Consider the following 954313-nt stretch of genomic DNA (forward strand, 5'->3'; position numbering starts at 1 on the left):
GAGATGTGCGTTTCATTAGAACAAAGCAGAACTCACAACCCACAACAGAGCAATTTGTTGAAGTTATTTTGGAGTTGATTTACGGATCACTCTTTAGGAAATGGACTGGATCCTCATTATGTGTGCTATCTTTCTAAACCTTCTCCAAGAAGTGTTTCAGCTGTGCTTCCTCTCACTCGATCCTTCCCCCATACACTTATCACTTGCAATCTCCTCACATGGCATTATACTTACCTATTTTCTTCCCTTTCTCCTCCCATTACACCATAAGCTCCTTGAAGACAGGTATTAAAGCTTGCTCAACTTAGTATATTCAGTGTCTTGCACAAGTGCCTGGTTTATGATAGGCATTCAACAAAGATCTGTTAAATGAATGGATGAATGAAAATAATGTATCACATTTATAGAGAGTTTTAGGCTTGCAAGTACTTTCCTATGTTATTTGACTCCCATGATACTCCGAGGCAGGCAAGATACCCATTATTAGCCATATTTACAGGTTAGAAAGGCTGTAAAAAAAAAAAAGTTACACACATAATAAGGCCTAGCATTTAATAAGTAATTAATATGTGCCAGGAGCTTTACATATATATATATATATATATATTTTTTTTTTTTTGCTGTACGCGGGCCTCTCACTGTTGTGGCCTCTCCCGTTGCAGAGCACAGGCTCTGGATGCACAGGCTCAGCGGCCATGGCTCACGGGCCTAGCCGCTCCGCGGCATGTGGGATCTTCCCGGACCAGGGCACGAACCCGTGTCCTCTGCATCGGCAGGCGGACTCTCAACCACTGCACCACCAGGGAAGCCCCTTTACATATATTTTACTCCTCACAGGAGCCCTGTGATAATAAGAACTAACATTGTGAGTTGACATATAAGGACCTGAGGTTCGGAGAGGTCAAGCAACTTCTCCAGAGTCACACACCTGGTAAGTGGGATTCCAGAATTCTCACCTATGTGACAGTGAAACAAATTATTTGACAGTGAGTCAAAAAACTTAGGCTAAACTGCCTTGCATATATCCAACTTATCTCCGCATATATCCATGGGGCAAGCACTCCCTCTTCTGCCTATATCACAATTTTTTACATTAGTGACACATACATGGCCTGTATGCTGCATATTCCTCATATGTCCCCAGTTAGATTGTGAACTTCTGGAGGGCAGCGATCGGCTCCATGACCTCAGGCAGTTAGACATAACTGCTGCTCGTTAGAAAATTTTCAACGAAGGATACCAGGATGGTGGCTATAAATGCGGAGTCTTGGAGTAAGAACAGGTACAGAAGGAAGACGGGGACCGGTGTATTCATTCCACAACTTAATGAGCACCTGGGCCGGTGTTAGGTGCTGGAGACACAGTGATGACTAGGCCAGTCAGGGTCCCTCCACTCATGAGACTTCACTGTAGAGGTCGAGGTCAAGGTCAAGATCAAAGTCATAATTTACCTCTGTGTTCCTCAGTGGAAAAAAGAGGGGTCGCAGGCCCCAGAATCTGCAGGGTTTTGGCAGTCCTGCAGCACAAATTCATGAATAAAAAGCTAGAAGTAACTCAAGTGAACCGCTTTCATGTGATTGAACTTGACCGGCCAGAAGTCTTGGGCTGGCTGGTGTGGGAGATAAAGAGCGCAGAGCGCGTGGCGCGAGTCCGAGATAAAGGGGTGTGGCCGCCTAGCCTCTGCAGCCAGTTTTTCCACGCGTCGCTCCTTCTGGCAGCAACAGGACGCGGGGCAGTAGGGTCTTCCAGGCCCACCACGAGGAAAAGGGGGCGCGTTGGCTGGCCCCCGTACTGCTCACCGCCGTTTATGAAACGCCCCCCAAATGTGCCTCATGCGGAGTCCGATCCTCGCGGACGCACCGAGCTGCCTGGCCTCTGCGCTGAAAGGTGAGGGCTGCGCGGTAACTGGGTGTTCTTAGAATCTAGGCTTCCCACCCCCATCCATTATTAAATCCCAGTCTCTTTTCCCGTTCTCCTGCACCCTGGCCCGAACACTCCTCCACCGAGCACTCCTCCCCCACCTACTCTTGCCTCCCGCGCTAGGCCTGGGGGGCGGGGCGCGGGCTCCAGGCTGCGCGAGAGTTCCGCCCAAGTCCCGCGAGACTCCCCGGCCGCCGCCGCTGCTGCTGTTGCTGCTGCCGCTGCTGCCGCCGCCGCCTCCGCCTCCTACGTCTTTCCCTTTGACAAGTCGCCGCTGCTGCAGCAAAAATAAAGGACGCGGCCACCGCAGCCGCTGCCGAGCCTGGCTCGGGTCGCCGGAGCCGCGCCCCACCCCCGCCAGCTCTGGAGCCGCGTATGGTAACGCCTTCTCTTCTGTCCTGCAGGCCGCCTGTGCGTGCGCCCAGCTGGCCCGGCAAGGCCAGCCGGAGCCGTTCGGGGGCCGCCGCCGAAGGGGGCCACTGGGGTCCTGGGTGGGAGGCAGGCAGAGGCCTGAGGAAGCCCTCCCGGCGCGGTGCGGCTCCTTGGCCCCTGAGGCCTCTCGCTGCCCGGGCGGCTACAGAGCCGCGTTAGAAGCCGAGCGGCTGGCCCGAGAGGGCGGAGGAACCCGCCCCTCTGGCGGCTTGCTGTATCAGTCCACGGGCCTCGGGGGTCGCGTCTCTGACCTCGCCCACTCCTTTATCTGCTAAGGAGAGTCCCGCCCCCCACCGGGGCTCGGACCGCGGGGTGGGGTGGCGGCCCGACTCTATTTCGGGATCCGAGGAGAGCCGCGACCCGGGTGCCCCCCGTCACTCTCCACCTTTGGAGGGGTGGAGGTTGGGACGACGTGTCTTTCCCTTTTGCTCTGCTTTTTGGGTGGGGGCAGCTTATCATCTGGTAAACCTTTTTTCAAATCTGCCTTTATAAAATAATTTATAAAGCTTTTGCTACTGGGAGGGGAGACGAGATACATTGTTAAGTCTCTGGGGTGAGATGAGGAGGATGAAGAGTGGAGCTGTCTCAGGGAACATAGTGAAACCTTTTCTGTGATGGGTGGCAGGTTCTTGGGAGACACAGGAGGACCGGAGCTGGTACGATCTCTCCCAGGAGGTTATGTAAAAGACATGCTGTGCATCCTAGAGAGCTGTGAAACACAGGGACAGAATTTTGCTTTAATTTAACAATGGTTTCTATAATGCAGTAGAAAATATGGATACTCAGAATAATAGGAATACCAAATCTGAACACACTGACCCATCATCGTAATTCCATTTCCAGAGGTAGCATTTCATGGTTAACATTTTGGTGTATTTCCTAACAGACACTTAACAGTTTTTGGCTCATCCTTGACTGGGACTTCCCCATTCTATACATGTTGGAAAAATGATTTGTTTTATTTGAGTCACTTCTTTGACCTGCTTGATTAAAACTGGTTACTTGTTCATTAGCACGGGCTGTACTCTGTCATCACTATCTCTTTCATTGGGCCCTCTTCCAAAATGATTATTAGCTAAATGCTTTTAAAAAAAGAAAACATTAAAAATTATTATTTACTTGGATCTAGGACATATGTGTCTTTACAGTTCTGCCTGTGGTGGGTGCTGTAAAGGAGTAGTATTTGTGGAAAGCAAATAAACTTTGATTATTATGGTGGGAAGAAACCTGTTTACTTCAAGGCTTTATAAAATTGGCTCCCATTGGTTATTTTTAGACCCGAATCATTGTGTGGCATTGTTTGTTTCATAGTGCTTTTGTGATTGGGATGGGATGGGATGGGGTGGGATGGACATTGATTATGTAGATTTCTATAGTGTGTGTTTATACAAGCAAAATTGAGTGTCCTTGGTACCTGTGTGCATATATGTGCATATATATGTACACACATGTGTATTAAGCACCTGTACGCATTCATAAATCTTGGAAGTGAGTTAAAATGTATTGTTATATTATTTGAAGAAAGAAAGCATTAGGTTGGGCAAAGAATAGTCTTGCAATATTTCCCCCAAATCACATGACAGTTTTATATGGCAGAATGAGACATCTAGGGAGGTTGAAAATCTGGAGGCTTTTAAAAATAGGATAGATTGTCATCTATCTGGGGTTGTCATTGGAATGGCCTATTAAGGCCTCTTGTAATTCTAAACTTTTATGAATTTTGCTTTCCCTAAGGTTCTTATCACTTTGCTTCTTAAATTTCTAGTCATGCTGTTTGCTCGTGACACTTACCCATTCATTTGCTCGTCATGTATTCCACTCCCAATGCAGGCATCGTGGTGGTGCGTGGAGGAGAAAGCAAATGTAAACATGTCACTTAATCTGTTTATTAATATAAACATCTGAAAATCTTATTTGATAAAAGGAATTTCAGAAGACTTGTTGATTAGGCTGGGTTGGTTAGTAGAGGATGCAAATAATAAATACAGTACAATTCTAATGTCCCAAGCATTTTTTCCCAAAAAAGATGAAATTACTCAATATTTGAAATTTAAAAAAAAAAGACTGCATACATTGAACAGCTGATTTTTTAAAATTCAGATTTTCAGAACTTAAAATAACAATGATTATGACTTTGTAGTTTAGGGTGTGGAGAGAAGTTTGTATTAGGATAAAAGCAAATTGACTTGAGAAAAACCTTGAATTTTATGGTTGGACGACTATGTGATAATAAGTAACAAACTTACTGTAATCTATTGACAGTTTTTTATGTAAATAAAACTTTGGCTTAACAGACAAATGAAATATGTTATTTTGGGCACATACTACAGATTATCACGATATTGAAAACATAAAAAAAAATTAGTTGTTTTAAAAGAAGTTTGCAAAGCCAGCAAAGTTGCAACAGCAGCAAATTTTTTTTGACTAAAAAGGCAGAAGGTATAAAAAACATAACGTAGGTAATTTACTTTTTAGATGCCCGATCTGGTTTTTATGATTTTAGTTTGTTCTGCTGTCACTTACTAGACCCTCTAAATTAATGGGAATATTAAATTCCAGATGAGATCCCTGAGCAAGGGAATAAGACATTCGCATAAGATGATCGATTGATGGATTTTATTTATTTTTAACTTTATTTTGAAATAATGTTAGACTTACAGAAACGTTGCAAAGATAGTACAGAGAGTTCCTATATACCATTCACATGGCATCCTCTATTGTTGAAGACTTACATAACAATGATCAAACCCAGGAAATTCGCATTGGTGAAATATTATTAACTAAACTACAGACTTTATATGAATGTCACCAGTTTTTCCCCAATGTATGTTTTTTTTTTTTCTCTTCCGGGATCTAATCCAGGATCCCACATTGCATTTAGTTGTTAATATCTTCCTAGTCTTGTCTACAATCTGTGACAGTTCCTCTGTTTTTCCTTGTCTTTCATGACCTTGACACTTTTGATGAGTACTAGTCGGTTATTTTGTATAATATTTCTCATTTTGGGTTTGTCTGATGTTTTTCTCATGATTAGATTGAGGTTCTGTATGTTTGCAAGAAAACTACAAAAGGGATGTGTCCTCAGTGCATCATACTAGAGGGTACATGGTGCTGATATGTCTTATTGCTAGTGATATTTTAACCTTGATTGTTTTATTAAGGTGAACTCTGCTGTATTCTCCACTATAAAGTTACTATTTTTCTTTTTGTAATTGATACATATCTTAAGGGAGATACTTTGAGACTATGCAGATAGTTTCTCCTCAGACTTTCTCCCCCTGATTTTAGCAACCATTGGTGGATGTTGTCTGCAACAGTTATTACTGTGGTATTTGCCTACTGGTGATTTTGTTATTTCCCTCGTTCCTTTTACATTTATTATTGGAATTCTTCTGTAAGAAAGAGATGTCCCTTCCTCATTTATTTGTTAAATTATTTATTTTTATAATTATGACTTCATGGATATTTATTTTATTCTACAGATTCTACTTCAATAGTATCATTATCTTATTGCTCAGATTCTTCCAGTTTTGGCCATTAGGAGCTCTTTCGGGTTGTCCTCCACCCTTTTTTGAGCACTTCCTTATATTCTGGCACCACAGGCTATATTCCATGCTGATCTTGTATTTTTCCTTGTACCTGTCCTGAAATCAACTACTCCTCTAAGGAGATCTTGTTCCTTTTATTGGAGAACAGAATTTAAATCAAGATCTGAATGCTAGGTATGCTCACTGGAGTGTCATTGCTCCTAGGCCCTCAGAGGACAGAGCTAGGAGATATATGTATATATACTAACTTGCTCACACATGCTAGCAGACACACACACACACACACACACACTTATTTCTGTATTTGTCTTTCCCTATATTTTAAAAACCATATTTGAGTTCATATTAATATCTTGTATTCCAGTCCAACACAAGGTTCATTCCAACCTTTTCTTTTTATTTATTTATTTAATTAATTTTTATTGGCGTATGGCTGCTTTACAATGTTGTGTTAGTTTCTGCTGTACCAACCGTTTCTTATTTGTAACTTTTTTCCTGACAGTGAGAAACCTGCCTCTCATTATCTATAATACTGTATACTAATTTATTTGTTCAATTTTAGAATGCACATCAAGTAGTGACCGATTGCTAACCCTTATGAGAAACATATTTACCAATGAGTGCAGTATTTGTATACATGTTTTTTGTCTTTAGCCTTGCAGTATGTAGTCAACATACTGTTTTTCAAAGTTACTTAGGTTAATTCTTTTGTTCCTCACTTCCTTTAGTGTGGTTATATTATTCATCTGTAATGCAGTTCTCATTCTTTGTATCCTATTTTGGGTTCCTCCAATTCTGGTTGATTTTATTTCTTTTGGTATATGAAACATTACTGCTACTAAACATTACATTAAAAAACATATACTCATAATTGTCACTCCTTATCCCTACTACCCTATTCCCATTCCCTCCCCTCCCCCTTTTCCCCACCTGTTTTCCATGCCCTTAGGTAACCAGCTTCTTTAGTTTCTTGTTTATCCTTCCATTATCTTTTACACAGATGAACAGATTGTGTTTTTTTGGTATTCCTTTTTTTCTTGCATGCAGTTTTTTAAATTGAGGTACAATTCACAAAACACAAAGCTCACCCTTTTGAAGTGTACAAATCATTGTTTTTTAGTCTATTCATAAGGTTGTGCAACCATCACCACTACCTAATTTTAGAACATTTTCATTATCTGGAAATGAAACCCTGTATTCATTAGTAGTCACTTCCTAGTCCCCCTTCTCCAGCCACTAGTAACCATACTTTCTGTTTGTATGAATTTGTCTATTCTGGACATTTCATGTAAATGGAATCATATGATATGTGGACTTTTGTGCCTGGCTTCTTTCACTTAACGTAATCTTTTCTATGTTCATCTATGTTATAGCATGTGTCAATACTTCATTCTTTTTATGGCTGAATAATATTCCATTGTATGAATATACCACACTTTGTTCATCCATGCATCAGTTGCTGGACATTTGGGTTTTCTTTTCTTTTTTGGCTATTATGAACATTCAGGTACAAGTTTTTATGTGGACGTATGTTTTCAATTCCCTTGGGTATATACCTAGGAGTGGAATTACCGGGTTGTATGATAACTTTTTGAGGAACTGCCAAACTCTTTTTCCCATTCCCTTCTTTCTTATATGAAGAGTGGCATGTTATAGATACTTTTTGCACCTTTTTTTCAACTTACTAGTATGTCCTGGAAATCACCCCAACAGTTCATTCTTTTGAAGAGATAGTCTTTTGATATTCTCCATTCTTTTTTTAAAAAAATTAAAAATTTTTGATTTATTTATTTTTTGGCAGCACCATGTGGCTTATGGGATTTTAGTTCCCTGGCCAGGGATCTAATGCAGGGTCCCAGTAGTTAGAGTGCTGAGTCCTAACCAGTGATCACCAGGGAATTCCCAGATATTCTCCATTCTTTTTTACAGCTGTATAGTACTCTACTGTGTAGATGTATCCTAAGTTATTCAGTCATTCTTTTATATGTGAGCACTTAGGTTGTTTCCTATATTTTGCAGTTATAAACAAATTTGCAGTAAGTGACCTGTGAATATATATTTTTGTAGTGTAAGAGATGTATCTTCAGGGTAGATTCCTGTAAGTGGGATTGCTGGGTCAAAAGTTCTGTGCATATGTAGTTTTGTTAGGTATTGCCAAATTTTCCTCCAGGAGTGTTGTAATAATTTGTGTTCCCACCAGTAATGTATGAGAGCACCTGTTTTCACCACAGCCTTACCAACAGAATGTGTTGTTGTGCTTTTTAATATTTTTGTTTTTGCCAGAGATGAGTGATTTTAAAAAATGCCCTGTAGTCATTTCAGTGACCGGAACCCATCGTGGAAGGGCACTTAATGCCTGCTGTTGGCAGGTTCTTTTTTTTTTTTTGGTCGCGTTGGGTCTCCATTGCTGCGTGCGAGCTTTCTTTAGTTGTGGCGAGCGGGGGCTACTCTTCATTGTGGAGCACGGGCTCTAGGCGTGCGGGCTTCAGTAGTTGTGGCTCTAGGGCTCTAGAGCGCAGGCTTAGTAGTTGTGGCGAGCGGGCTTAGTTGCTTTGTGACATGTGGGATCTTCCTGGACCAGGGCTCGAACCTGTGTCCTCCGCATTGGCAGGCGGATTCTTAACCACTGCGCCACCAGGGAAGTCCCGTTGGCAGGTTCTTACAGCTTGAAAATGAAATATATTGTCCACTAATACTGTACTGATGACCTGTAGGTTATTTTGTGCAGGGGAAATTGACTAGAAGGCAATTTCCGATCTAGCCAGGATTGCTCATTTGAAACTTTTTGCATTTAATGGAGTTGCTGCATTGATTCATAATACCTGTGCTCTGAAATACTTGTGGAGTTTAACAAAGGATAACTGAAATTGTAAGGAGAATATTTTTTCCTCTAGAGTATGTATGAGATAGTAATTATTGGTTCACATTGTATGTTAGTTATTTTGAACAGGACATACAGTACATATTGACACTATGGTATGGTAGTTATTTGAACAGTAATGGCTTTATCTGGAATCTGTTTTATTTCCATAAGAAAGAAGGCCAATCTTAAGGAAGAAGAAATCGAGAGTTTAAAGTTCTGGATTAGGATAATCCTATCAGATTTTAGTGGTGCCAAGAAAGTAAGACAACATGAAAAACATCTCCATCTTACAAGGTAACAGGTTCTTCTGCTCAGGGAGGCTGGAAATTTAGGTTCTTTCACCAAAAAGGACATTGTTCCAGGTGCTTGGAACACATTAATGAAAAAACAAATATTCTTGCACTGGAGGAGCTTATATTCTAGTGTTTTTCTGATGAATTGATGTTCTCAGGAAAACAGATGATGAGTGCTGATTGTGAGTAGAATCAGCAGAGGTCTGGTGTATTCTTACAATCACCTTTAGTGGTATAAAACCCTCAAATAACACTTTATTTTACTGGTTACAAAGCAAAGCCATGAAAAGGTTTCCACAAGATGGTAACTTATGTTGTTCACCAATCTTTTTTTCTCTCATTTTAAGTGATTCCTACCACTAGTAGTAGTAGTAGTAGTATTAGAATAATAATAATAATAACAATAGAATAATAGTATATATAGTATAGTTTTTTTCTCATCTGGGGTTCCATGAGAGAACTAAACCCTAATGTTCTAGGACATTTGAGCATTAATTGTATGTGAAGAATAAACTTCTCTCCAGTGCACCTAGAATGGCACTAGTTATCTACTGTCCTTGGGAGAGTTGAAAAAGATTCATTCCAATATTCATTTCAAGTTCTATGGTTCAGATGATGAACCCGGTTGAGAAAGGTCATAGTCATTATAGTTAATTAGATATTTTGTTTGTTTGTTTTTCTAACTTATTACCACTTATTAGTAGAGTGATGTTGGATAAGTTTTTATCTCTTAGCCTATTTTCTGATCTATAAAATGGGAATGATGATAGTTGCTACCACATAGGGCTCATGTGAAGATTAAACAAAAAAGTTTTTCCCATCTACGTTTATCCATTTCTGTGGCTTTAAGAACTATCTAAATGTTGATTGACTTCCACATTTATATCTTCAGCCCTGACCCCTTTCCTGAGGTACAGTGTCATAGTTCATCTGCTTATTCCATATCTCATTTGGCTGTCTAAAAGGCTTCTCAAACTAAATTTGCACAACACAGAAGTTGTGATTCCTGTCCTCACCATTTCCTCCCAATGTGCCCTTAGTAAATGGCAGGACCATTTACCTAGTCACTCAGGCCAAAAGCCTAGGTGTCACATGTGATTCTTTTCTTTTCTTTATACCCTATAATCAGCCCATCAGCAAATCCTCTTGGTTCTGTCTTTTGAATATATTTCTAATGTGATCAGATATCATCATCTCTACCTTACTACTCTGGTCTAAACCACCATCATGTCCTGGTTAGATAATTACAAGAGTCTCTTAACTGTTTTCCCTGTTTTCTCACTTGACCTCCTACAGTCTATTCTGCCATTTCACAGCTAGAATGATCTTTTTAACTGTTCATCAGATAAGCCACTCCTCTATTTAATACTTTATAATGACTTCCTTTTATAATTAAAATAACAGGCAGATTCCTGGCCATGGCCTGTAAAGTCCTCCATGATGTAGTCCCTGTCTCCTTCTCTCTGTTCACTCCACTTCTGCTACACTGAACTTTGCTATGTTCTTTGATCATGCCAGGTGCATTCCCAGGGCTTAATACTTGTTCTTGCTCTGTTCTTCCCTCAGGTCTTTGTACTGCTTGCTCCCTCACGTCATTCAAGTGTCTGCTTAAAAAGGGGTTCAGAGAGTCTACCTCTTTAGAGATCTCCAATGAGCACACTATACAAACTAGTGATCACCTTGCCCCTAATTTCTCCTTGTCTCTCTTGCTTTATTTTTTTATAGTACACTTTCTGAAATTTAATGATTTGTCTACTTGTTTATTACTTGTCTTCCTCACTGGAATGTAAACTCTGTGAGAGCAGGAACTCCATAACCTGTTCATTCCAGTGCCTAGAAAAGTCCCTGACACATAGTAAGCCAGAGATGCAGCTCTAGGTAGTTGTCTGTGGAGTGAAGTTATCTCTAAATTAGATTAAGTGATTCTGCCTTTTTAAGATTTTAAGCCACAGAAGAACTATTAAATCAGTTAAGCAATGCTGTGAATTTTTTGCATTAGACACTCATATGTGAAGTGTTAAGATTTAGAATTTATAACATTATCAGGAGCAAATAATTGTTCAAATATGTGCTAAGTAATATTTAAAAAATAAGCTTGGAGTGTAGCTCTTGTGTTTGTTGCAGTGTTTAACATACTTTGGTTGTCCTCTAATTATATGTTAATGTAATAATAATATTTCCTCTTGCTCTGGCAAGCTATTTTTCCTCACTCTAAACTCTTGATTTAAAGTCTCCGTTGATCTTGATTTTTTTTGGGGGGGAATATGTTATTATCCAAGCTTTTTTTTTTTTTTAACTTAATATAAGTAGGATTTATAGAAGCCCTTTTAAATTTTGCCATTTGAGAAGACCTTTCCTGTTAGTCACTATACAAAACTGTTCATGGGAAGTTTTATGTGATACAATTCAAATAAACAGCTTTGCTAACTGATAGTAGTAGAAAGCTAGGATAATCTAGGAATATTATATTATCTATGTGTTAATATAATTTAAAAGCATGTGGGGCCCAGTATCTTTTATATAAAGTATCATTGAACTTTCTTATACAACTAAACATCCAGTGATATATTGATACATTGAAATTTTATCAGTAATATGGTCATAGTTTGACTTCTTAAAATTGCTCATTCTTTTGAAAAGAAGGAATGACGACGAATGATGGAGAGATTTATGTAATTTAGTGAAGGTGGTGTGGTGGAGTGGCCAGATGCACAAATAAAGTAATTATATTCGGTAACACTTACTGAGCATTTATTGTGCACCAGGCACTATTCTAAGAACTTTATTGTATAAATAATATTAAATCTGGTTGAATTGTTTATTATTTAAGCCACGTTTATTTTGTAGATAGGAAATTGAAGCACAGAAAGGTTAAGTAACTTGCCCAGGATCACATAGCTAGTAAGTGGTGGAGCCTGGATTAGAATTCAGAAAGAAAGGCAGGTGTCCGTGGAAACTGTGGGAGGCAGAGCATGGAAACGGCCAGCCTCAGTGTGATGGTTTTGTCTGATCTAAAATCCCATCCAAATAATGTCGTTTGGGCAGGACCATTCTACATAGGTGTTCAGAAACTCATGTTGACAGTGAGACAGACTTTTAGGTGTCGCATGTTGCTTTGACTTCTTAAAGAATGTTTCTAGTTTTCTTCTGCCAAAGAAGAGTAATAGATGTTAGAAGAGAACAACAATTGGAATAAGGATTGAACGTTGCTATAGAAAGGTGAATATTAGTGAATCTTTATACCCTGAAGTAAGTTTTTCTTGGTAGACCTTGAAACAATGATATTAAGTAGCAAGTTTAGTCTGCAAACTGTCTAGAGTGCAAACAAGTAATGAAATAATAATGCCTTATATTTGTATATAGCCTTTCAGTTTTCAAAGTAGTTTGGTAAACATTTTCCCAATTTATCTTCATAATACCTCTGTGGGATAGGCAGGGTAGATATTCTGCCATTTGATAAGCTTCCACAGAGGAGAGAGGTAGCTGCCTAATAAACAAGCCCTTGAATAACCTCTAGTTGCTAGACCCTCTTTTATGAAGGTTCTATTCATAAAGGAAGTTGCTGTTCCTTTGCAAAACTGCCAGAGTGTAAGTGGTGGACTTCTGCATTGTATGGTGTTATGGGCTTGATCTCTTAAATTAGTGATTGGAAAGTTGCTTAATCTGGAGGCAGAAGACACTTGGCATGATGAAAGGGCAAAGATGGCCTGTTGTAATTGGCATGTTCTTAGTGTTATTCTTAAAGCCTAGGCATTTTTGAGAAATATAATTTAGATTAAAAATATAAAATTTAAGATTAAAATATAAATTAAAAATATAATTACAATACTGTTTTGATCTTTTTTAAACCAGTATTTTTCACTAAGACCTTTTACAGTTAGGCTGTAGTAATATTGATGCTGTTTTGATTGCACTGTAGATTAGCATAGGGGTGGGGCACTTTGCTTTTTTAAAGTCAGAAAGAGTTTGGTAGCTTCTGAAAAGAATCATGTAATGTGTGGCAGTAGGGAAATGCTGATAAAGTTTAGTATGTCACCTGTTTCCCCTGTTCATTTTGAAACTATTCTGAATTGCTTTGGTTAATTTAAATTAGTCTGAGATAATGAAAAGGAATTTTTCAAAACTCTTTAAAGATATGCTGTATAAGGGAATAAAGTCAGATGCAAATTCACAGAATCATTTCACTTTAAAGTAATTCATGATTGACAAAATGTGACATTGTTTTGCAAAAATCTAAAGAATTGCTGAATGTTTTGTATTTTTAAGTTGTAGCTTTCAGTTCTCAGTGATATTCTCCCTTTCCATGGTGCTCTCTTGTAACTGCCTCCTTATAACCAACCCCTCCCTCTTGGTCTGCCTTCTGTTGGTTTGGCTCTTTATTTCAGAGTAGTAGGTAGGCAGGAAAGAGTTCTTGTACACAAGATAAAACTAGTCCTGTTTGGAGCTCAGTGAGCTGGAGCACTTATGCAATATGTCTGCTGACGATAAACTCCAGAAGTACCATAAGCCCACAGGAGTAGAAAGATAGCGATGACTCTGCAATATTGTCTGCAACTTAAATAGAAATTAAAAAAATCATAATTAAACTATATTTTTTTCATGGAAAGCCATAAATTAGCTAGATATTGTTAACAGACTTGTAAATAAGAGTTAATTACATAGGAGAGTTTAGCATGTTGAGTGTTAGTGAAATTCTTGTCAAATGATTTCTTTTAGTACTTTATAAACATGATTTGTTCATAGTAAACTTAAACTCACTTATGCTTGACTGTGCATTAATCTATTATGGGAATATGTAGAGGCTATTTGCAGTCCTAGGTAGGTAATTCAATTCCCAGACAGTGTTTTTTTTTTAAAATCTTTTTTATTACAAAGTATTTTAAACATATATTAATATAAAAGTAGAAAGGATAGTTTAAACAGCTCCTATGAACCCATCATTGAGCCTCCAGAATTATTATAGACAGTATTATTTTCTCTATATTTCTATCCACCACTACCCCACTCCCAACTCTGGACTTTTTTGAACCATATCCCAGACATATTTAATTTGTAAATTTCAGATATTTAATTTGTAAATTTCAGGTATTTCAGTATGGATCTTTTAAAGATAGTCACTCTCTCTTTTTTATAAAATAAGCATAATACCATTATCTTACCAAAAAAATTTATAGCAAGTTCTTAATATCAAATATGTAATCAGGTTTCATATTTTTCTGATTGTTTTATACACACACAGTTTGCTTGAAGTGGGATCCATATAAGGTCCATACTTTACAATTGTTTGTCTTGTATATTAAATCACTTTTAATCTTGAGACTCTCCTTCCATCTTTCTTTTTTTCTTAAAATTTTTTGCTAAAAGAAAACAGGTTTTTGAGAAGTTTCCAATAGTTTCATTTTGATGATTGCATCTCTGTACTGTAATGTCATTTAACATGTTCTGTCTCCTGAATTTCCTGTAGTAAATTGATAGAATTCATCAGATTTTTTTTTTCTTTTGGTAAGAGTACTTCATAGGAGGAATTTGTGTTTCCATCAGGAAGTATGTAAGGTCTTGTCATCTCTCTTTGTGACGTTTGCAGCTATTGATGATCATTGCTTTGATTTACTAATTCATCAGGGATTGCAAAATAGTGAAATCCTATTGTTCATGTATTAGATGGTGTTTTTTAGGATAGTTCTTCAACAGTGTAAATTGTATATTTAGGGCCTTGTATTTATATCAGAACTGGTTCTGGGATGATTTGACAGTGTTCTGTAGTGAATTCCTTTAAAAAGGGAAGAGCACAAGTTTTTATTATTGAAAATTCAGAAAAAACTTGGGAGTATTGAATAACTAGAGTTGTTTAAAGGACATTTGGCCAATAAATAGCTGAACATCTCATCATGAGATAATAGCTTGTCACCTACCATATGTAGCTGGTCATTGGTGTTTGTTCTTTTACGGTCAGTGTTCATATTCAGAAATTTCAAAAAGTAATTTGTACAAGGCAGCAGTTGTTAGTTTTTTGAGTTGGATTTCTCAGCGTGAATTTGGGAACAGGCTTTGTGTGTGAATCAGATTTAAGAAATATTAAGTTTATGTAACATAGCATATTTTGTATTAAAAGTTGTCAAAGAACTAGAGCAGCAGCATTTCCCAATGTAGCACCTTGACAAAAGCGTTTTAGGGTCAAATAAACTTGGTAAACAATGTGCACTTTTTCCTCTCTTGGAACGTAATATAGTACATACTAGCATGTAAAAGACCTACAGTAAAGGAACCTGTTTAACTCAGCATTTTCCAAATTTATTTGATCACTGAACCTTCGCCCTCTTCCCCCATAACATCTAGAAGAACTAGTGGAACAAATTTTCTAGGGAAACACATTTTGGGAAATGTTGGATTAGAGGGTTTGAACAGAGAATAAAGAAAAATGTCCAATGATGATGAGTGTGTATGACTTCACTACAATGATGTGGAGAAATTTTTGATAAGCAAATAATAAGAAGACATTTTTTTTCAATGAGAAAAAAAGTAAGAGGCAAATGTTGGTTGTTTTATCTTAGCCTGTAAGCATTATACTTTTAGAGAAGCAATGTTAGAAAAAGACTTCAGTCACATATGACATTAACTATATGCCAGGCACTGTTTTCAGTCCTTTATATATAATTTGTAATTTGTTTAATCTTTACAACAAACTTATCCAGTAGGTGCACTGTTGTTATCCCAATTTTGCAGATAAGGAAATTGAGGCACAGAGAGATTAAGTAAATAGTTCAAGGTTACACTGCAGTGTTGGTGATACAGCAGAGCCAGAATCTGGACCTAGGCACCTGGCTCCAGAGTCCTGTGCATAGCTACTACTCTACACTGCAAGATGTGGCAGATGGAGATCATGAAATATAAATTAGATTAAGAGCGGATATAAAGTCTGTTTGGAAGGACCATACATATTTTCTTTAACTTTCAGGCAGTCAGGGCCTACGAGAAGAATGTGGAGAGCTGACTGTATCCCAGTGAAGATAGAAAACATGGAGACCTGGGAAGTGTTATCAGTAAAAAAGGTACACCTCTTGAAGACATAAATTAGTTGTGAGTAGAAGGCTGAGTTAAGAGGACACTGTTAATACCAGAATTTCAGATGTAGAAGGGAATTGGAGCTTACTTTATAAGACCCCCTCATTTTATATATGAGATCTGAGTTTACATAGTTTGTTCATGTGCTTGTAGTAGTAATCATAGCTCACATGAGTATATTTCATTAAAACACTTTCATGTAGATTCTTGTTTGATCCTCTAAACAATCCTGGAAGGTAGGTAGGTTCTGTATTTTCCACAACAAAGCTGGTTCTTGAATTTAGATATTCTGCATCCTAAAGGCTAAAATTTCCTATACTATTTCACATTGCCTCAGTTCTTAATGAATAACATATATTAAAGAAGACTACTGCATGCTTTTGAAATGAGATGAGGACTTGGGTCAGAAAGAAAAGCTGCATTTTAACAAATGGAAATGACTCCCTCCTAAGTGTAAAAAGTAATATATGCTGGGGCTTCCCTGGTGGCGCAGTGGTTGAGAATCTGCCTGCTAATGCAGGGGACATGGGTTCGAGCCCTGGTCTGGGAGGATCCCACATGCCGCGGAGCAGCTAGGCCTGTGAGCCACAACTGCTGAGCCTGCGCGTCTGGAGCTTGTGCTCCGCAACAGGAGAGGCCGCCACAGTGAGAGGCCCGCGCACCGCGATGAAGAGTGGCCCCCGCTCACCACAATTAGAGAAAGCCCTCGCACAGAAACGAAGACCCAACACAGCCAAAAATAAATAAATAGACTCCTACCCCCAACATCTTCTTTAAAAAAAAAAAAAAAGTAATATATGCTGTTGTAAAAAGTAATATTTAGATGGTATAGGGAAATACAAAGAAAAAAGTGAAAACTCACACCACACAGAGTAACTGCCGTTAATTCTCATGTGTAGTTCTCCACATTTTTTCTAGATCTTTTGTTTTTTGTTTTTTTTCGGTACATGGGCCACTCACTGTTGTGGCCTCTCCCGTTGCGGAGCACAGGCTCCGGACGCGCAGGCTCAGCGGCCGTGGCTCACGGGCCCAGCCGCTCCGCGGCATGTGGGATCTTCCCGGACCGGGGCACGAACCCGCGTCCCCTGCATCGGCAGGCGGACTCTCAACCACTGCGCCACCAGGGAAGCCCCTAGATCTTTTATATATTCAGAGAATTGTTTCAAAATTATATATGTATTGTTTTATAACCTAAAATACTGTATTCTTAGAATATTCATAGGCATTTGGTCTTTTGCCTCTACTGTAGTAAAAAGGTACGTGTGGGGACAGCAGGCATAAAATGGTAACATCCTGGGCCAACTGAGATGTATAGTCCCCTCCCCAGTACACACACTTTAATAGCTGACCTGTTAGTAACAGGGTGAATAGATAAACCTGTTTGGGGTTAGGTTAATTTAAGGAGGCAGTGAGTACAGCAGTCGCCTCTTATCCATGGTTTCGCTTTTTTTTTTTTTTAAATGGGGTATAGTTGTTTTACAATGTTGTGTTAGTTTCTACCGTACAGCGAAGTGAATCAGCCATATGTATACATATATCCCCTCTTTTTTGGATTTCCTTCCCATTTAGGTCACCACAGAGCACTAAGTAGAGTTTCCTGTGCTATACAGCAGGTTCTCATTAGTTATCTATTTTATACATATTAAATGTATAAAATGTACATATTGGGAGATTGGGAGATCCCAATCTCCCAATTCATCCCACTCCCCTTTCCCCCTTGGTGTCCATATGTTTGTTCTCTACGTCTGTGTCTCTATTTCTGCCTTTCAAACAGGTTCATCTGTACCATTTTCCTAGATTCCACGTATATGCATTAAAATACAATATTTATTTTTCTCTTTCTGACTTGCTTCACTCTGTATGACAGTCTCTAGGTCCATCCAAATCTACCCACTGTCAACCATGGTCCGAAAATATTAAATGGAAAATTCCAGCAATAAACAATTCATAATTTTTAAATTGCTCGCCATTCTGAATAACCTGACTAAATTTCCTGTGGTCCTGCTCCATCCCGTCTGGGATGTGAATCATCCCTTTGTACGGTGCTTGTGTTCAAGTAACCCTTGTTTTACTCAATAATGGCCCCAAAGTGCAAGAGTAGTGATGCTGGCAATTTGGATATGCCAAAGAAGCAGTTAAGTGCTTCCTTTAAGTGAAAAAGTTAAAGTTCTCAACTTCATAAGGAAAGACAAAAATCTATGCTGAGGTTCCTAAACTCTGTGATAAGAATGAATCTTCTATCTGTGAAATTGTGAAGAAGGAAATAGGATTTTGTACTAGTTTTGCTGATGCACTTCAGACTGCAAAAGTTATGGCCATAGTGCAGAAGTGCTTAGTTAAGATGGGAAAGGCATTAAACTTGTACTGTAATATATTTTGAGAGAGCGAAGGACCATATTCACATAATTTTTATTATAGTATATTGTTATGTATACTGTTTTATTACAGTATATTGTTACATTGTTCTATCTTATTATTATTGTTAATCTTTTACTATGCCTAATTTATACATTAAACTTTATAATAGGTATGTATGTATAGGAAAAACATATTTGTATTTGGTACTATCCTCAGTTTCAGGTATCCACTGGGGGTCTTGGAACATATTCCCTGTGGATAAGGGGGGACTACTGTAGTATAAAGCTTTATTTTATTGTTTTTTTTCTGTGGAATTTGGGATTATTGATTGTTTTGTAGTTTGATAGGGGAAAAAACTCTTTTCACACTATACTGGATTAAAAGACAAGTAACTCAGATCTCTTTAAGTAAACATTAAAAAGAATAAAGTATGGGACTTCCCTGGTGGCACAGTGGTTAAGAATCCGCCTGCCAGTGCAGGGGACACGAGTTGGAGCCCTGGTCTGGGAGGATCCCATATGCCGCGGAGCAACTAAGCCCATGCGCCATAACTACTGAGCCTGTGCTCTAGAGCCTGCAAGGCACAACTACTGAGCCCGTGTGCCACAGCCACTGAAGCCCGCACGCCTAGAGCCCGTGCTCCACAACAAGAGAAGCCACTGCGATGAGAAGCCCGTGCACCGCAAGGAAGAATAGCCTCCAGTCGCTGCAACTAGAGAAGCCTGCGCGCAGCCACACAGCCAAAAATAAATAAATAAAATAAATTAAAAAAAAAATAAAAGAATAAAGTATGGTTCTTTTGAACATTCTTATATGGGCTTTTTTAGTGAGTTTATGTGTGTGTGTGCGTCTGTATGTAACCATCTCTGATTATCAATACTGTTGCAGTGGTGGGAGGGGAAAGGAGCCTGTTGTGTTGGGTTGTGGAAGGGCTTTTTGTACTTGAAGTTGGTTCTTTAGCTAATCTTGCTTTCTCTTTTCTTGACTACATCTAGTAATTTGCTTTGTTAATCATTCTCTTTGCCCAAGCAGATTTTTGGCGTGATCTTATTTCAAAATGTTTTTCTTTTTGAGGATTGGATTATATTTTATTTATGTCTCTGTTGGTTTTAAATTGATGGTAAGGCTTATGATTTTAGCTATGCTAGTTTGTTTGCTTTTCCATATAAATTTTAAAGTAAGTTCATTTGTAGCTGCAAAAAATCTTGCTGTGATTTTGATAGTTATTGTATTAAACCTGTAGATCATTTGGGGGGAGAAATGACAATTTTATATTTAGTCCTCCAATCTAGGAACATGGCATATCCTTATTTAGAGCTCCTTTGATTTCTTTCATCTGTGATTTGCAATTTTTAGCGTATAGATCCTGTACATGTTTTGTTAGTCTTGCATCTATGTATTTTATTTTTAAAAATGTTTAAAAACCTTTTAAACAAAGTATCATATATCTTCATAGAAGTGTACATACAGTAAATGTATAGCTTGATTAGTTTCACAGAGATGAAATTATTTTCAGATTCTGCTATTTTCTGTTAAGAGGTATTCAGAGGGAGGTAGGATTCAAGATGAGGGAATAAGAAAAGCTTTCCATTTCCTCCTCTGTTAGGTCTTCATAGTGTGACTTCACTATTTTGTTTAAAGGTGAATTCTCAAAGAACATAGTCAAAGATAGTTAAGCTCATTTCCAAATCAGTTTTGCCATTTAGGTTTTTTTCTGCTATAATTTACCTCCAGTCATGTTATAATAGAGATTAGCTTAGATATTTTCTGATACAAGAATTCATAACTATTTTGAAACAATGAAGAATGTGGGTTGAAGATTTAAGAGATGAAGAGGTCTGCCTTCTCATTTTTGTTGAACTCAGCTATTCCCTGCCCATTAGCTTCCTTCTGTGTAGTTTGTACAGAGCACAAGCTTAAGTAAACTTATCATCTTGCTGTCTGGGTTTTATCTTCCTTCTAAGAAGGGTAGGCAACTTAGGGTCTCTGTTTACGGGAGCAATAATCCATCCCCTGCCCTGGTCCTTTTTGAGTAAGATTCATAATTCTAACTCTGAGTTTATAGAGATGATATCACTATAATTACTTAATTATGTTGCAGGGAAATTAAAAGTGATATTTGATTATCACAGATACTCCTAGGAATAAATGACCCTATTATGTATGCTCCATCAGGAAGGACATGGTTAATAATAGAAAAACCATACTTATTTAACTCCTCTGTATATTTTTATTGTAAAAGATAATCTTTTTTTCTTTCCTCATTTTTACCACTGGAGCTCAGCTGTGCCTGATTCAGCTGTTTCTGCACACTGCTCCAAACTTTTATTTTGAAAGTTTCTCAAACCTATAGAAAAGTTGAAGAACAACAGTATAATAAGCACCCATGTCCTTTTCACTTAGTTTCACAGATTGTAACATTTTGCTGCAGTTGCTTTTTTTTCTTTTCTCTAAACACACACACATACACGTTTTGTTTTAAGTGAGAGTAAATTGTAGTCACCAAGGTACTCCCTCACCCCTCAAAAAAAAAATATTTCAGGTGCGCATCTCCTATAAATGACATTCTCCATTGTAACCATAATACCTGTATCAGAGCTAAGGAAGATAACTTGAATTCATTATTTAGTATGCGGTGTCTGTATTTAAATTGTTCTCTTTGTCTCCCACATATCTTTTATAACTTTTTTGTTTTTTTCTGATCCACAATCCAGTCATATTGCTTTTGGTTTTTAAGTCACTTTAGTCTCTTAATCTAGAACAATCCCCTGCCTACCTCCCCTCTTTTTCAATGATACTAATTTTACTGAAGAATCTAGGCTGTTTGTCTTACATAATGTACTATAATCTGAATTTGCTGATTGTTTCTTTAAGATTACATATTCAAGTTAAACATGAATTGGATGAACACTGTTTAGGTGGTGTGTGCTTTTTGCATCACCTCATGAGGCACCTAATGCCATTTTTTTCCATTATAGGTAATGCTAAGTTTGATCACTGATTTAAAGTGGTGGCTGTTACCAGATCACTTTATAAATGCACATTTTTTCCCCTTTGTAACTAGTAATTAATCTAGGAGTGTGGTATTTTGAGATTGTGTGAAAATACTCTCTCCTACAACCTTTTCACAATGGTTGTAGCATCCATGGGAAGATTATCCTTGCCGGGATAATTCTTTTCCTTTCTTTAATAAAAAAATATTCTTAAGCAATATATGCACATGGATAGAAACCCACATGGTATAAAAGGGGTTACAGCAAAATGTATATCTCCCTTTCATTCTGTTCTCTCCACTTTCCTATTTTTTCCCAGAGTTAACAGTTTCTTGTGTATTCTTTCCAAGATTCTAAACCTCTCTAATCATGCATTTATGTATATTCTCTCTCTTTTTCCTTTTATACAAATGTTAGCATACTGCAGACTTCTCTACATCTTATTTTTTTTATTGTGGTAAAATACAGATAGCATTTTTAACATTTAAATCATTTGTAAAGTGTACAATTCAGTGACATTGAATGCATTCACAATGTCGTATAACCATCATTACTGTCTATATCCAAAGCTTTTCCAGCATCCCCAACAAAAACTCTGTACCCATTAAACAATAATTCCCTCTTCCCCTCTTCCCCCAGCTCCTGGTAATCTCTAGTCTACTTTCTCTATGAATTTGCCTATTTTTGGTTCCTCATGTAAGGGGAATTGTACAATATTTGTCCTTCCTTGTCTCGCTTATTTTGCTAAATTTAATACTTTCAAGGTCCATCCAAGTTGGAACATATATCAAAATTTCATTCCTTTTTATGGCTTAGTAATATTCGACTGTATGTATGTACCACATTTTGTTTACCTATTCATCTCTTGATAGACACGAGTTGTTTCTGCCTTTGGGCTATTGAGAATAATGATGCTATGAACATCGATGTACAAGTATCTGCTCGAGTCCCTGCTTTCAGTTCCTTTGGCTATATAACCAGGAGTAGAATTATTTGGTCTATATCTTAATGTATTATTAACTTAATAAGTCTTGGTTATCATTTCAGTTCAACACATTCCAGATAGTTATAGATCTTACTTGTTCATTTTAATGATTGCCTTGAATCTCAGTGTGTGTGTATTATTTATTTAACCAGTTTCTTGTTGGTGAATTTCAGATTGTTTCCCCTTTTTGTTTTTTCCTTTTTGCTATTCTAAAAAAGGCTGCGATGAATAAGATATTTCTTAGTTTAAGCAGTACCTTATTCTTGATTAAAATTGCAATGTGAAAATGTTGATTGAGCCTAGTCTTACTGAGCATACCTTCTGAATATCCTTAAAATTCATCTCCTCACAAACCCAGTACATTATAGCTCTTTTATTTTAAGCCCTCATATCTTAACTTTTGGGATATTTCTTGTGTCCTGGGCATTCTTTTCTTCTCTTCATTCCCTTAGTATTATCCATGGCTCCTGCTGGGTAACTTTGTTATGCAGTGTTATCATACTGTATTGCAGTTGCTTACATATCCTTCTCCTCGTCTGGGTTCTGAGTCCTTTAGGCACACTGTGCTTTGTGTGAGATAGACTTTCCTACTATGGATACATTTTGCACATTCTTGTCAAGTTTCTAGTAGTAATAAATTAGAATACCTTTGTTAAAATTAACATATAGTTACAGAAGAAAAAACTTTTTTTTTTACCATTAAAATGCCTTGTTTAATTTTTTTTTTTAAGATGTTGGGGGTAGGAGTTAATTAATTAATTAATTTTTGCTGTGTTGGGTCTAAGTTTCTGTGCGAGGGCTTTCTCTGGTTGTGGCAAGCGGGGGCCCCCCTTCATCGCGGTGCGCGGGCCATCGCGGCCTCTCTTGTTGCGGAGCACAGGCTCCAGACGCGCAGGCTCAAGTAGTTGTGGCTCACGGGCCTAGGTGCTCCGTGGCATGTGGGATCCTCCCAGACCAGGGCGCGAACCAGTGTCCCCTGCATTAGCAGGCAGATTCTCAACCACTGCGCCACCAGGGAAGCCCGAAAAATTTTTTTAAATGTACAAATAGGACTGACCTTAGTTCATTAGTAAATGTGCTAGGGGTACAGCCCTTTGTTTTTAGTTTTGTTTGTGTTTTGGGGTTTTTGTTTTGTTTTTTAAATGAAAAGATAAAAAGGTTACTTTGAAGCCAGTTAGTATTTGGTACTGTTATGTCTCTCCCTGCCTGCCCCCTGTTTCGTTTGACACCATTAGATCTTTCTAATAGTTGCTTAAGTTTTATTTTTTTCTCCTCAAAATCATATTCACATACTGATATTCTGAGATTGTGTGAGGAGCTAGCCATAGTACCTGCTTCCTACATTTTTGCTATTTCTCCATTTATTTTAGGGAGCCTCATAAGAATGAGTTCTTGAAGTGTAAATTGGATGTATCATTGGCAGTTCAGTGAGGATAATTTTACCAAAAATGTTGATTGCCATGACTTAGGCTTTAGAGGCTAGTAAATAGGTGGTTCTAAAGAAGGGGGAGGAGATTTTCTCTACAAACAATATATGATGAGGACCACTGGCCTCTTCATGCCTCTAGAAAATCCACTTTTGTTGAAGTCTATTGTCTGGTTCATGGCCACTGGTCAGCTACAAATTAAGGTATCCTGCATGTGCTGACGTTACTGTTTGCATTTCTGGAATAATTGCATCTATTTGCATAACAGGTTGGTGAACTTGACAAATTGATAATTTGTTTTACTCTTTTGTTCCCAAGGGTCGTTTCATTAAAAAGTGCATTTATGTTCTAAAAACCCCAAGGTTGATAGCAGCCATTGTTATAACTATTACACTGAAAACAGTAATTAAAAGTGTAGTAAACTTGCTCATAGCTAGTTATCATAAACTTTTTGTACTAGAACATTGTATTGATTTTTTTTTTTTTGCGGTACGCGGGCCTCTCACTGTTGTGGCCTCTCCCGTTGCAGAGCACAGGCTCCAGACGGGCAGGCTCAGGGGCCATGGCTCACGGGCCCAGCTGCTCCGCAGCATGTGGGATCTTCCTGGACCGGGGCACGAACCCGTGTTCCCTGCATCGGCAGGCGGATTCTCAACCACTGCGCCACCAGGGAAGCCCTTGATGTATCTTTATTTATCACTCTTTGTCAACAAGAATGACTGTATTTCTAATGTTAGTGTATATTCTTAACAGAATATAAAAGAAGGAATTTAAAATAGTTCAAATTACTTCCCTTTAGGAGATATGTGGTGAACAATTAGAGACCATACAATGCAATACCTAACATTTAGTTTTCATAGTTTTCAAAGTACTTCTGTGTAAGAGAAATGGAAGTTCCAAGATAAGAAAGGTAATTGTGGGTTAAGGTTATTAGAACAGGTTTAATGGAGTGGGGGGTGGGCGGGGAGGATGTAGGATCTGAATTTGTACTGAAGGAAGTATAGGGTTTGTTATGTAGAGAGGAAGGGGTGGGCATCCTGGGGGGGGCAGCAGCGTGAGTAAAGGTGCAGAGTAGGAGTGAACACATCACAACTGAGTGATACTAAGGATTGGTAGGGATGCCTGCCTGACCACAGCAGAGGGCTGCTGAGGAGCATGGAGTGGTTAAGATTTGATGGGTTAGAGGGAACAGGTGGTTGTGAGCCTTGGGAAGTAGAGTGAGGAATTCTAAGCCTAGGGAGCTGTATTACTGAGGGTCCTGGCAGGAAATAAGTGAACTAGTTATAGAGATTTGGGTAGGGTTAAGGAAAGCAACAAGGGGTTGTGAAGTTCCCAAGGCCTAGCAGTGTCTGGAAGCCATTGGTACTTTTAAGCCAGAGGGGACAAGAAGAGGATTACTGAAGCCTGATGAGAGTGGGAGCAGTGGAAGCCAAGGACCTGTGGCCATAGGGGAAAGGGTTCCAGGTGGGGAAAGAGCCAAGGGAATAAGGACACTGATTTCTTTTTCTTCTCATCCTCTAATTTCCTGCTAGTGCCTCTCATTGGCGTGACCCAAATGGAAACTAGGGGAGTATGGACAGTATAGTCCTCAAGGTCAGCCTTACAGGGCACAAAACAGAGCATAGAGAGATAGAGATTAAGTTTGTTTGGGAGACTGGGGTCAAATAGAGAATGCCTAGCCCAGGACCCATTTTAAATGATTGTAAAGTTGTAAGCAGAGGAATATTATACTGAAAATTCGCTTGTAGGAAGATTTGGTTTAGTGGATTTTGAGGGTCGTTTTAAGAAGAATCTCTCTTCAGGCAGAGTTCCAACTTGTAACAAAAAAGGCAGAATGCAATCTATTATCTGATTTATCCTTATAGACCCCATGGATAATGTAATTTTTTAAATTTCTCTTGTCAACTTCTTAAGACCAGAATTAATTCATCTACTGCAGAGAGTTCCTGAGCCCCTGCAGCAAAAAAGGTAGGATGCCAGTGACTTAAAGGGGCAAAAGAGGGAGCAGTACAGAGCACCAGCCTTGAAAAGCTTGCCTGGTTGTAGAGTACATGGGGCAGTGGTGATGAAGACAAGTACACAAATAATAAATCAGGCAGAGTATGACAGATGTTACAATATGTGTAAATAAAAGTGTTCTCAGAGTTTAGAGGAGGAAGTGATCAAATCTGTATTGGTGAGTGTAGAGTGATTAAAACCTGAAAGCCTTCATGGAGGAAGTGACCTTTGAGATAGGCCTTTGAAGGAGAAATACGGATTTTGACAGGTAAAGATTAAATAGGTGAGGGCCATCAGTTATAGGGACTAGCATGAACAAAGGCACCGAGGTCAGAGTGTTTGGTTTGTTAAAATAGGATGTATTTAGGGGGATTGTGGAAGATGAAATCGGAAGGCAAACTTGGCTCCTCTGAATGGATTTAAACCCACAACAATGTCTTGTTTTCTGTTTCATAGGAAGTGGAGAGCCATTGACTTCTTTATAAATGGGTAATGAAATAATTGGTTAGAACTGAGCTTTAAGATTAATCCAGAAGTAGGTAGAATGCAGGGGAATGGGGAGACTCTTTGGGAGCCCGTTGCAGTTTCCCAGGGTAGGTTATAATGGTTGAAACAGGGTGGAGCCAGTGGAAAAATGTTAAAAGAGGCTGGGGTGTAAAGGAAAGGCCTGAGTCAAAGACCGTTCTATGGTTTTGATTAAGGGTACTTGAGTGATGTATGAGAAGGAGCTGGTTTTGTAAGAATGTAGGAGGGGAGGGGAGGAGAACATTAGGAGGTAGGGAAGCTGGAAGAGATTGAAGTTAATTCTGGACATGGTGAATTGAGAGTAGGCAGCACTGACATGGTGATATCCATGAGGCTTTTGGAAACAAGACCAGCATTCTGCAGGGGTGCTGTCCAGAGATGTGGATTTGGGAGGTATCAATGTAGTGATGGGTTCAGCTTTAGCAATGAAGATATACAGTTGATGTAAAAAGAAAGGAAAATATTGAGAAGAAGAAGAGGAGGTCCCAGAACCTTTGGGCATTAAGTGGACAAGAGGAGGCAAGAGGTCTCCAAGTTATTGGTTTTTTTATTTGTTTTTGTTCAGCTTTAATGAGTATAATTAATATACAACAAAATTTACCATTTCAAATGAACAATTTTGACAAATTTTGACCAATGTGTGATCATGAAGCTGCCACCACAATCATGATATTTTTCATTTTCATTTTCATCATCCCCAGAAAGTTCTGCTATACCTCTTTGCAGCAGTTAATCCACTCTCCCTATTCCCTAGCCACTGGCAACCACTGATCTGCTTTCTATCATTATAGTGTTGCTTCTTCTAGAAGTGTATAGATACAGAAGCATAGTTATATACTTTTTTGTGACTGGCTTCTTTAATTTAGTGTAATTCTTTTGAGATTCATTTGCGTTGTTGCTTGTACCAGTAGTTCATTCCTTTTTATTACTGAGTGGTATGCCATTGTATTAATATACTATAATTTGTCAATCCGTTCATCAGTTGATGGACATTTGAAATTCCAGTTTTAAGCTATTATGAATAAAGCTGCTATGAACATTCACGTACAGGTTTTTATGTGGTCATGTGTTTTCCTTTTTCTGGAGAAATACCTAAGGAGTGGAATTGCTGCATATATAGTAAATACAGTATATGTTTAGTTTTATAATAAACTGCCATTTTCCACTTTACATTCCCACTACCAGTTTATTAGAGTTTTAGTTGCTTCACATCCTCACAAATACCTTGTACTGTTTCTTTGAATTTAGCCATTTTAGTGGGTTTGTAATAGTATTTCATTTGTAGTTTTAATTTGCATTTCTCTAATGACTAATGTTGTTGGGCATCTTTTTATATGCTTGTTTGGCCATTTATATATCTTTGGTGAAATGTCTGTTCAAATATTCTGTCCATTTAAAAAAATTGTGTTTTCTTACTACTGAGTTGAAAGGGCTCTTCTTACATATTTTTGATACTAGTCCTTTGTTGGATATGTATTTTGCAAATAGTTTAAATTTGAGGCTTGCCTTTTCATTTTCTTAGCAGTGCTTTTTGAACAGCAGACGTTTTTAATTTTGATGAAGTCTAATGTGTCAATTTTCTGAGTCCTATTTAAGAAGTCTTTGCTTAATCCAGGGTTGCTAAGATTTTTTCCTATGTTTTCTTCTAGAGATTTTTGTAGTTTTAGCTCTTATATTTAGGTCTGTGAGCCAATTTGAGTTGATTTTTGTACATGGTATGAAATTAGGGTTGAGGTTCATTTTTTACCATGTGCATATCCAGTTGATCCAGCACCCTTTGTTGAAGATTATCCTTTCCCCATTAAACTATCTTGGCACCTTAGTTAAAAATCAATTGCCCATGTATCTGTGGGCCTATTTCTAGACTTTCAGTTCTGTTCTGTTTATCTTTATGATAGTAGATGTCTTGATTACTGTAGCCTTATAATAAGCCTAAAAGTCAGATAATGGAAATTTTATGACTTTGTTCTCTATCAAAATTATTTTGCTCTTGGGCTTCCCTGGTGGCGCAGTGGTTGAGAATCTGCCTGCTAATGCAGGGGGCACGGGTTCGAGCCCTGGCTTGGAAGGATCCCACATGCCGCGGAGCAACTAGGCCCGTGAGTCACAACTACTGAGCCTGTGTGTCTTGGAGCCTGTGCTCCGCAACAAGAGAGGCCGTGATAGTGAGAGGCCCGCGCACTGCGATGAAGAGTGGCCCCCGCACCGCGATGAAGAGTGGCTCCCGCTTGCCACAACTAGAGAAAGCCCTCACACAGAAACGAAGACCCAACACAGCAAAAATAAATAAGTTAATAAATTCCTACCCCCAACGTCTTCTTAAAAAAAGAAGATGCTCTTCTCAGTCCTTTGCATTTCTGTCCTGCACATTTATGATGAGGACTATGGAAAGTATTTTGTTGTTGTTGTAACCTGTTTGGGATCATTTAAGGATCTGGACAGAGTGGCTAGGAGAAACAGATTTTATCTTAGCAATAAAGAAATAACTGAATTGGCAGTTGACACATTGAAACCTTCTGAGATTTTTATTTTTAGAAATTTAGTGACACAGAACATGTGAAACCATCATGATAGTGATAAGCAGCACGATTTAGTGGTTGAGGTTGAATGTCAGACTGCTCTGGTTTGAATCCTTACTCTATCAATTACTGGCAGTGTGACCTTTGGGTAACTACTTAGCCTCACTGTGCCTCCATTTCCTTTCCTTGCAAATGGGAATAATAATAGTACCTATTTCTTAGAGTTGTTCTGAGATTATATAAGATAATACATCGAAAGGGTTTAGCACAGTGCCTGCCACATAGAACATGCTCAGTGAATGTTAGAGGCTATTATTGTTCTGTTCACCTAGAGAATGTTAGAAAGCTTCAAAATTTGATAAATTCACTTGTAGGCACCATTAAGTCTACCTCTGTGCTCAAAACTGTCAGCTTCCCTCATTTATGTTTTAGAAAGATAGGTAGTGCTATTCGGTTTCTTTTCAGTCCTTTGGTAGTTTTTCGAACCCCACTTTTCATTGGTGACTTCAGTAGTTTGTGTATATAATTAAATTTGGATTTGTTCATTGGACCATGAGTAGAAAAAAAACAATTGGCCTTTTTTTCTTTTGAACAAAGTATTGTTTTATTAAAAATTTTTTTTTATTATCTATTTTATACATATTAGTGTATATATGTCAATCCCACTCTCCAAATTCATTCCACACCCGCTACCCCCACTTTCCCCCCTTGGTGTACCTACGTTTGTTCTCTACATCTGTGTCTCTATTTCTGCCTTGCAAACCAGTTCATCTGTACCATTTTTCTGGATTCCACATATATGTGTTAATATACAATATTTGTTTTTCTCTTTCTGACTTACTTCACTCTGTATGACAGTCTCTAGGTCCATCCGTGACTCTACGAATAACCCAATTTTGTGATGTTGGTCTTGTAGAATGAATTTGGGAGTGTTCCTTCCTCCGCAATTTTTTGGAAGAGTTTGAGAAGGATGGGTGTTAACTCTTCTGTAAATGTTTGATAGAATTCACCTGTGAAACCATCTGGTCCTAGACTTTTGTTTGTTGGAAGATTTTAAATCACAGTTTCAATTTCATTATTTGTGATTGGTCTGTTCATATTTTCTATTTCTTCCTGGTTCAGTCTTGGAATTTTATACCTTTCTAAGAATTTGTCCATTCTACCAGGTTGTCCTTTTTTTTTTTTTTTTTTTTTTTTTGCAGTACGTGGGCCTCTCACTGTTGTGGCCTCTCCCGTTGCGGAGCACAGGCTCCGGACACACAGGCTCAGCGGCCATGGCTCACGGGCCCAGCCACTCCAATCTTCCCAGACCGGGGCACGAACCTGTGTCCCCTGCATCGGCAGGCGGACTCTCAACCACTGCGCCACCAGGGAAGCCCCAGATTGTCCATTTTATTGGCATATAGTTGCTTATAGTAGTCTCTTATGATGCTTTGTATTTCTGTGGTGTCCATTGTAAATTCTCCTTTTTCATTTCTGATTATATTGATTTGAGTCCTCTTCCTCCTTTTTTCTTGATGAGTCTGGCTAAAGGTTTGTCACTTTTGTTTATCTTCTCGAAGAACCAGATTTTAGTTTTATTGATCTTTGCTGTTGTTTTCTTTGGTTCTATTTCATTTATTTCTGCTCTGATCTTTATGATCTCTTTCCTTCTACTAACTTTGGGTTTTGTTTGTTCTTCTTTCTCTGGTTCCTTTAGGTGTAACGTTAGATTGTTTATTTGAGGTTTTTCCTGTTTATTGAGGTAGGATTGTATTGCTATAAACTTCCCTCTTAGAACTACTTTTGCTACATCCCGTAGGTTTTGGATTGTCATGTTTTTGTTGTCATTTTTTTCTAGGTATTTTTTGATTTCCTTTTTGATTTCTTCAGTGATCTCTTGGTTATTTAATAGCGTATTGTTTAGCCTCCATGTGTTTGTGTTTTATACATTTTTTTTCCTGTAATTTATTTCTAATCTCATAACGTTGTGGTTGGAAAAGCTGCTTGATAACGATTTCAATTTTCTTTTATTTACTGAGGCTTGATTTGTGACCCAAGATGTGATCTATCCTGGAGAATGTTCCATGTGCACTTCAGAAGAAAGTGTAATCTGTTGTTTTCTAATGGAATGTCCTATAAATATCAATTAAATCTATCTGGTCTGTTGTGTTATTTAAAGCTTGTGTTTCCTTATTAATTTTCTGTTTGGATGATCTGTCCATTGGTGTAAGTGAGGTGTTAAAGTCCCCCACTCTTATTGTGTTACTGTCGATTTCCTCTTTTATAGCTGTTAGCAGTTGCCTTATGTATTGTGGTGCTCCTGTGTTGGGTGCATATATAGTTATAATTGTTATGTCTTCTTGGATTGATCCCTTGATCATTATATAGTGTCCTTCCTTGTCTCTTGTAACATTCTTTATTTTAAAGTCTATTTTATCTGATATGAGTATCGCTACTCCAGCTTTCTTCTGATTTCCATTTGCATGGAATATCTTTTTCCATCCCCTCACTTTCAGTCTGTATGTGTCCCTAGGTCTGAAGTGGGTCTCTTGCAGACAGCATATATATGGTTCTTGTTTTTGTATCCATTCAGCCAGTCTGTGTCTTTTGGTTGGAGTGTTTAATCCATTCACATTTAAGGTAATTACTGATATGTATGTTCCTATTGCTATTTTATTAATTGTTTTGGGTTTGTTTTTGTAGGTCCTTTTCTTCTCTTGTGTTTCCCACTTAGAGAAGTTCCTTCAGCATTTGTTGTAGAGCTGGTTTGGTGGTGCTGAATTCTCTTAGCTTTTGCTTGTTTGTAAAATCTTTGATTTCTCCATCATATCCAAATGAGATCCTTGCTGGGAAGAGTATTCTTGGTTGTAGGTTCTTCCCTTTCATCAGTTTAAATATATTGTGCCACTCCCTTATGGCTTGCAGAGTTTCTGTTGAGAAATCAGCTGTTAACCTGTGGGAGTTCCCTTGTATGCTGTCCTTTTTCTCTTGTTGCTTTTAATAATTTTTCTTTGTCTTTAATTTTTGTCAATTTGATTACTGTGTGTCTTGGCGTGTTTCTCCTTGGGTTTATCCTGCATGGGACTCTCTGTGCTTCCTGGACTTGGGTGGCTATCTCCTTTCCCATGTTAGGGAAGTTTTTGACTATAATCTCTTCAGATATTTTCTTGGGTCCTTTCTCTGTCTTTTCTCCTTCTAGGAACCCTATAATGCAAATGTTGGTGTGTTTAATGGTGTCCCAGAGGTCTCTTAGGCTGTCTTCATTTCTTTTCATTCTTTTCTTTTTATTCTGTTCCATGGCAGTGATTTCCACCATTCTATCTTCCAGGTCACTTATCTGTTCTTCTGCCTCAGTTATTCTGCTACTGATTCCTTCTAGTGTATTTTTCATTTCAGTGATTGTATTGTTCATCTCTGTTTGTTTGTTCTTTAATTCTTCTAGGTCTTTGTTAAACATTTCTTGCATCTTCTCCATCTTTGCCTTCATTCTTTTTCTGAGGTCCTGGATCGTCTTCACTATCATTATTCTGAATTATTTTTCTGGATGGTTGCCTATCTCTACTTCATTTAGTTGTTCTTCTGGGGTTTCATCTTGTTCCTTCATCTGCGACATAGCCTTTTCATTTTGTCTATCTTTCTGTGATTGTGGTTTTCATTCCGCAGGCTGCAAGATTGTAGTTCTTGCTTCTGCTGTCTGCCCTCTGGTGGATGAGGCTATGTAAGAGGCTTGTGCAAGGTTCCTGATGGGAGGGGGTGGTGTTGGGTAGAGCTGGGTGTTGCTCTGGTTGGCAGAGCTCAGTAAAACTTTAATCTGCTTGTCTGCTGAGGGGTGGGGTGAGTTCCCTGCCTGTTAGTTGTTTGGCCTGAGGCAACCCAGCACTGGAGTCTGCGGGCTCTTTGGTGGGGCTAATGGCGGTCTCTGGGAGGGCTCATGCCAATGATTACTTCTCAGAACTTCTGCTGCCAGTCTCCTTGTGCCTGCAGTGAGCCACAGCCGCCCCCCCCCCGCCCCCCCGCCTCTGCAGGAGACCCTCCAACACTAGCAGGTAGGTCAGGTTCACTCTCCTATGGGGTCACTGCTGCTTCCTCCTGGGTCCTGGTGTGCACACTACTTTGTGTGTGCCCTCCAAGAGTGCAGTCTCTGGTTCCTCCAGTCCTGTTGAAGTCCTGCAATCAAATCCCGCTGGCCTTCAAAGTCTGGTTCCCTGGGGATTCCTCCTCCTGTTGCTGGACCCCCATGTTGGGAAGCCTGAAGTGGGGCTCAGAACCTTCATTCCAGTGGATGGACTTCTGTGGTATAATTGTTCTCCGCTTGTGAGTCACCCACCCAGCTGTTATGGGACTTGATTTTATCGTGATTGCGCCCCTCCTACCATCCATTGCAGCTTCTCCTTTGTCTTTGAATGTGGGGTATCTTTTTTGGTGAGTTCCGGTGTCTTCCTTTTGATGATTGTTCAGCAGTTAGTTGTGATTAACAATTGGCTTTTAGTGGTATAAATCATCACTGTAAATTAAAACAAAACAAAACAAGATGACAGCAGTTTTCGTTTTTCTTCCGTGCCAGTGTTTAGCTGGTTCATCAGGATTGTGAATTGGTTGTTCTTGAATACAAGTAAAAACCCATTCGTTTTATTCAATTTTGTCTATAGTTCTTTACTTGCTTAACAAGCATGTCTGCTTCCTGGTTTATTTGACTAGTTCTGATTATTGATGTAGCAAAACAATTTGTTAGCAAACTCAGCAAGTCCTTTCGTTTTCTAAGTGTACTTTCTAAATAGGGATAATAACAAAAAAAAGCTTTTTCCTTTTTAATCAGCTGTTTACTTTTGTGCAGCTAAACATTGATAATTTGTGTGCTTTAATGAGTTAGAGTGCCAAAATCAGTGTCAGCGTAATGAAGCCCTGGAGAAAGGAAGTACTTGGGGCAGGGGTGGGGAGAGCTGGATCACAGTGTGTGCACTTCATTTTCAGTTGCAGAACTTTGCAAATGGGCTGTCCTTCCTGCACTTCCAGAAATGCTCTTGATAAGTATCTTTAGTGATGTCTTTCTTACATGAATCTCTAAATTCATAAATTTAGAGCTTCATAAATTTATTTTTAGCTGTGCGTGTGGCAGAGGGGTGGTGGGGAACAATAAGTTCAGTTTTATTTATTTATTTATTTATTTATTTAGGCTGTGCCACGTGGCTTGTGGGATCTTAGTTCCTGGACCAGGGATAGAACCCAGGCCCTCAGCAGTGAAAGTGTGGAGTCCTAAACAGTGGACCACCAGGGAATTCCTGACAAGTTCAGTTTTAAACACACTGAGTTTAAGATTCCTTCCTTTGAAATTCCTTTCAATTTAAGATTTAAGATCGGAATGGTTATATCATTTTAGCAGTGGATGTTCAGGTCTGGAGTTCAGGAGGGAGACATTTGGACTGAATCATTAGTATATGAGAGGTAGGTGAAAGCCTTGGGAGTAGCAGGAACTACTCCAGAAATGTATGTACAGCGAGAGGAGGAGACAGAAATGGATTGAAGACAGAATCCATGGTGTCTGTCCCCTGTGGTACCACCCCACTTGGAATCATTTCTTTTAAAGTGCTTCCATTATATCAGTTCAGAGTAAGATAATATCTGGGTTTAAATTAGATTCTTTGTAAATAATGAACCACAGACCCAGATTGCTTAGCTCAATTCAGCAAATATTTCTTGAGGTCCCTTTATGTGTGTTACCTTTATGTGCTAAACATTAGGAATATAAGCAAAATCAACACTGTCTTTGCCCTCATGGACCTTATAGACTAATATGAGAGGACACTAAGCAAATTATCACATAAATAGTACATAATTGCAAACTGTGCAGAATGCTGTGAAGGTAAAGTACTGGGTGTTGTGTGAGCATTTTAAAAGAGGGACCTGATCTCATATGGGTACATTCAGGGATAGTTTCCCTTGGAAGTGACATTTAATTCAATTAGCAATTATTACATATGGTGTGGCTAGAGAAGGGAGAGCAAGGGTGAGAGGTCAATTCAGATTGCTTCTGAAAAAATTTTAACTTTAAAAATAGACTTTATTGGGACTTCCTGGGTGGTCCAGTGGTTAAGAGTCCACACTTCCACTCAAGGGGGCGTGAGTACAATCCCTAGTCGTGGAACTAAATTCCCACATGCCACACGGCGTGGCCAAAAAATTTAAAAAAAATAAAAAAGAAGACTTTATTAACTTTTTATTATAGAAAAATATTAAACATATACATAAACAGAGAATATTTCCCAACATGCATTTCAACAGTTATCAGTTCGTGGCCACTTTATTTCATTTCGACCCTCTGAATGTTTTCACTCATTAACACTTCTGACACCAGATGTGTGGATTTTTTCCTCACACTAACCAATCCTCTAACTCTCTAGACACTGTATGTCCTCCAATTTAACTCAATTCTGATACTATCTGGAATTAGCAAAGACTCCATAGATTAAGGGCTCAGTCCCACAGATTTGTCCCCACTTCAGATGCCTGTTGCAAGTCCCAGGTTGCCAGCTATACTTATGATCAACTCGCTATAAATTGGGTGTTCCCAATACCTCCTCGCCAGGTTTGATAATTTGCTAGAATGGCTCACAAAACTCAAGAAAACACTTTACTTGCGTTTACTGACTTATAAAGGATACAACTCAGGAGCAGCCACATGGAAGAGATGATTAGGGCAAGGTATTTGTAGGGGGCAGGGGGTAGAGGTGGCTGGAGGGTGGTGTGAAGAGCTTCCATGCCTTCCTTGAACATATTGGAAGCTCTCCAAACTCTTGTCATTCAAGGGTTTTTATGGAGGTTTCATTAATTCAGCATCATTGATTAAAGCATTGGCCCATTGGTGATTTAACTCAATCTCCACCCCCTCTCCCCTCCTGGGAGGTGGGGGAAAGTTCCAACTCTAATGATGGCTTCAATTTCTGAGGACCTTCCCCGATCCTGAAACTATCTAGGGGCCCCCAGTCACCAGTCATCTAGTAAGCATGCAAAAGATACTTATCACTCCAGTGATTCCAAGGGTTTTAGGAGCTATGTGCCTGAACTGGACAAAGATCAAATATCTGTCTCCTATCATACCACATGCTCCGTTCCACTTTCCTTGCGTCTTGTATTATTTTGAAGCAAATCTCAGATGACATATTCCAAAGGATTTTAAAGCAGGGGAGGGACACAATCACGTTTGTTTTTTAAAGCACTACTCTGGCTAGGGAGGCAAAGGAGGATTAAGAGATTATTTTGGTGGTCCAGATGAGAGATGATTGTAACTTAGATGAGGGTTGTGGCAGTGAAAATGGAGATATCTGGATAGATTTGAGAGCTTTTTAGGGGGTGATACACAAGTGCAAAAGTATGCATGCTAGGATATGTGAAAATTCCAAGATAAAAAAGGGTAAATCTTGCCTACAATAGGAGAAACAAACCAACCACGAAGTAGCATGAATTAGCTGGTATTGTGGGAAAAGGTAGGGCATTCTTAATGTTTTTCTTTGATGAGTTTTGTACAACCCAACACACACTTTATTGACTGTAGTACTGCATTACTAGTTATGCTTGATACATTCTGGTTTCCTAAACTATGGATGGCCAATTCCTCCTGGAACCTCCTGCTTCTTTGTATTACTTGCATAGCTTTACTCTGAAGGTCTACTCCCAGACCAAGGATGACCAATTTCTTTGTTCTCTTAATAACGGTGAAGCAGACTTTTTGCCTTTCTGAGCTGTTGGTCTGGGCCTTGGTTTCACAGCATCCTTCCCCCCCCCGCCCCCATGCAATGTGCCTTTTACTTTTTTCAAAAAAAAATATGTATTTGGTAAGATACATATAACATCATATTTACCATCTTAACCATTTTTTTGTTTTTTTTGTTTTTGTTTTGTTTTGTTTTGCGGTACACGGGCCCCTCACTGTTGTGGCCTCTCCCGTTGCGGAGCACAGGCTCCAGACACGCAGGCTCAGCGGCCATGGTTCACGGGCCTAGCCGCTCCGTGACATGTGGGATCTTCCCGGACCAGGGCACGAACCCGTGTCCCCTGCATCGGCAGGTGGACTCTCAACCACTGCGCTACCAGGGAAGCCCTTAACCATTTTTAAGTGTACAGTTCAGTGGTATTAAATACATTCATGATGTACAACTACCATTGTTGTCCATCTCCGTAACTATTTTTATCTTGTAAAAACTGAAACTATTCCCATTAAGCAATAACTACTTATCCCCCTTCCTCCAAGCCCCTGGCAACCACCATTCTATTTTCTGTCTCTATGGTTTTGACTATATACTCTTAAGTACATCGTATGAGTGGAATCATGTAGTATTTGTCATTTTGTGACTGGATTATTTCACTTAGCATAACATCCTCAAGGTTCATTCATGTTGTAGTATGTGTCAGAATTTCCTTCCTTTTTAAGGCTGAATAATATCCCATTGTATGGTTAGTACCATGTTTTATTTGTCCATTCATCTGTTGATGGATACTTGGGTTGCTTTTGTCTTTTAGCTTTTGTGAATAATGATGCTATGAACATGTGTTTACAAGTATCTCTTAAGACCCTGCTTTCAATTCTTTTGGGTATAAACCCAGAAATGGAATTGCTGAATCATATGGTAATTTTGTTTGTAATTTTTTGAGGAATGCCATACTGTTTTCCACAGCCCCTGTACCATTTTACACTCCTGCCAACAGTGCACAAGGGTGCCAGTTTCTCCACATCTTTGCCAACATTTTTTTTCTGGTAAGCTATCCTAATGGATGTGAGGTGGTATCTCATTGTAGTTTTGATTTGCCTTTCTCTAATGATTAGTGATGTTGACCTTCTTTTCATTTGCTTATTGTCCGTTTGTATCTCTTTTTTGGAGGAATGTCTATTCAAGTCCTTTGCCCATTTTGAATTGGGTTGGTTTTTTTGTTTTGTTTTGTTTTTTGCTTTTAAGAAGTTCTCTGTATATCTTGGCTGTTAATCCCTTATCAGATATATGATTTGCAGATATTTTCTTCCATTCTGTGGGTTGCCTTTTTACTCCATTACTACTGTCTTTTGATGCACAAAATTTAAAAATTTTCATGAAGTCAACTTTGTCTATTTTTTTGTTGTTGTTGCCTGTGCCTCTGGTGTCATAGCTAAGAAATCAGTGCTAAATCCAATGTCCTGAAGCTTTGCCCTCTGTTTTCTTCTAAGAGTTTTCAGTCTTACATTAGGTCTTTGATCCATTTTGAGTTAATTTTTATACATGGTGTGAGGAAAGGGTTCAGTTTCATTCTTTTGCATGTGGATATTCAGTTTTCTGAGCACTATTTGTTGAAAAGACTGTTCTTTTCCCATTGAATGTCTTGGAGCCCTTTTCAAAAATCATTTGACCATATATGTGAGGGTTTATTTCTGGGCTCTCTATTCTATTCCATTGTTCTATATGCCAGTACCACAATGTTTTGATTATTGTAGCTTTGTAGCAGGTTTTTAAAAAAATTTTATTTATTTTGGCTGTGTTGGGTCTTCATTGCTGCATGCGGGCTTTCTCTAGTTGCAGTGAGTGGGGGCTACTCTTTGTTGTGGTGCGTGGGCTTCTCACTGCAGTGGCTTCTTTTGTTGTGGAGCACAGGCTCTAGGTGCGTGGGTTTCAGTAGTTGTGGCTCGTGGGCTCTAGAGTGCAGGCTCAGTAATTGCGGCGCACGGGCTTAGTTGCTCCACGGCACATGGGATCTTCCCGGACCAGGACTCGAACTTGTGTCCCCTGCATTGGCAGGTGGATTTCCAACCACTGTGCCATGAGGGAAGCCCTGTCTTCGGTTTTAATAGATGAGTTTTGCTGATAGTGATGAGTAGATATGCTTAGTCTTATTGCTGACCTTTTTTTCTGTTTTATCTTTAATACTTCTTTGCTTTCTTCATTTTCTGACCCTGTTATATGGTTTATGTTCTTTGATTCATCTCTATCCTTGCATAATTTGGAAAAGTGTACCAATATACCCAGATGGCTGGATAGCAATAATTATCCAGGAAAGGAAATTGGGGAATTCCGTTCATAGTAGCCACAAAATCAAAAATACTCAAGAAACAGTTTATCAAGAAAGGCATAGGACTTATATGAAGAAAATCTAAAACAAGATCGGATCAAAATAGAAAGACATACTATATTCTTAGGTGGACAAATTATCATAAAAATATCTATTTTCTGAGAATTAATACATATATTTAATGAAGTTCAAATTAGAACATGCTACCTTGGGAGAGGTAGCATGTAATTGAATGAAATAATCTTAAAGGTTAGGGACTTGCCTTACCAGCCATCAGAATATTTATAAAAGCCACTGTAATCAAGTCACTGTTGGCATAAGAATGGACAAGTGGACCAAAATAGAGAATTCAGAAATAGATCCTGGTAATGGAAAAAGAGTAAATTATTCTGTTGTTTAGGTTTTCTGTTTCCTTACATATTTTTGTCCACTTGATCTGTCTTGTACTGGGGATGGTATATTAAAGTCTCCCATTATTTGTGTGTTTCTGTCTATGTTTCCTTGCACCCCCTGTAGTTTTTGCTTTATAAAAGCTGTTGCTGTGCTGTTTATTTGACTGGTTTTAAAATGTCAATGCCAATCTAATTCTTTTACCTTTTTAAGTTATTTGATCTTTTTGCCTGGAGGTCTTGAGGGTTTTATCTAAATCCTTGAATTTACAAGGCCAATGTCTTAGAGTTGGTTGTTCTTGCTCAATTTCCCAGGTACCTTGTGAACCCTTATTGTATTGATTCAAAAAATTTTTTTTCTGTTTCTGGCAAGTTTTCTTGGCTAGTAGCTTTAAAATCAGCTCTTTGTTGCTTTTTTGTTTTACTTTTTCAGGTAATCCAGTAGTACAAATACTTGCCCTTCTTTGCTTGTCTTCTCTTTCCACTACTTTCACTGATTCGTGTGTGTGTGTGTGTGTGTGTGTATGTATGTGTGTGTGATTTTAATTCTCATAGTTGTTTCCCTGCTCCAGCCTTTAATTGCCCTTTGCTAACTTTTTATTAGACAGTTTATAATTCATTCTTGGACAGTTTATAATTCATTCTTCATTTCTGAGAATTTTGTCTTTTTCTTCCGTTTCTTTCTTGAGTTCAGTCAGCTCTTTTCCTTTTTTTCCTCTTTCTTCCTTCCCTGTTTCTTCCCTTTTCAAAAACTTTAAAAACTTTAATTATTTATGTGGTCTTTTTCTGCTTTTAGTTTTTGAATTTCTGATTCAAGGTTTTTTTTATATCCTCAAATGTTTGTGTGTTTAATTTTGCTTGGATTGTTAACTTTTATTTTCTTATGTTTTCTTGTTATCAGGAAGATTTCCATCAGTTGATGTATGTGAACTTTACTGATTTTTCTGCAGTAGTTCTCTGTGGACTTTTTTCTTGTTCATTTTTATGGTATTGGGTTTTTTTAATAATATTCCTAATTTAATGGCACCCTCTTCTGTCTATATAGCAAAGTCCAAGTACTTCAAAGGATTTTTTTTTTTTTTGGTGCTTTGTTTCTTTTGCTTGAGAGAAGCTTTGTTATATCTCCAATTTTATAGTTCTCTTTTGTCTTGCAGAACCCTAAACATTCCCCCCCTCCTTTTTTTCTTTTACCCTTTACCACCCAGTTGCCAAAGAATGCTTCTCTTTTCTTTTTTGTCTTTTTTCTCCTCTCTGCATTTCAAGGAATGCTCATATAAATCATACCTGTCTTTTAAAATTGTACCTGCTTCTTTAAATCATGCCTGACTCTTTAAATTAAGTGTACTTTGAAATCTCTTCCTTGTAGTCTGTGCTCTGATCTGCCTGGACATTTGTTCAGTATTTTCAGATTTAGTGTGGATTTAATCTTTCTGGCAGTCATTCCAAATCACCTTTAGGCTCCTTCACTATCCTTCCTCTTCTCTCTTTTCTATGGATTTTCTTAGTCTGCTTCTGCTTGCACAAAAAACCTTGTGGCTCTTAGAGCTGAGAGTGTGTGCACTGGGATTGATGATATTTCTTTTTTTACAGTTAATTTGCAGTTTTGTCATTCTGTATCTTCAAATAATGCTGTGGGTGTGGTTTTATGTAGAATTTATTTTTCCTTATTGTTTGGGAAGAAATTTGGGGAGATAATTATGCAGCTGCCATTGTCCTCAGCTGTCTTGGAAGTCTTGGATGACTTAAATGGTGGTGGCATAATTAGCCATCCACCTGGAAACAATAAAATTGGAATCCAATTTTACACCATGCAGAACTTAATTAAAATTTCAGATGAATATAAAATTCATTTAAAGACTCATGTGTAAAAAAATCAAAAATACTTCAAGAAAATCTAGGTGAATACCTGTATAATCTAGAGTTCATGTGTAAGGGCATGGGGATGTTGGGGTGCTCTTTTAACCAAGAATGGAAAGCAGGAGCCATAAAGAAAGGATGTGTATGTATGTGAAAGATAGATTTAGAAGAAATATTTGCAGTGCTGAGGACAATGATAAAATACAAAAACTTTTTACAAATTGACAAGAAAAATAACCCAGTAGAAAAATATGTGACTAGAAGGACATGAATAAGCATTTCCCAGAAGAGTGTGTCCAAATGACCAATATCCATGTGCTGTTCAGGTGTTAGTAATCAGGGAGATTGAAATTAGAATAACAACATATTCCTTTATAGCAGTCAAACTAGCAAAAATAAAAAGAGCAGAATTACCTCTGGCTTGCAGGGATGGAGGTAAGTAAGGTACTTTTATATCCTCTGCACAATGTTTAGTAAATACTTAGCCGAATGAAGTGGGAGGAGGCTTATGGTTTTATTTTCCCTCTCCCAAGTACATACTTTCCAAGTATCTATTGAAGTTAAATTAAGCATAGTATTCATAAGCTTGAAAAAGGAAGAAGTACCATTAGATTTTATATTTGGAATTTAACAGGGCATGTTTGGAAGTAGGAAACTCCTTTTAATTAGCCTGCAGTCTCTATCATTGGAGCTCTTTTTTTAAGAGCTACCTATATCATGAAAATAAAATGCCCTTCATTGTGTGAGGATCTTTCTCTACCACCAACTGTTATGACTACCATTCTGGGGACTTGCTTGAAAAGCAGGAGTTAGTCCCAACTCCCCAGCAATATTTTATGATGAAAAATTTCAAACATACAGCAAAGTTGAAAAATTTAAAAATGAACAGGCATATATACTTCACCACTGAGATTCTGCCATTAATATTTTATTATACTTGTTTTATCACATATCAATCCATATGTATGTGTGTATGTATATACATATCTTTATACACACACACATCAGTGCATCTTATTATTTGATGCATTTCAAAGTAAATTACACATATCAGTATACTTCCCCCTAAATATACTTCAATATATGTATCAACTGGAATTCAGTATTTATTTAGGTAAAATTTACATTTAGGTAAAATTTACATACTTAAATGTACATTCACTGAGTTTTGACAAATGTATAAGGCTTGGTAATCCAGCATTACTATCACTTCAGGAAGTTCCCTCATGCCCTGCCCAGTCTATTCATGCCCTCACCTTCTACGGGCAACTACTATTTAGCGTTAAGTCTTTCTGTGGAGATATGTTTTCTTCTGGGCGAATCTGTAGGAGAGGAATTGTTGAGTCATTGGGTAGGTATATATTTAGTTTTTTTTTTTTTCCGGTACCTGGGCCTCTCACCGCTGCGGCCCCTCCCATTGTGGAGCACAGGCTCCGGACGCGAAGGCCCAGCGGCCACGGCTCACGGGCCCAGCCCCTCCGCGGCATGTGGGATCCTCCCGGACGGGGGCACGAACCTGCGTCCCCTGCATCGGCAGGTGGACTCCCAACCACTGCGCCACCAGGGAAGCCCTATATTTAGTTTTATAAGAAGCTACCAGATGTCTTTCTAAGGTGGCTGTTCAATTTTACATTTCCACAAATGGTTTGTGAGAGTTCTGGTTGCCCTGCATCCTTGCTTAACATTTGGTATTGTCAGCCTTACTAATTTTAATCCTTCTGGGTGTGTATTAGTATCTCTTTGTGTTTTTAATTGGCATTTTTCTGATGAATAATGATGTTGAGTACTTTTTCTTGTGCTTACTAGCCATTGCCATATCTTTGGTGAAGTTTTGTTCACAACTTTTCCGACCATTTAAAAAATTAGGTTGTCTTTTTATTATTGAGTTGTAGGAGTTCTTAATGTATCTTGGATGATAGTCCTTTGCACGAGATATGTCTTGTGAATATTTTATCCCAGCAAACTTAATTTTTAAGTACTTTTTGTCAGCAAATACTTACTGAGCACTTACTGTGTGCCAGAATACAGCAGTAAACAAAATATACAGAAACATTCCTGCCCTTTTGGAGTCACTGCAGCTCCTCAGTACAGTCAGGGAGACCAGTAAGAAAGCTTCTTCAGTGATCCAAGAGATGATGGCTTAGACCAGGGTTTCAGCAATGGAGGGGTGTGAGAACTGTTTGGATTCTGGCTATATTTTGAGAGTAGAGTTGACTAATTGAATTTGGAGTGTAAGAGAGGGAGGAGTCAATGATGACTCCCAAGGTTTTTAGCCAAAGGAAATAGAAGGATACAGTTGCCATTTATTGAAGTGAGGAGTTCTGCAGGAGGAACAGGTTTGGGTGGGTGTGGTGGAAATGTTTTATTAGGAATTCAGTTTTGAATATAAAGTTTGAGATGCCTATGAGGTGTGGAGAGGTCAAGTGGACAATTACATATATGAGTTTGGAATTCAGAGGAGAAGCCTAGAGATACAAATTTGGGGTCCATCATCATGTAGAACCCACTATTAATACTGACAGTGGGACCAGAACCTGAAGAGAAAAGTTACATAAATCACTAATTTTTAAAATAAACTTTTTATTTTGGGATAATTTTAGACTTATGTAAAAGTTGCAAAGATAGTACAGAGTTCCCGTATGCCCTGCAACCCATTGCTCCCTAATATTAATGTCTTAAATAACCATGGTACATTTATTGAAGCTAAAATACTAACATTGGTATGTTACTGTTAACTGAAGTCCAGACTTTGTGTTTCACCAGTTTGAAACCACTAATGGTAATATATGATGGAAGTTCAGAAACTTGACTCCTTTTTCTTCTCCCTTTATAGAACTAATGGCTGAAGAGTAAATCAAAATGGCAACTATGGTTCCACCAGTGAAACTGAAATGGCTTGAACACCTCAACAGCTCCTGGATTACAGAGGACAGTGAATCTATTGCTACAAGAGAGGGAGTTGCTGTTCTATATTCTAAACTGGTCAGCAATAAGGAAGTAGTACCTTTGCCCCAACAAGTTTTGTGCCTCAAAGGACCACAGTTGCCAGACTTTGAACGTGAGTCTCTTTCAAGTGATGAACAGGACCACTATTTGGATGCCCTTCTTAGCAGTCAGCTAGCACTAGCGAAGATGGTATGTTCAGATTCCCCATTTGCTGGGGCACTTCGAAAACGATTGCTTGTACTCCAGCGTGTCTTCTATGCACTTTCTAATAAATACCATGATAAAGGCAAAGTGAAACAGCAGCAGCATTCTCCGGAGAGCAGCTCTGGTTCGGCAGATGTCCATTCTGTTAGTGAACGTCCCCGGTCAAGCACTGATGCACTTATAGAAATGGGTGTTCGAACTGGTCTAAGTTTATTATTTGCACTTCTGAGACAAAGTTGGATGATGCCTGTGTCGGGACCTGGTCTCAGTCTTTGCAATGACGTTATTCATACTGCAATTGAAGTTGTGAGCTCTTTGCCACCATTATCTTTAGCAAATGAAAGCAAGATTCCACCTATGGGCTTGGATTGCTTATCACAAGTAACAACATTTCTTAAAGGAGTAACTATTCCCAATTCTGGAGCAGACACTTTAGGTCGTAGATTAGCTTCCGAGTTGCTGCTTGGTTTAGCTGCTCAGCGAGGTTCTTTGCGGTATCTCCTTGAATGGATAGAAATGGCCTTAGGGGCTTCAGCAGTTGTAAATTCCATGGAGAAAAGCAAACTACTATCAAGCCAGGAGGGGATGATCAGCTTTGACTGCTTTATGACTATATTAATGCAGATGAGACGTTCTTTGGTACGTACGATAAATCTGAACTTTAAAATTCTTATCTAACAATTTTGGGAAATGTCAACCCAACTTTTAATGAATTGATGGTAATAGCAAATGATTTGAGAATTCTACTGGTGATTGTTAGGTTAGTTAAATAATTTAGATACTTTGAGTAAAGAAACTTTTATATGTGTTGATGTGAATATGTAATTCAAGGACAGGCTAGTTGTATAGTGTTAAGACCACTGGATCAGGAGTTAGGATTGTAGTTTAAGTTTTATGGCTTCCTGTGTGAACTTGGGAAATTCATCTAACTTCTCTGTGTTTTAGTAAACTCAAAAGTAAAATGAGGGGCCTTGGCTAGTAAGTGTGGAGACCTTTTGAAAAAAATCTCTAATTTCATCCTTCTTCATTTTTATTAAACATTTACTATGTACTAAGTATTATTCTAGGCCCTAAGGATACAGCAGAGAAAAACAGAGTTTCTTGGAGCTAACAGCCTAGTAGGGGAATCAGACAATAAATATAAATTTTAGGTAGTGTTAAGTTCTAAGAATTAAAATAAGGGAGGGAAAGGAATACAAAATGATGGGTTCAAGCAGAGATTGGGGAGGGGAAAGGTGTGGTATTTTAGTTAATGTGATCAGAGGAGTCTCTGAATTGGGACATTTGAGCGGAGACCTGAATGGAGGGGAGTAATGAACTGATATACTAGATCTGTAATAAATGTCTTGTTCATGAAGGAACTTAATTGCTTGACTATCATAAAGGAACTAACTTTAGATACCACATTAAAGAATAAACAGTAAAATATAGTGCAGTATGATCAATTTCAAGAATTTCTGAGATTGAAATTTAATGCTTTTGTGAAAACCAAGAATAAAAGTTTGAAATAACAGATGAACCGGTTTGCAGGGCAGAAATAGAGACACAGATGTAGAGAACAAACGTATGGACACCAAGCGGGGAAAGTAGAGGGGTGGTGGTGGTGCAATGAACTGGGAGATTGGGATTGACATATGTATAAAATGGATTACTTATAAGAACCTACTGTTTAAAAAAAAAAAAATTTAAAAAAAGAATACAAATTTGGAATATAAAGATTGAAACACTTATAAGTTGATTTAATTTCAATTGAGTTACATTGATCAGCGTTTTTGTTATTCTTCATTACCAAATATCAATTAACAAATTTATTTAGTTTAAATAATTAAAAATGCCACTTGTAAATTATGTATGTGTGTTTCACGACTCCCCTTCCCCCCCAAAAATGTGGAAAGCTGTTGGATTGACAGGAATGTTTCATAAAAAACAATTATGTTGAATTTATTTTCAAACCAGAGCATTTAAATTTTCACCTGGCTTACATTTTGTACTTGTGAACTGAATGGTAAATATTGGGTCATTTTATTACAAATAATTTTATTGTAAGCAAGTACTTGGAGATTTTAGATCATGAGATCTATGAAAATTTGAATTCCTTAATGTTAAATAAAATTTAGACTAGAAAAGCATGTGGTGCTTTGTTCAGAATCTGGAATGTTGACAAGGGCCGTATGATCTTTACCTGAAGTAGGAATCTAGAGCCAGAGATCTAAGCAATGATCTAAGTAAGAAAGGTTTGAAGTAACAGCTATGAAAGGCAGTTAGGCCTCTTGTGGTTTCTTATTCAATATTTAAACTTATTCACTTGCATATCTGTTTTTCTCATTTTATTTTCCAATTCTTAATACTTTCTGGTAACATTCTCTAAATTTATACCGTTTTCAAATATGTGATGCCATTTGATGACCTAAAATAATGTATCTATTCATGGTCACATGTTAATATTTCTGTGAGGAGTTACTTAATTCTTCATTTTACAGTCTGTTTATTTTGCATTGCCTTTGTTACAAAGAAAACATGTTAATTATTGTGCAGTCTACTTATATGATCGTACGCTTGCCCATGGTATGTTTCCTTTTTAATCAAAATGCTAAATACCCTGAGTCAGAAGCCTCTTGCCCACCTTACCCTCAAAGGCCTTATCCTGCAGTGTTGCTCCTTAGTGGGAAGAGGGTGCCCCAAGAAACTAAATTGCTTTTCTCAGTATCTGTTTAGCCCATTGTCTTTTAGCATGTTGTAAATTGGTTTGTATGCATATTTGGCTGTAAGTTTAAATTGGCTCTATAACCTTAAGAAATCTTTACAGTAAATATATTTACTACCTATATAATGTGTTTTAATATTCACTTAATTAACCTATAGTAAACCATCCCATTCATTTTTTGGATTCTACTTACTGCTTCCCAGTACCTGGAATAAGGGAGGAAGAGCTCTAACCTTCGTTGAGTGCCTACTACCTACCAGGTGCTTTTTATTTTTATTTTTTTTGCGGTACGCGGGCCTCTCACTGTTGTGGCCTCTCCCGTTGCGGAGCACAGGCTCCGGACGCACAGGCTCAGCGGCCATGGCTCACGGGCCCAGCCGCTCCGTGGCATGTGGGATCTTCCTGGACCGGGGCACGAACCCGTGTCCCCTGTATCGGCAGGCGGACTCTCAACCACTGCGCCACCAGGGAAGCCCCTCAGGTGCTTTTTATAAGCAGTGTCTTATTCAATTATCATGTTAATCTGTAAGGTAGATATTATTTATCCTTATCTTAAGGATGAAGAAACTGTGGCAATTATCCTAAATTTACACATCTATTTGGCAAAAGAACTGAAAGTATTATGTATACTCCTGATTAAGCACTGATGGGCCAGGCACTGTGTTAACTAATTCTTACAACCCATAGTCTGTCTGCAAAGCCCACATTTTTTCTGACAGCTGTATGCAGCTTTTACCCTGTTTATGTTAAATTGACTTATTTTTTTTTCCCATGAAGGCCTACCTTAAAGTAGATATAAAATATAATAACCTTATTTTATTGCTGGATTTCCAATTTTCTCTCCACTTGGCCTCTTTCATTTCTGGACAAAATGTCAAATACACCTAGGCAGAAGGGGCCTCTGCCTCCCTCTTTACCCTCCTAGGCTATACCCTACATTGTAGCTTTCTCTTGGGATGAGGGTACCCCGGATAGCTTTCCTCAGAATTCTGGATATATTCTGGGGAAGAAGCCCGTCCTGACCTTATCTTCCCTGTCTTAAGATTCTCTGCTCAAGAACAGCTGGGACAGAATGTATCCCCAAGCTAGAAGTTAGAGGGAGAGACACATAACCGTCAATTGAGTACCTGGTAGAAGGCCTAGCAAAAATGAGTTTAATCCTTAAATTGTATTTACATGTGTGATTCTTAACCTCCTCTACCCATGCACATAGTAATTCTGTTTGAGTGCAAGCATGCAAGATACTCATTAACTTACATTTAAATAAAGAGTAGGGAAATAATGTCACTGTACATCCCTGAATTCTAAAAAAATAAACACCAAGAAAAACACCTTTGGCCTTTGATGCCACTAGGTGTTTACTGTGTGCCAGATACTGTTAGGCTATGAGTTAAAATGATGAATAAGCTTTGTAGCGTCCATGCCGTTAGCCAGCTCACAGTGTAAGGAGAGAGAGATGCACAGACATTTCATATTAATGATGCTGGGCTGTAGTAGAGGTCTGCACAGGGAGGTGGTGATGAGATACAGGAGGAGGAGGGCTAGAAGGGAAGGGGCAGGAAATGAAGGATGCTTAAGCTTAGTTGAAAAGTAAGAAGAGTTTGCTTGCAGTCATGAGGTGTGTGAGTGAGGGAGCTGAAGAAGTTTTCAGGTGAGAGGATTAGTATTCTCAAAGTGACTGAGGTGTGGGAGAGTAGGCTCCTGGGTGCTGGGGCTGGAATGGGATGAGCTGAGGTGGCCAACGTGGGCAGGGCCAGGTATCCCATGCTATGGGGTTTTGAGCTTGATTCTGTAGGCAGCGGGGAGTCACTGAAGCAATTTTAAGCAGAGTAAAATCAGATAGCAAGAATGTAAGGAAATGTACTCCATCAAGTCTTAATGTTCTTGTCTGATTTTCTTAAAAAGACAGATGTGAAAACGAAAAGGTATTACATTATTTTTGATGGTAGGTAAATAAGAGAAAGGTAATTCAATGAAGACCTGTGAAACCACACATTTATGTTATTTTAATTTCCCATTTATCTTTGGACCTTTGAACTTCCTGTGGTATATTAGCAGTGTATGAAGTTACACATTTCCAAAATGTAATTTCTTTAAAAATGCCTAGGTATAGGCCTCTTTTTCTATTGTGCAGTATATTTACAAAACACATTAAGAATTCTATACAGAGTGGGTTTTTAAGATATCTTTAATCCTAATTTACTGGGGCTGGATTAGTCTTACTCTTAACTATTGACTTTTTGGGGAGAACAGAAGTCAGTGACAGTCACTGCAGACAGTGTTTGAAGGATTTTTAAAAAAAATTGGTTTGGTATTTTTAAAGTTAGCAGGAATTTATTAAAGACTCCCTGTGTTTTCTCTACTTTCTCCATGTACATCATACAAAATAATAATTACTGATGCCAGTTTTGAGTTCGTACTATGTATTAAGAACTATGCTAAGCATGTTTTATGCATAATTTCAGTTATTCTTCCCAACAGCCCTAAATAATAGAGGAATTATTCCTGTCTAAGGATAAGCAAACTTACCCTTAAGTCACGTTGCCAGTAAGTGATGGAACATGGATTTAAACTCAGATCTCTCACTGAAAACCTTATGTTATTTTCAGCATTTTCCTTCATACTGTAGAAAGGCATAAAAAGGAATTATTACCGGCCTGGTGCCAGCTCCTAGAAAGGTATGACAAGCTGCTGTTGTTTCTTATCTGCTTTTGGTTTGGTGATCAGTAGAGGTGGCCTTTAAATAATGGAGCCACAGATTACAGTTGTGTTTCTCCCAGAAGTGCTACGCAGCTAATTATGGAATTTGGAGAGGCTGTGCCTCAAAGTATTTGCTGGTATAGCCACACCTTGTGTGTCTAGGAACTAGATAATTTTGAACACTCAGCTTCTCATATGACTCCAAGACCTGCAAATGGCTCTCGAAAGCCTTACTACTTGAAGTGTGAGCCTCAGACAGCAGCATTGGCATCACCTGAGAACTTGTTAGAAATACAGAATCTCAGGCCCCCACCTATATTTACTGAATTGGAATCTGCATTTTAACAAAATTTCCAGATAACTTATGTCCACATTAAAATTCGAGAAGCACCACCTAAGCAATAAAAAAGAAAAATTGATTTGGTAGCAGTAGCTTAGCACCTGATGACCCAGCAATAAATTAAATAGCCAACATATTCATTTCGTTCATTACTTAGGAACCACGTTAATTAAAATAGTCTGAATTGATAAAATCATATAATCTTAGAGTTGGATGGGATCGTACAGAGCATCTAGGCCAACCTCCGTTCCACGGTAGAGGATATACTTTTCTGTGGTATGTTTGCCCGGTGATCATCTAGAATCTAAATATTTTTACAATATAATAGTCTTTGAAATAAAGCCACAGATGAAAATTTTACAACTAGAGGATGGATAAATCAGAGAAAGAACTTGACATTTGTGATGTAAAGATTTAAGGATATGGGAATTTGAGGGAACAGTGGAGGTCAAGTTCACTCTCTGATTTATCAGTTTTCAATGAAAGAATGATTTCTGGTCATAGCCATTGGGCCCTATTGTGGAGAGTAGGCAGTTAGTCACAGAGAGGAGCTATGATTCCTCAGCTGTGCTAGGAAAAAGATATTTTGTTGCTAATATAGTCAGGTAGCTACATGAACTGACTTGTGGGACCTTTGTTGTGCTGAAACTAAGAAGGGAGGAACAGACTTACTGCTGCTCTGGTAAGGATCATCACTTAAGCTGGCTGCATTCTACTGTATTCTTGGAGCAAGTGGACAAGACAGCCCCAGGGGAGTAGAATATTTGCTGGGACCCCATTTATTGGATATTGGCCACCCAAAGAGTGTGTAGTTGGCAAAATTCTGCCTCCTTGAGTGTTTTTAGGTCAAACCTTGTGACACTTAGAACAAATCACTAATGTAATAAGTGAGGGATTGGTACTTAATTTACTGCTTCACTCTATAGCCATGTCTTTTATAACACTTACACATAAAATTGGTTTCATGACCTAATGTTAGGATTTGATTTTAATGCACATAATTATGTAAACAGTTCCTCAGATGTTTTTGTAGACTATTTAAGTGATTTTAATACATGTCTCTCTCCTTCCCTAACTGTATCCCACAATGTCTTAATTATAGGGTTCATCTGCTGATCGGAGTCAGTGGAGGGAACCACCCAGAACATCCGATGGCTTGTGCTCACTCTATGAGGCAGCTTTATGTCTTTTTGAAGAGGTACGTAATAATCATGGCTTTTATGTGAAAAATTACTTTGTCAAGGGATAAACTAGAAGATTGTGATTGACATATACATACTACTAGATATAAAATAGATAATAAGGACGTACTGTATAGCACAAGGAACTCTACTCAGTACTCTGTAATGGCCTATATGGGAAAAGAATCTCAAAATGAGTGGATATATGTATATGTATAACAGATTCACTTTGCTGTACACCTGAAAGTAACACAACATTGTAAATCAACTATATTCCAATAAAAATCAATCAATCAATAAAAATTACTTTGTCTTAAAATGCTATAGCATGTATTTATCCCTTAAAAATAATCCATTCAGGGCTTCCCTGGTGGCGCAGTGGTTGAGAGTCTGCCTGCCGATGCAGGGGACGCGGGTTCGTGCCCTGGTCCGGGAAGATCCCACATGCCGCGGAGCGGCTGGGCCCGTGGGCCATGGCCGCTGAGCCTGCGCGTCCGGAGCCTGTGCTCCGCAACGGGAGAGGCCGCAGCATTGAGAGGCCCGCGTACCGCAAAAAAAAAAATCCATTCAGTCTCTGGAAAGGATGCAAAAGAAAGTGGCATCCGTGATTGGTTGCCTCTAGAAAGTGGAGCCGGGGTGTCTCGCATCAGGTGTGGGAAGGAGGCATAGTTTTCAATGCATACCCTTTTATTCATTTTGGACTTTGTATCATGTGCATTATTTTTTTTAAACATCATTATTGGAGTATAATTGCTTTACATTGTTGTGTTAGTTTCTGCTGTAAAATAAAGTGAATCAGCTATACGTGTACATATATCCCCATAACCCCTCCCTCTTGCGTCTCCCTTCCACCCACCCACCCTCCCTATCCCACCCCTTTAGGTGGTCACAAAGCACCGAGCTGATCTCCCTGTGCTATGTGGCTGCTTCCCACTAGCTATCTGTTTTACATTTGGTAGTGTATATATGTCCATGCCACTCTCTGACTTCGTCCCCGCTTACCCTTCCCCCTCCCATATGTGCATTTTTTAATTTAAAAATGTATTATTAAAACAGATACAGAAAGACATACAAATGTGTGCCTTAATGAATTATTTTAAAACAAATGTCCTTTTAATCTGTGCCCAGGAAAGAAATAAAACTTTACTAGCAACCCGAGAAACCCTTTCATGTCCTGGTTCATTATCCCTTTCCTCCTTCCGTAAGTAGCCACTATCCTGACTTCAAGAGTAGTCACTTTGTTGCATTTCTTTATAGTTGTGTGCATCCCTAGACACTATAGTTCAGTCTTCCCTATTAAAACAATCTATATATCGATATATATCTTTTTAGTATTTATATATTTTTAATTAAAACTTTTTTTTTTTGGCTGCGTTGGGTCTTCGTTGTGGCGCACAGGCTTTCTCTAGTTGCGGCGAGCGGGGGGCTATTCTTCGTTGTGGTGCACGGGCTCTCATTGTGGTGGCTTCTCTTGTTGTGGAGCACAGGCTCTAGGCGCACGGGCTTCAGTAGTTGTGGCACATGGGCTCAGTAGTTGTGGCTTGCGGGCTTTAGAGCGCAGGCTCAGTAGTTGCGGATCACGGGCTTAGTTACTCTGCAGTATGTGGGATCTGCCCGGACCAGGCCTTGAACCCACGTCCCCTGCATTGACTGGCAGATTCTTAACCACTGTGCCACCAGGGAAGTCCTATATATATCTTTTAAATCTCTTAATCTATAGGTTCCCCCTCCATTGTTTTTCTTTTCCTTTAGTGTATTTGTTCAGGAACTTGGACTTTTAAGGCTGTATAATTTCCTACCATCTGGAGTTTGCTGATTGATTACTCATAATGCAGTTCCTATGTATTTCCTGCATACTGACAGGTGAATCTAGAGGCTTGATCAGTTTCAGGTTTGATCCATTTGGCAAGGCTAAACATGGTGTTGTGATCTTCCATCTGGTTGTCTGTCTTTTTGTAGTATTAGCAGCCCTTGATTCTTAATGATCAGATCTATTAATTCATTGGTGCTTGGTTGCAAAATGGTGATATTCTAATTATATCATTCCTCTTTCATTTATTAATTGGAATGTTTTCATAAAGAGATGATTCCCTTATTGACAGTTTGGTTACCCTGCCACAGTTCAGACAGGAAAAGCAGAATAAGTGCTTGATTCTCTCCACTTGATTTTTAAAAAAATTTTTAACACCGATTTTTATTTACTAGTTTCCAGTTTAATGGACTGATCTCCTGTCATGCTCCAAACTTGACCAATTGGTTTCACTTGAAAAGTATTGTTATGAACTTGTAGATTTAAACCGATTCAAATTTTACTTTGTTGAATTATTATCTGTAGTGAAGCTCACATTGTTTTATCTTTGGCCAACAGTCTTTCAGGGTAGTAGTCTCTTTCAGTGTGGTTCCCAAGCTCTTTTGACATAGGCCTAATAATCTTTGATCGCTTCCTTGCTATCTGACCCATCAAATTGTTTCTGGACTCATACATTTCTTGATCTGGATCTGCAACCAGCTAGCTCTTTCTCCATAAACACTGTTTTTTTAAAAGTGGAAAATATTATTTCAGGACCACAATCAGGGTGCTCATCACTACTAAGTCGGTATTATTTTTCTGGGGTCTTACAGTAGCCAGAGCTAGGAAATGTGTGTGTGTTCACACATGCATGCGTATTTAAAGCTAATATACCTCATGAGTTGATACTGATACTTTCAAAATCAGGGCTATAGAATTTCTGCTTTTCTATATTACATTTATATATCCTTTCTTCCAACTAAGAATGCTGATTCTGAAGGATACAGGGATATAGAATTAGAATATCCCGTAATTATTTATTTTAATCCCACAGTACATACACACACACGCGCGCGCGCACACACACACACACACACACACACACAGCAATCCTAAAATAAGACAAACACTACCACTGTATGATTACTAAAAATATTAACTTTTTACATATGCTTTCCCCATTTTTTGTAGTTGTATTATATCTGCATACTCAGAACATATTTACTCTCTGCCTTTTAACCCTCTTTAAGTATGAGTTGTACAAGTAACTACATATTTCATGCTCACTGCCAGTTTCTGTCAGTGGCTCTCTATTCTTTTTGTTTGTCTGAAGCTTATTCTCTAGTAGAATCTTCAATAAATACTCACGAAAAAGATTCTCTTAGTTCTTACATTTTAATTGCTGTGCACTTTATACTTGAAAGTCAGTTTTGAGAAGATTAAATCTTTGGCTCACATTTTCTTTACTTCTTAAGTATATTCATTCATTTTCTTCTGGCAGTAATTTTACTAGAATACATCTTGATGTTATGTATTCTGGGTCGATGTTCTCAGAGATGTGAGGATTTTAATATGTAGTTTCAAATCTTTTTTATTTCAGGGAAGTTTCCCTAAATTATTGTTTTTAGTATCATTTTTACTCTTTTTATTTGGTTCTCATCTAGGACCACTATTGTTTTTATGTTGGATTATTTTTTTAACATCTTTATGGAGTATAATTGCTTTACAATGGTATGTTAGTTTCTGCTTTATAACAAAGTGAATCAGCTATACGTATACACATATCCCCATATCTCCTCCCTCTTTCATCTCCCTCCCACCTTCCCTATCCCACCTCTCTAGGTGGTCACAAAGCACTGACCTGATCTCCCTGTGCTATGCGGCTGCTTCCCACTAGCTATCTATTTTACATTTGGTAGTGTATATAAGTCCATGCTACTCTCTCACTTCGTCCCAGCTTACCCTTCCCCCTCCCTGTGTCCTCAAGTCCATTCTCTACGTCTGCGTCTTTATTCCTGTCCTGCCCCTCTGTTCTTCAGAACCATTTTTTATTTTTAGATTCCATATATGTAAGCATATGGGATTTATTTTTCTCTTTCTGACTTACTTCACTCTGTATGACAGACTCTAGGTCCATCCACCCTACTACAGATAACTCAATTTCATTTCTTTTTATGGCTGAGTAATATTCCATTGTATATATGTGCCACATCTTCTTTATTCATTCATCTGTCAATGGACACTTAGGTTGCTTCCATGTCCCGGCTATTGTGAAGAGTGCTGCAATGAACATTGTGGTACATGACTCTTTTTGAATTATGGTTTTCTCATGGTATATGCCCAGTAGTGGGATTGCTGGGTCGTATGGTAGTTCTAGTTTTAGGTTTTTTTTTTTTTTTTTTTTGGCTGTACACGGGCCTCTCACTGTTGTGGCCTCTCCCGTTGTGGAGCACAGGCTCCGGACGCACAGGCTCAGTGGCCATGGCTCACGGGTCCAGCCGCTCCACGGCATGTGGAATCTTGCCAGATCAGGGCACGAACCCATGTCCCCTACATCGGCAGGCGGACTCTCAACCACTGCGCCACCAGGGAAGCCCTATTTTTAGTTTTTTAAGGAACCTCCATACTGTTCTCCATAGTGGCTGTATCAATTTACATTCCCACCAACAGTGCAAGAGGGTTCCCTTTTCTCCACACCCTCTCCAGCATTTATTGTTTGTAGACTTTTTCATGATGGCCATTCTGAGTGGTGCGAGGTGATACCTCACTGTAGTTTTGATTTGCATTTCTCTAATGATTAGTGATGTTGAGCATCCTTTCATGTGTTTGTTGGCAATCTGTATATCTTCGTCAGAGAAATGTCTATTTAGGTCTTCTGCCCATTTTTGGATTGGGTTGTTTGTTTTTTTGATATTGAGCTGCATGAGCTGCTTGTAAATTTTGGAGATTAATCCTTTGTCAGTTGCTTCATTTGCAAATATTTTCTCCCATTCTGAGGGTTGTCTTTTCATCTTGTTTATGGTTTCCTTTGCTGTGCAAAAGCTATTACGTTTCATTAGGTCCCATTTGTTTAGTTTTGTGTTTATTTCCATTTCTGTAGGAGGTGGGTCAAAAAAGATCTTGCTGTGATATATGTCATAGAGTGTTCTGCCTATGTTTTCCTCTAAGAGTTTTGTCGTGTCTGACCTTACATTTAGGTCTTTAATCCATTTTGAGTTTATTTTTATTTTCTAATTTCATTCTTTTACATGTAGCTTTCCAGTTTTCCCAGCACCACTTACTGAAGAGGCTGTCTTTTCTCCATTGTATATTCTTGCCTTCCTTATCAAAGATAAGGTGCCCATATGTGCATGGATTAATCTCTGGGCTTTCTATCCTGTTCCATTGATCTATCTTTCTGTTTTTGTGCCAGTACCATACTGTCTTGATTACTGTAGCTTTGTAGTATAGTCTGAAGTCCGGGAGCCTGATTCCTCCAGCTCCGTTTTTCTTTCTCAAGATTGCTTTGGCTATTTGGGGTCTTTTGTGTTTCCATACAAATTGTGAATTTTTTTGTTGTAATTCTGTGAAAAATGTCATTGGTAGCTTGATAGGCATTGCATTGAATCTGTAGATTGCTTTGGGTAGTAGAGTCATTTTCACAATGTTGATTCTTCTAATCCAAGAACATGGTATATCTCTCCATCTGTTTGTATCATCTTTAATTTCTTTCATCAGTGTCTTATAGGTCTTCTGTCTGCATACAGGTCTTTTGTCTCCTTAGGTAGGTTTATTCCTAGATATTTTATTCTTTTTGTTGCAGTGGTAAATGGGAGTGTTTTCTTGATTTCACTTTCAGATTTTTCATCATTAGTGTATAGGAATGCCAGAGATTTCTGTGCATTACTTTTGTATCCTGCTACTTTACCAAATTCATTGATTACCTCTAATATTTTTCAGGTAGCATCCTTAGGATTCTCTATGTATAGTTTCATGTCATCTGCAAACAGTGACAGCTTTACTTCTTTTCCGATTTGGATTCCTTCTATTTCCTTTTCTTCTCTGATTGCTGTGGCTAAAACTTCCAAAACTATGTTGAATAAGCGTGGTGAGAGTGGGCAACCTTGTCTTGTTCCTGATCTTAGTGGAAATGCTTTCAGTTTTTCACCATTGAGGATGATGTTGGCTGTGGGTTTGTCATATATGGCCTTTATTATGTTGAGGAAAGTTCCCTCTATGCCTCCTTTCTGCAGGGTTTTTATCATAAATGGGTGTTGAATTTTGTCGAAAGCTTTCTCTGCATCTATTGAGATGATCATATGGTTTTTCTCCTTCAATTTGTTAATATGGTTTATCACATTGATTGATTTGCGTATGTTGAAGAATCCTTGCATTCCTGGAATAAACCCCACTTGATCATGGTGTATGATCCTTTTAATGTGCTGTTGGATTCTGTTTGCTAGTATTTTGTTGAGGATTTTTGCATCTATGTTCATCAGTGATGTTGGCCTGTAGTTTTCTTCTTTGTGACATCTTTGTCTGGTTTTGGTATCAGGGTGATGGTGGCCTCATAGAATGAGTTTGGGAGTGTTCCTCCCTCTGCTGTATTTTGGAAGAGTTTGGGAAGGATAAGTGTTAGCTCGTCTCTAAATGTTTGATAGCATTCACCTGTGAAGCCATCTGGTCCTGGGCTTTTATTTGTTGGAAGATTTTTAATCACAGTCTCAATTTCAGTGCTTGTAATTTGTCTCTATATTTTCTGTTTCTTCCTGGTTCAATCTCGGATGTATGTTGGATTTTTAACAATTAACTTAGTAATTGTCACTTTTTTTTGAATACTTCTTTTTTTTGAATACTTTTTATATAATTTTCATTTCTTTTTTTATTTCTGAACAGCTTTTTCCCTTTTGTTGCTCATAAGGTATTATCTTCTGTATTTATTTACTCTTGGATTTCTTATAGTTTACCCCTCATTTCTGAAATGATTTTTTCTCTTATTTCTAATTGGTTTTTTGAGTCTGTCACCTCATTTTTGAATGCTTCTCTTTCAGTTTTGTGTTTTTCTTTCAAGTCGTGTTTCATTTTCTTAATCCCTTTACCTTGCTTTGAAATAGGTTACAGTTTGATCTGTTTTGTGGGCATTTCTCATCTGTCATTTTTTTATTGTACGGATGTTATTCTGCCTCTTTTCCTTTTTTTCCCCTTATAACAACTTCATATGGAATTTGACTTTCATACTTTTCTGTTGCTTATTTTTATGAAAAATTTGTTTTCCTGAATTTTTAGAACGGGATGGCATTCAAGATGGCTTCTCTAAATCCATAGACTCCCTTTCTCTATTGTTTTTGTGTAACGTTAGACAAAACATGGTGGTTTCAAGCGTATTCCCCTCCCCACCTTTTATCTTAACTTTTTCTCTTTCCTTTCTGTTGTCCTCATTCTGCTCAACTTTTATTCCACTCCCAGTTGTTTCTGCTCAGTATGAGGGCTCTGTCCTGGAAGGGAGTACTGGCTTTTCAGTTTCAAGAATTCACAAGAGCTAGACTGCTCTAGCTTTTTTCAAACTTCTCATCATGGGACCTTTGTACTTACGTGCTATCAGAGAGGGCAAACGCTTCCCAGTTGCAGCTGCTGTTCTTAGATTGGCTCACTGTTCTTTCTGGTGAGTACCTGATTGGTTGTTTTGGGGTTTTCTTATTCTGAGGTCTGTCAGACACTCTTTGGCTTCCTCCTGCACAGATATTATTCCCATGCAGATTCTGTATTTGGTAGTGGTTTGTCTGCACCTGCTTATATTTTGGAGTTACCGGAGCTATGTCTGTCTAGTTTTATTGTGAATATTAAGTACAAATTTGGAGTTTAGCCTTCTATTTGTTTTGTGTAATGATTCCATGTTTAGAAAACTACATTGCTGCTGCTATTGTCATCTTTTCCAGAATTCTACGTGCCCCCCCCAGTTGTTTTTTTTGTTTGTTTGTTTTTTTGTTTGTTTGGTTTTTTTGGCCGCATTGGGTCTCTGTTGCTGCGCATGGGTTTTCTTTAGTTGTGGCAAGCATGGGCTACTCTTCGTTGTGGTGTGCGTGCTTCTCATTATGATGGCTTCTCTTGTTGCAGAGCACAGGCTATAGGTGCGCGGCCTTCAGTAGTTGTGGCATGCGGGCTCTAGAGCACAGGCTCAGTAGTTGTGGCATGTGGGCTTAGTTGCTCCGCAGCATGTGGGATCTTCCTGGACCAGGGCTTGAACCCGTGTCCCCTGCATTGGCAGGCGGATTCTTAACCACTGCGCCATCAGGGAAGCCCCTCCTCCAGTTGTTTTTAAAAAAACACATTTCTAAGTCTTGTGAACAGATTTTTTTTACCCCCTCTCCTCCCCCCCCTTTGCTTCCCCCTCTCCTCTCCTCCCCTCTTCTCCCCTTCCCTTCCCTTCCCCTCCCCTTCTCCTCTCTTCTCTCTTTTTCGTGGGGGTCAGGGAAGGAGGGCTATTATTTTTTTAAGTCTTATTATAGAGCAGTAGTCCCTTCTTGAATACGGGGAATATATTCCAAGACCCCCAGTAGATGCCTGAAACCATGAATAGTACCAAACCCTATATAAACCATGTTATTTCTATACATACATACCTATGATAAAGCTTAATTTATAAATTATGTACAGTAGGAGAATATCCAGATTGCCAGCATCACAACTCTTGCACTTAGGGGCCGTTTTTAAGTAACATAAGGGTTACTTGAACACAAGCACTGAGATACTGTGGCAGATGAGCTGATAACCAGATGACTACTAAGTGACTGCCGGTGGCTAGCTTATATAGTGTGGCTATGCTGGACAAAGGGATGATACTCAGAACAGTATGCAGTTTAAAACTTATGAATTGTTTATTTCTGGAATTTTCCATTTAATATTTTCAGATGATGATTCACTGCCAGTAACTGAAACCACAGAAGTGAAACCACGAATAAAGGGGGAGTACTGTAATAGATCTTTAGATAAAAAATTCTAACCTACTTGGGCCCATCATCCTCCTTTTGTCAGCAGCAGAATTTCAGATCTCTTATTAGGGACTGGCAGCCTTTACTTATGCATATTTTGTATGTCCTCAAAACTCTCATCATGTTCACTGAAAATTATTCGTCTGACACATATATTCTATGGTTTTGGGTACTATTTAAAGATTCTAACTGAAATTACTCTATCCCTTCCCATTTCATGGTCTGGCAATATAATATATTGACTTTTGAAGATTCTTCTTTTATTGTTTTACTTGATTCAGAGAAAAACAAAAACAAAACCAACCCCTAAAAGGCAGACAACAAATTGACAACAGCTGTAGTCAGAGATAATATCTTTATTGTATGGGATTCATACAAAGTCAGTAAAAAATCCATTAAACCCTAATAAATAAATGAGCAGAAGTTAGTTACAAGCAAATAGATGGAAAAACTTCAGTTCTGTTGAAAATAAGGAAGTGTGAAGTTAAAAGAATACATCCTCTTTTTTCCCACTTTACTTTTCAAAAAAAATTTAGAGCATAATACTTATTGGTATGGGTGCAGTGAGACTGGTACTCTCACATAGCCCTATTCATTGGTTAGGGCAACTGTGATGACCACCCTGGGTCCTGTGCTTTTGGCAGGGTTTTGAGGAGAGGGGAGGAGGAGAGGAGAAGCCTGGATTTTTATAAAGCATTATGAATGGCAGTAGACTTTACCATCATATTCAACACAAATGGTAAATAAGCCATGATTTTTTATATATCTATATCTATATACATATACAGATACGTATAGATGTGTGTGAGTGTTGAATTGCTTTGGACCTTTATCGTTTTTAAGACCGCCCTCATTTTATACATTGCTGGTGATGAAATAATATTGTAACACCAGTTTTGAAAGCAATTTGGTATAGTATGTTTCAGGAATCAGAAGATTGTTGTCACTTTTTGCATATAGTAGTCCCATGTCCGAGGTTCTCTACCAAGTGAAGTAATTAAAAATCTAGCAACAGGAGGAGGAGGAGGAGGAGGAGGAGGCCGCCTAGGTGGCAGGGAGTGAGCCAGTGCCCAGGGCGAATCAATGGAACCCCCCCGACGAAGCCAGCCGGGAACACACTTCATTGCAGCCAAATAGCATTGATTATTTTCCTTCAAAAAAAAACAAAACAAAACAATGAAGTAGCCACAACTGTATTCTTAAAAATGGCTCATATAACAAATAAGTAGAAAGAATCTCAGTGTCCTCTTAAAGGAAAATGCTTAAGCAAATTGTGATTTTTACATTAGATGGAATATTATTGGTTCAATTACGAAGATTAAGTAGACATAGAGAAAATTCTTCATGGCCCTTCTGTATCGTCACTTATGTATCCACTGTGATAACTATGTTAAAGAGCGTGTATATGCAAAACTCTGGAAGGACAAATATAAAAAAAGATAGCATATATTGTATTAAGGCGATGGGATTATCAAAGGTGGGTTTTTTCCTACTTTGTTCTTCTATAATGCTATTATATGCGTTAATAAAATATTTAGTTAATAAAGGCTTGATTGTGTGTCTCCCCCTCCCCATTTTTGCCACCTTTGTTGGTATCTTTTAGTGATTTATTCTGCAGGAGTAAATAGTCTAGCCATCTGTGTTTAAGATTGGATGTGTTGCTCTTAGTTTATTTGAGCAGTTGAGATAGTTTTCAAAGAAGGAAAGTCAACAATAATTTCAGAGAATATTTATAAAAATATCTGTACTAAGAATGTCTTGACTATTTATTGCCTGTTTCTTATTTTAATAGGTTTGCAGAATGGCTTCTGATTACTCAAGAACATGTGCTAGCCCAGATAGCATTCAGACTGGTGATGCTCCTATTGTTTCAGAAACCTGTGAGGTTTATGTTTGGGGGAGCAATAGCAGCCATCAGTTGGTAGAAGGCACACAGGAGAAAATATTACAACCCAAACTGGCTCCTAGTTTCTCTGATGCGCAGACTGTGAGTTCTCTGCATACCTTACAAATTGGTACATGACAGGGTTTGCTTTAAATAATGTTAAGAGTGGTTTTTTTTTGTTTTAATGAGTGAATGTTCTTGCTTGTTTCTTACCTATATTGTTTCTATACTATACTGCATCAGTTTTTTCATTTTCATAGAAAAAAATATTTTAAGTCCCTCATTTCCCTAATAGTGTTTCCAAGTTTTAAAAAGTTAAATTTGCATCTGGAGTTTTAAAAAGAATTATGAATGGCAGCAGACTTACCCTTATATTCAACACAAATGGTAAATAAGACTAAGTAAAAATTAAAATTTTCCCTTTGCCATATTGGCATTTCATTTTCTTATTATGATCACTTTTTTTACATTTGTAGCTAACTTTTAGGCAAAATGGAACTTTCTGTTTTATTATTTTCATTAAAACATATGTTTTTCTCAAATGAATTTAGAATATATATTACATGGCTCTTGTTATAATGGACCCTAAGGAATTACAGGAAAATTTTCCTTCCTGCCCTTCACCAATTATATAAGAGTAGGCTAAACATTTTTCTTTGTTATTTCATTGAACCATGACTGTTAGATAACCTGAAAAGATAAAATATACATTAATTTGAGTTCAACAGTAACGTCAACATGAATAGGCCATGAACAGTTTTCTTAATTTTCTGTTTACTTCTTAATCTCTATGGATATTCATATTCTGCTTTAAAAGATATCCTTTGAGCCTCTTTGGTAAAATCAACTTAAATATTATACTTTGATTTTCACAGAAGCATTTTATATCTGTGATTCTGTTTGTTTGCTTATAGATTGAAGCTGGACAATACTGCACTTTTGTCATTTCTATGGATGGCTCTGTCAGAGCTTGTGGTAAAGGCAGCTATGGGAGACTGGGCCTTGGAGATTCTAATAATCAGTCTACTTTAAAAAAGTTAACATTTGAGCCTCACAGGTCCATTAAAAAGGTCTCATCTTCTAAAGGATCTGATGGTCATACTTTAGCTTTCACTACAGAAGGAGAAGTCTTCAGCTGGGGAGATGGTGATTATGGGAAACTGGGACATGGAAATAGTTCAACACAGAAATATCCCAAGCTTATTCAGGGCCCTCTGCAGGGAAAGGTATGTGCCTTCTTTTTGGATTTAAAAATAATTAGATGCACTGGTACTATGATTGCTATAATTGACAGTATCTTTCAGATTTTGATTTATTCTTTCTGAAGTAGCCCACCCTCCCAACCCTTTTGGCTTATCTTTTGTATATCTGCTTGATGGTTTACAACACACTTTCACATACATTATTTAATTTTAATTATTATAACAGCCTTGTTAAAGTAGTTATTATTTTCATTTCACAGATAGGAAACTGAGAATCATCCATTTAACAAATATTTATTTAGTACCTTCCAAATGCCAGGCAGTGTTTTAGGCATTAGACATAGGGCAGTGAACAAAACAGACAAGATTCTTACTCTCATGGAGCTTTAATCTGTGGGCTAGAGATGATAAGTAAGCAAACACATAAAATAATTTCAAATAATAGTAAAAAAATTGAGTAATGTAATAGATACTAACTTTGGGTGTGATATTAGATAATGAGGTCAGAGGGTTCTCTTGGAGTAGGTGGCATTTTAACAAAAACTTAAATAAGACATTTAAAGTGGTTAAGTAACTTGGCCAAGGTCACACACAAATAAATGGTACCATTAGAAACTGAAGCTAGATCTCCTCTTTTTATTTCTATTTTACCTTTTCTTAAAGAAATGAAGCCATTTTCCTAACTTAAAATTATATGTAGTTTTGTGGGTTCCTCCATTTTAAGATTCCTTTCTTTCTATGAATGTTTTCTTATATAAAAGTCTTTAAACTTAAAATTTTATTTTATACCAGAATTAAAAGTGGGACACTTCTTTCATGGGAGTTTGTCTGACAAAGTTGGCTCTCAAATGAATTTTACTTTATTATAACTTTCAATGTTTAACTTAGACATCAGTGAGCCTTGGAACATTCCACTTAACATCAGGGGGTCCTTGATAAGATGTTGAATATGGGACTGTAAGGAACTTCAGATAAATACTCTTTAAAGTTGTATTTTTTTAGTTTTTCTAGCACCTTTTTTCTTAATTCACATTGTTTAAAATTTTCTTTACATACATATATATATATATATACACACACACACACACATACATATATGTGTATGTGTGTGTGTGTATATATATATTTTTTTGTTTGGCCGCACCGCACAGCTTGCACGACCATAGCGGTGGCCCGGTGAACTCGAGCCACTGCTATGAAAGCGCTGAGTCCTAACCACTGAACCTCCAGGGAATTCCTTATTTATATTCTTTTAGTGTTTCATTTTATAATGGAAACATTGCCAGTTAAAAATAACTTAGTATGAATATCATGAAGGAAAAATTCCCAAAAAGTAAATTAATAATTTACAGATAAAAATTTCAGAGGTTCTTAGCATATTATTTAAAATGTAGTAGGTGCTCAGTACTTTTTATTTTATTTATTTATTTATTTTTCTGTACGTGGGCCTCTCACTGTTGTGGCCTCTCCCGTTGCGGAGCACAGGCTCCGGACGTGCAGGCTCAGCGGCCATGGCTCTCAGGCCCAGCCGCTCCGCGGCATGTAGGATCTTCCCGGACTGGGGCACGAACCTGTGTCCCCTGCATTGGCAGGCGGACTCTCAACCACTGCGCCCCCAGGGAAGCCCTACTCAGTATTTTTAATTGAATCTAAAGTTTGAATTTTCTAAAGTGAGTTCTAATTTTTGGAGATTAAAAAATATGGAGTTATTAGTATGGATATTTTTTCTGTTATCTTTTTTTCAGCAGTTAGTGATTTTGATCAGTGTTAAAAGGTATAAGTGATCCCCAAATTATGCTGCCATATACCCTTATTTCCCTGATTCTGCCCATAAACTGTGTAGCTATTTGAGGGTAAAGAGATACTATTAGGCGTTTAATTGATATAAGCTTATATCTTAGATCTTTCTTCATTGGTAATAGTCAGTATGTTTTTGAGAGTTAACCCTATTATGTAATGAAGTTTTCTTGATTAGCCAGGAATGGAGGTTTTGTGTTAATGTTATATTTAAAAATTTTTCATTGTTCCCTGAGTGTTCAGCCCCATCCAACTCTTTGAATAAAGAGTTGATTGGTGATATAGTATTGTTGCAGATGATTAGATTGATGTATTTGGGGCAGGGAGGAGTGGGCGAGAGAGTGCTGCTAGCCTTTACAGTCTCTGTGTGAATTAAGAAAAGTTGTCCTTTCTGGGTAGAAGTCAGAGTTTGTGGCTTGGCCGACAGAGGTTAGGCTGTATTTCAGCACTTTCTTGATCCTTTATGCAGGCAGCCTTGTCCTGGGCAAAACCTCCACAACTGTATATGGCACTTCTGGATGAGTTGTGAATATCAGTATCTCTGAAGTCTCTCTGTATAGGATCAAATGTGAACTCTTTGTTTTAGTATCTTGTGTTCATCAAATTCACTTTGTGTGCAATACAGGTAGTTGTTTGTGTGTCAGCTGGATACAGACATAGTGCTGCTGTCACAGAGGATGGTGAATTATACACATGGGGTGAAGGAGACTTTGGAAGATTAGGTAAGATTTTTTAAAAATTGAAGTTAGTATCACAGAAAAATAGAAATGATGATGGTTACTGAGAAGTGGTGAGACTAAATTTAATAGGCCAAAGACTGTCATTTATTTTTGTTAGTTTTAAGCTCAGAGGAAGATAATTTTATATAGAGAGTACCTAGATTCTGGTGCTGAAATTTAAGGTGTAATTAAATCTAGCAAGTATTTACTTTGAGCAGGCACTTTGAGCAGGCACTATAGGATTTCAGGGATAAGAAAGATATCATCCTAAAGTGATCCTGAAGTGTGTTATCTAGGAGGTAGTGAAAACAAGTCAGCGTTAACGATACTAGACAGCATTAGATAAGTGCTGTGAGAGGAGCATAATAGAATGTTCTACTGATTCAGTGAAGGGACTGGGTATCTCATGTTGGGAGCAGCCTAGAAGATTAGATGAGAAGATATTAGAAATGATTCTGTTTTGCATATTTAATTGCACTTAAAAAATTCCTCAATTCTGTTAATAACTTGTAATGTTTATTCTACCTGTGAAGTAATGGCCTAAAGAAAAAGAGCTAACATTATTTCTTTGTTGTTTTGTGTGTTTTATCCAAGGTCACGGTGACAGTAATAGCCGTAACATTCCAACGTTAGTAAAAGACATTAGCAATGTAGGAGAGGTTTCTTGTGGCAGTTCACATACTATTGCTTTATCTAAAGATGGGAGAACTGTATGGTCTTTTGGAGGAGGAGACAATGGTATGTAAAAAATTATTTATTGATAGCTTTGGCCTTTTTTCCTTGACTTTTAAAAAAATTTATTTTTCAGTTATACAAGGCTATTGTAGAAAAACTCAAATGTATATAGGTGAGCAGAAATTTTAAAAATTTAAATAAATTTTTCTTAAAAAATTTAAGAAAAATTTGCTCTAAGCATTGTTAAAATTTTGGGAGGTAAATATATATGCATTTATATAAATATGTACATATATTTCTACATAGATGTTTTAAAAAACCAAAGCAGACCTATATATACCATAGTTACTGTCTTATAACTTGTTTGTTTTTATCTAACAGTATCTTATGAATATCTTTCTGTGTCAAGAAACATGGCTCTACATTTTTCTTTTCAGTGGCACAAAGTATTCTTTCATATGATTGTAGCAAAACTTACAAAGAAATTTATTATTGTTGAATATCTAGATGGTTTCCAAGTTTTTTCAGTATTAAAAACAATACAGTGAATGACTAAATCTTTTTCTACTTCAGTCACTCCTACCAGTGATGCGAGAATGCTCATTTCCCCATATCCCTCAACAATACTGGCTATTAAAATTAAGATAATTAAAAAAATAGTTTCACTAGTGAAAATGGTATTTAATCTGTATTTCGTCCTTAGTGAGGTGGTTGGCCATTTGTTTTTCTTCTTTGGTGATTTGCCAAGTTCTCTATTTGGTGAATTATTGAGTCTTTAAAAAAAAATTTAAAATCATTTTATGCATACACATTCTTGTATAAGGACCTGTTTATTATATCAGCAAATTTGAAGTTAGAAGTATGACCATTAAAGGGGAGAAAGACAGCAAATTAATTTTCCATATCTCTCTTAAAGTGGTTTTAATTGCTTGATATAAAAATTCAGAAAACTATTGTTTATTGGTTTCTTTCTTGTAATAAAACGATTCATTTGTTAACATCCTCTGCTATTAGAAACTTAGAGCTTTCTAAAATGTGGACAATCTGTCAGGTTAGTGATGGAAATATTAATGATATTTATCAACATTAATACTAAGAAAAGAATAGCATTTCTTTGAAACAAGTATATTGTTTAACTTGAATATGTTTGTGTTTATAGGCAAACTTGGCCATGGTGATACCAACAGAGTGTATAAACCTAAAGTTATTGAAGCTTTACAAGGAATGTTCATTCGGAAAGTTTGTGCTGGAAGTCAGTCTTCACTTGCTTTGACATCAACAGGGCAGGTAGGACTAAGGGATGAGCATAAAAGGTTTAGAGTATTTCAGAGGACCAGATGACTAAAAAGTGATAATTGTATTTAAATTTTGAAGTTAAAAAATACATTTTAAAGTTAATCTACTGAAATGAAATATTTTCTCCTGTTTGAAGAAGTTGAGTATCTGAGAAGGAGCCAGGTTTTCTGACTGTGTGTGAGCCAGATAAACTTACTGTTAACCCCATGTTCTTTGTATTAAGATGGTTTTAAAAAAACTTTTAGCACTAAACACTGCTTAAACCTTTAAAAATCATGAATAGTGGGGGAAAGTGAGAATAGATCTTGCTGGAACCAGTGATATGAAGTAAGAAGGCAAGAAGGTGATCAAAAGAGAGGGCAAGGAGAACATTTCCAGATGGAAAATAATCTGAGAGGGTTAGGTAGTTAGGTGTTTCTGAAAGAGGGTTACTCAGTCTTAGGATACTTAGAATTGTATAATCCCTTTATAAACTTGTGATTTTCTACATGCATATTTTGACTTCCCTCTGTTTGTTTGTTGGTGATGGAGAGGGTCCAGGTATGGTGATAGGCTATAATTTTGCTCCTTAAATCCATCAGCGATGACAGTGAAAAAGTGAGCTGATCACTCATTGTTTCACATGTAGGAATCTATTATGTGCCAGGCAGTGGTATAAAAATGTTTCTGACATTCACATGGCAGATGAGTAGCAAAGCTGAAATTACCATATTATTTAATTATTTTTGAAAGACCGGAATGCCTTGACGTAAAAGATCTAACGCAAAACTACTTATCATTTTGTATTTAATTACGTTAGTCATTTGTTACAATGCTGGTTGCTGTCTTAAAATTTAAAACTTCTCTTTTACATCTTTCTCACTGTGAGTTTTGTGGTAGGAATCCATGAATTGAAGCCAAAAGATGCTCACTTATTTGATGTATAGCCACTGGCAAATCACAAACCTTCCTTGAAAATCACATGCTTCTTTTTTATGAGAGGGGTAATAACTTCTGCTTTGAATGATTATATAAGATAGATTCAACTTTGAATGATTATATAAGATAGATTCAAAGATTTCAACTTTGAACTGAAAGTTTCTGTAACAACAAAAAGTTATTATTTAGTATCAAACCACACTCTTATTTAATAGATTATATTTATTTCTAAACAATGTAAGTTGTTAACCTACCATCTCAGAATATTATGTGTAGTGTATTTCTCTTTGTTTCAGGTCTATGCCTGGGGCTGTGGTGCTTGTCTAGGTTGTGGTTCTTCAGAAGCTACTGCACTGAGACCCAAGCTTATTGAAGAACTGGCTGCCACAAGAGTAGTTGATATTTCTATTGGAGACAGTCATTGTTTGGCTCTTTCTCATGGTAAGATCATTTGTTTTTAAAGAAATAGTATTAGGTTTTAAAGGCACTTAAAAGTTCAACCATCCTTTTTTTCTCCCCATTTTTCTTGGGTTTTTTTGCCTTATGCGGGCCTCTCACTGTTGTGGCCTCTCCCATTGCGGAGCACAGGCTCTGGACGCGCAGGCTCAGCGGCCATGGCTCACGGGCCTAGCCGCTCCGTGGCATGTGGGATCTTCCCGGGCCGGGGCACAAACCCATGTCCCCTGCATCGGCAGGCGGACTCTCAACCACTGCGCCACCAGGGAAGCCCTCTCCCTATTTTTAACATACCAAGTTGGCTATGATTTTTAAAATTTTTAATTTCTATTGGACTGTGGTTGATTTGCAATGTTGTGTTAGTTTCAGGTATACAGCAAAGTGATTCAGTTATACATATACATGTATCTATTCCTTTTCAAGTTCTTTCAAAACAACACAGTGAGGTAGGCAGAGGAGTACTTACCAACCCATGGAAAGACCTAGGTTGTTCTGGGCTGAGTGGAACTGGGGAAGGCGATGGGAAACGAGTGCATATCATAAAGGATACCATAGTGTTGCTCTTCTGGGTAAACAAGGAATCAAATTTGGTGGTTGTCGTCATGGTAGGACACACAGCACAGTCCTTGAGAGGAGGGGGAGTGAGAGATTATGTGATGGGTGGGTCACCTCACAGAAGCATGACCTCCCTTGTCATTCATCCACAGAGTTTGTTTGCTTCCTCCTGCTCAGTCATTCTCAGCCTTCCAAGTTCAGTTCAAATAGAATAACCATATGATCTGGCAATTCCACTCTGGGTATATACCGAAAAGAACCGAAAACAGAGGCTCAAACAGATAATTGTACACCAATGTTCATAGCAGTGTTATTCACCAGAGGGTGGAAACAACTCAAGTTTCCACCAAAAGACGAATGGATAAATAAAATGGGGGTATATCCATAGAGTGGAATATTATTCAGCCTTATAAAGGAATGAAATACTGATCTATGCTACAACGTGCATGAATCTTGAAGACATTGCGCTGAGTGAAATGAAAGAACAAATATCATGTGATTCCACTTATATGAGGTATCTAGAGTAGGCAAGTTCATAGAGACAGAGCAGAGTAGAGGTTAACAGGCACTGGGAGGAAGCGGGGATGGGGAGATAACTGCTTAATGGGTACAGGGTTTCTGCTTGGGATGATGAGAAGTTTCTGGAGATGGATAGTAGTGATGTTTGCACAGCACTGTGAATGGATTTAATGTCTCTGAATTGTGCACTTAAAAATGATTAAAATGTGTTTTATGTTATGCGTATTTTACTGCAGTTAAAAATAAGTGAATGAATGATTGGTTGGATGGATGAGCAGATGGATGGATGAATAAATGAATGAATAAGAAAACTAGTTCAATTCAGGGCTCATGGCCTACAGAAAGCTTTCCTGGATCCAGCCTGATTGGAACAGCCTGGGACATACTGTACTCTGATTATTAGTGCACTTGGCTGTCTCCACACTAAGCTGTGAGCTCCTGGAGAATATGGACCATGCCCTGTTCCACTTCATATCTCTGACTCTAACTAAAGGCCTGGCACATTGTGACAATTTGATAATTCTGTTTTAAATTAATGGATCTGAAAACATGGTGTGTTTGAAATGCATATTGTAGGTTTTAAATAAATGAAACAGGTATCACCTACAAAAAAAATAAAGAAATAGTATAAAATATTACCTTCCATAAATATTTTACATTGAAATTTGGCTTTTCTTTTGTTCTTTTTGTTTTTAGATAATGAAGTTTATGCCTGGGGCAATAACTCAATGGGGCAGTGTGGGCAAGGAAATTCCACAGGTCCTATTACTAAACCAAAGAAAGTGAGTGGCTTAGATGGCATAGCTATTCAACAGATCTCCGCTGGAACATCACATAGTCTGGCATGGACTGCTCTTCCTAGGGACAGGTAAATGTGCTCATGTTTAAAATTTCTTGTGTTTTAGGGCTTCCCTGGTGGCGCAGTGGTTAAGAATCCGCCTGCCAATGCAGGGGACACGGGTTCGAGCCCTGGTCTGGGAAGATCCCACATGCCGCGGAGCAACTAAGCCCGTGCGCCACAACTACTGAGCCTGAGCTCTAGAGCCCACGTGCCACAGCTACTGAAGCCCGCGTGCCTAGAGCCCGTGCTCCGCAACAAGAGAAGCCACTGCAATGAGAAGCCCGTGCGCTGCAACTAGAGAAAGCCTGCGTGCAGCAACGAAGACCCAAAGCAGCCAAAAATAAAATAAATAAATTTATTTTTAAAAATTTTTCTTGTGTTTTATTAACAGCAGAAACACTAATAAAAGCAGAAATAATTGTACTTTGTTCATAAAATACCCTCTGACTATTTCTAGTATTGATTTTTTTACTGTCATAGACATGCCATCTAGATTTCTTTCAATTTGAATGTTGAGGTTAGATATGTTTCATAAGCAAGAAGTTATACCGTATATTAAGACACTGTCTTAATTTAAGTGTCTTTTAAACATTTTGAATTCCTACTCTGTCTCCAGATACTGATCTTAAATATTGTGGCCACGTATCAAGAGGAAGTTAAATTAAAATAATCAAAATCAGAACTAGGCTTTATTGCTTTTTAACAGTTAATTAGCTTCCATGCCTTTTATCTGGTTGTTTTTTTGAAAAGAAGCAGTGGCCATACTTTCAAATAAAGGAAGTTACTTTTTGCAGAAAGTTAGCTTTTTCCTAATGTGATAACCATATCTTATTTAGATAATCAGGTAGGTAATTTTTAGCCAATATTTGAAGATGGAATTTTAAGAAATTTGAGGTTATTTCAGCTATTTTCAGATGTATATGGGCTAATTAATAACTTAGAATGTATTATATTTGTATTCTAGACCTTTGATTCAGATGGGGTTTATTATATCATTCTAACCAATTTAAAACATTTATAGGTAATTACCCTCCAAAACAAAACCGAAAATATAATACATTGAATATAAATAATTTGCTGTTAGTATTAAATCTGCAGCTTCTCACCTTATATGTAGAAAATTGGTTCCCAAGATCTTGAAACTTTTCACAAGAGTTTTCAAGAGGTTTTCTTTTAGTAGATTTCAGTATATCACTTTACAGAGTCAGGCTATTTTTCTTAATATGAACTGTACATCTTATAGGCCCTAAGAACCAGAAGGGTCTATAGTAGATCATGTGGCTCAGCCCTCTGACTTCAGGTGAATGAATAGCCAGACCTTGCAAAATAAGTAGTGGTTATGTATTTTCTTCTTGAAGAATTCTAGAGATAGCAAATTCTTGGTTTTCCTCAGTTGCAGTTTTTAAATGAAGGGTTTTATCACCTTTATAATCAGAAAGGTCTTCTGTATATCTTGTTAACATCTTTCCGCTTTAATAATGGTTTAATTTTTGCTTTTGATCATGTGGGAAAATTTCATGTTAAGGATTTTTCATGATTTTCATGTGCTTCCTTCTAGACAAGTTGTTGCCTGGCACCGACCTTATTGTGTAGATCTTGAAGAGAGTACCTTCTCGCACCTTCGTTCATTTCTTGAGAGATACTGTGATAAAATAAACAGTGAGATTCCCCCGCTCCCTTTCCCTTCATCAAGGTATGTTATATATATGTGTATTTGTGTGTGTGCACACATGTGCACACACATCTATTAATTACTCATTTTGAATTTTGAGTTATTCACTTTATCCCTCAATTATATGAAACTTCTTTATAATCTAAAAAGAGAGCTAAACTTAGGTACTTACTGATAATAACCTTTAGAAAAATTTATCCATAATGTCATGAATCGTGTTTTTAAACTTACTGTTAGTCATAATTTGAGAAAAATTTTAAAGAGAAAAAAATGTTATCCAAACTAGATAGCATGTACTCTTTTATATTCCAGAAGTTCATAGCAGTTTATTTGGTTTCAGGGAACACCACAATTTCCTCAAGCTGTGCCTGAAGCTGCTTTCAAATCACCTTGCTCTTGCACTTGCGGGAGGGGTAGCTACCAGCATTCTTGGGAGACAGGGAGGTCCGCTTCGAAATTTACTCTTCAGACTGATGGACTCAACTGTCCCAGATGAAATCCAAGAGGTAAGAGTATAGGACTTGTAAATCTGTAGCTCAGCCACATCTCTCCCTGAGGTTGTAGCTCACAAATTCAGCTATGTATTGGAAAACTTCAATTGGATGTTCTTTCCGTTACTCCTGTTTTCTTGGTGGGAGTAAATTTTTTGGTGAACTTGTCCTTTAAGACAAAGGTCAGATGTCGCCTCTGAGAAACCTTTCATTCCCTGCTCTCCTGCCAGGTTTGGTTTCTCTCATGTATGTTCTCATCACATCACATTGTTTTGTAATTGTCTACTTACAACTGTGTCTGTCTTTTCTACCAGAAGATGAATTTCTGAGCACAAAGACCCAATTTTATTTTATTTTTATTGTGGTAAAATTCACATAACATAAAAGTTGCCATCTTAACCATTTTTAAATGTGTAGTTCAGTGGTATTAAATACATTTATACTATTGTACAACCATTACCACCATTTATCTCCATAACTCTTTTCATCATACAAAATTGAAATTCTGTACCCATTAAATAATAACTCCCTATTCTCCCCTCCCTTCAGCCCCTAGCAACAACCATTCTTTCTTTCTCTATGATTTTGATACTCTAAGTATGTCGTACAAGTGGAATCATACACTGTCTTTTTGTCACTGGCTTATTTCACTTAGCATAATGTTGTCAACGTTTATCCATGGTAAGTAGCATATGTCAGAATTTCCTTCCTTTTTAAGGCTGAATAATCTTTTGTTATTTGTATATATTAAATTTTTGCTCATCTGTCATTTTTATGACCTTGGAGTAAGCAGTGGTTTCTTAGATATGATACCCAAAGCACAAGCAACCAAAGAAAAAAGATAAATTAGACTCCATTAAAATTAAAAACATTTTTATGGTGGTGCTGGAGAGGGGGCGCTGAGCTGTTGGGTATGAAGAGTAACAGAACAGACTGTACTTGCACTTGAAACTGCTGCTCAAGTTCAGATCAGGCAAGGAACAAACCTTGAAACAACCAACAAGACCAAAGAAGAGTACACTTAAGTTGAAGACACGACATTGATCCGAAACAAGAAGTTTGTGCCTACTTAGCAGCTTTGAAAGAGCACTTCCCAATGCTGCTAGTAGTCTTTGTTTAAAAAAAAAAAAATTAAAAACATTTTTGCTTCAAAGGACATTATCAAGAAAATGAAAATACAACTCACAGAATGGGAGAAATATTTGTAAATCATATGTCTCATAAGATTCTAGTTTACGGAATGTATAAAGGATCCTTACAGTTCAACAATAAAAAAGACAAATAACCCAATCAGAAAATGAGTCAAGAATCTGAGTAGACATATCTCCAAAGAAGATAGACATAAGGCCACTAAGCACATGAAAAAATGTTCATCATTGGGCATAAAGGAAATGCAAATTAAAATCACAGTGAGATACTGCTTCACGCCCACTAAATGGCTATAATCAAAAAGACTGGTAATAGCAAGCATTGGTGAAGATGTAGAGAAATTGGAACCCTCATGCATTGCTAATGGGAATGTAAAATGGTACAGCCACTTTGGAAAACAGGTAGTTCTGTACATAGTTAAACATAGAGTTACCACATACTGCAGCAGTTCCACACCTAGGTCTATATCCAAGAGAATATAAAACATATGTCCACACAAAAACTTATACATGAATGTTCATAACAGTATTATTCATTGTAGCCAAAAAGTGGAAACAAACAAATGTCTGTCAACTGGTGAAGGGATGAACAAAATGTGGTATGTCCATACAATGTAATATTATTCAGCCATAAGAGGGAATGAAGTACTGCTGTACAAGCTACAACATGAGTGAACCTTGTAAACATTATGCTAAGTGAAAGAAGCCAGACACAAAAGGTCACATACTGTATGATTCCATGTATATGAAATGTGCAGAGTAAATCCATAGAGACACAAAGTAGATTAATTGGCTGTCAGGGGTTTTGGGGGAGGGAGAGATGGGAAATGACTGCTAACGGGCACAGGTTTCTTTTTGGGGTGATGAAAATGTCCTAAAATTAGTTAGTGGTGATGGTTGCACAACTCTGTGAATATACTAAAACCCACTGAATTTTCTGCTTTCAAAAGGTAAATTTTATGATGTGTCAATTAAAAAAAAAAAAAAAAGATACAGTGATTTTCCAGCTAGAGGGACATATCCCTGGGATGTAGGTAGAAGGAATATTAACCTGGTGGTGAGTGGGAACTTTGAGGATTAAATTTTACCAGGAACAAGGTAGTACAATATTTTGTTTGTTTTTTGTGGTACGCGGGCCTCTCACTGTTGTGGCCTCTCCCGTTGCGGAGCACAGGCTCCGGACACACAGGCTCAGTGGCCATGGCTCACGGGCCCAGCCGCTCCACGGCATGTGAGATCCTCCCAGATCCCCTGCATCGGCAGGCGGACTCTCAACCACTGCGCCACAAGGGAAGCCCCGGTAGTATAATATTTTTGAAAGGTTGAAAAGTATTGGACTAAAATAACGGAAGTAAACTTTAAAAAAAACTATTTTTATAATTGTTTATTCATTCCTTGAGTGTTCTTTGTAGCTACTCCTTAGGAGAATCCTTTGGAGGTGGATTCTCTCAGGATGTGTACAGGGCTCTTTCTGTTCCTCTTTCTTTATCCCTGAAACTTCCGGTAATTTATCTGTTTGCAGCAATCAGTGCTGCTGCTGTTTTTTTTGTGTGTTTCTTCCTTTTTTGACACTTTATTTTGAAGCAGTTGTAGACTTAAGGAAAAGTTGCATAAGTAATAGAGTTTTCACATATGTCTCAACCAGCTTCCCCTAATGCTGATGTCTTGTATAATTACAGTACAATTATCAAAACCAAGAAATCAACATTGGTTTAATACTATTAATTAAACTAAACACCTTATTAGAAATTTTATCAGTTTTTTGCTAATGTCCTTGTTCTTTTGCAGGATCCTATTCAGGATCCCATATTACATTTAATTGGACACTTTATGGATACTGGTCAGTTATTTTATTGAATATCTCTGTTATTTTTCATGATTGGACTGAGGTTATGTGCCTTTGGCAAGAATACCACAGAAATGATGTACCCTCAGTACATCATATCATGTGGTTCATGATACTGATGTGTCTTATTACTGGAGATTTTGACCTTGATCACTTGGTTAAGGTGGTGTCTGCTGGATTTCTGCATACATCAGTAACTTCTGAGAGAGGGTAGGTAGAAAATATACTCTTTGAGAATATACTCACACTTAAATAGTTTGAGAATTGAATATCTTCATGAATAGTTGAGGCATAGTATTCTAAATTGTAAATATTTTCTCATAAGAATTGTGAAGTCATCTTCTAGCTTTCAGGTTGTTACTCAGAAAATCAACACTATTCAAATTTTTGATCCTTTTATGGAAATCTTTTTCTCTCTGGATTCTGTAGCAAGTTCTACTTGTCCTGTTTTCATATTTTAAAATGATATGAACTGATGTGGGTCTGATTTTATCCATTTTCGTGTATATTGGGGTAGACTCTTAATTTGGAAACTCATAGCCTTCAGTGTTAAGAAATTAGCTTGAAGTGTATTGTTATTTTCTCTTTATTTTCTGTGTTTTCTCTCTGTCTCTGGAACTCATTATTGGGATAATAGATCTCCTGGACCAGTCCTCTGTGTCTGATTTTTTTTAATGTCTAATTTTTTTAAAATTAATTTATTTATTTTTGGCTGCGTTGGGTCTTCGTTGCTGCGTGTGGGCTTTCTCTAGTTGCGGTGAGCAGGGGCTGCTCTTCGTTGCGGTGCGTGGGCTTCACATTACGGTGGGTTCTCTTGTTGCAAAGCACTGGGCTCTAGGCACGCAGGCTTCAGTAGCTGTGGCTCTCAGGCTCTAGAGTGTGGGCTTCAGTAGTTGTGGCACATGGGCTTAGTTGCTCCGCGGCATGTGGGATCTTCCCGGACCAGGGCTTGAACCCATGTCCCCTGCATTGGCAGGCGGATTCTTAAGCACTGCGCCATCACGAAAGTCCCCAGTCCTCTTAATTTTCTTATGTTTTCTTTCCTGTTTTCCATCTTTTCTCCCCTCTACCTTATAAGAAATTTAATTTTTATATTCTTACCCCCCTGTTGAGGTTTTTATGTCATATTTTTAACTTATAAGAGCTCTTTTCTTAATCATTGAGTGTTTCTTTTCTTCTAATTCAGCATCCTTATTTTAGTGATAAGGAAGCTATGACCCAGAGAAGTTACGGGGCCTAAGATAATACAGCTATTTTTTATGCTGTTTCTGATACCTGGACCTTTGTTTGGCCAAGGCCTGCTCATTTTTCAATTTTTAACCTAAAGGCCCAATCCTCAGGGAGACCTCCATGATGAACCCATAGACCATGTTAATTGCCTTTATGTATGGCTGCTCACTCAAGTTTGCATTTCTTTTTACTTTGTCCATGTGACTCCTTTCACACGTAGAATTACTTACTCAGAATCTCTTTTTCCTACTAGACTGTATGCTTATGAAAGCAGGGCTTTTATCTGTCTTGTTCATTTCTACATCCCCAGCACTTTGTAAACAGCTTTACCAGGCTCAGCACTATAGACTCAACACTAAATATTTATTGCATAATGACTAGTTACTTAGTGGCAAATCCAAAATATGTATTCTTTTTTTTTTTTAAGTCTTTATTGAATTTGTTACAGTATTGCTTCTGTTTTATGTTTTGGTTTTTTGGCCGTGAGGCATGTGGGATCTTAGTTCCCCGACCAGGGATCAAACCCGCACCCCCTGCATTGGAAGGCAAAGTCTTAACCACTGGACTGCCAGGGAAATCCCCAAGATATATTCTAAGTCTTCTTTTTTAAAAAAAAAATTTATGCATGAATTTTTTTAAAGGATTTATTATTTATTTATTTTATTTTTGTCTGTGTCGGGTCTTAGTTGCAGCACACAGAATCTTCGTTGAGGTATGCGGGATCTTTCACTGCGGCACATGGGCTCCTCGTTGCAGCACACAGGCTTCTCTCTAGTTGTGGTGTGCAGGCTTCAGGGCACATGGGCTCTGTAGTTGTGGCGTGCAGGTTCCAGAACATGTAGGCTCTGTAGTTTGCAGCACACAGGCTCTCTAGTTGAGGCACATGAGCTCAGTAGTTGTGGCATGTGGGCTTAGTTGCCCTGCAGCATGGGGGATCTTAGTTCCCTGACCAGGGATCGAACCACGTCCCCTGCATTGTAAGGCAGATTCTTTACAACCGGATCACCAGGGAAGTCCTTCTAAGTCTTCTTAAAGACATCTAAAGAAGGACTTGGCATGCTTTCTTTTATTCATATACCTCCTTCTTTAGACTTCCATGATCCACCTTCTTTAGACTTCTTTGCTCTTAATAGTCAGTGGGTTTATTTTTATGTTTTTCTATTAAAAAGATAAGAACCAGGCCAAATAAATCTGCTTTTCTTTTTTATATTAGGTGGTAATTGAAACTCTGTCAGTGGGAGCAACCATGCTGTTACCTCCATTACGAGAACGTATGGAATTACTTCATTCTCTTTTACCCCAAGGACCTGATAGATGGGAAAGCTTATCTAAAGGACAGGTGAGCCTTTGCATGGTATCTAAGTAAACCAGTACTATATTACAAAAAAAAAAAAAAAAAAAGACTGAGAGGGAAATAAAGCTAATCGATTGCCATGTGTTCAGGGAATAATACTTAACTTGATGAGTCTGGTAAATCCTAGTATTCAATGTTTTTTGCTGGAAGAGTTCCCAGATTTTTAATGAAAGTGAAGCAAGTGATAACTCATTAAATGATTTGGGGCTAATTATTAAAATTATGTCTAATTTTTCCAGTGTTGCTCACACTATCAAACCAGAGATCTTTTAGTTTATTTGTAGTATTCTGAGTTGAAGTCAAGGGCATGTGCTGCTGTTGGTTCCATGCCCAGAACTTTGAAATAGCTTACATAAAAAGTAAAAGAAGATGACTGTTGTGAAAAAGTACGTGATGATATGAGTATGCTTCTTCTTTCCATTTTTATTATCTTATGTACGTTAAAATAAGTACATTTTGTTCAACCAAGTAGAACAATCAAGTGTCGAGTTATAGATTTGAGGGAAAAATCTGGCAGTATAATAGCCACAGATGCTTTCCAATGAGTATTTGGTATTAGTTTAGATTTCAAGTGATTTATTTTAAACATTAGAATAAATAGTTTCATGGGTAATTCTGTAGAAGAATGTGTAGTGTAATTTATCTGTTGACATTGCCTACTCCTCTTACTTATAGTGCTAAAATCATTATGTAGAGTGTGCCATTTTAGCTTAAGAGTTTCAGGTAGTAAAGGATGTAATAAAACACTATAAGTTGCAATTTCTCAAAAGGTATTAGTGGGATAGCTTTTTAAAAAATTATAGACTTCCTAAAAGATTATTGTTCATTAGGATATTAAGTGAATTAGTTAGCATCATTAGTATATATTCCCCCCCCCCACCGCGGGATCCTTTTTTTACTTTTCTAGTGCATTTTAAGCTAATTATTATTTGTTCCTATTTCATCGATGGAAATATTTTTCTTTAGAGAATGCAACTGGATATTATTCTAACAAGTTTGCAAGATCATACCCATGTAGCCTCCTTACTTGGCTATAGCTCACCCTCCGATGCTGCTGACCTCTCTTCTGTATGTACTGGCTATGGAAACCTGTCGGATCAACCTTATGGCACTCAGAGCTGCCATCCAGACACCCATCTGGCTGAAATTTTGATGAAGACTCTCTTAAGAAATTTAGGATTTTATACGGTAAGTTGCTCCTTTTTTGTCGTTAAAAAGAATAAATAAATAAAACTTGGGTTGGTTTTGTTTTGTTTTGTTTTGTTTTGTTTTTGGAGGGGGTAGGGATCACTTCAGGTCAAGGTATTTTGAAATAAGTAAAACTAAACTCCACTCCCTGAAAGGGAAGAGGTATGTAAGATCTTCTGAAATATTGTGGGTGCCAAATGACTTGTAGTTGAGAGTTCCAAAGAGATTTGTTTTGGAATTTTACCAATTTTTTTCTGATATTAATGTACAAGAATAAACAGGTAAAAATATTCAACAACATTTTGCAAGAGAAGAAGAATGAGGAAAGGATTAACCTTACCAGATGTAATCTTATAATTAAACAATGTGGTTTAAATTGTTTAAAAATAGGCTGGTCAATTAATTAAAATTATTATTTTATTAAATTATTAAAAATAGCTGGTCAATAGGAGAGAAGACAATGGACAGTATAGCCTTCTCTGTATTAGGATGCCCTTAGTTCTTCCTCCCTGGTGTTTCTTAGATCCGTCACTTTTTTTCTTTCCATTTTTATGGGTTCTAATCCATGCCATCACGACCTAGTGGTAATAGCAGTGTTACAGCTGTTGTCACTGTTGCTGGTCTCCTCTCAGCATCCTACTGCTAGAATAACCTTGTTGTATTAAATAACCTCATTTTATTAAATCAGAACTTTTTCAGACCCTTCATCATTTGGCTTACACACCACACTCATCTGAACTCCTGCGTGGCACACCTATTTCCTCCTCTCTCTTCTTGTCTACCAATCTATGACTTCTTTAACACTTGACTGTTCTTGGAAGCCTTGCTCAAATAACCTTTTCTAACCATGTCATTATAACTGCATACCTCTCATCAGTTTTTAGCGTCAAAGTGTACTATATGACTTAACTTTGAATAGTTTGTGTATCATTTCATATTGTCTCCTGCTCTTCAGGGTCAGGTCTGTATATTCTTTTTCTTCTGTACAAGTCTTAGTGTTCTGTTCTGCCCAACTTAAAAGGTTGTTGACTAAGTCAGTGACAGTTGTTCCTATAGAATTATTTTCTTTCAGATTTAAGGATGTAAATTTGAGCTGATGTTTGGCTGCAAATGGAATGGGAACAATGTTACAGTGTATCCATTTGGTATTAACTGAAATTTTTTCCCAAAGTTGTATTAAAGTAGTGCCTTTTTTATGCCAGTAGGGCTGAGGTAGATGTGTATATTATATGGAAATGGAAATAAAATACTAACTGCTTTTAGGCTGAAAATCATAAATTTTTGTTTCTTTCTGACGTAATTTAACCAAATTTGTCATGTTCTAAGATTTTAAAATAATGGTGCTGGTCTTAGTCTGTTTGGGTTGCTGTAATAGAATACCACAGAGTGGGCCGGCTTATCTACAACACAGATTTATTTCTCACAGTTATGGAGACGGAAAGTCCAAGATCAAGGAGGCAGCAGATTTGATGGTGCCTGCTTCTTGATTCATAGACAGCCGTCTTCTTGCTGTGTCCTCACACAAGGGAACTCTCTGTTGTCTCTTTTGTAAGGTCACTAATCCCATTCACGAGAGTTCTGCCCTCATGACTTAATCACCTCCCAGAGGCCCCACCTTCAAATACCACCACATTGGGTTCAACATAAGAATTTTGAAGGGACACAAACATTCATTCAGTCTCTAGCAGTGCTAATTTGGCTGCTTATAAAGGTGCTTATATAGGAAGGGCCTTAAAATGTTCTGTGACTCTCTCTTGCATATTTATAAACAAAGACCATATTTTATGCATAAGGATGTTCATCACATCATTATTATAAGAAAGAAAAGTTGGAAACAACTGAAATATCTAAAAGTTGGGGAATGGTTTAAGTACATTATGATATATATACTCAGTGGAATATTATGTCTCAAATTTTATGTACACATGGCTTATGAAAACATGTAAAATATCTGTGGATCTGTTAGAAAAGAGAAGACTAAAAATAGAATATGCAGTATTATGAAAAAAAGGAAAAGTCACAAAAAAAAATCAGGAAAGAAATACACAAAAAATATTAGATACGGTGGTTGACTAAATGGTGATTTAAAGTTTTTTTGTTTTTTTTTTTTTTTACGGTACGCGGGCCTCTCACTGTTGTGGCCTCTCCTGCCGCGGAGCACAGGCTTTGGACGCGCAGGCCCAGCGGCCATGGCCTACGGGCTCAGCCGCTCTGTGGCATGTGGGATCCTCCCGGACTGGGGCATGAACCCGTGTCCCCTGCATTGGCAGGCGGACTCTCAACCACTGCGCCACCAGGGAAGCCCTAAAGTTTTTTAAAATACAGTTTTGGTATTTTCTAAATTTGTTACACTATTTCTGTTTTAAAAAAATATTTTTAACTTGAAATAACTTAAAACTCCCACAAGAATTACAGGAAACTTTCAAAGAACTCTCCTGTACGCTTCAGCCAAATTTGCCTTTCCTTGTTTCCTTTCTTCCATCCATCATTTGAGAGTAAACTGCAGATGTCATACTGGCTATTCCTAAGCACTTATATTTCTTAAGAATAAGGACATTCTCTTACATAACAACAGAACAATTATTGAATTCAGGAAATTTAACGTTGACACAGAACCATTGTATAATACAGAGTCCATACTCAAATTTCTACAGTTATCCCAGTAATGTCCTTTATGGCACCCTCCCCCTGCCCCCCAAATCCAGGATCATACATTGTATTTAGTTGTCATGTTTCTTTAGGCCACTTACTTCTTTTATAATCAGAAATAAATTTAATTTCTAAGAATTGTGTTCTTAGAAATTCAAATATGTGAAAACAAAACCTTTACATAGGAGGTCAGGAAAGCAATAGTATTAAAATGTTGAAATGTGTTGTCTTTGGGTATTGTTTTCCTTTTTCTTGTTTTCCGCATTTTCAAAGTTTTTGTGGTGAAACCACAAAAGTTTTTGTGGTGAAACTTTTTAATGGAAAAACAAATTGAGATTGCTTGATAAGTCTTACCACCTTATAGCTAATGACAGCATAGCAAAGATTTAAAGATTAATAATGGGAGAAAGGAGACAGTGGCTTCTTAAATCAGAATCATTTATGGTAGGACATTAATTTCACTTTCAAACACTTCAAATATAATCTTAATTTATGTATCATTTTAGGATCAAGCATTTGGGGAGCTAGAAAAGAATAGTGATAAATTTCTACTTGGAACATCGTCTTCAGAGAACAGTCAGCCTGCTCATCTTCATGAACTACTATGTTCACTGCAGAAACAGCTGCTGGCATTTTGCCATATCAATAACATTAGTGAGGTATGTGATTCTTTGCCTTTTATGGTCTTTTCTCAGGGACCTTGAAACTCAGATATTTGGGTAAGCCATGATATTTTTCTACCTTGAATCTTCCAAAGTAGTAATTTAGGAACTTTTTTCCTCAGAACTCAAGCAGTGTGGCATTGCTTCATAAACATCTTCAGCTCTTGTTGCCTCATGCCACAGATATTTATTCACGTTCTGCAAATTTGCTCAAAGAAAGTCCTTGGAATGGCAGCGTTGGAGAAAAATTAAGAGGTGTGTTTGGTACTGGGTTTCATATTTAATCAGTGGTTGTAAAGCAAGAGTTCTTGGCCTTTCCAAAGCTTTAAGAGGGCCGGAAACCTCTGAGTGGAATAGGAATGACGTTGAATCTCCTTTGTTACCGAAGATCCCTTTGATCTTGGTTTTGGGGTGATGGCAACAGTGATTGATCTAATTAATCTTAAAAGACGCTAATTGGTGTGACAGAGGTCTAATTTAAAGGAATTAGATTATATATACTCAAAAAGATTAATATTAAATGGCATACAGTGAGATTTTCATCTATTTCTTTACTTTTCTTTAGCATTTACCATCTCTTTCTGTCTTGAAATGCTTTCTTTTCTCTGGTCTTCTGTGTAGTCACAATCCTGTATTTACACATATCTCTTTGCCCACTCTTTTTCAGTCTGTTCCTGTAAGCTCCTCTTTTTGGGGCATGCCCTTTAATGTTTAGGATCTTCTGAATTTTGCCCTCAACCTCTTTTCTCTGAGAATGATCTTATCTGGTCCTGTTGTCTTTAACTGCCATGTGTATGTTGACTGCCATATATGCATCTAGCTGAGAACTCCTTTTTTACACAAGAGCTTTTCTCTAGTTACCTACTAGGTGCCTTTTCTTGATTATTCCAAAGATAGGTAAAATTTGGTAAGTCTGTCCAAAAGCAACTTATTTTTGAAGTTTCCTCACTGAACAAAGAAATAAATAAACTGAGAAACTAAAACCATTGCTTACTAGACACTTGCATTTTGTTGTTCCACAGGCGTCTAAAATTTAATTTGTTCAAATTGAGCTCATCTCTGAATAGTCTTCTTGCCCCCAAATACAATAAAATATTGACACAGAATTGATTAAAAACCAATACAGATAATTAAAAAAACCAGATGTTTTGAGGTGATTTTAATTTTAAAAAAGTAAATTTGGTTTAAAAAACATAAAAGACTTCCTACAGTAGAATGTAAGCACCATGAGGGCAGGAATTTTTAGTTCTTTATTCACAGCTGTACACCTTTCACCTATAATAGTGCCTGATATGTTGTATGTGTTCAATAAATATTTCTTGAGTAAATCTGAAAATGAGAATAAATTTGTGAATGAGAAATTCGTAATGCATTTTAAGGGAAGCAGCTATAATCCTTTGAATTTGTTGGCACAAGGATATTTGTGCTTTCCCATAAAGTGTCTGTTGGTGACACTTTCTGAAAGTGAGTAAATACTAACCCAACCCTAGCTACCAGAGAGTTATATAATAATTCAACAAAGAGTTCTAGGGAAAAATAGTATTTATTAGGTTTTTTTTTTAAGTTTGTTTGAAACAATTGATGCCTGTTAAATTTCTTACCCTTCATAGATGTGATATACGTCTCAGCTGCAGGCAGTATGCTCTGCCAGATTGTTAACTCCCTACTGTTACTCCCAGTGTCGGTGGCTCGGCCTTTATTGAGTTACCTCCTCGACTTGTTGCCACCTCTTGATTGCCTTAATAGACTCCTGCCAGCGGCCACTCTTTTAGAAGACCAAGAGTTACAGTGGCCTCTTCATGGTAAGTAAAGATAATAAAGGAGCAAATAATGCTCTTGAGAAAAGTTGTTTCTCTTGCATGCATCAGGTAAATCATATCTGACACTTGGTTGTTTAATGTACTCAGAAGATAAAGTTGTTACTGTCTAAGAGCTTATAGTGTGAAGTGGGCAACTGAGATGGGAAAATTTAAGAAAGTTGCTTATATATAAGTGTCACGAATAAAGTCTTTATCTGATCATCAGGCTTGAAATATATTTCATTGATTCCAAGACATGCTTTTCTTCAAATTTTGACATGGCTTAATTTGGATACATCTTACAGTGGATGATAGGCGGCATTGTTTCATAAATCAGTCAACAGCATAACGACACGTTTTACAATCAATGAATTGATTTGTTTTATTTCTTAAATGCAAACGTTTTTAGTTTTAAATCTCTATTCGACAGTAAAATATTTTGTATTTTGGTTGGATATGTAGATAACTGAATGTAAAAGATGGAAATTGGAAACCTATCTTTCTGTGTTTTTCTTTTTAGGTACTTTATAGGAAATAGCATTTTGATTTTAGACGTAATATGTGAATTCACTCTTAATTTATAAAATGTTGATGATTTTATTCCATTGAATATATCTTAAAATATCATGTCTAGAAAGCATCAATGTATTTTTCCATTGAAGTCTGTCTATCGTAAGGCTATCAAAGGAGTTTCATTACTGAAATCTTAAAAACCTTTCAAGTTTAAATGAGGTCACATGTTTTATGGAAAGAATCCTGGTCTAAGGCATAAAAAGATTTAGATTTTAGTATTGGCTCTATTGGCTGCATGATCTTGGGCAAGTCACTTATTTGAAGCCTTGGTTTCTTCTCCTGGAGAGATTGGGATTGGACAGAATACTTTGAGGGCCCGTCTTATATCCCATTGTTCTGTGACAACTGGATTTAGATGAAGTCAAGTGTTAAGGTTACAGCTGTATCAGGATATTGATTAGGCTTTATATGGAGCCATTCCATGTTTACTCTTGTTTTTCTGAAGCATCTCAGAATTTGCTAAGACTTACTCTATTTGTATTAGGCGAGGAAGGTGTCATTTTATTTTGGATTTTTGCATCTGTGTTCATAACTGATTTTTTCCCATGATTTTCCTTTTTCATGCTATTCTTGTGTCATTTTTACGACCACAGTTATACTAACCTCATAACATCAGTTTGGAATCTTCCTTTTTTTCCCTTTTCTCTGAAATAATGTGTGTAATTTAGGAGTTATCTCTTCTTGAAGGTTTATAAGAGTTTATAAAAACTATCTGGCCTGGGCTTCCCTGGTGGCGCAGTGGTTGAGAGTCCGCCTGCCGATGCAGGGGACACGGGTTCATGCCTCGGTCCGGGAAGATCCCACGTGCCGCGGAGCGGCTGGGCCCTGAGCCATGGCCGCTGAGCCTGCGCGTCCGGAGCCTGTGCTCCGCAATGGGAAAGGCCACAACAGTGAGAGGCCCGCGTACCGCAAAAAAAAAAAAACCTATCTGGCCCTAGTGTTTTTTTTATAGATAGGTTTTTGGCTATTAATTTTCTTTTTTTAGTGGTTATTGTTCTCTTACACCTTTTTGTTTCTTCTCAAATCCATTTCAGAAATTGATATTTTTTCAGAAAATGTCATTTTGTTGGTTTTCAAATTTATTGACACAAAGATCATAATATTCACACATAGTTTTTAAAAATCTCTAGTGTATCTGTGGTTATATCCTCTTTTTGTATTTCTAATTTTAAAATTTATGCCATCTTTATTTTCTGGATTAATTTTATTACAGGTTTGTCCATTTTATTAGTGTTTTCAAATACCCAGTTTTTGAATTGGATGATTTCTTGTGTTTTTCTTTTATGATTTCATTGATATCTCTTCTTATCTTTATGGCTAGGTGTAGTTTTTTTGTTTTTTTTTTAAGTGAAGAACTTTTAAAAACAAATGTACAATAAGAAAGCATGGATCTGGATCTTAGTATAGGACAGATCTGAATTCAGGCCTTAAAAGCATTGAACAATACCAAGTGTCATTTTACTAGATCAACTCTTGTTTTGATTTTGGAGGGATGAGCTACCTCAGTTACTCACTCTTAAGGTTGAAATTTGATCTGGATAGTGAAAAGTAGGAATAGAATCAATGGGAGATAATTCTGCCATGTACTGTTTCATTGTTTATCTCAAAATCAGTAACTTTACAAAGCAGATTTTTATTTGATGGCAAACTTATCTGAATGTATTTTAAATTAGCCTACTAAAGAGAATATATACAGAAAGTGTTATAATCTATGTTTTCATTATAAAATTATTTTGCTTCAGTGTCTTGTTGCAGTGCAATATAAATGAAAAAGCTTGAGAATCTTCAACACCAGATAAATTACTAATGATTTTGTTTTCAGGAGGGCCAGAACTGATTGATCCTGCTGGTGTGCCATTACCTCAGCCAGCCCAGTCCTGGGTGTGGCTTGTTGATCTGGAAAGAACAATTGCTCTTCTTATTGGGCAGTGTCTTGGTGGCATGCTTCAGGGTTCGCCTGTGTCTCCAGAGGAACAGGACACTGCATATTGGATGAAAACACCACTTTTTAGTGATGGTGTAGAAATGGATACCCCTCAGTTAGGTAATGTGCTTCTCTGCAGCATTTAGAATACATGCTTCTGTTTGTACTTCCTTTGGAGATTTCTCTTATTCTGGGTTTGCTGAATAGAGAACTGATAGAAAACAAATGCAACATTTGCAGGGTAGGGGATCCAAGACTGTAACTTGGAGCCCTCAGAAAAACAGTTAAGTCCTGCAGCATCGTATAGTGAAAAGAGCCCCTGAACTAGGGAAATGTAGGTCTGGTTCTACTCTGTTTTTATTTATCACTCATTTTGAGCAAGTCATCTAACTCATAAAAATGGGAAAATGCTTAATTACTTGTGTTCTGGGGCTTGGAGGTTATGAAACTGCTTCATAGAAGGTTACTGACCATGACTTATGAGGGCTCAGGTCATAAACACCTCTCAGTTGTGAGGGCCAATCCCTTCTCCTCCCAGCCTGTCCTCCTTTCAAGCTGATGTTACCTTGTGTGATTCCTTATTTTTTTCCTCCCCATTTATGGTACCTTTGGGGTTTCCTTTCCTGCCTCATCTTCCATTTGTCTGCTTTGATGGTAGGCGAGCTCTCAGACTGTCTGAACATGAGGATTTCTCCAGTTCCTGAATAGATGATATAGTTGTTTTATCTAGGATTGGTCCTTTAATCTCTCTGAACCTCTAATTTCAATCCTTAAAATAATGAGTTAGATTAGATAGCCCATATGGTCTTATTAGATTTTATTTATTTATTTTTAAGAAATATTTATTTATTTTGGCTGTGCCAGGTCTTAGTTGCAGCACGTGGGATCTTCGTTGTAGCATGCGGACTTCTTAGTTGCGGCATGTGGGATCTAGTTCCCTGACCAGGGATCAAACCCGGGGCCCCTGGCATTGGGAGCTCAGAGTCTTACCCACTGGACCACCAGGGAAGTGCCTAGATTTTAAATTTATTATTTCTCTGATAAGAGAAAGAGACTCAGAGAGTGTCCAAGAAGCAAAATCTAAGAGAAATCTCGATCTAAGAGAATCTCCAGAGGAGAAACAAAAGTAGAAACCATGACAAAAATCATGGAGATTTCTGCTTTGGGGTTGGAGGGTTGGAGGGTGGGAGTGAGAGATGTTGAAGATTTTCTTCCTTTTCCAAATAGGAGTGTATATTCATTGTTTCATTTATGAACCAGAAAGTGATTCTGGCCATAGCTGATGAATGCTAGACTGGTACTTAGGAATGTTTGTATCAAAAAAAGTAAAATCATGTTTTTTTTCAAGGGGTATTTAACATCATAAAGGTAGTTCCAGTGCTATCAGTGTTTAGCTCTGTGATAGTCCCAAATGTCCTCCTGAGGACAAAAGTATCTTTATCTCTACCTTCCTCATATTTCTCTTGTGTGTACTTTACTCAACTGGCCTTTGGTATGAATATAATCAATTTCAGTTTTAATGTTAGTTTTCACTTTTTAAATTATAAAATTACGAAACTATTAAAATGTTACATTTTATGTTTAAATACTTGCATATATTGGACTTCCCACAGTGGTTAAGAATCTGCCTGCCAATGCAGGGGACACGGGTTTGAGCCCTGGTCCAGGAAGATCCCACATGCCACGGAGCAACTAAGCCCGTGTGCTACAACTACTGAACCTGTGTTCTAGAGCCCATGAGCCACAACTACTGAGCCTGCACGCTACAACTCCTGAAGCCCACGCGCCTAGAGCCCATGCTTTGCAACAAGCCACCACAACGAGAAGCCGGTGCACCACAACAAAGAGTAGCCCCCACTCACCGCAACTAGAGAAAGCCCGTGTGCAGCAATGAAGACCCAACACAGCCAAAAATAAATGATAATAATAAAAAACAAAGATAAGCAGTAGCTTCTAAAAAAAAATACTTGCATATATTAGGAAGAGGCTCTTGTCTGTAAAATTGTAAATAAATGATAATTTAGTTATATTGTGGGTTAAATTGACTTTGGGTATTAGCCCGGGAACCTGTCATTTAGAGAAGTGTTTTGTTTTTTAAATGGAAAATGAATTCTTAATGCCAAATGTCCCATTGGAAAGTTAGGAACCACCTGAACAAATGTAAATATCAGTTGAGAAATTGTTCAAGTATCAATATCTTTGATCTCCCTTAAATCATACTGAAGTGATTATTTTCCCTTAAGTCTACAAAAAGAAAAGAAAAATCTTGGCTTGTCTCTTTCCCAGTGGTCCCATGTTTCTCAACAAGGATATCAGTCCATTTTGAGCAAGAAAGTTCTTTGTTACACAAGACTGTGCTGCACACGTAGGGCCCTGCCTACCAAAATGCCAGAACTCCTCCCTGGAATGTTACATTTAGTCACATAAAGAAAGGGGTGATACTATGCCCAATTGAGAAGCATTAAAGGACTTTACCTTTGTAGCATCTACTTAAAATGGTTTGAAATGTATCATTTCATATGCATTAAGTAAATATGGTAAGCTTTTATTTGTAGCACCAAAATTTACAAAGCTTGAAATCGATAACTTGTGTAATTTTTTTCTTTTTAGATAAATGTATGAGTTGCCTATTAGAAGTAGCTCTTTCCGGAAATGAAGAACAGAAGCCTTTTGATTACAAATTGCGGCCTGAAATTGCTATCTACGTAGACTTGGCATTGGGTTGTTCAAAAGAGCCGGCTCGAAGCCTTTGGATCAGCATGCAGGATTATGCTATTAGTAAAGGTAAGATGAAGAGGATAAAGGGGCTAAATATGTAGATAGCTCATAATACCGACTAATATAAGTATAGTATAATATATGTAAATAGAAAATCACAGGGATTACCCTATTACTTTTTTATAGAAAAAGGGATTTTACAATTAACATTTTTTTAGGGCTTCCCTGGTGGCGCAGTGGTTGGGAGTCTGCCTAACGATGCAGGGGACATAGGTTCGTGCCCCGGTCTGGGAGGATCCCACATGCCGCGGAGCGGCTGGGCCCGTGAGCCATGGCCGCTGAGCCTGCACGTCTGGAGCCTGTGCTCCGCAATGGGAGAGGCCACAGCAGTTAGAGGCCCGCGTACCGCAAAAAAAAAAAAAAAAAACCTCTAACATTTTTTAAAAATAAATTTATTTGTTTTATTTATTTTTGGCTGTGTTGTGTCTTTGCTGCTGAGTGCGGGCTTTCGCTAGTGCGGTGAGCGGGGGGCCTCTCACCACGGTGGCTTCTCTTGTCACGGAGCGTGGGCTTCAGCAGTTGTGGCATGCTGGCTCAGTAGCTGTGGCTCACAGGCTCTAGAGCACAGGCTCAGCAGTGGTGTCACACGGGCCCAGTTGCTCCAGAGCATGTGGGATCTTCCCGGACCAGGGTTCGAACCCATGTCGCCTTCATTGTCAGGTGGATTCTCAACCACTGCACCACAAGGGAAGTCTCTACAATTAACATTTTAAAAACAGTTTCTTATTCCTGTTAGTGGAACATTTTGAAGTGCTTGGTATGAAACCTCGTGTATTCTTTTATATACATATATCCCACTTGAAGAAAATCCACTGTGGGAAAATTGAGATTAGTGTGAAAAATAAATCCAGAGGCAGCATTTTACTGAAGGATTCCATGCAGCGTAAATGGATCTAGTATAAGAGTCTGTTTAATGAATCTCTTCCCTTTGTGAGCCCTGGTGAAGAACTGAAATTATGTGTATGTGGAAGTCTGAGCTCTGGGCTTGGGTCATTTTCCTCCTGTATAAAACACTTGCCCATTTTAGAGTGCTAGTGAAGATACCAGTTTGAAATGAGGTATATTATTAAGTACAGCAGTAAAGTGCTATGCAAGTGTGTAGTGGTATTTCAGTTTCTAATATTACTTGATTAATAAAATTAATTTTATGTACAAGTTTTCAAAGGTTGTACCTGATTTCTTTTTAGCTCTCATCCACTTTTAACAATGACTTGGATTGTTCAGAATCACATACCCCTAGTTGTCTTTCTCCACATTGCTCTTTCTTTAGTCCCTGCTCCCCTGTGTCTTTGGATTTTCTTCCTTCTGTGATAAAAATGGTAAAAGTAAATACATTTTCACCTTTACTTCGTATAATAAAAATGAGATACATATCATTCAGATCTTTAAAACACCAGTGAGATGATACCTTTGAAAGTTTAATCTCATCCAATTTGTCATTCATTTATTCATTCTATCGTGTTGACTTTCACCAGTGGTAGAAAAGTATGATAGTGGAGGAGGAAAAAAGCTTACTTTCTAAGTTGTATTTTCTGATATCCTCTTATTTGCATCATTTTCTTGGAATATGCGGTTAGGTTTTTTTTTTATAAATTTATTTTTATTTTTATTTATTTTTGGCTGCCTTGGGTCTTTGTTGCTGCGCGTGGGCTTTCTCTAGTTGCGGTGAGCGGGGGCTACTCTTCATGGCGCAGGCTGCTCATTGCGCGGGCTTCTCTGGTTGCAGAGCACGGGCTCTAGGCACGCGGGCTTCAGTAGTTGTGGCACGTGGGCTCAGTAGTTGTGGCTCGCGGGCTCTAGAGTGCAGGCTCAGTAGTTGTGGCGCACGGGCCTAGTTGCTCCGTGGCATGTGGGATCTTCCTGGACCAGAGCACGAACCTGTGTCCCCTGTACTGGCAGGTGGATTCTTAACCACTGCGGCACCATTATCACTTGTTACTTTTCAGTGAGCACTTGAAAAAACTGGATATAAACATAAAGTGAATAAAAACTCTTATGGCTCCATTTGTTCAATTGCTTGTACACTATAGCCTAGACTTTATACCTGAGTAGTGGAAACATTTTGTAGTGTTTGGTATGAAATGACTATAACTTTAGCGAAGGTGTTTTAAAAGAACCTATTATTATAAACATTGCACAGGAGGATAATCCCTGATAAATTTGACATACTGCAAAGGATGTTACTTCAGTTTGCTTTTAAATTGAATATTAGCCTTCTTGAAATGGGGTCGTTTGATTTTAAGTCATAGCAGTTTTCAGAATAGCAAGCAATCCCTTGGAACAGACGATATCTCAATTACCTAGAATGGAAAATTTTGTGTGTAATACAGACTATCATTTTAAGATTCTCTGTTGGCTGTAAGATTTTCTTAAAATCTTACATGCTTATATTCACTTTTTCACCTGTAAAATAGTTAAGTCTGAACTTAATTTTTACCTAAGTATCCAGAAATGACTGGAAAACCAAGCTGTAAAATTTTTGTCTTAAGATAGGAGTTTTAAAAAGGAATTAAGAACAGATAAAGTTAACTTGGTGCTTAATATTTTCCAAGAGTGTTTTTTGTTTGTTTGGGTTTGTTGTTGTTGTTTTAACATCTTTATTGGAGTATAATTGCTTTACAATGGTGTGTTAGTTTCTGCTTTACAACAAAATGATTCAGTTACATATATACATATGTTCCCATATCTCTTCCCTCTTGCGTCTCCCTCCCTCCCACCCTCCCTATCCCACCCCTCCAGGCGGTCACAAAGCACCGAGCTGATCTCCCTGTGCTATGCGGCTGCTTCCCACTAGCTATCTACCTTACGTTTGGTAGTGTATATATGTCCATGCCTCTCTCTCGCTTTGTCACTGTTTACCCTTCCCCCTCCCCATAGCCTCAAGTCCGTTCTCTAGTAAATCTGTGTCTTTATCCTGTTTCACCCCTAGGTTCTTCATGACATTTTTTTTTTCTTAAATTCCATATATATGTGTTAGCATACGGTATTTGTCTCTCTCTTTCTGACTTACTTCACTCTGTATGACAGAGTCTAGGTCTATCCACCTCATTACAAATAGCTCAATTTCGTTTCCTTTTATGGCTGAGTAATATTCCATTGTATATATGTGCCACATCTTCTTTATCCATTCATCTGATGATGGACACGTAGGTTGTTTCCATCTCTGGGCTATTGTAAATAGAGCTGCAATGAACATTTTGGTACATGACTCTTTTTGAATTATGGTTTTCTCAGGGTATATGCCCAGTAGTGGGATTGCTGGGTCATATGGTAGTTCTATTTGTAGTTTTTTAAGGAACCTCCATACTGTTCTCCGCAGTGGCTTTATCAATTTACATTCCCACCAACAGTGTAAGAGGGTTCCCTTTTCTCCACACCCTCTCCAGCATTTATTGTTTCTAGATTTTTTGATGATGGCAATTCTGACTGGTGTGAGATGATATCTCATTGTAGTTTTGATTTGCATTTCTCTAATGATTAGTGATGTTGAGCATTCTTTCATGTGTTTGTTGGCACTCTGTATATCTTCTTTGGAGAAATGTCTATTTAGGTCTTCTGCCCATTTTTGGATTGGGTTGTTTGTTTTTTTGTTATTGAGCTGCATGAGCTGCTTATAAATTCTGGAGATGAATCCTTTGTCACTTGCTTCATTTGCAAATATTTTCTCCCATTCTGAGGGTTGCCTTTTCATCTTGTTTATGGTTTCCTTTGCTGTGCAAAAGCTTTGAAGTTTCATTAGGTTCCATTTGTTTATTTTTGTCTTTATTTCCATTTCTCTAGGAGGTGGGTCAAAAAGGATCTTGCTATGATTTATGTCATAGAGTGTTCTGCCTATGTTTTCCTCTAAGAGTTTGATAGTTTCTGGCCTTACATTTAGGTCTTTAATCCATTTTGAGCTTATTTTTGTGTATGGTGTTAGGGAGTGATCTAATCTCATATTTTTACATGCACCTGTCCAGTTTTCCCAGCACCACTTATTGAAGAGGCTGTCCTTTCTCCACTGTACATTCCTTCCTCCTTTATCAAAGATAAGGTGACCATATGTGCGTGGGTTCATCTCTGGGCTTTCTATCCTGTTCCATTGATCTATATTTCTGTTTTTATGCCAGTACCATATTGTCTTGATTACTGTAGCTTTGTAGTATAGTCTGAAGTCAGGAAGCCTGATTCCTCCAGCTCCGTTTTTCGTTCTCAAGATTGCTTTGGCTATTCGGGGTCTTTTGTGTTTCCATACAAATAGTGAATTTTTTTGTTCTAGTTCTGTGAAAAATGCCAGTGGTAGTTTGATAGGGATTGCATTGAATCTGTAGATTGTTTTGGGTAGTAGAGTCATTTTCACAATGTTGATTCTTCCAATCCAAGAACATGGTATATCTCTCCATCTGTTTGTATCATCTTTAATTTCTCTTTCATCAGTGTCTTATAATTTTCTGCATACAGGTCTTTTGTCTCCTTAGGTTGGTTTATTCCTAGATATTTTATTGTTTTTGTTGCAATGGTAAATGGGAGTGTTTTCTTGATTTCACTTTCAGATTTTTCATCATTAGTGTATAGGAATGCCAGAGATTTCTGTGCATTAATTTTGTATCCTGCTACTTTACCAAATTCATTGATTAGCTCTAGTAGCATCTTTAGGATTCTCTACGTATAGTATCATGTCATCTGCAAACAGTGACATCTTTACTTCTTCTTTTCTGATTTGGATTCCTTTTATTTCCTTTTCTTCTCTGATTGCTGTGGCTAAAACTTCCAAAACTATGTTGAATAAGAGTGGTGAGAGTGGGCAACCTTGCCTTGTTCCTGATCTTAGTGGAAATGCTTTCACTTTTTCACCATTGAGGACGATGTTGGCTGTGGGTTTGTCATATATGGCCTTTATTATGTTGAAGAACTTTCCCTCTATGCTTACTTTCTGCAGGGTTTTTATCATAAATGGGTGTTGAATTTTGTCGAAAGCTTTCTCTGCATCTATTGAGATCATATGGTTTTTCTCCTTCAATTTGTTAATATGGTGTATCACGTTGATTGATTTGCGTATATTGAAGAATCCTTGCATTCCTGGAATAAACCCCACTTGATCATGGTGTATGATCCTTTTAATGTGCTGTTGGATTCTGTTTGCTAGTATTTTGTTGAGGATCTTTGCATCTATGTTCATCAGTGATATTGGCCTGTAGTTTTCTTTCTTTGTGACATCCTTGTCTGGTTTTGGTATCAGGGTGATGGTGGCCTCGTAGAATGAGTTTGGGAGTGTTCCTGCCTCTGCTATATTTTGGAAGAGTTTCAGAAGAATAGCTGTTAGCTCTTCTCTAAATGTTTGATAGAATTCGCCTGTGAAGCCATCTGGTCCTGGGCTTTTGTTTGTTGGAAGATTTTTAATCACAGTTTCAATTTCAGTGCTTGTGATTTGTCTGTTCATATCTTCTATTTCTTCCTGATTCAGTCTTGGCAGTTGTGCATTTCTAAGAATTTGTCCATTTCTTCCAGGTTGTCCATTTTATTGGCATAGTGTTGCTTGTAGTAATCTCTCATGATCTTTTGTATTTCCAAAGTGTCAGTTGTTACTTCTCCTTTTTCATTTCTAATTCTATTGATTTGAGTCTTCTCCCTTTTTTTCTTGATGAGTCTGGCTAATGGTTTATCAATTTTGCTTATCTTCTCAAAGAGCCAGCTTTTAGTTTTATTGATCTTTGCTATCGTTTCCTTCTTTTCTTTTTCATTTATTTCTGATCTGATTTTTATGATTTCTTTCCTTCTGCTAACTTTGGGGGGATTTTTGTTCTTCTTTCTCTAATTGCTTTAGGTGCAAGGTTAGGTTGTTTATTCGAGATGTTTCCTGTTTCTTAAGGTAGGATTGTATTGCCATAAACTTCTCTCTTAGAACTGCTTTTGCTGTATCCCATAGATTTTGGGTCGTCGTGTCTCCATTGTCATTTGTTTCTAGGTATTTTTTTATTTCCTCTTTGTTTTCTTCAGTGATCACTTTGTTATTAAGTAGTGTATTGTTTAGCCTCCATGTGTTTGTATTTTTTACAGATCTTTTCCTGTAATTGATATCTAGTCTCATAGCATTGTGGTCAGAAAAGATACTTGATATGGTTTCAGTTTTCTTAAATTTACCAAGGCTTGATTTGTGACCTAAGGTATGATCTATCCTGGAGAATGTTCCATGAGCACTAGAGAAAAATGTGTATTCTGTTGTTTTTGGATGGAATGTCCTATAAATATCAATTAAGTCCATCTTGTTTAATGTATCATTTAAAGCTTGTGTTTCCTTATTTATTTTCATTTTGGATGATCTGTCCATTGGTGAAAGTGGGGTGTTAAAGTCCCCTACTATGTATGTGTTACTGTCGATTTCCCCTTTTATGGCTGTTAGTATTTGCCTTATGTATTGAGGTGCTCCTATGTTGGGTGCAGAAATATTTACAATTGTTTTATCTTCTTCTTGGATCGATCCCTTGATCATTATGTAGTGTCCTTCTTTGTCTCTTCTAATAGTCTTTATTTTAAAGTCTATTTTGTCTGATATGAGAATTGCTACTCCAGCTTTCTTTTGGTTTCCATTTGCATGAAATATCTTTTTCCATCCCCTTACTTTCAGTCTGTATGTGTCTCTAGGTCTGAAGTGGGTCTCTTTTAGACAGCAAATATATGGTTCTTGTTTTTGTATCCATTCAGCCAATCTGTGTCTTTTGGTGGGGGCATTTAGTCCATTTACATTTAAGGTAATTATCGATATGTATGTTCCTATTCCCATTTTCTTAATTGTTTTGGGTTCGTTATTGTAGGTCTTTTCCTTCTCTTGTGTTTCTTGTCTAGAGAAGTTCCTTTAGCAGTTGTTGTAGAGCTGGTTTGGTGGTGCTGAACCCTCTCAGCTTTTGCTTGTCTGTAAAGGTTTTAATTTCTCCATCAAATCTGAATGAGATCCTTGCTGGGTAGAGTAATCTTGGTTGTGGGTTTTTCTCCTTCATCAGTTTAAATATGTCCTGCCAGTCCCTTCTGGCTTGCAGAGTTTCTGCTGAAAGATCAGCTGTTAACCTTATGGGGATTCCCTTGTGTGTTATTTGTTGTTTTTCCCTTGCTGCTTTTAATATGTTTTCTTTGTGTTTAATGTTTGACAGTTTGATTCATATGTGTCTTGGTGTATTTCTCCTTGGATTTATCCTGTAATGGGACTCTCTGTGCTTCCTGGACTTGATTAACTATTTCCTTTCCCATATTAGGGAAGTTTTCAACTATAATCTCTTCAAATATTTTCTCAGTCCCTTTCTTTTTCTCTTCTTCTTCTGGAAACCCTATAATTCGAATGTTGGTGCGTTTAATGTTGTCGCAGAGGTCTCTGAGACTGTCCTCAGTTCTTTTCATTCTTTTTTCTTTATTCTGCTCTGCAGTAGTTATTCCCACTATTTTATCTTCCAGGTCACTTCTCCGTTCTTCTGCCTCAGTTATTCTGCTATTGATCCCGTCTAGAGTATTTTTCATTTCATTTATTGTGTTGTTCATTGTTGTTTGTTTCATCTTTAGTTCTTCTAGTTCCTTGTTAAATGTTTCTTGCATTTTGCCTATTCTATTTCCAAGATTTTGGATCATCTTTACTGTTATTATTCTGAATTCTTTTTCAGGTAGACTGCCTATTTCCTCTTCATTTGTTAGGTCTGGTGGGTTTTTATCTTGCTCCTTCATCTGCTGTATGTTTTTCTGTCTTCTCATTTTGCTTATCTTACTGTGTTTGGGGTCTCCTTTTTGCAGGCTGCAGGTTTGTAGTTCCCGTTGTTTTTGGTGTCTGTCCCCAGTGGCTAAGGTTGGTTCAGTGGGTTGTGTAGGCTTCCTGGTGAAGGGGACTAGTGCCTGTGTTCTAGTGGATGAGGCTGGATCTTCTCTTTCTCGTAGGCAGGTCCATGTCTGGTGGTGTGTTTTGGGGTGTCTGTGGCCTTATTATGATTTTAGGCAGCCTCTCTGCTAATGGGTGGGATTGTGTTCCTGTCTTGCTAGTTGTTTGGCATGGGGTGTCCAGCACTGTAGCTTGCTGGTTGTTGAGTGGAGCTTGGTCTTGGTGTTGCGATGAAGATCTCTGGGAGATTTTTGCCATTTGATATTATGTGGAGCTGGGAGGTCTCTTGTTGACCAGTGTCCTGAAATTGGCTCTCCCACCTCAGAGGCACAGCACTGACTCCTGGCTGCAGCACCAAGAGCCTTTCATCCACATGGCTCAGAATAAAAGGGAGAAAAAGTAGAAAGAATTAGTAGAAGTAGAAAGAAAGAAAGAAAAAGAAAGAAAGAAAGAAAGGAGGGAGGGAGGGAGGAAGGAAGGAGAGAAGGAACGAAAAAAGAAAGAAAGAAGATAAAGTTAAATAAAATAAAATATAATAAAGTTATTAAAATAAAAAAATAATTATTAAGAGAAAAAACGGACTGATAGAGCCCTTGGACAAATGGTGGAAGCAAAGCTATACAGACAAAATCTCACATAGAAGCATATGCATACATACACACTCACAAAAAGAGGAAAAGGGGAAAAAAAAATCCTAAATCTTGCTCTCAAAGTCCACCTCCTCAATTTGTGATGATTCGTTGTCTAAAGAAGGGAAGGAAGGAAAGAAAGGTCGAAGATAAAGTAAAATAAAATAAAGTTATTAAAATGAAAAGAATTATTAAGAAAAAATATTAAAAAAACGGACGGATAGAACCCTCGGACAAATGGTGGAAGCAAAGCTATACAGACAAAATCTCACACAGAAGCGTACACATACACTCTCACAAAAAAAGGAAAAGGGGAAAAAATCCTAAATCTTGCTCTCAAAGTCCGCCTCCTTAATTTGGGATGATTCGTTGTCTATTCATGTATTTCACAGATGTAGGGTACATCAAATTGATTGTGGAGCTTTAATCCGCTGCTTCTGAGGCTGCTGGGAGAGATTTCCCTTTCTCTTCTTTGTTCTCACAGCTCCGAGGGGCTCAGCTTTGGATTTGGCCCCGCCTCTGCGTGTACGTCACTTGAGGGCGTCTGTTCTTCGCTCAGACAGGACGGGGTTAAAGGAGCAGCTGATTCGGGGGCTCTGGCCCACTCAGGCCGGGGGGAGGGAGGGGCACGGAGTGCGGGGCGAGCCTGCGGCGGCAGAGGCCAGCGTGACGTTGCACCAGCCTGAGGCGCGCCGTGTGTTCTCCCGGGGGAGTTGTCCCTGGATCCCGGGACCCTGGCAGTGGCGGGTTGCACACGCTCCCCGGAAGGGGGCTATGGATAGTGACCTGTGCTCGCACACAGGCTTCTTGGTGGCGGCAGCAGCAGCCTTAGCGTCTCATGCCTGTGTCTGCGGTCCGCGCTGTTAGCCGCGGCTTGCGCCCGTCTCTGGAGCTCCTTTAAGCAGCGTTCTTAATCCCTTCTCCTCGCGCACCAGGAAACGAAGAGGGAAGAAAAAGTCTCTTGCCTCTTCGGGAGGTCCAGACTTTTCCCCGGACTCCCTCCCGGCCAGCCGTGCCGCACTAACCCCCTGCAGGTTGCGTTCACGCCGCCAACCCCAGTCCTCTCCCTGCGCTCCGACCGAAGCCCGAGCCTCAGCTCCCAGCACTGCCCGCCCCGGCGGGTGAGCAGAGAAGCCTCTCGGGCTGGTGAGTGCCGGTCGGAAGCGATCCTCTCTGCGGGAATCTCTCCGCTTTGCCCCCCCCCCCCCCCCCCGTTGCTGTGCCCTCCTCCACGGCTCCGAAGCTTCCCCCTCCGCCACCCGCAGTCTCTGCCCGCGAAGGGGCTTCCTAGTGTGTGGAAACCTTTCCTCCTTCACAGCTCCCTCCCACTGGTGCAGGTCCCGTCCCTATCCTTTTGTCTCTGTTTATTCTTTTTTCTTTTGACCTACCCAGGTACGTGGGGGGTTTCTTGCCTTTTGGGAGGTCTGAGGTCTTCTGCCAGCGTTCAGTAGGTGTTCTGTAGGAGTTGTTCCACGTGTAGATGTATTTCTGGTGTATCTGTGGGGAGGAAGGTGATCTCCGCGACTTACTCTTCCGCCATCTTCCCGGCCTGCCATCCCCACGACTGTCACGGCTTCGGCCGCCGGGGCCCCTCCAGAGCCGGCAGCCTCAGTGAGGCCGCCCTCCCCTCGGGCTCTGGGGCCGTTCCGTGATGGTGGAGGGAAGAGACCCCGAGCTGCGGGAGTTCCAGCTCTGCGGAAACGCGGGCTCCGTTCTTGGTTTTGTTTTTAAGTAGCATGGTAAATCTGTCAAATTAACAGAGTCTAGCAGACATTCTCGGAGTAGACAGTAAACCTCCCATCCCCATTTGGAATCTACTGAATGTATTTCATTTTTAAATTATAGAACTGGTGTGCTAACATGGAATTAAAGAAAGCAGCTGACTAGTTTTCATCATCTAATGCTGTGATTTGGGTTTTCAATTGCACATACTCATCTCTGTCCAAATGTTGTTTCATTTGTTACCTACCTAAATATACATGTATTCACAGTATCTGATGGCTTCAAATACCACATATATACATACTTGACTAGTTTACTCAGTATCTCCACTAGGGTGTCTAATACATAGTATTCAGAACCAGACTCCTGATTACAGATACCTATCGTCCTAAAGGGCTGTCCTTGTGATCTTCTCTCAGTAAAAGCCAACTGCATTCTAAATACATTATAGTCATCCTTGTCTGCTCTCATGTGCACATCTGATCCATCAACAAATTTCTTCAACTCTACCTTCAGAATACATCTGGAGTCTAACCACTTCTTACTAACCCCACTGCTACTACTATGTAATAATTACTTCTGTTGTTGCAGTTCCTATAGTAAATTCTGCACTCAGCAGTTAGAGTGAGCCTTTTAAAACACAGATCACATCATCCCGTACCTCTGTTCACAGTTTCTAATGGTCCTTCCCATTTCCTTCAGTGTAAAACCTAGAGGACTTGCAATGGCCTGCAAGGCCCTATGTGATCTGGACCCCAGACAGCTTTCTTATGTCCTGCCACTCTCGTGCATGCACATTTTGCTCTAGCTGCTCTGTCCTCCTTGAACTCAGGCAGGGCCTCTACATAGTTTTTTTGAAAGGACACTGTTTGTGTGGCTTCTTCTCCTACCTCATCTAGATCTCTCTGCTTGATTGTAGCCTTATTGGGGACCTTCCCAAACAAGCTTATAAAAAATAGTAAACCCACACAGTACAGTATTCCCTGTTCTCCTCACCCTGCTTTATTTTTCTCCATAGCATTTATCTGTCATATTAATGTTTTTATTTATTGTCGCCTCATACCCCTCCCCCACCGCAACTAGAATATAAGCTCTGTGAGATCTGGGACTTAGTTTTGTTCACTGCTGTGTTCCTAGCACAGTATGTGGGATCTAGTAGGTGCGTTTGTTAAATAACTGCTTAGGAAAATGATAAATGATAAATGATAAAATGATAAAATTCAGGTGTTAGATTACTAAAGCTATTAAAATTACTTCTGAACTGTTTTCTGTGAAATGTCAGTGTATCATTTTTATTTTCAGATTGGGACAGTGCAACTTTAAGTAATGAGTCACTCTTGGACACTGTGTCTAGATTTGTTCTTGCAGCTCTTCTGAAACACACAAATTTACTCAGTCAAGCATGTGGAGAAAGCCGGCAAGTAACTTAAAACTATCCTCCGACAAATATTTGCTCTCATGATGTCAGAAATTAAGTAACTTTTCTATTTTGGTTCTTTATTTAGATATCAACCTGGTAAAAGCTTATCAGAAGTGTACCGTTGTGTGTACAAAGTTCGAAGTCGTTTACTTGCTTGTAAGAACCTTGAACTTATTCAGACCAGGTCATCATCAAGAGACAGATGGGTAAAGTTGGAAATCAGTTAATTTCTATGTTTTTCTGCAAGCTGTGAGAGATAGCTCCATATTTGTGTATGTGAGGGGAAAAAAATGTGGCTTAATTATTGCAGATGTTCAATAAATATTGAGTAGTTCTTTTTCTAGTGAAAATAATTGGATGAGCAGAAGATTGGGGGTTTATTTAACCACCCACTTATCAAGTGTGATATGGCTGCTAAGGAAGTTTATATATTCTTAGGCCATATAGGTAATAACAACAAATTGAATTGTCCAAATCATATGAAATATTATTCCTTTGTTTTACGCTCATCAGATCATGTTTGAATTATCCTATTTGATTTGGGGTGCCATAACTTATGAGGGATATTAGCAAACTTAGATTGGTTAAAGGTCTGAAAATCATCTTATACAAGAACTGGAAAGTGTCAGAAATGTTTAGCTTAGAGAATGAAAGCAAAGGGGAGTCGTATGATAGGTGCCTTAAAGATATTTAAAGGACTTCCATGTAGGAGAGGAAATAAATGTGTTCCCTGTTGTTCCAGAGGGCACAGGTAGGACCAAAGGGTAACAGCTGAATGGAGAATCATTGTTAGCTGAATGTAAGGAAAAAAGCCTTCTAATGATTAGAGTTGCCCACCGCTGGAGGTAAAGATTGAAAACTTTAATTAAGGATGTTCCAGAAGTAGTTCTTGCAACAAAAATGAGATGATTTCTAAAGTGCTTGGTAATCCTGATAGCACGATCCTATAATTATGAGTATAGCCTGATACCTCACCTTCAAAAGTGCTTACTTTGAAATGTCATATGTTAGATGCTTTGCACTCCATTATTTAGATCTTAGATTTTAAAAACCAAACTTTATCTCTACATTTATATTATAGTATTCTTTTGGCATGCACTGATTTAATATTTGTGATCCAACTATTTGTTAGTGACCTTGAAAGCCCATGAAATATACTAATTAGCCATTTTGTTGAGTCTCAAATTTGAAACTTAAATATTGTGGAGATACATGACTTATGTATTTTGTGAGTCTGACTGACTGCTCAGTATCCCCATCCAATCATGAATCACAAAATAACTTTTATTGTACATCTGAGGATATCATTAAAAAATTTCACTTGTGCTTTATACTGAAATATGTGGGATGTTTGTGACTCTCTTCACCCCTGTTGTAAGGACTCTTTTCTTTAGATGACTGCGAGGTAGCATAACCACCATGGGAAATAAAATTAACATTGTCCTTACCAGATTTCTAATTTTTGGTTTCCTCAGGGACAAACAAAGTAAAGAAAATAATTAAAAACAATACTGTTTGTATAATTGAGATTTGCTAAGAGAGTAGAACTTAAAGTTTTTCACCAAAAAACGGTTAAAAAATGCTGTTTTGTTTTAAATTAGCATTATTAAACATTTATACAGAGTAACAATAACATACACAGCTTGAGGGAGACTGAATGGAATCACATTTCATGTTCTTTACCTTTTATGCTTGGTGTCGTACTCAACTCATTTTAACTTAGCAGTTTACAGCAGAACAGCAATATGTATGAGTCAATTTACAGCATGACATTTTAATCAAAATATTGAGGAAGAGAGCATAGTTAGATGTTTCTGTATATTATGTGTACATACATTCTTTCTAATCTTTTCAGATTTATCCAGTATATCTTTTGTTTTTGTGGTAAAATTCATGTGTTATTACTGCTATTAGCATTATTTTCCATGATAAAAAAGTCAAGGTTTTAATGATATTTTTCAAAATTAAAAAATATATATATTCAGTGTAGCTCTGATCATTTCTTTAAGATCTTGGAAAACCAAGACTCTGCAGATGTTGATCCTCAGGAGCATTCATTTACCCGGACCATTGATGAAGAAGCTGAAATGGAAGAACAGGCTGAGCGAGATAGGGAAGAGGGGCATCCAGAGCCGGGGGATGAGGAGGAAGAACGGGAACACGAAGTGATGACAGCTGGCAGTGAGTATATCCGTCTTGCTTTACAGATACACACTGTGGCATTCTTTTTGGTAGGGAAACTGACTGTAGAAGAGAGAGGCAAAAACATTTCCTTACAGTTTTTCTAAAGAGGTGTGATATTCTCCTGATGATCTGATTAGCTACATTTCAGTTCTTACAACTGCTAGTTCCGTTCTGAAGCTGTTGGATTGCATGTTTTGGGCTGAAAAGCTCTGGAAGCAGGCTTTTGGAAACAGTACCTGTTCCACTGAGTCTCATTTATGAAGTGATGCCCATGAGTCATTGGATAGGGACATTCAAAGCATGTTCTCTGGAGGGTACCAACTTGTCCATTCACCTGGCTGGCCTCTGGGTGGTGAGGAAGAGAGCCCCTTTCTAAGCCTATTAGGAGAGCCCAATTATTTTCCATATGTAGAACTTTTTAAATTATAAACTTCCCCCACTGACTGCACTGCTGATTTCAGTAGAGAGCAAGAATATACATGAGAATATTATTGGCTGGTGAATGACATTTTTCATACTTTTTTATTACAAGGCTACAGATAGTTTTACAATGTAATCATTTAGATGTTTAAAGAGAAATATGGAAGCTTTGAAACATTTGTTATCTTTTGAGTGATCTGGCTGTTTCAAGTTAAAGTGTATATTTACTTTTGTAGCCTAAAACATTTTGGCCATCTATGCATTTGGTATTGAGATTGTATATATATTTCAGTCAATTTGACACTTACTTTATTATCAATTTATCTGTGTTGTGCATACGTCTAAAAATGATTCTGAGGTGACTCAAAACAAGGCCAAAACCCATTAAAACAAGAGGAGAAATATAAGGTTCAGATGGAGAAGAGGGGATTGGAGATGAGGAGGTGGAGAATAATTTTATATATATATTAAAATATATATATATATAATGTGTGTATGTATGTATATATATATATATATATTTTTTTTTTTTTTTTTTTTTGCTGTGCTGCGTGGCTTGCAGGATCTTAGCTCCCCAACCAGGGATTGATTGAACCTGGGCCCTGGCAGTGAGAGCACTGAGTCCTAACCACGGGACCACCAGGAAATTCCCAGAGAATAATTATATTTTAAAACCTAGGCTGAGGGAACATTTACAGATGAACTTAAGACTTAGTTTAGAAATTCCTAAAAGCAAAGACCAAAGGGGAAAGCACAGTAACAAAAGATAACCCTCAATTATATTAAAAGAAAGCGTAATAGTTACCCAGGGAGTAATAATTTTTAAACTAGCTGCCATTTTTGAGTATCAGTTATATGCTGGGCACTGGGTCAAATGCTTCACATAGATTAACTCATAATCCTCTCCATCTTAGATGATTTCTAGTATTACCCTGTTCTAAAGATGGACAGACTGAGGTTTAAGGAGGCAAAATTATGTGCCTAGGGCCACTGTTCGTAGCAGCTGGAATTAGAACCAGGTCTGCCCCAAATTCCAGTAACCATTCTCTTAATTACTTTAACTGATTTCTAGCTCTAGACTGTTAGTTCGTTGCTTTGATTTTCTTAGAAATAAGGGACTTTCAACAGCATAATGAATATATTGTCATAATAATACTTTGAAATATACAAATGCATTTTTAAAGTTTGTACTTCCATATTAACGGACAAATCTGGTATTTTACTAACTTTCTTGCCTGGGTTCCCCATTAAAAATACCATCTTCACTTAAATTTGACTAAAACATTCTTTTCCTATTGTGAAATACCTATCACTGCATCAGAACCTTGTTAAACCCACTTTTTACACTTGTGAATTGGGAAGAGCTGGCATAAGATGGACATTCCTGGTGATACTATTTGACTCTGGGGGCCGTCTTGGCCATATTATTATAACCAGATTCTGTTTCAGCAAAGACCTTTAATGGTTGTGCTTATGTAATATGTTTAAAATACAACAAAGTGTAGGTATTAGGAATTATATGGACTTCGGAAGGGGAAAGGGGGCTCTTCATTATAACTAATGCAACTTAACTTTTGTCTGTTTCTTTTGTAACCTGACAATTTCAAACCAAGGTTGTGAACATTTCAGAAATAGGCAGTTATTTTTATCTAACCCAGTGATTCTCAAACTTTAATGGCCTTCAAAATCAGCTGGAGGGCTTGTTAAAACGTACATTGCTGGCTCCATGCCTAGAGCTTCTGATTAGGAAGTCTGGGATGGGCCCAGTATTTTTCATTTCTAACAAGTGCCAGATGATGTTGATGCTGCTCTTCTAGAACCACACTTTGCAAACCACTGATCAAACTCATAAGAGTAGAAATAGAATCAACCAAATCTAAATTCTGTAAAGGCATAAGTATTTCCTATTGTAATTTTTATAAAAAGTTTAATGTTATATGTGTATTTTTGATAAAATTTAACTTAGTATTTAATGTCTAAAAAATGATTTTCCCTCTTTCAATAAGTTTTTGGTCCAAACTTTTTGACTGTTTTTATTGTTATTTTCTTTGCTCTTCTCTCCCCATGTGTTAAGACCTTGTTTTTGTGTTACATGTTACAGAAATCTTTCAGTGTTTCCTCTCAGCCCGTGAAGTAGCTCGTAGCCGAGATCGAGATAGAATGAACAGTGGGGCAGGGTCTGGGGCTCGAGCTGATGATCCACCTCCTCAGTCTCAGCAAGAGCGAAGGGTCAGCACAGACCTTCCTGAGGGTCAGGATGTGTACACTGCTGCCTGCAACTCCGTGATCCATCGATGTGCCCTGTTAATATTAGGAGTAAGTCCTGTGATTGATGAGCTTCAGAAGCGAAGGGAAGAAGGACAGTTGCAGCAGCCTTCCACAAGTGCCTCTGAAGGGGGTGGACTTATGACCAGGTGGGACTGACTAGAAACTTAAAACATTTCTCTCCTCTCCTTGTTTCTTTATGCATTGAAATGGTTTATTCTCACTTATTGTATTCTGAAATTAACACAGACATGGAGGAGGAAATACAAATTGACAAGGATGAATTTAATGTAAAGAGTGATACTAATTCAGCCTGGAGTATAAATTTCTGATTAGATGAGGAGGCACAATTTTTCACACATATAAACAACAGTAGTTGATTGGCATAATTCTGTAATTTAGTGGCATGGAAGTTATTCTGATGTAATTGAGAAGGACTTTGTGCTTAGACCTGACTGAGAGCAAGGGTTTTCCATTGACAGACATAATTACTCCTCACTGTGTGTGTGTTTTATCTCTGTGCTGCTAGTTCCATTCAATTTTATGTTCACTAACAGTCCCAAATCGAAAAACTTTTCTTTGTGCATGTGAGACAGGAGTGAAAGTCTTACTGCAGAGAGCCGGCTAATCCACGCAAGTCCAAATTATAGACTGATCAAATCGAGGAGTGAATCTGATTTGTCTCAGCCTGAATCAGATGAAGAGGGTTACGCACTGGTAGGTATACCTAGATTTAGTAAAGAAGGAATTTTGTATAGCAACGTAAGACTTTGGTTAGAGTAAGTAATATACGTTTGTTTTAGACATACAAAAACCTTTTTAAAAGAACTTTTAAGAGAAATAACTATATTGCATAGGTATTTATCATCTCTATGTTAGTGACTCAGATATCTCTCTTTAGCTCTGACTTGTTCCTAAACTCCAAATTCACGTATTTGACTCCTTGATGGACGTTCTACCTGAACATCTCAGGTGACCACAATCTTAACCTATTCAAAAATAAACTCATTTTTCTCCTAAGCCTCTTCTCTCACATTCCCTGTCTTAGTAAGTGTTACTATTAACTACCCAGGCTGGAAACCTGGGTTCATCCTTGACTACTTTTTCTTAATTCCTGGTCCCTGCAACCTCCTCACTCCCCACAGTCCAATTAGTCAAACCTTGAAAATTTTACTCTTAATATCTTTGTACTATGTCCTGCCCATCCCTCTTGCCACTGCTCTGTCTCAAACTTTACTTCTCTTTTGCCTGGCCTGGTACAAAACTCTCCAAACTGGTTGCCCCATCTCTTGTCTTATGCCCATCTTCAACATTTCACTAGAATAATATACCTGAAATACAAATCTGTTTATATCTCCTCTACTTAAAATCTTTCAGTAGCTCTCAGTTCTCTATCAAAAAAGCCTCAGGACCTGAACTGCAGGCATTTAAGGTAAAAATCAAAGAAGTGCGATGCTGATTTATATAAGGAGTAGAAAGTAATATGTGCTATAGTGTGACGGGTAAAATAAATTATAGAATGAAAGCTGTCTAATAGATAGCTTCTATTTGAATAGTTTTGGACTTAGAGTTGATAGCTGGATTTTCATTTTGGCTGATCCTCTGCCTTATATGTGAATCTGTATGTGCTACTTGACTTCTCTGGGCCTTAGTGTCCCATTGTATGATATGAGGATAGTAGTGACTGTTGTGTAGGTGGTAATGTGTTAGACTTGGCTTCTGAACCCGATCCTACTGATGAATAGCTTTGAGACCTTGGTCATGTCACATGATAGCTCAAACGGAAACTCTGGGTTTTTTGGATTGAGATTCATTTTTAGCTCTGAAATTCTTCTCTTATGAATTGAGAAACTGGATGTGAAAATATTTTTGAGAAGTATAGAGTGCTACATAAACATGAAGCTATTGTTTAAAAGAAACTTCTAAGCGTGAAAGATTCCTCCCCTGAGGAAAGTTGAACAGTGTCTTCAAGCAAGTTTCATTGTTTGTTTTTGTTTGTTCTTCCTCCGTTTATTCTTCATTCCCGTTATTATTTCTGTGCTCCCAGTTCACGTTCCCAGTCTTGCCGTCTACTGAGATTCCTCTCTGTCCATTTATGTTTCCAAGTTGATCAGTCTCATTATCTAGTCTCCTAGCCCTGTGACAGTTTTATAACAGATCATGTCACTTCTCTCCTCAAAACCTCCAATGACTTTACTATTTCTCAGAGTAGAAGCCTAGGTCCCTGCAGGGGCCTATAAGACTCTACATATCCTGGCCTCACTCCTCTCTGATCTCCTCTGCTGCTACTCTCTTTCTTGATGACTCTCCTTCTGCCACACTGACACCTCTTGGCTTTTCCATGAACATACCACACAACTTCCCCATAGGGCCTTTACATGGCTGTTTCTTCTGACTGGAATACTGTTGTCTGTAGGCAAATCCCCTTGCTTCAAGTCTTCGTTCTGATGTTACTTTTTCAGTGACACCTACCCTGACCACTCTATTTGAAATTCCAGTTTGCTCTCCTTTCCAGATATTCACTCTCTGTCTGCTTTGCCTTGCTCTGTCCCCCTCACCCCCGGCACCTAACATTATTTGCTATATTTATCAGTTTCTCTTAGTCTACACTAGAATGTAAGCTCCCTGAGGATAGAAGTTTTTGCTGTTTTATTCACTGCTGTATCCCAAGTACCTATAGTGCCTGGCACACAGTAGGCAGTCATTAAATATTTTTTTAACGAATGAATGTCTGTCTAATCTATTTTGGTAAAATTTCTGTGCCTATTTGTTCTTTCCACTCTTCAATATAGGCCCTTGTTACTTTTGCCTGAACTGGTAGTTTTCAAACTGATCTCCCTACTTTTTCCAGTTCCTCTCCTTTGATACTGCTCCCAGAGGTAGAGCTCTTAAAAACGTACACAACGGACTTCCCTGGTGGTGCACTGGTTAAGAATCCGCCTGCCAATGCAGGGGACATGGGTTTGAGCCCTGGTCCGGGAAGATCCCACATGCCACGGAGCAACTAAGCCCGTGAGCCACAACTACTGAGCCCGTGTGTCATAACTACTGAAGCCGGTGAGCCTAGAGCCCATGCTGTGCAACAAGAGAAGCCACCGCAGTGAGAAGCCTGCGCACCGCAACGAAGAGTAGTCCCTGCTCACTGCAACTAGTGAAAGCCTGCGCGCAGCAACGAAGACCCAACACAGCCAAAAATAAGAACAAATAAATTAATTAAAAAAAAAAACCACAGACACACACACAAACACAACAAGAACAACAACAGAACACCTGCTGGTCATGCTACCTTCCTATTAAAAAAAACCTCAGTGACTCTGCACTGCCTACCCAGAAATCAAAGATTCTGGAAAATGTTGCTTGCCTGCTTTTGAAGCCAGTTCTCCCCTGCGGTAATCTGCATTTTTGCCATAGCATAGTAGTCCATCTGCCAGACTCCAAACATACCTTTTGAGCCTCTGCTCAAGCATCGTTTGCCTTAAATGTCCTTCTCCTGGGTTTTGTTGATGAAGTCCTGCCTCTCTCTTAAGGCCTGGTTAAAATGTCATCTCTTCCAGAAAACTTTCCTAAGATTACTCACAGTGACTCTGTCTGTTATTTATATGGCAGTTTGTTAGTATCTATAATAAACCACTAATGGTTTGTCTCATGTTGGACTTACTTATGTATTATTAGTATTTCTTTCCAGTAGACCTCTTAGAAGGTCTAGAGTTTTTTTAATGTCCCTCATGTCTCCTACATTGTGCTTTGCATATTGTAAATGATTGATAATTCATTTCAACTGAAATGAAAGTTAAAAGATGAGGATAAATGTAGTTAAAGTGGAGTACTTTTTGGAAGCAAACAATGAAATCTGACTTAGTCACAATAGACTCTATTGATTTTGACCTGGGGCAAGACACTTAACCTTTCTGAGCTCCAGCATTTTTATCTTTGAAATGGGGAATACCACTACCTGTTATACTTGCCTCAGCGGGGTCGTTGTGAACAACAAGTTTAGTAATACAATTTAAAACATGTTGAAAGTTATGTTTTCAAAACATAATGGGAAGACAGATAAATGGAGGTGGGTTGAACCTAGATAAATTGCCACGTCTAGGTTCTACAGAATTTTAAAAAGATTAAGAAACACATTTTTGGGAAAGATGGACTCTTTTTTTTTTTTTTTTGCGGTACGCAGGCCTCTCACTGTTGTGGCCTCTCCCGTTGCGGAGCACAGGCTCCGGACTCACAGGCTCAGCGGCCATGGCTCACGGGCCCAGCCACTCCGCGGCATGTGGGATCTTCCCGGACCGGGGCACGAACCCGTGTCCCCTGCATCGGCAGGCGGACTCTCAACCACTGCACCACCAGGGAAGTCCGGAAAGATGGACTCTTAATCAACTTTTCTTATGGAATGTTTAGAAAGATTGTGTCATAAAAGGTGGAAAAGTCAAGAACTAGAGAGAGCAGATTCTGTTGTGGGTGAGGAGACTTGGGCTGAGCCTTCAGGCTGAGCCTCCTGTAGACGAAGAGGAGCAAGCTGTGGGGGCAGTGTGGGATTTTCCAGCTGAAATATGTTACCTTTCTGCCTGAGGTTATTTAGGATTATCATTGATGTCTTTGATATCTGGTAGTACTTGTTTATCCTGAATTGTCAGTGAATGAAATGCTTTCTTAAAATAACTGAAGTTAACCAGCTTGATGCTAAATCTGAGTTTTAACCTTCTTTCGTAAAGCGTATTATGTGATATATTATCTACTCTGTCTTAGTGACCACAGAAACCTAAGTCAACAGTTACACAGTTAACTGTTTGATTGACACATGTCATACTTACCAGCATTTCTTACTACGCTCTCCTAATCTACCTCCCTCATTTCCCTACCGCCCTCTTTCACAAAGGATTTGATTTAGCATACAAAAATAAATACTATTTATAAAAGTATAAGAGAATGAATTAGGGCTAAAGAGGAAAATAAAGCCCTGAGTAAGATTTGTACACCTCTACACATATCCTGTGATGTTCTGCCAGAGATCGGCCAGCAGATAGGAAAAACACGAGTTGCATGATTCACAGTGTGTAAAAGATAAAAACCAGGTTTTCAAGAAAAACTCAGATATTTCTGGTTCTGAGACCTGAGATAAATTTCTTCCATGAGCCCTCATGGCAAAGGTACTGTGTAATAAAAATGTTATATTGCATGAGATGGCATTGTCTTCGGGAACTGTTGTGACAACTGTTTGGTGTTTTCTCCAGCATCAAATGGCCTGGGAACATACTTATTTCTGGGGTGTGTGTGTGTATATGTAAAACAAAATGTATTTATCCACAATGTGGGTACATATGTCTATATGTATTACCAGGAAAAAATTTTCTAAATGACATTTCCTAAATGGGTCTGTAACAGTCACTTCTGCAGCCTTTCTTCTTTGCCACCAACTTTTTTATTGTGTGATAAAGTGCAATTGAAATTGCTGAGACCATAATGTCAAATCTGTGCATAAATCTAAGTCATGGGTTTGTATATGGCTATCTGTACATAGAGTAGATAGTTGTCGCCAGTGCCTCCCCACCACACACACACACACACACACACAAATATACTTCCTTTCTTCCTGAAAACCTTCACTGTTTTATTAAGCTGACTGCAGTTTAACCATTTGAGATTTCTTTATTTTAAGAGGTTTTAAAAACATTTTGAAGTCTTTTAAAATACTACCAGAAAGCTTAGGACTGTGTTATTCTCCTGTTAGTGTGGGTTCATCAGATTCTCTTCTTCTATACACCTAGCCAAGGCTAATAGTTTTGAAAAGAATGGAAAGTGAGGATAGAACAAGTAGTGATTTTGGAAAATGGGACTTTGCTACAGGGGCTTTAGGCGTCTAGAGGGTATTAATAAGAGATCATACTGTGTTAGAAAGGTAAAAGACAAAGATTTCAAAGAAGAAAAAGGTGACAACAAAGAAAAAGTTCTGCTACTTTACACTGTTAATTAATGTGCATATTGACTTTGTGTTTTAGTATCTCAGAGTCATGTGCCTGAAATGTTTTCAGTGGGTTTTTAGAGACTTTTTGTTCTTAGCCTGACTTGACTGGTGAATAAGTAGCACATTGCTATAATTATGCAGATTACTTTTTATTTTATTTAGTACTCTATTAAATCTTAATCTTAAATAATTTTCACAAGTAAATTTTATTATTTATTTTTAACTTAACAGAGTGGAAGACGAAATGTTGATTTGGACTTGGCATCATCTCATAGAAAGAGAGGTAAGTATTAAATATTAAATATCTGGTGAAGTAGCTCTTTTTATATCTGATATGTTTAGATCTGATTGTCGTTGAAACATTATTGCAAAAAAGTTAGAAACATTTTATCAGAAAAGTTAAAAGGAAGATCATTTTCTTGAAAATATACACCCTTAAAAAAAGATCTGGGAATGTCTAGGAGTTAATAATCAGTTCTCTTTCTCATTTGTCATGTTTTGACTTTTTAAAAGTCCCATGGAACTCTGGAAGCAGTGCTTTACATTGTGGGGGGTTATGGACATAATTTGCCATGCTTTAGCTCAATGGTATAGTTGCTATAGTTTAAATGGTGTTACAAGGAGAACTCTTTACCCCATTCACCTTTCATACACACATACACACTTTCAAACTGAAAGTTTCTAGTTTTTTTCCTCTTTGCTTCTCAAGATGCAAAGCATATAAGAGATGAACAGATGATTTCTAAAAATAAACTTTTCCCGTGAGGAGCGATTTTAGAGTTCATCAAGAGTTAAGCTCATTTGCTAAAAGCTGTATCTTAATGAATAATATAGTTAACTCTTGTTTATATGTACAAATAGATGGAAAGAACAGCAGTTTTAGATAATACAAATCCAAGGTAACTAAAAACTCTCCAAGTATTATTCTCGATTAATTGGCACTTTTTTTTTTTTTTTTTTTTTTTTTTTGCGGTACGCGGGTCACTCACTGTTGTGGCCTCTCCCGTTGCGGAGCACAGGCTCCGGACGCTCAGGCCCAGCGGCCATGGCTCACGGGCCCAGCCACTCCGCGGCATGTGGGATCCTCCCGGACCAGGGCACGAACCCATGTCCCCTGCATCGGCAGGTGGACTCTCAACCACTGCACCACCAGGGGAGCCCCCAAATTGGCACTTTTATTAACCCATTTTTTCTGTGGTTGTGAAAACTTGAAATGTTAAAAGTTGCCACTAGTGGAAGTTTTCTAAAAGCCTGTAGGAAAACTGTTTTTTCCCATTATATTGTCTTTTATATTTCAGAATTGAACCCTTCTCTTGATAACTTCCTTGGCAGGATGTTAGGTTCTCTACAGGAAAAAAAGTGAGAAGTAAGGGAAGGTTGAGGAATGAGAGGAAGAAATGCACCCACAGTTTTTTCATTTTTGTGTTTATAACTTAGAAGAAATGTTGGTATTTATAACTTAGAAGAAATGTTGGTACTTAGAATACTAAGAATGATTTTTTTTTTGGAACTATTAGGAATTATAGGGACTAGAGCTGGTGCTTTGTTTATTGAAAAGTCTTTTAGTATTATAACATATCAAGGTTCCAAAAAAATATAGGGTATTTGTGATATCAAAGAAATTAAATGATGTTTAGTATAACATGCAATATGTATTTTATCATTTTCTAATTCTTTGAAAATTGGCAATTCATGTGCCATAATTAGCCAGAGTATCCTTTTCCTTAACCACTTGAGTTAGGAATTAAATTTTTGGAATGCTTTTCCCTTCCTAATGTTGGTTAGCTCAGGCAAAGATTGTTGCTATAATTTCTATGTTATATTAATAAAAAGATGGCTCCAAACTTACTGAGTAGCATAAGGGATCCAGCCTGTCGTTTTAAGAGCTTCCTACTATACTAATTATGTTTATAAGTGATAGTCTGTTGACTAAAATTACTCTTTTCTCTAAGATCTTTATCATGCTTATGGAAATATAAATTTGAGATTCAGTCTATGATAACTGTGTCAGCATGTGACAAAGTAATCTTTGGAATAAAACAAAAAGTGGTATTTTTAGCTTTGAATTAAGAATAACCTAGAAGTCAAGTGTAAATTACTTAGGAGGAATTAATATGACACTTTAAAATAACTATTTTAGAGTTGCTACCTGTTCACAATTTTAAACAATTGCCCTATAAGTACGTGTCATTTTCCTGTAGTTTTAGAGCTAAGTAGATACAACTGAATTAAGCCATTAATCCAAATTTGTTTATGGGTAAACCAACTTCTTCAAAAGGTCATAGTACCAAGACCTATTAACTTCTTGGAATCTAACTTTATTTTGTTGGAAACAGAAAGGCAAACAAACAGGACCTCATGGGAAAAGTTTGTTTGTTTAAATTACCCATTTAGGAAGTTATAATAGGGAGGCAAACTAGTTATGCAAATTATCATGGTATCACCTAATGTGGTACAGTTTATTCTAGTAATCATTGTATCTTAATGTTCTCAGGCAAAAATTTTGCTGATAGCTTTGTTCCTAGGAATAGGTGACTAGAAAGTAGGAGTACTGTTCTAGGAAGAGCAGCAAAAATAGTTTTCAATCTCATGAATCCTAGTGTTTGTGGATTAAACAATGAAACTGTATACTTAATATCATGTATTTAATTATAATGAATTTCTTTCTTTAAAAGAAATTAACATTGAAAATACATTTGGAACATTATATTTTGAAAGAAATTTTTTAAAATCATATATATTTAGAGACTACTGTCTGACCACAGTGGAATTTTTTGTTTTGTTTTGCCCTTAAATGATGATTAAAATAAACCACCCTATTTTTTCCCTATTTATTGTCAATATGGACCAGATGTCATAAGCCATAACATGCCTATCTTCAGTTGGTCAGATGAACCTACCAAGTCTGAGAACTTTTTGGAGCCATTCAGGTGTTCTGATTCTGACTTGAGCTATGAAGGACAAGCAGATGTCCAGCCAAGTGAGAATTCTTCTATGTGCTTATTTACCCCTTTCCAATATTTTGAAGAGGAAATGTAAACTTTTTTCCGCTCACTTTTCTTTATCATTTATTAGTCTAGTGGTCCTGAGTTATTAAAAGTTTAGTAAGAGAAATTAGAGATAGCAATGTTTAATTACATCTCGTTTACTGAAACTAAATGGATGTATCAGTGACAATTAATGGTTGTATACACATTTCAGCTGCTCTTAATATGCCTCCAAAGACTCCTCCTTGAGAGGGTCTAGTGCCTATAATTTCAGTATTTGACATTGGGGTTACTGGAATTCATGCTGTTGAACCATGATTGCTTCTTTTCCCCTCACTCCAGTTAATGTGTCACAGTTGGTCCAAGCTCTTGGTCCAAGAAAGTGAGTATGGTAGGAAGGAGTAGAGCAAAGTGAGCAAATAAATTGAGCTCAGCCAACTTGTTCGGCTCTTTAGAGGCATCAGAGCTAAATTCTAAATCCAAAAATGTCATCAGTTACTTTAAAAAGAGATGACAGGTGGTACATATTTCTGCTTAGCACCTCAGAAGTAATATGAAATTTATATTCATTAAACACTTAAAAACTGCTTACTATATGCCAGGTATTGGTCTAATCACTTCAAACATATTAACTTATTTAATTCTCATAATAGCCTGTCAAAATTCTTGACAAAAGCTGTTAAGCATGTTAGTATTTGGGTACTTTGATAAATACTTAAAAGATTTGCTGTAGTTGTGCAGAACTGAGCTCGTTCTTCACTGAAAGACAATATGTTTTCGCAGATACTTAACTTTAGTTTTTGTATTTAAGCTGAAACTGATATAGTGAAAAATGGTGGGGATACCAAAGCAAAATTTTAAGAAGGAGCATCATGGTTTGATTTCACTACCCTGCCCCAGGTCTTTAAATATAGTGTTAGGGTTTTATTGCTACATAATATTGGAAACATTTATCAACATGTGTGTTTCATGGTATAACTTGTATGGGTGAAATGCTGTTTTATCTGTGCGTTTCGAATTAGATTATATAAAGAAGAACAAATGTGAATGTTGTCTCCTGTATCAAATTTCTCCTTTTGTCTTCTGATTCTTGTTGTGGTAGTGTATTTACTCCTTTTTGGCCAGTTGAGCCCCAGAAAAAAGAAGAGCTTCAAGCAAGTACATGATGGCATGTTTAATTTTTTTCCCCTTTTAGCTTGCCTACATATTTTATGGTTTATAAAGTATGTATTGCAGCTCTGCCATGTTCATTTTGAAAATTCCATTTAAGAACCAAAGTTGTAAGGACAAGTAAACAATCTCAAATTTCTTGTTGGACTTTATATTTTCTTTTTATAGTAGGAGACTCTGAATTAATATTAAGTAAGAATTGGGCTCAGTCACAATTACTCTGTAGAGGCTTTTGATATGCTTTTCAGACACAATATTTCCTATATTCAGATAAAACAACACAGAACAAATCAGTTATTAGGTTGTTACAATTTTTTTTTTAAGAATTAGAGGTTTTTCATCTCTCATTTCCATATTGTGAGATTTTGTGTTTCAGAGTATTTTTGATATCAACCTAAACATTTTGGTTATAATTATTTAATTTCTTTATTTATCCTATTGCTTTCAGATAGTGTCTTATTCTTCCTTATATTTTATTCATACAAAGTTTTGTTTCGCTTATATACTTAATAAATTACATGTTTTATTTATTTATTTATTTATTTTGTGGTACGTGGGCCTCTCACTGTTGTGGCCTCTCCCGTTGCAGAGCACAGGCTCCAGACGTGCAGGCTCAGCGGCCATGGCTCACGGGCCCAGCCGCTCCGCGGCATGTGGGATCTTCCCGGACCGGGGCACGAACCCATGTCCCCTGCATCGGCAGGCGAACTCTCAACCACTGCGCCACCAGGGAAGCCCATAAATTACATGTTTTAAATTAGGGGTCAACAAACTGACTAGAGGGCCAAATCTGGATTACCACCTTTGTTTGAAAGTAAAGTTTTGTTGGAACCCAGCCACACTCATGTATTACCTATGGCTGCTTTCACACTACAACAGCAGAGTTGAGTAGTTAAATGAATAGTGAATGACCCACAAAACCTGAAATTATTTACTGTCTGGCTCTTTATAGATAAAGTTTGCTGACCCCTGCTTTAAATTGCAGAGAGGATTTAATTTGGGGATTGACCACCTATTCCATAGAATATTTTGGAGTATATTAAGGCAATTCGCTACTTGCAGTTTCTTCACATATTGAGCCGTTGCGTAGGCAGGCAGTTGAAATTCCCATGGATCAGTGATTTGTGAGTTGATTAAGAACAGGAATATGTAAGACCACCTCCCATAAACTTAAGGGATTAGTGTTATTAATTTAGAAAAGATCATTTTCTTTGAGCCTCTGTTTCCTCAAGTGAGGAAATGGGACTAGGTAATCTTTAAGGTCACTTTTACTTCTGTGGTTCTAGCATTAACTCTCTGCACATTGTATTTTCATTTTGAAAAGTAATTTTTAAGTATTGGAAGATGGAAGAAATTTTTATTCTGAAATTTTATTATTGAACCAACAAGCTCAATGCTAAGAGACCAAAAAATATCATTTGTTAGTTAAGGTTAAATCCAGAGTCTGCATTTGGGGTGCTTAAGGAAGTGGAAAATGATTATTTCTTTTTTTTTCTTTTTTTCCAGATTAGCCCCTCCTTTATTCTTTAAATATCATTTTAATTTAATACATTATGCATCCATGACATTTTTCTTTGGATTTTTACCTTTTCTGTTTTACATGGGAAAATATTCAGCTATACAGTTTGGGGAAATTTTCAGATTGGTTATTTTTTATGTTCAGTAGAACTGAAAATCCAACATTTTTTAATCTTAAGAATTCTTGCTAAAATATAGAAGGCAGATAAACCATATATTCTTAGCCATTCTAAATTATTTTAGTAGAATGCATATAAATTATTTCATAGCTACTTTATAATATTAACTGCCTATTGTGGATTTCTGTGTCTCATTTTGAAGTCCTGGGGTTTTCCTGACATCAGTGTAATAATTCAAAAATAAGTTATACAGTCAATATTGTATTAGTTCATTTCCTCTTTGGGCATTAGTGTTTAAGTAGTCCTCTTCCCAAATCTTTTCCATCTAGTATGTAACAAATATAATCTTTGTAATGCATATTTTATTAGGTACCTCAAGATTCATTCCTAATAGAAAAATTTGGTATATTCACAGAATGAGATATTATACAGCACTCAAACAAATGAACCATGGTTACATGGAATCATGTGAATGAGTATTAGCAATATTATACTGAATGCAAAGTAATGTCCAAAAAGACTACATAAACGGATACTTTTTTATAAAGTCACAAACAACTAACACTAAACATTATTTGTCTTGGGAATACATATAAGATAAAACAATATTTAACAACAATAAAAGCAAAGGAGTGATAATGAAATCCTTAGGTTGGAGGACACAGGGGAGAGATGCGTTGGGGGGAAGAACAGATAGATAGTATTCTGCCAGTTCTCTAGTTCTTGTGTTCACATTTATTATAAGTAAATATAAATACAAAAGCAGGCCATGCATGGACCAGTGATGAGAGTATATCATGAGCCAAGGAGTATGATTAATCTAACTCATGTACCTGAGATCAATTAAATCAAAAAATACAAAACGTGTAAGAATTAGACATTTATATATTTATTTAAAGCCATTATTGGCACATACCTTGGACAGTTCTTGTGATCAAACATATTAACATTTTTGCTGTCTAATGTAAAGATTTTAGCCTAGAAAATGCCCACTGGCAAAACTAATGGTATTATATTTAGCCACTATTGTTAACACCACTTGGTAATTTTATGTAGATATCATTTTATAGTAAATCTTATATATTCTTGTCTGTGAAACTTTGCTTCCTTTATATAGGAGTTTCACAACCTGAAATAAATGTGCATATCACACAGTGAAAATGTTCCTTATATTAATGAAACCAAGGGTGATATTTATGTCTCCTTTTTGTGTAAGTTTACTTGCCCTTCTATATTCATTTTTTGGTAATATTTCATTGCAGATATGTACACATTTTGCACAGTCTTGACTCAATCTTTGCAATGATAATGTTAAATCAGATGAAGTCCTATTACTAGTAGGTCTTACCAGCAGTGTCCTAAGTGCCGAGTTCCATTTTGGTCATAAATGATGGTCTGGTTTAATACTGCAGAGCATTTTAAGCTAAGCATTTTGAGAGCAGCTTCTGCCTTTCTTTTTCTTGTGGCAACGTGTTACTAAAGCGCTTACAGAGACACTGGTACATTAAACAGGGCTTTCCCTTTGTTTTCTTACATTGCTGTAGTTTTTGTTTGTTTGTTGTTTTTTACCAAAGCATTTTGCTCAGATTCACTTAATGCATGCATGTATTCAAACACTAGTATCCATTTCTCACCAGCTAGTATGATAGCAGCACTCAGCCCTCATCTAGTTTCAGAATGTATGCTCATCTTGGTCATCACTGATGCGTTTTTGTTCTGTTTGTATGTAGGTCCTATGCATAGTCAATTGGAAACCCTGAGCGACTCTTGGGCGCGCCTGAAACATAACAGAGACTGGTTGTGCAACTCCTCTAACTCCTTTGAGTCTGATTTTGATCTTACCAAGTCTTTGGGAGTTCACACTTTGATTGAAAATGTTGTAAGCTTTGTGAGTGGAGATGTGGGGAATGCCCCAGGTTTTAAAGAGCCAGAGGAAAGTATGTCTACAAGTCCCCAAGCCTCCATCATTGCAATGGAACAGCAACAGTTAAGGGCAGAAGTAAGTCTTTGATATTTACTCCTTGTGAGGGACTGTGGAAACTTAAACTGAACCACTGAAGGTACAATTGTAGAAAAAATTTTCCTTTTCTTCTATTCCTTGCCTCCCCTTTTCCTTCACTTGAGCTTTTTGATGTTGCTATCTTAACCAAAGCAGCCTGATAGTTTGTTTGAAGTGAACAGTAGTGCACAAGATACTCTAATCACTAAGTCTTTCCTTGTCTCCTAGAAACTAGAGTGAGATTGGTTGGTGACTATACAGATCTGCTCTTAGAGTCCCCATTTTTGACCCATTTGTCTCCGTTTAAAAAGGGCTAGATTAGAACACCATGCTAATAATGATAAATGCTAAAATTAGTGAGCATTGCCTCCAAATATCCCCCTCAAAATATTTATTAATGATTGTGGTTTTAACATGTCCTCAAATTCTTTGATACTCTTCCCTCCAGGAGGTGGAGCTTAATTTTCCTCCTCTTGAGAGTAAGCTGGACTTAGTGACTTAGAGCTAACAGAGTATGAAAAGGGGAAAAGAATACAGTAATTTTACATTGCAGAAACCCGGCAGACATCACCTTAACCAAGTGATCAAGATTAATATCACCAATAGTAAGTTCTGGTGATATCATGTACCCTGATAATAATGTGATGAGAGGGGGACTTTGTAGTATTCATCCCTAAATCCATACCTGTAGGCCAAACATGAGAAAACATCAGGCAAACCCAAATTGAGGGACATTCTATAAAATACACAAACAGCCCTTCATAGATGTCAAGGTCATGAAAAACAAAGACAGAAACTGTCACAGACTAAAGGAGACAAGACAACTAAATGCAACGTGATATCCTGATTTGGATCCTGGAACATAAAAGGGACATTATGGGAACTCTGGTGAAATCCAAATAAATTCTGTGGTTTAGTCAGTAGTGTTGTACCAATGTTAATTTGTTTTCATAAATGTACCATAGTTTTGTAAGATACTAACATTAGGAGAAGCTTGGGGAAAGGTATACAGGAACTATCTGTACCATCTTTACAATTCTTCTATAGATATAAAATTATTTCGAAATAAAAAGTTTATTTGTTTTAAGAAAAAGGAGGGTAGGCCAACGGACTGCTGTGGTGGATATGTGTCCTCCTAGGGAAGGTAGAGCCAGAAGTTCAAGAGAACCACAGAGAAACCTTTTGGAAATACTTCTACTTCTTGAACTAAAGAGTATTCATTCCATATAATGTTATAAGTAAAGGAAGCAGTATCCATACTACTTGATGCTTTTGAAATCATGTATATCTCCTCATGAGCATCCCAACAGCTCTGTGAGTAGATTAAAGTACTATTAGCCTCATTTTATACATGAAGAAACTGAGACTCAGGAAATTGAGTTTACCAAGGCTACATAGTCGTTGGAATACTCTGGCCTTGAAACTAGATCTCCTACATCCAAATTTACTACTTTTCCCCTTGTACTGTGTAGCCTCTTTTATACTGAAGTATGCTTATAGAGATCTTAGAGATATTTTAATTTTTAAAGTCATAACAGTAAAAGAAATGTTTATCTTAATAGAATAGATTCCTAAGAAATATCAGAATTTTCTGTGTGCTAAGAAATATATTGTCTGTGACGTACAGAGTTATTTGTGTCTCAGTTCAGTGAAGAATTCTAAAATATGTTTATTTTTTCTCAAGCTTCGTTTAGAGGCACTTCATCAGATCCTTGTACTATTGTCTGGAATGGAAGAAAAAGGTAACATCTCTCTGACAGGAAGCAGATCAAGCTCAGGTTTCCAGTCATCCACTCTGCTCACATCTGTGAGGCTGCAGTTTCTAGCAGGGTGTTTCGGTTTAGGCACTGTTGGACACGCAGGAGCCAAAGGAGAGAGTGGCCGATTGCATCACTATCAGGTAGATGACAGAACTGTCATGGGAGGGTGACACCTTTTAGTATATTCAGATTTTAACTATATTTTTACAACACCAGTTTAATAATGCTGAACTTTTTGGTGTTTAGAATTGAGGTTTAAAAATACAAAGACCTAAGTGACTTAAAGATACCTCATTGGTTTAGTTTCCTGAGTATAGCTGGGATTAGATAAGCCATTAGGTAAGCCATGGTACTATCGTACTTTTAGATTCTTTGCTGGCTCAGTTTTATTAACCCTTAGCCAAATTGCATAGAGGTAGATCTAAGTTGGGATAAGGATTAGTGTTTGGGAGGATGGGTTTCAAGAATTTACATTTTAGACTTGATCATTTTACCAAGTTTCTCTGATTGCTTGAACTGTTTTTTTGAAGTGTTGTCTTTATGTCTTCCATGTTTAGAGAGGAAAAATGCTTTGTGGGAAAGGAGAGAGATTATATAGAATCAAGAATTTTCAAGCATTGAAAAATAAATTGGTTATAAAACTTTTATATACTGAAATATACTAAATAATTAAAAACCACCATAGGGCTCTAGCATGGGCTAGGAATAAAATGCTTTTACTTTCATTTGGGTAGGAAGTGTTGTTGTTGTTAATAGAAAAGGTAAATCTTTGTGTGTAATTTAGGATGGGATCAGAGCAGCTAAGAGAAATATTCAGATTGAAATCCAGATGGCTGTGCATAAGATTTATCAACAATTGTCTGCTACTCTGGAGAGAGCCCTGCAAGCCAACAAGCATCACATTGGTGAGTAACTGCACATGCAAATATAAGGTGCAAGTAACATTTTGGCCTGAGGTTATGCTAGGTAGCTAATGTTCTGTGTTTAACATTAGGTCAGCTTATAGGTAAAGAATAAATACTTGAAAGTGTAATAGTGTTCCATACTACTATTTATATTTTAGAATATGATTTATTTTAGTAAATGCTTTGTTAACTTCAAAGAAGATTCTCAACTGCCTTTCTTTCTTTCTTCTTTTTAGAAGCCCAGCAGCGTCTCCTTTTGGTTACAGTTTTCGCCCTGAGTGTCCACTATCAACCAGTAGATGTTTCTTTGGCGATTTCCACTGGTCTGCTAAATGTATTGTCGCAGTTATGTGGCACAGACACCATGCTAGGACAGCCTCTTCAGTTGTTGCCAAAAACGGGTGTTTCCCAGCTAAGCACAGCTTTAAAAGTGGCTAGTACAAGATTGCTCCAGATTCTAGCCATCACTACAGGGTGAGCATTGTAGATGTCTTGGTAGAACTGTGTGGGGCCTGGTCTTTCACATTTTAGTGATTTCCATTTCACCGTAATCTCCTTTATGTGTTTAAGCACATTTGCCCTTCTGTGTAACTACCATTTATTTTTTTCCTGTTATTTCATGTTATTTCACGTATATGTTTTTCCAGGACCTATGCTGATAAACTGAGCCCCAAGGTAGTTCAATCTTTGTTGGATCTACTCTGTAGTCAGTTGAAGAATTTGTTGTCCCAGGCTGGTGTACTACTTATGGCCTCCTTTGGAGAAGGAGAAGAGGATGAAGAAGAGAAGAAAATTGACTCCAGTGGAGAAACTGAGAAGAGAGACTTCAGAGGTATCATAAATCTTTTTTCTCTGTCATTATTTACAAGCATTTATTGAATCCACATTGTGTGAATATCATTAGAATGTAGAGTTCTTTCTGTTGTGAGGCATGAGAGGATTTTTATTTATTTAGAAACCCCTTTTTTCTCCAAATATGTATGGTTTAGAGGTACCTCTGACTGAACTTCCTCTCCTTAGAGTTGGTTAACCCTGATGAAGCAACTGTACCACTCAGTGTCTAAGTTCAGCCTCTCCTTGGCTGTTGTGGCTCTAGAACTTAGAGGTTCTAGGTGACTGATTTCCCCAGATTATGTTCTTGTAGCATTTGATCATGAAAGCCCATCTCTTGGGTTGCATTCTTGTTTTAAGTGTTCCCCCAGGACCAAGGGTTTTTTAATATATGGGAATTGGGTTAGAATTAGGGAAGCTGAACTTCTTGCTAGGCTGTTCTGTTCTCTAGTCACTAAAAACTTCTTCATTATACTTAGCCGTAATCATTTTTGCTTGCTGTAATATGGTCATCTCCTTACAGCTTTTAAAAACTATAGTGAACATTGTGGGAATTCCCTCGTGGTCCAGTGGGTAGGACTCTGTGCTTTTGCTGCTGAGGGTGCGGGTTCAAGCCCTGGTTGGGAAACTAAGATCTTGCAAGCTGCACGGCGCAGCCAAAAAAAAAACAACAAACAAACTACAGTGAACATTGTATTTCAGTAGAACGTAAACCCTGAACAGAAGAACTACTATACATGTCTGTTATATATTAAGCAAATAAAGGTCTAAAACTGGTCAGTTATTCAGTGTCTTATTACCATAATAAGCTCTGTAAAGGACTTAGAGCAGTGTCTAGCACATAGTAAGAGCTCAGTAAATGTTAATGTTAATATTGGAATATTATAATAAATAATATTTAAATAAATAAAGTAGTATTTAAATAATATTAATACTGTATAGACAGGTGGGTGGATAAAGGAATATGCTGGGGATACAAAAATGACAAAACATTATCTCTGCCCTCAAGGACCTTCTAGGGAAATGAGGAAGGTAGATGTTTAAACAGATAATTACAGTGTAATACAATAAGCTCAAAAGAAATAGCTAAATCTCTTAGGGCAGAATCTAGGAGGATGTGTGAGTCTAATTTAGGGCTAGCTTTTGGTTTCAGAGTCTGAACCTCTGGCAAGTTACTTCTTCTTTATATAGCAAGTATGTAGCTTATACAAAGAGCATGGGCAGACTCACAGGGTATGATAAAATAAAAACAGGCTTTTAATGCCACCTCCCTTTTTCCTGAGATCCAGTTTGGGGATACAGGGTTGTTCAGGTAATAGTTTCTTACCACTCTGTTGAGTACTGCACATATGGATGGCAGGGAAGACCCAGTAGAGTTACCTCTCAGCCTATAGCTCCCCAAGAAAACTGGATCCTTCCATATCCAGTAAAAAAAAGAAACTGTGATGAATCTCAGTAGGTGTAACAGCAGACTGAGTCCACATCCATTCCCCTCAGGTTGCACCCATTCTATTTATGGGGATGTCTGGGAGTGAGACTGATTCTAGTAAGCGGTGGCCAGGCATTCAGAGGCAGGTGGACCAGGTATTAATAACTCCACATACTCTTTAAAATACTTAACTGAAAGTAAGGTATACTCTTCATTTCAAACGTAGTACTGATACTGAAACACAAACTGTATCATCAAGTTGTATTAACCAGCTTTATATTTAAGGTCTCCAGGCTTTAATTAATTTAATTAATTTAGTGTCTTGTTACAGAAATACTTGCTGGGAGTGAGAGTGGGGTAGGATGGAGGCCTCCTAAAAGAGATTTTCCCAGGGATCTCTACGAAGAGAGAAAGTTTCATGGAAGAGGTAGCTTTGAACTGGATTTTGAAGGAATGTGTAGGAACAAGGTTGGAGTGAGATATAGTTACCTAGGGCAGGCTAATAATTTTATATTCTTCAAACTAATATAATAAATGTTTGTATATTAGCAAAGACTAAAGAAGTAAAGAAGAGGTAGAGTACTGGCTTTGAGTGGGTCTTAGCCAGGCTAGGGACAACCTGTCAGTTAGCCAGGCTAACTGACAACCTAGGTTTTGAATTAGGTGTGTGCTTACTGCATTCTAAATGTAAGTTATTTGATATAAGACTGTTTCTTGTTGGCTTTTGGTTGTAATGTAAACTTGTCTGTTCACTCTTTAGTTGCTCTTAGGAAACAACGCGCAGCCGAACTGCATCTGGGGGATTTTCTAGTTTTTCTCCGCAGAGTTGTATCTTCGAAAGCAATTCAGTCAAAAATGGCTTCCCCAAAGTGGACAGAGGTGCTTTTAAATATAGCATCTCAGAAATGTTCTTCAGGTATGTGACCTTTGTCTTATTTTACAGTATTTTGTACATCACGTGTGTTTTATTCAGATAACAACATTGGATACTTGACCTTGATTTTAAGCCTTTTTTTTCTTGTTTTATGAGTACTTATTTGATTGAAAGAAAAGTAATCTCAGGAGTAAAAATTGGGAGGAGTTAATAATAGAAGGTAGCACTGGAGAAGATCGTGGATTTAATGCAGAGAACTTGGCTCTAGTTCAGATTACAGTAATAAAGATAAGCAGAGAACATCCTGTTTAATAAGATAATTTGACACAGATTTTGAGTTTACTTCTTGGATTATCAAAATGCAGATTGGAGTTTGTCTGTTCTTTCTTATCATGATATGATTTCTGTTGCCTTGATTTGTAACTTCTGATTGTATGCTATCTCTGAGAGTTCTTTATAATAAGCTTAATTCCTGGTTCTTAGCCTAAAAGTCTGGTCTGCTTGCATAGATTACTATCAGTCCTTTCCTAATCTGTTTTTTTTATTGTGATAAATATACATAAAATAAAATTTACCATTTTAACCACTTAAGTGTACAATTCAGTGACAGTAAGTACATTCACAGTGTTGCTCAACCATTGCTACTCTCCATTTCCAGAACTTTCTCATCATCCCTAGTCTTTCTTAAATGTGCTGAAACATAATATAGTCTTCTATGGTACATGCTGTTTTATATGTGTACACTCTCAATATAGTTTATTGGTGTTTCTTTTTACTTTTTTTAATGTGTATTCAATTTTTTAAAAATTCAGATCCTGTATCTTTGTTTTAAGATTGGCACAAACAAAAAAAGAATACAGACAACTTATTATTAACATAACAGCTGCAGTTATTAACTGCAAAAATACAGTAAACTGGAGTCATACTAAATGTTAATGTTCTTACAGCAGAATTATCCCAGTCATTTTGTGGTAGCAAATTCTGGCAAGAAATTCATTTGTTGTTAAAAGTATTTAAAGAATTTCCAAAACTGATCAGCTGTGCTGCAAATAAAACAGCAGTTTATTCAAAAGAGCCCTTACCTTTCTCTTATTTTCTTAAAAGATCTGCCATTTACAGGTAACTACTGTTTTCAGATCAGTTGTTCAAACCAGGGTTCTTCTGTAAATACACATCTTAGCTTTATATATAGTAAGTTTATACTCATTTTCCCAATAGTTTTTCTTAACTAGTATAACTTACAATAGCTTTTTTTTCTCCTTTAATAAGGTAAGCCTTCTATAATATTGATTAAGTTCTTAGAGCATGAAGAAAAATCAGATATTCATTTATTTCTACTGGTTGTGTTGTAGTAATGGATAGAAAAAAGAGCATCAGTATCCTGTCTCTACCTTTGCTTACTTTAGAAAAGTACAAACTGCTTACTCCCCATTAATCCTGTGAGTCCGTCAGGGCATAGATGGAGTCAGAAGCAATTAAAGGCGATGATAAGCCTGAACTTTAGAGATTAACAGACCTGTCATTTACAATCCTACTTCTGTCTCTACTGAGCTGTGTGGCTTTGGTCAAGTTACTTAACTTCTCTGAGCCTCAGTTTCCTCATCAGTAAAATAGGGATATAATGTAGGATTTGTGAGGATCAACAGAGTTATTAATGTGTATGAAATGCATAGCACAGTACTTGGCACAGGTAGTTATTATAGTGCTGTTCCCTTACATACATAAAAACTGAAACACAAACATGGATATTCATATACATTAATGGATATGGGATGAATCCAGAATTCTTGTGATAATATGCTGAAGTGAAGTCTGTTCCATCCTAAATACTTAGCAGCCTCAGAGACTTTTTTCAAGAGGTTTATTTAAACTTTGAATTTAAGTCACATTTATAATAAGAAAATGTCTTTTTCCCCCTCCAGGAATTCCTCTAGTTGGTAACTTAAGAACAAGGCTCCTTGCACTTCATGTCCTTGAGGCTGTGCTACCAGCTTGTGAATCTGGTGTAGAAGATGATCAAATGGCCCAGGTTTCTATTTTTCTCTTTTATTAGAAGATGTTCTTTACATGTGCAACATGATGCACCGAAAATCTAAACTCATGGTCTCTTCAGTTGTAAATGTGTCATTTATTCAATAGCACGACTTCCACTTCTGAGATTGCTTTTTTAATTTTTTCAGCTCTAAGCAAGGAGAAAGAGAAATTAAGTGAGTTATGGGATGTGAGGAGTAGTGGTATAGTGAATACTTTCAAGATCAGAAAGAAAGGAAAATTTGTGGAATTTCTTCCTAGGTTTGGGCATCTAGAGAGAGAAAGATGTGAGGCTGCATGGCCTCATCAGAGGTCCATATAGTGGGGCAACATGAGGACAGTCGAACCCACTTTGTAGTGGGTAATGGTCTTTCTAAAAAATGATATTTAACTTGCATCCACCCAAAGTAGCTGTCAGACATTGGTATAATTAAATCTCACATGTGACTTAATATTATAGTTACATGATTTATCTTTTCTAAAAATAGTTAAAATGATCCTTTACAAATTTTATCATTCTTTTTCCTTCAATAAATAGGTTGTTGAACATCTGTTTTCCCTCCTGTCGGATTGTATGTGGGAGACACCCATTGCTCAGGCCAAACATGCTATTCAGATAAAGGAAAAAGAAGAAGAAATAAAATTACAGGTACTTGATTCTTCCAAAAAGGTATTTTTAGACAGACGTGAATATCTTGTCACCTGTCTCTGGATCCTTTCTCCTTTGACTTTGTTCTATCAGTTATTCAGTCTCTTCTTTGTACTGTGTCTCCTTCTCCACTGGTCCTTTCCCCTCAGTTTATAAACATCTCTTATTCCCACCCTTCTAAATTTCTTTTTTATCCATGAAGCCTTCCCTATATTCTCTCATCCTTCATTGCTAAGCTTCTGGGAAGAGTAATCTTGTGTATGTTTAAGTCACTTCCTTACTTCTCATTATCTCTTCAGCCCAATTGTTTATCTTCCATCAAAGCCCTGAAATTAAATGACAGAGGTAGGTGTTATTGGTAATACAGTGTATGGCTTTTTATCCACAGCTTACTTGACCTCTGGAAACTCTAGCCTTCTGTTGTTTTCAAAATACTACTTTCTCCTAGATCCCCTCTGCCAATCCTTGATTCCCTCTGGAGGCATCTCTTCTTTGGTGTGACTTTCTCCTTGCCTCCATCCCAAATTCCATTGTTCCTCAGAGTTCTGTCTTTAGCTTTTCCAGCAGTCTCAGTCATACCCACGACCATTTTCACTACATGCACTGCCTTCCACACTTGAATGATAGCCCATGTGTCTCTCCTTCAAACCTTTCTCCTTTTCTTCCTATCCCATTTTTATTGTTGGCACTAACATTCAACTAGCTTTTCAAACCTGAATTCCTGGGAATTCTCCTAATGTCCCCACCCATGTGGTCCCTAGAACTCATTGATTTTTACCTCCTAAATAGTTCTTGAATCCATCCATCTAGCTACCTTAATCTTTCTATCAGTTTTCATGATTCCACACTCTTTCTGGCTTTCCTTCTGTCCCAGTACAATGGCCTCTTCTTCTCATCCTCTTTTATTTATACTTCCTCTTCTGTTTAATCTGACTGCTGGAGTATCCCAAGGCTTGGTCCCAAGACCCCTTTTTTCCTTCAACTGTCACCTCCATTCCATTTCCTATAGCCAGCAAAACCTTATTCAGATCCGTATGCCATTGATTTTTAATTCCTTTTTTGACATTTTTCCTGAATTCCAGACATATACCCATCTTCTACTTGCCTTACGACTTGAATAATAGTGTAATAGGCCTCTCATACTTAGTAGCATCCTTAGTTCTGTTACATCTTGTTCCTTCCCCAGGCTTTCCCATCTTTCCTAGTAAGTGACTCAACCAAAAAACCAAAGAGTCATCCTTGATTCCTCTCTTTCTATCACACACACCCACATTTTCTTTGTCTGTACAATCTCCAAGTCCTGTTGACTTCTCTGTTAAGACTTAACTTGAATTTTACACCTCCTCATTCCTCTGCCATCACCCTACTCGAAGCCACTACCATCTCTGGCCTGGATTATGCAATATTCTCCTAACTGGTCTTTCTGCTTCCATTGTTAACTCCCTATAGTCCATTCTCTACACAGGAGCCAGTGTGATCTTTTAACATTGTAAATCAGAGCATGTTCGTCCTCTGCTTAAAAAACCCACCAGTGTTTTTAATCATTCTTGGGATAAATTCTAGACTCCTTGTTCTCTCCTGTTTGCTCACTACACTGAACAACTTGCCTTCTTCCTGTTTCTTGAACACACTAAGCTTGTTCCTTCCTTTGGGCTTTGTGCCAGCTATTCTCTTTGCCTAGAATACTTCCCTCAGATATGTTTCTCAGAAGTCAACTTATTATTCATGTCTCAGCTTAATTATCACTTCTTCATTGTACTTTCCTGATCCTCATTCTAGAGTCAGTTGCCACACAGTCTTTATCACATCACCTTTTTTGATTTCAGCATAGCACTTATTACCTGCTATTTCCTTGTTTATTTTCTATCTCCACCTTGTAAAATATAAGTTCTATGAGAGCAGAGACGTTATCTGTTTAGTATACTGCCGAGTATATAGGACCTGGTATAGTGCCTGGTACATAGTAGATGCTTATTAAATACCCATTGAGCAAATGAATGAATTTAAGTTCTCAGTATTTCTTACCTGAACTCTTGCAGTAAACTCCTGATTGTTCTCTCTGCTTTCATCCTGTATGCTCCTGTTAAAACAATGTTTATAAAACATAGATCTGATAGTAGTTCCTCTATATAAATCATTCTGTGTAGGCACTCCCTGTTGTTTAGAGTAAAGATTAAACTTAGAATGGCATTGAAGGCCTTCCATGATTTTGTTCCTTCTTCTCTTTCTAGTTCCTTGTTCTCTTTCAGTCTCATCCTCCAGATATTCCATACTGCTTGCAATTCTTTAAATCAGTGAACTCTGTTTCACCTCCATGACTTGGCACATGCTGTACATACTGTCTTAAATTTCTTTCTCTACTTTGATCGGCTGCTTAATGCCTTCTCACCGTTCAGGATTCAGCTCAGAAGTCATCCTCTTTTGAATGCTTACCTTATCCTTCTCAAGCCTGCTTAGAAACTTACACTTATATGTTTCTGCTATACCTGTCATGTAACTTCTTTTATTCTCTCACTACAATACCGGTGTTATTTATTTGTCTCTCTGTCCCCTGACTGAGCTGTAAGCTCTTCATGGGCAGAGACCATGCTGTATGTATGATTGTGTTCCATTGTCTGCACAGTAACTAGTACATAGTAGATAATAAATATTTGTGGAATCAACCCAAGGAGATCTCAGGAACTGAATCTGAGTTAGTTCAAAATACTGACCCAGTTTCCTTTCTGGTAGAAGCAGGGAGAGTTGGAGGAAGAAGATGAGAATCTTCCTATACAAGAAGTATCCTTTGACCCAGAGAAAGCTCAGTGTTGCATAGTGGAGAATGGACAGATTTTAACTCATGGCAGTGGAGGAAAAGGATATGGATTGGCGTCAACTGGAGTAACTTCTGGGTGCTATCAGTGGAAGGTACGTAGAATTCCAAGTAGTTTTTAAAAGCATTTTATTTTTTTAGTACTTTCCTCCTAGGTTATTATAAAAAAGTATGGAAAGACTATTAAAAAAATCATCTTATGTAAATGTTCTATTACTATGTAAGATTTTAACATAAATGGAAACTCAGTGAAGGATATACAGAAACCCTGTATTATTTTTGTAACTCTCCTGTAATTGTAAAATTACCTCAAAAATTTTTTTAAGTGTAAGGTTGAAAAATCATAATCATCCCTTCCATGAGGGGTCACACAGTGCACACCCAGCAATGAAAATGCAGTAACGTATGTGTGATGTTTCTTCCTGGGAGAGCGTATTAGAGACCGAGTGCCCAACATTTTTATTGAGTGCTGGTCACATACTCTCTGCCTGGCCTTTTTTAAATTCCCAGAAAGAAAGCGGGTTTTTAGCATAAACCATATTGTCATACAGTCTAAGCACAATAAGCCACCAATATCAGGGAGATTTTTTATCAGTGTAGGGAACTATTTACCAGACAAGTTCCCAGGTGCCAGCCAAGGACCAACATTGCAAGCAGACATTTATAAGGATAGCAATCTCTGCTGTGTTCTTTTTTGCACAGTCCACCTCCTTGGCTGGCTCCTGGCCACAGTGTTTTTACAATAAAATTAATATTATTATCTGGTAGGACCCCAGACAGCAGGGTGAGACTGACCTCCAGTACTGACTTCAGGGGTCTTAGACTTAGCTAGTTAAAACAAATCTCATTAATTGTAAAGGTCTATCTTAAAAAGTCAAGTGACTTTGTCTTTAAATTTAGCACAGCACAACTCTGGGCAGTCCAGGGATCAGAATAGGGTGCATACACAAAAAGTACAATTCCAGAGGTCATACATGGTATCCCTGGAAATGAGTTTATAATTGTTAAGATATCCCTAATCAGGATATACAGTAGTCAGGCAGAACAAGTTAACAGGACCCCAATGTGATCTCCCATCAGGGGCCTCCCACCTTCTGTTCCCACTGCAGTCTAAGTAATTTAATTGAGTGCTTGGTTTCAGAGGGACTGCCTCTGAAGGACAGTTTGTTAAATGGTTTTGTTTGTCTGTGACATCATTTTATCTGCCTTAAGAGTGTGGATGACATCTGGAGGTGTTCTGTGGAAATTCCATGACCTGGGGTCACCCCCTACTTCTTATAGCCTGTCAGGTATAAGGCTCAGAAGTTAGTTTGAATTTAAAGTGCTCTATGCATGTGGCTGATTTCACTTTGTTGTGCAACAGAAACTAACACAGTATTGTGAAGTAATTATACTCCAATAAAGATCTTTTAAAAAAAAAAACAAAAAACAGCTTTCTTGACAGCATGGCTTTTTTCCACCCCGGGAGGAGGAGCAGTTCCGAAAAAACAATGATCATTTATGCCCTCTGTAGTCTTCCACACTTTCCCAGGGCCTGGGTTTTTTTTTTTTTTTTTTCCCCCCTCCCCTCCCCCACCGTTATTCTAAAATCAGTGTTTCCCATTTACTTATTATAACTTCAGGTCTTCTCAGTCATTTTTTATCTCCATCTAGACCTTTTGTCCAGAAGGGTTAGGTACAAGAGGGACAAAAGAATTTCCACACGAAAACTTTTTTTTTTTTTAACAAAAATGTTTTTATATTGATACAACTTAACCAGAAAGGTTAGCAATTGGTCAGGACAAAATCCCAATTAAAAAAATTGTTTTCCAGAATAGGTTTACAAAACCTTCTACGCCTTTTATCCTAATCATTTATGCAGTGAGCAGCGTAGGAAAGATCAGTCTTTTTCTGGGGAGAGCTTCATTTAATAAACTGTCTTACTAGGCGTGTGTATCAGATATTGAATCAAGCTATCAGTCTGTTGTTGCAAACTACGACTAGTCCAAAAAGCTGAACATAATAAGTCAACAGCAGTGAGACCTCCCCAAGAAGAGGTCAAGAGTCCAGTCTGTTATAAGAGTAGACATAGAGGTCATGCACCCTTGGGTATGCCCTCCTCCAACTTTCAGCTTTCGGTAAGAATCAAAGTTAGGAATGTAATCAGTTTCTATGTCAGAAATAAAAAGCCAATCAGCAGCTCAAATTAGATGGCTATCAAAAGAACAGGCCCTTTCCCAGGGGCATGTATAAGAGACCTGGACAGTACAGCTAGAATCCATGTAGTTTTCAGTTTATGGCTGCACCAACTAAATCTTCACCAGCCCCCCCGTCTGATTTTTGTTCATTAGGCTGGTGCCTGCTTTTAGTTGAACACAGCTCACGTTGGGTTGAAACAGCCCATAGCAGACAGTATGAGGTTTTGACTTACAGGCAGGTCCAGGCAGTTGGAAGCTGTGAATTGAGGATTCTATAAAATTGGCAACTTTTGGGGGCAGCAATAAAGGCTAAATGCTGTAGGATCAGACAGCTGCATTTTAAGTCTAAGTGACAAGCAAGGCTTTCCTAAGCTCTTTTTGCCTTCTCAATCTTAGAGTACAAATTTACCCACTCAAAAATATGCATTTCAGGCTAGAAAATCATCAGCCTCTAAGGGTCAGACATCTGATTTTATAAGAACTAATTGGCAACTAACAACTGCTTTTTAAAACTCTCAAAGTATATTTCTGCGTGGAGAGTGCCACTCTTTTTATTTTGTCTCCCTTTTTTTCAAGCAGTTCTAGTAGGCAAAAATCATAACAAAAAATCATCAGTTATGGAGGCTTGTTTTGTTTCCAGTACTCAAAGAATTTAAGTTCCGATCTACTCACCTGGGGCAAAAAGCGTGGATGTTGTATCCCACTGACTTTTCCTTCGCAGCTTTTACTTATCAGGATGATCTCTTAGTATTTATGAAGTTACAAGCATATAACGTTTTACATCATTTTTTAATCATACATCTAGATGCAGTAGCCACAAAGTGAAGCTGTTGTATAAAATTTACTTTTCCCTTTTCCCTCAGATCTCAAGTTTATTCAGACCCCTAGCAGTAAATTTAGCATTTTTAGGGTTAATTGGTTGGGCCAGGGCACTGGTACAGCAGTGACAGCATCTAGGCTAAAGAAAATCACTGGAGTCTTTTCTTTTCTTCTTTTCTCTCTCTCCCTTTCTCCATTTCTCCATTTCTCCCTCTCTTTCATCTATTTAAAGTTTTACTCCAGCCCTGGGAACTGATTTAAATAACCTTTTCTCCTCTCACTTGGAGGAAAGAGCAACACATACTTCTAATAGTTTTGGTCTACCCCAAACTCATCTTCAGGAATTTTTGAACTTTTCCCCCTCCCACCTGGACAAGAGAGCAGCTGCAAGCTAATGTTTATGCTTTGGCCCGTCCAAAGCCCATGTGTGAGAATGCTTGGGCTCTCTTTCTCCTCCCACCTAGAGGAGAGAACAGCACAAATTTTCTTCTGGCTGCTCTTTCCCCCTCACTTTAGCTTACAGGGCCAAAAGCAGCCAGGGGACCCAGTGAGCCAACCCTCCTGGGGTTGGATCTATTAGTTTTGAATTCCATAGGTAACTTTTACCTCTCACAACAGATAGCCACTCACCTGCTGCTTCATAACACATGTAACCCCATAGCCACTAGAGTTTTGTCTTTCCCCAGTTCTATCTTTCTCTCTTTTTCCCAAATATATAATTATATTTTAATGCCTTAGAGTTGTTCTAGTGGAGCTCACGTTGCCACCATTTTGTCAGGGGTCCTGAAGGTGACCCCTATGTTCAAAGATTTGATAGAAGGACTCATAGGACTCAGTATTATCATTGTACTCATGATGACTGGGGTTTATTATAACAAGGTAGTAAGGATACATAACTGGATAATAAGGAGAAAAGACACAGGTGACATCTGGAGGAATCCACGTGGAGGCTTCCTTATGTTCTCTCCCTCCCATGAAGGGTCACATGGACTGCAGTCTTGTCCCAGCAAGAAAATGCAGCAACATGTGTGTGATGTTTTAGGGAACCCCCTTAGAGACTTAGTTCCCAAGATTTTTACTGGAGACTGATCATGAAGGTATCCTCTACCTGGCATGTACCAAAACTCCAGCTCCCAAAAGGAAAGTTCGTGTTCAATGTAAACCACATTGTTTGTTCAAACATTCTTGTCCTGGTGAGCCACCCGAATCATTTTGGGAAAGTTTTCTAACGGTGTAGGAAACTGTATACAAGTCGAATTCCCAGTTACTAGCCAAGGGCCAGTGTTACAAGCATGCCTTTTTAAAGACAGCAGTCTCAGGCCTGCTGTATTAACTCTTTTCTGCACAGAAGTATACACAAGAGAGTAGTTAGAAAATTTGTATAAAGAATTGAAGCTTTCCATTAATAATTTTCTGGACTGGATGTACTTCCTCAGCTTCATAATTGAGATGTAAGTTAAAATTGTTTATTTTAAATAAATACTCAAAGGTTATTCTAAATGTTCTACAAGATAAAGATTAAATCTGTCTTAAAATCTTTACAAAATCATGAAATGTCTTAAAATCTTTACAAAATCATGAAATTATTTCATTTGTATGTTATTTTCACTTAAGCTGAAAATATGTTTATTTATATTTTCATAAATGCATAAATATTATTTACAAACATATTCCCCAGTATGGCTTTATACAGTTAATAGTATATAAACAAGTTTTTTGAATATTAGTGAACATTACCACTTTCATTTTAGTTTTACATTGTGAAGGAAAACAGAGGTAATGAAGGCACCTGTGTTGGAGTTTCTCGCTGGCCAGTACATGACTTTAACCACCGTACTACCTCGGATATGTGGCTCTATCGGGCCTACAGTGGTAACCTCTATCACAATGGAGAACAGACTCTGACATTGTCCAGCTTTACTCAAGGAGATTTCATTACCTGTGTGTTAGACATGGAAGCCAGGACCATTTCCTTTGGGAAAAATGGAGAGGTACTGAAACTCATTCAGAAGTATTGCATGTTTTCCTGTTTTTATTTATCCTTAGCTCAGTTATTCAGGTACTGACTATTCAGTTTATAGATTATTTTCTCTTCTCTGCTTTTTCTCTAATACCTTTCTGTTCTTATAATATTTATCAGCACCAAAAAAAAAAAAAGAAAGTAAAATCCCAGGAGGATTGTTGAAACAGAGGAACAAATTAAGGTCATTTATTATATGTGGAATTTCCTTAGCAAGGTTAGCAAGGTTAATTGAGATTTGGCTCTAGTAACTTACTCTGTCTCATAAGAGCTTTGAATCTTAATGTGTATTGGATATTATCAATTAAAAAAAAATTTTGTTTCCTTTTTTTCCCATCACCTGTGCCACACTATAGGAACCCAAATTAGCTTTTGAAGATGTGGATGCAGCAGAGTTGTACCCATGCGTAATGTTCTATAGTAGCAACCCAGGGGAAAAGGTAATGAAACCTCAAACCTTTATAATTAAGCATAAAGGATATTTGTTATTTTTTATTAATATTTGTTAACATCAGAGTTCACAGAAATAATAAGCTATTTCTGCCATTAAAAGTACTTGCTCAGATAATTTACTCTTTCAGATGAAGGTTAGATTACTTTTAGAAGTTGCCTTTGCTCTTTCTTAAGGCACTATTTGATATTCTGGTAATTTGAATATAGTGAGTCAACTTTCAAACATATGTGCAATTATAGGAATTATAGGAAATAGTTTAGGGATAATCTGGTTTATTGGCAGTTGTGCATATGAGAGAGAAATCTAAAAATAATCTTCATTGTAATCAGATACCATTAGGTGAATAATGGAGGTTTCAGTTATGATGGGGAAGCTGCCTTTCATTCATTCAGCTGAGAGGGTTCTCAGACCTTGTAGATGGTATAAATTTGAACCTTAAACCTTCAGGAGGACAATATTAAAGAGATAACCCTCTCATTAAAAACTTTTTTTTCTCCTCGTGTAAAACCCAGTTAGAGAGAAACTTCTTTGTGGTCTCCCTGTGGGTTGATTTGTTTTCTACCCCATCCTTTTACTTGAGGATATAACGTCAAGTAAAAGTAGCCTAGGTCTGGTCTCCGGAATTTCTAGTTAATTTTTAATAGAAAGTTTTCAAGCCATCTCATATATAATGTGTCTATAATGGAAGTGCTAGATTTGGTAAACTCTAACCATGAAAGTTACCATTTATTCTGGGCTTTTAATATATTTTTAAAATTTTCAAGGAGGTATAATTTCAAGCTAGCCATTCATGAGAGAGGGGAACTGCTTCTTGAACCAGGTCGTCAACAAAACTGAACTGGAAATGAAATAAAGAGGCAACCCAGTACCTGCTTTTATCCCTTTCCCTGATGATATTCTTGCAGCCCAGAATAGGTACTGGTACGTTCTGGTTAGAATGATGGCCTATTGCTCCCTAACATTTGTGAACCTTGAAGGAATTAATTTAACCATAGGCTTTGTATCAATCACTTTATTCTACCCAGAAGCCTTTTCTGACTTCAGAATCTGATAAAAAACAATACTAATAATAGTTAACATTTTTTGAACATTTACTGGGTGTCTGGCACTGTACTGATAAGCACTTTATGTGCATAGTCTAATTTAATCTTTAATATAGTAAGAGATAGATACTGTTATTAGTGCCGATTTTTTTTTCAGTTGAAAAAGCTGAGGTTAGTGAAATTAAATGATTTCCAAAAATTACACACAGAATTAAGATTTTAACCCAAGTCTTGCTCTTCTTTCAGCCTCTATGTCTTATTTGAAATGCGTGTCCAGATTGGGAATATACCAATTTTCTAGCCTTGTGATTTTATCTTTGTGCCCCTGGAACAATATAAGATGGTCCCAGGACTCGTTATTATTCTGGCGTCTTGAGGACTAGAGTGGATAGATCCTCAAGACTTTTCCGGGGGGTGGGGGTTGGTGCTAAATGGAGTCAGTCACATACACCTTGGTCTATATCTATCTTTTGGGTGGCCACAACAGCACTCCTGCTCACAGACTGCACGCAGTTTAAATGACAGGGTAGCTTATTTCATAGGACCATACTGCTACTAACTTCAGTAGAACTGTAATATTTGTTCACTCCTTATTGGGGGCCAATAGTATAATACACATGTATCAGGAGACCAAATACTAGTTCCACATGGGATTCATGTGCTAGAATTTATAGTTTTATAATTTACAGAATTAATAGTTTAGGAGAACTATTAATAATCACACATTTGCTACCCTCTTTTATAGGTGAAAATTTGTGATATGCAGATGCGTGGCACACCACGAGACTTACTTCCAGGAGACCCCATTTGTAGTCCAGTAGCAGCAGTGCTGGCAGAGGCCACTATTCAGCTTATTCGTATCCTTCATCGAACAGACCGTTGGACTTACTGCATTAACAAAAAAATGATGGAAAGGCTACACAAAATTAAGATATGTATTAAAGATTCAGGTCAGAAGCTAAAGAAAAGCCGCTCGGTTCAAAGCCGAGAGGAAAATGAAATGAGAGAGGAGAAGGAGAGCAAAGAGGAAGAGAAAGGTAAACACAATAGACATGGCCTTGCTGACCTGTCAGAGCTGCAGCTGAGGACCCTTTGCATAGAGGTGTGGCCCGTGCTGGCAGTGATAGGAGGAGTTGATGCTGGTCTTAGAGTTGGAGGTCGGTGTGTTCACAAGCAAACTGGGCGCCATGCCACACTGCTGGGAGTGGTCAAGGAGGGCAGCACGTCTGCCAAAGTCCAATGGGATGAAGCAGAAATTACCATCAGGTATGATTTGTTGAGTTACACTTTCAGCAAATGAGTATTTATTGATGAAATGGGCCATTGCCTATGGACAGTGAGTAATTATGTATTTTAGGTGAGCTGCCAATTAACTTTTTAAAATAATTTTTTTCATACATCTGGGTATGAGTACTGTGATTTCATAAAGGAATATTTCCCAGACTTGTGTTCTTTGGAATACTAGTGGCTTGTAAAATATATAGTTTTTATTTTGTTTTGTGAAGAAATGGTAAGCTCACTAGTTTAGGTGTAACTGGGATCCTTCTTTCTATTTTTCATTTGGCTTCCTCCTTTTTAATCATTTCCATTACACATTGGGACAGAAAAAAGCCAGTCAGCAGATCTGTCAGTTACATTTTATGTAGGAGGGCTTTGAATGTACAATGGGAACATTTGAGTGACTAAAATTAGGTTTTGGATTATCTGTGACTTTTAAGTATTCTTGCCTTTTTTTAAGCATATATTTCTATACCCTTAGTGTGCAACATGTTGGATGGGTATGAAAATTACATTTATTTGGCACAAACTGTGTGCTTAAAAGCATTTAGATGTGTTTGCAATCAGATAGGATTTGTGTGAAATAGAAACTTCATATGTTTAAAAGGAAGTATGTCAAGTATCTCAGTCGATAAGGGGACTCACTCATCTAATGACTGTACAGAATTATATCATTTGAAAACATGGATTTATTGATGATACTATGTAACTGTTCATTATACTGCTTAAAGTGATTCCATTGTTAATATGACATGGGACAGTATCAAAAACAGTGGTTCGGGCTTCCCTGGTGGCACAGTGGTTGAGAGTCCGCCTGCCGATGCAGGGGACACGGGTTCATGCCCCGGTCTGGGAAGATCCCACATGCTGCAGAGCGGCTAGGCCCGTGAGCCATGGCCGCTGAGCCTGCGCGTCCGGAGCCTGTGCTCCGCAACCGGAGAGGCCACAACAGTGAGAGGCCCGCGTACTGCAAAAAAAAAAACACCAAAAAAACAAAACAGTGGTTCTTCAGTATTTTTTGGAGGTGGTACTGTTTTAGAATCTAATGATAGCTATGGACCCTCTCAGCTGAAAAATAACCATACATGAAGTTTACACACAATTTCAGGAGTTAATGGACTTCAAGCTAAGAAAGCAATGAAAATTTTACTTGTGAAAGTATCTGCCTTTTCTTTTATTCTTTGCCTTGTTTCGGAAAGGATTTATGATGCCTAATACGATATAGCAAAGTAATTAAATTAAAACCAACAAGAAAAATGACACAAAAGGAAAACAAGATTTGAAAAGTTAAGCTAGAACCAAGATTTCGGTTAATAGAACAAATGTATGCCACCAAACTTTGTATACTTGCTAAAGCTTTCTGTTCCAATTTGTTTAATTATAACATGTTTAAACTTATGGAAATTCTTGATGAATATCAGGAAACACGTGATCATGCTTTTGCTTAAACTAAATTAGAAGCATTTATTGAAGACTACAGAGTAATTTTTTTGAATGAAACAAAGTCTTATCTGGAACAGGTTATAAATGGCCGTTACCCATATAATAAAGTAGATTTATTATGCAAACTTTCCAAATAGCTTACATCAGGGAGCGGCATACTACACCTGGCCCGGCTCCTCTTTTTGTAAATAAAGTTACATAGCCACACACATTCATTCAGGTTTATCAGTGGCTGCGCTCACACTATGATGGCAGGGTTGAAAGGTTGCAACAGAGACCATGTGGCCTCCAAGTCCTAAAATATTTACTGTTCGGCTCTTTACAGAAATTTTGCCAGTTCCTGGCTTATATTATATAATAATGAATATTCTTGTTTGAAAGCACATGAACATCTCATTGCTTTTGCGTTTAACATCACATCTCCCCATTTTCTCATAGTAGATTCATTTTTCTGTTTGTAATGAGTTCTCTAGTTTGTGCAAATTATTCTCTGTACTGTGTACATGATACATCGTATTTTGTCTACATTATTTTCTGTACCTTCCTCTTGTCTATCCCTCACTTGCTTCTTCCTGTGTCATTCTGATCTTTATTAAAGCTTCCCAACTTTTTGGTCGCCTAGTGATACTCCATTGTATAATCTGGAACCCTGTGAACCGCTTCCTTTTGACGTGGCACGATTTCGAGGCCTGACGGCTTCTGTGTTGCTGGACCTCACATATCTGACTGGCATTCACGAAGACATGGGCAAACAGAGCACCAAGCGCCATGAAAAGAAACACCGACATGAGTCTGAGGAGAAAGGGGATGTTGAGCAGAAAATTGAGAGTGAATCTGCTTTAGATACACGAACAGGCTTAACATCTGATGATGTTAAAAGTCAGGGTACCACAAGCTCCAAATCAGAAAACGAAATAGCTTCATTTTCTTTAGATTCAACAGTGCCAGGTGTGGAATCCCAACATCAAATAACAGAAGGAAAAAGAAAAAATCACGAACACATATCCAAAAACCATGACATAGCCCAGTCAGAAATCAGAGCAGTCCAGCTGTCCTATCTCTACCTCGGTGCTATGAAATCACTTAGTGCTCTTCTTGGCTGTAGTAAATATGCGGAACTGTTGCTGATACCAAAAGTTCTGGCTGAAAATGGCCACAACTCAGACTGTGCGAGCTCTCCAGTTGTTCATGAAGATGTGGAGATGCGTGCAGCCCTTCAGTTCTTGATGCGCCACATGGTGAAACGAGCAGTTATGCGGTCACCCATAAAGAGAGCCCTGGGATTAGCAGATCTGGAACGAGCTCAAGCCATGATCTATAAGTTAGTGGTCCATGGCCTTTTGGAAGACCAGTTTGGGGGCAAAATTAAGCAAGGTAAGTTATCTGATTTTTTAAATTTGTGCTCCGTGCTATTGAAATTATTCATAATTGTCAGAAGTGATACATTCTATTAAAGACTTATAAGTTTTGTTTTGGTTTTTTTTTGGCCAAAGCAATTTTCACATTTCCTTTGCAAGGAAAACAGTTCCTTTCTGTTCCTTTATATTAATAATCATCTGTCTACAGGCATACCTCATTTTATTGCGCTTCGCAGATACTGCATTTTTTACAAATTGAAGGTTTGTGGCAACCCTGGGTTAGGCACATCTTTCAGTGCCATTTTTCCAACAGCATTTGCTTGCTTTGTGTCTCTGTCACATTTTGGTAATTCCACAATATTTCAAACTTTTTCATCATTATTATGTTTCTTATGGTGATCTGTGATCAGTGATCTTTGATGTTGCTACTGTGACTTGCTGAAGGCTTAGATGATGGTTAGCATTCTTTAGCAATGAAGTATTTTTTAATTAAGATATGTACATTGGTTTGGGGTTTTTTTTTTAAGACATAATGCTGTTGCATACTTAACAGACTACAGTATAGTGTAAACATAACTTTTAGACGTACTGGGAAACCAAAAAGTCACTTTATTGCAGTATTCGCTTTATTGCAGTGATCTGGAACCAAACCCGCAATATCTCCGAGGTGTGCCTGTACCTATAATTTTCTATTTTAAACCTATGCAAGTATTAGAACTTAATAATTATTACATTTCATAAAACTGAAATTTAACTCATGCCACAGAAGGTACTCATGTATTTACTGATCTGATTCAATATATATATTATTCTGATAACTTCTCAGAGACATTTTAAAGGACTTTTTAAAGTACTACTTTCATAGACTATATATTGTGTGTAAAAAACCTTGTTTTATCTTTTATCCTCACCTTTGGGGATAATATGAATTCTGAGATAAAAATGAGGTTCATTCAGTAAATGTTTACTGAGTGCTTACAGTGTGCCAGGTACTATTCTAGATTTTGGGGAGTCAACAGTGAACAAAACAAAGTCACCTGCCTTCATGGTGCTTCCATTCTTTTTTTCTTCCTTCCCTTCCTCTTCCTCTTCTTTTACCTTTTCCCTTACTCCCCTTCTTCCTTTTTTAGCTTAGATAGTAAGTAGGAAGAGAGAGGTGTGTGGTGCATATAAATAGGAGTGTTAAGATCATGATTATGAAAAGTACTTCGTCATTTAGCAAGCCAAATAGAATTAGCTCTCTATTTGTAACAACTGCTATCTTGATTATGTTTATTTGTAGGCTCCCTTACCAGATAAGAAAAATTACAAATATTTGTAAGCCCTTAGACATTTTAACTTTTTTTTTTTTTTAAACTCTTGGGAGTAGTTTATTTTGTGAAGAACTGTCATTTTTAGAACATGGAGTTTCTGTTTAGGTTTTTATTATTCTTGTATTTACATATCTTCATCTTTGCTTGTTTAAAGACTAAAGATAGGCATCAAAATCAAAGTGCTAAGGAAACACAGTTTTAATGATCTTTAGAGAACCTCTGGTTAAATCTTAACAAACAAAAGTGAAACTTCTTTGTTTTTAAGAGCACCTTCTCTAAAATAAGAAATGAGTAATTACAAGGGCTTGTTACATTATTGTCTGCAGAGTCTATAACGAGTACAATAGTGAATACAGGATGTATATATATAAGAACATTTTTTTCTATAAATCTTTTGCAGAAATTGATACTTACGAAATATATTTAGAAGCTTTCCAAATTAAAAGTTTCCCATTCCCTCGTCACTTTTGAAAAAACAAATCCTTACTACTTTCTTAACCTTAATCTTGGTTTATAGAGATTGATCAACAAGCTGAAGAAAGTGACCAAGCCCAACAGGCACAGACGCCAGTTACCACTAGCCCATCAGCCTCGAGTACAACATCCTTTATGAGCAGCTCGCTGGAGGACACCACAACTGCCACCACTCCAGTCACTGACACAGAAACGGTGCCTGCATCTGAGTCCCCAGGAGTGATGCCACTTAGTCTTCTCAGGTAGGGATGTTGACTTTAATGTCTGCCATATTGATGCCTATGGTTCTAAACACACAGTTGTTCTCTTGTGAAGAATGTGTCCAACTAAGTCAAGGCATTCTAGAGCTAGAGGGAACCCAAGAGATCATATAGTCAAACTCATTTTACTGAAGTTGTAAGTGTCCCTCAGAAGTTTAATAACTTGCCCAAAGTCTCTCAGCCAGTTAGTGGTGGTCCCAGATCTAATCAGCAGTACCACTGACAATCAGGTACTGTAGTACTCTACCTTCTTATAATGATCTTTTTTTTTTTTTGGCTAGGCTTTTGAATATTTTTTTTCCTCCAAAGGTAAATACTTATATTTTGAATATTAGAGCCTCAAGAAAGAGCTTACCTCCAGAAAAACGATTTTCTCTTCTTGATGTTTTCCTTTTAAGCATAATTCTTTAACTATACTTTTATTCTTTCTATAAGGTCAAACAAGTCTACTTTTCAAATGAAAGAGCATGTCTTAGGATCTTCTTCATCCAGCCCTATTTTAGTAGACTCATAAATTCCAAAGAATGCTTAAGTTTCTTTTTGCTTCAGTTTGCCAGATGTATACATAAAATAAAAACCTTTGAGTGAAAATCTTTAGGGAGAGACTTTTGTGAGCTCTCTTAACGAGGGCTTAAGTGAAATGAAGGGAAGCAGAATAGTCTCCCTTTTTCTTATTTCTTTCCCCCCTTCCCTTAATTGATAGGTCATTATTGTTTCCAGTGTGTAAACACATCTTAGAGGATAGGAGAGAGAGTGGCTATTATTGTAATGAGTCTAAAATTTTGGTGTGCACAAGAGCCACCTGGGAAGCTTTTTAAATGTCTGGGGCTGTATTCCCTAGCAAGTCGCATTCAGTAGGTCTGGTGTGGCACCTAGTTTGCATTTGAATTAAGTTTCTCCAGAGATTCTGATGCAGTGAGTTTCAGCTCACACATTAAGAATTATTGCTCTGGTCTTAGACAGAAGGAGCGCTAATCCAAGTAGCTACCAGTGGCCGGTCCCCACACATCTGCCTCTTAGCTCTCTCACTTAAGTAACACAGTTCCAGGAAGTGCTTCTGTTCAAGAAAGGAGGAAGAGAAGAGTGATAGGATATTCTGATATGGTTTTTAATCCTTCTGGCAATTACAGAATTCAAGGCATCCACAGAGAATCAGTAACACTGTGACTCTTTGTTGCCTTTCAAACTCCATAGGCATGGAATTCAATGGTAAAATAATGCTCCCTTGCTCCCAGAGACATTCACCAGGCCTGTGACTCCTTCTTTCCTCTTAGTCTGCATTTCCCTGCTATTGGCTAGGACTGTAGTAGAGCTGCAGTTGTCTCTGCCTGGCTCAATATCATTTGATACAAGAAAAATCAGGGAACAACTGCCCCCTATGTGGATACCATCATATCACTGTTGCTTGACTGGGTTGACAGTGCTCTTTTGATGCTTAAAAAGTTAGTAGTTCTGTTGGACAAATCTAAAGAGCAGTCACTCAGTGAGGATCTTCCTGGACTTATTTTTTAGCCAGTGTCTGCCTTTTCAGCGTGAGAGGGGCTGCTTCTCCTGTACCTTTACCCCTCTACACAGCTGACATATCATTCATATGCTGTTTTTCATTTGTGTTGGGTGACTGGGCACTTATCTTTTCTTTCCGTAACTTACCTATAGACTCTCACTTTGAATCCATGTGAATAATTTCATGGCTATAGCGAATGTATGTATCTGAAGTAACTTATAATTTATCTATCTTTAAAAGTCTTCTTTATTCTCTAACTACAATATGCCTACCAAAATACCCCTGTCACCTTCGTATTATAGTAGAAGGAAAGCTGCATGAAGGCAGAGATCTTTTAAAAATCTATTTTGTTAATTGCTGTATTCCCCCCACCTGCTATGTTGCTTTCATTTTGCTGAACACATGAAAAGGTATTACTTTTATAGTAAAAGCATCCTATGAGGTAATGATTTTTAAAACTGTGGAGTCTCTCTTCCCTCTCCCCAATTAAACTATAGCTAACTTGTATAGTTTTCCAGGTCTCATATTCTTCTGTAAGAAGATTGTGATGTATACATTATTTTCTAATTGGATTTCTGTGCTAACCATTGTTGTTTTCTTAAAGGCAAATGTTCTCTAGTTACCCAACTACCACTGTACTTCCCACACGTCGTGCACAGACTCCTCCAATATCATCGTTACCAACCTCTCCTTCTGATGAAGTAGGAAGGAGGCAAAGCTTAACTTCTCCTGATTCCCAGTCAGCAAGGCCAGCTAACCGCACAGGTGCGTGTGCTATCATGCGCTATGACACCCAGACCTTGACATTCCATATGTGTGAGACTTTATTATGTGGGCATTGTGTTTTGTCTTCACTGAAGGTAGAACAGTGATTTTAATTAAGGGGGATCTGCCCCATCAAACTGAGCTGTCTTCTCTCTTTTGAAGCTGTAGATTGAATTATGGCTATTTAAGAGAGAAATAATGTACTGTACATCAGTCATATTAGACCTTTCTTCTTTTCTAATATAGGCATTTTTAATGCTGTTAATTTCCCTCTAAGCACTGATGTTGCTGCAATCCAAACATTTTGAAATGCTATGTTTTCATTTTCATTCAGTTTAAAGTACTTTCTAGTTTACCATTGATATCTTTTTTTTTTTTTTGCGGTATGTGGGCCTCTCACTGTTGTGGCCTCTCCCGTTGCGGAGCGCAGGCTCAGCGGCCATGGCTCACGGGCCCAGCCGCTCCGCGGCATGTAGGATCTTCCTGGACCGGGGCACGAACCCGTGTCCCCTGCATCGGCAGGCGGACTCTCAACCACTGCGCCACCAGGGAAGCCCCTGATGTCTTCTTTGACATATGGGTTATTTGGAAGTATGTTATTTCGCTTCCTAATACTAGGGGATTTTCCAGGTATCTTTCTATTGTTGATTTCTAATTTAATTTCATTTTCATCAAAGAACATATCTTGTATAATTTGAATTATTTTATTTTTATTTATTTATTTTTTGGTGGTAGATATTTAACTTTATTAGAAACTGCCTATAGTTTCGCATAGTGGTTGTACCATTTTCTAATTGCTTCTTAGACTCTCAGTCAGTCCTATTTTTTTGCCTCACTTTTGTTTCCAGAAGTATCTGCTACCACCCATTTCTGAACATTTTGAGATTCTGAGGAATAAGTTCTGTTGTTTTGACTTTCCTCATTGCTGTTGGAGGATTCAGTTTTCTCAGGACCACTGAGGCAATTTATGTTTGCCCATTGGCTTTCTAACTTCTAAAATTTTATTGCAGTTTTCCTGTTCTCTCAGTCCTTATGGATTTCTGCATTTAAAATATTTCCTTTACTGCCATTTTAATGGGTTTTCAGGAATTAGTAGAACTAAATGCTTATGTTCAATTCACTATTTTAAGCTTATTCATTTAAAAAAAATGTTTATTGAAGTATAGTTGATTTACAACGTTGTGTCAGTTTCAGATGTACAGCAAAGCGAACCAGTTATACATATACATATATCCACTCTTTGTTAGATTCTTTTCCCATATAGGTCATTCAAGAGTATTGAGTAGAGTTCCCTGTGCTATACAGTAGCTTCTTATTAGTTATCTGTTTTACATATAGTAGTGTTTATATGTCAATCCCAATCTCTCACTTTATCCCTTTTCCCCTTTTCCCCCCTGGTAACCATAAGTTGGTTTTCTACATCTGTGACTCTATTTCTGAAACTTGTTTTATGGAGCAAAATATGGTCTGTTTTTGTTTTTTTTTTTTGCGGTATGCGGTCCTCTCACTCTTGTGGCCTCTCCTGTTGCGGAGCACAGGCTCCGGACACACAGGCTCCGCGGCCATGGCTCACGGGCCTAGCCGCTCCGCGGCATGTGGGATCCTCCCGGACCAGGGCACGAACCTGTGTCCCCTGCATCGGCAGGCGGACTCAACCACTGCGCCACCAGGGAAGCCCTATGGTCTGTTTTTATAACTATTCCATTTACACTTGGAAAAAATGTGTATGTGCTACTGTTGAGTGGTATGTTCTAGAAATTGTTGATTAGGTCAAGTTGATTGATAGTGTTGTCCAAGTCTTCTTTATCCTTACTTATTTTTCATTTACCTATTCTATCAATTACTGTGGGAGTGGTGTTGAAGTCTCTAACTATAATTGTGGATTTGTCTATTTCCCCTTTCATTTATTAGTTTTTGTTTCATGTACTTTAAAGCTCTGTTTTTAGGTCCATAAACATTTAGGATTCTTATATCTTCTTAATGAATTGACCTCTTTATTGATATGAAATGACTCTCTTTATCTGTGTTAATACTGTTTGCCCTTAAATCTGCTTTATCTGGTATAAATGTAGCCAATTCTGAATTTTTTATTTGTTTTATAATCATATATCTTCTCCCATCATTTTACCTTTAACTTATTTGGGTCTTTGTATTTAAAGTAGATTTCTTAAAGGTAGCCTATAGTTGGGTCCAGCTTTCAAAATTCAGCCTTACGTTCTCTACCTTTTAATTGGGATGTTTAGACCATTTACCTTTACTGTGATTATTGTTATTAGCTGGGTTTAAGTCTACCATCTTTTTTTTATCTCATCAGTTCTTTGTTTCCTTTTTTCTCTTTTTCTATCTCCTTTGAATTAAATGAGTATTTTTAAAATTCCATTTTATCTCCTTTGTTGGCTTATTAGCTATACTTGCTGTTGTGTTTTTAGAGATTACTTTCAGGTTTATAGTATGCATTCTTAATTATCACAGTCTCCTTTCAAGTAATGTTATACCACTTCATGTATAATAAAAGAATCTAACAATAGTATGCTTTCATTTCCCCTTTCGCAGCCTTTGTACTTTTATTATTATAAATTTAACTTCTGTGAATCTTATAAAGCCCCATAATACATTATTATTTTTGCTGTGTATAGCCAATTATCTTTTAAAGATATTTTAAAAAACTAAAGTATGTATTTTTTATTTACTCACATATTTTCTAGTTCTGAGATTCTTTATTCTTTTATGTATATCAGTATTTGCATCTGGTATCATTTCCTTCTGTTTTAAAGACTTCCTTTAACATTTCTTGTAGAGATCTGCTAGAGATGAATTCTTTTGGCTCTTATATGTCCAAAAGAGTCTATTTCACCTTAATTTTTTGAAAAAATATTTTCACTAGGAATAGAATTCTATATTGACAGTTGTTGTTTCTTTTTCTTCAGTACTTTAAGGTGTTGCTCTACTGTCTTCTGATTTGCATTGTTTCCAGTGATAAGTCTTCTGTCTTTCTAATGTTGATGTAATATGCCTTTTTCTCTGGCTGCTTTTAAGATTTTTCTTTTTATCACTGGGCTTAAGCAATTTGGTTGTGATCTGCCCTGGTGTAGTTTTTTTCATGTTTCTTGTGCTTGGGGTTTATTGAGGTTTTTGGATATGTGGGTTTAAAGTTGTCCATTAAATTTGGAAATTTTTCATTCATTATTTTTTTCAGATTTTTTTCTGTTCCACTACTCCTCCATTTCAGTGTCTCCAGTTACATGTATGTTAAGCCACTTGCAGTTATCCCACAGATCACAATCACTGATGCTCTGCTCTGTTTTTGTTTTCAATTCTTTTTCCTGTCTGTGTTTGATTTTGGATAATTTTTATTGCTGTGCCTTCTGGTCACTAATATTTTCTTCTGCAGTGTCTAATCTGCTCTTAATCCCATCCAGTGTATGTTTCCCTTCAGATATTGTAGTTTTCTAGAAGTTCTGTATATGTCTTTTTTTTTTAAATCTCCCATGTCTTTTTTAACATACTCAATCTTTCCTCTACCTTACAGAATACATGGAATAACAGTTCTCATTATTAAAACAGTTATATTCTGTGAACACAGAATTAGTGAAAACTGAACCATTGTTCCCTAGGGAAAATACAGGGCTAGGTTTCTGAGCCTTTGGTCACACTTTGTCAACTGATCAATATATAACCTTATTTTATGTGTGTTTCAATTTAAAGACACCATATTTAATATGTGTTGTTGATTCATTAGCATTGAACTCATGGCCAGCAACACTATTAACTCATGCCTGCGTGAAGCTTAACACTTACATTTTCTCCATAAGGCACATTTTAGCCTTCTTGCACTTAGGAACACTAGACAGCATTTCAGCACTATACTTGGGGGCCATTTTAAACAATGAAATCACCAACAAAAAGCGCAAAAAATGCAAAAGAAGTAACACTAAATAGCATGAAAGGACACTTGTTATAGTCTGAGAGCTGAAACAAGAATACAGAGCATCACCTTGTTTGACCTCAGCTGGGAACAAATGCATCAGAAGACTGAATTTTTTGGTCACCCTGTGCATGTGAATATGTGAAAGTGCCATGAGTATTGATTTTGGAGTTACAAATTAACTTAAAGGAATAGATTAATTGGCAGATAGGGAATCCACAATTAACGAGAATCAAGTGTATTTATAGTATCTGTTTTAATGTCTGTGGTACTTAATTTATCAATTATTTCTAGATCTGTTTCTATTAATTTTTCTCCTCATCTTGAATTGTGTTTTCTTGTTTCTTTGCACGTTTGGTAATTTTTCACTGGGTACCAGACATTGTGAATTTTACCTAGTTGGGTGCTGGATATTTTGTATTTCGTTAATTGTATTATACTTAAACTTTGTTCTAGAATTCAGTTAAGTAACTTGAAAACAATTGGATTCTTTCAAGGCTTCCTTTTCAGCTTTGTTAGGTGGGACCAGGACAGCCTTTAGTTTGTTTAGTATTCTATCTAATACCTTATGCATTACAAAGTTTTTTCATTCTGGCTTGTTGTAACACAAACTTCCCAACCCTATGTGAGCTCTGAGGATTGTTCTGCCTGCTACTTCTTGGTGATTCTTTCCCTAGCTTTGGATAGTTGCTGTATTAGCATCAGCTGAGGACTTGAGGGGCAGAGGACCCTCTGCACATTTCTGGAGTTCTCTATCTATGTAGCTGTCCTCTTTACATACAGATCTCCCCTTTCTGGATTCTGCCCTGTGAATTCTAGCCACTTTTGAACTCTCTACTCTGTCTCCGCCATTCAGAGAGACCATTGAGTCTGGCTTGAATTTACCCTCCTTGACCTGCAGTTTGGGAAATTCTTTCCAGGCAGTAAGCTAAGGCAGTTGTACACCTTGCCTCATTTGATTCTCTTCTCTCAGGGATCACTGTCCTACACTACCTATTGTCCAATATCTGCAGACTGTTGTGTGATAAGTTTTGTCTGTTTTTTAGTTGTTTAAGGTGAGGGTAAATCTAGTCTCTGTTACTCTACCGTGGCAAGGAGAAGTCCATCAGATATATCAGGGCTATCACCACTGTAGCAGTAATGACATTTTTTTAAGCAAAAATGAGAGTTATAGTCTTCCCTCCCTCCATCCTTCCCTCTTTCCCTCCTTCCCTTCTTCCTTACTAATTCAGTTTGAAAGCCATTAAGTGGGGCCAAGCTAGGGAGGCATTCATGCCAGCAGAGTATGGGAGGTGCGTGGCATGGTAGTCCAGTGTAGGTTGTCAGAGCCAGATTGGGGTGAAAAAAAGCACCTCGTGTGTGTGGGGAGTGGCCTGGTATAAGGTTTTGGAGTCCAAGTGGGGCAAAGAAGTGTCCACATGGCCTGGCACTAGGTGTCAGAACCATATAGAGTGAAGAGGGCCTCCACTGGCAGCTGTCCACTGAGAGGGCCTTGGGACAGTGATGCTTCAGTAGCAGTACACACACCTAGTGCCAAGATCCTATCTTTTAAATACCACTCTCTACTAGAAGGAACCTTGATCTTCTGAGAGAGAAATGGCTGATTTCAGGTCTCAGTATGAGATGAGCCTAGAATAGCTTGTGCCATAAAGTGACAAAGTACTCAGAGAATGATGGGCACAGGCTGGAAGGATATAGAAATCAGAGTGAAGGGGCATCCACTGGCCAAATCTGGGAGATTTGGGACATAAAAATAAATAATAATTACAATAACAGATAATAACTCATGAATGCAATGAGAATCCATAACCCTATACTGATGGAGAAAGGAGAAGCTTTGCTTTAGAGTGGAATACCGACTGATGAATCTGAAAGCAATGGTGGACTTAAAAAAAACCATCATTTTGTCAACCATTGTAATGATAATTAATTCAGCCAGTAAGCATAAATGGATGCAGAGTGAAACTGATGAAGAATGAGATATTTACCTATTCTCATAGTGTTTTCCCACAAATACTTATTAATTACAAAGAAAATAAAAAAAAGAGTACCTTTACAGTGGAGAAACCTGGCAGATACCAGCTTCACTCAAGTGATCAAAGTTAACATCATCAAGTTAACCTTGTCAGACCCATCATAATGGGACAACATGAAATCATGAACCATCTGATAGAATGCAGTAAGAAGAGGGCAACATCAGTTTTGTGCTTCTCCTGCCAAAATGCACAACCTGAGTCTAATCATGAGGAAACAGCAGACATCAGATTGAGGGACTTTCTACCCTATAACTGGCCTGGAATCTTCAAAGTATCAAAGTGAAGGAGACTGAAGAGACATGAAAATTAAATGTAAAGATGATCCTGGATTGGATCCTTTGCTGCAAAGAACATTATCAGGACTTTCCTTGCAACTAGAATGGAATCTGGATTAGATGATAATTGTTAATTTCCTGACTTTGATAGTTGCCTTGTGGTTATACAGGAGAATGTTGTTATTTGTAAGAGTAATATATTAATGTATTCAGGGAAGATGGAGCATTATGTCTGCTACTTACTCTCCAGTGGTTCAAGGGTAAAAGAATTCTTTGTACTATTCTTACAACTTTTTGTAAAGCTTGAAACTTCTTGTCAGTAGGAAACTATTTTTAAAAAAGAAAACATTAAACATTATTTTCAGCAGGTTTGTTTCATAATAGCTAGTTTATCTTTAAGAAAAACCTTTAAAAGCTATATCAGATTTAATCATATTTAGTTACTAGAGAATTCTTAGTAGAGTAACATTTCATTATATTTGGACACTATTAAGAAAATCGGGAATTATGGTTACTATAAGAATACTTTTTATTCATGGCATATAGTGATATTTAGGACTTCTCTTTCTTTTGTCTCAGCCTTGTCAGACCCAAGCAGTAGACTTTCAACTTCTCCTCCTCCTCCAGCAATTGCAGTACCCTTGTTGGAAATGGGGTTCTCTCTCCGGCAGATTGCAAAAGCCATGGAAGCCACAGGTAGTATAATTTTTTTTAATGTTTTTTTAATTGGAGTATAATTGCTTTACAATGTTGTGTTAGTTTCTGCTGTAGAGTGAAATGAATCAGCCATATGTATACATATGTCCCCTCCCTGCTGGACCTCCCCCCTCTCCCCATCCCACCCATCTAGGTCATCACGGAGCACCGAGCTGAGCTCCCTGTGCTGTACAGCAGGTTCCCACTAGCCATCTGTTTTATACATGGTAGTGTATTTATGTCAAACCTAATCTCCCAATTCATCTCACCCTCCTCTTCCCCCCTGTGTCCACATGTCCGTTCTCTACGTCTGTGTTTCTATTCCTGCCCTGCAAACAGGTTCATCTGTACCATTTTTCTATATTCCACATATATGCATTAATATTTGATATTTGTTTTTCTCTTTCTGACTTACTTCACTCTGTATGACAGACTCTAGGTCCATCCACATCTCTACAAATGACCCAGTTTCATTTCTTTTTATGGCTGAGTAATATTTCTTTATATATATGTACCACATCTTCTTATCCATTCCTCTGTCAATGGACATTTAGGTTGCTTCCATGTCCTGGCTATTGTAAATAGTGCTGCAGTGAACATTGGGATACATGTGTCTTTTTGAATTACAGTTTTCTCAGGGTATATGCCCAGTAGTGAGATTGCCGGATCATATGGTAATTCTATTTTTAGTTTTTTAAGGAACCTCCATACTGTTCTCCATAGTGGCTGTATCAATTTACATTCCCACCAACAGGGCAGGAGGGTTCCCTTTTCTCCACACCCTATCCAGCATTTATTGTTTGTAGACTTTTTGATGATGACCATTCTGACTGGTGTGAGGTGATACCTCACTGAAGTTTTGATTTGCATTTCTCTAATGATTAGTGATGTTGAGCATCTTTTCATGTGCCTCTTGACCATCTGTATGTCTTCTTTGGTGAAATGTCTACTTAGGTCTTCTGCCCACTTTTTGATTGGGTTGTTTGTTTTTTTGATACTGAGCTGCATGAGCTGTTTGTATACTTTGGAGATGAATCCTTTGTCCGTTGCTTTATTTGCAAATATTTTCTCCCAACGTGTGGGTTGTCTTTTCGTCTTGTTTATGGTTTCCTTTGCTGTGCAAAAGCTTTTAAGGTTCATTAGGTCCCATTTGCTTATTTTTGTTTTTATTTTCATTACTCTAGGAGGTGAGTCATAAAAGATCTTGAAACGATTTATGTCAAAGAGTGTTTTTCCTATGTTTTCCTCTAAGAGTTTTATCATGTCCAGTCCTACATTTAGGTCTTTAATCCATTTTGAATTTATTTTTGTATGTGATGTTAGGGAGTGTTCTAATTTCATTCTTTCACAGGTAGTTGTGCAGTTTTCCCAGCACCATTTACTGAAGAGGCTGTCTTTTCTCCATTGTTTATTCTTGCCTCCTTTCTCATAGATTAGGTGACCACAGGTGCATGGGTTTGTCTCTGGGCTTTCTATCCTGTACCGTTGATCTATATTTCTTGTTTTTGTGCAAGTACCTTGCTGTCTTGATTACTGTAGCTTTGTAGTTGGGGAGCCTGATTCCTCCAGCTCCATTTTCTTTCTCAAGATTGCTTTGGCTGTTCGGGGTCTTTTGTGTTTCCATACAAATTGTGAAATTTTTTGTTCTAGTTCTGTGAAAAATGCCATTTGGTAATTTGATAGGGATTGCATTGAACCTGTAGATTGCTTTGGATAGAATAGTCATTTTCACAATATTGATTCTTCCAATCCAGGAGCATGGTATATCTCTCCATCTGTTTGTGTCATCTTTGATTTCTTTCATCAGTGTTTTATAGTTTTCTGAGTCCAGGTCTTTTGCCTCCTTAGGTAGGTTTATTCCTAGGTATTTTATTCTTTTTGTTGCAATGGTAAATGGGAGTGTTTCCTTAATTTCTCTTTCTGATCTTTCATTGTTAGTGTATAGGAATGCAAGAGATTTCTGTCCATTAATTTTGTATCTTGCAACCTTACCAAATTCATTGATTAGTTCTAGTAGTTTTCTGGTGGCATCTTTAGGATTTTCTATGTATAGTATGAGGTCATCTGCAAACAGTGACCGTTTTACTTCTTCTTTTCCAATTTGTATTCCTTTTATTTTTCTTACTGTAACTTTTTATGTATCATTATATGCAGTTATGAGAAGCACCATCTTTATTAAAGGCAGTATGTTTTTTAAGAGGCCATAAAGGTTTGTAGGATTTTTAACGCAAGATTCAGTTACAGTGGCAACATAGCAGACAGTCTTAAACTGATAGCATGAATAACTAATTATTTTGCCCAAAGTCAGTATTAGACCTTTTTTTCCCCCTGTTCAGGTGCTCGAGGAGAGGCTGATGCCCAGAACATCACTGTCCTTGCCATGTGGATGATAGAGCACCCTGGGCATGAGGATGAGGAGGAGCCCCAGTCAGGCAGCACAGCCGACTCAAGGCACGGAGCCACAGTTGTAGGCAGTGGTGGGAAGTCAAATGATCCCTGCTATTTGCAGTCACCAGGAGACATACCATCAGCTGATGCTGCTGAAATGGAGGAAGGCTTTAGTGAAAGGTGAAATTCCAATTTCCATATTTCTGTTCCATGTGTTATAAATGGTACCCCAAGAACCCCATTATGTCCCTTCATAGATGCTTCTAATGGTATATAAGGTTGATAACTAGAGAGAGATGAAAAGGTGGACATTTCAGTTACAAGCTTATGTTTCTGTGAAGCACCCTTAACAGAATGACATGACAGGTTTTGACTTGAATGATGTTTTTATGAAAATAAGGAAATAATTTTAATATAAAATTGCTGAAAAGAAGAAACTAAAAATTAAAATGAGTTTATTCTGAAATATGCTGATAAAATAATTTTATCTTATATAAGAGATATAAACTAGAATGTTCATTTTAATATAAATTGCCTTAAAGTAGTGCATTCAATAGAAATGGACTTTTAAATCTTTTCTGTCTCTTAATATGGGTTTATATTTTCATTTCTTCTTTAGTTTTTAATATCCAGTATAATACCCCCCTTTTTAAAGTTGTGAAATGAATTCTCTGATAATGCCTAGCCTAAAAAGAAATGTAATAAAATATTCTGTAATTCTTTCTAAAATCCTCCCCCTTCAGCACTTCTTATGACTTTAAATCTTCGTTTCATTTTAGCTCATGAAGTTATATGGGGGGCTCTTGTCTTATATTAATATGCAGACTTTTTCTGACAAGCTTAATGAATATTTTCCTAACTTATTTTGAAATACCTGTTTTTCCAAGGCAAGGATTCCCAATCGTTTCAATTATTAAGTATTTAATCATTTAGGATTTAGTTAAGGCCATTCACCTCATTTGAATTTAAACTTGCATTAAGTGTAATTTCATTGTTGATATATTTCAAAACCAGATAAAATTATTGCTCAGGGCAATATGACATATTTATAAGCCAGACACAAAAGATATGTTTCAAAACATATTTTGGGGCTTCCCTGGTGGCACAGTGGTTGAGAGTCCGCCTGCTGATGCAGGGGACATGGGATTGTGCCCTGGTCCGGGAAGATCCCACATGCCGCGGAGCGGCTGGACCCGTGAGCCATGGTCGCTGGGCCTGCGCGTCCGGAGCCTGTTCTCTGCAACGGGAGAAGCCACAGCAGTGAGAGGCCCGCGTACCGCAAAACAAACAAACAAACAAACATATTTTGTTCTCGATAATATTTGGAGGAAAAAGTACTACAAGCAAGCTTGCACCTGTGCTTTCTGTTCATGATGATTTTTAAAAATGTGTGTTGCTTTCAAACTTGCTCTTTTAGCCCTGATAATCTGGATCATGTAGAGAATGCAGCTTCTGGAAGTGGACCACCCGCTAGGGGTCGCTCAGCAGTTACAAGAAGGCACAAGTTTGATTTAGCTGCTCGAACATTGCTAGCAAGAGCAGGTAAGTGTATGTTTCACATCCTTCTCTTGGTGAAAGTATTACATAGTTTGTTTATATTTTAAAGTAAATGTAAAAGCAACATTAAAGAAGATGTAAACTAATGATACTAAGTATTCAGTACCTCCACATTAAAAGAGCAACTATTTGTATATTACTTTCTATGCATTTATATAATTTTACATAATTTAAATCACAGCATACATTCATAGATTTATTTTTAAGTTCCCTCTGGGTGAAGAAGGCTATACTGGTCACTTGTAAATATTGAGAAATTTCATAAATGCTCTCTCTGTCCTCAAAATACTTACAATTTAAGAAGTGAAGATGCATGTTTAAGGCATCACTGATGAGAAGGAGCTAGAAAGAGCACTGTACCAAAGTAGGCACTGGCTTTTCTGATGTACTTTGTGAATTTTAGGGCTTCACTACTAGGTAAGGCCCAGATAAGCAAAGATATATTTTTTCATTACCTTAGTAAATATTTTTTTTTTCTTAGTAAATATTTTTAAGATTATGTTCTGGGCATGTGAAATTTAAATTATAGGGAATATATTTTCCAAACTAAAATCTAGAATATGTCATTTGTCAAAACAGAGTTTAATCTTTGAACTATTAAAATGTAAATAATGATTCAGTAATTTATGGAAACAGAAAAACTGAGACTGTCTTAGAACATATAGGATGTGTATTTAATATTTAATGAAAGCAACTGACAAAAAAAAAACTAAAAGGATAATAACAGCCCATATTTATTGAGTGTTCTTCTATATAACAAACATTATGAAATATTTTACATAGATTATCTTATTTAAACCTGTCAGCAGCTCTGCAAGGGATGAATACTATTATCCCCATTTCACAGAAGAGGAATATATATATATATGTTAGGTAAAGTTTTATGTCTGTGGTTTGGAATCCAATAAGTCAGCTGAGGTAGTCTCTCACCTGCATTGTATGGCAGTTAAGAACTGGCAGAATATTCAGAATTATTTTATACATGCAAATAAAATGCCTTTCTTGTTTTGTTCTGAGCGGGGTTATACCGCTCTGTGCAGGCCCATAGGAATCAAAGTCGGAGAGAAGGAATATCTTTGCAACAAGACCCAGGGGCATTGTATGACTTTAATTTAGATGAGGAATTGGAAATTGATCTTGATGATGAAGCGATGGAAGCTATGTTTGGACAAGACCTGACCAGTGACAACGATATTCTGGGAATGTGGATCCCAGAGGTACTGGATTGGCCTACCTGGGTGTGTGTGACTGCAGCGGGGGCTGCTCTGACTTATTTTCCTGCCCTCCTGTTCATACAGCTTACTAATAACAGCATTTCCTAGAGTTGTAACACTCGGAAAAGTCTGACATCTCATCCTAAAGTTTGGGGCTTTAACACTTGAGGTTACTTTGATACCTACAAACTAGTAAGAAAAAGTCTCTCTTGTTGCTTTCTCTGTGCGATTTTATTGCTTCTCTCCCCAGACTAGATGAATAGAGCCGTGCTGTGATAATTTGATTTCTGATATCAAAGATAGATTACAAAATAGGCATCAGGTCCCAGTCAGCTCTGCTGGGTGTTTAACATGGCTACTGTGCTTACCTTGCTATCTGAATGCATGCTCTTCTTCTTTATAGGTTCTATTTAATCACTGTAATGCCTCATTCTAGGAACCAGTGCCACCTAGATCTTGTAAATGCCTCCATCCAAGGGCAGGGTACATGATGGGTTTGTATGTTTACATTGTTTAGCATTACACTTTTTGTAGCAGGGAAACTGAGAAGTTCACAGGTATAAGTTCTATAGGAAAGAGCATATACCATATTATGTTAATAAGATAAATGAAGCCAAATGACTTCTTAGAAATTCAGAAAATAGATATGCATGTTATGGTCAGATGAAAGTAGTTTTCATTGGAGGGATTTTAAATCATTTGAGATGGGGCAGATTGTCATTTTTATTAATAACTTTTTTCTCAGTGGGATAGTCAGTTACTTTTATTGTCACTTACTAGTGTGAGGAAGGGGCAAAGAACACCTTCAGACTGTGTGATCTGGATTTTAATTTGAAAGAACTTCGTTATATAGCCTTGATGAACATCTTGCAAATATTCCAGCATATGTAAACAAAGTTGTTAATTTAATATAATAAATGATGTTTTTTACCTCTTCTTAATTTTATGTTAACTTGACTAATAATTTGATATGAAATTATTTTGTGCAGCATGTTTGTGAGTCTGAAGACAGGGAAGAAGTGGTGGTATGTGAACTGTGTGAGTGCAGTGTTGTCAGCTTCAATCAGCACATGAAGAGAAATCACCCAGGCTGTGGGCGCAGTGCAAACCGCCAGGGCTATCGCAGCAACGGCTCCTATGTGGATGGCTGGTTCGGTGGTGAATGTGGGAGTGGAAATCCATACTACCTGCTATGTGGCAGCTGCAGGGAAAAGTACTTAGCCCTGAAGACCAAATCCAAGGCAACAAGTTCTGAAAGGTACCTTGAAATTGGATAGATAACCATACCCTCTGATCGAAGTATATAAAGTATCTCTCATTAAGACATGGGAATTGTAGCTTTTTTTATGTGAGGAGTAACTTTTAACCTTTCCTTTATAAAGACCTATGATTGCTGAATTGGGGACAAGGATGAGGGAGGTGGAAGAATTCAAGTTCCTGCCAGAGGTGGGAGCCTGTAGTCTGGGAACAGTGGTACGGCCTCAGGTTCTTCACCGGAGCTTGACTGTGTTAACCTTTAATTTGTTGTCAAGTTGTGAGTGGGACCCTTGCTTTAACCTTCAGGAGGCTTATGTTCAATTTTTTTCTTTGGTGTTTCTCACCATAGTTTTGACATCTTAAGGTCTTTCTTCTTGATGAAAAATATAGACTGTTTAGATTAAATGAGCTTCCATGAAAATATTACTTCTTTATACCCTTGAATAGCAACTGTTTGCTATTGAGTAGGGTTTTTGCCCTTATTGTCAACTATTAAAGTCTTTAAGACGTTCTGGAATAGGTTTTGATTAAAAACCTTATGTAGGTAACCTAGAAACCTCCCCAGTATTTTGGTAAAATAGTCATTGATTTTGTAAATACTTAATACCAATAGTTTTTATTACATTAGCCCATAACATGAAACACACTTTTTAAATTTTGTGTTGCTTTATTAATGACTTTTTAAAATGTCCTAATGACATAATTTGCACTTTGGGGCACTAACTGTTTTATATAAAAACACAATGTTCTTCGTGTTTGGTGCAGGTACAAGGGACAAGCTCCAGATCTAATTGGCAAGCAGGACAGTGTGTATGAAGGTAGTTGTTGTGAGAGCTTCTTTATTTCACATGTATTTTTGTATGTACCTTCTGCTTAACATCTGTTACTAAAACTTACCTTCATGTGTTTGTTTGTATTTATGTACATGTTAACTTAAACTTCCCCCCAAAAGTTCAAGATAGTTTGGTAGCAACAGCCCTCGTTTTAAAAGTCAAAGGAAAAAGACCTGGGTCCTAATACTAGCTTTGCCAGAGAATGTTAATTTCAGGTGGCATACATATTTTTTCAAAGTAGGGAAAGTATGTAGTACATTTTGAATTTCCATCCTAATTGAGGAAAGTAAAAGATAAAAAATTGAAGTGAGCATCAGTTTATCTGGAGCGTTCACTTGTTTGAAGTAACTCATTTCCTAATGATTATGGACAGGGTCAAGAACGTTTTGTTGGCTCCATAACAATATTTTTTATTAGTTGAAACCTCCATTACCAACTGTAACATGTGCTTTTGGTTTAAATGGATTTGACTGCTCTGCCTCCCTTTCCCTTAGTCTCACTCTAACTCAGGAGTGCAGTTTGGTTGGGTCACCAGGAGATGGTGCCGTAGTTCATTTTGTAGGTGCTCGGCCTTCAGTCCACCTGCATTTTAGACATATCTCACAATAACCATTGCCAGCAGAGTTATTTCATGTTTATATTCACATACCATACACTTCTTTATTTAAATTCCAGAAGACTGGGACATGTTGGATGTTGATGAAGAGGAAAAGCTAACGGGTGAAGAAGAGTTTGAATTACTCGCTGGACCACTTGGTTTAAACGACCGCCGCATTGTACCAGAACCAGTCCAGTTCCCTGACAGTGATCCATTGGGAGCATCAGTAGCAATGGTAACAGCGACCAACAGTATGGAAGAGACTCTGATGCAAATAGGTAAACTTGAAATGCTGATTGGCATGGATTTTATAGAGTCTATATTAATTTGCTTCTTAGAAAAGTAAATAATAATAATAATAAGGTAAAGGTTAATAATAATAAGGGTTCAACATTTTCTATCCCATCAAGTATCTTTAGCCAGTTATTCTAATGTTTTGAAGGTCTAGTATAATATTAAGTTTCTGATATTTCTTTTTATAAAATATTGAAGTGATAAAAAGAAAATTTATAAAATGTAGGGGGTTTTTTGTTTGTTTTAAACTTTGTGTTAAGAGAAACCTGGAAATGAATAGAAACCATTTTGCAGTATTTTTTAATTTCAGTGCGAGGGTATGGTAACTTTTTGCTGTATGGAATACTAAATAAAGAATTGGCGCAGTACTGGTGACTCAGCCCTTTATGTGTACTCAAAGCATATTTTAAAAACTATATCTTTACTATATTTGTTAATATCAGTAGAAGTGATACATGAGCAAAAATAAATAAAACCAAAAAAATTTAAGAATCATATTTTTCCTATAATAGATTATTGACTTAGAAATGTCCATTTCTCCCAAGCAATTTTCTGTATAACAAAGTTCCAGATGAGCAAAACACATTGATTTGCTCTATTTCCTGGTAGCCTAGAACCTAGGTAGAATGGAAAATTTTTTCAGTAGTCCGGCTATTTTTTTTCTTACCTTCTTATAAACTAAGCAAAATGTTATTTTTTTCAGGTTGCCATGGCTCTGTAGAAAAGAGTTCCTCCGGGAGAATAACATTAGGTGAACAGGCAGCTGCCTTAGCAAACCCTCATGACCGGGTGGTGGCTTTAAGGAGAGTGACTGCTGCTGCTCAGGTTCTTCTGGCCAGAACCATGGTCATGAGAGCTCTGTCTCTTCTCTCAGTCAGGTAAGTGTTATTTTGTGTCAAAAGATGTTAAGTTAGCTTCTAGTATGTATTAGACAGGAGTCTGGTATTGTTTGGAAGGATAGAAGTTTTAGAAACTCGAATAGCTACTGTTGAATGAAAGAAGTTAGACATAGTCATCATTATTATTCATTCATTCATTAATTCAGTCAATCAGTCAGTCATTCAGTTAATGCTTAGCTCTTTTTAGGTAGAAAATATTGCCGTTATAGTAACTGAGTAAACTGAAAATTTTATTTTATTATCTGAAATGGGAAACCAAGGCTGTTGATCCATTTGGTGTAGGGTAAAACTAAAAGGTCGAGTGAGTTTTTTGCAGAGTTTACCAACTGTGTAGCTAAGTCAGCCTGTATATTCCATCATGGAGACTCTTGCTATGCTCATACTGTGGAGCATAATGTTAAAAAAGGGAAGAGTGCCAAGAATACCTAAAAGACATCCATTTAGGAAATGATTAAGTAGGGGTATTTAACAGTAAATCATGAAGAAAGAAGGACCCTGAAAGAAGAACTCAAAGTTTAGATGAGGACTTCCCTGGTGGCACAGTGGTTAAGAATCCACCTGCCAATGCAGGGGACATGGGTTCGAGCCCTGGTCCAGGAAGATCCCACATGCCGCGGAGCAACTAAGCCCGTGCGCCACAACTACTGAGCCTGCGCTCTAGAGCCCGTGAACCGCAACTACTGAGCCTGCGCTCTAGAGCCCATGAACCACAACTACTGAGCCTGCGCTCTAGAGCCCGCAAGCCACAGCTACTGAAGCCTGCGCACCTAGAGCCCATGCTCCGCAACACAAGAAACCACCGCAATGAGAAGCCCGTGCACCACAACGAAGAGTAGCCCCCGCTCGCCGCAACTAGAGAAAGCCTGAGCGCCACAACGAAGACCCAACACAGCCAAAAATAAATAAACAAATTTAAAAAAATGGATATTTAAAAAAATACTTAGATGAGACTGTATGGGGTTGGCTTAAGACTAGACAGTTCGGACTGTGGAAAATGAAGTTCAGAAACTGACTCACACGTGTAGATAAACATTTGATTTATGACAGTGCTTACATTACAGAGCAGTGAGGAAAGGATGGTCTTTTCCGTAACTTGGGCTAGGTCAGATGGTTTATTCACTTAAGGAAAAAAAATGAGTCTTGGCCCCAACCTCAAACTATATAAAGCAAGTATATTTCCAAGTGGCTCTTAGGTCTAAATGTGAAATGTAAATCAATAAAGTTTCTATAAGATAACAGAGGAAGATTTTATTCTTGATATTGGAACAACCAGAGATTTCTTAAGCAAGTCACAAAAGACATTCACTTTAAGGAAAACAATTAATAAATTGGACTACATTAAAAAAGAACTTCTGTTTAGCAAGTCATTTAGGAAGTAAAAAGGCAAAAAAGTTAAAGGAAAAAAAAAACACTGAATGGGAGATGATCTTAGCAATGCATATAACCAACAAAATATGTAAAGAATTCTTATAAACCAGTAAGAGAAAGACAGACAACCCAAAAGAAAAATGGACATAATGACAAAAGAGGCTCTCAAAGTGGCCAATAAACATGAACAATGAGATGTTCAGTCACATTAGTCTTCAGAGAAATGAAAATGAAAACCCCATGAGATACTACTACACACCCATCAGAATGGCTAAAATTTAAAAGACTGGGGGGAAAAAAGTGATCATGACGGTGTGGAACACTTAGAACTCTCATACACTGTTGGTGAGAAAATAACGTGAGACAGTTACTTTGGAAGACTCTTTGATGGTACCAACTAAAGGTGAATATTAGCATACTCTGTGACCCAGAAAAACACTTCTGGGTATATATCCAACAGAAATGCTTACATATGTGCACCCAAAGACATAAGCAAGAACATTTATAGCAGTACTATTCATAATAGCCCCATGCTCTCATCTGTATGGATAAATGAATTGTGCTTAATTTCATTTATACGGGCATATCTTTTTTTATTGTGCTTCGCAGATATTACATTTTTTTTTTTACGAATTGAAGGTTTGTGGCAACCCTGTGTTGAGCAAGTCTATTGGCACCATTTTTCCAACAACATTTGCTCACTTCATGTCTCTATGTCACATTTTAGTAATTCTTGCAATATTTCAAGCTTTTCCATTATTATTTGTCATGGTGATCTGTGATCAGTGATCTTTGATGTTACTATTACAAAAAGATTTCTGACGGCTCAGATGGTGGTTAACATTATTTTTAAATTAAGGTATGTACATTGTTCTTTTTTAAAAAATAAGTTTATTTATTTTTGGCTGCGTTTGGTCTTCGTTGGCTGCGTGCGGGCTTTCTCTAGTTGCAACGAGCGGGGGCTACTCTTCGTTGCGGTGCGCGAGCTTCTCCTTGCGGTGGCTTCTCGTTGCGGAGCACGGACTATAGGCTTGCGAGCTTCAGTAGTTGTGGCACACGGGCTCAGTAGTTGTGGCTCGCGGGCTCTAGAGCGCAAGCTCAGTAGTTGTGGCACAGGAGCTTAGTTGCTCCACGGCTTGTGGGATCTTCCCGGACCAGGGCTCAAATCCGTGTCCCCTGCATTGGCAGGTGGATTCTTAACCACTGCACCACCAGGGAAGTCCCTGTACATTGTTCTTTTAGGCTTAATGCTGTTGCACACTTAACAGACTACAGTGTAGTGTAAACATGACTTTTATATGCACTGGGAAACCAAAAATACTTGTGTGACTTTCTTTATTGCAATATTCATTTTATTGTGATGGTCTGGAACTGAACCCGAACATCTCCACAGTATGCCTCTGTGTCAATGAAAAGGAATAACTGCTGCTGTAATGCAACAACGTGGATGAATCTTACAAGCATAATGCTGAGTAAAAGCAGCCAGACAGAAGAGAATACATACTTTATCATTCTATTTATATGAAGTTCAGAAACAGGCAAAACTGGTTTATGGCCTTAAAAAGTTGGAATAGTGGTTACTTTTGAAGGCCTAGAGACTGAGAAGGGCCCAAGCAGTCTTCTGGGGTATTGGTAATGTTCTGTTTCTTGATCTGGAAGGTGGTTACATGGGTTTGTTCAGTTTGTGAAAATTCATGATTTGTAAACATTTCTGTAAGTTATACTTTGGTAATTCAGGTATACTTAAGTATGTCAGTATTTATTAAAATAAAAAAGTTTCAGAGCAGTTTCCAGCTTACATAATATTTTTGGACATGTCTAAGGACTTGTATGACTAGTGATAGTGCAGCTTGCCTTTTATTTTGGTTGTTGGTGCTGTGGATGATATGTGGGGCTCCAGATGGTCCCTTAAATTTATTTTCTTTATGCATCTAAAGTGTTTTCCTTTCCTGGCAGTGGTTCCAGTTGTAGCCTGGCTGCTGGTCTTGAATCTCTGGGACTTACAGATATCCGAACGTTGGTTCGATTAATGTGCTTGGCTGCAGCAGGGAGAGCTGGCCTCTCCACCAGCCCTTCCGCCATGGCAAGCACTTCAGAACGCTCACGAGGTGGGCACAGCAAGGCCAACAAGCCCATTTCTTGCCTGGCCTATCTGAGCACAGCAGTGGGATGTCTAGCATCAAACACTCCTAGTGCTGCAAAACTCCTGGTGCAGTTGTGTACACAGGTAGGATAGTTTTCAGTGCTTTACTTATTGCATTGCTTATTTCCAGCCAATTCTTAAAGAACCTTTTGAGATAAAATCTTCTTTTTGTTCCAAAATTATATGTAAAGATTAAACCTGTTTGTTCTGATTGCCTCTTCAGAACTTGATTTCTGCTGCAACAGGGGTAAATCTTACCACGGTCGATGATCCAATTCAGCGAAAGTTTCTACCTAGCTTTCTCCGAGGAATTGCTGAAGAGAATAAGCTTGTAACCTCCCCAAATTTTGTTGTAACTCAGGCCCTTGTGGCATTACTAGCAGACAAAGGGGCCAAACTGAGACCTAATTATGATAAATCAGAAGTTGAAAAGAAAGGTAAGTTTCATACGATTTAAATATACAGTCTTTTAATCAATTTGATATGTTTTTAAAAATATGTTTTTGCATTGTTGTATGTGATGAATTACATAACATCATGTATACTTATTAAGTTAGATCATAAGAAAAGTGCATGGATACTTTTTCATTGTGCCTGGAAACAAATATTAGAAAATGTACCAAATAAGTCTTGGTTTGATTAGATTATTTTATTAGATTATGGTTTGGGTCACCATAGATAATAATCCTGGTAGGCTTCCTGAATATAATTTATATAAAGTAGTGCTATTTTTTTCTTTGTCTTAAGATGATACAATTTGAAGGGACTACTTAAACACAGTACTTACCCTTCTCTTCATCAGGACCATTTGGCCAAGAGAGATGGGCTTTTGGATCTATCAGTGCATTCCCTTGACTGGCTATTAAGATCACTTTTTTAAAAAATTATTTATTTTTCATTTATTTATTTTTGGCTGGACCGGGTCTTCGTTGCTGTGCAGACTTTCTCTAGTTGCTGCACGCGGGGGCTACTCTTCGTTGCGGTGCAGGGGCTTCTCATTGTGGTGGCTTCTCTTGTTGCAGAGCACGGGCTCTAGGTGCACGGCCTTCAGTAGTTGTGGCTCGCGGGCTCAGTAGTTGTGGCTCACGGGCTCTAGAGCGCAAGCTCGGTAGTTGTGGCGCATGGACTTAGTTGCTCCATGGCATGGGGGATCTTCCCGGACCAGGGCTCGAACCCATATCCCCTGCATTGGCAGGCAGATTCTTAACCACTGCGCCACCAGGGAAGTCCCTAAGATCACTTTTGAAAAGCAAAAGCCAAACTCTTATTCTTCAGGGCATGCTTCCTCTGCCCTGGCTTTAAAACGATTTCTGCTGCATTCTCAGTCGGTGTATCCTTAGAGCAAAGACTATTGATTAGTGTATATAAATGTACATTTGCAGTGTATCAGATTTAATATAGAATTTGATGTGAGATAAATGCTTTATACCTTGTATGCATATCTTAGTGAAATGATTGCTTGAAAAAGTGCTAATTCTTAAAAGATAGTTTAACCCATTTTTGTTTGTTCACCACCACCAGCTCTCACCTGGGCATCATTTCATTGTTTTGTTTAAGCAGGTTTAACTGCCCAATTGTATGCCCATCCTTCCTATGATCCTTCTGCTGTAGGCCCTCTGGAGCTGGCTAACGCCTTGGCAGCCTGCTGCCTCTCCTCCAGGCTATCCTCACAGCATAGGCAATGGGCTGCTCAACAGCTTGTGCGCACTCTTGCTGCACATGACCGCGACAACCAAACTACTCCACAGACACTCGCTGATATGGGAGGAGATCTCAGAAAATGCTCCTTTATCAAGTTGGAGGCTCATCAAAACAGAGTATGTATTTTGACCCCCAAGTGTGTCGATCACTTTATGTAAGATAAAATAGTTTCTCCTCTTCTCCAAGAGCTTAAAGTTCAGATCATGGGTGTGTGTCTCTCTCTTTCTGTCTCTCTCTTACATACTCACACACACACAAGCTAAATTATCAGTTATTTGTCTGGTAGTTACCAACTCCCCTTTCTCTACATGTGTGTGTTGTATACTATATGATATAATATTATACAAATGGGAAAATCAGATGGGAGATGAGAAGAAAACCAAAGGTATAGCCTCACAAAAGATGAGGGTTTATACATGCAGGAAAAGAAGCAATTGGTCTCCCTGTTTTAGTTTAGTTTTTAGGAGCCCACTGGGCTCCTGAGCAGTGACAAGGGCAGTTTAGGAAATGAAGACTGACCCCTATTTTACCAATTTAATCATTTCTTAGTCTGTGTAATTAGTTTTATAGAACATGCTGAATATTTCCATTTTATTGAATTAAATAAATGTTTTTTAATTAAATAAGCATGTCTAGTAAAGATTGTGAACAGGTCTAAGATAACTCAGATGAGTTTGGGCATAGTACTTCAAAGCTATACTTCAAATAGGTGTATATTTACAAGCCGGTTAGAAAAGAATGAAGACTATGCATGTTGTTTTATAACATGGATACTTTTCTTTTACAATTTCATGGTAGATTTTTTTTTAATTTGATAGAACTCTTTCAAATTATAGAATCATTTGAATTAAAACTTGCTCAAATATTGCTGGACTTTTAATCTTTTCTAGGTAATGACTTGTGTTTGGTGTAATAAAAAAGGACTCTTGGCTACAAGTGGCAATGATGGCACCATCCGGGTGTGGAATGTCACCAAGAAGCAGTATTCACTGCAACAGACCTGTGTGTTCAACAGATTGTGAGTACTGACATTAGCTCTCTTGGGTAACATTTAAAAATAAGACAATCCTGGGCTTCCCTGGTGGTGCAGTGGTTGAGAGTCCGCCTGCCGATGCAGGGTACACGGGTTCATGCCTCGGTCCGGGAAGATCCCACATGCCGCGGAGCGGCTGGGCCCGTGAGCCATGGCCGCTGAGCCTGCGCGTCCGGAGCCTGTGCTCCGCAACGGGAGAGGCCACAGCAGTGAGAGCCCCGCGTACCGCAAAAAAAAAAAAAAAAAAAAAAGACAATCCTAAACATGCTTCATCTTGGTTGTGTTAGTGTACTCAAATTGTCACTAAAATTTTTTACAACTTTTTCTCTTAGAACAGTCTCTGGTGTTTTTTTTTTTTAAATTTGCAAGATAGTAATTTAGAAAATAAAAATACTAACTGTCAATATCTGTCAGCTTACTCAAAATTAAATCAAGGTCTACTATGCCAGCATTATAAATGTTCAATTATATAAAACAGTAGGCTAATTTTCCATCATTCTTCAAGGATTATTTAGGAATTAGGGTAATGATATTTTTTGTGTAGCATCTTTTATATTTTTATAGCTAGCTATAAAACTTCCCTAGCTATTAGGCAAACAAGAGTCAGTGTGCTCTGAGTAATAACCATATGTATAACCCATATGGAATCAGAATACTTTTGTTGACAAATTATGTACTACATTAAATGATCAGTTGTCTAAGTATTACTCTTTTGTAATTCTACATTTTTCACATTATGACAAACACTAGCAATTATGTGATTGTCAAATACTGCTAGCCAGGCTTTTGAAATGTAAAAGCTTTTGATCTGCCTTTATGTACTATACTCTATATAAAACACTTATTTTAAGGTTTAGGATTTAGTTTACTTTGTGATGATGGGGATTAGAATTCCATACATATCTGTTATATTCTAGGGAAGGTGATGCTGAGGAAAGCCTGGGATCACCTAGTGATCCAAGTTTCTCACCTGTTTCCTGGAGTATCAGTGGCAAATATCTAGCTGGGGCTTTGGAAAAGATGGTGAATATCTGGCAAGTTAATGGTAAGAGTCACATAAATACTAGTAAACTACTGAAGCTACTTTTTTTTTAAAAAAAGCCTTTCTCTTAGCCTTCTAAGTCCAAATATTGGCTTCCCTTCACCTTGAATCTCACAATCTGTTCATCAACTGTGAAAATCTATGCATAGTATGGTTTAAATTAAAGAGAAAGTGTTCATTTCCTGACTTTTCCTTCTAGGAGTTCCAATTAACCTGGTAGTTGTAAACTAAAAATTCTTTCTATGTACCACTCAGCATTCAGGGTAGGATTTGAGGAGAAGTAGCAATCACTGCATTTTTAGCTATGTATTCTTTTGAATCACCTGAAATATTTCTATTAATTTTATCTGTTTCACAGGGACAAACTCTTGTTAATTTTTAATAACCTCTCTGGAAAGTAAAAATTATTATTGTAATCTTGGGCTTACCAGCACTTTTGTTTGCTTTTGCATGTTTGGGTAATAGCTGTTCTATTTCGTACATTTGAAGGAACAGCTAGCCTTAACTATAGGTAAATTTTGTATATTAATTTGGTTTTCAGTAATTATTAGGAAAGGACTTAAGTGTTTGACATTTGTATGTTGATTATTTTCCTTTATTCTTTCTCCTATAAAGCGATCATTTTTGTCATATTAATAGTTACAGAAAAGCTATGAATTTGATAATCATATGTAGTATATAAATGAAGGATCTTGCCTTGCAGTCTTATTCATTAGTAGGCTATTATGAAATTGGGGACTGCTTTGAGTGTATTAAATTAAATAGTACATATTTTTGTTCTTGTTATTGTTTTTAAGAATTAAGTGACAACTAGTTAACATTTTCTCCCTCTTTAGGAGGAAAAGGGTTAGTAGATATTCAGCCTCACTGGGTATCTGCCCTGGCTTGGCCAGAAGAGGGTCCATCCTTAGCCTGGTCAGGAGAATCTCCAGAATTATTGTTGGTGGGACGGATGGATGGATCTCTAGGACTGATTGAAGTTGTTGATGTATCCACCATGCACCGTCGAGAATTGGAGCATTGCTATCGAAAGGATGGTAAGTGACTGGAATTGTGTCTGGTTGAGAAAGTGTTCCCCCCAGTCAAATAGATTTACTTTTTTGGCATATGCTGAGTAAATATTACTTTTGGTTTTGTTTTCTAAATCGTTCAGTTGGTATTTCATTTTAGTTAGTTACTAAGTTGAAAGATATTTCTTTGTCACCCCCTACCACACATCACTGCCAAAATAAGATCTAAATTAGTCATTTATCCTTTGTGCAAGTGTCTCAACACTTCTAGTGGGCTCTAGGTCTCTCTAGAAAGTTAAGAATGTCCAAGAGGAAAAAAGATAATAATCATTGATGGAGATGAAATTGTTAACAAATGGGTAAAATTAAGGAAATGGGGGGAAGAGGAGAAGGGGAGGGAAGTTCCTGATTTAAGAAGTCATAGCAGGAAGCCTACTTTTACTTATTTTCTCACTATCTTCCTTTTGGATGGCTAGTCATCTTACTAGATAGTTTTTACTATATGTTTTCGGGGAGTAGGATATCTCGAAGATCCCAGCCACAGCCATGCAGTTTCGAGGCCTGGAGGACAGCACGCTTGCTTCTCAGATGTCTGAGAGGAAAGCTCGCCCTCTCTTCTCTTCTCTCTCAGCATGAAGGGTGCACTGCCCAGTTAGCAATCCCTTTGCTCCCCTGATAGCCCGCGGCTCCTTTTTATTCACAGAGTAATGCTAATGTCATTACTCTCAGTTTCTGTCTTCTGCGAATACTGGGGATCCTCCAGAAACATGTCATCTCCATCACTACAAGTCAATATTCATTTGCTTTCTTCAAGGTCCATAGCCCTGGTCTGATAGTATTGTAGGGTCTCCTGCAGAGGCGGGGGGTGGCTGTGGCTCATTGTGGGGACAAAGACACGGGCAGCAGCAGTTCTGGGGAGTACACACTGACCTGAGCCCTCCTGGTGGCTGCCATTTTCTTACCCAGTTCTTTTTTAAATAGATAATACCATCATAGGGTTCAAAAAATTTTAAGTTTAAAAAGGTATACAGTAGGGAATTCCCTGGCGGTTCAGTGGGTAGGACTCCACGCTTCCACTGCAGGGGGCACGGGTTTGATCCCTGGTCAGGGAATTAAGATCCCACACGCTGCATGGTGCAGCAAAAAAATAAATAAATAAAAAGGCATACAGTAAAAAGTCTTTCTCACATCTGCTCAGCTCCCATGTCCCCATTCTACTCCCACAGATACTGTTTTTTACTTCTTTTGTAGCCTTCCAGTGTTACATATACTTAAAGAAACAAGTATGAATATAGCTTGTTAGAATATAACATGTTTGTTAGAATATTGAAACACACTGAATAGGCAATATTAAGCAAAAGAAGGGACAGGAAATTTTTTTTTCTAAGAGTTGGATTATTTCACTTCTCAGTTTCATGGTAGATTCTGGTCCAAAAGGAAAGAACCTTATACAGTGACTTAAAATCAGCAAGGGAATTCAGTTTTTGTCTCTGTTTTTCTTTTTTTTTTTTGTACGCGGGCCTCTCACTGTTGTGGCCTCTCCCGTTGCGGAGCACAGGCTCCGGACGTGCAGGCTCAGTGGCCATGGCTCACAGGCCCAGCCGCTCCGTGGCATGTGGGATCTTCCTGGACTGGGGCACGAACCCGTGTCCCCTGCATCGGCAGGCGGACTCTCAACCACTGCGCCACCAGGGAAGCCCTGTCTCTGTTTTTCAGTAACCACTTCAAAAGAATGAAAGATTAAAAAATGAGGTACTCCTCGTCATTTACAAATAACACTTTTAAAGTGGGTTACATGGAATCCCAGCTGTAAGCTTACATTTTGTCTAAATGTGTTAAAGAGATGTTTGTAAACTTACTTGCAGTGGTTGTAGAGGTATATATTTGTTGCAAAGTCTCTGTCTTTTAAGGGAGACAATGACAAATAAGTCTCTCTTATTTTCTTTTTAAAATTTTTATTTTGTTCTATCATGTTAGTGTCTGTAACTTGCATTGCTTGGTTCAGTGAAGACAGACCATTTGCAGTGGGATATTTTGATGGAAAATTGTTATTGGGAACAAAGGAACCGCTTGAGAAAGGAGGCATTGTTCTAATTGATGCACATAAGGTAAAGCATGTTTACCTGATGGTTGCTTTTTCTTGTTTTATACTGTAGTATTGCTTGATACTAGTTTCTCAAAGAACTTTTTTATATCAGTCACTTATGATTTAATATTCTATTGTTATACAAAGTCTTTGGACCATGTATGTAAATGGAAAAGTCTGTGTAAGAAAGCCATTGAACTAAGAAAGGGGTAAAACCAAAACAGTGAAATAGGATTACCCTTGGAACACCCCCTGTCAGAGTACCTCCCACTAATGCTAGAAATTCCATCTATGAAGAATGATTCCTTTGCCTTAAACAGAGGTTGTCAGTTCAGATGCTTATGGGGCCATCTAGGCAAGTAACATAAATGCATGAAGCCAGGAGCTGGAAGGTGTGAAGGAGGGCAAAAAAAACGAAGTCAGAAGAACCCAATGATGACAACCATATAAACACAAGACATGTCCCAGATTCTCATAGTATTAGCTGTTTTTGGTGTAAGAGATGCTTTTTTTTAAAAGTCTCTTGTTTTTCATATTTTAATGATCAGTAGTCCATAAAAATAACTTTAAAAATGGTGATGAAAGATCACATATCCCTTCTGAATCAGAATTTCATAATTCATTCATCCAGCTAACGTTTATTGAGCTTTGACTGCAGCAAATATATATAGTGCAGACTATACTAAAGGGTGAGTTGGTCTAGTGATTGGAAATAATATGCCAGTATCTAATTTGCATAAAATGTTGATTTCAAAATAATTGAGTGATAGAAGTATAGGTCATAAATTATTAAGTTTAAAGTATTTGTGAAGGAAGCATTACTATGATTTTTTTTCTACCTCTACCATTTTAAGGATACTCTTATTAGTATGAAGTGGGACCCAACAGGTCATATTCTTATGACATGTGCCAAAGAAGAAAATGTGAAACTCTGGGGGCCTGTTGCAGGATGCTGGCGCTGTCTACATTCACTCTGCCATCCATCTATTGTAAATGGCATTGCTTGGTGCAGCCTTCCAGGGAAAGGATCCAAGTTGCATTTACTAATGGCCAGGTATGTTGTAAATTTGTGTGTCTGTGTGTGTCTTAATTTTTATATTAGTATAGACTGTTACTTGCATTAAGTGTGGCTTCTCAATAAACTTAAACAGTTTACTGCCAGTTACTGTTCTTATAATGTGTAATACCATAAGATCACCTTAGGGAAATAAAGAAGTTTTCCAATGTGAAGCTTGGGATATGTAATCCAAAGATATGCCATCTCCTTAACCGTGTGTGATATTGTTAGAATATAGATCCTACTTGTATTTCTTGTGAAAGATTATAGCATAACTACTACAAATAAATTTTTAAAATATACTGTAGTAGTTCTATCATGTCTTAATTGATTGCTCTTTGAGAATATTTTTACTTCTGCATATTGACACGTTTTGGTTTTATGTGATCAAATTTTTTAAGTGGCTGTCAGAGTGGCTTAGTATGTGTTTGGCGTATTCCACAAGATACCACACAGACCAGTGTGACTAGTTCAGAAGGATGGTGGGACCAGGAATCAAATTGCCAGGTAAATATTCTGGTGTTTTTCAAGACTTTATTTGAAACCACAGATAGTATATGTTATCAAGTAATACTCCTACTCGGTATCTCAAATGTCAAGAGCCATTAGGGAAATGTGAATAATTGTCATACTTTGTGTGCTCTCTGAATTAGCCTAATTTTTTATAAGTCAGAGATACCATAATTGCTTGTTAAGGTGAGATGTTCAATAAATATGGAGCGGTGATCGTTTATGGTATATAATCAACACTACCAATAGGTGAGTCCTAAGCTAAAGTTTTCGGTACAGTGAAGCAGGAACACCACGGGAGCGCTCCTATTCAAAGTATCTCCTACTGATACCAGAATTCCACCTATGAAGAACCATTCCTTTACCTTAAACAGAGGTTAAAAATTTACAGTAGACAGGGAATTCCCTGGCAGTCCAGTGGTTAGGACTCAGTGCTTTCACTGCTGTGGCCCTGGCTTCAATCCCTGGTCGAGGAACTAAGATCCCACAAGACGCGTGGCATGGCCAAAAAAAAAATTATGGTAGATGCTCACAGAGCCATTTGGTAAGGAACATAAATTCATTCACAAAGCTGTGGAGAAGGTAAAACACACAAACACAAACACACACACACAGGAGTGCACATGCTTCATATAAAGGGCATAGTTGCCACAGAGGAGATTGCCACCCTCCAGAAATGAGAGCCTATTGCTACCAGATTGTCAAATTTTTTGTTGTTGGAAACCAAAAATTCAGTGTTTTAAGTAAAATCTCCCAATATTAAACATTGGCATCTGACTTGAAATTCTTTAAAACCCTGGTTGGCCGGTTGAATTGTATCCCTGAGTTGCCGGTTTGCAACCTCTGTTGCTTTCTCTTTTGTTCATTATACAAATACATTATGTCATTTTTGGGTAAATGAGTATATCTGGTATTATGCTATCTCATAACTAAAAGGAAGAGGGAGCTTAAAGGCAGGGAGAAAGGGGTGAGGAGGGAGGAGTAGGTAGCTCACTAATGGGAGGAAAATATCACAGAAGCAGAGGTAGGAGCACTAGAGAAATCTGATTTGCTCTCTGTGCTAAAGAGTAGCCCTTTAGACAGGCCTACCTATTTCATTCCTAAAACCTGCAGAGCAAACATGAGATTAGATACCATGGGACAGACAGACCCATAAGCCAACAGAAAGAGGAACTTGTTTGTATAGCACCAGCACGTGCAATTCACAAATGTTAGAGGGTAAAAGTGAAAATTACATGAAGTGAAATTTAAAAATTAAAACACTCGTTAAAAGGTAGAAGTTAGAATTTTCCTATCTCTGAGGGATAATTGGAACTTAAATGTAGTCATTTCTTCCAGTTTGAAGAGTAGAGAACTAGCTTAGAAGTGTATCAAAAAAGATGAAACAGCATCAGCAAAGGAGAACCAGATTGATATCTTATTATTTTCTCCGTCAGGCTAGTCCTTATGAGAGAGTTGTCCTTCCCTCCTCCCCAATTTTATACTGAAATATAAAATTTCCAAGAATGAATTGTAAATCTTGAATCTATAAATTGTTTTATTTTTCAATATTTGTTAAAAATAAAAATGAATTGCAGGATGGATATAGGAAATCAGTCGGAGCCAAGTGTGTTTATCAATTGCGAGGACACATCACCCCTGTCCGGACCGTTGCCTTTAGTTCTGATGGGTTGGCCCTGGTGTCTGGTGGTTTAGGTGGCCTCATGAACATTTGGTCTTTAAGGGTAAGAGTATAGATGTTATTTTTATCTTAAGAAATGTTTTTATATTAACTTATATGTGATAAAAGTTAACCCAACCAATCCTAGGAATATTTTGTGTAATAATATCTTGAATATTGAAGAAACCCCTTTCAGAGTTCTCTGCCCTTTAATTTTTTTCTTTTTTTAATATCTTTATTGGAGTATAATTGCTTTACAATGGTGTGTTAGTTTCTGCTGTATAACAAAGTGAATCAGCTATACATATAAATGTATCCCCGTATCTCCTCCCTCTTGCATCTCCCTCCCACCCTCCCTATCCCACCCTTCTAGCTGGTCACAAAGCACCGAGCTGAGCTCCCTGTGCTATGCGACTGATTCCCACTAGCTAGCTGTCTTACATTTGGTGGTGTATATATGCCCATATATACACTACCACTCTCTCACTTTGTCCCAGCTTACCCTTCCCCCACCCCGTATCCTGAAGTCCATTCTCTAGTAGGTCTGCGTCTTTATTCCCATCTTGCCCCTAGGTTCTTCATGACCTTTTTTTTTTTTTTGGTTCCATATATATATGTTAGCATATGGTATTTGTTTTTCTCTTTCTGACTTACTTCATTCTCTATGACAGTCTCTAGGCCCATCCAACTCACTACAAATAACTCAATTTCATTTCTTTTTAATAATGAGTAATATTCCATTGTATATATATGCCACATCTTCTTTATCCATTCATCTGTTGATGGACACTTAGGTTGCTTCCACATCCTGCCTATTGTAAATAGTGCTGCAATGAGCATAGTGGTACATGACTCTTTTTGCATTATGGTTTTCTCAGGGTATATGCCAGTAGTGAGATTGCTGGGTCGGATGGTAGTTCTATTTTTAGTTTTTTAAGGAACCTCCATACTGTTCTCCGTAGTGGCTCTATCAATTTACATTCCCACCAACAGTGCAAGAGTGTTCCCTTTTCTCCACACTCTCTCCAGCATTTATTGTTTCTAGATTTTTTGATGATGATCATTCTGACTGGTGTGAGGTGGTACCTAGCTGTAGTTTTGATTTGCATTTCTCTAATGATTAGTGATGTTGAGCATCCTTTCATGTGTTTGTTGGCAATCTGTATATCTTCTTTGGAGAAATGTCTATTTAGATCTTCTGCCCATTTTTGGATTGGGTTGATTGATTTTTTTGATATTGAGCTGCATGAGCTGCTTGTATATTTTGGAGATGAATCCTTTGTAGTTGCTTCATTTGCAAATATTTTCTCCCATTCTGAGGTTGTCTTTTGGTCTTGTTTATGGTTTCCTTGGGTGTGCAAAAGCTTTTAGGTTTCATTAGGTCCCATTTGTTTGTTTTTGTTTTTATTTCCATTTCTCTAGGAGGTGGGTCAAAAAGGATCTTGCTGTGATTTATGTCATGGAGTGTTCTGCCTGTGTTTTCCTCTTAAGAGTTTTATCATGTCCAGTCCTACATTTAGGTCTTTAATCCATTTTGGGTTTATTTTTGTGTATGGTGTTAGGGAGTGTTCTAATTTCATTCTTTTACATGTAGCTGTCCAGTTTTCCCAGCACCACTTATTGAAGAGGCTGTCTTTTCTCTGTTGTATATTCTTGCCTCCTTTATGAAAAATAAGGTGACCATATGTGCCTGGGTTTATCTCTGGGCTTTCTATCCTGTTCCATTGATCTATATTTATGTTTTTGTGCCAGTACCATACTGTCTTGATTACTGTAGCTTTGTAGTATAGTCTGAAGTCAGGGAGCCTAATTCCTCCAGCTCTGTTTTTCTTTCTCAAGATTGCTATGGCTATTTGGGGTCTTTTGTGTTTCCATACAAATTGTGAAATTTTTTGTTTTAGTTCTGTGAGAAATGCCATTGATGGTTTGATAGGGATTGCAGTGAATCTGTAGATTGCTTTGGGTAGTAGAGTCATTTTCACAATGTTGAGTCTTCCAATCCAAGAACATGGTATATCTCTCCATCTGTTTGTATCATCTTTAATTTCTTTCATCAGTGTCTTATAGTTTTCTGCATACAGGTCTTTTTTCTCCTTAGGTAGGTTTATTCCTAGGTATTTTATTCTTTTTGTTGCAGTGGTAAAATGGGAGTGTTTCCTTAATTTCTCTTTCAGATTTTTCATCATCAGTCTATAGGAATGCAAGAGATTTCTGTGCATTACTTTTGTATCCTGCTACTTTACCAAATTCACTGATTAGTTTTAGTAGTTTTCTGGTAGCATCTTTAGGATTCTCTATGTATAGTATCATGTCATCTTCAAACAGTGACAATTTTACTTCTTCTTTTTTGATTTGCATTCCTTTTATTTCTTTTTCTTCTCCAATTGCTGTGGCTAAAAATTCCAAAACTACGTTGAATAGTAGTGGTGAGGGTGGGCAACTTTTCGTGTTCTGATCTTAGTGGAAATAGTTTCAGTTTTCACCATTGAGAATGATGTTGGCTGTGCGTTTGTCACATATAGCCTTTATTATGTTGAGGTAAGTTTCCTCTGTGCCTACTTTCTGGAGAGCTTTTATCATAAATGGGTGTTAAATTTTGTCAAAAGCTTTTTCTGCATCTATTGAGATGATCATATGGTTTACATCCTTCAGTTTGTTAGTATGGTTTATCACATTGATTGATTTGTGTATATTGAAGAATCCTTGCATTCCTGGGATGAACCCTACTTGATCATGGTGTATGATCCTTTTAATGTGCTGTTGGATTCTGTTTGCTAGTAGTTTGTTGAGGATTTTTGCATGTTTGTTCATCAGTGATATTGGCCTGTAGTTTGCTTTTTTTGTGGTATCTTTTGTCTTTTTTTGGTATCAGGGTGATGGTGGCCTTGTAGAATGAGTTTGGGAGTGTTCCTCCCTCTGCTGTATTTTGGAAGAGTTTGAGAAGGATAGATGTTAGCTCTTCTCTAAGTGTTGGGTAGAATTCGCCTGTGAAGCCATCTGGTCCTGGGCTTTTGTTTGTTGGAAGATTTTTAATCAGTTTCAATTTCAGTGCTTGTGATTGGTCTGTTTATATTTTCTGTTGCTGGTTCAGTCTTGGAAGGTTGTGCTTTTCCAAGAATTTGTCCATTTCTTCCAGATTGCCCATTTTATTGGCATGTAGTTGCTTGTAATAATCTCTCATGGTCCTTTGTAGTTTTGCAGAAGTTGTTACTTCTCCTTTTTCATTTCTAATTCTATTGATTTGAGTCTTCTCCCTTTTTTTCTTGATGAGTCTGGCTAATGTTTTGTCAATTTTGTTTATCTTCTCAAAGAACCAGCTTTTAGTTTTATTGATCTTTGCTATCATTTCCTTCATTTCTTTTTCACTTATTTCTTTTTTCTTTTTTTTTTTTTTTTTTTGCGGTACGCGGGCCTCTCACTGTTGTGGCCCCTCCCGTTGCGGAGCGCAGGCTCCGGATGCGCAGGCTCAGTGGCCATGGCTCACGGGCCCAGCTGCTCTGCGGCATGTGGGATCTTCCCGGACCGGGGCACGAACCCGTGTCCCCTGCATCGGCAGGCGGACTCTCAACCACTGCGCCACCAGGGAAGCCCTTTTTCACTTGTTTCTGATCTGATCTTTATGATTTCTTTCCTTCTACTAACTACGGGGTATTTTTGTTCTTCTATCTCTAATTCCTTTAGGTGTAAGGTTAGGTTGTTTATTTGAGATTTTTCTTGTTTCATGAGGTAGAATTGTATTGCTATAAACTTCCCTCTTAGAACTGCTTTTGCTGCATCCCATAGGTTTTGGGTCATCATGTTTCCATTGTCATTTGTTTCTAGGTATTTTTTGATTTCCTCTTTGATTTCTTGAGTGATCTTTTGGTTATTTAGTAGTGTATTGTTTATCCTCCATGTGTTTGTATTTTTTACAGATTTTTTCCTGTGATTGATATCTAGTCTCATAGCATTGTGGTTGGAAACGATACTTGATATGGTTTCAATTTTCTTAAATTTACCAAGGCTTGATTTGTGACCCACGATATGATCTCTCCTGGAGAGTGTTCCACGAGCAATTGAGAAGAAAGTGTAAACTGCTGTTTTTGGATGGAATGTCCTATAAATATCAATTAAGTCCTTCTTGTTTAACGTATCATTTAAAGCTTGTGTTTCCTTATTTATTTTCATTTTGGTTGATCTGTCCATTGGTGAAAGTGGGGTATTAAAGTCCCCTACTATTATTGTGTTACTGTCGATTTTCCCTTTTATGGCTGTTAGCATTTGCCTTATGTATTGAGGTGCTCCTATGTTGGATGCATAAATATTTACAATTGTTATATCTTCTTCTTGGATTGATCCCTTGATCATTATGTAGTCTCTTGTCTCTTGGATTGATCCCTTGATCATTATATAGTCTCTTGTCTCTTGTCTCTCGTCTCTTCTTTGTCTCTTGTAATAGTCTTATGAAGTCTATTTTGTCTGATATGAGAATTGCTACTCCAGCTTTCATTTGATTTCCATTTGCATGGAATATCTTTTTCCATCCCCTCCCTTTCAGTCTGTATGTGTCCCTAGGTCTGAAGTGGGTCTCTTGTAGACAGCATATATACGGTCTTGTTTTTGTGTCCATTCAGCCAGTCTATGTCTTTTGGTTGGAGCATTTAATCCATTTACATTTAAGGTCATTATTGATATGTACGTTCCTATTACCATTTTCTTAATTGTTTTGGGTTTGTTATTGTAGGTGTTTTCCTTCTCTTGTGTTTCCTGCCTAGAGAAGTTCCTTTAGCATTTGTTGTAGAGCTGGTTTGGTGGTGCTGAATTCTCTTAACTTTTGTTGTCTGTAAAGTTTTTGATTTCTCCGTCAAATCTGAATGAGATCCTTGCTGGGTAGGGTAATCTTGGCTGTAGGTGTTTCCCTTTCCTCACTTTAAATTTGTCCTGCCACTCCCTTCTGGCTTGCAGAGTTTCTGCTGAAAGATCAGCTGTTAACCTTATGGGGATTCCCTTGTATGTTTGTTGTTCCTTTTCCCTTGCTGCTTTTAATATTTTTTCTTTGAATTTAATATTTGTTGGTTTGATTAATATGTGTCTTGGCATGTTTCTCCTTGGATTTTTCCTGTATGGGACTCTCTGCACTTCCTGGTTTTGATTATTTCCTTTCCCATATTAGGGAAGTTTTCAACTATAATCTCTTCAAATATTTTTTCAGTTCCTTTTTTTTTCTCTTCTTCTGGGACCCCTAGAATTCGAATGTTGGTGTGTTTAATGTTGTCCCAGAGGTCTCTGAGGCTGTCCTCAATTCTTTTCTTTCTTTTTTCTGTATTCTGCTCTGCCGTAGTTATTTCCACTGTTTTATCTTCCAGGTCACTTATCCGTTCTTCTGCCTCAGTTATTCTGCTGTTGATTACTTCTAGAGAATTTTTAATTTCATTTTTTGTGTTGTTCATCATTGTTTGTTTGCTCTTTAGTTCTTCTAGTTTCTTGTTAAACATTTCTTATATTTTCTCCATTCTGTTTCCAAGATTTTGCATCATCTTTACTATCATTAGTCTGAATTCTTTTTCAGGTAGACTGCCTATTTTCTCTGCATGTGTTTGGTCTGATGGCGTTTTACCTTGCTCCTTCATCTGCTATTTGCTGTCTTCTCATTTTGCTTAACTTACTGTGTTTGGGGTCTCCTTTTTGTAGGCTGCAGGTTCGTATTTCCCGTTGTTTTTTCGTGTCTGCCCCCAGTGGCTAACGTTGGTTCAGTGGGTTGTGTAGGCTTCCTGGTGGAGGGGACTGGTGCCTGGTGGGTGGGGCTGGATCTTGTCTTTCTGGTTGGCAGGACCATGTCCAGTGGTGTGTTTTCAGGTGTCTGTGAAGTTAGTATGATTTTAGGCAGCGTCTCTGCTAATGGGTGGGCTTGTGTTCCTGTCTTGCTAGTTGTTTGACATGGGGTGTCCAGCACTGGGGCGTGCTGGTCGTTGAGTGGAGCTGGGTCTTAGCGTTGAGATGGAGATCTCTGGGAGAGGTTTCACCATTTGATATTACATGGGGCTGGGAAGTCTCTGGTGGTCCAATGTCCTGAACTCGGCTGTCCCACCTGAGAGGCTCAGGCTTGACACCAGGCCGGAGCACCAAGACCCTGTCAGCCACATGGCTGAGAAGAAAAGGGAGAAAGAAAGAAAGAAAGAAAGAAAAAATAAATTAAATTAAATAAAGTTATTAAAATAGAAAAAAATTATTAAAAAGTAATAAAAAAATAGAAAGAAGAGAGGTAGCAAACCAAAAAACAAATCTACCAATGATAACAATTGCTAAAAACTATACTAAAAAAAAAACAAAAACGGACAGTCAGAACCCTAGGACAAATGGCAAAAGCAAAGCTATACAGACAAAATTACCCTAAGAAGCATACACATACACACTCACAAAAAGAAAAAGGAAAAAAAAATTATATATATATATAAGGAAGAGAGCAACGAAATCAGTAAACAAATCTACCAATGATAATAAGTTCTAAATACTAAACTAAGATAAACATAAAGCCAGAAACAAATTAGATGCAGAAAGCAAATCCCAAGTCTACAGTTGCTCCCAAAGTGCACTGCCTCAATTTTGGGATGATTTCTTGTCTATTCAGGTATTCCACAGATTCAGGGTACATCAAGTTGATTATGGAGATTTAATCCACTGCTCCTGAGGCTGCTGGGAGAGATTTCCTTTTCTCTTCTTTGGTCGCACAGCTCCCGGGGTTCAGCTTTGGATTTGGCCGCGCCTCTGCATGTAGGTTGCCTGAGGGCGTCTGTTCCCCACCCAGACAGGATGGGGTTAAAGGAGCAGCTGATTAGGGGGCTCTGGCTCACTCAGGCCGGGGGGATGGAGGGGTACGGATGTGGGGCGAGCCTGCGGCGGCAGAGGCCAGCATGACATTACAACAGCCTGAGGCACAACGTGTGTTCTCCTGGGGAAGTTGTTCCTGTATCACGGGACCCTGGCAGTGGCAGGCTGCACAGGCTCCTGGGAGGGGAGGTGTGGATAGTGACCTGTGCTTGCACACAGGCTTCTTGGTGGCTGCAGCAGCAGCCTTAGCGTCTCACGCCTGTGCCTAGTGTCCGCGCTGATAGCTGCAGCTCATGCCCATCTCCTCGTCTAGGCAGTGCTCTGAATCCCCTCTCCTTGCGCACCCGAAACAATGGCCTCTTGCCTCTTAGACAGGTCCAGACTTTTCCCTGGACTCTCTCCCGGGTAGCTGTGACGCACTAGCCCCCTTCAGGCTGTGTTCATGCGCCAACCCCAGTCCTCTCCCTGGGGTCTGACCTCCGAAGCCCGAGCCTCAGCTCCCAGCCCCCCACCTGCTCTGGCAGGTGAGCAGATGAGCCTTTCAGGCTGGTGAGTGCTGGTCGGCCCCGATCCTCTGTGCCGGAATCTCTCCGCTTTGACCTCTGAACTCCTGTTGCTGCGCTCTCCTCCGCAGCTCCGAAGCTTCCCCCTCACCCACCCCATCTCTGCCAGTGAAGGGCCTTCCTAGTGTGTGGAAACTTTTCCTCCTTCACAGCTCCCTCCCAGAGGTGCAGGTCCTGTCCGTATTCTTTTGTCTCTGTTTTTCCTTTTTTCTTTTGCCCTACCCAGGTACGTGGGGAGTTTCTTGCCTTTGGGGAAGTCTGAGGTCTTCTGCCAGTGTTCAGTAGATGTTCTGTAGAAGTTGTTCCACATGTAGATGTATTTGTGGGGAGGAAGGTGATCTCTACGTCTTACTCCTGTGACATCTTGAAGGCTCCCCTGCCCTTATTTTTTCTTAATGATGTATTTTTAAAATCATTTAGAAAAGGCTCTAGAAAATTGGATAGTAGTATGCAGTTGGGCATTGCCAAATGTACCTAAAGTGTAGGTTTTACAATAAGTTTTTGTGAACATGAAGTATAAATTTAAAATGTAAATAATGGCTAACTAGATAAGTAGTGTATATTGATAAATACATCTCATTTTAGGATGGCTCTGTCTTGCAAACTGTTGTGATTGGCTCTGGAGCTATTCAGACCACAGTATGGATTCCAGATGTTGGGGTAGCTGCTTGCTCAAATAGATCAAAGGTAATTTTACAGTCATATCAAGTTGTAAGTTGTTAGCCTGTAAGGTATCTTAAAAATCGTAGTCCAAGCATCCCACTTTACCGAGGCAAAAAATGATATCCAGAGGGATTATTACTTGCCCAAGATAATGCAGCTGTTTAGTGGCAGAAGGAAAACTAGAAGCTGGTACTCTCCTGCACCCTATACTTAGGGAAAAATGCTTAATTATTGAATGACTTTCCACTGGAAATTATAAAGAGAATTTATTACTTTCTGCCATGATTTTTGAGACAGCACTAAATTATCTAAAGAATTTTCCCTGAAAAGAAGGACTACCTCAAAGACCTTTAACTCAACGATACAGAATATATCTTGGCTTTCAAATTTAATGTTCTACTAAAAAATACTAGCCCTCTACTGTGAAATAATTCTATGATATGACATTATCTCTTACAGTATTGCTTTTCATACCCTTAATGAATAGTGTCAATGTGCTGCTTTGGTTTACATTTATGTGGTTAATATGTGGTAATATTAAAATAGAGCTGAAAACCTGCATGAACAGTCCTACTAGAAGTAAAATACAGAATCAGACCATAGGCAGTAGTAGCCTGCATAGAATAAACCATAGAGCCACAGAGCAGTGCTGCTTCTCTTGTAGATGTGTGTCCCTCAGCAGAGTACTACTTCCTCTAGTATCCTTGTGGTCATGTCAGACTCTTAAAATATACTAGATACCTTGTCCTACAAGTCCTATGAGATAGCAAATAATTCTCTTTAAGAAGAATCAGCTAATCCATGGTAGTTCACACATTTTACAGTTACTCACTTGTTTTTACCTTAGACAAAATTTAAGATGTTTTGAAGTTCATAGGCATTAATAGTATAGCATAAAATGTCCAAAAAGCAAAAGTGTTTAATGTATTACTAGAAGGAATTTCTCATATATGAATGGTGATGGAATGTCTCTCTTTTATTTAAACAAATATCATGTGGCATGGTTTATTTTTCATCAGGATGTTTTGGTCGTGAATTGTACAGCAGAATGGGCTGCTGCCAATCATGTTTTAGCAACCTGTAGGACAGCACTGAAACAACAGGGTGTTCTGGGATTAAACATGGCTCCCTGCATGAGAGCATTTCTGGAGCGGCTCCCCGTGATGCTTCAGGAGCAGTATGCCTATGAAAAGGTAACTGATTACACTCGTTCCTGCAGATCTACAGATGACTGGTGCTTTGGAATTGGAATTATAGCTTTGAATTTATCCCTTAAGAGTATGAGGTCTGAGTAAAATAAGTGGGGCTGTTTGGGCAGAATCACATGAAGATAATTCATGTCTAAAACAGTTGTTTAGTAATCCTAAGCCTGCTTTTACTTTATTTTAGTGGGAGTAAAATTTTTAAATAACCCTCAAATTTGTATAGTGTTTCTATTATTCATGTCAGATTATTTATTCATTCCAAAACTTCTTTAAATCCCTGTACCTCAGAGTATATCATCTTCCCTTTTCTGACCCATATATCTATTTTTGTGTGGCTTTGCCATCCCACAGTTGGGAGGGGGAATGGATATGGGCATCAGAGTGAACATCCTGTCCACTTTATCAGGTGAATCCTTGTGGAAAGTTTAGTAGAAGAGGTAAGGTTGAATTAAGTAAGGTCATTAAATACTAGAATGGGAAATTATGGAATTTGGACTTGTTGCCCAGGCCATGATCCTGTATAGCTTGTCTTCCAGCCCTCAGTAGTCACAGTATGCTGCTCCTAGGCAGAGCTCATCTGGGGTTTTTCCTTTCTCCTTTTTTTTTTTTGCCATGCTACATTAATCTTATCAGCTGTTAACCACACCCAGTTAATTTCACTGAGGTTTGCCCAGGTTTTCTTTTCTGAATCTCTCACAGAGTCGCTCTAGTACATCTAGGGAGGGCCAGGGAAGAAGGTTGTCTTTGATGGCTACCAGGGTTCTTTTGGTAAAGGAGGAAATGTGAGAGGGATGTGAGAGGGGGCAGGTCTCCATGGTTCAGTTATCTGCCTTTTTTTTTTTTAATTCAAGAAAAACTGTAATGAAAATATGCTAAATGCAGTGTGGTGTCCTGGGTTGAATCTTGGAGCAGAAGAGGAGCATTAGGGACTTCCCTCGTGGTCCAGTGGTTAAGAATTCACCTTCCAGTGCAGGGGACGCGGGTTCGATCCCTGTTTGGGGAACTAAAATCCCACATGCTGAGGGGCAACTAAGCTGGGCCCTCTAGAGCCCACGCGCTGCAACTAAGTCCCAACACAGCCAATAAATAAATAAATATTTTTTAAAAAGAAAATAAAAGGAGCATTAGTGGGAAACCCTATAAAGTTCTGTGGTTTAGTTATTATTGTAACCAGTGTTACTTTCTTAGCTTTGATTATCGCACCATGGTTATATAAGATGTGAACATTACAGAAGGTTGGGTGAAGGGTTTATAGGAATTCTCTGTACTATCTCTGCAACTCTCTATGTATCTAAAATTATTTCGAAGTAAAAAGCTTAAAAAAAACAGTAAAGTTAAAATATGACTACAGGCTTTCAGAATGCAGGAGGCTAATTTATATTATTTGGCAGAGGCTCTTCAGCATAATATCCTTGCATTTTTCTCTTAGCCTCATGTGGTTTGTGGTGACCAGCTTGTTCACAGCCCCTATATGCAATGTCTGGCTTCCCTTGCTGTGGGACTTCATCTGGATCAGCTGCTGTGTAATCCTCCAGTGCCACCACACCACCAGAACTGCCTCCCTGACCCTGCATCGTGGAATCCAAATGAGTGGGCCTGGTTAGAATGTTTCTCAACCACCATAAAAGCTGCTGAAGCCCTGACCAATGGAGCACAGTTTCCAGAATCTTTTACTGTTCCCGATCTAGAGCCTGTTCCAGAGGATGAACTTGTACTCCTAATGGTAAGTGTAGTATGAGCTACTGTTATATGTAACTGAGATTGTATTATGGATGTTTAGTAAGTAGCAGACCCTCAATAAGTATTTGCTAGCTTGAATAGAGCAAGAAGCACACCCTTATATAAACTTAAAATATTTTGTGTTCAGATACTCACTTTCAATCTGATGGAAGTCTTCTTTGGTGACAGGGATTGATTATGAGAATTGTGGAGCTCTTATAAATGTGCTGGTTTTCAGCGACATAGTCACATTTTCTCATTTTCTTGTCCATAGGTACCTTGTTAGTGTGTGTGCATATATATATATATGTGTGTGTGTGTGTGTGTGTGTGTGTATATATATATATATATATTTATTATTTTTCCCCTGTTAGAGCTTATCTGTATTTCTTCTGTTTACAATAACATTGTAAAAGGTACCTTCATTTTGTTTTATTTTATTTTTTAAACATCTTTATTGGAGTATAATTGCTTTACAATGTTGTGTTAGTTTCTGCTGTATAACAAAGTAAATCAGCTGTATGTATACATATATCCCCATATCAACTCCCTCTTGCATATCCCTCCCACCCTCATTATCCCATCCCCCTAGGTGGTCACAAAGCACCGAGCTGATTTCCCTGTGCAATGCACCTGCTTCCCACTAGCTATCTATTTTACATTTGGTAGTGTATATATCTCAGTGCTACTCTCTTACTTCATCCCAGCTTACCCTTCCCACTCCCCATGTCCTGAAGTCCATTCTCTACGTCTGCATCTTTATTCCTATCCTGCCCCTAGGTTTGTCAGAACTTTTTTTTTTTTTTTAGTTTCCATATATATGTGTTAGCATACGGTATTTGTTTTTCTCTTGCTGACTTACTTCACTCTGTATGACAGACTCTAGGTCCATCCAGCTCACTACAAATAACTCAGTTTTGTTTCTTTTTATGACTGAGTAATATTCCATTGTATATATGTGCCACATCTTCTTTATCCATTCATCTGTCAGTGGACACTTAGGTCGCTTCCATGTCCTGGCTATTGTAAATAGAGCTGCAATGAACATTGTGGTACATGACTCCTTTTGGATTATGGTTTTCTCAGGGTATATGCCCAGTAGTGGGATTGCTGGGTCATATGGTAGTTCTGTTTTTAGTTTTTAAGGAACCTCCATACTGTTCTCCACAGTGGCTGTATCAATTTACATTCCCATCAACAGTACAAGAGTGTTCCTTTTTCTCCACACCCTCTCCAGCATTTATTGTATGTAGATTTTTGATGATGGCCATTCTGACCAGTGTGAGGTGGTACCTCATTGTAGTTTTGATTTGCATTTCTCTAATGATTAGTGATGTTGAGCATCCTTTCATGTGTTTGTTGGCAATCTGTATATCTTCTTTGGAGAAATGTCTGTTTAGGTCTTCTGCCCATTTTTGGATAGGGTTGATTGATTTTTTTGATATTGAGTTGCATGAGCTGCTTGTGTATTTTGGGGATTAATCCTTTGTCAGTTGCTTCATTTGCAAATATTTTCTCCCATTCTGAGGTTGTCTTTTGGTCTTGTTTATGGTTTCCTTGGCTGTGCAAAAGCTTTTAAGTTTCATTAGGTCCCATTTGTTTTTGTTTTTATTTCCATTTCTCTAGGAGGTGGGCCAGAAAGGATCTTGCTGTGATTTATGTCATGGAGTGTTCTGCCTGTGTTTTCCTCTTAAGAGTTTTATAGTGTCTGGCCTTACATTTAGGTCTTTAATACATTTTGGGTTTATTTTTGTGTATGGTGTTAGGGAGTGTTCTAATTTCATTGTTTTACCTGTAGCTATCCAGTTTTCCCAGCACCAGTTATTGAAGAGGCTGTCTTTTCTCTGTTGTATATTCATGCCTCCTTTATCAAAGACAAGGTGACCATATGTGCCTGGGTTTGTCTCTCCGCTTTCTATCCTGTTCCATTGATCTATATTTCTGTTTTTATGCCAGTACCATACTGTCTTGATTACTGTAGCTTTGTAGTATAGTCTGAAGTCAGGGAGCCTGATTCCTTTAGCTCCCTTTTTCTTTCTCAAGATTGCTATGGCTATTTGGGGTCTTTTGTGTTTCCATACAAATTGTGAAATTTTTTGTTCTAGTTCTGTGAAAAATGCCATTGGTAGTTTGATAGGGATTGCAGTGAATCTGTAGATTGCTTTGGGTAGTAGAGTCATTTTCACAATGTTGATTCTTCTAATCCAGGAACATGGTATATCTCTCCATCTGTTTGTATCATCTTTAATTTCTTTCATCAGTGTCTTATAGTTTTCTGCATACAGGTCTTTTTTTCTCCTTAGGTAGGTTTATTCCTAGGTATTTTTTTCTTTTTGTTGCAGTGGTAAAATGGGAGTGTTTCCTTAATTTCTTTTTCAGATTTTTCATCATTAGTGTATAGGAATGCAAGAGATATATTTGCATTACTTCTGTATTCTGCTACCTTACCAAATTCATTGATTAGCTCTAGTAGTTTTCTGATCACATCTTTAGGATCCTCTGTGTATAGTATCATGTCATCTTCAAACAGTGACAGTTTTACTTCTTTTCCAATTTGAATTCCTTTTATTTCTTTTTCTTCTCTGATTGCTGTGGCTAAAACTTCCAAAACTATGTTGAATAATAGTGGTGAGAGTGGGCAAGCTTGTCTTGTTCCTGGTCTTAGAGGAAAGGTTTCAGTTTTTCACCATTGAGAACAATGTTGGCTGTGGGTTTGTCATATATGGTCTTTATTATGTTGAGGTAGGTTACCTCTGTGCCTACTTTCTGGAGAGTTTTTATCATAAATGGGTGTTGAATTTTGTCGAAAGCTTTTTCAGCATCTGTTGAGATTATCATATGGTTTTTATCCTTCAGTTTGTTAATATGGTGTATCACATTGATTGATTTGCATATATTGAAGAATCCGTGCATTCCTGGATACACCCCACTTGATCATGGTGTATGATTAATGTGCTGTTGGATTCTGTTTTCTAGTAGTTTGTTGAGGATTTTTGCATGTATGTTCATCAGTGATATTGGCCTGTAGTTTTATTTTTTTTGTGGCATCTTTGACTTTTTTTGATATCAGGGTGATGGTGACCTTGTAGAATGAGTTTGGGAGTGTTCCTCTCTCTGCTGTATTTTGGAAGAGTTTGAGAAGGATAGGTGTTAGCTCTTCTCTAAGTGTTGGGTAGAATTCGCCTGTGAAGCCATCTGGTCCTGGACTTTTGTTTGTTGGAAGATTTTTAATCACAGTTTCAATTTCAGTGCTTGTGATTGGTCTGTTTATATTTTCTGTTTCTTCCTGGTTCAGTCTTGGAAGGTTGTGCTTTTCCAGGAATTTGTCCATTTCTTCCAGGTTGTCCATTTTATTGGCATATAGTTGCTTTTAGTAATCTCTCATGGTCCTTTGTAGTTTTGCAGAAGTTGTTACTTCTCCTTTTTCATTTCTAATTCTATTGATTTGAGTCTTCTCCCTTTTTTTCTTGATGAGTCTGGCTAATGTTTTGTCAATTTTGCTTATCTTCTCAAAGAACCAACTTTTAGTGTTATTGATCTTTGCTATCATTTCCTTCATTTCTGATCTGATCTTTATGATTTCTTTCCTTCTGCTAACTTTGGCGGGTTTTTTGTCCTTCTTTCTCTAATTGCTTTAGGTGTAAGGTTAGGGTTTTTTGGGGTTTTTTTGTTTTTAACATCTTTATTGGAGTATAATTGCTTTACAATGGTGTGTTAGTTTCTGCTTCATAACAAAGTGAATCAGCTGTACGTAGGTTAGGTTGTTTATTTGAGATTTTTCTTGTTTCTTGAGGTAGGATTGTAGTGCTATAAATTTCCTCTTAGAACTGCTTTTGCTGCATCCCATAGGTGTTGGGCCATCGTGTTTTCATTGTCATTTGTTTCTAGGTATTTTTTGATTTCCTCTTTGATTGCTTCAGTTATCTCTTGGTTATTTAGCAGCGTATTGTTTAGCCTCCATGTGTTTGTATTTTTTTACAGTTTTTTTCCTGTAATTGATATCTAGTCTTGTAGTGTTGTGGTTGGAAAAGACATTTGATGTGATTTCATTTTTCCTTCAATTTACCAAGGCTTGATTTGTGACCCAAGATATGATCTACCCTGGAGAATGTTCCATGAGCACTTTAGAAGAACAATATTCTGTTGTTTTTGGATTGAATGCCCTATAAGTATCAATTAAGTCCATCTTGTTTAATGTGTCATTTAAAGCTTGTGTTTCCTTATTTATATTCATTTTGGATGATATGTCCATTGGTGAAATGGGATGTTAAAGTCCCCTACTATGATTGTGTTACACTCGATTTCCCCTTTTATGGCTGTTAACCATTTGCCTTGTGTATTGAGCTGCTCCTGTATTGGGTGCATAAATATTTACAATTGTTATACCTTCTTCTTGGATTGATGCTTTGATCCTTATGTAGTGTCCTTCTTTGTCTCTTGTACTAGTTTTTATTTTGAAGTCTATTTTGTCTGATATGAGAATTGCTACTCCAGCTTTCATTTGATTTGCATGGAATATCTTTTTCCATCCCCTCCCTTTCAGTCTGTATGTGTCCCTAGGTCTGAAGTGGGTCTCTTGTAGACAGCATATATATGGGTCTTGTTTTGTATCCATTCAGTCAGTCTGTGTCTTTTGTTTGGAGCATTTAATCCATTTACATTTAAGGTAGTTATCGATATGTATGTTCCTATTACCATTTTCTTAATTGTTTTGGGTTTGTTATTGTAAGTCTTCTCCTTCTCTTGTGTTTCCTGCCTAGAGAAGTTCCTTTAGCATTTGCTGTAGAGCTGGTTTGGTGGTGCTGAATTCTCTTAGCCTTTACTTGTCTGTAACGGTTTTAATTTTTCTGTTGAATCTGAATGAGCTCCTTGCTGGGTAGAGGAATCTTGGTTGTAGGTTTTTCCCTTTCATCACTTTAAATATGTCTTGCCACTCCTTTCTGGCTTGCAGAGTTTCTGCTGAAAGATCAGCTGTTAACCTTATGGGGATTCCCTTGTATGTTAATCGTTGGTTTTCCCTTGTGGCTTTTACTATTTTTTCTTTGAATTTCATTTTTGTTGGTTTGATTAATTTGTGTCTTGGCATGTTTCTCCTTGGATTTATCCTGTATGGGACTCACTGCGCTTCCTGGATTTGATTGACTATTTCCTTTCTCATGTTGGGGAAATTTTCAACTATAATCTGTTCAAATATTTTCTCAGACCCTTTCTTTTTCTCTTCTTCTTTTGGGACCCCTATAATTCAAATGTTGGTGTGTTTAATGTTGTCCCAGAGGTCTCTGAGGCTGTCCTCAATTCTTTTCATTCTTTTTTCTTTATTCTGCTCTGCGGTAGTTATTTCCACTCTTTTATCTTCCAGGTCACTTATCCGTTCTTCTGCCTCAGTTATTCTGCTATTGATTCCTTCTATAGAATTTTTAATTTCATTTTTTGTGTTGTTCATCGTTTGTTTGCTGTTTAGTTCTTCTAGGCTTCCTTGTTAAACGTTTCTTGTATTTTCTCCATTCTATTTCCAAGATTTTGGATCATCTTTACTATCATTACTCTGAATTCTTTTTCTGGTAGACTGCCTATTTCCTCCTCATTTGTTAGGTCTGGTGGGTTTTTACCTTGCTCCTTCATCTGCTGCATATTTCTCTGTCTTCTCTTTTTGTGTAACTTACTGTGTTTGGAGTCTCCTTTTTGCAGGCTGCAGGGTCGTATTTCCCGTTGTTTTTGGTGTCTGCCCCCAGTGGGTGAAGTTGGTTCAGTGGCTTGTGTAGGCTTCCTGGTGGATGGACCTGGTGCCTGTGTTCTGGTGGGTGGGGCTGGATCTTGTCTTTCTGTTGGGCAGGGCCACGTCCAGTAGTGTGTTTTGGTGTGTCTGTGAACTCAGTATGATTTTAGGCAGTGTCTCTGCTAATGGGTGGGCTTGTGTTCCTGTCTTGCTAGTTGTTTGGCATGGGGAGTCCAGCACTGGAACTTCCTGGCTGTTAGGTGGAGCTGGGTCTTAGCGTTGAGCTGGAGATCTCTGGGAGAGCTCTCACTGATTGATATTACACAGGGCCGGGAGGTCTCTGGTGGTCCAGTGTCCTGAACTCAGCTTTCCCACCAGAGAGACTCAGGCCTGACACCAGGCCGGAGCACTAAGACCCTGTCAGCCACACGGCTCAAAAGCAAAGGGAGAAAAAGAAAAAATAATAGTAATACTAATTTTTTTAATTATTAAAATAAAAATAATTAAAAAAAGAAGAGAGCAACCAAACCAATAAACAAATCCACCAATGATAACAAGCACTGAAAACTGTAATAAGATAAACATAAAAATCAGAATCCAGTCAGTTGCAGACAGCAAACCCCAAGTCTACAGTTGCTCCCAAAGTGCACCACCTAAATTTTGGGATGATTCGTTGTCTATTCAGGTATTCCCCAGATGCAGGGTACATCAAGTTGATTGTGGAGATTTAATCCGCTGCTCCTGAGGCTGCTGGGAGAAATTTCCCTTTCTCCTCTTTGTTCGCACAGCTCCTGGGGTTCAGTTTTGGTTTTTTGGTTTTGGCCCCGCCTCTGCATGTAGGTTGCCTGAGGGCATCTGTTTCCACCCAGACAGGAGGGGCTTAAAGCAGCAGCTGATTAGCCCGCTCTTCCTCATGCAGGCTGGGGGGAGGGAGGGGTACAGTAGTTATAATTGGAATGTGGGGCGAGCCTGCGGCAGCAGAGGCCAGCATAATATTGCAACAGCCTGAGGTATGCCGTGTGTTCTCCCAGGGAAGTTGTCCCTGGATCACAGGACCCTGGCAGTGGCGGGCTGCCCAGGTTCCCGGCATGGGAGGTGTGACCTGTGCTTGCACACAGGTTTCTTGGTGGCTGCAGCAGCAGCGTTAGCATTTCATGCCCGTCTCTGGGGTCCGAGCTGATAGCCACGGCTCGCACCCATCTCTGGAGCTCATTTAGGTGGTGCTTCTGTGGGCAGACAGGGAAGGAATCCCCTCTCCTCGCACACCCCGAAACAATGGTCTCTTGCCTCTTCAGCAGCTCCAGACTTTTTCCCGGACTCCCTCCCGGGTAGCTGTGGCACACTAGCCCCCTTCAAGCTGTTCACACAGCCAACCCCAGTCCTCTCCCTGGGTTCTGACCTCCGAAGCCTGAAGCCCGAGCCTCAGCTCCCAGTCCCCGCCCACCCCAGCGGGTGAGCAGAGAAGCCTCTCGGGCTGGTGAGTGCTGGTCAGCACCGATCCTCTGTGCGGGAATCTCTCCGCTTTGACCTCTGCACCCCTGTTGCTGCGCTGTCCTCCGTGACTCTGAAGTTTCCCCCTCGCCCACCCCACCCCACCCCACCCCCGTCTCCGCTAGTGAAGGGGCTTCCTAGTGTGTGGAAACTTTTCCTCCTTCACAGGTCCCCAAGCTGCAGGTCCCATCCCTATTCTTCTGTCTCTGTTTTTTCTTTTTTCTTTTGCCCTACCCAGGTATGTGGGGAGTTTCTTGCCTTTTGGGAAGTGTGAGGTCTTCTGCCAGCATTCAGTAGGTGTTCTGTAGGAGTTGTTCCACATGTAGATGTATTTTTGATGTATTTTTGATGTGTTTGTGGGGAGGAAGGTGATCTCCACATCTTACTCCTCTGCCATCTTGAAGGTCCCCCAGTATATATATATTTATAAATATTTTTTAGCATCTTTTCCTCGTCATCTTTTTAGATTTATTCCAATTATAGATTCTAAATTATTTGGCACTTCAATAATGTTTAAGAGAACATTTTAGTTGTCATTTCTTTCTGATTGTATTTGAAAGCGTCTAGATACAGAAACTGTGATGGAGATAAAATGCCGGCATAGATAGTGCAGGCCAGCACTTGATCTAACAACCCCTTTACCTAGTTTAGATTTATGTAAACAAACATTTGAATATATAAATAAAGATACAGTATAAAAGAGACATATGAATTGAAGGAAATTATCTAAATATAGAATATTTTAATTAGGAAGTATCCTTCTGAGCCCATTTGCCTCAAATATGTCATTTGTAGATGAGGAAGCTGCAACCTAGAAAGATGACCTGCCCACAGCCATACAACGAGATCACGGGGGTGGTGGCTCCTGCAGATGACCTTGTACCTATGGGTGCTCAGAAATGGTTAGCTTTGAATCTCCAATGTGTTCATGATAGTTGATAATGCAAGTGTTTATAGTAAAGGGAAATATTAAAAATCAAGTTTGGCATGATTGTGAAACTGCTCTTAAATTCTCATAATATTACCAAATTCTTTAAGACTCAGTTGTTAAGAACAGATAAATCATTCGCAAAAAGATTTTCTCAAAACGTGGCCTGGGAGAAGGGAGGGCTGCATTCTGGTCTTCATGCTGCTTGTAACTGACCATGTGATCTTGGGCTTCTCCTTTCCTATTTAAAAATAAGTGATCATTTTTAAGGCCTCCTAAAAAAAACCCCAAAAAACATAAATATTGATTAAGCAAAATTGACCCTGGTGTTTGCTGTCTTTCAGGATAACAGTAAATGGATTAATGGCATGGATGAACAAATTATGTCTTGGGCAACTTCCAGACCTGAGGTCAGTAAAGATAAAGATAACTGTATGGTGGTTCTTAGTAAATCTTCTGGTTGCAAATGCTTGTGTGTTCGTGTCCTGGTGTCCCCCATAGAGGCTGGTACACACTTAGTACCTAGTACATGCTTGTTTGAATGAATTAATGAATCAAATTTTGACTTGATTGTGGTTTTCTAGGACTGGCACCTGGGAGGTAAATGTGATGTCTACCTGTGGGGTGCTGGCAGGCATGGACAGCTGGCAGAAGCTGGAAGAAATGTAATGGTACCTGCAGCAGCTCCCTCATTCTCACAGGCCCAACAGGTAACTAACAGGGTAAAGAAATGTAGAAGAAACTTGGGAACTGACAATTCCGATTCCCTTGCTGTCAGTAACTTACTGTAGGATAAAGTTTGTCCATTGCATAGTCTATTGTGAGGAATCACCAAAGAAAGTCATGATATATAGCTTGTATATAGCTTCTAAATAAAAGTTTTTTAGAGTTTTTATCAGACTTAGGTTTTGTTAATAAGTTTCTAAATTTTTCTTGTTTTCACGTATCATGAATTAACATCATGATGCATTATGCCTGCCCAGCATATATTTATAGAAGTTAAGATATTGGTAATTATTAATTCTCTCTTTGGGTGCCATAAACTTACTGGGATCTTTAACCAGATTTCACTGACACTCCTCCCCTCGTCTAATAATTACTATATTTCTAAACCCTTCTTGAGGCCACTGCTTTCTCTTCCATTCTTCTCTACCTCGGTAAGCCCCAGGATACACTATTCTTTCATGTGTATATCCCCTGCAATTTCTGCTTCTTGTGGCCTCCAGCCAGTCTTTACTATTTTCCCATCAGCCTCTCCTCTTACTTCTTTTATCTATTTTGTTGTTAATGTTATTATTTAAACTCTGCACAGTTGGCTGAAAGCCCTGTAGATAACATGTTTCTAAAGTATCTTAAATCATCAGATGAGCCTCATACATCTCTTGGTTAAGTAAGAGGTTTTATAATAATCAAGGGCTTATAGGAACCCCGTTGTTATGTCAACCCTTCCCCTTTAATGAAAGGATAAAAGAACCGATAAAGGTATCCTAAGTATACATGGAATCATTTTAAATGTTTGCATGATAAAGCTATATAATAAAAGATAATATATTTAATTTTGTGTTTTTATACTAGGTTATATGTGGTCAGAATTGTACCTTTGTCATACAGGCCAATGGCACAGTGTTGGCTTGTGGGGAAGGAAGTTATGGCAGATTAGGACAAGGAAATTCAGATGACCTTCATGTGCTGACAGTTATTTCAGCCTTACAAGGTAAAATTATCCTCAGTTAAAAGCTGATCGGAAACTATGGCCTATCTGTAGGAATGTTTGCTTATTATGTTAGAACTCATCTCAAACCTTTGCTAGATAAAGTCATGTAGGGTTTTCACTTATATTTAGATTCTCGTTTAGGGATGTACAACCTTAATTTTCCATATTTTGAGCTGTATTATTTTGCAAGTTACTTATCATAGCCATGCTAGAATTGCTGTGTTAATACACACTGAAGATTGTAAACAAATTCTTTAAAATTGCAAAACTGTAATTAGGCAACTATTAATAGCAGTAGTAATCATGCATGTACTTCATTAACGTTAAAAATCAATTTATACGGAAATGTGCCTATGTACTAAAGACTTTAAAGGGCATCCCCATCAGAGTGCTCTGTGACTTGGAGAAAGAAAACCTCTGGAAAAACCACTGCACGGACCCCCGGCTTGTTCCTAAAGTTAACTTTTACTGACTCTGAAGCCTACAAAGAGAGCAAATTGAGTTTTTTAAGTAAAAGCATACAAGTAACATGAGTTCAGAACAAATTCTTGAGTAGCTCTAAGTTCTCTTCCTTCAGATCTTTGTGTGAAGTGCACAACACTAGGGATGGGAGGGCTTGGTTCCTGTTCGGTTCTATTAGATCCTGCCTCGGGTACTTTGCACAAGCTACTAAACCTCTTTGTGACTCAGTTTCCCCAGTTGTAAAAGTGGTGATGATAATATCTGCCTCATAGGATCTGTGTGAAAATAGAAAATGAGCGATCCATGTAAAGCATTTATAGGAGTGGCTAGAACATAATCTTTAGTGACTATAACTGCTCCTATCACCCTTCTCCTCTTCCTTATCATCATCATTTTATGTGACTGCTCCCAATTTTCTAGGTTATGGCTGCAAATCTGATTTAAAATTAAAGACATTGTTTATATTTCTGAAGTACTGTTGTGGTATTTTTTGATTCTGTGAGATTACTCTGTAGCAGCTTCAAGTAAAGAGGGGACTTTTAACATTCAGCAACTCTTGTTGGGTTTCTGCTCTGTTCCAGGCTTTGTGGTGACCCAGCTGGTGACTTCCTGTGGTTCTGATGGACACTCAATGGCCCTGACTGAAAGTGGTGAGGTCTTTAGCTGGGGAGATGGTGATTATGGCAAACTCGGCCATGGGAACAGCGACAGGCAGCGGCGGCCCAGGCAGATTGAGGCCTTACAGGGAGAAGAAGTGGTGCAGGTCGGACAGAATATGGATAAGTTTATCTTTTTTTTTTTTTTAATGTTTATTTATTTATTTATTTGGCTGCGCTGGGTCTTAGTTGTGGCATGCGGGACATAGTTGCGCCTGGATAAGTTTATCTTTGAATGTAAACATACTAGGTGTTGAGTTCTCAAGTTTAGGTAATGAAAAACAGTAGTAAAAATTTATTACCCCATCATAAAAGATCCAGTGTTTTTGGTGGTTCAGAGTCATTCTTGAGTGTCTCAGGAGTTTGAATGGGCTTTGGTGTTAGAATGGACTCCTTTTTCCTGAGCCAGCTGGTTGACCCAGGCCAGGGTGCTTCAGGTCCTGGAAGAAGTGGGGTTTAACTCCTGCCCCACAGTTCTTGATATAGTGTTAAATGGAAAGCTTTGCTTTCAACCTATCATTATCGTTACAAAGGTTGAGTTCATATACATTTTCTGGAAAATCAATTTGTGATCTAAAATAATATTGTAAAGTTACATAGCACCTTACAGTTTACAAAGAATTTCCCTATTCATTAACTCATATAGTCTAGGTCATCCCTGCGTAGCTGAAGAGTAGCAACACTGCCAAGGTATGCTGTTTAGCTTGGTCTTCCTGAGGATTTTGAGGTAGATCAGACTTGGGGGAGCAGGAGGGCCACTTGGGTGGATAGGACATACTGGTCTTGAAGATCCTGAGTTTTCAGTGAAGTTTACTTAAAGATTATTACTGTATTAATAACCAAAAAGGACTGATTTCTTTCTTAGTATGCCCTCTTGTTAAAATTTTTGTTCTTGTTTGTTCTATTCGTAGATGTCTTGTGGCTTCAAACATTCAGCAGTGGTAACATCAGATGGCAAACTGTTTACCTTTGGGAATGGTGACTACGGTCGTCTGGGTCTTGGAAACACTTCGAACAAAAAACTTCCAGAGAGAGTAACTGCACTGGAGGGGTATCAGATTGGACAGGCATGGAATAAATCAATAATACGTTCTATATGATCATAGTTTCTTGTTTCCCCTATGTGCACTTAGACATTGTCCTTTCAGGAAAACTAGAATCACCACTCGTACTTAACCTGATGTACATTTTGTTTGGCCTAATTGATAAACAAATGGAAGTCTTAATTCAGGATGTGAATATTTTAAAATCCTCTTCATAATACCACTTGATATGAAAGCTTTAAGCAATATAGTAACTCCTCTTCAGTATCCTGGAAGTAGATGGCTGAACTGCAGCATCATTGGTAGCTGCTGCTCTTAAGTAATAATTGTTCCTGACCTGTACATTTTGAGACTCTCTCTTAACAAGAAGATGAGATAAAATATTTTTATCTTTTACTATTTTTATCTTTTATCATTCCTTAGACTGTCTCTGGTGTGAATGAGTATTTTTTAATCATATGTACTTTTTCCTATCTTTTGTGCTCTCTGATTCAGAGTTAGCCACAGATATTTGAAGGATTTTACTTTGAAAAAGGTTGTTTTTTGTTTGTGGACATTAGGAATTTTTTTCTTCATGACACATTTTGGTTAACATATGTAAGGCCCTGAAACCAATAAAAATTTTTGGAAACACAGCCAGGTTTTTCACTGAAGTCAAGACAGAGTGTCCCAGAAATGGGTGTTTTAGGTATTGTGATTTGCCTTACCACCCTGTTATTTCTCCAGGTGGCTTGTGGCTTAAACCATACTTTGGCAGTGTCAGCAGATGGCTCCATGGTGTGGGCTTTTGGAGATGGGGACTATGGAAAACTAGGCTTAGGAAATTCCACTGCAAAATCTTCACCTCAGGTCAGTATTGGCTTTAATCTAGAGATTCAGACAACATGGTTTTCTTCTATGTCAGTACCTCTTCTTAGCTGGAAGTAATTTACCTTTAACATTTTTGGTAATTCATAATGAAATTTAGAAGCTTCTTTTGCTTATTCTTAAATTTCCAACATTCCAGATCTTATTTTAAATAAGTAATTTAAAATAATTAAAATAAGTAATTAATAAGCATTAATTACTAAACTGGATATAAAAATGCTGCAAGGACAAGCATCTGTCTTTGTCATGGGCTGAGTAGTGTAGGACTACCTCCCATGTAGAGAAGAAATAAGTATAAACATATCTCTGGGGTGTCTTATGGAGGGAACCATGAACAATGTTTTGTAACTCTCTGCTTGTGACTGCCATTTCAGCATATTATTACCACTGAATTATACAGGTATGTGCATTTAAAAAGTAATAGGAAATCCAAGTCCATAAACAAATGATTTAGAGGCTTTATTCACATTATAGAAGGTTTCTTGGCTCTTCAGAAGACCTCCTGTGCAATCCTTTTTATGTGGATTTTTCTAACACGTTTAACAAGCAGCATGATTTACAAGTATTCAATTTATATTCAACTCCAGATTCACTATCGTATATAGTCTGTGACATCTTGATAGCTAGACTGGTGAATATTCAGCTAGGGATACAAAAAGGAAGGAAATCCTCTCTGGAGAACATATAAAGCAGTTATTGTCACCTCTGAAAGCAGAAAAAATCTAACTGGGAGCAGCCCACGGCTTTACATGGTCTTATGGTGTTCTTTAAACAGCCATAGAATTCTCTTTGGTTTCTGTTGCCCAGAGGAATGTTTCCAACTTCACATGGGGTCCTGGGGATTTTAGTTAAACGTCCCCTACCCCCTATAATATTCGCCCAAATTCAGGTAGTTTGCAGAGCAGTATGAGAAAATAACATTTAGGAGTGTGGATATGGCTGAAAACAAGTAAGTGACTATTAGTATTTTTATTGGAAGATAATCCTTGAGTTTATACATGCCAGTAGGCAAATTTGAGTGTTTTATATTTTCCTTTTTAAATTATGTGCCTTACGCTTTTATTTTGCAGAAAGTTGATATCCTTTGTGGAATTGGAATAAAAAAGGTTGCGTGTGGAACTCAGTTTTCTGTTGCATTGACCAAAGATGGTCATGTGTATACCTTTGGTCAAGGTAGGGCATTTTCCAGGCATTAATTATATTGCTTATTTTGTGCACACATGTATTACAGAAACATTTGCCTTCCAGCTGTATAGAAAGTGCTTAAACTGAGTCATTTTTCATTCTGGGTGATGATTGGCCACACAACCTTCATTCACTAGCTACTTTTCTGCTCCACTTTCATGCTATTTGTTGTAAGGACAAACTCTCCTCCCCATTGATGGCCCCTCGTGCCAGAGCCTTCATTCTTGCCAGAAGAGTTCCTGGCAAAGCCCTTCCCTTCCTCCTCTCTGCTGCCTCTGCCATGCTACCACAAACACTGCCTTGACCACCAGAGCTCCTCGGGATCCTGCCTCACTTCCCAGCCCTTGCAGGGACTGGGGATCCAGGTCTTAGGAATTCACAGGCATTTGGGATTCAGATCTTGAGTAAGTTCAAAATCTACGCATCCACAGTGGGATTGCCTGGCAATATATTCAGCTTTGTAAACGGAACTTCTTTTCAAGTTGTAGTGACCGAAGAATGTGTGAGGAAGAGGGGGGAAGAAGTGAGCTGTGATTGAAGTTTCTAGTCTTGGAAGAACGTGGACGCTGCTGAGGCCGGGGAAGTTGGTTCTGGTGAAAGAGATAAGGAGCTTAGTTTTAGTCATATTGAACTGGGGCCATATACTCTAGACTACATGTATGGAGAAGTCTAGCAAGTTACGGGGGATTTGGATCTGGAACTCCAGGGAGATTGTTTATGGAGATGTAGGTTTGCATAATTCCTAATGGTGTAGTTAAAGCCATATTAATAAGCTCTAAGAAACCCAGGGAGAGAATATGGCATGAAAAAAGTGGAGGGTAAAACTCTAGGGAATGTGAGTAAAGGGCAGGTGAACATGGGAGAGCTGGCTTTGAAGGGAGTGGAGAGAGAGGTAGTTGGGGAGCCAGGACAGTGCAGAGTCTCTGAGGGGCAGAAGGAGCTGAGGCCACATTATCAGAAGGTAAAGTGGAGCTCCATGGGCTAGAGCTGGAGAAGAGGCTGCTGCAGTGTAGGCAGTTAGGAGCTATTCATGGCTTTTGAGAGTACAGTTTCAGTGCAGTGGTGAGAATGCAAGTTAGGCTGCAGAAGGTGGCCAAGCCAAACAGGCCTACAGCATGTGAAGCACCAGGGACTGGCCTGCACTTCGTAGAAGTTTGGCAGCAAAGAGAAGGGGAGAGGTTGGCTGGAAATTTGAGGACAGGACAGGTTGCATGATGTCTTTTCTTAGAATGCAAGAACTTAGGGCCTCTGTGAATTATGTGCCAGTCCTCTCAAGTATGAGGATGCTAGAGGTGCCTCTTGGTTTGAAATAAGCTACAAATTTTAAATTAAATTTTATTTATTTTTATGAAAAAGGAGATCGTGACATTTTGCAAAGAAACAGTTTTAAACTTTATTCGCTCAGAATCCGGTATACCTTACTGGCAAAGCAGCTTTTGCCCCAGTGAGTTATGTATGTCATTGCTGTACCACCATAGACATTAAATGACTCATCAGGAAATGTAAAAGGACTGTGGTGTGCCGTCCATAAATGTCCTCTTGCTATTTTTTCAGATCGCTTGATAGGCTTGCCAGAAGGGCGTGCTCGCAATCACAATCGACCGCAGCAAATCCCTGTCCTGGCTGGAGTGGTCATCGAAGATGTGGCCGTTGGAGCTGAACACACACTTGCTTTGGCATCAACTGGAGATGTGTATGCCTGGGGGAGCAATTCAGAGGGGCAGGTACATATTTATCTCGCTTGCTGCTCTGTCATGTTCTAGAAATCTGACAGCATTCTTCATTTGGCAAAGGGATAAGCTAGAAACTCGGCATATCTACACAAGACCTCAAGCACGTCACTTTGCTGTGGGGCTGATTATCTGGAGTCCAGTTGTGCCTCTCTGTCTCTTGATGATGGTCTAGTAAGTGTTATATCATGGTTTAAAAAAAATCTGGCAGTACAGTAAAGTGGTTAAGGGGATTCGCTGAATATATATGTGTCTACACACACTGAGAAGTGCCTAGCACATAGTAAACAGCACTTTATAAGTATTCAGTATTTGCTACTATCACGATTAATCATCATTTTCACTACAGTAATAAAAGAGGTTAGGTACTAGGAGTATCAGTTGATCTGGAAAATGGAAAGGATGAAACAATACTTCTATATTTTATAATATGACAGTATACAAAGTATGTTTGTGTATGTTCAGGAAGTCTTGTCACTCCCATTACGTAGAGTAGTAAACTGAGCCTGTAAGAGGTTGAGAAAAGACTCAAGAGGTTGATGTGTTCAGCCTATCCTGTATGTGGAGAAGGGACACACTTTGGTGGGGCAGGTCTGAGATACCTGCTACTACAGTGGCTTTCAGCTCCACATGCAAACGACATCTCCTTCCTCTGTAAATCCTCTCTACGTCTAGCTGCCCCTAGAGCCAACGACCCTCAAGTTCAAGGTCCAGTGTTATTCACAGTAGCTCTGTGGTGTCCTCATCACTATATTAACAGATGGGGAAGCTGCTCAACAGTGTGGTTGCACATTATCTTAATGAGAAGAGAGTTGATGTTGAGACACCTTTGGAAGGTTGCTGGCAGGGCCTTGACGTGATCCTGCCTGATGATGTTGAGGTGCTCAGCCACTGAAACACTGGGTGTCCTAGTCGGACCCCAAGAACAGAGATCCGGAGTTGAGAATCTGCTTCTATGTATGTTTTTATAATAGTTTATTTACTGTTACACAGGCAGTCCATGTTAAAAGTCAAGAAATCAGTGTGTTCTAAGTAAAAGCTCTATAGATCATTCTGTTGTTTTTTTTTTTAACTTGCCAAGAATTTATTTCCTCTCTAGAAGTGGAGTTCAAAGATGTTTTCAGTCATTAAGACTCGTCTGCTAGATTTGGAATGGCCTTGTTACAGCTTAGTTTTTAGGAGACAGTATAAGCTATGAGGATCACTCTGATAGAGAAAATCAGAATTAATTTCATTATTTTGATGCCATTGCTTGGTACAGATAGTAACTTATTTATATCTGCTACCATCCAAGACAAAAATTATCATCTTGACTTCCTCTCTTCCTCTTTCTAATTGAATCTCTGTGTATTTGCAATTTATTTCCAGCTTGGCTTAGGCCACACCAACCACGTTCGAGAACCAACCCTGGTAACAGTTCTGCAAGGGAAAAACGTTCGGCAGATCTCGGCCGGTCGCTGCCACAGTGCTGCGTGGACAGCGCCACCTGTCCCGCCAAGAGCACCAGGTGAGGGATGAAATATCCATGCTCCTGCAGCCTCTCTTTCAGCAGTCCCCAGCTGCACTGTTTGCTTGCCAGCTTCACACTGCATCCAGGCACCATTCTGAAACCATCAAACCTTCCCCCACACAACCAAAGCACTCTTTGTACTACAGTACTGCAAATACTTTCAGAGCAGGCGATTCTCCTGCAGACTTCATTACATAGCAGTCCCTCTCTGCTCCCCAAAAGAAGAAAATGTATCACTTAGGCAAGCAAAATTTATAATTTTGGAATAGCAATAAAGTATTTTTTATATATAGTAGTGATGAACTGTAGCTTTCTAAGCCATGCTGTTAAGGAATAAAGGTGAAAAGCCCGGAGACCACTTGTCAACTTCTTCACCCTAGTCAGCCATTTGAAACATGATGTTGTCTATACATTGGCACAGCAGAAAAACAAAAAAAAATTGTTGCCATTTTACTCCAGTGTATATAGCAGGACTGATGGGCTGTTTCTACCTTTTGTGTGTTTTGCTTTTAATTTATTATGAAATCCTCATAGGTCTACAAAAAGATATAAAGGAAATAAAATGCGTATTTGTGTACCTAACACCCTACTGTGTACTCTCCCTGATCGGATCCATCTTTTGTTCCCCACAAATGTAACCATTGCCTTAAGTATGATACTTACCCTTATGCATTTCTTCATATTTGGTCTATTTCTTTCCTAGGCCCTCAAGTCCTTTCTAAAACCATCCTCTGGTATCTGAGGCACTAGAACTTCCCTGAAGTGACCTTGTGCCTGAGAGCTCCGTATTCTCATCCCTTTTTGTGAAGCCCTCTACTTTTAGCCACAGGTCCTTGGGAAAGACTCCCCATAGAGATTGTTTTCTCTTACATACCCTGAGAGAGCAAGGTAGGACTGCCAAGTAGATTCCAAACAAGCAAGAGATGGTTTCTGGTTAACAGAGCCCAGAATGAGCAGTGCTGCCGGCCCACTGACAATTTCAGGTACTCAGGGGCCTCTTTAGCTTCCAGTGGGATTTCCCTTCCACTTCAGGACAGAGACCATACAGCATGGTGGCTGAAGGTTCAGACTCAGGAACCACATTGCTCAGGTTCAATCCTGGCTCCTCCACTTAGGAGCTGAGTGACCCTGAGGCTCAGTTTCCTTGTCTGCAAAGCAAGGGTAGTAATAGCACCTATTGTAAAGAACTGTAGGAGTAAATGAATCAATTCATGTGAAGCTCTTAGAACAGTGCCAGGCACGTAAAAGTACTCAATAAATGTTAGCTTTAACTAATAGTAGGAAAATACCTCTGAGAATTGAGCTGTACAAATCTTTATTTGCAGGAAACTCAAATAAGCTGAGTATCTTATTCTTAGTCTTTTGTGTGTTTCTATAAGATGATAACCATGGATACAGTCCTTGTCGTTTCTGCTCTGCAGAGCTCTTATCCTTGCAGTATAAAGCCTTCCTGAATCATCTACTCCTATCTTTCATTCTGTCATGGTCACTTTCTGTCAGATCCCTAGTAAGTGTGGGAGGTGGCTCTGCTGCGTTGCCCATTTCCATTTTCAGAACTGCCTACCTGGTCCTGGCCCACACCTTGTGTTATTATGAAGATGACAGTTGTTGAATATGAAAGAATGAATTTGGGTTTTATTGTTTGGAGTTTTTTTGTGCAGGAACTGTTTTAAGTCCCATAGTTAAATGGGTAACTAAATTAAAGGAGAAAAAAAAAAAGCAAGTTTCCATAATGATAAATTAAAAAGATGTTTTACAAACCAACACTGGTGCATCAAAAGATTAAGATGAATGGATGGTGAATAGAGAAATTGATAAATAAGTGATAAAGCATATATAGCAAAATATTAATTTTAGTATTTAAGTGGTGGGAATGGGTGTTCATTATATACTTGCAACTTCCATGTGTGTTTGAAATTTTTCAAAACACTAAACATGATGAAAACAATGCATTTTCCTTTACAAGTGTGCATTTGTGTTCTGGGCAGGTGTGTCGGTGCCTCTGCAGCTGGGCCTGCCCGATGCAGTGCCCCCCCAGTATGGGGCGCTGAGGGAGGTGAGCATTCACACCGCGAGGGCCAGGCTCCGGCTGCTTTACCACTTCTCTGACCTCATGTACTCATCCTGGAGGCTGCTGAACCTCAGCCCCAACAATCAGGTAAAACGGTGGCTTGGAAAGCAGTGCCTGTGATGTGCTTACCAGGTCCCAGGGCCTCTTTCTCAGCCTTCAGAAAATTCTTGCGTAGCTAATGCTTTTTACCCTCAGCCCCCAAGAGATGTAGAAAAGGCACCAGTTCTGTTCCCCTTTTATTGCTGGATTAAGGACAGTCCAGATATAGGTTATCAAGCTGTTGAACACGCAGTGGTCTTCCTTCTGTGCTTCGGTTTGTCCAAAGTTCAAGGAAGTATGAATGGCTAAAGGCTAAGCATGTATTTTCTACGAACTCCAGAATATGATTTTAAAACTTAAGCACACAAAGGTGTTAGCACCACAGTCAAGGTGCTTATGTAAGTGAGTCTGAGAAATTTTGGAGACTTCTTGCTCTCCTTACAGATGAGCTTACAAATGAGCATACCCTGTGGAGGGATAGGTGGGGGAGAGAAAGTAAATTTGGCTGATTTGCTTGTCTTTGTAGAACAGTCTGATAATTTAGGAAGAAAGCAAGCTGGCTATGTTTGTTTGTTTGTTTAATGTGTAGGCATGCCTGCCAAAATGTGTGTTAGTTTGTAAAACTGTTAGTCAAAAATCCTTTGGGTAACCAGTCATGGCATATGAGAGGTTTGAGAAATCATTGTTAGAAATAGATAATCAACCAGGCAACAGAATACTGTGCAGCACTAAACAAGAGTGTTAGCAACCTGTTGTAATTAGTGAGAGAAATGTTTATGGTGTAAAGTGAGGTGAGAAAAGCAGTAGAAAACTGAATAAATAGTATGATCTCGAAAATGTGAAAAGGAAGGAAACTGGAAGGAAATAGATGAAAGCGTTAATGGGGCCATCTCCATATGATAGGATTATGGATGATTTTATTTGTGTGCTTGTGTGTGTGTCCTTTTCTGTATCTTCTAAGTTTTTAAAAATAATAATCATACTTTACCAGAAAAAATATTTTGAAAAAGTTGCTAATAATGGCTAATACCCAGATTTATGCTTTTGAAGTGCATTTGTAAAAGTGAGATGTGTTATTTCTTTTAAGCCTTAGATTGTACCATTTCTGCTAAGCTTACTTTCTGTTACAGAATAGTACGTCTCATTATAATGCTGGAACATGGGGCATTGTGCAGGGACAGCTCCGACCTTTGTTAGCCCCAAGAGTCTACACCCTCCCAATGGTGCGCTCTATAGGAAAAACCATGGTTCAAGGCAAAAACTATGGACCTCAAATTACTGTAAAGAGGATATCAACCAGGTTAGCATATTATGTATATGTGTATATGTTTCATTAACTAGCATTTTGTGAGGTGGACTTACTACTAACTGATCTCTGTGAGGAAGCCTTAGCTTCCTCATTTGTAAAGTAGGATAGTAATAGTATTTTACATCAGCACCCAGTGTGGTTACAGTGGGCCCAGCACAGTGTTTGGCTGTTGTTAAGCTGGCCTGTTCATTCACTGGTGGGAAAATATCTTCAAGTGACTTTTGTGGTGATTTGAGAGCATTGTATTTCATTATGTTTTCCCTTTATTTTAAAGAGGAAGGAAGTGTAAGCCCATCTTTGTTCAAATAGCAAGACAAGTAGTTAAACTGAATGCATCAGACCTCCGTCTGCCATCCCGAGCCTGGAAAGTTAAGCTGGTTGGAGAAGGGGCTGATGATGCTGGAGGCGTGTTCGATGACACGATCACAGAGATGTGCCAGGTATATTCATGCAGTGTCCCCTGCTGAGTTGTCCACTCAGGTGGTGGCTGTTTTACTGTTTCCAGTGATTACTCTGGCATGTTTTTATAAATGTAAGCAAGGATGCATTTGTAATCCTTACGTAAAGTTATGCTGTTAATGATGTATAGGCGAATTACCGCAAAGGTTTGTGAAATGCTTTGTGAAGATACCTTACTGAGTAAGTGCCAGTGCTTCGCCATCTACCAATGACTCACCATCTGTTGTGCTGTGTAACACTGGCAGAGGAAACAATGACACATATTTACACTTATGTAACAGACAAATCCAGGACCACCCATGTGCTCCCATTTATTTTGGTGCTTTTAGAACAAAGTAGAACTGCCAGGCTACTGGCAGAAATTAGAAAAACAAGGCTTAAGATTTTGAACCAGGGCTTCCCTGGTGGCGCACTGGTTAAGAATCTGCCTGCCAATGCAGGGGACACGGGTTCGAGCCCTGGTCTGGGAAGATCCCACATGCCACGGAGCAACTAAGCCCGTGCACCACAACTACTCAGCATGCACTCTAGGGCCCGCGAGCCACAACTACTGAGCCCACGTGCCGCAGCTGCTGAAGCCTGTGTTCTCTAGGGCCTGCGTGCCGCAACTACTGAGCCCACGTGCTGCAACTGCTGAAGCCTGCACGCCTAGAGCCCGTGCTCCGCAACAAGAGAAGCCACACAATAAGAAGCCCGTGCACAGCAACGAAGGCCCATGGCGGCCAAAAATTAATTAATTAATTAAAAAGAGTTTGAACCAGTTCATATTTTAAGATCTACAGTGGCAGCTTTGCTTCCAGATCAGCTCTGACCCTTCCAGCTTTGCCTAGTATCAGGATTTTTCTGATAAATCCTGTAATCATTTACTAAGTTTATTTGAATATCACTGTACTCTGCTCACAGATATCCCAACTCGTGCCCTGGATTGACTTTTTCATCTTAGTTCTGCACATGGGGGAGCCTCCTAAATTCATTTTAAATTACAACCACAAAAATAATTATAGAGATGGCTGGTTGTCATATAGCATTGTAAATTCCTCAATATTCTCTTTTCAGTATGATTTTTAATGTTAATTGTTTCATTTTCTTGATGCATTTGATTGTCATTTCTAAGAAATTGTTTTTCTTTCTTCTACAGGAACTTGAAACTGGTATTGTTGACCTTCTTATACCCTCTCCCAATGCTACCGCAGAAGTGGGTTACAATAGAGACAGGTAAGGGCAGTCAGCAAGTGTTATTGAATGTCTATAATAATAACTCAAATTTATTGAGTGCTTACTATATGCCAGGCACTGTACTAAGTGTTTTACATGGATTATCCCATTGAATCCTCATGATAGATCTAAGGAGTAGGAACTGCTACTGTTCTCTTTTCACACATAGGAAAGACACTTACGTCATCACTTGTTATTTATTATGAGATCAACTCAATGATAATATAGAGGGTTCGAGGAAGTGCAGACTTGATATTGAAACCAGACTTCTTTTGTGTTTCTGAAGGCCTACATGGCCTTCCCTCAACGAATTAAAATTCATTGAAAACCTTTGATATGCTGTCCAATCACAGCAGTTAGTATTTGCAATTATGTATTATTCCTTTATTTGTCGAAGTTTGAATTTTGGATCCTGCTTCATGGACTTGTAAATGATAAATGAAATGATTTTAGGAAACAGGGCACCCTTGAGCAGGTAGCTTAAGGACTGATAGATCATTCACTTACCCTCTTATGGTTCTTCTAAAAATAATTCAAAATATGGTCCCTGTGCTGTCCAGAACAATAGCGATAGGCCATATGTGGCTACTGAGCGCCTGAAATGTGGTTATAGGAGCTGAATTTTAGATTTTATTGAAGTAATTTAAATAGCCACATGCGGCTAATGACTGCCATATTGGACAGCACAGGTCTAGACTAATGCTATAGCCGTTTGATAACTTATTTCTAATAAAAATGAGGACAGCCTTGTTTGAAATAGTTCCTTTAATTCTGCAGGTTCCTTTTTAACCCTTCTGCCTGCCTCGATGAACACTTAATGCAGTTTAAGTTCTTGGGAATTTTAATGGGGGTTGCCATTCGCACAAAGAAGCCTCTGGACCTCCACTTAGCCCCTCTGGTGTGGAAGCAGCTGTGCTGCGTCCCACTCACCCTGGAAGACCTGGAGGAGGTGGATCTGCTCTACGTGCAGACTCTCAACAGCATTCTTCACATTGAAGACAGTGGGATTACCGAGGAGAGTTTCCATGAGGTAAATAAGTCCTGCCTGGTTCATGTTTCTGTTGGTGTTGACTAGAATTTTTCTGTGTAAAGCTCAGGTATGGCCTTCCATTTGCTGTCTGGCTGACCCATGCCATATGCCATTGCTGCGCTTAGCAGCTCAACCCAGCAGTTTAAATAACTGCTAAGAGAGTCAGCTCCAGCACCCAGCTTCTGCTCCTTCCCCTTTAATCCATTCTCTGCCTGCTAGAGTGAAGGACAGAGAGAACCCAGGTGGAGAGGAGGCCTGGGATGACCAGAGTTCATCAAACCTGATTTGGAGGCAGAGAGATTCAACCTCATTTTTAATTACAACCAGATGAGTCAGCACCCTCTGCTGATCAAGTAGCCTGATCATTTATCTCAGTTGCCTTGTTTTCAGCCTTAAAATTTTTGATATTGTTAATGTTTTTCTGTATTTGTGTGTAACATACTTTTTGTGGTCATTTCTACCATGGAGTAAAAATTCTTTTTTCTTCTATTCTCAGATGATTCCTCTTGATTCTTTTGTTGGCCAGAGCGCTGATGGCAAAATGGTTCCTATAATCCCTGGTGGAAATAGTATCCCACTCACGTTTTCTAATAGGAAGGAGTATGTGGAGAGGGCCATTGAATATCGACTTCATGAAATGGACCGACAGGTGAGATGAAACATTTTGGGAGGTGCATATGAATGTTTGCATTTGTCTCCAAGCAGGAGCTGTCTGGTTTTTGCTGAATTTTGGCATATGAATTCACTGTGTTGATTAATCAGCATCTATTGGGTTGGCCAAAAAGTTCGTTCGGGTTTTTCCATAAGATGTTATGGAAGACTTTTTGGCCAACCCAATATATTTCAGTCCCTTTTCAGAGACTTTTCAGGCGTAATCTCAGGGCCTGCTGTCTCCTCACTCAAGGCCTTAGGTGAGCCCTGAATTGGTCACTGGTAGGATTGAGGCCAAGCCCTCCCCCAGGCCTTCAGAGCCTGCCTTCTCACTCTCACTCTTCCTCTGTCCTGTTTGTCTTCATTTCTTACTGCCCCCCAACCCAGTGTCCCACTCCAGCTTGGTCAGTCGGGGTCCATGTGAATGAACCCATAAACACTGGCCTTGCAATCCCACGTGAGTGCTTCTTTCCCCCTCCTGCTGCAGTCCTTCAGGCCCCAGCTGAGAATGCATCTCCTTCCTCTCTGGACAGACTTGCCTCCAGGTCTGTACATATCTTCCTTGTTACCTAGAAATTCCTCAAGATATCACATACTTCTGTGTTGTGGTCTAAGAATTAGGCAGAGTTTGGGTCTTTTTTCTTCAATTAGTGTGTGAGACATTGAATGAAAAATGTATTTCGTATATATAACTTATATAGTCTTGTTCTATGCTGATATGTAGTAAGCATTTAATAAATGATGGGAGTATGGTGAGTGACCACAGAAATGAATATTGTGTCCAGAAGTGGTGGTTTTGGTTATACAATCCTTCATAGCCACTTCAGTAATACCTTATTTGCACAATATGTTGGGTTCTTCTCAGGAGCTAGATGCAGGCTCTGAGGCTGTGTAGTAGTTTGAAGTGTATATATTCTACACACTTCACTCCTGGTTCCTTCTTTGACTCTGACTTTGGGCCAAGTCCAGTCAGAAAACTATACCCTTTAGCTTAGTAAGGGTGGATCCTGTCAGCAATGTTGTTTACACAGCCAGGGCTTAGGGTTTGTCTCTAGTTCTTGAATATGTTTACTCCTTACAGACTGAATAACTGACCCAAAATTTCCTGATCACTTTCTGCATGCCAGATGTGGTACCAGGCACCCGCATGTGTGGCTTTTCACATAGTTACTCTGAGAGAGAGAAATTACTATCACCATTTCACAAATGAATGCATGGAGTCCAGAGAAGTGAAGTGATGTGCCCAAGGCAAAGCCAGGATCGCAAACCAGGTTTAACTGTGGTGTCCAGGCTCTTGTGCTGGCCTTTCCTATGAAGGTCAGATTGACCTGCTGTCCATCAGCTGTGCTCTGCCCTGGCTTTGTTGCTTTCTGGGTAACAAGGCCATCTTCCTCGTTTCACTTCCTCCTTGTCTCTTAGAACCCTGTATTCTTCCCATAGCTGTCCCCAGTTGTCCCTGACCCAAGCAGCCATCCCTGTACCTCAGCCTTTTTTTTTCCAGACAGCTTTTGGTTTTTATCCTTCCAGGCAAACAGCTTGTTTTTTGGCAGACTTTGGCTGGGGTGTTCCCTTTACTATCAGTAGAGACTGCCCTCACTGCCACTCCGTTCCTTAGCCCTGGGCATGACAACCTGGTACAATCATAACTCCAGGGCCTTCCTCGAGGTGTGGCTCCTGTTCAGGTTCTCTGGTTTGGTCTTGTTTGTGGTAGATGGTTTTGAATTGGCCAAGAGTGGAGAAGTTATTTATGAAAGAAACCTGGAACAGTGATGGGTCTGTGTGTAGAGTATGCACTACTGCACAGCCTTGGAGGGGTTTTGCCAAACAGACTGTGTGGCAGCCTCTGGCAGCACCCCTTCGGCATTCCCTGACTGACCTGTTCTCTGCACTGTGCTAACAGGGGCTAACTGCCCAGTCACACAGACTCATTTAAAATACCTGTCATAATCATGGGAGCAGCAATTATTTACCTTATTTTTCAGATCAGAAAATTAAAGTAAAAGAAGTGGTGGAGCTGGGATACAGAACCCATCTCCTGATCAATTTTTCTGTCCTTTTTGCAGCCTTCCTACAAAAGGATGTCTCAGTTTTACTTTCTTCTTTGTACTTTTTTTTTCTTTTACAATCAGCACAAATGATTTTTACAAAAAGGATATAACTGTTTTCAAAAGAAAATATAAATTACAAAAACAGTAGAAGCTCTAGACCCATCCTCCAAGAGCTTCTTACCCTGATGAGAAGACAAAGTATCCCACATAGCACAGTTTAACAGCCCATGGCCGTGTGTGGTTAGGAGTGTGGTTGGCATTAGGGAAGGCCCCAGTGGGCTGGGATTTTGTGGGGCAGGGAAGGTGGGCTCCTGGATTGACTTGAACTGGGACAGGAAGGAGTGTATGAGTCCTACAGGCAGGGAGAAGTTCTAACATAGGGTCAGAGGCAAGGAGGTTGGGCCGTGTGCAGTCATGCCAGTTCTGAGGGACAAGTAGAGGGCCTGGGAGAAGATGAGCACGCACGAGGTGCCCGGCCCAATTGGGTCCACCGTGGGTGCCCAGTCTATGCGCACACATTGAATGAACAACCTCTCCTGGGAGCAGGTGGCCGCGGTCCGAGAAGGGATGTCCTGGATCGTCCCTGTGCCGCTGCTGTCCCTCCTCACAGCAAAGCAGCTGGAGCAGATGGTGTGCGGGATGCCCGAGATCTCTGTAGAAGTCTTGAAGAAGGTGGTGCGGTACCGGGAGGTGGATGAGCAACATCAGCTGGTGCAGTGGTTCTGGCACACGCTGGAGGAGTTCTCCAACGAGGAGCGGGTGCTTTTCATGAGGTTTGTGTCTGGAAGATCTCGACTACCAGCCAACACTGCAGATATTTCTCAGAGATTTCAGATCATGAAGGTTGATAGAGTAAGTAAGATGTTTTTTCTTCCTTGGTAATGTGTGCCTTTATTGCTTCCTTGATGCTTGCATGTTCGGCTTCAAGTAGGCCTGCCAATTCAGGATTAATGCTTGGAATTTCCAGACTTTTTAAAAAAATCAAGCACAAAAACTTGTTTAGAAACATCACATAACTTCAATTTTAAAAAGTCCTAAATGGGGCTTCCCTGGTGGCGCAGTGCTTGAGAATCTGCCCGCCAATGCAGGGGACACGGGTTCGAGCCCTGGTCTGGGAAGATCCCACATGCCGCAGAGCAACTAGGCCCGTGAGCCACAATTACTGAGCCTGCACGTCTGGAGCCTGTGCTCCGCAACAAGAGAGGCCGCGATAGTGAGAGGCCCGTGCACCGTGATGAAGAGTGGCCCCCGCTTGCCACAACTAGAGAGAGGCCTTGCACAGAAACGAAGACCCAACACAGCCATAAATAAATAAATAAAATTAAAGATAAATAAATTAATTTTTTTAAAAAAAGTCCTAAATGGATGTAGAAAGCACACTACAACCAACAACCTTCACTGAATCTTCCAGTAACTTCCTGAATGAAAGCTAAGCTTGGCAGAAGTGTCACCATGTTGCCTCTGCCTCATATTTCCTATGCCTTTTCGTTGTGTGACTTCTGCACTGGGACACGGTCTTGTTTATTTGTTTTCATGAAGATACTAACCATTAACTGGTACACATGCTCCAGAAGGAACGTGAAGACACAGGGAGCAGCAGTAACGTGCTCTGTGGCTACGTGCGTGGCGTGCATCACGGAGCAGGCAGTGCAGCTTCCCTGCAGCCTGATGAAAGGTCCCTGCTGCAGAGCTCCAGCCCAGCTGCTGTTTTGACAGATGGCTTAGGAATAAAAGGGCTTAGAGGCTTAAATGCACACTGCTGCTAGAGTCATCTTTCTCAAGCACCTCTCTAACCACGTCACTCTTTTCCTTTCACACCGTTCAGCGGCCCCTTGTGTTGACTCCAGGATAAACGCCAGCCACCTTAGCAGTCTTCAACACCTCCACAGTCTGGCCTCTGCCCCGCCTTCTGATATCACCTCTTGATGCTTATTATGTTCTGGCCATCATGGGCTGCTTGCCTTTCTCCTGACAGACCACACTGTTTTTTATTTGGGGGTTTTTTGTTTGTTTGTTTGTTTTGGGAGATTTTTTTTGGCCGCACCACATGGCTTGCAGGATCTGAGTTCCCCAACCAGGGATTGAACCCAGGCCACGGCAGTGAAAGCCTGGGATCTTAATCACTAAGACACCAGGGAATTCCCAAGGTCACACTGTTTTTAAATGTCTCTGCCTTTGTGCAGGCTATTCCCACTGCTTTAGTAAGTTCTCCTCCCATCCCTTTCCATCTATGCCTGGCAAGCAATTACTCACCGTTTAAGCCCAATACCAATGTCATCTCCTCCAAAAAGCCCTTCTGGATGCTTTCCTATGCCTCCTGACTATTCCTCCAGGCAGACTTAGATCTTCTTATATCCATCTCCTGGACACTTGGTACACTCCTCGAACCTAACATTAAGTTAGACGTGTCTGTGTTCCCTCTTTCTCCTCCTCCACCCGCCGTGAGCTGGGCAGTCCCCTGAGCGGGGCCCATGGTGTTTATTCCGGAAACAGTAAGGAAGGTAGGACCTCTTCACTCAAGGGCCCATCCTACCAGTTTCATCAGGTTTCAGTCTCTGCCCGTCTGGTGTTTTTCCTGTAACTACCCCTTCAAAGTTGCCGTAGTCAAAGCCATCCCTCCCCTGCTGCCTCCCGAGGCTGCCTGCCTGGGCTCCACTCCTGGGCTTGCTGGAGAGGCCATGCACAGGAAAGGCTATGAAAAGAGCCTTTCTGTAAATTTTCGATGGGACTTGCCAGAAACTATAAGTTGTAAATCTGTTTTGTTGCTTCAGAGAAAGATGGGGAGGAGGAAATGGTTTGCTTCTCTTCAGCTCTGGAAAAAAGCCTTGCCTCGTATCTGTCCTGGGCTACCCTGCCATCCCAGGAGTTAATCCACTATTAATCCCCTGCCTCAGGGGTTTTAGCCTCAGCAAACTGACCACTATGGGTCTCTGCTTTGTGACTTTTCAACCATTTCTCTAGTTTCCAAATCAGAGCCACCTGTTGACATTCCCCTTTAATGTCTTTGTGGGTTGAGGATTTTCTGCATTCATCACTGGCTCTGGCACAGCTAAGCTTCTGGGCCCTCCATCTCCCACCTCTCGGAAATGCACTCACCTGATGGCGAGTTCCGAGGAGGAGGAGGGCTGGTTTCAAGGAGTTCAACGAGAAAGAGAGGGCAGGTTCTTTTCTAAAAACTCATTTTTAAAAAAATTATAAAAACAATGTAAATCATTATCATTACAGATAGTTTGGAAAATAGTTGTGTTTGCAAGGCAGGACAGTGTTTGCGGGGAGGGACAGGAATCCTGTCCCTCCTACTGGTAGCCATTTTCACCTTTCACCTTTGTGTAATTCATCAAGCATATGCATTTTTGCATGACGCATTTAGAATTTTGTATTCTGCTTTTTCCACCTAACAGTCTATCTCCAGCACTTTTCTGTTTTGCTGCTAATCTTCATAATTATCATTTTAAACGACTGCATCACCATCGGTTAAAGGGCTGGGCTGGGATTTCATTAACTGCTCCTTCCTCATCTGAGCGGTGTGCTGGTGGCCATGGCAGGTGAAGGATGGCAGAATGCTCACTAGGAGGACGGTGAGGGGAGGAGGAGTGTGGTGACTCCCTTACAGTTGTTCCTTCCATTTCACTGGCTCTGTTGGGGGAATCCCTGTAGCAGCTTCAAGTTTGCACCCTCTTGGTGAAAGGGAACAAACTCTGTTGCACTCCTACGCTGTGGCAGGCACTGTGCGAAGTGTGTTCTACCAGGTAACCCTGCCAGTCAGGGCTCATTCTCATTTCACACATGAGGGCTTTGGAGGAGTGAGGAGAGGAAAGAAGCATCTTCGCCAAAAGCTAGATGGCCACAGGACACCAGAGCCTGCACTCTTCCTACCACTGCCAAGTCTCTGCTTGCTCTCCAGGTGGCCGTGCAGTCAGTCATGTCCGTGGAGCCCACCTGAAGGCAGGGAGAAGTGCTTTCCTGACTTTGGGGGTGGTGGTGATGAGCAGCCCTGCTCCCCCCATGATACCCCAGTGCTGCAGTCATGGCTCTGGGTCTCTCTCTCCACAGCCTTACGACAGTCTGCCTACCTCACAGACCTGCTTCTTCCAGCTGAGACTGCCGCCCTACTCCAGCCAGCTGGTCATGGCTGAGCGCCTGCGCTACGCCATCAACAACTGCCGCTCAATCGACATGGACAACTACATGCTCTCGCGAAACGTGGACAACGCTGAGGGCTCCGACACTGACTACTGACCACCCAGGGTGCCGTCGCCCCTCCTTCTTCTCGATAATGCTCACTTCCAACTTAATGCTGATACACTTTTATGGTAACTAATAGATGTTTTAGGAACATAAACCGACATTATAAACAGTGGCCACATTTAGTTACTCTAAATGTAACAAAGAAATTAGATGTTTTTATTTTTCTGTGATTGTACAAAAAAAAGACAAAGTGCTCTAAGTCAGGTTTTTCCCTCCATATTTGTGGTCACTTTTGATAAGTTTGCATGGAACCATTTCGGTGCATTTTTAGTTGGGAATGGTACATTTTTGTAAACCCACCCAGTGAACATGAAATTGTACATTGTGTATAATTGTTCATTAGAAAGGACAGTTTTACATGAATATTCATATATTTATTTTGTTTTAATTTGAATTGCCTGTGCAGGGTTCCTTATGCAGAGAAATAAAGCCAATTCAGGAATCAGTGCATGGGCTGCTTTTGTTATTGGAGCTTTGATGAAGAGAGAATGAACTTTCAGACTAGTTGCACTCCGACAGCTTTTTGACTCATCAGAAACATTCCTTCACACTGGGCTTTGCTTGGAAATGACGGAGCAGAGGGCCACATGGGTATAGCAGCCCCCTGAGGTGAAAGCTCCTGTGTTTATTGGTTCTGTCATCCTTGGTCTCTCACTGTGTTCCCTCACTACAGGGTCCCTGGTGTCCATCCTTTAGCACTATGCTTCCTCCTTCTCCGTAGCTGGCTTAAAGTGTAACACGCTAATAGGAGCCTTTCTTGAACAGCCCCAGGATGCCTGGTACGGGATGCAGCTCTACTAGGCCAGGAGGAAACTAACTAAAGTGATATAGTTGTGACTGCCCACCGCCACCGCCCTTTGAGGAGCCAGCGGATCCAGTGATGGAATTAAAGAGCGGGGCAGTTGACAATAACGTGTCATCTACCCTGGAAGGGCAGCCAAGTGGGCACTTAGCGTACATGAATGAGTGACCATGTGAATGTGTGAGTGAATTTGAGAACTAGTGCGTGGCTTTTATGTCCTTGAATGATGGTGGGGAATTGTGCAGGGGACTGGGGAAGGGGTTACACCCTTGGTGCTTAAACCCAGACCTTTTGAAGGCCCTGGGCGATGTGTTCATTTGCTCAGGCATGTCAGAGTGAGCATGTGGTCCTGGGAGAAAGGGCTATCTGGAGAGCAGCTGTGAAGGCTCTGCGAGTGGGAACAGGGAGAGGGCACAGCCTTTGGGTGGCTCCTCTCTTTCATCCACTACAAGTTCATGCTGCACGCTACTTCCAGTGTACTTCATGGACAAGGTCAAGGCTGACAGCCTGCTCAAACGAGGTGCCAGAGAGCCTTATAGGCGCTTGTTTTCCACCAGGAAGGTAAAAGGCGTGTGAAGAGAAATTGGAAGGAAGATGTGGTTTTGTTGGCTAAGATGATGTGGTGCATGGATATTTCCCAGTGAGTATATCTAATAATATTTAGAATGAAGACATTTCATTTTTATGGAAAAGAGGCTTCAATTGGCATTGTGTCTCAGAAGGAGATCACAGCTTCTGGGGACCCCCAGGGGGTTCTGAGCCTTTAATACTTGATCTGAGAGCTCAGTCAGAAGCAGCGGTGAAGGTCTTTGTGCTTGAAGCGCTCACTTGGGGGGTGGGAAGGCACTGTCCGGGCCTCTGGGCCAGGAGGGAACTTCTCTCAGCGAAGAACGGCCTCTGCGTGCTGCTGAGATCCTGGACAACGCCAGAAGGGGTCTCTTCGGGCCTTCTGGGCTGCCTCCCGGTGACAAGTACCTCTTCCCTCTTGGTGGGCTGGGCTGAGGGTGTGCCGAGCTGAAGGCTACGTCTGCAGTCTCAGACTGTTTTAAATCACAAGAAGGCCTTGACCTTCATGAGGCTCTGGGCTCTGCTGCCCCAGTTCCCTCTGGACTCAGGGGAAAGGGCACCCGCAGCAGGCTGATGCTCAGGCCCCACCTGTCGGGCCTAACGGGTGGCTCCTCAGGAGGCCTAACTCCGCGAGGAAGACCTGCACAGACACCTTGCTTTTATAACAGATGCCATTTCTTTGCTGGAAACCTGTCATTTTTCTTCGTCCTCTGAACTTTGGAAGCTCTGGGAGAGAGGAGGAGGTGTGAGTCCCTGATGTGAGGAGCTGAAATGAGCCTAGTGCCCCTATTTTTTTCCCCCGTAGTTCACTTTCAACCCCCACAGAGGCTTAGGCCTTTTTTTTTTCTTTGCTAGACTCACTCAGTTAACAAATCCTTGCAGTTTTTATCACCCTTAAAAAGTCTCAAGAGAACTCTGACCCCCTAGCCTTTAGATTCCCTTAAAGGCCCTTTCAAGGTGCAGCTTTTTTCTGGGCCTCCCAGCTTCGTGGCCTTTGCCCAGCACTGCCAGTGAGATGAAACCTATATGTGGTAAGCTCGGTTTTTAGCAAATAGCAAGTCTTGGGCATTGAATCCCAGAGCTGGAGGAATAGTAGAACTAAGGCATCAGATGATCTCTCCCTTTACAGACCAAGAATTCGAGGTCAGGAGAGGGAAAGTGCTGGATCCCAGGTACTTACAGACGAGAGCTGCGAGTCCTGGCTTCCTGTCAGCACGCCAGTGGTGGAGTTGAGGGGGCTCAGTCAGCCCCCTGCAGACATTCAGCCTGTGCCAAAACAGGCCAGTGTGTCCCTGTAAGACAAGCCTCAGAGCACAATGTACCCCCCAGCGGGCTCTGCTTCCTAGGGAGCAATCTGGAGCCCCTGACCTCGGAGCACACGGCCCCAGCCTCTGCTGGCGTTGAGGGTCAGCCGACTAGCCAGTATGATGTGGTGACTGGGGCCAGCCCCCCACTAGGGGGCACTGTCCTGCCCCAGTGCTGAGGTTCTGCAGCCTCCCACTAGCTTTCACTTTGGCTGCCTTGGCCACGGCTGAGAGTGAAAAGAGTTAGCATTCAGGAGCGGGGCAAAGTCTGTGGTGTGTTCTAATGGAGGCTGTGAGGGCACAGATAATCCCCAAGCCATTTCCCAGTGGCTATGGGTCAGGCTCCCATCTCCCCCAGCTCGCCCTTCTCTGGACATGCATTGGCCTTCCTGACTGTCTTCCTGAGCTGTGCCTGCTGCTGATACCAACCTTATGGGAGCTGGGGTCAGTCTTCCAGTCTCGGCTCAAAGGCCGTGTCCTCCATCATGTGTTGCTTCTTGTGGGTTCTGCTGGGCACTTGGCTTTTCTAGCCCCCTGTGGACATGAGGACGCCTTTCCCTACCCTCTGCCTTCCAGGCAGTACACAGTTAGACAGAATCTCAGCACAGTGTCACAGAGAGTGTACTGGTCCTATTTTACAAATAGAGAAATGGAGGCTCCGAGAAGTCATAACTTGTCAGGAGTTATGGCTGGCAGAGCTGGGAGAGCGCTCAAAACCCCCCTCAACCCCAGCTGCATGTCTTCTGACTAGAGTGACTCCCTTGAGGTAGGGCCTGGCCCAGCCCATGCCCAATACCCAGTAAATGTTTGTGAGATGAATGAATTGGTGGATTGATTAAGCATGCAGTGCCCCTTGTTCTATGCAAATCTGAGAGAAGACCTTGAAAGCTGTTTTCAGACTAAGCCAGGGCACTGTGTTCTGTCCAGTGCCTTTGCTCAGTGCCTGGCGGTGTGAATGCACAGGGACTGTTAGAAGGCAGCGTGGAGAGTAGTGTCTGCCTTCCAGGAGTACCTCAGATGGGCCTGGGCTCAGGGACCCAAAGGTCCTGTGCAGGGGGCAGGGCCTAACCGGAGCCCTAGAAACCATGCTGGACACAACTGTCAGCACAGCTTTCGTTCTGTGACCACTAGTCTTGGTACGTGAGGGTTTACTAGGCATCAAGGGGAACTTAACCCTCATTTATAAAAGAGCTTCTGGGGGGGAAGGAACCTCAGGGGAATGTAGGTTACCCGCTTTCCAGCTGAATATACAGTAACCTTTGTTTGCTTTACAAACACAGTCTCATAACCCTTAAGAGAACTTTGCAGACAAGATTCTCTAGCTATCCCAATATACAGGTAAGAAAGCTGAGGTTTGAAGAGGGCTGACCTGCCCTTGGTCAGAGGAGAGCTAGAAACCAGGTCCTGTTTTTCCCCCAGACTAAACCACCAACTTAGGGCAAACAAGACCTCTGGGAATTGGGGCTTATCAGAGATGATGAAAGCAAAGCCATTGGGTTTAAGTGGCTCTGTTTTAAACAAACATTTAAGTCCCTGGAAGCCTGAGCTTTCTTTCAACATTGTTTGCAGTAGTGGCTGAAAAATTAATTTCCTGCAAAGCCTCTCTCCAGAGTTCAGAGCAAGGGTGGGTAAACTAGAAAATCACCCAGAGGACACCTGGGTCTCACAGGCTAGTGGTAGGCCCTGGCGTTCCACTGCACCTGGTGGCCTGGCAGGGCTGGCTTTCCCCACACAGGGATGAGGAAGGATTATGCCGGTCCAGGGTCAGTGTGGTTACCAGTTTCTGGGCTAAGGGATGGTCTAACCAGGGGCCCAGGGGCAGCAACTGAGGCCTTCGGCAGTCCCTGGAGGGGTTTGGGCGAGGTAGGGTGCTGTTTGCCTGCCCACAGGCTCTGCCTAGAGAAATTTCAGCCCCTCTGGGCCTTCACCGTCGTCTTCTTGGGGCCCTGGCACCTGCTGGAGGTGGCCTGAGTGGGGGATCTCCAGCTCTCATTTCATCCTCATAATAACCTCTGAGGCCTGGGTGAGGCCCCTCTTCTCCCTTATTTTTCTCATCACCTCTCCTGCTTACCTTTCCTCCTCACTCACTCTGTTCCAGCCATAACACACCAGCCATGCTCCTTGTCTGGGGCCTTTGCGCTGGAGGCTGTTGCCTCTTGTCTGGAATATTTTCCTCCAGACTCTGCACCATTCTCTCCCCCACTTCCTTTCTCAAATGCCTCCTTCTCAATGGGGCTTACATTGGTCGACCTCTTTTAAGTTGCTTTTTCCTTTCCAGCAATTCCCAAATATCCTCTCACCCTGTATTTCCCCTCTTCCCCAGTACTTATCTCCTTATACACCAATTACTTACTGTCTCTTCCCCCAGTAAAACATAAGCTCCATGAGAATGTCTTTTTTTCCTTGCTGTTTCCCCAATATTGGAGCAACGAATTAAGGAACCCATGTGTGTGGTCAGGCCTCTCAAGATGGCTGTTCTCTTGCTCTCTTTACATCCCCTGCCTGACCAGTGCCTGTTTCACCTAAACCTTACACACGTGACTGATCTTCCTTTGTTCTTGTCCCAGGCCCCAGCTGAGGCTGTTCTTATCAAAGGGGTGGTGAGGGGCGTGCCATTCCATTGGTTTCCCTCGTAACTAATGAGCTCACCTGACATCAATTCCCCTATAACGGTAATCTCCCCTCCCCCCCACCAAGCGAAGACTGCCACCACGTCCTGCCTACCATTAGCTGCGCACAGTGGGGCGTCACTCCAGGGCCTTGCTTCAGACATGTAAGATTCCTCCATCTATTAAACCATTGATGTCTCTGCTGCTGACTCTGGGCTCTTTCTTCAGTCTAAAGCTGGACAAGTGCAGGCCTTGCAGGCCTGTGGCGTGCAGCCCAGTGAGTAGGCATCAGGAGCCCCTTTCACAAAGAAGAAACACCTGGCCTCAGGTGGTTAAAGGGCCTTGATCTCACTCAGCTGGTGATGGGAGGAGCCAGGGTGTGAGTATCACCCATTACTCCACCATTCTCCCTCCTTTCCCCACTTACCCAAAGTTTTCCCCGTGTACCTAGAACCGGGAGGCTGCAGGATGGCTGAGAGCCCTTCCTTTGGTGGCTAAAGGTGGGGCACCAGTGACTAAAGCCCTGAAATTGAACTCCAGGCGTGCGCCCACGTTCAGCAAATATAGCAGGTAAAAATTTAACTTTGCATTGCTTTTAATGGCTTCGTTAACCAAGGATTTAACCAGGTCTGCTGCTTTTATGTCTTTACTTTGGGTTTTTCCAATGATTGTTTGTTTCCCTTTATGATGGGAGAACGGTATAAAATAAGGATAACAATCCAGTTTATGAAAGAATCACAGCAACAAGCGAATTTTCTAGAGTCGCGTTTGCAGTCACTGCTAGGAATGCATCTGCCAGATGAAAGGCTACCGGGCTCGGGGGGGGGGGGGGCGGGGGGGCGGCGCGGAGCAAAGCCTCTAGGTAACCCGTTCGATGGCTCTCTAGCGCCCGGCGCCCGGGGTGCCTCCCCTCCTCCCGCTGGTGCAGCACGGAGACGCGCCCCCGGGTAGCTCGGAGCGGCCACGCCTCCCCACGGCTGTTATTTAGACACCCCCCCCCCCCGACTGCGACCTTAGCCGGGGAGTATGGGCTAAGGGCTCCCGCGCAGCGCCAGGCGGAGAACCGGGTGCTTAGGGGAGACAGGGAAGGGTGCTGGTGTTTAGTGAGAAACACCAGAGTGTTTTTCAAGCATCTGGCCATCAAACCTTGCACTGAGCCAATGTATAAAATCGTAATGTGCGGGAGGCGCTCGTATCCCCGTCTTGGCTGAGGATGTGGCGGCTGTCTAGGGGCTGTTGTTCAATGCAGGCCACTCCTCCCGCCCGGAGGCCCAGGGCCGGTGTCCCAGACACAGCCCGCCCGGCCTAGCGCAGAAGCTGCTTGCGGAGGGCAGCGCCGGGCGAACGCAGGCCGCGCGGGAGCTGATCAGGGATCATGGCCGCGCTGTGTTCGGCGCGCAGAGTCAGGCGCGGGCACGCGGCGCGCAGGCGGCGCAGGCCGGCCGCGCTCACGTTGCGGCAGAAGTCCACGTGCAGCGTCTGCAGCGCCCGCCCGTGCGCCGCCACGGCCGTCAGCGTGCGGTTGGTGACGCGCGCGCAGTTCTCCAGGCGCAGCGCGCGCAGGCGCGGGCAGGAGCGCAGCAGACGCGCCAGGCAGTCGTCGGTGACGTGGCCGCAGCCCGACAGCGTGACGGATGCCAGGTTGGGGCACCTGCGGAGAGAACGCGGTGACCATGGGCCGGGGCCGAGGAGGGTGCGGTTAGCGTGCTAGCGTGCGGCCGCCCCCGGTCACGCCCCTTAGCTCCCTGGTTGGTCCCCGTGCCAACTCTGGGAGACCGGGCAGGCCCTCCCGCTTTTTATAGAGGAGGAACGGGCCCAGAGAGTTTCGGGCACTTGCCCGCGGTGACACGCCGGGATCTGAACCGGGGCTTCTGTCCCATGTCCCCTGTTCTTTCTGCCACTCCACCCCACCTTACTTTAATCTGCCTGGGCTCTTAGTCCCAGGAGCCCAAGCCCCGGCCCTGCTGTGGACATAGGCGATGCTGGTTCCAAGGAGGGTCGGCTACAGTTTCTTTGGTTCTTTCAGACTTGTTGCCTTGGGTGGGGGTGAGGAAAGCGGTGCGGAGTGACCGCTCCAGTCTAGCTTCAAGCTGAGGCCCTGATGCTCCTGGCAGGACGGTGCAGAGAGGAAGGGTTTCCTGTGGGGTGGCTTAGAGTCAGGCCCATTCCAACCCGTGAGGCCATCGGGGCACGCCTCTTGAGCATTCGCTCTGAGTTCTAGAGCCCTGGTTTCAGCTCAGTTGACTGAGACAGTTACTGCATCTCCAGTGGGATGCCAACCTGTCACAGGACAGGATCTGGAGGTAGCTAGACCCAGGCCTGAGGTGGGTACAATCAGGGATACAGGTAGCTTGTCCAGAAAGCTTTGGGGGCGGGGGGGGGCTTTCTGCCCCAACCTTACCAGCACCTGCTGGGGGAAAAGATTTGAGCAAAGTTGGCTTATTTGCGCCATGACCTTGATTAAGTCACTCGCTGAGCCTTAGTTTACCTGGGGGAGTGTGTTGGGAGTGGGTGGCAGGGAGGGAATAATGCCTACCAGTGGGGCTGCTGTGATGATTAAGCGAGATTTGGGGTATCTGGAACCTGTACAGGACCTTCCGTAGGCCATCATAACCCATGTTTCCTGGGAGCAAGCAGGTCCAGACCGCTTCCAGTCCAGAAGGACCTGTCTCAGCGGTGCAGGCCTTGGCTTCCTGTAGCCAGAGGGAGCTGGAGTCGGGCCACAGGGGGTTTCCCTCTCCCCACAGGGGGTTTGCCTCCCCCATTGCCCCTTGACTGCACCTGCCTGGGCCAGCTCAGCTCCCTTGTTCCTGAGCAAGGAGGTGAGGAACTAAAAGACTGGTCATGGCCACATCCACACGCCGAGTGCATCCTGTCTTCCCAAGTCCACACAACTTCCTAAGTCTTCATATCAACCTTCCACCCCCAATTTCATGAATGAGGAAACTGGCTCAGGGAGCTCGAGTGACTTGCCTGTGACATATTTGCTGTGTGACCCAGGACAAATGTCCGAACCTTGCTGGGCCACCTCCTCATCTGTCAGGCAGAGAAACTGTTACTTTCAGGGTGGTGGTAAGGATTAGGTAGGGGTTTAAACCCCAGGGCTGTTAAATGATCCCTTCCTGTAAGAACCTTTAAAATAATCCTGATGCAGGAAGAAACCAGAGAAAGAAAAAGCCAGCTCCCTCCCTGCCCAGCCATCCTCAGCTTTCCTCTCACAACCCCTCTCCCCAGCTGATTGCCAGGTGTAGATTTGGTGCATACTTATCGATACCTACAATGTGCCAGTGCTGCTGTGTCATTTAATCCTTTCAGCATGTGAGATAAGGTAGTTTATCCCATTTTACAGAAAAACAAATGAGGTTGAAAGTGTTTAAATATTTGGGCTGGGGTCACATGGTTGGACAGTAGCAGAACTGGGGGACTCAGCCCCGAGCCCTTTGCTTTTTTGGTGACACTGGGGACCCTTGCCGTACCTAGACAGTGGCCTTGGAGGTCCAGTCCACACCTTGCTGGTTTGGGGGATTAAACCTGGTTCCCCTACAAGAAGAATGCAGCAGATCTGGGGCAAGCTTTTCACCCCATACATATCGCCCTCCAGTCTGATTTCTGGGCCTTGTTAAACTCATCAAAATGTCATGGTCCCATGAGGGACCAGCCCCAAGTCCATCTTCTGTTTTCTTCTCTTGCCTTAAAAAAAAAAGGGGGGGGGGGCGAGGCCACTACACTATTTCCTCCCATTCCTTGTTGGGCTGCCAGAATATTGCAGCTGTTAGACTTGGGTGGCAGCAAGCTGACTGAACGTAGTTTGTTAGTAAACAAGGGGGTGTCTTTCCTCAAAGGCTAGGACAGGACTGGTAAAGTCTCGGTGAGAGTCTGTTCTTGCATGGACTGCTCTAGGCAGGAGGCTGTGACTGTGAAGGGAGTCTAACCCATGGCTAAGCCTCTGTGGGGTTGACAGGTCAAATACAGGATGTATTTGGGACAGGCACCAAAAAAATTATTCCATCTATCTGAAATTCAAAATTCTCTGGGCCTTTTGAATTTTTATTTGCTAATATCCGGCAATCCTAGACCGGGGCAAGTCACACAACCTGTCACGAGTTCCGATTTGCTCATTTGAAACTTAGGCTAAAACACTCTCTCCTTCAGGTACCATGAAGATTAGTGAGTTTCTAATAAGGAAACCATTATCACCACCCCTACTTCTGGAGCCTGGCTTGGTCAGCTAACCCAGGGCTGAGCACCCTAACTCTCCTTCCTCGGCCGCATTTTACAGGTCTTGGGGTTTGCTTGCTAGGGGCAAATCGTAGGGGTGAGCTGATTGCTGAATCTAGAAACCTCTTCCTGGAGCCTGACCTTGAAAATGAAGGCCCAGCTGGACCTACCCAGCACTTAACGGCTGCCAGGGAAGACAGCCTCCTGAAACACAGGGACAGCTGAAGCCAAGTTTGTCCTCTTTGCCGAAGCAGCTCCAAGACCCGTGAGGCTAAGAGGAGGATTGGTGCCCGTTTCCCCCAGGATTTTATCCATCTTCTGGGGACTGCGCAGTGGGCAGGCCTGGAGGGTCTAAGCCTTGGGCCTAGTCTGAGGCTCCCCGAAGCAAAGCCGTCTTGCTCTTGTAATTTGCTCTTCCCTGACCCCCGGAAGCCTCCCAGAGCTCTGGATGCCAGCGCTGCTCAGAGGCGGCCTACCTGTCGCACACCTGGAGGAGGAAATCACTGACTAGGCTCTCGTGCCGGCTGCAGATGCTCCTCTGGAGGGCGCTCTTGAGCCAGTCCTCGATGCTGCACACCTGCACGCGGCTGGAGTGCCAGCAGATGGACAGGCTCCTGAGCGCCGGGCTCAGGAGGAAGTTGTCCTTCTTGAGTTCTGTGAGGGAACGGAAGTGCAGCAGGGGCCACAGTGCGGGGTCCTCAAACACGTCCTGGAGCTGGGGGCAGGTCCTGGCAAGGTTCTTCCTGCTGTCCTTGTCCAGAAAGGAGAAGAGGTGTAGCAGGCACTCGCGGTTGAGCTGGGTGATGTGCATGGTGCACGGCAGCCACGGAGTGTGGCTGGAGCCCGGGGTCCTGACCTACCTCCTGCTCCTCCTCCCCAGCTCCGGGCTGGTGGACATATATGGTTGAGGAATGGTGTTTATTTTTGGCCAACAACTGGTGCTGCTGCTCTGAAGAGGCGGGGAAGCCCAGACCCAGACACACGTGCAGCAGTCCGTGGCTCGGCTTATGTTCCGAGGAATTGAAAATCCTGGCAGAAAAGCAGCGTATTGAAATTAAATAGCTTCCTTAAAAGGGATTTCTTTCCTTTTAGCTGACCGTGGTGTTAGGCGGAGAGCTCTTTTGGCATTTTCATCTGTGGTGCTGGCTGGACCACCTCTGTCTGGGCTTGCAGTCTCTACTCACTGGGAGGGACTCTAATTGTACATAGGACTGTTTTTGTTTCCTAGGACATCAATATGAGTCTTTTGCTCTCCTCTTAGTAGGAAGAAGACTGCTGTCTATGAAGAGCTAAGGGGGACGGTTTTGTGCTCAGGGGTGTAAGCAGAAGCCTGGGTGACGCTTTCCTCTGTCACTTTGTTCAGTAGTGATGGTTTCGAGGCTGAGCTACCTTCAAATCCTGCTGCTCTCCTCCAGGCGCAGGGATTTCTTTGGTCTCCCAGTTGGCTGTATTTTTACCCTGAGTTTTTCCATAAACGATTTGTCTTAAGTAGCTTATCTCTCCAAGGTTCTTCTGTGTGTGTCACATTTTAAACTTAAGTTTACTTGGCTTTACATTTTTCCAGATATGTGTCCTGCTGTATCTAGTCTGTATTTCCCCAAATGTCAGGATGGATGAGGTAGCTCGTAATACAAAACTGCTTGAAACAATTTTAAGTTGAAGTATTTTACTCTTTTGCCCTTTAAGCCTGCCACACACCATCCTCCTTGTGAGGGATGCTTTTAGTTCCTGGAATTAAGCTGCTAGGCAGGTTGCCTGGAGGTTGTTCATTAAGTTCTCCCTTCCTATCCTAAAGTAACTGAGATTTCTCAGTCCATGGATCCATTTTCTAATGCTGCTTCACTCCCAATCATTCACCAGACCCTACCGCATTTCCCCTCCTGTGAACTCCTAGCTCTGTGTACCGGTTGGTTGGTTGGTTTGTGGGCTACAGTAGTGAGATGAGGAACCATTTTTCCTCTGCTGGACCAGGGAACACCACCTCAGTGGTTACCTTTGTCCCTTTTCCCACATAATTAGAATGGGAAGGAATGGGAATACTTTGTGTCCGCTTGCGTGGAGTAACACAGATGAGGCACATATGGCGGACCCTCTTCGGGAACTAAGGCTCGATCAGACCTGGTGCAGCTTTGCCTATAAAAGCAGAGTGCAGCCTAGAGGAGAAAGCAGGCATTCTAGCCAGCACCCTGGCTCTGAGGAGCCGGTCTCAGTGGTCCCCTGTGCCTCAGGTACCCGGCCACTGCCAAGGTAAAGTGGAAGGGGTGACTTTCCTTAAAAAAAAACATGAACCAATAAACAGCCAAAAGGAAGATGTGTTTCTCAAGGAAAGGTTAACTAGGAACTGCTCATATTTCAAGCTAATCGTTTTAATTGTTCAAATTAAAGCTGACAGCCAGAGTCCCTCTTTGGGCTCTAGCTACACTCACCCACCGAAACGGTACTGCTGCAGCAGAAGTGGATTTACTAGAAAGCCTTATCATCTCCACTTTCACTCCCCAATCCTTTCCAAACCAGTACTTTTTAGAGGGCTGATTCCTGGAAGTAGTTGGCTCTTTCACCTTCCTAGAAGGCAGAGCCGTGTGAAGTGTGCTGGCCACAGGGCAGGGCAGGGTCGTTGTGGTTCCTCGTGGCTTCCAAGCTGCATTCCCGCAGCTCTGCTCGAACAGCAAAAGGTGGGCAGGGTGAACGTTCAGAGCCTGGCCTCTTCGCTGCTCGTCCCGCGGGGTTGTAGGGAGCACCCCAGAATGCAGGGTGGGTCCCTGTGCCTGCCTGCCTGCAGGGAGGGATCTGGCTTGCGGCCTGGGGGTTGTGGCAGCAGCTCCTCCCAGCTCCTCCCTTTCCGCCCTGTGGAGCTCAGCTCCGGGGCTGCAGCAGTAGCCGCTATGGCCTCTGACCAGCACAGCTGCCAAAAGGAGACGTGTGACATGGGAACTGGAGGCAAAACCATTTGGGCTGCAGGCGCCTTTGTCTTCAGTTTCAGAAGACTGATAGAAACAGGCAAATAAGTAACACAGAAAAACGATGGGTGTGGACACAGGGTGGGTCTTGATTTTTTTGCTTGTTTGCAGGGGACATGGGGGCAGAGAGGGGTGTAAAGCAGAACATTTATTTTTTAACAATGGCACTTGTTTGCCTGTTTGGCTTTAAAAGGCGATCCTTTGCTCGGAGCCCCAAACCTAGTTCCTCAGAGTCGAGTCTGGCTCCAAAGGAGTCAAGTGGACCTCATTTTTATAAAATCAGTGTCACAGGGAAAGACAGGATGAAGTCACTCACTGCGGGCGAGCTCTCCCTCAGGACCTGAACGCAGGCACTAGAGGCTCTCTCCCACCACCCCCCTCCCCTGCCCCTCCAGGTCACTCCGTCTGGGCCCATGTGCACCAGCAGCCCCAGATGGCGAGGGGTTTGTAAAAACCTACTACTACCTGTTGACTGACTCTAACGGCCTGTAGCTTGAGCTAAGTACATCATCACTTACTATGCTCCACTGAAAGGTGTTCAGAAATAATAGTCAAAAGGAAAGAGACCAGATCTTTAATGATACTTTCCATAAAACAGTTCAGGTTGGTGAAGCAGAAAAGGGATGTGATTACAACTTAAATGAAATCAGTCACTTGCACAGTTAATCCTCTCAGCATCACACAGACTAGGTTTTAGTGGAAATGATTACGTCACACACAACCATCACTCACAGAGGGCAGTCTGGAGTCCTTCACAGACCTGAGGGGGAAGGTACTGCACCCAGTGAGGCAATGCACAGACCTTGGACCACAGCATGACGCCACCCACGCCCACCCCTTCCTGTGCTATGGGCACCTTCCTGCGGCCATACGCTCATCCCTTGGGACCCATGCCCTGGATGCAGGAACGGACTTTGCTCAGGAGCTCCTCCAGGGCCTGTGTGAAGAGGCCACTTCAGCAACAGGGGGGATGTGAGAAAGTTTAGGGGACGGTGGAGGTGGAAGTGGGCTAAGTATATCTAAATAGACTTATGTACATACACTAAACCAATGAAGAAGAGGTTTGGCTGTAAGAAATAAATATGCCCCCAACCCCGGAAACCAAGCTGCTGAGCAGGTTCCACAGGTGAGATACACATTTAACACTTAACCAGGGCCCATATACTTTACTGGTTTTATTCTATTACATTTGTCATCACTAGACACTGAGTAGAATACAGTGGATAAGCAAAAGTTTCTCCACCATGGAGAGAGATTTGTGTTGCCACAAACTGTTTCTGTCACCCACCTGTGTGGGAGGACTTCTGAGAAAGTTTTCTTGTTCCGAGGAGCCCTGTGACTCGGCGTGAGGCCCTGCCTCAGCACTGCTCTCTGAGCAAGAAGCCACAAACACGCTAGAGACAACACGGCACAGGGGGAGAGCCCCGAAGAGCACGAAGAGCTTTTGAAATAGGCGTGATACAGCTGCACAGTTAAAAATTTCAAAATACAGAGAGACACATTTACATCGCTGGGGTTCAAGTGGACAGTTCACATGGGTCCAGTCACTTTTCCAAAGAACCTTCATGATACCCTTCAGACGTGTCTGCTGGAGTAAAATCAAGAAATAAAAACACTACGGAATTCAGAGAGGAGATGCGTTCATTTCCTAAGCCAACAGCGTTGCCTGTGTGAGGACCACTTTCCCCAACAAAGTAGTCTAGTCTGTTGTTAAGTTCCATGCGGTATAAAGGCCACTTTCCTCCATCAACACTGCCCGAGGCTTTCTTGCTGGAGTTATAACTGCTGCCTGTCCAGAGACTAATGATGTAAGGGCAAATGTTAGAAGTTACAGCTGTGTACCTTCTAAACAAAAGAGCCTGGATTCATAAGAGCGAGATCAGAGGAGATGCACGTTTCAAGTTCAATGACATGTGGTGTTAATGCACTGATACAGTAGATCAAATTATGTGAAACTGTCATTTTTGTAGATCAGAAACAGTCCAATAGAATTTCACATGGCTCGACCTGTGTGATTTAACATTGTGAACTGTTTTAAATACATGTTTCCCTCTTAATTCTAGGCACTCTAAGTTCTAAGACTTAAACACGATGGCAGAGCTTTTCTCTCTGGAGTGAAAGTGCAGACCAGTGCTGTCTGAGAGGGTTCACACGGTGGAACTGTCCCAGACCTGGGCGGTCCTGTGCCACGTGTGGCTGCTGAGCATTTGAAATGTGGCCAGTGTGACTGGAGAACTGAATTCTTAATTTATTTTTAATTAACATTTAACCATATGTAGCCAGTGACTGCTGTATTGGACAGTATAAGTTTAAACATAATTGTAATTTGCTTCTAGTTAAAGTATATAGCAGATGTGTTCCGCTCTGAGAAAATGTGGGATTTACCCAGCTAATATTAAAGTGGAAATAGAGCACATCTGCTCCTGCAACTGCAAACATCCAACCTAGGAGGAGAGCCACCCAGCTTTCTTTTACATTCATACACTTAAGAAATTATCTGGACTATTTTTTTTCTTTTAACAGAAAAACAAGAATAGCAAAAAGTCTGGTTGGCTGGCTTAACATGAAATACATTCTGCCCCTTGTAACAACTTGTAGAGAATCGGGAAGGGAGGAAAATAATGACTGGGACAAGAAATGAACATGAAAATGTGCCTGGTCCTATCCCACAGGCCTAGCTGGAGCTCCTTCCTTTTCTCTCATTACTTTGCACATCATGCCACCAGCACCCCAAGATCCACAGGCTGGCTTGGAGCGCTTGCAGAAAGCACAGTTACCTTCATTAGATGGGATTCTGGTTCGAGATTTCAGTTTGAGTTAAATCTAAATAGTGCTGGTGCCTATTTTTTTGATTTTTTTTTTTTTTTTTTTTTGTGGTATGCGGGCTTCTCACTGTTGTGGCGTCTCCCGTTGCGGAGCACAGGCTCCGGACGCGCAGGCTCAGCGGCCATGGCTCACGGGCCCAGCCGCTCCACGGCATGGGGGATCTTCCCGGACCAGGGCACAAACCCGCGTCCCCTGCATCGGCAGACTCTCAACCACTGCGCCACCAGGGAAGCCCTTTTCTTGAAAATTTTAAAACAGACTACTAACCTCAACAATAGAAACTCTACTTATTCAAAGTGAAAATATTTTCAATTGCTCTGCTATGAGGATGGGCCAATGAGAATTGTTAAAACTTAGACTAGTAAAGACTTTCGTTTCCTTCTGTGGAAGCAGACCCCACAGTATTACCCGACGTTTAGGTGATGGTCAGAATCAACTCTGGAGGGTAGCATCTCAACCTCAGGTGACCAAGTAAGAAGTAAGACTACAGTGGACATGCAGTTAATCCCGGTGCTACAACTAACAGGGAATTAGGTGCTGACTCTAAAAGGCGAACAGAAGCTATGGTTTCATGGCAGTGGATAAATAACACCTGGATAACATGTAGCCGAGTCATGGAATTTTTTAAACACTTAAGTGTATTTGGCCTTCCTGGGAGTTTTCAGTACTCCTATCTCCATGAAAATACCCCAAAATCAAAAAAAAAAAAAGGTAATTCTTGAATTTGCAACATAGTTACAACTGAACCAACAAATTTAGTTAGTGCAGCTCTGAGAGATACGAAGAGCAGCAATTACCTGGTCTACTTAATGATGCCCTTTCAGTTATCTTTTACAAGCAAAGAGAATGATTACTGAGCAGTCACTGAAATCTCGTGGGCCACAAATTACGTGCACACATGATCCCTGATTTTGAGCCAACCTGATCTCCGTTACAGCTGTGAGAAGGCAGCAGGTGGTTACGTTGCTCTTCACAGTCAGGAACGTATCTTCCTTTCAGCATGTGAGAGTAACAATGCATTGATGTAAATGTGCCTCAAAGTGAGAATTGAACATTAATATAAAAAAGTCAAATAGAACTAAGTTCTTGAAACTACATATAAAAACTGAATTATTACAACTAAAGCAGCAAATCAAAATATCTGCTGAGGTTTTCTGGTAGAACTAAAAAAAAAAATTAGTTGGTGCCCATGTTCAGTAAGTCACTACCATTGACAAAATAAAACTAAACCCAAAATAGGAAACTGAAAAGTGCATAATGAAATTAAATCTTGGATCAAGTATTTATGGAAAATTGGAAATGTTTGTCCGGTATAGTTGACGAATAATGATTTGGAGGAGGTATTAAAGTTTATCCGACCCAGCTTTGGCCTGGCGTTCCACATAAAAAAGGATGTAGGCCTTGGCCTTCACAACGGTGTCTTCATCAGTCAGTGTTACAGTACTGTCATTGAAATGGAACCAGCGACCTTCGTGAGTTGCATATGCTGTGTAATGTCCAGAACCGACCCTGTAAGGAAAGGTCAGATGATCAAAGAAAAAGACTACAGAAATCACAAAAGAATCTATGCAACCATATAAATTATCAGGTAGACAATAAATTTTAATAAGTACTGTAATTAGAGAATAAATCCTAGAGGCTTGTAATTTAAGATAGTTGCTTGGGCTCATGTGTTTATCTTCTCAAAACTCATTGAAATGACAAGGAATATATTGACACTGGAAAACAGGGAAGAGTGCCATGGACTGACCAGAAATTGAGGATTTTTTAGGACACACAAAGCAGTGTTTACATGGTACTGGATTAACAGAGAAACCAAACAGTGAAGGAGCTCTCAACCTAACAAGCAGAGGTCAAAGCCTATGGAAACATGGAAAACTGAGGACCAGGAAGTCTTAGAGGAAACCTGAGCATAAGACAGAAATCTGCCTCCAGGGAAGCACTTTCCCTCCTACTTTGGCCATCAAAGGCTTTTCTCTCTCAGCATGACCCACCCACTCACACATGGAACCCCAGAGTCAGTCCTCCTGGGTAGGAGAAAGCCTGTAGATAGAATAGAGACCTTCATAAACTGCTAGAAAAAACCCTTACAACATTTCCATGAGCTGAAGACATCAGACTTAAGCGTGCCCCTGTCAACTACCAAAGAGAAATGCATCTGATGTAATTTCTCAAGTCCAAAGGAAAAAACAAACAAATGAGAATCAGACACGTAGTGGACTTGTCACTTATAACTATGAACGGTGAAGTCAGTGGAGCAATGTCTACAAAGTTCAGAGGGAAAAGGATTTTCAACATGGGTTGCGGTTTGCCAAGTCTGAAGGTAAAACTGCCATTCTCAAGCGGACCAGAAACAAGGTATATACCCTAATGCAGACCTTCAGGGGGAAAAAGTAGTCGAGAGTGTCATTTAACAAAATAAGAAATGCACCTTTAGAGTAGATGACATGAAGTAAAGTTATTCTAGATAATCCCCCATTTCCCCCCATTTAAATATCAACTGGCCAAGGAAATCAACAGCTTTGGAGTAAAGACTACTCAGGATTTTGTGAACAACAGACTGGTTCCGAATGCTGGGCTCAAATGAACCCTTCTCCATTTTGGTTTCATGTGCCTTCTCTTCATGCTTTGCAACGTCCTCAGGAATATTCTTTCCCACCAAGATGGAAGGAAGGTTCTACTTCATGCACTTTAATGAATCTGAATCTAGTATAGGGGGTCTGGGGAGAGTCATCGGGAGTGGTACAAAATTGTGGGTCGTCACTCTGTATCCCCAGCCCTGAGAAGCCTGCTGGCATACTCACCCGGAACCATGGTGCACCACCACAGCAGCAAGGTCATAGAGGCAGTTCTCCGGGCCACTGTTCTCAGGCTACAGAACAAGGGAGAAGGTATCCCAGGACTGAGTTAGGAGCAGTGGTCAATGACATCGGCATCTCCCTACCTCAGTGACCTCTACCCTCTATTTGTGAAGACTTAATTTTACCGAAAAGACATCTTTTCACCAGGCTAACAAAGGTAATTACCTTACCTCTAGTAAGTAGCATTTCATGTCTAGGCCTCTCAGGGGAAATTCTACATATGTATCAACTTTGTTTCTTAAATATGCTGTCCAATGAAATCTTTTCAAATGTAAGCATAGCACCTGGATGAGAGATAAAGACAAAAATTATAAACAATTTACCTTTCAATCAAAATTAGCTACTTGGTACTAATGTCTCTGAAATAATATTTTAGGTGGCCTACCAGCTTTTCTTTGGATTCTTGATATTAGTTTCTTCCATGAATACCTTATTGTGGTACTGTGATTTATAACAGTATGTTTTTAGTCTTTGTCTCCTTTCCTGGCACAGAGCTTCTAAAAGCCTTGAAATTTTCTAAGTGAGGAGAGCCATGTAGGTGTCTTTTTATGTTAATGAGGTATGGGCGCTCGTTGCCAAAAGAACCAAAAAATCAGGAGAGGAGAGAGTTGGAGCTTTCAGTCCCACCCCCCGACCCCCAACAGGGGAGAGGGACTGGAGTTTGAATGATCAGCAGTGGCCAGTGATTTAATCAGTCAGCCTGTGTAATGAAGCCCCAAAGCAAAGGGTTTGGAGAGCTTCTAGGCTGGGGAACCAGAGCTCTTCCACGTGCCACCATGCTGGGCCCCAAACTCCATGAGGACAGAAGCTCCTTTGTTCAGGACTTTGCCCTTTGTATCTCTTCATCTGGTTGTTGATTTGTATCCTTTAACATCCTTTGTCATAAATTGGTAATCTAGTGAGCAAACGGGTTTCCTGCGTTCTGTGAGCTGCTCTAGCAAATGAATAGAACCCAAGGAGGGGGTCATGGGAACCTCTGATTTATAACTAGTCGGTCACAAGGAGGGGTAACAATGTGGACTTGCGACTGGTGTCTGAAGTCCAGGGAAAGGGTCACAGGAACCCTCAGTCTGTAGTTTGTAGTTGAGAAGCATAATGCACAAAGTAACAACCTGGGCTAGTGACTGGTGTCTGATGGGGAGGGGGATCTTGTGGGACTGCGCCCTTACCCTGTGGAATCTGATTCTAACTCTGGGTAGATAGTGTTAGAATTGAGTTCAATTGTAGGACACCCATGGTGTCAGAGAAGTGCTTGTTAGGGGCATGGTGGGAAAAAAAAACCTCCACACATTGTAAATAGTGATTAGGACATATTTACTTATGAATTCTTAAAGGGTGTATTTAGTTTTACTGAAACCCTTAGAGACCAATGCAGAACAGATTATATAAGTATAAAGTTAGAAAAATAATTTGTCTTCCAGTCAGTCATAAGCATTTTTTCCCTCAAAACTGCATTATAATTTGAAACTCAACACTTACCTTGGGTAGTTTCTGAATCCAAAACTTTTTAGTGGACTTTTGTTTCTTCTTGCACTTGTGGCACATATATAACTCTGTCTCATCAAGTTCTTCTAAGTCGGTAAAACTGCGAAGACAATCTAAAACCAAATTGATTTGGGCAGCATTAAAACAGGATGTCTTTTATAGAGGCAGTGTACTGTAGGAAGAAAAGACTATGAACTTCGAAGCTGAACAACTCAGGTTCAAATCTCAGCTTTATTAGCTATATGACCTTAGAAGAGTCAGCCTTTCTCAGTTGCAAAATGGAGACCAAAAAAAAAAAAGTCTACATTGAAGGACTGTTGTGAGGAAGAGAAATAACATGTATAATGTGCCTGGCATCATGTCTAATAATCTGATGATGATCAATTCATGAAAGATGGTATTATTGTAGTTGGGTTTACCATTATTAGTAAAAGAATTAATCTGGATAATTCTGATAAAAATGGTTCCCTAATGAAATCAAGGTTCAAAGAGCAATTTTCTCTCAGTATCTTACATAACAAAGGACAAAGCCCCAAGTTCATAAAAATGTCAAGTTTACCTCAAACATTTTCAGTCATAACTTAATAAACATACATTACAGAAGGCTGCATTATTGACCTTCCTATTATATATCTCCAGTGAATCCTTTGCTTCACACACTGCTCAGAATCCCCTAGATAAACCACAGCTATATTTTTTTCTTTTAAAGATTTAACTGTGTAATCTGGGATTCGGTAAACTTTGGCCCCAAGCTAAATCCAGCCACCTGGTTTTGTAAATAAAATTTGGAACATAACCACACCCACTCATTTATATACTCTGTGGCCGCTTTTACACTACAACAGCAGAACGGAGCAGCTGTGACGTAGACCTTATTTGCTGTAAAGCCTAAAAACATTACCATCTGGCCCTTTATAGAAACAGTTTGCCAAAGCTTGGCAAAATTAGTAATATATTCATAAGTCCATGTATCAATAAAATGTATGTATTGTTCTGTGAGAATAAATATATTATTTTTTTAGAGAAATATGAACGCCTATGTACTCACCACTCCAGTAAGGAAAGGGACTCTAGTACTTGAGAAGCCAGAGTTTATGTGAATGGCACCCCCTAGAGTTGTTCAGGGGGCAGCCTGTGTGGCAGCCCTGGTAAGAGCTTCCTGAGTGCCTCATCCCAGTCAACCCTCCCCCAACCCCAGAAGCAGTCATTATCCTGACCTCCGTTTAATCATTTCTTGGCTTGTCTTTATGTTCCATATATATGCATTTATGCATCTTTAAACAATATACTGTTTGGTTTGAGAAGTTGGGTTGCAAGCACAGACCTAGCGTATAAGGAAAGGCAACACTCTCGCTGTGCTTGGAGTCTTCAAGTCATAGTCAGCCTTGGCACTAGAGAGAGTGTGAGAAAGAGCCCCTTCAGGGGAGTTAGTGGGGCAAGGTCTAGCAGGGATTAGATGTGGGCCGGGTTCTACACAGGCCAGCATGTAGCCAGAGGCCCATGTACTCTTTTCTTTTTTTAAGCATACTTTATAAAGCATAACATATTATATTAGCTTCAGTTGTATAACATAATGATTCAATATTTGTATATATTGTAAAATGATCACAATAAATCTGGTTACCTTTAGTCACCATATATGTTTCAAATTTTTTTCTTCTGATGAGAACTTTTAAGATTTACCCTCTTAGTGACTTCCAAATATGCAATACAGTATAAACTATAGTTAGCATGCTATACGTTACATCCCTGTGACTTTATGAGTGCAAGTTTGTACCTTTTGACCCATTTTACCCACCCTCCACCCCGATTCTGGCACCCATCAATCTGTTCTCTTTATCTGTGAGCTTGTTTTTTAGATTCCACACATAAGTGAGGTCATACGGTATTTGTCTTTCTCTGTCTGACTTATTTCACTTAGCACAATGCCCTCAAGATACATCCATGTTGTCCCAAATGGCAAGATTTCATTCTTTTTCTTTTTTTTTTCTTTTTGGCTCCGTTCGGTCTTCATTGCTGCACGCGGGCTTTTCTCTAGTTGTGGCGAGCGGGGGCTACTCTTCGTTGTGGTGCACGGGTTTCTCGTTGTGGCGGCTTCTCGTGGAGCATGGGCTCTAGGCGCGCAGGCTTCAGTAGTTGCAGCACGTGGGCTCAGTAGTTGTGGCTCTCAGGCTCTAGAGCACAGGCTCAGTAGCTGTGGTACATGGGCTTAGCTGGTTCGCAGCATGTGGGAATCTTCCGAGACCAGGGATCGAACCTGTGTCCCCTACATTGGCAGGCGGATTCATAACCACTGTGCCACCAGGGAAGTCCCAAGATTTCATTCTTTCTCAAGGCTGAATTATATTCCATTGTGCATGTGAGTGAGTGAGTGTGTGTGTGCGTACCACATTTTCTTTACCCATTCACCCATCAGTGGACATTTAGGCTGTTTCCATATCTCGGCTATTGTAAATAATGCTGCAATGAACATGAGGGTGCATATATCTTTTGAAATTAGTGTTTTTGTTTTCTTTGGATAAATACCCAGAAGTGGAATTGCTGGATCATATGGCAGTTCTATTTTTAATTTTTTGAGGAACCTCCATACTGTTTTCCATAGTGGCTGCACCAATTTACAATCCCCACTAACAGTGTATGAGGGTTCCCTTTTCTCTGCATCCCCCTCAACACTTGTTATTTGTTGTCTTCTTGATGACAGCCATTCTTACAGGTGTGAGGTGGTATTTCATTGTGGGTTTGATTTTTATTTCCCTGATAATGATGTTGAGCATCTTTTCATATACCTGTTGGCCCTCTGTAGGTCTTCTTTGGAAAAATGTCTATTCAGATCTTCTGCCCATTCCTTCAGCTGACTTTTTAAAAATTTATTATTTAATTTATTTATTTTTGGCTGTGTTGGGTCTTTGTTGCTGTGTGCGGGCTCTAGTTGCGGCGAGCAGGGTCTACTCTTCATTGTGGTGAGCGGGCTTCTCATTGCGGTGTCTTCTCTTGTTGCAGTTGCAGAGCACAGGCTATAGGTGCACGGGCTTCAGTAGTTGTGGCATGTGGGCTCAGTAGTTGTGGCTCATGGGCTGTAGAGCGCAGGCTCAGTAGTTGTGGTGCACGGGCTTAGCTGCTTTGTGGCATGTGGTATCTTCCCGGACCAGGGCTCAAACCTGTGTCCCCTGCATTGGCAGGTGGATTCTTAACCACTGCATCACCAGGGAAGCCCCCTTCAGCTGACTCCTGAACAATGCAGATTTAAACTATGCAGGTCCACTCATACAGATATTTTTTAGTAGTAAATACTACATGTATTTACTACTATAAAAATACATGTATTTTACAGTAAATACACACTTAGTAGTAAGTACTACATGGCCTGCGGTTGGTTGAATCCATGGATGCAGAAGAACTGTGGACATGAAGGGCCAACTATAAATTATACGTGGACTAACCCCCTCAGTGCTCAAGGGTCGACTGCAATCAGATTTTTTTTTTCTACTATTGAGTTGTGCAAGTGTTTTATATATTTTGGATATTAACCCCTTATCAGATATATGATGCAAATTCAGTAGGTTGCTTTTTCATTTTGTTGATGATTTCCTTTGCTGTGCAGAAGCTTTTTAGTTTAATGTAGTCCCACTTGTTTTTGTTTTTGTTGCCTTTGCTTTTGGAGTCAGATCCAGAAAATCATCACCAAGACTGAGGTCAAGGAACTTACTGTGTATGTTTTCTTCTAGGGGTTTTAGGGTTTCAGGTCTTACATTCAATTCTTTAACCCATTTTGAGTTAATTTGTGTGTAAGATAGTGGTCCAGTTTCATTCTTTTACATATGGCTGTCTGGTTTTCCAAACACCATCTATTGAAGAGACGGTCCTTTCCCCATTGCATATTCTTGGCTCCTTTGTCATAAATTAACTGACCATGTATGCATGGTTTATTTCTGGGTTCTCTGTTCTGTTCCATTGATCTATGTGTCTGTGTTTGTGCCAATATCATACTGTTTTGATGACTGTAACTTTGTAGTATAGATTGAAATCAGGAAGCATAATACCTCCAGCTTTGTTCTTTTTTTCTCTAGATTGCTTTGGCTATTCGGGGTCATTTGTGATTCCATACAAATTTTAGAATTATTTGTTCTAGTTCTGTGAATAATGACATTGGTATTTTCGTAGGAATTGTACTGAATCTGTAGATTGTCTTGGGTATTATGGTCATTTTAACCATTGATTCTTCCAATCTGTGAGCACAGTATATCTATATCTTTCCATCTGTTCGTGTCACCTTCGATTTCTTTTATCACTGTCTTGTAGTTTTCCAAGTACACGTCTTTTCTTTTAATTAATTTTTATTGGAGTATGGTTGCTTTACAATGTTGTGTTAGCCTCCACTGCACAACAAAATGAATCAGCCATACACATGCAGATATCCCCTCCCTTTTGGACTTCCCTCCCATTTAGGTTACCACAGTGCATTAGGTAGAGTTCCCTGTGCTATTCAGTATGTCTATTTTATACATAATATCAATGATGTATATGCAAGTACACGTCTTTTACATCCTTGGTTGGATTTATTTCTAAGTATTTTATTCTTTTTGATGTGGTTGTAAATGGTATTGTTTTCTTAATTTCTCTTTCTGATAGCTCATTGTTAACATATAGAAATGCAACAGGTTTTTCTACGTTGATTTTGTATCCTGCAACTTTACTGAATTTGTTTAATTCTAACAGTTTTTTGGTGGAGTCTTTGGCATTTTCTATATATAATATGTCATCTGCAAATAGTGACAGTTTCACATCTTCCTTTCTAATTTGAATGCCCTTATTTCTTTCTTGCCTAACTGCTCTGGCTAGGTCTTCCAATACTATGTTGAATAAAAGTGACATAAGTGGGCATTCTTGTCTTGTTCCTGATATTAGAAGATTTCAGCTTTTCACCATTGAGTATGATGTTAGCTGTGGACCTGACATATATGGCCTTTATTTCACCATTATGATGTTAGCTGTGTGACCTGACATATATGGCCTTTATTATGTTGAGGTATATTCCCTCTATACCCACTTCGAGAGTTTTTAGCATAAATGGATGTTGAATTTTCTCAAATCTTTTTCTGCATGTATAGACATGATCATATGATTTTTATCCTTCATTTCTGTAAATGTGGTATAACACATCGATCGACTTTGCAGATGCTGAACCATTGTTGCATCCCTGAAATAAATCCTACTTGATCATTGGTATATGATCCTTTTAATGTATTGTTGAATTGGGTGTGCTAATATTTTTTTGAGGTTTTCTGTGTTTATGTTCATCAGTGATACCGGCCTGTAACTTTCTTTTTTTGTGGTGTCCTTGTCTGACTTTGGTATCAGGTAATGCTGGCCTTATGAGTTTGGAAGTGTTCCCTCCTCTTCTGTTTACTGGAAGAGTTTGAGAAGGATTGTATTCTTCTTTGAATGTGTGGTTGCATTCACCAGTGAAGCTGTCTGGTCCTGGACTACTGTTTGTTGGGAGGCTTTGATTACTGGTTCAATTTCCTTACTAGTAATCAGTCTGTTCACATTTCCTGTTTCTTCATGATTCAGTCTTGGTAGGTTGTATGTTTCTAGGAATTTATCCATTTCTTCTATATTGTCCAATTTGTTGGCATGTAATTGTTCCTAGTGGTCTCTTATGATCCTTTGTATATCTGTGGTTATCAGTTGTAATGTCTCCTCTTTCATTTCTGATTTTATCTATTTGAGTCCTTTTTTTAAATAGTTTTTAATACGTGATTTTACTTATTTATTTGGCCATGCCACGTGGCATGTGGGATCGTAGTTCCCCAACCAGGGATTGAACCATGCCCCCTGCAGTGGAAGCACAAAATCCCAACCGCTGGACTGCCAGGGAATTCCCAGTCCTCTCTTTTTTACTTGGTAAATCATAGCAAAAGGTTTGGCAACTTAGTTTATCTTTTCAGAGAATCAGCTCTTAGATTTATTGATCTTTTCTGTTGTCTTTTTTGTCTCTAATTCATTTATTTCTGCTCTGATCTTTGTTATTTCCTTCCTTTTAGTAACTTTGGATATCATTTGTTATTTTTCTAGTTCCTTGAGCTGTAAAGTTAGGTTCATTATTCGAGATTTTTCTTGTTTCTTGAGGTAAGCATTTATTGCTGTGAACTTCCCTCTTACAACTGCCTTTGCTGTGTCGCATAAGTTTGGTATGTTTTACTTCCCTTTACATTTGTCTGAAGGTACTGTTTGATTTCTCTTTTGATTTCTTCTTTGACCTACTGGTTGTTCAGTAGCAAGTTGTTTTCATCTCCACGTTTGTCATTTTTCTAATTTTCTTCTTGTAGTTGACTTTTACTTTCATACCATCATGGCTGGGAAAGATGTTTGATATGATTTCAGTTTTCTTAAATTTATTAAGACTTGCTTTGGGAATTCCCTAGTGGTCCAGTGGTTAGGACTCCATGCTTTCACTGCCAAGGACCCAAATTCAATCTCTGGTCTGGGAACTAAAATCCCATGAGCCACACAGTATGACCAAAAAAAAGAGACTTATTTTGTGGCCTTACATATGATCTACCTGGGGAATATTCCATGTGCACTTGAGAAGAATGTGTATTCTGTTGCTTTTGTATGGAATGTTGTGTATATATCTGTTAAGTCTGTCTGATCTAATGTGTCATTTAAGGCCAGTGTTTCCTTATGGATTTTCTGTCTGGATGATCTATGCATTGATGTAATTGGGGCATTAAAGTCTCCACTATTTATTGTATTGCTATTTCTCACTTTAAGTTGGTTAATATTTGCTTTATATAGTTAGGTGCTCCTATATTGGGTGCCTAAATATTTACAAACGTTACATCCTCTTGTTGTATTGACCCCTTTATCATTATATAATGTCCATCTTTGTGTCTTATTACAGTCTTTGTTTTAAAATCCATTTTGTCTGACATACCTATCCTAGGTTTGTTTTGGTTTCCATTTGCAGGGAATATATTTTTCCATCCCTCTACTTTCACTCTGTGTGTCCTTATATCTGTAGTGAGTCTCTTGTAGGCAGCATATAGATGGGTCTTATTTTTTTAGCCCATTCAGCTGCTCTGTCTCTTGATTGGAGAATTTAGTCCATTTAAAGTAATTATTGATAGGTATGTCCCCACTGCCATTTTGTTAATCGTTTTCTGGCTGTTTTGTAGTTCCTCTCTGTTCCTTTCTTCTCTTGCTCTCTTCCTTTGTGGTTTGATGACTTTCTTTAGTGGTATGCTTGAATTCCTTTCTCATTATCTTTTGTGTATTTACTGTAGGTTTTTACTTTGTGGTTACCATGAGGCTTACATAATATATTTTAGACTTAAAACTTGTAACAGTCTATTTTAAGTTGATAACAAGTTCAAACACATTCTAAAGCTCCATTTCCTCCTGCCCACATTTATGTTTTTGATATCACATCTTTATTAGAGTATAATTAATGTCACATCTTTTTATCTTGTGTATCTCTTAATTATTGTATATTTTACTACTTCTGTCTTTTAACCTTCATACTAGCTTTCTAACTGATTAATCCACTACCTTTACTATATATATTTACCTTTAATGGTAAAATTTATCCTTTATGTTTTTGTTACTAATTAGTGCCCTTTATTTTCAGCTCAAAGAAGTCTCTCTAACAGTTCTTGTAAGGTCAGTTTAGTGGTGATGAACTCCTTTGGCTTTTGCCTGTCTGGAAAACTATCTCTTCTTCAATTCTGAATGATAAATTTGCCAGGTAGAATATTCCTGTTGGAAATTCTTTTCTTTCAGCACTTTGAATATATTGTGCTACTCCCTTCTGGCCTGCAAAGTTTCTGCTGAAAGATTAAGATTCTCTCCTTGTTTTTAACTTTTGACACTTTAATTATGTGTCCTGATGGGAGTTTTCTCTTTGTTGAAGTTCTCACTGTTGTTCATCCATTCTTCTCCTGAGATGGTAAGCATCTTTATGACCATTATTTTGAACTCCTGATCAGGTAAATTACTTATCTCTGTTTAATTAAGGTTCTTCTCTGAGGTTTTATCTTGTTCTTTCATTTGGAACATAGTCCTCTGTTTCTTCATTTTGCTTGACTCTATGCATTAGATACCACAGCCACCTCTCCCAGTCTTGAAGGAGTGGACCTTGTATAGGAGATGAACCATATTGCTCAACCATGCCCTAGCTCTTGGTTGTCTCTCAAAGCTGGAGGTGTCCCTCCCACCGGAGTCAAAAAATTGGGGTCCAGACGAGGGTATAAACTCCTTTCTGGGAGATACCAGTGAGCTGTGGCAAGGCAGAGGGAGAGTGCAAAGATGACCTCCCTGGCCTGTGTTGCCTGAGAGTACCTCCATAAGCCCCTAGGTGTGTGCCAATCCAGAAGCCTGCCTCTCAGGTCAAAGCTCCAGCATAAGTAAATTGGCCTCTTTTCCAGGAAGACTTGGGGTTTTAGGCTGCTGTCTGTGCAGTGCCCTGGAGGTGGTAGCCTACCAAGCACTATCTTCAATGGTTAGAGTCCTGTGGGACCCAGGAACACAAGTCCCTCCCCCGTGTCCTCCAGAGACAGGCAGTCAAGGGGCATCCCATGGGCTGCAGTCACAAAAAATGGGGCACCAGACATGTCTAAGAGCTCCCCTTCAGGATATAATGGAACTGTGGAACATGGCAGAAGGAGAGGACAGCACCCATCCTCCAGGTTCTCTGGAAAGGATTATAGTCAGCCCTTAGGTGTGTGTGTAATTAGAAGCCTACCCCTCAGGCTGCAGCTATGATGATAAGCATATACGCCTCTTTCAGAGAAAGGCTGAGCTCCTAAGTCTGTTGCTTCTTGCTGTGCCTGGAAAGTGATAGCTGTTTAAGAGCTCTTTCTCTATTGGTTACAGCCCTCTGGGACCTGTGAGCATAAGCCCTGCTGGCCACCACAGCCAGGTGACATAAAGGTGTCCCCTGACAACAGCTACAAAAATCCGAGTGCCAGACAAGGGTGTAAGCTCCTTTCTGGAAGATATTGGTGAGCCAGAGCAAGGCTTTAGCCTTGCTAGAACACAAAGGTTGCATCTGCTGGCCTCCACTCCCTGAGAGCAACTCTGTAGGCCCCTAGAACTGCGCCAGACCAGAAGCCTGCCCCTCAGGCCAAAGCCCCTGGACAAGCAAAGCCTCAGAAAGACTGGGTATGTCTGTCTGTTTTCTGTGCAATGCTGTGGGGATGGCAGTCTGCCAAGAACTGTCTCTCCATTGTTATAGTCTCATGGGATGCAGGAATGAATGTAAGCCCCTCTGGCCTCCAGAGCCAGGTGATAAAGGGGCATCCCCTGACGGGAGCTGCCAAAACTGGGGCACCGGATGCATGTGAAAGTTCCCCTCCAGGAGATGCTGGTGCTCTGGAGCATGGCAGAGAGCCTGAGGATGGTGCCTGCTGTCTGGAGCAAAACAGAAAAGGAGTGTAAAGATGGCAGCAACCCAAAGCAAAACAAACACACACACACACACGCACGCACGCACACACACACACACACACACACACACACACACCGCGGCTCCGGCAGGTTTTACCAAGGCCAAGGGAGAGCATGAAGATGGCACCACCAGCCTCCATCCCTGGAGGGTATCTCAGCCGGCCCCTGCCCCTCAGGCTGATGCTTTAAGGCCAGCAAATAAGCCTCACATAAAGTCTCGGTGCTTTTCAAAGGTCTGCTTCTGCATGGGCCCCTAAAGTGAGCGAGTCCGTGCACAAGCCCTTTAAGAGCCATTTCTGAGTCTCGTGGGTCTGGTGGATGCAAGCCCTGCTGGTTTTCAGAGCTGTTTTGAGGCCTCGCTTCTCAAGTGCAGGTCTTAAAAGGTGGGGTGCCTGGTGAAGGGAGGAGCTCTGGGTTTTGAGTTCCCTCCCTATGTGGGTTGCTGCCCTGGGTGTGGGCTTATGGTGAGATTGTGTCTCAGCCTCTCCTACCCACTACAATGTGGTTCCCTTCTTACTTGCCCAATGTGCAGGAGTCACTGTTAGTTTTTAGGGTTTTTTTCAGAGCAAATTGTTCCATACGTAGCTGTAGATTTGGTGTGTCCATGGAAGGAGTTAAGCTCAGAATCTTCCTGTGTCACTGTCTTGAGCTGGAATCCCCATGCGTTCTTTTTTTTTCTTCTTCTTCTTCGTTTTTTAATTGAAGTATAGTCGATTTGCAATGTTGTGTTAATTTCTGCTGTACAGCAAAGTGATTCAGTTATATGTATATATACATTCTTTTTACATTCTCTTCCATTATGGTTTATCATAGGATATTGAATATAGTTCTCTGTGCTGTATAGTAGGACCTTATTATTTATCCATTCTATACATAAAATGTTACATCTGCTGACCCCAACCTCCCAATCCATTCCTCCCCCAACCCTCTCCCCCTTGGCAACCCCAAGTCTGTTCTCTATGTCCGTGAGTCTGTTTCTGTTTTGCAGATAGGTTCATTTGTGTCATATTTTAGATTCCACATAGGAGTGATACCATATGGTATTTGTCATTCTCTTTCTGACTTACTTCATTTAATATGATAATCTCTAGTTGCATCCATGTTGCTGCAAATGGCATTATTTTGTTCCTTTTTATGGCTGGGTAGTATTCCATTGTGTATATGTACCACATCTTTCTTATCCATTCATCTGTCGATGGGCATTTAGGTTGTTTCCACATCTTGGCTATTGTGAGCAGTGCTGCCATAGGGGTGCATGTATCTTTTTGGATTAGAGCTTTGTATGGATATATGCTCAGGAGTGGGATTGCTAGGTCATATGGCAACTCTAGTTTTAGTTTTTTAAGAAACCTTCATACTGTCCTCCATAGTGGCTGCACCAACTTACATTCCCCCCACCAGTGTGGGAGATTTCCCTTTTCTCCACACCCTCTCCACTATTTGTTATTTGTACAGTTTTTAATGATGGCCATTCTGACGGGTGTGACGTGGTACCTCATTGTAGTTTTGATTTGCATTTCTCTAATAATTAGTGATGTTGAGCATCTTTTCATGTGCCTATTGGCCATTTGTATTTCTTCTGTGGAGAAATGTCTATTTAGGTCTTCTGCCCAGTTTTCAATTGGGTTGTTTTTTTGTTGTTGAGTTGTATGTACTGTCTGTATATTTTGGAAATTAATCTCTTGTCGGTTGCATTGTTTGCAAATATTTTCTTCCATTATGTAGATTGTCTTTTTGTTTTGTTTATGGTTTATTTTGCTGTGCAAAAGCTTGTAAGTTTGATTAGGTCCCATTTGTTTATTTTTGTTTTTATTTCTATTGTCTTGGGAGACTGAACTAAAAGATCATTGGTACAATTCCCTGCAGGTGTTCTTGACTATACCTTTGCTCCCTGATCCCAATACCCGGAATGTACATCCCACAACTGCCTCTCCTCAACTCAAACTTCTCACGTTTTGGTTTTTTTTTTTTTGAGCCTTTCCCAACCTCCAGGGGAAGTGACCCTTCCCTCTTAACCCTGTCCTAATAGATTTCGTTAATACTACATTGCCAACTTGCTATTTTATCTCAAGGATGGTTCCTCCTTTTATTTCCTGAAGCAAGTAACAAATATTAAACTTAGAGTGATGCTGCCCTTAGGGACCTCCAAAGTTACACATCTCTAGCTACAAGGGCACTGACTATACCACAGACTGGCTTGTACTGTGAATCCTTTAGATTGATCACTATGGTCTTGTAATCTCTGAAGCTGAAATTACAAGAACTTCCATCAGCAAGTATTTGTTGCATTGTGTGAAAAGCTGTAACCTTGCAGGGAAGGAGGGGGAGGTGGGGAATGGGATTATACATAGGAAGGAAAAATATAATTTTCCACATTTAAAAATCAGCATGTAAACACTCAAACTAGGAAAAGAAGGCAACTTTTTTAATATGATAAAGGTCATGTATGAAAAATTCAAAGCAAACATCATACTGAATGGTGAAAGACTGAAAGCTTTTCCCCTAAGATTAGGAACAAGACAAAGATGCCTTTGCCACTTCTATTCAACATAGTATTGGCAATTTTAGCCAGAGCAAATAGGCAAGAAAAAGAAAAGGCATTAAACTGAAAGGAAAAAGTAAAATTATCTGTTTGCAGATAATACGATCTTTTATGTAGAAAACTCTAAAAATAAAACACCAAACTGCTAGAGCTAATATACCAATTTGGTAAAGTTACAGGATACAGAATCAACACAAAAAATCAGTTGTTTTTGTACACTAACAATGAACAACCCAAAAATAAGACAATCTCATTTACAATAGCATTTTTAAAAGGAATAAAATACTTAGTAAAACATTTAACCAAGAAGACAAAAGATTTGTACTGAAAACTACAAAACACTGCTGAAAGAAATTTTATAAAGACCTAGATAAATGGAAAGACATCCCACGTTTATGGATTGGAAGACTTGATATTGTTAACATGACAATACCACCGATAGAAGTACAAAGATTCAATGCAATTTCTGTAGAAGTCCCAGGGGCATTTTTTGCAGAAATAGAAAAGCCCATTCTAAAATTCATATGGAATCTCAAAGAATCCCAAATAACCAAAACAATCTGAAAAAGCAGAACAAAGTTGCAGGACTCACACTTTTCTGATTTCAAAACTTACTACAAAGCCATAGTGTAGTACTGACATAAAGTTAGTTTTCAGGGCTCTTTCAGAGGAAATTGTTCCATACGTAGCTGTAGTAGTGACATAAAGTGAAAGAGAATAGAGAGTCCAGAAGTAAACCCTCAAATATATGGGCAATAGAATTTTGACAAGAGCAACAGGATCATTCAATGGGGAAATGACGGTCTTTTCAACAAATGGTGCTAGGGAAACTGGATATCCACATGCAAAAGAATGAAGTTAGACCCTTACCTAATACCATATACAAAAATTAATTCAAAACTCTTAGAAGAAAATATAAGGGAAAAGCTTCATGACTTTGGATTTGACAATGATTTCTTTGATATGATACCAAATGCAGGGGCAACAAAAGAAAAATTAGATAAACTGGACTTTGCCAAAATTAAAAACTTTCGTGTATCAAAGGACACTAACAACAGAGTGAAAAGACTAACCACAGAATGGGAGAAAAATATTTGCAAATCATGTCTCCAGTAAGGGATTAATAGATAAAATATATAAAAAACTCCTACAACTCAACAACAACAAAAATAAACCACTTGATTCAAAAATAGGCAAAGGACTTAGACATTTCCCCAGAGAAGATATACAAATGGCCAAATAAGCACATCATTCAACATCATTAACGATTAGTAAAAGGCAGTTCAAAACCACAATGAGATACCACTTCACACTCATTATGATGGCTATTATTTTTAAAAAACTGAAAAATAACAGGTATTAACTAGAATATGGAGAAATTAGAATCCTCATGCATTGCTGGTGGGAATGTAAAATGGTGCAGCCACTGTGGAAAACAGTTTGGCAGTACCTCAAAAAGTTAAAGAATTACCATATGATCTAGCAATTCCACTCCTAGGTATACACTCAGAAGAATTGAAAGCAGGGACTCAAACAGATATTCGTACACTTACATTTGCAGCAACATTCTTCATAATAGCCAAAAGGTAAAAGCAACCCAAAGTTACATCAACAGATTAATGGATAAACAAAATGTGGTATATATGTACAATGGAATATTATTCAGTCTTAAAAAGGCAGGCAATTCTGATACATGCCATAGTATGGATGAACCTTGAAAATGTTATGCTAAATGAAATATGCCAGTCACAGAAGGATAATAGTATGATTCATTGAATGTGGAATAGAGGTACCAGGGCTAGGGAAAGAGGAATGGGGAATTAATGTTTAATTGGTACATTTTCTGTTTTGGATGATTTCTAAAGTTCTAGAAATAGTGGCGATGGTTGCATAATATTGCGAGTTTACTGAATGCTGCTGAATTGTACACTTAAATTATTAACATGGTAAATTTTACGTATATTTTACCAGCATAAACAAACTTTTTTTTTAAATAAGTGAAAATCAATATCTGCCTGAAGCTTTCATAAACAAATAGAGTAGGCAAGAATGATGACTCTGAGATGCTCGGTCACTCAGCTTCTCCGTCCCATTAACCAGGTGGCGGTATGATTTGCTAGCAAGACATCCATTCCCCAAGTCTCCCCAGCCACATAACACTGAGAAGCAGAAACAACTTGATGGTGGGGAAGCATCTTTTTCCTATATTTAACCTGCACTGAACCACTTTCCTGTGTATGGAAGCATGCAGTCATTCAGACGGGGTTACTAATGAGTTAGTAGGTGGCATTGTGAAAGCCTCCGTTGATAATTACTTAGACCCTCTAATTTCAGGAATATGATACCCTTACAAATGTTGAGATTATTGAAAGAATATATCAACATTTCACAGCGACTCAGCTGCATTTTTGAGACCGAAATGTAAAATGCCCAGAAGTACTGGAGTGCTCTCTGGTTTCTTCTCCCTGCTGAGACACGGGTGGGCGCCTCTGCGGCCGCCCTGCAGGTCTCCCTCCGTGGGGAGGCCCCACCCACTTTCCACACACAGGCCTAGAGCCACAGCGTCTGACCTTGGCCCTGCATCATCCTGCTCCTTTTCTGAAAACAAAGCCCCTCCCTCTAGCAACCGTCCAGTCCTTTTCTTCTCCCCAACACGGTTTCACCTTCCTCCAGCATCTTTTTGCTTTCCAACATTTTCTTCCTTTGTATTTTTCTTCCTCCCTGACTTTTTGAGAGGCTTAAACTTATGGGGTGACCACCAAGTAAGTGGTCCCACAACTGACTTATGTACAAGATAGTGCAGAGTTGCCTCCTTTTCATGTGAGGCCGTACATGATAAACCAAAATGGAACAGAAGCCATGAAAAGCCCATCAGACGATTCACACGCAAGCAATAAAAGCTGAGCCTAGTTTTTCCAACACTCAGTTTTAAAAACGGTGGCCCCAGCTGCCTCTCAGAGCCCTCTCTCTCTCTCTGTTCTCCCAACTCTCCCTGGCGCTGCCACAGGCACAGGAAGCCCACACCTGGGGCTGTCCCCAGACAGTGACAGGCCAGGAAACTGCTGTGCCAAGGGCAGCCTCTAGGGAGTAGTTTCAGTGAAGAAACGACATTATAAATCCTTGCTGGATTTGTAGAGAACTACCCCCACTACCACAATCACCTCCCTATGGGTTTAAAAAAGCTTCTTTAGTTCTCCTGAAAAGTTAAGGCCTATGTGTAATGGCTTCTATGGGTTAAAAAAATAATACCTCACAACAATTCTAAAGTTCCAAGTGCTGCCTTTTTATAAAGCAGCTTTTAAAGGAGTTTTTAAGTTAAAATATCCTTAACCATGGTATTTCTGGAAATAAGCTTAGAAGGGATGTTTCTTTTCCTCTTTGTGCTCTTTTGAACTGTCCCCAAATTCTACAATAAACATACAAAGAATTTTGCTTTAACATATGCACACAAACATTTCTTTAAAAGGAGGACTGCCTAGATACAGCATCTCCTTGACATTCACAGATTTGACAACTGCCATCTTAACTATCTGAAAAGTCTGAATGACCCCGAAATGTACTACAGTGTAATATTCTGCAGCAGCATGAACATGAATCTCACGTCAGAGCTCACATGTAGAAGTGAGTCACATGGCCGGTGACCAGTCTACTAGGCACCCATCACTCACACCTCAGCCAAGTTTTGTTGTTCTCTACTTAACTTCATTAAGGATCTGAGAAAACAGCTTAACGTTTTCATTTGTACTTTACTGCATTTCATGAGGGAAAAATATGTGTTTGTGTGTGTGTGTATATATATATATGCCATATATATGTGTATGTATATGTGTGTGTGTGTGTGTGTGTGTGTGTGTGTGTGTGTGTGTGTGTGTGTGTGTGTATGCATGCCAAGGTGGCTTCTAAAACTCCTAAGATTCTTAAAGGTTTCAGGGCATATATTTCGTAAATGTCAGTCTAACTCATTACATCAACTGTTAAACAGCATTCTGTAGAGAGCAGGGAATAACAATGATTTGTTGAAGTTACTAGATCACTTTATACACTATATAAATTAAACAAAGCAGTAATTGGGAAGTATGCATAAATAATCCACATTTTGTTTTACTCCCCCAAAACAAATATATAAAGGTGATACATTAAGTTAAAAAACTCAAACAATATAAGAGATGAAAAATAGTCCCAGTTCCGTTTCTTTCTGAATCCCACTACCCACTAAGATAGTCACTGTGAACAGGTGTACGCTGCTCAAGAATTTTAATGCACATATTTTTTTAATATTATAAAATGGAAGAATTCATGGAATAATTCTCTATATATACTTCCATGGATAGTGTTGGACTCTACAGTATTTTGTAGCTTTCTTTCTGTGGCCTAGCTGTTGATCAGTTTTATCTTTCTTAAATGTTACACAGCACAGTGTATTAAACCAATGCCCTACTGGTGGACACATAAGTTATTTCTGATTTTTTGCAATAGCAATGTTTCCATGAATACCTTTTACATATGTTACTGTCCGTGTTCACAAATGAAATTACTATGTCTAAAAAAAAAGCCCATTAAAAATGGTGATCACTACCCTCCAAAAACAACTGTACCAATTTATACTCCTAACAGCAATATATGAGAGTGCCCACCTTATGAAACTTTCACTAACAGTGTATATTATCTGTATCATCTTGACTAATTTTGCTTTACTTATACTTTCTTGAATATAAATGAGACTTAGTATTTTTCCAGATGTTAAATTGACCATGTGCATTTCTCTTATTCATATATTTTGCCCAAGTACTTTTTTTCATATATGTTACAAATATTAGTTTCAAGTTTATCATCTTTTCTACTTTGTTTATGGTATCTTTTACCATTATACAGTTAAATTTATGAATTTCTAGCCTTCATGATATACTTACAAAGCTCTCTCCTACAACACGATCAAAAAGATGTTTTACTATAATGCCCTTGTGGTTTTATTTTTCACACTAAATCTTGAAGTCTTAAATTAATCTGGGAAAACATATGAGTTAGGAATGAAATTAATGATTCCCACATAAATTTTCATTTACACTAATACAACCTATAGTAATTTCTTATTTTCTCCACTAATTTGAAGTGTCTCCTTTGCCATTTAGTAAATTCCCATATACATAGTACTTCCAGGACACTACCTATGTCATCTCTGTCCTGCTCCATTATTTTTGTTTTAAAACTTTTTTAGCTCCTCTTAAGAGTATCTGCTTATGGAAGAACTTCTGAACTAATTAGAATAAATGTAAGAAGTAATCTGGGGGAAAACTACATCTCTGTCATCCTGGGTCTTCCCATCCAGGAATATGACATGGCTCTGTTAATTCTAGCTTTTTCTGTCCTTTTATAAAGTTTTATAATTTCTTCATCTAGGTCTTGCATATTTCTCAATAAATTTATCCTCAAGTACTTTTGAGTTTTTAATACAACTGTGAATAGGATCTTTTGCTATGTAGAAGAAAGCAGTTGGTTTTTGCCTATCTTCTATTTGGCCATCTGACTAAGCTTTTTAGCTCCACATTAAGCATTTATTTATCAAATCAATATCTGTGTTTGTTTTTTGTTAACTGAGGGCTAGGAAAGCAGGTCTCCTGCGTTCCAGAGATAGCTAGGGCTAAACATTCTTTCATAATTTCCAACTGATTCTCTTGAAATGTTCTAGGTATGTAATAATTTGGTCTTTCCTCTTCACCACTTATTTCTTTTCCTTGTCTACTGCCTTGTCCCACAGCAGCAGTCCTCCTGGCTGATTCCTGACTGTAATGGAAAGTCATCAGTGCTTCACTATTAACTGTGATGATCACTGGCAGCTTTTGATAGATGATCCTCAACAAGTTAAGAACATGTCTATTCCTATAATAATAGGGCTTTTTTTTTCTTCTTTTAATCAGTCATGAATTTGCAATTTTACCAAAACCTATTTGGGCATTTTGATTTTTCTTCTCCCAACAAATTATACTTTCTAATATTAAATCAGCCTTGCACTATTGAAATAAATCCTACTTGATCTCTGTATATTACTGTTTCAGGACACTACTGGATTCTATGTGCTAACATTTAAGATTCTTTATAGTATTAGTAAGATAAAGCTACATTTTTTTTCCTTTCAGATGGTATCTTTGTTAGGGTTTAGACATGGGGTTATTTTAGCCTCCCATACACCCTTTCATTTAAATGATTTCAAATGACAGTGGTCTTTCTCACCATCACCTTTCCTTTTTAAATGAAAACTAACCTTAACAATTACAGATCCAAAAAGCACATAAGTAATTCTAGCCAACTAGATGTCTAAGCATGTAAAAGCTAGACTTCTCAGGTAATCACACATCTCCATCCCTATTTAATAAACAAATGTGTATTACTCAACTAAAATTCATCACACTATGGACTGTCCAAGAAAAATGACTGCCCTTAATTGATATTAGTGGTAAACAAAAAGAGAATGAAGCGTTACCACACCCCATTATATACTTTTTAAAGCTGACGTAAGCTATTTATTTATTTTTTACTGAAGTGTATTTGATTTACAATACTGTCTGGGTTTCAGGTGCACAGCAAAGTGATTCAGTTATACATACGCATATATCGATTTTTTCAGATTCCTTTCCCTTACAGGTTATTACAAAATATTGAGTATAGTTCCCTGTGCTATACAGTAGGACCTTGTTGGTTATCTACTTTATATATAGTAGTGTGTATATGTTAATCCCAAACCCCTATTATAATTTATCCCTTGCCCTGCTTTCCCCTTTGGTAACCTTAAGTTTGTTTTCTATGTCTGTGGGCCTATTTCTGTTTGGTATATAAATCCATTAGTATCTTTTTTTTTTTAGATTCCACATATAAGCAATATATGGTATTGGTCTTTCTCTGTTGGCTTACTTCACTTAGTATGATAATCTCTAAGTCCATCCGTGTTACTGTAAATGGCATTATTTTTTATGGCTGAGTAATATTCCATTGTATATCTGTACCACATCTTCTTTATCCACTCCTCTGTTGATGGACATTTAGGTTGCTTCCATGTCCTGGCTATGGTAAATAGTGCTGCAGTGAACATTGGGGTGCATATATCTTTTCAAATTATGGTTTTCTCCAGATATATATGCCCAGGAGTGGGATTGCTGGTCATATGGTAGTTCTAGTTTACTTTTTTAAGGAACCTCCATACCGTTGTTCATAATGGTTGTAACCAATTTACATCCCTACCAACAGTGCAAGAGTGTTCCCTTTTGTCCACACTCTCTCCAGCATTTATTGTTTGTAGACTTTTTGATGATGGCCATTCTACCTCATTGTAGTTTTGATTTGCATTTCTCTAATAATTAGTGATGTAAGCATCTTTTCATGTGCTTTTTGGCCATCTGTACGTCTTCTTTGGAGAAATGTCTATTTAGGTCTTCTGCCCATGTTTTGATTGGGTTGTCTGGTGTTTTGTTATTGAGCTGCATGAGCTGTTTATATATTTTGAAGATTAATCACTTGTCAGTTGCTTCATTTGCAAATATCTTCTCCCATTCTGAGGGTTGTCTTTTTTTGTTTTCTTTATGGTTTCCTTTGCTGCGCTGAAGGTGTTAAGTTTAATTAGGTCCCATTTGTTTATTTTTGTTTTCATTACTGTAGGAGGTGGATCCAAAAGGATTTTGTTGCCATTTATGTCAAAGAGTGTCCTGCCTATGTTTTCCTCTAAGAGTTTTACAGTATCCAGTCTTACATTTAGGTCTTTAATCCATTTTATTTTTGTGTATGGTGTTAGAGAATATTCTAGTTTCATTCTTTTACACATAGCTGTCCAGTTTTCCCAGCACCACTTATTGAAGAGACTGTCTTTTTTCCATTGTATTTTCTTGCCTCCTCTGTCATAGATTAGTTGACCATAGGTGCATGAGTTTATCTCTGGACTTTCTATCCTGTTCCATTGATCTATATTTGTTTTGAGGCCAGTTCCGTTTTTCTTTCTCAGGACTGCTTTGGCTATTTGGGGTCATTTGTGATTCCATTAAAATTGTAAAATTTTTTGTTCTAGTTCTGTGAAAAATGCCATTGGTAATTTAATAGAGATTGCATTGAATCTGTAGATTGCTTTGGGTAGTATAGTCATTTTGATAATACTGATTCTTCCAATCCCAGAATGTGGTGTATCTTTCCATCTGTTTGTGTCATGTTCAGTTTCTTTCATCATTGTCTTACAGTTTTTCGAGTATAGGTCTTTTGCCTCCTCAGGTAGGTTTATTCCTAGGTACTTGGTTCTTTTTGATGTGATGGTAAATGGGATTGTTTCCTTAATTTCTGTTTCTGATCTTTGGTTGTTAGTGTATAGGAATGCAAGAGATTTCTGTGTATTAATTTTGTATCCTGCAACTTTACCAAATTCACTGATGAGCTTTAGTAGTTTTCTGGTAGCATCTTTAGTATTTTCTATGCGTAGTATGTCATCTGCAAACAGTGACAGTTTTACTTCTTCTTTTCCAATTTGGATTCCTTTTATTTCTTTTTCTTCTCTGATTGCCGTGGCTAAAACTTCCAAAACTATGTTGAATAAAAGTGGGGAGAGTGCACATCCTTGTCTCGTTCCTGATCTTAGAGGAAATGCTTTCAGCTTTTCACCATTGAGTGTGATGTTAGCTGTGGGTTTGTCATATATGGCTTTTATTATGTTGAGGTAGGTTCCCTCTAGGCCCACTTTCAAGAGCTTTTATCATAAATGGGTGTTGGAATTTTGTCAAAAGCTATTTCTGCATCTACTGAGATGATCATATGGTTTTTATTCTTCAATTTGTTAATGTGGTATATATCACACTTCAATTTGTTAATGTGGTATATATCACACTGACTGATTTGAGAATATTGAAAAATCCTTGCATCCCAGGGATAAATCCCACTTGATCATGGTATATGACCCTTTTAATGTATTGTTGGATTTGGCTTGCTAGTATTTTGTTGAGGATTTTTGCAGCTATGTTCATCAGTGATATTAGCCTGTAAGTTTCTTTTTTGTGGTACCTTTGTCTGGTTTTGGTTATCAGGGTGATGGTGGCCTCATAGAATGAGTTTGGGAGTGTTCCTTCCTCTGCAGTATTTTGGAATAGTTTCAGAAGGATAGGTGTTAACTCTTCTCTAAATGTTTGATAGACTTTGCCTGTGAAGCCATCTGGTCCTGGACTTTCGTTTGTTTGAAGTTTTAAAATCAGAGTTTCAATTTTGGTGCTTATGATAGATCTGTTCATATTTTCTGTTTCTTCCTGGTTCAATCTTGGAAGTTTGTACCTTTCTAAGAATTTGTCCATTTCTTCTAGGTTGTCCATTTTATTGGCACATAGTTGCTTGTCTCTTATGATCCTTTTTATTTCTATGGTGTCCACTGTAACTTCTTTTTCATTTCTAGTTTTATTATTTTTTTGAGCCCTCTCCCTTTTTTTCTTGATGAGTCTGGCTGAAGGTTTATCAATTTTGCTTATCTTCTCAAAGAACCAGCTTTTAGTTTCCTTAATCTTTTCTGTTATTTTCTTCATCTCTATTTCATTTATTTCTGCTCTGATCTTTATGATTTCTTTTCTTCTACTAACTTTGGGTTTTGTTTGTTCTTCTTTCTCTAGTTGCTTTAGGTGTAAGGTTAGGTTGTTTACTTGAGATTTTTCTTGTTTCCTAAGGTAAGATTGTCTTGCTATAAACTTCCCTTTTAGAACTGCTTTTGCTGTGTCCCATAAGTTTTGTATCATCTTGGCTTTCATTTTCATTTGTCTCCAGGTACTTTTTGACTTCCTCTTTGATTTCTTCAGTGATCCATTGGTTGTTTGATAGCATACTGTTTAGCCTCCATATGTTTGTTTTTTTAGTTTTTTTCCTTGTAGTTGATTTATAATCTTACAGCATTGTGGTCAGAAAAGAAGCTTGATATGATTTCAGTTTTTTTAAATTTACCAAGGCTTGCTTTGTTGCCCAACATGTGATCTATCCTGGAGAATGTTCCATGTGCACTTGAGAAGGTGTATTCTGCTGCTTTCGGATGGAATGTTCTATAAATGTCAATCCATCTGGTCTAATGTGTCATTTAAGGCCTGTGTTTCCTTATTTATTTTCTGTCTGCATGATCTGTCCATTGATGTAAGTGGGGAGTTAAAGTCCCCCACTATTATTGTGTTACTGTTGATTTCTCCTTTTATGGCTATTAGCATTTGCCTTATATATTGAGGTGCTCCTATGTTGAGTTCATATATATATATATTTACAATTGTTATATTTTCTTGGATTGATTCCTTGATCATTTTATAATGTCCTTCCTTGTCTCTTGTAACAGTGTTTTAAAGTCTATTTTGTCTGATATGAGTATTGCTACTCCAGCTTTCTTTTGATTTCCATTTGCATGGAATAGCTTTTTCTATGTCCTCACTTTCAGTCTGTATGTGTCCCTAGATTTGAAGTGGGTCTTTTGTGGACAGCATATATATGGGTCTTGTTTTTATATATGGGTCTTGTTTTTGTATCTATTCAGCCAATCTATGTCTTTTGGTTTGAGCATTTAATCTGTTTATGTTTAAGGTAATTATCAGTATGTTCTTATTGCCATTTTGTTAATTGTTTTGGATTTGTTTTTGTAGGTCTTCTTTCTTCCCTTCCTCTTTTGTTCTCTTGTGATTTGATGACTATCTTTAGTGTTGTGTTTGGACTGCTTTTTCTTTTTCGTGTGTCTGTTATAGATTTTTGGTTTGCAGCTACATTGAGGTTTTGATATAACAGTCTCTCTCTCTATATATATACACAGGATTAAGTTGCTGGTCTCTTAATTTCAAATGCATTTGTACTCTCCTCACAATTGCTGATTTTGATATCATATTTGTGGTTTGATGATTTCCTACCCTTACTATATGCTTACCTTTATTGGTGAGCTTTCCCATTCATAATTTTCTCATTTCTAGCTGTGGCCTTTTCCACCTAGAGAAGTTCCTTTCGCATTTGTCATAAAACTGGTGGTGCTGAATTCTCTTAGCTTTTGCTTGTCTGTAAAGCTTTTGATTTCTCTGTTGAATATGAACGAGAGCCCTGCTGGGTTGAGTATTCTTGGTTGTAGGTTTTTCCCTTTCATCACTTTAAGTATATCATGCCACTCCCTTCTGGCCTGCAGAGTTTCTGCTGAGAAATCAGCTGATAACCATATGGGGATTCCCTTGTATGTTATTTGTTGCTTTTCACTTGTGTTTTTAATATTTTCTTTTTGTCTTTAATTTTTGTCCATTTGATTAATATGTGTCTTGGTGTGTTCCTCCTTGGGTTTATCCTGTATGGGATTCTCTGCACTTCCTGGACTTGACTGTGTGTTTCCTTTCCCATGTTAGGGAAGTTTTTGGCTATTATCTCTCTTCAAGTATTTTCTCAGGCCCTTTCTCTGTTCTCCTTCTGGGCCCATATCATGCGAATGTTGGTATGTTTAATGTTATCCTGGAGGTCTCTTAGACTGTCCTCATTTCTTTTCATTCTTCTTTCTTTATTCTGTTCCACAGCAGTGATTTCCACCAGTCTGTCTTCCAGCCCACTTGTTTGTTCTTCTGCCTCATTTATTCTACTACTGATTCCTTCTGGTGTATTTTTCATTTAGGTTATTGTATTGTTCATCTTGTTTGTTCTTTAAAGCTTCTAGCTCTTTGTTAAACATTCCTTGTATCCTCTTGGTCTGTGCCTCCATTCTGTTTCCGAGATCTTGGATCAACTTTACTGTTATTACTCTGAATTTTTTTTAAGTAGACTGCCTAGCTCCACTTCATTTAGTTGTTCTTCTGGGGTTTTATCTTGTTCTTTCACCTGGAACATATTTCTTTGTGATGTCATTTTATCTAACTTTGTGTGTTTGAGGTCTCTGTTCCCCAGGCTGCAGGAGTGTAATTCTTCTTGGTTCTGGTGTCTGCCCCCTGGTGGGTGAGGTTGGTCCAGGGGCTTGTGCAGGCTTCTTGGTGGGAGGGACTGGTGTCCGCCCCCCTGGTGGGTGGAGCTGGGTCTTGTCCCTCTGATGGGCAGGGCCATCTCAGGAGGTGTATTTATAGGTGGCTGTTGGCTCTGGATGACTTTAGGCAGCCTGTCTGATGATGGGTGGGGCTGTGTTCCCACCCTGTTGGTTGGTTGGCCTGAAGTGTGCCAGCACTGAAGCCTGTAAGCTGTTGGGTGGGGTCAGGTCTCTTTGCCAAAATGGTGACCTCCAGGAGAGCTCACACCAATTGAGTATTCCCTGGGGCGTCTGCCACCAGTGTCCTTGTCCCCACAGTGAGCCACAGTCAAACCCCACATCCCCAGGAGACCTTCCAAGACCCTCAGGTAGGTCTGACCCAGGCTCCTATGACTGCTTTGCCCTGGGTCCCAGTGCATGTGAAACCTTGTGTGTGCCCTCCAAGAGTGGAGTCTCTGTTTCCTCCAGTCCTATGGAGCTCCTGCACTCAAGCCCCCCTGGCCTTCAAATCCAAATGCTCTGGGGACTCCTTCTCCTGATTCCAGACCCCAAGGCTGGGAAGCCTGATACTAGGCTCAGAACTCTCACTCCTGTGGGAATCTCTGCGATACAATTATTTTCCAGTTTGTAGGTCACCCACCTGCCAGATATGGGATTTGATTATATTGTAGAAGTGCCCCTCCTACCGTCTCATTGTGGCTTCTTCTTCGTCTTTGGGTGTAGAATATCTTTTTGGTAGGTTCGAGCCTTTTTTGTTGATGGTTGTTCAGCAGTTAGTTGTGATTTGGTGTTTTTGTGAGAGGAGGTGAGCTCAAGTCCTTCTACTCCACCATCTTGTCTCCAGCCTCTCCCTCATTCTTAAGCAGAACTTGAGCCCTCACAGGCAAATGTCGCTGATGCTTCATCATGAAAGATAATTGCCACTGCATGTGCTTCTTTGTTTCTCGAGGCAGCCTGGTTATATTTTTGACGTTGTACTGTTCAGTTACCTTGTGAAAGTCTCTGAAATATGCTGCCTTTTCATCTGGAAATTTTTCTAGCCCTCTGGGTCCTTTACTAGATGCCTTCTTGAAAACCACCAGCATCGTCTGAAAATCTCGTTTTGTTGCATTTCGCAGATACTGCATGGTTTAGAAATTCTAAAGCTGACAGTAAGCTCTTTAACAAAATGAAGTCTGAGAATTCAAAGGAAAGCCAGCTGAGAATACAGGAAACATGTTTCTAGCCAAACCCTCAACACCTCAGGATGGTCTGGGCCCCCTGATGCTAATACTGATCTTTATCAGATTTCAAGGAGGCAAGAAAAATACTACTTGGGATATGAGGCAAATTCCATTTGCCACTATTCTTGTTTATAGTACCAGTCAACCACCTAAGTAAGCTGTGTCATACACTCTCCTGGATGGTCTCAAGAAAGGAACATCTCTCAGTATTAGGGCATTAAGTTTAAATGAAATGTTACAGAGGCAATAAGAACCATGTATGACCAATTCAGGAGGGGTGGGGGGAATCAGCACTGAAGGAAGGAGGAAAGAAACCTGAACAAATGAGTGTCTCTGGGTCTTCCAATCAATCAGTCAAAAATCATCTGGACTAACGGTTTTGTTTAACATGAGGAATTATGATTCAAATAGATACCCAGATATATATATTAAGGAACAGTATTTTTTACTACATTAATATTATTAGTGTTCTTATTGAAATTTTAAGATGAAGTCAATCTAATTTAGATTATATAATTTGAGGCTAATTCCTTTAACTTTCACTGATTTCCCCTCTAAATGATCAAATAATAAATGATCAAATAATATTTGTTTTATGCTTAAGTTAGCCTGTATTCATATGCCATAAATATAAAGGGAAAATGATCTGACAGACACTTGCTATCAAGTATACTGTGATATTTTCTTAATCTAAGTATACTGTGATATTTTCTTAATCTCAAATAGGCCAAAAACAGTTTTAGAGAAACATACTAGAGCCACATATTTTAGAGGGAAGTGGCATGGATGGGGCTTCCTTAAATTTCTTCTGTACTCCTGTTCAAAAGAGACAATCAACACTGTTGTATAGGTGGAGAACAAACTAAAAGCATCTACAAAGTGTTTTCATATACATTTTACAGGATAATTTGCTTCTACAGCAGCACCGTCCAGTAGAACTTTCTGCAACAGTGGAAATGTTCTGCACCTGTGCTGACCGCTACAGTAGCCACTGGCCCCAGGTGGCTCCCGAGCACTCTAAATATGGCTAGTATAACTGAGCAATGGAATTTGAAATTTCACTTTGATTGATTTAAATAGGCACATGTGACTTCATGGTTGCATATTGGACAGTATAGTTTTAGACCAACAGAATCTTCTGTTTTGTAAGAAAAGTTTACATTATATGTATATTAATCATTATGACAATACTACCTAAAACTTTTTGACAGTACTCCCTAAAACTTTTAGTGAACATGTAATTCAGGGTAGAAACTTTATTTGCCTTCACTATAGATTCACTATAGAGGTACTTAATGACAGAACACATACTAATCCTCTTTCTTTTTTCTATCCTAGTTTCTTCTTTCTACGACTAAAAAGAACGATTAGTCATTTTAGTGGTTGGTCAAGGACAGGTCTTCTGCCTTGACTAAAGTAGTTAATACTCATCAAGGAAAAAATCTGTTCAGAAATCTCTGAAAGTAAATGTGAATTTGTATCTTGCAATTAAAAGCAAGGCCTCAGGCTTAGCCAACAGTTATGTCATCAAGAGAGCTCTCAAATTATTAGTCATACAAAAGAGTGAATGACACCATAATTTATCAAACTTTTCTGAGGTTCTTTCTTCCTCTGGTTACTAGTGGAATATCCATAGAATAAATTCTATTTCATTAGATCAGAAAAAGTTTTGTTACAAACTTTCAATTTTCAACTAGTTTTAAAAAGAGGAGAAAGGTGAGAAATATGTTTCACCTGGCAGGTCAGTATCTCTGGCAGGCATTCTTGCTAAACAGAATTTTTTTGTACAAGAAGAGACATTCAGGTTTGACTTTTGTTAAGTTAGTTATAACACAAATTAATTACAACAATTATTTGGTATTTCAAGGGGGAAAAAAATCTAGAACATCAAAGTATCTTTACCTCGTAATGAACAAACTGGTCCATTTTCTTGATTCTTAGAGCGTTTATTTCTGAACTGACTTGGAATATCTAATGAAAGGTCTTAAAAGGAAACAGGAAAACAACCGTTAAAGGCATATAACCACACTCAAAAAATAATTTCAAAAATTGATGTATTTTTAAGGATTTATCTCTTTACTGTCTTAGTTTTCAAAGGAAACATTAGTTATTATTTTAATACAATATCATATCTCCATATGCCAAATATGTCTTACCTAGGAATGGATCAAACTTTCTAGATTCTGTCCCACATATGAGGCAGTTAACCTCATTTTGGAGAATGCCTCCGAATATAGCCGTGACAACTGTGGATGCTCCATTTCTAGAGAAAATCACACAGGCAAACATCTCAGTAAAAAACTAAAATACACACGTGTAGGTGGCTCTGGGGTGTGTGTATATATATATCATTTATTAATTTAAATTATAACACAAAAATTTTGAAGCTATATATAGATGTATACCAAATAAAAGGTTTAAGCCACTGTCCTTCCCCCAGCTCCTCTCCCAAACCCACTACTTTGTACAAAAGTTCCTAACAAACAAACACTGAACATTTGCCATTACTAACAGATCACGTACGTGCCTGTCTGTACTCAGGGCAACAGGACCCCTTTCCCTCAATTATACCCCTCAGAAGAGAGGGAACTGCCTTAGATTGGACCCTTTGCAAGACTTCTCATATTATGGGGAGCACTCTCAATTACTTTACTTTGAACAACAACCTGGATCAAAGGTAGTTTCAGGTTTTTTTAGATGGTCATATTTGGGGAAAATGAGGTAAAAAAATTTAATACATACTTAGTAAGCACTGGTGGAGATATGACTTCACATTTGAAGTGCTGGATATTACTATCAACAAGCCTTTTAAAAAGCTCACTTAAAACAATATAATAATTCCCTTGTGGAGATAAAAAAATATGTACAGCACTTTAAGAACAATAAGAAACCAACTGTCCTAATATTACTTAACCTCTCTGTGCCTCAGCTTCATCAAATGTGAAACAGGCATAATATCTATCTACCTCAGAGGCCTGGTGACGATGAAATGGGAATATACCTACAGTGCTTTTAGACAAGTGCTTACCAAAAAGAAAGACCTTAGAGTGTTGTAAGCATCTTTTATAACAATAATCAGGATCATACCTGCCTTCTGCTTTTCTTTCCTAAGTATCTTGGACATGTAACTCACAGGTGCACAGCCTGCCACGGTATGGACAGAGAATGCACAAGAACAGCTGAGAAAGTGCACCAGTGACAGCATGATTAGCAAGCACTTATATTATTTGGCACTTACATGCCAGGCTCCATTCTAGGTACTTTCCATGTAAATCAATTAATCCTCACAGCAACTCTGGGGTAGATAAGATCATCCCCATTTTGCAGACCAGGAAGCTGAGGTTCATAGGTTAAATAACTTGGCCCAAGTTCACACAGCTGGCCTGACCTGAGCACCTGCTGTGGACACTATGCTCCTTCTCTTAATTTAACTAATATATAATATTAATGGGTAAATCAACTATACTTCAATAAAAAAATATTATTTTAAAAACCAAAATGGCAAGCTTCCCTGGTGGCACAGTGGTTGGGAGTCCGCCTGCCGATGCAGGGGATGCAGGTTCATGCCCCGGTCCGGGAAGATCCCACATGCCGCGGAACGGCTGGGCCCGTGAGCCATGGCCACCGAGCCGGCGCATCCGGAGCCTGTGCTCCACAACGGGAGAGGCCCGTGTACCGCAAAAAAAAAAACACCCCAAAATGGCTTTGGGTTTCACTGCAACAACAGGAACCCACATAAAATTGTCAACAGAACAAATAAAGATGAATCAGAATAAAAACAAAAATATTAATGGATACTGAGGTTCATTTGTGTGCTGTCATTAACAGTACTACAGTGAACACAGATAATAACTTTTGTGCACTTATGCAGTTACTTGAGCCAGTATATTGCTCTTTTTTGCTAATAGCAATTTGAGGTGGTTTCTGTCACTTGCAGTCAATAGTACTCCTAATACACTGAACCGTACTTCAAGTTGCTCCAAATTAGACCTACTGCAATGATGAGACAGACAAAACTTACCTGAGCAATTCTATTATTTTAAAAGTTTGCTTCCTTTTCTATGAAAGGGCTTCCTTCCTTACTGGCAAAAGAAACATACTGTAGCTTTTTTGTTTTTTTAAGTTGTTCATAGGATACACATGGCTTTAGTAAATTACAAAGGGAAGATACAATGGGAACTGTAGGATATAATGGCCATTTCAGGTTTTAGATTTAATATCTGTATCACAAAGGATATACCACCCCCCAAAAAAATCTACTGAAAAATAAAGGGACTATGACTGACCCTTTTATACTGATGTTCACACACACTGCTGCCTTTAATTAAAATGGAAACTGCTTTATTAAAAAGCAGTACATTTAAACTCAATGTACTTCTTCCTTTGTAATTTCTTCCTCTGAGAAAAAGATACTAATGAATTCTTGGCTATCTGATGTGTATGGCATTAAGCTTAGTCATTATACAATGACTTAAAACAAGATTCACGAATTATTTCAAAATCACTGTTCCATTTATCATAACTACACAACGAGAGAATTTAAATATTGGCTACTTGGACAGGCTATTATGCTGCAAAGTTCCTTTATATTGGCACCCATGATTTTCTATGTGTTAAAAAGAACACATCCGCCATTTATTTCTACCATCCTCACCCCCACCTTCAGTAGGGTTCAGTGTGTTTATACGAATAAATACAAATACAGGAGACCTTTTTTTTTGTAGTTTTAGCAAATATGATCCTTACATCCTGAAATGCATCCTCCAGTGAATTTAAGGGAATATAAAGGAGCCTGAGTTTTGAATACTTAATAATTTTTTTATGTTCCTAACTCACTACTGGAACTTAAAATTACTATTATTTAAAATATCATGAAAGGGTATGGATTAATACTGAAAACTCATTAGTTAGTTACTAAAAGAACATCTTATATCACACAATGTGATTCCCTAAGGGTGCCCTGGGCATCAAATAAAATAATAAGGACATATATCCTCTCACTTCACACAGACTATCCTTCATAGAGCCCAGCTCAATATCCTTTGTGTATGAATATATCATCCTAAAATACAAACCAGAATTTTTCATTTAATACTATGTTTGATTGGGTGCTAGCAGCAAGAACATTTCTACCAGATCACAGGTCCTTCCCTTTCTGTACTGGATTCTAATTTGAACCATAGCTCCTAGGACCTAGGTTCAAACATTTAAAAAAGTATGGCAATTCATATTGATTGCCCATCTCTGATACAGTCAGATTGGCTGTGAGACTGCTCTGTCATTAAAAAGACCTCATCTTACACAAAATCCGATTTATGGACTGTCAGGCAATATACTACAGCAAACCCTATATATAACTTACTCTTTTCTTCTTTCTTTGAGGAGTTCGTCTTATAATCCCTTTCCTGCATAGGTCAATATGAAATTTTTCCCAAAATTTGAACAAAAGGAGACAACTAACCGAGATCCAAGCTGAAATCAAAGTCAATTTTCTCTCCCTCAGCAAAATAAACATTCTGCTCTCAATGTATATTTTGGGGTATCAGTACCTGGGAAAGCAACCCAAAAGGTTTGTTTTGTTCATACTGAGAGGCAAAAAAAAAATTCTGAAAAGTTACGAATGCCTCAATTTGATTAAAGAACAGACCTATTTTTGGAAAATTTAAGTCCAAATGAGGCTTTAGAAAAATTCACGTTCAAAATATTTTAAGCCTGTTATTAGTGAACAAATGTAATTATTTTAGTATATGAAAACTGTCTCCCATACATTATTCAATACAGTTGGAGGAAAATTTTTAAGTGTTAAATTGTACAAATGTTTTCTATTTTTTCAAGTTTAAAAATAATCTATAGCAAATAACGATTAGAACTACACCTGGATGCAAGTACAAGATGCCTTCGATCTGGAAGCAGGAGGCATGTGCTAGTCCCCTTGGTCACAAAGTTCAAGTGCACAAAAGTTTCAGCAAAGGTCCAGAAAACTTCCCACCTTCCATTGTAAATCTAATAAACAAGAACACCAGTAGCAATCTGAGGTCTTCCCAGAAAACAAAAGGAAACTAAATCTTACATGCAACATTTGTTACTTGCAGACAGAGTAGAATTCTCTTGCAGAATTGATGAGCGGGAAATACCGTTGAAACCGCCCTGGAGTTCCAAGTGCAGGTGGTCTAACAGGTAGCGCATGAACTCATGAGCGTCCTGCTGCTGATAGCCCCTTGAAGCAAACAGAAACAGTCACTGTGGGGCTCCGCCTGCCCAGCCAAACAGGCAGGAGGGCAAAGTGTTGGGCCACAGCCCTGCGCTCAGAGCACAGGGAGGCGCCCTGATTCTTCCTCCTCACTTCCTCCTTGTTTTACATGTAAAAGCACCTTCCAGACAGAATTCCACTACTGAAAAACAAGTCTGAAAACACAGAGTAGTAGAGCTAACTGGACTTCTAGTGATCTCAACTGACCTCACTTAAGAGGAAAACTGAGGGGCAAAAAAGGGGTTGTGTGACCTGCCTGAAGTCCTGCAACAGGAGAGTAACATGTCTCCTGGATGGACTGTGAATCTTCCCATTTCCCACACGGCCTCTCTAGAAGATGCTCAAATGTTAAAATCTCACATCTTAACCTGCACCAGAAAACTAGGTCTAAACCACCATTATAAGAAATAAGGAATTTAAAACTAAATCTTTAGACTGAAAGATACTAATTTTTAAACACTGGCTGAAAGGAAGAAAAACTTTATCTAAAGAGTTAAAGATGTATAGCATTCTGTACTTGCATCCTAATCTCTGATTCAAGAGATTTTTTAAATAAATAAAAACTTTAAAACGCATTGACTTATAATTATGCTCTAGCCTAAAACTTTAATATATACAGCAACATATTCTGAGGTTACTTCTTATACTATATTCAGTCAGGAAATTCTGTGGAATTCTTCTACTAATACAGATCAATGACAAGTGAACAGTAATGAAATCTGACAAAAAATTAAGCTGGTATAGTTGGAAGGTAACAGAGGTTTATGTAGATAAATCCAGCAATGATATCTAAAGTACATTCATAAAATTATCGATAGGAAAGACTACTGCCTACATTTTTACAGGTATGGAAGGCTGAGCCTGCACGTCCAGAGCCTGTGCTCCACGGCAGGAGAGGCCACAACAGTGAGAGGCCCGCGTACCGCAAAAAAAGAAAAAAGAAAGGACAGGAAAAGCTGGGCATGCTAGGAAGCCATAAGAAGTGTGGCAAGTAGGTATATGTCTGCTGGGAAGTTCAAACTCAGGAACAGTTTCCCTGCTAAGTGACTGGCTTTTGGTTTGGGTGGGAAAAGAGAAAGAATAGCTCTGATGATTTCTATGTCCAAAGCTGTTGATTACATTTAGGGTACTTTTTTTCCTGCATTTATTTATTTATTTAATAGAGGAAAGTTGTTCCTACTTCTACATGCATGATTGTATTTCAGGCTCCTCACTTTTTTCCCCCTTTGGCCATGCCGCGCAGCTTACGGGATCTCAGTTCCCCGACCAGGGATTGAACCCAGGCCACAGCAGTGAAAGCCCGGGATCCTAATCACTAGGCCACCGGGGAACTCCCCAGGCTCCTCTTATTTTATTCCAAGGTATCACACTCCCTAGATACTGTGACATGTTAATCAAGGAAAATGGGCTTTCTAAACTTCAAATAATTTTACTTTGGGATTATAAATACAAACATAATTCAAGACCCCATTGCATTTCCACTTCGGCATGTTGTAAGAACTTTTACCCCGTACACGTAATAGGAGTAACAATTACGAGAAGAAAACCCTACCTCACACCTGGGCACTGTGCAGTGACCCTGCACTAAAACTTTATTCATGATATAATCTCAAGATCTAGAGCTAACCAAGAGAAAATTATTCTCTGATTACATGAAAGTGAGGAACAATCTGAATTACTACAGAACGAAGAGAAAGCCCTGCTAAGAACACACAGACATCCTATTCTGATCAGTCTCTAAGGAAATCTAAGAGTTCATATGTAATAGGAATCACTCCGGAAACGCCATCCGAATTTCTCAACCTGGTTACCTATTCCAAAAGTTCTTTCCCTTCATTGGTAGGAATAATAGAATGAGTAAAATTAAGCAGCTAAAAACTAAATCATGCTCACAGCTGGGCTAAAGAAACCAGAAAGAACAGAGATACGGGCAGATTTAGATGAAAAGTAGAATTCTATTAGATGAAGAGGGAACTGAGTCACCATGGGAACCAAGTAGAAGAGTATAAAGGTGGTTGGTGGGCCTCACTGGGGCACGTGGACAAATTACTGTTAACACGTCTATCGCTGACCAACACCACGAAGACCTGGGTTCTAATTCTGGTCCCAACACATACTAGATGTATAAAACTGAACAAACTACTCTCCTCTGTCTCAGTTCCGTCTTCTTTCAGATGGGGCTAACACTTCTTACCCTGATGGGAATTTTGTTGTGTTTCTTAATGAAGGTCAGATATAAAATACCTAAAGTGCTCGACACATAATAGGCATTCAACAAATGGAAGCAATTTTTATATAATAACCAAACACAAAGATTAAATCCCCATCAAGAGTCTAAGTAGGTGATTGTTAGAAATTTTATATCAAGTCCAGACGTGATTAGCAGTAACTTAATCATTTCTACCTTTCCTCTTTAGAGTCAGGAAATTCTAAAATTCTTACAAAATGATTCTCTCCTTCTCAGGAGAGATTTAAATAACATGAAATATAAAAGAAATTTCCTTCAAAACAAAGACCAGGGTTAACAATAGTCAATTACGTCTGATCCTCAAGGCTAGACTCTTTGGCAAGGCAACAAATTATAGTCCTTTGAAGCTGTTACCCTTTAGACATTTCTCCATACTACCAATATATCTAAACCACTCTGAGACAGTAAAGCAAGATGTATTGCTGAGTTTTACCAGAGCGTGCTGGTTTTAAAAAAGAAAGAGAGGGCTGTACATAAGGTGCCAAAATCATGACTAGTAAGAACCATGACGTGCTTCAGAAAGATAAAATCAGCAGAAGGTGGTGAAGGCTGCTGTCAAGCACCCGTAGTGCTTCAGATCTGCTGTTACCTACGGGGAGGACTAGCTTAGGAGAAGAGGGAGATGTCTCTGACAGCAGGGCTGTTTCCCCACTCAAGCGAGACCAGATAAAGAACACGGGAAACGCTGTGACTCTATGACCACATTAGGAGATGATGTGTTAATTGTGTTACCTTCTGGAAAGCGAATGAAGCCCAATGGACTTAACTACAGTCTTGTAAGGTCTTCAGAACCCAGACCAGAACAGTGAATACGATACCATGGTTTTCTACTGATTACATTTGGATTTTTTTTTTTTTTAGCTGAAATAACAGGACGGTGTATGATGATAATTACTCTGTATAAGATTTTGAAAAAAATCAAGGAAATTTTGTCCAGTATGTTTTCCTAGAGCACGTAAGTTATTTATAAGGGCTCTGTTTTTACAACAACAAAATGCCCTGCCTTTTGTTAAAGATTTTTCTAAGGTCTATTATTTAAACACATTTGTCTAGTAGGATATATCCAACTTCTGCTCTTCTCCTTAAAAAACAAAACACTGGTTTCATTATTGAGAATACCACCACTCTGTTGGAAATTGTTCCAGGAACAGTGTAAAGACTAATATTAATGTTTTAAATATCCTTCATTAAATAATACTTACCTAAAATTCGGCATAATCTTCCAAACAACATAAAATAAGGACTCTGGGCTAAATGCAGTCTGGCTACCTTGCCATAATGCACAGAGCGTCTTTCTAAACTCTTCCACCAAAGACCTAGAAAAGAGCAGGGGATGATGAGACCCTCAGCATTAGTGAGAGGCTGCTATTTCAATACATAATGCCAAACTGTCTAAAATCCACAAATAAAAAATGAAAACATAAAAAGAGTTTGGTCTCTTCTGAATTCAACCTGACAGCTAAGTACAGCATCTCAGAACCCATACAAATAGCAGTGATTACAGACAAAACTAGTTTTTTAACTATATGGTGAACTCTGAGTATGCCAAAGTACTGCCATACTTGTAAAATAAAGCAATGGATAAGTTACAAATCAAATTACCTAAGAATGAAATGTTTCCAAAAAACCCGTAAAACAAGTAACAGAATCTCTTTCTCCACCTCTTGCCTTTCTCCTTCCTGCCACTCTCTAGGAGCGCACTCCCCAGACCTCGATGCGTGACTGCTCCTCTCTGCCGCAGAGTCCATCTGGCCACAAAGCTTCAACACTCACCTCTATACCAATGACTCTCAAATCCAAATCTAAACTCCAGATTTTTCTCATGACCACTTTTATTCAGTTGTCTCCAGGTTCCAACAGGAGTTTTCTACTGGCTGCCCTCTTGTCTCTTCTAACTCACTGTGTCCTAAACCTGCTCTCCGTACTCTCCCTACGGCCCCTCAGTCTCCAATCGCCCCTTCTCTCACAGGAATGCAACTTCCATTTTTTTCTTGGCACATGAGCTGCCTGGAATAAATAAAAATTTGAGTGTGCCCAACTTCTGACAAATTCCCTTAAAGAGAAAGAGTGGTCCTTCTTATTCACCCCTTCCTTCTGCCTTCCAGCTAGAATGAGGACGAAACGGTGGTGCGCCAGCACCATTGTGGATGATGTGGGCTGGTGGGACAGAAAGCCAGAGGAGCCCAGTGATTGTGTGAAACAAACCTAGATGGATAACCTCCAACTTTTATGTGAGAAGATAAACCACGGATGTTTAAGTCACCGTTAGTTTTGGTCTTCTATGCATGTAGGTAAGCTTATACACCTCCTCAACTTCAATGACCGTATGTGTCAGTACAGCTACCATACTCATGGATACCTGGTTGATATCACAGAGGATCTCACTATCTTCTTTCTCAACCCGTTATCCAGTAGGTTCTTCAGATACAAATCGTATTTTTTACTTCCTAGTACCTGGACCCTCATCCTATGTTTGAGGAACCCCACCTTAAGAGTCAAAGCCCGCCTCCTACTGTGGAAGCTGAAAAGGCCAGGTACTTGCTCTCTCAGCCCCCGCCCGCTCCCCCTTGAAGCCAGGACTCAGGTACACGGCCTGGGTATGCCTATTTGAAGCTGGGACAGTGCCAGACTGTTTCTGGTGGCAAAGAGCACAGTCAGGAGCGCAGGGGCAGAGCAGTAACAGCAGCATCGACCCAGCACCCAACTCCAGCAGTGCTGGCAATGGGAACTTTGGTGCAGCACGGACAGCGGTCCTGATGGGACACCCTTATGGATGCCTAGACTCCAGACCTGATTTCCCCTGCATCCAGTAATGGTAAGCTCACCAACAGACTTTCAGTAAATTCCTTTTCTGCCTAAAATGGCCAGCGGCAATTTCTATAATTCGTAACTAAACCCTAAATGACACTAATGCATCAAGTACTACTAATTCTTCCCTGAACTTTTGTGCACATGTATTTTTTCCTCTTCATTTCATGCCTATTCCCTCTAACCAATTACTATAAAGTGAAAAGCCTCCTTGAATGCAGGCACGTTCCAGCTCATCCTACATGCTGCTACCAAAGTAAACTCTTAAAACACCACTTCTAGTGATATCATTCCATCCCTGCTCCAACGCCTGGCTTCACTGCGTACTCCACACTACACACAATTCTAACACGGCCTATCCTATTCTCCCTCAGGCATCTAGGCAGAACACTGTCGGATTATAAGACGGCTTTTCAGAATGTGTGGGGATGGGGTGTGTGGGAGCAGGGATGGGCAGGCAGGGAAAACATTACATTAAAATACATACAGATGATAAATCGTAGCCCTATTTCAGTAATGTTAGGATACCCCTTACGGTCATGATAATATGATAAATCTTTCTGAACCCCAAAGAGAACGTGGCTGCACTGAATTTGAATATATATTGGTTTGGTTCTCAATAATCACTTGTCAACCTTCCATATCAGCTAAAAATTGACAGTACTGCTCTGTAATTAACTTGATAACTACAAATTAATGTAACTATCCAAGACAGGTTTACCTAACCCTATCAGACAAATCAATTCACAGAGACTAATGATATTCACACCGGTCTATACCTAGAACTGTGTTTTCTTCATAGATGTCAATTTTAGAATGCCCAAATCCACAGACTCAACAAGCGGAGTGCTACATTTGTCCTGCCTACTAGGTAAATAGAAATAAAAGAATTCTAACAATTATTAAGATTGATAGCTAGATACTTGTAAACACAATTGAGAGTTGTTTTGGTGCTTTTTTTTTTTTAATGCACGTGCCTATTAACTCTGTAGCTCAAAGCCAGAAAGGACATATTCTTAGACTCACACGTTGTTGTCCCCCTGGCTCCTGGTATGGTACGTTCGCCTTCCTGCTGTCTTCCCATTCCTTAACTCCACAGCAGGCAGCTCTTTGAAATAACAGCAAAACTGCTCAATGTTACTATTTTAAAAGGAAGGGGAAAAAATTATTAGTTTTTAAATGTACTAAGAAGTAAAGAAAGCACTATGAGACCTATACAGTATATGGATTTTGAAAATGTGATATTTCAATTTCTCATTCAAATGATACTCAATGCAATCTCTTAACATTGCATTTCTTCATTAAGCTTCCTCATTTACTCCAAGAAAACAATATAAGGGGGACTTCCCTGGTGGCACAGTGAGTAAGACTCTGCACTCCCAATGCAGGGGGCCTGGGTTCAATCCCTGGTCAGGGAACTAGATCCCACATGCAAGCTGCAACTAAGAGTTTGCATGCCACAACTTAGGAGCCCTGGAGCCACAACTAAGGAGCCTGCCTGCCACAACTAAGGCCCAGAACAACCAAATAAATAAATATTTTTTTAAAAGGGAATATAAGTAGATGACTTTGCAAAAGTAAACAAAGACCTTAAAGCAAAATCTCTGTTCCAGAAATCCTTCCCCCTTCCCATCTATAGCCTGTCACCATTTCTTTCTTTTCAGGGCCTTTGTTCCCAAGTTTTCAATAATTTCCTCAAATAAAAGCCTTGAAACCAACCATATTGTTTAAATACACTATACAGAGTAACAAGGAGAATTCGGTAGTGACTAGAATTTCTTCTTTGAGCAAGACTAGATAAGCTGAGAGCCAGTACCTTTAAGGAGAGATCACACATGGCTTCTGTTCCTCATTAGCAAGGTGGCCTTGGGAAAATAATTTACTGTGGTCTTTGATACCACATTAAAATCTAAAAGTATGCAACTTTCTAAATAATTTCTTCTGTATAACTTCTGTATAACTTAGGTCAGCCTTGTTGTCTATTTTATTTTTCCTGCTCATCTTACTCTTTTTTTTTTTTTTTGGCCATGCAGCATGTGGGATCTTAGTTCCCTGACCAGGAATCAAACCCGAGCCCCCTGCCGTGGAAGCACAGAGTCAACCGCTGTACCGCCAGGGAAGTCCCTGCTCACCTTACATTTTGAAGATCTTCTAAACATCTGATCTTATGACCATACTTAAGACTCAACTAATGATTGAACTAAGTTATCTGAACAAGGTTCCTTATAGCCCAGGGGTCTGCAAACTATGGCCCACAGGACAAATCTGACCCTGGGCCAGTGAGCTTTTACATTTTTAAAGTGAGTTTTGTATTTTTAAAGACTTGTTTAAAAGGGAGAGGGGTGTTGAAGGGAGGAGAAGATGTGTGAGAAGGCCTGGATGTGGCATGCAAAGGTTAAAAATATTTATTTAATCTGGCCTTTTACAGAAGTTTGCTGGCCTGTGCTCAAGCCTATTCAAGAAGGAACAGGAACTAAATAATAACAGCTAACAGTTATTTACTGCTAGGCACTGTTCTAAGCACTTTATGTAAATTATATAGTATCTTCCCGACTACCCCATGAGGTAGACTATTATCCCCAATTTCACTGATGAGAAAACAACTTGCCCCAAGTTACTAGGCTAGAGTTAGTGGCAGAGACAGGATCTGAACCCAGAGCCTTTGCTCTTACCCATTCCACCAGAAACTAACGTCAGATACTTAAGCTGTGACTGTGACAGTACCTGAGTGACTGAAGGATGGCGTTCATGAAACACGTGTTCCCCAAATTCCGAAGGCCTGTGGCACAAATGGCAGTGGTGCTTCCCTGTAAAATGGAACAAGAGGTGGCCTTCAGTAATACCAAGAGAAGGCCAACTGTTTCAACATCAAAGAAGAACAAAGGCCTATATTTGAAACTCTAGCAACAAGCCAGTTCGGAATTGATACTTTTCAGTCCAACAAATATTTCAAATTCTCTTTCTACTCTCTGTAAACGTGTCTGGATATTTTTAGAAGGCTGTTTCTGATCCTAGGATTGTTCTAAATGGAAGCTTATGAGGAAGTCACCATTAATAAGTACTGTGGAGTACACAATGCAAAAACCAGGAAGATCCTTAAATAAGTTTAAGACTTAACGCCGTCATAAGACTCTATTAAAGCTACTACAAATTGGAAAAAATATAAACATGCCAAGTATTTCTGTCCCCCAGCTTTTAACTCTAAGCCATGCAAATGACCAATACATGTTTTCCTAGCAATGGAATATCAATCTGAAAAAACTACCTGAACTTCCCTTAAAGACTAAGGCTCTGTTTTTTGATTAGCTGTACAAATGCACTGTGATGTCTGAGTACTACACATGGTTAGTGAATCTACCCATCTAACCCGAAGCATCACTTTAGCTCTTTCTTCCACGAAATTGTAATACTTAATTGTGTGTCTAAACACAGCTAGCATGACAGCGGAGAGGTAGATGCAGGACAAAATTACTGGTATATTTTACAATATTTAGTCATCTTTAAACTTTGTTACTCCATTAATGGCCATACATTTGGTAAGAGATGGGTATCAGAATGAGGAAGCATATTCTTTTATGGTGAAATTGTATTAATGAAGGCCCTAAGGAAAAAACTTACCAAAACTTCAGACCCAAAGCATTTTTTTTTTTTAAGATTTTTATTTTATTTATTTTTTGGCTGTGTTGGGTCTTTGTTGCTACGTGCGGGCCTTCTCTAGTTGAGGTGCACGGGCTTCTCATTGCAGTGACTTCTCTTGTTGCAGAGCATGGGCTCTAGGTGCACGGGCTTCACTAGTTGTGGCACACAGGCTCAGTAGTTGTGGCTCACGGGCTCTAGAGCACAGGCTTGTAGTTGTGGCGCACGGGCTTAGTTGCTCCGCCGCATGTGGGATCTTCCCGGACCAGGGCTCGAACCCATGCCCCCTGCATTGGCAGGGGGATTCTTAACCACTGTGCCACCAGGGAAGCCCCAGACCCATAGAATTTGCACTAGGGACCTTTAACAGAAGGAAGCAAGGATCTTTGGGATCCTACAGAGATGGAGTAATCAGGTACATGAGTAGGCGTTAAGAACAAATGCCTCCTAAGGCAGAGGAGCACGGTGGTCATCCTGACGGAAGGAAGGCACTGACAGACAGACTCGCTGGGGTATTTAGTCACGTCAAGAATCATTAGTACAAGTGGCAAACATTTTGTAAAATATTCCAAATCCAAGGCATACATTTATAAAAGTTTATAAAGGGCAACATTAATGTTAGAACTGTAATCAAACAGTGACTAGATCTCAACCAATTCTTATATTTGAATACCTTTTAATTACTTACATTTACTTTTAGTAACTTGCTGTTCAGTGATGAGTTTTCCAAAAGTTTTCTTTTCCTATGCCTGTCAGCTGTGAAAGCTGAGCTATTAAAGCACAAACAGACAGTCAAAAAGATGTTCATACATACACAACACTACACAGCAAGAGAGAGTAAACATGGCTGTTCTAAGTACCTAGGGTATGGAGCCCTGCCTCGCTGCTTAGCCAGGCCAGGAAGTGACCCGTTAGGCCACTGTGGCCCACAAGTATTTCAAGTAACTGAGGAGTTCCACTTCCCCTGGAAATCCCCACTGCTCCTCCAGCAGGGTGGGACTGGAAGCTGCCACCCGCCGGGCGCTTCCCAGAAACGCTGGCCAAGTGGATGTGGTCTGATGGACAGTCCCTCTCCTCCACCGCTCTATCTACCTTAATCAATGGTGAAGCTTCAAACAAGAGAACACCCACTACTCGTAAAAAAGAAAAACACTGGTCTGACATGATTATTCTGAGATTTAACATTAAGTCTCAAATTCTACACCACTTCTTTCTTAATTTTGATAAAGGTATCATGTTTTGTTAGTATGTTGTAATAGATGATGATATAATCTGAGTTTGCAGAATGATAAATAAATTATAGACGCATAGGCATATTATCAATTCATTTGATTCAGCTCTGCTACAAAGCATATTCTAAAACAAATTCTAATTAGCACATAAATTCTGAATTTATCTAAATATTTCTCATTGAAAGAGATATTAAGTTTGAAATTTGTTAGAAAATAATTCCTATCTTCAGAGGAAATAATTCCTATCTTCACTTTAAAATTATTATGTATCAGGGGAACTAATCTAAAGGAAGTGAAAGTTACTATTAAACAACATAGACTTTTTAAGTCTACCAACTCTTTCCCATCCTCCAAAAGTACCAGGTTAATCCAAAGAAAATACATAATTATTTTTCTTTCCAAAATTTCCACATGAACTGTCTTCAGAGCATCAGATCTAGTGACAGTCAGCTGTTTCAAATCTAAAAATATTCTTAGGAAAAACGTCTTCAGAAATGTATGTCCCTCTCAGTGTACTGGTGACTACAAGGTAAGAAGAGATAATCCCACATGTACTACGATGTTAAGTTATTCCTTCACAAATTCTGGAAGTAAAGAAGTTCACTCACAAGCACAGTGTATGTACTGTGACAATGCCTAATAGTTAACTTTTGGTTTTAACCTATACAAAAAAAAGCATTTAGCTTTTTAAAAATATGTTATTAAATTTTACCATCAATGATTCTCAAAATGGCAGAATCCTTTAGATCCACGCTATTTAATATGGTAGCTGCTCACAACATGTGGCTAATAAATTTAAATTAATTAAACTTAAAAATGTAAAATTCAGTTCCTCGTCACACTAGCTAATTTTCAAGTGCTCAACAGTCACGTGTGTCTAGTGGCTACCATACTGCACAGTGTAGATTAATACAACGTTTCTGGTGCGCAGTGCTTCTCCAGAGGATACGCTAAACAGTCTAAAGTAAAACTCAAATGTGATCATAGTTCTTTCATTGTAGCTTCCATTACAGAGTAAAGGCTATGTTTGAAAAAATAAAAATAAATTTAGGTAATGTTTATCGACATAGAAAAAGGACCGCAAAGTAGCTTTTTCAGTGGGACCAAGGAGAAGTGTAGACAAGGCAGTCTGTGACATCTTTTACCTGACGAAGAAATAAATGGAAATAAAAGATTCAATATCTGCATAAACGTATGCAGGTTCTTGAACTTCCGGTTTTCCCTTTGACTTAGTTCTGATGAATTTATTTGTCATTGAGATGATAGTCTTTTCTTAGAGAAAACTATAAGTGGCAGGAAGAAATAATTTGGTAGCTACCTACTTCTATAACAAAGAATCAAGTTAGTAAGATCTTTACAATGACATCACCACACCAAAGAGTGATATTTACATAAATTACTGCAGGAATCTCCTACTTCACAGTTAATTGTGATTATTTCAGACCAAATTCAATATTCTAGATCTGTGTGTCTATACCTGTGTCTCTAACCCTAGATATGCTCCTGCTGCTTTGTTCAAATTAAAAGGGAGGAGGCGCTTTGAAAAAGTGAGGAGCCCCAAGATGACAAGCCAAAGTGCACGTAAACCCAGACTGTTCTAATTAGCTTAGATTTCAAAGAAATCGATTCTTCCCTTATCAGCTTATAGTCTATTTAGACAGAGACATGCACAGAGACTTTGGTTAACCAAAGCTAGACAGTGTTTCACTCAAAGAACTTAGGTTATTCCCTCTCAGCACTCAATTTTAAAATACTCTGTTGGTTTCACATGTAAGTTTGCTAAAGGACTCTCACTTGTGGCATGTTCTCACAATACCATTTTTATACATCGACTGTCAAAATAAATAAGATGTTGTAAAGCAATTATACTCCAATAAAGATTTTTTAAAAAACAACAAAAAATAAATAAATTAGATGGCACCTGACAATTAGGGGTGATTTACACAAATTTCACCTGAGTCAGCGACAATTCCAGGGCCATGCTTCTATCCACTGCAGCTTCAAAAGACATTGCTACTGGGGTTCTGTTTACTGCTTGAATTTTGGGTCTAGTGAGCTTTATCTGACTAACCTATTTGGCTATAGCAAAAAATAATTCTATTCACTTAAGCAGTTTAATTTCTTTATGATGACAAAGCATTTCACAGCTTCCTATACTTTCAAGTGATAAATACTGCCCCTAACAAAAAAAGGAAAAGAAACTAGGATCTTGTGCTATCACATAGATGCACGCTGAACAATATAATTAAACCTATTTTCCCTTGATACATAAATTTCAGAGTTTCTAAGAAGACCTCATAATACATTTGGATAAGGATTTTCTAATATCAAAGGTAACTCTATAATGATCTTGTATCATTTTTTGCCCTTCCCTTGCACTACCAAAATTCCCCTTGCAAATAAACTGAGGAGCTTATAAGTTGGTGGATAATAACTAAAAAACAGGCTCTGGAGCCCTTGCATATGGTTTATGACAAATATTAAACAAAATAAATGCTGAGCTATGATCACTGACTATGGGCATTTTCAGATACCCAACTCCAAAGTTTACTTTGTTCACATTTCAATCACACTAAAAACGTGATGAAGTTATGGAACTCATAAACAAAAATCCCACTCAGAAATGCTGAAAGACCCCTCAACCCCACTCCATCCCTTCTTTCCCAAGGCCTATTACTTACTTTTCCAAGTTCTGTAAGTGTTCTCTGACTTTCTGTACCAGTCCCAGCTTGGTGTCATTAATCACAAAATCATCACAGCGATAACTGCAAGGAAAATATTAATCAATGTGTGTAAAGAGCTTGAGGAAACCACAGTAATGAAATCACTGAAAGGCCTGGCTACTGCCAAGATGATCACATGCCTCTGCAGGCAGTTACTGTCAGTGGTGAGTTTAAAGAGGACTTGGAATCCACAGTGGAATGCTTTTCAAGAGTCCTTTATAAAAAGCCACGTAGGCAATGAACACCAGTTTCTTTACACATTTTTATTCAAAAGCTCTTCAATTCCTCTTTCAAAAATGAAATACGCTACTACACGTGTTATATTCTTTTCAGTGGTACATGATACATGGAAAATGAAATACAAAGCACCAATTCTGTTCATGTAGCACGAAGCCTAAATCTTTAATGTGATCCTTCCCAACTCAAATTAATGGGGAGTTTGCAGGCAGGAGAGATTTAAGAGGAAAGCAGGAAAAAAGTAATTAACCTGTAGGGATATTTGAATAAAAAAACTAAAAGCCATATATTTCACACATAATTTAATTTAAATAAACTGAATTCAGATGGTTGAGAAGAATGAATCTTTTCATTCCAAGGTGTTAGAAAACAAAAACAGTGGCTACATCTTTCAGGAAACCGATAACCGCTTTGAAGAAAGACATTTAAGATGTTCCTTAAAACTGATAGTGTGTGTGTGTGTTTTAGCGAGTCAATAAGCAAATAATATAAGGAATCACACATAATAAACTTTAACTTGTACATTAGCATTCAATTTTCTTCCTAGAATAAGGCCAATTTTAATAAAAACAACTTACAAGCTAGTAGCAAAATATTCTTTTGAACTGCAGCTTTGTACAAAACCACTTACTATAACTACCAAAGAATAATGACAATAACATTGCCATTCTGAGCAAACAAAAATTTTGAATGCATAGCAATTAGTAAAAATTAGGTCATCTCTAGCAGAATCCAAAAAACATTTCTTACATACCTGAAACCAGTCTATAAAAAAACTGTGAATAGGATGGGGGAAAGTAGTTTTTTAAAAAAAAGGATTACACACAAAACATGGCTTGTGTCTCTTATTCACAGAATTCAAAATGTGAGTGCTTTTGAAAACTTTAAGTAAAATATATATGTAATTATTTAACATGCCCCTCCGCATTAACTGACTGCCTGTGTTGTCAATCAAGAGTCTCTAACGTATTCTCCAAGCTCCCGTGGTCAATCCCTAACGTTTCTACAAATAGCAAAAGCTACCTTTTACATCCTAGACCGTTTCTCTATGATCAAAGTACCAGCAATGGCAGGAAAATAATTCCTTATCAGTTTTATGACAAAGACATAAAGGAATTAAATTAGTGAAAAGGTTTAATTCCTTGCTTCCTGTCAGCATAAATGTTAAGAGGGTAAGGTCTACTCTGCAAATCTGGGTTTAAGGCACTTGGTTCCTCCATGAACCTCAGGCATTCACTAAAGAATGAAATTGTATTGTTACTCTAATTCCTGCTTACATTTTACATTTTCATTCTATGTTTGCATAAATATATGCATGTATTTTGGTTAAAAGAATACCCAGTGTTCAAAACAAAAATAACTCCAAATGCTAGTGTTCATCTGGGAAATGAAGTCTAAAAGCAAATTCAGATCATCTTTCATGTATTTACATGCTGCTAGAATATCTCATTGAAAAGTAAACCCCTTAGCTTCTACAAAAAAAAAAAAAAGGTTGCTTTGTTTAAAGAAACAAATTGTTTCAGATTATATGAAATAACTGATTTTTTTCTTATTAAAGTAATTCTTTTTGGTGTGACATGAATTCAGCCTTTAACATTTGTTAAAGGAACGTTTTCATATATTGAAATACAGATTCATTTACGGCCTTGCTCCATTCTGAACTAAGCTGACTTAACTGGGTCTAGTTGCTTCATCTCTTTGAATGTTCATTATTAAAGTGAGTAAGTTTCTCTAGACTCCAGAGCTGTTCTAATGTGACTAATGCAACTGAGGAAATGCATTTTAATCTTTTAAAATTGTAATTGATATAAAATTTTATTTAACTAAAGCAGTATAAAATATATTTCCATTAAATACTTTATGGTTTGGGTAAAACTACATTTCACTTTTATTATGACATCATATAAGATGTACTGCAGTGCACAGTGTGGGTGCACATGTCATTTCTAGGATCACACATAAGCATATCACCAGTCTAGTTTATGTCAACAGAAGGTTTCAGTTATTTTTCTATGCAATAATGAAGCGCTGTAATGTGCTTGTTTATTTTCTGCAGACAGCAGGAGTTACAGTGATACCTATGTAAATAGTAATTGGTAGTTAAACTGAAATACTTATTTTAATAATTAATATAAATAAATTATTTTTCTGGGTTAAAAACTAACAATGAAAAAAAATTTTAACTTCCAAATGAAGTTTGGAACTTTTAAAAAAAGATTACACACAAATGTGTAATTGACAACATAGGCACACTAATGAGGCAGAATCGAATGGAAAAGGTGTATCACAAATTTTATAAATAATGGCAATTATGATTTAATACAGCAGAGCCAAATTAATAAGCTGTGTAAAAAAAGTTTTAAGATAATAAAGTAGACAATATTGAGTCATTTTCAGCAAATGCATAATAATATAAGTTGCTTCTCTACAGTCAAAAAATAATCAATGAAATTTGTCACAATCAATGAAATCAGAATGAAATGTATAACAAAGAAGTTTCTTAGTGATTTTAAGGATTTGAGCTTGTAATTCTGGCAAGCTTTAAAATAGCTTGAATTCTTGCTCAAGAAAGAAAACCATTTTTAGATGGAGAGATGAAACATTAAATTATTATTTCAGTTAAGGGCGTTATGTTTTAGAATTTGAGATAAAGATCAAAAAGGATATTTTACAAAAAGTGAAAGATCTTCAGTTGATCCACCAAGCAACTGTTAGTGAATAAAAGACCTTTCTAACATTATTCAAGATCAATTCATTCAACATTTGAAAATTGTAAGTACTTTTACTTTTCGCTTTAGATGAGTTTTACAAGACAAGAGACAATGGCCAGTTAATACTTCGGGTACGTTTTGTTTCAAATGACTTCCAAATTGAAATGTCTTCATCTATTTGCAACCTTAAAAACAATCAACCGCATGTTGTAAATATTTTTTAATCTTTTACCTGTCACTTTCAGCTAGACAGGAAAAAGTTTCTATCAAGACAGACAAGGACCTGCTACGTGGGATCAAAAACCCGGATTTAATGGAATTATTTCCCTTATTTGATCCACTGCATATTAACATATTGAAAATATCTGTGCTCTAAAGTAGACTGTATCATGGATGCAGTTATTAAAATTGTTCAGTATACATGTGCAAATGCTCTGACTCATCACCAGTTTATGGAACTGTTAAAAGAAATGGAAGATAATGAATATGACTACATGTTCTTTGCCAGTGTTCACTGCTTGAGTCATGGAAGAATTTTACAAAGGTTTACTGTACTGTTAACTCTAATTCAAGATTTTCTTGAAACAAAAGGAACACCTGCCAATTCTGAACAAAGAGAAAACATCACAGCATGATTTACATTTTTTCACCTATATCACAGTGCACATGAATGAGCTAAATCTAAAGATCCAAGGAGAGAATAAAAGCTTGCTTGTGACCTAGCTAGACAGGTATGAGAATTTATGTTAAAATTTAAACTATTCATAATACAAATCAATAAGGACTTTACACATTTCAGTGTGAACAAATATACAGAAGATTTTAAATACGATGGCATTATGTAAGTTGTCTGCAAAATCTATAAGAAAAATTGAAGAATGCTTTGTTGATATGGACAAATTTGGAGTTGATTTTCAGTTTATATAATGGTCCTTTGAATTTGATGTTGATAATACTGAGTGGTTACAAGAGTTAGTGGATTTACTTAAATTAGATACAGTTTTGAGACTGATATGCTTTTGCTTTGGGCTCAATTATTCTAAAAAAGATGAGTCAGTCTTGTCAAAACAGATGCCAAGTATTAAACAAAATGGAGTTTTTCGGTACTTTATTCATTTATTGGAAATTTTTAATAGTGTTTGGAATCTACATTTTTAACTGCAATTTTTATGACTAAATACAGATCAAGCATTTCTGACGAAAAGTTAGCATCTGAATGGAGATGTGCTGTACATGTAAAATACATACTGGATTTTGAAGGTTTCCTATTAAAGAAAGATGCACACTATGTCTAATAATTCTATATGGATTACCATGTTGACATAATATTTTGGATAACTGGGTTAAATAAAATATACAGTTAAAATTAATCAACCTGTTTGTCTTTGCTTTTTTAGTGTGGCTACTGGAAAATTTTAAATTACATATGTGACGAATTATTTCTCTTGCACAGCACTGCTAGCCTAGAAAATATCTAAGATACTAGCTGTTCTACTATAATACTACCCAATATTATAAAGAGGTAATAAATATAACTTTAATGAACTATAAGAAGTCAGTTTTATTTTGGCTGAATTTGTTCTCACTGGCTTAAAAAATTTTAAGTTTTCACAATTGTCCTTATGGCCAAGAGTCATTTTTAGATCTTCTTACAGTCACTATGAAGGACATTTACTTCTAAGATTCTAACTTTTGTCCTGTCTGAATTCACCACACTATACAAGCGTTATTAGATGACGATGATAAAAGGAAAGCACCTGCTTCCACAGGTCAAAACGTCCAGGGGCGCCTGGCATGTGGTAGAGGGTCAATAAATGTCAGCTTCCTTTTGCTGTGTAACCAGGGCTGCCTCACAGCACACCCGTCTCTAGCTGCCCCCATCCCCTGTTCTGATTTCTTCTTCCTCCCTGGCCCAGAGGTGAAAAGAAAATAAGTAACAAAAGTAGGAAGTAAATAAGAATTTAAATGTTGTCTGGTTACCTTAGTCTTTAGCTGAGATGCTGCTTTCAAACTGGAAACTATCCCACTAATACTGATATTAAAAAGTCCCAAGGCAATAAGAAGGATTTAAAGGAAACAAGTTCTAAAAATCTCTTCCTGGTTTACAATTGTGTTGAAGGTATTAGGTCAGTATTATGCTTACCTCTAACACCTGAAAAACAAATAAAATTTAGCCACTATTCTTAGTTTTCCCTTCAAGGAGATTACACCAGAATAAGTACAAAAAAGTGCATAACTTGTAGGCTGTGTTTCAAAGCTTCTAGATTGCTCCTCTGAAACTTGGAATGCATTTCCCATTTTGAAATAAATATTGTTATAAAATATGGTTAAATGTTGCAAGGTGAAAATACACCTGGTTCCCAAAACGTAACTGAAATAATATAAAAAGTTCTACTCCGCTTTTTCATCTTTCTACTGAGAAATTGGAGCTGAGGTCCAGGTTTTGGCGTCTTTTCATATAAATAGGACTTCACATGTCTAGCAAACAAAAGTCAGGAACTACCTATATTACACAACCAACTTTTAGGCTATTATATTAACACTTAAGCAAGTTTAAATTTCGTGATGTTAGGTGATTCTTCAAGTAAAGATGAGCTCTACCTCTAACAGACTACTTGTCAGACAAGGAAAACGTTTACTTCTGTATTTACTAAAAAGAAAGAACTGTTTAAGGAAATTTAAGTAAACTGAACACTAAAGACAAAAAAATAATACTTAGAAGTCATATCAGGCAACATATTAGAGATGTTAGATAAGGAAATCAGATATAAAAAGGCAGGGAAGGAGAAGGTACTGGTATCTTTCTCTACTTCTAACACCTTGAGGCAAAGTATACTATCATCTTAGCTATGTAAAAATTAGTCTCAAACCAAATTCCTTGAACCAAATATGACACTAAAGTAGTTTTAAAGTACTTCAGGCCAATAGTTAATAAACTGTTAAATGTAGAGTAGGGTATTATATATATACTGCTGTTCAGAGCAGAAGATACACAATTAATTTTATTACCTTGCACTGAGAGAACATGTAGCAGGTAGCAGATAAATTTTCATAAGAAATACCAATTATTTATACTACTATTATACTTTGGTAAAAAACTGATAATATCACAGCTTATTCTGCTTATTCTAATTCTGCTTATTCTAATAAATAGCAAAATTGTCCAGTTTCTTCATTACATTGATTCCTTATGTGTACATTTTTAAGATTGTGATTTTTTTTCTAACTTCTAGCATCTAATCATGCCTAATCCTTTCTAAATATTTTTCTCTCTATAATCTCCCCCAAACCCATCTTTTTCCTCCTCCATCTCAACTAACATTTTATTCTAAACCTTGGTTATTTCCTTTAGTATGATATCCCCCTCTGCCCCACCCAAATACAGTGACTTTCAAACGCATAGATATCTGTAGCCGAATTAAACTATAGTATTTGATGGTCCCTGCAATGTCGACCTTACCTAAATTTTCTTCTCTCGCATCTTTCCCTCCCAATCTTCCCTTTCACTTCAGCGTTACCTGCTTTATGTTTAGATTTAAGCTTTCATTCCATACACTACCAACTCCCTTACCCTCCCTCAGTATTTTCCCTGTAGCACTATTCACTTGTTTAACAGCAAAAAATATTCCTTACTTGTTCATCCCTATCTGTACTTTTTCCCCATTCTCCAAAAATTAAAACATGCAGCATGGCTCAATTATTTTCTCGTCCTAAAATTTAATGTGGGTTTACCTCCTTTTAAAAATTCTAACTTTAGAAACACTTGTTTCCTTCCTATTTCCAGCCTGTGCCTCATGCCCTCTCTAATTATAAAAGGAAAAACACCAGTCCACTAAGACAAAATCTTCAAATTATTTTCAATGGCTCCTAATCAGATAAAAAATAAGCCACAAAACTGAGCATCCATCACCCCCAACACATTTACACATTTGTACTAATTATATATGCAAGTAAATCTAAATTAATATGCATATAGTATAAAAAAAGAAAAATTTTAGAAGAATGAGCTAGAGATGAAATAAACTTTTTAAATGTCTTCATACCATTATTAAACTAGTATCTCAAAATACAATATATACATAGGGTGAGGTTTGACATTAATGATAATGGATATAAATTCATACTTCACACAGTCTCAAACTTTTTGTCCAATTTATCAGATCTGATTAGTCTGTGTTTTTATTAGATAGCCAATATTTTTACTTTGTAATGTATTTGATGAGCTCAGAGTAGGAGTGTATGTCAGCTTACCTTTTCCTTGTTCACCAGTATTTGTCTTACTATTGTTACTGTTATTATCTTGGAGGACTTTTTCTCATAAAAAAATCTTTTAAAATGTGTATCCATTTGAAGAGGGTTGATTCTTGGTAAAATTAAATAAACCCATGTAACTAGGCAGACAAAAACCGTTAACATACTGCACAATGCTAAAAGTGAACAAGGGAGAGGACGCCACACGTGAAGCTGATTCAGGACACTCCGTGTGTGGTTCATGACACATAACCACCTAGTCTACAGACCACTGGCAGTAGGTATTTTAAATATTTGCCAATGATTTTATATTTGCCAGATAAAAAGTTTTAATAAAAGCTCTGCTATTTTCCTTCCGTACCTTCAAGTGCATTATTTTAGAGACCACTGCACTAAAGACTAGGTTCCTAACATACAGCTGGTTCTCAATGAATATTTATGTATTGAATAAAAGCAACATCCGCTATTTTGATTTTTTTGGATGTTGTGCACATTATGTTCGAGGACCATCATGTTCATCAGACTCTGCCTCCAGGAAAACTTTTGAAGGTAAAAATTTGAGGGGGAAAGGAACTGTTTACAATGTCAAGTTTTCTTCACAAAGGATCCATATCTTTGCTTTGTATCTTTCTGTAATACTTATTCCTAGATTTAGTTTATAGTTTTGGTCATTATGTTGAATGTTTGTTTTTTTGTTTGGTCATTTCCATTTTTAACTAATGACTGCTAATGAAGAGAAAGCTATTAGTTTTTGCATATTTATTATGTATGACCATCTCAAAATTAATTAGTAATTCTACTTGTTGTTTTCTACTAAAGTCCCCCTAAGTTTTCTCAGCATTATATAATTTGAAAGCAGAAATAATTTGTTCTTTTCTAATATTTATACCAACAATTTATTCTGTCTTATTTCAATGGATAGAACAGCCAAAGCAATGTTTAATAATAGTGATGATGATGTAAATGATGATAGGAAGTATTTGTCTTGTTTCTGATATTAATGGAAATAGCTTTAGTATTTCATCAATTTGCATATGTTGTTTGCTTTCTTTGGGGGGAACTATCATATTTTAATAGTTTCCTTTTATTTCAATGTTATTAGTTTTTTAAAAATCAGAAATGGCTTATTTATAAATGTATTTTTGCTTCTAATGATACAATCATCTGGGATTCCCTTTAAAATGAATATGTTGGCAGACTAGTGAAATTAACTCAGTAATTATATAATTTTTCTTTTTGACACATTTTACTGGGTTAGATTTGCTTTAAGTTATACTTATTTACAACTATTTTAGTTAGTGAAATTGACTTATTTTCTTTTTGGAGTTTCTATCAGATTTTTGTCTTAAGGTTTTTAAAGTTTCATAATATTAATATACTCAATGTTAAATTTTAAGTGTGAGGCTACACTGTCTGATATAGTAGCTACCAGTACATGTGGCAATTTAAACATAATCATTAAAATAAAATAAAACATTCAATTCCTCAGTCCCACTAGCCACTTTTAATTGCTCAACTGCTACCATTATATGGTGCAGGTGTCACACTCAAAACAAAGAAGATCTCTCTCTCTTTCTCAGCTTTAAAATTCTAAAGCTTTTTCCATTCCTGTTGTAAGTGCTATTGAAGCTACCCAAGTCATAAGTCTCCACATCATATTCTTGAAGCACTAAGACAATATTCCCAGACCAAATCATTCTTCACCCACGTGAAACAAGAAGCAATCATCATACAAACGAACCTGAAATTTTTTACGCAACAGTAAAGGAACAAGTCCTTTAATCTACTGGCTATAAGGCAATCTTTATACAGTAAGTCATGTATAATACTAATACCAAAGAAACAAAATCAAAAAACTTTAATGCAAAAAGTACCCCTCTCAAGAAAGGGCAATGGCAAATCGATCATTAAGTTTTAAATTCCTTTTCATTCCCTTGTATAATAGATAACATCATAATACGACACCTAGAGTAAACTTTGACCTCCAGCTTTATTATAAATGACAGATATAGTTAGAGAAAACAAAAAACAAAAGAAAACAAAAAAAGCTGGTATTCCAGTGACTTCATCTATTTCAAACCAAGAAAAGTTAAATCCAAAGAACTCTTTTAGAAAGCAAGCTTATTTTTAAATTCTCTTTTATTCAATTCTAATGCGCGGCCATCAACTAAGCCAATTTTGGAAAATTAGAATACTTGCAGAGAAAACTCATTTCCTTTGTTAAAAGCAGAAAAGTACCAGCTTATTAAGAAGGAGCCTTTTGTTTTCAGACCACATGCTAAAAAGTTTCTTTTTAATAAAACTTCAAAATACTGTTTTTAAATCAACAAAATTCTTCCTGTTCTCTAATCTTTACAACACTGAAAATTTGTGCCCCAAAAGTTTATAAGGATAGTCAACAAAAGATCTTCCCCTTTTTGATTTTAAATCACAACTGCCTTTGAAAATGATTCAGCATCCATTTAAACCCACAAATAAAAGCTTTATTTTTATTAGTTTTAATTAAAACTGCTATTTATTATAGGTGTTTAAAATCTAAAATACAAGTCTTTCTTCTAGACAAATGAATTGACTCACATTTCATAATATTTCTTTGTTTGAAGGAGTGCTTTAAAACACTACTCTACCAGGAAGGAAAAATTCTAGTAATTTAGTTTTAATACTCCTTTCATACTTTTGAATTCTCAGAAATTCAGCTATTGTTGATAAGTTGACAAGACTATGTCAGATGTCAAAAGTTATATGTTCAGTATTTTAAATCTATTAACTCCAAATGTCTATCTGCATAATAAGTCAAATAAAAGTTCCTAATTTTAGGGCTTCCCTGGTGGCGCAGTGGTTGAGAGTCCGCCTGCCGATGCAGAGGACACGGGTTCGTTCCCTGGTCCAGGAAGATCCCACGTGCCGCGGAGCGGCTGGGCCCGTGAGCCATGGCCACTGAGCCTGCGCGTCCGGAGCCTGTGCTCCGCAACGAGAGAGGCCACAACAGTGAGAGGCCCGCGTACCGCAAAAATAATAATAAAAAAAAAAGTTCCTAATTTTAATCTTTGTTTCTTCTCAATCAATTTTACTCTTTTTTTTGATACAATAATGTATACCACATACAATTCCATTTGTATTAACTGGGGGAGGGAATTTGGGGTAGGAGGAAAGGAAATATTACTGAACACACACACAATAATCTGAACACCTGCCCTTGTGTGAAAATCTTAAGATTTTCATTTTTATTAAAATCTTCATTTGTCTCCTAAAGGAGTGTGTTTGTGTCAAACCAAAATGATTCTCTCCCTCTTTTGAAATAATGACCCGTTTTATGTTCTGCTTGGTTAATATGTGCTTCTCCTGAACGCCCAGTTTATATCAGAAGTGAAAGGACCTGCTCTGCAAGGGTGTCCCTCTCGGGAGGTAAATGGAATAGCTCACATAGGCTGTGATTTGAGTCTTTTTCAGGAAAAGGGTTCTGCAGCTCTTCAGTCCTCCAAAAGTATCAGGAGGGCACAATAGTATAGATTTGGTATAACCTTCCCCATTTTTGGAAAATAGTTAACAAAATTCAGTCTTTCAAACATCTACTGCTTACTCGGCACCAGACACTGAGTACTGTGGACAATACAAAGATCTGACATGGTTCCTGCAGTCCCCAAGGACATTTACAAATAACTAACATGCAGCAGGAAATTATAAGTATCCCAAGGACTGTGAGTTTAGGGGAGATTACATCCAGCTACAATTGGAGTTACTTGGGGGAGGGGGGGAGTGCTCAATGATAACCTCATAAAGGATATGCAAAGACAGGACAAAGGCAGGGACTCTTGGAAAAGGGAAAGTAAGGATAGAAAAACTGTAAGCCTCGGAGCATGTTTCAACTTCTTCAGAGGACAGAGCACATGGAAAAGCCGCCTTAACATTAGCTATAGTCAAAAGAGTTTGACTACAAGCATAATAATTAATAATCAAATAGGTTAAACCTAACACACCTCTAAAGTAAACCAATTAGTGTAACCACAAGAAATTTATATACAAGGAAAATCTACAAACTGAAGTGAAATTACTAAGGTGCACTGGAAAATAACACACACACACACCACATACAGAAGAAGAAATCCTTTTTTGTTTCTTAATCATAGTGAGGTGTGGGGAAAATGTTAATTTAAACTACAGCTTCATCAGCTTACTACTAGCACAGTTTCCTTTTAGGCTGTCAGTATAATGCTACAGGATGATTCCCTGGCATTTTGTTCTAAACCCACAAATGAGATGGTTATGTGACCAGCTGCAGCTCCCTTCCTGCATTTCAGAAGCTCTCGGAGTCCACACACTTGCGGCTCTGTATAACTTCACACAAAAGACTGGCAACTGGCCAAGAAACCCCTGCCATGGTGTATATTCCCCCAAGGTCCAAGATCTGCCATTTAATTCCAATTCAGCCGTGAAATGACTTGTACTTTAGCATACTATACCAATATAAAGCAAATTAAATTCCAGTCCTAGTTAATAAAGGTATTCCTCTAAAATGCAATATACAAAGACATTAAAGTATATAGTCTATATTTTTAAAGAGACCTACGAATGTAATTCCACTCCATTAGGAAAATTCCAAGATAATTCTTTAAATTTCCTCAAAGAGTTACTATTTCCTCATAATCTTACCAACAGCGAGAAAACCAACTGCACACAGAGATTTAATTGTATTTCCAAATTTCCCCATTAAATATTTCATGCACATTGCTAACTAAAAATCAAGAAGAATGAACGTTTTCAACATCTGGCGCATACAGGTTGACATGACCTGCAATGATGACTGTGAGACAGATACCTCAAGAATGATCTTAATTCCTGCTGTTTAAAGAGAAATACTTACAACCTTACAGAAACACATGGTTCTGTCAATTAGATAGCTGTGTCATTCTAGTATATAAGTGTCCTCAGGGAAAGGGGGGGAAACTAATGAAAACACTTTAAACAGCTTGGCTAATACTTAATTTTTGTAGGAAGGGGTGTTTTATGAGAGCAAATAATAATAAACTCAGCACTAGGCTCAGAAAATCTTCCCAAGATTTTCACTTTTACTGATGTCTTCATGTACCTCTAGCTTGTCTCTCTTCCATGTCCGGACATCTTCCACACAAAGGATCACTGAAATACTAGTGATCTACAGGACTAAACCTTACAATGTTTTATTCAATAGCCACAGTGTAATAATGTTAAACCTGTAAAAATGTAAACTTGGTAGGCCACTGACCTTTTTTTCTTCCTTTTGATGGGACACCATTCTACAATACAATAAGCAGCTAAGGATAATGTAGAAAGGATTAGCACACAACTTCAGTACAAAGTGTGAATCAAAAGCAATATTTGGACTTTAAATCCCCATCCCTGCCCAGTATTGCCTTCATGTAACATTCGAGGGCTATATGGCAAAAACAAAAACAAAAATAAAAGGGCTCCTTTAAATGGCTTTTTTTTTTCCTTTCAATGTCAGAAACCTTTTGAATTCAGTAAAATGATTAAAACCATAAAGAATTATTCATAATTTACTAGTCAAGGAAAGAAATTTGCTTCACGCCAAAGTTAAAACTGTAAAATACACTGACTCTGAGCATACCAAATGGATATGGATTGTTAAACATCACTTGTAACCTGAATAACCTGTTCAAAGTAGTCAGAAAAATTCTTACTTTATTGTCGTTTACATGAAACAGACATGTATATTACAAAGAGAGAACAGGGCCTCCAATACCCTTTTAAAGGATGTGACACTTAAAAAAAAATTAGCTTGAAAGGCTACACACAAAATTCTTGATGTTTATCTACAGAGTAGAAGAGGAGAGTGGAACTGTGTTGGGACAGGGGAGACTGTCAAAATAATTTTTTAAACAAAGAAGTTAAAGATTATATAACAAAACCTTAACTGGACAGTAGGAATGTGGATTTTTATCATATTATAATAATATTATCATATTATTCTTCAATTAAAAACAAAAAAAGAAAAGGAATTATAATGAACAACAACAAATACTTTTCATTTCCCTGAAGCTTAGTGGGATGGGAAAGAAGAGGAGACCTAGAGGTTGAAAGGGCAATTTAAATTTACATCTGAATGAATAAGGACAAGCATTCCTGATAGCCCCCAGTCCTCTGCGAATTCCAACAGGACTAAAAGGCAGTAATGGCAGTCCCCACTGGCTTAGAGACTGGGGGGAGGGGAAAGAGTGAGGAAGACGAGAAAACGCCTGCACACACATAGTAAAGGAATAGCATTTTCAGATAATATTAATACTTACCAGTATGTACTGTAGCTACTGCAATCCATACACACTGTGTGCTGAGCTTTTTCTTGCTTTTCTGATTTCTTATGGTTGGTTAAGGGTATTTGTGCATCTTCATAATGTTTTTTTGCATGGCCATTCACATACCTTACAAAAATCAAATGAAAATGTATTTTAATCTAAATATTGCTTGGGAAGTTAAAGTAGCAGGAGATGATAATAAAATTAGATGGTTATCAAATCAGAATAAGAAAGAATTCCTTCTAATAAAGAGCATTCAATCCTGTAAGAGCATTCATCACTTAGTGATTTATTAAGCTGAGTACTTAAAATATGCTTTTTTGTAATCAAATACAGTCAACTTATTATTGTACACAAGACTAGGACCAGGCAAGGAAAGGTGTTATCTATGCAAACCAGTTTCAATACCATTGAGATTATCACTTATCAACTCCTTTGCTGATAATTTTGCTATATAGCCTTTTTCTTTTTTTTAAGTTTTCTTAGGCTGCTAACTCCCAACTCAGCTATTATCAAAGACAAGCTTTGCAAACTAAATTACTCAATCACTGCCCACAGGGCCATAGGCTCTGCTTAGGTTGCTGCTTAATATAAAACATGAGAGTCAGATATGGAAACAGGATAATCTCCCATCTCTTTCCCATCAATATGGCTTCATATCTTTCATTTGAATGCCTGAATAATCACTCCACTAATATGGAAATAGGTTTGTTTAAAAGAAATCCAAACAAAACAGAAATTATCTTAAGCTTATATAAACTGTAATTTCTTGCTACATGGGCAAAGATAATCAAAGGCTGACTACAGTCAGAAAAATTTTCTAACACTTTCCAACTCAGATTCAATAAATCATTTTATCACAAAAAGCAAAATGAAACTGAAATAAGGGTTCATCTACACCTTCACCTAAATACTGTACAATGCCATAACTGACCACTACTTGAAGACCCTCATAAAACAAAAACTTCCCAGTTCCTAGAAAGCTGCCAACTTATAGAAGGTAAGGCCTAATTGTAAACTCAGAACAGTCAAAACAAATGTCGGTTAAATAGTGCCAAAGTAAACCTTCTCAGAGAGTTAAGGTGACATTTTTGTCATGATGTGCCTTAACTGTACAAGGAGCAACACTTACCTTGGGGAAAGTAGGATAGTTTGTGGTAAGTAAGGAGGATCAATTCCAAGCCTGGCCTCTCTACCCCAGGAAACCTGGAAGCATCAGAGGCACTACTAACCTCAACTCAGAGTTTGATCACGTTTTCCCCCCTTTTTTTCACTGTAATAAACATAACCAAGACTTGTGTGTAGGGTCTTCTGTTCACAAAAGTGGACTAAACTGAATTTTTAATTCCATTGTATATATGGCTGAGTTAAAATAAAAATAATGATTAAGAGTATAAACTCAGGGCTTCCCTGATGGCACAGTGGTTAAGAGTCTGCCTGCCGATGCAGGGGACACGGGTTCGTGCCCCGGTCCGGGAAGATCCCACATGCCGTGGAGCGGCTGGGCCCGTGAGCCATGGCCGCTGAGGCTGCACATCCGGAGCCTGTGCTCCGCAATGGAAGAGGCCACAACAATGAGAGGCCCGCGTACCGCCAAAAAAAAAAAAAAAAAAAGGTATAAACTCAAAAATTAGACAGCCTGGGTTTTAGCAGGCGTTATCACATAATGGCCTGGTGAGCTTGGGTGAGTTACTTAACCTCTCTACTTCTGTTTTCTCATCGATAAAGCAGAGATAATAGTACTTATATCTCATGGGTTGTTAGGTGATTAAATAATCCATGGCTCAGAATGCATGAATGAATGAATAGTACATATAGTTCCTTTAGCCACCATACTGTAGCCTCCAAATGTACTAGATATTTCCATGGTTACTGTAATAAATGTCAGTGATAAAGTAAAAAGTGTATTACTGCTAACATTAAGATTAGCAATGTTTTGGCTAATATTCAAATACATGTCAGAAGTTAACAGTCATGTATAAACTACCACATAAAAATAAATATTTCCCTCATCTAGCTTTAGATTTTAACCAATTTGGTCTAAAAAGGAAAAGTGTCCATATACATGTCACAGATTTTTTAACAACAATCACAAAAAATAGGAAAAATAAAAGGGATGGTGTCATGAAGACCAATACAATATATAACTCAAATATACTACTGATAAAGTACATTTCCTAGTTTGAAAGAATATTCAGTTTAAGACTCCCCTAAAGACAAGTGGTCTAAATTACTAAGAAAATCGTCATTCTTGGCAATCAACACCCAGGATTTACATGGCAAAAGAAAATTAGCCAATCAGCTATGTAAAATGAAGATCCAAATGCAGGTTACTCTCATTATCTGTGTAATCTACTTAATTATATTTCTCTGAAACCATGTCAGATTTCCAAATTTAAGATTGCTTACAATTGGAAACATACTACCTACAGAGCCTAGAAAATTTTCAATTTATTTTTCCAATACCTACTTAGAGAACTGTTTGTTGCTTGCTGTTAAGAACACTAATGTCTCCACTTTTTGAGAGTATGTCAGGTCTTTTTGTTGACATATGACCTTCCAGATTTAGGCTGTAAAGCACTATGAGACGACTGGAGGATAGAACTATATAAATTTTATTGCATTATAATTCTCACCTCTCAAAATCTAGGAGAGGAATCTGTCTCTTCAAGTGCAGAATTTAAGTGCTTCTACTTTTCTTCTTTTTTAAAAAAAATGTTATCTGTACAAAGTATTTTCAGGTTCCCCAAATCCTAGAGATTTCAAAACCACAATAACCACAATTAAGATATGCAGTTAACATTTTCCAAAAGTACTCTTAAGCGTACATGGAAAAAGAGACTCAATTCCAGGACTGAAAATGGGAAAAATCAAAAGTTAACTGAACAAAGATGCTCTCTTCATGCAATGAGGGTTTACGAATAACGATGGGGAAACTGTCCAAATAAATACAATATAGATTTCAGCCTGTGTGACTCAGTATGATTTCCCACCTCCTTGCTGCTAAGCTACTAACTTCTGAAGTAAATTCAAAGCAGATTTTCTAAGCTAAAAGAGCCACAGAAATAAATGTGCTACTACCAGACACACAAAGTTTGATATTTATTTGAGTTTGTGCTAGAAGAAAGGGTTACTAAAGTATTTAAGTAACATCATTTTGAAGCCAAGAACTGGGAGGAAATGCTCAGGCTTGAACTGGGTTTGGGAGTGTTAAGTTCCTAGAATGCAAAAATGTCTTAACGGAACAATGATATATTTGGTACATCTTAGCATAAATAATGAACTCCACAGTGAGACCATTTTTGAGGGAATTCCTTTATCTGTTTTGTTTTCAGAAGAATGATGTGATGTCTGGGATTTGATTCAAAAGTCAGTAAAGGTAGGGAAGAGTAGGTAACAGGTGAAACAAAATTGGCCACATGTCAATCAAATATTACTAGTAGATTGTCTTGATCATCAAATTAATTCTTCTGAGTATCAATATAAAGGGGTTTTCCCCCCTAGATTTTCCTCAGTTCCATCACTGAACAAAGGGATTCTATTAGGAGAGGGAAGAAGCCCTACAGAGAATTACGTACACGCTATAATTAAACAACGGTGCTAAATAAATCCAAATCAATAAAACTTTGACATAAAGCTTAAAGGTAAACTGAAAAAAGCAAGTTGGGTAGTGAAGTAATAAGCATGTCACCTACCTTCCACAGTGGACACTTGAACAAGTCAAACAGACCCAGGGGCTTTTGTTGGACCGGCACACTAATAAAAAGAAAAATACACAATATGCCAATTGTATCACGTTATTTCCCAGTTTCTCCCCTAATCTGTAATACCACATCCTGTGATTAAGTTACAAATTCCATGGCTGCTTAGGTGTACTGAAATCACAAATCCTTGCTTTGTGAGTGCATTTACACAAAACGGCTGCCTAATTAACGTTATACTGAAAGAATCTAAACGCATGTCCACAACTGCTCATATTAATTGTGGACTCAACTCAAATAGTTTAACCACAGGTTAAACACTTTTCTCCTTTATTACTTATTCCTTTTTTTTTTTTCAACAGTCTCTGACAAGTTAAGGACAGTCTATTTTCTCATCAAAAGCATTTTTAAGGGAATTCCCTGGCAGTCCAGTGGTTAAGACTCCACGTTCCCAATGCAGGGGGCACGGGTTCCATCCCTGGTTGGGGAACTAAGATCCCACATGCCGCATGGCGCAGCCAAAAAATAAATAAAAAGACAAAACATTAAAAAAAAAAGATTTTATAAAAACCATTCTTAAGTCTAATTTTTAAATCACATGTCTTTACCATACAGATCATATACTAGTATAAATGACAACTCTTTTAGTTTATTTAGTGAGAGGCATAACCTAAGGATACAATTCGGAAGACTAAGCCCAGTTCTTCCCAAATTAATGTCTCAAATGCATTAAATATAATTCTAAATATGATAACTGCATGTAGTTCTTGCTGAGGGTATAATCAGGACATTAATTACTTTAGTTTGAGTAATATAGGGACGCGGCAGGCAAAAAGGGGTATGAAAACTTCCAAAATACTGATTACAATCTTGCTTGCTGTTTACTTATTCAATTTTAAGCCCAATAAACATAACAATGATTTTAAAAGGGAAGGGATATAAAAATCACCTGGAACAAGCTTTTTCAAAACACATATGTTCTACTCAGGCAGAGACATCTACACTGGGGTGGGTACAGAAGGACAAAAGAACATGTCTATTTTGACAAAAGCAACTTCCCAGGTGACTCCCTAGTACAACCACTTGAGAATCACTAGTCAGCCTCCTAGGGGCCATGAGAGGGGCACCGCAGCACATCCACACACTCAGGATTATAATAAGTCCACTGCCTGGCACACAGTATATGCTCAATGAACAGTTGTTGAAACAAAGTTTAAATTTCTTAGTTTAAGATACCAAGCTCTTCCAAGATCTGATCCCTACTATGTTATATTGGTCCTGTCTAATCATACATCACAATCGGCCTTTCTCATTGTTAAGAAAAATTAGCCAAAACTGGAAATAAAGTGAATCAAGAACTATAAGCCCTTTCAATGTATAATAAAACACATTATTATCATGAATATCCCAAAGATATTTCATTATAATACCATTGTTTGACCTGCTGTTTACTATTGATCAGGACCCAAATTCTATGAAGTTACAAGTGAACTTGTAGATTTTTATTTGGTAGAGATAGTATCTGTCTGGCAGACTCCAAGGCCTATGGTTTTACTACCCTGCAGGACATTAATGGTTTTATATCTAGCCTAGCAATTTACTTCAACATTCATTCTTCAGTGTCTGCATTCACTCAATTCCTCAAATGCTCTTGGAATCAGCTTTACCATCCTGCTGGTTCCCTTATTAATGAGTTAAATAAATCTTTGACATACATTCATTCTACATTTGGGAGGGGAGGAGAAGGCAAGGAAGAATAGGAGAGTACAGTGATATACTGCCCAAGGGTCTCTGCCTTTCTGCCCAGCACAGGGCTCTAACTATTTTTGAATGAGAAAACTTTCAGTGGTAAAAATCCCCTTCCAGCTAGCCAAGAGCCTTACCTTTCCTTAGGGCATTACATTAACTGCTAGGGCCACCCTGAAGGCATTTTAGTCTTTTACTCAGTTGGGTCCAATTTTATTATATGTGCATGTAAGTCACATGACAAAGGCGAATAAGAAGAACGCCAAACTGCTAACAGCAATTATTTTAGGCAAGTACATGAGAAGACTATTGTAAGGGGAAACTGTTGGCTTTTTATTTGTACACCCCTGTGGTATTTGATTTGTATCAACAAAAATATGACATTTTTATAGTTTGAAAAGAAAGTCCTATAGAGTATATTTTTAAAGGGAAAAATAAATTAGAACACAGTTTACCTGAAACAGATATTCCTGGTCTGCGATATAACTTGAAGGATTAAAAAACTACAAATATTATATAGTTTTATTCCTCCAGCAAACCTTTTTCTTTTAGTAAATACTAAGAAACACTGTACTCAATCTGGAAGAAGTTTAATATTAACCTGAAATAAGTAATTATGTTATAATAGTAAGTTTAGGCCCAAGTTTTTAGTCATTTACAGGTTTTTGTTTTTTGTGTAATTATGGGAAGATTTCCCCCCCCCTCCTTTGAATGAGGGGGAAAAAAAAAAATCTAGAACAAAATCACTGTTACTTTGGTGTGTTTCCTACCAAATGTTCATTTTTCCCCCGATGGCTGTAAAGTGTGTGTATGGACAAAAAGTACATACAATTTTGTGATCTAATTTTTCCACTATCAGTAATATTAAATGCGTTTCTTCATGTTACTGAATTAGAACAGTGTACTCTAAATCTAGTCTTATAAAATCTCAATTACCTCATAAAGTTTTATCAGTTTTTTAATTTCTTAATTTCAGATTTTCAAAAAGATACCCTAAGCCTGAGGGGAAGAAATGGGGAATAACTGCCTAATAGGTACAGGGTGTATTTTGGGGTGATGAAATGTCTTGGAACAAGATAGAGGTGGTAGTTGTAGATGTACTAAACGCACTGAATTGAATTATTCACTTTCAAATGGTTAATTTGGGGAATTCCTTGGCAGTCCAGTGGTTGGGACTCGGTGCTTTCACTGCCAAGAGCCCAGGTTCGATCCCTGGTTGGGGAACTAAAGATCCCACAAGCCGCATGGCATGTACATAAATAAATAAATAAGTAAATAATATTACGTTATGTGAATTATACCTTGATTAAATAAATAGGTGCTTAAGACAGGGATGAGGAGAAAGAATAAAAGGAAGTAAAATAGTATTGACTTTCAAAAACATCGGAAAGAAGTGACTATGCCTTTTACTAAATCTCAAAAAAGCCCTCACTTTCTAAGTTAAGAAAGCAAATTTCTTTTATCACGAATATTTACAATAAGAAAGTTAAGACTTAACGTGTGATAAGACAGTTGGTTTTGGCTATTTAAATGACAGTACTCTCTGAGGGCTTAATAGTTTCACACCAGAAGAACATTTGAAGGCTAGGAAACTCCAGAGAAAAGGGTATTATGGGGCATTCTGAAGCCATTTATTACACTGCTTTGGGGAATATTCACTCTGTGTATATATACCTTATCCAAATTATAAACCTTTAAAGTACCCAAGACAATTAGAAAATAGAAGGAAAAATACTGGCTTTAAATTAAACTCTCAATTATTGCTACAAATAGAACAGGTCATAGCATGAGTAAAAGAATACCTGCAGTAATCTTAAATTCATTTATTTTAATCACGTTAAGGGGACACACTTTATTATAAAAGGTAGTCTCAGTTTATAGACAGATGGGTTTCAAGTTTATCTGTAGGATGAATACATTTCCCATGGAAACTGCATTAGAGGTTTGCAGACTATTTTATAAAACTGTACAAAAAGCATAACAAAACTGATAGACTATATTGTGTGCGTGCATGTGTGTGTGTGTATAAAATAAAACCATACACAGTCAATAAAAATGTTTTTAAGCCATAAATATACTATCTATTCAGCAGAACATAAAAATATTAAAATGAAGGGTTTTTATTTTTTAAACCTTAAATGCCAGTACTTGAGAGAAAGAGGTTAATAAGGTTGGAAACTTGTAGGAGTTCAAAAAGATAAGTCTGAAAACTTATAAGGGCTCTTTTTATTATGCCTAATTACACTTCAAGGTGACATCATGGCAGGGAAGGCATGCAGTATATTTCTCACACTGTTACACGTGGCCGCAGCAGGGTCACTGGATGTCATAAACAGAAGTCTGGTCCTCTTTCACTCAGATTATGAAATTTCCTCAAAGTTATTCTCCTCCAGCAATCTGTCCCATACGCTTAGATTCTTCCAACCCCGAGCTCGGGTTTCCTCTCACAGCTCCTGGGCATCTCAGCCTGGGGGGCTGGTACTATCCAGCTCCCTTCACTCTCCTCCTGCTGCTATAGCCTCAGAACTCTCCTCTGGCCCTGTCCTTACCCTCAGCCACGAGCTCTGCAAGTTGGCAGCAGCACCCCTTTGCGGGGAGTGGAGAATGTCGATCCTCTCCTAAGCTAGGGCCATTTCCCACAAGATAGAAGCTCTGACACAGGTTGGGCAAGGGAGACAGGTGAAGTAGGCCCAGCCTCTAAAACATGCTCGCATTCATGTCTTCTTCCTAAAGCCCCCAAAAGCCTTAACCCTCCTGGAAACTAGGAAGGGACAACTGATGGAGCACAAAGGCAGAGGGAAGGCATCCAACTGATCTACAAACCAAAGTGGTTTTACTCCCTGCTACTCCTATGCAGGAAAGAACAGTCTGCTCCTTTACCAAGAGACAAGAAGGGCAGAAAACTAGGGAGTTCTAGGGGACTTCCCTGGTGGCACGGTGGTTAAGAATCCACCTGCCAATGCAGGGAACACAGGTTCAAGCCCTGGTCCGGGAAGATCCCACATGCTGCGGAGCAACTAAGCCCGTGAGCCACAACTACTGAAGCCCGCGCGCCTAGAGCCCGTGCTCTGTAACACGTGAAGCCACCGCAATGAGAAGCCCGCGCACCGCAACTAAGAGTAGCCCCCACTCGCCACAACTACAGAAAGCCCACGTGCAGCAACAAAGACCCAGTACAGCCAAAAATAAATAAATAAAATAAATGGAAAAAAAAAAGAAAACTAGGGAGTTCTGGGCTTAAAGGGGCCTATTTACACACGAATATCTAGGTTGTGTTCAGAAGGCAAAATGGCATCCACAGGGAATATAAATTTCTTCCCACAGATCTTCAATAGCCTTATTATTCACTACATAGAACCTAATAAGATAGAATACATTTGGTATTCAAGGCCCATCAACAATTCTCCTTAAGTTCTAAATTTTTTATAAAACATCATGCACTAGTGCTTACGATACAACTTGGTCACTGTCTCTACAGGCAAAATAGTTCAAGCACTCAGCACTGACAGGCAAGCCATTTATAGCGCATCCATTATTCAATAGTTGCTTCAACTGGCAGAGAGGCTCTTGAGCTTCTTAAGAATTCAGAAAGGTGAGGATCCAATGACTAGGATTCTAGTCCTGGCCCTATCATTACTAGCTATAGAACTGAGAACATCACTACTATTCTGAGTCTATGTCTTCACTGTAGAATAAAAACTAGGTGATGAGCATGTCCCCTCTAATTATAAAATTATTCAAAGAACACAAAGCAAAAAATAGATTAAATAATCATATAATTCCCTATAGATAAAATTCTTCCAACTCCACTCTCCTCCTAATTTTCTTAACAAAGAGATTAATTATTAGTGTAGTATAATTTTCTAAATCAACAACCTTCAGCTTTTTTTTCCTGCTCCCACAACTCTTGAGAGGCAAACACATTCCCAGCACATTGCCTGTCAGCAACAGCAGCTCACTGCAACAGCGAGGTCAGAAAGTGTGTGGAATCGCTGTTCAAAACCATGGTACAGCGGCTTCCCTAGTGGTGCAGTGGTTAAGAATCCGCCTGCCAATGCAGGGGACGCAGGTTCAAGCCCTGGTCCGGGAAGATCCCACATGCCGCAGAGCACCTAAGCCCGTGCGCCACAACTACTGAGCCTGCGCTCTGGGGCCCACGAGCCACAACTACTGAAGCCCGTGCACCTAGAGCCCGTGCTCCACAACAAGAGAAGCCACTGCAGTGGGAAGCCCACGCGCCGCAACGAAGGGTAACCCTGCTCGCTGCAACTAGAGAAAGCCCATGCGCAGCAACAAAGACCCAACACAGCCAAAAATAAAATAAATTTATTTTTTAAAAAAAACTGTAGACAAACATGCTGCTCCAATAGTAAAACTCAGAATACCACCCCCTACCAACAACACAAGTTTTCAAAGTGCCACACTAAAAAACCAGCAACCCATAAGAAAATATTCATAACGTGTTTTTTCAAAGAGCAAGTTCTTTATTTAATATTTATCTAGTACATACTATGTGCCAAGCACTATTGCACTTTATTGTGCCACTTTATAAATATCACTTCATTTAATCCTCTACAGTCCAATGAGGTGTGTACCATTATTGGCCTGTTTTATAGATAAGGAAGCTGAGGCACAGAGAGGTTATATACCTTGCTAAGTTAGTTAAGTGACAGAACTGGAACTCAAACTCAGTATTTGAAGGTATGGACTGTTGCAGAGCAAGTCCAGAAGGTTGTCATTTTTGCTTTAGAAAGATTATGTACTATGCGTTTCTGTGTATACGTTATATACCTGTATATAAACTGACTGAAGGCTAGAAGGGTACATAGTAACTGTTAACCGTCATGTAAAAAGAATGGGATGGGGGATTACAGCCACATGGACCTACTTTCAACTATACTGTTTGAATTTTTTCAGAAAGCGTTACTTCTTTTATAACAAAAATAAAGTTTAAATGTCTTAAATTTAAAGATACTGGTATTATAAAGTCCTAATGAAATAAACTTATTCTAAATTATTAAGCGTAAGTGGTAAGTGAAACCAAAATCCTAGATTACAACTCTACGGGTGTGTAAACATATGATCAATGAAAAATATTTGCAGCTGTTATTCAAAACACACACACACACACACACTCCATAGAAGTATCAATAGTAAAAGTGTTATTCCTCTCGAAATTGGAGGATAGGGCAGAATTATCATAAAAATTCTATAAATATTCCAGTACATATACAAGTAGAAATATACTCAGGACTAACCCAGCTTACCCTCCAACTGATACATTCTTAGATGTTTAGAACAAGGCGTATAATCTTCTTTATACCATAAATGCTCTTTGAACCACATACTCATGAGCCTATTCTATGCTAAAAGTTCTGAAGCCTCTTCTATCTTCAACTTGAATCCTCTGAAATTACTGGGGGAAAAGAGTGGTAAAGTCACATAAAGAAAGCAGGAACTGAGCCTTCACGTAGTCCAGAAAAGAAGAAATCCAGCGATATTAAGCAACCGCCAGAGGTGCCAGAGCAGCCTGAGCGTAGCCAAAATCACTGCCTGTGTTCCCGTACCGTCACCTCCCACCCCCGGCACTGCGGCTCATTCTGGGAGTGCACGCTGGGTTCCCAGGGAGCAGGGCAACAGGAGAATTCTCATACAAAGCAACAGGCAGCGCCCAGGGCTAAAGAAGTGAGCCCACGCAGAGCTCAGGAGACTGAGCGGAGGTCCAGATACTGAAGGAGGAGGAGACCAAGCATGAGCACCAAATCCAAACTGCTCAGAAGCGGCAGGCTGGGGCTCACAGAAGATCATGGAACCAAGAGTTCAGGGCCAAGGCAGGGAAGGCAGCTATGAAGTAAAGCTTACCTCAGTTGCCTTTCCGCTTTGCCCCATGAGAAGCTTTCCCACCTTCCTCCTCTGGCTTCAGTCCCATTCTTATTCAAGGCTGGCAGTCAGTTAATCTCTCCTGAGTCATTACATAAGTAAATTTCTGATCAGTTTTCTGATAAAGTCACAGTTCAGTATTTCTCACAACCATTCTCTCCTTTCTGCTTAATTGGCCCAATGATAGATTAAAGATGACCACTCCTCCCATTGAGAGGCAGCTCTATGTCCTCTTTCCTTGAATCTGGGCAGGCTCTGCAGTGCCTTGACTAACTGAAAATGGCAGAAGTGACTGCGTGCCAATTTGCAGGTCTGAGTTTTAAGAAATTGACAGCTGCTTCTTTTTATTGCTTGCTCTTGGGGAAGCCAGCCACCATGCGAGAAGCCTAATCACCCTGAGACCAACACACTGTGAGAAACCCAAACGACACTGAGAGACCTTGCAGAATGTGACACCATGGGGGATGGGGGGATGGGGAGGGACAGAAACAGAGCAGGAGCAGAGGCACAAGACATGTGACTTAAGAAGCCATCATGGAAGTGGATGCTCCAGCTTCAGGTACGCCAGCTGAGACAGCCCCAGCCAAGCTCCTCCTGAATTCCTGACCCACAAGATGACAAGAAAAATAAAACGGTTGTTTTAAGCCACTAAGATGTAAGATAGTTTGTTATGCAGCAACAGATAATCAGAACACTACTTGTAGAAGGAGGGGTATCAGCGATACAGCATCTACCGTTCACCCCTGTCAAACGACTCATGGGAATGACTGACGTTGTTTAGTAGAAGTGAGGATGAGACCCTTTGAGAGGTTCTACTCCATAGGAATCAAAAACTATCTAAAGACTAGACTATCCCCTCTGCAACAGGGGCAGTAAGACAGTAAGAACACTGCAGTCTGTCATCAACTAAGCTGCAATCATCCTTTGGACTGGCTCTTTCTGTATCCCATTAATAGTTTAAATCCAGGTGTGCTGTCATTACCATAAGACAACCTAATTCTTGAGCAAAACATCACTCCTAATATTGTCCTATATTGTAAAAAACGACCTTCAAAAATCTCAAAACCACTATTCCCGTATTCTACTCTAAATAATTCAATTCTTCTTTATCCAAGATAAATAAGGATTACCTGGTTCTCTTTAAGGGGCACCATCCTTGGCCCTCAGAGCCTAATCTTGAGACTGCTCTAGCCAACTTTCCTAATCTTTTTCACGTCAAGACATGCATGGAAAATGATAACATCTGTATGGTGCATGCACATAAACTGAAGAGTCATCGAAGGGCCAGAAGTGATCTGTTTGGAGGCTCCCATCACCCTCAGGCTGAGGGGATCTGTTATCTCAATACATATGTAATCCTTTTATGGCCCTTCTGATGGAAAGCTATGTGGTCAATCTTTTTACCTGGTTATCTAGCAATGCAGGAGGAGGTCTCCCTTCTACTCCAATGCCCACTTGTTGGAACAAAAGACTGGAAGTCATCAACCAGCTGCATTATCTAGGAATCCAAGCTGCTCCTCTGAGTTTATACTACTCACTAATGTGCTGAGACCTGTAGGAGAAAATGGATGCCCAAATCCTTATTTCTATCCTATGTATAACCGTCTTATCCTACTGCCATTCTATAACCCAAGGGAGCAGCCAGTTAACAGCATGACACAGGAATCTAACATGAATTAAATTAAAAGAGAAAACTACTGCAACAGCTGGGTCTGAGTACTTAGGTGGCAAAACAGCATTGACGAGTATGTAAAAGGAAAAGTCAACTGCTTAAAATGAACCTGAACGTAGACTAAAAATGTTTCCAAGGCCACTTCCAGCTCTCTGATTTCAAGGTTTCCCAGACAGAAATATAATTACAATAAAGTATTTCACTTCCACAGCCTTGAATGTATTTGTAAGATCACGGTAGATGGGAAGATAGGAGCAGGCAGACAAATAGTCTGAAGTATTATTATAAAATCACTTACACATTATTGCTCACATGATTAAAACGTTAAAACTTTTAATCTTCCTTGAAGATACCCAATAATACAAAAATATATTTGTACAAGGCTGTTAGTTGCAGCATTATCTGAAACTGCAAAATACTGGAAACAACCTAAATGCCCAAAGTTAGGAGAATGTTTGAATTCACTGTGACACATCACAAATGGAGTACTATGAAGCTGTTAAAAAATAATAAGTAAAATTTCTACAAACATGGAGTGATATCCAGAACTACTAAATGATAGAAGCAAATTCCAAAAGAGTATACTTAGTTTGCTACCTTTTGTGAGAGAAAATAAGAAAATACTCATGTACCTGCTTTTTTTTTTTTTTATAAAAAGAAACAGGAAGGATATATAAAAATAATTGGTTGTCTACATGGGGTGGATAGGAATGAGTAGAAGGGTTAGGTAGTAACACTTCTTGGTATGGCTTTAACTTTTGGAACCATACTCATGTTTTATATACTCAAAAAGTAAAATAAAATCAGCAAGGATGAGGTGGAAAAAAATCTAAAATGGAAGGCTTCCCTGGTGGCGCAGTGGTTGAGAGTCCGCCTGCCGATGCAGGGGACGCGGGTTCATGCCCCGGTCCGGGAGGATCCCACATGCCGCAGAGCGGCTGGGCCCGTGAGCCATGGCCGCTGAGCCTGCGCGTCCGGAGCCTGTGCTCCACAACGGGAGAGGCCACAGCAGTGAGAGGCCCGTGTACCGCAAAAAAAAAAAAAAAAAAAAATCTAAAATGGAAATCAAACTGAAACAAACGAAGCTAACTGTAAATCAAATAAATCAGTGTATTAAAAGATGGAAGGAAAGGGAAGGAAATAACCCAAACAACTTTTGAACATAACACTTCATATTTTGTGAGTATACAGACAAAAAGAAACTGTAAACAAATAGTGAACTCTAGTTATAAGGAGTTTTCTTTGCAATGTTATGGGTTAGCAGTTTAGAACCACTTTCTCTGATTATGGCATGGGGCAAACAAGTACATATGCTGAGATAATGGGAACCAGATTCTCTCTGTTAGAGAAGAGCATTACAAATACAGAAAGGGCAAGACTAGATCTGTAGTGCTGAACTGGAATTAAAGGTATCAAAATGAACTCATGGTTACACACACACATACACACACACACACACACAAATATAGACATGTTTATTTATTTATATATGTTTATATTTCTTAGCTCCTATTTGCTGAGAGATCTTAGTTTATAAACCTTATTCCCCACTAAGGAATGATGGCTACTTGGAGAAATGGCTGATTCCAGGACTGGGGCAGCCTGAGTACAAGATGAGCCTGGAGCACCTTGCCATGCCAGAAAGTAAGAAAGGGCTCCAAGAACAATAGGGGCATGTCAAAATTATGGCCTAAGGAGGCTCCCACTAGCCAAATCTAAGACAATTTGAGCTTCAAAATAAATAACAGAATGTCACAAAATAAAATAAAAATCTATGAGTCCATGTTAATAAAATAAATGAATAAACAAGTGGGTGAGAAAGGAAAGCTCTTCCCTGTATATACTTAGAAGAAATAAGTTAGAAAATCAACATCTTGCAACCATCCTAGTAATAACTGATTCAGTCAAGAATCATCAATGGATGCTAAATTACTAGATGAAAGTTTGATGAGGAATAAGACATCTATACACAAAATCTCAAAGCATCTCCTACAAAATAATAACAAAGGGAAAATAGTAACTTTACAATAAATAACCTTCCAAATATCACCTAAATAATCAAAGTTAACATCACCAAAATGAGACAAACCAACCTCATACACCTCTTGATATGATGCCCTGAGAATACACATTGCTTCTGCAGTGTTCCTACAAAAACAATGCACAGCCTGAATCTAATCATAAGGAAACAACAGAAAAACTCAAACTGAAGTACACTCTATAATTAGCCTGCTTTCTTCAAAAATACCAAGATGTGAAAGACAAAGACAGGATAAGGAACTGTTCCAGACTGAAGAAGACTATACAGTTATCACAACTAAGTGAAATGCATGATCCTGGATTAGATGTGGGGGGCAGAAAAGGGAAATAGCTACATTATATGAAGCACATTATTGGGACAACTGGAGAAATCTAAGAATGGAATGTGCATTCAATAATACTATTATCTCAGTTATTAAATGTCCTGATTTTGACCAATACCCTGTGCTTAGTGAAAAGAAAGTCTTTGTGCTTGGGGAAAAAAAAAATAAAGTATTTCTGGATGAAGGAGCATTATTAGGTCTGCAAATTACTTGGTGGCAGGGTGCGGGGGAGGTGCATAAAAAGAAGGTTCAAACGTGTAACACAAATGTAGCAAAATGTTAACAACCGATGAATCTAGGTAAAGAGTTCATGGGAATTTCTGTACTATTCTTAGCAATGTTTCTTTTTTTTTTTCTTTTTTTTTTTTTTTTTGCGGTACGCGGGCCTCTCACTGTTGTGGCCCCTCCCGTTGCAGAGCACAGGCTCCGTACGCGCAGGCTCAGCGGCCATGGCTCACGGGCCCAGCCGCTCCGCGGCATGTGGGATCTTCCCGGACCGGGGCACGAACCCGTGTCCCCTGCATTGGCAGGCAGACTCCCAACCACTGCGCCACTAGGGAAGCTCAGCAATGTTTCTTTAAGTGTGAAATTATATCAAAATAAAAAGGCTTTCGGAGATTAAAAAAATTTTATTCTTTACTTCCAATTAAGAACATTTTTTTAAATTACTAAAACACAAGGGAAAAGGTTAAATTACCATTGTGCAGAGCCAAACAGTACTATAAACCTGGCAGTAACTTCCCTTTCTTGATGGATGATAAATTAATCCAGTAATAGTATTACAAGATATTAATTGCAGTGGTCCAAGTGACATTACAACTTTTTCTTTCAATGTTTCTTTTATATATCCAAACTCAGGCTTGTATTTGGCTTCCCAAGCAGAGTCAAACCCCCAGGCTTATCTGCTCTCTCTGCTGACTCAGGTAATAGCGACAATATTTTGCTCTGTTCATTAGGGAAGATAAATCTGAGTTTGAACTTTTACTCAAAAACAGTACTGCAAAATTTCAGTTTTAGTGATTTAACTCTCTGGACGATGACTAATAAGATCCATTTCTGATGGGGCAAAGCATTGTTTTGCCCTAAAAGCTGGATTTTAAATATCTCATTTAAAAATAAACACCAAATTAAGCATGGCAGACCAATTTCTCTCTTACCTCCTCTCCATCCTAACATCTCACTAAAATGACAATAAAGAAATTAAATCGACATGAACTCACAGAGATCATTTGAGACAAGCACATTTCAACACATTTTTGGGAGTCAGGAAGAAGCTGGAGGAGCAGTACTGATCTTAGTAGCAGGAAGGAAGCTACAGCCCAAGTGCCAGCAGAGAAGAGTGCACACAGAAGGCAGCTCTGGGCTCAGGGACACTGGGCACAGCAGACAGCAAAGGTAAGGGTGGCACTGAAAACAAGGGGTCAAGGGCTGCAAGGAACAACAGACTCATGGAACTTACAACATCCTGATGTAGAAGAAGAAGAAGAAGAAGGTGGCCTGCCCACAACCTTACAGTGAAGCCCACTACAGACAAGCCTCGCTCACTCACAGAGCTTTTTAGTGCCTCACTCTCACATGAAAAAATAGACAAAGATAAAACAAGATCCTTGAAGAAAACCTCTAGTCTGAGAGAATCATTTTGAAAAGAAAAAGAGGAACTCAGAGGAACAGAAACAACCTCAAAACAAACAAACTCTAAAATCCAGGAGTAAAGAGAGAAGATACTATAAAACAACAAACAGCAACAGGATGTATGAAAAAGCAATGGTCAGAAAAATGAGAAAAAGCTCTTGAAAATTAAAAATATTATTAACAAAATTCAATAGAAGGGTGGAAGGGAAAAAAAAAAAACACCTAGGGAATACCTCAGGAACTAGAACCAAAAGGCAAAGAAATAAAAAGATAAGAAAATTACAGGTTCTACCCACAGTGCTCAACATTCAATTAATAGGAGTTGTACAAAGAAAAAAGTACAAACTAGGAGATTTAAGTATGGGAGGATGAGGGTACTCTCAAATGTTTAGATTGAAAAGTCCCCTGAGTACCAATTGCAATCATTGTTGCTTTTGTTGTGGTCATCCATTTACAATGCTTGGTGTCAGTCTATTTATCTCTTGTAAAAATAAAATACAGTGTGTGTGTGGAAAAAAAAAAAAGTTCCTTGAGTACCCATCACTAGAAAAAAAACCAAAACTAACCATGCCAAGACACATCATTCTGAAATTCCAGAACACCAAGGATAAAAGGAATATCCTAAAAGCTTCCAGGAGAAAGAATAAAAAGATATATATGAAGGAACAGTAATCAAAAAGGCATCAGGTTTCTCAACAACACTGGAAGCCTAAAAACAAAGGAATACTGCTTTCAAAATTCTAAGAGAAAAATCTTTTCTAACAGTCTATAGTCACCCAAGCAGTCAAGTATAAAGGTAGAATAAAAGTGTCTGACTTGCGTGGGATCAAAAATTTGCCTCTCCTGAGACGGGAGCTAGATGACGTACCCCAGCAAAATGGTCTAATAAACCAAGGAAGAGAAAGACCTGGGATCCAGGAAATGAGAGATCTAATACAAAAGAACAGCAAGGGAATCACAGGATAAAAACTGTCGAGTAGGCCTAGAGAACAGTCAGTTCCGATGGGAGCGAGAGAGCTCTGGGAAGGAAAGCTTCAGGAAAAAATAATACTAAGACATTATGTGTTTAAGTGCTTGGAAAATAATATTCATAGACATTTAATAGATTTATAGGTTACATTTGGGAGAAAATGTACAGAAGGCAAAGTAAGCAATTTTTTTTAAAAAAGGCAATTATTAACTCAAAGAAAAATAAAATGCCAGGCAAGAAAAAAAGTGATCACCATATTAATCAAAATCTGTAGTCTAGTTATATTGAGAAATGGAGAGAGGGGCAGAGGGGAGGGTAATGCAAACACTAATGTCCTCATTTACCATAGCAAGATGTCAAGAGATGATACCTAAAATGGATAAATTAAGAAATAACAGTGTATTACTTAGAAGTATGTAGGTAAACATGACAGAGAAAGCTAAATAGAGCTGAAAGTGGTGGTCTGTGGACAGAAGGGCTGAGAGGAGAGGGGAGGGAGGCTTCTGCTCTACTTTAACCCTTTTGATACTACACTGTATGACTTAACTGTACACGTATTACTTTTGATACTACACTGTATGACTTAACTGTACACATATTACTTTTGATACTGCACTGTACGACTTAACTGTACACGTATTACTTTTGATACTACACTGTATGACTTAACTGTACACATATTACTTTTTGAAAACATGAATTAATCTTTAAAAGGTAAATTGATGTAACAGTCATATCAATTCATGAAGTTGCCTAAACCATTTTTTTTAATCTTTAAAAAAATGCCTATAATCTATTACATGAAATAAAAATTACAATAGCACTTTATCATTTGGGGCCAGGCACCTACTGAATTCCCTGTATACTACAAGGCTAATTTGCAGAGCTAATGGTATGTGTCCTCTACTAGAGAATGTAATTTCAAAGCTGGCCAAAATTTATCATCTATGTTAACAGATCCAGATACCTACAGAGCCAGAAAAGAGAGGGCATCTGGTCCTGCTGATTTCCTACACAGAGGCAAATTCTGATCCTAAGACTGGTCCCCTCACTGGCTCAAGCATTTCACTGTATTTTGAAATGCATTTCTGAAATCAGTTTTCAATGTCAAATGAAAACAGCATATGGAAATAATGTATGTGAAACTACATATTCTCTAAAACTGTAATGTACTGAACACATTTTTTTATTATTCATTCTGTCACAAACCCAGACTTGTTCAGACCTACTTCGGTGAAAAACACCTAATGATGCTATTATGCTTTACCTATTCTACAGTCTTCAGCTAAATACTGGAACTGTGCCCCTACCTCCAAATGAGAGGAAAGGGTAGTGGGAAGAAGGATTAGAACTGCTGAAGTCAAAGAAGATTATTAAATCAGAGTCAAAATGGGCCACTTTTGCCTTTGGAAGACCAGACACAAATAACTACAGAAAAATTATCCGAGGTTTATATTGTTTCAAAAATAACTTTCCTTACGAAATTGACTATACACAGAATGAACACAAAAGCCATGAATCACTTAAGAAAAATTCTGGCATCCAATATTCCATTTATTTAATATAGCAAGATCTGATGCAATTCCACGCCTCTGCCAGCAACCTGATAAGCAAATCCATGGTTAAACAGTAGAGGGATTTTCAAAAGAAATGAATCAAGTCATAAATGTAAACACCACACAACTATTATTTCAAAACAAAAGTGTATGCAAGATAAGAAAAGATGCATATATACATTTTATAGGAAGCACTCCCTCCCATAAATAAATGAAACAATTAAGAGGTTAAGGGACCTCTTATTATCAAAGACTTTACTCAGAGCGGAGGTTTAATATCTGCACTGTACAATTCTTTTCCTAGTTTTTATGGTATATAATATAGGTTGGCACTAAAGCACAAAGTTGGGGATGGGGGTGTGTGAAATTTACAACAGCTGTATTTACTGGTGTGCTGCGAAACTATTCTTTTAAAATCAACAGGACTTTTTAGGAAGAAATGGAAAGAAAAAGCAAACTGGGCACATACTTATACTCTGCTTAAAGGGCTAGATACCCAAGATTACAGAAAATAGGAATCTGTAAACTCTGATAGCTGCTCTAATTATTTAACACAAACCAAGAGTTGGAAATTTTTTACAACCAATAGGTACAATTTTAAAATCGGACCCACGTTTCCGCAAAAATCTCTATTAATTATTCAAAGAAAAAAAGCCTGAAAAATATTTTTTAAATGAGTTTCTAAAAAGACTATACACAAACAAAACACTTGAAATAACTGAAATGAAATCGATGCAGTTAAATTAAATTAGAATTAAATTCTCACAGCATGAACGTTGAGCTTTGGTAGCTACTTCATACACATAAGGTGAAGCTTGAGCCAGTTGTTGCAAACAATTTCTCCAATGTTAATACAGCTCACAATTAACATTCAAAATAATTCAAATGGAAACTAGAGTTAATCTCAATTTTACTGTGTGACACTAAAATTTACAAATCACTCAATCAATAATATAAGTGTCGGCCCCAGAGTGTCTAAGTTATACATAGAAGTTATTTTTCAAAAATATTATATTAGACTATATCTCTAACATGTTAACTATCAATTATCCCAAGGAAACATTCCATCACCAAAAAAAAACTTGCTCCCTAGAAATTTCAGCAGGATCGTCACAAACTTGGACCAAAGTCCTACCATCCCAATATTGTACAACAAATGTTCAAGACAAAGGAATGGACAATAATCTATTATCTAAAAAAGAAAACCTGAGTGTGGTCAGTAAGGACAAAGATTTAAAGAAGCTAAATCAACAAGTGTACTACCCTACAATCAGTTAAATTAAACCTGCAAGAACATGACAGTTAATCACTAGCCTGCTCTTCCTGGTGATGAGAATAGTATAAGAATAGTCCATAAAATTAAGAGTCTTCAGGGCACGTCAAGGATAAACAGGCAAGCAGATTTCTACAAGGCTGCCTTAAACCCAGCTAGAACAAAGAAAAAAATATCAGGAAAGAACATCTACTCAAAATGGAAAACAGCCCACTGATAGAGCTATTCAATCCTAAAGTACAAAGTCTCCAGAAAAAATCCAGTTGGTTATAATATCTTTTCAAAGACACAAGCTGGTTCATATTCAAAATAAACTCTCAATTCCCTCCTCAAAAGAGTCTTATAAAATCTAATTAGCTAGCATCGATTAATGGTGAAGTATTTAGATAAATACAAAGACAACTACAAACTTCATTTTCCAATGTCCAAGTTTAAGTTCAACAATAGTTTTCAAAATCTGAAACTGCCATCTTAAGCTTATCTGCATTTTATGTATCTGTAAATAGCACACATATATACCTAATTTTCAGTATGTCTTAAGAAGGGGGGGGAAGAAGGGAGGGAAATCTGTTTTAAGCCCTGCAGTCTAAAGACTATAATTAACTTTTACAAGAAATATAATTGGAAAATCTTAGAATATAACTAGATGGAATCAACAAAGTACCCTGCCTAAAAGCAAAGATTCAAATAACCTCTGAGCTACCAGAGGCAAAAGCAAAGTTCCCTTTCTTAAGAATTCTCTCCCTCTCCCACCCCACAACAAACCCACCTCCAAAAAGAATCTCCTCCAGCAGAAACAAAATGAAAAAATGGGAGGGGGCAACTTCAAGAGCGAAGCACATTTATATAATAACCGAAAGCTAACTGCATTTTATCCATAGCTATGGTGAGAAGGCTGACTCATGATATCTGAACTAAAGTAATGTGAATTTCAGCCTACAAAAAAATTAGACCTGAACCGAAATTCAGACGTTCAAAAACACTGTTCTTCCAACTGTACTAACAATCTAGTTCCAAGTTGGTGGCACTTTAATCAATAAACAGGGGGAGGAAGGGCTAATCAAATACAGAAATCTAGGGCTTCCCTGGTGGCGCAGTGGTTGAGAGAGTCCGCCTGCCGATGCAGGGGACACGGGTTCGTGCCCTGGTCCGGGAGGATCTCACATGCCGCGGAGTGGATAGGCCCGTGAGCCATGGCCGCTGAGCCTGCGCGTCTGGAGCCTGTGCTCCGCAACGGGAGAGGCCACAACAGTGAGAGGTCTGACTATCGCAAAAAAAAAAAAAAAAAAAAAAACAAATCTAAAATTATTTTCAAAAGGTAGAATTTAAAATGTACTTTCACATCAAAAATCTTCAAAGGAATTACTCAGAGTATGTTTCCAAACATCTATAATCCTTTAACTTATCAAGCAGTAAGTGACTAGATGACAAAATAAAGACCCTGCTTTTACAAAGGCAAGCCAGAAGTATGGTTTGAATGGTATTTGAATTTAAACTTTGGGCTATCTCTAATGCCCCCAAGCATCTTGAGCAACTCTGTTAATCTTTGTCTGTTTCACAATCTATGAAACAGGAAAAACTACAAGGATGGGTAGTTAATTAAATTAGTCAGGATTAAATGCTAGCCAACTGCTTTGAAGTTACTTTATGTTGTTCTCAGCTCTCCTCCTACTGAGTAAAACTCATAGATGAGAAAACATCTGGAATTACTATATATACTAACATCTGCAGACTCACAGCAGTTAAAAGATGATCTCTGTTTACAAATTTCTAAGCCAAAGATCATTGAACAATCGGAAAGATCTCAGGATACAACTGCAATGAACAATTTTTAGGTAAATTTCCTTTCATTGTGAAAGATACCTACTCTTACCTACATTCTCAAAACAGACTGTTAACAAATCACAGAGCATCTCGAGAGGTCTTGGCACAAAACAATTCTAGGTAAGATGAACAAGCTGTTCCTGTTGTTAATGGTATTCTCAGCATTCTAAGCTGTCAATCAAGGTAAGCTTCATCACAAATAAACCCTCCAAAAAGTACTAGCCCCTGCTGCGAATCTAACCATCTGTCCAGGAAAGCTCTATTAAAACACCTAGAATGCAGTTGCTCTCACGTTTAAAGGCACTATGAATAAACATAAAACACTAAAATACATTAAACAGTATATATTTTCCACTTCAAACATTAATAAACTACTACCCAAGTCTATATGGATACCTAGGTTGAACACGAAACCCATAGGTTGGACACTAATTTTTTTTTTCAAAGAAGGAAAATATATAATACAGCTCAAGAAAGGGGAAATAGCTCAAAAAGAAAAAACAAAGTAGGTTGGGGGAAATGCACTGATATTTGTAAATTACTCCCTGATGGAAGAGGGACTCAATTAAATTTTAAAACAGGAATTTAAATTACTCAATGAGCTACAAACTAAATTACTCACTGTTCTGCTTACTGAGCTACAAACACTAGAAAAACATAAGTATTACCAAATTGAGTTTAAAGGATCCAAAATTAATCTATTATATTCCAGTAAAGAAGGAAATTGCATAAATTTCAAAGAGGAAAAAGGATGGTATAAGAGCCTAAGGCTAATGCTGTAAAAGCAAAGAATGATGAGAATGAGCTATTCTGAGGATAAATGAATAACAAGAAACAGAAACAGAGTTCAAATTCTCCCATCAATCCCATCCTCTCTCCTGCTTAGGCCAAGGATAGTCTTTGTATACTACTAAGAATACCATCAGAAAATAACTTTTGATCCATGTGTCAAAACTTCTTCACAACAGCAAAAATGTTAGGCTGAATCCCTAGACTGCAGCCTCTTCAAACAAACACATGGAGCACATTCTAAATTCCAGGTCCTTCACATGTACTACCAATTATTCAGAGACTTTGGAAATATGCTTAGGCTGCTTTAAGGTTCTGGGGGCTGGGACTGGGGGTGGATACTGCCAGAAAAACCAGAAAGACAATTACATTTGACTTAAGCGTACAAATACTATTTTTAAAAAAGTTTAAATTCTTCAGAAAAGCATATAAAAATCAAATGTTAATCTTCAAAATTAATGTGAAAAAAGTATCACCTGTCCATTGATTTTTAACTGCCCCATCCACATTTACTACTAAAAATGGCCACCTGCCCACCTATAAACACAGAATGTCAAACAAATACAAATTCATTGTGGTAACAACATTGCAGATGGTCAGTTGCTCACAATCCAGTCAAAGTTTACTTTACAGACTAAAAACTGGAAGTGAGGACTGGTGAAAGCATTCTGGGGAGAAGCTCACTTACTTTCCATTTATTTTAAACATAAAGTTTAAGGCCATTCCAGCCACCATCCAAGTGCAAGAAAGTTCTTTCATTCATTAAGCAAATATTTACTGAGTGTCTTATTACACTCTAGGCACTTAATAAATATTTCATACAGAGTTATTACTAAAATGCAGTAAACGCATTTGACCTTATGATGAACAAATGACTGGTCCTACCTAGAAAATTTAGTCTACTGGGCATACAAGAGTCTTCTTTAGATTCAGGTTGTGAGAGAAATACGATACAAAATAACTCATCATCCCATCAACGGGATTTCTCACCTTTATCGCAAGCTTTATCACAAACTACAGATTTATTACCAATGACAAGGAATCAATAATCAGAACACCATCCTACTAAATGGATCTTCAAAAAAAGTTTTATCTCCAATATCCACCCAAACTGCAAAACATTTACTTAATCTACACTTACTTTTCTTTTTTTTTAATAAATTTATTTATTTATTTATTTTTGGCTGCGTTGGGTCTTCGTTGCTGCACGCGGGCTTTCTCTAGTTGCAGGGAGCAGGGGCTACTCTTCATTGCGGTGCACGGGCTTCTCATTGCAGTGGCTTCTCGTTGTGGAGCACAGGCTCTTGGCGCATGAGCTCAGTAGTTGTGCCTCGCAGGCTCTAGAGCGCAGGCTCATTAGTTGTGTCGCAAGGGCTTAGTTGCTCTGCGGCATGTGGGATCTTCCCGGACTAGGGCTCGAATCTGTGTCCCCTGCATTGGCAGGTGGATTCTTAACCACTGCGCCACCAGGGAAGTCCCTACACTTACTTTCCTTAGGTAACGTGAGGGCAAGCATGTACTAGAAACTTTAAGAAGGCTTCTCGGACTTCCCTGGTGCTGCAGCAGTTAAGAATCCGCCTGCTGAGCCTGCGCTCTAGAGCCTGAGAGCCACAACTACTGAAGCCCCTGTGCCTAGAGCCTGTGCTCTGCAAGAAAGAGAAGCCACAGCAATGAGAAACCCGCGGGCCGCAACGAAGAGTAGCCCCCGCTCGCAGAAACTAGAGAAAGCCCGCATGCAGCAACGAAGACCAAATGCAGCCAAAAATTAATTAATTAATTATTTTTAAAAAGAGAGGGCTTCTCAACTCTTTGAAGAATTAATCACGGAAAAATTCTCATGCCTATGCTATTAAAATATCTCCAATTTAACCGGCTACTTAACCCAAACGCTTGAAGTCTTTGGCTTTCCTTAGTTATTAAAACAGTTGTGTTTAGGGCATCCTTTTAAACAATTTGGGTTTTCTCCTCAGTATTTTGCCACTGGTTTAACTCTTTTACCCACATAAATATGAAATGCCCAAGCCTCCAGCTTCAGAAAATAACTTCTGATATGTGCACTTAACAAAAACCTTGAGAGAATGTCCTAGTTTCTTTTATTTAAAACTTTTTCATTTAAAATGAGAATGCCTAGGGACTTTCCTGGTGGCGCAGTGGTTGAGAGTCCGCCTGCCGATGCAGGGGACACGGGTTCATGCCCCGGTCCAGGAAGATCCCACAGGCCGCGGAGTGGCTGGGCCCGTGAGCTATGGCCGCTGAGCCTGTGCATCAGGAGCCTGTGCTCCGCAACGGGAGAGCCCACAACAGTGAGAGGCCCGCGTACCGCAAAAAAAAAACCAAAAAACAAAAAATGAAAAAACATTCCGCCTGCCAATGCAGGGGACACAGGTTCAATCCCTGGTCTGGGAAGATCCCACATGCTGCGGAGCAACTAAGCCTGTGTGCCACAACTACTGAGCCTGCGCTCTAAAGCCTATGAGCCACAACTACTGAGCCCACACGCCACAACTACTGAAGCCCACGCGCCTAGAGTCCATGCTCCGCAACAAGAGAAGCCCCCGCTCACTGCAACTAGAGAAAGCCTGCGTGCAGCAACGAAGACCCAACGTAGCCATAAATAAATAAATAAATATGAGAATGCCTTTAGCAAAATTAGACATAAATCAACTTTTACCTCATTAGGAGACTGCTATTTTCAACATTTACCGTAAACCACAACATGGATTAATCTTCTAACCAGTTAGTTTCCTATCTCTCCCCAACTAGATTAGACTGTAACTTTTTTGAGAGCAAGGGACTGACTACTGGACCCCATGGTCCCAGCTAATACATTTTATAAACTCTGTAAGTCTCCACACAGACATAAATGGTGCTAGTTTTAAGGCCTTAAGGAATTCTTTAATATTTTAAAGCTATTTTGATCAGAGCAGGTGTCCTTAACTGTTACTATCATTGTATACAAGTGGGTTCTCAAAGTGTGATCCTGAGGCCCTGAGAGTTTCCAAAACCCCTGCATGGGGTACATGAGTTCAAACTATTTTCATAAATAACACTGATGTTACTTTTATTCTTTACCCTCATTCTCTCACCAGCATGCAGTGGAGTTTTCCAGAAGCTACATGATGTGTGATATCTCAAGAGACTGAATGCAAAAGCAGATATGAAAATCCAGCTGTCTTCTATTAAGCCAGACAAGAGAGTTGCGAAAATTAAAATAATGCCAATCTTCTCACCAATTTTTTTGCTTTGAAAACTATAGTTATTTTATACAAACTATTATGTTAACAGGTAATGGAATTATTATTGCTAATTGTAAATGATTTAATAAATATATATTAAATTTTTTTTGTTTTAATTCCTAGTACAGCAAATATCAATAGATATAAGCTGTACAAACAAAGGCTCTTTGGGTTCTTAATAATTTTAAGAGGTAAAGGGGTCCTGAAGACAAAAAGCTTGAGAACCACTGTGGTACACAATTATAAAACATATACAATAATATATACCAAGGGCTTCCCATAGATAAGAAGCTCAAGTTAATTGTGAAGTATAATTACTTCTTACACCTCTAATCTTGTTGAATAATATATCTCCTTGAAAAGCATAATTCAGCATAAAGCCAGTCCATCCCAGGCCCTATCTAAGGGGCTTTAGATATTTATCGAGAGTCCTCTTTATAAAGATGTTCTGACCTATAATACCACCTATTACTTGAACAGTGTTTGGAGTTTCTCAAAGTTTTCACCAAAATTACCTTGTTCATCCTAACAACAACCTGTGAAGTAAATGTGAAGTATTACTCCCACCCCCGCTTTGTTTTTTAACAGATGACATAATGAAACCGATGCTCCAAGGAAACAGAACTACCTTCCAAGGATGTACTGCTACCTAGGAGAGCCTAGGATGTTGGTCTTTTGCAATTTGCTTGGCTGCGTTAAGGCTGTTTCACTGTGGTGTAACTGCAAGCTCCCAAAGAAAACAAGGCAAGGGCATTAATTTTATTTAGTGTCCCAGTGCCAAAACAGAGATTTTTCCCTCCCTAATAAGAATGTAATCAGACTCAATACTTGGTCACCGCATTATTCCACACACTGGCTACCCAAAAAGAAAGAAAAAGAAAGAAAGAAACGAAGGAAGAAATTCCAGAGTGCTGGAGAATAAATGCCAGAATACATAACCCTCCAAGAGGATGAATTAGTCAAGGACTCACAGCTTTTTTTTTTTTAACCCCACATTTGTTTATTTATTTATTTTTGGCTGTGTTGGGTCTTCGCCTCTGTGCAAGGGCCTTCTCCAGCTGCGGCAAGAGGGGGCCACCCCTCATCGCGGTGCGCGGGCCTCCCGCTACCGTGGCCTCTCCTGTTGAGGAGCACAGGCTCCAGACGCGCAGGCTCAGCAGTTGTGGCTCACGGGTCCAGCTGCTCCGTGGCATGTGGGATCCTCCCAGACCAGGGCTCGAACCCGTGTACAAGCTGCACTAGCAGGCAGACTCTCAACCACCGTGCCACCAGGGAAGCCCTCACAGCTTTAATAATCATTTAATCACTGAAACAACAGGCAGGCAAGAACAAGATCAAACTCAATACAAAAACAGGAGACTATATCAATGAATGGATGCCAAGAAGTTAAAGCGGAAGGCCCACATGAAATGGGTTCAACTCGTAGAACATGAGAAGGAAAAAACCCACATAAAGTTGCAAAACTAGCTTTATTGGTTCTACAAATCCACGCACATGACTAAAATCACCCTCCCAAAGCAATGTCAGAGACAAACTTCGTTGCAAGATGCAAAGATGACATCCTAGCCCTTGGATAGAAATCACCCCTCCCTGATCAGCTCGGTGCTTTGTGACCGCCCAGAGGGGTGGGATAGGGAGGGTGGGAGGGAGGGAGACGCAAGAGGGAAGAGATATGGAAACATGTATATGTATAACTGATTCACTCTGTTATGAAGCAGAAACTCACACGCCATTGTAAAGCAATTATACTCCAAAAAAGATGTAAAAAAAAAAACACCCCTCCCTGAAGACTACACATGCTAGATTGTTCTTTTTATCAGCACAAGCCTCTTAGTTATGCTCCAATTTAACTTAAGTTCAAGAGATGCTCAATTTTCTGCATCTCTTTTCCACACTCAAGTGGACGCCCTGACTGACAAAGGCAAGACTGACTCACAACAGGATATCTGCCACTTGCATAAACTCTTTTCCTTTTTAGATGCATGTGACCAATGAGGCCATTTTAAAATTTGATGTGATTTTACCTAGAAACAGCCAGAAGTGTGCTGTCTGCTTTGTATCTATCCCTGTAGTTCACCACAGATTAGAAGAAGTAATTTCATCATTCCTCATGAGGTATGCTTTTCCTAGTGTTTACTTTGGTCATTTTTTTTTCAATCCCTGGGGCGGGGGTTACAGTTACAGCACCACAGCTCTACCTACAATTATAGATAATACAACACCAACTAATTTGTAAAGCAATTTGACACACCTTATTTGTTGTTTCATACTCAACATTCACTGTAGAAGAAACATTCGTAGGTAAGTTTCTACACCCTCATAAAAGAACTGCAATACTGCACCATAAAACCAATTAACCGGTTAATCTTCATGGGCTTTATGCAGAAAAAGACAATCTGACTTTACAAAGGCAAGCAAAGCATCAAACCTCTGAGACCCACCTCAAGGAAACCGCAGTTATTTCCATTCCTTATCCCAGGGTACATTTTTCTTTGTGGCCTTACCTGGATTTTTCTCCAAGGACATAATCAACATTTAAGTAACCTGTCAAAAGTGTCAAGGCATTCTCTAAACTATGCTCCCAGCTCCAGCCCACAATGAGAAATGTCACACAGCTAAATCGTACCATTGCTCTTTTCTTCCTTTTATTTCTTCAAATGATCTTAAGATTTTTGAAATGCACAATTCAAATTTTACACTACAACGCAAACTACCACTGATCATCTCAAAGCTTATAAACAAAGACTCTATCGGCGGCACCAGGGCCCTACCAGGAAGTAATCAAAGCAGTGTGGCCGGTGCGATCTTAAGTCGCTAGAGCAGACAATAAGAGGGCACTGGGGCTTCCGAGGGGCCCGGCAGAAGGAGATAAGATGCTTAAGCAATGCAAAAGCATTACATAAACCTAATAACTGTCCTACAGCACATGGACTCGGAAATCCCAAAGCAATTTCAAACAAACAAAAATATCTGAAAGGCAACGCGAGCCGCCCCTCCAAAGCAGCTGCTCGATCAGCCTTCTGAGCTTTTCAGCCCGCAGCCTGTTTTCAAACTTCACCTTCCCGGGCTGATGAAAGACTCCGACCTCGGCCGCCCGAGTTCTGAGCACCTCTCGAGGTCCCGGCGCCCGCTCGCCCGGCGTGGATCTAGTCGCCGGAGCATGGGGGGAAGCGAAAGGAAGCGGGTCCGGGGCAGGTAGCGAAGGGCCCCAGCGCGCCCTGCAGCCCAGACAAAGCTGCGCGCCTGAGCGGCGCTTTTCCCGTCCGGTCTAGGAGGGGACGCAACTCGGGCCCCGCCACACGTGCGGCCGCCTTGTGGGGGCCGGACACCCACCCCCGCGGCCCCCGACCCGGCGACACAGGCCAGCACAACCCCCGGGCACTGCAGGGCGGCGCGGGGGCGCAAGCCGCAGGCCAGGGTCCCCGCTCGCCGCCGTCCCCACGAGCTCGTGGCCCCAGCGATCTCTATCCCTCGCGGGCCTCTCCTTCGCCGGCCGGACCGTCGGGCCGCGGGAAACAAAGGAGCCGCCGCCGCCGCTCCGCCCGCCTCGCCGCGTACCCCTCCCCAGCCGCCGGGCCCGGCTCGCCCGCACCGCTCCCCGAGTCCGCGCGCCGACTGCCCGCGGCCCCTAGACGGCAGGCCCGGCAGAGCCGGGGCCTCGGGTGCGCTGCAGGGCCGCCTGGGGCCGCACTCACCGCTGCAGCACCAGGACGACGGGGAGCCGTTGGGGAACTTGGCTGAGTCCGGGGCAATGCAGACGCTGGAGCTCAGGTGCGGACACTCCATGGCCACGAGGAGGGCGGCGAGGAGGACTGAGGCTCCGAGACCAGGCGGGGGGGCGGAGGGGGCGGAGGAGGGACTCCGAAGGTTCTGCCTGGGGTCGCTCCTCGCCGGGCGCTCGGCCGACGGCGGCTGCGTCCCGAGCCCTTGCGTCAAAGAAAGCAAAAGCTTCCGGGCGCCGGGTTTTCCCGCCCGCCGTCTCCCGAAGCCCGGCTCCGGAAAACGTGGTGCTCCGGCATCCGGGTTCTGCCGCCACCCCTAGGCTGGAGGCTTCCGTCTTCCCAGGCCGGCCCCTCCCCTCCCCTGGGCAGGCCCCGCCTACAGGCCCGGCCCCGCCCCCGTCCTCTCCCGCGGGGTGGGGTCCCCGCGCTCGCAGGCTGGTAGCCCAGCGTCGGACAGCGCTCGGAAGTGACTTTCCCAACTCCGCTGTCCCCGGCAGCCGCGGCCTCCCCCGGCCCCGGGTAGGGTGGGGCGCCAAGCCGGGGCACGCCGGGCCGGTCCGCGGCTTTTACCCCGGCCCGGCGAGCGCTCACAGTCAGAGAAGACTGACCCTGCGTAGTGTGTGGTGGCCGGACTACACTGCGGTAGAAAATCTGGCCACACAAGAAAGTGTGAAGAAGAAAATAAAAACCACCCGGGCAGACAGACAGCCCCCATTTTACACACGAAGGCACAAGCTCAGAGAGGTTAAGGGCCTGGCCCCCGGTGGCCCAGCGGGATGCATAGGTCCCAGAGCAGTACTGGTTTAGTGGTCTGCTCCCTGCGGCAGGTACGATACTGACTGGGTATCGTTCTAGGTTCTGAACACGTGGCCTTTGCCAGCCACCTGGGTGCTGAGTGCGGGGACGATCGTGAATCTGGGTTCAAACCCGGTCACTGTGACTCACCAGCTGCATTACCTCGAGCACGTGGTCGGACATTCATGCCTCACCCTCCAGTGTAAGTTTAAATGAGGTAACTAACCTGGGTGTGCTGAGCGGGGCGGTCCCGGTTACCAGGTGATAAAAAGGGAAGGGATCTAACATTTGTTAAACACCTGCTGCTGTCTCCTAACCAGGCACTTAACACACAGTACCTCATTTAAACCTCGCACCACACCGCCAGCTGCTCTAACCATCCTCCTTTTTACCGCAGGGGAAACCGAGTCTGTAATTGGTTAATCCGTGCCGGGATTGGATCCCCGCCTCTCTGACCCCTTCGTAGAAAAGAGGATAGGGCAAGCCTCCAGCGGCCGGTAGGGCAAGCGTTACACCCTAGCGAGCCTGCTATCTCTCCGGGGCAAGGCCTTGAGGACGTCCCGGGCTATTACGAACATTGCCTCAAAGTTGAGGCTCCTTGTAAAACCCGGCGAAGGAGCAACAGGGCCAGGAGGCGAGTAGGGGGAGGGGGAGGCTGATGTGGCAATCCTGCGGGCTGGGCGAGAGGAGGAAGGAAGGTCAGGAAATGATTAACTGGGCCGGGCCGGGTAGTGGTTAGAGCAGGGCACCTCCCCGCAGTGCAGTCCTGGAGCAGTCCAGGGATGCCCTCTCAGTCACTTAGGACGCCTCGCCATCCTCCCCACCACCCGCCACCTCTCGGTTTCGGCCGCGCACTCCTCTGCCTAACGGTGTCCACTCACCTGCGGCCTCTCTGCCCACACTTTCCTCCCCCCCCGCCCCCCCTTCACCAACTCCCGGAGTATTTCCAGTTCCTCTGTCAATGCTCTTTGATTGCTCCCCAAGTTTTACTTGACTGCTTTAGAGCAAGCCATCTTGAGGTTTCATGGCAGTGATGAGTTGTGGAAAGTGCAGCTGCTCAAATCCTAGCCCTGCTGCCTACTTGGTGACCAACTTTAGCAAGTGTCTCTAGTCCTCCCAAGCCTTTTTTATCCGTAAAACTGGGAAAATAATACTTATCTCTCAAGGAAGATGCGAGAATTCGTGAGAATTGCCACCCCGTAGTAGACAGTCAATAATTTATAGCTTTTTTCTTTTTTCTTTTTAATGACAGCAGGTGAGAGGATAATTCCTAGGAAGGGGGAGGATAAACAATAAATGTGACCTCTGCCCAGGCTGTCCCAACCCTCTCCTCCTATCAACCGATTCTTTTTCAAGGCCTGGTTGTATCAACCTGTTTCCTTCCAGAAACCTACCCCCCATTTACGATCCATGCCCCCTCATTTAGCCATGAAACATGCCCTGAACTCACGCCAGTCTTTTATCCTAGCATGTAACGGTTCCTTTTTCACCCTTGCAAAGACTCAGTTTCCTTATCATCTAGACCTCAGCTTAAATGTCACTTCCTCAGGGAGGCCTTTCCTGCCCCTGCCCCAACTCCAGGTTACCTCCAGGTGTGTGATGCCCTTGTCTGCCCCCATATTCTGCCTTTTTAAAACACTCTTCAGGCACGTAATTATTTGTTTAATGTCTGTCTTCCCCTTGGAGGTCCATAAGGGTAGCAAAAGAAGTCTGTCTGGTTTCCTGCTGTATTCCTAACATAACATGTGGAACATGGAGGGCATCCAATAAATGTGTTCAATCATGAATGAGTGATCGATTAGCAATGTCTATCATGGGCAGGGGGTTAGGAAGTGGCCCAATATATGCCAGGTAGTCATCCCCTTCTCCCCCCCTTGATTTGTAAATTTCCCTTCAGCTCTGAGTTTATGATTTTAACGGCATCAGGAATGTGAAAACGCCTTGTGAGGTGTAATCTGCCAGCGGAGAAAAAAAAAAAAGAAAGGAAAAATAGTTTTTATTAAAGTCTTCTCGCTCTAAGTAGAATAAAAACCGCTCCGAGCAGGGCCCCTAACCTAGTCCCCCCCTGACTGGTATAGACCGCAGAGGGCGAACTATGACTATCAGGCAGTTCAGAGAAGCTGGGCAAAATCAGAAGTCCCTCCTGGGACTTTTGCTAGGTTTACCTAAAAGTTTCCTGTGTCTCTGAAAGTTTTCATAATTAAAAATTTTTTTTCTTTGGAAAAAAAAAACTCGTGGTGAGTAAATGTGTCAAACGGGGGAAGACCACGGGGCACACTGGGAAATCTGCTTTTTTAGTCCCTCGTTTCTTCGGCTACATTTATTACTACGTTTTCTTTTTGGTTCTCGGCCCACATCCCTTCGGCGCTGAGGAGCTCTGACTTACACAAGGGTGAGCCCTGGTGGTGCAGAGCCAGCCTCCAGCGCGGGTGCCGGGTGCCGGGAACGCGCCGCCTCCGAGAGTCCCCGCCCAGCCCTCGGGAGTCCCAGGGGGTAGGGATGCGGGAGGAGGGCGGCTCTTGCCAGCAGAGGAGGACGAGTTTTAAAAGTTTGCATTTTTCAGAGGAGAGGAATGCACAATTTCAATCACACTATCAAATGTTTTTCTTCTAAAGGCTATATCTATATAAAGGGAGGAGGGAGGGTTGAGCCAGGAGCGGGGGTGGCGAAGTGGGGGGTTACAGGTTGCGGAGGGAACCATGATCAGGACCGGTCTCAAGGTTGTTATGACCATCCCCTAACTTTTAGACTTGAGACTTCTGGCAGAATTGGTGGTCCGGAAGCGAGGATTGCAAGCTGACCAGGCCCAGGGGAAGAAGCCTTATTGGAAGCACCGAGAGAGCTAGGTTAATTATTTACCTTAGAGATTTTTCTAGGAGCAAAACCTCCTTGGAAAACTCAAGAGGAGGCTTGGTGAGTATTCCGAAGGAGGGGGAGAGGGTGAGGAGAAGCCGCTCAGGGACTCTTTTATCACCTTGTTTAATTTCCAAGAGGCACTTATCTGATACTTCCTTGTTTACTTGTTTATCTATTGTCAGTCTCCTCCATGAGAACAGAGACCTTGCTAGTCCTGTTCATTGCCTGATTTCCAGCTTCTGGAATTCAGCCTGGTGCATGGCAGGTCCTCAGGAACTATTTGTTGAATGATTAAATGAATGATGGGGCTGGGTGTGGGCTTCAGCCAGGCAGCCCTCACTGGCTGTCATTCTCCCAGTTCCTTTCATTCACCCCTTTTGCATTATCTCCCTGTCCCAAATTCTTCAGCGGCTCCCTACGTGTGGCAAGATAAAATTGGAAACCCACTGCTATCACAGTCACCTGTCCCTTCTCTTTTGTTAAAGCTTTAAAAAAAAAAACAACGGTTCTAGCAATATCTAAAATAGCTCCCTCATTATAGACAATGTGCTTCCTCACACCTGTGTCCTCCCCTCCATTCCCTTTTACCTGCCCAGCTGTAACTCCTCTCCCATGAAGCATACAGCCTCCTTAGGGAAGCCCTCCATCACTCAACCAAGCAGACTTCTATGCCCTCCCCTCACACCATCACTCTTTCTGTTCCTGCATCTTGTCACATGGTGCTGGGCTTTTCTGTTTACATTTCAGTCTCCTTTGGGAGCAGATGCTTTTCTTTTCAACTGTAGATCCTAGGCAATGAGTTCAGCGATTGAAGATATTGGGAAAAGATTATATTTATTGATTAAATGTTGTTGGAAGTGCCCCTTTCAAGAGCAATTACATCAATCATTGTGTGTAATGTTCCCCTAGGTATTCACAGAAAGGACCCTAACTCTGCAAGAAAAGAAATTTACATTAAGTGGGTCCCAACTGGGAGCAAGATACTATATCAAGTGGTTTTCATTTCTTCTTTAATCCCCACAACAAATCTTAGTTGGAGGTATTATCATTTCCTTTCTACTGATGAAAGAACTAAAGCTCAAAGAAGGTATAAACAATTGCATAAATTTACACAATTAGTAATTGCTCTTTTATCAAAAGTGGTTTTCACCCCTCACACACATGGCCAGCTAAATAATTTTGCCATATTTTATGGGGGTAGCTGAAGTTCCTAATTAGGAAGAAGACTCTTAAGGACCACAGGACACAGAAGAGCCTTTTAAGTAACTAAAGAAAGGATCATTTATATTCAGTACCATTGTAACAATCATTGTATCATCAACATCTTAATTTGTATTGCTTTTTTCTATTGCTTTTAATGCTTTCTTCTTTATCATTGAAATGTGAACTTCACAGCACTTTTATGAAGGAGATGAGAAGGTTTTCTTGTTTAAAGACCCACTTTGCAGCTAAAGCACTGACCAATTAAGCAAAACCAAATGGCTCTAGCACCAAACAACTCTTTGACAAGTCAAGGAGTCACTTTTCTCTCTGGGCCCCAGTCTCCCATTTGTAAAATCAGGGAGTTGAATCTGGATGATCCCCAAGGGCCGTTCTAGAGTGAACATCCATTTATCCTGTGATAGCTCAGGGCCACCCAGTGACACTGGCAGAGGCAAGACCGTCCTTGTATCCCGCAGCAGAGACTGCTAACTGTTCACCCCAAATCTGTTTTCTTTTCCTCCTGGTTTCAGAAAAGAAATTTCTCAGCTCCCTTTACAGCTGGGTGCAGTCATTTTTAGTCAATAGAGTGAGCAGAAATCACAAGGATCAGCCTTGGCTGGCACTGTGGACAGCTGCCCATGACAAAAATACTTCAGTGTCTAGTTTTGTTTATCAACACGTGGGGGAAATATATTAGGTCAGGTCCAGAAAGAAACGTTGGGTCTTCTAAGCTTCCAGTCTGCTCTTTCTTTCTGTGCTTCCTCTTCAACCATTTGTTCATTTACCCAACAAATACTGTATGCACTCCTGCCACGTGCCAGGCACTGAAGGTACAGGGACTTAGAGCTCTGCACTACATGGGGGCCTCCTCTGTTGACATCTCTTTGCCACTGTCAAGATGGAAAGTGTAATATCACTCCTTTCCCCTTTGTTCATTGACTGACTGGACATCAGAGCCTCTGAATTTCAAAGTGCCATCTAGACATGGAGTCTTAAGCCTTTAAATTGTGAAAATGACTTCACACAGAACGGGCCTGGCTTGGTGCTTGGTATACCGTAGACCCTCAATAAGTGTCCATTTCCTTGAGACCTTGTCAAATAGGAGGGTTGATGTGGAGGATGAAGGATGGTGGCCTGAAATCACTGATTCTAGGATAGCTGGCCAGAAGGGCAGATTTTTATCCTTTTTAAAGGTATCCAGGCCAGATTGTTCATTCAACAAATATTACTGATGCCCAAGGCTCACGGGATAGAAAAGTGAAACAACACAAAGTCTCATCCTCAAAGGGATGAGGAAGGGAGCAAGAGAAACAGATCAGCAAAGAGGCAAGTGCAACCCAGCGTGATAAGTGTTATGAAGGGAAGTACAGGATGTTACTTAGCCACAAACAAGGGGCAACTAACCCAGGCTGGTGGGTGAGGGTGGGGGAAGCATCAGGCAGGACTTCCTGGAGGAAGTGACATATGATCTGAGACTTGAATGGTATACAGAAGTTAACCAGGTCCCTGTTACAGTGGAGGATTACTGGACTGAATGTCAATATTATGACATAGTATGAGTGTGTTTCGTGTTCGGTAATTGCAATCGTTGTTGCTTTTGTTGTGGTCATCCATTTACAATGCTTGGTGTCAGTTTATTTATCTCTTGTAAAAATAAAATACAGGGTGTGTGTGTGAAAAAAAAAAAAGTTAATGCAAAGTGTTTCTGGGGACCAGCGCTGGTTTGCACATTATTTCCTACAGGTCTTTGTCAAGATGTAGTTTACGTTTTTGTAATCTTTTTTTTACCCCTACGTTACGTTTGTTCTGGTTAAATTTATTGAAATATTAAAAAATAAATAAAAAATTAAAAAAGAAGTTAACCAGGTAGAGTGGGGGAGGGGGGTCATAGCATCCCAGGCAGAGGGAACCGTACCTTCAAATGCTCAGAGACTCAGAGAGGGTCTGAGACTGCCAGTCTGGCTGGAGAGTCATGTGCAAGGAGGTAGAAAGGTAAGAGGTGAGGCTGGCAAGGAGGGCAGAAAGACATTAAAGGGCAGCTGATGCTCTGGAGCAGAGAACTGCCATCATAGAGAAATCTGGGTTCCCAGGACTCGGGACTCTTTCAGGGTTGCATTTTGCCAGGTCCTGGGAGAGAGGATAAGGGTGCAAAGACGCAGAAAGATGAGAGATAAGACAGAGGAAAAAAGGGTACCACTAACAATTATTAACATCTATAAGATGTTCAACTGCATTAGTCATCTGGGAAATGCAAATGAAAACCACAGCACACACCTAGGTGGAACCAGATAGGAGAGGGACTTCCCTGGTGGTCCAGTGGTTAAGACTCCATGCTCCCAGTGCAGCGGGCCAGGTTTGATCCCTGGTTGGGGAACTAGATCCTGCATGCCACAACTAAGAGCCCACAGGCTGCAACGAAGATCCCGCTGGCCGCAACTAAGACCCAGTGCAGCCAAATATATATAAATAAATTTTTTTTTAAAAAAGAAGAAGAACCAAATAGGAGAGATTTGAATGCAGAGGTGACTGCCCCACACCATAATCATGACCAGACCTCTGAGACTGTGTCCATGAGGAGCTTGCAAACCACTGAGAGGGAGAGGCCCATACACTTTAAGAAGTAGGATTTTGGTGGGGAAAAGAATCCTAGGCTTTAGAGAACCTCCATCTCTGCCTTCCCCCACTCCTCCTAACCTAACCTAACCTGACAATTCAGCTATCAGGAATATCCAGCTAACCAGAAAATGAATTTCTCACCCAACCAGAACATAGATTTTCATAGTCCCAGACCCTTCCATGAGGTGTCTGATGCACTGTAAAGAAGCAAGGCTTTGGGTCCAATCAGGCTGGTGTCCTGCTTCTGCCACTGGCCTGCTGTGTGACCTTGGGCCAGCAGCCTGACCCCTCTGGAGCCTGTGTCTATGAAATAGGAACAATAATAGCTGCTTCCAAAATGGAGATTCCCCTGCTCTGTCTCCCTTAGCCAAATACTTAATGTTTGGAAAGGGAGAACAGGGATCCACATGTCATGATCAGAACCATTTTCTGAAGTTGCCAACACCCATAATTTATGCATTTATGTAATCACACCAAAGGTTATAAGCATATTTTATAATTCCATCATCTAGAAAGCTCTGCTGTGGTTGACCCAGTTATAAATTGGCAGCAGCAGGAGAAAAAAGGTATTCCACATTATTACCATCTGAAGAACAATAGTGGAAAAGTAAGGAAAGGGCTTTAGAGCCCTTTTGGCCTTTGTCAGCTACCTGTGGAGAGTCTGGTGCTTTCAGGCTGGAAATGGAGCTCAGAATCAGCAAGGCTTCGTGGAAGATTACCCTGAGAGCCCTTAGGGAAGAATGATGAGAGAACTGGAAGGGCCAGAAGTTTCAGAGAGGAGGAAACTGGTGCTAGAGAGGTGACACATTTGTCCAGCAACACAGAGTCCTCTGGGCAGCTCTTGACATCAGAGCGCTCCTCGCTTGCCAGAGTCTGTGCAAAGCGAAGCTGCAAAAGGATTTTTTCATGCTTCTCGTTCGGCCCTTCCTGTGTGCAGGATGCATGAGCTGGTTCTCCTGGAGAAAGATGGCTACAGAGGCAGGCTTGCCTCCCCCATACCCCTCGAATGGGTCCTAGACTGTCACCTTCTACGTGTACCGCTGATTCTGCCTGTGGTCATCCACAGTGGGTAGTTTTATGGTTGACATCCTGATTTTTTTTTTAAAGCACTTTTTTGAGTTGTGAGCTAAACTAGCTGCTTTTTTTTTTTAATTTTTGGCTGCACTGGGTCTTCATTGCTGCTCCCGGGCTTTTTCTAGTTGCGGCAAGCACGGGCTACTCTTCGTTAATCTTGCAGAAAATGCATCCTGATTTTTTTTTAATCTTTTATTTTATATTGGAGTATAGTTGATTTACAATGTTGTGTTAGTTTCAGGTGTACAGCATAGTGATTCAGTTATACATACACAGGTATTTATTCTTTTTCAAATTATTTTCCCATTTTGGTTATTACTGCATCCTGATTTCTTTTTTTTTTTAATTAATTAATTAATTTATTTTTGGCTGCGTTGGGTCTTTGTTGCCATGCAAGCAGGCTTTCTCTAGTTGCAGCGAGCGGGGGCTACTCTTCATCACAGCGCACGTGCCTCTCATTGCGGTGGATTCTCTTGTTGCGGAGCACGGGCTCTAGGCACATGGGCTTCAGTAGTTGTGGCATGTGGGTTTCAGTAACTGTGGCTCGTGGGCTCTAGAGCACAGGCTCAGTAGTTGTGGTGCACGGGCTTAGTTGCTCTGCGGCATGTGGGATCTTCCCGGACAAGGGCTCGAACCCGTGTCCCCTTCACTGGCAGGCGGATTCTTAACCACTCACTGCGCCACCAGGGAAGCCCAACGTGCTGATATTAACTTGGCTATAGTCATTTACCACTTTTTCTTATAACTGAATCAAAAAAATAATTCTGGTGAATTGAATGGCCTGGCAACTGGTTTCTGGATTTCATTGAATTTTTACAGCACTTGAAAGACAAATTCATCTGTACTTCCTTAAAAAAGATTTTCAAAGTCAGAAACTAGCCTGAATTTGTAAGGGGCGAGGGCACTTATTCTGCTTTGGCTGAGTTGAAAAGACTTCACCATGTCTCAGAATACATTTCCTTTCCATTTCCCCTGCCCATGCCCGCCATCTCCTACCCCAGGACCCTCAATGTTTCCTACTGGACCACACCTTCCCCGACAGCCAAAAAAAACATCAGGACACTCCCTTCTTTGAACCCCTCCCATAGGCCTTGAAGGGGCCTTGCGCTCAGCCTGTGCTAAGACTGGGAGCTTGCACGGCTGGAACCAGTTCTCTTCGTGAGTGGCCAGCCTGGCAGTGGGTGTTGGCCAAAGAAGGGAGGAACCACGCAAAGGCCACATCCCCACCTCTCACTGCCAGATCTCACTGCAAACTTGCATCATCACTTCCTGCCTGTGCTCTATTAGAAGCTGTCAGCAGCTGCCCACTGCTCCCAGAAGCAAGCCTAGACCCTTCCATGGCATCAAGTTTCCCCTAATTTGGTCCTGACTGACCTGCCAGCCTTGCTTCTCCACCTACCACACGGGCCTGACTGCTGAGCAGATTCTCAGTGCTCTCGCCCTGGCTTCTTGCTCAAGCTCTTTGTTCGGCCTCTTTCACTCCAGCCTGTGGAAGCCCTCCAACCCACCGAGGGCGCAACACCGAGCCCATGTTTAGAAAAATTCTGCCCAGCACCCATCTCATTCATATTTTCTCTCTCTTTCCCACTCCCTCCTTCTCCTCTTCCTCTCCTCTTTCCTCCTCTCTCTCTCTCTCTCCCTCTCTCACAAACACGCAGCATGGATTAACCTCCCTCCTTTATTCACGTTCCCATGGGACTCTGCTTGTCCTTAGAGACAGCACTTATTGCAATCTGCTTTGGAACAGAATTCCTCACATTTATACTACCGCCCAGTTAGAAACTGTCTCCCTGGAATGCAAGAGCTGCCCATCCTCATTCATCTGGCTATTTATCACAGTACTGGCCCCAGGGTTTTACACATAGTAGGTTCTCAACAAATGTTTGGCCTTTGAAGACAGTGACTTGATGGACAGAGACTTGGTTTTGGCAATGGACAGAACTGAGTTTGAGCGCCCCTCCACCTCTTAATAACTGTGTGATCTTGGATAAGCGATGTACTCTCTCTGAACCGCTTAGGTCCAAAACCTGTAAAACGGAGGTTACAATAGTGCCTACCCCATAGAGTGGTAAAGAATGGTTGAGATAATATGTGTAGAACGTGTAACTCTTGCCACTCATAAAGCAGGTTCCTATAAACATGGGTCACCAACTTTACCCTATACACATTTTTGAAGCTCGCTCTTTTGCCTTGGACGCCCTAGTGTGGATATCTGGGGAGAAGCCTACTAGAATATTCCCACTGGGAGACAAAAATGACCTCCTTGCAACCTGGGCCTGGTTGCAAGGAGGTCAGAGGGGTTGGCGAAGACTGAAAGGATTCTGAGGAAAGAGTGGGGGGGGGAGGGTTGGCAAAAGGGGGCAGCCCCAGGCCCTGTAGGAGGTGGGCTACACCCTTCCCAACTAATAAAGTCAGACACTTCCCAGGAAATCAGCTCCTCCAATCTCATTTATGCTAAATTAGCATCTACTAGAGAATTTCCCCAAAGCCATCCCCACACTTTAATGGGAACCTGAGTAATCAGAAATAGGAAAAGCAGCCAGGAGCATGGAGAAAGGGCATTTGCAAAGGAACTTGGCCACTGTGTCTCTGGCACTGAGGGTGGGGGGGGACAGAGGCCTAGGAGGGCAGAACTCTAGAGGACCAGGGAGCCCCGCCTGTCACAGAGACACTCACACTTGCCAAACAGCCTTCAGATTGTACCTTGGTTTCCAGGGGTAGCCATCCTGGAAACGGGTAAAGGGGACAGGATTTAGAGTGGGGTGGAGAAGGGTGGGATGGGAACAGCAATGTCCTTCACGTGGCACCTGTGGTTCTCAGTGCACATTATTAAATGGGAGTTTTGATACATTTCAGCCTCCTGAGACTTTGGGTAGGGCCATCAGCTCTTCTTAGGGCTGAGTTCCCTTGAATACGCTGACCTCCTACTTCCTTCTGTGCACCAGCAGCCTGTCCAAAACTGAGTTCCCTGTGATAGGACAGTGTTGTGTGTCTGTGGGTGAGGGTGACACTAGTTTGCACAGTTGTCGTGGTGGGAAGATCTGAATGCCAGGTGGCAGTCTTTCCCTTGGAGACAGGATCCTGGGTTAGGATCTTGGCCCTTGAATGACTTTTGGAGGTCATGTAGTCCAGTCACCCTATTACCGATGAGGAAACTGACACCTAAAGAGGCCAAACCAGTTCACAATGTATACGCATATCAAATCACCACCATGGACACTTTATATGTTTTATATGTTTGTCAATTATACCTTAATAAAGCTGAAAAAATAAACTAAAATTAAAATTAATAAAAAAGAAGCCAAGCCAGGAAGAGAACCAGGTCTCCTTATCCCCAGCCCAGGGTTTCTATCCTGTTTCTCTATGATAGCCCCATAAAGACGTTTTGGTGTGGTGTGAGACAGGCATCATCACATATGATAAATCTGGATTTATTTTTATAAATATGGTATATATTCCAGATATTTGGATATATGGTATATATTCCAAATATAAATCCAGATAAATCTGGATTTATTTTTATAAATATGGATTTGACTAGAACATGTGAATCTTATGTGTTCTAATCTTAAATTAGAGCCCTTACTCCTTGCCTGCCTTCTTGTAGCTTCTTGTTCCCATGGGGAGCTCGTGTAGATGGTTTCTAGATTCACACTCTGATAGACTCTTGGGGTGGAGTTGGGGAAGATCCAAGGCATGAGAGTTTGGGCTTGGTCGGCCTGCTCTTTTGAGTGCTGGGTGGCAGGCAGGCAGGCATTCTCTCTTCCCTTCCCTAAAAGATCTCCATCCTCTTTAAGTCCAAAAGAGGCTGGTATGCAAGGAGACACCCCTGGGAGGTAGCACGTGGCCCCTCTCCCGGGGAAAGGAACAGACTGAGTGAAAAACGGACAGTAACTCACGTGAGTCCTAAATAAGCACAAGTAGATCAATGGAACAGGATAGAAAGCTCAGAGATAAACCCACAGACCTATGGTCACCTAATCTATGACAAAGGAGGCAAGAATATACAATGGAGAAAAGACAGTCTCTTCAATAAGTGGTGCTGGCAAAACTGGACAGCTACATGTAAAAGAATGAAATCAGAACGCTCCCTAACACCATACACAAAAATAAACTCAAAATGGATTAAAGACCTAAATGTGAGGCTGGACACTATAAAACTCTTAGAGGAAAACGTAGGCAGAACATTCTTAGACATAAATCGCAGCAAGCTCTTTTTTGACCCACCTCCTAGAGCAATGAAAATAAAAACAAAAATAAACAAATGGGACCTAATTAAACTTCAAAGCTTTTGCACAGCAAAGGAAACCATAAACAAAACAAAAAGACAACCCTCAGAATCAGAGAAATTATTTGCAGATGAGCAACTGACAAGGGATTAATCTCCAAAATTTACAAACAGCTCATGCAGCTCGATATCAAAAAACCAAACAACCCAATCAAAAAATGAGCAGATGACCTAAATAGACATTTCTCCAAAGAAGACATACAGATGGCCAAGAGGCACATGAAAAGCTGCTCAACATCACTAATTATTAGAGAAATGCAAATCAAAACTACAATGAGGTATCACCTCACACCAGTTAGAATGGGCATCATCAGAAAATCTACAAACAACAAATGCTGGATAGGGTGTGGAGAAAAGGGAACCCTCTTGAACTGTTGGTGGGAATGTAAATTGATATAGCCACTATGGAGAACAGTATGGAGGTTCCTTAAAAAACTAAAAATAGAGCTACCATATGACACAGCAATCCCACTCCTGGGCATATACCCTGAGAAAACCATAATTCAAAAAGAGTCATGTACCACAATGTTTATTGCTGCACTATTTACAATAGCCAGGACATGGAAGCATCTGTCCATTGACAGATGAATGGATAAAGAAGATGTGGCACATATATACAATGGACTATTACTCAGCCATAAAAAGAAATGAAATTGAGTTATTTGCAGTGAGGTGGATGAACCTAGAGTCTGTCATACAGAGTGAAGTAAGTCAGAAAGAGAAAAACAAATACCGTATGCTTACACATATATATGGAATCTAAAAAAATAAAATGGTCATGAAGAACCTAGGGGCAGGACAGGAATAAAGAGGCAGACCTACTAGAGAATGGACTTGAGGACATGGGGAGGGGGAAGGGTAAGCTGGAACAAAGTGAGAGAGTGGCATGGACTTACATACACTACCAAATGTAAAATAGATAGCTAGTGGGAAGCAGCCGCATAGCACAGGGAGATCAGCTCGGTGCTTTGTGACCACCTAGAGGGTTGGGATAAGGAGGGTGGGAGGGAGAGAGATGCAAGAGGGAAGAGATATGGGGATATATGTATATGTATAGTTGATTCACTTTGTTATAAAGCAGAAACTAACACACCATAGTAAAGCAATTATACTCCAATAACGATGATAAAAAAAAAAAAGATGTGGTACATATATACAATGGAATATTACTCAGCCATAAAAAGGAACAAAATTGGGTCATTTGTAGAGACATGATAGACCTAGAGACTGTCATACGGAGTGAAGTAAGTCAGAAAGAGAAAAACAAATATCGTATAATATCGCTTATATGGGGATTCTAGAAAAATGGTACAGATGAACCTAGAAAAATGGTACAGATGAACTTATTTGCAAAGCAGCAATAGAGACACAGATGTAGAGAACAAACTTATGGATACCAAGAGGGGAAGGGGGGGTGGGGATGAACTGGGAAATTGGGATTGACATATATACACTACTATGTATGAAATAGGTAACTAATGAGAACTTACTGTATAGCACAAGAAATTCTACTCAATTCTCTGTGGTGATCTAAATGGGAAGGAAATCCAAAAAAGAGGGGATATATCTATACGTATAACTGATTCACTTTGCTGTACAGAAGAAACTAACACATCATAAAGCAACTATACTCAAATAAAAATTAATTTTAAAAAAAGCACAAGTAAATTAAGCCTAAAGAAAGGGGGATGTCAAAAGGATTGATGAAACTCACAAGGGTAAATGCATTGACTCATTTAAGAAATCTTTAACTGATCACTTAATTTAACCAGTTATAGTTCTATGCACTGGGCACATTAGACCAAGAAGGATACAGAGACCCAAGCAAGTGACCCAGAAGAGGAAAACTCAAAGTCATGGACAAATTCTCAGTTAAATGGAAAGTGAGGTTAGCGGAGGATAGTGGGAGGAATGAGATCTTAAAAGGTTGGCCAGAGATTTCAAGAGGATAACATCTGCACAGATAACATTTTTGAAAACCTGAAAGAAAGGAGGCAGAGAGAGATACAATTTGAGAGCTACTTTGGCACTCTAAGCACTAAACCAAAATGTCTGCACTGCATGCTGGGATAATTCATTCACTCAGCAAGTACTCACTGAGCACTTCCTATTTTTCTGGCTATGCCAGGCTCTTTGCTGTTCCTTGCCCTCACCAGACACACTCCCCTACCCTGCCTTTAATACATCAGTGTCCTCTTCTTTTGAGGGCTTCCCCCCAATGAACAGCACCATTTAGCAGATACATAAACAAACTGAAAAAGCTGTGACAGGAGAAGGAACAATATCCTAGCAAGGACCCTGTCTAATTCATCTTTGCACCCCAGTGCTGGGCACATAGTAGGCATTTAGGAAATGTTTGATGAATGAATGAATGAATGAATATCATTGTGAGGCACTGAGGAAGCCAAAGTTTTCTAATGAGAAATGTTAGCCTGGGGAATTCCCTGGCTGTCCAGTGGTTAGGACTCTGCACTTTCACTGCCAAAGGAAAGAAATGTTAGCCTGGTTACAACTCTGTAAAAAGTGCATTTAAAAAATCTTTTAAAAATCTACTGAAAAACACTAACAGTGGTTGAATGATGGAATTATGGGAGACTTTCTTTTCTCTATTTCCCCCATTTTGTATATTGCAGCAACATTTTTTATAATGAAAAAATATATTTTAGCCCATCCCCCCTGTTCCCTCCCCCTGACCCAAACTGTGAGACTTACATTACAACGTATTACCTAATTGAAAAAAATTGTTTGTACCATATAAATTATGAAGACTGATAAAACATGACCTGAATTTTATAATGCAAACAACTATAATTTATCACCACATTATTCTGATGTGTTTGCTGATATGCATGATCATTTATAGCCAGGCATAAACAACAGCTCCCATAAAACATTTTGATTAGTATTACTTGAAATAGCCAAATTGGGTCTTTTGTCTGAACACTGGGGAAGGGGAGGCAGAAACTGGGCCGAGGGGGATTTGACTCTGTTGCCCTCACTAGGGACCCCACTTTTCCAGCAGAGTCTGTCAGGACCTGGGAGCTCTGGGGACCTCTGGCTGACAGATGTGCAGGCGTCTAAGTGCTGGCAGCAGGGCAGTAACTGGGACTGCTCAGGCTTCACGAAGGAGCTTTTCACCCCAACAGGAGCGGCGCTATCACCCCAAACTCTCCTTTCCTTTCCCTCCCAAGGTCAGCTTTCTAGATGTGAGAAAGCCCATAAGGATACTGCCTAAAGTGTCATCAATAAAAATTTATTTGGGCAGCGGAAGCACTGCCTCTAGAGGGCTAGAGGAGGGACATGTTCATTCACATGACAAATATTTATCGAGAACCAAAAGGCACCAAGTGTAAACAAGGTCCTATACATACATGATATCATTTTTCCCTTCCTTCATCATTTCTTTCTTCATGATATTATCCCCATTATACAGATAATGAAGCAGGCTCAGAAAAGTTAACTGGCCCTAGGTCACACATTTAAGTTAAGTGGTGGGAGTTGGGTGGACTGGGGAGTAGGGAGAGGGAAGGAGGAGGGATCCAAACTTAGCTCTATCAGACCTGGAAACCCACTCTCCCCGCACTTTACAAAGCAACATAGCAGAAGTTTCCAGACTTGGTGTTTAAAGTCTGTGTGACTATCAGCGGCCATTCTGGGTCTCAGTCTCCTTGTTTAAAAATAAAGGGCTTGAGAAATGTTTTCCAAGTGTCCTTCCAGAGCTGGTTCTTTGTCACAGTGTTCCCTCTCCTTGTCTTTGTGAAAGCTCTGCGGGAGGAACACACCCCGGTCACCAGCGCAGAGCAACGCCAGGAACTCCAGTCTCTCCGGGGATCGCCCCCTAGAGGACATCGGTGGTGTTGCAGGAGCCAAGGCTCCCACTGAGAGTCCAGGCAGCAAACAATCACAGGGTTGAAGCCAACTTTAATTACCGCTTTACCTTTTTTTAAATGGATTTAGAAAACATTCTCACAGCCCTTCCCACGCTCACCAGGGCAATGCTGCTGAAACATTTAATGATGGGGAACATTTGTAGCCTGAAGACCTACTGGTTCTATGAGTCATATTTAAAAATTAGATTATATTTTAACTTTCTACACCTCAGTTTCTTTTAGGACTGTGAGGCCCTTTACTGATCCAAGGCTGATGTTGCAGAGCTGCTGAAATGTGATTATAAAACAATACATTTGTCTCTACTTAGTTATTTTTATTACAATAGTCAAGTTTTGATTAGGTAATATATGCATGTGGTACAACATTCAAAAGTCACTACAGGGACTTCCCTGGTGGCGCAGTGGTTAAGAATCTGCCTGCCAGTGTGGTTCAAGCCCTGGTCCGGGAAGATCCCACATGCCGCGGAGCAACTAAGCCCGTGCGCCACAACTACTAAGCCTGCACTCCAGAGCCCGTGAGCCACAGCTACTGAGCCTACGTGCCACAACTACTGAAGCCTGCGTGCCTAGAGCCCGTGCTCTGCAACAAGAGAAGCCACCGCAATGAGAAGCCCACGCACCACAACGAAGAGTAGCCCCCGCTTGCTGCAACTAGAGAAAGCATGCGTGCAGCAATGAAGACCCAATGCAGCCAAAATATAAATTAATTAATTAATTTTAAAAAAAAGTCACTACAGAGTTTTCAGTAATTATCATATGACCCAGAAATTCCACTCCTGGGTCTATACCTCCACAAACTGAAAACAGGTGTTCAAATAAAAACATATACACGAATGTTCATAGCAGCACTATTCTCAATAGCCACAAAGTGGAAACAACCCAAATGTCATCAACTGACACTAGATAAACAAAATGTGGTATATTCATACAGTGGAACATTATTCAGCCATAAAAAGGAATGAAGTACTGATACATGCTACTATTTGGATGGACCTTGAAACATTATGCTACCTGAAAGAAGCCAGACACAAAAGGCCACATATTATATTATTCCATTTATATGAAATATCCAGAAGAGGCAAATCCATAGAGATTTTCTTATCTGCAGGTTAGTGGTTGCCAGGGTCTGGGGGAAAGGGCGAATGGGAAGTGACTGCTAATGAGTATGGGGTCTCGTGTTGGGGTGATGAAAACGTTCTGTAACTAGATAGTGGCGATTGCTGCACAACATTGTGAATGTACTAAATGTTGCTGAATTGTACCCTCTAAAATATTTAAAATGGTACATTTTATGTTACATGTATTTGACCACAATACAAATAAATAAAGGGTATTCTGTAAAAAGTAAGTTCCCCTTTCTCCAGGTCCCCTTCCTGCAGACAAAAACAACAGTTAGCACTTTTCCTTCTCTACTCTTCCAGAGATTATTATTGTATGTATGTATGTGTGTGTGTATATATATACTGTGTGCATATATAGTGTTTATTATATATGTGCTTGTATGTATTGTAAATATATATTCTTATTCTCCCTTTTTTGGGACACAAATTGTCACACCATTCTGCAACTTGCTTTTTCCACTTCAATTATTTTGGATGGTTCTGAGTCGGTACTTGTTGCTTTTAATGGCTTTTGATCTTTCCAAAATGATAAATGAAGAATATCATCTCATTACAGTTTTAATTTTTAGTTTCTTTTGAATGAGCATCTTTTCATGTGTTAAAACCCATTTGTGTTTTCTTTTTTTAATTAATTAATTAAACAAAAATACAAGGGAACAAATCCACACTTTTATTTATTTACTTTTCAGTAAGTTTAAATCCTTGAAGGGTACAGCATCACATGGATTCCGTGTCCAATGCCCTTAGCAGGAAGGGTGCTTCGGAATTTGGCACAAACCATGCCACTGTTTCCAAGGGCACGAGTTATCTTTCCCCAGATTACTCTGGTTTTGTTAGGTTTTCCACCAGGAGTTACTCTGTTGTTCTTTGCTTTGTACACATAAGCACATCTCTTGCCTAGATAGAATTCAGTTTCAACTCGAGCATATACACCTTCAATTTTCAGGAGAACTGTGTGCTCCCTCTGGTTCCGTAGACCCCACTTATAGCCAGCAAAAATGGCCTTGGACCACAGCCTTCCAGACATATTTGTCGATTTAGAAGTCCTGTTCCCAGCAGGCCCCACTTATTTGCCCCCAAAGTTCAGCTGCGGGAGCACCACATACCTCCCTAATTAATTAATTTATTTGGCTGCATCAGGTCTTAGTTGAGGCACACGGGATCTTTCACTGCAGCGTGTGGGCTTCTCTTTAGGTGTGGCGCGTGGGCTGTAGAGCACATGGGCTCAGTAGTTATGGCACACAGGCTTAGTTTCCCCGCCACATGTGGGATCTTAGTTCCCCGACCAGGGATCAAACTCGAGTCCCCTGCATTGGAAGGCAGATTCTTAACCACTGGACTACCAAGGAAGTCCCCCATTTGTATTTTCTTAACTATGACTTTTCTTTTCATATACTTTGCCCATTTTTATGTGAAGTTGTTGGTCTTTTTCCTTTTGACTTGTAGGTGTTCTTTATAAATTAACATTATGAGCTCTCTATGGTATTAATTTTGAATCTATTACCCAATTGTCTTTTGACCCTCCAACATTCATGTAACCAGATGCATTAATTTTCCCTGTTTGAATTACCTAGCATGGTTTCTGTTTTTCTGACTGGATCCTGACTGATACATTTGGGTGGGTTTTTTTTTTTCTTATTCATTTGTGTGAACATTTTGTACATTAAGGAAATTAACCAATTATCTATCATACATGTTGAAATTATTTTTATTAGTTTATTTTGCCTTTTAAATATGTTTATTCTTTTATAGAAATTTAAAAATTTTATGTACTCAAATTTATCAGTATTTGCCTTTACAGTTTCTATATTTCATGACATGCTTAGATAGGCCTTCCTCATTCTAAGATGATAAACATATTCACCTATATTTTCTTTCTATACTTTTATGGTTTCCTGTTTTATACTGAGTTTTTTATTCATCTGGAACTTATTTTGGAGTAAGGAGTGAGGTAGCAATATAATTTAAATGGCTGTCCCAAATGGAAAATGGTGTTTAGTCAATTGTCTCAGTACCATTTATTGAATAGCCCTTCCTTTCTCCTTTGATTTGAAATGCTAATTTTATCAGGTATTACATTCAAATATATACTTGGGTCTGTTTCTGGACTTTTTTATTGGGTTATCTATTTCTTAGTCAGTTATACTTTACTTATTAGCCAGAAACCAGCATTTGACTTTATGGACTCATCCATAAAAATACCTCTACACTTGAAGTAAGTAACTCTTGGAAGTCAAAACACAAGAAAGGGAGGGTGGAGTCTCTTCATGTCTGAGAAGCCAGAGATGTTGATTGAGGAGGAAATACTGAAAAATTGATCTCCTAAACCAAGGCTTCCTAAATAATTTTTGATTGATAAAGTAAGTGCATTTAAATGTCAGATTTCAACCAAAAGTTATGGGGGGGTCTTGTTTATGTACTTTCTGAGAAATTTCCTAAATTTTATCTTCTAACTCTTTTACTGAGCTGTCACATTTTTAATCCCAAGGGCTCTTTATTGTTTTACAAATGCTTTTTTTTTTGTTTAGCATCCTGTTCTTTTTTCATGGATACATTATTTTCTCTTCCTGAAGATTAACCATAGAATATATCTTTTTTCCTCCTCTTTTCTGTATTTCTCTATTTTCTTTGAGTTCATTGTTTTGTGTGTATTAGCTGCTATCTTTTAGAGACTTTTCCTCAATTATTTGAATTTTGCCTTATTTAATATTATTTTAATATTAGCCTTATTTAAGAGTGAAGCATGAAAAAGCTAACTGGAAAATCTGTGTGTGTGAGTGAGAGAGAGAGAAGAGGATTATTGATTAAAAGGCTTCAGGCAGGATAACTAGGCAGAGACCCCACTGTTTATTTAGGTGACCTTCAACTGTCAATCTCTTAAGCCATTTCCCTTGGGCAAGTTTCACCTGAGAAGAAATCTCCAGTCTCCTGCCTGATGGGTCCATATCTGGCTGCCTGCTCCCTGGGAGTTAAGCTAGGGAAAAAACTGGTGGGCAATACAGGGATACTACAAAATGGGAAAATCTTTTGGGGGAAAAAAACCCCTATGTTCAAGACCAGTAAGTTTGGGGGACTTCCCTGGTGGTCCAGCGGTTAAGAGTCCACCTTCCAGTGCAGAAGATGCGGGTTTGATCCCTGGTCAGGGAACTAAGATCCCACGTGCCATGGGGCAACTAAGCCCACACCACAACTACTGAGCCCACGTGCCACAACTAGAGAACCCACGTGCTGGAACTAAGGCCCAACACAGCCAAAAATAAAATAAATAAATATTAAAAAAAAAAAAAAAAAGACCAGTAAGTTTGCTGGGTAAGGACCTCTGGATATACGAGGTGTCCCTGTTTTAATAACTGCTAATATAAGTGTATGTTTGAAAGACAAATACAACGTGTATCCTTTACTAACCCCTCTTAGTTCGGTCGTCTCTGGCCACTGTAAGGCTAACACTTGCACCTCTAATCTGAAAGAGTACACTGTACAGAGCCTGTGTGTGTGTGTGTGTGTGTGTGTGTGTGTGTGTGTGTGTGTGTGTGTTGAGGGGATAGGATGGTGGTGGTGGAGGGGGGAGCCCTTTGGGAAACAATTCCATTCATAGGAATCCTGGGTCTACTTCCTTACAACCTTTAGGATTTTGTGCTGATGAGTACCGTTTCAGTGGCCTGTTTGGCCTCTATAAAGCTCTCAATTGTTCCTTTTTCCCTTTAACTGGGGATCAGATGTGTGGGAAGATTTTGCTTTGAAATGTTTTTATTCCAGCAAGAAGGCTCAGTTTTAAACACAAAATGTACTTGTATTAGCCCTGTGCTCTCAAACTTACAAAAAGAAGGTCTTTTATAAATTTGCTGAATTCTCTGTGAGCTTGTGTTTATTAAGTCCCACTGTTTGCAAACTACTTTGCCATGACATACACATCATTTTAAAACAGGAAGTTAGCTTTTAATCATTAGGCTGAAGTCAAGTGCTTCAGAAAATAAACAGGCTTCAAGCCTGAGAATTTAACATGACAAAAGTCACAACAGGAAGGTAGGTGACTCTGGCTTTGCCTCTTCATTCAGTCTTTGGGTTTGTTCATTGTTTGCCCACTTCTTACATACCTATTTTGTGCATGGCCTCATTTATACTCTGGTCTACACCAATCAAATGAGCTACTCAGTCAAAATGCAAGAACTCTGTTAATACATAGACTTCCTATATACAAAGATAGGAAAAGAGGCCTTATTTTCACTGCTGTAAAATACACCATTGTGTGAATGAACCGTAATTCATTTACTAATTCTCTTGCTGATGAATGATGTTTGGGTTGTTTCCAGATTTTTCTATTACAAGCAATGCTGCAGTGAACAACCTAGCACATCCCTCCCTCCTAGCACATCCCTTGCACACATGTGCAAGTTTCACTCAGGCAACAGTTCTCAAAGTGTGATCCAAGTACCCACAGGAGTCTGTGAAGTCCTTTTAGGGGGTCCGTGAGGTCAAAACTATTTTCATAATAATTTTCACTTTCATTCTGTCAGGCATAGGCAGAGGAGTTTTCCAGAGGCTGCATGATATGTACCTAATTATCAGAAAAGGCCATTAAAATACTCCCACCATTTCCAATTATGTACCTATATGAGGCTGTCTTCTGTTAAAGCCAGACAGTAAAGAGATTTGCAAAATGTAAACAATGCCGCTCATCTCCCTAAATTTTCAAGTATATATAATTCTTTTTCATAAAATATGTTGTGTTAACATGTACTGGGTTTCAATCGAAAAATGGGCAAAAGACCTAAATAGACCTTTCTCCAAAGAAGAAATACAAACAGCCAATAGGCACATGCAAAGATGCTCAACATTGCTAATTATTAGAGAAATGCAAATCAAAACTACCATGAGGTACCACCTCACACCCATCAGAATGGCCATCATTGAAAACTCTGCAAATAACAAATGCTGGAGAGGATGTGGAGAAAAGGGAACCCTCTTACACTGTTGGTGGGAATGTAAGTTGGTGCAGCCACTATGGAGAACAGTATGGCGGTTCCTCAGAAAACTAAAAATAGAATTACCATATGATCCAGCAATCCCACTCCTGTGCATATATCCAGACAAAACTCTAATCCAAAAAGATACATGCACCCCTATGTTCATAGCAGCACTGTTCACAAGAGCCAAGACGTGGAAACAGCCTAAATGTCCATCAACAGATGAATGGATAAAGAAGGTACACAATGGAATACTACTCAGCCATAAAAAAGAATGAAATAATGCCATTTACAGCAACGTGAATGCAACTAGAGATTATCACACTAAGTGAAGTTAGTCAGAAAGAGAAAGACAAATACCGTATGATATCATTCATATGTGGAATCTAAAAAAATGACACAAATGAACCTATCTACGAAACAGCAACAGACTCATGGACATAGAGAACAGACTTGTGGTTGCCAAGGGGGAGAGGGTTGGGAGAGCGATGGAGTGAGAGGTTGGGGCTAGCAAATGTAAGCTATTATATATAGAATGCATAAACAACAAGGTCCTACTGTATAGCACAGAGAACTATATTCAGTATCCTATGGTAAACTATAATGAAAAACTATTAAAAAATGTATATATATGTATAACTGAATCACTTTGCTGAACAGCGGAATTTAACACAATATTGTAAATCAACTATACTTCAATTAAAAAAAACATGTACTGGGTTTATTTTAAAATTAGTTAATAAATATTTTTAAATGTGTCAATTTCTAATATAGTAAATATCAATAAATGTAACCCACATAAACAAAAGCTCTTTGGTATGGGATCTCCAATAATTTTTAAGAGGATAAGAGAGTCCTGAAACCAAAAAGTTTGAGAACCACTGCCCTACGGTATAGACCTAGGAGTGGAATGAATGAGTTGTGGGGTAGGTGCATATCCAGCTTTAAACGATAAATCTCATAATCACTAAACATTAAATTTTATTTGATATTATTTATATAGAAGCACCCCAAAACACAACAAAATTAAAGTATATATAGCTCAGAAATGCATACATATTTGCTAAAACTGAAAACAAAAAACAGAGGCCAATGTTATGCTCAAAATACAGGCTAGGGCTTCCCTGGTGGCGCAGTGGTTGAGAGTCCACCTGCCGATGCAGGGGACACGGGTTTGTGCCCCGGTCCGGGAAGATCCCACATGCCGCGGAGCAGCTGGGCCCGTGAGCCATGGCCGCTGAGCCTGTGCGTCCGGAGCCTGTGCTCCGCAATGGGAGAGGCCACAACAGTGAGAGGCCCGCATACCGCAAAAAACAAAACAAACAAAAACGAAAAAACCAAAAAACCCCTCCCTCCTGTGTATCAGGGTTTTGTTTTCTGTGCACCATTTTCTTTGTGTTTAATCCTCACAACAACTCTGTGAGGTGGGCACTAATACCTCCCATTCACAGATGAGGAGTTTGAGGGGCAGGGAGGGTAAGGGGTTACCCAAAGTCATGCAGGTGGTAGGGGATGGTGCCTGGGATGCTAGAACCCAATTCTGTCTGTCTCTCAAGGTGATACCCTTTCCATTATAGTGTGTCACCCTTCTGGGCCTCAGTTTCCCCTTCTATAAAATCGGAATAACATCTATGTCCCAGATTCGTCATGAAGACTAACTGCGTAACGGAGCACAGTGGCTGACTCTCCTCCTTCCCTGCCCTTCAAGCCCCAGGTGCAGGGTCAGGCCATACCCTGAGATTGCTCATCTACACCTCTCTGGGTTTGGCTATTCTCAGCTACTTTCAGGACAGGAACCTATCCAGAGAGGGCTGGGCCATGAGTTACACGGCTCATTTCACATCATTAATGCTCTCATGTTTCTGATAGTTACAGCGTTTGCCTCACTGACCTTAGGGGGCGCCCACCTTCCTCTCTCCCTCCCAGCCTCCCTCCTCTATTCATGCTGATTCACACCCAGGCCCAGCTCATACCATGGCTCTCAGCAGAGACTCTCATTTTTGACTTGATTCAAAGCCAGTTATTCACCACAGGCAGTGACTACAAGAAACCACAGTGGACTCACAGAGCAATGAGCTAAGAGAACCCCCGCCCCCCAAACTATTGAAGGGGCCCTAGCACTGCGCCTGCCTCCTCTTAGACACTGTGGCTTCAACTGAGCTGTATTTAAAGGGCCAGTGGCTCTTATTTGAAAGGCTGGTTAGTCATCTACCTGTTCGTTTTGGTTTGATTCTATTTAATTAGATTTAATTCTTTTCAACAGTTAAGTGCCAGATGCTGGGCAAGGCTGGTGTGTTCAGCCTGCAGAAGCTCGGCTCCCCACAGAACAACTGTGTTAGGGACTTAATTCCAGAAATGGAGCCTAATTCACAGATATTTTAACTAGGACAAGAGATGGAATGAGAGGGAATTGGAGGCTATGTGAGTTTTATTATTGAGGAGTCTAGTTCTCTGCCCGTCATACTGAGACTGAGTCCCCCTGTCGAGTTTATGATTAACCTCTCTATCCAGAAACTTATTCCCTTTCTTGTCCCACATTTGGTCCTCTCAGGATTGAGGAGTATCAATGAAAAGGGGGACTGAAACCAAGTAGGACCCTATGGGACCCTCCTGGGTACAAAAACCCCTTAATGCCCCCATTTATTGTTTGGAGAAAAAGACTTTAATTTCCTAGGCCTTCCCTGAGTTCCAAAGAGCAGACTCAAATGACTAATTAGGGAAGAGGAGGGATGCAGAAACAAAGGAAAAGCAGTTAAACAAGAAGAAGTAATGATAATAGCTCAGCAATGAAACTATTATCTTAGTTCCTTGTCCCAGTTCTTCCACAAGGGATATACATAACAATCTGATACCTATCTTTGAGTTGTTCTGCAGGAACTAAGACCCCTCGTCCCCCCAGTCACCAACCCAAGTGGATGGCAACTACTACACACTGAACACAAGCACGTAGACCCCAGACTGGCTGGAACCAGAAGGCTGATGACTGAGATTCCTGAAGCGTCGCCCTGCTACCTCACCACCAACCAATCAGAAGAAAGTCATGCACCCTGCAGCCCTCACCCCAAATGTTGCCTTTAAAAACCCTTCCCTGAAAGCTATTGGGAAGTTCGGGTCTTTTGAGCATGAGCTGCCTGTATGCCTTGCCTTGACCTAAGTTCAGTTCAGTAATAAGACCTCTGAGCCTTACCAGGGAGAGGAATAATTCATTCACGTCTCATCCCTCACACAGCAAAAGTTCGGTTCTATAGCAGCAGGCCGTGCTGCTATAGAACCGAACTTGAGTCCGCTCACCCCTCACACAGCAAAGCCAAGTTACCGACACCAGGTTGTCGTGAAGGAAAGTACAGTGTTTACTGCAGGCACCAAGCAAAGAGCATGGGCAGCTCATGCTCAAAAGACCCAAACTCCCCAATGGCTTTCAGGGAAGGGTATTTAAAGGTGATATTTGGGGTGAGGGCTGCAGGGTGCATGATTTTCTTCTGATTGGTTGGTGGTGAGAAGGTAACAGGGTTATATTTCAGGAATCTCGATCATCAGCCTTTTGGTTCTAACCAGTCTGGGGTCTACGTGCTTGTGCTCAGTGTGTAGTCGCCACCCTCCACGTGGGTTGGGGTGAGGGGTGTCTTAGTTCCTACAGAACAACTCAAAGATGTGTATCAGATTATCTATAGCCCTTGAGGAGGAGCTAGGACTCTTTTATTGCTGAACTATTGTCATTACTTTTCTTGCTTAACTGCATTTCTTTTCTTTCTGCATTCCCTCTCTTCCCTAATTAGTAACTGCTTGAGTCTGCTCTTTGAAACTCAGGGAAGCCCTAGGAGACTAAAGCCTTTTCTTACAAGCAAGAAACGGGGGACATGGAGGGGCTTTTGTACCCCGGAGGGCCCTGCAAGGTCCTGCTCAGTTCCAATGCCACAGAGAGTTGTTCCTACAGTGTAGTTTAGAAACGTGTGTCTGTGCCACTATGGAGCTGGAAAAGGAAAGCCAAGGGAAAAAATGTAAATCAAGGGGGCAAAACAAACATAGTTAAAGCTGTCCCCGCCAACATTCTCTCAACTGAAAATGTCCAATTCTGACATTCTGGTTCACACCTTGAAAATACATACTCATCTATGTTTTTTTTTTAATCTGCATTGTATCTTCTTTGCTGTGTGCATACTTTCTCTAGCTGCGGCGAGTGGGGTCTACTCTTTGTTGCAGTGTGCGGGCTGCTCATTTTGGTGGCTTCTCTTGTTGCGGAGCACGGGCTCTAGGCGTGCAGGCTTCAGTAGTTGTGGCACGCGGGCTCAGTAGTTGTGGCACACGGGCTTAGTTGCTCCATGGCACGTGGGATCTTCCTGGACCAGGGATCGAACCCGTGTCCCCTGAATTGGTAGGCGGATTCCTAACCACTGCGCCACCAGGGAAGTCCCCATACTCATCTCTTTTGACTGAACAATATTGATCATAAGACAGTATGGGAAGAGTGAAAGATATCAAGGTTAGTTGGTAAAATGCAAGAGAAACTATACAGGTCAGCCATTCCTTAGGAAGAGAGACAAAGCAAGATGAAGAAAAAACCCCAGCAGAACTGAAGAATGTTTACATTTTGCAACCACAAACGTGAAGTGAGCTCAGAAGCCAGTGGGAGTTTAACAAAATAGAGTTAAGGTCGAGGTGGAGGCTGCTCTGTGCAGATCCCCCTCCTGGTCGCCCAGGCAATGAGACATCGCCTTACAGTAATGAAATCATATTGAGAAGAAACCCACAAGCACAGGAGAATTTCTGGGTCTACAGACTTGCTGTTTCTCCCTCTGACTTTGGCCTAGTAAAGGTAGGAAACAGGTGAGGTAGTTGTGTGTATGTCTTTTACTCATTGGCACCATTGCCTAGGGGAAACTTCAGGAACCCAGGACTGCAAGTATCAGGGTAACTCCCTGGAGGGTGCCTGAGGGGCTTAGATCAGAGACTTACACCAGCCCTATCATTCAGGAGGGGTTAGAGAGAGAAGGGGCTGAGTCCACTCATTAGCTGGCTAATAACTCTTGAGTTTGTCATGGAGATGTCATGGAGAAGAGAAAATGAATGAGATGACATCCATGTCCCCAAGGTGAGGGGAAAGCAGATGCATGTACACAATTAGCTGTAATAGAAGCCACATTGAGGTGCGTGAACAAAGCACTACAGGAACCCTTTTCCTCTTTGGTATTCTTTTCCTTCTACAGGCCATGTTTTTACAGAAAAAACACTTAGCAAATAATAAGCAAAAGGAAAAAATTAGAGTCATTCTATATTATACCACCCAGAAAGGACTATCATTAACATTCTGGAGTATGCCTTTTCAGACCTTTTTCTTATGCAAATATATGCATGGGTTCAAAACATATATATGTTCTCTCTATATATAGATAGATATTTTTCTAAGACAGAATTATACACCATATATAGGATTTTACCTTTTGGCATCTCACAATACACCGTGAATATCTTTTCAACTAACACGTATATATTGGCATCAACATATTTAATATCTGCATTGCATCCACTATTTGACTTTAAAATAATTTAGCTAATAATAATAAGGTGGAGAGATGGGGGTTCCTGTCCTTCCCCTTGAGTCAAGCGAGGGGGGCTCCAATGGCAACATTCAGAGAACCTGATATGTGTTTCTTACAGTTTTGGGAGCCAGCGTTGGTGTCAGATCCTGCCTAAGAGCCTAAAGGACAAATGTAGGGTGGCTAGCAGCTGATGGACAAGATAAAGGAGAGGGACTGTGCCGGGATCAGCCTCTAATCCCAGAGTTGCCAGGTGAGGATGCAAGAGCGTTTCCCACGGACCACACACTGGAAAGAAACAAGTTGCTTGGTGACTGCATCAACATAAAGTTTACAGTGGATAAAGGAGCTCAGACTTTATTTCGATGCTACTGAGGACCCACTGGGAGGCTGAGATGGGGAAAGATGCTGTCAGAGCCTGGCTGTAGGAGATGCATCTACTAATTATGTTTAAGGCAACTGGAGACAGGGGAGACTAGAGGACAGGAAGTCAGTTCAGAGGCTGTTACTAAAGTCTGAAGACAACTTTCCCTCCTTCCAGGGGAGTTAGTGGATCGGGTTCAAGTCTGGTTTCTACCATCGATGAACTTGGATCACTCACTTAACTTTCCTGGGCCTCAATATTCCACCCATAACGAGGGGATAAAAGCACCCCAAGGAGGGCTTCCCTGGTGGCGCAGTGGTTGAGAGTCCGCCTGCCGATGCAGGGGACAGGGGTTCGTCCCCTGGTCCGGGAGGATCCCACATGCGGCAGAGCGGCTGGGCCCGTGAGCCATGGCCGCCGAGCCTGCGCGTCCGGAGCCTGTGCTCCGCAGCGGGAGAGGCCACAGCAGTGAGGGGCCCGCGTACCACAAAAAAAAAAAAAAAAAAAAAAAAAAAAAAAAAAAACACCCCAAGGAGTGATGAAAATGCTTTGGAACTTGCTAAAGGTGATGGCTGCACAATCTTGTGAATGTACTAAATGCCGCTGAAGTGTACACAATTATACTACTTCATTCCATGTCACGTGCATGTCACCTCAATTAAAAGGCAAAAAAGAAAATAACCCCAAGAATTGTTGTGAAGATTGAGTCTGGTGGGTTCGTTTTTATAGTCACCCTTATATGGGCCAACATGAAACTAGCTTTCTTCCCATAATTACATTAACCCTTCTTGGCCCAGATTCCTCCACAGTCTCAGAGCCAGCAACTTATTTGGGTTCCCTTAAGGTTTTCCAGGCTTATAGTTCAATCTGGTTAGTAAAATCTCAGTCACGGTGCAGTTTATAACTTCAGTGTCATTCCTTCTCCACACAGAGGGTGTCTGTGCCAGCCTAGGCAGCGTGAAGGCTTGCCAGGAGACAAACGGTGGTTGATTACAGCGGGAGGTTGCATAACTGGTTCGCAGTAACTTTGCCGGGACTCCCCTAGCCCGAGCCATCACCATCTGGCTCCTGGCCACGGCCTCATCTGGCTGCTGCCGGGAGTTGGGGGGGCAAGGCTCTCCACCTGCTTCTGTCAGCGCCGCACTGAAGAGCTGGTCGCCCTGCAGGCGCTGTATGAGGTTTCCTTGGGCAGCATTCACCCCGGCTGCACCACGGAGGACCCCAGAGAGCAGCCAGGTCTGTTGGAGGTGGAGGATTGGTTGTCCCTCATTCCAAAGCTCTTCTCAGTGCCAGCTCGGCTGGGTGACCACTTGGCAGCCTGAGGCTCTCCCCTCCCCCTCCCAACCACCCAACTAATGTCCTGCATCCTCTTTTTTTTTTTAATTTTTAAATTTTTTTTTATTTTTTGTGGTACGCGGGCCTCTCACTGTTGTGGCCTCTCCCGCTACGGAGCACAGGCTCCGGACGCGCAGGCTCGGCGGCCATGGCTCTCGGGCCCAGCCGCTCCGCGGCACGTGGGATCCTCCCGGACCTGGGCACGAACCCGTGTCCCCTGCATTGGCAGGCGGACTCTCAACCACTGCGCCACCAGGGAAGCCCCAGCATCCTCTTGAGAGTCCTTCCCTGTGTCCTCCTAGCTCCTGGCCCCCCAGCTACCCACGGTGAAGCCACTCTGCCGAATTCTAATCCAGAACTTGTTTTCTCACTCGCCACTAGTTAAGAGACACATTTAAATCTGCTCCCCACTGGCTTCGTGCTCGATTTTTCACTGATTCACAACTAACGTTTTCTTTCGGGGACTTAATGAGGACAGATGACAGGCATGGTTGACGGCTCCTCCCTCGTTTGTCCCTGGTCCTGTCACAGTCATTACATGACAGACTCTAGGAAGACAGTCATTGAAGAAAAATGGATGGCAGAGAGAGAGAGAAAAGTCAGTCTTAACTTTTGTTCCCAAGCCAGCCCTCATCAGCTGTAAGCACACCCACCAGCCTCTGAGATGCTTGCTGGCCAGCACCTTAGACCTTCTGGCTCTCCTGAAGGGAGCTGCCACAGGAAGACGGACCAAAGAGTTAGGGCTTTTCAGATCATTATGGAAGAGGCTGAGAGGCCCAGCTCAAGCCCTGCTCCTGGCAGCTAAAAGTGCCTACGACACCAAAATCATAGTATAAGAAATGGCAGTACAGTAACCTCCTCTTTCTCTTTTCTGCATAAAGGACTCCTATCTATCTCTCCAAGCCCAGCTGAACACTATCCTTCTGGGGAGCCTCACCCACGCACCAAGGGGCAGTCAGGACTCCCTCTTCTGTGGGCCCCGTGGGGTGTGCCGAGGGTCCACGAAGCATCGGATGTGGAAGGGCCGAACGATCGGCACAGTGCCCTTCCTCTCTCCCCTGCGGCAGTGTCCCTGTGAGGGTCCCTGGACAGCCTATGTATATGCGAACAGGTGTTCTAAGCTACAAAGCACCATGTTAAAAACCATATTTATCTGGCTGGGTCTTATTAGCTGCTTGCACCTGTTCCCAAACTGTGAGCTCTCTGATGACAAGGATGCTTTATTTGTTTATTTTTTTAAGTGTAGCCTCAACACCTCACCATGCTGGGCACAAAAGTAGGCACTTGACAGATGTGCCGGACAGAAGCTGCCTTTACACAGGCCCACAGCCTGACCAGGAAGGCTGGCACCTGGCTCTTCAGAGCAGCACAGCCATTAGCTTGGCCTGAGCTGAGGGTCTGGCTGCTGCTGCTTCTTTGGAGACTCCTGCAATCCCGTTTGCCTTTGCCTGCTCCCAGGCGGAGAGTTGCTACCAACTCCCCCAGACTCCTGGCAGCTTCCCCCTGCTCACCCAGCGCTTGATCGTGGCCTCTCTCCTCACCTCCTCCTCCCACCCCCTGGCAGCATCCCCAGCACTGACCACTGCGTGACTGACCCAGGGTTTGTCTTAGAAGGCCAGCCTTTGGGCCTCATGTGTGGCTCAAAACCCAGTAAATTTATCTCAGAGTTAGAGAGAACACCAATGACGTGAACTGATGGGTCAGTGGTGGTGGAAAGAGCAGGGGCAGACCTGGGGTTGCATCCTGGCTCAGCTGCTAACTAGCTGTGTGGTCAGGACCAGCTGCTGAACTTCTTAGAATCTCAGTTTTCTCTACTATTCATGGAGATTAAAACACACACACACACACACACACACACACACACACACACACACACACACCCCAGAACTCACAGGATCACTGTGAAGAGTAAATACTGTGACACACACTAAGCCTCTGGCCTTGTGCTGACACATGGCAGATTCTCAGTAAGTGTTCGTTTCCTTCTTCTCCTCCTTTCAGCTAAGGCTTTTCCAAGTCTAAAAGTCCATGAGCCTTTGAAACACATGTTCCCATGTTAAACTATAACTTGGGAAGTTTACCAAGCTGCTAGAAAGTTTATCTTCCCAGAGGAACAAGGATCTCGGGTGACAGAGACGACCTCTGCGTCCCACGTTCCCTGCAGCTCAGGAGAGGGTGCTGTAGGAGATCAGAGCTCACACACCACACCTGACCGAGGAGAGGACAGCAGGGTCGGTTGGCAGAGAATCAACAAGTGAGCGAAAGCTCGGGAAGCCTGGGAACGACGGTGGAGCTCAGAGAGAGAGGGCAGTGACCCGAGAGCAGATGAGTCTGTGCGCAGCTGGGAGCAGAGGGCTCAGCCAGGGACGCTCTGCGCTCCTGCCGCCCAACACAGGCTCCCAGGGAGACAGCAGAAGGGAGGCAGCAGTAGCCTCGGCCTCCTCTTCAGACGGGGGAAATGGCAAGATTGTGCAGACGCCGAACTTAACAGAGGGGTGGGGGAGGAGTGGGGGACCAGTAGAGTCAACTCGCTGCCCTCCCTACGGGCAGTGGTCCTGAGAGCGATCCCAGCACCAGCGGCGTGGGCATCACCTGGGTTTGTTAGCGATACAGATCAGCAGGCCCCACCTCAGACACCTCAACACGGACTCAGCCATCTGTGTTCTAATAAGCCCTCTGGGTGTCGCTGATTCTTGCTAAGGTTTGAGAACCGTCGCCTTGGGGGATCCTTTTAGTCATTTATCTGAAACTTCCTTCCCATTTCGAAGCGGTGGGAAGTGGCACAACACTGGAATGGTCGTAACCTTTAGAGACAAGAAGGTCTGAGTTCAGATCCAGACTCTGCCCCCAAGTGGCTCTGTGGCCTTGGACAAATCCATCAATCTCTCTGAACCAGTTTCCTCAAGCATAAAATATCTACCTCTCAGGATTAAGTGGTTATGTTTGGAGAGAACGTGCAGAAAGCATTTAGCAGAGTGCCTGGCACATAGGAGCTGCTCAACATCATCATCACTGTCATCAGAACCACCCTGACTACGAAGAGGCCCTGGCACGAGTCAGGCCACACGGGGATCATCTTGCTCCATGAGTGTTTACTACGCTGCTCAGAATGCCCCTTAGTGCCACTTGGTGCTGGGCTGCATCCTCATTAGGCTAGGAGTGACTTAAAGACAACAATTCCTTTCAAATTTGATGAGAAACAAATATCTAATTCGGATATACCAAATGAAACGCCAAGGGAAAAACCACTCTCGTTACAATATAGCCCAGCCATGTTCCCGCCCTACCCACTTCCCCTTTCCACTTAGATAAGTCCCTTAAGCACACAGTAACACCCGGCAAATATTTGTTGAATGTTGAATGAATGGATTGGCTCAATTTGATTCGAAAATGCCCAACTGTTGTGCAATAAAAGGAACTGAATTTGTGGCCAGGCCTTTAGCCTCCTGGGGTGGAAACATGGCAGAACCGGCCATAACAGTCCCTTGGGTAGCCCACTGGAATCTTGGGAAATCAGGCACTGAAGGGACGGGAAGAGACCACGCTGGCCAGGACAGGGAACGGAGGTGGTTTTCTGAATTTAGCGAAGGCCTTCCACTATGAGATGGCTTAGTGGCCCTCCATCCCCTGCTGTACGCGTCAGTGTCTGCTCCACCCACTAAGCCTGCTGGGGGCTTGCCCATGCTGGAGAGTCAAATGTCCTGTGGCCTCTGCAATGCAGAGCAAACAGGAATCAGAGCACCAAAACTGGTGTGCCAGTTTGCTTCCCCATGGGTTGGGGGGTGGGGGGAATGTACATATCGCCCTTCTCGTTTTGGCCAAAGGGCTATCATTTGGGCCTTTGGCATCTTCTTTCACTCCCCAGACACTGCACAAGTCACCTGTGGCCTGGCTGCCGTCCTGCTCTTCTCCATTTATCCTCCCCTCTGTCTCCAACATAGATCTTATCTTCCACTCCCTGCTTGCAGAATACAGTCCCAACGCCTGGCAGGGCACTCATCCTTTGCAATTTGTCCCCAACCTGAATGTCCAGCTTTACCGCCCTCGGCCACACCTAACTTCTGCCTGCTAGTGCCCTGCTCTCTCATACGTCTGGCCACTGACTGAAGGGCCTTTCCTCCTGTTGTCTGCTTGGAGGACGCTGACACCTCTTTCCAGAACCTGTTTAAATGCAGTTTTCTATGAAATGGACCCGCCAGCACCTAGCGGCTTCCTGAATACTTTCCTAGGTCTTTACGTAGCCTGGAAGTCTCCTTTTCCAACCCACAAATTCCTAGTGTCCTTCAGGACATGGCTCTAGTATTGCTTTAAAAATTTTTTTAAATTTTTTTTTTTTGGACATAGTTTCAAACTTAAAGCAAAGTTGCAAGCATAGGACAAAGAATTCTTGTACATCTTTCACCCAGATTCCCTAAATATTAATGTTTTCCCACATTTGCTTTAACCTTCTCCTCATTCTCTCTCACTCTCCCCCCCGGGTGTATAATTTTATTTTTTTCTGAACAGCTTATGAGTTATTTTCAGACATTATACCCCTCTACTGCCTCAATGTGTATGTTTTCTAAAACCAAGGAAATTCTCTTATGTAATTAGAGAATAATTATCAAAGTTAGGAAATTAACTTTGATACTAATTATCTAATATACAGATCTTATTCAGATTTCACAAATTATCCCAATAATGTCCTTAACAGTAAAGAAAATTCCCAGATCATCATTGCATGTAGTTGTTATGTCTCTTTAGTATTCTTTAATCTACAACAGTTCCCTGTTCTTTTTTTTTTTGCTCTTTCATGACAATTGACATTTTTGAAGTATCTAGGCCAGTTATTTTGTGGAAAGTACCTCATTTTAGGTTTGTCTGATATTTCCTTACCTTGGGTTCATGCTGTGCAGACTTGGCCAGGGTAGCCAGAGGTGATGCTGGGTTCATCTCAGGGTATCATATCAGGAGCTGTATGATGTCACTTTGTCCCATTTCTGGCGATGTTAACATCGGTCAGTTGGTTGATTTGTTGATATGTCTGACTCCTCCCCTGGCCCATGAGGCCCTTCTCAAGGTCAAGGAGGAACTCAGGCTTCGTGGCAGCTGGTACCTGAGGATATGGAGATATAGGGAAGTGAGAAGCACACACCAACTGATCCCCTCCCATGTGCCCAGCTCTGTGGCCACTTCTCATCTAGGCCTCACAGCAACCCTATAATTTAGTAGTTGTGCTCATTTTACAGTTGTGTTCAGAGAAGATGAAGAATTTGCCTGGGGACACTTGACTGGTAAGTAGCAGATCCAGATTCAAATCCAGGTCTTCCTCTTCCCATAACATTTAGGCACTGGAGACAATAGATGGTCAACAACATGACTGGATATTTTTTAAACTTAAACAGAAAAATCTAACACCAAGACCACCGGAAAACTGAATACCCTCCTACATCAATGAGGATGCTTTTTATTCATTTATCCCTTCAACAAATATTTATGGTGGGTCTGCTATGTACCAGGCAGTGTCATAGATCATACAGATACAGTAGTAAACAAATAGCCTACATTCTAGTGGGACTCTGCAAATACCAGCAAATCCAGCTAAAGTGCTTGAACAATAACAAGAAGGCTAGTAGTAGAGCATCTTCAGGGGTGATTCATTCAGCAGTTCAAAGATGTCATGGCTAAGATTTTTATTCTCTGAAATTCCCTTAGCTTTCCCTTTGGGGATGCAAGATGTTTGCCTTTAGTTTTTTTTTTTAAATAAATTTATTTATTTGTTTTTGGCTGTGTTGGGTCTTCGTTTCTGTGCGAGGGCTTTCTCTAGTCGCGGCGAGCAGGGGCCACTTTTCATCGCGGTGCGTGGGCCCCTCACTGTCGCCTCCTCTCTTGTTGTGGAGCACAGGCTCCAGACACGCAGGCTCAGCAGTCGTGGCTCACAGGCCCAGTTGCTCCGTGGCATGTGGGATCCTCCCAGACCAGGGCTTGAACCTGTGTCCCCCTGCATTAGCAGGCAGATTCTCAACCACTGTGCCACCAGGGAAGCCCTTGCCTTTAGTTTTAAGCAAGATATCCTCAAAGGAAACAAAGGGGATGTTCCTGTCATGGTCCCTTTAGATAGGAAAAGAAAGGCTTGCTATAATCTTCCCAGCCAACTTCCCTCCCACCTCCCCGGCCTGAACTACATCGCCAGCTGATGCAAATCCACCCCTTGGCCAGAGGGATAAGCTGCCATGTCTGGCTCAGGGAATCTAGATTTGCTCTGCTACCATCCAGATCACCTCCAGGTTCAGCCTTCCCCAAACTACTTTGTTGCCAGAAGAGTAGGAGGAGAGTGAAAAAAACCTGCAATTTTCTTCAAAGAAGCAAAGAGGGGGAAAGGGTGTTTCCCTCATTTACAGAATATTTACAGACTCTTGTCTTGTTTATGCAAATACAAGTTTGTGTCATTGCTATTCCTTATAGAATCCTCCCTCATGATCCACAGGTTATTGGTTCCAGCATCCCCGTGGATAGCAAAATTCGAGGATGCTCAAGTCTCTTACATAAAATGAATTGACTTTGGAACCCACAGACAGGGAGGGCCAACTGTATTCATTATATCAAGTTCTACTTCATTTTCCTTACTAAGTCATATAATGTCTCTCTTTATCTATCCCTGTATCTCTTGTCTCATTCCAAAATAAGGTCCCTTTTTGTAAAGGTACAGAATCTTAGCCAGGGGAGGTTTAAAAATATTTAATAACTGGTTCTAGGATGTGTACTGACCACTGCACAGTGTACGGTCCTGGAGGGTCCTTCTGCACCAGGCAATTTCACATTTAGTTGATGGATGGGGAGATCTAGGAAGACCCTAGTGGAGGGGTCAGAGAGGCTGGGGGGGACACTCAGTCCCTACTATTTGCCAACTGATATGGAATTACTTAAGAATTTTTTTAAATTTATTTTTTATTGAGGTATAATTGATCTATAACATTAGTTTTATGTGTACAATATAATGATTCGATATTTGTATACATTGTGAAATGATCACCATAATAAGTCTAGTTAACATGTGTTACCTTACTTAGTTACTAGTTTTATCTTTTTTTTTTTTGTCTTGTGATGAGAACTTTTAAGATCTACTCTCTTAGCAACTTTCAAGTATGCAAGAGAGTGTTAGCAACTAGAGTCACCATGCCATGTGTTACATCCTGGTGACTTATTTTATAGCTGGAAGTTTGTACCTTTTGACCCCCTGCACTCATTTTGCCCACCGCCCCCAACTCCCACCTCTGGCAACCACCAATCTGTTCTCTGTGTCTATAAGCTTGGGTTTTTTGTTTTTGTTCTTTAGACTCCACATATGAGATCACGTGGTATTTGTCTTTGTCTGATTTATTTCACTTAGCATAATGTCCTCAAGGTCCATCCATGTTGTCCTATACCCATGTTGTCCTAAATGCCAAGAGTTCATTTTCTATGGCTGAATAACAGTCCATTTTATATATATATATATATATATATATATATATATAGCATCTTCTTTATTCATTCATCCATCAATGGATATTTGGGTCATTTCCATGTCCTGACTACTATAAGTAATGCAATAAACATGGAGGTGCAAATATCTTATCAACTTAGTGTTTTCATTTTCTTTGGATATATACGCAGAAGTGGAATTGTTGGATCATATGGTAGTTCTATTTTTAGTTTTTTAAGGAACCTCCATACTGTTCTCCGTAGAGGGTGTATCAATTTATATTCCCACCAACAGTCCACAAGAGCTCCCTTTTCTCCACATCCTCACCAATACTTAATTCTTGTCTTTTTAATAACAGCCATTCTGATAGGTGTGAGGTGATATCTCATTTTGATTTTGATTTTCATTTCCCCAGTGATTAGTGATGTGAAGCATCTTTTCATTGGCCACCCGTATGTCTTCTTTGGAAAAATGTCTACTCATCTCTGCCCATTTTAAAATCAGATTGTTTGCATTTTTCTATTAAGTTGTATGAGTTCTTTAAATATTCTGGATACTAACCCCTTATCAGATATGTGATTTGCAAATATTGTCTGCCATTCAGTAGGTTGCCTTTTCATTTTGTTGACTGTTTCCTTTGCTGTGCAGAAGCATTTTCGTTTGATACAGTCCCACTTGTTTATTTTTGCTTTTATTGCTTTTTCTATTTTAATATTTTAATGTCCAGTATGATAGTGCCCATGTGATGTGCTGGACATCGGCTCCAATCTTCACAATGACCATTCTCAGTGTCAGTGTAATGACTACAGCAAGATCCTCCCAGCTTCTGCCCGTGGTCAGGCATTTGGGCCACTTCCAGTTTTAAATGCAATATGAAGCTCAGATCTAAACATCTCTGTATACACCTTTGTTTTATTTTTTTATATTTCAAAATACATAAAATGTATATATTTATAAATATATATTGCATATTTTTGTTTCCTTGGAACACATTTCCCAAAGTGGTATTTCAAGGTCAAAGGATAGGATCAATTTGATAATTTGCATGGTGATTTGAAAAGCATTTAAGGGACTTCCCTGGTGGCACAGTGGTTAAGAATCCGCCTGCCAATGCAGAAGACATAGGTTCGAGCCCTGGTCCGGGAAGATCCCACATGCCGCGGAGCAACTAAGCCTGTGCGCCACAACTACGGAGCTCGTGTGCCACAACTACTGAAGCCCGCGTGCCTAGAGCCTGTGCTCTGCAACAAGAGAAGCCACCAAAATGAGAAGCCCGCGCACCACAACGAAGAGTAGCCCCCGCTTGCTGCAACTAGAGAAGGCCCGTGTGCAGGAACGAAGACCCAACACAGCCAAAAATAAATAAACAAAAAGCATTTAACTTAGCAGAAATTGTACGGTAGACTTGTTCACAAAACTTCAAAAAATGAAAGCCTATTTGTTGGTCACTCCTGACAAGTATAAATGGTGGAAATTAATAATTAGGCATCATTATGCAGAAATTCCCTTCCTTAGTGCAGGAACTATATTTCTGGTTAAGAAGTTCTTGCAATTGATTAGAATTAAAATTGGGAAATAAGCAGACTTTCAACAACAATAATAAATGAATGAATGAATAAATAGCATTTAACCAAAGGTTTAGAAACATCCATGCCTACTTTTTCAGACTACTGTTGCCAGGGGACCGGAAGGCACATGGTGTAATGGAAAGAGGGTGGGCACTGGAGTAAGGAGAGCTGGGCTCAGCTCTGGGCAATGTTACTCTACTAGGGGTTGGGGACTTGGCAGTCTCTTAGCTTGTCTGGGCCTTGGTTTCCCCAAGTGTAAAATGGGGGAGATGCCATCTCTCACAGCACCAGGCACAGCAGGCACTGATTGCCTCCATCTGTTCCTGACTTTGGCCTGAGGCCTGGCCACCCTTGTCACGCCCTCACCACGGGCGGACTCTGAACGATGAACTGTCAAAGGGCCCTTCGCCGTAAGGAAGCGCGTAGGCTGCCACCTCCTGGTGTAAAGAGTTAGTGTCCAGATGACTTTGGGGATCAAGCTGCTCCCCCTTGTGACCCTGTGAGGATCTGCCCCAAGGGTGAAGCTGCCAAAGAAAAGGAAGGTTCTTCCCACCTAGACTGGCCCTGGTGTCGGTGGTGGCTTTAAAGTGAGGTCCTCCTTCTGCCAGTGCAACTCTGGGGGAGAGATGATGCGGGGTTTTGAAAAGCTGCCTGTAAAGGAAGCTGTTTTTACTTTTGGAGACTGTGAAGGTGCTGGTAAAGGCATCTTGGCAAAAGCAGGAGGCCTTTATCAGTGATTTATTAAACCCTGTTTAGAAAGGCTGACAGCAGTGGTCAATCAGCCCACAAATACTTACAGGGCACCTACCACGTGCCAGACATGTGCTTTGATAAACAACCTTGAACAAGACAGGCAGGGTCCCTGCTCTCCTTGTCTAGTGGGGAAGTTTAGGAATAAGATTCTTTTTTAACTGATATACTTTCTTCTACTTATTTAATTGAAGACAAAATGACATCTAAGCTGAAAAACTTAAAACACAGTATTTCACCTTCCAAACACTGTAGCTATTTTTATTTCAACACCTTCCAGCCCTTGTACACTTGTGTGCACATTTTTACAGAGCTATAATCATAACACCTGGTATTCTGAAGTTAGACACGTTTCACTCCCAATAAACACTTCTCTGTTGCTACTTGATCTTCATAATTATCCTTATAGCTCTATAAGAGACAAGTGTGTACCTGTATCATAATCTATGTAGCAAGTCCCGTAAGCTTAGACTCATAATTTTTTTCCTTTCTTTTCTTGCTATAATAGATATTGCTGACGTTAACTTCTTCATGCAGATTTTTATCGCATTCCTTCTCAATGATCACGAACATGGTTCATCCTATGTGTTGCCATATTGCTTCCCAAAAGAGCTGTTACTAATTTACAATACAATGCCACCAATATTATATCCGTGAGTCACTTTTGCTGCAACATCAGGTACATTGAATATTGTTGCTTTTACACATTTTTGAGAATTACATTTTTTTTTTTTGTGGTACGCAGGCCTCTCACTGTTGTGGCCTCTCCCGTTGCGGAGCACAGGCTCCAGACGCGCAGGCTCAGTGGCCATGGCTCACGGGCCCAGCCGCTCCGCGGCCTGTGGGATCTTCCCGGACCGGGGCACGAACCCGCGTCCCCTGCATCGGCAGGCGGGCTCCCAACCACTGCACCACCAGGGAAGCCCGAGAATTACATTTTTAAATGGGGTCCCAAATTTCCTTTAATCTGCATTTCTCTGGATACCAGTAGGCAGGTTCTTTTTTGCACGTGACTATTTATAATTGCTCATGTGAAATGTCTGTTCATATTGTGGTTAAAATTTTGAATGAGTATCTTGTTTGATGTCTTTTCCTAGAGAACAGCAATAGAAGATTGCAGTATTGCAGCCCAGGATGTAAGAAAGGTACTTACTGTTTTAATAACTGGGTTAATAACTCCTAATGGGGTCTTCCTAAGAAAGCTCAGCTGTTTCAGAATCTAAAGTGCAAGTCTCTTCTGCTGCCCAGAGCTACAAAGTGAGAGAAGGGATTCTGTAACCCTTGGCTGTGCTTGACTCGGTAGTGGAAATGACATGATTTCCCACTGTTTATGAAAAAGAGTTGGACATCAGCCTACGTTACAATAATGCAAATGAAAATTATGTGACTGGAGAGTTAATTTGTTTCCTAGTGACTCTGAAGAAATACAGAGTGTCCTTGAGGTAGGAAGGGGCCATGGTCCAAACCCCTGGCCTGGAGAAGTGAAGTGACTTGCCTAAACTCACACAGCAAACTAGACCCCCAGCTACTGATTCCCCTTGCATCTTTCCTGTGTCCTGAATGTAAATGAACCTGTGATTCCCTCCTTCCTGACCCTCCCCTACCCCCTGCATGGAAATTGGCCACCTCCCAGCCTGGATGATTTCTGGAGCACAGCTCTGGGAATGCTTTCTGTGCTGGGAGTTAGTTTCCTTTTTCTACATAGCGTCCAACAAGAACTCCGGGCCTTTCCTCTCTAACTCAAAGTATTGCACCATGCAGGGTTCTGAGCAGTAGCTAAAATACTTTTCCAGAGCACAAGTCCTTCTTCTGAAAGAAGACAGCAAATGTTAGAAATGGGACCTGTGTGAGGGTGAGCTATTCTGACTGTCGGTAAGGCTTTTTGGTTTAATCTATTACTACTTTTTTCTGGGATGATTAGATGACGGGAAATAACATTTCATTAACACATACCCTGTAGTAGGCACTACCTCATTTAATTTCTTAAAAACACCTATGGAGTAACAGATTTGGAAAGGAGGCTCAGAGAGGTTAAGTAACTAATTCGACCAGCTCCCAAAGCGAAGATGTCACTGTCTCACTGATTCTCAATGAGGAATGGAACGGCCAATCAGAATCACCTGGGAGCTTTTTCAAACTACTCATATATGTTTCCCATTGAGAACAACTGCACCCTATAGGGCTATCTGTAGGATTTGTGTGCCCAGGGCGCCATCCCACAGATGTTCAAGCCTGGACAGGTGTCAACAAACTGATGACGTATTGTAGTCAGCACTCTGCCACTGTGGGTCCCGCATCCGCCAATACAGAGGGCTGACTGTACTTTGCAATTTTATATGAGGGACCTGAGGATCCGCAAATTTTGGTATTCTGGCGGAGGGGGGAATGGTGGTTCTAGAACCAATCCCCTGCAGATACTGAGGGTCAACTGTAGTAGGCGGGAGATAGAAATCCATGTAGAGGGGCTGTAACAAAGACAAGGAAAATGAGTGTCTGGAACAATTCCTTAGAGAAGAAGAAATAGAAGACTCCTACTGATTGGGACACAGGGGAATATAACTCAGGACCAGAGAAGAGAGTAGTCTTCGAAGGGGGGTGCAAGGGGCCAGGGCCCAGGGCAGGCTGACCCATTCCCAGGAAAGATGTGGTGGGAGGGAGGTGTGGTGCAGGATGTGGGGCAGAATCTCTGTCTACCACACTCAACAGAGAGGCAGCAGCTGAGGTAAGAGGAGCACTTGACCAGGAGTTCTTAGACACAATCCTGGCTGTGTGTCTTCAGGCAAGTCACATTACCTCTCTGTGACATGGTTTCTTTCTCTTCACAATAGGCATAAAAATAACCTTCTCTGGCTACCTCTCAGGGGCATTATGGGAACTGACAGAGTTAACTTATATTAAAGTTTTTATAAATTGTGAAACACTGTGAAAAATTCACAGAGGGGCTACTAGGGTATAGCAGTAAGTTCTAATTCATTGTCATGCACAATTTCAGCCCCTCAGTTTGTTCTTTGCTATATTTTATTGGCAGCATTTGTGCAGTAAATCCTGGAATGGGGAAAGCCCCCTGTGTTAATGTCCCCTGATCTTATTGCAGCCCAGCTAGTATGAATTTCAGCTACATAGAAAATACCTTCTGATAGTGGTCTGACTGCCCTTTAAAAAACCCAGGTCTTGTTCTTAAAAGAGAGGTTTTTTTTTTTTTTTTGGCAAAAAGTTCACTCATACAAGAATATATATATAACATGTAAGTACAATTTAAAGAATAATAAAACAAATCGCATACAAAGCTTAAGGAAAAATGTCACCTGCAATGCTCCCACTTATCCTTTGCTGCTGCATTCTCTTCACTCTACTGTCCTCATTTCCTGTTCATCATTCTCTTGCTTTTAAGAAATAGCTTTACTGCAATCTACAGATTCAATGCAATCCCTATCAAACTACCAATGGCATTTTTCACAGAACTACAACAAAAAATTTCACAATTTGTATGGAAACACAAAAGACCCCGAATAGCCAAAGCAATCTTGAGAAAGGAAAATGGAGCTGGAGGAATCAGACTCCCTGACTTCAGACTATACTAAAAAGCTACAGTAATCAAGACAGTATGGTACTGGCATAAAAACAGAAATATAGATCAATGGAACAGGATAGAAAGCCCAGAGATAAACCCACACACATATGGTCACCTTATTTTTGATAAAGGAGGCAAGAATATACAATGGAGAAAAGACAGCCTCTTCAATAAGTGGTGCTGGGAAAACTGGACAACTACATGTAAAAGAATGAAATTAGAACACTCCCTAACACCATACACAAAAATAAACTCAAAATGGATTAAAGACCTAAATGTAAGGCCAGACACTATAAAACTCTTAGAGGAAAACACAGGCAGAATACTCCTTGACATAAATCACAGCAAGATCCTTTGTGACCCACCTCCTAGAGAAATGGAAATAAAAACAAAAATAAACAAATGGGACCTAATGAAACTTAAAGCTTTTGCACAGCAAAGGAAACCATAAACAAGACGAAAAGACAACCCTCAGAATGGGAGAAAATATTTGCAAATGAAGCAAGTGACAAAGGATTAATCTCCAAAACATACAAGCAGCTCATGCAGCTCAATATTAAAAAAACAAACAACCCGATCCAGACAGACTGGGTCAAGATGGTGGAGTAGAAGGACGTGCGCTCACTCCCTCTTGCGAGAGCACCGGAATAACAACTAACTGCTGAACAATAATCGACAGGAAGACACTGGAACTCAGCAAAAAGATACCCCGCATCCAAAGAAGAAGCCATAATGAGACGGTATGAGGGGCGCAATCACAATAAAATCAAATCCCGTAACTGGTGGGTGGGTGACTCACAAACTGGAGAACACTTATATCACAAAAGTCCACCCACTGGAGTGAAGGTTCTGAGACCCACATCAGGCTTCCCAACCTGGGGGTCCAGCAATGGGAGGAGGAATTTCTAGAGAATCAGACTTTGAAGGCTAGTGGGATTTGACTGCAGGACTTTGACAGGACTGCGGGAAACAGAGACTCCACTCTTGGAGGGCGCACACAAAGAAGTGTGTGCATCGGGACCCAGGGGAAGGAGCAGTGACCCCATAGGAGACTGAACCAGACCTAGCTGCTAGTGTTGGAGGGTCTCCTGCAGAGGCGGGGGGCAGCTGTGGCTCACCACAAGGACAAGGACATTGGCAGCAGAAGCTATGGGAAGTACTCCTTAAGGTGAGCTCTCCCAGAGTTTGCCATCAGCCCCACCAAAGAGCCCAGGTAGGCTCCAGTGTTGGGTTGCCTCCGGCAAAACAACCAACAGGGAGGGAACCCAGCCCCATGCATCAACAGTCAAGCCAACTAAAGTTTTACTGAGCTCTGCCCACCAGAGCAACAGTCAGCTCTACCCACCACCAGTCCCTCCCATCAGAAAACTAGCACAAGCCTCTCAGGTAGCCTCATCCACCAGAGGGTAGACAGCAGAAGCAAGAAGAGCTACAATCCTGCAGCCTGTGGAACAAAAACCACATTCACAGAAAGACAGACAAGATGAAAATGCAGAGGGCTATGTACCAGATGAAGGGACAAGATAAAACCCCAGAAAAACAACTAAATGAAGTGCAGATAGGCAACCTTCCAGAAAAAGAATTCAGAATAATGATAGTGAAGATGATCCAGGACCTCAGAAAAAGAATGGAGGCAAAGATCGAGAAGATGTAAGAAAGGTTTAACAAAGACCTAGGAGAACTAAAGAACAAACACCTAGAAGAATTAAAGAACAAACAAACAAGAGATGAACAATACAATAACTGAAATGAAAACTACACTAGGAGGAATCAATAGCAGAATAACTGAGGAAGAAGAATGGATCAGTGACCTGGAAGACAGAATGGTGGAATGCACTGCTGTGGAACAGAATAAAGAAAAAAGAATGAAAAGAAATGAAGACAGCCTAAGAGACCTCTGGGACAACATTAAACGCAACAACATTCACATTATAGGGGTCCCAGAAGGAGAAGAGAGAGAGAAAGGACCCGAGAAAATATTTAGAGATTATAGTCAAAAACTTCCCTAACATGGGAAAGGAAATAGCCACCCAAGTCCAGGAAGCACAGAGAGACCCATACAGAATAAACCCAAAGAGAAACACGCCGAGACACACGGTAATCAAACTGGCAAAAATTAAAGACAAAGAAAAATTATTGAAAGCAGCAAGAGAAAAACAACAAATAACATACAAGGGAACTCCCATAAGGTTAACAGATGATTTCTCAGCAGAAACTTTACAAGCCATAAGGGAGTGGCATGATATATTTAAAGTGATGAAAGGGAAGAACATACAACCAAGATTACTCCACCCAGCAAGGAACTCATTCAGATTCGACGGAGAAAGCAAAAGCTTTACAGACAAGCAAAAGCTAAGAGAATTCAGCACTACCAAACCAGCTCTACAACAAATGCTAAAGGAACTACTCTAAGTGGGAAACACAAGAGAAGAAAAGGACTTACAAAAACAAACCTAAAACAAGAAAATGGTCACAGGAACATACATATCAATAAGTACCTTAAACGTGAATGGATTAAATGCTCCAACCAAAAGACACAGGCTTGCTGAATGGGTACAAAAACAAGACTCATCAATATGCCTTCTACAAGAGACCCACTTCAGACCTAGGGACACGTACAGACTGAAAGTGAGGGGATGGAAAAAGATATTCCATGCAAATGGAAATCAAAAGAAAGATGGAGTAGCAATACTCATATCAGATAATATATACTTTAAAATAAAGACTGTTACAAGAGACAAGGAAGGACACTACATAAGGGTCAAGGGATCAATCCAAGAAAAAGACATAACAATCATAAATATATATGCACCCAACATAGGAGCACATCTAAACATAAGGCAACTGCTAACAGCTATAAAAGAGGAAATCGACAGTAACACAATAAGAGTGGGGGACTTTAACACCTCACTTACACCAATGAACAGATCATCCAAAATGAAAATAAATAAGGAAACAGAAGCTTTAAATCACACAATAGACCAGATAGATTTAGCAGATAGATTTAATTGATATTTATAGGACATGCCATCCAAAACCAGCAGATTACACTTTCTTCTCAAGTGTGCACAGAACATTCTCCAGGACAGATCACATCTTGGGGCACAAATCAAGCCACAGTAAATTTAAGAAGATTGAAATCATATCAAGCATCTTCTCTGACCACAATGCTATGAGATTAGAAATGAATTACAGGAAAAAAAAACGTAAAATACACAAACACATGGTGGCTAAACCATACGTTACTAAATAACCAAGAGATCACTGAAGAAATCAACGAGGAAATCAAAAAATACCTAGAGACAAATGACAATGAAACACAACGATCCAAAACCTATGGGATGAAGCAAAATCACTTCTAAGAGGGAAGTTTATAGCTATACAAGCCTACCTCAAGAAACAAGAAAAATCTCAAACAATCTAACCTTACACTTAAAGGATCTAGAGAAAGAAGAACAAACAAAACCCAAAGTTAGTAAAAGGAAATAAATCATAAAGTTCAGAGCAGAAATAAATGAAATAGAAACAAAGAAAACAATAGCAAAGATCAATAAAACTAAAAGCTGGTTCTTTGAGAAGACAAACAAAATTGATAAACCATTAGCCAGACTCATCAAAAGGGAGAGGACTCAAATCAATAAAATTAGAAATGAAAAACGAGAAGTTACAACAGACACCACAGAAATACAAAGCATCCTAAGAAACTACTACAAGCAACTCTTTGCTAATAAAATGGACAACCTGGAAGAAATGGACAAATTCTTAGAAAAGTATAACCTTCCAAGACTGAACGAGGAAGAAATACAAAATATGAACAGACCAATCACAAGTAATGAAACTGAAACTGTGATTAAAAATATTCTAACAAACAAAAGTCCAGGACCACATGGGTTCACAGGTGAATCCTATCAAACATTTAGAGAAGAGCCAACACCCATCCTTCTCAAATGCTTCCAAAATATTGCGGAGGAAGGAACACTCCCAAACTCATTCTATGAGGCCACCATGACCCAAAACCAGACAAAGATACTACAAAAAAAGAAAATTACAGACCAATATCACTGATGAATATAGATGCAAAAATTCTCAACAAAATACTAGCAAACAGAATCCAACAACACATTAAAAAGATCATACACCATGATCAAGTGGGATTTATCCCAGGGATGCAGGATTCTTCAATATACATAAATCAATCAATGTGATATACCATATTAACAAATTGAAGAATAAAAACCATATGATCATCTCAATAGATGCAGAAAAAGCTTTTGACAAAATTCAACACCCATTTATGATAAAAACTCTCCAGAAAGTGGGCATAGAGGGAACCTACCTCAACATAATTAAGGCCATATATGACAAACCAACAGCAAACATCATTCTCAATGGTGAAAAACTGAAAGCATTTCCTCTAAGTTCAGGAACGAGACAAGGATGTCCACTCTCACCACTATTATTAAACACAGTTTTGCAAGTCCTAGCCACAGCAATCAGAGAAGAAAAAGAAATAAAAGCAATACAAATTGGAAAAGAAGAAGGAAAACTGTCACTGTTTGCAGACGACATGACAGTATACATAGAGAATCCTCAAGATGCCACCTTAAAACTACTAGGGCTAATCAATGAATTTGGTAAAGTTGCAGGATACAAAATTAATGCACAGAAATCTCTGGCATTCCTATACACTAATGATGAAAAATCCGAAAGAGAAATTAAGGAAACACTCCCATTTACCACTGCAACAGAAAGAATAAAATACCTAGGAATAAACCTACCTAGGGAGACAAAAGACCTGTATGCGGAAAACTATAAGACACTGATGAAAGAAATTAAAGATGATACCAACAGATGGAGAGATATACCATGTTCTTGGATTGGAAGAATCAATATTGTGAAAAAGACTCTACTACCCAAGGAATCTACAGACTCCATGCAATCCCTATCAAATTACCAATGGCATTTTTTACGGAACTAGAACAAAAAATCATAAAATTTGTATGGAGACACAAAAGACCCCAAATAGCCAAAGCAGTCTTGAGGGAAAAAAACGGAGCTGGAGGAATCAGACTCCCTGACTTCAGACTATACTACAAAGCTACAGTAATCAAGGCAATATGGTACTGGCACAAAAACAGAAACATAGATCAATAGAACAAGGTAGAAAGCCCAGAGATAAACCCACACACCTATGGTCAACTAATCTATGACAAAGGAGAAAAGACAGTCTCTTCAATAAGTGGTGCTGGAAAAACTGAACAGCTACATGTAAAAGAATGAAATTAGAACACTCCCTAACACCATACACAAAAATAAACTCAAGAAGGATTAGAGACCTTAATGTAAGACCGGACACTATAAAACTCTTAGAGGAAAACACAGGAAGAACACTATTTGACATAAATCACAGCAAGATCCTTTGTGACCCACCTCCTAGAGTAATGGAAATAAAAACAAAAATAAGCAAACGGGACCTAATGAGACTTCCAGCTTTTGCACAGCAAAGGAAACCATAAACAAGATGAAAAGACAACCCTCAGAATGGGAGAAAATATTTGCAAACAAATCAATGGACAAAGGATTAATCTCCAAAATATATAAACAGCTCATGCAGCTCAATATTAGAAAAACAAACAACCCAGTCCAAAAATGGGCAGAAGACCTAAATAGACATTTCTCCAAATAAGACATACAGATGGCCAAGAAGCACATGAAAAGCTGCTCAGCATCACTAATTATTGGAGAAATGCAAATCAAAACTACGAGGTATCACCTCACACCAGTTAGAATGGCCATCATCAGAACATCTACAAACAACAAATGCTAGAGAGGGTGTGGAGAACCCTCTTGCACTGTTGGTGGGAATGTAAATTGATACAGCCACTATGGAGAACAGTATGGAGGTTCCTTAAAAAACTAAAAATAGAATTATCATATGATCCAGCAATCCCACTACTGGGCATATACCCAGAGAAAACCATAATTCAAAAAGACACATGCACCCCAGTGTTCACTGCAGCACTATTTACAATAGCCAGGTAATGGAAGCAACCTAAATGCCTGTAGACAGACAAATGGATAAAGAAGATGTTGTACGTATATACAATGGAGTATTACTCAGCCATAAAAAGGAACGAAATTGGGTCATTTGTAGAGACATGGGTGGATCTAGAGACTGTCATACAGAGTGAAGTAAGTCAGAAAGAGAAAAACAAATATCGTATATTAACGCATATCTGTGGAACCTAGAAAAATGGTACAGATGAACAGGTTTGCAGGGCTGAAGTTGAGATGTAGAGAACAAACGTATGGACACCAAGGGGGTAAAGCGGCTGGGGGTGGGGGTGGTGGCGGGATGAATTGGGAGATTGGGATTGATATGTATACACTGATGTGTATGAAATTGATGACCAATAAGAACTTGCTGTATAAAAAAATAAATAAAATAAAATTCAACAAAACACAACAAAACAACAAAAAAAGAAATGCAAATGCTGTGTCAATAGTATTCTGAAGGCAGAAATAACTATAACATAACAAACCAAGACTGGAAGAATTCATAGGACCAAGAGATCAGACTGAGCCGGAGTTGCTGGATAAATTTTCATGGAGAAGGTGGGACTTGAATTAGGTTTTGAAGGATTGGCAAGATTTCAAGGAATGAGAACTGTTTTCTAGGTGGAGGAAGCAGTGTAAACAAAGGGCCACCTGGAGAAGGTGTGGAAGTCCAGAGTTAACACTGGTAAAGACCAGGCACTAAGCAGTCCTAATGCTTACTGGCCAAGTAGTCTCAGTTGCTGGGTTTGAGGGGAGGTCCCTGCAGAGGCACTGGGGTGGAGGAGGGATGCTGAGGTTGTGGTGGCGTGCTCAGAACAGCAGTCAGAGATGGCTTCCTCGCAATTTAACCCTCTGCTGAAGTATTTTAGTATTTTTACAAACAGGACAGCTCCATCCGTGCACACAGGCTAAACGTCTGCCCTGCACTGGAGTCTCAGGCAGCTGAGGATGGAAAGACAGCATGGAGTTAAATTGTGAAGGGCTTTGAATGCCAGGGGGTCTGGGATTCCTGAAACAAACATGACCCTCATTTATTTTTAGAGACAAACCTTAGGGAACCCCTCCCTCTATAAATATCTAATAATAAATGAGTAGTTAAATAAACAATAGTATATCTACATAATGGAATAGTCTGTAATTATTAATATCAAGTTTCTGAAGACTCTTTAATGACACGGAATAAGTGGAAACAAAACATGTATAGAGTATAATACCAATTTAGTAACTACAAATATGAAGATAAGAATAGAAAAACCAACATCAAAGTGTAAACTGTGGTTATTTTTGGATGGTAGTATTATACTTGATTTTTATTTTCATCATTACTTTTTTCTATGTTTTAACTTTTTCTATAATGAGCACATGTTACTTTTATAATGAACACATAATAAATGTTATTTTTCAAAAGCAAAGCTTAAAAGTGGAGTTTGGTGCGGTGGTTGCCATTGCTACTATCTTATTCTTTCTAAGCAGGTGAACTGCATTCTCACTTTCACAGTATCCAGGAACTGGGCGCCCACGTGATTCAGTTTACAGTAGGCTGAGCAACCTCTGTCCCGGTGGTGTCAGACTGCCTGTCACTGAGCACGTGACTGGGAAAGCCTCTCACTTGTCATCATTCCCGAAAGGTCCTTGGGTGCACCTGTAATTCCAGCAATTCCCCGAGGTTTTTCGGGCCCCAGGAAAGGCACAGGACCTCCCTGAGCATGCACGAGGACTGACACCGAACTGTAGGCAGCTAGAGCACATTCAGATGCAAATTCTCATTTTATAGTTGAGAAAACAGGCCAGAAAGAAGGCTCTTGCCCAAGGTCACACAGTGAATTAGCGGCAAGGAGAGACTTGGGCCCAGGGCTGCGGGGTCGTGGGCTCTGTTATCAACAGTCACAGGCTCTTAGACGACTGTCTTTCCCAGGTTCTGTTCAAATTTGTTTTCTGTCCTCTCTTGAGTAACTAGACAGTCAGATGTAGTTTGGGTTAAAGTTCACAGAATGACTTCTATTCTTGTCTGTTTAGTTCCACGCTCCCTGGGTTTCTTCGACTAAATTCTGATCTCGTTTAAATCTCATACTGTATCAAAATGGTGAAAATATTCTTTGAAAACAGTCAGGCAGTTCCTCAAAAAGTTACACACAGCGTTACCCAGCAAATTCCACTCCTAGGCATGAATCCAAGAGAAGTGAAAGCCTGTATCCACACAAAACTTGTATACCAATGTCTATAGCAGCATTATCTGTAATAACCAAAAACTAGAAACAACCTAAATGTCCATCAACTGGTAAGTGGATAAACAAAATGTGCTCCAGATATTGAGAACAAACCAGTGGTTACCAGTGAGGAGGAGCAAGACTGGGGTGGGGGAGCAAGAGGTACAAACTATTAGGTATAAAATAAGCTACAGGGATATATTGTACAACATGGGGAATATAGCCAACCTTTCATAATAACTATACATGGAGTATAACCTTTAAAAATTGTGGGGACTTCCCTGGCGGTCCAGAGGTTAAGAATCCGCACTCCCGGGCTTCCCTGGTGACGCAGTGGTTGAGAGTCCGCCTGCCGGTGCAGGGGACACGGGTTCGTGCCCCGGTCCGGGAGGATCCCACATGCCGCGGAGCAGCTGGGCCCGTGAGCCATGGCCGCTGAGCCTGCGCATCCGGAGCCTGTGCTCCGCAACGGGAGAGGCCACAGCAGTGAGAGGCCCACGTACCGCAAAAAAAAAAAAAAAAAAAAAAAAAAAGAATCCGCACTCCCACTGCAGGGGCATGGATTTGATCCCTGGTCAGGGAACTAACATCCCACATGCCATGCAGTGCAGCCAAAAAAAAAAATTGTGAATCACTATATTGTACACCTGTAACTTATATAACATTGTACAGAAACTATACTTCAATAACAATTTTTTAAATGTGCTATATCCATACAGTGGCATGTTACATGGTAATAAAAAGGAATGAAGTACTGTTAAATGCTAAACATGGATGAACCTTTAAAATATACGCTAAGTGAGAGAAGCCAGCCACCAAAGACCACATGTTATATGATTCCATTTACATGAGACGTCCAGAATAGGTAAATCCTCAGAGACAGACAGTAGATTAATGGTTTCAAGAGGCTTTGGGGTGAGGAGAATGGGAAGTGACTGCTAATGGATATGGGTTTCTTTACTGAGCGATGAAAATGTACTGGAATTAGATATTGGAGGAAAGCCACAATGAAAACAGTATTGTGGTATAAAGACCTACATTTAAGCTACATGCCTGAGCCTAAGGCAGCATTTAGAAGCAGGTCTTCTACTCTGAAAGGTAGAGTGGAGTGGTGGAATAGGTCATGACGTAAATTAGCTACTCAGATCCTAATTAGAATTCCAGGGACTCCACTAACTAGATACAAGACCTTAGTCAAGTTACTCATCCTTAATCCACCTCAGTTTCTTCATCTGTAAAATGGGATAATAGCCTGTCTTGCAGGTAATTGCATGCACAATGCCTCACACTCAACCTTTTAGTTGCCCCTGGTTTCCCCCTCTCATCTCTAATATCAGGAGTCACTCTTGAAATACTGGGGGGCACTGGCACCCCCCAGGAGATTTGAGAAGACCTCTTAACACAAGGGTCTGGGAGCTTTTCTGAGTGGGTGCTTCTCAAACTGTAACAGGCATAGGACTTATTTCTTTCCCACTGATTTTCTCAAACCCCACAGGTTAGTGACTAGGACAAGGCTTTCACATCAGATCACCTGGGGATCTTGTAAAATGTAGATTCTGAGTCTTTGAGTCATGGGTCTGGGGTGGAGTTTGAGATTCTACATTTCTAAATCTCCCATGCTGTTGTTTCTGGTCCTTGAAAATACCTTCATAGTGGTACAAAGTCACTGGAAATGTTAAACTAGAATGATTTCTAGAAACTTCCTCAAGTAGCAAACTCTGCATATCTAAAGTAGATAGAGATAAAATAAATGAATATGGGTTTCATAACAAAAATGACAGAGTCTGAAATATTATCAAAGATTTTTAAAAGGCCTTTCAGGTCTTCACAGAAATATTTACAGCTTTCCACGAGGGTCCAGAGCTGACATATGAAATTCTCATTTGAACCATAAAAGTTACAAGTTGCATCGAGCGTCAACATTGTCTAAGCACGGCTTGCATCTAGTATCTCCTTTAATCTGCCTAGACCAAGTCTAGGAGGGAGGCAGAGCAGGAGTAACTGTCCTCTGAGGCTCAGGCAGTTTAAGCGATCTGTTAAGGTCACTTGGCTTGTCCCTGGCTGAGCCTGGCCCAAGGAAAACGGCTCCTCTCTGCATCCGGTTTCTGTGCCCTCCTGCTTATCATGACATGACAGAGGATTCTCTGCCACTTCAGATCTTCCCTCTGGTCCTGGGTGTACAAACAAGGCAGCTTCAGGGATAAGGAAGCAAGCTAGAGAACCCCTACCAAAGGGTATCCTCAGAGGTGCAAGCTAACAGAGCTAGTCACATCTCTACCCTTCTCTTTGGTACCACCCCACAATTCAGGACTAAAAAATGTCACAGTCTTGCCTACACTAAAACAAGTGTGTTTGGGATTCAAACACCCATCTTGCTATCTTCTTGCCCTTGTTGTTTACAGGACAGCAGGAAGGCTGCAGGTTGCCAGCCTTCAGCACGTCCCCAGGCTCCCTTCACCCAACATCTCTCGGCCTGATTTGTCCCCTGAAAACTCTCAGGTCTTTGGAGGAGTGGGGGGGGGTGTGGGGTATGGTGGGAAGGCAGAAACCATCTCTTTGTATTTGGAGCGTATGTCCTTTAATTCATCACTTAGGCACTCAAGAATATAAGGGTGTGTGTGATTTTTAACCTTGAAGGTTTCAAGTTGGGGAAGTTTAAAAATATTGATGCTGGGCCCCACCCCTAGAGATCTGTGGTGGGCTAGGATTTTTTAAGTATTCCAGGCATTCTCATGAATAGCCAGGGTTGCAAACTGCCACATTAAGGTCAAGGACTTGAAGAGATCCCCCTACCCTACCTCCACAGGTGAGTTCTATCCACTCTGTCCTAGAGGTTTCGCTCACCCTGAATTTAAAATGTGTGAATGCCACGCCACACAAATCAAGTCGTGTGTATGACATATGGTCTGGAAGGAGGCTGACGAATTTCTTGTCTCTACCACTTGCTGTCAGAGAGGCGGTACGTGAAGGAAGGTTATGGGCACAGACCTTCTGGCCTTGCATCCCGGCTCCACTGTTAACTAATTTAGCAAATCAGAACATACTGCTGAGCTGTCCTAAGCCTCAGGTTCCTTAGCTGTGAAATGGGGCTATGGGTTGTTGAAGGGATGCAGGGCTGGGAAGAGGACACACTTCCATCACCCTGAACATGAGTGTCTCCTTAAGTTTTGCATCCTGGGCACCTCGCTTGCCTCACCTTAGCCCTTGCTCTGAGGGGGTGCAAGGAGATAATGCATGCCCAGTGCTTCACCCAGTGCCTGGCACGCTTTAGGTACTCAATAAATGTTCATTAGGAGCAGGACTTGGGTCTATAACCCAACTCTTAACTCAGCCAACCTCACTGTATTTTATTCCCCCAACCAATTAAACTTCATTCCTTTCTGATAGAGAACAGACTTGCCAAGGGGCGGGGAGGCATGGGGTGTGGTGGAGAGGGAGGGGGAGGGAAGGATTGGGAGTTTGGGATTAGCAGATGCAAACTGTTATGTATAGGATGGATAAACAACAAGGTCCTGCTGTATAGCACAGGGAACTACATTCAATATTCTGTGATAAACCATAATGGAAAAGAATATTTATGTATAACTGAATCACTTTACTGTACAGTGGAAATGAACACTGTACAGCAGAAATTAACACAACATTGTAAATCAATTATACTTCAAAAAAAATTTTAAAAATCAAAAAAAAATTCCACTCCTTTCTATTTAAGTTAACCCAATTCAATCCCCCCCACTCCACCCTTCCCCAAATCCCCACGGCTTTCCAAACTGGTCCATGCAAGTTGATTTGATACAGTTCAATTCTTCTAACATCTCTTTACTCATAGAGTTGACATTTAATAACAACAAGCATTCAGGATGCCCAGTTAAATTTGAATTTTAGATTATTGAGCAATCATTTTAGTATATGTCCCATGCTATATTCAAATTTAAATTTGAAATAAGTTTGAAATATTTTAAAGTAAAAAATTCAAGTTTAAGCACACTGTATTTTATCTGGCAACCTTACTCACTTGTTACTGCCCAGGCACAGTTGGGCTCTGTGCCCTCTGGTGCTTTTTCTTTCCCACCTTATAGTGCTTATGTTGTAAGACAAATTCTAAGTGGTCCCCAGCAGACTGGGAGCAACTAGGAGATGTGTGCTTTATTTCAATTACTTAGCATAGTTCCCGGTACTGTTTGTGGAAGGTGGGAAGGAAGTGAGAGAGGGAAGGAAGGAGAGAGGAAGGAAAGAAGGAAGAAGGGAAGAGGGGGAAGGGAGAAAGGAAAGTTCTGCTTCTCAGCTAATAATCTGATTTAGTGCACAGATAAGCAAAAATTACACCCTCTCATGTGCTTAACGCTTTGTCTTTTCAGTAATTAACATATATCCAATGTTTTAAAGTTTACAAATGGTTTACACATATATTATTATTTATTTATTTTGCGGTACGCGGGCCTGTCTCACTGTTGTGGCCTCTCCCGATGTGGAGCACAGGCTCCGAATGCGCAGGCTCAGCAGCCATGGCTCACGGGCCCAGCCGCTCCGCGGCACGCGGGATCCTCCCAGACCGGAGCACGAACCGGCGTCCCCTGCACTGGCAGGCGGACTCCCAACCACTGCGCCACCAGGGAAGCCCTACACATATATTATTTAATCTTTGCCTCGAGACTTTAGGGGAGGTGTTATTTTTCACCCCAGGCAGCAGACACAGTTGGATGCCCACTCACCAGTTACTCCAGTAACTCCCCATCCGCCACTTCTTGCTGGTGACGATTGCAACGCTGCTCTGCTCCTCTCCTCCTTTCCCGAGACTCAGAGAAGGCGGCCCCATTCCCAGCTCCGGGAGTGAATCATGGTTGGTCCAAGCCCACCATGGTGGGCCTCTGTCTTTGCTAATCGCCACTTTAGGCCCTTGGCATGATTCTAACTGATGCAATGCAGGAGCGGTGCTGTTGAGGGACTTTGAGGTACACGCTCCCTTGCTCTTTGTAGAGCAGCTGTCCTGCTCTTTTGCTGCTGGACTGTGCTGTGTCTGAGTACAAGGTCTGGAGGCGGAGCAGAGACAGGAAGAGCACAAAGATAGAAGGAACCTGGGCCCTTGACAACAGCATTGAGCCAATAAAGCCAAGCCTGACGGTCTTCCCTCCCCCTACTCATTATGTTATAATGAGACATAGTTTCAGCTGCTTCCAGTTGGGTTTTCTGTTCTTTGAAGCTGAAGCATCCTCACTGACACACTCCGGTGTTATAGGTAAGAGTAAATTGAGGCCTAAGGAGGCAAATAACTTGCCCTGGATTGCAGAGCTGGTAAACTCCAGAGAAGGGTCCCAGGCCCAGGTGCATCCAGGTTCAGGTCTGAGGTTGTCTGTGCTTCAGGTCCCCTTGTTAACCACTGTCCTCCTTTGGGTCTGCCACAGTAACTCAGATTCCCACTGCTTAGCTGTGTCTTTGGGCTAAGATATTAAGGACCTTTATAAAAATGCAACTGCATTTGTAGTTTACTTCTGAATGTGTATGTGTATGCAGTGTGGTGGACTGATCTTCTTTTTCTCCCTGAGAGGTAAAAATTAATCCATTTATACTGTATCAGCATGTTACTACGTGGACACACCTGCTCACACAGCTGACTTTTCTTATAGCAAAAGAGGGATTTTTCTCCTTTCATTTTCTCTGGAGGGATGAAACATTTTCAAAGTACATATTTTCATATTAAGTAGAAACTATAAATAATTGATTTTCTAAAAAAGTCACAAGGCATTGAGCTGGTGAGCAAGCGAATCTGTGCATTAATTATTACAGAAATGCAAATCAAAATGCAAATCAAAACTACAATGAGGGGGCTTCCCTAGTGGCTCAGTGGTTAAGAATCTGCCTGCCAATGCAGGGGACACGGGTTCGAGCCCTGGTCCGGGAAGATCCCACATGTCACGGAGCAACTAAGCTCATGCGCCACAACTACTGAGCCTGCGCTCTAGAGCCCACAAGCCACAACTACTGAAGCTCGCAGGCCACAACTACTGAGCCCTCACACCACAATTACAGAAGCCCACACGCCTAGAGCCCGTGCTCTGCAACAAGAAGCCACTGCAATGAGAAGCCTGCACACCGCAATGAGAAGCCTGCGCACCGCAACAAAGAGTAGCCCCCACTCGCCACAACTAGAGAAAGCCTGTGTGCAGCAATGAAGACCCAACACAGCCAAAAATAATAAATAAATTTAAAAAAAAAGGATACTAAAATACCTAAAATTAAAAAAAAAAAACTGCAGTGAGGTACCACCTCACACTGGTCAGAACAGCCATCATTAAAAAGTCTACAAATAAATGCTGGAGAGGGTATGGAGAAAAGGTAACCCTCCTACACTGTTGGTAAATGGGAATGTAAATTGGTGCAGTCATTATGGAGAACAATGCGGAGGTTCCTTAAAAAACTAAAAACAGAGTTGCCCTATGATCCAGCAATCCCACTACTGGGCATATATCTGGACAAATCTATAATTCAAAAAATACACGCACCCCCATGTTCATAGCAGCACTATTCACAATAGCCAAGATGTGGAAACAAGCTAAACGTCCATTAACAGTTGAATGGATAAAGAAGATGTGGTACATATATACAATGGAATATTACTCAGCCATAAGAAAGAATAAAATAATGCCATTTGCAGCAACATGGATGGACCTAGAGATTATCATACTAAGTGAAGTCAGAAAGAGAAAGACAAATATTATATGGTATCACTTATACGTGGAATCTAAAATATGACACAAATGAACCTATCTACAAAACAGAAACAGACTCACAGACACAGAGAACAGACTTGTGGTTGCCAAGGGGGGTGGAGGGATGGAGTGGGAGTTTGGGATTAGCAGATGCAAACTATTATATACAGAATGGATAAACAACAAGGTCCTACTGTATAGCACAGGGAACTATATTCAATATCCTGTGATAAACCATAATGGAAAAGAATGTGAAAAAGACTCTCTCTCTCTCTCTCTCTCCCTCTCTCTCTCTCTCTCTATATATATATATATATGAATCACTTCTCTATACAGCAGAAATTAACACAACATTGTAAATCAACTATACTTCAATAAAATAAATTTTTAAAAATTAAAATAAGTTTAGATACCTTCTTCTGGAGCAGATGAGCCCTTCAAAAAAAAAGAATTTGTGCATTGCACTGATGTGTTTCACACAATAAAGCCAATCAAAATATATGCAGGCTACCTTAAAACTGGAAATTCACGGGCTTTAAATTGTTTTTAAAATAATATAAACATCTACAAATGTGCAATTTTGCAGTCAACTCACATTTTCTCTCTCATAGGCTCTGGTCACCCTCCCCCAGCTCCACAATGCCTGCGGTTGATTCCCCGGGGGTGTGCCCATTCCTGGCCCCTCTATACTTCCTGCTTCTGCTCTTCTGGGCTTGGAGATGTGAGAGGGAAATGGTCTTGTACCACGACTGACTGTGGCAGGCCCTCCTCGTTGCTCTAGTTGCTGATCTCCAGGGTGACCCAGGGACCGTGGCCCCTGAGCTATCTCATGGTCAGAAGGTTCTGAATGGATGGGTGGAAGCCCCGTCAGGCCCCAGAGGGGCAGGACTTGAGCACTTCCCTTGACGTTGGCTGGCCCATGAGGGATCTGACCCTATCTTTTCAGCTACCTTATTCCATGCCCAATGGGCAGCACTCCACTCCCCCCATGCTATACCAGTCTCTTTACCTTTGAGGTCCCCAGCTCTGGAGCCCTCAGCCCAGTTGTACTTTTCAAGGACTATGACAGAAGGAGGTGGCCTTGACCATTCTCATCCTAAGGCCCAAGCCTCCCCTCTCCTTCCTCCCAGCTCTGGTCAGGCCAGCCAGCTTTGCAGCTCTACAAGAGATTGTCTTGTGGTTCTCCCACTATTGGCTTTAAGTCGTGTGACCCATCTTGTGACCCCTCGCAATGGGAGGAGATGGCAAAAAATGATCTCACTTACATAAAGGGCACCCTCCCAAAGTTCATCATCAATCCCACCCCAATGCATCTTGCAGAGACTGGGGATGGAGTGATGGGGTTCAGATGGGAGAAATGGGGTGCTGGTGCTGCAGAAATGACGTTTTGCCTTTCAGAAAGTTTTTACAGGGGTGAGGTGGGCCCACAAGTGGAGTTGCTCTAAAAATGTGAGAAGTTTCCAGCTGCGGACTCTCAGAGGCAATTCTGGAAAAAAGGAAAGATACCCCTATCATGATACATTGTTAAAGTATAGTGCGGCAGGTGCTATGCCAGGGACATTTACAGCAGGAAGGGGGCAGGGCCACCTCTCCTTGGCAGGGGTGGGAGTGGGATGGGGCTGAGGTTGGGCTGCGCCTTGAAGAAGGAAGGCACCTGATAGAGAGAGGGGACGAGATTTCCAATCAGGGAAGAATGTGAGCGAAGAGTCTGGCCTCAAAGGCAGGGCCTGTTCAGGAAAGAGTCAGGAGTGCCCGCCTGGCTGGTCTGTGGAGTGTCTGGGTCTGGGGAAGGAGATGATTCTGGAAAGTGGGTTGCGGCCTGTTGTGAGGGCATAAGTGCCTAGGTAAGGAGCATGGGCTTCTGTTGGCTTACTGGGTCTTCAAGTAGGAGACTAACATCACAGGATGTGTTTAACTTTTTTGTATATTTTCTCATTATGATAAAGACTGTTACAATGAATTATATATTTTAAAAGTTTCCACTTCTAACATGTTTTTAAAGTCATAGGGTGCACATCAACACCCCAGAACAAAAATTCCCATGGGGTTTTATTTATATAACCAATAATTAGAAGTAGATACATTCTATGGGTAGCTATTTTAATATAGTAACATAGTATATATTTTCATTTCTCTTGAATCATAAGCCCTGCTAAATAATTGTGCAGTCTGAGCAAATCTGCCAAGTCTATAGAATAATGCTTACTATTTTTATTTTCATTTTCCCCCCCTCTTCCTTCCTTTTAATTTTCATTTTCAATTAAAACAATAACTTTGGGGAGGGGAAGAGCTTTACCCAGTAACTACTGCACCTGTGCTTCCTGGGCACACAGTATTTTCCCACCTCTGCAGTGATACAGGCAAATAATTCAGTAACTTCTATGCTTTTAGAAATAGTAGCCAAGTTTCAGAATAAAAGTATTTTCCCTGACCCTTAACAGCTCACCTTGAATGCTGTGTGGCTATTTCTAAAACTACCTATACTTTCTCCCCTTTCTTATTTTTACTTTTTATTTAAGAAATTCGAATCTAAAAAAAAAAGAAGAGAAAACTACCTATACTTTCTCCCCTTTCTTCTTTTTACTTTTTAAAACATTCGAATCTAAAAAAAAAAGAAGAGAAAAAAAAATCAAATCTATAGGAAAGTTGCAAAGATATTAACAACAAATGCTTGTATACCTTTCAATGCAATTCACCTACTGTTAACATTTTACCACTTTCTCTTTCTATATTCATATGCACACACACATATATACATACACCCATATACAATCCAGCCTCACTGGTGTTTCCCTTTTTGCTTCTGAACCATATGAGAGTAAGCTGCAGATATAACTCTTCACCCCTAAATACTTCAGCATGTAACTTATAAGTACAAGGATATTCTTTTATATAATCACAATACAATTATCAAATTCAGGAAATTTAACACTAATACAGTAATGCACATTCTTTAATCAAACTGCAATTATTCCAATAATATCTTTAAAGCATGTTTTTTCCCCCAATCCAGTATCCGATTCAAGATCACACATATTATGTACTTTTCATTCACTTTAATTCCCTTTAATCTGGAAGTGTTCCTTATTCTTTTTTGTCTTTCATGGTATTAATGTTTTTTAAGTTTATGGGGCAAGATGTTTTGTAGCGTGTCCCTCAATGTCTGACTGTCCCCTCATTATTAGACCCAGCTGATGACTTCAGGGCAGAAATACTACAGAAACAGTGTGTCCTTTGCACTACATCACACCAGGAGGCACCTGATGTCGGCTGTCTCATTACTGATGTTAACTCTGGTCATTTGGTTAAGGTTGTGTTTCCAGATCTCTCAACTGCCAAGGGACACTTTTCCCTTTGTAATTAATGAATAATTCATGGAGAAAGACTTGAGACTGTGTAAATATTGGGCTTCCCAACAAATTATCACCTGATGATTTTAGCATCCATTGGGGATTTTTTTTTTTTTGCCCAAATCCTTTATTACAGTAGTTTCAAAATAGTGATTTTCTTACCTATCATTTCTTCTACACTTATCTGATATGGAGATAAGCTTTCCTTCCCCATACTAGTTCCTATCCCGTAATTACTTATCTATTTGTCTACACGTTTGTATTTATAAGTATCAGTATGGGCTAATAGATTCTTTGAATGGGATATGTTATAATCTTTTACAGTTATTATTTACGTTGATGCCCAAATCATCCCCAGTTTTTCCAGTAATAACCCTTTAACAGTGGCTCCTGTGGGTTTGTGTTGTTTTTTTTTAATTGACTGAGGTATTTTCCATGAAATAAAAAATGTTAAAACTTCCTCATTTTCTGGCCCCACAAGACATTCCAGCCTCACCTAGTATTTTCTTGCCCTAGACCTGGAATCAACTGTTTCTCCGAGGAGTGCTTGTTCCTTGTAGTGGAGAATGGTTTTTCGAAACCAAGATTTGGGTACTGGGTGTGGTAGAGAATGTATTTTAGAAAAATCAAATGAAACTCAGCAGGTTGTGTGGCGGCAGTCACACAGGGACAAAACGCCTTCTCCCTTCCTTCTTTTCTTTACTGGGCAGGGCCTCCGGCATTAATACCTTTCACTCACCACTCTTGCTTCCCTGAGAGGGGCTGGATGAGAGATGCCCAACCACAGAAACGATGGAGCATTCTTTGTGGCCTCCTACCCTCTTTTACTGCCTCCTAGTTTCCCACCTTTGGTGAACCTGCGAGCTTGTCCTGCTCTGAACCTTTCCAACCTTCCCTATATCCAAAAAATTCATCCCAACCCCACCATTTTCCAACGTGCTCCATTCTTTGGAACGAGAAGAAGAGGATTTGGACTCAAACTCTGGTTCCTCTACCTGTGTGCCCATGAGCAAGTTAATATCTCTGGGCCTCAGTTTCCTCATCCTTAAAATGCAGGAATCATCTTTAATACAATAAATTAAAATGAAAGTGCTTTGATCCTGAGAGACTACTACAAGCAACTCTATGCCAATAAAATGGACAACCTGGAAGAAATGGACAAATTCTTAGAAAGGTATAACCTTCCAAGACTGAACCAGGAAGAAATAGAAGATATGAACAGACCAATCACAAGTAATAAAGTTGAAACTGTGATTAAAAATCTTCCAACAGGGATACCCTGGTGGCGCAGTGGTTGAGAGTCCGCCTGCCGATGCAGGGTACACAGGTTCTTGCCCTGGTCTGGGAAGATCCCACATGCCGCGGAGCGTGAGCCATGGCCGCTGAGCCTGCGCATCCGGAGCCTGTGCTCCGCAACGGGAGAGGCCAAAACAGTGAGAGGCCTGCGTACTGCAAAAAAAAAAAATCATCTTCCAACAAACAAAAGTCCAGGACCAGATGGCTTCACAGGTGAATTCTATCAAACATTTAGAGAAGAGCTAACACCCATATTTCTCAAACTCTTCCAAAAACTTGCAGAGGAAGGAACACTCCCAAACTCATTCTATGAGGCCACCATCACCCTGATACCAAAACCAGACAAAGATACTACAAAAAAAGAAAATTACAGACCAATATCACTGATGAATATAGATGCAAAAATCCTCAACAAAATACTAGCAAACAGAATCCAACAACACATTAAAAGGATCATACACCATGATCAAGTGGGATTTATCCCAGGGATGCAGGATTCTTCAATATAGGTAAATCAATCAATGTGATACACCATATTAACAAATTGAAGAATAAAAACCATATGATCATCTCAATAGATGCAGAAAAAGCTTTTGACAAAATTCAACACCCATTTATGATAAAAACTCTCCAGAAAGTGGGCATAGACGGAACCTACCTCAACATAATAAAGGCCATATATGACAAACCCACAGCAAACATCATTCTCAATGGTGAAAAACTGAAAGCATTTCCTCTAAGATCAGGAATGAGACAAGGATGTCCACTCTCACCACTATTATTCAACATAGTTTTGCAAGTCCTAGCCACGGCAATCAGAGAAGAAAAAGAAATACAAATTGGAAAAGAAGAAGGAAAACTGTCACTGTTTGCAGACGACATGACAGTATACATAGAGAATCCTAAAGATGCCACCAGAAAACTACTAGAGCTAATCAGTGAATCTGGTAAAGTTGCAGGATACAAAATTAATGCACAGAAATCTCTTGCATTCCTATACACTAATGATGAAAAATCCGAAAGAGAAATTAAGGAAACACTCCCATTTACCACTGCAACAAAAAGAATAAAATACCTAGGAATAAACCTACCTAGGGAGACAAAAGACCTGTATGCGGAAAACTATAAGACACTGATGAAAGAAATTAAAGATGATACCAACAGATGGAGAGATATACCATGTTCTTGGATTGGAAGAATCAATATTGTGAAAATGACTCTACTACCCAAAGCAATCTACAGATTCCATGCAATCCCTATCAAATTACCAATGGCATTTTTTACGGAACTAGAACAAAAAAATCTTAAAATTTGTATGGAGACACAAAAGACCCCGAATAGCCAAAGCAGTCTTGAGGGAAAAAAACGGAGCTGGAGGAATCAGACTCCCTGACTTCAGACTATACTACAAAGCTACAGTAATCAAGACAATATAGTACTGGTACAAAAACAGAAACATAGATCAAAGCAACAAGATAGAAAGCCCAGAGATAAACCCACACACCTATGGTCAACTAATCTATGACAAAGGAGGCAAGGATACACAATGGAGAAAAGACAGTCTCTTCAATAAGTGGTGCTGGAAAAACTGGACAGCTACAAGTAAAAGAATGAAATTAGAACACTCCCTAACACCATACACAAAAATAAACTTAAAATGGATTAGAGACCTAAATGTAAGACCGGACCTATAAAACTCTTAGAGGAAAACACAGGAAGAACACTCTTTGACATAAATCACAGCAAGATCTTTTTTAATCCACCTCCTAGAGAAATGGAAATAAAAACAAAAATAAACAAATGGGACCTAATGAAACTTCAAAGCTTTTGCAAAGCAAAGGAAGCCATAAACAAGATGAAAAGACAACCCTCAGAATGGGAGAAAATATTTGCAAACAAATCAATGGACAAAGGATTAATCTCCAAAATATATAAACAGCTCCTGCAGCTCAATATTAGAAAAACAACCCAATCCAAAAATGGGCAGAAGAGCTAAATAGACATTTCTCCAAAGAAGACATGCAGATGGCCAAGAAGCACATGAAAAGCTGCTCAGCATCACTAATTATTAGAGAAATGCAAATCAAAACTACAGTGAGGTATCACCTCACACCAGTTAGAATGGCCATCATCAGAAAATCTAAAAACAACAAATGCTGGAGAGGATGTGGAGAAAAGGGAACCCTCTTGCACTGTTGGTGGGAATGTAAATTGATACAACACTATGGAGAACAGTATGGAGGTTTCCTAAAAAACTAAAAATAGAATTACCATATGATCCAGCAATCCCACTACTGGGCATATACCCAGAGAAAACCATAATTCAAAAAGACACATGCACCCCAATGTTCATTGCAGCACTGCTTACAATAGCCAGGTCATGGAAGCAACCTAAATGCCCATCAACAGACGAATGGATAAAGGAGATATGGTACATATATACAATGGAATATTACTCAGCCATAAAAAGGAACGAAATTGGGTCATTTGTAGAGACGTGGATGGATCTAGAGAGGTCATACAGAGTGAAGTAAGTCAGAAAGAGAAAAACAAATATTGTATATTAACGCATATATGTGGAACCTAGAAAGATGCTACAGATGAACCAGTTTGCAGGGCAGAAGTTGAGACACAGATGTAGAGAACAAACGTATGGACACCAAGGGGGTAAAGTGGCAGGGGGGGTGGTGGTGGTGTGATGAATTGGGAGATTGGGATTGACATGTATACACTGATGTGTATGAAATTGATGACTAATAAGAACCTGCTGTATAAAAAAAATAAATAAAATTCAAAAAAAATGAAAGTGCTTTGTGATCCATAATATCTTCATAAAAATGTGAGGGGCTGTTATTAATATAAACGAATCCTCTGATGTATTAATAGCTTCATGAGTTAATGCTCCCAAGTTATCAAGGCAGCCTGAAGAACTGGGAACCCCTCTGAAGCCAGAGACATCCAGTCTGCCATTAATTAGTTGTATGGCCTTGTGGAAAACTTAGCCTCTCTGGGTCTCGATTTCTTCATCTGTAAAATGGGAATAACAAATACCTACCTTGTAGTTTGTTGCTGGGTGTCTGCTGAGCCACAGGGCTTGCTGTACTGACCAGGGCTGGAGTAGTAGCAGATGTCTTTGCTTTCTGGGAGGGAGTGAGGGTGGAGTGTTGGGGCGAGAGGGCGTGGGAGAGTGATTCTCAATCATGGCTGTACATTAGAATAACGTGGGGAGCTTTTAAAAAGTCCCAGTGCCCAGGATGCACCCCAGGCCAATTATATCAGAATCTCTGGGCGGTGAGACCAGGCATCCCTAATCTTTAAAGCTCCCCACGTGATTCCAATGTTAAGTGAGCTAATAAACCTAACTCCTGCTGTCCCTTCTCTTCTCTTCCTTTGGGACTGTGACCCAAAAGGGTAGCTAACGGTGGCAACACTAGGTCTGGGGCAAGGTGGCGAGGAAGGCAGTTCAGAATGGGCAAGCTTTTCAGATCCCCTCGGACACAAGCAGCCGTGCATTGGGGCTGTTTCCTGAGTGTATTTCGGTGGAACTTGTTAAGTGACATCATTTGAAAGCTAAAAAGGTCTGCTTGCAGCACAATGTTGATACCTTCCTCCCTCACCACCCCTCCCCAAGTACAAAGGATCTTATGTTTAAAAACTCTCCTTGGGCTTCCCTGGTGGCGCAGTGGTTGAGAGTCCGCCTGCCGATGCAGGGGACTCAGGTTCGTGCCCTGGTCCGGGAAGATCCCACATGCAGTGGAGCGGCTGGGCCCGTGAGCCATGCCCGCTGAGCCTGCGTGTCCGGAGCCTGTGCTCCGCAATGGGAGAGGCCACAACAGTGAGAGGCCCGCGTACCGCAAAACAAACAAACAAACAAAAAACTCTCCTTAATAATAGTGATATACCGAAATGATGTTGAAGCTGCCTGTTCAAAACATCAACAATATACTTAAATGTATAATAAGCACATTATGCATGCAACCTGGAGTTAGCCAGAGACTGGTCATCTTGATCGCATGCTGTCCTGTCAGGCAGAGCCTTCCAGGAGACTACATGGGTGCCCCCCAGTCACGCCCTCCCATGCTGGGCTGGTCCCTGGCCCACATTTGAATAATTTGGGTTTGGGGATTACAGTGAAGCTCTGTGTTTATGTTATGTTCTTGCTAGCACATTTTTTTGGAGCGGCTATCATTTAGTGTCTCTACCCCCAAAGATGGGGGGTAGTGTCTCCTTGTTCTGTCAAAGTGGTGGCAGGAATGGCCAGAAAAAGATCCAGGGGTCTTAGCTACTAGGGTCCCTCTCTCCGCCCTTGAGCAGATTGTCTTTACTTTCTGCAGATCTTTCCATTCCTCAGGTAAATGTCTAGTTCCACCTGCAGTGAGGCCAGCTGGGTAGATCATGCAGTAAGTAGTGCAGGTGGTTCTTGAACTGTCGAGGTGACAGAACACCTGGAGGCTGTGGTGCTCTTTTAGCTACTGTGCGCTGATCGCCTACCATGTGCCCAGTGCTTTGTGTGCACTGTTTGTTGTATCCCAACGGCCCTACACCCTGCTGGGTGGATATTATCCCTACTTATTCTCCAATGATAAAACCAAGGCCCCGAGAGGTGAAATAAGTTGCCCAAAGTTACACAGCTAGTAAATGGCAAGACCAAGATTGGAAACCAGGGCTGACTGACAGACTCCACTCTCAACATTAAACTACACTGTTCCAGGAGGTCCAAGTTACTGCCTCCACCACCTCCTCTGGCCTACAGAATTGTGAGGATTCACGAGCAAGTCTTGCCTCTCCCCAAAACCATCAAGCTGAGAGGTGGTACTTGTAGACGTCCTGCCCTCCTTCCAGAATGATTTCCTCTCACCTCTATGACCACCACCAGCAGACATGACAATGACATAACAGAGAGCAAGGAAAGCATTTCTTTCACACTGGCCTCAGGGCACTGTTCCCAGCCTTCTCTGGAAACTCACTGTGTGGACACATCTAGAACATACCACAGGCCGGCAAGGCTCATCTCTGGCTTTCACGCTCTATATGGACATTCTGCTTTTGTGTCCATCCATTTTTGGTCCCCCTGGTCAGCAGAGGCCAGACATGTAATGAGTTGAACTTAAAATCTAGTCTTGATTTTAAAAATTCAGGTTCATAGGATCTTACAGGCACAGAATTTTAAAGCTGGAAAGGATGCTAAAGATTACCCATTTAGATGGAATAGAGAGCCAGAAATAAACCCACACACCTACGGTCAATTAATCTTTGACAAAGGATGCAAGAATATGCAGTGGAGAAAAGACAGTCTCTTCAGCAAGTGGTACTCGGAAAGCTGGACAGCTGCGTTTGCTCGGTGAAGTTAGAACACACCCTCACACTACACACAAAAATAAACTCCAAATAGCTTAAAGACTTAAATATAAGACATGACACCATAACACTCCTAGAAGAGAACATAGGCAAAACATTTTCTGACATAAATTGCGGCAATACTTTCTTAGATCAGTCTCCCAAGGCAAAATAAATAAAAGCAAAAATAAACAAATGGGACCTAATCAAACTTACAAGCTTTTGCACAGCAAAGGAAACCATAAACAAAATGAAAAGACAACCTACAGAATGGGAGAAAATATTTGTAAATGACATGACCAACAAGGGCGTAATTCCCAAAATATACAAACAGCTCATATATCTCAATAATAAAAAAAACCCCAAACAACCCAATCAAAAAATGAGCAGAAGACCTAGACATTTCTCCAAAGAAGACATACAGATGGACAACAGGCACATGAAAGTATGCTCCATATCACTAATTATTAGAGAAATGCAACTCAAAACTACAACAAGGTATCACCTCACACCAGTCAGAACGGCCATCGTCAAAAAGTCTGCAAATAATAAATGCTGCAGAGAGTGTGGAGAAAAGGGAACCCTCTTACACTGTTGGTAGGAATGTAAATTGGTGCAGCCACTATGGAGAACAGTGTGGAGGTTCCTTAAAAAACTAAAAATAGAACTACCATATGATCCAGCAATCCCACTCCTGTGCACGTATCCAGAAAATACGAAAACTCTAATTAGAAAAGATACATGCACCCCAGTGTTCATAGCAGCATTATTTACAATAGCCAAGACATGGAAGCAACCTAAATGTCCACTGACAGATGAATGGATAAAGAAGATGTGGTATATCTATACAATGGAATATTACTTAGCCATAAAAAAATGAAATACTGCCATTTGCAGCAACATGGATGTACCTGGAGATTATCACACGAAGTGAAGTAAGAAGTCAGACAAAGACAAATATCATGATACTGCTTCTATGTGGAATGTAAAAAAATGATGCAAATGAACTTGTTTACAAAACAGAAACAGACTCACAGATGTGGAAAACAAACTTACGGTTACCTACGGGGAAAGGGAAGGGGAAGGGATAAGTTAGGAGTTTGGGATTAACATATACACACTACTATGTATAAAACAGATAACCAACAAGTACAGTACCACCGTACAGCACAGGGAACTATATTCAGTATCTTATAATAACCTACAATAGAAAAGAATCTGAAAAAGAATATATATATATGTATACGTACAACAATCACTTTGTTGTACACCTGAAACTAACACAACATTATAAATCAGCTATACTTCAAAATAAAAAACAAAACAGAACAAAGACAAAACAAAAAGAAAAAAAAGGTTATCCTTTATGTTTCCTTCATTTACAGTAGGGGAAACTGAGGTCTTAGACACCCGCTAAGGTTACAACGTGAAATCAGTGGTCAGAGCACAGTACTACCATGAGAAATTAAGTCACATGATCCCTTTCCCCTTGTCAGTCTATCCCAGAGTTTTGCTCCTCTCTGACACTTCGATTGCTTTTCCAGAACTTACTTCTGGGACTTCCTCCACCAAGAGATGAGGCAAAGTAGGCAGTACCTGTGGGTGGGCAAGACAAAGGGGACAGGAGGTCACTCACTTTCAAACCCAGGCCACAGCTTGGGATCAAATGCAGCCTGGAGAGATGCTGGTCACAGAACACTTTTGCCTCAGAAACCAGGAACATTTTGAGGGCACAACTCCACGTGGCAGGAGGGGGACAGGGCATTTAGCAAAGCCCCTCAAATAGATGCCACTGGGAGGAAGCTCCAGTGGCAGGGGAATCCCAGACCTGGGTCCTGGTCCCCAGTTGCCTGGAGAACCAGCTGTGATCTCCTTGAGAGCTCTGGCCCCAGCACAGCCCCTGGTGTGTGCTCAGTGAATTATACCTTTGAAACCACCTGGGGAGCCACATGAGGAACCCAGGTGCGTTTCTGAGGTTTCTCCTCCAGTTGGGGGCAGAGAGCAGTATTTCACTCTTATTCCACAGATTCAGGTCTGAACGACTTTAGCAGTTTTTTAAAAAATCCAGTCTATCAGGGCTTCCCTGGTGGCACAGTGGTTAAGAATCCGCCTGCCAATGCAGGGGACACGGGTGCGAGCCCTGGTCCGGGAAGATCCCACATGCCGCGGAGCAACGAAGCCCGTGTGCCACAACTACTGAGCCTGCGCTCTAGAGCCTGGGAGCCACAACAACTGAAGCCCTTGTGCCACAACTACTGAAGCCCACATGCCTAGAGCCTGTGATCTGCAACAAGAGAAGCCACCGCAACGAGAAGCCCGCACACCGCAATGAAGAGTGGCCCCCGCTCGCCACAACTAAAAAGAAAGCCCACGCGCAGCAACGAAGACCCAGTGCAGCCAAAAGTAAATAAAGGAATAAATTTATAAAAAAAAATCCAGTCTATCTTTAGAGTAAGAAGACTGGTTAGTGTTGACAAGATTCAAGGGAAGTGCCGCAAACTTTGAAGGCATTTCTACAGGAAGAGCTCCCAAAAGCCTTGGAGCAGTGATTCTCAACCCCCTGCTTGTTAGAACCACCTGGTAAATTTGAAAACCTCCCCCTTCCCTGGCCCTGCCTGCATAATTCAGTAAGAACCTCTGGAGGTCCACCGGCATCAGTACTTTAGATCTCCCCAGGTGGTTCCAACATGGCCAGTTGCGACCCCTTGGTGGAATTAGTGGAGTCTCCCGTGGCATCCTTTGCAAAGGGCAGCAGTGGTTTGGAGAGCTAAGTTCCCACGTGATTGCTCCAAACTATCCTTAAGCACCTTGTTGGTCCGGTTAACCCCCGACAGTGGGGCACACCTGGGTACATGTCACTGATCTGATGTGATTCAGGTGCAGCCAGACCCAGCACCGTGGTTGAACAGTCCTGGATGGTAGCTTGTAGATGGCTATAGCCTGTTACATGGCTTTGAGGTGGAAAAGGGGGAGAGAAGCGGCCTGTAACAAAACAGAAGGGTCTTGCTGTCATTCCATTGGTTGGTCCCAAGCATTACTCTCTTCGCCTCTTCTTTGTTACTGCTGGAGAAATCCAGATGTCTGCTGGTGGTCTTGGGAAAATGGCTTTGAAGCCCAGAGACAATAAACAATTTTCCCAAGATTACCAGCAGATAAGTGGGTATTATTCCCATCTGTAAAATGGGAATAATACTGACCTCATAGCATTGAAGAAAGGAGTAAATGAAATTATGTTGGTCAAACTCCTGGCCCAGTGCCCGCCCCTGGAAAAGCCACTCACTGAATAGCTAATGTCTGTATTCACTGATTGGCATGATAATACAAAAGACTCAAAAAGTTTGTTTTTAAAGAGGATACTTTACGGGTCAGTTCTATTTTAATGTGCATAGGAAAGGTGAAGAATTTCCACGTCTTCATTCAACTGCTCAGATGTGAGTACCCAGCTCACAGTTAGCCACTTATGATGCTAATGTTTCTCTGGTGGATGTTGATTCAACATTACACTCGCAGAGATGGCCACATCTCAGTACCATAACAGAAAGCGGAAAGCGTAAAAATCTATTAAGATAACATCTTTCATGATCCAAAGAAACTCACATCTTTTTTTTTTAAAGGGAACTTTGTATTTATTTATTTATTTATGGCTGTGTTGGGTCTTCGTTGCTACACGGGCTTTCTTTAGTTACAGCAAGCGGGGGCTATTCTTCATTGCAGTGCATGGGTTCCTCATTGCGGTGGCTTCTCTTGTTGCAGAGCACGGGCTCTAGGCACACGGGCTTCAGTAGTTGTGGCACGAGGGCTCAGTAGTTGTGGCACACGAGATCAAGAGCGCAGGCTCAGTAGTTGTGGCGCATGGGCTTAGTTGCTCCATGGCATGTGGGATCTTCCCGGATGAGGGCTCGAACCCATGTCCCCTGCATTGGCAAGTGGATTCTTAACCACTGCGCTACCAGGGAAGCCCGAAACTCACATCTTTGACATACTTTCAGGTTCTGACTGCTTTCAAAGTCGGGCACAGTAGAGCTCAGGGGAAGAGATCCCCCATCAACAACAGTCATAATCCCTAACCTGTATAAGATGCTTTAGTTTTCTGTACCATTTTTTCTTTCATTTTGGCCATGCTGTGCGACATGTGGGATCTTAGTTCACCAACCAGCAATCAAACCCGCGCCCCCTGCAGCAGAAGCGTGGAGTCTTAACCACTGGACCGCCGGGGAAGTCCCTGCTTTAGTTTTCAAAGCACTTCCCATATTCAATGCAGTAACCTTGGAAGAAAGGCAGGGGAGCCTTATACTCATTTTACAGATAAAGAAACTGTGGACTAAAGGTATTCAACAGAGCTGGGCCTGAAATGTCTGATATTTCCAAGAAAGCACACTGATTCCAGTAGCTACAAGAGGAGAGATTGAGTCCACTCAGTAACTATTTACAGCTTCTACTTACCATTTACTGCTATGGGCCAGGCACTGAGTGTTGGGAAGGACAGTGAATGGGGTAGATGTGGCACTGTCCTCATGGAGCCCACAGTTTAATGGAGTTTGATGAGTACAGTCACTGTCTGTCTCCAATTTGCTCCTCTGCTCAGGGTGGCTGCTCTTTCCAACCTGACGATAGCAATGAGTGTCTAATGTCAATCTCTACTGCGCCTATGCTCCAGAAAAGGCAGCTACTTTTGCTCATCAGCCAGACACAGCCCATGATGGGACGTCATTCAGTTTGGTCAGCTGGCGCCCTCATAGGGGGTGATCAGAGCCCTACACGTGCTGTCTTTCACATCTTAGACGTTTGGATCTGAAGGCCCAGCGGTCCAAGGCCCGCCCTTGTGGAGGGTTTCCCCTTCACCACAGTTTGGATTATGGAGCCCTGGAGGCGGGCCCGGTGACTTGTGTGTCAGGTGTCGGAGGTGGAAAAGTGAGGGAGAGGGAGGCTGGGGAGCTATTTTCATCTTGTTCCAATGGCTTAAAACACCAGCTTTTCTTGTGCCTTATTTAGATGAACAGTCTTGACCTAAAAAAAAAACCAGTCTTGACCACAGTCAAAGCTGTGACTCAGTTGAGCTCCTGAGTTGCTCAAAACGCCCTGGGCTCCTGTCTGGGGCTATTCTGAACAATGTCTTTGGATGGTCTGAGGTGGACATCACGTTTAGGCAACTGAAAGAGCCTTTGGCAATCACCCCCCTGGATTTTGGGGCCAGGATGAAAAACACTGGTGTCTGGGAGCCCAGCTTGCTGTTTTTGCCCACTCTTATTTTTAAGTAGGGTGGGTGGGACTTGCCCATTCAAAGAAAAGTGTGTTTCTAGCTTTCTAAAGCAGAGAAGATGGAACTTGCAGACATACCAAGGTGAGCCCAGAGACCAGATCCCACCTGAGGAACCACTTGTGCTATGTGTACCAGGAACACACTCCCTTGGGGAGAGGAGCCAGGTGGCAGGGCCATGGTGGGGTAAACACATTCATTTCAAACCTCTTCTTAACACCGGGCTGGCCTGAGGGAAGCCTGCGGAGTGGGGCAGGTTTGCCTCTGGTGTCCTGTGCTGCCCTCTGATCACTGCACAGCCCCCTACCCTGACCCCATTGTTGAGTCCTGTCCCTGTCTTCCTTTCCCAGACAGTACCCTGTGCTCCAAAATGATCTCTGCCTCACCACACCCATCTCATTAAACTATTGCTTTTTTTTTTTGCTATTTCTTTTTTTTTTAACATCTTTATTGGGGTATAATTGCTTTACAATGGTGTGTTAGTTTCTGCTTTATAACAAAGTGAATCAGTTATACATATACATATGTTCCCATATCTCTTCCCTCTTGCGTCTCCCTCCCTCCCACCCTCCCTATCCCACCCCTCCTGGCAGTCACAAAGCACGGAGCCGATATCCTTCTGCCATGCGGCTGCTTCCCACTAGCTATCTACCTTACATTTGTTAGTGTATTGCTTTTTATTCACGTAGAACCCCAGTAACAGGACAAAAGTGTGTTCCTCACTTTGTCCCAGTGTCCAGCCTGCCTGAGCTCAGGATCTAAGTGGGAATGCACAGACAAGAAGAGGTGGCCTGATGTGAGGGCAGATGCAGGGGTTCTGGGGACTTGGTTGGAATCCCACCAGTGCTGTTCTCTGGCCGGGTGACCATGGTCTAAGGCTCTTCACCTCTTTGAACCTCAGTTTCCTTTTCTGTGACAACCTCATGGGCCACCAATCTACAAAAACATCTCTATCAATGGTTTCAGCAAATACAGATACAAGCAATAATGGTGGGCTTTGTACAAGTTTTGAAATCAGCCTTTGGTGGTGATGTCAGTGCTAATGCCACCCAGCTACCCCCTCCAATACCAACAGGCTTGACTAAGTTACAGTCAGACAGTGATGGCAGTGATACTCATAAGCACGTGTATAGTACGTGCAGGGCAGGCTCTGCAGCCAGATTATTTGGCTTGTATCTGAAGGCTTCCACTTCCTGGGTGAATGGCCTTGGGCTGGCATCCCGGTTCCCTTATCTAGAAATTAGGGTAATGACAATGCCCCACCCCTTCACAGTGATGTTACGAAGATGAAATGAGTTGGTTCATGTAAAGCTCTTGGAACAGTGCCTAGTGTCTAGAAGGCATTCAATAAGTATTATTATAACTAGTAGTCAGCATCTGAAGAGAATGCTCAGGTGCGTTACCTGTTTAGAGAATCATATCATTTCATGAATAAGGAAACTCAGATTCAAATGGATGAAATGTCTCACCTGGGAACAGAGCCCAGGTTTTCTGACTCCAAGACCAGTCCTCTTCTACTGCCACATGGACAAAAGTACCCTTAAAGCTAAACAACAAAGGCCTATGACACCCAAGTCAGGGGTCAATATTTTTGTAACTTCTTGTCAAGGGCTAGATAAAATCAAACAAAGGTTTAGATGTGGCTTTTTCTTTTTTTAGATGTGGCTTTGGAGTGGTGGGTTCCCCACCCTAATGTCTGTAGCTTTTCAGAGCTGCCAAGGCAGGTATGACCTGCCAGGTGCCTAAGGTTCTGTAAATATGACCTCAGAGGGAGGATAAATTTTCCCCGAAGAGGACTCGTGAGAACAGTCTGTACTCTTTCTGGGCTGCTGGGGGATAGGAGGGTTTGGAGAGAGATGAGAGGTCAGATGACTTCATTCACCCAGCTGTACTGAGGGAATTTCTTCACCGGATTTCAGCTGCTCTTATTCAATTCCCACTTCAACTTAAAAATAAAAATTAAAATATTTGGTTAAGGGCTTCCCTGGTGGCACAGTGGTTGAGAGTCCGCCTGCCGATGCAGGGGACACGGGTTCGTGCCCCGGTCTGGGAAGATGCCACATGCCATGGAACGGCTGGGCCCGTGAGCCATGGTCGCTGAGCCTGCGCGTCCGGAGCCTGTGCTCCGCGACGGGAGAGGCCACAGCAGTGAGAGGGCCATGTACCGCAAAAAAAAAAAAAAAAAAAAAAAAATTGGTTAAAGGCAGAATCCAATATCCCAACCTGAAAATGCAGTTCCAGAGATACAGATGAGCAAGTACAGCCAGATCCCTCTGCCTGTGGAAACCCTGATGGCAAAGCACTGACTTCATTCTGGTCCCTCCTGCCATCCATCAGGCCACCCAGCAGTCATTCTCCCACCTGACACGCATTTATTAAGCTCTGACTCTCAAGGCCTCCTCTTCAGTTACTTGTGGCTCATGCAGCAGGCACAGTTAGCTGCAGCTAAGAACGGTGGCCTGGTGCCTCTCCTCAGGGGCAATCCTGGCTCAAAGCAGTAGTTTGGCCTCCTTGGTTTGCCCCTTCCCTCCCTCTTTCCCTTTTAATCTGGGCCAGTGTCTTCAGACATGGCGAGGATGGTGATTTCCTAAAGCATGGCTATTATTTTGTTTCCATATTCAGCCCATCTGGATGTCATGTGTTTAATTTCAAAGCACCATTGGACCCGTTTTTTCTCTGCTTCTTGGAAACAGGTCCTCCCAGAGCTGCCTCTTAGGTCCTCCCCTGCCACATACAGCTGGTTACACTCACACCCCCTCATCAGAAGAGCCCAGAATCATGTCTCCCTGTTGTCACTGTTGGGCATCCACACCCAAGTCACGTGGCTCTCGGATACCCTGAGCTCTTCTCCACTGACAGCAGGAGGGGAAGGTGGAGGATGGGGAAGGAGGGTGTCAGGCAAAGGGGCAAGCCCACAGAACCAGGAGGCAGAGACCTGGGAGCTTCCTGGTTCCTGTCCTGGCTCTGCCAGTAACTAACTTGCTCTCAGACCCCAGGCAAGCAGCTTCACTGTTCTCTTCTTCTGTTTATCTGTATCTCAAGGATGGGAAATTGCCCTTAGCTATAGGGCTATAGGGAGGACCAATAGAGAGGGTATGATATCACGTATTAAAAAGTTCCAGTCCAGGGACTTCCCTGGTGGCGCAGTGGTTAAGAATCTGCCTGCCAATGCAGGGGACACAGGTTTGAGCCCTGGCCCAAGAAGATCCCACATGCCGCAGAGCAACTAAGCCCGTGCACCACAACTACTGAGCCTGCGCTCGACAGCCCGCGAGCCACAACTACTGAGCCCTCGTGCCACAACTACTGAAGCCCGTGTGCCTATTGCCCATGCTCCGCAACAAGAGAAGGCACCGCAACGAGAGGCCCACGCACTGCAACGAAGAGTAGCCCCCGCTCTCCACAACTAGGGAAAGCCCGAGCGCAGCAACGAAGACCTGATGCAGCCAAAAATAAATAAATAAATAAACTTATTAAAAAAAAAGATCCAGTCCTATCTAAAAATTAGTTACTATGGATGACAGATTGTTATAGGGGCAAAAGAGAGTCCTGCTGATTTAGATGCCTAACTCCTAACACCTGCTTAATGCTTTTATGTGACTATGAAATAAGATGAACCACCTCCATGATCTGGGGCTAGAGGTTCATGCCCAGACAGTTCTAGAAAGGGTTGAGAAGCCAGAAACCTGTCACACAAGTTCATACAACTCGCAGGGCAAGTACTTAGAGATGAGGGATGATATGGCTATTGGTGCCTCTGGTTGTAAAAATGCAACATTGTTTTAAAATCTTTAGCAACAGTGTCTTAAAAGGCACCAGTGTAAGAATATTCATTTGTGTATATAGGTCTTTTGTGCTTCTTTTTCTCATAGTCTATGCATACATCTCTGTTTCTTCCTATATTTATCCCACTTCACTTATTTTTTCAAAATTGCTTTAACTTTTTATTCCCATTTCCCTTGGTATTGCTCCCTTGAACTGGTCATAATTTGAAAACAAGGTTAACATCAGTGCCAAAATAGACTCACAGACATAGAAAACAAACATGCTTACCAAAGGGGAGAGGGCGGGGAAGGACAAATTAGGAATGTGGGGTTAACAGATACACACTACCACATATAAAATAGATAAACAACAAGGACCTACTGTATAGCATAGGGAACTATATTCATTATCCTGTAATAAACCATAATGAAAAAGAATATATATATATAACTGAATCACTTTGCTGTACAGCTGGAACGTTGTAAACCAACAATACTTCAATTTAAAACAAGATTAACAACAACAATTCGAGGTTCATTGTTCTTGCCTGTGTTTATTGAAAGAGTTTTAAATACCCTGCTGATTTTTAAATTGGATGGATAGAATATTTTATGAAAGGTGAAATCATCAAGCAACAAAACTTATTTTTCACCAACATACTAGTATTTTTACAATAGAATGTTCTGAAACTATTAGGTTGGCCCAAAGTTTGTTTGGGTTTTTCTTTTCTTTTCTTTTTTAAACATCTTTATTGGAGTATAATTGCTTTACAATTGTGCGGTTAGTTTCTGCTGTATAACAAAGTGAATCAGCTATATATATACATATACACACATCCTGTTTGGGTTTTTCTGTAAGAACTTTTTGGCCAATCCAATATTTGCAGGGGATTCTTTTTTAGATCCTCAATGAGAGCAAAATCTTTAAGGGCAGGTTTTTGGAAACAGCCAAAAATGAGCTGGATTTGCCTGTGAAGCTTTAGCAGCTCTGTCCCTAGCACCCTCTGAACAGATTTTCACGTCCCTTTCCCTGCCCGGGGCAAGCTCTCTAGGCTCCATTCTCCAGTACCCTCCCAGGTCTGCCTGCTCAGCTGTGGGCTCAGGGACGGACTGCCCTTAGACCTGGGGAAGAGGGCACTCATCCTGGGCCTTACACTTCATGGGACTGCTCTGGTCCTCCCCTTTCCCGTGGGCTGAGAAGTTCATGGGGCCAAGTGGCTATGCCCGCCCGGAACCTGAGCCTCCCTACTAGACCATCTTCAGGGTACCAGGAACTCCCAAATTCCCTGCCCAAGGGTCTCCAAGTGCTACTGCAGGGCCTGCATGACCTGTTTTTCAGATTGCACAGCTGCTGTGCTTACCTCTGGCTGGGAGGGGGCTGAGGGCAGCGGCTTCTGTTGGCGGGGGCGAGGGTGCTGTGTGTGTGCAGGGCGGGGTGTGGAGGTGCATTCATCTAAGGCCCTGCATGGTGTGAGACAGAGCTGGGAGTGGAAGGAAAACAGGGCAGGGAGACCTACAGGTTGGGGGTTGGGGGCCGTGCTGCCCTATGTGGACTTCAAACCTTGAGGAGGGTAAACATCCTAAATCTCAGCCTGGCTTTCCTTCTTGTCATGAAGGTATATTTGTCAAGGGAGGAGGACAGAACATATTGTAATTCACGTTTCGTTAGCTTGATTTATCACTCTCAAATGCTGAGGTATATGGTCTGTGGCCTCTGTCAGTTCTCTCACCTTTTTATGTTAAGGTGGCCTGAGCTGGGGCAGGCCTGTTGTTTGGCCTAGTATCTTCCTCTCAGCCCGGCCCTGTTTGAAGATGCCCAGCTTCACCCCAGATCCTGATCTAGGACTCCACACGGCCCAGGCCAGCCCCATCCAACCACTCCATACAGCCCTGCTTCCTGAGAGCCCCGGAAAGGAAATGTCAACAACTGGGAACTGAACCTGGCGAATCAGGCTGGGACTTGGGCTAGATCATTGCCTTTATTTGCTTCAAGTTGTAGGAGGCCATTAAAGGAGGGGGGGGGGGGCTGGTTTCTCCTGTGGCCGACAGGCTGGCCCTTCAGGCGGCTCCCTAGGAGACCTGGGCACAGGCAGCATGACGGGTGGAGGGAGTTGGAGGTGGTCAGGGCTCTGCAGAGACTTAAAGTTGAGAGATCAGGTGAGTCAGACGGGGAGAGAACAAGGCCCAGAACCGGGCCAAGACCAGAACGGCCTTCTAAGCCCATACCAGAGTCAGTTACTGGAGGAACAGCAGAACACTGCTGCTTACGGGCAGTAGTACCTGCTATGGTCTGAATGTTTACGTCTCCCTAAAATTCCCATGTTGATGTTCCAACCCCTAAGGTGATGGTATTAGGGGGTGGGGCCTTTGGGAGGTCATTAGGTCATGAGGGTAGAGCCCTCGCAGTGGAGCTTATGCCCCAGAGATCTTGCCTGCCCCTTCCTCCATGCAAGGACACGTGAGAAACTGCCGGCCATGAACAGGAGGAGGGCCCTCACCAGGTCACGACCATGCTGGCACCTTGATCTTGGACTTCCAGGCTCCAGAACTTCTGAGAAATAAGATTCTGTAGCTTAGAAGCCACCCAGGCTGTGGTATCCTGTTATAGCTGCCCAAATGGACTAAGCTAGTACCCTTCTGGAAAGGTGTTTCCCAACACGCCTCTCGTGGGGAGCACTGTGGGCCGTGGGAGGGGGGTCCTCAGTCTGGGGTGGGAGCTGAGCCCCGGGAGTGTGCTGTGAGAGCAGATTCGTTGATGCCTTCCAAGGAGGTGGGCTCGGCACCCACAGGCCTTCCTCCGGCCTGGTGCCCTATTCTTGGAGAAGAGAGATAGCCAGGGCCTGGATCACGTAGGGCCGCGCTGGCTGTGGTGAGAACTTTGGGTTTTATTTTTGGTGACAGGACATTGTCGGAGTGTTTGAAGCTGGGCAATGATCTAATATGACACACAGGGAGGGGATCCCTGGGACTGCTGTGTAGACTGCAGGGGACAGAGGGTGGCCAGGTTGGAGCCTGGAGGCTCCTGCAAAACTCCAAGCCAGAGACGCTGGCGGTGTAGACTTGATCAGATATTCCCATCCGGAATTCGGGGAGTTCATGCACTTAGATGGGAGCGGGGAAGAGGGGGGATAGTATATATATATACATATATATATGTGTGTGTGTGTGTGTGTATATATATATATATATATATATACACACACACACACATATATATATGTATATATATATATCTTTATTTTCATTACCCTCCAACTAAATTTATCCTTTCCTTCAATGATCAATGTAGGCAACAAATCACAATACAAGCATTGCCTGTGACTTTGACACCACTAGAAATCACAGATGTTTTTATATCACATTATATACAGTTACTGCAGGTCTAGAAACATTGTCTATCTTCAACACTACCTTGGAATTATAATAGTTATTAGACTTGCCACTAGATCTTTTCATTTCATGTGGTAATAATAAAGCACATCTATTAATATATCACAAGTTTATTCTTTACAATATTTTGATAACTGTATTTCAATATGATTGGTTTCCTTTGTAATCCTCAGTATTTTATTTTAGGTATTTAAAAACATTATTTGGATACAGGGATTCATAGGTTCTGCCAAAAAAAGATGCTGGGACAAGGTGGAAATAGTAGATGTGGTGAGAAATGGTCAGGTTCTACATGTATTTTGCAGGGAAAGCTGGCAGAATTAGCTGATGGATTAAGTGTGGAATGGAAAGGAAGAGAAGTCAGCACTCCTGGGTCTTTGGCCTGAGCAGGTGGGTTAAAACTGATGGTGTTACAGAGAAGAGGCAGATGGGGTGGGCGTGGGGAGCAGGCTTGGAGGGGTGGGGAATGGAAAGTTCTGTTTGAAGTCTGTTGATTATTGGACGTCCAAGAGCAGAGGTCCAGGAGACAGTCATATAAACGAATCTAGAGCTCAGGGGAGAAGCTGGGATTGGAGATTCAAATTTGGGAGGCATCAGCCTACAGACTGTATAAAAGCCATAGGACTGGATGTAGATATTACTACACCCATCTTCTAGATCAGGTACCTACTATGGGCAGAGCCAGTTCTTTAAGCCTTGACTTCCTCTCCTAAGCAGTCCCTACTCTGGTCCAACAGGCTAAAAAGAAACCTAGTATGATGAATCAAGCCCCTCACATGGGGACCACTGCAAAGAGGAGTTATTTGACCCTGTATTGAGTCTGGTACCAGAAGGATGAAATACATGAAGTTTCCTTGCATCTTGACAAGTGGCACATCTTTCCCCTAATTCAGACCTCTGCATGCCTGTGGAGCCCATGGGCATGTCACATGCAATGGACTGCTCCAGCCACAATGTAGTCCAGGCAAGGATTACTTTAGGAAGGTGGTAATTTAACTGCACAACCAAGAGACGTTCTCATATACAATCGCTCATATTGATGCTAAACCTTAAACACTGTTTACCAGAAACCCAAGGGTGGTTAGTAATTTTGTTTCAGACACGAAAGCATGGAGCAGTTATGACCAATGTGACTGACTGGGCCTCAGTTTCCTTATCTATTAGCCAAACAGGTTCAACAAGGTGTAGTGAACATCCCCAAGCCTCTAAAATGAGGTTTCCCTTTTCTCTGAACTTGCTTCCCCTCTTGTGAATGTCTTGTAATTCCAGGAAGAGGCAGGGAGAGTTCCAGGTGACTGCATTTCTGTTCCTGGCTGGCTGCTCTGATCTCAAGGAAGTCTTCCTACATTTTGGGGACTCCATTCTTTTTAAGCTCTTGTATAAGAAAGGAAACTTTCAGAAGTGACTGGAGAGATGAATTTCATGATTATAGAACACTCTGAACAGAATACAAAAAGCCCAGAAGAATCCTTCATTTGAATCACTGTAAAAGTATTTCTTGAGTATTTTGTATCACACAGTATTTGCAAAGAGATAAAATGTGATGTGGTGACAGACTGTGGGCTTTGGAGGCGGGAGACCCAGCCCCAATGCCAGCACTGCCACTTCCTAGCTGTGCGACCAGGGGCAAGTTTCCGATTATAGCTACCACTGTGTGCCTATGTGCCAGGCACTTTACAGAAATGGTGTCTTCCCATCATGACAATCACCCCCATTTTACACATTAGGAAACATTACAAATAGTTCAGTGCTGTTCCCCAGCTCGTGGGTCAGGGCTAGGATCAAGCCCAGGCCACCTAGAAGACTCTAAGTTCTCCTCATCACTGCAGGGAGACCTGGGGGAGAAAGTGCATGTAAAACACCTGGGACGTAATAGTTGCTCAATGCACACCGCTTTCTTCTCATTTTGGGCTAAAACAGATAATACAGACTCACAAGTCCAGAGAAGATTCTTTGCATTCTACCCCTGCCCCCTGGCTTCCTTCAATCACTTAATTTTCACCAGCATCAGAGCCACTGAAAATATCAGCCCCTCATCTAGGAATCTACTTTGCTACCAGGAAGCTCTGTGGGTCCAGCTTCGGCAGCCTTTGCCTCATCAGGGCTGGGCTCTGTGCCCTTGAGGCGCGGTCTTGGGAGGAACATCTTTTGCTGATATTAAAATCAGCTCATATCCTCGGAGCACTCACTATGGGCCAAGGACTATGTCCAGCACTGAGATGCATTTTCTCACCTCATCCTCAGAGCAGACCTGAGAGGTAGATACAGTTGATATCTCTATTTCAGAGAAGAAACTGAGTCTTACAGAGGGCCAGCCACTTTGCTAAGGTCACACACCGTGCCACTAGCAGTCACGATTAGAAATGAGGTCTGCCTTAGGAACTTCCCCGGTGGCGCAGTGGATAAGATGTCGCGCTCCTAATGTAGGGGGTCCGGGTTCAATCCCTGGTCAGATCCCCCATGCATGTCACAACTAAAAGTTCGCATGCCACAACTAAGAAGCCCACGTGCTACAGAGCCTGCCTGTCGAAACTAAGGAGCCAGCCTGCTAACACCCGGTGCAACGAAATAAATAATAAATATTCTTTTTTAAAAAGAAAGAAATGAGTTGTCTGTCTTACTCCTAAATTCTTCATGCCACTTAGAAAATAGACATTTCTTTGGGCAAACTGGGGTTGGCCCATCTCCTCCCAGCTGTCTTCTTTGGCCTCCCCACAACCCAGTAAAACAAAAACAAGCCCAAAATAGATTATTTCTAAAATGAAGATTCCTAGGCATTTGGGAGGACCCAGGGCTTTAAGTAAATAGCTATTGACAAAGGGAAAGCTCTACGGGTTACATGGCAAAGGCCACGCGGATGGTCACGCCCCCTGACTTAGTAATTGCACCCCTGGTATACTGCTAAGGTTATATTTAACATAAACAAAAACCTCCACGAGTATATTTATCATGAAGTTATTTCAATATCTAAAATTTAGAAGCAACATCAATGTCCAAAATAAGGAACTGCTGTGGACCACTATGCATCAACACAACTGAACATTATGCAGCCGTTAAAATGATGACTATTTAGTCTATATAGAAATGGAGAAACATTTACGGATATTATCCCACATGATTAAGTGAAAATAGTAGACTATAAAATATATGTGCAATATAATTGCGACTAAGCACAGTATATATGTGTGTGGGCAAAGTCTGAAAAGGAATTAATGAAAATGAAAATAGTATTGTTAGACTGGTAGAATCATAGGTCCTTTTACTTTTTTTTAAAGCAATTTCTGCTCATGTTTAAAAAAAAAGTTCAAGCAATAAAGAAGGTGTGAAGTTAAAAGTATTTCTATTCTCCAAAGGTAGTTCTTATTACATTTTCTTTTTTAAAAATTAATTAATTAATTAATTAATTATATTTATATATTTGGCTGCACTGGGTCTTCGTTGCTGCGTGCGGGCTTTCTCTAGTTGCGGCGAGCGGGAGCTACTCTTCATTGTGGTATGCGGGCTTCTCATTGCGGTGGCTTCTCTTTGTTGCGGAGCATGGGCTCTAGGTGAATGGGCTTCACTAGTTGTGGAACGCAGGCTCAGTAGTTGTGGCTCGTGGGCTCTAGAGCTCAGGCTTCAGTAGTTGTGGCACACGGGTTTAGTTGCTCCGCGGCATGTGGGATCTTCCTGGACCAGGGCTTGAACCCGTGTCCCCGACACTGGCAGGTGGATTCTTAACCACTGCGCCACCAGGGAAGTCCCACCTATTACATTTTCTTGTGCTCATTTCATAGATGCATTTTTAAATTTAAAAAGATCCTTAATGCTATTTTTAGTTATAAACCAAGCAAAAAAAGTCCTTTCCTTCACAATAGCTAGTACCTCTTTCTTTCAGATCACTTGGATTCTTTTAATTAAATTTAACTTTGGTTATTAACATTTTTTAATTTGAAAAATTTTCAGAAATATAAAAATTTTAGAATATAAAGTAATGGTCATATGTGTACCTACTACCCAGTAGAAAAACAAGACACTTAAAATACAGCTTTATTGGGCTTCCCTGGTGGCGCAGTGGTTGAGAGTCCGCCTGCCGATGCAGGGGACACAGGTTTGTGACCCGGTCCGGGAAGATTCCACATGCCGCGCAGGGGCTGGGCCCGTGAGCCATGGCCGCTGAGCCTGTGCGTCTGGAGTCTGTGCTCTGCATCGGGAGAGGCCACAGCAGTGAGAGGCCCGCGTACCACAAAAAAAAAAAAAGAGATGGCCTAACAAAGGGGAATAGACTGTGGGCTAAACCATTAAGATACAACAGTGTGGGATATTATTCTACTAAGGGTCTAGGGATTCACCACTGATAGCTTTTTCGGGTACTGTCAATTCCAGGTTACACCTCACTTTTGTCTTGGGGAAGGATATAGACCAGTATGGTCTTACAGGAGTAGGTCTGTCTTGTTAAATATCAACTGATTTTCACCCCTTTTGTTGTTGTTGTTTCAGGCACAATGTTTGGCTGTCAATTTGAGGGTGCTATATAACATTTGCCTCTAAAAAGTACACAGGTCAGGTGGGTTTGCACTTGAGTGCCCAAAGGGATAGACCTGCTGGGCCGCTTTGAGGATTCACAGCCATGGACCACTATATGGGAAGGTCCTCTGTTTATTCCCATCAGTGCAAAGGTCCTCTGTTCATTCCCATCAGTGCAAAGGTCCTCTGTTCATTCCCATCAGTGCAAAGGTCCTCTGTTCATTCCCATCAGTGCAAAGGTCCTCTGTTCATTCCCATCAGTGCAAAGGTCCTCTGTTCATTCCCATCAGTGCAAAGGTCCTCTGTTCATTCCCATCAGTGCAAAGGTCCTCTGTTCATTCCCATCAGTGCAAAGGTCCTCTGTTCATTCCCATCAGTCCTGTTTAACTGATGTTTAACATCAGTTAAACAGGACTTCTGTTCTATTCACAATGGAATAACAAGGATTGAATTTATCTTCCCATGCAAAACAACTAAAAAATTGGATAAAATATTTGAAACAATGGCAACACGTGAGGTGAGCCCTACAGTTACCTAGCTCATTGCCTGAAGAAAGTTTTTCATCTGTGACATATGGAGGGGAACCCAGGCAGAGCCTGGGAGTCTCCCTGTGTTTAGTGAACAGAGATGGGCTGCAGGGCAGCTATGGCAGCTAGACCTCACAGGGCGGAGTAGCAGAGGAGAGAGCTGCACACAGACAGAACTATGAAGATATGCAGAGGGTCTCCCTTGAGTATTCATTTGAGTACTGGCCAGCCAAGGCATGTGAAGACTCCTGCTGAAACCAGGGAAAGAACCACCCAAAAGGATTTGAGGGAACAGGGCTCAGAGCTCATAGGGCCAAGAACAATGCCTGCTCCCAGCAGCCAGAGTGGAAAATCTCATAATTCAGGAGGCACTGATCAGAGTACCAAGGAGGGTCTTGCCTTGGGGAAAAAAATTAACTCTAAATTAAATGCAGGGACTTCCCCTGTGGCTCAGTGGTTAAGACGCCATGTTCCCAATGCAGGTGCAATCCCTGGTCAGGGAACTAAATCCCACATGCATGCTGCAACTAAGAGTTCACATGCCACAACTAAGGAGATGGTAAGCCACAACTAAGGAGCCTGTGAGCTGCAACTAGCAACTAAGACCCAGTGCAACCAATATATATATTTTTTAAAAAAGTAAATTAAATGCATCTCTGACCTGCCCAGCCTAACAAAAGTGAAAAATAAGACATGAAATTATCAAACTGTTGGGGAGGAAGAAATCTTCCTCTGTCCTTCTAGTTCTTTTGGCTGGTCTAAGAATTAAATTGACATGAGACAGATTAAGAGGAGAAAAATTAAACAGAAGTTTAGTAACATGTATACATGGGAGAGACCCAGGAAAGCTGAGTAACTCACCAAAATGGCCTAAGCCCTCACCTTAAATACCATCTTCAGCTAAAGACAAAAGAGGATGTTGAGAGTAGTGGTTTGGGACTTCAAAGGCGAGGAAAGCAATCGACATGAAGATGGAAAAGCAAATGTTTGGAAAAGCCATGCGGAGACAATGGAACTCTGATCTTTAGGCCCTGCCTAGAGTTTCCCCCACCATCCTAGCCCATATCTTTGCAGAGATCTCTGGTGATAGCTCTATTCCAGAAGCAGACCCTTTATGTAAAAATTTTTTAGGGAGGGGTCAAAATTTCTTCCTGAGTCTTTTGGGCCTTGACTGTTTTTGTTCAAAACAGTCCGCATGCCAAAGAGACATTTCGGGGTGGCAAGTTTTGCTCCCCTACAGTACTGTTTCCAAGTAACTTAACTGCATTCCAGAACAAAGCTCAAGAATATTTACATGAATACAAAAATACTCAACATCCAAGAAGGTAAAATTCACAATGTTTGGCATCCCAACAAAAAGTACCAGGCATGCAAAAATGCAGGAAAATTAATCCAGAATGAAGAGAAAAATCAATCCATCAAAGCTGATTCAGAAAGAATACAAATGATAGAATTCATATACAGTTATATATATATATATATATATATATTTTTTTTTTTTTTGGCGGTACGCAGGCCTCTCACTGTTATGGCCTCTCCCGCTGCGGAGCACAGGCTCCGGACGCGCAGGCTCAGCGGCCATGGCTCACGGGCCCAGCCGCTCCGCGGCACGTGGGATCTTCCTGGACCGGGGCACGAACCCGTGTCCCCTGCATCGGCAGGCAGACTCTCAACCACTGCGCCGCCAGGGAAGCCCTACAATAATATTTTTTTAAAGTTATTATGACTATACTCCATATTTCAAGAAGCTAGAGGAAAGACTGAATATGATAAGTAGAGACATGAAAGATATAAAATAAACCCAAACTGAACTTTTAGAGATGAAAACTGTGATGTCCAAGATGAAAAATTCACTTGCTAATATTAATAGCAGATTATACATTGCAGAAGAAAAGAACAGTGAATGTGAAGATAGAGCAATAGAAACAATTCAAGATTAAACTTAGAAAAATGACTAAAAAAAAAAAAATTGGGGCATCAGTGAACTGTGGGATAACTTTAAGTGCCCTGACAGACATGTAATTTAGTGACTGGAGTCCCTGAAATGGGGCGTGGGATGGGCAGGGAGCCAAAAATATTTGAGGAAGTAATAGCCAAAAAAGTTCTAAATTTGATGAAAACTATAAACTGACAGACCCAATGAAGCTCAATAAACCCCAAGCACAAAAACATGAAGAAAACGTCACTAAGGCATATCGTAATCAAATTGCTTCAAGCCAGCGATAAACAGAAAATCAAAGGCAGCTGAGAAAAAAGACATATTATTCCAGAGAAACAAAAATAAAGATGACAGACTTCTTGTTAGAAACAAAGTAAGCTAGAAGACAGTAGAATGACATCTTTAAAGTACTAAAAAGAAAAAGAAACCAACTGTCAAACTAGACTTCCATACCCAATGAAAGTATCTTTCAAAAATGAAGATGATCAGGAGAATAAGAAGACAAGCCACAGACAGGGAGAAAATATTTGCAAAAGACAAAACTGATAAAAGACTGTTATCCAAAATACACACACACACAAAAACCCCTTAAAACTGAACAATATGCAAACAAACAACCCAATTTAAAAAGTGGGCCAAAGATCTTAACAGACACCTCACCAAAGAAGATATACAGATGGCAAATAAGCATTTGAAAAGATGCTCCACATTACATGTCAACAGGGAAATGCAAATTAAAACAATGAGATACCTCTATGTACCTATTACTACGGCCAAAATCTGCAATGCTGATGACACCAAATGTTAGTGAGGGTGTGGAACTCTCATTCCAGTGGGAATGTAAAAACGGTGCAGCACTTTGGAAGACAGTGTGATGGTTTCTCACAAAATTGAACATAGTCTTACCATATGATCCAGCGCTCATTATTTCTTGGTATTTACCCAAAGGAGCTGAAAACTTATGTCCAGAAAACCTTGCACATGGATGTTTATAGCAGCTTTATTCATAATTGTCAGAACTTGGAAGCAATCAAGACGCCCTTCAAAAGGTAAATGAATAAACTGTGGTACATGTAGACAATGTTCTATTATTCAGTGCTAAAAAGAACGAGCTACTGAGCCATAAAAAAACCCATGAATATTACTGAGTGAAAGAAGCCAGTCTGAAGAGGCTACGCACTGTATGATTCCAACCACGGAAAAGGCAAACTATGGAGACGGCAAAGAGATCAGTGGTTGCCAGAGGGGGGGGAAAGGGGAAAAGGATGAATAGGCAGAGCACAGAGGGTTTTTAGAAGAGTGAAGATACTTTGTATGATACTATAATGGTGGTTCCATGTCATCGTGCATTTATCCAAAACCATACAATGTACAACTCCATGAGTGAATCCTAAGGTAAACTGTGGGCTTTGGGTGATTATGATGTGTCAGTGTAGGTTCATCAATTGCCACAAATGTACCATTTAATCAGGGGTGTTGATAATGGGGGAGGCTATGCATGTGTGGAGGCAAGGAGTATATGGGAAATCTCTGCACCTTCCTCTCAATTTTGATGTGAACATAAAATGGCTCCAAAAAACCAATATCTTTTTAAAAAAAGAATTATAAGAGGAAAAAAGAGGGACTTCCCTGGTGGCGCACTGGATAAGACTCCGAGCTCCTAATTCAAGGGGCCCGGGTTCGATCCCTGGTCAGGGAACTAGATCCCACGTGCACGCCGCAGCTAAGAGTTCGCATGCCATAACTAAGGAGCCCGCATGCCACAACTAAGGAGCCTGCCTGCCGCAGCCAAGACCCGGTGCAACCAAATAAATAAATAGATATTAAAAAAAAAAAGAGGAAAAAAGAAAGTTAGGGGAAATATTTTTTCAGATATACAAAAACTGAAAGAATTCACCACCAGCAGACTTATTTTTATAAGGAATATTATTGGAAGTCTGACAAGCAGAGGGAATATGATAGCAGAGGGGAATCTGGATCTACATAAAGGAATAAAGAGCATCACAAATGACACTACACAGGTAATTTTTTTTTTTCTTTTTTTGGCAGCTTGCAGGATCTTAGTTCCCCGACCAGGGATCGAACCTGTGCCCCCCTGCAATGGAAGCACTGAGTCCTAACCACTGGACTGCCAGGGAATTCCCTGCATAGGCAATTTAAAGACCTTTTTCTTCTTAGTTAAATCTCTTTAAAAGATAATTGACTATTCAAAACAAAAATAATAACAATGCCATTACGTAGAAGTAAATGTATGACAACAATAACACAAAGGCTGGGAGGGGAGAAATAGAAATAGCTGTTATAAGGTTCTCATATGTTCACTTTTTTTTTTTTTTTTTGTGGTACGCAGGCCTCTCACTGTTGTGGCCTCTCCCGTTGCAGAGCACAGGCTCCGGATGTGCAGTCTCAGCGGCCATGGCTCACGGGCCCAGCCGCTCCGCGGCATGTGGGATCTTCCTGGACCGGGGCACGAACCCGTGTCCCCTGCCTTGGCAGGCGGACTCTCAACCACTGCGCCACCAGGGAAGCCCAGGTTCTCATATTTTACATGAAGTGGTAATAATATCTCTTGAAGGCAAACCATGATAAGTTAAAGATGTATACCATAAACCTTAAAGCAACCACTAAAGTAGCACAACAAAGAGTTATAGCTAATACGTCAACAACGGAGATATAAATGGAATCATGAAAAATATCCAATTAATCCAAAAACAGTCAGAACAAGATGGAAAAATGAACAAAAAAATAGAAGGGAAAGACAGAAAACAAACAGCAAGGTGGTAGAATTAAAGCTAACCCTATAAAAATCACAACAAATTTAAATGGGCTAAACATCCAAATTGAAATAGAGATAGTCATATTGGACAAAAAAGCCAAGACCCAACTATATGCTATCTATAAGAAATCCACTTTAAATACAAAAACACAAGTAGGTCAAACGTAAAAGGATAGAAAATAATATACCATGCTGACACTAGTCAAAAGAAAACTGGAGTGGTTATATTAACACCAGACAAAGTAGATTTCAGAGAAACAATATTAGCAGAGATAAAGAGGGTAATTTCATAATGACAAAGGGGTCAATTCATCAAGATGACATAATAATCTTAACCATGTGTATACCTCATAATAGAGCTTCAAAATACATAAAGCAAAAACTGATAGAACTGCAAGGAGTTATAGAAAAATCCACAACTATTGTTTGAAATTTTAAAACCTGTCTTTCAGAGAAGAAGTAGAAAAATCAGACCCAAGTGGTTTAGTTCAGCCAGAATGGAAGGTGCAGGAAAGGAGTGAGGGGGAAATTAGTTAACTACCCTGGAGGGAGGATAACAGGAAAAAACATGAAAACAGGGAAGACGGACTCAGTAACTCTGGCACCAAGGGAAAAGAAGTGTTGGGTAAACATGAAGCTCTCCTATTACTAATCATAATTAGGTCAGAAGACCTCCAGTTTCCATAATCTCAGGCATCCTTTTTATTTTTGTATAAACAATCTAAGTTTTTGCCACAGGGAACATTGTTGCTCTTTAATCACACAGAACCAGTCTGGAGTAGAATCCTTTGAATTGTATGAAGTCAAACGGAGAGAACAGTCTATGACAGAGTGGAGACCTGCTTTTTAATCCAGTCCTAGATGCACCTCTGAGTGACCCCAAGCGTAGAAGGAAGTGATGTAAGCCACCATATCTAGAGGACAGTGAAGAACGGGCAGAGCTCCTGAGAACAATCCCTCATCTTGTCCATCCATCCATCCATCTATCAATCCATCATCCTTCTATTTTTCCACTCATCTACCATTTATCCTTCATCCATCTATCCATCCACCCACTCACTCACTCACTCATACAATAAGTAGTCACATCCTGGGTTGGGTGGCAGCTTCACCTGTGGTTCCTTGGTCCTATTCAGAAGTAACTGAGACCTCATAGCTCATTTGCCTTCGGGGGAAATTACCACCAAGGCACACCCAGATCGTCACCGTCCCTTGGGAGTACACTGTGGCAATAACAGACATCCTGTTGCATGAAACCATGGCCTATCCTGTCAACTCAAGCCTTCCCAAATCAGGTTCGCAAACACTGGTTTGCCAGGAATTAGGGTAGAGTGGGAGACACACCTGGATCGAATTGTGTTGAAGGGAGAGGGAACCAATCAGACAAGAGGCCCTTCTCCAAGAAGGGAAAGAGAGATGGGTGGGAGTGGGGGGTACACATTTTTCCCTTTATTTTCTCCCATTCATCCCCTGTTTCTGTCTCTCCTACCCTCAACCCAAGAGCATAATTTGGTCCTTAAAAGCCAACCACCCTCTTAGTTGGCAGATGTGTGAACCTCTCTTAGAAGTGCTGAGACAAGCCCCACTTAAAAGGGAATTTGGAGTCCTGAAGAGGCATCAACTTTGGACTCTACGTTCAGATCCCAGCTCTAACCCTGAGAAGTCGTATAATGTTGATTAAGTCATTTAACTTCTCTAAGGCTTGTTTTTTCCCTCTGTAAAATGGGAATGATACTAACCTTGCAGAGGTGGTTGAGAGGACTAAACCAGGTAACACATGTGTGGGTATTACATTTCCCAGGTTACAACCTTGGGCATCTAAACAAGAAAATTTAATTTTCGTTTTCTGTAATTTAACTCTAAACACTATCTTGAGCTTCCATTTTGCCTCCTGGTTAAACACAAACAAATAACAACTTTGTTGTTATTACCAGTTTTTTATGTGTTCTTTCCAAATTAAATTATGCATTTACAAGCATATTTATAGGAGCATATAGAAGATGATCATATAATATATATATATAATCATTTATCTCTCACTGATCTAAGTATACCTCGTATATACACACACACAAATATACATATATCATATATACATATATGCAAATATATATATACCTCATACATACACACACAAAAGTCTCATATATACATACATACAAATATATATATATTTGTATATACACAATGTGTGTGTGTATACACTCTGCTGTCTAAGATAGATTGAAAAGATTTTGTATATACAGGTTAGAAAAGTGCTAGGAACAAGTTGGGAGGAGTAGGTTGAGGCCAGGTTAAGGAGTTTGAAACATATCCTGTAGGCAAGTAGTTGTGAACCTTGACTGTGCCTCTGAACTATCTGTAAGTTTTTAAAAACACATAGCCTGGGTCCAAGGTCAGTTCTACAGAATCAGATTCTATGTGGGTTGGTGATGTGCCTTTGAATGAAAACTGCACGTCATTCAGATGCCTCAGAGGGTTGAAATTCTTGCTGTAGGCAGTGAGCCTGGCATGGAAGGAAGAAAGCAACACCACCATGTTAGGAACATTATTTTGGCAATTGTGGGACGGAGAGGAATAAGATTGTAGGCAAGGGAACTAGTTTGAGGGCTGTGGAGATGGTCCAGGGAGGAGCGTGCTAAGGCCTGAACCGGCTGGTGAAGTGGAACAGAATGAACCGGGTGGATGTGGAAGACGTTTCAAGGCTTGGTAACATTTGGGTGGGGGGAGGGGCCGGGAGTGAGAGGGAAAAGACTGGAAGTTAATGGTTTCTAGCAAAACCCACTGCAGCAAACCCTTTCCTTTACTCTTTCTCGAGTCATCAGTCCTTTATTCGAGAGAGGGAGTCCTAATAGGAAACATTCAGTGTTTCTGTTATTGACTCTGAGATTCAATGATAGATTCCCAGCTTTTCAAACAGGGCTAGTTAATTTTTAAAGGTACTCAGCAGTGAGCCAATAGGTGAGCAAAAGCCACAGGAGATACATGGCATCTCTCTCTAGAGCAGGGTTCAGCCAACATTTTCTGTAAAAGGCCAGATAGTAAATAGGCTTTGAGGGCTATGTGGTTTCTGTAGCAGCCACTCAACTTTGCTGTTGGAACATGAAAGCAGCCTGACAATCTCTAACTGAATGAGCGTGGCTGTATTCCAATAAAAATTTATTTACAAAAGCAGGCGTGAAGCTAGTCCGCGGCCCATGGCTTGCTGACTCCTAATCTAGAGCACCAATTTTGCTGGAAGATGTGGGGGAAATGTTATTTTTGCTACCCAGGTGCTTATACGGTCCCCTATTTCTAGGGTCACCTTCTCTTGAACATCCAGCCAGTGCCATTCTCTAAGTGCAGGCTGTGTAATGCACAAAGGCACCTAAGCAAGGTGACAAGTGGGGTTGGTACCAGCCTTTCTAGAATTCATTGCTCAGAGGGGCCCTTGGTTTGTAGTTGGCATGAAGGTACCATACATGCTCACGACAGCCTTGAAACACTCTCCCTCCCTTCTAATCTGGCCCCAGGAGCTGTCTTCCTCTCCAGTACTTCTCAAGGTCCTGGGGACAGTTTTTGCTTGCCAGGTGATGTTTAGCTTGTTTGCCAGGTGATGGCTTGCTGTCTCTCCATTGGTCACCACTGGCTGCCTTGGAACTCCTTCTCTGGGATGCTCCCCTGGTCCACAAAGGTGGAGTCAGGCCTCTCTCTTGATGCCAAGGTACCACTCAGACAAGGCCAGCGGGTGTACTAGACCTGGCTGAGGCTTGAGGCCAACAAGAGAAACACAGCTCAGAAACGGAAAGCTTACATCAGCCATCACTGGTCCCGTGTGCCTTGGCTGAAGTCAGCCTTTTCTGTTATTAATCAGTCTCAACATTAGGTCAGGAACACTTGGATTTGGATCACTTGCCTGTTTCTGATCTCCTTTCAGAAGCAGAAGCCTCACACCTGCAGCCCTGAAGAACTGAAAATCCTTAGAGCTTTCCATTAAATGAATCAGGATTTTAATGGAAGTGAATGTACCATTTTAACACATTTCAAAAGCATAAAGCTTGGAAGAAAATTTGCATTTGCCCCAAGTAGCTTTGGGCCATGGTCTCCGGCTCCTGGGTACAAGGCCACTGGCTTCTGTCATTAGAGAAAATATTCTGTCAGAAGAAAACACTGAGAAGCCCTGAATTCAGTTCTTTTTTCTGATTTAGCATGGATGCCCAGACTTCTTAGAAAGTGCGTATGTAGTGTCAAACATGGTTGCCTGTGGCCAATTTAAATGAGTTCTCACCCTCTTTTTGAAACCCCATCCTCATTTTCCCCAATTGATGTGAAGCTTGAGGCTTCTCCACTTGGAAAACTCTAGCTTGCTGCCATGTCCACACACGGGGTCTCCTTAAAAGAGTAAGGGCTTATTTTCTCTTGGAAATTCCGGTCCTTATACACCCCAGATCTGCTTTGTTCATTCAGGTCTTAGGTATTCCAGACACAGAGCTCACCATGCACCTACATACCGAAGTTACTGTTCAACCTTTCCCAGGGAGTGAGGCCTCATCATCAGAGGCTGAAAAGAGGGACATCTAGCCTCACGGCTACTTGTCCCTCTCCCCAACCTCGGAACTTGGAGAGCCTCTCTTGTAACTGATTTGTCTATTTATGAAATTGTTCCTAGTTGCTTTGAGATTTTCCAACTTAATTGCCTTGTGAATGTAAAGCAAGAGCCATGGAATTTCGGACATAAAAAATCATTCTGAAAGGGAACCCTCCTACACTGTTGTTGGGAATGTAAGTTGGTGCAGCCACTGTGGAAAACAGTATGGCGGCTCCTCAGAAAACTAAAAATAGAATTACCATATGATCCAGCAATCCCACTCCTGGGCATACATCCAAACAAAACTATAATTCAAAAAGATACACGCACCCCTATGTTTGTAGCAGAACTATTCACAATAGCCAAGACATGGAAACAACCTAAATGTTCATCAACAGATGAATGGATAAAGATGATGTGGTACATATATACAATGGAGTATTACTCAGCCATAAAAAGAATGAAATAAACACTTCGCTGTACAGCAGAAACTGACCCAGCAGTATAAATCAACTACACTCCAATTTTTTAAAAAAGAGGAAGAAGACAGAGGTGTCTCTCTTTCCACATATGCACACAAAGAAGAAGTTGTGTAAGCGTACAGTGAGATGGTGGTTGTCTGCAAGCAAGGAAGTAGTCCATCACCAAGAACAGAATCTGTCGCACCTTGATCTTAGAATTCCAATCTCCAGAACTGTGAGAAATAAAGGTTAAGCCACGCCCCCCAAAAAAGAACGAAATAATGTCATTTGCAGCAACATGAATGCAACTAGAGATTACCATATCAATACTAAGTGAAGTAAGTCAGAAAGAGAAAGACAAATACCATATGATATCACTTATATGTGGAATCTAAACTATGACACAAATGAACTTATCTACGAAACAGAAACAGACCCGCAGACACAGAGAACAGGCTTGGGGTGGCCAAGGGGGAGGGCGTTGGGGGAGGGATGGAGTGGGAGGTTGGGGTTAGCGGATGTAAACTTTTATATATAGGACGGATAAACAACAAGGTCCTACTGTATAGCACAGGGAACCATATTCAATATCCTGTGATAAACCATGATAGAAAAGAAAACAGAAAAAAAAGAATGTTTATATATATATATGTATAACTGAATCACTTTGCTATACAGCAGAAATTAACGCAACATTGTAAATAAATCAAACATACTTCAATAAAAAATTATTTTGGCAAAAAAAAATCATTTTGAAAACAAAACGTAGAACAAAGTTTTGGCAACAGAGGAAGAATTTTTAGGTGGAGAGGGCATCCAGTCCCTCTGAGTTCCACTTTGAGGCCTGTCATTGGGTCCAGGGATATGCTTTTTGGTCCTCTGGGCCCAGGGCAGCCACAGCTTCTTGGCTTCCCAGTTGACATGGCTGGCACTGGCACCCAGCACTAAATACAAAGGCAGTATTACCCCTAGATCTGGGCAGTCAGGGTGCCTGTCCTATACCTTCTGCTTTTAGGACCATCTGCTCAGGCCTTCCTGTGGCTGGGCCCCTCCCCACGGAGTGAGAATAAGGAGCCAGGCGGAGCCAAGGACAAGGAGGACCTGCCAGGTCAGCTCTGGATACCTGGGCCCTGGAATTCTCTGCTGAAATGACCCCAAGCCCTCTTCTAGGGCCATTAATGAACTCTTCCCCAGACCCATCCTTCCAAAGGTGGGCCCAACAGATGGCCAAGGGGGCTCTGGTGGGGGCATGCCAATGAAACTTGGACAGGGTTGTTTGCACCCATGTCCCCAAGGCCCTCTGTCACGAGGAACAGAACCAGAGGTGTGGAGAGAAGCATTATGAACTGTGGGCCAGGGAGCCCTCATTTAAGTTCTTGCCTTGGTCTCTGCGAATGTTAGTAGTGCGCCTGCCCAAAGAAGAACGGATGGGAAACAACCAGAGAAAGTATAAGAATCATGAAACCTACACATTTACTAGAACTCCTGTTTTGGTGTAGAGAGAAAAGCGTCCCCAAAGTCACTGCACTGATAAACCTGGACTTAAAGCTTAATTTATTTTTCATGTTAAAAGTCAGAAAAGGGACTTTCCTGGTGGCACAGTCATTAAGAATCCGCCTGCCAATGCAGGGGACCCGGGTTTGAGCCCTGGTCCAGGAAGATCCCACATGCCGTGAGCCACAACTACTGAGCCCGTGTGCCACAGCTTCTGAAGCCTGTGCGCCTGGAGCCCGTGCTCCACAACAAGAGAAGCCACCGCAATGAGAAGCCCACGCACTGCAATGAAGAGTAGCCCCCCGCTCGCCGCAACTAGAGAAAGCCCACGCCTAGCAACGAAGACCCAACGCAGCCAAAAATAAATAAATAAATAAATAGAAGACATTAAAAAAAGTATAAAAAATGGTCAGAAAAAAATAAATTATTCCAATAACTGAGATTCATTTGTTGAAAAAAATGGCAAAAATAGGTCCCTATGTTAGTGTGAGGATAAGATGAGAAGGCAGGCAGTGTCTAGTGGCAGGAAGCACTTAGCCCATGCTGATACGATTGTTCTGTTTCTATTTTCCTCCAGCTAGCCCCTAAGATAATGTTCAAAGCTTTACCTTTTCCTTCATTTGGCTTATACTGTCTGGGCAAATACAGTTGATAAAAAACAGACACTAAGATGTTTTTAAACGTCAAGTTAGCCAAGTTAGTAATTGCTTGCCCACAATATGAGAGCAAACTGTATTCCAGGATCAAAAGCAATTGATTTTCTACTTTTCAGAGCAGCCAGAATTCCTGAGACTTCACTCTACCAGGTGAGTGTGCGGACAACCTTAGAAACTGAATGATCTCATCATCACAGCTCATGCCAGACACCAGCTGGGGGCATCTCTCCCGCTTGACGAGGGTGTGATTTAACTTGTCTTGTCTGAAAAGAAAGGAAGAGCTGAAACCCATGCTGGGGAGCCACGCAATCCGCTAAAATATCAAACCACGCCACCCGTGGAGAGTCTTCAAAGGCTGGTGAGGTTTAGGGGATGTGACTCATGCCAGAAATCAGTTATCACGCCTTACACTCGTGTAGCATTTCGTGGTTTCCACAGGGTTGCGGTAGACAGGATTTCCCATCATCCTCGTACGGAGACAGAGTGGTGCTCGCCACACAGAGCACCCAGGGATGGAACCCTCGGCATTCCCCAAACTCCCATTGGGAGAGCATTTGGAGACAATGACGCCGGCTACCGGGGCTGGACAGAGGACAGTGCTCGGTAAGTGCCCATCAGATGCTGCTGGGATTCAGCTGTGTCATTCTCTGCAAGACCCCTAAGCAGTGGGGAAGTCACGATGCCTCCGGGGAAACCCTGGACCCCTGAGTGCAGCCCCTCCCATCAAGGCCTAGGTAACGGGGAAGCTATTGCGCTTGTGCCCATGGATATGGGGTTTTGTCTCTCCTCTGCCTGCCCTGGAGGAACAGACGTTCCTAACACATGTGGGCATCTGGAGACCCACGTTTTGAGCCACAGATGTCTGAAAGAGAGCACGGGGCTGCAGATCTAGAAGGAGGAAATGGTCCCGGACGTGTGGTACCTCTCAGGGCTTGGGGCCAGATGCTCTACAACCTCATGGGTGTTCAGGCTGATGCACTCAGAAGAGGTGCAAAGGCAGGCAGCTGGCCAAAGTAATCCAAAAGATCACACTACCATTTATGGAGGGCCTCCACGCGCTAATCACTCCATATACATTATCTCATTTCATCCTCGGAACACCTTGCATTGGTTTCATTATTCCCATTTCACAGATAAGGAATATGAGGCTTAGTGGGGTGAAGAAATCTCCCCAAGTTATGCAGCTAGAAGTGGTGGAACCAAGAGCTTTCTGTCAAAAAGTCTGCTTACGGAAAGTCAGAAGTGCAGCACTTGGGTCCAGGGTGCTCCCAGGGCGTTGTCTAGGGAAACTTATTTTCCCATCGGAGACTTTCATACTTCCAAGCAATATCACTTAAGATGCCACTGAACTCACTTTGAGGCAACTGTCCTGCATCACAGCCTAACCTGGCGTGGCTTACTTCCAGTCCGGGGCTCCTGGTCCAGGGCCTTCTCCACATCTTCTGGAAGCTTCCCTGTGGTTACCAAGACTGATCCTGGGGAAGGACCTGGTGCTGTCAGCTTTTGCCTCTTTCAGCAGCACATGGGACTCTAGCTGGGGATGTGCCAGGAGAAATATGATTCTTGGAAAGGCCTGGCTATCAGCTCTGTGGGGCAGAAACACTCCCCTGGGACTTCGCAGCTCTCGGGAAGCAAGGCCTAGGGGTTTTCCCGAAGGACCACATCCATCTCCTCTATAGTTCTACTGTGGGCTGCCTCGCTTTCTCCTGGTAGAGGAGGAAAGACGCTGTGGATGCCTCCCTCCCAGTCCTGTGGTTTTTAACCCTCTGGGACAACAGAGAGAACACATCCCCGAGCGGGCCAAGGTGGGGAGTGCAGAACTGGGGGTCCAGTGCCCGGGGCTGATGCTGGGTCCTGGGCTGGTTCAGAAGAACAGAGGGCAAATCGGAAGTAGGCTGAGCCGTGCCGACAGCGAGGGTCGGATGGCACCTGAGGAGGGGAGGGGCCCCGGTTCCGGGAGTGTGAAACGGAAGGTGGAGGGGAGGCAGGTGGGCAGGAGCCGTGGGAACCAGCAGGCGCCAGGTGGACAAGAAGCGAGGGGGCAAGACTTAGAGGCGACAGGGGCACGTGGAGCTGGTAGTTCTGGTTGCTGGGCCTGTGGACTCCTCAGAGGTAAAGGAGAGAGACAGCCTGTCCCAATTGTTCGCTCCTATGAGGCACATTGTCCAAGTTAAACTAAAAATCCTATAGGACTCAAAACAAGCTTTTGCACACGCTGGCCTCCACTTTCCTTTCTGGCCTCACCTCCACCAGTTCTCTTTTTGGTCCACCCTATGCCTCAAAAAGTCTGTGTTCCTTGGCATGAGGCTCTCTCCTACCTCAACACCTGAGTAAGCCGTTTGCTGCCCTCAAAGTGCCTGCTCACCAGTGCTCTGCCTGTAGAACTCCTGATCATCTCACCTGAACAGGCAAGTCATGTAAGAGTTATAGCCAGGAAGGATAGGGAAACATAGTTAACAGAGAAATGAGAATTGAAATTTATTACGAGGGGCATCCCTGGTGGCGCAGTGGTTGAGAATCTGCCTGTTAATGCAGGGGACACAGGTTCGAGCCCTGGTCTGGGAAGATCCCACATGCCGCGGAGCAGCTAAGCCCGTGAGCCACAACTACTAAGCCTGCGCGTCAGGAGCCTGTGCTCCGCAACAAGAGCGGCCGCGATAGTGAGAGGCCCGTGCACGGTGATGAAGAGTGGCCCCCGCTTGCCACAACTAGAGAAAGCCCTCGCACAGAAACAAAGACCCAACACAGCAAAAATGAATAAATAAATTAATAAACTCCTACCCCCAACATCAAAAAAAAATTTATTATGAGGCATCATGGCATAGTTATGACATTAGCAGATTACAAAAAACAAAACCAAAACAAAACGAGAAATCACCCAACATTGTCATGCTTTTGATGAAACAAGTACATCTACTGCTGGTGACGGTGTAAATGGGTCCAACCATTTTTTGGGGGGAGAACAATGGAGCGATATTTTTCAAAGGAGATAGAAATGTTCATGCCCGTTTACCCCCATCAATCCTACCTTGCAGAGCTAAACTAAAGAAAAGGATACCAAAAAAGAAAGAAAGCTACGTGCATAATAAAAATTCCCCTTACACCATAACTGTTAACTGTGAAGAAACTGGAGAAATAGCACAACTATCCCACACCAGGGGACTGTAAAGGAAATTACATTCACCACCAGATGGAAAGTATGATGAAAACTATTAGCAAAAGGAAATGCTTATCACATAATGCTTATGAGAGCACAAAATTGTACTGTGAAGACACTATAAAAATCACATAAAGGTATGAATAAGGATGTGTAAAGGAACACAGAGAAAGGAAAATCACTACTCATTAGGGTATTATTTTTATTGGAATGTCGTTGATGTAATAAAAATCTCCTATAGAAAATGCTGGGACTTCCCTGGTGGCACAGTGGTTAAGAATCCACCTGCCAATGCAGGGGACACGGGTTCGAGCCCTAGTCCCAGAAGATCCCACATGCTGCAGAGCAACTAAGCCTGTGCACCACAACTACTGAGCCTGCGCTCTAGAGCTCGCAAGCCACAACTACTGAGCCCGCGCACCACAACTACTGAAGCCCACACACCTAGAGCCCGTGCTCCACGACAAGAGAAGCCACTGCAATGAGAAGCCTGTGCACCGCAAGGAAGAGTAGCCCTCGCTCGCTACAACTAGAGAAAGCCCGCACGCAGCAACGAAGACCTAATGCAGTCAAAAAGAAATTAAAAAAAATAAATTTATGGAAAACAAAGAGTGTGATGTTTAAAAAAAAAAAGAGAAAGAAAATGCTACCCTTCCTTCAAAATCCCTGATTCACCTTGTCCCTACCTGGTTTGTGATCCTTACTACATTATACCCTGAATGTAATTATTACAGTGTACTAGTTTTAGCCCCCTTTGGACCATAAACTCTTAAGGGGCAAGGACTATGATTTACTTTTTTGTCTCACCTGAGCACTTGTATTTGCCTGGCATGTACTAAACGTTCAATAAATATTAAGTGAATTCAACCACTGCTAAAGATTATATTTGTTAAAAATTAAAATGCAGCAGATCATTCCTCCACTCTCTTGTCTCCTGGCAAAAAACACTCAGATGAATAGATATCTATATTATTTTTAAAGGCTTCCTGGGAAGGAAAATGCACATTTGAAAAGTTAGCATTTTATATTTGGAGTGAAACATAGATGCAGCAATAGAGGCAACACTTGAAAATCTACTGAGGCTCTTAAGGCAACAAGATGTTTAAAAATTGAAGCCATATTGAGGTTTGCCACTTGGGGCCAGGTGGATCCTGGCCAGGAGGACGATTCACCACTCCCGCTGGGAGCCCCAAAGTTGCTGTGCTTATATCAGGTCCAGTCTCATATGAGCTTAAATGTTAGGACTGGCCAGGAGACAGGAAATGGGACAAACTAGCCGGAGCTTATCCCTCCCAAAGAGAATAATAGGAATTTACTGAGGAAGTATTTTTATAAGTACCCAGGCTTTATTGAGTGCCAGGCACGCTGTATGCAATACCTTAGGCTCCCATTTTACAGAAGTTCAGAGACATTATTTGACTCATCCAAGGTCAAACAGCTAGTGAGGGCAAGACCCCAAAGCAGCCACAGGCTCTTAACCTTCCCTACCCAGCATGCCTTGCAACTCACTCTGAACAGCCCCATTTTTGTGTGTGTCTGTGTCTTTAATTTTTTTTAAACATCTCTATTGGAGTATAATTGCTTTACAATGGTGTGTTACTTTCTGCTTTATAACAAAGTGAATCAGTTATACATATACATATGTTTTCATACCTCTTGCGTCTCCCTCCCTCCCACCCTCCCTAACCCACCCCTCTAGGTGGTCACAAAGCACTGAGCTGATCTCCCTGTGCTATGCAGCTGCTTCCCACTAGCTATCTATTTTACATTTGGTAGTGTATGTATGTCCATGCCACTCTCTCGCTTCGTCCCAGCTTCCCCTTCCCCTTCCCTGTGTCCTCAAGTCCATTCTCTACGTCTGTGTCTTTATTCCTGTCCTGCCCCTAGGTTCTTCAGAACCATTTTTTTTTTAGATTCCATATATATGTGTTAGCATATGGTATTTGTTTTTCTCTTTCTTACTTCACTCTGTATGACAGACTCTAGGTCCATCCACCTCACTACAAATAACTCAATTTCATTTCTTTTTATGGCTGAGTAATATTCCATAGTATATATGTGCCACATCTTCTTTATCCATTCATCCGATGATGGACACTTAGGTTGCTTCCATGTCCTGGCTATTGTAAATACAGCTGCAATGAACATTGTGGTACATGACTCCTTTTGAATCATGGTTTTCTCAGGGTATATGTCCAGTAGTGGGATTGCTGGATCATATGGTAATTCTAGTTTTAGTTTTTTAATGAACCTGCATACTGTTCTCCATAGTGGCTGTATCAATTTACATTCCCACCAACAGTGCAAGAGGGTTCCCTTTTCTCCACACCCTCTCCAGCATTTGTTATTTGTAGATTTTTTGATGATGGCCATTCTGACTGGTGTGAGATGATATCTCATTTTGCATTTCTCTAATGATTAGTGATGTTGAGCATCCTTTCATGTGTTTTTTGGCAGTCTGTATATCTTCTTTGGAGAAATGTCTATTTACGTCTTCTGCCCATTTTTGGATTGGGTTGTTTGCTTTTTTTGATATTGAGCTGCATGAGCTGCTTGTATATTTTGGAGATGAATCCTTTGTCAGTTGCTTCATTTGCAAATATTTTCTCCCATTCTGAGGGTTGTCTCTTCATCTTTTTTACGGTTTCCTTTGTGAACAGCCCCGTTTTGGCTGTTTGTCCAGGTCAGTGAAGGCTCAGGCTTTTCCTTTTTCTCTTCTTTCTTTTCTCGTTTTTAGAAGGCCCGTTTCCAGGATTGTGGTGAGGAGGGAGTGGGTAGACTCTTGCACAGTGGGTAGATATCTTACAGATATCTCCCTTTCTTGCAGCCTGCAAATCAGACTATTTTTACCTCGCTTACGTTTTTTCTCGTTTTCATCCTGACTCACTGAGCCCTTGATTTTACTCCATGCTCTTTGAATTGCGGTGGTCATCAGTCATTTTCTCCTTAAGAAAATCACATACTACCCGTTATCAGTGACTCTCCTGATGCCTGAGTGTATAAATCGTTTCTGGGACATGTTACTTTAGCCGACTGCAGTCTCACATATTGAGGACAGGGTTTGGGGATTAAAACAGCAGTTGTTCCAGGACAGTTTCTTCCAAAATTATATGAATATTCTTTTTTCTTGGAAGTAAAGCTTTTTCACAAATTGCACTTCTTAGCATTTACTATCCTCCTACTCTCACTGTGTTCCCTTTCCTCTTTTTCTTCCATGCATTTTGTTTGTGGTGCAAAACTGCCATTTTTTTCAGTCTCTCTTAATGCGAGTAACAGTAACATCTGATGTAATATCCAGCTAACCTCGGGCAGAGGCAGAACCCCCTCCACCTGCTTTCCTGTTAGAACTGCCTCCTGTTTTGCTCACTTCTATTCTTCTTAGCTTTATTTTGTGCCCTTCAAATTGTCTTCCTAAAACACAAAATTCCACATCAACTAAAAATTAATTGAGAAATAGATGGTACTTAGTAAGTCCCAAACTACAGAATCTCACCCATGCTCGTCGTCTGGGGCTTAGACGGTTAAACATTAAGTGGTAACAGATGTTCCCTGCTGGAGACTCAATTTCCAGGACTGTGTTTTATCATTCTCTCTAAAAGACAGTCAGGTTTTCCCCTTTTATTCTTGCATTTAAAAAAGAGCATTATCTAGGTTTAAAAAGAGTGAAAAGTCTGCATTTGGAAGAACAGTTTAGTGATAGATGCTTTTTCTTTCAACCAGTTAAGGGAAATTGTGGAAATTTAGGCTATGTTTTCTAGGTTTGCTGTATATTATGTATATTTCAATATTAAATGAATATCTTAATATATGCGTGTGGTGGATGAAATCTGGCCACAGATTCTTTGCACTTCCTCCCACCAAGAAGCGGAATCTATTTTCCTACCCTTTGAATCTAGGCTGGACTTATGACTTGTTCTGACCAATAACAGCTGGCTGAACTGGCATCCTGTGAGTTCAGGGGCAAGGAACTTAAGAGGACTTGCAGCTTCTGCCTTTGTCACTTGGAATTCTGTCCTGAGACTGTCATATAAAGAAGCCAGTCGACCCTGCTGCAGGGTGAAAAGGAGAACCCAACACCAACTTTATCTTCCCAACATAGAGCTCCAGAGAGCCTTTCATTAGAAACTGACTCCTGCAGGCCCCACAGAGCTAAAGTGTAAACCTTGGTTCTTTTAGGGGAACCATGATTCCGCCTGAGGTCAGGCTGGCACCATAGAAGTCCACAGTGGGAAAGAACCACAAACCAACTCCCCTGGGTGGCATGGTCTGGGCGGCGCTTTATTTAGACGAATGCACACAGAGATGCTACAGTTCGGTCTAGGCATATGATTATATGGTTTGGATGACATGTGGTCTTACGGGAAGTCAAGAATGCTGTGAATCCCAGCTTGCACCAATGTGCCCTGCCTCAACTTCCCTTTTTCTCAAATTGGCAGCACAGCTGTCACTTATCCTGTAGGTATGATCGTTCTATCCTCGTCCTCAAATCCCTTTCCAAAGAACCCCGAGTCTCTACTGTAAATACTACATAAATCCAAGTTTTGAAGTACCTTTGGGCTGAAACCAATTTTCAAGTCAGGCAAGATCTCAGGCTCCACCCTCTTTTCTTCCTTGAAGATCCCTTGGTGCAAAGGAGGTCGTGCGACCATGATTAGCCCGGGAGAGCCAAGGAAAAGGAAGAGAAAGGGTAACTTTCATTTTGTTCATCAAGACCTTATTGAAGAGAGGTGGGCGAGTGGACCCTGGAAAGGAGGCTCAAAGGCTGTTAGCGTCTTCCATCCCTTTGGCGGTGGGCACCAAAGGGACAGGCTCTCAGTGATGGGTGGGAAGGAAAAGGATGGCTCTCTTTCTGATATAAATCTCTATCAACGGTCAGGAGGGGACACTTGTCAGGGCGTTCTGATTCTTGGCAAATTATCACCGGACATAAATCTAAATTTAACACAGGGCTCTGCCCGCTGCATTATCTCTTTAAAGAGACACGTCACCACCCAAACCCTGCAGGCTCATTCAGAAACTACCTTCTCTGAGATCTCATTTTCCGGGACTATTTTGGTTTGATCCTCTTGGTGTCGTGACATTTTCAGACATTATTTTTAATTTCAAAAGTAATTTAGAATTCAATTTAATAAGTTCTGAACACACACTTACAAATCTTGTAAAAAAATACAAGGGCATTCAACAAAAAGTAAATGTCCATTCCATCCCAGCCAAACACCAATCTGTAACTAGATTCCTGTGTATTTCAAAGCCATTTTATACTTAAAATGTATATTTTTTCAGGCATTAAAAAATTGTACTTTTTACTTTGAAAGCTACTTGAACTCAAGACAAGGCAGAAAGGTAGACACCTGTGGATTAAAAAAGAAGAAAAAAAGGTCTGAGGTGTAATTGTTTTAAATACTGTGTTGATGTGTTGAGTTTAAAAATATTTTGATGTGTCCCAACGCATGGAAAACAAGATGCTGTGACTCATTCACTGCCCCAAATAAACTGTCCAATGTGATTATATAAGTTTGTGTTTACTTGGCAAGGTCACCTCGACAAGTTTATATAATAATATACAGAAAACAGAAAGTCACCAAATAAAGTGGAGTGAGCAGGAAGGAAGGGAGAGGAGAAGAACGCAGACTGTTCTACCTAGAGAAGAGGTGCTGAGAAGGAAAAGAGACGAGAGACTGTAGAGGTAGGTCAGCCAAGCCCTGGGCCAGTGCTTTCCTAGAGGATTTTCTGCAACGCTGGACACGAACATGTTCTGCAATGTCCAATAGGGCAGCCACTGGTGCTACTGAGCACTTGAAATGTGACTAGCATGACTGGGAGATTGGATTTTTCATTTCATTTAGTTCATTTGAATTTAAATAGCCACATGGGTTAGTGGTCACCAGAGTAGACAGTGCAACATCCTCGGGAGGCATCAAATGAACACAGAGAAAAGAGAATGAAAAAGAGGTAGAGAATAAAGGAGGGGAAAGTAAAAGCAGATGAGAAAAGAAGGGAGGGAAAGGGAAGAGCAAAAAAGAAAAGGACAAGTAGAAGAAGCAGGGGAAGATGGAAAAAAGAGTAAGATGTCATGGAAAGGTAGACAGCTCAGAACAACTGTCTTAAGTGGCAATAAGTAACCCTGTACTACTGGAAGGACCCCCCTGCTACCACCGCCTCTGGCATTTATTCTGAGGTCTCTGAACAGCACCACTGGAACGGCCTGCGGAGAGTTAAATTCTGCAGCAACATCCTACCCGCACTGACCTTGGGAGGCCTGGGGGCCTCAACTACCTAATCTGTGAAGGGTGCAGGGGTCCAAGGGCTCCTTCACCCTAACTTGTAAAATAAAATACTTTACTGCAAGGAAAACCCACAGTTTTGATACACCACTAGGTGTCACCATTAACCAAAATGAGTTTTTATTTTTTTGCCCTGCAAAATTTGGTGAAAGTTTCTTCTTTGAATCTGTATCTGATCTACACAATTTATTTGGCTATTTTCTCACTCTGTCACACCAAAAGCAAAATGGTTTGTGCTCTGGGAGCCCACTAAAGAGGGATACTCATTCTAATTTGTTATATATATATTTTTTCTTTCCAGCTATGTGCCAAGTAGGGGGTCTCATGTACAGCTGCGTAAGTTGTATACTGCACAACTCTGGTGGGGCGCTGCTCACATAGATGTCAATGTGATTGCCTGAAGAGTTCAGCCCAGAGGCTCTGTAAGATTTTGGTCTGGGTTCGGGGACAAAAGGATGGTCCATGCTGTTCCCTTCCTCTCTGTTTTCTCTCTTAGGAAAGAATGTTAGTCTAAAATCTTCTTTGTAACTAGAAGTATCTGTGCCCCATATACATTTTGAGAGTTAAACATACCACATATAGCTCTTTATCGTCCAGCCTTATAAAAACTAAACTTTCATTCCTTTTCAGAAAAGTTATACCCCTCACAGAGCATATTTTACGACTAAAGAAATGTACTGGGAAAATCAAGGCATGGTCTTTGCCCTTGAGAAATTCAAGAAGAGGTTTGATCACACCTAAGATACAAAATAATATCCTAAAGATCTGTATATCTCAACCTGACCTTTGACTAGAAGAGGGGTGGCAGCAACTGAACATGAACCTAGGGACCAGGACCTCGAGATCTAGCCTGATTAGGCAGGCGTTCTTGGGAAATAGGCCTCTTAGGTTTTGCTGTGTCACAAACCACCTGGAACCTAAGTGGCTTAAAATAGCAAACACTTATTATTTCTCATGATTCCATAAGCCATTTGGACAGTTAATCTGATCTACGTTGGTGTGGTGGATCTCTGAGGTCTGTAGGTGGCTTATCTGGAGTTGGCTGGCCTCACTCACATACCAGGAGATTGATAGGCTGGTTGGTCAAGGGGGAGTCAGCTGGGATGACCCAACTCTGCTCTATATGATCGCTCATCCTCCAGCAGGCTAACCCAGGCTTCACATGGTGGTCTCAGGGTACCCAAGGGCAGTAAGAGAGGGCAAACTCCAATATGCAAGCACTTAAAATTTTCTGCTTGTGTCATATTTGCTCTTGTTTCATTGGCCAAAGCAAGTTACATGGCCAAGCCTGAGTCAGTGGGAAAGGTGTGACTCAAGAGGGTGGATCCAGGGAGGTATGAACAAATTGAGGGCCAGTGCTGCAAAAATCTACTGAAGAAAATTAATTTAATTTCTCTTTATCTCAGTTTTCACCAAAATGATAATAATACCTCCTTTACCCATTGTCCAGGGATGCAAAAGGAATAAACACACAAAAGAAACTGCTATATATCATTCAAAGAAAAGGAACAATATAAACATTATTAACTTTACTTCAGTTTCTTCATTTACCTTTCTCATGTCTCCTCTATAACATGACTAATCTATCCCACTTATTGGAAATTCCTATTGAAAGTAAAGGTACTATTTTAAAAATAAATTTCCATTTGTGTCATAACCTTCACCTGTAAATAGGTACATTTCAAGGGCTGTGTGTAAGGATACCTACCTAACAGTGTAAGTAGGAGTATTATTCAGGAACAGAGACCCAGGAATGTCTGTCCTCATGCTAACTTCCACAATTGCCCCTATATGTTAGACTTTGCAGGTACATTTTATTCTAAATAGTTGCTCAGCGCTGCACAGGTTGAACACCTGTTAGTATAGCACTCAAATGATTTATTAGGTAATAAATAAGTCATTAGAGAATGACTAAGAGTTTACGGTGTCTGTTCTCATTCCCATTTGCATGTTGCTGAGTATTACTGAAGGTAACAACACCTTTGCAAATTCACATTGAATCCTACTGGTGCCAAGACTGGGCAAGAGCATTACTTCACCCTTACAAATGACTTCTTTTTCCTATAATTTGTGGCCTCTATAATTTAATTTGATGAATAAAAATTTATTGAGCATCTACTACGTGTGAAGAACTGCTGCAGAGATAGGGATGAATAAAACACAGTCCTTGCCCTCCTGGAGGTCACTATCTAATGGGACAGTTACATAACTAACAACAAACTATAAGGCAAGTCTGACACAGAAGTGCTATGGGGGGCGCTAGGGAAGAAATGATGCACCCCCATGGGATGAACTTGAGAAGACTTCATAAGAATGATGAGCCTTGATCAATGAGTAGGATTTCTCAACGTGGAGAAAGGATAAGAAAACTCTATGTATGGTAAACAGATTGGGTTTAAAGTACACCTGTTCAGGAAAAAGAGATCACCCAGAGTGGTTTGAATGTGGGATAAGTTGTGTAAGTGGAAAAGGAGGTAAGGCCAGCTTGTCAAGACCTTTGAATGCTCTTATTAAAGAGCTTATGGTGAGGGTCTTCAACGGCTTCTGATTAAAGCATTCTCATGATCATAGTTATTTTAGAAGTATCACTCTGGCTTCTGGATCCTGACAAATGGCAACCCATTTTAGGCTACTGGCTATTTCCTTCAACCCAGCTACGGAGTACCTCAGAAATGGGGCAGTTGTTGGATCTGAGTGTCTAATGCAATAACTGTGAGAAGCCTCTAGAAGGACAGCAAATAGTTGGGTTCCAATATGTGTGTCTGTGACAGTAGTTTACAGAGGAAGGGGAAAGATGCCACAGGTGGGGAAGCTTTTATCTTGGGATCTTTTTTTCCCTCATATTTTCATGGGCAGATTGTTGTCTACCCCAATTCCACTACAAGACAAAACAGAATGATTAGTCCTGTGTGCCAACAGAAGATGGAGCCTGTGGCTACCTTAGGGCAGGCTTAACCCATGGGGATAGGGAGGAGATAATAGTGCAGACAGCCCCATGTTCCCTCTAAGAACAGGAGCTGCTATAACTCAACAGAGTACTGGAGGTCTTGGCCAATGTGATAAGACATGAAGAAGAAGCGATATGTGTAAGGATTTGAAAGGAAGTGATAAAACTGTCATTATTTATAGCTTATCTGATTACCTATGTGGAAAACCTCACAGAATAGAAAAACTTTTAGAACTACTACTTACTGTCTGCAAGGATGTCAGGAACAAGATCTCCTTACAAAAATCAGTAGCATTCTTCTACATCAGCAATACTCAACCAGAAAATATATTAGAAAATAAGACACCTTTCACAAGAGCAACGAACCCATAAAGTACCTAAAAATGTACTATATCTGGAGAAAACCATACTTCAGAAAGACACATGTGCCCCTATGTTCATTGCAGCACTCTGTACAACAGCCAAGACACAGAAGCAACCTAAGTGTCCATCAACAGATGAATGGATAAAGAAGATGTGGTACATATATACAATGGAATATTACTCAGCCATAAAAAGGAATGAAATAATGTCATTTGCCGCAACATGGATGGATCTAGAGATTATCATACTAAGTGAAGTAAATCAGAGAAAGACAAATATCATATGATATCACTTACATGTGCAATCTAAAAAATGACACAAATGAACTTATTTATAAAACAGACACAGACTTAGGAAACAAACTTCTGGTTACCAAAGGGGAAAGGTGGTGGGGGCAGGGATAAATTAGAAGGTTGGGATTAACATATACACACTACTATATGTAAAATAAACAACAAGAACCTACTGTATAGCACAGGGAACTCTACTCAATACTCCACAATAACCTACATGGGAAAAGAATCTGAAAAATATGTATATGTGTAACTGAATCACTTTGCTGTATACCTGAAGCTAACACAACATCGTAAATCAACTATACTCCAATATAAAATAAAAATTTAATAAAACTACAAAGTACCTAAAAATTAACTTAAAAGGCTCAAAATAAATTTTTAGAGAGAAATATAAAACTATTAAAGGACATAATATAAGACTTGAATATGCAAAGAGGTGGTGCCATGGTGGTGGGCAAGACCCCTTAACATGTAAAGATACCAATTTTCCCAAAGTTAATATAAAAATTCAAGGCAATTTCAATACACTTCCAACAAATATTTTGAGGGAATGAAAAAGCATATTCCAAAATTTATGTGGAAGAATAAAACCAAAGTCCACAATTAGTTGAGTCTATATTGAGAAAAGAGCAAAGAGAAAGGACTTGTCCCACTCTGCTCCAATGCCGTATAACAAAATGCTATGGTCCTGGTGCAAAAACATGCAAATAGACCAAGGACCAGAAAGTGCTCAGAAATGTATACGTGTGCGTTTATGCATTTGGCTGTGAGTGTACCTGATGTATGGAAAAGAACACACCACAAATCAGTGGGGTCAGGATACGTTGCTTAGTAGATAGTGCAGGGGAAACTAGTTCACTAGATGGAGAATTAAGCTGAATCCCTAACACCATAAACAAAGGTGAATTTCAGAGGCATTAAAGATATGAATGTGAAAGGCAACCCTACAAAACTAATAAATAGAAATATATATATATATATATATATTTTTGCAGCACACGGGTTTGTCACTGCTGTAGCCTCTCCCGTTGCGGAGCACAGGCTCCGGACGTGCAGGCTCAGCGGCCATGGCTCACGGGCCCAGCCGTTCCGCAGCATGTGGGGTCTTCCCGGACCAGGGCACGAACCTGTGTCGCCTGCATCGGCAGGCAGACTCTCAACCACTGCGCCACCAGGGAAGCCCAAATAGAAATATTTATAGGAGAATATATTTATGATCTTTAAAGTGGGGAAGGATTTTTTTTAAAAAAAAAACAAGACCTAAAAAGTACAACCATAGGCCAAAGAAAAAATTGAGGGATTTGACTATTTTAAAATTAATGATAGCATATATGTGAAACCTAGAAAACTGGTACAGATGAACCGGTTTGCAGGGCAGAAAGTGAGACACAGATGTAGAGAACAAACGTATGGACACCAAGGGGGGAAAGCAGCGACGGGTGGGGTTGGTGGTGTGATGAATTGGGAGATTGGGATTGACATGTATTCACTGATGTGTATAAAATGGATGACTAATAAAAGCCTGCTGTATAAAAAAATAAATAAAATAAAATTCAAAAGAAAAAAACCACCAAACATAGCCTTTTCTCCTTTCATAGATTTATTATCTATAGCTAGCTAACATAATTTATTTTTGTATTTAGTATGTTCAGATATCATATACCATAGTATCTTTATTAAATTCTCCCTAATATTTTCTAACTTTTCATGTGAAATAATATTGATATGTGGGATATTATATAGATTACAGTATCTTTGCATATGTATACACATTATTATTTGTAAAAATAAAAGCATGTGTACATGTAAAAAAAATTAATGATAATGATAAGGATGTGTATCATTATCAAAATCAACTGACGGGTGAAAAACTGGGAAAAAAATTGACACTTCTAAAACCAGCAAGGGATTCTCACCTAGAACATATAAGAAAGTTCTACAGTCAATCAGAAAAAGACAGAGAACCCAGTAGAAAAATGGGCAAAGGCTATGAATATGTGACTCACACAAGAAAATCCACTAGCTTTGCTCAACCCCACTAGTTATTAGATAAATGCTCAATCTCACTAGCTAACAGATAAACGAAAATTAAAACAATAGAAAGAGGACTTCCCTGGTGGCGCAGTGGTTAAGAATCCACATGCCAATGCAGGGAACATGGGTTTGAGCCCTGCTCTGGTAAGATCCCACATGCCGCGGAGCAACTAAGCCCGTGCGCCACAACTACTGAGCCTGCGCTCTAGAGCCCACGAGCCACAAGTACTGAGCCCACGCGCCACAACTGCTGAAGCCCACACACCTAGAGCCCATGCTACACAACAAGAGAAGCCACCGCAATGAGAAGCCGCACACCGCAAGGAAGAGTAGCCCCCACTCGCCACAACTAGAGAAAGCCCGTGTGCAGCAAAAAAGACCCAATGCAGCCAAAAATAAATGAATAAATTTAAAATAATAATTGGTGTTTTCAGGACAACAAAAAATGTGAGTGCTTATTGCATATTGGATACTATGCTTAAGATGTTTATACCCATTAGCTCATTCACAACTCTATAAAAGAGACTATTATGCTCCATTTTATTGATTAGGAAACTGAAGCTTAGAGAAGTTAAGTTCTTGCCCAAGGTCACAAAGCTTCTACAAACTCAAATCTTCTGATTCCGTAGCCCTACTATGTATTAGACACCATGCCACAGGCTTCATTTTCATATAATTCTTACAAGTTTTCTCCATGAGATAGGCTTATTATCTTCTTACAAATGTGGAAAGTGAGGCTCAGAGCACTTAGATGACAGGTCCAACCTCTCTTAGCTAGTAAGTGGTGGAGTGCGATGCAGACCCAAAGTCTGTGCTCTTTTCACAATACACACCTGCACATCTCTGCTACTGCTCAAATGATTCTTCAGGCTACCAATTCAAATTATACCTATAGATCAAAAGAATCTAAAGAGATGTCTTAACCTATTGCAGTGTATGGACCTTGTTTGGAGCCCATTTCAAACAAACGGATAGTAAAACCAACAAGAAGACAATAAGAAAAATGTGATACTGAGAAACTATTATTGATTTTTGTGAGTGATGGTAACATCATGATTACCTTTTAAAGAAGGGAGTCCTGGGGAAGGGGGGTGGGAACTATGTATGCACACACAACATGGATAAATCTCAAGGGGATTAGGCTAAGTAAAAGCCACCACACATGAAAGATACATATCGTATGGCTCCATAGATAAAATCCTAAAAACGTTTAAAAATCTATAGTGACAGAAAACAGCTCACTGGTTCTTGGGGTGTTTGGAGTGGGTCGGTACTACAGCCTGAGGGATTAGAAAGGGGCACAAGAAATCTTTGGGGCTATCAGAAATGTTCTTTATCTTGATTGTGATGATGGTTTCATGGATATACACATATGTCAAAACTCCAAATTAAGACATTTTAAATATGTATTGTTTACTGTATGTCAAGTATATCTCAATAAAGCTGCTGAAAAATTTAAAAATTATTTTTAAAAAAGAAGTCCTTTTTAAAAGCAAAATACGTACAGGTAAAATAATACCATTGTTCTCGAAGTGCGGTCCCTGGATCTGCAGCATCAGTATCGCCTGGAAACTTGTTAGAAATACAAATTCTCAACCCCACCCTAGAACTGCTGAATCAGAAACTCTGGGGGTGGGGCTCAGCAATCTGTTTTAACAAGTCCCCCGGGGGACTCTGATGCTCGCTCAAGTTTGACAACCACTAAAATAATGTGATGTCTTGAATTTGTCTCAAAATAACCCGGAGAAGGGAGTGATGGGTTGGTGGGGGTAGAGATGAAACAAAGTGGGTCATGAGTTGATCATTGTTGGAGCTGGGTGATAGCTACGTGGGGACTCATTATAACTACACTCTCTACCTTTTTTTTTTTTTTTAAACTCTTTTTAAAAAAAAATTTATTTACTTATTTGGTTGCACTGGGTCTTTAGTTGTGGCTCGAGGGCTCGTTAGTTGCGGCATGCATGTGGGATCTAGTTCCCTGACCAGGGATTGAACCCTGGCCCCTGCATGGGGAGTGCAGAGTCTTAACCACTGCACCACCAGGGAAGTCCCTCTCTACTTTTATATATATTTGTGAGTTTGCCATAATAAAAAGTTTTCAAAAATCCAAAGTGTTGGGCTTCCCTGGTGGCGCAGTGGTTGAGAGTCTGCCTGCCAATGCAGGGGACATGGGTTCGTGCCCCGGTCCGGGAAGATCCCACATGCCGCGGAGTGGCCGGCCCGTGAGCCATGGCTGCTGAGCCTGTGCGTCTGGAGCCTGTGCTCCACAACGGGAGAGGCCACAGCAGTGAGAGGCCCATGTACCGGAAAAAAAAAGAAAAAAAAAAATCCAAAGTGTTTTCCACAGTGCCTCTTCACTGTTCTCCCCTTGCTCCTCTTGGTCCCTTCTTTTCCAGCTCTCGTCCATCTGGAACATTCCCTCCGCCTGGCCTCCTTGTTCTCCTCATAAGCCTCAAGATGTTGTTGATGTTAAAAAAAATTTTTAAACTATGCAGGAATGTGAAAAAATCCTTATGACCCACTGTTAGTTTCCAAAAATGTCGTATACAAAATACAGTATATTTACTTGGTAGTAACTTGGTAAATATTTTTTGTTGACACAGACGAGAACAAAAATGGAACGTACAAGAATGAAGTTATTGTCAGGTCGGATGGAGTAGTGGGCAATTCTTTTCCTTTACGAATTCCCCCTAAATAGTTTTGTATATAAAAATCACTTGGCTGAGATGTTTCCAGGTTCTAGTTCAATGTTTAAAGTTCCGTTTCCAGGAACTTTAAAGGGAAGGGAGGAGGGGCAAGACAGGGGTAGGAAATTAAGAGGCACAAACGTAGTAATGCATAAAATAAATAAGCTACAAGGATATATTGTACAGCACAGGGAATACTGCCAGTATTTTATAACAAATTTAAATGGAGTACTGAATTACTCTGTTATACACCTGAAACTAATATAATATTGTAACTCAATACTTCAATTAAAAAAAAATGTTCCATTTCCAGTCTTGCCTGTCATGCTTTGTGCAGCATCAGACTCTGTATTGAGTCTTCACAAGACCACCCTGTTGCTCAGCCCCCGGTGGAAGCCCATACACCTTCTTTCACTTCCCTGCATCTCCCCTTTTGTCTGGACAATGGCTACGAGTTAGAACTCTTCCTTCTAGAACTTTTCTCTGCTCTCTTCTCCACTTCTTACCACTTCTCTTCTGCTGACAGCTAGTTACATGAGACCTGTTATGATGGGATTTCTCTTATTCACCATCTCTGAATTGATTTCTTTCCTATGAAGTGGGCCTGTGTCAACTTGTTTGTTCTCTCAGAGGGTAGAATAAGCCCAGGGATCCTTCTTGTAACAGACACATCTGTTGCCTGCACTAAAAACAAACAGCCAACTCAACAGTTACAGGCAAAGTACACTTTATAATCTTGGAGTTTAGTGTTCTTCTTAAACATCTCAAAAGAATTTTACAAATTCTCATTGGAATTAAGTACCACTTCATTTTATCATCAAGTCTCTATGATAAAAATGGAATGACTGAGGTATTGGAGGGATTTTCCCTTCCCATTTCCCCCAGAGGAAACCGAATTTGAAGAGCGAGCCCAAGTTTCTGAGTTTTCATTTTCTGATTCTTTGAACACCCTTTAAGGACTCTCTCTGTATCTTGTCATCATTTCTAACTGCCACAAAACCCTGTCGAGACGAGAAAACAGATATGTAACATCAAAGAGAAGTTTTGCATATCTGTGTTAAAAAACTAGGATGCAGACAGAAGTAACCTAGTTATAATTTATTCCACTGCAAAGTGAGCCCCAAACTCTTATTTCAAGGATAAGAGACCAGGGGAGACCAATGCAAACTGAAATGCAAGCATCTGGGGGTTGTTTGCTAGTTTTTTTTTTTGAAAGGAACTGAAAGGAGGGATAAGCTCATACATTCCTGCAATTGCACAGAACTAGAGCATCCAAGCAAGGGGAAATTGCCAGCTTATTCCAATAGTACGTGGCATCTCTGAGCTCAGGAATACCTCCCAGCCCCAAGAGTCTAGTGATTGGGCATTTCCTGTGGCAGAGTGGTTCTGAGTCTACTGATTTAGAAAGCATCATTGCTTCAGTAGGGAGTTTGGCTTGTTATGACAAAAACTACATTCTTTGAGAGGCCAATGTGTAGAATTGCGGGGGACAGTGTTACTTGGAAATCACTCATTCTTTTCTTAGGGTTCACGGAATTTGGTGTGATTGCTCAAACCAGGGAGGCTGGTGGGGTTGCCCGAACTAGGAACTATGGGGTGAAATAGTCCCCCTTCAGCCAATCAAGACCTTTCTACAGCAGAGAACTACATTTACATAGTGCTTATTATGAGCCACTGCGCTAAGTTCTTCACATGCCTAGCTCATTACATTTATTCCTCCCCTCTCCTCTTTGCAGTATACTTACTCTATGGCTTTCATCTCTTTACAAAGTAGGAAACTGAGACTCAGAGAGGTTAGGTGACTTGCTCAAGGTCACACAGGAAGTGAGTGGTGGAGCTGAGTTGCGAAGTCCAGTTTCATATGATGCCAAAGCTCTTTCCCCTCTACTATTTGGCCTCCCTAACCATTGGTGGAAGTTGTCAGAATCGATATGAAGACTATTTGCTTTAGGTTGGCACCTGTGAGCTTGCTGCAATGTGGTCTGTGACCACACTATGGTTTAAAACACAGGGTTGAGAGAGGACAGTGCTTCAGACTGAGAACAAGGAGAACAGGATCTGGACCAAACCTCTGAGGTTAGAGGAGAGTAGATCCAACCAGCAGGTGTGAAAGGATAGATGGATATGAGAAACCTTAAGCTATTATAGTCTAATGATATCTCCTAAGCAGTCTTGGTGTCAGCTAACCATGGTTTTCAGAATAATTTACCTGGAAAGAGATAACACATAATGGCACCCAGGTTTATTTTCACTTAAAATGCTAACTTTCCCCGTGCATAGGATTTTGATTTATTGTCATTTTTAATCAATCATGAAGAGGGCTTTATAAAAGTCCCGGTGACAAGCCATCATTCCCTACTCGACAGAAGAAGCAGTTGGAGTCCGTGGACAAGTAATTAGACCAGAGTCACAAGTTACCATGGAAACTGGTAGCAGGGGCTGGGTAAGAACTTACGGTCCCTGGTTGGAATCCAGATTTCATTTTCTTGAGTTAGTAAACCAAGACTGAGATCAAGACATCTTTCTTTTGTTTCAAGCCCTCTCTCAGGAGCATCTTGTGTATGTCAAGTGCGTTTGTTTTCCAAAGTACTTTCCCATATACGGTCTCATCCTACACTCACAACCCCGGGTGGGGTTAGACATTCTTATTTCAACGTACAGATCAGAAAACTGATGCATACACTGGGCCAGAGACTTGCTAAGGGCCCAGAGCTGGTTCCTGGCAGAGCCACAAGTCTGGCCTTCTTTCCTGTGGGTCACATTGCCCTCCACCTGATCCTGTCTGAAATTGAGCACGGTAGCTAGGGTTCACACAGAGGTTATGACTCTGAGCCACAGCTGCAGAAGTGAAGAAGCAGATGTGAAGAAAGAGACAAAAGTGACTGTATTTTTTCAAAGACCTAGACTTTCACACAGGGATCAAGGGGTCCATGCACGTCTTGGCCTAGGGGTTCCCTCAGTCACCGCCCAGGCATAGGAAACCCCTTGGTCTTTTCCTTCCTTCTTCCTTCCCTCTCCCCCACCTTCCCTCCATACGCCACCCTCCACCCCACACCAGTCAAAGCAGAGCTCATTAATATAACAAAGAACTCCGTGGTTGGGCTCATATTCTCCTTTGCTGGAGAACATATCAAATCAAAGCTCTGTGGTGTCAGGTTCTTTGTATCCCATTTGGGCAGATGCTCTGCGCAGTGAGCGGAGTGCAGGGGCCCTCAGCACCCCCTCCCCGTGGCGCTCTGGGAGAAGGACACAGCCATGTCCCACGTGGAGCATTATGTGATTGCCAGAAGTGGTACACTGTGCCCCGGATCAACAAAAACAATCACAGCATCTGGAAAACTGGAGAATCCACATCTCAGAGGGCTCCGGAAACACAACGTCCCCGTTTGAGGCATTTGTTAGGGTGGCCATGAAAAGAGCTTGCCTGGGTCTTGGAGACAGAGAATTATCTAGTTGACAATTCAGTCTCTGCTACTCAAGCCTCGTGAACCTGTGCAAGGAAGGTATTTCTCTTTTCCAAGCCTCAGGTGCCTCATCCGTAAAGTGGCAAATGTAACACTCATCCCCACAGGTTGTTGTAAGAATAAAGTGCCAAGTTCAGTGTCTGGCAAATAGCAGGCACTCAATACATGTTAGTTCTCTTCCCGCCAGCCCTTTCCTTTGCCCCATCAAAAGCTGCATTCCCGGGCTTCCCTGGTGGTGCAGTGGTTGGGAGTCCGCCTGCCGATGCAGGGGACACGGGTTCGTGCCCCGGTCCGGGAGGATCCCACATGCCGCGGAGCGGCTGGGCCCGTGAGCCATGGCCGCTGAGCCTGCGCGTCCGGAGCCTGCGCTCCGCAACGGGAGAGGCCACAGCAGTGAGAGGCCCGCGTACCGCAAAAAAAAAAAAAAAAAAAAAAAAGCTGCATTTACAATTGAGTGATACTATCTGAAGAGTTAATTCTTACCTTAAGAAATAAAAATCTCTATACTCTAACCCTTATGCCTGAAAGGCCAACGATTAGCTTGTGTAAAGGGCAAATACTGCCAGACGGCATCAGCTTTGAGAAAGAAGAGCCTGGTATTAGGTGTGCATTTCAAAGGTTTTAGGAAGTCATAAAATCTAACCCTTACACTGAAGATGTCTTCCCTCAAAGCCCCAGGACAGAGTGCGCCCCTTCTGGTTATACATCAACCTTCCATCAAGCTTATAACAATCATAATTACATGGTTATGTATGAGATTGTTTTATGTTTACACACTCTCCAAGAGCAAGCTCTATGCCTAGCACAGTTCCTAGCACATAGATGGCGAATGAATGAATGAAAAGTTTCCACTCACCTTATCTCGTTCCAGCCATATATCAATTCTCTCAATGCCCCAGCGGCTGGGATGACAATCTACATTTTAGAGACGACGAGGATACCGAAGTTCAGAGAGGCTGCATCACTGTCAAGGCCATCCAGCAAGTGGTGGGGCAGGCACTTCTGTCGAGACCTCCTGACACCACATCCGGTGTTCCTTTCCTCCACACTCCTCTGCCCTTTGACTCATCAGCCTCACCCTCCAGTTGATCCAGATGGCAACATTTTAGAGAAGCTCTCCTCCCTGGGGCCTTCCATCTGGGCGTGTCATTTGTTGGCCTGGTACCATCTTTTGAACGCTGAAGGTCCACTTTCTACCTTAATCCATTGAGTAATGAGCTATTTATTAGCTGACAACAGCCTCACCTGCTGATGGCAAGGCAAATCCAAACATGTTCAGTTACACAGGCTTCAGGAAGCCTCTGGCAGGGAGGGTTCCCAGAGTTGGGGTCTTAAGCGGGTGAGGTCTGTGCTGCTTGCTGGGGAGTGGGACGGGGAGGCTTGGTATTCAGCTTCAATGTTTTAGAAGTTTGGTCATTCCATTCATTTCTGTGGGATTTTTTCCCCCCTCTGACACCCTAGGATCAAAAATAAAAAATCACTCTTGTAGGTCAATTATACTTCAAACAGACAAACTCACAGAAAAAGAGATCAGATTTCTGGTTATCAGAGGTGGGGGCAGTGGGGGAATTAGATGCAGGTGGTCAAAAGGTACAAACTTCCAGTTATAAGACAAATAAATACTAGGGATGTACGTACAACGTGATAAATACGATTAACACCGCTGGAAGTTATACAGGAAAGTTGCTGTAGCAAATCTTAAGAGTTCTCATCGCAAGGGAAAACCAATTTCTTCTTTTTCTTTTATTTTGTATGTATACCAGATAATGGGTGTTCACTGAACTTACTGTGGAAATCATTTCATGAGGTGTGTAAGTCAAATCATTATGCTGTACACCTTAAACTTATACAGTGCTATGTTATCAATCATATCTCAATAAAACTAGAAGAAAACAACTTAAGCACTTAGGACAATTGGGTCTCCATTTACATTCTCAATTCTCTTTTAATTGCTATCCATTCTTTACTAATTAACCGGGTCTTTGATCTAGTTATGCAGTAAACAACCCAACCCTCTCCTTTCTCTCCATCAAACCCAGTTCACAAAATTCTATTAAATCCATCCCCTTTTTAGACTTCTCTGTCTCTGGGGAATCGTTGGGGAACGCTTAGAGGTTCATGCTCGAGGAGAAATTGGACTTACTGTTTAGCCAGACAGAACAGAGTGGGAGTAACAAAATGTGTGCCCAGCCCAGTTTCCCTTGAACCAGTGGTGAAATGTGGGGTGAGTGATTTCACCTCCATGCTGTGCATTTCTGAACCTGCAGTAGCTCCTCCCCAACCGCTGTGTTCCTCTAGTACATTTCATCTTCTAAAGACCTTGATGACAAATCAGAGACGTGAATGTTTCAAGAACCACAGTGAAATGCTCACTCACCACCCGGAGGTGTGGCTCTTGATCAAGAGTTACAGGCAGAAAAGGTCCTCCTTAAGTCTACCATCCTCTGAAAGCGCTTGTAACAAGATTGTCTTTGTAACTACTTCCTTAAAAAGACTTCAAAGCCCTTTATAAACCCAAACGATAGCTGAGAGGATAGGGACAGCACAGTAGCACCCCTTGAAATGTGGGTGGCATGTGCTTCCTGGAGACTTTCAGCAGACAAGCTGCTCTATCCCTCCAAAACTACCACGGACAAGCAGCTTCTCTGGTCACTGAGGCCAGCCTGAGAGTCCACTTAGGCTGAGGATCAGCAGAGACCAGAGAGGTGTGGGCTGGTCAGGCCGCTGTGGTCAAGAGAAGAAGGCAGGCTGGTCCAGGTAACAAAACCAAAGGTCATATACCAGGGCTGGGGGTGGGCACCCTTCAGCAGACCATGTGATCTGAGCCATATCTGTAGGCAGCAGGGAGCCAAGAGAATAGGCAGGGTCACAGAGCAGGAAGGAGACAGAGCCCAGCATGGGGAGCAGGGCAGACACGTTCAGAGGACCCAGGGAAGCCAGAAGCACAAATGACAAGGGTAGTGGTGGGAACAGCGTGCGGCAGTAACAGCAGCAGGAAGGTTTAGTGAGCATTGGGGGCAGCAAGTTAGTAAGACCTTTGACTTAACAACTGAACATGGACTAAATACGAAGAGGGTCAGAACCGCAAGTATATGACTAGATGTATGCATATATTTAAAAGAACACAGACACGTGAGGAAAGTGGGCAGAAACGAGCAACAGGTGATGACAATCTGCACTGAAAACAGAACTCAGACACCGATCTAAGCCAAGATGCAAAACACCTGGTACAGAGCCTTACACTGAGTAGGTCCTCAGTAAATAACGTTAAGTCCCTTTCTTTCACCGCTACCCCAGAGAAGGGACGCCCCCCTCCCAGCTTCCTAAAGAACTATTGATATTATGAACTAGTATGAGCCTTGCCTACTTACCTGTTATGAGAGCAAAGTCTAATTGCTTAGTAAAGCTGTGTAGTCTATTTATCTGTATATCTGCTTCTATCTCACAGTGTATCCCCACTGTGCCATTTACCTGTTAATTTCTTGGCGTCTAAATTTCAAAGGTAAGACCTTATCAGGACCCACTGTACCGTCCACAGAAATTCGTAATTTGAATGCAGCCCTCGCCAAACCCCACCTGTGTCGTCCAGTCCCTAAAGTGTGCCCAGTCCAGGCAGGCACACGATTGGGGCCCAGAGGAGGCTCCTGCCCAGATGGCATTGTACTAAGGGGGCTTCTCAGTAAGGGCAATGACAGACCAAGGGCGTGGCCATTGAAGCGAGTCCCTAGACGCACCCCCTCCCGACCGGGCCAAGGCAGGCGGATCCCCACGCCTGCCCGCGGCTCCCACGGAGAAGTGGGTTCCCAGGTCAGCCCCGGCTCCGGGGAGCGCCCGAGCCGCTGTCCCGCGGAGAGCTGCTGAAGTCAGGGTTACAACTCACCTTGGAACTGGGGCGCCAGACCTCCCGTAGGCAGGGCGTTCTCCCGCCACCCTCCACCCGGTGACATCATGTGTTTAGGACTGAGTCTCTCCATAAAAGCAGCCCGCGGGGAGCCGGGAGCCCAAAGAACTGACGTGCTCGCCCTTGGCGCCCCGGCTGCACGCACGAGCTCCCGGTGCGCGCCCCGCCGGCCCCAGCGCCGGAGCCAGAGAGAGAGAAGCCCAGCTGCCGGCAGCCCGCGCCCGCCTCCTGTTCCGAGCAGCCGCCAGAAGATGCCCCTCCGCAGCCCGCACGCGGCTGCCGTCCTCCTACTCGTGGTCTTAAAGGAACAGCCTTCTAACCCAACCCCACACAACGGTAAAGTTTCTTCTTTCCTAACAATCCCGAGCGATCAGCCACACCTGGGCAGAAGGATTTCCACGGGGCTCGTTAATGATAAAAATCATCTGGGGGGAGCGGGGAAGGACCTGCATGGTCTCAAAATAGCACATTTTTACAAAGGATGCTTCGTTTTCCTGTGGAATGCAGGATCGGCTCCGGTTGCCAGGGCGCACGTCGTCTTCGCATTAAAATATGTTTGTGTGTTCTCGGAGCACTCCCGCTCTGGAGAGGTGGTTTGGGAATTTGCTAACCGGGGAGGAGAAACAGAACCGGGATTTCAAATATTGTGCCTCGATCCACGTGCACATGGTGGAGTGACCGGGGTGTTCTGGGCAGCCTCTTTACCAGGGAGGGTTTGCTCAGTGGTGGGTGCTTTTCTTTGGATGAGAGGCTCTTTACCACTGTTTCACCTCCAAGTCAAAGGAATGATGCCTCCCATCCTTAATCATTATTTTTCTCCAGAAGGGCTCTACTTCTGGTACGCGTGTGTGTGTGCGTGCCCTCAGACGAGCACACACAGCTTATTTCTGAGTGTAATTAGGGCTTTGAACCCTGAAGGGCTGGAGGCTGGTGGTGCCCAGCCAGTAGCAGAAGGAGATGGAGGGGCCTCATCGGTAGGCTTAGGTCTGGGCAGTGAGTTGCAGAGAGCAGCCAAGGTCAGGGCTTTTGCCTGCCTCTCCACAGCTGGGTGAGCGCTTTTCTGGGGGAGTAGAGGGTGACTTATGGAAACTTCCCGAGTAACGGATGGTGGCTCCTGCCCTTGACAGTTTGTCCCAAGTTGTACGGACATCTGTAGCTGTGACCATTCCTGGACCCAGGCTTGGCTGAAACACTTACAGAAGGGCCCAAAGTGACTAGAAAGGCGGACGATCCACCCTCCCTGGCTGGGTGGTGGCAGTGGGAAATTGGTCTCGCTCAGCGGCATGGAAGCTGGAGCCCCCTCCCCTCAGAGGTCACGGTGCCCATGGGCCAGGGCAAGGGGAGGCGGGGGGGAGCCTGGCTGTCAGCAGCTTTGCCATTCTTCTTAATTCAGTTCGAGTCCACTAGCTGGCATGAAATGCTGGGTAGTATCTTCCTCATCTGGTGGGGCAGAAGGTGGGTGGAAGAAAGTAGTTACAGAAAAGTGGAAATTAATTTATAAAACTGCAAACTTTGACACAGATTCCCCTCTGAAGAAAGCTGCCCTGAGACCCAAAGTTTGATTGACTTGAAAGAGCTCCAAGCTGCTCCAGGACGAGAGAAGCCCTTTACCAGCCCTCTTTCCTGAAAGCCTGTTACTCCCCTCACTCTGGGGGCAGCTCATCCTCCCCCCTCTGCTTCTCTGACCTCCCATACCCTCCTCTCCCCCTCGCTCTTTTCCCTTCCCCCTTCTCCCAGTCGGGCTGGGGAAAGTTTTCAGTAAAAAATTTACTTTCACCCCACACTGAGGAGGCAGCCTGCTTACCCCTTGATTCTAAGAACACAGCTTTTAAAATTCTGTTATGCCTCAGGCAGGTTTCTTGGCTTTTTAATTGCCTCCAGGGACAAGGTCAAAGCAAAACTCGCTGAGGTGTAAAGTGTCAGTATTAAACCCAAGGTTTCAGGGTGGAGCGGGGTTAAGCTGGGCAACAGGGTGAGAGTGTGGTCCGCCCTCCACCTGGGGCACTTAAACTCCCAGCTGTTGGCGCTGGGGAACATCAGGGTTAGGGAGGGAAGGGGCATAATAAGGTGAAGCCTTGCATCTTCCAGACATAACCTAGGAATACTCAGCTGCTGGAGGGGAACATTTCAATGAACTCTGCAGAGCCTGCTTTGCCTGAGCCTGGTGTGCAGAGCTGGGCAGCCTTGGGCTGTGTGGACGTGGGTTCTAGCACCCAGGACAGGAAGCAGGCAGGGCCCTGAACCCCTGACCCGAATCTCTGTAAACATCATTTTCTCCGAAGGCACCCAGGACATTCTCCTTGCCCAGTATAAGCTGGGTCTGCAGGTTCTAACAGGCATCCAGCTGGGCCTCCCAAGGCTCCGGATGGAACAGATAACCTTCTTGGAAAGGGAACAGTGCTCTCAGGAAGCTACTGAGGTGTAACCGCAGGGGCCTTTGCCTGGCCTGCCTGTGGGGTCAGTTTAATTCTGTGAAGACCCTTGCCCCTAAAGCTAAAGGTGGGAAACCAGGAGGGGACATTTCCAAAAAGCAAAGGGGCACACTTCCTTTATAAAATCTTCCTGCCTTCAGTTCTGGCTGAACTGAATGAACCAGGCTGGGCCCTGACCTTCACCCAATAAGAACCCCTGACTCAGCCCACCCTCCCCTTCATTTTACCGTGCTTCTCCTCCCCAGACTCCAGCTTCTGAGCCCCTCCAGGCACAGCCCTTGATACCCAAAGCACCAAGTCCTGAGGGCCAAGCAGGTTCGCTCAGAGAAAGGAGGGCAGGAAAGATTGCTCTGATGCTGCTGCTTTTTAAGAACAACTCCCCAGTCCTGTGTCACCACCTGAGCCCTTACACTCCCTGATGCACTCGATCACACTGGGCCCTGAGCCTACCAGAGTATTATGCTGATACCTCATCTGAGGATGAGAGCTGCAACAACATGGAAGCCGCAGCTTAGCAAGCTTTGGGGAAAGTAGCAGAAGATGCAGGTTATTAAGGCCATGATTTGATTTTGGTGCAGGTGCAATTAAAATTTCTGGCCAAGGCAGGACTGCTCAGAGGTAGCAGATGTTTTTCCTGGTGGCCTCCAGGATCACCGAGTGGCCTATGTCTCTCAGGGAAGCAGTGAGGACAAACTTCCCCGTTCTTTGTGGGGTTTCACAACCTGGGCCTCCAAGTGCTCTGCCTGGCTAAGTGGCAATCACCTGGCTTCCTTTGCCTCTGAAATCCATGATTGTATTTTAACAGAAGCCCTCAAAGAGAACGCTGAGGGGAAATGTTCAGAAAAGAGGTTTGAAGTCTTCTGTAGCTTGGTTCCAAAGCCAGGCTGTTTTGTTCCTTTTCACTACTGTTTCAGTAAAAGGCTAGCAGTAAACTTGGGGGTCACATACAAGTTTGGGTTCCCCACAGTTCTGGATGTCTTCATCCAATTGCTAATTCAGAGGAGGTTAATCTGGGGACTATTAACTCCCATCCGGTCCATAGCAAGTTTCAGGGGGTCTGTGGGGCCCTGTGTACTTTCGCCTGTAAGCATCTTTGCCGCAAGCACTTTCGCTGCGTAACTAATTGACCCATAAGGCAATTTTGCTGTAGAAAATAAAATAAAAGTAAAAGAGGGATATCAAGAGGGACATAATGAACAGAAACAGAGTCACAGATGTAGAAAACAAACTTATGGTTACTGGGGGTAAAGGAGAGGGGAGGGAAAAATTGGGAGATTGCGATTAACATAATACACACTACTATATATAAAATAGATGACTAATAAGGACCTGCTGTATAGCAAAGGGAACTCTATTCAATACTCTGTAATGAACTATACGGGAAAAGAATCTAAAAAAGAGTGCATATGTGTATGTATAACTGATTCACTTTGCTGTACACCGGAAACTAACACATTGTAAATCAACTAAACTCCAATAAAAATTTTTTTAAAAAAGGACACAGTGAAACATAAATAATTAACAATTTAAAAGACTTTATTGCAAAATACAAAATATTTGAATACATTTAAAACGTGTGTAGATTCATGGCACTACTGTGCAAATAACTGATTTTATTTTGTGGGTTGTACCTAAGTATTTGTCTTCCAAGTCTTTCATTCATAGTATTTTATACCTTTTTCTTTCTTTCTTTCTTTTTCTTTTTGGTTTGTTGATTCATCTCCTCATTCGGCAGTGCACTTTTTCGTTCTCGCTAACATTTCTTCCTTCATTGAGAGAGGTATCAGTTTCCAAATACAGGGATGCATGTTTGTACCTGAGCTTTGTGTTGCACTGTGAAAGCCTCTACCGTGTGGTGTATTCTTGGCATCTTGTCACATCTCTAGTGACAGATGTTTCAAAGTTCTGTGGGAAATGTTGGCTCAACTCTGCACCTTCGAGGCCTTCTGCCTCTTTCTCCTCCAATGTAGTGTGTTTCAAAATGAGAAACCAACTCTTGGGGCAAATGATCGTCATCGGTCAGCTGGATAAAGACATCAATAACATCACTGCACTGACTGCAAGAAACGCTAATGCACTTCAACCAGTGGAAACCAAACTGTCAAACCAAAACTTTCAACTAGTTATTTGATCTTCCACAGAAAAATTGTCTTCATGCCAATTAATTATGCAGCAGCGAAGATGTTTATGGCAAAGAAGCTTACAGTAAACAAAACAAACAAAAAAACACCTAACATGGTTCTATGGACCTCCTTAAGTTAACTGTACATGAAATTTTGTGTCCAAGCTTACGGGCATTTTAAAAATTAATTTTTATTGGCGTATGGTTGCTTTACAATGTTGTGTTAGTGGGCATTTTTAGTGAGGAAAGGTCCATAGTACTGATCAAATACTCTAAGGGGTCTGGACTCCCCCCTCTACCCCAAAGATTGGGAAGGAGACTCAAAGATTCTCTAAGTTCGTGGGAAGTGATGGGAAATGTGGAGATATGCTTCTTAGCAGGCACTGATCTTCCGCTTCTCCTTGTGGACTTTCATTTTCTCATCTATAAAACGAGGTGTCGGGTTGCAGGTATGTGAAAGAGCCCTCAATCCATCTCTTCCAAAGTGGGATGTCAACAAATAATGCCTAAACCAAAGCAAATCATGAAGGCACAACATGGGCATGTTTTATAGAGATGAGATAATGCCAAGAGAATCATTTTAAAAGAATTCACAGTGGTTGCCATAGGGAGCAGGAAAGTGACTAGGGAATGTCAGGGGACCAATATTTTTATTAAAAGCCTTATAGAACCATCTGACTCTTTAAACCATGTAAAAGTGTAATTTGAAAAATTGCCAATTGAATTTGAAAATTAAAAAGACTGAGGCAAAGAAATGAAACAGAACAACAAAAAAAATAGGACATTAAACCAGCTTACAAAGAAAAAACAAACAAAATCCTCTTTTCGCTTTTCAAAACCACCATTGGCTTGAGTAGGAAATGCCCAGTTGTGATAAGTGACTACCAGATGGTTGGTCAGGTAAGTTTTACTGCAAATCATTCCCAAGAGAGAAAGGAGATGTGAGTCTTCCTCTCGCATCAGTACCCTGGTGGGCCGAGAATCTCAGAGGCACTGGGAGAAGCTGGGAGAGAGGGACATAGGAGTTGAACAGTCCCCTCGTTGTGATGTGTCCCGAGACACCCTGAGTCTCAGTTTGGGGTCTCAGGCTCCTCCTGGAGATGAAGAGGGAGGTGTGCCAGCAGGGTAATGAGAGCACAGCTCTGCAACGACTTTTTAAAAACTGAAGTATAGTTAATGTACAATATTGTCAGTTTCAGGTATACAGCAAAGTGATTCAGTTATACATATATCTATATATTCTTTTTCAGATTCTTTTCCCTTATAGGTTATTACAAGATAGTTCCGTGCATATAGTTCCCTGTGCTATACAGTAGGTCCTTGTTGGTTATTTATGCAACGACTTTTAAAAAAAATTTTATTTTATATTGGAGCATAGTTGATTAAACAATGTTGTGTTAGTTTCAGGTGTACTATGCAATGACTTTTTAAAACTATGTTTTGCTGTCAGCACAAAGGACTTTTATGAGTGAAGGGTGTGGAGTGGGAAGTGATAGGTGACTTTCATTATATTCCTGGCAGGACCTCTCCTCCACATTGCCACTGCCCCTGGAATTCTAACTCAGATGAGGGTGGCAGCTTCCTCAAAGAAAAACTTTCCTTTGGGGATTAGTTTTCTCCTCTTTATGTACTGAGGTGAACTCTTCTCCAGGCTGTGTTGTTAAGTGGGAAAAAGCAAGATGCAATGCAAAAAGGCGGGGGGGACAGAATACAGACACCTGTGTGTGCAGTCACACTGTGCAAGTGTTCCCATCAGCTGGTGAAACTAAGTCTAATGAAGCAGGGAGTTCGGGTGGCAGGAATCACTTTCACTGTGTACCTCTTGGTGGCTTTTGAGTTTTGAGCCTTGTGACTTTATTACCCATTCAGGTGATGAAATTTGGCTTCTCTAAGATATATGGGAGGCTTTGATCAAGAAGCGCCCTCCCTGACCCCTGGGCCCCTGCAAAAAATCACTGCCTTGTGCTTTGTCTCCCCTGGGAGCACAGCTGCTCTGAGAAGCAGTTGTTCTGACACGGACTCTGAAAAAGGTTTTTTTTTTTTTCTAATTAAAAAGAATTTTTTTCTTACAGTTTGAGATATACTTGACACACAGCACTGTATAAATTTAATATGTACGGTATAATGATGTGACTTACATATATCATGAAATGATTATCACAATAAGTTTAGTGAACACCCATCATCTCATATAGGCACAAAATTAAATAGAAAAAAAAATTTTCCTTCTGATGAGAACTCTTAGGACTCTCTTTTTTTTTTTTTTTTTGTGGTACGCGGGCCTCTCACTGTTGTGGCCTCTCCCGTTGCGGAGCACAGGCTCCGGACGCCCAGGCTCAGCGGCCATGGCTCACGGGCCCTGCCGCTCCACGGCATGGGGGATCTTCCCGGACCGGGGCACGGACCCGTGTCCCCTGCATCAGCAGGCGGACTCTCAACCACTGCGCCACCAGGGAAGCCCCTCTTAGGACTCTCTTAACATTTTCATATGTAACGTCCAGCCGTGTTAATTATATTTAGCATGTTGTACATCACATCCCTAGTACTTATTTATGACTGGAAGTTAGTACCTTTTGGTCATCTTCATCCAACTCCCCCTGCCCTCACCCACTGCCTCTGGTAGCCACAAATAAGATCTCTTTTTCTATGAGTAAGTTTGTTTGTTTTTGAAGTATATTGACCTACAACACTATGTTAGCTCCTATTATACAACATAGTGATTTTTTTCTATACAATTAAAATGTCACCATCCAAGGATATTAGTTATTGACTATATTCCCCACACTGTACATTTCATATCAGTGACTCATTTATTTTGCAACTGGAAGCTTGTACCTCTTACTCTCCATCACCTATTTCTATCCTCCCTCCATGCACCTCTCCTCTGGAAACCACCTATTCTCTGTATCTCTGTTTCTTTTGTTATGTTTGCTCATTTGGTTGGATTTTTAGATTCCACATATACGTGAAATCATACAGTATTTGTCTTTCTCTACTTATTTCACTTAGCATAATACTCTCTAGGTCCAGCCAGGTTGTCACAAATGGCAAGATTTAATTCTTTTTTATGGCGGGGTAATATTCCATATATATATATCTATGGAATATATATATATATATATCTCAGTTCTTTATCCATTCACCTATTAATGGTCACTTGGGTTGCTTCCATATCTTGACTATTGTAAATAATGCTGCAATCAACATAGGGGTGCATATATCTTTCCTAATTAGTGTTTTGTTTTCTTTGGATAAATATCCAGGAGTGGAATTGCTGGACCATATGGCAGTTCTGTTCTTAATTTTTTTGAGCAACCTATAGATCAATACTGTTTTCCATAGTGGCTGCACCAATTTACATTCCCACCAGCAGTGCATAAGGATTCCCTTTTCTCCATGTTGAAAAAGTCTGAAGTTCTGGGCATCCACCTCCTTTTAATTTCACCCATTTAAAAATAAAATCTGCCATGTTTTCTCTAACTTGTTCAAGCTCAGTTGTACTTACTCGCTTTTTTTCTTTTTCTTCTTTGCAGGATCCAAGTGGACCTATATAGGTAAGTAGAGATCTTAAATACTTTTTTGAGGAGATGACTATTTAATGAGAAAGTCAGAAACTTCTTGATCTGTAGAGGTTATTTGGGGGGGTTGGGGAGAGCAGTTCTGGTATTGTTAAAAGAGGGCACAACGTCCTCTCTAAAGACTTGCTCCACACGGGTCTCAGACAGCTCTTTCTCCAAGGAGCTGAGCCTGCTTTGTGCATTTGAACTGCGAGTCACAGTGTAAGGCTTTCAGATTCCTGCAAACCACCCAGGTGAGGATGCCCAGGTTACCTTCAGACTGCAAGGGCCCTAGGCAGGAGAGTGCCCTTCTCCTCTGGAGGACATTTATTCTACAGTAAACAAAGAATAAAGGGCTCCTTTCTGAAAGTTAGGCTCAGGCCCAAGAACTTAAGCTGCCAGTGTGTCTAGAATTAACTTCTCGTTGCCGTGTTTGTAAGCAAGCAGTGGACCAAGCAGTGATGGTCAGTCCTTAGTGAAAGAGGAATGCTTGTCTTAAATGGAGAGACAGGGACATCAAGTGTGCAAAGAGGTTTCGAGATAAGCAGCTTGAAATCGGCTTAGCTCATGTATTGCAATGAATGGGAAATTTGGTCATCAGCTGGGGCGGGGATGGGGGTCAAGCTCTAGGGTCCACTGGCAAGCGCAGGAATGTTAATAATGACTTGTTTGGGACTGAGTGACGAGGGATGTGCAAGAGACATTGTTATGGGGAGCAGGAGGGTGGAACTGGCCTCACTGGCACAGGAGGGGTGGTGACAGGCAGGGAAGTTGATTACTACAGAGGAAGCAGAATCCAGAGAAAGATCTGATTTGGATTTGCTAGTTAGCCTTTCGATGTTTGTTAGCCCGAGAGGCAGAGAAAAGTCCCTGAGCTAATCAACCAGCTACCTCCAGGCCAAGGTCTCTTTGGCTCTAGCATTGCATGGCTCCACTGCTACTAACATCCCTTACGTACTTATTATGGGCAAGGCACGTTGCTAAGTGGGTGGGTAATTAGAAGCATAGGCTGTGGTCTGTAGATGGGAATTACTTAAAGCTCACAATTCCAAGCAGAATATAATAGGTAATAATAGCAGATAACAAGTAAACGATTCAGCACTCTGATGGTTCAGAGGAGGACGAGAGTGCTAGGGCTAGATGGTCAAGGAAGGCTTCCTGGAGGAAGAGGGTTTTCAACCGGACCTTGGAGGATGGGGAGGATTCAGTACGATGGGAAGGAAGTGCTATTGGCCAAGTTGATGATGGTATCACATGAATGGAGGCAAGAACGAGCAAGACGGCATTTGAGGGAAAACATGTAGAGAAGTCGTTACAGGGGAGGGATGGACTCTAAGGTCAGAAAGATAGGTTGGGTCACGTATTAAAAGACTGCAGCAGGTCTGTAAGTAAGGATGCTGGCCCATCTCCCATCTCCAAGCTAGGTGGTCAAATGAAAAAAGCCAGGTATAGTGTGTATACGTGGCACCATGTGTGTACACTGTAACTTTGTGTTTGCACGGAATTTTTCTAGAAGGATTCAGGAGAAACCGAAACAGTAATGGCCCCTGGAAAGGAGTACTGAGGGACTAGGGGTCAGCTCTGGGAGGGAAGAGTTACTTTTCACTGTCCGTAAAGTTTGAATGTTTATCCTGTGATTGCCTTACCAAAACATGCAAAATAAAACAAAATACTAAAAAAAATGTTTTTCAACAACATTTAGCTAATACTTTAAATTATCCCAAAATACAGAGAGAAAAACATGAGACACAGCAGGCCTTTTTTTTCCCCCCAAAACACTAACATTGTGCAACAGGAAGGCATTGTTGCTGTTCTAAAGGCCTATATCAGACTTTCTACTAATGGTACCAACCACAGGGTTACTGTGAGGATCGAATGGTGAGATCCATGTGAAATGGGCTGGCACAGTATTGATACTTGTTCTACAGCAAGCACCCAATAAAAGTAGACTATGACTATTATTATCAAGACACATTGTTTTCTTGGAATAGATTTTTACTTCTCTCAAAAATAATAATAGTTTTGTGTCTACACGTTTTCTTAATATGAGAAGGCAATTCGACGCCTGTGTATCTCATCGTTATTTTTTGGAGTTGAATGTTATTTCCCTCACTACCACAAATAAAAGCTTCATGTATGTCCATCTTTTGGTAACATGTTGTTAAAGCTATAACGATTGCATTGTGTCAACAGTATTCTATTCTATTGAGAGTGTTGTATGGACTTCTCTAAGGTGAATATATTTCATTAATAAATATTGTTCTAAATTAAAAAAAGAATCAGGGGCAGCATGGAGGGGGAGGCCAGGCTCTTCCCACTTTGTCCAATGGATGGAGGGGCGGGGCAGGGGGTAATTTGCATTTTAAGGAGAGTAGGGGGTGGTAGGTGGTGGAAGAGGAAGGATGGGAGGGAGGCCGGAAGGTGTTTGGCCTTTGAAGAAACCCCATTCTGTATCTTAACATCCAGTTTACAGTGGCGGCAGTAAGAGGGAAGGGTAGGGCAAGAGACCTGACAAAGGAGGAATTCGTGCAGTCTGGGGATCAGGGCCCCTTGGGCAGGTTCAGTGTGTGGGAGGAGACAGGAGCAGTGTAGGCACGGAACGAAGGTGGGACTCAAGTTCTGGACCTTATTCCATATGGTCTGGAGGAAGCACGTGAGCCCTCGGGGTCTTGCTTTCTCCCCATCTGTGACCTGGGGAAGGGGTTATCCAGATCAGTGTTCCTCAAGCTATGGCTTGGGCTCACCTGCATCAGAATCACCTGGAATGCCTTCCAGATATACAGATTTCTGAGCCGCAGCCTGGATCTGGGGGAGGGAGGGAACCTGAAAAACCTGTCTATTTCAGGTGATTCTTAGGCACTCTGTTAGAGAACCTCTGACCAGATGGCTCCCAAGACCTTTCTAGCCTGAGTCAGAGGTAACTTGCCCCACACCTCTTCTACTGGCTTCCCAGGTGGAGTGGAGACACAAGTCACGTCTCCCCAGGGCTCCCTTCGTCTGCGGGACAGCGCCCCTAGGCAGGGCGAGGAAGTTACAGAGAACAGAGAGACACGGTGTCAAGAAGGTGTAGGAGGAAAATCTTACTGCCACTTAGGCATGACATGGTGCTCCCCAAGGGAGGGCCTTTCTGTCCAGCCATACCGACCAATCCAGAAGCACTTCTTCCTGACCATTAGCGCTGGCCAGCCCTCTGTCCCTCCTGCGTACAGTTAGAGCAGCTCTTTGCTGAGGAAGCAAAGGGCAGAGTCTAAAGATGCATGGCATGCATGCGGGCGAGCACAGAGGCAAACCTGGTTTTTTATTAGTGAAATGAGCACACGTGATGTGGAGTCAGGTCAGTGGGGGCCAGTGAAGGAGGCAAACAGGTCCAGGCTGGCAGCTGGCACTTGTGCTTGGAGTCACACAAGTAAACAGAGAGCCTGGCATAGGTGCCGGGGGTAGCGGGGGAGGGAAGGATGGTTTCCAAACAATACAGGCTGCATCAAATGGGGCAAGTCCAACCCAAGGCCACATGCTGGTTTTCCCAGGGCGCAGACCTCAGCTACTTTTCACATAGATGCCGCTGAGTCATCCTACTCTGAGGGCCTCTCGCTTCCAGGAACACATGATAGGACTTCTAGAAGCACACGGAAAGAGAACTCGAGCCCCATCCCCTCTCCACACTGACTCACCAGGCTAACCTCCCGGATGGCCCCCTGCAGACAGGAGGACCGTCTGGCAGCCAGGATGGAGCCAGCCCTGCCCCTGAGTGCTCCTCCCGGGTGGCTGGAGCAGCAGCTGGGTACGCGTTGGGATGTGCTGGGTCAGAGCCCTACCCCCTGCAATCAGCCCCAATTCAATCCTGCTGAGCCACCAACTCTGAAATGGAGGGCAACTGCAAGTCAGGCTGACACGTGAGAGAAGGCTGAACTCCAGTCTGCTCAAGTGCATCTCTGCTGTTAGAAGGCAGGGTAGCGGTTGCCCTTGGGGTGCGGAGGTGACTGGAAGGAGGGCATATTGGTCACGTTTCGTCCCTTGACACGGGTGCTGTGTTCAGTTTGTGAAAATCCATCAAGCTGTTCACTTACGATACGTGCACTTTTCTGTATGTATATTATAGTCAATAAAAGAGTGAAAAAATTCCAGCTGGCTGGGAGAGTCATCCTTACCCCAAGAGATTTTTCAGCCCTCCCACAAGAAACAACCAAAAAACCCTCAGCGTGTTCAAAATAACAGAGCAACCAAAAGGAGTGACTGTATTGAAGCTAACGACCCAGGAACGCATCACGTGAGCAGAGAACGGACATGGGGCTCCATCCCAGAGGATGCCAGACACTGCTCTGGTGCTCCTCCAGTGTGAGCTAGTTCAGAAACAGACAAATACCACTGTTCATCATTTGGGAGAAATAAGACAAACCGTCATGGGAGATGAGATGTAAGGGGAAGAGGAAGCCAACCCCCCTCCTGGCAGGTGAATGAGTCCCACTTCTCCCCAAGTCAGGGTCTCGCAAGGCATCCACCCCTCCATCCCAGATCGGGGACGCTGGAAAGATGGCAGCTTAGCCTGGTGGTGCCGGGCACCGGGCTCGTAGGCCCTCCTGCCCAGCTTCTTGGTCCCGGGCTCTGTCAGGACTCCCTGTGACCAGGCACTGCCACCTCATTCCTTAACTGCTCTCCTTTCTCCCAGACAGCAGACGCTCTGTCTTAAAGAATTTCCTTTGGGAATTAGGAAGGGATCCTCCATTGGAGCGAACCTCATTGGTTCTCCAGGCTCCCACCTCCACCCCCTTCTGTCCAGAATCTGCTGGAATATTAAGTTACTATAAACAAACTATCTCTGGGGTTCGGGACATCCTTCCCAAGCTAGAACAAGACATGGAACACATGCAAGGAAGCTAGGAAGCTTTACTTTTGTAGTAGGCAAAGGCACCGTGTGACCTTCACACTCAAAGGCAGTATAAAAAACAGATTAAATTAGAGCTAAAGGGAGAACTTAAAACAGCAGTTAGGGAGCATGTGCAATTAATAGGCTGATTTTATTACGGAGAACTGTCGTCTTTACCAAAGGTAGAGGCCTGGACAACTCACAATACCCCAGTGACTTCTCCCCTGTTCCCACTGCCATCCTGAGGATGAAGGACAAGAGGCACAAAGGACTCTTATGGGAAAGAGGGAGAGAGAACAGAAAAGGCCAAAACATGTTTTTCATACCAGGGAACTGAATCCCTAACCCCTATGTCTTGGGGATTTCCCTCGAGGCTTAGCAATCCAACCCGCTGTGATTTATTAAATCTGTGCTATGGTTCCAGTTACTTCTAATTGAAGTTGTGACATCCAGGGTCTGCCTGGATGTGGTGTGGTCTACCCGCGCGTCATGATTTCTCATCTTTCCTGAGTTGCAGAATTGAGGTTTGTGTGTTCTGGAGGATCTTGGCCTGTAGCTGCCCAAATGCCTGCATGTTCATATTCACAGCTGGCCTTACCAGCTGGGTGAAAAACTAGGGAAGCTAGCATTTGTTCCTAAAGGCGGGTGTAGTGTCATGGGGGGCGAGGGACGGGTGAGACAGAAAACCAGGAGGAAGAAGTGGAGAGTGGACAAAGCCCAGAACCAGGCAGACCTCCTGGAAATAGCAGCTAGGCCACTTTCTGGATAAATGGTCTTAGGAAAGTAACAACCTCTCTGGAGCTCGGTTTTCTCAACTACAAAATGGGAGCAGTAATAGCATCTACCTCAGTGGCATCTGGTTGGGCAGCACCAACATCACCTGGGGCTTGGGATGCCCTTCCCAAACACTCAGAACTACAAGCGAAACTCATGGGAGGAGCCTGGGAGGAAAAACCCAAACCCTTCACCACCTGTTCTTTTAGCAGCAAGAAAAGCACCATATATGACTCTGTTAGAAACGCAAATTCTCGGGCCCTGCCCAGATTTACCTCCAAATCAAAAACTCTGGGGCTGGGCCCAGCAGTCTGTTTTAACAATCCCATCAGGTGATTCTGATACACACTCAAGTTTGAGAAACTCTGCTTTGCTTCAGAGTCATGGCGAGGATTAAATAATACACAGAAGCAGGCTCGCAGTGCCTGGCGAACAGTGAGCACGTGTAGCTAATCGTCTTCTTTCCCTTTACTTCACAGAGTTATGGTGGAGTTCTATTAGCTAATAGATGGGGAAATGCCTGGTAAACTCCACAATACCAAACAAACCTGAGTTTTGTTAGAAAGGATCTACTTCTTCGTGCTTTTCTGAACTGCCTGAGTTTTTAACAGTGAGGAGGTATTCTTTTTATATTCTGAACAAACAAAAGGAGTTTCCCTTGTGAGAAAAAAAGTGATTGAGCAAAAAAACCCCAAGGGCGCCAAGCCCTTGTCCCACGGGCGTCACAGGCCAGAAAGTTCTTCCCAGCCTTATCCTTCAGACCAGGGGTCGAGCTGGAGCTCATCGCCCGGGCACTTTCCTGGCATCTAGGCACCAGATATCTGGTTCCATAGCCGTGGTCACCTCAGCCACGCAGCCGAAGTCACTGGAGCACGCCCTGCCTCCCTGCCCAGCCACGGGGGCAGGGTGCTACTCCCCCCTGAGCCTCTGGGCTGAGCCTCGATTTAGGGTTCAGGAGTGGAGCTGGGAAGAAATCTGGGGCTGGGCTACCAGGGCTCTGAGCTACGTAAGTCCAGCCCCGTGCAGGGACTGTCACCCCCCTGGGGCAGAGACAAGCCTTGGAACTGCGGGCTGAGAGTTGGCTGGCGAGAGCTGGGAGGGGGTCCTGCCAGGGGCTCCGTCAGGCCTCTGGCTGTGCTCAAACTTGCCCTCTCTGCTTCATGCTGGTCTCAAGCCCCAGGCATTCAGAAGCCAGTTAACGCCCTTGGCAGCCCATCCCCAGCAGGGGGAGAGAGAGGAGCCCGTGGGGTAAACCAGCTTAGAAGAAAGATTGAAAGCAAAAAGGCTGAATTCAGAGCAGGTGTGTGAAGGCGCCCCGGGCAGAGACTAGAAGGTCTCGTTTTCCACGGAGAATGGACCAGAGATTGTCTCAGCAGGCTCCATGTCTCCTTGAAGGGAGCAGGGGCCCCCTCTCTCCTGGTCTGTTACTGTCTTCCTCTGCAGGGGCGGCCACAGGGGTGAAGGGTGCAGGCACAACTGCGGAGCCCAAGAGCACAAGAGACTCTTCCCAGGGTCACACCGCATGGCCAAGAAAGCGAGCCAGGGAGTGTTCTAATTTCATACTTTTACATGTAGCTGTCCAGTTTTCTCAGCACCACTTATTGAAGAGGCTGTCTTTTCTCCACTGTATATTCTTGCCTCCTACCAAACGTAAAATAGATAGCTAGTGGGAAGCAGCCGCATAGCACAGGGAGATCAGCTGGGTGCTTTGTGACCACCTAGAGGGGTGGGATAGGGAGGGTGGGAGGGAGGGAGACGCAAGAGGGAAGAGATATGGGAACATATGTATATGTATAACTGATTCACTTTGTTATAAAGCAGAAACTAACACACCATTGTAAAGCAATTATACTCCAATAAAGATGTTAAAAAAAAAAAAAAGAGAGAGCCAGGACCTGCTGTGGACAAAGACGGTATTTCATTGATTCTCAGATGCAACTTTTTTATTTTAGCATCTCTGTAAGTGGGATATATCTTATAATCCACGGCATCTAGAAGCAATGAAATATGGTAGCTGTTCCACAAATACTCACCAAGAAGCACCCTGTTCGATGCTAAGAGCACAGAGAAAGGAGCTGAAATGATTTAATTGATCAACAATTAAATAGTGAAACAGTAGGGGCAAGAGAATGTAAAAATAATGGCTAGTATGCATGCTGTCCAACACAGCATATAGGAATGATGGGGAATCATATTAGATTTTGAACTGTAACTTCTTTCAATTTTCAGTCAAGCCACAGTTCACTTACACGTTTTAGTGGTGTTGGACCAGTATGACAAGTATTTGTAAACAAAATAAATTAGGTGCTTTTTTTTTTTTTTGACTGAGACACATGGCTTGTGGGATCTTAGTTCCCTGACCAGGGATTGAACTGGGCCACGGCAGTGAGAGCACCGAGGCCTAACCACTGGACCGCCACGGAATTCCCATAGACGGGCTCTTTTTCTTCTTCTTTTTTTTTAACTCACAAAAGTATTCCTTTAAGGAACAAGCTTTCCAGTGACCTGGCAAACATTTAATTTTTGCCAACCAGGAAGGAACAAATACGAGCTGCCACCTCCTCATGTCCATAAAGGTTGACTCAGGACTGACGTAACTGTCCTATGTGACAGTTTTGTCATTGTTAGAGATTTCAGTAATTAAAACGGGAAGCAGAAGCTTAGGTTACTTTCCTTATCAAAACTATGTTCCTTGGAGCCGCAATATTATGATGGTTTTTGTGCTTTTGTACATTGCATGTCTTAAGCTGAGTGCAGTTTAAGGGATCCTTTCTAATTACAGGAAGGTACTTCTTTCCTTCAACACTGTGATCTGACCTGTGACAAATCTGTACTATACACTGTGTAAATGGCTAACAAGTCAATTGCAAACCAACTGAATGTACAAACCTTAGTGCTGGTGCTGAAATCTCTTCAGAATAGTCATCATGATCTCAAAGTTTGTTTCAAAATTTGCAAGCATCAAGTGTCAATCAAAACTGAAGATGAAACACTAATGAATGTTGAATTCTCATGCTTTAGGTGGACTTCCTTATTAGAGTTTTTGGTTCTCTGCTATTTTTACCGTACTGTTTCATTTAAATTTCCTACATGCTAACTTCATTTGTGCGACTGAAATAAAATTGCAGTATATAAAAAAAAAAAGAACTGGCATGACTCTAAATAAAATGGCTCATTTAGCTCATCTTAACTTTTTAAATGAGTTTGTAATCATTAACTTGTGACTAGATCAGCTGTATGAGTTCTGGGTGAATAGGAGACCCATGCAGATCTCGTAAGGATGCCCGTGGTTAGCTTCAGGGCAGATGGTCATGCTGCCCCCACCTTTTGGGACAGTTGGCTTAGAAAGGGCTCCTTGGTTATGATGAGGGTGAGACTTGCTTATAGCAGGGAATGGTGACACTGGCAAATGGCGCCTGCTGCTTTTGTAGGGAGGCCTCTCCTTGGTACTCCATCTTCTGGGAACTGCACGAGAAGTGGAGAAAGGAGAAAAGGTGACTGTGAAGGTTGTGGAACAAAGCGGTTTTGTAGCGGGTCTGAGGCAGTCATGCAAATGACTGTTTCCCCTTTTGGCTTTGCCCACCAGGAAGCCCAGAGGCAAACTGGTGATTCCAACGTGAGTAACTGTCTATTCTCCTATGACCTGCAAATCTAAAGGTTCTTCATTGATAGTGCCCTTCGAGTTTATAGGTGTTTTTCATGATCCTGAGCCAAAATGTTATACAAATAAATTTCTGGAATTATTACCTAGAAGGGACCTGAGAGTAATGGTACCCTACACATGCATCACTCTTTTATTCTGCCCTCCTCCATGGATACCATTGTTTAAAAGGTTTAACAAATTATTAATGAAATAGTTAGTTCTCCCATTTGTTATTAATCAAAGACAGATCTGAAAACCAATCAAAGTTTTCAGTTAGCCCAAGATAAGGATTCACATTTATTCCATAAACATTTATAGAGTAAAAACAAAGTGCCAAGTATTAGGCTAGGTGCTGAGGAAATGATGAATAAGGCATGAATAAGACTGAGAATCTGGGAGGAGACAGTGAATTAGGCCTTACAAAGCAGAGAGATGAACCACAGAAAAGAGTGCCCTCACTTGGGAAAGGATTAGAGAAGGCTTCCTGGAGGAGGTGATGTCTAAGCTGAGACCTGGAGGACATGTAAGAGCTAGCCAGGCAAAGGGCAGGGGTTGAAAGAGCCTTTAGGGTTAAGGGACAGACTGTGCAATGATCACCTAGGTTGGCAGGTTCTGGGCACTACCAGGGACCTCAGTGAGGAGCGCAGGGGCTGGGGAGATGGACCAGGGCCAGAGTGAGGGGCCCGTGAGCTGGCTGAGGAGTTGGGACCTCATTCTGGAGACAGCAGGGGGACAGCTGGAGCGTTCTAGGTGGAAAGCTGAGATAAGCCTTTTAGAAGGATCACTGTGGCTACAAAGTAAAGAGTGAATTGAGTGTGAAACATGGAAGGAAGGGGGCCAGATGCAGGAGAGGGGGATAGGGGTCTGAACCACGGGAGGGGCAGTGGGGGTCCTGACCTGTTGATATAACTCAGCCAGAAACGTACGATATCTAATGTTGCAACTGGCAGGAGCAGCCTGATTGTAGATGAGAGCCCATCTCTGTTGGGCTTCGTGAAGTATTCAAATCAGCATCCAGGCTGCCACTGCTGCCTAGGTGGGACCCTAGTGGGGAGCACTGATGTGGCCAAGCCCCACACTCATTTACAGATGAGGCGAGGAAAGCTCAGAGCTGTCAAGTGGCCCAAGCATGAGAAGCTGAGCCAGGACTGGAATTTGTGTCTCCTGATTTCCGTCTCGTGTATTCTCCCAGCCATCTGGTGGATGCTCATTTTATGCCAGGCATTGTGCACCCTACACGACGCATCACAACACGGCGCAAAAGCCATTGAGGAAATGCAGTGAGTTTTTTGAAAAAGTAAATAATATAGACTTGCCAGAAACAAATTATGCCAAATTAACTTGCTTTTCTTCCCTACATCAGAGTAAAAGCCTTAGTGGTTAAAGAAAACACAACAGACTTAATACCTGTTGACATAAATAAACATTTGATATGGTTCCTTGTGACACACTCAAGGGAAATGTAGATCAAAGACCAGTGTGGTTGCCAGGGAAAAAAATCAATACAGTCAAGTCATCGTTACTGTAGGCAGCACACGGCTGGGAGAGATGTCAGAGGTCCTACAGGGACAGTAATGAATCAACACCGTTTTCGGATTCTTGGGAGTAGGATGGACAGCTGAGGGCGTGTGGTGGTTGGAATCAGAAAGATGAGAGTTGGAAGGAAGAACTGGGAATAGACACACGTAAGTGAAGAAGAAAAGCAGATCAAAGAGAGTGGGTGGACCTGGGGGTGGGGAGAAGGGCAGGAAGTAGCTCCTGGTGAGGAACACCGTGCGAGCGCAGCAAGACAGGAGCCCCAGCAGAGACTGAATGAGAGCTGCCTGCCCTGTGCTCGGTCCTGGTGATTCAGGAGAGGTGTATGCACGCATATACACATGCACACATATGTGTGCTCGCATGCATCCACGTTCACGTGTATCTACATTCTTAGATGTGTCCACACCCCCGACACTCACACCTCCATCTCCTACACCATGAACTTGGAGTGAGCCTCTCCGCCGGTTTCTGAGCTACGGGAATGTGTGTCGACATCCTACTGCCTGGAGCGGTGCTTGGGTGAGAACTTACAGCCACCCCTCAGTGCTTCCTTTTGGCAGTTTCCCAAGAGCCTCCCAGCTCTTGATGAACCTTTTGGTGTAATGCTTAAACGTCACTATCAGCAAGGATGGAACAGGGAGTGCCCCAGCGCTGAGTAAAACTGAGCATGGGAGGGCTGCAGGGAAGACTGGGTGTGCAAAGATGTCCGGTCAGAAACCTTGTTACGCCGTGGGGAAAACAATGGAGAACTGCAGGACTTTAATGCTCTTCCTTCACTTAACTGCCTTGAGAAGCACAGGATCCTCTGGGGTTAATAACCAAGTGTTCACTCTCCAGCGAAGGCTAATGTGCTGAATGATCACTGGAGAATGTTTTCCTCCCTGGTGGTTTTTGAGCACGAGCCTGCTGCAAGCAAGGCAGTATTCAAGGGGTACGGGACTGAGCAGGAGCCCCTTCTAGCCCCAAGGGGGGTTATCTAGAAGGAGAACATATGCACACCATGTGGGGAGTGACAGCCTCCCCTGAGGGGCTGCTCGGGCAGAGGCAGAGAGCCCAGTGCAGGAGAGGTGCTGAGGGAACGAGGAAAGAATGGTTTGTTTCTCTGTTTACTTTTGGCTCTGGGAGTGAGGGAAGGCACCAGGGAGAAGGTGGCACTTGATCTGGGATGGCAGGATTTCAGAGGTGAAACCAGTCTGAAACGAAATGCCGCATCACCATGCATATCTCATTAGAAGTAAAAGGAGCCAGGCAGGGAGCCCTAGATTTGTTTTCCGGAGAGGTGAAAAGGAGAACTTGCTCTAAAATGTTGGAAAACAGCCCCTAAGGGCGGGGGGGGGGGGGCGGCGGAAAGGAGGAATTGAGACACCATTCAGAAGGGCCTGGGAACCAGCATGTCTTGTAAGTCCATCACAAATAGACACTACGCTACCATGTTTATTCTTCCCAACAGCCCTGGGGTCCTGCCGGGTGGGTACTGCCACTTTCATTTTGTAAGCGAGGCTCAGGGAATCTAAGAGATATGTTCAAGGTCACACAGCCAGTAGGTGGAGCTGTGACTGGCAGCTTGGCCAATGGCTCCAAAGCCCTTGACCTTCCCACTGCACTTCACACCCCTCTGGAAGGGGGACAGAAGTAGCCTGGATGGGGACTTCCCTGGTGGCGCAGTGGTTAAGAATACACCTGCCAATGCAGGGGACATGGGTTCGATCCCTGGTCCGCGAAGATCCCACAGGCCGCGGAGCAACTAAGCCCGTGTGCCACAACTACTGAGCCTGCGCTGTAGAGCCCACGTGCCACAACTCCTGAGCCTGTGTGCCACAACTCCTGAAGCCCGCGTGCCTAGAGCCCGTGCTCCACAACAAGAGAAGCCACCGCAATGAGAAGCCCGCGCACCGCAACGAAGAGTAGCCCCTGCTCTCCACAACTAGAGAAAGCCCGTGTGCAGCAACGAAGACGCAACACAGCCAAAAATAAATTAATTAATTAAAAAAAAAAGAAGTAGCCTGGATGAACTGGATGAAGGCTTTCAGGTGTGAGAAGAACCATCAAACAGCAAGTTTTCCCCCTAAAAGGGAAAACTGAGGGAGCAGCTTTAAATAACAGCAAAAGCGCTATAGGTTAGATATCAGAAAGGACTTCCTCTTTGTGAAAGCTGGTAAGTGAAGGACGGGCTCAACAGCAGGCCAATGTTTAGAGACTAGCCAGCCTCCCTTAGGTCAGGTTCCCCCGTGGGTAGCTGCAGAAAGCTCACGTCTTTTACCAGATCCCCTCTTTCTGTTATTTCCAGACCCCCAGGAATGTTTACAAGGTCACAAATCTCTCCATTGCTGCTTCTCCCCTCTAGCTCTGGACCATCGCCAGGGCTTGTCTGCTGGTCCCCTCTCACCACCTCATAACTGCTGCTGCCGCCCAGGCTCTGGACCCTCCAAAGGCTGCTGCTGGGGAGAACGTGAGGGTCAGGGTCAGTGGCAGCCTGGCTGCTTACTGGCGCTGTGACTTTGGGCATATTACTCAACTTCTGTGCCTCAGTGACCTCATCTGCTAAATGAGAACATAGTGCCTCTGTCGTAGGGTTGTTATGCAGATTAATTAATAGCTGTTAAGCATATAGAATGGGGGTTGGTGAACTATGGCCCATGGGCCAAATCCAGTCCACCACCTGTTTTTGTGAATAAAATCTTGGAACACGGCTACACTCACCTGTTTACATATTCTCTATGGCTGCCTTTTTTTTTTTTTTTTAACAAAAGCAGAGTTGGGTAGTAGTGACGGAGATCATACAGCTCACAAAGCCTAAAATATTTGCTATCTGGCCTTTTGTAGAAAATGTTAGCCAACCTTTGATATAGAATGATGCCTGGCATGTAGTAAGTGCTCATTAAATGGTAGCTTTAAGAAAAACAACAACTCACTAGGCTTTGGAGTTTAACAAAATTTGACTGAGGTCCCAGGGTGATGCAGGCAACTACAGCCTAAGAGGAAAGTCAGATGTCTCTGTCATCAGTACTCCCCGAAGGCAATGATCGTCCCTGTCCCTGGGGGTTTCCTACCATCAGGTCGTACGCACCAGTCTTGCTCTCCTGGCCTGGAGACCTGACTGTGTTTCCCCTCCCCTGAGGTTAGGCCTCCATTCCTCTTTCCTGCCCCAGGATGACTGACAGCGAAAGTACCTCATTCTTTCTAGAAGAACACCCTCTGCAATGTGTGATCTGCTCTTTCCTTCTGCGTGGCCCAGCCGAGACAATCACAATAGTCCAGGGCTTCTCAGCCTCTGCACTGTTGACATTTGGGGCAGGATAATCTTTGTCTGGGAGCTGTCCTGTGCCCTGTGCCATGTTTAGCAGCACCCCTGGCCAGCCATCTACCCACTGAATGTCAGCAGCATTCCCCCTTATGACACCAAAAATGTCTCCACGGACGTTGCCAAACGTCCCGAGGGGACAAAAATCACTCCTGAGAACCACCGGCTTAGTCTGAAATAACATCCCAGGTGAGGCAACAACCTTCCAGTCCAGGACAGCTAAATCCATTATTTTAGAAAGGCAGTGCTCTTTGCAAGGGCACAGACCAGTTAAAGATGCACCCTATTTGGATCACTGGATCACTAGACAGAACGCTTGGCACCTCTGCCTGAAACGCCAGCACTTCGACTGTTACAGCTGGGGCTGAGCTTTCACAGAAACGCTGGGTAGTTACCTGCCTCAAGTCTGGGTCACTAAGAGGGCTTATCCAAGTGCTCTGTCCTGCAACAGGGGGAGTGGGACAAAGTTTTGGTCCCTCCCCCAGAATGCAGAAAATGCTTATGGACCTCCCCAGCTGCCCTGCCCCTTCCCACATGAAGATTTTCCATCCTCATCCGTTTTTTACATTCTACTCCCCCTCAAGTGACAGGAAGAAACTGCTAGCACCTTTAAAATAACAGTTTATTCACTGATTCACTTATTCTTTTGACCAATCCTTAATGATTCCCTTTGTGGGCTGGTCACTGGGGATCAGAGACAAGCAGGACACAGCCCCTGCCTTCCATGCACTGAGGGTTGGGCGGCAAGCAGGCGTGTAAACAGGTAATGACAACGGAGCAGATTAAGTCTTGTGATAACGTACACTGACGCTGGGGACACAAAGGTGGGGCAGAATTCCTACATTTCGGGGTGACGGTGGCTGTCAGGCTTCCCTGAGGAGCTGATTCTTGAAAGATAAAGGAGTTCGCAGGGCAAGGAGAGTGCGTGTATGTTTACGTGCATGGTGGTGTGCGTTTTAGGGATGAAAATGGCATTCCGCTGCAGGCGGCAGAGCTCCGAAACCAGACGAGAGTGTGGGGTGCGATCAGAGAATCAGGATGGCAGCAGCTCAGTGTCTGAGAAGTGGTAGGGAAAAGATTCTCCCTGCGTCTGTGAGCAGAGGCTCCGACAGCTTTCGTTCCAGACTATCTTTTCAAAGATGTTTATGTAGCAAGTCATCTTGTATAGATAAGGCAGTGTCTCCTTCCAGGGCAGAGAGCAGATCTGTTTGCTGTCCAGTAAAATAATGTCTCTCTTGGAGGCAAAGGTTGGGCAAGTTTGCTAACCACCCCCCTTTACACGCTGGGGTTTCCTAAGCTGAGAGGGATGCTCCTTATGCAGAGCAGCTTGCAAGTGGAGGCGTTACAAGGCCCTGGTTACATCATCCTATGGAACTGGGGCTTGAGAAACAGCTGCAAATGTCACTCTGCTATCCCTGTGAGTATTAAACTGTCCTTCGTCTCTGACTCAGCAGTCTCGTGTCTTTACCAGCATCCGTGAAACTGTGGCAGGCTAACTTGTTAGTCGGGGTGAAGTCTTAAGACTCCCACCCCCACTTTGTGACACACGGTAGTAGGGGAAGCAAAGCCTAGAGAGGGGGGTGGGATCATGACGGGCTTGTGGGCTGCACTCCAGACCTTGGGATTAAGCCTGAAGGCTTGAGGAGCCACTGAAGAACTTTCAGCAGAGAAACGTCTGGATCTGGATCTAGCGTAGGGAGTGGAGGGCTGGAGAAGCAAGGCCAGTGAGGCCTACAGACATGGAGCTATGCATCTGAACAGGGCTATGCCAGTAGGGGCAGATGAAGGCCAAGTTTAAAAGAAACTTAATTTGGTCCTTGATAGCTTTTTTTCCTGAACTGGGAGTCAATCCGGATAATTCACTAAATTTATTTGTGGCATCTCTTTAGACCTTTCCTGCTCTTGACATTTCTGAAGCATACAGACTAGATATCACATAGCATGTCCTTCCATTTGGGTTTGTCTGAGGGTTTCTCATGAGATTCAGGTTGTCCATTCTGGCGTGAAGAATACAGTATATACAGAAGTATATACTGTTATTATATATTATATATGTATACACACATATCTCTATACACACATATATTCACAATGGAATATTACTCAGCCATAAAAAAGAATGAAATAATGCCATTTGCAGCAACATGGTTGGACCTAGAGATTATCATACTAAATGAAGTAAGTCAGACAGAAAGACATGTATCATATGATATCACTTATACGTGGAATCTTCAAAAAAATGATACAAATGAACTTATTTACAAAATAGAAATGGACTCAGAGACACAGAAAACAAACTTACGGTTACCAAAGGGAAAAAAGGGGGAGGGAGGGATAAATTAGGAATTTGGGATTAACAGAAACACACTACTATATATAAAATAAACAACAAAGTCCTACTGTATAAAACAGGGAACTATACTCAATATCTTGTAATAACCTATAATGGGAAAGAATCTGAAAAAGAATATATATATGTATACACACACACGTATACATATATGCACACACGTATACATATACATACACGTATACATACACACACCCACACATATACACATACACAGCCACATATACGTATACACACACACGTCTCCATACACACCCACGTCTATGTACACACACACGTCTCCGTACACACCCACATCTACATATACACAACACACGTCTACGTGTACACACACGTATACATATATACACACACGTATACATATATACACACACACATATAACTGAATCATTCTGCTGTACACCTGACTCTAGCACACCACTGTAAATCAACTATACTTCAATTTTTTAAAAAAGATTAAAAATAAAGAAAAAATATTGTCCTAAAAAAAAGACTCCTAAAAGAGTAAAATTGTTACATCTCTGTGCCTAAAAATGGGGCCAAAGGAAAGGAAGGAGTGGAGTGTGATTCCCAGCCTTTGCGGGGTGGGCGGTTCTATCAGCTGAGATAGAGAACCTCGAAGGAGGTGGAGGAGGTTTTGGAAGGAGGAGGTGACAGAGGAAAGGATGGTAGGTTTGGTTATTTTTCAAATTATTTGTTTGCTCGTCTGCCTCCCCCTCCAGCCACGTCTGATTTCAGGAACCCATGGAGCATCTAATGGGGGTGGCCAGTAGGCAATGGGTCTGGAGCTCAGGAGGAAACCCCGACAGGGCAGAGGTGGTGCTGAAGCCATGGGAGGGGATAAGGTCACCCCAGGGGAGTGTAAATGAGAGAGAAAGAGAAGAGTCAAAAGGACAAAACCACAGGGAGAGCTGACATTAAGGGCAGGTAGCTACAGAGAGCTGAGAAGGGGCAGGAGAAATGGGAAGATAACTCAGTCAAAGCAGTATCCCCCAGAAACCCAGAGAGGACAGGTTCAGAAATGGGGTGGGGTAGGGGGGGAGGCACCGGGGCCAAGGGCTGCAAGACAAATGAGGGCTGAAGAGTCTATTTGAATCCAGTAGGATGTGGGCCTGGAAGCAGTGAGATCTGAGCAGGAAGTGGAGATGCAGAAGTGACCGGACGATGTTTGGTTGCAAAGAGGGGGTGAGGATCAGAGCAGGAGGGAAGGGGAGGTTCTCGTCCTAGTAAACAGATATCAAAGTCCACAACTAAATAGCTTGTTCAGGGCCGCATCCAACTTAGATATGCAGGACGGCCCCTGACCTGCTGTCTAGCCACCCCATTCAGTCTCGGGTCCTCACTGACAGCCTCACACGTTTCACAAAGATGAGTGCTGAGAAGGTGGATGGGGGAGCAAGGGAGAGAAGAGCAGCTTTTTGGCAGCAGAGTCTCTCTCTCTCTCTCTCTCTCTCTCTCTCTGCCAGGGAAGGAGCGGGTCACTAGGGCAGGGGCAGCCTCTGCTCACATTATTTGCTCTCCCATCAATTTCCTTTTGCTGCCAGGGAACATTGCTTCATCACCTTGCATGGAACACGCCTTTATTATCATGATTATTTGAAGTTTTCTCTCTTCATTCAGAAGCTTGTTACCAATACTAGCCTCATTGTCTCCCAGACCCTCGTCTCCAGGAAACCAGGCTGTATTATCTCCAGCTTCCTTTCGTGCCAGCTCTGTGGACAGTTTACTTTCTAAAACCCACACAAGAGGAACGTGAATGCTTTATTTCAGTCAACAGCTATTTTATAGCAGAGAATAGCAAGTTAACTGCAGTCAAATATTTAAACTACAGCAAAAAGCAACCCTATGAAATGAGAAACACGTGTGATACATCCATACAATGGGATACTCTTCAGCCATAAAAAAGGAATGAAGTACTGATACATGCTACATCATAGATGAACCTTGAAAACATTATACTGTGTGAAAGAAGCCAGGCACCAATTGTGTGATTCCATTTATCACAAATATCCAGAAGAGACAAACCTATAGAGACAGCAGGTAGATTAGCGGTTGCCAAGGGCTGGGGGGAGGAGGGGAAATGACCGCTTAGTGAGTGTGGCGTTTCCTTTGGGATGATGCAAATGTCCCGGAACTAAACAGTGGTGACAGTTGTACAACACTGTGAATATACTAAATGTAATTAATGGTAAATTTATGTTATATATATTCTGCCACAATAAAAAATTAATTACTTTGGAAAAAAGAAACCCTGCCTTGACACCAGAGAGCAAAAAGCCCTGGCTCCAGCCCCAACGGTGTCGATGTAATGAAGGCTTTCTATCAGCGGCTCTTAACTTCGGCCGCACATCAGAATCACCTGAGCAGCTTCTTAAAGCCTCCTGTCTCTGGACGCCACCCAAGACCCATTAAACCTGATCTCTGGGGCGGGGGCCAGGGGCAAACTTAGAAGCTCTAGGAAGCTCCAATGTGCAGTTAGGGATGAGAAATACTGTGCTAGACCAGTGCTCCTCAGAGTGTGGTCCCCAGACCAGCAGTACCAGCATCACCTGGGAATTTGGTTACAAAGGCACATTCTGGGACTGCACCCCAAACCTTCTTTTTTTTTTTTTTTTTTTTGCGGTACGCGGGCCTCTCACTGCTGTGGCCTCTCCCGTTGCGGAGCACAGGCTCCGGACGCGCAGGCTCAGCGGCCATGGCTCACGGGCCCAGACACTCCGCTGCATGTGGGATCCTCCTGGACCGGGGCACGAGCCTGCGTCCCCTGCATCGGCAGGCGGATTCTCAACCACTGAGCCACCAGGGAAGCCCACAAACCTTCTGAATTAGTAACCCTGAGAGTGTTTTAACAAGAAATTTGTGTTTTAACAAGTCCTCCTGGGGATTCTGATACACACCAAAGTCTGACACCAACTGTTCCGAGTCTAGACCAAGTAAGATACAGAGACTTTTCCTCAACCAATGAGTGTTTACTGAGCATCTACTCTAAGTTTGCTTCTGTGATAGATGTGAAAATACAGAAAGTCACCTCAGGTCTCCTCAAACATCTAGTTGGTTAGATTCCTGGAAAAGAAGTTGTATGTTAAAATGAGCTGAGCTTTTTTATGGCTGAACAGTATTCCACTGTAGGCGTATACCACATTTTATTGTTCCCTTCATGTCTTGATGGACACATGAGTTATTTCCACCTTTCGGCTATTACGAATAATTCTGCTATGAACATTGGTGTACAAGTATCTGTTTGAGTCTCTGCTTTCAATTCCTTTGAGTATATACCTCAAAATTCTACTCTAGGAGTAGAATTGTCAGGTCATACGACAATGCTATGTTTAACTTTTTAAGGAATCACCAAAGTGTTTTCCACAGCGGCTGCACCACCAGGAATGTTCGTTTGGGATGATGGAAAGAGTTCTGGAAAGGGCTAGTGATGATGTTTGCACAACAGTGTGACTGTAATTAACACCACCGAATGCACTTTAAAATGGTTAAAAATGGTAAATTTTATGTTATGTATATTCTACCACACACACACACAAAACATTAAAGACATGAAATGAGCCATGAAAACAGATTTAGAAAAGGAAGTTATGTTCCTAATGGTCAACACTGAAGAAAAATGACCTCAAACACCATAATTATGTTTCCATAATTACACATATAACAGTGCATTAAAAAGATGGTGTCTGCAGTTCGTACTATTCAGAGGTGGTCTTTCCCTGAGCATGGAGAAAGAATATTTTTAATATTCTTTTTTTAGGAAGGTAGAGCAGGATGTCGGGTTCTTCTGGGGACTTCGTGTGCTTACATCGACCAAAATTCCTTTGTGAACAAGTCAAAGAAGATCTAAGAGAATAACATGTACTGAGCACTGACAGGTGATGGGCCTGGCTTGGTTTCCCTACTGGGGTTAGGCCGTTACCACCTTAGCAACTTGTCTAACCTATTAGTGGCCTGTTGTTGTTCAGGAACCCTTTGCTGAGCACGTTGATGTGTAGGCTCAGTGGGAGGAGTCAGGGATACAGGAATGAATGGGACGAGCTGAGAGCCCAGTGCGGTGCTTCCCAACCGTCAGCGTCAGCGAGCGCTGAGTCACCCACTGGGCTCGTTCAATGACAGATGCCGGGCACCACCCCCAGAGTGTCTGGGTCAGGGTGTCTGGGGGCGGGGCGGCCCAAGAATCTGCATTTCTAACAGGCTCCTAGGTGATGATGGTGGTGGTGATGCTTGTCCAGGGACCACGCTTTGAGAACCACTGGTCTACTGGGTAGAAAAGTATAAAATGTTATTTTGATAAGTGTAGGTGCCTCTAGGAAAGAGAAGTGTAAAGGGCTCCACAGGAGCATCGAGGGTGGGGAAACACTTGGTCCTGCCTTTTGGGGGTGGTGAGAGGGGAAGGGAGAGGGTGTTTCTGGGAGCTGGGATGCAGCTTGGTGTGTCTCAGCATTGCTGCAATAAAAAGGGGAGGGGAGAGCAGGCTCAGAGGAGTCCAAAGAGGTGGGCAGAGCTTCGCCACAACGAACGCTCTCTAAGGCAACAGGACCTAAGAGGGTGCCAGAGATGCAGGAGCAAAAGCAAACAGTTGTCACCATTTATCTTTGGCATCCTGGAAACCTCACCCTCCTCCCTATAAAAGCCTTTCCTCCAGAAAGGACCTGACAAATGCCTGGAAGCCAAAGGGTAAATGACCGCAAAGCCTTTTCTTCTAGCTACACCCATACCTCCCCTCTCCTCTCCACCCCAGCAATATTGGAAGGGGATTACTGGAGGGGGAGGGGCCCTCTACGTATGGCAAGATGGAGGGGAAGGACTTCGCAAGGTTTAGCAGAGAGCTGAGCTGGCGGCCCCAGTCCTGCAGCTCACCTCTTCTCGCTCCCCAGCCTGCACTACGGGCCCCACTGCCACGGCTAAAGCAGAAAGGATGCCAAAGAGTGGCTTGGGAGGAATTTACCCTTTCCCAGTCTCCTCCCTCTCAAGCCGACCCAAACAAAAATTGAAATAATAAAGAGAAAAGTTTGATATAAAGTATGGCTTAACAGCATCTTTAGAAAACATTCCTATTTTTCTTGATCTGTAACAGTAAAAACCAAGGAAGCAGAATGGGCCTGCCATGGCAGGCCAGCTTTAAGCTTTGTAAATAGTAAGTAACACTGACTCTCCAGCCCTTGCTCTGCCCTGTCTCTGATTCACTTGTAATATTAACAAAGAAAAGGCTTCAACGCCAGTTTGGTTCCTTGACCCCTGTTTGTTTATAATAAAACCATAAGACATCACCTGTCAATCATCAACCCACCCCTCTGCTAGCAGGCTCTCCTTCTGGGCAGGATCTCGGGCTTTATGGCCATGCCTCTCCACTTGACTGTCAGGGAAACAGGCAGAGTCAGCACAATGTGGCCCTGGGCTCAGGGGGCAAGAATCCAGCCAAGGCAGATGTTGTGGGAACCCCACACTACTGATCAGCTGAACCCACTGGACTTTTATGGGAAGCCATGTGTCTTTTAATCAACTTCAGAAGTGAACTGCAGGAGCGGTCAAATATATATAAAACATATTTTAACAATGTGACTTCTGCATCCTAACAACATCCTCAGAATGTGTGGCATTGAGATGGATTTAGAGAGGATACAGAGGCTGCCTTCCCTTCTGAATGGGGTCCTGTGGCTTAGCTGTGTTCTCTATGGCTCCAGCCACAGGACCGCAAAGGATGGGTGACCCCCCAGAGAGAGCTGGGTCCCAGCCCCCTGAAAGGAGGACCTTTCTAACAGACGGAGTAGTGTACCTGAGCGGGTGCTGAATGACTCCCACTCAGCCTTGTTGTAGGGCAGCACCCAGCCTGGCCAGGGGGAAGCCAGATGAACCCTGGGTTCATTCTGTGTCTTTACATCACATACACATAAAATATACAAGCTCTCTGATGCAGCAGTGTCTCTGAGTGCTCTGTGCACTCCCTTTGGAATGCCATTCCCCAGGTTTGACTCATGGTGGGCTCAGTCCCATCCTTTAAGTCTCAATTTTAATGGTGCCTCCTCTGAGAAGCCTGCCTGCACCACCTGGTCCATAGTGGTCCCTCCATTTTTCTCCATCATAGCCCTTTGCTTATTTCCTTCATAGCATTGACTGCAGACTGGAATTATTTTACTTATGTGTTGGTTTTCTTATCTGTAATTTATTATCAGGCTTTTCCACTGGAATGTAAGTTCCATGAGGACAGAGACCAGATCTGTTGTGTTCTCCATTGTATCTTCAATACTAAATACAGTGCCTGGCCCACAGAAGGCACATCTGTTGAAGAAATGAACGAATGAACTTCAAAACTAAATAGCACTCCAAGGAGGGTATTTAGCAATTTTCTCTTTTATTCAACATTTGAATATTCATTTTTAAATTGCAAATATAATCTATTTAATTGTGTATTCAAATTTGATACACAATCTGTGATCATTTTCATATAAATATACATGCCCAGACTGGGGGCATTTTTATTAGAGTCAGATCCCCTTACAAAACAAACCTTGGGGACTGACCAAAAGCTTTTTTTTTTCTTTTTTTTTTTTTTGCGGTACGCGGGCCTCTCACTGTGTGGCCTCTCCCATTGCGGAGCACAGGCTCCGGACGCGCAGGCTCAGCGGCCATGGCTCACGGGCCGGCCACTCCGCGGCATGTGGGATCTTCCCGGACCGGGGCACGAACCCGTGTCCCCTGCATAGGCAGGCGGACTCTCAACCACTGCGCCACCAGGGAAGCCCGACCAAAAGCTTTTATTATACGAAAACTTTGACTGTTGGTTAAAAAAAAGGTGTGTTAACATCTAGAATGAGTAAAACCTTGCCACTGTAATTTTATCCATTGGGGCAAGTTTTGATCTGACTGCGTTTCGGTAGCCAGTCTAAAGAGACAGGCCCTGGGGATGGTGGCCCAGGATGGGCTACCCAGGCGTTCACATAGACACTGAGGGCTCTACCCCAAGAGTGTGGCTACCACAAATGTCAGGGGCGCCAGGTAGGTCTGAGGGACAGACTTAGGCCCAAAAAGGTAAACGTCATAATAGGATAATAATGAATACTGTTTTTTTTTTGTCCAGACTTGTCAGATATAGTCAAGTTACAAATATTTATTTTCACTAGAATTTTTGTTATTCTTAAGCACATAGGATGCAGTCAGTGAGAAAGAGTAATCAGTGAGAAACAGCAATCAAACTGTACCAGTAGTTACATAGTTCTGATCTTCTAAGGAGCCCTATATGCTTTTATTATTACAATACATGCTGTAACGTATATGTCGTAAATGTATAAATATAAGAAATTGCTCAACCCATAAAGTGTTTTACTTACCCCATACCATGTCTGCAAACAGATTATAAAATAATAAAATTACCCTTCATTTACTTGCATGAATTGTTATTTGCCCAAGGCAGTAGTGAGTCTCTACATATGTACGCACAGAGCAAATACACCCATGTTGGAGAAAAATAAAAGGAGGACCTATAGATTAAAAGAAACTCAAGGGACATATTAACCAGTCATGATACATGGACCTTATTTGGACCCTGATCCAAACAAACTATTTCATAAATATATGAGACTATAGCACAGGGAACTACATTCAATATCTTATAATAACCTACAATGGAAAAGAATCTGAAAAAGATATACATATATATATATATAACTGAATCACTTTGCTATATACCTGACACATTGTAAATCAACTATACTTCAATTTAAAAATAGGAAAAAAAACCAAAAAAGATTTATGAGACAATTGGGAAAATTTGAATTTGCACTGGATATTTGATGACATTAAGAAACCATTGGGGGCTTCCCTGGTGGCACAGTGGTTGAGAATCTGCCTGCTAATGTGGGGGACACGGGTTCGAGCCCTGGTCTGGGAAGATCCCACATGCCACGGAGCAACTAGGCCCGTGGGCCACAACTACTGAGCCTGCGCGTCTGGAGCCTGTGCTCTGCAAAAAGAGAGGCCGCGATAGTGAGAGGCCCGCGCACCGTGATGAAGAGTGGCCCCCGCTCCCCGCAACTAGAGAAAGCCCTCGCACAGAAACGAAGACCCAACACAGCAAAAATAAATAAAATAAATTAATAAACTCCTACCCCTAACAACAACAACAAAAAGAAACCACTGGGAGACACAAGAGGGAGGAGATATAGGGATATATGTATATGTATAGCTGATTCACTCTGTTATAAAGCAGAAACTAACACACCATTGTAAAGAAATTATACTCCAATAAAGATTTTTTAAAAAATTTAAAAAAAATCATTGTTAACAGTTTTTAGATGTGAAGATGATATTGTGGTTATTTTTACAGAGTTATTACCTATAATTATATATATGCATCCATAGGTTTTCTTCAAAGGAATCCAGTGGAGGGGGAATGGATAGGGCGGGGGGTATGGATGAAACTAGATTAGTCATGGAGAGACGGGTACACGGGGCCATGCTACTATGCTCTTTACTGTTGTACCTGCTTTGAAATTGTATTAAATTTTAAAACAAGACATAAGGTGTAGTAAGAAAATAGCCAAATACAGGTTCACTTTAAAAATCACATTGACTCTTTTAGGCTCATGGGTGTACTTGGGCTGCATGCATCTCAGAATGTGAGAAACTGAGACTGTCTGTCATCCCACAGCCCATCTTCTTCTCTGATCACCTCTGCAGGCCTGCTGAGTTCTAGGATTTCTGACTGGGTTTTTACTCTATGGGCTTCCTTTCCAGGAAGGCTTCAGTGTTCTGGTCTGATCCATTCAGCAAACACTTACGGAGTGCCTCCTTCAGCCCAGAGGTGATTTCTACCTCTGCTGGCTGGGTCCACCCCTCCCCCACTGTCTTCTAAGGGCCACACTCCATGAATCAGCCCCTCCTTCTCCTGGAACCATCCTTCCTTCTCTATTCCCCTTTCCTTCTACGTGGAAGTGTGCTCAAGTCTCTTCATTAAAAAAATAAAAAATGCTTCTCGTCACCCTCATCTTCCTATAAACACCACACACACACACCCCCACACACACCCCTCTCCCATCCCTTTATGGCTAGATTTCTGAAATGAGCTTAAGAAACCCTCCAAATCAATTCATTAAGTGTCTAGGAAATGCCACTATATGCTCAGACACGGGGGAGGGACGTGACAGAGTTCTAGGCTTCCAAAGGTCTTCAAAACTTACAGAGTTCTAGTCTGGAACGGGTTTAGAGTAACAGTCGCAGATGAGATGGCTAAATGACCATTCGAGGCACTGTACCATTGTAGGAAGCAGGGTAATCTGGCCTAGGAGTTCAAGGCAGGAAGAAAGTGCTGGAGTAGCCTGCCCAGGACTTGAGCTGGATTTTGGAGATGGACAAGATTTGGAAAGGTAGAGAGGAAAGAAGGCAGCATTGTAAGCAGATTTTTAGCATAAGAACATTTGTGAAGGTTGGTCTGAGGATGGGGGAGCTGGCCTGACCATGGGGGTGAACTGCGGTGGGTATGGCTGCGGTTCTGCTTTGTTTTATTGGGGGCGGGGGCAGGGCAGGGCAGGGCAGGGCATGCTATGGAGAAAGGGAGTGGATGGATGGGTGGTACCACGGGAGCAGGGCTACACCTGGTTCTGGCTGCAACAGCAAAGGCTGGGGCGGGGACACCGCGTGGAGCCTCTGCAGTGTGACCTGGTTAAGGGCCTAACCGGGGTGGTGGTGGTGATGGTGGAAACTTGGGACCCCATGACCCACCCCGAGGGCAAAGGATGGGCTGAGCCAGCCTGGCTCTGAGATTTTGAGCCTTGGAAGAGCGGGGCCACTTGTCCTCTGACAAGGTTTAGCGCCATCAAATTGAGATCTAGGCCATAACACATCAACCAGCTTCACTATGTGGACCTTCTCCGAATCCTGAATTTTACAAACCACCATTAAAAAGATATGAAAACAACAAGGTCCTTCTGTAAAGCACAGAGAACTATATTCAATATCCTGCGATAAACCGTAACAGAAAAGAATACGAAAAAGAATGTATAGATATGTGCATAACTGAATCACTTTGCTGTACAGCAGAAATTAATGCAACATTGTAAATCAACTATACTTCAATAAAAGAAATGTTTTTTTAACTCTGAAATTCCTATTTTATTTTATTTTTTTAACATCTTTATTGGAGTATAATTGCTTTACAATGGTGTGTTAGTTTCTGCTTCATAACAAAGTGAGTCAGTTATACATATGTCCCCATATCTCTCCCCTCTTGCATTTCCCTCCCTCCCACCCTCCCTATCCCACCCCTCTACGTGGTCACAAAGCACCGAGCTGATCTCCCTGTGCTATGTGGCTGCTTCCCACTAGCTGTCTATTTTACATTTGGTAGTGTATATATGTCCGTGCCACTCTCTCACTTCATCCCAGCTTACCCTTCCCCCTTCCCTTGTCCTCAAGCCCATTCTCTAGTAGGTCTGCATCTTTATTCCCATCTTGCCCCTAGGTTCTTCTGACCATTTTTTTTTCTTTTTTTTTTTTTAGATTCCATATATATGTGTTAGCATATAATATTTGTTTTTCTCTTTCTGACTTACTTCACTCTGTATGACAGTCTCTACGTCCATCCACCTCATTACAAATAACTCAGTTTCATTCCTTTTTATGGCTGAGTAATATTCCATTGTATATATGTGCCACATATTCTTTATCCATTCATCTGTTGATGTACACTTAGGTTGCTTCCATGTCTTGGCTATTGTAAACAGAGCTGCAATGAACATTGTGGTACATGACTCTTTTTGAATTATGGTTTTCTCAGGGTATATGCCCAGTAGTGGGATTGCTGGGTCATATGGTAGTTCTATTTTTAGTTTTTTAAGGAACCTCCATACTGCTCTCCATAGTGGCTGTATCAACTTACATTCCCACCAGCAGTGCAAGAGGGTTCCCTTTTCTCCACACCCTCTCCAGCATTTATTGTTTGTAAAAAGAAATGTTTTAAAAAGATATGAGATAATTGGAAAATTTTGAATTCTGACTGGATTTAATAATATTAAGGAATTGTTAAACTTTTAAGTGTGGTAATGGTATTGTGCTTTCTTTCTAAGAGCCCTTATGTTTTAGAGACATACTGAAATATGTGCAGACGAAATATATTTGGATTTGTTTCAAAATTATCCAGGGATAGGGGAGAGAAGGTGTGGTAGAGATGAAGGTGGATAGGCTGTGGATTGTTAGTTGTCGAAGCTCAGGGATATGGGGTTCATTTTGCTCCTCCCTCTACGGTTGCACGCATTTGACATTTTCCCTGAAAGAAATTCTGGTCCTCGGGTAATGCAAGTCTTGTACTCTGGGCCTCAATAATGCCCAGCTGGAAAGCACGAGAGGCATTTTGAGCCGTGCCACGTTCATCTCTTGTTACAATTCAAAACAGAAATTTGGTCCACTTCTGTTTTGCCTCAAACAGAAAAATTCATGAACTGGAAAGAAATAATGCCTTGATTTTAGTTGGAAAAACAAACTGGGAGATACACATGATCTTCTTTATCATGATCACGCGAGGAATCTAATCCACGGAAGAAGCAAAGTCACAGCCCGAGAGAAAAGTCACATTTTGATGGTAGCTGGAAATAAATGCTTCTTTTGGAAGAGTCAGTCCCAGGAGAGGTTTTCTGGCAGCAGAGCGCTTGGCATGAGTGTGAAAGCTGAGAACAAGTTGAAAAATTACAGCCTGGGCAGTAGCTGCCAGCGAAAGAAAGTGCAGTGTTAGATCAGCAATGACGTTGCTCACACAGAGGCTGCAGGGCAGAAGGGAGCCTGCTGCCTACGTGCCTGATACTGGGTGTCCTGGTGCCCAGCCACATGGCACCTCTCTCTCTCACTCACAAGCCACAGAGATCAGAGGCTGCTCTGACAACGTCTCTAGCCATGTAGGCAGGGGACACAGCCATCACACGCTGGCGGAGAGTCCCGTGAACTGCAATGAAACCCCATACTCAGCAGATCGTCTCCCAGGCTACCAGCCAGCAACCGGATTTCTTTTTCAATGAGTGGCCCCAAACAGAACAAAACCTCACGCAGGTACACTAGAAAGCTAGGAGGGTAACTTTTGAACCTGAGCAAGTAACATCATTTTTCTTTACTTTTTATAGGAAAAAGAAAATTATGTGGGGGAATAGAGAGAAACTAGGGGGTTTAATATAGGTGCATGCTTCCCTGGAGAGGAACAAGCAGAAAATTAGTAAGAGAATCCAGCTCAGGAAACATGTGAGGGCCTGCTCTATGCCAGGCATTGTGGACAAGGCAGGGGTGAATGAGACATGGTCCCTGCCTTCAAGGAGGTCATGGGAGAAGGAGGATACGAGCGTGCACGAAATCTCCTGGATAAATAATGAAATAGAAGGCATGGAGGTCCTGTGACCCAGGCAAGGTAACTCTGTTACTAAGCCAAAGTCTGTCTTTGGGCAAATCACTTCATCTCAATTTTTCGTCTACAGAATGGGGCATTTCTTGCCTTGTTGACCCCATGGAGTTGTAGAGGTGTAAGGATCAAAACTACTAACATCACCATCATCACCATCACCATCACCATCACCATCACCATCATGAGGAGGAGGAGGGATAGAAGAGGCTTCCTAGATCCTGCTACCCAAAGGGCCTGTGATGGGCACTCAGGACGAGTGCTTCCAGTGGTCAGCAGCCCAAACCGGCAGCACTGCCCACTCTCCCGCCAGCCCCAGGAGCAGCAGCGCCCTGTGCCCTTGTTCCCACAGCTGGTTCCCACTGGGCACCTCGTCACATGCCCAGGAACTGCCTTTGGATGAGCAATTCTCTCCAACCCGTTCCAACCGGCCTGATACAGAGGTGAAGGTGCTTAGTCCTAGTAATCTTAAGAAATCTCAGAGCTTGAGAGTCAGAAGGGACCTTCCAGAACATAGTGTCCACCCCTCCCATTTGTACAAAGGGCAAAGGAGACGAAGGCAGGGAAGGTGACTGGCTTGAGGTCACTCACGGAGGTGGAGGGCGGGGGACGGCTGGTGCTGGAATCTGGTTCTCTGGAGTCTCCGGGTCCAATACAGCTGCTTCTCTTTCCTAGGAAGGTTTTGCCACCACTGACTCTGTTGCCTTTTTTTTTTTTAATTTTTTTTATGTATTTATTTTTGCCGTGTTGGGTCTACGTTTCTGTGCGAGGGCTTTCTCTAGTTGCGGTGAGTGGGGGCCACTCTTCATCGTGGTGCGCAGGCCTCTCACTGTTGCGGCCTCTCTTGTTGCGGACACAGGCTCCAGACGCGCAGGCTCAGTAGTTGTGGCTCACGGGCCCAGCTGCTCCGCGGCATGTGGGATCCTCCCGGACCAGGGCTCGAACCCGTGTCCCCTGTGCCAGCAGGCAGACTCTCAACCACTGCGCCACCAGGGAAGCCCTCTGTTGCCTTTTATATCCTTAGTCTTTTCTGCTCCCAAATACCTAATTTGGCCAACTTCCACGAAAGTATTTAGGGCAAAAGGAAAATTCCTCCTCATAACCTTTCCCCAAGCTCTCTGTTCTTTGGGGGTCTTTCATTCTTTGGGGAAGATGTTTACTCAGTGCCTGTTATGCATGTGATCCTAAGCACGACATGGGTTCACAGAGATGAAATGGGATGGCCCAGTCCCCTCTTCATGAAACCTTCAGGGGAGCTCTGGCTCTGGGAAAAGAAAGCCCTTCTTACTCAGTTCCCTTTAGCTATGTGTTCAAGGGGAGATCTCTTTGCCACACCTCTTCATGTCCTGAGTTTTTCCATTCATGCCTGTCTGGCAGCTTCTGCCACCCTGGCTGTGGGCCCAGATGCTGTTGTGAGAGAGAAAAGGCTGGCAGCCTCACTCTTGAAGGGCTGCCACCTAGGAGCTGCGCTGCTTCCTGACCCTCAGGGCTGGCATGATACCTCTTGACTGCTTCATCTCTGAACCCTGTGGTCTCTAAGGGATTCGGTTTTGCCCCCAGCTGAGTAACTGCCCTAATCCAGTCTGCCCCCTGGAGTGACTGCCTTGGTGTCCTCCAGCCTGCCTCTCCGCCAGTCGCCATCTTGGTGTAGTTGAGTTGCCTTGAGTCCAGGGCTTTGAGGCCGTGGAAAGAAAAACAATACAGTTCAGTGGAAACTCTGACATGTGAGGGTTGGGAAAACTGGTGTCCAGTGAGAGGCTGGGTTGGAGAGTCTGAAATCCCTTCCAGCTCCAACATTTCTGAAAAGGTATACCCGAAGGCTGACAGCCTGAAATATTAGAGGGTTCTCCTGTGTGTGTCCAGACCTAGGACCAACTCGTCATAGCATTTCAAATGAATGTGGGCACCAAGTTTTGCTTCTGACTCTCCCTACTCTCAGGTGAGGTCCCCTAGTTAGAGAACAAGATGTAGGGGATGGGGATTCTGTGAGGCCGGTGTACACACACGCACTCCTGTGAAATGGTGCCGTGGTCTATGGCAAGGGTGCCCAGAAGACGTGGTATTCCTTCCCCTTCTGCTCTAGGTGACACCTTTCCGTGTGCTGAAATACTGATGAATGAACTCCAGGTGGCAAACCTTGGTTCCCAACTCCTAGAGAGCCCACAGGGCACCATGGTTCTACTCTAACGAGCCGTGACCTGCCAATTATTTGCTTTTCTGGAGAAACCTCAGCTTGAAAATCCACTTAATTACCATGGGAGATAATCTTTTAAACATAGCCTTACATCCCTGAAAGACTTTTCCTTGTGGGAGTAAGAAAGTGAACATGGGATTGGATTGTTTATTTTCATTTCCAGGGGAAGGACTATTACCTGGTAGTTAGCAAGAAGCCTGAGCCCTGGAGAGTTTATTTGATAAGTCCGCTCCTCCTCACTGCTAGTTTGTCAATTATATTGTAATAATTAGTTTGTAATATTGTCATACTTTTCCCCAGCGTAAACATTGCATTTAGCTCCGTGATTCCGGGCTTATAATTACTTGATATTTTCCAAGCTTCCCTATCAGGTTGGGGGTTTTTACTTGCTCTAGATGTGGGTATTCAGAGTCAAGGTCCTCAAGGGTTTCCTATCAGGAAGATCATACCTGTAAATCACCAACCTCAAAGACCTACCTGGAGTTGGAGACAGACTCCAATTTTTCCAACGTGGGACATCCCAGTGGATTAAATAAATTCTTCCCCACTAGGAGAGGGAAGGGTGGAGGGGCAATATAGGGGTAGTGGAATAAGAGGTACAAACTATTAGGTCTAAAATAAGCTACAAGGATATATTGTACAACATGGGGAATACAGTCCATATTTTAAAATAACTCACTATATTGTACACCTGTAACATATAATATTGTACAGCAACTATACTTCAATTTTTAAAAAGTACCAAAGGAAAGAGAGCCATAGGTTTTAAACTGAACTTGAACAACAACAACAACAAATGTCCTTAGCTTCTAAAAACACAAAAAAATTATAAAATAAAAAAAAAATCTTCCCCACTAGAATGTCAGCTTGGGCAGCCCCAAGACCCAGAGCAATTCCTGCTCATAGGAGGCGTTCAATGCACAGATGCTAAGTTGCTGAGAGTCACAAGGTCTTCGCGTGGAATGGATGTGCATCGGGTCGAAATATGAACAACTGACAGAATACTGCAGAGTCCCTGCCACGGGGCTGCTCTGGTCCCTCTTTCCCCACATCACTTCAAAAGCAAATGGTCTGGAGGCATTTGCATGACCTGGTTCTGTAGGCTGGGGTCTCTGGGCCTTAAGAGTATACCTCTAGGGATTAAGAAAAGAATAGAAAAGGAGTGATTGTATTGCACACAGAATTAGAAGGTGAGGAAAAATCTTTAGTGGAAAACGGATTAAGTCATGGACCTGAATCTCTCCTTCCAGGTCCTGACGGGGAGAAGAGCTGGTCCAAGAGCTACCCATCATGTGGGGGCCTGATGCAGTCCCCAATAGACCTGCAGGATGACATCCTCCAGTACAACGCCAGCCTTGTGCCCCTTGGCTTCCAAGGCTACAGTGAGTCTGCCAACCAGCAATTTGTCCTGACCAACAATGGCCATTCAGGTGAGGGAGCGACCTCCAAGACCTGAAGGGGTGTCTGAGCTTTCCTCAGCTCCCTGGCCTCTTCTGTCTGCCGGGGCAGGGGGTAGGGTGGGTTCTACTGAGGCACCCAGGAAGGAGGGCAAAGGGGAGCCTTGAGGGATGCTTGGACCACTCTCTCCAGGGGATGCTGCAGGTCCTGGGCTCGGCTGGTTCTGCCGGGGTGGTATCTCTCAGAAGCGGCACATCTCTTGGGATGGGAGAGGGGACAGGCCTGAGCCCCTTGGCCTATTGGATATGGTGCGGGAGTGAATTCTGGGGCACCGTGAACAACTCAAGGGGCCACACAGTTTACTGGGGGCCTTGCCCAGTCTTTGGAGTCAGACCAACCCGAATTTGAATCGTGGCTTGACTACTTATGAGTCATGAGACTCTGGATGAGAATTTTAAACTCCTTGAGGTTTCATCTGGAAAATGGGCATATTGATGTGTACTGTAAAGACTAGAGATTATGTACGTTAATATCCAGAATAGAGAAGTGCTTAATAAAGAGCGATTATTATTGTTGTTGTTGTTATATAATTCTACAGCTTGGCAGATACTTCACGACAGGTTCTATCTTCATAGCCAAGTGTGTAATACATGGATATATAAACAAACGTTCATCCATTGGTCTAAATTAGTTCCTGACATCATTTTCCAAGGGGAACCAAGACGGTGCTTGTGACACTGGAATAGCTTTAGTGAAAGGGGGACATTCTCAGAGAAAGAGCCCAGGTTTCTGACCTACAGGCTGCATCTCTCTGGTCCCCACCTCGCTGTATCCACTCGCCCCTGTCTAGGCCCTGGGCAGGTGATGCCTACCTGCTCTCAGGCAGTACTCAGCTGGCCAGGGCTCTGAAGACTGCCCCTCCTCTCCCTGCAGTGAAACTGAAACTGCCCAAGGACATGCACATCCAGGGCCTTGGGGCCCGCTACAATGCCTCGCAGCTGCACCTGCACTGGGGGGACGAGAATGAACCTCACGGCTCGGAGCACACTGTGGGCGGGAAGCACTTTGCTGCCGAGGTGAGTGGGGCGGCCCGGCTGGCAGAGGATTCCCGGCGGTGGGTGGTCTGGCACCCTTCCACTTGGCTGGTGTGCAGACAAGATCAGAGCACAAGGGGTGAGGTGGAGGGGGCCGTCTCACTCTACACACCCACCCCAGCCCTGCTGGCAGCACAGGAAGGTACGGCCACTCCGGCCACGCTGCAGCTCACCCCCGGTGTCCCGCTTCCCTTCCTCTCCTGAACTTGCTGAGTTTGTTTCCATGTCTTTTACTGAGTGATGCTGCTCAGAAAGCAGTGAGTGCTCCCAGGGGGGCACAGTGGGACACACATGCCCCTTTTCTAGACATCGCCCTTCTGTTTGCACAGATTAAGATCCCACCAGCTTGTGTGGCTGACATCCCACTGCCATATCATACAAGGCTAAGTGCTCCCCCAGCTTTTCCGTTTTCTTCATATGCTATGCTGCTTGCATAAGTTTTTCCCATCCCATCTTTCCTTTCGGGCATGGGCTGTGCTTGGAGCCTGGGGACCCGGGTCCAGGGTCACTCTTCTATTTGGCCACAAATCAAGGGATGACTGGCATTATAACGCGTAGGGCATTGTGGCCATCAGAGACTCACTGAGGATAGCCTGGGACATCATCACAGTGTTGCGTTACGTTGCCCTGAGGTGCTACCCCAAATGCCAAAGAAAACAGGAAGAGGAGCAGAGCTTCGCTCCTGCACTACAAGTGTTCAGCGGAGGCTGGGGGATTGACCTGCTCCTTTTCAGCGTTCCCGTGGGATTGCACTTGGGGGTGTGGTTCTGAATGTTTAAAGGGCAATAAATACAAAGGGATAAATGCTACTGATTAGCTAACGGAGCCTGTGGTAAACAGTGATGCGACCATTCCCCTCTGTTCTTAAAGGCCGAACTGCTTAATGTCTTAGGCTAATTAGAGGTCGAGTTACAAGAGGTGGAGGAGCTATAATTCTGGCCCAATAGGATGGCCCTACTGGAAGTGCACATATTCCAGACCAGGCCCCTCTCTGAACCTCCAGGACTGCCATTTCTTTCAGCCTAACTGCAATAAGGAGGCTTCTATTTTCCCACGGGGGGTAAAGGAGTTAGGGTGTAGGCTGAGAGGGTTTGGGCATTTAAAAACAGTTACTGAATTTTCTGCTATTAAGCCACATCATCAGACCAAGAACCTGGTGAAGATGGACCATAAATGTCAATAACAGAGAAAAAACATCAAGGTGACCCTAAAGTGGCAGATTCTCTATGGAGGGTCCTTGAAAGTGTAGCAGTTCTTCTGGCTTGAGTCTATATAAGAAGACTCTCTTAATCCTCTCAGCAGGGAATTCCCTTCTGTTTGTATTAGTCTTCACCTCCTCTTGATTTCATCTCAACAAGTGAGAAAAGTGCTAAAACAGAACACAAGCTCAAAGGTCAGCTGTAAAAAGAAATAAGGATCGCGACTTCCCTGGTGGCGCAGTGGTTAAGAATCTGCCTGCTAATGCAGGGGACACGGGTTCGAGCCCTGGTCTGGGAAGATCCCATATGCCGCGGAGCAGCTAAGCCCGTGAGCCACAACTGCTGAGCCCGTGTGCCACAACTACTGAAGCCCACACGCCTAGAGCCTGTGTTCCACAACAAGAGAAGCCACCACAATGAGAAGCCCGCACACCTCAACGAAGAGTAGCCCCCGCTCGCTACAACTAGAGAAAGCCTGTGCGCAGCAATGAAGACCCAAAGCAGCCAAAAATAGACAATAAATAAATAAATTAAGAAATAAGAAATAAGGATCTAGGACCTTCAGGGTTTTAGCCACATAGAGTTCTGCACTATTTCCCAAAGCAATGCCAGGCCAAGATGGTGTGGGGCAGTGTGGAGGCTACATCCTTTGGAGGGGAAAGATGGTAAAGGAGGAGCCCCTAAGAAATCCTTAATACAGGACCATTAAAAAGAAGAAATAACTTGATATAATTTTTTTTTAATTAGAAAGGGCCACTTGAAAAGTGGGGAACATTGAGCTGTATTCATTAAAATATGCTTGAATTCTATTTATAATCACATAAGATGGGAAAAGAGATTAACGAAGAAAAAGGAAAAGGGAGGTAAAATCTCAGTGTGTCATAGTCTCAAGAGGCAAAGAATCAACTAAAATACACATGATCATATATAATATAGTTTTTTGGAGGACAGGTGATACCACCTTTAGGATTAAAAATCAGGTTAAACAAAGTAGGAGGATGACACTCCTGCATGTCTAAGGGGCTTTATCAGAATGAAGTCATGTCTATAAGCTCCTAATGTCCAGAAGGAGAATGTAGAATAGACATAATATATTTAAACTACCCAAAAATTACAGGAATTTTTCTGTGAAGAATGATAAAGATTTCCAACAACATGCTTTACTGTTTAAAGCTTTAATACCTGAAGAAAATATAACATTGATCATAGAAAAATCAATCCAAGGCATGACATAAGGGAGTTTGTGATACAAATATTACCTTAAATATGAGGTATTCAAAGGTGATGGAAAAAACCAGATATGTTCTTAGGCGCCTTGAGTGAGTAAGTGTGAGAAGGAGTTATTTAGAAGTAAGTGAAGATGTGAAGATGCCCAGATAGGGGTTCAACCAAGGAAAGTGTGTTAGGTATCTATTGCTACATAACAAATTACCCTAAAAATTAGCAGTTTAAGACAACAAACATTTATTATCTTGCAGTTTCTGTGGGTAAAAAAATTGGGAGCAACTTAGGGGACTGGCTCTGGTTCAGAGTCTCTCATGAGACTGCTGTCATGGTATTGGCTGGGCTACAGTTACCTGAAAGCTCGACTGGGGCTGAAGGATCTGCTTCCAAAATGGCTCATATGGTGGACAAGTTGATGCTGGCTATTGGCAGGAGGCCTCAGTCCCTTGCTACATGAACCTGTTCATAGAGTTGCTTGGGTGCCCTTATGACATGACAGCTGGCTTTCTCTACAGTGAGTGATCCAAGTGTGAGCAAGGCAAAAGCCACAATGCCTTTTATGATGTGGTCTCAGAAGTCATATATTATCACCTCCACCTTACATGATTTATTAGAAGCAAGACATTTAGTCAATGCCACACCTGAGGGGAGAGGAATTAGGCTCTACTTTCTGAAGAACGAGTCAAAGAATTTGTGGATATATTTTAACACATCACATAAGGCAAGAGAGAACAGACAAACAGCAGAGCAGCCTTGCTGGTAGACCTAAGACAAACTTCATTTCCTGTATAAAGCTGATGACAAGTAATACAAACTATTCCCCTTTTGCCAACTGCCAAGAGGTCCAGCTATAACCCTTTAGAACGGGCTAGAGGAGCCTCTGGCAGGAAACGAGGGATTATCTGAGATTTTTAGGAACACTTTCACTCTACAAATATCTATCCACCTGTTTCCTGAAGGCTGGAATTGTTTTAATATTGAGGCAAAAGCCACATCTGGAGAGAAGAGACAACAAAGAAAATGACAATTGAAACGAACACCAATGCAGCTGAAAATGGAAATATTTACTACCCAATTGATGGGGAGTCTCAGATCACAGACTTAACCTTGTCATGTAAGGGGAGGATGACAGATTCCAAGAGAATCAGGAGAAAGGACTGTGAAATAAAATGGAGTCACTTACGTCAAGGGGTTTTAAAATGGAGCTGGGAGGCCATTAAGGAGGTGAACCTTATGCACGTCCTCACCAGCGGGAACCATGAACTTCTGAACTGGGCCAAACCACCAATACTCCATGGACTCTGCAAGAACACCTGCAACTTGTCACATTAACGAACTTTTCCCTCCCTCTAGTAACAGCCTTAGTATTCAACCATGTTTAGCCAAGACTAGCTTCTGCCTCCAACTTGAAAATTACAAAATTCTTTGTAATGCAAACCTCCCTTCTTTGCCTTTAAAAGCCCCTTTCACTCCCTAGCAGGACACTGTTTGGGAAGCTACCCAAATCTGTGTGCCCCAAATCGCATTCTTTGATCCAAATAAACATGTTTTTTGCTTAAGAAAAAAAAAATCAGGTTAAACATTGACAGAGCTTGTCATAATAATGTCTTAATGCTTACCTAGACTGTTTTTTTTTAATTTTTTAAGACTTTTTTTTTTTAGAGCATTTTAGGTTCACAGCAAAATGCAGAGGAAGATACAGAGATTTCTCATATACTCTTTGCCCTCACACATGCATAGCCTCCCTCGTTATCAACATCACTCATCAGTTTACCTAGACTTTTTTTTTTTTTTTTTTTTTTTTTTGCGCTATGCGGGCCTCTCACTGTTGTGGCCTCTCCTGTTGCGAAGCACAGGCTCCAGATGCGCAGGCTCAGCGGCCATGGCTCACGGGCCCAGCCGCTCCATGGCATGTGGGATCTTCCCGGACTGGGGCACGAACCCGTGTCCCCTGCAACGGCAGGCGGACTCTCAACCACTGCGCCACCAGGGAAGCCCTACCTAGACCTTTTAAACCCAACATTTCTCAAAAACTTCTCTTTTCCTCACTTTAATAATGATAAGTAATTTCTGCTTTGAAAAAAAATGAGTTTAGAATGGTATTTTGGGGTCTACATTCATGAAGTAGCATTTTTGTTTCATGGTCTCTTAAAATATAGTTGATAAAACCTGTATAAAAGTCATGTTGTGACTGTCTCCACCTGAGAGATAAATGCATGTCCTGCTCTGGGTACAAGTATGATTAAGTTACAGTTGGAGGTTTACTGCCCCGGCCCCCAGATCAAATGCAGAGTGGCCGGGCTTAGGCTGGGCAAGCCACATGGGACCATTTTGCCCCAGGCTCCAGAATAAGTAGGAAGAATCAGAAGGGAGAAGTGCTCCAAAGTACCCAAGCTTTCTCACAGCTAGTATAAAAGCCAATGTGTTCATTCATTCATTCAATATCTATTGTGTACCTGGTACTTTTCAAGCACCATATCAGACACTGGGATACCATGAGTGAACAAGATAGACAGACTGGCCTGGTGGAGTTTGCAGTCTAGAGGACTGAGAGAAAAGGGAACACTGGGGTGGCCATGAGGCAAGGGTCTGGGAGGCCGAATCTAGCTGGGGTTGGGGGTGGTCTGTCCCTCCCATTGGATTCCAGTCTCCTGCAAAAGTGAAAGCTTCCCATGGGTCCCTATTCCCCTGATGGATAGCAACTCATCTCCCCTCTCCCACTGCAGCTGCATATGGTCTATTATAACTCGGACCTGTACCCCAATGCCAGCATCGCCAGTGACAAGCCAGAAGGCCTCGCGGTCCTAGCTGTTCTCATAGAGGTAAGAGATGTTGAGAGGCATTTTACATGAAATTTGATGTCAGGATGACATCAGACTTGGCATTTGGTTCCATGCACACCTGTCTGTTCCGTTTCGGCTGTGTCTTGACTCTAGAGCAGGGGCTATTTCCCCACAGGGTTCCTGCTCTCTTGGCCTGGAGGCAGCCCTTTCTGTGGCTGGACAGCAGGAAAGGGCATCTCCTAGGTGACACTGGGAAGATGAGTCCTAGTCTCCAGCCCTATTGCATAATCAAGGAACTGCCAAGTTGGACAGGGCCTGTCGGGGGTGGGGGAGTCATTCACTGCTGCCCCATCACATGCCTGATACAATTTCCAGCATCCAAGCTCCATCCTTTATAGGAAGCCCAGCATAAGTTCTTTCCTTAGTCCCAGAACATGGGAACACCTCCTGATTTGCTTGCATTTTTCCCCCTAAGGAGACAGCACGTATGTCGTTTCTCAACATACTTACTTGCCTGACTTGGCTTGCATGAACTAAAGCTCCCTTAAGTTCTGGTTAGAGAACATGCTATTTGTGGCCTTTAAGCTCACAGCCAGATAATCAGGAGCACAAGCTCTACCTGTTGCTCTGGGACACCCCAGCCCCAGTGCCTTGAGCTGGAAATAGGATGTCCTGAGATGCAAGAGGGCAGGACCATTCCGCCAACCCCCTAACAACCTAGTGATGCATCATAACTGTCCTAGTAAAGTGCATCCTTTGGGGAGGATCTCAGCAGTGGTGATTACACACCCTCAGCAGAGCCCTTCCATTCACAATTGTCAAGCCAAGCTCAGCCTATTGAATTCTGTCCCTGTTCAACCTGCCCCATCTCTATTGCAGATGGGCTCCTTCAATCCGTCATATGACAAGATCTTCAGTCACCTTAAAGATGTAAAGTACAAAGGTGAGAGGTCCTTGGAGGCGTATTCACCCTCTGTTGGAGAAGAGTGTATTCACCCTTGTGTGATCTGAAGAAGAACCCATGCAGGGGGCCGGGTACTGTCTGTGACCAAGTCCCAGGATCAGATGGCTCAGAATGGGGCTAGTTCACCTTCCTAGTCTGTCATATGCTCAGCTGCACCTCTGCCTTGGGGAGCAAGGTGACATCATCCCCCAACATGTCTCTCCAGGCCAAGAAGTGTCCATTCCGGGTTTCAGCATTGAGGAGCTGCTGCCGAAGAGGCCTGAGGAGTACTACCGCTACCGAGGGTCCCTGACCACACCTCCTTGCTACCCGACCGTGCTCTGGACGGTTTTCCGGAACCCTGTGGAAATTTCCCAGCAGCAGGTAACTGTCGTGCTCTTTCTTGTCAGAGAGCACGTGGTACCTCGGACCCTACCACCACCCATATCATGATCAACGACTTGATTTCCTCACTTAAGAGTTTCACTGGCAGCTATTCAAAACCTCTCCAAATATCACAGGGGCTTGGAAGCACTTCAGAAATTACAGGCTGAGCTTCAAAAGTGGAGCTATCAAGTCAAGTGGGGAAAATGAATCTGTCTCTACAGTTCTTTAAATAAGAGCTGTTAAGCTGCGTTTCCTAATATATCCCTCAGTGGATAGTGTCTACCTCCCAGGCAGGAAAGAGCATGGCTCCTTTACCGGGGCAGAATAAAGACAGGATCAGGTTAGACTGTTTAACAAAGCCGAGGGGATGGGGATTACAGCAGTGAGGATCTCTGCCCTCAAGAAGTTCACAGTCTAGTGTAAAACTGGGGGACAGAGTCCTTGGGAATCATCTCTAACCCTCTCATTTCTTAGGTGATGAAAGCAAGGGTTAGAGAGTTGAGGAAACTTGGGGATCACCAGCTGGTTAGTGACAGAGCGAAGACCCAAAGATAGAGCTGAGTTCCAGGTCACTGCCGGTGTCTCTACCCTGCAGCTGAGTTTCATCAGTCGGAAGTATGGCTGCCCAGGAAACGGGGCCAGGGGGCCGCTGCACACTGGCTCACGGCCCCCACCCGCTTCATGAGCCAGCACAGCTCTCACTGCTGCTCCTTCCTTTCTACTATGAGCTATTGATCTGAGTAACCTCGATAAATGGCAGCAAGTAGGCTGACAGGAATAAAGACGTGATGAATCAAGAGAGAAAATGCTCAGAAAGGCAGTAATATGTCCTAACCCAGAAACTGCCTTGGAAACAGTTACATGATCTACATGGGTGTATGAAAATACCATGGAACTAGAAGTCCGATGACCTGTGAGCCTCTTGCCTCCCTCTTTTGGTTCCTCTTGATGGGACCATCAGACTAAGGCCCAGGCCCCTCTGATTCAGAGCTGGGTCCTGAATGAGGCTCAGGAGAGGAATGCAGTCTCCGTGGGAGGCTGAGGAACCCCTCACCACCCCAGGTTTCCCTCCCTGCAGGGCAGATTTCAGGCTCAATCAGGATCTGACAGCACGAACCCTTCCGGCAGCCCCGGGAGGTGGGAAGACAGTGGGAAGACACACGGGCTCGCCGAGCCCCATCACTCAGACACGCGCAGGGGAGGGGCAGCTTCTGGCTTCCCCACTGCTTTCTCAAGGGTCTCCCGCCAGGCCTCGGAGGTGAGATCTGGTGGTCCTTTCCCTCGAGGTCAGGCAAGGGGGCGTCACTCTGCCCGTGGGGGGTGTTTCTGCTCTTCCCCCGCAGCTGACGGATTTGGAGACAGCCCTGTACTGCACACGGGTGGAGGACCCGTCCCCTAGAGAGATGATCAACAACTTCCGGCAGGTCCAGAAATTTGATGAGAGGCTGGTGTACGTCTCCTTCCGACGTGAAGGTGAGGAGATGCAGTGTGTGGCGAGTGCGGAGCCGAGATGTCTGTTTTGTGTGAAATCGGGTGCCCTGCTCTTGGGCACTGTCACTGATACCCTTAGGAGATGGGTTAAGAGCACCCTGGCTGCCAAGGGAACCAGATGCGTGAGGAGCTACCGTGTGTGGGTTTACTGAGGTCTCCCTCCACCGACCCTGACTTCCCTGAGCCTTGGTAGAGAAGCGCGAGCCAGGCCCTCCAGGCGCGTGGACCACAACAATCATTAAGTCTGGGAGTCTCCCACAGATGGGGAAGAGAGGATGTTCTGGGGGCCTCTCTGCCCTGAAGAACTACCTACCCCTTCTCCTAAGATACATGATAGGGCCCTTTTCATGAGATCAAACCTTCTAACTTCTTACAGGCTTTCTTGGCATCAAGGCCCATCTTTGGCCTTGCCAGGTGATTCCTGGCACCACCAAGGTCCAGGGATGCTCCTTTGTAAGGTTTTAGAAAATGGGCATAACCCACATCCGAGCCACAAGCAGCTCATGGTCTAATGTAGCAGGGCCCGTTAGACAAGAAAGTATCTTCAGAACTGCCTTTTGTCTCATCTCCTTGAAGCTTGCACAGGCATCCGAGATCTATACGGAATGAAGCTTAATAGTTCGGTTTCTTCCTGAGCTATGGAAGCTCAGTTCTTCCTTTTAAATCCATAACCATAACCCCCCAGATGGACAGTTAACATCTTGACTCGCACGGTATCTACATCAAGACAGCTGAAAGCTGGGGGCCCGGGGAAAGGGGTGAGGGGCCCACACTCTTCAAATCACTAAGTTCACTTTCTCACATCGCTTGTGGCCAAGCTGGGCCAAGGGTTCATATTTAAGGATGACCATTAACCCACTTGTCAGAGAATTAGCTCTCCTCGTCTCACATGGGGCACCTTGTTCTGTTGTTGTTCCTTTCATAGTGTGTGAGATTGTAACTGTCACCTGCTAAGCTTAGTGGACCACAGGAAGATTGAATTTCAAGGCCCTTGCCAGAAAGCTTTAGAAACATGCCCTTCTGCACTGACCCACACATATGGTCAGAATTACGTCCTTCTCTGTCAGTTACTTAATCAAGAACTGTCCAAGAATTTATCTTTTGTGTTCTCCTCTCCAGATGTCAATAGTCAAGGTCATCTCCCTCTTTTCACCAGTTTCTTGGTCTGCAAACTGAATCTATAAACAATGGCCCCTCCTAAAAATAGAGGATGTGCATGATGATAACTATACCAACTCCTTTTCCAGGAAATACCTCAAATGCATAGAATTATCCCCTGGTGTTCTATTCTGGATATAACATTCTCTTTTCCTATTTTTCTAAATGAAGTATATAGTAGTCAAGGGTTAAACGGAAATACTTCAACTCTTAAATAAAATAAAACTCCTCCTGAGATAAGGGACTCTGCCCACATAGATCAGGTAGAATTTTCCTTGTGATTCAAGGATAATAGTCAGCTCTGTTCTCTGTGCTAAGTCTCTACAAGTCACCAGGGATGGTGTGACAGATACTCCCCAACAGTCAGTAGACCCAGGTTCAAGGCCTCACCTTGTTTCCTCCTGGCTATATGACGCAGGCAAATCATGTCCCTCCTTTGGCCTTGGTTTCCTCAGCCATAAAATGATGGGTTGGACTAGGTGAGTTAACGTCCTTTCGGTGCTAACATGTTCTGATTCTAAGTGGACACTAACAACTGTCCATCCTGACTTCACGTTGCAGGGACAGTGTGTGAGGGCAGTTACAGAGGAGCAGAAGAAAGTATGCAGGAACTTGACATCCAAAAGTAACCCCCACGTGTACAATGAACTGTAGCCTCGAGGATAATTAGCCATCTTCTTAGACCAGTTCAGGTCTAAGCTGGCACCTGTAGAGCAGGCAGTGCGGTCACGCTGGTAACAGAGCGTTTCAGTAGACCCTCCCAGTCTGGCTGGGGGAGCTTGAGGGGCCTCTAAGCAGAAGCCCCCAGACCGGCTCCAGCTCAGGACGTGGAGATCACAGCCCTAATGCAGCTTTGCCGCTGCCCCTCCAGCATGGCTTACCCAGAGCTGCTGCTTGCAAAGGCTGGGCTGGGCTTTCTCCCTCGAGTAAGAATCTGTGGCAGTCTAAGGCAAACCTGTTCATTTGAAGGCTGATTATAGAAACTTGGCCAGAATTCTCCCTTTCCCCTCATTTCCCAAAGACTCGGGCAGCAAATGGGGCTGTCTCCTAAGAAACAAGGATGAGGCAGCCCCAAAGGAGTGAAGCCCCAAACCTCATCCCTCCAGGGGCGCCTGCAATTCACAAGGGCCTTCTCACACCACCGTGGTGCGGGTGTCAGACTGTAACATGTCCTTTCAGATGGATGGGGTAAGCTTGTTTGTCAGTGGGAGCCTTGAGCAATTTGGACTCAATTGTTTGCAGGCTCTTCCACTGAGGCATGTCTGTAATTAGGGGCTGGTTTAATTCAGGGTCTTCTCTGAAAGTTAACAGGAACTATGGGGCTGGAAAATGAAAACTCTGGAGTTTTCTGCCAGGAAAAAAGTAATGTTAAGGAAATCCTTTATGAAAGAAAGTGCATGGACCTTGAGAGGGGGATCTGAGGTTTAACCAAATTGGAACAACTGGGACTGAATCACTTAACTGGATGCTGTATTTTCTTCAACTGTACTAGAAAAGGAACACAGAGCTTGGTTTCTGTCCTTAAGAGGTGTAGAGTCTATGACGGCCCTAGGGCAGGGTTTCTCAGCCTTGGCATCAGCACGTCAATACTGACATGTGGGGCTGGATAATTCTCACTGTGAGGGCTGCCCTTTGCACTGCAGGATGTTTAGCAGTGTCCTTGAACTCTACCCTCTAGATGCCAGCAGCATCCCCCCCTTGTGACAGCCAAAACATCTCTAGACATTGTCAAGTGTCTCTGGGGGATGAGAGGCAAAGTTGCCCCTGATTGAGGACCGCTGCCCTACTGATAGTACAATGACTCTCCTAGGCCCAGAACTTTTTTTTCCCACTCCTATGACAGGATTCTAGGGTTTTATATCACATGCCCTGGTCTTTATTCTATTCTATCCCTGTTTCCCATCTTCCTTTAGGATTTGAGTAGGTACTCTTCTTGTATAATTGGGCAGGGCCAAGGCTAAGAGAAGCAGACGAGAGAGAACTATTCACCCTTCAAAGAAGCATACCAATTCCTTCACCAGGGGTCCAGGTGCCTCTGAGGTAGCAACTTTCTTCAGAATCCCCTCATCATTCTGTTCCTTCCCTTTCGTATGACTTTTTTTCTCTCTCATGTATGTTGTTTCTTGTTGCCTTTGGTTAAAATGCCCTGTCCTTGTGGAGAGATGAAAGTCACGCCAGGCACTTTTTTTCAGCTCTTAAAAAGTGCCTCTTCCAAGTGGCACAAATGGAAGTCTTGAGCTGAAGAGAGGAAACAAGACTCACGTCCTCCAGGTGGGGTCTTAGAGAGGAGGAACACATCCTGGGAGCAGTCCAGATCTCCTAAGAGTCAGCTGCCCGATGTGAGGAAGGAGAAAGACAGTAGAGGCACATCTATATAGTTCAGGGGCCCGATTCTCGGTTCCCCAAAGTTGACCTCTTCCCAGCCAAAGACACCCACACTGGGTCCAGATGAAAAAGGGTAATAAAGCCAGACCAATAAAACCCAAATGCCAATGTTATCAAGTTCTATTTTCAACATGTCAGGGCAAGGAAAACTTGAAGGCCAAGAGGAAGCCCAGAAGTTTCTATAATCGTGCCTTCAGTGCGCTTGCTCTGAGCGAGTGCATGTCACATGCCTCAGAGCCTGGAGCCAGCTGAGGCGACGCTTAGACAAGGACGCTGGGCAGTCGAGGGGTAGGGCTTTCCCCCTCAGCAGAGCTGTGGAGTAGCCTGATTAGAATCTGCTTGACCCTGAGGGACCTGGGTAGTTTCATAAAATGTTTAAAAAAGAGAGAGAAAAAACCTTACAAAGCTAAGATGGCTAATTATCTAATTTTTTGAGACTAGAATGTATGCTTTGTGGTTATTGACCTTGTCAACTTTCTAAAAGTCCCTATTTATAAATAAACTCTATTAGATGGAAAAAGATTAATTCTTCCAAAGGATCCAGGTGAAAGACCAGAGGAGTTCCCCTTAAAATCGCCTACCCCAGATACAGGGTCTGAATAGTCAGGAATGATCGTCGAATGTGCTAAGAAGTGGAGTCCTAGTCACAGCTAATGCAGTTCAACACACCGCATGTTACTGAGCACGTCCCACGTTAGCCACTGCGGGGAACAGAAAAGCCCACCAGGGATGTTCTCTTGCTCCCAGCATAAGCCTCTGGGCTAGACAGCGGGAGAAGGGGTCAGGCGGAAAGCTGATCCTTCCAGCAAGTCTCCCCTGCTCCCATCCTGCCCTGCGGGGCCTCCTTCAGCATGGCAGGTGCTTTCATGTGTGCATGCTATTGAGTTTTGCACACATGAGTCCCTTTGTCTGGGATGCCCCTCACCTCTTCCACCAGGAAAAATTTTCAAGACCCAACTCCAACCATATCCTGCCAAAGTCTTCCCCATGCCCCCGAGGGTGACTTACAGTCTCCTGCTTCAGTGCAGCTGAACTTGTTCATCTGTGTTACAGTTTTTAGCACACCACAGGGTAATTATGTATTACCACGCAGAAAAAAAAAGAAAAGAAAAAACATGCCTCTATTACCCACACAGCACGAGCCCCTTAAAGCAGGGGCTGTGGGCATCTTACTAGCCTTTTGTGCCTGGCGCTCATTACAAGTCTGAAGGAATGGAGCCGACCCGTCTCCCTTCCCCTCTCCCCACCAGTGTCTTCTCTGCAGAACCATCTACACAGAAGCCTAACTGGTTGTCAAGTTTTAGTTTTATGAAGTTTTATTTTGCTTTGTTATCAATTTGCCAACAGCATTTAAATCAATCTATTTGTTGAGGAAAACGTAAAGATCAGAACATAGCTGTCAAGTGTTAAAGGTCCGGGATGGGATGGGGGTGCTGAGGGATGCCGTCAGGCCTTCTGTCATCTGGCCTGACAGGGGTAAGAGCCCCGGTCCCACCACCTGTCATTCCTGCAGCACAAACAGCCTGACCCCCAAAGGGAACTGAGAGCATGAAGCACCAGGGCTGCATAATAACCCTCGCCCACCGTCCCAGGGTTTAGGCCCCCTCAGAGCAGCACGGCTCTCTCTCCTGGGCCTGCATGCCTGCAATCTGGAAGGCAAAGCCCTCAGGCCCTAGCACGGTCATAGAAAACCAGTTCCCACATGTAATCTGGCGGCATCTTTTGGGCAGATTTATTTGTAGAAATTATTTCTTCAACGGGGTTCCACAGTGTTAAGAAAAACTCCAGTAAAATATGTCCTCTTAAGATAGTTACGCTCTGTGGTTACGGAGGGCATCTTCCTTGCTTTTCTTACCAAAGCATCATCCAAAGAGAGGACCAGCATTTCAGTTACTTGAGTCTATGGCTTGTATTAAGCATAATAACAAGAGTTTTACCATCTGAAACTGGATTTTATATATTTAAACTCTCAGATCCCTGCTAAACCAAAACTCTCCCTGCCTCTTTTATAAGACTGGAGGCTGCTAAAGACATACACCTATATGTATACACACCTAATCACTGTGCAACATGTCACTTACTAAAACAGTCCATACTTTAAAATAATACACTGAAAGGAAAAGGATTGTATTCCTTTTTTTCAACACTCTGTTTGAATAAACAGAACTGCAAATCGACCTAGAAAATGCTAGACTTCTTTCAGGAACTGCAAGCTGTGTAAATAAGGTGCTTGTTCCTCCCGCTGGACTTTTATGTGTGCGCACCTGAGGCTTCAGAAGACCTCAGACGCAGTTAACCAGCATCCTCGTGTCCAGCAAGACGCCCGTGGAAGACGCAGCACCTGAGCCAGCCAGACAGGGAGCAGTGCCCCGTGGCGAGCAGCTTGCTCATCTTCTCGGGGGCCTGCACCTTCCCGGGTGAGGCATGTAGTACTGGAGTTCTTCTCTATCTGTGTGATTTCCTTCTGTGTGTCGTACTGCCCTTCTTCTGCTGACCCTGACTTGCACCGGAGCCTTGTATGGAGAGCAGGCAGCTCTCCCACGTCTGTGTGGCACGTGCCCTCATACCTGCCAGCTCAGGGGCCCCTTCGTTGCGTTCTCACCCCGTGCCTCTCATGGGCCGTCTCTGTCAACCAGCCTGTCTCGTTTCTCCTGTCTGGCCCACTGTGCTTCAGTGGGAACTCCCTGTCTCATCTGCCATTCAGAAACCATTTCTGTGTTTAATCTGCAAGTGAATCTTTGCCCCTCCCTGCACCATCTTTTGATGCCTGTTCTCTGCAACAGCCCAGAGGCACTGTGGGGATGCAGGCTTCGGCTTCTCTCTCTGGGCACTAGTTCTCTAGTCGCCCCAACAGGTCTCCTGCTGCCTTTTGGGACCTCCCTTCTCCCTTTAGTTAGCAGATGCTCTGGCATCTGCCTCCAGTGGGACCCAAGCCCTGCGCTTTATCCAGCTCGGCAGAGGAGCTCTGCTCCTCGATGCTTGGCGCTGTCTCACCTGGCAGGAGATAGCATCCCAACGTCATCTTCCTGCCCTGGGGTTCCTGGCGGGTAGAATTCCCACGAGGCGCCGCCCTCGCTGCCATTCCTCTTCCCAAGGGGCTTATGCTCTTCGCTTGCTCAGTCAAGCTGCTTTGTTTTTTGCTGCATCAAACACTGGTCTGTAAAGCATCTGTCCCAGTCTCTGGGGACTTCCTTGTCTTCATACCTGCTTGGTCTTGTTTCATTGTTTCCAAGGAGAGGCAACTTAGGCCCTAAGAAGTCATCATCCGGGAGCAAGGAACCCACGTTAGAGCCCTGGATTACATTAGGCTGTTGTTTATAGGGCCTGATACAGCCAAGGACACTGCTCAGTGACACAGGAAAGCCAGACTCTCCCTCCAGATCGGCCACCCAGCTGCGCCACGTGCGCACGAGAAAAGTCTCGTGCCTGCGGCCTTGCTTCCAAGCCCTCACGCCGCTCCCTAAGCCCATGGCCTGAGGGCACCTCCTCCAGCCCCAGAGCGGGGCTGTCAGTTGTCTGGGGGCCTGTGTGGCTCTCAGGATGTTTGAGGTGACTGTGACAGCCACGACTTTAGAGGCTTAGCCAAGTGGTTAGGCTTACTAGCAACAGTCTTACGTGGCAAGAACTAGTTCAGTACCACAAGCATCTGGAGCTTTAGGAACAAGAAATAGTGTATTTCATCAAAAAGGCTTGGAAAAGAAATCACGACTAGTTGGGTTTTTCTTCAGTGGTGGTTGTTTTTAAGATCCTAGAGGCCTTGGTTACCTCTAGGTACCTTAAAAAACAAAACAAAACAAAACAAATTATAGTGTGCAGAGGCCACAGGCCATGCAGGGAACAGAACATGTGCTGTACAAACACTTGATGCTTTTCCCAGGCGGAGACTCACGTCCTGAGAATCTCCCCAAGCCACAGACTGGTCCCTGTGTTCAGGGCAGGGAATCGAGCGAGGGGAGCCACGCTCTCTGCCACCTGGGAGGCCGTGGGCTGCCAGTGGTGGCCGGCAACAGCCAAGAGAACAGGCCACCCTGCCCTTTGTGGACGGCTTCTATCCATACCTGCCCTGCTTATCCTTTCAACAGGCTGGGGCCACCCGGGAAGCCAGACCAGGGACAACTAGGGCCCAGCCGTGGACCAGGGAGGCTACTGGCTCAATATTAGACTGTGAAGGAAGACAGTAGGGAAAGAACTTGGGGCTGATGGCCCCAGGGGAATCAGCCAGACTGGGGCCAGATGGCAGGAGAAGGGGCTGAGCAAAACCTCACCCTGCAGTCTCAGGTCTGGTTCCCCAGGGTATCAAGTGCCCCAAGGGGAGGTGGTCCCTGGCCCTCTGCCTGCATCTCACACTTGATCGGGGCTCTCCCAGGGTCTCCGTCGCCATGGTGGGCTCTATGGGCACAGGCTCTCCTGAGTGTCTGGCTGGGTGGCCACCATCTGCACAACTCTGGCTTCCAGTGTGAACTGGAACAACCCCCCATCCTCTCCCCCGCACCACAAGCTAGAAGTTTCTACTGAGATCAGAAAACCACCAGACAGGCGGGTGTGTGTAAGCAGAGACTTTCTTTAGATGGAGAATCTGACTGGAAGAATGAGGAGTAGTTCTGAGAACATGGAAGCAGCTGGGGTAACCTGGGGGCTCTGTGACTGGGGGCTCTGTGACTGGGCTCCTCTGTGTTACTCGAGAGGACAGGCTCACTCAGGGCCCTCTCCAGAGAGGTTCCTAGCAGGCTGACCATGGGATTTCACCTTAGATCACTGGGCACTATTTCAGCCCCACGGAGGACCCCACTAACTCACCCCATTCATCCCCAACAATAACTTGCTGAAGAAGCCACGCTCCTCTGTCTCCATGTAGCAGGGAAGAGAGGCTGGTATGGTGGAGGGGCTTCTCCAGTTTGTCCACCGGGGCCAAAGCAAAAATAGAACCAAACCATGACAACAGTACTGGATGGGGATGGGTGGACAAGGCTGGTGACAGGTTCCAACCAAGCTCTGCTGGCCCCAGCCAGCTAGAACCTGGCAGCTTCCTTGCTGAGGAAGAGAGGTAGGTGCCAGAGACGCAGATGACAGCCCACCAAGGTAGACTCTGATTCTTACCCTTCCTCACCTTCCAAGTTGACCATATTGTATCAAAAACTGAAGTCTTAGCCACGCAAAGAGACGGTTGTGATTAAAGGAGCATCAGAGGGAGGGATCACGGTGCGAACTCCCTGGGTGGGCAATTCCCTCTACCCCATCAGGCACCTGAGCCAAGAGTGAACGTCCCCAGGAGGGCTGCATCAGCCCTGTACCTCCACCCAAACAAAAGGTAGAGCTTTGCTCAACACACTGGTCAAATATGCCAGGGTTTGACTTGGTTAATTTCTGGTCTTTTCCTCTCCCTTTGAAGGGCCAGACGCTACCTACACAGGACCGAGTCTGGGTAGGTGGCCAACCGGCCATGCATGCTGCAGCTGGGTGATCCCTGTGGTTCTCGGTGTGATCTGGGCCTGTGATTCTTCAAGCCCATCCTCTCTGCTTCTCTGTGCTATCGCTCTGACTCCTGACCCCCCTCCTCACCGTGTGTCTTACCCTCAAGTCACTCTCTGATTCAAAGAGGAGCTGCCAATCAAATGCTCCCCTAATGAACGACCTAATCCCTTTATAGCATGGGTACGTTCAAAAAGCCTATCCAAGACCTTCTGTTTGCCAGGATGGGAAGCCATTGCCTAAAAACTAGGCCTAAGCCCAGTACGGAGGTTGGGTGACCAGCCAGTTGACCTTGGCAACGGGCCCTGGTTGTTTTGGACTGCTTAGGACTGTGTAATGGAACTTGGGGCCAAAGCTGATAAAGAGGCATCTCAAGGGGCCTTAAATCCAGCAAGCAAAAATGGAATAAGTTCTTACTCTGTAGCCCAGGGTTTCTCAAAGTGTGGTTCGTGGACCACATACATCAGCATCAGCTAGAGGTGTCTGGTTAAAATGCAGATTCCTGGGCCTAACTCTCGATTGAATCAGAGTCTCTGAGGGTTGGGCTCAAAAATAGTCTACATCAGACACAAGCTCTTCAGATGATGCTGGTGCAAGTTTGAGAACCCCTGCTGGAGAATCACTACAATTTGCAAATGGCCCCCTGTGAGTACTCCAGCCAATCCTGCTAGGCCAAAGACCAGAGCCTAAGAACAGAGATGGGGAAATTACACCTTTCTGTGGATGATTCTGCAGCTGTCACCTGACTGTGCACACACGTGCTACGGGGATGACATGAAGGGGAAGGGAGGATTGTAATGAGTGTGCACTTCCCCTCAACAGGTATCGTCCTTTTCGTGGCCCTGGCTGGCGTTCTGGGCATCTGTATTGTCCTGGCAGTATCCATTTGGCTTTTCAGAAGGAAGAAGAGGTGAGCTGATTTGGGCCCAAGATGGGAGTGGGTGGCTTTGTGTCCATGAGGATTGATCTGTTCGGGAAGGCAGCCTGCAGAACGAAGAGCCCTGTCACCTGTACCAACACTTATCCTTGGTTGGTTTGGGAGTGCCATTTCCCAGACACCACTGATCCAGTGACACACTGGATGCTGGTGGTTCAAGAGTCATTGAGCTCAGAGTTGGAGGTGGGTCTGCCAGCTTTGCTGCCCCTGCTAAGACCTTGGACAAGCCTCTTGATTTGGAAGGGAGGTCCCATTTACCTACACACAAGCACCAAGGCTGTCTTCTTTCTAAGATCTTGACATCCGGTTTTTCTTCCCTGAACCCAGAAGAAAACTGAGGGAAATTTTTTGATTTCTTACTCACGTTGATGCCCTTTGCTTGTGTTTTTATTGTCATGTTTAGTTTTTCCTAAAACCTAGTTTATTTTTCCTGCCATGAAAAAAAGAGGTTGTCAGAAACCCTGTAGGAATCAGAGATTTGAAGCAGGGTGGTAATGAGACCTTCATCAAAATGCAGGTCTAAGTATCGTCAAGCGTTAAAAGAGAACAGTTGAAAAATGAACAGGTTCCCTTTTGGTTAATGCTTTATTGGGGGGCGTTTCCTCCCAAGACCAACAGAACTGGAGAAAGGTCTCCAAAGGAGGAATCTGACTTGCCTCATTCCATAGCTGAGTTGGGCTGCTCTTGCCTCTCTTTCCACTTTGACTAACAACACTCATGTGTCCTTGCTGTTCCAGCAGCAAAAAAGTTGCCAACAAAGGAGTCATCTACAAACCGGCCATCAAGCAGGACGCTGAGGCCCATGTGTGAGGCCCTGGCACGCCCAGGCGTGTCCAAGGAAGGACCTGGCTTTGGACACGGCCTGTTGTGGCTCCCTGGACACTTGAAATACCTGAGGGTTCTCTGGAGTTCCACCCACAAGCACCCCAGACCCTTGGGGGACCCCACCATCCTGATGCCATGCCACCCCCAGTGGGAGCGTGGATGGGGAGAGCTTGCGTGGGAGGTAGGAAGTCTGAGCTGTCTGCTTCGTGAGTGTGAGACCATGAAGTGGTTCGGATTCGGGGAGCACAAACCACGTCGCCCGCTGCGGGCTGTTAATGGTTAGAAAACACTCTCATCCAGGGCTTCACTTGAATGTGGTTTCCAGTGTCCTGGGAATTCTGCTTTTTGTCCATGCTTTCAGACCAGAACACGGACTCTCTCTGCACTCAGACTTAGGCTCTGCTCTTGAGACTGTTTCCTTCCTCAGGGAAGGGCTTGTTGTCTGCTTTCCTTCTGCTATGACAAAACCTTTAGTCTGACCTTACAGCTGGGGGGGACAGGGGTAACAGGAAGGGTCAAAGTGTCCGAGACAAAAAGAAAACAAGAGATATTCTTTGTAATATAGTAGAGGCATTTTCCAAGTCCTGCCCTTTGTTTGTTTTTTTCTTTGTCTGTTTAACTTCTTTATTGGAGTATAATTGCTTTACAATTGAATCAAACGCACTGAATGGACCTCAGAGAGAGAGAAGACACGTAAGATCTGGAAGAGTCTCACTTTGGAATGAGAACTGAAAGCAGAAGTTGCTTGTCAAGCCCTAAGTGTGAGGACAGAATATTAAGCCCGACCCAAGCTCCTGTCAAGGGTGTTGTTATGTTTCATACTTTACGGATTTTATAAATAATGGGGCTATTCCTTGAAAATGTGTTGTCGCCTTCTCTCTCCTCGAGGAGACGTGAACTCTGAGATGACCTAAGCTGCTTTTGTGTCTAAAGGAAACAGAAGCAAAATGGTTGAAGGGCTTTGTCTCTCCTACCCAAATTTTATCTCTACCACCTTTGCGGTCTGTGTCCCTACTGTCAGGCTGGAATTGGGACCTATCAACTTCTCTGACTTGGAAGAAGATATCAAGCCATGGCTGAGTTAAAGGATATTTTCAAACTATGAAAGCAGGAAGTTATCTGTGCAGGGGCTGGCATCATGGTATTCAGGGACCAGAAATAATGGAATGTTACAGAGATCCTTCATGGTCTTCCCTCCAAGTGACAAAGACAGTTTCTGGGATGACGTAACTCCTTTATTCTCCGCCCTCCGATGTAAGAGCCCAGCAGAGACCAGTTAGTTCCATGACTGAGAAGGAGGCCCCCACCACCAATCTCTCCTGGCTGACACCTTGCAGTTCACAGAGAACCTTCTGATTCCCACTCTCATTTTGACAGCATGAGATGTCCTCCTGAAGCATAGGTTTCTTTAGATCGCCTTTTTCCCTCTCCTCCTCCCTTGATTCTGAGAAGTCTTCTCTCTTCTCTACTGTCTTAACTTTTTGTAGTGATGGCAAGCCCTATGTCTTTGTAGCTTGTTTGCTAGGCGGAGTTACAGGTGGAGACTCGTGTGTGTGTGTGTGTGTGTGTGTGTGGTGTGTGTGCGCGCACGCACAGGTGTGCATGAGACCTCCGACCGCCCTGGAGCCGGGGTGGCATCCGGCCTTGCCACTAGCACACCAGCCTGATGCTGATCAAATGACAGCAGCGACAGCCCTCAGGACTGAGCAGTGGGAATCAGACGATGCTTTCTTGGCCTCGTCCCAAAGTTGCCAATCAGAAACCAATAAAAACCACTCCAGAGCTGTGAGGCTGTCTTTCAAAGAGCTCTCTACAGCTTTTAGGGACAGATTTTGTGAGAGCACAGAGAGAGCATCGTACCTGGCACAATGGCTGTTCATACAAAGGGAGTTATGGGGGAGGTGAAAACAGTGAGTTTTCCTGCCCTCTCCCTCCTCAGCACAGCCTGGGCTCTCGGCCCTCTTGGCTCAGACGAAACAAAGCCAGGGAGAGGGACCCTAGGATCAACACTGTCACCCTCCTCGCTACTCCGTGTGGGACTCCTGAGGACCCAGCCCTGCAGCTGGGAAAGCTTTCCTCAGGTTCTCACTCATTCCCTGACACTGGCTGCCTCTACAGGAAAGCGCTGCTGAAGCTTCTCTGCTTCCCACTGACCCCTGGGAGGGCCCAGGTGCTGTGCTGGGCGCATGGTAGGTGAAGGTAACAAAGACGAGGCCCCGGCTGGGGCAGGGACACAGGGAAGGCCCTGGCTTCTTTGCCTCTCACGAAGGGGAGGTCTTCAGTCTCTTTGCTCTATTTCGTTAGTGTCAAATGGTAAAAACCTATACTTAGTTCCTTAATAAACATTCTAGGACTTTGCTGCATTGACTATTAATCCCATTTTAGGTTCCACCTTAAATTCTTTTCCCCTTCACTCAACTCTCTAAATTTTCATTGAAAATATTTGATCTATATTTAGATTTCATAAAAATTTACCTCTGAAAAAGCATATTCACGTACCCAAGTTGCTCCAAACACAGTTTTCCAAATAACTGAATTATCAGCTTTTAAATGTATTAAAATAAAATAAAATAAATGGAGTTTCTCAGCTTCAGTAGCCACATTCGAAGTCCTCAGCAGCTACGCGTGGCCAGTGGCCAGATACGGAACCCTAACCTCCTTTGACATAGCCTTTGGAAGGGTTAAACCTAGATGACTTTCACACAAAATAAACCCTAGAAGAAAGCTCTGGAAGGTGAGGATGGGGGACAGCATACAGAGATGGGGGAATCCAGAGAGGGTGGATATGGAGGATGGGAGAAAAGAGGGCATAGGAAAATCAGGCCCAAGGGAAGCAGGCCAGCAGCCCTTAGGCGTGGCTCCCCTTATCCTTGCACCCCTTCCCCTCGCCCCTTCCAGGGGTCCCCAGCCCTCTCTGCCCTGGCCACACACCCATCAGCCACGCCCTGGGGTCCAGGTGCTCAGCAGCGACCCGGTCTAGGGCGTCCTTGCCTTTGTGGGAGCTCCTGCTGTGGGCATGAGGGTGCCTGGTTAACTTCTGGGGACCTCGCTGCAGGACCCTGACCAGGTGCCAGGTGCTACCTGCCCCCTGTGCCCCCAACACCCCCTCCTAATCTCCTCGGAGTCTGAACATTCCCGCGCCGGACAATGCGGTGCAAACACATTCTCTACTGGAACCTGCCATCCTGAAGGGGGCGAACGCCTGAAACCCGAGTCTCTCGACTTGTTAGCTGTGCCCTGTCCCTCACGTTAGAAGGAGTCACCTTCCTTCTAGATGTGGGGAGAAGCTCGAGACCCACTTACAGGAGGAAATGAGACCTCCCGGGCCACCTGCCGGGCAGCAGAGGTGCCTCCTGGGCAGCGGGTACCATTTTGGCGTCACCATGCATATCCACATTGGACATGGCGGGCAGGCACGCCTGGCCCTACGTGGTCCTCTGGCTGGGATTCAACTGCCGCAGGGTGTAGGGGAAAGGTGCGAGGCCGAGACAACACTGCAGGGGAGGGTCCCTCTGCCCCACCCATATGCCCTTTCACTATAGAATGGCGGCAGAAACAAGGGCCAAAGTGCTCTGTGGTATGGAATTATTCACCAAAAAAAAAATTATTGCAGGTCAGCATATCATCATGACTGCAGGTCAACCGGGGATTCAGTAACGCCTCCCGCTTGTACACCCTTGACTGTTTCGATGCACCTTCACGCCTTTATGCGACAACCCAGGGAAAGAGGGAGCGCTGCGCCTATATCTTATAAGTGGAAAACGAAACAAGGGCTGCAGCTCTGGGCTGAGCCAAGGCCACACAGCTCCCGCAGTGCTCTGATCTCCAGCGGCAGTGCAGGGTCCGCCCTCCACAGCTCTGGTGCCACGGAAACACCTTCTTGTAATAGAATTTGCCATACGCTTATCATAATCACGCCACAACGTCGTAAAACCCCACAGGATAAAGGCCCTAAAGGCATTTGTGCCAACAATTTCTGGAAAATCAATTGACAACCTCCCGCCTCCAATCTGCTTCATAACATTAAACTCTGCCATCTGCTCAGGAAAAGTCTGACCAAGTTCTGCCAACTACCAGCAGACTAAGGAGTCAGCTTAACTCCTGGGATGTTACCCTCACCTCTAATTCAGCGAACCAAATTCCCAGGGACACGTGCACTTAACTTTCTCTCTTCCTGAAGCTGAACTGGAGACAAGGAATAAATACACACACAAATATAAACAAACACACACATATAAAAATTCCATTTGTATAAAATTCTTAAAAATGCCAACTAAACTATAGTGACAGAAAGCAGATCAGCGGTTGCCTGGGGATGAGGCAGTGGCTGAAGGGATTATGAAGGGGTATGGAAAATTGTTGAGGTGACGGATATGTACGTTATCTTGCTTGTGATGATGGTTTCTCTACATATGTCAAAACGGCTGAAATTTTATACTTTAAATAGGTGTCATTTATCTTACATTAATTATACCTCAGTAAAGAAGAAGACACACTGTTGGAGAGGGGGAAGATGGCAGAAGAGTAAGACGCAGAGATCACCTTCCTCCCCACAGATACACCAGAAATACATCTACACGTGGAACAACTCCTACAGAACACCTACTGAACGCTGGCAGAAGACCTCAGACCTCCCAAAAGGCAAGAAACCCCCCACGTACCTGGGTAGGGCAAAAGAAAAAAGAATAAACAGAGACAAAAGAATAGGGACGGGACCTGCACCAATAGGAGGGAGCCGTGAAGGAGGAAAGGTTTCCACACATTAGAAGCCCCTTCGCGGGCGGAGACTGTGGGTGGCAGAGGGGGGAAGCTTCGGAGCAAAGAGAAGAGTGCAGCAACAGGGGTGCAGCGGGCAAAGCAGAGAGATTTCCGCACAGAGGATCGGTGCCGACCGGCACTCACCAGCCCGAGAGGCTTGTCTGCTCACCCGCCGGGGCGGGCGGGGTGGGGAGTTGAGGCCCGGGCTTCGGTCAGAGCGCAGGGAGACGGCTGGTGGCATGAACACAGCCTGAAGGGTTTAGTGCACCACGGCTAGCCCGGAGGGAGTCCGGGGAAAAGTCTGGACCTGCCGAAGAGGCAAGAGACTTTTTCTTCCCTCTTTGTTTCCTGGTGCGCGAGGAAAGGGGATTAAGAGCGCTGCTTAAAGGAGCTCCAGAGACGGGCGCGAGCCGCGGCTAACAGCGCCGACCCCAGAGACAGGCATGAGACGCTAAGGCTGCTGCTGCCGCCACCAAGAAACCTGTGTGCGAGCACACCTCCCTTCCGGGGAGGCTATGCAGCCCGCCACTGCCAGGGTTCCGGGATCCAGGGACAACTCCCCCGGGAGAACGCACGACGCGCCTCAGGCTGGTGCAACGTCACACCGGCCTCTGCCGCCGCAGGCCCGCCCCGCACTCCGTGCCCCTCCCTCCCCCTGGCCTGAGTGGGCCAGAGCCCCCGAATCAGCGGCTCCTTTAACCCCGTCCTGTCTGAGCGAAGAACAGACGCCCTCCGGAGACCTACACGCAAAGACTGGGCCAAATCCAAAGCTGAACCCCGGGAGCTGTGCAAACAAAGAAGAGAAAGGGAAATCTCTCCCAGCAGCCTCAGGAGCAGCGGATTAAATCTCCACAATCAACATGATGTACGCTGCATCTGTGGAATACATGAATAGACAACGAATCATCCCAAATTGAGGAGGTGGACTTTGAGAGCAAGATTTAGGATTTTTTCCCCTTTTCCTCTTTTTGTGTGTATGTGTATGCTTCTGTGTGAGATTTTGTCTGTATAGCTTTGCTTTCACCATTTGGCCTAGGGTTCTATCCGTCCGTTTTTTTTTGTTGTTGTTGTTGTTGTTGTTTTTTTTACAAGGCTCTTGGTGCTGTAGCCAGGAGTCAGTGCTGTGCCTCTGAGGTGGAAGAGCCAACTTCAGGACACTGGTCCACAAGAGACCTCCCAGCTACACATAATATCAAACAGCGAAAATCTCCCAGAGATCTCCATCTCAACACCAACACCCAGCTTCACTCAACGATCAGCAAGCTACAGTGCTGGACACCCTATGCCAAACAACTAGCAAGACAGGAACACAGCCCCACCCATTAGCAGAGAGGCTGCCTAAAATCATAATAAGGCCACAGACACCCCAAAACACACCACCAGACGTGGATCTGCCCACCAGAAAGACAAGATCCAGCCTCATCCACCAGAACACAGGCACTAGTCCCCTCCACCAGGAAGCCTACACAACCCACTGAACCAACTTTAGCCACTGGGGACAGACACCAAAAACAACAGGAACTACGAACCTGCAGCCTGCAAAAAGGAGACCCCAAACACAGTAAGATAAGCAAAATGAGAAGACAGAAAAACACACCGCAGGTGAAGGAGCAAGATAAAAACCCACCAGACCTAACAAATGAAGAGGAAATAGGCAGTCTACCTGAAAAAGAATTCAGAATAATGATAATAAAGATGATCCAAAATCTTGGAAATAGAATAGAGAAAATACAAGAAACATTTAACAAGGACCTAGAAGAACTAAAGATGAAACAAGCAATGATGAACAACACAATAAATGAAATTAAAAACACTCTAGAAGGGATCAATAGCAGAAAAACTGAGGCAGAAGAACGGATAAGTGACCTGGAAGATAAAATAGTGGAAATAACTACTGCAGAGCAGAATAAAGAAAAATGAATGAAAAGAACTGAGGACAGTCTCAGAGACCTCTGGGACGACATTAAACGCACCAACATTCGAATTATAGGGGTTCCAGAAGAAGATGAGAAAAAGAAAGGGACTGAGAAAATATTTGAAGAGATTATAGTTGAAAACTTCCCTAATATGAGAAAGAAAATAGTTAATCAAGCCCAGGAAGCACAGAGAGTCCCATACAGGATAAATCCAAGGAGAAACACACCAAGACACATATTAATCAAACTGTCAAAAATTAAATACAAAGAAAACATATTAAAAGCAGCAAGGGAAAAACAACAAATAACACACAAGGGAATCCCCATAAGGTTAACAGCTGATCTTTCAGCAGAAACTCTGCAAGCCAAAAGGGACTGGCAGGACATATTTAAAGTGATGAAGGAGAAAAACCTACAACCAAAATTACTCTACCCAGCAAGGATCTCATTCAGATTTGATGGAGAAATTAAAACCTTTACAGACAAGCAAAAGCTGAGAGAGTTCAGCACCACCAAACCAGCTTTACAACAAATGCTAAAGGATCTTCTCTAGGCAAGAAACACAAGAGAAGGAAAAGACCTATAATAACAAAACCCAAAACAATTAAGAAAGACCTATAATAACAAAACCCAAAACAATTAAGAAAATGGGAATAGGAACATACATATCGATAATTACCTTAAATGTAAATGGACTAAATGCTCCCACCAAAAGACACAGACTGGCTGAATGGATACAAAAACAAGACCCATATATATGCTGTCTACAAGAGACCCACTTCAGACCTAAGGACACATACAGACTGAAAGTAAGGGGATGGAAAAAGATATTCCACGCAAATGGAAACCAAAAGAAAGCTGGAGTAGCAATTCTCATATCAGACAAAATAGACTTTAAAATAAAGACTATTAGAAGAGACAAAGAAGGACACTACATAATGATTAAGGGATCGATCCAAGAAGAAGATATAACAATTGTAAAGATTTATGCACCCAACATAGGAGCATCTCAATACACAAGGCAAATACTAAAAGCCATAAAAGGGGAAATTGAAAGTAACACATTCCATAGTAGGGGACTTTAACACCCCACTTTCACCAATGGACAGATCATCCAAAGTGAAAATAAATAAGGAAACACAAGCTTTAAATGATACATTAAACAAGAGGGACTTAATTGATATTTATAGGACATTCCATCCAAAAACAATAGAATACACATTTTTCTCAAGTGCTCATGGAACATTCTCCAGGATAGATCATATCTTGGGTTACAGATCAAGCCTTGGTAAATTTAAGAGAATTAAATTGTATCAAGTATCTTTTCCGACCACAACACTATAAGACTAGATATCAATTACAGGAAAAGATCTGTAAAAAATACAAACACATGGAGGCTAAACAATACACTACTTAATAACAAGTGATCACTGAGGAAATCAAAGAGAAAATCAAAAAATACCTAGAAACAAATGACAATGGAGACATGACAACCAAAAACCTACGGGATGCAGCAAAAGCAGTTCTAAGAGGAAAGTTTATAGCAATACAATCCTACCTTAAGAAACAGGAAACATCTCGAATAAACAACCTAACCTTGCACCTAAAGCAATTAGAGAAAGAAGAACAAAAAACCCCCAAAGTTAGCAGAAGGAAAGAAATCATAAAGATCAGATCAGAAATAAATGAAAAAGAAAAGAAGGAAACGGTAGCAAAGATCAATAAAACTAAAAGCTGGCTCTTTGAGAAGATAAACAAAATTGATAAACCATTAGTCAGACTCATCAAGAAAAAAAAGGGAGAAGACTCAAATCAATAGAATTAGAAATGAAAAAGGAGAAGTAACAATTGACACTGCAGAAATACAAAAGATCATGAGAGATTACTACAAGCAACTCTATACCAATAAAATGGACAACCTGGAAGAAATGGACAAATTCTTAGAAATGCACAACCTGCCAAGACTGAATCAGGAAGAAATAGAAAATATGAACAGACCAATCACAAGCACTGAAATTGAAACTGTGATTAAAAATCTTCCAACAAACAAAAGCCCAGGACCAGATGGCTTCACAGGCGAATTCTATCAAACACTTAGAGAAGAGCTAACACCTATGCTTCTCAAACTCTTCCAAAATATAGCAGAGGGAGGAACACTCCCAAACTCATTCTACGAGGCCACCATCACCTTGACACCAAAACCAGACAAGGATGTCACAAAGAAAGAAAACTACAGGCCAATATCACTGATGAACATAGATGCAAAAATCCTCAACAAAATACTAGCAAACAGAATCCAACAACACATTAAAAGGATCACATACCATGATCAAGTGGGGTTTATTCCAGGAATGCAAGGATTCTTCAATATACGCAAATCAATCAACGTGATACACCAAATTAACAAATTGAAGGAGAAAAACCATATGGTCATCTCAATAGATGCAGAGAAAGCTTTTGACAAAATTCAACACCCATTTATGATAAAAACCCTCCAGAAAGTAGGCATAGAGGGAACTTTCCTCAACATAATAAAGGCCATATATGACAAACCCACAACCAACATCGTCCTCAATGGTGAAAAACTGAAAGCATTCCCACTAAGATCAGGAGCAAGACAAGGTTGCCCACTCTCACCACTCTTATTCAACATAGTTTTGGAAGTTTTAGCCACAGCAATCAGAGAAGAAAAAGAAATAAAAGGAATCCAAATCGGAAAAGAAGTAAAGCTGTCACTGTTTGCAGATGACATGATGCTATACATAGAGAATCCTAAAGATGCGACCAGAAAACTACTAGAGCTAATCAATAAATTTGGTAAAGTAGCAGGATACAAAATTAATGCACAGAAATCTCTGGCATTCCTATATACTAATGATGAAAAATCTGAAAGTGAAATCAAGAAAACACTCCCATTTACGACTGCAACAAAAAGAATAAAATATCTAGGAACAAACCTACCTAAGGAGACAAAAGACCTGTATGCAGAAAATTATAAGACACTGATGAAAGAAATTAAAGATGATACAAATAGATGGAGAGATATACCATGTTCTTGGATTGGAAGACTCAACATTGTGAAAATGACTCTACTACCCAAAGCAATCTACAGATTCAATGCAATCCCTATCAAACTACCACTGGCATTTTTCACAGAACTAGAACAAAAAATTTCACAATTTGTATGGAAACACAAAAGACCCCGAATAGCCAAAGCAATCTTGAGAACGAAAAACGGAGCTGGAGGAATCAGGCTCCCTGAATTCAGACTATACTACAAAGCTACAGTAATCAAGGCAGTATGGTACTGGCATAAAAACAGAAAGATAGATCAATGGAAAAGGATAGAAAGCCCAGAGATAAACCCACGCACATATGGTCACCTTATCTTTGATAAAGGAGGCAGGAATGTACAGTGGAGAAAGGACAGCCTCTTCAATAAGTGGTGCTGGGAAAACTGGACAGCTACATGTAAAAGTATGAGATTAGATCACTCCCTAACACCATACACAAAAATAAGCTCAAAATGGATTAAAGACCTAAATGTAAGGCCAGAAACTATCAAACTCTTAGAGGAAAACATAGGCAGGACACTCGACATAAATCACAGCAAGATCCTTTTTGACCCACCTCCTAGAGAAATGGAAATAAAAACAAAAACAAACAAATGGGACCTAATGAAACTTCAAAGCTTTTGCACAGCAAAGGAAACCATAAACAAGACCAAAAGACAACCCTCAGAATGGGAGAAAATATTTGCAAATGAAGCAACTGACAAAGGATTAATCTCCAAAATTTACAAGCAGTTCATGCAGCTCAATATCAAAAAAACAAACAACCCAATCCAAAAATGGGCAGAAGACGTAAGTAGACATTTCTCCAACGAAGATATACAGATTGCCAACAAACATATGAAAGAATGCTCAGGGCTTCCCTGGTGGCGCAGTGGTTGAGAGTCTGCCTGCCAATGCAGGGGACACGGGTTCGAGCCCTGGTCTGGGAAGATCCCACATGCCGCGGAGCAACTGGGCCCGTGAGCCACAACTACTGAGACTGCGCGTCTGGAGCCTGTGCTCTGCAACAAGAGAGGCCGCGATAGTGAGAGGTGTGCATCGCGATGAAGAGTGGCCCCTGCTTGCCACAACTAGAGAAAGCCCTCACACAGAAACAAAAACCCAACACAGCCAAAAATAAATTAATTAATTAACTCCTACCCCCAACATCTAAAAAAAAAAAAAAAAGCTCAACATCACTAATCACTAGAGAAATGCAAATCAAAACTACAATGAGATATCATCTCACACCAGTCAGAATGGCCATCATCAAAAAATCTAGAAACAATAAATGCTGGAGAGGGTGTGGAGAAAAGGGAACACTCCTGCACTGCTGGTGGGAATGTGAATTGGTACAGCCACTATGGAGAACAGTATGGAGGTTCCTTAAAAAACTAAAAATAGAACTACCATATGACCCAGTGATCCCACTACTGGGCATACACCCTGAGAAAACCATAATTCAAAAAGAGTCATGTACCAAAATGTTCATTGCAGCTCTATTTACAATAGCCAGGACATGGAAGCAACCTAAGTGTCCAACATCAGATGAATGGATAAAGAAGATGTGGCACATATATACAATGGAATATTACTCAGCCATAAAAAGAAACAAAATTGAGCTATTTGTAATGAGGTAGATGGACCTAGAATCTGTCATACAGAGTGAAGTAAGTCAGAAAGAGAAAGACAACTACCGTATACTAACACATATATATGGAATCTAAGAAAAAAAAATGTCATGAAGAACCTAGGGGTAATACGGGAATAAAGGCACAGACCTACTAGAGAATGGACTTGAGGATATGGGGAGGGGGAAGGGTAAGCTGTGACAAAGTGAGAGAGAGGCATGGATATATATACACTATCAAACGTGAGGTAGATAGCTAGTGGGAAGCAGCCGCATAGCACAGGGAGATCAGCTTGGTGCTTTGTGACCACCTGGAGAGGTGGGGTAGGGAGGGGGGGAGGGAGGGAGACACAAGAGGGAAGAGATACGGGAACATATGTATATGTATAACTGATTCACTTTGTTATAAAGCAGAAACTAACACACCATTGTAAAGCAATTATACCCCAATATAGATGTAAAAACAAAAAAATTACACAGTTATACATCAATTATATCTCAGTAAAGCTCGAAAAAATAAAGGAAAAAATAAAAAAGAGGACATCTTCTTTAGAGAGTCATCCAAGCAGTGGATTTGTTGAGTAAGAATAAAATTTAATGTGATATGTTTCTGATAAATAAAAGAGAAAAAAAAAAAAAAGAAGAAGAAAGGGAGGAAGGGGAGGGGGAGGGGGAGAAGAAGGAGAAGAAGAAGAACTACACAGCCAAATAACATCCTGCCCCATCCTGGCATTTCCATTCAGAGCTTATCCCCTTGGTCGATCAAGAAGGAGAAGCCTGGTCAGGCCTGGCACTTCTCTGGGACTTGTCCTGTGGGTGGGAGCCCAAGAAGGAGCATGATCTCTACTCACATGGCCACTATGACCTCTCCACACTGTAAGTCAAAGTCATTATTTCTGCTCGAGATCACTTGTTTCAAATATTAACTTTTAATCACCCACTATGAAGACAATAAACACAGGGCCTACGGGTTCAAGGGCACACTGAGACCTCTATAGCAACTCTGTGCTGGTGATGACAGAGTTGACCAGCTTCTCTGAAAGAAGCAAAGACTCTTCTGGTGAGGCAGGTAACATAACCCATTAGTTCATCTGCTGAAACTAGTTTCCCAAGCTACCTAGACATCCAACAACAGGTCTCATGCATCTTAGTTTCTCTGCTTCCCAACCACTCGACACATAACCATTTGAAAAGCTTTCCTGAATATGGTACATCGTTTTCATGGAGAACAAGCATGGTCAGGAGCTCATCACTCCCTCTTAGCCACTGGGTGAAATCTGGATTAATCTCCTGTGATACTGGGACATAATACGAAATATGTACTTGGTCTTTGTCTTTGGTTCCTGGCACAAAGCTCCTAAATGTTATTCATAAGAAGCCCTTTTAAGCCACACCTCAGCTGATGCTAAAGAGGTGATGAAGCTTGGAGGATGGGGGCTGAGGAACCAACCATGTGACTAGAGGGTTAGAATTTTCAGCCCCACCCCCAGCCTCCAGGGAGGGGAGAGAGGCTGGGAATTGAGCTCAATCACCAGTGTGTGTGTGGGGGGTGGGACTTCCCTGGTGGCACCGTGGTTAAGAATCTACCTGCCAATGCAGGGGACACGGGTTCGAGCCCTGGTCTGGGAAGATCCCACATGTCGTGGAGCAACTAAGCCCGTGCACCACAACTACTGAGCCTGCGCTCTAGAGCCTGCAAGCCACAACTACTGAGCCCGCATGCCACAACTACTGAAGCCCGCGTGCCTAGAGCCTGTGCTTCGCAACAAAGAGAAGCCACCGCAATGAGAAGCCCGCGCACCACAACAAAAAGTAGCCCCCGCTCGCCACAACTAGAGAAAGCCCGCAAGCAGCAACAAAGACCCAACACAGCCAATAAATAAATAAATAAATAAATCTATTAAAAAAAGAAGAAAACACCAATGGGGAATGATTTAATCAATCACATCTGCATAATGGGACCTCCATAAAAACCCTAAACAATGGGATTCAGAATGCTCCCATCACACAAGTGCTGGGATAGTGGTGCACCCAGAGCTAGGGCATGGAAGCCTTGTGCCCTTTCTTCATACCTTGACGTATGGACCTCTTTATCTGGCTGTTAATATCCTTTGTTAATATCCTTTATAATATCCTTTATAATAATCCCTTGTTAATACATCCCTTGTTAATATCCTTTATAATAAACTGGCAAATGTAAGTAAATGTTTACCTGAGTTTTCTAGCAAATTATCAGACCTGAGGAGGGAGTCATGGGAACCTGTAATTTACAGTCAGAAGTACAAGTGACAACCTGGGACTTGCAATTGTCTAAAGTGGAGGCAGGCTTGTGGGATTGAGTCCCTAACCTGTGGGGTCTGCAATATTTCTGGACAGTTAGTGTCAGAATTGAGTTAAATTGTAGAACAGCCAGTTGGTGTCCACTGAGGACTGGAGAATTGCTTGGTGTGGAGAAACCCACACTTCTGGTGTCAGAAGTGTTATAAGGAAACAGCGTTTTCCTTTATCTCTCTTCTATCATTCAAAGTAATTTCCAATTGACTTTCTTTCTCATACCTCCTTATTCAAAAGCAAAGATTTAATGAGCAACCACTGTTTGCTAAGCACAAATTAAATGCAACCACGATTCAGATAGATAATTGGTATCACAATCTCATTTAGAGAGACAGACAGAAAACATTAACCATAATATATAGAAGAGTGGTATGAAAAGATGCTATGTGTCTATTAACAGGAGAAGGACTAAACAAACTGTACATCCATAAGATGGAATACCATTCAGCAAAAAGTTACAACTTATTGATATACCCCAAGACATGAATCTCAGAAAATTATGCGGAGGAAAGAAGTCAGATACAAAAGAGTACACTTTGTGTTATTCCATTTTTATGAAGTTCAAAAGTGAAACTAATCCACGGTGATAGAAGTTGGAACCAGCAGCTGCTTCTGTGGAAGGTACGTGGATTGACTAGGAAGGAAGCAAGGGAACCACCTGGGGAACAGGAAACGTTCTATAGCTCGCTGGGGTGGTGGTTACACAGGTGTACACATTTGTCAAGACTCATCCAATTGTATGCTTCAGATCAGTGCATTTTACTGTATGTAAATTATTCCTTGATTTAAAAATATATACGTGTTAAGGAATCACAGTGGAAAAAGCCACTTGTTTTTCTAAGTCTAATCAGGAAAGACTTCACAAAGACTGACACTTGAGCAGGACCTTGAAGGAGGAATACGATGCTTTCTACCTGGAGCGAGAAACAAGAACAAAGATGTGGAGGTTTGAGAGCTCATGGTGCATCGTAAACAGAGGCCTCAGGGATGTGTTTGAAAATGTCTGGGAAGGGAGGACAGGGAATGGTGGGGGGCAGGAAAGTGGTTGGGATCAGAGTGTGAAAGGCCTTTTATGATATACACTTTCTAATAAGGACAATAAGAAATCCTAGAAGTGGTTAGATTATGGTTTTGTCTGACTAAATAATATATGCTCTGTATGTGGAACCTAGAAAAATGGTACAGATGAACCAGTTTGCAGGGCAGAAGTTGAGACACAGATGTAGAGAACAAACGTATGGACACCAAGGGGGGAAAACCGCGGTGGGGTGGTGGTGGTGGTGTACTGAATTGTGCAATTGGGATTGACATGTATACACTGATGTGTATAAAACAGATGACTAATAAGAACCTGCAGTATAAAAAAACAAACCAACCAACCAACAAAACAACTAATACTAAACTTTCTTTGGGTTATTTGTATGAAAATATGTTAATATAAATGTTTCAGACATTACATGAAATTTCTAAAAATCTTATATGTTCTGGTATAATGTTATAAGTCATAATTCTAGTTATTACTTTAAAATGTATATCTCTATAAATTTTCTTGTCAATTGCATTATTATGAACTTTCATCAAATCTTTAACTGTGGTCATTTTTAAGCCTTTTGTCATTTGCAGACAGTTCTGGGTGTATTCTAATGCTTTTGCAAAAATGTTCCTATAAAAGGGTTTCATCTTCAAGAAATTCATGCAAAAGACTCTGACAGGTACAGGTTTCTGGTAACTGACTATACTGCTGAACTGAATGAATAAGCCTTTTCAGAACTCTAATGGAAAACTGATGAATTCATAAAAGTGCTAACAAAAGATCAAGATAAAAAAAATTAATTACATGGGACTGAGTGAACTGATGAGGATGATTATAATTTTTGTGATTTTCTGTTTGAATATAAAAAAAAAATCCCACAAGGACTCAGAGGCAAAAAATATACAAATCAATTTTCACTGCAAAGTAAAGGAGCTGTTACAGTGGAGGATTACTGGACTCAATGTCAATATTATGACACAGTCTGAGTGTGTTTCGTGTTGGGTATTTGCAATCATTGTTGCTTTTGTTGTGGTCATCCATTTACAATGCTTGGTGTCAGTTTATTTATCTCTTGTAAAAATAAAATACAGTGTGTGTGTGGAAAAAAAAAAGGAAACTCAGAAATGCAGAGAAATGGAAGGTGTATTTAAAGTCACCTCTTCGCTAATGCAGATGCTACTAATGTTTTTGTGTTTTTCTCTCAGATATTTTTTCTATGTATTGATACTTTTAAAAAGTCCTTAAGTAATTAACATGATAGCATATTGTTATTTAATATTTATAAACCTAATTTTTATTTGCCGGATAATGTTTCTTTGGATGGATTTGTTGGTCTAAACTTTTCCTTAGTGTTAAACATTAATACTTTTCTTCTAGCTTTTTGCTACTATAAATAATGCTGTGACCAATATTTTATTTAAATAAGAGGTTTTCCATATTAAAACAAATAATATATGCTCATTAAAAAATACAAATATTTAATTATGAATAAAGCCAAAAGTCCCCCATAATCCTAACTCCCAAAATAGTCATAGTTTTGTATGTTTGTGTGTTAACATTCACTTTTAAATATTTAATAAACAGATCTTACCTACTTACACTATTGTATTCTTGGTATCTAGCACAATGTCTGGCATAAAAAATATTTATTGAATGGAAGAATGGTCTATACCTTGCTTTTGTTTTCTAACATATTCCAAATATCCTCATTCTTTCTAATGGCTGTAAAGTGTTCTGCAGTTGGACACCAAGCTCTGTTGAAAGACATTCATTGCAAATTCCTTACAGTTACAAGACTATTACAAGATCCTATGTATTCAGATGTATTTCTGGAAGATAAATTCCTAGAAAAGCAACTGCTGGTTCACAAAACGCACATCTCAAAATCTTATAGATATTTTATAAATTTTGCTAAATTACCACCCAAAAGGATTGTACTGAGTTGTCTGCTTACAACATGCTAAACATGACAAACAGCAACGTGCTGTTTCTACCATATGCTAAACAATTTTTTTTATTTTATTGAGATTAATTGACATACAGCACTGTATAAATTTAATATGTATGGTATAATGATGTGACTTACATGCATCATGAAAATGATTATCACAGTAAGTTTAGTGAACATCCATCATCTCATATAGACACAAAATTACAGAAACAGAAAAAAATTTGTGTGTGTGATGAGAACTCAGGATTTACTCTCTTAACTTCCATATATAATGTACAGCAATGTTAATTATATTTATCATGTTGTACATTATATCCCTAGCACTTATTTATCTTAAAACTGCAAGTCTGTAGTACTTTTTGACTGCTTTCATCCAATTCCCCCTCCCCCCACTGCCCACCTCTGATAACCATATATCTGATCTTTTTCCATTTGTTTGTATGTTTGTTTGCTTGTTTTTGAAGTATAGCTGACCTATAACACTGTTAGTTCCTGTTACACAATGTAGTGATTTGTTATTTCTATACACTTCAAAATAATCACCACAATAAATCTAGTTACAGTGTGTCACCACCCAAAGATATTACATAGCTATTGACTATATTCCTCACACTGTACATTTCATATCCATGACTCATTTATTTTGAAACTGGAAGTTTATACCTCTTACTCTCCCTCACCCATTTCCTTCCTCTCCCCACCCGCCTCTCCTCTAACCACCTGTTTTGTTCTCTGTATCTATAACTCTGTTATGGCAAGATTTCATTCTTTTTATGGCTGAGTAATATTCCATGGTGTGTGTGTGTGTGTGTGTGTGTGTATGTATCACATCTTCTTCACCCATTCATCTATTGATAGGCACTTGGGTTGCTTCCATATCTTGGCTATTGCAAATGCTGCAATGAACACAGGGGTGTGTATATCTTTTCTAATTAGTGTTTTTGTTTTCTTTGGATAAATACCAAGGAGTAGAACTGCTGGATCATATGGTAGTTCTATTTTTAATTTTTTGAGGAACCTCCATCCTGTTTTCCATAGTGGCTGCACCGATTTACACTCACCAACCATGCAGAAGGGCTCCCTTTTCTCCACATCCTTGCCAACACTAGTTATTTGAGGTCTTTTTGACGACAGCCATTCTGACAGGTGTAAGGTGATATATCACTGTGGTTTTGATTTGCATTTCCCTGGTGATTAGTGATGTTGAGCATCTTTTCATGTGCCTGTTGGCCAGCTGAATGCCTTCTTTGGAAAAATGTCTTTTCAGATCCTCTGCCTGTTTTTTTAATTGGATTGTTTGTGGGGGGGGTTCTTTTTTCTTTTTTCATTGCAGCATTTATAATAGCCCAGATATGGAAGCAACCCAAGTGCCTATCAGTAGATGAACGGGCAAAGAAGATGTGATACATACATACATACACACACACACATATACATATGTTGATGTTGAGTTTTATGAGTTCTTTATATATTTTGGATATTAACCCTTTATCAGATATATTATTTGCAAATATCTTCTCCCATTCAGTAAGTGGCCTTTTCATTTTGTTGATAGTTTCCTTTGCTGTGCAAAAGCTTTTTAGTTTGATGTGGTCCTGTTTATTTTTGCTTTTGTCTCCCTTGAGACATATCCAAAAAAATACTACTAAAACTGATGTCAAAGAGAGTACTGCCTATGTTTTCTTCTAGAATTTTTATGGTTCTATGTGTCTGTTTTTATGCCAATACCATACTGTTTTGATTACTACAGTTTTATAACATATCTCCTTTCTTTTTGTTTGTTTTATTAAAGTTTGGTAGAATTCTTCAGTGAAGCCTTCTAGGAATTTCTTTATATAAACTGCAAATTCAATGTCTTTAATAGATTTTGGGGATTTCTGGTTAGCTCCAACATGTAAAGAGCTTGAAAGCTGTCACTCTCACACTTACAATAAGAAAACACTAAACACACTGTAAAGCAATTATACTCCAATAAAGATGTTAAAAAAAAAAGAAAAAGAAAACACTAAACAAACTGAAAATCAGTAATATTTCTCACCGCCATTAGAGAACTGAGGTCTCAAGACAAGCCATCATCCTGAAATCTGGAGAGACAGGTGAATTCCAGAGTGCCACAGCTGAGATTTGCTTACCTAGAGCAGAAGTCGGTGGAGCCATAAACAGGTAGGGACACCTAAATGCTAATTTTGACAAATTGCTAGAGCCTAAGTATGGAATAGCTTAAAAGTGAGAAATTCCTAAGACTAGAACAGAGTCTTAAGAGCCCCACACTTTTGAGGGTTTTACCTCCAGGAGCCCTGCCAAATTCTCAATGAAGAGCTCCCTGTGGCTCTGGCAGGGAGAGGGTAAGGATAATCATTGTAAAATATGCCCAGAGGGACTTCCCTGGTGGCGCAGTGGTTAAGAATCCTCCTGCAAATGCAGGGGACACAGGTTCGATACCTGGTCTGGGAAGATCCCACATGCCATGGAGCAACTAAGCCCGTGTGCCGCAACTACTGAGCCCACGTGCCACAACTACTGAAGCCCGCACGCTTAGAGCCCGTGCTCCACAAGAGAAGCCACCGCAATGAGAAGCCCGCGTACCGCAATGAAGAGTAGCCCCCGCTCGCTGCAACTAGAGAAAGCCTGCACGCAGCAACGAAGACCCAACACAGCCAAAATTAAATAAGTAAATTTATTTTTTAAAAAATTAAAAGAAAAAGTAAAATATGCCCAGAGCATTCTCCATAACAAAGGCCTACTTTCTAGGAGAAAAGACAGTACAAGAGCCTTATCCCACCTAGAAGAAGGGCACTTCTCCCACTCCAGCCCCCGTTAGCCTTCCTGTCTCACCTAAGGGGAGGAAAAGAACTAAGAGATGCTTAGTTAAGAGATGTAGCCCCACCAAAAAACTGAGACTTAGTCTTAAGATTATAGGACATGGCCCCTCTCCCACACCGACCTTACTGCCACCTCAGTAGGGCTCCAATATAAAAACAGTGGGTTACAGTTCAAAGATCTGCAAGACATAAGACTTTCTTCGAGAAGGAGCACAGGGGAAGCCCAAAGTCAAGAGGGGAGACAACAACAAGGACACTAGAGGAACTTGAAGCCTCTGGTACTTAGAGCTGCAGCAAACATTAAATACAGTCCAGCTTTTGCCCAGACTGACATAAAACTTACACTAAAGGCCTATTTACTTCAGCTCCTGTTACCTAATACACGATGTACAGCTTTCAATAAATAATCACAAGGCACCTTACAAGGCAAGAAAAAACACTCTGAAGCAATATAGCGATAGTCAGATTTTCTAGTTCTTCTTGAGTGAGCTTTTTTACAAAGGAATCTGTCTACTTCATTTAAATTTTTAATTTACTGCCTTTAAGCTATTCATAATATTCCCTTTTTACTTAATAATGTAGAGGCTGTATTGATGTCTCCACTTATTCCTGATACTCATCATTTGTGCCCTCTTTTTTTTTCCTTGTCTATCTGGACACCGCTTTACCAATTGTACTGATTTTCTCAAAGAACCAGTTTCCTTTTATTGATTGCTCCATTGTTTTTTCTGCCTTCTATCTGACTTCTGCTATTCTCTTTGCTACTTCCTTTCTTCGGCTTATTCTAGCTTTAGTTTGCTCCTCTGTTTCTAGTTTCTTAAGTAGAAGTTTAAGCTCTTGCTTTTAAACATTTTAACTTATCTAATGTAAGCATTTAATGCTAAAAAACTTCCCACTCTATTCTCTCCTTAGGGACTTTGCTTTGGCAACTATCCCCTCTCTTGCATCAATGTTTCCCTTTCCACTGAATCATCCCCATCTTCATATAAACATGCTGTTACAGTACAATGTTAGAGAGAAAAAAGAAAAAAGAAGAATGCCGTCTCTTGCCCTCACATCCTCCTCAGGCTATCATCCCATTCCCCTACTATAATTATACGGTTATCTGTACTCTACGTGCTGTGGCTACTTCCTTATCTCCCAATCTCTATAACCCACTCCATTTAGATGTTCACCCCTACACTAAAATTGCTTTTATCAAAGTCACCAGAAAATTCCATCTCTCCATGTGCAGCAATCAGGTCCTACTCCTCACATCTTACTCATTGCTCAGCAGCAGCTGACATACTTCCCCCGGCTCTCAGGCCACCACACTCCCCTGCTTTCCCTTCTTTCCTCAGTGATGACCCCACCTGCCCTTTCCTACCTGTCAAGTGGAGTGCCTCAGGGTTCAGTCCTCAGTCCCCACCTTTTCCTTTTGACATAACCCCATGATCCACCTGCCCTTCATCCACTCCCAAAATTTTAAGTATCATCTTATGTATTCGAGCTATTCTATATTATTTCCTAACTTGTAGTGCATTTGTAGCTGCCTTATGTATTTCCTAAAAACAAAGATCTCCACCATCTTGTTCTTTTCCATCCTTTTGAAGTATCTCTCTCTCTCTCTCTCTCAAACACACACACACACACACACACACACACACACACACAAGATAAAGTATCTAACACAATGTTCTGTGCATGGTAAGCCCTGATTAAACGCTGTAGACTCCACCTCTGATTTTGCTCAAGCACAGAAAATATGTATGGATATACTATTAGGTATAAGCAGGATTTACAGTGACCCACACTTAAGCAACAAGTACCACCTACTAATTATTGAACCTTAAAGCCAGGACCCACTCAGGGCTCATAATCTACTGTCGTCCCCTTAGAATATATCAAATCCCCAATTCTTTTACTAAGGCTGAGACCATAAGCCAGGTAAGTGGTTCCTTCTATTCAGCATTTTCAATAAGGCAAAGGTAAAATATGTAGTTCTTTCCATTGGGGGTTTCTCATATGTTGAGGCTGGTCACAGGGAAATCCCTTTTCCAACTAAATATCAAACAAATAACAATTAAACTAGAGCCACGATTTCAGTGTGGAACGGCCAAAGAAATTGTACGTGAATCTGGGCTGTTACCTGAGGAATGTGCCCCTTTTCCATTACAAGTTAGACCAACGAGTCCTTGATTCCTGAGGATATTTCATCTAATAATACAATTAACATAAACCTGGAGCAGCCTCATTTCAAACCAGAGTGAAAAGGCATCACATGGTTTTGCGTTTCAGGCCCTAACAATTCTCTGTGTAGCGTGTCTGACGGTGAAGGCCATGCTCAGCCCCTTAGCTGCACTGACTCCTCACCAAGGGAAGAAAAAACAAAACGACTCTACAGGCTGCTCGGGGTCACTGGGTAGAAACTAAATTGTACTCTCCTAGTCAACCAACTCCCACCTTCAGCCAGTATTCCATGATGGTTTATACATTCACTATTTTACAGTTACTTAGGAGACTTTTCAAGGGCTTCCAGGACCTTTGAGGATTCTCCTCCATTTGGTTTATGACACCTCAAGGAACTTCTCTCCACCAAACTGCTTCTGAACACACAGAAACGAAACAGGCCTTATAAATTTTAAATCAGATAACAAAGATTTCTCTTTGAAAAGAGTCTCCGAGCTGACCAGTGACAAATAACATAATGTACAGCCAAGTTTTATAAGAGACAAAAATTGTAAAACAAATACTGCAGGATACACTATTCCAAAGAAGAGGAAACATGAGAAACAAGTAGTGACAAACAATCTTTTTATTGTTTACTGAAAAATACAGCTCTGGAAAGAGTCTATTGCATTGTGTATGGGACACAAGGTCTGACATTGCAAGTATACATGACATAACAGTATAACTTATATAAAACGATACATATTGTACATAGAGACGGTACCCACCCCTCTAAACACTAAAATATAATGGAATGCAGTAAAGTCTTTTATTAAATGAGAAATGTAAACATCGCAATCATAAACAAAGTGCTCTAAGCAAAGAACTTTGAGATTGTTTTGTTGTGACATCTATCTACCTGGAGTTAGGAATGGTGCAGCCTAGGAAACACTTAGCCAAATAGAAAGCTAGCACTCTCAAGGAGCTCGTCCCAGGGCGTGGGCTGCTGATGCCTGAGACAGGCTGCCACCCTGGCTTCCGCGGAGCCCTCAGGTCCACTCTGAGCATTAATCCACGTCTTGGGGCTAGTTTGAGGCGAGCAGGAAGAGGACCAGGTAAGAGGAAGCTTCTGTCATGACTCCTTATCCTGTACCAACTCTACAGGATAAGGACACCTAGCATTTTTGACGTGTACCTGCCACTCTCAGCAAACAAGGAAATGTGCTTGAGAAGAAAAATATTAACATTGGGAACAAAAGCCATCTTCTATACAGTCTTCAGACACCATTTATTCCTTTCAGCCATGTTTTCACTAAGCTGCTCGAAAAGAGGCTGCTACTATATTGCCAGTCACACAGGCTAGGATCAAGGGTAACGAAACTCCTCCCATTACAACTGCTAATTCAGATGAGTTACAAATAAACACAAATTTCTTAGAGAACCAAAATTGATCTCAATTCTTCACATGGCAACAGAGTCAGGTGCTGCAACAGCATTCACATTCCAAGGTCAGCTTTAACTATAGCCACACTTCCCTCCAAACTGAGAAAGCCCCGTGTGGAGGAGAACATACAAACAAGATTACCACCAACAGCTCCTCTCCAAATACTATCAGGGCTCAGAAAGCTCAATAGAGATAACAAACACAAAAAATAAAAATTAAAAAAATAAAGCACACCTCAATATATACACACAACAGAGGAAGACTACTCTCCCCCTGGGCTTCCTTGGCATTAGGCAAACAAGGCTACTTGCAATAACAGTGCCTAAGCTGACTATGGCAATGCTCGCAAGAGAAATAAGGAATTACAAAGTTCCTCTATTCATAGGTAATCAAGGATTATTAAATAAACTATTAAATAAAGCTAAGACAACAGTCTCACCATCAAAGAAAATTTTCTTCCTGCCCGAGATGCTTTTATAAATGAGATGTCACAATACCCCAGATTCCTTACTTAATATTAAACTATTAATGCACACAGGACATCCTCAGAGCTCAAGCATGAGTAATATTAATATTCTCAGATATTTCTATACAGATCAGCAAATATTTAACCAGACTATCCGTTTAAGAGATGTGTATGTCAACAGTAATAACCAACTCTATATTTTTCTTATCCTGTTCATCAAAGAACACCACGCTCCAATAGGAATGAAGCCCAGTTCAGTGGGTATCTTGTTCCCCTCAACTCTGCACAATAGATTTCACTATTCAGTCTCTATGTCCTTGACTCTCCTACGACTCACCTAGTTTAAAGAAAATCTTGTAAAAAGGTGGAAAATTGTAAACCCCAGCAAAAACATCGGTATTAGTGCTGAAGTAAGCTTTAGCGGAATAACTATAATTGCTTATGGGACCGTTTACAGCCTTGCTAGAAACCCTATTCCTCCTGAATCCCTAGATTGAAAAATTCAAATAATTTAAACATGAGAGGGGATTTCTCTGATAAAGGTCTAGTTCACATGTAAGGTTCTGGTCCCTGGAATGATGTGTGGCTAACCCAAAATACTGGCTGCGTTTCCATTTTAAACATGTCTGTTATTCTTCCCCACCACAGTATTGTCAAATTCTCCCATCTGTCACGTCACTGGTGAGCCCTCTCATTTGCTGCTTCTATTTCTTTTGGCTGTTGTACTGCACATACGGGATTCACTGAGCTTCTCACTTAAATGTGTAGGGAATTTACATTTCACACCATCAGCTTCCTAAAAGCCATCAACTGGGAACAATTGCTCTTTACAAAGGAAACCAAAAGCATTGTTTGGAAGCTGAACCAAGATCTTAGATATTCCTATAAAGGGAATGCTGTAGCTGTCAGCAAAACCCAGAGACATTTACAAGATCTAAAGATTATATGGGCTATGTTAAAAGCGTGAATTTGGCAGTTTTAGTCGTATTTCCAATTTTTCACTACACCATCTGGGGAGAAGTACTAGTTAATATCACAGGAGCAAATTATAAGCGTCAACACCACCCTACTAGCTTGTTTTCCTCCTGCTTTTCGTAAACTTCTGCCAGCTCCAGTGAAGCCTGTTCCAGGGTACATCACTCAGCAACCTGCAGAGCTGCTCAGAGATAGAACAACAGGCTTCACCTCAACTAGTCCGGCAGCAAGCACTCAGCTGGTAAACACTGCTTTGGGGCAGAGCCCATGGAAAGCCTTGAGCCCAGGAAAGACTTACAGAAGTTGCACAAAGATTCTTGGTTTTATATCATCTTCCCAGGAAGTTGGAAAATAATTGGTTTTTAATTAAAGAAACATAATCTATGCTCAAAAATGTAATGTCATGTAATGCTTCAAACAAGCAAAATCGAGAACGAAAAAACTAGAGGAAAATACAGTCTATTAATCAATAGCTTACTTTGGTTAAATGATCATAGTTAGTCAGTGCAATGTATTATTATATTTAGAAGCACGGCCTACCATGTTCTCATAAAACAGGGTACCAGTGAAGGATGTGACAACAGTTCACAGAGATAATAGCCCTTTAGCCTTCTGTGACTTCAAAACTCGAAACGACAAAGGCTAACCAGGATTTGACCTTCAGATACTCACTTGCCCAAAGCAGGCTGAGTTAAGAGACAGCTAAACATCTGATTCTTATTCACTTACGACGTTCTCAGGAAGTTCCTGTTTGGACACCGATGGTTGTCAACCTGGCGGCACATCGGAGTCATCTGGGAAGTTTTAAAAAATCACCAAATGCCCAGACCAATTAAATCTGGAGGGTGCAGTCCAGAAATCAGTATTCTTTATGCTTCCCCAGGTAGTTCTTTCTAATGTGCAGGCTGGCTGCACACCACTGATGAATCCCTTTCAGAAAGCTGTTGCATGAAAGCCATGCTGTATCTAGATAGTTTGGTTTTTTCTAATTTCACCAGGAAAAGGGATTTTTAGAAAAAGGCACCACTGCGCTTCCTCTAAAGAGGCAGCTTACTGTTTGAGAAGCGCTGGTCCTTGGAGGTTATCTGGAGTGCTGGTTGAAGAGGAGGGAGTCCTTGTCTTGGCAAAGCAGGCAGAGTTTCAGGCTTCGGCAGCTGCCTCCAGAAACAAAGAAGGCCCAGATGCCCGTGAGCACCAGGATGATGTATGCCAACACCAGATTTAATCCAGAATAAGGACTTATGAAGGTCTGCAAGGGGAAAATAACAGCAAGCTTATTAAACATGTGGATTAACCAAAGGAAAAGGAAAATATGAAACACTTTCAATAGCTGAGGTGTGTTCCACCAAACATACGATGTATGTCATGCACCCACAAAGACACATAGGACTAACCTAGTCAACAGACGCTAGCCCGTAAGTCTGTTTCTGTGTAAGTGAAATGGGACTGAGGTGAAGCTAAAATAACACCAGTAAGGCGCTCATGACAGGTTCTGGCACAGGGTATCTGAGAATAGTCCTGGTAACAATCAATGCCACGTGGGGCAGAGTTAGTGTTGTCCCAGCTTCCCCAAGTCTTCCGTGTTGGTCTCCATGGCACACACGGCATGTTGAGGGCAGCAGCAGGAAGGGCCATCGAGCGTGCCCGACGTGCTGTGCTGTGGACTTATCACCCGGGTCACACATTCCAGTTCCACGATGATAACCTGTGAGCTAAGGGCCCATTTCATAGAAGGACGATCTCAGATTTAAGGACTCAACAGGCTAGGCAGCTAGGAAAAGTGAAGCCAGATCTGGCTCCCAGAGTGAAAAGATGCTGGGTGTAGGAGAGCTTTTTTTTTTTTTTTTTGTAGGAGAGTTTTTGACTAGAGTGAGGCAGGGGGCATCTGTCTAGCTGAGGATGGGCATGGAAGTGCCCAGGGCTGGTGAAGATGCAGGAAGGCTGAGACGTAGAGTTTATTTGCCTTGAGCAAAAGGACAGCTTTTTAGAGGTGGGAACTGTAACCTGGCCGCCAAGCTTCTCTTTGGGTCTGTGGAGAGAAAATATTGGGTTGGCCAAAGGTTCATTCGTTTTTTTTCCGTAAGGTGGCTGTAGTAGCACTTAGTTGTCTTTACTTCATTCAAAACAATTTTGTTAGATTGTATGTGACAGCTGTCATATCAGCGTGCGTTTAAAAAAAGACTTATCAAAATTGGTGACTTTTTGTGTAGTCATTTTAATATTGAAGATGGAAGAAAAAAAGCAACATTTTCAGCATATTATGCTTTATTATTTCAAGAAAGGTAAAAACGCAACCGAAATGCAAAAAAAGATTTGTGCAGTGTATGGAAAAGGTGCTGTGACTGATCGAACGTGTCAAAAGTGGTGGGCAAAGTTTCTTTTTGGAGATTTCTTGCTGGACCATGCCCCACAGTTGGGAAGACCAGTTGAAGTCGATAGCAATGAAATCAAGACATTAACTGACAACAATCAATTTTATACCACGCAGCAGAGAGCTGACATACTCAAAATATCCAAATCAAGCACTGAAAATCATTTGCACCAGCTTGGTTATGTTAATCGCTTTCATGTTTGGGCTCCACATAAGTGAAAAAAACCTTCTTGACCGTATTTCCGCATGCGATTCTCTACTTAAACGTAATGAAAACGTCCCGTTTTTAAAACCAATTGTGATGGGCAGTGAAAAGTGGATACTGTACGACAGTGTGGAACAGAAGAGATCGTGGGGCAAGCAAAATGAACCACCACCAACCACACCAAAGGCTGGTCTTCATCCAAAGAAGGTGATGTGTAGATGGTGGGACTGGAATGGAGTCCTTTATTACGAGCTTCTTCCGGAAAACCAAACGATTAATTCCAACAAGTACTGCTCCCAATTAGACCAACTGAAAGCAGCACTCAAAGAAAAGCGTCAGGAATGAGTCAACAGAAAAGCATAATCTTCCATCAGGATAATGCAAGACAACATGTTTCTTTGATGACCAGGCAAAAAACTGTTAAAGCTTGGCTGGGAAGTTCTGATTCTTCCGCTGTATTCACCACACATTGCAGCTTTGGATTTCCATTTATTTCGGTCTTCACAAAATTCTCTTAATGGATAAAATTTCAATTCCCTGGAAGACTATAAAAGGCACCTGGAACAGTTCTTTGCTCAAAAAGATAATCAGTTTAGGAAGACAGAATTATGAAGTTGCCTGAAAAATAGCAAAAGATAGTGGAACAGAACAGTGAACACGCTGTTCAATAAAGTTCTTGGTGAAAATGAAATATGTATCTTTTATTTTGACGTAAAAACCGAAGGAACTTTTTGGCCAACCCAATATATTCAAATGGCAACCGTAGAAGGTAATCAGAAAGCAGACCTAATGAAATACCCAAGAGAAGATAGATGTTACATAACCAGGGCCCAGTTTTTAACTATTTCTGTGTTAATTGCCTCTTAGAGTTAGCAAGAAAGTGAGACAAGTACAGGTTACTTTAGTAAAAATCCTTAGTATTAAGGGAACGTGAGGGAACAGCATCTTTTTCAGCTGCACAACTGCTGAGGGTTCCAAAAGTTCATTTAAAAACTGCTGATGAGGTGCCGCGAGGTACTAGTGAAGACCACAGTGCCTATCCTAAGGGAGCTTATATACCAGTAAGGGAGACAAGTAATGAATGAAGAAACAAATAATTCCAAATTGTGATGAATGCTAGGACAGAATAACTACAACTGAGATGGTGCTAGCATAGGTAAGAACAAGGCGATCTACCTGGGGTGGGGGTGGGGGGTCAAGGAAGGCACTGAGGAAGCAGCATTTAATCTGAGACTTACAGGAGGAGGAGGGAGCCAGCCTGGTGTAGACCAAGAGTGGGAACCAAAGGAGGGCAAAGAGTTCATTGCAGCTGAGAACCTGAGAGTTGATATAAATGATGTGTAGGGGGCTTCCCCGGTGGCACAGTGGTTGAGAATCCTCCTGCCGATGCAGGGGATGCGGGTTCGTGCCCCGGTCTGGGAAGATCCCACATGCCGCGGAACGGCTGGGCCCGTGAGCCATGGCCTCTGAGCCTGTGTGTCCAGGGCCTGTGCTCCACAACGGCTATGGTGAAAGCAGGGAGACTAGTTAGGAAGACTCTGCACTGAATGAGGAGAGTACAGGTTGGTGACTTAGTCCAGGGTGATGGTGGTAGAGATGGAGAGAGCAGATGATAGGAACTGATGGGAGTTGCTGGTGGATGGAATGTGAGGGAAAGGGAGAGGCCAAGAATGACTTCCATGTTTCTGGCTTTAGGTAAATGGTGGTGCTATTTAATGAGATACAAAAAGACTTGAGGAAGACCAAGCTTAAAAGACTTGGAGTTAATAAGAACCTGCTGTATAAAAAAATAAAGCAGTCTTAGAAGGGTGGTTGAACAGAAGGCAAAATGTGCTAGAAGCATGAGAGAAGAAGCAGAGACAGAGTTTGCGGAGATAACTCTTTGAGAAATTTTGCTGCAATGGGAACCAGAAAAAGAAGTCATAGCTCGAAGGAGAATAGGCAACAATGAAGAGTTTTATTTAAGATATGTCTATATGCTGGTGAAGAGAGGGACAGGCTGGTGATGTAGGAGAGAGGGCACAGTCAAAGGAGTAAAGTCCTTAAGTAGGAAGGAGTTAGGTCTAAAGCCCAAGTGGAGGGACTGGCCTTTGATAGAAGAAAGGATACTTCCTGTGCTGGGCCAGGGTAAGGTGGGGAGATGGGTTCTTCTTAACAAACAAGAGGCTCTGACTGGGTCCGTTTGTCACCTCTGCCCAGCAGCGGCAGCAGGGGGAGTGCCTCCAAGGCACCTCACTGTCCTCACCCTCACCCTGTCTGCATATGCCCTTGGATTCAGGATACCAAGAGTGACAAGATAAGGTCCCATCACTGATGATCAAACTCTAATTAGAGAGGTAGATGTAAAAACTGTATCAAATAAAATAATGCTGGCCGGGGAGGGGGGTTATAACACAGCTATAAATAAGGGCTAGTGATACTGCTGAGTCAGAAATGTGCACCTTTTCCAGGGAGGCCTCACATGAAATGCTCAGGAGTTTTCCAAACTGACCTAGGTTAGCAGTCATTGCAGATAAAACAGCGCGAACAAAGGCACTCCCTGCTGGGGAGCCACACTGGATCAATTTAGATGGAGGGTATGGTGTGAACTATGGGGAGCAGCAAGAGGTACGTCGTGCACCAGTAAAATCAGTAAGAGGCTTATGTCAAACAAAGAAGTCTGGGTTTTACTCCACTGGCCTCTGCTACAGCTCATCGCCCTCTCCTCCCCAACACACCTGGCTTCAGGACACCTGGCTCCTGCTGCTCTTCTACTTCACTAAGTTGCTCCTTCTCAGTCTCCTTTGCTGGCTCCTCTTCTTGCCCCAACCTCAAGGCTGAAATGCCCCAGGCCTTAGTCCTTGGGCCTCTTCTCTTGTCTGCTTATACTCACTTCTTGTACTCATCTCTTCGAGCCTGGATTTCTCTCCCAAACTCCAGACTTTTTCATCCAACTGCCTAACTGCCTTCTCCACTTGAATGTCCAATAGGTGCCCCCACGGTAACGTGCCCAAGGAGAACTCCTGATCTCCCTCACAAGCTTCTCCATCCCAGCTGATGGCAACTCCATCCTTCTAGCTATCCAGGCCCAAAACTCTGAAGACATCCTTGGCTCCTCTTCTTTCTCTCCCTTGCCTTATCCAGTCTGTCAGGAAATACTGTTGGCTCTACTTTCAGAAATATGTCCTGAATCTGAACATTTCTCATTATTTCCACTGCTATCTCACCCCAGTTGTCACCACCTTTCTCTTGATGACTGTAATCTCTTCCCCCATTACAGTCTACTCCGAACACAGCAGTCAAAACGATCCTTTCAAAACGTGATTCAAGTCATGTCCCTGTACTCAACACCCTACAATGACTCCCATTTCACTGACAGTAAAAAGCTCAAGTCTTGCATTATCTAGATGTGCTTCTCATTTCCAACCTTTACTTCCATCCCCAACCTCAAATCTGTGACAGTATCTGCTACTAACTTCCCCAGGCTTACTGGTTCTGGTCACCCTCACTTCCATAAACATGCTAAGCATGTTCTTCAGTCTTAGGACTTTGCCACTGGCTGTTTTAGTCTTGGATGCTCTTTCTCCAGACAGCCACATGGCCAACTTGACTTTTTTGTTCAAATGTCACCTTCACAATGAAGCCTACTTTTGACTACATAGTTCCAAAATTCAACATCCCCAGCCCACACAATCTGGAACCCTTTTAACCTGCTCTACTTTCCCTTTTTTCCCACAGCACCTATCAATTTTAATATACTATAAAACTTTTTATTATGTCTGTTGCTTACTGCCTCTCTCTCCACTAGATGGTAAAGGCAGGGTCTTTGTTTTTTTCACTAAATTGTTTTGTTCGCCTAGAACAGTGCCTGGAACATAGAAGGCTTTTTGTCAAATGAATGAATGGCCAACTGGATCCATAAAAAGATTATTTCCTTTTTCTTGCAACTTCCTTTCTATTTATTAAAGTGTACATAGTAGAAAATTTGGAACATGCCAAAAACCATAAAGAATAAAAGAATCCACCCAAAAATGAAAGCTGTTAATATTTTAACACACTCTCTCGCCAGTGGTTTTTCCATTAAGATTTGAATTTATGGTCCTGAATCAAGATGGCGGAGTAGAAGGACATGCTCTCACACCCTCTTGCAAGAACACCAGAATCACAACTAGCTGCTGGACAATCATCGACAGGAAGACACTGGAACTCACCAAAAAAGATACCCCACATCCAAAGACAAAGGAGAAGCCACAATGGGATAGTAGGAGGGGCACAATCACAGTAAAATCAAATCCCGTAACTGGTGGGTGGGTGACTCACAGGCTGGAGAACACTTATACCACAGAAGTCCACCCACTGGAGTGAAGGTTCTGAGACCCACGTCAGGCTTCCCAACCCGGGGGTGCAGCAACAGGAGGAGGAATTCCTAGAGAATCAGACTTTGAAAGCTAGTGGGATTTGACTGCAGGACTTCGACAGGACTGGGGGAAACAGAGACTCCACTCTTGGAGGGCACACACAAAGTAGTGTGCATATCGGGACCCAGGGGAAGGAGCAGTGACCCCATAGGAGACTGAACCAGACCTACCTGCTAGTGTTGGAGGGTCTCCTGCAGAGGTGGGGGGCAGCTGTGGCTCACCATGGGGACAAGGACACTGGCAGGCATAAGTTCCAGGAAGTACTCCTTGGCAGGAGCTCTCCTAGAGTCCGACATTAGCCCCACCAAAGAGCCCAGGTAGGCTCCAGTGTTGGGTTGCCTCAGGCCAAACAACCAACAGGGAGGGAACCCAGCTCCACCCATCAGCAGTCAAGCCAACTTAAGTTTTACTGAGCTCTGCCCACCAGAGCAACAGTCAGCTCTACCCACCACCAGTCCCTCCCATCAGGAAACTTACACAAGCCTCTTAGACAGCCACATCCACCAGAGGGCAGAGAGTAGAAGCAAGAAGAACTACAACCCTGCAGCCTGTGGAACAAAAACCATATTCACAGAAAGACAGACAAGATGAAAAGGCAGAGGGCTATGTACCAGATGAAGGAACAAGATAAATCCCCAGAAAAACAACTAAATGAAATGGAGATAGGCAACCTACCAGAAAAAGAATTCAGAATAATGATAGTGAAAATGATACAGGACCTTAAAAAAAGAATGGAGGCAAAGATCGAGAAGATGCAAGAAATGTTTAACAAAGACTTAGAAGAATTAAAGAACAAACAAACAGTGATGAACAATACAATAACTGAAATGAAAAATACACTAGAAGGAATCAATACCAGAATAACTGAGGCAGAAGAACAGATAAGTGACCTGGAAGACAGAATGGTGGAATTCACTGCCACAGAACAGAATAAAGAAAAAAGAATGAAAAGAAATGAAAACAGCCTAAGAGACCTCTGGGACAACATTAAACGCAACAACATTCACATTATAGGGGTCCCGGAAGGAGAAGAGAGAGAGAAAGAACCAGAGAAAATATTTGAAGAGATTATAGTCGAAAACTTAACTAACATGGGAAAGGAAATAGTCCCCCAAGTCCAGAAGGCGCAGAGAGTCCCATACAGGATAAACCCAAGGAGAAACACGCTGAGACACATAGTAATCAAACTGGCAAAAATTAAAGACAAAGAAAAAGCAGCAAGGGAAAAACAACAAATAACATACAAGGGAACTCCAATAAGGTTAACAGCTGATTTCTCAGCAGAAACTCTACAAACCAGAAGGGAGTGGCATGATATACTTAAAGTGATGAAAGGGAAGAACCTACAACCAAGATTACTCTACCCAGCAAGGATCTCATTCAGACTCGATGAAGAAATCAAAAGCTTTACAGACAAGCAAAAGCTAAGAGAACTGAGCACCACCAAACCAGCTCTACAACAAATGCTAAAGGAACTTCTCTAAGTGGGAAACACAAGAGAAGAAAGGACCTACAAAAACAAACCCAAAACAATTAAGAAAATGGTCATAGGAACATACATATCGATAATTACCTTAAACGTGAATGGATTAAATGCTCCAACCAAAAGACAGAGACTCGCTGAATGGATACAAAAACAAGACCCATATATATGCTGTCTACAAGAGACCCACTTCAGACCTAGGGACACATACAGACTGAAAGTGAGGGGATAGAAAAAGACATTCCATGCAAATAGAAATCAAAAGAAAGCTGGAGTAGCAATACTTATATCAGATAAAATAGACTTTAAAACAAAGAATGTTACAAGAGACAAGGAAGGACACTACATGATGATCAAGGGATCAATCCAAGAAGAAGATATAACAATTATCAATACATACGCACCCAACATAGAAGCACCTCAATACATAAGGCAACTGCTAACAGCTATAAAAGAGGAAATCGACAGTAACACAATAAGAGTGGGGGACTTTAACACCTCACTTACACCAATGGACAGATCATCCACAACGAAAATAAATAAATAAACAGAAGCTTTAAATGACACAATAGACCAGATAGATTTAATTGATATTTATAGGACATTCCATCCAAAAACAGCAGATTACACTTTCTCCTCAAGTGCACACAGAACATTCTCCTGGATAGATCACATCTTGGGTCACAAATCAAGGCTCAGTAAATTTAAGAAAATTGAAATCATATCAAGCATCTTTTCTAATCATAATGCTATGAGATTAGAAATCAATTACAGGGGAAAAAACGTAAAAAACACAAACACATGGAAGCTAAACAATACGTTACTAAATAACCAAGAGATCACTGAAGAAATCAAAGAGGAAATCAAAAAATACCTAGAGAGAAATGACAATGAAAACACAACGATCCAAAACCTATGGGATGCAGCATAAGCAGTTCTAAGAGGGAAGTTTACAGCTACACAAGCCTACCTCAAGAAACAAGAAAAATCTCAAACAATCTAACCTTACACCTAAAGGAACTAGAGAAAGAAGAACAAACAAAACCCAAAGTTAGCAGAAGAAAAGAAATCATAAAGATCAGAGCAGAAATAAATGAAATAGAAACAAAGAAAACAATAGCAAATATCAATAAGACTAAAAGATGGTTCTTTGAGAAGATAAACAAAATTGATAAACCTTTAGTCAGACTCATCAAGAAAAAGAGGGAGAGGACTCAAATCAATAAAATTAGAAGTGAAAAAGGAGAAGTTACAACAGACACCACAGAAATACAAAGCATCCTAAGAGACTACTACAAGCAACTCTATGCCAATAAAATGGACAACCTGGAAGAAATGGACAAATTCTTAGAAAGGTATAACCTTCCAAGACTGAACCAGGAAGAAATAGAAAATATGAACAAACCAGTCACAAATAATAAAATTGAAACTGTGATTAAAAATCTTCCAACAGGGCTTCCCTGGTGGTGCAGTGGTTGAGAGTCCGCCTGCTGATGCAGGGGACACGGGTTCGTGCCCCAGTCTGGGAAGATCCCACATGCCGCGGAGTGGCTGGGCCCGTGAGCCATGGCCACTGAGCCTGTGCGTCCAGAGCCTGTGCTCTGCAATGGGAGAGCCCACAACAGTGAGAGGCCTGTGTACGGCAAAAAACAAAAACAAAACCTTCCAACAAACAAAAGTCCAGGACCAGATGGCTTCACAGGTGAATTCTATCAAACATTTAGAGAAGAGCTAACACCCATCCTTCTCAAACTCTTCCAAAAAATTACAGAGGAAGGAACACTCCCAAACTCATTCTATGAGGCCACCATGACCCTGATACCAAAACCAGACAAGGATACTACAAAAAAAGAAAATTACAGACCAATATCACTGATGAATATAGATGCAAAAATCCTCAACAAAATACTAGCAAACAGAATCCAACATCACATTAAAAGGATCATACACCATGATCAAGTGGGATTTATCCCAGGGATGCAAGAATTCTTCAATAAATGCAAATCAATCAATATGATACACCATATTAACAAATTGAAGAATAAAAACCATATGATCATCTCAATAGATGCAGAAAAAGCTTTTGACAAAATTCAACACCCATTTATGATAAAAACTCTCCAGAAAGTGGGCAGAGGGAACCTACCTCAACATAATAAAGGCCATATACAAGAAACCCACAGCAAACATCATTCTCAATGGTGAAAAACTGAAAGCATTTCCTCTAAGATCAGGAGCAAGACAAGGATGTCCACTCTCACCACTATTATTCAACACAGTTTTGGAAGTCCTAGCCACGGCAATCAGAGAAGAAAAAGAAATAAAATGAATACAAATTGGAAAAGAAGAAGTAAAACTGTCACTGTTTGCAGATGACATGATACTATACGTAGAGAATCCTAAAGATGCGACCAGAAAACTACTAGAGCTAATCAATAAATTTGGTAAAGTTGCAAGATACAAAATTAATGCACAGAAATCTCTGGCATTCCTATACACTAATGATGAAAAATCTGAAAGAGAAATTAAGGAAACACTCCCATTTACCACTGCAACAAAAAGAATAAAATACCTAGGAATAAACCTACCTAGGGAGACAAAAGACCTGTATGCAGAAAACTACAAGACATTGATGAAAGAAATTAAAGATGATACCAACAGATGGAGAGATATACCATGTTCTTGGATTGGAAGAATCAATACTGTGAAAATGACTATACTACCCAAAGCAATCTACAGACTCCATGCAATCCCTATCAAATTACCAATGGCATTTTTTACGGAACTAGAACAAAAAATCATAAAATTTGTATGGAGACACAAAAGACCCCGAATAGCCAAAGCAGTCTTGAGGGAAAAAATGGAGCTGGAGGAATCAGACTCCCTGACTTCAGACTATATTACAAAGCTACAGTAATCAAGGCAACATGGTACTGGCACAAAAACAGAAACATAGATCAATGGAACAAGATAGAAAGCCCAGAGGTAAACCCAAGCACCTATGGTCAACTAATCTATGACAAAGAAGGCAAGGATACACAATGGAGAAAAGACAGTCTCTTCAATAAGTGGTGCTGGAAAAACTGGACAGCTACATGTAAAAGAATGAAATTAGAACACTCCCTAACACCATACACAAAAATAAACTCAAAATGGATTAGAGACCTAAATTAAGACCAGACACTATAAAACTCTTAGAGGAAAACATAGGAAGAACACACTTTGACATAAATCACAGCAAGATCTTTTTTGATCCACCTCCTGGAGTAATGGAAATAAAAAGAAAAATAAACAAATGGGACCTAATGAAACTTCAAAGCTTTTGGACAGCAAAGGAAACCATAAGCAAGACGAAAAGACAATGCTCACAATGGGAGAAAATATTTGCAAATGAATCAACAGACAAAGGATTAATCTCCAAAATATATAAACAGCTCATGCAGCTCAATATTAAAGAAACAAACAACCCAATCCAAAAATGGGCAGAAGACCTAAATAGACATTTCTCCAAAGAAGACATACAGATGGACAAGAAGCACATGAAAAGCTACTCAACATTACTAATTATTAGAGAAATGCAAATCAAAACTACAATGAGGTACCACCTCACACCAGTTAGAATGGGCGTCATCAGAAAATCTATAAATAACAAATGCTGGAGAGGGTGTGGAGAAAAGAGAACCCTCTTGCACTGTTGGTGGGAATGTAAATTGATACAGCCACTATGGAGAACAGTATGGAGGTTCCTGAGAAAACTAAAAATAGGGCTTCCCTGGTGGTGCAGTGGTTGAGAGTCCGCCTGCCAATGCAGGGGACATGGGTTCGTGCCCCGGTCCGGGAGGATCCCACATGCCACGGAGCAGCTGGGCCCGTGAGCCATGGCCGCTGAGCCTGAGCATCCGGAGCCTGTGCTCTGCAACGGGAGAGTCCACAACAGTGAGAGGCCCGCGTACCGCAAAAAAAAAAAAAAACTAAAAATAGAATTACCATATGATCCAGCAATCTCACTACTGGAATATACCCTGAGAAAACCATAATTCAAAAAGACACATGCACCCCAATGTTCACTGCAGCACTATTTACAATAGCCAGGTCATGGAAGCAACCTAAATGCCCATCGACAGACGAATGGATAAAGAAGATGTGGTACATATATACAATGGAATATTAGCCATAAAATGGAACGAAATTGGGTCATTTGTTGAGACGTGGATGGAACTAGAGACTGTCATACAGAGTGAAGTAAGTCAGAAAGAGAACAACAAATATAGTATATTAACACATATACGTAGAACCTAGAAAAATGGTACAGATGAACCAGTTTGCAGGGCAGAAATTGAGACACACATGTAGAGAACAAACGTATGCACATCAAGGGGGGAAAGCAGTGGCGGGTGGGAGTGGTGGTGATGAATTGGGAGATTGGGGTTCACATGTACACACTGATGTGTATAAAATGGATGACTTGTAAGAACCTGCTGTATAAAAAATATATAAAATAAAATTTAAAAATTAAAAAAAAGAAAGATTTGACTTTACATAGCTGCCGTCATATTAAGGGTAACTTTAGTATCCTGTATGACTGAAAGGTTTTAGGTAAGAAAGGCAATGAGATTGTTTTTTAGATGGAACAGAGAACAAGAAGCCCAGTATAAGAAAACCTGATATGAACTCTAAATGGATAGAAACATGAGGCAGGACACCATCAGAAGGAAGCTTTTCAATACTGTAGGTGAGAAATGATAAAGGTCTGGACAAAGCAGTGGCTGGGATAATTCTGATGTAAGTATATGACACGTTACAATTAAACTAAGACCAAACCATTAAACAGTGCTTAAACAATACATCTAGTCAAGTATTCTTTTTAAATTACTTTTGAAAACTGGCATTATAATGTCAGTGAGGAGAGAGTAAGATGGGCACTCTTGACATTCATCAGAATGCATAAAAACAGTACAACCCTTGTACAGAGTATTTCAGCAATTTGCATCAAGGGCTTTAAAAATACTCACATCATTTGACTTCAAAAATCAATTCCTTGGAATGTAAACAATGAATTGAAAAAGTTTCACATACAAAGTTGTTCCAGACAGCATTATAATAACCAAAAGTAGAAAAACAAGTTATCAATCAGTTAAGCAAACTATAACTTTATGTAGTGATCTAAAGTCACTAAAACTTAAATATTAAAAGGATTTATAATAATATGGAAAATTTTTAAGATGTGTTACATAAGCATAATGCAAGCCCATTTCAGTTTGACTCTACCCATTAAAAGAAAGACACATACCAAAATAAGACACCAAAAAACTTTTATGAGATCAACCAACAAATTGTTATCTTTCTATGGTAAGAAAGAAGATTTATCTATCATTCATTCATTCATTCTTTTAACTGACTTTTCTGAATTTCCTCTTTTTCCTATGAGCATGTATTTCATTCAAAGTGGAATCTACCACTTTAGATATGCAGACTTGAGCTCCAAAAACCAGTTTGAGCACGGTAGCAATACTCACCAGGGCTGACACCAGTAGATGGGTCAGAAGAACTACAAGCAGGGTGTACCACTTTTTCTTCTCACAGCCATCAAAAAACACAATGCCCCAGAACATGTGCAGCAATATGATCACCAGCGTCATGAAAGCTGAAAGACAGGCAACCACTAGTGCCCAGTCACAGGACAACAAACCCCAAAGCCCACTAAACACCTAGTACTCTTGGGGTACACCACACTACTGTGAGGGTTCAACCCTATCTGACAGAAGTGGGACCCTGACACACATTTGCTTGAATAGTAACTCTGAGAGCAACATTCCTGAACCAGGGGGCCAACTCTGAAACAGCTTCTCATCTAGAACATGAATTTGTGAAACAAAAAGTCAACTTGGATCTGGCTTTCAAGGAGTTTCTCTTAGGAATGCAGTAAGACTACTGTGATATCTAATCAACTTTTCTCCAAATTAGCCTTCTGCACTAATTGCGAAACTCCCACCCTCCCCCGACACCGCGCCACACAGCATGTAGGATCTTAGTTGCCTGACCAGGGATCAAACCAGCACACCTCCAACCCCACATTGGAAACTTGAAGTCTTAACCAATGGACTGCCAGGGAGGTCCCTGAGAAACTTTTCTCAATTAAAAGTGTCTTCGGGGCTTCCCTGGTGGCGCAGTGGTTGAGAGTCTGCCTGCCGATGCAGGGGACACGGGTTCGTTCCCCGGTCCGGGAAGATCTCACATGCCACGGAGCGAGCCATGGCCGCTGAGCCCGTGCGCCCGGAGCCTGTGCTCCGCAGTGGGAGGCCACAGCAGTGAGAGGCCGACGTACCGCAAAAAAAAAAAAAAAAAAAAAAAAAAGTGTCTTCGGGCTTCCCTGGTGGCACAGTGGTTGAAAATCTGCCTGCCAATGCAGGGGACAGGGGTTCGAGCCCTGGTCTGGGAAGATCCCACATGCCGTGGAACAACTGGGCCCGTGAGCCACAGTTACTGAGTCTGCGCGTCTGGAGCCTGTGCTCCGCAACAAGAGAGGCCGCGATAGTGAGAGGCCCGCGCACCGCGATTTAGAGTGGCCCCCGCTTGCCACAACTAGAGAAAGCCCTCGCACAGAAACAAAGACCCAACACAGCCATAAATATATTAATTAATTAATTTAAAAAAAAAAGGAGTGTCTTCAATTTAAACAAGTCTTCTCATTAAAGTGAAATTTCTCCTTGGATTTTTTTTTAAGGACAATGGAAGACAAAAATATAAGAACTTGCAGTAATTATCCAAGATTCTTTCTTTTTTTAACATCTTTATTGGAGTATAATTGCTTTACAATGGTCTGTTACTTTCTGCTTTATAACAAAGTGAATCAGGTATACATATACATATGTCCCCATATCTCCTCCCTCTTGCGTCTCCCTCCCACCCTCCCTATCCCACCCCTCTAGGTGGTCACAAAGCACCGAGCTGATCTCCCTGTGCTATGTGGCTGCTTCCCACTAGCTATCTATTCTACATTTCGTAGTGTATATATGTCCATGACACTCTCTCACTTCATCCCAGCTTACCCTTCCCCCTCCCCGTGTCCTCAAGTCCATTCTTTACGTCTGTGTCTTTATTCCTGTCCTGCCCCTAGGTTCTTCAGAACCATTTTTTTTTTAACTCACTACGCATAATTCAATTTCGTTTCTTTTTTAAAATTAATTAATTTTACTTTTGGCTGTGTTGGGTCTTCGTTTCTGTGCTAGGACTTTCTCTAGTTGCGGCAAGTGGGGGCCACTCTTCATCGCGGTGCGCGGGCCTCTCACTATCGCGGCCTCTCTTGTTGCGGAGCACAGGCTCCAGATGCACAGGCTCAGTAATTGTGGCTCACGGGCCTAGTTGCTCCGCAGCATGTGGGATCTTCCCAAACCAGGGCTTGAACCCGTGTCCCCTGCATTGGCAGGCAGATTTTCAACCACTGCGCCACCAGGGAAGCCCCCTCAATTTCGTTTCTTTTTATGGCTGAGTAATATTCCATTGTATATATGTGCCACATCTTCTTTAGCCATTCATCTGTCGATGGACACTTAGGTTGCTTCCATGTCCTGGCTATTGTAAAGAGTGCTGCAGTGAACACTGTGGTATATGGTTCTTTTTGAATTATGGTTTTCTCAGGGTATATGCCCAGTAGTAGGACTGCTGGGTCGTGCAGTAGTTCTATTTGTAGTTTTTTAAGGAACCTCCATACTGTTCTCCATAGTAGCTGTATCAATTTATGTTCCCACCAACAGTACAGGAGGGTTCCCTTTTCTCCACACCCTCTCCAGCATTTTTTGTTTGTAGATTTTTTTTTTTTTTTTTGCGTTAAGCGGGCCTCTCATTGTTGTGGCCTCTCCCGTTGCAGAACACAGGCTCCGGACTCGCAGGCTCAGCGGCCATGGCTCACGGGCCCAGCTGCTCTGCGGTATGTGAGATCTTCCCAGACTGGGGCATGAACCTGCGTCCCCTGCATCGGCAGGCGGACTCTCAACCACTGCGCCACCAGGGAAGCCCTGTTTGTAGATTTTTTGATGATGGCCATTCTGACTGGTGTGAGGTGATACCTCACTGTAGTTTTGATTTGCATTTCTCTAATGATTAGTGATGTTGAGCATCCTTTCATGTGTTTGTTGGCAATCTGTATATCTTCTTTGAAGAAATGTCTGTTTAGGTCTTCTGCTCATTTTTTATCCAAGATTCTTAAGCAACTGAAACTGAACTTGATCGGCGCACAAACAGGTTTTTCTATGGAATACTGCATGTGTGCATGCATGATCAATTAATTTCAAATGTGGTAAGTACTACAAAGGAGAAGTACAATACCACCCGAGGGGGTTACAGCTTTTTTGTGCACTCATGGCTCTTCCTCATCATAGTATTTATCACACTTTGTTGTAATCAGCTGTTTGTCTTTATTCCCTGCTATGAGTGGAACATATAAACATTAACGGGGCTGTTAAATAAAAATACTTAATTATTTGTGGAATGAGTGATTAAATGATCAAATGGACTTGCCCAAAATACTAAATTAATGAGCCAGGGTAAGACTTGAAATTAAGACTACAATTCCTATACCTTGCCTATATACAGAATAACCAAGATACGGTAATGATTCTAATAAAAGTTAACGTTAGCCTACTACACAACTACAAAAAAAATAATTAACTTATGATACATTTAGTTTGTAAACTATGCTGACTTGTCACATGAAAATCTATGTACATACAGGTATCATATATTGTACATCTTGCCCTAACATAGACATACTAATTATACCCCATATTCCTGATTATTACTTAGGCATTTATAATGGAGTATGTTAAACTATTTAACTGAAAAATTTAAAAGGAGCTCATGCCTAAATACATGGTAACAGCAGCAGTTACAAATAATATATGCAATAAATGCAAATACATGCAAATTTGGGGTTATTATTTTTAAACGCAATAAGTAGTTTCTTAAATGTTTAATTCAAAGGTTATGCTCCAAAGAATGATGTTACAACAAATAAACTCTAGCACATGATAAAGTAACAGCTATTCTTGACTCTATAGGTATACATCCACAGCATGGTCAGCCTGCCGTCCTAACTCAGCTAAAGATATTAAAACACTTTATTTTCTTTGAATTTATAGAAATCACAAATACAATCCCCAAATTGCTAGCACATTTTTTACTTTCTTCCAAAAGAATCATTTTAAGCCAATCTTATGAAAACAGCCTAGTTCACAAAAGGGAATTAGCACCATCTAGTGACAGAATCTTGTAGAAAAATAAGTTCCATTAGAAGACTGCTACTTGAGAGCCAAAAAAAAAAAATGCTTATGTAGCAGTCTAATAGACTGATTTAAGAAAATATAGAAAACTGCAGCAGTAACACCCGCTCCTGGGTATGTTTTATTAACTTATATTGGATGCTAACAGATTTTAGCATTAATATTACAGTTGTTCTAAAAATGTAATACTCATTATTATGTTCATTTTTTAAGACTGTCAGAAATATTCTAATTATGGAATGTTTAAAAGGAAGATAATTTGCTATGTTGGGGGCGCAACTAAATAAGTAGGACCCATTCCATTGACATACTTTCCTGTCCTCTAACTTGCCGCCGGACGTGAAGGGCCCTGAGTAACTTGTAGGCCTTGAAAAGCCCTTATACATTTTTGTACAGGGACGAGTCATTTGGGGGGCTGTATACAGGATGGATTCCCATGGAAAATGTGTTGAGGAAGGACTAACCGGGTGGGAGTTAATGGTAGTAATCTAGACAGGAGATACCAAGGTCTGAACTGAAATGATGAACAAGGGTCCACTGGGTTTGGGGACCACTATAACGTGCAGCATGTCTCTCAATTCTTTACTGCAGCAATTTGTTTTTTTAATTTGGTCATACCTCCTTATATCTTTTCTATTATTATGTTAAACTGCACTGAAACGCTTAATCACTTTTTTGGTCTTATTCCCTCTACAAGATGATAAGCTCCTTGAAGACAGAAATTACTTTAGTAAAGATGATAAATTTTTTTTGAAAGGATTCTATTTATTCTTAATAAGATGATAAATTAATGATTTAATTAAAAGAATTTGTGCATAGGGTCACTTACTTCAACGATACAACTTGTGAAGACAAAAAAATACAGTGGGGTTTTTAAAAACTATTTTTTAAAAGATTCTTCTTGTGTAATTTAGGAGAGAGTTTATATTAATTATGTATATTACCAACTCTCAAATGCGTGACCACTGCATCATGGGGACAATTTTCATCTGGTGGATGAAAAGCGGTTTGAAATGGGTTGGTCCTTTTACCTGCATCTTTGGATAAAGGTCAACTCATCTATTATTTTTTTCCTCTCAATTTCTTTTTTTTTAAAGAATATAGTACAATTTATTTTTAAATGTTCAAAAGCAAGAAAACTAAATTTTCTTTTTTTTTTTTTTCAGATACACACATGAAGGTAAACCTTGCAGGTTTTACCTTCAAAGTAAAACATCGATACATGTTAAAAACCTAACTTTCAGACCTGGCTAACCCAGGGACTTAATAACACAAAATCAGGGCAACAGTTACCTGTAGTGGAGGAGTGAGAAGGAACAAGGGACTCTAAGTTCCTGCTGGTGTCCCAGTTCTTAAGGAACAGGGAATATGGATTGTTACAGTTAAAATTAAATATATATATATATGTTTAAATATACGTTTTTAGATATATGACATTACCTCACATTAACTTTTTTTTTTTTTTTTTGCGGTACGCGGGCCTCTCACTGTTGTGGCCTCTCCCATTGCGGAGCACAGGCTCTGGACACACAGGCTCAGAGGCCATGGCTCACGGGCCCAGCCACTCCGCAGCATGTGGGATCTTCCCGGACCGGGGCACAAACCCGTGTCCCCTGCATCGGCAGGCGCACTCCCAACTACTGCGCCACCAGGGAAGCCCATACCTCACATTAAATAAGAACTATTTTCTCTCCTCTCAATTTCAAGATTAAATTATACTTCCCACTCCAAAAAGCGGCCAAGATGACAAATGAACTAAAGATTAGGGCTACAGTGAAGAGAAATAAAAACTAATAAAAACAAAAACAAAAAAAGCATATAGCCTATAAAAATTCACTTACAATATATCAGCTATACAGCAACACTGTTAGTATAGTAACAGAAAAATAAATTTTATGCAAGCTTAGTTCCACTCTAAAATTCTACAATACTCTAACTGTAATTTTTATTTTCCTAGGTCCTTTCCATCACAGTGTCTAACACTATCTTGCCTTTAGAAGATATAACATGAATTTCTATTCACTTCATTTCCTAAGCCAGGGAACCCCACTAAGCATGATCATTTAGATCATAAATCTGAACATTCACAGCTACCAGACACATACCTGAATTCAGGAAGAACTGGGGAGGGTCTCCATGAATGCCCACTGTGCCCGGTCCCAAGGAGTCAGACAGGGTATTTACAAAGGAGAATACTCCACTCATGATTCCAAAGCCCAAGCCAGAAACTAAAGAGGAAGGAAAACACTGTTAAACCTTACTCATGCTGTGATTTCTCTTCAAATCAAATTCCCAAGGACTAGGGAACACTATCTTGCTGAAGGAAAAAGGGTGCACATGCTGTTAGAGAAGCAGTAGAAAGCTGGCTCAGAAAAGGCAAGCGCTTGGCTAAATGATGAACTGAGAGAGAACTGGGGAGGAAAGAGGAAAGGAAATGGTCAGTGAAATGTAGCAGAGAAATGAAAAAAGAAAGAAAGAGATCCAGAAAGGCTCCAAAGGGATAGGCGAGACAGAAGGATACGATACTGTAGCTCTGACTTTAATTCATGACAACAGAATCTGTAGAATTAAGTTTGATGGAACTGAGCTTGAGGGGTGACTGTATTGTAAAGAGGGATCCCTGGGTCAATCTGGGTGACTCAATTTAGGGACCCGGATCCAACCTTTAAACCATAATTCTGAAAGAAAAATACAAAGAGGTATAACTGTATTAATATGAAGAGTCCTCTCAGTACAAAGTCATGGAAACAACCCAAAGAAGGTAACAATAACATCACTTAGAAATTGTTAACTAGAGTGTATACATGTTAAAAAACCTAACTGTCAAATCTGGTTAGTATTTAATGGAGACACAGATAAGGGTCACCTGCAATCACTTTTCTTTACATAAGGGCCCTGGAAAGCTAGAAAAATAAACAATGTACACCAATAGGCCAATGTGGTAGTAAAATACTACCTGAAACCTACAAAGATTTAAAAGATAAAAATGGCTTTTATGTCAAGTCTGATCTTTTTATCTTACGACGCTATGCAGTTCTAACTTACCATAAGCCAGCAATCGCATAGAGGGTGCTTTCTCACCTGGGTTTATACTCTTCAAACCCTCACTGGATTTTCTAAAATAAAACCACACAGATAATTTTTTTAGGTAGTATATCAGAAAAACACATAAGATATTTTAAAATCCAGATACTTAATGAGGTTTTTGATCACATTATACTCTAAATCTAAAATCCATTTAAACGAACACAGCAAGTTTTCAATTAACTAAAGTCAACCAAAATTTCCAACCAACTTTTGCCTATATCTGACATTCACAAAGAGGAGGAAAAATAAGAAGAATATAAGTAAACAAGCCATCAGGGATTGAGTTTAATGATACAAAAAAAAAGCAATACTTATGACTAAGCTTAGCAAGTATTTAATTCAACATCTTATGGCATCTACCACTCTGAATTTTTCCTCTTCCCAAAGTACTGTATCTCCTATTCCATTTCTTTGGTACTTTGTTGTATTTCCGCCTGGGTTAGACTTATTCTGCCACTCTCCCTTCTACCTTCCACTCCATAGAACGTTAAGTGGTACTCTCTCTTCAAAGTCTAGTTCATGCAACAATTGCTCAAAGAAGCCACCTTTACCAGTGATTGATAATTATTCATCCCATCTCTCCTTACTCTTAAACCCTACAACACTGACAGTGTGAACTCTCATATGGATACCTAATCAAATGGTCTTCTGATTCGAAAACACTATTTGTTTCATAACCCCAGTCAGGCCTCAGGGGAGAAGTAATCAGGGGAGAATAAAATGCTACCCTCAGAAAAGAAGATAAATGAATACCTGAATGAAACATTAGACTACTGCTCAATAAGAAATGATCTTCAGAGTGATCATATCCATGCTTCTGTCGTGGACAATCTGCAAACTGACCATGAGCCCCTGCACCCCACACAAATGCGTGAGGACTGCGGCAGGCCGGCTCCACTCTTGTCACTATTGCTACCCTTTGTTGGCTAGAAAGTCTGCAACAACAATCCTGACACAAAGGATATTTAAATTATATTTAAAGTATATTTATTAAAGCAATAAAGGAACCAAACATTTTACAAGAATTTTTCAACAAGTGCTGAAACAAAAATGAGTTCGGTTAACTCTAAGAGTAGAAAATTAACCAGAACATGGAAATTATATTATGGGTATTGTGTTAATTAAATTTTAAGGTATGTATATTCACTACAGTGAGCCTATCTCATGACATAAATATAAATATTGACTACATTAAGGCAATACAGAATTCAACCAAAATAGTAATAAGCATAAAGAAGAAGGTCTTTGGGACTTCCCTGGCGGTCCAGTGGTTAAGACTCCACACTTCCAATGCAGGGGGCACAGATTCAATCCCTGGTAGGGGAACTAAGATCCCCGATGCGGCCAAAAAAAAAAAAAAAAAAAGGTCTTTTTCTTTTCTAGACTCAAAAGAAACAATTGCCAATCCAGTGCTCTCCATTTGGAAGCATCATTTGGTAGCAGGGACATGAGCCAAAATTTAAGTGACTGTCATCTTCTTTCTCTGGAGCAGTAACCACCTGAAATGTGCAATTTTCCTAAATAAACTTACCTGTCACAGGAATGTGGTTAAAGGCTAATGAAAGCTTAAAGACCTATACAATAGCAATAACTTCCATCAACAAACAGATATAATGGTATAATAGAATCAATAAATTTTGGAGGATTTCTGTTTTATATAAATTGCTCAGCAATGAATAAAAGATTTTTGCTATTTAGTATAACAAAGTACTGCTATCACAAATATATTAAAGATATAAATTTAAGGTCTAGGGTCAACATTAGGAAGTGAAAAAGTACAAAACACCATCAGTTTCCGTGTTCCTGACGGATACATCACACAACTGATGATGTAAGTGACGGTGATTTTTTGTATGTGTGTGTGACGGTGATTTTAATCTGACCATTTTACTGAAGTGGAAAATTCTTTGTTTGCGTTTATTATTGTTTCCAAGAACAAAAAACTCAATTTTTTAAATATAAACTTTGAAAAACAAATGATAAATCATACCAGCTTTCTTGTTTGTTCTGATTCACTTTATATGTGTGTGTAAGAGAGGGAAAGTACCAAGGAATATGCATATAAAGTAAAAACACCATTTTAGAAAATTTTTAAAATAGACTTATGTCTTTCAAGACATTATAGCAATGATTATCTTATTATTTTTCTATAAATGATTTTCTCAAATTACCAAATATTTATGGTATCAGCATTATAAGACAATTGAACTAAATTACAAAAGCTTTAATCCAAGCCAAAAAATTCTTATGTATGTTTTAGGCAATGTGCAGGACCATAACTTGGATTTTTCTTTTTCCTTCTGAATAACGTAGAAAGGGCTATCACGTGTGGCCATATGTCAATTTCTCACAGTGCAATTCTTTGCTAGGCTGAAAGTGACAATTCATTCATTCAAGATGAAGTACTGGTCCTAAGACCTAAGCCATGAAATAAATTTATATTGGACTACAATGATAAATACTTTGATTCAATTCCATATATGTAAAAAAACTGGTGCAAGCTCTCCACATTTTAATCTTGGCACCAAATTCAGATAGTGAAAATTTGATTGAGGCAGTACTTTAAACTTAAAAGTTCAAAACCTACTTTGGCAGTGGAGATAGTTAAAATATTGATTAAACTGAAGTTCCTATATCTGAATGTAGTAAAGCCTAAGACAGCAACTTAAATGCATCTATATAAATGTTAGTCATTAATAAAGTATCATAATAATTCTCAAACTTGTTTTAACATGTAACTACATAACATCCAACATTTCTAAAATGTGCTAGGAAAACACTGTACCATATTCCAAAGGTTTGTAGCAGATGCATTTTGTAAAGGCACCTGTTAATACAGGTTTGTCCTATCATTTGTTTGCAAATCTCCAAAGGTCCTTTCAGAGGAGCAAACATGGTTTCCCCAGAAGGCCAAAGAGGCTTCTGTGAATTTCCTGGCATGAGCGCCTGCAGACTGACAGCCATAATTCCTTCTGCATGTGGCCCTATGCCCTCACTGCCCTATTAAAAATGGCAACTCTGGGACTTCCCTGGCAGTCCAGTGGTTAAGACTCCAAGAGGCGCAGGTTCGATCCCTGGTCAGGGAACTAAGATCCCACATGCCTCTCGGCACAGCCAAAAAAAAAAAAAAAAAAAAAAAAAAACAGGCAACCCATGGGGAATTCCCAGGTGGTCCAGTGGTTAGTACTCCATGTTTTCACTGCCCAAGGCGCAGGTTCAGTCCCTGGTGGAGGAACTAAGATCCCACAAGACACACAGCCGTGGCCAAAAAAAAAGGCAACCCATGTTCAGCTTGTAGTCCTTTGGAACCTTAGGTTAGTGCCAATAAAGGGTTGCTTTTCAGGTGGAAACCGTGAAGAAACACAATAGTGAAGAACAGCAGATACCCATTTAGCCACTCTAGGTAAGTGAGGTTTTAGAACCTCAAGTCCTAAGGGGTTATTAAAGTCACGTCCTGATCTATGAAAAACTACTGAAATTAGTAAATGCAAAACCAACATGAGCCAGTGATGTTGGAGACAGGAAAATCCAGTCCAACCCAAGGCTGAGTTAAGAGAACAGTGCCCTGTCAAGGGTGGGAAGGACCCTGCTCTCTGCACTGCTTTGACCACAGCAGGGTACTGTGCTGGGTTCCAGGCACAGGTAAATCCCAGGCACCAACAAAAAGGGGTGTCCACTGACACAAAAGAACAGAGATGGGAAAAGGTCTGGAAGCCACATCCATGTCTCCTGAGGGCCAGCTGAAGAAATGAGGAATGTTTAGCCTTGAAAGAGACAAGATGACAACCGTGTGACAGAGACTGCATTTGCCTGTGCAAGGCAGAGGTCAGAAAGAAGGAGATTTTTATTACCTTAATATATTCTACAGTTAAAATTAAATTTTGGAATAGTAGTAACTGCTGCATACCAGAAACATTCAACCACATCTGAATGTCCATCTGTTAAGGGTATTGTATTACCATGGAACCTGAAATGTTATGTTTTTTATTTGTTGTTCTTTAGTATTTCCAGGAACTAATGGAAATTTCGTTTTTAAACTTTTTCTCAGATATGACTTTTGCTTCTAAGCACCGGCTTCCTGGTTTTCTACTCGGGATTTAAATTGCTTTGTTATTAAATTTCAATATCTGTTATTAAAAGCAACAAGTAAAAAATACAGAAGGCCTGGCATATTGGCAAGAACAAATTATCAGAAGCCTATTATAAGAGATGTTATTGAGGTTCTGTCTTGGTTGCATCCATGAAATTCATGAAGTGCTTTAATTATCCCATTTGCAGAGATGAGAAGACATAGCACATTTATCACTCTACTAACTAAGCCTTACTACATAATCAAAGCCAATCTCATGACTAACTGAAAGAAAATATGGTTCCAAGTTTAAGCTGTGTTTCAAAACAGTGGTTTCATGTGAGATCCTCATGGATCCTACAGATGACCTACTTTCTGGCCTAAAAAGGGAACTCATGCCCACGGCTTTTTTTTTTCTTTTAATGTATTTTTCTATTCTGGACATGAAATCAAACGACATATCACAAAATGAACCCCTGTTCCTCCCTAATACAGTCAGAATAATGGCAGGCATAATCACCATAAGAATTATCTATTTTAGGTGATGTCAAAGAGAAGTGCGTATAAATTCTGATCTGTAACAGTTTTTGTTCTTCTTGTTTCAATGACTATTTCTCTAGCTTATTTTTCTCCATGGCACTTACTGTCTTTTAATATACAATGTCTTTTCTTGTTTATTCATTTGTTGTCTATCTCTTCCCACTATAATATTACCACCATGAGACTGTCTTTTAATCATGATGTATCCTCAGTACCTAGGGTATGCACGGCATTGAGCAAATTCTCAAGACATATTTTTTGAACGAGTGAAGGAAGGAATGAATGTCCACAAGTTAAAATACTCAATATTTTCAGGCTGGAAATGTACAATCCCTTGGCTTGGAACTATGCAGGAAGACATGGACCTTCAAATACAATAATACATTAATGTTTCAAACTACTAAATCATAATTCAAATAAAACTGGGAAAAAAGGTAAAGCGTTTAACTTACTTTAAAAGTTTATAATATGCAAACCGGAACACTTCTTGGATAAGGACTGAGATTAACACTCCAAAGATCAGCAGATCTCTCTGTCTTGGTTCATCTTTGTTATCAGTAAGGGCTGCTGCCATGAACCAAATGAAGGAAGAAAGCAGCAGAGACACCAGCCAGAAGAAAGCTCTGAAAATTGGTGGGGGGGGGGGAGTTACAAGTGAACAGGACTAATAATGATTTAAAAGCAGAAAAAACCCTGCTTGAGAAGGAAGAGATTTCCTGACAAAAAAAGTGTTCATGAAGTGATGCTCTTAACCAACTGGTCCTAATCAATGGTGCAGTTTCCCTGGTGAAATAAACATGCAGGCCAAGAGGAATTTGAGATTTTTCTTAAAAAATCACTTTTTTCAGTGACCCTGCTATTTGTAAATACATCTGCAGACTAATTGCCAAGGACTGTCTGTCTGGAAACTTGGTTATTTGCTAAGCTTCCTAATTAAAGCTTTGCCCATTGATGTGCAAATGTCTTTTCCAGGAAAATGTCTACATCTCTATTAACAGAGCGATTGGTTTAAAATCCAGAGGTTGAAAGCCTGTGCTCTGATCTATATCAGTCTTCCAGGCCTGGTTTTTACAACATTCCTGTGGATTTTAATGATTATAACAAGCTTTACAGACCTCTTGCCCAAATCTCTATTGTTTTTTAAATGACACGTGTGATGCAGCATTTTCAATACAGTTGTGAGAGGTGAGGAAGCTCAGAAAAGGTGGGATTCACTGGTCTCGCCTGGCTGTTTCTCCTGGTGCCAAGTGAGACTCAGTGGTGGAGAAGGTCGTAGGGGAGCTCCAGTAAGAGCTGCCAGACAGGTGAAAACTGGGATTATGATCACATTCGCCACCAGAGTTCGGTATTGACCAAGCTCCTGCAAGGAGACGTACTACAGGTGCTGCGGAGTTTTCACAGGTTTCTACCCTTTGGCTGCTCACCTGAATCACCTGGGACGCTTTTAAAAAGTCCGAATTCCACCCCCTAGACATTCCTATTCAGTTGATTCAGGGAGGGGTAAGTGTTGGGCATCGGTATGTTTTAAAGCACCTGATCCCCAGGTGCTTAAGGGCTCTTAACTCGTTTGGGATTACAGATGCCTGTCAGAATCTGAGGGAAACTAGGGACCTCCCCCTCCAAAAAAATAAAAGATGGATATTTGAAGTTATCCACAATTTTTTAAATACAGTTTTAATGTATGACTCACTAACGCCCATCCACGGACCCTAGGCAAAAACTCGGGAGCCAAGCGTCAGGGTTTTCTGAGACCCACGATGTGCTCTCCTTCCCTAGAGCTCGCCCTCTGGGGTCGCGGGGCTCTTGTTCTTTTCTCGCCGACCCTCGGAGCAGGGCGAAGAGTCCCAGGGGAATGGGGTCTCCGCTCTACCCCCTCCTAACGCTTCTCCGCTCCAAAGCCCAACGAGGACGAGCCGTTTCGTGGGGACGCCAGGTATCGCCGGTACCCCCGGCGGGGGAGGGGAGTCCCAGGTCCGGGTTTCCCGGCACAACCGCCTTACCCGATGATGAGGAAGATGATGCGCAACGGCTCGGTGGCGATGGTGAAGATGTAGAGGGCGAGCGCAGGCCCGAAGGCAACGAAGGCGCAGCCGAAGAACACGGCCGCCGTCATGGCGACCGCAGAAGCCGGCACGGGGACGTAGCGTGGACGCGGGGGCGTAGCGTGGACGCGGGGGCGCAAATCGACCACGGAGAAGAGCGCGCGTCGAGGGCGGGGCAGGCCGAGGGGCTGGAGGCGGGGCGCGGCGGAGGAGGCGGGGCGCGGCGGAGGAGGCGGGGGAAGGGCGCGGCGCGGCGCGGTGGAGGAGGCGGGGGCCGGAGGAGGCGGGGGCGGGGCTTACCTCCGGGCTTTCAGCCCCGGAGACTTAGCAGCTTCTGATGCAGAGGCGGCGGTAGCTGAAGACTTTAGGGTAGGAGCTTTGGCGCCGACCCCCGCCACCACCACTGGTACGCATCCATCAGGCCAAGACACCGCCCACGAGGTGGCTAAGAGAAGGGGAGGTCCCCAACCCGCTTTAGAGCCAGAACTAGGGAAAGAGTCCAGATCAGCTAACGAAAAACTCTGCGCAGGACATAGGCAGGATTCCATTTCTAAACAAAGGAGCCTTTTTTTGAAGCACATTATGCCATTTGTATAGTTGCGGAAACTTCGTGAAACTATGTACAAAACCCTAGCCGGGAGAGCAGTGACCCAGGCGATAACTCACAGTAGAAGCTGTCCACCTCGGGGTTGTTTTGGCGAGCTGGTTTTATTTGTACCCCACTCCCGCCAAGTCTTAAAAAAGTTGTTTTTGAAGGCATTCTTTGATCACCCTGTAATAACAGTCACATCTCCCTGCTCAGTTTTTACTTGCTCATTTGTCTCCCCCATTAAAATGTAAACTTCTGGAGGGCAGTGTCTTTGTTTTGTTCTTTGTTGTTTTTGCAGCAGCAAGAAGGTGCTGAACTAAATATCTGTTCAATGAATGAAATAATTTTAAAAGTGGAACTTACAAACACTTGCTATTTTACATTAATTAAACAATTTCTGAAAGGTTTACAAGTTAAAACCAGAAGGTTAATTTCCGTAATCATTCACATCTAAGATTTATCTCCATGTCTAATGGGGATAATAATACGTCATGGGTTATTTTGAGGATTGTGCCTGCACAGTAAGTGCTATGTAAGTGTTAGCCATTCCTATTTATTCTTTAATGCCTGTCGTGAATAAAGCTCTTGGAAATCAACACTGAAAAGACAAAAGTTGGGACCTGACTGAAGATGTTTTTGCAGCTCACCTCTGAAAAATGAGCCTTCAAATAATATAAGCATTTAATTTTTATGGTAGAATGTCACCTTTGTTCATTTAAAACAGACATATATATTTTCCTATTACTCCACAGAATTTTTCTTCATTTTGAGATGTCTTGTCCAGCACCTATTAAAACTCAGGTTGAGACAACAGTTGAAATTGATAGAGTGACTCTCCATTAGACTCTTTTGGTTCTACCCTGAACCAAATTGGCAAATACAATTACATTACTTCAGCTCCATGCAGAAATGCCATCACAGAGGCATAGCCTACTCACATCCTTGGTGTAAATTAAGCTTTTTTAATACAAGAAATTGTAAGCAGATAGGATAGGGGGTCTCCAGAGAAAGAGAACCAGGCATGGCTTCATTGACATAAGAAAATCTGTTTTTGGCCTAAGCTATTTTGTCATCTAAGCCTAGACACAATGCTTATCCTTGAACAGGCCTTAGTAATTAATAGTCTTAAGGGAACAAAAGAATGTAGGACTGTTATTGGGCAAGAGAAATAACAATAGCAAAGATAATATATCAGTAGTAAAGACTCCCAGCTCTGTTTCAATGGTAAAGATTAACCTGAAGCCTCAACCACCAGATCAACTGGAACCTAAGGGGTGATGATGTTGACCTTTTCTGACCCTTGTGACTTCAATCAACTAAAGCTTGGACTCTGTCGACCTTTGCCTCAATTCTATGCTGAATTCTCCTCTGCTCAAGCGCCTACATAAATATGCATGTACCCTTAGCTTAAAACATCCCCAGTTTTGCTGTTTGGGGAGACACTGCTTTGGGAAAGATCCCCAGTGTGCTCCTTACTTGCTGCAAGCAATAAATCCTTCCTTCTCCTGATCTTTGGCTTGGTTGTGTCTTTTGGCTCGACACCCACCAAGAGGCGAACCCCGTTTTTTGGGTAGCAAAATGGCCATCTACATTTTTTCTTGCATATTTCATAAACTATCTCATTATCATTATTCAATATCTCTAATTTACTGTTTGAGTTCAGGGCTAGAAAAAAGTTTTGTTTCTCCTGACAAATGCATATGCTCAGCTTGAGAGCTAACTTATAATATTCAGGCTTTATCTTAATTCCCAGGAAGCTTGGAGCTAAATTTAATAGTCAATTGTAGCAACTATTCTTTTTTTAAATTACAATTACTGCCATGACTTCAGAATATGGCTTATTCTTTTATCCCTATTTTGATTTGACTATCCTGATTTTAACCAAGATCTGTGTCTCCATTAAAGGTGCCTCAAATACTTTGGAAGTAGGCAACTCAACATGCAGAGCTATAAATTGGGGGAATTTGCACTTACGTTATCTTGACCATATCTCAGTTCAATTTTAGTCCCCAAGTCCAGTTAAAAAATGGGACGGCAATGCAAAATGTAATGACTCTGACCCCCTATCTATGAAGACATCTTTAACTGATGTCTGTTGGAATAAAATAGAAAAGGAAATAACTAGACCAAACTGTCAAAATCACCAATAAGGTAGACTTCTTCAGCATTCATGGTTATTTACCAGAAACACTTATTTCAAGTTTTCTCTGAATCACATTTATATGATGTATGGCTGTTTAAAAAGCACTTTTACACTGATTTCCACAATTCTTTTACAAGTGAGGAATGTGAGGCTAAGAAGCAGTGCTATGACTCCTTAAGTTTTTACGAACTTACTATGAGTTTTCTCCAAAGACTTGAAAACACACTAAGTGATGTTGGGAGTTAAATCTCTAAAAGGTGCCTGGGGGATAGAGGCTGACACACACTATGGATAAGGATATCTGCTGGGTATGCGCCTGGAGGAGTGGGAGGGTACAAAAAGCAATACCACATATTAGCAATTTATCCAATAAAGCTTGGACATACCTACCAGGAATTCACAATATACTAATGAATTCGCTTGAGCTTTATTTTCTGATAGTGCTGATAGATTTATACTCAACCATTTATTCATTCATTCAAAACGCATGCTGTGTGAGTATGAAGTGTCAGGCAAAATGCTAGGGATTGGGAGTACACCAATGAAACAGTTGTGCTCCTGTCTCCACTGAGCTTACAGTCTAGTGGAGAAGCCAGACAGGCAAGTAGAGGGGTTATGAGGATATGCAGGAAGGGGGAAGGACAGCCAATCCAAACTTGTGAGCTGTTGCTAAAGAAGATGACACCCAGTCATTCAGGTCTTAGCTTTGGAGTTAGCAAAGCTAGGAAGTAGGGGAGAAATGGAAGGACAAGTGGAAAGGCCTCAAAGTGAAAAGAAAGCAGGGCCTTTCTGAGGGACAGAAAGTAGTTCAGGATGTCCTCTCAGTGTGAGGAGAGAGAAGACAGAAAAGGCCAGCAGGTTAGAGTTTACCTCAAGTCCGGAGTTTATCCAAGGGAGTGACAGGCTCAGATCTCCTTTGTAAAGATAATGGAAAATGGGATTTCAGATAAGAGGTCTTTGGCATCTGCAGATGAATCAGGGAAACAGCAGGAGTCTGGAGAGAAGCAGAAAGACTGAAGAGATTTAGGAACTGTGCAAACAAAATTTAATGACCTGATGAGCTACATGGAGTGAGGGAGGGAAAAAATCAAAGGTGGTGGCTTCTGGAAAGGTATATATATATTTTTAATTAATTAATATTAATGAATTTTACTTGTACTGACTGCAAAAAAAATGCACAACCTAAAAGCTGAGAATTATGTTTTATTCGGCCGGCTTGCTGAGGGCTCGGGACTGCTCTAAAGGGCCAAAGGGAGGAGCCAGATATATAGGAGTTTTGAAAACAAAAACAAAACCTGGTGGTTGGGACAGCTGATGATTCCTGTTAATTAAAGAAAAACCAGACATCTCAAGTGAATGAATTTAGCACTTTTCTACGTGTGGGAAGACGCAAGAGTCTTGGCTCATTGAAAACATTCCTTTGATATGCACCTTAGCTATCTAGGGTCAGTATCCTGCTCTTCTTCATCCTGAGTTCCCTCTGGGTGCAGTTTTAGGGGGCAGCTGTAGTGGCTGAGGGCTTGATGGTCGCAGCATCCTTTGTTTACTGATATGGCATGCGACATTTTTCATCCACACTTGCTATGGGGGCATTCCCATATATCCCTGGAACTATATTGAAAAACCTAAATTTTGAGAGTAGAAAACATGAAGAAAGGGGAAGAGAGGGTTTACTCAATTTATCAATACATAAAGAGCATTCTGGGTGATTTATCTTATTAAAAGAAAATTCTTCTATATTTAATAAAGGATAAAAGAGTATAAGATATTTAACAAAGACTAAAATAGTGTAAGATGAGGGCCAGAATAAAAACCAGATAATGAAGCTTCTCTTTTTATTGCCAAACTTATTGAGGCACTGATGAATTTACTTCCATTCTTTCTTCAAATTACAAGTAAATGGAGAACCAAACAGCTCCTAAATTACACTTAGCTTTCTTCAGCAACGTGTTGATTGTGATGACTACTGAAGTTCACTGATTCTTTCAACATTTATTAAACACATACTATATGCCAGGCTCTTTGCCTGATACTGTGATTACAAAAAACCAAAGACTCGGTCCCCACCTTACAAGAGCTGAGTCTAGTGGGGAAGGAAAGTAAACAGATGATTCGAATCCAGGGTAGTGAGCGACACTTTGGGCAGACACAGGAGGGAGTTCCTAACCAGGGATGGGTTGTGGCTGAAGTCTTCCCAGAGAAACCCTTACTGAATGAAGATAAGTAAAAGCTACTGAAAGATAAGGAGAAGTTAGACGAGGGGCAGGGAGTCCGCAGAAGGAGCAGCGTAAGGAAAGGAGTGACAAAGCATGTTATGTTCAGGGAAATGCAATTACTGGCGTGGTTCAAAAGGTAGATATGAGGGCTTCCCTGGTGGCGCAGTGGTTGAGAGTCCGCCTGCTGATGCAGGGGACACGGGTTCGTGCCCCGGTCCGGGAAGATCCCACATGCCACGGAGCGGCTGGGCCCACAAGCCATGGCCACTGGGCCTGTGCGTCCGGAGCCTATGCTCCTCAACGGGAGAGGCCACAACAGTGAGAAGCCCGCGTACCGGAAAAAAAAAAAGGTACATATGAGTTAAAGAGTGACAAAATCTAAGGCGGGAAAGAAAGATGTGGGGATCTCAAAGGACTTTGTTTGCCAGGCTACAGAGTTTAGTTTTTTTTTTTTTTCCTCAAGGTTATGAGGATTAAGTTTGGCAGGGGTGTAAGACTTCAGTTTTAAAAACCTGTCAGCACTGTGATAACTGGATTGGAGGAAAATAAGATTAGAGACTGGAAGACTGGTTAGGAGGGGTTGCAGAAATCTAGGCAAAAGATAAGGAGGCCTGAACAAAGAGGCAAAAATAATGGGCAAGGAGATAGATTAGAGAGTAAGGAGTTAGGACGTGTAAGACTCGGAGGTTGATTAACTGTTTGGGGATCTGGGTAGATGACGGTGCTATCAAGATGGAGAGAAGAGGAGAAAGAATAGGTTTCTCCTCTTGGGATTTAGAGTTGTTGGTGGGAATTGCTGGAGAAGGAGGAAAGATGGAGAGTTGAGTTGGAGTTTCAGACATGTTGTTTGATGTACCTGTAGCAGATTCAAGGGGAGGTGTCCAGTAGGCGGATCAACTTTGAAGTCTGGCCCTCTGGAAAGAGGCTGGGGCTAAAGACACAAATGTGAAAACTGTATTAGTGTCCTATCATTGCTGTAAACATATTACCACAAATTTAATGGCTTAAAGCAACACAAATTTACTCTCTTATAGTTCTGGAGGTCAGAATTATGAAATGAGTCTTACCAGGCTAAAATCAAGGTGCCAGGGCCAGGATAGTTTCCTTCTAGAGGCTTTAGGGGAAAATCTCTAACCTCACCTTTTCAAGATCCTAAAGGCTGGACTTCCCTGGCCGTGCAGTGGTTAAGAATCCGCCTGCCAATGCAGGAGACACGGGTTCGAGCCCTGGTCCAGGAGGATCCCACATGCCGCGGAGCAACTAAGCCCGTGCGCCACAACTACTGAGCCTGCACTCTAGAGCCCGTGAGCCACAACTACTGAAGCCCGCGAGCCACAACTACTGAAGCCCGCGCGCCTAGAGCCCGTGCTCTGCAACAAGAGAAGCCACGGCAATGAGAAGCACACACGCTGCAACAAAGAGTAGCCCCCGCTTGCTGCAACTAGAGGAAGCCCACGCACAGCAACGAAGACCCAACGCAGCCAAAAATAAAGACTTGAGCTTTAAGAAAAAAAAAAAAAGAGTGAAAGGAAAATTAAGCTTGAGAGGAATAGTGAAGGTTCAAAATGGTTCTGGGGATGAACGGCAAAAGCTACCGGAAACATGCACCAGCCCAGGGGTAGAACACTGGCAGAACATCACATCCAATTGTGTTATTTGAAAGTGAAAACAACAGAAACTAAACTTGCAAGGATTAAGAAGGGAAGGACGATCAATTTAAGGCTGCAGTTCTATAACAGAATAACCTCAATGTATGCTGAATTAAGAATGAGCAGGAGCTCTGGCCATTTTTCTCAGTCTTTAAGGAACTCTAGGGCGGGGGTGGGGGGGATAAATTAGGAGGTTGGCATTAACACATACACACTAAAATATATAAAATAGATAACCAACAAGGACCTACTGTACAGCACAGGGGACTATACTCAATATCTTGTAATAACCTGTAAGGGAAAAGAATCTGAAAAAAAAAAAATCACTGAATCACTGTGCTGTATACCTGAAACTAACATGACATTGTAAATCAACTACACTTCAGTTAAAAAATAAATAAATAAAATTTCCCTCCAAAAAAACAAAAAGAACTCGAAGTAAGATGTAAAGTTTGCTAAAATACCTCAAGTCTACCATGGTTTGAGACACACACCTAGCAAATTAGAAGAAACATTTTAAAAATGTGCAATCCATTTCAGAGAGACATAAGTATTTTCATTATGTAGTTTTTATTTTAGACGAACATTATTGTAAAAAAAAGTTCACCTGGAATAAAATCCATTTTTTCTTAAAAAAAACACAGCATCATTATCAGTACACAGTTAATGAATTGGCTTAAACAAGAGTAACAACATGACAGGTCCACTTTATCTGCAGGAGCTTTTTCACATTAAGCCATTGGAGCAAAAGTAAAATATGCTGAAACTTACAGTAGGATGATTCTATGGAAAAAACGGATATTTCCCATTAGGGGCATGATTTTAGTCAAATAGTTTACAGTATTTAAAGGGACAGTGTCAGCTGCAAATAAACAAAACCCATGTGTAAGGCCATAGGAATGAATTATAATTAAATTCACATTTTAAAAAAAGGTAAGAAATAAAACAAGAAGTTCTATTAGTTCTTGGCAATAAGAAATGCAATTGCGTATGGCACAAGCATTTCAAAAAATGAAGTAAAATTTGAAAATATCCCTAGTTGTTTGCTAATTTTCATTTCTGTAAATTTCATTTAGTTTTTTTCATGCTGAACATGACACCCATTAATTTTATTAGTCTGAAAAAAGACCAATTCTACTGTAAAATTGTGCTAGCATTTGAAATTTTATTAGTATATCCTGTCCATCTAGGTCCCTCTAGGACAAGGAATTTCATTTTTAGACATTCCCCCACCCCCTTCTTTGGATATAACAAGAAGGAAAAAGGAATGTCCTATCTGTTAAAAGAAAAATCATAAAAAATCTGACAGCAGAAATGAGTGCTTAAAATCAGAGAAAAGTAAACCAACATAATGAAATGCTATTTTAAAATTTTAAGCTTAGAAGCTCATCTTTAAAGATTAAGAACTAAATTTATAAAGAAATCTAAGTCATGAACTAGGAAAGGAAGTCTGCTTACACGTATCACTTACTGTTCACAGGAAGAACTATAAGCCTTAATACAGATTCTCAGCATTCAGAACCTGTAAAATGGAGTTATAATCTCTTATTTAGAAATTTCTGCAAACATTTATCTATATTTCACAGCTAAATTTATTAATGGAGACAGGAAGATAATACTTTTTTTGCGCTACTGGATATGACATGTATGTTCTATCCTAAACTACCTGCTACTTTTTCCAATGATGCCTTTAGTTCAAAACAAAACATATAGTCTAAATTGTGTTGGATACTTAAAGGCTGGCTCACTGTTTTTCTACTAGGTATTAGAATACTAGTTAGCTAAATGAGGTATAATTAAAAAATAGTCCTTCAAAGTAAAGAGTATAGTCTTCTGAAAATTTATAACAAAGACTGCACAAAATGTTCATGTAAATAGTAAGAAACCCTGCAGCACCTCCTAACTGATGCACAGGTGGATTATTTTCTCATAATCTGTCTGAAGTAAAATATAGCTAAAATAAGTTCCCAGTGAAACGCTTTACAATCAACTGATTTACATGCTACTTAGTTACAGCACATTTTCATTGTCTGATACCCTCAGACTCCATTTGAAAAGGTCTAGTCCAATCATTGTCAAAAATTAGCACACTGATAATAAAATGCAGCCACTGAACCACTAATACTGCTGCAATAAACCTTCATGTACCTTTATCCATAAAACCACAAAAATCTTCACACAAAACTAGATTTCAGCAGGGAACAGACCATTATCTGCCACTAAATTCATCTACAAATAGAAAAAATAATGCACTATATGTACATTATTAAGCAAAGTGGAATATTTATTAGGGCATTTTACCATGCAGAAAGTGAATCTCCTATGGTCTTAGCTCAAATTATATACAATTTAGCAAAGCTAAATGTAAGAAAATAGCAAGGACAATTTATTTCTATATAACAGTATATACCCCCAGTTCGCTGCTACTTCAAAGAACACTTTTAGACTCATCTAACTTTTATAGGCTCTTTCAAAGGGAAGTTCATGGAGACTAGTTATTAACCCATACGAGACAACAGAAGAGAGAAGGAAAAAAAACAAAAGCAAAGCATTCTGTTTAAAAAAAAAAAAAAAAAAAAAAAAAAGGCTAACCACAGAATATGTCAGTTTTGGTTTGCAGACAACCCCTGAGATATAAACCAAAGTGTTAAGACACCAAAGAGTTGGAGGTAAATTACTAAGAGAGTTACATTCATACATGGTGTCATAGCACTTGCCTTTTAGAAATTACCTTGTTACCATCCAGAAAGCTTAACTGCTGGGATCTTTTTCTGAAAATCAGTGAATACAAGATGTTTCTAAGAAATTATCTTTTTTGTTCCAGAAATCTATCTAATTTTAAGATGGTAGACTTACAGTCAACTTTTGATCAAGGAACTACTGATTTTACTGGGACACCAACTGGTGCCTTTAAGCCTATAAGTAAGTACAAAAAAAAGAAAGAAAAAAGCAAGGAGACTGAAATTTGTGAACAATAAATTTAGTGAACCCATCAAAAATAGCTCTGGTATATATTTCCTGCCACTAAATTGTGCATAAGTTTTCAAACAAGTAGTAAAGGTTGACTGGTCCAAGTATTCTAATGATACATCTTAATTTGAAGCAGAATTCTCTGCGGTAACAAGCAATCCATTTCCACTTTCATCTCCCAGACATAACTATCAAGCATGATGATAACCTTTGTGAAACAAAACAGGCCTAACAGGAAGAATAATTATTATTTCCTAATCACCTCTTTATTACTCCCTTCTGTGTTATGACACTGAAGGCTAGAATAACAACAATGAATTTGGCACATTAAGTTAACACTAAATACCTTTTTTTCTCACGTGACGGTTTCATCTACAAAAGGCATACCAGTACCAGTGTTTGGTGAGAAAGGCAGCTAAGTCTTTTGGTTGGCTTTGGTCCAAATGGCTGGACCAAGTTCTACAACAATGCACCTGAACAGATGGAACTGGGTTCTACACATTCAACAACAGCTGTTGTAAAACTGAAACCATGCTCATATTTGCTCTAATGAAAAGGCAAGACTTTTCCTAGAGGCTGCACTAGGTCTAATTAATCTTATTTTTTTAAAAAAAAGCCCAAATTAAAAAAAATCATTATTTCCACCATTACCAACAGCTATCTCTATGAAATTTACATCCACAAATTAATTTCTATCCCTACAGGTAAGCGTTCTGTGAACTAAGTCTAAATCTAACTCGTTAATTCTTGCAGACAGGGATTATGATAAGAATTGGGCATTACTACTAAACCAACAGCTAAGGAGTGAATCTAAGAAAAAATATATTATGTTTGCTGATGTGACAGAACAACAATTAGATGCTGAAATAAAACCCTAAATAGTGTGTCTCTCTGTCCATGTAAAATTTCAGTTTAAGAAGCTTACACTTAGAAACAGACAACAGTGTTCAAATATGTTATGTTTTAGGTGAGTGATTATAATAGGTCAAACACAGGAAAGAAGAGCAAATACAAAACTCAAGAAAAGCGACATTAAAGTGATTTCCAAATACAGTGTCAATAGATTAGGCAGAGGTAATCAATAAATCACCTGAAAAAGTGATTTATTCAGCTACCCAGACTCTCTGGCAAAAAAGTCAGGAATGAAGCAAAACTGTAAACAATCTGAAGAAATAAAGAAACTGTGGCCTTTGATGAGCAGATGGGCATTTTTATGAATTTTTAAGATAAAGTTTATCAGAATTTAATGACTCTTCTATTTAAGAAAATCAGAGCCCTTAAATAAATGCTATCAATGCAATAACATTTGGCCATATGAACCTGACCAAATATGCTATAATTTTCGTATATTAACCTCTGCTTTAAATGTTCTACTCTTTTTTTAAACATTCCCGAATGCAAATTTGTCTAGAACCTCATCAGACAGAAGTGTGCAGATGTGAATCTCAGATTGTGCTGTAACAAGGAAAGGCTAACAACTGATGTGCAAAGTGAAAAAGAAAAAGATAGCAGCTTCTGCAACACGCAATAAAACAGAGGAAAAACAAGTTAAGTCCTGCACGTGTCTCCACTTCATTGTTTCCACGTTTGAAAGAAGCAGCCTGTTATCTTGATGGGCCATGAGGCTGGAATCCACTGCACATTCTGTGTGCAGAATCTAGGTCTAGGTTCAGTGGTGCTCTCAGTAGCAGCCAGGCAGGATGATTCTGAGGCTGGGTGACCTGTGCTTTCAGAGAAGCAGGAAAGGGTCCTCTAGGTGTGCTGCAGTCTCTCAGAAAGAGTTCATCAAAGTAGCGAACAACGGAAGAAACTGGTCTTCTTTGATCGGTTTTCTGTTATTTTCACTGGTCCACCTGCCCCTGATGAATTGCCGTCATTCTAAAAAAAACAGAAGATGGAGTTAGCAAGGAAATAAAAGTTTCATGGTTTGAGCCCAATTACCTAAGAAATAAAAAAATATCTAACTATGCCATAAATGTGTCCTTAGTAGTGTGGTTAATTAGGAAGGGAACTAGTTAAGCTCTGATGTTGTCTGTTTCTTTGGAAACAGTGGGTTAATATAGGAAAAATATTTTAAGGCTAGCGCCTAATATATTAACTACATATTAGGAAGTTCCTAACTCCAGTTCAAAAAAATTATAACCAAAAGAGTGTAAAGTTTCAAGGGTTATAATGGAAACAATGTTAAGATACTGGTACAGGCAACCCCTTTCTTGGAGGTAAGAAGAGTTGGTAACATAAGGTATACAATTATATGCAAGATTCAGGTTAAAACAAACTTTCCAGGATGTCGTAATGATTCATCACTGAGATTGTTTCAAATTTAAGCAAACTTCAGCGTCTTTGAGATCATAATTATATACTGATATAGAGAGAGATAAAAAATTTAATTTTGCCATTATTACTTTAATTATTCTGATCAAAATTCAATTAAAGACCACTTAATGGGGATATATGTATATATATAGCTGATTCACTTTGTTATAAAGCAGAAACTAACACACCATTGTAAAGCAATTATACTCCAATAAAGATGTTAAAAAATAATAATAAAAATAAAGACCACTTAAAGAGCCAGAGGAAAGAACTGAAACAACTGCAGCTCAGAAATAAGAAATTTGAAGAAACAGAAATAAGAATCAAAGTTTAAGCAGGTGAAAATGTAAGTCAGGGAAAAAATGGGTTTATGTGAATATATTATAATCAGGCCTATCCCTTTAATTAAATAAATAAACAACACAAGTAAGAAAACAAATTTAAAAACAGCATAAGGAAAATAAAAATTATGTGTCATACAAACCATTTTTCTGTTGAGTTTTGTCATTATATCCCGTGCAAGTGTAAAAAATGCCTAAAGGTAAACCAAAGATTTCATTATTATATGTTTATAATATCTTTTAAAATAGAAATGTAGCCTTTTTTTATTATTTCATTATAAAATATAAATACATTACTTTGAGGTTTTTAACTGAGAAAAGAACATAATTGCAATCACAGTAGACACATGACTACTGTAACTTACTTTTCATTTATCATATCATAAAGGTTTTCCAGTGTAATCAAACTGTCATTCATCAAGTATTTTCTGCACATAACATCTGGCACAAGTTCCTAATATGACACTTGCTGAATTATGGGTATAATAAGATCACTTGGGAGGCAGAGGCTCTAAAGCTCCTGGGCATCCCCAGAGTAGGGCACAGTTCCTGGTCTAGGAGATGCTGAATGTCTGTTTGATAAGTGAAGGAATAATTATGAATTACCCTATAGCTCTAAAATTTGTTTTCACAAAAATCTCCACCTTTTATTCCCAACCTCCTCTCTTTCAAATTGCTTTCACTCTTATACCTGAGAATATATAACCTCCTGTGTCGCAACACTGCAAAATCCCAACAGTTCCTACAGCTCAGCTAAATTCCCCACCGTGGAAATCAGTGAAATAGAAGCAGGACAAATCTCAGTGGCATTTTATGCCTAGTGCCTTTTGACCCAAACCCAAGCCAAACGTTTTTAAAACCTATCATCCCTGGGACTTCCCTGGTGGTCCAGTGGTTAAGAATCCGCCTTCCAATGCAGAGAACAGGGGTTCGATCCCTGGTCGGGGAACTAAGATCCCATATGCCTCAGGGCAACTAAGCCCGTGCGCCACAACTTAGAGAGCCTGTGTGCCACAACTACAGAACCCATGAGCTGCAACTATTGAGCCCATGCACTCTGGAGCCCGCATGCCACAACTAGAGAGAAGCCCAACTGCCGCAATGAAGAGCCTGCCCGCTGCAACGAAAGATCCCCTGTGCTGCAACTAAGACCTGACGCAGCCAAAAATAAATAATTAAATTAATTAATTAATAATTTAAAAAAACCCTATCATCCCTACTTTGTTTCTACATGACTCTTAAGGCTTCCTCAGTTGTTGCCATGCTAAACCCACTGGTATGTCAGTCTGTTCCCAATCACTCCTAATGCCCCCCAAAAATGTTCAGCAAAAGGATTATTATTAAACCAGTCAAAAAGAAGCAATATGATAAGTACTATTATCACTCTTTGTCAGTGTCTCATTGTCACACTGGTCACCTGTGAGTCAAAGTTTCTAAGTAAGCCCATCTCAGTTTTTGAGGCTAAGTTAAAGCCCTGGGAAAACTGCTAACTTCTGCAGAATACCTGGCCAGTAAGCAGCTCGGGCAATCCGCAGGTCTATATTTCCATAGCTCAACGCTCTCTTCTCTTTTTTTTTTTTTTTTGGCCACACCGAGCGGCTTGCAGGATTTTAGTTCCCTGACCAGGGAATTCCCAACTCAATACTCTCTCTAAGTCACAGGTATGATCAGGGCTCAGGACTAACAGAGACCGAAGCCTGCTCCATTAAGCCAGGGTACAGAGCTCATTCTGTGGCAGCAATCCTACGTGGGCCATCTCAGTGAGCAAGCTTTTCTCCTGTCTCCACCATTAAACCTGACTGAAGAGGCTCCCCTCTTTCTGATGAAAGGAAATCCTTTTGTAGCAAGCAGAGGGAAGCATTTTTCTGCATATCTATGCTTGAGTAAATAAATCAGTAGAGGCTTCCTGTTTCCTGACACCCATTTGCCAACCTGAAAAAATGACTGTTAGTTACTTAAAAGAAAGAAAAAGTTCTGATCCGTGTCCACTAGTTGAGTCACTTAAGTCTCAATTTTTAGCCATGTCATGGTGAAGAATGAATAGCTTGAGAAATTAAATGTTTATGAAACCATCAGTTTTATTGTTAAATAAATTACATGTATTAACACATAGTACATGTATTATTTTTATGATAAGTTTTAAAAATGTTTTTAAAAAAGAAAATATTATCAACAACTCTGCGCTTGGTAAAAAATAGAAGACCTGGGTCTTCCCTGGTGGCGCACTGGTTGAGAGTCTGCCTGCCGATGCAGGGGACACGGATTCATGCCCCGGTCCGGGAGGATCCCACATGCCGCAGAGCGGCTGGGCCCGTGAGCCATGGCCGCTAAGCCTGCGCGTCCAGAGCCTGTGCTCTGCAATAGGAGAGGCCACAGCAGTGAGAGGCCCGCGTACCAAACAAAGGGCAAAACTGAACTTAACCTGAACTTCCATCTTCTGTTCAGTGACCCATTTTTGGTTTTTTTTTTGGCTGTGTTGGGTCTTCGTTGCTGCACGCGGGCTTTCTCTAGTTGCAGCGAGCGGGGGTTACTCTTTGCAGGCTTCTCAATGCAGTGGCTTCTCTTGTTGAGGAGCGTGGGCTCTAGACGCACGGGCTTCAGTAATTGTGGCCTGCGGGCTCAGTAGTTGTGGCCTGAGGGCTCAGTAGTTACTCCACAGCACGTGGGATCTTCCTAGACCAGGGCTGGAACCCGTGTTCCCTGCACCGCCAGGCAGATTCTTAACCACTGCGCCACCAGGGAAGCCCTGTTCAGTGACTCTTAATTGAGCAATCTAATATATCCCATGTGGAGGATGGGTGTTAGAAATCCAACAACCAGGATCCACATAAAAGTCAGAAGCATAATCGTTTACAGAATGGAAGTGGAGTTCCCACAAGGCATTCACTAAGGCAGAAAATATCAAGGCTTGGAGAGTTGCTTGAACACAGGCACCTAAGACACTAATGCTACTACGTAACAAGTCACCAAACAATTCCTTCTCACCTCTTCTACATTCGTACTGGATTTTGCACTTGTCTCCAAGAATTTAATCCCATAGTCAATTGCTAACTGAAAGACAAAAAGAAACATTTAAATTCAGTGCAAAATAAATAAATGCATACAGAGCATTTATATTTTTTAGGTTTTTCAGAGTCCTAAAGGGAGCGTACCTAGTGCAGAACTCCTGTGGTTCTCAAATTTCTTTGCTTTCTTCTACTGTATCATGTTTGAAATTTAGGTATCTAACTTCATCACCACAAGTAAGTAAAATGGCACCACTTCCACTCAAAACATAACTTAAGTACTTCCCTTCTTTTCGATTATACCTGTAGTTCTCTAATAAAATCACTAGCAAACCTATGAGACATTCACCCCTATCATTAATTTGGGATACATCTGCCCCTTTTATCTGCTCCCAAAGTACAAACCTCCAACAGTTAGTATTGTAACTTTTCACTATTTTTTAACAAATTGGTGCATAAAAGAACAAAAGCTTAAGATACTAACTACTCACTGCTTGGGTTTCTATTGATTGTGGCAAATTGTGAACTCTTCTACATTTCCATCTATTTCCAAAGAGTTCCTAGTTCATTTGCAACACCAAGATTAAGTGAATGTTTTTAGGGGGAAAAAGTTCGCAGTCGGATCGAAAAATGCATTTTGCACATATCACTAAAAAAAGTCTAAAGCAAAATTCCAAGACTTAAAAAATTGAAGCCTCTAAGTCAATTTGGAAAATGTCAAAGAAATGAATATGTACATGTAATAAACTCTTGTTTTACAGGACATAAAATAGAGAAATGCCTATAAATGATATCCGTAGCTTAATGAAGAGTTTAAAACTCCATAATGACCTAAATCTAATGTGCAGTAAAATATTCTTAAAAAAAAAATGAATTGAAAAATGATTACTGTGGAAACTTCACGTATCCTACTACTTTTTTTTCAAAGAGAATGAACTGGTTTAACTTCAAAACTGGGCATTTACACACAGATATGGAAGAAATAACCTGAACTCTAAGCTGCAGGAATCTGAAAAAGGACCAATTTGTATCTCCCAGAAAACAGCAAATTCTTTAGGAATGAGTCATGACTACACAGTATATGGAGTTGGAGCTCGAATACTAATTCATACCATTCAAGTATGGATTACAACCCTTTTGTTGTTTTTTTAACAGATTAAAATATAGATGTTTTTAAAACTTAAATCAATAATTAAATAATAGTAAGAAAATGAATGCTTAACGTGAGTAGATTCCAATCTTTATGCATTCAGTTCAAATTTACCTTCTCCCCTCTTTCTTTTGACACTTGTCTTTTGTCATTCATATCACATTTGTTGCCCAGGATCATTCTTTCAACATCTGAAGAGGCATGCTGCAGGGAGAAAACAGTATGTTAGACAAACAACCTGAGAAAAACACAGTTACTCAACAGGCAAATCTTAACCTGTCAGAAACAGATCCAGAAATTTAATTATAAGACAAATAATCTTTCACTCAACATAAGGCCTGATTCACAGAAAAATTTTAAAGATGAGAGGAGGGGAAAGCTACAGCATAAGAGTCCATGCGAACATTTTTCCCAAAGGCTTGCAGTCATTCTCATGTCTTTTTTGGTACATGAACAAACAAAAATAAAACTTAAAGTTATCTAACAAAAAAACTTCCAAATGTTAGTTTGGGTCAAAGAAGGGAGAACACCTCGGTACTAAGTGAGCCAATGCAGAAGGTATTCTGGATTCTGAACTACTTAAACAACAAATTCACGTGGGTTAATATAAATGTGTATGAAATTATTTCACAGTCAGATTTCTTTCTGAAATGTCAAAGACATTTAAAAAAATCTTCATACCAATCAAACTGGAACTAAACCAAATTTTAAATATCTAAGATGAAGAAAATGTTAGAAGGGCAAAATGATAAACTGCCGGAATAAAGATATATTTTTGCCCATCAAACAGCATAGCATGGTGGAATAGACAGAACCTGAGAACCAGAGGTTTTAATCCTCGCTCTCCTTTTTAAAGGCTCTATGAGCACATGCAAGTCACCTCTTTCTGACCTCAGTCTTCTCATGTGTAAAATGGGGACTTGGATTAAATTATTTTCAAGATCAGGGCCAAGTTTAAAATTCTGTGAAACTGCTCCTCTGTCTGGACCTCCCCCAAGTCCAGCAGAGAAGTCAGACTGGCAGTACCAGAGATGTCACCCTCCCTGGCACTCCTCAGAGCAGAGGGCCTGACCTGCCCACGCCCTACTTCCTAGCAGCTCAGCTGAGTGATAGGGAGACACTCATAAAGGGAGGAGCCCTTTATAAGCACCCAGCAGGACTCTTCTTTAGTATCCATTCTCTTTCCATACATACCTCTTCAATGTTTCTTATCCAATTTTTAATATTGTCAAAGGACTTTTCATTTGTGATGTCATAGACCAGCATAATTCCCTATAAGAGGAAAAAAGACCGTTATTTAGTACTTTATACATTTAAAGTTAAAGAATATAATGTCAATGTACTCTTCTCCTCCAGAAAGCTTGTGTTTGTCCTTTTTCTGTCTTTATAGAAGGAATTTATAATAAAAATTTAAAGTACAGAGAAACAGAAATAAATAAAATCTTCCATTGTCTCACCATGTAAATAAATACTCTGTTAACATTTATTTCACTTTTAACCTGTAATGAATTAGTGATTATGGTAAAGGTGATACACCCTTTCTACCTGACTTCATATAATAAAACTGGCACCAACTGAAGCTAAAAGGATGTTTAAGTTAAAATAGAGATAACATTGAGTAAGAGGTAATCGCTTCTGTTGTGCACTTGTTTATTCTAAGTAGAAATTATCTTGTTTCTGACTCTTATACTAAGACTGTAACCATATGGCTTTAGATTTATTTCTTTTTATATGAACTGACTGAAATGTTACTAAACTAAAAAAAGTTACTATTTGTCTAAGTAAATCACAGACACTTAAAATATAATGCATTTGTTACACACTTTAATGAAAAGCATCCTCATCATATCTTAGAAGACCCCACGTCTGGTATTTTTAAACAGTTTATCTTCTAAATGTTTCAACTGACACCTGTATGCTACCTATTCCAAAATCTGTATCACAAGACCACATTTGTGTGTTAAGTGCTAGATCCACCCCCCGTCCATCCATTTCAACAAATATTTAGTGAGCACCTACTACGTGCCTGGTAGTATACCAAATGCTACTAGTAGTGAATAAGATAGGCAAGGCCCCTTCTTCTCATGGATGGCTAGCAAAGAAAACAATGAACCAATAACTATATAATTAATTATAATTTAGACAATCACTATGAAGAAGCATGAGGAGCTCTGAGTAAAATGCTAACCTAATCTGGTTGAGGGGCTGGGGTGGCTCAGGGAAGGTTTCCCTGAGAAAATGACATTAAAGCCAAGGCCTGAGGGCTGAGTAGACTTGAACTGGGCAAAGGGGTAGAGGCTAGAGTGAAGAGGGGAAGCCCTCAGTGCCTGGGACATAGCAGAAATGTGATAAATATCTTGCTCACCAGGAAGGCCCAGAACCTACTAGGTTGAGTAAAAGACTGCCAGCTTGGCCCTCCCTGGTGGCGCAGTGGTTGAGAATCTGCCTGCCAATGCAGGGGACACGGGTTCAAGCCCTGGTCTGGGAAGATCCCACATGCCACGGAGCAACTAGGCCCGTGAGCCACAACTATTGAGCCTGCACGTCTGAAGCCTGTGCTCCACAACAAAAGAGGCCCGCGCACCGCGATGAAGAGTGGCCCCCGCTTGCCGCAACTAGAGAAAGCCCTCGCACAGAAACGAAGACCCAACACAGCCAAAAATTAAAAAATAAATAAATTTAAATTATATAAAAAAAAAAAGACTGTCAGCCTGGCAAGAGTGCCCAGATCCAATGGGAGAAGGGCACAAGATGAGGCCGAAGACACAGACAGGGGTCAGGTGTGCCCTGGAGAACACTGACAGGGCATCGGCTCCCAGATGGCCCCTGTGGTCACCGAAAACTCAACTAAGTGAAATAGGAAGTTGTCTTTGTCCCCTTCAAATTTTCTCTTCCTCCTTGTACTCTCGTTTTGAAGAAGGGCAATACATCCCTGCCAGCCAGCCCAAGCAGACCCTCGGGAGTAATCTGCTCCACCACTAGTCAGTCACTAAGTCCTGTAGACTCAACAACCTCCACATTTCCACAGTCTGATACCCCACACGCAAGGCCTTACTCACATTCTCATCAATTAGCCTTTACGTGGATGACTTACGTCTCCCTGCTTTCATTCTTAACCTCCTCTAATCCACTCTCCATAAGGGCACCAGAGTTATCACTTCATTGCTTAAAATCCTTTGGCATCTCGCCATTGTACTCATAACTAAAATTCCTTAAATAGCAGGCAAAGTCTTTCAGGGTCTGGCTTCCAACTTTGTAAATAAATACAAAATATAAATGTAAATAAATGTAAATCATATAAAATACACATAGATAAAAGAATCCAGGAAACATAGTAAAATGTTAACAGAAGCTATCTCTTATGGTGGTGGGATTTTAGATGATTTCTTAGGATTTTCAAAGCTTTCTATACTACATGTAACCTTCTGACAACCAGAAAAATATACATAATTATTTAAATTTAAATGACAAACAACATTCTTCTCTATCCTCCCTCCTCCTAGCCTCAAATGCAAATGTTTAACTGTGGCTACACTGTAAAGTAGATTTTACAATTACCAAGGTAATTAAAAAAAAAAAAATCAAAGTGGAGAACTGTACACTTAAATGTTAAATTTTATGTTACATATATCTTACCATAATTTTTAAAAGTCTCAAAATGCAATCTGAATAATTCCTGATTCAAACAGCTTAGCTACCTACAATAGTAAAATTAAGCAAAAAACTGCCGGAGCTTTACTTCCCTTTGGGCTATGTGGACAACCTTGATCTTTACTGCTGTCTGTCAAGTAGCACTCTGGGTGGTTAGCACAGGAAGTGTGAACACAGTGTAGTGGTTAAGGGCACAGATTCTGGAGTCAGAGGTATCAGGTCTGGGCTCCACCGCATGCTACCTGGGAGATCCTGGAGAAGTTATTTTATCCCTCTCAGTCTGCGTTTGGGAAATGAAGACAGCACATCTTCCACAATGGATTTTTGAGGATCTACTGAGATGTTATTTGTAAAGTACTTTACCTAGAATCCAGGACACAGCTTGGACTCAATAATTGGCAACAATTATTAATTTATATCTTTGGTTTGAGTAGCAGAAACCCTTTGACTATTCCCTATGTTTGTAAGCTAATTGATATTATGAATCAGCTGGAAATACAAGTTCCGGTATACCAGGTAAAAACTTTATATATCTAGTATACATACCTTTAACAACAACGGCCTCCTAAGAGTTCACAAGACAGTACTGAGAAATGGCGATAATGCAATGATATGGCGCCTTTTCCCCCCAAAGCCAGATTGTCCGTCAGGGTTACTGCTATGCCTACAAATGTTGCTCAATAGTTTGAAACAGACCAAAGGACTCTGCCATGGTGTCAGACTCAGTACTGTGCTTACCAAAACGCTGCATACCTGAGCCAACCAAACTAAACCTGCCAGAACCACCACCTGTTGAAATGAGAACACAACGGCCCCACATCCCACTGGAACAGATGACACGCGGGATCCAAGACTCAAGTAGAGCAGGATTTCCTGAACATGTATCTAAGATTGTTTCTAGGTCTGAAATTGTTCACTGATTCACTCCTTCAGCAAGTATTTATTGAGCATCTACTATGTGTAAGGCACTGGCATCCGTAGTAAAACAAGAGACAAAAATCCCTACCTTCAAAATGAAAAGGACAAGATATCTTAGAACAGCAACAATGTCTAATTATTTGCAGTAATGTGAAAAAAGGCTAGGCAGTAGATAAATGAAATCTAAATTAAAGAACACATTTCAATGATCTCTTTCCTTATACCATGAACTAGAGCTACACAGCCAAGGAAGACACTTGCTCCACATTCTAAGTGTTCTTGCCCACTCTGTATTGAAAACAAGCTTGCAAGTGGTATCAATACATCATTCCTAGAAAATAAAGAAATTGGTCAATATAAAGGCCTGTGTTTATAAGATGCCTCTAATCAAAATTACCTATAAACTATTCTAAATCATCCCTGTTAAGATGTTCTTATTTACCCGCAAAATCCTTTCTGGAGGAAATAAACAACAAACAAACTTCTCCACACAAGATAAGTCCCTTCCCTTTGATTCCAATCTAAGCAGAGAGTAGCTGACAACTGCCCTTCTTAAAAGGATGACCTTTTACAATCTTCAAAGTATTATAGGGTGGAGAACACATACATATAAAATGGTTAGTGGTATAGAGTCCCAAGGTGGTAGAGCTTCAAAAAGGAATTCCCAAAAGGAATCCCCAACTTCTGTGTGGGGATGTCACTGGCACTCAAATACTGGAGGGTGAGTGGCAGTGGAGGAGGAACGGAGAGCAGCATGATAATAGAGGGATCTGTGAATTCAGATCGCACCTTCCTGCGGCAAAGGGACAGCTAAGACCCCTACAGCTCCGTCACGTCCACACCACTCTCAGAAGCACAACGGTCTTTTACGCAATGAGCTGGGTAAGTTGGCAGCTGGCACCCCAGAGTCTACTAGGCTGGGCTATGTGATCTCAACTTTTCAACTTTCCAAGACTCCCAAAGCATATTGGGTTTCATCATCATTTAAAGCTCCAAGTTATACCTGGCTTAGGCCTAAAAGCCAGAGATAAAGCCCTGTTCTGGTTCAGACGTTTTAGGCTTGGTTCCGTAGAGCTCAGCTTCTAAGCTACCTTACTCACCACTGTACTCACAGCACCACACAGAATCTACCCTGAGCCAACAGTATAATGGGTTGTATAGATGAAGCATCTTAGGACGGAAAAGAGCCAAGTGACGAGGTTATGATAACAAGGATAAGGCTAGGATATAGCACAGAAGGACCTGGTAGTCAAGATTCACCAGATTCTAAGCCTCAGAGAGTCACAGATCATTTGGCTACTTCCTGGCCAGCTGGCAGAATGCTGGTGGAGGAGACTCCAGAGAGATGAGCCAATAGGAGTGGATGTTGTGGACCTGGTGAGAGATAAGGGATGATGGTGGCAGGGCTGAATGGGGAGAGGGTGCAAGAAATGAATATTTAGTCACAGGGCTTGTGGTTTGCTAAGATTTGGCAAAGGTATTAATAAAAGGACAAAGCACAAAAATATACGATCACTCAGAATGTGTGGAGGAGTTCTAAAACATCTCCAAGCTAATTACATGATTAATATAATGAAGACCAATGGTAGAGTACACAGCTACTAAACACAAAACGTAAAAAACCCTTTAAATGTCTTGTTTGCACGTCAAAAAATCTATTTTCTCCAACGTACTAGACTCTAGCTTGAATCCTACAAACTTGACAAATGAATATTCATGTTTTACTTCCACAAAACCCTAAAACACACTCACCATAGCTCCTCTATAGTATGCTGTCGTGATGGTTCGAAATCTTTCCTGACCCGCTGTGTCCCTAAAATTTAAAACAAAGGAGAGAGTGGTTTGCAAAGTCATCACAAGTATCGCTGAGGAGACACTCGAAGCTGTAGGAGATATAATGGTGGTCTGCTCACAAATGCAGTGGTTTCAGGGAGATGGGGAACGAGACACAAAGGGAGCCTGTTGCGCCTCTGGAAGCCTGTTGGGAGCTCACAATGACTTGGGTGAAAAACTTGGACCTTGATGACAAAAGCATCAACAGGAAAATGCATGGTCCTGCTAGGAACTGGCATGTGTTCGTCAGTCAGATGAGGAACAGAATAGAGAATAGTTCTAAATTCTTGGACTCCTAGAGGCAGTTCTAATCCTTTTTATAAATGCCCAATGATTAAGGCACTTTGCTCTCTTGACTGAAAGTCTGATTTCTGTACCAAGCAAGCAGTTGGGCTGGACTTACTACCGTGTAAATTCTGCTCTGCAGAGCACACTAAAATGGGTCTCCTCAAGAACTTTTTCAGCTCTAGAGCCCATGATTAAATGAGACCATGGAGTTCAACACATAATTGTTGACAAAGACTTCAAAATATGAACAATACCTCAAAATTACATCAACTTGCATTTATTCTTGCTTTTTTGGAGGATGACGTACCATTTGAATACATTCTGAAAAATGCCAACATTTCGAATTACATTTACCAAAGCAACCCCTATAAAGGAAGTCAAGTTTCCTTGATATCTGGGAAAAATCAATATTCCTAAAAGAAAAAAAAAGCATTTGTGGAAATACACTAAAAAAGAAGCATTTGTGGAAATATACTAAAATCTAACACACACCAAGCTCAAATGAGATAAAAGCCTAAGGGAAATATAGTAAATTTAAAACGTTAATAAATACCTTACCATTTATGTATACCTTACATAAAATGTATACCTTACATAAAATACTTTCACATGGTGCTCAAATGATGCCCACCACAGCCCAATGTGGTGCTATTACCATCATCCCTGTTCTACAGAAAAGGAAACAGGCTCAGGTGGGCTGTGGTCCCAGTTCTGCCACTAAACAGCTCATACCCTTGAATGAGACTCAAGCATTCTAGGCCTTGGCTGTTTAGTGCAGGCCCTGGCCTCACAGTACCATCATCTTATCCTGCCATCCTCTCACCGATCAGGATTAGATACACAGGCACTTGTTTGGGACTCAGCAAACAAATCATGAGGAAAACAGGTTGCCAAACATCGTTGAGCAGACTAACCATATTTTATTTATTTATTTATTTATTTTTGGCTGCGTTGGGTCTTCGTTGCTGCGCACGGGCTTCTCTAGCTGCGGCGAGCGGGGGCTACTCTTCATTGCAGTGCGCGGGCTTCTCATTGCGGTGGCTTCTCTTGTTGCGGAGCACGGGCTCTAGGTGTGTGGGCTTCAGCAGTTGTGGCACGTGGACCCTAGAGCGCAGGCTCAGTAGTTGTGGCGCACGGGCTTAGTCACTCCATGTCACGTGGGATCTTCCCGGACTAGGGCTCGAACCAGTGTCTCCTGCATTGGCAGGTGGATTCTTAACCACTGTGCCACCAGGGAAGCCCAGAATAACCATATTTTGATTCTAACATGCTACTTGATTTAGAACCAGCTCTGTAGCAAGGATGCATTTGGCATCCTAAATGCAGGTCATGAAGATTAAATGGAGACTACTTTGCTGCCAAGAGGACTGATAAATAGTGCCATGGGGTTCTAACTAGCTGATTACCCACAGGCTCCTAGAAACATTCCTTATTGTTATGATCAGGACTGTACAGCATAGAGTCAGAGATTCTCTTTGCTTCCCCCTTAAAAAAAGTTTTTTTTTCTTTAAAATATTTGACTCTTATTAAATACCAACAGATGAGAAGAGTAGCTTGTGGTGACCTACACAATGTTTTCCAGTGAAGTATACGGGGAACCCTCTATACAAGGCTAATACATGAAGCTGACACAAGGTTCCAGGAGATTTGGGTAGTTGTCCCAGCTCCATCACTAACCCAGACATATGCCTTCAGATGAACTTAACCCCTCTAAGTCCCAGTTTCCTATAAAAGAAAGGCTGGCGGATTTCAATATAAGGTTCTAGTTCTATCCCGGTTCTGAAGTTCAAAGAAGAAAAACAGCCTATGGAAAAAGCTGATATATATGTATTACTTTATTATTTTGCCCTGCTTCCTTCTTAAGTCTATGATGCTCTAAATTTCTAAGCATTGTTTCCTGCTGTTATTGTCACACATTAGGTCAGTGAACATCATCCAAAACCTTTCTCAAGGCTCCAAATCTATGTGGCTCCATGGAAGGCCCTACACTGAAAGCAATTGAAGAGGTTAAAAAAAGAAAAAATCTAAGAGTTTGAGTTCAAGCCAAAAATATTCAACCAGGCAATCTGCAGGAACCATATTTATTCACTGTAGTGTGACAAATTCTTGAGGAATTAACCAGTCGGAGTTGGCTGATCGTGAGATCTTTGCCTTGCATATTATAACACAAGAGATGACAGGCATGCCTTTTCCCTTCCTTATTCCCCAGTGCAGTGTTTCCCATTTTTTATTTAAGGAGAAGAAATATGCAAATAAATGAGAAAATATCTGAGCTGGAAGGGAACTCAGATGTCATCAGTCTGACCAATCAATTTACAAATGAGGACAAGTAGTCCCTAAGAAGGGAAGCAAAGAACACCAAGTCTTTAGTTTAGAGGCTGGACTCCAGATCAGCACTTTGGGGTAGGAATTTTGGAGTTCCTACCACTTGACTACTTTGCCTTATCTGATTTCACAGCTGCAACAACTACAATGGAAAAATAACTGACACGCTTTAGAATTTTAGTTTCCTCCCCTATAAAATTAGCATTTTGGAAGAATGAGCTCTCAAATTTCTCCTGGCTGTGAGACTTAGTGATATCATCCTTACCATCCCACTCTTGGTGAAGACACCTTTGAACACCTACCCATTTCCCCTTGGTTCTGATAAAGAAGTTTTAGCTACCAAACGGTACCTCTAATTTACCACAATTCACCTTTTAATTCCCACATTCAATTCCTGATTAAGGTAGAAATGCTGTGTGCATATATTTTTTTTTACTTACCATATCTGAAGCTTAATTTTCTTTCCATCTAGTTCTATCGTTCTGATTTTAAAATCAATTCCTGCCAGAAAAAGAAAGAAAGACATGCTAAATTTCTTCAAATATAATCAAAGGCTTATTAGGAAAAGGACAAAGATTTCTTTTGAAAAAAAGCTCTCCAACGCACTGGAAAATGTGAACACAGAGAGGGTGTGAATGGTATGTTTCCTCTGAATACAGGCTGAAGAAAGGAATGCTAATTACTCTGCAAAGAATTCCCACACATGTTAAATGAAGCGTATTATATGCCTCATTATTTTGACACAAATGGAACACATCCCTCAAAGGTACATAATTTAGATAGATGGAGAACATGCCATATTTTCCACTTCCTGAAATACAGATAAACAAAGCTTCCTACCCACCCCTCGTGCCCCGTCCTTCCCTAAAGAAGGCCGTGAGGCCTCTTTTTGTTTTATTTCCACCTCCTTCCATTTGTTTCTTTAGAATCTGCAACTGGCTAAAAGAAAGAAAAAAAAAAACCCACCTATCTGAAGGCAGGGATGAGAAAGCCTGCATATTTATTTTATACAGTTAGCAAGTACTTTACATACATGTTAATAAATGTTCCCTGCATCTTTCTGGCTAGTGCTGAAATAGCTAAAAGGGCTTTGAGCCCTGGCTGCACTTTAGAATTACCTCAAGAACTTAAAAGAAAAAGAAAAATACTCATGACTAGGCCTGCTCCCTTCCCCAAATTTTGAGATTCTGACTTAATTGGTCAAGGATGGGATCTGCGCACTAGTAATTTTTAAAGCTCCCCAAGTGATTCCAACCTGAAGCCAAAGCTAAGAAGGCACTCAACCAGCCTGACAGGTAGCATGTGAAAGTCATTTGTGGCTCCAGCACTCAACAGTTCAACCCCTCCCTCACCTATTTCCCCCCACTATGGTAGCTCAAAACTTAACTCAGCAATTTCAACTACAAAGAACCACAAAGTCCCTCACAAATACCAGCATCCTCTACCATTGAACAGGAACAGGCTGCTGCTCTTTCTGAAGGGACGAGTCAGTGAATACAGCTCGCTTGCAATTTGCTAAATCCTCATCATCTGGCTACTCAGCTTTGTTTCAGATGTTTCTACTCCTTCACATTCTCTGTAGAGCCCCTTAAAGCGGTTTCCAAGACATTTCAAGAAAACGGTCAATTATGCATCCTCTAAAGTGACTGAAACATTAACTGCAGCTATTTTGAGGGAGAAAAGCCTTCAACGGCTACATTATTACAGTATTTCTACATATTAACATTGAGAACGTCCAAAAAGGCTGCTTGCCGGCTCCAGCTTCATATATGGCAAAGGCATAAACCAAGTGGATTCGCCCCTTCTTCTCTGCGTGGCACTTTTCCCCCAGGGAATCTTTTCAGGTACGCTTGTGAATCTTGAAATACGCAACTATCACACCCAAGCTAATCCAGCAGAACAGCTTCTTATTCTTTCCCTTGACTAATAACCATGTAATGTTAACAAATACAATCTCATACCCAATACCCCCAGGTTATCTGGCTCACATTTCCTCCTCTAAGGTACCTCAGTATTGCAGGGTCTGCAGTCACCGAAGCAAAACTGAGCAACACAGCACAAATATTATTGTTAGCATCACACAGAATTCACTGTGGCCATCATTCATTTAACACATTTTTATTGTGATTTATCTTTTTATATATCTCCAAATCCAGTGTAACAAAGACCCTCTAGGGATTCTCTCTAGCCTCTATCTCTTTTTGGTCCTCGCATCAAGAACAATGCCAAACACGCGGTAGGCAAGAAATGAATGTTTCTTGATGTTAACATTTTTTAAAAATTCACAATTTTCAAAATTCATAGCAACAGAAAATAGAATGGTGGTTATGAAGGGCTGAAGGGAGGGGGCGGGGCAGGAGAGCTGTTGTTTAATGGGCATAAAGTTTCAGATTTGCAAGATGAAAAATTTCTGGAGATCTATTTCACAACAATGTAAATATACTTAATACTACTGAACTGATCACTGAAAAAATGGTTAAGATGGTAAACTTTATTTTATGTGTGTGTATGGGTTTTTTTTAGCACAGTAAAAAAGAAGAAAAATTCATGACTTTCAAAATACTTACTGTATCTTCAGAAAATAACTTTCTTAACTGGAAGACTAAAGTCATCCAACATTCCATCTTTTAATAGTTCATTCACATTTTAAGTAAAAGATGATGTCTATCAAAATGCCTGCCAAATGAATACTTTTCCTTATTCTATTTTATTAAGATGTAACTCCGGTTCTTTCAAGGTTGTTTTTACCTGTAGTCAGGAGTCATGGGCAACTTTTCCACCTTCATTCAACAAAGCCATTTTGAGGCGCCCTTAAGTCTCAGTTACTCTCCATTCACGTGAAACATTGAGGAAACTTTCTACTGACCCAGACTTTTGTTTTTTGTATTTGTTAGAAGGATTACCTTTCTGTTATTGGAGGAGGTTCTACCATTATCTGTGATACTTAACCGTCTGTTCACTATTCAGAGGTTTTCAACATTTTATAAGAGCTGTGAACTGGTATTTAGCTTTGGTTGATGCTGCTTTCAGGAGCCAGGTGACAGACAAATGCTGTAGAGCACAGTCAAATTAACACAACTTGAATTTCACTAAAAATGGGAAATATCACTTATGTTATTATTGAAAAGCCCTGGCCCTGGAAGTCAAAAGACCTAGACTGTGGGCTTCCCTGGTGGCGCAGTGGTTGAGAGTCCGCCTGCCGATGCAAGGGACGCGGGTTCGTGCTCTGGTCCGGGAAGATCCACATGCCGCGGAGCGGCTGGGCCCGTGAGCCATGGCCGCTAAGCCTGCGCGTCCGGAGCCTGTGCTCGCACCGGGAGAGGCCACGACAGTGAGAGGCCCGCGTACCGCAAAAAAAAAAAAAAAGTCCTAGACTGTAGGTTGGGTTCTGTCATTAATAACTTTTAGGAGGTTGCCTATCTGTTCTGAACCTCCACATTCTCATCCATAAAAAAGGTTAAGAGAATCTCATTAGATAAATTAGATCATGTGCTTGATTGTGCTGTGGGAACTCTGAAATTCGACACAGATGTAAGATATTACACATTCAGATGCCGTTATCCGGCAGATCTTGTCACCTCATGCATGGATTATGGTAATAGCCTCCCAGGGCGCTGTGCCAACACCTCTTGCTGGTCTAATTCCCCTGCATGCAACTGTGAGAACAGCTTTCAACAATCCCTGTGGTAATGTCACCTCCCTATTCAAGAAGCCATGGATCCAACTTCCTCGGCCTGGCAATCCAGCCTTCCCCCCAGGTGCACCGCTCTCCCTACGCCGCCACCCTCCCAGCCTCTCTCCAACTTCAGCCTCTGTTTCTCTCACTGGGCCCCGCACCTCCTCCCCTCTGCCCGTACATGGCTACCTCATCGGCAGCCTTCTCTGAGGGTGCCACCCTACCCTGCGGTCCTCTCCACTCAGGCCTGTCCATCCCTACCTCCAGGCCTGGCTTTTGCACAGCAATTCAATACTGTGTTACTGGGTTTATTAACATACTGTCCTGAATTGCTCTCACATCAAGCAAGGGTTCCATCCTCTCTTTGCCAGTTAGGTTGCACACAGTAACGTGTATGCAGTAGATCCTAAATGAAAGGTTAAATACCTCCGTGTAATTAAGTAAAGGTTAAATTCTACTAAGTGTGGAGACAGCTAAGAAAACCTTGCAAGTTCAAAGTTTTGTCAGCGTACACTCGCGAGAATAGTAGGGATGCTGAGAGATCTTATGACACTAAGAAAATGAAGATCTCTACATTACAATTAGTTCTGACAATGATATCAGTAGAATATATACTGCGTTAATACTTACTATAAAGGAAAGACAACTTTCTGAGGCTACTCCAGGATTAAAAGAATAACCAGTCATAAGAATGATAATATAATTATATCAATTAGGATGCTTTCTGCTGCAAATAACAGAAACCCCAAATCAAACGAGCTTAAGGTAATGTGTTGACTCATATGACAAGCCCAGTGGTGAGCTGAGGTTCCGAGATGGCTCAATCCAGTAGTTCTGGCTCATTTCTCTGCATCTCCTTTGGCTCTGCCCTCGTGGGAGTATCAATTTCATCCTCTGACTGATAGCAGTTCCTGACTACAACAGCAATACTGAGAAGAAAAGAGATCATCTTCCTGTGCCTCTCTCTTAAAAGTGAGGAAATGTTTCCCCAAAGCCTCCAGTGACCTTTCCTTCATGTCTCATTTCTGGATTTATAACCAAGGGAATGTCATGTTCTGGGGGCCAAGACTGAGCTCCTCAACTAATCACTGCCCCGGGCAGTTACCAAGATTGGATTAATCTAAACCCATCCCTAAACTGAGATTAATCAAGGCCCATCCCTGGAGCTGGGTCACTCCCCCTGATCCTGCTAAAAATAGGAGAGAGGGGAAAGCTGTTGGATCCATCATAATATCTGTTAGAATAATACAAGTTTATTTAATACAATTTTATATTCATAGCTACATGAAACAGATCCTAACAGCTATCCCTACTACTCTGGCACGAATGTTATTAAATTTCATGATAACTACAGTACTTCTCTGAAGGTAATTTCTCCTCATGTTCAGCCATGAACAAGAAGGAGACAAAGGACAATGAGCAACCCAAGTAGCTGCCACAACATCTCTGGGCTAAACCATGATCTTTGCTGTTAGGAGAGTTCCCAAGCCCACAGCTCCAAAGACCTGGCTTGTGCTCTAGCCCCAGATGATTAGAGACTGCAAAGGAGGAGGCAGTCATCGGTAGCAGCAAGAACCAAAGCTCATCCTAGCAGTAAGGGAGCAATTTTTTTTCCCCCCTTTAAAACGACTATACAATCTCAAAAAACATAGCTCCTGAAGAGGATTACATTTAGGGTCAAAAAGCCCCATGTACTTCTTTTTTCTTAATAAATTTATTGATTTATCTTTGGCTGCGTTGGGTCATCGTTGCTACGCGCAGGCTTCCTCTAGTTGTGGCGAGCGGGGGCTACTCTTCGTTGCGGTGCGCAGGCTTCTCATTGTGGTGCCTTCTCTTGCTGCGGAGCACGGGCTCTAGGCGCATGGGCTTCAGTAGTTGTGGCACGTGGGCTCAGTAGCTGTGGCTCGCGGGCTCTAGAGCACAGGCTCAGCAGTTGTGGCGCACGGGCTTAGTTGCTCTGCGGCACGTGGGATCTTGCCGGACCAGGGCTCGAACCTGTGTCCCCTGCATTGGCAGGCGGATTCTTAACTACTGCGTCACCAGGGAAGTCCAAAGCCCCCTGTATTTCAATAGTCTTTTAGAAAGCATCATTTTTTGGCAGCATATAATACAATAATTCATGTTCAAAATGACAACCCTGAGTCATCCCACCTCATGAGCAATCCATGAGCCACCAGGCTTCATGCAGCCTACCTGGCTGGCAGCACAGCCAACATCTATGCTCAAGAGAAGACTCCATTGTTGCTTCCATGTTGCTTGAACATGCCCTGACATTAATTTTTTGATGGCTTTAAAGAAGCGCCAGTTTTCTCATTAATATTTATCTAGTCAATAAAATAGGAAATCTAAATTGTAAGAAAACATTCACAAGGGACTCAAAACCATTTTTCATTCTGAATTTAAATACATACACACACACACACACACACACACACACTCACTAATAGATTTTTATTTTTTCTGAATTGATTCTCATGCTAAATGGTTGCTCATCACTGATACATGTTATGTAGCATAAGGAGGCACCGAGGGAAACATGAAAGGAATCACAGAATTCTAGTGACCATTTAGTCCAGTCCTCTCCCTGTGCTGAAGAAAACTGAGGCTCAGGGAGACGCAGCAACTTACCCAGATTCACAAAGGCCAATTCAAAACGGGGTTAAAATCAAATTTGGGCATTTAAAGATCAGGCCTTCCTGAAGAGATGCATACAAGAATGTCCACATCTCCCTGAGGAGGCCTCCTCTTTACGGGTCGTAGCAAAGCACTAGCAACAACAGGAATGCCCTGGTATACAAGGCCAAGAATACCTTGGTATATAAGGAAATACTAGGGAGCAGTGAACAGGAGTCACGTGTATCAACATGAATGAAGCTCAAAACAACGTCCAGTGAAAAGAGCAACTGCAGACATACACACAGAGTCAAACCATTTCTGTAAAATTTCAATACCAAAAACAACAGTATGGATCATTTATACATCTGTCCACGTGTAATTAAAATACAAAAAAATACGCAAGAATGGTTATCAACAAAATCCGGATAGCTCTTACCTCTGGAGAGAAACGGAAGAGGAGGGATTAGGCAGGGGTTCACAGGGACTTCAACTCTACTTGTTATTTATTATTTCTAAAAGTGAGGGGTGGTACATGAACGTGGGAGTGTTTTCCATTAGGTATACTTTTGTATGCCTAAATTTGTTCATGATTTTTTAAAAGCAATGGCTAATTACTGGAAAAATGACATAGAGAGGCACACATTTATTCATGGCAGGAGAAAAATCAAACCAAATTTGAGAGATGAAAGGCACTTGAGAAGATTTAGGCCAGGGAAAAACAGGCACCACCCCCTCCCCAACTTGTTCAATACAAAGAGGGCTTTGGTGCTCAGTTCAATAAACTGAGCCCTTGGTGACCAGTTACAGGGTGACAGAAAGACTGGATCAAGCTGAGAAAGTGAGGGGACAGATGAGTGGCTTGGGGCTGCAAGGAGTGCTGGCCACTCAGATTTCCAGTAGGGGTATCAAGGACATTTCCTTCCCCAGCTGGAGGAAAAGGAGCTTCCATGTGGGCCAAGGACAAGGGAGGAATACACATGTGGTCACTGCTGGGAATGGTACCATGGGAGAGGAACAGAGGAGCTCTGATTTTCCACCTCTAATGCGACAGGGAAGAGGCTTCGGCTGGGGGAGCAGGGGTCTGCCCTGCACCTCTGAGAAGGTGGAGTATACTTGAGGCTTCTGCATTGTTCAGGGCGACGCACAGGAACAAGACCTGGCAGAGGCTGGCGGTGAGGCTCTAGCGAGGGATATGAACCAAGCACGTGCCCAAAGCACTGCTTATCAATCACAGTTCTCAGAAACCAGTGGTGGACCGGGAGGGAGGGCTTGACCAGCAAAAGAAAGGGACAGAAACTTTGAACTTGGCCCAAGTCCACAGTTAACAGACCTTAAAGGGAAAAGGAGTTTGGAATAAGCAGTCTTGGGCCTCCTATCATTCCGCAAGTTAGATACGATTTAACATGGAGAGCGAACAGATGGACAAAATTCTTTTACACCAAAGTCAGATTAGTCAGCCAACAGATATAATAACAAAACCTTTACTATTTCAAGAGAACAGGGAGGTTGCCCAGGTTTGTGAATGGGTAAAAGGATACCATTGCTTAAGTGTGGGAAAAGAGTACGAAGAAGGACTTTTCCTGGCCTTCAGAACTCTGGGGGGCCAGGGAGTTGTCTCAACTTTCAGCTTAAGCTGTGACTTGACTTATTTTTGCTCTGTGGGTGCTGGAGGTTAGAACACAACACACACAACTCTCTCTTCTATCTTGGGTCACTTGGTCACTTTTCCTTGCCCGGCCCAGGAAAATCAGGGGTGGAGAAACAGTAGGGACCTTCCTTCAACTGAAGTTTTAGACATGTGGTTCCCACTGATGTTTTTCTAAAAGTCCAATTTGGCTGAAGTCAAGAGAGCCATGAGGGCTTCCCTGGTGGCGCAGTGGTTGAGAATCCGTCTGCCAATGCAGGGGACACGGGTTCGATCCCTGGTCCGGGAGGATCCCACATGCCGCGGAGCGACTAGGCCTGCGCCACAACTACTGGGCCTGCGTGCCTGGAGCCCGCGAGCCACAACTACTGAGCCCACGTGCCTAGAGCCCGTGCCCACAGCAAGGAAGGCCACTGCAGTGAGAGGCCCGTGCACCGCAGCGAAGTGTGGTCCCCGCTTGCCGCAACTAGAGAGAGCCAGTTCGCAGCAATGAAGACACAACGCAGCCAAAAATAAATAAATAAATTTAAAAAAAAGAGAGCCATGAAAAAAAAAAATCAGATTTCTGGGATACTGAGCCTTTCAATGAATGATAGCAGTGTAAGATTCCAATGCTGGGTTTACCCCAGTGTTGCACATGGAGGAAGAAAAAACACGGGTCATCTATCCCCTTTGACCCACTTTAAGAAGTACAAGTTTAACACTGCACTTTTACAATTAAAAAGAAAAAAATGTACTTTGTTTCAAAAGTACATTTGGGAACAAAAAACATCTGTGATTCCAGGCTATCTGAATATGAGTTCTGTGGTTTCTCTATTTACATTTCAGAGATACTCCAGGAATAGAAAAAAAGTTTCTCAAATATTGAAATCCACTTTAAAGAAATGTTACATTCACTTCCTTACTCAAGATTTTTATTTTTAATAATGAAGATACAGTAATAAATGGATCCTGCCAGTTTTGAAACTTTGACAACCATATATTTTTTCTGTGGACTTTTTTTTTTTTTTTTTCTTTTTTTGCGGTACACAGGCCTCTCACTGTTGTGGCCTCTCCCGTTGCGGAGCACAGGCTCCGGACGCGCAGGCTCAGCGGCCATGGCTCACGGGCCCAGCTGCTCAGCGGCATGTGGGATCTTCCCGGACGGGGGCACGAACCCGTGTTCCCTGCATCAGCAGGCGGACTCTCAACCACTGTGCCACCAGGGAAGCCCTCTGTGGACTTTTAAACATGGAGAATAATAAAATTTTAGAGTAGCTGACTTCAGGATAATTAGCTAAAAGCTCTAATTAGAAAAAGAGATTAATGAAATAGGATAAAATATGAGTCATAGATTGAAGCTTTAAACTATTTTTTTTCCAAAATAAAGAAGGGACTTGGAAAAAATGTGTAAAAGTAGAAATAAAGTTAAGAATGTTACTTAGATTGAAAGAGAGGCATTCAAGGCATTGTTCTGTTTTAAAAACATACTCTGTAAGTTCATAAAAGCACATTTCCACCAAGTGCCAAATTTGCTGCATATATTTAGAACTATTTTTTATTTTATTCACTTATATTCAAATTTACTATCTGTTTTCTTATTTGAGAATTAGAAAGTCTAAAGTTCAAAAGGAAAAACACATTAAAAGTAAATTTAGAAGACGTTTTGACAACAGCGTGAAATGATCACTGGCAGCCAAATATGTTAATTTTGTTAAATCCAATATTAGAAAAGGGGGATTTTTTTTTTAAAGGTGGACTAACAAGTGGTCTGCGAATATTATTTGCCCTTAAAGGAAAGGACACCTGATATACTAAAAAGAAGACAGACTAGAAGTTTTCAGATTTCTTTGGTTCTTCTACTCTGTGAATAGGAAGTGGTAAATGAAACCCCATTTATGGTATAAATCAGCAGTAACACTTATCACCACTTCCTGCTGAAAAAGCTGCACATCTTTACACTGTTTTGGAATTTCCTACTTGTTACTGAATTAAATTCAATTCTTGGCATTCTTCATTAGACAGCTGAACCCATAAAATCTAATCATGCCAACAAAAGATAACAAATTCATAAACTAATTCTAGAAATTAGGAAGGATTTACTAATTTTTCTTTGAGCCATAAACATATGCCTGACAGATACAAAAACAGTGCATTTAAGAACAGCTTTGGAGGGACTTCCCTGGTGGTCCAGTGGTAAAGAATCCATCCACCTTCCAATGCAGGGGACGTGGGTTCGATCCCTGGTCAGGGAACTAAGATCCCACATGCCGCGGGGTAACAAAGCCCGCTCACCACAACTACTGAGCTCACGCGCCTCAACGAGTTTCAACTACAGAGCCCATGCACTCTGGACACCGCGCACCACAACTAGAGACAGAAAACCCGCACATCACAACTAGAGAGAAAGCCTGCGTGCCACAACTTGAGAGAAGCCTGCGCGCCTCAACGAAAGATCCTGCACGCCTCAACGAAGACCCTGCGTGCCACAACTAAGACCCGATGCAGCCAAAAAAATACATAAAATAAATATTTTTTAAAATTCTTAAAAAAAAAAAGAATTGCCTTTAGGGACTTCCTTGGTGACACAGTGGTTGAGAATCCACCTGCCAACGCAAGGGACACGGGTTCAAGCCCTGGTCTGGGAAGATCTCACATGCCGCAGAGCAACTAAGCCCATGCACCACAACTACTGAGCCTGTGCTCTAGAGCCTGTGAGCCACAACTACTGAGCCTCCGTGCCACAACTACTGAAGTCCACACGCCTAGAGCCCGTGCTCCACAACAAGAGAAGCCACTGCAATGAGAAGCCTGCACACCGCAAGGAAGAGTAGCCCCCGCTCGCCGCAACTAGAGAAAGCCCACACGCAGCAATGAAGACCCAATGCAGCCAAAAATAAATAAATAAGTAAATTTATTAAAAAAAAAAAAAAAAGAATAGCTTTAAGGAATCTCTATACTGGAGAGTCTCAAAGGGCTTTATAAATTAAAATATAAAGATTTAATTAACCCTTAAAATGTCTTTGGGCAACAAAAGGGCAAAATAACAAATCACTATAATATCATCACTTTCACACCAGTGTAAAGAAAAAAAAACAACAACAAATCAGTATAATACCAAATGATAACTACTAAAATATAACTGAATTACAAATGAAAGGGTTTTAATGCTAGAGCTGCCAAAATGTCAAGAGAGAAAAACAGAATTGGCAAATAAGGTGTAATAACACAGCTACAACAACTCAGATAAAGTATGCAGAAACACCTAGGAAGGATTGAGAATTTTAAATCTGATTAAGGAGCCAGCAGCGATTACCCAGCATTCAACTCACAATTTGAGAATGGCCAAAGAATGCACAAGTCTCTTTTGCAAATCTTGCACTTTCAAAAGGAAATGTGTTTTAAGTGTTACTCAATCTGGAAGTAGCAATGTGCCTGAAGTTGTCAAAATGTGGATTTTAAAAGCTTTCAATGAACAGATGTTTTCCCTTCAATAAAATCTCTTTTCGTAAAAAGCCTAATTTATAAACTAGACTTCCTTGAAGGGTAAAAGTTCAGAATGCCTCTGAGATTTCCATCTCTTTTCCCGTTATTAATTCATGACCACTCCAAGAACCAAACTGCTCCCCAATGAAACCAGCTGCATCTCCTCTGCTCTATCCACTGTTTCTGAAAAACTGTACCTTTGTAACAGGCAAAGCCCTCCAGTATGAGTCCTAAACCTGGAATTTCTTTGTGTGTACTTTGACAACTCAGGGTCAGGTCTGTTTCATTTAAGGGTGAAGGGAATACTGTGGTTATTCAAAAGATGAAGATAAAAAAGCAAATCCCAGATTTTACATATTACTGCCATGGGAAAACCATACTGCCAAATCACTGGAATTACCACTGGAAAAAATTACAACTACATTCCAATGATGTTGCACCAAAAATGCAGCAAAACTGATCCTTTAAATCTTTCCAAGTACTATGTATCATACTTTCCATTCGTTTGGAGGTAAATGAAAGCTAAAAAGAAAAAAAATAACTAAGCAACAATATTACATGGTACAACTAACTAAAAACAAATGATATATATATTTTCCCTTTGAGAATGAGTTCATAAAAGAGGAAAACCAAAAAAGACCGTTATCAATGTAATATACCAGTTAGCAACTAGGGCTGAAATAAACTTTAGCTACAATTTTATTATTTTCCTGGAAAATATCCAAATCACTTGTTTAAGGTTTCAGCTTATATTGGTGCACAATGTAAAAATTCAGTAATTTTCCTCAGCCAGTTAATACAGATCATCTTATAATGGGGGAGGAGGTAAGGGTCTGAACCAAATTACTGGAGGCTGGAAGAGAAGAATCATCTAAAGTCATACAGTACCCACTTCACCCCTCCCATCCTCATCTTTCACTGACTTTTCTCTAGATAAAAGGAAGATGATCAGAGATTATAAAATAAACAAACTACAAACTCACACTGCTCTGAATCTAGTTAGCAAAAAAGGCTTTTCTTGATCAAAACCAACATCAATGCCACAAAAAGTACAGTAAAATTAAGAAGCACTTACAGCTCATTGGAGCCAGGGTAGCAGATGGATAATTATAATAAGCTATTGCTAATGAGTAGGATTTAAAAAGACAGATGGGGTATATGCAAGCAAAAGGATGAGACAAAAATCAACAAAAATGGCACAAACAGAATACAGTTTTCCCAATCAAAAATGAAAAACTTTTTCAGGTGATTGTATCATTCTGATTTGTAAACACACTTCCCTACGAGACAAAAGTTTAAAGTTGACAACACCCTATAACCTTCATGCATGTAATAAACACTTCTACCAGCCTATTATGCATATCTCATATACAGCCATCCACCTCTAAATACTTGAGACATTTTTGTAACTTTATAGGGCAATAAAGGATTATGCCGCCTACTACCTCCTTGGCTTGACTTTTATTTATTTATTTATTTTTAAATTTTTATTTTTTGCGGTACGCGGGCCTCTCACTGTTGTGGCCTCTCCCGTTGCGGAGCACAGGCTCCGGACGCACAGGCTCAGCGGCCATGGCTCACAGGCCCAGCCGCTCCGCGGCATGTGGGATCTTCCCGGACCGGGGCACGAACCCGCGTCCCCTGCATCGGCAGGCGGACTCTCAACCACTGCGCCACCAGTGAAGCCCTTGGCTTGACTTTTAAAACAGAATACAATGTTACAACTGGGCTGGTAAATCCATGATCTTCTCTAACCTATGGTCTGGACCAGTGAAGCAGCTAGAACATGTCATATTTTTTTTCTCCCCTGTCCCCCGGGGCTAATTGCCACTTTAAACTTCAAATATGCAAAGAATGAGTAATAACTATATTCAAAGCACAAAATGAGTGGGCTGTCAAGATATGCTACAGGGGATTCACATTCAGTCATTATTCTCCCTACTTCCAAAGCCCTGTGTTTTGGTGAAGCGGGGTGCTTGGTCGGGGGCGGGGGGAGTGGTAGAGGGGCCTGGGGAGAAGGAAACCTAGACAATATTGACAAGAGACCATTTTTTAAAAGCCATCCTGATACTTTAATGGCTGGGAGATTCATCCAGTGCCACATAAAATAACTTTTCTAAAATTGACAAAAAATCTATTTCAAACTATATTTTTATCGGCGTGTTTTTATAAAACCAACTTCAAAGTGGAATGTCCCATTCAAGGTACCCCATCCCCATCCCCAATAACTAAGGCCTTGCGCGTTCTAGCAAGAAACTACCTGCACAGTTTCCTCTGACTGGTTCTTAATCTTGGATAGGAGAATTATTTACCTTATGCTTCTTTTTACCCATTTCTTTCAAAATAGACAGCTCTTTCCAAATCCTGGAGAAACACGTTAAGGATCAAAGGATGTCCGTTAGCACCTGTCTTTCTCAGGCAAGTGTTTCAAAGTTACAAATACAAGTATGTTCTTTAAACAGGTCCTAAACAGGCAGTTGCCCCAACCAACAGGCCATGTAAGATACAAACGACTCATTCAGAAGTCTCCTTGGGTCCTGGAGGGCAATGCCCCTTATTTCCCACAACAGAATACCAGGAGTCAGTGACCAGGATGAGTGAGTGACCAAGAGCTACATCTTCTCTTAGACAGGTACAAACACAGATACACTTCCTTGAAAACAGCATCTGCCTGCTGCCCATCCCCCCCATCGACAGTTCCTCCCCTATTTCCTATGCTAGAGTAGCCACTGAAGTCTTTGCACCTTTTTCACCAAGCGGGAGTATTTTAAGTCTTTTAAAAGTAATCCTTGGGCTTCCCTGGTGGCACAGTGGTTGAGAGTCCACCTGCCAATGCAGGGGACACGGGTTCGTGCCCCGGTCCGGGAAGATCCCACATGCCGTGGAGCGGCTGGTCCCGTGAGCCCTGGCCGCTGAGCCTGCGCGTCCGGAGCCTGTGCTCCGCAACGGGAGAGGCCACAACAGTGAGAGGCCCGTGTACCGCAAAAAAAAAAAAAAAGTAATCCTTGATCATTATCAAGATTACACAGAAACTTGGAAAGTATTTATGTTATAATTTGATAAAAGCAGCAAAATATAAAAGGCACTATGTCTATAACTATGAAGAAAATATATATGGAAAGCAACATATAAAGCAATAAAGCAGTTATGTTAGGGTATGTTACTGTGAGATGATTTTCACATTTATGAACTTAAAATGTTCACATACTCCTGTATTACCTTTGTATTAAGCAATTTTGAAGAAAATATTACTTATGCTATAGATGAAATAGTACTCACTACAACTATACTTCAAATTCTGGATTAAAGAAGCTTTGAGAGACTGCTCTTACAAAATCTTACCAATGAATATAATACTGTTTCTATGGGGGGGGAAAAAGCATAAAAAGGCACACCAAATAAGTAATTCATATGCTCCTGAAAGGGTCTTTAACTGAAGACTGCAACCATTATCTACCAAACAGCCTGGACAAATGTGTCCCTTGTCCCCTAATTCCTTCAGTTCCAGTTTATTTGCTGTCACCTGCAATAGAATGTGTGGGAAGACAAAGAAAGGGATAAAGAAATGTGAGCTTGCTTTCACATGATGCTTCTTAGTGGCATCACGTGAACAGCAGAACAAACCCAGGAGGAAAGGCATCATTGGCAGATTTCATTTTCCCATGCTATCCCTGTCCCTAATTAACAAGATAATTCTGAGTTTGCCATACTATAATTTATTAATCTTATTCAATTAATCTAAGCAGCTGTAAAACAGGAGAAGGCAACAGTGCAAGCTGTTTTTAAAAAACTAAATTTATTTATTTATTTATTTTTGGCTGTGTTGGCTCTTCATTGCTGCGCACAGGCTTTTTGAAAAACTAGTTGCAGCGACTGGGGGCTACTCTTTGTTGTGGTGTGCGGGCTTCTCATTGCGGTGGCTTCTCCTGTTGTGGAGCACGGGCTCTAGGCACGCGGCTTCAGTAGTTGTGGCTCATGGGCTCTAGAACACAGGCTCAGTAGTTGTGGTGCATGGGCTTAGTTGCTCCGTGGCATGTGAGATCTTCCTGGACCAGGGCTCAAACCCGTGTCCCCTGCACTGGCAGGCAGATTCTTACTGCACCACCAGGGAAGTCCAACAGTGCAAGCTTTAATAAAGGGAGCTCACTGGACTTTAAGAGCTGCTCAGCTGAGGCTCACGATGAATTCCCTCCCACACACAAAGGGCACGAGTGGCCTTGGTGAATAATTTGCTTTGTATATTTTTAACTCATCTTTCTACTTAAGGCTCCATATTACAATGCGGTTTAGAAAAAAGAAACAGCAGGTATATACAGATTATTTCAAAAGTAAACTCAGGGGTACAGAGGGTAGATAATTCCAGGTTCTTGGGTGTGTAGGGGTGGATCAAGCCAGAGTGTTGCTACATATAAACGGTTGAGAAAAGACTAAACAAAACAAACTTGATCATCAAGCTGAAAATTTTACTCCTGCAATTGAAAAGGTGGTATTTTACAATGTTAAATTCATCTACCCAGTTTCTGACTGATCCAAAAGTACACTGGCAACACCCTAACTGTAACCCTCAGTTACTAAAGTGGAAAACAAAAACAGAACTCTCCACGCATGTGATCATTTTATAGACACACTGTCATTTCAGTGATGTCCTCAGGTAAGCCTGGGGCAGGATTTCCACATCTGGTGGTCACAATGTCAGTGCTCCCAGTTTGGACAGTGTAGTCACTAGGTCAGGAAATGCATAAGACAGTGATGCAAAGACGTTAAGAAACATGATACACAATGACTGTGTATTTTTAACCCCAAATGGTCTGTCAGCAGAATTGAGGAGGGTGAAGAATAATGTCACTGGCCATTCTGGGAACAGAAGAGATCACACCCATTGGACTGCAGTTCTTTGAATGAATTTCTGAAAGTGACAGAAGAAACCAGAAAAAAATCGTTCATTCAGAAAAACTGATATTTCATCTACTTCAGATAAGTCTTTGCGGACCTCAAGGCTGCAGTCCGTGTGTGGAAATTAAGACACTGAGGCACAGAACTGGCAGACATAGCCCCCTTTTTGACTGTGAAACCAGTTTCTCAGCCTGCCTGTAAGTATAATCCACGACGCAAATTATAAAACAGAAAACTGACTGAAACTGCTTCATTTTGGCTACATAAAAACATGGCTAAAGAGTGCTCAACCACATATGATAGATACAATGAAGTTTAGCTTAGTCAGATGTTAAGTCACACTTAATGAAAATCAAGTTGACTAATGAAAGGGCAAATTTCAATATTTAATTTGACAAGAAATCCTGAGCCTGACATGACGCTACGTGCTGAGGAATACAAAGATGAACATTTATGGGTCTCAGGGAGCTCCCAGGCCAGTAGGCACTAAAATCTCCTAACGTGAAAATCCCACGTCATACTTATATCTTTCGTTAAAGATAATATTATAAGGTTTGCTCTTCGGGAGCAGGAACTAACAACAGATGATAAACCAACAGAAAACATGATTTCCTAAGATATGAAACTGCCTGCTTTAATTCTGTCTTTTCTGCAAACAAGCATACAATTATCTCCCAAAGGCTGAGAGTAAACAAGTGGCATTTGTCTATCACAAATGGCAAAAATGGTAACAGCAATTTTTCACTGTTGTTTAGAAGCCAATTTGGCTTAGGAGTTAAAACAGTCTAAAAAAAAAGGGACTCATTCTACCATCACCTTCACATTCTCTCCCAGCACTCCAATATATAAACAATAGTCTTGGTCAAGTTTAACATTTTCTCTGAACTCTAAGAGCTTTGATGACCAGCTAAAAGTCAAAATGAGCAAACATCACATTCACGAAGAATGGTAATATTAAAAACTGTCAGTTTTGGGGCTTCCCTGGTGGCGCAGTGGTTGAGAGTCCACCTGCCGATGCAGGGGACACGGGTTCGTGCCCCAGTCCGGGAAGATCCCACATGCCGCGGAGCGGCTGGGCCCGTGAGCCATGGCCGCTGAGCCTGCGCGTCCAGAGTGTGCTCTGCAACGGGAGAGGCCACAACAGTGAGAGGCTCGCGAACCGCAAAAAAAAAAAAAACTGTCAGTTTTTGCTAGACAGCAGAAACTAACAAAACGTTGTAAATCAACTATACTCTAATTTTAAAAATTAATTAAAAAAAATAAAAACTTGTCAGTTTTTAAGTTATATTAGCAAAGGCTAGGGGGCTCAGCTACCCTCTGTAGCTCAGTTGTAGTCTTGAGCCCCTGACTCAAAAGTCTTTTGTCTGATAAGTATGATGAAATGATATTAAAGAGCTACCACTTACTGTGTACCTACTATGTGCCAGGTATAACCATAAGAAATAGCCACGATTATCTCCGATTTCACCACCAAAGAATCTGAGGCTCAAAGAAGTAACTTGTCCGAGATGACAAGCTAGTAAGATCAGAGCTGGGATATTTATCTGTGCCTGCCTAGCTCCCTTCACTGGGCTATACGCTATGAGAATTCTGGAACTCAAGTGGCACTAATAGGGGAATCACCCTTCAGAGTCAGCCTTGAAGGTACCAACTCAGATTACAAAGGATTTGGGAGGAACCAGTTTCCAACAGAGCCCTGAAAGTTGAACCTAGCTCTAGGTCATCTCTAGATCACAAAAGGAGAATGGGTCCACTCTGGGTGGACCTGAATACTAGGTATTAGTTCTTTGAGCTCTCTCAGTATGTTTAGTATAGCCATTCCATAAAGAATTCTTTATTCTATCGATAGATTAATACAAAATAGATCTGATCATCCTGGCATCTTTCAAACTGGAAAAGACTCCATCACAGCAAGTCTGTTTTGAATCAAAGCAAACCTCTCCCCTCCAGCAAGGCCCCAAATAGTGGATGTTCAGGAGAAGGGGCAAGAGGCCACTTTTGCTCCTGAGATGGAAATCCATCTCAAGTCGGCCTGCAAGACAGGGACTGTGACACTCAAGCTGCCCCAGGAAACATGCTTCTGGTTCCACAGGAAAGCTAGGAAGAACCAAAAAATTTGGAATACCTAGGGTATCATCAGTGGTCAAATGTATTTCCTGGCCATTTAGAGAATACCCTTTAAATGCACATAAATTTCTTCCAATATGACATGAATGCTTTATATAACTTTATAATTGTAGGTGCATCTTGCAATTCTGAATTCATAATGAGAAAGAAACTGCTGGAAATAACTACAAATAATCACAAAAAATTAAAATATGACCAGCTGATAGACTGTTCTGTGACATCAGTTAGGCTCCAAACCCAGTGCTCTTTTCACATTACACTGCTTTATTAGGAGGTGTTTTATGGGATAATAAAATGGGTTGTTTGATACCTATTTCTGAGGCTGCACTATAGAAAGAAAAACATAAAGGACAAAAGAAATACTCCTTTTTTGGAAAAATGTATCAGTCAGGATTTAATCAGAAAAAAGAAACCACTTCAAGTATCTACACAGTAGGAATTTAATATAGGGAATTGGTTACACAAGCCATGAAGTTGCGGAGCACCAAAGAAGGGATGGTAAAAGGTTTAGCAACAGCAGGGAGCCACTACCACCCCCAAGCCAGACAGACAAAAGAAGGAGATAGTGTTACTGGAGCTGAAGGCCTATAATAACAAGAGGGTGGAACCATGGTGGCCCTGTCCAGTGGGAGCTGGAGCCCCAGCTGGAGAAACAGTCTCTGCTGAAGAAGCCACCTGAGGCAGAAAGGGAGGAGAAATACCCTGATTGCTCCCATTCTCTTCCCCTCCAACCTCCCTCCAGTGTCTCTAGTTGGCTGAACTCAGTCTAAAGCCAGCTGACTCATGAGCCTGGGCAGGGGAAGAGGGAGGAAACGGATTTGATGGAAAAATGACCAAGGATATGATCAGCCTTTAGCTACAAGAATTAAATGTGTGTTACTGTTCTAAGCCACTGAGATTTGGGGGCTGTGTAACAGCAAAAGTTGATTGATGTATACCTCCACAAACAACACCAAGTAGGTTAATAAATAAGCAGACAGAAACGTCAGATAAATGGAGACTCAAACGTGAAATCATATGAATAATTGTTTTCAATAATTGCTTTAAGGAAAACATCTCCACCATTAATATGTGAGCCTGAGGCAGAGGGCAAGCACCTATATAGATCCCCAGCCACGCCCTGGTCCTGAAAGGAAAGCACATTCGGGATCTCCAGCTGGAAGTAGAAAGCAGCCCTGGCTATTACTATCTTGCAGCTTCACAATCAACTGGGCAGTTCGGGACAGGAAGACCTGGTGAACTTAGAGTGTCATATGCTGGCAAGTCAGGAGCCAGGCTTCCAAAAGGGAAGTTTGTCACTGAGTCAGCAATGCTGCTAAGCCCTAAGCCAGAGCAGTACCAATATAGCTCAAGGGTAGCCACCGACATGGTGGCTCCAAGTTTTTTCCTTATACTACTTCCATCATGGTACCAGCCTCCATCCCAGTATTCACAGGACATCCTGGTTAGTTATTTATAATCCGTTCTTCCAAAGTACACTGTACACACCCACAGTATGTGGAGTGCCTTTTGAGCTTATGAATCTCTACAATTACCCACATTAAAGTACACAGCCTCACCCAACATATCCAACCCTAGTTTTCACAGTGCCTCCATACACACCCTCAGAAATGTCTCCCTCATGTTCCACTCTGATATTCCCTGCCTCGAAGCATTTTCCAGGATTCCCCCACTGTCTGGAATATTCTCCATCCTTCCCACTGGAATCCTGACAGTGCCTTAAGACTCAGTAACTCCATTTCCTCTGTCCTCCAGATATCCCAGCCAGCCCTGCTTACTCTCTGCCTTAAATTCCTACTGAATTTAGAATATCACCAGCAGTGGCATTTAATTATTTTTGTTTCATGTGATGTTTTGCCTTCCCGATTAGATTTAGGCACAGCATCTAGCACAGTATGCAGCTGATTAAGTAGGTGCTCAATACATGTTTAAAGTGATGAAAGAAAGTTAAGCTTCACCTTTTACAAGCTATTCTCTTTGTAAACTTCCCTCCCATGCCAAGCACATCACAGGCACTCAATAAATACTTCTTGACATTGATTAATCACTTCTGAAAACAATTAGGGTCACATATCTCCAAACTGATCCTATTGGAATGCATCTTAATGGGTAACAATTAAGTTACATATTTGGAAAACCTTAGGTGATAAAGAAAGAGAGAGAAAGAGAAGGAGGGAGGGAGGGAGAGGGGGAGAGAGAGAGAGAGGGAAAGAAAGAAAGAGAGAGAGGGGGAGGGAGGGAGGGAGGGAGGGAGGGAAGAAGAAAGGAGAGAGACACAAACACAATTATTGAGAAAAGAACAAATCAAAAACACAGTACTAAGCACACATAAAACAGATGTCTTTTCTTTTTAGAATGAAGAAGAGACAGCAATGCAGTCTCTTCTAGAGAAGTAGAACTGAATTAAAGGTTCTGTTACCATGCACAATGGTTAAGAGCCCGCCTGCCAATGCAGGGGACACGGGTTCGAACCCTGGTCCAGGAAGATCTCACATGCCACAGAGCAACTAAGCCCGTACGCCACAACTACTGAGCCTGTGCTCTAGAGCCCGCGAGCCACAACTACTGAGCCCACGTGCCACAACTACTGAAGACCACGTGCCTAGAGCCCGTGCTCCGCAACAAGAGAAGCCACCGCAATGAGAAGCCCGCAGACCGCAACGAAGAGCTGCCCCCGCTCGCCGCAACTAGAGAAAGCCCACACGCAGCAATGAAGACCCAATGCAGCCAAAAATAAATAAATAAATTTATCATAAAAAAAAGGTTCTCTTACCATGGTCTCAATTCTAACCCTTAAAATCACATGTCACTTTAGATAGGCTTAGGAATCTAGGTGATTTTTAAAAATACACACACAGTGAAATAAATACCAATTCTGCAGTTATATTAGAAGGACCAATATACCACCCAGTGGGGGTGTGGGGGGAAGGGGGAAGAACTGGATATTTCATGTTGGTTAGAGAGTTTTACTTTCTTCAGAAACCATAATTTTCTTAAAACTTTGGCAACAACCACAAAACCATATGTTACAGATGTCTCTGCTGTGTGGGAACTTCTGCCACTGCTCCAACAATTAGAATGGCTTCCACTAAGTCCACTTAGAGAGAGAAAAAGCAGAAAGCCAAGAAAAGGAGAGAGACAATAGGTTGATTACCCAAAAGACCCTAACAGAGACACAGCAGGTCAAACCATCAGTGGAAGCCCTCCATCAATAAAACCTTGACAGTTAAAAGGCCCAATTTTCTTTCACAGGAAAAAAAAAGGATTTATCCAATTAAATACAGCCTCCATAGAGTTGGCCTAAATTTTTTTTTAAAAGTCTTCAGTGGCAAAAGCAGCCACACCAGTGTCTTTCTAGCTTTTCTGACCCACAGTTTAGAAATACTTTTTACATCACAGTACATTACACATCTATACATACTTACATAACTGAAACAAAAGTTTCATAAAATTGGGACTTCCCTCGTACCGCCAAAAAAAAAAAAAAAAAAATTGGGACTTCCCTGGTGGCGCAGTGGTTAAGACTCTGCGCTCCCAATGCAGGGAGCCTGGGTTCGATCCCAGGTCAGGGAACTAGATCCCACATGCATGCTGCAACTAAGAGTTTGCATGCTGCAACTAAGGAGCCCACCTGCTGCAACTAAGACCCAGCTCAACCAAATAAAAATAAATAAATATTTTTTAAAAATACTTAAAAGAAAAGGTTTCATAAAATCACATTTGACCCTTACCCCTGCTTACTCTTGTATATGCAGTGGACTCTGTACTTTCTTTTCCTTCCTTCCTTCCTTCCTTTCTTTCTTTCCTTTCTTTTAAATTTATTGAAATATAGTTGATTTACCATATTGTGTTAATTTCTTCAGAACAGTAAAGTTACTAAGTTTTGTATATATGTGTGTGTGTGTATATATATATATATATTCTTTTTCATATTCTTTTCCATTATCGTTCATCACATGATACTGAATAGAGTTCCCTGTGCTATACAGTTGGACCTTGTTGTTTATCCATCCTCTATATAATAGTTTGCCTCTGCTAGTCCCAAACTCCCATTCCTTCCCTCCTCTACCACCCAACCCCTGCCGGCAACCACAAGTCTGTTCTCTGTATCTGTGAGTCTGTTTCTGTTCCGTAGATATGTTGATGTGTATCATATTTAGATTCCACATATAAGTGATATCATATGGTATTTGTCTTTCTCTTTCTGACTTACTTCACTTAGTATAATAATATCTAGGTCTATCCATGTTGCTCAATGGCATTATTTCGTTCTTTTTGATGGCTGAATAATATTCCATTGTATATATATATACCACATCATCTTTATCCATTCATCTGTCAATGGACATTTAGGTTCTTTCCATATCTTGGCTATTGTAAATAGTGCTGCTGTGAACACAGGGGTGCACGTATCTTTTCGAATTATAGTTTTGTCTGGGTATAGGCCCAGGATTGGGATTGCTGGATCATAAGGTAACTTTATTTTTAATTTTTTTTTTTTTTTTGCAGTACGCAGGCTTCTCACTGTTGTGGCCTCTCCCGTTGTGGAGCAACAGGCTCCAGACACGCAGGCTCAGCGGCCATGGCTCATGGGCGCAGCCGCTCCGCGGCATGTGGGATCTTCCCGGACCGAGGCACGAACCCGTGTCCCCTGCATCGGCAGGCGGACTCTCAACCACTGCGCCACCAGGGAAGCCCTATTTTTAATTTTTTGAGGAACCTCCATACTGTTTTTCATAGTGGCTGCACCAATTTACATTCCCACCAACAGTGTAAGAGGGTTCCCTTTTCTCTACACCCTCTCCAGCATTTGTTATTTGTAGACTTTTTAATGATGGCCATTCTGATTGGTGGGAGGTGATACCTCATTGTAGCTTTGATCTGTAGTTCTCTAATAATAAGTGATGTTGAGCATCTTTTCATGTGCCTATTGGCCATCTGTATGTCTTCTTTGGAGAAATGTCTATTTAGGTTTTCTGCCCATTTTTCGATTGGGTTGTTCGGTTTTTTGTTGTTGAGTTGTATGAGCTGTTTGTATATTTTGGAAACTATCTTTCTTTTCTATTCTTTTGTACTTTCTTTTCTATTCTTATGTTATGATCTATTCTCTTCCCTTCCATCAAAAAAAAAAAAAAAAAGTAAGTCTGGACGCACTAAACTGACTCCATGACCCAATAATGGGTTGCAATCCACACTAAAAAACACTGGCCTAAAAAAGATTCTGGAAGTCAACCAAAGGTTACATGCCATTTCTTTCCTTTTAAAAAATCCTTTGCTGATAAGGAAAAGCCACTCCAGCTTCACTTTTTAATGAGAGAGGAGGAAAAAATATGACAACTTTAGAACTGTGCTAAGTACTTAATATACTTTATCACTAGTCTCAAAACAAGCCTGCATGGGGGCTGTTATTCCCATTTTACACAAGAGGAAACTGAGGTCCAGACGGAGGAAGGCAGGAGTCTAAATCAGAGAGTGGAAGAGGGATGCGTATGAGAGAGGAAGGGCCCTGGGACTGAATTATGCAGACATCAGTCTTCAACTTCCAGACTCCCTGAGCCCCAGTTGGTGGTTTGGGACCAACATGGTATTTGGTCACAAACAGGAACAGTAGGTATGTGGCCCATCTGGAATGTGGAAGCAGCTCAGAATCTTATAGAGACTGCAGACACCTGACTCTACACTAATGAGGTGGAAGGTATGAGGACATAAGAGCTCTTCAATTTTAAAGACCTTAGTAAACAGGAAAAATAAATACTATATATATTCCACAGAAAATATGTTTTTCTTTAGAAATAAAAAAAATGCAGTTTTTAAGTTAGCAGGGAAAAAAAGGAAATGTGAACTCTCAAAAGCAGAAACTCAAATCTCGATGGTTATGTAAGAAAAGAGAAATGACATGCTGCTGAAATTGGAGGCGGGAAATGCCCGCCCTGGTCACATCCATTGTCAAATGCACAAGCTTTGGAAACTGTTAGCAGCTGAGCACACCCATTTCCAAGGAATTCAACATCATCGCAGAATTCTTTTCCAAACTGGAATTAAGCTCTCAGATGACTACATTAAACAGACCCTTTACGTCCACACTGTAATGCTTTGAAAGGAATGACCACTTTGAATTTTTAAGCACTGGAAATTTCTACATTATAGAAAACTGGTGGAGAGAAGGAAGCCACATTTGTTTTGTTCTTGACAGCAGATATGAGAGATAGGGATAAATGGAAAATGTAGAATGTTATTCGGAAGACAATTTACTCATTTTAAGTTTCAGTACTCATAAACAAAAGCGGTTGGAAAGAGACCTCGTGTAAGAATTCCCCTTAATCAGAGGAAGATTGTTTTGTTTCCTTGGTTTTTTTTTAAGTGTCCTTATTACAACATAAGCTGTTATCATCATTTTTTTTAATGAAAGTTGCTTTATTGGTAGTCATAAATGCACAGCCTACTGAATTTAAAAGAGACACACATTAATTTTAAGCATAAGTACGAGTTACTAAGTGAACAAGACATTCTTCAGGCGCTACAGTGGCTTTTCTGGGCATCTGGCACTATTTGGAGGAAAAAGATTTACCACACACGGATCCACTGACCTAAGTCATATTATGATTGCTTCCCTAACCTAACCTGTGCCTCCCTTCCTAAGCCCACCTGCCTACGTATCCACCTGTCTGGGGCAGCGAAGTAGTGTCTAGCAAACATTTATTCTTCAGATTTTATTTGAAGACAGACGTCAGAGAGCAATTATCTAGTATAACTCAATTACAATTTCAGGTACTAGTTAGGAAACAGAGAAATGAGAATTAATTTAATCTGTGTACAGGCTGGAATTGTCCCTAGTTTTGAAAAGAGATTAGTTAGAACCTACGAGAGTTTCCTTTTGATTCCAAAGGGGAGGAAGGGAAGAAGGCAGGAAGGGAGGGAGGAAGGGAGGGAAGGAAAGAGGGGAGAGGGAAGACTCTGACACTAAAACATGCTTTAGGTTTCTGACAAAGTCTTACAAAAACTTAACACAGCAAAAAAAAACAAAAAAAACTTAACGCAAACCTCATAGTTAACTACTGACAGGGGCATGTGCTTTCAATCATATTCTGAAAATGTGCAAGAAAGCGAGGCAAAATTTTATCATGGTTCTCATTTACATTTATCATTCCCTCACTACGGGAATATATAATCATACACAGACATCTGTGGATGATTATATATGAAGATGGGCCTTTCAAGTTCAAGTGTGGGAAAAATTAATGCACAGTGCATTCCTATACACTAATGATGAAAAATCTGAAAGTGAAATTAAGAAAACACTCCCATTTACTATTGCAACAAAAAGAATAAAATATCTAGGAATAAACCTACCTAAGGAGACAAAAGACCTGTATGCAGAAAACTATAAGACACTGATGAAAGAAATTAAAGATGATACAAAGAGATGGAGAGATATACCATGTTCTTGGATTGGAAGAATCAACATTGTGAAAATGACTCTACTACCCAAAGCAATCTACAGATTCAATGCAATCCTTATCAAACTACCAATGGCATTCTTCACAGAATTACAACAAAAAATTTTACAGTTTGTATGGAAACACAAAAGACCCTGAATAGCCAAAGCAATCTTGAGGAAAAAAATGAATTGGAGGGGGCTTCCCTGGTGGCGCAGTGGTTGAGGGTCTGCCTGCCGATGCAGGGGACGTGGGTTCGTGCCCTGGTCCGGGAGGATCCCACATGACGCAGAGCGGCTGGGCCCGTGGGCCATGGCCGCTGAGCCTGCGCGTCCGGAGCCTGTGCTCCGTGATGGGAGAGGCCACAGCAGTGAGAGGCCCGCGTACCGCAAAAAAAAAAAAAAAAAAAGAGTTGGAGGAGTCAGGCTCCCCGACTTCAAAGTATGTCACAAAGCTACAGTAATCAAGACAGTATGGTACTGGCACAAAAACAGAAATATAGATCAATGGTACAGGATAGAATGCCCAGAGATAAACCCATACATATATGGGCACCTAATTTATGACAAAGGAGGCAAGAACATACAATGGAGAAAAGACAGCCTCTTTGATACGTGGTGCTGGGAAAACTGGACAGCTACATGTAAAAGAATGAAATTAGAACACTCCCTAACACTATACACAAAAATAAACTCAAAATGGATTAAAGACCTAACTGTAAGGCCAGACACTAACAATCTCTTAGAGGAAAACATAGGCAGAACACTCTATGACATAAATCACAGCAAGATCCTGTTTAAACCACCTCCTAGAGCAATGGAAATAAAAAGAAAAATAAACAAATGGAATCTAATGAAACTTCAAAGCTTTTGCACAGCAAAGGAAACCATAAACAAGACCAAAAGACAACCCTCAGAATGGGAGAAAATATTTGCAAATGAAGCAACTGACAAAGGATTAATCTCCAAAATTTACAAGCAGCTCATGCAGCTCAATAACAAAAAAAGCAAACAACCAAATCCAAAAATGGGCAGAAGACCTAAACAGACATTTCTCCAAAGAAGATATACAGATTGCCAACAAACAGATAAAAGAATGCTCAACATCATTAATCATTAGAGAAATGCAAATCAAAACTACAATGAGATATCATCTCACACCAGTCAGAATGGCCATCATCAAAAAATCTAGAAACAATAAATGCTGGAGAGGGTGTGGAGAAAAGGGAACCCTCTTACACTGTTGGTGGGAATGTAAATTGATACAGCCACTGTGGAGAACAGTATGGAGGTTCCTTAAAAAACTACAAATAGAACTACCATATGACCCAGCAATCCCACTACTGGGCATATACCCTAAGAAAACCATAATTCAAAAAGAGTCATGTACCAAAATGTTCACTGCAGCTCTATTTACAATAGCCCAGAGATGGAAACAACCTAAGTGTCCATCATCGGATGAATGGATAAAGAAGATGCGGCACATATAGACAATGGAATATTACTCAGCCATAAAAAGAAACAAAATTGAGCTATTTGTAATGAGGTGGATAGACCTAGAGTCTGTCATACAGAGTGAAGTAAGTCAGAAAGAGAGAGACAAATACCGTATGCTAACACATATATATGGAATCTTAACCAAAAAAAATGGTCATGAAGAACCTAGGGGAAGGACAGGAATAAAGACACAGACCTACTAAAGAATGGACTTGAGGATACAGGGAGGGGAAAGGGTAAACTGGGACAAAGTGAGAGAGTGGCATGGACATATATACACTACCAAACGTAAAATAGATAGGTAGTGGGAAGCAGCCGCATAGCACAGGGAGATCAGCTCCGTGCTTTGTGACCACCTAGAGGGGTGGGATAGGGAGGGTGGGATAGGGAGGGTGGGAGGGAGGGAGACGCAAGAGGGAAGAGATATGGGGACATATGTATATGTATAACGGACTCATTTTGTTATAAAGCAGAAACTAACACACCACTGTAAAGCAATTATACTCGAATAAAGATGTTTACGAAAAAAAAAAGATCAAATGTGAGAGTTCCAGTGTCTTTCTCTCTATTCATACACCGATCGTGAGGCAATTCACTAGATCTGGCTTAGTGAATGGGGCAACACGCGGGGAAGTCCAAAGGCTCTTTCCCCGCCACATATAAAAATTCTATAGTAATTTCCCTGACCTGCACCCCTGCTCCTTCCCACAGTAAAGCTCAGAGGTGACTTTCCTTTCCCCTATCTGTTTATAAGAATCACTGTGTACTTTTCAACACTCTCCTTTGTAAGGGTTCTCTATTTTTTCCTCGAGTCAAAAGTGATGGCAAATTATCACTACAGCATCTTGGCTCTTCTGATCCCCAATCAGCATTTCCCCTCCCCTGGTTGACAGTGACATTTTCTACTACAAAAAAATTTCCAAGCAAAAATTGGGTTAGACCAGAATAAATATGAGTCACAGCTGAACATGAACTGAAACAGCAAATGTGCTGGTGAAATCCCTCCCTTAGAAACTATCCTTAAGAGCTTCCCTGGTGGCGCAGTGGTTGAGAGTCCGCCTGCCGATGCAGGGGACGCGGGTTCGTGCCCGGGTCTGGGAAGATCCCATATGCTGCGGAGCGGCTGGGCCCATGAGCCATGGCCGCTGAGCCTGCGCGTCCGGAGCCTGTGCTCCGCAACGGGAGAGGCCACAACAGTGAGAGGCCCGCGTACAGCAAAAAACAAAACAAAACAAAACAAAAAAACCTATCCTTAAAAATGATAAACATGGTGACCTATGCAACAACCTGGATCTCAACTTTTTGCTGCTGTTTGCTTTTTGCTGTGAACTAGTGCAGCATGCTCTGCTTGTCCTGCACCAAGGATGCTTCCACGACAACTTAGAAGGCAGGCCCACGATGCACTGTCCTAGGAAGACAGGGCTCCGAATGATGTGGAACAATCAACTAGGGGCATTTCATTCTTCAGATCTGGTACGTATGAGATGCACTGGTCAGTCGATATGTGGTGAGACTAAGGAAAATGTAGGTGCCTGGCCAAAAATCCACCAAAGCCATAATTGGATTTAAGTGGAAGTTAATTTTGAACTCTACCAGACTCACTTTAACTTTTAACAAGATATATTTAAAGGAAGTATTTTCTAAATACAATATCAAGAAGCTTTATAAGGAAATTTTCAAACTATGACTCTCTCTAAAGTCTTACACATTCTTTCCTGTTCAAAAGGTCATCACTGTTAAGGTATGACGGGGTTACGTAAGCCTGTCAATGAGAGATACAGTGAGTGAATGCAGCCTGGAGCAGAGCACAGTTATAATAGCCCAGTAAGTGAGACAGTACTCTCCCAAGCTCCCAACACGTAAAGGGGCAAGAATTCACTCAATTTGGCTGTAGTTTCAGGAACATCTGTAAAACATTTCCCCCTAATCCCAGTAATTTCTATACTTGTGATCTACCAGTAATATTCTATTCATTTGTTCCCCTGTCAGAGAAGTTAGGCCAAAAAAGCCAAAAGAGATTTAAATGTAAAACACTTAAGTCAATGAGAGCAGAGTTGATCATTCACTTTTATCTGGGCTTTTGCAGATAAGACACACATCTGAAACAAAGCACAGAACGCTCCCCAAACTCTACTCCTGCTGTTATCTTTTGATGTTGCAAGAACTCCAATGGATCACCATGCAGTGGTAACTTTCGGCAAAAAAAAAAAAAAAAAAAAATTCCTTGGGAGGAGTTAAGTCCTAGCTCTTCAAAGCCAATTAGAACCACACCACATAGCACTGTTTAGCACGCTGCTAGAACAGGCCTGAGGCCTGTCATATGATGTTAAGCTTTCATCCTCTTCAAGAGACAATTCAATTTCTCATCTTCTATTTACACACCAGTCACTCAGAACACAAATCCAGCCTCCAGTTTAGAAAAAGAAGGCCAAGAACTACCCATAGCTGCAGCCGCCACCATTACCATCACTATTCACCACGCTCTCCGGCCCTCTTTCAGTAGAAAAGACAAGACAGAAGAGGCAGTGGTTTCCTCTTCCTTCTCCTTTCAGGGTCTTCCATGTTAGAAACCCTGCCATTTTCCCCAACTCCAAAATAATCTCAGTGCTTCTGTGGAAAAAGTTGAAAAATGGCTCCAGCACAGGAGGTCAAGGTAGAAGGTACTTTGCACAGAAGGTTGTCTCGGGCGTGTATACTAGGAGGCCCAGCTGTGGTGCTACCTGTCTATCTCCCAGCCAGGTTTACTTTCCACAATCCAAATTCAGTAACAAAAGATTTGGTGGGAGAGTGTAGACGTAGACAAAGTGGGAAGAAAAACCTAGTTCATTACAAAAAAAATTTTTTTTAAGAAGAATAAAAGTGACAGGCCTGTATATAGTTCAAAGATGCTTTCGCACAGACACAGAGAAAGCCTCATTGTCTAGATCAGGCCAATTGCTGACAGCTATAGAGAAAGCCAGAGGTAAAGAAATTGTAGCCTATCATCTGGGAGAAAGAAGATTTTCAGGGCCTCCTCTGTCAAAATGAAATCAAAATCAACGTTCCAAAAAAAGTTTCACAGAAAAAGGCCAAATGAAATGTGTAATTTCTCAACTCAACCACAGCAGACCTTCACTCCACACTGAGATATCTAGAGTTGCAGTCTAAGATTATTTTATCTTTAAAAGATAAACGGACAATCATTCTTAACGTGTTTTAGTAAGTGACTGTAATTCGGAATCATCAAGAAAAAAATTCTGAACTAGTACCTTTAGGGGACCCCTATCCCCAAAGATGAGAGCTTTACTTAATCACTTCATCAGTATCATCCTGAAATTTCAGTTTGATGACAATTTTTCCAAGCACCAAATATGTGCCAAGTACAATGTTTGGCAATACAGAGAACACCAAGATAAAACAAGCTTCTGCCCCAAGCAAAGTTATCATTGGAGTGGGGAGTTGGGAAAGTGGAGAAGGAAGCCGGCTCTACTTCTAACACAGGAAGAACACGGGAAGTGCCACGCAAAAGTCCAAAGTACTACAGGGCGAAAAGTACCACTGAGGAAAGAGAAAGCAACTTCTAGTGCAGGGAGGGGGCAGAGAGAAGGCTCTGACATGGCAGCATAAAGAAAGTTAACACCTGAGGAATATCAGCAAGGAAAGGTAGGATGTCAACAGGCAGAACGAGGTGTGCTCGTGGAACCATCCATTCTGGTAGAACAGTGATTCTTAGACTCTTTAATTTTGTGAATTAGTAAAATCTTCAGGGAAAAAAAAAAAGGGTAGTTGTAGGGAGAATGAAAGAAGTTAAAAGACGGAACATACTAAGCTAGGAACTGTGTATTCCATAAAATTTGCTTGGGGAGAAAACTGGACTGGAAAGATTTTTCTCCCTCAGAGAAACAAAACAGCAAGAATTCTATTGCATTTTTTTATTTTGCAAATGATAATAAAATAAATAATGGCTATCTATTAGCCTCGTCATTTTATAAGTAAAGGAGTATTTTCATTCCAAAAATGTAGGAAGCACATCATCTCAGAAACTTAAAAATGGCATTCATTCTCATGCAAGGGCAGCTAGTAACCTTACACTGGTCAGGTGAAAACTTGGTCACTGCCCACCGGGTACCTCTGTTTAGTAGGAGTCTGTGGGTTAGAGTCTAGGACTCCTGTATGGAGCTGAAGGAGATACAGGTGAAGCCACATGGTAGGGATTTGGAATGGCAAACTGAGGAAGATATATTCAATTCGGCAAAGTGAAGAATAAGACTTTTTTGGGGAGGGGTTAGGGATTAACATGATGTATAATCAGGGCTATGCTCCACACTTAATTTGATCAAAATGTGTGGGATGGAACGGAGCGGGTAGGGAGGTGCTGCTGCCCAAGTGAGACTGGAAGTGCTCAGGCCACCTAGGAGAATATTGCAAGGTCCAGGTGAGAGGCGTTGAGGGCCTAAAGCAGGGTGCTGGAAGAATGGAAAGGACTTAGCAACAGATTACATATATTGAATAGGATTTGAGGAAAAGGACAGAGTCAAAGAGATTTCCAGATTTTGAACCTAGATACATGAAAAAAAAATGACAGTAGTGTCAACAGATACATGAAAATTCATGAAAGGGTACTAGATCTAGGGGACTAGATAAGAGGAGGAAATGAATTCATGCTGGGGTGGGACATACAGGGCAGGAGTTTGGGAAAGGGTGGGGTCATGAGACAAGACGCTGGAGAGTCAGACATGGAAGGCTTGGAAGGGGGCAAGCTTACCTCCTTCATCACTTGGGCATGTCTGAACCCTCACTACATGCCAGGCACTGTACTAGGTGCTACAGATATGCTGTAGACCAGCAGACCTGGGACCTGCACTCATGGACCTCCAATCTGGCAGGAAAGACAAACGTTCATGCAGTAATCACACAGGCAGTTGTGATTACAACTTGCATTAGAATGTCTAATTTCCAAAAGAGGAAAAAGGAAAAAAAAAATAGAGAACAGATACTTGGAAAATGACTTCAATTAAAAAGCAAAATGAGACTGCCACTGGAACCAGAAGGCAGTTAGTAGGAAACAAATTGAGCAGACAATTCCTGGAAGCTGGTGGAGGAAGAGTTTCAGGGAACAAGTGACAAACGGTGCCAAGTGCTGCTGAGAGGCCAAGGGGGATGAGGAATGAGCAAAGGCCACTGGCCTGTTCACTGAGGACAGGACAACCTGAGCGCAGTGTGGAAGCAGGCGGGGCAGGATTTCAAGGCGTTAATGAGTGAGGAGATGGTAGAAAAGTGCAAGTGACAAGACTTCTCTTTCAAGAAGTTAAACGACAAAAGGAAAGGCGATGGGGAGAAAGGTGACCTGGGGAAGGGGTGAGTTTAAGCAATCTCCTTATCAAAATGGGGGTGATTTCAACAGGATTGAAAGCAGAGCAGAAAGGGCCAGCAAAGAAAGAGAAAGAGGAGAGAGAAGACGTAAGAGAGGAGGAGAACGACTGCCAGGGCCCGGCCCCAGGAGTAGGAGGGTATTACATCAAGAACATCAACCAGCAGGTCAGCACCGGCTCCTGGGAGAGAAGGTGAAAGGAAACAAGGGGAAGATGAAAATACGCAGAAATTATAATGGCAAGAAAGGATGTTGAGGAAGCTCTTGTCATGGAGTCATGGGGTCTTTGCTGGAAAATGGAGGAAAGGGGGAGACATTTGCTGTGATTTGAGTGAGACATGAACAGCTGGAAAGTGCCGTTGGCCACCAACTGTTCATTCACACTGCAAACATTTACGGAGGGCCTTCCAGGCACCAAAAACTGTGCATTTACACATGGGCATAAGTGAAGTCAGCAGGCATTTCTTACTATAGGCAAATACTCTGGGTAAAAGAGAAACAGGTTGATTTTATCACTCTCACATCTAGAAAAAGACCATAAGCAGTAACAGGTGATAATTACACATCCTTTGAAGCTTATGTATGTGCTAATGGATGAGATCTCACTATTACAGGAGCCCAAATCCACTCCTCAGAAGGAAATATATGGTGTTAGTTCATTTATTCCACAGATACTGCATGCCTGAACATCAGACAAATGAGCTCTGAAGAGGCAAGCCATGGTTCCTGTCCTCCAGAAGGTCACCATCAGATGGGATGTCCTGAAAGCTTCTGCTCATTCCAACATTTTGGCACATTTGAGTGCTCAGAACATTAACTGAAGCAACCCTCACAATCTTTATGCTTCATTAGGAGGTAAGTAAGACTGGCTACCTGAACATTTTTAACAAATACTTTCCTGGATGCACCATGATTTTAGGGAATGGACTGGACCAGAAAGTTCCATGGCATGGTTTTTCAGTGCCATTAAACCCCAAGACGAACTCTCTTCACCGCAGCTTTTAAAATTATAAATGAAATGTGTCACTTCCCTGCACATAACGCTACATATGTACTTTCAACTACAGTCACAATAAAAGCTATCCTCCTTACCCCTTCCCCTTCATGACTTGTTCCCTGTCACCTCCTGTACCATCCTTGTGTGTGTGTGTGTGTGTGTGTGTGTGCATGTGTGTGTGTAATTTTTTTAATAATGTTTAAAAACATTTTTAAGCTAGTAAAGAGCATCTCACTTCACCTTCCTGGTCCAAGCAAGCACCGTACAAAACCAAACTCAGTTTTGGCTTTATTCCTACCATGTACATTTAAGCATTCAGTATGTACTAAAAATCACAGGGGGGAAAAGGGTTAAAAGGGGGGAAGATCATGCTTTACACTCACACTGACACATTTATTTCCCTAATTCTCTTGATGAGACAGTTTAATAATTTAAAAAAATAATAGCATGTATCAATATTGCAAAAATATGATTAATGACTTTTTTGAGATGAAAGTATCATCATCCTGATTATTAGGTAAAGAAAAGCCTATTAACTAACTTTCAAGTAGGGTAATTTACTCCATTAAAATCAGCTACGATGTTTCAAGATTTAATGTATTGTTCAAATTCATGTATGCAAACAAACTCATTAAAATTCAGGTGACCTCACTCAGAAACTCACTGCACTTAAAATTCAGGGCCCTAACAGAGGACATTGAGCTGGAATATTTAAATTGAAACATTTGTCCTTTCTAGACAGGGCATTCAACACTGATTTTGTTTTTGTTTTTGTTTTCACCAGAAGGAGGAATTCAAGATGCCTGAGAGTTTGCAGCAGCTAAAAGGTTCTGAAGAACTTGCTGCTTATATCATACTGACATCCTGCACCCAAGGTCAAGGGCTGTGTTGGACACCTCCTTACACCAGCTGAGGCCAAGGACAATCACCTTCACTTTGGAAATGAGTTTAAAGAAATACTTCTCACTCTAGCTTAGTAAAACGCATGTAGTCCTAAACTTTAAGGACTAATTTTCCAGAAAACTAAAGTGCACCCCATTAAGCAACCAAAATGTCCCCGTTCATATTTTTTATGGAACTTGTTCTAGCAGGTGTTTCTTATTACCTGGAGAAAAACCAAACCCTCACCACCTACTGACCCTGGCTGTGTGCGAGGCCCTATGCTAAATGTTTCCTCTACAGTACTTCATTAAACTGCCTCACGCCAATTCTCTGCAGAAGAGGGGACAGGGACCAAGGAGGTTTAAAGGATGTGATGATGTCACCCAGCTGGTAAGGAGTAGTGCCACGGTGCACCTTGCACCACATCACCTCCTTAAAGATAGCTGATCTTTTTTTTGTTTCTTTTTTAATATTTCTGAGTCACTGTTGGGGCAGAAAGGCATAGTGGTTAAAAACGTAGACTCTGGAACCAGACTGCCTGGATTCATATTGGGTCTGGTTCCACCACTTACCAGCTGTGTGACACTAAGATGTTATTCAACCACTCTGTGCATCAATTACCTCATTTGGAAAAAGTGCAAATAATAACAGAATGTACCTGAGAGGTTGTTGTGAGAATTAAATGGGTCAATCCATGAAAAATGTTAATTCATGTAAAATGCCTAGAACTGTACCTGATATATAGTAAACACCAGGTAAATGTAAACGCTCTTATCATTAAAAGCAAGTGTTAGAACAATGAAGCCCCACAGATCACAAAGGTTCTCTTAGCGGACCCACCCTCAGGGAACCAAGACTAAGTTCACCCACACACAGTCACACACAGACACACCTTTTTGTGTATCTCCCATGTGCCAAAGACATTATGCACACAACAATGCATTTCATTCTCAAAATAAAACATAACAAAATTCCTGCAAGAGAGTCAGTACCCTTCCTTTGTCAATAAGGAAAATGGTTAAATAATTCACCCAAGGCTCTCAAGTAGGAAGCAGCAGAATCAGGATTGGAATTTGAGAGTTTCTGTCTCAAAAGCCCAAGTTCTTTTATCTACACAATGTTATCTTCAGTTCTTACGTCTACTTTTCCCATTGTGTTGGTGAGTCCACTGCTATCAATTAGGATCGGAGTTTTGGAAGGGACTTTTGAGTGTATCTAGCACAACAGTCCCTGTTTGCTCATGAAGAAAAATGGAAGCCTGGGAGGCTCGCTACTGGCTTGCCCAAAGTCACATAATGAATGCCACCGCCACGGTGCCACGCTGCCGCTTTTTCCTCTTTGATGCCGGTGGCCTGTCTCTAGGAGGCCCCCAGCCCTGCTCCAACGACCACTGTATAAATCAAGAATGCAAAGGCTAAGTTTGGACCCAGGGGCTCCCCAGTGAGGCAAGTTCATTAGCAAATGGACTTTGTTATATCCAGTTCCGCTGCTTGGACCTTTCCGCTTTCTGGCTCACAGCAGCGTTCTGGAGACTCAGGGTTAGCAAACAAATCAGGTGTCAGTCTGGTCTACAATGTCACTGTGAATCCCAGGAAAACTGCCGAATGAGGCTTTACAAACAAAACCCAGAGTGGAGACAATTTCACCCTGGAAGAAAGGAAAGGACAGGCTAACGAGAAGTTTTATTTGTCAAAGGAAGGAAGCTCACAATTAAAGCAGCTGTTCCTAGCACACTACAGTCTATCTGAGGCCAACAGCATACGTACAAGCATAACAAACCATTGGCCCCATGCGGAGAAGCAATGCTGAGATTTCTGACATAATTAGTTCCCTTTCCACAAAAGAGCTGGATTCACAATTAAACTGTCTCCTCCTGCCCCCGTTCTGCTGTGTATATATTTGATTTTTTCCTAAGGGACTGGGTTAGAGACCAGGAGACAACCTGAAACCACAGTTCACTGACGTCCCAGGCCAACAGGCAACACGATGCATGTTTGTATTAGCTGTTACTGGGCCTTGTCCAGGGAGAGGCTGATTTCACCCTTCCACTCAACACACTTCTCAAGGGTTTGCTGGTCAGTTTACACCGTTCTTACAGACCACTGGAAGTGACCGCTAAGGCAGGCTAAGTGCCAGGGCACTGAGTCCCACAGAAAACTTCAGGGCCCATTCTGAGAGGAGCAGGTTGCTGTGGACAGACTACAGTCCAGAACTGAAGTTCAAGACTCAAGTCTTGGCTCCTGCACCTACCTGCTTGATTGACCAAGAGTCTATGCCCCTCTCAGAACCTTAGCTTCCTTGCCTAGAACAGGAAGACAATCTCTGTCCATGGACGTGATTACTGAGGAGTTTAAACAGAGATGTAAGTGAAAGTAGTCTGTAAACAGTAAAGGTCCAAGTGAAGCGAAGGGGCGGCTGAGGAAGTCTGCTTATCTCCTAGCTGGTTTCTGTGTGCAAAATCCCCAGGGACTCCCCACTGCTCTCAGGATATAAGTCCAGACTCCTGAACAGGTGTAAAGTCCCTTCTCAATCTGCCTTCTAATTACCCTTCAACTTGACCTCTTGCCACATGCCCCGTCACTTGAGGAGTTCCTCCAGGGGCTGTGACTCCCACACCTGCAGGGGACAGCTCCCCCTCCTGACACTCCACATTCTACCCAACTAACCCGTCCTGGGGGCCTGATTTTAACTTCCACGTCATTCCCTCCTAGACGCCCTCCTCTACCTCTCCTCTATGCTTTCCTAACATCTTCCATTAATCCCTTTGAAGCCCTTTTCATCATTGTGTTCAAACTGCCTGGATACTCGCTACTCTTTTCTCCTCTCAATATTTCATGGACTAAAAAACACTGTTCACTGAATGAGTGAATTTAGTGAAAATGACTTAGTGGCTGACACTAGTAGCCTACTAACAAATCACTACAGTTCCCAACCCCAGCCTCTCCTTTTTACTGATAAGAAAAGAAAGGCCAAAAAAAAAGAGGAAAGAAAACAAAGGCCACAAGAAGCTAAAAGACTTGCCCGAAAGCAAATGGCTAATCACCCTAGTCTCCTAGTTCAATCTCTGACTTTTCTCCCACAAAATACTTACTATGTCCAGGTTTTATGCTATACCATCAATGTCTTTCCATAACAAGAGAATTGAAGGTAGAGGACTTATAAGAGAAAAGAGACTTGAAATCAGAAAACTACTGCTCAAGGCCAGGCTCTGTGTGACCTTGAACAACCTCCATGCCTCTGGGTCTCAGGCCCCCCAACTGTCAAACAGAAATTTAACATCAGCATACCTAAGAAGCAAAAGACTTCCTATTATTTTAGTTTATTTTTCACCTACTTCACCATGTTTCATGTGACAAAAATGAGGTAATCTGAAAATACTTTATACATCTCAAAGAAATATTTTTACAGCTTTCAGGTACAGTTATCCCTTGGTACCTGTGGGGGACTGGTGCTAGGACACCCCCGCCCCAAAGAGTATGCATATCAAAATCTGCAGATGCTCAAGTCCCTTATATAAAATGGCACAGTATTTGGCATATAACCTATGCATATCCTCCCATATACTTTAAATCATCTCTGTATTACTTACAATACCTAATACAATGTAAATGCTATGTAAATAGATGCTGGCGTGTGTGGCAAATGCAAGTTTTGCTTTTAAGAACTTCCTGGAGTTTTTTTTCCTATTTTCAATCCAAGTTTGGTTCAATCCTCAGATGTAGAATCTGTGGATGTGGAACCCACAGATACAAAGGGCTGACTATAGTTATTTTTCTGGTGACATTTAGCTTTATTGTTTAAACCAAGACATTTCTAAGGACAGGATTCAAAAACATTAAGCAGTCTCTTTGGTACTATAAAAAGTTTAATCAAATTACAAGATCAACATAGGCTCAGCTTGAATTAACTAATGCTACTTCTTCTTCCTTCTGTTTTCATGTCATCAAAACCCTAGTGTCTACCTGCAAAAAGAAACCTCCCCACAATCATTAACTGAAAAAGGACAAACCCTTTTTTTCTTTACAGACACTACTCGATTTCATAGACTCACAGAATGCTGCAGCCAGAAGAGACTGAAGACCATCGAAGCCGGAACTTGCCTTTCACGATGAGAAAACAGGCCTGGCCTAATGCCCTTAGGAAGGACTTGTGCCATCACTGATTGGAAACGAGCAACAATTGTTTTTCAGAGTACTATATACTTTATTTTGCAATAACAAGGAGACAACCTGACCAAAAAAAATATGGTAAATCATATAATGAGATTCCAACAGAAAATAAAATACAATGGTGTTTATCGAAGTTGAAGGCTGAAGGGCCAAGACAGAGACACACCTCTGATGATATTTATATATACATGTTTTAAAATTTAACTCTTATGGAATTTTGTGGATGTGAAAGAAATTATTTTGCTTGTTTTGTTAATTTTTCATGCTTCTACAAGACTGGAAAATTTCAAAACAATAGTAAGTAGACAAAATAGGAAATGCACTCACTCAAATTATTTTGTTCATGGACAACATCCTAATCTGTTCATTGCTGGTTATGACTGAGACATGGTTATGACAATTTTTTATTATTTAGTTTTAAACAATGTAAGAAAGCAATGCAGTCAAAAGTCACCATATTTTAGGCAGAAGTTTCTAACTCCTCACCCAACAGTTTACTCCAACTGTTAACAAAAGCGAAAGAGACTGAACAAGTAGTCAAAGAAACTGATACAGGAGGAGGGTGGAATGCTGTTTTCATTGTTCTCTTCCCAATCCAATCCCCTCTCCCCAAACCCTGATAGGGGTGAGGTGTTAATGGAGAGTGAAATGAGAAAGTGGTCTGAATCATTCCAAAAATGGAACAGTTAACTCTCAATAAAGAATTGTTTTCCATGCCATCTCAAGATTTTATTCAGAGACCTTAAGAAAAAAAAATTCCTTGTTGAAAAACATAAACAGCTATCCCATCCAAATTCATAAGCAACAAATTACAGTAGGGTTAGTCACTGACATCTCACAATGCAAACTATTTTTTTCGTAATGGATTTCGTGTATGAGATTTGCATGAGATTAAACTATTTTGCGATACCTATTCCAGCTAAACAAATATTGCATACGGTCATAAGAAATGAACTCTTATAATTCAACTTTTAAGTAGACCACCCTATATTTCAGGTCAAAAGTTGATCATACATTTTAGAGACTGCCCTTCTACTTTATACATCAGGAAAATATCTATGAATTATTAAACGAATTACTGCCAAGTTCTTCCCTCAAATATGCAAAATTACGACATGACGTTGGGAAGTCACGCCAGTCCCAACTTTGCCAGCAGGAAGCCGTGAAACACGACATACTGCTTGACGACTTTGTGGTTGGTTTTTATCATCATGAGGTGGGATTCCATACCTAACTGAGCTTCTGCTAAGGGCTCTGAAATCTGCAATGCCTCATGGGACTGCAAGCAGCACTGTCATCCAGCCTGTCTTAGTGACAGCAAACCTAATCTGATGAACATGAGGACATGCAGAGCTTTCGCACTTTCTCCTGGGAGCCAAGAATTAAAATTCTGGGCTGAGGAAGATGAGAGCTCCTTGGAAAATGTCCAAAGTTTCAGCAACAGGTAAATACCAAAGTGCCTAATTAAACTGATGCTGAATGCTACAGGCGAGACAGCAAGAAAATACTTTGTCACAGTGCTGCAAGAACTGGTTCCAAGTTGTTTCCATCACTTTATGTGGCTTCCCTAAGGAAGTCCTAAGTAACTAAGTAACTTTTAAAAAAAAAGCAGTGCAGACATTTCTTCCTCTAAGGACAATCAGGCACCTACTTCCTTTAAGGTTCTTAATAATTCAACGCAAAATAAGGAAAATCCCCAAAGTCAAAACTGAACACAGGAAAAGGACACATCTCCAGACACAATGTATCCAATAAGGACTTCCCTGGTGGCTCAGTGGTTAAGAATATACCTGCCAGTGCAGGGGACACTGGTCTGGGAAGATCCCACATGCTGCAGAGCAACTAAGCCCATGCGTCACAACTACTGAGCCTGTGCTCTACAGCCCACACTCTAGAGCCCACGAGCTACAACTACTGAGCCCGTGTGCCACAACTACTGAAGCCCGCATGCCTAGAGCTGGTGCTCCGCAACAAGAGAAGCCACCGCAATAAGAAGCCCATGCACCACAACAAAGACCCAATGCAGCCAAAAATAAATAAATTTATTAAAAAAATATATATATATGTAATAGTCATTGACAGATAATGTTTTAATACTGAAATTTAACCATGAGACACTGGACAGCAGATACTACATATTCACTTTAGAAAACAGGCAGCAGGGACTTCCCTGGTGGTCCAGTGGTAAAGAATCTGCCTTCCAACGCAGGGGACACGGGTTCGATCCCTGGTCAGGGAACTAAGATCCCACATGTTGCAGGGCAACTAAGCCCGTGCACCACAACTAGAGAGAAGCCAGAACGCTGCAACAAAAGATCCTGCATGCCTCGTGAAAGATCCCGCATGCCTCAACGAATATCCCGTGTGCCGCGACTAAGACTGACACAGCCCAAAAAAAGAAAAGAAAGAAAAGAAAAAGAAAATAGATAGCAAATATGTAGGATGTTGCCATCCACTCTCTCCGTCCATTGCCCATGGCCCACATCAGGAATCTTTCACAGCCCTCGGTCTTGCTGAGCTCAGACAGGACCTCAGAACTCTATACAACACAGCATGTTGGGAGGCAGCTACCAACCCATCAGCATCGACATTCATGCTGAAGCCCATTTCGTCCCAGCTTTGCATAGTCCTCAACCCACTATACCAAAATACTGAAACAGATCTTCAGAGAAAGCCACTACATGATAGTTTCAAGACTACCCAAAAACCTTCATTTAAGCCATAAAAACGTATTTTTCCATATTATGTAATTTCTAAAGGATAATAAGAGCAGAAAACATAACTGCAAACATTAGTTTTACTCTAGACACTATGCTGTTTCACTGAGATACACAAGCGGTTCTATATAATAAATGTTTATATTCATCTTTTTAAAAATAGAATTTGGCTTTATTCAACCCAAACGCCCAGCCCAATTCCAAACCACTCACTACCCTGTCACTCAAACAGTGCTGGGCAGAACACAGACACAAACATAGCTCCATCTGCTAATTAAAACCGGGCATGAAACTGTTAATAGGCATCTGTTGCATTGTTTGAAGCTAATGGGCAAAGACAAAGCTGAAATGGCTCTTCTAAAGCAAACCCAGTGATTTCACTCATTTTCTATTTGGTATTTATGTTAGTGGGGGGTTGGAAGCAGGGTGTTAAACAGCTTATTATGAAGACCGAAAGACAAGTGAAATATCTTTCAGAGTCTAAAATATCCCTTTAAAACTGATTATAGAAAGACAGCATTTTACAGTGGGGGAAATACCATTCTTGTATTAAGAATTCAAATTAAGCACTTTTAATCTTGCCTCAGACATCGTCTAGTTATCTAGAATATTATGAAAGATAACAACTAAAATTTAAGCAATGCTTTATAGCTCATATAGTGCTTTCATAATTCATTCATCCAATTGATTGGCCTTGGAGACTTAAAAGGTGAATAATATTTGATTCCTGCCCTAGGGAACTCACATCAACGCTGAAAAGTTGGTATAGTATTAGTATACTCTAGTACAGATAAAGGAACGAAGGCCCTAGAAGGACAACTGACTCACTAAAGGCCAGAGATGAAGGAACGGCAGATGTCAGGACATGAACCCTGATCTGACCCCAGACCTATTGCTCTTAATTGACCATGCAATCTCCCTAACACCAAACATGAACCAAGCCGCTACATCGGCTACTTAAATTTCAGAAGATCCATATTATGTTATGTTCCACGATATTACTCACCAGCTAACAGTTACTTCCCCATTCCCCACTCCCACCCTCTTCTCATCCTGCTATGAAAACTCTTTCCTGCCGAATTTTCCCACGTAGTCATTCTAACACACACCAGAGTGCTGGTCTCCAGAACGGTCCTGTGTGCAGGCAGGCAGATCTGACCTAGAGCTAGCCATGTCCTCAGGCCATGTCGGCAGCTCCCTGGTCTCCCACTTCTGGTTCCATGGTTCCTTCCAGGTTCAGTTATCAGATTCCACTAAAATATCAACTGCTAAATTTTTCCTTGTCTTCAAAGACCAGACATTTTCCTCTAAGACAATATCCAAACCTATCTCTCTCCAGCTTTTCTTAGAGGATCCAAACAATCTTGGTGCTGTTGCCAAGAGAACCTCCTCCCTGGTTTGCTGCCATGCAGAACAGCTGGTGAAGCTCTTTGTTAAAGTACGCTTATTCTTAAGACACATCTAGGTCTGTCTCCAAGACTCAGTTTCCCACTCCCATCCTTGATTTGTTGAATGGCATTTTGCATTCGCTAGAACATTAACTGAGGAGATGAGTTTAACCCTTTATGATCAAGTATTAAAATCCTGAAACAGTGTTCTTTTCAAAGCTATCACCTAGATGGGAAGTCTATCGACAGCTTTGAAAGAAAGGGCCATGGGGCTCTCTCCCTTTCTCCTCTTAGCAGAAGTCCAGGTTCCCAAGCAGACTTTCTGCGGACCCCTCTGTCACCCACCGCCGGTCAGGGCAGTTCTTCATTCTGCATTGGGAGTCTGGAAGAAGACTCTCCCTTCCCTTCCTTTGCCCAGATGCTGAGAATTGGAAAAGCAAAAGCAGATGTGTGGCCCAAAACTGCTCCAAAGAAAGATGAAAACAGCTTAGGTCCTCCTGCCACTGTGGACAGCGATGGGGAGAGTGATAACGCAGACAGTGTTCCTGTGCCCAGTTTCCAGAATTCCTTCAGCCAAGCTATTGAAGCAGCATTCACGAAACTGGGCATGCCAGCTACTCCAGATCCCCTCTCTGAAGAGAAAGGAGGAAGAAAAGAAAAAACAGAAACAGAAGCTCCTGTCCAGCACCTCAGTCGTCCAGACCAAGTGACACTACTGGCCTGGCTACCTTCTCTATCCGGTTTTCTTTTTTCTGTGCTTTTGTTTTGCTGCTGTAATTTTTAAGTATTTGAACAGATTAGCTCTGGGGGGAGGGGGTTTCCACAATGTGAGGGGGAACCAAGAAAATTTTAAATACAGTGTATCTTCCAGCTTCCCGACTTCACGCCAAAATAAAATACTGACACTCACAAGAGGAAAAAAAAAACACAGTGACATTAAAATAAGGCTTTATGTACAAAATGTTCAAGTTGAAGTTGCCTGTCCCTTACATATTTTTGTTTGAGAGGTTGAAACCATGGAAAACAACTATGAAAATTAAAATCTACTTGCACTACGTATCTGGATTATACTCAGCCAAATGTTGATATCATCTTGGATAAAAATGTAAATACGACAAAGTTTGTTTTTCAGTCAATCAGTCTTGATAAAAACTTTGAATTGCTACCAACCAAAAACAGTTTTTAATTTTAAACTGGGGTCAGCAAACTCTTTCTGTAAAGGAACAGTTAGTAAATATTTTTTTTTTTTTTTTTTTTTTTTTTTTTTTTTTTTTAGTAAATATTTTTAAGCTTTGTGGGACATATATGGTGTCTGTTGCATATTCTTTGTTTTGTGTTACTTTTTAATAACCCTTTAAAAATGTAAAAAACATTCTTCCCTTGTGGACTGCACAAAAACAGGCTGCAGGCCGCAGGCCACATTTGGCCTGTGGGCGATAGTTTGCCAACTCCTAAACGAAAGTAAGTGAATCCAAGAAAAAAATGTTAAGGAATAAAAATGTTAGGGAATAAAATGTTAGGCACTAGGCTGCAACAATTATCAGCACACATTAATATGACGTCATTAGTTATTTTGCACATGGAAGGAATTTTAATGGCAGGATACTTTGATCTCTTAACGTGAAACTACAGACATAGAAAGGGCAAAGGACAGTTACAACGTGCCGAGTTACCCATATAAACTCCTATAGGACTCTGAGTTGTATTAGCATTTACTGTTTCCCTAAAGTGATACAGCTACTCCAAATGGGAACACCTTAACTTTCCTCACATAAAAGCAAACGTGCAAAATCGAATTCCTCCCTGGAAAAGATGGTGACTTGAATTTATGGTGGTGATGATACTGATCAGAAATAGCAGCAGCTCAGTCGTGAAAAGTGATCCAGACTTGAATCTGGGGTTTCACTAGAGGCTCTTCTACAATCAGCTGTGTGATCTTGACAGTATCAACCTAAGCTCAGTTTTCTTACTTATAAAACTGGGCCATGGGCATAAGGTAGATAATTTCTAAGACTCTGCTGTCAAACTATGACTATACTAAATAATAAAACCACTCAGGAAATACCCTAACAGGAAGAAGGGGGCAGGGCAGGGGAGAGACAGTTAAGGGAGGAAGCTTAGACTGTCCTGTTAGAGGACAGGGCTGGGTTTTCTCTTTCTGTTCTCCCAGCACCTTGTTCGGTACAGGTCATTCCAAGACATCAATATGACCCTCGCATCAATATTAAAATGTACCCACATCCCATAGGAAATATAATTCAGAGCTACTGTATTACCGTTTCCTAGTTGTCTTAATGCTACATTTTACATACATTTAATTAATCGTTATTAATGATCATGTAAGGGGCTTGGGGAGTCAATCAAAATTTTTTTTTTCAGTTCTTGAGTTTTTCGTTTGAACTGAAATGCTAGTTGGTTGTTGGTCCTAGACACTGGGCCTACAACTTCAAATGGATAAAACATCCCTACTCAAAAGTTAAATATTATCTGACTGATATACGAAAAGAGTCCCAACAAGTCAGTTGAAAAAACTGTACCCTCTACCACCCCCAAGAGCAGAAAGGAAATGAGGGGAGCTGGGACATCAGAGAAGATACCAGAACCTTAGATACATGAAAGAAGAAAGCATCTGTGCGACAACTGTTTCTGTAATCAAAATGACTGATTGCCTCCTTCCTTTCATGAATGCAGAACCCCTATCAAAACAGTGTCTAGAGGTGGCAGATGTCCTTTTTTAAAACTACTTAAATTTTAACAAAGCAAAATTAAGACTGTAAATGTATCTCCATGGGAAGAAACAGGCATCCATACATATCTCCCAACACACACACACACACACACACACACACACACACACACACACACACACAAACCCCATGTATTAAGAAATGCCCATTAAGGAATGGACAATTCCTGGGACGTAGACCTTATCAAGTTTTGTCAGCAATGATGTGGCAGTCAGAAAAGCCCTGGAAACTTCCACACTGAGGTGCCTCAAGAAATAATTATGACTGGAAGGAGATGGACCACCAACTCTCCCCTCAGCAACCTCAGATCACCTGGAAACAGGGGTGATGGCTGGAGGGGGGTAGATATTGCTGCCAGAGATGTGGACGCTCCAAGCCTATGTTTGTGATCGGTGTGTGTGGAACTTTTCACTAGATTGATGTTAACATTCACCTTATTTTCCTAGCTTAACTTCAACTCCAAAGCATTAGGTTGTACGTATGTACAGTTTTTGTGCTGTTTGAAGGCAGTGGGCCACCACTTCCTGTCAGAGCTCTGGGGCTGAATGGGATTTCCCCTCCTCCATGTCAACTGAAGACAAAGCTCAGAGCCTCTCTTTACCACATCCACCCCACGGAAAATACAAAGGACAACATGACACGTGAGATTCACCCCATTTAACGTCTACCTCCAGTTCTAAGCTCTTTCAGGACACTGGTTTTCCTGCCTTAATAGCTGCAACCCTCCACAAAACGAAATTTCAATCATTAAAAAAAAAAAATTTAAAAATCCACGGAAGAAAGATTGTACTCCTTCAGAATGAAAGGTAACTTTTCAAAGCTACTATCGTAAAAGGAAGCAGGCACCCTCACAGAAAAGGTGGGGCAAAAATTAAGACCAAAAAAGAGGAAACTAATAAAACTATTACAAACAAGCAAAAAAGGAGCTTAATGGAAACAGCATCAGTGAGATTCAGTCACTTTCGATGCAGGGGAATACTTCTGGGAGGGTCACTCATAGAACGGACAAAAGGCAACCCACTCGACTTGTTAGAAACCGTCCTTTACCATCTGGACTGCAGTGTGCATTCAACAATGAAAAAGGGTTATGGGGTTTTGAAATGAGTACCAGCATCAAAAATTAATGCCTTTTGGTTGCCGCAACAGCTCCCATCAAATCTCTTAGGAATATACTTGAGACATGACATTTAAAATCTGCTTCCTCCGAAGAGAAAAAGTCCCACTCAAGAATGACTGCCAAGAACTTGCAACTCAAACTTCCCTAAGCCCAGACTTCGTAACACCCAGGAGGTTTCAGACCACTCAATCCATATGAAAGACGCCAGAACAAACAAACCATAGCCTTTCCTAGTGCTTGGCTGAAGAGTGCTCTACACCCCAATATTCTTCTTTTATAAATGATAAACTATCCTTAAAACATAACTCATTACCATAGCACTAGCCCCCTAATAATCCCAGCAATTCATGGCGAAATATGCTGTAAGAACCATTTGAAAGATGCTTAAGTGAGCCGCTATGAGAAGCCATGACATTATCCAGACAACCAAGAGCTAAGATTCTTAAGGGCCTTAATTAACAGCAGCTATTTAACAAGGGAAATGATGTTAAGATCACTTGTACAGGCAGCTTAAAACCAGCTCTGATTTGCTCTTCTTTAGGTTTACGTTTAGAGATCTTGTTACCTGACCAGAGTCTTCCAAAAGTAGGAAGGACAGCTCCCAGCCAAGACCAGAAAAATCAGAATCAATTGAAAGTAACTGAGGGGTATATTGCATGTTGTGATTCGTTTAGCAAGTAATAATTAAAACCAAAGGAAAATATACAGGAAGGCAGGCAGAATGTAAGATCAATTCCCCAGCTGAGGATTATTAAACCTTCAAGGCTAAGAACTTTAAAAATTGAGAAGTGCTGTGGCACAGGAGATAGTAAAGGAATGAACCACATTTTCCTGACCACACCATTCCCAAAGTCACCCATCCTCTTAACACCCCTTAACACTCACAGAACAATTTAATGCTCCATACACCGTATCTCATTATTAGTCACTTTTTGCTCTTTCTCCTGCACTTGATCCAAAGGGAGTAAAGAGAGAGGAAATGGTAACCAGTGCTCCCAGTTACTGGAGAAAGTCCTACTTTCCATTTCCTCTCCCTATCCCATCTTCTCTCTTCTCTGCTCAACCTCTCTACTGTATATTCTGCTTCCCTTTTTCCTTTCTATTTCACAGCCAGCTCTCCTTTACTTTCTCCACCAAGTATCCTCATTCCATCCTCTGGCTCCCTGAACTCATCTTCTACCTGCAATTTTCTTCTGCCCCCTCCCATGATATCTATGACCAGACTTCTTGTAGCCAGTGCCCCTCATCCCTTACCTCCTGATCACTCATTCCTCCGAACTCCTTCCGGATTCCCGGGTTCTCACTTCTCTTGTCCCTTGTGTCCTCTGTCCTTTACTTCACGGACCTCCCATTCCCATTCCCCCAACCCTTCATTTCCCCCTTCACATTTCCTTCCTCTTTCCTCTCTTTTAATCCATTTCACACCCACTATTCCCTTCTCTCTCTCCATGAGATTTCCTGTGTCCCCCCGACTCTGTCCCTCTAAGACCCCTCCCTGTCACACCCCCCAACCCTCTCAACACCCCTAGTCCTTGTTTTTCTGGTTCCTCCTCCCCTTCCTTTGCCCCCAAGTTCCTCCTTTCAACCGCCCGCCCCCCCAGCCTCACGTCCCCACCGGCCCCCCCTCCCTCATGCCTTCACCCTCTCCCACTGCCCTCGCAGCCCTGCTGTCCCCGGGGTCCCTTCCCTGGGGCTCCCAAGCCCTCCCACCGCTCTCTCCCGGCCCCCTCGCACCCGCTCCCCATTTCTCACTCCCCGTCCCCGGCCGCGGCCCCTCCCTCACCGATGGTGGAGATGAAGGTGGTGTTGAAGGCGTCCTCGGAAAAGCGGAATAGGAGGCAGGTCTTGCCCACCCCCGAGTCGCCGATCAGCAGCAGCTTGAACAGATAATCATATGTCTTCGCCATCTTCTCGCTCCGGCCCTCTGACCGCGGAGCGAGAGGAGCGGCGGAGAGAGGCGGGGAGGGGGCCGCGGGCGAGGGGGCGTGCCCGCTGAGCCGCCGCCGCTCGCCCCGCCCCTCTCCCCGCCCCCTTCCTCAAAGAAGGCCTGCGCGCCCCGCCCCGCATGGCCAATCCGCGGAGGCTTCGTCATCACCGCCCGCGCCCCAGTGTTTGGTGGGGCTTGTAGTTCCTTTGAGGAGCTTCGGGCGTGCCCGGGGCAGGCTGTCCCCGCGGCCCCAAAGGATAAAGAAGAGCCGCTCTAGGCTGGGTGATCGGGGGTTAGGCGTTTCCACTCGAGGTAGGCAGGGAGGGCCGGTTTCCAACTCTGCGTTTCCTACCACCGGAACTTAACTTCGTCGTTTCTTTGTGTGCTGGTGCCTTTCAAATCCAGGACCTCGGAATCTGAGTCCAGCCGATCCCGCATCTCTTCCACCGCGACCCGCAGCTGAGATGCTTTCTTTCCTTCTAGCTGCCCTGGCGCAGGCTGTGGATTATCTGCAGAGTGCCTTACCTGGCTTCTCCTCCAGCTGCTGCCCAGCACCACGTCTGAGCCCCCTCCCGCAGCCCGTCAGTTACGGAGCTCGAAAAGAATGATTGCGGTTCTCACTTGAACCCCACTCCTGTTCTCTTCTTCACGCCTCCAGAGCAGAGCGAAATACAGTGGGTATTTTAGAGGATCTGCTATGCAGACCGCTCATCTCCTCCCGCAGGAAGATGGACAAAAAGTCTGGGAATTGAAATTTTCAAGGCTTGTGCTGCAGGCCTGTGCCCTATAAAACTGCAAGCATTCATGCGAGGCAGGAACTATGACCGTGGGAATCTGGAGGATAAGATTTGGATTTTGTCTTGGCTCAGCTGCTTAATAGCACATAGGCTTTCTGAACCTCAGTTTTCTGATCTGTAAAATGGGTATAAAACAAGTTGTTTCATAAAGTTGTAGGAAAAATTAAGTGAAATACTGAATGTGAAAGCACTCTGAAATCCTTAAGGCAATGTAGAAAAATGTTAGTGGTGATGCTTACCTTCTTCAACCCTCTGTAGGCTCTCACTTTTATGGATAACAAATGGGGGAAAAGCAGCATTCTGTTATACTCAATTTAATCCTTTATTTCTTGCCTTAGATTATTCTTTGTTTTGTGGATGTATGATTCAGGCCTCTTTCAGTCGCTAGGGGCAGAAACCCAACCATATCACGCTCTCATGAAAGGGGGATTTAATGGCTCAGGTAAAGCAGAAGGGCAAGCGAATAGCTAAGGAGGTCTGGGACCAGAAGCTCTATCCATTCAGGGCTCTCTGTCTCTCATCTCTTCTCCCTTGTAATTTCTAACATGTCAAATACCAACAAAAGCTTTTTAGAGTCCTCAATAATTTTTAAGAGGATTAAGGGTTCCTGAGGCCAAAGCATATGAGAACCACAGTCTATGGTTCTTAGGTCTAAGGAAACACCTTTTGGAAGGTTAGAGAAGGTTATTAAGGGAACCAGTGGACTCAACCATTAGTAGACTAAGGAGAAAACTTGGACAGTTAGTTGAACAAGATAGCAGGTTTTTCTAAAACATATCTTGTGTGCCTTGTGACTTTATGTTCAATGCCAGTGATAGTCCATTCTTCGTCTTGTTGCGAGACAAGAAAGACGAGAAAATTCAGTTGGGCCTAGGAGCTGCTTTCACCTTCTATTGTGGAAAAAAAAAAAAAGATAAAATGTGTCATTAACTCACACTTCTTACAGTACCCAGAGGGTTGCTGCTAATCTAATGTCTAATTTCTAGAGTCCACTTGATGGGAACAGATCTCTAAGAAGGTCAGAGTCACAGTTTCTATCCCCTAATGAGGAGGGATTCTGTCCTCTGGCACAGGCTGAGCCTCCTTGTCCCAGACAGTTCTTGGGCAAGTCTGTGAACTTGGCCTCAGCCAGGGCTGAACAAACATAGACAGCACCTTCCTCTTCATTTGGAAAAGAAGTGAAAAAAATCTTCAAAGACCACTGGAATCCTCTTTCTTCTGTAAAACGTGTACTGATTAAAATAACTTTTAGTTCCACTACCTGCATGCAACTACTGGCATTCTCTCTCTGTATGCATAAGAACACGCTGATGTGGCAAAGAACTTAAGTTCATAAGAGAAGCTAGGGTTAGGAATCTTAAAGTCCCTAAGTTTCCTTAGGGGAATTTTGTTAACTGATGGGAATTAAAAATTTTTTTGTCTTGTTTTCACTTCCCTGGCTTTTCTCTATTAGCAAGTGTGTATAACATTTGGGACTTTCTAGCTGATCAGTCTTTATACCACTGTTGAACCATTCAAGCATTTTGATATACTGACACTACTTCAAGAAGAATCCAATTTTTTTCCTTTTGTGAATTATGAATTTTCATATTTTGTATAACAACATGTTACTTAGAGATCAGATTTGGGTGGTAGTAACTATTATTGAATCAAGGCACTTTGCTCGAAAGACTGGACAATAAGTGTATTTGTAGACCTAAGGGTCCCACAGATCACAGATTGCTGGCTGCCACTTTCTTTTCTTTCTACCAGTGGCACGTTACTATGTTCTGAGAAAACCGCATCAATACTTTTTTGCCAGTTGCCCAAACCCACCCTTAAAATGCTATGTCACTGCAGATACTAAGCAGACCAGCACTTTCAATTTAATTCTGTAAATGTTTATTGAAGCCTTTGATAAGTTTAACATGTACATGGCAGCTTGACTTAACAGGAATCTAGCTGTCCAAGGAGTTTACCCTCTGTGGTTTTTGTCAGGCCAGTACTCTGTTCCTCCTGCTTTGGGGCAGCCACTCCTCCCCCTCTGGGGGCTGTGAATCATGGTACTTTATTCCTTCAGCCACAGAGGTGGGCATATGGCCAGGCTAGGTCAAACTGAGTTCTTACCCGTGAATTTTCTAGGAAGGTGGGGTGATGATGATGAAAGGAGTTCTCGCTGATGTGAGGTCTTCGTGAGCTTCAGGGTGGTTGATCAGAATGTAGTTCATTTTCCTGTATTATCTTGTTGCTGCCCTCCTCTATATGGTTACTTTGTCCTCAGTCTGGCTTTTCTCATGGTAGCAAGCAGGACTGCCATGTTGCACAATTGCAAGAGCCATTATTCACTTCTTACAGTAGTTTATTCATCCTGGGGGTCTTTAACCCCCAAGAATCTACAAACACATTCTTGAGGGTCTGTGTGTTCTCTAGGCAAATTTTCAAATTAATTCAAGCATTCCTTAACTGGTTTAAATTGTTCCATGACACTTGAATGTGAGAAATGTCACCTTTCTTAATTGCTTAAGTGAAATTAAACTTGGCTGAGACCCCTACTCCTCAAGGGCTGGCAAAACTGGTACCAAACATTATTGAGACTTGTCCTCCCCTTAACTGTATCCTACAAGAATCCAGGTGCTTACATGGTCCTGAAAAATTAGGGACAAAGCAACCTCTGGTTGTCAGTCTGTACCCATCAGTGCTGATGCTTCTGTCCAACCACCCTTGGGTTCTGGTCCTCTGCCATCTGTTGAGCACAGCTGTCCTGGTAGGCTACAGAGATGTCCTTCATGGTGATTATTTTCAATGACTGATGACTCAGTCATCGAATAAGTTCTCTCTCTGTTATCTAAAGTTTGTGTACTTCTTTGTCTTCTCCCTTAAAACTTGAGCCTTTTGAGGAAAGGGACATTGCTGATTTCTGTGTCGCCAGCATGCCTAGAATGATGCCTTACACATAGTAGGTACTGAGTTGTTGAACGAATGAATGAACATCTGACTATCATGCCAGAAGTCTAGGTTGTTGTTGTTTTTTTTCCACACCGCATGGCATGCGGGATCTTAGTTCCCTGACCAGGGAAAGAACCTGTGCCCCCTGCAATGGAAGCACGGAGTCTTAACCACTGGACCACCAGGGAAGTCCCCAGTCTAGGTATTTATAAAACATCTGGGACACCTTCAGTTTATTATTTGCTATAAGACCTAGGTATTTTTAGCCTTACCAATACCTTTCTGGTTGTACTTTACCTTCTATTTATATGTTATTCATTTTGTAAGTATACTATTTATTGTTGTGTTTAAAAAATCAGTGTGATTATATATTATTTCTCTAGCTTGTCAAGACCATATTGAATGATAACTCCTCAAAAATACCAATTTCTCTTATCAACTGTCTGTCATCCCAAACCATGCTATTTGTTTAGTGATAATCCAGTGGGATAATTCTACAATTATCTTCATCAGAGAGGGACACACTGTACTCTTTCCACCCACTGATGTTTCCTGAGCAATCATTGGTTGAATAATGTCTACTCAAACAAGCTCACACTGTGAAACCAGCTCAGCAAGGCCTACCTGGAGGATGCAAAGGTATCTGTCATGTGGTCCCTGCCCTCAGTTTGCTTCCCAGGTAATTGAGGGGAGATCCCACAAGTGAAAAGTTCAATGATAAATGGGAGGCAGATACGTGGCAGACACACACTTCATCTATTCTGATGGGTCAGGTGTCTGTTCTGATTGGTTGGCTTTTAATTCGGATTGGTCAGACATCCAATCTGATTGGTCAAGTGCTTATGCCAAACTGATTGTTAAATATTTTGCATATCTCCACTGAATGTAAAAATTAAATAAAAATGACATGATAATACCAAAAAATGGCTACATGAAATTTACTATAGGGTGGATTGGAAGGAATCTATTCTAATACACTTGTATTATTTCTTTCTCTAATAATAAAGTTTTTGACAATAAAATATGTTAGTGAAATTCATTCCTTTCATTAGCCTGGGCATCGCTACGTAGGATTTTGTGTCAAATAAGGCACATACACAGTAAGTACTATGTGCTTTGGGTAGAGTTTCTTGTTAGAATGAGTGATTAAAGAAAGCCTTTTGGAACCAACTTTAAAATGGACTTTGATCCAATGGCAAAGTCAAGATGTTATGAAACTCACAATCAGCATCATAAGAGGTATTGAGATACGTGTGGCAGTAAATAATAGAATACTAAATGCTAAATAATAAAAATATTTACTTAATCATATACTAAAATAATCAGATCTAGAACTAGGGACAGGTGAGTGATCCAGCAGCTCAAATGACATGCCCAGGACCTGGTTTCTCTCTCTTGGTTTCTTAGCAATGCTCCCTCAAAGTAACACTGATTTCAACAGACCAGCCTCATGTGCTTGCAAAATGTCTTGCTGAAACTCCTGGGACACCTAGATTCAAAGAGAGCAGAATGTAAAGAATCCTCTTTCTCAGGAGTTCAAATAAATACCCTAGAATTCAGTTCCATGGGCCCTGACTGCCCTTCTGTGAACCAATCCTAGGGTCCAAGAGAATGGCGTAAGCCAACTGGCTTAAGTCATTCGAGCTGAATACGGGGTCAAACTCACCCTAAATCACAGGATCCTGTTAGAAATAGAGAAGACAGGAGGCAACAATGCTGTAGAAGCAACCAATGAAAACTACAACCTGTTTCAGTCTCAAATGCATATAGATATTCATATCGTGTTCAGTTATGTTGAAATTTCTGGAGAGGTCATGGGGCTGAATCCAGGAAAATTCTGACTTGTCTTTCTCTTAAACAGATGGATTGATGTTGAACTGGAAAGAAGAGGCAAGAGAGAAATACTGTTTCCTTGAGGAGGCGATGGGTGGTCCAAAGCTAGAATTAACACAGGCACTTAGACACCTGGTCCCTTTTCTACCCCACTTCAGCAACCAGGTAAGGTTAAACACTTTGATAGCCTTGAACTTTCTAAATTCTCTATCAGGCCCCGACAAGCCTGTCCAGGGATTTTTTAATGGAAGGAAGATTGGACAAAGCATCAGGTGACCTGGGTTCCGTTCCTAGCTCTGCCCCTAACTAGCTCTGCGACCTAAAAGAAGGACAACAACCCTTCTGTGCCTCAGTTTCCTCATTTGTAAAATGAAAGAGGCTGGACTAGAGAATCCATTTCTGTCTATAAAATCCTTTGGCTCTTGAACCCAAGCTCTTAACAGATATCCTGAGATCTGCCTTAGGGGTTCTGGTCTTACAGACTTCGGTCTCCAAGGCCAACTAAACACCCTAGTGAACTGAGGAGATTCATCAACAGGCCTAGGAGGCCTTGGAGGCCAGGCAGAGTGTGGGGCTGGAAAGGAGCCCAAGACACCTAGTTCCTTATTCTAAAAAGCATTCAGTTCACCCTATGACTCAGTTATCAGTACTTCTCTCTTTCCAAGGAGTGCAAAGTTTCAGTCCTTTCTGTGACGAGAACAAGTTACTGGGTTGCCAACAACTTATTGGATTGCCAATCTACAGGATGAAGAGAAAAATGAAATTCTCCTTTGTATTTTGAGCCATATTCAATCAGATTCCTGCCTCCAATTCCTGCTTAATATGGATAATCATTTCCTGAATAACCTTAAACACAGATTTCACTCCCACCACCAATTTAACAGCAGCAAGGGCTTATAAAACGGAGTTTATCAGGGAGCACGGTGAATGCTCCCAAACCTGTGATAAAACACCCTATCTCTCTTGAAATTTTTGCTCTTGCTGTTCAGGCAGAACTGAAGAGTTAACATGAAATCAAGCAGATCTCTTTGATTACTCATTTTTAAGATTTACAATTATAAATTATGGTACAATCTAATAGAATGCTGAAGAAATAAGGCTGAATAGGTAATTCTTTGGGGCCAGGATGAATATTCAGATTAAGAAGAACTGTTAATGAAATCCCAATCACATAGTAATTTCCCTCCTATTACTTTCTGAAACTCAAGTAGCTGTATGGCCTAATTAGGCCTGTTTTGGGGATTATCACAACATTTTATTTCTGCAGTGAGTGACATCACTCGGCGTTTAATATTCATTGAGGCTTTTACGAAACAGAGAGGTTTCCATATGTCTCTAGAGCAAATCATTTGTGTTTGCCATCTGCTACTCAAGAGTAGTTTTATAGACAAAGAATGCAAATCACTTGATTCTTTAATTACTTTGGGGTTAGGCTATACTACAGTTGGGATTGTGGGACAGCCAATTCACTGCTAGGAGAATACTGTTGTTTACTTAGCCACCAACTTAAAGAATTCTTTTCAAGCAAATGGCATGAAAAGAAATTGAAGCCTAAAATTTGTCCTTTTAAGTAGAGGCAAAGACCATTGTGAAGTGATGTGTGAGGCTTTTCTGAGTTGGCATTAAGGAGACACTACCAGAGCGCAGGACATTGAGGTCAGTGTAGCAAGCATCGGTTCTCTTTTCTTAGTTCTGACACCAAAGGAATATATGACTCAGTACTTAAAAAAAAAAAGCCAAGGATCTCCTTGAGCTCAGTATCAAAAAAAAAGATAATTTACTCTTAGTCACCCAGGAGCTAATTACCTTGGCTTTGGACTCAGTGCCATTTGTTTCTCTTTCCCCCATTCTCATTAGCTTCTTGAATTGTGGATAATTCTCTGCTCAGTAGCATCTCCACCAGCCTATGGACATACACCATTAGTTTTGCTTCATCAGGAGTAACTTCAAACAACAGAGTTTTACCAAAAGTGGAAACCCTGGAGCTTTAAGGTTATCTGTAGATTTCAATTACTGATGCTTTTTCTAAACTTCCTCACAGTAAAATTTCATTCACTGCGATTGTTAGCACATAGAATGTGAAAAATTGGCAACTGAAAGGGACCTAGTTTGGCCATTGACTAGCTATGAGATCTTAACCTCATGGCCCTCTGATGTCTAAGACTATTTTCTGCTTTAAGATGCTATAAAATCAATGCGTTTAAGAGATCGTTTATTCTAATGTTTCCAAAGTTTGTACCTCAGGATACTAAGTGAATCAGCAGATGTTAGTAGGTGAAACTAGAAGAGAGGGTTTCATGGTCAAACTCGTTTGAGAAATGCTGCTATCAAAGTGTTTTGAAGGTACAGCTTCTCCGAACCCTTCATATGCTGCTGTGCCTTGTGACTCTCCACCACTGGGTGTGGTGGGCAGCTTTTCCAACACTGCTGCCCCAGGCTGCTTTTTGAAGAAACGTCTTATGGGACCTGTGTTTTGCGGAATTTAATTTGGGAAACTCTGATGTAACCTCAACCCTTCGTTTTAGACATGAAGATCTAAGCTGTAAAGTCCTCCTGTCACGATGAGAATCAGCATGTTTACAAGAAGCTGTCCAGAAGCAAGGCGGCATCCGTTAGCAGAGTGCCTGACACACTGGACTGACAGCACCTGTCTCTGCCTCCTGGTTTCTCCCGACTCCCAGGGCAGGGCTCCCTCATGCTGCCTCTGTCACCATCACACCCAAAGAAAGGCCAGCCAAGGGCTGGGGGCAATGTGATGGCTGTTCCCTTCCTGCCTGGGGCTTTACCCTCAAGTCCTGGGGGACTGACAGGTATTGTACTAACTGAAATGAAAATCATTTTATGTGCAGAAGCAAATTCACCCAGAATTCTGAAAGTGCAAAAGACTAGATCCTTAAAGGAACATTCTGGATGCTGTGTTTTTCAGAAAAAAAAGGCGAATGTTAAGTAATTAAGCTAACATTCGCATTCTTTGTTTTCTATTATTCTATATTTTGAGTGAGTTACAGGATGTGTTAGACAGTCCCATCACTCCCAGGCTAATTTCTTACAGTGACATCTAAAGTTCTGTAAAATGATCTGCACAATAAAATGGTTTTAAAGGTGAATTACTTAAATTTCTGGAGGGCATGAATTATATTTACATTGTATCCCTAATGACTAACACAGGGTTTGGCATACATCAGGCACATAATGATAAATACGTTTGCATTAATTAGTAGATTATAATCTGATGATTAGGCTTTAATAAAATAATGGTAATAACATATTTTTGTTTGTTTCACACTAGTATATTTAGAGGTTCCATTTTCACTCAATAGATTTTATATATTTCTCATATGCTTCTTCACTCATTAGTTCATCTAGGTCTGAAGGGTTACTGTGTGTCATCTTTTTTTTTTTTTTACATCTTTATTGGAGTATAATTGCTTTACAATGGTGTGTTAGTTTCTGCTTTCTGAGTGTCATCTTGATCAGCCAACCATCTTCATAACAAGATCTGTTGACAAGTCCTGGATTTTCTGCTAGAGTTTCATTAATTTTAGTTACTTCTCTTGATAAGAGAATAGAGTTCACTAGCAGCTTTCACAATTTCCAAAGTACCAAATTCCTCATTTGTTCAATTTTGTCCCAACTTCAGGCAGACTACAGTAAACAACATCTCCCAAAGCTTCCTATGCAAAATTGCTGATTCGCACTATTCCAACACTGTTTTCTGTTGTTACCTATTCATGTTTGTGAATTTATGGCCGGGGCGCATTGCCCCGAGGGCGCCCGCCCGCAGTACCCAAGGCAGCGGGGAGCAAGGCGCGTTGGGCGCAGAGATGGCGCGCGCGCAGGCTGCAGACCGCGGCCCGCACGCTCCAGCGCCATGTTCGCAGGGGCGCAGGGGGTCTCCGTGCAGCATCTAGAGCACCCCGGCCGACGGGGGCGGGGGAGGCCGCTGGTAATAACATATTAATGGTACTAATTAATGATAGCCTACCTTTTCAAAAATCTCTAAGATACATTCCTTGCCCTGGTTAAGGTTTATAATCAGAAGCTGGTTAACACTCCTTATTTGTAACCTATTTTCATAAACAATTGCACTGTGATGTGGTGTTTCTTTTAGGTAGTAATAAATGGGATCACTTCTATATTTGACTTTAAGACACACGCACATAGACTTAGAATTGGAATGAGTCAGTGGACATCAAGTTCTGTCTTCCAGTCATTACAGAATTCTGCTTTCGTCACTTGGCCTATATTAAACATCCCCAGAGATAAAACACATAATAATAAGCTTGAAGAAATGTGTGATCCTGGAGGGCCTTCTGAGTTATCAACGAAGGATTAAGTCATGTTGGTAAATTATAGTATGTGTTCTGTACAGTTGACCCTTGAACAACATGGGCTTGAACTGCATGGGTCCACTTAACATGCAGATTTTTTTTCAATAAATATCCAAAAATATACATATAGAACATCCTGTGCAAGACTTGAAGTAGATAGCCTATCCATACGTAAGCATGAAGTGAGTGATATTTAATACGAAATTAATTTTAGTTTTCTTACTGTTTCATAAATTTGCTTTCAAAGAATTACATGACCATATACTATGCCTCTCTCTCCCTCCCTCTCTGTCTCTCTGTCTCTCTCTTGTAACTGGAGAAACTGCATATCTGCCTATCATCACGGGTATGTGGTTTTTAAAAAAAAATAACAATGTTTCTAATACTGTAGTATGAATATGACTGTAATACTGTATGCCATAAAAATGGTATAACCATTCATGTGGGTATATGCTAAGTTACAGTGAAGCAATAGTATCAATTACACTAGGCTACCATAAAGCAATCATATTGCTCCTTCTTTGTTATCAATGCATGAATCATTTTATCTGTAAATAAATATGGATTTTTTTCACATTATATTTTCATTTTTGATGTCTAGTGTTGTAAGTAGATAGGGTAAGGGGTCCCCGGAGAAAGACAGCCAAGTATGGCTCCTCTTGACATAAGAGAAGCCATTTTTGGCCTAAGCCACTTTGTGATCTAAGTCTGGACACAATGCTTGTCCTTGAACTGGTCTCAGTAATTAATGATCTTAAGGGAACAAAAGAATGCAGGAGCAAATGACTGTTATCAGGCAAGAGAAGTAACAATAGCAAAGGTAATATATCAGTTGTAAAGACTCCCAGTTCTGCTTCAATGGTAAAGATTAGCCTGAAGCACTTTCTTGGGCTGTTTTGTAGAATTTAAACCTCCCTGGAGCACTCAACCACCAGATCAACTGAAACCTAAGGGATGATGCTGTTGACCTTTTCTGACCCTGGTGACTTCAATCAACTAAAGCTTGGACTCTTGTCAATCCCCAACTGTATGCTGAGTTCTCTGCTCAAGCCCCTTCATGAATGAATATGCATGTACCCTCAGCTTAAAACGTCACCAATTTTGGGACTTTCCTGGTGGTCCAGTGGTTAAGAATCTGCCTTCCAATGCAGGGGATGCAGGTTTGATCCTTGGTCAGGGAACTAAGATTCCCGTATGCTGCAGGGCAACTAAGCCTGCATGCTCTAGAGCCCGCACACCACAACTAGAGAGAAGCCCACGTGCCTCAATGAGGAGCCTGCATGCTGCAACGAAAGATCCTGCATGCCACAGCAAAGATCCCGCATGCTGCAACTAAGACCCGATACAGCCAAAATAAATAAATATTAAAACAAACAAAAAACAACAACAACAAAAACTTTGCCAATTTTGCTGTTCAGGGAGACACTGCTTTGGGAAAGATCCCCAGTGTTCTCCTTACTTGCTGCAAGTAACAAATCCTTCCTTCTCCTGATCTTTGGCTTGGCTGTATCTGTTGGCTTGACCCCCACCAAGAGGTCAATACAGTTTTTTGGTAAAAATTTTGGCAACCACGCAGGGACATCTCGCCTAGCCCCTTTGGGTTCTCCCAGCTCTATGTTGCTGGGGTCCTGCAGGCAAGGGCATAGGAGAATCCCTCTTGGTGCCTGAGTTGTCAGGTCCATGCACCTCAGCTCACTTATCAGACTCAGAGGCTACTCCAGACATCTTGATCTGGAGTGTCCCTTTGAAGAAGTGAGTGGCATTCACCCAACAAATCAGCTTCTGTCCCCATCTCAACAGGGGAGGAGGAATGACTCAAGAACTGTGCAGTTAATCTTGTCCAGTAAGCAGATAGGGTAGGGGATCCCTGTTGAAAGAGAACCAGGCATGGCTTTCTTGACATAAGAGAAGCCATTTTTGGCCTAAGCCATTTTGTTATCTGAGCCTGGCAACAGTACTTGTCCTTGAACAGGTCTCAGTAATAATGATCTTAAGAGAACAAAAGGACAAAGTTAGGCAAAAGAAGTAACAATAGCAAAGATAACAAATTGTAAAGACTCCCAGTTCTATTTCAATGGTAAAGGCTAGCCTGAAGCACCATCTTGAGCTATTTCGCAAAATTTAAATGCCCCCTCAGGTGCTCAACCACCAGATCAACTGGAATCTAAAGGATGATAGGGTTGACTTTTTCTGACCCTCATGACTTCAATCATCTAAAGCTTGGACTCTACCTACCACCTAAGCCCATTCATGAATATGCATGTATGCTTAGCTTAAAAATTCCCTAATTTTGCTGTTCAGGAAGATACTGCTTTGGGAAAGAACCTCAGTGTTCTCCTTGCTCCAAGTAATAAATCCTTCCTTCTCCTGGTCTTTGGTTTTGTTGTGGCTTTTGACCTGACACCCTCCAAGAGGCAAACCCAGTTTTTGGGTGATAGTCTGGCCAGGTTAGCTTGGACTCTGAGGGGTTGTCAGACAATCCTGACCTCAGGCTTGGGAACCAAGATCCCACAAGCTTCATGGCACAGTTAAAAAAAAAGGAACAAATTAAAAAAGGAGCAGTACAATATCAAAGAATAAAAAACAAAATATTAGAAAGATAAAAAATAATTAGGAAAAATAAAACTATAATTGAAACAACTGCAACAAGGTAAAATAAAACCACAACAGAAAAAAGAAAACAGAAAAGGGGGGAGGGGGAAGAACAAACCAAAAGGAGGGATCACTAATAAAGTATAAAGAATAAAATAAAATCAGAAAAATAAAAGATTAGGAAAAATAAAACTATAAAAGAATCAACAACAATGAATCAACAAGGTAAAACAAAATCCAATCTAAAAAAGGAAAAAAGAAAAGAAAAAAAAAAGCCTTGGCTATGGGGGTGGAGTTTAGACGGGGATGGGGGGGTGGAACTTAGGCAGGGGCGGGGTTTAGGGTGAGGCGGGACTTAAGCAGGTGGCGGGGTGACGTTTGAATGTGGGGCAGGGCCTCTGCTTAGGACCTGCGCAGAAGGGGAGAGGCAGCACGTGGAAAGGAGGTCCTCTGGAGTGTGGGGTTCCGGAGTTTGGCAGTAGGGCCCTGAGTGAGGGTGTGTGGGTGGGTTTCACGCTTAGCGCAGTTGGAGTGCGCATATGTCTCCGAGTGTAGAGATGGGGCCCTGGGTGGGGGTGTAGGGGCAGGGCCTGGACTCTGTGCAGCAGGAGGGAGGCTCCGAGGGCAGAGCATTCGGCCCAGGAGCACGTGGTGTGATGCCTAAGTGGACAGGGAAAGCACTGGCCACGTTCCCTTCCAGTCCTTTGCACCCCTCACCCATCATCTCACCCAGGGTCTCCCCCGTCGTCACTGGACCCCTAACCGTGGGTAGGTCCCGCTGGCTGTAGGAATTCCTTCCCTCCCCCAGCTGCCCCTCAGGGATGCCGGTCCAGGAGGTCCGGCCTTTACTTTTGTTCCCCCTTCCCTCCCTCCCACTCCCTCAGGACCCGCAGCAGGAGGGGGCCTCGGTGGGCAGAGGATCAGGCCCCAGCTCTCAGCAGGCTCCTGGGGGCCCAAGTGGGCAGGGGAAGTGTGGCCACGTTCCCTTTTGATCCTCTGCCCTCCCAGTGGTCCCCCAATTTCCCCCTTTGGGCGTGGGATCCCTTCCCCTCCCCCAGCCACCCCTCAGGGGCACCAGTCCCATCCCACCTCCACTTCTCCCCCCACCTTCACTCCCCTCACACCCCATGTACTACTCGGTCGCTGGAGGTTCCTCCTGTCCCCTTAGGTGTCTGTGGTCCCCCACCGGTGCCTGGTAGGTGCCCTAGTTGTGAGGAGATGCAAATTCTGCATCCTCCTAGTATTCCATCTTGACTCCACCCCACCTTTTGATATTTTTGACAAAATTCCCAAATATCATATTCTTTTTAAAAAAAATTTTGGCCATACCACACAGTTTATGAGATCTTAGTTCCCCAACCAGGGACTGAACCTGTGCCCCCTGCAGTGGAAGTGCAAAGTCTTAACCAGTGGACCACCAGGGAAGTCCCCCAAATATCAAATTCTAACTGAAGTTCTTTTGACCTCCAGCTAACTATGATGCTTCAGAGGACCCCTGAAGCACCTCAGAGAGAGATATTAAATTAACTAGGATTATTTGGTATGTTAAATTACATGGGAAGCACTGTCAAATGAGTGACAAGCTTTCTCAGGTTATACTGTAGGAATAAATGTTATTAATATATTATTAATATAGACACTCTAGAAATTATATAAAATTTGGATATGTCCTGGTATATAATGTTATCTGTCGTAATTCTAGGTATTATCTTAAAATGTTGTATGTCACAGCAGTAACCAACATTCTTTGTCAATTACATTGTAATCAGGTGTTAATCACGCCTTTTTTTTTTTTTTTGCGGTATGCAGGCCTCTCACTGTTGTGGCCTCTCCCGTTGCAGAGCACAGGCTCCAGACGCGCAGGCTCAGCGGCCATGGCTCACGGGCCCAGCCGCTCAGCGGCAGGTGGGATCTTCCCGGACCGGGGCACGAACCCGTGTCCCCTGCATCGGCAGGCGGACTCTCAACCACTGCGCCACCAGGGAAGCCCAATCACGCCTTTTTAAGTCTTGTCATTTGCAGACAGTTATTGTTCTACTCTGATGTTCTGCAAAAGTGCTTCATCTTCAAGAAGATTCTTAGGAAGGATGTTTTGATAAGTATAGGTCTCTGATAAATTTCTGATCATACCACTGAACTGGGTAAGAAATTAAAGAATCTTAATGAAAACCTGATGGCTTCATAAAACTGTTAACAAAAAGGATTAGCTATTGAGTGAACTAATGAATATGGTTATAATTTTTATTGTTTTTGTCTAAAATGTTACTGGCTTTAATCTGTGTTTTCCAGATATAAAGAAACCCTTCCGCTCAAGCTAATTATGACTAACAGCAATTTGGTAAATTATACCTTTGGAAGTAAAACAGGAACATTTGTCTTTTTCTTTCTACCTGATCCCTCCAAAAATTAGAAATTCTTAAGTTCCCAGCAGCATTATCAGGTAAATAAAGAAGGCCACCACCTAAAAGGTACAGGAACCTCAAGGTATTTGGGGGACCTTGAAAAGGGCGGAATTCACTCAAATCTATAGATATTTCATGTGAAATCTGTGACAGGCCCATGGCATGGCTTTCCTGGCTTTAAGAGACCTTTCAAAAGTTCAATTGAGATTCCTTATGAAAAGCTCCAGCCGAGCCAACTTAGAGGAGCCTAAGTAATCAATTAATCAGACTTATTTTGCAAATTAGTCTTAATTTGGCTATATTTGCTAAAAATGAGGGTAATTGTAGAGAAAAATTATGTTTCAGTGGATACTAAAATCAAGTTTTGTTAATTGAGGTCTGTATTTACTGCCTGAGACTCACCTCCCAGATAGCTACTTATTGTTACATTACATAATTGTAAATTTTAAATGAATTGCTAAAAAGACACTCTAAGTTTGTTTCTGAAGCTTATCACAACAATGTATCTTTAGAAGAAGATCAGATGCCCCATGTCAAGGCCCTATCAAAATTGAATGTTATTGTGTTAGCCATATGTTTGCCCTGATGTTCAGGAGGAAAAGAAAATTATCTAGTGAAGTTATCACAGAGTGTAACTACTCATGACATGTATCACTGCTTGCTTTAAGTCTACTGCTATAAGCACATGTACAATGTTTGTGTTACAATCTGGTATAATGGATAAATGTATATATAACCTACAAAATGTTTCCCCATTAACATACCTCTGAGCCTGTTCACAATATTGATTAACTTCCCCCAATGTGGATAACTAGAAGAATATCTATATATTAACAAAAAGGAGGCTTAGCACCAAGGGACATGATGAACCCAGGGCAGGCATCAACCACCCTGGCATCAAGGGACAAATATTTTTGTCTATTGAAAGACTTTCAATCAAGAGGGGAAATGATGAAAAAAAATCTTCATATTGAGATATGGGCAAGTCATGCTGGCTTATACATGGTTTAACTTAAACTTTACTGACCAGAATGGCCTGTTTTGTGGCCTGTAGAACATGCATTGTACATCTGCTTTGGCCATTGAGGAGAGGATGCTTTTAGAAATCAAACATAGAGGGGAATTCCCCGGTGGTCCAGTGGTTAGGACTTGGTGCTTTCAGCTTTCACTGCAGTGGGCCTGGGGTTCAATCCCTGGTCAAGGAACTAAGATCCTGCAAGCTGCATGGTGTGGCCAAAAAAAAAAAAAAAAAAAAAAAAAAAGAAGAAGAAAGAAATCAAACAGACAGAGGACGTCATCATCACTCACATAGAGGCTTTAACAAAATTTACCCAGCAAGCCTTAACAACAGTAATCAGGCTGTCAGTCTAATGAACTCAGAAGTTTCTATGGGGCTTCCCTGGTGGCGCAGTGGTTGAGAGTCCGCCTGCTGATGCAGGGGACGCGGGTTCGTGCCCCGGTCCGGGAAGATCCCACATGCCGCGAAGCGGCTGGGCCCGTGAGCCATGGCCGCTGAGCCTGCACGTCCAGAGCCTGTGCTCTGCAATGGGAGAGGCCACAACAGTGAGAGGCCTGCGTACCACAAAAAAAAAAAAAAAAAGTTTCTATGATGAAAAAGCGGTCCTACAAAACTGCATGGCCCTTGATATTTTAACAGCCTCTCAAGGAGGAGCTTATGCTATAATATATACCAAATGCTGTTTTTAATACCTGATAAGTCTTCTAATATAACTCAACTTATGATGCACATGAAAAACCAAATCTCGTCTCTGAATGATCCCCTTCCCAGTTTAGGGAAAATATTAGAAAAATGGTTTGGTTTAGGGGGCTCTTGGCTCAAGTCTGTGCTAATGATGTTGCAAAGTTGCTGTTAACTGTCTCTCCCACTGTGCCTCTTCTACACCTGCTAGAATAATGCTATTCAAGCAAGGTTCAGACACTACTTTGGTGGACCCCAAAACCTACCTAGCTCTAGCAGCAAGAGATTTTCACTCCTCTAACTAGGAAGACTAAAACATCCATTCTCAGCAGGAAGCAATTACAGAAGACTTACCTTCAGTCCAGTACCCCTCAGGACTGAAGAGTGAAATATCTCAAGGGGGGATTTTGTAAGCAGATTGGGTAGAGGGTCCCCAGAGAAAGAGAACCAGGCATGGCTTTCTTGACAAAGAGAAGCCACTTTTGGCCTAAGTCATTTTGTGATCTAAGCCTGGCCACAGTGCTTGTCTCAAACAGATCTCAGTAATTAATAATCTTAAGGGAACAAAAGAAGCAGGAACAAATGACTGTTACCAGGCAAGAGAAGTAACAATAGCAAAGATAGCAAATCAGCTGTAAAGGCTTCCAGTTCTATTTCAGTGGTAAAGATGAGCCTGAAGCAGTCAATCACCAGATCAACCAGAACGTAAAGGATGATGATGTTGACCTTTTCTGACCCTTGTGACTTCAATCAACTAAAGCTTGGACTCTGTCGACCTTTGCCCAATTCTATGCTGAATTCTCCTCTGCTCAAGCCCCTACATAAATATGCATGTACCTTTAGCTTAAGTGGAGACACTTCTTTGGGAAAGATCCCCAGTGTGCTCCTTACTTGCTTAAGTCCTTCCTTCTCCTGCTCTTTGGCTTGGTTGTGTCTTTTGGCTCAACACCCACCAAGAGGTGAACCCAGTTTTTGGGTAATAGTGTTAGTTATCTGGATAACATCTACAGTGTTTTGTATCATATAAGACAATATTGATGTAGATACTGACAGAAGATTCATCTTGTAAACAGACAACATAAACATACAGTATCAATAAGTATAGTATAGTACTGTAAATTTTTTTCTACTTTATGATTTTCTTAATAAAATTTTCTCTTCTGTAGCTTACTTCATTATAAGAAGAGTATACATTACATATAGCATACAAAATATATATTAATGGACTGTTTATGTCATCAGTAAGGCTTCCAGTCAACAGTAGGCTTTTAGCAGTATGTTTCGGGGGAGTGAAAAGTTATATGCAGATTTCTGACCGTGTGGGGTAGGCACCCCAAGCCCCCACATTGTTCAAGGGTCAACTATATTTTCATTTAATAAAAAAATTTTTTAGCACCTACAATATATAAAGCAACTCTCCAGGTACTATAAGGGTAATAAAGATGAAACTGATCCAGACCATCTCTTCAGAAGCCAATGGTGGTCGACAGATGAATGGATAAAGAAGATGTGGCACGTATATACAATGGAATATTACTCAGCCATAAAAAGAAATGAAATTGAGTTATTTGTAGTGAGGTGGACAGACCTAGAGTCTGTCATACAAAGTGAAGTAAGTCAGAAAGAGAAAAACAAATACCGTATGCTAACACATATATATGGAATCTAAAAAAAAAAGGTTCTGATGAACCTATGGGCAGGACAGGAATAAAGACAGACGTAGAGAATGAACTTGAGGACACTGGGAGGGGGAAGGGTAAGCTGGGACGAAGTGAGAGAGTAGCATTGATATATATACACTACCAAATGTAAAATAGATAGCTAGTCGGTGCTTTGTGATCACCTAGAGGGGTGGGATAGGGAGGGTGGGAGGGAAGTGCAAGAGGGAGGGGGTATGGGGATATATGTATGCATGTACCTGATTCACTTTGTTATACAGCAGAAACTAACACAAAGCAATTATACTCCAATAAGGATGGTTAAGAAAAAAAAAAAAAAAGAAGCCGGTGGTGGGACTTCCCTGGTGGTCCAGTGGTTAAGACTCTGCACTCAATGCAGGGGGTGCAGGTTCGATCCCTGGTTGGGGAACTAAGATCCCGCATGCCACACAGCGGGGCCAAAAAAAAGGAGAGAAGCTGATGGCCTTGCAGGGGAGGTGGAGCACACTCGTAAATAATTACAATGCCAGGTAAAATTATGATCTGCCAGGAATGTGCTGTTGTGTTATTTATAGTTCTTTCCAAATTAGTTTATTTTTCTTTCAAAACTGGTAGTCTATAGTTAAGCGATTATCCAGTATATTAGAACTCCCTGTTCCCTAACTATTCTAGATAAATGAAAGGTTACATTCCTCGATATCAGTGACATCAGGTATTACTAGCAGCCATCAGCATTGTCTGAGAGTCATTCTTCTCATTCAATGACAGGACTGTACCATTCCAGCAAGGTCTTATTGACAGCATCACATCACCTTCTTTGGACATACAATTCACCTGAACTGGATGGGTGAGGAGGATGGATCAGATAATGTGGAAACTTGAACTGTGGTGGGGAGGCTGAGGGCATGCCTTCAGGAAGTTGGATACTTGTGTGGGTGGCAACACAAAAGTAGATGGGCCATGTTATCAAGTGACAACCAGAAATGGGGTCAGTATAGGCACACAGATTGTCCCTGGCTATACAGAATGGGTCTGTCTGAACAGATAGTGGATCTGTGGGGGAGAAGGCTGTAGGGGCAGGAAAAGGATCTGTCTGTCCACTCCACAGATGTGACCACTATGTGATGGTGTGAATTGACTCTTTTATTCTGATTTGGGCTCTATTTTTATCTCCATTTTAAAAGAAAAACAAATTAATGTATTAATTTATATAACCACCATCAAAAGATCATTAAGGAAATATGTCCTTCATATATTAGGAATAATGCTGTCAGAAAAGGTTGGACTAAAGCCTTTGAATCAAGAATCCAGGGCTTCCCTGGTGGCGCAGTGGTTAAGAATCTGCCTGCCAATGCAGGGAACATGGGTTCGAACCCTGGTCTGGAAAGATCCCACATGCCGCGAAGCAACTAAGCCCGTGAGGCACAACTACTGAGCCTGCGCGTCTAGAGCCTGTGCTCCGCAACAAGAGAAGCCACGACAATGAGAAGCCTGCGCACCGCGATGAAGAGTAGCCCTCGCTCGCCGCAACTAGAGAAAGCCCGCGCACAGAAACGAAAACCCAACACAGCCAAAAGTAAATAAAAAAAAAAAGAATCCAGAATTCAATGCTGTTACCATTGACATACAGCACAGCCACAAATTAGCATCAAAATATACATCTTACACATTTCCTTATTTACATCTTTTGCCTTGAGAATTTGATGATAAAAATACTTTTTAGATGTGGACATGGTTCCCTTAAAATTAAATGTTGTAAATCATTAATTTAAACAAAGTTGATCGATGAGTTAATACGGGAGCTTGTAATGTTAACCTCTTTGCATTTCAAGCCCCAGGACTGGGATCATGGCTCTGACTCTAAGGGAAGCGATGTGGACAGAGGGGTCTGTTTTGTCCCACGGCCCCTCGAAACCTCAGCTGACCCAAGGACCTCTCCACAAAGACCAATGCAGCACACGCCCAGGGGCCCGGGGAATCTCTCCTTCTACCCACTTGGTCCATTTTGGGGAGGCAATAGTAGGGGTACCCAACCTAGGGTCACCACCTAGAGCTTTGGTATCTGCTTTTTTTATGGGAGCTCAGCCTCTTGAGTAAAATATTTAATTACAGAGCTTATTCATTTGGTTTCTGGCCTTTACACCTACTGGAGACCACGCCTACTGCCCAGAGTAAGTTATTTGTGGGAGGCAGCAGACATAACACTTGAAATCGCTCATGCCTCTGTGCCTTGTAGCTGAAGTGAAATTATTTATGGTATCCAGATTTGTGCCGTCTCCAGTATTAACTCACACTTTTGGCTGATTTATTATTTGGCCGGATAGCATTTGCTCTTAGGTCTTGGCAAGAGGCCCCTCCCTGGGGCCCACTCTTTAGACAGCTCTACTGTTGCTCTCTTCTGGTCATTCCTCTTCACTGGGTGAGGAATCCACAGGCCAAGTGATTTATTCACTCAGATCCTTGCTCTGCTTTTAGGTCCAGAATTCCCTGCCAAAGTCCCTGCTTCCAGGACTGGTATGAACCTCTTTTCCTGATCTACCCTTCCAAAGGGAGACCGTGCCATTGGTGTGGTACCACAGGCCCAAAGCGGTGGCTGTGAGGGGGTGCCGAAGTGGCAGGAGCTTGGACGTATGTGGGGTGGGATCATCGTCGTGTGTATATAAGGCCCTTTATGATATGGGCCAGGCCTGCGAGTGGGAAATGACATCAGGCCAGAAGTGCTTTCCTGGAACCACCACATTCGGTGTGGAGCTCTGAGGAGTTTTGCATCAATCAAACTGATTTTATAGGTCATTATAAACATATATCTGTCAAGGTAGGAAAGGCTAACTGGCCTGTCAAGGCTAACTTGTTAGCTTCAGCTATAATTTTTTTATATTTAGACACATGATATGTGGGCCACCATTTTTCCTGTTCCCCACATGCCACAAATATGGGACTAGGCCTGCTCTTGGAATAGGTTCAATTCTGAGTTCATTTAAAATTTTAATATAAAGGATCTGGTAAGAGACGGGTGAAGTGTGGGTAGTGGGTAGGAGGCTTTCCACCAGGTCAAATGTGACATTGCTACAACTGCCCACATTTCCTGGCCTGCTCTCTGGCCTGGCAGGAGAAACCTTATGTGCATGTGTGTTTAACATCCACTGAGAGCCAGAGAAATATGACTTGGCAGTTTTCAAAGAATTCAAGCCCCACACTGTGCTCTGGTTGTGACAGCTGCCATTCCCCTGCCAAGCAACTCTTCCCAGCTGACTTCCTTAAGCTGTTTGGAGTTAAGAGCTGGGCACTTTGAAGGCCTCTTCCAGGCCAAAAAAGAATGAACTAGAAAGGGAATTGGGGCAGCCTTCCTCGGTTGAACACCACTTCACTTCAGCAAACCCCTAAGCCTTGCTATCTGTTTTGTCAGCTGTAAAATGAGCAGACTATTTCAGCCCTGCCTCAGAGGGCACCAAGCGGCGGGCTTAATTAATGATGAATGTGATGGGCTTTGTCATGTAAAGTCATATATAAATGAAAAGGAGCATTGGAGCTATTTTATCCAAAATCTGGAGTGCATCCTGCTTTCCACTGCCATCGATAAGACTTTACGTCCTGATCACAGACCGCTGCAGACTTCAGGGGTGCAGAAAAACACAGCTGGGCTTGCCTTACCTGAACAGAAAGCAGGGTTGGGTCGTGGAAGTGGAGCACAGAGCAAGCAATCGGTGCATGGTTCAGATTTCTGATGGCAGGCAGCACTGAGATCCACTGGGTCCAGCTGGCGGCAGATGATGGACTGGTTTCTGCAATCAAAATACAAAGAACAGGTGTACCCATTTATTCCTGGGACTGTTCTGGAAAGATCCTTGAGATTGAAAGTGTCACGCTGAGGGGAGAGTTCTTTCCAAAGATCTCCCCTGCCTTTCTCCCTGTTGTCCCTGCCTCGGTTTGCTGGCTGACAGCTCACAGCAGTGGTGTTTTCTTCAGGGACAGTGTTTACTGAGAACAGGCCACAAGGATCAGTCCTGTCTAGGATCCATTCCTTCATTTAGTCTTGTGTCTTATTCATAAGGATCACAACCCACAGTTCACTTAAAGACACGGGTACATGATTAACCAGAAGTTGTACTGGTCCTGCTGAGAATTGTGATTACTTTGGCTAACGGGATTTCTGTCCCCTGACATGATTCAGCTAACAGCAGCAAATCGTAACTTTTATATACTTAGTAGACATGATCATTCCTTCCCTTCATCTCCTAGAGCTAGGATGTTACTGGAATGAGACACCATATTCAGCGTTCTAACTATTCTGTACCGCCTCTTGTTAAGGATTAGATGACCTTGAGCTCCTTGAGAAACCCAAGAGGGTCGTAATCATTTTTGCATTACCCTTGACATTAGTGCCTTCCTTATAGGAGACAAAAACAAAAACAAAACCCCCAAGAACTTGTTCAGATGCATTGAAAATGAAAACTCCTCGTGAGATAAAAAATGATAGGAACTCCCACTGTCCATTAGGGAGCTTCCTTTTCAACTTTTCACAAAAATTTCTTGTTGGACGATCTAAGTATTTTATATTGGTTAAGGTCTTCAGCTTCAGCCAGACTTGGGCTTATATGCTTGTTCTGCAAATTACCATTCATGAGACCTTAACTAGCATGGTGCCTTAGTTTCTTCATCTGTAAAGTGGGGAAAATAATACTATCTATCCCAGCAGTCCCCAACCTTTTTGGCACCAGGGACCGGTTTCATGGAAGACAATTTTTCCACAGAGTGGGATGTAGAGCGGAGGGTGGGGAAAAGGTTTCGGGATGATTCAACCACATTCCATTTATTGTGTACTTTATTTCTATTATTATTACATTGTAATATATAATGAAGTAATTATACAACTCACCATAATGCAGAATCAGTGGGAGCCCTGAGCGTGTTTTCACTTGCCACTCACTGATAGGGTTTTGATATGAGTCTACAAGCAGTTGATTTATTGTGGTCTCTGTGCAGTCAAACCTGTCTGCTAATGATAATCTGTATTTGCAGCCACTCCCCAGCGCTAGCATCACCGCCTCAGCTCCACCTCGGATCACCAGGCATTAGATTCTCATAAGGAGCGCGCAGCCTAGATCCCTCACATGCGCAGTTCACAGTAGGGTTCCCGCTCCTATGAGAATCTAATGCCGCTGCTGATCTGACAGGAGGCGGAGCTCAGGCGGTAATGCGAGCGATGGGGAGCGGCTGTAAATACAGATGAAGCTTTGCTCACTCGCCCGCCGCTCACCTCCTGCTGTGAGGCCCGGTTCCTAACAGGGTTGGGGACCCCTAATCTATCTCATAGAGAAATTATAAAGATTAAATGTGATAATCTATGCAAAGTGTTTAGCACAGTGCCTGGCACAAAATCAGTGCTCAGATAATACCATCCTCCTCATCCTCCTCCTCATCATCATTGTTAGAGATTATAGGGGAAGGAGTCTCGGTTGCTCTCAGAGCCTAAGATTACAGCCTTCAGATTTAGTAACCTGCCCCATGGTTCCATTAATGTTACCTTATTAATCTGAAGCAGGAGCCCATGTAAGTCAGAACCTCCAGATTTTCTGCTTCTAGTCTTTGATTTCAGGTTTTATTCTTTGGATACCTAGAGAAGTATGAATAAGATAGCTTTCATTCAGACATAATTTGAGGGCTGTTTAAAAAGGCACTTTGCAAATTAACTTCTTGTACATATGCCTCAGTAATTCTGTTGGTTGTAAAATATATTGTTAGGCGATGTGGATCCTTGTAAACAGGCTCATTTCCAATGTCCTTGGTGGGTCTTTTGTTTAAACTGGTTTCTCCCCTTAATGTGTGGTCCCTAGATTTGAAAACAAAAGTTTTTGTTGCAGACATTCATCATCAATGAAGTTCATGATGAAGGCCTTTTCACTTAACAAACTATGTTTAGGTACTGTTCAGTGTTTGAAGGCAGAGCTACAGTGAGGCAGTCTGAACAGGAGGACTTAGAGCCACTGGCTGCCTTGACAACAGTTTGGAGGGAGTAGGCACCTTAGGGGGTCTTAGTTCAGTCTGTGCCTCCTTTTTAAAGAGCTTCTGTGCATCCACTTCCACAGGGGTGGGCCCCAGGAGTCACTACCACCCCAAGTGCCTACGGCTGATTGGAGGAGACGCTCCTGACCCAAGCTGAGATTCTGTCTGCAGGACGTCTGGAATGCGGACACAACCCTTCTGGTCAGTCACTATTGGCCTAGATCTAGGACAGCATACAATAAGGGGCTGGCATGGCCATTTTCACGATGTACTCTGGGAGGCAGAAAAAACTGGAATGTAGCAAAAGATGACTAAAAGCGTCAGGGAGAAGTAGAGATGAGAAACCAGGTCGCCCCTGGGAGAAAAGGGGAGGTGGCAAGAGAATAGCTGTCTGCGTTCCCATGGGCCTCTCAGGGCTTTGTTCTAACCCCCTTGAGGCCCAGCTGCCCTTCCGGCTCTGGCCCATGTCCAGTCCACTCTCTGTTTTAGCTCAGGCAACCTTGAACTGTATCTGTTACGTGAAACCCAAGGAGCCTTGGCTGAGTGAGTGAGCTGGCACTGAGAGAGAGGCCACACCAGGTGGGGTCCACATGGGGATGCCCACCCAGGGGGATCCCATCACACTGGCCTGCCAAAATCAGACATGCATACAAGTAATTTTTGCTGATGATAAAACTGAATAGAACAGATTCATAGTTATTCCAAAACAGTGTTCTCTCCTAGTCACTTCCTGAAATGCTTTTTTGTGTAGTAGGAAGCAGCTGGCATTATAGATGGCACACCCATAATTGCGTCTAACCCTGAATATTTTTAAAGGGGTACGTGTACCTACAGCTGTCATTGGTCATGCATGTTGCAGGAAACAAAGCAAAACACAACGCGATAGGCACTGGTCTCTTCTAAGGAGCTATCAGTCCCCATCACTGTGCCACTTGACATTCATCTATAGCTTTGGCCCTCCCCCAGATTCAGGGCCCAATCCTGTCTCTAGCTGAAGGCTTTAAGGCCCTGTTTCAGTAGTGCAGGGGACAAAGTTAGGATATCCTGTAACTTGTCCTGCTCTGATCAAATGCCCTGGTTCTGGCCTCTGGGCTTTTGCCTTCAACCAGGCATCGAGTCCCTCTTCTAATTCCCTGTTGTAGAGCCTGAGTTCTCGACTCCTCAGGCTTTAGCTCCTGCCTCCATAACCTGACCAGAACCCTGGTCTCTTCAAAATCAGGACTCTAACTTGCTTACGTCTATTTTCTCCAGGTAACACCCCTGAAAGGCAGACCGAGCTGGGAGCTTGCTGTCACTTGTCCTGTCTGTCCCACACTGCCCACACTGTCTAGGTCACTCCCACTGTTTCTCCCATTCCCCCACCCCCACTTTCACCACTGCCAATAATCATATTTGCTCCACGTATGGGACACCTACCTTTTGCTACCTTCTAGGTCTTTCTAACACTGAATCTCTCTCAATTATCATGTCACCTGTTACTCCTCTCAGGACCCATGTGGTCCTGCAGCTCTGCCTGCCTGGCAGATCTCCTCCACTGATTTCAGCTGGGCACCAATCACAAAGCCTTGCACACAGCAAGGTGACAGGGAGGCAGGGTGGCATGGTGGAATGAGCATGACATGAACATGGGCATCCCGAGCAGACCTGGGTTCAAATCCTTGCTCCTCCACTTGCACCTGTTCCCTAATGCCTGTAGGACTCAAAGGTACAAGGTATTGTTGAAAGAATTATATTATGAGATAATGTGCCTGTCAAAATATAGCAGTTATTTTATAAAATACCAAATTTAGCTTTTTTTGGGGGGGGGCAGGGCCTGCACCACGCAGCATGTGGGATCTTAGTTCCCCGACCAGGCATCAAACCTGCATCCCCTGCATTGGAGGCGTGGAGTCTTCACCACTGGACTGCCAGGAAAGTCCCCACCAAATTTAGCATTTCATAAAACACATCTGTCTTTCTTTCTTGAACTTATATTTCTAACAGCTTTATTGAGATATCCACATATCATTCAACCCACTGATTTAAAGGGTACAATTCAATGGTTTTTAGTATATTCACTGGACTTAGATTTCTTAAAATGTAATTATAGCATAAGGGATATGAGGATTAATAAGTTAAAAAGATGTACGATTTTAGTCAGTTATAATTTTATGTAAATCAAGAGTGTGATGCCATTGCATTGTCAAAAAACTTATGCGATTTTGGGCTGTACAGATACACAGGTGATGATAAGAACAAGATGGATAGTGGTTCCTTGTTATTCTGAGCAGGACATGTGTTCAGTCCTTGGGCCTAGTTTAAGAGGGATATGGGCAAATTGGAGCATGTCCAGAGAAACATGAAAAGGGTGACGAGAAACAGCAAATACTGTTTGTAGGAGCCTATGATATTCACCCTGGAGAAGTAAATCCAAAGAGGAAATGAAACCCCATCCTCAATTAGCTCTGGGTTGTCATTTGGAAAATGAATGACATGTATTTTCTATGTTCTTTCGCTAGGCCAGAACCTCAATAAGTGAATTTAAGTTAAAAGCAAGCAGATTTTTTCTTTTTAACATCTTCATTGGAGTATAATTGCTTTACAATGTTGTGTTAGTTTCTGCTGTATAACAAAGTGAATCAGCTATATGCATATGTATATCCCCATATCCCCTCCCTCTGCGTCTCCCTCCCACCCTCCTTATCCCACCCCTCTAGGTGGTCGCAGAGCACCGAGCTGATCTCCCTGTGCCATGCAGCTGCTTCCCACTAGCTATCTATTTTACATTTGGTAGTGTATATATGTCAATGCTACTCTCTCACTTCGTCCCAGCTTACCCTTCCCCCTCCCCTTGTCCTCAAGTCCATTCTCTACATCTGTGTCTTTATTCCTGTCCTTCCCCTAGGTTCATAAGAACCATTTATTTTTTTAGATTCCATGTGTATGTGTTAGCATACGGTATTTGTTTTTCTCTTTCTGACTTACTTCACTCTGTATGACAGACTCTAGGTCCATCCGCCTCACTACGAACAACTCAATTTCGTTTCTTTTTATGGCTGAGTAACATTCCACTGTATATACGTGCCACATCTTCTTTATCCATTCATCTGTCAATGGACACTTAGGTTGCTTCCATGTCCTGGCTATTGTACATAGAAGTAAGCAGATTTTGACATGATATAAAGGAGCAATTAAAGCTGTCTAAAATTGGGGTGGATCGTCCCTTCCTAACCTGAAATTCTGTATTTAATATATTACCTCTTTAATAGCAAGTCAGAGAGCTACACCTTATAGAGCTTTGACTCTGTTATGTGTCGAGCTCAGGTGGGTAAAATGATCAAGTAGGTCACCCCTTGTTTACTTAAGGCTAATCATTCAGTTTGGGTGAGTCTAGTAGTCCATTCTTCCTCCCATTTTTCATTCCCACTCTCTGCTTTTTGATCAGAGGAAAGAGAAAAGAAAGCCCCAAATCGTCAATATGGGTATTTTATTAGCACTTCTGATGATAATGGAAATATTTCTAAAATAAGACTTTGGCATTACCTGATCAGGATATTGTGCTCATCTCTTCCCTGCTCTGTGTAAGGGACTGCATCTTAGCGTTTGAAACTCGCCATGGTGGAAACACCTACAGAAATTAGCAAATACGGCAGACCATCTTCCCCCAGCTCATCGACCAGTGCCCACTGCTTTAGCATCCACACCACCCAGTGATGACAGAGCTGGCACTGTTAATAATGATGACAGACCTTCTACTAGATTTTTGGACCATGTGTCTCTATAAGAAATACATTTATAGACAACGGTATTTAACTTTCATATAAGGGCAATTTGGAATTTAAGTAGTTTAGTGTAATTAACTAGTTTCAGATGAGTGGAATATTTAGGGGAAAGTATTTGGGAAAAACTGGACTCATTCTCAACTGCTTTCTAGACCACATCTCTTTTTTCTTTAAGGAAACCCCATAATAACCATGGTCTGTATATTTGAAGAGTCTGTTATGCACAGCTACTTATGGAGTGACCATGTGACAGACTAGGAAGACATGTCCAAGATGAAGGCCCTCTGGAAGTGGGAAGATAAAGCTCTCTGCTGGCCAGTACTCCTTGTGCCACCTATTGGATTTTGAAAGAACAATCTCTCAGCTTTTGATTCAAAGGTAAGACTCCAGCAAGTATTTTCCGCAGATGGAACATATTCGTAATCTTCCTTAAGGCAGAACTATTGTAAAAACTTTGCATTGTATGCGTTGTTATGAGGGAAATCACCATCAGCCCAAGATTCCCAGGGCCAACTGGTTTCTTTATCATCAACAAGCTCCAGGAATTATAGTCGGCATTTATTGAGCACTCGCAGTATACTATGTACCTTACAAGCATTCTCTCATTTTATCTTCATCTAACCTTACGTGATGGGTATAAATATTTTCATTTTACAGATGGGGAAACAACTTCAAGTGGTTAAGTGGCTATTAGAGTTAAAAAGTTTCTGTGATCCTAGGAAACAGGATTTACATTGCCTACTGCTTTGTATACAGCAGACATTCCATACATAGTTGAATCAGTTTTTTAATGTGAATAAATAGAGCACCATTCTTCTTAATACTTTGAGCCCTTTGACCTATTAGCCTTTTAAGCAGCTTTTATCTAATGGAAAATCAGAATGATTTATATTTATTTTGCTTCTACGTACATTCCAAGGGCAGAGCTCCCTGTAATATCTCATTAACCCTACAATGACATAGAATTATTTTCCCAATTTTAGAAACAAGTTAATGGAGGCTTAGCAGGAATTAGGTTGTCTTTTGATGTTTTCATCACACCAAGTCAAGGCAGAGGAAAGACCAAAGGCATGCATTAAGAAGAACCTAGTTCCTACTGTATAACACAGGAACTATATTCAATATTCTGTGATAAGCCATAATAGAAAAAATAGGAAAAAGAGCAGGTATATATGTATAACTGAATCGCTTTGCTGTACAGTAGAAATTAACACAACATTGTAAATCAACTATACTTCAATAATAATAAAAAAAAGAACCTAGTAAAGTTATGACCAGAAAAAAGGGTTCTAGATAAACCCGGAGGGAAACAGTCCTCAGAGAGTGACCACAAGTCAGTTCTGCTGAGTATGTCACTCAATGGACAGAGTTCTGTGCTTACTAAGCACTGTAGTAGGCATGGGGGAGATAAGACCAAATCCTGATTTTGAGAAGCCTATGGGCTTTTAGGGAAGAGAAGACAGAGACACATACACATAAGGAAAGTGAATTTGCAGTACGAGAGACTAAAAAGGAAAAGCAGACAAGACAGCGGTGGTCATTGAGAAACAATTAACGCAGGCAATAAGCATTGCAGGAGTTCAGAAAAGGGAGCGATTATATTTGCATAAATTTACGCTGACCTCAGCATCTTCACTATGAGCTGTGGGAAGACAATGAAGTTTGAGAGAGCACCTGGCTTCCAAGGAGCTCACTTTCTTCCCTGGAGACTTGAGCAGATCATGAGAGGGTTTGCAGCAAGTAGCCAGAGAGATGAGATGATGAGAGCCAGAGACCTGATGATCAAGACCAGCAAGATGGTGCTGGGACAGCTCACGTGGCTACTGAGCCTGGATGTTCTGAATTATTAATGATGTTTCTCTCTCTGTATTTTTCCCGCTTTCTACCTTTAAGCAAAAGTAGCCTGGAGTTCTTCCTGGACTTTGCTTTTGAAATTTTTAAGCCCTCCAGAGAACTCTCAACCTTGGCTCCTCTTGGAATCACCTGGGGAGTTTTTAAAACACTGCCACCTGGGTCCCACCCCCAAATACTCTAATTGACCTAGGGTGCTCCTTCGGTGATTCTAATGAGCAATCAAGTTTGAGTATCATTGACTTAAAGGGTTCCTTGACACGATAGGAGAGAATGAAATTTGCCAGAGTGAACAAAGTATCTTGGAGAAACAGGAGAGCTGGGGAACTTCTCTGCTCCAATCTAGAGAAATAGCCTTGACTTGCTACCCTGGAGTAGTAGGGATCTGGGTCGGGCTTCCCCACAGCCCCATGGGGGAGGTAGGAAGACTCCAGAGAGAGTGGCTGTGTGGTGGCCAGGGCTTCTCACACTGGGATATACACACAGATCACAGGGGATCTTGTTAAAATGTAGGTTCTGACTCAGTAGGTCTGGATGGGGCCTGAGAGTCTGCATTTCCAAAAAGTTCCTAGGTGATCCCAATGCTGCTGGTCCACAAACTGGCAAAGATCTGCATAGCCAAGACCTAGGCCGTCTACCTTAAGATTCTCGTATCCATCTAAAGCAACAGATAGGAGGAGCCATGACCTGTCAAACCTGAAGGGTTCCACAGACAGGGACAGTAGACATCTGTGCAGTGACCTGGTTAGACTGACAACCGAGAAGCAGATGGACCCCATCTGCAAAGCCTTCTAGACTAAAAGGGGAGCATATCCTGTCAGGGGGTACTGGCAGATCACAGATGACCCATTCAAAAGGGGTCTAGAAACCAGAGGGCAAGAGAAGCCAGCTGATACGGCCCATCAAAGTCAGCCTCCCGGGCATAGAGCAGGGCGAAGGATGGGCACAGACCTGGTGGGGGACACATACAGGAAACTTAGCACAATCCTCAAGAATGAGGTGAAGTGTTCGCCAGGCCAGCTATCTTAGTCTGTTTGGGCTGCTATAACAAAATACTATGGACTGGGTAGTTTAAACACTAGACATTTATTTCTTACAGTTCTGGAGGCTGGGAAGTCCAAGATCCAGGCATCAACAGACTTGGTGTCTAGTGAGAGCCTGCTTCTTGGTTTATAGATGGCATACTTCTGTGTCCTTACACGACAGAAGGAGTGAGGGAGCTCTCTGGGGCCTCTTTGGGGCATGAATTCTATAATGGAGTAGGACCCTATGGGGCCTTCCCGGAACAGACCCCCCCACCCACTCAATGTCCTCCCCGCCCTCTTGTTTGTAGAAAAGCTGTAGTCTCCCAGGCCTCCGCTGAGTCACAAAAGCCTGCCTCAAGAATTAATGATTGAAAGGATGTGAACATGTAATGACAAAACTAGCAGTTGGGCCAGGAGAACTGCTAAGAATTTAAACAGTCAAACAGCCATATGGCAGTCACAGAATTTTTAGTTCCTCCCTGAAGTACCTGAATAACACTATCTGATGCACATTTCCTGAGTTGTTTTACAGATGCTAAAATCGCCACCAAATGGAAGAAGTTAACTATTTGATGACCATAAGCACTTAGCCCCCAGACCTACTGGAGCCTAAGGACTGGTAATGTTGATCCCTGTGACCCCACCCTGTTACCTCACCATCAACCACAACTCTTCGATTCACACACCCTGTGACTCCCCTCCCTCACCTTGCCTTTAAAAATGCTTCCTTGAGGGGCTTCCCTGGTGGCGCAGTGGTTGAGAGTCCGCCTGCCGATGCAGGGGACACGGGTTCGTGCCCGGGTCTGGGAAGATCCCACATGCCGCGGAGCGGGCTCCGTGAGCCATGGCCGCTGAGCCTGCGCTTCCGGAGCCTGCGCTCCGCAACGGGAGAGGCCACAACAGTGAGAGGCCCGCGTACCGCAAAAAAAAAAAAATGCTTCCTTGAAACCCACTGAGGAGTTCAGGTCTTTTGAGCACAAGTGGCCTGTTCTCCTTGCTCAGCCCAGCAATAAACCTTTCTTTGCTCTCATCCCAACTCCAGCATTTCAGTTTGTTTGGCCTCACTGCGTGTCGGGCACACGAAATTGGGTTTGACAATTCCAACATGAGGGCTCCATCCTAATGACCTAATCACCTCCCAAAGGCCCCACCCTCCAATACTATCACATTGCGGGTTAGGATTCAACATATGAATTTTGTGGGGGACGCAAACATTTGGTCTATAGTACCAGCCCAATGGGGGCTCAGCCTCAGTCAGAAATTAAGTTGGTATGGAAAATAAAGAAAATGACACCAGCGTTTGCATCTGAGACTCTTACCCCTTAAGATTGGAGCTTACCTGAAGTGTCAAGGATCCTCATGAGTGGCAGATGAATCGCAACCCGAACAGCAGAGCTCTGGGGATAATATTTGTGAACCTGTTGGAGAGCTGATGTGCAGAGAAGAGGTGGGTTTCAGAAGTTGCTGCTGCTTTCAGGAATGTGTTGAGAATAAGCCACACATGCTTTGCAACCTGCCAACAGGTGGACAATAGAAGGAAGAGAAAAAGAATGCTGCCTTGTTAAAGTTTTCCTGACAATGTGGATTTCTTTGAGCTTCTCAGAAAAATACTTAGAAAGGCAGGGGTAAGAAAAGTTAACTTTAGGGCCCCACCTCACACCCTGAATTTCTTAAACATCAAGACTAAACTAAACCTCTGACCATCTTTCTGGGAAAAGAAGGGCACAAGCCTGAGGAACTCCAACCTAGGGGAAAGTGGCTAACTGACCTATTTAGAACTGGTTTTGGCCGGTTTGAAGTTTAGCATCAGTGGGTTCCTGGCTTACCCTGAACACCTGTGAGTTTTCCCAGCGTCTGAAGTTTGGCAAAGGAGGAAGGGGGTAGAAATGGCCGCACACTTAAGGTGAAGTGCTGAAAAGGAGGGTTCAGCAGCACCTTCTCAGACCTGGCCAGATAGAACAGCTGGAAAGTCTCTGGTTGCAGAGAGCGGGGGCTACTCTTCGTTAAGGTGCGCCGGCTTCTCATTGCGGTGGCTTCTCTTGTTGTGGAGTACGGGCTCTAGATGCGTGGGCTTCAGTAGTTGTGGCATATGGGCTCAGTAGTGGTGGCTCGAGGGCTCTAGAGTGCAGGCTCAGTAGCTGTGGCGCACGGGCTTAGTTGCTCTGTGGCATGTGGGATCTTCCCAGACCAGGGCTCGAACCCATGTCCTCTGCGTTGGCAGGTGGATTCTTAACCACTACGCCACCAGGGAAGTCCCCAGCACACAGAATTTCAACTGGCACTTCTCAGTCCTTTGGGAAGCCTGGCAGGAGCTCCTTGTGCAGGCCTGAGAGTAGGCTGCCAAGGCAAAGGGACTCTGTGTCCCTGCACCTGCCTGCATGTCCCTTTATCTGCCATCAGTGCAAGGGCCTGGGGACATGTTACAAGAAACTGAGCTTTGGACGAGGAGGCAGAGTTATAAATAGAGTCCAGGTCTTCTTGACCTTGAGTTTTATTTCTCACACTATTACAGTGTCTCAGAAGTTGAAGGCTTTTGACAATGTGACTGTACTGGGCATTGGTTAAGTAACTGAAGCAATAACTAGGCCTGATGATTAGAAATTGTTCTGAGACCTACTACACATCAAGTGCCAAAATAAATTCCAGGTTAGGGAGTTCTGTGGTGGGCTAGTGGTTAGGATTCTGGGCTTTCACTTCCATGGCCCACGTTCAATCCCTGGTTGGAGAACTGAAATCCTGCAAGCTGAGCTGCAAGGCAAGAAAAAAAATTCCAGGTTAATTAAAAAGTTAAAGAATAAATACTACAACAAAAGAATTAAAAGAAAGCATAGGCAAATATTTAGCTGATCCTAAGGGGGCCAAGGCCTGTCTAAACACAATAGCAAAAAGGAAAAAAATTATAGATTTGAAATATATATAAATTCCTCTATGATTAAAAAATTGCCAAAATTTAATAGGAAAAAAGTTGGGAAAATATTTGCAGTATTTATGACCAGTGGTTAATATCGTTAATCTAGAAGGATACATAAAGAAATAGATGATCATCTCACTTTAGAAGTGCTAATGGCCAATAAGCATTTGAAAAATATTAATGAAGACAACAGTGAAACATGATAAAAAATGTTTTGCGATGGTTAATTTTATGTGTATTTTACTACAATAAAAAATGGGGGCTTCCCTGGTGGCGCAGTGGTTGAGGGTCCACCTGCTGATGCAGGGGACATGGGTTCGTGTCCCGGTCTGGGAAGATCCCACATGCCGCGGAGCGGCTGGGCCCGTGAGCCATGGCCGCTGGGCCTGCACGTCCAGAGCCTGTGCTCCGCAGCAGGAGAGGCCACAACAGTGAGAGGCCCACGTACCGCAAAAAAAAAAAAAAAAAAAGGGATGGAAAAGGATATAGTTATGTGCAAAGAATTGAAATCTTAGGTAGGAAGAAGAGATTAAAGAGCTTACAGGAAAGTGAATTTCCTTTAATACTCAGTCTTATCCCTGCATGTGTTTGGAGACTTTCCAGAGAGTAGTTCCCAAACTCTAGTAGATGGTGAAGTATTTTTACTGCTCTATGGGGAAATGAGAAGACAGCATAGTCAGTTTTCCAAAAGTTAAACATTTTCAGTGTTTACCATGAGCGTAGTCTTTCACACCTGTTTGTTATTAACAGGCTTTTTTTTTTGTAATTTGTAGTGATAGTGTAAGATAATTTTTTGAGAAAGAGAATGTGTATGGGTCTCTAAAATGTCTGCATCTGGCTCACAAGAGAGCTGACAACACAACGTTCTCCCTCAAATTAGGGGAAGACAGTGACAAGTCCAGACACTTGCAAACAACTACTCTCAATTTTCATGGAAGACTTACAGCAAAGTTTCATTTACTATTCCATAATACATGATATTATGACAAAATACCATTTACTTCTTTTGGATTGACTGAGACAGGGAAAAACTTAATATCCAGTATTGTCAAGGTTGTGAAGAAAGGGGCATTCTCAGACATTTACATCTGGATTGTAAATTGGTTTGACTTTTCCGGAGGGTAATTTGGCAGTTTATATTATAAATCTTAAAATGTGCATAACTTTTGACTCAGCAATTCCTTTTTAGGAATATCCTAAGGATGATCAAGGATGGACACCAAGACTTATCTACAAGAATGTTTACTATAGCGTTATTTTAATAGTGAAAAATTGTGGGGATGGAGTATTGAGTGTTATATTTGACAGATTTGGGCGGTGGGTAGAGGGGTATTCATTATTGTATTAATTTTCTGTTGTTGCTCTAACAAATTACTACATAAAGTTAGTGGCTTAAAACAACACAAATTTATGTGCAACATCATGGATGGACCTTGAGCACCTTATGCTAAGTGAGATAAGCCAGACAGAGAAAGACAAGTACTGTATATTATATGTAGAATCTAAAAAAATCAAACTTGTAAAAAATACCCCAAGAAACAGAGTAAAATGGTGGTTACCAAGGAATGGGAAGTGGGGGGTAAGATTGATGGTGTTTAAGGGTACAAACTTGTAACGAGTACTAAAATAGCCATAAAGATTTTTTTTAACATCTTTATTGGAGTGTAATTGCTTTACAATGTTGTGTAGTTTCTGCTGTATAACAAAGTGAATCAGCTATATGCATACGTATATCCCCATATCCCCTCCCTCTTGTGCCTTCCTGCCACCCTCATCCCACCCCTCTAGGTGGTCACAAAGCACGAAGCTGATCTCCCCGAATGATGCAGCTGCTTCCCACTAGCTATCTATTTTACATTTGGTAGTGTATATAAGTCCATGCCATTCTCTCACTTCATCCCAGCTTACCCTTCCTCCTCCCCGTGTCCTCAAGTCCATTCTCTACGTCTGTGTCTTTATTCCTGTCCTGCCCCTAGGTTCATCAGAACCATTTTTTCTTTAGATTCAATATATATGAGTTAGCATGTAGTATTTGTTTTTCTCTTCCTGACTTACTTCACTTTGTATGACAGATTCTAGGTCCATCCTCCTCACTACAAATAATTCAATTTCATTTCTTTTTATGACTAATATTCCATTGTATGTATGTGCCACATCTTCTTTATCCATTCATCTGTCGATGGACACTTAGGTTGCTTCCAGGTCCTGGCTATTGTGAAGAGTGCTGCAATGAACATTGTGGTATGTGACACATTTTGAATTATGGTTTTCTCAGGGTATATGCCCAGTAGTGGGATTGCTGGGTCATACGGTAGTTCTATTCTTAGTTTTTTAAGGAACCTCCATACTGTTCTCCATAGCAGCTGTATCAATTTACATTCCCACCAACAGTGCAAGAGGGTTCCCTTTTCTCCACACCCTCTCCAGCATTTATTGTTTATAGATTTTTTGATGATGGCCATTCTGACTGGTGTGAGGTGATACCTCATTGTAGTTTTGATTTGCATTTCTCTAGTGATTAGTGATGTTGAGCATCTTTTCATGTGTTTGTTGGCAATCTGTGTATCTTCTTTGGAGAAATGTCTATTTAGGTCTTCTGCACATTTTTGGATTGGGTTGTTTTTTTGATATTGAGCTGCATGAGCTGCTTGTATATTTTGGAGATTAATCCTTTGTCAGTTGCTTCATTTGCAAATATTTTCTTCTATTCTGAGGGTTGTCTTTTCATCTTTTTTTATGGTTTCCTTTGCTGTGCAAAAGCTTTTGTTTCATTAGGTCCTATTTGTTTATTTTTGTTTTTACTTCCATTTCTCTAGGAGGTGGGTCAAAAAGGATTTTGCTGTGATTGATGTCATAGAGTGTTCTGCCTATGTTTTCCTCTAAGAGTTTTATAGTGCCTGGCCTTACATTTAGGTCTTTAATCCATTTTGAGTTTATTTTTTTGTATGGTATTAGAGAGTGTTCTAATTTCATTCTTTTACATGTAGCTGTCCAGTTTTCCCAGCACCACTTATGGAAGAGGCTGTCTTTTCTCCATTGTATATTCTTGCCTCCTTTATCAAAAATAAGGTGACCATATGGGCGTGGGTTTACCTCTGGACTTTCTATCCTGTTCCATTGATCTATATTTTTGTTTTTGTGCCGATACCATACTTAGCATACTGTCTTGATTACTGTAGCTTTGTAGTAGAGTCTGAAGTCTGGGAGCCTGATTCCTCCAGCTCCGTTTTTCTTTCTCAAGATTTCTTTGGCTATTTGGGGTCTTTTGTGTTTCCATACAAATTGTGCAATTTTTTGTTCTAGTTCTGTGAAAAATGCCAGTGGTAGTTTGATAGGGATTGCATTGAATCTGTAGATTGCTTTGGGTAGTAGACTCATTTTCACAATGTTGATTCTTCCAATCCAAGAACATGGTATATCTCTCCATCTGTTTGTATCATCTTTAATTTCTTTCATCAGTGTCTTATAGTTTTCTGCATACAGGTCTTTTGTCTCCTTAGGTAGGTTTATTCCTAGGTATTTTATTCTTTTTGTTGCAGTGGTAAATGGGAGTGTTTCCTTAATTTTTCTTTCAGATTTTTCATCATTAGTGTATAAAGAGTTAATGTACAGTTTATTGAACATAGAATATTGTAAGAATGTAATGTGATAATTATTGTTACAATGGCAACCATATTACATAAATATATCAGAGTAACACATGTATACCTTAAATTTATACAATGTGACATCAACTGTATTCAAAAAAATAAATAAATGTTAAAAATAGATAAAACAACACAAATTTGTTATCTTACAGTTCTGTAGTTCAAAGTCTGACCTGGGTCTCACTGGGAGAAAAATTGAGGTGCTGGCAGGGCTGTGTTCCTTCTGGAGGTTCTAGGGGAAAGTCCATTTCCTTGTCTTTTCCAGCTTCTAGAGGCTGCCTGCAATCCTTGGCTCACCATTCCCTTCTTCCATCTTCAAAGCCAACAACATGGCATCTCTCAGGCTCTTCTTTCATCACCACATGTCTCTCTCTTTCTTTCTCTTCCACTTTTAAGGATAATCCAGGATAATTTTCCTAGTTTAAAGCCAGCTAATTAGCAATCTTATCCCCACCTGTCATATAACTACAGGTCCTGGGGATTAAGAAGTCTTTGGGGGCCATGATTCTGCATACACAATTGTATTATTCCATATACTTATCTGTCTGAAAGTATATAATACTAATATTTTAAATATTAAGTATTTAAAACCCAGCTGTAATGTCTATTTTACTTTATTTTTTTTCCAGACAGAATTTTTATTTTATTTATTTATTTATTATTTTTGGCTGTGTTGGGTCTTTGTTGCTGCATGTGGGCTTTCTCTAGTTGCCACTATTGGGGGCTACTCTTCCTTGTGGTGCATGGGCTTCTCATTGTGGTGGCTTCTCTTGTTGCGGAGCACAGGCTCCAGGTGCATGGGCTTCAGTAGTTGTGGCATGCGGGCTCAGTAGTTGTGGCTCGCAGGCTCTAGAGCGCAGGCTCAGTAGTTGTGGCGCATGGGCTTAGTTGCTCCATGGCAGGTGGGATCTTCCTGGACCAGGGCTCGAACCTGCATCCCCTGCATTGGCAGGTAGATTCTTAACCACTGAACCACCAGGGAAGTCCCCCTAATGTCTATTATAGTGTATGGATGAAATAAGGACATATATTCACAGGATGAATGCTATGTGCCCATTAAAAGTCATAGTGTAGGAGAACATGTAGTAACATCGAGTGATTTTCATTATACAGTAAGTTGTGGGGGGAGGGGATCAAATCTATAAAAGAATATGTACAAGATGATACCAATTATGTAATACCAAAACCCAGAACAAACCTACATGCAAGTGAATAAAAAAATGTCTGGAATGATAAAGGTCAGAATATTAATAATGCTTATCTCTGGATGGTGATTTAAATTTTCTTCTGTTTTTCTGCATTTTCCAAAATGTACATTACACATGTACTATCTTTTCGAAGAGAAATAAAAATTGATCTAGAACGTCTATCTAGGACAATTTTCTGATGAAGCGTCTCCTTGGTTTCTTAGCTTTTGACCACACGCACTCACAGGATGGTCCTCTTCATCAAAAATATTTCAAGTCTGGCCATCGGCGACACTCGCTGTTTTTTTCAGGCTCCAGCTGTCTGCTCTGGAAAGTGTGACCCACGGAGGACAGGAAGGAGCCACACGATGAACTAAGCACGGCAGCGAATCGGTGCTTCTTAAAAACTTTTTTCAAGGCCAAGCAAACCCAAGGCACAGCTACATCCCGCAAAGAACTTAATAACCGGTACCGGTACCTTGGAAGCAGGATGCGCAAGTAAACGAGCTTCTTTCATAATCTCGCTGGCACGTGTTAATGGTTTTAATTAATAATATTGTTTTTAATACATAAAAGAACAGAGGCATCACCCATGTGCCCGCCCGCAGGGCAGCCGAGAGCGGAAGGCTTGGCGGCGGGACCTACGACAAGTGACCAAGCGTGCCCAGCCGGGTCCGCTCTGCAGCGGTGCCGGCGCTCCCGAAGCCCGAGGGGGCTTCCCATCCGGGCGTGCACCGCCTGAGCCCGGCCCCAGGAACCACTTGCCCAGAGCGAAGCCCTGGGGACGGCGGCCTTAGCCCAGGAGCCCGCTACGTTCGCGGGCTTTGGAACTCGAATCGGCGAGGGGCTCGGCACCTCCCCTCGCCCGCCGCCCGCGGATCCCCGCCGGAGCCAGCCCTCACCACAGAGAGGAGCGCCTAGAGTCAACGGGCCCGCCGCTCCGCTCCTCCCAGCCTCCTCTATCCCGGAAGTTGACGCCGCGCTCCCGGTCGCGTGCTGCTTGCTTGGGGTGTCGCCTTAGAGATCTGCACGGGCTGGGCTTGCGAAAGGATCAACATGCCTGTGAGTTGTTTACTTTCGGGCTTCGCGTTTGTGTCTGCCTTCTCTGTAGGCCGAGGGGCCCCAGGGGCGGGCTAGCTCGATGGCTCCGCGGGCCCCCGGGTCTCCCGGCCGAACGCGGCTCGGCTGTTCGGATCCCGCGGCTCTTTCGCGCGTGGTGGACTTGTTGGGACTTGCCCGGCGGCGCGGCAAGTCGGGCCCTGCCTGGGCGTGGAGCCGTCGGGACTGCACCCGGCGCCGCCCTGGGTGCAGTCTGGAGTCCATGGCTGGGAGGGGACAGCTCCCCGGGTACCTCAGTCAGCCCTCCTGGGTTTCGGTGGGAACCCGCGAGGCTGTGACCGTTGAAGTCTTCTTGCTCTCCTTTTGCTTCGTGGGTCTTGCCCCCTGTGCCTTCTCTCGGAAGCGATTTCCTACTTGTTTCCTTTTTGAAAACTGTCTTCGCAGTTGCCTTACAAATTATCAAGGACCGTCTCGCGTCAGCCACTTAAAAGAGTTCTTATCAGATGTTGAACCCTGGGGGCAGAAATCACCTCGGTGTTGGCATTCGCCGGGTCTACCTCAGCGACTTGTACTCTCAGCGGGTCCAGGGTCCGGATCACGTTCTTACTTAGCACCACAGTTTTATTTTCACTGGCGACTGTTATTAGTTAAGAAGAACGGAGCTAACCTTACCACGTTTCCTGATCGTTCCCCTTAACCGGAACTTGGAGAACACAAGCATTATAAAAAGTGTTGATGAAAGTTAACAGGCTTTAAAATAAGTAACATCTAAAGTGTTGTCTCTGCTGAATATGACTGTTATTCCTATTTTTGCATGTATATTTCACATATGGTTAAATCGGCCGGAGTTGTGGTGTCATTCTAGTAGTAATAATATGCTTTTTTATTCAGTTGGCTAGAGATTTACTGCATCCTTCCTTGGAAGAGGAAAAGAAAAAACATAAAAAGAAACGGCTGGTTCAAAGTCCAAATTCTTATTTTATGGATGTAAAATGTCCAGGTAAAATTTCAAACTTTAACTCCTTTCCTAAAGAAAATTTCTATAAGGATTACTTACAGAATTTCTGTAAGGGTTACTCATAGTGTGTTCTGTATGTTTCGATATTAGGACCCGAAGTGGGATTACAGAATTGGAATGTCATAAGGGTTATTTCCATAATAAACCACTTTAGAAACATTTGGGTGGTGGGGGTGTGTGTGTGTGAAGATGGGACTCCACAGGGGACATGACATTGGACTTATTAAGTCTTTAAGCTGTTCAGATGATAAGTTTTCTTTTTCACGATGCAATGAAAAGTATATTGATTCTTCAGTGTAAAGCTGCGGGGTCCGGTATGGTGGTCATTAGCCATATGTGGCTACTGAGTACTTGAAATGTGGCTAGTCAAAATGGAAAAATTCTTTCTCATTCTTTTTTTCTTGAGGTATAATTGACATAAAACATTATATTAGTTTCCGGTGTGTGATCTCATGATTCCATATTTGTATATATTGGGAAATGATCACCACAATAAGTCTAGTTAATATCTGTCACCATACATAGTTACAAAATTTTTTTCTTGTGATAAGAACTTTTAAGATATACTCTCTTAGCAACTTTAAAATATTCAATATGGTATTATTGACTATAGTCACCATGCTGTATCTTTTTTTTAATGCTGTATCTTTAAGTGTGAAATAATACACCAGATTTTGAAGATGTAGCATTGAAAACAAAAAGGCTTTGATTATATGGTGAAATAATAATATTTTGGAAATACTGAGGTTCAATAGAATATATTATTAATTTCACTTTAAAAAAAAACTTGTTTTTAATGTGGCTACTAGAAAAGTTTGTTACGTATATGGTTTGCTACTGCACAGCACTGAAGTTCCTAATCTTTTACAGGGTCTTTACTAGAAATATGTTGAACAGGTACTGTGTTTTTTTCTGCTTTTCACTTTTAACACTTCCCTTTTTCAGGCTGCTACAAGATTACCACGGTTTTCAGCCATGCTCAGACAGTGGTGCTTTGTGTAGGTTGTTCAACCGTGTTGTGCCAGCCGACAGGAGGAAAGGCCAGACTCACAGAAGGTAAATCATTTGGCATTTTCTAACCCAGTGATCAGATTTTATGATTTTAAAATCTCTCTCTTTACTAAAAATCAGTTTAAAAGAAATCTTAAATTCATAATTACCAAAATAATTTTTATCTTTTATTGCTCTTTTAGTAAAGAGTGCCCTGTTCAATTAGATAAGTTTGTACTCTTGACCTTGTAAAGAATTGCTTTATCTATTATTTTTCTTAGTTTAGAGCACCTGATTCTGTTGTATTTAGTCAGTTTGCTTAACTTGGAATGTTAGAGATAAATCAGAATGGAGCAAAAGAATAAATACATAAGATATCTAAAAACAGGATTTAAAAATTTCTCCTGTAAATATTTTGTTTCAAATGTACTTGGTACATATGATTTAAGATAGTTTTAATCATTGCTAGCTAAGCAACAGATAACTATATGAAAATGTCAGAGGTTTGATTTCTCTGAGCAACTTATGATTAATATAGTCTAATTTTAATTCTTTCACTTTTGTGAAGAAAAAATAATACATATGTATATAATTTTCCATAGTAGTACTTAGAGATTTACAGTTCAATAGTGATATTTGAAATTTGCTTGTGGTATTTTGAGGAGCTGTGAATTCCATGTTATTCTCATTGGAAGAGTTATAAGTGGATTGCCAATAAATCCAAGATCTATTTGGTGTGACTTTGTGAGATCTAACTGAAATTAACACAATATTTAAATGCAGTATTGCTCTTAAAAATGTACTTGCAAGATTGCCAAAACCTTTATATCATGCCATGATTTTAGAACTTTGTGTCCATGTGCCGACAGATGATTAAAAGGGTGCATCTGTACCAGAATTTTCCTAAAAGATCTGAAATGAACTCTAATCAGAATTATTTTCTTGAACTCCATTATAACATTTGAGAACAGAGAGTGACAGTCACATCAGAGTAAATTCAAATATAAAAGATATCTTTTAGCAAATTTCTGGTATAAAAAAATAACCTATATATGAATATTACTCTAGTATTTCTAAGACTTAAGCTTTTATGTAAAAAGTATTTTTTGTCATTAAAACTGTACCAAAGATAGAATAGACTTGTGTTTAATATGCTCTTGTGATTCCTTTGCAGGGTGTTCATTTAGAAGAAAGCAACACTAATGACCCACACAACTTCCTGAATTCGTGTTCTATCACAGAAAGCCTTATCAGTTCAGTAATTCCAGTTAATCTACCAAGATAATGTAATTATGTTTAATTTTGTAAGGTATACAACAGCGCTCTCCTATTTTGCTGTCAGTTTTTCAATAAAGTTTTGATTATGGGCAAACTTCTTTTTTTCAAGTATGTGTTAATGTACTATACATTTATATATGCTGTGTATATGAATTTGGTTTAAACATTTTTAAAAGGGTATTCTGATTAGTTTGTGTCTCACTTCAGGAGTAGAAACTTTAAATATTTGATTTTCAGTCCTTTTCCAAATTTCTGTGAGGGGGCTAAATGATTACAAATTCTAAATATAGTTTTGGTATTGTAACTATGGAAACATTTATAGAAGTACATATTTAATGCAGTAACAATCACTGGATTTATATGCCCATAACATACTGTATACTTTAGTACAGTAACTGCAGCTGGGGTGTGAGTTATAGAAAGCTCTTTTTGGGGCAGAAAATTTGAGAGGAGGAATCAGGAGTAGCATGATTTACCCAGGATGTTCTGGCAGGGGGCAGTAGACGGTATTGAATTCTCTGGTCCAGACAGGTGAGCACTCCTGACTGAAAAATGTGTTAAGTGGTTCTGTTATCTCATTGTCACTTTTATGGTTTATGAAGTGGCCCTCGGGAGTTAGGGGGTAGAGTGTATCTTTCCCTCTCTAGCACCTATATGACTGCTCGTTAGATTGGGAAGATAACTGCTTCTCTTTTACCTGTTACCTTTAAGGCAGGCACTGAAGACAGTCATTTCCTATCAAGAGGTGTTCCTACATATATACACCCCCAATCCGAGAGACTGATCCTTTAACATACTGATTGGTATATCAGAGGAATGTTGCATGAGAACTGAAGAACTATGGAAAGTTTGGAGCGTATTTAATATATAGAGAAATAACTCAGAGCTTCCCAAACTTTCTTGGTTTATGGCATCTTTAGTCTCAGTAATTTTTTCATGGAGTGCCCTGGCCAAAAGAAATACCTAACAGTTAAATTTATTAAGTAGTTAGGTTCTAGCAACTGTAGTAGCCATTTGAAAAAAAAGAACACATAAATTAAAAGCAAAGTGATAATTTTTACCTCATTCTTAAATTACCTACTAATGGAATGAGTGTGCCTTTTGGGCACTGCAGTTTCTCAAAATCGGGATCATGTTGGACACTGCCATCCTTATTTTTTTTCACATTGATTTTTGCATAGTACTAGCTTTTTATCCCAGCAATGGCTGAAAACCCAGCTTCACAAAGATACATCATCAAAGGGAATGTGGTGCTATCTAATGTAACAATTACCTGGAACTAGAAGTTTGCATGGTATCCAAAAGATGTCAAGTATCAATGTTTCTCCCATGATGCTCCAAGCCACCTCAGCTTGCACAGTTTAGGAACCTTGGAAAAATCTGTGGTAAATAAGGAGCAAATTCCTGAAAATGTTCTTGGAAATAGTATTGGAAGAAAGTATTGTACTTTAAAGAACCTATCTAAGGATTAATTTAAAGAGATACTTGGCACTGGGAACTGAATGGTATATTAAGTTTTACTTCATTATTAATCTAAACATATTACTGGGTTTGAAAAATGCTCAGTAGAAAACACTCAGACTTTTCCAAACTTCAAGGTTTGCCATATACATTATTTACTGAATTTTTTTCTTTAATACTATTATTTATATTGTCTTCATTGAGCAGGTTCAGCGGCCATGGCTCACGGGCCCAGCCGCTCCGCGGCATGTGGGATCTTCCTGGACCGGGGCACGAACCCGTGTCCCCTGCATCGGCAGGCAGACTCTCAACCACTGCACCACCAGGGAAGCCCTGTAGACATGTTTTAAATTCTCTTGGGTATATACTTAGGAGTGGAATTGCTAGGTCATACAGTAACTCTGTATTTAGCTTGTTGAGGAACTGTTTTCCAAAGCAGCTGCACTATTTTACATTCCTACTAGCAATGCACAAGCATTCCAATTTCCTACATCCTTGCCAATACTTGCTATTGTCTATTTTTTTTATTACAGCCATCTTAGTGTGTGTGAAGAGTTATCTCATTAGGGTTTTATGTGTATTTCCCTGATGACTAATGATGTTGACCATATTTAAATGTGCTTATTGGCTATTTGTGTATCTTCTTTGGAGAAATGTCTATTCAGATCCTTTGCCCATCGTTAACTGGGTTGCCTTTTTATTTTTGAGTTGTAAGAGTTCTTACATATTTTAGATACAAATCCTTTATATATATGGTTTGCAAATATTTTCTCCCATTCTGTAGGTTGTCTTTTCACCTTTTGTCCTTAGAAACACAAACATTTTAAATTTTTATGAAGTCTAATTTATCTAATTAGATACGGAAAACAGTATGGAGTTTCCTTAAAAAACTAAAAATAGAGTTTCCATTTGATCCAACAATCCCACACCTGGGCATATACTGATATCTGGAGAAAACCATAATTCGAAAGGATACATGTACCCCAATATTCAGAGCAGACCTATACCAGGTTGACTGTTATTTTCTTACCTAGCAAATCCTCACATTAGAAAAAAATTAGGGAGACTAGTCCTGTCCGATTTAGTTAAAAGCCTACATTTTACATTTTTCTTAGGGAAGCAGATTTAGTTTCGCTTAGTCTACAGGAACAGAATACTGGAGCTGCCACTGCCTTCTGGACCCAGAGCTCAGGAGACGCCAGCTTCAGCCTGGGTCGATATTTTGTGTTTGTATTCTGAAGTCCATGAGTGTCTTTTTCATTTTTTCATTTCACATTTTATATATCATGCTATGTATATAAGAGGGGGGGTGTGTAAAAGCATGACTCTACTGTGCCATCTTTGTCTTTAATTTGCATATTAATAACAAAAGTTGTGTATTTTTTATTTGCAGCCAGATTTACTAACTAAAATCCCAATACATGTTTTTTTATTCATTTTATGTGACTTAACTTTTTTATTTTTGCTAAGCGCTCCATCTATAAAATTGCATGCCACTAACTGTCCTTTTATTGGGTCTGTAAATTTTTAGAGATGCTTTTTTTATGGGAAGACAAGATAATTTTAGAACAGGCTTTTGAGTCAGATATGCCTGGATTTGAAATGAGTTCTAATGGTTAATGCTTGTGTGACTTTGGGCAAAATAAGTACAATAATTTCTATTTAATCAGGTTGTTTTGAAGATAACATATATAAAGTGCTTAGCACAATGCCTGACACATAGTAAGTACTCTGTTAATAGTATTCTTTTAAATAAAAAAGGATCCTGTGTATTCAAAATCAAGCACTTTCAAGTTCTGTTTTTTTCTTCCAAATTATTTACCCACTTCATTACCACACTGGAGCATAGTTGTGTTAACTATTGCTGCAAAGGAAGTCACCCCAAAATTTAGTGGCTTAAAATAATGATGACATTCTTTTTCATGATTCTGTGGGTTGGTCTTACCTGGGCTCACTCATGCATGGAGGCTCAACTGGACTGGAAGGTCCAAGATGGCTTCAGTCACATGTCTGGTACTGGCCGTCAGTTGGGTTATCCAGTAAGGTAGTCTGGTTTCCTTACGTGGCTGTCTTGGGGGCAGTGTTCTTGGAGGGTGAAGATGCAAGTTTGATGGCCTCTTGAAGCCTAAGCGCTGGAACTTGTGCAACATCATTTCCCTGGGTCAAAGCAAGTCACAAGGCCACCTCTGGTTCAAGGGAGTGGAGAAACAGACACCACCTCTGGCTGAGAAGAGAGGCAAAATCACATTGCAAAGGAGCATGCACAATGGAATGGGAGGAATTTGTGGCTATTAAAATTTTTACCACATGTTGGGAGAACTCCAATATTTATCAAGGTTATTCATTCTCTAACCCATGAACATGTCCACAATCAATTCTTAAAGAAATGCTGTATTCATTTCCCTATTCTGGATGAGCACAGAATATAAGTGGGAAATTTACATTAGAGGAAATCCAGATGGCCAATGAACATATGAAAATAGGTCTAACTTCACTAACAATAGGTAAATGCAAGTAAAAACAACCAGATACCATTTCCCATCCATTGCATAGTCAAAAATTGAAAGTCAGTGTTGTCATATAAACAACAGAATTAGGTTCAACCATATAAAATTGTTTATATTCATGCATTTTTGAGGTAGAAAAACTGCAATTTCATATGGTCAAAGGATGTTCCTTATAGCACTGCATATAATAGTAAAAAAAAATCCATCAATAAGAAAATGGATAGTATATGATATAGTCATACAGTGTAATATTTCATAGCAGTTAAACTGAATTTATATTTACCAACTTGACCAGATCACAAAACAATGTTAAATTTAAAAGGAGAGTGTAGAAAACATCTATACTATGGTGCTATTTGTATAAATGTAAATAATACAATTTAATACTATATCAGATATGAATATATATACTTGGCTGTGAAAGTATTAAATAAGGGACTGGAAGGATACACCCCAACTCCTGACAGCAGATTCCTGCAGGGCAAAAGGAGTGGGACTTTGGGTGGTGGTTCTAGGGGTCTTCAGCTTTATGTATTATGTTTTATCTATTAGTATTTTTTAAAATATTTATTTATTTGGTTGCACCGGGTCTTAGTCGCAGCACGTGGGCTCCTTAGCTGTGGCATGCAAACTCTTAGTTGTGGCATGCATGCGGGATCTAGTTCCTGGACCAGGACACGGAGTCTTAACCACTGCACCACCAGGGAAGTCCCTAGTATTTTTTAAATGAAGAAAATTTGACTAAATGTTAACATTTTAAATTCTGGGTATTGAGATTATATGGGTATTTGCCATGTGAACCTTTCGTGCTTTCTAGTATTTTTTTTTCTTTTCACAAAATAAAGATCAATTAGCTATTCTGGTATCCTCTAAGAAACAGAACTCAGACTATTTGAACCTGAATCAATAGCAAATAACAATATAATTCTTTAAGCCTATAGTTATGAAAATGTAACTGTAAAATCCTAAAAGGTTACAAGGTGAGGTTATTATTCTATAAAAGTAATCTTTTTTCTTTATAAAATGCAACAATGAACTCTAACCCATCTATGTTTTTTCTATTAAAAATTACAAAGGCATATTTCCATAATCTCAGCTTTCAAATCTGGGGTAGAATTTTAAACTTTTGTATTCTGTGATAGGAAGGTAAAGCAAATCATTTGTTGTCAATAATCACCTTGACAAGTTGTAAATTTCAGGAAAAAAAAAAAGAACTAAAACACAAGAAATTTGTGTCAAGTTCTCTTGTGTTCTCTTCCCTAATATTAAGGATCAGCCACACCAGAATTACCACTTTGGAAGATGTAGAAATTTATCAATGCTGTTTCTAACAATATTAAGTAAGAAAATAAGTTATCATAGCAAACAGGAATTCCATCTGAGGTCTGTGAACCCCTGATGTTTGTACATTGGTTCATTTTCTGAGAAGATTGCCAGCTCTTCTCTGAGCTTCAACAAGAATTTAAAAGGTGAAAAACCAGTCTAAAGCAAGTACCCTGCTCATAATGCACATTCACTAACTTCACAGGGCTCTTCACTCTTCGCGGTTCTTCCCACACAGACAGCTCAGTCACGCTGCACTTCTCCCGGACACCCAGACAATGCTCTTCCCTCCTCTCCCAATGTAAATGTCACCTCCTTGGCAGCTCCAAGCAGTTCGCTCTGTGGTCTGTGCTAAGGTTCAAAGCTCACATTGATATCACATGATCAAACTAAAAACATGTATCTGCCAATATCAGAAGTATTTTTTAAATTGCCATTAATTTGATTTGCTTTTAGTCACAATATTTAATGTTTAAAATTTAGAATAACATTAAAGGAAGGCATTTTATATTTATCAAAGACAGCATGGATTGAAAAATTTGACAAATATGAATAGAAGACCTAAAGGTCAGGAGAAGCCAGAAAGAAATAAGGAGATGAAATGCATCTGTTGTAGGGAGCTGCTTTCGCTGTACTTTGACCCCTCAGAAATATCCATCTACTTACCTTCACAGATCAAAGTGGAGGGAAGAAACAGGCTGAGAGCTCAGAGCTATAGAAAAGCCCTCTTTTATTAGACTGTATAAAAACTTTGATTTCTTTTTGAATTTTCCTGAATTCAGTCTCCAATATTCGTCATCTATGGCTATTACACACTATTTCCCAGTACCTCAACACTACAATAAGCCATCCATGGAGCCAGTCTCCAAGATAGTTCCCAATGAACCCTATCCTCTGGTATTTAGCCTTTGTGTAGCCTTCTCCCACACTGAATCAGGGTGGGTCTGTGTGACCAGTAGAATTTGGCATAGGTGATAGTGTATGACCTCCAAGGGTAGATTATGAAAGACATTGTGGCTTTTGCCTTGTTTCTCTCTTTAATCATTCAATCTGAGGGAAGCCATAGGACAGTCAAGCAGACCTATGGAGAAGTTCATGAAGTGAGACATTGAGACCTGTTCCCAAAAGCCAGCAAGTAACAGAAGCCTCTTGCCTATAGCCACATGGGTGAACTATCTTGGAATGAGATCCTCTAGCCTCAGTCAAGCCTTCAGGTGACTGAAACTCCTGCTGACATCTTGCCTGCAGCCACAGGAGAGACCCTGAGCGAGAACTATTCAGCTAAACTGCTCCCAGAACTTATGAAACAGAGAATTTGTGAGATGGGGTAGTTTGTTATGCAGCAATAGATAATTAACGCTCATTACGCTAAATAAAAGAAGCCAGACACAGAAGGCCACATATTATATGATTCTACTTACATGAAACATCCATAATAGGCAAATCCAAAGAGACAGAGAGTAGATTGGTGGTTGCCAGGGCCCGGGAGTAGACAGGAATGCAGAGCAAATATTAATGGGTATAGGATTTCTTTTTTGGGTGAAGATGTTCTGGAATTGAATGGGTACACAATCTTGTGATTATACTAAAACCACTAAATTGTACAGTACACTTTAAAGGTTGAATTTTAAGGTATGTGAATTGTGAATTCTATGTGAAATTACCTATTTTTTTACATTACAGACTTTGATACCTGGAAGTGGAGTGCAGCTGTAACAAACACCTGAAACGTGGGGGTGAATTTGGAAGAGAACAGTAAACAGAAGTTGAAAGGACTTTGAAAAGAGTGTCAGTGAAAGCCTGAGGAACCTTGAAGAAACTGTTTAGAAGTATGGTGGCCTTTGAGGAGGCTGCAGGCATGGACTTAAAGGAGAGTAAGGAAAAATGTTACTGGAAATTGGAGGAAAGAGGATTATTGTTCTCCAGTGGCAGAAAGTTTAGCAACACTGTTGCCTGCAAGACCACAGAAAGTAGAAAATATGCCTAATGAACTGGGTGAATCTAGCTGAGATTTCCAGACACAGTGTTGACTCTTGGCTTCTTCTTGTTGCTTATGCTAAAAAGAAGGAGAGAGAGAAGCTAAAGGAAGGACTACTAAACAAAAATGAATCAATAATTGATGGTTTGGAAAGTTCCCAGACTCCCCAGATGGCAAAAGATGCTAAGATTAGGAAACAATTTCAAAGCAAAGATAAAATTTACAGTACTTCCAGGAAAAAAACAGTCTAAAGACAAAGTTGAGGGTATGACTATAAAACCCTTTATGACTGTGGAAAGAACCAAGATGGTGCCTCGAAAGCTATTTAAATAATAGGCCTTAATAGAAGCTTAACAGTGTTTTCTCCAATTGTCTCAGCAGAATTCTAAGTTAGAGAGGGGTATATTTTGAAGAGATTTGGGGGTATGGCTTTTTTTTATTAGCATGAACCTCAGTGAGATTAGCAAGAACCTCAATGGGACTCACAAAGTTTTTAAAAAATTATATTAGCAGGAAGACTGTTAACTTAGACTGAAAGGAGAGTACAAAAGAGCCCTTTGGACCCTCAAACTTGTACAAGCAGAAAGCAGGCTGAGAAAGCCACTCAGATGCAAACACATATTGCCTTTCATGAAAAAAACAGTAATTCAGAGGGCAGAACTAAGAGCTCTGAGAACACAGCCAGGAGCCAAGAATTATTCTCAAGCCTTGAGTACTAATCAAGCAGCTGCCAACCTGTGTCTGGTTGGATGTGGGGAACAAATAACATCTTCAGTTCACAGGTCTTAGGATCTGTGAGTGAATGAGCCATTTGGGAAGGATTTCCTCCAGGACCAGGGAAGTCTTTAGAAGACTACAACATCTTATCTGAAACCTCATTACAGACCCTGGTGCCAGACCCACCCAACCAATCTACTCCTAAATTCCTGAGCCTCAGAAACCATGGGATAATAAATACGTGTTCTTTTAAGATGCAACAGATAACTAATATACCATTTCTCATAATCTTGTTTCTGCTGTCATATTAAAAGAACAATATTATGAGGTTCCTGTCAAATGAGATTTTCTCTATACTATACATTTAAAAAGTACATTTTTATCAGAATGTTTTATTTCAAGAATTAACACTTTTTTCAAAAAGTAAAAATATAGTTACTTCCCTGAGTATAAAGAATTCATCTTACAATAAAAGACAATTACAAAATTAAGCAATTAGAGGTACATAATTCTCTGCATTCAATTATACTCTATTACAAATTCATTCTTTAAAATCTCATGTATTTGGGGACTTTAATGTTTCAAAAAAACAAACAAAAACAAAATCATAACGGCTCGTTTTGCACCTGTGATGTTAAGGCATGTCTGATCTGTCTTTATCAAATTCCAGAGCAATCTTTAAAGCAGTGTTGTTGAGGCCAACAGATTGCATGTTACATATGATAGAAACAACTGTTCCTCTTGGGGGAAACTTGTTATTTATAGCTTCTGCATCCAGTTCTTCAGGAAGGACCAGTAGGACACTACTGGCACCCACTGCACCTCCAGTGTGTGAGGCATAATGCCGTTGCTTCCTACAAGAACCGTATGTTTGCTTCTTTTCCACAACACCCCATGCCATTGCATATTTACCCTCTTTATCCCAAGACATCTCTGTGTTAGGCACTGGTGTCCAAATCATAAGCATTGTTTCTGGTTTGAGATATCCAGGTAAAAGATTTTCATTTGAGTTCTTAAACAGCCCGACTTGGTAACCATACAGCATTGCATTCCCAAATTTCAGAAGGTCACCTACTGTAGACAGAAATCCACCACCAGCCCATTTATAGGAGTTATCCACGTAAGGTGTGTTGACAAGACGTCTCTTTTTATTGTAAACATAAAATCTAAAATGAAATAAGAATAGTCATTAAAAATTTGATAGTCTATTATTGACTTTATACATGAAGATGAATAGGAAAATGTATACATGAGACAGATTGTATTTCACTGTAGTGAACATACTTTCTCAGAAACTAACCACTAATTTTCACTATGAAAATGAAACAGATAAGTAAGTAATTAAAGTATAGAAAGTGGGTTGTTTTTTCTATTGACAAGGCTTGCCCATGCTAAGTGTATCAAACTTCTAATACCGCTAAAAAATGTACTGATTAGTACTACACATGATATTTTCCCCGTGCACATGCAGAAACACCTAATGTTTGGTAAACATTTTCAGTCCCTGGGCTCAATGAATCATGTGCCACATGTAAATTTTATAACTGATAATGTATATATGGGAATGTTCAGAAATAAGATTAATATTTGTAAGGAGACTATTTCTCCTGGTTAAAAATACATAGAGATACTGTGTATAATGATGTGATGTGGTACTTTCTTGGTGTAGTGGAAGAAGCAGGAGTTAGCAAATCTCAGTTTGAATTCCAACTCTCACCCTTACTGGCTATGCTTATTTGATTTGATTAACAAACACTTATACCAGTGGTCCCCAACCTTTGTGGCACCAGGGACCGGTTTCACGGAAAACAATTTTTCCACGGACCAGGGTGGAGGGGGGATGGTTTCGGGATGATTTAAGCACATTACATTTATTGTGCAATTTATTTCTATTATTATTACATTGTAATATATAATAATTATATGACTCACCATAATGCTGAATCAGTGGGAGCCCTGAGCGTGTTTTCACTTGCCACTCACTGATAGGGTTTTGATATGAGTCTACAAGCACTTGATTTATTATGGTCTCTGTGCCGTCAACCCTGTCTGCTAATGATAATCTGTATTTGCAGCCACTCCCCAGCACTAGCATCACCGCCTCAGCTCCATCTCAGATCATCAGGCATTAGATTCTCATAAGGAGAGCGCAGCCTAGATCTCTCACATACGCAGTTCACAGTAGGGTTCGCGCTCCTATGAGAATCTAATGCCGCTGCTGATCTGACAGGAGGCGGAGCTCAGGCAGTAATGCGAGCGATGCGGAGCGGCTGTAAATACAGATGAAACTTCGTTCGCTTGCCTGCCGCTCACCTCCTGCTGTGCGGCCCAGTTTCTAATAGGCCACAAACCAGTAACGGTCCGTAGCCCTGGGGTTGGGGACCCCTGACTTATACAGTTCTTACTATGTTCCAGCCATTGTTCTAAGAACTATATAAGTATGAACTAATTTATTCTTGTAACAATGTTAGGAGGTAGGTAATATAATTCCTGTTTTACAGATGAGGAAACTGAGGCACAGAGAATATAAATAACTTGTCCAAAGCCACAGTTTTTAAGAGGCAGAGTTGGATTAAAATCCAGGCAGTCTGTTACCTCTCTGCTTCCATCCTAATTAGTAAAATGGGGATAAAAACATCTACTTTGCAGAGTTAGAAATAAATGTATAAAGCACTTTGCATATTTCTGATAGGTACTTAATAAATGGTAGCTGTTATTCATTCAATCATTCAACAGTTATTGATGGAACACTATGTGCCAGGCACTGTTTGGATGTTGGGATAAAGTGTAAACAAAAGAGAATAACCTCATGGGGTTTCCATTCTAATATGAGGAGACGGTACCATAAACATTAGGTACATGAAAAGAAATCACAAAATAAACAAAAAAAGGACACCTGGCTCACGAGCCTCCTTCCTTTCAAGTTTCATAATAAAATGGTGTTTTAGGGCTTCCCTGGTGGCACAGTGGTTAAGAATCCACCTGCCAATGCAGGGAACACGGGTTCGAGCCCCGGTCTGGGAAGATCCCACCTGCCGTGGGGCAACTAAGCCCGTGCGCCACAACTACTGAGCTTGCGCTCTAGAGCCCGTGAGCCACAACTACTGAGCCTGTGTGCCACAACTACTGAAGTCTGCATGCCTAGAGCCCGTGCTCTGCAATGAGAAGACACTGCAATGAGAAGCCCACGCACCGCAACGACGAGTAGCCCTTGCTCGCCACAACTAGAGAAAGCCGCGTGTAGCAATGAAGACCCAATGCAACCAAAAATAAATAATAAAATAAATAAATTTATTTTTAAAAAATGGTGTTCTTAGGTTTTCAGTTTGCTGACAGTCTCACCCGTAATGACCTTCATCTTCATCCTAACTTCGTTATTCATAAAGCACTGTCAGACCTGAATCTCACCATCACTTTAAACTGTTTTATCACTAAGGTCTCAAACTCAGACATTTCTTCCTAGGACTATGACTTCCAACCCTTCCAACTCTCCAAATGAACCTGCTTTCTGCCCTCAGTGGGACCTTCATCCATCCCCCTTGGGTCATCCCAATTTTCCCAGGTGTTTTAGTTCCCAGTGGTTTCCCCTGATTTTCTCTTCTAGGCTGAACTATATCAGCTGTGGTCTCATTAGCACTCTTTTGAACTAACACTACACCAATCCATCAATCCTAAATAAATCTAGGTACCCCTTATCTATCAAGAAAGGCTCCAGGAATTCATATAATAAAGCTGACTGGTATAAATTCATACTCTTGCTAAGGGTCTTCACTGCTGTTCTCAAATCCTTTTATTCTTTTCCTGGGTACTCCTTGGTATACTCTTCATAATAGGTATTCCCAATCTCTTCCACCCTCAGTCCTCTACCCTCTCTCAGGCCCAGTCATTTTACTGAGAAGACTGAGGCCATCCAAAGTGAGCTAGAAACTCCCATCTTTATCTTAAAATGCATTTACATCATCATCCAATCTTTAAAAATTTTCCTATTGTTTTTAAGAGGCATTTTTTTAGTTGTCACAATTATTAGAGGGCTCTTACTGACATTTAGTGGATAGGGGCCCAAGGGTCCTAATGTCCTGTGGTGTATGGGAAAGTCCCACACAGTGGTGCATTATCCTATATCCTGTGAGATCAACTATCCTACGAGATACCCATGTAAGTAAAGAATCTGTTTATAACTAGCTGAGCCTAGAACCCTCTCCATTTTATATGTAAATACGAAGTACTTTGTACTCTACAATGTATTTTTCTTGAATGTAACCACTATTGAAGATCACACTCTATTTTGCTCAAAACTTCAGCCAGAGTTAGCCACCAAGGACATGAGTTGAAGCACCAATGCAATAAACCTGTATTGGTCTGCATTTTGTTGTCACATTTAAAGTAATTTTATGTATTAAGTTGCAGTTGACTTTATTATGTCTTCTCGTGTTGTTGTGAGTAAACATTATCATATTGAGATATTATTATAAATTAAAAATATTCCTTTTATTTCTTCTTTATATTTTAGAGTATTGAGTGTAGGTTACATGATCTCTTTCAATTCAGATATTAAAGGAGGTGTTATTACATATTTGTTAAATTAAGGGGCAGTGGTTCTAAAGGCACTGATACTCATTGTTCAGTATAATCTAGCCCTTGCTTACCTATTTGACCTCATCACGTACATCATCTTGCCTTACTTTTTTCATGCCAGACTTCTTTCTGTATTTTCAATAAGGCACACTAGCTTTCCTTATTATTCGTGTTTCAACTCAACAAACATGGCCTAAAACCAATATATTTTAAATAGATCTCCCCACTAACATCCTCTCCCTCTATATCCCATCACCCTGTTCTATTTTCTTCTCATATCTGAGATTCTTAGTTTACATATTTGTCTGTCTCTTCCCATAGAATGTAAGTTTCATAAAGGCAGGAATCTTATCTACCTGGTTCATTGATGCTTCCCCTACCTAGAACAGTACTGGCCATCCACTAAGTACTTGGTAAATATGTTAAACACATGAAAGCATCATTTGTTGGCTAGTATTTAATGGAGACCCCTTGCAAGGAACTGGAGAGAAAAGAAAAACCATACACCCGTGGCTGCTCTCAAAGGGCTAACTGTCCAATAATCTTGTGGGACAGTCCTTAAATTTCAGAGCACTGTATGAATCACCTGGAGATTTTGTTACAATGCAGATTCTGCTTCAGTACATCTGGGGAGGGCCCCAAATTCTGCAGTTCTAACAAGCTTCCACGTGATTCCAATATCACTTTGAGTAACAGGTTGTGGGATGACTAGCAAGATGGATGTGAGGAATCCTGAGCACTAGTGAGAGCTAGCCTGTTGAAATGGTTCCTCACTTTGCTGGGGAGCAAAATAGTTCAGTTTGACTGAAGCAGAGAGCTTTAAAAGGTGATGCCGGAGGAGCAGATATGGGACAGGGCACAGCTCACAAAGGACTTTCTGCGCCATGCTAGGAATTTTGACTCCTTCACCTTAGTTCACAAAATGCTCTAGTTTTCTATATCCTAAGGGAAAAAAAAACCTTTTCTTTTTTGTTTTACCCCTGTTACAGCTTCCAGCTACCAGTCCTTTCACTCTCATTTATTGCCAAACTACATGAGACAGTCCGCACCTGCCGTTTCCATGCACTCACCCTCTCCATTCATTCAATTCCGTAAAATCTGGCTTCTGTTCCCCCATCTCTACTAATCAGCTCTCTTGCGGGGTATCAAGATCTTCTAATTCCCTTTTTATGGTCCTCATCCTAACTCCCCCTGTAGCACTGTGACCCAGCACTTCGCTGACACTCCCCGCAGGCCACTTTGCTCTGTGTTTTCTCTTCTCACTCTCAATCCTATGATTCCCCGTATCCCTCCAATCACCAGTGGTTCCAGTGTCCGAGGTCTTCTCTTCTACAGAGATAACTACAAAACTGCAGCTGTACCACAAACTCTGTTCCAAATTTACCATCGGATTTTCTACTAGCATTAATAATTCTCAGATTTCTTTTTTTCTCAATGTTGTTTATCAGAATCAGCATCGGGCCTCATCCCTCCCTTCAAAATTCGTAACTTTGAAGGGACAGTGGGCATATATAATTTGAAAAAGGACTTCTCTTTCTTCTGTCAAGATTCTTATATGTCCCCCAAAAGTCCAAGTCATAATATTGGGTGAAGCAGGAGTGACCACAGGTATGTGCTCTGAAGGTTAAAAGAGAAAAAAGTCTACAGAGGATCTTAATATGCTCTCCTGAGAACCAATGATTTGATACGTGGTCTCCTCAGTTCTCAAAATGAACATGTCCAAAACTACTCTCTTCTGAACCTTCGTATATTTCTCCTCTCCATTAAAACCTTTCTTGCCTCTCTTGCCCTCAAATCTCTCATAACCAATAATGATAAATCCTCATTCAACCTCAGCTTTCTGTCTGACCATTCTCCCTCCTTCCATTCCTATGGCCACTCCTGTATTTTAGGTTCCCATTACTTTCTGCCCCAACTCTGATTACACTTTTATTTTCCGCCAATCAAATCTCAAAGAAGTCACATAACAGAATAACAAAAATGTTTTCTCACTGAGAAATATATTTATTAAAGTGAACTCCAAGTTTTTAAAGTAGGAGAGAACTACCAATCTATTTTGGTTAATAATCAGCTTTGTGCAACTTTTAATAAAGCATTTCAAAGCACCTACATCAAGGTTGGAAATTAGGATGACTCAGTCACTCCTCTTTTAAAATATAAATTTATGGAGAATTTTAGACTTTAATCTAGAATTCTAAACTTTAAAAAGGTAAATTCAGCCTTTAATCTTTTGATTCCTCTTCACAGAGGACAAATTAATGACTTTTCATGAAAATAAATCTGTTCAGCTGAATGATAACTTTATTATTTCAAATTCTTAAGGAATTTCTGCACTAAAAAGAATGGAATTATAGACACAAGTTCTTAAGTTACTGGGACATCTTTGTAACTGAATAATTGATAGAATGATGCCAGATGACAAACAGCCTCTCCCCACTTATTTAAGAATCCCTAGTTTCTACACAAGATTATATTATCACAGAAATATACATCTACAAACTCATAAATTCAAAATAAATTTTTAAAAGCTTCTTAAATGCCTTTACAAACAATTATGCATCACTTTGTATTTTATTGCTATGAGAAGTTTAAAGAACCACAGAATTTAAAATACATATTATAAACATCCAATCCCACTCTAACATTTAGCATTAACATGGACTGAACCTACTACTAGAGTCCATCAGCTAAAGCATAGAAAACAGCTTCATAAGGAAAAATGCTTAATTTTAGAAGATACTCTAGAAAATAAAGATAATAAATAATAATTAAGATAATAAGAAAAGGTAAGACCATATCTATATTGTCAAAATACAGCAAACCCTTCAGAAAACATTCATTTTATTTGATTTTGGTCCTATCCAACTATGAAAGAGATTTGTGTTGCAAGTATTGTGCCAAACACAGAGAAAATATGAACAGAGTCTAATAATAAGCTAATGCATTGACTAAGGATTCCCCCATCAACAAACTGAGTGTCTTTCAGTGGCAAGAACATTCACTCCATTCCCCTATGGTGTTTGCTTAAAGAGTTATTTAGTTTACTTGCCTATACAGACTATACTTGAAATACAGAATCAATATCTATTTACATATACAGAATCAATGTTCCCAGTCTTCCATTTAAGAAACCCCAGTTTTATTCAGGACAACAGTGCACCCAGCTAAAAACTAATTTCTCTGCATTCCTTACAGCTGAATGTGCCCTGTTGCTAAAATTCTGGCCGAAGAAATGTAAGTAGTATTTTGGAGTGGGATTCTGGGGGAATACCTTAAACAGGTGACAGGCACTGGGAGGCACTATTTTAAACACACACACATACATACAGAGAAATGATAAAGATGATAAATATTTACTCTTGGGATATAGTAACTCTAAGAAGTCTAGGTCAAGATAATGTAAACATATTTAATTTATGATTATACCAAGGGGTCAGTAGACTAGATAACAAAGCTGCAGACTTTTGCTGGAAATTTTATTTCTTGTACAACGGTACCATAAAACAAATGAACGGAAACATATGCATTTACTAAATTTTACTTTAAGGTTTTTTTTTTTTAAACACACATCTTTGAGAAGATTTCTTTTACTCCCTGAACTTCTCCCCAAAGCTGGTGAAATAATTAATAAGCTCTTTTGAAATAATTACTACAAAAATAAAAAAAGAATCAGAGTTGAACTTTAGAGGCCCAAACAGATACTGTATCAAGTAAAATAAAAACAAAGCAAATGGACAGAACATTTTCCTTGCTAACATATTTCCTTCTTCTTTTAGTGTCCTATTTTATTTCTGCAGCCTATTTAATCTACCTGAAATGAATCACTTACCCCTTTAGCACCACTGGGCACAACTAAAACCTAAAGAAAAAACCCAGAGTTGACAGCAACCTTTAACAATAGAAACAGAAACCCACTGCCTTTTTCAAAGAATGGGAGATAAAATGAAATTAACTCAATCATATGCCATATTTTGATTTCTGTGCATCATAAATTAATCACTCATTAAGAAAACAGTAAATGATAGCTGCCTTGCAGTCTGCACATTCATGGAGCCTTAATTTTCAGCTGAGAAAAGAGGCTCAATGATTCTCCCTTATATGTAAGTGTAGGCATCTGTTATCAAATGCCTAGATTTGAATCAAAATAAGGTCATGCGTCTATGCCATCTTTATTAGAGAATCTTTTCTAGATTCAACTGACAACTTCAGGTATTTGTCATTTTTTCTTATGCTTTCCAGTAGAATATAATGTTGGACCTAAAAATAATAAACACTGTCTGAAGTGGTTGAAAACTACAGGCCGTTTCCATCATTACAAAGTCTACAAATAACAAATGCTGGAGAGGGTGTGGAGAATAGGGAACCCTCCTACACTGTTGCTTGGGAATGTAAGTTGGTGCAGCGACTATGGAAAACAGTATGGAGGTTCCTCAAAAAACTAAAAATAAGAGTTAGCATATGACCCAGCAATCCCACTCCTGGGCATATACCTGGATAAAACTGTAATTCAAAAAGATACAAGCACCCCTATGTTCATAGCAGCACTATTCACAATAGCCAAGATACGGAAACAATCTAAATGTCCATCAACAGATGAATAAAGAAGATGTGGTACATATATACAATGAAATACTACTCAGCCATAAAAAAAGAATGAAATAATGCCATTTGCAGCAACATGGATGCAACTAGAGATTATCATACTAAGTTAAGTCAGAAAGAGAAAAATACCATATGATATCACTTATATGTGGAATCTAAAATATGGCACAAATGAACCTATCTACAAAACAGAAACAGACTCACAGACATAGAGAACAGACTTGTGGTTGCCAAGGGTGGTGAGGAAGGGAGAAGGATGGACTGGGAGTTTGGGGTTAGTTGATGCAAACTATTACATTTAGAATGGATAAACAACAAGGTCCTACTGTATAGCACAGGGGACTGTATCCATAATCTCCTGGGATAAAACATAATGGAAAAGAATATAAAAAAGGAATGTATATATGTGTATAACTGAGTCTCTTTGCTATACAGCAGAAATTAGCACAACACTGTAAATCAACTACACTTCAATTAAAAAAAAAATAGAGAATAAAAAAGAAAAAAACTACAGGGACTTCCCTGGTGGAGCAGTGGTTAAGACTCCAATGCTGCCAATGCAGGGGGCTTGGGTTCGATCCCTGGTCAGGGAACTAGATCCCACATGCACGATGCAACTAAGAGTTCGCATTCCACACTAAGGAGCCTGTGAGCCACAAGTAAGGAGCCCGTAAGCTGCAACTAAGGAGCCTGCCTGCCACAACTAAGACCCAGCTCAACCAAATAAATAAATATTTTTAAAAAACCACCCAAAATAAAAAAACTACAGGCCATTTAAAAATTAAAATTCATTGCTTGCTGCTAACCTAATTTCTTTTAGGTTCAAAAAAACTTCTTTCAGGCTGATTTGCAATGCATATTTGATCCTTTTGAATAAGCTGGTAATTTAAAAATGGTAACTTAACGAAATACAACAGAAAATTGAACAAAACTAGTATGGGGATAGGAGGATGAAGCTACAAAATCTACCATTTCATCTAGTCAAGTACCATTTAGCCATTTGTAAAGCATGTTCCCTAATGGAACCGTAAAAAGTAAAAGTAACAGCTGATTTAAACACAGTTACTTAAATGTGCTGTTACCTTTCTAACAAACCAAATAATAATAAGAGTAAAATGAAAAAGAAAACACCATAACAGTAAAACTCATGTTAGTCTTTAGTCCCCAAATTCTCTTCCAATGCCTCTTTTACAAATTACTTGTAAAAATTATGATAAAATTTTAGTTTGATATATTTCAATAAAATGATTTTCAAACTTTTACAGTGGAGAAACCTGGTATATACCACCTCAACAAAGTGATTAAAATTACCATCACCAGTAATGGAACAAATTGAACTCATGTGACTTCTGAGAGACTTGACGACTAAATGCAATGTGTGTGCTTATATTAGACTCTGCACCAGAAAAACAAGTTTTTTTTCCTTTTGTTATAAAGGACATTATTGGGACAACTGGCAAAATTTGAATAATGTCTGTAGACTTGATATGAACCTTGTGTTGATATTAATTTCCTGGATGTTCTTATCTTTAGAAAATACACACTCAAGTATTTATGGTTACCATTTAAGTATACGGGGCACCATGTCTGCAACTCATTTCCAAACGGCTGAGAAAAAAATAACATAGAGACTGACAGATAAAGCAATGTGGTAAAATGATTAACATGTGGGGAATCTGGTTGAAGCGTATATGAAAATTCTTTGTACTACTTTGTGTAACTTTTCTACAAGTATGAGACAATTTCAAAATTAAAAAAAAAAATTAAAAAAAGGTAAATAAAGCATGAACGAAAACATAAAAAAAGGGATGATGGAAGAGCAAATTACAGATGCCCGTGATGGGTGCAATTTTAGTTTAATTATTCATGTGCTTAAATTATTATTGCTATCTTTCACCTAAGGATCTTGGGGTACTTCAAATATATGTGTATTTGAAAAATAAAATATATTTTATTTTCCTTACATTATAGGTGGAAAAACAGACATGTAGAAAAGCTCCCAAAATGTGGCAAGTTGATTCTGGAATGGAGACAAGCAAAATGTGACTTTAAATTGATAACAGTGTAAAGATGAACACCAGACACACCAGAAGGTATTCATTTACCTTGCTCTATTGTAAATCACTGGCTCATTTTCTTCCTGCACAGTTGTCAGCATATCCAAGTCATGGAATATTTTCTGCATATAGTCCAAATATTTATATCCTGAAGCTCTTTCTACTATGGCTGCCAATAGGGTATAGCCAAAAGTTGAATACAAAAACTGACTACCTTGAGACATCATTTTAAGGGGGAAAAAAAAGAAAATGCTTCATTATTATTTAAAAACATGTAAAATATTTTCCCACTGAAAATTGGCATATCTTTAAAACTGGAATATTTTACTTTAGCATTTAGGTAAAGATCATGGATGATAAATTAACAAATTTAGTCAACTTTGCAATGGCCCTGCTTATTCCATGTCTCTAACACAAGAATAAAATGATGATCCATATACTTATCAGTTTTTTTGTTTTTTTTTTGTCTTTTTTGGCTGCGCCAAGTGGCCTGTGGGATCTTAGTTCCCCAACCAGGGACGAACCCCGTGCCCCCTGCCATGGAAGCACGGGAGCCCTAACCACTGGACCACCAGGGAATTCCCACAAACAAGTTTTAAAATGAAAATGGAATACAAGTACATAAGCCTGCAATAAATTTAAAGATAAAGTGGTTTCAGTAGGCATCATATCAAAAAATATACAGAAAAAGTTATTTTTATAGATCAGCTTTTTGGGAAATAAAATTTAGTTGATGCATATTAATTTAAGAAATGAAAGCACAAAAGAAGTTGAACAATTTAAATACTAAGTTAAATACTAATGAAATACTAAAATATTAGCAACACTTTATCATGCCAACTTCGGTTTCGATTTTATTTGGAGAATTTTTCCAATATTTAATTTTTTCCATGAATATCTTGATACTGAGAATCCTCTAAATGTCTAGGTAGCCTCCGATGAAGCTAAATCAAACAACTAGCTGCCTGGATGCTAGGCTCTGTTAAGAACTACAGGCAAAAAAGCAAACATCTGACAACAAAACCCATGCCATAATCATCAACCACACTGAATGCACTCAGGATGGTATCATTTTGCATTTTCTGAAAATTAACTCTTCAGTAATGATGACTTTGTAAAAAGAAGAAATTAACACTCACCAGGTTTAAAGAACAAAGGGTCATTTTTAAATAATCTTAGGGATTCAATTGAATTTTCAAATTTTTCTTTCAAATATAATTCGCCTTGTTCAAAATCATTCTTTTTCTTGCAAGGTTTTGAATTTCGGCCTTTGGCTTCATTATCTTGCTCTATCTTAGCTTTAGCAAAGTCATTCTTTTCATTACTTTTGTCTCCTTTTACTTTTAACTCTTTTTCTTGGTCAGATTCCATCGTCCCTTTCATCATCTTCAAGGCTTTATAAGCTTTCTCTTCTTTCACCTTTTTCATGTCCTTTTCATAATGACGAATTCCACTTAAGTGGGAAATCAATAATCTTGTTGTGACAGAAACCTAATTGTAAAAACATGAAAATTCAACTACAATATTAAACTGCATAATAAAAAGTTAGTAGCCCTGGAATAATGTTTCAGCAATATTTTCCATTTTAAACTGCTACTAGAATAATGTGTCATGTACACACCTTTAGCCTCAAATTTCAGAAAAATACCCACTCGGTTATTATCTGGATAAAACAAAACTTTAATCCATTAACATTAAAAACAAACCAAAGAATCCTATGAAAGCTTTTAAACCACTTAAATGTCAGTAGAAAAATGAACTGTGAGATTTATTACCTTTTCACCTTCATATTCTTTTTCTGGGAATTCAGGAACATAATGTTGTACTGGAATATCAAGATCCAGTTTCCCTGCTTCCCACAATTTGGCAATAGCAACCATGGTGAGGCTTTTGCTGATACTAGCAATTCTCATAACTGTCTCTGGCTTGCATGGTACACGGTTCTCAACATCAGCATAACCTAAACCTTTGGGAAAAAAAGCAAAAAGTCACTATTAATAGGCTTCATGGTCAAAGGAGCCTTCAAAAACTGTAATAATACTACCTTAAAACATTCTATGTGTTTATCTAAAGGAAAAGATATTTCACTTGTACAAGTTAATTAAAACTCAACATATAAGGGATGAGTCTTAGCAATACTGACAACAGTAAGCCTAACAATTTATCCTTATAACTAAACTGAAATTGTACACGGTACACAACAGTAATTTTCTGATTCAGTTACTAATGTTTCTTAGCTTATCTAAACAATTTGATTATTCCATATTTTAAATAAGTTACTCTACATTCTTTAAAGAAAATATCATTGTTCTTCAGATTACATTTATTCTTGATTTTTGAGTGACTTTCTACTGAATTCCTTAAAATAACCAATAAAAACAAATGTGAAAAGATGCCCTGCAAACCCAATCTAGTTAATCATTAATTTAATTCAGCTGCAAGTCAGAAGAAAAACAGTGTACCACTAATTTAAAGCTCTTTCTAGAAAATATTTTAAGTTTGGTTTCATCTTCTACAGGATAAAGATGTGGAAATCTGAGACATACAAAGAACTGAGATCTGAAAAGAACGAAAAGGCATACAATAATTATTTTCACCTGTAAATGTAAATTATGCTGAAAATATCTGCATAAAAACAAAGCCCTCACCTATAGAGCTGACTTTTATATAATTCTGGATTACAATATCCGTCATAAATGTTGATCGGGGTACACTTAAACTTGAAGGAAGAATCATTTCTCTTTAAATTCAAAACCTTACCGCTCCTATCAACTTCTAAAAGGTACTACTTCCTCTAAACGATGTCTGAAACAACATTTCCTAAAAATTGAGTTCCTAAAAACCTGCTGTGATGAGTTGGACCAATTTGTGTGCAATGAAAAAATAAATCAAATTATAAAATGCTTTGATAAAAGTATGATAGGGCTTCCCTGGTGGCGCAGTGGTTCAGAGTCCGCCTGCCGATGCAGGGGACACGGGTTCGTGCCCCGGTCTGGGAAGATCCCATATGCCGCGGAGCGGCTGGGCCTGTGAGCCATGGCCGCTGAGCCTGCACGTCCAGAGCCTGTGCTCCGCAAAGGAAGAAGCCACAACAGTGAGAGGCCCGCATACCGGGGGAAAAAAAAAAAAAGTATGATAAAATGCTTAGAAGTCTCTCTTCCAAAGCTGCTTGCTTTTTGTTTGAAAAAAAAGCTGACACCTCTGCATAGTAAAAAAAAAAAAAAAAAAAAAAACAACAAAAAAAACTAATAAAGTAGATTGTAAGCTCATTAAGGACAAGGAGTCATGTATATCCCTTGTTCTTAGTACAGTGCATTTTACAGAATGGGGGACTCAGTAAATTGTTGACTGAACTAAAAAAGAAAAACATTAAATTCTGACGTTTTATCTAGTCATAAGGGTTATCTACAAATGTGCAGTTAACAGACCGTTCTATACACCACTTTGAGAACAATACAACAAACCATCTTTAAGACTTCAGTTTACTCATCAGAGTAACACTTTAAACCCTGCTGTTTATATAAAGTCCAATTCTTTAGTTTGTTAGTTTTCTCTACAGTATGTATAGTTTTATGAAAACTGAACAGCACTTCATGGGATTCACGCCAAACAGTAACACATCAAGATTTCATTCACCGACTGGCACAAAACAAGCCAATAAATCAAACTATTCTGAGCCCACCTTCTGACCAGACTTCTTTTCCATCTACAGACACTCCAACCACAATGCCCGGTGCGCCCACCTCATCCTAAGAGCCAAGGGGAGAGAACGGTTCAAAGCAGGCCGAAATCCCTCGCACATCCGCCAGCGCCTTCCTCTGGTGGGGCTTCCCTCGGCCCGGGCCCCGCCCACCTCGGTTCGGGGCCCCGCCCACCTCGGTTCGGGGCCCCGCCCACCTCGGCTCGGCCGGCCGGGAGTTAACCGTGAGGGGAGTGCCCGCTGGGAGCACTAAGGGGAAGGGGCGGTCCCCGAGGCGGGCCGTGACCTCCGCCCCGACTTGGGCAACCCCCCGAGAGCATCTGACCGTGGCCGGGAGGTCGGGACACGGGGAGTCTTTCTGGGAAGCCGACCGAGGGCATCCAGCCGCCCGGGGTGGCGTCCGCCCGCCCCGAGAGATGACCACCAAACGGCCTCACGCCGGGGTGACGCCGGGGGTGGGGCGCCGGGTTCCCGGCCGCCTACGCCCCCCGTCGCCGCACCTTGATTCTGTGCAGGAGGTCGCGGCTGCGGTCGATGGCTCTGGCAAAGCGCCTGGAGTGCGGCGGCGTCGGGGTCTGCGGAGACCACTGGGCGAGGGGCTGCTCCTGCAGCGGCAGCGGCTCGGCCTGAGGCGGCGTCTCAGGGTCTGGGGCCGCGGTGGGCGGCGTGGGGGACGCACCCCTCAGCCCGCCGGCCAGCTTCACCCCAAGCGCCAGCCCGAGACCCAGCCCGAGGCCTCCGACCCAGCCAGGGCCGAGCGGCGGCAGCCCGGCGCGCTGGTGAGCTGCACGCCGCCCGTAGCCCCAGGCGCAGCTCCCGTGGGTCACGGCCCGGTTTGTCACGGCTGACAGGAGCCGGTACATGGCGTCTCTGGCGAGCCTGCAGCTTCAGAGCTCGCGCAGGCCTGGCGGGCGGCAGAGGCGCGAGGAAGGGAGGGGAGGGGAGGGGGCGGTGACCGCGTTCAGGCCCTAGCAGTCGAGGCCCGATGGCCGGAGCGCCGATCGCATCGAGTCCTTCCTCTTTTCCTTTTTTCCTTTGCCTCGTCTCTTGATATTTCTTCATCTTTCTCCCCCCCACACACTTTTCCTTCTCTGCCTCCCCTTAGATCAAGTGTCACCTCCTCAGAGAAGCCTTCCTAGTCCCCGTCCCCATGGGAGCTCTCGCCACACCTAGACCCCCAGTGCGCACGCCTCCTTAATAACACTTAACACTTATGTTTCACTGAACTAATCTGATTTCTTACCAGACTGTGACCCTTTGCAGAACCTTGACTTTTACTTTTGGATCTTCATCTCCTGCAACAGCGCTTGGCACACAGCAGCCGCTCAGCAGGCGTCTCCTTTCCCCCCAGGACCCTCTTTTCTCTCTCTTAACTGTCTCCATTCTTTGTCTCTTTTGGGCTCCTTCCATTTCTCTGAGGCCCTTTAAAATCCCTTACTTCTCAAAGTCTAGCTCCATACCACATCAAACATATTATATCTACGCCTCATATTTTTAAAAAACTTGGTGGTTATTGTAAAACAAGAAAGTTGTAAATAAAATGTGCAGACTTCCCTGGTGGCGCAGTGGTTAAGCATCCGCCTGCCAACGCAGGGGACACGGGTTAAACGTCTCCAGCTGCTCTAACTATTCTTCATTTCTCAAGGTTTCCAAGCCTCAAACTGGCTCTAAGAACTAGACACAGTACTCGAGAATCTACCAGTAAAGTGAGACCATCAGTTCCCATCCTCTGGACAGTTACCATTTTTTACCAGTTGTATCATGGCATTTGTTCATAATGAATGTAAAAGACATAGCCAGTGGTGGTTACAATAAATTCTCACTTTATCATTCTTTTAAAAACTATAAATAAAATGTGCAGACTGCCCTGGTGGCGCAGTGGTTAAGCATCCGCCTGCCAACGCAGGGGACACGGGTTCGAGCCCTGGTCCGGTAAGATCCCACGTGCCGCGGAGCAACTGGGCCCGTGCGCCACAACTACTGAGCCTGCGCTCTAGAGCCTGCAAGCCACAGCTACTGAGCCCACGTGCTACAACTACAGAGCCTGAGCACCTAGAGCCCGTGCTCCACAACAAAGAGAAGCCACCCGGTGAGAAGCCTGCGCACCGCAAGGAAGAGCAGCCCCACTCGCGGCAACTAGAGAAAGCCCTAGCGCAGCAACGAACATGCAACGCAGTTAAAAAAAAAAAAAAAAGAAAAAAAGAATTAAAAATAAAATTTGCACTTAAAACTTTTAATCCAAAAGTAAATCATATAATTTAGTTAGCTATGATTTCTGACAGCTGTAGATGATCAGAGCTTCTTGTGAAATAAGAAACCTAACCTCAAACTATCAATACTACAAAATGTAAAATGTGTATAATCCTAATTGAACCGTTAATTATGTTAATTTTGAAGATAAACATCCATTCCAATTTTTACAATTTTCTCTTTATACTTTGGGATATATAATTATTTTTTATATATTACAATTATACTACTTTAAATGTTTTATTATTTTTAAAATTAAAATATTTAATATTTTAAATATTAAATAAAATTATTTAAATAAATAATAAATATATATTTCCCAAAGATTTTTGAAAGCCTGTAAGCCTTAATACTGGGACAATATACCCAATGTATAAAATGAGTCTGTCTTTCCTTACAGGTGGAATTTGTAGAGAGAGAATTTTCAGGCTTGAATTGACAAGCTATTGTCAAGAGAAAAAGGTATAAACATCTTGAGCTACTGTTTAAGGAAAACGCAATAACAGTAACCACATCTAGTCAGAAGATACTGGGGCTAAATAATTATAAAGTGGTGGGCTGTTCACAAAGCCTACAACCCTGAAGAGATCAGTGTATCTTAGGACCCAGAGGGTTTGGCAGTGAAACTCACTGAGGTTCCTGGAGCACCACCTGCTGTTAGAGTGGACAGGTGCACCCTGTCAAGATGGTATTGGCGGTTCCCATCATAGGGGTCCCCACTATTCCAAGCACATGTCAGTGAGAGAAAAAAATATAAAGAGAAGAATGTAAAAGACATAGCCAGTGGTGGTTACAATAAATTCTCACTTTATCATTCTTTTAAAAACTATACATGTATGTTTTATGTACTCTTCTGTACCTCTCCTTGGATCAGAAGTGGAACAGAAGCAGAGAGCCATATAGCAAAAGCCAAAGTCCTGATGGACTTCTTCCAGTTTAGAAGCAGGTAGAGACCACCCAAAGTACGGCTTCTGTGAAGGTAGTGAAGAATAGATGTTCTCCGTGAAAGCCAGGTGCCTAGGAGGCAACTTAACCAAGCAGCTGGCAGACATGTTGGCAGGATTTTTACTATCACTGTGAGGCAGAAGCCCAGAGCTCCGATATGTCAGCTGGCTCTGGACTGGGAGCCACAGAAACCAGGTAGAAGAAAAGTAAACCACAAGACAGGGAGAGGAGTGGGATGACAGAAAAAGAAAGGAAAAGGAGAGGAAGGCAAAGGAGGAAGGAAAGAAATTTTCCACTGAAAATAAACCTACAAACCAAATTTCTGAAACATATAAGGAAAATATTTCTAAAAAGACTGGCACCAAAATCAATAATCAAGAAGTGAAATCAGCTCAGACAAATGAACACAGTAGAACAATCTACAGAAAAGAAAAGGAAAAAAAAAGTAAGGAAGAAAGAAAGAGAAAAAAGGCCATTCCCTGGCTAAAAAAAGATGGATTAATAGAAAACAAAATAAACATGTTTTTTTCAAAGAATTCTCAAAGAGAGAAGTGAATCATAATATTCACAAAACAAACAAGGAATTATGAAATAATAAATGAAACAAGAATATAAGGATGAAAAAGAACTTATCAGAAATCATATAAATAAAAACTCATGAGAGCTTTAGAAAGAGTATCTCTTCCTAAGTTGGAAGTACAAATTTGGTGAGCTGTCTCTATCCGAGGTCAGTTTTTGTTTTCCTTTAGTGTTTACCTTTGCAGGCTAAACGTCTCCAGCTACTCTAACTATTCTTCATTTCTCAAGGTTTCCAAGCCTCAAACTGGCTCTAAGAACTAGACACAGTACTCGAGAATCTACCAGTAAAGTGAGACCATCAGTTCCCATCCTCTGGACAGTTACCATTTTTTACCAGTTGTATCATGGCATTTGTTCATAATGAATTTGTTGTCAGCAATCAAGTCTTTTTTTACATAAACCATGTAGTCAAACCCAGCTTCTCTTCCATATCAGGTACTTGCAAGATTGATTTAATATGTACAGTGTCTCTATTGACCTTTATCTTATTGGTTTTGGCTTTGTATTTCCATGGTATTATTTTAAATCTAAATTCTGTCAAAATAAACCTTTGACTTTCATCTTATCTGCAAACAAGATAGGCAAGCTTTCTGTCTTGTTCAAAATACTGAATAGGGCTGGACCTTAAATAGAACCCACTAGTACACCAGTAGAAACTTCTCTCCAGGAGATCAGAGGTCCAGTAGCCAATACTCTTCTGATATGGTTGTTCAAACAGATGGAAGCTCATCATTGCTATTCTGTGACTATTTTGTGACCCTCTAGTGTGATAGACCCTCTAGTACTATCATGAAGATAGTACTTCTGTTTCCTCTTCTTTTTTCCCCTTCTGAATGTTTCCCATTGCAATCTTGACCTCAGGTCCATTGAAAGCTTTTGCAAAACGCTACTTTATTCATCCAACACATATTTATGGGCATCTGCTCTTTGCCAGACAAAGTGTTGAGGTTACAACGGTCACTCAAAAGAGACACACTCTCAGCCCTCCTGAAACCTCCTAGGCTGGAGGGTAAGATAGTCATGAATCACAAACACACAAATAAAGGTAAAATCCCAACTGCATTAAGTGCTGTGTAGGAGAAATGCAGTGTGTTGAGAGTTTATAATGGTGAAATTTGACCTAGTCTGGGAGATTAGGCTTTCTTGATTAAGTGAAATTAGATCTAAAACCTTAAAGTTAAATTGGAATTAACTTGGTTGAGTATGGGCAGACAGAAAGAGGAAGTGTTCCATGCAGAGGAATCAGTAAGTGCAAAGGCCCTGTGGTGGCAGATAGGAGGTTTCATTCAAGGAAGTAATAGATAACCATGGCAGCTGGCATGGAGAACTAAGGGAAGTGAGGTGAGGGATGAGGGTGGGGACTGACCATCTAGGACCTTATCTCTCTCTCCCCTGTTATTTCTTTAGAAGAAGGAATACTCTTCTAGAGCAGCTTCTCCTTATAAGTCCTGCTCTAGTATATAGTGTAATATGTAATATTATGAAATACTATTTATTTTCTTGGCTTAACATTTCAGGTTTGCTTCATCATTCATACTCTGTGCTTTGGTCATAAATATTACTGTTAATCAGCTTCCTGCTCCACCTTCCAACCCCAAGAATCAGTGAGTTACTTCCCCCTTCATGCTGATACTTTCTTTATTCACACTTGTTCCTCATACTATCTGGTTTATAAGTTTTGTTTCAGTGACTTATTCTTTTATCCCTTAAAATTTCAAAAAGGATATATTTACTTTGGATGGTAGTTTGGGAGTATCGATTTAGCTATTACATATGCTTATAATTCATGACCCAGCAATACCATTTTTAGGTTGTATATTCTACAGCAGTGATTTTCAAAGCATGGCCCTTGGACCGGCGTCATTAGCATCACCTGAGAACTTGTTAGAAATGCAAATGCTCAAGTCCCACCCAGATCTACTAAATCAGTGGTGCCCAGCAATCTGTGATTTTAAAACCCCACCAGCTGATACTGATACATGCTAAAGCTTGAAAAAAATCTACTCTAAAGAAATATCCGCATACATTGTATCAGGTAACTTTTGCTGTTAGAACAAGTATTTATTTAGCTCACAGGTCTCCAGGTTGGCAACTCTGGCTGGACCCAGCTAGGCAGTTCTGATTTCCTCTGGCTCAGTCACTGTCAGCAGTCCGCTGCTGGGATAGCTGGGGGCTGGCTGGCGTAGGATGCCCTCAGCTGACACAGCTCAACTCTGTTCGGTGTGGTCTCTCTTTCCCCAACAGCCTGGCCTGGGTTTGATCACCTGGTGGCTGGACAAAACTCCAAGGGATAGAAAGCAGAAGCATTCAAGGCCTCTTGAGGCCTAGGCTTGAAATTGGCACACTGACATGTCTGCTGCATTCTACTGGCTGAATTAAGCCCAAGGTCATCCTAGATTCAGGGGGAGGAAAAAGGACTTTACCTGTTGGTGGGAAGAGCTGCAAAATCAAATTGCGAAGTGTGTGGATACAGGGAGGGTGGAGATTGTGACTTTTTTTTTTGCCATCTTCTACACACATGCATATAGAAACAATACAAGGTTATTGCACCATTTTTGATGATAACAAAACAATGAAAACAACCTAAATACCCTTCAGTAAGGGAATGGGCAGGTTGTGGCACATACATACCAAGGAATACTATGTATCCATTGAAACGAATAAGCTAGGTCTCTTTCTGGGTCAACTAGAAATAAAAAACTTTGTTTTTTGAATGAAAAAAAGGAAACTGAAGAGCAATTGGAAAGAATACCATTCATATATATATATATATATATATATATATATATATAAAATAAGCACCTCTATTTATTTATTTATTTAGGCTGCACCAGGTCTTCGCTGTGGCATCTTTTAATTGCGGGATTTTAGTTGCGGGATCTTTTAATAGTTGCAGCATGCAGGCTTCTTAGTTGCGGCATGCATGTATAATCTAGTTCCCCGACCAGGGATCGAACTCCGGGCCCTGCATTGGGAGCACAGAGTCTTACCCACTGGGCCACCAGGCAAGTCCCTACCATTCATATATTCTTAAAACCTACACAATATTATATATTTCTGGTGGGTACATATAATACATTTATGAAAGTATTACAGGAAGTCTAGAAGTATATACATCTAACTTATACCAGTGATTACTCTTGGAGAGTGGGAAAGGAGGCAAGAATTCAAAGTGGTAGTCAGAGAGGATATTAGCTTTATCTGTTAGGCTCTCATTTAAAAAACACATTTATATGTATTCTGTGAAATTAAAAATTAAAAAATAAAACACAAATTTCGTAGGAAGCTCATTTCAGGATAAGTCTCTTCTTTGACATGTTCTTCCAGGTCGTTATGAGATTCTGTCATTCACTCAGTCACATTTAGTGAAGACTGCTGTGTTCTATGCACTGTACTAGTCGCCAGGAGCACTCAATCTTGCCAAGTTCCCATCATTTTAGTCTCTAAGTCCTTCATTTTCTGACCCTTGTCTTCAAGTCGTTAGCAAGAAATTCTAGGTTTTTTTCTTACTGCATCATGGAGTTCCATGTTTATCAGAGAAAAGAGCTGTGAATGGTGGGGCTTAACCAAATCTGGATCTGGGAAGATGCATACCTCCCAGCGAACCTTGTCATGATTAAATAGATAGATGTCATCTCTCAGGAGGGATCACATACTGTGTTAGCATTGCCATTTTCTTTTTTTTTTAAGTTAATTTCTTAATTTATTTACTTTTGGCTGCGTTGGGTCTTCGTTGCTGTGTGCTGGCCCTCTAGTTGCAGCAAGCGGGGGCCACTCTTCGTTGTGGTGCGCGGGCTTCTCTCGCTAAGGAGCACGGGCTCTAGGCATGCGGGCTTCAGTAGTTGTGGCACTTGGGCTCAGTAGATGTGGCTCACAGGCTCTAGAGTGCAGGCTCAGCAGTTGTGGCACATGGGCTTAGTTGCTCTGTGGCATGTGGGATCTTCCTGGACCAGGGCTCGAACCCATGTCCCCTGAATTGGCAGGCGGATTCTTAACTACTGCACCACCAGGGGAGTCCCAGCATTGTAATTCATTTTCATCCCATCCCTATACCCTCTTGCAAAACCTACTCCGAGAGCTTGCTCCAAAGCTTTTATTGAGCAAAGGATAGAAGTTCATACATACTTGTCACAAATGACTGGATGACAGGTAGACCCTTACTCAAGGTAGGCCAAATCAGTTTCTCTGTCCCAGAACTTTGTAACTGTGGTACAGAAATTCTGGACAGTCTTTCTTGAGTGGTTGTGCTGGTGGTATGTACCTCCATCCTCATCACTCTTACTCAACACAGTGCTAGAAATTCTAACCGGTACAATAAGGCAGGAAAGAAAGTAAAGGGTATACAGATTAGAAAGGAAGAGGTAAAACCATCCCTATATGCAGAGAATATGATTATCTAGGTAGAAAAATCCCAAAGGAATCTTAAAAACAAATAAAACCTCATAGAATTAATAAGTCCAACACGGTCATAGGCTATAAGAAAAGCATACAAATACTAATTGGATTTCTATATAATAGCATTTTGGACACCAAAATTTTAAGTGCAATACCATGTTTTATCACTCAAAAAAATCCCAAAAATTTTAGGTGTAAATTTAACAAAGTACGTACAGGACTTTTATCCTGAAAACTACATAACAGTGATGAAAGAAATCAAATAAGATCTAAATAAATGGAGAGACCTACCATATTCAAGGATTGGAAGATTCAACATAGTACAGATGCCAATTCTCCCTAAATTGATAGATAAGTTTAACACAATTACTATAAAAAAAGCAAGATTTTTTTTGTAGATACAGGCAAGAATATATTAAAATTTATATGGAAAGACAAAGAAACCAGAATAGCTAAAACAATTTTGAAAAAGAAGAATAAAGTGGAAGAAATTAGTCTACCTGATTTCAAGGCATATTATATAGCATAGTAATCAAGACTGTGTGGTACTGACATAGAAAAAGATATATAGATCAATGGAATAGAATAGAGAACATAAAAAGAGACCAATACAAATATGTCCAACTTATTTTTGACAATTATGCAAAAGTAATTCAATGGAAGAAAAACAGTCTTTTTAACAAATCATGTTGGAACAATAGGACACTCATAGGCAAAAAAAGTCTCAATCTAAGTCTCACGCATTATACAAAAGTTTACTCAAAATGGATTATACATTTAAATGTAAATGTAAAACTATAAAACTTTTAGGAAAAAACTTAGGAGAAAATCATTAGGGTCCAGGGCTACTGAAAGAGTCTATAGAATTGACACCAAAAGTATGATCCATAAAAGGAAAAATGAATAAATTGGACTCATTCAAAATTAAAAACTTGCTCTGAGAAAGACTCTGATAAGAGGATAAAAAGACAAGCTACAAAGTGGGAGAAAATATTTGCAAACCACATATCCAACAAAGGACTAGTATCTGGAATATTTAAAGAATTCTCAAACCTCGACAGTATAAAAACCAAACACCATGATTAGCACATGGCCAGAAGACATAAAGAGACATTTCACTGAAGAGAATATACAGATGGCAAATAAGCACCTGAAAAGATATTCAACGTCATTTCACTACAGAAACAAAAACTAAAAGTACAATGGAACATTAATACACATCTATTGAAATGGCAAAAATAGAAAACAGTGACAATACCAAATGCTGGCAAGGACGCAGAGAAACTGAATTACTCATACATTGCTGGCAGAACTGTAAAATGGTACAGCCACTCTGAAAAATAGTTCGGCAGTTTCTTTAAAAAAAATAAATAAAACGTGCAACTACCATATGACCCAGTACTTGCAATTCTGAGCACTTAGCCCAGAGAAATGAGGACTTATGTTCATACAAAAGCCTGTACACGAATATTTATACTAGATTTATTCATAATAGTCCAAACTGGAAGCAACTCAGATGTCCTTCAACGGGTGAATAGTTAAAAAAAATTGTGGTACATCCGTACTATGGAATACTATTCAGCAAAAAACGGGAATAAACTGTTGATACACACAACAACCTGGATGGATCTCTAGAGTATTATGGTAAGTGATAAAAGCAATTCCCACAGGCATGTATGTGTATGATTCCATTCATTTAACATTCTTGAAATGACAAAATTATAGAAATGGAGAACAAATTAGTGTTTGCCAAGGGTTAAGGAGGTGGTAGGGGTGAGAGGGAAGTAGATGTTGCTTTAAAAAGGCAACATGAGGGATCCTTATGGTGACGGAACTTTTCTGTTTCTTGACTGTATCAATTGTCAGTATCCTGGTTGTGATTAATGTACCACAGTTTTGTAAGATGTTACCATGGGGAAACTGGAAAAGGAATACACAGGATCTTTCTGTCTTATTTCTTAGAACTGCATGTGAATCTACAATTACTTAAAATAAAAAAGCTTATTTAAAAGTAAAAGAAAAAAATTTAAAAAATTAAAGAAAAAGTAAAAGATGTGGTAGGAACCAGGGTGAGTATTCTAAAACTCAAATACAATCATATCTATCCCCTATTTGAAATGCTTTAAAGTTCCCTTTACCAATAGGAGAAAGTCCAGATGTCTGTGGTTAGGCATGTTGATATCCTACTGAGAAAAACTATTTTTCCCCAGGGGAAAAAAAAATTCCACAAAGGAGTGAACCACATTATCTTCCCTGCCAAGAGGGTAGCCAGACCTCTGGGTCCTGAAGGTCTGGGCTTTCCTTACCCACCAGGGGGGTAGTTAACAACTATAACTAGTTGTTTGAGAGGTCTCAAGACCAATGAATTATATAAGCAGAGACAGTTCTGTCTTTCCTAGCTATCTAATTTGCTTGGCCAAATCCCTTTCCAACTGGGTAGAGGGGAACTTCAGTGACATCTCTTTCTGGTCTAAAACCTTTTCAGCAATATCTAGCTATTAAAATAGTGTATTTTCAAGGACATATTCAGTTGCTTTAGGTACTATTTCCTTGGCCAAGTTCATTTCAATGCCCCCTCTCCTAGAGCTGGGCAGGTGCCTCCCCCATGGAGGCCTTGGCAGGGCTTGAGTGGAAGCTGTGTAGGGAGGGGCGTCTGCTCCCTTTCTTTCATCTCCTGCTTCCCTTCCTTCCAGTCCCTCACACCCACACCCCCTGTCAGGAGCAGGTGTGGGGAAAGGAAGCAGACTGGAGAATGGTGGTTGGTGCAGGTTCCAAAAGTATGGCCTTGAGTCTGGGCCATGCAGCTGGCAGAGCCTTGGAGAACCTGCCCCGGAAGCCATGACTGTCTGTGCATCTTGAGCAGGAACCACCGAAGATCATGGCTTTGCAAAGCTCAGTGAGGCCAGGAGAGGCTAAGATGCACATGGAAATAAAGTTAAATGGCATAATCAGAATTTGAATTGGGGTTCACTCCACAGTCTGCCCACTTCCTTGCCTGGTTTTCCTGGGACTTTGTGCAAAGTAATTCAGGCAACAGAGTGTGCATTCCACATGAAAATTTGCAGAGGAAGGAAGGTCATAACCTCCGACAGCCTCCATCCCCCGCCCAGCACCTCTGTGTACTGTCTTTTCAGCCTGTTTCTTTACCTCTATCTTCAAATAGAGACAAAATAGCCAGGGACAGTACTGTAGGATTTCAAAGCTGGTAGGCACATTAGATGTTACTTAGTGTGGTTTCTGTGAGATAGGGCATTTGGAAATGCACAGAGCTTTTTTTTTTTTGCTTATCATAATGTGGTGGTGGTAGGGGATGATTTTGAAAGTCCTCAATCTGTGAGACAGTTATGCTGACAAAGATTCTCTCCTTGACCAAACTCTAGCCAGCCTCTACTGAGCCCTCTTCTTGACAAGGCCTCAACTTTGACTGTAAAGACTTGAACTAACAGTTTCTAACCGTTCAAGGGCCCCCTAAAGTGTCTGTCTGAGAAAACCCAAGGCTGCCAAAATCAGGTACTGTTTGCTTCAGCAACACCGGATGATAGGGTCCCTACCTCCCAGTCTCTATGCGAGGGCAGGAGCCTAACTTCAATTAATAATTAATAAGCCTAACTTCAATCAATAAGCCAGTTAGCAAATCGAGATGGCTTTCATGTGGACTAACACCCTTGTCCAGCTTTTTGTAATTTTTACTTCCCTGACAGCTCCTTCCTACTTCCCACTTCAGCTCCTTACTATTCCCCCATTTTTACTTCCTACTTCAGCTCCTTCCTACTCCCCCATTCCCTCTGCACCAACAGCACTGGTGCTCAGCTCTCCCCCTACTGTCAGTAGTTTCTGAATAAATCTGTTTTCACCACTTTAACTTATGTCCAGCTGTGTTTATCTCTGACAGTTCACAAAAATTGTTCTGCCCAAAATACCACCCTTGAGAAACAGGGATCTTGTTTCCACAAGGTCTCATGGGTGTGTTCACTTTGTGATAATTCGTACACTTATGATTTGTGCACTATTCTGTCTATATCTTATACTTTTTATACTTTAATGTAGAAGTTCATGTATAACAAAATAAAAACATGAAAAAATTGATTAAAAAGGATAAGTTAAGAAATAATCCCCAGCAACCACTGACACGTTTTCTGTCACTATGGATTCGTTCGCATTTTTTAGAATTTTATATTTATATATGAAGCCATATAGTATGTATGTAATCTTTTTTTTCTTTTTGACCTGGCTTCTTTCACTCAGCATAAGTATTTTGAAATTAATACACGCTAGTTCGTATATAAATAGTTTTTCTTTCCTTTTTACTGATGAGTAACATTGCATTGTATAGGTATACCACATTTTGTTTATATACTTACCTGTTGATGGACATTTGGGTTACTTCCAGGTTTTGATTATTACAAATAGAGCTGCTACGAACATTCATATACAAGTTTTTGTGTGAACATAGGTTTTCATTTTTCTTGGATATACACCAAGCACCTGGAATTGCTGGGTCATATGATAACTCTGTTTAATCTTTTGAGTATCTGCCAGATTGTCTTCAAAGCAGCTACATCATTTTAATTTTCTACCAGCACAGTATGAGGGCTTCAATTTTTCCACATCCTTGCTAACACTGACTTTTTGATAATAGCCATCCTTGCAGGTGTGAAGCGGTATCTCATGTGGTTTTGCTTTGCATTTCCCTGATGGCGAATAATGTTGAGCTTATTGGCCATTTCTACGTCTTCTTTGGAGAAATGTCTATTCAGTTCCTTTGCCCATTTATATAACATTCTTGAAATGACAAAATTATGGAAATGGAGAACAGATTAGTGGTTACAAGGCATTAGGGACTGGGGTGGGAGGAGGAGAAAAGAGAGGGGTGATGTTTTATAAAATGTCAACATTAAGGAAATTGATGGTGATGGTGATGGAGTTGTTCTTTATCTTGACTGTGGTGGTGAATACATGAACCTACACATGTGACTAAATTACATTAATTAAGTACACACACATTCAAATGAGTACAAGTAAAACTGGGGAAACCTGATTCTGATTGGTGGATTGATTTTATATCAATATCCTGGTTGTGGGCTTCCCTGGTGGCGCAGTGGTTGAGAGTCCACCTGCCGATGCAGGGGACACGGGTTCGTGCCCCGGTCCGGGAAGATCCCACATGCCGTGGAGAAGCTGGGCCCATGAGCCAATGCCGCTGAGCCTGTGCGTCCGGAGCCTGTGCTCCGCGATGGGAGAGACCACAACAGTGAGAGGCCCACGTACCGCAAAAGAAAAAAAAAAAATCCTGGTTGTGATATTATACTATAGTTTTGTAAGATGTTACCATTGGGGAAAACTGGATAAAGGATATATGGGATTTCTATGTACTATTTACCAGTACATGGGAATCTACAATTATCTCAAAAAATAAAAAGTTTAATTAAAAACTGCAATTTAAAAAACCCTTATGATCAATTCTTTAACAAGATGTAACATCCCTTTCTGTAACAACAGAAAGTCAAACTATGTGAGGCAAAAACTGATAGAACTGCAAGGAGAAATAGATGAATCTACTATCATAGTTGGAGGCTTAAACAACTCTTCATCAGAAATAGATACAGCAGGAAGGACCTAGCTGAACTCAATAACACCATCAATCTACTGGATATAATGGACAACTCTAGATAACATCATCCAATCACAGCAGAATACATATTCTTTTCAAGCTCACAGGGAACATTCGCCAAGATAGACTACATTCTGGACCATAAAATACAAAACAAAACTCAACAAATTTAAGAATAGAATTCCTACAATGTCTGTGTTCAGACCCTAGTAGATTTAAACTAGAAATTAATAACAGACAGATAGTTGGAAAAATTCCCAACTACTTGGAGACTTAATAATACACTTCTAAATAACACATAGATCAAAGAAGATATCTCAAGGGAGATTAAAAAAATTATTGAAAAAATTATTGAAAAATTATTGAATGAAAATGGAAACACAGAATATCAAAATTGTGGGATGCAGTGAAAGCAATGATTACAGGGAAATTTACAGCACTGAATGCATATATTAGATAAAAAGAAAAATGTAAAATCAATCTTGTAAACTTCCATCTTAGGAAACTAGAAAAAGAGCAAATTAAATCCAAAGTAAGCAGAAAAAATAATAAAAATTCAAGCAAAAACCAATGAAATTGAAAACAAAATTAATAGGGAAAAAATCAATGAAACCAAAAGCTGGTTCTTTGAAAAGGAAAATAAAATTATCCTCTAACCAGGATAACTAAGAAAAAAAGGGAGAAGATGCAAATTACTAATATCAGAAATGAAAAAAGGGGGTTCACTACAGACCCCATGGACATTAAAAGGATAATCAAGGAATACTATGAACAACTCTATGCCCACAAATTTGATAATCTAGATGAAATGGACAAATTACTTGACGGACACAATCTGCCAAAACTCACACAAGAAGAAACAGACAGTCTGAGTAGGCCTATATATATATTAAAGAAATTGAATCAATAATTAATAACCTTCCAAAACAGAAAGCCAGGCTCAGATGGGTTCACTGGTGAATCCTAGCAAACATTTCAGGAAGAAATTACATCAATTCTCTACAATCTCTCTTAGAGGTTAGAAGCAGAGGGAATACTTCCTTATTCCATGAGGATAGCATTACCCTAATATCAAAACCAAAGATATTACAAGAAAAGAAAACTGTGAACCAATATCTTTCATGAACAAATAAGCAAAAATCCTCAACAAAATATTAGCAAATTGAATCCAGCAATGTATAAAAAGAATAGTACACCATGGGCAAGTGGGATTTATCCCAGGTAAGGAAGGCTGCTTTAATGTTCGATTTAATGTAGTCTATCACATCAATAGGATAAAGAAGAAAAATCACATGATCGTACCAATAGATATAGAAGAAGCCTTTGACAAAATTCAACACCCATTCATGATCAAAAGCTCTCAGTTAACTAGCAATAGAGGAGAATTTCCTCAACTTGATAAAGAATATCTACAAAAATCCTACAACTAACATCTACTTAATGGTGAGAAACTCGAAGCTTTCCTGCTAAGATCAGGAACAAGGCAAAGATGTCCCCTCTCACTGCTTTTCACATTGTACTGCAAGTCCTAGCTAATGTAATAAAGCAAGAAAAAGAAATAAATCGTATACAGATTGGAAAGTAAGAAATAAAACTTTGTAAATTACATGATCATCTATATAGAAAATGTGAAGGAATCAACAACAACAAACTCCTGAATAAGCCATTATAGCAAAGTCACAAGATACAAGGTTAATATATAAAAGTTAATTGTTTTCCTACATACCAACAATGAATAAGTGAATTTGAAATTTAAAATATAATACCATTTGGATTTCATTTGTGCGTGTGTGTGTGTGTGTATCTATTATATATTTTTGCTTTGTGGTTACCATGAAGTTTTTGTATAGTAGTCTATATATATGTGATTGTTTTAAGTTACTGATCTCTTAATTTCAAATGCATTTTAAAAACCCTGCATTTGTGCTGTCGATTCGTGTTTTTGATATCATATTTTATATTTAACTGTTTTGTGTATCCCTTAACTGCTTATTGTGGATATAGATGATTTTACTACTTTTGTCTTTTAATCTCCCTACTAGCTTTGTGTTTGGATGATTTCCTACCTTTTCTGTATGCTTGCCTTTACCAGTGAGTTTTTCATTTTCTAATTTTCTTATTTCTAGTTACAGAAGCAACCTAAGTGTCCATCAACAGATGAATGGATAAATAAGATGTGGTACACACACACACACAGAATGGAATACTACTCAGCCATAAAAAGGAACAAAATTTTGCCATATGCAGCAACATAGATGGAATTGGACGGCATTATGCTAAGTGAAATAATTCTTGTTAAAGAATTAACAATTCTTGTTAAAGAATTGATCATGATATCACTTATATATGGAATATAAAAAATACAACAAACCAGTGAATATGACATAAAAGAAGCAGACTCACAGATATAGAGAACAAACTAGTGGCTACCAGTGGGGAGAGGGAAGGCGGAGGGGTAATATAGGGGTAGAGAAGTAAGAGGTACAAACTATTAGGTATAAAAGAAGCTACAAGGATATATTGAGCAACATGAGGAATATAGCCAATATTTTATAATAACTATAAATGGAGTATAACCTTTAAAAATTGTGAATTACTATATTCTACACCTGTTAACTTACATGATATTGTACAGCAACTATACTTCAATTAAAAAAAAAGTTAATCTAAAAAAAGTAATACCATTTACATTAGCACCCCCCAAAATGAAATAATTAGGTATAAATCTAACAAAATATGTACAAGATTTTTATGAGGAGAACTACAAAACTGATGAATGAAATTAAAGAACTAAATAAGTGGAGAGCTATTTCATGTTCATATATAGGAAGGTTCAATACTGTCAAGATGTCAGTTCTTTGCAACTTGATCTATAGATGCAATACAATCTCAATTAAAATCCTAGCAAGTTATTTTGTGGATATTAACAAACTGATTCTAAAGTTTATATGGAAAAGCAAAAGACTCAGAATAGCTAACACAATAATTAAGGAGAAGAAAAAAGTTGGAGGATTGACACTAACTGACTTCAAGAGTTGCTATAAAGCTAACATCAAATATTGGTGGAGATACATTTGGTAGATTACTCCTTTCTGCCCGTGGACGCCGCCGAGTAAGCATCGTTGACGTCTCTCCTCCCCCTCCACTGCCGTCATGTCTAAGTCAGAGTCACCCAAAGAGCCCGAACAGCTGCGGAAGCTCTTCATCAGAGGTTTGAGCTTTGAAACAAGTGATGACAGTATGAGGACCCACTGTGAGCCGTGGAGAACGCTCACAGACTGTGTGGTAACGAGGGATCCAAACACCAGGTGCTCCAGAGGCTTCGGGTTTGTCACATATGCCACTGTGGAGGAGGTAGATGCGGCCATGAATGCAAGGCCACACGAGGTGGATGGAAGAGTGGTGGAACCAAAGAGGGCCGTCTCCAGAGAAGATTCTCAAAGACCTGGTGCCCACTTCACTGTGAAAAAGATTTCTGTTGGTGGCATTAAAGAAGACACTGAAGAACATCATCTAAGAGATTTTGAACAGTATGGGAAAATTGAAGTGATTGAAATCATGACTGACTGAGGCAGTCGCAAAAAGAGAGGCTTTGTTTTTGTAACCTTTGATGACCATGACTCTGTAGACAAGATTGTCATGCAGAAATACCACACTGTGAATGGCTACAACTGTGAAGTAAGGAAAGCCCTATCTCAGCAAGAGATGGCTGGTGCCTCATCCAGCCAAAGAGGTCGAAGTGGTTCTGGAAACTTTGGTGGTGGTCATGGAGGAAACTTCAGTGGTCGAGGTGGCTTTGGTGGCAGCCGTGGTGCTGGGGGATATGGTGGCAGTGGGGATGGCTATAATGGATTTGGTAATGATGGAAGCAATTTTGGAGGTGGTGGAAGCTACAATGATTCTGGCAGTTACAACAATCAAACTCCAAATTTTGGACCCATGAAAGGAGGAAACTTTGGAGGCAGAAGTTCTGGCCCCTATGGTGGTGGAGGCCAATACTTTGCCAAACCCCGAAACCAAGGTGGCTTTGGTGGTTCCAGCAGCAGCAGTAGCTACGGCAGTGGCAGAAGGTTTTGATTACTGCCAGGAAACAAAGCTTAGCAGGAGAGGAGAGCCAGAGAAGTGACAGGGAAGCTACAGGTTACAAAAGATCTGTGAACTCAGCCAAGCACAGTGGTGGCAGGGCCTCGCTGCTACAAAGAAGACATGTTTTAGACAATACTCATGTGTATGGGCAAAAAAACTAGAGGACTGTATTTGTGACTAATTGTATAACAGGTTATTTTAGTTTCTCTTCTGTGGAAAGTGTAAAGCATTCCAACAAAGGGTTTTAATGTAGATTTTTTTTTTTTGCACCCATGCTGTTGATTGCTAAATGTAATAGTCTGATCATGACATGGAATAAATGTGTCTTTAAAAAAAAAAAGTATTGGTGGAAAAAACAGACAGCTAGATCAGTGGAACAGAATAAAGAGCCTAGAATTTTTTGCAGATCTAGAATAAAAAAAATCTTAAAATTCATGTGGAAACATGAAGACCCTGAATAGGCAAAGCAATCTTGACAAAGAAAAATGGAGCTGGAGGAATCAGTCTCCCTGACTTCAGACTATAATACAAGGCTACAGTAATCAAAACAGTATGGTACTGGCACAAAGACAGACTTACAGATCAATGGAACAGGACAGAAAGTCCAGAAATACACCCACACACCTGTGGTCAGTTAATCTACGACAAAGGATCCAAGAATATACAATGGGGAAAGGACAGTCTCTTCAATAAGTGGTGCTGGGAAAACTGGCCAGCCACATACAAAAGAATGAAATTAGAACATTCTCTAACACCATACAGAAAAATAAACTAAAAATGGATTAAAGACCTAAATGTAAGACTGGATACTATAAAACTCTTAGAGGAAAACATAGGCAGAACACTCTTTGACATAAATCACAGCAATATCTTTTTAGATCCACCTCCTAGAGTAATAAAAATAAAAACAAAAATAAACAAATGGGACCTAATTAAACTTCAAAACTTTTGCACAGCAAAGGAAATGAAAAGACAACCCACAGGACTTCCCTGGTGGTGCAGTGGTTAAGAATCCACCTGCCAATGCAGGGGACACGGGTTTGAGCCCTGGTCCAGGAAGATCCCACATGCCATGGAGCAACTAAGCCCGTGAGGCACAACTACTGAGCCTGCGCTCTAGAGACCGCGTGCTGCAACTACTGAAGTCCGCATGCCTAGAGCCCGTGCTCCGCAACAAGAGAAGCCACTGCAATGAGAAGCCCGTGCACCGCAACGAAGAGTAGCCCCTGCTCGCTGCAACTAGAGAAAGCCCGTGCGGCAACAAAGACCCAACGCAGCCAAAAATAAATAATAATAAATAAAATATATTTTAAAAAAAGACAACCCACAGAATGGGAGAAAATATTTGCGAATGATGTGACTGACAAAGGATTAATCTCCAAAATATACAAACAACTGATGCAGCTCAATATCAAAAAAACAAAAAACCCAATAAAAAAATGGGCAGAAAATCTAAATAGACATTTCTCCAAGGAAGACATACAGATGGCCAAAAAGCACATGAAAAGATGTTCAATATTGCTAATTATCAGAGAAATGCAAATCAAAACTACAATGAGGTATCACCTCACACTGGTCAGAATGGCCATCATCAAAAAGTCTACAAACAATAAATGCTGGAGCGGGTGTGAAGAGAAGGGAACCCTCCTACACTGTTGGTTGGAATGTAAATTGGTACAGCCACTATGGAGAACAGTATGGAGGTTCCTTAAAAAACTAAAAACAGAGCTACCACATGATCCAGCAGTCCCACTCCTGGTTATATATCTGGAGAAAACCATAATTCGAAAAGATACACACACCCTAGTGTTCATAGCATCATTATTTACAATAGTCAAGACATGGAAGCAACCTAAATAAATGTCCATTGACAGATGAATGGATAAAGAAGATGTGGTATATATGTATCATGGAATATTACTCAGCCATAACAAAGAATGTGATAATGCCATTTGCAGCAACATTGATGGACCTAAAGATGATCATACTAAGTGAAGTAAGTCAGACAGAGAAAGACAAATATCATGATATCACTTGTATGTGGAATCTAAAAAAAAATGATATAAATGAACTTATTTAGAGAACAGAAACAGACTCACAGACTTAGAAAACAAACTTATGGTTACCAAAGGGGAAAGTTGGGGGAGGAGGGATAAATTAGGAGGTTGGGATTAACATATACACACTACTATATATAAAATAGATAACCGGGGACTTCCCTGGTGGTCCAGTGGTTAAGAATCTGCCTTCCAATGCAGGAGATATGGGTTCAATTCCTGTTTGGGGAACTAAGATCCTACATGCTGGGGGACAACTAAACCCATGCACTGCAACTAGAGAGAAGCACTTGGGCTGCAACTACTGAGCCCGTACACTCTGGAGCCCACATGCCGCAACTACTGAGCCCAAGCACTCTGGAGCCCGTGAGCCACAACTACAGAAGCCCATGTGCCACAACTACTGAGCTCTTGCACTCTAGAGCCCATATGCCACAACTAGAGAAACCCATGTGCTGCAACTAGAGAGAAGCCTGCAACAAAGAGCCCCACACACCACAACAAAGACCAAGTGCAGCCAATAAATAAATAAATAAACTAAAAAAAAAGTAATATACATAAGGACATCTAATAACCTAAAAAAAAAGTACCACATAGAAAAGAATATATATAATAGATAACCAACAGGACATACTGTATAGCACAAGGAACTCTACTCAATACTCTGTAATAACCTATATGAGAAAAGAATCTGAAAAAGAATAGATATATGTATATATGTATAACTGAATCACCTTGCTGTACATCTGAAACTAACACAACATTGTAAATCAACTATACTCCAATAAAAAATAAAAATTAAATAAAAAAGAATAAAGAGCCCAGAAATAGACCCACATAAATATAGTCAACTGCTCTTTGACAAAGAAGAAAGGCAGTACAATGGCGCAAAGAGTCTCTTCAATAAACAGTGCTGGAACAACTGAACATTCACATACATACATACATAAACAGACAGACCTTACACCCTTTACAAACATTAACTCAAAACTACCTAAATGCAAAACTATAAACTCCTAGAAGAAAACATAGGAGAAAACCTAGATGATCTTGGGTATGGCAATGTCTTTTTAGGAACAACACCAAGGACATGATTACATGAAAGAGTTTATTGATATGCTATACTTCATAAAAATTAAAACTGCTCTGTGAAAGACAGTATCAAGAGAATGAGACAAGCCACAGACTGGGAGAAAAAACTTGTGTAAGACACATCTGATAAAGGACTATTATCCAAAATATATAAAGAACTTTTAAAACTCAACAATAATAAAACAAACAACCCAATTATAAATGGGCCAAAGGCCTTAATAGACACCTCACCAAAGAAGATATACAGATGGCAAACAAGCATATGAAAAGATGATTCACATCATATGCTGTCAGGGAAATGCAAGTTAAAATGAGATCCCACTATACACCTATTAGAATGGTCAAAATCCTGACTACTGACAACACTAAATGCTGGCAAGGATATGGAGCAACAGGAACTCTCATCCTTTGCTGGTGGGAATGCAAAATGGCACAGCCACTTTGGAAGACAGTTTAGGAATTTATTATAAAACTAAACATACTTTTATCATATAATACAGCAATCACTCTCCTTGGTATCTACACAAAGGAGATGAAAACTTATACCCACACAAAAACCTGCACATGGATGTTTACAGAAGCTTTATTCATAGTTGCTAAAACTTGGAAGCAACCAAGATGTCCTTCAGTGGGTGAATGGATAAACTGTGGTACATCCAGACAATAGAAGATTATTCAGCAGTAAAATAAAAAATAAGCTATCAAGCCATGAAAGGACAAGGAGGAAACTTAAATGCATATTACTAACTGAAAGAAGCCAGTTTGAAAAGGCTACATACAGTGTGATTTCAACTACAGGACATTCTGGAGAAGGAAAAACTAGAGACAGTTAAAAGATCAGTGGTCACCAGAGGTTAGGGGTGAAGGAGGGATAAATAGGTGGAGAACAGAGGATTTTTAGGGCAACGAAACTATTCTATATGACTATAAATTTGACCAAACACATAGAATGACCCTAAAGTGAACCCTAACATAAAGTGTGGACTCTGGGTGGTAATGATGCGTCAGTGTAGGTTCATCAGTTGTAACAAATGTACCACTCTGGTAGGGAATGGTGATAATGGGGGAGGCTATGCATGTGTGAAGCAGCGGATACAAGAGAAATCTCTGTACCTTTGTCTCACTATCGCTGGTAACTCTAAACTGCCCTAAAAAAATAGTCTATTTTAAAAGGTTTAGGGTGCAAATGAAATTGTGATGAGCACTGAAGTGAGTTCAAATCCCTGCTCTGGTACTAACTGTATAAAAACAACAACAGGGACTTCCCTGGTGGCACAGTGGTTAAGAATCCACCTGCCAATGCAGGGGACACAGGTTCGAGCACTGGTCTGGGAAGATCCCACATGCCGCGGAGCAACTAAGCCCGTGTGCCACAGCTACTGAGCCTGTGCTCAAGAGCCCGTGGGCCACAACTACTGAAGCCTGTGCACCATAACTACTGAAGCCTGTGCTCTGCAACGAAGAGTAGCCCCCGCTCACCGCAATTAGAGAAAGCCCGTGTGCAGCAACGAAGATCCAAGGCTGCCAAATAAATAAATAAACAAACAAACAAACCCAACAACAACAAAAAACACCTTATCACCCTGAAAATATTTTCATGTCTTGTCTTGAATATGGTTATCGCACAACTTCCAAAGCCCAACTCAATTCCTGTCTCCTGCACGTAGACTTCTTTGATCAATATAAGGCCTAAATGCTCTCTCTTCTACCTCAGTCTTCTGTTTTCTAATTATTGTTTACGTTGTTTATTCTGGTTTAGACTGCAAAGCATTGAAGGCATAACTCTGTCTTACACATGTTTATGTCCCTCACATGCAAAGCACGGGATTTGTTTTGTGGTCTGATGGGTCTGAATTTGGGTGATGAGTTCCAAACCTCAGTTTCTTCGTCTATAAGTTAGGGTTAATAACAATAACATTGAAGGTTTGTTGTGAAAGATTAAATGTGCTTCAACCTGTAAAACGATAAAATATAAACCTTAGAAAGTGGACTGAGTAGGAGTAAAGATTAGAACTGTTTATTCCCCTCTAATATCATTTTTGGTGAAAGTAGAAAACAAGCTGTCAACTACTGAAGTCCCTAGTTCTTTTCCTGCTACATATGAACTAATCTTTCAGCTTATGTTTGTATGGTTATTTTCCTCCAGCATCTCCTTCCCTCAACTTGTCAATTTAATTGTTTAGTCACTGCCTCAGTGATTAGAGACAAAATAGGAATTCAATTTCAATCATCTGAAGAGCCAGCCTATGCCTCTCCTGGACTGGGATTGATGGAAGTTTAGCAAATAGTCCTGTCTTGAAATGTCATAATGACTTTTCTAAAGAAAGTAATCAAGTCATACATGAATACATTCTCACTGTAGTAGTGGGAATCTTAAAGTCTTGGGAACTGGGACCAACCCTACAGCCATTCCATGCCCTTCCCCTACAGGTCAACAGGAAGTCGGAAACATGGCTCAGGAGCTCTGTTGTTGCAGCTGACTGTGTCCCCCAAGGGCCTGATGGGTGTTCCCACTTCACTGCTGAGCAAGTTGTGCAGAAGGGATCCAACGGAGGACCTCTCAGTCACGTGATTTCTCCAGTGGCCTTAGTAACAACAAGTCTCAGACAGATTTACCTCCTGGAGAAGTAGACAAGAGTTTTTTTTTGTAGGTCCACAAAGTAAAGGATGAGATCCCGGACTGCTGTAGGTATCTATTTCAGTCTCACAGCTCTGAACAATTTCCCGTTGCAGATGTTAAAATATCCAGAATCCATGGAGAACAGAACAGATGACATCACTCATCATGCCTCTGCTGCTCTGAGGGCTTTCTGCAATTCACAGGGTTTGACGACACCTGTATGGAGCAAGCCTGCCTGTGCTTACAGGCTGCGTTCAATTCACAGCAGCTTGTAAAACTTTCTATGGAGAGTCGTTACAGGGCCAGATTTTTATGCTGGGGATGCACAAACATGAACAAGCACCAGGGACTCTCATGAGCTCTCCATTAGTAGAGGCAACAGGCGCAGAGCCTCTGCACATGGTCGACAGGCTCCGTCCTGCACTCGGGTGCCTGCAGAAGGGCGAGTGAGCTGAGATCCAGCCTGTGCTCCTATTGCCAAGCTGTGTGTCTAGCTCTGGAAGAAGGGGTGCCTTTTTCTAATATGCACAAGTGAACAATGTGTGCTCCCCACAGCCCTGGTCTGAGGTACAGCCTTAGAACTCATTAATACAATAAGAAAAGTGCTATAATAGAGGGAGCTATCAATAGCTATGAGAAGGAAGGAGAGAGTAGGTGACTCTTCGTAGGGAAGGAGTTAAGGGGAGTGACAGAGATTGAGGGACATTTCATGAGGGCCTTGGAAGAGGAACAGGAATTTGCTTGTTAGAATTAGTGAAAGAAAAGCAAACAGGCAGGGGAAATAGAGTGAGCAAAGATGCAGCGCTTGACATTGCAACATCTGTTTCTAGAACAGGGAGTAGCTCAATCTGGCTGAGGGAGGTAGGTCAGAAGGTAGGCAGAGCCAGATGGTGCCAGGCTTCTAAGCCACCCCGAGGATGCTGGGCTGCAGCCCATAGGCTGATGGTTCTCAAACTCTGGTGCGGTCTGAAACACGTGGAAAGTTTGTTACAAGTGTAGCTTCCTTGGCCCAAGTCCCGGGCATGGGTTCTGATTCAGTAGGTCTGGGGAGGGGTCCAAGAATGAACATTTAAAATGATTTTCCTATAGGATTTTGATATAGTGGTCAGAGGAGAAACAGTGCTTAGATAAAAGGGTGTTCAGAGGAGTTTAGGCAGCAGAGGGTTTGCTGGGCTCACTGGAGCAAAGACTGCTAGCTGCCAAGTGGAGAGTGGGACAGCTGGGGAAGTCTCCTTTGCCAGTACGTGCTCTTAGAAAGCTATCTCAGAGCCCAGCCCTTAATTAACCTGCACCCCCCAAGCGCAAAGGTCAGGTAACAACTTAAAATGTGAAGAAAGCAGACATTAGGGACAAAGGCAAAGATTTCAGGCCCAGCTGTACCACCTGTGGGTTGGGTCACTTCAGGCTAATAATTATTTCCCCTCTGAGTCTCTGTACACCAACAGGACCTTGGAGGCCCCTGTCAGCCATATGGTATGAGGCTTTGATCCCTCCTAGTGAGAAGTTCATTGTATAAGAGGATGCTGGATAAGGCTGGAAAAAAAAAAAGACTCTAGTAGTGGAAGTTGGAACAGAGTCAGAGTTGTTTTGGGGAAGGAAAGTTCTTTTTTCCTGAAACCTTCTCAAGCCTCTCTGTGCCTCATGGCACCCAGCACAGTGCCCTGCACCTTGCAGGCACTCGACACATATGGCTTAATGATGAATAGCATCAGGGTGTCACAGTTGGCTCTTCAGGGCTGAGCACATCTGAAATGCCTCCTCTGTGCTTTATCCAGTCAATGATCAGCAGGCATTTCATATGGTGACCCTCCTATTATCCAAACTTATTAATTAGGGCTCTCAATTATCTGGGTGCTTTAAAATATTCTCAGGTAATGATAACAATAACCCTGGGAGGCTGTAACATTTAGGTGATTGGATAGGGGAAAGAAGTAAAGATTTAAAAATATATATATATATATATATTCCTTTTTTAAAAAATTAAAAAATAAATTTATTTATTTGGCTGCACCGTGTCTTAGTTGCGGCACACAGGATCTTCGTTGCCGCGTGCGGGATCTTTGTTGCAGCACGCGGGCTCTTTTCGTTGCGGCATGTGGGATCTAGTTCCCTGACCAGGGATCAAACCCGGACCCCCTGCACTGGGAGTGCAGAGTCTTAGCCCCTGGACCACCAGGGAAGTCCCAGAAGTAAAGGTTTTAAAAGGTGATGAAAACTTTTTCTTGGGCTTAAACAGTCATTACTATATGCAGATTTTGGCTTTAAACTTTGCCAAATGGAGGTAGGTATGTAGGTTATTTGAAAGTATAATACAAAGCATATACCAGAAGAAGCAGCCTTTGGTTTGCTGCAGAAATTGTGTTCCTTCCCATCCCAAATCCAAAGACAATTATAAATTTCCTTTGTTTATCAGTTTGCGAATTGGGAGAGCCTGCAACTAGGAGGCCGTTAGTCCAGAACACTGCAATAGGTATGTTAAGCTCACTAGTGGTCAAGGAAAGGTTAAGACCAGAGTGCGAGCTGTGACCAGGAAGCCCATGCATTTAGCAGATGCTCCTCAAGTGAGGCAGAGCTGTTGGTGTTCCACCCACAGTTCATGCCACCCCTGCCAGCTGTCAGTACCTGCATCCCTGTGCCTGAGGATTCTTTGGTGCCAGAAACTGTTCTGCCCATGAGTGCAGCAGTCAGGAGGTATTGGAGAATTAATTGCTGCCCACCCTCCCCCCCCCAAAAAAAAGAAAGATTAGGTATATGCCCCAACTGCCTTGCCCCTTGGGTGGGATAACTGTCTCCCAGAGTTTCCCAGGGGGTTAAGCCCCAGATGAACCCAGTGGTAACTTACATGATCACATATCCTTCCTCCCCCTACATCACCTCTCCACTGGTATTTCCTGGGACCATCTCCCAGACAAACCACCTGTGCTGCCATCCTTGTCTCAGATACCATTTCTGGGGAAATCCCAACTAGACATCAGGTCACTGGGAGGGTGACACTGAGGTCATTGATTGGTAGTCAGGGTGCTAACAAAAGACGGGGCCACCATAGGGCTTGCAAAGCTACAGAGGAAGTAGCTGAAGAGTCCCACATAAAAAAAGCTGAGCACGGGGAAGGCTCACGGCGGAGGTGGGACGTGGGAGGAAGAAGGGGTAACCTTGTTTGGATGCCTACTCTGGTCCTGATCCTGTGTTTGGTGTTAGACATACATTACCTCTATCAATCCGTATAGCCACACTATAAAGCAGGAAGATGTCACCTCTGTTTTACAGGTTAGGAAACCATGACTGAAGGAAGTTAAGTAACTTGTTGACAATCTGTGACTGTCAAGTGGCATGGAGAAGGGATTTGAACTCAGGCCTTTCTGGTGACAAAGTCTGTGCTCCATTCCCAAGAGCTCACCTAATAGCCCACACATAATGAGTAACTATCAGCAACCAGCGTGGTCTCTACAAAGAAAAGCCAGTGGTGCCTCAGGTCAGGCCAGGCTTCCCAGGGTGGAAGGAAGGAACTTAGGGAAGTTGAGGTCAGCCATACTAGTTCTCAGCAGATCCAGAAATTTGTTCTATGCCTCTAACAGTGGTCTGGCCCAGGGGAACTGAATGAAAACAACTAAACTCTCCAGAGACTCATGTACGACCCAGGTATTCAACTGTTGACCAGATACTCATATTACCTACTGTATTAGTTTCCTACGGCTGCTGTAACAAATTTCCACAAACTTAGTGGCTTCAAACAACACAGATTTGGACCTAGAGATTATCTTACTAAATGAAGTAAGCCAGACAGAGAAAGACAAATATCATTGTCTTATATGTGGAATCTAAAAAAAAAAAAAGTGATACAAATGAACTTATATACAGAACAGAAATAGACCCACAGACATAGAAAACAAACTTACAGTTACCAAAGGGGAAAGGGTGGGGGGAGGGATAAATTAGGAATTTGGGATTAACATATACACACTACTATATATAAATAGATAACCAACAAGGACCTGCTGTATAGCACAGGCAACTATACTCAATATTTTGTAAGAAACTCTAAGGGAAAAGAATCTGAAGAGACATATATGTATATGTATAACTGAATCACTTTGCTGTACACCTGAAACTAACACAACATTGTAAATTAACTATGCTTCAATAAAAAGAAAATAAAAACAACAACCCCCCCCCCCATAGATTTATTATCTTGCAGTTCTGGAGTTCAGAAGCCTGAAGTCGGTTTCACTGGTCTAAAATCAAGGTGAGGGTATGCGTGCATTCCTTCTGGAGGTTCTAGAGGAGAATGTTTCCTTGACTCTTCCAGCTCCTAGAGACGTCCCTCATTCTTTGCGCCTTTCATCTATTTTCAAAGCCAGCAGCATTGCATCTTCCCATCTCTCTCTGACCCTGTGCTCCTGCCTCCCCCTTGAGATTACATTTGGTTTATCTAGATAATCCAGCATAATCTCCCCATCTCAAAATCCTTATTAATCACATCTGCAAAGTCCCTTTTGCCACATAAGGTAACATACTGACAAGTTCCAGGGATTTAAACGTGAACATCTGTGGGGGCCATCATTCAACCTACCACAGTGGGCCAGTTTTTCTCTCCACGTAAGGGAAGGCTCCACGTAAGCCTAGTCTATGACCAGAGGCTGTTTGGGGAACCTGAGACAAAGCCTCGTGGTGTGGATGGTCTCCACGGTCAGAGTCATCAGTCAACCATGAGCCAGCTGGGCACCACTCCTCCATCCAAAAAAACAGGGAGTGGGAACTTCTGGTACTCAGGCCTCCCTTCTCATAGATGCCATGCACTTTCATCAGGTAGACCACACACTGATGGTCGGTTACTGATCTCTACTTATAGATTTCGCTGGCTCCCAACTCCCTGACCAGGCCCGTCTACAAATCATTTTTTACGGTTGCTTGATGGCACCTGTCTCACCCTGGGTCCCCATTAATTGTGCCCATTAACGTGGTCTGACAGACCATGTTACAAACCAGTCTCCAGAGCCAGCGTTTAACCCAGGTATATACCCAGGGCCTCACTGCTCCCTGCCCTCTCTCCTTATCTCTCTGACTTGACCATATACTCCAGACTCCAAAAACCTCTCTGCCCTTCCTCTGTGGTTTTGACAAGCTGTTAGGATTTCTTTTTTCCCTGGATTCTGTGCACAGATAATCTCATCCATTATGTGTTGATTTTTATGAGTAACCCTGTCTTGAAGTTTTGAGAAGAATTTACTTTACCTTCAAATGTACTGACCTTTTTAAAAAACAACAACTCTGATTCATAGTTGTATGTATTTTCCACTCAGTGTCTACCTCTCTGAAATTCATCCAAAGAATGTTCCATGAGAACCTGTTTATGTGCCAGGCACTGGGTTAAGGGTCCGGGATACGACAGTGAGCAGCTGTGCCCCTGCTCTCATGGAGCCTGGAGACAAGTAGGGAAGATGGCTCTTAATCAAATAATCACACTCATGAGTATGTATTTAAAATGGAGGTAATTACTCTTAAGAAGCATGGTTAATGAAAACTTAAAGAGATCTGCCCAAGATAGGGGGGTCTCATGGGAAAGTTCCCTAGGAAATGCCATTGGAACTGTGATCACTGGGTGAAGTGGAGCGGAAAGGTTGGGGGAAGCATGGGAGGTTAATGCAGCTGCAGGCAGAGAGGGATGGACCGGGAGAAGGGTCAAGATGCAGAAGCAGGCAGGGGGCAAGGGAAGGGTTTTGAGTGTTAGCCTAATAAGAGCAAAAGGTTTTTAGCAAGGGGAGGGTGACACAATCAGGCTGGGGTGCTGAAACCATCGTTCTGGTTAGAGCACGGAGAATGGAGATTTTGTGGGGAGGGGAGGGCAGAACTGGAGCAGAGAGAGCAGGGAGGAGGCTCTCAGGGTAACAGAGGCGAGACATGAAGGTGACTTGGCTAGCGTGGCGGCAGTGGAGGAGAGAAGGGGCTGCTTCCTTGGAGGTAAAACCCATCAGGGCATGGTGAATGTTTAACAGGGTCGGCAAAAGAGTGGACGATTTCAGTGATGAAACCAAAAGCTTAGAGGCTTACATAAACTCCTATTAACTGAATTCGTGTTTACATTCAATTGCAATCACTTTTAAAAAGACCGAAATGCTCGCTGTTGTGTATTTTAGGACAGGCCTAATGAGAACAGCTGCATTCAGTGTGAGAGGGTTGCCCATCCTTATGAACCCCAGAAATGACCACAGTGGTGGCTTCTGGAAGAAGATGACCTACCCAAGTTCAGGTCCTTGGGAGGACAACATGGTTGACGATCTTACTACCATCAGAATCCCTCTAACAGGCTTCGTAGTAGGGGGAGAGGCTGTCTCTAAAACCACACCACCAGCCAGAGTGGGCTGACCTTAGACTGAGAGACTTACAGTAAATGAGAGAATTCTGGGAATTCAACCCCAAGAATGTTGGCCTCCTTCCCCACTTGTGACTGTCTTTTGAACTGTAGGGTTTGGCAGTCATTCAAACCAAATAACTCTGGGGTGCAAAAGCAACAGAGTCCAAAACAATCTCTGGCTCATTGTTTCAGCTTAGATGTCTTTATTGGGCAGGTCTCTGAATCCTTTTCCTTTTCTCAGTTACAACAGATTCTCTGGGCTAATGAGAATCTGCATGAACGTATTTTTCTCGATATGCTTTTCTATAACAAGGCATTTGGTTGCTTCACTGGGACAGAATTTCTAAGATTTCAAACTTGAGTCTCTGGTCCCAAGCATCCTGGTGGCACCACTTGGACGCTTCTAATTAAAGTCACTTGTTAAAGTGAGTGGGCTCTTTTGGAACATCCTGGCAGATTCTACTACTCAAGGGTCAGAGACCTGGCCTCCCAGCTTAGCAGAGGGGCAGTGGGGAGAGCAGTGTGTATCCTGGGACGAACCCTGAAGGCTCCCAAGCAGGAAGCATGGCCAGTGAACTCCGAACTGGGCCATTACATTCAATTACACATTATGAAAGGGGAAGGAATGAGGAAAACAAATTAATGCTTAATAACGATTGCATCCAACGCACATCTAACTCCGAAATCTCATAGCTGAGATCTATGTGCACCTGAGCCCTGACCGTCATCAAAACCCTACTTCATTATTAACAACTGTGATTCTCAACCTGCCCTTTGCATCATGGAGGTAGAGGTGTGGGAGATGAGGGTTTCAACAAACAAAGGTCTTAGGTAATGATCTCAATCACTGACGCATGATAGGGGAGTCATCCAACTCACTCCATTTGTACCTTCCCTGATCCTATAAGGCAAGCTATGGCCACTTCACTTCTGTTCTGTCATCTGTTCTACCTGTCCAGCACATTCTTCCCCCCAACAAGGCACTCACCTCTGTTTCCTGTTGGAACCCAGTCCCTATCCCCTGTCAGTGACCTGCTTGGTCAGTGCCTACACCTCCCACTGGGGATTGTGGGCAGCTACTTAGATCCTCATAGGCAATCTATCAAGTAGGAACTAATGTGTTCCCCATTTTACACTTGGAGAAATTAGTGCCCAGAAAGGTTAAGTGCTCCATATAAGACCACACAGCTCTGGATTTTACTGCTTTTGATTCTATCATCCAAAGAGTCCAGTATTCTAATTTCAGCTGTTAAAAGAGCAAAAATTATTACCCACTTACTCGGATGGTGAGGACTAAAGAGATACAGATGCAAATTTAGTGAGACTAGTATAAATAAGACGAGTCATTGGGAGCCACTGAATAAATTGTGGGTATATTACTCCCAAGTGTTTTGTATTAATTCTGGCTGCCATGACAACATACAGTAGACTGAGTGACTTAAACAACAGAAATTTATTTACTCACAGTTTTGGAAGTTGGAAGTCTGAGATCATGATGCCAGCAAGGTCGGGTTCGGGTGAGACCCTTTTCTTGGCTAGATCACACGATGGACCTCATGTTTCTCTTATAACTATACCAATCCTATAGCATCAGGGCTCCACCCTTATGACCTCAGGTAACCTTAATTATCTCCTAATGGGTTCTATCTCCAAATATAGCCACATTAGGGATTAGAGCTTCACTTTAGAAATTTGGGGGGACACAAGTCAGTCTATAACATGTTTCTAGAGAAATCACTAAATCTTGAAAAGAACACAAGTGTCATCTTTTTATTTGCACATTCCTTCCCAATAAATCATTTCTCTGCTTAGTCTCCTTTCCTGAGGTAGTGAGGAGGGAGGGGCACCTTTTACCCTCAGGCTCCAGGAAAGCTTATCCAAACAGACTTTAATTGTTCCTTTCAAAGGTTTTTCCTGCCCTTAGGTTGGTCATCACAAAAATGCCTCAGGGATTCCCAGAGAAAGCTCCCCAAATTCTAAGAATCTGGCTTCTAGGTTGGATTCAACAATCTGTTGAATCCCGGCCAATCTTTCCATCTTAAGGAAAGGTAAACACTAACGGGGGGCGGGGGGGGGGGGGGTGCTGCTTTTCTTATCCCCAGAGCCATTTTACACTCAAAGTAAAAAGGATGCTAGAAAACAATCCCAAGTGCAGGCCTGAAGGCTCATCCCAGTGACAGCAATGGCCTCCAGAAGCATACTCCACGGTGTGAGGTCAAAGGGTTAGCTTCTCTCAGGAGAGATCAGAACTTCCCAGCTTGGGCCTAAGAGGCTTTTCTTATTAAGTTGTTAGAATCTGGGCTCACTGAGAAAAAAATCTTAAGAGGCCCTTAATCTAATACTTTCTAGAAGCTTAAAGTGCAGCTATGTCAGCAGGACCCTCCTGTGAAAGGAAAGTTAGAACATTTTAGATCGTGAGGGACTTGAGTCACAGGTCAATCACAGTTAGGAATTTTCTAGAACGAGCTGGGCAGTTTCTCAGAGATCTGCACCATCAGGATGGGGTGAAGGGTGAGAACCTGTAGCAAGGAAGCCCCGTGGTCCGGCTACCTCAGGGCGTCCACTTTGGCTTCAGCTGGCAGACCAGAGGGTAAATCTTATCTCTGCTGCTCACCACGCTGTTACCAAGCTACCCTGTTAGACCCTCATTTTCCTCAGCACAACCCTGAGTGGGAGTGTTTCCTTAAAGTTTTTTGAGGGGCCTCCTTAATTTTGGACCCTAGGTGCCTCACTCCCCTCACCCTCGTTCTGCTCTGGTTACTAGTATCTGAATCACAGGGATCTGTGAAGATGAAATTACATAATGTGTGCAAAGTGCCTGGCACAGGTATGCATTCACGAAATGTTACGTTTTCTTTCTTGTCCTCCTTCTTAAAGTATCATTTTAGGAGGGACTATCCCCTTACCTATCACCTTGCATCTGAATAATGATAACCAACATTTATTTAGCTCTCAGGTGCTGAGCGTTGCGGTAACAGTAATGATCATCTGTTGTGTTTTTTCTATACGTCAGGTGCTTTACGTGCATTATTCTCAATAATCCACTCAAGAAGCTTATGAGGTAGAGGTTATTCTCACCTCCAGTTTACAGATGAGGAATCTGAAGTGAGAGATTAAATAAATTGTTTAAGGTCTATTGCTAGTGAAGGATAGAACTTTAGCTCCGGGACCAGGCCCAAGAACAAAATTAGAGACTAAGACTGTTCTTGAAAGGGGAGAGAGAAGAATGAAAGAATGAAATGCTTTCTTAACCTTCTTTGGCAACAACAGTTGCACCTTTACCTCCCAAGAGAATCGCTGTATTATGCTGTGGGATAGGTAGACATACTCTTATTTTTACAGAGGAGCTGAAAGGGGTGAAATTTCTAGTGTAGGGGCACCTAAAATTTCTCAGCAGGTGGCTACGTGTCCATGTGTGTTTTCCACTGATGACAATGGTATTTTCAGGTCTGTGGGTTCATGAATATTATACCAGGCTCAACCACAGTCAAGGGCTGATTTTCTGCTCATGCTTATCTTTCTTGGGTCAGGAATTCTTCATGGTGGCATAGATTCAGGTATGTATTATTCTGGATTTGTGGCTCTGTATGTATTTAATATGTTTTGTTTTTACAGCTGTGTAACAGTTATAAGCACAAGCAGTTTATACATTAATTCCATGTTAGTATATATTTAAGTAGCATTCAAATAAAATTAATTTTAGTAAGTCTAGAGGGCTACAAGATATTTCCCTTTAAATGTACAAAACCACAAACCCCAAATCATTAAGAATGACATTATTTAAAGATGTTTTGTTAAACAAGTGATTTGCCACTAGTAACGTGATAATGATGCTGATGGTGAAACTTGAGGTTGCTAAAGGATAATTCTGAAAGAAGTTAAAATTGTGATTCATGCAAATATAAAATGAATGTGTGTCAAAGATTTTACTGAATTCATCAATTAATGAGGGAAACAGGAAGATATAAAGACCGGTGTAGAAAGTGTTTGAGAAGTTATGTACTTCTCAGTAATTTAGTAAAGGAATATTAGGATACAATTGCTAGGTTACATTCAAAACTGGTTAATGTCCTCTAAGGCAATAGATTAAAACCTTTGGAGTTACCTTTTCTACTGAGCAAAACTAATTTCTACTAGGCAAAAATCTATAAGCTAACAGATAATTTCTCTAAGTCTGGGAACTTTAACAAACAATGACTCCAATTAAGTACTTTACCCTAGTTCAGTGGTTCTAAATCTGGTCCATGAGACCCCTCAGTAATCCTGGAGAAGCTTTCATCACCATCATAATACTAAGACATTATCTTTTTCACTGTGTTAACACGTGTACTGATGGTGCAAAAGAAATGGTGGGTAGAACTGCTATCACTTTCACACAAATCAAGGCAGTGGCACCAAACAGAACTAGTAGCCCCTGTATTCTTCATCACCATGCACTCATGGGGAAAAAAAAAAGCTTGTTTCACTTAAGAATGTCCTTGATGAAGCTGTAAAAATTATTTCGATTAAATCTTGACCGTTGAGTATAAATCATTTTAATACTCGGTGTGATAAAATGGAAAATATACATGAGACATTCAAAATGCATCATGAACTCCTGAATTTTAATGTAACCAAATTTTGAAAAGTTCATCAATGTGGTTCTAGATTCTACCTTGCAATTGATGTTTAAGAAACTACCATTTGTCAAATTTTAGTGCAGTATCCAAGAAGAACACCCACAATTATCTAAAACGTCTATTAAAATACTCTTCCTTTTTTCCAACAACGTGTATGTGTGAGGTCACATTTTCTTCAAATGTCTGGGAGGGGGAAATTTCCGCCCCCCTCCCCTTGATTTTTGTGGCTGGACTAATAATAAAGTCGACACAAGACAGATTAAGAGGAACTTCCCTGGTGGTGCAGTGGTTAAGAATTCACCTGCCAAGGCAGGGGACACGGGTTCGAGCCCTGGTCCGGGAAGATCCCACATATCGCAGAGCAGCTAAGCCCGTGCGCCACAACTACTGAGCCTGAGCTCTAGAGCCCGCGAGCCACAACTACTGAGCCCAAGTGCCACAACTACTGAAGCCCGCGCGCCTAGAGCCCGTGCTCTGCAACAAGAGAAGCCACCGCAATGAGATGCCCACGCACCGCAATGAAGAGTAGCCCCTGCTCTCCGCAACTAGAGAAAGACCGTGCGCAGCAATGAAGACCCAACGCGACCATAAATAAATAAATAATAAAAATTTTAAAAAAAGATTAAGAGGAGAAAAAGAAACAATTCATGCGCACAGAGGTCTCATAAAATAGGAACAAAGAGGTGGTCAAAGCAGGCGGCTTTTATACTTTGTAGACAAAGACACAATATATTTGTGAGGAATTGACAGGACAAAGAAACTTAGTTTTTGGGTGCTCAATTAGTAAAGAATATCAACAGAATTTGGGCTTGAGGTAGTAAATTAAAGAAACAACAAGGTTTGTTTATACAGGCTTCTCAGCCCCAATTCCCTGTCTGGTAATAAGGATGTCCTGCCTCCAGATGCAGGGAGTACACCTTTCACAGGAGAGATTTATTTCCTGCTTTCAGGGAAGCAGAAAAGAGTGTCCCTCTTGCACTGGCCATTTCCTAATTCAAAATAATCAATATGCCATTGTGGCATAATTTGGGGCGGCCCTCCCTGATCCCAACATAAACCAAAACAATATATCAAAATGGGTTGAATACATAAGCAGACACAAGAATTTAGCTTTTATTTAGCCAGACACCAAATGGATTTGCAAAAATGTAAAACAATGCTACTCTTCTCACTAAAGTTTTGTTTTGCAAAATATATTTTCATTAAAAATGTTAGCTTTGTTAATATATAATGGGTTTATTATTGCCACTTAAAAATGAATTAGTAAATAAATTTCTCAGTTTTAGTTTCTAATACATAAATACTGATAGATACAACCCACACAAACAAAAGCTCCTTGGGATTCTCGATAATTTTAAAGATGTAAATAGATCCTGAAACCAAAAAGATCATCTTTGGGCAGGCTGTCACGTATGACACCTTTTTTGTATATCTTTTCTTGACAGCGTTCTTCTGTTTTGGGCATGCCTATACCCCAGGGGCTGGGTGATAACTCTGCCTACCCACCAGTTTTCTGGTTGAATGACTGGGTAAGTGATCGTCATACAGTGTTTTGTGATGTCCTTTGGTCTCTACTTGTTTACATGTTAAATCTGTATCTATTCTTTTCTCCTCTAGTTCTGACAATTCAAATAGCATTACTTGGCCCCCATCCTATCTAAACGCAGTGCCCATGTGGAAGCTGAAGCTGTGTTATGGTACTCAGTGGCTATACAGATGACCCAGAATCTGCAAACATTAATCTTATTTCAAATAGGCATCAAGTGAAAAGATAAAATGTGGAAGTCCTTACAGAGCACTCACACATGCCTGAGGGTGAGTCTGCAGGTCCCAGGTGGAGAAGCCCGACAGCGGCCCAGAGTCACTGGAAATCCTGCTGTTCTTACCACCTGTTGTGTGGTTACTGAGTAGCTTCTTAAGAGCTGTACCTAAATACCGTCTTAAGAGTTATTCTTATTTCTATGTTTTGGGGGCTCAGTCTGAAATGTCTTCTTCTCAGCTTCTTTCATCACTGAAAAACCAAAGATCTAAGTCCAGGTCCACCATTAGTTCTTCCTCCCAAAGTCTCCATCAGGCCCTTCATTAAGCCTTGTCTCCCTCTCACAGATGCCTCCTTGCTCTGGGTGCAGAGGTCCTGAGTCATCTGCCTTCAGCTGTCCCACACTCTGCCTTAATTAACCACCTTGCCATTAGGTTCTCCAACAGGGCATTGTGTGCTTCTCCCATGTTCTGGAAACACTCGTGTCTTACAAGACGAATCCAGGCAGCAGATAGTATCTTCATTTAGTACTCTGTCCAAAACCCAAGAAGGTGAGAGAGCGAGTTGGTACCCAACCTCCCTTTCAGAGGATGAGAACAGCCAGACCTGCCCCTGGAACCCACATCACAGCCAGGCCTGTAATGTGTAGTAGAGTGGATAGTCCTGAAATCGTTTACAGGTACTTACCGGAACCCAGCCAATGAGAGTTTCAGTTTTGCTGAACTTTTAAACCAGTAATACAAATTGCGAATATTCTAGAAGGACTATTAGACCGGCAACATGAAAGTTAATTGGAATCCAACTGCTAGCGTCTAGAACTAGTCAGAAGGAATGTTCAGGCAAACAGAATCTGGTGTGATGTTTTTAGCTGCTGAGAGGGAGCCAGGCCTCTTAGCTTTGCTGTTTGGGTCAGTTCCCAAGGGAACTTGAGTGGAAAAAGCCCCCTCTAGTTTTCTCAGTTTTACGTTGCTCATTTGCTAGATGCCTTGCCTGAAAGAAGTGATGTGAAACTTGTGAACCAGAATCTTGGAAATGACTCTGGCAGTCTCAGATGGGAGAGACACTTTCAATTATGAAAGCTTTTTCTCAAAAAAAAAAAAAAATCAGATATCCTTTTCAGTATTTCACATTCTGGTTCAGATACTCAATAAAATGCACAAAAAATGACTTGAGACTTAATTTTGATAATTTCAAAATCAGTAGCAAAATATAAAGGGAAATGCTTTACTAAGTAAAAAAATTTTTAATTGTTAAAAATGTTAATGTAAGCAAAGGTTGATTTTAGACATATGGGGATGCTTAATTGTTCCCCATCCTGGCTTGTCCTTTATATAGCTAACTTTTTTTCTGGTAAGAAGGTAGACTGGGGGCTTCCCTGGTGGTGCAGTGGTTAAGAATGTGTCTGCCAATGTAGGGGACATGGGTTCGAGCCCTGGTCCGGGAAGATCCCACATGCTGCGGAGCAACTAAGCCTGTGCGCCACAACTACAGAGCCTCTGCTCTAGAGCCCGTAAGTCACAACTACTGAAGCCCATGTGCCTAGAGCCCATGCTCAGCAATGAGAAGCCCACGCACCGCAACGAAGAGTAGCCCCCGCTCGCCACAACTAGAGAAAGCCCGCATGCAGCAACGAAGACCCAACGCAGCCAAAAATAAATAAATACATAAATTTAAAAATCTTTTTTTTTGGAAGGTTCATGCCTAAATCATCAAATTTATTGCTCAAGGAGATTCCCAAATAGATACAGCCAAGCATTTCCTTAATAAAGCAAATGTGCTGAATTCATTTCTGGACCAAATTTCACTCTCTGGGGGAAATCAATTTCCTCAACTCTGAAACACTGTTTGATAAACTGTCTATGCTTTCAGGTTTTTTTTTTTTTAACATCTTTATTGGAGTATAATTGCTTTACAATGGTGTGTTAGTTTCTGCTTTATAACAAAGTGAATCAGTTACACATATACATATGTTCCCATATCTCTTGCATCTCCCTCCCTCCCACCCTCCCTATCCCACCCCTCTAGGTGGTCACAAACCACCTAGCTGATCTCCCTGTGCTACGCGGCTACTTCCCGCTAGCTATCTATTTTACGTTTGGTAGTGTATATGTGTCCATACCACTCTCACACTTTATCACAGCTTACCCTTCCCCCTCCCCATATCCTCAAGTCCATGCTCTAGTAGGTCTGTGTCTTTATTCCCATCTTGCCCCTAGGTTCTTCATGACCTTTTATTTTTATTTTTTTCTTAAATTCCATATATATGTGTTAGCATACAGTATTTGTCTTTCTCTTTCTGACTTACTTCACTCTGTATGACAGACTCTAGGTCCATCCACCTCACTACAAATAACTCAATTTCATTACTTTTTATGGCTGAGTAATATTCCATTGTGTGTATGTGCCACATCTTCTTTATCCATTCATTTGTGGATGGACACTTAGGGTGCTTCCATGTCCTGGCTATTGTAAACAGAGCTGCAATGAACATTTTGGTACATGAGTCTTTTTGAATTATGGTTTTCTCAGGGTATATGCCCAGTAGTGGGATTGCTGGGTCGTATGGTAGTTCTAGTTGTAGTTTTTTAAGGAACCTCTATACTGTTCTCCATAGTAGCTGTATCAATTTACATACGGGCACCTTATCTTTGATAAAGGAGGCAAGAATATACAGTGGAGAAAAGACAGCCTTTTCAATAAGTGGTGCTGGGAAAACTGGACAGGTACATGTAAAAGTATGAAATTAGAACACTCCCTAACACCATACACAAAAATAAACTCAAAATGGATTAAAGACCTAAATGTTAGGCCAGAAACTATCAAACTCTTAGAGGAAAACATAGGCAGAACACTTTATGACATAAATCACAGCAAGATCCTTTTTGACCCACCTCCTAGAGAAATGGAAATAAAAACAAAAATAAACAAATGGGACCTAATGAAACTTCAAAGCTTTTGCACAGTAAAGGAAACCATAAACAAGACGAAAAGACAACCCTCAGAATAGGAGAAAATATTTGCAAATGAAGCAACTGACAAAGGATTAATCTCCAAAATTTATAAGCAGCTCATGCAGCTCAATAACAAAAAACCAAACAACCCAATCCAAAAATGCGCAGAAGACCTAAATAGACATTCCTCCAAAGAAGATGTACAGACTGTCAACAAACACATGAAAGACTGCTCAACATCATTAATCATTAGAGAAATGCAAATCAAAACTACAATGAGATATCATCTCACACCGGTCAGAATGGCCATCATCAAAAAATCTAGAAAACATTTTTAAAAAAAAAAAAAAAAGAAGGTAGACTGGGGGACTTTCCTGGTGGTCCAGTGGTTAAGAATCCACCCCCGCAATGCAGGGACGTAGGTTCAATCACTTGTTAGGGAACTAAGATCCAATATGCCACGGGGCAACTAAGCCCACGTGCTCTAGATCCTGCGTGTCACAACTAGAGATCCCGTGTGCCGCAACTACTGAGCCCGTGTACCACAACTAGAGAGAAGCCTGTGGGCCGCAATGAAAGATCCCGCACGCTGCAATGAAGATCCCACATGCTGCAACTAAGACCCAATGCAGCCAAATAAATAAATATTTAAAAAAAGAAGGTAGATTGTAGAGAGAAAATATCTTATTTCATCTTAAAAGCAATTGTATGAAGCAGATATTATGATTGTCTTTGTTTTACAGATGAAGACAGATTCAAAGAAGCAAGGTCTTGCTTCTAGGTTGCATGGCTCAGAAGCATCTCTGCCCTCTGATTGGCGCCCTTCTACTTCTGCTAAGGGCTTATCCTTCCTGCATCTGAAATTGAAAGGTTGAAATTCTGTTACCCAGGCCACAGAAGGGGTCTGGGGAAGACAGTGGTGAAGATCTTGATGTTGGGGAGAAGCCTTGGCTGGAAAATGTGTGAACAGCAGGTGGCAGCAGTGTCCTTGGAGTTTGTGGTTGACCCCTACAGTCCTTGGAAAGCAAGGTCAACAAGCAGCAATTAAGGTGCTGATCCTAATTCCTGACCTCTGATCTTTGACCTGCCTCCCACCCCTCACCTACCTCCTGCTGAGCCAGGTGGACTGTCTGACTTCTAGTAGGGTGTTTCCCTTTCTCTCCCTGAGGAACTCAAAGGGGAGATTGGGAAAGATGACCCAGAAGTCATTTACAATGGAAACGCTCCCACTGAGATCATTAATATCGTGTACAATTGTGTGAACTTGGCATGTTACCCTCTCTGTTCCTTGATATGCTTTTCTGTAAAATGAGGATAATAATGGCCATCTGCCTTGAAGGCTCATTGAGCTGATTGAAGGAACATAATATATACAGAGCCTTAGAACAGCACAGTGAATGTAACGCATGCTCCTCATTCATATTATTCTTTATAGAGGGCTGTATCATTGCAGTGGGCTTTCATACATCAACATCTCACTCCATCCTTCCTCCACATTTTGAGACGCAGATATTACACATTTAACAGAGAAGGACTCTTAGGTTGAGCCAGAGGAAGTAATATTAGCATGAGATGAGGAAGCCAGATTCCTCGGGGGTGTGGGACCACATGCAAGTTACTTAATGCTTTGGAGCCTCAGTTTCTTTTTCTGTAAAATGGTGATAATATTACCTATCTTGGGTGTCGGTTGTGAGAACTAAATAAAACAACATATACGAAGCCCTCTGGTATAGTTCCTCTTATGTAGTTACACTTAAAATCATTAAAAGGATGTCTTAAAACATATAGAAAAGTGTTGAAATAAAATTCACGTTTTAAGGCAAGACGAGAAAAATTTAAACATAAAACCTTTTCTCTGCCCTTTGGCTTCCTCCCTCCCCTCTAGTGTGCATTGTGCACCTGCATTACGTGTTAACCAGACTTCCCCAACAGCAGAAATACCTACTCAACCATAAAGATCAATTTTTCTCCTTCTGGTGCCAGCTATGTAACTCCTTAGAAGATAACATTCCTTTCTCAATCCTGTAAGGGGTCACAATGACCCACCACTCACCTTGTAGATGCAGACATCTTTGGTGAACTTTATGCACCATGTCAATATATCATCACTTAATGCAGAACAGACTGGTTAGACTACCTGGGGAGATACTGGGCCACAGCTAATGGAAGTTCTCAGCTTAAATACTTACTTATGATCTTATTCATGTTACCAGCTATATTACTTGTATTTTGCCTATTTTACAAGATTATTTCTTGCATTATCAAATATGTGACTGAGGCTCGGATAAAATTAATGATGATTAGGTGACTTGAAATGATTGGCCAAATATATAGTTCTATATGATCAAGGATTGTAATGGTGTATCTCTTTATGGGAAGAAGCAACAAGAGGGAACCATTTCCTGGACCGTAACAGACTTTGGGCTACTGTTCACAGGGCCTGGTCCAGCAATAGCACATTGAGTGGCCTATCAATGAAATCCTCACCTATCCTGGGAATGAGCACCTCTAGCACCGTGGGACAAGCTGGTCACCAAATGCCTCCCAAACCTTGGTTGAAATTAAGACCAAAAGGGAAGTGATTGTAAAATAAAGAATGTTGCCCACCATCTAGTTCTACACGAATCAAGTCATTAGCCACTGCAGTTGCTGACGTACAGTACACCCGAGAAAGGAATTCAGAGTGAAGATCTGGAATGAGGCACTCTGTGCTCTGGGAAATCTGGCAGAACAGGCCTTTAGATAGTTTGATATTTTAAGGAAAAATTTTTTATGACCTGGATTCTTGCATCTTCCCATACTTAGAAAAGTACTACGATCATCAATTAAGCTGTCTGTTTCTCGTGACTAGCAGCAACCTTCTACTGAGACGTGTGCTTGACTGCACATACCCTCTTCCCCCAAATCACATTACTGACCTCTCCCCTTACCTCTTCAGAGCAGTTTCTCAGAGTAGCCAGCTGCCTCCTGGGCTATAGTCCTCAGCTTGGCTCGAATAAAATTTTCCCTTTCTTTCTTAGATTGACCATTGATTGATTCTTTCCATTGACAAAAGTTATAAGGAAGGCAAGTAAAGTTACTCCCGATCCCACCACCCAGAAATAACCCCGTTATTATCATGATGTGTTTTTTCTTCCCCCAGTGTTTGTACATAACATGGCTGAGATCACATCACATATGTACAAGTAAGCTGTCCCTAAGAAAGTGGCAGAGCTGGGCTGACACCCCGGGCAGGCTGGGTCCAGGTCCAGGCCTTCCTACATAGCCATTTCCCTGCACTGCCCCTATAAAGTTCAAGCTTATATCATTTCAAGAAACTGACAAAAAAATATTTAAATGTTTCGAGTTTGAAAATAAAGCACGTAAAGAGACCAGAGTTAGCCAAAATAATCCTATCGTATAGTTAAAGGCTGGAATTTTGCCTGGAAAAATAGTATTTCATGTGGAAAAAATGTTAATTTCTACTATGTCTGTGTAGCCAATATTTTAATTGTTAAAACATTACTGTTCAAGCTCATAAAATGAGCAAACTTGGTAAAACTAGTAAACTAGTCCGTTAACAAAGTGATTAAATCGACAAATGGAGTGAGTTGATTATGTTGCAGGTGGGGTTTTAGGGGGGTGCTGAATTTTGGCAAATTGGCTTGCGTTTATTGGAGATGGAGTATTGCTTAATATATATACTTGTTGAGTGAATGAATACATGAATAAATGAATGAATGAGTTTTGCCATAAAAGAAATAATCTTCCCCTCTAAAATTCAACGGCTGTACATGACGTCTGCATTTTAGGAGCCTTGGGGGTTGCCTGAGACAGAAATTCTGGTTCTGGGATCGCATGTACTCACTGCGTGCATACTCCTACTCCAAATACTCACTCATGGCCTAACTGGAGGCTTAGTGGGAGCCGGCGCTTCCTGTGGGCTCGGAGCTCAAGCCCACACACCTTGAGCTTGGAGTCAGAAGAACGAGGTTCCAATCTCGATCAGCTCATCCGTTGCTAGCCCCAGAACACTGGCCAGTCAGTTCACTCCCAAACTGTTTCCTCACCTGTAAAATGGGCATAATTCTGACACCTGCCCCACCTTGTTCCCAGCATCACAGGGCGCAGGGAAGTACTAGATGAATGTTAGTTCACGTCTGTGAAAACGATTAGACTTCAGGGTCTGAAGGGACCCTGGTGTGACGGAGGTAGCCCTGGGAAGGGGCGGGGTCTCCTTGGGGAAGGAGGGCCACTCCTCCCCTTTGCTCTTTGGCTGCTCCTTTCTGATCACTGACACCCATGATAGAGAGACACACAGACCCATTAAGCTGCCTTCCCCGGGTCACCTACTATGAGAAGCAAACACCAGGGGCCTTACAGCCAGCATCCCCTCACTGCTACTTCAGGGCTGAGATCCTCTGCCCAGAGCCACTGGTGGTGGGGTGATGGGGGGCCTGAGTTCTCCCATGGTTACCCCTGGGGCTCCTCAGGCTGGCCTCCCCCTTCTCCACCACTCACTGCTCTGCACCCAGCCTGCGAGGCTTCCAGTGGGCTATCTACTGGTCCCACCTTTGTGGCCTCACTGAAAGAAACATGCAGGCAAAGAAACCTGGCTGTGGAGGGCTGGGGCAGGGACAGAACACAGCTGGGTGTGACGAGGAAGGGCATGGCACAACAGGAGCCCGGGAAAAGGACCAAGACAAAAAATGAGGGGGGGAGAGAGAAGTCTGGAGAGCACTTCTTATTTCTCCTCCCTTCTCTCAAGTGTAAGAGTGAAATCATTAAGGGGGAAAAAAGGAGAGGATGGCAATCAGTGTCGGCTTTTAGTGCTTGAGTGGGTGACAGTACATTCCAGCTGCCACCAGAACACATACCACCGCTAAGCGATGCTACACGTCAGCCAGTCCAGGCCAGAGGCCCCCCACTGGCTCCTTGCCTCATACCCAGGTCTCCTGACATGTGTAGGCTCCCTGCCACCAGCCAAGTAGTAAGTTATCACCTGCTCATTTTGGGTCACTTTCTCCTCCATGAGTTACTTTAGCCCTAGTGGAGACTTAATGTAACAGTTCACTACACTTGTAAGGTGCTTCTTCCTTCCAGAGAGCTTTATGCTCACCATATCTAAAAGCTCATCTATCTGGATAAAGAAGAGGTGATACACACACACACACACACACACACACACACACACACACAGGAATACTACTCAGCCATAAAAAAGAATGAAATGTTGCCATGTGCAGCAACATAGATGGACTTGGAGGGCATTATGCTCAGTGTCAGACAAAGAAAGACAAATACTGTATGACATCACTTATATGTGGAATCTAAAAAATACAACAAACGAATGAATGTGACAGAAAAGAAGCAGATTCACAGATACAGATAACAAGCTACTGGTTACCAGTGTGGAGGAGGGGCATTAAAGGGATTGGCGAGTGAGAGGTACAAACTACTGGGTGTTAAGACAGGCTACAAGGATGTATCGTACAACATGGGGAATATGGCCAATATTTTGTAAATGGAGGGCAACCTTTCAAAATTGTATAAAAAATAAAAAATTTTAAAAATGATTTAAAAATGCATAACACATTGTATATAAAAGATAAAAAATAAAAATACAAATGAAAGCTTATACATCTGACTAGCCCTTCAGGGTTGAAAGGACTTGTGTACAGATGGACTCTGAATTGGAAGGCTCTGAGTTCACCTAATGCAGTTATTATCTGACATCAGCTGAGGCCCCCATCTCACTCCTCATAGATCTGGTTCAACTTGGCCTACACCCCAATTCCAGGGCCTATGACCAGGGCTGGTTTCAGACCATAACAAGCCCCAGGGCCTTTTAATTACGGAGTTCACATTCCACATCATATCAAACACATTAGCATATACCCACATTTCACATGAAATATAACATTCTTTGCTGTGGAAAAAATCAAAAAGGTTTTCTTAATTTTGCTTTGGAAATTATTTAGCTACCAGTTATTCACTGACTATATGACTGACTATGATTTGTGGGCTGTCATCACACACACACAGGAAATTTTATAGGGTGAGAGAATCAAACCGTAGCTTTCTTTTCAAATGTAAATAATTTATAAACACTAAATTGAAAAATGAATGAAGTTGACATAATTTTATGTCTTATGGATGCTTCATTAAAATGTATTACTTTCAATTTTATGCTTTTTGTGTTTTAGATCCATTAATTTTTTTCTCATCTCACATGTTTTCACAGGCTTTTGAAAAAGCTGGTCTGCAAGAGGCCCTGTGCCAGCGGGGCCTACTGGCCAGACGGCCCTGACTGCTGTTGCTAAAAGCCCTTCCCAAGACTCTGACCCGTCCCTCACCTCACTTCTGGCATCTTCTGATTCTTTGCTCTTGCATATCTGCTCATGCTTCGGTTTCAGCTGGTATCGAAACTGGTCACAGAGCTCAGCTCCTTCGTTGTTTCCTATAAAATATCCAACCACACTGAACATTTCATGAAGTGGGAGATGTGATAAATTCTGAGGGCCGTGGAGAGAGGTCACTCAAGTCCCTCGCAGCTTCCTGCCATCTGGTCGGCACTACCCTTTCCACCCCGTGTCCACCCTCTCTCACCCCACATCCTCCAAGCTGCATGTGCCAGCAGTGTGGCCACCCTGCCCAGGGCTGCTCTCCAGGGAGCCTAGGTCACACTGTCCCCTTCCCTTGTCTGGCTGCTTCTCTCTCAAACAGCAGACTTGCCAGGAATGCCTGCACTCTCCAGGCCCCTTGAATTCATCTAGTATTTTCACAATACTTGTGAAAAGCTCCTTTCACAAGTATTATCTGGTGCCTCCATCCCCTGAGAGCACCTGGGCAGGAGCCCCTGCTGGCCACTTCCGGGATGGGGACCTCCCATCTCTCAGGTCAAGGCTTTTGCTTGCCTTTTTCACCGTTAGAAAGTAATTAGATCAATCTGAGCTCTGGCTTCATTGAAACTTTACTCCCGCTCATGGTCCTGCCTCTGGGTCCTCTGACCTTCAACACACCCCTGAAACAACATACCCCTGTCTCCCCAGGACAACTGAGGAGTCAGGTGGCAAAGTCCCAACTGAGACGTAGGCCTCTCGACTCCCAGTCCTGGGCTTTCTCAGGGTTTCTTTCCCTTCGACTGCCTTTTATTACTCAGCTTTCTTCCGGGAAGAAATGCAGTGTACTGTGAATTTCCTTCAGCAAATACAGGCTCTTTGCTTGTTTGAGCAAACAGGGTCACAGAGGTGGGATGGAGCAGAGGGTGAAGGGGTGGGCAGCAGGGCCAACTTCTCTGTTAAATCATGGGAGGTGCAGTGCCCAGGGCACATGACACTTTAGGAGGCCCATGAATGTGTCTTAATTGCTTTTAAAATCAGAAGAAAAAAAATTTTTAGGTTGAAGAAAATGTTTTAATATATAATATTAATATATTTGTCTTCATACCAATGCAGACATCAAATAAAATTTAAACATTTTTTATGGAGGAAGGAGCCCCTAAAAGTCAGAATACCCAGGGTCCACAGCAGTTATAATGTGGTGCTGGTGGGCAGGGGTCTGTCTCCTCACTGAACTTGACAAGTGAAGTCCCTTTAAAGGGGTGGTTGTGCTACTCGGGAGATGGAAAATCGGCACCTCCTGAATTATGAGTGACTGTCACTTCCACCAGGTGAACCAGATGAACTAATTAAAAAGGCTGATTCTGTCCTCTGGGTCAGCATGGATTGGGTCCAACTGCCCAATCGTCTTGTAAAGCCATGGCCCACACTGTGGGGGAAGCGGGCTCAGCTTTCTCTGCCTGGGGGACGTCTGTCTTCTCCCTTGGACTTTCACTCCCGTTACAGCTCATCCCAGGGTTCCCTGAAGGACAGACGGGCAGTCCATCAGAAGGCCTTGGAGCCTTGCCTGGCCCGTCCTCAAACCAGCCACTCCCACTGGGCCCCTCCTCTCCTCCCTGAAGCTCATTAGCATTCTCAGCAGAAAAGTAGCAGAAAATGGCAAAAAAAAGAACTTGAACTTTGCACAGGCCAGTCCTGTGCTCCGATCCCAGCTCTACCACTTCCCAGCTGTGTGCTTTCTGAGCCTCAATTTTGTTTTCATTTAAAAAGGGGATAATATTACCTGTTCATATAGTTATTGCAAGCGTCAAATAAGAGAACCTGCGCAAAGTCCAAAGAACCAGTTGGAGCTTATGGTTGGCAGTCTGCGAGCAGAGTCTAGGGCATGTGTTTTGAAGCTGTATTTTTATACTTTCTGTAAAGAAATACTGATAGCTGCATCAAAGATGGTGCTTCCTCTGTCTGGCATATAGTAGTTCTTCTCACTCCTTTTTAATGACTTAGTCCCATCCATTAATAATCCGCCTTCATGGTTGTACCTGCCACCCACCTCCAAGCTAGTATGGTGGTATGTCCCAACTCCACGGGCACAGAAGCTCCCGCACTCGGGATCCTACGGGACCTTGCCCTGTATCTCTTTATCTGGCTACTCATTCAAATCTTTTTTATTTTTTTGCTGTGCCACGCCATGCGGCTTGTGGGATCTTAGTTCCCCCACCAGGCATTGAACCCAGGCCCCCCAGCTGTGAAAGCTCTGAGTCCTAACCACTGGATCACCAGGGAATTCCCTCATATCTTTATTATAACCTTTATAGTAAACTGATAACCATGAGTAAATATTTTCCTGTGTTCTGTGAGCCATCCTAGCAAAATTTTTAACCCAAGGAGGGGGTCGAGGAACTTCGATTTATAGCCAGGGGATGGTCAGAAGTAGGGGTGACAGCCTGGGACTTGGGATTGGCAAGTGGGAACTGTCCCCCTGGAGTGGGAACAGTCTTGTGGGACGGAGCCCTTAACCTGTGGGATCTAATGCTAACCCTAAGTACATAGTGCAGAACTGAACTGAATGGTAGGACACCCAGCTGGTGTCAGAGAATTGCTTGATGTGTGGAAAACCCATACATCTGGTGTCAGAAGTGTTGTGTGGTACTACTGGGATTTTATGACTCTTGACAAAGGCAAAGTCTCTTCACCTCAGGAAAAGATTGGGGATTCTTGGTTTAAAGGTATTTCTTGATATGTACCACATTACACTATGAAAACGGCAGATGGAAAAATTCACTGGGGGAGGCAGAGTGAAAGCCTGTAGCCTTCCATTAATTCTCCTCCATCCTGAAGGTGGACTTGACTTTCAAATTGCTCACCTGCAATCCGGAGGCTGGCTAGAAGGCTCCCATCCTGCCAGTGGCCTGTGAATTCTCATGCGGCAGTAAGGTGGGAAGGGAACACGGAGCTCCAAGACTAATACTGCTGAGAGCAACAGGATGCCTCCGGCAAATCCAGGAACCCTAGAATTCCAGAGAGCCAGGGGAAATCACAACTTTCAGGCTGGGATCAGACTTCATCAACTTTCCCGACTGGGAAGTGATGTCACACTTGAAAATCTCTGTGCTGCCAACTCAGCCTAAGTTCACATTCCTTCGAGCTGACCAGCTGCAAAACCAAAAGTTTGTGGAGAGAGTCCATGTGGGGCTATGGGGGTCAGAAGGACAGCCTCACACTTACTGCTAACCTTGAGGGTGGGGTGGGGGACAAGAGGAGAAATGCCAATTCTGGAATCCCTATCCTTGCCTGTTGCTGCCCACCCCTACTCCTTGCAGTATGGAAACCATTTAGCTGCAGACAGATGATTTCCCAGGCATATTGTTGGGAGTACCTAGAATAAATCACTTCCTCCTCCGGCCCTGAGATAACTGTCCCTCTCTTGTAGGGGCATAATTCAAGCAGTCTGCCTCCAGGCAGCCGAGACTGAGATTAAGCATGGAGTGCACCACCGCTGACGGCCTGAGCCCCAAGAATTATGAGCAGTGAAAAGACAAGATAAAGAGGAGGTGCCTCTGCGGTAACACAGTGCCTGCTTCAAACAAACCTGACTCCAAAACTCAGAGAGAGAACATTGTCATCTCTCCACACCTAAATAATTATTTAAGTAGAAATATAAAAAATCTTTAAACCATGATTTTATTCATAAGATTTCTACTTACACATAACTTTCTGGGAATCTATGTAGCTTCTAAAATGAGTGTCTCTTCCTCACTAAAATTAGGTTATATCTAGTGATTTTGTAAAAAAAATACTGGAACAAGCCAATAGGATAAGTGCTGGAGTACAAACAGCCTCCTCTGAGAGTAGGGAGTCAAACTTTTTCTGTAAAGGAGCCAAATAGTAAATATTTTAGACTTTGTGGACACTAAGTTTCTGTCATAGCCACTCAGCTCCACTATTGTAGCACAAAACAGCCACAGACATCACAGAACTGAATGGATGTGACTGTGTCCCAGTAAAACTTTAAACACTGACATTTGAGTTTTATATAATTTTCAGATATCATGAACTATTATTCTTTTTCTGAGCTTTTTTCAACCATTAAAAAATTTTAAAGCCATTCTTAGCTCCAGGTTGTAAAAAAACAGGCAGTGGCTTGAATAGGGCCCACCAGAGATAGTCTGCCTGGTTTACAAAATCCCCAAGGAAAAAATGCAATGAAGGCAAAGTTTTGTTTTTGGTTAATGTAATCCTTTCCCTATGGGCCTGTTATTTTAAAGTAAGACAATGTGGGGGGGTGTAAATTAGGAGTTTGAGATTAGCAGATACAAACTACTATGTATAAAATAGGTAAACAACAAGGTCCTATTGTATAGCACAGGGAACAATCTTCAATATCCTGTGATAAACCATAATGGAAAAGAATATGAAAAAAGAATATATATGTGTATAACTGAATTACTTTGCTGTACAGCAGACACTAACACAACCTTGTAAATCAACTATATCTCAATTAAAAAAAAATTCCACTCTGGGGGAAAAAAAGAACCACTCAGGGCTTTCTCTGGTGGTAAAGGTACCCCTGCAACCCCACCCTGAACAAAACCAAACCTTCCCGCCTCCTCCATGAGAGCTGAAATCCCTTTAACTGGGGCACGTTCTGGAAGATGGCATATCAAATTAAAAGCCACAAGAAGGCTAAAAAAAGAAAAATATAGTAAGATAAGTGGGTAAGGAAAAGGAAAGTCAAAGGAACAAATTATCAACACAGGAATTTCAAGAAGAACAAGGGAAATAGTTTGAAGAAGGCCCCTCATTTGCCGCCTTGTAAACAACTACTGACTTTATTACCTTCAGGGAGAATAAGTGTCACTTCTAGTAAATTCAACAGACTTCTATTGGCCTCTATTATATTCCAGGAGCACACTAAGTACAGAGATGATGAAAAACAGCCCCTGCCCTCTGATAGGGGAGAACTGCAATTAGATAAGGAAAGGTCCTTTCCATTGAGTGAGAAGATTCAATCATTCATTGAACAAAACATTTACTGAGCACCTGCTACTACATTCCAGGTCCTGGGTTAGGTGCTAGACATTCCAAGATAAATAGATTCTGGAGATGTTTATGGTAAGCACTATCTTCCTCGCTTTCACTTGGTTATCTTTATTTTCTTGAGGGACAAACAGGGGCACAGAGGGTCAAGCTGGCTGTCCCAGATGGAACATCAAAGAGGGAAACCAAAGAGTGACCGGTGTCTGCCTTAGCAGGGCTGGACTAGGCGGAGGTGAGTGAGGCCTCCAGGGTGCAAAAGCCAAGGAGGCCGGGCTTCCCTGGTGGCGCAGGGGTTGAGAGTCCGCCTGCCGAGGCAGGGGACACGGGTTCGAGCCCTGGTCCGGGAAGATCCCACATGCCGCGGAGCAACTGAGTCCGTGTGCTACAACTACTGAGCCTGCGCTCTAGAGCCTGCAAGCCACAACTACTGAAGCCCGTGTGCCACAACTACGGAAGCCCGTGCGCCTAGAGCCCATGCTCCGCAACAAGAAAAGCCACCGCAATGAGAAGTCCGCTCGCCGCAACTAGAGAAAGCCCACTTGCAGCAACGAAGACCCAACACAAAAGAAAGGAAGGAAGAAAATAACAAATTTAGAAGGAAAGAAAAGAAAAGAAAAGAAAAGCCAAGGAGGCCTTCATGTGCACGTACTTGCATGACCTCAAGAGTGGGCACCTCCTTGAATTTTGTACCCTAGCACTTGCCTCCCTGCAGCCCTGACTGGCGCCTTAGCTCCCTCAGTGCCTGCTGTGAGCCTGGGAGGGCTGGAGTCGGCACTTGTGAGTTTAGGTTACCTAAGATGCCCCAATTCCCTGGTGAGGAATTACTTCTTTCTCACTGTATCCAGTCTTGTGGAACTTCCCCAGGGCCTCATCCCCCCAGAGTCCAGGCTGGTGTGGGCATCACATGCTCCCTTCTGGACTGTGCCTCCTGGGCTGAATGAGTTGGTTCCTGTTTCTTCCCACCACCTACAGTCTCTCTGAGTAATGCCAACATTCCAGTACAAGTGACACCTCAGAGCCCTGCTACTCCAAGTGTGGTCCACGGACCCGCAGCACTGGCACTGCCTGGTGCTGGTGAGAAATGTAGAACCTCAGGCCTGCCCCAGACCATAGTCAGAATCTGCATTTTGACAAGGTCCCCAGGTGATTCTCGTGTGCCTGAAAGTGTGGGGAGCATTAATCCACACTTTGCATCCCCCCGCCCCTCCCGCCACGTATGGCCCTTGCTGCTGGCCGTGAGCTTCACAACACAGGGGCCTGGGAGAGGGAAATGCACCACTTGCTGAAACACAAGGAGGCTCAGGGCTGGCCCTGCCCTTCCCAGATGGGCCTCCCTCCCTGAGGAGTCCTCAGACACACTCATCTGGTGTTTTGTTAATGGTTGACTCTAAAACGAAAGAAAAAAATTAGGCATTAATTTCAGAGAATGATGCCGGCACCACCCTTTGAATCTGGTGTTTTGTTAATGGTTGACTCTAAAACAAAAGAAAAACATTAGGCATTAATTTCAGAGAATGATGCCAGCACCACCAAGCCTCTCTCCAGAGATGCCCCTTCCCTTTAAAGTCTGGGGCAGTGGAGGCGGGAGACTCAGGAGGCTAATTCAAAGAGTAAAAGTGCCCTACGAGACCCCTTAGTCTTGGGCTAACATGGGATGGCGGTGGTTCTTTTTTAGAGACAGACAGCTGCTCTCTCCTCCTTTCAGAATGGGCCAGGAGTGGAGAAAGGGCATCAACAACCCTAATCTTTACTGGTAGCCTGCCACGCACCAGACCTGGGACATATTTTCTGTTTTATTCTTTAATGCAACCATAAAGGACAGGCTTAGACAGAGGAGGAAACAAATTCAGAGAGGCCAAAAAACTTGCCTCAAATCATCCATCTGTTACCTGGGAAGAACCAGGGACTGAACCCAGGTTTTGTCCATGTTGCAGACTCACCAAAACACGTGAAATGTTAACACATAACCGTGGTCAGCCTTTGCCCCATATGAGAGAAGTGGTGGAGGTGATGATGGCTCTAGGTGTGCACGTGCGTGAACGTGTGTTGGGGGATGGTGGGCTGGGGTCCTCAGGAGAGTCAAGGGCAAGTGCACAAGTGAGAAGCTTGCAGAGGGGCCTAGCTCTTTGTGGTGGTGGGCCATGGCATCAATGAGATATACAGTCAGCTTAAGACTTCACACATTTGTTATTTAAAATAAAATAAGTGGGGCTTCCCTGGTGGCGCAGTGGTTGAGAGCCCGCCTGCCAACGCAGGAGACACGGGTTCGATCCCTGGTCTGGGAAGATCCCACATGCCGCGGAGCAACTAAGCCTGTGTGCCACAACTACTGAGCCTGTGCCCTAGAGCCTTCAAACCACAGCTACTGAAGCCTGCGCGCCTAGAGCCCGTGCTCCGCAACAACAGAAGCCACCGCAATGAGAACCCGCACACAGCAACAAAGACCCAACGCAGCCATAAATAAATAAATAAATAAATTTAAAAAATAAAAATAAAAAAATAAAATAAGTGGAACAACAAGGACCTGCTGTATAGCATAGGAAACTATACTCAATAGTTTGTAATAACATATATGGGAAAAGAATCTGAAAAAAATATATATGTATGTGTAACTGAATCACTTTGCTGTACACTTGAAACAAAATCAACTATACTTCAATAAAACAAAAGAATGAAAAAAATAAGTGGAAGTAAGGATATTCAGATTTTTCCAATGATGATTTCATCAGTGCTTTTTTGGGGGGAAATATAAAATACTAAATTCTTTTTTTCTCATTCTTTTGGGCTCCCCTGCTTTTGCTGATGCGCTCAGTACACACCCCTGTAGGACCCAACTTAACACCAGTTCTGAGGCTAAGGAACCCTCGCCCAGTTGTGTGGAGGTGGTGGTGACACCCTCCACCTGCAAGACCAGTGGTGTGCAGAGTAGTTAGGGAGGTAGGGAGACTGCAAACTCCCTAGAGTGAGTCGCTGCTCTAAGAATTTCTGGAGTGCCTGCTATCCTCATTCCTGGGCTCTGAGTCAAGAATGTAATTGAAGCCACAGGACAATGGAGTGTGAAAGGAAAGATGTTCCCTGGTGTCAGATACCCTGGCTAACCAGACCCAGAAGCACAGAGCAGGTGCTTGGCTTTTGTTCCTGGGTCCCTGCACCCGGCCCCACAGTCCAAAGCCTCTCTAGACAAAAGCCACAGCTCCTGCCTCCTCTGCATATCCAGGATCTGCGCCGACTGAGAAAAGTCTGCTTCCTCCTCCCGACCCCCTTGTTCCAAGGCTAGAGATACAGAGACAGGAGTCACATCTCAACAGGGGAAACCAGGAAGCAGGACCTCCGATGCTAAGGATATCACCAAAGGAGGATGAGGATTTTGTCCTTGTCTGAAGAAAACTTTCCAGTACCCTAAGTAACCTTCTGGTGTCTGGGAATAGGATCACCAACCAGGTGAACTGGGTTTTCATAGTGTCACTGAGAAATCCCCAGGAGACCAAACCTCAGAGGCAAGCCCCATCACGCCCTGGTGGAGACACAGGACGTGTGCGCTGTCTTCTGGATGGCATGGGGGAGGTGACTCCCAGAGAGCTGGTGATGGTTGGTCCTTCTGTCTTGCAGGGTTTCCTTAAGCCCACCCCTCCCCACTGGAGAGGGGCTGTTCTTACCGTTCATCAACATTGGATCTTAGTGGGTTTTTTTGGCTGCACCGCGCAGCTTGCGGGATCTTAGCTCCCTGACCAGGGATTGAACCCACCTCCTCGGCAGTGAAAGCGTGGAGCCCTAACCACTGGACCACCAGGGAATTCCCTGGATTTTAGTTCTGAAGGGCGATGAAGCCTTGTCTCCTTGTGATTTCAGGGGGAAGATCTAAATCGGCTATCTGGCTCTGAACCATCCTGATGAAGCAACCTGATGAAAATCAGAGGCAACCTTGAAGGAGCAAAGACAGCACCATATGGCAGCCACCCAGGTGAGTATGGAAGAGACAGGGGCAGCCTTTTCTTTGAAGCCAGGGAAGGGTGGCTATAATGACTGATTGCAAAGACACAAGACTAAGGTGTGTTTAAATAACACCACAAAAAAGAAGCTATCCATCATTGAGAGTTTGCTGTGTCAGGCACTGTACTAAAAACTTTACAGGTAGCATCTTAATCCTGCCCTGGATGCAGGTACTATTATTATCCCCATTATGCAGACAGAGAAGTTTAAGAGCTTGCTCGAAGTCACACAACCCGTAAGTAGCAGAGTGACTTCCAAATTCTGGTCTTACTTCAAAACTTTTTTTGTTTTGGTAGTTGTATGTTTTTATTTTTTGTAACACAAAGAGGGAGAGAGGAGGCAAAGGGGCAGGGCCCAGCAATGTGCCTGGAACAGCTTCTGAGGCATACGTTCTGAGGCATACATTCGTCCTGAGGCATATATTCCTCCAGATTTGTTTTGAAAAGGCAACTTCAGTCCATGTTTCTGGAAACTCTCCAGGCTGTCAACCTCAGTGCAAACAACTTAAAATAAAAACCTCCCATCTGTTCACCACACGGGGATCCAACACAAAATGCAAAGCAAACCTGTTTGGAAAACGCCTGCTCTTAAAACAAGAGTGAGCAAAGCCTGGGATTTTGACCTCTATCCTAGACCACATCCTTCGCAGTGCAGTTTAAATTTCTTTTATCGCTGCTTCTTCCCTCTATCACTGTTCATTACCAGTAGTTAAGGGTCTTCCCCAAATGGAGGCAAGAGTGACCCTGGGCAGTGCTTCTGAGCCCTCATAGCCATTATTCACTTTTATCAGTTGGTTCTAGACACGAGGTACAAGAAAGAGTGGCTGCCGTGAAAGCATCTCTTAAAGTTCAATATTTTGTGTTTCTGTTGGTGGGAGGAGGAGGGGTGAGAAATGTGTGGAGCTAGATTTCTTAAAGGCCTCTATTTCAACCAGTGTGGGGACACTGTCTTGTTTTGTTTCTTTTTAAGAACCCAAAGACTGGGGCTTCCCTGGTGGCACAGTGGTTGAGAGTCCGCCTGCCGATGCAGGGGACATGGGTTCGTGCCCCAGTCTGGGAGGATCCCACATGCCGTGGAGGGGTTGGGCCCATGAGCCAAGGCCGCTGAGCCTGCGCGTCTGGAGCCTGTGCTCAGCAACAGGAGAGGCCACAATGGTGAGAGGCCTGTGTACCGCAAAAAAACAAAACAAAACAAACAAACAAAAAACCCAAAGACTGGAAATCAAATGGGCTATCCAGTCCAGGCTGGAGCAGGAATCACTACATAGTTAAACAGCTTAACACTATATTTAGGGTATGCCTGCACTTAAAATAAAGGGTTTTTTTTTTAAGTGTATGTTTTCATTTCCTATGAGTCAGAAAATATCCAAATTACAAAGAATCTCATATCAGTCCTACTTATGAGAGCAAGAAAATCTAGAAAGAATCCAAATTTTCAAAGATAGGAGAACAACAAATTACAGCACATTAACCAGTTGGAGTATCATACAATGATACCATGAAGACTAGGTTAGGAACATAGGAAGGTGCTTATGCAAATTTTTTGAATAAAAAATAAGGTTTTAAATACAAAGTCCTATATATATGCACAGGCAAAAGACATGGAAAATAATTTTTAAAGTGGTGGTGAGATTATAAGTGACCTTTTTCCTTATAGATTTTTTCTTATTTTATAATCTTTTGTGACAAACTGGAAATGTATACAATTATATGTTGCCTTGTACCTTATGTGTACATTTGGCTTATTTACCTTGCAGTCCTATATCCAAATATGGCAAATAGATTTTCATTTGAGCTTGCAAATTGCTGCATGAAATTTACATATTCCTTTAAATACATAAATATGTATCTATTGCTGTTACACAAGCTGGAATTAATTCTTCGGGTTAGAGTCTTTTTAATCCAAATTTCACTATGCTACGTTTATCAGTAATACTTTATCTTGGGTAGGAATCCAAACTAGAAAAGTGAAAGGGAGCTGCCACCCCCCAGCAGTTCCTATCAATACAGCAGTGAAACTCCATTCTCTCAGCACACCACCTCGCTTTCCATCTTTCATGGAAGTCTGGAAGAAGGATTATCTGGAGACCCCCAGGGCTCCTAACCCATTAAGAAGGCTGAAGTCTGGCAACCCCAGAAGGTCAAATGACTCTTCTCTAAGGTCCACAGGAAAGAGCACTAGGGAGTCTTCCTATGGAAGAAATGAGTGTTTGTGGTGATTCTCATCCATCTGCTTTCCTAGGAAGCAAAGACTCCCTGCAGACCTCCCTTGTGGAGTAGGAAGCTGATTTTGAGGTCTCAAAGAGTCCGTGTAATTATTTATTTATACTCTACTCCTTGCTCTGAAGATTGGGAGATGCTCTAGGATAAAAGCAAAGGTATATAGTAGGACCAAAACATTTTTAAAAAAGTTAAATGGCATAAAACAAGAAATGGGAGCTGGGTATGAGGGAAGAATTTGTAGATTAAGTTCAGCAAAAGAAACTTACAATAAAAAACCAAAAAACTTGGTGGCCAGAGTAAATAGTACAACCAATGCATTTATAAACAGAGCTCTTGTTTCTAAGGTTTGAGAGATAAGGGTGAGTCATGCATGCCTATGGCTGGAGTTCTCAAGAAAATTGCACAGCATGCCTAAGACTTTCCCACTGGCTTTAGGTGGTTAAAAATCTTCCAGGAAGCAGGGCACAATGCCTGTTTTCAATGCACTCCTGTATAATTTACTCTCATTTTGCCAGGCAATCATACCCTATTATTATTTCTTAATGTGTGTGCATTGCCTCCTCTAGATTATAGACTCCTTGAGGGCAAGAATTCTATTTTATACTTTTTCTATATTGTCCTCCAACCTCCAGTCCCTAAAATAATATAAATTCTTCTTAAATGGAAATGGAAATTCTTAGTCCTGTAGGCCAAATTACTTATAATCTTAATCTGCACATATTCTCTAGTTACTAGAAGACAACAGGGAAGCCCTTTCTATGTTTGAGTGAGCAGAATAAGAGTTTAATGAAAAACTATAGTTGGAGGGGAAATAGAGAACGTAAGCTGGAAACGAGAGACATTCCAGATAGTTTTCAAGTAGAGGTTTAGGGATGGAAGAGATATGAACAGTTCTGCAAGGATTTGAGACCAGAGACACTTCGTGGAGTCACATTTTCTTTACACTGATTACATTCCTATTCCTAGGCAGATTATCTGCCTTGTTCCTTTTTAATTTCTTGGGAAGGTGCTAAGGCAGACAGGCCTGGAGTATCCTGGAAAAGGGTACTGTGTGAGAACAGAGCAGGAAGACACATCATGGGAATGGTGGTGACCAAGCTCAAGTAAGCCAGCAATGAATCACTTCCCTGCTGGGTCGTGAGATGCAGATATGCCAGCCACCTCTATGAAGCCATCACTCACCTTAAAATCAAAAATGAAAAACCCTACTGCCTGGGTGCTGGGTCACATTTCTAACAGGCTGATCACTGGGCTTTTAGCAACAATATTTAACCCTTTTGGGATACGGACAGGGCTCACTTTGGATAGCAGTGTCCTTGACCACAGCATGACTCAAGGAGTTACTTGGCAAACTGTTCTATTGTGAAACAGGTTTTCACAGAGGAAGTGGGCTTGGGATGGGGTGGGGGGTTAGTTCTGATGCAGGATGTGGTCAGCACATCAAAACCTGGCTCATCGGAAGGCCACAGGACTACATTATTCCACGGCATGTACCTGGGAATTTAATTTTCGACTTACGAGTCTAAGCAACAAGAGTTCCACTGGAAAGGCAGCATTTCAAATTCCGAGTATCTCCTGAGTTGACAACAGATCAGGACTCACCATCATCAAGTGTACTCACCTCTCACCCCCATCCTCACGCAGCATCCACCCAGGGGAGCTGACTCCTTCATGCCTCCGGCCCAGCCATGTCCAGTCGGCCCCTCGGGAGACAGAACAGAGGTCTGTGTGTTCCTGGGCGACACACATGAAGGGCTTTGTACCTTTCCCGTCATTAGCTTTCCTCTGGAGACAGGGGATTCCGCGCGGCTCCTCAAGAATGAATGAATGAGGGCTGATCTGCCTTCACTTACATCTGCTGCAAGGGCTACCAGCAGGATCCCGTGTTCTGTTAGCTTCCACTCAGCAACGCATCCAAATGCAAGAAACGGAGCAACAGAAACTTATTTTCAAGGGCCAGTGTTTTGCTTAAATATGAAATGTGAATCTATTACTTTGAAACATTCTTCACCCCGTGCACAGGTGATTAACCATGTGGCAACTGTTACTTGAGCATTTGTGTCTGGGCCAATCAACAAACGTACTGAGAATGCATTTTATGTGTGAGATACCACTGCAAAGCCATGAATGGTCTCTTTCATTTCAAAAGGAAAAAAGTTACCTTCAGTTTCCCTAAGGACCCAACAAAAGGCTCAGGGCTAAGGAGCAGAAGAGGGGCTGGAGGCAGAGGCAGGGTGGAGGTGGGGAGACTACATACATCATCACCTCATTTAGTTCTCTGCCTCAGAGGAAGTGCACAGGCAAACCATCTGCTTGAAGGATGGAGAAATTGCTGCACAAATGGTAAAATTAACCTGGGGTCACACAGTGAGTGGCGGAGGGCCTGAACCTGGCCCCTCTGGTTTCCAAGCCCCACACTGCGCTGCCTGCCCTGAAGGGGAACTGGGGTTGAACTCAAGCAGATGGTGACCTTGAGCAAGCCACCCAACTCTCCAGCCTTGACGACGATAAGCCTCCTTCCGGCTCTCCGAATCAGCACTTCAGTTAAGGCACCAGCCTTGGCAGGCCCTGATAAGGCCTTGACTCGCCCCTTTGTTCTCCACGGCCTTGGTAACAGACGGAAAGAAAGCTCACAGGCAGCAGCAACCAGTCTTATCCTCAGGTGGATGCCTATGTGTCAAGAATTTGGCAAAAGTTGCATTCACATTAGTGAGCCTTCAACATAGCTTCATTGTTTGACACACAAAATTTATGAATTCTGTTGGAGGAATGTAGCTCTGAAAACCTCAGTGTCAAAAAGTGTATAAAATGGAAGGAACGTCTCTTGTACTGCCTGCCATTTCTATCAATTTCTTTCCAAACCCGTCTCCAATTCTGGAAATGATGGCTCCCTGAGCACCCCAGGGTTTCGACTGGAGAATTCAGATTTCTTTTCTGTATGTACACGTGACAACAGATTTTTTTAAAAATCACATTTACAAATAGCGTTGACGAGGTGAAAACATGGTGAACACCGACTCAAATACTTGTTCAAGTGAAAAAGACCCTTTTTTCCTGAAGAAGAAAAATAAAAATCAGGCCGAAAGTATTAAACTCTGGAGGATACACAGCAGCATACACAAAAATTAGATTTTGTTCCTGCCAGCGACAGCTCTAGGAGCAGTAAGGACTGTTCTCTTCAACGCCAGTGTCAGAAAGTTCAGAATGCATCCACAAAAGTGCTCTTTTTTCCTTAATAAGAGATCATAGAACTCTCATCACAAAATTATTTTTGGAAGATGCTTATATCCTTAACCTGTACCCTTTCTCTGTGGAGTTCCACAATGTTTTACACTGAACAAGGCAACGTCTCCAGCTGTTCATTCTGAAATCTGGGCCTGCTAAGTCTTGGCAACGAATTTAGAGTATGAATCTTGCTTTGTCTGTACTACACGGTTTTCTAAATGGTGACTGTATCAGCGTCCAGCCTCGGTGTTTGCACACTGAAGAGCCTTTACCGCTCTCCCGTGTTCGGAGATGATCACACTGGGTCTGACCCAAGCTGTGTGCCCTGTGGGGACAGGGCGTTCTCCCTTTTCTATGTATCAGAACGATCAGGTAATAACAATTCTCCGAATTGGCATGATGCTATAGTAATCCATTGATTTCATCTGGTCCCTGGAACCCAGGGAGGAAGTGAGGCCTTAAACCACCCACTGGGGTCATGGCAGCTGCAAGCTGACTCAACCTCCAGCCTCCCAGCCTCCTCCTCTTCCAACTGTACCCATTGCCTCACCTGGTTCTACCCATGCCCAGGAGCTGCTTTGGAAGAAACCAAACAGGGCTTTGGAGTCACACAGGTCTGACTTTGACGCCAGCCCACGCTACTCAGGAGCTCTGGACCCGTGAGCAAGTTTCCTCAGCCTCTCTGAGCCTGTTTCTGTGTAAGTGAAATGGAACTGAGGTGAAGTTAAAATAACACCAGTAAGGCGCTCATGACAGGTTCTGGCACAGGGTATCTGAGAATAGTCCTGGTAACAATCAATGCCACATGGGGCAGAGTTAGTGTTGTCCCAGCTTCCCCAAGTCTTCTGTGTTGGTCTCCATGGCACACACGGCATGTTGAGGGCAGCAGCAGGAAGGGCCATCGAGCGTGCCCAACGTGCTGTGCTGTGGACTTATCACCTGGGTCACACATTCCAGTTCCACGATGATAACCTGTGAGCTAAGGGCCCATTTCATAGAAGGACGATCTCAGATTTAAGGACTCGACAGGCTAGGCAGCTAGGAAAAGTGAAGCCAGATCTGGCTCCCAGAGTGAAAAGATGCTGGGTGTAGGAGAGCTTTTTTTTTTGTAGGAGAGTTTTTGACTAGAGTGAGGCAGGGGGCATCTGTCTAGCTGAGGATGGGCATGGAAGTGCCCAGGGCTGGTGAAGATGCAGGAAGGCTGAGACGTAGAGTTTATTTGCCTTGAGCAAAAGGACAGCTTTTTAGAGGTGGGAACTGTAACCTGGCCGCCAAGCTTCTCTTTGGGTCTACGGAGAGAAAATACTGGGTTGGCCAAAGGTTCGTTTTTTTTCCCGTAAGATGGCTCTAGTAGCACTTAGTTGTCTTTACTTCATTCAAAACAATTTTGTTAGATTGTATGTGACAGCTGTCATATCAGCGTGCATTTAAAAAAACACTTATCACTTATCAAAATTGGTGACTTTTTGTGTAGCCATCTTAATACTGAAGATGGAAGAAAAAAAGCAACATTTTCAGCATATTACGCTTTATTATTTCAAGAAAGGTAAAAACGCAACCGAAATGCAAAAAAAGATTTGTGCAGTGTATGGAAAAGGTGCTGTGACTGATCGAACCTGTCAAAAATGGTTTGCGAAGTTTCGTTCTGGAGATTTCTCACTGGACCATGCTCCACAGTTGGGTAGACCAGTTGAAGTCGATAGCAATCAAATCGAGACATGAATTAAGAACACTCAACGTTATACCATGCAGGAGATAGCCGACATACTCAAAATATCCAAATCAAGCACCGAAAATCATTTGCACCAGCTTGGTTATGTTAATCGCTTTGATGTTTGGGTTCCACGTAAGTTAAGGACAAAATACCTCCTTGACCTTATTTCCACATGCGATTCTCTACTGAAACGTAATGAAAACGTCCCGTTTTTAAAACAAATTGTGATGGGCAATGAAAAGTGGATACTGTACAACAATGTGAAACGGAAGAGACCATGGGGCAAGCGAGATGAACCACCACCAACCACACCAAAGGCCGGTCTTCATCCAAAGAAGGTGATGTTGTGTAGATGGTGGGACTGGAAGGGAGTCCTCTATTACGACCTCCTTCCGGAAAACCAAATGATTAATTCCAACAAGTACCGCTCCCAATTAGACCAACTGAAAGCGGCACTCAACGAAAAGTGTCCAGAATTAGTCAACAGAAAACGCATAATGTTCCATCAGGATAACTCAAGACTGCATGTTTCTTTGATGGCCAGGCAAAAACTGTAACAGCTTGGCTGGGAAGTTCTGATTCATCCGCCGTGTTCACCAGACATTGAACCTTCGGATTTCCATTTATTTAGGTCTTTACAAAATTCTCTTAATGGAAAAAATTTCAATTCCCTGGAAGACTGTAAGAGGCATCTGGAACAGTTCTTTGCTCAAAAAGATACAAAGTTTTGGGAAAATGGAATTATGAAGTTGCCTGAAAAATGGCGGAAGGCAATGGAACAAAAGGGTGCATACACTGTTCAGCAAAGTTCTTGGTGAAAATGAAAAATGTCTTTTATTTTTAGTTAAAAAACCGAAGGCGGGCTTCCCTGGTGGCGCAGTGGTTGAGAATCTGCCTGCCTATGCAGGGGACACGGGTTTGAGCCCTGGTCTGGGAGGATCCCACATGCCGCGGAGCAACTAGACCCGTGAGCCACAACTGCTGAGCCTGTGCGTCTGGAGCCTGTGCTCCGCGATGAGAGGCCGCGATAATGAGGCCCGCGCACTGCGATGAAGAGTGGCCCCCGCTTGCCACAACTAGAGAAAGCCCTTGCACAGAAACGAAGACCCAACACAGCAAAAATAAATAAATAAAAACTCTTACCCCCAACATCTTCTTTAAAAAAAAAAACAACAAAAAAAAACTGAAGGCATTTTCTGGCCAACGTAATACCTGATCAAAGGGTGTGGAAGAACAGCTACAGAGATACTGAATCCTTTTCAATGAAAATATCCATGCATCCAAATGAATTTATTTCCATTTTACTGTGTTCGCTTTTCATGGGAACGTCTTTTTTTCCTCTGTAGCACAAGCTTAGCCAACTAATACTGTAATCTGTTTTTGTAATGTTGTATGACTAATATTGTACAATATTGTACTAATATTGTAATGTTTTTGTTTGTCTAACGTCTTTAAGACTGACCTGTGATGTTTTCAGTTTCCAAGTCCAATAAAAAGAAGATGTATTGGAATTTAGAACTCAACATGCGTTAGAAAGCAGAAAATCACCAAGACCCTTTACTTCTACTCTGAAGTAGAATCACACTGCTAGGTGACAACACATTCGGTGCATTGACCCACAGTTTGCTGATGTGTATGACTGCCACCACTAGAGACTTAGCAAAGAATTGAGGAAAAATCCCCAAACAAGTAGAGGCATGGCAAAAGGTCTACATGTATGTACATGCAGATATAACCCATAACCTGGAGAAAGGCTTGGACTTGGAAAGTGTCCTTTGCTGCTTGGCTGTAACTTTGACAAAAGGGATGCTGGCTTGAGTGCTTCTGGGAGGATGACACATGAAACCCAGTTTCCTCCTGGACATTGGGATATTGATTTGCTTTAAGAAACATGTGTGAGGGAAGGTAGGTCGATCACACGATCTAAAGTTCACAAAGTAAAAGCGTACAAATGACAGGACCACCCCATTTAGAAAATGTCCTACAATGTGCATTTATTCCATATCATTATACAAGGTTTCCATACAGTTATAACTCTTAAGACAATGTTTTTTCTTCACCATTGTACGTGGTGCCTAAATCTTTCACTTGAACATGGTGGAAATCCACATCGCGTGCTATCCCACGAGCTGTAACGAACTGCAAATGTGCCAATTAAAAGAAAACAGAAGCCTTAGAAGAGCACGTTGGCTTACAAACCCTTGGCTTTAGTGAATTCTGCCAGACAGGATCCGTAGTCTCACCTCATCATTAAACCCAAGACGAAATAAATTAGTGTTGGACAGAATTCTAAATTGTACAATATTGAATGAAAGACCACAGTGGGACCTTTTGTTTAAAGTAGCACCAATCCACACCTGATTGTGTTTCCAACATTAATCTTCCTGTTCATGTATCATTGGCACTTTGAGTGAAAATCTTTCTGCTTCAGCAAGGATTCCTGGACTAAGCATACTGTGTTGCTACTCTCTACGAAGTGTGGCAACGTCAACTTGGGAAATGGCACATTTAAATCATTGTCGCCTTGACACGGGCTTGCCTGTGTGTGTGTCTTTCCCACCCCTGATCTAGCTGGTACTTTGTGGATGTATCTGTGACAGTGGTAAAAGTAAATAAAAATGCATTTAAGGGGTTTCATGGTAAGCATGGTGTTTAAAAACAAAACAAAACAAAAAACAAAAACAACATGAAAGAATGTGGTCGCAGCTAAGGAGGTTTTCACATGTTGTTTAACTCCAGTAAAGTCTGATCCAGCATCTGGTGCATACTAAGGTTTTCTTCTTTGGCATGAGCCACTTTCTCTGTGGTGGGATTAGAAAATTAAGTCATGAATAGCTGCGCTTTGGACACAGTGGTGGTTTGTACATTTAGGCAGGCAAACATCAATCACAAACACAGGATGAGATGATTAGGGCCAGGCATGCTCGTAAGACATTACTCATTTCCAGACAAGGACCTACGAAGGGGAAGCTGTCTTGGACCCGAAGGAACTACAGGCACAGCAGGTTCTCACAGAGTGGCCAGGTGAACCTCCACCAACAATCCACTGAGGACAAAATGCAGGTGGGGTTGGTGAAGGTTCACTGGTCATGTGCCGTGGGAACAGGGAGAGGTGCTTGCAGCACTGAAGTTAACAGCAGATGTTTCTGAGTTACAGGCAGTTAAGGTCTGAGAGTTGTGTTGTAACACAGTCTCACAGAAAACAAACATGACGTAAATAGGCTTTCTGACAACTTTTTCAATGATTTATTTCTGTTACTCATTAAAAAAAAATTACCAACACGTTTCATGCACACTCCAGTAGGACATTCTCTTATTATTATTTTCACAGTGCTCTATTTATTATTAGCATGACATTCTCACCAGAATCCAACAACACTGTTAGATTGAATAAAAAGCATACCTTTCAGACAATCAGGGACTTCTGACATGAACTCCTGTTTTCAAAAGCTATTTTGCCCAAGCATAGGTAATCATATTTCAAACACTATACCAGATACTTAGAAGTTAGAAATATGAATATGTAATAGGAATATATATTATATATATCACATCCTATATATAATATATATATATATACTTATACCCATACACACCCCTCTGCTTTGGCTTTCTAACTTAAAGCAAGACTCAGTTCTCTGTAGGAAATAGAAAACATTTTTTTGGTCCTCATTATGTATCAGCTCAAACAAGAGGACCTGCTCTTGCAAAGATGAGTGCTGAATTGATTATAAACATTGATCCATATACACAGATGTAATTTTACCATAAAAGTGGTTTGGGGATTAAAGAGAACTTAATTATTCCAGATATGAGAGGAAAATGCAGGCAAGGCCAGCCTTTCAACTGATTCATGTTCAATTCTGCAGAAAGGAATCGTTTTCAACCCTATTAGGTGAAGGTATGACAGTCTTAGATTTCCTGCCCATGGGCTGCGTTCCTAGAATTCAGCCCAGGTTCTCTCCCACTTAAGTTTAATCCTCATTCAGGGCCAGCTTTAGTTGGTTAGTTAGGCGGCGGTTTTGCTCAAGTTGCTGGTAGAGTTCGTCTGTACAGGTCAGCAAGCAGGTTAGCAGAAGAGAAGAGGCAGAAGGAAGAGAGGTTAGCTGGAGTTGGTGAGAGGGAGCTCGCAGACAGAACACAGAGGTACCTCGGGCGCCAGTCACTTGCTGAACAGGTTACCCTTACCCTGTGGTCAGCTGTCCTGTGCCCAGGAAGGGCGGATGGAAAAGGCCTGGCAGACTTAGGGAGAGCCAGGACGCCTCTCTTGGCAGGACGGGAGGGAAAGAGAGCAGCAGGATTCGAGGAGGAGGACACAGAGAGGGTATGTTCCTCATGCATCTCAGTAAAACCACTGTGTAAACCGGGCTGAATGCAGCTTCTGGAAACAGCCTCAGGAACGGGCAGGGCTGGAGGCGAGCCCACTCCTTGCTAGGGTTCGGCTGAGAGCTTCCTGCGAAACCTCAACCTGCCCATTTCTGCTCACCTCTCCCTGGAACCCCTTTCATCTCCACTCCCAGGGCTGGCTTTCCTTTCAGGTAGCACCAAGAGGGGCTACCGCCGCTGCATTAACAGCAGAACTGAGCTCCCTTGTCCCTCCCCTAGTTGCTGTGATACAGGGTGCAAATTCTGAACTCTCGTCCAGCCTAGATACAGGGCGTGTTACCCTACTCAAACAGCAAAAGAACAAGCATTTATCTCCACTCAAAACTGACTTAAAATTTAACTGCTGACCTTCTGAAGAGGATGGCATTCTCTGGTGCTAGATGGACGTGTATAAAATGAATAAAATCTCAAACAGCCACATGGAGACCAGTGTGAAAAGCATTTTACACTCGGGCATGTAATCTGCTCACTTGGCAAGGAAGGCAGCCACTAGAGTCAGTCTGTATCTGGTGGTCCAGGGGATGCCCCAACAAGGACAAGAACCTGGCACTTACCATGAAAAGCTGGAGAATACATTATTGCTTCCAATGACGGTGACAACCTAGACCCACAAAACTCTAACTTAATGATCTTGAAAAGCGATAATCCTATGCCCCGGGGAAAAGAAAAAGGTTCCGTCTCTAGCCCCCAGGTCTGTGGGGAAATTGATCAATTCTTATTTTAATTTTCTCTCATGTATGGTAGGAGATGGGGAATACGTTATATTCGTCGTGCTTTCTAGCTTGGAATATCTGCTGCGTTGTCTTCTTTGTCCATCCAAATTTTCTGAATATTCGAAACCCCAGTCAAATGCCACCTCCTCCAGGGAGCGCCCAGTCAGAATTACTGTCTCTATTCCTTGCTGACTCTAAATGCACACCATCTGTTAGTTCAGACTTGCTTCCCTCATCTATCTTCCCACAAGATAGCCAGCTCATTGAGGGCAAAGAACATTTCTGGTTCATCTCTTTACCACAGCCTTCCTACCTTTCATGGTATCCTGCATGTTTGGGGGGTGCAAAATCTATACCCCACTAGCACATTCACACTATCGCGTGGGAGATACCACCAAAGGCAGGTAGGATGTCTTAGTTTGCTGAGCCAATGTACAGCCAAACTGGGATGGAAGAACTCTGGAGAAATCCCAGAGAATCTAGAGGGTCAATGTGAATGCAGCTTAAATGACAGCTGTCCCTACCACATCCTCCTTTGGACCTGCTCCACTTCAGCTGCCATGGAACTGGTGTGCCTGGAACACTTACATGTTTGCAAGTATTCTTCCCTCCTGTTCTACCTCCCCAATGTCTGGGATGTCTAGTGCCAAGCAATGCTTTTGGGGTTTGGTCCAACCAAGGCTCTTGCAGCAGCTGCCTCTACATATGGCCTGACCCTGTGAGCTAGAAGCCTGGGCCTCAACAATTTCTTGATAAAATCAAAAAGCTATTTATCCTCCTGTGCACCCATACCTTCTTGGGCTATTCCAGATTTGCCTTCCAATCCATCAGTTTCCCATTTCCCCTTGTAGAATATACTTATAGGAAGTGTGAAAATCTCCAGAAGGGCTTTCAAAAAACAGATGTGCCTCCAAAATTAACTGAACATCTGCTCAGCAGAACTTTCAGACTTGTCATTTTATCTATGGCAGAGAGCAGGGTTACTCAGAGAAGGGCCCACTTCTATTACTCTGAATTTTAAAAGAACAAGGCAGGAATCATAGTCAAAAGCAGGCCCAAGAAGCCTCAGGAAAAGATAAACAAGAAATTACTGAAGACTTTACACTCTCAAGGGAGAGACACTGTCTAAATTATAAATTTTTAAAAGTCCACTATACCATTATTAAATACACTTACCTCTTAAAAAGAGTATTTTTACTCTCTTCTGAGGTTTTGTAGAGTGACTGACATTTTCAATTTGTCCAAATTTACTTTAATACAGGGGTATATAAACACTCTTAGGCTAAGAAAAACTATACACAAACAGATGAAGGTCACCCACATTTAAAACACAGGAGAAATATAGCCAGACTGTTGAGGATGGAGAAATATTGGGAATGAAGAAATAAAAGTCCACATCATTTTTAAGTTCTAATTTTGCGATGTGTTATAAAAAAAAATCACTTAATTGCTGGTTTTGAATTTATAAATATAACTGATAAACTATAACTGAACTATTTCTACTTTTTTTTTTTTTTTTTTTGCGGTACGCGGGCTTCTCACTGTTGTGGCCTCTCCCGTTGTGGAGCACAGGCTCCGGACACGCAGGCTCAGCGGCCATGGCTCACGGGCCTAGCCACTCCGCGGCATGTGGGATCTTCCCGGACTGGGGCACGAACCCGTGTCCCCTGCATCGGCAGGCAGACTCTCAACCACTGCGCCACCAGGGAAGCCCTCTACTATTTTTAAGGGGTAAAAAAAAAAGAACCAACTTTAATGGCTATGCTTTAAAGATGTTCACAAAAAAAAAGAAAAAAAAGTTAATTACTACAAAGATTTACTTAAGTACAACCCCTCCTAAAGAATACATGATGCGCTTAAGAGTACAAAAATAAATCTTGACTTGAACATAATCGTATGTTCCTTAAACCTAAGAATGTCATTTCATGATCAAAATGAAGGTGGCTGAGGAATGAATATACTTTTAAAAAGCTTTAACTGTTCTTTGTGCTGTAAAAGGATGATCAACGATAACCTCAACTTACACTGTTTGAATCCACATTCCTTTTCACCTTTTCTGATATGTAAGTTCCTAGCAATGTGGGGTGGCAGCCACACCCTCCCAAGCAGGACTATCTAAACACCAACACAGAGGGCTCACCACATCCCAACTAAACATCTGGCAGAGGAAGGTACTGCTCAAGGCAGATCTTCCGGCTCCAACAAGCAACATCCCCTGTGCAGAGGTTCTCAACCCGTACTACATACCAGAGCCATCTCAATCCCTAAAAAGACACACATGCCCAGGCCTCACTCTAACCCTTGCAAACCAAAACTCTGAGAGGGACCCAGGCATGGGTATTTTTTTAAAAGTTCCGCAAGGAACTACTGTTTTAGAGTCTTTTGGTATTAATGTATGATGTTCAGAATCGGGGGGGGGAGAAAAAAAAGAGCAAAGCAGCAGCCAAAAATTAACCCTCATATGTGTGATGAAGATTTGGAGTTTTATTCAGTGTTGAAACTAAAATGTCAATAAATAAGAAGTAAAAAGAATAGCAAACAGAAATAGCTTACACAGTGTTTATTTTACACTGCAATGAGGAGCTTCTGTACAATAGGAAGCACAGTGTGTGCCTGGCCCTAAGGCAGGATGTGGAAAGAAAGAACCAGGGTCAGCTGGAGAAGAGACAAACTGCAGAACTCAGAGAGGAGGGACATCCAGCTTGATGAAGGGGTCGTGCGAGAAGTGAAGCAAAGAGACTTATCTGCATGAAGAGAAAAGGTGGGAGAAAAAGGAAAAAAGTGGCACAATGGAAAACAGGGAAGCTAAACTAACAGATGAGAGCAGCATATGAAACACACGTAAGAAGCAGACATGCAAAACCCGCTGCCAGCCGCACCTACAGGACAATGTCTATCCTTGCCCACCAGTGTCTGGACCCGAGGCCAGCACAAGCCCCTTCTGGGGGAGTTTCATTGCAAAAGACCCATGAACAGAACTTAAAAACAGATTTTAAGCTAAACCCACCTTTCAGAATATTTAACCATACTTAATGCTAAAAGCTTTTCTCATAGAATCACCACATTTTAGCACTGAGAGACAGATGATCTGATCCATCCCCTCATTTACAAATGAGGGAAGAGAGGATGGAATTCTCTCTAGTTTCCATGGTGACAGTCATGTCTCAAGGGGTAGTGTGGCGATTCTATAATCTATAAGGCAGCAGGCACTTGCCAACACTCTTCAAGCTACCATTTTTCTGCATGGGTAAAGGAATGACAGGTGGGCCAGGAAACTGAAATTTCCAGCTTACGTGGAATTCAATGCCATCTTATGAGATTAAAAGGAAGCCTCTGTGAAACATTCCAGGTTAGAATTTAGAGGGGCAGATCCAGCTTAACATTCAGGTTTGGTTAGTAATATGTAAGTTAGTCGTGTATGCTCCAGGTCCTCGTGAGATTAAGACTACCTACTCCACTCTTACTGCCCAGCAGTAGTAAAAGCTGGGCCATTAACTCCCAAACTCATATAACACAATCTGTGTTTTATGTTCTATTTCTTTGACACAGGTTGTGGTGTTTGTATGTTAATTCTTTTATATAAACAGAAAATTAAAGGCTTGGCTACCCGGCAGAGGGTTCATTTCTGTCTAGAATCCTTAAAAGGAAAATGTGACTTTTTACAGCAACATTCTTTATGCTGTTCTGGATCAATTTCCCTTCTCTGAGAGCCTCAGTCATCTGACAGTGTTGGGTTCCTTAAATTTATTATTTCTTTTACGAAAAATGTTCACATTGTATTTAACTGAATCTCAGGAAACCGCCTTTTGATATTTCTTGGGAAATTCCTGCACAATTGCGTGGCCTACCAATTCTACTTGAGCCTAGTTTAATTTCCTAAAAGGACAGTGCCCAAGTCACACATATTCCAGTTCACTGCTTCATGGGAACAATCTAGCTGAGACAATGTGAAATAAATGGATTCTGAAAGGAAATGGTTTTGTATAGACAGACAATCTACTTGGCCTTTATGTTAGTAGAATGTGAAAAAACAATGACTATCCTAGATTATGCAAAGACAGTGAGCATAAAGGTGTAAAGATGGAGATTCTGGAGATACAGAAGGGAGTGGTGGCGAATTTATCATATTAGCATGAGGGCACGGGTGTGAGCAGGCAGGGTGGATGAACATTTACATGGAAGTCATATCGTTGAGAGCGTGGTCCAGCTCCTCGCTGATGGCTTTGTACTTCAGTTTCTGAGCGTACAGCTCGTCTATGACCAGGAAGTGGAAGGCAGAGGTGCAAGGACATGGAGAGTGATCAAGAGATGGAGGGTGAGTGAGGGTGGCATGGACACCATCCCGACACAGCAGCAAGAAAAGGGCAATGCATGAAGGAATTGGTGCCGCAGCAGGTGGCCAATGCAGGAGGCGTGCGTTTTGTTTTTAATAAAATTGAAACAAAAACAAAAACAAAAAGAACAAAACCCATTAGAAAATAAAACAAGAAACTCAATATGAAAATCATAACAAATACGGCAGGTATATCAGTAAACCATGTTAAACCCTGAACGAAACCACACAAGGCTGTCTCCTGGTTGGGAGAGGGGTAACAGAACATCTTTCTTTTATAGAGCTATAATTTCATTACACTGGAGTAGTCAGCCACCTGCCACTATAAACAGTGGAAAAAATATCCAAGGGCATTGTTTTGAAGAAACAATTTGTGACTACAGTCTGTAATCCTTATCTGGCTCCACCCTGAAACCACTGATTTCCGGACCAAACTAGACCACGGGGGTATGGATTTCTGGGCGTCGTCCAGACTACTCCTGTGGTCTGCCCACTCAAGCTGCCCTGGCTGGTCCAGGAGGCTTGAAAAGCGAGGAGAGCCACGCTTTTTATGGTGTTGCCGTGCCAAGTCTGCAATTCAGTTCTTCTTCTGATGAAGGTTTCATACTCTGCTGCAATTTGGCAGATTGTTCTGCAACCATTTGTCATTTGCTCTTTTCCACCAGCTTGGTTATCATCTGCACCAACCTCCAGTCCCTTCTCTAGCCACTTCTGCCTTTGATGTATATATTTTATGTATTTGTTTCTTTCTTTTTCACAGCCTCAGAGCTCAACATTTAGGATTTCTGAGAGACAGAGAGGGTGTCACTAAAATAAAACCGAAATATCTTAGTGGAGAAGTGCTGAAGTATAATGTCCAAGTGTAGTGCCCTATTACCCTCCATCCCCCTGTCAGGATACACAGCACATGCCAAGATGATTAGTAACTTAAAAAAAAAAAAATCCAAACCCTTACACTGAATTCGCACTTGGGGGAAGATAAGTTGTGCCTAAAAACAAATCCATACCATCCTGGCAATAATGAGATACCACTTAAAGACAGAAAACACACCAGTCATTCTCACCTATGACCACCTCACTCAGAGTGAGAAATAAACCTGCCACACTTCTGAAGAGTGTGCAGTAGAGCCGCTTGGCATCTGCTGTTACAAAAAGAGATGGGCCCCGTCTGGTGGCTAACGGTCATCTGGTGAACAGAGAGTTTAAGAGCCACGGAATGAAAACCCCAAAGGGCAGACAGGAAGAATGTGCAAGAGCAAAGAAGTGTATCAAGGAGGATGCAATGATTGGAAAATGACTTTGCCGGGTCACTACTCGCCATAAGGATTAAGTTAAAAACAAAACTTAAGATCTTACCTTCTAAGTCATCAATGCTTTTCTCCAATTTAGTTACTGACCTCTCCGCAAACTCGGCCCGAGTCTCAGCCTGCAATAATTCAATTTATTTAAATCAGAATTGGGAAGTTTTAGGTTTCCAGTAGCTACAAATATAGAGAAACTAGAGAATGAAAATCAAGCCTGGCACCCAGGAATGGGGTCTGAGACCACCTGCCAGTCAGTCACCACAGTGAGAGGTGGCGAGCACAGCTCACTCTCCAAGACCACCCCTGAAAATCCCTGGATCATTCTAACTTGAAAATGAAAAAGCCCTGAACAGTGCCGTAAAAACAAACTCAATCCAGCTGGTTTTGTCCACAACACCCTTAATATTACCTCCTTCAGCTTGTCAGAAAGGACCTTGATCTCTTCCTCATATTTGTCTTCCTTCTGCGAGTACTGTAATTAGAAAGAATGTTCCAGATGTCAGGCCATAGTTCACCCTATACTGAGGTCTTCTAATACAACGAAAGTGTCAGCCCAGCCAACAGATGTTGAGGATCTCTTAGGAGGTAATGGAGCCTCTGATATCAAATGGCATACAACAATGCATTCTCTGTTTTCCTGCCTATTGTTTTACATGGGATAAGAACAAGATAACTTATCCATTTGGCACTTGGTTTAAATTAAATTGTTACAGATGACTCACATACTCAAAATAAAATAGATTCTCCATTAAAAAAAAAGAATCTGTTATTGATAATCATCAGGAAATTGCCTCAAAATGACGCCATTTGCCAAAGTGTCTAATGGATTACTCCTTTCCTTGGCAGGGCCCCAGAAGAGAAAAAGGGGGTGTCTCTAGAGCAGCTCTTAAAGATGCCTTTCCCCCACGCCGTGCTCCTGGCCTACCTTCTCAGCCTGAGCCTCCAGTGACTTCAAGTTGTTCGTCACAGTTTTCAACTCTTCTTCAAGCTCGGCACATTTGCTAACGTTTTCGATCAGAGGTAGAAAGGGTGGGAGACAAGCCAAAGGAAGGAGGAGAGAAAAAGGAGAGGGATGGGAAAAAATGAAAACCGAGTCCTAGAGAACAAAGGGCTGCCTTAAAGTAGCCAAATCATCAAGGTACTAAAACGCTCAATTTTGCCATGGACACTGCTCCTGACACAGCAGAAAGGCAGGGTGACAAAATCCAACAACCTTGAAGTGTGATAATTTGGCTTCTTTTTTGGCTGCACCAAAGAGCATTTATGAAGGAAAAACAAAGGAGTATAAAGGACCCAAAGAAAGCACTTAAAGCAAGGTATAAGATAGCAGAGGGTGTAGTGAAGGTGCAGTCGTTATAAAAATGAACCAGTAGGCATTGGAAGCTGAAAGACACCTGGGTTGCAGTTAAACTTAAAACCCATCCATGAGCCATCAGTACCTTATCCTCTGCAGCCATTAATGCTTTCAAGGTCTGATCCATTATTCTTAATTGTTCTTCCAGCTGTCGAACTTGGCTGTTAGTGGACACAGGAAATGCACAAGGCCATTCTCAAAATCAGTGTGCAGGTAAGGCATGCAGTGATACACGCATTCATACATAGACACCCCACGCAAGTCCTCCGTGTTCCATACTCGTGGCTCATCCACGTCAAATGAGCACTTAAGGAGCCCGGAGCTGAAACAGGTAAATGTGCAGCTGCCAGAAGGTCATGCTGTTTAGTCACTGCTCCGCAGCACCCCACACACAGCCTCCTGGCGCCGGGCCCGCTTACCCTTCTGAGAGCTCAGCCCGCTCCTCTGCACGCTCCAGGTCACTCTCAATGATGACCAGCTTACGGGCCACCTGCAGCAGAACAAACACAAAACACGCACACCATGGGGCTTCCAAGCTCTGAGGAGGGGTGTGGGGTGAGGACTGGATCCGTCAGCCCCTAGGAGTCCTTGCCTCCAAACAAGATGATCCTCTTTCCCGTGCACTGGAGAGAAGCGACTCTCCACCAGGCGTGCCCATGGAGAGGAGGCCAGAGGCTTCTGCTCACCAAGACCCAGCGTGGCTAGTTATGGGTGGGCTGGCTCATCTTTAGTCCTACCTAGGTGAGGCCTGTATAGTTACATAGCAGCCAGACCAAGCGTGGAAGGAGGGAGAGAGATGAAGTTCACAATCTCCAAACTAGCAGTGTGATGAGATATACGCCTTTTATGCTGAAAAGGCGGGGCTGCAAGACTGAAAATAATCCTGAGAACTCCATCCATCTAGAGCTCTGTACCTCGACTCCCTCTGTGTGCAGCAGGCTACAAATGCCAACAGAAACAGCAAGAGAGGCTGACATGAGAAGCTGCTGAGGTGACTAATGAGGTCAGTGGAAGAAAGGACCAGAGAGAAGGGATCCTAGGAAGCATTTCAAAATTAGTGGGCATAGTGTAACCTGGAGATGGGAGATGATGACGACGAAGAGTCAGTGCTGTTTCAGGATAGCCATAGTACATTAAGGGAAAAACTAAAACCTTAACACAGTCATGTGGGCTCTGTTATCACACAGGAGGTTGCTTTCATGGGGCATGACCAGGAGGTGATTCACCTGTGAACCTTGAGGAGAGAGGAGGACAGACAGGAAGGCCTCCATGAATCTAGGGAGCAAGTGCATGGTCTGTGTCTCTACACTGAACTGGGCTGTGCCAGGTGAATCACACTAGGGAGAACTGCTTGTGTGGTGACAGCATGAGAGGTCCCTTCCACAAAACACAAGAGGCCCAACTCTCCCTTCTCCTGACCAGAGAACTTTTGTCCTGGTCTTTGTGTGTGTGTGTTTGGGGCGGGGGGTGGGGGGAGGCATGGGGGCACAAAAAAAGCTTTGGTCTTTTCCAGTGCAACTGATCCCCTAGCAGGATCAAAATTGAGAACCGTTTTCTGGGGACAAAGGAACTCTGCTTCTCAAAACCACCCATTTCTGCTAAGGAAGCAGATGGTTTCACTGAAGAACGCAAGGCTGTACACTGCTCCCCCGCTCCTGGGCCCCCGTGGCTGAGAGTCCACAAGGCCTTGGGCCCCAGGATCTGACCTCTTCATACTTGCGGTCGGCATCCTCAGCGATGTGCTTGGCCTCTTTCAGTTGGATCTCCTGAATTTCCATTTTCTCCTCGTCCTTTTGAGCTCGGCTTTCAATGACTTTCATGCCTCTGAAAAGGATAACATGCAGGAAGGCCCAAGATTTAGAGGCGACCTCCACGAACTCACCCTGCACCACAGTGGTTTGTGAGGCTCCGTGTAACTGACAGACCGAAACAGAGCACAGAGCTACTTTTACCTTCCAAACCATGAAACAAGACTTTCTAGAGCTGCAGGCAGAAAAGACATACACTTCCCTCTCTCTGTTTATTGTGAATGAAAGGTTACACTTTTGGTACTGTTGACACTGTCCAGGCAGCTAATGTGAAATGAAAGGTACCATGTGAGGATCCTGTTTGAATGTGGGAGGCATGGAATCAAGGAAGGTCAACAAGCTTTACCTGCTATATAAATAATGGGACTTCTGCCCTTTTCTGGTGGGAAGCTTCAGCTTAAAAATGGACCAAAGTTAGAACGAAAGCAAACTTATCTTCATGTACTTCCTTCCCACAAAGAAAGTAGCTGTTCTTACCCCTTTAGCCACAAATGTTAAGTATTAGATTGAAGCAAATGAAATTGCTGGTATTTGACCACATCGGACCTGCAAAAATGGCAATTTCATGTGGGTTGACCCATATTTTAGAGAAGAAACTGAGTTTTGCCTATAATAAAACTCATAATAGAGGTGTTGAGAGGCAGGACCAACACCATCTTCTATGCTGATGTATGTTTGGATCCTTCAGCATGGTGGTAAGTTTTAGAAAATGTTAATTGACCTATATTACAGATTTAAGCAATAACAAATTATGTTAAAACGGGATTCATTTACCAAAATCTAAGTAGGCAGTAAGATAAATAAGTCACCTTTTTTTTTTTTTTTTTAAATGAAGCACTACAGTGTATTTTAGGAGACCTGCATCTTGGCTCGGCCATAAATTCTCTTTGAGAGTTCGGGCAGGCCATACCAGTCTCTGAACCCTAGTCTTCTCATCTGTAAAACCAGGGGACTGGAGTAAATGATCTCTAAATACCTTTTTACTCCAATGTCTAACACTGCCAGACTGCCTTCCTTTCAGGTTCACTAACAAGTGTATTTCAGGAAGAAGGCAGCCACAAAACCGTTGGTTATATGTACACTGTAAGAGATGATGAGTCATCTTTAAGAATTCCAAAACTCTTGATTAGAAAAGAATCAATAATCAACAGTGAATAATGAGCTGAAAACTTCAGCTAAAGAGCTTCTTTAATCCTAAAGTCTGAAATCATTCTTTATCCATGGTGGCAGAGGGCAGAAATGCACCTCAAAGACAGAGAAATGGACAAAATGACTGCATGCACCTGCCCAGGTCACAGCGCAGAAACACACTGCCAGTGTCTGAGACATCACAATACTTTGTCATCCCTCGAAGGGCAGAACTCTCTCTAGTCTTGTGAAGTCTTTCTTGGAGTGCTTCCAAGTAATATGAGTACAATAACTTGAACAGTTGAACATGAGAGAAAATGCCTGATGGAATACACGATGGCTGATATGGCCCTGGTTTTCCTTTACTACCACAAGGCTGAATCTTGGGGTAATAAGTCAGGTAGAGCCAGGTCATAGTGGGAGCATGCTCAGCAGACATGCAGACCTGACTGTACTTACCTATGCACGTGTGTCTTATCAGCTTTACTAAGTCCAAAACAATTTACTTTTGTGGATCGTATTTCTGTTTTATCTGTGCTTTCTCTTCCTCTCATTTCTTGGGCTCTTTGACAACTGACAGCCCATACTGTATTTACCTCGGCCTAAGCCTCCTTGGTATATTTCATGTTTTTTAACATCTTTATTGGAGTATAATTGCTTTACAATGGTGTGTTAGTTTCTGCTTTATAACAAAGTGAATCAGCTATACATATACATATGTTCCCATATCTCTTCCCTCTTGTGTCTCCCTCCCTCCCACCCTCCCTATCCCACCCCTCTAGGTGGTCACAAAGCACCAAGCTGATCTCCCTGTGCTATGCGGCTTCCTTGGTATATTTTTAAATAAAGTTATCTTTTTAAAAAAAATGCATAATTGCTCCATGGTCAGTAGAAATTAAAGAACCAAAACACATCCCTAAAACCTCCCGTTTACACGTCCATCTCCCTCGCTGGGTGGTGAGCTCTAAGAGAGCAGGAATGGCGTCTTTTTCTTATTTGTAACCTTGGGGTTTAAAACAGTGCTTTGCACAAAGGTGTCCCACTAATGTTAAATGAACAAAACCATTAGTTGCACCTGGATCAAGTCAGGAAATAGTGCCACCAAGGTACTGTAAAATTCTTAGAGGCCCAAGATCACAGAAGCCCTCCCGTTCCACCAGGAGGAAAGGCTGTGCTAACAGGTGGGCTGGACGAGGGGTCCTCACCTCTCACTCTCATCTGCTGCCTTCTCGGCCTCCTCCAGCTTCTGCAGAGCTGTTGCCAGACGCTCCTGGGCACGATCCAACTCTTCCTCAACCAGCTGGATGCGTCTGTTCAGAGAAGCTACGTCGGCTTCAGCCTGGATAGAGAGAGTGAAAGGCGTTTCAGCGTCGGAGAGAAAGTGAGGGTAGTGCCTTCAGGAGGGGCTGAGACTGAAACACTGGTTCCAGATGGGAAGCCTGGGCCCTGTGGTGAGCCACCCTAAAGTGCGTTACAAGCCCTGGTCAGCTCTGGAGTTGTCGGATACGTTCATCCATTGACATACCCAGTGAACGTCCACCTTGGGGTATATGCAGATCCACACACATCATCCTCATCGGACAAAGCGACCATCAGCAACACTCTCTCCCTTGGTTCTCTTCCTCCATGGATTTCAACACGCTGGCTTTACCTGCCTGTTAAGGGGGAGCTTCATCACAGCCACCTCACTCGGTGGGGCCTGAGGTGTGGACAGAGGCGATGGGACTTACCCAGGCTCAGTCACACAAGACGAGAGCAGCACAGCGAGGACTCGGACTCGGGAGTCTCAATTCTCCTTTCTGCTGATTGTGTTCTCAAAGGGGCTTTATTAAATATTTTAGGAACTAAAATATTTTTAAATTCAGTGGTTCTAAAATATACACCATACAGAGACACAGCAAAACCTAGCAAGCCCCCTGCCCTTCAGCACCCCTTTAGAATAACTGGTCACACTGGAAGAGGGCCAAGACAAATTTCCCAAGCGTTTGTGACATACGCCTACAGGAATTTCTCACAAGTCAAGGTTGCTACAAAAAGAGCTTCAAACTCCTTAGAAGAAAAGCAGTACAGATACTGTTTTTACTTGGTATCTATCTCTGAAATAAGATGTTTCTTTTTGGGAGATACAATGGTTACCTACAGTTATGAGCATTTGTTACTATAAGCCTCAGCACACTTGCAAGCCTGGACCGGTCCATTACATACACTCACATTGATGGCTGTTTAAACATTATGCACGTAAGTGAAAGACAGAATTTGTTAATCTGGTACTGTTTCCTCATCCACTCTGAATGTGTGCTTTTCCTGGGGTGATGGGGTTTTTAGGACACTTGGAAGTTTTCTAAAAACTACAACATGCACTTTGGGACTATGCTAGCTCTCTACCTACAGTCCTGTCTTCCTTACTCAACTGTAAGCTTCTTATGTGCAAGGAATCACAATTCACTGCACAGAGTATGGGCTCAGTAAAGGTCTACTGAACAAAATGAGTAAAACCAACCTAATTTAAACAAAAGCAACTTTTTTAGTTTCTGGACCCATGATACACAGTTTGAAATGCACATGTAGTTAGAGTCTACGATTATGGCCTTGAAGTAAAGGAACACGAGAACATTCTGCTCTTTGCTCATCTAGATTTGTAAAATTTTAAAAGTCAAGTTCTCTCTGGGAAAGAGAGGTGATTAGGGCATCTACAATCATGGTGAAGGACTTTTTATAAAAACATGCAAATACACTTTTATCGCTTCAAAAATTAACTATGGGGCTTCCCTGGCGGCGCAGTGGTTGAGAGTCCACCTGCTGATGCAGGGGACACGGGTTCGTGCCCCGGACTGGGAAGATGCCACATGCCGCGGAGCGGCTGGGCCCGTGAGCCATGGCCACTAAGCCTGCGCGTCCGGAGCCTGTGCTCTGCAACAGGAGAGGCCACAACAGTGAGAGGTCCACGTACCACACACACACACACACACACACACACACAAAATTAACTATGTAGTAATAATTGGCTGTTGGAGGCAGGGAGCAGGGGAAAATGTGAAATGAATCCGAGGTCAGTTAACAGTTGCACTGGCCCACAAAGTAGATCACTGCAGGTACACAGCTAGTAATGGGCTCCACCAGGTCTGGCAGGTGAATGTTGGGAGTTTTTTGGAGGACGGATGAGGGTAATAGGGATAACACATTTCTTAAGTATGGAAACTTTAAAAAGTTTTTAGCCCCATGTAAAAAAACAAAACAAAACGAAACCGGAAGGAGGTATACATTAAGGGTATACTTTGGGATCAGGTCAGATTTCTTTTCTATATTTTCCATTTCTAGTAAAATTCTATTCATTTCATGAATGGGGGAAAACAAGCAAGCAACCCTGAAAGCTGAGAACTAAAATGAAAAGCAAAACAAAAACCACCCTCCAAAACACCACCAACAAAAAATCCTCAGCAGAGTGTCTAGGTCATGTACTCAGAAGTATTTTTCCCCCTTTTCTTAAATATCCTTGTTATAGGTGCTGTAGCCAGAGAAATGTCAACAAGATTTTCAAAACAATTTCTGTAGCCACCACACTCTAAGCTTCCTGTTCTGTTTTCGATCTGGGCCCCAACCTCAAGGACTTTGTACTCACAGAGAGGAGACTGTTTATACTCCGGGGAAAGAACCCTCCAGGTGCCAGGCCAGTCCAGGTCCCTGGCCTCCCACACACCTGGGGCATCAGAGAGTAAGGAGACAGCACCCCATGTTCGTTCCTGCCTCTGCACAGAAGATCTCCCTACCTGAGAGGGACGCCCATCAATCCAAATCTTCCCTCTTATTGCCTCCACTCTAACCGTTCTTTCCCTTAGCTCTGGATACTGTTTTATAAATGTCATTAACTCCTTTTCCCCAAGAGCATTTTGTAGAACCTACATTAGGGGTTGTGCCCTACGGAAATACCAGTCAATAGGCCTCGTATACGGCACCAGAACAACAACTGGGAATGGAGATCTGTTCTAGGAGCCAGGACAGGGGCAACACAGAGAACAGACCTGTGGGTGGTCCACAAAACGGGGTCTAAGATGTTTAGCTGGAGGGGTCCCTAGGCATTGTCCAGCAGTTCCCACAACTGGCTGGGTGTCCAAATTCACCAGGAGATGCATATTAAAAATACAAATTTCCGGGCTTTCCTGGTGGTTCAGTGGTTAAGAAATCTACCTCCCAATGCAGGGGACATGGTTCGAGCCCTGGTCCGGGAAGATCCCACATGCCGCGGAGCAACTAAGCCCGTGCGCCACAACTACTGAGCCCGTGTGCCTAGAGCCCATGCTCCGCAACAAGAGAAGCCACCGCAATGAGAAGCCCATGCACAGCAACGAAGAGCAGCCCCCGCTCGCTGCAACTAGAGAAAGCCTGCGCGCAGCAACAAAGACCCAATGCAGCCAAAAATTTAAAAAAAGAAACAAAAACAAAACAAATTCCCAGGCCCCATCCCTAGAGATTCTGATTCAAGAGGTCAGAAAGGAGGACAGGAATCTGCACTATAAAAAAGCAACCCCCCCTCTACCCCACCCACCATCCAAAGAAGCTGGAAAATCCTGTGGGAACCACTCATCTAGCTCTTTATAGAAGAGAAAATAGGAAGAGGGAGGGATCTTTGACATGCTCAGGTCACAGCCATCAGCGGCAGGTAAGACTAGCACCAAAGTCCCCTGGTCCTCACGTGCTGGCATGCCTGCCTCCCTTCTCAAGGCCTCCTGGAGCCTCATGGAAGCCCTGGAACTGGTGGTTCTCACCTATGGAGTCTTTCTGCTTTCTGACGTCAGAGCAGCAGGTTCTCTACAGCCACCCAGACTCCAACCCCCTACCTGAAAAAAGGCCTTCAGCGAAAGAACCTAACCAGGACTAGAAGAACGGTTACCGTACTGAATATCATCCGCTAAACAAGTCCTCTCAATCCATTTGGAAAAAAGGTGTCGTATAAAATTGAAAACACCATCAAGTAACACCAGGGCGGTACCAGCTCACACAAGGACACAGAGCATTTGTTCTCAACCCCAGAAACCAACGCCTGCTGCCCCAGAGGTTTCAGAGCAGGATGGGCAAAGGTGCTTGTAGGTAACAGCCCAGATCTGAAAGCAGTGTCTGGGGTGTATCGATCTCTACATAAGCTTCCCCCGGGAAAACCCTGGGCTCTCACTGGCTTCTCAGGCCTCACCATACTGGTCTGATCACAATTTAGTTTGGTTCTCTAGAATTCAAGATATACTCAATTCCATAAATTAATTAAGGACACCCTTATTTTCACTTTTTTTTTTGGCGGGGGTGGGGGGTGGATTATGCTCTATGTTCAAAAGGCCCACATCTCTCACCTGCACTAGCTTTTATCCCCGGTATGTATTCTCTGAGTTCTGAGGCTTATTTAGGTATTTTTTAAGGTTCTTTCCATCACAGCACCTGGGCAGTTTACTTAAGACTTAACTGGCTGTTGCCTGTCAGTACAAACCCTACAGACACATGACCATCTGTTATTTAAAAAGCAGATATAAATAACAAGGCATTTGGGAAGGGTCAAGACCCCAGACGCAAATTATTTCCAGGCATGGAAGTCACCCACGTGTACTGGGTTAGCTTCTAACGACAGCTCGTGTGTTGACACTGCTGGTGAAGTCTTTGGGATGCTAGTTTCTTTCATTTCAAAAGTGCTATTGTGTCCCAACATGTAATGAACTACTCAGAAAAGAGACTGCTATATTAGTAAAGGTTACCAACTGTCTTCCTGCAGATCTGTTGTTAAACAACCACCAGGTGCTCTACACGTGTGCCTTAGAGCTGCATGTGCCCCCCAATCCCTTCCACAAGGTACCAGCTACCTAAGAAACTACAATAGATACAATTGTGTGCATGCCCACACAATATAGCAAAATGTTACTGCAAGTCTGACTTGAAAGAGAACTTTTACAGGGCCTAGATTTTCATGAAATCCAGGTGTTCTAGCCAATATAACTAAAGGCAATTTAAAAATAGCAATGATTTTTACTTTAAAAACAAGTATTTCCGTTAGGACAATTAAGAAGAAATAATTGTAGGAGAATAATATTATATCCTAAAAATAAATCCTCTGGAATGTATGTTCAAAGTCCTACCTGAACTGGAGTACTGCATGGGATGATCAAAGGTCAGGCCTTTTTATTTCATGCGAACTGTAGATGTACAGAGAAAGTTTCACCCAGTTTACTGTGTAAGACCCAAGTCCCTATAGCCAAGTTAAACTTCTGCCCTTATATGGTAAGGAAAGGGGAAAAAAACACGGATGACATTAAGGGGCACTCCCATGGATAAGAGTTAAAAACAATCTCTCTATTGCACCAAAGCCTGTAACTCACGAGGCATTTTTGTGTAATGAGTGAGAAGGGACGTGAACAGGGTATTGTAGTGCCTTCGCCTTGCCTATACATGAAAGCAGAAAGCCAGAGTATATGTACACTCCAGCTACTGCCACCCTGGTGGTGGTGGGGGGCAATGGGGGCACAAAATGCACTTTTAGATTCCTGTTTTCAGAAATATTTACCAACTCTAAGGAGGGGAAGGGCTGGGAATTTTTGTAAATTGGTTTTTCCTGTGATTTAATGAAGTTACCAATTAAGAACCTACAGGCTGCAACTGTTAAGTGCCCTTGTTTGCTGAGTACCATCCAGAAAAAAGGAAGGCAGACTGCCTTCTTCCTGCTCCCTCTTTGATAAGGACAAAAGACAAACAAAACCCTAGTGGGTCACAAGACCTGGAGTCAACCATTACACCAAGCAAAGTAGCCTCATTCCAAAATTTTGAAGGGCCCACACACCTTGGAAAAACAAACCAGTATAAAAAAAAGGGATGGTTGCTTTTTCCAAAGTTAAGTGCTGGTTGTAATAGGGCCAATTAACTACAGCCTGTCTGAATCTTTGAGAATGTGAATTAGGGCCAACTCTTCAAATATTTTTTGCAGTGGCTCATGACTTTGTCACTAAATTTTTATCCTTGCTGCCAAGAGAAACTGTGACTGCTAGCTTAACTCACAGCTATGCCTGACAACTACCAAGAAACCACCTTCAATTAGCTACCTTTAAGTTCCAGTTTCATAAGTTAGGAACACCTCTCAATCTGAAATTCTTTCTTCAGTGGTCTGACCCAGTCCTCAAGTTGCTGTCATAAAAAGTTCTGTGCCCATCCAATCATCCGGATAGACTATTTTCAAAAATCACTTAAAAATTTTTGAAGCTAAACCACTTTTAATATAAAGCTTTGAAAAGAATGAAAGCATTATCTTTACCCAACTGGCCCAGGAAGAGTACTGTCATAAAAACTAAGCCCAAAAGAGAAGGTGAGTAAAATAGTAACAATGTGCCCTTCATAAAATTTATCTTCTGTGTCTAATATCGATCACCAGGCCAACAGTCCATAAGAGGCTGTCCTGTACAGGACCACATATTCCCTTTCTTAGCAGGGGGAGGGGAGTTCTACTGACTTCCACCACTAATACCACTTCGACCCACCAAACATTCCTTCCAGCCTGCCTGTGTCCTCTCTCCGTTCAAGTTGAAAAAAGAAAAAAAAAAATTGATTAGAAGCATTGAAGTGGAGTGTTTTAAGATGTAGTGAAATGAGCAGCCCATCTTTAAGACCCTTTGATAGCTGGTGAACTGAAAGCAAAGGAGCAATGAGCGATGCCGAGTGTGGAGCAGTTCTAATACCAGCTGATGCAAGGCACTTACTCTAGTGTGCTAAGCACCATTGCAACTTCTTTACACACACTCTTTTCATCCTCACAACAGGCAGGTACTACCATTACCCACATTTTACAGTCGAGGAACTGAGGGACTGAGAAGTTAAATGATTCAAAACCTAGCTGCCTGGGCCCAGAGTTCTTGTTCTCATCCATCATGTTCTATTGGTTCTAATGGTTCAAGGACAACTGCGAGCCAGAGAGGGAGTCGGAATTCATTCATTGCCTGGCCAAATTCAGAGACATCCATGGGACCGCTGCTGTCTTGTCCTCTACAGAAAATGATCTTTTGCCTATTGATTTCCTGGTTCCTGCCTATTTTATCTGAAACTTCATCTAGTTAGGCCTTCCTTTCAAGAGGACCCATTTGCTTCTAGGTATTTTATGCAAAACAGGTCTCATAGCTTCTGCAGCCAGCCATAATGCCATTACATACACCTCTCAACTCAGAATACGCCTCTATTAAGCACAGAAGGACCCCACATGAGCGCTTGTCATAAAATTCCCAAGGTGTTTGAGTATCCTGATTTAACACACACACACACACTCAAAAATCAACAAACAGCAAATGCCTTAACTACCTCTGAAATCCTGTTCCGGTGTGCTGGATGCATTTGCCTTAGTGGAAAGGAAGGAAGCCAGGTATTACACTCAACGTGGGGGAGGGGAAGCCGGCGGGAGAAAACACCCAATAATCGTAGCTATTTAGCCAACTTTTTCAAGACTCGGTAACAAAGGAACATCTACCTGTACAGGAGAACTTCGGAGGAGGGATGGTTAAGAAAGGGAAGGGCAAAGGGCCGTACACTAAGTCAGAACACGCGCTGTCAGTGTCTCAACCACCCCAGAGAAACAGGCTTTCAAGAAACCAAGGCTAAACAGGGATGGGGGAGTTTAGCATCCCCGGGCTCCAAAGCCAGACAATGCCTCAGACATGACCTGTTAGCGCCCTTCCCAAAAGAACGGATTTTCAAAAGAAGGGACCTCTTCCGTCCCCACTCTCCGAGTAAATAATACCAGCAGCGCAAAGGGCACATGCCGGGGGACCCGAGACGCCGGGCCGAACGCAAACACCCCAGACATAGAGTTCCTTCTGGGAAAGAGCTGCTTCCAGAACCTTCTCAACACCACTAATTCTCCCTCGGTTCTTTAGACCAGCGAGATGGGCTGAAGTGAACGGGCAGCGCCCCTCCCCGGAGCCCGACACCTGCGGGCCCAGGTGCGCCCCGAGGCGGGGGGAGGGGTGGCGGGGGAAGGTGGGCTCCGGGGGGCCCTGCAGGGCGCGGTGGGGCCGACTGGGGAGAAGGCGCCTCCGGGGATGGGTGATGGGTGGGTCCCTTACGGTCTCCCTCAGCTTCCTCTCGTAGTCCAGCTCGCGCTGCAGGCTGCCCGCGCGCTCCTCCGCGGCGTCCGCCTGCTCCTGCAGGCTCCGAATCTTCCTCCGCACTGCCTCCAGCGAACTGCTCCCCGCCATTGCGCCGGGCGGCGGCGGGCCGGCAGGCTGGCGGACTGCCCCGGGAGAGGCCGGCTGCTGCGCTCCTGCCGCCGCTGCTGCTGCCGCACTCCGACAGCCCGGCCACCCCGCCCAGGCCGCGGCGCGCCACAGCAGCGCCCCCTGCGGCCCAGGCACAGCCCGGAAGTCGCGACCTCCTAGGCTGCGCAGGCGAACCGCAGGCGGGTGCGCGAGAGCCGGGGGCGGGCCCAGCGGGCGGGGCGGGGCGCGCGCCGCGGACCCCGGGAATTCTCCAACCGCGGGAGGCACCGCGCATGCTCGCGGCCGCGGGGCTGACAGGCGCTGCGCGCAGGCTGCCGGGGCACCTGGTGAGCGGGAGGGTGGCCAACGCGCCGAGGGTGTTACTTCGACTCCCAGCGCCCCTCCCCTGCGCCGTGGGGAACCCGAGTAACGGATTTGACTGCAAAGGGCGACGGTGCCGCCTGTTGGCGGCGGGAGCGCTCCGCTCGGGACTGCCAGTTTCCCATGCCCAGGAAGGAGAGAAGCCGAGCGAGGGGTTTGGGGCTTGAATGTACCCCCAAAGGGATTGTTCCTCGATGTAAAGAACCCCAGAACACAAGATCCTAACCACAACAACTCTCCTTCCCTCCAAACTCATGAAGGGAAAACCACTAACGTATTGCATAGAGGTTAAACCTCCTAAATGCTGTCTCCCTAGGTTAGAATCTGGCTTTTGGTTCTCTCCTGGTTGTGTGACGGAAAAACAACTTGACTTTATCTGTAAAAGCACGGTTAATAGTAGTACGTTTCTCATAGGATTGCTGTGAGGATTATGAAATGACAGAAAGCACTAAGCACAATACCTTGTACGTAGTTAAAATGATAGCTTTAGTTAATAAATACACAGGCACTGTCTGAAGAGTCAGGCTACGGCCTATAACCAGCTGTGGGACCTCAAGCCCACCAGCCTATCTGGGACTTACTTTCCTTTCCACAAAAACAATCATCTCAAGGGTCCCTTCTAGTTACAACCTTCTCTGGTTTTAGATCAGCCTCTGAGATCTTCTGGAATCTGACCAATTCTGGGCCGGACTGAGATGTCTTAAAAGGCACACCAAGGAAGTCTACAGAACCCTATGAGAGGGTCTGGCTACAGCTGGATGAAAACCAAAGCGGACACAATCTTTGGGAACCACCCTCTGCCAATTCTCCCCTTCGGCTACGTTTTTAAATGTCTTCTAAGTCTCACAGCTTTCTTTCCTCACCTTTCCCACAGAAGGCCCTTCAAGTCAGTTCCTATGTGTTTAAGTGTGGGAATAATGAAGAAAAAGAAAACATACTTGACAACCCCCTCCTACGCCAAAGCCCTAATGAGGAAGCGCCTTGCTTTTCTGACTCATTTGCTATGGACTTTCTCACAGCCTCCCTCTGCTGAGACTCTCACAAAGCCCAGCATGGGCCCTCACATCCTGTAGGTGGAGCCTCTAGCTTTGTTTCCACACAGTTCATCTAGTCAGGAGGGAGGTCACAACTGCTTCCCTAAGAGTACAGACTGGGGGCCTCCAACTTTGAGGGTGGGAGAAGGGGGCATCTGGGAGCCTCCAGGAGACGCAGAAACTGCTGGACAGGTGCAAATGCTCTAAGCAGCCAACTAGTGACTTAATGTCCTGCTTTTCAAACATCTGGGAAAGTCAGTTTCAGGTGAGTTCATTTTCACACTGATGTCATTATACAAGAGTTTAGGACAGTTGTTCTCAGCCTTGGCTGCACATTGGAATCACCTGGGTATTTAACAAATACTAATGCCTGCATTCCACTCCCAGAGATTCTAATTGGCCTGGGGTACAGCCTGGATTTTAAGTTTTAAAACCATCCTAGGTGATTGTTTAGGTAAGGTTGAGAATCACTGATTTAGAAAGCAAAGACCTACAGGGAATAAAGACTTACATACTGCAGATGTCAGAGACATCACAGTTATTGGGGAAGGGGTTGGGCCAGAGAGAAAATGGAGCGCTTGATCCCCTTCAGCCTCACTTATGTGGAGGGACGGCAAAAAATTCAAAACAAAACCATCAGAGATCCGACCTTGCAAGTTACAACCTTTCAAGCTAGGAAGAGCCCATTTCTGGAATAGGATCTGTAAAGTGTGTTGGTAAATTAATAGAAAAATGTTTTTAGTAGTAGAAAAATGTGAAAATGTTTTACATTGCTGACTAATAGTGCAATGTCCTAATACAATTCTACCTCAGGAAGTTGACCTCTCTCCTACCTTTCTCTAGTGACATCTGTCTCTTCCTCCTCAAGTCTTCACTATTTTTACTAGCTAGGAATCACTCTAAATATAGCATTTCTTCACAAACGTCTTGCACATCCCTACAGATTCCAAACAACCTAAAATGTCTTAAAGGGGAAGATGATCAATATACTACCAAAAAAAAAAAAAGTGTACCATATTAGGGATAATTTTCCAGTGGAAAGAAAAGAACACAGCTTCAAAAACCTCCCTCTCCTCCTGGCTCCGCCCTCCCCCATCGAGCTGGCTTTAAATATCCTCTTTGCCACTTCTGCCTCACCTCATTCCAATGCACCATTAAACAAGACTTTTCAATAAAGACATGATAGAACCACATAGTTACAATAATTATGATTTTTTTTCCCTTAAGATCGTAGTAGATTTTTCTCCTTCTCTTGCTTTCAGTCTTACTGGGCTATTTTCAAATTCTCTGCATTCTTTTCCTTATAAGGAATATCTCTCCTTGATCTATCAGCGGCTCTTTTGAAAAAGCTAAATAAACGTCCTGCTGGAGAATTTCGGGGAGACAGACATCCTCCATTTAACCATATACGGAGCAGACATCTGATCTACATTACACAAAACTGGCGCAGAGTTATATGCATTTTTTTGGCTCTTTTTCTAAAGCCAGGTAGTTTGTAACTTAAATATTTTACCTAAATCAGTGTTTCCCTGAACCCCCTTTCCAGGGACCTTGCTTTTCACTGAAACTTTCTTTTTGTCAGATTCTAAATGTCCTGTGTCTGGATCCCTCATTTACAAAGCACACTCGGAGATTACATTTCGTGCCTTTCATGTCACAGAAAGCCTTACTGATTTCAAGACCCAGATCCTCCAGCAATTTACACTTTACTCTCATACAAAAAATTCTGCTGCTGCACTTGGTAGTTCAGCTTTCTGGGCATAGGTTTCCCTGGTGCTCATACATTCTTGAAATAGTTACCAACTTCCCAACGAATTCTTTCCTAATTGGGCCTCTAGGCTTAATTAGCTTCTAGAATGGTGTGAAAAGAAGTCGGTCCTCTGGAAATCTAATGCTTGTCTTGACTCATGCAGCAGAAGAGGCAAGCTCTTCGGCTAAAAGGATTCCAGAGGGCAGTGGACAAAATGCTGGCAGAGCTTTTGTGGTGCGTGCATCATCCTTGAAACTATGTGGTGGTTGTCAGCGGCTGACAGGTTGGGGTGGGGTTAGCAGGAGAGTCGGGGGCAGCTAGCTCACTATACCATATAAAGCACTGAGCTATATATAACTCCCAGCTTACTTTCTGGATCTGGTGCCCTCAGACTGCAGACCCAAGCAAATATCGTCTTCCCAGGCAGATCTTAAGGGCTGGATTAAGCTTCCCTAGTGAGTAAGGAGGCCTCAAGTGTTTCTGTGGCCCACCATCAAGCTTAGCCTTCTAAGTAGCACCATGCCATTTTTTCAGTGCCATCTCTAGTCTGTGTCCTGACTAGACCCACCACCGAAAACCAGGCCTTGCCACCCACCAGAGATGGCAAAAGGAAAGAAAGTGGAGAAAACTAGGCATTCTGTTTGCACAAACCTCGGTGATGACACCTCGGAGGTTTTCTGCCACCATGGAGCAGGGTTCACCTCCAGAGTCCAATTTCAGTTACTGTATTCTTCCAGCTTCTCACCCACCCCCCTCCACCCCCAGGGGTGGGGGAAAGAAGGAGAAAAAGAAAGAGGAATGGATGAAATAAAAATGAATGTGTGCAGTAGCAGTCGGAGGCAGCATCCAGTGCTCTGGGCCACGGCAGGCTGTGTGCGGGTTTCCAGCAAGAGGAGGTGACCCTCCTCCATTGCTCTCTGGGCCCTGTGGTGACCCCAGAGCGGCCACCAGGGCAGAAGGTGAGGGAGGCAGTGTGTGCGTGCACTTACGTCGGTGGCCTTTTTCTCCGCCAGCTCCAGCTTCTCCTGGGCATCTTTGAGAGCCTCGGAGTATTTGTCCAGTTCATCTTCGGTGCCCTTGAGTTTCTTTTGCAGCGACACCAGCTCATCTTCCAGCTGGGAGTTGGCCGTGGGGGACGGGGACGGGAGGGGGGGTGCAGCAGGCAGCGTGATCCCGCAGGGGAGGGGTGTGGGTGCACAGAGCCAGAAGGACAGGGACAGCGGGAGAGAGAAAGGGAAAGACAGGGAGGGAGAGAGAGAGAGACAGAGTTAGCCATTCGTGCGCCGCGCCGCGCGCCCAGGGTACCTTGGCGGCGGCCTCATCGGCGGCCAGGAGGCTGTCCTCTGCCTTGTGCAGCTCCTCCAGCACCCGGTCCCGCTCGTCCTCCGACGCCCGCAGCAGCTTCTCCTTGGCCGCTATGTCCTCCTCGAGCTGGGGGGCGGCGGCGGACACACACACACACACACACACACACACACACACACACACACACACACACACACACACACACACACACACACACACACACACACACACACACACACACACACACACACACACACACACACACACCACGGGCACCGAGTTGGCTGGGGACCTTCGGGTGTGAGGCGCCGCCGAGTTGGGGTTCAAGGGTCCCTAGGTAACCTTCCTCTCGCGCGGAGCCCACTCCGCTCGCCACCCCAGCCCCCGGGGCGAGACTCCTGCGGAGGTCTCAGCGGGCTCAAGCCCACAATTTGGGGGTGCAGAAAAGCGCCCCCGTCTCCCCGGCCCGCCGTACTCTCTAGTCTGTCCATCTTTGTTTTTAGGAATAAACTGTGTGACTGTCTCTCCCCCCTCCCTCGCGCCCCCCCTTCCCAGTTGAATGTTTTATACTCCCCAGTCAAAAAGTCCAGAAGAACTTCTAACACTTTCTGGACTTGATTCCCTTCAACCCTCCTCCTCTCCCCTGCCCCCGAATCCAAAACTGATTTCTCATCCTGAGAATCAAGTGCCTCTAGGACTTGAAGGGACTTCGCGGGCTCTGGGAACCAGAAAAGGGAAATAAGCGTCCCCAGACGAGAGAAAAAGTTAGAATAAGCCAGAGTCTCGCTCTTCCCTTCCCCCTTCTCAGACGCCCTGGAGTGGGGTGGCTCCCCGAGTCCTCGGAGTGAGGGGCCGGGAAGGGGTGCGAGGCCCGGGTCCCGGGGCTCGGGGGCCCCCGGCGGGCGGAGCGCGGGCGACCGGCCGGCGCAGGGAAGGAAAGGCGCAGGCAGACCTGCTTGCTCCTGTCCTCCGCCGCCTTCTTATCGGCCTCCGCCTGCTCCGCTCGATCCAAGGCGTTCTCCTTGTCGAGCTTGAGCATCTGCATCTTCTTCTTGATGGCGTCCATGGTGGCGGCGGCGAGCGGCCCTGGGGCTGCGGCGGCGGGAGCGGGGAGGCAAGAGCGCGGTGGGGAGGCCGATCCGGAGTGCGAGCGCACAGCCGCCTGCTGATCCCAGATATGTACTTTCCCAAGGGGGCGACCGCATTCCTCAAGACAGCCAATACTTTTTTGGAAAAGCTTTTTTCTCCTGCCCCCTTTCCCCCTCTCCTCCCTCCGCCCCCTGCGCCCTCCCCGCTGCTCCCGCGGGGGCCGCTCGCCCATTTGCTGCTGCCTGCCGGCCTCCCAGTTGACGGTGGATATGACTATATATGGGGACCCGAGCAGCCGAGGCGGCGGCCGGGCGAGGCCTCCCGCCTTCCAAACCTGCACTCCGGGGAGAGGGCACCGAGGCCTCGCGGGGTCCGAGCCGGGGCCGAGGCGCTAAGCTCTGCCCTCCGCCCTCCGCAACTCCTCCTCCCAGGGTCCATGCCCCGCCTTTAGGGTCCCCAGTCGAGCCGTCCTGAGTCACAGGAGGCCGGAGGAGAGGGGCAGGTAGTGGATGCTCGTCGCCCCCTTGAGCCGCCAGACCCGGGCGCGCTAAGCATCAGGCCCCGTACCCGGCGCCCGGGCCCGTGCGCTCCGGACAGCCGCCCCGCGCTTCTCCCAGCAGCTCCCAGACTGCCGGGTATCGGCCTGGGCTCTCACGTTCTGGAAACTCAATTGGAGCAGAGAAAGGAAGAGTTGGGAGGAAGGCCTGGGGTGCTGCTCTTGAGAATTTCTCTGCTGGTACCGGTCAGAATGTCTGAGAATCTGTCTTATGCGGTGCCCTGTCCCCCAGAGGAGGGACAGTCGTATACTTTAGGGACATAGGACCCAGCTGACTCAGTTCTGCGTGTGCCTGTGTGCCATACTTCCGCAAAGGGTGGGGTGAGTTTGTTGGTGTGTAGGTGGGTGCATGTGAGTTTAAGGGGAAAGACCCTTGAGTTTAGACTCAGGCAACCTGGTCTTTGGTCTCTATCACCAGCAGCTCTGTGACCTTGACAAGTGACTTAGCCTCGGCACTGCAGTTCCCTCATCTTTAAATCCAGGGGTGTAGATGATCCCTGAGGTACTTCCATATCTAACTTTTAATAATTTTTCTTACACTGATTTTAGGGAGTTGGTCTCTTTCCATGTTAGGCATTCAGGTACTAGGTTGCCAAAACATGGGATAAATGTGACCCCTGCCAAGTCATTGCATCCACAGCTATAGCTCTGAGGAGGGAACAGACCCAGTTCTGTAGAGTAAGCTCTGCTTAGAGGCAGGAGGATTTCCCTATACCTCTTGCTCTTCCCAGCCCCCATTGGGGAAAAGCCTGCTCTTTTCAGAGCTTTGGTGGGAGGAGAAGAAAAGGGGCTGCCCCAAAGCCCTGCTTGAGACTGGCTGAGGCAGAGCTGGTGAGGGTCTTGTTAACAGTCCCCACAGAATAATTCACAACCTGTACTACATGGATACCGAATATTCCCCGGACGGTATCTGAGCAGTTTAGGCAGGCCAAACAACTTGTAATTCCTTCAGAGAACGATCAAGTTCCTCTCCAGGATTTTATCAGGTTTCTTTCACTAACCCAACTGCCCAGGAGGGGAAAAAAAATACCCTGACCTGATGGTCAGAACATTAGATTTGTGTGCATAGGCACTGCATGGCACAGAAATTCACCAGGACCCTTTAATCACCAGATGTGAACCCAGCCACTGGGGCACTGACAAAGTTCAAGGCCTATGGGTGATATACAGATGCGTTGACCACAGGGGGCTGACTCCCCAGCTTGGGGCTCAGCATAGGGGGCATGAATAGAGACCCCAGAGTTAGACCCTGGGATCAAAACCTGGCCTGGCCACCTCCTTGCAGGGTGGCCTTAACCATGTTATAACCTCTTTAAGCCTCAGTTTTCTCTTCTGTAAAATAGGTGTACAAAGTCTTCCCTCGTAGGATTGTTACAAGGATGAAAATGAGATAAAGAATGAAAAGCGTTTTGTCTAGCACATAGCAAATTGCTCAGTAAATTGTGGCTGCTTGGGTGGCAGAGGGCAAGTCATTTCTCCTCTCTGGGCCTCAGTTTTCTCATCTATAAAATGACACAACTGAACTAGAGAAACTCCTAGAGGGACCATATATTACCGACTTTTCTCCATTGTGCCAAACGTAGCAGAGGAACGCGCTAAAGTTTCCTTAAGTGAACTGGTGTTATAGACAATCCATTCAAACATACCACTGGTATGTATGCCAGGCAGGCACTAGGCTCCAGGATCCCCCAAATAAGACAGACACATCCATGCCATCCAGGTGTTCCAGCATAAGCAAGGTTATAAAAATCCAGAGGAAGAAATAGAAATGGCTAGGTCAGAGCAGACAGATAAAAACTTCTCTGAAACGTGGTGGTTTTTAAACTGATTTTAGCAGAAGGATAGCAGTTAGATAGAATGGAGGGTATTGTATGAGCCAAGGGAAGAAAAGAGAATGTTTGATGGTGGTACAACAGTAGGTTCACTTGGGGGTGAACTGGGACGCGAGACTGGAAAGATAGATGGGGGGGGTATATGGTGAAGGGGCTTGAATTCCAGGTTCAGGTCTTATTATGTAAACTGAAGCCATCCACTTCTCTTCCCCTCACTGCCCCTCTCACCTAGGGCTATGTTCAGAGGTCAAAGACTGTGGTGTCCAGTGTGGTAATGGAGCTGCACAAAGCTAATTTTTAAAATCCCTTGGTACCACATCCCTAGACTGGTGGGTTAACATAGCAGGTTAACTGGACTCAGTCATTTCCATTTCACTACTGTTGAGATTATGCCCCATGACTCTCAACCAGCCAGACTCACCCCAGCTTCATGGACTGCACCATCCATGACCTTTCTATTATCAAGGGCTAGGACCAGCAAAACATTGTGACTTAAACAACAATTTCGTCTGTACTGGACAGATCTCCTGGTCCCTGGATAGCAGCAAGAGGGGTGGGCTAGACAGCCATGGGATACAGTGTATATCCCTTTCCCCACCTGATTGGCTGTGACTTAAGGACAGATCCATAGGCTAACCAGGGACCTAGTGTTGTGGCCTGTCAGGCAGAGATGGACTGCGTCCCTCAGCTTCTCTTTCACTGTAGTTTGAACTAAGGAGCATGAAAAATATGAATCAATAGCTGAGGCTGCTGAAAAAAAAGGGGTTGCAATCTTGGGCCAGAGATGCCTTGTATGAGGGTGATTAAGGCTATTCACAGATATTTGGGCTTTCTTCCCAGTCAGGTCTTGGTAGGATTGCACATCCCCACCCAGTTAAGTTAGGTGTGGTCATTTGACTTTTTGTTTTTTCATTTGACTTGCTTTGGCCAAAGAAATGTGAACCAAAGTGACTTATGGCGGCCACCATAATAATATATGCCTTACCATGTTCTTTTTCAAGGCTGTTGCTGTTCTGTCAGTCTGGGTTCCCAAGTGGCTGTGATAAGTAGACAACTCCCTCTCTCCCCAACTAACCCTTGGTGGACAGGTAGTATGAGTGAGATAAAAACTTTGCTATTTTAGGCCACCGAGATCTGGGGGCTATTTGTTACTGAAGCATTACTAGCTTCTCCTGACTAATATACCACAATAGGCCATGTATCGTTTAAGTTATGAGGAAGCAGAGAAGTCTGGTTGTAGAGAAAGAGAATGGAGTAGACATATCAAGATAAACAGAAGCACCACTGAAAGAAATAGACTGGGAGACGATGACCAAATCTCAGTTCCAGGGGTCCTTATAATCACCCCCTTTCTTTCCTGAGGTTACATGAGAGAGTCTGTGTTCCTTGAAAGTTAAAAAACTGACCAAATCGTGGTGGTGTGGGAACCTGCACAGGATCCTTGGTCCAGAGGTTCTGGGTGGACACCAAGAAAGTCCTTGGTATTTCCAGGAGATTTCTCCTGTGCTTGGTATTCAGTCATCTCCCCATAAATGTTTGTTGAATGACTGTTTCTTGGCTATTAACCATACAAGTAAGCAGGAGAAACAGTTTCTGGGAAGGAACCATAACAAAACTAGGCTCAAAAGACTTATTTCCACTCAAAATAGGGACTCTATGTTTTACTTTCTGAAGAATGAATGTAAGTATTGTGACAGGATAGGACAAAGGTTCCACAGATATTTATTGAACACCTTTTGTGTGCAAAGCATTTAACTAGAGTTTATGGGATCAGGAAAGGTGGGTAAGGACATGGATCTTTTCCTCCAGGGAAAGCATCTATGTATATTGCAGCGTAAAACCCTCTTTCTGGGGGTCATTTAATGTTTTTCCACCTATGTTACCATGGTCCCAAATGCTGCCTGGGCCCCGCTATAGCTGTGAGGAACATATTGCAGGTTTTCTAGGAGAGCTTTAATGTTAAGTACACTGTCCCTTTCCTCCCATTAGAGTACCCATACTTATCAGACTACACTTCCCAATATTTGGTTAGAAAAGAGTCAACATGAGCACAGCTTACTAATGCAGCACCTTTAACAGAAAGACTCACTTGAATATGTACATCAGGGTCTGTTTGTTTAAAACAACAAAACAAAAACCTAATTACCTGATAGTCCCACATGGCTTAGCAGCAATGCCTCTCTACCTGTGTACCATGACTCCCCCAGAGTGCACAGTGCTGACTCAAGCAATTAAGGGAAAGTGAAGAATCTGTAATTAAGTTGACAGACAATTGCTTCTTGCAGTGGGTTTTGGAATGCAGCGTGTCATGTCCCATGTAACAAGATACAGCATGTTCTTCTCATACACAAGAGTGTTTTCTTTCTTGAGGGTTTGTGGTACCACCATCAAGAACCCGAGGCGAATATGCCCTGTTTCCAGGGAGGGTTTGGAGCTCTGAGAAAGGTCTTTAGGCCATTGTGAATGTCTTCCTTCACTGTTTAGTGACACATAGCCGGTCCTGATTCTGCAGTGAGGCCCCTGAGTACTCTTGCTACCTGGAGGGTTTGCACAGGCAAAATGGTTCTCCCAGTACAACAAAAGGCCATAAGTTTTCCTGCCTTACATCTTATCTTCTTTAAACAGCAGCAACTATGTATAGGTTTAATCGAGCCGACATGTGAAATTTAGCTGTCTCAAGAATGGCACTATTCCCTATGGATGTAAAGTTTAGCAGGCACCTTCAAGTTCATTCTCTCTTCCTCACAACCTCTTATGACAGCATCAGGTTGAGTGCTATTATCCTCACTCTACAGATGAGAAAACCAAAGGTGGTGATGACTCAAGATCATCCAGCTGGGAGGTGGCTGTGCAGGAACAAGGCCGTGGATGCCCCAGCTCCCAGCAATGGTGCTCTTTTCATTAACCATTTCCAACCTGGTTTTATATGAATATTTGATTCCATATTTAAAAGCAACACATTATAAGGTGAAGAGGAGAGGAGAGGGGACCACCAGAGGTCTTTTCTACATATGAACATGGTTAAAAGGTGATAGTAGTGAGACTGGGACTGAAGGAGTGTCTCACCCTTCGTGGGCCAGCTCAGGACTGCAGCCCAGGCTCCTAAAGGCACCCTCATTCTCGGCTGATGGGAGAACCTGGTGAAAGAGGATGGCTGGGCCAACGCAACCTTGCCTACTCTCCTGTTTATGGCCCAAGATTGGACAAGAAGGACATCTCCACAGAGATAGGCAAGTACATTGATTTTGTTCGAAGGGAGAGTTTGACGTAATTGTGAGAGATCTACATCTCCTTCTTTCAAAACTTTTGGGTCAGCAAAGGAATGAGTCACCAGTCAATCCAGGCCGTATGTTTGGGGGAAAATGAAGACAAAATATGTGGTCAGGACGGCATCTAGTGCTTCCTCAAGCCATAGCCTGGGCAGACATGAAAGCATCTACAGGCTTCCAGAGCCTTGAGCCAGCCTCAGGAGCCATATCGAAGCGTTGGAATGGTTTTAATCATTGCTTCCTGGCAATGCCTACATTCTTTTGTATTGGATGCCACCTATTCATTTTTATATTTTTATACTTGGTTCTCAAGTTTCCACTGATGTCCTTAACAGGAACATATGTGAAAGTGATCTCTGCAGCCTCCCAAGTGGTGAGCAGAGCTCCACGCTTACTCTGCACACCGTGAAACCTGATGAAAAATACCGTGGATGTGGACAACCCTGGTGCCTCCTGCTGGAACTGAGGTCTGCCTCCCACCCATCCAGGCTCTAGGAGGGCCGCTGAATTAGGTCAGGTCGAAACCGGGATTTCTAAAATTTTGTTCCTGTGCCGATGTCCACCCACTGCCAACAACTTCGTTTTCAGTTGAGATGATTTGGTTTGGAGGCCTAGGGGTGGATCTAGGATACTGAAAGTAGGCAGTGAACTTGCTTGTTTTTGTAAAGACCCCTTCTTGCCTGACTAGCAAAATCCTTCTCTCCAAGTGTTTTCTACTGGGACCCTGGCTTCTCCTTAAGAGAGCCTGTTCTCTTGATTTAGTAGAAATTGCTATTTCTCAGTAGAAATGCATCTTTGAGTATGTTTTCTCCAGAGGACTATTTCCACCTCAGTAACTTCAGTGGAGGAGGGAGCCAGACCTTTCTTGCTGCTTGAGGTGAAGGAAATTCTCTGTTCTTTTTCTAAGGTCCTGGCACTGGAGAAGGGAGCTCCGGCTGCCAGCCGAGTTCCAGAAGAGGCTGGGTATTTTTAGCATGGCCTTCTTTACTTCCCAGCACCTGCCATGATCTGTAACCCAAGGGGCTACTTAAATGCCAGTGAGATGACTGAGGACAAGGCAGCCTGAGCTAATGTCCTAAAATACCACTCAAGGGAGGCTTTTCTTGCGGGAGACATGGCATTACCAGCTCTGTTCCTTTTCTTGTTCCTCCCCAAGCTGTGGAGCTGCTACAGATCCTGACTGAGGTGTGTGTGACATCTGCCTTGGGAAGAGGTTGGAGAAAATCACGGGATCCGTGTACCTCCATGCCAGCCAGTTTAGTTCTGATGCTTTTACTCTTGGCTCCCAACTTTAATCCTTCCCTCTACTGTTCATGCCAAATGGAAGAAACAAGAGAATGTCTACACACATTTCCCTGTGTGTAGCAAAATCCTCTTTTGATATCTATGAAAATATGTGAAGATAAGAGACAAAACCTAGTTAATGTTCTAGATCAGATGGTGACAATGGGATGCAAACGCCTTTCTCACAGCAGACATAACTCATCGAATTCATTATCCCCTAAAGATGAAGCAAGTTGGAAATAGAAATAGGTTCTTAAGAAGCCTGATATGTTTGTGGAGGACAGTTGCAGCATGGGGCATGAAGAATAAAGGGAATGTTTTAGGATGTCTCTAATCCTGGAGTTTGATCTCAGCCCATACTACCCACCGCATTCCTTGGTGCCACTGTCAGACACACAATAATGAGCTGATAAATTCTAGGGCTAGCTCAGTGTGGAAGTTCTTATGTGCCTCTGCTGACTTGTCTGACTATTCTAAATTCTCCCAAAGCCTGTTCATAAAGTTAAGAGCTTATTTCAGAAGGAAGTGAACCAGAACTTAAATATTTAAATGAGTTTTGTCCCCGTTAAAGTGGTCAGTTTTCATTTAGTTGAGTGAAAAATGCAAGCAGTGAATCACACATACCATGATACAATTTAGTAAAACATGATATGTTTGATATATATAGTACATATGTATAATGTATATGGATACGCACAAACATAAAAAATTTTGGAAATTTGCACCTCAATCTGATAATTGAATTCACTTCCTCTGGGGAGAGAGGAGGGGGTTTAGGATTGGATATGGTGGTCAAAAAGGTGTGTAGCCATATCTTTAAGGTTTAGTTTGTATAAGTAGAATATTTTTATGAATTATACAATTAAAGTGTTAACAATTTTTTATTTTTCTTACTGTTGTTTTAAAATATATTCCTGAGTGGATCACAGAAAATTCCAGAAGTCTTATCACTGCCCAAGTCTTTCAGAAGAAGGAAAATCCACTTTGGCACGTACACAAGCCAAAGCCACACAGAAATTAAAAATCAATTAAAAAATGGGGAATTCCCTGGTGCTCCAGGGGTTAGGACTTTGTGCTCCCACTACAGGGGGCATGGGTTCCATCCTTGGTCAGGGAACTAAGCTCCCACATGCCATTCAGTGTGGCCAAAAAAAAAAAAAAAAAAAAAAAAAATCAATTAAAAAATAAAGTGGTCCAGCCCAGCATTCTGGCCTTCCATGAGATCCTTTATTTCTAAGCCACTGCTTGTGGCAAACTCAGTTTCAAGCTACCCCCTGGAACGGTTGTTAGTGCTATTTTACAAGCCACCTAATAAAATGAGTTTCATTTCTTTACCATTCTGTGTTTGGACCGAAAGCAACATGCCTTCAGCTCGATCACTAACCAAATTTGCCAAACCTGGTTCCTGGCAACTTAAGAATGTTCCAAAACACCAACCTACCTTCAAAGGATAAAGATTTGCCTCGTGAGGCAAAGTCAAAAGAATGTGCTACCAAGTCTAAGGGAATAGAGGCTCCAAATGTGGAGCTCAAAAATACTTTTGGAAAAAATGCAAATAAAAGGATATATAGCAAAATATTGACTATGGTTTCTTAGATGATGGAATTAGAAGAAAGTTCTGAAATGCTTTCTGTACTTTTCAAAGTTTCAAAAATGAACATGTTTTATTTTTATAATAATAATTTAAAAAATCAATGAATGTTCAGAGACTCCTTTAATAAAGGACTCTGGCAACGATGTTTCATATGTAAATATGAGACCCTTCAAAGGAACAATATGAAAGGAACAGGGCTTATAACTCTGAATTACCTGTTAGGTTCCTTGCCATATTCTGCATGTGTCCTATTTCACAATCACAGGCTATTTGTGTGCTTGTCTTAATGCCTCTTCTAGCAGGAACACTCCTTGAGTACTATCCCTCTTCCCCTAGCACCTGGCTTAGGACTTGCACTGAGTCCTAAGTAATAATGGCACAAGTAATAATAGCAGCAGACTCTTACTAGACTAGGTTGAACAGGACTTGAACTCAATTCAGACAGGCGCCAGAGTTTACCTTAACCACTAGACTATATCACCCCTGCAAATGCTTGATGACAGCAGACCCACAACACGTTTATCTTTTTATTTATTTTTTATACATCTTTATTGGAGTATAATTGCCTCACAACACTGTGTTAGTTTCTGTTGTACAACAAAGTGAATCAGCCATATGCATACATATATCCCCAAATCCCCTCCCTCTTGAGCCTCCCTCCCACCCCTCTAGGTTGTTGCAAAGCACCGAGCTGATCTCCCTGTGCTATGCTGCTGCTTCCCACTAGCTAACACATGTTTATTGAGTGAACAAATGTTGCACGGGCGCATTAAAAAAAGTGCAGTCGCAATAATTTGTACTTTCACATCATTAACAGCAATAGGAAAGCCGGCAGTCAGCATCTTCCCAGCCTAAAGGATAGAAGACAAAGATCACTCTAGCCTGTTTTCACCTCTGCTCACTCTCCATCAGCCTTGCCGTCTGCACAAGGATGGTGAACACATGGCTGCAAGTGATGTGCTTCCCCCAGGTGTGTGGTCAGTGGGGGAGCCATTACTCATGTCCTTCCGTCCTCTGAGGAAGCTGGCATGGCTTGTGACTTCTCAGTCTTCAGCCATATTCCTCCAATGCACAAATGCTGACGCTTCTTGCTCTCTGGATTCTTGTGGACTCAATGTGATTGCTTTTTGGTACCTGCTGAGCTGCTGGGCCTGGGAGCCCCGGAATTGCCAGAGACAAACAGAAGCCCCAAGAAGTCACAACTCACTCAGTGAGCACACCTGATCCGGGGCAAGCCCAGGACACATACGAGTTCTCCTGTTCAACCCAACAGCCAAGTGGGTCACATTTCAGAACTCAACACTGGGAGACAGACTGCCTTGTTTGGGGGTAAAAATGCCTTCTTGGGCTTTGGCATCACCTAGGCTAGAATCTGAATAGGGATGAAGGCCCTTTAATCTCTCCTAGCCTCAGTTTCTCCTTCTGCAAACTACAGACAAGAATACCCACCTCATAAAATTTTTTAGGAGGATTAAGTTTCATAAGAGAACCACTGTGTCGGTTGCTTCCCATTCAACAGTCATGTGTGGGAAAATGATCAGCAAGTCCTGTTTACTCCTCAAAACAAACAAGCTCACTTGTCTTTCTACCAGATATGTCATTAGTATAAACCACTGATGAATGAAAGAGGACATTTCTTGTATTTCACACAGAGGAATCAAGGGTACACACTTCTATTTGTACATTTTTTACGGAGTTGGAAAGTATTATTTGAAAAACATAGGCTTTGGAATTAGCCCAACCTGATTTTGTCATTTATTAGCTGTGTGACATTAGCCAAGTCACTAAACCTCTCTGTGCATCAGTTTCTTCAACTGAAAAATGAGGATAATAGTTCCCACTTCATCAGGTTGTTGTGATAATTGAGCTGATTAATGAATGTAAACCACAGTGCCTGTCATGTAGAAAGTTTCAATAAATATTACTCCTATAATTATTACGAATTTATCAAAAGGTCCAAGGCATGTGAACATGTACACATATGCGTCTTTGTGGGTCTCTGTCTAAAACATTAGCCCAAACACATTATTATCACACCATTTGGGGTTGTCTTCTAGGCAATGAGCTCTTTTCTCTACCCCAAACTCTTCTCAGAACGAGGCTGCTCTTCTGTGACTTGGCCCTCAGATTCCTGTTTTCTTCCAGGCCACTTTGGTTATTTAACCAGATATCTCTTGCATGAAAATGCTGGGGAGGTGGAACCCTGAACCCCTAGCAGAACCGTATCAGGTGGGCTCTGGGGGCAAGTCAAGACCTAATCCCTTTCTGTTTTATTTTTAAACTTCTTATTGACATACATACAGAGATGAACATATATCATATACATATGCTTCAACCCGATTTTCACAGACTCAGCAGCATCTATATTGGAAATCAGAACACTCCAGAAGCCCTTTTTTCCACCTTCCACATATTATCTCCCTAAGGGTAACCACTACCCTGTTTTTGAACTTTATATAAATCTGGTCCCTAATTTTGAGCAGCTCAGTGCCTATTTGCTTCTCCCTCAGATTTATACTATGATTAGGCTCCACCTGTTTTTGATCATTCATTCAAGCATCCAATAAACTTTTCAGTGGCGGCTATGTGCAAGGCACTGTTAATTGTTAATTACCTAAAGCAAGGAGGCAAAAGACGTTTGGTATCTTGGTGGGTGTTTTTTGCCATCTTCTTCACATGGGCCACCTCCTTGAGCTGTTTCTCTCTGGAATGAGGTCCAAGTTTCCCATATTCTTCTCTCTAGTCTGGCTTCCACTCGGCATGCTATCCAGGAAAGTGAGTCTTCCTGGGTAAAGATCCCAACAGAAACTGACCAGTGTATCAGATTTCCAATTCCAGGAGAGAGTATCTGACCGGCCTGGCTGGGTCCATGCTTGGTCATGTCGAATGTGGCTGGAGGGTTAGGGATACATGATGCTAAAAGGTTGTGGATCCACCCCTGAAAAGAGGGAGCGCTCCTGAGGAAGGCTGAGGGGCATGGCTTGAGGTTCTCAGGAGGGACTGTGGTCCACACTGGCCCCTTCCAGCTCTGATAGTCTATGATTTTTCTTCTCAGATGCAGATACTTGGACCCAACATCTAAACGGACTTAGTCACCCCCTGAATCCAAGTTGACCTGAAGCAATTAGATGACATGGCTCACGGAAGACTAGGACCAACGCTCCCCAAACTGCCCTTGCAGGGGCATTTCTGACTGCCCTCAGTGTCCAGCTACTCGGCATGGCGGCTCTTTCATCTGGCTCTGAGAATCAGCTGTGGTTTTATACACTCCCATGCTCTTCAGTCTCTCCCCCTGAGGAGGGGTGTCCATCACAGCACAGACCTGGCCCCGAAAAACGAATGTCCTGGGTGCAGGGGCCGCCAACTGTTTATGATGATAATTATTACTGCAGAGCACTGGAGTTCCTGCCCAGATTCCAGAAGTCACCCACGTGCAGGAGCGTCTGCAATGGCACCCTGAATCCTGCATAACCTCATGGTCAGAGTAAAGAGCATAAAGTTGGATGTACGGTCCCAGCTCTGCTTGTATCATGTGTGGGGGGTGGAGACAGAGGCAGGGAACTGTGCTAAAGTTTGCTTTACATACACGAGCCCATTTAATCCTTGCTACAAATCCAAGAGAGAGACGCTATTACTCCCATTTTTATGGATGTGCAAACTGAGGCAGAGAGTGGTGAAGTATAACACAAGCAAAGCCCAATATCATTTATAAAGTGCTTGCCTCCTTATTATCTCACTGCATCCTCAAGAAACCCCATTTTAGGGGCTTCCCTGGTGGCGCCGTGGTTAAGAATCCACCTGCCAATGCAGGGGACATGGGTTCGAGCCCTGGTCTGGAAAGATCCCACATGCCGCGGAGCAACTAAGCCTGTCTGCCACAACTACAGAGCCTGTGCTCTAGAGCCTGTGAGCCACAACTGCTGAGCCCACATGCCACAACCACTGAAGCCCACACGCCTAGAGCCCATGCTCCACAGAGAAGCCACCGCAATGAGAAGCCCGCATGCAGCAATGAAGACCCAACACAGCCAAAAAAAAAAAGAAACCCCATTTTACAGATGAGTTGCTTATGGCTCAGTTTCCCAACTTTGCACAAGTCGTAAGTGGAGAAGGTTGGACACAGACTCAGAACACTGACTCCCATCCCTTAAGGCAAATCCGCAAATAACTGTAATAAGAAGCAGATGGAGAAGAATGCCTTTAGATGATCCAGGTGAAATTCTGTGGCGTTACCGAGACTGGTGAGCTCATATATACAGATGGAAGAAATTGAGAAAAGATTGAAGGAGGAGGCGATATTTTGATCTAGTTCTTAAGAGTAGGCGGGCAGTATTAGACAAGCATAATTGCAGGGAAGAACACTCCAGGAGAGCCCTACATGAGCCAAAGCCTGGGGAGGAGTGTCCAGGAAATAGTGGGAAGTCTTTTGATGTACTGGGGAGACTGGTGGGCAGAGTGGGGGATGAGACTGGAATACCAGGGTGCCTCTCACCTGGGCCATGGTAATTATCTCTGACAGGTTGGGGCAGATGGGATGGTGGGTCAACAACCCACAGGTAGAGCCTGTGACCTCAGAATCCCCTGAGCTTCCTTGGCTTCATTGGGTGCCTATGGTTAGGGACAAGGTGGGGGCGGCAGTTCGAGTGCCATATTATTTACAAGTGCTGGGGAGATTCAGCAACTTTCTAAAAGCAAGAACAATAAAACTTCTATAGACTGTTACAGAGTCAGTTGCCCTGTAAGGTAGAGTAAGATTGCGGGTGTGTGGGGGAAGTTTGCAGGTCAAGGAGGGTAGGGAGCAAGCTAGCGAGAGGTAACAGCTAAACATGGCTTCTCCTGGTCCCATGTAGGTTTCCACCTCCAGAGGCATAGCTTGTGGGAAGACAGCATCTCTTCACTGAGCCTCAGATTCCTCATCTACAAAATGGGAGATCACAATACCTTCCACTCAGGGTTGCTGCAGGAATCCAGTGAGATGTACTGATGTGTCTTGGGACATTACTTTCACTGTTATTTTATACTATTATTAACCCTTCTCATGGGTGCATGCCTTTTCAACTAGAGAATAAAAGTCTTCAGGAGTAGGGGCCACGTCATCTATTTCTTTTCATCTTTGACAGTGCCAAACAAACATGCAACAAATTGTTTCAACAAACGAAATGGACAAATGTTTAGTGTAGTTTTTGGAAGTCTTACAATTTGTTCCTCAAATCATGCTGAGCCAGATCTCAGGGAGCTGCAAGCAGCAAGGCGGGTTTCACACAGTCCTTCGATACTCGCACACCAAGCTGCATTGAGCCCCTGTTGTGTGAGTTCTATTCCGTGGACCTTCTGCTCTAAAGGTGTAGATTATTTTAGAATCAAGAACATGGGAAGGTGATTACCAATTATCGATCAAGTTATGAAAAATGAGGGTCTTGATGCTGTGGGCTCATCAGCAGAAGAATAGAGTTAATTCTCCCTTGAGCCTCACTGGGTAGGACAGCCAGCCTTCCTGTCGCTGAGCCTTGCACATCTTCCCCTGGGGGATGGGGATGGGGTGGAGGGTTGATAAGGAACTGCTTCACTGTGTGTGTGTGATTCCAGGAGCAAGAGGAAAAGCATCTGGGCTGTTTTGGAAGATCCGGCTAAGAGGAAGGCTTGGTTGTCCTAGAAGAGAAGGGGACAGGGGCTTGGGGCGGGGAGAGGATGGGAGACCTTCATTTCTTTCTTTTTTAAAAAAAATTTATCGGGGCTTCCCTGGCGGCGCAGTGGTTGAGAGTCCGCCTGCCGATGCAGGGGACACGGGTTTGTGCCCCGGTCTGGGAAGATCCCATATACCATGGAGCGGCTGGGCCCGTGAGCCATGGCCGCTGAGCCTGTGCGTCCGGAGCCTGTGCTCCGCAACGGGAGAGGCCACAGCAGTGCGAGGCCCGCGTGCCGCAAAAAAAAAAAAAAAAAAAAAAAATTATCTATCTATTTATTTATTTATTTTTGGCTGCGTTGGGTCTTCGTTGCTGCGTGCAGGCTTTAGTTGTGGCGAGCGGGGGCTGCTTTTCGTTGCGGTGCGCAGGCTTCTCGTTGAGGTGGCTTCTCTTGTTGCGGAGCACAGGCTCTAGGTGTGTGGGCTTCAGTAGTTGTGGCGTGTGGGCTCAGTAGTTGTGGCTCGTGGGCTCTAGAGTGCAGGCTCAGTAGTTGTGGCACACGGGCTTAGTTGCTCTGTGGCATGTGGGATCTTCCCAAACCAGGGCTCGAACCCATGTCCCCTGCATTGGCAGGCAGATTCTTAACCACTGCACCACCAGGGAAGTCTGAGACCTTCATTTCTGAGGGTGGCAGGACCCAGGGTGGGATGGTTGCTTGGATGCTTAAGGACCTTGGTACTTATGGAACTTTGGCTTCTGTCCCATGCCTGAGCTTGGCATGGTGATCATGGATATGTTTGTAGAGCATCCCACCTTTGAATGGACCCCACAAGCTTGGACCAGGGACCCCCAACAGTGACCACAACTAGACGACTTACTCATGGGTCATGAAAGCCCCAGGGAGAGGGCATAGGAGCCACCAAAAAATGACCAAAATGGGACTTTACACTGAGCTTGGTTTGTGAGGAATCAGAGCCCAATTTGATTTAGTTCAGAAACACTTCCAGTAATGACAATTCTTACAGCTCAAACAAGGCACAAAGACTTGTGCCAGTTAACAGCAATGAACATTGTGTAGAGAAATTGCTATAGAAAAACTCTCTTGGGACCTGAGCATTAAGAGTGGGAAAGAGAGTGCAAAAGTTGACATGAAGAACTCAGGGCCAATCTACCTAATATTTGGGTGATTTTTTGTAGGGGAGAGTTTACTTTCGGGAATAATGCCTGGAAAATTTGTGTCTGATAAATTTGAAAAAGAGGTGCCACAAAGCCACAAGCAGTCTCTAGAGTGGTAGGAGGGAGTTTGGATTGGAGCACGTCATTTCACATTGTGTTATCCTTTTTGTGGTTAGAGTATCAAGCTTTAGAAGGCAAAGATATTTTGGGAAGTGAGGCCTTTATTTTGGTTACTCTGTGTTTTGATTATCCCCAGAGCTCCTGGGCTAAGTACTTCTCTTGTCAATGAGTTTCTTGCCTTGACTCCTCATAGGAGTCTCACAAGCTGGTGTCATCACTGACTTTTCATTGTCATCTGTTTTGGGGACATTGTCTATTGCCCCAGAAGCCCACGGGCCACAAGAGGGAATAAAACTGTGAAGGTATGGTTAAGGAGAGACAGCTTCCCTTGAGATTTTGACATGGAAGGACTGTGTAAAAGGCCCCCTCATGGCAAATCAGGGTAAATTCAGACACAGGAACCACAAAACTTTGAGGTGAGTGTGGTGGGCTCTCTACCAGTGGGACGGGTGCCTGGCTAAGAAGGTCTAACTTCTGGGTGAGCGGAGAAGGGTGTTATGTAGGGAAGCAGCTCAAGGATGCTTTGCTAAGTTGAGGATGAAGAAGCATAGTGAGGGGAGAGGTCAAAAAAACCAAGGGGACCATAACAGGTGCCAAATCCAAAAGACAGCTGAGGTGGAAGAGGAGAGGAAGCAGAAAGGTGAGGGTGGAGTTGGGAAAAGAGACTGGGCTGAAGAGTCAGGACATTCTGTGAAGGAAAGCATGTTCTAAGGCACCCTTGACACCCAGTGGCTGGTTCACTAGAGGAGAATGTTGATACTAAACATTCACCCCAGAGTCCCTTGAGAATCTGTAGAAGTCATCTTCATGCCTGTCTGCTTTTCTTAACCATCCCGCTGCTTTGACTCTATTCTCTGACTGTCTGAATCCATCTATCTACTCGGCCCTTAATCCCAAAGTGGCCAGGGAGAAGGAAGCACAGAGAAACCGCAAGAGTCCACTTGGCCACCAACCAGTAACAATAACAAAAGAACAGTTTTGACGAAGGATCAGAGGTTGAAATAAGCAAACATTTCAACTCATGGTTTTATGTCTCCTTGCCTCCCTCTACTTTGAGGATAGAGATTTAACAGCTCATACCAGTTAGATCCCTCTCCCAAATTGCAGATGGATCTGATTTCTGCCCATTCCTCCCTCTACTTTATGAGACAGGGGCCTCTTTAACTGTCTCCTCTGCACACTGTACTCCGTTTTGGGCTCCTGGATCAAGCAAGACCTCAGACAGGGGCAATGGCAGGATCTGGAGCTGCAGTTCTGTAGACGTGTGCTGAGTCAACTTGGCAGCTGGTCCTTTGATGGCCTTGCCCCACTCCTCAGCACCACCTAGCCTGAGCTCCAGGTGTAGGCTTCTGATTCACTCACCATTTCTACCTTGATTCCCTAAGCCTCCAAGACTGGGTTTCTTTATCTTTTTTTTTTTTTTTTTGCGGTACGCGGGCCTCTCACTGTTGTGGCCTCTCCCGTTGCAGAGCACAGGCTCCGGACGCGCAGGCTCAGTGGCCACGGCTCACGGGCCCAGCCGCTGCGCGGCATGTGGGATCTTCCCGGACCGGGGCACGAACCCGTGTCCCCTGCGTCGGCAGGTGGACTCCACCAGGGAAGCCCAGGTTTCTTTATCTTGTCCCTCCTACTCCATCTTGCAGCCATGTCTTAGTCTGAAGTCTTGCCCTTGAATCCCAGTACCTGTCCTCTGTCATTCCCTCAAATTATACCTAATACTTCCCTCCCTCCAATACAGACCTTCTAGCCTGGATCTGCCTGACTAGCAGGGGGATGTCCACTGGTTACCCCCAAACCTCCCCTAGGCCAGTCCATCTCTCTGGACTTCTAGGATCACCTATTGCTGAGACCACCCTCCACCACCTGCCTTGCCTTGGTGGGTCTCTCTGTGTCTTGGCCAACCTTGTGTGATCTATTTCCTGCCCTCTAAGCCATTGTTATTCTCAGTGGTTCTAAAATCATTAATCCAACAGCCAACAAGTACTTATTTATGGAACACCATCTACACGATTGGTGCTGTAGGAGCAACGTCCCTCAGCCAAGTGACAATTGAGAGGCAACAAACTTCAGTTTGTAGTGATATGAGACCAAATGTGAAGTTATCTTCATTTACCCTTTTGGAAGAATTATTTGAGCAAGTATATTAGGTATCTATTGCTGCATAACAAATTACCTCAAAATGTAGTGGCTTAAAATAAGAAGAAATAAATCTCTCACAGTTTCTATGGGTCAGGTATTAAGAAGTAGTTTAGCCGGGCAACTATGGCTTGGGGCGTCTCATGAGGCTGTAGGCAAGATGTCAGCTGGACTGCAGTTATCTGAAGGCTCGTCTGGTGCTGAAGGACTTACTTCCAAAGTATTGGATGCAATTTGGTGCTCAGTGCTGAGAACACCACAGTTCTCCCCACAAGCCTTTATATGGCTTCGTAAGTGTCCCCATGACATGGTGGCTGGCTTCCTCCAGAGCAAGTAATCCAAGAGACCAAGGATGGAGCAGCAACGTCTTTTATGACCTAACCTTGGAAGCCACAGATATAAGTTCTACCATATTCGGTTGGTCACACAGGTCAGATTCAATGTGGTAGGGGAAACGTAAGGAAACAGATAATAGGAGTTGAGGATCATTGGGGACCATCTTGGAGACTGACCACCATGCCAAAGAACAATTCAGCTTAGGGGCCAGGAAGATTTTTATCTATTAAGAAGATAATATTTAAGGCTTTATCTCCAATGCTGGAACAGTGCCTAGCATATAGTAAGTACTCAGTAAACACTGAGCGAATGCATGATTGAGTGAACAGTATACATTACTTTCCAGAAGTACTCTGTAGTTTATAGAGTACTTTTCCAGATCTTATACAATTTGATTATCACCTCTGTGAGATAGATCAGGCTAGTATTATGAATCCTATTTATAGAAGTGTTCATATGTAGTGTTATTAATACTATTTTACTTCAGATATGTAAAGCATCACCTAAAGTCACACAGCCTGAATCTGATGCCCTTTCTCCCTGGGCTAGTCATACCACAGGATCATGGTGTAACCCCAGTTCACTGGGCTTTGTCCATCTCATTGGCTATGAGGTGGGTTTTTTGAAGTAGAGGTGAAATGACCCTTGGGAGGCTGAGCCAGTGCCGTTTTCTGGTTTACTGGGTGGATTTACTGCAAAGCTAGTGACACTTAAGGCTATTTACTTGCATTGGCCCTTCCAGGTCAATTCCAAACATTTTGGCAAGTAAGAACCACTTATCTGTGACCTCATGCAACGAACTGAAACAATTCCAGGAGACGGTAACCTGATGTTTAACAACATTTACAGTCGCTCATGACAATGCAGCTGCAAGCATTTGTGAAAACATCAGTGGGTTCTCAGAATAGGTGTCAAGTCCAGCTGATTTCCTTAATCTCATGGGAGAAATCTCTCTTCCATGATACCTGAAGTTGCTGACATTTTCAGTGTTTCCAACAGTTACATTTTTTCTTTTCAGGTTTGTCTCCTAGGTGGAATATTTTAAATATAGATACTAACTGAGGTTTTTCCTTATAGAAACTCATTTTTCTTTAGCTAAATAACTGAGAATATTCAGATAAAAATGAACTATGAAATCACTGAAAGGGACATACATTATTCTGATATCAAGAAACAAATTGTAACAAGAGAAATTTCAATGCCAAAAGCAGTAAGTAATTCATTAGGAAGAAGTACATTTTGAAGATAAGTAATAAATAGTGTCTTGGACTGCTGATAATTCCATCTCTAGGGAGGGGTTCATCTGGGTGGGTGGAGGTTCCCCCCAGAAGAAACATCCCATTCTCGGCCCAGGGTCTGTGGGCTGCAGTTCCTAACAGCTGTGGCCAGGCAGGGGACACCAAGTGAGCTTGGGCTTCTCCTGCAGGCTCATGACTGCCCAGCTCTTCCTATGCAACCCAGCCTCTCTCTAATGAGCCAGTTAGGAGTTCTTAGGCATTACCAAATAAAAAGAAACCCAGAAGAAACATTCAGTATTTATATAAAGTAAATATTTTCTTCCCCTGACTACTCTATCCTCCTTCAGTTTCAGAAGAACCTTTGTCTCTAGATTAGTCCAGCTGAAGTTATTTTTCTTACCATCTGTAAGCGGGATTTTCCATTTTTCCAACAAGAAAATAACCCTTGGGCTAAAGGAACTGTGAAAATGTTTAGTCTCCAGAAAGGCACGAAGCCTCTCAGGGTGGCAGAATCCCTGCAGTTTTGGAGAGGGCCATTTTGTCATTGATGAAGTAGCCCCTCTTGCTGTTCCTCTGCACGCTCGGCATCAAATTTCTGGCCCACAAGTCACAAATAACTGTTCTTCAGGATGTCCTGGAGAGATTCATCAGGGTGAGTTGCTGCTGGAATGCACAATTATCCAACTAGGTGGTGTGGACCAAGAGAAGAGATACTGGCCTTGGAGCCTCCAGAGCTGGCTCTAGTCACAGTTTTCTTGTTACATGATCATGTGCAAGTCATTTCCTCTCCCTGTGTCTCAGTTTCCCCAACTGTAAAAAGACTGTGATGAACTGGCCTATCTCTCCTTTCTAGGCTTCGTGATTTATGAGTTACCCTGAAAGGGACCTAGTGAGGCCAGGATCAGGGCTGTCGGTACAATAAGTTACATGAAATGAGTGATGAAGTAGGCCGTTCTCTGTGTATTCTTGAGGAGAAAAGAGCAGTTTTAAAGCATATATTTGTATTAGTGAACTGTGTTACACCAGGCCAATGGATGTGAGGGGATACTTGTTGGGGAGGAAGCAGGGATGGTGATGATCAAAGCAAAGTTGACAAAGCCCTGGTTCAGGAGGACAGTGCTAAAACTATCGGTCAAGGTAATCAGGAAGTCGGGTGAATAGTCAGAAGGCCAAGGTCAAAGCAAGACAAAGTGAGGAACTGAGCAGTATACACAGCAGCAGCTGAAATAGCTTGTAAGTGAGGCCCCTCCTGCCCCAGTCAGGGAGCCTTTTACATGCTTCCTGCTGAGCCAGGTGCTGAGGATGAGGCTCCACACTTGGACAACCCACTGTTTTCCACCTCAAGAAGGGTTGTGGGGAGAAAAGTGAGTGTGGCTGGAGTGGGGAGTGAACCCATCCAATGTTTTTATGTGACTGAATATTTATGCAAATAAATATGCAAAACAATCTATTGAAATGAAAGATAAAATATAAATTATAACAAATTCCTATCAACTTTGAAAATCAACATTACTAAGGTAAAATTGCTATTTAATCCCTTGAAAGTGCAATTAAATCTTTAAAAATATTTTTATGAAGGGGCTTCCCTGGTGGCGCAGTGGTTGAGAGTCCGCCTGCCGATGCAGGGGAAACGGGTTCGTGCCCCGGTCCGGGAAGATCCCACATGCCGCGGAGCGGCTAGGCCTGTGAGCCATGGCAGCTGAGCCTGCGCGTCCGGAGCCTGTGCTCCGCAACGGGAGTGGCCACAACAGTGAGAGGCCCGCATACCGCAAAAAAAAAAAAAATTTTATGAAAATAATAGTTTGATACCTGAAATAAAATGTGCAGGCTGAAAAATAAACAAAATGATTCTAGCTTCCAACGTCTATCTGTGGTCAACATAATTAGTCTGATGCCTCTGGTATGTTATGGATAGGCCTGCAAATAAATTAAAAGTATTATGAGGGCTTCCCTGGTGACGTAGTGGTTAAGAATCCGCCTGCCAATGCAAGGGACACAGGTTCGAGCCCTGGTCCGGGTAGATCCCACATGCTGCGGAGCAACTAAGCCCGTGCGCCACAACTACTGAACTTGCGCTCTAGAGCCCGTGAGCCACAACTACTGAAGCCCATGCGCCTAGAGCCTGTGCTCCACGAGAAGCCACTGCAATGAGAAGCCCGCTCACCGCAACGAGAAAGCCCACGCGCAGCAGCGAAGACCCAACGCAGCCAAAAATAAATTAAATAAATTTATTAAAAGAAAAATTTTTTTAAAAGTATTCATTTGTTTACTATAGCAAAATATTCCCTGTATAACTGTTGTGAATACCGCATTGATAGTTAAAATTGAAGTATAATTGACATATTACTTTCAAGTGTACAATGAAGTGATTGAATATTTGTGTATGCATTTTTTAAAATTTTTATTTATTTATTTTTGGCTGCGTTGGGTCTTCGCTGCTGAGTGCGGGCTTTCTCTAGTTGCGGTGAGTGGGGGTACTCTTCACTGTGGTGCGCAGGCTTCTCATTGCAGTGGCTTCTCTTGTTGCGGAGCATGGGCTCTAGAGCGCAGGCTCAGTAGTTGTGGTGCACGGGCTTAGTTGCCCCGCGGCATGTGGGATCTTCCCCGACCAGGGCTCGAACCCGTGTCCCCTGCGTTGGCAGGCAGATTCTTAGCCACTGTGCCACCAGGGAAGTCCCGTGTATGCATTAATTTTTGAGTGCCTCCAGAACCACACACTGGAACATAGAGAGAAGCAAGACACAGACATTCAGCAAGACAAGGAGAGGCTACCTCACTCTGTATGAATCTGCGGCATTCACATCTAAGAGGAAGAATATAATAATGACTTTGCCTTGACTCTTAACTAAGTGTATCTGCTGCTCAAATCCTGCCCACCCTCTGAAGGGAGGGGTTCGTCTCCAGTACTGACAGCAGCACAGCCCACAAACCTTCGTGACTTGTGGACACAGTTTTCTTTTGATTCATAGACACAGGGCAAAGATGTGAAGTATTTCCCTGGGGCTTGAGTGGTGTTACTCATGAGAGTGGATATTTAGGATTACCAGCTGTGCTGTGCCAATGCCGAGCCCTGGATCCCTAGGGACAGAAGCATTCTCATGTTCTTTAATACATTCGTTTACCTAGTATATGAGACCTGGTAAAGCAAGGACTCAGAGAGGGGGCGCCTTTTGCCTGGGTCTTGCCCAGGTGATGGATAACTTAGCCAAGAGATGCCAATGTGGATGGATGATGGCTAAAGATTACACATTCAAAATAGAAAAGAAACTGAATCATAGGTAAAGAAAGTTCCTTTGTGCAGCTTTCCCTAATCTCTCTTCCTCTCTTATATACAGAATGAACCACCATCCTTTGACTACTCCTATACATAGTTTTTAGTATTACAAATATCACCTTGTAATATATAATTTTTAAAATATGTTAATGTTTGTTTCCCTGGCTGGGTTGAAAACTTGAGAGTCAAGTTGGTATCTTAAGTGTCCCTGTGTTTCCTGCATGTAGCACAGTGACTGGTATAGCACAGGCATGTGGGCAGAAGAGGACCGTGTGTGGTAAGAGCTTGTGCTTTGGAGCCAGACGCTCCTGAATTTGAATCCTGGTCACACCACTTCCCAGTTGGGTAACTCTGGAAGTTTCTTAACACCCCTAAGCCTCTGTTTATTTATCTGAAAATGGGGATAGTGACGTTCCCATCTCCTATTGTTGTTCTGAGGCTTACTTATGAGAGTATGTGTGAAATGTTTAGCACAGCGTTCGTTGTTGTAGTTATTCCATTATTTATCTGAATGGAACCATCTCCTTGCTCTGCCTCATGGTGTTGCCATGCAGACACACCAGGCGGTGGGCACTGGGGCACTTGCAAGGCTATTGCCAGGAGGTGTTATTGTTTGGTCAATTTCTAAACTTAAACGGACACAGCATGTGGAATGCCTGCAGGTCTCTGAGCCGCCTGGGAGGGAGGAAGGATTAAGGAACCCATCTAAGCTAAAAGAGTCCTGGGACACATGAAACGTAGATCTTTGGTTGTGATTCTCCTCCTGGAGGGTGACACTCTCTGGCAAATATTTCCTGCACTCATGGCATGGTGGTGACAGCCCTGTCCTGAAGCAGCTCCCAACAAAGGCTGAAGAGCCAGAGAGGAGGGTGTAACTTGAGACTTCGCTCCAGAGGGCCTGGAATCTCAGTGGAGATAGCACCAGCCTTTCAGCGCAGCAGACGTTCTGGAGCTCGGCTCCACCGCTGGGATGGCTTACAGGACAGGTCCTGCCTCTGCAGCCTGGAGAAAATGAACGGGCTGTCATGGGCTGGGGTGTTCCTATCTGTCAGCTGACTCTTAATCATCTGCACTGGCCCTGAGAGGCACCTCGGCTTTCCACTGCCCCACTGACCACGATATTTGCTATTTTGGGCCCTGGGAGGCAGGGTCTGCGGAGCCTGTGTTCTATGCCATCAGTGGAGCAGCCGCTCGACAAACATTTGTAAGCTCTGATTCATCTCCGGGCACTGGGCCAGGTGTGCAGAGGACAGGAAGAGTGTAAGAAGGTTCTTCATTCCACGGCTTACACTCTAATTGGGAAAAGATATGGCTACTATTCAGCTGGTAATGTAACAAATATGCATCCTAAGTGTCAAATTACTGTTTTGGAGGGCAGGGGAAGGGCCGTAGAGTTGATTGGGGTGATCAACGAGGGAGTCTCAGAGCAAGTAAGGTTTCCTTCCACATTAAGCTGAATCCTTGGCCTTGCAGTTGCCCATCTATCTGCAGGGCCCACACAATCAGCATAGGTGCCACCCCTGCAGTTGCCAGGATTCGGGGAGATGGAGGGGAGTCAGCATCTTACCCAGACTAGTTTGAGTGTGTCATTCTTCGAGCAGCCTGGGATGAGGTTTGCAGATCACTTCTCATGAACCCCTAGGCTCAGGGACAACACTTAGAAAAGGCAAAACACCATGGGGCAGCTCAAAGAAGAGAGTTCCTGCTGGGGTGGAAGCCACCTGTCAACACCCAACAGTGACTTGGCAGCCATGTGATGGAGCCACCTTGAAATCGCATCTTCCAGCCCCAGTCAAGCCTTCAGGTGACGCAGCCACAGCCAACATCCTGATGTCACCAAAGACCCAAACCAGAACCACCAGCCTAAGCCACCCATAGATTCCTCACCCACAGAAACTGTGAGAGATAAGGATTGTTTATTGTTTTAAGACACCAAGTTTTGGGGTAATCTGCTACACAGCAATAGATAACTAATGCAGGAGGGTAGACATCTATTGGGTTCATGTGTCAGGATTGGTGAGATTCCCCTTGACATTTCTACTCTCCATCCTCTTGGAAAGTCCTTCATCGTGAGAGAGAGGAAGAGAGAAGCCACGGTGGCCCTCTGTCCTCTGCAGAGCTGGGAACAGAGAATAGACAACCCAGGCTGCCTCTTTGGTTCTCAGCTGTGCTAGCCAGCAATGCTTTGACCATTTCTACCAGGAGTCAGCAAACTTTTCCTTAGAAGGCCAGATAGTCAGTATTTTAGACTTTGCAAGCCATACACAATACCTCTGTTACAACTGCTCAATTCTGCCCTTGTAGCACAAAAACAGCATTAGACAATATAAAAATGAATGGGCATGGCTGAGTTCTAATACAGCTTTACTTAGAAAAACAGGTGAGTGATTCATGGGCTGTAGTATTCTAATCCCAGGTTTATACAAAGGAAAAAACACAATACAGGAAGGTCTGTGGCCAGACAGGCTCAGAGGGCCAGAAGGACATTTCCCACAGAGGAGAGGCTGTTTATGAACTGCCTTACCCTGGGCCCCACTATTGCCTTACCCTTGCTGCAGGAGGCCAAGATATTTATCATCTCTTGCAAACAAAACTACACATGAAGAACATGTAAGGGAGCTTCAGGTTTACTGACAGTCTGGGCATCTGTTAGGTATGTTACCGAGTAAATGGCCACATCTGCTGGAAAAGCTCTTTTAGCCCCTGGAAGAACTGGGTGCCAGGCACTGCTCCGGTGGTTACTGTTTTCACACACAGTACCTGCCTTTTTTCTCATCTCCAATTATTGTTTTATAGCAAATTACCCCCAGACTCAATGGCTCACTCACATGGCTGGCAAGTTGGTTCCTCTCCACAAGGCTGCTTGAATGTCCTCACAACATGGTGACTGGCTTCCCCAATAGCTACCTATCGAGAAGACCAAGGAAGGAGCTCTAATGCCTCTGTGACCTGCTCTGGAAGTCACACATCGCCATATCCTTTGCATTCTATTGTCCACCTAGGTCAGCCCTGATTCAATGGGAGAGGGACCATATGAGAGCAAGTATACCAGGAGGTAAGAATCACTGGGAACCATATTGGAGGCTGGGTAGAATGAGTGGGCGTCAGACTGACAGTAGCCGCTACAAAAGCTTGCCCACTTAAGTTTGGTGGTTGTGTGAGGAGGGGCAAATGGAAGAGACTCATCACCTGTTTGCTCAAATCTGTATAGGTGACTTGTTTTCCCAGGCCCTCAATATTGAGGGCATCAAGGCTTAGGTACCAATGGCTGTGGTTTTCAGCTACATTTGACCATAAGTTTTCATTATTGGGGTTCTAATACTACCATCCTTGATGCTCTGACATTCCTAAGAGTCTGCAGTAAATGTTTGTCTTTCTGTTTTGGATTCCCAGCATCTGAATACCTTCCTAGAGGAATTTCCCGTTGTGTGAGCCTTGGTAGGGGCAGGCTCCTGTCTGGTTTTTCAGCCTGTCAGTCTTTGATTTACCCTATGTCTCTCCCCAATCCCTTTGCTATTTAAATTAGCTATTCAGTTTCTGTTACTTGAAACTGGGAATCCTGGCTGGTCCTGCATCTCCAGAAGTTACACTCAGAGGAAGGTCATTTGGTGCCAAAGTCACTACATCTCTGCTGTTATCGTAGTAACAGCTGACAGAGTAGAACATAGACCTCAGAGTCAGACAGACCTAGGTTTGAATTCCAGCCCTGCCACTGTAATGCAACAAGTTAACTTTCAACAAGTTATTTAACACCTCTCAACTTGAGTTCCTTCACTCTTAAAATGAGGAAACATTTAGCTTGCAAGACTGCTATGACTATTAGCACATAGCATTGTGCCTGACACATAGTAGGTGTTTAATGACTGTTCTTAGATAGCAAATGATAATGGTGATATAACAAATGATAACTGCTCTTATATAACAAGGGCAGCAATGATGGACACGTGCTGTGCTTCCTCATGTAAATCCCTTTCAGGGTTTCTTGAAGAGGCAAAGTTACTACCACCCGATGACAGGTCTTTGGAACTTGAACTTCTCCATCTCTCAGTAATAATTGCTCTTTAGAATTCTCAAGGGTGGCTCTTTAGAATTCTCAAGGGTGGTAGGGCCACCCTTGAGAATTCTCTAGATCCTTCCAGTAAAGAATTTGCTACACGTCCTCCAGGAACTAATCCAGAGCATGACTGAGAGATACCTCCAGTCCCATCTGCAGTGCTTTGCAAATGGAACTCTTTGTGGCCTGCCCTTAGACCCTAGAGCATCCAAGATGGGCATGCTACTTCAAGCCCTGTTGTGGTCCTTGCAATGTGGTCCCAGGTCATCCAGACTTTTGGCCTGGGCCCCCAGATAGCTTTGAGGCTACTAGAGACACACTAGATGGAAAGGCACACTCTGAGATGCTCTGCTCTAGGAGGAGCTCTGTTTTCTCCCATGCCTTCTTTGAGCTGTGGAAGCTGTTCTACGGTGTTTCCCCATTTGTATCATGGCTGCTGAGTCAGTGCTGGTTGTTGACACATAGCTTCAGTCCCACCCCATGTGGGCCTCTCCACAGGTTGCCTGAGTGGTGCTGCAATGTGGTGCTGACTTCCCCAAGAGAAAGCACACAGTCATTTTTGTCCTCTTGGCTACCTATTGTCGAGGAAGGACTACACACAGTGTGAACACCTAGACGCAAGAGTCATATGGGCCCTTTTGGAGGCTGGATACCACACATCTCATCCCAAATAAGGGCTCTCATGGGTGGCAGAAAGTGTCCTGTACGCAGAGAACGAGATGGATGCTCTTACTGGTATCTGCATGGTGGGATGGAGAAAACTGGGGGGTGGCAGTCAGGACCTGGGTGTCAGTGCTGGCTCTGCCCCTGGCCTCCTATGGGTCCTTGAATGAGTCATGTCCCCTAGTGGACCGGTAGTTTTCTTTTCTTTTTTCTTTTTTTTTTTTTTTTTTTTGCAGTACGCGGGCCTCTCACTGTTGTGGCCTCTCCCGTTGCAGAGCACAGGCTCCGGACGCACAGGCTCAGCAGCCATGGCTCACGGGCCCAGCCGCTCTGCGGCATGTGGGATCTTCCCGGACCGGGGCACGAACCCGTGTCCACTGCATCGGCAGGCGGACTCTCAACCGCTACGCCACCAGGGAAGCCCTGGACCAGTAGTTTTCTTAACCACAGATAAGAAAGGCTTTTGAACTTGGGTCAGTGTGGCATAGGGGGCCAATCCCTACCAGTTAGCTAGTTCCTTCATCTCTGTGGACTTCAGTTTCCTCATCTGTAAAAGTGAGGATAAGAATACCACCTCCCTCCTAAGGTTGATGTGAGGAATAAATGAGCTGGGCTGTGTATTATGCTCACCACATAGAAGGTGCTCAGTAAATGTTTGCTGCCATTATTAGCAGCAGAAGTAGCAACATCACCTCTGGCTTTGAGGTCTCTGATTCCACAATCTGTTCTTAGCCCTGAGAACAAAGGGCTTCTGTACCCTCCCTCCTCCTCCATCAGTTCAGACTCTTGATGCCCTCTGTGGCTGGCTTTGGGCAGCTGCACTCAGGCCTCTGGGGTAGACTGGAGGTGTCTGTTTCCTTTCTCAGCATCTGGTGGTCAAGGCACTTGCAAAGCTGTTACAGCTGAAATCAGGAACCAAGCAACCAGAGCAGCCTCATGCTGAGAGCTGGGGCCAGTCCTTGGGACGACTGTGAATTATGTGATCACAGGGTGGCAGAGATGGAGTGGATCTCAGACCTCATCTGGTCCCTGATCTGACCAGCCCAGCCCCAGCCTGTGGGGCCACCATCCCTCCTCTCAAGCCCTGTGTGAACAGCTGTCTGAAGACCCACCACTCATGCTTGAGGTCCATGGCAGCAGCCATCAGATGACTGCCGGCTTGAGCCCTGCCTGCCCGAACCCACCCTGTGGCAAAGCCATTGTGTGAAGGCTTCAGCTCCACTACTAGAGATCACATGGATGACATCATCCTATCCAAACCCATTCTCCTCATCGGCCAGGAGCCAAGGCCTCTTCAGGTACCCTTTGGCTCCCGGACTCCATTCCCACACTGCTCTGTTCATTTGCTCAGCTGGCCTGCCCTGCCTCTCCCATCCCCTTCATCACCTCCTCTCCATGACCGCAAACTCCTCTGTACCCTCACCCTTCTCCTGGGACACTCCCTTCTCTCTGCCAGCTGTCCTCTCAGGCTGGGGTTGCCATTCTCACATGCTCTCCTCAGGGTTGGAGGATAAGTCTGCAATCCTCCTGGCTCCCCAGGCCACACCTATACTTGCCTTCATCTTGTAAAACCCCCTGCTCCTTCAGACTCGCACCATTCATCCCCCTCCCCATCCCTGATGCTTCCTGGGGCCTTCTGGTTAACCACTCGCTCACTGACCACCTTGGCTCCTGGGCTCCTGGAGTCCCTTCCACCCCAACTCCTTCCTGATTCCTGGGCCCTAAATCATGCATGAGGATAACTTTTCCAGGATCCCAATTTTGACCTCATTGCCAGGAACACTTGTGTACCTTAGCTACCCATTCTTTTCCCATCACCGAAAGGGCATAACCTCCCAAATTCCAAACCCAAGTATCTCGCTCTCTGGTCATCATTGCCTGTCCTTCCAGCTTACTTCCTCAAGTCCCCCTGTAACAATTCTTTGACCTCATGCTGAACCCATGCCTACTGGGCCCAGTTCTTCCCCACTACCCATCAGTGGCTTCACTTCCCTTTCTTTCTGTCTCAGATTCCATGGTCCTTCACTGGACTCACTCCCTTGAACACACCTCCAACTCCCTTGCTCCTCTTGGCCTCCTCTGCCCTTTACCCTCCTTGCAAAAGTGCCTGGCCTTAGTACAGGGCGCTTATGTTTGTAGAGCTTCTGAAGACACATGATTGTCTTTGGACACTTGGGTGGTCACATACGATGTAGGGTAGGGATTCATACTTCTGTCTTATGTACAAGGTACTAAGGCTCAAAGAGGCGAAGTGCCTTTTCTAGATTTGTCCAAAGCTGAGCCTCAAACCCATGTCTCCTGGCCCAAGTCCACCTCACCTCTCAAAGGCAGCGTTTCTAGAATAGGTTGGGATTTGGAGACTTGGTGATGAGGGTGTGAGTGGGAGCAGGGCACCTCAACAGAGGGGAAAGTGTTCCCTAGTGATGACGGGGGCAGGGAAGGCGGTGGTCCAGAGGGAGTGGGACTGTGGTGGTCCTCACAGGCCCTGTAGAGGCTGAGAAATTCTCTCAGAGGCTGTCTTGCAGAGGTGCATTGGTCGTGAAATGCAAAACCAGATGCCATTGGTAAAGCACACTGTCCGAAACAGCATTCCTCCAGCTTCCCAGCCTTCTGCAAATCCCATTTCTTTCCTTGTCAGGCCTCAGAGGCTGAGGGCCCTGTACTGCTCTGCACATCAAAGACACCACCAGCTTTCCTGGCACAGCTCTCAGAGGCTTTTAACCAGCCTCTGACAATAAAATCACTTTTAAATAAAAACCAAGAGTCAAGATTCGGCAGAAAAGGGATTAACAGGATCAGTAGGGGGATGACATCATGCTATTTTTGTTGGCACTTCCCCAGCTCAAGTGTACGGAGTCTGGGTGTGGAGGGCGGATATATATATATTTTCTTTTCAACTGATTTGGCTGCTCTGAGTCTAGGTCTGGAAAATCTGGGGAGCTAGAGGGAGCTAGCAGGGCTCGGGGTGACTCTCTAGCAGCTCAGGGCATCCGCCCGCTCAAGGGGGTGAGCACACTGGGGCTGCAGAGACTGAAGTGGGCCTTCTGCTGTGTCATTTTCCTGGGGCCTCAGGCAATGGGAAAGGAAAGGGCCTATTTGGTGATCAGGCCCTGAACTTAGAGAAAGGTGCCCTCCAAGGTGGGCAAATGTCCTGGTACAACCAGTGGTGGAGACAGATTGACCTAGAGAACCAGGGCCTGGCCCATTCACGCACAGCCCTCTGGGTGATGAACTGGGCCACGCCCAGAATGACAGAGCACCCAGGGCCTTAGGGACCTCTTGCTCCACTGGTTGCCAAACTCAATCTTTTTTTTTTTTTTTTTTTTAGTTAAGGAGCTTGGACTTCAAGTAAGTAGCCCATTGCATACCAAAGACTGGAAGAAGATGAGCTGTAAAGGCTTGGAGCCTCCTGGCTGCGCTGCCTGGGCTCCTGAGCTGCCTTGGAATCTAACACCAAACATACAAACTGAACATTTCTGATCATTCATTCAGTGGATACTAAGTCCTGGCCCAATTTCTGATCATTCATTCAGTAAACACTTACTAAGTACCTGGCCCTTCTCCAGGTAGAGGGGGTACACTGGTGAGCAAAACCAGGCGCATTCCCCGCATTCCCTCACGGGGCTGATGTTTTGGTGTTGATTAATACACATTAAATAAACAATGACACAAATGAATGTTAACTCCCTCCTACACCAACACGTATGAAGAAACTGATTTCTGAAAGTGCCAGATGCTTAGCACTCCAGCCTCTGGACGACCAAACCTTTCCAACTCGGGCCCGTGTTCCCTCCCACCTAACCCCCAGCACCATCCACACCTCAATGCATTTTTCCAGGTTTAACTTGTGTTTTTCCACCTCCAGGGATGCCTCCTCTCCTCTTTCCTCCTTTCTCTCCACCAGGCATCTCCAGTACCCCTGGAAAGCCCTGGAACAGCCTCACGTGTCTGAGGTCTCCTCCTTTGGAGGTGACCTGCCAGCCCTCCTCAGCACCACTGCTGGGTCCGGGAAAGGGGGGAGCAGCCGGCATTGGCTGAGGAGCAAGAAACCCGGGCAGGATCCTCATCCTGCTGCCGAGACCTTAGATGAGTCACCCCACGTCACAGAGGAGCCCATGAACTCACCTCAAGTCCAGATTTGTTCGCTCCTCTCAGGTGTGCGCAGCTCCTTACCTTGGGGAAGTCCCTGAAGGCCAGGGTCCATTCTCTCCTTCTCTGTCTTCTCCCAGTGCCTCAAGCTGGTTTGGAGCCAAACATGCCATTCGTCCATCGACTACACATCTTGTTGGGTGCTCCTGGGCCTGCGTCCCTCACTCGCTCACTGCTGCCTCCAGCTGCTCGGAGCTTTCTTCTCCTGGGAAGACTGAAGGTGCTCCTTCTGGGGTCTCGTTCACACTCCCGAACATTTGTTGAGCACCTGCTCACCAGATCCTGTGCTAGGGATGGTACTTTCTCTTCCCTTCCAAGAGTATAGGATCTAGGGGAGGAAGCAGGCAACTGAAGCAACCACGACAGTATTATGTGCAAGGCGGGGTCAGGGATGCCACCCAGACGTGGGGTCCCTCCCCTCTCCTTCCAGAAGGCAGCATCCTCAAATCTACAGGGGTGAGCAGAAGGGTGGGTTACCTGCCGGTCCTCTCAGGGCCTCCCATAGTATTGGCAGGTCTGCCTCCTGGAACCCTGAGTCACTGGGTGCTTGAGAGGCTACAGGTCCCTCTCCTCTGAGGCCAGTGAATAGATGAGTGTTCCTTTGCCACCCCATCTTACTGGGCTTCCTAAAACAGCCATGTCAGGCTGAACAAGGCATAAGCTGAGTTCTCTACTGAAGAGGTTGCGGCCACTTTGGAATTGTAACATAGGAGAAGAACAGTCCTATTTCTTATTAATTTGGACTTGCTCCTGAATTTTAAAGAAAAGGCACTTAAAGTCTCACAAGCGGAGGTCCCAGTGGCATTTGACCTGGTTCACCAAACCCTGAGCTTCTCCCACAGTTTAGCAAGGGTCCAGGTCTTCCCATCTCCACCCAGCTCCTTTGGAAACCTCTCCTCCTTGCCACTAGAAGTTTCTAACTCTCTGGATCCATCCTTTCCAGTCCTTGCTTCTGATACCCCTGCCCTGGGACATCCATTCTAGAGTATTGCCCATTTAGCTCAGCCATCCTGTCCTCTCCAGTCCTTCTCATGGCCCCTCAGATCCTAGGGACCAGCAGGGACCAAGGAAGGAGAAGTTCCATGTCCTGTGGTCTATGGTCACCAGTGGATCTGGATTCCTCTCTTTGGATTTCTTCTCAACATTTCCATCAGTGTGAGCTGCATGCATGTGGGTTCTATGATCTAATAGTGCTACTAGGTTATGAATATACTCTTCTCCCCAAAACAGTAATTAATTTGGGGAGATAGTACTGTTTAAGCCACAGAAGAGAAATTTAGCTGTTCAGGGGTGCTGGACATAGCCCATGCTGGCTTGCAAGAGATGATTGTTAAGTCTTCAGGAACTTTGCAAGTCAGTTGTTAAACATTGCCATTATTAAAGAGTAAATTATATAAGCTTATAGCTAAATACATTCTATTAAAAACAAAATTTAATAAATACTGAAAATTTGTTACTTCTTAATTGTTTTACGACACTTGACTATCATCTGTGTTCTTGAAGTTACATCTATGGCATCTATCTGGTGCTAACTTCATGGCAAATTATGGCCTAATACACGACAACAGAACTCTATAGTCTGTGGAGTCAGAGAGATTTGGGTTCAAATCCTGGCCCATCGATGACCAGAAATGGTTTCTTTTTTTCACTTGAGTTTCCTCATCTCTGAAACAGGCTGGTAGCAATAGCACTTACCTCACAGGGTTATTGTGAAAATTAACGGATACAATTATAAGCCAGCTGACACCTGAGAGGAGAGGCAAGCTTCCCTTTGCTCCTCTGGATCCCATACAGGACAAGGAGGCTGAAGCTGGCTCCTTCCCTGCTGGGTGCCACCCACAGGCGTGGCCCTTGACCCCATGTCACAGCTCCTGTCCTCACAGCTCTCGCCCCTCCCACCTCTTATCCCTCTAGCCCAGGGTGGCGATGGCTCCACACCATCCACCCTGGGGCGCTGCAGTCTCCTCCAGACCCTGCCCACACTTTTGTAAACAGCCCCTTTCTTCAACTCTCCTCAAATGAAGTGACATGAGTGTTCAACCTGCTTCCAGTGGGGCCTGATGGAGAAACTTAGCACAGTACCTGGCTCCTCGGACATTCCCCGACAAATGGAAGCAATTATTCACATGAGAACAGAAAACTCTGTGCACTGTTAAAGGGACACCTGGGCATATTAATGCAGCAACACTCACTGATGCAATGGGTACTTATCACATCATTTAAGTTTATTTTTCATTTATTATGAAGCACCCACCATGTGTCAGTCAGCAAGGTCTCTGGGGATTAACTTCTCAGCAGGGGGAGGGAGCTTGCTGGCATTTCCTCTCTCATGACAGCTACAAGCAAACTCTCAAGATGATGTACCAGTCAGAGCTCTCACCCAGAACTGAGGAGTCAGTCATTATCGGGAAAAGTGGGTTCCACTCACTGAGTGCTCTCTGGGGAGGACATACACACACAGGGATGTGTGGCTCTGTCAAAATAGGCCTTCCTCTGGCCCGAACCTAGGTGTGAGATCATGTGCCAAAGACTTGGGGCATTCCCTAAGGGGAGAGCCCTGGATGGGGGCTGAGGGCTGGGTTCTAGCCCCTGTTTAGCTGCTACCTTTCTGTGGGTGAACAGTGATGACCTTGGTTTCTCTTCAGGACTTGGTTTCTTCCTCTGTAAACTGAGATGATTGGTGGATTAGTTTCCTCAGGCTGCTGCAACAAAGTACTGCAAACTGGGGTGGCTTAAAACAACAGGAATTTATTCTCCCACAGTTCTAGAGGCCAGAAGTCCCAAGTCAAGCTGTCAGCAGGGCTGTGCTCTCTCTGAAGTTTCTACAGGGAATCCAATTCTTCCTTGCTCTTTCAGCTCCTGGTGATTCCGGTTGTTCCTTGGCTTATGGTACCGTCACTCCAATCTCTGTATCTGTCTTCACATGGTCTTCTTCCCTCTGTGTATCCTCTTTCCTTCTTCTAAGGACACCAGTCGTTGGATTTAGGGCCCATCCTAATCCAGTATGATCTCATCTTGATCTTTAACCAATTACATTGCAAAGACTTTATTTCCAAATAAGGTAACATTCTGAGGTTCACGGTGGACATGAGTTCTGGGGGGACACCATTTAACCCACTATAGTTGAATCATAGGTTCTCAACAGTTCTTACCAGTTTTGGCCCTTTGGAAGTTGGTAGGTATGTAGGATTCCCTAGTCAGGCACCTCTCCTTTGCTGGGACTCCTTTGAAAAAGACTGGGTGAGGTAGGATGTCCTCTGAGTTCTGCGGAGGAGAATCAAGAATTATTGGGGGGGGTGCGCGTAATTACCACCAGCAGCACTACTGCTATTCAACACCATATCACGTCCCCCTTCTTCTTCCCTGCCCCACTGTCACTACTTGTCACTACTACCCACTCCTCCTCTCCCTCTCCTTCCCCAGCTCTTACTACTGGCCTCTACGGAAGCCCGTCTCTGTGCAAGGCACTGGGCTGGGCACATCCATCATTTCTCGTCCTCCCAGTGGTGCGATGAAATTAGTAGCACTACCATCCCCACTCAAAGTTATAAAACTGAGCCTTCGTACAGCTAGGAAGTGGCAGAACCAGGATCTGCCCACAGGTCTGGCTGATCTGAAGCTCATGCTCTTGCCACACAACAGGATATTTTATTTTTAAAATTTATTTATTTATTAAAAATTTTTTATTGGAGTATAGTTGATTTACAATGTTGTATCACCTGGATATTTCAGCACCAGGGAAACATGACTCAGCTCTGCCTTTACTTGGATGATAACTTGTTTTCAAGGTGGACGATGCTTGTTTTCAAGGTGACGTTGTGAAACTGGCAAATTAGTGTACAAAATTTCCCTCTGAGTTGCCTGTTCTCATCTTTTCCTTCCTCCCCATACCCTCAACCCCCATGGTGGAGTCTAGGACCCTAAGGTCTCTTCTGGCCCCTTCAGTTTCTTAGATCCCTCCCTCCTGCCCAGGTAACAGTGTCTGATAACAGCATAAAATGCTGCCCTCACCTTACCCCCAACCCTCCAAGGGTCTCTGAATTTTCATTAGCATGTGGTCCTGTGTGTGTGGAAAGCCATTTTCTTCGCTCATTTTTCCTGCCCTTGTCCCTAATTCCTTCTAAGGGCATGGCTGGGCTCCGCCTATTTGACCAGGATGGACATTGCTGCTGCACTTTCACAGCTTTTATCATAAGAGTGTGTGGTCTGCACTTTTATTACATAGTAGTTCTTCTTTTTACAAAACTGAAATACATACTTTAGCCAAGTCCTAAACAATAATACTTATGGAAACAGGGATTTTGTATATTTCATAGTTTTTCTAATACTTTAAGAACTTTGTTTCTTTGAACTCTAACGTCATCTCCGGTACTCAGTGGTGTTGGAGACACCTTTTGATGACTGATGAACTTAGTGGTGGAACTATGTCCTGCTGCCTGAAGGAGGCATCCTCCACGGATGCCGGGGTTTTTCTTGGGGGATCATATCAGTGACGATCAAGAGCAAAAGTTTGGGGGTTCATACAGTGACTCTTTTGGAAATCAGTTGGTGATATGTATTAAGAGCCATATAACCTTTAACCTTATATTTCTAGAAAGTAATTCCTGAGATAATAACTCCCAAAGCAGAAGAAAACTTGATTTCATAATTCCATTTATAATAGCAAACATTTGGACAGCAATCTAAGATTCCAATGACTGGGACAAATAAATCGTGGTGTGTCCTTCTTTACAGAATATTATGCAACTATTAAAATGATGCTTACTCTATAAAATTAAGTGAAAGAAGCAGTGCATACACACAGATATTAAATACATAGGATAATCATTATGATGTAAAATAGAATATGCATAAAGACTTGCAAGAGATATTGCTAGGTGTTAGCAAAGGTCTGTGGAGAGTGGGACTATAGATACTTCCCCTCTATTTTCTACCTTTTTATTATTTCCAAGTTTTAAAAAGTAAGCTTAAGGATGGGGGAATTAAACCACTGATAAGATTATTTATTTATCTTTTATGTCCATGCTCTCAACAGGGGTACTGCCATTGCAGTGATGGCACAAGACATTCAGTTCAAACCAAAGTCTCCAAAAAGAAGATGAGGCGTAACACTGTGTATGAGTGTATGTCTGTGTGTGTGTGTGTGTGTTTGTGTGTGTGTGTGTGCGTGTGAATGTACGTCTGTGTACGTGTGTACAAGAGCGTGTATGAGTGTGTGCATGTAGGGGCATGTTACGTGAGTGCCTCCCAAGGAACACTACAGATCAACAGGGAGTCCCCAGGGAAGGGAGACCCAAACCCAGTCCCTGAGCGGATGGTCCCATCCCAGCCTGCACACCATGGCCCTAGCAGTGCTTGTAAACACACAGTCCTCTAAGAGCAATGCCCAGCCGGACATCTCAAATTACTTCCCAGGGCCAGGGGAGAGAGTGGAGAGATTCCCAGAGGTGGGGTGCATCTTTCTGGGTGTCTTCAGGACAGTCCTTTTGGCCATCAAGGTTCTGAATGGCCCTGGTCAACAAGTACCATGGGAGCCCTGAGGTAGGCACTGGGTTAGAAAATAGGCATTGAGATGACATGAACTAATGAGAACAGAATAACCGTAACAACCAAGTAGCTCCTCTTTAGTGAGTGCCTGTGCAGAGAGTAAACGTGATATAAATTTTATCCCTTTTAATCTTCATAACCACCCTAAGAGAGAGGGTTATAGCCACTATTGTGTGGATGAGAAGACAGATTCAGAGAGGTTAAGTAATCTCCGCAGGGTCACACAGCTAGGACTCACATTCAGGTCTGGCTGACTCCAACACTCCAACTTTTTCAATGATGCTGCCCTGACTCCATGGAAGGGATCTAGTGCTATTCGCCACCCCCCTCACCGCTTGCTTTACAGGTCTGTTGAAGTGTTGGGTAATTGTAGATGTGCTAATAAATCAAGCAGTGGCCTCTGGGGGATATACACCACAAGTGCTGCTTCCACTTGCTCAAGTCAAGTTCACTTTAGCCTCCTCTGGGCTGCCACAGTGCTCAGACATGGAGAATGCCAGGATCCATGGGAGGTGCTGAGATGCTGATGTGTACACACGTGATCTATTGTGGCCTCATAGGCCAGCTTACATGTACTCTATTAAACAATCATGTTTATTACCTTCATATTAATAAGAAGTATGGTTAGGAGCCCCCCTTTCTCCCTGGCTCCCCCTCACTCATCAGGTTTCAGCCTGCAGCACATACTTGTGGCTAAATATTTAACCCCTAAAGCAGAATAGAAATGATGATGACAGCTGTAATCCCAAACACAGACACACACACACACACACACACTCCTTCATGCCATAACAATTTGCTGAAAATGCTGACTTAACCATATTAACTTAATTGCTAGGTTGAAATAATGATAATGATAGTAATAATAACAGAATTGTTTTCAAATTGCTCTGAGCAATGTTGCAACATCAGCTGCCATACTCATTCCCCAAGAAAGAATTTGCATTTTAGGATTCAGTTCACATCAGGCAAATGGCTCCCCAGGAAGGTAAATGCAGTCTTTATTGAGGTTTTTCCTTGCCTAGAGTGAAATCTTACTTCTTTCTGTAAAAGCAGGTGAATGTCAATTTCTAGGCAGGGTTTGGGCCCAAAGTCCAAATTTGCAGACTTCCGGGGGCAGATTGTGAAATGAAATCTGCTAAAAATACTGGGCTCTGACTTAAAGCGTCCTCCTTCAGGGTGGCATTGCATTTTAACTGTGGTTTCAGTGGGGGCCATGACCTGGTAGGAATGTGGCTCTCTGGCTCTTCCTGACACAGAAATGGTGGGAGCTTCTGTAGTACAGCTCTGGAAACCAGAGTGGAGGGCTTCCCTCCAGCCACGGTAGGCAGACCACAGTCTGAAATGCTCCAGGTAATTAAAGACATAGGGTGGAGATGAAAATCCCAATGGTCTTTCAACAAAAACTTACCGAGTGACTACTGTGTGTGGCTCTAGGCAGGTGAAGAAGACTAGAATGTAGCCCCTACTCTTTAGAGTTTATAGCTATTGAAAAGAAGAAACATGTACACCGTACAGCACTTGTGATCAAAAAGTGCTCCTGAAAAAAGATGCTGTGGGAGCCAAGCGTTAGCTGAGTCAATGACGATTGAACTGGTTCTTAACGTACGAAAAGAAGTTCACCAGATGAGGGTCAGGGTGCATAGGCAGTTGGAGGGTATGCAGGGGCGGAAGGCGTTCCAGACAGAGGCAACAGTGTAAGAGAAAGCAGGGAGGAATAAAAGGTATGTGAGAGTAACATGTACACACTGTTATATAGAAAATAGATAACCAACAAGATCTACTGTATAGCACAGGGGACTCTACTCAATATTTTGTAATAACCTATAAGGGAAAAGAATCTTAAAAAGGATAGAGATATATATGTACGTATAACTAAATCACTGTGCTATACACCTGAAACTAACACAATATTGTAAATCAACTATACTTCAATTTTAAAAAAAAAGGTATTTGAGAAATAATCTTCGCTAGCACTACTGTAACTCCACCTGCTCTAGTTTTCAAGGCTTCCGTCTGCTGTCTGAGCCCCAAGCTCTTCGCATATCGCTGTGCTATGGAGATGCCCGTGGGGTGGTAATTGAATTTATGTTGCTCTTTGCTATGTAATACTTTGCTGTTATTCAGTTATAAAATATTTTAAAATTTCCATGATCATTCTTCCTTTGACCCATTAATTATTTAGAAATCTACTTAGGAATTTTCTTAACACATGGGTTCTGTGTGGAAAGGTGTTGGTTACTGACTTATAATTTTATTGCACTGCACAGAGAATTAATTGTATATTATCAATTCTTTAGTGCCTTTGTGGCATATGGTACTGATTAATTCCTATAAGTTTTACTTGAAAAGCTATTTATTCTTTATTTATGAGATGCAAGGGTCATAAATTTAACCTGTAGTTCAAATCTTCTATATCCTTCCTAATTTTTGTTTGTTGGAACACTTTCTGAGAGAAGTGATTAAAGTCTACTACTGTGATGTGGATTGTCAGTATTTCCTTATAATGTTGTCAGTTTTTGCTTTATGTATTTTGAGGCTATGTTACGAGTATAGGTTCAAGATAGTTATATTTTTTGGGTGAACTGTTCCCTTTATCAAGACCTTCTTTATTGCCAAGTTTCTGTCTTAAGGTCTATTTTGTTTTGAATTAATATTGCTAAATCAACTTTCTTTTAGTTAATACTTACCTGGTGTATTTTTTCCTAATCTTTTGCTTTCAACTGTCTTCTTTCTTTGTCTTTACATGTATATTTTGTGAATAGCTTTTAGCTAGATTCCAGTGCTTTGACCAGTGCCTAGAACATAGTAGATAATTATTGCTTGAATGGGTGAATGGAAAAAAAAGTAAATCCAATCTGAAAATTTGTCCTTTAGCAGATGAGTTTAATCTGTTTATATTTGTTTTGTTTACTGATATATTTTAACTAACTTCTACCACTTTTTGTTTTCTAGTTACTTGTGTCTTTCCTTCTCTCTCTCTCTCTCTCTTTTGCTTTATTGTCTTCCACTGGATGGGTTAAATATGCTTTATTTCATTTCCCTTTCTTCTAGCTTCAGAATGATTCCTTTTCTCTTTAGTTGAACAATGGCACAATCACAATCACTGTTACCAAGAAGAAAATAGGGAACAAAAGAATAACAACTATATATTGGCTGTCTTGTGATGGGCATCATGCTAGACATTCACTGTGTCCTTTGATCAGCACAAAAGCCCTATAAGTTCAATATAAGTATCCACATTTTACAGACAGGAAAATGGAGACTCAGAATTAAGTAACCCGTCCAAGGCCCCACAGCCAGAGACCAGCAGATCTGGGACTGGAACCCATTCTGGGTGATCCTGAAGGTTATGCACTTGCCCCTACGGGCCACACTGCTGAGAAAGGCCAACCTCAGATTGCTGCAGGACAGTTATTATGGTCTTTCTTAGTCCTCACAGCTGTATTCTGATCAGCAGACCTTGTTATCTCTGTGTCCCAGTGATAACTCAGAAATGGAAATAAATGAACACAGGCCCGGGTACAAGTTCTGACCAAGAGAAAGTCAAAGGCTGAGAAGAAACAGCTCTTAAAACCCTCCAAAATGAAATCTTCCATAAGCTGGATGACTCCTGTCAACGTTTTTAAAAATATCTCAGAATTGAGCACTTAGTTTGGGAATGCTTTCTCTTTTCCTAGTGGATAGCTGTCCATAGCCAGAGTCCCTTAATAAGCAGATATAAAGAACTGTCCTTCTTGCCACTATCTCAGAACACTGCTCTTTGAGTATCTGTTCTTTCTTCGAGTATTTGATTTCCTCCCTCTGGTAAGAAGGGCCACACAGTCAGTGTTGTAAGGAAAGTTAGGACGGAAGCTTCTGAGGCAGTATTGCATGCAGTGAGCCTTTGATGAGGTCACCCATGGAGGAGGGAGGTGCCATGAATCAGATTACCCACAAGCCCCCTAGCTCCCGGCGTCCGATTGCAGTAAACAATGCTCAGTGGAATGATAATCTTGGTGTTGAATGCCCCACTGATTTTGCAGGCGTACAGGTGCATCTTTGTCTGAAGGACTGGCAGTTCCTTTTCAGGATGAGAGCGTGAAAGAATGTGACCAAATTCCTGAAATACCTCTGAGGGATCACAGGCATGCCTAGTAACTGCACTGGTGCAGCCTGGGGCTGGCCAGAGGGCCTTACTGGGCCCTGCTTGGGATTTCATCTCCCGTGGCAGCACGTGAGGGAGACTGGCTTTTGAGAGGCATTTTTCAAAGTGCAGACCAGCTGAATCAGAATTGCCTGGTTGGGGGAAGGGAAGAAGGTGTGCTTTTAAAAATGCTAATCTGGGGCCCCATCCTAGACTTACTGGATCAGAATTCAATAGGGGACCACAGAAATGTGCATTTTCAAAAAGTGGCCCAGGTGATTGTGGCACTAAGTCTAAATTGTTCTTCAAGGGCTCTCTGCAGTGCCCGAAGCTTCCTGTGGGGTCACCGGGCTGGTGCGAGCAGGCTCGTGGGAAATGGCCATGAGTCTGAAGCACCAGCTTTCCCTTTGGCTTTCTGTGTGACCCTGAGCAAGTCGCTTCATCACCCTGGGCTTCATTTCTTTGCCTGTTATATAAGAGCCTCTAGAGCTTTTTAACGGAGGGACCAGGCCAGAACTAAGAACTCAGGTCTCCATTTTGACATACGAGTTTGAAGTGAGAGCAGGACTTCTGAAAGGAGATAATACTTACAGCTAATTTTTATTGTGTGCTTACCGTGTGCCAGGCACTGTTGGAGAAATTTATGTGTATGAGCTCATTTTCTTTTCCCCACAGCCCAAGGAGGTAGGTACTTTCCTATTCCCATTTTACAGATAAAAGAATTGAGGCAAAGAAAAGTTAAGGTGGCATAGGAGGTGGAACTGGTTCCAAACTCAGACGGACTCCGGAGTCCTTGTCCTTAACAACAAGGATACACTGCTCTCAGCCATAAATGTCCTGCTGGCCATCGAAAACACCAGGCACAGCTAATAGGCCTGCTCTTCAGACAAATGTGGCAGTGGTCTAAACAGAGGTGACAGGTGCAAAGATAGAGAAGTGTGGAAGGAGCACCAATAAACACCTGTGACTTACCAACCCAAGGTGACACAGCCTTACCCACTTCTACAGGATTGTAAATGTGACTCAGATGGTAAGAATTTATAGCATCATGACAGGTGGGAGGGGCATCTGGGCAGGAGCAAGGGCCCATCCTAAAGCCCGCCCCCCCGCCCCCGCCTGCCCAGCACACTCCGGGGATAACGGCTCTAACTATACCCTCTCCTTCATTGAGATCTGAGAGCACAGATAGGTCCCAGCTTGTTCCAAAGCTTCAAAGATGCATTCGGGAAGTTACAAAATGACCACGAAGCCACACCCCCCTCACAAGAGGAGACTTGGCTAGCACATAACACCAGGGCCTAATTTGGCCTCAGGCAGAGACTGGGCCAGGATTTGATCGTGGGTAAAGCAAGTCCCGGAAGAAGGTTCAGTTACAGTGAGTGCTGCTTCCTGTTCCTAGATGAGTGAGGGGCTGGATTTTCCGTGGAAGTGAAGAACATTGCTGGGGACGGACGTCATCCTGGGGCTTTCTCGTCCCTGCTGCTCTCCCCATGGGGAGGGAGGGATGCCTTGCATGGAACCCAGGGATCTCAGGGAGCCAGACCAACCTACTTTCGCACCCCCTTCCTCAGCCTTTGCATTCCAGCCACATCTGTGCCCTTTTACACCTTGCTGTCTTTCCTCTAATTTAAAAAAAAATTAGAATACCTCTTCTGGGACTTCCCTGGTGGCGCAGTGGTTAAGAATCTGCCTGCCAGTACAGGGGACACAGGTTCGTGCCCTGGTCCGGGAAGATCCCACATGTCGCGGAGCAACTAAGCCCATACGCCACAACTACTGAGCCTGCGCTCTAGAGCCCGCGAGCCACAACTACAGAGCCCGCGTGCCACAGCTACTGAAGCCCGCATGCCTGGAGCCCGTGCTCCACCACAAGACAAGCCACTGCAATGAGAAGCCCGTGCACAGCAACGAAGAGTAGCCCCTGCTCGCTGCAACTAGAGAAAGCCGGCATGCAGCAAGGAAGACCCAACACAGCCAAAAATAGATGGATAAATAAATTTATAAAAAAAAGAATACCTCTTCTTACTCTGGCAGTCTGACTGCACTTTCTCATCCTTCAAGAACTGGCTCAACTCCTCTGAGGAGCCTTCCAAGACTGCAACACTCACCTCCCCAGAAGAGTTTGCCTCTCCTCAGAGCTCCCATGGCAGCGGTGGTGGACCACTAGCACACACTTGTCACTTGGCATTGCTAATCGCTTCTCACATGTCCTTCCCACGGGACACCAAGCTTCCGAGCTTCTCCATGGAGAGAGGTCTGAATCACACTCGGAGAGAAGCTCTTGGTCATAGACTCACACAATTTTGTGTTCCCAATGCCTGGTGAATGCTTAGGAGATGTGGTTCAATCAATGAACACCTGATTCAAGAACAGCGTCTGAATTTCTGGGAAAATGGGCCTGTAGTTTACAGGGACCTCAGGATTTTATCCTGGGTGTAGGGAATAACAGATGCCTGGAGAGACTGACCAGATGCTGTGAAGCTCAGGACTCTAAACACGTGCAATTCTCAAAGAAGTGCCAAACTCGGGTGCCTCTAGGCACCCCTGGCCCACCCTGCCATGGCCACGTCTTCTCCTGCGTCCCCAGTCATGCAATAACTCACCGTCTTCTTGCCTGTGAGTCAAGGTCTCTCCCTTTGTTCCAGTCCTGGAAATCCCTCCACCTCTTCTAGGAAGCCTCTCTTGCTGAAATGGGATGGGGGAGACAATGTGAGCTTTCCCAAAGCTCCAAAGTGAAAGAGCCTTCCCCTCCCTGGCGTTTCAGATTAACTGGCAGAGGGAGTACAGGGAAGCCCAGAAGAGGCCAGGTTTTTCCTCTTAGCCCCATTGTAGCAGCTGATTCCCTAAACGCTTCATTAGGATCACCTGGGCCATTTGTTAAATATACTGCTTCTCGGATCCCTTCCGGACCTGCTGAATCAGAATCTTCAGGGCAGTGGCCTGGAACCTCTATTTTTCACAAGTACCTTGGGTATTTTTGTTTTTTAAACACCAGACAAGTTAGAAAAACACTGTGTTAGAGCTTAGGTGCCAAACATAAATAAGCTTCTGTGAACTCATGTGAAAGTGCTATGTATTAATCATCTTCGTAGTGAAAATTTGTTGAGCACTTATCATGTGCTTGGCACGATTTTAAGCCATTTATATATATTAACACATTTATTCTCTATAACAACCCTGTGAGGTAAGTACTATTATTATCTTCACTTAACAGATGAGGAAACTGAAGCACAGAGAAGAGAAGTAACTTACCCAGGGTCACCCAGCTGGGAAGTAGAGAGCTGGGATTAAAATCTAAGCAGACTGGATCCCGAGTTTATGCTCTTAACCTATGACACACAGAAGATTAGCATTACTAGAGCAGGGGCATGCTGCTACATGCTGTAGACGATGAGCAAACATTCACTGAAAGGAGAAATTGGAAACAGACATAATGGAATGTTTGATTTATTACCCTTTCCACTCAGAGACGGCCAGTTCCCTGCCATCAATAACTTGCTCACTTTTACAACATCCTAGGGGAGCAGCCCTGGAGTCAGCAGTGCTCTTTTGATTCTGCAGTTGAAGAAATCAGGCCAAGGAGGACCAATAGGCAGACTTCTGCGGGGACACCCACCTCCATCCAGCTGATGGCTGGGGAGTCTACCATCTAACGCTCTGCATCCACAGGCAGGGTTTCATCTGTGGGTCCTTTTTCCCATTACATCACTGACTTAAGGCCAGAGGGATCTAGTGCAATAAATACTTATGGAAATATGTAAATCAGATAACAGTAGTGATAACCAACCAATAGGATGACAGTCCTAAAGCTGACTTCTGTCACCATAACATCTCACTCTCTGGCATCAGGTAAGCTGGACTGTATCGCTTTGGGACCTTTGGTCAGTGTCCCTGTCCACCTCCTCTCATGGCCCCTGGTAATCCAGATGAATTCCAGAACATGTTCCAGTTGCTGCAGGCTGGGGGAATCACCCCCGCCCTAGGAAAGCATCAAGGTCTTGGGGCAGGGCAGGCTCAGCTGCACAAAGGCCCATAATACCACGTGTCTGGGCAGAGACTGCAGGACTTCTTTTCCTTCTCTGGGTCACTGAGAAAATGCCCGAGGGGAGGTGAGAGGTGGGTGGGGCGGGGGGGAATGAGCTCCCCAGCTGGGCTGGCACCTGCTCTGCTCCAGGCCCCGGCCTCTGCTGGGCTGTGTACCTGGAGCCATTCTGCCCATGGGCAAGCAGCAGGATATGAATCTCTTCTAACTCCCCTGAGATATCTGAGGCAGGGGTGGGGAGAGAGAAGGCAGTCTCACCAGTGAGAGCTGACCTACCTTTGTACACCAGGCCCAGCCCTAACCCAGCAGATGGCTGCCTCTGTGGTGCGACTGAACAGAAACCCGAAGGCCCACTGCACCTTGGCTCTCTCTGTGCCTCATTTGTCACCGTTATGACCATTAAGTCCTCCCTGAGAAGGCCCCTTTTAAATGCATCCTTAGGATCCGAGAGTGAAGCTTTTCGTGGTGATGAACCCAGGAGCCCATCTCAGCCCCCATGTTAGGTAGCTGGGATGGAGCAGATGTGGGTGCTCAGAATGGGACCAGCAGAAAGGAGCTGCAGGGATGCAGGAGGAAGGCAGGGGAAAGAGAAGTAAAGGAGCAGTATTAGAACTTCACAACTGGGTCCCTATACTGCCCCAACCTTTCTATCAGAACACTGGTTTAGAACTCTGGTTGAACATTAGAATCAAGTGGGACACTTAAACGAACCCATGACTACCCCCTCCCACCAAAACCCAGCTTCTGACTTCAGTGGTCCAGGGCACACCTGGCACCAGTATTCTTTATGGCTCCCCAGGAGGTTCAGATGTAAGCCAGGGGTGCCCCCCGCCCCCTGCCTACCCCCACCTTGAGGGTGTCTGCCGGCCTCACACTCTGGCTGCTGCACCATTTGCTCCTAGGCTAAAGGTGGGCCCAGCTTCAGTCTGTGGAAAAAAGCAATTTCTTCAGCTCTCTCTCTAATTGCTGAGCTAAAGACCTCCACATGGGGCTTCCCTGGTGGCGCAGTGGTTGAGAGTCCTCCTGCTGATGCACGGGACACGGGTTCGTGCCCTGGTCCGGGAAGATCCCACATGTCGCGGAGCGGCTGGGCCCGTGAGCCATGGCCTCTGGGCCTGCGCGTCTGGAGCCTGTGCTCCACAACGGGAGAGGCCACAACAGTGAGAGGCCCGCGTACCTCAAAAAACAAAACAAAACAAAAAAACCCCTCCATATGGGGAGAATTTGCAGCCCTGAAGTTCTGTGAATCTAGCCTATGAGCTCCATGACGACAGGGACCACACCTGCCTTGTTTTCCTGGGACCTCAACACCTCTTAAGAATGGCTGTTTCTTAGCAGAGTGCTAGGACAGCTACTCATGTATTCCTGAAATCTTTTGATTTGGGAAAGCTCATTGCTGCAAGTGATCCTTAACCTCCTCAATAGAAAAATGGGTTTAGCAACAATGAAGTTTACCTCACAGTGTCGTGACGATCAAGTGGGGTTGGTATGTGAAAGAGTTTTGGAAAGTCTGATTCAGCTGCAAAGTGTTTCATTGCCTCCTTGCTCTACCACATGAGCTCCTATTCATCCTTTTAAACCCTTTTCAAATGTCACTGCTCTGTGAATTCTTCAGAAGATTAACCACACACCATACACATAACTCTATAAGGCACTTATCACTTTCTATTCAGTGTGATGTTAGTCAATGGCTACTGAGCTCTTCCTATGCCAGGCACTGGGCAAAAGGTTCACTGCAATGATCTGATACTTGTTCATCCCCAGCACAAGAATCAGAGCTGCCGAAGGGCAGAGGCCATACGGTAAATCTATCTATCCCCCGCAACGTCTAGAAGGGTTTTGCTTCTGGGAACTTTTTAGCAACTAAGATTATGTGTTTCTCAGTCTTGAGTATCTCTTGGGTATCTATAGAAAAAGTGGGATTTTGGAGTTGGGAGGAGAAGAGAGAGCAAAGGGGATGGTGAGTGGAAACAGACAGTTTCAGGATGCAGGACAAAGGATGGAGGAAAAGTTACCTAGGCCACATAAGGTCACTTGAGTTGAAGAGTCAGGCTGCTTTGGAGTGAAGACATCACTGGCGGAGGGCCCAGACCATGTAGTCCCGTGAACTGAGGAGAAGATCAAGGAAGAACCAGTCAAGCTTGGAGGGAAGGTTAAATAAAGACAACCCCGAACTGGATCCTTCTGAAGGTTGAGTTTTTCTGCATCCTTGAGATCCCAAAGGGACCCAGTGGAGTGAAACAATGTCTCAGAATCATGAAACTGAAAGGCATCAACTTTAATTGGAAGAAACAATAAGTATCTTATTGTGTAGGGTAGCAGCAACAGAGTTTAATTGATTATAAGCCTTTGATTAGAACTTCTGATGGAAGAGGTTTCCAGCGAAACCAGTGTCAACACTGACAAAGACAGTTTCCAAAGTGCATGCCTCAGACATGAGCTCTGCAAGATGTTAATAGGAATTATGTCAGATAGGGACTCGTATGGTCAATCAGTTTGGGAAATGCTGGGTTATGCGAATTTAAACCCAAGTTTCTCTCTTTTTTCTCTTTTTAACCCCAGCTTGTCTCAGAATCTTAAAATGGGAATATACCTTGTGAATCTCCAAGAGGGATATGTAGTATTTTCTATATTAGTTTTAACACAGGACTTCCCTTCTCTTCCCTTTTCTGTAGCACAATTCATAGCAATAGTGTTCCATAGAAGAGACTTTGGGACACGCTGCTGTAAACTAATCTCACTTGTGCATATGGCAGCTGTACAAATCCTAAATAGAACATCAATGAATCAAATTCAAGAGTACATTTAAAAATTTCTCCAGGAAGGGCTTCCCTGGTGGCACAGTGGTTGAGAGTCCGCCTGCCGATGCAGGGGACACGGGTTCGTGCCCCGGTCTGGGAAGATCCAAACAGGAGAGGCCACAACAGTGAGAGGCCCACATAACCGCAAAAAAAAAAAAAAAAAAAAAAAAAAATTCTCCAGGAAAAAGTAGGTGTGATCCTAGAAATATAAAGATACTTTAGTGCTAGGAAATTATAACGGTAATTTCTAACATTAACAAGTAAAATAAGAAAAATATGATCATCTCAACATATTATGAAAATATATCTGAGAAGTTTCAATATCCAATCTCGATTTAAAAGACTAAAAACTGGGCTTCCCTGGTGGCGCAGTGGTTGAAAGTCCGCCTGCAGATGCAGGAGACACGGGTTCGTGCCCCGGTCCGGGAAGATCCCACATGCCGCGGAGCGGCTGGCCCCGTGAGCCATGGCCGCTGAGCCTGCACGTCCGGAGCCTGTGCTCCACAACGGGAGAGGCCACAACAGTGAAAGGCCCGCGTACCGCAAAAAAAAAAAAAAAAAAAAAGACTAAAAACTAAGATTAGAAAAATAGTTCCTTAATCGATTGAAATAATCCATAGTAAATTAAGAAAAATCACTGATTTTACTGATATTATTTAACATGGTTCTTAAAGTTGTACAGTGACTCACAAAATTATACATATGAAGGAGAAGATAAAATTATTATTTGCAGATGGTATAATTATCTTCCTGGGAAAAGGAGGGAGTCAATTGATAAAGTATTAGAATTATTTAGAGAGTAAGGGTTAGATGCAGGATAAGTTTTCCAAGTCAATAATTCAAATCAGAAGCATGTAAAGAAGAAAGATCCCAATTTCCAACAAAAAATTAAAAATATTAAGAAACCTCAAAAAGAACATGTAGGACCCATCTGAAGGAAATCTTTTCACTTTAACATATTAAAGAAGATCTAGGTCTGACATACAACATTTCTGGACGGAAAATTCGAATATTGTAAAAATGCCAATTTTACCCAATTAATTTATAAGTGCAATAAACTTGCAACCCAACAAGCAATGGCTTATTTATCACAATGAAGCTAAAATTCACCAGGGGACTTCCCTGGTGGTACTGTGGTTAAGAATCCGCCTGTCAATGCAGGGGACATGGGTTCGAGCCCTGGTCCGGGAAGATCCCACATGCCGCCGAACAACTAGGTCCGTGCATCACAACTACTGAGCCTGCGCTCTAGAGCCCACAAGTCACAACAACCAAGCTTCTGTGCCACAACTACTGAAGCACGCGTGCTTAGAGCCCGTGCTCCGCAACAAGAGAAGCCCCCCAATGAGAAGCCCGCGCACCGCAACGAAGAGTAGCCCCCGCTCGCCGCAACTAGAGAAAAGCCCGTGTGCAGCAACAAAGAGTAGAAGCCCGCGTGCAGCAACAAAGACCTAATGCAGCCAAAAATAAATAAATAAATTTAAAATTCACCAGGAAAAAGAAAGAGTTAAGAGTAATTTTTAAAATGTTTAAAAAAAGTGATGGAGAATTCGAGCCATCAGGGATTAAAGTTGATTATAAAACAATAATAATGTCAGCACTGTGGTACTGAGGGAGAACTGGCAGTCACAGCAATGAAACAAGATAGCGTTGAAACAGGCCCTAGAATGTATACATGTATGATATATCCATGCATGCATATACGCATATACATTAAGACAAAGAACTGGAAGGGAATAAAGAGTTAATGGAGGTTTGTCTGGGTGGTTGGATTACAGGTTTTGACTTTCTTCTTTATATTTTTTGTACTTTTCAAATTTTCTGTGATGTAATGTGTCAATTATCTAATCATAAAACAATACACCTTGTGTGTGTGGTGTGTGTGTGTGTGTGTGTATATGCGCGCATGTGCGCACAGGTGGACAGGTGCATGCTTAAAGAATGCACTCTCTTCAATATGGAAATCCCCTGGGACAGAGTCCCCTTTTTGCTGCCATGCCCAAATCTCTGTCTTTCTGGTGTGAGCAGCTTTGAGTGAGGAAGGGGTGGGACTGAGGAGCAGGGGTGAGGGTGACAGGGCCTCTGAAGGGAGGAAAGGGTGCAGAGCAGAGCCAGCAGGGGTGGTGGGGATGAAAGCTGCCAGCTTCGCAGTTTTGCCCGAAGCCAAGAATTATGAAGTCAAGAAAACAACAGAAAGTAGAGACCTATTTGTCTTGGCAGAGGAGCTTCGCTCTGAGGTTGTAACAGTGCCCTGAGAGTTAACTGATGGTGAGTGGAGAAAGAGATCTTGACTTGATCTGCAAAAACTGTGCCCCAGGATTTCAATAAAGGCCCCAGTTGAAAAGATTTAGTGGGATATTTGTAGAAAAGTTGGCCCTAAACCTGGGTGGGTGCTAGAGTTGCTGGTAAGTACCCGTGGTCACCTGCAGCTTTCTGACTGAGGAATTGCTCTGAGAGCCATCAATGGGGATGGAGAGATACTATAGAGACCCTTGTTACTATGGCAGCTGCTCAGAGGACCACCCTCCATCTGCCCGGGAATGGCACGCTATGCTGAGGCAGGGCAGCTGTGGAAGCAGATGAACCTGCCTTCAAAAGTCCTGCCTTATCCACTTGCTGGGTGACCTCGTGCAAGTTCCTGAAACTTTGCTGGCTGCAACGTCTCCCTCTGTGGAATAGAGACAGTCACCCCTATTCCCCTTTACCTCCCAACTGGGACTTTCTGAAACATTAGTTAGGAATTCAAATTTGGGTCAGAGGGAAAGGAAGAAGAAAAATGAAAAGCCTAAGTAGCATTTGAGCAAAATTTCTCTCTGTGACCCCAAACAGACTTTGTTAAGTGCTGTAATTTCTGGAATGGCAGCCCTGGAGGTGGTGGCCAGGCAGTCATTTGAGGGTGGGAGTAGGTAAGAAGGGAACACTTGGGACATTGCTTCTGGATCACAGGACACTGGGCTATGCTGCCCTTTGGTTAGAGAACCACAGGCTTTCAGAAACGGTGGGGGAGGTCTCAGTCTAACAGCGAGAGAGGAGGAGCTCAATAACTGGCAGCCAAGATCATGCACTGAGTTAACGTAGATGCTTAGATGAGGCCCCAGCATCGGGCTCTTTCCTTGTCCACCCCGTGTGCCTTTGGTCTGGGAAAAATCACATAAAGATGCTGTCATCACAGTGTGGCTTCCTGTTCCTTTCTCTTGGTTGCCTGGGACTATTATTTTAAGTGCCAAAGGAAACATTCATGAGAACTTTGAATCTTCCTTGATTTTAATTTTCTTTTGAAACACAATTTCAGGGAAATACCTAAGTCAAGATGGCTTTGTAGGACGATCCTTTCAGGATCTTCTGTTCTCAAATGCTGAGTAAAGACAGACTAGAAATAAGAGAAAACCAAAAAGGCACAGGAACACGTAGATGTAAAACATCCCAGTGTTCAATGAACAGCACAGGACACATGTATACACACTACTATATATAAAATAGGTAACCCACAGGGACCTACTGTTAAAGCACAGGGAACTACATTCAGTATCTTGTAATAACCTATAATGGAAAATAATCTGAAAAGGAATCTATCTATCTATCTATCTATCTGAATCAATTTGCCGTACACTTGAAAGTACACCACAACATTGTTAATCAACTATACTTCAATAAGGAAAAAAAAAAACAGCACAGGACACAAACCTGTGAGTGGGGGTAGGTGAGGCTGGGGCATGGGGCTCTGGGTCTGAGAGCAGAAGAGGAAAACTGGCCATTTTGGCTCCTTTTGACATAATGGGGAGTAAAAGCACCCCAAGTCAGGTAGGGACAAAGCCAGGCCCCCTATGTGGGACCAGAGAGCACCCCCCTACCCGTGAAATGAGACTGAAGGGAAGCAATGGCCATGGCCTGGGCGGCCACCAGCCAGAAGCTGCCGTCCAAGGGAGGGAGAAGGAAGCAGACCTGGCCAGGTGGGCAGGTCAAGGGCAATGCCAGCACCTTGCCAGAGTCTCTGCCCCCGAGAGAAGCCAGACCATCAGTAGTAGACTTGGTCGTTAACTGGGGCCGCTGGGTCAGAGAGGAGGCAACACCACGGTGACAGAGAGGGGGGAACAGAGAGGGAGGAAGAACGCACAGTGAAACACAGCAAGCTCCAACTCCAGAGCCACCTGCAAACCTCAATTCCAAACCAGGAGGCAAGGGGATGCCAGGAAAGACGGTCACCAAAATCAGCAAACAGAAGTGTTTCAAGGGGATATAAGGAGAAAGAAAGTTGAAAACCCAAGACATTTGTAAAACAAAAAGCAGGCAGATAGGAGGCAAGACCAGCTGGGTATGAAGAAAAACCAGCTACAAATTCTGCTAATGAAAATGTAGTTATTGATAAACTCAATAACTACTGTCAGGTTTAGTTGGGTACAGTTGAAGAAAGACTAAGACAGAAGAGAGCACCGAGGACCTCTCCCAGAGTGTCACGAAATATATTTTTTTATTAAGGTTTTATTTTTTAAATAAATTTGTTTATTCTATTTATTTATTTTTGGCTGCATTGGGTCTTTGTTGCTCTGTGTGGGCTTTCTCTAGTTGCGGCGAGCAGGGGCTACTCCTTGTTGCGGTGCCCAGGCTTCTCATTGCGGTGGCTTCTCTTGTTGCGGAGCATGGGCTCTAGGTGTGCGGGCTCCAGTAGTTGTGGCACATGGGCTCAGTAGTTGTGGCACGCAGGCTTCAGTAGTTGTGGCTCGTGGGCTCTAGAGCACAGGCTCAGTAGTTGTGGTGCACAGACTTAGTTGCTCTGTGGCATGAAGGATCTTCCCGGACCAGGGATTGTACCCGTGTCCCCTGAATTGGAAGGTGGATTCTTAACCACTGTGCCACCAGGGAAGTCCCCACAAAACATTTTTAAAATGGGAAAGAGAATGTCTGAGATGTGTAGGCTTAACTGAGAGACGCTAATATATATACGACTGGATAGGAGTTCCAGAAGATGAGAATGGAGGAAATGGAGAAGAATTATTTGAGGAGATCATGGCTGAGAGTTTTCCAGATTTCAAATAAACACATACTGAGCAACACAACGCAGGGCTCCACCAGGTGGGCCTGCGGGGAAGCTCACCTCTTCCTTCAGTGGATGTTGTTACAGGCACTATCTCATCTAATGCTCACAGCCACCTTCTGGGACAGATGTGACAGTTCCTGTTTTCAGACGAGGAACCTGGGAGACCCAAGGGTGGGCAGGCTTGCCTGATGTAATTTGGTCACAAGTGGTGGAGCTGATCTCAGGCAGAAATCTCCAAGTTGAGATAGGGTGACCAGCTTGTCTTGGTGTGCCCAGGACCGTCCTGGTTTCAGCACAGAAGGTGCCATGTGTAATGGAGCCCTTCAGTCCCAGGCAAACTGGGATAGTTGCTCACCCTAGGTTAAGTGCATGGACTTTGGAATTTGATAGACCTCAGGATGAGTTCCATTTCTTCACTTCCTGACTGTGTGTCCCTGGGCAAATTATTTAACCACTCTAAACCTCAGAGTATTATCTGTAAAATGGTAATAATAGAGCCAACGTGCAGGTTAAATGGTGATTCACTTACAGCTCTTAGTCCTATACCTGGCACCTGGCAGGCACCCAATGAATGGTAGCTGTTGTTATTGATATCATTATGTGGACAAAAACGTTGCCTGCCATTCGGTAAACAAGGAAAGTGTCCCGCCACCTGCCACTGCAACCAGCCCTGATGGTGCACCCTGAGGGGAATTCAGGATGGAGAAAAACAGGATACTGGCCCTAGATAGTTAGGATGCTTATCAAAGGAATAATTTCAGTGAGCCCAGACTCTTGTATCTTCCCACACATAGAAAAGCATTAAAATCATTAACTTGAGATATTTGTTTTTGTCATTAGAAGTAATCTTTGGCTCTTCAACTACATCAAAAACCCCTACGTATCCTGGTTCCTCCCTTACCTCTTTGGAACAGTTTCTCAGAGCTATCTGAGAGGCTGATTCCCAGGCTATAGTCCTCGGTAAGGTCTCCAAATAAAACAGAACTCTCAGCTTTTTGTGTGTGTGTGTTTTTTTTCAGTTGACAATTACTACACAATTTGTATGTTTCCCACTATGATGCTCCACCTGTATAGAGCAGGGCCAGCTCCCAGAGGCCTTGGATGCCAGGATTAAGGGTATGGATGTCATCTTTTAGGCCAGCAGTCCTAAAATCTAACTGTACATCAGAATCAGTTGGGAGTTTTGTTTAAGACCTAGATACCTAGGACACATCGTCAAAAATTCTGATTCAGCATGTCTGGAGGAGGGCCTGCTGGTTCACAGTAAGAAGTCTCTGAAAATTGTTTATATACTACTGAAACTTTAGAAAACATTATAATCAGTGTGTTGGCCAGTTTTGCTGTCTATGAATGCTTTGAGTTGTGGCAGGCCTTAGCTGCGGTCAGATCGGCAAAGTTAACTCAAGGTTAAGCCCTCTCTTAGCCAAGACAGGAGAAAAGGCCATTGTTTTGTTTTGTTTTGTTTTTGTCTTTGTTTTGTTTTGTTTCTTGAGGCTTGAGCTTGCAGGAAGGTGAAACTATGAAGCAGCTTGTTGAGGCCCCCAAAGATTTCTAATGAGAAGGGCAAATGCATAATTCTTGTTCCTCTGTCCCAGGGCTGTGCTTCCCAGACCACACTCCTGGCAGCTGTCCCAGGCTCCCACCTCTGCAGAGGAAGGCATTCCCTCCCCATGACCTCATCAGAATGCATCCCCGCCTCAGGCCTCCTCACCACCAATTCTTCATCAACACAGGCCCCTCCTGCAAACAGAGTGGGCACGGTACAGTCTGTGTTCTTTAACCCTGAATCTTCAAGATGGGGACCTGCTCTGGGGCGTGAATCATCCTCAGAAACAGTCTGGCTTATAGCAGGTTACTTAAGTATTTGGAGATTGCAAAACAGCAAACAATATACTTTTATGCAGAATATCTGTGAACATTTTCTTAAAGCAAATTAGCAGACCAAAAAAGCAAAATAATTCCTATTTCCACCCTTTGCCCTTCAAACTGACATAAACAAAAAGGAAATCATTAAATCAGACCTCACGGCAATGAAGAGATAGTGCCTTATCTTGTTTTACCAAGAGGACTTACATAACTTTGAATAACTTCTTCTCTCATGGCACACTGGGCATTATTCAGGGAATGAACATCCTGCTAAATGATAGTTTAGAAATGCTGTATAAGTGAGAAAACTCCAAACTGGGAGGTAGAGAGATGTGGGTTTGTCACCAATGGGTCCAATGACCTTTGGCAAAGGCCATCTCTCTCTGGGTAGAGGTTCCTCCTCCATGAGAGGGGGTGGGGTGGAGTGGGAGGTGACTAAGGTAGGTGTTGGTGGGATTAGTTTAGAGTTGTGTGGTCCAGTGCAGTGGCCACTAGTCACAGGTGGTATTTAAATGTAAATTAACTAAAATTAAATAGAACTAAAAATTCAAAATTTCAGTTGCACCAGTCACATTTCAAGTGTTCAAAAGTCATGTGAGGCTAGTGACCACCATATTGGACAGTGCAGATAAAATATTTCCATCGTTGCACAAAGTTGTATTTGCAGCACTGGCCTAGATTGGAAAGTATGCAATTCCATTCTACCACTTTCTTCATATTGTGCCCCTGACAGACACTGCTAATCGATCACAGTATTCTTTCCCTCTGCATCCTGATGTGTCTTCATTATCTTTCTCAGAGATCCTGGAATATGGTGTGAGACAAATTTTGTGCTTCCAGGGACTAGATCTGAGTTCTTAACCTTTTTTGTCCTGTGGCCCCTTTGGCAGTCAAATGAAATCTATGGATTCCCCTCTCAGTAGAATGTTGTTAAATGCATGAGACAAAATACCAAGGATTACAGAAGAAACCAATTATGTTGATATAACTTTCAATATAATCGAAATAGAGAATAAATACTTGACATAATAATAGATACGCTTCTTTACTAATGCATCAAATGAGATCTGGTGGCAAGTAATTTTTTACTTATAATGTTATCATTTTGCTGTAATTTTGAAGTAATGTTGAAAATAAAAGATTATTTTGAGATTTTTGCAATATCTATAATGAGATATAAAAAATAAGTACGACTTCTTTGGTGAAAAAGTCACAGATAGTGCCAACACTATTGTGGGGTGTTACCTTTATCTGTAATTCAAGAAAATGCTAAATTTCAGTTAGTAATGAAAATAAAGATTTAAACCTTTTTCATCCAAATGTGTGCACTCATTGAATTCTATCCACAGATCCCTTAGAATTCCATGGACCCTGCTGAGGAGTCCCTGAACTAGGTGATCTGTGATGTCCCTTCCAGATTTGCCATTTTGTGGCCACATAAAATAAATTTCTCCAATTTGTTCATGCATGTATGGAGGGTCAATGTGCCAAGACTGCAGTCCTTAATCATGATTCCCCTTCTTCGAGGACATTCCATGTAGTTGGGAAGATATGGTGTGGGGTGATGGGGAGGTCTGTTAGGAATGGGGAGGAGAGGGGAGCAGGGAATGAAGAAGGGGATCAGGGGAATAATGGAGAAATCTCTGTCACCTCTGTCACCTCCTGTGGTGAAGATAGGAGGACAGGGGTTAATTGTCACTGCTGACTGCAGCTGACCACAAAGTCATTCCCTCCACGAAGAACGCAAAATTAATACCATGAACTCAACATGTGAAGCTAGAAAACCAAATGGTTAGCATCTGGAGATGACACCCCCTCTTCTTAGTGTCCTCCTCCCCAAAGGCCTTTTATGTCATGACCTTCAAGACTTTTTGGACCATTTGATGTCTTTTTCAAAACAAATGGAATGACCATTAGTGAAAAAGGAGCTTCTACAAACACCAGTGACAGTGAGGGGATAACTATTTATAGCCTGGGCTCTAAAACCAACATATTCTCATTTCTTACGGTACCCGGAGCCAGATCTATGCCAGTGAAAATTAATTTACACAAGAATTTCTTTTCAGTTTATAAGAAACATGTGCCTGCTACTTTCTTCTGGGAATTCTGACAGATCACAAATTCAGTCAAACTTACAAAAATTAGCTGGCTGCAGCAGAAATACCCAAATCAAACCTGATTTCCCATTAATCAACATTTCATGATCTTGGAGCCGAGCAGGAAATCTATCTACAGTCTCTCCTCTGGCAGAATACGCTCCCATACCAGCCAAGGAAAGTCCGTCTCTTTCTCTGACAGGGAATGCATTATTTCATTCCTTCAGCCTTTTGTCATTCATTTACCGATTCATTCATTCATTCATTTTGCACGTAAGTACTTTTAGTTACTGTGTTTTCAGCCCAGGATTAGACATTACAGGGATGAGAACTAACATTTATTGGGCACCTTCTGTGTGCCAGGCACAATAGGATATTTTTTCTCATCTGTTGCCATCTTTAATTCTCACAACCACCCTAAATTGTTGGAATTATTATCTAGTACTAGATATGAAGACCTCGAGGCTCAGAGAAGTAAAATAATTAACTAGTTAATTAATCAGCTACTAATAAGGAATTTCCTACTTAAGTAATTCCCTAGAAAGGAAAAAAAAGTATGATTCTGATTCTCCAGGGGTCTAAATCCAGATGGGGAGACAGGACTGATACAGCTACAGTTAGAACTACTGATATGAGAAATAATAAAATAGCAATGCAAGATACATTGATTACGTTTTGAAATGAGAGAAGAGATAAGAAAGGTATAGGGATCACTGTGGTCTGGGATGGTCAGTGAAGGTAGGCTTACATCAAAGGATGGGAAAGACGAGGCTATTGGGAAGGGGATGAAAGAGGACATTCCAGGGAGCGGGGTGGTGGTGAGCAAAGGTCCAGAATCAGAAATCAAATGTAGTTTGGAGGTGGGGTGGAGCATGCCATGAGGATACAGACCTGTTACAGTGAGGATATTTCTTAGCACAGTGCCTTATGTGTACTAGATAAATACTTGATGAAGGAACAACCAGATGCATAAGAGAATGGAAGAGTGTGTGGCTGGGAACGGGGCTGGCTAGATGCGGCCAGCCTGGGTTACAGAGGGCTTTGTCAGGCTGAGGAATGGTGTGTCCACTCCTGGGAACATAGTGAAATCTATTCCCCTGGAATCTAGACCACACAGGACTTTGGAGAGAGATTTGGTCTGGAGAGAAGGGGATCAGATGTTTATTCCTGATTCTTTATTTGTAAAGCATACCTTAGAGGCAAATATGTTAACATCATGAAATCAAAACCCAATCTAACAAAGAGCTCAGGTAACCAAAAAAAAATTTTCTTAAGTATAATCATGTACAAGAAACCTAAACATCCATTGATAGAAGAGTGGTTAAGTAAATGATGAGGCAAGACTGGAGATAGGACGACCAGTTAAGAGCTGCTGAGAGCTGACAGTAAGGGATGGAGAAAAGTGAACGGATTTTAGAGATATATTGGAGGTAGAATCCCCAGGACATGGTGACTGATGAATGTGAGAGATGGAGAGAGTGGTGTCAGGGATAATTAATGCCTGTGTTTCTGGCTTGGGCAACTGAGTGGATAAAGGTGCTATTTACTGAGATGGGAGGACACTGGCGGAGCCGGTGGAAATGATAAATTCAGTTTTCAACACGTTGAGCTCGAGATGTGACCAAAGATACTCATCACACAGTTGGTTATATAGGTCTGAAGCTCAGGAGAGACGTCTGAGCTAGAGACGTAGATTTAAAAAGCACTGGCTTATAGCTGGTAAATGAAGGTGCGGAGATGGACGGGGTTGCCCTGGCAACACGTGTAGAGTGAGAAGTGGTCTAGGACAGAGGCTTGAGGAACCCCAACATTTAAGGGGTGGATAGAAGTAATGAACCCCAACATTTAAGGGGTGGATAGAAGAATGCCCAGAGTGGAGACAGATAAGGAGCAGTCAGGGAAGTAAGAGAAAAACCAGGGAAGGGAGATTTGTGGTCAACAGCATCAGATGGCGCTAAGAGGTCAGAAAAGAAAGGGACTTAGTGTCCACTGGATTTGGCAATGAGAAGGTCATGGGTGACTGTGGTAGGGACAACTCCCATGGAATAGTGGGGACTGAAGCCAGTTTAAGTGGTGTGAGGAGCGATCGGGAGGTGAGAAGTTTAGCCAAGCTGTTTAAGAAGCTAGACTGTGGAGGTGATAAGAGATATAAGGTAACAGCTGAAGGGAAACAGAGGATAAGGAAAGGTGGTGTTAGGATGGGACAGACATAAACACCTTTAAATGCTGTTAGGAGAAGAACCACTGGAAAGGACATGGAAAAGACCTGGAAGGACATATGCTGAAATGTTAATAGTGATTATCTGTAGATTCTGGAATCAAGAGACCTCTGAATGTCCGAAAACAGTCCAAATAGTATTCACTGCTGTTTTGGTATTATCTATTTTATTATTACAGAATGCTCTGGAATGCATCAATTTACACATAGCTTCACTCAAATATGCAGAGATTTGATGGATGGGAATATCCTGCTGCCTGACTACGCTGGAGAGCAGAGGAAGCATTTGCAATGATCAACACTGGTGGTAGCCAGCATCCAACATGGCCCCCGAGGATCTACATCTCCTGGTACTCAAGTCTTTGTATGAGCCCTTCCCACACTGAGTCGGGGCTGCCTGTGTGACTAATATATATCGTACAAATGACAATTAGGACCAAGGATAGGTCCTAAAAGGCACTACCACTTCAGCCCTGGTCTTTATCTTTTTTTTTTTTTTTTTTTTTTTTTGCGGTACGCGGGCCTCTCACTGTTGTGGCCTCTCCCATTGCGGAGCAACAGGCTCCAGACGCGCAGGCTCAGCGGCCATGGCTCACGGGCCCAGCCGCTCCGCGGCATGTGGGATTTTCCCGGACCGGGGCACGAACCCATGTCCCCTGCATCGGCAGGCAGACTCTCAACCACTGCGCCAACAGGGAAGCCCCAGCTGCTATATCTTAAAGACACTCAGGATGCCCCACAGAAAGGCCCACATGGAGGGAAAAGGCCCCTGGCCAAGAGCTAGCATCAACTCACCATCATAAGAGTGAGCCACTTTGGATGAGGATCCTCCAGTCCCAGTCAAGCCTTCAGGTACAGCTCCAGCTGACACTTGGACGGCAACTTCAGGAGAGACCCTGCGCCGGAGCCTCCAGCTGAGCTGTTCCCAAATTCCTGACCCACAGAAACTGTGAGAAATGTGAAATGATTATTGCTGTTTCAAGCTGTTACATTTTGGGGTGATTTGTCATGCAACAGTAAACGACTAATGCAGGCACCTTGCACACTTTATGGGGCCCATAGGAGGCTTTATCCACTAGACAACAGTCTGGATGCAACGGCATTTCAAAACAGATGTACTGATGTGTGTTAGGTGTGAATAATGGGCCACATGCTCAGACATCCTTCTGTGTGTGGAGCACCAACTCTCCTACCCCATCGCACATAAATGGACAATACTGGTTGTTTTGCAAATAATATTTAATACTTAAGTGTTGTACATGACTCAAATGTGAGTCAAGAGTGTGTGAAGGCTTTGTGATGCTGTAGTTTCAGGATGTAATTTTGGTGCAAGTGGACTTGAATAGTTTCAAATTGTATAATTAATGATATTCCATTTCCATGACAACTACTAATTAATCCTGCCTGTTAGTGTGAACTTTTAGCCTGTGCGAGTTTAAGTCCTCCTAGCTGACATGGGAGAGCAAATTACCTTAGGCTTTCATTTTTTAATAAAATGACTGGCAGTGGAAGGAAGGAAGGGGTTGGGTAGGCAGTGGGGTGCTACTCCCTGGGAACCAGTGGACCACGAATTCAGCATCTGAGCTTATCAAATCCCCTGAGGTCAGGGGATAGCCCTTTTCCACCTGTTTTCTCATTGCTGGCACACTACCTGGCACATAATACTGGCTCATTAAATATTTGTTGAACAAATAGCAGTTGAATAAATCATAGTTCCATTCATCCTCCCCTCTCCCTCTCTGTACTCTTAGAATTTAACAGAAACTCCTTAGAAGGTTTCAACCTGTTCCACCTCTGCAGAAGCTCACTGAGGGAAAGCGTTTCACATGGGAGTGGAAGCATTTTTCCAGGGCCAAAGACAGTAGCAATCTCCCTTCCCCCTCCCACCTCCTCATGACCTGGGAAGTGAAACTGGAGGGTGTGGAACTGGAATCCTTCCATAGACTCCTCTCCTCTCTGTCAGCACAGTGCCTGGCACACAATGGGCCAGGCACACATCACTGACTGATTGAATAAATGAAGCACCAGTGGGAAAGTCAGTCACCGATAGCCATGGTGGCAGTGTATCCAAGCAGGACCCTATGGAACCTTCCCAAAACAGCCTTCCTCACCCATGTCCTCTGCCTGCCTCAAAAACTGTAGCCTCCTACGCTTCCCGGAGTTCCAAAGAATACATTTAATCAGAGAAGTTGAGAAAATGAAGAAAGAAAGGAGAACAGGCAAGGAAGGCAAAAATAAAAATAGTTTAGCCATTAAACAAAGTCAAGGACCTTTAGTTCCTCCTCAAGGGCTAGAGATAATATCCTGAGCCACGTCCTTTGAGCTGTTTTGCAGAGACTGAAACCCTCACCAGGTGGAAGAAGTTAACTGTAAGCTGACCACAAGCAGGGAGACCCCAGATGGGTTGGAACCAGAAAGTTGATGATGTTGACCCCTGATTACCTCACCATCAACCAATCAGAAGACTGTTCATGAACTGATCACGTACCCCCCAAACCCCTCCCTCACCCTGTCTTTAAAAACCCTTCCCTGAAAGTCTTTGGGGAGTTGGGGTCTTTTAAGCATTAGCCGCCCTGAACTCCTTGCTTGGTGCCTGCAATAAACACTGCACTGTCCTTTGCCACAACCCGGTCAGGAGATTGGCTTTACTGCATAGGCAAGTGGACCCAAGTTTGGTTTGGTAACAGCAGAGGCTTGGGGGGGGGTGTCTGAAAATCTAGTGAAGAGTCTCATTCTCATCCAGATAGGCCCCCCTGGTTTCATTTTGTGGCCCGGGGGTAGAATGTGGCACCTGGAGACACTTTGGCTTCCCAAACAAGCTTTCCTCCTACTGTCCTTTGAAGGGAGGCAAATCTCCCTCAGGGCAGTTAACAGATTTGTGGCTGGCCCTGGTCACTGTGGTCATTTCCAGAAGGAAACAAAAATAGTTCTCCACTCCCACATCCTGACCAGTGTAGGGCAGGCAAGCCACTTGCCAAGCCAGACAAAGACATTCCTGGCTCCCTCTGGGGCATTCTTTGAGCTCATCACCTGGGCCTGATGACAACAAGAGGAACTGTTGTTGTGGGACTTGAGGGCCAGGGGGCTTTGATGGGTGACAGGGAGGATCCAGGTCACCCTGCTGCGACCACCAGCAGCTCTTTAACTTCCATGATGATTTGTGGATCTGTCGGACAGATGGATGGCTGGAGATTGGCAGGAACACTTGTCCTGGATTTCGGTAGATTGGGGACACTAGGCAGCCTGTTGCTGGAATATTTGTAGCAAGAACACTTGTTTATGAAACGAGATACCTTTTAATAACCAGCTCTTCTTGCCTCTCCGTTTATAAATGATGGAGGCAGCTGGTCCTGAGAGAGGACAGCATAACACAGCAATTAGAACAACTGTGTGTCCAGACCAGCCTAAAGGCTATGGATGAGTTGGGCAAAGCGTGTTTCTGATGTTCTCAGGTGCCCCTCTGGGGAGCATATTTTGAGCCCACAGATGCTTCTGTGCTCACTCCCTCCTCTGCTCTATCAAAATCTTCTCTCTATAAAGGCTCTGCTATCAGTCATGGACACTGCAGTGAGAATTAAAGTCATGCAAGGCTTTTCTCTGAATGTGCCTCTAATGAGTTAAAGTCTCATCTGTGAGTGGTGGTCTGCTTTGGTCTATCAAAGGCCACAGTGCAAATCTTGATTAATTCAAAGAAATTCTGGTGTTGATACTTTAGAAAAAAGAAGTTAAACAGTTTTTCGAAGAACTTTCAAAGTACACTCATAAACTTTTCCACCTTCTTGTAAATTTGGGAAGTAAGCTGGATAATTATTTTTATCTTCATGTTGCACAGAAGAAACTGAGGCAGAGCGCTTAAATGATGTGCACAAACTCCAGGACGCGTCCATGGGCTGGCACTGGCATGAAAGGACTCAACTCAGGATGAACGTCTTTCCAGGGACTATACATTCCTATGTAGGCCAAAGACAGCTCCACACATTGGCTGTCTCTTCCATGTGCTAATTGCTTTATGACTAGCTATCACTTAATCCACACAACAGTCCTTGGAGGGGGGGATTTGGTCCCCCTTTCACAGATGTAGGCATGGGGGCTCAGAGAATTTAAGCAATTCATCCAATTTCTTACAGCCAGAACGTGGCAGCACTGAGATTTCAGTCCAAGTCTCTCTAACTCCTAGCTGTGCCTCCTGCTCTTAGCAGGTCATTTAGAGACTCCCCACGTCTCTCTTAGTCCCTGAGCAGAGGGGGATGGGAACTGCACAAGAGGCTGTTGCTCCAGCTCTGATGGGGGGAGGGCTCCTGGGGACCTTTTCAAGTCTCTGTGGAACAGCAAGTTCCCATGCATGTGAAGATCTGCTGAGTTGGATGTTAAAAAAAAAAATGCACCGTTAGCTTTTTGAAGCCACATCACATTTTAGTGATTTATCATCCTATAAAGGCAGAGGAGGGCAAAAACAAAATATGGGAACAAGTGGTTTCCTATGGAGAGAAGGGACTAGCCCCTGCCGCGTTGTTTGTTTATATAGGACGGCAGATGGAATTCCTCTCCTGAATGCCTCCGGCAAGGGTCTCCATCCTCTGAATTCCTCTTCTGTGCTATCACAAGACAGGGAGTCTCGTAAAATCAAGAAAGGGATTCAGTGTCTTCTGCTTCACAACCCTCTCCCCACCACCAGAAGCCTATTGATTAGAAAGGAAAGGTCACAGCCCCTCTAGCAAAGCTACCCAGCAATTCATTGAAATAGTCAGAGCTTCTCCCAGCCCATCTACTTTCATTTATAAAACACTTACCCAATGTCCATTTGTATGAGGTGTCATTTATATATTCACACACATAAATATATACATGGTATATACAACTCATCCTCATCATAACTAGCTAACACTTGGCGACACTTACGATGCCCCCAAGCACTGCTCCAAGAAATTTACGTGTAAGAACTCAACTCATCCTCATACTATCCCTATGAGATAGGTAATTTATGATGCCACATTTACAGATTTGGAAAATGAGGCACAGAGAAGTAAAATATCTTGGCCAGGGATATACATAGGTTTGAACCCAGTCCTCCTGAATGCAATGGATTGCTCTTACCCGTCGTTAAAAAGCACCTCCAAGATCGGAAAGCCTGACTAATGGAAGTGTGGACAAATGTCTGGGGAGAGCAGAGCAGGGAGGGACCACCTGCCTGGGAGAGGCCCGTGGTGAGAGCAGTTTTCATTGAGGAAGGAGTCTGTGAACTGACAGCCTACCTCTGCTGATAAATTCTTTCCTGCCCTTATGGTCGATGGCTGCCCCTTATTCTCTCCATGGGAATGGAGTAACAACGAGGTTAGTATTAGCAGTAGTAGTAGCAGCAGCAGCAATGCAAGTGGCAACAATGATGCAATGCTTCATCTACCCAGCCCTGTGGCAGGGGTCCAGCGCTTTAGATCTGCAAATTTCCTTGATCACTGAAACCTAATCTTTTAAGGGCAACCTGTGTGTTGGCTGCAGTCTATGTTATGTTACCGAAGCCCCTCAACAATTCTGTGAGGTGGCTCTTGCTATTCCCATCGTGCCAATAAGGAAACTGAGGCTCAGAGGTGTTAACTTGCACACTTCAGTGGCCTGGTTAGGATGGAGTTGGGTTTGAATCCACGTCTGCGTGAGTTTCCCACTTCCCCTTGCTACCATTTTAACAAAAATCTTTCTAAAATATGCTTCACCGGTACGTACTTTCCTTAGTAAACATGGAGCAACACAATCCAGCTTCTTCTTGGTGCTGCAAGGCCATCCCTGTGAACACAAGCCACTGTCTGCAGTATGTGCTCGAGCACTAAGGAAGGACCTAGTAATTGGCTTGAGCCATCACTTACTTGGCCAGAACGGCTCGGTTGCCCATTACCTCCCCAGAGATCCTGCTAGGGATTATTAAGTTTTATGGGGTGATGGAGCTTTATAGCCCTATAAATAGCTCGGTCTGTCTTGTTCTCAGAGCTGTTGTTTTTTCAGATTCCCACCTTGTGACCTTTTTTGTTCTCTGTCATCACTTCTTGAAGCCAGTTGCCTGCACATCTATTTCCACGACTTCCACGCACTTCCCCACTTTCTGTTTGGAACTGAGCGTGGAGCAGAATCAAGATTGCCCATGGAAACCAAGGACTGTGGGTTTTTTTTTAAATTTTTTATATCTTTATTTGGAGTATAATTGCTTCACAACGTTGTGTTAGTTTCTGCTATACAACACAGTGAGTCAGCTATATGTATACATATATCCCCATATCCCCTCCCTCTTGAGTCTCCCTCCCACACTCCCTATCCCACCCCTCTAGGTCATCACAAACCACTGTGCTGATCTCCCTGTGCTATGTGGCTGCTTCCCACTAGCTACCTATTTACATTTGGTAGCATATATATGTCAGTGCTACTCTCTCACCTCGTCCCAGCTTCTCCTCCCCTCCACCCCGTGTCTTCAAGTTCATTCTCTACGTCCGCATCTTTATTCCTGTCCTGCCACTGGTTCATCAGTACCATTTTTTTAGATTCCATATATGTGTGTTAGCATATGGTATTTGTTTTTCTCTTACTTCACTCTGTATGATAGACTCTAGGTCCATTCACCTCATTACAAATAACTCAATTTGTTCCTTTTTATGGCTGAGTAATATTCCATTGTATACATGTGCCACATCTTCTTTATCCATTCATCTGTTGATGTACATTTAGGTTGTTTCCATGAAGGACTGTGTTTAAAATGAAGTAAAATACAATCTGTGCCCATGGCAGAATGAGCCCTTTGATTGGGCTTCCCAGAGAGCTTCCTGATTTTTTTTTTTTTTTTTTTTTGCGGTATGTGGGCCTCTCACTGCTATGGCCTCTCCTGTTGCGGAGCACAGGCTCCAGACGTGCAGGCTCAGTGGCCATGGCTCACAGGCCCAGCCGCTCCACGGCATGTGGGATCTTCCCAGACCAGGGCACGAACCTGTGCCCCCTGCATCGGCAGGCAGACTCTCAACCACTGCACCACCAGGGAAGCCCAAGCTTCCTGGTTTATAACACTGTGTCATTGGCACAGACAGTGACATTTCCACAGTTTGACAGGTCTGCAAACAGAAACTCAAGGATATGAACTGGCTTGCTTAGACTCACATGAACTCATGAACTGGGGTTTGAAATCAGATCATTTTAATGCCTAGCCTCCTGCTGTGCCCACTGGGTTGGTTGGCAGCGTGTAACAACGGTCAGATGCTTCTAGCCACTCATCTTTGGCTTCACTGGGACAGTGACTTATCTAGCAAGGTAGGGTTAAAAAGGTCCTTGAAATCAGGACTCATACACTTAAAGAACCCTCAGATAACTGTCTCAGCTCAAAAGCATCTCTCTCATGGACCCGGAAGCCACTCCATGAGACACTGATGGCCATTGGAAATGTTTTTATTGGGGGGAAGGGGAGGACAGTAAGCCACTAAGCTACTATAGCTCGTTAACACTTTAGCAATAATTAATTTATCATTCATTCATATGCCAGGTATCAAGTATCCTGGCCTTTAAGGTTCAAATGAAATACAGTAAGCTCAACCTCATTCCATGTGTGGTGGGAACCTCCCTCTCCCTCCTAATTTTTCCATGGATTCTGGTGGGGAAGGGAGCTTGAGCTTTTCCTCATCACCGTGGGCTGTGAGTGCCAGGATCTGATGAATTAATTCTGTGGATTCCCCATACCTGTCCTCTCTGGCTTCACTCCAGATGTGCAACACCGCTCCATTTCTTTGATTTCCCACAGAAAAAAATGATTCATACAAGGTTTCTATAAGTGCAGCATGTGTCACTGAAGATTGAGGATATGGTGAAACATGGTTCCATCACACCCTATAAACTCCAGATTCAAATATCAAATTCTTCTGCTCTTGAAAAAGTCCCTTGGCCATTTCTACTGACCTGGGTTCCTGCCATGTACACAGACTCTCTCCCTTCCTCTTTTCTCTCCTCTGTTCCCCTCAATTCTAGTTCATTTCTTACGCTAAGCAAATAATCCTGTTCTCTCTAACCTCTGTCTCATCAGATAACATTTCCTCGTCCACTGCACATTCAGCCATTCATTTATTCAACAAGGATTAAGCAATATTCACTATGAGGCGCCATGCCAGGCACAGCTGAAGATGCAAAGATGAATACGACATGGGTCCTGAGACCAAGGAGCTGATAATCTAGTAGAGGAGATAAGATACACACTGGATAACCAGAACATAAGGTAGAATGTGCTAAGAAGTTGAAGCATGTGGGGAGAGAGGCCATGCTGTAGGTGACCAATGAACAGGGTACAGGTGGACTTAGATCCTTCCTGGAAGGGGGAGGAAGAGGTCTGAAGCCTGAGGCAGCACAACCTGGGTGAAGTGCAATAGCTGAGAACCAAGGGAGCTGAGGGGTTGGGGGGAAGGACTTGAGAACCTGGGATTCTGCACCCAAAGAAGGGATCAGGGCACAGGAAGCCCTTAGAATGATATTTCTCCCTCCTACCTCCACCTCCATATCCTGACTCTCTTATCAGGCTGGGCTAGAGCTGGGTGAGAAGAGAAGTGGGCTCTCCCCAGGAAGCATGGGTTGGACGACTTGGACTCTCTGATAAGAGCAATGGCCAAGGTCATCATTCACAATTCTGTCCGTGTAACTATTAGAGGAAGCACCTGGCACACAGTAGGTGCCCAATGACTATGCGCTAAATGAATGAATGGAGGGTGAACAGGACTGAAAACGGCTGTTTGGGTTTGGTATAGGATATAATTTATCCTAGTGAAAAGACAGAAAGATATCAGAATTGGGGTCAGGGGTCATGAGATCTGGATTTTAGCTCTGGATTTAGTTCTCTTTTACTTTCTAGCTTGGGCAGGAGATCATTACCCACTCATTCATCCATTTGTTCAATGAGCAGTACCAGTATCCACTCCATGTCTAACTCTAGGCAACGAAAGCTGAATAAAGACTCAAGTGTTACGGTACAGACAGAAATATACCAAATGTTGAAATAATTGTATAAATTTTAGAAAAGAGAATTTTATAAATATTAGATATTTTACAAATATGAGGGAATCTCTGAGATCCCTCCCAGACTGTTGCAGGATTAGACAGGATAGAATGACTCTCTCAACCTCCCTTTGTCCAGCCTGTCTGGGCAGTCCAGCTTAAAACAGTATCTTTGGAGTGCGTTTAAATTATTTATACCCTGTGACGCTGGAAATAGTGAACTCTTGCTTCATTCTGACAAGTATCATTGCACTAAAGAGTAGGATGTAGAACACATGGGTCACACTGAAGGAAAAAACATCAACTAGGTTTCCTTTGATCCTGTCCACTAATAACCCCCAGGTGAGTTTAGGAGGAGCTCACACCTTGAAGTGAGAGGCAGGCTCCAGTCTGACCGCCAAGGAGAAGCGTGCATGCTGTGTGTGGACTGAGGGTGTAGAAAGCAAGCCAACTCATGTGCTGGGGTGAAATAAGAGCATTCACCACTTATTCTAGAAATGTACCGGGACCCAGCTTCCATTTTTACTGCATAGGTGTATGTGTCTATATCATGTAGATTTGCATAGAGGAAAAGACTGAATGGACATATAAAGTATGTTATTAATAATACCTGTCCTTTGAGTTCTTACTATGTATCAAGTGCTTTGTAAATATTATTTAAGTTGATCCTATAACAAACCTGTGTGGTGAAGTATTCTCTCTGTTTTACAGATGAGGAAAATGCGGATCAGGAGGTGGACTCGCTTGCCTGAGGTCCCACCGGAGTGGCTAGTGGAGCTTGTCTATTGATGCTGAGCCCCGGCTGCCATGAACCACCACCTCAACAGTGGTGTGTATTAGTGACATTTAATTTCTGGGTGTGCGTGTGTGGGGTGGGGGGGTGGGTGGTTTTAAATGTTCTTCTTGATTATCCATATTTTCTAATTTTTTTCAATGAGTAAATATTGCCTTTGTAATAAGGAGAGAGCAAGAGCGTGACTGAAACATCTCTTCCCTTCTCCCATTCCTTTAGAACCATCCTAGGGGACAAATTCAACTTTTCCTGCGTCCTTCCTCTCAACATTCCTGAAGGGCCAGCAGGGCCCAGGCCTCTGCCAGGAATCAGGAACCGAGAGTCCTCATCTGGAAAAAACAGTCTCATGGGGCCTCTTCTGTCACAGTGGTGGTGGTGGGGGTGTCACCTTTTCAGGTGAAAGAGTCAGAACACCCAAGGAATTGTGTCAATCAAGGCGGGTCAAGATGGGACAGCAACCACACTACTTCACTTAGTAAAAACATGTATGTAAGATTTTAAATAGCCAGATTTCAGTGTTAACCATCATTCCTATTTTTGAAAAGCCCAATGAAAATAGAAAAAAAATGTGACCAAGGGGAAAAGAAAATGAGAGCAGAGGTACAGAAGACCAGCCCTGAGGAAGGGAGGTGTGATCACAGGTGTAGAAGGAATCAGAGCAATTGTAGGCAAAGGAAGGTGTGACTACAGCAACAAATTTGAAAACGAGAAGAAATGGTGAAGCAAAAATAGATGCAATGAGATGAAAAACTTGAGTAGATCAATGCTGTAAACTAATACATAAAACCTGAAACAGTACAAAAACAAAAACTAAATAATCTAACTTGTGAATAGAGATACCAACATATTCTTACATATTGATATTTGGGATAAACCTTTGGATCAAAGTATATTATTCTTTTGTTACAATGCTAATGTTTTATTTAGACTTCTACTTCTATATTCATCAACAGATTAAAGGAAGAAAATGTGATCAGATCAATGGAGGTTGACAAGACATTCAGTAAAATTCAGCAGCCTTTCCTAATAAAAATCCTAAGAAGGGGCTTCCCTAGTGGCGCAGTGGGTGAGAGTCCGCCTGCCGATGCAGGAGACACAGATTCGTGCCCCAGTCTGGGAGGATCCCACGTGCCGTGAAGTGGCTGGGCCCGTGAGCCATGGCCACTGAGCCTGTGCGTCCGGAGCATGTGCTCTGCAACGGGAGAGGCCACAGCAGTGAGAGGCCCATGTACTGAAAAAGTTCTTGGATAGAAAACTTAATATAATAAGAATGTAATACAATTCTAATTGGGATCTCAATGGTTCATATGTCTTCTGGAAAACAAGGCTAGAGGGCTTTACAGGGTATTAAAACATATCACAAAGTCTCTGCAATCAGAGCCAGAAGAGTACTGGCACAGGAATAGATGGATAGAACACAACAGAAAGCACCAGAAGAGTCACAATGTTTGTGACTGTAATATGTGACAAGGGTGACATTTTATTCCAGTTGCGAATGAATATTTCTGTAATAAATGATGATGGCATCACTGGCCATCCATGTGAAAGAAAATAAAGTTGAATCCTTCTCTTATACTGTATTTACAAATAAATTCTAGATCAATGAAAGGCCTAAATGTAAAAAATAAAACAAAAAATATTGAAATCTAGGAAAACATGTATAATGTAGGGAATAGCAATACCTTTCAAACTAAGACAATAAACCTAAAAGCTATAAATGAAAAATAGATGAATTACTACATTAAATTGCTATACTAAATTTGAAATAAATGTATGATACTATAAATAAGATAAAAAAGCAAATAAAGTTGGGGTCAGGGAATAGATGTGCATTGCATATGACAGATAAAGGATGAAAATCTATAATAGAAAATGCTTATTAATTAAATTAAAAAGATAAGCAGCTCAATAGAAAAATTAAAGAGCAAATCCAAATTGACTGATAAACATATGAAAAGATGCTCAGCCTCGTTACCAATCTAGAAAATGCACAATTGTTACTTACATTGTTACACAAAGTAACAATGGGATATTGTTGGAATTGGGAGATGATGGGAATTTTTGCTCATATACTGCCAATGGAAATATAAGTTATCAACTTTTTTTTTTTTTTTTTTTTTTGAGGAGAGGGAAGCAATATGGCAACACCTATTACAAGTAAAAACACACATATCTTCTGACCCAGCAAGCTCACTGTTGGATGTGCATCTCATAGGAATAAAAGTATCAGAATGGAAGACTAGCCACAGGATAATATTAATTGCAGGGTGGCACAGTTATGTGAATGCTGTCCTTGGAGGTGTGTATAGCATACTGGCATTGACAGAAACACGCGTGCAGTGGCCAAACACGGGAAATCAGGCCATAGCCTCTTGGTGGACAAATGGCTGAGTGTATATGGTCCACACATACCATGGAATATTGGGCAACAATTAAAGGGAATGAGTTGGATCTATACCAACTGACTCAGAGGGACTTCCAGGAGGTATCAGGAAAAAGAAAGGCAAGGTGTGGAGAGATGTATACAGCAAAGTCTCAGTTTTTGTGAAATTAACTATGCTCCCAGTCCCCTCATGAAGAAAGGTACTTGAGGATGCATGCCAAGGAGGGAACCGGGGAGGTAAGTTCAACCAAACCAAACCAGATGACACCAAATCAGACCAGATCAGATAAGAGTAAACGAAACCAAACCAAACTAGATCAGAACAAACTAGACCAGACCAAACCAGGCCAAATCAAGATAGACCAGACCAGACCAAACCAAACTAAATCCAACTAAAACCAATCAAACCAGATCAGACCAGAACAAGCCAAGCCAAACCAAACCGAACTAAACCAGACCAGACTAAACCAGACTAAACCCGACTAAACCCAACCAAGTCAGTCAAGTCCAGAGCAGACCAAACTAAACCAGCTCAGACCAGACCAAACTAAACCAAACCTAAACAAAAGCACACTGTCAAAGTGTCTCTGACTAAGCATCATGCGTGACATCCTTTTCATGTTAAGATATGTGTGTGTGAGTGTATCTGCATATAATGATGAATGAAATGATGGCTACTAAATTATTAGTGGTGATAGCTCAGTGTGTTGGGAATTCAGGCGATTTTTATTTTCCTTGAACTTCTTTGTGGTGTTCAATTAAAAAAATATAATATAGAGTATATATTATTTACCTAATTAGGAAAAAATTAGAGAGCTTCTCCACTGTCAAAAAATGATTTTTTTATACATCTTTATCGGAGTATAATTGCTTTACAATGTTGTGTTAGTTTCTGCTGTATAACAAAGGGAATCAGCTATATGCATACATATATCCCCATATCTCCTCCCTCTCGAGCCTCCCTCCCACCCTCCCTATCCCACCCCCTAGGTCGTCACAAAGCACTGAGCTGATCTCCCTGTGCTATGCAGCAGCTTCCGAAGAATGATTTTTGAAAAAAAGGAAAAGGGGGAATAAAAGAAATCTCTTCATTCTGCAAGTTAGTAGAGAGCTCTCCTCAGGGTCCTTCTGGCTTAAGTTAGGAGGGCACATCCATCCTAGAGCTTCTGGAACACAAGCAGGACTGCTGGCTGCTAAGCCCCCAAGGAGCCTTGTGCCCACAGTGAGTTTCTGGGCTCCAACCACATCGTGGTGCATCTTCTGCATCAATTTGGCTTCTGCTCTGGGCCTCTTCCCAGGAATTTCGGAGGAGAGAGAGGAGACTGCAGGGAACAGAGTGAGCTGGCGGGTCCCTCTCCAGGGCAGGAAACCCAGCCCTGCTGCGGTGCTCACAGAAACAAAAAGGAAAGTTTACTGTGGCACAGGGCTGAGTCACATTGATGGATAAGAAGGATCTCTAGTTACACTGGCGTGATTACTCAGGCTTTTCTCTCTGTGAGTCCCAGACTGTTCCGGAGCATGGCTTTCCAGGGAGGCCCATGGGATTGAGAAGAGAGTGGGCTCATGACTCTATTTTCAGTTGCCTAATATCTAAAACACAACCCAGGCTCTCGTCTCAATCCTTGCGGGCCAGACCTCTGGTGGAACTTTCTACAATCCCCGGCAGCTCTAACTAAGGGTGGAGGACATCCTTCACCCTCTTTCTCCCCACCGTGGTTGATGTTGGAAGGGAAAGAGTCCCATGGCCACAGCTCAGCATTGCCTCTCTTTTTTCATACACAGCTTGGGTTTCTGTGGGCTCTCTTTGTTTTTCCCTCTGCCATTCTTTTTCTTGTATCCTCCTGACTGTGTCCCGGGGAAGAGTTAGATCTGATGGCTGAAATATGAAAACATGAACAAATCGCAAAGACAGACAGACAGACAGACAGACATGAGAACTAAGCTCAGGAAATGCCTCTTCCAGTATCTTTCTCAAGTACCCTTCTCAGCTTTGGAGGACATTGACCAAGTCCCCCACAGTGCCTTGCGCTAAATAGTTGTTCAATAAACACGTATTAGAGTAAGGTCTGTGTCTTCCCCATACTGTGTGTGAGAGGCCACATGTGGAGCCACCTGCCTCTCTCACATGTCAGCATGGGCTCGTTTAGCAGATTAACTCACAGATAAACCATCTGTTAGAAAAGGATGCCTTTGACTCTCAGGGACTCCCCAGGTGCTGATGGAATAAGACAAGGGAAGATATATTTTGAAGCCTGGGACACAGGTGAAGCTGAGTGGGAGAGGTAGATGCTACAGAGAAAGGTGGAAGGGAATGGAGTCAAGGAAAGGGGAAGAAAGTCATTCAAGAAAGTGTGGGAGACTCTGAAGCCAGCCAGGGATGATGGCAACAATAATAATACGATAATGGCCATTGGTGAGGTGCTTCCCAAGGCCTTGGGAGCTAAATCACTTCCCTCTCGCTCTGCAGGGGATGTTTGTGGGGTCACTTTTTACTTTTCAGTCCCCAAGGCCCGGGAAGGGATCACTGGGCCAGTGCCACATGTCCTCAGCCCAGGTTCTGGGCTGTCATGCCGGGAGGGCTGTGTCTTCCAGCAGGAGATTAGTGTGCTGGGTAGAGCAGGAGGAAGCCTCTAGGGAAGGCTGGGGCAGCAGAGGAGTCAGCTATTGCAAAACCAGACAAGTGGGCTGAGCCTGAGTCCCAATCCCTGGGCCAAGTCCCTTCACCGCGGCTCGGAGCCAGCCTGGGGAAATGAGTTCACTTGCTGGCTCCCATCCAGGTCTGATCGGCCTAGGATCAGGGTAGGTTCAGGATACTGCCTGGTTTTCTGCTCTGGGCATTCCTGCCGGCCCCCCATCCCCCAGTTGCCCCCAGCAGGGCCGACTGGCCTACAGGCCTGCAGAGGATCAGGCTCGCCTCCTCCAAGAAGCCTTCTGGGCTCCCTAGAGACAAGGTTTCCCCAACCTTCGGATCTCTGTCCATCTTGTCTTTGTGACCCAGGGTGAGCTGTTTCTGGGCAGGGCCTGACATCCATCCCTTTCCTGGTCTCCACAGCATTTGGCAAGTTGTCTCCTACACAGGGGGGTCCTTAGGGAACCAGCTTTGAGGTCAGATAGACTTGGGTGCAAATCCGGCCTCGGCCTCTAATCAGCTGTGTGACATGGGCCAGAGGCATTCTGTTAGCCTCAGTTTCCTTATCTGTAAACTGGTGGTAAATATTTTTTAGGACAGTGTGAGGATTAAATTAAATAACACCTGTGAAGTGCTTCTAGCTCAGTGCCAGACATGTACAGGCTGGCCACCACATCTCAAACAGGTTCTATTAGTTTGTCATGTATGGTAATACAGTATTAATAAATCATTTATCATGTTTTTTTAACATATTTATTGGAGTATAATTAATGGAGTATAATTGCTTTACAGTGGTGTGTTAGTTTCTGCTTTATAACAAACTGAATCAGCTCTACATATACATATATCCCCATATCCCCTCCCTCTTGCGTCTCCCTCCCACCCTCCCTATCCCACCCCTCCAGGCGGTCACAAACCACCGAGCTGATCTCCCTGTGCTATGTGGCTGCTTCCCACTAGCTATCTATTTACATTTGGTAGTGTATATAAGTCCATGCCACTCTCTCACTTCATCCCATCTTACCCTTCCTCTTCCCCGTGTCCTCAAGTCCATTCTCTACGTCCGTGTCTTTATTCCTGTCCTGCCCCAAAGTTCTTCAGAACCATTTTTTTTTTTTAGATTCCATATATATGTGTTAGCATATGCTTTTGTTTTTCTCTTTCTGACTTACTTCACTCATTTATCATGTTTTCGCCCACATTTTCAGATGCTGAAAGCCCTCCATCCGTGGTTGTCCACTCACAGTGGTAAGCAGGTGGGTGCCCCAATGCTTGCTACCTGGAGCCCAGATTTCCCTTGGTTGTTTCTCCTCAAGGCCACCTCAGCCTGCACCCCACTTCTAGCAAGGGCTGCCCCCCCCAGATCTGGCTTTTGGTGACTGCGGAGCTGCCAGAGGCAGGCTATGGACCTGCCCCAGGGAAAAGCCAGTTCAGGGAATCGGCTGTCTTGTAGGGATTGGACACAGCACTCATTAGAGGCCAATGAAACACCTGTAACTTGACATGCTGCCTTGGGACCACAGGAATCAGCATTTGTACCTAACTGCTGTCTGCTTGCTTGCCACACAGAGAGGTTCTCCTGTTTAGGAGAATCAGGAAAGTGGGCAGCCTATTAGTGTCTGCTAAATCACCAATCCAACCATCCTATAAATATTTATTGAGCACTTACTATAACCAGGATAATATGCTACAAGGGGTTGCATGGACACAGAGGTCTAAGAGATGGTCCCTGGCCTCAGGGAGCTGAATGCCTGTTTGGGGTGACAGGAGAAGGTGCCCAGAATAGCACAAGGTGAAGTTCGAAGAAGGAAAAGACAACCCAGACCTGAGGAATCTGGGGAGAGCTCCCCAGGGCAGGTGCCCAGGTCTAGCTTAATTCTCCATTCTTAGATGGAAACATTACATTTGGGATCATTTGAGAGGATACTGGTGGCGGGGCTGTCACTAATCTGAAAATGAGCTCCTCTTTTGGGCTTCTAGAGCAGGGGGTGGCAAATTTCCTCCATAATGGGCTAGATGTTCAGTACCGTCTTTCCTTCTCCTCTTCCTCCTGCTTTTTTTTTTTTTTTTAATTGCGGTACGCGGGCCTCTCACTGTTGTGGCCTCTCCCGCTGCGGAGCACAGGCTCTGGACGCACAGGCTCAGCGGCCATGGCTCACGGGCCCAGCCGCTCCACGGCACGTGGGATCTTCCCGGACCGGGGCACGAACCCGTGTCCCCTGTATCGGCAGGCAGACTCTCAACCACTGTGCCACCAGGGAAGCCCCCTCCTTCCTTTTATAATAACGCTTTTAACATGTAAAAACCATTCTTAGCTCATAGGCCATACAAAAACAGGCCAAAGGCCAGATTTGGCTTGCAGCAGTAATTTGCCAACCACTGTTCTGGAGAATTACCAGGAGCTTGATATCGTTATGAGCAACAAGAGTAATACCTTGGTCCCTGGTTTAGTGTGTAGGCACTACGGTCTGCACTTTCCCTAAATTATATGTAACTCTCACAACAACCCAGTGAGCTAGGTACTATTATTATTTTGCCTTTTATAGGTGAGGAATTGAGGCTCAGAGAGGTTAAATAACTTCCTCAAGGGCACTCAGTGAAGAGGGGCAGACGCTGGATTTGAATCTAGGTCTCCTTGACTCAAGCACCCACTCTCTTAGCCGTGGTGTCACACAAGCTTCAGCACAGAGGCTGGGGTAGTGCTTTTCCTTCCCGGCTCCCGGGAATATCCATGTGACTAAGGAATGAAAAAGCACAGGAAAAGTAGTCCAGAATTGAGGAGAAGAAAAGGTTGATAAGGAACCCAATCTGGCTTTCCAATGTTGTTCCTGTACTCCCAGGTCCTTTCACATCTGAAAACCGTCTCTTCCTGCCCCCCACTGCCCTCTCCCCTCAGCTTTGAAAAGGGCTCTTTTCAGGCACTTTTATTAGCTTCTGGGGCACTAATTAAACGAGAGTCTGGATTCATTCATTCATTATACACATGGCTCCACTCCAACGAAGATCTGATGCATGTAAAAGGTCACATATGATCATTCTTTCCTCAAAAAGAGTGGGGCAAAAATTTACAAGCAGCTCATGCAGCTCAATAACAAAAAAACAAACAACCCAATCCAAAAATGGGCAGAAAAACTAAATAGACATTTCTCCAAAGAAGATATACAGACTGCCAACAAACACATGAAAGATTGCTCAACATCATTAATCATTAGAGAAATGCAAATCAAAACTACAATGAGATATCATCTCACACCAGTCAGAATGGCCATCATCAAAAAATCTAGAAACAATAAATGCTGGAGAGGGTGTGGAGAAAAGGGAACCCTCTTGCACTGCAGGTGGGAATGTGAATTGGTACAGCCACTATGGAGAACAGTATGGAGGTTCCTTAAAAAACTACAAATAGAACTACCATATGACCCAGCAATCCCACTACTGGGCATATACCCTAAGAAAACCATAATTCAAAAAGAGTCATGTACCAAAATGTTCATTGCAGCTCTATTTACAATAGCCCGGAGATGGAGACAACCTAAGTGCCCATCATCGGATGAATGGATAAAGAAGATGTGGCACATATATACAATGGAATATTACTCAGCCATAAAAAGAAACAAAATTGAGCTATTTGTAATGAGGTGGATAGACCTAGAGTCTGTCATACAGAGTGAAGTCAGAAAGAGAAAGACAAATACCATATGCTAACACATATATGTGGAATTTAAGAAAAAAAAATGTCGTGAAGAACCTGGGGATAAGACAGGAATAAAGACACAGACCTACTGGAGAACGGACTTGAGGATATGGGGACGGGGAAGGGTGAGCTGTGACAAAGCGAGAGAGAGGCATGGACATATATACACTACCAAACGTAAGGTAGATAGCTAGTGGGAAGCAGCCGCATAGCACAGGGAGATCAGCTCCGTGCTTTGTGACCGCCTGAAGGGGTGGGATAGGGAGGGTGGGAGGGAGGGAGACGCAAGAGGGAAGATATACGGGAACATATGTATATGTATAACTGATTCACTTTGTTATAAAGCAGAAACTAACACACCCTTGTAAAGCAATTATACCCCAATAAAGATGTTAAAAAAAAAAAAAAGAGTGGGGCAAATAGCTACCAGCTCTGAGAACACACTTGACAAAATTTTTATTATTTTCCTTGCCATTGAATAAATTCAGAGAGGAAATTAAAATGCGGAGAAGAAAATAAATTCATTTGTTACCTTCTAGAAAGAATTACTTTGTAATTTTAAAAAAAAGTAACAAAGATAAACACACACCCACACATCTGTCAGGCACAGCATGAAAGAAAGGGGTGATTTCTGGACTGTTTTCCCAGGGACAGGACCTGCCTCAGTAGGGACTTGATGGGCTCAGACTGCAGCATGTCAAGAAAACTCCAGAGCGTGTGATGTAATGTTTGCAACTTCTCAGCATAGAATAAGGAATCAAGAAGTGTCGGCTGTCATTAGTATCTCCATCAGCCCACTCAGTCGGAATGAGCCGAATTCGTGAACAGTTGCTGGAATCTTCCTGCTCTGGGAGGGTGACCGCAGCTGACTCCAGAGTCCTGGCTCCAGAGGCAGAAAAGAGAGCAGGGAGGACAGAAACACCACCAAGCTCACACTGGGGGGAAACTCATTTTTGAAAATGAGAAACAGACTAGGAAAGCTGTAATGCATCCACGGCAAGCCTGCTTCTCTGGGGAGTCCGAGGCCCAACAAGCCCATGGTTTGGGGGTTACTTGGGGTCCCCCAACTCAGCAGTTCTCACAGAATGTCCTGCAGACCCTCAGGGATCCCTGAGACTCTTTCAGGGGGTCTGAGAGGCCCACACAGTTTTCATGGTGATACCACGGCTGCACAACACTTGCACTGCTGGTGCAAAAGCAGAGGCGGGTGTGAAGGTGGGCACCTGGGCGTGAACCAGAAAGAAAAGGAAAAAAAGAAAGAAAATGCCATACAGATGTAGAAAACAATCTTAAGGTTACCAAAGGGGAAATGGGGGTGGAGGGCTAAATTAGGAATTTGGGATTAACACAAAGATAAAAAGAAAGAAAATGCCAGTTACAGTTAGACATGTCCTTGATGAAGCAGTCCAACTATTAATTATATTAAATCTCAGCCCTTGAGGAGGTGTCTTTTTAATATTCTGGGTGATGAAATGGGATGTACGCTGCTGTGTACCCAAGTGAACATCTACAGGACAAACATTTGTGCCACTTTTTGAGTTGCAAGCTGAACTAGCCACTTTTTTGTGGGACCCTGGTCAGAATGACTGATGTACAAACTCCAGTTCTTTACACTTGTATCTGGAACACAGATTCCTGAAGCTGGCTGAAGTGGATTTTCACTATTGGCCAAACTAGAGCAACAGGAACTGAATTTATTCTCTCACTTTAAACAACTTAAAAAAAAAAAAAGCCAGACAAAATATGGGAAATAATGGTCTTCAGATACTGGACAACAGACAGTGTAACCAAGCAGGATCCTATGAGGCCTTCCCAGAATAGACCCCCCCGCCATGTCCTTCACCTGCCTCTTGTCTGTAGAAAAACTGTAGCCAAAGAATAAATTTAATCAGAGAATTGAGAAAATGTGGAAAGAAAGGAAAACAGTCAAACAAGCCAAAATAATAATACTTTAGCCATTAAACAAAGTCAAGGACCTTTAGTTCCTCCTCAAGGACTGTAGATAATATCCTGAGCCACGTCCTTTGAGCTGTTTTGCCAAGAAGTTAACTGTCTGCTGTCCAAAAGCACGTAGACCCCAGACCTGTTGGAACCAGAAGGTTGATGATGCTGACTCCCAATTACCTCACCACTAACCAATCAGAAGAAGGTCCACGAGCTGATCACAAACCCCACAACCCCCTTCCTTCACCCTGTCCTTATAAACCTTTCCCTGAAAGCCTTCAGGGAGTTCAGGACTTTTAAGCACTAGCTGCCCGGGACTCCTTGCTTGGCACCTGCAATAAACGCTGCACTGTCCTTCGCCACAACCCGGTGTCAGCAGACTGGCTTTACTGCACGTGGGCAAGCGGACCCAAGTTTGGTTTGGTAACAACAGCTCGGGACAGTGATCCCTGAGAGAAGGGAGTCCCAGCTCACTGTCTGGAGAGCTTCCAGGCCACGGAGCGGCGAGGGCATGCACAGAGCAGCAGTCTCCCCGAATTGAGAAAACAGAGCTGCAGACTCAGAGGGGCCCAGGTGGCTAGGATGTGGAGCACAGAGCACAGGAGAGGAGAGAACGCTGTGGAGGGTTGTTCTTGAGTCTCTGGTAAGCACTGAGATGGCCCTGAAGGGCTGGGCAGAGGACCTCTGCTCCTGCTAAAAGGATTCAAGGCAGCAGTGACTTTATGTAGATGAGGTTGCGAGGGGCACGGAGAGCGCCCTGAAATGACTCTTTACGTGTTTTTGTTCTTCGCCCCAGCACCTCTAACCTCTCAGCACCCAAATTAACCAACAGGACTGAGGCTCAGGAAAGGGAGGGGCGAGAGCAGAGGGTTCATTGAGGAGGGAGGCCTGCACCTTACACCCCAAAGCTGTGCATCAGCACAGGTATTCTGGAACTCACACTGGCCATCCTCACTTAGAGCCAGAGCGGGTGGATTTACTAAGAAGCTAGTGAGGCTGTAGAGTTCCTCGCTGACAAGTCCTGGGCGTGGTCCCCACTCACACTCCCACATCGTGTTTTTGTCAACTTTATTTTTCTTCAGAGGGGCTCCCAAATTATGTAAGTTTCAGGATTCACAAAATCTGGATTCACCTCTGGTAGAAGGAGGTTTTCCACCTCGATCCCTGTCTTCGGACTGTGTGATGCACTCTTCATGTAACATAAAATGTCCCATTGACAAGCCAGCTCATTGTTATTCATTCGTCTACTTAGCAAAGGTGCCCTGGACCAGCTCTTGGACGCAGGGCTGAGCATGACAGCTGTGGTCGCTGTCTTTACGGAACATTCAGTCTGACAGCGGAGAAGACGGTTAGTAATCACCCGTGGTGATGTCACTGATCAGGTGGTGAGTGCAGTGAAGGGGTGTGGGGTGCTGTGAGCAAGGGCAGTGGGGCTCCCAAACTCTTCTGGAGGGTGGAGGTCAGGGGGCCTTCCCTGGAGCAGTGCCAGGCCAGGTGCATGGTGACTGCCGGGAGGGGTGACTTCCAGGCAGAATGGGCACCGTGCAGCAAGGGCTGCGAGGGGGAGGAGTGCTGCCGGTATGAGGAGCTGAGGAAGGCTAACATGGGTGCCGGGGCATGGGTGGGGGTGGGGCTGGGATGCTCAGCAGGGCTCAGTCCCACAGGCTGCTGCCAGCTGGGGTTAAGGATTTTTACTTCTCAAGTATTTCTTTTCAGAAAGACCCAGGGCTGGGACCCGACTGCCTTGGCAGGGTTTCAGCCCAAATCATAGGCTCTCTTTACGATTCTTTATAATTCTGCTCTCATCAAAGTCAAAACTGCCTGCATCTGGGTGGCCACTCTCTCCAGGCCAAATTACAGACACTGATCTTGGAATGTCCAACGGCAACTCGCCACTTCCACCACAGCCCCTGCAGGCTCAGCCAGAGCCCGGCCTGAAAGGGGAGCCAGAGCGAGCCAGGGACAGGGACAGGGTGTGGGCAGACGGATGGCGGCTACAGAGGTCACCTGGGTGACCATATCTCAGAGGAAGCCATCCGGGGTCTCACCTTGCCAGGGAATATTGGTACCCAGAGTAAACTGTCCATAAGCCTCACCCTGCAATGTTGCCTGTGTGTGAGTGTACCCCTGCCACCGGGTCACGACTGTCCTTAAGCCATTTCCTAGGAGCCCACAAAACCTCTGGTCACCCCTTAAAGAGACAAAGCCTGTGTCATGCAGTTAGGCTAACACACGGTTCTCTGGGATCAGCTTAGGGAAGGATGGATGTGGGAGGGTGTAGTGGGATCCAGCACTTAGCAGGGACCTGTCCGTTTTGTGCCAGGCACTGCTGCTGGGCGTTTGCTGTGTCGTCAATTCAATCCTCACCTGCACCTGGCAGATATTTGTGTCCCAGAATAAACTCGGGACTGTCGGTTTAAGCTTTAGCTTTCATTCATGAGGTGTTGCATTCAGAAGTAACAATGGCCCTACATCCAAATATAAATGAAAAGCAATTTAAGTTGTTTCTGTTTTCTCTTGAAAAACATCTAAGGGGATTGTATCAATATATCCAGAAGCATAACCAAACGTTTAGAATCCTGGGCTCGCACACATCTGCTCCCACCCACCTTATGAGAGTAGAGTGGATGCTCCAAGGTCTCTCACTGTCCCATCTCAAAACACCCCCAAGCTCTCAGGGAGCGTCTCTCTCTCTACTCCCCTTTACCCCTCAAGGTGGATGGTTCTTGGCTTCTCCCACCAACAATCAATTTAGCATTCTCAGTCCACTCAAGGTCCACTCAATTCGATAGGCACAGCCTCCTACCTCTTTCCAAAGGTCTCTGCCCCAGAGCCACACAATTATGTTTTGTGAAGCCTTTGATGTTTAGGAGGGAGAAGGGGGTCTTGTAACACTGGAATCATCATCTGGCCGGCAGGCCTGTGTACCCCCTGGAGTCTGGCTCCTATGGCCATGTCAGACCTGCAGGCTAAGTGACTGTGGGACGGGAGGGGACAGAGTCTGTCCATCTGGGGAGGGGTGGCAGGTGGCAGCTGCAGCAGCCTTCCCTACAGTCAAAGCATGCAGGCTGGCTGCAGTTTATGGGAGACAAGAGGTCCCACCTCTCTGAGGCCTCTGCTGAGTGAGCCAAGGGGATCAGTCCAGATAAAACAGGACAGAAAAATCCATGTCACTGATTCTTTTTCCACTGAGGATAAGAAGAAACAACCAGAATCCTTCCACAGCTGCCAGACAAGAGAGAGGAGCAGCTGCCTTTGGTGTGTCTCCCGTCCTGCTCTGATTGCCGTGTTTCCCCTCAATATGATAACGCCCTGGTGTCCGTGGTTTATCCCTGGCTGTGGTTCAATTTCTTTCTTTCTTCCACGCCAACCTGCTTACAAATACTCCTTGATCTCACTATCAATGTCTGCACATTAGACTCACCTGGGAAACTTTTACCAAAATGGCCCCCCAGTTGCAAGACCAATTAAATCCAAATGCCTGGGGTATGACTAGAGCATCAGCATTTTTTAAAAGCTCCCCCCCAAAGCTGGTCAGCCGCATGTAAATCAGTGAAGTTAGAACACTCACACCATTCACAAAAATAAACTCAAAATGACTTAAAGACTTAAATATAAGACATGACACCATAAAACTTCTAAAAGAAAACATAGGCAAAACATTCTCTGACATAAATTGTAGCAATGTTTTCTTAGGTTTATCTCCCAAGGCACAAGTAGAAATAAAAGCAAAAATAAACAAATGGGACCTAATCAAACTTATAAGCTTTTTCACAGCAAAGGAAACCATAAATAAAACGAAAAGACTAACTATGGAATGGGAGAAAACATTTGCAAACAATGTGACCGACAAGGGCTTAATTTCCAAAATATACAAATAGCTCATACAACTCAATAACAAAAAAACCAAACAACCCAATCAAAAACTGGGCAGAAGACCTAAATAGACATTTCTCCAAAGAAGACACACAGATTGCCTAACAGGCACACAAAAAGATGCTCAACATTTCTAATTATGAGAGAAATGCAAATTAAAACTACAATGAGGTATCACCTCACACCAGTCAGAACGGCCATCATCAACAAGTCTACAAATAACAAATGTTGGAGAGGGTGTGGAGAAAAGGGAACCCTCCTACACTGTTGGTGGGAATGTAAATTGGTGCAGCCACCATGGAAAACAGTACGGAGGTTTCTTAAAAGACTAAAATTAGAGTTGCCATATGATCTAGCAATCCCACTCCTGGGCATATATCTGGAGAAAACTATAATTCAAAAAGATATATGTACCCCAATGTTTATAGCAGCACTATTTACAATAGCCAAGATATGGAAGCACCTAAGTGTCCATCAACAGATGAATGGATAAAGAAGATGTGGTACATATATACAATGGAATACTACTCAGCCATAAAAAAGAATGAAATAATGCCATTTACAGCAATATGGACAGACCTAGAGATTATCATGCTAAGTGAAGTAAGTCGGACAGAGAAAGACAAATATCATATGATATCACTTATATGTGGAATCTAAAAAAATGATACCAACAAACTCATGATACCAAACGAACTTCATGATACCAAGTGAACTCATTTACAAAACAGAAATAGACTTACAGACATAGAAAACAAACTTATGGCTACCAAAGGGGAGAAGGACAGGGGAGGGATAAATTGGGAGTTTGGGATTAGCAGATATATACTACTGTATATATCGATAAAATAGATAAACAACAAGGTCCTACTGTATAGTACAAGGAACTATATTCAATATCTTGTAATAAACTATAATGGAAAAGAATCTGAAAAAGAATATATATATATATATATATATATATATATAAAAAACTGAATCACTTTGCTCTATACCAGAAACTAACACAAAATTGTATATCAGCTATACTGCAATAAAAACAAACAAGCAAACAAATGAACCAGGGTTGAGACCATGAGACCCAGAAGCAGTCAGGACTTGGAGGTGCCTTAGCACTCATCAGGAGCCCAGGCCACTGGGGCACACTCACAAGCTGGGGACCCAGCCCCTGGACATGGGGGGATTGCATCTTGCTCAGCAGAGGGTGCTGGCTGTGGTGTGGGCAGGAGCTGTAGGGTCTTGCAGCTCAGAGAGCAGCACTGAAGTCCAGGCTAATATGGCAGCTTTTCCCTCATCACCTCCTTGCCCTCAGCATCCCGCTGCCTCCAGAAGGCCTGAGAAGTGAGAAGAGAGGCCCGAGGGCTGCATCTCCAGCTTTCCCAAGGAGCATTTCTGCTGCTCTGAGCTGGGTTCCAAACCCAAGGGAGTTTTTGCAAGTTATTAATCCCTATTAAATAGCCAGCCATTAATCTCAATTAACTTGATTGCCTAATTAGGCAGCACAAAAAAAGGGAGGAAGACTGTCGAAATGAAAATAGCTCATGGCACACAGACAGGCTGTGTGGTCTTTGAGAACCAGCAGGAGTCGGGAGGTCCGAGTTCTGTTTGCCCTTTGGCCAAGACCTGAGGGGAGCAAGAGTTTGCAATGCTAAACCTCATGGACAGGCTGTTCCAGTTACAGGGCATTTGCTATGCAGATGAGCAAATTTCAGAGGATTGGAAAAATAAATAATTTCAAACTTAAAACTGTACTGAATAGTCTATAATTTCTCTTTGCCACAAACTGCATTTCAGACTTGTGCCCTGTCATTACTATCCCATTATAAACATTGATCAGGATCACAGCAGTGTAAATGGGAATAACCGGCACTCAATAAATAGTTATTAAATAAAAATGTTTTCTAAGATCCTGAGCTGGGGTATCAGTGGTTTACTTTGCTGCTTTATATTAGTGCATGTTCACTGTAGCAAGTTTGAAAGATGCAGAAAAAGACAAGGAAGTTGACTTGAGATCACTCTTCTGAACAGCTTGTGTATATATTTCTAGTTCTCTTTTTCTATGTACATATACACAGCTTTCAAAGATAAAATCTCTAATATGAAAGTAAGTGGGATGGGCCTTTGGCTTGGAAGAGCTTTAGGCCTCTGTGGTAGACTGTTAGCCCAGCTCCCCCATACTGTGGGAGGACCCAACCTCCCACTGCTGTGAGTCTGATACTGATGGCTCACAGCTGTGTGCTTCTGTGGAGACTTGCCCTTGACCAGATGGGAGCTGCCAACCCTGAAAACGCCTGAGAGGTTATCCAGGGAGGCTATGTCCTTCTCCCAAGGGCAGCCCACAGTCAATGACTGACTGATACTCCGTGTAAAAACCTGGCTCCCTTGCCTCAGGGCAGAAAAACTTTGTGGGGTCACTTATGTTCCAGAGCTGCCCTTGGGATCAGGCTGAGGTTAGGGTTCAACCTCTGTGCTTAGCTTCTTCCCCTGCCTCATCCTACACCATCTTACAAGTTTCTCTGGAGAGCACTTCTACAAGAAGTCTCTTTCAGCTCTAGCCCTCCAGGACCAAAACATGAGTCTAGGGCCTCGCTACTCAAAGTGCGGTCCATGGACCGGCAGCTTCAGCATCACCTGGGATCTTGTTAGGAATGCAGAGTCTCAAGCCTCATGCCAGACCTACTAAGTCTATATTTGCAATTGAACCAGACCCCAGGGGGATTTGTATGCACATTACAGTTTGAGAAGGCTGTCCCAGATTATCCTAGATTATCAGCGTTGGAGAGAAAGAGAGCTCTGAATAGAGCCCAGTGGAGGAAAGTGATTCTTCTGTGGCCTAACTTCCACTGGAGCCTGGGAGGTTGGATAAAGGGAGAATACTGTGTTAGAAGTTCTAAGGATTTGAGCTGCATCCCTGCAGACAGGGAGAGGAATACCTTTTGGAGGAAACTAGAGACAGTGGAAGCACACAAGGAGCTGGCAAAACCGAAGATTTATCCTAGGCAGGGAGGATGAGCGGTTCCTGGATAAGGAGGCCGCGGCACGTCATGCACAGTTTCTAATCCCTCCTCTTCCACCAAAAAGTTCATGGAAAGGCCTGGGGTGAGTCTCCCCGCTCTCTGAGCATCTGTCCTTTCATATATAACAAGGGATCTGGACACGTGATGTCTGAGATGCTCTGCCGATCACAACCTATATGGGTCTAAGAAAAAAACAAAAAGTGGCCTCTAGAATTGCAATCACAAGCCTCAGGCAAAGCTGACAGACACATTAATTGAGAGAGGCAGTTGCTAGGATAAGGGGACCCCCAGGGCAAAATTTAGGACCTGTCAATCAGTTCTGTTTCATTGTATCAAAAATGTTTTTTACCGAAGAAGGGAAGGAAGGAAGGAAGGAAGGGATGGAGGGAGGGAGGAAGGAGAAAAGAAAGAAGGCTGAAATCAGAGTGGGTACTCTCCAGGAGGTACTTACAGGGATCTAGGGAAACAATGGAGAGAGCAGCAATTCTTCCAGCTTGTGGAATCAAATGGCATGGACAGAATGGGCCTGAAATCAAAGAAGAGTCAGTGTCAAGTCACATGGCCTCCTGCACAGCAGTGTGCCTCCCAGAGCTTGTGTAAAGCTTGGAGCTCAGTTGCACACCCTGGAGCCACATCTACCTGGTCAAATTCCAAATGGTGAATGAACAGGGCTGTTTCTGGACAAACTTGAACTGGCAAGGCTGTCTTCATACCCTCCTCAGCCATCCTCCTTCCTTTAGAATTATCCTTCTGTGTCTCAGATGCCCAGAGCTGCTTAGCAACCTCCCAAAGTCATACCTGATCAAGGCTGGCCCCCTACAGACAAGGCCTATGTTCTAGAATTTTCCCAACTTTTAGGTTAGTTTCCTCTCTTGTACCATCCAATCTGGGAGCCACTAGTCACATGTGGCTATTTAAGTTTCAAATTTCAATTCATTAAAATTAAATGAAAGTACATTTCCTCAGTCACACTAGCCACATTTCCAGCGCTCAATAGCCATGTGTGGCTAGTGGCCACCATATTGGACGGCACAGATAAAGGACATTTCCAGTGTCACATCAAGTTCTACCAGACAGTGCCGCTGGCCCCTTGCCTCATGACCTTAGCACTCAACTTTAAGATCCCCAGGCCTCCTTTCAAAAATTTGGACGTAGGAAAGGTGAGCAGGAAATGGTTTGGGGGACCTTGTGCCCAGTGCTGTTTTAAACCCTTACTTTCAATTCTACTGTTTTGAAAAATTACAACTATTATGGTTAAGATTAGCAATGACCATTACAATGGACTGAATGCTTGTGTCCCCCCAAAATTTCTGTGTTGAAATCCTAACCCTCAGTGTAATTAGGAGGTGGGGCCTTCAGGAGGTGATTAGGTGATGAGGGTGGAGCCCTCATGAATAGGATTAGTGCCCTTATAAAAGAGATCCCAGAGAGTTCTCTCGCCCTCTTTCTGCCATATGAGGATACAATGAGAAGAGGGTCCTCGCCAGAATCCAACCACGCTTGTACTCTGATCTTATGCTCCAGCCTCCAGAACTGTGAGAAATAAACTTCCATTGTTCATAAGCTACCCCATCTGTGATGCTTTGTGACAGCAGCCCAAGCAGACTAAGACAGCCATACAGCTGCTCTGAAAGCAATTGTGAGGCCATGCTGGGCACTTCATTCAGCACACTGGTGGAAGGTAGGCAATTCAGTTGATGAGGGGGTCAGGGGGCAAGGAGGGGAGGGGTACAGAGATTCTCAGAGCCAAAATGTTCAGAGAACGGCAGATGGTATCTGAAAGCACAATTACTGTTCCCTCTTGATGGATGCCTCATGGGACCCTTAAATATAGATTATTCAAACTAATTTTATTCAATGACACTTGCTCTCAAGTTTCTTGTTCTGATTTTGCTTTAATATGAGTTAAGATCCTTTCTGGTTTCCCACTTTCCTGGAATGTGCTGGGGAGAACACGTGGTACAGCAGAGAGAGGATGAACTTCAGCATGAGACAGCTTGACTTGAATCACCGCTTTGCCATGTGAGCTGTGAGACGGTGGGCAGGCTGTGTCAGCTCTCTGAACTTGCTGCCTCACCTGAGGGATGAGTGCAGAAATACCTGTCTCATATTGCTGTGGTAAAGACTCAGTGAGGTAACGTCCACGAAATTGCCCGCACAACGTCTGACACGTGCCGGGAACTCAACAAATATTAGCCTCCCTCCTCTTATTCCCCTCCTGCTGAGCTTTTACAGCAACAGTGCTCTGTACTGCAACCCAAAATCAAACTCTTGCATTATTTCCTTCTTCCTCCAAAGGCTTTGAATCCAGTGGCTGGCCATTTCTTCTTTACCCACCGGTATTTGGAAAGAGGAGGCATTCATCAGCAGCACCTCTCTTCTCTTTCCTGGCTGTGTCCACTTCTCTGCAAACTACCAACCCTTTATTTTGTGGCTGGGTTTTGTAATTCACAAGTTGGTGTGGGTATTTCTTGGAAATGGCACAGGGGTGATCTTCTCTCGGGGTTTATCAAAACTGCTGAATTCGGACTCTTTTTGCCAAAGCCCCTTCTATAGGATGTGGAGCAGATGGTGGGTTGGCAGACGCTGTCTTAGCAGGAGACAGGCGCCTACAAAACAAGGGCTCTGAGGAATATGTCAGAGAGAGGTGCCCAGGTCCCACAGGAGGGGACACTCAGCATAGACGGATGGGCTGGCTACAACGCAGCCCTCCCTGTCCCACCAGGTAAGGCTGCAGCTGCTCCACACACGATGGAACCCTTGTAATCAATCAAGGTGTCAATCCAGATGGCCTGTGACGGAGGGATGGGGGCCACAGGTGGGCAGGTGGGTAACGGAGCTCTGGCAGCCCTCTTCTGTGCATGGTTAATGCATGAGGTGATATTCAATCACCTCCAGTGCAGCAGGTGGGAGCAGGAGAGCAGCTAACTATGCAGAAAATTACCAGCCTAGAGACCACTGGAGTCAGGCTGTAGCTGAACAGTGGTCCCACACTGGTCCCTAGTATGTTGTTTCCAGAGGTGGCTGGGGAGGACTTCCTGTGGACTGGATTAAGTAAGCCCACCTCTTTCCCTCAAGGAGAGAGAGAGAGACGGCACAAGGGCTTCTGTCTTTTGCCCTGAGTGATGGCGCGGGGGGATCACTTTCAATCCTGGACAACTTTGGAAAAGGATGGCATGTGGGAGGGAAGTCAGCGCAAGGAGCAGGGCCAGGCCAAGAACAGGACTGACAGGGGCACTGTTTTTGGCCAAGACTGGGGACCAGAACCCAGGGAGGGGGGAGAGGCAGCAGCCACAGTGGGGAGAAGTGCATTTCACCGAGAAATAACTATGCTGACAAGAGCTGGTGGCCGTGCCTGCCTTTGAACAGGATGGCTGCCTTGGCCCTTGCATGGAGGCTGTCCATCCACCCATCCTGATCCGCAAGGGGCCCAGCTGACGCCTCCCCTCTGCCCTGAGACCTCAACACAGGGGAGCAGGTCTGTGCTCTCAGGGCAGGTGGCAGCTCTCAGCCAGAGAGCCCATATTCTCAGGGTTCTTTCTGATTTATTCTCTGAGGTCAGAGCTAGGAGTGGTGGACAGAGAGGGAGGGAACATTCTTCAAGGGCAGGAAACAGGGTGGGCAAAATTTCAGTGGCGAGGAAATGAATCATCTAAGTGTGGAGTCGCGTGCCATTTAGCGAGGCCTGGGCACATGGACCAGATCAAAGTTCTTGTGTCTCAAACAAATTCCTTGTTACCACCCTCCCCGCAGGTCTCCTCCACCCCTCAGTCCTCCTGGCTTGAGGATGAACAAAGGGAACTCCCTCCTTCTAACCTTTTAGTAACTCCAGCCAAACCCTTTAAAGCCATCCTCTCCTCCTCTCAAGCCCCACATTCACGCCCTCAGAGCCTTGTTTCTCCTCCTTCAGGAATCCCACCATCTAATCTAAACCACCATCTGTTGTTTCCCAGCTGGTCTCCCTGCCTCCTGCGTGACCCCTTCCAATCCATCCTCCAAACTGCATCCCAAGTGATCTTCCAGAACATCTCTCCCCTTTTAAACCACCCCCCACCCCGTGGTTCTCTACACTCTACAGGATAAAGCAAAAGCTTCTTTATCTAGCTTATAATGCCTTTTGTGATATTACCCCTTCTTAGTTTTCACATTCCTCTCACATCACTCCCCTCCCCCACTGCTGGCCCCCATACACACACACCATCTAGCCCTTTATTTATTCATTTTATTAGTAACATTCATCAAATATGTATCGAGTGCTTACTACGCGCCAACCCCTGTTCTAGGTACTGGGAATACAGCAATGAACCAAACACATGATCTGCCCTCAGAGTGCTTACATTCTTTAGCAGGAGCGGGGGAAGCAGGACAAAAGTCCGTAAATGGGCAAATACACACTATGTCAGATGATGATAAGGGCTAAGGAGAAGACAGAGCAGAGGAGGAAGATGGTTGGTAGAGGTTTCTAGTGCTCACCTATGCCCAACGGCCCTCCCCTTCCAGGCTACGGCCCAGCAGGTTCACCCTCCCTCAGCACCCCCTGAAGTTAGATGGGGCTAACAGACTTGGGGTTGCCAAGGGGGAGGGGTTTGGGGAGGGATGGACTGGGAGGTTGGGGTTAGCAGCTGTAAGCTATTGTATATGGAATGGATAAACAACAAGGTCCTCCTGTAGAGCACAGAGAACTATATTCAGTATCCTGTGACTATCCATAATGGAAAAGAATATAAAAGAAGAGTATATAGACGTATAACTGAATCACCTTGCTGTACAGAAGAAATTAACACAACATTGTAAATTAACTATACTTCAATTTAAAAAAAAAGAAAGAAAAGGTTAGATGAGGCTACATGACTAGTTCTGACCAATGGGCTGTGAGCCTTAGTGATGTGGGTGTCAGTCTGGGGCTGAAGCATTTGTTGGGGTGAGGTCTTCCAGGGCTCACCTCCCCTGCAGCAGCCACCAAGGAGCCTATGTGTTCCAGTGGCTACAAGATGGCAGAGTTGCCACTTGGAGGACACTTGTGCTGCTAAGTTGGCCAGACCTGCAGTGGATCTTGGGGCAGAGATGATCAGGATCTGAGGTGGTGTCAGTGAGGATGGAGGGGTTAGGGGGCACGATCAGAAAGTTTAGGAAGTGGACCCCCAGCGTGTAGAATGAATTTAGGAGTTAAGGGTGAGAGAGGAGTCTGGGATGAGTCCCTGAAAGGGGGCCTGAGGGCCCGAGGGAGAGAAGATGAATTCAATATGGGGCATGTGGAATGTGAGGGGTTGTTTATGGCACCATATCATAGGTATTTGGATCTAGGGGTCGAGCACCCAGAAGAGTGGTCTGGTTGTACAGATGAGGGAATCCTTGAGAAGCAGATGGTACGTGAAGCAGTGGGAGTATCCGAGATCACCCAGGGAGAGGGGCAGAGGGGGGAGGTAATGGGCAGAGGATCTCCTAGCATTAAAAGGGGTTGGTAAGAGTCAAGGTCAGGGAGACTGAGAAAGAGTTGCCAGAGAGCTACACAAAGAGCAGGAAAGAACCGTTTAGGACAGGCTTCTCAGACCTCAACGGACACACAAATCACCTGAGGGTTTCGCAAAAAGGCAGACCTGACTGAGTAAGTCTGGGATGGAGCATAAGACTCTGCATTTCCATAAGGCTCCCAGGCAGGGCTAATGCTGCTGGTCTGCAGACGGTGTTTTGAGAAGCAAGGGTGTAGGCGAACTCAAGGAAGAGACTTTTCAGAAGGACAAAGTGGTTGGCCATGGGATGTTTCTCTGCAATGACTGTTTGTCTCATGTAGGAGCAGAGAGTGAGGAGGACTGAGCCATCCTGGATGGAAGAATTCTGGGACAGGAAGTCCCTTCTCACAGTAACTAGGTCTACCTGGACCAGGTGATGCCATGGGTTCTGGGCTCCATCCTATGGATTTTGAAAGGCATGTTTTCTTCAGGTGGCCTTCCGGTGAGGTGTACACATCCACAGGGCCCTCAAGGAGAGCAGGAGTGTCCCCTCCACTGCTGGAGCAGGGCCAGGGCTGTCTGAGATGACCTCTAATAGATGCAGCTGGACGGCCATTCTCCAGCCCTTCCCTGACCCATTGATGAATCTGCACAGATGTTTCACACCGCACCTCTGCATAATGCAGTCACACCGACACCTGGCTCAGGGGCTTCCTCAGCTCTTGTAAAGAGCAGCTGGGGCACTTTGGAAGCTGGGGCACTTCTCTTACAGGACAACCCCACTTCTGAGAAAGACCCAGGATAGCCAGGTTGGACGGGGAACCCTCATTCCCCAAACTTCTCTGGCTCTCTCCAAGTGCACATCCCTCAGTAAGTCAGTCAGTGCTCTCCACAACTTTAGCCCTTAGGCTTACCTCCCACTATGTCTTCCCCAGTACCCTTTTCCATTCCCCCGGCTCCCCTTTCCTCCAGCCATGACAATCTACTCCGCCTCCCGAGAAGCTACCTTGAAATCTTGTGCGTCCTTTCTCCACTCCCCTCTCTGTCAACATTTCAAGGTCTGCCTCAAATTCTATCTCCTCAGGAAGTCTTCTCAGATTTCCCCATTAGAGTGAATCTCCCCGCCACCATTAGCCCTTCTGTTTTAGCATTTCTCAGAGGCTGCTTTTGTTAGTTGGCTGATTACACGTGTGTGTTTGCCCACCAGTTTTTGAACTTCTGGGGGTTGAAGACGCTGCCATATTCATCTCTGTCTCTGGGGCTGTTGCATATGGTTGCACAGGTTGGACACTGCACAAGAGCATCCAGCTTGGGTGGGGAGCAGGGGATGGGGTATGGGGAGGGGGTTGTGGGATCTGATTTAGCCTGAGCTTTGCTCACCAAGCTGTGCTCCCTGGCAACGGCCTGCGTTGGCCCAAAGGAAGAGATGACTTTTTCTATTTCACACAAAGATGCTGTATAGGAGAGAAGGAGCCTAGTCCGTGCCCCTCTCAGCATTTTGCTTTGCAGGTGACACAGCCCAGTTCTTTACCATAAGTGCTGAATAGCAATTCAAGGCTATCGATGAACAGAGCTGATCATGCCCTCTTTTCTAGCTCTGCCTCTGTGGGCCCCTTGAGTGATTCACTTTGTTAATTTGAAGACACTGCATACTTCTCTGAAAGGATTTAAGAAATCTGTCCCACATCATGACCCCTTTCTGGAAAGGTCTCAGCCCCTCCCTCCTGAATAGCAGTCTGCCTCTCCCCTTCCTCAGGTGGGTCTCAGAGCCCCACCACATACCTGGGTGACTAGTGGAAGATTCTACTACCAGAATCATGTGAGGACTGGGGCTAGCTGAAAAAATGACTGTGCATTTCTTTCCCCCAGAGTGAAAATTGTCCATTTTCCTATTTCCACCCAATCCAGTCCTTGGCGTCATCACATCCATCCACTCTTTGCCCAGCCCGCAGGAGGGGAGATTGTTAACAGGAAATTCCTTTCAGGGATGTCCAGCGGCCACTTGCACCTCCACATAGGAAAGCCGAGGGAGCAAGAGCCAGCCTGGCTGTGCTTGGGGGCAGGAGAGAATGAGGAAGGTGGGTGAAGACAATAAGGCAGGTTGGCCTGTCATGGCCCGAGGCCCAGCTGCTTCTGAGGCCAAGAATCACTTAGGGGAGCTATTCCTGAAAAGAGCTAAGGGAGGGAGACACAAGAGGGAAGAGATATGGGAACATATGTATATGTATAGCTGATTCACTTTGTTATAAAACAGAAACTAACACACCATTGTAAAGCAATTATACTCCAATAAAGATGTAAAAAAAAAAAAAAAAAAGAGCTGAGACTGGTTAGGGAGGTCTTGACCTTCCAGACTCCTGCCCTTCTGCCTTTATCTTTGCGGCCCCTTCACTTTCCAGGCCCCGCATCTCTGCATGTCTTGGCTGATCACCTTCCTTCTAAGTCTCTAGTCTTTTGGCTTCTGCAACGTGGCACCCCTGGTCTCTCTGGATCCCCTCCCTCCCAGGCCTCCTTTGTGCTTTCCCCTCCCGCTGCCCACCCTTGATCGCTGGTGGACCTCTAGCCTCACACAGCAGGCCTCCCTGGCTAGCCAACAGTGCAGCGGGGAGCCTCACAGCTCTTCTCTGCTTTGACAAATGTTTGCATGCACACACATAAGTTGCTTTTAAAAATCAAAATGGTTTCCTGCTATGTGTACTGGCTGTGTTCTTGATTTCACTTGATAGCACCATCATCCCCCTGTAGCAGAGGCAGAAGTCTAGAATCATCTTTGACGCTTCCTATTTCTCATGCTTTCCAATTTAACCTTCTAAATCATTCTGGAATTGCCCTTCTTGTCTATCTGGACTATCTCTGTCCACTCATCACCTCTTACCTGGACGATTATAATCATTTTCTAATTGGTCTTCCTATCTCTAGGTTGGTCTCTTTTAGATTAATCCTTCATACCATTAAAAAAAAAGATTTTGTTTTTGAGATAAAAGTCATATAATGTAAAACCCACCATTTAAACTATTTTAAAGTGTGCAATTCAGTGGGTTTTTTTTAATAGATCTTTATTGGCGTATAATTGCTTCACAATACTGTGTTAGTTTCTTTTGTACAACAGAGTGAATCAGCCATATCCATACCTATATCCCCATACCCCCTCCCTCTTGCGTCTCCCTCTCACCCCCACCATCCCACCTCTCTAGGTCATCGCAAAGCACCGAGCTGGTCTCCCTGTGCTATGAGGCTGCTTCCCACTAGCTATCTATTTAACATTCGGTAGTGTATATATGTCGTTGCTACTCTTACTTCGCCCCAGTTTCCCCCTCCCCACCCTCGTGTCCTCAAGTCCATTCTCTATGTCTACGCCCTGCCACGAGGTCACTACATTCATCAGTACAATTTGTTTTCTAGATTCCATAGTGGTTTTTCTAGTACATTTACAATGTTGTACAATCATCATCACTATCAAATTCCAGAATATTATACCACTGGTTTTTGAACTCCAAGCCTTAGTCTATTACTGGGGCGCTGTGAAGTCAATTTAGTAATTTTAAAAAATGAAGTCACCATGGAAGAGAATAGATCACAGACCATTGCAAAGGTGAAAAGGTAACTACTGTTTCATGAAACTTTTGTTTCAGTTAGATGTTTTTGTATGTTCCAATGTGTGTACAAGAAATTGAAATGAATTTCTGTGAGTCATGATTTAAAAATGGTGGGGGGGGGAGTGGGAAAACCACCATGAGTCTACACTGCCTACCTAGAGTGATTGTAAATCATAAATCTGAGTATGTCACCCCCCTATCTAATGCTTGCCATTGGCTCCCTAGCTAAATCAGTTATTAAGAAATGTTTCTTAAGAGTCTACTATGTGCTAGTCACTGTTCTAGGTGCTGGGATACAGCAATAAACAGGGCAGACAAAAACACCTGCTCTGGTCCAGTTTAGATTCCAGATGGGGGAAACATAATAAATAATAAACTCATACAGTGTGTTAAAAGGTGATAAGTGTTCTGAAAGAAAAAAATTGAACAGGGTAAGGGGGTTTAGACTGTGGAATGAGGGAAGGAAGCTAATGCAGTTTGGAAAAGGATGGTCAGGGCTGGCTTCACCAAGAAGTAACATTTCAACAAGACTCAAAGAAGGTGAAGGAGTGAGCCATGTAGATACCTGGGAAAACAGCATTTAGGATAGAAGGAAAAGGCAGTGCAAAGATCCTGGGGCAGAAGCTGCCTGGCTTGTTTGAGGGCTAGGGAGGAAGGAGGCTGTGAGAGTGTGCAGGGGTATTGGAAGGAGATAAGGTCAGAGAGGCAGTTGGAAGCCAGGCCTTGCTGGGCCTATGGGCCATTGTAAGGGCTCCGGCTTTTACTGTGGGGGAAATGGAGCCATTGCAGAGTTCTGAATAGAGGAGTGACATGCTCTAGGCTACATTTTAAAAAGACCATCTACAGGATTCAAACTGCTTAGGTTGAAGTTTGAAGTCCTTTCTGTTTTGGTCCTGACTATAGATCCAGACTATTTCTGGCCAAATCCATCAGCAATGCCAAAAAGCTCTCATTTTCTCCATGTACCATGATGCTTCCCACCCCTGGGACTTCGCCTCTGCTGTCCCCTCTGCCCAGAAGGGCCCTCCCCTTTGGCCTGGCTCACCTCTCCTCATCCTTCTGCTCTCAGCTCAGATGCTCCCCCCTGTCACAGCTCCGCCCTTTGTCTGGGTGTTGTACCCCCTATTCAACCCCCGGCACCTTCCATGAATGTCTAGCACAGTTTACTTGATTGTACTGTGACTCATGTTACAGTATGCAGCTTGCTTTCATATCTCTGATTCCCAGGAGGCACAGGATCTTGCCTCTTGCATCTTTTCATCCCATTACCTAGAGCAGTGGTGCCCGTAGGTCAAGGATGTAGTACAGGAGTGGTTGTTGAATCAGCTGTTGCTGATGAGAATTCAGCAAGGCCTAAATCAATGGCCCAAGGCCATGCAGCTCAATGCTCCCCGCTCCTTGCCTGGTGCCCCTTCCACTACACCTTGAGGTTCCTTTCCTGGGGTTCTCTGAGGCGTTCCTGGGGGAGGTGGAGGTGCGATTCCCCAATGTCTCTGGAGGAATTTAATAGATGGGACAAGCTGAGTGCTGGAAGGGGTGGGGTGGGGAAGACGCTCAGAGAGGCGGCAGCCTGTCTAAGGTTACACCGTGCTCACTGGACTTGGGGCGTCCCCTTGCAGCATCTGGCTCTGCACTGCGATAAGCGTACCTGATACTTCCCAGGCCCAGCTGTATCTGTTCTCAGCAGCAGATCTCCTTTCACCCAAAGTGCTTCATCAACATTAGAACTGGAGAAGGGGGCGCCAGGCCGGCATCCCTGTGGCCCATGACACACACAAGGCTTTGGCATAAGTTGGGAACAAACTCGGGGACTCCCCTGAGACACCTGAGGGTTTCCTGCTCTGAGCTGCCCTGCCAGAGCTTGGGGATTAGTAAGGAAGGAAGAAGACCTCCCCTGTAAGCTCCCCTCTCCTGTGGTGAGAAAGACACACACAGTCACGGTGGGAGGGATAAATTAGGAGTTTGGGATTAACATATACACACTACTATATATAAAAAATAGGTAACCAACAAGCACCTACTGTATAGCACAGAGAACTATATTCAATATCGTGTAATAAATATATATATATTTATATATATAAAATTGGATATATATTGTATATATTTAACTATATTTATGTATAACATATATAAATATAACTGAATCACTGTGCTGTACACCTGAAACTAACGCAACACTGTAAATCAACTATACTTTAATAAAAAAATTTTAAAAAGACAGACACACACACACACACACACACACACACACAAACACACAAGGACAGGGGCACCACTGAAAATGAAATAAAATGTTAGACACCGTTTCCCTCCTCATAGAATTTCCTTCCTTTTTTCCCCTGTCTTCCTATAGGCAACCAAGAATCACGCTTTCTGGACACTATGAAGTCCCTCTTCCAATCATCTCTGCAGCCTAGTTCTTCCTTCCCAGGTCTGTTTCCTTATAAATATTCCAAGGTGAGGCTGCCAGCCGGTGATTTATTTACAAGGGGGTATCATTTTGTGCAGCTGTGTGTGGTGTCCAAGCAAAAGGCTGACTATATCTCTCACCAAACTCAGCCTTGTTATCTATTTCAGGTGAGACTGGGGTGATTCACTCCATCTCGAGTTTCCAACCGAAAATGACTTCTGCCTTAAAAACGTTCAGAATGTAAAACAATGAAAAATGGTAAAGATGACAAGCCTAACAAGTGGCTATTCTGATGGGCACCACTAGGCATAGTGCTTGAACGGTGTCGCAGGGGAGGCACTCAGGTGTGCACACACTAACGTGCCACCACCCTGGAGCCTCAGCCAAGGTTCCCTCCCCCAAAAGGGAACCTTACAAAAGAGGTGGAGGCAAGCCCACCAGCACAGACCCAGGCCAGTCTTGCTAAAGGGCTGCTTATCCCAAACCTTTCTAAGCTTCATTCCACCCCCACAACCTTCTGGGGATGAAAGACGCTAGCGATTTCCCAGAAGACGATGCCTATGCCCACATGCAGACCACTTCGGCCCGTGATTTCAGGAGATGCAGGAGAGTGAAGGGCAGCAGATATAAGGCAGCAGGTGTTGGAGGCAGCCAGAGGGGGCAGCAATTCTAGGGGTCAGGTGTGGCTGAGGTCTGGACCCTGACTTAGACTTGGCTACAGAGAGCAAACGAGAAGTCCTAAGCAGGAAAGATGCTTAAAGGTAGAGGAGCTGACATTCAGACGTCTTGCAGTAAAGAAACAATAAAGGGAAAGAAGCTAATGTTTATTGAACACTTTCTGTGTTCCAGTCACTGTGATATGTACCAGAGGGATATAAACGGGTGTGGTCCCTCACCCGAAGGAGCACAGGGTCTAGTGGGGCAGGCGGCCGAGTCCCAGCTACCATTAACTGCAATACAAGTCAGGGGGCATCAGGGAGCAGCAGTGCCAATGTCAAGCCCAGAGGCTGCAGAGGGGCTGTGATGATGGATAGGCACCCTGGTTTCAGGGTCCTCATCACCAGGGCAGAGGGGTGGCTCCCCTCTCCAGTTAGGGGCTGGGTCACAAGGGCAGAGGCTGGACCCTGGACTCAAATGGGTGATGTCCCAGTGAAGGCTTTCAGTTTTCCTGAGGTCCCAGGCAGCCCCAGCCCCTCAGATCAGACATGAGGCAGGGTCATATCTTGTTTTCTGGCGTGGTGACTCAGCTGACCGAAATAACTCATGCTAGCAGCAGCTCTTTCTGTGTCTTGTGGGCTGGGCAGAGGCATTCTGGGAAGGCCAAAAATGCCAATCAGTGAAACATGAGGACTGCTCCATCTGACTCAGCCACAGCTAGGGCGGGGGAGGAGAGAGACAGAGACACAGAGAGACAGACAGAGAGACAGACAGAGTGGGGCTTCTTCTAGCACTGAGGCTGGAGTGCCCCTCAGCTCTTGGCCCAGCAGCTGGGGAAGCTACAGGGTGGTGATGACCAGGGAAAATAGCTTACAAGTCCCAGGACTCAGAATATGCCCTCCGAGGCACTGCCAGGCACACCTGCAAGGTGGTGGGGCCCCCTGCAAATGGACTCCTTCCCACGCCAGTTCACGTGGCTGCTCCCAACTCGTGCAGGCTCCCAAAGCTCCCCTTCCCTTGGCTCCAGGATGACCCCACACATTCTCTTCCCAGGATCCCCCTGTCTTGACTCTTGGGCACAAGGTCTGAATGTGCACCTAACAGAACCACATCGCAGGTGCCCCTCTCCTAAGACTGTCTCGTTGTGTGAGTTGGAATTTGCCAACAAGGAGGGATGCCATCCATCTCCCACGCTCATCCACATGCAGTCCACATACCAAGGCTCATTCATCCCCACTTCCTCCATTTAGAGTCAGCAGGGGAAGCTCATGTTTAAAAGTGGGTCTGGCACCCTCCTGGGTGCTTACCAACGTCCTTTCAACTAGACAATAATCCCAAGATACAGATCTTGTTAAGTAGGTGAGAAAACCGAGCTCAAAGAGCATCAGTGATTTGCCCAAGACCACACAACTGGTTAGGGTGGAGCTGGAATTTGGGCCCAGTGTCTTCTGTGGCATCACACCCAGGTCACATCCACAGGCCTCCCTCTCAGAGTCTGACCACGGTGGGTGCTTAGAGCCTGGACAACTCATCTGAAAATGGGGATCATTTTATATTGGTTAAACGGAAGTCTTCTTATCCTATGTGATTGGGACTAGCAGTCGGCTGATTAATCGAAAAGTTTGGCCGAGCTGGAAAATCATAAAACAGGACACATATAATCTTATTGTGATCTGGACCCACGGCCTTTTCTTTTTAAAAAAAGCCCCCTGATGACAATCCTCTCTGTCTCACACGAGCCACACTCATAATTTTCACTTTCTGTTTTTATAAAGAGAGAACCTAAGTCACTTATGAAATAGTTTGAGTGCAGAATCCTAGATTCATACAAAGCTCTCCGTTTTTTACAGTTATCCCATCCATACTTTGTTTGAAAAGATTTTTTTTTTTTTTTTTTTTTTTTTTGCGGTACGCGGGCCTCTCACTGTTGTGGCCTCTCCCGTTGTGGCTCCGGACGCGCAGGCCCAGTGGCCATGGCTCACTGGCCCAGCCACTCCGCGGCATGTGGGATCTTCCCGGGCCGGGGCACGAACCCGCGTCCCCTGCATCGGCAGGCGGACTCTCAACCACTGCAGCACCAGGGAAGCCCTGAAAAGATTTTTTAGTGGTTCACCTTTGTCAAGTTTTTCTAAAGCAATGTGTTTGTCATAAAACAGCAATAGTTGTCTTTTGTTGTTCCACTTCTCTCTTTTGGTTTATGTTCCTTTTGGTTAAATTAAATAACTACAGTGTTAAAGTGTCATAAATAGATCTGGGAACAAAAATAATTGATTCTTGGTAAACATTTGGTGGAAGCAGAAGTATGGAGGCAGGTAAGAGATGAGCTCGTAGCTGGAAGCATCAGTTGGTGTATTTAAGACAGAGGATTGGGGCTAGCTGACCTGGCCAGTCAGTTAAGGGGAGTTTGGTTAAGAGACTCTGCACAGGACTTGACAGAAGGGCTGAGGTGAGGACCAGCTGCAGATAGTAGGAGTGCGAGGATTTAGTGAAGCGGCACTCATAGATAAGCCGTCTTCATGATTATTGAGTCTTCCCTGGTGCTGCATCCCACATGGACCTCTGCCCCTTATGACCTTTCTTTTCTGGGGAACATTCAAGAACTCCTGACCAGCCGTCAAGAGGCCCAGGTCTAGCTCCAGCTCTGCCTCTAACTGCCTCTGTGGGTTTGGGTAAAAGACATTATCTCTTCACCTCTGTTTTCTTCTCTATAAACTGAAGGGATTATATGAAATTGTCTTGGAAGGCTCTTCTGGCCCTGTTAGTTCTAAGCATCTCAGGATCAGGTTTCCTGCTCACTATTCTCCTTGGGGGTCTCAGTCACCCCCAGGGTCAAGGCATGCTTCCCCCAAAACTGTAGCAACAGCCTCCTGTGTTGAGCACCAGACCCATGTTTCCTGTTGTTCACCCAGGTGCCCTGCAAGTGGGATGACCTGACCTCTCCTGGATGAACAGGTGAGACATTTTAGACCTACTAAATACAACAGCACATTGTCAAACAAGAATTATTAAGATAGTTTGGCTCTGGAGCAGAAAGGAGCCTCTTATAAGAACATAATATATGATAAAGGAAGTAACACAAAACTGGGGAAAGGAAGTGATGTTTGGTATTGGAAAAGTTGGGTAATGATTTGGGAGAAAAAATCATTTAGACTCCCATCTCAAACTATACACTAAAATAAATGGTGGGTTTTCTTAAATGTAAAACAAACTTCACCACAGAAAAATCAGGAGAAAATATAACTGAATGCTACCAAAGCCTTGAAGAGAGGTGTCTTTGAAAGCCATGGATAAACTCACAAAGGGAAAGAATAATTGGCTTCGTTATGTAAAAATAGGTAAAAGCAGTTTGTGTAATAAAGAAATAGGCAAATGGGAAACATTTCCAGCTAAGATGAAACATGAAGGGTTAACATATTTACACAGAGCTCATACACATGGTTAAGAAAACCGGTAAGACACCCATCAACAAGTGGGCAGAAAACTCGGATATTATAAAAGAGGACACTCAACTGGTATGGTAAAAACTCCAACCTTTCTAGTAGTTATATGAATGAAAATTAAAATAGGAACAAATAAGCCACTAAGTTAAGCAGAACATAAAAAACTTAGCAATATTTAGTGCTGGTGAGGCTAGGACAAAATTGCCAGGTGGGAATTTTAATCCCAACCCTTTGGAAATTGATTTCACTTCAAGACATTTTCAAATGGCCTTATTCCCTTTGACCCAGCTTCTAGAAAAGCACGCTAAGAAGATGATGTTAAATATAGATACAGCTAGTTCTAATGAAGATATTCATCACAACACTTTTCATGAAAACGTTATACATGTTACAGAAGAGGGAAGAGTTAAGCATTATGTAGTATAAAAACGCAATAAATGATTTTGCAGACATTAAAAGAATCAATACTACAGCAAGGTGGAAAGTGACATTTATGTAGCAAGTCAGTGAATCTCTCTGAGCTTCAAGTTTCTTATTAATAAAATGTGGGTAGTAATAATACCTTCCTCAGAAAACTATAATTTGAAAAGATACATGCACTCCAATGTTCATAGCAGCCCTATTCACAATAGCCAAGACATGGAAGCAACCTAAATGTCCATCGACAGATGAATGGGTAAAGATGTGGTACATATATACAATGGAATATTACTCAGCCATAAAAAAGAATGAAATAATGCCATTTGTAGCAACATGGATGAACCTAGAGATTATCATACTAAGTGAAGTAAGCCAGACAAAGACAAATATCACATAATATCACTTATATGCAGAATCTAAAAAAAATGATACAAATGAACTTATTTACAAAACAGAAATAGACCCACAGACATCAAAACAAACTTATGGTTACCAAAGAGGAAAGTGGGGGGAGGGATAAATTAGGAGTTTGGGGGTAACATATACACACTACTATATATAAAATAGATAACCAACAAGGATCTACTATATAGCACAGGGAACTACAATCAACATTTTGTAATAACTTATAAGGGAAAAGAATCTGAAAAAGATATATATATATATATATATCTGAATCACTTTGCTGTACACATTGAAACTAACCCAACATTGTAAATCAACTATACTTCAGTAAAAAAAAAATAGTACCTTCCTCATAATACGTTGTGAGAACTGAGTGAAATAATGTGTGTTATGTGTTTAACACAACACCTGGGCTCTGGTAAGCATGCAATAAATGTTAGCTAATGTCATTATTTCCATAATTGCCAAATGTAGATAGTATAGAACTGGAATGGAATGTGAAAAACATGATAATAGTTATGTTAGCGTGGGGCCTATAGGTGATTTTTTTTCTCTATTTTCCAAACTTTCCATATTATTGATATATTTGGCTTATAATCATAACAGCTTTATTGAGGTTTAATTTATATATCATAAAATCTATCCATTTTAAGTATACAATTCAGTGATTTTTAATATATTACAGAGTTGTATGACATCACCACAACCCATCACCTAAAAAGATCCCTTGTGCAACTTCGTAGACCCTTCTTGTTTACATCTCAGCCCCAGGCAAGAGCTAATCTGCTTTTCTGCATCTACAGAATTACCTTTTCGGGACATTTCATACAGATGGAATTAGGTAATATATGGTCTTTTGTGTCTGGTTTATTTCAGTTTATAATTTATGGGAGTTCAAAAGAATAGTATGCCACTGTCATTGCAAAATAAAAACAAAACAGAAAGCAATGGTCGTTCCTTGGCATGGTTGTTCTTTATGTTTTACCCAAATTTCCAGTACCAGTCAGGGTCCTGGCAGGAAACAGATGCCCACTTTTAAGGGTCAACTGAAGAGACTTTAATGAAGGCACTGTTACAGAGGGGCTGGTAAAGTTAAGGGACCCGACAGTGCAGCCTCCAAGGCCTCATATCAGACAGCAGCTAGTCCTACCTCGAAGCCTAAAGGGACAGAGGGAAGAGCAGTGGTACTGGAACCTGCAGAGAGCTGTAGGGGCCGGGGAGACCTGGCAGGCAGGGAGCTCGTGGACGGCAGGAATCAACATCCCAACCTCAAGCCCTGTCCTCCTTCTTGATCTGCTGCTGCTGCCTCCCATTGGCTAAACCCATCGAGAAGGCAGCAGCTTGGGAGATCATAGAGGTCAGCCTCCAGGGCAAGAGCAGGGCAGAGAAAGGCTTAGAATGGGTATAGAGGGACCACAGAGACCCCAGCGCACACTGTTCCACCCGTGTCTCTTTCCATCTCCATGTCCTCCAGCACCACGCATTTAATCCCACTGCAGTGCTTGGAAACCTTCCCCATGCCACCAACTCTGACCTTCTCTTGCCTTTTACAAACTGGTGCCTGAGTCTGGGATGCTCTGCCTTCTTGCCTTCAAACCTTGCTCAGACACCTCCAAGGGGAGGAGCTGTTCTTACCTCTGTGCTCCACAATACAAGGTTCAGTCTTCTAGAAGAGCATTGGCATATTTTGCTGTAATTACCTGTTGTCATGACTCTATGTGACAGAAAGGCACCACATTTCCCTGGAGGGAAGTAGCTGTTTTATTCATGGTGCCTGGAATACCACCTGTCACATGGTAGGTGCCCAATTAATATCTGTCCAAATGAACAGTGCCCTCTAATTTCTTTTGCATTCCTCCCCCTCCATCCCATTAGCATCAACCCCAGTGCTGTCTACTGGCTCAGAGGATGCATTTTAGTAGGCTGGTGAGTGATGAATAATTTCAAATTTTAGAGTTGCTCTCTGAGATAAGACAAATTCATCTTGGCCTCTGACTTTAGGAATATGTAAGCAGCCTAATGAAGGTGGGAAGGTGCGAGTGTCACTTTTGTACAGATGCAAAGTGACTTCCTCACCATTTTAAGCAGCTCCAAGTGTTTTGTTTTCTCCAGGGCATCTATCCCAAAGGAAGGGAGCCTCTCTAACCTTTTTGCTCAGCACTGAATGGGGCTTGTCGTCTCTGGTTAGGGAGACAGTAACTATCCCTAAAGCAGACCTGACAGAGTGAAGCTAAGACAGAGAGTGAAGTGGCGTGAACCAGGCATTCACAGACAGCTGGTTAGAGCTCAGTCCAGAGGAGAAACCTACTTTTGAAACTGACACACATTTCTCCCACTTTGCTGGTTCTCAAGCTCCTGCAAAAATCTTCAAAGGAAAGAAAAGGAAAACAATTTTCATATTCATATTCAGGCACCCTCCCAGCTGAAATAGATGCCTCTGTGTGCAGCCTTGAGGCCAGTGGCATTTCCTGACTGGCCACTGCAGTGGGCATTCCATCAGGAGCTTTGTTCTCCAAATATTGTCCCTGGCAGGCAGGCTCTAGGCCACAACGCAGGCTAAAAAAACGCCGAATCCTGGGCCACAGGGCGAAGTTAGTTCTCTGGAAAGAGAAGAAGGGATGGCATTTGGGAGGGTAACTTCTGCCTCCCCAGAAAAATAGAGAATGAGTACAATGCTACCCAGATGACCATGAAAATGCCCCTTTCAGGAACAGTCCAGAGGGCAGGGTGGTGGAGCAAGAAGATGATCATTTGAGCAGACCCACGCTCAAGCCCTGGCTCTGACACTCATTCGCTGGGGGTCGGCGGGGCGGCAGGGGTTTGGTGTGTGAGGGTTCTTAGGAGTCCATTAAAACATAATATTCTGTTGGCTTCTTCCCTAACATAGTACAAAGGGTGTGGCTTTGGGATCACACAGACCTGAGTTTGGATGTGGGTTTTGTTATTTACTAGACTGTGCACTACCATTTTGCATAGGATTTTTAGCTGGGCACATAGTCACTGAGCTAAGTGGTGCATTTCCCAGCCTACCTTATGGCAATGTATGATCATATGACTAAGTTCTGGGATCGTGAGTGGGAGTGAATGTGTAACTTACTCATCTGCCCTGAAAGTGAAGAAGCATGTCCTGCCCTTCCCCCTCCTGCCTTTTCCTGTTGTCTGGAAAGTAAACACGGGGTGGGGGGAGTCCATTTGGATCACACAAGTCCCCCAGGTGACTGGCAGAAGCAAACCCAATTCAATTGGAGCAATGCAACTTCTATCCAGGCCTCAAAGAATTACACAGATAAAGTATCAAGGCACATATGTTCACAGTAAAAGACAAGACACAGACTGAGAAAAAATATGTACAAATAACATACCTGAGAAAGGACTTTGTCTTAGTCCATTCAGGCTACTATAACAAAGTGCCATAGACTGGGTGACTAATAAACAAGTGAAATGTATTTCTTACAGTTCTGGAGACTGAAGTCCAAGATCAGGATGATAGCTTGGTTAGGTTCTGGTGACAGCTACTTTCTTGTATCCTCACATGGCAGAGAGAGGGCTAGGGAGCTCTCTGGGATCTCTTTATAAGGCCACTAATCCCATTCATGAGGACACCACCCTCATGACCTCCCAAGGGCCCCATCTCCTAATACCATCACACTGGGGATTAGGATTTCAACATATGAATTTGGGGGGACAGAAACGTTCATTTCATAACAGACTTGTATGCAGAATAAACAAGGAACTCTTAACAATTCAATAATAAGAAGATAAACAACTCAATGAAAAATGGGCAAAAGATTTGAATAGACATTTCACCAAAGAAGATAAACAAATGGTTAATGCGTGCATGCAAAGATGCTCAGTATCATTAGTCATTAGGGAAATGCAAGTTAAAACCACAATGAAATACCATTTTACACCCATTGCAATGGTTAGAGTCACAGACAGACAACAACAAATATTGGCAGGGATGTGGAGAAATCAAAATCCTCATATATTACTACTGGTGGGAAGCTGCTTTGGAAAAGTGTTTGGCAGTTTCTTAAAACTTAAACGTAAATTTGCCATATGACCCAGCAATTCCATTCTTAGGGATAATACCCAGGAGAAATGAAAACATATGTCCACATAAAGACTTACATAACGTTCATAGCATCATTAATCATAAAAGTGGAAACAAGTAATTAGTGACTGGATAAACCAAATGAGCTATGTTCATACCACGAAAGACTGAGTGGAATGCTGAGTGAAAGAAGCCAGACACAAAAGCACATATTACATAATTCCATGTACATGAAATGTCCAGAAAAGGCAAATTTTTAGAGATAGAAAGTAGACTAGTGGTTGCCTGGGAGTGAGAAAAGGAATTAACTATGAGTGGGTACAAGAGATCTTACTGGGATGATATAAAAGTTCTAAAACTGGATTATGATAATGGTTACATTACATTATACAACTCAGTAAAGTCACTAAAAAACACTGAATTGCACACTTAAAATGGGTGAATTTTATGATATATAAACTATACCTCAATAAAGTTATGGGACATGGAATTTTTGAACATTAAATTTTTCTTGTAAGAACAACAGCAAAAAAATGTTCAGATAAACATAAATCAAGAGAGAGTATCATCAACAGACTTTTTAAAAAGGAGTTTTAAATGACATAATTTAAGAAGAAAAATAATGTGGGAAGGAAGAATGGGGAAGGAGAAATGATGAGCAAATAAACACACTAGGAAGGGAAGGAAATGCATTAACTTGATCCAAGGCAACTATAGATGCCTATGGTAGTATTTGCAGATTCCATGATTGTTTTCTCAGAAAAAAAGAATTTATAAATAAATTGTTAGAATTAATGAGATTTTAGCAAAGCTAATGTATAAAAAGTCAACACACAAAATTCTATTATTCTTCAACACACCACCAACAATGTAATTGAAAATGTAATTGAAATGATAAAATTTATAAGAGAAACAAAAAATGCAAAGTATAAATTTAACCAAACATGTGCAAGCTCTTTATGGAGAAAATTGCAACACTTTCCTGAAAGACATTAAAGAAAACTTAGCTGAATTAAGAACTAAATCATGTTCTTGGATAGGAAGATTTATTATTTATTATTATTTATTGTAAAGACATCGATTCTCCACAATGCAGTTTAATATAGTTCCAATAAAAATCCTAACAAGACCATTTGTGAAACTTGAAAAACCTATTCTAAACTTCATATTGAAGAGAAAAAGTCCAAGACTAGCTAAGACACTCTTGAAGAAGAGCAAAGTCCTGGGAATTATCCTGACATATAGCAAGACTTATTAACATAAAGTATTTAAGATAGTGTGGTGCTAGAGCAGGAATGGATAAATAGATCAGTGGAGTGCAATAGAGAGATCAGAAACAGACCTAAACATATATGGAAATCTGAGTTATTACAAAACAAGTATTGCACATCAGTGGGGAAAAGGATGGACTATTCAATAAATGATGCTAGACATCTGTGATAAATGATCCATGGGGACTGGAGGGACACTGAATCCCTACCTCACACCATGTATAAAAGCAATTCCATGTGGGTTAAGCACTAAACAATGAAATGCAAATCTATATATGGGACCAGATCACATAAAAACCACACACACACACACACACACAGAGTACATGTAAAAACTGGTGAAGATTGAGTAAGGTCTGTCATCTAGCTAACAGTATTTACCAATGTGAAGTCTCTGAGTTTTTACACTGTACTACAGTTTTACATAAGATATCACATCTATGCACTATTTTTGAAACTTCCTGGAAGTTTATAACTATTTCAAAATTAAAAGGAAAAGTATAAAATGTTTAGAAGACAATATAGAATGTGTTAATGACCTCAAGGTGGAAAAGACTTTCATAGCCAAGACAGAAGATGCAGAAACCATAGAGAAAGATGAATAAATGTGATTACACTAAAGTTAGAAACTTCTTCATGAAATGACATCCTTTATAAAGAGGATAAGAATATAAGAAAAGACGTGTGACACACACATAATCACCAAAGAATTAGCCTCCAGAACATAAAAATAACTATGCATCATCAAGAAAAAGAAAAACAATCCAATAGAAAGATGGGCAAAATGTACAACAGACGTTTTCAGAGAAGAAATACAAATAGCCCAGATGTGTGTGAAAAAAAATTCCCCAATCTACTTAGTAATCAGGGATGTGTTAAATAAAATCTCAATGAAATACCATTTTATACCCAACAGATTAGCAAAAATTAAAAAATCAGACAGTATTAAGTGTAAACAGGGCTGCAGAGCAACAGGAACTCACACATACTGAGGATGAAAGCATCCACTGTGGACAACTGGCAATAGCTACTAAAACTGAACATACACACATCACATGACCCAGCAGTGTGTGTGATAGGCAAAAGCTGGAAGCAACACAAATGACCATCAATAGTTGAACAGATACATTGTAGTCTATTTACAGGATGGAATACTATGCAGCAATTAAAATGAACAGAACATAACTCTACAAGACAAAATGAATGAATCTCACAAACACAAGTTTGAATGAAAGAAGCCAGACACTAAGGAATATATAGAGGATGACTCCGCTCCCAGAACAGGCCAAATTAAGCTATATTCTTTGCTTATGTATTCATAGAGGGTAAAACAAAAAGGAAGGCAAAAAAATTACTTCAAAAGTCAGCAGAGTGGTTAACCTGGGGGGTGAGTGTGGGTGGGATTTGCTTTTGATCAGGGAGGAGCAGACAGAGGGCTTCTGGGGTACTGGTAAATATTCTCAATCTAGTCCTGGGTCATGGTCTTATTGGTGTCTATTTGTAATTATTTCTTAGTTTGTATATGTGGTGTATGGACTTTTCTGTATGTACATCTCCTAGTGAAAGAGAGGGAAAAAGTAGAGGACATTCCACTCTACATTTCTTCCATTATAGCCTTTATCACTGGATTATAATTATTCATCGAACTATCAGTTGACCCATTACCATATAAGATACATGAAAGCAAGAACCACATCTAATTGTCCTTATAACCTCGCTGAGCACTTAGGAAGCACTCAACAACTGCTCAGTGAGTGAACAGTAACCTGCTACTATCTGAAGTAAAGCCTGAGCTTGTGAAATGGCATCTGATTTCACAGCCTAACTTACTCTTCTGCCCAGAACTCAACCAGCAACCCTCACCCGCACATGGGGACTTTGACCATAGGGAAGCAGAGAACTGTGCAGAGAGAAGGGACACATCCAGTTGACGGCCAGGTCTCAACACGTCACAGAATGTTTGACAACTTGTGGAGGGAAATTACATCTCAGCTGGATGGCTCATGATTTAGGACCTTCTATGTACTGATCCTCAGTGGATGGTCTGTGGAAAGAGCTGTCAGGGAAATGTGTCTGCATGGAGCCAGCTCCTGTCTAGGGAGGTCCCTGGAGAAACTTTAAACAATGACAACAGCCCTGGGTTTGTTTAAAATTTATGGTTCTCTGCTTACGACCCGATATCAAGCTACTGAACCCAGCTGCCTGGTAGATGATAGCAGTTTGCCTCCCTGACATGGGTTCCGGGGACAGAGGGATAAGGAGAGAGGTCAGGGAATCAGACAGTCTTTTGTTGCACAGGAAAATTGTGGTCTAGTGGTTCAGGCAGAAAGTCTGTATTTCTGCCTTCCTGCCTCCATAGGCTTGGAATGTGGTCGCTAACAAAGCCTGAGTCAATTTAACCCAGCCACGGTTGAGTCATGAAGTTCTAGGGAAGTTGGGGCTCATACATGAAACAGTCTGCAGGGGTACATATTTGGTGTTCAGTCATTCACTCAACAAGCATGCCTTGAGTGCCTACCATGGGCAGGTGCTGTGCTGGCACCACGGATAGTGTCCAAAGGGGAAAGTCACATCACCTTTCCAGACTAGACTGCTATAGGTGCTGCTCAGGAAGGAGCAGATATGGTGGAATTGACTAGCAGTCTCAAGATACTGGTTCTAGAGGAGTCTCCTTGAGGATGGAAAGAAGGAGTTTTAGGACCAAGGAGACGAAGCATCACATCGCCTGATTTCTCATGGTAAGCCCTGGAACAGGTTGGGGAATGTAAACGTTTACAGCACAAATTCTGGGATGACTGAACTATAAAGGGAGACACAGATGTTTGGGGAAAGACCTCCAACTTTTGAAGTTAGGTCAGGAGGAGCAATTGTTCTTTTTAAAGAGCTGTGCCTTGGTATCACTCTTAGAGACAGCATGTTGGCTAACAAAACATGAGCACTGCCCCTCTCCATGGCCCCAGCAGCATTTATGGAGCACAGCCTAATGCCCAATCGGTCCTTGGGTGGTGGGATGCAGGCTGAGCCCCTCCACCACTATAATACAGTGGGCTCATGCTGTAATGGAGCTACATAAAACACTGTGTCCTTTTTCTTAGAGTTCATCTGGGCATTTGTTTTTTTTTTTTACTTAGTCACTCCTGCCAAAGAATAGAAAATATTCAGTGATCCTATAAGAAGCATGTCTATTAACTTATATAAATATTGATACTGAGAGGTGACGGGCACGTACAGAGCTGTTTATAAGAATCATATCCATTTCTGATTATTTATGTAGTTAACCTTCTCGAATTTAAACTTAGAATTCCCACTCCATGTAATGTTTTTTGAACAGTACGTAAAAGTGTGTGAAATTCAGGTATCCTCAACTGTATATATACTTAATCAAAGAATTTTGTGCATTCTGAATTCTTATTTGTTTAATTATGGATTTGAAAGTTTTAAGAAGTATAAAAATGGTTAAACTATGGTAGAAGCTTTGAGAAACCATGGAAGAAATATTAATTAAACATCAATGGGGAGAGCAGATAGACCGCAAGACTGACTTGAAACTCTACAATAGAGAAGAAAGACAAAGAACTTTGAAGAAAGAGAATAACCATTGGATTTGAGAAGATTGAAATGCTATGGGACTAAAAAAGAAAAAGAAATACCAGAGGCAGATACTGAACAAGCTGTAACCAACGTGGAAAACTTTAATACAGGATATTCATGTTAAGATGGTGAGCTGTGCAGTGCGGAGTACGCTGTGAATGCCTGTTAAAGATTTGGGCTTCACTTTTGCACAGGAAAGGGAACGATAAACAAAAAGACAGCCTATGGACTGGGAGAAAATATTTGCAAATGATGCGACCGACAAGGGATTGATTTCCAAAATATACAAACAACTTATACAGCTCAATATCAAAAAAACAAACAATCCAACCAAAAAATGGGCAGAGGACCTAAACAGACATTTCCCTAAAGAAGACATACAGATGGCCAACAGGCACAAGAAAAGATGCTCAACATCACTAATCATTAGAGAAATGCAAATCAAAACTACAATGAGGTTTCATCTCACACCTGTCAGAATGGCCATCATCAAAAATTCTACAAATAATTAATGCCGGAGAGGGTGTGGAGAAAAGGGAACCCTCCTACACTGTTAGTGGGAGTGTAAATTGGTGCAGCCACTGTGCAGAACAGTATGGAGGTTCCTTAAAAACCTAAAACTAGAGTTACCATATGATCAAGCAATCCCACTCCTAGGCATATAACCAGAAAAGTTGAAAACGTGAATTCAAAAAGATACATGCACCCCAATGTTCACAGAAGTACTATTTACAATAGCCAAGACAAGCAAAATAAATGTCCATTGGCAGATGAATGGATAAAGATGTGAGATATATATATATATATATATATATATATTACTCAGCCATAAAAAAGAGTGAAATAATGGCATTTGCCATTGATGGACCTAGAAATTATCAGAATAAGTAAAGTAATTCAGACAGAGAAAGACAAATATATGATGTCACTCATATGTGGAATCTAAAAAAAAGATACAAATGAGCTTACTTACAAAACATAAATAGACTCACTGACATAGCAAACAAATTTATGGTTACTAAAGGGGAAAAGGGTGGGGGAGGGATAAATTAGGAATTTGGGATTAAAAAATACATACTACTACTATGTATAAAATAGATAACCAACAAGGACCTACTGTATAGCACAGAGAACTATATTCAAAATGTTGTAATAACATATAATAGAAAAGAATCTGAAAAATCTTTACACATATATAAAGATTTGGGCTTTAGCCACAGCAGATATGGAAGCCATGGAGGGTATTGTCAGACCTGGGATTTTATAAGTAATCATGGCAGCACTGTAATGTCCAGTTCAGTGAAGAATGAGACTGGATTCAGGCCAGGCTGGAGAGGATCACAGCAGTCCAGGGAGACAGGATGAGTCTGCACCAAGGGAGGGACAGTGGGATGAAGAGAAGAGCCAGTCTGAGAAGCACGTTGGTGATAGACTGACAAAGCCTAGAGTCACTTGCGTGATGGAGAAGGAGAGCCAGATCAGACCAGACCATGAATCTGGTGAGGATGAGTCCAGGGCATAGAGGTTACAGGCTGAGAGGCAGACCTGAGATGGATTCAACATTAGGCACACTGAGGTCTTTGTAGAAATGTCAAATGGATCACCCAGAGGGAAAGCTAAAAGCAAGAAGGAACACTTAAGGGAAGGCAGAGGAAGAGACGACAGTGGAGGAGGTGGAGAGAGATCAGTTAGCCCAGGAAGGTTGCTCTTTCTTATAATCTTAGCAACGAAAACAACTCCCTTTCTTGAGGGCCTCCAGCATTCTAGGTCCTTAGCCTCTATGACTTCTTTTTACCCTGTCTCTGCATTACTGACCTTTCTGTGTCCTTTCCCACGTCGCTGTGGTGTGACTGTGGACTCCTGGCCCTGGTGGTGAGGTTAGCTCTGGGGCTACTTCCCTTGTTGCACACACAGGCCAGACTAGCAGTGACTCTTGGCTCAGGGGTGGACAGAATGGAATGACCCTCTGAATGACCCTTTGTGCCCTACCCAGCTTCTTTAAACAATTCAGCTCTAAAGGAATAGCCCCCGTCATGGGAATCTATAGTTTCCAGTGCCTCAAAATAGTCAACTTGGGGGGGGGGCGTTTCCAAGAGCCCTCCTCTGAAATAGTGCCTTGGGGCTCTCTCTTGGTCAAAAAAAATGACCTTAGAAAGACATTTTCTCACTGTGCCTACAGAGTGGCCTTAGAACTCAAGACCACGCTTCTTATGGGAACAAAGCCAGGTAATGCTCAGGATCTAGTTAATGGAGTACAGTCTTTGCTGGGAGAGCACATTGTCCAGGTGTCAGCCCGTGGCTGGGGGCAGTGTTCACTGTAAGAACCTGGGCAAGCGTTTACAAGAGCCTGCTCTGTGTCAGGTGCTGTGTTGGGCCCTGGGGATGGGAAAAGGCCTCACCACTGATTGCTCCAAGGAGAGGAAAGACAAAGGTCCGGAATCTGTAAAGACAAGTGTAGCCCATCTTAGACAAGTCCTAGGGAGACAGATAGGGAGGCAAATCCATTACAGAGAAATGAAATAGGTTGTCAACCTTCCCTAAAACCCTCAATTTTCACACATTAAAAATAGGAACATCTCGAGGAGTTTTTTTATACTAATTAAAGGTAAATCAGAAGCTTCATCTCTGCTTAGATTTGAGGAACAACTTATATTAAATACTGTAGTAAATGAGAAGAATCAAAGGTTAACATGAAACTTACCACACTGAACTAAAGAGTTTGTATTTTTTTATTTGCCATCAATTCTATACGTTTAAGTCTTATTTAAAATGGCGTATGTTTATATAGTAAAAATCAATTTTAATTGTTTATTCTCTGCTATTTTGATATTTTAAATGATCTTACTACAAAAACACAATTTAGTAGCATCTTTGGATTATTTATCCAGACCTAAGGAAAACCTATCTGTGAGATTTCAAGATTAGATGTAGGCACCATTATTCAGCTGGCAGAAGCTTATCCACATGACAAGAATCAAAAAAAAAAAAAATAGGCTACTATGAAAACATTAATGTATAAAATTATTATAATCACAACATTTTTATAATAGTGAGAAACTGAAAACAAGCTAAATGTACAACAGCAGAGAACTGAACGAATTCATCATGAATATAACTATACAAAGTAGTTCTACATTGTTGTTAAAAATTATGCTGTAAAGTAAATTTCTGGGGGTTTGGGTGTGAGGTTGGGTACACAAATCTTACCATTTCCCCCTCTTTCCTTAGGATTCTGGCCAATAGAAAAATCACTAGGCAAATGGGTATCAAAATAATAGCTTCATTTCTAACCAGGGAAGCACCAATAACCCCCAAGGCTCTCTTGTATCAGCAGCTGGGAGAACAGGACTTAGAGTTGATGCCAAAGTAGAGCCTCCTTCTTCCCCTGGTTAGAGACCTAAGGACTTGTCTGTAGGAACAGCTGGACCCACACAATTATCTCCGAGTCCAGCTCCCTAGCTGGCATCATGGACTACAGGCCTGTCTCACATGCATAGTTACTGCAGGAAAAAAAAAGGGCATAAAAGAGGGAGGCACTGGGCTTTGCCCTGGCTGAGTTTACCACATGGAGACAGGAAGCTAAGGAGAGGTCAAGTGAGCCCACCCTCAGGAGCTGGCCTTTAATGCTTTGACTCTGCCCACTAGCAAAATAGGGCCCAATGTTGAGCCTCACCAGAATAGTCACTTCTGCCCACGTGAGAAGAGTGGGTGAGTGTGGAGAGAGAAAACAGAAGGATGTGTTCCTTCCAACACTCTCTGGGGAGAGGAGAGTGGAGGGAAGTTCCCTCTTCTATTTGCTGTGGTAGAAATACAAAAAGAAGAGTGTTCCCCTTCCCCAATACATACAACATGGAAAGAATATTCATGACATATGATTATTGTTATTTATATTCTCATATATAAAATATAACATTTTAAATATATGTTCCTTATATATAATTTTTTTTTACCATTAGCATTCATTACTTTTTAAAAACAATTCACTTAAAAAAATACCAATACAAATAGTAACATTAGGGGAAGCTGGGTAAAGTTATGTACTAGAATTCTTCATATTTGAAACTATTTTGTAACTTTTAAATTATTTCAAAACAAAAAGTTAAAAAGATACTAGCCTTGCAAACACTATAAGATGATGGGAAAAGTGTTTGATGTCATAAACATCTTTCAGTAAACTGGGTTTACATATGCTTTCCGTCCTAGCCAAGGTGGAGTAGTAGGAACTGAATTTACTCACCAACTTAAAATAACTAAAAACTGGATAAAATACATGAAACAATGGTTTTCAAGACATTGGACAACAAGCAAGGAAGGTCAGGGATCTCTGAGAGCTGGGAAACCAATGAGGGGAGCCTACAATTACCCCAGCTTATGGCAGAGAGAGTTTCTAGGCTCCAGCACAGGGAGAGGGGACCCACATGGAGCCTCGGTGCTCTCCCTGAGTTGAGGAGATGGAGCTGGGAGTTTGGTGAGGCCAAGGTGACTAGGTTTCACAGGGCAGAGTACCAGAGAGGTGAAAGCTGCACAGAGAGAAAACTCCAGAGAACTACAGAGCAGTCAACCAAGTACCGAAAAGCACATTCAGATGAAAAATCTACCCAAGGTTGGAAAAAGAACCACCCTAAAGGATTAGAAGGAACAATTCTCAGAGGTCACACAGAACTGAAAATAGTGCTTGTTCCCACAAGCCAGATGGAAAAACTCATAACTCACAGGGCAATGGTAGAATACACAGGAAGGTTTTGCCTCAGTGGTAGGGAATAATTAACCCTAGGTGGAGTCCTCTAGATCCACCTAACAAATCATAAAAGCAAAACCCAAAAGCTGTTTCCAAGTATAATTACTGAACCATGTCCCAGAACAAAGCTCAAGAATGTTTATAGGAATCCAAAAATATCCAGTGCCCAAAAATGTCTGACATCAAAAAAAAAAAAATTGTCAGGCATGCAAAGAAGTGGGAAAATAAGACCCACACTGAGGCAATAAATCAATCAACCCAAACTGAGCCATTCTTTAAAAACTGTGAATCACTATATTGTACACCTGTAACTTATATAATATTGCCCAGAAACTATACTTCAATAAAAATAAAGTGAGGACAAAAACACTTAAGGGTCTTCACTGGTGGCGCAGTGGTTAAGAATCCACCTGCCAATGCAGGAGACGTGGGTTTGAGCCCTGGTCCAGGAAGATCCCACATGCCGCGGAGCGGCTGGGCCCGTGCGCCACAACCACTGAGCCCGCATGCTACAACTACTGAAGCCCACGAGCCTAGAGCCCGTGCTCTGCAACACAAGAGGCCACCATGGTGAGAGGTCCGTGCACCGCAACCAAGACTGGCCCCCACTTGCTGCAGCTAGAGAAAGCCTGCATGCAGCAATGAAGATCCAATACAGCCAAAAATAAATAAATAAATAAAATAAATTAAAAACAACAACAACAACACTTAATAAAAAATTGACCCAGAACTGACACAGATGCTAACGTTAGCCAAGAAGGATATTGAAACAATTATTATAACTATTCTATATATTCAAGAAGCTAAAGAAAAGACTGAACATGTTAAAAGGTAACATGAAAGATATAAAAAAGACTCAAATCAAACTTCTAGAGATGAAAACTATGTCTGAGATTGGATTAATGAAAGATTAGATGTCACAGAAGGAAGAATAATGAACTTGAAGATTTCACAGTAGAAACGATCCAAAACTATCCAATAGAAAGAAGACAGAAAAAATAGTGGGAAATAAATGAACAGAGCATCAGTGAGCCACAAGACAACTTCAAACAGCCCAATATACGTGAAAGAGGAGTCTCTGAGGGAGAATGGGAGAAAGCTGGGAAACTGAAAAAGTTATTTGAAATGTTCCAAATTTGATGTTCCAAATTTGAACATTTGAAATGTTCCAAATTTGATGAAAACTATAAACTCACACGTCCAAGAAATGCAACAAACTCCAAGCACAGGAAACATGCATAAAGCTGCACCAAGGCATTGCCCAGTTAAATTGCTCAAAACCAATGATAAAGAGAAACTCTAAAAGCAACCAGAGAAAGAAGATGAGTTATGTATGGAGGAACAAAGATAAGAAGGTCAGCAGTTATTTTTCTTTGGAAACAATGCGAGAAGAGTGGAGCAGCCTCTTTTAAGGATTGAAGCTAAAAAAAAAAAAAAAAAAAAAAAAACCCTGTCAACCTAGAATTCTATACCTAGCAAAAATATTTTCCAAAACCAAAGGTGAAATAAAAACCTTTCAGGCATACAAAGCTGAAAGAATCCATCAACAGCAGAACTGCAGTATAAACAATGTTAAAGAAAGTTCTCTGGGCAAAAGGAAAATGACACAAGATGGAAATACAGATCTCAGCAAATGAATGAACAATGCCAGATATGTTAACCTCATGGCTAAACAGTATAATTTTAAAAATTATTTAATTCTCCTTAAGTGACATTTGACTGTTTGGGGCAAAAATATTAACAGTGTATGATTTCATTCATATGTGGAATCTAAAAAAATACAAGACAACTGAACAAGCAAGACAAAATAAAAACTAACTCATAGATACAGAGAACAGATTGGTGGTTACCAGAGGGGAAGGGGGTTGAGGGGTGGGTGAAATGGGTGAAGGGGGTCAACTGTATGGTGATGGATGGGAACTAGACCTTTGGCGCTAATCACTTTGTAGAGCATACAGATGTCAAATTATAATGTTGCACACCTGAAACTTATATAATGCCATATACTAATTGTACCTCAATAAAAAATAAAACAATAGGGCTTCCCCGGTGGCGCAGTGGTTGAGAGTCTGCCTGCTGATGCAGGGGACATGGGTTCGTACCCCGGTCTGGGAAGAGCCCACATGCCGCAGAGCGGCTGGGCCCGTGAGCCATGGCCACTGAGCCTGCGCGTTCGGAGCCTGTGCTCCACAACGGGAGAGGACACAACAGTGAGAGGCCCGCGTACCGCAAAATAAATAAATTAATTAATTAAATAATTAATTAATTAAATTAAATAAAACAATGTAGTGTGGAATTTATGAAATATGTAGAAGTAAAATGTGTGACAGTAGCGGAAAGGCCAGGAGTGGAGACACGGAGCCATTGTGTTGTAGAGTTCTCATACGTATATGAAGCGGTATACCTTCACTCAAAGGGGGGCGGGGTAAGTTAAGGAGTTTACCATGTGCTTTCTGTTGGGACTGTTAGCGGAGAAGATACAGGTCAGGAGCATCTGAGATCACGGCTGCTGGGGAGGGACCAGGGCAGAAGCTGGACACCCTGCCCCTGGTCAGGCAGTGCTGCAAGGCCAGGGGACGTAGGAGGAGGCCACAGCCAGCCACAAATAAACCACAATTTCTAAGACTCAGAACTGAACTTAAGAGCGGCAAGAGGGTCCTTCTCAGTATTCCCTCTCACTGGCTCTAAATTTAGCACTTCTGTGGAGTGTTCCAGAACATAACCAAATAAAATTACATATTCCCAGTGGATGCCATAGTTCATTTGACATTTTTGAGGCCAAATAATGTCACAGGGTAAGACATTCAGACTGAGGAATTGTTCTGTGAGACTGAGGAGGTGGAGAGAATAAACACAGTGAAAAGAAGGTATGATTCAAAGACCAACTCAAGGTCTGCATTGAAAAGGCCAGATTCCATGAAGTGAATTTTAACCAAGAGCAGGCTCCTAAACACGCAGTGAAATAACATACAGAAGCTCCCAGGCTCTCTTGGTATGCTAGGTTTTCTCCACGTGGAATAAAGCATCCAGCTGGGAGCACAGGAAGAAAGCCTTACCTCCATTCCACTGAGGAAGGGTCCAAGGCACACAGAGAATGATTTGCTCAAGGATATGCTCAAATATCAGAATCAGGTCTAAGGCTCGGGCTTCTTGCCTTGTGATTCAGAGTTCTAACTATTTTCAAAGTGGTGAATCTTTGAAACTTTTTAATGAAGTATAATATGTAGGCAGAAAAGTGAACAAATAAAGGATCAGAAACTGATCACACCAACATAACTAGCACGTTTATCAAGAAAAAGAGTACTTCCAGCCCCAGAAGTCCTCTCCTGCTCCTTTCCAGTCACTATCCCCCCCCCAAGATGTACTATTCTGACATTTAAGCAACAGAATACTTTTGTCTGTGTTTGTACTTTCTAGAAATGGAAAAATAATTTTTTTTGCTTCTGTTTGCTTTAGCTCAGCATTTTTTAGTGAGGTTCATCCACATTTTTGCATATTCAGATAGACTGTTCATTCTCATTGCTGTACCATATCCCATTATTTGATTATGCCACAATTTACTCTTTCTACCCAATACCAAGGGCATTTGAGTAGTTCTTAGTACAGAGCTATTACAAAGAACTGCTGTCATGAAAATTCTTTCAGGTGCCCTTGATGAATATGTGTACAAAGTTCTGTTGGGTTCATGTTTAAGACTGGAATTGCTGAGTCTTCAGGTATGTACATGCTAAGTTTTAGTAAATTCTATAATTGTCAAATTTAAATTTTGCCTCTCATCATTTGAAAATCACCTAACTATAAAATTTTGCATCTGTTTACATCTGGACATCTGTCTTATATCACCAAGTAATTGTCTTCTCTGTTCATCTGGATCACTGGGGAGCAGCTCACGACTTGAACTTTTCTGTGTCTCCTTGGTGCTGGGTACTTGGGGCAGGTACACAGTATCTGTTATATAAATACTTTCTTATCCAAATGTACAAAGAAATGCATAGGCTTGGTTCTGCTTCCAAGAAAGAGTCACTGACTCAGACACACATGGGAGAGACACAAAACATCTTAATAGAATAACCAAGCCAAGATTGGTTTAAAAAACTTGAGCAGAGACCATGGTTCATAAATCTCTGCATCCGTCACAGTGCTTGATACTGTCTCACACAGAATAGGTGCTCAACTGTCTATCTGCCAAATGAATGAAATCAAGGTAGGAATGATGGTGAATTGCATTTATCACCTATAGCTCAAAGGCAAGTTCATTCCAAGACGGGAAAACGAGATGAATATAGAACGGCGTAAAAGTTGGAGGAAAACATGCATTAATCCAGCTTGTAGAAAACATTTCATATAAGGAAAGAAACTTAAGTGTTTTATTAATTTTCTGGCCACTCCCTCCAGAGACAGAGAAATCTTGGATCTCTTGCCCTGATCCTAAACAACGTAAAACTGAAGAGCAGACATGTTTGAGGGGCTGGAGGTTAAACTATTCCTCAATAACTGGATGCAGTGGGACAAGCAAGATTTGAACAGTTTCAATAACACCAAAGACAAGTGTCTCTCTCTAAGAGACCCCGACCTCGAAGACTCAAGGTTAGCCCTGGGGTGGTGGCTGATGGAGGGTCTAACCGCTGGCACAGGCTCTGGTTACTAGGAATTAAGGTTCAGCTTCTCTGTCTATGCAGCGACAATGTAAAGACAGGCTTAAGTCATAAGAAACTAAGATGGGATGGTGAGGTTTTTCTTGAAGGGTTTGCAGAGCAAAGGAGAGCTTTGAAAAGGGATCTGAACTTGACAGTGTATTGAATCCCTCGACAGACCCTCAGGCCCCAGCAGGCGGAGAGCAAGTTACACAGACGTGCATTTCTGCTGAGGGCAGCACAAAGGAAGTGTCTTTCATTCACCTCAAAACCAGATAGAATGAAAAATGGACCTCTGTGAGGTATGCTCATGGCATGTTTTGACATCTCACAGGAAATCACATTTCTGGCAAGGAAAAGCCAAGAGTTTTTGGTTGGGACCCAAAGGACTCTTTCAAACTTCTCATTAGCAAGCCAGAGAGTAATGTGAGGGTTCTCACCCACTCTGTAAACCACAGCGTCTCCCTTTCCTTAAAATCAGAAAACCCCAGGAATATTTTCTAAATGGAGAAAGAACTCACAGAGGACTATCACAGCTGTCCTGAAGCCAGGATGAGAGGAGTGACCCCTTCTCAGGGCCACTGTTGGCAGGTGTGCCCAGCCCAGTCCCACTTGGGCTTGAGAGAGAAAGGAAAGGGGATGAGGGTGGGGATGTGGAGGGGGAGGGGTGATGGAGAGAAAGGAAGACTAGGAAAGAGCTAGGAAGGTCAGAGGCAGAGAAGAAAATGAATGTTTACTGAGCACCTACTCTGTGCCAGGCTTTTACATAAACTATCTCATTTGATCCCCAAAGCAACTCTACAAAGTAGGTACTATTATTCCTATTTATTATTATTAACTGCCTTTATTATTATAATTATTTTTACCTATTAATACTCCTTAATTCTCTTTTTGTTAACTTTTTACTTTATATTGGAGTATAGTTGATTAGCAATGTTATGTTAGTTTCGGGTATACAGCAAAGTGAATCAGTTATACATATGCATGTATCTATTCTTTTCCAAACTCTTTTCCCAATTAGGTTGTTACATAATATTGAGCAGAGTTCCCTGTGCTAAACAGTAGGTCCTCGTTGCTTATCCATTTTAAATATAGCAGTGTGTACATGTAAATCCCAAATTCCCTAACTATCCTCCCCCTGAGGGATATTATTCCTATTTTTACGGGCAAGGAAATTAAGGCTTGCCTAAAATCACACAGCTAGTACCCTTCCCCTTGGGCCAATGGGCTACAGAGGACTTTGCTCTGGCCCTCCTCTCGCCACGTTGCTCTCCAAGAGGTCAAGAGTCCCAGGGGCAGGGGATGTACTTCCCCAGAGCCTGTGTGCCTCCGCACCCCAGATGATGCTCCAGGTACCTGGAACCCAGGAATTCCCTGCCAGAGGGTCCTAAGCCTTCTTTCAAGGCCCACAGAGGTCTCTTCCCTGGATCCATACTCCTGAAGGGGTGCTGGGATATTGATGTGTGTACTCCCAGGCCTCAAGGGTGACAGAGGGGGTGCTGTTGGCAGGGGTGTGTGAGCTAGTTTGCACGCATGCACGTGAGGCCTCTGGTGATGCAGGACAGAGCTGGGGGTGGGGAGAGAGTGGGAAGAGAAGGAAGGGGCAGGCATGGACAGGGGAGGAGGCTGGAGACTGGGTCTTCTCATAGTATCAGAGCAGAAGTCCAAGGAGTCTGGGAATTCTAAATCAAAGCTAGCCTTCTAGGTAGTTATGAAGGTATGTTTGTCAAGGTGTAGGACAGAACTTGCATTTAACAGTTTGTTAAATATATATATATATATATATATATATTTTTTTTTTTAACTCTTCAATATTGAGCCATACAGCAGGGCGGCCTTCATTTCTGCTCTCGCCTGGCTCCTGCAACTGTTGGTGGGCTGCCTATAGTGGATAAAGAGGTACAGCTGGTGGGAACCGAGCGCTTCTCTGTCCAATGCCAAGGATGAATGCTTTTAATTGCCCCACGAAACCCGACACCACAGAGAAGTCAGGGACAGGAACAGAGCTGTTAAGTAATTTATGGAAATTTTCTTATTTTATAGAAATTATAATTTCTGACAGTTTCCCATCGCAGGTCCTGAACTGTTCTGAACATGCTGCCCTTGGAAAGCCACCCCCTCCTCTGGGCTCAGTTCCCTCCGCGGGGAAATGAAGGGCCTGGATGACCTCTAAGGGGTCATTCAACTTGAAGACACTAGGCGTCTGAAGAGTAATAAAACCTGTTTTCTAACTGTACTGGGGGATCTCAGCAATAACAGAAAATAATACTGTAAAGACTGCAATGGTGAAGACAATAAAATGAACGAATCACCTTGGACACCTGAAGGGCCTGGCTTTGGTCATCAATGTCTTGAAAGGGCAGGGGCCGGGGCAGCAGTAGGGAAACAGGGTGGGAAACTGAACACCTCCGAGCAATGGGAAACCAAAGGCACAGGGAAGCGTCTGGGGTGGCCAGTGGGGCCGGGACCTGGTAGCCTGTTGTGGTCCCGCCTGCTCCGTGTCTCTTGGAGGAGAGGGGGCAGGGGGCAGACCCTGGACAGGAGGTGAGTGCATTTGGTCCCCTGGGCAGCCAGAGCCCAGGCTGAGGGAAGGGAGGTGGCCAGGGCCCAGGTAGGGTGGGACCACAACGGGCTCACCGGGGGACTCCCAGGTATGGGTCCTGGGAGCAGTGTTCCTGCCTCTCGACCTCCATCATCCTGTTCTCTCTCTCTCTCCATGGAGAATCCTGCCTCACTCTTCCTTCAGTCCAGATGGCTGTTTCCTATCAGTTAGCCTGAAGAGGCCGCTTGCTGAGATCCTCTAGGGGCGGGGCTGTCTCCCTAGGGAGACGCATTGGTCTCTTGCCCCCTACTCTGAGCCACGGATCATCAACCCGCCCTCCCACAGACCCAGCGCTGAGGTTGGTGGTGGTTCTCCACGCGCCTGGGTACTGCTCCTCAGGTGCACTGGGGAGGGGATAACTTGGGAACTACAGGGCGGAAGGAGCTTGGGTTCTCAAGCCAGAGCATCTGGGGTTGATTTCCTGCTTCCTTACCTACTGGCTATGTGCTCTTGCGCAAGATTCTGAATCGTTCTGAACCTCAGTTTTTGTTGTCCATAAAGTGGAGATGATAATTTCCTGTCCTCTAGGGTTGTGATGAAGACAGGATAAGAAAATATATTCAAAGTGTCTAGTCTAGGGCCTAGTCCAAATGGAGATTCTTTAAATATTATTGCCTATCTCAAGCACAAACTGTAAAGGAAGGAAACCTTCCATCTCGAGTCCAGTCCTCCGCTCCTGAGAGGTTCCTTTGTAATTTCTTTGAACCGTGCAATTTAGCACCGAATTATACATGCATTTATTTCAGAACTTAATATTAAAGTCAATAACACCTTTAAAAAGTAAGTAACAACACGTGTACGGATTTCCTCTCTCCACACTCTCTCAACTCACTTATACTGTGGGCCTTCCCCAGAGCAATGAGATAAAAAGCGAGGGCGCTGGAATCTAGCGCTCTCTGTGGCCTCTAGATTAGGCTCTTGGTCTCCCAGACGGTTCTTAGATCTCACCATACATTTTCTTCCACTGAGCTTAAGCATCGAAGCATTATTTGTGGAGAAAGCCAGACAAATACACGGTGGGGGAGACAGGAAATCAGGATTTGTAGGTTGGGGAGAAACACTTCTGGCTCAAGTCAGCAGGACCTGGCCTTCTTTCAGGCAGCACCCACACTTCTGCTGCAAACTCTGCTAAGTCAGACCCTGCAAAACCCAGAGGACATGCGGGCAAAAGCCTTGGTTACAGCAGATACAGAGGCAGACTTGGGAAGGATCTGCTGTGTAGAGGTGCTGTTTGGCACGCTGTGGACCTCCAAAGTAAGACATACTGTACAGCCTGTGCGCTCAGTGGCCCAGTCCTGGGTAAGGTTGGGGTATGGGGGGCAGGGGCAGGGCAGGATAACAGGTGATAGGACAAACGAGATGAAACTGAGGCCGCTGGAACGGCTGTGGAGGTCATCCACTGCACAACCCCGGTTCCAGCCCCTAGACTGCCGGACCTGGGGATGGTGCGTGCCAAGGCTGGGCCATGCAGCAGCCCTTGGATAACTGCTGTGACTGAAATACACATAAAGGGATGGAGAAACATGAGTGAGAGGGCCATGGTGTCTGGCTCTGTGTGGGTGTGTAAAATGCAGAGAGAAGTATCAGTACTGATTCCATCAATACCTCCTCTAGACCTTCCTTCTGCGTCTCACTCTTCCTTTTTCTTTGCAAAAATTCCCACTTTTTGACAGTGCATCATAACGACTAAAATGATTCTTGGCCCCATAATTCTTTGACATGCACAAGACTTGGCAGACTCACAGGAAAATGAGGTCATTTTACAAAACCTTGTAATGTTTGGAACCTGTGCTTTCCATGGTGGGCAGCGAGGCCGGGGGGAGGGGCAGTAACCCGGAAACAATCTCGTCAGTTGGAAGTGTCCAAGCCAGGAACCTCCCCTCCCTCGGGGAGGTGTGACAGACAGAGGCCTTTTACACCTGGGAACGGGTTTCACGCCATTGAGAGGAAGGCTTTGCGTCTCCGAGCTGGGAGGACGGCTGGGCCGGCCTGCTCTTCCCAGCTGCTTTGCACGTAAAATCTGAGCGAGCTTATTTTAGAAAGATATTTAACGCCGAATGCCGAATGCATGGCTCACACATACCCGGGAGCGGTGGCGGCCGGTCCATCACAGGAGGGAGAGCAATCAAAGTGTCCCCTAACGTTAGCCGCCCGGGGAGGGGTGAGGGCGCAGGGGGAGGGGGGGCGGGGGGCGGGGAATAAGCTGAGAGCGCGCCGTGCTCATCCCACCCTCCAGAGTCACCAGTTCACATTCTCACAGCACAGCGGATTAGCAGCTGCAGGTTTCCTCCCCACCTACATGTCCCCTGAGGTCTGCGAGCCACCTTCTGCTAGGAAGGCCTTTGAGAGGCAGGGTTTGTCAGCACTGCAGAATACGCTGTGCTTATACCACAAACTGCTTCTTGATAAAAAAAAAAGAAGAAGAAATGACACGTCCCTGGGGTCTAATCCTTCTCTGTGTGAAGCCTGTCTTTCTGGTGCTGTCTTTCAAAGTAGCTCCCATATGTCTCTAGAGGTGAGCTGGGGGTGCAGGTGTGGTGCGTGCCATGAAGACGCAAAAAGGAGGCCTCTTTTCGGTCTGTTCAAAGCTTTCCTGTTTGGGTGGTACAGAGGTCTGCCTGCCCAAGTGCAAATGGAGAGAGGAGAGTGGGGGCCAAGTGTGAGGGCTGGAGGGACTGACGACGCCAGGGTCTCGCTCTGGTTCCACCTCTTAACTGTTAGAAGCTCTGAGGTCCTCAGCCAAATCATCTAACTTGTCTGCTGTAGCTTTATTTTTTTGTCTGTTAACGTAGGGGATTGATATCTGCCTATCCCTTGAGGTCAAGATATATAAGAGAAAGTACCCAACGGCACTGTGCAAACTAAAAGTGTGATAAGATTATCGTTATTTTGCTGCAGAGTCAATATTGGACTATTCTTTCTTATGAGCCCTAATACTAATCAACATGAGACACGTGAAAAGCCCAATCAATTCAACCAACTAATGTATATTAAGAAACTACCATGCGCTGGAAATTGTATTAGCCACTGAGAGTAGAAAGATGAATATTACATGATTTCTATTTTCATATTTACTGAATTTTAAGTCCTCTGTATGCACTTGTGGGCTGTATATTTATGAGTTAACGAACTAATGGACATTTCACTTCCATCTGCCTTGGGAATCCAGACGATACATAACCCACCCCCCCAAACACACACACACACTCGTCCTCACTCCTTTCCAGAACTGTGACCCTATGGTTTCTGCTCCTCTGCTTGGTACAGAGGCCACCTCAGATCACACAGTTGCCATGACACGCAGCCTTGCAGTAAAAGAGGGTTCAGTGCTGTCACCACGTGAAGCCCTCCGGGCCTCCCAGGGTCATTGGTGTGGGTCAGCGGGAGAAAGAGAACTCAGCTGCGATCAGTCAGTCCTGGATTTGAGTCCGGGCCCTGCTCCTTATTAGTTTAGTTAATTGCGTTCCCCTCAGCAAGACTGAGGCTGGGATTCTCTGCCTATGAGGCACACCCCCTTCAGCGCGCTCTCAGAGAATGACCAGAGGAGCTCCCAGTTCAGAACCCTTCTCCAACACTTGGACAGCTTCTTAACCTCACTTAGAACTAGAGGAGTTCATTCATTCACCCCACAAATATTCACTGGGCACCTCTATGTACCAGGCACTGCTCTCCCTATGGCAGACAGCAAGAACAAACCAGCAAGGGGCCTGCTCTCCTGGAGCTCATCCTCCAGCCTCTTCATCACACGGTTCTTCCCAAGAACACCAGGGGCCTTAAAATCTCAATCAAGCATATGGACTTGGCCCCGTTCTTCTGACCTAGAATAGTTGCTTGGGCTGCATTTTACCAACACTGCCTTATCTTAATTGCTCTCTGACATCTGGGAAAGAATTAAATCATGATTTAGATCTTAATCTGTGCCCAAGGTTTGCTTTCCAAATGCAATGGTTACTTTCAAGTTGCCCCAAAAAGAGTGTCCGTGAGGGTCCTACAGACAGAAGGGTCTCATCCACAGCCGCCAGCACGTGGGAATTAAGAAGCGCATGGCCCATGGGTTCTTTTGGAGCCACATGGGGAGGGGCCTGGTCAGACGCTTCACCTGGAGCCAAGTGGTAGACCCTGAGATGGGGCCCAGGCGCTACAGCAAAGAGCTGGGTTTCCCTTAGATCTTGCTGTGTTCCAAAGTCCCCCTCTCAGCATCTCAGTGGCCTCATGTCCCAATGAGACTGTCACTGGCTCCACTGGCTGTGGGATTTTTAGGAGGACCAGATAAAGTAATGAAAGGGTTCCTTGAATAAACACACATGTGACATTTAACAATAACAAAAATGATACCATTTCAGGACCATCTCACCGCCTGTATGTTGATATCACATTACCCTCTTTAGCCTCATTTTTCCTTAAAACATTAGTTTTTCCTTAGTAGAGAAAAAGGGGCCTACACAGCAGTGTCTGTGGACCGAATGGAGCCCTGCATTTGCATCGATGAAAACAAGGAGAGCGGAGGGAGACAAAGGAAGCGTGTGTGGAGGGGCAGAGGGCAGACATGCAGGTTCGTTCCGTGTTATAGACAAACCATCAGGCTTCCTCGTGCAGGAATAAGGCGAGGCCAGTCAGGCCAGAAGTTGGTCTAGCCCTGCTGGGATGTGATGGGGTATTTGCATCCAGCCAGACAGGCCTGGAGGACAGACAACAGTACCCTTCATCATCCAAGGTAGTCACGGGACTGGCTCTCCTGAAACACACAGGGCCTGACCTCCTATTGGAGCACGAGGGTCCACAGGGCCAGCCTGGGGTGAGCTAGTGGTGGTGGGGCTCTACCTCCCTCCAGGGCTCCTGGTGTCGAAAGAGAGGCCTGAGCCTCTAACATTTAACAAAGACAGTTCAGCCAAGGCCTTCCATGCCGGAGGGTGGGTCAGCTTCCCATGCTGAGTGCACGCCTGGAGCATCCTGCCTCACTCGCTTTCCACCTCTTCTGTTAGGGGCCCACGGGGTGAGGATCTGTGGTCTGAGAGTGCCAGAGGTAGAGAGAGCCTGCTGAGAGGCAACTAGCCACGAAAAGCAGCAAGTGTGCCATGGGTGGGTAGAAATCGAAAAGAAGGGGGCTAACACTGAGTGATACTGTATCACGTACCTTATGCGAGGGGCAGAAGAGGGTAAGGACTCTGCCTCCTGAGACTACCTGAGTTCAAATGCTGACTCTGCTACTCACTTGCTGTGGGGCATTGAGCAAATTACTTTACCTCTCTGGGCCTGGTTTCCTCACCTGAAACGTGAGGAGAAGCAGTTGGGGACTTCTGTTGTGGGCATCAGAAACACCCTCTTGTTCACTTAAACAAAGGGGGACTGAGGGGCTGGCTGTAGGTAGCTCACAGAGGAGGGGGACTGCTGTAGAAAGGGGGGCTCAGAAACATCAGGCCCCAGAGTTACTCCAGGGATCCCGGAAGCAGACCCAAACCCAGGTTGCATCTGCTGTGGGGATGAATCAGGCCCCTCAAGAATCCCAATCCTGTGCGACAGAGCCTGACCGGCCTTGCAGGGTCACATGGCCACCCTTTGGCTAAGAGAGGATGCGAGACAGCCCCGCCAACCTGCATAGAGTAGGACAGAGATTGTTCTCAGAACAGAGCTGGGCGCAGTACCAGAAGAAAGCGTGAATGGCTGCCAGGCCAAAAATATCAGAGAAATCCAACACAGTGGCCAATGACTCCCACCAATAGGGTTGTTGTGAGGAACAAAGGAGATCAAACAGTAAAGCGCTTAGCACCGTGCCTTGCTTGTTCTAAGAGGCCAACAAGGTTTAGCTGCCCTATTACTTACCTTAATCCTCAACAACTGTGAAGTATTGCCCCCGTTGTCCAGATGGGAAACTGCGACTCCAACCGGTAAAGAGTTACCCGAGGTTGCTGCGGTGCCAAGCAAGATTCTGACCCCAGCGCTCCCTGCAGAGGCAGCTGCACAAACTGCAAAGCCTTGTGCAAGATGAAAACGAGGGACACCCTGTTCAAAGAGCAGGGGGAAAAATACCATTAAAGGAACCAAAACATAAAGCTTTTTCTTTCCTTCCTGTGTCTCTCTCTAGAGTCTTGCTGTTTTTATTTGCTACTTAATGTCATTAAAAATTTTAATCATTAGCGTTAATTTTACTGGTCTTTAAATTGTGCAATACCAGTTTTAAATACACATAAGAGCATTTAACTTGTATGTGGAATCACCAGATCATCCTCAGCACAGGTGGTCGGCTAATCCAGAGAAGCACCGTGAGTAAGAAAGGATATATAGAGTTGACTTCCTGTCCGTGTTCCTCAGAACATCATTGCCTTATTTCTGCATTGGAAGCAAGCTCTGATTTGATTGGAAAGTGTAGCCTCTTGGGGTTTTCAGTGTCACAGGCATAACACGCTTATCTCGTGCTGAGGTTGGGTCTCGCTGGATTCCCGTGCATCGTGGATCCCCTGGAATTCTGTGTTCACGGGGCACCACGAATGCCTTGTGCACGTGAAGCAGCTCGGAGAGGATGGCACGCATATTGCTGGGGTCTCCTGCATTTACTCATCTCTGCTTACGTGCATTCCCTGTCCTTTGGACTTCACTCGCAAAATACGAATTGAAAAATAAAATTACTAAGGATTTCAGGACAGTGACAGCAGAGCATTAAACCAAGGGTGAGGTCCTTCTGAACTGGCCCCGCTTGCCTCTGACCTCAGAGCCCTGGCTTTTAGAACACACGCACCCCTGACCCCAGGAGTCAAAAGCCTGTTCCTCCCCTGGGATTGCTTTTGCTGTATGAGAGAAACCCTGAGTTTTGCCACTAGGGCTCCAAGAGCTGAGGGCACCCTGGGCTCAGGGGAAACCAAGCAGGTGGAGGAAAGTGTGCCCGGGAACCTCTCTGAACAGAGCGTGGGACCACAGGACTGGTGAACTCCCGCATGGGCTATAATGTCCATACCAAGCGGAGCACACTCAGGGACACACACAGGTCTGCACCTGGAACCCACATTCTCTGAGTGCAAAGCTCAGATATATCTGCCCAGCTTCACCCAGCGAGAGGCTGAGGGGTGGAAAGCATAGCAATCCCACAGGTAGTGGTGTCATGAGCCTCTGGGCTGCAGGTGGCTCCCAGGTGAGCTCTCCAGGGAATATGAAACCCTCAGAATTGGTCTTGGGCCCAGAGCAGAGCTGGGTGCCCTGCCCGCTGGCCCCTCCTCCCCAGGAGCACCACTCCAGCTCTGTGGGCTGAGCTGCCGCCTCTCTTAGAGCATCAGGCCCACGCTGGCTCTGTCAGCTCAGAGGGGCTCAGCTGGGATGCCTCCCAGGGATCTGTAGGCCAGTTCTGGAAACTTCTCCCACACCCCACCTCTTTGGGATTTCCAGTGGGGAGCGGAGAATCTCCCCATCCCCACAAAGCTCCACCCCACCCCGGTGCTTCCTGGGGATTTTACTGGCAAGCCAGCCACTGGAGTGACCAGCAGGCCCCTTGGTGGGGATGGGAGGCTGCAGCAGGAGAGCAAAGAGCTGTTTCTCCTCTGACCTTAAAGGAAAGACAGCAAAGGGGACTGGGATTTATTTCCTGTTCCTAAGAAGCCAATAAAGACATTGATATTGTGCCTCAGTTTCTTACCTGCAAGACTGAGGAAATTTTCAGAGGAGGGAAAGGGAGGAATAAAATGTGGAGGCTGAGCTGTAACAGCTGTAATGCCCCTTGACAACCCCGGCTCTGCCACCCACAATCTCTACAATTTGTGTTAGCCCTGCACCAGCCCCCATGCCTGCCTCTGTAAGCGGGGGGCCGTGCCCGCAGCCTCTGTGAGGATTATGGTGACACGGGGCTGTTACGTGCCCAGGCAGGCCCTATAGTGGAGGTACTGCCTTGTCGCTGTTGTCCTAGGGGGTTTTCAGAAGCTCCCGAAAAGCAGATTTGCCTCCTTTTAAGCAGACGGAACTGAGAAACAATAACCTTTGTCTCCACCAGTTTCAGTATTTATACCTGAAAGAAAGAGCCTTTTTATCAGAGAACAGGAAATAAGGTTTGACCTACAAATACTTCATTTTACCAACTGCCTCAGGGAAACTTCTTGGTCAACTCCCTCCCTTAAAAGCTTGTGGGAGCTCTGAGAGCTTCTCCCTCCATCCCTGGAGAGCCTTTGTCTGCCTGGCAGGAATAGGCCCTTTCCAGGCCTGCAGTAAATCACTGTTGGTCAAGGGGCTCAGTGGGAGGTGAGTTGCAGCCCTGCGGGTGGGCTGAGGAGGCAACTGCTGCCTCGGCTTTTTAGGACTGGGGGCACCTCATAAACACCCTCTGCCCACACAGAAATATCATATACCTGGCAAGTAAAGCCACGCTCCCATGCTCCTTTCCTTTGTTCTAAAATGTGTGCTTTCATCAGTGTCTTATAGTTTTCTGCATATAGGTCTTTTGTCTCCTTAGGTAGGTTTAGTCCTAGGTATTTTATTCTTTTTGTTGCAGTGGTAAATGGGAGTGTTTCCTTAATTTCTCTTTCTGATTTTTCATCATTAGTGTATAGGAATGCAAGAGATTTCTGTGCATTAATTTTGTATCCTGTTACTTTACCAAATTCATTGATTAGCTCTAGTAGTGTTCTGGTAGCATCTTTAGGAATCTCTGTGTATGGTATCCTGTCATCTGCAAACAGTGACAGCTTTACTTCTTCTTTTCCGATTTGGATTCCTTTTATTTCTTTTTCTTCTCTGACTGCTGTGGCTAAAACTTCCAAAACTATGTTGAATAATAGTGGTGAGAGTGGGCATCCTTGTCTTGTTCCTGATTTTAGAGGAAATGCTTTCAGATTTTCCACCATTGAGAACGATGTTGGCTGTGGGTTTGTCATATATGGCCTTTATTATGTTAAGGTAAGTTCCCTCTATGCCTACTTTCTGGAGAGGTTTTATCATAAATGGGTGTTGAATTAGATATACCATGTTCTTGGACTGGAAGAATCAACATTGTGAAAATGACTCTACTACCCAAAGCAATCTACAGATTCAACGCAATCCCTACCAAACTACCAATGGCATTTTTCACAGAACTAGAACAAAAAATTGCACAATTTGTATGGAAACACAAAAGACCCTGAAGAGCCAAAGCAATATTGAGAAAAAAAAAACGGAGCTGGAGGAATCAGGCTGCCTGACTTCAGACTAAACTACAAAGCTACAGTAATCAAGACAGTATGGTACTGGCACAAAAACAGAAATATAGATCAATGGAACAGGATAGCCCAGAGATAAACCCACACACATATGATCACCTTATCTTTTATAAAGGAGGCAAGAATATACAATGGAGAAAAGACAGTCTCTTCAATAAGTGGTGCTGGGAAAACTGGACAGCTACATGTAAAAGAATGAAATTAGAACACTTCCTAACACCATACACAAAAAGAAACTCAAAATGGATTAAAGACCTAAATGTAAGGCCAGACACTATAAAACTCTTAGAGGAAAACATAGGCAGAACACTACGACATAAATCACAGGAAGATCCTTTTTGAGCCACCTCCTAGAGAAATGGAAATAAAAACAAAAATAAACAAATGGGACCTAATGAAACTTAAAAGCTTTTGCATAGCAAAGGAGACCATAAACAAGATGAAAAGACAACCCTCAGAAAGGGAGAAAATATCTGCAAACGAAGCAACTGAAAAAGGACTAATCTCCAAAATATACAAGCAGCTCAAGCAACTCAATATCAAAAAAACAACCAACCCAATCCAAAACTGGGCAGAAGATCTAAATAGACATTTCCCCAAAGAAGATATACAGATTGCCAACAAACACATGAAAGGATGCTCAACATCACTATCATTAGAGAAATGCAGATCAAACTACAATGAGGTATCACCTCACATCAGTCAGAATGGCCATCATCAAAAAATCTACAAACAGGGCTTCCCTGGTGGTGCAGTGGTTGAGAGTCTGCCTGCCAATGCAGGGGACACGGGTTCGAACCCTGGTCTGGGAAGATCCCACGTGCCACGGAGCAACTAAGCCCATGCACCACAGCTACTGAGCCTGAGTGCCTGGAGCCTGTGCTCCGCAACAAGAGAAGGCCGCGACAGTGAGAGGCCCGCGCACTGCGATGAAGAGTGGCCCCCGCTCACCGCAACTAGAGAAAGCCCTCTCACAGAAACGAAGACCCAACACAGCCAAAAATAAATTTAAAAAAAAAATCTACAAACAATAACTGCTGGAGAGGGTGTGGAGAAAACGGAACCCTCTTGCACTGTTGGTGAGAATGTAAATTGATACAGCCACTATGGAGAACAGTATGGAAGTTCCTTAAAAAACTAAAAATAGAACTACCATATGACCCAGCAATCCCACTACTGGGCATGTACCCTGAGAAAACCATAATTCAAAATGAGTCATGTACCACAATGTTCATTGCAGCACTATTTACAATAGCCAGGACATGGAAGCAACCTAAGTGTCCATGGACAGACAAATGGATAAAGAAGGTGTGGCACATATATACAATGGAATATTACTCAGCCATAAAAAGAAACAAAATTGAGTTATTTGTAGTGAGGTGGATGGACCTAGAGACTGTCATACAGAGTGAAGTAAGTCAGAAAGAGAAAAACAAATACCGTATGCTAACACATATATATGGAATCTAAAAAAAAAAAATGGTTATGAAGAACCTAGGGGCAGGACAGGAATAAAGACTCAGATGTAGAGAATGAACTTCAGGACACAGGGAGGAGGAAGCGGGGGTAAGCTGGGACGAAGTGAGAGTAGCATGGACATATATACACTACCAAATGTAAAACAGATAGCTAGTGGGAAGCAGCCGCATTGCACAGGGAGATCAGCTCATGCTTTGTCACCACCTAGAGGGGTGGGGCAGAGAGGGTGGGAGGGAGACGCAAGAGGGAGGGGTATGGGGATATATGTATATGTATAGCTGATTCACTTTGTTATAAAGCAGAAACTAACACACCATTGTAAAGCAATTATACTTCAATAAAGATGTTAAAAAAATAAACAAATTAAATAAAATGTGTGCTTGGGGCCCAGAATATCTCCATTGGCCGGACCTGTCTGACCAGTGTTCCTGGGGCAGGTCTGTGCCCTCCAACTGCTGCAGGAGCAGAATAATATTTTGAGAGCTCCAATGTGGAACCATCTGCAGTGAAATCGCCTCTCTGTGTTGGGTCAGAAAGTAGGAGAAGAAAAAACCCACTGTCAGGAGCACACGTCTGCATTTCTCGCTCAGACCCTGGAAGCTGTACGGAGCTGGTGGGCTGCAGGGCTGGACCAGGTGTGGGGCATTGTCTGGCTAATGAAGTATTTAAGGGCTGCGTGCAGACCCTGCCCCCTGGGGCCCAGCAGCTCACAGGGCACTCTCATTAAGCTGACCCTGGAGGAGGGGGAATTGGTGGCTGCATTTTGGGCACAGGTGCAGCCAGAAAATCCCCTTTCCTTACAGGTGCTGGCCATTCCAGGTCAGTAAGGTCAGCTTATTACCCCTAAAAGAGAGGTCAGGGGAAGAGGTGCAGGCCGCACCTGCCTCCCGGCCCCTCCTTACTCCACCCACAGCACACATGTCTTTTGGTAGGCTCTGGGGTGGGGAGCGGACACTAGCATCAGAGAGCTGGCGTCAGCAATGTGTCAAAAGAAGCAACCACAGCAGAGTAACAGGGTGTCTGGTTAACATTCCAACTCTTCCAGGAAGTCTTCCTTGACTTCTCCAGAGCAGATGGATTACTCCTTCTTGGAAACTCACACAGTATGGACAACCTGCACCATAAATGTACCCCTGGTTAGGAACACAGTCTGCCTGGCCCCAAATACCAGCTCTATGATTGACTAGATGGGTGACTTTGGGCAAGTTACTTCTTCTCTCTACTTCCTTCCTTTACTTTCAGTCTGAGAAAAGTGAAGATGCCCACTGTGTAAAGTATTGTGGCAAGTACACTATTCAAGATACACAAAGTGCTTAGAACAAACCCTGGTGCAGAACAAGCCCTAGACAAGAGGCTGCTATTATAATCATATAATGTTTTTTGTGGTAAAGTATGCATAATATAAAATTTACCATTTTAGCCATTTTTAAGTGTTCAGTTCAGTGGCATTCAGTACGTTCATGCTGTTGTGCAACCATTGCCACTGTCCACCTCCAGAATCTTTTCACCATCTCAAACTGAAACTCAGTTTCATTAAACAATAATTCTTCGCTCCACCCTCTCCCCAGCTCCTGGTAACCTCTATTCTCCTTTCTGTCTCCAATCATAACTTTTGATATAAATATCTTATTTTCTTTATTCAACAAATAGTTATTAAACACATACTTTGCACCTGGAACTGAAGTAGAATCTGGGAACACGGATCAACACAGTCTACGCCCTTGTAGAGCTTTAACTCTAGTAGATTGACATTGGTAATGAGCAAAAAATTGCACAAGACAATCTCAGACAGAGATGCATGCTATTGTTGAAAAAAAATATCCAGAACTTGGAAATAGGCAAAAGAGAGTACAGTACATCCTTTCAAAGCCATACATGGGCTTTGTTTAACAATACTGCCCAAGATTATTTAATGCTCCAGAGGACACACCTATGTTTGACTTACCTATTTACCATTTGATCAGAACACAGACACTGGGAGATACACATTAACTTGTAGATTTCCAGCCAGTAGAAAAGATTATCCCAAAGATTATGGTCTTACTGTCCTGTAGGACAGTAACCATGTTTGTATCTAACCTAGAAACCTTATAGTATAAGAGAGCTTGTAAATGAACCCACATTTATATGTTCAATTAATCTATGACAAAGGAGGCAAGAATATACAATACAATCAGGAAAAGACAGCTTTTTCAATAAGTGGTGCTGGGAAAACTGGACAACTACATGTAAAAGAATCAAACTGGACTACTTTCTCACTCTATATACAAAAATAAATTTAAAATGGATTAAAGACTTAAAAGGTAAGACCTGAAACCATAAAACTTCTAGAAGAAAACGTAGGCAGTATACTCTTTGACATTGGTCTTAGCAATATGTTTTTGGATCTGTCTCCTCAGGTAAGGGAAACAAAAGCAAAAATAAACAAATGGGACTACATCAAAAGCTTTTGCACAGCAAAGGAAACTATCAACAAAATGTAAAGGCTGCCTACCGAATGAGAGAAATTTGCCAACAGTATATTAGATAAGGGGCCAGTACACGAAATATACAAAGAACTCCTACAACCCAATATCAAAAAAACCCCAAACAACCAAATTAAAAATTGGGCAGAGGATCGGAATGGACATTTTCCCAAAGAAGACATATAGATGGCCAACAGGCACATGAAAAGATGCTCAACATCACTAATCATCAGGCAAATGTAAATCAAAAGCACAATAAGATATCAAGTCACACCTGTCAGAATGGCTGTTATCAAAACACAACAAATAACAAGTGTTGGTAGGGATGTGGAGAAAAGGGAACCCTTGTGCACTGCTGGTGGGAATGTAAATTTGTGCAGCCACTATGGAAAGAGTATGGAGATTCCTCATAAAATTAAAAATAGAACTACCATATGATCTGGAAATTCCATGCCTGGGTATTTATCTGAAGAAAATGAAAACACTAATTAGGAGAGATATATGCACCCCTATGTTCACTACAGCATTATTTACAATATCCAAGATGTGGAAGCAACCTAAGTGTCCATCAACAGATCAATGGATAAAGAAAATTGGTGTATATATGTGTGTGTGTGTGTGTGTGTGTGTATATACACACACACAATGGAATATTACTCAGCCACAAGAAAGAATGAAATCTTGCCATTTGCAACAATGTGGATGGACCCAGAGAATATTATCCTAAGTGAAATAAGTCAGACAGAGAAAGACAAATATGATTTCACTTACATGTGGAATCTAAAAAACAGAACAAATGAACAAACATAACAAAACAGAAGGTCAGAGATACAAAGAACAAATAGGTAGTTGCCAGAGGGGAAGGGGGTAGGGGGAGGAGAGAAATAGGTGAGGGAGATTAAGAGGTACAAACTTCCAGTTGCTAAATCAATGAGTCACAGGTATGAAGTGTACAGTGGGGGGAATATAGTCAATAATTATGAATATCTTTTATGGTAACAGATGGTAACTAGACTTATCATAGTGATCATTTTGAAATGTATAGAAATACAGAATCACTATGCTGTATAACAGGAACTAACATAGTGTTGTAGGTCAATTATACTTCAAAAGCAAACAAACTCATAGAAAAAGAGATCAGATCTGTGGTTTCCAAAGGTGGGGGTGGGGGGATAGGGAACTGAATGGAGGTAACCAAAAGGTGTGTGGACAAAAAACTGCTGCCTGCCATCGCAGTAAAAGATGAGTGTTGCCCCCCATCAAACCATCAGCCACTGTGGCTAGCCCCGAGGGGAATTCAGGGTGGAGAAAAAGAGGCTACTGGCCTTAGAGAGTTAAGGTGCATATCAAGGAATAATTCCAATAAGCCCAGACTCTTGCATCTTCCCATACACAGAGAAGCACTAAAATCACTAACTTGAGATGTCTGTTTTTGTGACTAGCAGTAATCTTGCGATGTTCGACTACATGTTTTTTTTCCCTGGCAAAAACTGTTATACATCCTGTCTCCTCCCTTATCTCTTCGGGACAGTTCCTCAGAGCTTTCTGAGGCTGTATCCCAGGCTATATAGGGCCAGGGGTCAAGCTTTCTACCTCACTGGATTCCTCTCTCTGCCTATGTTTAGTTCAGGGAGGCTAAGTGATACCGGTTCATCTAGCCTGGTTACCCCAAACTACTCCAAGCCTGAAGCCCACTGTTTCTTCCACCAGACCTTTGTCTCAGCCCTGGTTGTGAGACTTTGGGGATGGGGAAGGGGATGCCCTTGAGAAAGGCATGGAGAGGGAGGGGCCAGCACTGGGCTGGCTGGTAGGAACCCAAAAGGGGAGTGGCCAGTGCATCCCAGGAAGTTCTCCCAAGGCCCAGAAGTTGGCCGCGGCCATCAGCGTGTTGGACTCAGGGGACTTGGTCATAGTCCTGCTGTAGGACCTCTCTGGTAAAACGCGAGCGATCCTTTCAGCTCTAAAACCCTCCAGGATTCCCTGAACATCCCCCAACACTGCCCTTCAAATCCCCCCTCTTGCACAGAAGTGAGTCCTCGCGACAGCGCTACTGAACAGCGCCCTCTAGTGGAACCTTGTGTTCCAGCCGTAACCCCTCTGGGGGCAGGGATGACGGGGGCCGCCTACGATAGGGGGCTTTTCCGTAGACACCCAGACCACACTAGTCCTCGGAGCTCCTACTGTGTGCCAGGCACGATCAGCAGCTGTTAGGTACTGGCAGCAGTGCAAGAGCCCGGGCCACGCCTGTCTTGTTCACCACTGGGCCTCAGCACATCGTATTGCCAGCACATACTAAATATTCCTTACATGCTTTTTAAATGAATGAATGAAGAAACAAATAAGATGCAGTGGCTGGACCTTAATGAAACCAGTGTGGGGACTGGTCTGTGTTACTTCAGAGTGCTTGCATGAGCAGAAGTTAATCTGTGTCTTTTTAATTAAGCTCAAGCTAACAGGCAGCTGAGTACAGTGTTAAGCACAAGAATTCAGGAGTCAGACTGCCTGGGTTCAACTCCTGGCCACTTAACTCTATGATCTCGGATAAATTACTTATCCCTCTTCTGTTGAGACAGGGATACCTTATTGCATTGCCATGAGGTTAAAATAATTAAAATTTGTAAAGTACTTAAGAGAGTACCTTGCACATACTTTGCATTCTGTTAGTATTTAAAACAAAACAAAACAAAAACAAGGGAAACTTGCTAAACAAATGGAGTGATGCCCAACAGTGAAGGGGCTAAGTGATGATGTACTGATACTGAGCTGCCCATAACCAGAGGCATGGGAGGATGCATTAGCTCTTTAAGATAATCAATAACGACTATTATCTATTGAGCACTTAATGTCATCCAGCACTATGCTAAGTACTTTGCACTTATTATCCTATTTTGTTTTTACGATAACTCTGTGAGGCAGGTATTACGGTCACCTCATCATTTAACACAGGAAACAGAGGCTTTGTGACAAGTTGAGATTCCTCAGTGTGGAGCTGTTGATTCTGAGGTGAGTCATGCTCAGAATTCAGGGAACACCTGGACGCCCAAGGTCATGTGGGGCATGGGAACCATGAGGAAAAGGCAGGTGAGCAGTCTGTGGGCTGGAGGGAAGAGACTCCAGGACTGGCCAGAGCCCAGGGCTTGGTGATAAGAAGCCCTTTGTGTTGGGGCCCAAAGGCAGAGGAAGGGTGGTGGTGATGGGGAGGCTAAGGCAGCCTTCGTAGCAATCTGTCAATCAGCCAACCAACCCACCAAGCCAGAGACACTCTTTATTTGGCAATGAAGGGAAGGGAGGGGTTGGCAGGTGGCTCCAAAGGCCCCGGGTGCAAGACAGCGTCTCAGCCTGTGCAGGAAGCTCTCCAAAGCAGGACAGTGTCCCTGCAGAGAAAGAGCTGGAAAATCCTGGAGGACGGAACAGCGGGTAGATGGGATGAAACACACCAGTGGTGGGGTGGGCTCGGTTCCTTGGCAAAGAGGAGACAAGCCTTTCACAGCAGTGGCAGGATGGAGGACATGAAGGGAGAGACACATCTAGAGGCCAAGAGGAAAGTTTTGCTTTTATGATGGAAAAAAAGGGGGGTTTCAGCTTTGTCTTTATAATAGAAAAGCTGAGATCATTAAGTCAAGGGCATGAGGGACTGAGTTTGGAGGCTTGAGAAAGGCAGGGTTGGTAATAAGCCTGAGTGGGGTGTCCTAGGAGAGCAAGAGAGGCAAAGAAATCTTGAGTCCCAGGAGGCTGAGCTGGGGAAGGAGGGAAATCAGGGATGCTCAGCAAGACAGTCATTAATATGTAGGGGAGGTGACTGCTAGCCCAATCTCACTGCTACTCAGGCCCCTCATTTTCCCATGAGAACCCCAAGACTGGGGGCTATAGGAGCTGTCTTATCCACCTAAGAGTAATTCTTTCTCCTTGTCCAGCCATGAGAGCCACTACCCAAGAGCGTGTGGAGCCCTCCCAATGGCCCCAAAGGGCTCCTTGGGCTTCAACATTTGGAATGCTCTCTACCCATCTCAGATATCCCATTCCTTCTCCACACTGACTCTCAGGAAGACATCGATGGCCAAACAGGGGCATGGCTGCAACCTCCAGACTGCTTTCTTGGATCGATGGGACACCTTGCTTCTAAAGCATTCCCCAGTTATCTCACAGGCCTCTAAGCGGGCATCAGATGAACACTGTGACTTCACTTTCCAGGTGGGAGAGTGGACTCTATCAGGTTCTGCATCATTTGCTAGTGGCATCAGGCTGTCAGCAGTTGTCTTGATATTAAGGCAAGAAGTGTCTGGTGCTGTGGTCTGTACCTCCCTCCACCCCTTACCCTGCAGGACCACTCCCATCATTATCCTCACTGTGGGGTTCCGGGGGGGGCAGGGATGGCAAACACTTGAAACACACGTCTCATCGTGCCCTAATCTGGCACTAGGGGCAGACATCAATAATCTATCGTGTCGTGTTCTCAACACGGTGCTTCAGGCAGCAGCACAAAACAAGCGCAGCTGGAACTCCAGGTGAATCCTTTTTGTCATCCTGTTTGCAGGATGGGTAGCTCCAGCACCCTTCCTTCTATGTCTGTGAAGCGGGCTGGCCACAGGTCAAGCTGTGAAGGCGTGAGGTGTGGCTTTGCCTCTCAGCCCCTCTTCTGCCGCCCCATCGCCAGAGCTGGGTTTTCTCCCGAAGGGCACTTGTGCTCCCACCCACTCTCCTCAGGGTCCTGAGGAGCTAAGCAGGTAATGGGGTCACTGATTGGCCATGATGGGAGGATCAATGGGTTCCAATCACAGCCACATCCCCTCCACTGCCTTCATCTCTCTGAGGCTCTTCTATAAAGGAGACAAATTATACCCACCTGTGGACCCTTGGCCCCAAGACTGAGGATCAGAATGGAAGTGAGCCCCTGTATGTGTAAGATTTCTAAATTGAAACGATCTTTACCAACCTAAGAAAATCTTACTTTTAATCCCCAGCAACAACCCTCCCACACATCTTAACAGGGGGCTATGGGGGCACAACTTTCTGGTCTGAAAGGAGTAATCTGATAGTGGGATTTTTAACTGGCATAGATATTTGGGGACAAGTTGTACCTTGTGGCACCCTCAGATCCCACCTCATGCTGCAGCAGAACTCACATGTGTATGTATGGTGCTCAACAGGTGATAAATAAATAGTTGATAAAGGGCCTGGCGCTTTCGCTTTAAGAGCACTCTGTTGCTATTTTAGTGGCATCTGCATGGCTATACCAGTGAGGCTTTGTCACCTTCCTACCTGGTAGACACTGCAAACTCCTTGCTTTCCCCCCCTTTCTAATCAAGGGCTAATGATGGAGGGTAGCTTGCTGGACAGGGGACCATGGTGGATAGAAGGTCTGTCCAGGCTGAAAACACCTAAGTCTGGGATCATTTCGCCCATCTCTGCCACCAGGGCAGGGATAGCAGAGCCAAGCCAAGTCAAGGGGAGGGTTATTTTTAATCCCAAAGATGCAGCGTTTGAGAACAAACAGCCCCATCCCTGGAGCATCTGCCAAATGAGTGTGGGCCCGGAGGTGTCAGGCCGCGGCTGCTTCCCGGCTCACCAGGCCCCTCCAGAAACCAGAGCTGGGCAGCAGTGTGTATTTTTAAACAAGCTGACTTGCTGTGGCCTTTGAGGGCCACCAGGTCCTGTGAGGACAGAGTGGGAGCCCCACGCACCGTTACCTTTAAATCCAGTCGGGCCCTAACCCAAGATGATGCCTAGCGTCCCCCGCCGCCCATGTTCACATTGCCTGGAGCTCCCAACCTCTCCACCTGCTGCCTTGTTCCCATCCCAGCCCCAAAGTGCTGAAGGCCACTTGAGAGTACCATTTTCCCTTCTTTTATATTTTCCTCTTCCCTTCCTTTACTCTCTGTAACACAAATAACTCATACTCATTGTAGAAAAATTAGAAAATTGAGATGAACGAAAAGAAAAGAAAAATCCCTATCATCCCCCTGACCCTATCCCACTGTGGGTGAGGACCAGCATTTGTTAATACTTGGTGGATATTTTCCCTGACTTTTTTCTATGAATAGTTTTTACACATAAGGTATTTATATTTTCAAAACGTGAATCTCACCCAAGGCCTGGCACTGGGGAAACCAGGATGGCTCCTCATTCAGGAAGAATGCTGACATTCTCTCCCACTGAGGTCCACAGGCTCTGTGGCCGGGATTGTTAGGATGTCACAGGGAAATGTTTAGCCCCGTGCCTGTTCCATACGAGAGGCTCTCCTCTCCATACTCATCTTTCCCAGCAGGAATCATTTTGCCCGTGTCAGGCTTTGTTTGTGTGCTTAAGAAGGCAGGCTCTGGGCTTCCCTGGTGGCGCAGTGGTTGAGAATCTGCCTGCCTATGCAGGGGACACGGGTTCGAGCCCTGGTCTGGGAGGATCCCACATGCCGCGTAGCAACTAGGCCCGTGAGCCACAACTACTGAGCCTGCGCGTCTGGAGCCTGTGCTCCGCAACGAGAGGCCGCGATAGTGAGAGGCCCGCACACCGTGATGAAGAGTGGCCCCCGCTTGCCACAACTAGAGAAAGCCCTCGCACAGAAACGAAGACCCAACACAGCCAAAAATAAATAAATTAATTAATAAACTCATACCCCCAATATCTTAAAAAAAAAAAAAAGGCGGCAGGCTCTGGAGTCAGGAAGCTTGAGTCTAAATCCTTGCTCTGCCTCTAAATAACTGTGTGAAGTTGGGCAAGTGGCTTAACTTCTTTGTGTCAGATTTCCTCATTTGTAAAACAGGGATGAAGAGAGGATACACATTACAGGTCTGGTGTGAGAATTCAGTGAGCTAATACTGAAGGTAGAGCGACCAGAAGAGAGGCTGGCACATAGTAACTGCTCAATAAACATTAGTTCTTATTCTACTATAATGGTTGTTTTTTCAACTCTGAGGGAGTACCTCCTATGTTTCAGGCACTAGCCAAGCTTCCTGTATGATGTTGGGCAAGTTAATTCACTGACGTCTTTCTTACTTCATTCAGATAGGGGCTCAAGGCAGTTGGGGAATGAGATGGGGAGTAATTTGGGGTGCTTGGCTACCAGGAGGTTTAACACATTTGCATTATGGGGTCACTGGAGCTCATTAACATATTGGAAAAATGTTAAAAGCCATGTTGCTTTCATTGGAGCTCTCACATACCCACCACTCCAGTTGTTGAAGGCTGATCATGAGTACATGGGGGTTCACCATGGTATTTGTGCCACTTTTATGTCTGTTTGAATACTTCCATAATAAAAAGTTAATATGTATGTATATGTATACATATATGTATGTATGTGTATAATATACACATCCTGAAAAATCTACATCACTCTATTTACTTTCATACTTTTTCTGTATTGCTTTAATATATGTTTTAAAAATGTTTAAGGATCTTTTTTGTTAATCAAGACCATTAAAACCATTAAAAATGCTTCCCCCCTGAGACGCACTGGTGTTGACAGAAGCCACGGCTGGTCCATAACAGGGTCTTGACTCTGGGCTGGTCGTACTCCATTGCACTGATGACGTGCAGAATTCCCAGCTGACAGGTGATGGCGACAAAGGGCAGACACGCTCTGGCACCTGGTGCCAGGCTGCCCCCCTTCCTTTACCTTCCCTCCCAGTACTGGCTTCCAGCCCTTATTTTGGGTCACACTTGTATCTTTATCAATGCCGAGTACTTGGTGTGCCCAATTAAAACTCTGAGAACAGAGGAATTGGAGGCTAGAGACACCCATCGGATCAATCATAGAACTTTCCACCTCAAGGTTAAGGGTCCCTGACGTCCGTCCCCTCCCTCTTCCAGGCCAGTCAGCAGGCTGCTCACCTCCTCTTTCTCCCTGCTTTTGGCACCCCTCCAGACTTTTGACAAAAACACAGATGTCACACCCTCTGTTGCTACAGAGGACCAAGCTCACCTTGCTTTTGTGATCATCCAGATGCTTCTGTGCTCATCCAGGTGCTTTGGCTGCTTTTGTTGCTACCACCGTTGTTATTGTGAATAAAGCTTCCAATTATTGGTTGATTATTGGGCATCCAACATTGTTCATCCATGGGCATGGCCTCATTTAATCCACACAACAGCCAACAAGGTAAATACTATCATCCCATTTTTCAGATGAAGACGTTGAAGCTTACATAGGCTGAGTCATCAGGATCACAGAGCTAATAAACGGAAAATGAAATCACAGGCTGATTCCAAAGCTCATGCTCTTAACACTATGCTAATTAGAGACTATTTTCCATCCCCAGAAAGAGGAGAGGGGTGTAAAAGAATGGCTAACTTTCCCTAGGCCTGCAGTTCTGTTGTTGTTTTTGCGGTACGCGGGCCTCTCACTGTTGTGGCCTCTCCCGTTGCGGAGCACAGGCTCCGGACGCGCAGGCTCAGCGGCCATGGCTCACGGGCCCAGCCGCTCCGCGGCATGTGGGATCTTCCCGGACCAGGGCACGAACCCGTGTCCCCTGCATTGGCAGGCGGACTCTCAACCACTGCGCCACCAGGGAAGCCCTGTTGTTGTTTGCGTGTATCGTAAATAGAGACCACCATAAAGTGGAACCCCTTGCTGTCTGGGCCATTCGTCTTCCATAAGGGGGCCCTCAAGGCGCGCGCTTGCTTGCGTGCGTGTGTGAGCGCGGGCCTAGGCGCACTTCTAAATGTAGAAGTCCACAGGTAGAGGACTGTCAGGTAAGACTCTGCCTTCAGCACACACGGCTCCTGCCTCACCTCTGACACTCATCAGCCCGTTCTCTTGAGCAACCCACTTCCCCTCTCTGGGCATCAGTTTCCTCACCTGTAAAATAGCGGTAACAAACCTTAGATTACAGTCACCAAGCACATTCAATGAGATCCCAAGTGGCATGTGCCCAGCAGAGCGCCTAACTAAAGCAGAGCTCGAAAAAAACGGTGCCCCTTCTGGCATTCCGCACCACTGGAGGAAGCGTCCCCCAGGCGGGCGGGGAACTGGAGAGAAAATGGCGGGTGGGGGCGGGGCCTAGCGTCAGTGCGTGCGCACGCCATGGGGGACGGCGCGCCGCAAGGCTCAGCCCTCCTGCTGGAAATTAACCCGTTGTTCTGAGGGCTTTGGCGTAAAGTTTGCCCTCCCTGCCTCGGTTTCCCCATCCCCTCGCCCAGGGTGCTGGCCGGCTCCCCCCACACTCTCCACCCTGCTCCTTCTTGTGCCCACCGCTCTCAGCTAAAAAGAAGATCCTGTTCCTTGCCCGCAACACAGGCCAGAGCCACGTGTGCTGGGCTACAGGTGGTCTGCGAGACCCTGGCGGGCTTCTGGTCCAAGAAATTTGGACACCTGTGCTGTGAACCACTTTCTCTTAGGAAACCTAGAATCAAGGGCCTTCCTAACGCCCTCTCCCTGGCAAGGACGCACGCGGCGCGCGCACACACACACACACACACGCAGAGACAAACACGCAGACTCAAACACAGACACATACAGATGCACAGACTCAGGCACTGGCTCGCTCCCAACCCCCAGGCCCAGCCTAATGCCTGTCGGTCCCACCCCTGCAGCTCTGCCTCCTTGGTCTAATAAGGGTAGGTGAGAAAGGGTCCTGAGATTCCAGAGAGATTCGCAGCGGGCTCCTTCTAAGGCCTTTCAGTCGAACGTTCAGCTCTGGGCAAGCGTCCGGGGCCAGGAACCCCAAGGCTTAGTCATGGGTTCCTCAGCCCCAAGTCTCATTTCTAGCCCAGTCCAGATCCTGGGCCTTTCAAAAAACTCACAGGTCGTCCCTCTGAGTCAGCAAAGGTTCCCACAGAAACTCCATTTGGTGTGGATTTAATCACAGGGTGTTTTTAAAGCCTCATCTGGAGGTAATTTGGAATTTAAATTACCAGGATGAGGATATTTTTACCAGAAGAAGGGCTTGGAATAGTTATATCCTGTCAGTTATTGATCAACCATTTCCAAAAGATTAAAAAAATAGTAAGACCTATTTTACCAAATATGTTAGAAAAATTCCCTCAGGATTTGATCATTATTAGCGTAACTGATATAAATTGTTCCACAACACTTAGGAATGTGTTCCATGACACATTTCACGAATTTTCTAAATCAAATTAAATCATACTTAGACCCCCACCTACCAGGATCTCAGATAATTCAATCCCAGCCACTTTTCAGGGCCCTTCACTCTCCTTCCACGCAGAACTCCGAGTACTTCAGGATTCCCGAAACTTGGCAAAGGGCACCAGGTCTGTGATGGTCACTGCTGAGTTGCCTATGGTCCAAGCCCTAGTAGACCAGTTAGAGGCTGCTGTTGCTGCCCACAGCAACATCTCCAAACCAAGGGCCCCCAGACATCTCTTCCCCCTTCTTAGGCCCTCCCCAAAGGCCCTGCCACCTCCAGAGTGCCTGGTGGAGGCCCAGCACTCAAGGGTCCTGCCAGCCTTTAATGACCTCTGGGCCCCAGGGCCCCTCCCCAGCCCTCTCCATCTCTAACAAGTAGTGCTAACTCTCCAGACCCTTAGAAAATCTAAGGCCTCTAACTCTTCCCTGGGGCAAGAGAAGCCCAGCCCTCCAAAACACAGGGGCCTCTGGAGAGGAAGAGGGGAAAATACCTCACATTCTTTTCCAGTGAGCCTGCAGAAGAAAAACAGACATGGTTAATTTCTCAATCACAGTAGTCCCTGACTTAGGCAATAATTACCTGATTTACCTAGTAATCCACACTCTGTGGGGAGTAGATAGAGCTGTGGGCCCAAAACAGAAACAAAAACAAAAACCCTTCTTTAATAAAGGTTATGAAATCTCTTTGCTTCTGTAATTTTCAGGGTCTCTCTAGAATACTCCTGTTTGGACAGAGATGGGGTCAAACCACACAGATACCATCTAGTTGCTTGGTGTCCAGTAGCTTGCTCTTCTTCCCCCCCATATGAGGACTGATGAGGTTGAGATAAGAGGTGCCACTGAAACTCAAGTAAACATGGGCTAGCTTCGACTTGCACCCAACACCACATAACACAGTAGAGTTTGTGGTTAAGAGGAATGGCTGTGGAATCAAACAGACCAGAGTATGAGTTCTGACTCCATCCCTTTTTGGCTGTGTGACTTCAGGCAAGTTACTTCACCTCTCTGAGACTCAATTTCTCTAAAATGGAGGTGATAAAGTACCTCATAGGATTATGTGAAAGTTAAATGACAGCCAAGACGCTGATGTAAGTTCATGCTGGGAGGAATACCCTCTGCTTCAAACACATAACAATGATATATGATACATAAAGAGAAAATTAAAATGATACAGCCACATTCAAAAAACACTATTAACATCTCTATAGACAAGGCTGCATTCTATATACCTCCTCTGAGGGTCTGTAGTGGGTCCCTTTGCTCATGGTGGTGATCAGCTTTCCATTCAGCCCCCTCCTCTACTCTTCCTGGAATCATTTCCTAAAATAAGCTGCCAACAAGCCCTTATCTCAGACTCTGCTTTGTGGGGGGAGTCTAGGCTAGCTGGAAAGGAAAATAACAATGAAGCAAAGAAAAGGGGTGGTAAATAGAAAACTAAATATGGCAGAAATAAGTTAAAATATATTAGTCATTATAATAAATGTAAACAGATAATCTATTAAAAGATAGACTTGCAGATTAGATAAAAAATGAACAAAGTTTATAAGAAGTATACCTAAAGCAAAACCACAAAGAAAGATTGAAAATAAAAAGTTAGAAAAAGATATACCCATCCAATGCAAACCAAAAATAAATGTGTGGTTATGGATTGAGTTGTGTCCCCCAAAACAATATGTTGAAGTTCTAACCCCCAGCCCCTCAGAATGTGACCTTATTTGGAAATAGTCATTGCAGATGTAATTAGTTAAGATGAGGTCATACTGGAGTAGGATGGATCCTTAATCCAATATGATTGGTGTCCTTATGAGAAGAGAGACACACAGACACATAGAAAGATGGCCATGTGGTTGTGGAGACCCAGATTGGAGTTATGCTGCCACAAGCCAAGGGATGTCAAGGGTTATCTGAAGCTGGAAGAGGCAAGGAGGGATCCTCTCCTACAGGATTAGGAGGGAGCACAGCCCTACTAATACCTTGTTACTGACATTTAGCCTCCAGAAACATGAGAAAATAAATTTCTGTGGTTTGAGTCACCCAGTTTGTGGTAATTTGTTATGGCAGCCATGGGAAACTAATACCTATGCCTAGCAATATTTCTATCAGACCAAATAAAATTTAAGTCTAAAGTATACATCATAAAAGCAACATCCCATCAAGAATATATAATGAGGGGCTTCCATGGTGGCACAGTGGTTAAGAATCCACCTGCCAGTTCAGGGAACACGGGTTCGAGCCCTGGTCCGGGAAGATCTCACATGCCGAGGAGCAACTAAGCCCATGCACCACAACTACTGAGCCTGCGTACCACAACTACTGACGCCCTCGCACCTAGAGCCCGTGCTCCACAACAAGAGAAGCCACCACAATGAGAAGCCTGTGCACCACAACAAAGAGTAGCCCCCACTCGCCACAACTAGAGAAAGCCTATGTGCAGAAATGAAGACCCAGCACAGCCAAAAAAAAAAAAAAAAGAACATACAATGATTATGAATTTGTATGCACTTAACATGACTAAATTATAAAGAGAAGTTGATTAATTCATATTCTCAGTAGAATATTTTCAATACACTTTTATCAGGATCTGATGGATCAAGTAGATAAAAAAGGATAAAAGTTATGTAAGATATGAAGAGCTAATTTGGTTAACCTGATCCAGTATAGATGTGTAGAAGCCTGCATCTGAAAAAAGAATATATATCCTTTTCAAACACACATTGATCACTTTAGCAAAGGAAGCCTCAACAAATTTTAAATAGCTTGTAGTATACAAATCATATTTTCTATCCATAATACTGTTAAATTAGAAATAAAAATACCCCTAAATATATTGTGGATTAAAGATAAAGTCTTAATAAAAATTACAAAACATTTAGACTTGAAAAACTATGAAAAAAATACATAACAAAACTTGTGAGATGCAGATAAAGCAGTACCTAGAGGTAAATTTATAGCTTTGAAGTACCCTTTGGGAAAACAAGATAGAACATAAATGAATTAAAATTTTAATACAAGAAGCTAGAAAAAGAAAATAAATGAGATATTGCAGTTAAAGTCCTTTGCATAATGCTTGCCACATAATAAGTACTCAACAGAAGGAAGTATTTAATAAATGGAAATTGTAGTTGTTGTTATTCTATCAATAACTTCCAATTAAAAGAGCTTGTCTTTATAGGATTAAGTAAAACTTTCACAAGAAATTTGTGATTTATAATAAGTGTATATTTGATCAACATCCCTCTTACTGGCACGGAGCTCCCTTGGAATTTCCTGTAATGAGAGCAGTACAAGTGTCTTGAATGAGGTGACTTTTGGGAAGCACGTAGGTCACAAGGATGGGGACTTGTCACCAGAGGAATCAGTGTGTGATTACAGAGTTAGAACCTTTAGCCCTCTCTGGGGAGGGGAGAGCAGCTGAAGATTGAGTTCAATCACCAAAGGCCAATAATTCAATCTATCATGCCCATGTAATGAAGCTTCCATAAAAACCCAAAAAGATGGGGTTTAGAGAGCTTCCAGTTTGGTGAACATGCGGAGGTACAGGGAGAGTGGCAAGCTTGGGGAGGGCATGGAAGCTCTGAGCCCTTTCCCACATACCCTGCCCTATGCTCCTCTTTCACCTGGCTGTTCCTGAAGTATATCCTCTTATAATAAACTGGTAATCTAGTAAGTTAATGTTTCTCTGAGTTCTGTGAGCCATTCTAGCAAATTAATTAACCCAAGGATGGAGTCATTGGACTCTCCAGTGTATAGCCTGTTGGTCAGAAGCACAGGTGACAACCTAGACATGCAATTGACATCTGAAGCAGTGGTGGTGGGGAAACAGTCTTGTAGGACTAAGACCTTAACAAGGGTAATCTGATGTTATCTCCAGGTAGAAAGTGTCAGAATTGAGTCGAATTGTAGGACACCCAGCTGGTGTTGGGGAATCGTTTGATGTGGGAAAAAAAACCACACACTGGAACTGGCGTCAGAATCTTACAACTATGGCACACCAAACAGAGATATCTCTGTGCCTGGAACTTCAGAAATTAAATTTTATTGTTTTTCATAGTCTAAAAATATTCCAGAAAGGGAAATTCTCTGGCCAGGGTTGGTCTCCTCTGCCTCTATTAACTATAACTCACTTTTTAGCCACTGAATGGACTAGAGCCTGAACTCAGCAGTGACAGGATATGCATCAGTCAGGAAGCCAGGCCCCTGATGGAGCTGCCCTCTGAAGGACCTTAATAGCATCCAGGGAGTTCCACCATCAATCCTCCTCTTGGAAAGAAACAAGGACTTAAATAATTAGAGAAAAAACTAATCTGGAGGTGGAGTCAAGATGGCAGTGTGGGAAGACTCTGAGTTAGCATCTCCCTACCACTGGTGGGGGACTCTGACACCCAAGGAGACAGGAGGAACCCCAAAGCGAACTGGTAGGATGTAGGGGGACTGAGGGGGGAGGAGAAGTGGACACCAGACAGGTTTGGCGCCCCTGAGGCCAGGGAGATCAGGAGGGGCCCTCAGGGAGGAACAGGAGAGGAGCGGAGGGTGATCACCTGGCCCACTCGTGCATGGGGAGCCAGGCTGATCCCCTGATTTCCAAACCCCCTTCAGGCCACATGGGTCCTTGGGGGCATAGGAATGAGGCCAAGGAGAGAACAGGAGAGGCAGGTGGGAGGGGCCCTCCAGGAGAAGCAGAAGAGGAGCAGAGGGCTATTGCCCCACCCACTCGAGCCCAGGAAGCCTGCTGGGATCCCAGGTGAGGTCCCCAGCCCTCTGAGACCAGGGGTGGAGGGCATGCCTGGGCCCCTTCTGTTCCTTGAGCCTAAGCCCCACCCCACACAGCCCCCAGGGCCTTTTCCAGCCCTGTGGGTCCTGAGCATTGGCTCTGCCCACCGCCCAAACCTTGTCCTTGCTTAGGCCCCGCTCTCCACAGCCAAGACCTTTCCCCCTCTGTTTTTTCTTTTCCCTCCTCCTCTTTTTTACTATTGTAGTACTGATATACCTTCCAGTTGTTGATTCATCTATATTTTAATTTTTATATTCTTCCTAACATATCTGTTAGTTTCTTAGTCTAATTTTATTGTTTACTTTGTTTTGTTTTGTTTTTTTTGCAGCCCCAGGCAGCTTGTAGGATCTTGGTTCATGAGCCCGGGGTCAGGCCAAAGCTCCTGTGGTGGGAGCTTTGAGTTCAAACCACGGGACTAACAGACAACCTCAGACCCCAGCGAATATTCATCAGAGAGGTTTCATGGAGTTCCTCATCTCAGCACCAAGACCCAGCTCTACCCAATAGCCTACAAACTCCAGTGTTGGAAGCCTCAGGCCAAACAACCAGTAAGATAGGAACACAATCCCACTCATAAAAAACAAAAAATAAGATGAGATGGCAAAATAATATGTCACAGATGAAGGAGCAAGGTAAAAACCTACAAGACCAAATAAATGAAGAGGAAATAGGCAATCTACCTGAAAAAGAATTCAGAGTAATGATAGTAAAGATGATCCAGAATCTCGGAAATAGAATGGAGGCATAGACTGAGAAAATACAAGAAATGTTTAACAAAGATATAGAAGAACTAAAGAACAAACAAACAGAGATGAACAACACAATAACTAAAATGAAAAATACACTAGAAGGAATCAATAACAAAATAACTGAGGCAGAAAAATGCATAAGTGAGCTGGAAGACAAAAAGGTGGAAATAACTGCTGAGGAGCAGAATAAAGAATGAAAAGAATTGAAGACAATCTCAGAGACCTCTGGGACAACACTAAATGCACCAACATTAGAATTATAGGAGTCCCAGAAGAATAGAAAAAGAAAGGGTCTGAGAAAAAATTTGAAGAGATTATAGTTGAAAACTTCCCTGACATGGGAAAGGAAATAGTCACCCAAGTCCAGGAAGCACAGAGTCCCATACAGGATAAACCCTAGGAAAAACACACCAAGGCACACAGTAATCAAACTAACAAAAATTAAATTCAAAGAAAAAATATTAAAAGCAGCAAGGGAAAAACAAAAAATAACATACAAAGGAATCCCCATAAGGTTATCAGCTGATTTTTCAGTGGAAACTCTTCAGACCAGAAGGAAGTGGCAGGATATACTTTCTCTTTCAACCAGAAAGAGAAAGAGAAAAACCTACAACCAAGATCACTCTACCCAGAAAGGATCTCATTCATCTTCAATGGAGAAGTCAAAAGCTTTTCAGACAAGCAAAAGCTAAGAGAATTCAGCACCACAAAACCAGCTTTACAACAAATGCTGAAGAAACTTCCCTAAGCGGGAAACACAAGAGATGAAAAGACCCACAAAAACAAACCCAAAACAATTAAGACAATAGTAATAGGAACATACTTATCGATAATAACCTTGAATGTAAATGAATTAAAGGCCCCAACCAAAAGACACAGACTGGCTGAATGGATACAAAAACAAGACCCATATATATGCTGTCTACAAGAGACCCACTTCAGACCTAGGGACACATACAGACTGAAAGTGAAGGGATGGAAAAAGATATTCCATGCAAACGGAAATCAAAAGAAAGCTGGAGTAGCAATACTCATATCAGATAAAATAGACTTTAAAATAAAGACTGTTACAAGAGATAAGGAGGGACACTACATAATGATCAAAGGATCAATCCAAGAAGAAGTTATAACAACTATAAATGTTTATGCACCCAATACAGAAGCAGCTCAATACATAAGGCAAATGCTAACAACCATGAAAGGAGAAACCGACAGTAACACAATAACACAATTTAACACTTACACTTTAACCTCACTTACATCAATGGACTTTAACACTTAACACTTTAACCCCACTTACACCAATGGACAGATCATCCAAACAGAAAATAAATAAGGAAACACAAGCTTTAAATGACACAATAGTCTAGATAGCTCTCATTGATATTTACAGAACATTCCAGCCGAAAGTGGCAGAATACACTTTCTTCTCAAGTGCACATGGAACATTCTCCAGGATAGATCACATCATGGGTCACAAATAAAGCCTCAGAAAATTTAAGAAAATTGAAATCATATCAAGCATCTTTTCTGACCACAACACTATGATATTGGAAATCAATTACAGGAAAAAACCTGTAAAAAACACAAATACATGGAGGCTAAACAGTGCGCTACTAAATAACCAAGAGATCACTGAAGAAATCAAAGAGGAAATCAAAAAATACCTGGAAACAAATGACAATGAAAACACGATGACACAAAACTTACAGGATGCAGCAAAAGCAGTTCTAAGAGAGAAGTTTATAGCAATACAATCTCACATCAAGACACAAGAAAAATCTCAAATAAACAATCTAACCCTACACTTAAAACAGCTAGAGAAAGAAGAACAAAGAAAACCCAAAGTCAGTAGAAGGAAAGAAATCATAAAGATCAAAGCAGAAATAAATGAAATAGAAATGAAGAAAACAATAGCAAAGATCAATAAAACTAAAAGTTGGTTCTTTGAGAAGATAAACAAAATTGATAAACCCTTAGCCAGACTCATCAAGAAAAAAAGGGAGAGGATGCAAATCAGTAAAATAGAAATGAAAAAGGAGAAATCACAACTGACACAGCAGAAATACAAAGGATTATAAGAGACTACTACAAACAACTATATGCCAATAAAATGGACAACCACGAAGAAATGGACAAATTCTTGAAAAGGTACAATTTTCCAAGACTGAACCAGGAAGAATTAGAAAGTATAAACAGACGTATCACAAGTAATGGAATTGAAACCGTAATTTAAAATCTTCCAACAAACAAAAGTCCAGGACCAGATGGCTTCAAAGGCAATTTCTATCAAACATTTAGAGAAGAGCTAACACCCATCCTTCTCAAACACTTCCAAAATATTTCAGAGGGAGAAACACTCCCAAATTCATTCTACGAAGCCACCATCACCCTGATACCAAAACCAGAAAAAGATAAAAAATATAGACCAATATCACTGATAAACATAGATGCAAAAATCCTGAACAAAATACTAGCAAACAGAATCCAACAGCACATTAAAAGGATCATACACCATGATCAAGTGGGATTTATCCCAGGGATGCAAAGATTCTTCAATATATGCAAATCAATGTGATACACCACATTAATAAATTAAGGAATAAAAACCATATGCTCATCTCAACACATGCAGAAAAAGCTTTTGACAAAATTCAACACCCATTTATGATAAAAAAAAACTCTCCAGAAAATGGGCAAAGAGGGAACCTACCTCAACATAATAAAGGCCATGTATGACAAACCCACAGCAGGCATCATACTCAATGGTGAAAAACTGAAAGCATTTCCACTAAGATCAGGAACAAGACAAGGATGTCCACTCTCACCACTCTTATTCAACATAGTTTTGGAAGTCCTAGCCACAGCAATCAGAGAAGAAAAAGTAATACAAATTGGAAAAGAAGTAGTAAAATGGTCATTGTTTGCTGATGACGTGATACTATACATAGAAAATCCTAAAGATGCCACCAGAAAACTACTAGAACTAATCAATGAATTTAGTAAGGTTGCAGGATACAAAATTAGTGCACAGAAATCTCTGGCATTCCTATACACTAACAACGAAAAATCAGAAAGAGAAATTAAGGAAACACTCCCATTTACCATTGCAACAAAAAGAATAAAATACCTAGGAATAAACCTGCCTAAGGAGGCAAAAAACTTGAACTCAAAAAACTATAAAACACTGATGAAAGAAATCAAAGATGACATAAACAGACAGAGAAATATACCATGTTCTTGGATTGGAAGACTCAGTATTGTGAAAATGACTATACTACCCAAAGCAATCTACGGATTCAATGCAATCCTTACCAAAGTACCAATGGCATTCTTCACAGAATTACAACAAAAAATTTTACAGTTTGTATGGAAACACAAAAGACCCTGAATAGCCAAAGCAATCTTGAGAAAAAAAAATGAGCTGGAGGAATCAGGCTCCCCGACTACAAAGTATACCACAAAGCTACAGTAATCAAGACAGTATGGTACTGGCACAAAAACAGAAATATAGATCAATGGTACAGGATAAAATGCCCAGAGATAAACCCATAGACATATGGGCACATAATTTATGACAAAGGAGGCAAGAACATACAATGGAGAAAAGACAGCCTCTTTGATAAGCGGTGATGGGAAAACTGGACAGCTACATGTAAAAGAATGAAATTAAAACACTACCTAATACTATACACAAAAATAAACTCCAAATGGATTAAAGACTTAAATGTAAAACTAGACACTATAAAACTCTTAGAGGAAAACATAGGAAAAACACTCTTTGACGTAAACCACAGCAAGATCCTTTTTGACCCATCTCCTAGAGTAATGGAAATAAAAACAAAAATATACAAATGGGACCTAATTAGACTTAAAAGCTTTTGCACACCAAAGGAAACCATAAACAAGACGAAACGACACCCTCAGAATGGCATAAAATATTTGAAAATGAAACAACAAAGGATTAATTTCCAAAATATACAAACAACTCATGGAGCTCAATACCAAAAAAACAAACAATCCAGTTAAAAAATGGGTGGAAGACCTAAATAGACATTTCACCAAGGAAGACATACAAATGGCCAAGAGGCACATGAAAAGATGCTCAACATCACTAATTATTAGAGAAATGCAAATCAGAACTATAGTGAGGTATCACCTCACGCTGGTCAGAATGGCCATTATCAAAAAATCTAGAAACAATAAATGCTGGACTGGGTGTGGTGAAAAGGGAACCCTCCTGCACTGTTGGTGGGAATGAAATTGATACAACCACTATGGAGAACAGTATGGAGGTTCCTTAAAAAACTAAAAATAGAACTACTGGGCATATACCCTGAGAAAACCATAATTCAAAGAGTCATGTACCACAATGTTCATTGCAGCACTATTTACAATAGCCAAGACATGGAACCAACCTAAGCGTCTATCGACAGATGGATGGATAAAGAATGTGTGGCACATATATACAATGGAATATTACTCAGCCATAAAAGGAAATATGAATTTTCTTTTTTTGTACATTTATTTTTTTATTTTTTTAAATTGTTGCCCTGTAGAGCAACAGCAGAACTGATTTCCTCTGTTTCAGTACAATAGAGAACCGTCACTAAAACCACCAGCTGGAAAAGTGCACGATGCCACAGGGAGCATGTGGTTTCCCTCCTCATTCCGGGGGTCCCCAGGCACCAAGGAAGGCAAGGAGGGGGATCCCAAACATCACTCTCCTTTGCAACCTGGAAGATAGTCGGGGAATAATTGGCTGTCTGCAAAGGGCCCCGTCAGGGCCTCCAGGAGCTGACTTCCCACCCCCCATCCCCTCCCAGTTGCCAACTCTGTCTGAACTGTAGACAAAGCAGCCAGTTGTAACTGAAATGAGAGGGTATAGAATATCTGAGGTTGTTTCCAATTAGTTTTTCAAGCAGTCCTACAGAGGTGGTTGGGTTTTAAAGTGCTACTTTGTACATTAGGTAATCATCACTTTCAGTCTCTCTGAGCAGAATGTCCACAGCATCTTCTCTTGGGTCCCCTGGGCAGGAAATTCAGAAGTCCCCATTTTGGGGTAATCCAGAACCATTATCCTTCCCTGTCAACGTTGCTGATAAAAGTTGTACATCATTAGATCTTGGGGTAACTGATTGTGGCAGCAGACTCTTACGGTGTTTACTTTAAAAAAAAGTTATAAAGTCATGAGAATGTCAGAGTAAATTGTTCCTAGTGAAATGCCTTCCCTGTACCAGCTCCATCCCCAGTAACGCTTTTCCACATAGAGGTTTGTGCAAAAGCTTGTCAAGGCAGTAAATGACCTCAGTTTGTTTCAATGGGAGGAAGGTTGGTTCAGCTGAATTCATAAGCAATCAGAGGGAAATCAGGGAGGCCCACTGGAAAACTGCCCTGATGAGCAGGTGTAAACCATCATGATCTAAACCCATTAGTATTAATGCAGAAAACATATCCCAGACTCCCCTTTCCCTCAGTAGTTCATGAAACTCAGATACACATAAGTGGAAGACTTCAGCATTACTGCAAACCCTGGGCACACTTCTGTAAACTGTAGATAAAGAACCCCTCCACCAGAAGCTCAGAAAACTGGAGTAGGATGGAGTTTTGGAAATGAGAACAATGCCCTCGGGCTCCGGGCCAACTCCAAGCCTCACCTCTTGCTGTTCCTACCTTCTAGGACACTATCCTTCCCCTCTTCCCACTTGGCCAGCACCTAGTCATTCTCAAGGACCAGCTCAAGTCCTGAGAATTAATCTTGGGATCAGTCTTGGAAGGACCTGAAGTGTCACCTAGTTCTATAATCTACTCCCTTCTATAATTTAGAGCAAGAGTCTGAACATCATTGGTGACTGGAGACTCACTGCCTCCTGAGATAACCCGTTCTAGCTCCAGATAGCTTTATTTTACTAATATATACTATTTATTGTGTATTAACTTATGCCTGACAACTGTCACATAATGTAATTCTTGTAACAACCTTATGAGGGCTGTATCTTCGTTATCTTACCCCATTGTGCAGACTTGAAGATCACGTCAGAGGGAGGCCAATGACCTGGTCACAGGCCGAGGAAGCGGCAGAGCCAGGGTGTCTAACTCCAAAGACAGTGCCCTTTGCCACTGCACTGCACCCTCAAGGACCTCCTAACATACGGAATTTCTCACCGTGCCATGGTTTCACTCAAGGCAGAGTTGTAGGGTTGTACACAGTTGTCAAATTTCCTCCAAGAATTCTCAGTACTTAGGTCTGTTCTATACAATGTAGCAGGTAATGACCTAGACTTACAAGTTTCCATTGGTCACCATTGTGGGAATTTAGTTTCACTCTCCAGTGAAAGTGTAAGTTCCTGGAAAGTGGGACCATAGCTTACACTTATTTTGTATGTTTAATCTTTGTGTATCTAATTTTCAAGACTTTTTGTTTCTTTTTGAGAATGCAGCCTGGACAGCACGGAGCACGTGCCAAGTGCTGACTGCACCTTTGATGGACTGAGTGGCAGTGAAGAGAGTATCAGACCATGAGTCTGGCATCCCAGATTCTGGTTCCAGCTCTGCCACCAGCAGAGTCCTTCCCCCTCTCTGGCCCCAGTTTCCCCACGTGAACCAGATCATATGTTGAGGTGTGCCCCAACCTCTCTTTGATGCTGGCCAGCTAAGTGCTGGAGCTTTCCCAGGCCAAAGGACCGGTGGGCAAGTCCAGGGAGACTGAGCCCATCACTCAGACTGAATCATGCCCTCAGGCACCTACCCAGGAAGCGAAGATGGTCCCCCAGAGCACACAGCTGGATGGGGAGCTGGGAAGAACTCATGAGGTGTGAGCTAACTTCTGTAGGCACCCTGATCTATTTGTCCCTTACACTCTCTCGGGTGGAAACAAGGAGAACTCTTGCATGATTCAGAGTCTTTCAGTCTCTAACCTTTTCAGAACTTTCTCAATATTTAGCAAAATGGTTTCACACAGCATTAATGAGAATCTCCAGAAATTTCCCTGTGAAATCCCTCATCGGCTGACTCACCAAGGAAGTTAGGAAGCTGGACTGGGTTCAGCCTTCACCACTGTGTTGGGGAATTTTTCATTCATTTGTTCATGTATTTCACAAACTCTGTGTGTGTGTGTGTGTGTGTGTGTGTGTGTGTGTGTGTGTGTGTGTGTGTGGTGGGGCGCATCATGTCCTAGGCACTGTGCTGAGTGGTGTCTTGGTCATCTACAACGATGAATAAGACTGGACACAGTTCCTGTTCACAAGGGGCTTATAGTCTCACTGGTGATGAAAATATTAAGCAAAGAATCACACAACACTACGATTAAAATTTGTGGTAAGTGCCATAAAGAAAAAAATACACAGGGTGCTAATAGGGAGCCCTACCTTAGCCTGAGGGTGAGGTGGGATCAGAGAGGGCTTCCTGGAGGAAGAGGCATTTAAGCTTAGACCTGAAACATTCAGGAAAGGGGAAGGGGTGGGGGTTGAGGAAAGATGGCTCCAAGGAGGGATGATATGTGGTCTGATCCACAATATGCTGTGGTGGGTTAGGATCGGACTCGTAATCCCAGCTGTGGCCCTCACCGGCTGTGAAACTTCATGTGAGTCACCTACCCTCTCTGGGCCTCAAGGCTTTTGGTACTCTTTGTTTTTTGTCTGTTTTGTTTTTTCCCACCTGTAAAATGGAGATCTGCTACCTCAAGCAAATGTTGTGATGCTCAGACGAAAGCAATGGCTAAGATATCACCCCCCAAAAATACTTCTATGTGAATAAATATGATATCCTTATCATTGCCCTTGAAATTCACTGCATCTGTGAAAATGAGATTGTCTGCGGGAGAACTTCAATTGACATTTAGAAAAATTATGAGCGGAATGGGTTTTCCTTATTTGAATTCTCCACTTTAAATGCAATATACCCAGATTATGTACAGACACATGAGGGGGATACAGAGGGACTGGGAAACCTGGTCCCAGATGACCTTGAGAGGGAAAAGCCAATAGACGAGTGATGGGAGAAAGGGGCTTATTAAACAAGCCTCACCGACAGTCCCTCTCCCTTCTTTTCCAGATGCGCCTCCAAATGCTTCGCCAAGAATTCTAATGAGAAACAGACTCTCCCTCCTTCACCTGCAGATTTCTAAGCAGAGATATTGCTGCCACTTCTGCTCAGCATCCAAGAGTGGTTTGTCTCCAATTCCCCCTCGTAGGACTCGGGGCTTTGAGAGTTGGAGAAAACAGTTCAGACTTTTCCTTCCTTTATACTTCGGCAAAAAAGCACCCAGTCAAAAAACGAAGGGGAGAAAAGCCAGGGCATTGGGTGGAGTGTTGGGGCCAGCCACCCACCAGAAGCCCTGCTAGTTAAGTAGCCAAACCCGTAAGTTGAAAGGAAGCAGAGGGATACTGGCTTGCACAGAGAAATGTTTACTCTGTCGTGGTAATGGCCATGTTTGCGGTCCCCACTCACCCACCCACCCACAAGCTCCAGTGTGGGTCAGTGAATCTATTGTGGAAAAAAGAAAGCCAAGGCAAGACCTTAGCCAGAAAAATGTAGAAGTGGGTTTTGTCCCCTCAACCTGATGCAGAATTTATAAAAGAGATTTGCCAACTACTACCATCTTGGATTGGGGATTTTTCCTAATTGCATAGGGTTCTAAGACAAGCGTGATCTCTGCTTTTTGCCTTTTTGGCCAGAAATCCAGGCCTGCCTCTCTTCTCCACCACCAGCCCTTGTCTCCCTGGGGCCTGTTTCAATCTGTCTTGTTTGTTTCCTCTGCTTCCCACAGCTTTTGCCTGCCTGCTCGGCCTGCAGAGCCAGGATGGGGGTTCTTTCTGCCAGGCACTCCCTCCAAGAAGCCAGCACAGACCCTCACCCCCTCTTTCTGGGTTTATATATAACTGTAGAAAGATCACACTTTTCTATTTCCCATGTCATGCTGTCTCTTAAAAAAAAATCCTTATTTTTTAAAACTTTCCCTTATTAAGGGCAATCAGGATATTGGTTTGCTAAGAAAGAGTTGAGCTGTAATCAGCCTCAGTGGTGGGAAAAACCAGTTCTTGACTTCCTTTTGGATCTGCCATCCCATCATTCACTCCCACAGCACCCAACTCCTTTCCATGAGAGCACTGTGCTCTTTGAACCGAGTTTCATCCACAGCCAAGTCTGCCAAGACAAACCCTCCATGCGGGACTCCATCCAGGAGGGACTCCCCTCAAAGCCTCTTGTTGGAATAGCGGGCCATGTGTCAAATGAACGCGCAGAGGCTAAACGCTACCTGGGAAGCCATTTCTACGATAAAGGTCCATGCAGAAGAAAAGCCGGAAGCAAAACTGGATGTTTCATGTGCTCGAAAGTATGGCACCCAGACATTATATTCAAAATAAAAATGTTTGCTTAAAAACAAGAAAGGCTGAAAGAAAGGATTCCAAGATGTGCTACAGCTGTGAGGGTAGTTGAGTGGGATGAGAATGAGCTTTGGGCCAGGCCACCTGCCTCCAGGTGGGAGCTCTGAGCAAATCACAGGAGCCTCAGTGTTCTTGTCTGAAAATAGGGGTAGTGCTCCTCCTCTCTGGGGGTTCTTGTGAGGATTAAATGAAGTGATGATACGAGAGTTCTAGCAACACATTTCCTCGGCCTCAAGTTGACTACTATTCTGCAATTTCTAAACGTTCCGTTATGTACATTTTATCCTTATTATGGGAAAAAGTAAACTTATAATAACAACAACAATGTGACCCAAGTTATAGGGACATTTCAAACCAGGTAATGTTACCCAGAATTGGATATCATACCTAGTGTGGGAAAACTTCTACAGGCATCCTAAAGCTTTAGTAATAACTGGTCTAAAAATGCAATTACTTTACCGTGCCAATAACCCAACCACAGGCTCGATCTGTCACGGTAGAGAGAAGGTTTCATTTCTTTGTAAGTATGGCTACTCCAGGGAGCACATTTCAGGGATACTATTGCCTTCCACAGAGATGCAAGGAACTTGGCTTTCTGCTTTGAAAGATGCCCCGCTTTGAAAGATGCCCCAGCAGGCCCAGTGCCTCTGAGAAGTGAGCGCTCCCCTTCCCTGCCCTCCCATAGCCTCTGAAATGGCAA

At 42.1% G+C, this 954313-nt stretch overlaps 10 protein-coding genes, 2 long non-coding RNA genes and 1 pseudogene across 66 annotated transcripts; 4 read left to right on the top strand and 9 right to left on the bottom strand.

The window, feature by feature from the left end:
- The first annotated feature begins 2146 nt into the window (after positions 1-2146).
- On the top strand, positions 2147-217979 carry HERC1 (HECT and RLD domain containing E3 ubiquitin protein ligase family member 1). 5 transcript variants are annotated; one of them, XM_049706186.1, is made up of 79 exons: positions 2147-2298; positions 44014-44969; positions 51177-51272; positions 61805-61999; positions 62812-63123; positions 65522-65618; positions 66210-66353; positions 67450-67577; positions 68801-68945; positions 70731-70902; positions 72434-72568; positions 72888-73053; positions 78476-78601; positions 79583-79804; positions 82960-83112; positions 83238-83370; positions 84726-84917; positions 87310-87531; positions 90022-90195; positions 101677-101791; positions 101880-102000; positions 103804-103975; positions 106500-106812; positions 107260-107380; positions 112860-112911; positions 115480-115608; positions 120153-120421; positions 122106-122321; positions 122966-123086; positions 123323-123560; positions 123734-123918; positions 126107-126262; positions 128143-128249; positions 128790-128900; positions 131631-131807; positions 136460-136699; positions 137085-137168; positions 138971-139491; positions 141545-142320; positions 144135-144333; positions 146460-146620; positions 153436-153552; positions 155889-156120; positions 157358-157482; positions 158515-158735; positions 159701-159969; positions 160734-160786; positions 161477-161677; positions 162397-162571; positions 165917-166187; positions 166327-166540; positions 167661-167920; positions 168695-168822; positions 169755-169882; positions 170716-170916; positions 172867-172997; positions 173830-174029; positions 174434-174539; positions 176120-176266; positions 184158-184259; positions 185255-185428; positions 186870-187163; positions 195639-195704; positions 195879-196004; positions 196870-197008; positions 198052-198233; positions 199038-199193; positions 199896-200018; positions 201107-201209; positions 202776-202945; positions 204320-204458; positions 206450-206619; positions 207702-207871; positions 208155-208320; positions 209478-209554; positions 210332-210584; positions 211081-211233; positions 213830-214135; positions 217337-217979. In XM_049706186.1, the coding sequence occupies exons 2-79, from the start codon at positions 44040-44042 to the stop codon at positions 217520-217522; spliced, it is 14760 nt and encodes a 4919-aa protein (XP_049562143.1). In that variant the 5' UTR covers positions 2147-2298; positions 44014-44039; the 3' UTR covers positions 217523-217979. The 5 variants fall into 5 exon arrangements, with proteins under 5 accessions (XP_049562143.1, XP_049562144.1, XP_049562145.1 ...); XM_049706187.1 differs by lacking the exon at positions 115480-115608 and having other exon boundaries at positions 2148-2298; XM_049706188.1 differs by lacking the exon at positions 115480-115608 and having other exon boundaries at positions 2148-2298; positions 167715-167920.
- A 5413-nt stretch (positions 217980-223392) lies between these two features.
- On the bottom strand, positions 223393-228058 carry FBXL22 (F-box and leucine rich repeat protein 22). The gene is made up of 2 exons (XM_004274726.4): positions 227508-228058; positions 223393-224464 (listed from the first exon to the last, which is right to left on the bottom strand). The coding sequence occupies exons 1-2, from the start codon at positions 227840-227842 to the stop codon at positions 224119-224121; spliced, it is 681 nt and encodes a 226-aa protein (XP_004274774.1). The 5' UTR covers positions 227843-228058; the 3' UTR covers positions 223393-224118.
- Positions 228059-230547: 2489 nt separating this feature from the next.
- On the bottom strand, positions 230548-445409 carry USP3 (ubiquitin specific peptidase 3). 3 transcript variants are annotated; one of them, XM_033437089.2, is made up of 17 exons: positions 444834-445409; positions 359997-360216; positions 298413-298473; positions 297354-297470; positions 294712-294843; positions 281187-281270; positions 277962-278043; positions 276362-276444; positions 274664-274777; positions 272032-272145; positions 268402-268548; positions 264488-264594; positions 264234-264314; positions 237155-237273; positions 235846-235959; positions 235619-235686; positions 230548-234323 (listed from the first exon to the last, which is right to left on the bottom strand). In XM_033437089.2, the coding sequence occupies exons 5-17, from the start codon at positions 294738-294740 to the stop codon at positions 234158-234160; spliced, it is 1308 nt and encodes a 435-aa protein (XP_033292980.1). In that variant the 5' UTR covers positions 294741-294843; positions 297354-297470; positions 298413-298473; positions 359997-360216; positions 444834-445409; the 3' UTR covers positions 230548-234157. The 3 variants fall into 3 exon arrangements, with proteins under 3 accessions (XP_033292980.1, XP_033292979.1, XP_004274772.1); XM_033437088.2 differs by lacking the exon at positions 297354-297470; XM_004274724.3 differs by lacking the exons at positions 297354-297470; positions 359997-360216; positions 444834-445409 and adding an exon at positions 325055-325297.
- Positions 343572-344013, bottom strand: LOC101286895 (60S ribosomal protein L35a-like). The gene has a single exon (XM_033437098.2). The coding sequence runs from the start codon at positions 343949-343951 to the stop codon at positions 343619-343621; it is 333 nt and encodes a 110-aa protein (XP_033292989.1). The 5' UTR covers positions 343952-344013; the 3' UTR covers positions 343572-343618.
- Positions 445410-447965: 2556 nt separating the features above from the next.
- On the top strand, positions 447966-509181 carry CA12 (carbonic anhydrase 12). Of its 4 annotated transcripts, none has more exons than XM_033437091.2 (11): positions 447966-448214; positions 455966-455986; positions 488278-488457; positions 489359-489501; positions 494669-494764; positions 495605-495668; positions 495895-496052; positions 497399-497528; positions 506479-506511; positions 507381-507468; positions 508236-509181. In XM_033437091.2, exons 1-11 carry the CDS (start codon positions 448130-448132, stop codon positions 508303-508305), a joined length of 1068 nt encoding a protein of 355 aa, XP_033292982.2. In that variant the 5' UTR covers positions 447966-448129; the 3' UTR covers positions 508306-509181. The 4 variants fall into 4 exon arrangements, with proteins under 4 accessions (XP_033292982.2, XP_033292984.2, XP_033292981.2 ...); XM_033437090.2 differs by having other exon boundaries at positions 447967-448214; positions 508233-509181; XM_033437093.2 differs by lacking the exon at positions 506479-506511.
- Positions 451978-566603, bottom strand: APH1B (aph-1 homolog B, gamma-secretase subunit). Of its 6 annotated transcripts, none has more exons than XM_049706201.1 (8): positions 566127-566601; positions 560281-560767; positions 558733-558903; positions 553630-553700; positions 552690-552812; positions 546823-546950; positions 533905-534099; positions 451978-452938 (listed from the first exon to the last, which is right to left on the bottom strand). In XM_049706201.1, exons 2-7 carry the CDS (start codon positions 560391-560393, stop codon positions 533932-533934), a joined length of 774 nt encoding a protein of 257 aa, XP_049562158.1. In that variant the 5' UTR covers positions 560394-560767; positions 566127-566601; the 3' UTR covers positions 451978-452938; positions 533905-533931. The 6 variants fall into 6 exon arrangements, with proteins under 6 accessions (XP_049562158.1, XP_033292985.1, XP_033292986.1 ...); XM_033437094.2 differs by lacking the exon at positions 451978-452938 and adding an exon at positions 463544-465092; XM_033437095.2 differs by lacking the exon at positions 451978-452938 and having other exon boundaries at positions 531330-534099; positions 553666-553700; positions 566127-566603.
- Positions 566604-567470: 867 nt separating this feature from the next.
- RAB8B (RAB8B, member RAS oncogene family) lies at positions 567471-634425 on the bottom strand. The gene is made up of 8 exons (XM_004274720.3): positions 634221-634425; positions 586157-586217; positions 583023-583083; positions 577896-577973; positions 576816-576905; positions 575532-575597; positions 572690-572740; positions 567471-571767 (listed from the first exon to the last, which is right to left on the bottom strand). Exons 1-8 carry the CDS (start codon positions 634342-634344, stop codon positions 571675-571677), a joined length of 624 nt encoding a protein of 207 aa, XP_004274768.1. The 5' UTR covers positions 634345-634425; the 3' UTR covers positions 567471-571674.
- A 4940-nt stretch (positions 634426-639365) lies between these two features.
- LACTB (lactamase beta) lies at positions 639366-701211 on the bottom strand. Of its 20 annotated transcripts, none has more exons than XR_007475641.1 (16): positions 700752-701203; positions 700234-700300; positions 698327-698517; positions 697691-698042; positions 696600-696765; positions 686393-686483; positions 684044-684172; positions 680738-680949; positions 678605-678711; positions 668695-668801; positions 667068-667989; positions 666581-666754; positions 658126-658215; positions 656253-656383; positions 641726-641823; positions 639366-639963 (listed from the first exon to the last, which is right to left on the bottom strand). XR_007475641.1 is itself a non-coding variant. In XM_033437074.2 (8 exons), the coding sequence occupies exons 1-8, from the start codon at positions 701112-701114 to the stop codon at positions 682866-682868; spliced, it is 1467 nt and encodes a 488-aa protein (XP_033292965.2). In that variant the 5' UTR covers positions 701115-701203; the 3' UTR covers positions 682136-682865. The 20 variants fall into 20 exon arrangements, 4 of the variants coding, with proteins under 4 accessions (XP_033292965.2, XP_049562146.1, XP_004274766.2 ...); XR_007475642.1 differs by lacking the exon at positions 668695-668801 and adding an exon at positions 673889-674558; XR_004485819.2 differs by lacking the exon at positions 696600-696765 and having other exon boundaries at positions 700752-701211.
- On the top strand, positions 673911-677425 carry RPS27L (ribosomal protein S27 like). Its single transcript, XM_004274719.3, has 4 exons — positions 673911-674048; positions 674937-675045; positions 676009-676119; positions 677228-677425. The coding sequence occupies exons 1-4, from the start codon at positions 674043-674045 to the stop codon at positions 677254-677256; spliced, it is 255 nt and encodes an 84-aa protein (XP_004274767.1). The 5' UTR covers positions 673911-674042; the 3' UTR covers positions 677257-677425.
- A 15850-nt stretch (positions 701212-717061) lies between the features above and the next one.
- On the top strand, positions 717062-718447 carry LOC101285194 (heterogeneous nuclear ribonucleoprotein A1-like; annotated as a pseudogene).
- Positions 718448-764043: 45596 nt separating this feature from the next.
- Positions 764044-792021, bottom strand: TPM1 (tropomyosin 1). Of its 21 annotated transcripts, none has more exons than XM_004274707.3 (10): positions 791730-791999; positions 790778-790903; positions 790462-790587; positions 778307-778440; positions 775872-775989; positions 774585-774655; positions 773737-773812; positions 773221-773283; positions 772864-772933; positions 764044-764876 (listed from the first exon to the last, which is right to left on the bottom strand). In XM_004274707.3, the coding sequence occupies exons 1-10, from the start codon at positions 791841-791843 to the stop codon at positions 764794-764796; spliced, it is 981 nt and encodes a 326-aa protein (XP_004274755.1). In that variant the 5' UTR covers positions 791844-791999; the 3' UTR covers positions 764044-764793. The 21 variants fall into 21 exon arrangements, with proteins under 21 accessions (XP_004274755.1, XP_004274760.1, XP_004274761.1 ...); XM_049706195.1 differs by lacking the exons at positions 764044-764876; positions 773737-773812; positions 790462-790587 and adding exons at positions 769637-769918; positions 771350-771428; positions 774251-774326 and having other exon boundaries at positions 791730-791997; XM_004274709.4 differs by lacking the exons at positions 764044-764876; positions 790778-790903 and adding exons at positions 769720-769918; positions 771350-771428 and having other exon boundaries at positions 791730-792021.
- A 33402-nt stretch (positions 792022-825423) lies between these two features.
- LOC117203161 (uncharacterized) lies at positions 825424-852239 on the bottom strand. Of its 2 annotated transcripts, XR_007475653.1 has the most exons (6): positions 851698-852239; positions 838902-838994; positions 836097-836173; positions 835448-835529; positions 826324-826435; positions 825424-826191 (listed from the first exon to the last, which is right to left on the bottom strand). It is a non-coding gene; the product is annotated as an uncharacterized LOC117203161 (long non-coding RNA). The 2 variants fall into 2 exon arrangements; XR_007475654.1 differs by lacking the exons at positions 825424-826191; positions 826324-826435 and adding an exon at positions 831731-831824.
- A 26451-nt stretch (positions 852240-878690) lies between these two features.
- On the bottom strand, positions 878691-941627 carry LOC117203173 (uncharacterized). The gene is made up of 4 exons (XR_007475655.1): positions 937351-941627; positions 936545-936791; positions 921333-921512; positions 878691-878767 (listed from the first exon to the last, which is right to left on the bottom strand). It is a non-coding gene; the product is annotated as an uncharacterized LOC117203173 (long non-coding RNA).
- Positions 941628-954313: the final 12686 nt, after the last annotated feature.

Source organism: Orcinus orca, chromosome 2 (genome assembly GCF_937001465.1).
Source record: "Orcinus orca chromosome 2, mOrcOrc1.1, whole genome shotgun sequence".
NCBI lineage: Eukaryota > Metazoa > Chordata > Mammalia > Artiodactyla > Delphinidae > Orcinus > Orcinus orca.

Coding starts and splice junctions, on each gene's coding strand:
- USP3 (XM_004274724.3), bottom strand. CDS start 325,145: ATGGAGTGTCCGCACCTGAGCTCCAGCGTCTGCATTGCCCCGGACTCA. Junction 298,474..325,054: donor GTCGTCCTGGTGCTGCAGCG/GTGAGTGCGGCC, acceptor TCTTTTTATTAG/TGTGCCGGTCCAACAAAAGC. Junction 235,960..237,154: donor GGATTCAGAAACTACCCAAG/GTAAGTGTTGAG, acceptor TCTCTCATCCAG/GTGCTATGCTTACATTTGAA.
- HERC1 (XM_049706186.1), top strand. CDS start 44,040: ATGGCAACTATGGTTCCACCAGTGAAACTGAAATGGCTTGAACACCTC. Junction 137,169..138,970: donor GTAGCAACCCAGGGGAAAAG/GTAATGAAACCT, acceptor CCTCTTTTATAG/GTGAAAATTTGTGATATGCA. Junction 197,009..198,051: donor AGTTATTTCAGCCTTACAAG/GTAAAATTATCC, acceptor GCTCTGTTCCAG/GCTTTGTGGTGACCCAGCTG.
- LACTB (XM_004274718.3), bottom strand. CDS start 701,114: ATGTACCGGCTCCTGTCAGCCGTGACAAACCGGGCCGTGACCCACGGG. Junction 698,518..700,233: donor AAAAGAAGTCTGGTCAGAAG/GTGGGCTCAGAA, acceptor TTTTTCCCAAAG/GTTTAGGTTATGCTGATGTT. Junction 696,766..697,690: donor CCCTTTGTTCTTTAAACCTG/GTGAGTGTTAAT, acceptor TGATGTCTCAAG/GTAGTCAGTTTTTGTATTCA.
- CA12 (XM_033437090.2), top strand. CDS start 448,130: ATGCCCCTCCGCAGCCCGCACGCGGCTGCCGTCCTCCTACTCGTGGTC. Junction 489,502..494,668: donor GGAAGCACTTTGCTGCCGAG/GTGAGTGGGGCG, acceptor CTCCCACTGCAG/CTGCATATGGTCTATTATAA. Junction 506,512..507,380: donor CTACACAGGACCGAGTCTGG/GTAGGTGGCCAA, acceptor TCCCCTCAACAG/GTATCGTCCTTTTCGTGGCC.
- FBXL22 (XM_004274726.4), bottom strand. CDS start 227,842: ATGCACATCACCCAGCTCAACCGCGAGTGCCTGCTACACCTCTTCTCC. Junction 224,465..227,507: donor CTCCTCCAGGTGTGCGACAG/GTAGGCCGCCTC, acceptor TTCTCTCCGCAG/GTGCCCCAACCTGGCATCCG.
- RAB8B (XM_004274720.3), bottom strand. CDS start 634,344: ATGGCGAAGACATATGATTATCTGTTCAAGCTGCTGCTGATCGGCGAC. Junction 575,598..576,815: donor CAAAAGAAAGAGGGGAGAAG/GTAAATTTGAAC, acceptor TTTGTCTTTCAG/TTAGCAATTGACTATGGGAT. Junction 572,741..575,531: donor CCAGTACGAATGTAGAAGAG/GTGAGAAGGAAT, acceptor GTTTACCTTTAG/GCATTTTTTACACTTGCACG.
- APH1B (XM_049706201.1), bottom strand. CDS start 560,393: ATGACGGCGGCCGTGTTCTTCGGCTGCGCCTTCGTTGCCTTCGGGCCT. Junction 558,904..560,280: donor ATCATCTTCCTCATCATCGG/GTAAGGCGGTTG, acceptor ACCAATTTTCAG/AGCTTTCTTCTGGCTGGTGT. Junction 552,813..553,629: donor TATGCGATTGCTGGCTTATG/GTAAGTTAGAAC, acceptor CTTCCTCTTTAG/TTTCTGGCTTGGGCTTTGGA.
- RPS27L (XM_004274719.3), top strand. Junction 675,046..676,008: donor TATGGATGTAAAATGTCCAG/GTAAAATTTCAA, acceptor TCCCTTTTTCAG/GCTGCTACAAGATTACCACG. Junction 676,120..677,227: donor AAAGGCCAGACTCACAGAAG/GTAAATCATTTG, acceptor ATTCCTTTGCAG/GGTGTTCATTTAGAAGAAAG.
- LOC101286895 (XM_033437098.2), bottom strand. CDS start 343,951: ATGTCTGGAAGGCTGTGGTCCAAGGCCATTTTTGCTGGCTATAAGTGG.
- TPM1 (XM_004274707.3), bottom strand. CDS start 791,843: ATGGACGCCATCAAGAAGAAGATGCAGATGCTCAAGCTCGACAAGGAG. Junction 790,588..790,777: donor CCGATGAGGCCGCCGCCAAG/GTACCCTGGGCG, acceptor GCCAACTCCCAG/CTGGAAGATGAGCTGGTGTC. Junction 775,990..778,306: donor GCAGCAGATGAGAGTGAGAG/GTGAGGACCCCT, acceptor TATCCTTTTCAG/AGGCATGAAAGTCATTGAAA.